Here is a 1,153,433-nt window from a genome sequence, read left to right on the forward strand (position 1 = left end):
GTATAATGGTGACGGGCGTGAGAGTGGTGGTATAATGGTGACGGGTGTGAGAGTGGTGGTATAATGGTGACGGGAGTGAGAGTGGTGGTATAATGGTGACGGGTGTGAGAGTGGTGGTATAATGGTGACGGGCGTGAGAGTGGTGGTATAATGGTGACGGGTGTGAGAGTGGTGGTATGATGGTGACGGGAGTGAGAGTGGTGGTATAATGGTGACGGGCGTGAGTGATGGTATAATGGTGACGGGTGTGAGAGTGGTGGTATGATGGTGACGGGAGTGAGAGTGGTGGTATGATGGTGACGGGAGTGAGAGTGGTGGTATAATGGTGACGGGTGTGAGAGTGGTGGTATGACAGTATCCTGATTGCCTCCCATACGCTTCTGATGTTTGTATTCCTGTCATGTAGATGATGTCCTGGTGAAGATGGCGTTGATGTCAACTCTGAGGTCTGTCATTCGTTGTCATTCGTTACCTTCGTGAAGTAAGTGTTTACATCTGTTCGTTCTCTTTACGCACGTATCTTGCTTAATTTCACGTTACGTCTTCGTCTATTCCTACGTTTCTCAAAGGACTGTTCACCGTTTACGTCATCGGTCTATGTAGAAACTTATAAAGGTTGGGATCAGATCACCTCAAACTCTTCTCTCTTCCACGGTAGGCAAATTTACTGCCTCTAAAGACTTTTCCCCCCAGCTCAGTTTCCTTGATTTTTAGTGCCACCTTTGTTGTCCTCCTCCGGACCTTCTCAGTTAACTCTTTGTGATTCTCTAGAATCGCAAAGACACGCTTTGAGTCCTCTGTAGGACGTGAACAGCTTGATGGATATTTCCTTATCCACATTTGATGATGTTCTGATACTTTTGGCAGCAGCTACAGTAGGTCTCCTCAAATTTTTTCGTCAGGCGGAACTCTGGCGAGAGGTTAGGGACAATGTCCATTCCCAAGTTACACACACACACACACACACACACACACACACACACACACACACACACACACAGGTTCCTGCTTCTTATTTCCTGTGGATGTTATTCATATCGAGGATTTCTCCTACTGTGACCCACTCTCATTATTTTGCTAGGGCCGAGTTTCATCAACCGTGTTTCAGATGTGAGTCTGTAAGGGTCCCCCGTGGAAGGCGATTCAATCCTCGTCGCGTATCACTTCCCTCATAATCTCTTGTTTAGTGTCATCTGCAGACACATTCCGATAGGGATCTGCACCTCTCGGCAAGAACAGTCACGATCCCAGAACACAAACCCGTGGCACTCCGCTGGACGCATCTGGAGAACGACTCGCCTGGCATGCGCTCTTTGTTCCCCTTTCGAAAAAAAAAAGTAACCCCGTCCATCGAGGGAGTTTTCCCCCCCTCATTCCTGCTTGGTGATCCAGCTTCTTGCTCGGCCGCCCCAAGTGGCACAGCGTGAAGGTGGCGGTGATAGTGCATGAGGGCGGGGGATGGTGATGGTGAGGGAGTGGAGAGCGGAAAGTAGGGAGGGAGGTGTGGCCCGGGTCACAGCAGTCTGGTGCGCGCCACCTCAAGTGAAACTAGTCACTGATGGCGGGCAGCTCTCGGTAGTGTGTGTATGTGTGTTGAGCTTTATATATAGTACAGGTGGCGAGGTCGTCCGTCACTGCAGCAGGAGATGATGAGGTTTGCCAGTCTGGTGTTTGGTGGTCGGTTGGTTGGTGGTGGTAGACGTAAGATAGTGTGGGCCTCCTTGCATCATACTGACCTATATATATATCATGTCATGCCTTCAGTAACTACCTGCTCATGGTATTCATTAGTACCGCCGCTCTCCAGAGACTTTATGATGAAATATTTCTATGCCTGTGAACCATGCAGGGAAGAGAGTTCCTACTTCCTTCATGCCTCAAACATATGTTCTTCTCTGCACTATAGGTTCCGAAAGACGGTTTACCGGCAGATCTTGCGTCTGGCCCAGCGGGTACCCCGACCGCTCTTACTGGCGGCCATGTGCTGCACGCAAGTGCTTTCCGTCCTCCTCGCCTCACACAGGTACCACTGCCACTCCTGGCCTCACACAGGTACCACGCCTCCTCTTGGCCTCACACAGGCACCACTCCCACTCCTTGCCTCACACAGTTTCCACGCCTCCTCTTGGCCTCATACAGTTACCACGCCTCCTCTTGGCCTCACACAGGTATCACACGCACTCCTGGCCTCACACAGGTACCACACGCACTCCTGGCCTCACATAGGTACCACACCCACTCATGGCCTCACACAGGTACCACATTCTCTCCTGGCCTCACGCAGGCAGTATTCGCCAGGATCGCTTGATCTGGCGCTTGTATTGTCATGTCCCCCTTGGTGTTTTTTGATAAGTGAGGGCGTAGATGTATGTCATGAGGAGAATACCATGTGTAAAAGACCAAGCGTCTTTTCCTGAATATGAACGGTCTTCAAGGCTTATTTTCCGGACACATGACGGACTTTCCTCCCGAAAAGAGTGGACATCTGCCTGAGATGATCATGGTGGGGTCTAGCTAACTAACGCGAGTGCCACAGACGGAGAACGACCATTAAACCAGCAGCGAAATCAAGGAGTGAAACTCTGGGTGAGTCAGAGGTGTTACGTTTCATAAGTGGCGAGTGCAACGCTTTCCCCCAGCGTGAGGCGGGAAGCACTGGGACGGAGGAACGAAACGCGTGAGGCGGGAAGCACTGGGACGGAGGAACGAAACACGCGTGAGGCGGGAAGCATTGGGACGGAGGAACGAAACACGCGTGAGGCGGGAAGTACTGGGACGGAGGAACGAAACGCGTGAGGCGGGAAGCACTGGGACGGAGGAACGAAACACGCGTGAGGCGGGAAGCACTGGGACGGAGGAACGAAATATACATGAGAAATACGACAATTATTTCCAAAGGAGGAGACACCCCAGATGAAAAATTACATCTCTTCAAAGAAGTTAAAAAAGATGACTCTGAAATAAAGATATTAAAGTGTGAAAGTTGGATGACACTAGACTTCTCAGCAGCCGTCGTGATAATCATAAGATGTTGAGGGTACCAGGAGCAGAGAGCAGGACCCTACTGCAGGGTCGTCAGCGAACTGACCACTCACACGAATCGCAGCCTCACACACGCTCTCGCAGACACTTCGTCACTTGAATCTAATTTGCGAAAGTTCAAATTCTGGTCGCAACACCTGGTCCACAGTCGATCCAGTTGTTCTTCGTCCCTCAGGGTCTTGTCGAGAGAGTGGATACCTAACATATACTAGGATGTGTGTGTGTGTAAAGACATGTAACATACAGTGTCGTGTTACTGGGCAACACGAATGTAAAACTCTCTTTCCCCGTAACACAAGTAGTAATCACACGCACGCACACACACACACACACACACACACGCGCGCGCGCGCAGCCAAGCGTAGTCTCATGACCGTAAAGATAGGTCAGGTCTTTGTGTTGTATATCGTATTCCTCTTACATGTACTTGTGTATATGATGGACCCACGTAATCATCATCCATGGTTGCATGACTTGTGTTCCTCACCCGTTCCATGTATGTAGCACAGCCTGCTGCTGCTGCTGCTCCACACTCGCTCAGTAATTACGGCTGAGTTTGTAGCATTAGTTCCTCCCAACATTAGATTGCGAAACTCTCGCCCACCCGTGATTAGACCACTACTTAACTCACCCCAATTAATCGTGACACCTGCACGCAGGAGTGTACACCTGACGTGTAGCAGAAGGTGAGGGATCCTAGTGTGTCGTGATGCAGGGTTGTGGTCAGTGTAGCAGATGGTGAGGGATCCCCGTGTGTTGTGGCGCAGGTTGTGGTCAGGTGGGGCGTGGTGTGTGCCAGTGGCTGGGTTGTGCTGCAGAAGAGGCTCACCACCGCATCGTTAAGTGCGGGGCGGCGGCGGTGGCGATGACCGGGTCACCTGGTGTGGTGGGAGTCTGAGTGACGTGTGTTGTGCACCGCCTTCCCACAACATGACACCGCGGGCGGCAGGTCCTGCAACCTTCCTCCTCTCGCGAGTGCGTAATGAAGATATCTGTTTCATGTGTACTTAATGCACGAACGCTCTCTTAAGCTCAGCTTCACGGTGTGTTGCTGTGGCAGCGTGTGTGTGTGTGTGTGATTACCTATTTGTTAATACGTTATGTGTACTGTATGAGGAGGGGAGTTCTGCATTCCTGGGGACAAAATCTTTCGACATTATGAAAATTTTTCTTTATTTATACATGCTGTCCATGTTTGTTACGTCCTAATTTGGCGTCTACCATTCATCCACCACGCCAGCGCCATAAAAGTACTTCTCTTGAGTCATTTCCTAAGAATTTACTAGCTGAATTTCATGTTATGGTGTCTGGTTGTCTTTCCTTCCATCACTCGAAGGACTGTTCACTGTTGGCATCATTTAAACGGTTAGAAAACTTAAAGGTCAGTCATTCCTGACTTCGTGTGTATGTGTTTGCTGTGTGTGTCTTACGGAAAGAGTTTTACAGGTATTGCCTCGTACGTTATATTCTGGTACGATTATAGATCTTTATGCGACTCACTCACTCAGGAATACCAGCGACTCAGTTTCGAACCGTGTAAAACGTTTTACCAAGTTGAAAGGCAGCTTTGGTCCATGTCTTCTGTTCCGTTTCATTAAGTTATTTTGTTATTTTGTTATTTAAAGTTATTTTGTTGTTTTGTTATTCTTATTTATACCTGGTGAAACTGTAGCGTAGTGAATAGTGGCTGGTGTGTTATGGCCTACAGTGACCTGAGTGACATTTGACGTGGATATCACAGACTGGTTAGGGTAAGGACCGACAGAGGCAGACGTGTTGAGTAGTGTTGAGGTTAAGATGTAACAATAATGTGAATGTCCTCTCATGTCGGCAGGTACCGGGCGGCGCTGCTCTCATCGCTGTTGCTGCTGTGCATCTTGCTGCTCTCCAGCCCCTACGTACCGGAGAGGTAGGGGTCTCTCCTGCTGGTGGTGGTGGTGGTGGTGGCAGTAGTGCGGGGTATCGTAGCCATGCAGGTAGGCCAGCCCACACACCACTACACTCTCACTGCAGGAATGTCTCCTGCAGAAGGCGTTCACACATGACACTGATTTGAGCTTCGTATTAAGAATAATGCCAGTAGTAGTAGTATTTTCTTTGTTGTTATTTTATATATTTCGCATGTTTATTGCAGCTGTTATGGCTCATAGTATTATTAGTAATATTTTTATAGATCTCATAACTAACTTCTTAGTTTCATCCTGTGTATATAGTCAGAAGTAAGTTTAGTATAATTATATACCATATCATCCGGTGTGTTCAGTGGCTGTACTTCCCCATCTAGTGCTTCACAGGTTAAGGTACGACGACACTCAACACAGACAGTTTGAAGCTTTTTGCGCATTCTTTGTAGCTTCGTCAGGAGACGGAGGGTGGGTGGGAAGGGTCAGCAGGGACGGTGACTTGTGGTAAAGTTTGAATCAAGTGAAGATTATGACGACCATCAGTCGAGTACGGAGGAGCAGCCTAGCTCTTACATTTTATATTCTAAGGGGGGGGGGGGCTGTGTTATATTACATGAAATTCAAATTACTATTTTTACTTCCTGAATGAAACTGGAAACAAATGCTTCACGTCGTTATGAAGGAACACAAGGAATTCAAACAGAAACAGACCACTGGATTCTTCCAAGGCTGTTTAGGAGAGCGCGAGACCTCTAGCTTTGTAGGTGCGACTGCCTTCATTGTGTCTCCCTCGTCCCTCCTCCCTGAACGAAACTCGCCGCTGTAGTAGTAGTTTTTCCTAGCCTCCCTTACAGTATCGATCGTGAAATCGAAAGATAGTATTGCTGGTGTTATGCATTTGTCAGCAATGAGCATACTCCCGCCAACCGTACTTTACGGTTGTCTAAAATGCGGTACAGATGTTTGAAGCCTTGTTGAAGTCCAGATTCGCCCAATGGACACTTGACTTGTGCCAATGAGTTTATGAGAAATTGGGTGCAGTCAGCTTATCTTGGTAGCTGAATTCTTTCGAGTTTATGATGAGTAATTGAGTTGCTGGTCAGCCTTTAGTAGTAATGAGTCTAAGATACTGCGTTTTGAAGTCTTTTAACCGCAACCTTACATCCTCAGAAGGCCAGCTGATGCGAGAAACTCATTCGTCGTAAAGTATTATTGCTGGAAACAATAAACGATGAAATATAAAACCGCTGTACTATTTTTTAGCGACCCATGCAAAATTGAATGCAAAATATATAGAGCCGGGTCCTAAGATCTCATTCATTTATAGCCGTGACATCAGTATCTAGCAACAAAATTCCAAAACAAAATAGAGTACAAATCACATTTATAAGATCAGATCCTGTGCTCATATGAAAAACCAGTTGTTGGAAATTTCGGAAGCGTTTTCCTGTAAATTTTCTAACGTATGAATGTGGCTGACAATAACACAATTATGGAAAGAAAATAGCTTAAGTCTTGGCACACTTTTCGTCTTCATAGGTCTGTGTGTCATAGGCTTTGTGAGGGTGGGGGGCTAAGGTTCTGGGTGCATTGAAAAATATCTAGAATGAAAAGTTATCTGAGAGGGGGAAATGGGTATGTTTGAAGATGTAGTAGTGTCAGCAATGTTATGTGGATGCGAGGTATGGCTTATAGTAGAGGATGTACGGAGGAAGGGGGATGTGTTGGAAATGAAATGTTTGAGGACAATATGTGGTGTGAGGTGGTTTGATCGAGTAAGTGTCTATGTTGGCCAGGTTAGTCGGTTCATCTACATCCAACGGACCTGGCAAGATATCACTAGCATCACTCATTGGTTTCCCTGCCTTCAGAGTGTATGGACACTAATCAGCGGACTAAACGATACCCAAAATGTACCTTGGCACATGATACCCAGTGGAACAAAATCCTGAATGGGTTTAACAACAATTACCATTAGTATGCCATGAGAATCAAACGTAACGGGGTTTTTATCAGTCTGATTGTAGTTTGGAATATTTTGGACTTGGTTGGTGATTTCTATTCACCCACTGAATGTGGAGGAATGAAGAACTCTCCCCTATTGGTGTCCAACATTCTTTGGATATCTGCACTCCACATAGTCTTTCACAGTAGCAAGGCAGAACGCTGGACTACTTTATCAGAGGTAGCCTCGTTAACCAGTATTGTAAGTCCGCTGAGGCCCTGCATTGTGTCAGTCACATGACCATCATAATCATAGCCAGGTACTCCTTAGCACATCAGTTACCAACACACGAGCGCCTTTACTACAGTATACCGACGAAATACATCAACATACGTACCCAGCGTCAACAGATGTATCACTGTAAACCTTGGCGCAGATGTGGAGACACTGTACACCAGCCTGTTCAAAGCTACCAAAACGTACAGGCGTTACATTGAAGGTGTGGAGACTGTCAAATCTACCAAAACCTACAGGCGCTACATGGACTATGTTCTTAAAAATAGAATAGGACAGTCTCAGTAGTGGGCGCTTCAAGACGATTATTAATCACCAACGTCTGGCCGCTTTATGTACTCAAAACTTGACAAGATCCTGCAAATGAAGATTTGACGATTTATCGTGTCCCTGCTGGCAGCCTGTGTCCCCGGGAGTCGTGGGGTAACTTCACCAACCCCATCACTTCGACCTGCCTTAATGTGTAAATACATGAACGGGACCGCTTAGAAAACTCAGAGCCTGATGAATCATTCTCCACAGGAAACATTTCACCAACTGTTGTTAGATTGATCCTCATAGCTCCAGTTTCTACAGCCGTCTACGACTTACGCAAGCAGAAAATGAATGAAGGTAACGTTAGCGCCGTATCGGAGCCAAAAAACATCATGGGATGATGACCCAGTACTGATCAACGACGAGGAACTCGAGCTCTCCTCAGGGGTAACGTCACCTGCACCTTCTGCGCCTCATTGCGATGGTTCCGGGGAACCCCCTACTCTTAGGCTTTTCAACCCGTACTTACCGGAGGATGTAATATATTTAGGAGTTTTTGTTTATAAACTGCATAGATAAGGTTGATACGCCCGACGCCTCTCTGTAAAGTGATAATTTGAAAAGAAAACGTTTCCACCCCTGTAACCAAATATTTGCACACATCCTTTGCCTTTCCACCAACAAAGCTTCGAAAAGTTGCATTGACGTCTAGGATGTAATTGTTGTCGGTATGTCTGAGACCGTCAGGAGAACAGACGCTGTGTGGAAGTTATAGCAAGAGTTGTAAACTTCGACAAGTTATGAAAAATAAGAGGAAACAATGCAGGGCCTATGGACTTCCTATTGACGAGTGAGAAATAGAAGCAAATGTGTGACTGATGAGAGAAGGACGACCTCCTTGCTAAAGCTGGACCAATCCAGTACTACACCTTGGAGAACCTGCTGGACCCCTCCAAACCTGTCACTTTTGCCCCACTGGAAATAAGTGAGACCAAATTTGCCACAAGATCGAGGTAAGAATGAATTAGTGATTTTATATTGGCATTAGACTATTTTTTGTAGTTGTGGCTCTTCTGGACATTGTTTTAAAGTAAAAAGTTGTTACAGTCCTTAATAATGGATGAATCCAAGACAACTGATTACCATTGACTTTCCAGAAAGCCTGTAGGTTAGCACTTGCATTGAATTTAGTAGAAAAAAAATACTAGAAGAATTTTTGGGTGATAATAGCAATAAAAATATTGAGGAAGGGTCTATCCTTGAGGGAAATGCAGTTGAAGGCTGGAAATAATGAGCAGTGGAAACAAAAGGTTGAGAGCACTCAAGAAAATGAAGTGGAAAGTGTTTGGGTGCTCACTACTCTGTATGTTAATTTAAGAAGAGTGTTTTCAGTGAGACGAAATTAGGCATGAGTATTAAGCATGTAAAAGTATAGTTAGAGGAAAAGTGAATATTGTAGATGAGGAGCAGTGTTGAATCTGAAAATTGTAATGCAGCAAATGTGTTTTTTGTGTATGCTACCAAGGCCAGTGAAGACAGCATCTCATTCAGTTGACCTCTTAAGTGATGATTAGGATAAAATGGATATTGATACAAATGCATATTCTTTGATAATGAATATGCCATGGGAAGTCAGTAATCATACTTGGAACTCTTACTGGTAAGTAGGTAATGATAAATAAGAGTTACAGTGAGTTTGGACATGGTAGATGTGTTGTTCAATTAATTCACCTGGGGAAAAGGTTGGTTGCATATTCTTAAAATGAACTGGAATGAGGTATTTAATTTGTCTACTAATTGTTTTGGGAAGAAGATGCTTGCATGATCTTGAATTGAACTGGAATGAGATACTCAATTTGTCTGCTGATTGTGTTGGTGTTGCTGTTTTCCAGTCTCGTGTAAATATGAACATTTTTTGGAGGTATTGTGGTCTGATGACAGGAAGTTCAGTTGAATGTTCATAATGATATCAGGCCTGTTTATTGTAAGACTCAGCATATCCCTATCATAGTGAAAGAAGGTAGAAAAGAAACTTGACTGGCTTGAAGGAAATGGGATCATTGTAGAGACTGCACAGAGTTACAGGGCTGTACCTATTGTGAAAGTGCCTAAACCTGACGTCAGTCAGAATGTGTGGAGATTATAAGGTAATAGTTAATCAAGCAGTTGTGGATAAACAGTATACTTTGCTGACTGCTCAAGACTAACTTGCAGACCTTACAGGGGGAACCATATTTTATTACATTAAGTTCATGAGTCCAGCAACCATTTTTGAATGGCATCTGATAGAAGATATTTGATAGTAAAAATCAATGGAGTTTTATTTGGTGATACATATTAGCACACTTTTAATGAGAAAATTTCCCTCATATCAACTTGTCAATTAGGAAGGTGGCAAAATGGGTACATCTGCTTTTGTCACCAGTGTAAATCACAGAAGCAGTATATTCTTACCCAGGTGATTTACTTTTGACATTTTGAGACATCTTCCTAGTGCTTTACCAGTAAGTGTCTTTTTATTCTCAGGACAGAGTAGGCATACTCCAACCTTATTGTCTTCTCTCTTGCAGAAGGGTTTTCTTTCTTGAGATTCACCTACAACAGAATCATAGAATTCAGAAAAGAAATATGCAGTGCACTTATTTTTCATTTTGTTTGCCCTTGGTTTTGGATGGTGGGATCTGGTTTCAGCACGATACATAATAAACTTGAGATTGAATTTTTGCAAGGCCATTTTTTGTTTGTCCCTAGAGCTACCTTGTTAAGGAGGGAGAAGCTGCTTGGTATAGAATAGTCAAATGATTCAGTTTCATTATAGCATTAAGTAACTGTAAAAAATTCATAAAACTGAAACAAATATTTAGCAGCATGTCAGAATGTGAAATTTGTCATTTAGAAAAAAAACATTGCAAAGCCACTAGACAATCATATCCAGAACCATAACTTTGAGCACAGTGGATTTGATAATTATATTAAGTTGTCACAGACATTCCTCTGTGCAGTGTATACAGGATGAAGTATTGTACATACAAGATGATATTGATAAGTTACCAGTGATTTCTTGTCAATATAACTGATGGGCATAGGTCATTCTTTTTTGGGTATGGCACAGGTGTAGACCATGAGTGGTATTGTTGGTGGATAGCTGTGACATCATTCATGCACACTCAGTGTCTGTTCCACAAGATCAAACAAACCCTTGAGTACTGATGATCACTACTTCACAGGTTTCTTGGCATCCGTTCTCCAGATCAAGTTCTTAAATCATTCAACACCCCTCAGAGTAACAATAACAAGGAGACTGAAGGGATTATGCAGCCTAATAAGAGCAAGCAACACTCGGTCCAGAAAAGATATGTGCCTCACAAATTTTGGGCACGGGCCCAACCAAACAATAAATTCTTAAAGAAAAGAAGACACTACAAACATCAGCCCAATCATCCTCATCAGGTTAAGGATATCTACCCCCTTGAAGATTGGCCAAGAGTTGCAGTTGAAGCAGTGAATACACTTCATTGAATCTTGATAGTGCATGTAATTTTGAAAGTATCTTGTCAGCTTCTAGTACAGGTATACCTCTACTCCAGTCCTTCTGGTGGAGTTTTCAATTTTTATGGTATTTATATGTAATGTATGTAAATATATAGTACAGTATATGGAACACATAAAAGCATTATTTTTTATCAACAAAAGTTATTTCTAGCCTGCTCCAAACACATGAAATATAGCATCATGTATAGTGTGGCGATTGGATTCCATTATAAGGGCAAAATATGATCACTCATGATAAATAAAAACTTGAAAAGTGTAGAACACTACCACCTAAAATTCAAACTAAGAAACTTGTGGCATTTTAGAGAAAATCTTTAGTAATCAAGCACCATTAGCTCTTCATATTTCGGGTGTTCAGACTGGAGATCTTTTACCTGTATTATCTGTTGTTGTATTGGTCATCTTTTCTCCAATATTACTCATAATAGAGTATATTAATTCTTCTGTAATGTAGTGGATATTCTTTCCACTTCAAAATCATATGATACTCTTGCAAATCATTTTCCATATCTAAAGTTATTTGTCTTTCCCTATTCCAGTACACTTTCTACCTGTAAGGGTCAGATGTACAAATGCCCGTAGAAACCTGAAGAGTTTCTGCTTTCTCTTTATTTTACTTTTTTCTTTGAGATGATCTTTGATTAGGACAGGTCATTCCTGCGCATGCATATAGGGAGCTGTGGTTTTGATACATTACACATGACAGCTAGAGACTGAGTGTGGCCTTTTTGTCTGTTTTCCTGGCACTGCCTTGTTAAAGCAGGGGGTAGCATTGCTGTTTCCTGTGGGGTTGGGCAGTGCCAGGATTGGATGAAGGCAAGTAAGTATGAATGTGTACATGTGTGTATATGTATATGTCTGTATATGTGCGTATATAGGCATATATGTGTGTGTATATGCGAGGATGGGCCATTTGTTGTCTTACCTGGCATTACTTTGCTGACATGCGAAATAACGGTGAAGTATAATGACAGATATAATATATATCTTGTGGAGGCAACGGTGAAGATTTGTAGAGGTTTTCAAAAAAGAAGAGAGAGTGTCGGGAAGGAGAGAGTGGTGGGAGTAAGTGAGCTGGGAAAGGAGACTTGTGTAAGGAAGTACCAGGAGAGATTGAGTGTGGAATGGCAAAAGGTGAGAGCAAATGACATGAGGGGAGTGGTTGAGGAATGAGATGTGTTTAGGGAAGCAGTGATGGCATGTGCAAGAGATGTGTGTGTGGCATTTGAACAATACTTACAAGGAAGGAGTGCAAATGACTGGTAAATGTATAAGAGAAAGCATCAGGAGGTTAAGAGGGCAAATGAGAGTTAGGGTGAAAGTATCATTAAACTCTAGAGAATAAACAGATGTTTTGGAAGGAGGAAATAATGTGTGGAAGTAAAGAGAACAAATGGTAACATCAGTGAAGGGGGCAAGAGGGAAAGTGATAACAGGTAGCAATGAAGTGAGGAGATAGAGTGAGTATTTTGAAGGTTTTTTTGAATGTGTTTGATGATAGAGTGACAGATGTAGTGTTTTGGTCAGGATGATGTGCGAAGTGGGAGGGTCAGAGAGAATGGTTTTGTTGAGAAGAGGTGGTGAAAGCCTTGTGGAAGATGAAATCCGGCAAGGTGACAGTTTTGGATGATATTGCCGTTGAATTTATTATGAAAGGGGGTGACTGTGTTGTTGATTGGTTGGTAAGGATTTTCAATGTATGTATGGATCATGATGAATTCCCTGAGGATTGGCAGAATGCCTGCATAGTGCCAATATACAAAGGCAAAGGGAATAAAGTTTCAGACTACTAAGGCATAAGTTTGTTGAGTATTCCTCGAATATTGTATGGGAGTGTATTGATTGAGATGGAGTAGGCATGGAGGAGGAGCAGCGTGGTTTTAGAAGTGGTAGAGGATGTGTGGATCAGATGTTTGCCTTGAAGAATATGTGTGAGAAATACTTAGAAAAACATTAATTATGTAGCATTATGGATCTGGAGAAGGGATATGATAGGGTTAATAGAGAAGCTTTATGGAAGGTCTTAAGAGTATATGGTGTGGGAGGAAAGTAGCTAGAAGCAGTGAGAAATTTTTATTAAGGATGTAAGGCATGTGTACGGTGGGTCTGCAGCAGGGGTGTGTGATGATATTGATTTGTTTATGGATGGGGAGGTAAATGCGAGAGTTTTGGAGAGAGGGGTGAGCATGCTGTCCGTTGGGGATGAAAGGGCCTGAGAAGAGTCAGTTGTTGTTTGCTAATGATACAGCACTGGTGGCTGATTCAGATGAGAAACTGCAGAAGTTGATGACTGAGTTTGGAAAAGTGTGTGAAAGGAAAAAGTTGAGGGTAGTTGTTAATAAGAGCAAGGTTATTAGGTTCAGCAGGGTTGAGGGACAAGTTGATTGGGATGTAAGTTTGAAGAGAAAAATTGGAGGAAGTGAAGTGTTTTAGATATCTGAGAGTGGATTTAGCAGCGAATGGAACCATGAAAGCAGAAGTGAGTCACAGGGTGGGGGAGGTGACGAAGGTTATGGGAGTGATGAAGAATGTGTGAAGAAGAGAATGTTATCTTGGAAAGCAAAAATGATTATATTTGAAGAAATAGTAGTTCCAACAATGTTATATGGTTGTGAGGCATGAGCTGTGTGTGGAACTATAAAGTGCGGTTGAGAGAGCAGAAGAGGGAGTGTTGAAATGGTCTGGACATATGGAGAGAATGACTGAGGAAAGATTGACAAAGAGGATATATGTGTCGGAGTTGGAGGTAACAAGGAGAAGCAGGAGACTAAATTGGAGTTGGAAGGATGGCATGAAGATTTTGAGTGATCACGCCTGAACATACAAGAGGGTGAAAGGCTTGCAAGAAATAGAGTGAATTGGAACGATGTGGTAAACCGTGGTAAACCAGTATCAACATGATGTCAGTGGACCGAACCAAGGCATGTGATACATCTGGGGCCTGGATGTGGTTTTGGTGCATTACACATGACAGCTAGGGGCTGAGTTTGAACGAATGTGACCATTTTTGTCTTTTCCTGGCACTACCTCGCTGAAAAGGGGGGTATGCTATTTCCTGTGTGGCGGGGTAGCGACAGGATTTGATGAAGGCAAGCAAGTATGAATATGTACATGTGTTTATATGTGTATGCCTGTATGTATATGTGTGTGTATGGGTATTTATATCTATATGTGTGGTTGGGCCATTCTTAGTCTGTTTCCTGGTGCTACCTCGCTGATGTGGGAAACATTGATTACGTATAATGAATAAATACCTATCATGCTAACATACATGGTGTGGGAGATTGGCTGGCAAATGTTGAGGAAACCGTGATTTGTTTCTCTTCCTGAAATCTCTAACTTAATTTCATACAAAGTGTTTGTGATGAACAATATGGATATAAGTTGAAATATAACTTTTTTCACATTACAAATAAGTGTATGTTCATGGAGTGGCTGTTATGTGTGAGTGAATATTGATTTTTTTTTAATATTCTAGCTCTACTTGTCATGTTACCAAAGAATTATATATAGAGAAAATTAGGTGCAGTTGTCACATAATTTCTTCCGACTGTGAGGATACCCCCTTGCAAACCTCCCATCAGTGCATGTTAAGCCTACAAAATCACTTGTGAGTGACTTAAGAACTCCTAACGTTTATCAGATTATATATCTTCTTCCTCAGTATTTGATACATATCATATTACTCATAACTTATAACCTATGTATTTGCCAAGGGGTCACTGTGTATGCACAGCCTTCGGATGGATGACTATGTACATATAATGGTAATAGCTGGGGTACTGAGATCAGGACTTTTTTCCATGCCTTCTTAGGAATGGAAGAAACTTCTATGATAAGTATGATAAGTCAGCTGAAAATTAAACATTGTTGGGAAAGCCAGCAAATTAATTTGTCAGCTGTTGTTTCCTAAAAGAACATCAGTTCATCATCAGGGGGTGTTAAAAGATTAATTCAAATTCTGTGAACATTTATTGGATGTCCATAAATGGCAACTTGAACAAAGGATGAGTGATTGGAACAGCTCGCAGGTCTGAGTACCCTCTTGAAGTGTAGTGCTTAGTTGTGTGCCTTTTTTCTGGGATTACCCCACGTAATGCACTACTACAGCACTCATTGCATTAGCCTGTCTTGTCTGCCTATGCTAAGGAGCATGGCATGCCAAGCTCCCACCAACCCATAAAAGCATTTGTATGTCCTCAGAAAAAAGGAGACTACTTATTAAGATATCAGATTAGGAAGAAAATGTCATTCCGGTTTCACAGAAGTGAATGAAATGTAAATGTACAATGTTGATGGAAGTGCAGAGGATGCACTTGTGAGAATAGGAGGAGGGCCTCTAAAAGGATCAGCAGGATGAAAGGTGATTTCTTAAGTATTCTCTATACAAACATACAAGCTCTCCTCACAAATAACTCTTGACAACACTTACCTCACATAACTCATTCTTCGCATTTGTAGGTTTTCCCATGGTGAGTGCCTTGCACAAGCCCTGCCCTTTAGCAGAATGGTAGGAGCAATAGTTAGAAGTAATAGGTAGGAATTTTAGACAGGAACTTTTGTTAGAAACACTAGGTAGTTGTAGGTAGGAACATTAGGTAGGAGCATTAAATAGAAGTAGTAGGTTGTAATATTAAGTAAACACTTTAGGTAGAAGTAATTGGTAGGAACATTGGTTAGGAGCTTCTGAAAACATTGCACCACAGTTGGTCTGTCTGTCAGTGACCTGGTAAGAGTGAGGCATTAAAGGCTAAGAAGCAGGTAGCTAACAGATAAACATAATTCACATCCCTCTGTGGAAGCTATTGTTCTTACCCACTGTTCATCGCCTTAAGATATTTACCAATTTCCTGAGACAGATTTGTTACTCTGTTCCATTATTTTTCTCATCATCCTTTATCACATGGGGGCACCTACTCACTCTCTAAACTTCATTCTAGAAAACTTTAGAGTAATGAAAGATATAATTTTGGTACTTTGATTAAAAACATTACAAAGGATGAGTTTTTCATTGTTACATCTATACCACAGAAATATATATTTAATATGTGGCTGCTTAGAACATTTTGTCATTAAAAACAAATAGCAAATCTGTAAACTTGAGTACACAGACAAAGCACACACAGTCACATGGCACATGACATTTATTCACTATTCATTTATGCAACAGTAAACTCCTTTCCTTTTGGTAAGCTAATCCATATCCAGGCTCCAGAAACCTTTCCATGATTTACCCCAGATGTTTCATATGCCCTAGTTCAGTCCATTGACAGCACGTTGACCTTGGTATACCACATCTATTCCTTGCACGCCTCTCATCCTCCTGTATGTTCAGACCCTGATCACACAAATTCTTCTTCACTCCATCTTTCCATCTTCAACACATATATCCTCTTTATCAATCTTTCCTCTCTCATTCTCTCCATATGTCCAAACCATATCTGCTCTCATAACCACACTCTCTTTATTTCCAAACATTTCTCTGACCCTTTCATTACTTACTTAATCAAACCACCTCACACCACATATTGTCCTCAAATATTTCATTTCCAACACATCCACCCTCCTCTGTACAACCCTATCTATAGCCCAATGCCTCGCAACCATACAACATTGTTGGAACTGCTCTTCCTTGAAACATACACATATTTGCTATATGAGATGACTTTCTCTCCTTCCACACATTCTACATCCCCCCCAGAACCTCTGCCCCCTCCCCCACCCTGAAACTCACTTCTGCTTCCATAGTTCCATTCACTGCTAAGTCCACTCCCAGATATACTTCCTCCAATTTTTCTCCTTTCAAACTTGCATCCCAATTAACTTGTCCCTCAACCCTACTGAACCTAATAACCTTACTCTTATTCTCATTTACTCTCTACTTTTTCCTTTCAAACACTTTTCCAAACTCGGTCACCAACTTCTGCAATTTCTCATTCGAATCAGCCACAAGAGCTGTATCATCAGCAAACAACAAATGACTCACTTTCGCGGGCCCTCTCATACTCTTCTCTCTTTCCAAAACTCTTGCATTTACCACCCTAACCACCTCATCCATAAACAAATTAAACAACCATGGCGACATCACAAACCCCTGCCACAGACTAACATTCACTGGGAACCAATCACTCTCCTCTCTTTTTACTCGTACATATTCCTTACATCCTTGGTAAAAACTTTTCACTGTTTCTAGCAACTTACCTCCCAGACCTATAAAGCATCTGTCAACCTTATCATATAAACACCCATATGCGCACATATACATAACATGTACATGTACATGCATACTATATATTTTGCTTTGTCGCTGTCTCCCGTGTTAGCAAGGTAGCGCAAGGAAACAGACAAAAGAATGGCCCAACCCACCCACATACACATGTATATACATACACGTCCACACACGCAAATATACATACCTATACATCTCGACATTTACATATATACACATGCACATAATTCATACTGTCTGCCTTTATTCATTCCCATCGCCACCCTGCCACACATGAAATAACAACCCCCTCTCCCCTCATGTGTGCGAGGTAGTGCTAGGAAAGGACAACAAAGGCCACATTCGTTCACACTCATTCTCTAGCTGTCATGTAATAATGCATCAAAACCACAGCTCCCTTTTCACAACCAGGCCCCACAGAACTTTCCATGGTTTACCCCAGACACTTCACATGCCCTGGTTCAATCCATTGACAGCATGTTGACCCCGGTATACCACATCGTTCCAATTCCCTCTATTCCTTGCACGCCTTTCACCCTCCTGCATGTTCAGGCCCTGATCACTCAAAATCTTTTTCACTCCATATTTCCACCTCCAATTTGGTCTCCCACTTCTCCTCGTTCCCTCCACCTCTGACACATATATCCTCTTTGTCAATCCTCACTCATTCTCTCCATGTGATCAAACCATTTCAAAACACCCTCTTCTGCTCTCTCAACCACACTCTTTTTATTACCACACATCTCTCTTATCCTCTCATCCACAACAGACTGCATACTTGCCCCTCTGTCCAAAACACTTGCATTCACCTCCCTAACAACCTCATCCATACACAAATTAAACAACCATGGAGACATCACACACCCCTGCCGCAAACCTACATTCACTGAGAACCAATCACTTTCCTCTCTTCCTACACGTACACATGCCTTACATCCTCGATAAAAACTTTTCACTGCTTCTAACAACTTGCCTCCCACACCATATATTCTTAATACCTTCCACAGAGCATCTCTATCAACTCTATCATATGCCTTCTCCAGATCCATAAATGCTACATACAAATCCAATTGCTTTTCTAAGTATTTCTCACATACATTCTTCAAAGCAAACACCTGATCCACACATCCTCTACCACTTCTGAAACCACACTGCTCTTCCCCAGTTTGATGCTCTGTACATGCCTTCACCCTCTCAGTCAATACCCTCCCATATAATTTCCCAGGAATACTCAACAAACTTATACCTCTGTAATTTGAGCACTCACCTTTGTCCCCTTTACCTTTTTGTACAATGGCACTATGCAAGCATTCCGCCAATCATCAGGCACCTCACCATGAATCATACATACATTAAATAACCTTACCAACCAGTCAACAATACAGTCACCCCCTTTTTTAATAAATTCCACTGCAATACCATCCAAACCCGCTGCCTTGCCGGCTTTCATCTTCCGCAAAGCTTTTACTACCTCTTCTCTGTTTACCAAATTATTTTCCCTAACCCTCTCACTTTGCACACCACCTCAACCAAAACACCCTATATCTGCCACTCTTATCATCAAACACATTCAACAAACCTTCAAAATACTCACTCCATCTCCTTCTCACATCATCACTACTTGTTATCACCTCCCCATTAGCCCCCTTCACTGAAGTTCCCGTTTGTTCCCTTGTCTTACACACTTTACCTCCTTCCAAAACATCTTTTTATTCTCCCTAAAATTTAATGATACTCTCTCACCCCAACTCTCATTTGCCCTCTTTTTCACCTCTAGCACCTTTCTCTTGACCTCCTGCCTCTTTCTTTTATACATCTCCCACTCATTTGCATTATTCCCTGCAAAAATCATCCAAATGCCTCTCTCTTCTCTTTCACTAATAATCTTACTTCTTCATCCCACCACTCACAACCCTTTCTCATCTGCCCACCCCCCACGCTTCTCATGCCTCAAGCATCTTTTGCGCAAGCCATCACTGCTTCCCTAAATACATACCATTCCTCCCCCACTCCCCTTACCTCCTTTGTTCTCACCTTTTTCCATTTTGAACTCAGTCTCTCCTGGTACTTTCTCACACAAGTCTCCTTCCCAAGCTCACTTACTCTCACCACTCTCTTCACCCCAACATTCTCACTTCTTTTCTGAAACCCTTTACAAATCTTCACTCTCACCTCCACAAGATAATGATCAGACATCCCTCCAGTTGCACCTCTCAGCACATTAACATCCAAAAGTCTCTGTTTCGTGTGCCTATCAATTAATACGTAATCCAATAATGCTCTCTAGCCATCTCTCCTACCTACATACGTATACTTATGTATATCTCTCTTTTTAAACCAGGTATTCCCAATCAACAGTCCTTAATCTTTCAAACTATTCGCCATTTCCCGCATTAGCAAGGTAGCGTTAAGAACAGAGGACAGGGCCTCTGAGGGAATATCCTCACCTGGCCCCCTTCTCTGTTCCTTCTCTTGGAAAGTTAAAAAAAAAAACAAGAGGGGAGGATTTCCAGCCCCCCGCTCCCTCCCCTTTAGTCGCCTTCTACGACACGCAGGGAATACGTGGGAAGTATTCTTTCTCCCCTGAGTGGATGGGCTGTTCTTCATCTGTTTCCTGACACTACCTCGCTGATGGGGGTAAACGGCAATCAAGTATAATAAATAAATTAATGAATATATTTTATCCTTGGGGATAGAGGGGAAAGAATACTTCCACCTATTCCCTGCGTGTTGTAGTAGGCAACTAAAAGGGAGGGAGCAGGGGGCTGGAAATCCTCCCCTTCAGTTTTTACTTTTCGATGATTCACAAGATTAAACAAGCTATTTTTCATAAAACATCAAAATGACTTAAGCAGTAGACTAATTTTGTTACATTTTTTAATAGAAAAGATAATTACACCAGTGCTTTTTAGGCTTTGTGAAAAAATTAATTCCTTTGAAATTAATACAGAAAAAAGTGTCCAAGGGAACTCTTCAACATCAATGACTGAGGTCAAAGAAATAAAGAGTTTTAGTTCCAAGCATTAATTTCATCAGTGTTGAGTTGCGATGGATAAGAGACTGTTAAATTTAACTGTTATCTCTTTATGCATTTCTGCTTGAAAAAATACCATCTTAATCTTCTCCTTGAGCTGGGACAGGCTGGGGACTGCAGAACATGAAGGCACATTTAGAAGTGCAGAAAACAGCTGGTGCCATAAATTTCTTTGCCAGTGCCTTTATTGGAAAAAGAAAATGAAAAAATTAATCTATTCCTGTTAAACAATTTTCCATTATTTTAGATTTAACAAGTATAACCTTTCTCAATCACCAATCATCTACATATATATATCATGTATGCTTTCTGAAAGGGTGTCGGGACCTTCTCATTATTCAAATTCTGTAGGGAAAATCTATAAGGAATTATTAGTAAAGATACACTTCATCTAATTCCTTACAAAGAAGACGATAAAGTTTACCTGTGCAAGAGTTCACATGGAGAAAATCAGGAATTATGAAAGCAGTAAAAGACAAAGGTAATGGTCTGTTTAAGACCACCCATTGTGCTACAGTATTGGTGTGGTTAAAGGAGTGAATCATCATCAGAAATAATATGCCATTGTTTTTCCTAAATAAGCTTCTATCTCTGTTATATCCTTAAATAAATCTACAAAGAGCTCCAGTCCTTAATATGTTCTAAATTAATGTATGGTACAGGATGATGATATGCGAGGCAGGGGTAAACCATTTATTTCTGTTTGGAGGTTGATGCTTAATTATAGAGTGGTTTGGATAGAAAGGGTCCAGTGATACTGCTGAGAATTATTGATTGCTGAGCATTCTGAGGGATTGCACTGTCTTTCCTTCACTGTATGTGTCAAGTGTTTGTGGTTTGACAGGTAGCCAGGAACTGTTGTAATTGCTCTTTTGTGGTATTTGCTACTTTTGTATCCTCAGGGATTCTAATTTTTTTGAAGTCTGGTACCATTTGATGTTGTTAGGGCAATTAAATTTTGTTGCTTGTGTCAGTGTTTGAGGAGTGCAGCGTATGTGATGCCCATTTTAGTTGGTATTTTGATAAGGGAGGGTGCAAGATCTGTCTGGAGTTAAAAGACTCCTGTGGAGATGCAATTCTATACTGAAGGAGTTATTGTTCTAAATGTGTGATATAGTGTTGCTATTATTGCTACATTGGTGTTAGGGTGCTGTTATATGAATTTGAGGTTATCTGCATATGAAAGGGCTGTCATATTGTGGTCTACAAAATGGAAGATCATGTAGGAAGAGACTGAAGAGGGCTGGACAAAGAACTGTTCCTTAGGGAACTCCACTGCTGTGCTTGATGTTTAACTATAAAGATGGCCAACAATGTTTTGTTGCATCCTTTGTGTGAGAATGTGTTGAGGATTAGTGTCAAATGTTTTGTTGATATTTTTGCCAATACTTTTGTGCAAGACAGCAGGTGTGGTTGGGTGGAGCTATCTAGGATATGTGTGTGGTAGTGGAATGCCGTGTACATTCGAGTGGAATAGTTTGCTTGATTTTGTCATGGATCAGTTTCATAAAGGTTATGAAGACAAGACAACTGATACAAGGCAGTAGGAGGAAGGGAAGTTGGGTGGGTTGAAGGGTTGTAGAATTAGTTTTATTAGTGTCCCCTGGGGATAGAGGAGAAAGAATACTGTTCATGTATTCCCTTCATGTTGTAGGTGACAAAGAGGGGTGGAAGCAGGTGGCTGGAAATCCTCCCTTCCTATATTAATTTCCAAAAGAAGGAACAGATCAAAGGGCCACGTGAAGAAGTTTCTCTCTAAGGCTTTGTCATCTGTTCTTGACACCACTTCAATCATGTAAGAAATGGTGAGCTTGTCTGAAAAAAAAAATTACATTGGCAAGTTTCTGTTTAGAATTTTTTTGTGTTGCCAGAAGTGGTAAAAATATTTGCATGTGTTTAGACTGTAATTGGACCAAGTGTTTTATATAAAAGTTTGTTGTGGTGTCAAGGCTGTTGCAGCAGAATTCTTAAAAAGAGTAGTTGTTTCTGGACGGATTTTGTTTAAGTCATTCATGACTTTCCTGTTTAGAGGTGATGATTTGAAAGTCCTATTTCATAAATGTGTTTCTGTGTCCTCTGGAGGGGGTAAGTCATTGGAGTGAATAAGTATTTATGTGCGGGGCTGGGATGATGCATCTTTTAGGTTTTCCTGAGTTGGTTGCAGTTGTCCTTGTGACTCAGTGTGTTGAGGAAAGACTAGTAGTTTATAGTGTGCCTGTTAAAGAATGATTTAATGATAGTTTTGTTTGGATTTGTTTTGTCAATTTTTCAGTGTTGTAAGGTTTCATCTGAGCTGCTTTCTTTGGATGGCAGGGAATGAATTTTAGAGTGGTAGATTGTTCAAAGCATAATACTTTGAGGGGGTTTGGGCATGTGGAATGACGGGAAGTTTACAAGGAGTGTACAGTTGAACAATTAAAAGGGTTGGTGTGAGAGGAAGATCACGTGTAACTTTAGGAAATAGTTTAAGAGAAATGGGGTAAGAATGCATGGAATGGTGTATGTAAGGGAGGTATGTAAGGACAGGGATAAGTGGAGACCCTTTTGTCGAGGCCACCCTCATGATGAGAGTTCCCAGAGGAAATGGGCATCAAAGACATAGGATCTTGTGAGGTGAAGTTTCAGTTACATTTCTTCTTACGTCTTTGTGTTACCTACCTGCCTTTTTCTGGCTTGGTTGGTGATAATATGCAAGATGGCATAACATTGGTTTAGGAAATCCCCTATAGTGAAGTTTTAGAACTTAGATTCCATATGATGAGAAGCTGCTGGCTAATTTGCTTTCTTAAGATAGTGCAAATCTTTTTTTAACTGTATGATTTGGGAAGGCCATGTGAAGTGTTATTAGGATAGGCAAATGGGCAGAGGACAGTTCGTGCAGCTTACTCCAAGTGTCTTGTGTGCAGTGCTGGTGTGGATAAGGTAATGTCAGGCAAGGATGGATGCTGTAGCTGTGTCAATCTGGCTTGCTGTGTAGGTTCAAGATGTTGAAAGGATGCAGTTGGTGAGGTAGCTATTTGTAGTAATTCACCTTGTGGATCTTGGGGTAAGTGTTGAGCTAAGTGGGATGGAGGGCATTGATATCTCCACAGGGGTATGTTTCAGGTATGGTCAAATTCTGCAGTTGGGGAATTTGTCTGGATGGGCATGTGATAGGGCAGGTATGCAGGTACCGATTATACTGTAGTTTGTGCTGTGAAAATTTATTCATATGGATTTTATTTCTAGGGTGTTATCATTATCCACAAGTTGTTTTGTGGTCTGAGTGGTGTGAGAAATTATGGTTTTGTGGATGAGTAGTGTGAGTCCTCTTCCTTAAGCTCGTTGTCTCTCTTGTCTTAGGGTTGTGTGGGTGTAGAAAGGTGGATCTAGAGGTGAGTCTGGTATCTTGGACGAAGGCTGTGTGGATGTTGTGTTCTTAAAGTTAGTCGAGTATTTCTTTGTGTTTGCTTTTGATGCCATTACCTTACCGTACCTTACTGCCCCATGGTCTCCTTCCATAGGGGCCACCACAAAGCTTAGGAAGTTGGCTACATCCACCAGGTGGGACCAGAGGTCAGGAAGTGCAGTAATGTTGAGTGCTTGTCATTGTTGGGTGAGAGTACGACAACTGATAAGTAGGTATTTAGCATCTTTCATGTGGAGTTTCATCTTGGATGTGAGGAGTCTTATGCTGAATCAATGTTTGTTTTAAAAATCACAGAAAATGATGAAATATTAGAAAATTACTCTAAACAATTTACCTCTGAAATGTGGCACCCTTTATTTCCCACTTGCCATCAATAGTCTTCTTGACGTCCATGTACGATCCAAATAAGCAACAGTATGCTATGGCTGCAGCTCCATACAGATCTGTCTGATATGTCCATGGCTGTCCATCTCTCATCTCACAACATGTAAATCCTTGTGTTGTCACCTGTTAAGTGTATACTATTAATTTTGTTATTATTTACTGCTTTCTTGATAATCCTCCATATTTTTCTGTTCCTCTGAATCGTCTACAAAATCACCAGAGTAATCTGAATGAAAGACAATATTCAGCATAAAATGTTTGCTGTGCTGATCACTGTAGTATTTTGTTTGTTGCATTTCTTGTATTTTTTATACTTTTAAAGAGGAACATGCACAACTGCTTTCAAATAAATAGGACAAGTTGATTTTCTGTGACTAAAAAGCCATACAGAAGATTTACCAATTATACCCTCAACTGCCACATTACTAACTTTCGCATTCATATCATCCATTGCTGATACCCAGTCTAGTGCACCAAAACTGCTGACACTCTCACTCGGCTGCACTCAAAACACTTGCCTCTCATGATCTTTCTTTTCATGACCAGGTGCATAAGCACCAATAATCACATCTCTTGCCATCCACTTTGCTTTGCCCACATCAATCTAGAATTTACTCTCATTACACTCTATCAAACACTCCCACAACACCTGGAGAGAGCTGTATCATCGGCGAACAACAACTGGCACTTCCCAAGCCCTCTCATCCCCAACAGACTGCATACTTGCCCCTCTCTCCAAGACTCTTGCATTTACCTCCCTAACCACCCCATCCATAAACAAATTAATCAACCATGAAGACATCACACACCCCTGCCATAGACTGACCTTCACGTGGAACCAATCACTCTCCTCTCTTCCTACTCGTACACATGCCTTACATCCTTGGTAAAAACTTTTCACTGCTTCTAGCAACTTACCTCCCAAACCATACACTCTTAACACCTTCCACAAAGCATCTCCATCAACCCCATCATATGCCTTCTCCAGATCCATAAATGCTACAAACAAACCCATCAGTTTTTCTGAGTATTTCTCACATACATTCTTCAAAGCAAACACCTGATCCACACTGCTCTTCCCCAATCTGGTGCTCTGTACATGCCTTCACCCTCTCAATTAATACCCTCCCATATAATTTCCCAGAAATACTCAACAAACTTGTGCCTGTGTAGTTTGAACACTCACCTTTATCCCTTTGCCTCCTTTGCCTTTGTACAGTGGCACTATGCATGCATTCCTCTATCCTCAGGCACTTCATCATGATCCATACATGCTCTCAATATCCATACCAACCAATCAACTGCAATACCATCCAGACCCACCACCTTGCCAGATTTAATCTTCTGAAAAGTTTTCACTACCTCTTCTCTCTTAACCAATCCATTTTTCCTGACCCTCTCACTTCGCTCACCACCCCAACCAAAACACCCTACATCTGCCACTCTGTCATCAAACACATTCAACAAACCTTCAAAATACTCACTCCATCTCCTTTTCACTTCATCACCACCTGTTACTACTTCCCCACTTGCCTCCTTCACGAATGTGTCCATTTGTTTTCTTGTCTTGTGCACATTCTTTACCTCCTGCCAAAACATCTTTTTATTTTCCTTAAAGTTTAATGATACTCTCACACACCAACTCATTTGCCCTCTTTTTACCTCTTGCCACACTCTTTTATACATCTCCCAGTCATTTGCACTCCTTCCTTGCAAGTATCATCCAAATACTTCTCTTTTCTCTTTCACTGACAACTTTAGTTCATCTCATCTCACTACCCTTTCTAATCTGCCTTCCTCCCACCTTTCTCATAACGTATGCATCTTTTGCACAAGCCATCACTGCTTCCCTAAATACATCCCATTCCTCACCCACTCCCCTCACATCATTTGCTATTACCATTTGCTATTCTACACTCATTCTCTCCTGGTACTTCCTCCCACATGTCTCCTTTCCAAGCTCACTTTCTCTAACCACTCTCTTCTTCTCCCCAACATTCTCGATTCTTTTTTTGAAAGCCTCTACAAATCTTCACCTTCGCCTCCACAAGATAGTGGTCAGATGTCCCTCTCAGCACACTGACATCCAAAAATCTCTCTTTTACACCCCTATCAATTAACACATAATTCAATAATGCCCTTTGACCATCTCTCCTACTCACATATGTATACCTAGCTATATCTTACTTTTTAAACCAGGTATTCCCAGTCACCAGTCTTTTTTCAGCACACAAATCTACAAGCTCTTCACCTTTCCATTCACACCACTGAATACCTCATGTACACATATTATATCCTCAACTGCCATATTACCCACCTTCGCATTTAAATCGTCCATCACTATAACATGGTGTCATGCTTCAAAGCTGCTAACACACTCACTCAGCTGCTCCCAAAACATTTTCTTCTCATGACCAGGTGCATAAGCACCAATAATCACCCATCTCTCTCCATCCACTTCCAGTTTCACTGGCATCAATCAATCTAGAATTTACTTTCTTACAATTCCTGCTTCAGTGGTAATGCTACTCCTTCCTTAGCTCTTCTCCTCTCGCCTCTCACCTGACTTTACTTACTCCCAAGACATTCCCAAACCACTCTTCCCCTTTACCCTTCAGCTTCATTTGACTCATAGTCAGCACATCCAGGTTTTTTCCTCAGACATACTACCTATTTCACCTTTCTTATCTTGGTTACATCCACACACATAGAGCTTAAGGCTGCAGGAGTCTTTATAAAGGTTTTGTGTAACATGAAACCTCTCACAGAAATATAAGCATGCATGTTGTGGTACGAACAAGAGGAAATTTTTGTAGAATTCTGAGATGTCTGGGGACATGCTTTTTCAGGTCTTTTTCATTCTCTCTCTTGTCTTTGGGTAAAAAAAAGCATCAATCTATGCAGATATCTTAAAAAATAAAGACTTCTGAATGTTAATAATATTAGCTTTGATACAGTGTTCTACTTTCAGTATTACTCCTGAATGTATGACCTTTTAAGATCTAACCATTTACTTACCTTTTCAGTAAAAGTTGTTCCTTCAGGAAACATCTTCATGTCAATACTTCTTCCAAAGTCAATAATTTTTAGGGAGACTGGACAATTTGAAAAAATTTCTGCAGGGTTGCTGCTAGTTTTGTTGAAGTTGGGAATATCTCGTATGAGGAAATTGTCAGGCTTTACATCAGCATGTATGATACTACAGGAGTGCAATGCTTCTAAGATTGATAATACTTCCACCATGAAGTACAGCACAATTTCTTCAGGCATGGTTTGGCCCACAGCTTTGTACCTAAACAAAAAGTATCTAATGAATCACATGTTTATAGTGAGGGAAATGATGAATACTTAAAAAACTAGGATTAGAATATGCCGTTCTTCAATCTACCTCTTGTTAGTAAATGTTTCAAGCACTGTTGGGAATCTTTTATGTTGATATATGCAAAACAGGTGACAGAATGATCTAGGGAAGACAGTGCCTCTAAAGAACAGTTCTGCGAGTAAAAACAGAAGAAAATTCCTGTAACTTCAGTAAAGTAGCCTAAGCACAATCCATCCTAAGTACCCTGATCTACCTATAAGATATTAGCAAGGAAAACCATATGATATATACTGTGTATGAAACTGCCAACCAAAAGTAAAGAAAACAAAGGAAATAATGAATAGGAAGCATGTATCAGGGAGATGATGTGCTGAAATGGTTTGGAAATATGGCTAGGACGAGTAAGGAAAGGATAACTTAGAAAGTATACATGTCAGAGGTGGAAGGATCAAGGAAAAGGGGAACCAAGGAGAAGATGGAAAGATAGAGTGAAAGATTTTTAGAAGGCTTGGGGTATGAACATGCAAGAGAGTGTAAGGCATGCAAGAGACAGTGATGTGGGGGCAATGGACTGAACCAATGAATATGAAGCAACGTAGGGTAGCCATAGGAAGGTCTGTGGAGCTTGGTTGTGGATAGGGAGCTATGGTTTTGGTGCAGTATATATGACAACTGTTCATGAAGCTACACCACTAACATGGGAAATGGCAAACAATTATGAAAAAATATACTTAGGAAAGCAGTGCTGACAGGTACAAGAGAAGTGTTTTCACTGCTGTTTCAGTTCCATCTGCTTGGACTTTTCTTATTTGGTGTCCTAATTAAGAAAGAGACCTTTTGGTTGGATGGTTTCTTTAGAAATCATAATATGGCTGGTAATTGTTCCAATTCTCATTACATCATGTTTGCTTGTTTTGATTTGTCCTATGGTTTTCATATTCTTATCAGTATTTGTTCATACCCTCATTCCACTCTTCTTTGTTCAGTGCTGTTATATAATTTCTGTTAATAAAATATTAGCCTTTCTTTGTTTCATTTTTGTGCTGCATCTCTGTGGTTCTCTTAGGGACATAATGTCTTTGTTTCTTCCTTGTAGAGAGGCTTTCAGTTTCAGTACATTTTTCTTCAAACCTTCAGTTTGTTGCCATACGTAGATTATTTTACAGATTTCTCTTTTTTCTTAGCTATATATAATCCCTGTTCTTTCAGCCTTTAAGGTAGTTTATATGTTCTATCCTCTAAAATTTATTCATCAGTTGCTGCTGGTCTCTCTTGTGTATTTGTCTGTTTTGTTGGTGATCATGCAACTCAGTAGTTCTGCTGCTTGTTCTCTAAAGCTGTGCAGCTTTTGATATACCATAGATCCTAATCTATGTAAAATAGTCATATCTTTTCTCCCTTAAAATCAACATGTAAAGCCCTGTAATTAGAATATCTTTGTATCTAACATATTTATATAGTTTTCCAGTGTTTTTGCAGTTCTTAAACCCCTTTCTTCCTGCATTCTAGTCATCAGTTTTTAGATCATTTCACCCAGTAAATAATGATAATAAAAAAATTCACTTACCTGTTAACAACATCCAGCAGAGTACCATATTTATGATACTGGTTTACAAGTATTGAGCCATTGGAGAAAAAGTATCCCCTGTTAATCCTCATGACAGAGTCCAGAATGCTAGATGACTTGTCAGATTTCTTGAGACGCTGTCTTAGCTCATGGCAGATGTAAAATTCCCAAGGGCATGCTGGCTTTTGCATCTTCAGGATCATCTAAAAACAATGAATTTTTTATTCATTACCAATCATTGTCTTTGGAAACAGAAGAGAAAGACAACCATCCTCATACCTTGTTTGTGTCATAATAGCTAACTCCCACATACTATGTCCACCTGAAAGCAGGAACAGAGCAAAGAGCTGAACAAAAATTGTAGCTTTGAAACATAAGGCTGGGGAGTCTAAATACATGTGTTTGTAACCATGAAGTGTTATGTTTAAAGAAAGAAATTGCAAAATTTTGATTTTAAGCAAAACAGTGTTGAAAGGATAATAGGGTTATGGTTTGAGTGACAGACTATGCAAAATGGGTGCTTATGAAACAGGAATATGATTGAAAGTATTGTAGCCCCAACAGTGTTCTATGGATGCAAGGAATGGGCTGTAGATGAGAATGTATGCAAGAGCAAATTAAGTTTCTGGTAAGTATATGACGTCATTGAATACGATATGGTAAGAATTGGTAGGTTAAAAGAGAGTTGTAGTAACAAGAAATGAAGAGGGTGTGGTAAAATGGTTTAGACTTATGAAGAGAATCTATCTTTCTGTCTATCTATCTATATCTCTGATGCTTGGTCCTTTCTGGAACTCCCTCAAGGGGTTCGCCATGGCCATAGAGTCTCCATAACTTAGTGAACTCCAGGGCCACTTCTTCAGTGGCTCAACCTTAACAGGGCCACTGGCAGAGGGCAAGTCTAGTGCAGTGTTTGTAGAGGCTCCTACCTAACGTTCGTGGTGACTACTTGTACTTAATGCATCCACTTAATGTTCCTACCTACTGCTTCTACCTAAATGTTCTTACCTACTACTGTATCTATTACTCCAACCATTTTGCTAAAATGCAGGGCTAGCATATAGAGCCCACCACAGGAAAATCTAGTCATGAAGAATGAGCTGTGAGACTTAAGTGTAGTGAAGAGCTCTGTGTGACAGAGAGAGATTTTATGTTTGTGATAGAATGCCAACAGTGGAGAGAATGAGTGAGGAAAGGGTGACATAAAGGATATAAATCTCAGAAGTGGGGGGAACAAGGAGAAGGCGGAGACTGAACTGAAGATGTGAAAGCTTTGAGCACTTAAGCCTGAACATGCAGGAGGGTGAAAGGCATGCACAGGATAGAGTGAATTGTAACAATGTGGCTTACAGGGGGCAACATACTGGCAATGGTTTGAACCAGGATATTTTAAGCAGCCAGTGAAAATCACAGAAAAGTCTGTGGAGCGTGGTTGTGGGTAGGGGCTGAGGTTTTGGTGCATTTCAAATGACAGCTAGAGAATGGATGTGAGCATCTGACGTCTTTTATTCCTCTGTTCCTGGTGCTACCTCAATAACATAACATGGGAAACAGTGAACAAGTATGACAGAAGAAAGAAAGAATTTAGAAAGAGGTCTCATTTCTTAGGATGTGGATTTAGTTAGTGATGACTCTTTTTCCCCATACTCATTACCTGTTTCTCATCATCATCTTCATCATTCTCCTCTTCACTGGGCATTATGGTGACATTCATTGGATCCATTGTTGATGCCTGAAATGCTTTTGCATACGCTCCCTCTCCACGGATACGACGAACATGGAACAACTCACTTCCTAGAGCAACCTAGGAGAATAAAAGATTACACAGCACAAATTAAACATGATTCACAAATATGCTGCATTGCTCGTCTGTTCCATTTCTCCTTAAAAACTAAACTTTACCCCCTTGCTTTATGCTGCAATGTTGGTTCACTTTCCCTCTTCTGTAGGTATTACTTTGGTTTATGCTCCTGAGAGCTGGCTGCTTGTGTACTCCCACCACTAGCCAGACCAAGCAATACTCAACAAGCTCCTGCGCCACATGATTATTGTGTGGCCATCGGCGGCTCTATGGTGGGCTGTTTTGATACCTGTTTCTTTCCCTACAAGTTGAAGCTTTGGAACTCTACCTTTTCATATTTTTTCCAATACCTATGACCTGGCACATTTCAAAAGACAGGTTTTTCGCATCCTCAAAAAGTCATGAATACTTTCCCTTGTCTTTTCTTTTTCTGCTTCATGTTTCTCTCTGTATTTCATTTAAGGTCTAGCTTTGAGGTGGACTTTTGTCCATGAATGGAGCCTCAGAGAGAGAGAGAGAGAGAGAGAGAGAGAGAGAGAGAAGAGAGAGAGAGAGAGAGAGAGAGAGAGCACTAAATGTAGAAGTGGTAAATGTCACTCCTGAAAATGTTTATGACAAAAACAAGAGTTTTAAAGACTGGGTTCCAAAGGTTTGAATTTTTCTCCTAATATACAAAACATGTAATTAAAAACACAGGCATATATAAACTATATAAAGACAGTCAGTGAGAAACAATTTACCTGACAGTTGGGTTTCACTTTGGGTAGCTTGCTTTGGACTGCCACAAATCCACCTCGTACCTCAAGGGGTTCCTCTAACCTTGACAAGACACTTTCTATTACATCTTCAGCAAATGGATTAATTCTCTGTCCAGGGTCTGGTTTACCAAGCTGAAAGGCATTGAAATTTAGCTGTATGTTACATCCAATGTGACAGCAATCTCATATTCAAAGTCATCAATATGTATTTGAAAAGGAAATTTTTTAAGTTTTTTCTTTCATACATGTTTGCCATTTCCCATTTTAAGAAAGTAGCTGTAAGAAAAAGCTTCATTTGCTCACATCCACTCTCTACCTGTCATGTATAATGCAACAAAACCACAGCCCCCATCACGCCTTAGAGACCTTTGCATGGTTTTTCCTAACTCCTTCATGTGCACTGGTTTAGTCCATCGACAGCAAATCATCTCCTCGATACAAAATTGCTTCAGCTAACTCTATCCCATCCTTGCATCTCTAATTTGGTCTCCCCTTTTCCTTGTCCCCTCCACTTTTGACACTTATCCTCTCTATCAACCTCTTCTCACTCAATTTCTCCATATGTCAAAACCATTTCTGCATGCACTTCTTTCTCGCACATACTCCACTTACTAACACACCTTTCTCTTACCGTATCATTTCTTAGTCAAACCTCACATCACATTCCTTTTGATTTTTCCTCACACTGTTAACCTCCTTCAAAAACATTTTCTTATTTTCTCTGACATTTGATGATACTCGCTGACCCAAACTCTCATTTGCCATCTTTTTCACCCCTGCTCCTTCTTACTGACCTCCTGCCACTTTCTCTTCTGGAACTCCCACTCACTTGCACTCCTTCCTTATAAGTGATGCACAACACACACACAAATATATAAGCAGAGGTATAGTGAGATGCTCGCCGAACTCGGTGAAGCTTATTTATTTTTTTGGATGGTCATCTTTTCAGCAGGCCTATTATGTAAGACTATGGAAGAAGAGGGCAGCAAAGTGTGAAGGGGACCCTGAATGATATAAATACTGGATATCAAGTCTTACTGTGCAATTTGTAAGGATTTCAGTAATGGCAGGAAGACATCAGTTTTCAAATCGAGTGCCCAAAGTGTTGCCACCCTCAGAAAAGCAATTGTTTAGAATACTGTGCATATAATGGATATCCAGACAACAAATAGTGTGAGTGGCTGACACAGGAGGAGTGAGCAAATATATTAAGAGCTGATGCAAAGAAGTGTCACTGCAAGTAAAATTTTACATGGTAAAAGATATATGATCAGATTTCACATTAACAACAGTCTATTCAAAAATATTGCCTGGATGAATCCTATTCGAGTGTCAAGTAACTATATCACCATTATTCTTACTATTACAAGGTGGTAGTTTTGAGACCTTTATTTTGTCTGTACAAAAAGAATATGAGGACAACTAAAGAAAGTGAGATAATTGGTCCAGTTCAGTCCAGACAGCAGACCCCCTAAAGACAGTCAAGTTATATTTGACTATCATATGCTAAAATTGTTCAGTTTGATATGAACTAGAAATGGATTTTGACAAGAGAATTGTTACACGATTCACAAGAGGAAAGGATGAAATATGTGTCACTAAAGAACAAAAGTTTGGAGATGGTTGAAATAAAAAAATTAAGTTGTGAAGAAATTGAAAAAAATCAATTTAAAGATCATGGAAGGTGCTATGATGTGAGAGATATAAAATTAGAATGAGCACAGATTGGCATCCGTTGAGAGGGATTATGATAAAGCATGTAATCATAAAAAATGAAAGGAGAATGACTAAAGAGCAGATCTTAGAAGGGGCCATTCCAATCGTCCTTGAGGCTGTTGAACAAAGGGAAATGCCCATAACACTGAGAACAGAAATTACTGAAAAGAGTGGGCAAGAAGGTGCAGTTTTGGGTGTAACAGACTCAAAGCATGTTGACTGATGCAGTGAGACAAGTGCATGAGGACACTGAAAGAGATGTCCAGCACATTGAGCAAAGCTGTAGATAGGATAATTGGTATTGTAAGGAACAATAATTAGCAAAATTTATTATCCAGTAGATTAGAATCTAAAAAAAAATAGTGCAGGGCATAAAGGATCAATGCTTGGTATCAAAAAGGGAGACATGGAGGAAGCCAGAGGCAAAGAAGTTGATGAACCAAAACTGATAGACTTAGCTGGAAGAGGGGTGCACCTAAACTAGAAAGGTTATTTTATCAGCCATGAGATTAGCATCAAGTAAATCTTTGATTATTTTTTTGACCAGATGAAGATTATTCTCCAAGTAAAGAGGAAAGGAAGAAATAATCAGCAAAGGGTTACCTAGTCAACAGAATTAAAAGATAAGGGAAATACAAATGGTTGGTTATAATCAACACATAAAGGAATAACCAAGTATGGTTACATTTAATTTGGAGTCATCTATCCTGGGGGCTTACTAAGACTGGCTTAGAAACTTAAAAACATTCTGGAATTCGGTAGAGTATTCATTAAGCATGATAGGCCAAGGGAAAAGATGGGGAAAAAAGCAAAAAATACTGTCAGAAGGAAAAAACAGAAGACAATAAATGAGGAAAGAGGGCAGACCACCACCATCAGTGCTGCAGAGAGGCCAGGAATATAAGGCAATGGTAATGTTAATGAAATAACTGTATGCAAATCCTGAAGTATTATTAGTTTATGGTAAAGTGCTAAAATGTAAGTATTATGTATGAGAAGATGCCCCTGATATTGTTGGAGTTATGTAAACAAAGCTTACGAAAGAGATCTCACCTTTTCTGTCCAGAAGGGTATGTAATAGTAAGGAGAAAAAGGGAAGACAAGGGAGAAGGAAGTTTGTCTCTCCTAATAAAAGATAACTTTAAGTTTCAGTAAATGGCATTAGATGGCTCATTTAGACAATACATAATGGGAAGAGTAATTGTGTGAAAGAAAAGCAGAGTGATGTTGGTGAATTTGAATGATCCAGAACAAATATACAATGACAACAATGGAGGGACAATAAGGATGATACATTTAGTAGTTAAACATGCACTTTTGAGAGAAGATTAAGTATTGATAATGAACCAGGGAATTTCAATTACAAGGAGACACACTGGCATGATTTGGATTCTCATGGTGACAGGAAATCATGGAGAGACAATTTTTTTAAGTGTGTATGGGAAAGTTTCCTGAACCATCACATCAGGGAAAACATTAGGATAAGAGGGACTGATTTACCTTCATATCTGGATCTTATCTTCACATACACCAGCATGGATACTGAAAATATCCCCTATGATACACCACTTGGAAAAAAGTGAATATGCATTGCTAAAGTTTCATTGTATGGAGAAGAGGAAGTTAAAGAGCAGAGATGAGATAAGAATTTAGGTTATGTAATCATGGAAACTACACAGAACAAAACAATTTCTCTGGTAACATAGATTGGGAAAATGGAGTTCAAGAGCCAGGAACCAAGGTTATTGTGGTGAAAGGTTCAGTGAAATTTACAATGATGGAGTGAGAACATAGGTACCTCTAGCCTCAAATACAGAGGAAAGAGGAAAGGATGGTTTCATCAGAGATGTCAAAAACCAAGGGTACTACAAGATGTGCAGTGGTATAGGTACAGAAAACACTCCAACCAGTCAGCTTAAGCAAGTTATGAGTATAGGCAGATAAGAAAGGACAAACATGGAAAATTTCAAAAGAATATTGTGAAATGGGTGAAGATCCAAAACTTTTCCATAAAATCATAAGTTAATCAGGATAAGATATTTAGAGAAAAATTGTTGAGGATGGTGTAGGATCAGTGAGGGTCTGAATAACAATTTTAAAAGTATTTTCATAAGGCGAGTACCAAGTAGGAACATTAGACAGGAGCCTCTGCAAACACTACGCCAGAGTTGCCCTATGCCAGTGGCCTGTTACGAGTGAAGCACTAAAGGCTACGAAGTGGCACGAGTTTAGTAGTTATGGAGACTCTTGCTGTAGCTATCCCCTTGAGGGAGTTACAGTTGGAAACAGGTGTCAGAGATATAGATAGATAGAAAATGTTTTCACAATGCAAGATACTATAACCCCATCAATAGTGAGAGAGAATGGGGAAGAGGCTTTAGTAAACACCAAGATACTTTATATTGGAAAGCCATTAACAGAATACTAAAAGGTCTTGACCCATACAAGGATCATGGTCTTGATAAGATTTCACCATATGTGCCGAGGATATGTACAGACACACAAGCAAGACCTCTTTGAATATTATTGAAGATGTTGCTGGAGAAAGGCAAAGTGGCAATGAAGTGGAATTACGCTCACCTTTGAAATGAGCTTATTTGTTTCTCTTCCATCCAGCCTAAGAGATGCAGCTAATGAAGGATTCAGATCATCAGTTTCCATCAAAAGGGCTGCAGCTTGTTGGGGATCAAATGTAAGGTCATCCTTGTTTCCTTCTTTGAGAACATTCTGCAAATATTCACACATAAAAAAGAACCTTAAGGTGATGGTAAAATATCCCCAAATCATCATGAATGCTTGTAACACACCTTACAAAATCATTGTAATCTCAGCAAGCATGACTGATAACCAGCATAATTGGACCAGATTAGTGATCAGAAACCACAGGTTGATGCTTAAACTTGTACACAACCACACATGTACGTTTTAGCTTCAGCTTCAAATTTCTGATAAAGACAGAATAACAGATAAACTCAACAAATGTAAAAAAGTCCACATACACACACACACACACACACAAAAGAAAGAGAAGCTATATTGGTAAAGTTTGAGGCATCTACATGCATGAATGCTCCAACATATAATTCAGCATCTTCAAGCATTAGTTGAGCATTAGTGAAATATCCAGAAAAATTTCAGAAAGCTAGAGATTTAAAACTAAAGTCTAGGACAAGTATTGGAAGAAATACAGATAAAATAGAATTCCAACCATGCTTTGAGCAGAGATTTAATGAAATGAGATATCTTAACCTGCAGGATCAAAATCCAATACAATTAACAAGAGTGAGTGTTTTTTATATACTTGTTTACCACTTTCCGCATTAATGATGTAGTGCCATGAACAGACAAAGAAAGGCCACAAATTTCTCATAGCCATTCTCTAACTGTCATGTGCAATGCACCAAAACCACATCCCCCTATCCACAACCAGGTCCCACAGACCTTTCCATGGTTTCCCCTGGCTGCTTCACATGCCCTGATTCAGTCCACTGGCAGCCAGTTGACCCCTGTATACCATGTCATTTCAGTTCACTCTATCCTGTGCATGCCTTTCACTCTCCTGCATGTTCAGGCCTTGACCACTCAAAATGTTTTGCACTAAGACCTTCCAGTTCCAGTTTGCTCTTCCCCTTCTCCTTGTCCCCTCCACTTCAGACACATATATATTCTCCTTGTCCATAGTATGATTACCAGAGTTATTTTGTCCTCTCTTCAAACTTTAATGGAAAACTTGTAAAATCAGCAACATGTTGAAAAGTTTTATGAAGCCAAGGGGCAGAAATTAGAAGTTACAACTATAAATAGATACTGGTAAGAAGCACTGAACTACACTGTGACCAGTCTTCCTCATAAATTTAAACTATAAGGTACTGGAAAAGATAATCAGAATGTAGATGAATAACTTCCTGCAAAGGAAAAATTACCTTAGTAAGAAACAAGGTTTGAGGCTAAAATCATGCATATTGAACCTCTTGAATTTCTATGAGAATGAGCTCTGTATTTGATAAAAGAGAAGGCTTTGTGGAATTTAATTAATTGTACTGCCAGAAGGCATTTGACACTGTACTGCATGGGAAGCTGATTAAGAAGCTGGATCACAAGACAGGAAAAATAGCACAAAGTGAGCATACAAAGGATGCATGTCAAAGGAGCCTTCTCAGAATAGGATGAGATCACCTTCAGCAGCAGGGCTATGAGGTTATGTTTTGGGAACATTACTCGTCATGGTTTATGTAAATGACATGCCAGAATGTATGAACTCGTGTGAATATAAGTCGGGGGTAGCGATGCTGTTTCCTGTGGGACGGGGTAGCACCAGGAATGGATGAAGGCAAGCAAGCATAAATATGTAGTTGTGTATATATATGTATATAGATATATATATGAGTGGATTAGCCATTCTTCATCTGATTCCTGGTGCTACCTCCCTGACGCAGGAAATGGCAATAAAGTATATCAGGAAACAGCATCGCTACCCTCAGCTTTAGCAAGGTTGTGCCAGGAAAACAGACAAAGACCACATTCATTCACACTCAGTCTCTAGCTGTCATGTGTAATGCACTGAAACGACAGCTCCCTGTCCATGTTGAGGCCCCACAGACCTTTCCATGGTTTACCCCAGATGCTTCACATGCCCTGGTTCAGTCCATTGACAGCATGTTGATTGCAGTATACCACATTGTTCCTATTCACTTTATTCCTCTAACCCTCCTGTATGTTCAAGCCCTGATCAATCAAAATCTTTTTCACTCCATCCTTCCACTTCCAATCTGGTCCCCTGCTTCTTCTTGTTCCCTTCACCTCTGACACATATATCATCTTTGTCAATCTTTCCTCACTCACTCTCTGCATATGTCCAAACCATTTCAACACACCCTCTTCTGCTCTTTCAACTACACACTTTATTTCCACACATCTCTCTTACCCTTTCATTACTTACTCAATCAAACCACCTCACACCACATACTGTCCTCAAACATTTCATTTCCAACACATCCACCCTTCTCTTTACAACCCTATCTGTATATATACATATATATAGATGATGCAAAAGGTCATTTGGGAAGTGAAAAGTGGGGACGATTGCATCAAGTTATAAGAAGACCTTGACAGACTCTAAAGATGGTTTGATACATGGTTGATGAACACCCTGAGATTTCAGATCTACCATTACCACAAGAATTCCAGTTGGTACTATCACCAGTTACCCTATAAATGATCAGGTTTATGAATGGAAATCTAAAGCTTGCATTGTTGAATATTACTTCTTACATAAGTTTTTACTGTATATCATGAATAGCTTCAATGTCACATGCTTTTTAAATTTCGTGTTTTGAAGAACTGGAGTCTGGGTTTAGGGTGTATGAAATACATCATTTTCCTGCTGAAATCATCATTCATTTTAAAAATTTCAGTATGGATGCCACTTTCCAGGGCCACATCCCATTTAAAAAGAGGGGAGGCTATATTAGCACTGATGCAACAAACCTACATTACCAGTGGTAAATATCTTTCAATTATGAATGACAACTAAACATACCTGTGATATAGCATAGCAAGGTCTTGAATCTGTCAAACTTTCACCTCTGGACTTGTCACCTAAATATCCTGATTTCATGAAATCTTCTGTCTGTACAGAGGCTCCTATTTCGAGGGAAGACTGCAAAAAAGAGAAAGACAAACATTTTTTTTTCTCTAAATCAAACCTATCCAGTCACATTACAATTAGAATATTACATTATGCATGAGAGCTAGAAAGTGGATTTGTGCTATTGAGGGCAATGTTTACATACTGGTGATGCTACATAAGGCATAAAAATAGTAAGGTCTAAAAAAAAGAAAAAAATGTATCATTATTATTACTATTATTTATATATATTATTTGGAAAGTTCTGTGGGGCCTGGATGTGGAAAGGGAGCTGTGGTTTCGGGCATTATTGCATGACAGCTAGAGACTGAGTGCGAACGAATGGGGCCTTTGTTGTCTTTTCCTAGCGCTACCTCACACACATGAGGGGGGAGGGGGATGCTATTCCATGTGTGGCGAGGAGGCAATGGGAATGAATAAAGGCAGACAGTGTGAATTGTGTGCATGGGTATATATGTATGTGTCTGTGTGTGTATATATATGTGTACATTGAGATGTATAGGTATGTATATTTGTGTGTGTGGACGTGTATGTATATACATGTGTATGGGGGTGGGTTGGGCCATTTCTTTTGTCTGTTTCCTTGCCTACCTCGCAAACGCGGGAGACAACGACAAAGCAAAATAAATAAATAAAATAAATAAAATAATATATTATTTATTACACTTTGTCGCTGTCTCCTGCATCAGCGAGTTAGCAAGAGGAAACAGACGAAAGAATGGCCCAACCCACCCTCATATACATGTATATACATACACGTCCACACATGCACATATACATACCTATACATTTCAATGTACAAATATATATACATACCCAGACATATACATATATACACATGTACATAATTCATACCTGCTGCCTTTATTCATTCCCATCGCCACCTCTCCACACATGAAATGACAACCCCCTCCCCCTGCATTCACGCAGGGTAGTGCTAGGAAAAGACAACAAGGCCACATTCGTTCACACTCAGTCTCTAGCTGTCATGTATAATGCACTGAAACCACAGCTTCCTTTCCACATCTAGGCCCCACAAAACTATCCATGGTTTACCCCAGACACTTCACATGCCCTGGTTCAATCCATTGACAGCACGTCGACCCCGGTATACCACCTCGTTCCAATTCACTCTATTCCTTGCACGCCTTTCAACCTCCTGCATGTTGAGGCCCCTGATCGCTCAAAATCTTTTTCACTCCATCTCTCCTCCTCCAATTTGGTCTCCCACTTCTCGTTCCCTCCACCTCTGCCACATATATCCTCTTTGTCAATCTTGCCTCACTCATTCTCTCCATGTGACCATACCATTTCAAAACACCCTCTTCTGCTCTCTCAACCACACTCTTTTTTATTACGACACATCTCTCTTACCCTTTCATTACTTACTCGGATCAAACCACCTCACACCACATATTGTCCTCAAACATCTCATTTCCAACACATCCACCCTCCTCCGCACAACTCTATACGTAGCCCACGCCTCGCAACCATACAACATTGTTGGAACTACTATTCCTTCAAGCATACCCATTTTTGCTTTCCAAGATAATGTTTTCGCCTTCCACACATTTTTATTATTATTTATCATACTTTGTCGCTGTCTCCCGCATTAGCGAGGTAGCTCAAGGAAACAGACGAAAGAATGGCCCAACCCACCCATATACACATGTATATACATCTCAACATATACATATATGTACACACACAGACATATACATACATACACATGTACATAATTCATACTGTCTGCCCTTATTCATTCCCGTCGCCTGCCCGCCATACATGAAATGACAACCCCCTCCCCGCACATGTGCACGAGGTAGCGCTAGGAAAAGACAACAAAGGCCACATTCATTCACACATGGTCTCTGGCTGTCATGTATAATGCGCCGAAACCACAGCTCCCTTTCCACATCCAGGCCGCACAAAACTTTCCATTGTTTACCCCAGACGCTTCACATGCCCTGGTTCAATCCATTGACAGCACATCGACCCCGGTATACCACATCGTCCCAATTCACTCTATTCCTTGCACGCCTTTCACCCTCCTGCATGTTCAGGCCCCGATCACTCAAAATCTTTTTCACTCCATCTTTCCACCTCCAATTTTTATTATTATGTAGGTATTACTTGGTAGACAGCCAACAACCAGGAAGGTATATTACCAGTACCACCCGCGTGGGTATCAGGAGGGTTAGTGACAGCTGTATAGGGAGCCAGCTCTTCATTGGTTGTCAAGTTGCACTTCTTTGACCGAGGTAGCTGTCTTTTCTTTCTGCCTCACCTACACGTAGACTGTTGGCATTCTGTCCATAAACATACAAAATGTCTCTCTCTCTCACAGACAGCACTCAACAATGCTTTACTCACACAGCTCATTCTTTGTAACTCTGCATTTCCTGTGGTGAGTGCTATGTGCTAACCCTGCCTTTTAGCAAAATGGTAGGAAAAACTGATAGTAGTGGTGAGTAGGAACATTTAGGTTGGACAATTAGGTAGAAGTAGTAGGTAAAAACATTTAGTAAAAGTAGTCTGTGGGAACATGAGGTAGGAGCCTTTGCAAACACCGCTAGACTGGCATTGGGGTTCACTAGTTCTGGAGACTCTATTGCCATGGCCACCCCACTGAGGAAGTTCCTAAAGGGAACAGGTATCAGAGATTTCGATAGATACATACATAGTTTGAATGGCTAAAATGGACATGCTGAAATAAACTAGATTATGAACCAAACAAGGCTATACCAAACACGTACCTCTGGTTGTGTATTAGAATAATGACGTGAGCGACATGTGTGGCTACTTGTGGGTATTCCTCCTTGTTGAGGAAAACCATGAACTGAATGTCCACCAAATGTTGTAGAGGATGTTGAGTAGCCAGAACTACTTGAGGATGATGACCTAAAATTGGATTTTTTTTTACTTTCAATGATAGATTCAGGGAGATAATCACTTAATTCTGAGTTGAAAACTCTTTAATGGCATGAAACTACAATACTCTGTGAGCACTTGACAAAAGATCATCTCTTGTACAAGGCATAAGAAGCAGGCAAGGGAAATCACAGAATGATCTATGGGGCCTGATTGTGGACAGGGGTCTGATTTTCAGCACATTATGCATGAAAGCAAGTTAATGGATGTATTTACCCATTCATAATGACCTTGTACTGTACAGGGTTAGAGTTTTACTCTAGTGAGGCCTCAACTCTTAAATCTTCTCTACTATTTTACAACTTTGCAAACTTTTGTATGCTGTCTGCATTAACCATGTCCTCAGTCATCTTATTACATTCATCCAACACTCTCATAACATTATGTACTTCTTTATGTCTAATCAATAATCACATTCCTTCTTAGTTTCGTGTCATGCCCTATGGTTTCTGTATGCCTACATCCCTTAAAGAACTGTTTAGAATTCAATTCTTTTTAAAAGTCCAGTGTTCACTAGTAATGGAGACTTTTGCCATGGCCATTTCCTTGAGGAAATTCCTGTAGGAAATGGGCATCAGAGATAAAGATAAATTCAGTTTAAAATAAAAAAAACTTTAATGCAGTTGTAGGTTTTGTTGACAAGCTTGTCTCAGCTTTCATGTCTAATTTTGTGCCTTCTTAAGACCTCTATTTTTTCTTTTTTGGCTCAGGCAGTTTTAAAGATCTTACTCAGTTCCCCAACTAAATCTAGTAACGTTAGTAGAGCTTACTAGCACAAAATAGCCTCAGTCATAAGGACACTTTAAATCTCTATCTGACATTGTCAGTGTTATCTTTGTTACACAAATATTTTACTCCCTTGTCGAGTCAGAACTGCACTTTTATAAAGAAAAACTAGGCTACACTTATTCCCTGTCCTACTCTCCAAAAAACTGGATCTCCTTTTAAAAAGCACAATGGTTTGAAGAAATATTCATGAGAGTTGACAAAGCTCTTAGGCATTCAATTTGAATCTCATAAACTTCCATTCCCAAGCCCTATTAAACTCACAGACTGTGGCATACTCAAATTTAATATCTAGTGCATATATCACTTGGGGCCTTTCACATTCTTCTCTCCACTACCTTCCTTATATGTCATTGGTTCCATGATTTGTACACCCTCCAAAATATTGAGAATACAAGAAGTACCACTTGGGCTCCTCTCTGGTCAGGTGTGACTGAATGAGGTCATTCTTAGTTCCTTTATCCTAAAACACTGTACACCATATCCTAATAAACTAAATACAGGATGAGCATCCCTAATCCAAAAATCCGAAATGCTCCAAAATCCCAAACTTTTTGAGTGGCAACATGACACTCCAAGTGGAAAATTACACCCCTGACCTCACTTGCCCATGCTGGGCTCTAACGCTCTATTGGCACCAGTTTGTTACAAACCATTGTCACCGCCAGACCTATGTGCATTACTCACTGTTTTTTGCTTATTCTCTGCTCTGTGTGAATAAATCTAAGAAAATAATTGCTAATCAGTTGCATATAAATTCAGAGTCAGGAATAATGATGATGCCAAACAACCACAGATTGTCCACATGGGCTGCTGTGACACTTTAGCTTTCTGATGGTTCAGTGTTACACAAACTTTGTTTCTTGCGCAAAATTATTAAAAATATTGTACATATTACCTTCAGGCTATGTGTATAAGATGTATATGAAACATAAATGGATTTTGTGTTTAGACTTGGGTCCTATCCCCGATATATCTAATTATCTATTATCCATCATGTGGAAAACAGGATGGTATGGAAACAAACGGGTTAGAGCTGAGACGTAGCTCAACATTTCGACCGTTGAACAGTCTTCCACAGGAGATACTGATTCCAGTATACAGTGGGACTGTGTTTCCCAGCAAGTGATGGTCACCCAGTCAAACGTCTTGGCATGTCGCTCTCTCATTGGATCGCTTGTCCTGCTGCCTCCACTCGTTCACAGCAATCTCCGCTGCCTTTTGTGATCAACGCATGAATCTAGACCTTGTGTTAACATTGTCCTTAATCCATTCCACTAGGAGCTCTCACACTATCACTAAATGGCTTGTCACTTGCCTGTAGTAGCCTTAGCATCGACTGTTTAGTGATAGTGTGAGAGCTTCCCTAGAGGAAGGGATTAAGAACAACATTAACACAAGGTCTAGGTTCATCTGCTGGTCACATCAGGCAGCAGAGATCACTGTGAACGTATGGACGTGCAAGGACAAGTGATCCAATCAGAAAGTGACATGCTGAGGCGTCCGACCAGATGACCATCACTTGCTGGGAGCAGTCATGCTGAATGCAGGAATCAGTATCTCCTGAGGAAGACCGTTGAACAGTCGAAACGTTGTTTTGTCTCAGCTCTAACACATTTGTTTCCATACCATCCTGTTTTCCGCATCTCTCATTATGAATATGCAAATATTCTAAAATCCAAAATACTTCTGGTCCCAACAATTCAGATAAGTGGTATTTAACCTTTAATATGAAAAAAAAAAAAAAAAGATAAATGAAAAAGGGCACTAGTGTATGAGTTGGAAATAGGACAACTTGATAGATGACCATGTACTGGAAGCATTAGAAATGACTGCATGATTTTATAAGTTATCAAAATTAACTCCAAAAGCTAGTGATGGAATTTGGGAAATGTGAAAATTGAGAATGAATAGGAACAAAAGTAAGGTAGGTAGATAAGACAGGATAGTTTGAGAGTAAGTCTAAATGGAGATGACCTGGAGGAAGTGGATTGCTTTAGATATACCTGGGATAGGACTTAACAGCAGATAGAACCATGGAAGCTGAAGTAAGTTATAGGGGAAAAGAGGAGTTTAAGTTACTGAGGATTGCTTAGAAGGTGAGGTAATTACCTTTTTGTACTGTGTAGGGAGGGAGGTCTGCATTAGTGGGACCCCAACTCTTGAACATTATTGTACTTCTTAAATTTATGTATGCTGTATGAAAAACAAATCGTAGGTTTGACAATTCATCATTCGATACTAAAGAAAAATGCTGAAGAAACCTGATTTCTGATATAGAAAAACTGACTGTACCTGTATTCCCTTGATGCTTCCATGATAGGGGAAAGTCCTATCTTGGTTGCAGGGCCTGGAGTAATGGGAAGAGGTTCAACAGCCGGAGGAGGCATCAGATCCCCACTAACCTCTTCCTTCTCTTCATCTTTTTTCCCAGTTTCCTGCACCTCCTTCCCTATAAGCGGGAAGTGACTGAAGAACAAATATTTAGTGAGCTGATGGAAATGGATCCTTGATTTGCATTTTTGCACAAAGATAAATCTTTTTTATGTGTATAACATTAGGTTATTTCCAATCTTGTCCACATTATGCTGGCTGGCTGTTATGCTGTCTACATCTCTACACCATATCTTAGGCTCCTTTGCTTTTTGACACCTTAAATTGAAAAACATTATTTTTCTTTTCCTTAACCTTCCTTCCCACTGCATACCTGAAGGTACCAACCTTCAACTGAACCATGTTCCTCTCTTTTTCCCCTCCCTATTTGTAATTGAATGTACCCTTGATCCTAATCATTCCTCGTACATTTTAAACAAGCTTCCATAACAGTTATCTACATTATAGCTGTAGAACTCCATATCCTAATTTACGTTTCTAAAGTCTGTTTTAGTACTTTTTGTATTGCTCTGATTCTGATCTTGTATCATTACTTAATGACTTTTTTCCAATTGGAGTCACATGATATTTTCAATTTCCATATTACCATATGTAATGATGAAATGGAGTATTGTTGGTATATCAGCTCCTTTGATTTTACTGCTCACTGACAAGCTAATACAGGAAATTTCCCTTATACACTCAGCAATACTAACCACTACACCACAGAACAATAATAGTACAAGATGTATTATGTAAATACTGAACATAAGATTAGAGGAAAGAGATAATCAAAATAACAACCAATCACAAAACCCATCTTTTATAGGGGTGGTGGACCAAGGAAGGAAGGAAGGAAGGAGGGTGTGGCTGTAATATGCAAACCCCCCTATACACATATGCACACACACACACACACACACTTCATCCAACCACTGCCACCTTTCATCACCAAATGTAATTCATGCTATGGTTTGTTTATTTCCTTTGAAAAACACCATTATTTTCATTATCAAACCTTTTTTGGTGGATTTGATTTTGATAAAAAAAAATTATGCTATATAAGTCCATGCAAGATGCAGAAGAAAAAGGTCAAATACTTCTTTTCTGGTGTAATTCTACTGAAATAAGATATTAATTTGCACAATTTATTAAATATACATTACCCAAATTGTGAGAGAATCGATACCATACAAGAGGAGGCCATGACATGTACATATGTGAGAGAAAGAAATATGAGTGGATGGGTCTTAATGTTTCCTGGCGCTACCTCACTGATGTGGGAAACGGCGATCAAGTATAATAAGAAATATGATAATAGCACTAATGAGATGGTCTTAACTAGGGCTGTCTCAGCTAACATAGAAAAATAAGAATAATGGTTAAAAAATCTACACAAAGTAATGAGAATATTGAGTGACTGGTTTATGCCAGTTTTCACAAAGAAGGACCTCAGACACACAGTATGTAGAAATTATGGCACATGAAAATGTCCTAGATAAGCTATGCCAACCCTCAGAAAGAGAGAGTATGCCACAGTTCCCTGTATACAGATATACTAAAGAGATATTAAATCTTTCATCTCTTTTCTTCCCATCCACATGATATCCATATATGAAAAGAAACTGAAACTTACTTATTTCCTATCATGACAGCCATTGTGAAGTCATCTCCAGTGACTTTGGCTTGAGGGACTTGCCCAAGTGACCAAGGGCCTGGAGTAGATACCATATTTGCCATCTTTGCAAAAGCCTCTGGATTGTTTGGTACCCTCATAGTAAAGTTTGCTGAATTTACATAATCCAGGGGGACAATAGCACTAAAGTCCTCATTCTGTAAATGTTATAATATTATATCATTTACTGACATATTATATGTACTATGATTGATATATGATCATGGAATAAAAACCTGGCCAATACATAATATGAAAGCAGTTCATCTGCTTCATTGCTTATTACCTCTGGATCATTGTTATAACAAATCATTTTCAGCATACACAGGTATTGATCGAGAGGGTGAAGGCATGTACAGAACATCAGATTGTGAAGGAACAGTGTGGTTTCAGGAATAGTGGAGGGAGTGTGGATCAGGTGTTTGCTTTGAAATATGTACGTGAGAAATACGTAGAATAACAGATGGATTTGTATTTGACATTTATGGCTCTGGTAAAAGCATAAGATATGGTTGATAGAGATGCTTTGTGGAAGGTCTTAAGAATATATGGTGTGGGAGGTAAGCAATTAGAAGCAGAGAAGTTTTCATCTAGAGTGTAAAGCGTAAGTATGAATAGAAAGAGAGAAGAGTGAAAGGGTAAGAGAGGTGTGGAAATGAAAAGTGAGGTTGAGAGTGCAGAAGAGGGTGTGTGTAGAAATGGTTTGGACATAATGAGTGAGGAAAGGTTGAAAAAGAGGATATATGAGTCAGAAGTGGAAGGAACAAGGAGAACAGGAAGACCAAGCTGGAGATGGAAGCATAGAGTGAAAAAGACGTTGAGCAGTCAGGGCCTAAACCTCCAGGTGGGTGAAAGGCGTGTATGGAATAGAGTAGATTGGAACAATGTGGTATATTTGGGTCTATATGCCATCAATGGACTGAAATAGGGCATGTGAAATGTCTGAGATAAACTATGGAAAGTATTATATAGACTGCATTAGCTGTGTAACCAACATCACAAGATTGAGTTTATATTATTGCAAGATTTCCTGTCAGTCTACCTATTCTAAGATTTCCGCTTTATGCAAAATGGAAGTTGACATTATTATTCTTCACAATACCACACCTAGCATTATCGCCCAGACTTTATCCAGATCCCATTGTAAGGGCATAATTAAAGCAAATATCACACAAATAGCTCAAAAAAAAAGGAGCCTTACCAACATGCACTCAATAAACAAGTAAAGTGGTGAAGGCTATGACAAAACATAGTAAAGCAAAGTGGCTAACTCTCAAAAATCATGATTCAAGATGGTGGGAATCATGTAGGCGTTGGACTAAAGATTTTGGGAGTTCCGAGATTTCAGACTCATATTTTTAACACATTCTACATATTGGAGTAAGCATTTGTAGAACAAGCACAAAATTATTCCTATCACCACACTGGGGTATCTACTTACAAAGTCATCATCTACTTTGGTTTCAATATCACCATATACTGATGCTTCATTTTTATCTTCTGTATCTTTCTGTGGTTGTCGATCTTCAACAAGCATTACTTGGATATCTTTAGAAGGTTGTAGGATACCAGGGTTTTGCTGATGCCTTTGTTCTTGAATCAGATCCTTAGGAAGTTGATTTTTGTCTTGGTCGTCAACATATAATTCATTACGCTCCAGTACTTCTGAATCCTGTAACAATGGCAGCAGAGAATAAAAGAGTCAACAGTTAAACTTTCGTGTCCTTGTAGTTTTTTCAGTTGCACTCACAATACCTTTCATCTTTACTGCCTGTAAGAGTTCGCTATCTTCCAGTCTGAATATCATTACTGATTTAAATCTTTCTACTTCCTGTTTCAATGATTCAGTAATATTGGGTCTATCAAGGTTTCTGGCTAAAATCTAGTTCTGTGTTTCTGACCCCCTCTAATATAGCCTTTTTGTCCCAATGCATTTATGATCAATATATATATATATAGCATTCCTATTTTATTCTATTATACTTAGTCACTCTCTGCTGCATTTGTGAGGTAGCACACAGAAACAGACGAAAGAATGGTCCACCCCACCCACATACACATGTATACATAAATGCCCACACACGCACATGTACATACACAGACATATACATATATACACATGTACATATTCATACTTGCTGCCTTCATCCATTTCCATCGCCACTCTGCCACACATGAAATAGCACCCCCCCACACCACACACACATACATACATACACACACACACACACACACACACACACGTGCCAGGTAGTGCTAGGAAAAGACAACAAAAGCCACATTTGTTCACACTCAGTCTCTAGCTATCATGTGTAATGTGCCAAAATCACAGCTCCCTTTCCACATCCAGGCCCCACAAAACTTTCCATGGTTTACCCCAGATGCTTCACATGCCCTGGTTCAATCCACTGACAACATATCGACCTCCGTATACCACATCGTTCCAATTCACTCTATTCCTTGCACGCCTTTCACCCTTCTGTATGTTCAGGCCCTCATCACTCAAAATCTTTTTCACTCCATCCTTCCACCTCCAATTTGCTCTCCCTTTTCTTGCTCCCTCTACTTCTGATACATATATCCTCTTTGTCAACTTTTCCTTATTCATTCTCTCTATATTTCCAAAACCATTTCAACACACCCTCTTCTGCTCTCTCAAGCACACTCTTTTCATTTCTGCACATCTCTCTTACCCTTTCATTACTTACCTGATCAAACCACTTTACATTACATATTGTCCTCAAACATTTCATTTCCAACACATCTACCTTCCTCTGTAAACCCCTATCTATAGCCCATAACTCGCAACCATGTACTATTTCTTCAAACATACCCATTTTTGCTCTCTGAGAAAACATTCTTTCCTTCCACGCATTCTTCACTGCTCTCAGAACCTTTGCCCCCTCCCTCACCCTGCGACTCACTTCCGCTTCCATGGTTCCATTCGCTGTTAAGTCCACTCCCATATATCTAAAACACTTCACTTCCTCCAATTTTTCTCCAATGAAACTTAATCCCAACTGACTTGTCCCTCAACCCTACTGAACCTAATAACCTTGCTCTTATTCACATTTACTGTCAACTTTCTCCTTTCACACACTTTTCCAAACTCAGTCACCACCTTCTGCAGCTTCTCACTTGAGCCATCCACCAGTGCTTTATCACCAGCAAACAACAATAGACTCCCTTCCCAAGCCCTCTCATCCCCAACAGACTGCATACTTCCCCCCCCTCTCCAAAACTCTTGCATCTACCTTTCTAACCTCCCCATCCATAAACAAATTAAACAACCATGGGGACATCACACACTCCTTTTCTTTCATGCTTGTTCACCATTTTGAGTTAGAGAGGTAGTGCCAGAAACAGATTTAGAAAGGCATCATTTGCTCATATCATTATCTGGCGGTCATGTGTAATGCACAAAAATTACAACCCCCTATCCACAATCAGGCCCCACAGACCCTTCTGAGGTTTTTCGAACTGTTTCATACATATATATGAAATTTACATCATGGATAAATTTATTTATAAACATATATCAAGAATAAACCATGGTATTACTTAAATGACAAATTACCTGGAATATAGTGAAAGGTGTATTCTCCTCTGCTAGAGGCTGAGAAACTGTCTCAGACCCTAATATTGATCCACCAGTGTCCTGCTGTGAATCCTCTTTAAATAAGCTGGCAGACATCATATCATTTATCATGTTTATAGCCAATTTGGTATTGACAGTGGGATCAGTGAGGTTGAGACCACGTGAACTGTTGCTAGTGCTAAGGTTAGAGTTGTCTGTGCTTGTTCGATTGGCAGCTGTAAAATAATAGTATTCACTTAATAATTGTGACCATTCCATTCTTATACAGGCATGTTATATACCTATGTATTAACTGTCTGCAAGGGTCAATTATCCACATAATACCATAAGCTTAGCAGAATTTAAGAGTTAAAGAGGATTTGCACAATACAAAGCATATTTCACACATGTTTTCCCATTCTTCACTTCAATCTAAATCAACTATACTCTGGCGGGCAAACAAGCCAGCGTTGGAGCACTTTACACTCACATTATGTGTTAACAGACAAGCATTCTATCCAGTCAAAACTCACCTTATATTTTTTAGGTTTACTATAACTGTTGTATGTTGTGTACATCAACATTTCTTACTTGGTTCTAACATCCTGCATGTTGATAGCCATGCATTTGTGATGGAGCCTTTAGGGGTACTGAAAGCAAAATTTTTCCTTTGCTTTCTTTGTAATGAAAGAAAGATCTATTGGCTAGAAGTGATGTGATATAGTGGCTGTCATGAAAAGGTTAATGTTATTCTGGCTGCTGAGCAAGAATGTCATCCCCTGTAGGTGCAACTCAACTCTGCATAAAAGATAACAGAAACCTGGCCAATACGATGTCTAAAATGAAGTCTGAGAAGTACATAAGGCTTATTATTGATAGTTTATTCATTACACTTAATCGCTCTTTCCCGCATCAACGAGGTAGCGCAAGGAAACAGATGAAGAATGGCCCAACCACTCATATACACACATATATACATAAATACCCATACATGCACATGTACACTTTCATACTTGCTACCTTCATCCATTCCCGTCGCCACCCCACAACACAGGAAACAGCATCCCCCCCTTCCAACGAGGCAGCACCAGGAAAAGACAAAAAGGCCACATTCATTCACGCTCGGTCTCTAGCTGTCATGTGCAATGCACCGAAACCACAGCTTCCTTTACACATACAGGCCCCACAAAACATTCCATGGTTTACCTAAGACGCTTCACATGCCTTGGTTCAATCCATTGACAGCTCATCGACCTGGGTATATCACATCAAACCAATTCACTCTATTCCATGCACACCTTCCACCCTCCTGTATGTTCAGGTCCCGATCACTCAAAATCTTTTTCATTTCATCCCTTCCACCTCCAATTTGGTCTCCCACTTCTCTTGTTCCCTCCAACTCTGACACATATATCCTCTTTGTCAATCTTTAACTCTGACACATATATCCTCTTTGTCAATCTTTCCTCACTCATGCTCCCAATGTGTCCAAACCATTTCAAAACGCCTTCTTTTGCTCTCTGAAGCACAATCTTTTTATTACCACACATCCCTCTTACCCTTTCATTATTTACTCGATCAAACCACCTCACACCACATATTGTCCTCAAATACTTCATTTCCAACACCTCCACCCTCCTCAGCACAACCTTATCTATAGCCCATGCCTCACAACCATATAACATTGTTTTTACCACTATTCCTTGAAACACCCATTTTTGCTCTCGAAGATAACGTTCTCGCCTTCCACACATTCTTCAACACTCCTAGAACCTTTGCCCCCCTCCCCCACCCTGTGACTCACTTCCACTTCCATGATTCCATCTGCTGCTAAGCCCGCTCCCAGATAGATATCTAAACACTTGATAATTTCATGGGGGAGGAAGCAGGAGCCACAGCTAGAATAGAAGCCACTTGGTTAACATAATGGGCTTCCAAAATACTAACCAGACTGAGCAAAGTGTATAAGCTATTTCTTTCAACTTGGTATGTCCATTACTGATAAATAATCAAAGACTTAGATGAAAGAACAAAAGATTTATTTAAAATTTAGCAAAAAATAAATTCTATGGGCAGCTTGACTAGACACAAAGGCTGATATTCCAAGAAGAAATATCAGTAATGAACTGAAATCATTTAATTCCTGAACTTAACCAACTGATTGATAACCAGGGGACTTCTTTTCCAGATATATCTTTGCCCAGAGAATGTGAATTTCAAATTCAAATAGGTTCATAAGATTGATGTGATCCCTGGAGATAGGGGAAAAGAATACTGCCCACGTATTCCCCGTGTGTGTTAGAAGGAAATGAAGAGGGGCAGGAGTAGATGGCTAGAAATCCTCCATTCCTATATTGTTTCAAGGGAGGAACAGGGCAAGGAACCACATGAGGAATTTCCTCTGTAAGGCTTAAGTCATTTGTTCTTGTTGCTACCTCACTCACATGGGAAATGGTGAGCATGTATATGAAGAAAAAATGGCTGTTACCTTGCTAATGCAGGAAATGTCAAGAAAGAAATATATAAAATGAAATAAAAGTATGGAGGCAGCAAGAAAAATGTTTAATAATTTTCTTGAACCCAGAATCATCAGGAAAGAATTTAAGGAGGATATTAGAAAATCAGTAAGTTTCCAGAAGATAAAATAATAGTCGCAAAACCAAAATGTCTAAAAATCTTTCAAAAAGTAAAATGTATAGGTATCTACATATCCCACTTGGGTTAAGATGAGAAGTCATAAGTAATGTGGAAAGAAGGGATTTCAATAGTTTACTCTTAACAGGGCCAGGTATGTAAACATCAAAAGCCACCAATGAATAAAGGCTCCTGCAAAACAGTAACATGAAGCAACAATGTTACTGGCTCTACTTTATCATGAAGGACCAAAGAGAAAACAACTAATGTACAGTTCATATGAAAAATTCTTAGAATCTCTGAAAAAGGGCCTAAAAGATTCCAAAATTGACTGAATATCTTCTTAGAAGACTGGGTGAACATCATGGAGATCATCTAATTAAGCATTCTGTATAATTTCTAGAAGGCATTTGCTTAAGAAAAATGTAGGTTTTGAAAACAAAAAAAATTTCGCTCTCTTAAGATGGGGTCAAGCAGGTATGCGATATATACAAGATCTTGTGTCTGAACATAATGTCATTCACAAAGTCCTCCCATTGCCCAACACCAAGAGTTTTATGTAAGAAGACAATGAGGAGCTAAACCACTAGGAAGCTAATGGAATGTATAAGAAATCTGTAAGCTCCAGTTCCCACTTTGGCTATGCATCAGTCCCTCTCATCCTAGTATTTTCAGTGACAAGTTGGTATTGATGTTTTCTTAATCTAAAAACTTGTTTCCTTAATTCCCTGTAACCAAGAGATTTTAAATTTCTCCAACCAATCTCTTTATAACTGAAATCCTTTGTTATCACTACTGAACCAACTCTCAAGACTGCATGTTTCACTGCTTCCTGTATGCTGTCTGAATTAACTATGTCCCCAGTCATTTTATTCCATTCATCCACCATTCTTATACTATAAATGTATTTTATTACATCTTTTTAACAAGTTCCATTCATCCACCATTCTAATACTATAAATATATGTGTATATATATATATATATATATATATATATATATATATATATATATATATATATATATATATATATATATATATGTGAAGTCTGTTGGGGATGAGAGAGCTTGGGAAGTGAGTCAGTTGTTGTTCGCTGATGATACAGCGCTGGTGGCTGATTCATGTGAGAAACTGCAGAAGCTGGTGACTGAGTTTGGTAAAGTGTGTGGAAGAAGAAAGTTAAGAGTAAATGTGAATAAGAGCAAGGTTATTAGGTACAGTAGGGTTGAGGGTCAAGTCAATTGGGAGGTGAGTTTGAATGGAGAAAAACTGGAGGAAGTGAAGTGTTTTAGATATCTGGGAGTGGATCTGGCAGCGGATGGAACCATGGAAGCGGAAGTGGATCATAGGGTGGGGGAGGGGCGAAAATTCTGGGGGCCTTGAGGAATGTGTGGAAGTCGAGAACATTATCTCGGAAAGCAAAAATGGGTATGTTTGAAGGAATAGTGGTTCCAACAATGTTGTATGGTTGCGAGGCGTGGGCTATGGATAGAGTTGTGCGCAGGAGGATGGATGTGCTGGAAATGAGATGTTTGAGGACAATGTGTGGTGTGAGGTGGTTTGATCGAGTGAGTAACGTAAGGGTAAGAGAGATGTGTGGAAATAAAAAGAGCGTGGTTGAGAGAGCAGAAGAGGGTGTTTTGAAGTGGTTTGGGCACATGGAGAGGATGAGTGAGGAAAGATTGACCAAGAGGATATATGTGTCGGAGGTGGAGGGAGCAAGGAGAAGAGGGAGACCAAATTGGAGGTGGAAAGATGGAGTGAAAAAGATTTTGTGTGATCGGGGCCTGAACATGCAGGAGGGTGAAAGGAGGGCAAGGAATAGAGTGAATTGGAGCGATGTGGTATACCGGGGTTGACGTGCTGTCAGTGGATTGAATCAAGGCATGTGAAGCGTCTGGGGTAAACCATGGAAAGCTGTGTAGGTATGTATATTTGTGTGTGTGGACGTATGTATATACATGTGTATGGGGGGGTGGGTTGGGCCATTTCTTTCGTCTGTTTCCTTGCGCTACCTCGCAAACGCGGGAGACAGCGACAAAGTATAAAAAAAAAAAAAAAAAAAAAAAAAAAAAAAAAAAAATCTTTTTAACAAGTTTCTTGCTTAATTTCATTTTGTCTTCTGATTGTTCTGTCTTGAAATCACTCGAAGAACTGTTCACTGTCCATATCATCAATCTGTTTTAAAGTGCTTCTGATATTTGTCAGAGGACAGTTTGTCTCCTGGTCTATTCTCCTAATATTGGACTCCAGCGACAGGTTAGGAACGATTTTGTCTCGCACATAGACTTCTGAAGCTCATTTTCTGCTATATTACAATTATATTGAGACCTTTCTTTTAGTCTCATTCTCATTACTTTACATTTGCTTTCACTGAATTTCATCAACCATATATCAGCCAAACCCTAACATCTGTTTAGGTCCCCTTGTGAGGTGATGCAATCCTCCTTACTCTTCACTTCCCTCATAACTTATGCATTAGCTGCACATATACTCAAGTATGTGAGTGTGTGTGACTATTTCTATAATGGACAAAAACAGTTTCATCATGTTACTTATGAAAACTTCAGTAATACTAACCATGTGCTGATGATGTTAGATCTTGCATATCAGGCATCTCTTTAAAACTCTTGGTGGTTGTTGGTGGTTGGCACTGAAGCAATGCACTTGTGGTACTTTCATCCAGAAGCTATGAAAAGAAAAAACTCATACTGAAGCAAACATTAGTATAGAGTGATTGAAGATATGAACATGCCCCTAATATGTTTTGAAAGTCGTCCTTTCACAAATGTTTGAGATATATATTACCTTTGTTGCGATATGCAAGACTTTCTCCTTGCAAAATGATTCCTTCATTTTAGGTATTCTTACCAGACTATGCACCTGTCTCTGGTGGAGTCAAAATGAATGAAAATTACATAACTTCAAAGATCCATGATCTGTATGTTTCCCAAAACAGCATTAGTAGCATAAAAACTTTTCAAACAATACATTCTTGTATTAAAAGCATCAGTCTCGTAAAATCTTAATGTGTTGCATTTCCATACATTTAATTAATTTGTAACTAAGCTTTCATATACGCTGGATAGCTTTAGTGTTATGAATGGAATTGGTCAACAGCTTGTGGAGTTGTGTGCTAAAAAAAGGACTGGTGATCGGGAATACCTACAAATATTTGTATGCGAGTGGGCAAGATGGTCTGCAGAAATTATTGGATTATAAATTAAGTGACAGGCATGTAAAAAGATACTTTTGGATGTAAGTGTGCTCAAAGGGGCAGCTGGTGGGATGGTTAGGTTAGGTTAGGCAAGGGTAAAGGTTTGCAGAGGTTTTTGAAAAAGAGGGAACAGTGTCAGGGAGAAGATAGCGGTAAGAGTTAGTGAGCTTGGAAAAGAGACTTATGTGAAGAAATATGAGGAGAGATTGACTGTAGAATGGCAAAAGATAAAAGTAAATGTAGCTAGGGGAATGGAAGAGGAATGGGAGGCAGTGATAGCATTTGTAAGAGATGAAAGTGGAATGCGAAAGGTGGCAAGTGGGCATTAAATTTGCTAGTTTTGGAAGAGAGATAAAAGATAAGTGCAGGGTGAAATGATAATAGCCTTAAAGTTTTTAAAACAAATCAGTGACATGGACAGTGAGGAGTTCTTTGAGAGATGTATCGATAAGCAACCATAGAACATAACATGAAATTAAGCAAGAAATTTGTTAGGAAAAGATGTAAAGAAGCACTTTTGTAGTCTAAGAATGGTAGATGAATGAAGTAGAATTACTGAGGACATGGTTAATGCAGATATCATATGTAGATTCAGAAAGTTGTATTACAGTAGAGAAATTTTGAAATGGGATTCCCTTCTCATAAAGAACAAATAGGTAATTACACTCACATATTGATGAAGAGAAGCAAGAAAAATAGAATACTCATACATTTGGCAGTAACTGCTAACACCAGTTGATGACACAGTTTGCCACCACAGAGCAGCAGTATGATCAACTGTATCTAGATAAGTTCTTTATTATTTATTTTACTGAGGAATACACACTCAGTACACCATGTTAATTTTTTTCCTTCCTTGGTTATCCAAAAACCCACAACAGGAGAGGTGAGGGCTTAGTCATAAGCCTGCCAAAGTAAAAGGTTAATCAGTGAAACGTCCTTTACATAACAATATGATGTAGATATGCATAAAATGAAGCTGACAAAGGTTACTTACATGTGAAACATTAACAGATGCATTCACAGACTTGTTGATAGCAATCCAACTGTCTTGATATATGCTGCGACTCAGGTTCTGAGGAAATCAAGATTTTTTTGTCAGTAGAAAGTAATTTTATTTGTTTGGGTAAATTATCTTGTCCCATCTTACCTGATGGACAGAAATTCAGAGGTCATGATTTAAGTATGAAAAAATAGGCAGCAATAACCAGAAGAACAGGAAGAATAGGAGAAAAAGCAACAAAGAACAAGAAGAGGAAGAAGAAAAGGAAAACTATAAAGAAATATCTGAGAACGTAAGAAAAAGGCAATAAAAGGAGGATGAGGAAGACATGGGAGTGCATGAGAAGTGACAGGATGCCTGATTAACCTGTCATAATCTTAATGTGATAGAATTATGACTGTAAATAAGAAAACAACTCATCTACTCCATCTAGCTTAATTGCTAACAGGAATATTAATGGTGAGAAGAAAAAGTTAGTGTAAAGAAAATTTACAGCCATGAAAATTTTAAAGGAAAGTATGAAAAGCTGCTGTGATTTACTCTATATGGAATAAGCTTAATCAGGGCTTTACTCTAAAAGAGAAAAAGTAGAAGCTTCATTATTTTGGGGGCAATAACAGAAAAAAATCCTGAAGCCATATTTGTATTGATTATTGGGATAATTGAAATAGGTGCCTAACCTCAATTTGAAGGCATTAATTGCCTTTAAATTTACTATGTCTAAAGTGTTCATTCAGATCTTTCACAACTTTGTACCTGAAAAGACTTTTGCCCATGTTGCAGTTGCATCCTTGTAACTTGATACCAATATTACCATTGCTTAAAGTCACTGGATTTCTACTGAAAGTTAAGAAATTTTGCATGGTATGTTTATTAAATAATTCAAAAACTTCTGTTAGATCTTTTCATGAGAGCATTTTCAGAAAAAATTATCTGGAATCTTTCTTCATAAGGCTTATGAGAAACAGAATAAGTGTTGTTCCTCTTCTTTGAGGTTTAGTTTTTCTCATCTTGGATCAGGTCTGATAAATAGAACTGAACAGTACATTCCCTTGAACTCTGACTAAGGTGTCATATAGAGTGAGCACTGTATCCATTTTAAAGTTCACGAAGATTATTGTATATTTTATATTTTATTTTGCTTTGTCGCTGTCTCCCGCGTTAGCGAGGTGGGGCAAGGAAACAGACGAAAGAATGACCCAACCCACCCACATACATATGTATATACATACATGTCCACACATGCAAGTATACATACCTATACATCTCAATGTATACATATAGATACACACAGACATATACATATATACACATGTACATACTGTCTGCCTTTATTCATTCCCATCGCCACCTCGCTACACATGGAATAACAACTCCCTCCCCCCTCATGTGTGTGAGGTAGTGCTAGGAAAAGACAACAAAGGCCCCATTTGTTCACACTGTCGCTAGCTGTCATGTAATAATGCACCGAAACCAGAGCTCCCTTTCCACATCCAGGCCCCACAGAACTTTCCATGGTTTACAAAGGTAAATGTTGAAATTACAGAGGTACAAGTTTGTTGAATGTACTTAGTAAGTTGGATGGAAGAGTGGTGACAAAGGGTGGTGGCATGTGCAGAGCATCAGAATGGGAAGGAACAAAGTGGAATCTGGAGTGACAGAGGATATGTGGATCAGGTGTTTGCTTTGCAGAATGTTTGTAAGAAATACTTAACTTACAGAAACAGAAGGATATATATGTGGCATTTATGGATCTGGAAAAAGCAAATGATTTGCTTGATAGAGATGCTTTATGTAAGGTGTTTTGAATATATGGTTGTGGGAGAAAAGCTGTTAGCAGCATAGAAGTTTTTGTCAAGAGTGTAAAGTATGTGAAACAGGAAAAATAAAGGTGAAGAGTACTGGAGGGAGAGAAATGGGAGAAGAATACATGGAACGGTGTATGAAAGGGAGGTATATAAGGACGGATAAATGGAGACTCTTTTGCTTCTGCTGTGGCTTCCCTTTGATGGGAGTCAGTATTTTTTATGTTGAAGGCTCCAGTCACTGAAAAAAGTCCACATCAAGGACGATCCTTTATTGAAATGTGGAGAGAAAGAATCATAGAACGGAAAAAGAAAAGAGAAGGGAAAGTATTTACACATTTTTGAGAGTGAAAAACCTGTCTTTTGAAAAGTGCTAGGTCATAGTCATTGAAATACATGAGGGGCTAGAGTGTTCCAGAGCTTTGACATGTGGGGAAGGAAGCAGATATAAAAATGGTCCACCCTTGAGTTGCTGATGACTACACAATAATCACATGACACAGCAGCTTGCCGAGTTTTGTGTGGTCTAGCTAGTGGTGTGCGCACACACACAGCCGGCTCTTGGGAACAATACCTATAGAAGTGGGAAAGCGAGCCAATATTGTGTTGTTGGGCAAGGGGGTCAAGTTTGCAAGTTATCCTAGGACAGTTTATAAGGAGGATCACTTTCGACTCAACTGTGTCAAGTAAGGATGCAGAGGTAGAACCACCCCAGATGTGAGAGCAGTACTCCATACAAGGACAAATCAGTCCCTTGTATAAACGGAGCAACTGTGAAGAGTAGTAGTATCGACATCTAAATAGGACATTCGGTTACTTTGAGGCAGAATTAGTTATTCCTGTAATGTGGGGGTTTCCAAGAAAGAGTGGATATTACAGTTATGCCAAGTAAGTTCATTGCGTGAAGAGGTGGAATTATAGATATATCAAAGGAGAGACAAGAGTTATGAGTTTTTGATAAAGAGATGGATAGAAACTGGGTCTTGGAGGCATTAAACTTAACATGATTTTGTGTCACCCACTGAGATATCCTGTCCAGGATCAATAGATGGATAGTGAGGCATGTGTGCGAGTAGGGAGAAAGAAGGGCAAGTGGTTCCAGGTGAAGGTAGATCAGCAGCAGGGGTGTATAATGTCAACATGGCTGTTTCATTTGTTTTTAGATGGGGTGGAGAGGGGGTAAATGCAAGGATTTTTGAAGAGAGGGGCAAGTATGCAGTCAGTTGGGGCCAAAGGGGACCTGGAAAGTGAGTCAGTTGTTTGCTGATGACAGCACTGTTGGCAGATTCAGTTGAGAAACTCCAAGGGTTAGTGTCTGAGTTTGGAAGAGTGTGACAGGAAAAAGTTGAGAGTAAATGTGGATAAAAGTTAAGGTTATTAGGTTTGGTAGTGCAGAGAAACAAGTTACTTGTGTTATGAGTTTGAAGGGAAAAATCTTGGAGAAAATGAAGTGCAGTAAGGGAGTAAACATGAAAGCAAATGAAATCATGGAAGCAGATATGTGTCACAGGATGGTTGATGGGGCAAAGGTTCATGGAGCACTGAGGAGTATGGAAAAAGAGGTCACCATTTGGGAGGACAAAAATGGGTTTGTTTGAAGGTAAGACTGGAAGGTATGAGCAGTAGATGACAGTGCATGGAGGGTGAATTTGTAGGAAATGAAATGTCTGAGGACAAGTAGTGTGAGTATGGTTGATTGAGTAAGTAATGATAGGTTAAGGAAGAGGTACAGTAATAAAAAGAGCATGGTTGAGAGAGCTGAAGAGGTGTACTAAAATGGTTTGAACATGTAAAAAATGAACGAGAGGATGGCAAAGAGAACATATTTTTCAGAAGTGAAAGAGTAAGGAGAAAAGATGAATTTGGAGATGGAATGATGAAGTTAAAAAGATTTTGAGTGTTCAAGGCCTGAATATTCAGGAGAGATGAAAGGCATTCATAGGATAGAGTGAACTGGAATGTCGTATACAAGGGGTGACATGTTGTCAATGAACTGAACCTGAGGACATGAAGCAATGAGAGGAAATCATAGAAAGGTCGGTGGGGCCCAATTGTGGGCATGGGCCTGTGCTCTTGATGTATCACACATGACAGCTAGAGAGTGGATGTGAGCAAATGAGGCCTTTTTTTTTACATTTGTTCCTGGCACATGTTACAGCTTATCATGTACCGACATTTGATGTTTGTCACAGTTCAAGAGTTAAATGATGCATTAAGTATATACAAGATGTTGAACACATTGTTTGAGGCTATTAGAAAAAAATTTAGAGGAGAAAGCTTGGAAGGGCCTGGATAAGTGCCAACAAGTGAACCAGCTCAGCTATCATGTGAAAGGTCAAACTAGCCTGCAATCTGTGGCATCCAAAACACTTTGGTCCCAGACCAAGGACAATCATCTTTCTAATCCATTGTAGGTACATTTAAGATATACATGCATAACATTTGTCATGTGACCAACCTGTTGTGGCACTTGCTCCTGTTTATTTTGACTGTCTCTCTCTTGCAATAATTGTTGAATCATTTGTTCTTGTTTCTTCATAATGTCTCTCATCTTTTTCAACTCATCTGAAATATTGCAGATCTTTTATAAGTATTCATAATATATAAATTCACATGGATGGCACTTCTGAACGAAAAAGTTTGAGAATTTGTAACAGTGTAAGGAAGCAAATTCCCTACTGACATGGGTAAGAATGAAAGTGGATTAGGAAACATGGGTGACTGTCCATGCTCGTGCACCTGGTTTTCAGAGAAAGGGAGCGAGGCAAGAGTTTTGGCTAGAGCTGAGTGAATGTATAACCGATTTTGATGTAGGAATTGCTTTTATTAGAGATGAGAAACTGGAGTGCAAGAGTGGTAGGTGTGACAGCTAAGGGTAATAATTAGGGGTTATGAGGTATACATACCATAAATGAAAGATGTGTGCTGAAAAAGGATTGGTGATTAAGAATATCAGGTTTACAGTATTTAGGTAGGGTTTGCAGTGAGCAGGCATTACTAGATTATGTATTAATTGATAGGTGTGCAAAGGAGAAACTGGTGGATGAAAATGTGCTAAAAGGGGCAGCTGGTGGTACAGCTGATCACTTCTTGGTGACGTTAAGTGTGAGTTTGTTGTGGCTTTAAGAAAAGAGGATATGATGTTGGTGGAAAGAGGGTAGTGAAAGTGAGTGCTTTGGGAAAATAGGTTAGTGTGTGGCATTAAAATATATTGGGTAAAAATTGGCATTAGCCAAGGGTGAATGAAACTAGGGCAGTTACAAAGAATGAAACATATTCTGGGAAGCACTGCTTACATGTATAGATGAAGTGTGTGGCATGCATTTACCTCTCTCACCACCCTATCCATAGACAAATTAAACACCCATGGTGACATCACACCCCTGCCATAGACCAACCTTCAGTTGAAACCAGCCACTCTCTTCCTACTCATACATAAGCCTTACAACTTTGATAAAAACTTTTCACTGCTAGCAGTTTTCCTTCCACATTGTACACAAAGCATCCCTATCAACCCTATCATATGATTTCTCCAATGCCACACACAAATTCATTGTTTCTGTAAGTATTTCTCGTACACATTCTTCAAAGCAAACACCTGATCCATATATCCTCTACCATTTTTGAAACCACACTGCTCTTTCCCAGTCTAATGTTCTGTACATGCCTTCATCCTCTCAGTCAATACCCACACAAGTCTCTTTTCCTCAACATTGTTTTATCTTTTGTGAAGACCCACAAATCTTCAGTCTCACCTCAAGATGGTGATCAGACATCCCACCAGCAACCCCTCTCAGCACATATGCATCCAAATTTCCCTTTAACACACCTGTCAATTAATACTTATAATCCAATAATGCCCATTGACCATCTCTTCTACTCACATATGTATACTCTTTGTAAATCAGGTATTCCCAAACACCAGTCCTTTTTCAGCACACATCTCCACATGCTGTTCACCATTTCCATTCATAACACTAATACCCCATGTGGCCCAGTCATTTCCTCAACTGCCACATTTTTACCTTTAAATCAGACAGGTTTTTCACTAAAGAAAAAAAAAATCTTACATCAGAACTGCTGACACATTCACTCATCTGCTCCCAAAACACTTGCCCTTCATGATGTTTCTTCTCATGGCCTGGTACATAAGCACTAATAATCCCCTATATCTCACCATCCACTTTCAGTTATACTTACATCAGTCTAAATTTTCTTCCGTACACTCTTACCACACACTCCCAGTCTAAGGACATACTTATAACCGTTACTATACTTCTGTAACTCTGCAGATGTGGTTACCAACCCAAAGGGAATTATGATGGCCGCATACAATTTTTTCCTTGACTTGCACTGCCTTAAATGTCTTGATAGGATTTCTTATGGTTAAGCAAGCATCAATAACCTATCTTTATTTCATACTTGCAAGCCTTTTCCAATTCTGTAAGCTAGTGTCAGTACCAGACAAAAGACTGTCTAAAGAAATATTCTTTAATTTTTCATTAAATCACAATAAAATCTTAATGCAGTTCATGTTAGTAGTGAAATCAAAACATATATAAAAAAATCAGGAAAAACTTCACACCATTCCTTTGTTGTTCTTCCTTTTCTTTTCTAAAATACTGGGCAGCTCTCAGCTCCTCAAAACTGAATTCCTCTGTTCCACAATAAACCTGTTAAAAGATACAAATATGTGAGTAATTAGTAAAACTTTACCATGTTGATCTTTGTAACTCTATTTAACTGTCTTTTTATCACTGACTCTGTTCTCAGTTATACTTGTTATCACATATATACGCTCTCAAATCAATCAAACATTCCCATTCAAACCAAGTGTGTTAAGCAAACCACCTTTAAACTTGCAACAGTGCTTCGTTTCATGTTGAACACCTGTTCATTCATTAATATAAGTTATCTTAACCAACTTATCTTCTACTATACATTCTACAGAACCATACCAACCAAGTGCCTTTCTAATGCTATTTTTTACATCAGATATCCTTATCACACTCATTCTTGAATCTAACTGCCCTCATAATATGCACACATACTACACAATTATCCACTTTCACTTATCATATTTCTTTTTGTCTATCCTAACATAATGAAACTTGGGTTTCTCATCCAAACATGAGAGTATGGAGAACTATTCCTTTCTTCAAGCTTCTTGTACATGTTACATTTTTTTTTTTCATTTAACAAAGGTTGTTGCTTACCTCTAACTTCTCTTCCAAGCATGACTACCCTTAACCAACTTTTTCCATGACCATCCACACTGAAATATATTCCCAAATACCCAAACTCATTAAAACTTCCAGCTCTTCACCAGCAAACATAAAATGCTTTGTGATTTCTCCTTCCTTTCAAAAACTAGTCTTATGTTTAGTTGCATTCATCTTCAGTATCCATCTCCTAAACAAACTTAAGTTGCTCACCAATCTTTCTAATTTCTCCTCTGTTCAACCACCAACATATAAAAACAGTGGCAACTTCCATTCATTTTCCAAAAGATTAGTATATTGGTGCAATCTCAAAGAAAACTAGGAAATAATCATACATTTTTGGCACAGTCCAACATTTTTTTCAAACCATTCATTGACAATCACTTACTTAGTCCAACATTTTTTCAAACCATTCATTGACACAATCACTTGTTGTCACAAATGAACTATTTTCTTTAAGAAAACTCAGACATTCTGAAGTCTTCCAGCCCAACAATATGGAATATGAACTTCCCTAAGATCTGGTTAAGATATCAAATCACAACATTTTCTTGAACTGAACACAAAAGTTCTGAGGTTTATTTCTTCATTGTTTACTGAAAAATATCAAGACTAACATCTGTCCTGAGTGATTTGAATATAGACCAAGACCTAGCAATATCACAGGGCATACAAGGGTCAGTGAAGTGGTTGAGTTGAATAAAACAGCTTATGTATGTAAAATAATGGACTTACTGAATAATGAGACAATGCAGGAGAAAAGCATGTTGGGTAAGTAAAAAGCAAAACATTGAAGTCAGAAAGAAATTAGAGAAAAATGCATGACAGGTCAAAAAAGGAGATTAAAAATTGATAAGATTACTCAAGGAAGCCCCCACCAACAACAAATGAGAGGTCTCCCAAAATAAACCTGGAGGAAGTGGGATGTTTTCAATACCAAGGAGTGGATATGGCAGCAAATGGAACCTTGGATGCAAAGGTTGGTCATAGGGTGAGTGAGGGAGCAATGGTTCTGGAAGCATGTAGGAATATATGGAAAGACTGGTCACAATCTATGAGGGCAAAAATTGGTATATTTGAAGGTATAATTGTCCCATTATGTTATATGGATGCAAGGAATTGAAATATTTGAGGACAGTGGGACTATGGCAAAAAGTTAGGGACAATGTCAACTCCCAATGCCTTCTCACACACACAATCCCAGGGCTTATTTCCTGCTAGGTATTATTCATATTGAGGCGTTCATTACTCTGTCCTATCCCTCTCATGTTTTGCAACATGATATTGCCGAGTTATTTGTCAACTGCCTCATAACTAGGGTGACTATTATGCTTTAAATTCCTTTTTTTGTTTGTTTTATCCCTGGGGATGGGAGAAAAGTGCCCACGTATTCCCTGTAAGACGTAGAAGGCATTTAAAAGAGGTGAAAGCAAAAGGCTGGAAATCCTCCCCTCTTGTTTTTCTTTTCCAAAAGAAGGCACAGATAAGGGAGACACACGAGGATTTTTCCCTCTAAGGCTCAGTCATCTGTTCTTGATGCTACTTCACTAACATGGAAAATGGCAAAAATACACGGAAAAAAATCCATTTCATTTTCATACAGACCAGAGGTTATAGAACAAGCTGCTTAGCAGTGTTTTGAAGATTTTGAACATTTTAATTTTTCTCAATGACATCACAAGTGACAAGAAGAAGAGGGCTGCAACTGATGCAGATGCTGAAACTATTTTGGCAGCATCTGTGAGTGGGATTGATTTTGAGGACACTGATGATTAGAATGCTTCAGTACAATTAAGTGATGAAACAGTGTATAGTGTAAACACCTCACATACTTCCACCAACCAACTCTTCTACATCAGTTCCTATACACATGTGACATAAGACAGAGGATGTTCAAGGCCAATGTATTGGCAGTAGTTGGTAAGGATCCACCAACCAGGGGAGTATATTACCAGTACTACCTGATTGGGTATCAGGGGGGTTAGTAACAGGTGCGTAGGGAGTGCAATGTAACCACTTCAGTGGTTGTCACACTACACTCCTCTGACCCAGGTAGCTGCCTTTCCTTTCTAACTCACCCATATGTGGATTGCTGGCATTCATTTCACAAACATACAGTCTCTCCTCACACATAATGCTTTGACAACACTTAACTCATTCTTTGTAACTCTAGTTATTCTTGCAAATGAGTCCTATATGCTAGTCCTGCCTTTTGGCAAAATGGTAGGAGCAATAGACACAAGTAACGGGTAGGAACAATGGACAGGAACATTATACAGAAGTAGTAATTATGAATATTTAGATGTGAGCATTAGGTAATGGTAGTAGTTTGGAACATCAGGTATAACTAGTCAGAAGGAACATTGGAGAGGGCCCTCTGGAAATGCAGTCCTAGAATTACCCTCTGCCAAGTGGCCTGTTAAAGGTGAGGCACCAAAGGTCTATGAAGCAGCACTGGAGTTCACCATTTTTGGAGACATTTGCTGTGGCCACCCTCTTGAGGGAGTTTCCAAAGGGAACAGGCATCAGAGATATAGATAGATGTTCAAGGCCAGAAGCTCCTAGATTCAAATTGCTTTCACTTTTGTGAAAAACTTGATATGTAGCTATAGTTATCAGATTGTAGATTTTGGATCATAGCCAAATTTTCCATTAGATTTGGTTGTATACAATTCATAATATACGTAATGCTGTATCATAATTTACGCCAAAATTGTAATAGAAAAATAAAAACCAGGACAATTCCATATAATAAAAATCCTGTTGAAGGAAAAGTATCTTGCCTCTTTCAAGTTAAAATATTTTTCCACAAGTTGGTACCCATTACAGCAAGTGAAATCAGACAGATCTGTTTAAGTGGCTTGCTGGATCAAGATTATCAAAGCCTTTGATGATTTTGAATGTTTGTATGGAATAATTTCTTAAGCTCTTCAGATTTGATCATCAGTCAGGAAATCATAATAGTAGCCTGTCTCTGTACTTGCTCCATTTTTTTCAAATAGGGTGTCCAAAACTGAAACAATATTCAAGCAGAGGGCACATCAGAGACTTGTAAAGAGTGAGGATAATTTTCCTGGACTTTAAATTAGTGCTCCTACCAGGAAATCCAAGAATTCTGTTTGCCCTTTAATAGCTTCTGTGCACTGCTTACTTGCCTTTAAGTACCCAGAAATTATCATACTCAAATCTCTATCATCATTTTACCTTTTTGTACTTAAAAAGACTTCATACTGTAGCTTTCATTTTCATTTTTTTTTTTTTTAACTAATCATGACTATCTTAAAAATACACATTTCCTGTTATTATCTCACCAAAATTTCCGACTTGCCTTCATATACCTATCTATCCCAACATTGTGAATTCTTATAAAATTTATATCTCACCTTATGTTTACAATACTGGGCCTGCACTTTTGGGTCAAATGGCTCAACAAGAAACATTGGAACATGCCAATCTTCATTTTCTTTGTGCTTGGAGAGAACATTGCTTATTTGTGGGAGGGTTGCTGGGACTGCTAAGGGCTGTGATACATTCTCGTCTTCATAAACTGAAAAAAAAGTTCACTGTTACTTTATATTAATTCCAAATAAATAAGACAAGAAACAAATTGTACACATGATCATACTTCATACAACCGAATGAATAAGATGACCTCAATTCATATAAACTAAAAGAATTACAGACATTACAGTACTCACAGTTACACACATCATTTAGGCAACAAAAGGGAAGACTTCCTTCTGACATGTTCATCTCTTACAATAATGGCAAACAGCAACATTCATACTATTAGATCCTTTATATCAGTATTCTGCAATAGTATCCTTCACTAACCTCAAAACTCCATTACCTAATGATTCCCAACTGAGATAAACACTTACAGTACCTATTTCCAATCCTTCATGGCTAATGAAATTCTACAAAATGACAAACCATAATTTGATGTCAACCATCATTCTTGTTCTAAGTGCCAAAAAATATAAACCTTCTCCCTTAAAATATGTAGACTTTGCGGCAACTTAATCCAAGTGTTCAAAGTTTTGAACAAGTTTGATATCGTGAATCACAAACATCTTTATGAAAGACAAGGAAAAACGGTTACTAGGACAAATGGAGTGAAATTCAGCCTCACAGGGAAAAATCCTCCTTTGGCCCATGTCCCTGTTCCTTCTTTTGGAAAAGGAAAGTAGGAGGGGAGGATTTCCGGTACATGTATAAGGATATATTCTGCAAGCTGTTCACATCATATATAAGACCAAAACTAGACATTCTTATCAAGTTTGCAAACCACATCTAAAGAAGCACAAAGAGAAAATGGAGAAATTTCAGGGAAGAGCAATTAAGATGGTACCAGAATTATTTTGTGGAGGTGAAGATGTGTAGAAGTTTTCAAAAAAGGAGAGAGAATGCCGGGGAAAAGAGAGTAGTGAGAGTAAGTGAGCTTGGTCAGGACACTTGCATGAGGAAGTACCAGGAGAGATTGAGTGTAGAACGGCAAAAGGTAAGAGCAAATGATGAGGGGAATGGGTGAGGTATGGGATGTAGTTAGGGAAGCAGTGATGGCATGTGCAAAAGATAGATGTGATAAGAGTGGCGTTTGGACAGTGATTGCAAGGAAGGAGTGAAAATGACCGGGAGATGTACAAGAGAAAGTGGGAGGAAGTCAAGAGGACGGTGCAAGAGTTGAAAAAGAGGGCAAATGAGAGTTGGGGTGAGAGAGTATCATCAAATTTTTGAGAGAATAAAAAGATGTTTTGTAAGGAGGTAAATAACACCCATAAGACAAATGGGAACATCAGTAAAGGGGACAAGGGGTAGTGATCAAGCGAGTAGATGGAATGAGTATTTTGAAGGTCTGTTGAATGTGTTTGATGATAGAGTGGCAGATGTAGGGTGTTTTGGTCGGGGTGGTGTGCAAAGTGAGAGTCAGGGAGAGTGGTTTGGATGGTGTTGCAATTGAATTTATCAAGAAAGGGGATGACTTTGTTATTGATTGATTGGTAAGGATATTTAGTGTATTGATTGGAGGAATAGTGTAAGGATTGGTGGAATGCATGTATAGCACAATTGTACAATGGGAAAAAGGATAGAGGTAAGTGTTCAAATTACAGAGGCATAAGTTTGTTGAGTATTCCTGGAAAATTCTATGTGAGGGTATTGATTGAGAGGGTGCAGGAATGTACAGAGCATCAGACTGGGGAGGAGCAACATGGTTTCAGAAGTGGTAGAGGATGTGTGGATCAGGTGATTGCTTTAAAGAATGTGTGAGAAAAATTAGAAAAACAGATGGATTTTATGTGGCATTTATGGATCTGGAGAAGGCATATGACAGGGTGGATAGAGATGCTTTGTAGAAGGTCTTAAGAGTATACAGTGTGGGAGGTAAGCTGCTAGAAGAAGTGAGAAGTTGTTATCAATGGTGTAATGCATGTGTATGAGTAGGAAGAGAGGAAAGATTGGTTCCCAGTGAAGGTTGGTGTGTGGCAGAGGCGTGTGATGTCATGGTTGTTTGATATGTTTATGGATGGGATGGTGAGGAAGGTAAATGCAAGAGTTTTGGAGAGAGGCGTAAGTATGCGTTTTTTTTGGGATGAGAGGGCCTGGGAAACGAGTCAGTTGTTGTTTGCTGATGATACAGCACTGGTGGCTGATTCGAGTGAGAAACTACAAAAGTCGGTGACTGAGTTTGCAAAATTGTGTTAAAGATAAAAGTTGATAGTAAATGTGAAAAGGTAAAAGTTGATAGTAAATGTGAATAAGAGCAAGGTTATTAGGTTCAGCAGGGGTGAGGGACAAGTTAGTTGGGATGTGAATTTGAATAGAGGAAAATTGGAGGAAGTGAAGTGTTTTTGATGTCTGGGAGTGGACTTAGCAGCGACTGGAACCATGAAAGTGGAAGTGAATCATAGCTTTGGGGAGGGGGGAGATTCTGGGAGCGATGAAGAATGTGTGGAAAGAGAGAACGTTATCTTGGAGTATGAAAATGGGTATGTTTGAAGGAATAGTAGTTTAAATGGAGGAGGGTGGATGTGTTGGAAATGAAATGTTTGAGAACAATATGTGGTGTAAGGTGGTTTGATTGAGTAAATAATGAAAGGGTATGAGAGATGTGTGATAATAAAGAGTGTGGTTGAGAGAGCAGATGAGGGCATTTTGAAATGGTTTGGACATATGGAAAGAATGAGTGAGGATAGGTTCACAAAGAGGATATATGTCAGAGGTGGGAGATTAAGGTGAATTGGGAGACCAAATTGGAGGTGGAGGGATAGAGTGAAAAAGATTTTGAGCAATCAGGACCTGAACATGTAGGAGGATGAGAGGCGTGCAAGGAATAAGAGTGAATTGGAACAATCTGGTATACTGGGGTCGACATGCTGTCGGTGAACTGAACCAAGGAATGTGAAGTTGGGGTAAACCATGGAAAGGTCTATGGAGCCTGGATGTGGATAGGGAGTTGTGGCTTTGGTGCATTACACATGACAGCTAGAGACTGAGTGTGGCCCTTTTTATATATTTTCCTGGCACTACCTTGCTGATGCAGGAGGTGGGGATGCTGTTTCCTGTAGGGCGGGGTGGCACTGGGAATGGATGAAGGCAAGCAAGTATGAATATGTACTTGTGTATACATGTATATGGCTGTGTATGTGTGTTTATGTATGTATATGTGTTGGTATTTATTTTTTTCATTCTTTTTTCAATTCTCCTTCCGTCTCCTCATATCCCTCCCTGAATCTCTTTATTGTTCTCTTATTTATTTATTGATTTATCTTGCTTTGTCACTGTCTCCCGCGTTAGCGAGGTAGCGCAAGGAAACAGACGAAAGAATGGCCCAACCCACCCACATACACATGTAGATACATACACGTCCACACACGCAAATATACATACCTATGCATCTCAATGTATACATATATATACACACATAGACATATACATATATGCACATGTACATAATTCATACTGTCTGCCTTTATTCATTCCCATCGCCACCTCGCCACACATGGAATAACAACCCCCTCCCCCCTCATGTGTACGAGGTAGTGCTAGAAAAAGACAACAAAGGCCCCGTTCACACTCAGTCTCTAGCTGTCATGTAATAATGCACTGAAACCACAGCTCCCTTTCCACATCCCAATTGTTCTCTTAGACATATCTTGTATGAATTTATTCAGGTAAATCTACCTCAAGTAAAGGAAATTGAGGATCAAAACTCTTACCTGAAAATGTAGGTTTCTGACATCTGTGTAGATCCTCAACACCCACAGTACCAGCTGAGCTATTTTTGATTTTCACTTTTGACCAACGACTTGGATTCTTTGTATTCTCCTGATTGACAGATGCTCCAACTGGAAGTAAACCTCCACTACTGTCTTCCTGATGAATTTTTGAGTTACTAGCAGGTGCATCACTATCCTGTAAATATGTTCAGTTTGTCAAGGATATATTTCTAGACTGAATTTGGTGTAACTAGATAAACTGCAATCAAAGCTGAATTTTACATTGAACACACATAAAAATCGGGGAGGTACCTTTCTATTTATCCATCATCACTGGTGGATCAAGTATGACAACTTCCACATCACTCACACCCTACAACCTCCCCATGTTCCTCCCCTTATTTTTTTTTTACCTCATGTCCATTGTGTTCAGTATGAACATAAAAGCTTCTTACTTTTTCACTGTATACACCTAGCAGATCCATTAATTGAGACTTAAGTCAACATTCTCTATTTCATACACAAGATGCTTCCACTGCATTTAGTCCTAGTACTCCCTCTAATATCTACATCTACATATATCTCTGATGCCCATTCCCTCTGGGAACTCCTCAAGGGGATGGCCATGGCATAAGAATTTCCACAATTGGTGAAATCCAGTGCTGCTTAGTGCCTCACTCTTAAAAGGCCACTTGGAGAGGGTAACTTTTAGCACAGTGTTTCCAAAGGCTTCTACGTTCCTGCTAACTACCTAAAGTGTCTAACTTATGCTATTTAACATTTTTGTCTGAAATATCCCTAGCCCTAATCAAAGTATAACTACATCCATCCATCTCTCCCCTGGTCTACCTCTCCGTAATCCAAAAAACATTCATCCATTCACCTTTCAGTTACTTTTTCAAACCACATAACCTTCTCATATTTTCATTTTATCCATCCTCTGAATTCCAATGTACTACACAAGCTATCCTATACTGCTCTTATGTCTGTCCAATCCTGACATACATGCGCCAAGGTTTCATCTCTGTACATCAGCATTGGGATGATGGGCTCCTTTGTGCAAGCTTCCTTTATACCCTATACTCAACTTTTTTTCCAGTCACTGGAGCTTTTAAAGCATTACATTATTTTTCTCTTACATGACTACTTTTAACTTCAGCTTTCCCACTACTATCCTTCTTTACTAAGTTTCACTCCCATATATCAAAACTCATCCACAACTTCCATTTCTTAACCATGATATCTTGCAATCAGCCTTCCCTTTCTTTTCAAAAACTAGGTCTCCCTTTAATGAACACTCAAGGTCAGAATCCTCCTCCTACTTACGCCATTAGCAAGCCCATCATTTAGAATTTCAAAAAAACATTCAAATAATGTTCCACATCAAAGGTTACCAGCAAAAGTTATGTTGCATGTTATAATTGTGGTTGTACTTCAGTGGTTAAGATTCGTTGTCTGGTCATAAACAAATAGTGGTGATTAATGGTCAACCCTAAGAATGGTAAGATATATGCGTCATACCACTTCTCTCTCTCATATATACATTATTGATATTGATAATGGACTGCATTGTAAGATTTAAAGATTCATTGATGATAATAAGCTGGGTAACAGATATATGACAAAGATTTAATGCCTGCAACTTCAAAGTGACAAAGGCAAACTGATGGACAAGGCTCATTGGTGGCAAATGAATTTTAATATTGATCTGTCTATCTGACACCCATTCCCTTTGGGAACTCCCTCAAGGGTGTGGCCTTGGCAAAAGTCTCCATAAATGTTAAACTCTAGTGCCACTTCTTGCCCTTAAGAGGTCACTGGCAGAGGGCCACTCTGGCAGTGTTTCCAGAGGCTCCCACTTAATGCATATGTTTAATGTTCTTATGTTCTACTTCTATCTGTTGATGGCTTGTATCACTGATTTGTGAATCATGGTAGAAATCTTTAACTACACAATATATTTCAAATATGGAACAGTTACTACTAACCTGATTAGATCTCTTTGGACATAATTTAAAACAATAAATGTACATGCTCTCAAAGTGTATTTTCTAAGGATTCTAGTTATACATTTTCTTATATGAAGCAGATGCTTCATATACAAGTAACTTTCACAATATCTATCATATCATTGAAGTGAGAAGCTGAATCATGATGATTTAAACCATGAGGGCAATAATGTTTACTTGTGCTTAAATCCATCTTTCTTTTTCTGTGAGGTAGATCTAACAGTTTATGACTGTCCATCTGTTGTACTTCATCTATACTTGTTTTTTTTTCATATCTTGATTAATCTGTTACACTTTCACTGTGAAAGTTTATAGTCTAAATCTCTAATTTCTTTTTCACATGTAAATTAATTTCTATTACTTTTCCTTCAATACATTTTTTTCATAATATTGACAAGTGTAAAATTTACATATTGATATTAAAAATAAAAAAGCATACTACAGTAGGAATGCCATTGAGCTAGAAAAGGTAACTGAAGAAAAAGACCTTAATATATTAAATACTGATGACCTCAATCCAAGTAAGCTGTACACAAAAGCAATAGAGAGCAGGGGGTGGGGGTGGGGGGGTGGGGGGGGGGGGGGGGGGGGGGGGCAAAATTCTCAGATACATAAGCAGAGCTTTCAAATATCAAAGTAAATAGTCCTTTCTCTTTACAGTTTAACAATACTCTCCTACAATGGATATTGTGCTCAGCTTTGATCACCCTACCCAAAAAGAGACAGAAAATTAACAGAGTACAGAGCCAAACCACCAAGATGATTCATAGACTAAGATACAAATCCTATGAGAGCCAGCGATATGACATGAATTTTTTTTTCATACATATTCACCATTTGATGGAGAGAGATGGGTGATTATTGGTGCATATGCACCTGGGCATGAGAAGAAAGATCATGAGAGGCAAGTGTTTTGGGAGCAGCTGAATGAGTGTGTTAGTGGTTTTGATGCACGAGACCGGGTTATAGTGATGGGTGATTTGAATGCAAAGGTGAGTAATGTGGCAGTTGAGGGAATAATTGGTATACATGGGGTGTTCAGTGTGGTAAATGGAAATGGTGAAGAGCTTGTAGATTTATGTGCTGAAAAAGGACTGGTGATTGGGAATACCTGGTTTAAAAAGAGATATACATAAGTATACGTATGTAAATAGGAGAGATGGCCAAAGAGCATTGTTGGATTACATGTTAATTGATAGGCGTGCGCGAGAGACTTTTGGATGTTAATGTGCTGAGAGGTGCAACTGGAGGGATGTCTGATCATTATCTTGTGGAGGCGAAGGTGAAGATTTGTAGGGGTTTTCAGAAAAGAGGAGAGAATGTTGGGGTGAAGAGAGTGGTGAGAGGAAGTGAGCTTGGGAAGGAGACTTGTATGAGGAAGTACCAGGAGAGACTGAGTACAGAATGGAAAAAGGTGAGAACAAAGGAGGTAAGGGGAGTGGGGGAGGAATGGGATGTATTTAGGGAAGCAGTGATGGCTTACGCAATAGATGCTTGTGGCATGAGAAGCGTGGGAGGTGGGTTGATTAGAAAGGGTAGTGAGTGGTGGGATGAAGTAAGATTATTAGTGAAAGAGAAGAGAGAGGCATTTGGACGATTTTTGCAGGGAAAAAATGCAAATGAGTGGGAGATGTATAAAAGAAAGAGGTAGGAGGTTAAGAGAAAGGTGCAAGAGGTGAAAAAGAGGGCAAATGAGAGTTGGGGTGAACGTATCATTAAATTTTAGGGAGAATAAAAAGATGTTTTGGAAGGAGGTAAATAAAGTGCGTAAGACAAGGGAGCAAATGGAAACTTCAGTGAAGGGGGCTAATGGTGAGGTGATAACAAGTAGTGGTGATGTGAGGAGATGGAGTGAGTATTTTGAAGGTTTGTTGAATGTGTTTGATGATAGAGTGGCAGATATAGGGTGTTTTGGTCGAGGTGGTGTGCAGAGTGAGAGGGTTAGGGAAAATGATTTGGTAAACAGAGAAGAGGTAGTAAAAGCTTTGCGGAAGATGAAAACTGGCAAGGCAGCAGGTTTGGATGGTATTGCAGTGGAATTTATTAAAAAAGGGGGTGACTGTATTGTTGACTGGTTGGTAAGGTTATTTAATGTATGTATGATTCATGGTGAGGTGCCTGAGGATTGACGGAATGCTTGCATAGTGCCATTGTACAAAGGCAAAGGGGATAAGAGTGAGTGCTCAAATTACAGAGGTATAAGTTTGTTGAGTATTCCTGGTAAATTACATGGGAGGGTATTGATTGAGAGGGTGAAGGCATGTACAGAGCATCAGATTGGGGAAGAGCAGTGTGGTTTCAGAGGTGGTAGAGGATGTGTGGATCAGGTGTTTGCTTTGAAGAATGTATGTGAGAAATACTTAGAAAAGCAAATGGATTTGTATGTAGCATTTATGGATCTGGAGAAGGCATATGATAGAGTTGATAGAGATGCTCTGTGGAAGGTATTAAGAATATATGGTGTGGGAGGCAAGTTGTTAGAAGCAGTGAAAAGTTTTTATCGAGGATGTAAGGCATGTGTATGTGTAGGAAGAGAGGAAAGTGATTGGTTCTCAGTGAATGTAGGTTTGTGGCAGGAGTGTGTGATGTCTCCATGGTTGTGTAATTTGTTTATGGATGGGGTTGTTAGGGAGGTGAATGCAAGAGTTTTGGAAAGAGGGGCAAGTATGCAGTCTGTTGTGGATGAGAGATGGGAAGTGAGTCAGTTGTTGTTCACTGATGATACAGCGCTGGAGGCTGATTCATGTGAGAAACTGCAGAAGCTGGTGACTGAGTTTGGTAAAGTGTGTGAAAGAAGAAAGTTAAGAGTAAATGTGAATAAGAGCAAGGTTATTAGGTACAGTAGGGTTGAGGGTCAAGTCAATTGGGAGGTAAGTTTAAATGGAGAAAAACTGGAAGTAAAGTGTTTTACATATCTGGGAGTGGATCTGGCAGCGGATGGAACCATGGAAGCGGACGTGAATCATAGGGTGGGGGAGGGGGCAAAAATTCTGGGAGCCTTGAAGAATGTTTGGAAGTCAAGAACATTATCTCGGAAAGCAAAAATGGGTATGTTTGAAGGAATAGTGGTTCCAACAATGTTGTAGGGTTGCGAGGCGTGGGCTGTGGATAGAGTTGTGCGTAGGAGGGTGGATGTGCTGGAAATGAGATGTTTGAGGACAATATGTGGTGTGAGGTGGTTTGATCGAGTAAGTAATGTAAGGGTAAGAGAGATGTGTGGAAATAAAAAGAGTGTGGTTGAAAGAGCAGAAGAGGGTGTTTTGAAATGGTTTGGTCACATGGAGAGAATGAGTGAGGAAAGATTGACAAAGAGGATATATGTGTCAGAGGTGGAGGGAACGAGGAGAAGTGGGAGACCAAATTGGAGGTGGAAAGATGGAGTGAAAAAGATTTTGAGTGATCGGGGCCTGAACATGCAGGAGGGTGAAAGGCGTGCAAAGAATAGAGTGAATTGGAACGATGTGGTATACCGGGGTTGACGTGCTGTCAGTGGATTGAACCAGGGCATGTGAAGTGTCCGGGGTAAACCATGGAAAGTTCTGTGGGGCCTGGATGTGGAAAGGGAGCTGTGGTTTTGGTGCATTATTACATGACAGCTAGAGACTGAGTGTGAACGAATGGGGCCTTTGTTGTCTTTTCCTAGCGCTACCTCGCACACATGAGGGGGGAAGGGGCTGTTATTCCATGTGTGGCGATGGGAATAAATAAAGGCAGAAAGAATGAATTATGTACATGTGTATATATGTATATGTCTGTGTGTGTATATATATATATATATATATATATGTGTGTGTGTGTGTGCATTGAGATGTATAGGTATGTATATTTGTGTGTGTGGACGTGTATGTATATACATGTGTATGTGGGTGGGTTGGGCCATTCTTTCGTCTGTTTCCTTGCGCTACCTTGCTAACATGGGAGACAGCAACAAAGCAAAATTAATAAATAAATAAATAATTCACCATTTCTTAAATCAGTGAAGTTGTGCCAGGAACAGATGAAGAAATGGCCTCATTCATGTACATCTACTCACTAGCTGTCATGCATAATGCATTGAAACCATTGCTGCCTATCCACAATGAGGCCCCACAGTCCTTGCCATTGTTTCTCCAACTGCTTCATATCTTTTGGTTCACCCCATTGATAGCAAAGTGTTCCCTGTATACCATATCACTCCAATCATTAATGATGTTTGAGAAAACATGTATTCAAAATTAACATGAAATTATCTCCCTTTGAAATCTGCTATACAGGTATACAGCAAGGCAATGAAACATTTGATGTTGCTGGTAGGAAGACACTGAAGGACCTTGTAACAGATATATTCAAACGGAAAGATATAACTCTTTTACCTGGAATATTGAAAATGAAGGACCATTAGAATTCTTTGTTGGCTGATTTTGTTGAATTTGTCCTGCAGGCCCAAGTACACAAGATCCTACACGTTCATTAATAACACGACTTTTAGGACCCTGAGGCTTAAGGGACGTTAAGGCTGTTCGTTGTGGTTCTGAAATACTTGATTCTTGGTCAGCAAATCCTCCCTCTAAAGTTAACCTTGCTATTCGAATCTGGAACTTTCTAGAAATAAAATATATAGAAATAACAAGAAAAAGCAAATTTATCTCAATTTGAAAAGTAAAATCTCTAACATTTTAGAAAGTCTAGAAAATACAGGATCTAAAGGACAGGAAACCATTACTGTAAGCTAAGCCTAGTGAGCATCTGATAGCTATCACTAGATGGTAGTTAAAATAACTACTCTACTTCCTAAAATAAGGTGTATCACTTCAGGTTTCACTCAATTCAACCATTATAAAACGCATGAAGTCTGCATATGCTCATTCACAGAACTCAGCAAACATACTGCAACCTGTCCAAGCCTATGTGGCACCATAGTACAAAGATGTAATGCCACATGAATCTCTAAATAATTTTAGTGATGAAGAACATATATATATAAATATAAAAAAAATGCACTTTTCATTGTTAAAGTACTGATAACAGTGGAACTTCTATTATGAAAAGAAAACTGGGGAATTTTAAATTCTCATAGTGACAGGGAGCCATGGAGACACAAGTTTTCAGAATGCATAAGGGAAAATTTCCTGTATAAACATAGAAAGGTATGGGGCCCTAGATGTGGATTACACATTCCTGACGCCACCTCGCCACACAGGAAACAGCATTGCCACCCCCTGCGTCAGTGAGGTAGTGCCAGGAAAAGACAAAAAACCACATTCATTTACTCTCAGTCTCTAGCTGTCATGTGTAATGCACTGAAACCACAGCTCCCTATCCACATCCAGGGCCCACATATACACGCACATATACATACATATACCTATCAACATATACATACATAAACACAGACATATACATATATATACACATGCACATATTCATACTTGCTTGCTTTCATCCATTCCTGGTGCTACCCTGCCCCACAGGAAACAGCATTGCTACCCCCTCTTCAGCAAGTTAGTGCCAGGAAAACAAACAAAAAAGGCCACATTTGTTTACACTCAGTCTCTAGCTATCATGTGTAATGCATCAAAACGACATCTCCCTATCCTCAGTCTCTAGATATCATGTGTAATGTACCAAAACCACTGCTCCCTATCCACATCAAGGCCCCACAGACCTTTTCATGGCTTACCCCAGACGTTCCACATGCCCTGGTTCAGTCCACTGACAGCACGTCAACCCCCGTATACCACGTCGTTCCAGTTCACTCTATTCTTTGCACACCTTTCACTTTCCTGCATGTTCAGGTCCCAATAGCTCAAAATCTTTTTCACTCCATCCTTCCACCCCAATTCGGTCTCCCTGGGGATAAGGGAGAAAGAATAAAGAGAAAGAGGCCAAGTGAGGATTTTTTTCCTGTAAGGCCCAGTCATTTGTTCTTGATGATACCTTGCTGATGCGGGAAATGGCGAATATGTATGGGGATAAAAATATACGTACATATTTTTTCCATTCATATTCACCATTTCCTACGTTTAGTGAGGTAGCATCAAGAACAGACAAACGAGCCTTAGCAGGAAAATCCTCTCTTGGCTCTTTTTTTCCGTTCCTTCTTTTGGTAAAGTAAAACAGGAGGGAAGGATTTCCAGCCCCCCCCCCCACCTTTTAGTTCCCTTGTACAACACAGAGGGAAATTGTGGGAAGTATTCTCTCTCCTATATCACTATAGACACATATAAATTGTATTAATGAAAAACGATTTCATATGTTCTTACTTGTGAGCTTCTTCAAGAGTATTCAATGGTTTTGCTCCAAGCTGCAGACCTGTCTGATAAATAGCATCAGCTCTTTTGAAGTTTCCTATCTTTTCCATCTCCCAAGACCAGTTGATGTAGAATTCTGCAACAGCTGTGAACAGTCCTTTGGCCTCTAATGTTTGGTAAATCTCCAGAGGATTTGGAAACAAATTTGCCTGAAAAATTTATGTAGTCAAAACACTGCTAGAGAAGCCAAAACTCCAACATAATTTAACTATCCATAAAATAAAAGAAACATACAGAATGACACATATTTTATGAATGGCAGTCATTCATGTGACTTTTAATACCTTGGACAACTTCATCTAGTTTTACTATTGTATGCATTTGATGATGCCTGATCACCGTTCACTGTGTTAGTACCACAAACAGTTGAGGAAATGGCATTCACTTCCTAAAATCCACTCTCATGCTGTGATGTATAATGCACCAAAACCATAGCCAGGGCCCACAGACCTTTCCATGGTTTCCCCAAACCACTTCATATGTCCTAGATCAGCCCACTAACAGAATATTGTCCCCAGTATAACAAATCTCACCTGTTCATTCTGTCTTGTGCTCATATTACACATTCAGACATGTTCAGGCCTCTGAAAATTCAGAACATCATGCTTGAACTATTTTTGCCCTTCCATGAAATATATCTTTTCCATTAGTGAATCAGTATGAAGGACATATTGACAGGTTGATGGTGCATTTTTTCCAATATATAATGTAACACATTCAATGAAATACCACAACATAACTAGTATATCAAGTTTATATGCCAATATAGGAATGCCTTAGTAGTGACAGTAACATGCAGTAAAACTGAATTATATTGAAAGCACAACTTAGTTGGAATATATTGCAGTAAGTCACAGGAAATGTCAATGTTTGAATCAGTGGTTGTAGTACTGTATGGATGCATGGTACCCAGAGTGCAGACAGAGATGTGCAATTTGTGAGTGTTTTGGGACTGTGGTTTCTGATGGTTATATGTCTGGAGGGGTGGTTGTTATGAGTGAATTACGAGTGTGTTTGTTTAGTGCTTATCAGGTCATTTCGTTATGTATATGTTTAGCACAAAGAGCTAATTAGGAAGGTTCAGAGGACAGCAACAGTGACAACACCAGAATTAAGGGAGCTGTGTTGAGGGGAAAAAATGAGGCATCTATGAATGTAAAACCTCCTCCCTTTGAAGTTGAAACAGGTAATTAGTTCTTGTAGAACACTGGGGGTTTCCTAAATACCATACACAGTGCTCTCATATTTACATTGTTGATGCAAAAAGAAGTATATACCATGCACTGAATATAAAACCTGATAAAGTATATACCATGCAATAAATATAAAACCTGATACTGATACTTTAGACATGTCCATAAACCCCAACTGCAAGTATAAACTCACATATTTTATCCACAGATCCAAGATACGGGAATCATTTCTGTATTTTTCATTTGTTTCAATATTATTGTGAATGGCTGTTACACATTTTTCAATTAATTTCATTAGGTTTCCTTCCTTGCCTCCTTTAGGATAGTTCTGCTCAACCCAGAGAGCATAACGATACCATACGTCCAAAGGATCATTTCCTGAGTATGTGCGAAGTTCCTCTTCAAATTTGCTGAAACCAAAATAAAATGAAATGAATAACAGTATCAACAGACATCTTAGTCAATGGAAACTCAAGATATTTTACATTACAGATACTACTGTTATACTTACATTTAAATGGTCTCATAATCAATCAGAAGGACACTTAATTTCTCCTCTTGGATCAGATGTAAGAGTAAAGGGCAAATGAAAATAGGATATGGAGAAAAGTGTTTAATGGGTCAATGTGTATAGATATATGGAATGATGATTATTCTATGAAAATATTAAAGAACGAATATTCCAAATTTTATTTCACTTACACAAAAATGCTGTAAGGGAATCAGTACCAATCTATGGAAGCACTACTGCAAAAAAGCAGTGTCTTTTTGTGTGCCATTTCTCTTGTTAATTATATTGATGTTTGTAGCCTACCACAGTATCGAAGGTACTACACTTTATTGTTCTTCTCAACAGGGTCTTTTATGTTTTTCATTTCCTACTTCCAACACACCGTAACAGTCATCCTCGAATCTCTAGACAATTTTTTCTTATAAAAAAGTGGTCACAATTTCCTTTATCTAACATGGACCCTAATAGGCTAAACAAATTGGAATTTCTCGGTTTCAATTAGTCTTTGACACATTGCTTATGGAAGACTACTTATGATGAGATTTTACCATAAGGCAGGGGCAAGGGATAATATGTAGAGCTCACTGCAGGAAAATCCAGAGTTATGAAGAACTAGTTAAGTGAGTTAGGTGTTGTCATGTAAAACACCAGATAATGTGGGTATGATGAAGAGCCCCATGTTTCTGGGCAACATAGTGTCAAACGTTCGTGTATATAGGGACATATGTGACAAGAGATTATCTGAAATAATCTGTAACTGAAAAGATATTAAGGTAACTGTATGGGTTGCTTTCCCGTTTAAGTTTTGAAAGAAACTGAATCTGGACATCTCTCCTGACCTCTTTCATGGGGGAATTCCTATTTCACCATTGTGCAATGAAGAAAGGTGTCTACTCCACAGTCTAGTTGTCTTAGCTTTTTCTTCACACTTGTTTGCCGTCTCCTGCATTTGCAAGGTACCACCAGGCACTGACAATGAAAAGCCTCAGTCATTCATATCCATTCTCTGTCATGTGTAATGCAGTAAAACCACCACCCCTTACCCACAACCAAGCCCCATAGACCTTTCCATGGTTTCCCCCGCTGTTTTACATGCCTTGCATCAGTCCATCTACAGCATATCTCTTCTTGTAAACCACATCACTTCATTTCACTCAGTCCTGTGTATGCCTTTCACCCTCCCCTGCATGTTCAGGCCCCAAGCACTCAAAGTCTTTTTCATTTCATCCTTCCATCTCCAATTTGATCTCCCCTTTCTCCTTGTCCCCTCCATTTCTGACATATATCCTCTTTGTCAATATCTCCATATTTCCAAACCATTTCAGCACACCCTCTTCAGCTCTTTCAACCACACTTTTCTTATTACTACACCTTTCTCTTACCCTTTTATTGTTTACCTTTATCAAATCACCTCACACCATATTTTGTTCTCACATATTTTATTTCCAACACATCCACCATCCAATGCACATCCTCGTATATAGTCCATGCCTTGCATCCATACATCACTCATACTACCAAATTTTCAAGTACGGAATAAACTTACCTTTAAAAGAGAGGTAGAGTGCAGTTATTAGTGAAAGCATTTGAAGTTAAGGTGTTTCACACCTTGGTGGTATAAAGAAACAGATACCACAATGGGCAACTCCCAATGTCAATAGCCTCAGAGTAAACATGCGAGATAATAATAGCACTGCACTGTCTAGCTAATTATGGAGGCACACAAGCTGCCAGCTCTCAGGAGTAATATCAATACATGAGAAAGACAGACCAGCAGCATATTCAGAAAGCGGGACAAAATTTTAAGTTAGAAAGGAAGAGTTTATACATTGGATTGCTTTCCATTCAACTCTGTCATATAAGCACTGAAAGCAACAGGTGGCCCAAATGTGTGAGCAATACAACATAGAAGTGAGTGAATCCTGTGAACTCGACATAACTGCTCAGAGAAGAGGAATCTTTCACATGTAAACAAGATTTCCAATGAAAAGTAAGTAAAAGTAATTGTCTTTATGGGAAAATGTGACAGGACAATACTTAATGATTTAGTATACTCACTGTCTAATAGCATTCAGTTTGTGGAAGGCACTGTCCTCAAGGGCCACAGACAGAGTGGAAGCCTTCCTTCCCTGCTTCAGAGGCTGAATATTTTCCTTACTCAGCTCCCAGCGATTTTCTGCTTCTTCACATTTATCCATTTTTTTAATTAATCACATCCTGCAAAAGAAATACAATGTAACGAATCTAAAGAAGAGAGTGGTGAGAATAAGTGAGCTTGGAAAAGACTTATTTGAAGAAATATCAAGAGACAGTGCAGAAGGGCAAAAGATGAGAATAAATGAAGCAAGGGGAGTGAGTGAGGAATGGGAGTTATTTAGGGAAGCAGCAGTGGCATGTGTGAGAGATGCATGTGCCAAGTGAAAGGTGGGAGATTGGCAGATTAAAAAGGTTACTGAGTAGTGGAATGAAGAAGTAAAGTTGCAATTAAGAGAGAAAAGTGAGGTATTTTGGTGGTATCTACAGGGAAGGAGTGCAAATGATTAGGGGGATGCATGAAAAAGTGGGAGGAGGTCAAGAGGAAGGTGCAGGGGCTAAAAAAGAGGCAAATGTGAGTTGGTGTGAACAAGTATCAGTAAACTTTATGGAGAATAACACGTTTTGGAAAGAGGGTAATAATGTGCAAAAAACAAGAGAAAAACAGAAACATTTGTGAAGAGGGCTTAAGGGGAAGTGGTAACAGGTAGTGATGAAGTGAGATGCAGTGAGTATATTGAAGGACTGTTGAACATTTGATGAAAGTTAGCACATGTAGGGTGTTTGGGGTGGTATAGTATGTGAAGTGACTGTGTCATGGAGAGTGGTTTGAAGAGAGAAGAAGTAGTGAAAGCCTTACCTAAGATAAAATGTGACAAGGAGGTGGATGGTATTACAGTTGAGTTTATTAAGAAAGGGGTGACTGTGTTATTGATTGGTTTATTAGGATTTTCTCCGTATGTATGAATCATGGTGAGATGCCTGAGGATTGGCAGAATGTTTGTATAGTGCCATTGTGTAAAGGCAAGGTGGGATAAAGGTGAGTGTTCAAACCACAGAGGCATAGGTTTGTTGAGTGTATCTGGTAAGTTGTATGGAAGGGTACTGATTGAGAGGGGTGAAGACATGCACGAGCATCAGACTGGGGAGAGACAGTTTGGTTTCAGAAGTGGCAGAGCATGTGTGAATCAGGTGTTTGCTTTAAGGAATGTGGGCGAGAATTACTTAACGAAACATAATTTGTATGTGGCATTTCTGAGTCCGGAGAAAGTATATGGTAGTGTTGATAGAGATGCATTGTGGAAGGTCTTAAGAATATACAGTGTGGGAAGATAGCTGCTAGAAGCAGTGAAAAGTTTTTTTAAAGGGTGAGAAGCATGTGTCCAAGTAGGAAGAAAGGAGAACAAATGGTTTCAGGTGAGGGGTGCTCTGTGGCAGGGGTGTGTGATGTTTATAGATCGGGTGGTGAGGAAGGTAAGTGCAACAGTCTTGAAGAGAGGGGCAAGTATGCAGTGTGTACGGTGAAAGGCCTGGGAAGTGAGTCAGTTGTTGATTGCTGATGATGCAATACAGCACTGGTGGCACATTCGAGTGAAAAACTTCAGAAATTGCTGACAGTTTGGAAGAGTGTATAAAAGGAGGAAGTTGAAAGTAAATGTGAATAAAAGCAAGGTTGAGGGACAGATAAGTTGGAGTATGAGGTTTAATTGAAAAAAATTGGCAGACATGAGTTGTGTAGACACATGGGAGTGGACATAGCAGTGATTGGAACCATGGATGTGTAAGTGAGTCATAGAGTGGATAAGGGGTCGAAGGTTTTGAGAGCCCTGGAGAATGTGTGGAACGAGAGATCGTTATCTGTGAGTATGTTTTAAGGTATTTTGGCCCCAACAATATTATATGGATGTAAGGCATAGGCCATAGGTATTGTTATGTAGAAGGTGGATGTGTTGGAAATGAAATGTTTGAGGACAATATGTGGTGTGAGGTAGTTTTATTGAGAAAGTAATGAAAGGGTAACAGAGATATGTGGTAACAAAAAGAGTGGTGCAGAAAGCTGAAGAGAGTGTACTAAAATGGTTTGGACATTTGAGGAAAGGTTGACAAAGAGAATGTGTGTCAGAAGTGGAGGGAACAAGGAGACCGAATTGGAGATGGAAAGTTGGAGTGAAAAAATTTTGAACGATCAGGACCTGAACATGCAGGAGAAAAAGGTGGGTAAGTACAGAGTGAATTGGAACAGTGTTGTACACAGGGGTCGATGTGCTATCAGTGCACTGATTCAGGGCATGTGAAGTGTCTGGGGGTAAACCATGGAAAGGTCTATGGGTCCTGTTTGTGGATTGGGAGCTGTGGTTTTGTTGCATTACGCTTGACAAAAATGGATGTGTGCCTATATGGCCTTTCTCCTATTCCTGGTATACCTCTGGCAATGGGTTATGGCGATCAAGTACAAAAAAAGACGAAATAAACTATCTGCATAATGTCATTTGATCAAAGTGCCAGAACATTGGCAAATTAACCAACCACTGTTAAAAAAAAAAAGTTACCCTAAACACAACCACATTAATTCCATCCTTCAAAATGGTATGAAAACCTCAAGATGCACCCAGGTATAATACCAAAACGATGTATGCCATCTATATTGCCTAAATTTTGTTCGAATGAAATGGTTGAAAAAAGTTTAGTATAATAAAAAAAATCGAAACCAAAGAGTAAAATCGTTTCACTTGGTGAAGTCTTCAAGGGTCTTCTTAACCCCACAACTCACACATCTCATATCTTAAAGTAAGATGACCTCGAAAACTTATCTTTTTCTGGACCTAATAAGTTAGACTTAAATACTTGTTCATTAATAATATACTTATGTTTGCTTGTAACCGGTGTGTATTTCTCAATGTGAGACTAGAGGACTGATTATGTTCCTAAATATATCATACAAAATACCCTACCGCGAGTATTTTTTTACAGTAAAAGAATAAGGTTGCAAAACCGAGTACTGTATCTATTTATAATTCGATCATATGTAACCAATTTCTATGCTATTTGTTATTAGATTTTTAATCATGATTCCATTTCGCATCTACTTCAACTGTAATTTTGGTTACTCTTCTTGATCTGCTGTTCATTGTGCCATCGATTATTTCGACTGTATAATGAGACCAAATTGGAGATATGCATTTGTATGAACTATAACTTCTATCCTCAGAGAAATAGTAAAGATGAATACTATAATATACATATTTGGTCAAAAAAACGAACTCTAAAACTCTGTGCTACCCGTAACCTTCACTCTCAAGCTTGTGTGCTTCAATTTTCTTTACTCGAGACATATACGGCGATCGTGACAGAGAAAAAAACACTCACAAATCTCTAATTGAAATAAAAGTGAAATTTACTTACAATGCTAAGACGATCTGAGGCTAAGAATCCATAAAAATAGCACAGCGTAATGTCCATCGACCACAGGTTAAGCTTTAAACAAAGTTTAAAACTTGTTGCGGAACCGCGGGTGGTTAGCGGCGCATGCGCAGTCCAGGGATAGAATTATTGTTAGCTTACAATATATTGTTATGGGTTTTTATTGCTCCATAATGTAAATGATTGAAATTTATTGTATGGATAATTCATAAAACTATATGATGGAAATATCTTCATAGTGTTATCTACTCTTCTTCCTCTTTGAAATATTTTATAAAATTTACTGCTTAATTTATTTCATGCACATCTTAATATAATTTTTCTGTATCACTTTCACCCCGATTCCGTAATAAAATGAGTATGTGATGGAATTAATTCATTGTTGAACGTTGGTATCGGAGCGTCAGTGGCTGGAGCGTAAACAAAAGATGAACTCACTTTGACTGTTGTCACTATTACCTTATCACTTAAAACTAGTCACTTGGAGAAGAAAGTAATGATGGCAGTTGCAACAGTTGAAAACACAACCCTAGAAAAAATATTAAAGTAAGTTTAGCATTTCGATTGTTAGGTGGTAAAAATGACAAGATCTTCCAAGGTATGAAAGTTCCATTATAGGTAGGGGCTGGTTAATGGTTTGAAGATGTTTGATTGTTCTCACTTCATACGTCCTTAAGTGGCTTAAAAAGGAAGTAAGTGCTTAGTGCCTGCCATTCCATCTCTTAAAAAAGAGTTTTCACTTGCTACCAATTACTTATTTGATCGTCAAGGCATTGGTTTTATGATTGTGATCCATTAATATAGGCATAAGCTTGTTCAGATCATTTAATTATCTGGTCCTTTTCACACATTGGCTTCAGTGAGTACCGGACACCAGCCCCTACTGACATTTCCACTTATAATAACCCTGAGCAGGATTTACCTTGTCGGTCGCCTCTTGGTAAAATTTTCAAAGCCACCTCACCTGTATCCAATCGCCACCCAAGTATACATAAAGAAGATACAATGTTTGGTTTTTACCCTAAACGTTTATCAGATTTGCAGACTAATTTTTGATACTATTTACGAAAATGGATGCACGCGTTCTATTGGTAGATTCTAATGTTAGTGATACTATTGCAATCCACATACTCCGTAGACTTGATATAGAGGGTGGGATTTTAGGTGCAGCACCACCCGTGAGTAAAGTAAATTTAGTAAATCTTGGCCCCTGCATGAATTTGGGTTAGGTTTTCTTAGGTACAGTTGATCGTTTTGTGTCATCCAGAGGACCCTTGCCAAACACTCGGGTTAAATTCCTGGAGACTATGGTTGCCAAAGTACAGGGCTTATGGGGCAGTGACCCGTGAGATATGTACCTTAAGTCCTATAAGAAAACTAGAATTAAAATTAAGCAAGATGTAGTTAGAAAACAACATGCTTATGCTCTAAAAGTGCTAAGAAATGAAGTATGAAATTGTGATGTAATAATACAATGGTAGTATGTCATTACTGAGGCTGAACTACCATATTCCTACAAAGCATCCAGCCAGCCTCACTGCACAAAAAGCTGTCTGGGCTATATGTATCCCAGGACCATTTCACATGTACCCAATGCATAAATGAACTTTTGATGGTACCTTTTATACTCAGAACTTTGTGCAGTGGTTGGTTGAATGGTATACATTAGTCTAAATGTGCATACTCTCAATGGTTGTAGACAAGGGACCTCTGAAGTTTTAAAGATGTAGGAACTAGATTATTGTATAATGAATATGTTTCTAACAGTGTTAGATTTTGATGAATCTAGAAACATTTCGGCTCTGTATATCTTTAACCAAAGTGTTCAGCAAATGGCTTTCAAAATACTCCATGTAAATATTTGCCAACATGGGAGAGGGGATTACCTGTGGCCATACTGAATTGTGTATGCTGTATGCCCATAAACACAAAAGATCAATTATCTGCACACAATCTGTGTTAGCGAATAGTTACATGGAGTATTTTGAAAGCCATTTGCTAAACGTTATAAAGGAACAAAACATAGTTTGGCTCCAACATGTAGATGACATACTTTGCTTTTGGCCTAATAATCTACCCATTGAGGACTTTCTGTATAAGTTGAACTCATCAGCTCCCTCCATAAAATTTACTCATGAAGTTGAATGATGAGTTACCCATTTTGGATGTAGAGGTCATCAGGGATAAAGGTATCTTGAAAACTAAGGTTTACAGAAAACCTACAAATATACTGTCTTGTGTTCACTATTATTCAAATCATCATAATGTTAGAAAGATTGGTTTTCATATGTACTTGAGAGCATATAGGATTTCAGATCCTGAATTTTTAGATGAACTGAACATTATTTGGTAAATTGGACAGAAACTAAGATACCCAAAAAATATACTTAACCACTGTCAGAATACAGCAAGGAAGCATTTCTATAGTGGCGAAAAAAAAAGATAAGTCTAAACGTGAAATTTACTAAAGAGACCCTTGTTTCTTCTCTTCCATGAGAATTTTCTTGAATGTGTTAACATTCTTGAAAAACTTAATGTACATGTAGTTTTCAAATATGACAACACCATCAAGAAAGCCCATATCAAAAATAGCCCATCAAATAATAATTTTATATATATAATTTTATATATTGGACAATCGGGGAAAGATTTGGAGACTAGGATCTCACAACATCAGTATAGTGTTAGGATAGCCCAACAGAGTAATGGCTTATTTCAACATAGAGCTGCCTTTGATCACAGTATTGACTGGGAACAAGCTAAGACCACAGCTAAATCAAATTGTTTCAGTGAAAGAAATATGATTGAATCATGTTTGATCTCTTGCACATTTGATCATAATGTAAATATGTCATTTGGTCATTTTGAATGTGACAAACTGTTAATAAAGTAATTGATAAGAAATATCCACCAGGATAACCCTGTCCACACACAATGTAAAGAGAGGAAGGTCAGATGTCAAGTCACGTAATTAATGATGCCCCCTCATTACTACCTCTGTGCTTTTAAAAATCTCAGTACCCCCTTCTTGTATTTCTATTTCTAAAAGGTGGAACAGAAGAAGGAGCCAAGCAGGGATTGCTCATCCTTCCCATAGGCTCAGACTTGGGTGTGTAAATATGCGTGGATGTAACAGGGTAAGAAGATAGGAGAGATAAGTTGTACATTTCTGAGAAGAAACTTTGATGTTCTGTCTTTGAGTGAAACAAAACTCCAGGGTAAAGCAGGTGGAATGGTTTAGAAATGTCTTAGGAGTAAAGTTAAGGGTTGGTGAGTGGGCAGGAGTAGCACTGCAGCTGAAGTAGGAGTTGCATGTGTGTGAGAGAGTGTAAGCAAATATGTAAAAGGGAGACTTTTGGGTCTAAATGTGCTGAGAGGGGCAATTTGTTTGTCATCTGATCATTATCTTGTGAAAGCGAGGATAAAGAGTTGTAGAGGTTTTTAGAAAAGAGGAAAGAGAGTGGCAAGTGTAAGTAAGCTTGGAAAAGAAACTTGTTTGAAGAAACACCTGGAGAGATTGAGTGTTCAATGGTAAAAGATGAAAGTAAATGAAGCATGAGGAATGGGAGGTATATAGTGAAGCAGTGCAAGAGACACTTGAGGCATGTGAAAGGTGTGAGGTGGGCAGATTAGGAAGGGTAATGAAAGTGGAATGAAGTAAAGTTCCGAGAGAAAGAGGGAAGAGAGGCCTTTGGGCAGTACTTACAAGGAAAGTGTAAATGATTGGAGGAGAAATAAGAGAAAGCGGGAGGAGGTCAAGAGGAAGGTGCAGGGGTTGAAAAAGAGGACAAATGAGAGTTGGGGTGAGCAAGTATCAGTGAACCCAAAGAAGAATAAGATATTTTGGAAGGAGGTTGATAATGTGCAAAACAACAAGTGAACAAATAGGGACATCAGTGAAGGAAACAAAAGAAGTGGTAACAGGTAGTGATGTAGTGAGGGGGAGATGGAGTAAATATTTTAAAGGAATGTTGAATGTGTTTGATGATTGGGTAACAGATGTATGGTGTTTGTTTGGGGGTTGAATGCAAAGTGAGTGTGTCATGGAGAGTGGTTTGTTGAAGAGAGAAAAGGTGTTGAAAGCCTTGCATGAGATGAAATTTGGCAAGGTGGCTGGAGTGGATGGTATTGAAGGTGAATTTATCTGGAAAGGGGGTGACTGAAACAGAGTTCTTGATTTGTTGGTTAAGATTTTAAGTGTATGTAAGGATAATGGTGAGGTGCCAGAGATTGGCAAAATGCACATAAAGTGTCATTGTATAAAGGCCAAAGGGATAGAGGTGAGTATTCAAACTATAGATGTATGAGTTTGTTGAGTGTACTTGGCAAGTTGTATGGTAGGGTGGTGATTAAGAGGGTAGAGGCATGTACAGAGCATCAGATTTGGGAAGAGCAATTAGAAAACCTTCCCCTGTATATCTTTGTAATTACCTTTATATAATTAGAAATTGAATAATTATTGGTCAACTTTCAGTGTTGGAGGAGTGTCCATAAAATCACTCACTGCATGACCCAGTGTCAGATAATTCAAAATCATCTCCCTGGTCCTCTAAATGTAGCTAGAAGCTACTCAGTTTCCTTTTTAGAAAACCAGCAAAAGTGTGCTGTATTGACATGACTGGAGGATGACTTAATTTGGGCTGAATTTTTTGCACATTGCTACCATGGCCACTGCTCAGACTCTGCATGTAACGTTGAAATTGAAGCACGAAACTCTTCGTAAAAATCCATCTAGAGCTTCATTGAGCTTGTATAGATATTAAACTGGAGACATTAAGCAGTTGGTTAGTCTTGGGAACCGTCTTTTTTCATTGGTTGATTCATTTTTCTTTCCTTTGATGTTGTATCTACTGCCATAATCTATTCCTTTTTCCTGTCTTTCAGTGAAAATGGACATAAAAGTCTCCATCCTATATTATTATCATCAGGTCCAGTTTCTTATCCCTTTGATAATTCTTCAACTTTGATAGTGTTGATATTGAGTAGGAACATTAGATTACACATTTTATGCTCCATTATGAATAAGAAGAGCAAGTAAAACCACCAGGAATCAGTTCTTGAATTACTATCACTAGATAGTACTTCAGACTACTTTGACTTTTATCTGTCAATCTTTGATGGCTTTTCCTCTTTTGTGCATGAATACTTGCAAAGAAAAAATGCATACTGCCCCCCACTGAATGGTAGAGAATCTTTGAGCTTCTTCGCATCTTCAATTACTTTTTTACTGTTACAAAATATGAACAGTTGAGGAGGTTACTGAATCATGTATGTTTGCCTTTCAGCTTTGTAAATGATACTGGGTACAAGGAACTTATGCAGAATTCTGCCAAATTTAATGTGAGAATCCGCAAAGACAGAATATATCGTCAACCATACATTGATGGCCAGACAGGTATGTTGATTTGTTATTGGTAAATTAGCATTTTCTTGGGGTCAGTTTGTCCTATGAGTAGTGAGAGATTTTCCATAATTTCCAAGGGTTAGAAGCCTCGGATCCCCTGCCTTCTGGTGAAATTATACTTTTCACCCTTTGCTAAGCATCTTGCACCAAATATATTCCCATCTAATCGCATCACCAGCATCACCACCTGGTGTTGAAGTCTTTGTCCTGCAAGCTTTCAGGGCACACAAGCTATGCACATCTAATTACAGACTTCTCTGGATCCCCAAGTCCATCAAGCATATCGAGACTTCCTTTTCTTTGTCAGATGCCCTTTTGGCCAGGCCATATACTTGTGTATGGTTTTGAATTTGTTTTAAGCAACTTGGAAGGTCTCTTGAGAAATTCTGTTGGTGGTCATCTCTTGAGGTTTTGTCACAGTCCCAGTCATCTGATAGCTGGGGACTAAATCATTTAACATCTTTCATTTTTACTCACTGGAATATGGGTACTTACATGGTTAGGACCACTGATCAAGAAGTGTGGTGATTATGTTTCTCTTTGTGAAGTTTGTGCAGGTTTTTGAAGCTAGTGCTGGACAGGAAAGGAGTAAGTGTGTAGAGAATGGATTATCAGATTATAAGATTAAACAGTTCAGAGGGAAAAATTGTTGAGGATGATATAAGGATATGTGAGGAACTGAATAATGAGCTCAAAATTGTTTTCACTGTGAAAGACACAGTAGTCCCATCACTAGTGTCATGGGATGGGGAGGAGGCTTAGAAAAACTGAGATGTCTGGTAAAGATGTAAACAGTACAAAAAGGCCTTGAATCATACAGGGCTCATGTTCCTAATGAAATTTTACCATTGTGCTGAAGATATTTGCTGATACACTAGACAGACCTCTTGAAATACTTTTGAAGATGGAGCTGGAAAGAGGCAAAGTGCCAAGGGAGTGGAAAAGTTGAAAGGTCATTACCCATCCATTAGGAGACTGGGAAGAGGTGCTTATCTACAGACCAGTCTCCTTTATGACTTTTGAGTAAGTTACTAGAAGAGTTGAGTATCAGAAATCAAATGGATGACTTTCCACAGAGGAGGAATTATCTAAGTGAGGGGCATGTTCTAGGGAAAGGAGGTCATGTATAATGAACATCTTTGATTTTTATGAGAGAGTGAGCTCCATCTTAGATAAAAGGGAAAGCTAGGTAGATTGTTTATATCTAGACTGCCCGAAAGCATTTGGCACATTGCCTCATGAGAGCTTGATCAAGAAGCAGGACTAAGGGAACAACTCCTTCGTTGAATAGATTATCTTATTGGTAGTGGATGGGAACAAAGGACAGATGTAAGAGGAGCCTTTTTCAAATGGAGATCATCAGTGTTATGCCTAAGTGTTCTGTTTTAGGACTGTTGCTGTTCTTGGCCTGAGAGAATGACTTGCCTGAAGGTATGGATTCCCATCTGAATATGTTTGCAGATTATGCAGAAGTCATTAGGGAAGTGAAAAATGAAGAGAATTACCTGAGCTTACAAGGGGACCTGAAGACATAATGAAATTCAACCAAAGCATTTGTAAAGTAATAAGGAAAAGATAAAGTGAAAGAAATAAGTTTCTGGATTCTGTGTGTGAGAAGGACCTAGGATTTAGTGTCGTCCCTAATTACTTACCAGAGTCCCTTATTAGGAGAATAGTAAAGGAGACAAAGTGTCTTCTGGCAAATATCAGACTTTCTATATTCTTTCTCCCCTATCTCTGGGGATAGGGGAGAAATGATACTTCCCACACATTCCCCATGTGTCGTAGAAGGCAACTAAAGGGAATGGGAGCGGGGGGCTAGAAACTCTCCCCTCCTTGTATTTTAACTTTGTCAGAGGGGAGACAGAAGTCATGCAGGGAGTGTTCATCCTCCTCGAAGGCTCAGATTGGGGTGTCTAAATGTGTGTGGATGTAACCAAGATGAGAAAAAAGGAGAGATAGGTAGTATGTTTGAGGAAAGGAACCTGGATGTTTTGGCTCTGAGTTAAATGAAGCTCAAGGGTAAAGGGGAAGAGTGGTTTGGGAATGTCTTGGGAGTAAAGTCAGGGGTTGGTGAGAGGACAAGAGCAAAGGAAGGAGTAGCACTACTCCTGAAGCAGGAGTTGTTGGAGTATGTGATAGAGTGTAAGAAAGTAAACTCAAGATTGATATGGGTAAAACTGAAAGTGGATGGAGAGAGATGGGTGATTATTGGTACATATGCACCTGGTCATGAGAAGAAAGATCATGAGAGGCAAGTGTTTTGGGAGCAGCTGAGTGAGTGTGTTAGCAGCTTTGATGCATGAGACCGGGTTATAGTGATGGATGATTTGAATGCAAAAGTGAGTAATGTGGCAGTTGAGGGTATAATTGGTGTACATGGGGTGTTCAATGTTGTAAATGGAAATGGTAAAGAGCTTGTGGATATGTGTGCTGAAAAAGGACTGGTGATTGGGAATACCTGGTTTAAGAGAGATATGGATAAGCATACATATGTAAGTATGAGAGAGGGCCAGCCAGAGAGCATTATTAGATTACGTGTTGATTGATAGGCGCGCGAAAGAGAGACTTTAGGATGTTAATGTGCTGAGAGGGGCAACTGGAGGGATGTCTGATCATTATCTTGTGGAGGCAAATGTGAAGATACGTTAGAGGTTTTCAGAAAAGAAGAGATAATGTTGGGGTGAAGAGAGTGGATAGAGTAAGTGAGCTTGGAAAGGAGACTTTTATGAGGAAGTACCAGGAGAGATTGAGTACAGATTGGAAAAAGGTGAGAGCACATGACGTAAGGGGTGTGGGGGAGGAATGGGATGTATTTAGGGAAGCAGTGATGGCTTGCACAAAAGATGCCTGTGGCATTAGAAAGGGTAGTGAGTGGTGGGATGAAGAAGTAAGATTGTTAGTGAAAGAGAAGAGAGAGGCATTTGGATGATTTTTGTAGGGAAATAGTGCAAATGACTGGTAGATGTATAATAGAAAAAGGCAGGTCAAGAGAAAGGTGCAAGTGGCAAGAAAGAGGGCAAATGAGAGTTGGGGTGAGAGAGTATCATTAAATTTTAGGGAGAATAAAAAGATGTTTTGGAAGGAGGTAAATAAAGTGTGTAAGACAAGAGAACATATGGGAACATCAGTGAAGGGGGCTAATGGGGAGGTAATGACAAGTAGTGGTGAAGTGAGAAGGAGATAGAGTGAGTATTTTTAAGGTTTGTTGAATGTTTTTGATGATAGAGTGGCAGATATAGGGTGTTTTGGTCGAGGTGGTATGCAAAGTGAGAGGGTCAGGGAGAATGATTTGGTAAACAGAGAAGAGGTAGTGAAAGCTTTGCATGGAAGATGAAAGCCAGCAAGACTTTGGATGGTATTGTTGTGGAATTTATTAAAAAAGGGGGTGACTGTGTTGTTGACTGGTTGGTGAGGATATTCAGTGTATGTACGGTTCATGGTGAAGTGCCTGAGGATTGGCAGAATGCATTCATGGTACCATTGTACAAAGGCAAAGGGGATAAAGGTGAGTGTTCAAATTACAGAGTTATAAGCTTGTTGAGTATTCCTAGGAAATTATATGAGAGGGTAATAATTGAGAGGGTAAAGGCATGTACAGAGCATCAGATTAGGGTAGTGTATTTCCTGGCACTACCTTGCTGATGCAGGAAACAGCGATTAAGTAAAAGATAAATATATTTTTATTGTTATACGTGATCACTTTCCTGCATCAGTGAGGTAGCACCGGTAAACAGATGAAGAATGGCCCATCCACTCATATACACATATTTTTTTTTTTTTATTTTGCTTTGTCGCTGTCTCCCGTGTTTGCGAGGTAGCGCAAGGAAACAGACGAAAGAAATGGCCCAACCCACCCCCATACACATGTATATACATACATGTCCACACACGCAAATATACATACCTATGCATCTCAATGTACATATATATATACACACACAGACACATACATATATACCCATGCACGCAATTCACACTGTCTGCCTTTATTGATTCCCATCGCCACCTCGCCACACATGGAATACCATCCCCCTCCCCCCTCATGTGTGCAAGGTAGTGCTAGGAAAAGACAACAAAGGCCCCATTCGTTCACACTCAGTCTCTAGCTGTCATGCAATAATGCCCGAAACCACAGCTCCCTTTCCACATCCAGGCCCCACAGAACTTTCCATGGTTTACCCCAGACGTTTCACATGCCCTGATTCAATCCACTGACAGCACATCAACCCCGGTATACCACATCGATCCAATTCACTCTATTCCTTGCCCGCCTTTCACCCTCCTGCATGTTCAGGCCCCGATCACTCAAAATCTTTTTCACTCCATCTTTCCACCTCCAATTTGGTCTCCCACTTCTCCTCGTTCCCTCCACCTCCGACACATATATTCTCTTGGTCAATCTTTCCTCACTCATTCTCTCCATGTGCCCAAACCATTTCAAAACACCCTCTTCTGCTCTCTCAACCACGCTCTTTTTATTTCCACACATCTCTCTTACCCTTACATTTCTTACTCGATCAAACCACCTCACACCACACATTGTCCTCAAACATCTCATTTCCAGCACATCCACCCTCCTGCGCACAACTCTATCCATAGCCCACGCCTCGCAACCATACAACATTGTTGGAACATATATATATACAAAAATGCCCATACATGCACGTATACATGCACATACATATCAACATATACACATATACATATATATACACTTGTACATATTCATGCTTGCTTTCATCCATTCCTGGCACTACCCTGCCCTACAGGAAACAGCATCGCTACCCCCTGTTCCAGTGAGGTAGTGCCAGAAAAAAAACAAAAAAGGTCACATTCATTCACACTCAGTCTCTATCAGTCATGTGTAATGCACCAAAACCACAGCTCCCTATCCACATCCAGCCCTACACACCTTACCATGGTTTACCCTGGACGTTTCTCATGCCCTGGTTCAGTTCATTGACAGCATGTTGACCCTGGTATACCACATCATTCCAATTTACTCTATGCCTTGCCCGCCTCTCACCCTCCTGTATGTAAGGTTTAAACAGTGTATATATGTGGTATGTCATTGAACTATTAGCAAAACTTGAATTTTACTCATAAGAATTTTATGTATCAATTTGATTACCATAGATAGTGTAGCTGTTAGTACTTTCATTCTCTGTTATTAAAAGTTATAATTGATTGTCTCCATGGCAGGTGTAGCACAGCGACACTGTCATTTATTTGTAAGTGACAAACATCGTATGCCAGGAATTCTTCAGGGTCAGGTCTACACATATCCAGCACGAAGATGGAAAGCACAACGACGATCCTATCTTGGTTCTCTTATGCAGGTAAAACTTACTTTCAACACCAATTTCATTGTGATACTGACTATATATCCTCATATATTCGTTACTTTTATTTTCCAAGGAAGAATACCCTCTTTTGTAGTTAAGACGCCTAAAACCACCTACATGATTCTTTGTACTTATCCAGTAAGATACCTAAGAAATTGAATAGCCTTACCATATGTTTTTTTGAGATCTGAAAATGTTAACAGTGCCTTTATATGTGAGGATAAAATGCCAAAAATTGAAGTTAAGTTAAAGATGAGGTGTGCTTGCAACAGAATTATGATTACATTTGAAGTCCAGCCCTACATCTTTTCTCCAGTCTTTGATTTGTTGCACTCACTTGCTTATGCATACTGTTCATTGGGACCTGTCAACTTATGAATGCCATTGAACATTCTAATGATGAATATTAACATGTTATTGGTTAAACATTTTGAAGAATCTAATATGTTTTGAGACATACTGCATTATTTATGATATTAGTTGAGTACAGGTTGTACCTCTTTAATCAGACAACCTTGAGAACTGGCCATTGCAGGACTACAGAAAATGCCAGAAAATAGAAATTGACCCCTAAATCACATGCAGCTGATGATCCTACCCATAATACTCATACGCAGTCTTTACAGAAGGTCCTTTATCTGATTTTTTCAGTAACTCCACCTTTTGAAGCATAGATGATTAATTATGCTTATTCCCATTAGCACTAGCACCATATATAAGAATCTTTTTTGATTTCTGATAGGTAGTAGTTGGTAGGCATCCACCAACCAGGGAGGTATATTACTGGTATTGCCTACCTGGGTATCAGGAGGGTAAGTGATGATTGTGTTGAGCCAGCAGTTCAGTGGTTAAGTTGTACTTTTCTGACCTGGTTAGCTATCTTTTCTTTCTGCCTCATCCACACATGGACTGGTGGCATTATGTCCACAAACATACAGTCTCTCCTAGTCACACACAACATTTGAGTTGCACAGATACTGTACAGACCCAAGGTCCAGGTGTGGTGATCTGGCCTTTTGGAAAAAAAAAAAAAAAAACGAAGTAAAAGATAACAGAGCGAAGGCTCTCTCCCTACCCTCCTTTTCAGCATCATACCAGACAGAAAATAGGTATTAAAAAAATACCTTGTAGGATTAATATGCCCAAAGAAAATTTGTACCTGAAAGTCATAAGTTTGAATGAACATAAGTACGTCATGCATCCCATCACCAATGACCTGCATCTATTCATTTTTTGGTATAAGGACAATAGTAAGAATAACTTGAGCTTCAGCCTCTCAACTTAACATGCCTCTATTATTACTGGTTTTGAGGAATGATACAATAATTTTTACTACCTCTCTTAATGCATGTAACAGGAGTTAATCAATGTTGGTATGTTACCACAGCATGGCCAGGGAAAGATCAGTGGTTGAGAAGGTAGCATGATATACCACATTCATTTACATTCAGTCTCTATCTGTCATGTGTAATTCACCTAAAACATAGTTCCTTATCCACATCCAGGCCCCACAGACCTTCCCATCGTTTACCCCAGACATTTCACATGCCCCGCTTCAGTCCATTGACAGCAAGTCAACCTCGGTATACCACATTCTTCTAATTCACTCTTCCTTGAACACCTGTCACCCTCCTGTAGGTTCAGGCTGCCATCGCTCAAAATCTTGGACATTTGTAATGTAGAACAATGAAGCTCATCATTGGAAGAAAGAAGGGTATAACCTTATTCAATTCTCCTTAGGTGAACCCAGCCAAGGAAGAAAAAAATTCATCCAGTTTCATAACTACAAAGGTTAAGAAAACATTTATCTCTCATTCGCTTAAATTGAGAGCTTGTCCTTTATGGATCCCCACCTCCCCAAATTTATTGCTCAGTTCATTGCTTTATTTCACTTTTGTATATCAATATATTGAGTAAAAGATTTTTAGTTGAATGCTTTTCTTAGTATTTACATGTATTTGATTAGTTCTCTACTGTGCTGGTATTAGAAATATAACTTTTAGATTACTATATATAGTCGGAGCTGAATGGTCAAGATTATACTAAGAAAACTGTCATATTGCCATCTGCCTCTCAGTTAGCCTATTATGTGAGAGACTATGCATAACGTTTTCTTGATTGTGGTCGAAGCTTGATTTTATTACTGAAGTGTACAAGTTATCACCCTGTAAAAAACCCCAAAGGTATGATGTGTTTGTGATTATTGTGTAGTAGCATGCCATTTCCTGTCATTTCATTTTTATTCAATAAATGTTATTTTCATTTCAGGCAGCAAAGGCAGACCCCGATGAGCATACAATTACCACAGTGGAAAACCCTGCTGCAATTGTTACTGCTGTAGAAGAACCTGTTCAGCCGCCGGAAAAAGTCGTTGTAGGGGTAAGAGTTTGTTTGCTTTATTGTCTGCTGTTGTCAAGTGTCAAAATTCAGGGCACTCAAGAGTGGAAAAAGGTTAGGCATATGTTGATTAAACAGAATGAATTGAGAGATTATTTTTTTTGGACTTTTAAGCTTTCCCTTTGAAAAATATGTTATTTTACATATCTGTAAAATGTTTTATGTAATAAAGATTGTTTTGATGTTGCAGCCGGAACATTGGGCTGCTTTATATGATGAAGGTCCTTATGAAGATGAATTAGAAGATGAATTTGAGTCTGAAGAAGATTTTGATGATGAAACATACAATCGAAAAGGCAGTAAACGAAAGAAAGCACCTGTTGGAAGAAAGCCTAAGGTATGTAACTACTTTACTTGTCTTTCCCATAGTATTGATGTTTCTTTGTTTTTTCATTTTTAAAATCATAATTGTAAGTGACTGAATGTTAATGTACTTTTAGTTATTTTACAGTGTAAGGTTTTTCGACAAGTTGTGTAATATATACAATTACTTAGATTGTATATTAAATGCTGTGCACTGTGGTGAAATTATGAATTAGATAATGCTCTTCATGCAAAAGAGAGGCTCTTGGATGTGAATATGCTGAGTGGTTAAAGGTAAGGATGTAGATTTTTAGAGGCTTTCAGAAAAGGGGAAATGATATGGATGGGAAGAGGGAGGTGAAATAGTGAATTTGGTTGGCTTGTATGAAAAGATACAAAGAGATATTGAGTGTTGAATGGCATAAAATCAATTTAAATGAAGCTAGGAGAGTGGATGAGGAAAGTAAGGTATTTATTGAAGTAGTGCTGCCATGTGTGAGAAGTTTGTGGCATGCAGAAGGAGGGAGGTGGGCATTTAAGAAAGTATAGTGAGCTTTCGGTTAATGAAGGTTAGTTGCTAGTGAAATAGATAGGAGAGGTATATGGGTGTTACTTTCAGGCAAGGAATATGAGTGATTGGTTGATGTACAAGAGAAAGTGGTTAGACTTCAGAAAAAGGTGTAGTGGTTGAAAAAGAGCAAATGAAAGTTAGGGTGTGATTATCAGCAAACTTCAGGGAAAATAAGAAAAAGTTATGGATGGAGGTTCATAGAGTGAGAAAAATAAGAACAAATGAATATGTTAGTGAAGGGATCACTTGGGAGAGAGATGAAGTTGAGATAGAATGAATACTTTGAAGGACTGTTTTATGTGTATGGGATGCTTGGGTTGGGGAGGTATTTGAAGTGAGAGACTCATGTCAAGCTGTATGGTGAAAAGAAGAGAGGTGGTGAAAACCTAGCATAAAATGAAATATGGCAAGACAGTTGGAGTGAATGGTATTGAAGTTGAATTTAAGAGAGATTTGTGTTGTTGATTGGTAAATTAGGATTTTTAAGTGTATGGTAAAGGTGTGAAAGAAGAAAGCTAAGAGTGACTGTGAATAAGAGCAAGGTAATTAGATTTGGTAGGGTTAAGCGGAAGGTAAGTTTGAATGGAGAAAAACTGGAGGAAGTGAAGTGTTTTAGATATCTGGGAGCAGATTTAGCAGCAGATGAAACCGTGGAAACGTGAGTCACATGGTGCGGGAGGGGGCAAAGGTTCTGGGAGCATTGAAAAATGTGTGGAAGGTGAGAACGTTATCTCGGAGAGCAAAAATGGGTATGTCTGAAGGAATAGTGGTTCCAATAGTGTTATATGGTTGCGAGGCATGGGCTATAGAGAGGGTTGTGCGAAGGAGGGTGGATGTGTTGGAAATAAATGTTTGAGGACAGTGCTTGGTGTGAGGTGGTTTGATCGAGTTAGTAATGAAAGGATAAGAGATATGTGTGGTAATAAAAAGAGTATGGTTGAGAGAGCAGAAGAGGGTGTATTGAAATGGTTTGGTCACATGGAGAGAATGAGTGAGGAGAGATTGACAAACAGGATATATGTGTCAGAGGTGTAGGGAACGAGAAGTGGGAGACCAAATTGGAGGTGGAGGGATGGAATGAAAAAGATTTTGATTGATCAGGGCCTGAACATACAGGAGGGTGAAAGGCATGCAAGGAATAGAGTGAATTGGAACAATGTGGTATACTGGGGTCAATGTGCTGTCAATGGATTGAGCCAGGGCATGTGAAGCATCTGGGGTAAACCATGCAAAGTTTTGTGGGGCCTGGATGTGAAAAGGGAGCTGTGGTTTGGGTGCATTACACATAACAGCTAGAGACTGAGTGTGAACGAACGTGGCTTTTGTTGTCTTTTCCTAGCGCTGTCTTGCGTGTGTGCGGGGAGGGGGTGCTGTTTTTCATGTGTGGTGGGGTGGCAACAGGAGTGGATGAACGCAGCAAGTATGAATTTGTACATGTGTATATATGTATATGTCTGTGTATATATATGTTGAAATGTATAGGTATGTATATGTGGGTGTGTGGGCGTTTCTGTATATACATGTGTATTTGGGTGGGTTGGGCCATTCTTTCATCTGTTTTCTTGCGCTACCTTGCTAACGTGGGAGACACCGACTAAGTATAATAAAAAAAATTGATGTATGTATGGATTATGGTGAGTTAGCTAAGGATTGGAAGATTCATTGTATTAAAGCAAGGGAGACAAGTTGAGTGTATGAATTACATAGGTATAAGATTGTTAAGTATACATGTTTGAAGAGTAGAAAACATAGAAAAGGGGGAAACGCAAGGAAGAGGTGGAAGTTTGGGGTGAAAGATGCTTTGAGTGTTTTTGGTTTGAACATGCAAGGGGGCATGTGGTGTGCAAGCGATGGAGTGATATGGTATACAGGAAATGATGTGCTCTCATTGGGCTGGCCCAGAACATAGGAAGCAGTTAAGGGAAGCCATGAAAAGATCAGTCAGGCCTGATTGTAGATAGGGGCCTCTGCTTTAGTTGCATTCTACTAAGATCCTAGTGAGTAGATGTGAGTAAATGAGTGGTTCTCAGAGAATTTAGGTCTGCAACAGGGGTGTATGATGTAACCATGGCAGTTTGATTTGTATATGGATGGGGTGGCAAGGGATGTGAATTTGAGGGTTTTAGGGAGAGGGGCAGATCTGCAGTCTTTCATGGTTTGGGGTGCTGGGAAGATGAGTCAGTTGGTGTTTGTTAATTACATAAACTCCTGTGCCTCTCCCTGTAATTCATTTTAGAATATCTGAAAAGTGCTTTTCTCTGTGGACACAAACGGGACTTATGGTCCTGATGGCATCCATCCCCATGTGCTGAAAGAGTGTGCCTCTGAACTTGCTCTTGTGCTTGTTTAAACATCTGAACTTTTCCTTCTTGGAAGCATCTGCTGGTACATCCCTTCCTAAGAAGTGTGACTAATCTAACCTCTAACTATCATGCTGTTGCTTTTACATCTACCATTTCCAAAATTCTTTGAATCCCTCCTCTTCCATATCTTCAGACATCTTGAATCTCAAGCTTCTTTATGATTGCCTAAAGATAAATCCACTGGTGATATAGTTTCTTATCTTACTAATGTCTGGTCATCATCCTTAGAAGATTTTGGGAATTCCTATGGATTTGTCTTTGATATATCCAAAGCTTATGAGAGGGGGCATTGGGGGTCTCATCTCTGCGCTCCCTTCCCTCACTTTGTGCCCTTGTATCTAGCTTTCTCTTCAGCTGATCTGTCTAGTGCTTGGAAAAGCTTTCCTTTCTCCAATGCCTGTTCAGCATTTATCACTGTCCATAACCATTGCAAGTATGTTATCCAGGAGGCAAAACATTCCATTATTCAAAGGAAGTGTGATAAAGTCTCCTCATCATCCACCGATAGGTCTTTCTGGTCTTTAGCTAAGGTTATCACTCTCCCATTGGCAGAACAACTCATTTTGGGTCCTGTTTCTCCTCCAAGCCTAACATGGATTACTCTAAGATTCCTTCCCCCCTAATGTTCCTTTTGTTAGTCTAATGCCCCTTTCCATAATTTCTTTGTGAACTGCCCGAAAACCTCTTCTGTCTCCGAACACAAGCAAGGCTTATGGTCCTGATGGCATTTGTCCCCTTGTTCTGAAAGTATGCCTATGGCCATGCTCCTGTACCTGCTTATCTGTTCCATTTCTGTTTATAAACCAGAACTTTTCCTTAATGGAAGTATATGTTGGTACATCCCATCCCTAGGAAGGGTGACTGTTCTAACCCCTCTAACTATTGTGTTCTTCTTTTGACATCTACCATTTTCAAAGGTTTCGAATTCCTCCTCAACCCCCCATATCCTCATACATCTTGAATCTCGGTCTTCTTTCTCATCACCAGTATATCTTCCACAAGGCAATATTTTGTGATGTTCTTTCTTATCTTATTAATGTCTGGTTATCATCCCTAAAAGATTTAGGGAAATTCTGTGTAGTTGCCCTTGATATGTTCTAAGCTTTTGATGGTGTGGCATCAGGGTCTCATATCTAAGTTCCTCTCTTTTAGCTTCCCTCCCTTACTGTCTGGCTTTTCTATCTCTGTGGTTGTTGATGGATCAGCTGTCCCCCTTTTTTCATCAACAGCTGTGTCCCTTAAGGCTCTGTCCTGACTCCTACATTTTTTTTCTCCTTTTTATCATTGAATTCCTTTCTAATACAAATAATCAGATGCACTCATATGCTGACAACTTAAAACTACATTCCTCCACATTCTTCAATTCTGCTCCTTCTTTCATTTGATCTCCATCTGATCTTGACACAAATTCTTCAGTAAACAAAATCTGTGTAAGTTTAATGCCTCCAAGACCCAGTTTCTGTCCATCTCTAACAAAAACTCCTCACAACTTTCCTCTATCTCTTTGTATGGTTATGCAATTCTGCCTCTTAACTCATTGAACATACTTGGCATTACTGTAACATTCACTCTGTTTTGGAAACCCCACATTACAGAAATAGCTAAATCTGCCTCGTAAGAAACTGAGAATACTGTTTAGATGTCAGAATTTCTCTTCTTCCAAACAGCTGCTCCATTTATACAAAGGATTGACCCGTCCTTGTATGGAGTACTGATCTCATGTCTAGGATGGTTTTCGCACTGCAACCTTACTTGACAGAGTTGAGTCAAAAGCACTTTGACTAATCAATTCTCCCTGGTTAACTTCAAAACTTCACTCACTTGCCCTAGCATTGTTCACTCACTTTCCCTCTTCTATAAGTATTATTTTGGTTCTTGCTCATGAGCTTGCTGCCTGTGTACCCCCACCCCAAGCAAGACCACACAATACTCAGGAGGTTGTTGCATCTAATGATTACTTCATGGCCATTGGCAAGTCAAGGGTGGGCAGTTTGATAATGGTTTCTTTCCCAACACCATGAAGCTTTCCCAATAACTGTGACCTGGCACTTTTTAGACAGGTTTTTCACTCCCTCTAGAATTTGAAAATATTTTTCCTCGTCTCTTCTTTTTTTCATTTCATAAACCTCTCTGTATTTCAAGTAAGGCCTAACTTCAATGTGAACTTTTGTCTGTGATTGGAGCCCCCGAGGTAGAAAAAAAAAGTGGCCATGGTCTCAGATTGAAGTGAGAAACTGAAGTAGTTGGTGTCTGAGTTTGGGAAGTGTGTGAAAGGAGAATGTTGAGTGTAAATGTGAATAAATCAAAGTTGATAAGTTAATTTCTGGAAAAAGACATAATGGTTGGGATGTTAATTTGATGGAGAAAACTTTGAGGAATTGAAGTGTTTTAGATGCCTGGGAGTGAACATATCAGCAATTGGAACCATGGGAGCTGAAGTGAATCATAGCTCAGGTGAGGGGATGAACGTTGTGGGTGCATTGAGGAATGTGTGGAGAGTTCACTAGTCCCTACAATGTTGTCTGGAGGCAGAGCATGGGCTGTTGTTAAGAATGTACAAAAGAGTGAATGTGCTGAACATGTCTGCAATTGGAACCATGGGAGCTGAAGTGAGTCATAGCTCAGGTGAGGGGATGAAGGTTGTGGGTGCATTGAGGAATGTGTGGAAAGAGAGATCACTAGTCCCTACAATGTTGTCTGGAGGCAGAGCATGGGCTGTTGTTCAGAATGTACAAAAGAGAGTGAATGTGTTGAAAATGAAATATGAGGAAATGAGTAGGAAATGATAGAGTAATAAGAAGAGTAAGGTTGAGAGAGATGGAGAGGGTGTGGAGAATAAGCATGGAAAGGTAGACAATGAGGGTATAAGAAGAGTTGGGTTGAGAGAGATGGAGAGGGTGTGGAGAATAAGCAAGGAAAGGTTGAACAATGAGGGTATATGTGTCAGAAGTGAAGGGGACAAACAGAAGGGAGAGACTGAGTTGGTAATGGAATAGGTTTTGAATGCTATGTGCTTGAGCATAATGGAGGGAGTAAGGTATGGATTTGATACAAGTGAATTGGAGCACTGTGGTATGCAGGGGGCAACATGCTGACATTGGACTGAACCAGGATATATGAAATGGTCAGGGAAAGCCAAGGAAAGTAGTATAGGACATGGTTGTGGAGAAGGCTGTGACTTCAATGGGGGTATACATGCCAGCTGGAGAGTGACTATGAGTGATTAAGACTGTTTCTTCTTGTCTACCTTATGCTTCTTCACCAATGCAGGAAACAATGAACAGGTATGAAAATATATATATAAACTGGTGTGGTTGTGAATGAATATATAGATGTGGAATTATTTTGCTTTATATCACAAATTGAATATGGCATAGATATGTATATTGAAAGGTTACCACTTATCTTCATGTGGAAGTTACCAGATCTTTGGTGAGTAGCTTCATTTACTTTACATGGTAAGGAGAGTTGATAAGTTGAATTGATTATGAATAGAATGTGACTTAAAATGAAACCAAGGGTTATAGCACTGACCATTGGACCCTCTGCAGCTGAGAAATCCTTGTATCAGTTTAATTGAGTATAGAAACCCCACAGTGTAACTGTATACTGCAAAATGTTGTAGTTATTTTTAAGGGTATAGTATTGAATTCCAGATTCCAGAGTACAGTGGGTCATTTCACTTAATTGAAGGAGGCAGTTTGTGCACATACAGCAGTTTGTTTCAGTCATTTGGTATAGGTTTCTTGAACCATAATGATTGGTATGGACAAAGGTTGGTTCTTGCTTTGGAACAGGTTTTGATGGTACTTTAACTTCTCCATAGGAAATATGATAAAGTTTATACCACCTTCAAGTATATTGTAAAATGCTTGCCAACCTTTCCTTCTCACTATAGTGAAATCCTTTGTTTATGCCCACAATGAGGCTGCTGGTGGAATACCTAAGAAAGCCACTAAAAAGAAGACACCTGAGAATAATGCACAGGTATGTTTTCCATTTTTCTTCTTCAATAGATGACATTTGTGTGTCCATTTCTGTGTCATACAAACTACGATTTTTGTTGTTAAATATAGTTTGTTACTTGATATTTACTTGGGTCTGTCCTTTTTTAAAGTTCCTTTAGGAATTTATTTGTAAACTTGAGTTTTTGTTAATTGGAAAATTCAAATTTAAAGTTGGAATTCAGTAATCTACATCTAAAGTAAGTGATCATGAAATTGAAAAATAATATGAATTAATGATTCTGTAATTATTAGGAGTTATTAATCATCATGGTAGAATTTCATTGTCTTTTTATAATCTAGCTTGATGATGTGAAATTTGGCAGTCTTAGAAGGCAAACTTTAGTGATGGTAGGCTGAGTCAGCTCAGAGAACTGGATGGTGGTGAGAGCCTTGGGGAAGGTGAAATCTGTCAGTGCTATTGCTGTTGAATTTATTAAGAAAAGGGGTAACTGTGTTTTTAATTGGTTGGTAAGGATATTTAATGTATGTATGGATCATGGTAAAGTGCCTGAGGATTGGCAGAATGCATGCATAGGGCCATTTTACAAAGGCAAAGGGGATAAAGGTGAGGGATTGAACTTCAGAGGCATAAGTTTGTTGAGTATTCCTGGAAAATTGTATGGGAGGGTAGTGATTGAAAGGGTGAAGGCATGTACAGAGCATCTGATTGGGAAGGAGCAGTATGGTTTCAAAAGTGGCTGAGGTTGTGTGGATCAGGTGTTTGCTTTGAAGAATGTGTGTGAGAAGTACTTAGAAAAACAGATGAATTTGAATGTGGCATTTATGGATCTGGAGAAGGCATATGATAGGGTTGATAGAGTTGCTTTGTGGAAGGTCTTAAAAGATATGGTGTGGGAGATTAGCTGCTAGAAGTAGTGAGAAGTTTTTATCATGGGTGTAAGACCTATGTGTACGAGTAGGAAGAGAGGAGAGTGATTGGTTCCTGGTGAAGGTCGGTCTGTGGCAGGGGTGTATGTTTATGGTTGGGTGGTTAGGGAAGTAAATGCAAGAGTTTTGGAGAGAGGGGCAAGTATGCAGTCTGTTGGGCTTGGGAAGTGAGTCACTTGTTGTTTGCTGATGATACAGCTCTTGATTCTGATTGGAGTGAAACTGCAAAAGTTGGTGACTGAGTTTTGAAAAGTGTATGAAAGGAGAAAGTTGAGAGTAAAAGTGAATAAGAGCAATGTTATTAGGTTCAGTAGGGTTGAGGGACAAGTTAATTGGAATGTAAGTTTGAATGGAGAAAAATTGGAGGAAGTGAAGTGTTTTAGATATCTAGGGGTGGACTTAGCAGCGAATGGAACCATGGAAGTGGAAGCGAGTCACAGGGTGGGGAGGGGAATATGAGCAAGGTTATTAGTTTCATTAGGGTTGAGGGACAAATTGATTGGAATGTAAGTTTGAATGGAGAAAAATTAGAGGAAGTGAAGTGTTTGAGATATCTGGGAGTGGACTTAGCAGCGAATGGAACCATGGAAGCGGAAGTGAGTCACAGGGTGGGAGTGAACGAAGGTTTTGGGAACAGTGAAGAATGTGTGGAAGGGGAGAACATTATCTTGGAAAGCAAAAATAGGGATATTTGAAGGAATAGCAGTTCCAACAATATTATATGGTTGCAAAACATAGGGTTGTGCAGAGGAGGGTGCATGTGTTGGAAATGAAATGTTTAAGGATGATATGTGGTGTGAGGTGGTTTGATTGAATAATTAATGAAATGGTAAGAGAGATATGTGGAAATAAAAAGAGTGAGGTTGGGAGAGCAGAAAAGGGTGTGTTGAAATTATTTGGACATATGGAGAGAATGAGTGAGGAGAGATTGACAAAGAGGATATATGTGTCTGAGGTGGAGGTAACAAGAAGTGGGAGACCAAACTGGAGGTGGAAGATGAAGTGAAAAAGATTTTGAGTGATCGGGGCCTGAACATACAGGGGGGTGAGAGGCATGCAAGGAATACAGTGAATTGGAACAATGTAACATATCGAAGTCGATGTGCTGTCAGTAGACTAAAACAGGGAATGTGAAACGTCTGGGGTAAACCATGGAAAGGTCTCCTTAAGTCCCATCACGTGGAACAGTTGAGCTTCCCCTCCTCAGTACTAGTTTGTTTTTTATGGTACCATGTTGTGCGGACACCTGTTTTCTGTTGCTATTGGACACTGCACGTTACTATACTTGCACATCAAGCTTACAACACTTGCTGCATCTCAAAGTATAGACTTCAACACCAGCACACTTGAAATCCCACCACAGAAAGAAGTTACTAACTATAAAAAAGAAACATAAGAAAGAAATTTTTAAACTATAAAAGAAATCCATTTACCTTAATCCTAGTGTTGCTTGGACTCTGTGAAGGCAGCATTTTTGTGGTATATGAAGAATGGCTTAATTGCTAGATAAAAAAGATGGAGAGGAGATAGGGAGCTTATCATTAGGGTCAACATCAGAGGTTGTGAGTAGGGATCTTATCATTAGGGTCAACATCAGAGGGTGTGAGTTGCAATGGTGGGTCTGTAGCATATGAGGTGGGAGGTTTTGGAGATTTGGGCGGAGCAAGCCATTCAGTCTCTCACAACCATTCCGAGATGATTGGATGGTTGCTCTTTTTTTTCTCCTTGTAATTTTTCTCAATAGCAAGCCAATGTCTCATCAATTCCTCTGTGTACTTTTTAAAAATTGTGAGATATTTAGATCAGTCTTCTTAAACTGTGCCATTGCTGATGCTATTTCCCAAATGTAATAGCCATCTTCTGAGTGTTAAATCAGTGTGTTTCTTCAATTGGTTCATCTTCATCCTGTGCCGCATTAACTGTTCCTGTCTGTATGAGGTCTTCAAAATTGTGTTAACTGTTGAGATAGCAAGCCCAGGCTCATATGAGGTAGACAAGAGTGTTTACCCACCTTCATGCATTTTTATGATTTTCATTTTCATCTCTAATTCAATCACTTTATATTTGGAAGGAGGTCCTTCACTCTTATCACCACTTCATCATTTTCCAGTCATTTTGCTCAAAAGTCACTGAAAATTCCAAAACAATGCAGCAGAGATGCACACACAACCACTGTAACTGCATCACTGTTTATGTAAGACACATAACATCTCTCAACTATATTCACCCACACGTAGTACTTTGCATTTTCATTAGTAATGCATAAGGATGACATATGGATTTTGATTTATAAGACCTAATAAATGAACTACAGAGTCCATTTCTTTTGTTTGGTGACTTTATTTTGTACTGCCTTCTGTGGGACAGAGCATGCAATAGGCAAGATGCAAGAGGGAGAGTATTTGTTGGCTTATTATCAAACTTTGACATATATCCTTGATTGTATTAGTCCTTTCAGATATAATGTACACAGTGGAAAACTTTCTGCTACTGACCTTTCAGTTTGTTCTGTGATGTTTTTCTACCTTATGATTGATCATTTCAAGTACTTCACATCGTGATCACTTTCCAGTCATGCTGAGTAGGGCAGAAATTCAACCCAGAACGTTGATTTGGAATTGTATTATGAATTCTTCATTATGAAGATCCGTTATGGATATTGATTACATGGCAGTGATCTTCATTGTTGAGTGTTAAAGGGTTAAGGGATGATAAGTCTTCTTTGGTTAAAAGGTTGATTAGTCAGAGGATATGAGGGGAAAAAGTCAAGGATGCTAAGAGGTCATCTTAGATAAAGTATGTGGAGGATGTCAGGATTTGGAAGGGAATAAAGAACTGAGTATGAAGTTCATTTTGAAATTATGAAGTAAATGAATGAGAAGTATAAAGAGATCATTATTGTAGAGAGAGTTCTTGATAAGCTAAAAAATGGAGTTTTTTGTACTAGTGGAAAGAATAAGTTGAAAGTTTATATGAATTTAATGATTAGAAGTAGATACAGAGAAATAGTAAGACTAATATGAAAGAATGGATTAAGTATATTCTTGCGTTTGAGGATTCTTTCTGTAAATGTATTTGCTGACAGTGCCAGAATACTGGTGTATGGAAGTTTTGCATCAGCCACCATTCTGTAAAGGAGAAGATATACAAGTTAAAAAGGTACTGGTAAAAATAGCTGGGTAGATAGAATGGTACACTATCAAATGTTGCTTCTCAAGTTTGAAAATAATGAGATGAAAATTTTCTTTCCAGATGCTCTAGTAATTTTGTGATCTGTAATATTGGTATAAAGTATAACCATTGTTTTGTTTTATCCTACTGCTAATGAAAATGGGCTGTCTTACATCAGTTCTTTGTCTCTAATTAGGCTGCTAGGGATATGGCCATTAAAGTGTTAAAGCTAAATTTCTTATGACATTACAAATTCTGAATGTGGAAAACAGTTGCTCTACACAATTTGATAGGGATACATAACAAAACTAAGTGGTATTGGATTCAACATGTATGTGCTTATATTGAGAATGAAAAGTCATTTCCAGTGAGGCTGTATCATTATCAGTGAATGAAAAAGAGTACAATCTGATTAAGGAGCTTATTACTTCTAATAACCCTGTCATTTCTGGCTTTTTTGCTTCAAGAATGCCATAAAAGTGGTAGTGGAGTCATACAATTGATAAACTAAATTGCATTAATGGTTGCACTACTTCATACGTAAAATTGCACATCACTTTATGACATGTTGTTTAGTTTGGTAATGAGATGATTTTGAGTATCAGTTTGTTGAAAATAGAAATGATACCCTTTTTTTAATATTCAGTTTCTCCCAAATATTTGCAGCGTGGCACCAAGAAGAAAGCAGCCCCTAAGACCCCTTCGAAAAACCCCAAGAATGCCAGAAAGGATGACGATGATCCTAATAACAAACCTTATGTTTGTGAACGTAAGAAAGTGCAGTCTTATATAATTGCCTTAAATATAGATAGTAATAAGATGTTAGTTCTTCAAGTCATTTCATAATTTCATTTTGATAGCACATCTGTAATTTCTGTTTCCGTTGCTTGTTAGTGCACACAATATTTTTAAAATATCCTGGATCAGCACACTTGAATTGGCTACTGAGTGTATAAGATTATGCTTAATTTGCTTGAAATTTGATGTGTAAAGGACACAGTGACTCTCATCCTGCATGTTTCGTGATTAATTGTTTGCTCTTTGACTAATTGGTTTTATATTTCATATTTGAAGATTCACTCAATTTGCTTATATACTTTTTCTTACATATGAAAGCTTTTATCTTAGTGAGCGGGGGGCTAGAAGTCCTCCCCTCCAGGTTTTTCTTTTTCCAAAAGAAGGAACAGAGAAGGGGACCAAGTGAGGATTTTCTTGTTAAATGTGTTATTGAAAATATGCTCAGATAGTAAGAATGCTAGATTATTAGCATATCCTGTCATCCAAATGTTTAAATCAACATAAGTACATTGCTACAGACTTTATATGTATTTTGATTGTTGAATTTATTACATTCCATTTTTAACAGGCTTATATATCCCCATGACTAGTGGATACAACACTTTTTTTTTCTTTTTAACATTGAGAGGTAGCATGAGCTGCTGAATGCCTTAATTATAACTCTCAGGTTTATAACAAAATTGGTATCTTGAGTTTGGGAGAATGTGTGAAAATGTAAGGTTAGGAAGGTGTGAACAAATAGCAAGGTTATGTAGATTTGGTAGTGCAGAGAGAAAGGTTATTTGAGGTGTGATTTGCATGAAGAAAGCTAGAAAGAAGCTAAGTGTCTTGGATACATGGGAGTAGACTTGGCAGCAAATGAAACTGCAGAAGCAGAGGTTAGTGATGGGGTGGTTGAAGGGGGCAAACATTTTGGGAGTATTGAGGAATCAGTGAAGGGAGAGTTTGCTGTCTGGGAGGACTAACTAAAGTGGGTATTTCTGAAGGTTTAATTGTCCCATTGATGTATTGATGTGAACCATGGACTATAGATAAGAATATACAGAAGGGGGTGAATGTTTTGGAAATGAAATGTTTGAGAATATGTGGTGTGAAGAGGATTGATCGAGTAAGTAATAATAGGATAAGAAAAAGGTGTGGTAGTAAGAGTAAGGTTGAGGAAGCTGAATAAGATATGTTTCAATGGTTTGGACATTTGAAAAAAATGAGCAAGGAGAGATTAACAAAGATGGTATATCAGTCAGAAGTGGTGGAAACAAGGAGAAGAGGGAGGATAAAATGGAGATGGAAGGATGATGTGAAAAAGATTTTGACTGCTCAGGGCCTGAATATGTGGGAAGGTGAAAGTCATGCATGAGACAGAGTGAGTGGATGCCATGTCGTGTACAGGGGTGAAGTGCTGTCAATAAATTGAACTAGGGCATTAAAAGCTGTTAGGGGGAAACCATAGTAAGTTTGTGAGGCCTGGTCGTAGATAGTGTTCTATGTTTTCAGTGCATTACACATGACAGCTATAGAATAGATGTAAGTGAATGAGCCACCCCCCCCCCCCCCTCTCTCTCTCTCTCTCTCTCTCTCTCTCTCTCTCTCTCTCTCTCTCTCTCTCTCTCTCTCTCTCTCTCTCATGGAGGAAAAAGTGAACAATTATGAAAAAAATATGTGCCTACAGATTTTTTCATTCTTAATTGTTGTTTCTTGCATTAATGAGGTAGCGCCAGGGAACAGAAGAAGAAAGGCACATCTGCTTGCATGTGCACACACATACCTCTTCTGAAACCACACTGCTCTTCCCCAGTCTGATGCTCTGTACATGCCTTCACCCTCTCAGTCAATACCCTCCCATACAAGTTCCCATATATGTGTCAGAGGTGGAGGGAACGAGGAGAAGTGGGAGACCAAATTGGAGGTGGAAAGATGGAGTGAAAAAGATTTTGAGTGATCGGGGCCTGAACATGCAGGAGGGCGAAAGGCATGCAAGGAATAGAGTGAATTGGAACGATGTGGTATACCGGGGTCGACGTGCTGTCAAAGGATTGAACCAGGGCATGTGAACCATCTGGGTTAAACCATGCAAAGTGTGTGGGGCCTGGATGTGGAAAGGGAGCTGTGGTTTCGGTGCATTATTACATGACAGCTAGAGACTGAGTGTGAACGATTGGGGCCTTTGGTGTTTTTCCTAGCGCTACCTCGCACACATGAGGGGGGAGGGGGTTGTTATTCCATAGGTGGCGATGGGAACAAATAAAGGCAGACAGTATGAATTATGTACATGTGTATATATGTATATGTCTGTGTGTGGATATATATGTGTACATTGAGATGTATAGGTATGTATATTTGCGTGTGTGGACATGTATGTATATACATGTGTATGTGGGTGGGTTGGGCCATTCTTTCGTCTGTTTCCTTGCGCTACCTCGCTAACGCGGGAGACAACGACAAAGCAAAATAATGAAAAAAAGAAAAAAAAAATTCCCAAGAATACTCAACAAACTTATGCCTATGTAGTGTGAACACTCACCTTTATCCCCTTTGCCTTTGTACAGGTGGCATTATGCACGCATTCTGCCAATCCTCTGGCACTTCACCGTGATCCATACATGCATTTAACACCCTTATCAACCAATCAACAACACTGTCACCCTTTCTTGATGAATTCAAATGCAGTACCATCCAAACCCACCCCTCTGCCAGATTTCATCTTCTGCAAAGCTTTCACTACCTCTTCTTACTTAATCAAACCATTCTCCCTGACCCTCTCACTTTGCACACCACCCTGACCAGAATACCCTACATCTGCCACTCTATTATCAAACACATTCAACAAACCTTCAAAATACTCACTCCATATCATTTCATCACTACCTGTTATTACTTTCACCCCTTGTCTTCTTCATTGATGTTCCCAGTTGTTCTCATCTTACACAGTTTATTTACCTCCTTCCAAAACATCTTTTTATACTTCCTAAAGTTTAATGATACTCTCTCACCACAGCTCTCATTTGCCCACTTTTTCAGCCCTTGCACCTTCCCCCTTTGACCTCCTGCCACTCTCTTTTATACATCTCCCAGTCATTTGCACTCCCTCCTTTTAAATATCATCCAAACGCCTCTCTTTTCTCTTTCACTAACAACTTTACTTCATCCCACCTCTCACTCCCTTTCTAATCTGCCCACCTTCCACCTTTCTCATGCATCTTTTATACAAGCCACCAATGCTTCCTTAAATACATCCCATTCCTCACCCACTCTCCTCATGTCATTTGCTCTCATCTTTTGCCATTCTGCACTCAATCCCTCCTGGTACTTCCTCATACAGGTCTCCTTTCCAAGCCCACTTACTCTAACACACTCTTCAGTTTATACATAATCCAATAATGTCCTTTGACCATCACTCCTCACATACATATACTTTGTATATCTCTCTTTTTAAACCAGGTTATCCCAGTCACCGCAGTGATTGAGAGAACAGAAGAATGTGTGTAGAAATGGTTTGGACATATGGAGAGAATGAGTGAGGAAAAATTGACAAAGAGGATATATGTGTCTGAGGTGTGTATATGAGTGGATGGGCCATTTTTTGTCTGTTTCCTGGTGCTACCTTACTGACGTGGGAAATGGCGATCTATATTAATAATGATTAAAAGAAAAGCACAACTATGGTAAATACCAAAACATCATTCACTTGTGATTGGAGAAATAACATTATTGTGTAAAGAAATTCCTTATTCATATGAGTGCAAGGAGACTAGAACATTAGCGTGGTAAAGTAAGTGCATATTTACATACTATCCCTTCTCTATAATCAGCACTCACAGAGGGACATCACATTCAACACACACAGTTAACTTTCTGCACTTATCTCTACCTATGAGTAGTGTTGGCAAAAATATGGTACTTGTGCAGGGGATGCTTGGAGATGTTAGCCATGTTTCCCTCGCAAAACCAAAATAGTAGTTTGTTTCAGTCACTATCATGTTCATCAAAGACCTGTCAAAGTATACTAAGAAATAGTCCAGCTCCACAGAATTCTCAGTGACAGAACAAGTACTTGCACTTGAATTATTTCCATCAAAAACAGATTTTGTTAGGGTGGAGTTGACTACATTTGTCCATGCTTACAAGGCAGATGGCTCATACAGTGTTGCATCATGCTGCCATTTCTTTCTGTGCCACCTCCTATTCACCTCATAATGGGACCAGGATCATCTTTGCCCTCTTTGCTGGCAATGTCATGTTTTACCTCTTCTTGCCTTAGTTCTTCCACATGTTTGTAAAAACTTTGTTCACTTGATTCTTTATCATTCTCCTCTTCACTGTCTGAGTCAAGCATACCTGTAATGATTTAGGCTTTCATGTTCAGCTCCTGTGAGATGAAGTTATTGTATTGAATGCTTTGTGCATGTAGATACGGGGATAGTAAGTGGTTCCATGTGAAAGTGGGTCTGGGGCAAGGGAGTGTGATGTCACCATGGCTGCTTGATTTGTTTATTGATAGGGTGGTAAGAGAAAGTAAATGCAAGGGTTTTTGGGAGAGCAGCAGATATGCAGGAGGTAGGGGTTGAGGGGGCTAGGTAAGTGAGTTAGTTATTATTTGCTTATGACATGGCACTGATGGCAGATATGAGTGAGGAACTGCAGAAGCTGATGTCTGAGTTTGAGAGAGCATGTGCAAGGAGGAAGTTGAGAGTGAATGTGAATATAAGTAATGTTATTAGGTTTAGCATTAGAGATAGACAAGCTAGCTGGGGTGTGAGTTTGAATGGAGAAAACTTGGATTAAGCAGGCTTTTTTAGGTACATGGAAGTGAACATGGCAGTAAATAGAAACATGGAAGCAGAGGTGAGTTGTAGGATTGGTGAGGTGGCAAAGAGTTTTGAGAGCATTGAGGAATATGTGGAAAGAGCATCCCAATGATGTTAGTGTTGATTAAGTAAGTAATGATAGTGTTATAAGAAGAACAAAGTTGTTAGAGCTGAAGATGATATGCTGAAATGGTTTGGACATAGGGTGAGAATGAGTGAGGGAACAAGAACAAGGAGACCATATGGGAGGTAGAAGGATGAAGTGAAAAAGATCTGTGTTCTTTGGGCCTGAAAATGCAGTAGTGTGCAAGGAGTGCATGAGATAGAATGAATAGGATGTATGAAGCAGCTTGAGGAAACCATGGAAAGGTCTGTGGGACATGGTTGTGGATAGGGGGTTGTGCTTTTGGTGCATTGCATGTGAGAGATAAAGAATGGATGTGATCAAATGTAGATTTTTCTTTGTCTATTTCTCTTGCTACGTTGCTAGTGAGGGAGATGGTGAACAAGTATGAAAGAAAGAAAAATAGAATGTAAATACCCTCTGAGATGCCAGTAATTGAATTTTGAACATACTTACTAGCCTGAGCAGACATTTTAGAAGTGAAATCTCACGTTTTGGATACATACTAGCAGTAAAAATCCTGGAGGCAGAGTATCCCATATATGGGATATCAGCTTTTATTGGGTTAAAAGATCAGAGAGAAGGTAGGCTGGCTTATCAACATACAAAGATAATGTCTCCAATAGTTTTAATGAAGTATTTCCAGGATAATTTTCTTCCAGGAATTCACTTGGGAGTCTCAGGTTCTGTAAAAAGAAAAATCCTTAAGTGGAGAAGGTATAGTTTTGAAGCAGTTTATTTCCTGGCAAGCAGCAGTTCTAAGAGAACCTCTGAAGTTCAGTAGGTTCGCAAGATCTGGTCACCTGCAAGACTTTTTGAGAGTTTTGAAAGGTTAAGGAATGGTTTTTTTCCACATTGTAATTTAATTAGACATAGTTATGGAAAAATCTCTCGATTATCTCTTGGAAATGTAGGTGAAACTCCTGCTCACAATATAGAAATTTATAGTATATTTGAATAGTTTTTGCTCTTATGTTGTGGTGATTTTGTGTATAATGATAGACAAGGAAAGGGAGGATACTTAACTGCTTTATAAGAGGTAGGCTACTGGTTCAGTTTATGTCCATGATTGTTTGTTTATGATAATTAATGTGACGACTTGACACTCTTTTATGTCAGGTTACTTTGTATCATTGGTATTGGAGGCAAAGACACAACCTGAGGCCTAAGGTTCCATGCCTCAAATAGTGTATTGATAGATTATTTTAACCAGATTGAAAAAATGTTTACTTTGAAGTAGTCTTTGCAATACCCTTTAGGATAGTTTCTTAATGGAACCCTATTAGGGCATAGATTGTCATTAATTCACGAATCCCAATAGTTGTTGGTGTATTACTCAACTTTTGATTAATATAAAGGCACCCATTAATGATGTGTCATTCATAGGGAAAGCAAAGACACATCTTGAGGCCTAAAGATTCACTCTCTTGACTCGTTTACCTATGGTACTTTTGTGTTTCTAATAACCAGTTTGTATAACATATGGAGGGAGTTCTACACCTGTTAGTCCCCAAATGTGTAACGTTCTTTACTATCATACAATTTTGAAACCTCTTTGTACTGTCTTCATTCACATTTTCATTATTAAACTTCCTCCAGATTCTTTATAACTTAAAAGAAGTAATCAGGTATATCTTTTTTCATCTCTATATCATGATAGGCACTTTTATAGCCTTTCATCTATCCTAGAAACTCAGTACAGGTTAAGCATCCCAAATCCGGTATTCAAAATGCTCCAAAATCTGAAACTTTTTGAGCAGCTACATGACATTACAAGTGACCTCACTTGCCCATGCTGGGCTCTGACACTGTTGGCACCAGTTTGTTACAAACCATCGTCACCACCAGATGTATGTGCATTACTCTGTGTTTCTTGCTTATTCTCTGCTCTGTGGTATTAAGATATTGTTGAAAATGTCAAAAGGCCTCCAGAGTCTGTCAGTAAGCTGGAAAAAGTGGATATCAAAGAAGTTTTTAACCAATAATGAGGCTCCAGTTGTTGATTCACTGACCGATAGTGAAATAGCTGAAGTAGTTCTGAATCAAGGTGATGGTGATAGTAGAGATGATGAAGATGATTTGTTAACACTGCAGAAAATGTGCCTATAGACAAGAAGGTGAAATTGTGTGATAGACTTATTGAAGGACTACAGCATTGTACATTCATAACAGAACAAGAAATCATGTCAGTTTATAAAGTCAAAGAGAATCTTCTAAGACAGAAACCATTGTTAGTGAGGCAGATGACTCTGGAGGAAACATTTAAACAAGCCATCCAGCAGAATGCCTCCATATCCCTAGAAGACCCACTTCCTGATCTCTCAACTTCTGATGCTCTTTCTCACAATGTTGTCAATAGTGATGTACCCTCCCCCTCAAGTTTGTCAGGCCTTATGTAGTTTTAGTATTTGTTGCTGCAATTTATCTTCATTTGTAAGCAGAGATCTTTTTTTTTTTTTTTTTTTTTTTTTTTTTTTTTTTTTTTTGTAAGTGCAAAACATTATTTTCATGTGAAATCTCCACCTAAAATGCCATGTTTGAGTGCAACACAACGAGCAGCATTATTGCGTTTAAATTTTTCTCAGTTTTCATTGCATTTTCATCAATCTGTACAATATTATCATGAAATAAATGCTTATTTGTTTTTATATATCAAATAAATCCTAAAAAATGAAATACAGTTTACTGTAACCTTTAAATCAAAACACAGCATTGTAGGTGGAAACTGAGAACTTGAAGTTGTTTGTTGTTGTTTAACGGCTGATAAAGGTATTCTGCTAATGCTATTGTGCTGCTTTGTTACCATAAACACTATTTTTTCATTGTTTTACTGGTATTTCATATTTTTTTTACTGTTAAGTACTTATGTATGGATAGTGTCTTATAAGAAAATGATAGCTTATCAGTAGCATATAAATTCAGAGTCAGGAATGGTGATGCTGAACAACCACAGGTTGTCCACATGGGCAGCTGAGGCTGTGACGCCTTAGCTTTCTGGTGGTTCAGTGTTACACAGACTTTGTTTCATGTGCAAAATTATTAAAGATATTGTGTAGATTACCTTCAGGCTATGTGTTTAAGGTATATATGAAACATGAATGGATTTTGTGTTTACAGTTGGGTCCCATTCCCTGGATATCTCATTATGTATATGCATATATTCCAAAATCCGAATAAATGAAAAAATGCGAAACACTTCTGGTCCTAGGCATTTCGGATAAGGGATACTTAATCTGTATTGTTACTGCATGAATCATATTTGTTTCCCTCATCAGGACCTTTTCTATCTTACTAAGGTCTTTACATATCTGTAAGTGTGGTGACTATATATGAGATGCATACTGTGATTTATTTTTAAATTGTATGTAATCTGTTGGACATCTTATTCATGTCCTTAAACCTTTAATGCCTCCAGGCGAATATTTATGCAAGCTGAACAAATATTTATATATCAAATTTTGCTTCTCAGTTCCATGCCCATGCACCAATAATGGATGATGGCAGTGCACAATAATTTCTTTGCACAGTCAGTCATTCTCCAGCCATACCAATGAGAGCACATTTTCTTGAGTTTTCTTGGAAGGAAATTGTGCATCAATCAGCTAGATTTTGAGGACCAGGCAGATGACCCTGAATTATTTGACAATGATGATCTGTTTTTGGATCTGTAGAGATTGATTTTATGGACACTAACTCTTTCAGCATCAAAAGGTAACCAAGATAAGCAGGAGAAGGTTTACTGACGAAAGTAGATACAGAAACATTTAGGGAGGAGCATTAGGTAGAAGTAGTTGGTAAGAGCATTAGCTAGAAGTACATAGTCTGTTGGAACATTAGTTAGGAGCTTATGCAAACATTGTGTTAGAGTTGCCCATTGCCAGTGGCCTGTTAAGAGTGAGGCATTAAAGGCTAAGAAGCTCAATAGTTATGAAGACTCTATGGTTGTGGCCACCCCCTTGAGGGAGTTCCAATTGGAACAAGCGTCAGATATAGATAGATAGATAGATAGTGGGGGCAGGGTTGCCAATGCTTGCTTGACCTTGACAACTCTGCATATGACTGTGCAGTTGATTTTACATACTTTTATGATAGAAGTCTTCCAGTTGTGAAAAGATTATAAATTAATTACATAGATCACACAGCAAGAAAGGATTTATTTTCTTCGATGAAATATGATAATGATGAGTAATCAGTATCTCATTGTAGGCAAAATAGAAGACAGAAGATTGCGTTGGCAACCTGCTTAACACTCACGCCTTACTTTTACATGTTTTAGTGGATTATGGTGAAACATCTGCAGAGTTTTTTTTGCATATTATTAGTCAAAATAGTGAATGTAAAATAATTCTTATGTGATTTTTTCCATTGTTTTATGAATATTTTCAAAATTGTAAAATTGCAAAGCTTGTAAAATTGTAAGCTAGAAAACATAATATTTGATGGTTGGAAAGGCAAACTTGCTAGGGCTTTAAGAGGATAAAACTACATTTGATATTAGCTGTTATACAATTTTTCTCGTTAACATTTCGCTTGATGTGGTGCTCTTTCGGTATGTTAGGTACTATGTTGACCCTCAAGTTCCTTTCACATATATTCATGTAGCCTGTTTCTTACCAGAGTGTCATTGTAGTGAGACTTTTCATTGTGTTTCATCTTCATTACTAAGTATTGCTTGGATTGAACTTCATCCATGTGTTTTGCAAACTTTGTTGTTTGTTTAACCCTTTCATTATTTAGTATTAAATGAAAGGTCACTGTTGTGAGTTTAAAACCTTTGCTCCAAACTTTGAATTCCCAGCTGATGTTTAATTGCAGATCTTTTTCGTAGATGGTGCCAGGAACTTAACAACACTGCCGGAAAAAAATATCCTACATCATAGACACCCCTAAATCATCAAAGATGATTTAACTGTGTCATTTCAAAAAGCATGATGGACTGACTTACTAATGTAAACAGTTCACTAGTAAAAGAAAGTTTCTTTTCTGTTTTGTAATTTAGATGAAAATATGGTTATTTTTTTGTATGTTCGCATCAATAATGTCCTTTTTTGTGCAAATTATAAGTGAATGTGTAAATGAGTGATATGAGATCTAAAGAATACATAAAGTATGTAAAGAAATAAAATTATGTTTATGAATTATGTAAAGTATGTAAAAAATGAAAATGATATGCATGGGATGTGTGAAATCACACTTAGTAAAGTACCATATAGTGTGTAATGTGTTTTGGTCTATGTAGAAAGAAATTATACTTAGAAAAGATCCAGAACCATTGTGTAATTATTAGAAAATGAGGATTGTTGCTGCCACTAGGGCCTGCCTGTCTCTTCAACATCCTATCACACTGACATGAAGGAAAGTATACTACTTTCTTTTTTGTATTTTCGTAAGTGATATTTAATAGAGGTATTTTTTAAGGGGAAAATGTCGAGATTTTTTAGTTTTTGTGCATGGGGTAACTATTTTTTTCAGGGAAAATGTATAGTGAGTGGGTTAAACCCCTCCATACAATATTGCAATCCTGGTCATTCCTTACTCTTCTTGGTACCTGCAAACATAGTCAAGTAAAGAGAGTCCAGTTCTTCTGGAAAATCATTAACATAGATCAAGAATAAAAGTGGCCAGTGGCTACTCCAGCCCACTTAGAATAGACGCCTCTGACAGGTGTCCTGTTAACTTCCATTAAGACAACTTTGTCATGTTTGAGGTGGCAGTCATTACATCCTTCCATAATTGCGCTCTGATTAGCTACCTAAAGACTTGCCTTGCATACTAAGCATAACATCACATGTAAAGATGGTGGCTGGGCCAGTTACTAGTGCTCAGCCTAACTTTGCAGAGGCAGTTTCCTCCTTATATTTGAATTTTAATGTAAATGTGAGAGGTTTTCCTCTGATTTGCATTGCCAGATTCACGTTATATTTATGCACCGTAAAATTTTGGTTCACAGTATGAATTAGAATAAGATATTTTGGTAACTAGTCAGCTAATATAGTTTATGGACACTGGGTTTAAAAGAAGATTTTCAAGGATAGCTTAATCAACCAATGAGGAATCAGCATGCCAAGGATTCATAATTTAGTCAAACATTTGGTGAAGGCATAACTGTCATTTATGTGTCAAATATCATGAGTACTACAGGTGCTCTGTGGCATCTCTCCTTTCTGTCATATTTCCAGTGGTCACCTGCACCACTTTGCTCTCCAGTGTGACTTCATCTTGTATATCGTTCTTCAGCCCAGTATAATAGTCTGCTGTACAAGATATCATTCAGCTTTGTAGCCAGTCATCAGTTTCTGCTTTACATGATATTGTTCATCATGTTTATCCAGCCTAACAGTGATATACATGCGTCTCAGCTCTGTATCCAGCCTGACATTGCTCATCACAAATCTCATCTCTGTACTCAGCCGCTGATGCTACTTTGCACATCTCTGATATCCAACTACATGTCACTAAGCCTCTTGCTCCACACCAGCAGTGACTGGGCTCACTACCTTGCATCAGCTACTGATGCTGTCCACAACATCATTGCTTATCTGGTCTCTTTATCTGGAGTTTACCTAGAGTACTCTTCAAGGGTCTTCTACCCCACATCCAAGGATGGATTCATGGATTCTAGCTTTGGGCTGGTCATTGGTTACCCAAGTTGTTGGAGGCTGCAGCCTGCAGGCACCAAATTGCCCCACAGCCTGGCTGATTTGATACACTGTGTAAATAGTTGTCAGGACCTTCTAAAACTTCTTTACTATGCAACCCATGGTGTTTCTGATTCTTGCAGGCAAGGTGTTGAAGAGTTTCAGGTACTGCATGTTTAAGGTGTTTTCTCTTTTTTGCATATGTTTTAATTTTAGAGGTATGGTAGTAATTTGCAGCTTTCCATGCTTAGCTTAGCCGTCCACCCATGTGACCCGTTTACATCTGGCTGACGTCAGCTTCTATAGTGTTGCCACCCTGTCACCATCACCATTGTTACCCTGCATGATACATCAATGCAAGAGTTATGCTGCTATCAGTATTTCATAACTATTATATCATTTTGTTCTGTGGTTTAGTCTTCATTCACATCCCTATCTGCACATCCCTACTGCAGGTTTTCATGAGTACCAGGGAAATCTTGGGTTAAAACCTTGAGGGCCCACACATGGTGAATTCCATATAACCTTGGCTAACCTTACATTTACTGTCATGATTTATGTTGGAGCCAGTCATTATCCTGACTGAGGAGCTTTAAAGAGGTGTCCAGAAGCATCTTACACCCTCTGTTTTAGGATTGCTGTTCTTACTTTCTGTAGTATCAAAATGGGACTACTTCTTACAAGCACTGCACCTACTCAAACTTCACTTATTTTCTCAGTGTAAGTTCTCTTGCCATCTCCTGTCTGCACACTTGTTTTTGAATTTGATCATGACAGAATCCAACAAACCCATGGCCCCTAGTCCACAGCATCATGGGTTGCTAATAGTGTCTGGATTTCCGCTTGACTCTTATGAGTTAAGCGGAAACCAATGACAAGGAGGCCTCAGACAGTAATTGTACTGGCCCCTTCTACGACCTTTCCCTCCTTGATAGACCTGCCTCTTTTTCTGTTCGTTATAACAATAAAAAGATATTTTTTTTTTTTTTTTTTTTTTTATACTATTTGCCATTTCCCGCATTAGCGAGGTAGCGTTAAGAACAGAGAACTGGGCCTTAGATGGAATATCCTCGCCTGACCCCCTTCTCTGTTCCTTCTTTTGGAAAAAAAAAAGAAAAACATATATATATATATATATATATATATATATATATATATTTTTTTTTTTTTTTTTTTTTTTTTTTTATACTTTGTCGCTGTCTCCCGCGTTTGCGAGGTAGCGCAAGGAAACAGACGAAAGAAATGGCCCAACCCCCCCCCATACACATGTACATACACACGTCCACACACGCAAATATACATACCTACACAGCTTTCCATGGTTTACCCCAGACGCTTCACATGCCTTGATTCACTCCACTGACAGCACGTCAACCCCTGTATACCACATCGCTCCAATTCACTCTATTCCTTGCCCTCCTTACACCCTCCTGCATGTTCAGGCCCCGATCACACAAAATCTTTTTCACTCCATCTTTCCACCTCCAATTTGGTCTCCCTCTTCTCCTCGTTCCCTCCACCTCCGACACATATATCCTCTTGGTCAATCTTTCCTCACTCATTCTCTCCATGTGACCAAACCATTTCAAAACACCCTCTTCTGCTCTCTCAACCACGCTCTTTTTATTTCCACACATCTCTCTTACCCTTACGTTACTTACTCGATCAAACCACCTCACACCACACATTGTCCTCAAACATCTCATTTCCAGCACATCCATCCTCCTGCGCACAACTCTATCCATAGCCCACGCCTCGCAACCATACAACATTGTTGGAACCACTATTCCTTCAAACATACCCATTTTTGCTTTCCGAGATACTGTTCTCGACTTCCACACATTTTTCAAGGCTCCCAAAATTTTCGCCCCCTCCCCCACCCTATGATCCACTTCCGCTTCCATGGTTCCATCCGCTGACAGATCCACTCCCAGATATCTAAAACACTTCACTTCCTCCAGTTTTTCTCCATTCAAACTCACCTCCCAATTGACTTGACCCTCAACCCTACTGTACCTAATAACCTTGCTCTTATTCACATTTACTCTTAACTTTCTTCTTCCACACACTTTACCAAACTCAGTCACCAGCTTCTGCAGTTTCTCACATGAATCAGCCACCAGCGCTGTATCATCAGCGAACAACAACTGACTCACTTCCCAAGCTCTCTCATCCCCAACAGACTTCATACTTGCCCCTCTTTCCAGGACTCTTGCATTTACCTCCCTAACAACTCCATCCATAAACAAATTAAACAACCATGGAGACATCACACACCCCTGCCGCAAACCTACATTCACTGAGAACCAATCACTTTCCTCTCTTCCTACACGTACACATGCCTTACATCCTCGATAAAAACTTTTCACTGCTTCTAACAACTTGCCTCCCACACCATATATTCTTAATACCTTCCACAGAGCATCTCTATCAACTCTATCATATGCCTTCTCCAGATCCATAAATGCTACATACAAATCCATTTGCTTTTCTAAGTATTTCTCACATACATTCTTCAAAGCAAACACCTGATCCACACATCCTCTACCACTTCTGAAACCGCACTGCTCTTCCCCAATCTGATGCTCTGTACATGCCTTCACCCTCTCAATCAATACCCTCCCATATAATTTACCAGGAATACTCAACAAACTTATACCTCTGTAATTTGAGCACTCACTCTTATCCCCTTTGCCTTTGCCTTTATATATATATATATATATATATTCTTCTTTTTCTTTCAAACTGTTCGCCATTTCCCGCATTAGCGAGGTAGCGTTAAGAACAGAGGACTGGGCCTTTGAGGGAATACCCTCACCTGGCCCAATTCTCTGTTCCTTCTTTTGGAAAATTAAAAAAAAAACGAGAGGGGAGGATTTCCAGCCCCCCGCTCCCTCCCCTTTTAGTCGCCTTTTACGACACGCAGGGAATACGTGGGAAGTATTCTTTGTCCCCTATCCCCAGGGATATATTGTATATTAATGCTTGGATCATACAAAATAAAGTCTTAGAGTTCGTGACAGTAGCATTAGATGGAAATTACCGTATGATTAACATTTCCGAATCTTGGTTAGATATCATCAGTAGAGAGATTCCCTCACTGAATACTCAATTCAAGGGTACACTCTTTTTAACAGGGATAGGGGAAACAAAGTAGGAGATGGTGTCCTGCTCTTGTTAAAGCTCATTTAAATCCCATAGTAAAAATTTTTGTAACCATTGAGAATGTTGACTTCATTTTAATGGAAATTAAAGATAAATTATGTAAGAAAACAGTTGGACTAGATGAAAGATTTTATGATGACTTAGCAGAAATATGTAATGAACATACTATTATCTAAATTAGGAGAATTCATTTCCAGTACTTCTGAGCATGTACTCTACCTGAATTTGCTGGATAATCCCTAATCCAGTTAGTTGAGAAGCTTAATTGTGATGAGGGTAGATTAAGTTCTAACTGCAAATGAAGGTTCATTGATATCAAAGTTGGAGAAAAGTTTGGTACAAGTTAATTGTGATGAGGATAGATTAAGTTCTAACTGCAAATGAAGGTTCATTAATATCAAAGTTGGAGAAAAGTTTGGTACAAGTGATCACCAACAAATTACTCCAGAGGTTACCTTCAGCACTGTTTGTAACGTTTGTCAACTTGACAATTATGAAAAAACACTTGATTTTAAATATGCAAGTATGGTCAATGAAAATGACGTAGATATAGCTTGGACACACTTCAGAAAAAATTCAAAGCAGCTGTGGGATCATATGTGCCAGTGCATAGTAGACAATCTATTTCTAAAGTGAAAGCAAGGTTGTGGGATTGTAAAATAGAAAAAAAATGCCTGTTGTATAATAAGATAGTATGTAAGAAACTCAGAGAATCCAATAACCAACATGAGAAGAGTAAGTAATGTAACTGTGCACAGAAAAGTAAGAGAGTTATACAGCACTGTAAACACCAATATATAGCATAATTTGCTGAAAATAGTAAAAGAAAACCCAAATAGAGTGATTACCCTGCCAATAGCTCCATTAATTATGGAAAACAGTGACTTGGTTCAAGATAATGAAGCCATGGCAAAAAAAATAAGAATACACAGCCCATGTCCTGAATTCAGTTTCATCGATAAAAGAGGGGAACATTTTTCAAGATATTAACATAAAAGACAAAGACATACTTTCAACAATGAATGGAGTGAAAATAATGAAATGGCAGGTCCTGATAGATTTTACCTGAGAACAATGAACTAGGGGAAAAATGAGATAGTAAGCCCTTACTGCTCTTTTCACTGTCCCTGGCCATGGGAAAATTTCCAAATGAAGGAAAGTTTGCCGATGTAATGTCAATATTCAAAAGATGTAATAATGTTTGTAGTTAGAAGACTTGTGAAACCATCATTTGAGATAGAATAGTAAACCATTTTGAGCACAACCAGTATGGTTTTCGATGAAATCACTCATGTCTGACAAATCTGCTTGATATCTTGTATGATATAATGAACATGTATGACAAAAGTAAAGAAGTTAATGTTATTTATCATGATTTTCAAAAAGCTTTTGATAAGCTTCTGCATAAAGGGTTACTAGCAAAAATGAGGTCATATGACATTGATAAGGTTGTACTTTAGTGGATAGGAAATTATAATAAATAGGTGTCTGGTTGTACAGAAAACTTGTGATTAGTGGTCAAGCCTCAAATGGTTAGATGTAACAAGTGGAGTGCCACACAGATCAATCTTGGGACTGGTTCTCTTTCTCATATGTATTAATGATATTGATAATGGGCTGCATTGCAAGATATCAAAATTCACTGATAATGTAAAGATGGGAAATAAATCTTAAATGAAGTTGAATGTTTACAGCTTCAAACTAGTGCAAAGGTTAACATATCGGTTGTAAAAAGGAAAAGACAGATTACAGGGAAATTATCATTACTATTTACGATTAATTGGATCGTCTACATCTTGAATATTGTGTTCAGTTGTGGTTAAACATACCTAAAAGAAGATGTATGCAGGATGGAGAGAATAGAGAATTGCACCCGTCCTGAGAAACAAATCCTATGAAATGATATTAAACAATTAGAAATCTATTCACATTAGAAAAGAGAAGGTTAAGAGGTGATGTAATACAAATATTCCAAATTATCAGAGGCTTTGATAATCTTGAACTATCAAGTTACTTAAGATGTGACTCTTCTCATTTTACTCTTAGTAATGGATACAAACTTGTGAGCGAATGTTTTACCTTAAATAAGGTGAAGTCCTTTTTCCTCAACAGGATTGTTGACATTTAAGGAACATGTTGCCAATTAGAGTGGTTGAAAGCAGTACTACAGTACTAGGGATATATTTAATGATAGACTTCATAAGTATTTTGCTTGAAATCTGACGATAAGTATTTTGTTTAAAATCTGTGATGTACATTAGTAGCGCCTCCATAGTCACAGTGACAGTTTTGAGTTTTTTCTTTTTGAATTATCTTTATGCCTCTAACTTTTACCACATTATCTAGGAGTTTCTAATGTCTTCCAGTATCACTATTATTTGTATTTTGTGTTTTCTTGTATTCATGGACTCTCTAGTAACCTTTCTTCTTTTGAACACCTTCTGTCTAGTACCTCACCTAATGTCTTACTTCTGTCTGAGACCCTCTCATTTTAATGATGTTTTCACTAGCCCCTTTTTCATATCAAACTATAGTCTCCACTCACATTCTTAGTTCATATGTGGTGTTTGTGCTTATTTCATCATCAATACATCTGTTGCATGCCACAAGGATCTTGAGTCCCCAAACTCTGATGTTATGTAGCTCAAGTCTGTCCAGTCTCCCAGCTACCACACATTTTCTGTTTCATTGAATGCTCTCCTAATTCTACAAATTTTATATATATCTTTGCCTGAGACTACTGCATCCACTCACCTTTGTACCAAGGTCATCTACCTAGGGAATTTCAACTTCATCATAGGAAATGGTTGAATTCCTATCATATGGATGTTTGGGGGATTGAACCTCTCACATCCTCTGTTCTCCATTATCTAGAGCAAGTTTTCTCCCACACCACCCATATTCCAGACTGCTGTAATCACTCTCTTAATGTTCTGCAGGATCTGGGTCAGGTGTTGAGTTAGTTCAAGAATAGGGCCCAGTCATTAGCTGTCTCTTATTGTCTCTATGCCCTTAGGATACAGTAAAGTGCACTTTTTGTAATATTTTTAAGGCAGTTATCTTTAGTGGTTTTTGAATAAATCATGCACTGAAAATGAATTGTAGCACACAATATTATGAAAAATACAGTAACAAGAATATGGGCAGTATAGCAGCATACAGCTTAGAATACTCCTAATTCAGGGAGGCAAGTGGTTGTCTAAAGGTTCTAATCATATATCTTTTTAGCAGAGAATGATGTGGGAGATTGTATTTTTTATGTATTTTTATATGGTATGGTAGGGATGTTAGTCAATATATATATTTTTCATACATGTCTGCCATGTCCTGCATTATCAAATTAATGCTGGGAACAGCTAAAGAAATGGCCTCATTTGCTCACATCCACTTTTAATTGTCATAAGCCCTTTCTACAACCAGGCTCCACAGACCATTCCATGGTTCTCTCCTACCACTTCATATGCCCTAGATCATCCCATTGATAGCACATTGTCCTTTGAGAACCAAGTCACTCCAAATCACTCCATTTCTTGCTTGTATTGCACCCTCCTGTGTGTTCAGGCCCTAAGCCTTCAAAACATTTACCACTTCATCCTTCCACCTCCTCCTTGGTTTCTTCCTTATCCTTTTTATTTGCATTTCAGAAATGTACACAGTTTTAGTCATCCCTTTCTTACATATCCTTTCCATATGTCCAAACCATTTCAGCACATCCTGCAAGTAATGCTCATACACCTCTCTTAACTCTTTCACTAACAACTTAATTTTTTCATCCTAACAATCACTACCACTTTCTCACCCGTCCACCTCCCCCAAGCTACACTTTTCTTCTGCACATTTAAGCAGTGCTTTTCTAAATACATTCCATTTCTCATCCTCTCCCATAGCTTCATTTACAAAGGATTTTAAAGAGCATTGGGTACTTTTGAGGCTGTTTTTTGATAGGAATTTATCAGATATTCACAGAATAGTGTGGTGAAAATTAGAAGGCATACAGATAATTCAAAGAAATAACCTACAAATTATCATTTTGAGTACAGAGGAGTAATAATGAAAGTTGTGAACTTGAAACTAGGTATTTATCAAGCCTTTTGCCATTCTACACTCATTATCTCCTGGTATCTTTTCTCAAGCCAAGCTTCTTTTCCATGTTCACTCATTTTCACAACTATTTTTTCAACCCATATCATTTGGTTTCATTGCATTATTACATGACAGCTAGAGACTGAATGTGAACGAATGTGGCCTTTGTTGTCTTTTCCTAGCGCTACCTCGCACACATGAGGGGGAGGGGGTTGTTATTTCATGTGTGGCGAGATGGCGATGGGAATGAATAAAGGCAGACAGTATGAATTATGTACGTGTATATATGTATATGTCTGTGTGTATATATATGTATACGTTGAGATGTATAGGTATGTATATTTGTGTGTGTGGACATGTATGTATATACATGTGTATGTGGGTGGGTTGGGCCATTCTTTCATCTGTTTCCTTGTGCTACCTCGCTAACACGGGAGACAGCGACAAAGCAAAATAAATATAGATAAAAATAATAATTTCCTCTATGCGTAGAGCCTCTTTAAACCTTCACCCTCTGATTTCTGCATTAGCAAAGCAGCACTAGGAATAGATGAAGAATGGCCTCATTCACTCTCATCCACTCTCTTACTGTTTTTATAATACACTGAAACCAGATCCCCACAGTCCTTTTGTGGTTTCCCCTGACTGCTACATATTCCTTGATTCAGCCTATTGACAGTACTTTGCCCCTTGGATATCATTTTGGTCCAGTTTATTTTATTCCACATATGCCTCACACTCTCTAGCATGTTCAGGCTCAGTCCCCAGTCACTCATAACATCTTTCATTTCATCCTTCCACCTCCTCTTTGGTTTCTGCCTCATTTTGTCCCTCTGCCTCTGATATATATTCCTTCTTTGTCACCCTTTTCTTCTTCATCTTATCCATGTGTCTAAACCATTTCAGAATGCCCACTTTTGCCCTTTTGTACATGCTTCTCTTCATTTCCAACACCATACATATCATTAAACATACCCATCTTTGCCCTCACAGTTAGAGTTGTCTATCCTCTCTTTCCACTGTTTGCCCAGAACCTGAGCCCCATGACCCTCTGTATGGCCCACTTTATCTCCCATGGTTGTATTTGGTGCTGTGTTCACTCCCAGGTATTGATAACACTCCACTTGCTCTAAGTTCTCTCAAATCAAACTCACACTCCAATTAACATCTCTCTTTTCACTGCTAGACCTGATAACTGAACTTTTATTCACATTTACTGAAAACTTTCTCCATTTTCACATTTTCCTAAGCTCCCAAACCAGCTTCTACATTTTATCTTTCAATACTACCACCATCATTGCTGTGTCATCAGCAAACAGTAACAGAGACCCTCCTTCCCAGCAAACTGCAGACCTACCAGTATCTCCAAGACCTTCACATTCACCATCCTCATCACCCTCTCCAACTCAGATTCAACAGCCATGATATTATCACACACCCAACATAGAATTGCCTTTACATGGAACCATTCACCATCCTCTCTTCCTTCTTTCCCACATGTCATACTGTCTTGGTAAAAACTTGCTGGTTGTACTTTCTTTCCTCCCACACCATATATTCGTAATGCCTTCCGTAAGGCATTGCCATTAACCCAATTTTATGTTCTCTCCAATCCACAAATGATGAGGAAATCCTTCTGTTTCTGCATTTCTTACACATATTCTTCAAAGTAACTACCTGATCCACACATCTGCTATTTCTGGAATCATGTTGTGCCTCCCAATCTGCTACTCCATATATACTAGCACCCTCTACTCCATACATGCTTTTATACTCACTGTCTCCCATACAGTGTACTTGGTAGTCAACACATACATGTGTAAATCAAGCATTCACTTTTATATCCCATACCTTTACATAGTGGTACTTTACAGGATGACTGTCACTTGCCATGACTCTCACTTCACATGCCTTGCCGCCCCAAATACCCTATATCTGGAGATGGGCCCAAAATAAGCAAGCTGCCACTACCATGGCTGAGTGGATAGTAAAGGGCAGGAAAGACCAGAACAACCTCATGGAAAACACTAAGGGCTGGATAGTCTTAACCCTGATTTTCCCAGAGAATATCCTTGAGAGTCTCTCTTGGTCATGGGACACCACCTTGGAGACAAAAAGTTTTTCAGTCTTCAAAGCCTATATTTTTTCCCATCAGAATAACATTTTCTGCTTCTTACAGTACATTAGTCAAGGATCATTACATTCTTTCATTTATTTTCATGAAAATTGGGCTGCAGTTGTGTATTTGTTTCATTTCCTTCGAATGCTGTTGTAGCTGCAACATTTACTGCTAGTTCTGTGGCTTTTGGAGTTTTTGTATTTGTTGCACTGTTTATTATATATATATATATATGCTTTAGTTATTTATGCTCTGGCTACTGCAGTTGATGCTGTACCAATAGTGGTTGATCAGTTGATCTCATTGTAGCTACTCCTGTTGTTACAGATAATGATACAGATGCAGCAAAACTTGCTTAGGCATTAAGTCCTGAAATTTTGCTTCTTCTGTTTTAGCTATAATTGTTGTTGTTGCTCATAATGTTATCACTGCAGTTGATCCTGATGTAATTCCTGTTGCTTCTGTTGTATTTGCTGCAGTTTTTAGTGCTATAGTGACTTCAAAAAGTTGCTGCTCCTGCTACAGTTATTAAAACTGTTGTTATTGCTTTATCTGTTGCTATTGTTGATTCTGCTGCAGCTGGTGCAATATTTGCAGCTTTCTAGTTGCTACTTTTATTGATATAGTTACTGAGACTTTTGCATCTGCTATTGATAATTTTTTTTTTTTTTGGGGGGGGGATTAGTTGGAGTTGCTGTTTCTATTGATGCTGTTGTATTTGTTTCTCCTGCTGTAAGTGCTGCAGTTGCTGCCACTGTTGTAGCTGCTGGATTTGCTGCTTCTGCTCAAGTTAGTGCAATATCTACCACATCTGTAGTTGCTCCAGTTCCCACTTGAGCTGTTTCTACTGCAGTTGCTACACTCATCATTTTTATTCCAGATGTAGCTACTGCAATAATTTTACTTTTAGGATTAATGTTTTCTTAACGTTGCATTACTTATATAGGTTTTTTCTTTGTTTCTGATGTCTTCGCGAACAGCAGCAATTTTTATCGTATGACAACTCTCTGTTGTGTACTGTTTACCACCATTATCATTTGCCTTAGCTGAATAATTGTGATACTGGTAACATTTTTTTGTACTATAGAATTTTTTTGTTGGTAATACATTTCACAAACATTATTGTGAACACAAATGATAAAGTTTGATAGATATATGTTTTTAAGATTTTTTGATTGATCTATGTAATTGTAGTTTTTTTTATGTGAGTTTCACTTGATTCACAGTTTGTATATACAATGTAAGGTTTAGCATGTTATGGAACTCATCTTAATTTGTTTTGTATTCTGGTGTAAATCATCATTTCTGTCTTTTGTTACCTCATCCTTTATCCGTCTTTAGACTTATCATAATCTCCTCAGAGAGTAGTTTCTGTATTTTTGGATGGTTGATTTACTGTAAGTTTTATTTCAACTATCATTATGTTACTGAAGTTTACACGAAAGTGTGGAGTGTGTGCGGCATGTTTGTTGGTGTGTTGCAGTGTGTGGGATGCGGTACAAGACGCGGCCTGGCCTAACTTACCACTATGCACACTCGCATAAGGAGGAGAAGGAGGAGGAGGAGGCTAAAGCTAAAGCCCCCGCTAGAGCTAACGAACAAACCCAGGCTAACGACCCCACCCCAGACTACTTACCAGGCCAGCATCAGGCCTCTGCTACCCCAAAATGGGGTCTGAACTCTTTTTACCCAGGTTGGAGTAGGATAGAAAATTTTACAGGACTCCCCAGTTTATTTCCAGATCCTTAATCCTTGTACTCTTCTGCAGTTAACTACCTCAATTGTTAACATTTCTTACCTCCCACTAATAAAATAACAAAAACTGTATAATAATGGCATCCGCTTTATTCACTGTTTGTGCAAAAACGTATATATCTTGGCAGCAATGAGAAATGCTTTGGAATATCTTTTGTTGTACATACGATTGGAAACTTTAGGTACAGTAGTATTTTCTCACAATAGTTATTAGGCAGTTGTCATAATAGATTTAGATTAACAAATTTATAAGGTTTCCTGTAGTTTCCTGCTATTTCCCTTTTAAATGTTACTGCTTTTTTTTGTAGAATAGTTATGCCATTCAGATAATACCTACTATGGCTTCTTGCTGTTTGTTTGCTACATTTTATACTACAGTAATTCTTTTTTGCATGCTATATATGTTATTTTTGTCATTTATTGAAAATCTATATGAATTTTGACGAGTAATAATGAAACCTTTTTCTTATACAATTTGAAGTTATACATTTTCTGATTCAGGAAAGTTTTTTAAATGGCATTTTAATTTTTTGATTTGTATATGTTTTGGAAAATGTAGTACTAAACTTGATTATATATATATATATATATATATATATATATATATATATATATATATATATATATATATATATATATATATATATATATAAATGCGGGAGACAAAAAAAAAAAAATATATATATATATAAGAAAGTTAAGAGTAAATGTGAATAAGAGCAAGGTTATTAGGTACAGTAGCTTTGAGGGTCAAGTCAATTAGGAGGTAAGTTTGAATGGAGAAAAACTGGAGGAAGTAAAGTGTTTTAGATATCTGGGAGTGGATCTGGCAGCGGATGGAACCATGGAAGCGGAAGTGAATCATAGGGTGGGGGAGGGGGCGAAAATCCTGGGAGCCTTGAAGAATGTGAGGAAGTCGAGAACATTATCTCGTAAAGCAAAAATGGGTATGTTTGAAGGAATAGTGGTTCCAACAATGTTGTATGGTTGCGAGGCGTGGGCTATGGATAGAGTGGTGCGCAGGAGGATGGATGTGCTGGAAATGAGATGTTTGAGGACAATGTGTGGTGTGAGGTGGTTTGATCGAGTAAGTAACGTAAGGGTAAGAGAGATGTGTGGAAATAAAAAGAGCGTGGTTGAGAGAGCAGAAGAGGGTGTTTTGAAATGGTTTGGTCACATGGAGAGAATGAGTGAGGAAAGATTGACCAAGAGGATATATGTGTCGGAGGTGGAGGGAACGAGGAGAAGTGGGAGACCAAATTGGAGGTGGAAAGATGGAGTGAAAAAGATTTTGTGTGATCAGGGCCTGAACATGCAGGAGGGTGAAAGGAGGGCAAGGAATAGAGTGAATTGGAGCGATGTGGTATACCGGGGTTGACGTGCTGTCAGTGGATTGAATCAGGGCATGTGAAGCGTCTGGGGTAAACCATGGAAAGCTGTGTAGGTATGTATATTTGCGTGTGTGGACGTATGTATATACATGTGTATGGGGGTGGGTTGGGCCATTTCTTTTGTCTGTTTCCTTGCGCTACCTCGCAAACGCGGGAGACAGCGACAAAGCAAAAAAAATATATATATATATATATATATATATATATATATATATATATATATATATATATATATATATATATATATATAGTTCCCCTACATTATGCAAGGGATGTTTTCTCAAAAAATATCTGTATCATGAATTTATGCAACACAAACCATTTTTTCCTACATGCTCTCTTGTTATAAGTGAAGATGTGTTCAAAGGAAACTTTTTTGGTCAATAGAAGTAGTAGAATCACACTTTTTTTATGGAGATAGATATTTTTAAACACATTATATTTAGTTTAGATAGTTTTATAATTTTACTCACCTCACCTCAAATATTATAAGTAAATTCTAGTCATCAGAGATGTTGCTGCGTGCTAGGTGGTTGTAGCAGTGGTGTGGTTTATCTTTGAAAACTTGCCAATGATTTTCTCTATTGTTATCAAAACTTTGTGTATGTGGGTTCTTATGGAGAATTTTACTTACGAAAAACAGTAGGCTTATAGCTGGGTAGGAATCAGCATTCTTTTGAGGGAAGCATTGTTCCTTTGGGGAATCATTGTTCCTTGGCAGATGGAGAAGATGGCATAAACCATTCTGCAGACTTCAAGTTTGTGATGATTGATACATAAATTAACGTGTAACATAGTGTATGAATACCATGGTAAGTGAAGTGGTTACATTAGTGTTGACAAACATATCCTACATTTGTCTGAAAGCTGTAATGTTATTAGAATACTGCTTGCTTAGATTATGAAGAGAGCTGTACTCATAGCGAGGGAGGAAGGAGTGTTCCTTTGGGGGAAGCTCTCTTCTTTAGGGTAAGTGTTTTGTAGTGGGTAGTGAAGGTGTGTGATGACTGATGCATGAGTTAACATGTCATAGTGTATGAGTGATGTGGTGAGTGAAATAATAATGATAACATTGACTAAACATAACCTATATTCATATTCAAACACTAAACATAACCTATATTCATATTCAAACACTTACCAATAGTTTTATTGTAATGTTATTCAAACATTATGTGAGTTATTAACAGAAAAATATGCTTCAGAAAAGCGTCAGGCCCCATAGCAGGGAAGGAAACACTGTTCCTTTGGGGGAAACAGTGTTACTTGGGTGAAGCGGTATTCCTTGGTGGGAAGCAAAGGTGGCATGCACTGCTATGCAGACAGTTAGTTCTGCCAAAGTACAACTTTATTTTAGCTTTGGTACAATACTTGAATTATCTTCTAGTTCTCGCTTGGGTCACACTGTGATGAAATTGGCTGTAATAATGATTTTGGAGTTTTAGTTGATGACCTGGCACCAGATGGACCACCAGCAGATGATGTAACATTTTGTTAGCCAATCATGCTTACCCATACAATTAAGGATATTGTTGCATTTTTCACCATAATACAGGTAAGATGTGGTAACTGTTTCATTCATAAGAATGATACAAATGTGTATTTCATCAACAATTGCATTAGGGAGAGTTCTGCTGAACGGCACTCCCCATCCCCCCATGAAAAATCCTGGATACGGGCCCATAACATACTGTATATGAACTTTTAATTTGATGTCATCTGCTTACCATTGCAAATTGTTTATTCTTGTTGTCTGACTTTTATCGTGTGATTAGCAAGCATCTCTCTCTCTCAGTCTCTTCAGTGTTCTTGGGCTTCTGAAAAACTGAGATCTGCTGTTAGGAGTAATATGATTAATTAAGATTATTTTGGCAAGAAATCTTGGGTCAAATGTTACTTGAGACTGCCCATTGCTCAAGTATATACAGCACGACTTGTGCTTGAATTTGATAGACTCTTTGGAAACATCTTGAGAGTATGGAAAGATCTTGATAGAGCACCTGCTAGATGCAGAAGTAGACCGTAATTGACACACTGACTAATTCAGACTCAAACTTGCCACTCCCATCATCAGCTCACATGTATGTGCCAGTAAATGAGATGTAAATTAGGTATAAAAAGAAGTACAGTTTTTGCCAATTTTTTACACTATGTGTTATAGGAATTTGATATTCTATATAGATTTATGTAAATTCACTTAATGTATCATGAATTAGTGGTGAAGATTTACAGTTTCTGCAAGGGTGAATTTCTGTAGCCCATATGTCCATATGGTCCTAAGTAAACGCATAAGTCTAATAAGTGAAACTCTAGAATCATAGTGAAATGTCTCAGTTAGTGCACAAAGGATTACAACACACTGGTAATTTTTGTGTCAGAACTTGGTTTAATGAATAAGTGAAAGATGAAGCAAACTTGGAACAACTTAGAAAATTCTGAGCAGATAGAACCAAATTCAGACAAGCTGTTGTTGTATTATATGTCCTATATAGGCTAAAAGGGAAGCATAACAAAATTGGGTCACAAGGCATGTGAACAAATTATTGTGAGCATTGCAGCTATAAACACAATAAACCTAGTTTCATACAGACCACCAAAAGCAAAGCTAAATTACTTTAGAATGATTTTAACTAAAGTTAAAGAGATGTTAAAGGGCTTAGGGAAAACTGATTAAGTAATGATATATGTTCATGACTTTAACTTCCTTTTTTTGTGAATGGTAGGAAAGAGGAGGATATTATAGATGTAAATACAGTTACAAAGGAAAGGGTAATAGGGCTGCAGATTAAAGAAACAACTCCAAAGACAAATTGATTTTTGTGAATCATACAGATTCATTGGGTCCCTTAATAGAATTTCATCAATGAAGGGTGGAGTTGTAAGTATGGTGCTAAAAAAATGATTAAGGGATAGCAAAGTCCTCCTGGCCCTGACCTTTACAGCCGAATCATGGACATGGAATGAGTCACAGAGGTCAAAAATATAGGCTGTGGAAATGAGCTATTTGAGAAGCATGTGGTATGAATAGATGGAATATGAGAGCTTTGATATGACAGGGAATTCAAAGAGAATGAATTAAGAATTGGTAGAATCGGTGAAACATAATGCTTTAAGGTTTGTGCTTGTGGGAAGAATGCAAGGTGAGAAGTTTACAAGGAGTGTGCATGGTAGTATAATTAAGGTGTTGATGTGAGAGGAGGACCACCTGTGACATAGGGAAATGGAGTGGAAGAGTACTGGAGTCAGAGAAATGGTTGAAAAATGTGGTTTCCAAGGGAGGTATGTAAGGACAGAGATAAGTCAAGACTTTTGGCCTGGCCATCCCCTTGAAAGGAGTTCTTGGAAAAAACAGGCATCAGAGATCCAGAAAGATAGATAAATAGACATTCAATCTTCTGCGGTAACTACTAACCAACAAGATGGAGTACTACAGTAGATCTTAGTGACTTATTTCTTTCATAATTGTCTGCCATTTTCACTGTTAATGAGGTAGCACCAGGAACAAATGAAGATAGACCGCATTCACTCACATTTGCACTCTAGGTGTTATGTGCAATGGCTGTATTTTCATACATAGAAGAAAATAATACATCTATCAGATTGTATCATAGAAATCACCACTGTATAAAATGGGAATGAATGAATGTAGACATGATATAGTAACATAGGACAACAGTACGTTGAGTCATATATGATCATTGAAGGGATTCTGAACACAAAAGTGAATGAAATCTTCAGAGACAACAACCTTTTAACAAAAATTATAGGTAAATACAAGAAGGTCATGGAAATGAAGAGCAACATAGCAACAAAAGAAGCAAAGATAAGAAAATTTGATGAATTAGATAGTGCAGATGTGGAAATAATGAAATCTTATAGAACAGAGAATGAATGAAGAAAAAGTTGCACAGAATGTGGAAAGAAATCCAAAAGTTTTCCTCTCAGGGAAGCTGTTTTCCTTGGTGGGTAGCAGAAGTGGCTTGCACCACTTTACAGACGGTGAGTGTGTGTGATGACTGATGTATGAGTTATTATATACTGTAATAATGTTAATCCACGGTGCGGATAGGCAAAATCTTTACAAATCACACAAAAAAAATAAAGAACATCTTCCCAAGCTTTCATTTACTTTCCAAGATCTCTTATGGGGAATAACTCAAGAATATTGAATGAAGGTACATGAAGAAATATATAAGGAACTGGGTCCCTGTCCTGACCTACCTCTGTTTGAGGACCAAGGTTGTACCAGATGAATATGGGTCCTAACTTCAGCTCACATGAATTCATTCTAGGCTTTGGTTTGTTTTGAAGATGTACCATAATCTATAACTAATTTGATAAGAGGGTATGGTATTGTTGCCAAAACATAGACTACGTTTATCTTCAAAAGCCTAATGATAATTTCATTGTATTGTAATTGAAACATTGCATAATTGGGTTTTGAATGAGAACTATACTTTAGGTAAACAATAGGCCCATAGCCAGGTAGGGAGCAGAGTTCCTTTGGGTGAAGCCATGTTCCTCGGCATTTAACAGAGGTTTCAAGCACCACTCCACAGACAGTGAGTATGTGTGATTACTGATGCATGAGTTAAAATGTACCATTAATGTATGAGTAATGTGGTGAATGAAGTAGTTATGATATGTTTGAAGGAATTGTATACCCAACAATAATGTATGGATGCAGGGGAGGGTGGATGTGTTGGAAATTGAATGTTTTAGGACAGTATGTAGTATGAGGTGGATTGATCAAGTAAGTTATAAAAAGGTGAGAGAGAAGTGTGGTAATAAAAAGGAGTGTGGTGGAGAGAGCAGAAGAGTGTGCTGAAATGGTTTGGACATATGGACAGAATGAATGAGGAAAGATTAACAAAGAGGACATGTGTCAGAAGTGGAGGAGAACAGGTAGTCCATATTGGAGATGAAAGGATGTAGTAAAAAAGATTTAGAGCAGTTGGGGCCTGAACATGCAGGAGGGTGAAAGGTGTGCTTGAGATAGAGTGATTTAGAACAGTGTGATATACTTGGGTTGACTTGCTGTCAATGACTGAACCAGGGCATATGAAGCATCCAAGGTATACCATGGAAAGGTCTGTGGAGCCTGGTTGTGGATAGGGAGCTGTGGTTTTGATGTATTGCACATGAAGGCTGAAGAGTGGATGTGAGCAGATATGGACTTTCTTTGTCTGTTCCTGGTGCTACCCCGCTAATTTGGGAAATGGTGATCATGAATGAAAAATCTTCATACGTGCTTACCTTTTCTCACATAAGTGAGATAGTGCAAGCACAGATAAAGAAAGGCTGTATTTGCTCACATCCATGCTTTAGCTGTCATGTATAATGCACCAGAACCACAGGCCTTGCAGACCTTTTCTTGGTTTCCCCTGGCCATTTCATATCCCTGGTTCAGTCTGTTGACAGCATATTACCCCCTGGAATACCACATCACTCCAACTCACTCTTTCCTATGCTTGCCTTTCACCCTTCTGCATGTTTAGACCCTGAGCACTCAAAATCTTTTTCCCTCCATCCTTCCATCTCCAATTTGGTCTCCCCCTTCTCCTTGTCCCCTCCACTTCAGATACATGTATCCCCTTTATCATATTCTCCTCACTCTCTCTATATGTCCAAACCATTTCAGAACACCCTATTCAGTTCCCTCAACAATATTCTTTGTATTATCACATCACACCCATACTTACTTGATTAAACCACCTCACAACTCATAATGGCCTCAAACATTTCAGTTCCAACACATCCATCCTCTTCAGCCATTCTCATCAATAGCCCATGCCGCTCATCCTTAGGGCAACATTGTTCGACCACTATACCTTCAAACATACTCATTTTAGCTCTGCCAGATAATGACTTCTCTTTCCACACTTTCCTCAATGCCCCCCCCCCCCCCCACTCTCTCTCTCTCTCTCTCTCTCTCTCTCTCTCTCTCTCTCTCTCTCTCTCTCTCTCCCTCTCTCTCTCTCTCTCTCTCTCTCTCTCTCTCTCTCTCTCTCTCTCTCTCTCTCTCTCTCTCTCTCTCTCTCCAGACCAAAGATCTGATGCAAACATTCTCTACCACTTCTAAATTTACATTACTTTTCCCCAATCTGACGCTGCCTGCATGCCATCACCCTCTCAATCATCAATCTTCCATACAATTTAGCGAGGTACGCACAACACCCTCATACCTCCGTAATTCTTACTAAAAAGAGAATTAATAGAATGAATTAAAAACTGCACCAAGAAAATTGGATTCCCCATAACGCTTTTTTTTTCCTTTTATAAATATATACAGTAGTACAATGAATGGTTTCAGTGTATTACACGTGGCAGCTAGAGACTTTGTGTGAATGAATGTGGCCTTTGTTGTCTTTCCCTAGTGCTATCTCATGCATGCTGAGGGAGGGGGGGAGGGGTGCTGTTTCATGTGTGGTGGGGTGGCGAGGGGAATGGATGAAGGCAGCAGGTATGTATATGTCTTTGTATGTATACATTGAAATGTGTAGGTATGTATATGTTGAAATGTGTAGGTATGTATATGTGCGTGTGTGGGCTTTTATGTATATGCATGTGTATGTGGGTGGGTTGGGCCTTTCTTTCGTCTGTGTCCTTGCGCTACCTCACTAACATGGGAAACAGTGAGTAAGTATAGTGAATGGTAAATAACAATGAATCTAGATATTTACCAGAAAACCAGAATAATTTCTGGTCTTTCAGGATATATATCTATCACTTGACCTTTTACAAAATGCAGTATAGGTTTGCAGTGCCTTTATTCCAGAAAGATATGTCATCCTTTCTTTTGTTGCTTAATAGAGTTCATTGTGAATGTATTATTCTCTATTTATTGTTTATTTGAACATTCTTGGGAACAGAAGGTTTGGATCGTGGGCATGGAGGGTTAGGACCCTTCCCACACATGCCTCTTTCTCTGGAGGGGCATTAGTTCTTTTACCATCATTATCTCATATTTTTTTGTTAGAATACCAATGATTTAGGGTTCATGAGTTAGGTGACACATTTTAGAAGAGAACTCTATGTAAGTTATTGTGAAATTAAAGTATTATAGTAAGCTTATTTATGAAGAGAATACATTGATTGGTAAGTTTGTGTGGATCAAACAGTGTATGAAAAACATGTTATTATGAGCCATAATTATATATGGAAGTTGTGAGTATTGCCCATAGTATTAGTTTATGAGTTACATAATGTGTTTTTGAAGGGAACTGATTAAGAATCAGTGTAAAATGAAAAACACAAGGATTAAAACATAAATGAAGAGTGTATGAGTCAAACCACATAAACAAGTGTGCAAATATAAGCAATAATTATACATGTAGACTGTTATTATTACTCTCAATATTTGCTTGCAAGTTAGGTAAGGCATTTCTAAATGGAGTTTTTAAAAATCAGTGTAAAGTATTTTTTGTTTTGTTGAAAACACATTCTACTAATTATACAGGTATCACCCTCTCCAAATTTCCCCAGCTGTATTTGATCTCCCATCAACTTTCTTTTCTGTCCCATGTCCTCCTCCATCCCTAAAACTGTCCCCCCTATTTAACATCCAAAACTTTTGTCCCTACCCCATACCCTGCTTCCTCTACAAGTCACCTTCCTCCCAAACACCCCTATATCACCTATAGGTACCCCCTCTGCAACACCTTTTGTCCCTCCTCATCCCTTTCCTTTGTGAGTGCTGTGTGTAGCCCTCTTATTCAGGCAAAAACCTATTCATAGGTACTTACATGTACTACTACTTCCAAACACCCATATCCTTTCCCACCATTAATCCCCCTCCTAGCACCCTTCTCCCTCTCCAACACCCATCCCTCTCTCCAACACCCTCATATTTTCCAGACACACTAATTGCTCTCCAGTACTCTTTCTCCTCCCTCTCTGATAACTTCATCCCTCTCTGACACACACTTTACTTCCAAAAACCCTCTAGTCCACCACATTTTTACACAAACAGTCTCCTATCCCGCCAACATCCTGTGGACATGTGTGCACAGTTCCCATAGCCTCTAAACAAGACTTTTGCAGGTCCTTCTCTTAAAGAAAAAGTACCTGGAAGTGTACAAGCCTTTTTATTCAGTTTTTAGCTTCAAGGAGCATGCAGTGCATGGGTTGATGCTCTTTCAGTTTGGTTTCTTTTCATTTGAGTTCATTTCACAGATTTAGCTCTTCTACACCAAAGCCATTGCACTGTTACTGACTGTAATATCTTCTGTTTTTGACAAAGGGCAGAGCAACATATACCCTTATCTTGGATTGGAACCATTAGAACCAAATCTTTCCTCTCTTCTTCATTTAATCTGATTGAGGGAGTTCTCAGTTTTTTTTTGAGTTAGCAACTTTTGTGTCAGAAACTTTTCAGCTGTGTTATTTTTCTTGGCTGATGTCTCACGTTTTTTCTTTAAGGCCACCTCAGTCTGAGGTCAGGATATTAGCATCAGGTGCTCTCTTTTGGAACTTACTCATATGGATTTTCTGAACATGACTACAGTCTGAATGGGGGAATATATGACATACTACCTGCTCCATTGTGTAACTTTTCTACCCCGAGACAGTTGTCCTGGAACATTCAAATTCTTTTGAATTTCAGGCGCTTTCTGTTTGGAATTCTTTTCCAGTCTTTTTCATGATAGAAAAATTTCATGATACTATTGTGCAATACATGTGCCATTTGAAGTCACAGTCTTTCAGCATTAGAACAAAGGATTCTGGACCCACTTGGAATAAGCTTGTCAGGAAACCTACTGGCCAGTCATTGCAGCCTAATTGGTAGTTGGCAAAGCAAAGGTCCTGGATTAGCTACAATCAGAGGAATTGCCAGACTATCTGATACCTCTATGGTCACTCTTAAGAACTTTTTCTGATGGCCCTTAAGGATGAGAGAAGAGTTTTAGAAATACTTACAATGTCGAGAACATAAGAACCTCTTTATTTTTGCTGATGAGTATTTTGGTATAAGATCAGTCCAAATACTGAGTTTAAAGAATAAAAGTTAAGAGTAAGTTCTAGATTACTGTAACCTTATACTGACTACTTCTTGGAAGAAACTCATACCTTTTGCAGAGTTAAGTCTAATATTTTATTGAGATCATGAGTGATTATTAATTTTTTTAAAGAAAGATTAAAAGCCATCACATCAAGGCACAATTGTTTTGAATTGAGATTGGCTCTGTTGGCACAATCTGGCTTGTATGTTAGAGCCCATGATATCAGAAAAGTGCTTTGACAGTGGCTGTTTGAAGAGCCTTTCCCTGGAGGAGATTAACAAGAGGTCCTTAGCATTCCTCAACATCCTTGTTATGAGATAGACTACCTCATCAGTTGATGATGCTGGATTTGCCTCTTTTGAGGCAAAAATTTGCTAATGTGGTACAGGAAACATTTAAGTAAACTTTTATTCCTTACTTTTTCTTTGCTGGTTACCATTTTTCTGTAACCCAGTTCCTCCATGTGGTATGCTCTCATAGTTTGTGGGACAGACTGACCCTGGAGAAAAGGGTGAGGTTTAAAAATTGATAAACTGTTTCTCTCTGGGGAAATTCCCTCAATCAATTTTTTGGTTACTTTTCCCAACATATTACCACTTATCTTTCAAAAGACTTTTTCCATAAACAAAGGTGACTTACATCAAGGTAACAAGATGGACAGTATGACTGGCATGTCATCTAAAGGGAAGGCGCCAGGTTTAGCTGAAGGCCTCATCTTTTAAAAGAGGGTTACCAGTTACCAATATGAGAGAGAAAAGCTGAATCAGAAGGTGGGGTTAAAGGATTCAAAATACCAGGGATTGTAGGGAGTTTCTCACAGCTCGCAGGACACCTGGAGAGAAACAGTTTTTTGTTTTTCAAAACTCACCTCATTTAGCATAAGGTCATGAGGACAGTCACCCGAGTGTATGCTTATTTAAGAGAAAAATAAGTTTATGTAACCCTAGGATAGAATATAAAGAATACTACTCATGTATCTCGTGACTGTGTTATAAAGGGTGACTAAAAGGGGTGAACAGGGACCTGGAAATCCTTCCCTCATATTATTACTTTCTTAAAGAGGGAACAGACAAGAAGCCAAATAAGGCTTTTCCTCCTTAGGCCCAGCTGTATGAAGTTACCTTGCTTAGGTTGGGAACAGCAAAAGTTTTGGAAGAAAGAAAGAATGAAAAAATAACCTAACAACTTTACCATTTACACCATGATTGGCCAACCCATTGATAACAGTCATTTGGAGTGGTGAAATTTAAGTAAAGGTAGTAGTTAGTGGCAGGGTTCGATTGATACAACTAGACTGCATTGCTTATTACATGATTCTTGAATCCTCATCTGTCAGAATGCAAATGTTAGTCTTTTCTTAAAAACTAAGGTGAATATTTATGTTCTTGAATTAAGGAAAACAGGAATAGTCACTGGTACTGTATTTCAAAATTATCTTTAGCTTTATAACTAACAATGATGACTTTTTCCTTGTGAGAGGAGATGAAATCTTTGATTCTTTGTACCATTACACAAATCTTATTTTTCTGCCATTCAATGACTACACTTCAACTAATTGTCATAGGACGCACCTCAGGCCGTCGTTCGTGTGCCATGGGTCAAGCAAATTTAGGCCCCTCAGTGCCTCCAGCAGTTGCGTCCCCCACTGACTCTACAGTTGACAAGAATGTGGGAAAGAAGAAAGTTTCAGCCTCTCCATATTGCGACTTTTGTTTGGGTGACTCTGCAGAAAACAAGAAAACTGGAACCCCAGAGAATCTTGTGTCGTGTGCTGATTGTGGTCGCTCAGGTAAGAATCTAGGAAAGCCATGCTGTTTGTTGTGTAAAATCAGTGCCAAATCTTGTACTTCATTCATAATGTCCTTGGCCCTTTTTGATGCAAAGTTTGTGAACTGATTGCGAGATATTTCCTTTACAGTAAAAATAAGGGGTTTGTTTATCCAACACAAAAAGAAAAGAATTCAGGGAATTCAGTGTTTTTGATAAGGGTACTAAGGTGAGAATTTATGAGAAACACATTGTGTAGTAGGGTAGCAAATTTATGTTGGGGAGTAGGGCATCACTGCTGTCATTGTTAACCTGCAGGGAGGGGACTTGGAGCCAAAGTTCTTATATATATATATTGTACTTTGTCTCTTTCTCCCATGTTAGCGAGGTAGTGCAAGGGAACACACAAAAGAATGGCCCAACTCACCCACATACACATGTATATACATAAATACCCACACACACACATATACGTACCTATACATTTCAACGTATACATACATATACATACACAGACATGTGAATATATACACATGTACATATTCATACTTGCTGCCTTCATCCATTCCTGTCGCCACCCTGCCACACATGAAATAGCACCCCCCCTCCCCCCATGTGCATGCGAGGTAGCACTAGGAAAAGACAAAAAGGCCACATTCATTCACACTCAGTCTCTAGCTATCATGTGTAATGCACCAACACCACTGCTCCCTTTCCACATCCAGGCCCCACGAAACTTTCCATGGTTTACCCCAGACACTTCACATGCCCTGGTTCAATCCATTGACAACACTTCTACCCCAGTATACCACATCGTTCCAAGCCACTCTATTCCTTGTACGCCTTTCACCCTCCTGTATGTTCAGGCCCCGATTGCTCAAAATCTTTTTCTCTCCATCCTTCCACCTCCAATTGGTCTCCCACTTCTCGTTCCCTCCACCTCTGACGCATATGTCCTCTTTGTCAATCTTTCCTCACTCATTCTCTCTATGTGACCAAACCATTTCAATACACCCTCTTCTGCTCTCTCAACCACACACTTTTTATTACCACACATCTCTCTTACCCTTTCATTACTTAATCAAACCACCTCACACCACATATTGTCCTCAAACATCTCATTTCCAACACATCCACCCTCCTTCACACAATCCTATCTATAGCTCATTCCTCACAACCATATAACATTGTTGGAACCACTATTCCTTCAAACATACCCATTTTTGCTCTCTGAGATAATGTTCTCACTTTCCACATATTCTTCAACACTCCCAGAACCTTCGCCCCTCCTCCACCCTTTGACTCACTTCCACTTCCATGGTTCCATCCGCTACTAAATCCACTCCCAGATATCTAAAACACTTCACTTCCTCCATTTTTCTCCATTCAAACTTACCTCCCAGTTGACTTGTCCCTCAACCTTGTCCCTCAACCTTACTGAACCTGATAACCTTGCTCTTATTCACATTTACTCTCAGCTTTCTTCTTTCACACCCTTTACCAAACTCAGTCACCAGCTTCTGCAGTTTCTCACCCAAATCAGCCACCAGCGCTGTATCATCAGCGAACAACAACTGACTCACTTCCCAAGCTCTCTCATCCACAACAGGCTGCATACTCTCCCCTCTCTCCAAAACTCTTGCATTGAGCTCCTCAACAACCCCATCCATAAACATGTTAAACAACCATGGAGACATCACGCACCCTGCCGCAAACCGACATTCACTGAGAACCAATCACTTTCCTCTCTTCCTACTCATACACATGCCTTACATCCTCTGTAAAAACTTTTACTGCTTCTAGCAACTTGCCTCCCACACCATATATTCTTAATACCTTCCACAAAGCATCTCTATCAACTGTTATCATATGCCTTCTCCAGATCCGTAAATGCAACATTATTAATATTATTATTTTTTTTTTTTTTTTTTTTGCTTTGTCGCTGTCTCCCGCGTTTGCGAGGTAGCGCAAGGAAACAGACGAAAGAAATGGCCCAACCCACCCCCATACACATGCCTTGATTCAATCCACTGACAGCTCGTCAACCCTGGTATACCACATCGCTCCAATTCACTCTATTCTTTGCCCTCCTTTCACCCTCCTGCATGTTCAGGCCCCGATCACACAAAATCTTTTTCACTCCATCTTTCCACCTCCAATTTGGTCTCCCTCTTCTCCTCGTTCCCTCCACCTCCGACACATATATCCTCTTGGTCAATCTTTCCTCACTCATTCTCTCCATGTGACCAAACCATTTCAAAACACCCTCTTCTGCTCTCTCAACCACGCTCTTTTTATTTCCACACATCTCTCTTACCCTTACGTTACTCACTCGATCAAACCACCTCACACCACACATTGTCCTCAAACATCTCATTTCCAGCACATCCATCCTCCTGCGCACAACTCTATCCATAGTCCACGCCTCGCAACCATACAACATTGTTGGAACCACTATTCCTTCAAACATACCCATTTTTGCTTTCCGAGATAATGTTCTCGACTTCCACACATTCTTCAAGGCTCCCAGAATTTTCGCCCCCTCCCCCACCCTATGATCCACTTCCGCTTCCATGGTTCCATCCGCTGCCAGATCCACTCCCAGATATCTAAAACACTTCACTTCCTCCAGTTTTTCTCCATTCAAACTCACCTCCCAATTGAATTGACCCTCAACCCTACTGTACCTAATAACCTTGCTCTTATTCACATTTACTCTTAACTTTCTTCTTTCACACCCTTTACCAAACTCAGTCACCAGCTTCTGCAGTTTCTCACATAAATCAGCCACCAGCGCTGTATCATTAGCGAACAACAACTGACTCACTTCCCAAGCTCTCTCATCCCCAACAGACTTCATACTTGCCCCTCTTTCCAAAACTCTTGCATTCACCTCCCTAACAACCCCATCCATAAACAAATTAAACAACCATGGAGACATCACACACCCCTGCCGCAAACCTACATTCACTGAGAACCAATCACTTTCCTCTCTTCCTATTCTTATTATACTTAATCGTTGTTCCCTACATTAGTGAGTTAGCGCCAGGAAACAGTGAAGAATGGCCCATCCATTCCTATACACATATGTATAAACATATACATACACAGACATACATATACACATGTGCATATTCATGCTTGCCTTCATTCATCCTGTCACTACCCCACCCCACAGGAAACAGCATCGCTGCCCCCAGATTCAGCGAGGTAGCACCAGGAAAACAGACAAAAGGGCCACATTCGTTCATGCTCAGTCTTTAACTATCATGTTTAATGCACCAAAACCACAGCTCCCTATCGACATCTTGGCTCCACAGACCTTACCATGGTTTACCCCAGATGCTTCACATGGCCTGTTTCAGACCATTGACAGCACATCAACCCCTGTATACTATATTGTTCCAATTCACTCTATTCTTTGCACGCCTCTCACCCTCCTGTATGTTCAGGCTCTGATCCCTCAAAATCTTTTTCACTCCATCCTTCCACCTCCAGTTTGGTCTCCCACTTCTCTTTGTTCCCTCCACCTCAGACACGTATATTCTCTGTCAGTCTTTCCTCATGCATTCTCTCCATATGTCCAAACCATTTCAAAACACCCCCTTCTTTCTCAACCACACTCTGTTTATTCCCACACATCTCTCTTACCCTTTCATTACTTACTTGATCAAACCACCTCAGACCACATATTGTCCTCAGACATTTCATTTTCAATATATCCACCCTCCTCTGTACAACCCTATCAATAGTCTATATAGGCCTTGCAACCATAAAACATGGTTGGAACTACTTTTCCTTCAAACAAACCCATTTTGCTCTCTCAGATAACATTCTCTCCTTCCACACAACCTGTGACTCACTTCTGCTTCCTTGGCTCCATTTGCTGGTGCATCCACTCCCAGATATCTAAAACATTTCACTTCCTCCATTTTTCTTCATTCATACTTACATACCAGTTAACTTGTCCCTCAACCTTACTGAACCTAATAAACTTGCTCTTATTCACATTTACTCTTAACTTTCTCCTTTTACACACTTTTCCAAACTCAGTCACCAAGTCCTGCAGTTTCTCACTTGAATCAGCCTGTAGAGTTGTGTCATCGGCAAACAACAACTGACTCACTTCCCAGGCCCTCTCATCCCCAACAGACTGCATACTCGCCCCTCACTCCAAAACTCTTGCATGTATATATATTTATATATACATACATATGATGTTAATGAGATGGCCTTGATTATAGCATTTAGTTGCACATGCCTTCTCATCTATAGAAAAAAAGAATGTGTGAGAGAGCTGAAGATGGTGTAATGAAATGGTTTGGACTTATAGAAAAGATGATTGAGAAGAGGATAACTAAGATAGTGTACATGTCAAAAGTGGAGGAAGCAAGAAAAGGTGGGAAACCTCGTAGGAGGTGAAAGGATGTATTGAAAGATATTTTGAAGGTTCAGGGCCTGAACTTGCAAGAGGATGTGAGGCGTGGAAAGGATAGAATGAATTGGAACATTGTGGCATACAACAGGCAATGTGCTGTCAGTGGGCTGAACCACAGCATGTGGATTGGTTAGGGAAAACTACAGAAAAGTCTGTGGGGTTTTGTTGTGGATGGGAGGGCTGTGGTTTGGATGCATTATATGTAGCATTTAGAGTGTATGTGAGTGAATGAGACCATTTCTTCCTCTGTTCCTGGCACTATCTTGTTGACATGAAAAATGGTGAACATATACTAAAAACAGCATTTCTAGCTTTTTTCATTTTGTTGAATTGCTTTCATAATCTAGGACTTTTTTTTCACTGCAAGTTATGGTACTGTAATATTCATTTGACTGTGATGGATTTTCCTCAGGCCACCCAACATGTCTTCAGTTTACAGCCAATATGATGAAAAGCGTTGTAAAGTACCGTTGGCAATGCATTGAGTGTAAGACTTGCACCCTATGTGGTACATCAGAGAATGATGTAAGTACAGTATTTGCTTTTTTGTATATCAAATGATTATTCTGTTTTCTATTAAGGTAATGAAATTATCATCTTTTTGCACATGTCCAGCCAAGGTTACAGGAGAATCAAGCTACTTCTATGAAGTGTCCATATTTCATTCTTTAAACGAATATCCACTTTGTGTCAGCCTCATACAGCTCTTAGAAGGTTTTTCGTTGAAACAGTTGCTCATCCCTGGGGATTTGGGAAAAAGAATACTACCCATGTATCTACTGTGTGTCAGAAAAGGCTGCTAGGAGGGATTGGAGTGGGAGGCTAGAAATTCTCCTCTCCTGTATAATTACTTTCCAAAAGAAGGAACAAAGGAAGGAGCCAGGTAAAGATTTTTTCCTAAGGCCCAATTGTCTGTTCCAAACTTTACCTTACTGAACATGCATTAAAGAATAGAAACTGTAGTTTGGTTATTACCTTTATAAAGATTTCACCAGTCTTTTAATGTAAATGTTCTCATCCACAGGAAATCCAGGTTAAATGATGGAGAACTAAGTGATTCATGAAACTGAGATAGTAATGGAGGACTAAGTGAATAATGAAATTGATTAAGGTGCTGTTTTAGCTCTGAAATGTAAAAGTATTGTGGCAAAAGGTTGGATTTGTTAGGAACATCAGTCTGTGACTAGAGCCTTTGACATAAAAGGAAGATTTTATTCACTTGACTAACCAAGCAGGTGTTTCATGTTATAACATTATGCAGGTTACTGCCGCTAATGTTGTGGAAATGGATGAAGTTAAACATACCTTAGTAGTGGGAGATGTTAGTGTATTGAGTAATGACCTCCATTTGAACAGAATGAAGTGGAGTGAAGGTAACCCTTTAATACCCTTAGATATAATTATATTGACACATCAAGTTTCATGCAACAATCTTACAGCTGCCCACTTGATCCTGGGTGGCTGCTGAAGTGATGTATGATAGTTTCCTCCTATAGTTGGTAATTCTTCAGATATACCAATGACAGCACATTATCACAAGTTTTTTTAAGAAGGAACTTGAAAAGCTATTAGATAGATTTAGAGGCCTGGGCAGAAGATGATTCTGGACTATTTTACGATGATGATCTGTGTTTAGAACATGTGGTGAATATTTTTTGTTGTAAACTGACTGCTGTAGATACTGATGTTATTAAAGCAGATTTTCATGTTGAAACATTATGCGTATAACCATAACTTATGATGTGCAAATGGTTGATGGTAAACACAGCAGTGGAGGATGTTAGTTTATTGAGCAACTTGAACCTCTGTTTGAACAGAATTTATGGGAATGAAATTAACCTTTTAACTCCTCTATAAGAAATTCACCTATCAGGTTTTATGCATCAAATTTACAGCTTTCTGCTATCCTAGGTGGCTGCTGACAGTGTACTATAGCTTCTTTGTATAGTCTGTGATCCCACTACCATGCCAGTGACAGCACATTATCATGAGTTATTTAGGAAAAATTTGATGTAGAGGATTAGGCAAGAAGGTAGTTCTGAATCACCAGATAATGATGATGATCTGTCTTTGGCTCATGTGGAGAGTAATAGTTTGGACACTGACTTCTCCAGCAGTGAAAAATGACCAAAATTAGGCAGAAGATGTTTTTAGCATATGTGGAAACAAGTGTTGCCAGCACCTGCTTGACCTTCACGACGACATTGCATCTGACTGGTGCAAATAGAAATTTTACATATGTAGAGTTTTGTTTTTATGAGAAGACTATCTGCGAATCACTTTAAGAAGATCCTCCCCCCCAAAAAAGAAAAAAAAAAGAAAAAATAGATAGAATAAATAGAATGAAATAAAAAATTAATAAATAAATGAAAATGCCATTTCTCTAGCACTGTCCTGAATAATAAGGATGTGAGTGAACATAATTGGAGATAGATTAAATATCAGAGCTACAGAGTGGATATCAGGCTGTGAAGTGGCATAAAGTGGAGAAAAAAATCTTGTCTTTTGCTTTAAATTTTGAACATGGAAGTATATTTATGAAGAAATGAGCCATCTTGAACAAAAAAATGTGAAGTAAAAGTACAATTTTTATTCTCAGAAGCTACCCAAGTAACACTATTAAAACTTTGGTACTTTGAAGTTCTTAAAATCCACAAAAGATTACTTAAGTCATGTAATGAAGCATTGCTCCCTCATTACTGATCACCACTGGTCATCTTTACCTTTGGTTATGCTTTTATGCTGTCAGAGTTCATGTAATGAACCAACCTTGTAGAGAAAAGTTAGTTTTGCAAATGAAAAACAGCTTCCTACAGCAAATTTTCTGGTTGTTTCTCATTCTGTCTTTCTCCTTTTTTTTTTAATAACCTCTTTCTTAATTGATAGTAGTGATTGTTGGGGTGACACCCTTGTTCTAAAGAATTATGAAGTGGTCAGCCTGCCACAGCCTAACAGCCAGTGGGATGATGACATCATCAGATGGTGACTGCTGATTGGAGGAGAGTACATCCAAAGGGGGCTGTAGTGCTACTACTGGTAGGGTATTTAGTAAAAGGTGAGACATTTACCCACTCTCAGGTTGGGGGTTAGAAGCTTTTAACTTTTAGAGATCATAGAGATTGTCTCATAGCTTGTAGAACTATGTCCTGGAGAGAAAGTTTTTCATATTTCAAAAGTCGTTTTTTGGGGATTATCATGTTTGTATGGGATTCAGAATAAGCCTCCCTGCTGAATAGCAGAAGATTTCTAAGTTATGGAAAATATGGAAATTTTAACTTTCATTTAGTTTTTCAAAACCATTAATAATATGATACTAGTACTGTCTTTACTTTTCATCAACAGGATCAGCTTTTGTTCTGTGATGATTGTGACCGTGGGTATCATTTGTACTGCCTTGACCCACCACTTTCTGAACCACCTGAAGGAGAATGGTCCTGCTACTTGTGTTTACAAGAGTTTCATGCAAAGTAAGTTTGTGGAAGAGAAAACTATCACAAATGCTGATTATTTGGTCTTCAGAAATTTTAAAGAAATTTATGGAATTAGATGAAATTTAAATAGTAGAGTATATTTTTGGAGTACAAGAAACATGGAAAAGTGTACTGGAGAGTAATGATACTAGTAAAGGAAAGTTAGATGACAAAATATATTGGGAAAATTGTGTTCAGTTATATTCATCGTTTCAAATATTTCACCTTATGAGAGTGTGGAAAGGAAAAAATGAGTCATATCTTTACTGAAAATAATGATACAAATTACAGTATGATATGATGCACATATAAGCATGATTGAAATGAATAATGGTTGTGTTTCATGCTTAGTTGTCGTATCCTCAGGGAGTGTGGGAATGTTGGGAGGAGAATATGTAATAAATTGATTATGCCCCAAGAGAATGTAGATATTGTAGGTTTTTATTTCAGACTACTATTGAGCATAAATTATTGTTTAATTAGGCAGTTTGTATTATACATAGAGCTTTTTTTCTTCAGTTAGTATTCATAGTTACATTGTGACACACTTAGCAAATTGAGATTTAAACACTGAATTAAGATTAAAAGGCAGATGAAAACTTTGCCTTCTGTGGAAAATTTAGGAGGTATACAACTTTGTAAGGCCATTTTGCAGGAGATTAGTGTGATAAAACAGAAATGTGTTCATACAGCAGGGTTTCTCCTTTTCACCTGCAGATCACTTGGTTAACAAAACAGTCCACATCAGTTAATTCATGTGTCTCACCATATCTATATATCTAATCAAACATCTGCATTTAAAGCAGGAAAGTTAGGTTGCATAGACCTCTTTTTTTTTATATGGTATCATGATAAATGTACATGTCCACAAACCCCTGTTTTTGAGGATGTAGTGGCAGTTCTTGAAATATTTCCTTTTGCTTTCCACATATGAGTTTGAGTAACTCACCCTGAAACAGTAGATCTATGGTTACACAGATCTTTTACAACAAGAAATGAAAGCAGTAAATATGAAGTTCAGTCTTAAACAATCCCAGTTGTTAACAGCAGGTGTACAAAAATATTCCAGAAACCCTGATACACAAAATTAAAAGTTGTTTAAAAATGAATTGTAAATACTCACTAAAGGAGCTTATAATGACAGCCATAGAGAAAGATTATGTTTTATGTCCAATGACATATCCTTCAACAAGGACACACCAGTCAAAATTTTTGACAGTATTGTTTCAGTGTACTGTCATGCTCATCTGCAGTATTTGTTTTCATCTTTGTATGTATAGAAAAATATTGATATACAGGAAAAGCTTTATTATCCAGCATTTAACTCTTTCATTGCAGTGGGAATCAGTTGATTCCTACATAGCACTATGTTAATCTAACTACATAATTTCCCACCTCATGGTAGGCATGTAAGGACAGGCATAAGTAGAAACTCTTTTGCCCGGGCTACCCTTGATAGAAGTTCCAGGAGGGAACTGGCATCAGATATATTGATAGACAGATATAATTTGAATTCTTTGGGAATTGTAGGGTCTGTTGGCTGCCCATAGATGGCATCACAAAGATAAGTCATTGGAGCAACATGGAGGCCTCTTGTTACCTGCAAGTGTTCATGGTGGACTTTTGCATGCTTTCTTTTGGGATTTACCACATTTGTGGTGCCTGTCACTATGCCTATGCCTATACTACTCTTGTAATTAGTCTGTTTTCCCATACTCTGAATGCTTAATTCTTAATTTGTAAGATAAAAAAATGGTTTCACTGTATTTTGTGCTCCTGATCATAGATGACAAAATTTAAAAAATTGTATTATGTACTTAGGATTGACCATTTTGATGGATAGTGTATTTCCTAAACTAGGGATAATTAAGTCAATATTTTGAGAAAAAATAATTTTTATATTTTTATGCACCTATACATAAATGAAAAGAGTTTTCTTTTTCCCGTACTAGGGGATACAATAAAAATCAGTTGCTCATCTATAGGGCTTAAAACCTGGAAAGTTCTCATATTCAGAATTTCCAATATTTCCCAGTGCAGTTGCTTATTGTGGTAACTGGTATCCCTGTGATTTTGTCCAGAATGCTTTGGTCTTATTATCTATGATAGGGACCTTTTGAATCTTGAGCCAGGAAATGTAGAAGTCCCAGGGCTGAAAAACTTAAAAAGAATCAGTCATCAGGTTATAGGAAATATGAAAAGAAAAAGGCAAACCAACCTTTTCTTTTCTGATAAAGACATTTGAATTTGGCATGCCAACCAGGTTGAGATAGGGGCAAGTTCCTGGTCACCTAATGGCTAACTTTTTTCACTCTTTTCCCTTCTCCCCTCTCCACTACCAGCTAAGCATGGTGAGGCCACTTGCTCACATGTTCATTCCCTTATTCTTCCTACAGTACCCCACAAATGCAATATTGGTGGAGACTCTTTGTCACATGATACTCGGTGAATAATCTGAATGGTTCACCATGTTTAAAGGTAAACCACTGATATTACGGTGAATGATTGCACTGTTACAGTGAAGAATTATTTTATCATTGTTCTTGTTTGCCATGTCCTTCATTAGCAAGGTGGTGCCAAAATCAGATGAAGAAAAGACCTCATTTGCATACGTCCATTCTCTAGCTGTCATGTGCAATACATGAAAACTATAACCTCCTATCCACAACCAGGCCCTACAGGTTAGTCTGTAGCTCTCCCTGGCTTTCTCGTTTTCCTTGGTTTAGGCCAATGACAGCACGATACCCCTTTATACCACATCACTCCAATTTACTCTGTCCTGTACATTCCTTTCACCCTTTTGCACGTTCAAGCCTCGAGCATCCTAAATCTTTTTCATTTCATCTTTCCATCTTCAGTTTGATCTCTTTCTTTTGCATTCCACGTATGACATACATATTGTCTCTTATTTTCTGTATATATCCAAAATCCAAACCATTTCAACACACCCTCTGCAGCTCTCAACTGTACACTTCTTCTTATATTTATGAATCTCCATGTATCCAAACCATTTCAGCACACCCTCTGCAGCTCTCAACTGTACACTTTTATTAAATTCATGAATATGTACAAGTTATTTTCATCACTTGAAAAACCAAGGTTTAGCAGGGTGTACCAGGTGGATTCCCTTACCATCAGAGTGTATTGTGAACTAATGACCCGGAAGAATATTTTCCCATTGGTAATGACAGTTGCTTGTGATATCATGCATCTTTAGATACCTGGGTGGCACACTTTCTGATTCAGTGGATGAGGGGAGAAGGCAAATCTTACAAGTTTGTCTGCAGTCCTGTGACCTGTACTTGGAGAGGAGCAATTCCAAATGGGTTGATTGTTAAAAAAAAACAGTAAAAAGAGTGTCTCTTCAAGTTTTCTACTGCATCATAAACAGGAAAAATAGTCTAGGGAAAGAGTGCTTAGAGAAAGACTGTAATACAATCAAAATTGGATCAATTGTACACCACACAACATTTGATCTGAGGGTGCATCAGTTTCAGATATAGTTTTTTCCACCATTTCTGTTGTTTAAAACTTATTATTATTGATAGTTATAGAAATACTGTACTAAAGAACATTAATAAGATGTCAGAAAACTACAATAAGATAGAAGAAATGGTTATATAAACTATCATTTTTGGCACAGCATTGTCTGGGTCTGGCAGATGCCAGGTAATGAAGCTTTTCCTGTACTGTGCATTCTCTTACAGAATATGCATGAGTTTACAAGTATTATGCAGCCCCACATCTAAGTTAAGCAGTTTTATGATATGAACATTGATAACAAAGTTTTTGTATTTTGTATCTTCAAAGCTAGATGTCACCTATTATAAAGTATTTTCAAGGTGCAGTCAACACATACCAACATTTATACATGAAAATAGATTTTGTTGATACTAGTCACTAGGTTTTGACTTAGTAAGATGTCATTACTTAGGGTGTGATTTTTTTTGTAATATTGTGCCAGTAATTTTGAAATCCTGTACATGGACAGTTATAGTATGAAGATACCGAAAATTGCAGAATAAGGTATGTGTTGTGATTATCTCTCAGAATTTTGTCACATTTAGGTGTAAGAGATAATATTAACTAACTAATCACATATTGTTCCACATTATTAAATTTTTCAGGGTCAAACTGTTCCTAAGATAATTTAATGTAAATTAAAGTTGACAAGCAACATGAAATGTATGGTAACGTAAATGGCAAACACTTTATGGATTAAGAATATCTGTTCATGTTATGGCAGGAATGACTTGCGTTGATACTTGATATTTTAGTTTTATTGAAATCTGAAGTATCTAAGGGAGGTAAAGTGTTTGCAGTTTTAGTACATCTAATGTTACTTGGAGTTGCAATATGCATACTGCCTGTATTTAATAGATCTTTATCGATCAAGAATACAAAATGTGTTGATGTGATATCAGAGGCACAAATACACTCTGAAGTAAAAGCTGTATAGGATAACATACCTTACAGAGCTGTATATATTTCTTTCTGGAACTTCCAGGAAATCATATTTATACTAATGCCTCAATTCTCCGTAACCAAGGTAACCAAAAGAAGAGTATCCAAGATTTGACTTTTATATTAATGCTCTTGTAATGGTCTGTATGAGCACAGCTGTGCTCTGGCATTAATATCAAGGCACATCCTTGGTAACTCCATTTCTTCTTTACCCAGTATTTGGTAATGGAAGCCTTGGTGCAAGTTATTGCAGAGGCCTTCAGTGGTTGTCCATGTATCTTTGAGCTGTCTGTTTCTTCTTTGGAAACGTTGGCTTTAGGTCACATATTGTTGTTAAAATATTTGTATACCGTACCAGCAGCAATGGCTCTTCCAGAATTTATTTCCATATATGCATTACTTGTTTGTATTAATGACATATTTCTTTGACAGGACATATTTTTTTACCATCAAAAGTCACTGATGTGCCAATCACAAGGAACTACCTTTTGATAAGGTATGATCAAAGAATATGTATGTCAGCAATTTCATACCTGTCATAGATATATATATTCTTCTGTCATGCTCTAAAACTTATTTACAGATTTATCTTAATCAAAGGTAAACAGATACTCAATTTCACCTCATTTATACTGAATGCTGAATAAAAGAAGGGAATATCAGTTCTCTTGGTAAACTAGAGTTAGTTAGTCTGTGAAACTGAGGAATGCACAGTTGTCCAGGTCCTGCACTTTATTAAGGCATATAATGGATGCTAAACTACCTATGTACCTGGTACTGTGCATTGCCATAGTTTGCTGTAGTCCATAATCTTAATTAATGTGTTAATCACACTGATATATTATATTCACTTTTTTTAGGTCATTATTAGCCACAGGGAAGAATTGTTGTTCCTTTATTCCAAATTTTCCACACATGTGCATTTCAACAAATCAAAACAAGCTCATGAAGAAGAAATAGGGTAACTTTACCCATATGATTGAGCAACAGTCCACTGTATACATTGTGTCCGGTTGTGTTCCTAGAGCAGCAGCATCTTGTAGCTATTTTTTACAAGATAGTCCCTTGTATGAAATTATCCCAAGTGTTTTTGAGCTGTAGATCCTTTAGTTTGGTCGACATTATGAAGCAAGACTTGAATCCTGTTCAAAACTTCAACATTAATTCTTGTAACTAGTCGCTAATTAGTAGATGAATTTTGTTGTACCAGTACCTCATGATTGTACGATTATTTTCATAATCTCACTGTATATCTTAATCCATTCGCATTCTTGAGGACTTAACCAGATCTCAGCTTGTTTTCTATGTCCTTTTCTCGCTCCTCTTACATTCTCAAGGACTGTTTCAGGATCTCGACCTATTTCTTAGGCTGTGTTCATAAATATCAGAAACATTGAAACTTTGTAAAAAACTGATGTTGATATATTATTAAGCACAAGAAAGAAATCTTGATGAAAGAGGACTTACACATTATTTTAAGGGATCTTTGCCAAGTCCTTTCAAATCAATAAGGTGATAGTTTTTTGATAGATATTGAAATGTGAAGTAAAGTATGGAATTTGGCCAAGTTCAATCGTAAGCCTGTCCTTAGAGGAGATACACTCAGGTCAAATAATGGAATTAGAAGGCATGTATACTACTGATTTATAGAATGGATCCCGGTATTATCTGTGAGCTTTATGTACTCTGGAATAATGTTTTTCTTCTTTTTCTTCAGTGTGTATCTACCTCTTATCCAATGTATAAAGAAAACCTGAGGAATGCTGTGTTTATCATAAAATGAACTGTCGAGAACATTGCACTTTTGAGTGTATTATAGCATTGTATGGCTTAATTCTGTCTGCAGAATTCACAAGTGAATTCTGTGGTCAATTATTTACGAACACTAATGGAGTGTCCATATGATTCTCTGTCCTCAAAATATAAATGCATTTTAGTGTCCAGAGTATAGGCATTATGTATTGTCTCCTACACAACTAGCACGGAAGTCAGGGTCTTTTAGAATAACAGTGTCTTGTGATGTTCCATTTGAACATGGCAAAACGTATTTACCAATTAATGATTGCATTTTTAGGTATTGTAATGCATCCTCCTATAGTATTTGCAGGTTGAAGACTGCATCTCCTTCAGTGTCAAATATGCAGCCTTATTTCAGGGCATGTTTATTAATGAACTCAAGTCTTGAATTAGAAATTTTGTCCTGCTGTTAGTACCTGTGTGGGTTGTGAAATTGAAGTTGATGTTGAGGCAACAAATCTGAGTATTTGAATTCATTTACCATGATCTGTGATAAAGTTACCTTTGTTTCCCTGAAGGAATCATTTAATCTTGAAAATAATTGATTTACTCAAAGTATTTGTATCTTAGAATATGTTAAATTCCAATGATGGTATTTATGTAATATATTGAAAAAAGTAGAAAGTCTTTACAACTAAAGTTTTATGAAAAACATCCACTTCTTTTTCCCACAGTGCTTGCCATTATTCTACCTCAGCCATGATGCGGCAGCCCTGAATATTGCAGTTAGTCTTATTATTACCTTTATATGACATAATTTTATAATGATTTGAGTAAGAGTTCTTATTGACTTTCTAAGCTTGAGGATTGTTGTGAGATATATTACGAGGTCTTTTCATTTGTGTAAACTTAATATCACAAACACAAACATGTTTGCTTTTCTTCCTTGGTTTGTGGAGTTTTGCAGATAGATCCTAATTTTCCTTGATTATGTTTTGAGTTGAAAATGATATGAATTTGAAGAAAATTCTTGATCAGATGGACTGTTTGTTACTTTATAGGAAAAGAGTTTGCTGAAGTCTTTGATTACCATGGAAAAGGAAATAAAAACTGTGACTGTGGTGTGTAACCTTCAGAGCTCATATTCCTCTTAACTGGATTTTACTAAAACAAAGTTAGATTAAATTTCTTGGCAGGGTTACATAAAGATCTTTCAGTTATAGCAATCAGACCCCATCCCGTCAAAAGTTCTTATGAGTCAGAACATTTTTGTATAAGTCAGTGAAAAACTGGATGCAGTGGTATTCAATCAAGGTATTTTATATGATGAGGTTATTCAAACAGAATCAGTAGGATAGGCTTAGGAACTTATTTGAGTTGTATTCAGTCTAATGGTGCTCTATCATATAGTTTGATATTACTGCTTATGAATGGTGATGTATTATGAAGGGATCACAATTTGTATGTAATAAACTTTCCATCTGTTATCAGGTTCAAACATATGGTTGACTTGTGCTCAGGTAGAATGAAAAGTGAGGTGATTTCTGGTTATCAGTGCTGAATCTCACCATTCCTATCAAATAGACACTAAGAACTCTAACTTGGGAATTGTAAGCTTTGTGTAGTGCTTAAGATTTTGTATATATATGTTTATTTTGTATTACAGTGGGACAGCTATTTTTGTAGAAGTAATTAAGTTGAATTTTCTATGTCATTATATAGTTTGACTTAAGAATGTATATCCAAGGTGTAATTTTGTATTTTAGATCTGTTTATGCAAATCCTGTGACCTCAGCAATTAAGTATTTTGGATGTATATCAAAGATCTCTTTTTCTGAACATTTCATATAGCTACTAACATTTGCTATAACTAGTATGTCTTCATCAAATGCAAACCAAAACTCTTTGGAAATGAGATTATTTAATCTTAGTGGTAAAGCTTCTAGTGGACTAGCTCCCAAACTGAGATAGAGAGAATTCAAGTTGGCTAGTCTAAATCATTCGCAAACAGTTTACCCCATACTCCATTATCCCAGGTTTTATCTCACCAAGTCTTCTCCACTTAGCAGCCTTACTTAGGCTACATGGATCCCTCACAAGATTTAATACATGAATTGTATGTCACAAGTTTTTTTCGGAGAGTGTTTAGTTTCATCATGCACATACATTGCATAGACAGGTGACTAATCAGTTCTGCTCTAATCATATGTAGATCTTTTCATCCAGACTGTTGCTGTTTTCAAGGAAGGATATCAAGAAAACTATTGTGTTAAGAAGGGCAATGGGGGCCCCTGCCCTTTTGCTGGCCTGTAGGGGTAGGAACCCTAGTTCTGCAAAATAAAATCATAAAAAAGGTCAATGCTTATATATAGTTGATCCATCCCATTTAGATGGGAATTGAGTCAGTGGTATTAGAATAGAGAGTAATGTAAAAACATTCCAAGGTCCAGAAAAGGTAAATGTTTTTATTCTCAGGTGACTAGACTGGCTTTTAAATTAAAGTTTATTTGGTGAGCTGTTGTCATCACTTTGTTTCCATTGTCATCACTTGTTGTTTTCTGTTGTGAGTCTGTAAATTATTCACATTTTAATCTCAGAAACCACCAGATCAGTTGAACTGAAACTTTGCAGAAATAACTTGTGTTTGGTCTCAAGTTCCTCATTTCATGCCAGATTTACTTTTTGTATGGCTCCTACAATGCAAATTGGCCTATGATTGGTTTATCTTAAGTTGATTTCACTGATGCCTGCTTCCACCTGGAAACCCGTCATGGGAATGGCCACAGCAATAGAGTCTCCATACTTAGTGAACTCCAGTGCCACTTCTTAGCCTTTAGTGCCTGACCCTTTACAGGCCACTACAGAGGGCAATTCTAATGCAGTGTCTGAGTAGGCCCCCACCAAATGTTCCTACTGAATAATTCTACCTGATGACCCTCCTTAATGTTCCTACCTACTACCTTCACCGAGTGTTTCTTCCTACTGCTCCTGCCTAAAGTTCCTACCTGCTTCTTCTATCCATTCCTCTTATTATTGTGCCAAAAGGCAGGACTAGCGCATAGTACTTACCACAGGAAAATCAAAAGTAACGAAGAATGAGCTGTGTGAGTCAAGTGTCATGTATGACAAGGAGATATTGTATGTTTGTGGACAGAATACCAGAAGTCCATATGTGTGTGAGGCAGAAAGAAAAGAGCATCCTGGGTCAGAGGAGTGCAACTTGACAACCACTAAAATGCTGGCTCAGTATGCAGCCTTCACTAACCCTCCCAGTACCCAGGCAGGTAGTACTGGTAATATACCTTCCAAGTAGTTGGCTGCCCACCAATTGCTACTTACCTGTGATTGGTTAAATTTCAAAAATCTTGTTTTCAGAAACCACAGAGCAGATTAAACAAAAACCATGTAGTAACTATTAATGGATGGTCCTTTATCAGATTTTCTCATTTCATGCCAACTTGACTTCCAATGTAGCTTCCACAGCCCAGTCTTAGTGGCTGAAAATTCAGAAAGTCGTATATCTCTGACATCTGGGATAAGTGATCTAAAAGTTAATAGGAATGCTCAGAAAGTGGTTTTGTATCAGCTTGCATATTCATGATTGCCAATCACTGGTTTATATTGAAATGTTAGAATGTTAAAAATCTTCTTAATAGTCTATTTATTACCCATATGAGGGACACAGGTTCATCTGAGCTACTGTTCCCACTCATCATCATAAGCAGGGAAGTAAGGTTTTGGGATTAGAAATTGGAAATTGATGGATTAGTTGATATGGTTGCGACATACGGGAACTTTGTTTGGACCCCCTTGCTTCACTGTTGTTGCTTTTTCATATGATATTGCAAGAAATTATGAATTGAGCTGATACTTATCTGAGTGCTGTGGAATTGATACTTTTTGATTGAAGGTTATGAAAGGGGTATTCCCGCTGCAGACAGAATTTAGCCAGCTGCCTTGAGTAACACTTTGTTAGTAACCTTTACAAGTGAAAGACAAGAATATCCTGTTTCCCATGGTCAGCCAGTCGAAAGGAACCTATGGTTTTGCATGGAAATTATCTTTTCATAATTTGCCGATAAAGTCCATGCAAAGGCATGAATTCAGAGACCAAGTTTACTAAGGATTCTGTTACTTTAGACAAAATTACCGCTGCAGATAGAATTTAGCCAGCTGCCTTGAGTGACACTTTGTTAGTAACCTTTACAAGTGAAAGACAAGAATATCCTGTTTCCCATGGTCAGCCAGTCAAAAGACACTTATGGTTTTGCATGGAAATTATCTGTTCATAATTTGCCGATAAAGTCCATGCAAAGGCATGAATTCAGAGACCAAGTTTACTAAGGATTCTGTTACCTTAGACAAAATGAGCCTTGCAGAATGAGCAGTGCTTGTAATTATCCTTTAAACTGTTACCAGCATCAGTTGTTATGCTGTCAGAGAGCATCTGTCATGCTAACTTTTCCTATATATTCTTAGATATCCAGCTGACTTATGATATCATTGTAGCTTGTGGAACTGTCTTCCATGGCTAGGAAGGTTAAAATGATATTGTTCTATCCTCATTACCCTTACAAAAACCATTATAAGTGCATGGTCATCCACTAAGGTAGTGGGTACATGGTGACCCCTTGGAAAACATGGATTTTGTTTGGTGACTTGCATTATTAAGAACACATGGGTATCAGTTGGTGAGGAAAGTGAAGATGATTAATATCAGAAATGTGAAGAAATAAATACCTTACAGCTTGATATCGGTGGGATTATATAAGGAGGAGGGAAGCCTCTAAGAGGTGTCTCCACTCAGCTCACACTTATGGAAGAACTGCTCAACAACTGCTCCTAGATTCTTTTTTTTATAATCCTAAGGTAATAGAGGACTTAAGTAGCAGATTATAGGCAATGAACTAAAATATTTCCAAAGAAAAGATCTCCAATATTCTCCCCACATGTCAGCCACTCAACATACTCGCATGTTTGTAGTGTGAAAATGTAATATATCTACTTTTATCCATTTTATTCTCCATCAGCATTGTGCCTATGTATGAATTAAGGTATTGTTTGAAATCATAGTGGTGTGTTTAGCATACAGAGACAAATCTCAGAATCCTCCCTATTCTTGCCAGCTGATCTACATCATCCTGAGTGTTTGGATAAGAGTTTTTGTACCTTTAATGCTAAGCTTGTATATAAGATAAGAGTTCAGTTGAAAAGCTTAACAGAGACAAAGAAACTTCATTTTCATGTCTTATTTTGGTTTATAGAGCTGTCAGTTCCCCCCCACAACACACACACACACACACATTTACATGACTGGAGTAGACCAATACAAAGGTAGAATTATAACTGTATTTTCTCTTACTTTTGAATACTAATCTTTCAGTACCTTGAGTTTTTACCTCTGCATATTGAGATATGTGGACCATTCCTGCCGTTTAAGGGTTAGGATCCCATTTCTGTAATTAGCTTTCATTTTCATGTATATAGTGCCATGCAGTTTAGTAAGAACAGGTATCACCACATTCTGCATTTTAGTTGCATTACACTGGTGATTGGTAAAGTGTGTATGGTATTATGATACTAAGAGTATAACATGATGTTTAAGCATATGATCTGACCATTATGTCTCTTCTCTGAATAGAAGGCAGATAAAAAGTTTGAAGTCTTACTGCCAGTTAGTTTCTTCACATTGATCTTCAGCATGGCCCAGTGTGCTTAAGTGAACAAAGTCTTCTGAACTAGTACAGAGCTTCATGATTTTCATTGTGGACAAAGAGTTGAGTTGCTAGATGCCTCTTTGCTCTTCTACTCTATGATATAATCTGCCTAACTGCATTCAGTCATCCTTTTTTCTTTTAAATACCCTTAACCTTCATCAGTTGACTAACTGCATTTTTCATCTCTATTACAGTGTACCTCCTTTACATATTTTCTTGATTAATCATGCTAAAAACTTTCTTTTCTTTTATTTTACTTTATTTTTTTTCACAAGCATATCACCTTAGAAGGTTTTCATCCATGCACTTGAATTTTACCAGTTTGTGAAGCTTTTACTGTAAACTAATCCCAGATGTTTCGCATTGTATTTATTCACCTAAGTTACCATCAGATTTCTTCTGTGTACAAAAGATTTACATAGCTAACAGGCCTTAATATCTTAGATTGAATACTTGAGAGAAGAGACTGGTCTCATTGGCAGTAATAGCAAATATTTGCTACGTATTTTTATTGATAGATAACCAGTCGAAGTACCTGGCTTTGCATGGGCTGAAATGAGTGTATCAGTATATTAACTTTTCCTATATATTTCTTCCATGTTTCTCTGTTGATGAAATGTACTTATTTTTCACCAAATCTTTAAAAAAAAAAATCATAGCCAGTTATTCCTTGGGATTCCCTTATTATCATACAAAGCCAAGATTCTATCTCTCGTTGTCATGGAGCCATGGTGTTGAAAAACACACATGTACATAGAGAAGAACGAGGGGTTCCCTGATCACAGCCATTAAGATTTCAAAAATAGATGAGGTGGACAGTGCAGATGATGTAAAGGTCATGAGGAAGTGAAAAGCTTACAAGGGGACCTAAACAAACTTCGTAATTGGTCTTAAATGTTTGATGAAATTCAATCCAAGCAAATCCAAAGTAATGAGGATTTAACTGCGAAAGAAGGCCTGATTAGTTTCAGCTTTCTTCATCTTTTTTCCTTTCACTCAAGATGGCCTTTATGTGGGTATATTATTTGTCCATGCCATGTCTGTCATAAAAAAATGTGTGTGAGCAAAGTAACAAGGAGTTGACATTATCCAAACCTGGCACTAGAGTCCCACATTAGGAGAATAGTGGAGAAATATTAGAGGAATAGTTAAGGAGACAAACTATCTGCTGGCAGTTATCAGAATAGCTTCAGATATATGAATGAAATATTTAACAAGTTATTCATTTTCTACAAAAGGCCAAAACTAGAATGTGCTTTTCAGTTTTGGTCACCATACCTAAGGAAGCTCAAGGAGCTAATAGAGGAGGGCAGTAAAGATAGTACCAGAATTGAGAAAGCTAAGTTACAGGGAAAGACTGGAAGCTTTGAATTTGCCCACCTTGGAAGAAGAGTGAGGGGTGACCAGATCACAATCTTTTAAGTTTTTAAAACCACTCTTGCATGGACAGGGAACAGTTCTTTGAGATATGTAAGAGTAGACCAACCAGAGGACATAGCATGAAATTGAATACAGTAAGAGACTTGTTAAGATGATGAAGAAATTCTTTATTATATAAGATTAGTGGATATTTGGAACAGAATGACTGAGGACATGATTAATGCAGACAACATACATAAATTTGATTGGCTACATGATGATGAACATTCAAATGATAGAGCCATATTGAGTGCAAAACTCCCTCCCCGTATAGTACAAATAGGTAACTTCACAAACACACCAGACAGCATACATGAATACAAAAAGTAGTGATAGTAGAGATGGGGGCCCATAAGCAGAAAACTCCATCCCATATAGTACAAATAGGTTTCTTAATTTCACACTTACACACACACACACACACACAGAGTAAAAGTACTGGATACACAAGCCAATGTATTAATAGTAAGTGGTAAAGAGCTTGAATTTCAGGATCGTATTAGGGGAAGTTCAATGATATTGTTCTGGAAACTAAGCCTGAAGTGGCGCATGATAATGAGGGGAAGAGAAGGCAAAGGAGGGAGAGGTTTGGCCTTCTTCAAAAAGATAGCTGTAAGTGTCAGGGAATAGTGGAAGATGGCTCATTCAGACAATACATAATGGAAGGAATAATTGCAGAAAAGAAATGCATGTAGATATTAATATTGTATGATCATTCAAAGAATTGCCACTATTCAGAACAAATGTTTGATTATTACATAGAAAGACTAGTCAGGATGGTGCAGAAGGCAGTTAAACATTCTCTTCTCAGAGATGGTAAAGTACTGATAATGGCGATTTCAGTAACAGAGATAGACTGGAAGAACTTAGATTATCACGGAGACACAAGTCTTTGGTGTATTCTGGAAAATACCCTCCACCATCATGTCAGTAAACATGCTAGGATGAGAGGGTCTGATCCACTGTCCTCACTAGACTATAGCTTTGCACACATTAGGAGGGATATTGAAAATGCACTGCTCAGAAAAAGTGATCATGCAATGCTCAAGTTTGACTATGTGTAAATTAAAAAAGCGCTGGTGAGACAAGGCCGAAAGAGAAGAAATAATCATGGAAACTAATAAACTTCAACAATTCCTGTAGTACCGTAGTGAAGTTCAATAGTCAAGAACCAGGGCATAGTGGTGAAAAGTTCTGTGAAATTTACGATGAAAGAGTAAAGATATGGGAACCTCTAACCTCAAATGAGGATGGAATGTTAAGGAGGGGAAAATGGTTTAATGGATGTCAAGAGGTGAAGAAAGTTTCGAGATGTGCAGTTTTGCTAGATATAAGAGAACAAGTTATAGGTATAGCAGTGTAAGAAAGGAGGAACAAGACACTTTGAAAAGAGTATTATGGACAAATCAAGAGAATATCCAAAACTTTGATAAAATTATCAGGAATAGATTGTCAGTTAAAGAGCAGCTAACAAGGCTAATTGATTTTGTGGGAATGAAGATGAAAGGTTATGTAAGGAACTGAATACCAAATTCAAACACCTTTTCGTAGTGGAAGACACAATAGCTCCATCACCACTGGACTGGAGTGGAGAGTAGGTTGTAGAAAACATTGAGATGTCTAAGAAAGATAAAATACTCAAAGGTCTTGACTCATGAAAGACATGGTTCTGATGAAATTTCACCATATGTGTGAAGATACTTCAGACAAACCTCTTGAAATAGTGATAGTGTTTATGATGTTGCTGGAGAGAGGCAAAGTGCGAAGTGAGTGGAAAAGGGCAAACTTCCTACCTGTCTATAAGAATGGAGACTGGGAACAGGTACTGAACTACAGACCAGTCTTTCTGACGAGTGTGGTTTGTAAGATTTTAGAAAATATTGTTAGAAAGCAGATGGATGACATTATATTGAGAAGAAATTATCTAATAGGGAGACAACATGTTTTAAAGGAAAGGAGTTCGTGCATAACAAACCTCAGATTTCTAGGGTAAACTTTCTCTCATGAAAGGTAAGGATGGATTGATTGATTGTGTCTGGACTATCAGAAAACCATTGACACTACCTAGTGGCAACCTGATTTAAGCTTGATGATCACCAGGCAGGAATTTTGGGGAAACTTCTTTGATGGGTGGAAGACTGTCTTACTGACTTCCTGAATCCAACTTGAATATGCTTGCAGATGATGCAAAGGTCATAAGGGATGTATGAAGGATTGCATTGCTTTACAAGGGGACCTTTGCAAACTCCAAAATTGTTCTAATTTATGGTTGCTGACGTTCAGCCAAAGTAAACCTGAAGTAATGAGGATGGGTTACATTGAAAGATCTTGATATTATTGTCATCTAGTAGGAAACAAGCAGCAGGAATCTTTGTATGAGAAAGACTTGGAAGTTGACATAATCTCTAACTTGTCACCAAAGTCCCACCTTCGGAGAATGATTAAGGTGACCAACTGTTTGTTGACAAGTATTAGAATACAGAGAGAGAAATAGAGGAAGAAATCAAATGAGGTATTAAACAAGGCAGAGAAATTGACAGAAAAGCAATGACAAATGTATTATGAAACACTGACATAGTTAAGTATTAAAGTGTTTTGTTTCAGATTTGAATGCCATGTGGTGTGGACTCATATAAGAGAATGTACCAAGGCTAGTCATTTGTGACAAGAGCTACAAGGAAAAAAAGGGAGAGATGAAGGAGGAACCCCCAGAGAACAAGTCTTTGGAGATGTTAAGGGAAGCAAAGCAAGGGTAATGAAAGTGTAATGAGATAGGAAGTTAAGAGATAAAAGGTTAAAGATCTTGAATGCAGATTCACATCAGGTAAGGGAGATCAGAGTTTATGAAACTAAAGAAAAGAAGGTAGAATGAATGATTATAGAAAAACATTGGTCAGAGATGCTCTTTACATTGTACTAGAGAATGTTGAACAGGAAGAATTGCTCAAAACACAAGCTACAGAAACTTGAAAATAGTGGACTGGGAGGGAGAGAAGCTGTTTCTGAATGTATTTGATATACTCTGAACATGATGACCATTACAGTTGAACAGGAACCTGGGAATATTGTAACAGAAGAGTCTGGGCATTTGAGTGAAGCATTAGAAAGAATTACATGTACTGTTTGAGACAGAATGATCTGGAAAATTTATGGTACATTGTATGAAAATTTTAGAAAAGTGCAGTGCATATAGCATTAGTGCTTGATAGCAGAAAGGGAGTTTTTAGAAGATCCAGAAACACAGGTTGATGAAACAAAACTTGGATTTGACCATAAAGTGGGTGTTACCAAAATTACGTTAGTAAACCAATTGGCTAACACATGAAAATCTTTTATTATATTTGGACAGGATGAAGATCATACACCAAATTGAGAGGAGAGAAAGAAGCAATGCTCTTCAAAAGATTAGTGGAAATTGCTAGACGTTATTTCAGTTAAAAAAGAAATAAAGAATAGGTGGGTGTAATTGTGACATATGAGTATGTCCAATTGTCAAGGAGTCATCTAGCCAGGAGGTACCTAGGCAAAGAAACAAAAATAAGGCAGAATTCAGAGGGATATTCATCAAGCATGACAGGCCAATACCAAGAGAAGAGAGGGAAAAGTAGATAATGTATATTGACGGCAGAAAACAGGAGTCCAAATGAGGCAAACCCCACAGACAGGAATGATTGAAGGTAAACTACAAAGAGCTGGAATTTTGGGAGAGTACTCCTAATATTATTGTTTTTGAAAGAGCTTTTTAAAGGGATAAGATTTCACCTGTTCTACTCAGGGGAATGCATGATAGGTAAAATAAGCCAAAGGAGAGGGAAATTTGGCCTTGTTAACTGATAGCCATAAGTTTTAAAAAGTCGTGGAAGATGGCCCAGTCAGACAATCCATAATGGGAAGAGTACCTGTAAGAAGGAAATGCATAGGGGTGTCAACATTTAATCCTCCAAAGAATTTCAGTGATCCAGAACAAATATACAGTGATGATGGAAGAATAATCAGGATGATACCAAAAGTAAAACATGCACTTCCAGGGGATGTTGAAGTACTAATAATGGGGCATAACAGTTATAAAGAGAAACTTGAGGAGTTGAGATTCATATAATGACAAAGACAGGGGAAACAGTTTTTAGAGTGTACACAGAAAATTTTAGTATACCAATGCATCAGTGAGCACACTAGGATGAGGGGGACTGACACATCATCATTATTAGATGCTATCTACACATACTAGCATGGATATTTAGAATGATACAGATGATATGCTACTTTGAAAAAGTTCTCATGTAATGCTCAAGTTTTACTGTGTTAAATGAGGAAGTTAGAAGAGCAGAGGAGAGACAAGACCCAATGATGAGATATATAAAATCATGAAAACTACACAGACATGAACAATTTCTGTGGTTATGTAGATTTAGAAATGGAGTGCATTATCCAGGAACTAGAGCATTGTGGTGAGAGTTTCTGTGAAATTTTCATTAACGTAGTAGGAACATGGATACCTTTAGCCTGAGAGAGTGAATATTAAGAAAAAGGGAAGAATGGTTGAATAAAATATGTCAAAAAAGTGAAGAAACTTCATGAGCTGCAGTAATGAAGATATAGGGAACACTTCAGCCAGCTAGATTTTGCTAGGTATAATAGAGCAAGGAATAAGTACAGCAGGATAAGAAAGAGGAACACAGAAGCTTTTAAAAAAGATATTGTAGATAAGGCAAGAGAAAGTCTAAAACTTTTACATAAATTCATCTGGATTAGATTGTCAGTTAAAGAGCAACCAATAATGCAAATGGATTCAAGAAGCATTATACAGAATAATGTGAGGAACTGAATAATAATTTCAAAAGTGTTTTCAGAGTGGAAGACACCACATTCCTATCACCCATGAGCATGAGTGGAGAGAGAGTTTTGGGAAAACATTAAGATGTTTAGAAACATTAGTAAAATACAAAAAGGTCTTGATCCATACAGGTCTCATGGTCCTGATTAAATTTCACTATATGTACTTAAGATGTGAGCAAATAGACCAGCCAAATCCCTTGAAATCCTGTTCATGATGTTTCTGGAGGGAGGCAAAGTGCCAAGGAAGAGGAAAAGGGCAACCATCTTACATATCTTTAAGAAAGTAGATTGGGAATAGGCACTGATCATAGACTGGTCTCTCTGATGGGAAAGATAATTGGATAAGTTTCTACAAAGATATTACCCAAGTGAGAGAGAGCATGGTTTGAGGGAAAGGAAGTCATTTGTTGTAATGTGATTAGATTCCTGCTTGTGAGTGAATTATGTCTTAGACAAAAACGAAGCTGGGATGGATTGATTATATCTAGACTGCAAAAAAGCATTTTGACACTGAATTGCAAGGGAGGCTTATTAAGAAGCTGGATCACCAGGCAGTAATAAAGGGGAAGGTCCTTTGATGAATAAATTATCAAAGTGTGAGCGAACTAATGATGCATTTCAGAGTTACTCTTCTTGATATATGTTAATGACTTTCCTGAAGGTATGGACTCCCCCATGAATATGTTTGCAGGTGATGCAAAGGTCAAAAGGGAAGTAAAAAGTGTGGAGGATTACATCATAATACAAGGGAGTCCTTGACAAACTCCACAGCTGGTCTGAAATACGTTTGAAGTGCAGCCCAAATAGATGTTAAGTAATGAAGATGGATCACAGTGAGAGAAGGCCTTGATATGATTATCATTTAGCAGGAAATAAACCACAGTGATCTTTGTGTGAGAAAGATTTTGGAGTTGGCATTGTCTCTTAAACTTTCGCCACAGTCTTATCTTTGAGAGTATGGAAGGAGACTCAACTGTCTGCTACCAAATTTTATGAATAGTATTCATGATCATGGTTTAGAAATTATTCAGCAAGCTGTTCACAGCACACAGAAGGCCAAAAACAACACACACAATGCCAAAATTAGAATATGCATCTCATGTTGTGACCACATCTACAGAGAAGGTCCAGAGGAGACCATCAAAGGTGATACCAAAATTATGAGACCTGAGTTAGAGGGAAAGGCTTGAGGCTTAAACTTTGCCCAATTTCAAGTAAGGATGCCAAGCTAGAACCATCCCAAACATGAGAGAAGTACTACATACAAGGATAGAGCAATCCTTTGTATTAACAGAGCAACTTCAGAAGGAAAGAAATTTCCTCACCTAAATAGGACTCCTAGTTCCTTAAAGGCAGACTTAGCTATTTCCATAATGTGGGGTTTCTGAGATAGTGTGGATGTAACAGTAATATTGAGTATGTTCATTGAGGCAAGAGGTGGAATTACATAATCATCAAAAGAGAAAAGAAAAGTGTGATTTTTTTTTTATGTGCAGAAACTGGATTTTGAAGGCATCAAACTTAACCAAATTTTGTCTACCCCACTGAGATATCCTATCCAAGTCTGAGTTTATTGAGGAAGTTGTGTTGAGATGCAGAGCAAGTGCAAGAAGAAGTGTCGGATGTGGAGGAATGCAGTGTTGAGTCATCAGTATATGTGTGTTGTGCATTAGGTTATTTGTAGAAGAAAGGAAATTGTTGATGGATATGAGAAAAAGTGTAGGAGACAAGACAGAACCTTAAATGACAGGGCTGTTGATGGAGAAAGGAGGACAGACTGATTAGCCAGAGAGGAAGCTAGATATGAGAGGGCAAACTGGGCGAAGGGAAACCAAAAGAGGAGAGCTTAGATATGAGATCTCAATGCTAGGCCCTGTCAGAAGCTTTGGATATATCAAGGGCAACTACTTAGAACTCCCCTAGATATTTCAGAGATGATGACCAGACATTAGTAAGATAGAGAAGAGTATCATCAGTGGATCTTGCCTTAAGGAAGCCATACTGGTGATCAGAGAGAATTCTGTGACATTCAAGATGCCTAAGGATATGGGAGTTGAGGAGAGATTCAAAGACTTTGGAAATGGTAGATGTCAAAGCAACATGACCATAAGAAGCAGGAAAAGTTTGGGTTTTTAAATAGACATGACAGACAAGCAAGCACGTAAAGAGGCACCATGCGAAAAGTTTGAGAAGAGATTACGGGATACAGGAAGTGGCATAGAACTAGTAAGAGAAGCATTTGGGGAGGTAAAGGGATGATAGAGTCATCCAAGGCAGAGTTAGAGGAGAAAGAGGACCTAGATAGGGTTGTTTTGTCTATGGGAGAGACAGCTATAGTACCATCAGAAGGGAAAAGTCAAGGAAAGGTAGAGCAACAGAAGTTTTTAGTGATGACCTTAGCTAAAGACCTATCAGTGAATGAAGAAAAGAGGTGATTGCTCTTCCATGAAATAAAGGAATGCTTTGCTTTTGGGATAACTTACTTGCAGTGATGAATACTGAAAGGGACTCGGAGGAAGGAGAATTTTTCCAAGCGCGTTATGCCCATTTCCTTGCCTAAATGGCCTCAGAGCAGGAATGGTTGAACCATGGATTCGAAGAAGAGGGCATAAATGCTTCCATTCCTACAACAATAACCTCTGCTAAGTGTTTGGTGGAAAGAGAATTTTTCCAAGCGCATTATGCCCATTCCCTTGCCTGAATGGCCTCAGAGCAGGAATGGTTCAACCATGGATTGGAAGAAGAGGGCATAAATGCTTCCATTCCTACAACAATAATCTCTGCTAAGTGTTTGGTGGAAACAGAAGCATAAGAGACGATTTATTCGAGGAAAGTCAGAAAAGAGTTTAAGTAAGTTATTCCAGTCAGCTTTTGTTAAGGTACTGCTTTGTTGAGGTATCAGTATCTACATTTAGATAAGACTGCCAGCGAAGTAGGTGTCTTTAAAACAGATACAGTTATGAGAGTGTCCTCAGGTGAACCAGAATTAGGATTAGAAGTGGAAAACAGATTCATAGTATTTGGCAAATGATCACAGCTGTCAGGAATATGAGTGGGGTGGGTGATGATTTGCTCTAGATCATTGAGAATGGGAGTGTGAGGGCTTTAATCCATCCATCATCCAGTTGGGAGGATTTGAACTAATTCCAATAGAGGATCTCGGCTTGTGGGTGAGAGGATGTCATGGTCTCATGGCAGAAGTTTGATAGTCGAAGATATAAAATTTGTAGAATTAGGACAGCAGCAGGCAAAATAAAGGAAAACTGGTAGTTAGGAGACAGATTTTGAGTTAGGTAACATCAAAATTTTAGGGACTCAAGGTCCTCGAGGCTTGTCACGGGTGTGTTGAAGTTGGAATAAGCACAGACACCACCTCTGAATAGGAATTGTGGAGATTATAGTTGGATATGAGAGAGATAAGATGTTGGCAGAGGTAATAGACTTATGGTGTTCAACAGAAGAGAGATTACTAGAGAGACCACAAATAAAGAGAATGTTTAAGAGATGGGGCGAGACCACAAAGAAAGAGAATGTTTAAGAGATGGGGCCCCATGATTATAAGACTCCCTCCTGTGCAGTGATAAAAGGCAATTGGTAACTATGCACCCTCATGCACACGTGCACATTGTATTTCATTATTATAGATTAACTCTTGTTCTCATTTACTTAAGATGGATCAACTTTATTTCACCATAAACCTTTTTTTGTTAAAACTGATTTTACGGAATTGGGATTTCCAACGTCAACCCATTAGGCTTACAAAATGACAGGGATTCCCCCTTGTAGATATCCAGACATCCTGCCCTGATGAATCATTATCATATTTCCAAGGCATTAATTTCTTAACTACTTTGATGGTTTTTTCTAAAGGGGGAACACAAGTCACTTAACTCATGCCTTTATGAGAGTTTTAAGGCCAAGATGCTACCTCTCAAGAAGATCCTTAGTCCATATCCTGTTTGCTAAAGTGAAAAATTGGCTGTTTTGCTCACAAGAGTTTCCTTTTTATTTCACATTTTACAGCAAGCTGATTTGTCACTAAGACTAAAGTCATCATTCACACACCAACTTCACACACAAAGTGGTTTCATTGCACCCAGTCAGCGATAATTCATTTCGCATCTTTCTACCTTTTCCATGCTCCACCTTTTCAATTTGCATTTTTCTGTCTTTTCCATGGTATGGCTTTTTTTGTCTTACCTTCAGCCATATAACTGTCATCTTATTTACTGACCTGTTGTCTGTTCCATGTGATCATCCACCTTTTTAATTATTATTTTGTACTATGTATCCTTCTTAGAATTTTTACTCTGTACTCTACATATTTTCCTAACTTTATCAGTGATACAGAAATTACCCATCTCTTTTTGCACCTTCTAACTTATCATGGGCCATAGAAATTAGGGTTCCAACATATATCACTCCCAACATAAAAATTTCTTGTGAACCCTGCTTATAGATACTTCAATCACCAGAGCTTTCAATGTACTTCCAGTTTTCCCTTTTGCAGGACACTCCATAACTCGCCTTCAGATTTCTTTCTTCATTCCTCCTTTATCATAATCACTCCCAAACACTTGAAGACATTCAGAACCTCTTGTTCTTCACTGTTTAAACTGATATCATACTGACATACCATATCTCCTTAGAAGTAGAATTTCATATTGCTTACGTGTACTTTCAACTCCTCTCTTACAAATCAAAGTGATCATCAAGCTGACTTGCCGTTCATTAATAACCTATTTGTGTGATACAGTGTAAGGTCTACACTTATGGGGTTCCATCTTTGAAACTTTCTTCACTATCAAAACTTTTTAAATTCCTGTGTACACTCTACATTGTTTCATTATTTCCCTTTTTTCCATTTGTTCACAACTTGAACACTGTGAAAGTAATTCTTTACCTTTTTCTAACAAATATTCTACATCATTTCTTACTGTGACTTGCTGTTTCTCTTTCTTTGCATCTTTTAGAGAATTGTTCTCTGTTTTGAATCTCTCATTAATAACACCTTTGACACACACAATTAATAATTCTTTATAAAAAGCCTAATGGCACTCAGAAGTTTTCAATGCAAATCATATTGACTCAAAACTTCTCATAATGCCTTTTTATTAACCTTATCATGTATCTTCTACTTTTATAATTCTTCAAGGATTTCTTTCTTTCCCCATGATTTTTCATCACATCCTGCTTAATTACACAAATTTGGTGTGCACACCCTTCCATTCTAAATCCACTCTGATTTTCATTTACATGCAGTTGAATACTCCCTTTAACATTTTGGGTATATTTTGAATTCTTGTGTGCTGTCTACATTCAGTTTCATTATTTACCTTTTTCCCATTTGTTCACTTACAGTCCTAATATAAACTTTGCCAATACTGCTTAGAAGACATTTAACAGCAAATTTTACTTCTTTTACTTTTTAAACAAAGGAACAATTACTGCCTTTACACTAATGTCAAGACCATGACCATCATACTCACTTTCCCAATTTGTTCGTCGTTTCATTTTGATTTTTTACCATATCGCTTCCCATTTCATCTATATTCCAGCATATCCATTCTTTACTTCTAGTATTGGTCTTCTCATCTCTTCCTTTGTATTGATTCTACAAAGTATAAAATTGAGATTATGAAGGCTCATTTTAGGACTACACTGTTGAAAGACTCATTTCAAGAATATACTGTTTTTTGCTTAATGGTTATAGTTACATGTCTATTCTCCTTTTTTTGACACTTGTTTGCTGTTTCCCCAGGTACCAAAGTAGTACCAGGAACAAGGAAAGGCCTTATCCACTCACATCTATTCTCTAGCTGTCACATATAATGTATTGACACCATGGCCCATAGTTATTGTGTTTTACTTTATTTCATGCTGGGTAGCTGTGATTAGCATGTTATTGTGTAATAGTCCAAACAAATTTTATTTCATCTTGTATCATATAAAGAGACCTATAGATTGAGATACATAGGCATATAGTGGTGGCCTTACCTTGATACTGGCAAGTGATTTTCGAGCTGTTTACCAGGTGTAGAATCTGAGAAGCTTGCTTCTCTACTTGGCTTCATTGTGTCAGCAGAAACATTACCATTATGTCATGCTGTATTGTTGGATGACAGTATAGCAGAGATTTAGAAGAGAAGAGAAACAGTTTGGTCTTGGTGTGAGTTTTAATCGAGAGGACATGGAGGAATTAGGGTGTTTTAGATTCCTGGGAGTGGACACCACAGCGAATGAAACTATTAGGCTTTGATGAAGTGAACCATAGGGTGGGTAAGGGCGCAAAGGTCCTGGGTGCTTTGAGAGTTTGTGGAAAGAAAGGTGATTGTCTTCCAGGGCAGCATTGAGTATGCTTGACAGTATAGTAGTTCCTGTCAGTACTTGAATGCTTTAAATGCAAAAGTACAGAAGAGGGAAGTGAGGTTGAAAATGATATGCTTGAGGACAATATGTTACGTGAGGAAGGTTGATCAAGTAAGGAATGATGTTGTGAGAGAGAGTTGTGTTAGTAAGTGGAGTATGTTTGAGAAATTGAGCAGGGTTTATTGAAATGCTTTTGACATATGAAAAGGACGAGTAAGAATAATAGGATATAAAGTGATAGATATATCAGAAGTGGAGGGACAAGGAGTCCTAGCCTCCTTGTGAATACTTACAATGAGATTTTGCCAAAATGGCAGGGTTATAATGTGGTGTTGAATGCATGTCTTGCTTGATGAACAACAGGTGTTCCTCTTTGCTGCTATTTGCATTATGTGATTATATGTTCTAGGTTTACCTTGGAGTGATTTCACCCATGTCAAATTTTCTTTGAAATGTTTCGGTAGTTGTTCCACTCATGTTTCTACTAGCAGTATACTGAACAGTCATTTAACTTCCTGGCTAGGGTTTCATATATTTTTGTCTGAACTACTTTTGGTTTGTTCCATGGTATTCTTGCAGATATGGGAACTCTATCTTCTTAATTGATATGCTTTCAGGTGTATTGCCATGCATAGATTATCATGGCTTTTTCTTCCCCTTTCCAGGTTATGAAGTTCAAGTTATTCATCCTTGCAATTTTGCTCATGAAATGCTTCTGAATTGTTCCTTAATTTGTTTATTTCCCCATTTTGATGGTGACCAATCATCAGTAGTCAGCTTTGTTTCATGTGTAAACTAAATATTTTCATTTGTAGTTTTCTGTCTCTTGCAGTGAAAGGTCTCAAAATTGAACCACTCATTACTTGGCTATATAGTGCTATCTTTTCAGTGTGTTCTCTAAATTTTAGTTTTTCATTTATGACTCCCAAATCTTTTACATTAGTCTCACTTCTAGTTGCTTTTTCTATTGGGCGTTTATCCAGTGTCACCAAAGTATCCTTACTCATTCTCTCACTTCTTTGCTCAAATTTATCTTCATTAAATTTCATCCGGTTTGTTTCTGCCCATATGTATATAATGTCTCAGGGAGAGATTGAAGACAAAATGGAAGGATGGAGTGAGAGGGCCTGAAGATGCAGTAGGATGTGAGGTATGCATAGGATAGCGAGAATTGGAGCAATATAGTACACAGGGATCAATGTGCCATTAGTGAAATGAACCAGGGCAAGTTAAGTGGCTTGGGAAAATCATAGAAAGGACTGTAGGGGTTTGTTTTGGATTATTATAAATGACAGATAGAGAGTAGCTGTGAGAAAATGAGTGGTTTTTCAATGTCTTTTACTGGTACTACCTTTCCAGTGCAAGAGACCGCAGAAAAAAGCAGACATGTTGGGTATTGTTGTCATTAGTTCTGTTTTTTTTGTAAAGTTTGTCAATAGGACTGGTTTTGTGATGTAAAGCCTAGGAAAATAATATGAGAAGCTAGCTGCTCATTTTGTGCATGATTCTGATTCCTTATTATTTAACCTTCTCTACACCAATGTCAATAGTATGGAAATAGTTAAGGTTTTCCAACTTCAATTCTCATCCACCAAAGTAAGGAGCTAGTCACCTGAGGAAGGCCCGACCTCCCTGGAAGTAGCTTGGTGTCCAGAGTATGATTGTTGGCTGTTTAGTAAAGACAGATCATTCATAGCATATGTATCTGAAGCTGCCTTGTGTCTAAATACAGAAAGAAATACCTTTTATTTTAAAGTTTTTATTATAGTAAACATGTAGCCAGTGTAACAATACCAAAAATCAGGAGAATTCAGGGTATTCAAAAGCCAAGGTTTATTAATTATTTGGGTTTTAGAGTCTTTCTTAAAAAGATGTACAAAAGTTGATAAAAACCTCACTTCATTATACAGTATACGAAATGTAGATCCATTATGGTCCATTAGCTGTTATTTGTAGAAAAAACAGAGTAGATGTACCAAGCAGATATTTTAATCATAATTCTTATGTTTTCTTCTTTTAATGACATGTATTTAAATGTGACTTTCCTTTTTCAGAAACAATAGTTTATATATATATATATATATATATATATATATATATATATATATATATATATATATATATATATATATATATATAAAATGATGTATATATATTTTTTTTTTTTTCAAACTATTCGCCATTTCCCGCATTAGCGAGGTAGCGTTAAGAACAGAGGACTGGGCCTTTGAGGGAATACCCTCACCTGGCCCAGTTCTCTGTTCCTTCTTTCGGAAAATTAAAAAAAAAACCGAGAGGGGAGGATTTCCAGCCCCCCGCTCCCTCCCCTTTTAGTCGCCTTCTACGACACGCAGGGAATACGTGGGAAGTATTCTTAATCCCCTATCCCCAGGGATATATGTATATATATATACATATATATTTATATGTTATTCCAAACATTGATTGGAGATTGCAGCTCTTATTCCCATTCTTGCATGTTGATCTTATGTCAGTTATGTATTACAGCAGTGCAATCACTCATTTACTTCATGACTTCCATCAGTAAAAAACAGTAAACTTCTTTAGTGCACTTTCTCACTATGAGCAATGTATGAGCATATACCAGCCAATTGATATCTAACCATATCTAACAAACATTCCATTCTTTTGACATTATCTTTGATAGTTTTAAATTAGCTTTGAAATACCCAAGGCTTGTTTGTAGTATTCTAACTATACCCTCATTATTTTCAGTGTACTTGTTCCAGTCCACCATATCATTTTAAAGGATTGTAAGCTGTCCGAATAACTGTACAGTTTTTCATTGTGTTACTTATTTGCTTATGTACTGTTTGTAAGGACCATTATTCAGTGGTAACTCCTGAAATTGTGTTGTCTCGTACAAAAAGTGGCCAAGTCCTTTCCTCTGTCTTTTCTTCCTTTGCTTGCTATTATGTATCCCCTAGGAAGGATTAGATTTGATTCCCTCTCTTGGTAAGTTTCATCTCATCAGCTTCAGTAATTTCTGTCATGATTTTCTTTACATGGTCCATAAACTTCAGGTCTTTGCACTTTATCCTCAGTCCTTGGTCATTTATATTAACAGGCAAATGCTAGTATTTACATATTAATATCTACTATGGTCAATTATCTCTTTATTTCCATTAGCCAGACAGCATCTTCTGAAGCCAGATAATGCTCAATGCAAGGATGATTATCATAATTTGTGATCCACATGTTCAGTAAAATCTCCACTCTAACCAGCTTCCAGGCATGTGTAAGAACCTGCAAGACTTATTTTTGGTGCTGCCAGTCAGTCAGAGTTTCTTGTATTATTTCAAAGTTATAGCAATTGTTACTTGATGTGTGCATGTGCAGCACATTTTTCATTTTTTGTTCAGTTCCATGACACAACTCTTTTCAGAGTTAGGTTATTGGGAAGGATGATGTGGGATCACTAGGTACTTGGTATAGTACTGTAATTTTCAACCTCAGTGATGTCATTGAAATGATATCTGCTATATTTGAAATATGGCTTTTCAAAATCAAATACCAAGAGGCTTCAACTTATGATGCAGATATGTTCCTGGACACCTGTTCCGAATAGAATCCATAAAAATTCAGACCATTATAAAGGGGCTATATTCCAACTAAATTTTCCCCATGGTATGGATGGATTATACTGAACCAGAGACAACTTAGCTTACCTTTTGTTTAAATTACAATAGTCTTATTGACATGATTTAGATATGTAATGAAAACTTATGGAAAGAATGCACTGTCCTAAAGTTTGGTGGCTTCAGATGTTGCTGGAGTGAGATGGAACTGAGTGAAGGCTACTGGGAAGGAGAATTAGGATCACAAGCTTATGTTTAATCGCTTCAACAAATGATGCCATATCACAGGAAATGCAGACATTTTATAGATTTGCTAAAAAATGTGATGGGAGAGCTTGAGGTGGTGCCAAAGTGGAATGATAGCTACCAGGAGGGAGCTGAGCTCATCAGTATCACCCAGTGAATCACTTGATTTAGTATCTCCTTCAACTGGGAAAGTTGTTTTGAAAAAAGTTGTGTACTGTTAATTGTGTAGCAGTTTTGAAAAGAGTTGTGTACTGTTAATTGTGTAGCAGGCCTCTTTCTTTCATGATAAATCTCCATGGAGCGACAGGAAAGATCAAGCTCTCAAGAGCTGATGTTTTTAAACTTTTTGTTGAAAAAATAGATTATGGGGCTCTTGATCAAAAGGTTTTAGTATAGGCATAATGTAGCATTGAAAACATTAAGGAAAACTAACACACCACTTCCATTGTGTAGCAGTTAGTGTTCCTTACTTTGACACATTCATGGGTCACCTTGCGTGTCATAAAAGGTGACTAAGAGGGGAGGGAGAGGGGGGGCTGGAAATCCTCCCCGCCAGTTTTTACTTTTCTGAGAGAAAAAACAGAGAAGGGGGCCAAGTGAGGATTGTCTCTCTTAGGCTCAGTCCTCTGTTCTTAACAGTACTTTGCTAATGCGGAAAATGGTGGGGGAGAGGGCAAAAGTTCTGGGAGCGTTGAAAAATGTGTGGAAGGTGGGAACATTATCTCGGAAAGCAAAAATTGGTATGTTTAAAGGAATAGTGGTTCCAACAATGTTATATGGTTGCAAGGCATGGGCTATAGATAGGGCTGTGCAGAGGAGGGTGGATGTGTTGAAAATGAGATGTTTGAGGACAATGTGTGGTGTGAGGTGGTTTGATCGAGTAAGTAATAATAGGGTAAGAGAGATGTGTGGTAACAGGGAGAGTGTGGTTGAGAGAGCAGAAGAGGGTGTATTGAAATGATTTGGTCACATGAAGAGAATGAGTGAGGAAAGATTGACAAAGAGGATATATGTGTCAGAGGTGGAGGGAACGAGGAGAAGTAGGAGACCAAATTGGAGGTAGAAAGATGGAGTGAAAAAGATTTTGAGAGATCGGGGCCTGAACATGCAGGAGGGTGAAAGGCATGCAAGGAATAGAGTGAATTGGAACAATATGGTATACCGGGGTCGATGTGCTGTCAATGGATTGAACCAGGGCATGTGAAGCGTCTGGGGTAAACCATGGAAAGTTTTGTGGGGCCTGGATGTGGAAAGGGAGCTGTGGTTTCAGTGCATTATACATGACAGCTAGAGACTGAGTGTGAACAAATGTGGCCTTTGTTGTCTTTTCCTAGCGCTACCTCACGCACATGGAGTGGGAGGGGGTTGTCATTTCATGTGTGGCAGGGTGGCAACGGGAATGAATAAGGGCAGACAGTATGAATTATGCACATGTATATATATGTATATGTCTGTGTGTGTATATATATGTATACGTTGAAATGTATAGGTATGTATATTTGCATGTGTGGACATGTATGTATATACATGTGTATGTGGGTGGGTTGGGCCATTCTTTGGTCTGTTTCCTTGCGCTACCTCGCTAACGCAGGAGACAGCAACAAGTATATATGAATAAATAAATAAACATATTATTTTTCTATTATACTTGATAGCCATTTTCCGCATCAGTGAGGTAGGGCCAGGAAACAGATGAAGAATGGCCCATCCACTAATATACACATATGTACATAAAAGCCCATAGATGTACATATACATACATATACATATCAACATATACACATATACATACACATGCACATACATTTATACACATGTACATGTTCATACTTGCTTGCCTTCATCCATTCCTTGTGCCATCCCTCCCCAAAGGAAACAGCATTACTACCCCCTGCTTCAGTGAGATAGTGCCAGGAAAACAGACAAAAAAGCTACATTCTTTCACATTCAGTCTCTAGCTATCATATGTAATGCACCAAAACCACAGCTCCCTATCCACATCCAGGCCCCAAGACCTTTCCATGGTTTACCCTAGACGCTTCACATGCCCTGGTTTAGTCCATCAAGAGCATGTCAACCCAGGTATACCACATTGTTCTAATTCAGTCTATTCCTTGCACGCCTCTCACCCTCCTGTATGTTCAGGCCCCAGTTGCTCAAAATCTTTTTCACTCCATCCTTCCACCTCCAATTTGGTCTCCTGCTTTTCCTTGTTCCCTCCACTTGACACTTATATCCTAGCATGAACCAGGTACGAATTTTAGCAACCAACCCCTAGGATATGATGAACAGCTGGGTTGACTGTGGTCTGACTGCTGCAACCAGGATTCGAACCTATGCGCTCGACCCTGGGTGGCTTGTGAATGCGTCACAGTCAGGAATGCTAATCGCTACACATGCATGGAATGCAGGTCAAATACAATGGTATCTGCATTGACATCATTGAAATATGCATGATGAGTACACAGACAATTCAAAATGTTTTAACATATTTCATCATTAAACCAATGATTGTGGCAGCCCCTTATATTATGTATGCCCCCAGTATAGGACATTCCAAAATAAAAAAAATTCTCATTTCTATCATGAAATATATATTTTTTCTTTTATGTAAAACATATATATGTACAACAATAAGGTAGATCTGCTCTCACATGTGTCACAAGGCCAGCAGATAAAAAAAATTTTTAGGTGAGCTTAGACTGTCACTACAACCAACTTTGTCAGCCATACAATCTCTTGCTGTGTGACACAATATGTATACACTTACTTTGATACACTAATGTTAAAGTTTCCTTACACTCTTACATATGTGCAGTTTCTCTACACATTAATGATATTTCTATTGGAAGTGATTGATGTTTTAGTATTTACCATATGAGTATGCACAGTAAAAAAAAGTATCTTATCATTTATTGTGTGAAACAGTATGACATTAAGGTCAAAGGATTTCAAGAAATGCTCATTAGTCTGGCTTGTCACTGGTATCCCTGTCTTTATGATGCTGAATTTTATCAGTTGGTAACAACATTTCCTATCATTTGCTATAATAAATGTTTTTATATATGTATGTTTGATTTCATATTTCAATGGAAATAATTATAAAGTGGAGCTGCTATGATTATGAAATTTGTTTCACATTCATGCCTACAAAGCCACCAAGCCTAGCAAGATATCATAAGTCATATTGATCATTTTGAAATTCATGAACCATCCAGGAAGATACTTTTTTTTACCATGTATACATATATATACATAGTTACACACAATACCCTTTTAGTAATTGCATTTTGTATGGTACACTTCAAAACATGGATCCTGATACACCAAATTCCTTCATGATCAGTTTCAGTTTCTTTTTCTAGGGTATATTGTATAATCACATATGTAGTCACTCTGTACATCACAGAACAGAAAGTTCATGTCATGTGGTGTCAGTGAACTTGGACAATGTTTTCACGTCCATCAGATCACTTATCATGATACTCCAAGAACTGGTCCCACTCCTCATGATTCTTAGGGACAGAACAAACACCTGTTATACCTGAATTACCTCTGCCAGAGACATACTTTGTGAGAGTGAACTTGGCAGCATTCATCCATGCCCACAAAGCAAATTATGGGTGTGACAAAGCACCTCCCCTACTTACAATGGGACTGGCATCATCACCCTTACTACTGGCAATATCATGCTTTTCCTTTTGCTATATTCTTCCACATCTTCATGAAAACTACATCTGCTTGATTCACTGTCACTCTCCTAAAAATGTTTGAGTCAAGAGTGTTTAATGAGTCCATGTAATAATATATCTTCTCATGGCTTGCACAAGTTGAAATTGTTATGTCATGCACTTCTGCATTGTGGTGGTTAGTGGGCACTTGAGCCTAAAAAATATGGACTAATATATGGAAATACCTTGTGAGTTACTCTGCATGGACTTTTAAAAATGAGATCCCACATATGGGATACCCACAGTCAACTTCCAGAGGTGGAGCATCACATTTGTGGGATAACAGAAGCCAATGGAATAAAAGCAGATAATGTAATTTCTTAAAAAATATAATGGTAACAAAGTGGGGGAGACCTCATACTTGGCTAAAACAATGAGATTCTGACATGTATCAAACCTCCTAAGCACCTCTAATTTAAACTCATTAGTTATAGCCTTATGTCCTGTATTCCCATGAATATCTTTTACATTCCTTCCAAGTACACTGAAATGCCTATACTTACTATGGACATGGTAAATAATGTGGTAGTGGTAAACACAAGCAAGCATATTTTTACAGCTGGTGGGACACAATTTGAATGGTATACTGTGATATCATTAGAATATGCATGAAAAGTATGCAGATTCCTCAATTTGAGATAAAACACTTTATCATTAAGAGAAAATACTCATCTAGATATCATAAGTAAAAGGTTTTTGCTTTTTCCAATCTATCATAAGTCAAAGCAGTTACGTGTCAATACAGCATACCTTAATTCCAAAGTATCAAAAGTATGAAACCAGTTCAAGGTGTGATAGCTTGAGGCCTTGTGGTGTAACTACTTTAGGTAATTTTGATGAAATGGGAACCATCCCCATCCCTGGAATCCTCATCAGCCATAGGTACATAAACTATTGATCTTTTTCCTCTGAATGTGGTATTTTATTTGTAAATAAACAAAATGTGCTGTAGGATGAATACATTGTATATATAAATTGAAATATGGGACCATGGTAACCAGTAACCAAACTTTTTTTTTTCTTGATTATTAATGGCTTAGCTGTAGATTTTAATCTTTACATTTTAAGGTTACATTAGTTATTACTTGATATTTATACTTTTCCAGTGCATTTTATTTTTCATAGGTCCAAGACATGACTGCATGCAGGGGACAGGGGAGGGGAAAAAAGGTGGCCTTGGTTTACTGGGTACATGTTGCTGAGAATAAGAGTTTGAATGCTTTGGGAAGTACCAGAAGAGAAAATAAAGCTTGGAGAGGTAAGCTGAAATGTGGGCAGCACTATCATATTGTTGTATCAGAACTTATACTTAAACTGATATAAGAGGAGTCATCATTTTTTGAATGTGTCATAAATGAAGCAAATTGTGCAGTTCACACTATGCAGATAATAGATATTTGCCTGTATTACTTTTAGTATTATTGTCCCACAGCTAGTTATACCTAGCCTTTCAATGCTAGTGATGTTAATGATCATCTCTAAGGTATGTCTTCACCCTTGCCGCAGACCAACCTTCGCTGGGAACAGTCATTCTCCTCTCTTTCTACTCATACACATGCCTAACTTTCTTGGTAAAAACTTTTATTTGATCTCAAGACATTCCACAAAGGATCTCTATCAGCTCTATCATATGCCTTCTCCAGATCCATTAATGCTACATACAAATCCATCTTTTTTTCTAAATATTCTCACACATTCCTCAAAGCAAACCCCTGATCCACGCATCCTCTACTACTTCTGAAACCACACTGCTCTTCCCCAATGTGATGCTCTGTTCATGCCATCACCCTCTTAATCAATACCCTCCCATACAATTTCCCAGGAATACTCAACAAACTTATGCCTCTGTAGTTTGAACACTCACCTTTATCCCCTTTGCCTTTGTACGATGGCATTATGCATGCATTCAGCCAATCCTCAGGCACTTCACCATGATCTATACACATTGAATATCCTTGCCAACCAATCAACAACACAGTCACCCCCTTTCTTAATAAATTCTACTGCAATGCCATCCAAACCCTCGCCTTGCCGGATTTCATCTTCCACAAAGCAAGGTTACGAGGTACAGTATGGTTGAGGGACAAGTCAATTGGGAGGTAAGTTTGAATGGAGAAAAACTGGAGGAAGTGAAGTGTTTTAGAGATCTGGGAGTGGATTTGGCAGCGGATGGAACTATGGAAGCGGAAGTGAATCATAGGGTGGGGGAGGGGGCGAAAGTTCTGGAAGTGTTGAATAATGTGTGGAAGTCGAGAACATTATCTCGGAAAGCAAAAATTGGTATGTTTGAAGGAATAGTGATTCCAACAATGTTATATGACTGCGAGGCATGGGCTATAGATAGAGCTGTGCGGAGGAGAGTGGATGTGCTGGAAATGAGATGTTTGAGGACAATATGAGGTGTGAGGTGGTTTGATCGCGTAAGTAATAATAGGGTAAGAGAGATGTGTGGTAATAAAAAGAGTGTGGTTGAGAGAGCAGGAGAAGGTGTTTTGAAGTGGTTTGGTCACATGGAGAGAATGAGTGAGGAAAGATTGACCAAGAGGATATATGTGTCTGAGGTGGAGGGAACGAGGAGAAGTGGGAGACCCAATTGGAGGTGGAAAGATGGAGTGAAAAAGATTTTGAGTGATCGGGGCCTGAACATGCAGGAGGGTGAAAGGCATGCAAGGAATAGAGTGAATTGGAACAATGTGGTATACCGGGGTCGATGTGCTGTCAGTGGATTGAACCAGGGCAATGTGAAGCGTCTTGGGTAGACCATGGAAAGTTCTGTTGGGCTTGGATGCAGAAAGGGAGCTGTGGTTTCGGTGCATTATTACATGACAGCTAGAGACTGAGTGTGAACGAATGTGGCCTTTGTTGTCTTTTCCTAGTGCTACCTCACGCACATTTGGGGGGAGGGGGTTGTTATTTCATGTGTGGCGGGGTGGCGATAGGAATGAATAAAGGCAGACAGAATGAATTATGTACATGTGTATATATGTATATGTCTGTGTGTGTATATATATGTATACGTTGAGATGTATAGGTATGTATGTATGTATAGGTATGTATATGTATATGTATGTATATATATATATATATATATATATATATATATATATATATATATATATATATATATATATATATATATATATATGTGTGTATGTGTGTGAGATTATAAAATATGTATTATGGGGGGAGAATTTTACACTAATGTTGCCCTGTCTCTTAACCTTGTATATATGTGTCATATCTTTATTCCTCTCTCTCTTTTTTTTTTTTTTTTTTTTTTTTTTTTTTCCAAAGGAGGGAACGGAGAAGGGGGCCAGGTGGGGATGTTCCCTCAAGGGCCCAGTCCTCTGCTCTTAACGCTACCTCGCTATCGCGGGAAATGGCGAATAGTATGAAAAAAAAAAAAAAAAAAATCTTTATTCCTATGTTCACACACACAGAAATCCCAGCCTATGCCAAGTATGATGTTATGCTATGAATGAAAAGTGAATTTTAGCAAGGTTCTATTGCTGTCAGTTAACAAAAAGGAGTACATCCTTTATGAGGAACATATCACTTCCAAGAAATCCATTATTTTCCCACTAATGGATGTAGCTCTGTATTGAGTTGCAGGAGGCCCATAAAAAGGGTCCTGGGGTTATAGTATCTAATTAATGGAAATTTGTATAATAATTCATGTGTTTCACCCAAAACAACATCCTACCTGCCTGGTCTTCATTTCAAAAAGCAATTATAACAAAGCTGAAAACCACACAAAATGCCCTCAAACTAATAACAAGCTGCTTACAACCACAAATATTAATTACCCCATAACAAAATACTAACTCTTCTAATATAATTTCACCATAAAATGCACAGCACAGTTCTTTGCTACACCACTTGACAAGTTTCACCCAAACTTTTTCATAATCACCGAGCATCCCCAAGTAGAAATAAACTTCGTCCCTGCTTCACACCTCAGCAGCCTATACCTACTTATCACGTCTCAAACAAAAACAACATTGACAAAATTTATACACCATAAAGACTCAACAAGCACTCCAGGAAGGATTAGTTTGATAAATTATTTCAAAAAGCAAAGGAGTTTAGAGCTGTACAGTGGTGAAAATATAAATAGCACTCCAGTCAGCAAGCATTTACAAGGTATAAAAGAGCATGGAAAAAGTATAACAAGATAAGAAAGGAGGAACAAAGAAACTTTAAAAAAGTATTGTGGAAAAGGCAGGTGAAAAGCCAAACCTATTCCATAAATTCCTAAAGAGGCAGTTGTCATTTAAGGGGTTCAGAGGAAAAAATGATAGGGGATGATGAAAAAATATATGAGGAACTGAATAACAAATTCAAAAGATTTTTCACAGTAGAAAATACAGTAGCCCCAGCATAAGTGAGAAGGAATGGGGAGAAGGTCTTACAAATAATTGGATATCTAGAAAAGGTATTAACAAAATACTACAAGGAACTTATTCATATAAAGCTCATGGCCTTGAAATTTCACCATATATGTTGAAGATGTTAGATAAACCATTTGAATTATTGTTCAGTGTTTAAGTGGAAAGAGGCAACGTGCTAAGGGAATGGAACATGTCAAAGATTTTATGCACAAGTACACAAAAGACAGGAAACAAGGAACAGGAGTTAAACTAGAAATCAGCTTCACTATCGTGTGTTATGTGCAAGGCTTTCGAAAAGATTATTGAAAAGGAAATGAATGGCTTTCTGTGGAATAGAAATTACTCAAATGAGAGATAGCACTGTTTAAGGGAAAGGTCATGTGTAATTACCCTCTTTGAGTTCTATAAGAAAGTGAACTCTGTTCTGCTTGTATCTGGACTCCCAGAAAACATTGACAATGCACTGCATGGGAGGCTGATCAAGAATCAAAGGGCAAGAGTTAAAAGAGCCTTTACAAAATGGATTGAGGTGATCAGTAGAGTGCCACAGGGTTCAGTTCTGTGACCATTACTGTTCTTGATCTACGTTAATGACTTTCCTGAAGGAATGGAATCCTACCTGAATATGTCCAGAGGTGACACAAAGGTTATAAGGGCACTGAAATGTGAAGATTGCATCAGCTTACAAGGAGCCTTGAATGAACTCCAAAGTTGATCTGAAAGTAGTTAATGAAATTCAACCCAAGGATATGTAAATTGATAAGGATAGGAGTAAGAGCAAGATAGCCTCAATATGAACATTATTTAACAGGAAATAGACTTATGGATTCTGTTTGTGGGAGGGACTTGTGAGTCAACACTGTCCCCAACTTGTTGCCAGAGTCCCATATTAGAACAGTTATGGATATGGAGACAAACTGTTTGCTGGCAAATGTTAGAATAGCTTTAAGGTTATAGATAAGGAAATATTTAGTAAGCTATTCATATTGTACAGAAGGCCAAAACTAGATTATGCTTCTCAGGTTTGGTCACTGCACCTAAAGAAAACAGAGTTAACAGGTAAGGTCCAGAGGAAGACAACAAAGATGATAACTCAATGAAGACGCTAAGTTACAGGGAGAAGCTTGAGACTTTAAAGTTACCGACATTAGAAGAGAAAAGATAGAGGGATGACCTAATCATACTTTTAAATTTTTAATTTTAGACCTGACTTGATGACATGGACAATCACTAGTTCTTCAGGAGATATAGGGACAGAGGATATTACATGAAATCATTAGAAATTTGTTAAAATGGTTGTAAAGAAATGCTTATATAGTATAAATATGGTGGATGATTGGAATGGAAAGATCAGGGATGTAGTTAATGCAGACAGCATATATAAATTTAAGAGGGTGCTCGATAGTACAGAATGTTCAAGAGATAAGGCCCAAAAAGAGTAAAACTCCCTCACCATACAATTATAAGTAGGTAATTAATTACCAGACATAAGCCACTGAAAGTGCACTTCCTAGGCATGTCCCAGTTACACTTTATCACTTGGGCTCTGGACACCCATCTCTCTAGCATTACAAATACCTGTTCAACATACCCAAAGACCCCTCATTTCTAAATGCTATGTCCATAATAAAAACACAGACCTTACCCCTTTGTCCTTTGCTCATATATGACACACAACTTCATATTTCTTGATGTGAGGTCCTACCCTGTGAACAGGACCAGCTTACTGTGTACGTGGAAGTTTATAGAATAGAAATTGTGGGGCAGGAATTAAGGTGTTATTAGACTCTGCCTGTAAGCCAATGCACCACATGCAAGAGGTCCTCATCGACAACACTGTATCATTATTACTGGAGAGAAAGGAGTGCACCCTCATCTAGGCCACCTCTTTCCAAAGGAGACAATCATTTTCCTGCTTCTGAATGGAGAAGGGCCTCAAAGCTGCAGGCATCCCATGAAAGAAATTCCTAGGTCTGTAATAATAATGATACACTGTAGACAAAGCAAGACTAAGTATCCTGACACTTTGGCATAACTTGGTTCTGGCAACACTTCATCTCTCTTATGTCAGGTTGGTAATACTTCCTAGGGATGCTTTCTGGAATCATTATTTTCTTTTGTCTTCCTACCTTTTTCAACCATACACCATTGATTGTACTCAATATTAAAATATTGCATACTCATAAATAACCATATTTTATTCCCTCTCCTATTGTTTTAGTGTGCCCCCTTTAGTGTCCTATTGTTTTAGTGTGCTCCCTTTGGTGTCCTATTGTTTTAGTGTGCCCCCTTTAGTGTCCTATTGTTTTAGTGTGCCCCCTTTAGTGTCCTATTGTTTTATGTGCCCCCTTTAGTGCTAACATATTTTCACCAGTGCTAATCTAAATGCAGTGAAATTCTCCATTAACTTGTAAGGTACTCATTATTATGTCATATTTTCCCACAACTGGGATGGAATGGCATTGTAAAAAGCTTTAGTCAAATGTTATGTTTCTTAGATTTCCACAGGTTGGTTTAGGTATCAGTTAGATGAACAGTTATCCACTAACTTGTATTTATAAACAAGGACTTGAAGTGAAAATAAGGGATTACCTAGCAAGAGTACACCATAAGAGAGAGATAGGGAATTTAGAAAATTAAGAAAAAATATCTAGAAAAAAAAACAGGAAAAATGTAATTTCTAAGGGGCAGTAAGATCACCAGATTATGTATCAGACAACTAGTTGGATGTAGTGTGAATTTGCAGAAAGGAAAAAAACAATAGGCAAAAGAACACTTAAAACAGCAAAACTTCCATTTTCCATTATAGACAACTTTTATCCTTTGAATTATATTATTAAATCGGATAATTTTTAATATAATTACACTTTAATTTTCACAAAAGACTTTGGTGCCTGTGTGGATCAACTGCCATAATTTTATCAAAATGAACCTTAAGGTCAGCCAATTTTTGTCAAACTCATGCCGTTAGTTCTTACAGTTAGGTAATGACTGTATGAGCCACAATCCAAAAGTTTACATGTTTATGCTCGTAATATTTTCTTATTTCCCTAATTTGGCCATCTACAGGTACACTAATGCCTAGAAGGCACTTGTTACTAGGTCATGGTTTACTGTTGAACTTTTCCACCTTAATGTATGGATGACCACAAGTAAAGCAGTCGAGAGGAACCCATGTAATATGATGTATGATAAGTTTGCTACAAAAAATATTTCAAGTTTTTTGTTCCATTCCTCATTTGTGTATAGCAACTGATGCCCAGAAACTGTACTAGTTCCATATCCATAAATTATGTTTCATAAAATTTGTTCCCCCAAGTCATGTGTGTTTCTTGTAATCTCAGGTTAGTGTCTTTTGTGAATCAGTCAGCATATGAACATCTTGAATATATCTTGTGAAGATGTGTATATTCCAAAAATTTCATATTGTAGATTATTATCTTTCAGTGTATGTCTTTTTACCATTTTTTAGGGAAAATTACTATCATTTAGTTTTTATCAAGGATTTCACAAAAAGATTCCTTTTTGTGCTGAGAAATGTTTGCAGGGATTCTGCTTAGTTATTGCCAAATAATTTCCTTCAGACAAAAACTCTCACATACATGTACAGGTCAGAGACACAAGAAATGCAATTGCACTTGCAAGTACACACAAGCATTGTCTCATACACTTATGAGTTTTTCAGTGATCATGTTAAAAGAATCACATATCTCTCAAGTGTACAAGTGTCTGCCCTTTTTAGAATGATGCTGCTAGCTATATTGTCAGGGCTATGCATTGATACCATGCAATGTGTTGTAGCTTGATACTATTCTTAGTTTAAGAGTAATTCAATAAAATTTTCATACCTGTCCATTTTCTTCATTAACAACTTCGGTTTGTGTTTTGGATTCTTATGAATATGTTCATAGAAATATAGGCTTTGGGAATTTAAAAGAAAAAAATTGACTAGAGCTATCATGTGATTTATATCAAATTTGTTTTCATTATAGTTATCCTATGATTTTCTATATCAAATTTGTTTTCATTAAGGAAAGGGTTGCCGGTCTCAAAATACACTACTATATCTGTAATAATTTCTTTGAGAATTTATCAAAATATTAGCGATTAGATTTTATGAAAAAAGTACCAAGTTCTCTAATAATGTTTTCTTAAATATAACTTTAATTTTGAGCGTTCGGTAATTCCATTACCCACCTTTGAACAAATCCTGGATACATGTCCGTATGTATAGTTCAAAGTTCATTAGATAAAAGATATAAACCTAACGAGCTGTGGTAATTATAAGAAAATTTGTGTACCATTCCCTGAGAAGTTTACCAAAGCTACTCTTTTAATTACAAAAGAAATCGAGACTTCTGGCTTTAGGTTTTTAGATCGTCAACAATGATATCGCTGACATATCCTCGTGTGACCTAACGAGTCAGGATCACATGGTTCATAATGGGTCATATCGGCCGCCATGCCAGCAACCAGCCACATGATCGTTGCACCGTTCACTCGTTTGCTACGTCTGTGGGCCTCTATTGATATCAACCAAACCTATCTTTTGTGCTTAAAAGAAAAAAAAAAAGTTCCATTTATTTGTAAGACTAAAACGCTCTAGATCTGAATACAACAATAATCGAGACAGGATCGCATTGGCAAGTGGCCAAATGACCCAACCAAACAGTGGTTCATTGGTCAAACCATCATTCTTAACCCCTGTTACTAGATTCCACCCACCTGCCGCAAATTGACCTATTCTCCCTCTTACTAAGACGCAGAATATATATATATATATATATATATATATATATATATATATATATATATATATATATATATATATATATCGTACATTACACCTACTGTTACTACGTTACTTACACATGGTGACAGTGACCAAGAAGATAAAGTTATCGTTACAGTGTTCATGTTAATAAGGGATTTAAACATATCAGGTAATATGATAATGCGGTTTCTTAAAAAAAAATCTGATTAAATGGCATTCGTTTGATTGGGTAAAGAAATAAAAACTAATTGTGGTTGCGGTTGCAATGATTCGTACGCTTTTAATGACCCAATGTTTTTCATTACTTCCTTAGGCAGTATATAACCATAACAGCAGTTTCCATGTCTTAGTCCGTTCTTGATAGTACTGCATTTTAACTTTTGATAATTTATTTCGAAGTTTTGATTACATGATGTTCATATGACTAAAGATACGCTCTTCATCAGCGTTGGAGTGAGACACTTTCAGCAGTCAAAGCCAGTTCAGAGAGGTCACTGGAGGGATTTTATCCTGTTGCATCCCTGAACGAGGCTGTTTCAGCCCAGAGTGCTGGCAAAGTGCTATGGTGTTAGTGTTCTGTTTCCACAATACATGATGAAGCTTCCTCTACTGGAACTCAATGTGTGTGAGAATTTCTTCGTTATCGGTAAACATCTTTGCTAATTCCAGTATTCCAGGCTTTATGGGTTGCAGACATTCACTTGCACTAGAACTCAATGTGTGAGAATTTCTTGGTTATCAGTAAACATCTTTGCTAATTCCAGGCTTTATGGGTTGCAGACATTCACTTGCACTCGGTGATGACATTGGTTTTGTTGAATTTCCTTCCTTTAATTTTCTGCCTGTGATGAGAACCGTAGGACTTATAGAATCAATAGTTGAATAAGGTCACTTAGTAGTTTGGTTGAGTCATGCACCACCTCTTCGAATTTCTCATTTATACACTGAACATCTCCAAGAATATACTTCAGAAGTATTAGGAAGGCATAGTTTTTCTTGTCACAAAACATGTCATAGAGGATCTGAGCTGTGTATCACCTTTCACCATGTCTTGCCATTACAAAGTGAGTCTTAAGGTCAACACACTGCTGCAGTATTCTATCAATTGTTGATTCAATTGACAGCCATCGAGTCTGGCTTAGCTATCAATTTCAACGGAGCTTGACCATCATTGGTTAAAGAAAAGATTCCCTTGTACCTTGGCGAATGGCATGTGATTGTAAAGACAGTTTAAGTTACCCCATCTACTTTTTTTAACTTTTCGTATTTGCAGTCTTTCAACCACTCTACTCTGAAATGTTAAGTATATTTCTTACTCATTGTTGTGTTCGTTTAATGTAATGGCCTGTGGGCACAAACAACCAGCAATGTTACTGTCATGCATTACAGAAGGATAGTTCTGTCATCAACGAGAGTCCAACTGAACGAGGGATTTAGGGAGGGGGAGCTCATTACAGAGGATAGTTCTGTCGTTAACTAGGGTCCAACTGAACGAGGGATTTGGGGAGGGGGAGCCCGTGGAATACTCACGAACTGAACCTGTTCAAAAAACATTTCGAACATGGTTCATTTCGTTGAAAATCAATTATGTGTGCATTATTTGTAGTTTTCCTTGTCATTTCAATAGGTTTCGACTAAGCTTTCTAAATCACATGAACGTTTTAATTAGTGTTTGAATTTCCTCAAATATTGAAATAACTAATTTTGGTGTTAAATATAAAAAGGGGGCGCCAATTACGCGCTAAATATGAAATTTAGGTGCTAGATCTCTATGAATTCTAAAGAGCTGAGCTGGCAGCTCTGGACATGGTTACCCTCCTTTGTATTTTTGAGTAGCTTCTAAGCAACTCGTACTTTCTTGATATCATTCCTATCATCTGGTACAGTGTTATTAGGGGCTATTTAGAGTATTAAGTAATTCGTACTTTATTGTTATCATTCCTATCATCTGGTACAGTGTTATTAGGGGCTATTTACAGTATTAACTCGTACTCTATTGTTATCATTCCTATCATCTGGTACAGTGTTATTAGGGGCTATTTACAGTATTAACTCGTACTTTATTGTTATCATTCCTATCATCTGGTACAGTGTTATTAGGGGCTATTTAGAGTATTAAGTAATTCGTACTTTATTGTTATCATTCCTATCATCTGGTACAGTGTTATTAGGGGCTATTTACAGTATTAACTCGTACTTTATTGTTATCATTCCTATCATCTGGTACAGTGTTATTAGGGGCTATTTAGAGTATTATGTAGAACTTTTGGGGGGACAATCTTAACTCCACCCTCCTACATCTTGCAACATTTTGTCGCAAGATAAAGCAACCCTCAAAATAATATGCAACGCCAACACCTGGCCATTCCTCCTCCTTCCACTCATCCCCGACTCGACATCAAGACAGAGAAGGGTAAGAGCCCCTTTGCTTTTCAAAATATTGACCTAAATATTGCTGAAGATTGATGTGTGCTGGTGCCAGTTCTAATATATATTTAACTCATATAAACTCATTTGCTATCAGATTGGAAAATGGCATGCAAGCTACAACACACAACAATGTATTGTCCTCCCTAAAGCGATTGTAGAGGTAGGTATACAATTTTGTAAAGAATAAAGATCTGAACCTATGTGGCAGTCTTAGCTATACCACAGTCCCTTTGATAACAAAGTGTTACATATCTCATGACTTCCCCTCCCCCTTGAGCGACAGATAGTAATGAAACGGGTCCCTTATCTTTGTTTTTCTTCTGCCTTATATTATTTACATAATATTATACAACTGCGCTACACTAAGTAGCAGGATGGGCTTCTTTGATGCGATTGATTTTTTTATTATGCTCTATTTTTCGTTAAAGGCAACTTTTCACACAAGATGTAACTTCAAGCAGGCGGAGTCCGATAACATCTCAACTTTTACCATTACTATTATTATTTTTAGCTGTCTGTATCATAAGAAATGGATGGATGTCATTGAAGTGCATGGTCAACTCACCATAGATTCTTACAATCATTAGCACACCGAGTTTTTTTATTCTTAAAACTGTTTTGTTGCCAACTATTTTCATTAACATTATTATCATTATTATCATATTATTTTATTATTATTAGTATCATTATTATTAATAATAATATTATTATTGTTATTATTTTCAGCTCTTATCCTGGGGAACGTGATGGACCTTAGTAACAAGCCAGCTGGATGTTATTATTATTTACAGTTGTCATCGGAAAGACGCGCTGGAGGGTCGTGAAGCTCCGAAGCACTCAGCTGGTTCGGGTCGAAGCTTTGATCTGGAGTTCACGACTCATCACAACCATTGCTCCTACTTAAGCCTAAGCCTCCCACAGCACATCATGAATAGGCCAGAAGGTGTTCTTGATTTTTGTAACATGACATCAGTTCTCTACGCTAGTTTCATCATGATACTGATTTGTCTGTAGTAAGGAAGGTAAGGAAGTTCGAGATGATTTTAGGTGGAAGTTAAAAGTCTTAATTATTGAGGAAACGGTGGATGATGTAAATCGAATTGGCAGGTTACGCTCTGTTTTCAGCTTTGGTGTCTATGCCATTTAGATCATATTTTATGAGAATAACGTGAACTATGATGTTGATTATGTTTCCAGTGCCAACACTGGTCAATGATATTTCTTCAAGTAGAATGCAAACATAAATCGCTGTCCTAATGTACTTAAAGGTCTGACAGAAGTTTGGATGGGCTTTGATGCATGGAAAATGTGGGGTTGATTTAAGATACAACCAGAAGCAGCCTAGAAGAATGTGGAATTCAGTCACTCAATGTAACATTTTGTCAAGGTCACATTCAACATCAAAGTTATGTTCTACACCAAAGGAGCTGACACGACACATATTGTGGGAAGTTCATCAGTTGAACTCTGGCCACCAAAAACTTTAGAATGATTTTGTTGCTTAGTGCTAGTGCTTTGTTTAGAGAATACAGTAACGATTGCTTAACTTTATTTTAAGTGTTGTACCAAACAGTATTGAAAAAGGTAATAGTGATATACCAGGGAAAAATTTGGGGTTTCAGTAAAGATGGGTAATACACTTATAAATCAACAGAACCAAAAAACCTAATGTAATCACCTTGGTGGTCAAGATTTCGTAATGCTCATTATTTCAGGTGAAATATATCATTATGAAAAAACTTATTGTTGGCCCTTGGGGTAAGGAGAAGAGTTAGACACGAGCAGTACCCAGAGAAGAACATTCTCCTTTTTGATGATGACAAGTCTTGGTTTAAGATAAGTCCAGTCCCTAGGTTTCTGTAAGATTGAAATAAGGAAGTTTTTGAATATTTTTATTTTTATTGCTTTATGTTAGACTACTGTTGACCATTGTGCCTCAAGCCAAGTTAATCTCGGAGAGAATTCATTGAAATCATTAGACACTAGGGTGGGTATCTGCAACCCTCACTTTCAGTTGCATGCAGTTTGTAATTATATGAATTTGGTCAGAAGGTATGTACAGAACATGTGATGTGCAGCCTGCATCTTTGAGATGATGGCCAAGTTTAATGTGATTAATCGCATTTTGGGAAAAGAACCAGAGATAAGCAAAAAAGGGTGAAACTCAGAAGGGGATATGCTTAAAGAATTGTACTGTATTATGTTGTTTGTCTTACATTTCACAGTCCCTTACTAATTATACCTTATTTACTTTAAAGAAAATAGTTTTGTGTTGCCTTTTTAAAATAGCCATATACTTTGCGAATTCCCATGTATCCCTGCGAGTCATAGAAGACAACTAAAAGTGGAGGGAGAGAGTGGGTGGAAATCCTCCCCTCCTGTTTTTAATTTTCCAGAAGAAGGAACAGAGAAGGGGGCCAAGTGAGGATATTCCCTCTAAGGCTCAGTCATTTGTTCTTAAAGCTACCTTGCCAATGTGGGAAATGGTGAATAAGTATGAAAAAAGATGTATGAATGAAATGATTAAGGACAATGTGTGGTGTGAGGTGGTTTGATCAAGTAAGTAATGAAAGGGTAAGAGAGACATGAAATGTCTGGAGTAACCATGGAAAGGTCTGTCGGGCCTGGATGTGGATGGGAGCTGTGGTTTGAATGCAATACACATGACTCTAGAGACTGAGTGTGAATGAATGTGGCCTTTTTTTGTCTGTTTTCCTGATGCTACCTCACTGATGCAGGGTGTGGCGATGCCGTTTCCAGTGGGGTAAGATGATGCTGTAAATGGATGAAGGCAAGCAAGTATGAATATGTACATGTGTATATGTGTATATGATTATATGTATATGTATGTATATGTACATGTATGTATGTTTTATGTATATACAAGTGTATATGAGTGGATGGGTCGATCTTCGTCTGTTCCCTGCTGCTACCTTGCTGATGCGGGAAACGGCAATCAGGTATAATGATTGATATAAATATACATTTCTTTGTACCGACAGTGACTGCTTTTGCATTTTCAGTTGCATTATGATCTACATAATCTTAGCTATTAGGTGGCTGGGAGGAGTAGGCTGAGCATCTTTGTGGTGGTCTCTGACTGAATGAAGTTAGACCCTAAATGAGTACACTTCTGACATCGTAGTTGACTGGACACTTTGAGGATTAGAGGGTTCTGCTTTTGAATTTCTTAGAGAATATATGCTCATGGAATACTGCTTCAGAGATACATACTTTTTTTTAAATTTTCAAAGCCTACATTTCTTTCCACAGGCCTTCTCAACAATTATGGCTGCTTAAGAGCAGGGGAGCAGAAGAAGGGCCCCCTTTGGGGGTCCGCAGCTGAGTAATGGCTCCCCAGTGCTCATAACATTACTTCAGTTGCTGATTCAGTGAAGTTGTTGGATGTTTCTGCAGCACTGAATATAGCAGCTTTTGGTTGATTTCCAGCAAAACATCAGAGATTGCCACTACTTATTTGAAATGCCATATCCTACCATGGCATATCAACTGAAATAATCATTTAGAAGGAAAGACAGAAATTATTAATCTTTTCAAAGAAATTTATGCAGGAGAAAAGTGGAAAGTTATTAATTTTGGAAAGTTAGTTATGTGCAATATGAGTATGATATTTACAGAATGTATGTTGGATTTTTCCATCCAGTTTTTCCTTCAATTTGAAGTTTTGCTCAAATATGAAAATGTCAAAAAGTGAACAGCTGTTTTGCTATTTGTGATGTGAAAAACTGATGCGGATTAGCAGTGTTTGTGACAGTTTCATGGATAAAGACTGTAGCGGAAAAAGTTGAAAATGCAGTTTGAGTCATATGAACTGCATTCTAGTATTTACTAGTTTTCACCTGAGGGTACAAACTCCAATATAGTGTCTTTCATCTCTAAGGCTGTGAGCTACCCTGGAGCTGGACTTCAGGTTTTTTATTATTGATTTTCTTATTTAAAAGTGATTACACAGTAAGAAGTTTATAGATATCGTTAGATATCTGAATTCTTATTATTGTGGGGGAAATATCTGTTGATGAGCTTCTATAGTAATAAAACTAGTAGTGAAAAATAATGCTTAGTTGTAGTTCAAATTCACCAAAGTGAAAAGGGAAATTTTGTGCTGCTTCGTAAATTTTTGGTATATGCTTGGTTGAGGATTTGAAAAATGTCAAATGGTATTTCTGGAATGTAGTTAGGCACTGGAGAGTTGGAGGTAGCTCAAAACCAGTTTGGCTGCTGGTTTATGGTGGATAATAGGTCTTCATTGTATCAAGAGTAGCAGAACCATGGGTCGTCTACCAGAACCTGATTGCACCTCAGGGTGTCGTTCTCGTTTGCATGGGTCCCTGATCACTGCAGCAATCATTAGGGGCACTGAGGCACAAGCTATTGCATATATGAAGGTGAGCAATAATGTTGATGTTAATGAAAATACTGTTACATGGAGTGACCTTTTATAATCTTGTATATAGTTACATTTCTTATCAACTCATGACAAAGAATTTTCAAGTGAATCATGTGCAAGTTATTTTATAGATGAACTTGAACACTTACACAGCTATGGACCTCGTATGAGGATGTGCAAGAGAGTTACTCTAGACCTCATATGAGGATTTAATGGTTTCTGCTCATATATGAAATCCCAGCTTGTTTAGTCCAGCACTTATTCATAGATATCACTAGCATCTGCTAGAATAGAAGAAAAAAATTTCAAGGGTAAATGTTCATATTTGTTGAATTTTTTTTTGTATTCATGTAATTGAAGTTTTCACTTTAGATATGTATGTGAATATGTATAATACACAAAGAATGCATGTGTGTAGCTAAAACATATGTAAATGATCAATATTGGAAAACTATACAGTGCATAATGTGATTAGGTGTATATGAATAATGATATTTTTGATAGTTTTACAACTCTCTCATGATTAGTGTGATAAGGAGGTTTTACCATGTTCTTATTGCACCACAATTATTCGATTTAGTTCATAGATGGCTGTGAATAGCTTTTGACATTTGGATGTTTAGTTTTAAGAATCAGATGTATTGATAAGCTAAGCAGTGATTGAGTCAGATGTGTGGTGAACTTTATTATTTTTGCACACTTAGAATATCCTGTAACACTTATTTTAGAAGTGTATTTTTTGTTTATCGAATTGTAAAAGACAATAGAACTGACAAAAGTAGGATGCTATTTCATGTAATAGGATTTGATACTATGTAACTGAAGGTTTATTTCAGAATTTGTGTCATCGTTGCTGTTTCGTGATGGATGAAACAGGAAAGACAGCCCTCCATACAGCAGCATCATGTGGCAGACGAAAGGTCTTTACATTTTTTTATTTTAAGCTTTTGTTGGTTATGTATATGTAGCAGACATTTTGTCAGCACGGCTTATACTTCTCAGTGGGTTCTTTTCTCCAACACTCCCCATCACATACCTATCAGAGTCCTTGTTGTTGCACACTGCTGTCTGTAGCACACTTATCTTCCCAGCCTTTGCATTTTTCACAGCACTCATTACTCAGATCCTTCCAAGGAATGGTATGTATTTAAGGGTAAATGGGAAGAATCTGAAGGAGGTGGATTGCTTTAAGTACCTAGATTTGGCAATAGATTAAACAGTGGGGAATGAAGTGAGTCAAGGGGGAAGAAGGGGCTCAGGTCATGGGAAGAAGTTAGTGTCAGAAAAGGCAAAAATGGGATATGGTGAATGAAGTGAGTCAAGGGGAAAGAAGGGGCTTAGGTGTTAGGAAGAAGTTAGTGTCAGAGAAGGTGAAGATGGGATATATGTGAAGGTGTAGTATTTTTGACAGTGTTAAATGAAAATGAAACATGGGCCTTGAATTGAAAGGAGAGGAAGGGAGTTGATATGTTGGAAATTAATTGCTTTAGGATGATACACAGTGTTTATTGGGGTGATTGTGTAGAATGGTGTAGTAAGAGAGTGCTTTGGTGGTAAGCACAGTCTGAATGAGAGAGCCAACCAAGATGTGCTGAAATTATTCATATGCATGTTAAGTATGAGCAAAAAAGACTGATTAATGGGATTGTGTCAGAAGTGGAGGGAGCATTTGCAAGGAGGTTACCAAGGAGATGAAAAGATGGAATGAAGGAGGCCTTGCAGTGTTAGGGCCTTAACATTCATGAGGGTAAGTGGCATACAATTGAATTTGAAAGATGTGGTATATTAGGGTGGCATGTAGTCACAGAGCAAAATCAGGGCATGTGGACTGGTCATGGTAAACTGCAGAGTCAGTTTGTGGGTGGTAGGCTTTGGTTTCGATGCATCATATGCGATAGCTAAGGAACATATGGGTGTGAGTGTGTATGGGAGATCATTGTTCATCTCTTCCAGGTGGTATTTTACTAAAGCTAGAAAGACAATTAAGTTTAAAAGATCATTATTGATGATTTTTTAAAGGAACCTGTAGTTGTGCACAAGCAATGACTAGAGTTTGATTACAGGTTGTGAAGTGGCTGCTATCTCAAGGTGTGCCGTTGAATCAACGTGATTGGGAAAGTGGTTATACTCCATTACATCGTGCACTTTTTTATGGACAGCTTCATGTTGCTTGTGCTTTGATTCAGGTAACTTTGAGTATTATTTTTTCATCCAGATGCATAAATGCATTTTCACTCGGTATTTTTTTGTTAGATTTAGATTAGCTATGCCATAATCCTGGGATCAACAGTAAGCATGTTTCTCAAGTGCAGATGACTATACTGGAGAAATATTTTGATAATAGCCTAAAGTTACTGAATCAGATGCAATTGTTAATCAGATTGATCAACTTTCTGATAGAATTAAGGCTAAAATTTTAAAGTGATTTTTTAAATGTGTAAGGTTTAGAGAAAACATGTTTGGCAAGGAGTAAGATATCAAATGTGACCTTGCTTATTAAAATACAGGCTTGTAAGAAATGGGTCTGGAGCAGAATACTAAAAATCAGTGATTGATAAGCTTAGGTGGATATCAGTGTTAGAATGCAGGAAAGTTTGAACAGGTTATTAAGGGTTATGTTATTATGAAGGGGGTACTTGAAAAAGTAGTTAAGTTTGGCTATTGTAGACTTGAAAAAACTGTAATGAATTAACAGTCATCATGAGAAAAAGGGAGATGAAAGAACAACAACATTGGTTCATTTGATTGTGGTAAGAAATTGTTATAGTTAAAAACAAAATCAAGGTGGGACAGCAGAATTATATTGTGTAAGAAGTAATGGGGATTGGTAACAAAAAGTTGTTATACAGTAATGTTTTGATTAAGATTGAATATGATAGTTATCATCAGCTGTAAGGTAGTGTGAATATACCATGATTTTTTCCTTGTCAGTTTTTTTTTTTTTTTTTTTTTGAAGGACATTGGCAACTTGAATGCTCAAAGCAAGGCTAATCCATTGATATTATATGTACTTTGAACTAAGATAGTTCTCATCAAAACCAGGATTTGAATGAGGAAAGAGAGGAAAAGAAGCTCAGAAAAAGTAGAGTAGTCTGAGAGTTTATGAGGAATTAGAGGGACTAGACCTGAAAAAACATGACATAGTTTATCATTTGTATATATCCATAAGTTATCATGTGCATTACACATGACTGCTACAAAATGAATGTGATTGGACGTGGCCTTTCTTCATATTTTTTACGGTGCTTCCTATCAGTCACAGGGGGTGGCGATGCTGTTTCCTGTGGTGCCAGGAATGGATGAAGGCAAGCGAGTATGAATATGTACATTTGTTATGTGTATATGTCTGTTTATATGTCTGTATATCTTTATGTATGTGTATGAGCATGTATGTATATTTGTGTGTATACGACTGGATGGGTCTTTCTCTGTCTCTTACCTGGCGCTATCTTGCTGATGCAGGAAACGGCGATCATATATAATAAGAAACGATATATCCTTGTTGATAGGGGAGAAAGAACATTACCCATGTATTCCCTGCATGTCGTAGGTGACTAAAAAGGGATGGAAGTGGGGGGCTAGAAATCCTCCCCTCCAGTTTTTACTTTTCCAGAAGGCTTGGTCCTTTGTTCTTGATTCTACCTCGCTAACTCCAGACATAGTGAATATATACAAAAAGACTGTATGTATATGTATGTGTATATGCTTATGAGAGTTGATGGGTCTTTCTTCATCTGTTTCCTAGCTCAGCCTCGCTAATGCCGGAAATGGCAATCTGATATAGAAATGATGATAATAATGTGTGTGTGTTTTAGATAATAGTTGGTATGCAGCCAACAACTACTGAGGTATATTACCAGTACAACCCACATGGGTATCGGGAGAATTGGTGATGGCTGTATAATGAGCCAGCACTTCAGTGGTTTTCAAGTTGGACTCGTCTGACCTAGATAGCTGTTTTTTCTTTCTAAAGAAAAAAAAATGTGGACCATTGGCATTCTATCCATAAACAAAATCTCTCTGTCGCACATAACAATTGATATTACTTAACTCACAGAGCTTACTCTTTGTAGATCTAGATTTCCCCTTGATGAGCACTATGTGCTATCCCTGCCTTTTGGCAAAATGGTTGGAACAGAAGATAGAAGTTGTAGGTAGGAGTATGAGGTAAAAGTAGAAGGTAGGAACATTACGCAGGAGCTTTAGGTAGAAGTAGTCAGCAGAACATTAGATAGGAACCTTTGCGAACACTGTGCTAAAGATACTCACTGTAAGTGGTCTGTTAAGAGGGCATTGAAGGCTAATAAGCGGCAGTGGAGTTCACAATAGTCATGGTGCATGAGTCTGAAGGTTTCATTATCATGCCCTGGCAACCTACCTGTCCACAGTGCATACGATTTCATGTATAATATGATATGTATAGGAAAGAGATGTCAGTATTATTTGAATGGCCAAATATGGAGGCAGTAATGATGAAAACCATAAGATCTGCTGGTTTTAAGTTTCAGAGAATAAATACTGTAGCAGACAACTATTTTTGTTAATTTAAGATGTAGCTCTTAACACTCGAGAGAGAGAGAGAGAGAGAGAGAGAGAGAGAGAGAGAGAGAGAGAGAGAGAGAGAGAGGTAGCACAACATACTTAGAGTTTTAGGTTTGTGGAGCATAGTGCAGTGGGTAGAGAATGAGGAGGCAAGTCCAGACATTGGCTACAAACATTCAACTTTCCAACCTCCTCCTGCCATTCATTTGCTGTCAATTAATCCATCACTGGCAATGACCACCAATATTGCAGGGTCACATGTTTTGTGGATAATAATCTAGGATATAAGGATACATTCACTCACATCCATTCTCTTGCTGTCATGTGTAATACACAGCCAAGCCCCACAGACCTTTCCTTAGATTACCCATTACCGAACTTCTTCATTGATCCTGGTTTGTTCCAGTGACCGCATGTCACCCTCCATTTATGGCATAACCCTTGATTCACTGTATCTCTGCACACCTTTTACCTTCTTGCTTGTTCAGGCCCAGAACACTTAGAATGTTTTTCAGTTATCCTGTTATCCCCAATTTTGATCTCTCCTTTCTTGTCCCTTTCACCTCTGACACATGTATCCTGTTTGTCAACCCTTCATGCTGTCCATATATCCATATTATCTCGGTACATCTTCTTCAGCTCTCTCAACAACTCTCCGTACTGCCAAACCTTCATTTGTATATTATTTGTATAGGTATATAGAGTATCTATACAATAATCCAGACTGATTAGTGATTTTTGTTATGCAGCAAACCACAAAACACTCTACCATGATGAAGTGTGAATCACAATTTCACTATTGATGGGAAAATATTCAAGATGGTGGATTACAAAATTAATTGCTTTTCACTTGTATGGATCTAGAGAAATTATTGATTGGGATGATAGAAATGCTTGTGGAAGTTGTTCAAAATTTATTGTGTGGAAGAAGAGCTTTCAAAAGCAATGAGGAGTTTTTTTAAGTGAGTAAGGCAAGTAGAAAGGAGGGTGAGTGGTTCAAGGTGAAGGTAGGTCTGTGGCAGGGGTGTGTAATGTCATCTTGGATGTGTAGTTGTTTATTTATTGGATGGGATGATGAGGGAGGCACTTGCAAGGGCCCTGGAGAGTGGGACGAGCATCCATTCTGTTGGGGGTAAGGGGCTCTTGGGAGATGAATCATTTATTGTTTGAAGTGTGTGAGAGTTGACAATTAATGTATAACTCAAGTTTGCTGGAAGTAAAGTGTTTTAGATACTTTTAACTATATATGGCAGCCAGTTGAACCACAGAAGCTGAGGTGAGTTGTAGGATGTGGTAGTGGTAAAGGTCCTGGGAGCACTGAGGAATGTGTGGAAAGATAGGTCATTGTCTGTATGGGCAAAAATGGGTACGTTTGAAGATATAGTAGTCCCATCAGTTTGTATGGGTGTAAGACATAAGCTGTAGATGAGAATGTGTGGAAGAGGATGACTATGTTGGAAATGAAAAGTTTAGGGACAGTATCTGGTGTGAAAAGAATTGACTAACTAAGTTATGATAGGTAAAAGAGAGGTGTAGAAATAAGGGTATATTTGTGATTGCTGAAGAGGATGTGCCAAAATGGTTTGAAAATGTGGGGAGAATAAGTGAGGAGAGGTTGACAAAGAGAATGTATGTGTCAGAAGTGGAGGGAACAGGGAGAAGGGGGAAACTGAATTGGAGATGGAAGGATGGTATGAATAAGATTTTGAGTGCTTAGGGCCTGAACATGCAGAAGGGTGAAAGGCTTGCAAGGAATTGAGTGAACTGGAATGATGTGTACAGAGGACAGAGTGCTATCAGTGGGCTGGACCAGGGTAATTGAAGCAGTTTGGGGAACCACAGAAAGGTCTGTGGGGTCTGACTGCAAGTAGGGGGCTTTGGTTTCAGTGCATTATACTTGACAAGTTGAGAGTGGATGAGCAAATTTTTTTCTTTGTTCTTTGTGCTTAAGGATAAGAGGAGAAAGAGAAGGAGAAAAAAAAAATTATTAAGGCACCAGTGACTATGTGGTGAGAAGTGGAAAAAGCTGGAGAGGACTGGGTTACATGATTAAAACTAATTAGAGCTCATATAGGTTCCAGTAATGGAGGGAAAAGAAACATTGTAATGTTTAGTGTTTAAAAGTACACCTTTATCGTGTATTATGATTGTATTTTTAGAATTCTTTCTTTTTTTAAACAGGCTGGTGGTAGTATTTCCACCTTAGATCATGATGCTCTTTCACCTCTAGACCACATAAACTTTGATCGACCATCCATTGTCTCTTTCACCAGCTCTCTGCCTACAAATGTTTATGTTTGGGGAAGCAACACAAACTATAATTTAGGACAGGTAAGGAAATATATAAATTTTCTTCAATAAGATTTGAATTTTGTTAAATATTATATGATTTTAGTTTTATGATATTAGATTGGTGTGTTCTCTGTTCTTTTAAATGGCTTGCAGTGTCAGTTTCATTCCTCATTTTCAACCCTTAAATGAGAGTACTTTTTCCTGTGTACTTCCCAATATGAAAATAGAATATTCTTCTTTTTGTAAAATAATGGATCATCATTCAACAGTAAGAAAAATGGCTCGTAGATTGAATAATTATCTTTCTGATGGCTTAGTCCTCTGCTGAGTGAGGTGTAGAGGAAGATAAGGAAGACATGTATGACATCTCTCGGCTAAAGAAGAAGTGGAAATGATGTTTTTTCTCCTGAACTTGTTTTCACACTGTACTCTAATTCATACCCAGTTACATTGATGATGATTAACATTCATTGATATGTATTTTTGCTGAGGGAGTTGTGAAAATGTGTGAAAGAGTGCAAGGAATTGAGCCCCAGGCTGACATTATTGAAAATGTTAGGGGTTTACAAGAGATGCGTGACTGTGTTTATGCATCTGAAAGCACACGATACGGTTGATAGAAATACTTTGTGGAAGGTGTTATGTATATATGGTGTGGAAGGAAAGCTGTTATAAACAGTGAGGAGTCTTTGTCAAGAGAGTAAGTTTTGTGTGCAAGTAGGTAAAAAGGATAATGAGTGGTTCCAGGTGATGGTAGGTCTGCAGAAGGGTTTTGTGATGTAACCATGGCCATTTGATTTGTGTACATATGGGGTGAGGAGGGAGATGAATGCAAGGATCTTGGAGAGAGAAGCAAGTATGTAGTCAGATGTGGGTGAGGGAGCCTAGGAGGTGAGTCCATTGTTTACTTATGACATGACACTGGTGGCAGATTTGAGTGAGAAACTGCAGAATTTGGTTTCATAGTTTGGGGAAAAGTTGAGTCATAGTGAATAAAAGCAAGGTTACTAGATTTAGCAGTAAGGAGAGTTTGATTGGAGAGTACATGGAGGAATTGGAATGTGTGAGGTATCTTTGAGTGAATATGGCTGCAAATGGAACCTGGGAGCTGAAGTAAGTAATGCCATTGATGAATGAAAAAAGGTCATGGGAGCATTAAGGACTGTGTGAAAGGAGAGGTCTTTCTCTGGGAGGGCAAAGATGGGCATGTTTGAAGGTATAGTGTTCTTGATAGGTGTTGTCTGATTGCAAAGCATGGACTTTATCTTCGGATGTACAGGAGAGAATGAATTTGATGGAAATGAAATGTTTGAGGAAGGTTGATCAGCTAAGTAAAGATGGTAAGAGAGAGTTGTGGTAATAAGAAGGATATGTTTTGAGAAAGTTAAAGATGGTTTGCTGTAATAGTTTGGTCATATGGAGAGAATGAGTAAGAGGAGGTTGACATATAGGATACATGTGTTAGAAGTGGAGGGGACAAGGAGAAGGGGCTTACCAAAAATGGGGATGAAGAGATGGAGTGTAAAAATGCTGTAAGTGCTTGGGGTCTGAACATGCAAAAAGATGTAAGGCATGCATGGGATAGAGTGAATTGTAGTGTTGTGGCATACAGTGGACAACATTCTGACAGTATACTGTAATGGGGCAAAATGAATGGGGAAACCACAGAAAGGTCTGTGGGGATTGGTTGTGGATAAGGGACTGAGGTTTTGGTGCTTTACACCTAACAGCTAGAGAATGGATGTTAATGAATGAGGCCAGGTCTCCATCTGTTTCTGGTGCTACCTTGCTAATGCAGGAAATGATGAACAAGCATGAAAGGAAAAATATATTTAGGTATATATTTAGATATTGCACACCTTGTGCTAAAAATCATAATGTAATAATATGTGAGGAATTGAGTAACAAGTTCAAATGTGTTTCTGCAGTGAAAGTCATTTTAGCCCAACAACATTGAGATGGAATAGGGAGAAGTTTCTGGATATAACTAGCAGACATTAATGGTATACTAAAATATCTTGACCCATGCAAGGCATATGGTTCTGATGAAGTGTCATCATAGGTACTAGAGATGTGTGCAGATACAGTTGATGAACCTACTGAAATAATGTTCAAAATTTCAAGTGAAGAAAAGCAAAGTTCCAAGGGAGTGGAAGAGTTCAAATGCCATACTAGTCTTTAGCAAAGGTCAAGAGTTGTGGTGATGCTGTGTGTGAGGTGAGTGCATGACAGTTTGGGAGTAATTGTTCAGCGTCTTCTCAGTAGAAGTTACATAATGGCCATGACTCCTCCCATTTTATACCAAATATGTATTTTTTGCTGTAGAGATAATTGGTTTCCAGAACACAGATGAGACAGTATCACATATACATGCCCAGGGAGTGTAGTTTTAGATGAGTGCATATCTGTCGTGCTAAATCAGTCATTACTATGTAATCTTTGTCAGATGTCAAATATAATGAATTTAAGGAATATAAGGACGTTACAGTTGTGGTTTGAGCTGCATATAAACTCGATTAAATTTTAAGGTGATGGATGTACCTTTTTGTTCAAACTGTGTAAACTATCAATAAGATGTAAGCCTTTTATATGAATGATATCCTGTTTTATTCAGACTTTATATAAACTGTTAATGAAATGTGAAGCTTGAAGCAACTTTTATGTCAAAGTTGATAATCTATGGCGTCAGTAGAATGTCATAGAATGTCATCACTGAAATGGTAGGCTCAAATTGGCAACTTCCCTCACTGAAGGAATGTTCATTGTCATTAGCTTCTGTGTTATTTGCCTAGAAATTGACCTGGAATTAAAGATTCACATTTCATATTTGGGTGTGTGTTTTGGGCGACATTTTTAAACTTGAAAGCTTGAATTATTTGCTGTAGGGTAAATATAATGCCATTAACACTTTGTTGGCATTTGGAATTCTTTAAACCATGACTCACCCAGTATGCTTGCCAAAGATTTGTGACTCAATGCTGTAGTGTTTCTATGCACCTAAGCATACAAGTCAGTAGCATATGTGCATATTTTTTTAATACTGTACTCTACATTATTTTATTTTTACAAGATTTTAAAATGTGAAATTATTTTCACATAGTTTTGAAATGTGAAATTTATTATGTATATTTATTTATTTATTTTGCTTTGTCGCTTTCTCCCGCATTAGCGAGGTAGCGCAAGGAAACAGACGAAAGAATGGCCCAACCCACCCACATACACATGTATATACATACATGTCCACACACGCAAATATAGATACCTATACATCTCAATGTATACATATATATACACACACAGGCATATACATATATACACATGTACATAATTCATATTATCTGCCTTTATTCATTCCCATCGCCACCTCGCCACACATGGAATAACAACCCCCTCCCCCCTCATGTGTACGAGGTAGCGCTAGGAAAAGACAACAAAGGTCACATTCGTTCACGCTCAGTTTCTAGCTGTCATGTAATAATGCACTGAAACTGCAGCTCCCTTTCCACATCCAGTCCCCACAGAACTTTCCATGGTTTACCCCAGACACTTCACATGCCCTGGTTCAATCCATTGACAGCACGTCGACCCCGGTATACCACATCGTTCCAATTCACTCTATTCCTTGCACGCCTTTCACCCTCCTGCATGTTCAGGCCCCAATCACTCAAAATCTTTTTCACTTCATCTTTCCACCTCCAATTTGGTCTCCCACTTCTCCTCGTTCCCTCCACCTCTGACACATATATCCTCTTGGTTAATCTTTCCTCACTCATTCTCTCCATGTGACCAAACCATTTCAAAACACCCTCTTCTGCTCTCTCAACCACACTCTTTTTATTACCACACATCTTTCTTACCCTTACATTACTTACTCGATCAAACCACCTCACACCAAATATTGTCCTCAAACATCTCATTTCCAGCACATCCACCCTCCTGCGCACAACTCCATCCATAGCCCACGCCTCGCAACCATACAACATTGTTGGAACCACTATTCCTTCAAACATACCCATTTTTGCTTTTGGAGATAATGTTTTCGACTTCCACACATTCTTCAACACTCCCAGAACTTTTGCCCCCTCCCCCACCCTATGATTCACTTCCACTTCCATGGTTCCATCCGCTGCCAAATTCACTGCCAGATATCTAAAACACTTCTTCCTCCAGTTTTTCTCCATTCAAACTTACCTCCCATTTGACTTGATCCTTAACCCTACTGTACCTAATATCCTTGCTCTTATTCACATTTACTCTCGACTTTCTTCTTTCACACACCTTACTAAATACAGTCACCAGCTTCTGCAGTTTCTCGCATGAATCAGCCACCAGCGCTGTATCATCAGTGAACAACAACTGACTCGCTTCCCAAGCTCTCTCATCCACAACAGACTGCATACTTGCCCCTCTTGCCAAAATTCTTGCATTCACCTCCCTAACAACCCCACCCATAAACAAATTAAAAAACCATGGAGACATCTCACACCCCTGCCGCAAACCTACATTCACCGAGAACCAATCACTTTCCTCTCTTCCTACACGTACACATGCCTTACATCCTCGATAAAAACTTTTCACTGCTTCTAACAACTTGCCTCCCATGCCATATATTCTTAACACCTTCCACAGAGCATCTCTATCAACTCTATCATATGCCTTCTCCAGATCCATAAATGCTACATACAAATCCATTTGCTTTTCTAAGTATTTCTCACATACATTCTTTAAAGCAAACACCTGATCCACACATCCTCTACCACTTCTGAAACCACACTGCTCTTCCCTAATCTGATGCTCTGTACATGCCTTCACCCTCTCAATCAATACCCTCCCATATAATTTACCAGGAATACTCAACAAACTTATATCTCTGTAATTTGAGCACTCACTCTTATCCCCTTTGCCTTTGTACAATGGCACTATGCAAGCATTCTGCCAATCCTCAGGCACCTCACCATGAATCATACATACATTAAATAACCTTACCAACCAGTCATCAATACAATCACCCCCTTTTTTTTAATAAATTCCACTGCATTACCATCCAAACCTGCTGCCTTGCCAGCTTTCATCTTCCACAAAGCTTTTACTAGCTCTTCCCTGTTTACCAAATCATTTTCCCTAACCCTCTCACTTTGCATACCACCTCGACCAAAACACCCTATATCTGCCACTCTATCATCAAACTCATTCAACAAACCTTCAAAATACTCACTCCATCTCCTTCTCACATCACCACTACTTGTTATCATCTCCTTATTAGCCCCCTTCACTGAAGTTCCCATTTGCTCCCTTGTCTTACGCACTTTATTTACCTCCTTCCAAAACATCTTTTTATCCTCCCTAAAATTTAATGATACTCTCTCACCCCAACTCTCATTTGCCCTCTTTTTCACCTCTTGCACCTTTCTCTTGACCTCCTGCCTCTTTCTTTTATGCATCTCCCACTCATTTGCATTTTTTCCCTGCAAAAATCATCCAAATGCCTCTCTCTTCTCTTTCACTAATAATCTTACTTCTTCATCCCACCACTCACTACCCTTTCTAATCTGCCCACCTCCCACGCTTCTCATTATTATGTATGTAGTAAATTAACTCTTTATCATTTTGCAAATGAATTTTTCAAGCAAGACTTATGGAAAAGTGTAGGACTCATGAATTTTTCTGAGAAAGTGTCCCTGCAGACAGTTTGTTTATCTGCAGTCTCGACGTGTCATAATTCATTTCTTATTACTCATCAATTCTAGAACTTTACCAATTTTTCATAGATATTGATGTAAATGATTTATTTTGCACAGTATTTTTAAGTATTGCATTATCTTTTATCAGACAAATCAGCAGGTTGTTTTACTATCTTTTATCAGACAAATCCGCATGCAAGGGGAACTCCTGAGTGTTTAGAGTCCTTACACCGAGAAGGTCAAGTGATAACGGATGTAGTGTTGAGCAAATTCCATACATTGTTTCTTGCAAACACTGGTCGTGTTTATACATGTGGTTATGGCCAAGGAGGCAGGCTGGGACTGGACACCAGAGCCCCAGTCATCACCCCACATGCTATAAAGGCCTTCATGCACATCAATATAACTAAGGTGGCTGTAGGTCCTGACCATTCTCTCTTCCTATCTGATTCAGGACAGGTAAGTATCTTTTGTTGTGGACCTGATTTAAATTTCATGAAAATTCTTTGTATGAAATTGTGATATGTTGACTTTCTTGAACTTTAATTCTACAGTTTTTTTTATATTGACTTTGTTTGACAGTTTTCCCTCTCTTTTTATATTATTTAGGTTTGGAGCACTGGTACTAATGTGTATCATCAGTTGGGTATTAACCCCCCTCCAGAGCATCTTTATACCCCAAGATTGCTTACTTGGCACAAGTCTCATAAGGAAGTAATTGCAGGTGTTGCTGCAGCCAAGTACCACTCTGTCATATGGACATCTCGCACAGTTTATACTTTTGGTCTCAACGCAGGGCAGCTTGGTCACTTCAAAAATTCTAATGAACGCACTATTATCTCTCCAAGGAATGTAACATCTGTAGTTTTAAGAGAAGATGGTAATCTGGCCTCAATAGGAGTGAGTGATGGGGCTACTGTACTGTCAACATCTCATGGTGATGTATATGTTCTTCATCAGTATCAGATACGAAAGGTAACCTCTAAAATGTTTGGTGTGGTAAAGGTGGCATGTGTTGGAGGTCATTTAGATTCTAGAGTTAGAGCTTGTGGCCTTAAAGAGCGTGGAGGTGTTGACCTTAAGATTGCTGTTCTCACTGGAAGTGGAACTGGTCATTTATACCTTTGGACTGAAGAGTCATCTCATCTGTCTCGCTGTCTGTTCAGTATCAATCGAGAAATCAGTATCATGGACTTTTGCCTCAGTCGGCATAACCTTGGAATTGTAACTGATAATGGAGAAGCGTTTTCTGCTGTCATTTTGCCTGCCCAAGAACGCAAGACACCAGAAAAGGCTCTAATACGTAAGTCATGGTCATCATCAAGACAACTTAATGACTTCCTTGATCGCAGTACCTGCATCACATTGCGTCTCACTCGCATTGCTGCCTTACATCGTACTGTTTCTATTATGTGTGATCCAGAGGGTCTTAACTTTGCTGCACTTCAGAATAACCCAAATAGTTTTCTGCTGGATATACCCCAAGTTAGCCACAGCTCTTGGAAGGAAGATTTTAAACATCTACTTGAAGAGGCTAATGAAATGGATACATTGCATGATGTGGTTATTGTGTGTGGTACTCGAAGATTTCCTGCCCACTCGTATATTCTGGCCTGCCACAGTGGTTACTTCCACCGCAACCTCCTTGATGAGAAAGATAGCTTGGAAGATGATGGTTTGGATACTCACAAGAGCTTTCAAAAAAGAAAACTTGTTCTCTCTGATATACAACCAGATATCTTTCAAGAGGTTTTGACATATATTTACACTGGTTCCTGCCAGCTTACAAGGATAGGACAGAGTGAGTATGGCTTAACACAAAACAAGATCATGGATAATGTCTTTGCCAACACTCCAGACCCAGAGCTGTTTGAATGGGCTTACAGTGGAAATTTACACCAAACATCTAACAACTCTGTGTCTCATAAAGAGGCACAGCATGTAAAAGCTTCCAACAAACAGAAGAAGAATAAAGGACGAAAGTTCTCAGGGGTCAGGACAACCAGTTCTGATCTATTACACCTCGCTAAGTCAGTGGCAAAGAAACTGCAAATTACATCGCTTGAAAAGGAATTGGATGGTTTGAGAATTATAGATGGATATATAAGAGTAAAGGCTGATGGACAAGAGAAGTAAGTATTTTTGTTTGTACATGTAATTGTTATGTAGGGCTTGGCTAAAGATGGTATGCTCTGGTTTTAGCACATCATACATGATAGCATATAAGGCCATTATTAATTTGTTCTTGGTGCTATCTTACTGAGATGGGAGAAGTAATGGTTTGTAAAAATGAAATTATTTACAGTATGGCTTCAGTACTATATGAGATGCCAGCATTTAATGAGATAATGCTAAACTCTTAACTTGTCCACTTATCATCTGAATCCACACGATAAGTCAACAAACCCAAATCCATTTGAACATATTAGAAACCTTCATTGATAACCAATCCCACAATGACAGTTAAAACAAGAAACAAATTATCTATTTTTAAGTGATTAAGACAAAGATTAAGATAGTATTGAACTGCTTATCGTGAAATTGTTACGGAGAGGAATGAATACTATAGTACAGCTAAAGTACATCATTATTTCTCATAAGATTTTTCAAACTGTAATTTCTTTTGAATCGCAGAATTAGGAATTTTCTCATACATGTGGTGATGAATATTTTGAATCGCATTTTTAGGAATTTTCTTATACATATGATGAAAGTTTTACTGATTATTACCAGGATGGATCATTCTGGTATTCTGTAAAACCTCTTGATCAGATCAAATATCATTTTACATATAGGTGGTCATTATTATGTAAACAGTTGTCAGCACCTAGAATGAAGAGGTCTTTTAGTAATACCTACCCACAACAAGATTTTGCTGTAAGGTTGGCATATACTACAGGGCATCACACTCACCACATATAGTGCTTAAATAACAATACTGCTGTTCTATTCTGTTGTGCACATTGCATGATTTTATTTAGAACCTGCATTAGTTTAGTCATCTTTTAAAGGTTTCAGTACTCATTCCTTGAAGATGTTTTGTTAGGTACAGTAGGTTCTCACCACCTTTCATGCTGGGCCCTATTTTTATATATCCCAAGGGATCTATCTATCTATCTGTTTATATCTCTGATGCCTGTTCCAGTTGGAACTCCCTCAAAAGGATGGCCATGGCAACAAAGTCTCCATAACTAAAGAACTCCAGTGTTGCTTTCTAGCCTTTAGTACCTTACCCTTAACAGGCCACTGGCAGAGGGCAACTCTAGTGCAGTGTTTGCAGAGGCTCTTACCTAATGTTCCTAATGACGACTATCTAATGCTCCTACATACTACTATGTATATATATGTATATATATACCTAATTTTTCTACCTAATGTTCCAGCCTAAATGTCCCTATCTTATACTTCTGTTGACTGCTCCTACCATTTTGCCAAAAGGCAGGGGAAACACAGGGGAAGAATAAGCTGTGTGAGGTAAGTGTTGTCAGGTGTTACAGATGACAAGGAGATTGTATATTTGTAGACAGAATGACAGTAGTCCACATATTAGTGGGGCAGGAAGGAAATACAGATACCTAGGTCATAGTGCAACTTGACAACCACTAAAGCACAGGCTTACTTTGCTGATGTCACTAACCCTCCTGGTACCCAGGTGGGTAGAGATTGATTACACTGTACTTGTTTTCATTTTGTATTGCATTTTTAGTCCTTTTGATTTTTTTCAATTTGTTTTAATGCATAAACATCATTTACCTTGTTGTTTATTTTGTAGGCTATATAGTTTGTTTTATAGATTTCCATGGGGGTCCGTGTGTTCTATTGCTTAAAGTTGGCTTGAGAAGTGTCTCTAAATTCCCTTCAGAATACATATGATTTCAGCTCTACCTGTTGATCATACAACACAGTAGTATTCAGTTTTCTTTTTTTTTATCGTTTCTCCTGCTTTAATGAGGTAGCGTAAAGAAGAAATGAACCAGAGCCAAATTTGCATATAATGTATTGAAACCAGTACCTACTCTCCATGGTCAAGCTACATGAACTATTCCATGGTTTACTTTTATTGCTTCATTTCCCCTAGTTCAGCCCACTGACAGCATGTTGTCTCCATATACTTCATTGATTCATTTCTTTCTATCCCATGCATACATCTCGCTCTTGAATAAACCTAAGTTTCCACTCCATCCTTATTTTTGTGTATGGACGTCCTCCTTCATCTTCTTATTTTATACACATTAATTCTTAAACTGCGGCATACATTGTTTGATGGGTTATGGTCAACTGCGATATAGATTATTTAATGGTCTATGATCAGCTGCAACTTTACTTGACACAAGATTTTCATGCCTCTGTTTTAAAATGTGCACCAAGTTTAGCATTCATAAATCTTGTCACATATCCCAGAAGTCTTCCTCACGCTACCCATGCATCACTCAGGCTCTCATTAGCATCTCTGTCAGCATGGTGGATTCACTTCTCCTGTTAATGTTTCATCTACTTCCCACAGTACAGATGGTGCATGAGGTAAGTTTAGTGTTAAAGAGAATGTTGATGAAGTGAAAGTTTTATGTATTCAATTGTTTTGTTTTTGGAGATCCTGACTGCAACATACTTTACTTAAGACAAAATTTTCTCCTGCTGTTTTAAAAACAGCACACAAAGTTCAATGCTTCGCTCACTCTTTCCTCCTCCTATCCCCCCACCCTCACCTGCTTCACCCTGAGGTGCCAGATGGCCCTCAGATAATCATGTCACCACTTCACCACGGCAAACCAAAGGTAGATAAAGGATTCATTTCTTATCATTTTCCTAATTTTGCATACATATCTTTAATTTTATATGAATATGATAAAGGTTTTGTTTTCCCTCTTAAGGCTTGGTCCTCTGTTCTTGATGCAACCTCACTAGTGTGGGAGATAGCAAATATGTATGAAAAAGTATTGTCTCTTGTTTTTTAAGCTTACAGTGGTAGTCAGCTTTTCTTGTAGGGTTAAGCATTTCCAAAATCAGATTTTTATCTTGTAATGATAGTTTTCATTATCACACCACTCATCGTGTCTCACTCTTGTACACTTTTTCAATATGATATGCAAATTAAAGCTTTTCATTTATCACTACCAAAGGGTCCATAACATTTTCCTTATCAGTATCTTTTTCTTTTGATCTTGAAATGCTGAAAAGGCTGCACTGGCAGTGATTTGCATTCGTTATGGTATCTTGTTTGTAGCTATGCTACTTGTGTGTGAAAATACCGTGGAGATAAATATTCCCTTGTAAACGGTGTTTTTAATACTTTAAAGTTATTAACATGATACAGTATTTTATGCTTCAGTTGAATCATTTTTCAGGTGGATTGTTACATAAACTCTTTGAGTGTGTCAGAATTTTAAAGGTATTCTCTAAAAGTGCAATTTCCCTATCAAAAAATGAAATTACATTTTTAAAATTTATAATACTTCATCTTAAGAAAACCATGAGGTTCCATATTTGGCATTTCAATTCCTTTGAAACTGAATTGAGTATTGAAGAACAAAGTTTGAAAGAATGTAGAAAAAAATATTCAATTGTCTTTAATATTCACCCATTTATTCTGCTGAGGGGCCAGAAGAAATCCAGAAGGTTGAATTATATATGAAAATCATAGATTGTATTAGAATTCAAAATAATAGCAAATTTCCTGAACTCAAATTTAGGTGAAAAATTCTAGATTATGAAGAAAGTGGTTTCCAATAAAATGCATCATAAGTATTTAACTGAAACTAGTCCAGTAGCATGTATCATATCATATAAATCATAAATTAGTTTGTAATTCAACACTTTGTTGATTGTATTCAAATTTAGGTAAAAAATTCACCATGCCTCTCGGTAAAGAAATGAGAGCAATACCATAAGAATGATTTAGTGGAAGTTAGTGTAAAAGATAAATACGGCATTATACAATTATAAATATTCATTTTTAGATAGGCTAAAAGCATTGTAAACCTATCTCTACATGACTAAATGCTTTAAAATATGATGTTGAAACATCCTTTTACTTATTGAACCTAGACCTAGGTTGTAAATACCTTAAGTTATCTGATCTATATTTAGTATATCTGTTAGTTTCCTATGGATTTTTATCATGAATTGTGGCAGGAAAAAGTTTCTAGAAAAACTTGTGTGATGTTATGTTTCCAAAACTAGCATGGCATGTTGTTCTTGGAAATCCATAACTTTTTTTTGATGTTTTGAATTAGATGATGTTACATTCTTCACTCTGGACCATTAAGGCTCTGAAGATGTATCATCACTGCTAGTGGATGGAAACTATGGAAATGGTGCTATCTCTTGATGCTGGCTCACTGGATTGCCTTTGTCTCAGTTTTCTGCAAAAGACATCAGAGATTCCTTATTGCCAGAGTTGGAGGTTCTTGTCTCAGCATAAATTTCTTCATCTGTAGCAAGTGTCTTTTTCTTCATTCTCATAATGCAATGGGAAAAAAATTGAAAGACAAAGCAAAAGTTTAAAGGGACTCGCATCCTTATGCTTGCTAGCTGAGCTGACTCCACTTTATCTTTTGTCTTTGTCCTCTCACCCATCCATGGCTCCATTTGCTTGCATGTACACTCACAGGTACATAAAACACTTTAATTCTTCTAGATTCTCGTCATCCACACTTAGTCAAACCAATCAGTCCTTACCCCTGCAAACTCTTATAACCATACTTTTATTCGCATTATCTCTCATCTTCCTTTCTTCACATCTCTTGAAACTCGCACCATTTTCTGGAGTCTCTCACTTGAGACTGCCTCCAAAGCTCAGATAAAACAGCCATTGTGGCATCACACATTCTAAATGCAGACCCACCTACACATAGAACCACTTGCTCTACCATTTTACTTGTACTCATATCTTACTCTTCTATTAAAACTCTCCCTGCTTCTAGTAGCTTTCCCTCCACACCATATATATATATATATATATATTTTTTTTTTTTTTTTTTTTTTTTTCATACTATTCGCCATTTCCCGCATTAGCGAGGTAGCGCTAAGAACAGAGGACTGGGCCTTTGAGGGAATATCCTCACCTGGCCCCCTTCTCTGTTCCTTCTTTTGGAAAATAAAAAATGAGAGGGGAGGATTTCCAGCCCCCCGCTCTTTTCTCTTTTAGTCGCCTTCTAAGACATGCAGGAAATACGTGGGAAGTATTCTTTCTCCCCTCTCCCCAGGGATGATACATATATACACATGTACATATTCATACTTGCTGCCTACATTCATTCCTGTTGCCACCCCACCACACATGAAATAACATCACCCACCCCACCTCCAACAAGGCAGTGCTAGGAGTAGACAAAAATAAGGCCACACCCGCCCACACTCAGTCTCCAGCTGTCATGTGCAACGCGCCAAAACCACAGCACCCCATCCACTTCCAGGCCCCTTAGAACTACACAGCAAGAAATTTTGTTAATCACCTGGTACAATACTTTATTTGTAGAATATGTATGAATATATTTTCCCTTCTTAACATAAGAAATCATGTCAATGATCTGGTATGTGGGAACATCATTGGTTTCACTATTGCTGTTTTTATCTTTTGAGAAATATGGCTGGGATTCCATATGGTAATGGAACTGAATTTTCTCTAAGCTGATCAATTGCTTTAATTGTGTCATCTGATACATCAGTAATACATGAGCTCATTTTGATTGTATTGGTTATACAGTTCATCTTCAAATTTCTCCTTGCAGTTTGAGATGAATATAATTTATATAGTTCAGTCAACATCAAGAGAGAGAGACAGCTTCCTTCTCAAAAGCTCAAAGGAAATGAACCTTTGACCTTCGAAAAAACATTCTGGACCAAAATCATATTCTTGGGATTAACTTTGCTGAAAATATTATTCTTTTTCAAACTTCTGTTTCTCCCCTCATACACTTCCAATAAGACCCTAGTCAGCCATTTATACCACTCTGAAAGCCAATGATACTTTTTCTTATAGTTGAAAATGGGGTTAAAATAATGAACAGATCAATTGAGAAACAATGATGTCAGTAGCATGCTTTGCAATCTTAAGCTGTATTTATGCTATATATTATTTCTATCTATATCTCTGACTCCTGTTCCCACCTGGAACTCCCTCAAGGGGTGGCCATGGCAATAGAGTCTTATATCTTCTGTCAGCGAAGGTGTCCATATTTTCACAAGTTATATACCTAGAGCAAGGCTACTGATTTGGTGGACCATGGTCTGACCCTGGACCACAGCAGGCTTTAGTGTGGACCCAGCCTCTCCCCTTCCTTTACAGTAACTCACTAACAAGAAAGAAAAACTTTAGGATGGTTTTCTTTAACTGTGCACCTGTAATTGGCAGCTTACAATAAAATCACCTCTTGTATTAACTTTAACGCACGTTTCCTGTTATTCTGAGAGCTCACATCAGCCAGAAATATGGCATAAAACAGTCTTATTTAGTCTTTATCATATTCTATTTAAAGTCATTCGTGCTGACCTTTGCCACCTAGGAATCTTATATATATATATAGCTCCTTCCACAAGGGTCAACCCTGACACTTGCTTTATCCAGATCATAAAATGGCGCATACAAACACTTTTCTCTCGAGTATCTTATGAATTCTGCAAAGGAGACACCCAGTCCACACACCCTCTACTCCTCCTCAAGCTACTTTGCTCCTATCCAGTGTAATTTTCAGTGCATGCCACCACCCTCTGTCACCACTCTCATGGAGCTTACTAGTTATACTCGATAGACATGTACCTATGTAATCTGAGCATTCACTTCTGGTCCCCTACCCTTTATGAATGGCATTCTTCAGTATCTCAGGTACCTCACCATGAGCCATACTTACACTGAAAATTCCTAGTAACCAATCAGCAACAGTGTTACCCTTCTTTTTTAAGAAATTCAACTGTAATCGTATCCACTCTGGCTGCTTTGCCACACTTCTTAAAAATTTCACCACCTCTTATGTTTACACCAATCCATTCACCATGACACTCTTGCTTCATCTGCTGCTCTATTATCAAACACATTCAGCTGATCTTCAGAATGCTCTTTTCATCTCATCCTTATCTCTGCTACCACTTACTCACATGCTACCATCACTGATACCACATTTATTATTTAGTTCTCACACTAACTAGCTCTTTCCAGAAAATCTTGTTCTCCCAGAAGTTTACTGATATTCCCTCTCCATCTTTTATTTGCCATCTTTTTCACTCCTATTACATTTCTCATGACTGCTGCTTTCTTTTGAATGTTTACCAGTTACTTGCTCTCTTTTCCTGCAGATAACATATATACATCTCTCCTCTCTCACACTAGCAACTTGACTTCTTATCTCTCCACTCACTACTCTTTCTCATTGCCCACATCCCCCCTTCTATATATCACACACTTTAGCCACTCATACAATCAATGTATCCCTAAATACCTTCCCTTCCTCAACCACCTCCAAAGTTTCATTTACTCTTACCTTTAGCTATTCTTCTCCCTTTAACACTGCTAAGTTTGGATGCTAGTACCGCTCCGGGTTGCAGCTGTTTAGAACCTAATGCAGTACCTATTTGTAAATGGAACATTAAAACATCAGCTGTGCTATCATTGTGGGAATTGGATTGAGAAGTGAATTTGATTACACTTCAGACCATAATCATGAGAGCCTTTATTTATTATTACCTCTTTGGCTTATTTAAAAGTAGCATATTGTTGTTAATCTCTAGTTACCATAATGATGAATGCTTCCCCTCTTCACATTCATTTTTAACGGTTGGTCATAAGTAGGAAAACTTAAATCACTTTTTTTCCCCCCATCAGGAATCTTGTGTTTTAGCAACAGGTGTTACAGTATGAGTGGGAAGTTTTGAGGAAAGCTGTCAGATTTTGTGAAATTCACCTTTTCCTTTCCTTTTTCATGCAACAGTCTTCATGTTAACTTTTAGAGTCTTAAGTGGTAAAATTTGATATGATATCAGCATCAATTTTATGACTATAACATTTTTTGCAGGGATGTAGAGTCATATGAGGAAGAACAAAAGTACAGTCGAGAGAGGAATCCAGAGCTGTGGGATGTTATGTTCCACAGCAGAAATGGGGATATTCTAGGGGCCCACAAGTGCATCCTTAGTGCAAGGCTGGAATATTTTCATTGCATGTTTGGGGCCAGTTGGATGGAGGTACAGTTTATTTTCAAGTAGCATGTTTCTTGCTTAATTTTCTTTATCTTATGTGTTGTTTTGATTCAGGTACAATATTTCCAACTTACTCATTCATTTGGCTTTATGTACAGTCTTTTCCAGCTATCATCTTTCATGGCACAGCTCGCTCTTCTCTATAAATGCTCCCATCTCGCATACATGCTCCATTATGCTGTCTATACTTCTTCTCTTGCTACCCTTTGGTATACATATTCTGTCACTAGGATTCTGCCTAATCTTGAATTGGTAGTTCACCAATATAAGGTAGAGGAAGAAATATTTTTCTATCCTTGCTATAATTACCTGTTTATAATTGCCTGTTTTTTTATGTATGGAAAGGGAGTGTTACATACATGAGACCCTATCCGTTGGACATTTTTAATATCATGCAACCTTTTAAACTTTCTTTGTTGTCTGCATTGACCATGCCCTTTTAGTTCATTCCATTCATCCACCACTTGCACTAGGTGTTACCAGACTCCACCTGCTCAAGGTTACCTCTGAAGTGAAAAGTCGCCTTTGGCGAGACTTTATCATTAGGAGTACTGTCTTAGTCAAAGAACTTCTTACTCCAAAGGAGTCTGCATTTCTCTGCTGCCAGAAGCCTTTTGAAAGAGGTTTTGGGCAACACCAGGATTCTAATAGAAATTGGTCCAGGGGTAATAATGAAGAGATAAGGTAACCAGTCATACTATAGAAGTACTTCTGTGCAGTTTTTTAGATTAGTTTTTTTGCTTAATTTTTCACATTATGTCCTATAATTGTTTTATCCCTGCATTTGAAGAACTGTTCATTGTCTTTGTCATCAATCTGGTTCCAAAACTTAAAAGTTTTGATTAGCTCAGTACTCAAGATTGTGATTAGGTCAATCCTCACTTTTCTCTCCCGTGTGGGCAGATTTAGGCTTCCAGCTTTTCTTAGTTATTCAGCATTCTTAATTCTGGTGTCATCTTTGTAACCCTTTTGTGGACCTTCTCTATTAGCTCTTTTTTCTTATTTAGGTGCAGTGACCAAACCAAAGAAGCATATTCTAATTTTGGCTTTATGTAGGACATAACAGCTAGCTAAATATGTTTTCCTTATATGTGAATGCTATACTGATATTTGCTGGCAGACACTTTATCTCCTTTTACTAGTCTTCTAATATGGGACTAAACCAACTCGTTAGGGATGATGGCAACTCTCCAATCCCTCTCGCATACTTATTACCTGCAGCTCATTTGCTGCTCTGTCATTCTTTCATTGTGGCCTATCCTCACTACTTTACACTTACTCTGGTTGAATCTCATCAGTCATGTATCGGACAGACTTTGCAGTCTGTGTTGGTACCCTTGTAAGTTGATTCAATCCTCACTTCTTGCTCTGTTCATATCCATACATATAGACACATGGGTTAAGTTTACATCCATTGTTAAGATATTTGTTGGTAAATACTTTAACATCCTAACAAAATAGGCTGCTCATACCCACATTTTATTTTCCTGGAGTTGAACTCCATAACTGAGGCTTATGTATGTTTTTATTTACAGCTGCTAAGCTGTCATTCCTATAATCATTCCTTCAAAATTTTCAGTAACTTTTCTTTTGTATTTTGTACTCTATGCATCCTTTCCTTTACCTTATGTACTTCCTGCATTGTTACAATTATCCATGTAGATCTAGAGACATATAGATCTAGGGAAAGCATATGATTAAGTTGATAGAGATGCTCTGTGGAAGGTGTTGCACATACATGGTGTTAGAGGAAAGCTGCTAAAAGTCAGTGAAGAGTTTTGTACGGAGAGTAAAGCATGAATGTGAGTAGGTAGAAAGGAGGGTAAGTGGTTAAAGGTAAAGATGGGTCTGTGTAAGAGATGTGTGATGCTGCCATGGCTATTTGATTTGTTTATTGATGGGGTAGTGAGGAAGGTGCTGTCAGTGGATTGAATCAAGGCATGTGAAGCGTCCGGGGTAAACCATGGAAAGCTGTGTAGGTATGTATATTTGCGTGTGTGGACGTGTGTATGTACATGTGTATGGGGGGGGTTGGGCCATTTCTTTCGTCTGTTTCCTTGCGCTACCTCGCAAACGCGGGAGACAGCGACAAAGTATAAGTATAAAAAGTGAGGAAGGTGAATGCACAGGTCATAGAGAAAGGAACAGGTATGCAATCTGTTGGGGTGGAGGGGCCTGGCAAGTGAGTCATTTCTTGTTTGCTGATGACGTGGTGCTAGTGCCTGATCAAGTGAGAAACTGCAGTAGCTAGTGTCTTGAGTTTGAGAAAGTATGTGAAAGGAGAAAGTTGAGAATGAGTGAATAAAAGCAATGTTGTTAGGTTTAGCTGTGAAGAGAGAACTTGGAGGGATATGGCAGGGAATGAAGCTTAGGGATCTGAAATGAGATAGGATGGATGAGGGAGCAAACGTCCTGGGCTTATTGAGAAATGTGTGAAGAAATAGCTCAGCATCTTTAAGGGCAAAGTTAGGTATATTTGATGTTATAGTTCCTTTGGTTTTGTATGGATATGAAGCATGGGCATTAGGCAAAAATTATAGAGATGAGGATGTATATGTAGGAACTGAGATATTTGTTGGTGCACATCATTTTTTGTTATATGCAGTTTGACTGCCTTAGTTTTGGATGCATTTTGTAAAACAGTCACATGCTTCTGTAGGAAAATTCATATGCTAGGAAGGAAGGATTGCAGTGCTGTAGATATGCACAGAGCATTCCTTTTATAATTCAGTATACTATTTCATGTAGATAGTTCCCAACCACCAGAATAATAATAATCTCGGTTATTGGACTCTTCCTGCTTGTGGTTACACTGCAAGTAAAAATTCACCTTTGATGAAGCTGTATTATCATTTGTTAATGAAAGGAAGTGGAGTCTTTCCAAGGACCTTCTCACTTCAGATAAATCTGTCATTTATCTGCTACAGGAAGTATGAAAGCCTTGCTGCTTCAGAGAAAGGGGTCCTGGGGTTATATGATGATATAATGATGATAATACAGTCAACATCTTTTTGTAAGTCATCTCAGGCTCTTCAGTCTCCTCATTTAGGCTGGAATTTGTCTTAAGATGAGTCTTTTGTTTTGGATTCATTGGCGAAGGTCTTTGTTTGCTTGCTTTATTCTCTCTGCCATCCAATTCTAGTTATGGTCTTCTTTCCATATAATGAGGTTCTTTGAAATCATATTAACAATTTTGAAAGAAGTACTGTGAAGTACAAGACCGACTGCTTTCTTTCAGTGATCTTTTTATGCCATACAAAGGAAATCTTACCTTTGTCTGTTCTTCCTTTATGTAGGCTGTCACCTTGAATGATATAAATCTGATTATTAGAGACATTGACACCCATCAACTGGCTGATGCTTACTGTTAGATAACTCTTGTGTTTGTGTGTCTAGATACCTCAGTCTCTCTAGGTACTGCTTTCATTACTTGCCTCTCCCTTTTGCACCAGTTTACTTGTGTGAAGTGAGTTTGCAAATGAATGAGCATTATTCACACTTCATTTTTATGATGACAGAGACACACTTGGGTGTACATTAAGATGTGGTAATATCAGAGAGTTAAGTAACAGTCTTTTATGGTGTTTAGTTCAGGGTTTTAAGCTTAGATTTCTTAAGCATATAGACATGATTTGGGATGCATGTAAAGATAAAACTGATTTATTTTTCAGGCTTCTGCATCAGAATCACTTAGTATGCCCTTGCCAACTAGCATCCTTGTCATTATCCTTGACTACTTGTATGAAGATGATTCACCAGAATTACATCATTGTCGAGATGCAGAATTTGTGTGCAATGTTATGAGAGCTGCAGATCAGTTTTTGATCACACGATTACGGGAAGTTTGTGAGAATGTCTTAAGTGGCTTGGTGACACTAAAGAATGCTGCAGAATTACTGGAGTTTGCAGCAAGCTACAATGCATTTAATTTAAAGACAACTGTAATGCAATACATCTGCCTGAATTTGGCTGTTATGTTGGAGAATGGGTAAGTGATCATGTTTTACTTCAGTTTTACTTTTTGTGTGTCCGTGCATAACTAAGATTTTATCAAAGTTGTAGATTCAGTTGAACTTAAAGAGTAGGTGAACATACATGTATACTATATAAGTAAAAAAGTGTCTGTCTTTTTGTGATGCATGTATTTTCTGCACGTTGATTAACTGTCTTGTACAAAACCTTTTTGACATTCTTTGATCCCAAATTTTTCCACATGCTCATTCATGCTGATATCCTAATGTTATCTAATGTCTGGCCTCAATATCTCTTTCACATTATTAGTTCGTTTCTAAGAAGTAAAGAATGCATGCACATTTTCATACCTTAGCAGATGTAAAGTAATAAGGAAGGGACAAAATGAAAGAAGACTTTAGTATTTTTATTATCTAGCAGGAAATAAGCTTCAGAATTCTGTGTGTGAGAAGGATTAGGGAACTGACATAATTTTTAACGTTGCCAGAGTCCCATGTAAGTAGAATATTTAAGTAGTAAACATAAACTGTCTGCTGGTAAATATCAGATTAGCTTTCAATGATATGGATAAGGCAATATTTAGCAAGCTCTTCATATCCTATAAAATGCCAAGAAAAATATGCTTTTCATGTTTGGTCACTTCTAAATAAGCACAAATAGAATTGAGGTCGAGCAAAGGGTAACAAAGATGGTACCTAAACTGAGAGAGCTTAGACACAGGGAAAAGGCTAGAAGCCTTGGATTTGTTCTCATTGGAAGAATAAAGAGTAAGGTGTGACTTGATCGCAATTGTCCATTTTTAAAACATTGAAATGGATAGTGAATACTTTTTGAGAGATAAAAGGATAGAACATCCAAAGAACACACGTAAACAACACATACATGCAGTTTATTGCAGCCATTATGACCTCACATATCTCTACCACCCTTTCAGATACCACCCAGTTCCATCCAGAATCAATGCCATTATATATCACTAGGTTATCCTTTCTGCCCTTCAAAATTTTCAGTTTTCAAGTTTGAAAAATATTTTTTGAATTTCATTTCAAAGATATTCTTTTTCTTGTTACTTTTGCTGTAATAATATGGAGATGTTTAGCACAACATGCTAAAGAGTGCAAGCTAAGACCTGAGTGTCAATTGAGTTGCTGCTGTGCATATTTTATCATGTATTTTACTCTGAAATATTGATAATGGAATATTAATTTATATTATATAAGATCCTTCTGGCTATAATCTGTGTGATTTTTTATTTTTTCATAACAGTTAAAGTATAAAAGTTTATAGAATTACCCACTGCACCAGTCAGAGGCAGTTATCACAGTCATTGAGGTACTGACAACTTTGCCTCCACTTCTGCTAGAAAACTTTGTGTCTCATCTTGGTCAGTTTTTGATATTGAAAGAGTCAGTGTCCATGAAATGTGTTCATAAAATCACTTTCCACATGATCCAGAAATAGATCATCATCGTCAAAAATATCTGGGTCATCTTTTGCCAGGTCCTTTAAATCTAGCTAACAGCTGATGTCATTGACATGGCAGGTGGATAACTGACTATGGGGAGAAATTATTGTGCACAGCCTCCTCAGCTATCACCCAGGCTCACTGCATGTCCCTGAAAGTGAGGTGCGAAATTCATTGTGTAAATATCTATCTGGAGGAAGTTCTTTGCTCATGTAAATGTCCATCTGAACGCATTAAGGGGTTACACAACACATTAGTCTTTATAATACCTATTCCCTCCTCCACCATCCACAACTAGTGCAACAGAGACATTCATAAGCATGATTTACCGTACTTTAAAGTCTCACCAACACCTATCTTAAAACACCCCCTCCCAAGATAAACTCTTCTGAATGCAAACTGACCAAAAAGACATTCCCTGCTTTTTTTTTTCTTTCTTTTTTTTTTTTGCTAGATCTGTCCACAACCCAATACCAAAGGCTTCAAAACATAGAACATTAAAAAAAAATCCATGGTAATGCTTATTCCAAATCTTCAGTCTCTTCTTGAATTCCTTTGGACCATCTACTTAGCATGGCAGATTAAGTGATTTGTGATTTTCTAAGTGGAATCCTGTTGTTACAATAATAAAACGACTTACCAGTTAGTCCAAATATAACCGGGTATTTCCTGCAGCCTCAGAAAAGTATGGAAGCTCCATAACTGAAAGTATCCATTAATGTGAAGGGTTTTTCCTCAGCACTAAAACTGGAAGCATTATGGAAGCAAGTTGTAAATTGGTAGGCTTCCAAATTTTATCTTTGAGTATCCTTTGGAAAAATCCTGACAGTTTTGCTGTCCCTGATGAATATATTAGAGGATATTTTGTTTCAGTTGTAAGTCTTCAATGCAAAAATTTTGAAAATTTTTTGGTTTTAAATGAAGAAGACATATACCTTTCATGTTCAAGCGTTTAGAGATTTTGAGAAGGTAAAACATACTTTAACTTATGTGACTAGTGCCTTTAAAAGGGAGTACTGAAACATTTTTTTATACATGTAGATAACATGGTGGGGTTCATTTTAGAGCATATGGCAGATGAGGTTGGTAAAACAGTTTCATGAAAGCAAGGCTGAGGGTAAAAGACATTCTATGCAAAATTGTGTACTTGTAAAGTTTGTGAACTTTTGAAGACATGTGCATGGAAGCCTATTACATGATTAGCATGTTAGACTTGTCTGATGTACATGAGAGTATAAAGAGGTCATGTGCACTGTATCTTTCCCATGTAAGTCGGGTGGTAGTTAAAAATATGATAGTATGGCTTGGTGCTTTGTTATGAAATTAGATATTTTTTCATTTTTAGGTGAAATCTCATTTTCTTGAATGGGATTTTTTTATTGTAAAAGTGTGTGAATTTTAGTTGGAATGAAAAAATAACAGTATACCTGCTGGAATGATTTTTTGTAGACGAAATTGCAGAAATTCACGGTAATTGTTTGAAAACTTTGGCTGTTGCAGCTCTATAGTTTGGTTATAGCTCATTGGTTGTAATTGGGATAGTAAGGTTTGCATTATTACACTCTTAAGAATACATACTCCAGATTTTATGTGAAGGCAGTATAGTATGGTAAATTGTTGAAAATGTTAAATATTCAAACTTATGGATATGGGTCTATGTCCTTTGATTAAATCATTTTACAAAACGTTTTTGCTCAGGTTATTTGTTTATGAATTATTTATTCAGTGATGTGTAGAATAGATTCTTTCCCCAGGTCTCTGCTCTGTGTTAGCAACAGTGAATTATTAGAGGAACTAAGTGATTACTACAGGGGGTTCATACCCCGCATGTCATGCCGGATGATGACCCCACACGACCAGCCTCCATATTCAGATGAATTAGAACAGTTGCTGAAGGCAAAGCCATTTTTCTTACCAGAATCTGAGGAAGATTGGGAAGATATTTCTGCTGTTAAAGGTGATCCAGATGGATGGCTTTGTTACAACTTTTTTCATTGATGTTTCTTTTTTTGAGAACTAATGTTAGCTTATTCTTAACCTGTCTCAGGTAAGATATTGTTGGCCACCATGAAGCAGGGAGTTAGACAGTCTAACTACATATATACCATCTTCAAATATTCATTTGCTTAAGTTCAATTCATTCCCTTATCATAGATTGATTAAAACAAGTAATACACTGGGTTCTTATAGAGATTCCACTGAGCTCATGGTCTGCATGCCATCTTGCAGCCTATTTAAAACATGTTTTGGAAAATGAAATAGCCTACTTGTCTGTAAATTTTTGAGAGGTAATGGAGAATGGTGGATCAAATTACTTTAAAGATGATTATATTCATCCATTTGATTCTCATGCTTGTTCACCATTTCCCATGTAGTGAGGTAATGCCAGGAATAGATGAAGAACAGCCCAGCCCCAAAGACCTTCCTGTGGTTTGCTCTGACCACTTAAAATGCCCTTATTCAGCCCATTAACAGCATGATGTCCCCTGTAGTTTTACATTAAAGACAGTTTTTCATGTCATGGGCAAAACTAATTGATGCTGGGCTCTTATTCACTTTGGGAAGGTCAGAATACTGTCAGAATAGAGGAAACCTTCAATGCTTAATTAAAAGCTCAGGTGTAGGAAAAGCATGTGAAGAGATGCCATGTTTGTTTATATTTGGTCCAGATGAATTTATGACAAATTATGAAACCATACAGTATTTGCTTTCTTATGTTACTAAAAAAGTTAAGTATTTTGATGTATGATTACCATAGGAAGTACCTATTTATTAATCTCTGAGTATTTCTAGACATATTTTCTTACATTTAGTATATTATGCTGCTCATTTTGTTACCTGAATATACTAAAGATTTCTTTCACTTGGCAAAATAAGGAGCTTCATTGAGAAGGTCACATTAGTTTATCCAGTTTCATGTTAAGACTGATGGGTTTTCCATGTAACTGGCAAAACTACTAGATGCTGAGCACTTGCTCAAGTGTGAACGAGTGTCTTCAGTATGTAGCTAAAAACTTCTGGTGAGGAAAAGTTTGTGAGAAGATGCCATGTTATTCATTTTCATTAAATCTGAACACAATGTAGTATGAGTAAAAGGGTTGGTGTACAAGGAAGACCACCCATGACATGGAGAAATAGAGTGGAAGAATACTGGGAGGAGAGAAAAGGGGGAAGAATGTGTGGAATGGCCATGTGAGGGAGATGTGTAAGGGCAGGGATAAGTGGAGACTATTTTGCATTAGCCTTCCTCTGGAGGGAACAGGCACGAGAAATATAGATAGATTAGATGGAATGAACAATAAATGCAAAATCTATAGCATTTGCATTCATATGTACTTCAAAAACTTGAGCATTATGGTGAATACTTAAAGTAGAAAGTACCTTTTATTAATCTCTAGATATTTTTAGACATGTTTTTTAACATACAGTACAGTAAACTGTTCTGTGTGCTCCTTGGATACATTAGAAATTATTACCATGTGGCAAAATAAAGCACACTATTATTATGACCTCAGCAACTATCAGATCACTTAAGTACATTCAGTTTTTACAGTAAGACATGGCTTTTCCATATTAGTTGGGTCATAGTTGCTAGTCTCCTACTCATTTTGGGAGTGTCACAATATGGTTCTGTAAGACTGATAGTTTTTCGTATCAGTAGGTAATGTAATAGTTGCTAGTATCTTACTCAATTTGGGAGTATCCTAATATGGTATTAAATAAGAAATCTACCATTAGTTAAAAACTCAATAGGTGTAAGGAGATGCCATCTTCTTTGTATTTATTCTGGATGTGTGGACAGACAAATGTTATGCATATGCTAAAGCATTTGCACTTGTAACTTAAAAAGTTTAGCATTTTAGTATATTTTTTTACAATAGAAGGTACCTGTCCATCAGTACTGCACGATATATCTGTATATCTATATCTATGACGCCTCTTCCCATCAGAAACTCCCTCAACAAGGTGGCCACAGCAAAAGAATCTTCATAACTAGTGAACTCCAGTGCAGATTTTTAGCCTTTAGTGCTTCATCTTTAACAGGCTACTGGCAGAGGACAACTCTAGCACAGTGTTTTTAGAGGCTCCTACCTTACATGGCTACCTAATATTCCAGCTTATTTTTTCACTGAATGTTCCCATCTAATATTCCCACATACTACTTATGTCTATTCTTCCTACCCCTTTGCCAAAGTGCAAGGCTAGCATACCACACTCAGTGCAGGAAAAATCTAGAAATGAAGAATGAGTTGTGTGAGTTAAGTGTTGTGAAGACTTGTGTGTGACAAGGAGAGGTTGTATGTTTGTGGACAGAATGCTAGCAATCCACATGCAGGTGAGGCAGAAAGAAAAGACAGCTACCTTGGTTAGAGAAGTTCATCTGAACAACTACTGAAGTGCTGGCTTACTAAGCATCCATCACTCACCCTCCTTATACCCAGGTGGATAATATCAGTAATATACCTCCCTGATTGGTGGCTGCCTACCATGTACTACCTACCAGTACTGCATAGTGTTATAGAAATTTTTGGCATTGGTTGTATAACAGTGTGAGTTTCAGTGCAATCATTTATGACAGAAAATATGGCAACATTTTGCTCTGCGAATTGTGAGTTCAGTGAATCAAACAAACTGAGCTTGCATTACAGGAATTCCAGTGGTATCTAATTGCCTTATGCATAGGGAAGGAAATGGCTTGGGAAGGAGTATAGAATGTATCCCAGTTGATATTGTGCTGAAATGCATGTGGAGGTAATAGGTGCAATAAAATTTATCATTTTATAGGGGATAAACTGTTTTCTTCTGGAGGCATAGGCTCCGCTCGTAAGAAGAAACGTCAGCATCGCAACAGCCAAAGAGATATACGTTCTCGTAAAACATCAACCTCTTCAGCAGCATCTGCTAGTTCTTCTGACTGTGAGCCCTCAGATGATTTAAAAGAAGATTTCAGTTTGGATTTTGATGATCTAGAAGAACGAACCCCTCAAGAATATTCAGACAGCAAATCAAATGCAGAAACTTTTAATTCCACACTGGGATTAATAGTACACCCATCAGAGGTTAAGAAGTTTGTTCCCCAGATTCAGTTGATGCCTGGTTAGTGATAAAAAGTGTGAACCAGTTACAGCTTGATCTCTCATAATTACCTAGTTACAATATAAATGTTGAAACTGCTGCTCAATAATTGATTCAAAATTATTTTATGGTGTTATGGACAGTTTCCTTATTTATTCTGTATGTGGTCAGATTGTGGCTCATGGCAGAAAGTTTGTAAGAAGAAAGGAACATCTGGCCAGTTTACCATGACATCTGAAAAATTCTCAAGAAAGTCATCAGTTCAAGAAAATGTCATATCAGATATTGCTCTCAATCACGTTTCCTCCTACAAGGTCAATTCTCATGACTTGGAGACACAGGAAAGGTATTTGAATAGTCTGCATAGTATGATATCAGAGGTGTTTTCTTCCAGGAGTATGAGCTGCAAATGTATGCCACATGACTATCAAAAATGTCACATAACTTAGAGTAGCTTGCTTTAGACCTGTTTGATGTATGAAATCCCATAAGGGGTTATGTAGTCTTAAAGAATGTTTTTGTACTATGTTAGTTTGTCCCATTCCTTTAAGTTATACTCACTGCTGTTATATGTGGGGTCCCAGCAGTTATTGATAAAATGTGTTAGAAAGGGATTGTTACAAATCGCATTCCATATTTAGAGTCCAAGCAATCATTGGTAAAACGCATCACATTGTTATTTATGGGAACATATTAAACTTACAAATTAGATTACACACACTGGAGAGTGAGAAGATAATTTTGGGTATTAAGAAAAGTATGTTTGAGAGAGCTGAAGTGTGCTGAAATAGTTTGGACATATTGAGAGGATGAGTGAGGAAAAGATGAACAAGAGATTATACATATCAAAAGCTGCAGGGGCTGTAGTAATGTTATCCATAAAAGTGGAAAATTGAAACCCCATGTATATAAATCAGTACAAGTGGTATTTTTGTGGTAGTGCATAGTTTTGATCTTAAAACTTAATTAGGTAAGTTGTACACATCTGTTTTCTTATATATTTTCATGTTTCCTTTGTTCTTGGCAGGATTTCATTACCCAACTTCCCAAGTCTACAGGATTCCTTGTGTGTAGCACAGAAGGCAAATCAGTTGCCAAAAAAGAGGTAAGATTTGAATTGGGAGGTAGCTAATTTTAGCTTATTTAACTGCAGAGATTAGATTGATGAAGGAGAATAGAAAATTGTGTGACATTAGATAAATGAAAGGTTGTGTTTCAGAGATAGACTGAGGTTGAAGAACTTTATTTTCAAATGTTTGCTGTGTGATAGAATTATAAGGATGGTGGAGTAATAGATGAAAGGTGGATGACATTGTTGTTGTAGTGAAGACTGGAATTCCTCAGGCATCCATTAAACAAGGGCGGAAGATTGCTTATCCATGGTTAATGTAGTAGCAGAGCTTGAAGAGAAGCAAACAAATATTTATCCTTCAAATACCCATGATAATCAAAATAAGCACAGTTATTTGTAGATATTGTTTACTGTTTTTCTTGCATCTTTTCCCACTCTTTGTTTGCTAAACCAGCTTTTTTTTTCATACTCAATTTTTGACACACCCACACTTATGTGATAAATCAAAATAAGATTTTTGGTGCTTTGGCAAATGTTTCATGTTACCAGGAAACAAAAATTTACTAAATTTAAAGAGTGTCCTTTTGCAGTTATAGAGTGAACTATTTATTTATCATTATTTATCGTTATTATTATTTTTATTATTATTATTATTATTATTATTATTATTATTATTATTATTATTATAATAATAATATAATATATTATTAATTGCTGTTTCCCTCATCAGTGAGGTAATGCCAGGAAACAAAGAATTGCACATCCACTCATATACACATTTATGCATAAACAATCACATATGCACATATACATACATATACATATCAACATGTACGTACACCTTCACAGACATTATACATATATACACATGTACATATTCATACTTGCTTGCTTTCATCCATTCCTTTCACTATCCTGCCCCACAGGAAACAGCATAGCTAACCCCCACTTCAACAAGGTAGTGCCAGGAAATCAGACAAAAAAGCCACATTCGTTCACACTCAGTCTCTAGCTGTCATGTGTAATGCACCGAAACCACAGCTCCCTATCTACATCCAGGCCCCACAAACCTTTCCATGGTTTATCCCAGATGTTTCACATGCCTTGGCTCAGTCCATTGACGGCATGTCGACCCTGATGTACCACATTGTTCCAGTTCACTGTATTCCTTGCACACCTCTTACCCTCCTGTATATTCAGGCCCTGATCACTCAAAATCTTTTTCACTCCATCCTTCCACCTCCAATTTAGTCTCCTGCTTCTCCTTGTTCCCTTCCCTTCCTCTTGGTCAATCTTTCCTCTTTCTTTCTCTCCATATGTCTAAACTATTTCAACACACCCTCCTCTGCTCTCTCAACCACACTTTTTTATTTCCGTACATCTCTCTTACCCTTTCATTACTTATTCGATCAAACCACCTTACACTGCATATTGTCCTCAGACATTTAATTTTTCAACACACCCATCCTCCTCCACACACCGCTATCTATAGCCCATGCCTTGCAACTATATAGCATTGTTGGAACTACTATTCCTTCAAACATACCCATTTTTTGCTCCGAGATAACGTTCTCTCCTTCCACACATTCTTCATCGCTCCCAGAACCTTCCTCCCCTTCCCCACCCTGTGACTCACTTCCACTTCCATGATTCCATCTGCTGCTAAGTCCACTGCCAGATATTTAAAGCACTTCACTTCCTCCAGTTTTTCTTCATTCAAACTCGCATCCCAATTTACTTGTCTCTCAACCCCACTGAACTTAATAACCTTGCTCTTATTCAAATTTACTCTCAACTTTCTCCTTTCACACACTTTTACAAACTCAGTCACCAACTTATGCAGTTTCTCACTCAAACCAGCCACCAGTGCTGTATCATTGGTGAACAGTAATGGCCTCACTTCCCAGGCCCTCTTATCCCCAGCAGACTGCATACTCGCCCCTCTCTCCAAAACACTTACATTTACCTCCCTAACCACCCCATCTATAAACAAATTAAACAGCGATGGGGATATCACACTTCCTTTCAGCAAACCGACCTGCACTGGGAACTAATCACTCTCCTCTCTTCCTACTTGTATACATGCTTTATAACCTTGATAAAAACTTTTCACTGCTTCTAGCAGCTTACCTCCCATACCATATGCTCTTAAGAACTTCCACAAAGCATCTTGATCAACCCTATCATATGCCTTCTCCAGATCCATATATGCCACATACAAATCCATCTGTTTTTCTAAGTATTTCTCACACACATTCTTCAAAGCAAACACCTGATCCACACATTCTCTACCACTTATGAAACCACATCAGCAGATTTTAACACAAATTAAATAGGAAAACAGAAATAAAGAAGTAAAGAGAGATATTACAAGTAAGTTAATTGCAAATATTGTAAGTGGATGCTTGTAGCAGTATTTACCTGTTTAAGAAAGTAGTTACAGCAAATTTACTTTTTCATCAATGCAGCAAGATGGGTAAGTTGTCACAGAAACAGCATAAAAAATTGGCAGCTGAGGCTGCAGCAGTAGCAGAATCAGCCCCACTTGAGGTAACGGAGAAGCTAAGGCAGAGCTCTTCGAGGAATACCTCTGCTCCTGTTTGGGGTAAATGTTCCTTTTATTTACGTCCCTTTTATTTTATTTCCTTTTCTAAGTTTCTAGCATTTTATATTCACTAACGTCAGCATTGCACTGCATGATGGTTTATAATTCAGGATGGTTTCTGCTCTGTTACTGATTCTCTTAAATTATGATTTTGTTACTTGATGATATATTGTCTTCCTTGTTCATATTTGTTTATTGTGTGCATGTGTTTATTACCCTAACTTCAGTCCTATTGAATTGGGGTGCATCAGTTGTATACAGCCTCATAGCTCTTGTATACACATCATTGACAGGTCATGTTTGATGATAGCACCATGAACTCACTCACCACTGGACTGTTTTTTGAAAAATCACTTTACACACCCTTTTGAATCACCAGATGACACCAGTAAACTTCATAAGCCCTTTCAGCAACACATGCAGCAGATTTTGACTGCTTGCAGCCAACAATGATTTACCTGTCATTGAACATTTCACTCGGTGAATCTGTTTTCCTGTCTTGTTCTACCATCACCCCTGTGTACCCAGAACTATACTATTATAAAACTCCTTTGGGACTACTCTTCTACCAAGCATTTTGTATAGTCACACCATCTTAATAGGGTTTCATGTACAGGTACGCCACCGAATTTCCGGCATTTGATGGTTCGGCACCTCCTTTAGTCCGGACAAAATTACTTGAGGAAACTTGAAATTACCATGACCACCAGACTAGTTTACTGGGTGGCTACAGATGGCATTGTGTATAGGGCATGCTTATTTACATTCTTTACACCACTTGTTAGTGTTAATACTGCAATTCTGTGGGATTCTTAGCTTATTTTGCTTAAATTTAACCCTAGCTATGGCTTCTGAGACATACGAGTGTTAGTCGTGGTGTCAAATATAAACACCAGTCCATATCGATCCAAGATATAGTAGAACTATTGAAAAAATGGACCGTTGTGTTTTGGTGCGTATGCTGTGTGACATGTATAGTATTGGTTCATCAACTGTTTATGATATAAAGAAGCAAAGGGAGAAAATATTGAAATTCTATGGAGACAATGATTCCAAGAAGCAAATGACGATTAGAAAAACTATGAAGGTTGGTAAGAGTACTGAGCACGATTGATGGTTTAGACAGCGTCGAAGTGATGGAGTGGACTTGTCAGGTTGCATTATAGTGGACCAGGCTAAGTTGTTCCTTAAAGAACTTAAATTACAACATGAGCATGACTATAGTGAAGGATGGCTTCAAAGATTCAAGAAGCATCATGGAATTTCCATGAATAGAGCATGCAGAGAAAAGCAGTTCACAAACCATAAAGGAGCTGCCACATATGTGGATGAATTTGCAAAACTCGTAGCTGACGAGTACCTCAGTCCTGAGCAGGTGTATAATGTGTACGAAACTGCATTACTTTGGCAATGCACACCTAGGAAAAACACTAACAACAGAAGACAAAGAAGACCCCACAGTATTCAAACAGGGGCGTATCTATGGGAAATAGCACCTATGGCAAGCTCTGAAATTGCACCCGTCCAAACATATGACACCAATATTTTTTATTTTTATTATCTCTGCCAAGGAGATTATGTTTTTACCAGCGTTTGTTTGTTTTTCTGTGAGCAACTTTCAACAAAAGTTATGAACAAATTTTGATGAAATTTTCAGGGAAAGTCAGAAATTGCATAAGGACCAATAGCTTAGATTTGGGAGTGATCCGAATTGTCTGGATCCAGGACACCATTATGGAAATATAAATTTTTGTGAATAACTATTGAACTAATAATGATATCAATGTGATTCCAAGTGCCAAAAATATGTTTTCATGGTCAAGAAATCTTAATCTTTAAGATCCGAATCATTGTCTGGATCCAGGATGCCGTTACTCCACTGGCACCCCCCTTCAATTGGCACCCAGGGCACCTGCCCCTCTTGCCATACCCTAGATATGCCACTGGATTCAAACAATCTAAGGACAGACTTACCATCTTAGTATGCTCAAACATTTAGTATTTGTTTAATTTAAATTTCTGGCTGTCCAAAGCAAACTTTAGAAACATGGGAGATATATAATTAGTGGGTTATAGGTATGTTGATGAATTAATATTACGTGACCACGGTTAGTCCAACAAAATGGTTAATCCGACAAGGCTTTGGAACTAAGAGTGCCAGAAAATCGGTGGTGTAACTGTGTTTACTTTCATAATTGTTTCTTTACAACACATTTTTTTTTCATATTTTTTTTTACTCCAATTGTAATTCCTACAGTGTTGGGGTTATCCATTTTTTGTTTTACTCATATTGCAATTGTTACTGTAGTTTGAAGGTTACCCCTTGTCTAATATCTTTACCAGGAAAAGTTATTTCAAATAGGTACAGAAGAAGGTGGAGAGATTCTTTTTAGATTAATATCATTCCAAAATACTGTTAACTGTGTCACACATCCAGTTCTTCCTTCCTCAGACTGTCATACTGAGAATGCCCATCATCCTCTGACAATAACATTGCTTAATTACATTGCCTTTCAGCCTTTTTTTTACATGTAAACCATACCAGAGTAAGTTGCCATTCTAGTCAAACTCTGTTTCTCAAGAACAGCAAGAACAACATGCAGTAAGTGTGGTGGCGTGCATTTTGTTTCACTCTGAGCACTCGCAATCACCCAACTTACTCTCATATCTTGGATTGACTAATTCATTCTTAGAAATACAATCCTGTACACATACACAAGGTTTGGAGAACACCCATTTTTCTTGCATGAACCCTTTATAGTTAAAATCACCACATCATATACCTCTTCTCAATTTATAGTAACTATGGACAATCAGTTTTCTTTATTGGCTTTCTTTGCTTGAATACCAAAGTTGAATACACTTGCTAGTGACTCTAGTTATTATCTATATGTAATTTCTTGTTTGTAATGTTTGGGGAGGGAATTTTACATGCATAGGGCTTCATCTTTTAAACATTCTTTACTGTCATACAGCTTCATAAATTTACATATGCTGTTGCATTAGCCATGTTTTCACTCATTCTGTTTCATTAATTCACCATTCCCATGCAATAATACTTCATCTTTACATCTTTTTTTAGCCCATTTCCTGGTTAATTTCATGTTATGTCCTCTGGTTACTCTATCCCTACATCTTTTGGGGAATTATTTACTGTCCATATCATCATCTGTTATAAGAACTTAAAGGTTGTGATCAGGTCACCTCTCGCTCTTATTTCTTCCAAGGTGGGTAGATATTTAAAGCTTAAAGTTTTCTCTGTAATTTGGCTCTCATAATTCTGGAGCCATCTTTGTTTCCTTCCTCTGAACCTTCTCTGTTAGCTCATTGTGCTTCTTCAGATGCGGTCACCAAACTTGAGAACATGATATCCATTGGATGGGTCTTTCACATCCATAGTCATTTCTTAGAATTTGATTTTTTAGAACTAGGGTCCCCATCCCCAAGCTTGTAGGCTAGTACAAGGGCATACTTGCTCAGCTCTGTAGGGAAAGACATCTTACCACATAGCCTGATTTTACAATGTTTATGATATTTACAGATCTTGCTGGAGTGACAAAAGGAATCTAATAGTTTTTTGTTTTAAAGGAACCAACAAGGAGTGCAGTGATACAGGTGGTATTACAAGTAACTCTCTGACATTGGCAGACATTATTAAGGTTGAAGAAGCAAAGATGAAAGATAAAAGCAGCAAGAAGTCTCCAGGAGTTGGAACCCCAACAAGTAGAGGGTGAGTTGTCAGGAATTCGATCATTTGTTACAATTAATCCATTTTCTTGTAAAGGGTAAAGTTTTGGCAAGAAAATCCCTTAAGTGCATAGACTATAAATTTGAATCACATTACTGCACTTTCATAATTCTCTTTCATATTTTTAACATATGCTAGCTGCTGCCTCCAGTAGTTTCATCGTGGAGAAATAGGGGCCTTTGGTTTTTGTACATGACAGCTAGAGAGGGGATGCAAGGAAATGAGGCCATTATTCATCAGTTCCTGGTGCTTCCTTGCTATTTGGGAAATGGTAATAAAGTATATGAAGAAATACATGCATGTAAATATATGTTTTTCGGGTGATATGGGACTCCGCCTGCAAGGTTGCACCACGAGTGAAAAGTCATCTTTGGCGAGGCTGTCATTCAGAGTACAGTTTCGTCAAAGAACTTTCACTCCAAAGGAGTCAGCATTTCCTTGCTATTGGAAGTAGGGCAGCCTTGAGCTGTCGGAATCTTAAGAAAGGCTGTAGATAATGTCAGGACTCTCTTACAGAAATTCATCCTTTTCTTTCTCTCATTCTTGTTTGCCACTTCCATGGTAGCAAGGAAATGCCAGGAATAGATGTAGAAGTGCCACGTTTGCTCGTATGTATTTTCTGGCTGTTATGTGTGATGCACAAAAACCACAACTTTCTATCTGCATATTCCCTGGTTCAGTCCATTGACAGCACATTGCCCCCTATATACCAGATTGCTCCAGTTCTTTCAATCCTGTACATACCTTTTATGTTTCTGGCTGTTTGGGCCCTGAGCACTCAAAACCAGTCCCAGACTTTGCCAGGAAGACATATCCAAACCATTCTTCCCCTTTACCTTTCAGTTTTTTTGTTTTTTTTTCACTCTGAGCCAGAAATCTAGGTTCCTCTCCTCAAACATACTAACTTTCTCTCGTTTTTCCTCATTATGGTTACATCCATACACATTCAGACACCCCAGCCTTAACTTTTAAAGAGAATGAGCACTCCTTGCTTGTCTCCTTCTGTTCCTTCTTTTAGAACTTGAAATAGAAGAGAGGGCTCCAGCCCCCCCCTCTTCGTTGAGGTAGAATTCTTTCTCCTCTACCTCAGGAAAATTGGTCCTGAGGTAATTATGAATAAAATCATTTTAGTTTTGTTCTCCATATTGCCATTTCCCATATTAACGAAGTAGCACCAGGAACATACAAAGAAATTGCCACTTTTGCTTGTATTTATTCTCTATCTGGTTTGTGTATTGTGCTAAAAACACAGCCCCATATCTGCAACTGACACAACAGACCTTTTCTTTGATTTCCCTATGCCACTTCACATGCCTTGGTTCAGTCCATTGACATCATCACCCCATTTACAACACAATGCTCCATATTCACTCTATCTCATGCATGCCATACACCCTCCTGCATGTTCAGGGCCAGAGCACTCGAAACCTTTTCCACTCCATCCCTCCATCTCCAGTTCAGTCTTTCTCTTTTCATTGTCCCCTTCACTTCTGAGACATATGTCCTTTTAATCAACCTCTCCTCTCTCATTCTCTCTGTATGTCTGAACCATTTCATTACATCCTCTTCAGCTTTCTCAGTCATAATCTTATTGCCTCACTTATTGCCTCATTTTTTTCTTGCCCTGTCATTTTTTACTCAGTCAACCCTCCTCACATGGCATATTGACCTCAAACATTTCATTTCCAATGTATTGACAGACTTTCGTACATTCTGATCAATAGCCCATGATTCACAACCTTATAACACCACTGGGACTAGTATACCTTCAAACATACCCCTCTTTACCCTCCCAGATATTGACCTCTCGTACCAGATAACCCTTGGTGCTCTCAATATGTTTTCCCCCCATGCACTGTAGCTGTGATTCACTTTAGCTTCTATGGTTCCATTCATTGCCATGTCCACTTCCAGATATCTAAAAGACTTCACTTCCTTAAAGTTTTCTCCACTCAGAGTCTCTTTGCTCTGTTGAACCTACTAACCTTTCTTTAATCACATTTACTCACAACTTTCTCCTTTCACACACTTTTTCAGTTTCAGAAGCCAATTTTGGCAGTTTCTCCCTTGAATCTGCCATCGGCACCATGTCATCAGCAACAGTAACGGACTCTCCTCCCAAGCACCCTCACCCTAGGTAGACTGCAGACCTGTTTTTGTCCCCAAAACCCTCTCATTAACTTTTTCTCCACCCCATCCTCAAATAGTTTGAAAGCCAAGGTGATATCACCACCCCTTCTGCATACCCATCTTTACCTAGAATCACCCACTTTCCTCTCTCCCGACTACACACACACCTTACTGTCTCTATAAAGACTCCTCGCTGATTATAACAGTTTTCCTCCTACACCATATATTCGTAACACTACTCCAGAGCATCAGTTTTAACTCTTATCAGATTCCTTCTCCAGATCCATAGTTTTCAAATACAAAACCTTTTGCTTAGGTATTTCTTCAAGGGAAACACCTGATCTTGTTAACCTCCTTTTAAAACATTTTCTTATTCTCCCTGAAGTACTTTTAGTAGCAGGGAAATGTGGACTCCTTTGGAGTAATACATTCTTTAACAGACTGTACACCCAATGACACAGCCTTTCCAAAGGTGACTTTTCACTTGTGGTGTAACCTTGAGCAGTGGAGTTTGGCAACACCAGTTTGTGTTTCTGTACTTGGAAATGAAGAGAAAGAGGAAGGGAGGCAAGTGTTTATCGGTGGGGCTAAGTGCATGCCTCAGCAGTTTTATTGCAAGGAATTGAGAAATAGTGATTGGTGATACGAATGCTAAAGTGGGTGATGTGGTAGTTGAGAATATAATTTGGGGCATAGGATACTCTTTGTGACTGAAAATGGTGAACAGCTTGTGGAGTAGTGTCCTGAAAAAGCACTGGTGATTGGGAATGCTTGTACTTGGTATGAAAAGAGGGACATATATTAATACAGGTACACCACCAATTTTCTGGCACTCTTAGTTCCAGAGCCTTACCGGATTTACCATTTTGCTGGATCTACTGTGGTCACATAATAATTCATCAACACACCTCTAACCCACTAATTTTACATCTACCATGTGTATAAAGTATACCATGGACTGCTAGAAATGTAAATTAAATAAATATTAAGTCTTTGAGCACCCTAAGATGGTAAGTCTAGCCATAGATTGTTTGAATCCTGTGGGGACTCCTTCGTCTTCTGTTGTTAGTGTTTTCATAGGTGTGCATCGCCAGAGTAATGCAGGTTCATCTGCATTATACACCTGCTCAGGACTGAGGAGCTTGTCAGCTATGAGTTTTGCAAATTCGTCAACATACTCGGCAGCTTCTTCATGGTTTGTGGACTGCTTTTCTGTGCACACTTTATTCATGGAAATTCCATGACGCTTCTTGAATCTTTGAAGCCATTTTTCACTATAGTCACGCTCATGTTGTAACTTAAGTTCTTTATGGAACAACTTAGCCTGGTCCATTATCATGCTACCTGACAAGGCCATTCCATCACCCCAACGCTGTCGAAACCATTGATCGTTCTCAGTACTCTTACCATCTTTTACAGTTTTTCGAATCGTCATTTGTTTCTTGGATTCACTGTCTGCATAGAATTTCAATATTTTCTCCCTTTGCTTCTTTATATCATAAACAGTTGATGAACCAATATTGTAGATGTCACACAGCTTATGCACCAAAACCCCATGGTCCATATGGACTGGTGTTTACATTTGACACCACGACTGACACTTAGAAGCCATAGCTAGGGTTAAATTTAAGCAAAATAAGCTAAGAATCTCACAGAATTGCAGTATCACCACCAACAAGTGCAGTGTAAAGAATGTAAATAAGTGCGCCCTACACGTAATGCCATCTGTGGCCGCCCAGTAAACTAATCTGGTGGCTGCAGTAATTTCAAGTTCCTCACGTAATTTTGTCCAGACTAAAGGAGGCACCGAACCATCAGTTGCCGGAAAATCGGTGGTGTACCTGTATATATAATTGAGTGTAGTTAGTGGTCAATGGGTATTAATGGATGAATGTAACACGTGACTGGTGTGCTAAAGAGTGACTTCTGGATGTAAATATGTTGAGAGGGGCAGCTGGTGCAATGTCTGATCACTTTTTGGTGGAGACATGTGTGAAAGCTTGTAGGGATCTTAGAAAAAGAGGAAATGTTGGATTGGAAGAGTATAGGGAAGGTGGGTTACCTTGGAAATAAGGCTTGTGTATGGAGATACCAGAAAGATTTAGTGCAGAATGGCATAAGGTGAGAATAGATTAAATTTGAGGAGTGGCTAAGGAATGGAAGAGATTTAAGAAGGCATTGCTTAAGTGAGCAGATGATATATTTGTTATGCAGAATGTGAGACGAAGGCATCTAAGGAAGATAATGAAGGGTGGGATGAAGTTTAGTTGCTCGTGAAAGAGAGGAGGTATATCAGTGATACCTGCAGTGATGCAGTGAAGGATTGCATGTGATTGAGAGATGTGCAAGAGAAATTAGCTGGATGAAAGTGCATTTGCAGAAAGGGAGGGTAGATGAGAAATTATGTGAGAAGGTATTGGAAAACTTTAGAGAAAACAAGAAAATGGTTTACAGGTAGGTGAATAGAGTGAGGAGAAGAAATAGGATCATGATTAAGGGGAACAGATGGGGAAGTGGTAACAGGCAAAGAAGAGGTAAATAGGAAATGGAGTGAATATTTTGAAAGACAGTTGAATGTGTTAGGTGATAGGGCAAGCTTGTATGTAGAGTGAGTCATGGTGAATGGTTTGGTGAAAAGAGAGGAGATGGTGAAAATCTTGTGTAAGATGAAGTATAGGAAAATGGCTCATGAGGATTGAATTGCCATTGAACTCCTCAAGAAATGGGATTGACAGTGTTGTTGATTGGTTGGGATTCTCATTGTATCTGTAGCTTAAGGTGAGGTGCTGGAGACCTGATGGAATTCCTTTATCATGCCATTATATTATAAAGGAAAGGGGGACAAAAGTGAATGGTTGAATTACAAAGATGTACGTTTTTTGAGTATACCTGGTACGTTGTATGAGAGGATGGTTTCCTGCACAGAAAATCAGATTGAGAAGGAGCAGTGAGGTGTCAGGAGTGGTAGAGGGTGTATGGATCAAGCATTTGCCTTAAAGGTTTTCTGTGAGAAATCGTGGAAAGGTCTTTGGATGTTGGCTTTGGATAAGGAACTCTGATTTCACTACCAGAGATTAGATGGAAGCAAATGAGGTCATTCTTCATCTGTCTTTGGGGCTTCTTTACTAATAGAGGAAATGAAGAACAAGTGAGAAGGAAAATTAGATCTTCACTTTCTGGTGTTACTTGACTCCACATGAAAGCAGTTGCACCACAAATGAAGTCTTTTTTGGATAAGCTGTACCATTATTAGTGGACAGATAGGAGATTAGTCTTCTCAAGAACCTTCTTAAAACATAGGAGGCTATTGTTTTCCTATTCCTGCAGGGAGTGCTGCCTCAGAGTTGCAAGGGGTTCTGGATTAATAACTACTTCCTATTTACCATAGTGCCACTACCCTTCCATGCTGTGCTTTCCTATCCTCCTACCAAAGCTCTGACTCTTGCCCGTCAGTTGGATTGCAGCTGTGTGGTGCCATTACCTTACTCATATCCTATCTCTCCAGTAAAATTGTGTTTTATTTTGATTTTTAAATACGTATTACTGAAGAGAAAATCAAATGCTGTATTTGATAAGAATTGACTACAGTATAGTGCTCATACCTGGCACTGAGTATTTCTTGTTTTCAGTTTTAATGTTGGGGTCATACACATTTCAGGAAAAGGATAATGCTATGCACCTTCACTAAACAATGAACTGATACAATGCATGCCTAAATTTTGTCATAAATTACATTAAGATGTCAAAATTTAGAATAATTTTGTTGAAAGGATTCTAATATCCACTTTCAATGAAACTTGATTTGACTTAAGAAGAGAGGTATCAGATGGGCTGATGTGGGGAAGTGTGAATGTGTTGGAAATTTAATGTTTGAGGATGGTATGTGATTTGAGTTGGTTTTTTGAGTAAGCACTAACAGTGTAAGAGGGAGGTTTGATAATAAGAAGAGTGTGGTGAAGAGAGCTGAAGAGGGTGTGTTAAAAAGGTTTGGACATATGGAAAGAATAAATGGAGAAAGATGACAGAGAGGACATATGTGTTAAAAGTGGAGGAGAAAAGAAAGGAAGACCAAACTGGAGAGGGAAGGATGGAGTGAAGAGTATTTTGAGTGGTTGGAGCCTGAACATGCAGGATGGTGAAAGGAATGCAAGGGATAAAGTGAATTGGAGTGACAGCGTATGCAGAGGTGAATATATTGTTGTTGTACTGAATCAAGGCATAAGAAGCAGTCAGAGTAAACCACAGAAAGATCTGTGGGGGCTTGTTTTTGGATAGGGGTCTCTGGTTTTGGTGCATTACATATGATAGCCAGAGAATGGATGTGAGTGAATGGGGTATGAAAAGGAAGAAACTTTTAATTGCTAAGTTGTCTTTTGTATCACTTTTAATTCAAAACTACTTTAGATAATATCATAGTTTTATGCATTTTGGCTTTAGTTGGGGCAGAGGAGGAACCCCACCTGGTGGCCCAGGGAGCATGGAAAAAGATGGTAATGGAATGTGGTCATTGGTGGCATCTTCCCCACCAGTTTCTCCTATGGACAGCAACCTTCCCTCTCCAGGCCTTAGCTACTTTAAAAAATGTGCATTACAGTCCACTGCTCTGCCTCCAGAAATGCCAAGTTTTTCTCGTATCCTGCTTGAAGAAGAAATCCACTCGGAGAATTTAATGAGGGAACGTTCCAAACCTTTGGCAATGATACAGGTATGCAATTTATTAGATGCTGAAGGATGAAGATTGCCTTTGCATGACCAAGTTATGCTTTCAAAGCTGGTTTTCTCTTGATCTTCAATGTTTTAGGAGTATTGCCATGATTTGATTTGATTAATTTGTAAAGTCCTTGAACGTAATGCTTTTTTGATGCTTTTTAACATGATTTTTTTCAGTGTTTTTTTTAACATGAAAAAGGTATCTGAAAACCTAAGATTATTTTTATCTTCTATAATTTTTTATCTTTTAGAAACTGTTCAGTAAACCTTAATAGTGTGCCTTGAAGGCCCATTTCATAGAATTGTCCTATTATATCAAATCTCCATGTAGAAGTATAGGATTTCTCTAAATCAAGGAATACTTACTAGCAAATCCTTTCAAAATGTCATTTGATATTCATTTCAAGGGAATAGATTAATATACAGTTATTTCTTTTAAGGTACCAAACAATCAAATGTTAATTGCAAAGACAACTAACCTCTTCAGCAGTAGCAGTAGCGGTAGCAAGATCTTTACCTGCCATACGAATGGTAACTACAGGGGTGTACACAAAGTACTCCAATGACAACTGCTGTCAAATTTTGATGAATGAGGAAATGTCCTTGTGATTTATTAATGTCATTGCCATGATTTTTGTTTATGGACAGTCAAACAGGACTCCACTCCACAGACCAAGAAATCCTCCACACCATGTGAAGAGATCAAGGGTGTTGGAGAGATTGCCATGACGGGAATCCTTGTGTTCATTTTTTCCCCCACACTTTGAAGACCAGGGAATCCTTATACGTTCATGTTTGTTTTATTCCTACAGCTTGAAGACCAGGCCATTGAGGAACTACTAAATTTTTATGGAGCAGCAGAATGTTTTGAAGAGAAGATAACAGTGACACGGGTGAGGACCAATGTTGCCAACCCAACTTGGAGCAAGTGACTGAAACTAAGATACAGTTGAAATGTTCTTAAGGATAAAAACTGGTAAAATTGGAATGGTAAAATGAAGACGTGCTTGCAGCAACAAGTTGCATGATCTTTCTGATGAATATGTAAGTGAAAATATTTCTTTCATCAGTATTTTATGTATTCATAAATAATTCTAGTCAGTAATATGATGGGAAGGTGTTCTTATGAAGGATTTTTTATTAATTGTTACAGTGAATGAATTTAGTCTTCCTTTCAAAATATGGTGGATGTAAAGATAGGTGTATTTCTGGCTTTGAATAGGGTTTTTATGAACGAAAATACAAAATCATTCTTACTGTCAAGTGCCTATAAATGCACCATGATCTTGTTTTAGTACTCCCGTACCAAGCCAGGAATCTGTTAACTATTTCTTTGATTATTTTGAATGCATATGCTCTCTGATTTCAGATTTCTTTAGTAATTCAGATAATTTCTATAAAATAACTTTGCGTATCAACCACATTCATTCTAATTCGGTGTATGTTCTCAGTGTACAGCTTGAATATTGTAAGAGTCCAGTGAAACTTCTATTGCCAAGACTATGAATATTTTCCAGTTTCATGGCTGATATGTATTGTATTCCCTGCAAAGGCTTGTGCTTGGCATTGTAATGTTAGCAAGCATTTGAAAACATGTCATGTTAATCTGTGGTTTCTCTTGTATTTTTACATGTTTTGGTAATTTGATCTATTCTTTCATGGGGGTGTAGATGATCTGTAAAAATGAGAATAGGATGTTTGAACTACAAAGATGTTCACACAGAGAACAGTGAAATAACTTAAGTTGATAGTGTTCTGTGAAGCTACATTAATGGACCCTTATCCTATCCAGTAGAAATGGATTAACGAGTTCATGGCTTTTTGATATCGCCATGCATTTATCTACTATTTATGAAAAAGGTAAGAGGTCATCTTCTGTGGTTACATTTAAATTGCAAGCCTCACTAGAGGATTTCCTCATGTAATCAAATTCCACAATATCATATGAATATTGCTACTTTAAATTTAGTACTTCATGATTGCCAGTTTATTTTTGTTACACTCTGCCATAGTAAAATGTTTAGTTTGGCTATACTTTGATAGACACTTAAGTTAGATTAACAGTGTGCCCAGACAGACTTATTGTTGTTGTGTTTCTTTTAAGATAAATGGTAAGAATGAAAGTTAATGAAGCAGATAAGTGTAAACATAGTATTTATGAATAAAAAAGATACAAAAGTTACAACAGGTTTCTGTGTTAATGTCTTGATTGGGTTATTTGTGAAAGTATAGGAATGTGTAAATAAGGGCAAATAACAGAATTCTGGAAAGCTTTCAGAAGGACATCAAGCAGGTGGCTACTTAATTGCTCCAACTTGGTAATATCAACATTTAAATCAAATTAAGAGTGTCATAACTGTTATCCCAAATAGCTAAGCTGTGGAATTTTCTTCCTTCTGCCATCTTTCCCTTATCTTATAACCTTTCTACATTTAGTAGTTGGTTCTATGAACAACTGTGGAGCCCTGATTAGTATTATTTTTGCTTTGTTGCTGTCTCCTGCATTAGCGAGGTAGCGCAAGGAAACAGACAAAAGAAATGGCCCAACCCACCCACATACACATGTATATACATACACATCCACAAATGCAAATATACGTACCTATACATCTCAGCGTATACATATATATACACACACACAGACATATACATATATACACATGTACATAATTCATACTGTCTGCCTTCATTCATTCCCATCACCACCTCGCCACACATGAAATAACAAACCCCTCCCCCCTCATGTGCGTGAGGTAGTGCTAGGAAAAGACAACAAAGGCCACATTCGTTCACATTCAGTCTCAAGCAGTCATGTAATAATGCACTGAAACCACAGCTCCCTTTCCACATCCAGGCTCCACAGAACTTTCCATGGTTTACCCCAGACGCTTCACATGCCCTGGTTCAATCCATTGACAGCACGTCGACCCCAGTATACCACATCGTTCCAATTCACTCTATTCCTTGCACACCTTTCACCCTCCTGCATGTTCAGGCCCCGATCACTCAAAATCTTTTTCACTCCATCTTTCCACCTCCAATTTGGTCTCCCACTTCTCGTTCCCTCCACCTCTGACACATACATCCTCTTTGTCAATCTTTCCTCACTCATTCCTTCCATGTGACCAAACCATTTCAAAACACCCTCTTCTGCTCTCTCAACCACACTCTTTTTATTACCACACATTGCTCTTACCCTATTATTACTTACTCGATCAAACCATCTCGCACCACATATTGTCCTCAAACATCTCATTTCCAGCACATCCACCCTCCTCCGCATAGCCCACGCCTTGCAACCATATAACATTGTTGGAACCACTATTCCTTCAAACATACCCATTTTTGCTTTCCGAGATAATGTTCTCGACTTCCACACATTCTTCAACGCTCCCAGAATTTTCGCCCCCTCCCCCACCCTATGATTCTCTTCCGCTTCCATGGTTCCATCCGCTGCCAGATCCACTCCCAGATATCTAAAACACTTTTACTTCCTCCAGTTTTTCTCCATTCAAACTTACCTCCCAGTTGACTTGACCCTCAACCCTACTGTACCTAATAACCTTGCTCTTATTCACATTTACTCTTAACTTTCTTCTTTCACACACTTTACCAAACTCAGTCACCAGCTTCTGCAGTTTCTCACATGAATCAGCCACCAGCACTGTATCATCAGCGAACAACAACTGACTCACTTCCCAAGCTCTCTCATCCTCAACAGACTTCATACTTGCCCCTCTTTCCAAAACTCTTGCATTCACCTCCCTAACCCCATCCATAAACAAATTAAACAACCATGGAGACATCACACACCCCTGCCGCAAACCTACATTCACTGAGAACCAATCACTTTCCTCTCTTCCTACACATACACATGCCTTACATCCTCGATAAAAACTTTTCACTGCTTCTAACAACTTGCCTCCCACACCATATATTCTTAATACCTTCCACAGAGCATCTCTATCAACTCTATCATATGCCTTCTCTAGATCCATAAATGCTACATACAAATCCATTTGCTTTTCAAAGTATTTCTCACATACATTCTTCAAAGCAAACACCTGATCCACACATCCTCTACCACTTCTGAAACCACACTGCTCTTCCCCAATCTTATGCTCTGTACATGCCTTCACCCTCTCAATCAGTACCCTCCCATATAATTTACCAGGAATACTCAACAAACTTATACCTCTGTAATTTGAGCACTCACTCTTATCCCCTTTGCCTTTGTACAATGGCACTATGCACGCATTCTGCCAATCCTCAGGCACCTCACCATGAGTCATACATACATTAAATAACCTTACCAACCAGTCAATAATACAGTCACCATCCAAACCTGCTGCCTTGCCGGCTTTCATATATATATATATATATATATATATATATATATATATATATATATATATATATATATATATATATATAGATATCTGGGAGTGGATCTGGCAGCGGATGGAACCATGGAAGCGGAAGTGGATCATAGGGTGGGGGAGGGGGCGAAAATTCTGGGGGCCTTGAAGAATGTGTGGAAGTCGAGAACATTACCTCGGAAAGCAAAAATGGGTATGTTTGAAGGAATAGTGGTTCCAACAATGTTGTATGGTTGCGAGGCGTGGGCTATGGATAGAGTTGTGCGCAGGAGGATGGATGTGCTGGAAATGAGATGTTTGAGGACAATGTGTGGTGTGAGGTGGTTTGATCGAGTGAGTAACGTAAGGGTAAGAGAGATGTGTGGAAATAAAAAGAGCGTGGTTGAGAGAGCAGAAGAGGGTGTTTTGAAGTGGTTTGGGCACATGGAGAGGATGAGTGAGGAAAGATTGACCAAGAGGATATATGTGTCGGAGGTGGAGGGAACAAGGAGAAGAGGGAGACCAAATTGGAGGTGGAAAGATGGAGTGAAAAAGATTTTGTGTGATCGGGGCCTGAACATGCAGGAGGGTGAAAGGAGGGCAAGGAATAGAGTGAATTGGAGCGATGTGGTATACCGGGGTTGACGTGCTGTCAGTGGATTGAATCAGGGCATGTGAAGCGTCTGGGGTAAGCCATGGAAAGCTGTGTAGGTATGTATATTTGCGTGTGTGGACGTATGTATATACATGTGTATGGGGGGGGTTGGGCCATTTCTTTCGTCTGTTTCCTTGCGCTACCTCGCAAACGCGGGAGACAGCGACAAAGTATAATAAAAATATAAAAATAATTTTTTTTTTTTTTTTTTTTTTTCATACTATTCGCCACACACATACATATATGCACGTGTACATGATCGTACTTGCTTGCCTTCATCCATTCCCAGCACTTCCCAGCTCCTCACGAAAACAGCATCACTACCCCCTACTTCAGCGAGGTAGTGCCAGGAAACAGACAAAAAAGGCCACACTTGTTCACTCTGTCTCTAGCTCTCATGTGTAATGTACCAAAACCACAGCTCTCTATCCACATCCAGGCCCCACAGACCTTTCTTTGGTTTACCCCAGACGTTTTACATGTCCTGGGTCAGTCCATTGACAGCTCGACGACCCCAGTATACCACATCATTCCAATTCACTTTATTCCTTGGACGCCTCTTGCCTTCCTGTGTGTTCAGGCCCCAATCTCTCAAAATCTTTTTCACTCCATCCTTCCACCTCCAGTTTGGTCTCCTGCTTCTCCTTGTTCCCTCCACCTCTAACACATATACCCTCTTTGTTAACCTTTCCTCACTCATTCTCTCCATATGTCCAAACCATTTCAACACACCCTTTTCTGCTCTCTCATCCACACTTTTTATTTCCATACATCTCTCTTACCCTTTCATTACTTATTTGATCAAACCACCTCACACCACATATTGTCCTCAAACATTTTATTTCCAACACATCCACCCTCCTCCATACAACCCTATCTATAGCTCATGCCTTGCAACCATTTAATATTGTTGGAACTACTATACCTTCAAACATATCCATTTTTGCTCTCTGAGATAATGTTCTCTTTCCACACATCATGTGTCTCAATATCAAGCTCTCATTCAGTTTTCCCATGAAAGAGTGAATATTCTACCAGCTTTTCAATGTTTCCAAGCCCTTCATGTATAAGAGTGATGATGCGGTAAACTGAGCTTTTGTGCTTTGCCAGGAAATAATAAACTAACAAATGGCTGTTGGTTGGTTAGTTTGTCTGGCTTTAGGCCTGTTAACTGCCAAGGCTGTTATTGTTAACATATAATTGCCAATCATGTAAATATGGAACACTGTTATCATACTTTAAAGGTTATTTTAAGACTGCATACTCTCTCACTTTGTACATGGCCATTGCTTATTGTTGGATGTCATTTGAAGGCAATGCAGGAAAATGCTGTACCCACAAAACTATAGCAGATGAGACACATGTCAAAGGGTTAATATCAACCAATTGACTTGCACTGATTTTTTTAATTTTTGCATAAGAAAATACTGATGATCATCAGCTAAGGGTTATATAACTGAAAGAAATACTTCAGTAAGTACTGATACTGTGAATATTTATTCATAATATATAACATCACAAAATATAAATTCTAAAGCAAACAAGATATCAAGAAGGCTCTAGAGCAGACATCTGCAACAATCTTTTTTCTCGTTCCATGTTTTCATGTTGTCGTGCTGCTGCTAAACGGGCAAGGACTGATGATGGGGTCACATTTACCTGAAAAGAATTAAAGTGAACAGTGATGCAAATGAAAATACTGACACTCCATTGATGGTCAGAAGAGAAGAAAAGTTATGAGGGAAACTTGTTTGAAAACTCCAATGGAAGACTAATACTGTTACAATGACTGTAAACTGTTTAAATAATGAAAAGACATTAAAATTACACAAGTGTAACATTGATATGACTGGACGTAAACTGCTTAAATGATGAAAAGACATTAAAATTACACAAGTGTAACAATGATATGACTGGACTTGAACAGGTTGGACAGGATAAAAGTATTCAGAAATGATAAATAGATAGTCTTTCTGAGAAATAATGAACTGCAAGTAAGCGTGTGGCAAAGGAAGGTATATTTATAGATATGCTATTAATTTTGAAGAAGCTGGTGAAGAATTTTAAGGTGATAAAGTTAATGCATAGAGCCCTTGATCATGAGTGGCAAAGGTAATTAGGAGGAAACAGAGGAAGAGGCCTCAAATATAAATTTGATAATGACTTTTATCTATTTTTGAAAGAAATATATGTAGATGTAGAGGATATGCAGAAAATAAGTGAGGTGACATAACTTAAATGGTCTTGAGATAACCTAAGGATAATGTATAATTCTCCCTCAGTGATGGTGGTGGTGGTGGTGGTGTTTGAGCTTCACAAACCACATTAAATGGTTACTATTTACATTTCTTTCTTTCATACTATTCGCCATCTCCCGCATTAGCGAGGTTACTATTTACATTTATTTGTACATATTTGCTTACAAATATTTAATTTTATTTTTCATACATGTTTGCTATTTCTCACCTCAGCAAGGAAGCACCAGGAAGAGATTAAAGAAATGACCTCATTTGCTCACATCCACTTTCTAGCTGTTATGTATAATGCACCAAAACCAGAGTCCCTTATCCACAACCAGGCCCCAAAACCTTTTCATCGTTTCTTCTGAACACTAATAATGCCCTGATTCAGCCCAATGACAGTATGTCATCCTCTGTAAACCACATCAATCCTATTCACTCCATCCTTTGCATGCCTTGCACCCTCTTGTATATTCAGACCCTAAGCTTTCAGAGCATCTTTCACTCTATTCATCCCCCTGCATCATTGTTTCACCCTTTTCTTTGTTCCTTCCAATTACATGTATACCCTTTTAGTTTGTCTTTTCTCACTCATCCTCTCTGTATGTCCAAACCATATCAGCACACACACCTCAGCTCTCTCTTATATACTCCTCTTATTACCCCATGTCTTTTTTACCCTTTCATTACTTATTTGAGCAACCCTCCTCACACCACATAGTCCTCAGATGCTTCATTTTCAATATTGATTCTATTCTTCACATTTTTGTTTAATGGCAAAGTATTTACTTGGTTCTCCATTCACATCCAAATTCTTTCAAGGAATTTATTACTGCTTCTAAAAGCTTTCCTTTTCACAGAACACATCACTCAGATAAGCCAAAACCCTTTCCCACCCACTTTAGAATAAGCTTTCCTATATCTGTGGTTGAAGACACATATTTTTCAAAGTTTTGTAAACACATTTGATGAAAATATCTAGTCTTCAGAACTAAACTTTATATAATCTCAGAGTTCATAACTAATACCCCTCTCATTTCTGTCATTTTTAAACATATTTTTACACAATTGTGTAATCATTGCATCCTCTTAATTCAGTCTTTTCCATTAATTCTGAATTTTGATGTCAATTGCTTGAACACAGTTGTGTGCCAAATTATCCTTCTTCCTTACCATTTGCTTGTTACTAAGTAAAACAAATCCTTTTAACACCTCACACTGGTGTTGCATATCCCTATCACCAAGCTGTCCTTCCTCTTGACCCTGAGTGGAAACCTTTGTTTCTTTGGCACCCTTAATATTAAAAGATAAAACTAATGCCTCCATGTTACAGAGAGTTAACATGGTTATGTAAAGTTAAAAGTAATACCTCCATGTTACAGAGGGTTAAAACTAATGCCTCCATGTTACAGATCTGAATATCATATCATATCTCCTTTTTGGTACTAGTTTTCGGCCATTCTATTCTATTCCACATTATTGTTTTCATTAATCCGTTCTAAACATGGCTCGGACATCATTTACTTTCACAAGAATTCATGTAGGCATACTGTATACTAAAGTCTAACATTATACATTAATGGTACCTGATTCTTTAACAATTTATGTTTTAAACCGTCAATAACCAAAGAGCAAGCTAATACTAAAATGAAATACTCTTACTAAAAATGAAATACTCTTACTCTATTAGGGGAATCCATTTTTAAAGAGGTATTATGCCCTTCTTGACCATCTCCTGGGAAACGTCCATTATATGGTTTTGTTACATAATCTAGTATAAATTCTGCTCCTTTTGTTCGGCACAAGGGACATATAGCTGACTGTACCAAGTGTACTACTTCTCCCCGTAACTGCTGCAATTTCAGATGCTCCTGAAACAAAACATTTACTGAATGAGATGACGTATAAATATAATCATATAAATCCAGGCCAAAATTTTAATTCTTTTTAATCATTTGGTTGAGAGAAGGTCATTTCAACATATTCACATTAAAACATTTTTTAACATTACACTTAAGATTGCAAAAGCTCCCTGCTGAACCTATTTATACTGCATTTTGAATCTTGCTCTTTTCTCTCTTATGATTAATATACCTTTCACAAGGTAATATCCATACGGGAGATCCTGTTTTGTTTTACTAACATGTAGCCAACCTCAGGTAAACTGAGAAATCCGATGTAGTAACCCTAGATTTATCAAAGCCTTTTCTTGAGGGTTTTATCTCCATACTCCCCTCTTCCGGCTTACTTCACATTAATAAGGGGAAAAGACAATAATAATATTATTATTATTATTATTATTATTATTATTATTATTATTATTATTATTATTATTATTATCATTATTATTATACTTAGTCGCTGTCTCCCACATTAGTGAGGTAGTGCAAGGAACAGACGAAAGAATGGCCCAACCCACCCACATACACATGTATATACATAAACGCCCACACACGCACATATACATACCTATACAAATAAATGTAAATTTTGTAATGTAGTTCGTGCTAAAGTGAAAAATAAACCCTTTGATGTGTAGGATGTAGTTTGGCTTTGTACAATTGCTTCAAAGTTGAAATAAAGGAAGTGGCTCTGTATGGCTATATGAAGTGTAGCCAAAAAATGGTGATATCTACAACAGACAGGTTACACATGACAGCTAGAGAATGAGTGTGAATGAATGTGGCCTTTTTTTGGCTGTTTTCCTGGCACTGCCTCACTGAAGCTGGGGGTAGCGATGCTGTTTCCTGTGGGTTGGGTAGCGCCAGGAATGGATGAAGGCAAGCAAGTATGAATATGTACATGTGTATATATGTAAATGCATGTATATATGTATATATTGATGTGTGTATGTGCGTGTATGGGCACTTCCCACGTATTCCCTGCGTGTTGTAGAAGGCGACTAAAAGGGGAGGGAGCGGGGGGCTGGAAATCCTCCCCTCTCATTTCTTTTTTTAATTTTCCAAAAGAAGGAACAGAGAAGGGGGCCAGGTGAGGATATTCCCTCAGAGGCCCAGTCCTCTGTTCTTAATGCTACCTTGCTAATGCGGGAAATGGCGAATAGTTTGAAAGATATATATATATATTTTTTTATTATTATTATTATACTTTGTCGCTGTCTCCCACATTAGCGAGGTAGCGCAAGGTAACAAACGAAAGAATGGCCCAACCCACCCACATAAACATGTATATACATACATGTCCACACTCACACATATACATACCTATACATCTCAACATATACATATATATACACACACACAGACATATACATACATCCACATGTACATAATTCATACTGTCTGCCCTTATTCATTTCCGTCGCCACCCCACCACACATGAAATGAAAACGCCCTCCCCCCGCATGTGTGTGAGGTAGCGTTAGGAAAAGAAAACAAAGGCCACATTTGTTCACACTCAGTCTCTGGCTGTTATGTATAATGCACTGAAACCACAGCTCCCTTTCCACATCCAGGCCTCACAAAACTTTCCATGGTTTACCCCAGACACTTCACATGCCCTGGTTCAATCCATTGACAGCACCTTGACCCCGGTATACCACATCGTTCCAATTCACTCTATTTCTTGCACGCCTTTCACCCTCCTGCATGTTCAGGCTCCGATCACTTAAAATCTTTTTCACTCCATCTTTCCACCTCCAATTTGGTCTCCCACTTCTCATTCCCTCCACTTCTGACATATATCCTCTTTGTCAGTCTTTCCTCACTCACTCTCCATGTGACAAAACCATTTCAAAACACTCTCTTTTGCTCTTGCAACCAAACTCTTTTTATTACCACACATCTATCTTACCCTTTCATTACTTACTTGATCAAACCACCTCACACTACATATTGTCCTCAAAAATCTCATTTCCAGCACATCCACCCTCCTCCGCACAACTCTATCTTTAGCCCACGCCTCGCAACCATATAACATTGTTGGAACCACTGTTCCTTCCAACATACCCATTTTTGCTTTCCAAGATAACATTCTCGACTTTCACTTCCGCTTCCATAGTGCCATCCACTCCCAGATATGTAAAACACTTCACTTCCTCCAGTTTTTCTCCATTCAAACTTACCTCCCAATTGACTTGTCCCTCAACCCTACTGTACCTAATAACCTTGCTCTTGAGTGGATGGGCCATTCTTCATCTGTTTCCTGGCACTACCTTGCTGATGTGGGAAACAGCGATTAAGCATAATAATGATAATGATAGCATATTATAATGAGGTTGATTTTATTGATAATGATGAATGAAAGCAATAATTTCAGCAGTCTATCTTAATGTTTTCTACCAGTAAACCTTTGATTTCCTTAGACTGTTAACCATAAGAATATCAGAATTTGTGATGAATTACACTAAAGGTAGAAAGGAATATGAAAGTTCAGATATGGGTGATTTACAAGAATAATTCTAAGGATAATCTAGTAAAAAGAAACACAAATGATAAACACTGCTTCTGCTAAAACAAAATCATTCTATGAAAAGATTGCTCCAAAATGACTTTATATATTTGTCTGTAAAAAGCATTCAGAGAATCGTAATGAAAATGCTAGCACATCATAAAAGATCAGCTATAAGAAATTTTGTGAAAATACCATACTACAATGCCGTTTATCATACAATATTACTAGAACAAACTCATCCCACTGGGATGCATAGTTACATTCTCTAGCTTTTCTTGTTGTGTGTGATAAGTTCGAGTCTCTGAAGTGATCTGCTTAAGCCTTGCCTGCTGCTCATCCCTTTGATCATTAACTTCTTGTTTTGCAGCTTCAATTTCTTCTCGAGTCTTTGCCAAGGAAATCTTGTCTTTAGCAATTATATCTCGTTCCAGTTGTACCTGTTGGAATAAGTAATTTGTTCTGAAGTGCAAAGAACAGAGTATTTACACTGCAACAAAACGTACATTCCATCTTGTTTTCAAAATGCCCATGTGTGTCTCCTGCCTCTGAGGAGAAAAGGAAGGTAATTACTCTTGAGATGAAATTAAAGATATTTGCCAGCACAAAGTTATATCCGAGGCACCAAGAGAGTTCACAGCAAAGGAACTGGTGGAGGCATTTGCTACTGTTAACACTTTATTATGAAATAGGCTTTGTGTTAAATGATTTTGTCCAACTGTAGGCTAATGTAAGTGTTTTGAGAACATTTAAAGTAGTAGGCTAGGCTAAGTTATGATGTTCAGTAGGTTGGATAAACAGTATCAAAATGTATTTTTGACTTTCAATATTTTCAACTTACGGTGGGTTTATTGGAATGTAACCTCATTGTAAGTCAAGGAGCATCTGTATTCAAACTTACTGCTAGAAGCAGTGAGAAGTTTTTATCAAGGGTATAAGGCATGTGTATTAGTAGGAAGAGAGGAGTGATTAGTTTCCAGGGAAGGTTGGTCTGCAGCAGGGGTGTGTGATGTCACCATGGCTGTTTAATTTGTTTATGGATGGGATGGTGAGGGAGGTAAATGCAAGAATTTTGGGGAGGGGGCCAGTATGCAGTCTGTTGGGACTGAAAGGGCCTGGCAAGTGAGTCAGTTGTTGTTTACCAATGATACAGCAGTGGTGGCTGATTCAAGTGAGAAACTGCAGAAGTTGGTGACTGAGTTTGGAAAAGTGTATGAAAGGAGAAAGTGAAGAGTAAATGTGAATATGAGCAAGGGTTCAGCAGGGTTGAAAGAGAAAGTGAAGAGTAAATGTGAATATGAGCAAGGGTTCAGCAGGGTTGAAAGACAAGTTAGTTGGGATGTAAGTTTGAATGGAGAAAAATTGGAGGAAGTGAAGTGCTTTAGATATCTGTGAGTGGACTTGGCAGTGAATAGAACCAAAGAAGTGGAAGTGAGTCATAGGGTGGGGAGGGGGCGAAGGTTCTAGGAGCGATGAGGAAGATGTGGAAAGAGAGAACGTTATCTCAGAGAGCAAAAATGGGCATGTGAAGGAATAGTAGTTCCAACATTATTTTATGACTATGAGGCATGGGCTATAGGTAGGGTTGTACAGAGGAGGGTGGATGTGTTGGAAATGAAATGTTTGAGGACAATATGTGGTGTGAGGTGGTTTGATCAAGTAAATAATGAAAGAGTAAGAGAGATGTGTGGTAATAAAAAGAGTGTGGATGAGTGAGCAGAAGGTGTGTTAAAATGGTTTGGACATATGAAGGGAATGAGTAAGGAAAGGTCGACAAAGACGATATATGTGTCAGAGGTGGAGGGAACGAGGAGAAGTGGGAGACCAAACTGAAGGTGGAAGGATGGAGTGGAAAGGATTTTGAGTGATTGGGGCCTGAATATGCAGGAGGGTGAAAGATGTGTACAGAATATAGTGAATATGAATGATGTGGCATACTGGACTGAACCAGGGCATGTGAAATGTCTGCAGTAAACTGTGGAAATGTCTGTGGGGCCTGGATGTGGATAGGGAGCTGTGCTTATGATGATTACACATGACAGCTAGAGACTGAGTGTGAGCGGATGTGGCCTTATTTCATCTGTTTCCTGGCGCTACCTTGCTGATTCAGGGGGTGGCAATGCTGTTTCCTGTGAGGCAGGTTGGCACCAGGAATGGATGAAGACGAGTAAATATGAAAACGTACATGTGTATATACTTATATGTATGTACTTATTTTTATACTGATATGTATATGTATGTATATGTACATGTATGTGCATGTATGTATATGAGAGGATGGATCTTCCTTTGTCTGCTTCCTGGCGCTAACTTGCTGACATGGGAAATGAAGAGCAAGTATAATAGTAATAGTAAATATATATTTGTAGTTATTATACTTGATCGCTGTCATGTATTTCAATTTCTAAAAGACAGAGCAGAAAAACCACCTTACATCACATTCTGTCCTCAGACATTTCATTTGCAACACATCCACTCTCCTTCACACATTTGCATTGACAGCCCATGCCTCAAATTCATACAGCATTATTGGGACTACTATCCCATCAAACATACCCATTTTCACTCTCCCAGCTAATGATCCCTCTTTTTAAACATTCTCAATGCTCCTGGAACCTTCTCCCTGTCACCCACCCTATGACTCTACACTTCTATGGTTCCATTCACTATTATGTCCACTTTCTGGTATCTAAAACTCCATTATCTCCAGATTTTCTCCATTCAAACTCACCTCAACTAACCTGTCCCTCTGCGCTTCTAAACCAAATAACTGCTTTTATTCTTATTTACTCTTAACTTCCTCATTTCACACACCTTCCCAAACTTAGACACAAGCCTCTGTAGTTTCTTACTCGAGTCTGCCACCAGTGCTACATCATTGACAAACAACAATTGACTTACTTCTCAGGCCTGCTGACCCCCTGCAAACTACATTGTCCTTTTCTTTGACTCGTGCATTTACCTCACTTACTGCCCCATCCATAAACAGCCAAGGTGATATCTCACACCCCAGCCACAGGCCCACCTTCACTTGGAACCGAACAACTAATTCCCCTCTCTACCCTCTTGAGAAAAGCTTCTCTAATTCTAGTAGCTTTCCCCTTATACCAAATAATTGTAAGACCTTCCACAAGGCATCTTTATCAGATCTATATCTGCCACATAGTATCCACCTGTTTCTTCGAGTATTTCACACACATTCTTTCAAGCATCCACCTGATCCACACATCCTCTACCATTCCTAAAATCACATTGTACATGCCTTCACCCTCTTAATCAACACTTTCATATGCAGCTTACTAAGTACAATCAACAAACTTAGACCTCTGTACTTTGAACACTCGCCTTTGTACCTCCTACTTTTATACAATGCATTCCGCTAATCCTTGGGCACCTCATCATGATCCACACATACACTGAAAACCCTAACTTACCAATCAACAACACACTCACCTCCTTTCTTCAAAATTTCAGTTGCAATACCATAAACTCAAGCAGCTTGTCACATTTCATCTTATGCAAGGCTTTCACCACCTCTTCTCTCCTCACCAGACCACTTTCCATGACTCCCCTCACTTTGCTACCTCCTCAACATAAACACCCCACATCTGCCACCTTATCATCAAACACATTCAACAGTGCCTGAAAATATTCACAGTTTCTTCCTCACCTCATCACTACCTGTTACCACTTGCCCATCTACCCCCTTCACTGATATTCCCATTGGCTCTCTTGTTTTTCTTACTCATGTTCCAAAACCTTTTATTCTCCCTGGAGTTTCCAGATACTCTCTCAATCTAACTCATTTCTTCTCTTTTTCAACTACTGCACCCTTCACTTGACTTACTACCTCTTTCTCTTTGATACCCCTCAATAATTTGCACTCTTTAAAATTCCATCAGGTTAAGTGCTTCCCATTTGGAAATTGTGTCTATAAGACCTCATTAAACATGAAATTATTTGGAAAGTTAAGAAACACAAACCAGAAGTGAAGACCTATCATTTATCATAATGTTGAGCCAATGAATTTCACTAGAGATTCTAGCACAATGCCACATGTTAGGTGTACAAAACAATGGGCTATCTTACTCACATAAGAAAGACAAATGTTTTAGACCCTAATGTTAGATGAAGTCCATGGGAATATTTATGTTCAAGAAAAGTAGACACAGATAGCAGATTACAATCTGACCACAGCTAACTGTTGCCATATTTGTTTCAAGTGAATGAAACTCATTTTTCCATCAAAATATAGTCTAGTTTGTCTTGTCATGGAAGGACAGTAGATACAACTGTAACTATTGTATATAATAGGTAAATTAGCTCATCATACCTTTGCTTTCTCTTGTTCTAGTTGCAGGCTTAACTGCTCTAGTCTAATTTCCTCCTCTTTCAAGTTTTGCTCTTGGCAACTAATAGCAGCCATCTTCTCACGCAGCTGTCTGTGCTCCTCTCTTAACAAAGCTATTTCAGCGTCCACATCCTTCACATTCTGTAAATGAAAAGATTCTTATTATCACAATTAGTCTTGACTACCATGTTACTAAAGGTCTTTTTAACCAGAAAAATATAATCAATGTTTATATATTCATGAACTGCTAGGTTTAAATGGCCTATAATACATCAGATTTTGGTAAATTTTGCCTATTTGCTACTTTTTGCCCTTTAGTGAGAGACATTTTTATGCTGACCCTGTCCTAAAGGGTTAAATTCCCACAAAGCTAAAACTCTCTCCAGAACATAGAAACAGATAAACATGTAAACAAACATACAAACAAAATAAACTCCTAATAAATATTGTAACTGAAATCTCATATCTTGCAACACTAGAGCCAAACACTTACTGGATTGAAGAATTGTGAAGATTCTGAAAATCAATCATGCCACTGGTATCTAATAGCAGATCAAGGAAGTTTATCTTAATCTGTGGAGTTCATTTTTCCAGTGTTTTAAACATTACAATTTTAATGATTTACTGTACTTATGAAGAGTCCTTCACTGTTTCTGATCCCAAATACATAGGCTGAGAGAGGTATAACTGATTTTATATTTAAAGTGCTTGGGGTGGTATCAGATCCAGTTGAGGCTGAAAGTGAGTAAATATGAAAGTTTGTTGTGGTGAGGATACTACTTCAGAGAGGCAGGAGATGTGTCTTGCATTTTATGTCATTGAAGTGTGCTTTGAAACCACTCAAACTTGGAAGGAGGCAAAGGACTTGGTGTGGGGGTTGCAGTTTCTGTACCTGGGCATGTACTTGGTTCTGAACATTTCTTGAACAGCTCTTGTGGTGTCACTTGCCTCATGTGATCAGGCTCTTGTGTGATTAACTTTTGTAGATTGCAGAATGTCACAGAGATGATTAAATAACAGTTGAAGTACTGGGCATTTAAAACCATTAGTGCCCTCCCTTATGTCATATTCTAGGGGTTGACAGACTTTGGAAAGCCAGATTTGAGACATTAGGGTGAAATGCACCTAGAGTAAATTGGTCAAATATTTACATGTCGAATATAGAGGGATCAAATTAGAGAAGCATTCACTAACCACACTGCTGCTGGGCCCTACAGTAGTAGCATGTGCCAGTTTCTGCTGAACACTGAAGTGGGCCTGCTGATTGGCTAATTCCTGCTTCTGCTGAGCTACAGACTGAAGTAGAGACCGATGTTCTGACATAAAGCTTTCTCGAGCAGTGGTTAAATTTTGGCGTTCCATTTCAGCATTCATCTGAAGATTGAAAGAATTTGATGCTTTCAAGGTTTGAATTTATAGCTGCAAATAAAATGTATATTACAAGTGGGTAAATGAGAAAATTGCCTTGTAATGACAATAATAATATTATTTTTTCATAACTACCTGCCTTTCTTGCCTTTATCTGTATTGTCAGGGAATGATGAACAATACTCTCATCTGGAATACAGTCAATCTATCTAACATGTTCACTGTTTCCTACCTCAGTAAAATGATGCCAGGAAAAGATGGGCAAGTCCCATGTGCTTACATCCTTTCTCAAGGTGTCAGGTACAATACATCAAAACTTGAAAACACCATCCTCAGCCAAGTGACACAGACTGTTCCATTGTTTTCCCTGATTGTTTCAAATGCCCTTGTTCAGGCTAATGACAGCATGTTGCCCCCCATTTATCCTACAAGTAAAAATTTTCTTTTAAGCTAGACTACTATTCTTTGTCTTAGGTAGCATTTACAATATGCTGCATACACAGTGTTAAATATAAGAATATATTAGTACACTAATTCTGATGTTACCTTGGATTACCATGGATAATAGTTAGATCAGGTTATGGGTGTCCAGTACAAAAAGTTCATACTTTATTGAAACTGCAGGTGGCACATATTGAGGACAGGTCTCCTATTCATTAAAATTACCATGAGTCAATTTAGCATGACCAAATGTCAGTTGCAAAGAAATTTCTCAAAATGATGATTCCTGTTGAAAGTAGAATGCCAAACTGCACCACTTTTTTTCTACCCTCTGTGGTTTGTTATTCTTTTGGGTTTCCAAGTCCCATCTAGCATGCCATTTACACATGTACAAACATAATTTTCTCCTCTACAGTACTTACAAAATCGTTGTGAGGCTTAACTTTTATGTACAGATTGCTAGATACTGGTACTTTAGCTATAGCTTCTGCTATTTCATTATCACTAAATCCAGCACAACCAAGACACCAGTAAAATGTTACACTCATGCCGAAGTGGATTCTTACAATCCAATCTTGGTCTCTTTGAACCAAGAGATGCACTGGATCTGTGTGATATGGCTCAGATTGCACTCTTTGAATTGGAGTAGATTGTAAATTGCTTTTTAGGAAATTGCTCAAGTAATTTAAATGCAGCCTAAATACATACAATTATGTAGTATATATGGAAGCTTCTTGTAACAGTTTTGTTTTATTTGATTCTTCTTCATCAGCTATAGGGAAGCCTACACCATCATATTTTGTGCCATAAATAATATCTTTGTTCTTTTTGCATGAATAGCATTACAATGAAATTTATTTTTCATTGCAAAAGCAATGTTGTCTTTAGTAGTTTTCATCCATTACCTGCAAATTTTCCAGGAAGGGAACCAAGTCTCCAAGCAACTCTCATTAATATCATTTTTTTATGCTAATATAATTAAAAGGTTTAGAGAGCTTGATGCATTGGTCAGATATTTCATACTATTAAAAACACTTTTATGTAAGGTTAGATGGTGTATGTTTTAGCCCAAAGATACTCTAGGCCAAGTTTTCTGCATTCTGAATTCATAAAGAGCTTGCCAGAGTCTCCATACAAACTCAACTTTTGAGGATATGAATGCTTTGGTGCATATTCTAATACCAAGATCAAGGACAATATCAACCATTTTCAGGATGTTACTGGAAGCCCCCGAGTTTATCTGGCAACCACAGTCCAATTCCAATCACCCCATCACAGTTTTCCTATCCTACCCAAGAGAAAATGGACACCACTTTCAAAATGTTTAGTGTCTGTCACTTTCCTTTTAAGGTCTTTCACATGAAGGGCCCTTGTGAATCACATATCTTACCCAAAAATTTTGGAATGAGAATGCCTTTCAGGAATACAGTTCATTTTTTTTATATATTGTGTTAGCTGAGATGGCATGGGCAACTGAAGCCCTAATCAAGGCCATCTCATTACCGCTATATATTTATTCATTTATTAAACTTCATTGCTGTTTCCCACGTCAGTGAGGTAGTGCCAGGAAACTGATGAAGAATGGCCCATCCACTTGCATACACACATATATAAATGCATATATATAAACTTAACATATACACATATACATATGTATAAATACATGCACTTAGACATATACATATATACACATGTATATATTCATACTTGCTTGTCTTTATCCATTCCTGGCACTGACCCGCCCCAAAGGAAACAGCATCGCTACCCCCTACTTCAGTCAGGTAGCACCAGGAAAACAGACAAAAAAGGCCACATTCATTCATGTGTAATGCACTGAAACCACAGCTCCCTATCTAAATCCAGGCCCCACAGACATTTCCATGGTTTACCCTGGACACTTCACATGCCTTGGTTCAGTTCATTGACAGCACGTCAACCCCGGTATACCACATTATTCCAATTCACTCTATTCCTTGCACACCTCTCACCCTTCCTGTATGGTCAGGCCCCGATCACTCAAAATCTTTTTCACTCCATCCTTCCTTCCTCTTTGTCACCCTTTACTCACTTATTCTCTCCGTATGTCCAAACCATTGCAACACACTCTCTTTGCTCTCTCAACCACACTCTTCATTTCCTCACATCTCTCTTATCCTTTCATTACTTATTTGATCAAACCACTTCACACCCCATGTTGCCCTCAAACATTTAATTTCCTGCACATCCACCCTCTGTACAACCCTGTCTATATCCCATGTGAAAGGAGAAAGTTGAGAGTAAATGTGAATAAGAGCAAGGTTATTAAGTTCAGCAGGGTTGAGGGCCAAGTTAGTTGGGATGTAAGTTTGAATGGAGAAATATTTGGAGGAAGTGAAGTGTTTTAGACATCTGGGTGTGGTTTTAGCAGTAAATGGAACCACTGAAGCGGAAGTGAGTCACAGGGTGGAGGAGGGGGCGAAGGTTCTGGGAGCAATAAAGAATGAGAGAATGTTATCTTTGAGAGCAAAAAATGGGTATGTTCCAACATTATTATATGGTTGCGAGGCATGGGCCATTTACTATAATACCTTGATTATCGTAAAAAGCCTACTGGATAGTGTTTTATCGTGTAAATACGACTGATAGGGTAATAATCATTTGGATCAGAATAATCATTTTTTATAATTTCATTCTTTCGATACTGAGCTGTGCTAGAATTAAGGCTACCAACGCCAAGCTTCATCAACTTACTAAAAAAAGTCTTTAACATTTTAATGAAGTGCTCAAGATAATTCCAAGACGAGATACGAGCGTGATATAATGAGGATGATGATGGAGTGAGGTTAGTGATGGAGCGAGGGTGGTGAATGAATTGTGGGAGTTAGGATGGTAATGTGAGGTGCGTACAGAGAGGGTGGTTGAAAGAGGCAAAGGGGTGGTTGGTGGGCAAAGGGGTGGTTGGTGAAGCGAGGATGGTGAGACAGTGAGGATGGGGACAGAGTAAGGGCAGAAATGGAGTGAGGGTGGTGAGAGTACGTTCTAATATTTCAAATTAACCAGTCATTAGAAACTAATATCAGAAAACCGGAACAATGTTTGCAAACGACAGACGACAACGGGGATATTGCCATAAAAAAAAAAATTGCCACCATAGTATAGGCACCATTTAGTAAGTTTTTATACAATTACTCCTACAATTACACCAGATATCAGGACATAACACAAAAGTTTTCATTTGTCCCTAACTTCCCACTGTAACTGCTGACGCGATGGTCAAACTGTTGTTAACTGGCCCCGCCTACTCTGCAAGCCCTCATACCACCTCACTTCTCCTCCGGCTTCGACAGGAGAAGGACGGACCAGTGCGGTGTAGCTCGTGTTTAACATCCAGTATTATTTATACGTATTCGTTAACTCTAGTGAAAGTCACCGCTGATAGAAGTATGGTGGTGCTTTTAACTTGGATTTTTGTAAAGTGTTATGAAAAGATTGCCTTTGTATTATGTCAGAATTACAGTGCAAGTGATCTGGAACCTTGGACGTGAAAGATAACTCCAGAACTGGGTACTTTCACTCGTGGCGTTACTCACATATCACTCATTTACTAAAGAATGAGTATTGATTCATGATTGGAAACGTGTGTTAAAGGCAAAAAAGGATCCAAAAACTGCACCATTATCTAGAATTAGTGGATATTATGATGAAAATCATTTCCCGTACAGTGTGGCGAACATGTTGAAAACAGTTTGTCACTTGATTGGTAGACAAATTGTGGCGAAAATAATGTAATTATAAACGACCTGAACGTAATGATGCTATAATAAATGATATACGGTACTTGGATTTAAAGCAATTACATGGAGACATGGTAAAAATGATTAATATTCCTACACGCCTCGTCACTCGTGTGACCTGCTGGTCGTTAACTGCCTGGCGACGGAAGGTAAGTACTGTAATAAATTAGTTCATTAATTTATTTCAACTAATTTTGTATGAGTCGAGCAGAGTTTTTTAGTAATTATGTGTCACGGCGAGTTTTATAATCTTATTCCCCTGTATCTTAACCTTGTACATATGTGCCATGTCTTGTATGTATTATATGCACACACACCCTACTAGCTCATGGCAGGGTGATCATTTTCACTGATATTTTATTTCTCGAGCGTTGTTTGATAAGTGTTTATAATTGTGTTGTTGGTAAGTGTTTAGAATTGTGTTGTTTGGTAAGTGTTTAGAATTGTGTTGTTTGGTTAGTGTTTAGAATTGTGTTGTATATCCAGTGAGGTTTATTGATCATGTTTCACCTGACCACAGGTTATGTAAGGACATGAGAGAAATTGCATTAATCGTCTTGGTCCACGCAAGGCAGTTATTTATACACCCAAACTTAATTTGAATCATGTTAACTGATGATTCGGTAGGAATGACCTAGTTTGTAGATGTTTGCCCCGCTACTTGGCTTTTATGTTTTGACCTTGTGTGTGTATATATATATATATATATATATATATATATATATATATATATATATATATATATATATATAGTGACCATTGTGAGAGTAGAGCAGTTCGTAATGGAAAACTGTGGGCAAGTTCTCCACCAATGAACTACGGGACCTTTGCGTAGTTACCACCGTATAGTCTTTTTCAAGCATGTTCACGAGTTATGGTTGCCAAAACAAAAGACAGACAGTCGGTCAATATTTTGAATATATATCATTTTAAAAGATCAGTGACGATGGTGTCTATTTTTTACTATAAATGTTCGGTGCTTCATTAACCGGTGGACTGCTGGTCATCTTCACAGTTTCTAATATATATTTTCATCAGTAAGAAACTGGAAACAAAACTCGTGTTTGTATAAAAAAAAAAAAAGCAATTCTATTCAATAACATATAATTGGAAAGCCGTAATAATTTGAACTTTAGGATTCAGTCGGTAATCTATTTTGTGTATATTAAAATATAGTTCCTCGTATTTCAAATGTTATTCAAACTCGTATTTAAAAAAAAAAAAAAGCCAGCGGCTGCCCTGAGAAACATGAAACATTTTTGCAACTCGGCACAGATAATGTTTGACCTCCATTTGTCATCCACATCTGCTTCGTGGAAGGAACTATAATGGCGGTTTTCATGTTTTCCCATACTCCTTGCCTTCGTCTTAAGCTTCGTAAGAGTTTAGCACTCGTTTCAGCGAGTACATTGCCCGACAAGAACACGAGCATTAAATAATTTTTAAACATTTACGTTACTGTCCGAGGCGTGCACATTATCAATCAACATGCATGATTACCGTCCACTCAGCAGCAGCAGTCGTGCTAAACAGATCTTTATCTGAACGGAGTAAGGTTCAGGGGAAATGAAATTTTGACATTTAAACTTTGTTAATCTGTAATTTGGGGTTTCCAAGGTCATTACGTTTCTTATAGTTAGTTGCATAAGCAATAATTATCACCCATCTCTTACCAACCACTTTCATTTGTAGTAAAATTCACATTCTTACACTCGTTCACACATTCCCATAACTCCTACTTTAAGAGTAATGCTACTCCTTCCATAACTCTAGTTCTCTAGAGAGAAAAAATGGTTATGTCTGAAGGTATAGTAGTTCCAGCAATATAATATGGTTGTGAGGCATGAGCTATAGATAGGGTTGTACGGAGGTGGGTGGATGTGTTGGAATCTAAATGTCTGAGGACAATGTGTGGTGTGAAGTGGTTTGATCGAGTAAGTAATGAAAGGTTAAGAGAGATGTGTGGTAATACAAAGAATGTGGTCGGGAGAGCAGAAGAGGGTGTGCTGGAATGGTTTGGACATATGGGGAGAATGAGTGGCAAAAGGTTGACAAAGAGGATGTATGTGTCAAAGGTGGAGGGAAGAAGTGGGAAAACAAATTGGAGGTGGAAGGATGGAGTGAAAAAGATTTTGAGCGATTGGGGCCTGAACATCCAGGAAGAAGAAAGGTGTGCAAGGAATAGAATACTTTGGAACGATGTGCTGTCAATGGACTGAACCAGGGCATTTGAAACATCTGAGGTAAACCATGGAAAGGTCTGTGGGGCCTGGATATGGATAGGGGATTGTGGTTCTGGTGCATTACACACGACATTTAGAGACTAAGTGTCAATGAATGTGGCCTTTTTTTGTCTGTTTTCCTAGCGCATCCTTGCTGATGCAGGAGTTGGCGATGCTTTTTCCTGTGGGGTGGGGTGGCGCCAGGAAAGGATGAAGGCAAGCAAGGATGAATATGTACATATGTATATACGTATATGGTTGTGTATGTATATATGTTGAGATGTATATGTATGTGTATGAGCATGTATGTATATATATGGGTGGATGGGTTTTTATTCATATGTTTCTTGGGCTACCTCACTGGCGTGGGAAGTAGCAGTCAAGTATGATAAATAAATAAGACATGTATATAAGAAAACTTTATCAAGCAGTAAAAACAAAAAATGTCAGAATCTAACTGATCGGACACATTGCATTCTTTTTTCTTCTAAGGCCAGGCAAAGCATTCAGTAACACTACAAAAACTTTCTTCATTATTACTGTAGAGCTTTAATGAGTTTACTGTTACTTTTAAAGAGGATGATCTTTCAACATAAATGGGCACAGTATGGATACTGTTTTATGCATGGATTGACATAAACAGTTCAAGAGATAGTTACTTAAATAAGAATTCTACAAATATTTTTAAGAAGACATACCTGCAAATGGCGTCGTTCTTCCACAAGTCCTTGACGTTCTACTTCAATTTTCAGTTGTTCTTGAGCTAATCTCCATCGTTCTTTCTCAACCTAGATCAGTGTAGTAGTTATTAACAAATAGAGATTAAAGGCTTCTATGCATAAGATACATGCAGACATTAACATATTATCAATTATTCCTATATATCCTTCTCATTTGGAGACCAGCCTGTACCTCTGCACATCCTCCTTTCTTATAAATAGGTATGATGTTTGCCCTTTATGATCTACTTGTCACACTGCCTTTCACCAGCAACATCCTTAACAGATTTCAAGTTGTACCAAATGTATCTTCACACATCTTCACCACATATGGTGAAATTTCAACAGGATCATGAGCCATGTATGCATTAAGACTTAGGTATTCTTATTGCTTTCTTAAATCTTCTACTTAGTGTATCTCATCAGTGTAGGGGTTATAGTTTCTTCTCCCATGAAAACACTAAATTTGTCATTTAGTTTCTTACATATGCATTCATCATCCTCTGCAACTCAATCCTTTGAGTCCCTTAGCTTGACTGGCAGCTCCTTAACTAACAATTTATTCCTAATGAAGTTATGGAAAATTTTCCTTAACATTTTTTTCAAAATATCTTTGTTTCTCCTTTCTTATTCTATATTTTTGTATCTCTGATGCCTCTTCCTACATGGAAGTCCCCAAAGGGGGTGGCCACAAAATAGTCTTGTGAACTCTAGTGCAGCTTCTTAGCCTTTATGCCTCACCCTTAACAGGCCTCTGAAGAGGGTAACTCTCGTGCAGTGTTTGCTGAGGCTTCTACTTAATGTTCCTACAGACTACTACTTCGTAATGCTCCTGCCTAATGTTCCTAACTACTGTTTCTACCTAATGCTCCTGTTTAAGTGTTCCCGACTACCACTAGTTAGGGCTTGTGCATAGTGCCCACTGCAGGAAAATCTAGAGTTAAGAAGAATGAGCTACGAGTTAAGTGTTGTCAAATGTTACATACGACAAGAAGATATTGTATGTTTGAGTATAGAATGCCAGTAGTCCACCTTTGGGTGAGACAGAAAGAAAAGACCCAGACTGATAGTACTATTAATGAAACATCTTGGTTATTGGCTGCTGCCAACTACTACCTACCTACCTTATTCTATTATACATGTTATTTGCTTCTTTATTTCTTGAAATGCTGGATGGCTGAAATGCTGCCAATATCATCCTAAATTTCCTTTGATTTTTGAATTTGTTTTACCAAACTATCCCTCTCTTTTTTGACTTTCACTTGTATTTCAACACAGAGCCTTGGTCTCTAGTTATGAATTCCATTTCCCATCTTTCAATGAGCATTCCTTCCTTTTTTCCTCTCTCAACTTTACACAGTGTATGATCTTGTCCGTGTCAAAATATAAGCAGTGATTTATGTTTACCAACCTCCTGTTTTACTAATTTTTCTGATTTTGGTGCCACCCACTTTTCAGCTAGATCCTTCAGGGCTTAGATGTCGACCTCCATATCTCTAACTTTTTCTAAAATCATTCATTTACCTAACAAGCATTTATTCTGTATGCCCTGTACTTTTCTGAACCTTTCAGCTGCTAGTACACTTATCCTGTATGTCCTACATTTTTCTGAACCTTTCTTTTAGTACCAAAACATAAATATACCTGATTGTTCTGTTCCACATTTAACAGTGCATATTAATCTTTCTACAGGATCACTGAAATCCTTGTGTATCTGTGTCTGAATGTCCCAGAGTATCTAAAATAGCATCAATCTTCATGCTGTTGATCAGTCCCCAAAAGTACTTCTTATACCCCACTCCCTGCCCTCTATTTCAAAGAGTCTGTAAATGAGATAGGTATTTAATTTTTGAATAGCCTCTAAGACATCTAAAAAGGATCCTTTTGACCCTCTTTGCTTTTCAGTGAAGGCACATGAGGCCTGATGAGGCTTAATATCCCTGCCCTTATTTTAAGGTTTTGTGGTACTTTGCTCAGACAAAGACAGTCATGAATTTTTCCCCAAGTTTCGAAGATAACACTGAGTGTGTAATTATGTATTTATACTGTATGGAGAGAATTTTGCACTTGCGGGGCCCCATCTCTTGAACGTTCTCTACTATCATATAACTTTTTAAACATTTGTATGCTATCTCGTTCAGTTAATTTCATTTTTCGACAATTCTTATACTGAATTTGAAGTGAGTGTCTCTGAATCAGTTATATGAAGAAGAATATGCATAATCAGTTAAAATGCTTGGGAAGAAAGGTTCATGCTTCTTAAGTTACAACCTTAATGTAAATAACATTGATAAATATTCTTCAGCTTACCTCTGATCCTTGCTGAACAAGGGTATTCTCAAGCCTCTGAATAAGAGTATTCAATCTCGCCCTCTCACTTTCTGCCTCAGCACGTGATGCTGCTAGCTGTGCTTCAAAATCAACTAATTGCTTTTCCTTCATCTGTTTAAAATTCATAAATAAAGTACAAATAAGATGTAAAATAATGTACTTTATGAATTAAGTACAAGGAAGCAGTAACACAACTCTACGGTAGTTAGTGTAACGTATGGATTTATAGCTTTTATGAAAAAGGATGAATATAATGGGCTGGTAGACCTTTTTGCCAGAGTATTAATGTTATGTAGCTTGTCTAGATGCTGGAGGGTCCATTGAGAGGTGCTGAAAGTGGCAAACAAAAGTAAGACCTTACTGTGGTGTCATCTTCATGTTTGAGTTACAATTGGCTCCATATTCAATTCCACTTTTGGAATCTGCTTATAAAAAAAGTTTTCTAACCCTTACAAGCTAGGTAATCTGAAATTAATGTAGAACAGAAATAGGTTACATTCAATTTTATGGACTTTCGGATTTAATGGACACCCCTTCCCCTATTAGTCCATTAAATTGAATGTTTACTGTATATTTATATATCATTAACCAAAGACTTCTTCCAAAGGAAGAGTCTGGTGTTTCCCAGGACCTGTTTCCAGAGGCTCTTGCAGCCAAAGACTGTATGCATTCCAATGACAGGGAAATTGGACACCTTTGGAGTTAGAAGTTCTTTGAAGAGACAGTGCTCCAAGTGATACAACCTCACCAAAGGTGACTTTTCACTTGCAGTGTAACTTCATGCAGAGGGAGTCTGGTAACTTCAATATGCTCATAGCTAGAATGTTCAGGGTTCTCTCATCAAATACAGCACTTTTATATTAATTTTTTTCATTCCATGACCATTCAAATTCCCTTCCTCAACGTTCAAGTGAAAATCTTCTCCCAACTCCTTACTCTGTTCCTTCCTGCTCGTAGAAATGATGATACTGGAGAAGTGGGTTTTCAGCCCTTACTCTTGCCCCTTCTCAGTCACCCCTCTAAAACATGCAATAGATAAAAGTATAGTATTCTTTCTCCCCTTTCCTTATGGATATGTAATTACACAAAAACACTTTATCAACTCACCTTCAGGGCCCTCTGTGTTAATTCCAATGCAGAGTCATGGCGGATATTGATAGATGATGTTAATTCAGAGAGGTTAGATGTATTGCTCTCCAACTGTGTCATCACTGCCTCAACTTCCCTACAGTCAAAAGTTTATTCGTACATAATCAGAATTTAAAAGAAAACAAAGACTTTGAAAAAAAAAATCATTTTCCAAACTTACAACTTGCATAAACAAGGTCTCATGAGAAGCTCTGTCAGTTTTGAAAGCTGAAAAACCTTAACAAGTAGGTGTCCCACAAGCATGAGATTTAATCTCTGAGAATGTATGGGTCAGGACCTTCCAACCTTGACGATTTCCAGTAAGGGGGCACCAACCTTCACAATTTACAACACCATGATGGTAGTGATATGCCCATTCTGGGCCCACCATCAACCAGTCAGTGACTGTCACTAGGCTCACATCAACTACTCACTTCCAGACTATTACAGTTCACAATTCACAGGTAGATGAATGATTGGATGGAGAAGACTAGCTATAGAATCATCCAGAGCAGAGTTAGAGAAAAATAAGGTCTTGAAAAAGAGTAGCTTTATAGGAAAGTTAACTATAGACTGATCAACTCTGAAATAGAGTAGAAAAGTCTAAAATACAGTAGTTAGGAGAGCTTTTGGTTCAATATATGAAAGTACATATTCTTTTTAAGAATGAATGCGAGGGCTTTTGGGACAGAAGTAGGTCTGCAGTCTTTCAAGGGCTTGGGTGCTTAGGAGGTGTCAGTTTTTCTTTGCTGATGACATGATGCTGGTGGTAGATTCAAGTGAAAACTGCAGAAATTGATATCTGAGTTTGGGAGTGTGTAAGAGGAGAAAGTTCAGAGTAAATGTGAATAAAAGAAAGGTTATCAGGTTAACTGGAGAGAGACAGGTTTAATGGGGTTTGAGTGGAGAAAACTTGAAGGCAGTAAAGTGTTTTAGATACCAGGGAGTGGACATGGCAAGTAATGAAACCATGAGAGCTGAGGTGAGTCATAGGGTGGGTGAGGAGGCAAAGGTAATGGAAGTATTGAGGAATGTGTGGATAGAGAAGAGGCAAAGATGGTTATATATGATGATATAGAAGTCCCAAGGGTGTTGTATGGATGCAAAGCACAGGCTCAGAGGACAGATGTGTTGAAAAGGAAATGTTTGAAGACATTATGTGATTTGACAAGGGTTGATTAAGAAATGACAGGTTGAGAGGGGTGGTAATAAGAAGAGTATGGTTGAAAGAATTGAAGAGGGTGTTTTGAAATGGTTTGGACATATAGATGGAATGTGTGAGGAAAGGTTGACAAAGAGGATATATGTTGGAAGTGGAGTGTTTAAGAAGTGGGAGACCAAACTGGAGATGGATGGATGGAGTTCAAAAGTTTAAAGTACTCGGGACCTGAACATACAGTAGAGTATAGGACATCCAGAGGACAGAGTGAATTGTAGCGATGAGGTATACAGGAGGTAATGTGCTGTCAATAAACTGAATAAGGACTTAAGAAGCAGCTGAGGAAAACCATGAAAAGGTCTGTAGGGCCAGATTATGGATTGGGTTTTATGGTTTTAGTGTATTACACATGACAGCTAGAGAATGTATGTACGCAAACAAGGCTATAATTTCATCTGTTCCTGGAACTACCTCAGTAATGTGGGAAATGGTGAACAGGTATGATACTAGAAAAGCAAAATGCGTGTGAAATACCCACTGGATATCTAAATTTAGTACACTAACAAGTACAGTCAAGCACTGCTTGAAATGGTTTCGGGATCATAACATTACTTAACACATTGAGCATGGTATACTTAACCATTAAACTTCCCTTGATCCTAGAATGTTGATGCTGAGGGGAAAGGGTTGCTAGTTTGTTGGAGATAAGGAAGGGGTAGGTAAGTGTCTTACTTATTCATTGCAATATGTACCTTAAAACCTAACAAAATTTGTTCAGCCAGCTGCTACCAGCAGTAAATACTTCTACAGTTTCCTCATTCTCTATGTTACTTGTTTATTTCGAAAGTTTTCTGATCTAGTAATGCATTGTTGTGACACATTCTTCTCTCTTTGCTCATGGACATAGAACATCAATATATTAAAACTGTTAAACCTTGCACTTTTAATTAAGTGATCATCCTTAGGTATTACTCGGGAATCAACAAAGTGTAGACTTGCTTAACCTCAAATGTATCATTTAACTAAAATTTTTTCATGACTGATGAATCATGGCAGTAAAAGCTGTTCAACAAGCTGATCAATCATACTTGGGAACGATCCTAGAGTAAATAAGGCATCTCGCTTAACAGGTAAACAGAGGTGAAGCCTTACCTGACATGCCCTGAGGCAGACAAAGCAGCTTTCACTTCTAGTTCCTTGAGATTAATCATTCTCTCTAGGGTTGCTTGGTGTTCTTCCTTCATACGCTCGACCATTCCTGAATATAATTCTTTTGTGCGCTCCACTGCATGTGACCATTCAGACTTGACACCTGCTAGCTGGACTTCGTAAGATGAAGCCAGACTCTCTTTTTCTTCCTGACAGAACAAGAGTTTTATCAGCAATATATGTATGCTTAAAAAATGCCAAAATATTTAAGTTCTGAAACAATAAAAACTCTTTCCATTGGCATCTCATACGTCATTAGAGAGCCTCTGGGATCCCTAGGGATTAGCAACCTCTAAACTCGCTGCCTTCTGCTGAGGTATATGTCTCTCGCCTGTCTCTAAGCTCTGTTTGGTAATAGCAGCCTTTGGCTCTGCTTGGGTTTTCCTTCCACCATTTACCACCATCCATCACCAATGTTATCATCCCCTAACCATCTGTATCAACCAGCCCTATGGTTCTTGGAACATAAATATCAACCCGAAGTTGGTCACCATCAGTTCAGAGAGAGGTTTTCAAATGAGAGAGGAAGAAAACAACAACCCCTTCCACAATTCCAAAGCTCTGTTCTTGGTTGGGATGTTAGTCAAAGTCATGGCAGTCACAGCGCGGGTCATGGTATTTTTCATTTCCACTCCATAACTTTAGAACCAGTAGAAGGACTGAAATGATGAATTAAGATATTACCAACTACCAGACTGTGCAATGATCCACCCCTGGGTCTTGAATTCAAGGTTGAGGTCACAGATTGAGGTTATGGATGAATCATGAAATACTGGTTGGTAATGTGTGCACAATGTAGCATCCTAATTCCTGTACTGGTTCTAAAGTTTTGAAGACGAAATCAAATATATCATAACCACTGCTTTGAATACTATAACCTCGTCTGTGACATAAACTTTAGAAATATGGCCAAGAGATAGGGTGTAACACATCGTCCATTGGTGGGTAATATTTGTCAGAAGTATTGTAATTTTCCTCTTGTTCAAGTTATGCAGCAGAAACCAAAAATGCTATGATCCTAATAGTAACCTTGATCTTCAATATAAAACACAGGGTTTTAAGTTACGGCACATCATGTGGTAGGGAGTAACATCTCTGTAAACTTTTATCCTAATCCCTCTCCTGGATTGCAAAATATATGATGGATAAGAGTACAATGGACACACAGACACGGATGAATATTGTAAGGTGCCTGCTCTTCAAGAGAGACCCTAGTAAAATTTATTTTTAGATTTTAGCTACACCAAAAAAGCTTTAGGACTGTTTGTGTGATTCATAAAATGTTTGGAGAAAGCATACACACTAGTGATTTGTTTCCCAGAGGCAGGTAACAAAAGGCAAGGTATTTCCTGGAAAAGGGCAATCCTCTCTATGAGTTAAGAATTTAAAAAGAAGCCTCTTTAGGGATCAAGTAGGATATGCTATAGCATCAACCAGTACGTTATGACTATACTATTCTCTCATAATAAGAAAGAAGATACATGTATACATGTCCTCAGCAGAAAGTGTTAGGGATCTCCTGGACACCCTCCCTACCTGATATTTGTTACCATGAAACAGTGAAAGATTAGTGATTCGTTAACATGATGTGTGTAAATGTTCCTATGAGCCAGACTTCTTGTCTATGAGTGAGAAAGACTAAAAGATATTCTTCTGCATTTATGAAATAAGCACTGGGTTAAGGGTTCTTTTCTTAAGTTATACACAAGGATATAAGTTATCAAAAACATTGGTGAGCATTGTATTAACATGGGTATAGAAGTTGAAAAATTTTCAAGTCTGCAAGAACAACTTACTTTGGATGAAAATACATACATTATAGAGGAAAATGTGGTTTCTAACTAAAAGTGACAAAATTTCTTTAAAGTGGAACAACCAGCTTACATAATGGTAATACAGAAGAAAAAAAATACCTGAACTAATGACATTTTGGCGTGAAAGTCAGACAATATGCTGTCCCGCTCCTCCCTAAGCCGCTTTTCTACCTGATCCCGGATTTCCTTCTCCATGTCCATTTTCCTCCTAAAAGAATTTAAAAGAGGTATAAATTTCTTCAGATATCAGTGATAGAGAAACAACTGTTTTTCTATTTACACAGCATATGAAAAAAGCTGAAAAAATATAAAGAAGCTGAAAGAATAGATGAAGAAAAATGCTTTCTAAATAAATCAGATAGGTGTGCTTTAAGGAGCTGAAGCATCAAAGGATGGAATTGAGGTAGTAATATAATGCATGGGGATGGAAATGAGGAAAAGGAAAATTCTAATATAAGATGAAAGCAGCTGAAAGCAGGCTAAAAATGGGAAAGGCCCCAAAGTGGATATTACAGCTGAAGAATTACTGAGAAATGTGGATGATGTGTTAGGAAAATGGATGCACTAAATATTTGTATATGGAAAAGTGGTACAGCCCCAGATGACTTGACAGAAGCAGTGACAATAACCTCATACAAAGGAAGAGGTAATAAAGATAAATGAAGAAACAGAAAAAAATCAGCTCATTTGAGCATACTAAGGAGGGTGTTTCTGAATACATGCTGTAAAGGTGAAGAAGATAATCAAGTGCAGGAGAGAAGTAGAAAGGAAGAGGATTCTGGGAAAAGTTGAAGATAATGGCAAAATAGTATACAGTAAAAACAAGAAAGTTTTACACAGCATTCAAAGCCACAGAAAAGGCACATGGTACAGTGAACTAAAATGCATCTATTGTCTACAAGATAAGTCACTAGATGTAACAAAATCATTCGGCAAAAAGCAGGAAGATGTGTGGAAAAGGATGATGTGATGAATTAAAGTTGTGAATTAGGCATAGGAGTGAGACAGGGCTGTGTGATATTACCATGACCCTTAATCTATGTATATGAAAGAATAATCAAAGCAAGAATTTGAGTAGGAAGAGTAAAGTGTGTGTTGGATATGAAGACCTTGTTGCTGGTGATTAGTTTATTTGTGGAAGATTCACTGATGTTAGCAGAGAGTTAAATAAAATCAGATGGTGTTACTTGAGTTTTAGACTGCATAAAAGAAGAAAATTGAAGGTAAATCCTGGTCGGAGAAAGTCAATGTTTTTTGATAGGAAGGAGAGTGGAAAGGTAGACATGACTAGGAACACAAAGGAAAGGACTAAAGGATAGCAAAGTTCTTCTAATTCTAAATTATGTGACTTTTAAGGAACAGAGGCTTGTTGGAACTGGGGTGCTTGAGCTATGTGAGGGATGCTTACAGTCCCAGCAGATGAGGTGGAGCATATAATGCTAAAGTGTAAGGGAGATGAAAAGATGTAGAGTGTGGTGTCATAGAGCAGGTAAAAAAAAGAAATTAAAGTGGGCTGTTCATCTGAGGAGGACAAATGATGATAGGCTGATAAAGATAATAAACAGGAGTGAAACTGAAGGAATCAAACTGATAGGGAGACAACTAGCATTCTGTAATAGGAAATAAAATGTGAGGGTGATGAAGCATGCTAAGGAGGTGTGTATGGATAAGGCAATTTGGAGATTTTTCTGCCATGATCCTTCCTAGGTGGAAGGATGCATAGGGGTTATAGTTATTATAGACAGATATGAATGATATGTATTAAATGGAAAATGTGTTCTCCCACATATATTTATCTCCTATAAAACAGAATAGATAATCTTTCTATCTATATCTCTGAAGCCCTTTCCATCTAGGAACTCCCTCAGGGGGTGGCCAAGGTAAAACTCTCCATGAATGGTGAACTCCAGTGCCAGTTTTTAGCCTTTAGTGACCCACCCTTAACAGGCCACTGGCAGAGGGCAACTCTAAAATAGATAAATTTCTAAATTGTTGGCAAATGTGAGGAATATCAATACATAAAACTCATTTTCCCATTGGTTTCCAACACACCACTGGAGATTCATTCCTTGAGAAAATAATTATAATCCCAAGCATAACAGAAACAACTTTAATCCTTTGGACATGGAGTTCATTGCAAGCTGCATATATGAATGTCAGATCTGTGGTAAAATATGAAATGTGATTTGTCGTTACTTTTATCAAAGCGTTACCATAAAGTTTCCTTGTCTAGTATTAATATTTCTTAAAAAATCCGATAGCTGGGGGAAAAAAGACTAATAGAAACAAGTATTTATTGCTGATGGTTGCAAAATGAGAAACTTCCTCTAGTGTAACAGATTTCTAACTTTTTACACTAATAATGATGAGCATATGTAAATGGCACAAAAACTATTAAATAGCTGGATTTCAAGGGACACTAAGCAGATCTGAATGCCACCTCATCAGCACTCGTCAAAACATCATCTATTACCACTATACATCTTTATTTATGCATTATAAAACATAACACATAATGAATGAACTATAAAGGGGATAAAAAATTAGTGCCAAATTGAAAGGGATGCCTAGCAGCCGTGTCGCAATTTGTAAACGTGTCAGAAACCTTGTATATTTTCATAGTTTGTTTACATGCATCTAAATACCTCAGACATATGTACACAACATATCTTGTCATTATGACATGCATAAATTACCTAAATAATGATGAAAATAAGAAATAGAAATAGAAAAGTGAGATAAATGAATTACTATGTGGCTGGCCATGGTCATCTGCCTGAATTACTGTTTGTGCATAAGGTTTCAGCCTGCCAGCGCATGGGGGCGGCATCTCACAGGGCCCTGATGATATTTTATAGCTGGGAGAGGGTTGGCAAAGTGTGCACGATGTACAAACTTTTTTTTGAAAAATTGGACTATAGCTGTATTTCCTCTGACCCAGGTAGCTGTTTTTTCTTTCTGCCTCACCCACATGTGGACTACTAGCAATCTGCCTAGAAACATACAATCTCTCCTTGTCATACATAATGCTCAACAACACTTAACTCCCACAACACTTTTTCATAACTCTAGATTTTCCTGTGGAGAGCACTATGTACTAACCCTGCCTTTTGGCAAAATGGCAGAAGCAGTGGATAGAGGGAGTTGATAGGAACAATTTAGCAGGAGAATTAGGTAGTAGCAGTAGTAGGTAAGAACAGCAGGCTGGAGCATTAGGTTGAAGTAGTCAGAAGGAACATTAGGCAAAAGCCTCTGCAAACACTGCACTTTGTCAGTGGCCTTTGAAGGGTGAGGAACTAGAGGTTAAGAAGCAGCACTGGAGTTCACTAGTTATGAAGATGCTGCTGCCGTAGCCACGCCCATGAGGGAGTTCCAGCTGGGAACAGGCATCAGAGATACAGATAGGTAGATAGATTGTATCTCATGGTGAGAAGGAATACTGTGTACTATGACTTCACCGAGTAAGCACCCATCCCTTTCAAAAATTCTTAATTACACAATTAACTTGCTAAAAGTAAGTTCACTATAGTAAAGGCAAATGGCAAACATTAAAATTACGACCTGAATATATTGCTATCCTTGAAACAAAAGACATTACCTGTAACCCTCTTCAAGCATAGCCACTTCTTCAGCATGCTGTTTACGAAGCAAGTCCAATTCTGCCTTTAACCTGGCAACTTCTACTTCTGCAGTTCTTAAATCAACCTTGAGGAAACAAAATAAGTTAATATCATACACATCATAATAATGTCTTCAAATCTCTCTAAGCACAGCCACTTCCTTAATGTAAAGTTACTGAAATATTCTGAGAGCATTCCTCCATTAACCAGACTCATGACTTACTGGACATACATAATATTCCACACAGACTTCATGAACATATATAGCATCACATACAGATCAGTTGTGAATATTGATACACACTTGAATGAACTTGAGTGAAAAAACATATTAAGTTTGGGATACAGGAGGAAAATAATTTATGTAAAGTCAGGAGAAAGTTCACAAAATCTTTTAGTAAGTCTACAATATTTTGGAAAAGATCACCACTGCATTACTGAATAAGGAAATTTACAGATGATAGACAGGAATAGCAAAAGAAAATGTTTTAGAATAACCCTTCCGAGGCATCACTGGAGGAAAAAAAAAAAATTTAAGAAAATGTGGTGTGATGTTACACAGTCCCCATACCACACTGTCCACATTAGATGCCCTAGGACAAGTGGCTATTGTTTCATCATTTGCTTCACTTAGCATGAAATACTACAGTAATAGCTACTAATGAAACAAAAACTAGGGAATTGGGGTGCTGATATGGAGTGTGGCGGCGAGATATGGTGGCGAGCCCGTTCACAGATGACACCGTGTTGTTTGTGGAGAGTGAAGATGAGTTGCAAAAGGTTGTGTGATTTATGATGTGTGTAAGTGGAGATTGAAGGTAAATGCAAGTATAAGTAAAGTAATGTTTTTAAAAGGAAACAGAGTGAAGTCCTAGAACCTTTGCCTTCTCCTCCACCCTGTGACTAATACAATATATATCTCTGATTAAAAGACACTGCTGTTGCACTGCTTGACAAATGAGTATGCTACTGTGTCCCTTTTGCTATTATTACACCCATAAAATAGAGAGTATCACTGTTTCCATCTGCACAATCAGTTTATATGGATATCTATTTTGATTGAGCAGTAATACAGTCATACTGTATTATTCTTTCTAGTGTCTTAAGAAACAAACTTACACACAGGAAAAAGGACTAATCTACTACAATATATATCAAATTGTGGAAAGTTGTAGAACATCATTAACATTAACGAATCCTTATATGTACCATCTGAAGTGTATGGGGAAAAAAATGATATACCATATAAATACCATCTAGTGTTAGGATTAAATCCATAAAATTTATCGAATTAAAACAATAAGTGAACAATTACATTCTATTACAAATTCATATGTTAGTAGTATTGTTTCCACACTTCCATCATTATAAATTTCCAGTACTCAATAAATTTATGTTTATCAATCACTTCATTCAATAACATACATATCCATTATGAGGATGTAAAGTTCTGTGTACTTGAATTCTATTGCTCAAACACTTTGCAGTCTTCACTTAAATTTATCTTCGAAATCCATCAAAAGATGAGGCATGATACCCATTTAATGATTACCATGAGTAAAGGATTTCTTTGGTTTTCTTCTCAAACAAAATCTTAATCACTGTAAAAAGGTATATCATTAAAGAATATGTTCCCTACTGACCTCTATATATTTTATCAATTGCTACATCAGTAGTAAGTTTTTATATACAAGTAGTCTCTTAAGTATAAAAGCCATATCTTTACAATGAAATATGGAATAGTTTTAATTCATATATTCACTGTTAGTACCATACACTATTCCAGTTTATTCTATGACAGCAGCAGATTGGGTGTGTGAAAGAAAGCCTTTGTCCTGACATTATCTTAAAGTGGGAAAGACAGTAAAGTATAAAAAATGTCAATTATTGATAAATGACTTCATCTTAAAGTGGAAAAGACAGTAAAGTATAAAAAATATCAATTACTGATAAACTTTCAAAATGCTGAAGCCTTATTGCTCAGGATTATGGTTCTCTGTAACCATTGGTTTTCTTTCAAAGAAATGTATACTTTAATGCATAGTTCTTACCTCAAGACCTTTTTGGTTGTAATTTTCTGTAACTGAAGGATTCAAATTATGCTGGCTTACAGTGAATGATGCCTCTTCATTCCTGGAATGAAGACAGATTCAGGGTGAAAATCTCAAAAATCAGAGGCAAAGAATGAATCTTTCTGTATCCTATATACCTAAGCACATAATAATGCAACTTGCCTAAATACACTGACCCTTGCATAGTATATCATGGAGACCCTCACCTTGTAAACATAATTCCTTACACTTTTCTTATGTTGTACCTTTGGTCTTCTCTTAATCATAACTATCCTCATTCAGCTAAATAATACCTATACCTCAGCAAGAAGTACAGGTAATGTAACTTACAGATAATGACTGGGTGACTAATAGAGAGTTTCTCCAAGATCAAAAAAGTGTCCTATATAGTATGCCAAAAAATATGGTACATATATTTATGTTGTGGATGAGAGAGCTTGGAAAGTGAGTCAGTTGTTGTTTGTTGATGATACAGCACTGATGGCTGATTTGGGTGAGAAACTGCTGAAGCTGATGACTGAGTTTGGTAAAGTGTGTGAAAGAAGAAAGCTGAGAGTAAATGTGAATAAGAGCGAGGTTATTAGGTACAGTAGGGTTGAGGAACAAACCAACTGGGAGGTACATTTGAATGGAGAAAAACTGGGGAAGTGAAGTGTTTTAGATATCTGGGAGTGGATTTGGCTGTGGATGGAACCAGGGAGGTGGAAGTGAATCATAGGGTGGGGGAGGGGGCAAAAGTTCTGGGAGCATTGAAAAATGTGTGGAAGGCGAAAACGTTATCTCGGAAAGCAAAAATGGGTATGTTTGAAGAAATAGTGGTTCCAGCAATATTATATGGTTGTGATGCGTGGGCTATATATAGAGCTGTGCGGAGGAGGGTATATATATATAAATATATATATATATATATATATATGTGAGAAACTGCAGAAGCTGGTGACTGAGTTTGGTAAAGTGTGTGGAAGAAGAAAGTTAAGAGTAAATGTGAATAAGAGCAAGGTTATTAGGTACAGTAGGGTTGAGGGTCGAGTCAATTGGGAGGTGAGTTTGAATGGAGAAAAACTGGAGGAAGTGAAGTGTTTTAGATATCTGGGAGTGGATCTGGCAGCGGATGGAACCATGGAAGCGGAAGTGGATCATAGGGTGGGGGAGGGGGCGAAAATTCTGGGGGCCTTGAAGAATGTGTGGAAGTCGAGAACATTATCTCGGAAAGCAAAAATGGGTATGTTTGAAGGAATAGTGGTTCCAACAATGTTGTATGGTTGCGAGGCGTGGGCTATGGATAGAGTTGTGCGCAGGAGGATGGATGTGCTGGAAATGAGATGTTTGAGGACAATGTGTGGTGTGGGGTGGTTTGATCGAGTGAGTAACGTAAGGGTAAGAGAGATGTGTGGAAATAAAAAGAGCGTGGTTGAGAGAGCAGAAGAGGGTGTTTTGAAGTGGTTTGGGCACATGGAGAGGATGAGTGAGGAAAGATTGACCAAGAGGATATATGTGTCGGAGGTGGAGGGAACAAGGAGAAGAGGGAGACCAAATTGGAGGTGGAGAGATGGAGTGAAAAAGATTTTGTGTGATCGGGGCCTGAACATGCAGGAGGGTGAAAGGAGGGCAAGGAATAGAGTGAATTGGAGCGATGTGGTATACCGGGGTTGACGTGCTGTCAGTGGATTGAATCAAGGCATGTGAAGTGTCTGGGGTAAGCCATGGAAAGCTGTGTAGGTATGTATATTTGCGTGTGTGGACGTATGTATATACATGTGTATAGGGGGGTTGGGCCATTTCTTTCGTCTGTTTCCTTGCGCTACCTCGCAAACGCGGGAGACAGCGACAAAGTATAATAAAAAAAAATAATAAAATATATATATATATATATATATATATATATATATATATATATATATATATATATATATATATTCATTTATATTTATTATACTTAATCACCATCTCCTGCATCAGCGAGGTAGCATAAGGAAACAAACGAGGAATGGCCCAACCCACCCACATGCACATGTATATGCATAAACATCCATACATGCACATATACATGCATATACATTTCAAAGTATACATACATATACATACACAGACATGTACATATATACACATGTACATATTCATACTTGCTTCCTTCATCCATTGCCACCAGCCACACATGAAATAACATTCCACCTCATTCACATTTACTCTCAGCTTTCTTCTTTCACACACTTTACCAAACTCAGTCACCAGCTTCTGTAGTTTCTCATCTGAATCGGCCACCAGTGCAGTATCATCAGCAAACAACAACAGTCTCACTTACCAAGCCCTCTCATTGACAACAGACCACATATTTGCCCCTCTCTCCAAAACTCTTGCATTCACCTTCCTAACAACCCCATCCATAAAAAAATCAAACAGCCATGGAGACATATATATGATTTATGTGTGTGTAACTGGACCCCACTTGAAAGGTTTACACTGTGAGTAAGAATACACCTTTTAATTTTAACATAATCAGCTACAACGCTTTCTTTATAATAGGTGACATTTACCTCTTCAAAACAGCTTCTTGTTGTCTTTTCATTAAGTCTACCATCTGATGCTGTTGCTCTTGAAGCTTCTGAGCTACAAGCATCTCAATCTGATCTTGCTGGGATTTCAACTGAGCAGCAACAGAAGTGGCTTGAGCTTGAGCCTGCTGTTGTATCAGAAACTGATTCTGCAGTTCCTCTGAAACTGTATTAAATATGTACTCCACTACATTACTGAAGAAAGCAATACATTACCAAATACAATTGTTTGCATGGCTGAATGAGCATTAAATGGGAGTAAAAGCATGCAATGGATAGTTTATAGAAGAACTGAATGTAAAATAAGTAAGCATGCATATCAAGTGCATACTGATGAGAAATAAAATAATCAGTTAGTCAAAAGGCAGTAGAGTACAAATGCCATGTATACACATAATGCCAGTGAATAGTCAAAGATAAAGTGGAGTGAAGAAGATATAGAAAAAGAACAACAAATTGAGGAGTAAAGTGCCAAGAACATGAGTCTGATGATACCCCACTGCTTTTAAGTTCAACAAATTTATACAAAAATGCATCACAGACCTGTCAACCTCTCTACATGATGCTTAAACTATACAAAATGGGCAGTGAAACTGATCAACATACTATTTGTCTCCTAATCAAAGATAACACTTACTTAGTACTCCTTTTGAGGTCATTGGGGATGTCATAGTAGGCACTATGGGTGTTGAGCTTGACACAGGCTTTACAGTAGGGGCATTGGATGTTACATTCGGTGCTGGAACTGGAAGTGACTGAACATTGTGATTGTTTTGAGGGGAAGAAGCATAAACTCCAACACTGTCTCCTAAATTTGGATCACTTGAGGCGGGTACTGAAACAGTCCGTGAAGCTGAATTCGGCTGCTTTAAGACTGAAGAACTATCTTCGGACATAAACTGGAATGAAGTATAATGCATATGTATAAGCTTTTTTTGTGAAATATTATGACTAATGTATTCGATTATACACAAGGTAAAATATGGAATGCACAAATTTGATATGAACTGTTAGAAGCATATAAAAAAATACAGGTATAATGAATGAAGTAGTGTTACTGGACTCCACCTGCTCAAGCTTAAACCAGGAATGAAAAGTCACCTTAGGCATGGGAGCATCATTAAGAGTACAGTCTTGTCAAAGAACTTCTCATTCCAAATGAGTCATCATTTTCCTGCCCTTAGAAGTAGCACAACACTGTGATTCTTGAGAGTAATTTAAAAAAATGATGAATGAAGAGAAATATTTAAAAAAGTAGTTTTGATATGAGGAAAACTTCTCTGTTGTTATAAAACATGATCAGTCCCTTGCTTCTCCAGAAATTAGTTCCAGAGGATAAATTCCAACCAAAAGCAAAGAAACCCCTAAAACCTATATTGAAATTTCTACCATATAACATTAGTCAGGCCTCAGAGTTTTAAAAAAGCAGGCATAAAAACATTAGTATCACAACCACAATCTCTCACCAGTGCAAATGAAGTGGTCATTGTTTGAATCAAGATAGCACTTACAGTTACACATGGGATGGTAGGAAGGCAAAAAGAATTTCTGAACCTATTGTCTAAAATCAGAGAAGAAAAAACTTAATATTTAAATCTTGAGGGATAAAAAGCATTCCTTTACCAAAGGTAGAACCCATGAAAATATGAATGAGCGCTTCTTTATCAAGGAGTTTAAAACAGATTTATCCCCAAAGACTGGCTGTATCCATGAGCATTCATCCCTTTTGACAGTCAAAAAATAATGAGACCAGAAGATGCTCATTCAAATAGAATGGACAACCACACAACAACCCATCCAGGTCTGTATCACAGAGGGGTGAGCCAGCACCAGTTACTTGGCCTTCTTCATTGTCCTCTAACCACTGGGTCTCTTCCTTAAGCTTGTTACGGTCAGGGCCCAAGAAATAGTTTCCCTACAGGAAAGATGGGAAGGAAGAGAAAGGAACATTAAAAGTTGTTTATAGTCCTCTGATTATAGTAAAGAAATGAATTTTCATAATTTAAAACCAACATTTCTCTTCTACAGGCAAAGCCCTATAAGCATTTGAAAGTATACCCATATGAGGGTGGAAGGACCTTCAGAAAATATAAGGAGATATTACATACCCTTAATGACAATTTGACCCCCCTCTGAAACATTTTCCTCCGAAGGCAAAGTACCTAGGGCCACGCAAGGAAAGTCTGTCAGGTTTTAGCAAAGGTAATATCAATTATGTTTATTGAATGCCAAAGAATGATTTTGCTAGTTACACCTAATGAGAGGTACCTTAACAAAACCATGGCAGAAACCATAATCCTTACTTGGTCTACAGAATCCCTGAATCATTTGACTGAGCATCTGTCAACTGTATGTGAGGCATTTCTCAACCAACATTAGCTGTATGGCACACCTTTTGGTATCATTTCACCTATAGCCACGTGAATGATCTGTAGACCCTCTTGAGAAAACCAGGGCACATTCATGGATGAGATCCATACCATTAGCAAGACCACAAACTTGTCTAGGCAGTTAAAGATTTCTGCTAAGCACTTGGCTGTTAATTGGCATGTGACAGGGGATGTTTCTGTTCTTTCCAAAATCACTTTTTTTTTTCTTTTCTTCCAAATGCCTTAATTCCTTTCAGATCTGCAACAACTGTGATAAGTTATGTGTTGTTTTTACTAGTTTGTACCCTAATTCTCAACTGCTGTAACTGTGAAATGTCACTATTAAGGACATCTTTATGTGGGGGTTCCATGTATTCAGATAATTTTTTAAGGGCTCCTGATGAGAGCAGATATGAAGGTTGGCTTTTTTGTAAGCTGAATCACATTAAATACATTTTTTACACAGAATAGTAAGGCAAGATTTTGGGTGGGGTCAGCAAACAGTGTCCTTCCACAATGATTTTTTTTTTTAATGGGCAACTGCCTTGTGATTTCAAGTGTGCTAGTTAGAGCTAACTGACATAAGGCATCTTTCCATGTCTTTAGTCAATAGGAGAAATGCTGGTTCATTCAAATGCACTGGAGAAAATTAGGACAACATGAGCTGCAGGAATAGTCCATACTGAGTACCCACACCTTTTGTGGAGATTGTATTGAAAATATCAAACTTGCTATCCTAACCCAAAAACCTATTATATCTCAACAGTAATGTGAACTGGGGCTCTGTACAACACATACAGTCAAAGCCCTGTCAAGTTTCAGCAAGAAACTGCAAAGATTCCAAAGCTTTGACATATAGGGAAAGAAGCAATTATCAAAACAGCCCACTCTTGAGTTGCTGATGGACACACAATAATTATGTGATGCAGCAGCTTGCCGAGTATTGTGCGGTCTAGCTAGTGGTGAGGGCACACAAGCAAAAACCAAAGTAATACCAACAGAAGAAGGAAAGTAAACCAACATTACAGGGTAGTGCAAGGGGGTCAAGTTTGGAAGTTAGCCCGGGACAATTTATAGGTTGGACCGCTTTCGACTCGCTTTGTCAAGTAAGGATACAGAGCTAGATTAACCCTCCAAAAAATGTCCCTTAAGGGGGCTTCTTACAGAAACACAGCCTCTAGCCTTAACTGAATAACAGAGGGCCTTGAGCAAAACTATCCTACAAAACTTTCTTAAGTTATTCAAAGATGTTATGATGGCCTGTTCATAAACCACCTTAGCTTCTTTGATATCTTTACAACCTGTCATAGAATGAAAGTTATTAATCTGTATGGGCAAATTTTCTCAAACCTAAAGCTTTCTGGCATGCATGAAGAGAAGATGAGGACATATAGATATGAGAAAATTGCAAAAGTTCAAAGCATTCTGCCTTCGTAATAGAAACTACAATATTCTTCATGTATTTCCTTCTAAAAAGCTGTCTAGAAATAAAGGCTCCTTTACATGAGTTTGACAACTGTTACACAGCATGCTCTAAAGCTTTGTCAAAACCATCTTAACCCTTTCACTACCTAGATTTATTGGGTACCTCAAAATAATCAATCATCCACTGAAAACTTGAAATCCTTATTGGGTATTTTTTTCTACCTCACCAACTTAATTTTATCAATTTCTTTAACTTCATTTTATCTTGAAGTTTACTAATCTGAATCCTTGAAATCATGTATGAGCTTGAAAACTGCAGTTTAAGAAAAAAGAATAACAAAATATACATTTTTTCAAATATTTTTCTGTATGTAACTGGCATGGAATGGGCAAAATCTCCCTAACTGAGGACATCTCAAGTGAAAGGAAAAACATGGAGTAAGATGAAACAATGAAAAGGTAAATATGCACTCTTTGGATGTGTGTTGACTCGTTACACCAAAAAAAACTGCAGGAATAGGGAAAAACGGTAAAGAAAAAGAGAATTCCATAATATTAATGTACAAGGAAAGGAGGAGGCATAATGACTGTTAATCCACATATAAACTATAGGTACCTGAAGCCAGTCACAATACTATGAATCCAAGCCTTAGTGACTAAGACACATGTAGACAGCTCATACAGTCAGTGGTTGAAAAAATAAGTGCAGCACAAAGAGAGGGCAGCAGCATAATAATAGACAGACAAAGGTAATACCAGGAGGTTAAGAAGAGACAACAGCAGGAAAATTGATAATGAGGAATCCTTTTCATTCCACTCGGGCTCAGAGAAAGATGTAGGAAGAGTTTCACCAGGGCATCCTTTCAAGAGGGGAAAGTTTGGGTTTGTATGTAGACATGAAGGAGGCAAGTAAATGTTGAAACTAGCTCTAAGACACCCTCCCTAAGAACTTTTCTGAGAGAATTAAATGGCACTCTTGCTGTCCCATATCCAACATTAAAAATCCTATTGCAAGTTAAATAAAAGTTACAAAGAATCAGTTTTTCACCTGTTTGGAGACAGTAGGTGATTTTTTACTTGACAAAATATTTCCCAGCCAATCTTGACTTTTGCTGGGAGATGATTTCTTATTACCACTGTATCCTTGCTCAATGGAAGCCATGACTGAAGCTTCATCCATATTTTTCTTGATAGACCCTGATACATTTCCTGGACTGCCAAAAAGCCATTCATCTTTATTCTGAACTTTTGTTGGAGAACTTGCAGCATTAGTCACTGAGTCTGACTTCATTTTATACAGGCTGGTATCAGTCTCTTTAATATCTTTAACTTCTTTACTTCCACTTCTACGAGAACGTATATTTCCTAAAATATCATCGTCATCTACTCTAAATGCTTTTTTCTGGGTTGCTGACCTTGGATTCCTTTTTCTTGGCTCAGAGTCAAAGATGTCAAAGTTATCGTTAGAGGCTACCTTTTGGGGGGTTCTTCTGTGAGGACTATTAGGCTTGCTTGCAGATGGTGTGTACTCCCCAAAAGCTCCATTGTTCTCCTCCTTATCACCCTTACTCATATTCTTGTACTTATCATCTAAAACAAACACTGCACGTTTTTCTTTCTCTATCTTGGGATAATCTGATGATTTGCTTTTAGATAATAGGGAATCTAAAAAGCTTCCACTCTTAGAAGATTCAAAAACTGCACTAGATTTCTTCTTTGATTCTCCTAAACCACCAAGCAATTCACCATCATCATCATCGAAGGTAATGTCATCTTTTCCCTTTCGTACTGCTCCTCGTCTTGCAGTTTTTCCACCTGAATCTTTTTGTTCCCTTTCAGTGGATTTTGTCAATTTATCCGGATTACTCGATTCATCTCCAAATAAATCTGCCATTAGTTTGCTTTTGTCCTTTCTGACATTAGTAGAAATAGGAGACTTAGACGTATCAAGTCCTTTTTTCATGGAGTCTTGAGAAGTATCACTGAATAAGTCAGCCATTAATTTACTTTTAGCCATAACCTTCTTACTTGACTCTTCATTGAAATCTTTACCTTTGGTTTCAGAATCAGCAACTTTTTCAGAAGAGTGAGGAGGTCCATCTGCAACATAGAAAAACTAAAATATAATGATACACACCATTGCATTTGTATTCTATCCAATTAAAGCTACTGGCATATTTCTATAACATAATACTTTTTTCCTTAGTCAAAAGAAATTGTTTAAAGCAGTACATATATTTGCTTTTAAATAGGAAACACATCAGTAAAAATCTTACCTGAGTGCACCAGCTTTTTCACTGGCTTCCCTTTTGGTTTTGCATCATCATCTGAATTTAAGATGTCGTCCGCATCCCAATCTATCAAAAACATAAAACTTTTCAGAGACAATAAAGTTTTAATAATGAAGTATTTATCTGTAGAGAAATTGATGGATAACTTGGAAATCACCAAGTAAAAGAGAATGATACAAATTCATAGAATGTGTGCATGAAAATTTCCTGCATCAGGATGTCACTGAGCACATGAATGAGATACACCATTAATACTAGATCACATCCTTATGCAGAATAACATGGAAATAGAGGCCAGATATGATAATCCCTTTGGGAAAAGTGATCTTACAGTGCTTGAATTTGACTAAATTGATAGTGAATACATAAGATGATCAGAAAAGACTCCAGAATCAGCAAGCAGATACAGTTACTACTATATAGAGCTATACAATGTTTTCAGAAACATGAAATGGAAAATGAATTTCCACAACCAGAATATATAACATTGTTTTAGAAGGTTCTTTGACACTGTATCTATAATGATGGGGTTAATACATGGGTACTACTGGCAGCAAGCAAAGAAAGAAGGTCTGAAAAGAGAGTGATTGTTTAACAATGAATTCAGAAAGCTAATGAACATGGGAATGGACTGGGGAAAAGATAAAGGTGATAATAAATGAGAAATACAAGAACAAGGAATGATTACAGTAAGATTTTTTTTGTTTGCTTAGCTGGCTTGAGCAACTGAATGCCCTAAGGCCATCTCATTTACAGTATACTCATTATTACCCGAGGACTAGTTTCTGTGAGCATCCTGGTGTTACCCAGTATCCATTTCTAAAGGCACCTGCAACCCAAAGCTGCACTGCTTCCAGCAGTAGGGAAGTTGTGTGCGAATGAGAAGTTCCAAAGGATATTCAAAGCAAAGGACAATAAAAGTGTTAAGGTGGGATGGGAAGGTGCCCATTGAAAGCAAAGGCTGTCAAACACAATAACATCTAATACAGCTGAACTATATAAAGTGAAAAAGCTCAAATCTATCTTCACTTGAAACATGTCTGCTAAGGCTTAATTTCACTCAGTCTTAAATCCCAATCGGAATGGGAAAAAAAAAGGATAGTTGTTCCCTCGAAATCAATACAACAAAAAGTCATACCAAGAAACCATACATCAACTTACTGAAGTCTGTTGTTAGATAATATATTTCCTGTCAGAGGAATGTACAAGAATGGAAAAGAACAGGTTAAGGAGTTGGTGTAAGAATTAGAGTTGGACCAGTAATACAACACATAATTTCAAGTAAATATATGCTGATAATCTTTTCTTACATGTCCTGGATAATATTACAGCAAAGCCTAACTATATCAAACACTGTATATAATGAAAATCAGCTAATATCAGATTGATCAGAATTAGTCAAATAAATCCAACCATAGTCTCAGATGACCCATGCTTGTGATTATCAAGTAAGTATGGTACAGCTTTGGGACATAAAATTATTGTACTGTACTACTGTATTCTTATGTTGTTACACTCTGTATATCAATATATTGTATGAATTGATATATTCTTTCAGTATGAGAAATACAATGTCTATAAAAAAAATTCCTGGAAACACCCCCAGGACTCCATGACTGAACTTGTGTAACATCATTTTCTGTCAGATATGGAGTCCACCACATTTACAATTAACAAAAATGATTATTCACTGCTCAAAAAGTAAATATCAATACATGTATATAGTGCAGTATTACTACCATATGGACTGCAATTCATTTGTTCTGGCTACCCTGAGCTTCAGGTTTCTTATCTTGAAGGACAGTGAATCCTATGCATACCTTGTAAATCAAGTGTACTGCTGTAGTTATGTAAAGGTAATACCTAAAAGTTGAATTGAGTGTAATATATACTACTATACTAGGAAGTAGTTGGTCAGCAGCTAATGACCAAGGAGGTATATTGCCAGTATCGGCAGGGTTGATAATGGTTGCGTAGTGAGTCAGTACTTCAGTGTTGTCAAGTTGTGCTCCTATCACCCAGATAGCTGTCATTTCTTTCTGCCTCACCCACATGTAGGCTACTGTCATTCACCTAACAAACATATAATCTCTCTTTTCACAAATAACACTTAAAAACACTTAACTCACAAGCTCATTCTTCCTAACTAGTTTCCTGTGATGAGCACAATGTGCTAGCCTTGCCTTTTGGCAAAATGGTGGAAGAAGTAGATATAAGTAGTAGGTAAGAACATTTAGACTGGGGTATTAAGTACAAGTAGTGAGTAGGAACGTGAGGCAGGAGCATTATGTAGTAGTAGTCAGTAGGAACATGGTAGGAGCCACTACAAACACTGCGATAGAGTTAAAATCTGCCAGTGGCCTGCTAAGGGTGAGGCTTGAAAGGCTAAGAAGCAGCACTGGAGTTCACTAGAAATACAGACTTTATTGCTGTGCCTACCCCTTTGAAGGAGTTCCAAGAGGGAACAGGTGTCAGAGATACAGATAGATAGATGGATAGAAAATATACTATAGTGTGAGTGAAATCAGTTACCTCCCCTATAGCCTCCAACCCCACCATCATCACCTCACACAACTTCAACACGACTTCTAGCCCCACAATTACCACAGGTACTAGTGTACCACCAACAACTATGGTAAGTAAAGTAGAGTTTCTGTACTATTGTAATGTGTTCTATTACTGTAAATACATTTTAACACAATCACAGGTACAGTATTTCTTGTGTCAGACTCATGTGGCCACTTTAGACTATTCTCAGATTTATTGGACTATTATAAGTCTGATTTACCCAATGAAAGTATAATATAATGAGCTAATTGGCTATATTGGAGATATTGATTTATCTGACAGGGTCTCTCCCAGTTAGTCTGATATAGTAAATGCTCACTGTACTTCTTTCTCTTCAAAATTTATATGAATATACACACAAATAACTTCCATCTTATCATACAATGTAAACAAACCAGTAACACCATTATTTCAGTAATAATCATCTCAATACAGGTATCATATAAGCATGAAGTATGTTGCAAGATTTTTAAATAATGTATGTTTACAAAATCACAGCTGAGCAAGTGTTTACCTAGCATTTCAGAGCACCAACTTCTAGAAGAATACTAATGTAAATAACAAGAAAAACATTGGTAATAAATATTACTTACGATTGCAATATCTAAAACAACATAAGAACATGACTAATATAAGGTACACATTTCCCTGAATACCACTAAAACCATATTAAATTATCATTTAATATTTAACAGCATTGATTAATTCATAAAATCACTGGACCAGTTCTAGAGAAAACACCTGGAATTGAAAGACTACAAAAGGGTACACAGGGAATTCTTGTTCCCAGCACCTGCAGGTGTTAATGGTTTATGAAATGAGAAAATGGGGTTTCAGAATGATATGACCATCTACACATATATGGACTGCTGGAAACAGTCAACTTTCATAGTCTGCTCCTAGATCTTTCTTGTCTTAACTTTTTTCTAAATCTAACATCTAGATCTGAGGATTGCTCTGAACCTATGACCATATTAGATATAGTTTATGCTCATGTAATATGTCTACCATCATCATCATCTTCTGAAGCCCTGGATTCTGCTTTAACAGGAGATATTGGTTTCCCAGTGGAAGTCACCCGTCCTTTGAGATCTTTTGCATCTTGCTTTTTAGCGTCACCACCATGATCACCACCTCCTTTAGATTTACGGGTGTTGTTGAAGAGGTCATTGTCCATGTCACCCAGATCCTATAAAAAGAAATTTATTTTGAAAGTTGGAAAACCTTTTCCTTTCCAAGGCAGTGTCTTGCCAGCAAGAGAGACATTCTAATAGTATCTCAAGGATAATAGGGTTAGGACCTTCCAACTCTTAATTTCAGTCATTTTGCATCTGCCCTCAGCCAATTAGAGACTGCCACAAAAATTATGTTATCAACCCACTTGATCCCAGATTTTAGCCGCTTAACCTAAAAAAGGTTACATTTTGTTTAAAGAAATGTTTTTTGAACCGAGATGGGGGAAGGTAAGGAAGGGTACAAAAACTTGGAACAAAAGAGACACTACCCTGGATTTTTTTTTTTTTCAGCTTTCAAAACCTACATTTCTTTCTTCTATGACTTATCCCTTGAGTTATGAGAGCATAGCCATATTAAAGAAGAGGGTATACAGAGAAACTCTCAGATTAAAAGATTAAGCTCAAAAGTAAAAAAAAAAATAATAAATCCTCTCTTAATTCAGTCTTGAGAAACCTTTTGGTATATGGAAGTAGTACCCTGGTGCAATTTATCCCTATACATCAATCATCTCTTTATAAGAGTCACTTTTTTCCCAAAGCTTAATTTCAAAACACCACAATTCAGTCGTGTAGTGTCATAAACATGCTGGGCAGAACTATATCCTCCACTCTATCTTGAAAACGCCACCCCACATCATGAATATCACAAAGACTGCTTCCTAAAAGTTTTGAGTGCTGTATAGGAGTTGTAATTACTTTTCTTGTGATTTGCTATTTCATATCTACTGAAGTTTTATTTACCTTGTTAACAAGTAATGCTCACATATCTAGGGTGATTCTTTGCCCAGCTCTTTAGTACTGAAACTGGTATTGTTGCAGATTTGATAAAAATGTATCTTCCTCATTATGAGGCTTTCAGGTTTAACACATTTTCTTTTATACCTTCAGTCTGTTGCTATGCATTGATTATCATGTATCTTTCTCTTCTCTCTAGGTTACAGAGTTTTTCTTTCAGCTTTTCATAGCAGTTTAATGTTCTATTCCCTCAGTTTTGCTTGTAAAGTGCTTCTGAACTCGTAATTTATTTCAATTTGTTTCGTTAGTGACTATACAACACAGCAGTATTCAGTTTTGCTTTCTATGAAAACATTAAACATTCGCATTAACAGTTTAGATTTCTACTGATTGTAGTGTAAGTTTTCACAGTCATTACACTCGTCACTTGACTTGATTCATGTTATGTTCTTAACATGCTCTCAGAAATTTAGTTTCTCAGTTATGATTGTACCACCAAAGTGTTTTTGTCAGTTCCAAAACTTATTTGCTTAAGTTCATCTTTGTTGAATTCCATTACGCTTCCCTCTTCCCATTGAAAATTGAGTCTTAAGTCTTTTTGAAACTCCTTTTGATCAGATTCTGATCCAATCATTTTGCTTACTCTAGTATGATGAACTAAGCTCTTTATCATTTCCTTACTTCACTGTCAATGTCTGGTATTATGAAGAGTATTAAGGCTAGTGTCTTTTCCTGAAGTACCCCAGATAGGTAATCTCCCAGACATGTTTCCATTTGTTATCACTTCTGAACTCTGTCAGTTAGAAAGTCTTTGATCCATCTTCCTATATTACCCAAGGCTGCACTACTTCCAGTAGCACTTAAGTGTCGAATCCCTTTATAGTGAGTATTTCTTTGACAAGACTGTTCTCCCAACAATATAGCCTTCCCACAGGTGAATTTTCACTCGTGTAACCTCAAGCAGGCGGAGTCCAGTAACTTCAGATTTATTTAATTTATTTAATTTCTATGAGAGACCTGGTGTTACCAAGGACTCTTTTGAAGGCTCCTGCAGTCTAAGGCTGCACTGCTTCCAGTAGCTGGGTATTGTAGACTCCTTTGGAGTATACAGTTATTTGATAAGAGCGTACTCCCATTGATAAAGCGTCACCAATGTGACTTTTCACTCACAGCATAAGCTCTAGCAAGCAGGTTACACTAATAACAGCACACACAATGCACTGTACTCTTAAAAACTAAATAATGAATATGAGGAAGAAAAAATCTAACCCATGGGATGGAAAAACACTAGCTTAGAAGCTAACGGCAAGTCTTTAGACTTCATGGAATCCAGCAGAATTCTAAGCTGATAGCTAATTGGACCAAGTGGGTCAATCACATCATCTCTGTGGCAGAGTCTGATTGGCTGTCGATGGGTCTGAAACAAGTGAGCTGCTGCATCTATGGATGAGTGGTTACAATGGATAAAGAAAGTTGGTGCTTCCTTATCAGAAATATTCAATGTTGGAAAATACTAACTCTGATTATCCTCAAGAAATCCAGGACAGACTGCTAATGTGAAAAAATATCTAATGCTTGTACTGTATGTGAATATAACTTATAAAAATGTTAATGTATAAGAAAACATTAGATTGGAAGCAATACTTTGTAAAAGAACAACTTTTTTGTGTCCAAGTGTCTTAAGAAACATCCACCATTAAATACCATATGAGGAAGCCTCACAATTATTTCAGTTATAATAAGGGACATCTTCAAAAGTCTTTTCAGTTGTTATTTTGATTTCTATTTAGATGATAAAAAAGGAAGAACTGCAAAATAATGTAACTTATCACCACACTCAAAAACAAGTAAAAGAAGTGTGAATAAGTCATACAGAAACCATCAGTCATTACAGTAGTTCATCTTTGCTGAATGCAAAATACAAAATCAATATAAATGATCTGGTTTGTAGTTTGATAATCTGTAAGGAGGGATAATCTGAAGATCTGGATGGATGAGTGTTGAACTGCAATATTACAATATGCTGTGAATATTGAAACATGAGGAAGCATACCATAGAGAGAAAGAATCAAAAGAAAAGATACAGTAAATCAAGTAAATAAGAAATAAAATACTTACTGCCACTAATCTGGCCATCTCCTCTGGACTGACTTCAGATACAGGCTCTGAGTCTGACCCACTGATCTCCAAGTCACTCATGATGATAAATACTTTGTTAACAGTCTAACACTATCTGGAAGGTTAAGTTACAATGCAATTATTATATCAACACAGTTACAATATAAAAGACATGTGAATGTTAGAAATAAACATAGATATGAAAACTATATTATGGCAGATGAAAATATAATTAAGCACTTGCCTTTCTCAACTTTTGCCAACTACTCAACTATGATTGTGATAACTTGCTCATTTATGGGATGCCCTCAGCCAAACAGCTAAAGATATCATAAATGTATTTTATCTCAGCGACTAGCATCTTTAAGAACTCACAGATTGCAGGCATCAACCTAAAATGGTCGTAGTTGGCAGAAATATTATTTTGATATAAAAATAGAAAGGAGGGAAAGCAGAGCAGGATAAGAAAATTCAAGAAAAACTACTCTCAGAACATCACCTCTGATAGAAGAGATTAAATTTTCAAAACCTATATTTTTCTCCTCTCTGTCCTGTGAGCATAGTGCATACCCTCATGAAAAAGGAGGGTTTGTGGTGAAAAACATTCAGATAAGATGACTAAGTTCAGAAACACATATAGATACCTTGAATGATGAATTGGAGGCATAAGGGTAACCATTTCTTCTAAAGGAAGAATCCCCAGAGCCACAGAGGTTAGATTCATGACATTTAAACTGAGGTACTGTCAGATGAGGTGGTAGATGAGTACCAAAGACTCCTTTTCTTGGTATCCTTCAATGAAAGGTTTCTGAGGAAGACTGAGAATGTCACTTTCCTTATAATCATGCACTCTAATGTAAAGCCTAGTAATTTCCAACAGAATAAGTTTTGAATCAGCATTGTGATAATCCTCCCTAAAATGGTTTTCTAGGCTGCAGGGTGCACAAATGGTTGTTTGTCATCCTTGAGCAAGTCTAAGTCTAATAAGTCCTTTAAGTCTAATAAGTCCTTTAAGGATTATCTGTGCGTAGAGCATGATGTTCTCATGATGAAGTCTTGTAAGAGTGGCTCGCAACAGGGTAATTTCTCGATCAATTACCTTCATTCTTATCCAAAAATCTAAAAGACTGTGTATGGACGTACAGTGAAACCACTTTCTAATGGACTACCTGAAGGAAAAGGTAGCTTATTAAAGTACGTATTCAGTTATATCCTAAGTCCCCCTAGGGACGTTTGTCAAGAATCTAATTTATGCTTGGTCACTACTTTATGTTTAACAGTCTGATTTACATATAAAAATCAGTATCAAGATAAGATTGTACTATAATGTATACCAGATTGCCTGCAGTGGGTTAATGAAGTATATATATATATATATATATATATATATATATATATATATATATATATATATATATATATATATATACACACACACCTATCTATCATATTCCCATGATCTTCAAGCCCTTTCCTTTGAGTTCACAAAAACTGCCAGACTGGGAGGAAGAGCTGTCATCTGACTTATGTTTAACAATTCCTTTCACAATTTCTGATTTCGAGCATCACTTGAGCTGTTTAGACATATTAGATATGAAATTATGATAGGGAAATTTTGATGAAATCTAAATTACTCTAAGCATGTAATTTGTAAGTGTCCGTTATCGCAGCTAAAAGTCTCAGTATCCGATAGTTCATAACGTGTCCCTCCATTCCACCCATGATTTTTATCTTGCATGAGCAGCAACAGCACAAATGGCCAGAAAAAGTAATAAAATGCGTCTACAGTCTTAATTACCGTCATGTTACATTACAAAGATCTTTTCCTTGTGTAGTTTGCACGTTTATTTAATGCCGGTTGCCGCACATGGCCTGCTTCCCATTTTTCTTTACACCTATTTCACATTAGGTCATCCGTTTCCCAGATTTCTGATGCATGAGCAGCAACAGCACAAATGGCCAGAAAAAGTAATAAAATGCGTCTACAGTCTTAATTACCGTCAGTTACATTACAAGGATCTTTTCCTTGTGTAGTTTGCACGTTTATTTAATGCCGGTTGCCGCACATGGCCTGCTTCCCATTTTTCTTTACACCTATTTCACATTAGGTCATCCGTTTCCCAGTTTCTGATTCACGAATTTCTTCTTTGAATTACAGTTTCCTTGGTAACACTGTCTGCTCCTCCGACCAAAACTGGACGTTTAAAATCCAGGCGATGGCTTTGTTTACATCGAGAGTTCAAATTCTTACCACCAGATGGCAGTAGTGGGTCAGGAGGCCCGCCCGCTGTTCAATGTATCAAAGGCGAGCGGTTGCAAATAAAAGATGCCCACTCATTAAGTGTTCTGAAAACGAACATTTACGACATAAAGCCGGTTAATATCATGTTCGAAAGAGGCAGCACACACAGTGTGACAGAAACTAATAGCGCAGAGTCATTTATCCAAATGAGTATTTTTGAGGTGAATATTTGGGAAAATACAAATTACAGTCATTGAGGAAAGCCCATACACTCTGATTGCATATTTTTTATTTCCGATGTTACGTACAAGCTAAAGATTAACAATAAGAGTACAAGAATGGTTATGTACTAAATCACAAAAGAATTTCATAATGATAATAGCTAGTGTCAGTGAGCTGAGTATACTTTCTGAACCATTGGAGAAGAACTGAATGTTAGATACAGAAGCATTAAGATAAATTAGCTCCTAACTTATTCCATGAAAACAATTTGTCTTATTTCTTGAAAATTCATCTTAGTTTGATTGAATGATGCCGGTAGATCATTCCATAAAACTCCACAGGAATACACAACAAGACTCGTATCAAACTTGTTACTCCAGGTACAACACATGATAAATCATTAACCAGCTCTTGTTCCATACCTGTGCTGATTATGGACCGTTTCAGCGTTAATTCTCATATACTAGGGGACGCTACAATTCATGGTATTCATGAATCAGTAATTTAACTTCTGCTCTATTTTACTAAGAGACTGTCAACTGTATTAAATTGATCAAAAGTTCTTTGACATCTTTGAGGACCGTTAGCATAACCTGCATTTTCCCTTCAAGTTCGTAGTGTCCACTATTTCATGATGAAAGTGCATAGTCAAATAAATACTGAATTAAAGCCGATACAAAAATGCTTTTTAGTTTCAGATCGATATTGAGTATGTTCCTTTAAAGAAATTTGAGTTTGAACTTTAGTAGGTAATTGTTTCGGTTTTGCTTCTGTTGCATGGTACCTTGCAGAAAACACTTATTCATTCGTTGTCTGAAAGCATAGAGAATGGACTCTGTTTTACCTAAATGCAACGACAACTTATTCTCTCTTAACCATTCACTAATTGATTCCCTCTCTACACTGAAGGTCTCTTCTAAAACTGGTATGTTCTTTCATGCCACTTAGCGTTGCCTAGGCGTCTGCATTTGCATTTCACTGCCGCCTTCATATTAACTTTCATCAGGAAAAGAGAAGACCCAGTAAGGAACCATGTGGAACTCCACACTTATACTTTTATTAGACAGTATTCCAGCAGCATAATACGACCTGTGCCCTAATAGTTACATAGGAACCAAAGTACATTATTTTCATTCAACCCAGTACATCTTATTGATAAGATGATTTACTGTATCGCTAGGTTTTCGGAGATCTAACATACCATACCGTATTATAACTGCCTTTATCTCATTCAAGTTTGATTTGATATAAGAGACATAGTAACATATATCGGTGACTATGAAAATCTGAATTCGGACTGGAACTAACACAACAGACAATGTTTTATAAGTTATACACTTGCCTGGTTATACACAGTATGTTCGAACACTTTAGAAACGATACTAAGTACGGTCAGAAGCCTGTAGTCACGAACATGTTCTATTCCTTTTGTACAAAGGCACAACCGTAACTGTATTCAGGTCATAAGGAAAGTTACCGTTACTGAGGCATAGATCTATAAAATGGTGGAGAGACAATTACGGAAGAATTGTGCTTTATAAATCTGGCTGGAAGACTGTCTAAGCCAGCAACCTTACATGAACTGTTGCGTTGAGTTACACAGTTGATCACGAGACAGTAGCTAAACCAAACATGCTATCTCAAACATATCTCTTTTTCATCAAACTGATTAATGTGAATGGGACCAAGGCGGTCAGAACATACAGGTAGTCTATCAACCAGTGATGAAGCAGTGGTGATAAAGAAATTGATAAGGTGTTCGGCTACCTTTGTTACAACGCAATACATTATCAATAGTCGTCTACATAAAGGCCTACGGGCCCCTCTTAGCAAGACCTGCCGGCTTTAGTGCTAACATAGCCTACTTCACTCGCTTTTTGCTTTGCTTTGTTATATGACGGAAACTAAAAGAAATGTTAAAGAATGTGTCAGCTGTGTGGAACAGCTGAGTACAGGAGGTCTTAGTATCCGTTTTCTCCTCAAAAGATCCAAAGTCCGTTCCATATAAACGTATTATTTCTCGATGCTTAAATATTTAGATTTATTTTCCACAGAACCTAAGGCTAACATGATGTAGATGACGCTTTTTCTTTTCTCTCCACCACTGATTACCGTCCATCATCATGTACATTAAGCCAGTATTCTACACTTGAGTTTTAGATGAAGCGCTTAGGTCCTAAGTAACAAGATTTTCCACAATGTTTTCGGTTGGATCGTATTATCTTTAACTGCATTGACATTGTGTTGGGATTCTCCTTACAAATGCAACGCACAAACTCCTAAATCACCAGTAAACCCTTCCCTCGGTCACTAGGAATCACTGACATCCTCTAAAAATAACCTTATCAAACACTAGAAATATCAGCAAAATGTACACGCTCGAGTGACATCAAGAATTTGATATGGCGTTGGTGGTGACACGGTAGTAAGCGTCTGTTCCTCCCATCCAATATCATGTAATGAAGTGATCATATTAGTTCCCGTAGAGTTTAGTATAAACACGAAAAACGATGATATTTGCTCTCGAAATTCGAGGAAAAAGGTTAAAAAGAAAAACCAATATGTAGCACTTTAATGGAACATACAAAGAAGGCAATTGTAAGAACATTCGTTGCATGGACAGTAGGGTATATATAAAACAGTAGATTAACACTGTGGCTTTGCTAAATAAGGTATTCCTTGCCACTGATACTCGTCTGAAGTACATCCTCCAAAAAACTACAGGTAGTTGCCTTTTCATGCGTGAAGCTGTACGCTACTTCACCCATCCTGAACCACCTTTCCCCTTTGTGACGTAAATCATCATATTATATATTACAGGTGACAGATCTCATCTTGGCAATTCTGCTGAGAAAAAAATTTACGAGATGAAAATCATCCGCTTAAAACGTTACAAAAGTCATACAAAATCTGAAATTTCCTGGAAGACGAAATGGCATAATTCCGAACTTACCTGTGTAATATGATATCCAGAGCTTGACCTCATTTCAGTATGCCCCATTTTGATCACTAGTATAAAGTTCATCATTCACGCACCTAGACAATGTTGGAGCGTTATGCCTTTTTATCAGTTGTTACACCCCATAACAGCGACTCATAATGAACAAGATTAGCGGTAACCCCAAACCTGAGCCCTCCTTAATGTTTTTTACCTGTGAGAATTTACTTATGGCATGTCCTCTGTTTCTTTTCGTCCAAGATCCAGTGAAAATTCCCTTCTTATTATACATGCTTGTGAATCTATTGCTTTCAACCCAAGCCTCCTGTTGTAATGTTAAATACCATGTACCAATCCGGAAACATAATTCACCCATCTATATATTTTATCAAGGGTCTTACGTACTGTCTCTTTATCAAAGCCCGCAAGATGCGTATTCTAAGACATCTGTTATAGGCTTCAGTAAGCAGGGAGTGAATAATGGAAGGAATCGTATCCTGCAGGACAGTTTCTCTCTGGCCAAGATTCCGTCGACGAGGATTACACAGGATGAGCTTGGAATGTGGCAAGATATTTCAGTGCCATGAGAATATTTTAAGCATTTGCACTAGGTAGAGCTGCCTCAAGGGGTAAGTTTTTGTTACTAAGAGTGAATGAGTTGTAGACAACACAAGCTGCGCCGGCCATACCGTTTTTCTGCAAAGACCTATCTGTAAACATAAGCAGCGTTCACATATCATTCCTCGTAAGATGCATGTAAGCATCCAACCTCTCACGCCAGGTTCAAAGAGTTAAGGTTGACGTCCCAGTTGGCGATCTCAAAGGGAGATTAGAGGTCTATGTAGTTTTTTTTTTTTTCCAAAATGGTAAAGCAAAGGTGTGTACCCTTACCCAGCAGGAAACGAGAAAATGAGGAGATAGAGATAACAGATTAGATGCTGTTTTGTGTGTATGTGCGTGTGTTACAGAAGCAAGACTCATGTGTAGGAATAATTGTGCTACATATTCTGTGTAGATGAAGGACTCCTTGCTGAAGGCTCAAGTTGAAGGTATCGAGAAGGGGATAAATGTAGAGTTGACTTTTGACAAGGAAAAACTGGGGCACATCATGGGTGACACAAACATCCCAAGGAGCAGTAATCATGCCTTGGGGGAGAGCACAATATAGCTCTTCACATTTGATTGGGATGCTGTCCATTTTCATCCGATTCCGACAAGCAAATTCTATGCTCGATCTTTTGTTTATGACGGTCTCGTGCAGGTAGTCCAGGGCATACTGGGACAGTGCAATGGTTAGTGAGTGTGCAGTCCTCTGCAGGCTCTAGTACCATTCCCGACCTTACCAACAAAACATGTGCCTGGTTTCATGTCGAACAAGATTACATACTTTTCGATCTCCGTCAGGAGTGTCCCCTTTGCATGAAGGTGAGGCGCAGGAAACCACCACGATGAGTGTTCAGGACCAGATACGTGGTGGCCAGGCACTCGGTTTGTATTACCATCACCATGACACACTCGTGTCACTTCTCTGACACACACGAGAGTAAAGGTATAAGCTAACAATGATATCATCGTCCTTAAGGTGTCAAGAATGTACAGAATCAAGTATAGGATGTTTAGCCCCTTAAAATGGACGAGACTTGGTTGGAGCTAGGTTGTTAGTGTGATGGGGAAGAACGGTGATGTCTGCTGTAACACTAGACAAGTAGACTGTTGTTACTCATTGGGGCCTCCTCCCTTCCCTAGATGTAGGCTTTGCTTTCGTAGTGAAACTGATGTAAAGTTGGTCGTCAGTTAGACAGGAGTGTGACTTGCTGTCGAAGCGTGGTTCGGCAGCCACTCCACTATGTAGACACCCAGCCGCTACATACACAGCATAGGTTGCTAACACACACATCTGTTGACAGCTTCGTGTCAAGCTCAGTCTGATCATAAGCGGGTAAGTGATAATGTAATGTACTGGTGATGTTAATGTTCGGAGCAAAATTGGTTTATAGGTTGGGGGAACGAGGAGGCGCGGAAGTGAGGCCTAACTTGACTTAGGTTTAACGTGATGGAAGCGGTAGCCCCCGGGCTGACCCAACCACAAGCCTCTTAGATTCACGATAGCCTCGCATTTCACTCACGAGTCACAACAACCACACTTGGAAGTTTGTTTTTTTTTTTTATAGCATTTTGTCCTTTGAAACAACGTATGTTCATGATGATTATTTTCCATGAAATACGATCGACATAAATCCTTTCACGGAAAATGAAACAGGGTACACACCAGCTGAGACGCACCTTAATTCGACAGTATCGTCATGAAACCGGCTATCACTACGTAATAACATGAAACATCTGTTGATTAACATATCCTTTGATGAATATTAAGCAAACCTGAACTTTATTACCTCTGAACCCTCCCCTCATTGAGTCCTCTGACCACGTTCTTATTTTTGTCACTTTTCAATGTGCACGCCTATCATCTACCCCCCATTTGAAACGTCAGCTTTAGCAATTTGGGAGTGCTAAGTAGTCATCCCTACCTAGTTTATTGATTTCTTTATCGATTTTCTCTGGGTTAGCAATGCTTTTCTGGTCAGGTTACCTCTTGCCCTACACACACAGCATAGTTTACCTTGGCTGGGATGAAGTCATAACTCTTGTATTCTGCTGACTTTTATTACCCCTGATCATGGTTTGATCAGTCCTGCTCTGATGCCAGTCGAGTCAGGGACAAGAAGTATCACACCTTATTGTTGATAAGATACTTAAAATTTTAAGATTGTATCCAATTTTTGCAAATAATTGATGAAACTTACCATGTAAAAAAATAGGTAATGTATGTAATGAACCTTACGTAATGAACTAATTTTGTAATAATGTTATAGTAACCCACTGGGGTCTGGAAATGACCCTTGCTTGACCTCTGTAATCCTTCTGCGCTGCCGCTCACAGGATAAGCAATGGGATGCACAATAAACTTACCGGAGATACCAGCACAAATCTGTGTACCAAGTAGACAAGAGCTGACACTAAATTGTCCATTTTCCATGACAGTGGGATGTTTCATGCAAAACGTGTGTTGTTACTCTAGCAGTGTACGTACACATTGACACCAAAGCTTCATCTGTAGAGGAAAAGAATATTGCATCGTTACTCAACGACGAATTGACTTGCAATTGCGATGATCACGTAGGTACATGTGGCAGCTCGGGAGCATAGTAACAAAAGGCGAGACTTGGAAAAAGAAACAACATCCATCAGCTAATCTTAAAAGGCAAGGTAGGGGACAGAAGAACCCTTCTTATCACAAGGTTGAGTAGAATGCCGCATTAGTGAGTGCGTGAGGAGTTGCATGTATATAAACACACGTTTCTTTGTAATGAATATGATGATATGGGGTAGTCATTGTACCTTAAAACGTAATTGAAACACATTTCGTGGAAGTTACTAACGAATACTTGTATGTTCCTTTGAATTCTCCGAATACGTCTCAAGCACTGAGCGTTCTTTATTCGTCCCATCTGCGGATACATCCTAAATTCAAAACGTATATATTATGTTCCTTATAATATTTGTCTCGTATATTTGACGTGCTGCGGGGACACTCTGACAAGAGTATGGATGACCTGTAAACAGATTCTGAGTTGAACTTGGGTTGCACTGGTACGGGTGAAGTGGGAGTGGGTTTTGATGTCACATGACCAACAACAGTCTTGCTGAACACAATGCTTCGATATTTCTTTCTCGTTGTTCTTGAGACTGTTGTATACCGTGTACCATTCGTCACATTTGATCGTTGTGTGAATTCATAAACCGTTACTGATTACCTGCAGAACTCTTGAGTTAGTTTCGTAAAGATATCGTCTAAAGATAACGCCAGTCTCGTAAAGAAACTCTCCTCATGAGATACTAACTCCACTGCCTCTTGGGTACGTATGCTGAGCTTTGTCTGGGCTGGTCCTCGCACAACAGCGCCGGGAGCCGTGGCTGGCCTGATCCGATTACAGCAGCAGCTGTGGTACCAGCACAACACCAGCTGTGGTGCACCAAACGCGTCACGCTTACGTTAGGGTCAGCCGTGGGTCCCGCAGGTGTTATGAATCATGTTCAGTGAGGGTCAGCCGGGACGACACCCGCCACACCGCCCAACACAAAAACCGCTAGCAACTCACCACCCGCACTTCTTGTTTAACCAGTGTCAATAAATTATCACGATCACTTTTAAGGTCCCACATATCTGAAAATCCTCTCATGGTGCTGAAGAAAAAGTTCCTGTAAGGCTAATTAACTGCATAACTTTCTCCAGTCCTTATAGGTAACTCATTATACTGCCCCAAAGCAATAAGCGACGCGTGTTGCCTCTTAAATATTTTGGCTGCTATGAAAGAATTAGCGATGCATCTCTTCCCCCCGGTCGAACCTGCCTCACCCGTTGTACCCTCCACCCCACATCTCCCCACCCCCGTTTCATGCCTCCCAAATTTAAGCAATAAACGCATTTCATATTTTCGTTACGCCAGCAAGAGGACAAAAGAACACAACACTTGCATACTTTACGTTGTCAGTAGTAGGGATAGATATCCAAGCTACAGTAACTGTATGCGACCGATGTATTATAGAATTAATTGTATCGAAGCTTATGGAACAGACCGAGAAGTATAGAAAACGGCGAGCGGATGACAACGGAAAGGTAGTGTGGAGGTCGAGACCAGCACAAGCATCCTGGGACCTGTGTGGTAGCTACTGCTATAGTCGTGAGCAACGCCGGTGGTGCTCTTAATTCACAGCCGACAGCAAGTGATACAAACGCGCAAGTGTTCAGCCTGTGAGAGATTTATAAAGGTCTTGGTATGTCATGAGTGAGAGATGGTACAGCGGAGGGCGCGGGTGGACCCAGCGGGCTGTTGGTGGTGGAGGCTTGAAGGGCGAGCGGCGAGCGGCCGCGCTGCCTCAGTCGCCTCGTGAATGTGTTCGGAGTTTAGCAGGTGAGCGGCGGCCGGGCGCTTGTGACACACTCCGCCCCGCGCACGACCTCACTCACTCACACTCCCTCCTCCTCTGTCGCCCGCCCACTCCCCTCCCGACCCGCCTCTCCAGACTAAACCAACGTTATTTACTGCATATGGGTTACGCTGCCAGTGACAAGTGAAGGAACAGGGTACCATAAGCTGAGGTAATGTACGTAACAAATTCTTTGGTGAATTGATTTTTGCCGCAGTAATATATATATATATATATATATATATATATATATATATATATATATATATATATATATATATATATATATATATATATATATATATCAAAATATGTATTTATTGATAATATTCTGATGTATAATTTTCGTATGGTTATTCCTAGAGACCTGACGGCAAAAGTCATCACAAATTTCGTCACTGATCATCTTAATTATAAAAGCGTAACACGACGATGATATTGTAACATGATACCCTTTGTTTGGAAATATGTGTAGCGTGTGTTATGTTCATATGATACGTGATGTGTAGTGTGTGTTATGTTCATATGGTACGTGATGTGCAGTGTGTTATATTCATATGATACGTGATGTGTAGTGTGTGTGTTATATTCATATGATACGTGATGTGTAGTGTGTTATGTTCATATGATACGTGATGTGTAGTGTGTTATGTTCATATGAGACGGGTGTGTAGTGTTATCTTCATATGATACCTGTGCAGAGTGTTTTCATGTGATACGAGGTTTGTAAAGTGTGGTGTGTTCATATGATACGTGATAGGAGACTGTTGATGCTGGGGGAGGGTGGATGGTGTGGCATGACCTGATGGCCCTCACACCAGTCCCCCGAGCTGGTGCCACGCTAGACCAGTGGCCTGGACAACGCACTTCTTACCTCACCACAGACCCACGCCAGACTCTCCAAGCTGATACCAACAGAGACGTGTGACGGTGATGTTTATAAAGTCATGGAGTTGGTGGGTGTGTCATTGGGTCAAAGTACATGACAGGCGGTCACAGCCGAACACACGCATGCACTCACAAACATAATGCCCAGGTGTCAGTGCCTTCAGAGCTAAAGTTGTAACGCTCCGTAAACTTGTTACGTTACCAGTAGTAACGCTATAAAGGGAAACGAAATGTTATGATCACCACGCCTGTTAAGAGACTTTAGATGTTGACACTGTGTTTACTTCATTGTAATATTCTATATTTACGCTGCGATGAGTGAACCTTACACTCATGGAGTACCATCTCCTCCACTATCACACGACGATTTTTATGCTTTCTTAAGTCGTCAGCGTTAACAGCTTTATCACTCGACAAATGTAAATTTTCACCAACGGTGTGACCTCAAGTAGGCGCAGTCCGGTAACTCTCTCTCTCTCTCTCTCTCTCTCTCTCTCTCTCTCTCTCTCTCTCTCTCTCTCTCTCTCTCTCTCTCTCCGTCTATCTATCTATCTATCTATATCTATCTATCTATCTATCCATCTATATAGTTCGAAATGGTTGATACATAAGACTTTCCATTTTCTGGGTACATTTTCTTCACAGTATTTTACAGACATACTTATCAGAAAAACTGGTCTGGAGTTCAGCGTACCCTCATCTCTTTTCTCAAAGCCAGACACGATATTTGGCCTTTTTCAATTCCTCCAGCGATATGAACATTTGAGGAGGTCTCTCAAGCGTTCCTGCACATTTCTTCAGCACATATGGATAAATCTCATCAAGACGTGAGCCATATAAGGGTCAAGGACCTTAAGTATTCTATCTATGTGGTTGAGTGTTCGTGTGTGTGTGTGTGTGTGTGTGTGTGTGTGTGTGTGTGTGTCAGCGAGTGTACATTGGTGTCTTTGTGTGTACGAAAATCCAAACTAACAGTTACTGAAATTTCAAGAGACCGTCTTCGATCTTTGGTGATTCTGATCTGAACTCTGAGGTAAGGTGTTGAATGTCCTGTTCTGTAATCACTGATTGCAGTGAACCGTCCTAGATCTTTCGTAATGTCACCCACCTGTCTCTGTCCTGTGGCGAGACTGTCCTATTTTCCTAGAGTGATGACACTGTTCTGTACCTGAGCTACGGTGAATGTATTCTTTTTTTTTTTCTTTTTTGACTAGTGCCAGGGCGTTGACCCATGGTGACGTTGTCCTGCGTACCCTGCCCATGGTGACGCTGTCCTGTACCCTGCCCAGGGTGACGCTGTCCTGTACCCTGCCCATGGTGACGCTGTCCTGTACCCTGCTCATGGTGACGTTGTCCTGTACCCTGCCCATAAGGGGTGACGTTGTCCTGTACCCTACCCATGGTGACGCTGTCCTGTACCCTGCCTAGGGTCGCCCACTCATGCTATCTGTCTTTGCACAAGACGTTCCGAACGAGCGATCACAACTCTCGGTATTAACCTTTACAATGCCAAGAGCTAAAGAAAGGAGGAGGAATTAGCAAGAGCCTCTGGGAGAGTGTCTTGCATACATAAACCTGTAGAGAGTAGGCAATCTCCTCCATATGCCCTCACTGCTCTCTCTACCCACAGATGAATTATTGCATAAGGCCAACTGTAGGGTGGCGCCCCCAAGACCTTATTACGTCCTGTCGTTATGGCCACAAAACGAGTACCTGTACCGGTCCATTTTCTCACTCACACCCAACGTAAACAACTGAATGGTGAATCACTAGTATAAATAGCTCAACCCTGCATTTTGTCTCGGAAAGAACGAACAATATCTCAGCTTACGTAAACGTTATGAGTGTGAAAGCAGATCCCAGATCTGCTGCAGATGTCACAAGACCAGTACGTGTTACATAAATGAAATCCTCCCAGTCAGAGATGCACGACCCTCTGTCACATCAAGGACACCAGGCTGATGAGATCTGTCACGTCGAGGACACCAGGCTAATGAGATCTGTCACATCGAGGACACCAGGCTAATGAGATCTGTCACGTCGAGGACACCAGGCTAATGAGACCTGTCACAGTGTTACCCTGTATGTACTGTACAGTGTTACCCGGTTTGTACAGTATCCTGACAAGTGACTCCTGGATCACAATGGTCTTTGATCTGGACGCCTTCAGGCCACGTCACAAGCTATCATCACCATAACCACATCTTCACCGGCCATTATCTTCGCTATACCCTCATCATTACCTCATCCAAAACATTACTAGCCGCGCATCTGACCCGCACAGGTCGTTAAGGCCTCTTGACGCACAGAACCTAGGGTCGTATAAGACCCGGGGTCGTCCAAGACCAGGGTCGCACAGGACTAGGGTCGTCTAGGACCTGTCTCGCACACGACCAGGACTGTTTAGAACTCTGGATTATCCGGGCATCGAACCTGTACCGAGAGTTACTTGCAGAAGGGAATGCAGACGGAACCTTTTACTCTCACTGTCAACAGGTTTTCAGTGACAAGATGACACAGAGGGTTATCGTCATCACGACCCAGGAGACACGTTCATGGTATGGATAGCTAGAGTGTCAGGCACGGCGTCCGTGTCGAGGGAGAGACCACGCGAGTGACACGAACGTAGAGGAACACCTGGTTAGCTCAGGTCAAGTGTCGCGGGGGAGAACATTAGTTACAGTCAAGTGGTGGTGGTGGGTCTGGGCCACCCCGTGCTCCAAGTGTTGGCTGGTACAGCGGGACGACAGACGGTTACTGGAATGTTCACTCGGGGAGATGAACGACAGAGACACAGAAGGGAGGAGACAGGCACGGGAAACTGTAGGGACTCTCTCATGTCTTTCCAGGCAACCAACTTTAGGGACTGTCTGCCCTCTCATGTCTTTCCAGGCACCAACTTTAGGGACTTATCTACCCTCTCATGTCTTTCCAGGCAACCAACTTTAGGGACTATCTACCCTTTCATGTCTTTCCACGCAACCAACTTTAGGGACTGTCTACCCTCTCATGTCTTTCCAGGCACCAACTTTAGGGACTAGGGACTGTCTACCCTCTCATGTCTTTCCAGGCTCCAACTTTAGGGACTTATCTACCCTCTCATGTCTTTCCAGGCACCAACTTTAGGGACTGTCTACCCTCTCATGTCTTTCCAGGAACCAACTTTAGGGACTATCTACCCCCCTCATGTTTTTCCAGGCACCAACTTTAGGGACTGTCTACCCTCTCATGTCTTTCCAGGCACCTCTTCTAAAAAAAGAACTCTATTTTCCTCCAAAATTTGGAAATGCCTTTCTTTGTGTCTTCTTATTCCTTTTCATTAACTTCCCTAATATTTCAGTTAAGGCCAGGCCTTGATGTGGACTTTTGTGCGTGACTGGCGCCTCCAACGTAACGCAAAAGAAAAGAAAATACTATACCAGGTACTTCCCCAGCATCGAGCTGCGTCGGAGAGACTGGGAACTGAACGGAGGAGCGAGGATAAGGGATGAGAGAATCAAATCGTAATGCGTCGAGTGTGAAGAATTACAGGCCATGTAAGGAGAAGAGTTAGAGGACCTACGTAGTTGAGGAGTGGGGTGGGGTCACAGGAAGACGAAATAAGGGAAACAGAGTAAGGAAGGTAAACGTACGGTAGATGACGGAAGACGACTTGTGAGACACACAGATTAAGGAGACAAAATCCAAGGTAACGGTGGGAGAGTCAACGTGTTTTACAGTAATGTGTGCAAGAGCAGGGACAACGTTAAGGGGACGTTGATGATTAGGACGAAGAAGCACGAAAGTAAACACGAGAGAAGCTTTTGATAAGTCAAGGATCAGTGTATGTATGTATGTGTGTGTGTGTGTGTGTGTGTGTGTGTGTGAGAGAGAGAGAGAGAGAGAGAGAGAGAGAGAGAGACCAGAACTGTAGGGAGGTACTGGAGTAGTGTGAGGGAAGGAGGATGTCCAGTGCTGGAGGTGGGTGTGGGAGTAGTGTGAGGGAGGGAAGGAGGCCCGTGCTGGAGGGAGGTATGGGAAGCCCCGAGCCTGGAGCGGGTCATTCTCAGCCGAGGGGCGTCAGGGCGGGCGGGTTACGGGGTCCACAAGGCCGTCTACCTCCCAGCACCAAAGGCTGACACCAACCTGGATGTCCAGGACTTGGTGACACCCACCTGGATGTCCAGGACCTGGTGACACCTACCTGGATGTCCAGGACCTGGAGAGACCCACCTGGATGTCCAGGACCTGGAGACACCAAACTGGATGTCCAGGACCTGGTAAAACCCACCTGGATGTCCGGGACCTGGTGACGCGGGCTGGGTGTCCGGGACCTGATGACACAGCTGTCATTGTCTGGGGATATGTACATTAACACACACACACACACACACACACACACACACACACACACTGTACCTACGGAGTACTTACCAGTATTTACGAGGAAATTTGACCAAATTACAGGGCTGATGCGTATCGCTCACCGCTGGGAGATCTAAAGTTAGAAAGAGCGAGTCGTGTGAATCACATATTGTGCAGTGTTATGTGTGGCCAGCAGCCACATTTGGGTGAGACGGGAAGAAGAGAAGGAGCCCAGGGCAAAGACATGAAGCTTGACAGCCGCTGAAGTGTTGGCCAGCAGCTGTCACAATCCCTCTTGGTGCCCCACCACACACCACAAACATAGATGGATAGATAGACAGATAGATAGATAGATAGAGAGAGAGAGAGAGAGAGAGAGAGAGAGAGAGAGAGAGAGAGAGAGAGAGAGAGAGAGCTGTATATGCGTCCTTGTGCCAGTATCTATCTCTCCTTCTGGCATATTTTCGTCATTGAATATTTTATGCCTGTGTGGTACAGGTATATGAGGATCACTCGACCCAGCACTGTAGTCTAGCTGGGCGGTGGTAGTGCTGGCCGCCACTCCCTCCCATCTGGTTCTCGGATAAACAACACTGAGCCCCAAACGTCTCCTGACCTTCTGGTCTTAGGAGTCATTCGTGCCAGTGAGCTATTGCGAGGATCACCAAGGTACTCCCTACGTGTAATGTTACCGGGCAGCTGCTGTGCTCGTCTCTGTCTCTGGATCCTGAAGGCGGCGAAGCTGGCAGTAACGAGCCGTACGTCAGACGGGTTAGGGCAACAAGACTACCCCAGGGGGTCTGATTAGCCCTGCCCTTCACCAGCCTCTCAGGTTAAGAGCATCAGTCCTGCAAAATAGATTCCCATAAGAAGCGTAGTGCTTGTCTCTGTGCTTGAAACAACACCCCAATGTTGATAGCGAGGGAGGTGCCAGTAAGAGACAGACAGTTATATATTATACGTTCGTCTTAGAGAGCATCACACTCTCGCCTCTCGTTCCTGCTGACGCCCCTCATGTACAGCATGTCTCACAACACAATACACTAGGAGTAATTCCCTTCGTGCCAAGCGGGTAACGCGTAAGCTCCTCCTTTGGTGAACGTTGTGGGTGAAATGTAACGGTGAGAGCAACTGCCTCGCGTAGGGCCGGTCATCTCCCCACCAAGCTGCTGCCTTCAAGCAGTGTCTGCAGCGGGGGGGGAGTGGTTGGCTGTGTGGTGAGGACGAGTGACGGGCACGAGCCAGGATGATCCACCTTGGAACCCACTGTTGCTGCCAGCCTCTCTCATTATTGATGGCGTCACGAGGCTGGGTACAAGAGTACGAGCACGAGGAACCACTCGATTGGTGGGATGGACGCGGTGATCACAGGTCCTCCACCCCCATCATCATCCTCCGGCCAAGAACGTCTCTCAAGTCTGAAGTGTTACTCTTGTTTCCACGCACGTCCAGCGTCCCGGTGGCTGCTCCTCCCGCCTTCACCTACACCCAGGTACACGTGAACCTTACTGTTGTTCTCTGGTGAACCCAACTGGTCCCGGATGGAGAGAATTAGAGAAGCAGTGGACCATTTCCTCAGGGTAAGGAGACTGACAAGTCAGAATTGGGGTGTGGAGGACTGGCCGGGGCGGTGTGGGGTGAATGGGGAGATCTGGCCCGTCCAGTATGAGGTGAGGTGAGGGGGAGGTGTCTAGCTGTAGTAAGGGCGTGGTGCCACACTTCCTCGCGCGCGCACACTTCCTCCTTCACCTTCGTCCACAGTCTGTCGCACCATGTGTTAAGGTAGGTCTGGTAAGACCACCCGGAGTCTCCGCAGAATTGTACATCAGCCATGTCCTCACCGTCCACGGGGGAAAAAAAGGAAGAAGAGAGGAACTTGTATGAATTCTGACGAAGCGGATTGCCAGAGGCGTCGGCGACGGTTGAGGAGCTATGGATCGTTGCGGAGGAAGAGGTGAGTGTGTCGCACACCGTCCTCCTCCGTGCCATACACAACACACAGCTCCCCCACTCCAGGCTGGCCTCTCGTGATTTATTAACCTCTTCCTTATAATCCAACGCGGAGAGAAAGAGAAGAGAATGATAAAAGTATCATCTGGCAAGGGACAAATTACGGGGATGGACGCTGGAGGGAGATTATCAAGGGTTGATGGAGTACCCAAGTCTTGTCACCACAACACAGAATCGTGAGGGGTCGCACGGGCGATGAACTATGTACTATTCCATTTCAAAACTACCCTTAAGTACACGAGGAAGATGGTCACAGGAATATTTGCAGCATAGAGCCATGCCAGGGTATGCATCACCTGTTTGGTGACTACGCTTGACCGACTGAAATCTCGCGATTTATGTCCAACGTCAGGCATGGAAAAAGAAAAATGAGCTAAATGACAAATTTGGGCTGCAGGGACAAGGTCCAGTGTTAAACTGTGCCAGGAGAGAAAAGGAAGAGGGAGAAGTTATAACAGATTTCAAGTTTCACAATAATTTCTTTTAAAGAAAGTGGAACCAGCAAGCTGATGGCCAGGGAACAAGAAATAAAGGAAAGAGTTAAAAAATGTATCAAGAAATACCTCTGTAGAAATACTTCATCAGTGGAGTGGACGACCTGGGACTACCATGGCAAAGAAGCAATGAGACGAAAGCGGGAAATTTTTGGATAAAGATGGAAAGAACTGATTGAGAAGAGAGGATTTGAGATGGGGCTCCACAAGTGTGTAATGTTTATGGGAGAACGCGAACAGGCTCTCTCTCTCTCTCTCTCTCTCTCTCTCTCTCTCTCTCTCTCTCTCTCTCTCTCTCACACACACACACACACACACACACACACACACGGGAGGAGGTAGATGCTAAGTTACAGGGAAAGACTTTGTACCCTCATTACTGCCAGACTCTGAAAAAGAAATAGAGAAAAACACACACACAAAGCCACCAAGATGTACGTCGGTGATGGGTGGCTCGTCCTCCGGCTTCAAGGTAAGAGATCAGGGAAATACTCTGACCTATAGACTGGTATCAGTGGTGGTCCTGGTCTGCGGGTTCACAGAAAAGATAGTCACCAGTCACGGGTGACGGGAGATATACACGAGTGACGGGAGATATACACGGGTGACGGGAGATATACACGGGTGACGGGAGATATACACGTATGACGGGAGATATACACGGGTGACGGGAGATATACACGAGTGACGGGAGATATACGCGAGTGACGGGAGATATACACGGGTGACGGGAGATATACACGGGTGACGGGAGATATACACGGGTGACGGGAGATATACACGGGTGACGGGAGAAAAATTATGTAAGTGGTCATCATGCATGCCATGTCTTCTGAATTCCTTTGACCAACACCAGCCAAAGGAAGACAGTTGACATACCATGTGATCTGGGACTGCAGGAAGGTATCTAACATTACGCGCGCCAGGCACAGGTGATGGTTAGAAATACCAGGGCTTCAGGCAGGCATAAGAAGGTGGCTCCTTCCAAGGATCAACGAACAAGGGCCACCACGTCTGCGATCTCTTTTTCCAAACAGTAAGAACTGAGCAGTGGCGTCCCGCAGGGCTGGGTTCTGGGACCACTATGTATACGACTTGTCAGAGAGTCAGGAAATATACGAGTGTATATATATATATATATATATATATATATATATATATATATATATATATATATATATCTGGATGATATATATCTTTTATGGTAATTCAGAAGTAACCTAATTTCAAATCACGGTACAGAGAGACCCTGGCTTTCTCTGCCACTAAGCAAGTACGTGGCTAACGAGATTCAGGACAAGCCATTAGAAGATCATGAAGATGTGACGTGATGGTACAAGGCCAGAATTAGTCTCAGTCTTCGAGCATTATAGGTACCCACATACCAGTGAGATGAACCCTGACCGTTGACACAGTGCTCAGCCAACCACCGTACAACCACATTACAGGAGCTGTGAAGATAGAAGGTATCATATTGGTTACTATCACGATGATTTCCACACTGAAACTTTGTCGCCCTCTCGTGTAAGGATCCAAGAGATGAATATATCCGCTAGGATGAAGAGAGAACACACTACTGGCTTACTGTTCTAGTCACATACATGCTCACTGAGGTGAGCTCTGTGAAGAGTTTTCGAATCGAATAGCCGATGCTCGTGCATAGTATTATGGCACACTACTGTCTGCTGAGCGGCATTGAATTGTCTGTGGTCAGGAGTTGGTGTGTGCAGGTGTGACGTGATGTAATACTCGTCATCTTAAGAACACCGAACCATACGAGAGGGTGTCAGGTTCCGTGCTCACAACCCACTACTGTGGCCACCACTGGACGTAGCCCCAGTTGGAACAGGGGCTTACTTATCATACAGAATTATAAAGATGAATGATAACATTGAATGATAATCCAAGAGTGTGGTGATCATACTGAACTCAGAGGATGGGTGGCTATACTTAGCCAGGGTCTTCCTCCGACCTTACCTGCTGATCCAGCACAAGCTTCCACGTCTGTAAGAAGTCGTTGTTTTCATCCTACTGATGTCTATGAGAGACGATCACCACATTAATCCCACCAGCCCGAGGGTATGACCCATTGATATGTTGGTCTAGCTTATATGTTATACTCATCTTGGAGGACAAGGCCGCCCAAGGGTCACACCGAGGGAACCAGTGGTCGTGACGTCGTGCTCGAAGGTCGTGGCGTCGTGTTCAGAGGGTCGCGCACCGTAGCTCAAGGGTCGTCGTCATGGCGTGTTCAACGCGTTCAGCCGTCCTCGAGGTGATGGAAGTGAGGCAGGGACACTTGAGGGAACCTGCACAAGGCGAGAGTCTTACTATACGATCATATAAGGACAAAATATGATTAAAAAAAAAGAAGTGATGGAGAGATGCAGTCCCTTTTGGGCAATTGTGGTGGACCCAGTTTTTGTGGGCTCGCCTGGGGCCTGCAGCCAGCACTACGTGTCCCTAACCATACACTGTGTGATCATTATCTGTGTTGCAAGGAGGCGGCTCCACACTCGCGTGATTTTGTGTGTGTGTGTGTGTGTGTGTGTATCTAGATGTTCATCTGGGTGTGCCTGTACCTTTCGAGTGTAAATATTCAAAGCAATGTGATTCTCCAATTCTGATATCTCTCAAAAGTACGCCATCGGTGTATACATCTCTCGATGAGAGGAGAATGGATATCACAGAATGTACAAATGTACTCGTGGTACATCCATCGATGCATGACAAATGCCACCTGATGGTTCCGTATCCTCTGTCGACGACGGATGATGTACACATAGCATCGTAGCCAGCAGTGTTCAACACCCAGTGGGTGTAGTAAGGTTACAACACAGCACCCGCGGCGGGCTGTCGTCTCACACCCGTTGTAGCCGAGCTTGCCGCTACACACCACGGTGCACTCCAGGCATTAGGACGTGTGTGTGTGTGTGTGTGTGTTCAGGGGAAAGGAAGTATTTCATTCATGAATCCCCTCTTCATACAATTGTTATTCTATCACACAGTCTTGGATTCATTATGTTCACTACATCCACTATTTCCCCTGTGTCTCTGTTCCGTTCGTCCACTCTCACTCTACATGTACCTCCTCACATTCAGTTCGTCTCCATCTTTAGCGTCTTGTGTCTCTGAGGTAATACAGTTGGCTTCGTCAGGTCCTCAAGCTAATTCGAAAGTTGCGATCACGTCTCGGTTTGCCCTCTCACCCACTGCTGACCTCTTGCCGTGTACTCTCATGCAGGGGGAGTCCGGTAACACCGACTAGAGTGATGCCACTCCTACTCGTCTGGATCTACGCTACGAATCCATGAGTATCTCGAAGCGTGAGTGTGTGGGTCCTGCTGTAGGCAGTGATGTAGCGGGCGCGGGACGCCCTGCCCACCACAGCGCCGACCGCACACGGCTCACATGTCCCAGAATGAGTAACTTGATGGATCGATTTGAAGAGTTGAACTTAAAACATTCCTTTTTTTTTTTTAAACTGAAACTAAAAAAGATTGTAAAACATAGGAAAAAATTTTGTCTTTAATCCCTAAGATTGATATTTATATTAAACTATCTCCATTTTCTTGTGTGTGTGTGTGTGTGTGTGTGTGTGTGTGTGTGTATAAAAAGAGTGTGGTTGAGAGAGCAGAAGAGGGTGTATTGAAATGGTTTCGTCACATGAAGAGAATGAGTGAGGAAAGATTGACAAAGAGGATATATGCGTCGGAGGTGGATGGAACGAGGAGAAATGGGAGACCAAATTGGAGGTGGAAGGATGGAGTGAAAGAGATTTTGAGCGATCGGGGCCTGAACATACAGGAGGGTGAAAGGCGTACAAGGAATAGAGTGAATTGGAACGATGTGATATACCGGGGTCGACGTGCTGTCAGTGGATTGAACCAGGGCATGTGAAGCGTCTGGGGTAAACCGTGGAAAGTTTTGTGGGGCCTGGATGTGGAAAGGGAGCTGTGGTTTCGGTGCATTACGCATGACAGCTAGAGACTGAGTGTGAACGAATGTGGCCTTTGTTGTCTTTTCCTAGCGCTACCGCGCGCGCGCGGGGGGAGGGGAGTGCTGTTTCGTGTGTGGCTGGGTGGCGACGGGAATGGATGAAGACAGTAAGAATGACTATGTATATATGTATATGTTTGTGTATGTATATGTATGTATACGTTGAGATGTATAGGTATGTATAAGTGAGCGTGTGGGCGTTTATGTATATACATGTGTATGTGGGTGGGTTGGGCCATTTTTTCGTCTGTTTCCTTGCGCTACCTCGCTAACGCGGGAGACAGCGACTAAGTATGAATAGCCAGGGAGAGCAGGAGGCCCAGGTAGAGCAGCCAGGATGATCACGAGGCTGAGGGACGGTGAGAGGGAGTGTGATCATCCCCTGCTCAGGAAACCCCCACCTCGACCCCCGAGCCATCCCCGTAAACAGTCGGCTCTCGTGGCTGGACTTGTCACGACCGGACATTCCCAGAAACCCAGCACGGGAATTACCCCCACGCGGGCGACCGGTTCATAGTACATCAGGAAAATTCAGGAACCCTGCCATCATGGTGGGGCTCGGGCGGCGCCCTCGGGGAGGTGCTGCAAGCTGCAGAGAGAACGACACAATCACAGACACTTGCATGGTTGTGACAGTCAACCTTGGACACTTACCTGGCTGTGACACTCAACCATAGACACTTGCCTGGCTGTGACACTCAACCTTGAACACTTGCCTGGCTGTGACACTCAACTTTGGACATTTACCTGTCTGTGACACTCAACCTTAGACATTTACCTGGCTGTAGCACTCAACCTTAGACATTTACCTGGCTGTGACACTCAACCTTAGACATTTAACTGGCTGTGACACTCAACCTTGGACACTTACCTGGCTGTGACACTCAACTTTGGACATTTACCTGTCTGTGACACTCAACCTTAGACATTTACCTGGCTGTGACACTCAACCTTAGACACTTACCTGGCTGTGAAACTCAACCTTAGACACTGGCTGTGATGGGCGCTGGGAACTGAGACTTAAAACGTTGCAACGAAGGAGAATCCTGAACGGAATTTATACAGCGAAAGTTTACATAACTGAATAGTGACGTGAGACTTTACATAAGTCGAAGAACCTGCCTGAGAACTGGCATTTGCCTCCTGACACCCGTGTTGTTCAACAGGGGAAACGCTGAAGGTTTGCACTCTGGGTTAATTGGGGGAATTTCGATCGAGCTGCAAAGACTTTATGAGAGTATATTCATGTATTATGAAACGTGAACTGATAACGTGTCCTCTCTATATATCCCCATATTTGTCATCCGATTACCTAAGATCTCTACACTTTATATGCTGTATTTCGACAACCAGAGAACTGATCTCCTATACTTGCGATTATAACTTATATAATCTTGTCTAATAGCTGATAATTTTTCCCCCCACTTCTTGGGCCCAGCAGAGACAACTGTGTGTCGTATAGGGCCCACAGACCGCGTAGTAAAAACAACAGCTTTAAACTGTCACTAGTATCAGTACGGGTCATCAGTGTATCCTGGTATACAATGACCTTGTGTGGCAAACACTCCTCTTTTTTCGGTATACAGTGGTCTGGTTGTAGTATTCGGTCGGCTGTTTGCAGTATACAGTGGTCTGGTTGTAGTGTTCGGTCGGCTATTTGCGGTATACAGTGGTCTGGTTGTAGTGTTCGGTCGGCTATTTGCGGTATACAATGGTCTGGTTGTAGTGTTCGGTCGGCTATTTGCGGTATACAATGGTCTGGTTGTAGTGTATGGTCGGCTAGTTGCGGTATACAGTGGTCTGGCTGTAGTGTTCGGTCGGCTATTTGCGGTATACAATGGTCTGGTTGTAGTGTGCGGTCGGCTATTTGCGGTATACAGTGATCTGGTTGTAGTGTACGGTCGGCTAGTTACAGTATACAGTGGTCTGGTTGTAATGTACGGTCGATTAGTTGCGGTATACAGTGATTTGGTTGTAGTGTACGGTTGGCTAGTTGCAGTATACAGTAATCTGGTTGTAGTGTACGGTCGGCTAGTTGCAGTATACAGTGATCTGGTTGTAGTGTACGGTCGACTAGTTGCAGTATACAGTGATCTGGTTGTAGTGTACGGTCGACTAGTTGCAGTATACATGGTCTGGTTGTAGTATACAGTCGTCTAGTTACAGTATACTTGGTCTAGTTGTAGTATACAGTAGTCAAGTTGCGGTACAAAATCCTGGTTGTATTATAAATTCCTCTAGCAGCAGTATACTTGGTCTGGTTGTAGTATACAGTGATCTAGTTGCAGTATACAATGGTCTAGTTGCGGTATTTAGTGGTTTTGTTGCAGTATACAGTGGTCTAGTTGCTGTATACACTGATCTAATTGTAGTATACAGTGGTTTAGTTGCAGTATACAGTGGTTTAGTTGCTGTATACAGTGGTCTAGTTGCTGTATACACTGATCTAGTTGTAGTATAGTGGTTTAGTTGCAGTATACATTGATCTAGTTGCAGTAGACAGTGGTCTAGTTGCAGTATACAGTGGTTTAGTTGCAGTATACAGTGGTGGTCTAGCATGGCAGGGGTGTGTCATGTGACATTAACCCCGGTGAGGCTGCGGGTGCGGTGCAGGAGCTGCCCCGATGTATGGCCACCGTTGGAATCCTGGGACCGACCGCCCTGTCTCCCTCTACCATGGTAATCGCCTTAAACATCTGATAACACAAGCGCGTATCGGGACGGGACGAGCTGCACGTCAGGGGGACCAGTTACGGAGCTGCTGGAACAATGGGGTTCCGGGATGTTCAGAATGTCGTCCCTGGTGACGCTGGAGGCATAGCAGCTGACACAGAGGAGATCTTTCTGCTGATCTAAGTTGCGTTCGGATCATTGTGGACGTGGGTATCTCATCTCTAGCCTCAACGCCTGAGGGCCTGATGCTGAGGCCAGTGGATGTCTTCTCTCACGACTCCCGGTGTCACGTGGATGGTGGGTCGACCTGTCATCTGAGTGACGACGTGGCGAATGGCTCGCCCCCAGCAGGATACACAGTGTGTGTACGTGGTGATTGGCAGCGGCTGGCAGCCTCACCTACACGGAGATGCTGACACAACTGTCAGTAAACGAGAGGTGCATGATTGTCGAGAGGCGGCAGGGACACAGGAGCTGGGTGAGGTAGACACAATAGCAGGGTAGGTGATCATGGGAGACAGCGAGAGTACGTGGCAGTATAAGCAACGAGAGCTATACAGGTGACTATGTTAGGTAACCAAGTTTGTCGAAGTCAGAGAGAGTCACTGTAGGTATATACGTGACACTGAGGTAACGTGAGTACAACAGATGACAATACAGATACTTAGAGTACAGCAGATGACAAAGGAGGCAGAGAAAAATGTACAGGTTAAAGGAAGAAACAGCAAAAGGTGAGAAGATTGTAAGTGAGGGAGGATAGTATAGGTGACAAACTGCAGGCTGGTGAGACGGACTAGGAACCAAGTGCAGGAGATAGACGGGGAGTCGGTCAGTCACCAGGTGGGAATGTACTCCCTCCAGCTGGCTGATTGTCGCAGGAGGAGGCGACTGTTGTGTGTGACAGGTCACTGGGCTCGGTCTCTGGCCCCAGTCCCCTAAGATCTAAATCCATCCAAAGGCTCACACCGCTGACACCTTAGTCCCTTCAGAAGGACGGTGGGAGTATTGGCTATCATGGCCTGGTTTTTGAATTGTCCCTTATGGGATCAAGGATCAAGTTATCATACCGAGGGATCGCATCGTCAAGCTCAAGAAACCGAATGAAATCCTGGAGTCAAGTACAAGCCATAGTTTGTACACAGAGGAGCACGTCAGGGTTACTTACGTTCTTGCTGGTCAGTCTTGGGGTTGGTGGCAGTCCATGCCGCCACACACCCTCAGCATACCAGCTTTAGGCCCCTACATTCCTCATCCCCTCCACTTTTTTTTTTTTGTCACGTACAAAAAAATCTTCATCGAAGCCTGGCCTTAATGGTTAATGGAGGAAAAAAAGAAAATACGAAGGAAAGTATTTGCGAATTCTAGAGGTGAAAAAAAAAATATCTTCTAAAACGTGCCAGGTCATAGTTACTGAAAAAGACATGAGATTGTAGAGTTCCAAAGCTGAAGTGTTGGGAAAGAGATAGTTATCAGAACGACTGGCCCATCCTTGAGTTGCCAACGACCACACAATAATCATATGACGCAGCAGCTTGCCGAGTATTCCGTAGCCTAGCCATTATTGGGGGAACAAGCAGCCAGCTCTCTGGACATACATAAACAATAACATAAATCATGTTCACACATTTATTCTCAAACTGATCATATTAGCATAAGCCGTATGCAAATGTTGCAGTCTCAATTTAGCGAAAAAGGATAACAAAACGCTAAGTATTCAAAATTTACGATATGATGAACTGGGAATATCAACTCGTCGACTACGGCTCCTTATATGTTATAATTTCTGGGAACTGACAACACGCTCGATCTGTACTGGTGTGAGGTGGTGTTGCTGCTGTCCTCATGCACAGAAACACAATATAAACGTCCTAGACAACACACATACAATATACCCTAGACAACACACATCATACAACATACTTTAGACAACACATATCACACAGCATACCCTAGACAACACACATCATGCAATATACTCTACATATGTCACATCAGACAACATATTCTAAACAACACACTGTACAGCATACCTTAGACAACACATTCATAAATCAAGAAAAGATGTAAAACTGAAGCCTCACATTAGTTACCACTCTTAAGAAATGCGTTTCGACTGTATTTCCCAAATCTGTAACGGTACCCTCAATAAGTCGTCAGTTAATGGTAAATGGTAAAAATGTGTGTGTAGACTACCAGGCACTGTGTGTGTGTGTGTGTGTGTGTACAGTACGGTACGGCGGAGGAAAGGACCTTCCTCCTGGACACATCTGCCATCAACACCATCTGATACCATACCAGTACACATAATGTGAGTAAAGTATGTGCTACATTACCAGGCTAGGCTATCTTTATCTCCTGAACCAGGTGGTGGTACAAGGGCCAACAAATATTGGGGCTATGTTGAACGCTAGTCAGGTGTTGATATAAAGGTTAACAGAACGGCTAGGCTAAGTTTATCTCCAGAGTAAGTTGCTGTAGGCTTTGTTTATCTCCAGAGTAAGGTGCTGTAGGCTTTGTTTATCTCCAGAGTAAGGTGCTGTAGGCTTTGTTTATCTCCAGACTAAGGTGCTGTAGGCTTTGTTTAAAGCTAGAGTCAGGTGTTGATATAAGGTTTAACAAATTCGACCAAGCTATGTATTTGTGCAAGTCAGACTAGGCTCTTTATCTCCAGAGTCAGGTGTTGCCACAAGGGGCAGTCGGAGTTATGTAAACAAGGCATATGGTAGAAAGGCAGACACCCAATTTTATTTGATATTTACGTATAATTTCCCGTGAACTCAAATGCATTTGCTCTATTTGTTGTTCACACTCGGGGTATCATTCTTATAAAAGTTTAATATTCCAAAAAAAAAAATCAAGGCCATGGACTCCCGTGGTGTAGCGGTTTAGTGTTCGTGGCCGAGACGCATTCACGGGCCGCCCAGGGTCAAGGGCTAAGCTTCAAATCCTGGTTGCGGCATTCGGTGTACAGTCAGTCCAGCTGTTCATGCACCCCTAGGGGTTGGTCGATGAAATGGGTACCTGGCTCAGGCTAGGGTATATTTATGTAGCGTTAATGGGATGGTCTTGATTAGGGCCTCATCTGCCCGTGTCATCTCAGCAAAAAAAAAAAAAAAAAAAAAAAAAAATCGCCGGCCGAGGGTTCAGTTTGAAATGCCTTAGAGGTCGGAGAAGTCCGATATTTACATTGCCTGGATTCCAGATTGGACTTTGGGATACTAGTGATGAATTAAAGACTCATCCCCTGTAACCGGATGGTAAATAAAGTTGGCTGGGGTGACTACATACAGCTGATGCAGCTCATGACTTGAGGCAATTATCTGTTGTCGATCCAGAGCGCGGAATTTTCTGAGAACCAATCAGGTCAAACTTTTAGACATGCTCAAAACAGTCAAGAGTTGATGATCGTTGACCAAGTTTTCCATTTGGTCCGCAGTTGGTTCCTCGGTGAAGTTTGAAGGCTGTCCTGTTCGCAGTATTCTCACGGCCGCTGCTGATCTCTTCAGTCCATATTGTTACTGTGGCATACAAAGTGGCACCACCAAAGTACAAGACCAGTATATAGGGCGATAGACATTTAGTTTCCTACCGTGTCTAAGATAGTGGGACCGCTCCTTATATGCTAGACTGGCGCAGGACAGTAGACTACAGTCCAACATATTTAAAACTTATCAATACTTTTGAAACAGTGTACCACTTACACCAACCAGCTGCTTCACGCAACCCACCCGAGGGAGCACATCTGCTCCAGCTGGTGACACTAAAGCCACCCACACAACCCATACTGTGATACTGGACTTTCGGTCGCCATCCTCGCCAGCCTGTGTAGGGCAAATTACAATAACATGAATTTGCCACATTGTAGCAACAGATGAATGTAAAACAAACATTACTGTTATGAAAGTTGTTGTTAACAGTTCCCTTCTTGAGGGCAACAGTGCGATCCTTGAGCACGACGGGTTGATCCTGAAGTATGATGGAGCGACCTCTGATCTGGTCAGAGGTCACACCGTCGTACCTGAGGGTCGTGCTGAGAGGAAGGTAGAAGCTTTGCTCATAATACCAACACATTTGAAAAAACCACACGGTCCATTCATACCTTCGTGAAGTTTCGCTCCACCTTAGTGCTGTCGTGTTTGTAAAGCAATATGAGAGGTAGTAACCCATGTGAAGGACCAAATTGACCACTCTACCATTCCGCTAGTGAGGCAACTCCCGACCCCTCGGCTCGCGCCTCAGCCCATGCTGGCCGACCCACCAGTACACATTCCCAGGATGGCCAGACATTCATTATACTAATGTTTCATCAGTATGAATTCCGTATCGTTAAATGATTTACCTGTGACCAAGGAGCATACAATAATACCCGTCTGTAACTGAACCAACGAATTTGACAGTAGTCTTCAGTAGGTGACCACCGTCAACATGTCTATCTATATTTTTGCATAAACGTAAACAAAATAACGACATCTGTTGGCAGAGAAAATAAAATTAGGATCATATTTTGTCAGCTTTTTTTATTGCTCTTGTTTAGCTGGAATTAAGAGAAGCACTGCTACGTCTGGAGAAGTAGGAGGGTGTTCATGAAATAAAGAATTCCTGTAGAATCTGATAAACTGAAAGAAAAAAGAAAATCAAACAAAGGAACGGTAAACTTAGGAAGATGACAACGTTCGATGGTTCGGTCGTGTTGGGTTCCTGATGACCCGAGAAGCATCAGACACGTCTTATAAATCTTGCAAGAAATACATTATGCAAATTTTATACAGAAAATGAAGCATATAATAATTTCTCGTGAAAATATACGATATATTGTAAATGTCAGCAACAAGCCTGACTGGCTACGCGGCACGTAACCTGTTTTTAATCGATAAGACATTATTATCCACCATATCTATGATACATTTTGGCAAACTGCCCCTCCCTAATGGACGGCCAACTGATAAAAAACTGTGTGTGTGTGTGTGTGTGTGTGTGTGTGTGTGTGTGTGTGTGTGGGATATAGTAAAATTTCGGACGCGGCCTCCAGATGGGTTAGCTACGAAATAATAACATATTTCTATTTTTTCTTTTGAAATTATTTATTACTGTTCCAGTAGCATAAGCTGTACAACAGGTAAATGAAGACAATTGATTGGGGTAAACCATGTAAAGGTCTGTGGGGCCTGGATGTAGAGAGGTAGCTGTGGTTTCAGTGTATTACACATGACAGCTAGACAGTGTGAACGACTGTGGCGTCTTTTGGCTTGTTTTCCTGGCGCTACCTCGCTAACGCGGGAAATGGCGATCAAATGAGGATATTCCCACAAATGCTCAGTCCTCTGCTCGTAACGCTACCTCGCTAACGCGGGAAATGTAGAATAGTAAGAAAAAAAATGAAAAATCTTCATTATTCGCTTTCTGTTTCTCTCAGTATTCGGCTTGGACTACTATTTTATATTTTGTTCTTCGTGATTTCAAGTTTTTCGTTCAAAGTAACTGTACCTTCCTCCCCTGTAGCGCCCTTGTATGAGGGGCAGGAGGAAGGAGCGGCGCCTTGGGAGAACTTATTCACTTGAGGAAGCTGCAAGTCTCGGAGGTGTTGTTATTGTGTGTGACGTGTTCATGGCGGCCGCTGGGAAGGTTAAACACCGTTTGTTGCTTTTCAACGTTGACATGTATCGTCGGGGTCGGGGTAGACGGATCCATCAGAGACGTGTAGTGTCTTGAAGACCTCGATGTACCCACGACTTGCACGTAGTCCCTCGGCGAAGATGTGGGAACGCTTGCGCGTGTCAGTGTACTGCCACTATAGTTTTAGAGACACCGGACGGACGGGATCCTGCTTGACCCAGCTGCTACACGCCGAGACTATGGAGAACATTTTCTGCATGATATTTCAAGTGGGATCTGTTAACAGTCTCGGACTAGCAAGATCGTGTACCAGCCGCTGGATACCGTCTACAGGTGAGGGAGAGGCGCGGGTGCATCCCTCGGTCACAGCGGGTGGACCCCGTACCTACTAGAGGTGTAGGCTTTACATACTACCACTGGGGAGGCCTTCCCTACATGGCATTCCCGAAATCTAGCGGGAGAGTTCTAAAAGGAGAATGTAAAAGATGGAAAAAGTATGTTGTTGTGGAGACGCACCCCTACATATGAGGTGGTATGTGATGTCTCATTATCAGTTACGGTCCTGAAGCGGTAAGACTTCGTCTGACATGGCCATCGTGCACCTGTGGTGTGTGGAGAGAGGGCGCAGGTGTACGGGTATGAGGACCCACACCGTGAGGAAAGGTGCCACAAGATCGTGAGACCAAATTTGAAGGAGTTCTTCTTCAGGGTTTTCCAGAGCTCGTGGACTCGAGGTTCACTTCCCTCCTCTCATGGGTCAGGGACCTGTTACCTTCTCTCTGTTGTCAGCTTGTGTTGCCAGTTCCTCTTACCCGCTGTGGACCACCTCCCCTTCCGTCCTCACTACCGACTCCGCTCTCCTCTAAGTTGATGGGCTGCTCCTCTTCCTCTAGTTTTCGTCACCGGTCGACCCTCATCTCTCCTCCTCCTCCTCCTCCTCCTCCTCCTCAGCTGGGCATCTTCACTCTCCCCCGCAGCTGGGGGTCTCCGCCTCCCTCTCTGCCTCAGGTCGGCTGGGAAACTGCATTCTCGCTGAGCTCGCCAACTGTCTTGGTTTTCACAGCAGGTCCGCAGAGGGCGGCTGGGGAGGGTCAGGCACTCCATGACACCTCTGGTATCATGGCGTCATTCACCAAGGGCATCAGGTATTCTCAGGGTTGCTGTGAGTTCTGCAGGTGTGAGCGGGAGGCGTGTGCGACTGGATGGGGTAGGTGCTTCATCATTACCCTCTGGTCTCATTAATCTCTTTGTGCGCCTCCGGGGTGCAGCCCCACGCCTTGCCTCACCACCATACCTGCCCACACTGCATCAACGCTAACGTGGAGTTAAGCATTAAATGTTTATCGCACTCTTCTTCTTTATATCTATATATCAATTATCTATCTATCTATCTATCTATCCACAGACCTTTCCATGGTTTCCCCTGCTGCTCCATATACCCTAGATCAGTTTACTGACAGCACGTCGCTCCCTATATACCACATCGCTCCAATTCATTCTATCCCGTGCCCGATTTTCACCCTCCTGCATGTTCACGCCCCGAATCTCAAGTCTTTTTCATTTCATCCTGTCATCCCCAGTTTGGTTTGTCTTCTGTTATTATCATTATCATTATTATTATCATTATTATTATTATTATTATTATTATTATTATTATTATTATTATATCATCATCATCATCGTAGTGACCCCTGATCAGTGAGGTCTGCATCTCCAAGGGTGCACTGAACTCATTAGCAGGGGCAGGATGGACTCGTTTGAAGCGAGAAGTTCCTTCACGAGACTTTATCGTCAACTGACCATTCACTCGCGGTGTAATCTCAAGCAGAAGGAGCCCGGTAGCACTCTTTATCTATTTACACACACACACACACACACACACACACACACACACACAGAAGAAGACATGTTGAGTCTCCCATCAAACGATGAAGGGAAAAAGTTGGTCAGACTTTTACTGCTCTGGTTCTCTGAATTCTTCCCTGAACTGCGAGGTCCTCAGGAATGCTGCTCCTCGCTACAGATGGAAGGTTTTGTTATCTCTTGCCGCCCTTTAGCCGAGGTCGTAGACCCTATGTTGCTATAAGCACGACCCCGCCCATGCTGCGCCAACCCTTATGGTTATAGAATTCCTAGTTTGGGAGACTGATGGATGAGGAATATGAATGATGCCAGGGTTGCGACAGAGGACCTCGCTGGCTAAGGGTATACACACTCGTAATGCAAACATACAAGATTAGCAGAGGAGTCAGCTTACACACTGGTGCTGTGTGGCTCATGTTGTGACGTCGAGTGGTTATTGGTTTTGGTAAACCTTCACCAGAGTGCAGCACTGTGTTCTGGTTACGACTGGAGGTCATAACTCTCAGAGGATGACGGTACGACCCTTCACCACAAGGGTACTTCAGCACGACCATGTAATGGCCCGGCCTTTTCACCTTGCCTTTCGGGCTGCGGATCCATCAGAAAACCAAGAGTTAAAAGAAACTAGAAATAATCTCAAGCGAAACTAGTCTCAAGAAGGTGTAGCTGGCAAGGGACGCTCACACTGACGGATGCACAATGACGCTCACACCACACGTTCCATGCTGGGCTCACGGTCGGCCAGAATATTGTGTTTATGTGACGAGAATGTAAAGTTAGGACCAAAGGCAGTAATGTCCTTCCCGAGTGATCATCCATGTAAACTGTCTTACCTTTACGACCAGCATACTCCATCGTCCTGCGTTCGTAATCCACAGCGGGAAACGTCTGACACGAATTGACTGTGACCTCATGGTGGCTACGTGCTAGTCGAATCGAGTAACATATATTTGAATATAAGAAATATGAGTGCTGTGTCGGGTGATGGCCGGGAGAGTGGCCTAATGGTACCCGTCAAGACAATATCCATAAGATTAATCAGGTGAATAACATGGTGGACAAAAACTTGTTCATTCGGGTGAGCTGTGGTTCACCTGGTTGTGTGTCGGCTGTAGAGCCCCTCTCGCATCGCCCCTGGACCTTCCCATCCAGACGTCAACGATCACGAACAATTGGAGAGATTCCATTAGACAGATAAGTGGAGTTCCATCCTTCCCTCTGCCTCTACAAACACCGTGATGGATCATTACCGCTACATGGTACTGGCGTGGCCAGTCATCAGGTGAGCGGCGGGAGGCGCCACGTCAATGGCATTTGGAAGGACGAAGGAGACCCCTGGGATAGCACTTACGTGTACACGCTGGAGGTGAGGCAAAACTGACGCTGGATGTCCCACTGTCACTGTCCACTGTACCATTCCTGACCAAGGAACAGACAATCCTACTCATAGTTTATATTATGAGACGAAATGATTTTGACTTTGTAAGTTTACAATATCTGTAGGAATATTTGAAGTCGAGTGGTCGAGACTGACCACATATTCAGAATGTTAGTGTATCATGTGAAACTCAGATGTTTGGACTAACTCGATACGTTGGTGGAGCAGGTGCCACCACACCTGTGGCGAGCCTGGTCGGCTCGTCGTGTGTGTGTATTCTAAAGATGACGTGATGAATGACCAACTGGTGTACTGCCTAACCCATGGCTGGTGTACCAATGTGGGCCACACGGTGTGTGTGTGTGGTAGAGGTGACTCAACCGACCCCTCTCAACACCAGCCAGGCAACACCATAGGTGTGGGGCCTCTCGTCCGTCAGCTGCTTCACAACCCAACGCAGCGACACCACGTCCACCAGCACTGGTGACAGACGGGGACAAGTGACCCACACGACCAGAGCCGACTAGGATGGACGACCTACGTGTCCACTACGACGCTGAGAGACTCGTGTAAGATTATTATCATTACGACTGTACTTTAGAGTGTGTCCCCGACCCTTGGTGACGCCTCACACTTGCCAAGACGTAATGATTCTTAATTACGACGTGAAGAGAAAGGATGAAGAATTCTCTCGGAAGACATGAATGAGGCAGGATACTGTATAGACGCCAGTGAGGGAGGTCGAGCGTACTTAGTAAGAATAGTGAGGTCATCTGTCAACCCTCCAGCAGCCTCCACCACCACAACACATCACCACCATTGTTAACTTCGGGAAGTTGTGAAAGTTAATCAAAAAGTCAAGAATGTTTATGTTATACATATGTCATCCAGTACAGCCACACTTGTAAGTGTGAAATTGATCCTAAACTTAATGAACCCCACAAATCGTTAGATAACCTTCGATCTTTTATCTCTGCCGTTATCAGCAGGGAGTTCAGTGTTGCAACCCAGGTTCGTGCTGTGAGAGGTAGTGCTAAAGGATTACAGGGAGTGTTTCTCAGTCCCCAGAGGGTAAATGTTTGTGGCATAAATTCTTACAAAGTTGATTCATGAGCTTACACTGTGTGTCCTGCAGGTGAAGATTGATATGATAGGAGAAGGCTGAGTGTAAGGATGTGCCGAAGTGGTCATATGAAGGCAGACGTGCCTGGACTGGACCAGGTGGGTCTTCTAGCCACTCCATCAGCCGCTCTCGATGTAAGGAAGGCAGCACCACTTGGCGCCCGCAGCCATCACCTTGCCCTGCCCACAGAAGCCTCCTGAAGGAAGGCCCAAGCCGCCCTCTGTGTATCTGTACGGACACTGGCTTCCTGGCAGACCACAGAGATCTGTCTTTATCACTCCGTCCGGTGGTGAGGAGACACATGCTGTAGCACAGCCGGCAGAGTCCGGTGGTGAGGAGACACATGCTTGTAGCACAGCCGGCAGAGTCCAGTGGTGAGGAGACACATGCTGTAACACAGCCGGCAGAGTCCGATGGTGAGGAGACACATGCTGTAACACAACCGGCAGAGTCCGGTGGTGAGGAGACACATGCTGTAGCACAGCCGGCAGAGTCCGGTGGTGAGGAGACACATACTTGTAGCCCAGCCGGCAGAGTCCGGTGGTGAGGAGACACATGCTATAGCACAGCCGGCAGAGTCCAGTGGTGAGGAGACACATGCTATAGCACAGCTGGCAGAGTCCGATGGTGAGAAGACACCTGCTGTAGCCCAGCCGGCACAAGAATAGAACTCTGATGCCTTAAAATCTTTTTAATCTTTTCAAGTCGTCCTCACGATGTTGGAATGATGACATGCGAGACCTTCCCTAGGGCTCCAGCTGCGCAGAAGCTGCGTCACGGAACACCCTATAGAGTCCAGCAGCCTGGCCCACCCCGGCCCTGTGTGTATCGCTGACGTTTATAAATGACTGCGGTACAGCAAAGGCTTCTCTGCCAGTGGCTGGGAACGATGTCAGCTAACACTGTGGTGGTGTTGGTGAGGATCAGCACCCAGCTGACACTGTGGTGTTGTTGGTGAGGATCATCACCCAGCTGACACTGTGGTGTTGGTGAGGATCAGCACCAGCTAACACTGTGGTGGTGTTGGTGAGGATCAGCACCCAGCTAACACTGTGGTGTTGTTGGTGAGGATCAGCACCCAGCTGACACTGTGGTGTTGTTGGTGAGGATCAGCACCCAGCTAACACTGTGGTGTTGGTGAGGATCATCACCCAGCTAACACTGTGGTGGTGTTGGTGAGGATCAGCACCCAGCTAACACTGTGGTGGTGTTGGTGAGGATCAGCACCAGCTGACACTGTGGTGTTGTTGGTGAGGATCAGCACCCAGCTGACACTGTGGTGTTGTTGGTGAGGATCAGCACCCAGCTGACACTGTGGTGTTGGTGAGGATCAGCACCAGCTGACACTGTGGTGGTGTTGGTGAGGATCAGCACCCAGCTGACACTGTGGTGTTGGTGAGGATCAGCACCCAGCTGACACTGTGGTGTTGGTGAGGATCATCACCAGCTGACACTGTGGTGGTGTTGGTGAGGATCAGCACCCAGCTAACACTGTGGTGGTGTTGGTGAGGATCAGCACCAGCTGACACTGTGGTGTTGTTGGTGAGGATCATCACCAGCTGACACTGTGGTGTTGTTGGTGAGGATCAGCACCCAGCTAACACTGTGGTGTTGGTGAGGATCATCACCAGCTGACACTGTGGTGTTGTTGGTGAGGATCAGCACCCAGCTAACACTGTGGTGTTGGTGAGGATCATCACCAGCTGACACTGTGGTGTTGTTGGTGAGGATCAGCACCAGCTAACACTGTGGTGTTGGTGAGGATCAGCACCAGCTAACACTGTGGTGTTGTTGGTGAGGATCAGCACCAGCTGACACTGTGGTGGTGTTGGTGAGGATCATCACCCAGCTGACACTGTGGTGTTGTTGGTGAGGATCAGCACCAGCTGACACTGTGGTGTTGGTGAGGAATGATATCCTGGCTAGCTGTGGTGTGTGTGGTGGTGGCTCTGGCTCTGGGATGTTGCTGACCAACACCTCCTCACCTGCCCTGCTGACCACTGCTGCAGGCACAACATGGTCCAGTAATGCCACTTACCGTTAGTGATCACAAGGCCACTAGCTGTGGGTTGAGGACGTGTGTGTGTGTGTGTGTGTGCATGCGCTTGCGTGCATGCGTGCTTGCGTACGTGCGTGCATGCGTGTGTGTGTGTGTGTGTGTGTGTGCGTGTGTGTGCGTGTGGCTTGAGAATCTCAGGTACTGGTTCCTGTAGTCTACTATATAATGACTTGATGTTAAAGATAAAAGACTCTGTTTTCAGGGTTTGTTTTTCATACATTTTATTATGATATTGATTAGAAAGCTTCAGATACACATTGTTTGGGATTCTCTTTAAGGCAAAACGATTCCCGTTAATATTGCTGTGTGTCATGCATGATATAGGTATATAGACGGTGAAACCAACGTTTTTCATAAAAATGTTTTACGTAAATTAGTCCAGAGGGGAAGTCTTCCTTGGACGCTCAGGTAAACAGTGTATACCACAGTTGCCACTTATGGCGTACCATCACAGGGGTGATCATTGCCTGGAGCCAGTGAGTCAGGAGGTGGTGTGATACGAGCGAGTGATTATGAGTCTCCTCTTCTTCACACATGATGTAGTATAGCTTCACAGGATAGCATCAGCCACCCAGGCAGGCATGTGTGTACTGCTACCACGAGTAAGGATTCGTTGATCGTCTCCAGTTACGTTAAACCTACGGCTGAAGCGGAGACTCGTTAATCTTCCATGTGTCATGTACAACGTAGTCATGTTGATTGTATTACATCTCATGACTGCCATACTCGTTTACCCACCTCACTCCCGGGTAAACATACCATCATGACATGAGAACTGCAGTTTTCTCATATGTGTGAATAGGCGGGTGTAGCCAGCGAGTGTGTTGCCTGTACACACCTTACACCAGGCAGGTTACAGTCTGCCCAGGACGCACCACCCCGCCTCCCGCGTGTCACAGTGGTCGGCTAAGGCTGTTGCTGTTCTCACTTGACCCCCGGCACCTCCCTACCACTCAGCAGGTCCCCCGCTGTGCCTCCTTCCCCGACACCTGCAGTCCTGCTTCTCATAGTAGGTACTCGTAGGTAGGTATTTACCCACCACCCACAGCAGCTACATACACACACACGCACACACTCTCTCTCTCTCTCTCTCTCTCTCTCTCTCTCTCTCTCTCTCTCTCTCTCTCTCTCTCTCTCCTCTCTCTCTCTCTCTCTCTCTCTCTCTCTCTCTCTCTCTCTCTCTCTCTCTCTCTCTCAATATCGCCATCTGCCCCGGCCCAGCACTGTGCCCCAAGCCTCACCACAGAGTAAATCCGTGGTGCCGTACCCTCGGGATGCAGCCTGGTGTCCACCCACCTGTTATCAAGTGGCCCTTCTATCACGCTGACGTCCGCCAAGCACGTACACACCATGGCCGTGTCTCAGGTCACACTGATGTGTATCCCCAGCGATAACCCATTGCGTCCGTCCTCACAGTGGCGCGTGTGTGTGTGTGGCCCGTCTCCACGTCGTGCAACCCGAGGTCCTCCAGTCTTGGGTCTCTGGTAGTACCTTCCCTCCTCCCTCAAGACTCGTGTTGTCATCACCACAAGATACTGTCAGGTCTCAGCTATGAGCATCATGTGCCTCAGTTTTTTTTTTTTTTTTTTTCATACACATTCGCCTTATCCCGCGTTAGCGAGGTAGCGTTGAGAACAGATGAGTGAGCCTTAGAAGGTATATCCTTACTTGACCCACCTCTCCGTTGCTTCTTTTGGAAAATCATAAACGAGAGAGGAGGATTTCCAGCCCTCCGCTCCCTCCCCTTTTAGTCGCCTTCTACGACACGCAGGGAATACGTGGGAAGTATTCTTTTTCCCTTGTGCCCATATATATATATATATATATATATATATATATATATATATATATATATATATATATATATATATATATATATTCATTTATTTATTCATACTATTCGCCATTTCCCGCGTTAGCGAGGTAGCGTTAAGAACAGAGGACTGGGCCTTTGAGGGAATATCTTCACCTGGCCCCCTTCTCTGTTCCCTTCTTTTGGAAAATAAAATTAAAAAAAAAACGAGGGGGGATTTCCAGCCACCCGCTCCCTCCCCTTTTATTCGCCTTCTACGACACGCAGAGAATACGTGGGAAGTACTCTTTCTCCCCTATCCCCAGGGATGATATATATATATATATATATATATATATATATATATATATATATATATATATATATATATATATATTTGTTTGGTGTCATGGTAACTGAGGAGTCTTGTCGCACAAATTTCACATAGGGAATATACTCCAGGTGTGGTGCCTTAACGAAGCATATCACTTTGTGTGAATCTGATTCTCCCCCTCGTATACTGACGTCATGATCCCTGAGAGCCTTAATCAAAGTGAGGACACACCTGTGTTGCCCCCCCCTGTAGCACACCTGCCCACCGAGACCGGCGCTGCTGATCGCTGAGTAGTGTGACGCTAAGCCTGAGTGATGATGGCTGGGAATAGGCATTACCATCTCCCCCCCAACAAGATAATCAGGCCGGCATCGCCCGTGGTGCCACCACCATATACAGCAGACAATGACTTCACCTCCGGTCGCAACAACAGGTGCAATTTTGTTTTGATTGTGCGTGGACCAGAGCACAAAGGCTGTATACCGCGCAGCGCCGGCTTCAAAGGCCGAGCAAGCAGGAGCCACAGTAGCTGGGGGCTATAGATGGGACAGTGAGACCAGCCACCGATTACCAAGGGACAATAGAGCAAGGAATGGTAGGCCTAAGAATCAGGCTTAGGGCATAGGAATGTCTCAGAGGGGAAGAAATGTTGTGAACCAAAGGATGGGATGGGATCAAACTCCAGAACCACATCAGAAACACTAGAGGAAAACCTTACGAGCACCTCAGGAGCACAACAGATATACAGGAAGATCTCAGGAGCACATCAGGAACATCCCCTCAGGAGCACCTTAGGAACACTTCAGGAGCACATCAGAAACATCCCCTCAGGAACACTTCAGGAGCACATCAGGAACATCCCCTCAGGAGCACTCAGGAACATCCCCTCAGGAGCACCTCAGGAGTACATCAGGAACACCCTCTCAGGAGCACCTCAGGAACACTTCAGGAGCACATTAGGAACATCCTCAGGAACACTTCAGGAGCACATCAAGAACACCTTCTCAGGAGCACCTCAGGGACACCTCAGGAGCACATCAGGAACACCCTCTCAGGAACACTTCAGGAACACCTCAGGAGCACAACAAGAAGACCCTCGTAACACCTCCGTAACATCTCAGGAACACGTTCAGTAAAGGAACGGAGAGGTCAACAGTCTTCAGAAGGAAGGGTTGATGAGAGAAGGACTTTGTGTGGAGGAGTGAGCACTGAGCCCCACCCACAGTGTATCATCTTCAGGGGACATCATACGTCACTGTCACCAGGGTGTGAAGGAGAGAGGACCACGGCAGACGCTGAGAGCACGACATGGCCCTCACGGTATCTTGAAGGATCCAGATGTGTGAACAATACATGGCTCAGAAGGCATGTAGTCCCTCATACTCTGATGTTGTGCATCGTTACCAGATAATTAGGACACTTGACATATCGCACTGTTCGTTGAGAAGAGAGATCGATGCTGAGGTAACAGGGGGAAAAGAGGATTAGTGCTTTTCGGAAGCAGCTGAAGATAAACACAGTCTTTAAGTTACTGAAAAAGAGTCATTAAGGAAAATGGGAGGACACTTGAAAGAGTAAAACCGATTGGAATGAGAAACAGGAACCAACTTTAATGTAAATAGATGAACTGTGTTTTTGCGGTCTGACTCCAGAAGGACTGAGACACACTCATCCACAGGAGGCTGGGGAAAATGGATCTATGAAGATATGTGAAGTGGCTGAGGAGGCTCCCTTAGTGCTCCTCAGGGAGTGAAGCTTTCCTGTGAGAGGGCATTAGTGAGTGAAGCTTTCCTGTGAGAGGGCATTAGGGAGTGAAGCATCCCTGTGAGAGGGCATTAGTGAGTGAAGCTTTCCTGTGAGAGAGCCTTAGTGAGTGAAACATTTCTGTGAGAGAGCCTTAGTGAGTGATTGTGTGTGTGTGTGTGTGTGTGTGTGTGTGTGATTCATTATGCCAGTTGTAGTATAGCATTATTAACCTACGCCATATTCAGGTAACATCCATGGTCTTCCCAACAACGAAAATAACTGACGACTAAAAACACGAAATATGAAGCATGATAAGGACGCCTCACACACACACACACACACACACACACACACACACACACACACACACACACACACACACACACACACACGACCATGGAACAAGAGAGACAATGATCCAAGAACCCACAGCAGATGAACAGTAGTATAACGAGTCTATGGACTTAAATCACGGGTCACATGAGAGCCATTACCGTCTGTCGCCCCGCATCGACCCGCCCTTTCAGAAACCCAGTGGGTGGAGCCTGCCATGGATGGGGGCGGGACACCCGGCCTTCCTGTGTTCTGATTGGCCTCCACAGACGATATCTATCATGACATAAATAATGACCCATCACGAAGATGTATGGTTCGGTTAAAGCTCATCTTGTAAGGTGATTACAATGTGAAGCTTTATGGAAGTACTTGAAGCTTGTGGTGGTGAAGTGATGGTGGGGGAAGTGGAGTGGACAACACCTCCCTGTCCACATCTAGGTCTCACAGACCCGGCCATTGGACAGACCACAACCACTCAAAATATGTTGAGGCTTCGACCATTAAGGATATTTTTTTCACTCCATTCTTCCGTCTCCGCTTTGGTCATGCTCTCTTCAGCTATCTCAACCACACTCTTCTTATTACCACACATCTCTCCTACCATTTTGTTACATACTCGAGCAAACCACCTCTCACCACGCAGTCCTCAGACATTTCATTTCCAACATATCGACTCTTGCTCCTCACATCCTCCTTTCATGGCCCAGGCATCGAATCCATTCAACATCGTTGGTACATTTGTACCTTCAACCATACCGAATTTCGCATTTACACACACACACACACACACACACACACACACACACACACACACACACAAGTTCAAGATTTATGTTTCCTCAGATGTGAAAGTTGACGACTTATCAGGATAAAGTGGTGGACATGACAGGTGGTGAGAGCGTCCCACATCCAGAGGTGGTCAGGGCTGGTGAGGTTATTGTTGTTACCTTATGAGATGATAGAGTCATCCATGACGCAGGGCCCCGCGTCACCCACCACCACCACTCCCTTTTGTTTTCGGGTGACGACACCGGAAAGACGGGACGCCACGAAGGAAGAGCTCCCTCCTCTTCCATACCACGCCAGTAGGACGTGACACACAGGATCAACCTGAACTTAGCCATGGCCACAGGAGAGTTTGATAGGTTCGTAAGGCCAGCACACCCGTCTCATAGATGGCTGGCGGAGGAATGATTACATCCAGAGCAGGTAGTCTTCATAAAGCGAGACGGGACGAGACATTGGCCCGTGTGTCTGCCGGACTTTCATTCACCGGGCCTGTCCTACACCGTGTGATCCTCGCCAGAGGCCTGTAAGACATCGCTGAGGTCCCCGGCTGAGAACCGGAACCTGTGGCCACAGGGAGCAGCAGGGATCACAACACGTTCTCCTGTTATTTGTGAAATCCGTCGGAAGGCTGAGGCCTGGAGATGACGACTTCGAGGAAGACACAGTGATCCTCCAGTTCTGAGATTTAAGGCCGACCCACGTGAAGTCTTCGAGGCTGCTGGGAGTGGCGGTGAGGGACTTGACGCCTACCGCCGGCTACCATTAACCTATGGAAACATTTGGTGCCATTAGCCAGATGACTTACCACAGTGGCCAGCTCACTTGTGATTCTGGCCGCAGGACTCGCCCGGTATGTGGCCTCCAGGATAGCAGAGCAGGAAACGACTGGTGCCAAGGGTCCCGGTCACGACTGTGTCGCGACCGGGTAGAGAGGTCAAATGTATCATGTGTCAGATGAAACACTAGATCCTCTAAATAAATGAAGTCTTTAGTCACCGGTAGAAAGGTGTACCAACCTATTAGTACCGGACGGTGTGAGTGAATGGACTTAGCATCGAGGTAAAGTAGACCACGCCATACATTCCTACGGTGTAGGTCACTTGAGGTAGACGGTGTTGCTGTTCCTAACACTGCCTGACTGTGACAGAGGCGGTCTTCCCTGGCTGCACTCCACACTGAGCCCAGCACAGTTCTTACCTCATTGTAAAACACTTGGCTCTTCGTGATGCCTCAGTGTAACGTAAGTGTGTTAGAATAATGCAGGGAAAGACGTGACCGAGTGTCACACAGTTGGACACACAGATCAGCCATGGTACTAATATTACGATTTCTTTCCAAACTGTTGAAGTAAGATATGTTAAAAGGGTCAGCAAGGCAAACTTGAACTCCACGATGGTTTTGCTCCTTGAGCACGACGGTGCGGCCCTTGAGCACGACGTTACGACCCTTGAGCACGACGATACGGCCCTTGAGCACGACGGTACGACCCTTGAGCATGATGGCGTGGCCTTGGACTTCACTCTTAAGGGACGAGTCAAAGTTCACGCCATCATGACCAAGGGTCGTACTGTCGTGGTCACGGGGTTAAGGCAATGCTCAGTTGACATTCACCATATCTATATCAAGTGGAGATATTCTCCAGGGACATGGGGGATGACGTGGCATGGTGGCAAGCAAAAAAAAAAGAAGCTAAGGTGTCTTTCAACTTTTGTATATACATAACAGACCAACAACGCGGGCTAAAATTTTCAGTGAGTTCCATTTCGATGCACTGAGAAACATAGGCAGTTTATTAATTCTGTGACTTAAAATCCCCAACTTAGGTTCAACACTGTAAACATGTATTTACACCTTCATACAAATTGTAAACACACACACACACACACACACACACACACACACACACCTAGGAAAGACATAAACAGACAGCCAAAGGAACTTCCCGTATATGAGGCTCTTGGTCCTGATAAAGTGTCACCATACGTGGTGTTAAGGTGTGTAGACAGGACTGTCACTCCACTTGTAATATTGTTGATATTGTCGGAAGACATGGGAGTGGAGGAAGGCCAATATAATACTTTTCTTTACGGTAGGAAAACCGGGAAATTGTGTGAACTAGAGACCAGACTCTCTGACGAGTGTGACCGATAAAATGCTGGAAATGATTATCAAAAAGTGAGCGGGTGACTGACTGAAGAGGGAACACTTCCTTAGCAAGAGGCAGCACGGGTTCAGGGGAAGAGGTTACGTGTAACAAATCTTTAATAAGACATCTATGAGTCAGTCAGCTTCGTTCTCCGTTCTAGACTAAAGAGAAGGATGGTTGGTTTGGGTACCTCTGAACCGCCACAAAACAGTTGACACTCCAATACCCAGCACAAAACTGGATGGACAGGCGGGAATATGGGGGAATGTTCCTTCGTTGGATAGGGAATTACCTTAGAGGAAGGAGATTAAAGAGTCACTTCAGAGGAGCCTTCTTGAAATGGGCTGGGGTCACCAGTGGCGTGCCCAAGGGTTCAATCCTGGGCCCAGTGTTTTCCCTGAGCTACAGTACGTAAATGTATCGCCTGAAATATTTGACTCCTACCTGGGTATGTCTGCAGACGACGCCAGGCTTATGAGGGGAAGTAAAGAGGAAAGAGGTTTGCATCACCTTACAAGGGGACCTAAACAAATTCCAAAGTTGGTCTGATTCATAGTTGATGAAATTCAACCCAAGTAAAGGCAAAGTAATGGGGATGAGGCAGAGGTAAGAATGACCTCGATACATGTACGATCTAGCAGTGAATAAGCTGTAGGAATATGTGAGTGAGAGGGACTTCGGTGTAGGCATTAAACCTCTCGTTAGGGCCCTCGCCACAGTTGGAGAACAGTAAAGGAGACAAACACCAGCTGGCAGATATTAGAACAGCATTCGAGTATAAGCACAAGGGAAAATTCAGCAAATTGTTCACATCGTATATAAGGCCACAACCAGAGCACAAAGTACTTTTCAAGTTTGGTGAACGTACTTAAAGAAGCACAAAGAACTGGTATACAAGGTCCAAAGGAGAACGATAAGGATTGTAAGAGAATTAGGACAACTTGATTGTCAATGTGATGTTACAGGCCTTAAATGTGTCCGTCGTGGAAGAAAGAAGAGAAAGGGTGACTTGATCACAAATTTTAAGTTTTTAGAGTCGTTTGATGATTTTAAGAGTGAATAATTCTTCGAATGATGACAAAAAAAAAAATCCAGAGGCAGACGGAATAAGTGAACAGTGATGAAACTGTGCATGTAGGGAGCAGGCAACAGTTTGAAACGTTGTAGGATAATAATGGTCAAAAGATGGAACCCCATGTGTACAGCGCCTCCCTCCATACCTCACAAATTGCTAACTACACACTTACAGAGACACACACGCACCACCAAAAACACACATACGCATACATATAAATATAACACATGACATCGTATATAGAAGTTAATACTAACAAGTTTTTTTCCTCCATGTGGCGCAGTCAACATGAAGCAGTCGCTGGCTCTGTACTCAGCTGTCAGTTATTGTCAACCCCATCACATGTGGCTGTATGATCAGGCAGGACAGAGAGATGAACGAGTCTCTCTTTACGTCGTCCGTTCACATTGCGATGATCCCCCCTGGCTGTAAAGGTACGACCTTAGCCGTATGTGGTCACAACAAGATGACTACAGTCTGAGGCCATGACTCTTGTCCCTCGGGGAAGATGGTGTGGGTTGTGGTGGACTCTGCGACCCTTGGTGGCCCGACAGAGAGGAAGGTGCCCGTAGGTCTGGCCACACGACAAAGGTATAGGGGCGTGGCCGTAAGTAGGTGGGGAAAAAAATTATAAAGTTATGAGATCGAACACAAGTAAACAAAGGACATTTTCCCCGGCTGAGATCCTGTCATCCCGAGATGCCAGACTGAACGAGTGATACTTGTGAAGGAATTTTACTCTGACAATCGGCGTTTCAGTGTATATACGACACTGGCAGCCCCTTCCCTGTGTGCAGGCGGCCGAGAAGAGTCCGCTGCTGTCTCCTGGTGAGGCGGGAGGCAGCAGTGGTCAGCATACGTTGGTGGGAGGCCAGACGCCGACAGATGAGTGAGGTGCGTGTAAGAAGACCTACAGAATCTGCCACTGTTGTGGGAAAGACTCAAGCGGTAGTTGGCAGCAGATGTTGACCCTCTGGATGGGTGTGTGAGCAGTCAGCAGCAGCAGCAGCAGGAGGAGGCCAGGTACGCGTGGACGTTGAGGTGTCGTTCATTCATTTGCGTTCAGGTCTTTGAACGGACCACCGGGTGCTCGCCTGAGTCGACAAGGAAGTCGACACCACCTAGATCGGCGGGGAACAAAATCAATGTCCTGCTTACAGTTTTGCGATCCCCTCTAACGCCCTGAGGTGGACGAGTTCTTGGTACCCACTCAGAACCTCCAGTCACCAGATCCTTCCCTCGCCACTCGTAAACTCCAGCTCCTCAGAACCCTTCCTCTGCCGGCTATCCCAGCCACCATCGTCCCATTAAGATATCACTACTCTTAACACTATCCGCACGAATCCCCACTGTGTATGCTACAGGGACCTTCCCAGTCCTTCCCCGCAGCCATCAGATGTAACAGAATCTCTAGGAAAACTAGCCATGGCGTCTCACCATAACCTTCACCCAACCGAACCCTGCCTCAGCCATCACTGCTTGATCACATTCGTAGGGAACCACTGGTCCTCACTACTTTGTTACCTTGTGGACGTCCACCCTCATGACTCCAACACCGCCCCAGTGAGCACCACTTGCCCTCACCACTCTAGCGCCACCCTACACATCCCTCCAGCTCACCGACTCTGTGACCCATTCCCCTTACGCTCTTGTCTTGACTGACGTCCCGTTCTTCCCTCCAGAGTCTTGCTGTCCTCAGATGCCGTTCCTCACGACTTCTCATTCAAGACTTCACTCCCCCTCTCTCCCTCTCTCTCTCTCTCTCTCTCTCTCTCTCTCTCTCTCTCTCTCTTCAGTCCTGCACAAAAGGTTTCCTCCACAGTAGAATCTTTCCCGTGATCTAAACCTTCCCCGCTGACTCCTACCACAACTGACTCTTTGCACCGATCTCGCCTCCTCCAGGCTCATCCTCACTCACCATGAACCTCGTCTGGTGGCTCTTCTCCAACAAATTGACTTCGTCCACTGTGGCTCCTTCCCCTGCTGACTCTTCCCAGTGCTCTACCCACTTTGCAATTCGCCTTGCCCTTAGCTGTTCGCTCACAGGACTGTAACCTGAACCTGGCCCCTTCCCGTGTGTGGCTCCACGCCAGCTTCGATCCCGTCACACTCTGAAGTCCCCCACTTGTGTGCTGACACCTCACACCTTGATTCTTTACCAGACTACCTTCCCAAGTCTGATTCTGGTCCGATCATGACATTATCTCCCTCGACCCTAACCCCATCCTTCTGGCCTCCTCTACATGAATGGCTTCCCCTTTTAGTATTTCCTCCACTCACATTTATTCATTGACTCCTGACACACGGACTTTCCCGACTGGCTCCGCCCCCTTCGTAACTCCGCCCTCTTCTCGCTCTTCGTCCACTCTGACCCTACCGACCCGACTGTGGCCCCTCCCACTAGTGGTTCCTCATCAACTCTGGCCGCTCTTCACGGCCAGCGTCTCCCTCTCTCTCTTTCTCTCTCTCCCTCATCTCCCAAGCTCCTCCCTCCTGTCCACCGTTCAGTCACCCACACCACACCAGCACACAGTCCACCCACAACCCTCAACCCGACCGGTTTCAATGAAACCTCCCTGTGTTGGGCAACTGTCTCAACGTGGGCCAGACGCGACTGATCTTATCGTGAGCGGCTCCACCCTTTAAAGAGCTGACCGGTTGTCAGGGTGGCGTGTGTGGTGTGTGTGTCTCTCGGTCGGGCGGACAGTGTGGAGAGAATACTGACCAGGAGGTAAAGTGTGAAGAACACAGCTCGTGTGTCCTAGACGGTCAGAAGACACCAGCGTCAACGTTAGTCCTGTCACACTCAAACCAATCACGTAAGACTCGGAACTTTTTTTTTTTTTTCCACTGTCATTGTAGTTACCTTAAGACAAGTACGTAGTAATTAGGTCTCCGAGGGAACTATAATTAACATTTCCGTTTTCGCTTTATCCTTGATATCAAACAATACAAATAGTAGGTTACCATTTGGTATGGAATATTTCCTTCGGCAAGAGTGTTTACCACACAGTCCGCCGGAGTTCGTTGTGTACCCCTCCAGCCTCACGAGGCGCCGGGCGGTAGGTAGTTGGCCAGCCGTACCCCGTCAACTGTACCTTCCTCCTCCTCACTTCTATCTCTACAGCTCCTCAGGAGAGTGCCATGGCTATGGGATCTTCTTCGTACATCTTCTTTTGTATCATTTACGCTCTGAAAACTGTATTTACCGCAAACGAATATGATTAACACTTTTTCAAAGTGCTCATCCTGGGCGAAACTTTATTCAGCGAATATACAAACAAACAAGGATAACTGTGAAATAAACATGTGTACGAGTTAAACTCCCCCGACATTCTATATCAACAACAGGGGCTGCGAGATATCTCATGCTACAACCATTTGAATATGTAAACATTAAGCCACTTGAGACCCGTTTTCTGTACAGGGGTCGCCAGAAGCAACACCAGCAGGTACTGTTCCTCGACGTAAATGGCACAGAAGAGCGACGGTGAGGTGAGCCTTGTGACGTGGGTAAGCAGCAAGCAGAGTGGCACTGGTGCCACGGGTGGCGTGTGGCGGACCAACGATTAACCTCACCAGCAATCTCAATTGCCAGAGTCTAACCCCCGCGACAGCCTGTAAAGTAACACTTCCACGAAGGAGATATGAGAGAAGTCATTTCACTTCTTATTTGTAAAAGGAATCCATCCCCTTGGGTCACAGCTTTTCTGTTTGGATGAGCCATCAATGTTGCATACTAAGGCCGGGTCCACGGGTGACCTTTGGGCGTGGCTGACCCTGGACCCAGACACCCAGGTGGTGGTGTGTGGTGCAGGAACCTATATCCGAATAAAGTCTTTGGTGTGGTGGGTGAGTGACCGGTGTGCTCAGTTAGTGTGCGCCAGCAGGCAGGCAGGCAATGTAACCCGGGACAATTGGTCGTCCATCAATGTGACGAAGTAGCAGCGTCCTCACAGACCCGGCCTTGTCTCACTACCCTGGCTCAAAAGACAGCCAATGGTTGAAGGAGCCCAGGCAAGGGGTCGCACATACCGCATACAAAAGCTTGGTCAATTACCAGCAGCGGTACCCGACACAGCCGCCGGTATGAGACACTCTTGTGCGTTTTCTCGTGTTGCACACACTGAGTGGGAGGGATAGCGGTAGCGGGTCGCAGTGAGCAAGACATCACCTTGTGTGTCGCCCTGGGGCACTTAGGTTGCCAGCAGTGTAGCTGCCTGAACCCATGTGTGTTCCAGAAAGGTGTTCCTTCCATGAGAATTGCTCCCATGGCTCGTATATTCTTAGGTACGTGTCTCCTCTGTAAGATGTGGCCCAGACGACGTCATTATTTTTGGAATAATCTCCATAACTTAGTATTCTCTGATAATAATTCATGGGGACTCCCGTGGTCCACAGAATCTATTTATGCCATAGCCCTTGTATAATTCACGGAAAATGATTCCACCGCGAAAATTGCTGCTTCCAAAAGAGGAATGTACCAGTTTGTCTCTGGATCGATTTGTCTTCTGGCCACTTACGGAGCCTGCATTTTCTGTCAGACTTGCATTCCACACGACCCGCCCCGTCAATCATACATATTCTACGGGACCAGTTCTGTGTGGTTACTTCATCTTCTATGGGTCTTGAGGGTTCTATGTAATTTGTCAAGTCCGTGCAACGAAGGGTCTGTTTCTCCTATGGGACCTGTGCTCTTGAAGAATCTCTGTATACAATCGCTGCTACGTATTTCAAGGGACCTTTGTGTTTCATGTGCCAAGTTTGTTCTGTGGAAATGTTTCTCTAATGTTATACATGTTTCCTGCGATGCGTGGTGGTTCTCTTTTGCGACGTGCGTTTTGAGCGCATGGCTTCAAATTTGCGAGACGTTCGAGTCCGCTGGGAAGTGTACCATAAAACCTGCATATTCTACAAGGAGTTTGTGTTCCAAGAAGTTTGTGTCTTATGCAGGTCGTGTCCTACGTCAGGAGTTTGTGTTCCAAGAAGTTTGTGTCTTATGCAGGTCGTGTCCTACGTCAGATGTATGTAAGACTGAATGTCTGTGTGTATGGGAGCGATGTGTTCCTTGGACCTGTGCGCTGCTGGACCCGCGACACACAGCTCTGGCAGAGTTCAGTGATGCTGTGTGCAGTGTATCCAGTGTACTATGCCATGTTCCATGGGACCTGTGTGTTCCACGGGACCAGTGTGTGCTTTTCATGGGATGCTGTCTTGGGTTCTACAAGACCTGTGTTCCATTGTATCTGTGTGGGTTCTACAAGACCTGTGTTTCATGGGGTCTGTATGCTTTCCTGCAGTAGGGTTTTATATGAAAGGTCGGGTCTTCGGAGCCTATGGTGACCATATCTGTTCGGTGGTGCTGAGGTGTGGCACACAACCGTGTCTGCTCCACACTTCAGGTGCCTGATGCAGTCTCTTCATCTACAGTCATATGCATCATACTGGTTTGCTTTCTCGAAGACCCGTTTGTTCTATGGAGAACGAGTGCTCTTAGAGGCTTCTATAGTCAATTGGACTCCTCATTGCTCGACCGAATTCTTCACCTTTAAGGCTTGGAAAGTACATAAGGCCTTGAATCTGTGTAGTCTATGGTAATTGGGTAACAAGCGTGTCTTTTATGATCTAAGGTGAACCTGAGTTCTGGGAGCTGTCTTGCGTTGTACAAAAGGTGCATGAGCGTCTATCCTTATTCTTCAAGCACTTGGAGTTGTACGACAAACAACTCCCACCCATGTCATAGAAGACACATCTCTGTCGTCCTCAGAACACTGGTAAATAAGAAGAGAAAATTATAGGTATGCACTGCATGCACCGTGTGTGTGTGTGTGTGTGTGTTTGTGTGTGTGTGTGTGTGTGTGTGTGTGTGTGTGTGTGTGTGACTTAACCTAGGTGAGGAACCTGGAAGCATCATTACATAACACTAACTCTTCAGGAACATCTGTCGAAGTCCGGGCACGTAGCAGTGAGGGAGTCCGGGCACGTAGCAGTGTAGGGTTATATAGCGAGGTGATAACATGAGGTGTGGACACCACTGGTGTCGGCCTGGATGGCGTCCCTCCATTTGATAGCTGATCTTCATTTGTTTCTTTCTCCGCCACTTTTCATTGGTTCATTACCTTTTCATAGAGAAATCTCTGGGACGATCTTTTCTCTCAGCTCCGCCGTGGTGTTTATAAACAAACGTCAAGATGTTTATGATAATTATGGATATTCATTTCCTTCACTTCTTGACCACGACAGATTTATCAAAGCCGTCTCATCTATCGCCGATGGAGGACATGAGAGTCTGGTCCGTCATCACGCTTACCTTAGGAAATACTGGAGGATTTGACTGACTCTCGACTTTGATTACCTTTGCGATAGAGAGATAGGGTAACTCAACCGTGGTCTGTGTACTCGCTTAGAGGTCTACCATTATCTTAACTTGTGGAGAACTGGGCCCTTTGGCCTTCACCTGTTTCGGCCTATAATGTCAGGAGAACGGCCTGTTACTTAGTTATGTTAGGGGGAAATTACCGGGACCTCCGTGGAGTAATGGATAGCGTTGCTGACCGTGACGCATATGTTCGAATTCTGGTCTCGGCTGTCGGTCCATAGCCAATCCAGATGTTCATCCTCCCATAGGGGCAGGTCGACAGAATTGAAACATGGCTTATGCTAGGATATATATATATATATATATATATATATATATATATATATATATATATATATATATAATATATATATATATATATATATAGAGATATATAGAGAGAGAGAGAGAGAGAGAGAGAGAGAGTGTTGACAAGATGGCCTTATTAAGGGCTTTTAGTTTCCAGTGCAGTCCCAGCCAACATCAGAAAAAAGAAACACTAAATTCTGATCCTTATCTATCAGCGTGATGGGATAATAAGATGCACGACCGCTTGCCAACCATGACAACGGAGGGATAAGATGACGGGCTGTTATCTAACTCTGGCCAGGCAACAATACAGACACTGGCCCTCATCCATCACCGTCACCCGGGCCAACCATGAGCCACTGACCCACGTCTCTGTGTCTGTACCAAAGTGAACTTATAGGTTTGCTTCTGGTCCAGATATGAACCATATTTTTTTAACACCTGATGACTGTTCTACTGTTACAAGAACACTTGTGATCTAAGATGTGTTATGGGATTCCAGATATGTCATCAGAGGACATCCTCTATGAGGGTCAGTGACATGCGATAGAAACGGGAAACACAAATGCTTTGAGAAGTTTCAGCTGGAGACGCGACGCGAAAACATTTTGGAAAGAAACGGAACGTCGTGTGTGCATAACGTGAGCCACCCAGTGAGAGATTACACTTCATCATACCCAGGCAGCACCGTCGACCAGCGGCAAGTGGATGATGGGTGCTGGCCGGCCGGCCTCCTCACTACAACGGCAGGACATTTAATCCTTCCTGACACCACCATTACCATCTCTACACCCAGGTAAGGTCAGCAGCCCGACCCCTCACCCTCGACCTCCATGCTGCCTCACCCCCCACTCACCACTACACAGGTCACCCCTCCCAGGCTCTCGTCCCCTCCTGAGCGGTCAGTATCCACATGAAGACAGCACCTAACCAGGAGGAACCTCCAGCTAGCCAGTGACACTCCATGTCACTCACTCGGGCCACTTGCGTCCCTTGCAACATCAGGTCACCGGCAGGACCCTGCTACGGTTCCTACAATCGTCTTGGTAATGTTGCTGTATAGCAGCAGTGGATGTAGAACGTAGGTTTGCTGTCAGAACAGAAAATAAGAGAAGAATCCAGGATCAACGTTAGAGTTACCAGACTGCAGGAGGGACGTGCCCCTCGGTGCTGGAAGAACGATAGTAGCAGTAGCTGCCTGCAGCAGGGGATACGGGATGGTCCCCTGCCGGAGGTACGCCAGGGACCGTAGGCAGAGACCCCCAGCCGAACGTCCCTTGCCTAGGCGGGTACACAGCTGAGGCAGAGGTGAGGCTGTAAGGTTGACACTTTGGAAGTGAGAGTCGACCTCGTGGGTGCTGGGAGTGGTGACGGCGCGTGTCCAGTTTACCTTGTGACGGTATGTGTGGTGGGCGTGTATAAGCCTCCCTCCACCTCCTCGACACCACCTCCACACCACACCACCAGTCTCATCCTGACAACATCAAGCAAGAATTTCTATGGTGAAAGATAAAATTCAGTTTAACTTACTGTATAGATAAGTGAAATGTTGCTGTATTTGTAACTGTATACTGGGTATGTATGCACTGCGAGACTAGATATGTAGGTGCGTGAGTTTGTTTAAGTATGTGTTTGTACGTGAACCTGGAGTGGATAATCATATAAGAGTAACTGCAGTATATAACTGTGCGTGTGTGTATGTGTGATTTTATATGTATGACGAGGAGTGTTAGACTTGTGTTGTTCCGTCTCTTAACCTTATATATATGTAACCTATCTTCACTCATATGTATTTATATACGCATACACTGAAACACATCCCTACCTAAGTCATGTGTCCTATTGTCGAACATGGCAAGGGGAGGATGAACACCTGGGTTATGTGTAGGCCGACTGATACGACAAGGATTCGAACGAATGTGGGTCTGTGGTTACTCATGGTCATTCACGCCAACCACTTCACCGCGGAGCCCCGTGTGTGTGTGTGTGTGTGTGTATGCTCAACCTACCAGTAAACCTGTCCGTTACTAATTAAACTGCACCGTAGCAAGTGTTACATCTGTCCTCTGCTCTGTCCGCTGTCGTTGACTTCCCAATATGTCTGGGGGCAAAGTTTTTTTTTTTTTTTACCCCACAAATTCAATAATTAAAGCGAACACCTTCACAGTCATGATCAAGGATCTGCCCAGTCGTCCTCTCGCGCCCTTGACAATATCTTTTGCAAAGTTCGATGTGAATAATAGTGTTGTGGGATGCAAAATAAACCAGTTTGCTGCTGTGCATAAGATGTTGAGGGTCAGTGACCTCCATCACAAGTTACATATGATACTTCTGACCGCCACCACCAGACGTGGTCGTCGGGATCGAAAACCTACACATCAGAAGAATATCGCGAGACCATCCTCACAACACACCTCTTGTCTTGGTTCCAGTAATGTTCTGTGTAATGTGTGAACACACAACTGACATCCCTCATGGACGTCAAACATATCTGTAAACCTATCTATCTCGGCTGTCTGTTGTCTGTCGTTTGTATTTCTTTGTAAATAAATGCCGTAATCAAGGCCATCTCAGGAACGATATATATATATATATATATATATATATATATATATATATATATATATATATATATATATATATATATATATATATATATATATATATATATATATATATATATCGATTATTTTCCTTAGAGTACAACAATCCTCGTACAATGATTGCTACTCCTGCTTCCTCAGTGCTACTAGTGTATGTACCATCTTCCTTCTCTTTCGGTGTTCCGCTTTTCCCTTCTTGTTCTTCACTTCGTCTGTTTTTTTTCTACAGTCTTTTCCTATGCAGTTAGTCAATTATACAGGTTTCCTTCTCTACTGCGATACGTAAAGCGAACCGAAGCTCTTGACGATGACGTTAAAGCCATAGATTAACTCTCCCAGGTAGATCACGTCTACTAGATTTCATGCTGGTGGACGCTCACAAAGGAGAGAGGGGGAGGCTGGCTGCCGTACGTGGGCCAGCCATCCTGGGCGCAGTCTTTTTTGAAGTACAAGGGAGAAAATTCTATCGCCTATTTATATATATATATATATATATATATATATATATATATATATATATATATATATATATATATATATGGCATGATCTGTGACAAAATAACGTATAACTTAGTGTATGATTACAACATGCTACGTATATTCAACATGGCTTCCGACACATGATGAAGAATTTATGGTCTTATCCCTCACTAATGGACTGGCAACACTGCACGGTGAAGAAGACCGTGAGGACACGGCTACCGGCGGGTAAATCCGACCGGCGGCCGTAAACCAGATAGACGAGACAGCCTAGTTAGTCCTCGGCAGAGTGCCTGCCTGGCCTGACCGCCACAGTGGCAGGTAGGCGGTCATTGATGGTATGGGTGATGCAAGTGGGTCTGGCAGCTATGGTTAGGATACCTATATCTAGCTACTGAACCTGCCGCTCCTGTCCTGCCTGGGCGGCACACCCTGGACCCACTTGCTGTCAGAGGACAGCAACAGGACAAGGGGATGACAAGTTGCCGATAGTGATGGTGTCAGCGTTCATTGACAATCAGCCACTTATCCTGAGCGCTCGCGCTGGGCCGCTGTGCTAGCCGCTCCCAAAGCCTGAGGCAAATTTACTCACCGGAGGTAAATCATGGATGATGGAGTAGGTTAGATAACTTTCAGCCGACCACAAACTCTTCTCAAAGTTTTCTTTCGTCAGTGCAGTATCTTAATGAGTCATACGCTCTTCAGGTACGTCATGATATTCTTCCACAGAACGAATTCCCAACAAAACATCGAGCACCGAAAGCCTAGTCGACTGAAGTGGCAAGGACTACTATATTGATGAATAATTCCGGTGGCAGGTCTTTGTCCTCCCAGCTCACTGTATGGTGTATATATATATGATCACTTAATGAGTGCGGTATATCACATGACAAAATGAATAAGCAGAGTTTTGACCAGATTTTGCAGTCAAAAAATATGTAAAACAGACGGATGACACCGTTACTACACCAAACATCGTCGCATGTCCTCAGAGACGTATTGAAAAACGGTGAAAACAAAATGTCTTTGCCACAGATCCTTATGGTGGAATTAACTGAATTCACAGAGCAACAACAACACAAGCAGTTTGTATGCTCATTTCAGTAGAAGTACTGGAGTGTGTTCGAAGGTAAGAGATAACCACAATGTGTTAACATCCAGGTGGAAGCTGATACCAGTATTGTTGCTCCACATGTGTGCTCAGCTGAGGAGCGCGTGTGTCTACGACTATTAACAGACGCAGACGACGTTGACGTGGTTTTCCTCACTTCACATAAATCAGTGACAATAACCTTAGGGTATCGTATTCTATTTTTCATACTTGATCACCGTTTTCTGTGCCAATGTTTCGATGAGACAGTTGTCCTGGTGCAGCTGACAACGGTAGCATTTTTCAGTCAAGAAGACTTTATGATATGATAAATCAGTGAAATGGAATGCTAATGATTTTTAAAAGAAATTGATAGATTTTGGACGACAAATAATCTTAATATCCAGTGTTCCATATTGGCGGCCATTTAGGATTATGATGACTGTCTTTTTAACTATATAAAAGTGTCTGAGCTGGTATAGTTACGCGTCATACATGAATGTAAGGTGAATAAGAACGTTCCCTGATTCTTGGGACAATATTCAAAAGTCGTAAAATAGGATTTCTTCAATTCGGTGGTCGTATTGCGAAGTTACGCCCTTGCGGAGGATAGTGCAACTTTTGAGAAGGATACCCCAGCTACATTTCTCATACACGTCTCCAAGATATGAAATCCACAGAGAAACATTTGTTTCCAGAAATCAGTCCCGGACTCATCAACACCTCAGACCCAAAAGCTGCTATTGTTACTTATATGATGTATAATCTAGTTAGAAAACAAGTGGTAACGGATCCTTTAACGGAATCTAAAAACTTCACAACTTATTTTCGAGTACAGAATAGCGTATCAAGACCAGTGGACTCCCGTGGTGTATTGGTTAACGTTCCTGACTGTGACGCATTTGCGGGCCGCCCATGGTCGAGTGCATAGGTTCAAATCCTGGTTGCGGCGGTCGGTCCACAATCAACCCAGCTGTTCATCCACCCCGTGATTTGGTCCTCAGTTGCCCGTGCTGTCATAGCTAAAAAAAAAAAAAAAAAAAAGAAAAAGAAGTAGTTGGTCCGGCTACATTTTCGGGCGCGGTTGATGGCAACACTCCTGGCCAGCTGGTCTCCACCATAACTATATCCTACAGGCAGCACACAGGCACCACGTTCCATTGAACAATGTACTTCCAACCAAATTATTTAGCTGTGTTATATTTATGCTCTGTATTTCAGTAGATTCCAACCAAATTTTTTAGCTGTGTTATATTTACGCTCTGTATTTCAATAGATTCCAACCAAATTATTTAGCTGTGTTATATTTACGCTCTGTATTTCAATAGATTCAACTAATTTTCTCAGACTTATCCTATGGAACTCTGAAGCTAAGGCAACCAAACCTAACGTAACCTAACTTTGCTACTAACCTCCTCTTTCACTTTACCATTCATCCCCTAACAACCATCAGGAATATAATCCATTAGAACAAAGGAAATTGGTCTTTCTTTTCTGATTAAAACATCTCAGAACAAACCAAGTGTGTTGTACGTAAACATAGACCTACGTGTGACGTAACTGAGATGAGACTTGTCCTGCAGGAGGATGTGCGGCGCCGTGGGCGTAATCATCTTGCTGGCGTGTGTCGGGTGTGTCCTGCCTCGCGCCCTCGATAGCACAGCTCCCGACCGCATTTCCAGGGACGTCGACAACCTGAGAATAGAGCCTAACCTACGGCTTAATGAAGTGAACAGGAGTCATTATCCTAATGTTCCTGACTACTTGTTCAAAAATGGCAAGTTTTTTTCCCCCCCTCCTTTCCTGCATCCACCAGTCTTACAGTGTACATGTCAATTTATATCCTCCCCTCATTGTAGGAAACCCCGTCACTCAACCCCACACACAAGCCCCTTCCCTCTCATCATTACTTCTTTCGTAAGTCTTAGCCCACACCTCCCTCACTAGCGTCAAGTGTCAACACAATATCTCAGTTATAAATCCCATATTTACCAGACATACTGGAAGCACTTTCATTAGTTCGGGGTCTTAAGACATGCTACCCTTCCTCCCTTCTACCAGGGTGTGGGTTAAAGACATGCTACGGTTCCTCCCTTCCACTAGTGTTTAAGTTTGAGACATAAACCTAACCTCACTCCCAGCATTGTCCCTCCCTCGTGCCCGTGGCTGGGAGTAAGACGCACTGCTCTCCTGCCACTGTCGAAATTAAAAAATTCTTATCCTCCCTGACAGTGTTCGACTACCCGTTAGAAGCCCAGAGGCAGTTGCTGGCGGATCACCAAGACTCGGAAGTCACAGCAGGTTTCTACCAGGGTGACATGGCCGGCCTCTCTACCGAGGTAAGACCATGGTCGCCAGTAGTAGTAATAGTAGTTGTCGCAAATCTAGCTGATAATACTGTTCACAACTGAGCAGTATTACAGGCCTAGAGATTACACGGTATGTGTGTAGCCACCTTCAGACACAGGAGCTATAGTTGTTGCTTGACACTTCTTGTATGAGGTTACAACTCTAATGAAAATTTACCGCCTAGAAGCTGCAGGAGCCCAGTAAAAGGGGTCCTGTGGTTTTATATATATGTATACTCCTCCTCCGCTTACTGCCTGACACCATGCTTGGTCTGCAGTTCCTGGCAAACACACGCGTCGGCCTGAAGTGGAAGGTGTTCCCAGAGCGGCGATGGACCAACGCCACCGTGCCTTATTCCATCAGCCACCTCTACCGTGAGTGGGTGCTCTTCCCCTCATTGCCGTCCTCAGCAAACAACTATATTGTAACTTTCACGATAAAGTCTATGGTCAAAAAGGTTCCTTTGACTTCATTTATACACATTAAGTAATTTTCATATGTTCAATATGATTCATAATATTTAGCCCCCCTTGAATGAGTGCTTAATTACTCAAAGAAATTATTGATTGACGAATGCATTGTGTTACAGTGCCGAACGAGAGGGAGTTCCTAGAGAGGGCGATAGCGACACTCAACTTCATGACGTGCATACGATTCATCCCGTGGGACGGCCAGTCTGCAGACTACCTGTTGATCTGGCCTATGGAGAAGCCTAGGGGGTACGCTCGCCAAGGTTCACTAACTCATCACCCTGCCTCAGCTTACAGCAGTCATTGCTGCCTTTGATGTTATCACTCCTCTCACTTCATTATGAAAATTACACTCAGTAAACTAATAATGAATAACTGATATTTATAATTAGGTCAATAAATGGGTCCATAATTATTTAATTTGCAATGTTTATCAGATGATGTTTATTATACAGATACTGTTCACTAATATTTGGGCTTGAAACTTTCATTTATGATAGCTAACACATCAAGGGCTACATGCGTAGTAAGTAAGAGTGGTTGTAAAATTATCATGAACACGAAACGTTAAAGATTTATTGGTTGGTTACATAGCTCGCCGTGGACGGCCTAACAGTTGACAGGCCGAAAACCCAGTCAACCAACTTGCTAACCTCATAGAACACGTCTAAGAATACATATCTCGCACACAATTTTGGGATGATTTATATATCATAACTCGGTTTGACTGTTTGTCTCCGTTCCAAACATAATTCCCTCTAGTGTGTGATTCAGGGAATATCTTAATTATTCCACCTTATTGCTTAAATAGGTCTTCAAACATTTCGTCTCTTACAAGTAGGAGATTACGAAGAGATACAATAAAGGATTATGTAAAGGGAATTTTGCTATTCAATCGTCGTCTGAGGGCGAGCCTGGCAACATTACACATGTAGTGCACTCAGTTGCACTATCCCTCGCTATCCGCACTCTTCCTTATGATCCATGAGATAAAGTCTCGACGGACCATTCTCATTCACTGTAGTGGAAGGATAGAGGCAATATGATGTAAACGAATGCAAACGGTTTTGTAAAACTAATTTTGCGTTTCCGTACTTATTTGTAGCTCACACACCAGCCACCTCGACCATTGTTGCCGGCAACTCCTTAACAAATGGTAATCTAGCGTATCAGTTGTTTCTAATCCTTTATTTACATTTTCGTCTTTTCATAGATTCGCGATGTACCGGCCAAATAACATCTTATGGTTCGCTTTATCAATACAAGCTACATATGAAGACTAATTTGTAATGAATGACAATTTTACAGATTTACAGTATAAGATTTTGTATCTTTGTTTCCTTAACAAAGAAACTACGATACACTTTCGAAGACATCTTAATCAAGAGCAGAACATACTTTAAGTTCAGTATCTGAAGCAATGTTTTGGTTAAGTATTGGCGTGTTCGTTGTCGTAACCCCCTGCCCCTTCTTGAATCTCTATCTATCAATTTTCTGTCAATAAAATGTTGGTCATACTTGCTCCTCACCTCCTATACTGCTAACACTACCATGTCCCGCAGGTGTTGGTCCTACATCGGGAAGAATGGAGGTCAGCAGATCGTGTCCCTGCAGGCTCCTGACTCACGCTCAAGACGGTGCTTCATCTCGCTAGGGAAGCCCATCCACGAACTCCTGCATGCTCTTGGCCTCTTCCACGAGCAGGCACGCCCCGACAGAGATGAACACGTCACTGTCCTGACCGATAACATTATTCCCGGTGGGTGTTGTAGAAAACTAGAGTACAGACAGCTTGAATCTGATAGATTACAGTAGACTCAGTGCCCTGAATTTGATGCATTATGGGATAGACTCAGCCTAATTGATAGGCTACAGAATGCTAGAATCAACTTTGATCAGATGGGCTACAGAATGTTAGAATCAACTTTGATCAGATGGGCTACTGAATGTTAGAATCAACTTTGATCAGATAGGCTACAGAATAGTAGAATCAACTTTGATCAAATAGGCTACAATAGGCTAGACTCAGCTTGAATCTGATAAAGTAGAAATAACGTAAAAGTAATCAAGTTTTACTACAGACAGGTTTTAGAGGGATTTACGTTATGTTGCAGAAAGCTGCATTAATCAAGGTCTCACAGTTGCAAGAATGGAATGACCAAGTTACTAGATTTTGATGTAGATGCATTGGAAGTGACCAGGCTCAACATGATTATAATCAACGAATCCATGAACTTTCCTAATAAGCTTAGTCATGAAATTCTGCAACTGTTGGAAACATTAAACATTTCAAAAACGCGACAGCTATATCCGGACAGTGACTGAAATTTCGATAGATTTTTTAAGATTGTTCTTTCTGTTATTATTATTATTATTATTATTATTATTATTATTATTATTATTATTTTCTTTCTTTTCTTTCATACTATTCGCCATTTCCCGCATTAGCGAGGTAGCGTTAAGAACAGAGGACTGGGCCTTAGAGGGAATATCCTCACCTGGCCGCCTTCTCCGCTCCTTCTTTTGGAAAATTAAAAAAAAAAAAAAAAAAAAAATGAGAGGGGAGGATTTCCAGCCACCCGCTCCCTCCCCTTTTAGTCGCCTTCTACGACACGCAGGGAATACGTGGGAAGCATTCTTTCTCCCCTATCCCCCAGGGATTATTATTATTGTTATTATTATTATTATTATTATTATTATTATTATTATTATTATTATCTTATTAGCTAAGAAAAAAAAGTTACAGCCCTTGCGAAAAAAAAGTTCTGAAATGAGGTGCATATGCTTTTTAAAAAAAAATTAGAAAAAGGCTACTAAGTCAGTAGATCAGTCATTACAAATACAAACATGTTGGGTTTATCTGATTTGGCTGGAAAGGCTCGAGCCCATTACCTGCACATACCAATATTTTTAACATTTCTCTTTAGATACTGGGACGTACAAAACAGGAACTTCCCTAATTTGGAACCGGAGTTAGAAATGATGATAAAGGAGCTATGTACGTAAAAGACAAGAAACCAGCAGGCAATACAACTAAGATATTTGAGCGTGTGTTCATGATTCTGAAGATCTGAGGGAAAAAAAACAAACTTGTGTTTAATGGCAAATGGAAGAGTAATAAAAGACCGTCAGCAAGGGAGGACGTGGCTAGTTAGGAAAAGAAAAAGTTGAATCGGCAAAGAAAAAATTAGACACCTTTGTGTAAGCCATTCCACACGTTCGGTCTATCATTTGACTTCATACTATTCAGCAGATGTCATGTGCCACGTCAGGTTTTCACCTGCCTCATTGTCTGATCTAATACTTATATGTATTTGGAAGTATAAGTAATTTGATTAATCTAATGAAAAAGTGATCGTCATTACGAAGATGATATCAAACTGAAAAGACATACTTTTGCAACTGCTGCCAGCTACAAGCAGATCTAACAGTATCCAAAACTGGCTTCAGGCACACATTCAGCTGAACTTGTAATTGTTTGGAAACAATAAGCTATGCCACCTCCAGGTACTCCTGTTCCTTAGTGCTACCACAACACAAAACACATGCACTGTATTAGCAAAGTTAGATGTCCATTTTTTTTTTTTTTTTTAGAATTTTCTTACATTTATTTTCAAAGTCTGTGTCAATTTAAAGATTTTATTTCGCCGATAAACGAATAGGAGTTCTAATTTCAAATCCACATAAGCATGTCTAGTATAAATCACGATCTTACCCAAATTTAGTACAAGAAATTAAAAACTGGAACAGACCTACATCATTTTTTCTAGTGCACACTCCGCACGGTACATGAACTGATGAATGTTGCCTAACTGAAAGCCGCCATTATAAATGCACCCAAGTGTTAGAATTTATAAAATCTGTCTTATAGATTACAAACGATACAAGATCAAAGATAATGTGAGTAAAAATTTAGTTGAAGTTTATTTAAGATTTCAATTTATTCATTGTCTGTAATCATTATGACAGATTATTATTATTATTATTATTATTATTATTATATAGAATCAGAACCCCTTTTATGAGGCTCCTCTGTGCTTCAAGGCTGCGGCTCCACTAAGGATCATGGAAATACAATCCTTCGGAGTAGGAAGTTCCTTGACGAGACTGTACTCCTTTTCGTCCATTGACGGCTTTAACGTCGTCGAAGGTGACTTTTCACCCGCAGTATGACCACATAGGAACGGAGTCGGTCCGGTAATACGTAACAAGTATCTTTGAACGCTGAGACCGACGTAGGTATGAATTTGTTTCTTGGTTGCGCATTCATGTACTCTTGAAACAGAAGTTTGAGCTGACCACTTCTACATAAATATTGAGTATGAGGAAAGTATGAAAAATTTACTCAGACTCATTCATTTCCTGAAACTTCTAAATGTAACTATGGCTGTGACTCCACGAAAAAATCTTACCCTAGACCAGCGCTAAGGAAAACAGCTGCATATTTTAGTGCATATACAATTGCATTCGGCATATAGTCATAATCAGACTATTGTGGCTTGTCATGAAATAATACCATAAAGCGAATTATTGATCACAAGATGTGGCCTTAGTACCTTTTACCAATTAAGCGCGATTATACTGCATATTCGATTGGAACATACTTGTGTACTGCATTAAATTTTGCAAGAATATATAATTGCAACACATATTTTCTATCTTACAAGTAAACCCAGTATAGTTTTTAGGCAAGGTACAAATCATTTTCGTGTGTTAAACAACAAAACTTTCTGCGAAAATTAAGGCCGTACTGTACTATTTACAGTGAACTCGCATCCATGCCTCAGAAGTTCACCAGCCATGTTACACGTTTGTTGAGTGTACCTGGTGAGTTGTATAAAAGGATAGTGACTGAGAGGGCGAAGGCATGTACAGGGCATCAGATTAGGGAGGAACAGAAATGGTAGAGGGTGTGTGGGTAAGGTGTTTGAAGAATGTGTGTGAGAAGTACTTAGAGCAGCGGATGGATTTGTTTATGTCATTTACGGATCCATAGAGAGCATGTGATAAAGTTGATAGAGATAGATTGTTAAAGGTCTTACGAATATACGGCGGTGTGGAAGGAAAGCTGCTAGAAGCAGAGACGTTTTTATCAGAGGTGTATGGCAAGTGTACGAGTAAGAAGAACAGTGAATGGTTACAAGTAAAAGGTTGGTCTGTGGCAAAGGTGCGTATGTCACCATGGTCGTTTAATTTGTTTATGGACGGGGTGGTGAGGAAGGTAAAGGCAAGAGTCTTGGAAAGAGGGGCGAGTATGCAGTCAGTAGGGGATGAGAGGGCTTGGGAAGTGTCATTTGTTGTTTGCTCATAATACAGCACTGGTGGCAGAAGTCATTGTGAAACTAAAAAGTTGGTGACTGGGTTTGGAAGGGTGTGTGAAAGGAAGAAGTTGAGAGTAAATGTGAATTAAAGTAAGGTTAGGTTTAGAAGGTTGAGAGACGGGTTAGTTGGGTTGTGAGTATGAATGGAAACAAGTTAAAGGAAGTGAAGCGTTTTAGATATCTGGGAGTGGACATTACAGTCGAATGACACCATGGAAACGGAAGTGAGTCATTGGGTGGGTTTGAGGCCGAAGGGTCTGAGCGATGAAGAATATTTGGAAAGAGCTTTATCTGGGAGGGCAAAAATGGATGTTTGTAGGTATAGTAGTATCAGCAATATAAGGAAGCGAGGCATGAACTATATATAAGGCTATGCTGAGGAGGGTGGGTGAATGAAATGTTTGAGGATGATATGTGGTGAGGGGATATAATCTAGTTATGAAAGTGTAAGAGATGTGTGTTAATAGGATACATGACTGTCTATCTTGTAAGTACTTGGATTTACAGAGGCTTACTCTTGATCAGTAATTCGGCTTTGGGTAAAATTGCAATCTTTTTTACACTTTGCAAAGAAGTGTAAATGATTAGATTTCGCCTGTATGGTCTTTGCGTGGGGAAATGATCCTGGAAGTGATTCCAGCCATGCTTCTCAGGTTGTAGCCTATCCATATACCTAGGTGAACGTTCGTCCACAGGGTCTAGTGAAAATCGGAAGCTACACAGCACCATATTGTCCTTACTTGCATATTCAAACCACTTTACTCTCTTAACTATAGGTAGTACTGTGACAATGAAATTTCGTAAAAAAAAAAAGATACGACTGGTAATTGACTGTAGTTGTAGAGAAACGCTAATGAACACTTAACCCAACACTCACCGGTGGCAACTGAAGAGATTATCCATCTTTCGAACATCTTCGCACTTCAAGTATATTCAAGTTACACATTTGTTTGCACAAAAAAGCAATCTTGCTGTGGTGTTGGCCTACATAGTATGTTAGGCTTTGTTTCCTGCTTAATAAGAACGATAACAAATTCAGTTCGTTGAACGCTTGAAGATTGTACGTGGCTGGCCTCGGTGGTGGTGTAAGAAATGGTCTGCTTTACATCCTGTCTTTTTATACCTAGCTCGTGTCTTTTCAAATGGATCTGGCAGTAGAAGGACAGTGTTTGTAACTTTCTAATTCCCTTTCCTCGTAGTCATCACAAGTCATGGGTTTATAACTCGTTGACTGTAAGACAACTAAAACGTTCGTATGTTGTTTACATCTATCACGTCCGCATGTTGGCAGTAACCTATCTGCTGACGGCTGGTGTGCGCCCATTCACCAAGTTTTTCATTCTTATGCTTTTGAATTCATTTACTGCAGAGCTTCAGTTACTTTTATGCACGTCAGTATAGCCCAGGAAGAGACTCGTTACCCGTATAGACTTGCTGTGCTGGATCAGGAATAACAATGCGTAAACTGTACCTACAAAGAGGTAAAGTCTCAGGAATGGTACGTATGTAGCATGCGTTGATCATGGGGGGTGGAAATAGTGGCTGGACAGAGGTCCAGACAACATGCCTTCCACATTGTATTAGAGTCATTGTATTAGAATGATATTTCGAAGAGCCTCCTGTAGCATTCTATTATATCCTGACTTTGGAAATAGATATCCAAGTTTGCCTTCATGTGGAAAAAGTGTGTATAGTCACGTGTGTTTTTAGGAAGTCTAAAAACCTGGCGTTTTCCTCAGAATACATCGTTAACTTCGGGAAGCAGAGTCTGGACAACACCAGCATCCCCTTCGATTATGATTATGACTCCGTCATGCATTACGGCAGCCACTTCTTTAGGTAAGGTGTCCCTACTTCAGGTATGGTCACATCACTTAAGGTATGGTCACATAAGTTTAGGTATGGTCTTATAACTTGGGTTATGGTCACATATCTTCAGGTATGATCACATTACTTCAGGTATGGTCACAGTACTTCAGGTGTGGTCACATTATTTCAGCCGTTGTGTACAAACCTCTTCACTGTCCAGTGAGGCATTCCTGAACCTTCCACGGCAGTAATAACATACATTTATTCTCCTCTTCATCCTTGTTTTGACAGAACGTTGCTGTTTTTGACTCGCGACGTCTTCATTCCGGGAGTCCCTCTCATTGGCCCCCTCACATACACTGACAAATCCTTCCTCTCATCACCAAATGAACTTATAGTCGGACCAGCTGCATCCCTGAGGGTCAGGTAACCTCAGCAGTATTGTCCCTGTGGCTATTAATTCCCACTTGTGGTTCTATTTTGTTAGTCATCCTTTGTTTATGTTTATCATCACGATTCCTAACATAGTTTTTTTTTTTCATTATTCTGTTTAATACATGTGTCATGAGAGCGCCCATAGCCCTACACAGCTAGTTATGGTAAGCCAGTCTGGTCACCTTCCTCCGTTTGTTTTCTGTACCCGAATGACCTCCCTCTCACCAGCTCCATTGTTCCTGCCGCCTTGGACTGGCTTAACGGCTAATTTCATACCTACCTACATTCACGTAGTATTTATGTCCTTCCTATCTCTGCAAATATGTATGTATATATATATATATATATATATATATATATATATATATATATATATATATATATATATATATATATATATATATATATATATATATATATATATATATATTATCCCTGGGGATAGGGGAGAAAGAATACTTCCCACGTATTCCCTGCGTGTCGTAGAAGGCGACTAAAAGGGGAGGGAGCGGGGGGCTGGAAATCCTCCCCTCTCGTTTTTTTTTTAATTTTCCAAAAGAAGGAACAGAGAATTGGGCCAGGTGAGGGTATTCCCTCAAGGCCCAGTCCTCTGTTCTTAACGCTACCTCGCTAATGCGGGAAATGGCGAATAGTTTGAAAGAAAAGAAAATATATATATATATATATATATATATATATATATATATATATATATATATATATATATACAATGTTACACACACACACACACACACAGTACCTTTGACGAGTATTGCCAAATGGCAAGGCTACAGCGAAGTTATGAAGAACAAGTGCAAGTTGAATGTTGTCAAATGTTTCGTTTCAGTTAAGAGATTGTCTGTTTGGGGAATAAATGCCGGATGCCCATGTGTGGGTAAGGGAGAAAGGAAAGACAATAACCAAGGCCAAAGGCATGAAACTTGACAGCAAATGAATTGCTGGGTCACTGCGCAGAGAGAGACTGACAATACACCTTTCTTTCGAAACTCGCTTTCATATTTATAACTTGGTTGCGTGTCTTCCCAGCGATATCTTCATCATGGAAACTAGACATGTGCTCAGTTGGTTACCTAATCACGTAAGCTGAACTCTCTCTCTCTCCGAACATTAATCTCGACTGACTTTAGACATTATGGAGAGTTGCTTTACTTATTAGGAACGACGTGTTTCTTCATAGTTGAATGATGTAAAAGGAATTGACTAGTCTTCTGTTCGCCTGATCCAGATTAACATTCTCCTCGCGTAGCCACTTGTGTATACCTGACGACCTTACCCGACGCACACCCACCCTCACAGTTACTCTTTCGTGGCCCTAAACCGTCTCGTCTTCTATCCCCAGCTACGACCCCAGGAAGCCCACGATCGTGCCCAAGGTGAAGGGCGCCACCATCGGCCAGAGGATAATGCTCAGTAAACTGGACTGCCTCAAAGTCAACGATCTCTACGGATGCCTCGATGACGAATTCGACAGAAAAAAATACACCAGTATTTGTAGATATTTAGGATTCTAATTCAATTTTTCATGTACTGTACGGCGTGAATTATTCATGAGAACCGAGGCTTGGATATACGTGATATGCGTGTGTGTGTGTGTGTGTGTTTATTTTTGCATTGCTTAAACATTTGTCTCGTTATTCTGGCTACAAGATTATCTCACGGATGTTCACCAAATGTGTACACGATACTATAGACGTATGATTTATAAAGTATTATCACTGAATATATTATTGTATTACTTTCTCTCTGGATGATGGTAATGTCTGGTGATCCAGACCTGCTGGTGAGTCATCGGTCTGGGCGTGTCCTGCACCGCCCGCCCCGCTACTAACCTACTTCACTCCCTCTAATCTATACCCACCCAAACAATACTTTACCCTCACAATTTATGGGTAGTGAAGACCACTGCAAAGTCTGAGTGAGAGTGTGGCATTACGGTAAGGTATGGGCTCCTGGTTAGTAAAGGTTACCTAACTAACGAGTCCTGACCCTCTGACCCTTGCCCAGCGGTGCATGAGCAAGAACCTTTCACTGAGTCACGCGTATTGTGGTTACCTCATGAGAGAAGGATTACAAGTAACAAATTATTCTTAAACAATAGAAAACAAAAAATGAAGTAAAATACGAAGAATGGTCCGCGGGCTGACAGATACACTAACAAAAAACAGGCTCCTTTGTCACACTGGTGCAGTAATGTGCAGTAAACTACTTAAAGGAGGTAATATATAGTGTTTTCATCATACACAGTTAACTGTTGTAGGACTTTAGAGAACTTTTACATTTGTTGTGACGTGTGATACAGGATATTCTTCACTACTGTGTTGACGTGAGGAGGGCATGTCGGATGCGGCCGAAGACACTGGTACAGCCTCGTCAGCTTTTGTTGCCATAGACGCCACTGCGGCTACGTTAGATAGAATAGAAACAAAATATATTTGTGACAACCATGGGAGAGGACAGCTAGCCAATAGGAAGAAGATAACAAGAACACTTGTATGGCCTGCAGTGTAGCATAGTTTTTGTAAGTGAAACATCATGTAAAGACCATCATCAGGTAAGAAGAGACACGTCACGTAGCTGTCCATCTTCAGTACAATGGACGGCCGCCCTGAAGACCATGGGCTAGCCAGGAATATTGCTGCACCAACATAACCTGTACAAGTTTCCATGTTTCACTTTATTTCCTAACACTAACGCACATTTTGAACAATCATTTACGTATATATCAATCTGGTTTAGAGATTTAAAGGTCGCAGATCACCCTTTCTATGTAATTCAACTTTCTAAATATTGGTACTTCCTTTGAACATCTTGTAATAGTTCATATTTTGTTTCTTTAAGTGTTGGGACCAAATTTGAGAAACATATTCTCGTTTTGATCTGATGTAAGAATGTGGAGTGAATAGCCTGCTTGATATTTCATCCATAAACCTGAATATTGTGTCAATATATGCCATCACACAGTTTGTTTCCTTGTCTGTTCCTCTGAGGTCAGACTCAAGCGACAAGTCAGGGACGATGTATACTTCCCAAGTCTTCTCATACACAGTCTTACAGCTTACTTTCTGCTGGATAATGCTCATATCGAGGTGACATGGGCGGCTGGTGGCAGCTGAAATACCTGAGACTGTTCTTCCTGTAAGTAAAAGTAGACATGAGCGTTGCTCCTCACGATCCGGCCTAACATGGGCCTTGATTCACCCATTACTCTTAACTCTCTTCATGTTGCCTTTTTCTCCCTTTCCCCTTCTTTTACTCCCTCGTCTACTCACACTGTCTACACAGGTTCTTTAACTGATATTTGAAAGATATTAAATCTCCATACAAATTTCCTGATTTCAGTTTCATATCTATGCCCAACAATGTTCTCTATAAACTACACACTCATGTACCTGAAATACACCTAAAGTTATATGTTATCTATTTCTTTTCTGATTATTATATTGGCGTTATTTTCCTTCCTTGATGAATCTGGTTTAATTCTTCATGGTGAAGAAATTGTCCTTGATATTTCCCAGCCTCCTGGCTGAGGAATTTGACCTTGTTATTCTACAGCTTTAATTGCTGTGTCTCCTCTGCCGGCTAAGCTTATCCTGTAATTTAACTCATCTCTATTATGCAAATATTTCCCGTCTGTTGTTCAGAGAGTCGTTCCGCTTCTCAAATGTCTCCTCATCCAGCAGCAGAGTTACGTGTTTTCTGCTTTTCTCAGCCTCCACTCTCCTCCTTGACACTGTCTCACTGTACTGTCCTCCTCCCACCTGCATCACCCAGAGAACAATATCAAACAATACTTACGTACTAAAAAGACTTATTGTTCGGGAAACAAAGCGCTAGTTAACTCTCCGCTACGGTTACCTGATGATGGTGGAGGTGTCTGGTAACAATCTTGTTGCCAACGTGATGGGTATAAGATATTTCCCGAGTACGTCACGTCTCACTTGTGAAGAACTTTGTCAGATGATTTGGATATTCCTTTGAATTAGGATCAGACTAGAAGGATTTACCTGGCCACAGTCTGTATAGGTAATTCTTGCTGGTATACAAACTTTTAGTATTTACTAGAATTTCACTGTATAAATAGGGTCACAATTATCATATATTAACAATATTTATTCAACCGAGTGGAACATTATGAAGGAAAATTGCATTTGATTTTTACTCTTACTGAATATCATAACATCATGGTAGACTGAGGCCGAGGTGCATGTTATATGAGTAAGCCTACGGGTTTCATACACCATAGAACCGTCATGGACACCACAAAATTCCTTTCTCCTCCACGTTGAAAAGCGGGAGTTCCCCCTCACTCCACATCAACTGGCAGCGGGTGAGTTCTCACCAAGTGTTGTGTTTTAAGACCCAAATCCTGCCTGAGGCACTCGCCGCCGGCCCCAAGGGCTTTTGGCCAAGGCACTCATCACCAGCCCTGAGGACAAGTGGGTACACAGTCATGTTGACTTACCTGCCTCACTTCTTACCTAACCCCCCCACTCTCTCTCTCTCTCTCTCTATCTATCTATCTATCTATCTATCTATCTATCTCTATCTCTCTCCTGGTGGTCGTCTAGAGCCAGACATAGTTAAGGATCTGTAATCATTATGGGCACCGTGAGACCCAGATGACCCCACAGGATCTAGAAGAAAAGTACATAAAACAAGAAAAAAATTTAGTTTGAATAGAAAATTTTGATAAGACACAGCCAGCAAAACATAGATAACGTCACTTGTTTCTGAACGATCCTCCGTCAGTCAGTGTTAAAGGGGGAAATCATACAAGCGTGAAGCACAAGCTGCAGATACGTGTGAGTGAGGGATGAGGGCGCGGCTGACCAGGTGGTGGGGACGCTGCAGTAAGCAGTGATCCTGGCCAGCTCGCGTCATCGCCTCCCGCTCGTCTCTCTCTCAGTCTGCTGACAACACCCTTCTGTCGGTCTCTTGAGTATCGGTGTCACTACTGGGAGGTCTGAGTGCATGACGTCATTATCTATCAATCTCTGAGTGATGATGTTAGTATTAGGACCATTGGAGTATGGTGACGTCATTACCTGTACGTGCCATGATGGTGACATCACCGATAGACGTCCAAGGATGAGGACGGCACTACATACATTCCCCGGTCGTGACGTCACTTCCAGAATATCCAAGGGTGATGTCGGCAACACCAGTACCACCTCCCTGGTTGATGTCACTTTCAGAATGTCTAAAGAGTATGTCGGCAACACTTAGTATCTACCTGAGAGAGCGGGAAAGTGCATAACCGACTGCTTTTGTTACCTGAGGGTGCGTCAGGCGCCTGTTTTATTTATTCCATGACTTGGTATGAAGCCAGACTTCACCCCAGAACCACTTGCATCACCAGTCTTAATACTGTTGGCGCCTGCAACTGACTGGCCGCAAGAAGTCCTCACGACACACTTGGCCTCTACGAGTATAGTTTCCGTCACCTTGGAGATTATCACCCCAGACGGGGTTACTATTGTGCTTGTTGACCATGGGTGTTCGTGCAGCACTAGGGGTAATACGTCTTGAAAAAACTGCTATTGACATTACGCTTTACTTACTACGCCTGGTCCATAAATCCTTCGCCTCTGTTGATGGTTAAACTATTCCTCTGGATGGGAAGAGATGCCATCTGTGCCGTAGACCTTTACGTATCACCGCCTCGTGGGGAGCGACTATCCTTGGGAAGCCTGTGGCTGGTTATGTTAGGTACTGAGACAACGCACATGATGTTAATTAACCACACGAGACCAAGGCCTTTAGGCGTGAGCTTGATGGGCTTAGGAGTGGACCAGTGCTCGAGAACAGCCACCACACGTACATTCCAGGTGGGATATATGAAGACCATGATGGTGTTAAGATATATGAAGCAGGACAATCCTTTGTCGTCTTAATTTTAACGGGCCATGATGAAACAAGGCATGGGAAAAGCAGACCATGATGTGGAGGCCATAAGGGAAGGGTAGACCATGATGAGGCCATAAGGGAAAGGTAGACCATGATATGGAGGCCATAAGGGAAAGGTAGACCATGATGTGGGGGCCATAAGGGAAGGATAGACCATGATGTGGGGGCCATAAGGGAAGGGTAGACCATGATGTGGAGGTCATAAGGAAAGGATAGACCATGATGAGGCGGGATATAGAGGAAGATTAACTACGACGTGGCAGGTCTTGGGGAGGGTAGACCATGATGGTGTTAGAGAAGGGAAATGAGTCTAGCGGGGGAAGACAGAGCGGACGGTGTACATGGTGAAGCAGAGCGGGTGGGGGTGGGGGAGAATAGAGGAAGACATGTTGCAGCAAGGCAGAGGTTGACCTGTTGGGCCACTAGGGTGGATGAGAGACCTAACAGGTCAACAGTGTAGATGGGAGACCTAGTGGATCACTAAAATGGATGAGTGTTCTGGTGGGTCTTTAGGGTGGATGGATGATGTTGTGGGTCACAAGAGTGGATGAGAGACCTGGTGGGTCACGAGAGTGGATGAGAGACCTGGTGGGTCACGAGAGTGGATGAGAGACCTGGTGGGTCACGAGAGTGGATGAGACCTGGTGGGTCACAAGAGTGGATGAGAGACCTGATGGGTCAAGAGAGTGGATGAGAGACCTGGTGGGTCACAAGAGTGGATAAGAGACCTGCTGGGTCACGAGAGTTGGGTGCGTGAACAGAGGGAGATCTCGTGGATAAGGACACAGGAAGTAGATCCAGTCTGGTATTATAGTAGAACTAGGGCCTGGTGAGGAAGGATGGTGTGGTGGGCCCTGGAGGAGCAGGACAATGACGTGTGACCAGCGGAGTAGAGCATCGGGTACTGTAACCTAGTGGGGCAGGGCAAGGGGGCGGAGGTAACAGGATCTGTTGGGGGGTAATGTAGGGAGAAGCGGACAGGGAGACCTAGTGGGGTAGAGCAGTGGCTTATGACACCCTGGCGGACATGGCATGTGTGGTAGCGGGATCTGATAGGGCAAGGCTGGGGGTAGTGGGACTTATGAGGGGGGGTAGAGGGACATGGTTGGGCAGGGCAGGGGATAAAGGGGGTTCGTTGGGGGGGTAGGGTAGGGGATAGCGGGATCTGGTGGAGCAGGGCAGATGGTAACGGGACCTGGTGAGGCAGAGGAGGGGTTAGGAGGGCCTCCTGCGGCAGGGGAGAGGAACTTTAATGGGGTAGAGCAAGTGGATAGGGATCCCTGGTAGAGAACGGTAGGGATAGTGGGGTTTTGGAGTAGAGCAGGAAGGGATGGGTGCGGGGGTGGGTCACTGGTCGATCCAGATAACCAATAGTTAAGATATATGAAGCAGGACAATCCTTTGTCGTCTTAATTTTAACGGGCCGTCTGTAGGACGCTCTGTGTACACTATAAGAGCTCAGTTGTATTTTGGTAGTTTGTCGCTGGTCACATCACACCTGAACACGGTATGAGGTGGATATTAATGCATCGCTAGAATATGGCTGTAGTGTCATACAAACCCCAAGATGCTGGTTTGGTGCTGCCATCTAGAATGACTCAAACGCGAAATTCCTGATGGAAATATTCAAATTTCTCATTCAAACAGAAAGAAATTCACTGTCATATCACTTGGTCATTATCATACTAAATTCACCACCTATTTGGTGTGACATGGCATTGTCTGAAGATAATACAGGCATTAGCAATTACAGAAATTAAAAATATATAGTTGGCAACTGAACAGCGTGCTGTTGTGGAGGAAGGAGTGAGGGTCGGGTCGGTAAGCCAGTTTGAGGTGGGTGATCCCGTGGTAGAGGTGGTGTTGGTGTGCTCTCCTTACACCTCCATAAACCCACCATATATTACAACGGTGGGTTAACTTTCTTATATATTCCAGCCCAGATGAGCAGTTACATCTTTGTAGATTATTAGATCAATAAGTGTTTAATATGAAATATATTTTGTTACCGACTATGAATTAAAGTGAATGAATTACAGGACAAATGGAGGGTTCCTGGGGGTGTGGCTGCTGTAAGTGCTTAACGGAAGAAACGACAAGTAGAACATGAATTACGATAAATGTTTTGTGCACGAAGGAATGACACTTTGTCCGCAAAACCGGGACGCTTTGTTCTGCAGCGTGTAAATACACCCAGACCCTCGCAAGTGGTTAAGTCGCCGGGCGTGTGACCAGACTTCGGTAGTAAACAGTCAACAGATCGTTAGGCAAGATGTCGGACGACGAGGAACAGTTCAGGATGAGCCACGCGGGACTGCTGGCGAGGAGTGCCGAGGGTCACGCCGCTAAGGGTATGAGAATCAAAGACCAAGAGGATATGTGGGTCGAGATCCAGCACCACACCTTCAGGAACTGGGTAAACGTACAGCTGAGGGACACAGGCATACGGGTGGAGGACCTGTCAGAGGACCTACGTGACGGCCTAGCCCTTGTTACCCTGGTGGAAGTGCTACAGAAGCGACGCCTTCGCAAAGTGAAGAGAGTTTTGAACCAGCACCAGGCGCTCGAGAACGTTACCACCGCTCTCAACGCCATAGCTGACGACGGCATCAAACTTGTCAACATAGGTAAGTTGCCGAGCATTGTCCAGTATGGGAATCCTATGGGTTAGCACATTCTTCCAATAACCGTCCATTAGTTATAGTCAGCGGATATGTATTATCAAGGTGTAACGATCAAGCATTGGTTAACCAAGTCATACCATTATTTATGTTCGTCTTAACCATATTGTTTTACTTGATTAATGAGGCCTTTGTTTTTGCTTACATTGTTCGAGGACATTCCTTTTCCCCCTTGCCAATTGTTCGGTCGTTCCTCGGAAAATTAACCTTAGTATTGAAATGTATCTAACCTGACGAAAATTAACCTTACCAAACCAACCAAAAATAACCTTACCAATCCAGTTAAAAGTAACTTCACCAAACCACTCCTAACATCCTAACCTAAAATTATTCTCAAATTCATATACTGGTGGTAATTGATTGGTAATTGACTACTTCGCAGTCACATACCGTCACCCGTGAGAAATAATTCTGTATCGCATCTTACCCCTTAATCACACACAGTCCTTTGATTATCCAGGTCTCAAGTGCTGCTCAATTACGTAATCTCTTAACTAATTATCCAGACCGGTTTCATCCATGTTGATTATTTAGACTTTAGTTGTATATAGTGACCCAAGCCTCAGTTATACTTGGCAGGTCCAGGCTTCTGCTATCCTTTTTGATAATCACTGTTAATTATCATAAATTCTTGATTATCTCGTCTGCCAATAATCTGCACTTGCCAGTACCCTGTAATCACGTAATATTATACACTCCCGTTATCACTCGATTATTATTGTATAATTTATATAACCTGTATCCAGATTATACTACATTAACCTAGATTTTGATTGGTGATTATTACGTCCATCTGTTGTCATTATTTTCTTTATTTCCCTGGATATATATATATATATATATATATATATATATATATTATATATATATATATATATATATATATATATATATAATATTATATAATGGTTTGCTTTCTAAAACCCCAGTTAGAAAGTACATCTGTACATTGATATTTCCGTTTTACCATGAGTACCACACCGGTAATACCAAGAGTACCACATCAGTGCCTCCATGAGTACCATATATCGGTGCTACCCTAAGCATCATACCATTTTGTTACCGGTGCACATCACAAATAAAACAAGCGCAGGGGAAACATCTGAAAGCCAAACACCACCTTGTAATTAACGGGGTACATTTTGTCATCGTGCTTAACGAAGAAATCCTTTGTTTTTAAGAAAACCTTGAAACTTTTTTTTTTCTTTTACTCTAGATTGGTTTAAGCGAGTGACTGTTGAATGTAGGTGAAGTCGGGAATAGTCAGTCATTTTGTCATAGTCATTAAGCCTCTCCCAGCACGCCTCCAAGGAGACGCCCACACAGCTCCCAGCAGCTGCACCTCTCTGTAGAAGGAATGGGAGGTCTTTAGCATGGAAACAGACGTACCATACATGCAAATGTATCACTATTGTTACAACTCTACGTCACATCCTTCGTTGGCCATCAGTTCTCCCTGATCCTACAATTCCTTTTCATCCTAAATTCTCTTACACATCCTTAATTACGTCAGAGACTGACTAGGTCAGTGTTGTACCACCGACCCATCACACATCCGCACACATAACGATGTGTCACCACAGTCTCACCGTGGTGGTGGGTGGTTGGTGTGGTGGTGATTTCAACGCAACCAGTTGTAGTAATCTGATGAGGCGGTGGAGGTGGCAGCTCCCAGGGGTTGGATGTCGGTCTTCACCCCTACAACTGTGAGCCCCGCTGGCTGTGTGGGTGTTGGTTGGCACTGGTGTATCTGTGAGTACTGGCGACTGTGATGGTTGGTGTGTGTGTGGTTCGATGTATCTTACTGTTGCTGTTATGGTAAGGCTGTATGGACGAGTGTGTATGTTGGTGGGAGGGGGCGGGGCGAGGCGGGCACCACCACTTGCGTGACGGGTGTATGACTGCACGTGTGTGTGTGTGTGTGTGTGTGTGTCAAGCTGCCAAGGTACACCAGCCTTGCCGCCCACCTGCTGCTGCTGCTGGTAGACTAGACCAGGACCATCCCACCCTCCCTCACCTGAAGCCTACCCTCAGTTTTTTGCTGCCTCGCCCACAATTATATCTTGGTATAGCGCGCAGTAAAAAGGAACTTATTCTAATTAAGGGTTAGTTTGTTTATTGTATGTGTTACCTTGTGATGCAACCTAGACGCCGAGCCTCAGGACTGGTGCAGCAGTGATGTGGTTCGTCACGGCCTTATTTAACGTGACAGTTGCTGTGTTGGCTTGAGAGCGACCAGTTGTGGGGTTGGTGACGTGCCAGCTCGCTGCTGTGGACTTGTTGAGAAGTTCCCCTGTCCCAGTCATGCCACGCTCCTTGCCTCAAATCACGCTGAAGTTTGTGGTGGTGTGAAGTCTGAAGTATTCAGCTTCATATTACTACTGAAATCTGTAGAGTCGGAACAAGGCTTTTGACTAAAATCGCTCCTATGATAGACCCTGTCACGGGCTAGTCTGTCTGTGATGCAGACTGAGGTAGTGGCTGAAGTTTGTAGTCCTGTAATGCCGCCTAGTTGCTCTGGCTTGCTGCTTTATTAGCAGAGTGCAACAGGCATCACGGTCAAGCTGTGTTTGAACGAGTGAACGGCTGGCCGCCAAGATCATCCCATGACGCTATCCTCACCTCAACTAAATAAGCTCATTATAGTGCAATTATATCCTTTCATTTGCAGAAGTCATCTGTACTTGGATCTTTAACATGAACCTCCATTTGATCCTGATGTCACTGATATGGTGGGCCACATGCACATTGAGAGTGTATGTGGTCTTAGAATGATCTTGAACACCTGAAGGTATGAAAGATTTTTCGGTTGGTGGATATAGCTTACGTTGACGGCCTTAATGACCCTGGCACTTGATAGGCCTAAAGCCCAAACAACCAACGACTATTGATAATATCACCAGCCTTCGTGGACAACGCCCAGACAGCCAATTTGTACGATCAGTGAGTGCTTATGGAGGACTCCTGCGCCCTTAAGTAAAAGGTCTCACTAATTCCAACACATGTCTTTCATCTCCTACAAAACCTCTCCTTCAGTTGAATCATGATGAGGCCTTCGTGTGTCAGTACTCCATTAGTCGTAGGTGAGAGACTAACCCAGGAAGTAAATGGCTTAGAAATGATTCACGAGATGCACCGCCCAGACCCTGGCAAGTGGTGCACCTGCCTCCCAGACCCTGGCAAGTGGTGCACCGGTCACCCAGACCCTCCCACACGACTCCCACTAGAGGTTCCTCAAGGACTCCCACGACCCGCTGGGACTCGCCAAGAATGTATCGGGTTACTCCAGGTGACAACACCACTCATTCATAAGCCATAACAAATATTTTTACTGTTGCAAAGTCAACGTTGTATCATGTTCCTTGTGTGTGACCTCACACCCCCTTCTACTAACGTAAGACTAAGAAGGGTTGCCTCTCATCACTGTAGCTTGAAGGACTGACTATCCCACACGGCAGCTCGGGTAACAAGGACCGACTCGAATAACAAGGAAGCTTTGATCCAAGTCAGCGTCGTTAGCTAAAGTGTCAACCTAACAACTCAGGCTTCTGCAGTGTACCACTTTTAAGAACAGTCCAAGACCTCACTTTTAGCTAATAGGGATAACCCCACACGCCAGCTTAGCCTTGTGCCTTAGTTAACAAGGATGTCGCACTCGTCAGCCTTAGCTTGTAAGCTCAGCTCCACAATTCAGTAAGTAAGGGCAGCAGTAATAAATGTCATGGTTGCTGGCAAGGACAGCCCAGCAAGTTAGCGTGTCTCCCAGTGTTTTTCTTGACCGATGATACATAAGTCGTACCCAATACGTCATCCAGACATGTGAGGGTTATTGCCGTGTGTTACTGCCTGGCATGGGTCGTGGTGTACCTCATACTTCCTAGTGGTGACTGCGGCGGGCGGGGCAGCCTGGCCCGCAGGTCTGGTAAAGGTGGCGGGGCCCACACGGGCTCCCACGCGGCCTCTGCACGAGCCCAAATTAGGCCGTGATAGGAGACCTCCTTGGTAGGGGTAAGGGGGGAGGGGGTACTATTATTGAAGACTCCAGCCTAAGGTCCGCATGACTCGTAGCTCCCGACACTCAGGGTATTGAGCCGAGGCTGCCACGAGTGTATGTATGGCTCGTTGCGGAGTGGCGCAGCTGGCATCCACCGTACGTTGTGACGCCGTCCGGTAATATTGTCAACATGAACGACTTGGACCAGAGCTGAGTCATCTGCAAAAATTTAGTCGCAAGTGGTTAAGGCCGTCTTGCGGTGCGTCTCTGCTCTCTACGTCTTGGGTTGTATTAGACGACGCATCTCTGGTGTCGTGCATAGTGCTACTGGCATCCATGGCGTCAGTACATTGTACTAAAGGGATTCATAACAAATAGGCTGCCATAGGAAAATGTTGCACTGGGGATTTCATATTTCAGACTGCTTGCTTTCAAACCGGAATATTTTGCACTACTATCTTCTCTACATAATTCGTGAGACTTGAGGCTTCCTTGGCTTAAAATGTTGACCCATAATCGTGTAGGATGCTCCCGGCATGAGTCTTTGGTAGAATACGATGTGTGGGGTGGTCAGGATATGGGATGGTGGTGAGGGTGTATAGGGTGGTGAGGGTGTGTGGGGTGGTGAGAATGTGTGGGGTGGTCAGAATGTGTGGGATGGTCAGGGTATGTGGGGTGGTGAGGGTGTGTGGGGTGGTCAAGGGATGGCGCAGAAGAGGTCTCTTAGCGAGTCTGGGGAATGTAAACAATGTTAATTTGAGGCGGTGGCAGGGCCGGCTGGTACTGCAAGGTCGCGAGGCAAGTGGTTCTCCCTTAACACAAGTGTTGCATTGGCATCTGGTTGTCAGGGGCATTACCAGCGTCCAGAAGAACCTATGTTTTTTCCCTTCTTGCACACAGGAGTTGACAGCTGTTTGATAGGGATGATCGACATGTATAGTTGTGTTTTAAGAACAGACTTGTCCATTCAGCGCCTTATTCTCTGCCCGTCGTGTGTGCCACTGCATCAGGGTACCTGGCCGGAAGACGAGCAATATAAGCTGTACACAAAGCGGGTCTTAGATCACCCCACAAAGGCAAGACCATCGAGCCTGAAGGGTGAAGACCCTGGCTGCTTCGCCAGTACAGACACAAACTGGTTGACAGATCACCGAGTGATGACCGGAGGCACCTGCAGCCTCGTGGGCATTCTTTTGTTTTCCAGTCAGTCATGGTTTATGTCTGCATGGGTGTGTGTGTGTGTAAATACGAACATGATGGAGGAGTTAGAAACCGTTCTCCCATTGTGTGCTGCACCACGTTATATCCATCAACTTAATTCAACTTTTAGATTTCATTTCACATAAGGAAATAACTTATGCACCTGCACCAGAGGTGTCCACACTACTTGTGCACCTGCACCAGAGATATCTACACTGTACTTGTGCACCTGCACCAGAGATATCTACACTGTACTTGTGCACCTGCACCCGAGGTATATACATACCATCCCTCTTCTCACATACGGGAGTATTGTCAGAGCCGACAGTCGTATGTGTGCCATATTGAAGAGATGGTCTTACAAACGGCAGTAACGGAAAGAGAAAGGATGGAGGAGACAGACAGACAAGGAGAGAATAATGCACACCGCAAACCACAAAACCTTGTTAGGTCCAAGGACGGAGGCAGACCTGCCTTACCGAGTGTTGTGTCCGGGTCTTACCCCGGTGGGTTGTGATACCCGCCACCAGGTGGACTGTGTTATTGGCCAGTTGTGTGGCCACCACCAGATGCACCGTGTTACTGGCCATGGGTGTGTAGCCACCACCAGGTGCACCGTGTTCTTGGCCAGGTGTGTGGCCACCACCAGGTGCACTGTGTTCATGGCCAGGTGTGTGGCCACCACCAAGTGCACCTTGTTATTGGCCGGTGTGTGGCCACCATATGTGAGTAGCAGCAGGGCTAGGTCACTGCGGCAGGTGTGGGTGTGGCGCGGGTGGTGGCGCGCCCCGCTACCGATGTAAACTCTGACGCCCACCGTACCTCGTTGGGGGAGAGAGAGAGAGACCGCCAGAGGTGTGGGCGGGAGGCCGCGGCTATGGACCAGTAGAACAGGAAGACGGCGGTGTCTTACCCCTTGGAGGCACTGGACTCATTCACCCAAAACATAGTAAACTGACAACGGTCAAGTAGAATACATTCAATTCAGCATTTGTGTGAGCGTTGGTAGTATGTTTGTGCTGAGTTACGAGGGTTTCCAGAAGCGAGCCAAGATCCAGCAGCTCCCTGTTAGTAGCTGCTTCAGTAGGTGTAGAAAGACCTTCAAGCTGCGTAGCCCACCTGAGACAGGGTGTCGGACAAGGTCATGACGGGTTTGATGTATCGACTCATTATGCAAGTTGATGTGCAGGTAGTGACTGACGATTCACCTCCGTGGCGAAGATAAACATCCATTGTGGCAATAACAACAGTGTACGCTTTGGTAGTGAGGTGAGCCTAAGCAGGCCATCGGTCATGTAGGGCATGGTGGCAGTGGTTCACGCCGTGCTGGAGGCAGGGAAGCAAGCCTTACCCATCACGGTCATGTCTTGCCTAAGGCGAGGCGCTTGCTGGGCTTCCTGCCCACCCATAAATGTGTGAGCCTCACGCGGCCGTGTGCTGAGAGCGGGCGTCTCAGAGGTTAAGTTTATGAACGAACTTTATTTGTTTTACGTTGTAGAACATGGAAGTTCTCTAGGTCATATATGCCATAGTTCGAGCTTCGATGTGCCTCGCGTCACGTTATCATTTGGGCCAAATTCTTCATCATCATCACCTAAACTTGAAAAAAGCGAGTCTTGTTAATCTGGCGGGGTGACCAACCATATAATGTCAAGTTGGTGGTGAGCCGTTGTTACCAACACAGTTTTAACGCCTGATTCCACCTGGTCACAGCAGTATCACAACCTAAACTCGTAACGTCCACAACACCAGTACTTTCTATTTTCAAATTATTGCGAGGATGATTTTTACCATGAGTTTCCCAAACCACTAACACGATCGCCATCCTGAAAAAGTCGATGTAACTAATCGTAGGCATGAAAACTTCCTGGTTCTTGAGCGGTTGACTGGCCTCGTACCGCTCAGAGATAGTTCACCTGGGCTCGTGCGATCAGATCGGGTGAGAAGTGAAGCTTTCTTGTCCATCATTCCAGTAGTCTATCACATACATACACACGCTCACAGATATTACCCAAGAGGAAGGGAACAAAGATGACACCTCAAAATGTGGTGTCCTGCACGGCGATGCTTTAGGTCTGATGTATTTACTGAATGATCTTATGTGACTCGGCAAAAAGGAGTAGAAAAGCGCCAACTCTGGTCAGATTACATTGTGAATCATATGCTGGGCAAAAGCAAATTGTGCATGATACAGTGGAATGAAGACAATTAACGGATATATACATATATATATATATATATATATATATATATATATATATATATATATATATATTATTACATTATTTTTTTTTTTTTTTATACTTTGTCGCTGTCTCCCGCGTTTGCGAGGTAGCGCAAGGAAACAGACGAAAGAAATGGCCCAACCCCCCCCATACCCATGTATATACATACGTCCACACACGCAAATATACATACCTACACAGCTTTCCATGGTTTACCCCAGACGCTTCACATGCCTTGATTCAATCCACTGACAGCACGTCAACCCCGGTATACCACATCGCTCCAATTCACTCTATTCCTTGCCCTCCTTTTACCCTCCTGCATGTTCAGGCCCCGATCACACAAAATCTTTTTCACTCCATCTTTCCACCTCCAATTTGGTCTCCCTCTTCTCCTCGTTCCCTCCACCTCCGACACATATATCCTCTTGGTCAATCTTTCCTCACTCATTCTCTCCATGTGCCCAAACCACTTCAAAACACCCTCTTCTGCTCTTATTATTATTATTATTATTATTATTATTATTATTATTTTGCTTTGTCGCTGTCTCCCGCGTTAGCGAGGTAGCGCAAGGAAACACGAAAGAATGGCCCAACCCACCCACATACACATGTATACACATACACGTCCACACACGCAAATATACATACCTATACATCTCAATGTATATATATATATATATATATATATATATATATATATATATATATATGTATATATATATATATATATATATATACTTATATACACATGTACATAATTCATACTGTCTGCCTTTATTCATTCCCATCGCCACCTCGCCACACATGGAATAACAACCCCCTCCCCCCTCATGTGTGCGAGGTAGCGCTAGGAAAAGACAACAAAGGCCCCATTCGTTCACACTCAGTCTCTAGCTGTCATGTAATAATGCACAAAGGGAGAGCTTACCAATGTAAACTGTAACATGTGCGGTGTGTGTTGTGGTGCTGGCGGGCAACGCGACAAGCCTCGCTCACGTTTGGTGGGCCCCAAGTTGTGTGGTAAGGTGCATTGAGGACAGCCTGGGCCGTGCGAGCCGCCTGCAGTCTGACAACGCCCGCGTGACACGTGGGTGCAGTCCGAGCAGGCGCTGCTTGCGAGGGGGGGGCAGCACTTCAGTTCTGTGTAGCTATGAGATGATTTTATAACGAATGTTTCTTAATGAAAAGACAAGCGAATGGTATTTTAGAAAATATTATTTTTTGTATTGCGGCGAATCGCTGGTCCATTACATGATCCAAGAGACAATAGATGACCATGTGAAGAGTGAAGGTTGTGTATACATGAGGATCAAGACTTAGCACGCTGCATGTGTCCGTGGCGATCACCCTCACTCCCGTCTGTCGCATGAAACCTTAGGGGGACCCTTAGGAGACTCCCTGGCTCACCCTCCCAAAATATTTTTGTCTATGGGGCCCGCCCTCACGCCCACCACCACCCGACCCATGTATCTGTGGGGACCGGCCGGCCTTACCCCCACCCACTCCGCGTGAGCACAGTTCCTGGAGTGTGGCGGGCGGAGTTGGCTGCACGGGGAAGCATGACCAACAGGACGTTGGCGCCTCCCGCCACACCCACCTATCCCAATCTGCTTCGCCGGTCGTCGTGACCCCCTGATCACATATGTAACTCCAGATTACTTCTATTTTTTTTTTTTTAATGGAATGATGATATTTTTAGAATACGTGAGCTCATCAAGTAAATATTTCAACGTGTTGGGAAGTCTTGATATGTTAAGATTACGTTATTGAGAAACTGAGAATTGTATCATAAATGTCTCGGGTAAATTTGTGGATGTCGGGAGGAGAGTAGGCATCATTGTTGGTCGTGGTCCTCCTCCCAAGAATAGTGGTCACAAGTGGGCTTGTCAGTCATGTCATATGAAACGTCTCATGGCTGTGATAAGTTCACTGGCACGTCGCGTCTGGCACCTCCGCCATGGCTGTTCCCTGCATACGTCACCGTGGGAACACTGCGTCGCTTGTCTGGCGCCACACCTTGGGGGGTGGGGGGGTCAGCTTGTGACCCGTCAGGCAGACTTACACCGGCACCTGACGTGTGCATGGACGTGCATGCTGCAAGCTCTGGTGACGTGATCGTGTAGCAGATCATGACCGCGGTAAGTTCACACGTGCACGAGTCTCCGTGGTGCAGTGGTGCGTGGAGTGGTCTACTAATCTGACGGGCTCAGGATCGAGTCCTGGAGAGGGCAGCAGGCTCACAACCAACCCAGCTGTCCATCATCTCCCTTGTGGAGGTGATCGATGAACATGCGTAAGCTGGGGTGTCATACATTGCAACACACATTAATGACACACAACGACCAGAATATGACCATAACATGTCTCAGGCGTCGGACACTGTCACCTGCCCACCCACACTGGAGGTTCTGCTAGACAAAAAGCCATCTTGATCCCACCCAACAAGTTCTCAAGAAGACGGAGTACAGGAATGGCTAAGAGAAAAAAAATGGAGTGTCTGTGACGCGCCATTGATGCTATTGCCGACCTGCAAGAGCCGGTAACACCTGAACTCTCACTGAAGAGGCCAACAGAGTCGTGGACCAAGTTGGTCATGAAGGGAGAGGGTCGTTTCGCTACCATAACAATAATATCCCGGTACAAAAACAGAACGAAGTGAACATCCAATTTAGCTCTTCATTACCACTAAGCTTTTTGCTGGAGTATTTCTCAGAAATGAGGCACATATATTAGATCTAATACTTGATATTGAGAGATATCCAAATTTAGTCATGATTGTGATCTCGAGAGGTAATAGGCCTTGTTGTGTGTTGAAAGTCCGTTCTCCTCAATGCCCACTACATGCCACTTGTACCGCTTGATTTTCTCCACAAAAAGTTGACCACAGAGGAAGGGATTGTTGATTTTATATCATTATCTACTGGTATTAGTTACCGCCGCCATATTTCACAAAGAACAGTAATGATGTCTATATATATTACGATAGATAAGTCTTCACCATATACTCAGAACAGCACACGGCTTAACATCCGTGTGTCATGTTCCTCTGACCAGCGCACACGGCGGAGTGCAAGTGACCTTCTCCCACAGACTGGGAGCCTTGCAGAGGTGCACCACGTCATCAGGTTAAACAGAACCTTACTGATGAAGAAAATCATTAACACAGTAGATCTAGTTATACAACTGGTCTCACAATTATCAAGATTTTAAATTCATAATCAGCATAAAGTATCTTAAGTGAATATTATCACCTAGATGTATTAATTATCCTTTTGTGTGATGGATAACAAAGATATGAAAAAACAAATCCTTGGATGCCGTTATATCGCGAGAAGTCATCAGGCGAGCGTGGTCACACCGGCTGACTCCACCGAGCACAGTTGTCGAAACTTCACCGTGACATAATTTATGCACAAACTGTGTAATTATTACCACAAAAATGGTCGTTAGAAGGTAATGACTATCAAGAAGGCTTCTTGTATTATTACCTATTCGTCTCTTGGGCGTAATTTTGTTACAGCTGTATTCTACAGGTGCTATTTTGGCCAGTGTTCTCCGTGAGCTATCTGCTCGTTTCTCCAGCACTAAGGATTGTACCCGTCGTTTTTGCTGCTGCTTCCCTCAGTTGATGTGTGGAGACCAGCCACTCGAGGACTGGCTGTTATCCTTCTTCCGTCGAACACCTAAACTGTGTCTTTCCCTGTTTTTGTATGAGTCAGGTCTATATAAACACCCACGGAGCCCTGATAATTTATTTTTTCCCCCACGCGAGATGGCCCGGACTGGGGCATGTTGTGCCCATAAAATGTTGGTTATCATAGAAGCAAAATGCCGTGGGAGTGCTTCCCGCCTTGTACAGTACTGCCTGCAGTGACAAATCCCTGCCACCCTCCGCCTCACAAGACTCATGGGATTAAATGGTAATATTGCTGTCAGTGTTGACTACCCCTAAGAAATTCATGAAGATATGATATCATGAAGCTGCAGTTTCAAAATCATGGCCGTTGAGGAAGATCACGTCCCAACTCAAGCGGAACATTGTGACGTCATCCAAAGAAAACGAGACTTAGGATCTGTTCACTTTCACTTTTTTTTTTTTTTTTTTTTTTTTGCCCCTTTAGAGTGGTGGTGGTGGTGGTTATAAGTTGCCCGGAACATGATACTGCAGTTTCTTTGCTGTCGGCGGGAAGGCCAACGACCATTGTAGTGAACAAGCGTTGACACCAAGGACAACACAGTAAATATCAATACATTTGGTTTGGCGGGAACTGCGGCGCCCGCTGTATTTGTGTGCGTCTGAGGAAGAATAAATGGCCTTTGCAGGTAGTGTTGCGGGAGGGAGGGGGTTGGACGCCACCCTCCGGGTAAGATGGTTTCAAGTGAACCGTTGATGACGGGGATGCCAGATGTTTCCTGGGAATGTTACCACCGTCATGTTGAGAAAGGATAGATAAAGCACAGGTGACGACAAGGGTATCTCGCAATGCATTTCTATCAATGAAATGTCCCAGGTTTTAGGGAGATAACTTTACTTTTGTTACCCTGTTGTCACCCTATTCATATGGACAGTACTGTGGTCTTCGAGGCGCAGGACTTGAGTCAGACACTGACCGTCACAAATGGAGCTGAGGGATTTAACTATTGATCTTTTTTCCACATTCATATTGTCTTATTGACAATAGATTTAATAACGGAGAAGAATGTTGTGTTCCTATAATGTGGCAAATGTCTCGAACGATCAAGGAAGGGTTAGAGACATTGTTTTTAGTAGTCCTGAGAACACAGAGGCAGTGGCATGAGTAGAGAGAGTATTGGATGGAAACACCCGAGCCAGCGGCAGAAGTGATAGATCAAGGAGATGCTCTCAAGATGTAAATAATGTGAGTGACGCAGCAATGTGGTCAGCCCGCTGGCGGGTATGAGGAGCGGGACGGAGACAAGGATGCGGTGCTGAGGCGCTCCTGCTGACGTGAGGCCAGGCTGGGGGAGCTTTGTGGCTGACAGCTGCCTGCAGCGTGTGATGTACTACTGAGCCAAGGGAAGGGTGTCAAGAAATGTATTGCAATATATCGCCTGACTCCCTTTTCCCCGGCACAAGTGTTCATCAGTTGCTGGAGGCAGTGCTAAGCCACAGAATCCTCCTTAGGCAGCCTTCAAGTCAGCAAGAGCGCTTCACCTGAGGCGTTTACGATGGAGAGAAGCACCTTCTGTAGTTCTGGTGATGGACGAGTATGTGCCGGGAAGGAAGGCACATTACCCCGGGTGATTACGGGCCTTTGTGGAGGATCAGGTATTGTTGACCGTGTGATGACGCCAGTTCGAGGACACCACCGTACGTCACCGTCAACACTACGGTTAGGTGGTGAAGAGTAGCAAGTCTGCCGAGGGAAGTGTGTGCCATGATGTGGGTCGTAAGCTGGAAACAACGAAGAAAGTGTTTGGGGACAAAAGGGACCCTGTTGAAGCAGTGAGGGGACAGGCCAACACCAGCATGTGGCCCCACAGGCAAGACTAGGGACATGCCATCACTTGCAGGTGACTACGAGAGAAGAGAGAGGAGGGTGACCACACCAATCTTGTGGTGGCTACGGTCAGTTTCACGTCTTATTACAATGGTTGTTGTCAGTAACCGTAAAATGTTTGGTCAATTGTATGGTTACTTGTTATGAAAGTAAGGAACTTGTGTTGGTGGTTCTCGTTGTGGTGGCTTTGTCACGGATCCTACAGATGGTTGGCTACGGGAGAAGGTGTACACTAAGCAGTGTAACACTGCAATCGTTTGTGTTCAGCACACCAGCAGCCTGTGTCTGGTCTGTTAACTCTGCTGCCTCCTTCCCCATCATCCACACACCTTCCCTTCCCACTCTTGTGTTTCTCTGTTGTCTATACGTGCCACTTGCCTTCCACGTGCCAGGGTTCTTCCTGATCAACATGAGACTCGTCCTGAAGAAACCTTCATGTAATCTGGGAATATTACGAGTCATATTCTAACCTTCATCAGGCTGCCACGGATATCCCCGGTCCATAGTAATGTCCTTATGTACTGTGTCTGGCCCAAGGAGATTTTTATGTGTTTGCTGAAGTGACGGGCAATTATTATGGCCATTCTCTCTCTCTCTCTCTCTCTCTCTCTCTCTCTCTCTCTCTCTCTCTCTCTCTCTCTCTCTCTCTCTCTCTCACACACACACACACACACACACACACACACACATATATATATATATATATATATATATATATATATATATATATATATATATATATATATATATATCGTACACACTCATACACGGGATTTGAACGGCGAGCGGACCCATGCGTGAGTCATGGTCAGCAAAGCTTATGGTTGTGTGGGACAGGAAGCGACGTTCCGCTGTCAGTGGCTCTCCCCAGCGTCGGACCGCCAGTACCTTACCTGGCCTGGCTCCTGGTCCAGTGTAGTCTGGCTCTGGCCGTATCATGATACATCCAGGATTAGATTCATCAGTTTAACTTAAATATTGTTAACATTTAAAGATGATTTACCAAATATGGTGTAACTTTCCTGGGGTGATCCATAAGGTGATCAGAACGTCTTCCTGGGGAGCATTGGCATAATCATCTAGTGACAAGACAAACCCGTGATATTCCGTACACAATTAACGTATCTCTAATGTACCTTATTGTCTCATAACTTCAGATGATTTAAATATCTGGAAATGCCATTTAAAAGTTTCGTCTTTATCCCCAAAAGTCAAGTTTTTGACTGCTGTTTATCGACTTGGAAAACGGGTCATGAATTACTCCCTGGTCTTGGACCTGAGGTGTGGTTGGGCGCTGTGCTGGTCGGGACAACGGGATCATTTCTCTGCAAGTGGGAACTTAGGAGTCTCCCCCTGCAACCACTTGCTGCACACTGGCAAAATCGTAAGAGAACCCTGGCTGCAGGACGCAGGGGACCGTCCTTGATTACCCGCTGCGTGGCGTCGTTAATCACCTCCAAGATGATGTTCCTGGAAGCTTGGATGACTGTAGGTGTGTGTGTGTTTGTGTGTGTGTGGCAGCAGGTACAGGAGGTCAGGTGTGTGGCGGGGCTGTGCAGGCAGATGTACATACACCTGATGTCACAACCGGGGAAACATGGAGCTTGGCGCACCAGTCACGCCATACCATCCACCTTTCTCCTAGGCTCTTTGTCTCATTTCACCGGCTGTCAGGTTTCAGTCCTTTGGCCCTGATAACTTCTGCCTCACCCACACGTGGGCTGCTGGCTGGCTCTCAGTGTCCATGTTGCACATAACGTTCGACATCACAGGTCTCACACGAGTCGTTCATGACTAGATTTCCTGTGGTGAGCAGAACGCGGCAGCTATATCTGATTTTGGAGAGATTCTCGTGATAAGCGTTGGTACGTAAGTATTCTTTCACCTCTGTCTTTCGGGGTTCAACCCAACAATGGCAGGCAGAACACACTCACCAGCAGGACGTAGGATCAGAGTTCATCCTATTAGCAGGAGGTAGGATCAGGCCTCACCCCACCAGCAGGAGGTAGGATCAGGCCTCACCCCGCCAGCAGGAGGTAGGATCAGGCCTCTTCCCGCCAGCAGGAGGTAGGATCAAGCCTCTTCCCGCCAGCAGGAGGTTGGACCAGGCCTCTTCCCGTCAGCAGGAGGTAGGATCAGGCCTCACCTCGCCAGCAGGAGGTAGGATCAGGTCTCTCCCCGCCAGCAGGAGGTAGGATCAGGCCTCACCTCGTCAGCAGGAGGTAGGATCAGGCCTCACCCCGGAATGCGAGCCACTTCCCCGCGGGCAACAGCTCCGTCTTGGAAGTGTCCATTTGTTTCGTAAGTGACCGAAGAGTTTTGGAGTTTTGCCGATGATTTCGTTAACCTGTGAGATGCCGCTGAGCCACTGACTGTAAGTCATGTACAAGATGGCCCTGTAGATTGATCAGGCATGAGTGAGGCTGTAACTGCTACCACCTCCCTGCGAGTTTTAGTCTTTTTCGTCGCCGTTAAAGACGTCTTGAAGGACCTAGTCAGGTGTTTATGGATTGTCGGATCGATTCGTTTTCAGTGATCCGCTGGAGCGACTGACAGGAGGGTCGAGAGTCTCGGAGTCAGACAGCTGAATCGCTTTTCCTGTGATGGTGAGCCACAGGTTTTGACGATAACGTCAGCCATGTACCTGACACGTCCTGGTGATCGTGGCCTACCCTGGTGCCTGGCTGGCCTTGTCTGGACCCCCGGGAGGCCGCCTCCGCTGGCCGCTCTCACAACCGCTCGAAGACAAGTTTCTTGTGGGAAAGTATTTTGTTCTTGACGCCACGTGTGCGGCGGAGTATGGTGGTCTGGGGTAACTTCTGCCGTGGTGAGCGTCCCCCTGGGACTGGCTCGCCGTGGTCACTGGCGGCCTCAACGGCGGCGGCCTCCGACTTACACACGCTAGGTGAACGCCGTCGCCTCCGCCTCCGCCGCCGCTGCCTCCGCCACGCCAACACAAACACCACCTCAGTCTCCCGGGACGTCATGATTCTGGAGTCCAGGTGCACCGTGGTAGCACGTATAGGGGGATACTCTGCAGTGAGTGGTTGGGGCTGTTAGTGTGGTGGTAGTTATGGCCGAATGGTGGTAGTGTGGTAGGGACTGGATGGTGGTAGTGTTGTAGGGACTGGATGGTGGTGGTGCGGACTGGATTGTGGTAATGTGGTGGTGGGGACTGGATGGTGGTAGTGTTGTGGGGACTGGATGGTGGTAGTTCGGTGGTGGGGACTGGATGGTGGTAGTGTGGTGGTGGGGACTGGATGGTGGTAGTGTTGTGGGGACTGGATGGTGGTGGTGCGGACTGGATGGTGGTAGTGTGGTGGTGGGGACTGGATGGTGGTAGTGTGGTTGTGGGGAAGGCTACCAGCATCCGTGGTCACAGTGGTTGCACCAGCTGGCTCCCCAGATGATTGTTGAAGGCTACCCTAGCGCCAGCTTTTTAATGACGACCCTTCCAGCACTCCAGCTGGTTACTGACGCCCACATCAGCTGGTTCCTGTGCTGGTTACTGACCGCCCAACACCAGCTGGCTCCCCGACTAGTTGTTGACGCCCGGCCCAGCACCAGGCGACGCCCTTGCTGACTGTTGACGTCCTAGCACCAGCTGGCACCCTTACTTGACCTAACACCAGCTGGATGTTAACTCCCCGAGCTCCAGCTGGTATCCTAACTTGTTGACCCCGTCACCAGCTGGTTGTTACCTCCCGAGCATCAGCTGGCGTCCCTACTGGTTGAGGTCAAGCCCCGGCATCGCAGCCTGCGCCAGGCTCGGCCCCAGACGCCTCCCCCACACCCCACGATGAGTGACTTTCTCCTCGCCAAAACCCGGGACAGATGGGCGGGAGGCGGTAATGGGGGAGAGGGGTGTATGCCAGGGGATGATATGGTGCTGGAATTTTTTATACAACTGAAGCAAGTTTCACGTCGGTTCTCATCCTAGGAAAAGTATCCAGAGAGCATTATGCAAGATGGCAATGAGTGTGTGTGTGTGTTGGATGAGAGCACCTGGAAGTCGTGTTTACGAAGAACCGTCTGGTGCAGTTGGTAGTAAAACCTTCAGAAATGATTTGAAAAGAAAGGAGATAGAACCGAGGATTCGCAAAATCTGAGACATGCAGGGAAAAGACTGATTTTTGTTTACGAAAATAATAGGGCAAATGCTGGGACGCCCTCACAAAATACGGACTTTTCCAGGGAAATCTGGGAAGGATTGGTCCGTGGCCACACCTCCCCCGTTCCTGACACACCCTGCCCCTCCTATCACGGCCACATCCCTTCCTCCTCCTGGGTAGAGCCCATACCATCCCTGGCCACCACGGACGCATGTCACCCATACACCCACACACACACACTTCTTCCTCACCAGGGACTCACCAAGGATGCTGTCAAGCTTTTCCTACCCCCGGCCCATGACACATACAGCCCCACTAGCCACAGTTACGTTCTTACGATCCCAGCCCGCCACGGACACCAACCCACTTGCCTCTGTAGCACCGTCGACAACGGACACGCCCTCTCTCCCTCCTCGCTAGCGCCTCCGCCAGGCTAAACTTCCCGACCTGTCAAGACGAGGGGGCGTTCCGTCCCGTCGTAACGTTGTTTTGCATATCATAACCGTAGTCGTGGCACAGTTCCGGTCGTGGCCTCGGTCGTGCATGGTGACCCAGTCCTCAGCGTCAGGGACACGGCTCCCTGCTCACGGCCCACGACCCCCCGCCACACGGTACCGCGGCAGGAAACACCTGGTTTAAATACGGCGGCGACGAGATACAGTTATGAATTGATGAGGTCGGTGACTGCAGGACGGAAGGTGGCGACGCCGTTGGCAGCCGGAGGGGCCACACCTCATGCTAGTACGCCAGGGACGCCTCCCAGCACTTACTGAGGTGGGGGCGACGTACAGAGATGCCCCACTTACTGACGCACGCACAGACGGGACGACCATGACGGTGCAAGTAGAAGGTGGTGTCTTAGTGAGCCGTAAGGCCGACACATGACAGAGGAAGAGGAAGTTAAGGATGGGTCATAACTGTGCTGGGGTTAAGGTGGGGCAGGAGGTGGGTCATGGCTTGGGTGAGGGGTGGGGCAGGAGGTGGGTCATGGCTGGGCTGGGGTTTAGGTGAGTCATGGCTGGGGTGAGGGTGGGGCAGAAGGTGGGTCATGGCTGGGCTGGGATTAAGGTGGGGCAGGAGGTGGGTCATGGTTGGGATTAAGGTGAGGCAGGAGGTGGGTCATGGTTGGGGTGAGGATGGGGCAGAAGGTTGGTCATGGCTGGGCTGGGATTAAGGTGGGGCAGGAGGTGGGTCATGATTGGGATTAAGGTGAGGCACGAGGTGGGTCATGGTTAGGGTGAGGGTGGGGCAGAAGGTGTGTCATGGCTGGGCTGGGATTAAGGTGGGGCAGGAGGTGGGTCATGGTTGGGATTAAGGTGAGGCACGAGGTGGGTCATGGTGAGGGTGGGGCAGAAGGTGTGTCATGGTTGGGCTGGGATTAAGATGGTAGGGCAGGAGGTGGGTCATGGCTGGGGTTAAGGTGAGGCACGAGGTGTGTCATGGTTGGGATGATGGTGGGGCAGAAGGTGTACCATGGCTGTGCTGGGATTAAGATGGTAGGGCAGGAGGTGGGTCATGGCTGGGGTGAGGGTGGGGCAGGAGGTGGGTCGCGGGTGGGGTGGGGTGAGGGAACGGTATGTCTTTCCGTCACCTGTTCCTGTAACATCTCAGAGAAAAACACAAGTAACGGTGCGGTTCCTGTAACAACGTATGTCGTGAATACAACCATGAGAATTAGGACCTTGACAGTTAATGATATCATTAATGTGTGTTGATCATTATAAATGTGGTAACACGAAAGGTCTTCCTGCTAGTTACCTGTCGCAGTTACTGTAGCAGTGGTAACAACGCGCATCCTTAATTACCTATTACGTGCAGTTTATCATGAGTCTGGATGAATGGATCGTTACGAACGTGTGTGTGTGTGTGTGTGTGTGTGTGTGTGTGTGTGTGTGCAGCATAACGTGGGAATATTGAATACATACAAGGATGTGGGTGTAGGTAAACAGAGCGAGTGTTCAAGGTCAGAGGTTTCCCACGGGTGTCCCAGCTGAGCGACCTGGCTGGTGCAGACCTGCCTCCTCCCACTCACACACACACTGCACCACCTCACACTCACCTGATACCTCAGGCCTCAACACTTTCTCTTACGCTGTAATTCCCAAGGTAACGAGGGAATGGTGGCTGTAATTACGAAGTAGTATGTATGATACGCTCTGTATCCACTGGTTTTTTGGTACTGAACGAAAAGCCAAGGAACATGTCAGGCGGGTAAGGCTTGGGTAAAAACTGGCCCGTCCCCAGGCCATACCAGAACTGGCCGCCGCCCGCCGGAACCTTACTATACTGGTGGCCCCCAGCCTGCCCGCCCGCCTGCCCCACCCTCCCATACCCTGTTCTCTCCTCTCGCTCACCCGTACATCTGCAGCGCGAGTGTTGTCGTCTTACCCCCGTGAGACGGGAGGACACGATCACCGATAATACAAACCGTTGATACACTGTACCATGACACATTAAGGCAAATGCTATATGCTATTGTATTGTCAGAATGACTTGGGATATACACGTTGGCTTCAAGCTGTTGGTGTAGATACGTGGCTAGCCACTTGGAAGCCGTCTTGGCCAACAGGGGCTACCTCGTGGTGGGCAGCTGTCCGTCCTGCAACACATGTACAGGTGACCAGCAGGTGACCCGGTACTCCCACCTGGCCACACCGTCAGCACTGTGGGTGTGGCACCAGCGGTGGCTGCGTCCGGCTGCACCCCAACCATCACTTCCTGGACTGCGTGTGGTGAAGTCATGGTGACGCGCCTCATGATATAATATATATATATATATATATATATATATATATATATATATATATATATATATTTATATATATACTCGCCATTTACCGCATGAGCGAGGTAGCGTCAAGAACAGATGACGGCCTTACAGGCAAAATTCCTCACTTGGCTCCTTGCTCTGTTCCACCTTTTGGAAAGTGATACAGGAAGGGAGGATATCCCTCACCCCTTAGTCGCCTTTCTACGACACGCAGGGGATACGTGGGCAGGGGATATGTGTGTGTGTGTGTTTCCGTTCCTTTTCATGTGGAATATATCAAGCACATATAAGCTCTAGGTTCACTTACATATCCTCAGCCCTGTCCACTGGACTAGGGGAAAAAAAACTTCAGTATTGACCTAACACCAACTTTTTCTTCCAAGTTTTCATCAGTTATACACCAGGCGAGTCCTTCTCCATTCATAATCACTGACACAGAAAACATCTACACTGCAGACGGTCAAGAGTCATTTCTCAGTAATCCTCCACTGATGAGCCATTAAACCTGGTGTATGTGATCGTAGAATTATCTATGACACATGAAGACCATGTTAAAGAGTTTTGAGTTGGTGATTGCATGTTGTGATTGACGACCGTTAATGACCCTGGTGGTTGAGAGGCCCAAAACCTGAAGAACCGACCAACCAACTTTCGTCGTGTTACGTCCGCTGCTGAACACTTCCCCGTCCGTCTGTGGCTTACTGTTTACCTCATCATTTCGAAGCTTTTGTTCCGAACACCGAGCGGTTCGACCTCACGGGTTCACTAGTGACCCGGGTCCCGCGGGAGCTGTGCATCACCTGTCCGGTCCCAACAGTCTGCAGGCAGGCTGCAGGATCATGGATTCACTTTACCTACTCATACGGAATGCCCCGAGTGTGAACCGCGTGTGTCTATTGCAACTGAGGTCTTCCATTGCAGGTGGAGTGGTTTGAATCTTAAGTTTTTGGAGACTTGACACAAATGGGTTCGACGATTCATAGCACAGTGATCTGAGGCTTCGACAGTGGCGTGAGGGGTTCGGGACAAGTGGTCGCGACGGTTCACGAACTTTCATTTGTATTCAGAAAGCCCACTTGAATCAGTAGATGAGGAGGCGTACGTGTCAGACTTACTTTCACCGCCGTGTTTAGAACGTAGACGTGTGAGTGAGCGGTGGTGCCTAGACAGGGCACCACACCCTACCTACTAAAACACTGAATATGTTTTGTACTTCTTTTTTTCCAACGTAGCTCCCAGGGCTAGCTTAGCGTGGTGAGTGGCATCGTGGGGTGCAGTGGAAACATTCTGACAAGAGAGAGGAAGAGCAGGAGGTAATGCGAGAGGTCAACACACTGTTAAGGGCTGGTGAGGGAAGACTTGCCCGCCTGCACGATGCTTGTGGGATGACGTGACCCACTGAAGTCCCATGGCCTCTCTCTCTCTCTCTCTCTCTCTCTCTCTCTCTCTCTCTCTCTCTCTCTCTCTCTCTCTCTCGTCTGCAGCGTCCTCTGTATGTACCCCTGAGCCTTGTGTCTATAGAATCCTGGTGGCTGTTGGGAGTGTTGGGCAGTGTGTGTGTGTGTGTGTGTGTGTGTGTGTGTTTGGCGGGGCCAGAACACACGTGAGAGGGAGCGTGGCTTCCCTTCACCTGCCGCGGCGAGGCTCCTCACTCACCATCGGTGGTCGTCAGTCAGGTTTACATTCCCGGATATTCAAAACGGTACTTCCTGTTTACCCCGTTGATCACCTCCTCAGTCCTCGTGCACCTGTCTTCTGAATGATTTTGGTTGATAAGATTTTGTTCTTAAGCAAGTGGAACCTGTGTTTATAAGGGCGGGCGGATGTGGAGGGTATGTGGGATGGGTGGAGGGAGGATGTAGAGGGTATGTGGAATGGGCGGAGGGAGGATGTAGAGGGTGTGTAGAATGGGCGGAGGGCGGATGTGAATGTAAGTGGGAAGTGGATGGCTTGGGCGTCGACTCCTGTGGGCACACTCGTCTCCGTTGCCTCAGCGTCCACACAGTACGACCTGCCCACCGGTTCCTCTCACCTCCTTCAGGTTATGGTAGAAGAGCTCAGTGTAGAACCTGTTCTTTTACCAGGACACGTACGGTACTTCCATGTCCTGCTGCTATGTAGGGCAGTGGTCTCTCGGGGTTGTTACGCCCCGCCTGCCTCTCTCCACCCGTCTACAGGAGAGCAACACCCGACGCATATTTCACCAGGAGGGGAAAGGATTCTTTTTCTTTCTTCCATCACTGGACGAACGAACGGTAATGGCGAGAGACCTTCCAGGGTGAACATAATCGTGGGGACGGGGCATCCTGCCTGCCTCCCGTCACTTGACACGTGCACCTGCCGCCAGGTGTCAGCGCTCGCCTCTCGTGCTCAGCTGTAAATGTCAGAGCGTGACACTACTTTCATCATAGATTTTACCACCCACTTACCTACGTACGTGTGTTGATGATGTGGGTAAATGTGAGTGCTTGTGTTTACAGCGTGAGAATTCTAACACGAGTGGTGGGGCCTCATCAATGAATATCTGTTGTATCGGAAAAACTTCTTTTTATTTTCTTATGGTTGTCATCATTCGCTCAGCTTCTTCCATTCGTCTACAACTCTGTTATCGTAGAAATATTTCCTCTCTTTCTTCCACTCATCTCGTGGTGAGTTTCGGGCTGGATTCGTGTCATGGATGAGTTGCTCTGATAACGAAAGACCCAGTGAGTGTTGACGTGGTGGTGACCACCGAGGAACTTACAAGTTCAGGTCATGTTTACCTTCTCCTTCCCCCCTCCATAATGGATGGGTTCACTGACTCGCCGCCGACTGGCTCCCAGTCGCTCAGTTCCCTGGCTTATGATGATGGCACAGTGTTTGATGGCCGCCCTTGGGGAGCCGATTGGAGACCTGTGCGCGTCCTTGGGTAGGTTGGCCAGGCTGGTGCTGAGGGAGATGATCTGGGTGTCGTGTCTACTACAAATTTCTCACTGAACATCCTTTTTTTCCCTTCGTGTATTTAAAAGTAATTTTGACGTTCACCTGGATGTGGTGCGAGTCCCTCACACTTCCTGTAGTATGGAGGTCTGTGGTTGTGTCTCATGCCACAGATGGTGGGCCTGTCTAGTGTCTCAGGTGGTGGGTTCAGATGGTGGGTGTCTAGTGTCTCTCAGGTGGTGGGTTCAGATGGTGGGTGTCTAGTGTCTCTCAGGTGGTGGGTTCAGATGGTGGGTGTCTAGTGTCTCTCAGGTGGTGGGTTCAGATGGTGGGTGTCTAGTGTCTCTCAGGTGGTGGGTTCAGATGGTGGGTGTCTAGTGTCTCTCAGGTGGTGGGTTCAGATGGTGGGTGTCTACTGTCTCTCAGGTGGTGGGTTCAGATGGTGGGTGTGTTTAGTGTCTCAGATGGTGGCGGGCATCTGGCGTTCCCGCAAAATACTGTTAGATTTTACCTCGCATGGCCGATTAGTTCATTGATAGTGTGGGTTGAAGGGCTCATATCTCGGGGTAGTTGGAAGCCAGTACAGAGCGGAGGACAGTGGGAACAGTACGTCGACATAGGAGGGTGACGGGTGGGCCAAGAGACCCAGAAGGTGCCGCTCCCGTCACTGTGTGTGTGTGTGTGTGTGTGTGTGTGTGTGATACATCTCATACATGATGCATGATTACAGGAGAGTAAGTGATATTGACAGCAACATAGACAACATCATTTGTGTAATACAGAACAAGTTTAGATTAAGTCATACAGATTGTCTTGTTGATATTACAGTGCACGTTACATGCACATTACATACACGTTACATGGGCGTTACATACACGTTACAGGGCCATAAAGCGCGGCGCGGGGTCGTGAGCCTCACACCGACCCAGATGAAGTTGGTTAATGTTGTGTCCGAGGAGGTCAGTCAACACTCAGTCATGGTACCTCCCTCACTCCCATGGCGATGGGTCTGGAGGTAGAGTGCCCTTGTCTGGGAATACACTCTGGACCTTTACGTTCACCTCCTCCGTTGTGTGTGTGTGTGTGTGTGTGTGTGTGTGTGTGTGTATCTCCCGGTCAGGTTGCAAGGGGTGAAGGTCATGTGTTGAGGTGCCTTTAAGCTGTGCCCCACATCTGTCGTCACAGAGCTAACTTCAAAGCAACACCTGCCTCACTGTTTGCCAGCAAAAACACAGGTTACCTCCCGCTAGATGGCGTCCATTACCTTAAGGTGGAACCATCTGTCTGACAGCAGATGTTAAGCACACCTAAAATCACCATCTGTTAAGGACAACCTCAGGACGTGGTCACCATCTGTTAGACAACAGATATTACCGTCTGGGTTCTGTTGTTTATCAGGTGATAAATCTTCTCCAACAGTTAGACAAAAGATATCACCACCTGTAGTCAACATAACTGGACGATACAGGTCACCATCTGGGGCCACCTGCTGATAGAAAACACAACCAGCGACAGCTGGATGCACCACCTGCTGGATGTCACCCGTGCTACCACCTGGCATACAGTAAAGGTAACTTATGAGGGTCACCTTCTGACACCACCTGGTGGCTGATACAACACAATACATCAGGTTATATGGCTGGTGTTCACAGGTACAACACTCCTTAACTTGCTGGGGCACCAGACCCACTATATTGTGCCATTAACCCTGGCCACCAGACCCACCATACTGTGCCATTAACCCTGGCCACCAGACCCACCATACTGTGCCATTAATCCCGGACACCAGACCCACCATACAGTGCCACTAACCCCGGCCACCAGACCCACCATACTGTACCATTGACCCTGGCCACCAGACCCACTATACTGTGCCATTGACCCTGGCCACCAGACCCACCATACTGTGCCATTAACCCTGGCCACCAGACCCACCATACTGTGCCATTAACCCTGGCCACCAGACCCACCATACTGTGACATTAACCCCAGGCACCAGACCCACCATACTGTGCCATTAACCCCAGGCACCAGACTCACCATACTGTGCCATTAACCCCAGGCACCAGACCCACCATACTATGCCATTAACCCCAGGCACCAGACCCACCATACTATGCCATTAACCCCAGGCACCAGATCCACCATACTGTGTCATTAACCCCAGGCACTAAAACCACCGTATATAAGCAAACTGATAGAGAAATATGTGACCTGTGGGACGACACAGAGGCAGCTGGAACGTGTGTCATGACCTGTGGGACGACACAGAGGCAGCTGGGACGTGTGTCATGGCCTGTGGGACCGACACAGAGGCAGCTGGGACGTGTGTCATGACCTGTGGGACCGACACAGAGGCAGCTGGGACGTGTGTCATAACCTGTGGGACGACACAGAGGCAGCTGGGACGTGTGTCATGACCTGTGGGACGACACAGAGGCAGCTGGGACGTGTGTCATGGCCTGTGGGACCGACACAGAGGCAGCTGGGACGTGTGTCATGGCCTGTGGGACCGACACAGAGGCAGCTGGGACGTGTGTCATGACCTGTGGGACCGACACAGACGCAGCTGGGACGTGTGTCATGACCTGTGGGACGACACAGAGGCAGCTGGGACGTGTGTCATGGCCTGTGGGACCGACACAGAGGCAGCTGGGACGTGTGTCATGGCCTGTGGGACCGACACAGAGGCAGCTGGGACGTGTGTCATGACCTGTGGGACCGACACAGACGCAGCTGGGACGTGTGTCATGACCTGTGGGACGACACAGAGGCAGCTGGGACGTGTGTCATGGCCTGTGGGACCGACACAGAGGCAGCTGGGACGTGTGTCATGGCCTGTGGGACCGACACAGAGGCAGCTGGGACGTGTGTCATGACCTGTGGGAGGATGCAGAGGGAGCGGTGAGTGGGGCAGTCCGTCCCCCACATGCTGTACCCTGTACTTTCACCCGCCACACTAGGGCTGCTAACGGGGATGCCCACCCCCGCCGTCTCCCGGGGCGCGGTGACCCCCGGCTGGCAAGTGGGTTCCTTGCGGGGGTTTGGTCAGGGTCCTCCTGGGTGTTGGTGAGGGGTTACTCTGGGGTGTGAGGGTAGTTTCGGGGTATAAGAGGGCTAACGTCTTTTTGGGGTTCGAATTCTGGCTGCGGCGGTCTGTCCACAGTCAACCCAGCTATTCATCCACCCCTAGGGGTTGGTCGATACAATGGGTACCTGGCTCAGGCTTCAAAAAAGACCACGGGGGCCTAACGAGGCTGTTTGTGATAACGGAAGAGGACAGAAACTTTAGATCAGTGTGGTAAGTGTAGAAACACGTACAGATTTGTAACGTCAATCGTGGATCTGAAGCAAGATATTCATCACGTATCTATGTAGGGTTCCTGAATGTGTCCACTCTCATTGGTGGCTCATTCCGTGTGTTAACAGTCCTGCTGAAGAGCATAGACTCTTCGCTTCATTCGAGGTAGAATGTTTGACCTCGAGTTTTTAACCCATGACTACGTGTGAAATCAGACGAGTCTTAATTCTTAATCAGCTTGTTAGATCGAGAGTATCAGAGCCATTGATGATGAGTTTGAATGCCTGTATTAGATCACCTTTTAACCTGCTCTTTTCTCCACGGTGAATGAAGTCGTTGAGTCTATTCTCATTGGATTTGTTTCTCTGTCTAGGAGCCATCTTTGGTAGCTCGCATCTGTACCGTGTTTTGATCTGTCTGTTGCTTTCTACATGTCTGGTGACCAGAATCAAACACAGTATTGAAGACAAGGACGCACCGGTGACTTGTAGAGTGAGAATTTATTTTCGTGCTCTTCAATTCCAAAGCCCCCACCTATGAATCCATTAATCTTATTCGCCTTTTTTCCCCCCGTTTCTGTGCATCGCTTATTTGGCGTTTAGGTCACCAAGTGTTTTACGTATTTACCATTTGTAGCTCTGTAGAATACACACTCTAGCGTGCTTCTACGTTTTTAGCGACCGATGTGTACGACTTTGTTTTTGTGAATATTGAAATGTATTTGCCACCCGTCAGTTTAAAGCTGCAGATATTGATTCCGTAGCTTGTATGGGGTTAGTGAGGGGTCTTGTCGTGGGGTGGTGAGGTTCGCCAGAGGCTTAGTGTAGGTCCTTTTTCTAGGGGTTAGGGAGGGATATTTTGAGGCAGGTTAGAGTGCGTTCTTAGAATTTAGTGATGGTCCTGTAGGGGGGGTTTGTTGTGAGGGTGCTCAGGGCCATCTCGTCAAGCTGGAGGACCTGTTCTGTTGGGGTTCGGACCAGCGACGCACCTCACCCGGCGTGTCCACTTACCCAGAGCCGCCTCAGACCACCACAGAGCCATGGACGGCATCAGGTACTTTATTTATTCTCGTCGTCTTTCCGTGTCAGAGACACCCCCAGGCCTGCAGCACGTGTGACCTGGTTCCCGCCCCAGGCGCTACCAGTAGTGTCACAGGGCATGAGGGATCCTCAGACACCCACGTTGGGTTGTGGGAGTCTTCACTAATGCCTGACACAGGGTTGGGAGGCATCCCTCGGCCGCCCCGCACCTTACATCACCGGGGAAGAATGTTGGAGTAACTGTTGGGGTGAGGGGCAGCTGGGCTCCTGACGTCAGCAGCGAGTGGTGGGGTCATGATGTCAGCAGAGGGTGTTGGGGTCATGATGTTGATGTCAGCAGAGGGTGTTGGGGTCATGATGTCAGCAGAGGGTTTTGGGGTCATGATGTCAGCAGAGGGTGTTAGGGTTATGTCAGCAGGGTGTGTTGGGGTCATGATGTCAGCAGAGGGTGTTAGGGTTATGGCAGCAGGGGGTGTTGGGGTCATGATGTCAGCAGAGGGTGTGTTGGGGTCATGATGTCTGCAGAGGGTTTTGGGGTCATAATGTCAGCAGAGGGTTTTGGGGTCATAATGTCAGCAGAGGGTGTTGGGGTCATAATGTCAGCAGAGGGTTTTGGGGTCATAATGTCAGCAGAGGGTTTTGGGGTCATAATGTCAGCAGAGGGTGTGTTGGGGTCATGATGTCAGCAGGGGGTGCTGGGGGTCATGACACCAGCTGGGGGTGATAGGCTTGTGTGTCTCCTCACTAGTTGTTGTTTCACAAAGTTTTCATGTTCTGGTCTCTCTCTCTCTCTCTCTCTCTCTCTCTCTCTCTCTCTCTCTCTCTCTCTCTCTCTCTCTCTCGACTTTCTTCATGGCATGAAATCATTGTCTCTCTCTCTCTCTCATGACTGCTGTAATGGCATGAAGTTACATTTTTTAGAGTCCTGGATGATCCAACTTCCTTGTCACATACCAACAGATTTCCAGTCTTCATCTACTTCTCTTCCCTCCTCCAACATCCTATTTTCCCTCTCCTCCAGCTTTACCTGTTCCTCTTCTTTATTGTTGTTCCTCTTCGTATTGTACTTCATTATCTCAGCTGTTGACTCTGCCGGCTTGGTGATGCCATTAACACTGGCTTGATATCACTTCATCCTATCATTGCTTTCCTCCTCATCACCACCAGCGTCAAACACAGACGTGTGAGCCTTCGAGGAACAGTCCTCGCTTGGCCCATACTGTCGTTCCTGCCTGTGGATAATGATGATACACGAGAGGAGGAATCCCACAGCCCTCGGCTTCAGTCCTCCTTAGTCGCCTTTTACGACAACTAGATTACATGGGTCGTACGGAAGTCTTTGTCTTCTATCCTGATAATGATAATAGTAATGATAATGACAGACATAATGACACACATCCGCGCTCAGGTTTTCTTACGTAATGTACGGAAACCAGTTCCCACCAAGTACAGCCAAGTCCCACAGACTACTCCAGGGTTTGGGTTATCTTCTCTGCCTCATCTTCCACTGACAACACGCTGCTTTCTATCTATTACATCGCCCCAGTTCATTCTAACCCGTGCACGCCTCGACCTCCTGAATGTTTTGGCCCCGATGCCCCATGGCCTTCACTCCGTCCTTCCATCTTTTTCACAGTCATCCCCACCCCCTCATCCTCCATTGTTGCCACCAACTCTCGTACATATAATCTCATAGTCAGCTTTTTCTCTCCTCATTTTTTCCATACATCGGTGGAACCCTTTCAGAACACCCTAGTCTGCCTCTTACACTTTCATTCCCTATGTCACCAGCCCTTCTCATACCGCATACTGTGTATAGGTATTCCTTATCTAAGGCCAAGTTCTTAATAAAAAGCCGAGCAATATATTCATATACACATCGGAAAAATATACCTGCAGACATACCTTATTATTATTATTATTATTATTATTATTATTATTATTATTATTAGTACTAGTAGTAGTAGTAGTAGTAGTAGTAGTAGTAGTAGTAGTAGTAGTAGTAGTAGTAGTAGTAGTAGTCTTAGTAAGTAGCAGTAGTAGTGTTTTCCTTTGTTTCTCTTCCTGTCGCAATAGTTGGTGTAGGGGAGGTTGGCAGGCGGGTGTGTCTGGCGACACACACGAGCCATCTCACTGTCCTCCCTCACTCACCTGTACCACACCAGACCACAGTGGTCACAACGCCCCGCCCTCCCCCAACACTCCCTGCCTTCCCCTCCTCACTGCTCAGTCAAAACAAATTGGTATGAGAGTTGCAGATCATTTTTTGTCGTCATTAGCTTCTCCTGCGCATGGTTACGTCTCTTGTCTTGGACGCTCATATGACAGAATTCTGTTTTCCCCCTTGGAACGGAATCATGTGATGTGTTTTAGGAGTTACTTTTATTTTTCATGATGTGTGTATCTTGTGAATATACTGCAGTTACTGATATTTAGATCCAGTACGACCATGTTTTTGATATGCAAGAGAACGCCAGGTTAGCTCCCAAGTGCCAGAGGCAGTCTGGTTATGGAGTTGTTTGTATATATATTCTCGGGGTCTCTTATGTTGTTCTGCATCAGTTGACTTTCTCCTCCCAGCCACATAAAACCACTGGCGTCCTCAGCTCCATCTATCGTTACTGACTTCATCATGTATCCTCTGGTCGGTGAGCCACACTTCCACTGTACACCTCAAGAAAATATAGGGACCTGCAAGGAATTTTACATTGATGGGGCGCCATCTCATGAACTTTATACCTCCATACAAACTTTTAAACTTTTGTTATGTTTTCAGCGATTACCATGTCTTTATTCACTTTATTCTAGTCGTTCGCCAATTTTATTTTATGAAAGATTTTTATTTTTTTACATTAACTTGACTAATTTCATATGTCTTCCGGTTGTTCTATCTATCCATATATTCCTTTCAAAGTTGTGTTTTCTGTGTTTGTCATAAAATCATACAAGTTGTGTTCAGGTCGCCCCTCACTCTTCTCTCTTCGTTTATGGGAAAAATCAAAACCTCGAGCCTCTTCTAGTTATATTTCGTAATTCTGGTACCATCTTTTAGGCCATCCTCTCTACCTTCCCTATTACCTGTTAGCTATGTAAGTCTTTTAAGTGTGGTGACCAACTGAAAGCATATTTTGTTTTGGCCTTATGTAATGTGTGTGTGTGTGTGTGTGTGTGTGTGTGTGTGTGTGTGTGTGTGTTTACATGATTACGTTTAATAATATTCATTAATGAATTTGATATAAATGTATTTCTTTGACTTAAAGGAAAGACAAAGATGAAGAAAGTTATAAGTTTTAGGAAACTCGAGACCCCCTACGACTAGGCTATGGTGCCCATAATATGGATCGTTTCAATGCTAGGAATCGACTCCCCTCCGTCGTACATAGTAAACAACGGGATCGTCGCCACCGTTAGGTTCGCGGTAACCAGCCCTAGGCTTCGTAGCCTCAATTGTTAGCGTCTCCAGCTTTCCACACACGCCGTAGAAGTTCGAATTCTGCTGTTAGGAGGATGTATGTATGTTCTGTAGACCTGTACATTCATTGCACTATATTCGTTGTTCGTATACCGCTGCATTTGACAGTAAGTTCGACCAAAACATTGGCTACGGGTTAGTTAAGCCTGACGGTTGGGACCCCGTTGCTTACGTATGGTAAGACGCAGGGCATTCGATTATAAATAATTGAATAGTAATTTCTCTGCTGTTGGCTCCATAGCCTAGTTTCGTAGCGTGTGCAGCTATGTTGTCTGAAGCCAGATATTTGTTAAGACACCTCAGCGAGCCAAGGCTGTGTTGAGTCTCAGGAGATCAAGCTTTGTTAAGAATGTCGCAATAGGCAGGGTTGTGGTAGGGGTGTTTCAAGAACCTTGGCTGTGTTAAGGGTGTTTCAGTAGCCAGTGCTGTGGTAAGATCGTCTCAGGAGCCAGTGCTGTGGTAAGAGCGTCTGAGGGGCCAGGGCTGTGGTAAGAGCGTCTCAGGAGCCAGGGCTGTGGTAAGACAGCAGCAGGTACTGAGGTGGCTGACTGAGCCTCCTGCCTCACTTGGTTAGGTCGTCTGACTCATGTGCCTCTCACTCCTCCACGTGTTGCCCGCAGCTCCCCACGCTAGTGCGCGGGAGCACCACCATCTGCACCACATGTTGCCCACAACCCCAACATTAGCGCTGGAGCAGCGTGTGCCCCACATGTTGCTCGCAACACAACATGACAGGGGACACTTCCTCTTTGGATTGCACCGTGTGACAGTAGCGTTAGGCTTCATGTCTCTCCCTTATATAGTGGTTTTGTGAGGGAACATTCTGTTCAAGCTCATTCGTCTTTCAGTGTCGGGTGGGTTTGTTTGGAATGTGTAGAGTGCGTGTGAGCGTCGAGGTGCGCGAGGCAGGAACCTGTTTTACTCATGAATATGGTAGTGTGTTGAGACCTGAGGCCGTCGCCCACACGGGGGATGATTGTGCCAACACGACCTCAGCCAAGACTGTCCTCTTCATGAAGGAAGGTGATGCCAGCAATCCTGACTTGTAAGATGGTTCCCAGCAGCAACCTCAATACTCCTTAGGACGATAGTACTTTCCTGGGCTGCTGCTGTCCGCAGCGGACTGACGCGGAGGGTGTGGGATGATGATGGTTCCGGGCATCACTTTAGCATTCCTCGGGACGGTAGTGCCTGCCTGCCTGCCTGAGCCGGCCGCTGTCTACCACCTACGACCTTGGATTGTATGAGCTGATGTTTCATGAACAAATCTGTGTATAACTGTAGTAAGTTGAATCAGTAACGGTAATGAACCCATAGGTTGGTTCAGTTATGATGGTAGTGATGCTTTAGTCGTGAAGGGTGTGGTAGCGCTGGCCTTCATGTTTTGTGTACCTGTGTCCGTCATCAGCTTCCCGCACTAGGGTGCACCGTGAGTAGCGGTACCGTCATAGATTGTACCGTGTGGCATTACTGTCATAGACTGTAGCGTGAGTGGCACTGCCGTCATGGGCTGTAGCGTGAGTGGTACTGCCGTCATAGACTGTACCGTGAGTGGCACTGCCGTCATAGACTGTACTGCGAGTGGCACTGCCGTCATAGACTGTACCGTGAGTGGCACTGCCGCCATGGACTGTACCGTGATTGGCACTGCCGTTATAGACTGTACCTTGTAGCATTACTGTCATAGACTGTAGCGTGAGTGGCACTGCCTTCGTGGACTGCACTGTGAGTGAGACTTCTGTCACATACCGGAACGTCAGTGGCAGTACCGTCACAAACTGTACCGTGAGCGCCACTGTCAGTTTGTGGGCATGCAACTGGGCTCCTACCCGCTGCTGGCCTATGTCTCAGTCCTGACCATGTCCAGCACTGCCGTAAGTCCACAGAAGAGATGGTAGTCCTCAGAATGTCTGGTCCTGGTGTGGGGCGCCTTTTGTTGTGGCTGGTGTCACCCTGGCCAGATTACCGTCACCCTTTCCTAGCCATCCCAGAAAACACCCAGCTGAAAGAAAAAATCACCAAATCTAACGTGTTTTCATAATTAAGTTGAAGCCTCACTCTGTCCCATGCCGAAGCTTCCATCTCCGGGGAAGACAGAAGTCGTGTTCACCTTCCTTTGGGAGGACAAAGGTACTGCTCACTATCTGTGGTGAGGACAGAAGGATGCTCGCTATCCCTAGAGAGGACAGAGGCAGTGCTCACTCTCCTTGGGAGGGTAGACGTAGTGCTTTCTAAAACTCGAACCCTGGCGGCCAAAGCTAAGCCTTGTGCACGCGTCGTATAGCACATCCCTCCTGTGTCGTTTATACCGCTATGGAAAACGTAAGAGAACGTGTTGGGCATTGTCGTCACCCTCAACAGGAGGTCAACAAACAGGAACGAGTCATAAAAGAAACATAAAACTAGAGGTAAGGAACTGAGATATTACTCGAGAGAAATAACGAAACCTCAGTGAAAGAATGAATAAGGGTAACATGAAGACCGTTACTAGATCAAGAAAGATATACTAAAGGATTGATTACATAAACCTTACAAACATTTAGCTAATGTCGACTACATAAGACGGACAGCAGAATACGACACCGACCCACACTATCACGTGACTTACACACATACAAACGTGCAGCCTCCCGTCCATCATGTGGAGGCTTCCGACCGCACACCAACTCCTGTGCTGTGGAGGCCATGTGCAGGTGGCGTCGGCAGCTGTGTGGGGCGGAGCGTTGGCTCTCGCGTCGTAGGCAGGAGCGTTGGCTCACGTGTCGTGGGCAGGAGAGTTTGTTCAAGCGTCGCAGTGTGCCCAGCGGCAGGAATGATGATAATAACAGTGATGATAATTGATGCATTGGATAGTCTTCAAGAAAACGTGTACACAATAAAGACAGCGGAGCACTAACAAGAGAAGCGGGTATTAAACAGTCTGCACAAGTATGGAAAATTGTATAGAAGCTTCACAACTTTGGGATGGGGTTGTTCATGTAGGGCTACTGGTCTGCACGAGCGTGGATTGGTTCATTGTGGTTGTGGCGCCGAATTGCAACTAAGGGACGGGGGATCCCTTGTGGCGAGACTGGCGCAATAGTTTCTTCACGAACTGCTGGGTGAAGTCTCAGCAATAGAGAGAGCCTGGAGGACCAGTGTGTTTAGCGTCTCTTGATATGTAGTGTAAGGAGAACTGAGCCTGATCTTGTACGTTCCTTTCTGTACCTTTTCTAGTAGTCTCTGTTGTGTGGTATACAGGAAGACAGTACTAGGAGTGGAAGTGCATAATATGGGTGTGAGGTGTCCTCATGAGGCCGTTTGGGGAATGTGGGCGTGGGTATGTCTCTTGTAACCTTTTGGGTAACGTGGACGTGTGGTGTCCTTGTGAAACCTCGTGGAGAGTGTGGGCATGGGTCTGTGGTGCCTACATTACTATCTTATGTGGAGTGTGGGTGTGGGCGTGATGTATCTTCATGAAGCATTGTGGGCCTGTGGTGGCCTCATGAGACATTTAGGCGTGGGCTTTCGATGGCTTCGTAAGTCCTTCTAAGCTGTATGAGCGTGGGCGTTTGGTGGCCGTATGAGACCCTGTGAGCCATGTGGGCGTGGGTATGTAGTGCCCTGGTTGAGACAGCACTTCATACCCACCTCAAGGACTTGTCCAAATTGGTGCAGAACCCAGGCTTGCCACCACATCTTCTGTTCCCACGTCACACCTGCTGCTACCACCGTCCCCCTTGGCTTTCCTGTATGCATCCTCTGCAGCGGAATACCTGACTTTAAAACAAACACGTGAAAGTATAAGAACTGTTGGGTGTAGTAAGGATGAGGAGCACTGGCGTCAACTTCTACTGTTTACCGCAGTTAGGCTTCGTTTTTCCTTATCTAGGGGCTTGCTGGGACCCAGTATACTGCCTACTAGGTTGCCTTAGAGGCTCCCTGAGGTACTGGCTTACCCGCAGACAGGCAAAAAACCGCCATCCGGTGGGAAAACAACCAAGCAGCCTCAGCTTTCCCACAAGCAGCGAGCAGGCAGACTTCTCTGTCCATCTTGCAGTACTTGAACAGACTTTCCGGTCATTAATACAAGTTCCTGTAAAGCGCGATGATCTCTATTTATGTACAGGCGAAATATCTACATTTTAGAAGGAATTATTAAGCTTTGTTATATGGCGAATATTGGATGCTTAGGCCTTTTATATGTACAGGTAGAAGCCTATCCTTTACGATGTACAGAAAGTGTTTCAGATACGATCATTGTGACAACACACATGTCGATAGCCACTTCATGGAAAGTTGCCAAATTCACAATACTTGTCAATGGCTATGTAGTGGATGCTCTTATTGTCTTATATACTTTATCTCTTGACTGATCAGTAACTTAAAAGTAACGTTATGGAGGTAATGTTATGAAAAAGATTTATATGAGGTTTTGATATAGGAGTTATGGGCTCATGAAAATGTTGACGAGGATGCTACCATCTTACAGGAAGTTGACGTTTGCTGGTTCTATTTACGGCGACCAGTCATTACTGAACTTAAACATACGTGGGTAAAAAAAAAAAAAAAGCATTAAGAAGGTCCGCAGGTGAAAAGAGGCACCATTTTAGGTGTGTGGGCGTATCTCTGGACCGGCCCTGATGGTGAGGGCCGTTGTGTACGACCAGGAGTCCAGTCACACAAGAATCTACGGTGCTTGTAGAATTCAGGTATGCTCCACAGCCTTGAACCCAGCCGAGTCAGTAGATGATACTGGGCAGGCAGCTGTCAGGTGGCCAGGGTAGTGTGGCTGCAGCTGTCGTGCCTCACACTTTCCAGCTGTCTTTTACCTCAGCTCACCTCTGATTTCGGCAGCATATTGGTGCGCTAGCCTGCCAGCCTAACTGCTGGAATGTGTGGTTTTGTCTCCAGTGATCAGACACTTTGCTCTCTCTCTCTCTCTCTCTCTCTCTCTCTCTCTCTCTCTCTCTCTCTCTCTCTCTCTCTCTCTCTCTCTCCTTTTGGGCGTGAGAACATCAGCAAATGTGTTCAAGACTGTAGATACAAAACACTGAAGAGAACGTGATTTTGACAGTGACCTACACTGTTTGGGATGTAATATGAAGATTTCCATCATTACACGACAGTACGTTCATGTGTCCAGACACGTGACACTAAACTCGGGAAAGTCATATTGAATTTACTTGCGAGACGGGAAGAAGACTTGCTTGCAAACAACGCATTCACGTGGTGAGGAAGACACACCGGAAATGACAGGATGAATGTCACTACCTGGCGGGTACACACACACACACACACACACACACACACACACACACACACACACACACGGTCTGATCTCAAATGATCCATATCAAAAGCCTGACAAATGTGGACTCTTGAGTGTTTATATTTGCAGTTTTCTCTGTTATTCAGTAAGAGTAACGAATCCAAATTTTCACATTGGTGAGGGTGACATGAGTATCCCTCCTTGCGGGCTGCTGACTGAACTGTGGGTTATGGTATATAGTGACAAGAAAACATTGCATCAGTTGCCTAGCCAGACATACTGTCGCTTCACCCGTTGACCACCAATCGTCTGTGTAACTGGTGGTTTTGTGGCCATCAACACCACATTAATCTATTTTGGGTAGACTTTGGTCACTGGTAAATGAAATGCGAAAGTATATCAGTAATGATCTAATAATGACAGCACGCTGTTGAATGAATGGTGGGGGTGTTTTATGCGCTCAGATGGAAGTGCGTGGTTTGCTGTGTGACTATCACTTCCGTTTGTTATCGCGTGGATTGTTTCTGTAAATGTAAGGGCATCTGTACCTGTCAGTTCTCGTTCACAGTACGTGGGTAATGAGTATTTTATGAGCGTGTGCACACACTGCTCTTGGAGGCGAGGGTGGCATGTAGCCGACATAGGTGCGTGGAGGGTGATGGCGCCACTAGAGAGAGAGAGCGCTACAGCTAGGCGTCGCCTCTTCACCGGATACTCAAACCTGGGGTTCAGGTCGGGTCACAGAGGCCACATATGAGGCAAGTGAAGAGATCACTTGGGGAAGAAATAAACACAGTTTTTTTCACGGAGATTCCGTACGTCTGCTTTTCTTAATGACGATTGAACAGTGACATTTTTTTTTTTTTTAGGATCGTTCGGTTGGCTTTATTTTAGGAATCATTGATGTTCGATGATGAGTAATGTCGCGAACACTAGTGTTAGAATGATACACGATGTTGTCTGACATCCTCAACGAGCTGGTTTCTTTGTGATCAAAGGAAATACTAAATTACTACAATAACGAAATAACGTTTCCTCCATTAATCGGTCGAGTGCGTGGGAGGTTATCACATGTAGTGTCTCTCGTGTTTCATGTTGGCTATAATACACAGACCTTTCCCTCCTCATCGATAGGATATCTTTTCCCTGTAGAATATAAAGTACCACAGTGCAACATGCCTAAGATGGCAGGCGTCGTGGAGACTGCTGGCTGGTGTGACGCAACTGGCGGCTGTGAAAGTAGCAGCGGTTATAACGGTCCCTTCTCATGCATGTATTAGCCCAGTGAATATGCTTATCCTCGTCAGTATAATGATTACAACAGACTTAAGTGTGTTAACGAGATTATGTTAGTTTGTAACTTTCTTATTCCCTGTTACGAAATGTCTTGAACTCTGAAAATGTATTCACAACAAACAGGATGTAATCTTGTCAGGGCAAGAAAAGCTTCTTTTTACACGTAAAAAGAATACCCTGTGCATGAAAGTTTGCTCTTCCGAGCAGCTAAAGAACCGCGACCTGTGTGACCTGCGCGACCTGTGTGACCTGCGAGCCCTCTCACTTGTCACGTAGCCGGTGGCCTTGACCCGCCCGCCCGCCATCACAGTCACTCCCGCCTCACGAAGCTGCCGATGCCGGTGATACAGACGTCGACAGCTTTCATTAATACCTTCTGGAACGGATATTTACAATTGTTTGCTCCTGTTTCTCATACGTCAGTTTGCTGTGTATGTATGTCTGTAATACGTCAGGTATTATTACTTTTCCCAATTCGTCTGTAAACAACGTAAACTAGAAAAAGTACTAGCAAATTTGCATAGAAAATTTGGTGAATCATCATTGGTAACCCTGACCGACCGGCTTCAGTAACCGGCCGGTCCGATGCGCCAGAAGGCGCGCCAATATCTTAAATAAGAGCGCTATTATAACGACCCAGTTGCCACAGTTACAACACTTCCCCCCCTTTTTTTTGGTCGGCTTTTTAGGGCACGGTTGTGTAGAATGGCGAGTCGATAAGGAAGGTGAGCTTATTATACCACAGTGAACAGCAGATGTAAAAGTTAGCCAAGATATTTGGTGTCATTGAATTCTTTACACGTAGGGTTTTTCTCCCAGTAGCCTGTGTGGGAGAAAGCGTGACGGTCGGGTATTATGAGAACGTTGGCGCCAAGGTTGTAACACCAAGTGACCGCCAACGGCTCTACATTTTACAAGAGTTTAACATTAACTTATTTCGCTTTTGGTGCTGATTACTAACGTATAGTTTGATCTGTGTTGTCGTCATCGCTGTAGCTAATACAGTAGTTACAAGTGTCTATACTCCGCGTTATCTGAGATCTACGCATGTCATTTTCCCTTCCTCGTTTCTCCTACATTTTGTCATTGACTTGACTTTCATTGTTGTTTTTTTATTATATTACAACAGTGCTTTCGCTGGGGTTACTGGCAGCCATCATGATCCAGTAGTAATGTTCACACCGGGAGCAGGTGGCTAGCTGGCTGCTGTCCTCTCATTACATGCCACAGTTTCGTACAGCTGACGCAGGCGAGGAGCCCATTCCGTTGTGGGCTCCACCCTCACTCATTAGAGCTGTGTTTGTTAAACAGATGGGGAGGTAGTTATGTGGCAATGAGGCTGAGGGAGATTGCTGGCTAAGAAAAGAAAGTAGTTTTGTGTTTTTTGTGGTATTTGGGTGACTGTATAGTGGTTAGCGGTGTAGTGTGATGGCTTGGTAGTGGAGTGGAGTGCTGGTGTAATGGTTTTGTGGTCTGGTATATGAGAGTAGTCTTATGATGTAATGGTTCAGCGATTAGGTTATGTGGTATGGTAGTGGTCTGGTGGTTAACCCACTCATACAGTAATAATGGGATATTACAGAGTAACATGCATCGTTAGTTGAGTAATTGGAAAGTGATTTAGTCTAGAGATATGATGTATCCGGTGTAGTGATTCTGGTGATGAAGAAAGGTGAGTGTGAGGAAGACTGGTGTAGCAGTGCTTGGGGTATGGTGATGAAGATATTAAGGTACTGGTATGGTAGTAAAGTGATAGTCATGAGCTTCTGAAGTATAACGACGTGGCAGTGTGTAGGTACTGTGGTGGAGACTGATACTGGCTTATGATGACGTGGTCGTGTGTGGGTTCAGTGGAGTTATTCTTGGTTACGAATATTTGGTAGTGTATAGGTACAGTAATGTGGAGTGGTTCTGCGGTACAGTGATGTGGTACTGTGAAGTGAATGATGCAGTAGAGTAAATTGAAGGTGCAATGATATGATTTGGAATTATGATGTGAAGCACCTTTAAGATATAGTGGTATGGCATTGTAAAGTTACGCTGACGCAACAGTTAATCTATTGTACGGGGCTACAGGGGTATAGAATCATGGAAATACGAGGTACATTGATTATGCTTCATTACTGAAGCGATTCTAAGTTTCAGTGGTTCAGTTTTGTCAGGTTATGGTGTCGTTGTATAAGAAATGTTATAGAGGCATGGACCCGCGAGGCAGGATTTGAACTAGTATTACGAACCACAAATGTAATGTTAGTGATGATGTCTGTCATTACAGTTGGGCTGGGAATGTCAACTTTCACCTTGAAGTTCGAACAGTCACAGGTCACGAAGTACTACATTCCCGCGACCTCACAGCGATTTCGGGGTCAGAGAAAAAGGTCACTTTCAGTCAGGTCGCATCCGTACCGAAAGGGCGGCGGTAGCGTGCGGACGCTGGAACATAAACATTATTTTGAACCATTTTTCAAGAACTAGTTGAAAAGATGCAAGTTTTCAAACCCATATATGAAATATTAGAGTCGAAGATCAGTGTGTGTGTGTGTGTGTGTGTATCTGCCAGGGTCGTAATGATTCTCAAGTGACACAGGTGAAGACATGTGATACATATCAGTTGTTACGAGATGGTCGGTTCGAAGCCACGGGTGTCTAGGGTATCGGAGATGTAATTCGAGATGATCGCCATCTTAACAGCTCGTATCATTCCCATCCCACATTTTGCAGAACCAGCTGTGATCGTGTGGCACAAGGCACTGTGGAAGGGAGCAACTAAGCCAGATGGTTTGATATCGTATATTTGAGTGCACATCTCACGTCAGTCTCCGGAGCTGTATGGCTTTATGGAGGCCGTCCGTATCTGTCCTCTCCCGCCAACCGTTAGACGTCTCTCACGATACCTTCCTGCACTTGTTTATTTGTTATCCCTTGAGGATATGAACTACGGCCAGGCATTTGTATGAGCAGAAATGATAGAGTGCTGTAGATCGCGGTCATTTATGGCGAGCGGTAAATTTACAGGACCCGATATAAAGCGTAAATTTTCCAGGGTTGCGGCTAGAAAGGTATAACTATAGGCTAAAAAAAAATATATCTCTTGCAGAGGGCACATGTTCATCTTTCTCATGAGATATGAAATATACGAAAGTGATGGCCTGTAACCCGCTTTTGACCACATATATTACTTCTGTGGTGATTCCCCTAGACAAAAAAAAAAAAAAAAAGTCCATGTTCAAGTGATACGGGCCGCCCTCAGAACGGCCAGTTGGCCTCCTTACCTGTCCTTACACTTGTCTAGGTAAGATGATCATAACGATAACAACATTTGTTTCTTTCGTCGCTTGTTGCGGGTAAGCTAGTGAAATCTCTCAACATCTGGTTTAAGGTGTAATTTTTTGAAATACCATCGAACTCTCGTTCCTTGTAACGAAAAAGGAAACATTTAGATACATGCCGAGATTATATATAGATATATATATATATATATATATATATATATATATATATATATATATATATATATATATGAAGGTTAAATTTATGTAGCCTGATATATTCTTGTTAAAGTTGTTACGTGTGGTTGATTAGTATCAGTTGTGTAAAACTTAACCGAACCAAAATCACTGAACCTTTACGAAACCTTCACAAGGAAAGGTTTGGCTCGGTAAGTTAACAAATAGATTAATGGAATTTCACTTTATTCGTGTATTTACTTGGGGAAAAAATGCAAGCCTTCATTGTCTTTTGTTTTTCAACCTCCAGGAAGCGTCTTCCAGAGAACCTCCCAACTCTTAACGTCTTAAGGAATATATATATATATATATATATATATATATATATATATATATATATATATATATATATATATATTTTTTTTTTTTTTTTTTTTTTTTTGTCGCTGTCTCCCGCGTTTGCGAGGTAGCGCAAGGAAACAGACGAAAGAAATGGCCCAACCCACCCCCATACACATGTATATACATACGTCCACACACGCAAATATACATACCTACACAGCTTTCCATGGTTTACCCCAGACGCTTCACATGCCCTGATTCAATCCACTGACAGCACGTCAACCCCGGTATACCACATCGATCCAATTCACTCTATTCCTTGCCCTCCTTTCACCCTCCTGCATGTTCAGGCCCCGATCATACAAAATCTTTTTCACTCCATCTTTCCACCTCCAATTTGGTCTCCCTCTTCTCCTCGTTCCCTCCACCTCCGACACATATATCCTCTTGGTCAATCTTTCCTCACTCTTTCTTTCCATGTGCCCAAACCATTTCAAAACACCCTCTTCTGCTCTCTCAACCACGCTCTTTTTATTTCCACACATCTGTCTTACCCTTACGTTACTTACTCGATCAAACCACCTCACACCACACATTGTCCTCAAACATCTCATTTCCAGCACATCCATCCTCCTGCGCACCACTCTATCCATAGCCCACGCTTCGCAACCATACAACATTGTTGGAACCACTAATATATATATATATATATATATATATATATATATATATATATATATATATATATATATATATTTTTTTTTTTTTTTTCGTAAATGCAATAGTAGTGAGATATAATCTAAAGTTCTGAACAGAAACGATATTGTGTGATGACCGTACCATAATGGTTTGCACTTTCCGTTGATCTAATTTCACAGAATTTTCATCGGGGGGGGGGGAGTTCCTGGGAAGGTGGCAGATATTCATACATGGCGAAACGTCAGTTCCTGTTTTATCTAAAAAAATTGTATTGTTTTTCTTTATGATGTAGCACTTACATGTTGATTTGGATAAGACGGTATAAATCAGCATACAATGAAAAGTGACTCAAACTAGTATTGGTGCTTCTTACGTCACCATTGTTTTTGCTTTGTTGACGCAGGAAACGGTTGGGTGTGGCGGAGTGTAGCGTAGTGTTGGATTTGGTGGTGACCGGTGTTAATACCACTGTGGTGAGGAATTCCTCTGGTTTAGATATAGTATTAGAGGCTAAATATTTAAATGAAAAGCGGTTATCTACAAGAAGAAATTAGCAGCTCATTGAAATACGAGGAAAAAATATAAATCATTTTTTTTCCACTGCAGAGTTGTTAGTTTAGAGGTTTATACTATACTATTGCTGTCCAAGTCGCATCGAGTTGAGAAGAGTATATTTTCAATATTTTTGAAGGTGTAGTTGATAACCTGTGGAGTGTAGATTCAGTTCATCCCTTAGTTTCTCTTAATGCGCAAGGAGCTTCCTAGTGACAAGTAACTCAACGTGTAACAGTAACAGGAGAGGCCGACTGTATATAACACAAGGAAGTGATAATTATAGGGAGGTGGCTAGACAATACGTGGTAACTTGAGGTCAGCCTCGTCTTTTGTTTCACGCACAGTTTGGAAATCTCAAGCGGCTTTGTTCCGAGCTGTTCTTCGGTGTGCAGTGAACAGAATATTTCAACATCACAAGTGCATGCTCGTGAAATTAGCCGTTGTAATTTGATGATGAGATGCATTTGCAATGTGATAAATGTAGAACTTTTTTTTTTGTTTTGTGATTTGTTAATTGCGGTTGATAGGGGCAGCCTGTCAGTTTATGGGAAAGTGTTGTTTACGCTAATATTTTTTAATTTCTTTTTTCCAGTTGGAAAGTTTTAAGACTTTGAATATAAAGCCGATGGAACTCGGCTTATTTGAGCGTGTCATGACAATTGGTGCACAGTGATATAACGCTTGTAATATGGTAGTAGTCAGTGCATGAGACATTTGTTGCAACTTAGCGGCCATTGTCAGACTAACGTTATCTTTGACGTTCTTCAGTTTGCCAGCATCTTAACTCTCAGTTCATATACATTTGATAAGGTGACATAATACATAATGAAAATGTTACTTCACCATTATCGTTATTAGTGTTACCATTATCGGCTGTGGGCATGGACCTTGGTGTTGGTGCATTATACATAACAGGAAGTGTATATGCGCAAATTAAGCCCTCCCCCCCATTTTTTTTTTTTTTACACTACCTCTTTAAGGAGAGAGAAACATTTGTGTATAGAAAATTATTATCATTAGTTTATGAATCATACGAATGAGCCATAGCTCTTACTTCATGTTTACATGACCTCTCCCCAGGACACAAACACATTGTGTGTGTGTGTGTGTGTCCTTACCAAGGTAGAGCAACCTCTCAGTAATGGTTGTGATCCTCTTACTAAGCGTTCATTCTCTGACCTGTGGTTCACATAGCTATCCGTCCGTCGAACACGGTAACGCTAAGTCCTTAGGTAGTTTTACTTTACAAAGTAATTCAGTGATTTAACATTTTCTTTCTTCTGAAACTTTTTGGTATACTTAACATGCATGTTTACCATCCGCAGGGAACGTGGACATCGTGAATGGGAACCTGAAGCTGATACTTGGGCTCATCTGGTCGCTCATCATGCACTACCAGATCGGCCAGTCCAAGTTCCCGCCCAAGAAGATCATGCTTGCCTGGCTCAAGGTGAGGACCCAACCCAACGTTGTTTTGGTGTAGGCTTATTAATCATGTTCCTCGCTGGCCTGGAACTTTTGAATATTTTGGAGCATAAATATTGGGCACACCGTAGATGTGTAGAAGTGACATAAGTTAAGATCTGTCGCTGTGATTAATAAATATATATATATATATATATATATATATATATATATATATATATATATATATATATATATATATATATATATATTTCCCTGTATCATCTAGTTATATGGGTGAGTGACACCATTTACACCTACATCATTAAAAGCTACCTCAGTGGTTAGATTATGGTAAATAATCATGCTAATTTGTAAGTCACATGGTAAGTCGACTTGCATTATTCAAAGTTTAACTGCATACTCATTGGACCGTGTCGTGGCAGCATGAACTACCACTGTCACAGGTACACCTCCCACTGTATTTATTGTAGGAGGTATCATCAGGTGGGAACGGCTTGGCCCGGCCAGCCCCCGGCGGCCGTGTCACCTGGTCACAGCAGCTCGGGTACACACGTTGCTCTCGCTGTCCGGACCCAGACTCTCTACACTCGGCTTCCCATGATACCTAACGTGAACCCTCCACATCATACTACCAAGCACATTGACCCCTACAGACCTATTTTCTAAGGTTTCCACAGCTGGAAGAGTCACTGGGACGTTGCCAAATCACAGCACACAATTAGGTGATGTTAGTCGGTGCTTTGTCACCGTTACGCTGTAGGTGGCTGCAACACTCTGGTGAGCCTGGGCTGCGTGTCTGTCTCGTCTCTCGCTATAAAACTATCGTTAATTTAAGTCAGTATTGTGTATGTGATGGGCCTACATTGATATTCGCAGGACTCGGTAGATTTAGACACAGTACCGGACAAATGATATCAGTAAACTAGGATTCAGGGAGTGTGTGGTGGAATTGTGCTTAAGTTTGATAGAGCTTCAGTAAAGATATAAAACTTACATTGGTAATATCCCGTTCATGTTTACTATATGAAGGACGTTTGCTGATACATTCATTTTTTTTTTCTAAGGACATGAATGTTGATAAGCTGTCCGGAACCAAGACATCGGAACCGTTGGTCGTGGTACTGTGATGTGAATTAACTTTATAATACTCATGAGCAGGAAAGTGCTCCCTGAGTCTCTAGGTTACTATCTTGCACCACAGGCTACACAGTTGTACTGTCCATTATATCTCCTAGGGACACTACACCTCCTTACCCTCTTATGAACTCCGTAGTAACCAGTTATTACTGGTGTTCGTGCCTGGGGCGGAAACTCGACAAGTATGGCGGCTCCTCACACCCTGGGAGGCGGCCAGTATGGCCCAACCGTTGCTCTCCTCCACACGTCAACCCATGGTGGTCACAAGATCGCTGGGTAGCATTACGATCTCTAAAATGAGCCTCTAATTCATATGGTGTTACCATTGCTTTATCACCTCTTGAGTTTTTTTTTATATTTCAGATTTACGTATATAGTCTGAGAAATGAAAATAATGTTTCCTTTTTGTTACGAACAAGATGTTTGGAAGTGTTTCAGTGGGTGTAAGCTTTCTTATTGCGTGGGTTGGTTGGTCATTTAGGTTTCAGGTCCCTCGACTGCTGGAGTCATGACGGCAGTAAACGTTAAATCATATCCAACAGTCAGAAAACCTTGAAAGCTGTCTTCAGGTATCATTACGTAAATTACCTTTGTTTTTTACGCGTAGGTGGTTGAAGGTTATCTTCACGACTGCTTCACCACAAATATTGTCCGTATAATGCATGTTGTTTTGAGTTGGCAGTGCAGTAAACCCGTTTAAGGCATCTTGAGTATTTTAAGTCTTAATTTTGCTTTTGCTCGCTTAGTGAGTTATCCAAGAGGCATTTTTACGCACGCATATTCTCGCTTTTTTGACGTTTGATTATCGATAGTTAGAGGAGCAGCACCAAGGTCAGTAGTAGCGGCCGCTGGCCCCGATGTTCAGTCCTTGATGAACGCTCACCCGCAGCGGCCATGTTGAGGTACGCACGATGAGGCCGGACCCCTTCCCCTTAGGCTCCACACCTTCTCACGCATCCTTTAGCGATACCGCTCGCAGGATGAATATGGGGTACTCAGTAAATTTACCGGGGTTACCGGCACAATCACGCACGCATCTGCTGCTACGAGAGACGTATGGGTCGACACCCTCCCTACGCTTCTGCCAGAGTCCCATTTTTGAAGATTAGTAAAGGAGACCATCTGGTTGCTGGCAAATTCTTGGATAAGGAAATATTCAGCTGGCTATTCATATCCTACAAAGGACAAAAATCAGTATATGCTTCCCACGTTTAATCAACACACCCAAGAGCTATTAGATAAGGTCCAGAGGATGGCAGCAAAGACCGCACCCGATTTAAGGGAGCTGAGTTCCACGGAAAGGCTAGTGGCCATATGGGAGAGAGAACAGTGATCTGTTCAGCTTTCAAGTTTTCAAACCAGATTGACGTAGACAGTGAACAGGTCTTCTAAAGATATTGGGACAGAATAGCCAATGTCATCTCACGAAATTAAGCAAGAGACCTTTTAAAGAAAACATGAATCACCTCTACTGTAAATGACTGGTGGATGAATGGAATAGACTGAATGAGAATACAATAAATACGCACAGCATACAATTTATAAAGTTTATGGTAGTAGAGAATATTAAAGAGTGGTGGCCCCCCACGAATTTAAAACCCCCTCCATGTTCCATAATGGATAGATCATTACACTCGCACACCTACATGCATATCATTCTTGTCAGAATCATGGAGAAGGAGCTTCTACAGTCAGGGCAATTTTCTTATGTGCGGTGGCTGAGTTATTCCAGCCTGTTCCAGTAGTCATTGACCAGCTGTACACTTTATGTTGTAGAACACTCTTAAAGTACTGTCAAGTGTTTCCTCTTACGAGTGGACAAATGACAACTCAAGGTATAATTTGGAAGCAATTTGGTATTTTAGAGTGTACCATTAACTTACATTTTCTATGTTGGCGATTCTAAAGTTTGGTGGCTAACTAAAGCATTTGTTGAAGGACCGCTTCAACTTGTCCTCACCATAATTGTTGTGTGATTTGGAGTCCATTTGTATCATTTACTTATAGTATAAACTAAGACGTGTCCTTGAGAACCTGTCTAAGATTACATCAGAAACTGTGAGGTCGGTGGGCTACATGGCGAGAGTAGGGCAGCGTGCAACATACCATGAAAGAAAGTGGTCAGGGCCGAGTCTTGGGGAGACGAGTCTGCCTGTGGCAGACATTGTTTGCTGACACCTGCCCACAATACATTCATACAGTGAACACGGTGCACTGTACAGAAATTTATGCTGGGATGTGTAAGGAGAAAGCGGTACGGACCGTATTAAAGGTAATAGTTAGGAAGAGGTCGAGAGGACCGTATTAATAAGGAAAGAGAAAACGGGAGTTCTGTATGAACTCTCATGACTAGAGGGATATGATAACCTAAATATCCAGTGGGAAAAACGGGAATGCACAGCTGTGTCAGAAATTGAGTCCAGATGGAAGGAGACAAGTGTGTCATAATGCAAATGAAAGAGGACAGGTGTGTGAGAGTGAAAATGCAAGGGACAGGTGTGGTGTCAGAGTGCAGAGTGAAGGGGACACGTGTTTCGGGGTGTTAGTGGAAGGTGGCGGGTGTGTTAAGAGTTAGGTAGGAGGGGACAGACGAGTGAGTACATTGAGAGAGTGACCTGGGTGTCAAGAGTATATGAGGAGGGAGACCTGGTTTGTCTCTCAGGATGCATGCAAAATGAGGTGTGACTGTGAGTGCTTGTGTTAGGAGACACATATGTATGAATACACACGGAATATAAGAGGTATGTTCAAGTCCTTATGGAAAAGAACGTATGTGAGTACACGTGAAAGAAACTATGTGACTATGTTTGGAAAGGCACAGGTCTGTGTTAATGAATGTCAGGGATAATGTATGTGCGAGTATGTGGGTGACAGGTCAGGTCTGTGTAACAAGACAGATCTGCCATAGTTCAGGCAGAGGGGAGGTGTGTGTGAGTGGATAAACACCACCAGGGGCGTGGCGCACACCCGGCCAGGTCGACAGAGGCCATGTGTTGCCTGGCTCTACGATAGTCATATACTGGATGAACCTTACCGTTCTTACTCGTGCGTGTGACCCTCGGGTCAGGTCCTGCACCACCGAACCTGGTGAGGCAGCTCCTGCAGTGCTGCACCACCCACTAGGTGAGGCAGCTCCTGCAGTGCTGCACCACCCACTAGGTGAGGCAGCTCCTGCAGTAATACACCACCCACTAAATATGTTGACTCAGATCACCTACTGATACCCACAGTTTTCGTTTGGTGTTACGTATGCCTCCCTAGTGAATGTATGTTGCTGGATATTATTGTTCAACGAGTAACTAACTGGTCGTTGAACTCGTGCCATATATGCCAGGTATGTATCTACATAATTTCTTTCTTTCATGCCCACATCTATGTTACTGTACCCACGTCTCGGGGTGACGTATCCCTATGTACTAACGCTCAGGCATTCGTTCCAGGCGGTGCTTCCCGAGTGTCCTGTACACAACTTCACGTCGGACTGGAACAGCGGGATCTACCTGAGCGCCCTCCTCGACTACTGCAAGCCCGGTCTCTTCACCTCCTGGAGGAACCTCAACCCACGACACTCGTGAGTCTACACCCAGCATACTAGTGGTACACCGTACACCTCATCCTCCCCACCCCACGACGCTCATGCGTCTACACCCAGTACGCTAGTGCTGCACCGTGCTCCTGTCCCACGACACCCGTTATTCAGGACCCAGTACACTAGAGTTATGTCTCACGACACCCGTTACTCTAGACCCAGTACGCTAGAGTTACCTCATACACTCTCACAGTGTGTGGGTGTTAGGCTAGTTTCTCTGACGCTGTGGATGTAAGAACACCCATCACTGCTGTCGGATAGTTAACATGGTAACAGGTAAGGGAGGGAAGAGAAGCCACTAAGCGAGAGGTGATTGACCTGACATGTCGGAAGGAGGCTGTTGGGTCGTCCAACACGGGTCATTGTTGTACACACTATCCAGAAACTGTGTCAATTCATTCTTTGAATAGTCAGGAGATCAATTTTCTTGCCCTTAGATACTGACTGTCCTTCAGTTATGTATCTTCACGTAGATTTGTTTTACCCGTAGTGCTTTGGTCACCGTGTAAAGCTTGTTAATTTGTGTGTTTCTCTTTCAGTGTTGACAACTGTAAGAACGCCATGGAGATAGCAAAGGCGGAGTTCAACATTCCAATGGTCCTGGACCCGGAGATCCTGGCCTCGCCCTACCTGGACGACCTCTCCGGCATGACCTACCTCTCGTACTTCATGAAGGAGGGCGGCCCGGGTTATAAGGCCACCTTAAACTGGGTCCAGAAACAAATGCCGGACAGAAAAATTACAAACTTTACGGTTGGTGTTCCTATGTACTTGTATGTGTTTATGTATTTGCATGTGTGTGTGTGTGTGTGTGTGTGTGTGTGTGTGATTACTTGTTTGTGAGTACCTGTCTATACATACGGTGAGGGAGATGAGTTTGGTGCACTGACTGCGGGCTTGATGCGTTTGATGGTGGCATGGTTTGGACTGGTCCAGTTCTCGACGCAGTTCTAGAAAGCGATGTAGTCTGGAGACCTCAACACTGAGACCTATACATGTCTGGTATAAACGTGAGGGAGTGTTTGTGTGTACATAAACAAAGCTGGGGTGAGTACAGATGACAGGACGAAGTAGAGAGATCTTGTCTTGGGTAGACTGGATACTACCAGCACGAGCGGTACACACAGCAGATGATAATAGAGTTAGTTATCTGTTTATAGTTTAGGATTATATGATTATACCACCTTATCCATTACTAGCTCTTCCGGAAGACCCGATTTCTCAGATATCATTGTACATGACATGTAACTATACTATTAGTCTAATTATATTTTGTTAGGTATACTGGGTATACTTGTATGTGCCTGTGTGTGCTTATTTTGATGGGCATATGTATAGAATGTGTGGGATGGATGCGGTAGACATTCAGGTGCATGTGTTGATGTATGGTTGCCTGTTATTGTACATACGTGGGATTGACCCAGAGCAATTCCCTGACCAGCGTCCTCCCCGCAGACTGACTGGAACGATGGTCTGAACTTGACCACCTTAGTGAAGCGGCTGGGAGGGCCTGTGCCCGGCTACAAGAAGCTCAACACAGACCCGAGGAACTGGGAGTCCAACATCCAGCTGGGTATGTACAGGTCACCGACCTCCTCAGTGCCAGTGGCTGCCACGTCACTGAAAACTAGGTGCATGAAGGTACCAGGTTGGTCAGTGAAAGTTATGTCGGTACAAGTGCAAGATGAGTTAACTACTAGTGTCACTCCCGTTCAGTTAGTACCATGTGAGGTAGATTAGTGCTACCCAAGTTGACGTCAGAATCAGATCCATTGAACCATGTTCCACCTCATCTCTTATCATTACCAATAGCAGCTTAGCTATGTCACACAACACCTGTGTTCAGTCATGTCAGTCCAGATCATGGCAGGGTCTGCAGTAAGGTAGCGGTGAGACACGAGCTGCTCGTCAGAATTTAATTCCCAACGTTTCGACAATTGTCGTCCTTGTGAGAATATTCGCCTGAGAAAGACAACGTCGAAACGTTGAGAATTAAATCCTGATTAGAAGTACGTGTCTCATCGCTATCTGTCAGAATGAACAACATTCATAGCCAGGCTTGTCCTACCCCATAGCTAGTGTTGTCTCCTTACATTCTTGCCACTCATTAACTGGAGGCGCTGCCTTCCAACTAGATTAGTGCCAGACGCACTTAGATGACAGCTACGCTCCAGAAATGTGTGTGTTATCTTCCAGTTAGGTCACCACAGTACCAAATGTATCACCGGTATTCTCCAGGTAGGCTGATGCGTTAGTTATACCACCATCCAGTAGGATCATTTTGGTGTTTAAATTCGTCAGTTCTTGTTTCATTTTCCCTCATCCTCCTCGTTGCCAGCAGTGTCACCTTTCTCACTATCCTCACCCTGGAGTGTGAACTCTCCTGTTTCTCTTCGATAAAATGACTTCTCGTACTGAACACTGTGGAGTCCTAACCCTCTCAATTTTCCTCTAGAGTGTGAACAGCTTGACAGTTGTCGTCATTTGGAACGGTTCTTGATTTAAAGTAGACCATTTGTCTCTACTGTCCCCTTGCGATAGAGTTATTCTCTCTCACTACAGGATGAATCCCCCACAATTTTCAGTTCAGTACAGTAGTCTTCACTTCTGCAGGTCTCCTCACATTCGTCCGATCATTCCCCTGCGGTTGCCTGAACTTTCCCACACTCTTGTAATAGTGGGAATCATTCCGTTGGTATCCAGGAGTAACAGTCCAAGCTTTCTTGACGTTCTCTGATGATCTTCAGATTCCTCTCACCCTCGTGTGAACCCGCTTTCAGTCCCCTTGCATTTGCCTCAGTTCATCTGGCGTTTCCCAACATTAACTTAGTCTCTCCCGTTCTCTTTCGGCAGCTTTATCCTTCTCGTCGTTTTCTCTTCATTTGTTTACTCTTCCATGAACCGCTTTACTCCCTCCGTTTCACTGCAGGTGGACGAACCTTCGCTGCTGTCTTTTACAACGATGTGAATCTTTCTCACAAGTCTCGTAACAAGAACACAACCATTGCCACCCCAGCAGATGTCTTGAACCTTCAAGCTGTCTCGCGCATTAGAACTAGGCTTTTGATGTCTCTTACGATATGTCGAACCAATCTTGAGTCCTTTTTCGGTTTCTGACTCAGAACCAACTATAACAGGAATATGAACTTTCCGGAAATCTCTCTCTCTCTCTCTCTCTCTCTCTCTCTCTCTCTCTCTCTCTCTATATATATATATATATATATATATATATATATATATATATATATATATATATATATATATGCTTTTTGTCAATGAGAAGTGTGATTCCTCTCCGCCACACCCTGAAGTGGCTTGAAACTATATTATCTAAATACTTTAGGATCCTCTTACTTATCAATATACAGCAACATTTTTGTGTTAAAGTTATCCTAGATTCATGTTCAACTATCTCACTATCTCTTCATTGTATCATGGCCTTTTTTTACTCTGTCGTTGTGTGAATCGTTCCAGGCAGGTGATCTGTACTCTTCCACCGTCTCACACAGGCATTGACGGCGGGAAGAAGCTTGGGGTGGAGCCGGTGCTGGCGGCGGCTGACATGGCGCGGCCGGACGTGGAATACCTGGCCAACATGGGCTACATCGCCTACTACCAGTGGATCCGGCCCCGAGACTGCCCCTCGGACACCGTGGCTGTCAACTGTGACCTTGATAACGTCAGAGTCAACAATCCGGTGAGTGTGGGTGTTTCAGCCGTGGAGACGTTGATGCACTGTCGCTCCGCCATGACTTTCGTGTCATGTCGGGCATGCCCATCCCAGTATAAAGTTCACATTTCATACTGTTGTATAACCTTCCTTCTCAATATAGCTGCGTCAATAGCTTTTCCATTGGAAGCCTTTGGTCGGTGGACATAGCGGAAGTGACAGCAGAAAATGTAAAGAAAAGGAATATGATAAAACATAACATTTCTTTTGACTGTCATCACCGTCTACGTCGCCCCATTGCATGTCACCACGGCGCGCAGGTGATTGCCATTTGAGCGGACGCTGGAATTACTTTTTCCGTCGGTCTTCCACTGCGCCTGTGTGTGTGTGTAGCGCGTGGTGAGGTGCGGGAAGGAGGACCGTTCCCTGCAGGTCAGCCCTGAACCTCACTACGTGCTATATTTATAGTCTCAGAACTGTTGTGGTCGTTGGTGCCTCCGCCCTGTTTCTTTTGTCGCACACAGTGTGTGTAGTTTGTATGGTTCGGTGGGTGGCAAGTGGTGGGAACCATCTCAGCTTCTTCATTTGGTAAGTGGCTGTCTTACGGGTAAACATAGAAATTGTAAGAGGAATACAAAGTCAGTTTCTTTTTATCTTGATATTATGACCAGGTAACGATTACTGATATATATATGGCAGAGGCGTTACCGGACTCCACCTCCTTATGGTTGCGATGGGAATGAAAAGTTCGCCTTAACCTAGGCTGTATCATCGTACCGTAGCGAAAGTGTCGTGATATGAGACCGGAGAAAATTGTCTAGTCAATGAGGGACACGAAAATAAAGACGGATATGATACTGGTCAGTTGACGTTAAGTGTTGGTGTTGCACAGTGTACCAGAAGTGTGGAGACGGACGATACAGGTTACTTACTGTAATAGTCTGCTGGTGCAACCTGATGACGCAACACCGGTCCCAGTCCTCCGCCTTACGAGCCAGTAATCAAGTATATGCAACTCCTAGATTGAACGCAACGCACACATCGACGCCGGGTTGATTGAGTGGTTTTGTGAGAGGTGGGGAGAGGGGAGCTGACGGTGTGAGTGGTGGTCACAACTGTGGCGTGAGGCTCGCGTCTCCCGAGGGACTCGTGAAGTGAGGTCACCTCGCCACAAGCTTTGAAACCCATACGAAGAGTGAAGTTGGTAAGGGGGGTTTCCAGGTGCTGTCGCGTCACCTTGGTGGTGCTGTGGTGTGAGGATAGCCTGGAGGTGAGTTAGGTGATCGTGATTCACTGTGTGATTCGGACTGATCCATTTGAGGTTCATTCGTGACGACTCGCTGACAACTTGAGATGATGAATGTGTAAGAGTGTGAACGATATACCACACTTTCCTCGTCCGGCCGACTGATGGTGACTCACTGTCTCACTCACGTCAGGATATGGAACGCCTCAGGTATCACGCTGTTTATATAAACAAGGACTTGTTTAGGAAACATTATTCCTACTGGATATGAAAAATCCGGGACTGTGTCGTGAATTTATTTATTCATGATGTTCCTTTCATGCGCGCCATTCATACCGTCTCTGCCGGGCAGCAGGTGGCCCGCCTGAGTCTCTCCCCAGGAAGCAGGTGTCCTGCCTGAGTCTCTCCCCAGGAAGCAGGTGTCCTGTCTGTCTCCTAGGAAGCAGGTGGCCCGCCTGAGTCTTCTCCCATGCAGTGCAGCTAGCCTGCGTGAGACTCTCTCACCAATGACATGAATGTATGTAACGTTAGAAACGTAAATCCGCGGTAATGATCGTGTCAAAGTTAACAAAACAATTTACCTGAAATCCCATGAAGTTTCAGCAGTCATACGCACGTCCGTTTTAGCTGTTGCTGTATAACTGGTTAAGGGCATGTCCAGTACATTGACGGGCATGAATGTTGACCACGGGTACATGACATTGGGACATAACGGGAAGGATGAAGTACATATGTCCTGTGGCGTGACCCTCGCTGGTGCGCTGGGCCACCCTCCCTCAACTGCCACCTGCAGTAGGTGGATGTATTTTCGAGAACCGACGCAAAACTTGGGAGAGTAAGTAAATTATGCGTGACAGGGAAGCAGCGGACGACCTCTGTCGGTGGCGGGGGGTAAGCTAGGGAGGGTGAGTAGTGAGGAGGTGCTGGCGCGATAGAGGCTTGATTGCCACACCTTGGGGTACGACGGCGGTCCGCCCAGTACGGTATGGTGCAGGTGTGGAGAGACGAGGGCACCCCCCTGCTTCCCGTGACCTCAAGCAAGCACGCCGGCGACGGCGCCATTCCCACAGTCTTACACGGGGGTTTCAGTTCGTATTAAAATGAGTTACAGAAGTGGTAGCTGTGCCGCACGTGATACCACGTCACCAGGAATGCGCACGTCCTCATCACCTCTCGCACCGCAGTCCTGAACCTTGGATTTTCATCACCATTACGTTATGTTGCTATCATGGATGATAGATAACATTACTACTACATTGTCCTGCTATCATTGATGATAGATAACATTACCACAACATTATGTGGCTATCATGGATGATAGATAACATTACCACTAATTATCCTGCTATCATGGATGATAGATAACATTACCACTACATTATCCTGCTATCATGGATGATAGATAACATTTATCGGGTTTGTATAGTTCAGCGATATATAGTTCTTCAGTAGTTATGACAGTGAAAACTAATACCAGAGAGACCAGACGTCAGTTACAACCCTTTCCTGTAAGATAACTTCAAGAATGTATGTACCCGCTGATGTATCGTTGCTCCAACTGAACGTAACGTTGGAACGCGTCTGGCTTACGCGTCAAAGCGGAGGGCGGGCGGGCGGTATGTCTCGGACCAGAAGACACTGTTACGAGAACTGTAAATACTGGCAGAATGCTAGAGGCAACACACGTGGGAGTTATGATCACCCATTTTGCAGTTCACTGTATTGCAACCGTCCCAAATCCACCGTGGTCATCGGCCAGGAGCGTAGCCAGCGGGCCTGACCGCAACTCCCCTGCTTGTGACTCGCCTCCACAATAATATTGTCCGACAATTTATTCCATACCGTACAGTTAGTAACATACCGGGGTAGGTAAGTGACAGGCGCTCCGGGATTCGAACAGCGCACTGAGCTCACCGCGAACGTGCAGGATGACCATTCTGTCTAATCGCACTGTGCCCTTCCACTTTAATGATAGTAACACCCACACACTTCCTGCCCCAGGATTCCCTTGTATCCTTATAAGGTTCCTGGAGCGCTCAGGAAGCCGGCCACGTCCACCGGTCGGGACTAGGTGTGTGTGCGTTTGTGTCCGGAGAGGGTAGGCCACCTCGAATCCAGTTTATTTACAAGGTGGCTCGAAAGGGTCTGCTGGTGCTTGCCTCACGGTTACACCAGTTGTCATCATTCACAAATAGGTACATGACTTGACCAGAACAAAATTCCATTACGTCAGAGCTTTATTTCTTTTTTTTTCATAATTTTTATATATCAAACTTCGAGTTTTGCATTACAACATGTCGGTGTAGTAGAATAATGATAATACTGATGATGGTAATGATAGAAATGCAAATCTTTTCTGCAAAGAACCTCTATCTAATTTGGAGAGTAAAGTTTGCGTGCGTGACCTCATTATAAGCTTAAATTAAATTCGTTTCCTACTGGAGCATATGTTTTTATTATTATTATTATTATTATTATTATTATTATTATTATTATTAATATTTACGTTTCAGTAGGGAACTTTAAATATTTTATAGATTTATGGCGATATATAATAACGAATCGTAAAAAGAAATATGATAATGATTAACAAGTACACGTAGTTACATTTTAGCAGCTGTATTCATGGGTGTCCACAGAATGTTATTGGGGGTAATAATCAGGCAAGTGAGTCTGATGAGAAATGGGAATAGACTTAAATTATTGTATACTCCATGAATGTCGAAGGAACAATACACTTTAATCGATTTTTCTTTTGTCTGGTTCCTGTATCGTAGTATGAATGTTTCGTTTTATTATTTTACGGTAGATTATTGGGAGGGGAGGAGGAGTCAACTGCCCCTCCTCTTGAAGACAGTCATGACTGCGACGTCACCATCAGGTGGAGGACAGCAGCTTGGTTATAATATTATTGACTGTCGCCTCTTCAAGGTTTTTAGGGTGTATCTGCACATTGTATGAAATGCGGACTTGTGGTTCATTTCCACGAGAACCAGATTCCAAGGAAATGTGTTCTCACGTCAACAAGATGTATGTGGTGGGTATCTGATTCCCGTTGACGATGGCGGAAATTATATACAGTGAATATTTCCAAAGCTACGGGAACCAGAGCTGTGATGCTGAACATATGTAGGGTTGCCGCTTATGTGAAATTTACCTTCTTAAATGTCACTGTTCACAGAGAGTGCGTTCGTGAAAGAGATCTTCAAGGCAACTGTATAATATACAACGTAAGACATTGGTTGTAAGTAATATCCTCATGAGAGCAGTATGATAGAGAAATAATGTTAGTGTTGAGTGGCAAGCAGCGTGCATGGCGGTGTGGGTGGAGGGAGCGAGTGAGGACCGCGGTCAGTGGTGGTGCTGGCGGGTGTGCTATACGAAACCCCGGGATGTGACTCCCACCGGCTCGCTCCAGCATTGTGCGTCGTCATAATCTCTCTTTACACAACTGGATTTATATATTTATTTGTTCATTGTTGTTATTATCAAACATAATCTTCAGTGTTGTGAATGAAATGTTGGAGTTCCGGTTTATATTATTGTGACAGAGAAACGGTTGTGCTTTTAAATGACATCTTTTACGGAAATAATATCAGTTATTACTATGGAAGTAGGCAGTTGGAATCCATGTTGGGGTCTGTTGGATAATAACTTCTAACAGAATTATACTTGGAAAGTTGCAGTGTCACCCGTCTGCTTCAGGTCTTAACATTTTATTGCATCATATTGTGTATGATAAGGTGTGTTGTGACTGGTGAAGGACATTGCTGGTTGATGGTGAAGTACGATGTTGTAATTGATGAAATACAGTGTTGTGATTAGCGAAGTACAATATTGTGACAAGTACAGTATTATGACGGGTGAGGCAGTGTTGGATAGTGAAGTAATGTTGTGTGGGTGGTAAGTACAATGTTGTGAACGGAGAACGGTGCTAGGTGAAGGTGAAGCTCAGTATTTATGACTAAAGTACAGTGTTGAGTGGTGGTGAAGTACAGCATTGTAAGGGGTGGGGTACGGCATTGTGACGAAGTAGTGTTGGGTGGTTAAGTACAGAATTAAGTACAGTGCGAGTGGTTAAGTACAGTGTGGGTGGTTGTTAAGTATTGTGTCGGGTTAAGTATAGTGTGTGTAGTGATGTACAGTATTGTGACTGGTGAAGTGGTGTTGGTTAGTAAAGTATAGTATTGTGACAAATGCAGTGTTGGATGGTAGTGAAGTACAGTATTGTGACAGGGTTAGTACAGTGTTGGGTGATGAAGTACAGTATTGTGACAGGTGAAGTACAGTGTTTGGTGGTGAACTACAGTATTGTGACTGGTGAGGTATTGTTTTGTATAGTGGTGAAGTACAGTATTGTGACGTGAGAAGTACAGTGTTGGATGGTGAATTACAGTATTGTGAGGGCGAATTAGTGCTGGGTGGTGTGAAGTACTGTATTGTGACTGAAGTATATTGTTGGATGGTAAGTAAAGTTTCGCGACAGGTGAAGTGTTGCATGGTGAAGTACAGTATTATTACGGGAAGTACATTGTTGCATGGTGGTGAAGTACTAAACAGTGTTTCGTCCACGTTTGGTAGTTTTACCTTGGTAAGTAGTTGTCCTTATGTTTTCCGATAATGTGTACCATCATTTAATGTAACCACGCTTGGGTTGATGAGGTTTACTTCACCAGTACACAGAGTCGCCTCACTGTTCACAACTTCTTACTTCAATACATAACAATTAGTGCTCTGAGCGCTCGCTTGGAAATAAGTTCTATTATTTCCTGCGACAAGACGTGATCATTAGTGCTATTTATATAGTATTCTTGCGAACGAATGTTCTCCGTATTACTTTCTTCTCCGTGTTACGCTCATAACGAAACTCCACAGTTATTATGACGAATGTCATGTACAGATTATCTTTTGTTTATGGGAACATTCTCACGAGTTTTGGCAGTTGAAATCACGGGAGAATATCTCTGGAAAATTATTTTGTCTAAGCTTTGGAAATAATTGCCTTTAATTAAAGGTCGTCTTACCTGGTATGAGATGAAGAAAAATGTCGGTGATCAAATTTGGTGAAAGGTAATGAATCTGGCTGGGATAATTAGGCAGAGTGTTGGCAGCTACAGCCGGGCCGATATCAGCACTTGGGCCACACAATCGTTTTCATCCTTTTTTATTGACTAACATGCCAATAATGGCTGCAAGTGCTTCCATGACTCTGTAGTTGTTCTAGGTGATGATATGTATCTAACTACTGTGCGAGTTATGGAGACTGAGATGAACGAAGATTTAGGGCCAACCTAGGTGTGACAGGGGCCTTTGTGTGGGTCCAGCCATGGTGTGGCAGGGACCCGTGTGTGGGTCCAGCCGTGGTGTAGTAGGGGCCCGTGTGGGTCCAGCCGTGATGTGGTAGGGGCCTGTGTGTAGGACAGCCGTGGTACAGCAGGGGCCCTTGTGGGGGCCAACCGTGGTGTGGCAGGGGCTCTCACACTCGCCACAACCATTGGTGACCTCGACCTGCACCGCCATCACAAGATAAACATACGAGTGGCAAAGTGCGGCAACAGACGAAGGTAAACGGTCACTGGTATAAACAGGTTCGCTCTTATACAACTGTCGTGACTCACGAAAATTCATGTCACTAGAGAATCAACCGTTGATTTATTTATTATGCTTAATTGATATGTTGTAGTATATTCATTCACCAGAATCACTACTGATGAGTAAAAATAGAGGCTATCGCCGGATGTTAAAGAGCAAAGTTCGACTTTTATCAAGTTAGCTCCCTGCTCTTCTTCATGGTGAACATGGATTACCTGCAGCTATAGTCACAGTTGCTTGTGAAGCACCTGGAAGGTGTATGAGGTGAGGCTCACTGCCGAAGGTTGCTCTGTTATGGTTGAGTTGTACGGTAGACACCACTACACGCCACTGCCCGTGGTCGGCAGCAGCCATTGAAATTCGAGTTAAAGTTGTTGAAAACATGTCATTTTTTATTAAGGGAACAGGACATAGGCGCGCTTAATAATAGCTTGAAAATATGACTAATTAACAATCACCCCGCGATAAACAAAAAGTAAAATGTATATAGTATTGTTTCCCGGGGCGGTAAAGAGCGATGTTACCACCTTACTGGCGGCAGCTGTAAAGGCATCAGGCGTGACTGTATACACTATAATATTCCCACACTGCTCTCCTTAGGCCAGTTCTCAACCTTCTTGGTCTGAGGAAACATGTATATCAAATATGAGAAATGCCTTGGGAGATGAAATACCATCATAAATATGGATAATCTCCATATAGGAAGAAATAAGCATCAGATAAAATAGTTCACAACAGTGATTCCATATCTAAGGTCACAATAGTGTACGTTGTGGAGGTCAGGGCGTTAAGCAACACACTGTATCTCAAAGCAGTTACGAAGAGATTAAAACAGTAAAATGTTTTGTCAACATGTACCAGCGGAAGACATGGGATCATCGTACACAACGAGGTTCTGATAAGGGTGAGCAAGAAGATGAGACAGCGGAGTAAACAGAGTATTCCTCAGATGGTCGGCAGTGTACAACACCCGACGCTCCGCTCTGTTGACACGCGGCCATCAAGCCTATCACCTCCAACCATTTCATCCGTTACTACATCTGTGTATTTAACATCTTTTTGTTAATGATTTTTGCTTATATATCATGAACATAATTCTGAGTATGAGGGCTGCGCTGAGGAAATGTGTTGCAAAGAAGGTTCACACGAGTGTGGTAATGGCCGCAGCAGCATAGTGTTAATTTAAAGTAGCGAAATTCCCAAGAGCCAACTGAGGTAAACACACCCTCCATCTTCCTCCACACTCACCCTTGGAAAGTTGGTATCTTGTGTTTCACAGCATCACCATCGGCAACCAAGAGATTAATGTATATCATACTGAGTATTCTTGTGGTGTCTTCGTGAACACCTCTGGTTCCCCGAATTTTCATTTGTTTGTTATTTCATTCAGAAGCTCCCGAACATGGGACTGTCAGGTGTGTGCGAAAATCACATGAAACGGCTGAGCCTACGATCATCCTGAAGGAATGGATTGAGCCTCAGTTATGATTTCTTGTACGAGAACATAACTAGCATTTGTCTGCCATTTAGATATGACAGGAAACATCCCCTGCCCTTGACAGACGACAGTATGATTCGGTTCCCCTTTGCCATCGTCCTCAAGATTAAGAATTCAAAAGTTTATTCTTCTTGTTCCATTTGAAGCATGAGTATGACAACATTCGTTTAGTTATAATGCTGATACATCAACAGTAATAGTAATAATGATACCTAATTGGCTTGGAGACAAAATACACGAACATGTAGGTGGTACACAATAGCGTGGCCTTTAGTCTGTGAACATTAATAAGAACTTTTCATCATCGATGTATTCAATATGAATTACTATTGTGTTCTAGTCTCTAAGAGAGAGACAGTCTCGCATCCTATTGTATTTTAGAACGTCCTTCAATACCAGGTTCACGACAGAGTACTCCCTATTATTGACACCTGTTATAAGTACAGATGAGTATTTGAATAATCATGGAAAGTGGTAGATATTTGATGGAAAATACCAGCGCCAAGTTAAAATGGCAGTCAGTGTAATGGTAGTGATGGGTATACAAGAGGATGGTATCTGCTTTTCAGTAATAACAGGATGAGATAGGTTCGTCGGTCAGGCCAGCGGTGAAGTGGGTAATTTTACAGCTTGACTGGAGGTTAGATATCAACCTCGCATCCTTGAGGTTGTGGATAGAATGTTGCAAGAGAAGGGGAAGGGCATGATATGTGATGGATCTGTCTTTAAGTGACTGGAAAGTATTTTGTGTTTGGTACACAAAAGTTTTTCAGCAAGCCTTGTAGTGTAACCTTCTTTAGGTGTTTCCATTGTTACGTTAGCTATATCTTTTGTTGAACAATAAGAGAAGAGTAAAACATTTATTTTTACTCGTTGCATGTAAATTGTCCTCTTATGTATGAGGTGAGTGTGAGCAAGGAAAAGGTATACCCGTAGTCAGTTCAGCTATTGGCTGCTGGACCTTGACAACGAATGTGATTAGGCCCATTGGTTGTCTGAGTGATGATGCAGTGAATTAGTTGTGGCTATACCAGCGAACAATATATGGAGAAGAGGAGACGGTATCCTACACGTCATATTTACTCTCTGTTGGACTTTAGAGGATTAGATTTCCACCTTAGTGACAAGTTTGTGTCATTTTAAGCATCTGGTGTTAGTAACACATTCTTTACTGTGTCCAGCAAAGAATACTATTTCTCTGTTTAAGAAGTATCTGCCTTTTTGTTAAATATAATGTAAACGGAGTCTGTGGAATTTAGACATTTTGTGTATAACAAACTGTATTATGACTTTGAGGCACAGGAGTAAGAATTCTTATCCCTTCAGGTACCGTTCAAAATTGATTTTTTGACTAAGGAAGTGGTGCTGAGCGAGATCGAGGTGCAGGTGAACGGTCCCTCGGGCCCCGTCAGGGTCGACTTGGACCTTTCTCCAAGGGGAGGCAAGGGTGTCTTCGTCCCGGACGAGGTTGGCATCTATGAGGTGAGTTGACAGGGATGAGGTGAGATTTGCGCTAAATGCTGTGGAGGGGACTGATTACCTCTCATTTGACACCATAAGGGTTTTTTTTCAGATTTTAGAACTGGGTCATGTGGTGGCTTGTCTGCAGACAGCAGACAAGGGAAGGACGAGGTGGTTAGTGGCGTTTGTCATTGTCACTTATTTCAGTAACTACCTCCGTGCTTTGGTGCTGTTACCGGTTGTCACGCTCATAGCACATAATTCCAGTGATACACAGCATTCACACAATACATAATAACATATTTTCAGATGATGAATAATGCCTGGCTCTGAATGTGTAAAGCAACTTTTATATAATGGCGTCAATGTCATTCAAATCTAAAACCAAGCAGGCTTGTGCATAGCTTTGATATGCAAAACCTGTCTTTCATTATGATTGCCTCGGTCCGCACTCTGTTATATGGAGGGTTATGGTAAACCCCACACGAACTGACCCTGCTTTTGCCACGTGTTTTTAAGGAAAATCAATCAAGACTTGTGTGCAATTGAATACTTTTTAATGAGGTGCAGTGTTAAAGCCTGTGTACTTATGAGCTTAGTGTTATATGTGTATATATGAGTGGAAAAATGCTAAATACTCGTATGTCTCTTAGGTTCATATCTTAGGAATCATGAAAATTACTGGATACGTGGTGTGCCTGAGTTAGGCTGTGTTAAGAGTGAGGTAGTGCCTGCGTGGTGTACTGTAAACATACCTGTCTTTAGGTGGAGTGTGCAGCCTAATATGTTTATTCTATTCAGTGTGCACATCTGAGAAAGAAGTCGAGCTGTAAATCCTATCATGTGTATTCGGGTTATTTCATAAGTAAGGTTTTAAGTTGCTAACAATTTTGAATAATGCAGTGATTTTAGAAAGGTACTGTGTCGTGGTATACCTGGAATGAGCTGAATCTGTATTCCATTTTTGTAAGAACATGCAAGTGTTTGAATAAAATACATTGAATAAAATACATTTGGTGAGTACTCTGTGCACTCTCTATTATCTTTCATTACTTGCATCCTTTAATGTTTGGTACCATTTGCCATGTTGCTTGTAGCTGACGGTTATAAACGAAGGTGAGGTTGTTGACGGGTGTCCTGTGAAGGTACGAGCGCTGCCAGACGTATCCAAGATCATGTTCTCCGGCATCGACCCGTGTGCCCTCGGCTCCATCGTTGAGGTTGTGGTAGGTGGATGTATTATTTGCTGATGACACTACACCCGCATGTACCCACATTATCATTACATTCCCGTTATACTTTCACGTCGAGGCTCTTCACCGATCAGGAGCAGGGAAATGATGGTTTCCTATATAGAGAGGGCAAGAGTTCCTCAACAACTAATTTTCATCCGTTGATTTTGCCTCAAAGTTGCTTGTAGCTCTCGATGTAGCCACGTGCAGATGGAATCCGGTAAATATATATATATAATATATATATATATATATATATATATATATATATATATATATATATATATATTATTCCTATGAGTCCACGGGGAAAATGAAACACGATAAGTTCCCCGTGGACCCACAGGAATATACTTGATCACGCGCAAAATTGTGATCTTTTCCAATGTATACATATGTAATATGAGATCTCAGTAGATGGCCAAATATTGTGGGCCACCTCATGCATACCTTGTCATATTGTAGCTCCTCACACCACTCTTGGGCACATCCGTGGATACACACGACATACCTAACCACAAATAATGCCTGAACACCATATACCAGGTTACATACAGTGGCTTCCCATAAAAACCTGGCCTCACGTGTCCATACGACGGCTCTGTGTTTTGGTGTCTTGCAGATTAACAGCAACGGTGCCGGGGGTGGTGATATAGACGTGACGGCATATTCCCCAACCGAGAGGCCGCTGGTATGCCCAGTCAAGGTGGAGGATGGAGTATACGCTGCCACTTTCCAGCCGGACGAGGCGGGCCAGTGGTCCATTGCTGTGCGATACGACGACGAACACATACAGGGCTCGCCCTTCACCTGTCATGTGTATGACCCTCACGCACTCAAGGTAAGGTGCACCCCCTACTACCTACTTCATTTTCCCATAATTTTGATGAGAAAATGATCATTATCACGTTAGCTAAGAACTCCATGAACGTTTCATAGATTAACTGGTCTTAGGCAGTGTGCAGTGTAACTGCAACGCCGATAACAGGTTGCAAATTTCAGTAATAGGAAGAGGAAGAGAAATACTCTTCCGTAGGGTGTTCGGTGTTCGCGTAGTTTTTCAGTTGCAGCAGAGCTGTACATTGAACAGCTATTAAAGATATGAGGTGGTTTGAGGGAGATTTTACCGAACACTGAAGATATGACTTTCCTCGGCCATCCCTACCCCTCAGCATTGACAGTGTTGTCGATCATCGACAAACTTAAACCCTTAAGACGACAGCAGTTTTCTTCATGGATTTAGTGAGAACGTTGAAGCAGTCTTGATTGTCGATGACATTGTGGACGTAATTACTGTAAATACCTTATCCCTTCAGTGGGTCTCAGATGAAGCATTTATTGACGGTAGAGACAAAGTTTTCATAAGACAATTACCTGGGAACATATATGAATTTTCATTGTCCCAGGGAGGATGTGCTGCTATGAATAAACTTTGATAACAGAAGCTAAGCATCGATACTGAGGCTTTCTGCTTGTATGGTAATGATTCTAATGTATACTGGTGACCAGGCCAACAGTCTGGACCTGGAATATTATATATATATATATATATATATATATATATATATATATATATATATATATATATATATATATATATTTTTTTTTTTTTTTTTTTTTTTATTGTCGCTGTCTCCCGCGTTTGCGAGGTAGCGCGAGGAAACAGACGAAAGAAATGGCCCAACCCCCATACACACGTACATACACACGTCCACACACGCAAATATACATACCTACACAGCTTTCCATGGTTTACCCCAGACGCTTCACATGCCTTGATTCAATCTACTGACAGCACGTCAACCCCTGTATACCACATCGCTCCAATTCACTCTATTCCTTGCCCTCCTTTCACCCTCCTGCATGTTCAGGCCCCGATCACACAAAATCTTTTTCACTCCATCTTTCCACCTCCAATTTGGTCTCCCTCTTCTCCTCGTTCCCTCCACCTCCGACACATATATCCTCTTGGTCAATCTTTCCTCACTCATTCTCTCCATGTGCCCAAACCATTTCAAAACACCCTCTTCTGCTCTCTCAACCACGCTCTTTTTATTTCCACACATCTCTCTTACCCTTACGTTACTTACTCGATCAAACCACCTCACACCACACATTGTCCTCAAACATCTCATTTCCAGCACATCCATCCTCCTGCGCACAACTCTATCCATAGCCCACGCCTCGCAACCATACAACATTGTTGGAACCACTATTCCTTCAAACATACCCATTTTTGCTTTCCGAGATAATGTTCTCGACTTCCACACATTTTTCAAGGCTCCCAAAATTTTCGCCCCCTCCCCCACCCTATGATCCACTTCCGCTTCCATGGTTCCATCCGCTGACAGATCCACTCCCAGATATCTAAAACACTTCACTTCCTCCAGTTTTTCTCCATTCAAACTCACCTCCCAATTGACTTGACCCTCAACCCTACTGTACCTAATAACCTTGCTCTTATTCACATTTACTCTTAACTTTCTTCTTCCACACACTTTACCAAACTCAGTCACCAGCTTCTGCAGTTTCTCACATGAATCAGCCACCAGCGCTGTATCATCAGCGAACAACAACTGACTCACTTCCCAAGCTCTCTCATCCCCAACAGACTTCATACTTGCCCCTCTTTCCAGGACTCTTGCATTTACCTCCCTAACAACCCCATCCATAAACAAATTAAACAACCATGGAGACATCACACACCCCTGCCGCAAACCTACATTCACTGAGAACCAATCACTTTCCTCTCTTCCTACACGTACACATGCCTTACATCCTCGATAAAAACTTTTCACTGCTTCTAACAACTTGCCTCCCACACCATATATTCTTAATACCTTCCACAGAGCATCTCTATCAACTCTATCATATATATATATAATCTGAGAAACCTTATTTCAGGTTAAGGGAGACCTGAGCTTGTGTGAAAAACCTTGGACGCCCCTTACTTTAGGATATTACTACCAGTGATATTTCAATTAGGTAAAGGAAAAGAAGAGGTTGTAAGTAGGAAGTAGGTCATTCTTGTAATTATCTTTGATGCACCAGAATACGGAGGCAGATGACCATTATGCAAGCCAGTTAGACTTAATACCAACGAAGATAATATCAGTCGATTCGTTACGGTTTTTAGAAGGCTGTGACATCTCCCAAGTTGATTTTTTATTAAGGTCTCGTATGGACCAAAGGAAGATGATACTCGTTGTAGGGAGGCCTCGGAGGGATTAGAATTAAGGAGGCCGATCATAATTTGGCGTCATTTTATGTGATGGCGAACAAGTCTCAAAGAGGCGCAACTAAAGGGATATTCATATTTATATTTTTCAGGCAATCACTGTGTTTGTATTATATATGCTTGCTTTCCAGAGAGAGTCAGTTCTGATAGGATAATCACATGAAAGTAAGTTGAATAATATCATCAGTTGAAGATATATCTTGATTAAACATTGTTTAATTTGCTTTCCATTGTGTTAGGTGTATGACCTGGAGAACGGTCCGGAGTCTAGCCCAAGGAAACCCTTTACCTTCATTGTGGATGCGACCAAGTGCGGCTGGGGAGACGCAAAGGTGGATGTGACCCAGGGCGGCCGCTCTTTGCAGTCCAAAGTGTTGGAAGTAGACCATGGTCTGTATGAGGTCACCTTTACGCCTTCCGAGGCCGCCAAGCATAAGATCTACGCATACTTCAACGGCCACGAAGTGAAAGGTTGGTACTGACCTGGCAATATTTTGTGTTGTGTATGCGTTTGGTGTCATATACGAATTGATGTAACATGATTGTAAGGACCACATACGGTGCTCTAATTCTGTAACTGGACATCGATGTTTCTGCTTTTGTGTTTGTGAGATGTAAGTGTGTTTCCATCTTTGTATGGATGTGCATGTGTGTAACTTCCTATTTGTACTTTCCGGGATATAGTTTAACACTCTTGAAGCCCCATCTCTTGAACATTCTTTCTCACAGATTCATAACTTTCTGTTTGCTGTCAGAATTAATCATGTCTTCAGTCATTTTGTTTCATTTTATCCCACAAAGGTACTTCCTCACATCTATTGTGACAAGTTGCTTGCATGGTTTTATGTTAATGTCCTCTGATTGCAGTATCTCTACATCCCTTGCAGTATCCCAATATACCTTCAATGTCTGCTTCATCGATATGGTTTAAAAACAAATGCGATCTTGTCAACCCCCATTCTTACATCTTCCAAGATTGGCATATATAAAGACTAAGTTTTCCTGCAACTCAGCTCTCTTTATTGTTACCATCTTTGTCGCTTTCCTGTGGACCTTCTCTCTTACTCTTTGTGCTTTTTAAGGAGCGGTGACCAAGCTTGGCCTTACATATGATATGAACAGCTTGCTGCTGAATATTTTTTTTATCCGTGAATTTGAATGCAGTTCTAAAATTTGCTAGTTTTTTAGTCATGAGAAAATCATTGTTTGGTATTTAGCTCAAATACATTTTTTTTTATTCTCATTGTTCTTTTGCACTATTTGCTATCAGTCATTTTGAGCTTACTATGAGGACAACACTGGGAATAAGTATGTATTTGTATTTGCATTATGTGCTGTCCTTGGTGAAATATTTAGATATATTAATTTTTTATGAATATTGCCAAAATAAATCAAGTTAGTTCTTTACTGTTCTCTAGGTGAGCTCTGACATCAGGTTAGGGATAGTGTCTACACCCTGTTAGATTATTATCATATCAAGGCCTTTTGCTGTTACCCATTTTCATTACTTTACATTTACTCAGGATAAACTTCATCAGCTATAAATCAGACTGTCTATGGAGTCTGCCAAGGTCTCTTTATAACATGGCGCAATCTTTCACGCTTTCACTCACCTCATGACATATTTGCAAACATATTCCGATAAGAATCCATATATTCTGGCAAGTCCTTTACATAAATCAAGAAGAATGATGGTCCTGGAACATATAACTACAGGATTCTTCTGGTAACCTCAGCCCAATTTAAGAAGGAGACTCTGCTTAGATGCTTTCTTTTTTCTCTTCTGCTAAGATAACCTTCTGTCCATTAAAGGAGTCAGCTCATTATTCCTGCCTCAATCCAACATTATAATCAGCTTACCATGCAGTGCACTGTCAATTTCTTTATGGCAGTCCACATACAAACAGTTCACCTAGCCTTCTCTTTTGTCTAAAGTTAAGCTCCTTTCTCTCAACCTTATATGTGAGTATGTCTGTGTCTGTGTGTCTCATTTCTTTTCATATTTGGTTGGAAGGCCAAAATTGTACTCAGGTTCACTGTTCTCTTTCCTTTTCATAAGTTTAGGATTCTGCCACATCCTTCAGATTAAGTGTTATTCCTCTGTTTCCTTGATTCACTGTTTTTACTTTATGGCAGTCCACATACAAACAATCCATCTAGCCTTCTCTTTTGTCTAAAGTTAAGCTCCTCTCTCTCTCAACCTTGTATGTGTGTGTGTGTGTGTGTGTCTGTCTGTCTGTCTGTCTGTCATTTCTTTTCATATTTGGTTGGAAGGCCAAAATTGTACTCAGGTTCACTGTTCTCTTTCCGTTTCATAAGTTTAGGATTCTGCCACATCCTTCAGATTAAGTGTTATTCCTCTGTTTCCTTGATTCACTGTTTTTACTTGGACTGCTAGTCCCCATTCTCATTCTCCCCAAATACACAATTTTCCGTTACCTTGTGTCACAATTTCTCTTTTGTACCCTCTCAGGTTCACCATTCTCCCTTTACCTGGGTATTGAGAGACCACCAGATAGAAAGGACTCTAAGTCAAGAAAGAAGAAGTCCTCTAACAGAGAAAATAAAGACCCAAAGGTGAGTCTGTCTTTTTGTATATTTGGTGTACATTACAAGGTGCTCACATCATCATTGTTCTGGTTTATTGTATTGTTTTAGTTTCTAGGTATAGTTTGTCCTATAATTTTTGCTTATTTTTTTTTTACATTTTGTCAAGAGGTTTCATGATGTTTGTTTCACTTTACTTTGATTGTATCATGCCCTCTCATAGTGTGAGCAGGCCCCATGTGATGTTTCAGTATCCATTTGGGTACATAAAATTCAAGACTATTTGATATATCGTGGTTTATCTGCATTTTTCAGTCATTTGACTCTGTCCAAGTATGTCACCATGTCTAGGGTTTCTGGATGTATCCATTCCCACTGAGTTGATCAGTTGTAAACTTGCCTCGGTCCTGTGGTTGTGCTCAGGTCCTTATAGGATGTATTGATCCTTCTTGGTGTGTCTAGCATCTTTAATGTGTTCGTTCCTTCTGGATACATGCAGATTCCATCCCTTTAAAGCCCCTTTAGTTGTAGTCATGTCTCATTAGATGTTTCATGGGTCCCTTAGTTATATACAGTTCCCTATCATTGTGTCTGTTTCTGTAATTCTTTTCATATCCATTTGACACTTTCCACATTCTTCTTGTTGCATCCAGGTCCTTCGTAGTGTATGTGAATTTCTCTCAGTGCATCTAGGTCTTATATGTTTTGTTTAGGCTTCTGTGGCTGTATTCACCTCCTTCATGTGTCCTTATTACATTAGGAGTGTTTAAGTCCTTAGATGGTCTCACAGGATACACCAAGGTTTGTTTCATCTTATTCTCCACAATTATGGTGATTACTCCTGCTCTGATGCCTGCCCACCAGGGAGAGAGTATTGGGCCATAAAACTTCCTTTCCTCAGAATCCCTTTCCACTTTTATTACTTGTCTGATTCACTGCAAAGCTGTTTTTATAAAGTCAAGCTCACCTTCATGAAAACAGTGTATTGATTTGACTTTTAGTGGCAAATCTTTCTGGTCCTTTACCCAAAAGCATATCATTTTTTCTATACATGTTCACCATTTCCTGTATAGTGAGGTAGTTCCAGGAACAGGTGAAGGACCTTATTTGCTCACGTCCACTCTCCTTCTGTCATTTATAATGCAATGAATCCAGAACCCTCAATCCACCGGGAAGCCTCACAGACATCTTGATGGTTTCTTCTGACCACTTGCCCTAGTTCAGCCCTCTGATATTACATCATCCCTTGTATACCACATGTAGAATGTCCAATTTGGTCTATCCTATTTAGGGCTCTTAGTTGTTCAGGTTCCAAGACATTGTGCCAAGGTTCTTTTGTTTTCTATAGCACCAAGGGTTCTTAGGTGTATCTGTTTGTTTTCATGTCTCCTTGGGTTGTCAAGGCTTCTCCATGTTATCAGGATCTTACTGGTTGTTTCCAGGTCCTTATAAATCTCTTCAAGTCGGTTTAATTATGCACATCACCATTGAATCCTATAAGCAAATCATACTTTTGGTGTTTTTTTACTTAACAATGTTACTACTCACTTTCTTGTGTACCATAACCTTTATATTTTTTGTCAAGAAATATACGTATATATTGCATCCATAATTTTGTGTTACTGGTACCAAAGAGCAGTACGACTGGTAGAGAGTTATGTTATCTCAAGCACTGGTTTTATATGTAGTTTCTTAGGCTGTTATAGTATAGTATTGGTTATAAACCTGAGGGAAATTTGTCTTCAAAGTGCATGAGAATGAAATACAACTCAGCAGAGAAATGGTTCTTGTGTATTTTTTCTCTATATGTAAATGGTTGAATAAACTGGTTTATTGATGATTATTTTTAAACAAGAATTCATTTATCTAACAATGATAAATTTGTAATAAATTCTTTTTCTGATTATAGGATACAAAGGAAATAGTAAAAGAATACTCGGGATCGACTGTTGTTAACTCTCCAAGGCTGAACTCTTCAAATGCTACAGAGTCACCCTATAAGTCTACACTCAGCAAGACTTATGACTCTACACTCAATAGGAGCTATGATTCATCTCTCAACAAAAGTTATGGATCCACTCATAAAACCTATGAGTCTACAGTAAACAAGTCCTTTGATTCAAGCCACAACCAAGATTATGAAACTGTGTTGCATAAGTCTTATGAGACTCCTTCAGTCAGATATGATTCTGCTCCAGTTAGATATGATTCCTCTCCACATAGGACGTATGATTCATCAGTAACCAAGAGCAATAGCAACACATATGACGTCATCAACAACAAATATGTCAACTTCGAATCTTCCTCTGTTGTCAACAGAAGCACTGTTTATGATTCGAGTGCAAAAAAAATGGGTAGTGCCTATGAATCAAGTCCACCAAAGATTTCCTACGAATCCAGCCCAAAGAAGATGATTTATGACTCGAGTCCCCCAAGTCCTTCAAAACTAGACTCAAGCCGCAGCAGAAGTCCTCCTGGCATTAACTCCAGTCACAACAGAAGCAGTGCCCTTGACTCTAGCTTTAACTCAAGCTTTAACTCCACCTTTAATACATCCACCTCAACAGTCATAAACACTGGAATCACCACCAACAAATCCTCTTCGGTATTCAACAAGTCTTCCAGTCCAGGAAGGTTGTCCTCGTAAGTCTGATAAAGTACATCTCTTGTATCATATAAGGGTGACAACTATCTTAGGTCTGGTGGTCTCATCCTGGTTTTTCAGCATGTTCTGTGTATTTCTCTCAAAGGCCAAATTATTTTCCAATTAGTTTTTTGGTTTGAAAGATATTATTTATAAACTTAGTTGCTCCATACTCTATTGTATTGCATGTGAAGTATCAGTTGCCACCCTACTTTCCCTTTGCTGGTTCACCTTAGGTGATGACCACAGAGGCATCCACTCATAACCAAACTTTGTAGAGTTGATAGAAATAAGCTCTCTTGAGAAATATGTTGGCTTACTAGAAAAATGTGGAATCAAAATTGATTTTTTTCAACATGTCAAGTCAGCCTATCTTTTCTGCATGTATTAAAACAAATGTTCTAACTAATAAAATGTTAGATTTCACAGTAGAAAAGCACATCCAGCAAAATATGTTTTCTTTGTTGGTATATGTAAATGGATGTACAGGATTTTACAATAAATTCTAAGATATATCAACTGCTGTGGAACCGATTGGAACCCATTACTATGAGATCAGTCTGAAGTTGTCTGAGGCATTTAGGTTTCTGCTTCAGTGTCCTGATGGAATTACCACATAACCACTAAAGGAATTTCCTGCAAGAGCACTCAGCTGATTGTTTGCTTTATTGTTGCAGGCATATTTCGTGTTAGCACTAGTGAAAGTAAGTCACACTACACTGGTTCCTATAATCCCAGACACATCAAAACCATTGGATGATCCTACCAATCCTGCTCCCTACCCCTTTCATTCTTGAAAATAAATTGACATGGGCTTTTAACATGCATCAATACGTTTAAAGATATGGATATAAAAATTTGGCTCGTTGGGATTTAATCTGACTCTATCTGGATGCTACCTTGCTAACACGTGAACCTACAAACAAGTATGAAAGAAATCCAGGAAGTCTTAGGTCCATTAGTATCTATATTTAAGTTAGTTTGTGAACTACCATAATAATGGGTAGGCATATGGTAACTCTGAGCTCAGAATAGCACATTTCTTTTGGTTAATTGTAAACCAGTGACTTTGTGCATATTGCGTCATTACCATTACTTTGTATTTTCTTGATACATTCCTTCTCTGTGTGAGGGAAGCAGGCTGGGAACAGAATCTGTCTTGTGACACTGCCCAGTCTCTTCTGATGTATGCTTATCTTCCCGATTTCGTAATTCCAGCTTTTACCACTTTCTTGCTCTGGTCTTACATTCTAACTCATGTAACACACATTATGATATAATATTTTATGGGTTGATATTTTTAGCCATTTTCAGACACTAGATATTTATATAATTGCTTTCAAACTGTGATCCTGATATTGAAGTTACTTGCACTGTTGATTTAGTATTTCTGAAGCTCTATGTGTTGCTCTGCATCACCACAGACCAGGGCCACGGAATTCAGCCACTCCCTCGCCAACACCACCTCGAACCGAACGTGCCACAAGCCCACCAGATATGCCTCGATTGTCACCAGTTCGCGCTACCAGCCCACCAGTGATAACACGATCCTCACCTGTCCGTGCCACTAGCCCACCAGGGGTACCCTCAGACAATTTGACAGGCTTATCCTCACCTGCTAAGGTCCTCCAGATTGCCCAGAGTTCCAGCAAGAGTTCTGAAGGTGAATTTTATGATGAGTCTTAAGTAGTTGTAACTGTCTAACATGGAGGCATCAGGAGAGTCATTACCATCTAACAAAATGAGTATACATGATTATGTTATGCATCCTCATATTCATTATATAAAAGTGTCATAGATATGCTTATTAAGAAAAAGTTTGTTTTAGGGGTTTGTAAAGAATTAACTTCCAACATTAAACCTCATTTAGATGATGAAGACTGCTTATGGTAGCCTCCAGGTGGTTGGTTTCATGTGTTGCTTTAGTTGGTGTGATGCTGCCAGTGGGACGTGGGTAGTGATGGTGGTCATGCAGGGAGGATGTGGGCTTTCCAGGTCTGCAGGTCTGACTGATGCTTGTATTTTGTCTCAGTCACCTAGGTGTTATTGGTTAAGAAATTAACAGAATCATCCCATCAACAGCTGCACTCTTTTCAGAAGAAAATTGTACATAATGTAGAGAGTGAGTTGTAACAATATTAACCAAATGGCAGCATCATTATTGTAAGGTGTTTGGGGATATATATATATATATAGATATATATATATGTCACAGATATGAAGTAAGAAGCACCAGCAATCTGCTCAAGTAGGAGATAACCTCAGTTGTAGCTGACCTGAAGTGTGATGGATCCATAACAATCCAGTAACTTAAGTGTTTACAAAATTATTTTTTTCTGCTAATCCAGGTAAATAGACTTTGAGTTTTGGTGGTGTAAATGATCGAGATTCTTGTAATTATTCCAGGTAGTATAATCATAAGTAGCTCGTGTACAGCTGTCATGAGAAGGTAATCATGATGGGCAACTAATGACTGACAAGAGATCATAGTCCATGTCTGAGTTACTTCAGTGATATATTTTTCCTCTTGCAGGCTCCTCCTTCTACTATAGCAGCGTAGCCAACATGAAAATTTTACCCTCCACATATTAACGCTGGGCGTCAAAATGCACTCATCCCTACTAGAATTAATGTAGTTTTAAGGAAAGATTTATAAATAAACCTGTTTCACTAGAAAACAACTTAGCAACCCCAAATTAACGTAATACAACTGTAGAACTACTGGTCCTAACTCTTCATTAGTTGAGAATTACGTAATGTAACTAACCCTCAGAACTGCAATGTGCAGTGTTGATATGTAACTGACGGTGATGTTTCTCAGGTCTCTGGATCCAACACAGTACAGGTACAGTCAAAATATTAATACAAAATGAAAATTACAGTACCTAGAAATAACCTGATGTTTTTTGCATGGGTTGTGCGAGTCCTTGTTTTTACTGCCACCTGATAAACTTTGCGAAGGTGGCAAATGGGACATGAGCAGCCATTAGTGGTGCTACACCTAACACGCCATGGGACGCACTCATCAACTTAACCTATACATCATGCTCATCATCTATAACAGAACCACAAGTGAACTTCATTGCATTTTATTCAGGAATGTTATATTTTTGATAGTAATTACTATGTTAATTACATTTTTCTCATAAGATTTGCAGTGAATTATAGCTTGCTGATATCACTATGCTATTAATATCATGTCTGCCATCACCCCACTCTCCTGCGCAGCTTCTGCTGATGTTTGATATCAACCTTATTAATATGTGTGTGTTAATATACTCACTGTCATTCACGGAAACTCACCCTACTGACATATGACCCAGTGGGTTGTTGAGGGGTACCTCATAGCTCAACTAATCATCTGCTTCTAACCCCACCACCATCATCTCCACCACCTCCTTCAACACTTCAATATCACACCACCAGCAAGACGGTTAAGGAACCTTCAAGGCTCCTCCAAGCTCAGAACCAGCTTAATCATCAACAAAGGTCAGTTTTCTGGACTTGAGACTTTACTTTTGGCCATATTCCAGAAGCTTAGCACATGGTCATTTTTATAGACCTTGATCTTTTGCAGAGGTCAGGTTTATAGTAATATAGTCAATGTTAGTCATATATTTATATATACTTTTTTTCATACACTCGCCACTTCGTGCGTTAGTGAGGTATATCTTTTTTCATACATGCTTGCCATTTTGTGCATGAGTGAGGTAGCAACAAGAAGAGGTGCCTGAGCTTTAAAGGGAAAATTCCTCCCGGGGCTTTTTGCTCTGTTCCTTCTTTTGGAAAGTAATACAGGAAGTGAGGATTTCCACCCACCTGCATCCAACCCTATAAGTCACCTTCTACATTATGCATGTAGATAGATAGGGAGCTGGGTTTTGTTGCATTACACATGACAGCTAGAGAATGGATGTGAACAGATGTGGCCTTTCTTTCTCTGTTCCTTTTGCTACCTCATTAATGCGGTAAGTGGCATGCATAGTGCCATTGTACAAAGGCAAAGGGGATAAAGGTGAGTGTTCAAACTGCAGAGGCATAAGTTTGTTGAGTATTCCTGGGAAATTGCATAGGAGGGTATTGATTGAGAGGGTGAAAGCATTTACAGAGCATCAGATTGAGAAAGAGCAGTGTGGTTTAAGAAGTGGTAGATGGTAGAGGATATGTGGTCAGGTGTTCCCTTTGAGGAATGTGTGAGAAATACTTTGAAAAACTGATGGATTTGTATGTAGCATTTATGGATCTGGAAAAGGCATATGATAGGGTTGATAGAGATGCTTTGTGGAAGGTCTTAAGAGTATACGGTGTGGGAGGTAAGTTGCTAGAAGCAGTGAAAATTTTTTACCAATGATGTAAGGCATTTGTACGATTAGGAAGAGAGGAGAGTGTACCAACGTGAATATCGATCTGCTGCAGGGGTGTGTGATGTCCCTATGGTTATTTTACTTATGGATGGGGTTGTTAGGGAGGTAAATGCAAAAGTTTTGGAGAGAGGGGCGAGTATGCAGTCTGTTAAAGGTTTACCAGGGTCAATGTGCTGTCAATGGACAGAACCAGGGCATGTGAAGTATCTTGAATAAACCATGGAAATGTCTGTGGGGCCTGGATGTGGTTAGGGAGCTGTGGTTTCAGTGCATCACACATGACAGCTAGAGACTGACTGTGAACAAATGGAAGTGGATGTGAGACATGGGTTTGGGAAGGGGGCGAAGGTTCTGGGAGTGATGAAGAATGTGTGGAAAGAGAAAACATTATTTCAAAGTGCAAAAATGGGCATGTTCGAAGGAATAGTAGTTCAAAACTATATTATATAGTTGCGAGGTATAGACTATAAATAGGGTTGTACTGAGGAGGATGGATGTGTTTGAAATGAAATGTTTGAAAACGATATGTGGTGTGTTGTTGTTTGATTGAGTAAGTAATGAAAGGGTAAGGGAGATGTGTGGTAATAAAGAGTGTGGTTGAGAGAGCAGAAGAGGATGTGTTGAAATGGTTTGGATATATGGAGAGAATGAGTGAGGAAAAATTGACAAAGAAGATATGTGTCAAAGGTTGAGGGAACAAGGAGAAGCGGGATACCAAATTGGAGGTGGAAGAACGGATTGAAAAAGATTTTGAATGATCGGGGCCTGAACACGCAAGAGGGTGAGAGGCATGCAAGAAACAAATTAAATAGGAATGATTTGGTATAACAAGGTTGACGTGCTGTCAGTGGACTGAACCAGGGCATGTGAAATGCCTGGGGTAAACTATGGAAAGGTCTGTGGGGCCTGGATGTGGATAGGGAGTTGTCATTTCAGGGCATTGCACATGACAGTGTGAACTAATGCGGCCTTGTTTTCCCTTTTTTCTTGGCGCTACCTCACTGACCCAGGGGGTGGCAATGCTGTTTCCTGTTGAGATAGCAGAGAAAAATACTTCCCACATATTCCCTGCATGTTGTAGGTGACTAAAAGGGATGGCAGCAGGTGGCTAGAAATCCTACTCTCCAGATTTACTTTTTCAAAAAAAGGAACAGAGATGTGGGCCAAGTGAGGATTTTTACGTCTGAGGCTTAGTCATTTTTTCTTGACGCAATCTCACTAATGCGGGAAATGGCTAATGTGTATGAAAAAAATATGTGTGTGTGTGTGTGTTTGAGAATCCTAGTCCAGGATGCTTGTTTTGATACATACATTTAAGAGTAGTTTTCTTCCAGAACTCTACTTGTTGATGAAATTTGGATTCCCTGAGTGTATTCCAGAGCAATGGTGAGTGACTGACACAAATTGTTGGTGTCAGGATTCTAACTACCAGGATAAGTAGAGCTGAGGCTGACAGAGATCTTCTTGGGGTTTGTGTTTGATATAAAGTATATCTGGTTTTTTAAGATATATAGAAATTTTTGAATGCAGTTAGATATTTGAACTGTTTCATGGAGGCTACAAGGGAGCATCCAAAGTTGGCTGTTTCCCAATGAACAACAGTACATTCTTTAGTAGTAATGTTAGAACTTATTCATGTTAATCAAAACTTTAGAGTACATGAAAAATTATTAGATATGAATAAAAACTGATAATTTTTGTTGGTGAAAGCTTCTCCCTGGAACATGGGTAGTACCTGTGTAGCTGCCGGGTTCTTTTGACTAGGATCTTGGGAAAACTTGATACCTTGATTCATGTTTGAGTGTTTGTATTTGTCTGAGATGCCTTTCTAAGAAAGGAAAAATGTTCTTTAGTTTCAGATATGCACTTATTAACTGTTACTTTTTTGGTCAGTGTTGGTTGTATATAATTATTTTATGAGAGGACATATGTTTTTGTGTGAAGATATTTGACAAGCTCACTTCATGGCAGTTGTATCCATCCATATGAAGCAGGGTTATTTTCTGATGATTGTCAGTGCTGACCAACTGGTTTATCCCACCCTCAGATGAGAGCTCTGATGCGGGTGAATCGATTGAGGATCGTCCCATACAACCCCGCCTCTCCCCCGAGCAAAGATCAGCTTTACTCTTGAGTGATGAGCGTTTCACCTCCACCAACATCAACACTGCCTCCAACATTGCCTCTACGTCCTCCTCCTCCTCAGTCACAAGCACAAACATTAGGAGGACGGAAGAGAAACTAAACACATCAGGAGGTAAGAAGCCATTTATTATAGATACTTAAAAAATGTGCTTGTTGTTTTAGCAACCTAGATTTGATGTTATGATCTCTCTCTTTCTCCATGTTGTCCCATCCAGGAGTCAGCTGGTTGAGACATTCTGCACACTGCTGGTGATAATCTCACTGATTTCATACATTCCTCAACTTTTGCAGCTGTCCTACAACTCTTGACCTTTTCCTGTTTCCTGCCACCACTTTCCCATAACTTTCCTCAGTATATTCTTGATTTTTCACTTCATAACTCTTCATTATAGTTCTCAGATTTGGTACCATTCCTTAACTCTCAGCTCCACTTCTTTATCCATGACTAAGTCTGTTGACTTTCCCTTACATCTTGGTTAACTTTCATACCCTTGTTTCTTTACCAAACCATACTCATCATGTCATCCAACTTCCTTATCTCTCCACAGCATGTTGAAGTTCAACTATACTCTGTGATATCTTGGTCGAACTCTTTTAACTCTGTACATCGTCTCTTAACTCTCCACTTTATATCTTATGTAGTGAAGAGTTATATCTTAAGTCTACTGCAGCCTTTAACTTTTTTTATCATTATTATTATGAAGGCTCCAGTCACAGACAAAAGTCTACATCAATCCAGGCCTTAATTGAAATATAGAGAGAATTATGTAGAAGAAAAAGAAAAGACTAAGGGAAAGTATTTATGAATTTTTGAGGAAGTGAAAGACCTGTCTTTTGAAATGTGCCAGGTCATAGTAATTGGGAAAGACATGAGAAGGTAGAGAGTTCCAAAGCCTCAATGTGTAGGGAAAGAAGCAGTTTTCAAAACAGCCCACCCTTGAGTTGCTGATGGCCACACAATAATCACGTGACACGGCAGCTTGCTGAGTTTTGCGTGGTCTAGCGAGTGGTGTAGGCACACAAGCAGCCAGCTCTAGGAAAGAAAAACCAAAGTAATACCCATAGAAGAGGGAAAGTGAACCAACATTGCAGCAACAGTGTGTAAGATGGATCATTTTCGACTCAGCATCCCTCACTTATCAAGTAAGGATAACGAGCTAGAAGCACCCCAGATGTGAGAGCAGTACTCCATACATGGACGAATCAGTTCCCTGTATGAATGGAGCAACTCTTCAGAAGAAAAGAAGTTTCAATATATAAACAGGACACCCAGTTTCTTAGAGGCAGACTTAGCTATTCCTGTAATGTGAGGTTTCCAAGAAAGAGTGGATGTTACGGTAATACCAAATGTGTTCATTGAGTTTAGAGATGTAATTACAGAACTGTCAAAGGAGAGATTAGGGTTGTGAGGAGTTTTTGATAGAGAGATGGGTATAAACTGTCTGAGTTTACTGAGGAAGCTGTGTTAAGACGAGATGCAGATCAAGTGAGAGAAGGAGCAGAATTGAATGATTTGGATGAATGCAGTGTTGAGTCATTAGCATACACGTGCAGGGAATAATTTTTGGAGGAGAGGAAATCATTGAAAAAAAAAAAGAAAAAGTGTTGGGGACAGAACAGAACCTTGAGGGACACTGCTGTTGATGGAGAAAAGGGTGTAGGCTGATCCATCAACACCCACAGAGATAGATCTTCCAGAGAGGAAGCTAGATATGAAGGAGCAAAGGGAAGGAGGGAAACCAAAAGAGGGGAGCTTAGAGTTGAGACTCTAGTGCCACACCCAGTCAAAAGCCATAGATATGTCAAGGGCAACTACACATGACTCCCCAAAATCTTTCGGGGATGATGACCAGCTTGTATAGTTTGCTTTGTTGTGACTCTTTGTATAAGCAAGGGGTGAATATGCAGTCTGTGGAGGATGAGAGTGCCTGGGAATTGAGTCGGTTGTTGTTTGCTGATGATACAGCACTGATGGCAAATTTAAGTGAGAAACTGCAGTGTAAAAGAAGAAAGTTGAGAGTGATTGTAAATAAAAGCAAGGGTATTAGGTTCAGCAAGGTTGAGGGACAGGTTGGTAAGGGAAAGTTTGAATGGAGAAAAATTGGAGGAAGGGAAGTGTTATAGATATCTGGGAGTAGACATGGCAGTGAATGGAACCATGGAAGCAGGAGTGTCATAGGGTGGAGAAGGGGATGAAGGTACTGGGAGTGCTGAAGAATGTGTGGAAAGTGAGAATCTTATCTTGGACGGCAAAAATGTATAAGTTTGAAGGAATTGTTGTCCCAACAAAAAGTTATTTGTTTCAGGTTTTATACGAGATGGCAGTAATCCCATAGATCACGGTTGGACCCAACCTGCCTGAGCTAGAGCAATTCTCGAGACTTACTGGAGATAGAGCAATTCTTTTTGAACCTGGTTACCTTGATAATCCTGTCTTACAACAAACAGTAGTCATTGATATATTGTTTGAAGTTTTAGTCATTAAATTACTTAGAAATAAAAAGAATATTACTGTAAGAAATGAAGAGTGATTAGTTATTGTGCACCTTTAGATCATGCAATTAATGTTTCATAGCATGACCAATGTAACCATTCTTGTGGCTTTGGTTTTATCCGTACTGGACAGGGTTACCATACATGTAGATCAGTTGTGATTCGAGGTAACTTGTTTTCCCAGAACGGCGAATGACCTCAGCCGTTGCCCACTCTGGAGGCAACATTCCCCTCGGGTTACCACCAGACGGGAGGAGAAGCGCCAGGGGAGAGCATGGGCACACCTCTGCCATGGACCACACCATCACTGTCAGGAGGGAGGACCCCCGCACTAATAGAGATCATGCCCACAGCATGGAGTCCACCACCTGTAAGTTTGGAACCTGTGTAACTGATATATACCCAATGTCTCACAGTGTTGCTGATGTACCCTGCAGTCTGTGATGCTGTTTGAGCATGGATGCAAGACTTTGAGATTCATGTCATACCATCTTCCATGGTTCTTTCCAACATTAGACTTGCCTAAATCTCCCTCTGTATACTTGGGTGCTGTTGTAAGTCCCCATTGTTTGGAATTTGTCTTCAGCTGTATAGTGTCTATCTGTCTTCAGAGCATTACCTGAGGAGGATGGTTTTGAGTAACACAGCATAACAAGTGCACACATTAATAGGGGGCAAACACTAGATTAGTAAATGAAATGCATTTCTTTAAACAACTCAAGTTTCAAAAGCACTGTATTAGATTTTTGCCTTAAAGGTCTCAGAAAGTTATTTTTAGCATATTTATGAATGTATTATCTTGTACTCATATTATGAATATATTTTATCAGTTTTTGATAGGGTTATACTTATTTCATTGCTTTTGTACATTGTCAGAGGTTGAATACATAGGTTGCTCTTGTAGTCATGCACAAGGAATGGGCAGTATTGGGTAATTAAATGGTGAACGTTTTCCTTTATGTTGTAAAAAGTACAATTGCGAGGGTATGAGAAGGTATAAAAGCTGTCGAAAGTAAGGGCGAGGAAGTGTGAGGTGCTGGAATTTGAAGATGAGTATAAGTAGCATTACATCCAGGAACATTATCAGAATCTAGTTAACACTGATGACGGATGAGATGGCAAGATGATTTGTTGTATATGTTTGCTTTCACTGTTTTTGTGAGACTGACATTTCAGAAATAAAGAAAGTGAGGAATGAAGTTTTGAATTTGAGAAAAAGGTGTGGTGAGTAAGGGTGACACAAGAATCATCAGACTTAACCTGTAGCCTTCTCTCCACCAGACTTGAGCTCTAGTACCACCTCTGTGGATGTGCTGGATGCCGTAAGTCACCGCCTGCAGAGGATGGCCACACATAACACCGTTGACCCTTCCAGAGTGTCTGTGAGTGGACCTGGTGTCAGACTCGTGTCTGTCAGCTCTCAGGCTGAGTTCACCGTCAGCACACCTCAGCCACTCCGCCAGGAAGAAGTGAATGTCAGAATCACAGGTAAGACCAAGATGGTTATGCACACTGGGTCATCTGTAGTTTTTGGTTTCAATGATTTCTTCTCGCATTATCATTATCTTGAGGGATTCTTCTTAATACAGTAACTTTTGTATCATTCAGAGTCTCTTGGAAATATGGAACATTTGTCTGCATCATGTTAGTCATTGCATGAAGCAAGACACATTTCAGTATGCAGCATGTCATCCTGGTATTAATGATGAGGAGTATCATTGTCAGATGAATTTTTGATGTTCATTTTTCTATGTGATGTTGTTCCATTAGCCTTTTTTTCTGTTTGCACTGTCGCACATTTTGATTTTCATTAATTTGCACTTTTCTTCTTCTGTTGTACTTTTTAATTGGGTGCTGTCCCTTGATCCTGGGCCACTGCCCTCCAGATGTGGAGTACCTCTGGCATCTGCTATGACCTGACCTGGACTGACTTGACCTCATCCATGCGACACCTGATGACCCATGGATCTCTCCTTAACGACACTGACTTCGACCAAGCTGATATTATATGTATATGTGAATTAGTGTAAATATAGAGTAAATGATCAATAGAGTATCTGCCTGCAATTTTAGAAGTTTGAGTTGTGCTTTTGCCTATTCAAGAAATTTAGGTAGTGTAGTTGGGTGCCAAAGTCGTATGAAGGAGACCCGCAGGGTCCCGTGACACTTATGTCAAGCCATATTCTTCAGAGGCCTTAAGAGGCCAGAGTCACAGGTATCCCTTCCTTTTCTCTCTCTTACACCTCATGGACCCACACTGGTGATGTAGATGTCTTGCTTGACACGAGTGAGATTACCTTTCTTTTAAATATTGTGCATCCTCTAGATTACACCTGCATCCCCCAGGTCATCTTGGTGAGTGATGACCCCTCTACCTCTAAGAGTAGACTGTGCATGTACCAAATTCATTTCACTGCAGCACAAGTAGACAATCTGAGAACACCATAAATCTGCTGATTAGTATATGATTTAATTATGGTTAGCTATCTTTTTGCTATATATATTCAGCCCAAGCAAGAAGTCTTTCTTTGTAAGTACAGCTTTCTAATTCAGGTTCTTTTATTGATTGAGTTCTTTTGAAATTAATACTTAATACCGAGAACAATTGTTTTATTGATTTTTTATCTTGTTTAAGAAATAAAGATAACCCAGATTTTTATTTCATCTTTAACCTAATAAAATGGCAAGACTATTGAAATACTGTACACAAATGTGTCCATCATATATCCTAAACATCAACCATCACAACTTTATAGGCAAGGGTAACTTAGTACTAGCCACTAGTGACTATATGTAAACACAGTGACAGCATTACTTTGGCATGTATGCAATATCAACATTATCCACGCCAGTTTACAAAGGTGGCTCCATCACACTATTGAAACTGTACTGACACACACCCCGACCACCATATTCAGTCATGCCAACTTCTTCCATAGCAACACATCTGGCATTCTCCCATGGTGCTATCCTTCACGCCATCCCATTATGACACCACCATATACTGTATTTGTTATGTGCCAACATCCTCCACACTGACTCATCATAGTGCCATCACCATATCACCATACATTGTACCATGCCAACATTCTTCACATCACCATATCAGTGCCTCATGATATTAACATATGTACCCAGTTACAAGGTAGTGTCATTGACCAATATGGGCATTAAACTTTCCAGGTAACATGACCAGTTGAAGATTATTTGAAAAGGAAGAGAGTGTGTTTAAAGGGACTTCTTATCATAGGAGAGAGAGTTTGTAGCCTGTGTGTTATGGATTGCTGTGGTAGTATTTGATGTATATGATGGATGCTTATCCATGCCAGGGGGATGATATGTTATTTACACCACAAAGGCCTTATAGATAGCATGCCAGCACTCATAGCACGACAACATACTCATTTTATTATATTCACCCTGCCAACCTACACAGTCTTGTTTGTAATATTATTGTTAGCATTCACACTGTCATTCACCCCTTGCCAGATACATTTAAAGGCAACATGAACATCATGCCATCACTGACACCCTGCCAACTTGCATCATGCCACATTACACACCATACTGGCATATGCATTATGTCAACATACAAACTGACAAATGCTAACCTGATATTAACTTATGCATCTGACTTATAGAACCATGCCAACATTTACACAGCTAATGCCCACATCCTGCCAACGTTCTCACAGCAAGCATGCACATCATGCCAAAATTCACACAGCTAGTGCTTGCATCATGCCTAAATTCACTCAGCCAATCCCCACATCAAGTCAACATTCACACTGCCTCTGCCCACATCAGGCCAATATTCATACTACAAGTGCCCACATCATGCCAATATTCACACTACTAGTGCCCACATCATGCCAATATTCACACTACTAGTGCCTACATCATGCCACCTTTCACACAGCTAGTGCCCACATAACACCAACATTCCCACAGCTAGTGCCCACATCATGACAACATTCACACTACTAGTTTCCATATCATGCCAACATTCATATAGCTAGTGCTCTTATCACACCAACATTCACACAGCTAGTGTGCACATCTTAACCAACATTCACACATCTAGTGCCCACATCACATCAACATTCACACAGCTAGTTTCCACATCATGACAACATTCACACTAGTTTCCACATCATGCCAACATTCTAACAGCTATATATCATACCAACATTCACATTGCTAGTTTCCACATCTTACCAACATTCACACAGCTAGTACTCACATTATGCTAACATTCGCACAGTTAGTGCACATATCACACCAACATTCGCTCTGCTAGTGCCCACATCGTACCAACATTCACTCTGATAGTGCCCACATCATGCCAACATTCACTGCTAGTGCCCACATCATGCCATCATTCACAGCTAATGCCTACATCATACCAACATTCACTCTGCTAGTGCCCACATCATGCCAACATTCACATAGTGCCCGCATCATGCCAATATTCATTGCTAGTGCGCACATCATGCCAACACACACAGCTAGTGCCCTCATCAACATTCACACAGCTAGTGCCCACATCATGCCAACCTTCACAGCTAGCACCCACATCATGCCAACATTCACACAGCTAATGTCCACATGATACCAACATTCATAGTTATTGCCTACATACCAACATTCATACCGCTGGTGCCCATATCGTGCCAGCATTCACAAAGCTGGTCCTCACATCTTGCCAACATTTGAATTACACTAACGATCACAAAATAATTTCCATATTCATACTATACCAAGATGCTGTCAACATTCACAGCATACCAGTGTCAGTTACCACATTTACACCATACGTACATAGTTTGTATGTAAGTATTCTGACGTGAATATTCAGACTTTCTCGAGATTTACGTTATGTAACCTTTCCCACAAATATGATAATCACCGATAATTATGCAAAGCCTACACTATTCAATGTCAGTCAAACATATTCACGATGTTTAAAATTTGACCGTATCAAGTAGCAAGCCATGTTAACATTGACAGTGGCATAACGTGCAAGCATAGCTAACGGACAGAATATTGTATTTAGTAATCGCACTTTTAGCATTCGCTTGGCGTCAGCACGGGCAACTGGGACGTAATCAAGGCCATCTCAAACGATATATATATATATATATATATATATATATATATATATATATATATATGTGTGTGTGTGTGTGTGTGTGTGTCAGAGCCAAAGGTATCCATTTTATTCGCTAATTCCTAAAGGTGGATGAACCGCTGGGTTGACTGTGGACCGACTGCCACAACCAGGATTCAGACCATTGCACTCGACCCTGGTCGGCCTGCGAATGCTTTTACGGCCAAGAACGCTAACCACTTTACCACGGGGGACCTTAAATGCCAACATATGACAATTCCGATGGGACAAAAGGTTTTTGATTTGCACTTAATCCCAGCTCGGCAAAACCCCTTACATTTGTAGGTTGAGGTGGTTAATCCTCAAATAGTGAGGGATGAAAGAGGTCTTTAGATTATCGGGAAAATATTAGGCGCTGCGTCTCCGGATCGTATCCTATCTGATCGGGCTATATATCCGGCTACCTTAGAGTTACAGTCTGCGATGTGATCCTGAAAAGGAAGTGTACGTTTAGTTTTTCGAGGACATTTGTCATTGTCGTGGCACTAGCAGTTTGGACACTAATGAAAGGCCATTTTCCTTGGAAAACTGGTTTCGTTGCATCTCATTGCATCTCATTCGTTTGTTTTCGGCGCTGCCTCGTTAACGCGGGAAACTGCAATATATATATATATATATATATATATATATATATATATATATATATATATATATATATATATATATAATTTATAAGACGATTAGATAAGAAAAATGGTATACAATCATACAATAGATTTCAGAAAAAAAAGATTGACTTATTCCGGAACAGTAGTGTAACTTGGACTCCGTTGCGACGTGTCCCATGACTTCCGTGGGACTCTATTAAAGACTTCTGGTAAATTTTAATATTCCATATTGTGCACATCAGATCAGATTTCGGTAACTGCGACAAGTATTTTTCTTCAGTTAGGAAAGTCGAAATATACACAGATAAAGTGGTACAAAGAAAGCATTTGATTGGGACAGGTTTTGCCAGGATGGTCATTGTAAAATACATATATATATATATATATATATATATATATATATACCACACCAACTGCTTTCAGCGCCTGACTCACGGTGCCAAATGTCAGGCGCCGAAAAGGTGATTGCCCCGGGTCAGTTTTCACAACATGGTAGGCAGCCTCCATAAAGTGTCACACATTCATACTACGTTAGCATCAACCTCTTGCCAACATCTACACCATGATGACATACTTTGCCAACATAAACACTGTAGCAGGAGGGATGTTAACAACATCCAAACCGTGTTGACATGTTTACCGTTCCACATTCACAACACAGCAGGACCTAGTCAGTGTTAAGCACCTAGATGCATACACCTTGCCAGCCTGTGCACTGTTACCCAAACCTTGCCAACATGCACACTGATGTTAACCATACCGTGCCAACACTGACTGCGTGCCACCATCGGCCCGAGCAGGTCCGGGGAAGCGGATGATTCCAGTGGCGACGCAGAGCACGGCTGACGGGCAGGTGATGGCGGGCTTCACGCCGCACGAAGTGGGCGAGTACGTGGTGGACGTGCGCGTGGGCGACGCCCGGGTGCCCGGCAGCCCCTTCAGGTGAGGACACACACACACACACACACACACACATCTCCCAAGGTTTGTCCAGATGTCTCCTCAAATCTTATAAAATCAGGTCAGCAAGTCTCGTTTCAGATATTGACTTCGTCAGTCCTTTGTGTCATTGTCGTCTGGAGCTTCTCAGTGCTTGTTTCAAGGCTTTGTCATAACACAAATTTATTCATAACTCGATCTCCAGCCCGTACATCTTGTGATATCCAGCCCTCACATCTTGTGATCTCCAGCCCTTACATCTTGTGATCTCCAACCCTTACATCTTGTGATCTCCAGCCCTTACATCTTGTGATCTCCAGCCCTCACATCTTGTGATCTCCAACCCTCACATCTTGTGATCTCCAGCCGTTACATCTTGTGATCTCCAGCCGTTACATCTTGTGATCTCCAGCCGTTACATTTTGTGATCTCCAGCCCTTACATCTTGTGATCTCCAACCCTTACATCTTTTTCTGGTCTTAACGTTTTCCTTGCCGTATTATTCTTGTATGAGTCATCCCTCCTCCCTATGTATGGTATGTCATCCCCTTCCCCCTGTATGGTATCTGTCATCCCCCTTCCCCTCCATGGTATCTGTCATCCCCCTTCCCCTCCATGGTGTCTGTCATCCCCTACCCCTTGTATGGTATCTGTCACCCTCCCTCATATTCCCCCTGTATCCCCCTCCCCCACAGACCATACTATACCCCGTAATTTATAACACAGGTGTGGCTGCTGTGCTCTGCCCCTGAGGCGTTCCGTCTTCCTCAGGTATAATGTGTGTATGTGTGTGTGTGTAGCTTTGCGTGAGGTTCTTCTCGAGTGTCTTCGGTGTGTGTCCCTTGAGCGTTGACCATTGTGTGTAGTGTGTGGTGATCCACCACCCGTCTTTTCCTCTGCATTGTTCTCCTTGAGCCGTGTCTGACGTGCCCTTCCAACCGCATCACAGACGTCATGTACGCCTGACTGAGAATCTGCTGACAAAAGATGCATTGCACAGAAGGGAAATTATCGAGGCTTCGTGACGACCGTTGAGGTCACTTCATGTATCGTGGGAGTGGTAGACGAGACTTGCTGACCACAGATCATATTTCCTTACACGAGCTTACAAAACATTCGACCGAATATTATTATGAAAGATCTTGTTAATGATATTCTGCTGTCGTTCCTGAATATTGTGAAGCATTTCGTCGTGTTCATGTCCTCGCTTTTCATCTTGTGATGCCGCTGAAGCAGGTTTTAATGTGGTATTGCCTTTGCCTCAGGTGCTACGTGTACAACTCGCAGGAGATCCGGGTCGGCACCATCCCCAACGGCATAGTCGGCAGACACGTCGAGTTCGAGAGTAAGTTGGGCACTGATGTGTTATAGCATGTCTTATTGTGTACTGAATATTGTATATCTGACACGGCCTCCTGAAGGCAGAAGTCCTGTGGTGTCTGTAATATTCTCCGTCTAAGACGAGCTAACTTCATTAAGAGACTGATACTGTATTTTTGAGATATGTTTTATCACTAAGAGGAACTCCCTTTTACTTGACTCAGTCGACGGGTCATCGGCTGGCTCGGGCAACCTGGAGATCCTGGTCAACGGAGGCCATGTGACGTCCCACGTCAGGAACCTGGGTCAGCAGAGGTTCCTGGCCTCCTTCGTGCCCTACTCTCCCATCCGACACACGGTCGAGATGCGCTTCAACGGAGAGAAGGTCCCGGGTAAGTGTCACTCCTTTACTTTTGCTAAGTGAACAACTTATGTTGGATGGGAGTTGTGTAAAGTTCTATATAGTGTCTTGGATGGCTTCCTTCTCACGGTGTTCACCAAACATGGTCAACAAGAAGGTTTTCAGTATTTTGGAATCACTGGTATTTTACACAGTTGAAGTAACGGATTTCACCAGTCCTCCCATCACCTGTTTGACCTCACATCATTCATGATAACATCGTAAATGCTTTAGATTACTTCAGTGTGGCGGAACAGGTTGGTGTAAAATCGTTTTGGTTAAGCTTCATATTACGAAGGTCTGGGCCTCGGCCTGGTGGCATGTGTAGAGACTGTTCATAGTTAAAGGTTTACCATGGACTCCTCACAAGTTCCCAGACGCGACATCCATACCAGGAGGTGGAGTTAGTGTGGGGTCATGTCTGGCGTGATGGACGTCCTTCCTTGAGTATACGTACAGATATACTCCGTCATACTAGGCCTCTTCGACAGTGAAACTTCGACGGATCTTTGGTGAAACGAGTCCGAAAGGCAGGTGAACTTTTTGGTAGGAGTTGAGAGACGCATGGACGAGAGAGGAATTTGAATCAGATAAGTTGAACGTAAGTTATAACTTGGTGCAGCGGACAGTGGCCTTGAGTAGGGAGGTGACGATCATATATCCAGCATGGTAATGTTGCCTGGACCAGGCTGGAACTGGAACTTGCATCAAACGGGAAGACAAAACTGTACATAAATTGGCTGAAACTGGCTTCAGGAAGATAGCAAAACGTGTGTGCATCGAGGGAGGGAAATCTTGCCCATTGCGGGAATGTAAATGTGGTTCTGGAGAGAGAGAGAGAGAGAGAGAGAGAGAGAGAGAGAGAGAGAGAGAGAGAGAGAGAGAGACTTTGGTATAGGCTGAGGTTCAACCATGTAATGGGTGGCTGGGTGACGACTTGTGTACGGACCATCCAAAGCAGTGGTTCCCAGTCTTCTTCATGCCATGTGAACACCAACCGTTAAGGTTACACCATCAGTACACAGTCCGACTGAATATGTCCTTACCGGGAGAGAGAGAGAGAGAGAATGTTGACACAGGTTCCGAGACAAGAAAATCCTCCTTCGAGATGCCTTTCATCACGTATCGAATGAACACAATTGGCTGGCAAAATAAGATGACTTATCAGTAGACTCCTCAAGTTGTCCTGCAAAAGACTCGTTTTCTTTTGATTGTTATCACTTGGTGCAGAATGTCCTCACTTTATCAACTCAAGTGTTTCCCTGTGTTCGAAAGCGAGACCAGTTCTTATTTCTTGGCTTGAAATTCACGAGAAACGAACTTTATTCCATGTGCATTGTGTGATGAGGTCTTCCCCAGTCGTGTGCTTTGTTTTGCTTTACACTGATCATTGTGAAGGGCAGCTCGGTAAGGCGCTTCCAATACACCGGAGTTCGTCTCAGTAAAATGGCTTGTTGAATTCATTCTTCCAGTCTTTAGAAGCCTAACTTGACGCTTAAAATTCTGTCTTTGTCTGTGAACTCTCCGTAAAGTTGCTCTCGCCTGGAAAAAAATAAGTCAAATGCGTTTAATGTATGTAATATATTCCTGATAACCTTCACAGCTTTACAAAAGGCGGTCATACCTTAAACGAATTTGATTTGAAGGATTTTGTTTTTTCTGTTTATTCTGCGTTAGTTAACGAATGACACGGAAGTAAGGCTGGGCGGAGGGCGGGACGTGCTGGCCGGGGTGAGCCACCTGTGGTGGTTGCGAGTGGCGGCGCTGCCCGAGCCTCACCTTCACCCCGCCAAGCGACGCCCCTCCTACCCTCACCGCTTGAAATGACGTCGTGATACACGCTCTCCGGCAGCGTGCACGGGTGCCTGAGAGGGGTGCAAGGTATTGTGGAGGTTCTGGCGGTAATCGAAGAGGGCAGACTTCCCACGGGTCCAAGTGAAAGCCAAGACCGGAATGACCACATTTCTCCTTCCATTGTGATTAAATTAAGATCACTCGGTTAATCACGATTTCATTCAGATATGTCGCGATATGATGTATTCTTAGATGACTAACACACACACACACACACACGGCGAGTGAGAAATCACTTTAAATAAGGTTGTGTCATCGTCATTACACAATCGTCAGGGAGTTACGTTCGTAGTGATGTATGAATATTCCATTCAACCGCTGCTCTTATACCATTTATTAATGATGAAATTGTGCATGTATGCAGCAAATAGTAGTAGAAAATGTATGAGAGGAAAGCTCTAGAGATTGGGCCCTGTGTATGTAAAACTCCCTCCCCTAACAGTACAAATAAGTAATTACAAAATGGTAATTGCACACCGTGATAGCTGCGTTCGAGCCTAACCATTTTGCATTACATGTCATCGCTCTGGGACAGCAGCAGATTAAAAGCATATGAAAAACTATGACCCTCTGTGGTAAATTAAACCACGGTCATTTAACTATAAATCACGATCGTTTGTAATACTTATTAACCACAATACTGTAACTAAATCATGACCATTAGAATTTAAACCCACTCTGATAATATAAACCACGACCATCTGTGATTGTCCTTTATATATATATATATATATATATATATATATATATATATATATATATATATATATATATATATATATATATATATAATGTTGCTTCCTTAAAGGATGGCTATCAGGCGTTGTTTTCTGTAATAACTACAAGCTACCCGCTGCCAGCCAGACCACAGGACCGCGCCCACTGACCAGCAAACACGTCGGGCTCCAGGTCAGCAGAACTCCATCGAGTTGCACCAAAATGCACGTAAGGGAAGTGAGAGGGACACAACCATACTCTCTCACCTGTATACATTGTTTTGTTACGGAGACGTCGACAGTGGATATTACATCGTTCGGCGACACACAGTAACAAATGTCGACATCGTAGCTGATTGGGAAATCTTAACGTCATACAGAATATTCATGAAACCACCACAGCTGACGGCCCTAGCTAGGGTGACGAAACAAATGATAAAGATATAAGGCCTCATTCTGTTTTACTTCGTTCAATCACGACTTGAACTTTCTTTATGTCACTCGGCGTTTTCTCGCCTTTTTTGTGTGTGCGTTTGCCACCAGCATTGATTTCACTTCATATTTAGATTTTGTCTCCTCGCGAGCGTTGATTTTTGCTTGGCGGAGGAGAATACACACAATCGTTGCCCTTGCTTTGTAAATGGATTTTCTTGTTAGACTCGTTGGCACGAAATTCGACATTTCTCGCGTATCTTATTGTCTCTCATGGGTCGCGGAGAGCCAGCCAGACACGGGACAAACATCATTACGTACAATGTTTACGTCCAGGTTCTCGCCATCTTTACCCGGGAGAGCTGCCAGGTTTCGCCGCTTACCCTTGACAAGTTATGACGTGTCGGTTTTCGGTCATTAGCGAAAATTACTTATTTACGAAATATAGGTATAAATATTTGTCTTGTATGTTTTGATGCATTAATGTGCTCCCGGATAATGAATTTGGTTTGGGTGTCATTCCCAGAACATAAATTTCTAGGTAAAGGAGCATTTCTTTCAGTCAAAAGTATGCAGCGAGAAACGCCTTAAACATGAAATATGAGTTATTAATTCCGCAGTATTGCAGCTTGTGGCAACAGCTTGCTGACACAGGTACCAAGGAAGGCGACTTGCGGTTTTTGCCAGAAGTTTATTATTGCACATTCACAGCACATATGGCAGACACTTTATTTTTTTCTAGTAGATATCAGGTGAACCATAATAGCATCATAGGTTATGTCATCTTGCTTCTTCGAGAGGTCATTAAAGTGAAGATGATGTTGGTTGAAGATCCAAGATGGTGGTGGGGGGGGTGGGTGGCGGCTGGCCTACTTGCGGCTGGAGGGAGGCAGGGGTCTGGCGGGCGGCCGCGCTCCGCGCTAGTAGCCTCAACACCTCCGTTGTGGACGGATCACTACTTGGTGCTTCATCGTAGTCTCTTAAAAAAAAAAGAAAGAATAGTTTGACATGAAACTCTCGTCTCTCGTCTTATTTCTGTGATTCTGCATTTTACCAGTGTTGTACAAGATGGTGCTTTAAAGTGGTGAGACGTAGTAGTGTAAAGTTGCCCTGTTGAGTTGGGGACTATCGTCGATCTAGGACTATCAACTTGCCTCTGCATTCCTGAAGTGAAGGTAGGACCCACTTCTCCATGAGTTCTCCTTCTGTACCTTTAAGGATTCACGCTTGATTTACCCCTTGCGATAGAGTTATTATTTTCTTATGACGTTCAGAGGAGTGTAAAGGCTGGTCATGCAATGTTTTAAGTGTAGGCATCTGTGGCAGCAGCACTTCCCGGTATGTGGCGGGTGGCCAGGGCAGAGCGGCTGTGGTCAAGCCAGTACTGAGGCTTCCCTTATAGACCGTGACCACCTCGCAGTCCTCACAACACTTGTAACTCCACTTGGACTGAGGAGGACCTTTCTATGTACCATGCTGAACATGCAGATGTGTTATAATGTTGCTATGCTAAAACATGAAAGTATTGTCATCAAAAGTACCTTACTTTTTCTACGCTGGACACATGACATTCAGGCATAAATCGTTCCTACACCTGTCCTACACTAAACTTGTTCTCCAGGAATTTGTATTGGTAAAAGATAACTACAGTTTTGCCCCGGAATCTACAATTGTACTGCACTATAGTTCCCTGGGTCTATATAACCACTTTTACCACTATATATAAATCTTTAGTGGCACCATATATGCACTGGTGTTACAGTAATCTTGTACCTGTGCTTGACCAACACTTGTACAGCATCTAGCCAAGACTTATTCGATAATGAATCTTCACTTGACCCACATTAATTACATTTATTTCTCTTGAACAACTAAATTTGATTATACAAAGTAACCTTTTCATGTCATGTAACATTTCAAGGCTACACACATCATCCTGGGCCGACCACTCAACCTACACACACACCACACGATACCTACAATAATCTGTACCGTACAGAACCAGCCTCTGAGACTTAGCTGTCTTACAGTGAACCGATGCCTGGCCTGTTTTTGACCAAACTTTCTCCGTTGCCCTCATTAAAAAGAACACAAAGCATTTGTTCGTCCAGCACTGGCAGCAGTTCTTCTTCAACCGAGTAAAGAATATGTGAAGTCGTCTGAGGTCGTAGGTAAGGAACCCAGAACCTTGTGACTCCACTTCGTCTGGTGGTAGTGTGTCGGTGCGGGTGCCGGGCCACCACCACCGGCAGAGTGAGTGACGGTGCCAGTCGTGATGGTCAGACTCTCTTGACACAGTGTCAGGTACTACTCTTCATGTACACAACTGCTTCGTATTCTGCTTCGCACTCTTACTCTTTCTCAAGTGTTAGTCTTCTTGTGTGTTTCCATCGTGACAGACGTGTGCTGTTGTTAATTATTGATAGTCCAGTGAGATCCGTCACATCATCTTTGTGGCTTTTTTATTTAATTTCCTTATTTTCACTCGTTACGTTGATTTACTTTTGTGGTCTGTAAATATCTTCTCTCTTTGACCCGTTACATACCTCCTATCTTTGGTCCGTTACATTACTTCTCTTTTACGGCCCGTGACGTTACTTCCTCTCTTCGGCTCATGACGAGACTCCCTCTATGTGGTCCGCTGGCTGCGTCAGTTACATCTTTATTCCGGTACGTTACTGCTTATTGTAGCCTGTAATTTCTCTGTTTGGCCCGTCGTCTACACTCGCACATCCCTTCCCCGTACTCTTGTACAGCCTGGCACATCAGTCTCACTCGCTAAGGTCACTCAGCACGTCCCCTTCCTCCTCCATCCCACCAGATCCGAGTGGCAGTTTCTGTGGCTTGCGTGGTCCATCACATCGCCCCCCTCCCCCCGCAGACCGTCACGGTACGCACGTGTCGTCATACCAGACTGTTTTGTGACATTCTGCACGTGACCCATGGTACATGTTGCTGTGTTCCTCCACAGCAGCCCTGGCGTATGTTGGGATAGAGAACAGTTGTGTGGTGGGAAGTTAGGGTGTGTTGCGGAGGGTGACGGGGTACGTGTGTCGGAGCGTTAGTGAGCCAGGCAGGGGCTCCCGCACCTTCTCCTCCTCCTGCCTCACAATGATGATGGCCAGGGCCTGAGGCCTTCCCCTGGTGAGGAAACGGTTTGTTGGCTCGCTCATCCATCTCGACGTCTTACCGTAATGGATGAATTTCAGAAAGTTTTGCTGTATATTGTAATTTGCAGAATTGCTGAAACTTGAGAGTTTAAAAAAGTTGGATTCCAGACAACGAAACAGATATAGAGCGAATTGTGTATTACTGCGTGAATATAGACATGGTACTCCACGACAGGAATGTAAACATACATGAACAGTTACCCATGTATGTGTGGCCAGGAGTTGGGGAGAGGCAAGTTGCGTTGTGCGGGAATACCAAGATTTGGCAACGTAGCTCATCCTGTGTTGTCGTCGCGTCGAGTTTGTACACTTTACGGTCACTTTGTAAGAAATGAAAATATTGAAGGCCTCTGGATGACCAAGCTGTATCATCGTCTCCAAGAAACACATTGCCAAATGAGAGAGCGAGAGAGAAGCCATTAGAAACTCAATATCAGTATGTAGAAATGTTATTTCTTACCTTCCTTACACTGTCCTGGAAAAGCTCATAATGTTACATTTTCAGTGTTGATCAAAGAGAATGGTCAAGACTCGCATGAAGCCAGTGTATGCTTAGAGAAGGGCGGGTGGGCTGGAAGCAGAGGTGACCATCCTCGATGTTGCAGGAAGCGCAGCGCCGCTGGGTCTGGGTGGGAGCCTGCACCCTTGCCTGACCCATCCTATCTTTAACCCTCCCCCTCACTTCTCAGCTACCCTACCCGCGCCCCCAGATATATATATATATATATATATATATATATATATATATATATATATATATATATATATATATATATAGAGAGAGAGAGAGAGAGAGAGAGAGAAGGTGTATAAAGAAGTTAAGATACAGTAATAGAGCGATTGTCATGACGGGGTGGGAAGATGAGAGCCATGGAAATGATAGCATTTGACAAGTGTCATTACTTGTGTGGTATAGACCACGGACCTGCAGGTGTGTATAGCAGGCGGGATTTTTTTTTTAGCTGAGGGCATGAGCATCTGAAGCCCTCATGAAAACCATCTCTCTTTTTTTTTTCCAAAAGAAGGAACAGAGAACGAGGCCAGGTGAGGATATTCCCTCAGAGGCCTAGTCCTTTGTTCTTAATGCTACCTTGCTAACGCGGGAAATGGCGAATAGTTTGAAAGAAAGATATATGTATATATATGTATATATATATATATATATATATATATATATTATATATATATATATTATAGCCAGCAACCCATTTTATCGACTAGCCCCTAAGGGGTAGATGAACAGGTGGGTTGACTGTGGACCAATTGCCGCAACTAGGATTCGAACCCTTGCGCTCGACCCTGGACTGCCCGTGAGTGCGTCACGGTCAGGAACGCGAACCGCTACGCCACGGAGGACCAGTGCGGTGTGTGTGTGTGTGTGCGTCTCCTTTCACTTAGAGCATCACACGTCACCCGCCTCGTTCCCTCTCGTTACCTTGATAGTGTTACAAGCGAAAATTGCGAATGTGTGAGCAGAGGCAAGGCTGCTGTAGTTGTGGTGGTGTGTGTGTAGTACGAGACACAATACAGCTACTAGAGGCAGTGTGCTTCGTTTCTTGCTGCCATCTTCAACTAATAAAAGTAAAGACGTAAATTGTTCGTTCACGTCTTTGCTTCTAGAAATCAAGGGATGGAAAATGATCACTAAAGTCGAACACGATTGTTTTGAATTTTGGGTTCTGAGATGGTCAGAGCCAATCTCTGGTGGTGGTGGTGTCTGGCAGCATGAGTACGATAGATTTTTTTTTCTAACCCAGGATCCGGGCCACTGTTGGCTGACCTTGTTCAAATGGCAGCAGGTCTTAAAACCTCATAGGTTACATAACGACCTGCGGAGTAAACTTCGTACGTTGGTGTTGCTGCGGGAGTGTGTGGGTGAAGGTGCGGCCGAGCGGGGAGGCAGATTAGTATATACCTGTATATATCAGGGTGTGGCAAGCGGGCCATGCGTCATGTCCTTGCACGGAGGAGGCACATATATCACACGTCTCTCACCGACATTATGAACCTCTTGAGATTTTTGATTTACTTATTTCAATCGCGAGTGGCTGCGTTGGCAAGGGGGAATGTTGATGAGTACATACTTTAGTCATGATGTAACAAGATGTTTCAGCCAGTGACCGGTTTTCGCATCCACCCTGGACGGTGAGACGCTGGACTGAAGCAGAACACTTGTGATACACAATACATGCAGTGCAGGTCTCAGCCCAGTATATTATCCCTGTAGATTAGATTGAAATCGTGCAAGACCTGGCGTCACATAACCTTGAGCATTCCTACTCATTCAAAGCCAACCGGGTCCAGTATTGTTTACCGTTGTAGGTGGAGGACATACTCCCTTTTGTACAGAAAAGAGAATTCTTTTCTGTCTCTGTGACTCCCACACCTCTCCACCGTTAAGGCTCGGGGTCGTGTGGTACTCGTGGCGATTCGCAGGTATATGAGGGTTTGTTTTTTTGATGGCTCGTGAGCGTCGTGTGTGTGTATGGCCGGTCGGACTGTAGGTGTACACCAGTACAGGGAGTCGGGTAACAACATGACCTGCTTGGCGTAGTCCCTGCCGCTGACACGGGCTTGGCCTCACGGCTGCCTGGCGCTGGTGGCTTGCTTGGGAAGGTTGTCGGACATTTAGTGCTGCTTTACGCTGGTGTAAGCATCGACTTGGTGACCCTAGGGCTGGTGTTGTCCCAGGGGGAGGAGCCCCCTGTGGTGCTCGTGAGGTTACCACGTGCCACAGGTAGTGTGACCACCTGCCATGCGTCATGTATCCCCCAAGCCCTGTTAACACTCTCTTGATAACCCAGCCATCTGTGACCCTCTACACAAGTGCCGCTCACTCACCCGTGTGACCTGAACCAAATTGTCGAACCGGTATGCTGGTGAGAGTCTCGGGAGTGAGTGGACACCTATTGTCCTCTTTTTGTGCCCTCCAGGAATAGAAAATGGGTAACCTTGATGTCATCATAGAATGACATTCGTTACGAACGGTAGAGGCTTTAGCTTCAGAACGCAGCTGTATTCTTTGTGATAACAGTTACCTTTTTTTTTTTTTGCTAACTGTTGTATTATTTACGCTAACAGTGTGCTAGGACGGCTGTATTCTTTATGCAAACTCTTAAGTATTCTCTCTGCTAATTTCTTAGGACGAGGATGACCAGGTATAACTGGTGAGACTGTGAACACAGAAAGATAATCGAAAGGTGTGTTAAACCATCTTGAACGCATTAGAGGACGAGGATTTTGCCCGGTTGTTTGCGTATATGGATGTGATGGGCCACGACTGGTGGAGACGGTGTGGCGATGAATGACGGGACTTTGTCACCCTGCTGGCCATAGCCACAGCAGAAGGTCAGGTACTTTCTCGAGACTATAATGCGATTGTGTGGACTGACCTCCGCCCAAGATAATGATTGTGACCCTGGCTGGCTAACTGCTTGTTATCGTGCACTCTGGGTCGAGTGGATTACTCACTCTTAATGAAGGCTTTGCCTGTAGAGCTTGTGTGTGTGTGTGTGTGTGTGTGTGTGTGTGTGTGGCCTAATGGCTTCCTGTGCGAGTCGTCGCCAGGCACGGCCGGTATGTGGGTTGTGTCTCACACACCGTCCCGTGCTGTGCTGCTCACATGAGGCACCCGCCTCACGCGGAGTGCGTCAGGTACGTGTGTTGGCCACAGCGACACCGGGAAGGTGACCAGGTTACAGAAGGATGTTGGCCACAGCGCCACGGAGGTGACCAAGAGCGCAGAAATTAGTGGGGGCCCACTGTGTGTAATGCGAGGGTGTTGGTCATCGCGTAACAAGTAGGTAGGTAGCCACAGTCCAGTAGTGAAGTGACCATATTGTGACCAGCAGCAGTAGTAGTAGTACTAGTAGTGGTGGTGTGACGGGTAGCAAGAGGCAGGTAGCCACCGACCAGGCGACGGTACAACAGGAAACTCCCGCGACCATTGGCTCTTAATTCCTCCATGATTCTGTCGTTTCCTTATTCTACGGGTACACTGTCGGTCATCGCTCTCAATGGAGTGTCTGCGTGTGCCCCTCTCCCTCTAAGGCTTGGCCACCGCGTGGCTCGCGCGCTTGGGTGTTGCTTCCCATACATTGTGTGTTGGAGAGCAACCACACGAGAATAGGCCGTTATAATACCTCATTTGCTCGAACAGCTAAGCTTGGAAATGATCTTCCTTCATTGTCTCTTTTCTCCCGTCCGTCTTTAGTAGTCAGGTCTGCAGACACGCTGATGAGATATGAGATATCTTATTCTTTTTCCATTGTTTTTCTTTCATCCGGGATGGCCATGATGAAGGCATATTTCTGCCCTTACCATGTGTGCCATACTCTAATTAAGGGGATGGAGGGTAAATGGTCATGGTACGGTAGTATGCGACTACGAGAGTGGTGGTGTTGATACAGGGAGAGTGGCTAGGGTGTTGAGAAAGGATGATAGTGATGTCACCAGGAGGATGTCGAAGGTAGGTCATGATGCGCTGAGGCCGGGCAGGTCCATGATACCGTCCGTTGGCCACGAAGTATGTCTGAAATCTCATCTCGATATATATTACTCTGTATTGAGGAGGAAGGGCGTGAGGCGACTGGCAGTAGCAGGAGAAGCACAGGAGTCTTGAGGAAGGTGCGGTAGCCCTCCCTACCACAGGATTGTCGTAACCATGTTATAATTTCCCGCCAGGCTGGCCTCACTCTCCCACTGATGTGCACGCGAGCGATGCCATCAACAGTGAGAGTCTCTCGTTGATACAACGAATCTCTATGGACGGAATCACTCGTTTCCATACCAGATACGAAAGGAAACTGTCAAGCCATTATCTGAAACTGTGCAGTGTCAGACCTTCCAGAAGTAGTTGGGAGGGAGGAGCGAACAAACCAGACAGCGAAGGACACTTTGGAGGAATAGCTTCACGTTGCTGCCAGTAAGGGAAAAAGTATGAGGAATTATGTCAGCTGTCAGACCGCGGGGCATCTCCCAGACTGTTGAATATAACGTCACTCGCTGATATTTGTTTGTTAAAGGACAGACACATTCTGGATTTGGGCCTTCCTGTAAGCTGCAGGTTATGAAACCAATCACAATCGACGTCTTGTGGGATGTGGGGAAACAGGTGCGGTTATTGGTGAAGATCAGCGGTTCCTGCGGCTACCTAACGAAATGTGAGGACGTCCTAACCTTCGGCAGGAGGAGTTGTGTGTGTGTGTGGCGCAACAGGTGATGTCATCATTCCAAGCGGGTCGAGCTGACCTGAGGGTTACAACACAGGTTGGTTATGTGAATGGGGCTGATGACCTGACCTGATCCTGACCCGGCTGGCTCTACCTGCTGTCTGAGACCGCCCCTACCCCACACCCGATCTTTCTCCCCTCCCCCACCGACCACACCCTCCCTCCTGCCCCACTTCCTCATGACTCACGACCTCCCCCCCCTACACACACACACACACACACACACACACACGCATGCACGCACTGTTATCATGCACTCAGCTGTCTCAAAACATTGCTGCCCCACACTCCACTGCAGCATGAACCCTCCCTGTACAACACGTAGGACGGGATTACATTCGTTTGCGTGCACTCAAGGATTACGCTCTGCGTGTCTCGCAATATTATCTATAACCTCCTGTGATCATGGCTCTTACAGTACCACAGAATTTAGTACCTGTTATGATACGTTATACTAAAGCTTAAGTATATGTAGTTCTTCCAGAGCATCACGTATTAGTATGACTTGATATGCTATGGTGGAGATTACGTCTGGCTTAATACAGGCCTGTGTTATTTACATAATCATGATGGTTGAACCCGGTGGGAGAGGGAATAAAAAAGCATTTTATGAAGTCTTCTCCACTTAGTTACGCTAAACAGACTAAATTCAGATGATGGCAACATATAATTCAGAGGGCAGGGCATTGTCCTGGACTCGCATGTGATAAATTCATGACACACACCAGGTTCGGAAGGCCAGGAAAGAATCACTTTACGTGGCTGCTGCTCAGGAGGTATCAACCTCTTGACACACAGCATACAAGCCATGACCCTCACGTTTGGAGTAGCGTTTGCTTGACGACTCCGGACGTGAGAATGTAAGGGTCGAGTGTACCTGTGTCGTACATAACGGAGGAGGAGGACGGACGGATTTGTCGATGCCATCAGCGTACGCCTCAACCACAGGGTTAACATGCTAAGAGTCAGGGATCACAAAGGACTGCAAGGGCCTCAGCCAGCAGCTCAGGTGATTTAAAATGTCACCAAATGGATCATGTCCTACGGTGAAAAGAAGCAGCAAGGTTGGACCACGGACGGGTATGAATGATTAAGACAGACAAAAAAAAAAAAAGGTATACTGTGTCATGAAATATATAAAACCAGTTAGAAAGAGACTGAAAAGTTCGAGTCTGGGAAGAGCATCTACAACTGTGATTTTGGGACGCTATAGAACTCTTGTGAGATGCGCCAAAGCGTCTCGCTGAGCATCACACATACAAATGATTATACTAGAATTAAGAATCAGAATTGACGAGATATTGGGATGCACAGCTGAGGTGGCCTGGAGCAGGCAAGACAGGTATGTATGGCGATCAGGCGGAGAAAGTCCACACAGGCCGCGACCCACATGGCTGGGCTGACACTACTGGAGCACCACCAAGACTGCCACACTGTATGCACACGGTGCTGGTCCTCCTCCTTGGCCCATACCTGACCCCCGCGAATGTGAACGGGGCGGCCACGGGGTAACCAGAGGCGAGGCACGCTGGCAAGAGGGAGGGGAAGAATGCCAAGGACAAGTTTATCCGGGTCAGCCCAGTGAGAAGCGTTGCTTATCAGATACCACGGGACGTACAAGGGAAGGCCACACAGTACCTGCCTCATGCAGGTCAGCCGTGAGGAACCTGGGGACTCTGCTGCTGGAGGAAGGATTGAAGGGCATCAGATTGTCCCTACTAAGTCAGGGAGTGAAGGAAACTTCCACTGTCACCACGAACTTGGGACCTCATTCCCATGGGCCGGTGGTGTGAGCCAGGAGCTGTGCGTGTGGCTGGGCTTGAGCAGACAACCTGTTATCCCCTAGTGTCGTGATGCGCCTGATAAAGTTTCTCCCAGACTGTAGCCCCAGACCTGTGACCCTATACAACATCATCCTACAGCAGACTGTGTCAAGATGACGACTGTGGGTCAGACCCACGAGTAAGCGTAGCGCCACGGCCAGCATGTGGGAGGACCGCCACCCCACCGAGGCTGTGCAGATACGTCAGTAACCCACACTGCCACTCCCTAGTGTGGTGGGCGTGGAGCAGTCCACAAGGCCTGGTGGTCTGTATGTTCCACACCACGACCCACCTGGAGCAAGATACCTCAAATGCCAATCGTCTCGGTGTCTGAGCCAGAGCGGAAGTCACCAGCACCGGCGCAGAATATCATTAAATAACGATCAGTCTCTGCAGCTCGCCGGAGAGAATGCAGTTACAGTGGACAGGCTGGCTGGAGGGAATCAGCAAGCCGAGGGTGGCCGTGTTGATAGAACCACCATCATCTTCAATCAGGATCAGGTCGACGGGGTGGTTGTGGCGGTCAGGTTAGTTGATTGGGGAAGGTTGAACCTTTCACTGCCCAGGTGATCGAGGTGAAGGCCATGTTTGACGTGGTCAGACTGTACGGGGTCGACTCCTGCCCTTCTGCAGTGACGTAGAGATGTATACACCTGGCCACTATTAGCATAGAGGTCTATAGAACCAGCTTCTAGTGGCACAGAGGTCTGTAAAGCCGGCCTCTTGTAACATAGAGGTCCATACAGCCGGCCTGCAGTTACACAGCAGAGAAGAGCAACATAGATACCCAAGAAATTGGAACAGAACCGACAAGAAAGACTTGGTCAAGGAACCAGCAATGACCCGATTGTGATGTACGAGGAGAGAGTTCTACACTCATGACCTCCTATCTCTGTATTATTATGTTCCAAATGATCTCCCCGCCTCTGACATGACGAGTGAGGATCATGTAGGGCAGGTGATGCCCGGGTGTTGTACACGTTGGCGGAGCCTCGGGGGCGTAATGGTGCCACTGACACGGTTCCCACACCAGTGGACGACAGTGTCGGTACATATGGCACAGGCAGAAAACTGTTAATTTGGACGACGGTGATGGCGGGAGGTGGCAGATGTGGTCCGTCACCCTCGAATATCTTGTGCATAGCGTAGGCTTCGGACGCGGACCCAAGTCCTCCTCGAGACTAGATCGTAATTGAGATAGGAACATGGAATGAAAAATAGAGAGATGGGGAATAATACAAAAATGGAGGTTGTTGAAAATGCTCGTTTTCATAAAACGTTTTTTTATAAAGAGCAGGTGGTGTCTGGTAAGGGAGCCACGTGAGGGTTAAGTTCCAAAGCCTAGCAATGTAGGGAAAGGGTCAGGAGGTGGTAAGGAAGACATGAAAAAGGTGAAGAGTTCCGTTCCAAAGTATAACGGTACAGGGAATTAAAACAGTCGTTACCGTGGACCTCCTCTGAATTACCATCGACCGCACAACAATCATGTAAGAAGTAGTAGGTTACAGAGTATGACTAGGTAATGGCTGGGGCGGCACAAACACACACACACACACACACACAGTCAGTTCTCGGAAGCACAAACCAAAATGATAGAGAGAAGGGAAAGAGAGCCAACTGTGCTGCGTAGGTATGTAGATTGTGGTAGGTCATGCTGGTAGAGTGGGTAAGTAAGGCTACTGTGGACTTAACTGTTAAATACGTGATGTTAGAACCTCCCCAGATGTCCAGGCAAGGGTGAGTCACTCGCATTATTTAATCAGCGCGACTGCTCAGAAGGGAGAAAAGAGTCTGCGGCGTCTGAATGGGAGGGAGTCCCAGTAACTTAGCGCCAGTGTTGGATGTTTGTGTATTGATAGGTTTCCAAGGCAGCTTTAAGATGTTAGGGGTATTAAGGATGGTTGTTTGTTGAGTTGATGGAACTACAGAGCCACCAGAGGAGATAAGAAAAGTTGTAACGGGTTTTAGAAAGCGAATTGCGATGAGATGAGGATGTCGAAGCAGTCAACTGACTAGGCTGCGACGACAACACCGAAAAATCCGATCGAAATCCGAGTGTATAAGAGGCTATTGAGAGGAGACCAAGACTTAGATCGACAAAGAAAACGTGGATCAGATGGCAGTGTCAGTTCGTGTGTGACCTTTATGTCACACGTGCCACCCTGGCTATTGTCAGTTAGGGAGCGGATGATTGCTTCATGGAAATACTGACATATGAAGCACTTAGGTGATTGCTTCGTTAGCTTTAACGTTACTGTTGTTGAGATATCTTTAGTGGAGACATCGGTAAATGCTATATACTATGCAGCCAGGGAGTCGGTGGTAATGACTTTGCTATGTCGGAGTAAATCAAGTAGAGATTAGGGCAAGAAAACTACTGGTTTGGTCGCACTGCTGGAGGCAGGGAAACAAGCGCCAGGCACGTGTTGTGGAGGAAAGAGTAAGATTGCAACAGGAATGAAAGTAAAATCCATAGGTCACCCTCATCGTGGGTCGGGAGCTGAAGACCTGTGTAAAAAAAAGTGTATATTGTTCCCCTAGTGAGACTGTCCAGTAGGGTGAGGGGGCGCCAGGAGGGACCAGTTACCTTATGAGGGAAGAAAACTGGTCATGGAGGTGATCAACACACGCGGAGACTGTGCCGAGCCGGCCGAACTGTGCGAGTTGCGTAATGCTGGGTGTAATGTGTGAGGGGATCCGCGCCCCGGGTGGCGATGGCATCTCCAGTGATAAATTCACGTCACAGAGATGATGGAGGGACCACGATGCTTCCAAGGTGGCCACCTTACACCCTACTTTTCCCAGCATAACACTTGGATGAATACCATCGTCATGGTGTACGTTTTACAGGAGGTAGTTCATGTTCATTATACAGAGGATGACTGGCCGTTATGGTAACTCCTTTCCTCGAACACCGGAGCCATGAAATTATCATCTTCCTACTTTCATCTTTCCACTTTCTTTTTGCATTTCTACCGTTGGGTGTCAGGGCTCGGAACAAACACCCGAGAACCCTGATATTTTTTCCTATTATCTTTTTCACTTTTGATGACCATGGTTTGGGTTTGATTTGCCCACTCCATATCGTTCACTATTTATGGTAGAGACAGTCGTGCATCTCGGAGCAACAGAAGAATGACAACTGCCCTCGAGAAACCTGACGAAGATCTGTGGTGTTGGATTTGTCTTACGTCCCCAACACAAACACACTGACGCGGGAAGATAAGCAGGCGTCAGTCTACTGTTAACTAAGAGAAAGTGCAACGGACGACGAACATCTGGGTGTGTGTGTGTCGGCTGCTACAGGCAAGGTGAGACCACTACGAGAGATAATTAGCAGTTACAGGAGCAGGCTCCAACACCCCCACGGGTCATAGCACAGAATGGTGGTAGTGCGTCCATCTCTCGGCTATCGACAGTATTCACAACATTGTCGACCACGCTACCCCTGGGCTGAGCAGCGTTAAGCGAGAGTGGACGAAAGAAATGTGAATATTTCTGTTGTTGTGGGACGACGTCATGCGGGAGGTAAGTTGTTTGGCTTACAAGACATGTATCCCTGGCCAGGGACTTGTTACAACAAGCGTAAAGCTGGGACACGTGTGTCCCTTACCAGGGACTGTTGTAACAAGTCTAAACCTGGGACACTTGTTATCCCTTGCCAAGGACTGTTGTAGCAACAAGCCTAAGACTGGGACACTTGTAATCCTTGTCAGGGACTGTTGTAACACCAGGAGGTGCAGGAAGTGTCAGGTCCAGCAGGGGTCAGGTGATGGCCACGGTGCTGGTCATTACATTTGTAATATTGCCTGACGAGTTAAGGGGCAGGAAATGTGCCGACTTGCACAGCCAAGATGGCGACTTCAAAAAAAAACAAAAGAAAAAAAACAGAATAGAGAGGATTTTGTTCCTGTTAAGGAGACTTCTGGTGATTACGAAGTAATAGTTTTTATTCCGTGTTGTGAATGAACTGTGTCTTTTGAACGTGGACTGATCGACATGAACCTACCGTTATGATACCAAGCTCGTGTTGCCGCTGGTCCATCAACTTTATCGATGATATTTTCTCGTCTCGGCAGTGTGTCCCATACACCATGTGCACTGCTGACCAAGATGAAGGGGTGGAGAAATGGTAGGATAGTGATGGATGGACGTGGTGTTGGCGAACTTGACAGGTGGTGTGGGCCTCGGGCAGGAGGTGGTGGTGGTGTGGCTGGCGACATGCGGCACCTCCCTTGAGTTCATTCACTCGCCCTCGCCGTGAAGCTCTGCCGCCGCCGCCTCCTCCTCCCTGTAATTCCCGGCGTCTTGGGCTGCTGCTGTAGCAGAGGTTCTCCTCACTGGTGTGTGGAGGTGATCATGATGTAGCGGCTAGCTGGTGTAGTGCTGCTGCCTCGCGTCACGCTATCACACGGCAGCGGCTGCCGCTCAGGAAGGTCCTTAGCTATCGTGTGACACTTCGTTTATTTATGTATTTTCTGCTGTATATTTATGTTGGGCACTAATATTACCCTGACGATATTCTCGAGTAATGCACCTTTCTTTGGTGTATTTTGATGGAACTTCAAAGTAAGATGGAGAGTTGATGACGCCTTCTATGGCGTCTTCGTGACTACGGACGCTTTGGTGGTGTGCGTGTTCCGGGCTGTGAGGCAGGGGTCTGGCTGCCGACCCTGCTGTCGTACGCTGGCCCGGCTCCCTCCTCCCGAACACACACACACACACAGAGGATTACGTAAAGTTAGAGAAAGAACAGTCAAGAAAATTTATGGCCTTTATGATGGGTTTGATAGTGCTTGCGAGTTAAGAGGAAGATTATAGAAGAAGAGAGCTAAAGTTATGGTATAATTCAGTAATGAAGGGTGTACAAGAGAGCCAAAGTTATGGTGTAATTCAGTAATGAAGGATGTGGATGAAGAGCGAGTGGCATCAAAATTTACAATGATTAGTAAAGCAGGAAGCTGTTAGGTTTAATTCGCTTGTTTTTTTTGTTTGTTTTTTTTTGACTGAAAATCAAACACCTGACGCGGAGGAAAGGGTAAGAAAGGAGGAACGCTCAGTGGACGATTACTGTTGGCTAAACGCCAGACGCAATTTATTTGATAAAAGGAAGAGGAGAATTGGTGGTTATAATCAAGACGTAATGGGACGACCACTTATGGTTGGTTGCCTTGGATGTGGAATCCGTCCAGTCACGAGGTACTTAGGTAGGTTAGCAAACTTAAAAACAAGTTGGATTTCAGTGGGGTTCAAGAACAAGTTGTATTTAAGTGGGGTTCAAGAACAAGTTGGATTTAAGTGGGGTATGTATCAGTGATAGACCGAGGGAAGAGAAGTGGGGGAAAGGCAAAGAATGGTGTCAAGGAAATAAAAAGAAAACGGAAGACGCCAAATGAGGCAAGAGGATGGTGCACCCAGCCAATACCGCAGAGGGAGTAGGAACGTCAGGTTATGATGAAGTCAAGAGGATGGTGCACCCAGCCAGCCAATACCGCAGAGGGAGTAGGAACGTCAGGTTATGATGAAGTCAGATGGATGGAAAGTAACGAGTACAAATGCTGCCGGTGGATTCGTTGTACATGGAAAAGACTAGAAATCTGAGGAGTAAATTAGGCAAAAACTCACCTGCACATAAAGGCAAGATCTCCCCATTTCTGTGTCAGATGGGAAGAGAAATATGAAGAGAAGGATTGACGCAAGATGACCCATTCAGACAGGACATAATGAGAAGGGTATCTTGGATACAAGTAAAAAGTGACGTTCATGTTACACAGTCTACCTAAGAACTTCAATGATCCAGAACAACTCTACAACGATGGTAATGAACGAACAATCAGTGTGGTACATGAAGCAGTTAGGCACGCACTCCTCACACGGGGTAAAATACTGGTAATGAGGCGTTTCAGTTTTTGGTGCGTATCAGAATTAAGGGAGTTGAGTGACAGGGAAAGGTTAGAGGCCTTAGGCTTGTACACCATGGTAGAGAGAAGAGTGAGCGGTGACCTGATGACAACCTCCCAGTTTTTAAACCATATTAACGACTTAGATGTGGGTAGACGCCGGGACAGAACAACCTCAGGACATAACATGAGATTAGCAAGAAACTTGTCAGAAAAGATGCAAAGAATGACTATTATGGTATGAGGTTGGTGGATGAATGGGAGAGAATGACTGACGACATGGATGATGCAGACATCATAACAAATATAAAAAGTTGAATGGGTGGAGAGAATGGTCAAGAGATGGTGCCTCACTTGGGTTAAACAACCCTCCCGGAAATCACACACACACACACACACACACACACACACACACCTTTACGAACTCATTTGCTGTTGTTAAATCCACACACATTCAGTCACCGCAGCCTGAGGCTTCGTGGAGCACTCCTCGCTCTGCTTCCCTCCTCTAGATCGTGACAGTACAAGCAAAGGGAAGGCTTCCAGACCTCCTCCTCCTCCTCCTCCTCCTCCTCCCCCGCTCCCACCCCTGTTTATCGCCCCTGAAGACTCGCTGGAGATTCGTGGGTAGTCTTCAAGAGTCCCATGTCCCCGTGGGTGAAGGAGACGTGTGATTAAGAAGAGATACTCGTTTGTTGCTTGGCGTCAGTTGTTATGCTCGAGGGAAAGGTTTGTTATTAAGTTCCTGCGACACACTTGAGTATGTGACGCAGAGGAGGAATGTCACCCAAGTATGACAGGTGCTGAGGTGTGCCACCGCTCCTGACACCCAGGTGATAGTACCTCTTAGGCCGATATCTGCCCCTTGTAAGTATATATATATATATATATATATATATATATATATATATATATATATATATATATATATATATTGTCGGTGTGCTTAAGGCCTTACTCCAGGTATTCCCTACGGAAACGCAAGAAAATGACAGGTCTAGATCGCACGAACAACCAGGCGGCTGTGGTACGGGGTTTTGCGTCTTTGTTACTCTCGAAGTGCTCAGGGTTTCTGTTCGTCAAGGATCTTTTTTTTTTTCTTTCTTTCTCCGTAGCAGATGTTACGATGTTGACGAGGAGTCGTGGACTGGGTTGTTGGAGACGTGTGTGGGGTGTGGCCTGGGTTGGTCTCATCGTTGTATTACTTTCTACTTCGTGGTTGGCGCTACGGTGGTCGGCGACCTGCATGTGGCGTAGGCGATCCGTGTCTCACCGACGACGCTACAGTTTCCTCCCCCGCCTGGACGCCGCCGCCGCCATGGCCTGCCTTTCTACCAGACACTTTCACTTATTTTCACTCTGGAGGATCGATGTGGGAGCTTGGGGGGAGGGTCATGATGCACTGGTGACGACAGCCAAGACGAGGAAACGCCACCTTCCTGCCTTTAGAGATGTGTCACTATCGCTGGGTCAGTCGTATCGTCTGGCTGGTACTGAGGAGACTGGGAGGTAATGAGGTAGAGGAAGGGGGCTGGAGGACTCGCGTCGCACCGACGTGCATCCCGGCCTGGTAGGCCTGCCACTCCTCCCACCTCAGTCTCCTGCACCAGCTTTCTTTGCCTCGCCGAGAGAAAATCCCTGGTGTACGGTCTGCAGACGTGTGACCGCTGACTAGTGTGTGGGAGTAACTCTCAGGCAAGGGGGTCACACCAGCCTCAGTATGGAACAGAAATTCTTAATTCACCAGGGTCAGGAGACGTCTGCCTTGGGCCCTTGCCCTCCTTACTTTTCTTTCCCGGAGCACAACTGTTTTAGCATCAGCAACATGTGTGGTGGTTGGCGACGCCGCCGCTCACATGCTAACTGTAGGCTGTACAACGTAGGATTCGCTGTTGGCGGCAAAAACAGGCTTGAGGATGTTTTTGGCGGGAAGGATTGTTCGGTCTCTCTCTCTCTCTCTCTCTCTCTCTCTCTCTCTCTCTCTCTCTCTCACACACACACACACACACACACACACACACACACACACTTCCAGGTGGCACGACAGTTCTGGTACAGCGCCACAACCCATGGCCTCCTTTCTAGCGTGCCGCACACCTTACCTTCCTGACGAGGGCACCACAACCCTATGGCTTCACTCCCACCTTACCTTACAAGGGCACTACTTCCCGCCCTCCCTCCTACCCGTCTAGTCTCCAACAATGCCTCTACCAGCTAGTCTTCACCACATTGTTGATCTCTCCACACTTGCCGTTGCCCCTCCAAAGCCCAGCAAGGTCCTGACCTTCCCTCCCTCTTCATCAATGTAAGGGCCCTAATCCCCACCCCTCTCCCCTTTCCTAGTCCCACTGTAATGCCGACTCCCACCTCTCTCCGCCATACGTCTGATTCATCCTCTACTGTGTACGTCTCCAACACCTTGTCGGCCCTCCCTGTACTCCTCCTGGAGTGTATCACAGCGTTGCCTCGGCCTGTCCTTCCTGCCGCTAGGCAGTGCCCAGCAGAGCGTCATCACCGGGACACATTCCAGGCGGTGGTGTTTCCTGCAGTAAGTGGGCGTCCTTCTGCAGGAGTAACGGTACGTGTGGGTCCTGGTGCGTCCGGTTCCCCTGGAGTCACGACCTTGGGCTAGGGCCTGCCGCCTTCAGCCGTCCTGATCATCATCATCATGCTATGCTAATGACACGTCGATGTACATACACTAATGATACGTCGATGTACATACACTAATGATACGTCGATGTACATACCCTTGATATTGATATGTTGATGTAGATTCCCTTGATAATGATACGTTGATGTAGATACCCTCGATAATGGTACTTCGATGTAGATACCCTTAATAATGATACGTCGATGTAGATACCCTTAATAATGATAGGTGGATGAACATACACAAATGATCCTTTGATGTAGAAGCACTTTGCTAATGATACGTGAATGTAGATGCACTATACTAATGGTACGTCGATTACCATACACTAATGATCCGTCGATGTAGAAGCGCTTTGCTAATGATACGTCGATGTAGAAGCGCTTTGCTAATGATACGTCGATGTAGAAGCGCTTTGCTAATGATACGTCGATGTAGATACTCACACTTAAGAGTAAGTGATATTTACGTTAGATATGCTCGCGACGGTACGAGTAGATCTCGTGGTGGAGGAGAGTAACAATGGAAGTTGACGACGTAAGGTGCAGACCCACACAGCCCAGCTCCTCCCCACGGGTCAGGTATGGCCCTCCGGTAGATGGTTCTTCAGGCACAAGGACAACCTTACTAGCTGGAAACTAAGTGTCAAACCCTGTCACAAAGTTGCACTACATCACAAGAAGACTTCCACATGGCAAGATTATCAGGTGACAGACGGACACGTTCAGTTGAGAAAGATGAGCCATAGGTGGGGAATACAGACTGGAATTCACTGTTGTATTGTTTGCTCTTCGAAAAGAACGTTTCATATTCATTAGGATTTGTGGAATAGAGGGTGTATCCTTGACGAACCCTCATTGTCTGTCTGACGTAAAATCTCCTTCAGTATCGTCTATATAGAGGGGAGGTCTTGACCGTCCGTGTGATGGACACTCCATCATAACGTCCATCTGCCTCGGGCCTGTAAGATATGGTCAGGTTCACACACGGGGGTGAGATGCGCAGGAGGGCGTGGCACCCGCCCTGGCTACTGAAGGTCAAGTTGTTGCTACCGGCTATAAGCCAGTGTGTCATGTGTGTTGTTGTTGGTGTGGGTTGATGCCCACCGGTGTGGTGCGCGGTCAAGCTTGCGTCACGATGCTCCTCTGTTTGGTGTTGTTGTGTGTGTATGTGTGTGTGTGTGTGTAGGGATGGGACTGTTGTGTAGGAGGCACGGCACCCGCCAGCCTCTGCCTGCTGCTGCCCTCCCACGCCTCAGCCTCAAGGTTATGCCCACGCTACATAGATCATTGCTGCCGCCCACGCCGCTCTGTACTGAGGAGGGAGGAGAATGTTATGCTTGGCCACGCTGCCCTTCCCCCATCCTGTCAGTAGGTCGTGGGATCTTGTCTTTCCTCTACCCGCGACTTTTGTGTGGGTCCTCCCTCAGCCGTAACTCTCACAACTCCCACTCACAAGTTCTCCCTCAGCTGTGCCTTTGATACACCTAGGGCCTTCCCTCAGCTGTGCCTCTAACGGTACCTGGGTTCTTCCCTCAGCTGTGCCTCTAACACTACCTGGGGTCTTCCCTCAGCTGTGCCTCTAACACTACCGAGGGTCTTCCCTCAGCTGTGCCTCTAACACTACCTGGGGTCTTCCCTCAGCTGTGCCTCTAACACTACCTGGGGTCTTCCCTCAGCTGTGCCTCCAACACTAGCTGGGGTCTTCCCTCAGCTGTGCCTCTAACACTACCTGGGGTCTTCCTTCCCTCAGCTGTGCCTCTAACGCTACCAGGGGTCTTCCTTCCCTCAGCTGTGCCTCTAACACTACCAGGGGTCTTCCTTCCCTCAGCTGTGCCTCTAACACTACCAGGGGTCTTCCTTCCCTCAGTTGTGCCTCTAACACTACCAGGGGTCTTCCTTCAGCTGTGCCTGTGGAAGGTGCTGAAGTCGTGTCCCAGATGATCCTCAGACAGGCTCTGAAGTCCAGCTTCATCTTTGTGATAAGTCGCGAGGTCGTGCCTCAGCTGTGGCTGCGATGGGTCCCTGTATAAGCAGACCCTGGGACAGCACGTAAGGTCTTGCCTCACCTGTGCTTCCCGACGTCCTTCCTCTCCTGGATTTGACGGGCCCTGGCCCTCACACGTCGTGACTCAGCCACCCTTCCCACCGGTTCTGGCCTCCTGCCTCAGCCATGTAACTTGACAAGTCTTGAGGTCTTTATTTTTCATTAAAAAATCTTTATTTTTCATTAAAAAGAAACAAAAAAAAAACAAACAAAGGAGTCACGGAGAAAAGTCTTTCGAGGTCAAACCTCAAGTAATATATCTATTGAGATTAAAAGAGAAAGAGGTCAAACCTCAAGTAATATGTCCAAAGAGATTAAAAGAGAAGAAAATCGAGAGGTGGGGAAACGAGAGAGAGAGAGAGAGAGAATAATCTGATAGTTTTGTAGAGTGTGGGACATCTGCTGGTTGTAGACGCTAGGGTAAACATCAAGTTAGTACCAAAGCTTAGCGGTGTAGGGAAAGAAACAGACGTTGCATCCGCCGACCAGAGGACACATGTGACGTGTGGCTGACGTCTTCCATACTCGTACAGTGTTATGGGTCCCCGTTTGACGCGTTCCAATTACAGTTCCTCGAGTCCTGCCCTCCCTGGCTTAGTCCTACCTGTGGCAGAGCCTCCTCCACACATACCCAGTGTGGTTCCTGCTTCACCTAACCCTCGGCTCTTGGCATATCCTTCGGCATGTCCTGCCCTAACACTATTTTCCTTCATCGATGTGGAAATAAACCATGATTCTCTCGTGTGTCAGGAGGACACATGCATAAAAACGGTGGCCATTCTATCGTGCCCATGCCATAGAACGTCTCTACACGACGTAGAGAGACATTTGAGCTGTTCATGGAATGTGGAAAACAAGAGACAGCATTTTGTGAGGCGGTGTATGTAGCCCTCCTAGTGTCAAGTGACCCCACGTTCCACTGAGTGACCTTTTGAGGTGAGCGCGCGCTGGCTGGCAGGTCACAAGGGAAGGAGAGAGGGAGGGAGGGAGCCATCCGTCCCGTTACCGTGCCAGGTCACCAGTAATGGAGGGGTGGCATGTGTGGAACGACTGTGGTAATCAAGTAAGACCCTTTTTTTTTCTTTGTCGGGTCGACTCAGTTGCCGAGACAATGGTCGGAAATCATGATGGTTCGGCGGATGGAAATGATTCACTTGTTACACACCGTCGTTGTCGTTCGTGTGTGTACCTCGTAGTTGCGTTATTTAGACAAGTAAACTGTAGTTGTAGGGTGTGTGGTTGTGGGTGTGTTTACCGGGTCTTGCACTGGTCACACACACACACACACGAGTACAGGACGTCCGCCGCCGCCAGGATCCGTGCCCTGGCTGCTGCCGAAGCCAGGCACTACCAGCCAGGCTGTGTGTCTCAGTCCCCCCGAGACTGAGGCATGCGGCGGATGAGGCCTTGACGAGCACTAGCCACTTACAATGTACCGTGGTGTAAAAAGGAAATTCTTTTCCATGATCTTCGCTGACTGTTTTACCTAATACATGTCCTGTATTCTGATGATTGCTAGTGCCAGGCAGCAGTAAGAGTTTATATATATATATATATATATATATATATATATATATATATATATATATATATATATATATATGTGTGTGTGTGTGTGTGTGTGTGTGTGTATTGTACTTGAGATTTTTTATCCGTAGATGATGACTGCTGCTGAGATGAGAGGTGTCACAAGACAGGCTTTATGTGGTTTTATTGTTGATATGATAACCTCTGGAGCAACACGGGACGACCCTTGCATGTGAAGGTCGCACCTCGAGCTCTGAGGTCGTACCGTCGAACTGAGTTCAAACCATCGTGCTTATATATATGTGTGTGTGTGTGTGTGTAGTGAGAGACGTGGCAGGGGTGGTACTTGCCTCCATCACGGCCACCTCATGTGAGAGGAAAAAACTTGGTAGGAAAAAGAATGAGGAAATTTAATCCGATTCCCCGTGGGTGTTCGTTCCTGGACCTGACTTTTAAAGATCCAAAGGTTATAGGAAGTGAGGAAGAAGGAGGAGAGGCTCACAGCATCGCCGCTGGAGGGATGGAGGAGGTGAAAGAGGAGGAGGAGTTATCACAAAGGCCAATCCTTTGTGTCTCGTCTCCACACAGAGACTGTGAGAGGCGTCAGCCAGACGCGAGATACGGGTCCAGACCCTGATGGCAGGTACACCTGCAGACACTTCATGAGTATAATAACCTGTAGAATAGGGAGGGAGCAGCAACGCCATGGCGGAAGGAGAGGGATGGTTGGAAGATGATGATATGGTAAGCTTATAATTCTCCCCTGGCGAGCGAAGAACCGTCCCTCATATGTAAACAGTACTGCATCTTGGGACGAATGAGACGCCTACAGGTATGGAATGACAGCTCACGAAGGGAAATACTTGAGGCATTATTCTCATGTGGTGACCACGCCAACCAGCATGAACCTGACGGTAAGTCAAGTATTTAAGGCCAAGTGTGGGAAATAGAATGATCCCGTGGAAAGTGTTGATATCACGAAGACATGCGAGGAGGGCGTGGTGTTGCGGGCCAGCCAGCCAGCCAGCCACCCCAGGAACTATCGTGGGCCCCAGACTACAGGTGAAGCGGGTATTTCAACCGGGCACCCAGATGAAAAGGCTTCGCACAGTCAGCGGGCTGTGTGGTACTCACACATAAAGACATGACTTTAAAGTATACGAATAATTAACCTAAAACACAACACAGACATGTACGATTTCATATATATATATATATATATATATATATATATATATATATATATTAGTGGCTGGATGCCTTCTGTAAACATACTGGTGTTATTATTACCCTAGACCACATTCCTCGCCCTGTCTCCTTTCTCTGCTTCTCATGGTCTCTCTCTCTGTCGGCTTACTTTATCATGACCTCCGACCGAACGTTTTTTGTTCAAAATTCCTCACCTTAAGAGCCAGACCACAACGTTTAAAGGTCTTGAACTGTTCCTCGGGCATATTTTTTTTCTTACCCTCCCGAACGGTAACGAGTTAGCAGTTGGGTTGAATGAGATGATTACGCAATTCGTCCACCAGTGTGTGGACCAGTGGATGATGTGGAGTGGCAGCGGTGTCCGAGACGTGTACCCTACGTTCCTTGTTGTTGCCCAAGTAACCTCATGTGGAGAGGGTAGTTCCGGGAACATTAGTTCGTACATTACTGGGTAGTACACTGACTCTTGTGTAATTCTGCTGCAACCACTTTCTTTGGGTGGATCCATGTACCAGTCACGACTGGCAGTGACCTCTGACCTCAGGCTAGTTGTTGGCGACCTTTGTACGACTTGCGACACGACGGAGGAGGAGGGGCGGGGGGGGGGCAAGGCAAAGGCTTGCGACACGACCCGTCACCGAGGGTTGTGCGAGGTCGGCCGGAGAGAGAGAGAGAGAGAGAGAGAGAGAGAGAGAGAGAGAGAGAGAGAGAGAGAGAGAGAGAGAGAGACCACACCAGCCAGAGAACCTCCGAAGCAGCCAGCCTCCTCATCGCCCAGCCATCCACGCTGCTCTCCTCGTAGGCAGCCCCGCCAGCCAGCAGACCGACCAGCCTCCTTATCATCCTCCAGCCTTTCCGCCTTCCTCTGAACCAGCCAGCCATTTAGTCAGCTAGCCCGCCAGCCAGCGTACCATTCCGCCAGCCTCCCAGGCCGCCAGAAGAGAGGAAGCACAGTTGTGGGTCAGGTGCCATGATGCAACGTGAACCTTGACGACTTTAATGATAGTTTCCTGTCTGTACCTGAGTGAGACAACTCCAGCCACCAGTGTCGCTGTCACTCTAGGTTTCCCACACTCTTCTGTCGTCATCTGTATGTGTACCTTATTGGTTCATATGGGTAGGGGCAAGACAGAGGTAAGCACCGTGTATATCTTCGACCAGATATAGAGGAAGAACATTCTCATGGTCACTGTAAAGTCTGGGGAACATGGAACGCAAAAATCTGCAAATGTATTCCAGCGTTGATTTCGTTGTGTGTTACATCAACATATGGAAGTTGTCAGTTATTATTAGGTTTAGTAGCAAGACCAAGACAGAGGAGTTCTCATGATGAACAGTAGGGTAATGTGTAGGTCACGACACGAATGCTGTGCGTGTCAGGTGGGGCGCGGCCTGCCCTCCCTGAGTCACTCACACCACGTCACTACCAGACCCGACCCCCCACACACACCCCAGCTGACGTAACACATTTCCCTGCCAGATTACCATAACAGGTGCACAATGATGCATTGTTCTCCTGGAAGGGAAAATAGGGCCACGGTAAGACCATTAGGGAGTTAACTGAAGAAGTATAATGAACGTCACAGTGTTTAAGTATTGCCTGTATAACGTAATGAATTACGAGGCAGTTGTCGCTGTGTAGGTGTGAAGAGGACCAGGGTATGTGGCATTGTCCGCAGCAAACACAGCCACATCCCTGCCCACCGTGGCCAGGGCGCAGGTGCACCTTCATGCTCGGTGACACGGTGTCCTCAGCCCACCTCTGCCCGTGTTCGTTAACACCATTATGGTCCTCAGCCCACCTCTGGCCGTGTTCGTTAACACAATTATGGTCCTCAGCCCACCTCTGGCCGTGTTCGTTAACACCATTATGGTCCTCAGCCCACCTCTGCCCGTGTTCGTTAACACCATTATGGTCCTCAGCCCACCTCTGCCCGTGTTCGTTAACACCATTATGGTCCTCAGCCCACCTCTGCCCGTGTTCGTTAACATCATTATTAAAAGAATTACACCACACGCGTTCTCGTTCGTCTTGCTCAGGCTGCAGCTTTTGTGATGGTCATAGATTCATGAAATTGACTGTCTGGTACGTCCAGTAAGAGACGCCTCCTCAGCTACCCTGGGTGTAGAGGCGCCCTCGCCTCAGGCCACCAGCACCTCACGCAGGTACCTCATTGCCCCACAGTATACCCAGCCTAGTCTTCCCCGACCGTGCCAGGCTACACTCCACCCACCATACCTGGCCACTGATGAGACACAGCCATACTCGGCTGTGGAGGTTCCTCCTGCCATACTTCCCGCTCACCTGCCCTACCTACACTTGGCTATAGAGGCGCAGCCCCATCCCCTTAGGGGCCAGTGCGCCCGCCAGGGACCCACCTAGCTATACCCTATTGTACAAGCACCTCTGCTCGACCTCCTGGGCCAACCATACGTATCTACCAGAGGCTCCCAACCTAATAAAGGACCCCAGGTATAACCAACCACGTAAGTTCCCCCATTGTATGTGGCCAGAGAAGCGTCCCAGCAGCACCTGGTGTTTACTTATACTTACATCCTGCTCCTCCTTACAAGCAACCCAGCTGTGGAAGCGTCCTCAGCTGTCCTCAGTTATGGAAGCGCTCCTGTTGCACATACTGAGAGAAAAACCTCAACTATACTTGACTGTTAAGTATGCCCCATGATCTGGCTATATAAGTGTTCCCTCCCCCTCCTGAACAGTGCCCGGCTGCAGGAGGAGGATGCCCTCCACACACCCACCATGGTGGTTGGAGCGGTCGCACCTAACATGGCGAGAGCAGCGGTTGGTCCCCCTTGCCTCCCTCCCCGAGCCTGGTGTGGTCATGACCAGCAGGTGCGGTGCGGGCTGGCCGGCCGGCCACACCGCCCCCCCATGAAGCCACCCGTCATGAGCCATCTCCCGGGGTTCCCCCCTCTCACACCACTCCCTCCCTACACGCTCAGGTATACACACACTCAGGGACTCGGGTAACGTGCCGGCTGGAAGACTGTGGGCGGTGGCGGCCGTATCTTCCAGCCCAGCGATGTAATTGTAGTGGCCTGTGTGGTTCATGGTGTGGGGTGGAGCCCACTGTGGAACTTGCCTGCCTCACACGCCTCGCTCTTGGCCATCACCGGCCGGCGCTCACCCCTCTGCTCCAGCTAATGACAGCAGTGCACGGAAGACCTCCTGTGTGGAGAACACTGTTTTTATCATCCAGAGCACGACGGTACGACGCTTGGGTACGATCAATCTGGCTGTTCTCCGAATTCATAAGAGTCAGGTCTAAAGTCAGGTTATGATTCCTAGGAAATGTGTCGTCGTATTGAAGTGTCGTGTCGTCGTGCTCGAGGGATGGAAACAGTCGCCACAAGTTGTGTGTGTGGCGGACACATACAAGGGTGGTGAGGGTGGGACGCTTGTAGGCACGAGTTTTTGAGTTTCGCCTCGTCAAAGGCGAGTTTATTGTGACGGTCAAAAGGGGCCTTTGTCAGTCTCCAGTGGTTCGATAATCATTTAATAAGCTGTTACAAATGTTATGTAATTCCAAAGTTAAGTCTTTAATATGGCAAGGTTACCGACTCGATGCAAAAAGTGGATACAGTCTTAGAAACTCTGGTATATGAAAGCAGTCTGATCCCTGGGTACTACGGGCGAGACGCAGGAGGTGCGCCATTATTACCAGGGCCAGTGTGAGGCCGGTTCCTCCTGCCTGTGTTGCCAGCCTCCTGCGCTGGACCCTCGCCTTCGTATGGCAACCTTCAAGTATCGTAATGTCTCACGTGGTACGTCGTGCCAAACATTATATATAGAGGACTTAAAGAACGAGAAGATTATTCATCATAATCTCACACACAACTTACTGATGAGTAAACTTATTCCAGCAGCAGCTCGCTTGGTGTACGCACAGCCCACACACACCTTTATCCTCAAACTTTGACGTCATCTGGCCAGATGATAGTGCGCCAGCTACAATTCTTTTCCTGTTTCACCTCATGTTCCTGCTGACCCTACAGAGCTGTCTAGCTTTCTTAGACCATCTAGGATCCTACCACAATGGCTGTGACATCCTGTCGTCGTCAAGCTGGGGTCCTGTCTTAAGGATGTATCACCATCCGATGATACAAAGATTGAGGTGTGTGGAGAGTTGCAGTCCCCTCACGTTTCTCCTTGTCTTCTCAACGATGTGGAGAAAATTATCCACCACCACCTCCATATTCCACCAGACCCCTCACCAACACTCACCAGACATCCTGGATCTGATCCGAACCTCCAGATCTTCATGCTATAGTTACACTGCCCGGTCATAGTGTTCTTACTGGCAACCTCAGCAGCGCCGGCTGGACTAACCTACGAAATCATCATTTGAACTTCCATGGGACGATTATTGCCTGCTTCAGATGAAGCTTTTGTATAAGAATATATCATGTTTTTTTTACAAGACAATTTCTTTTTTCAGTCAGTGGTTCAACCATTGTAGTTCTGAGGCCATTTGGCCAAGGAACCTGGCATTTCCGACCTGGAAAAACTCTCACACGTTCGACCCTTGTACTCAGGTATTATCTCCGACCATCATCATCATAGCAGACGTGTTATTTGTGAGGCAAACTTTACTTGATCCAAAGAGACAATCCTTCTTATTCGTTCACCAAAAGGGCTTTTGTGGTCTGTAGCCAATAATATCTCCCTGGCGCACCTCATTTGAATCCTGTGCCCCTCCCAGGTATCCACATTCGTACAATTCACAAAGCATTTCTCGTATGGAAAACAAGCTTGGCATGTGGACCTGTTGTGTGACCCATCCTTGTGTTACTGAAGAGCTGTTCCTCAACGCGAGCTCGTGGTTGGTCGTCTTTCCCACTTATGCATAGTCACAGTTTTCCCTTCGTAGAAGCATGTATTGGTCCAGCCTGCGCCATAGGAGTGTGTCCGTTCTAACCCACCCAGTCATCGACTTTGCCCTCGACTATTTCCAAAGTCTGTCTCTTCTCTTCTTCCATTTCTTTAAGGATCTTGATTTTCTCCCTTCGTAAGGCGGGATCCACCGGTGATGTCCTAACCTATCCTTATCTCTTGTTTTGAGACGCTAGGTTATCCTGTGTTACACTCCATATATCGGAAGTTTTCGACAAGCTGTGATTTCCGGGTCTGATCTTCAGGCTTACCTATTTTGGTTTTCCTCTCTTATTTTGTGCCCACATCGTTATCCTCCACTGCTCCCGTCTTTTCCTTTCCTCCCTTACTTTGTTCCCATATATTTATCGTCCACTTTGGCCGGTCTCTTTCCTTCTTTGTTGTTGGATCAACCTCCCAATCTTTCTGTGTCAAACGGAAATGTCTTTCATTACCCCGTTTTGCTCTGTCTCCTTCGCCGTTCCTCATTTTTTATCCACGATTTCTTCCACTGGTAAAGAAATGCGTTCATACACTGACGAATCGTCTCCGCGTTTGTCCACTTCTTTCAAATCTGCTTCATATTTTCCCGCTCGATCTGCGTCTCGTCTTGTTGCAACTGCCTCTCTAAACTCTTAGTTGGACGGGATCTCACAGTGGGCCAGTCTGAGTTTAATGCCTTTGAAATCCCATTTTCTTCCCACTTCTCCCTAAAATTCCTCATAACTTTCCCATTTTCTTCCCACTTCCCCCTAAAATTCCTCGTAACTTTCCCATTTTCTTTGATGGATATATAATTCCAGCACTCAACACAATAAACGTACTTCATTTCATCCAAAGATCTACTCTACCTTGATGACACCCTTTAAAGAAAATGGGAATCTTCTTCGTTTGTGGAAAAGTCTTCCCTTTTGAGCTTCTACTCCGAATGTAGAAAGAACTGATTCGTCCTTATGTAGAGTACTGCTCTAGCATCTAAGGCGAGTCAAACTGTAAATAACAAGAGTTATGTAGAGCGATACGAATTACCAACTTTCCAAATCTGACCTCCAGACTTGACCCAGTTGCCCTGTGCCGCAGCGTTGATTCTGTTTCTCTCTTCTGTGAATATCATTCCGGTTTCTGCACCCAGAAATTGGCTGCTTGTGTGTGTGTGTGTCCCCGCCATTTACCTCGACGGCATAATGTTCTCATCATTGTTGTGGTGGCCCCTGGTAACTTAGGGATGGGCAGTTGCCATGTCATGTGTCCATCCGTGCATCTCTCGACTTTCGAACCGTTTACCTTCTCATGTCTCACTTAACATGCAGGACGCGACCGTTGTTCATCAGCGGGTATTCTGTCTCCTCATAAGCCTCTTAATTTTTTTTTTCTCTCTCTCTCCTTCTCTGTATTCCTCTGTGTTTGGTCATCACGATTTGTTCTCCCAATAAGGCCTGGCCTGGATGAGGGCTTGTGTATGCCAAAAACTTTCGCATAATATTAAGTAACGGAAGAGATATTAAGGTAGAGGATGTGATATGCGCACGGTGTTGGGCAAAGATACTGGGGGGTCGAGATATGCCATATCACAGGCAGTGGCCGACGTGAATTGTTATCAGTAATGGTGCGATGTTCTTCTGTATCCCAGGATGGTGGGAGTCTTGGTGTAGGTTAAACAACAATGCTAAGATGTTGCTTCCTGGAAATGATATAATTATATAATAGGAAAGGAAATTATTAATGCTATTAGTAGTAGTAGTAATGATATCATTTATTATTATTATTATTATTTTTTTTATTATTATTAATTATTGTTATTACCATATGTAGGCTGTTGAAGGCTGGCAGGGTAGGGAGTGTGGCAGGCTGCACCCCCCCGGCCCCACAGCATGACTCACACGTTGCAGAACTGGTGTCTGCTTCCAGAAATGTGTGTTGTGGGTGCCGCCGGCTCACTCCTGCTGTGGTGGGTATGTGTGTGTGATGGTGTTGTGTGGTGGCAGGATCATGTTGTGGTGGGTGCGTGTGTGATGGTGTGAAGTTGCAGGATCATGCATAGTGGGTGGGTAAAGTGTAACTTATATACCTCATTTCTCTACTTACTGCAGGTAACATTGTTCCCATTACGTTACATAGACACACACTGTTCACCATTTAGCCCTGTCGTTAAGCGCCCCTCATCGTTTTCTTTCGTTATTTTACGTTCAGTTTATCTCTTACCTTTCGATATCACAAGATTACATGAAACAAGTCATTACTTTTCAGTTTCTCGACTCGCTTCTCATAGAATCCATCCTAAGGCTCTCAAACTGTATAATGACACGATCAAATGCAGAAAACTCAACCATGAATGTGTACTTAGGTGTAGTTCCGCATTTAATTGTTTCGAATGTGTTGAAGGCTGCTACATACACCCCCCTGTGCTGATGTACACACTGTAGGACAGGTTACGCTTTGGTTACACCCCGGGTGTTGACACCACACCGCCCACCTTTGGTTACACCTCAGGTGTTGACATCACACCGCCCACCTTTGGTTACACCCCAGTTGTTAACACCACTCCGTCCACCTATGGTTACACCCCAGGTGTTGACACCACACCGCCCACCTTTGGTTACACCCCAGGTGTTAACACCACTCCGTCCACCTTACAACACACACCACATCAGGACCTCCCGTCACCGTACAACACTCACACTAGCATTCACAGAAGGTGTCACATTGGTCCTTTATGTTGTCCCTAATGAGGAGCCATACTTATAATCACTATATCTCCCATAATTACTAGTATAGCTTGCCTCCTCATTTCCGACCATAATATGTGGTTCAGTACAGCATGTGTGAGTTGCATGTCTCACACCGTATTTCTACCTGTATCTTGCCATGTCCAGATGTCATTTTTCTGTTTCGTGTGAATGTTTCGTTTTCCCCCATTTTTCTTTGTTCATTGTCGTTCATCTTCTGTTTTCCACTGAGTCGTGTCCCCCCCACGCTCGTCTCCCTCACAACTGGGGTCAGGGATGTAGGTCGGCCCTACAGTTTGCGGTAAACTCTCTCCCAAGTTTACGTGTGACTTCCTCTCCTGGAGAAGACTACGTAAACGCTTGGCTATACTCTACCGGCAGACTGAGGAGGTTTGGTCTGAGTTAGGCATCTACATTGCCGTAATCCCTCGCACAGCAAGCCTCTACAATCCCCACGTGTGTGTGTGTGGTGGTGTAGGATGGCAGGGGCGTGTTGTAGCGGCTGAATGTAATGTATGTTGTCTGGGTCGCGTCCTAGTTGTATATAATAGTGTTTGTAATTGCAGGGTCGCCGTGGAGCGTGGAGGTGATGGAGGGGAGTGGGGCGCGCGTGGCGGTGCTCGGGGACACCATCAAACACTTCCCCGCGGGACAGCTGTCGGCCTTCGACATCTCCGCTGCCAACGTCTCCAAGGAGGACATCCAGGTCCACATCGTCAGTGAGTGCCTCATTTTACCTTCCTCATAACTCATTAACTCACCAGTCTGCATTCTTCCCATGTTGAATGTTCTTAGATAAGATAGGCAAGTTTGATACACATTTTCTAATACACATAAGTTCAGTAACTGGTAATATAAACAGTTTTTATCAATAAACGCAGTGGACTCTAGCCTCCGCTGTGCCTAAGACCAACCAAATGGCGTCCTAGCTTCGTATCTTCGATGTATATCAACTGACTTATATTTCTCTCATGTGTCTCCCCTAATGATGTGATTATTACACGAAAGTGCACTTGGGAACCAGGAGCTCCCTGTGTGACACGACATTACTGTTATGCACTGAGGCACAATACCCTCTTTCAGGCCCGGCCAAGCGTCCGGTCTCGTACCAGCTGACGGAGAGCGGCGAGCATGTGTACCGCGTGGCGTTCGTGACCACGGAGGTCGGGTCGTACGTGGTGGACGTGGCTGTGGCGGGCCAGAAGGTGCAGGGGTCACCCTTCATCGCCAAGGCGTACGACGCGGGGCTCATCCGAGTGTCGGACGTGCCCAACGGCGTGGTGGGTCAGCCCTGCCAGTTCCGAGGTAAGTTCCCTAGCCAGCAGTTCCGCCTCCCTCCCTCCCTCCTCCCTCACCTTGATCCTGCACATAACCCGTCGTGGTGATATAGACGTGCTGTTGTCTAATGACATGAAATTTCTGTTGATATGACTCGTCGAGGTCAGGAGGCATCGTACCGTCGAGTTCAAGGCACTGAATCAAGTATTGACCTCTCCCCCAGCGACACACACCGTGCCCTCAGACTTTACGAACTGGTATAAAAGTTGTTGACACTGAACGTCGGAAGATTTTTCCCTTTCCCCTCTGATCTTGAAATGTTGTTTACCCTCAGTTGACGCGTCGCAGGCGGGCGAGGGCCAGCTGGAGATCAGCATCAACGACGGTGAAGTACCCAACCACGTGCAGGTGCTGGGGGGAGGGCGCTGCCTGGTGTCCTTCACCCCAGACACCGCCAAGCTCCACACCATCGACATTAAGGTGCCACTCCCCTACATGTTACTGACCCTCCCTAGAATGTCCTGTACACACCTCCCCAGAATGTCCTATACACACCTCCCTAGATGTCCTATACACACCTCGCCAGAATGTCCTGTACACACCTCCCTAGATGTCCTGTTGTACACACCTCCCCAGAATGTCCTGTACACACCTCCCCAGAATGTCCTGTACACACCTCCCTAGATGTCCTGTACACACCTCCCCAGAATGTCCTGTACACACCTCCCTAGATGTCCTGTACACACCTCCCCAGAATGTCCTATACACACCTCCCCAGAATGTCCTGTACACACCTCCATAGAATGTCTTGTGTGTGTCATTAAACCTCCCAAGAACTTCCTGTATATGTCATTAAACCTCCCAAGAACTTCCTGTATATGTCATTAAACCTCCCAAGAACTTCCTGTATATGTCATTGAACCTCCCCAGAACGTCCTCTAAATGTCACCAAACGTCCCTTGATCCCTGAATAATGTATTGTGTAAATATGTTTTCTTTCCTGATGACCATTAAGAGTGTTTGGTTGTAGAGTAAGATTTGCCAGTTTGGCACAGTCGTATGGCTGATGGTGCTGCGTCAGGAGTAATAATGGACCACCTTTCCGCCTGCAGTTCAATGGGGAGACGGTGCGAGGGTGTCCGTTCGTGTGTCGGGTGGCCGACACCTCCCGGGTCAGCCTCACGCTTCGGCACCTCGAGCTCATACCCGTCGGCCAGCCCGCCGCCTTCAACATCACAGTGGATGGTGGCGGCTCCGCGGAGCTGACAGTCACCGTCAGGAGTAAGCTCTCTCTCTCTCTCTCTCTCTCTCTCTCTCTCTCTCTCTCTCTCTCTCTCTCTCTCTCTCTCTCTCTCTCTCAAGCATTTCCTCACGGTTATCTTGTCACGCAGTCTTGCTTCTGAAATTCCTGATTATATAGTGTAATCGTCATGTTCTTAGGTTATGACTCCAATATCCGAGATTCAGAAATTCACTGTAGATCGTATAGTTTTTTTTTTTTTGAATATCCCAAGCCAGGGGAGTATCATGTCTTGTTCACCAAGACCAGGATGTATGACCAGTGTTTTTATGTTCCTCAGCGCCGAGCCACACGACCCTGCCGGTGCGGGTGTCGGGCAGTGTGCGGGCTGGCTTCATAGCAGAGTTCAAGCCTGTGGAGGTTGGCGCCCACACCATCATCGTCAACTATAACGAGTCGGCCGTCTCGGGCACGCCCTTCACCTGCAAGGTTTACGACGCTGCCAAGGTGGGCGTGTCGCACCTGCCGAGGGGCGCCATCGGCAAGAGCCTTCAGTTCGTAGGTGAGGATGTGTTGCCATTAGCATTTCGGGTTCATGATTTCAGAAGGCAACCGACTTCAGTTGATCGTAAATGTTTTGTAGAAGTCAGTACATTTATGACTGTTGTATATTTACGTGAACATCATCAGTAGGTCAGACATCCTATAATCAAGTCGCATCACCATTGTGGTTATGGCTACTATGAGATATTGGCCTCACGTCAAACATGACATTATTCCAGTGGACGCGTCGGAGGCTGGCGAGGGTAACCTGGAGATCAGCATCAGTGCGGCGGGCCGGAACATCCCCACCCAGGTGCACCCGCAGGGCTCCGCCAGGTACGTAGGTCCTCTGCCGGTCTAACTGTCCTCCCACACTTACCCTGGGGACGCCCCTTACACCGGTGCATATACATAAGGTCAACACCACCATGCACCCAGTGCCTCTTGAGTCCGTATCTATTTACATATTGATGTGGATCAGGTGCATTCACCCCCTCAGTTCCCACACACACACACACACACACCATCATCATGGTCCCACTCTGCTAAATGGAACAGAGACTACTACTGTAACAAACGCTTCTTATATGTATACTTTTAAGGTTTGCATACTAAATGTAAGGAGTCACACATGTCCAATTACACTTTCGCCATCACACACATTATTCCTTCGTTCTTCTGCCGTGCTGCTTCTGAAACATTTGTAGCCTCAAATAGTTCTTGTTGCTCCTGTGTATCCATTGTGTGGTCTACTTTTTCTACTCTGATGAACTGCTATACACTGATCCTCACCAGCATGTCACCTGCCAGTACTGTATACCGTTCTCATGTTTAGTTACAGTTATACGAAACACGTTTACTTCTTCCAACCTAAACTTAGGCAATTAAGGTTTCATATCCCTACATTAGAATTACGACCATCCTCTCATGTTTCCTCCTTCCCATACAGTTTGCATCCATAAACAAGATGCAGGAAGCCACTCCGTCACCCACAGTTCCCCGTGTCTCCCCCCCGCAGGTTCGCTGTGTCCTTCGTTCCCCTGGAAGCCATCGACCACTCCATAAACATATCGTTCAACAAGGAACCCGTCCCGGGCTCTCCGTTTGTGGCTAAGGTGAGTCAGACTGAGCCACTGCCCTCCGGGCACAACCGTCGCCACCTACCTACCTAGTGTTGCACCTCCTGTTATCCGACACTGTAGTACCTCACCGTCGGCAGGGTGGGCAACGTGGAGCATGGAAGTGGCCAGTGTCTTGACTGATGATATGTTGTCCTAATGTCAGATTTCTTCACGAGTGTGAGGATGAGGTGTGTGTTCTTGTTGAAGGATGAGCGGGTGTGTTGCGGTTACTAACCCATCGGGAACGCCAGATACATCTTCGTGCAAACAGCCAACACTTACTTCATCATTACATTTTCTATAATGTGAAAGTAAGGAGGTGTATGTTGAACTTATTTCCTAACACAATAGGAAAAAGAAACGTAGCGTATTGATATATATCTAAAAGTTATTTGATAATGCTGTAATTTTTTTCAAGAAAGATGGAATTAAGAGCTTTGTTTTTAGAATTGCAAGTTTATTATTTACATGATTTTTTTTACGAAGTAAACACACAAGACGCCTCACATACTATATTTTACAGCTTCGGACACGTATCTGTTGCAGAAATGTCCCTTTTCCAACATTTCTTTTTTTTCAGTTACTCCCATTAATAGGCGCTGTGAATCGTTAGTTTATATATCAAAAGACCTACTTACTGCCGTCCAAGGCGGGGGATGGCGCGGGTTTTTCGTGCAGGTGATGAGTGTTGTGTGAGAGGCGGCAAGATATGGTGGTGTACTTGTCAGTGTTGTATGGGAGGCGGCAAGGTATGGTGATCTGTTTGTGGTCTACAGACGTCCTCTGTGACTGTTCTCTCCCTCCGCTTCCTCCAGGCTTCGTCACCTGTCGTTCATTTTGATTCTGTTCGTTCTACTTCATAATGTGTTGTACCGTAACGTAACATGTGTGGCTGTGTTTCTCCCCTCGAAGTTCACAGAGGATTCGCTCTGGTAGTAACGCAAACACATCGTTCAGGTGAACACAGCTGAGGTAAGAACAGATGGCTTGACCACCGAGGCAATGGGGAGGTTTGTAAGAGTGGGTTGGATGGAGTACCTGTCTCTGTTGTGGCCGGTGGTGGGTGAGTGAGCTCGGGGGAGTAACACCGGTATTTATCTTACGACCCGCAGGTTCAGGCCGACCCCAACCGCATCGTTGTGAGTGGACAGTCGTTGGCGGCCACGGCTGTAGGGAAGACGTCCTTCTTCACCATCTCCAATGTCACCGGCTCTGTGGAAGACGTTGAGGTGTCCGTCGAGGGTGAGTATTCTTCCCCTACCTGGGGTGCTAGGACTGGTCACTCAAAGCTTCCCTCATCCCAGGTGTAGCGCGGCCGCTCACGAGCAGTGTATGTGTGTGTGTGTCTGTGTGTGTGGGGTCGTCGTGCCGGCGAGGACAACCAGAGGAGAGGACTTTGGGTTAGCCTGAGGCGTGACCCCGAGTGGATCCTTAGGAAGTCACTTGCCTGACCTGTGACGCCGGCCTCACAGCAACAACCCACCCAGTTGGTTCTGTTGCTAGTCATGCTCACGTGCACCATTGACCCAGCTTACTCATCATTGGTCAGAGGGGGGGAAACCTCAGTCATCTAGCCGCCCTTGATCTACCACGATGGGAAGGAATGAGAATGTTGTGTCACCCTTACGTTTGTAGTATGTACGTAGTAGCCAAGTATTGATTAAAGTTGTCTGTCTGTCTCATTGTTGTTCTCTCATCAGACGGCGCAAGGATACCTCATGGACTGATGACGTCACCTTTTTCTTAAAACCATCGTCACTTGTTTGCGTATTGTGAACACCTCTCCATCTGCACCTTACCACCCTCCACTCCGTGATCCTGCACTCCATCCTCACACTCTGTGACCCGACACCTACGTGCCCATACACTCCTTGTCACTGCATTCCTTGCCTTTGCTTTCCCTGCTCCTACACTGCCTCCTCTGCAACCCTTGCTCCTGCATTCATTTCCCCGTCATTCCTTTGCCGCTCTTGCACTCCTTGTTCTTGCTCCTCTTGTCTTTACATTCCTTGTTCTTGCGCCTCTTGCTCAGCGTTCCTCACTCTTGCTTTCCTTGCCCCTGCATTCGTTGCTCCTGCATTCCTTGCCACATGTACATCCCACCACTTGTTCTCCTTGACCTTACTCTCCTCGCTGTATGCATGCCATTACCTCATACGCCCTTTGGCCAAGTGTCTCTCATCACGAGCACCCTTGGCTTTGCATTCCACGCCATTTGCTTCTCTTACAACTTGCATCCTTGTCCTTGTATTCTTTAGTACTTGCTTCACCCCCACAGGCACCCTTGGTGTTTCATTTTTCACACTCCACTTTTATCCTCGCATCCGTTATTATGATCATGCGCCCTTGTCCCAGCATTCCTCGCCACTTGCATCCGTTACCACGAGCATCCTTGTTCTTGCATTCCTCGCCACTTGTCTCCTTTGCCAGATGCATCCTTGTTCCTGCATTCCTCGCCACTTGTCTCCTTTGCCAGATGCATCCTTGTTCCTGCATTCCTCGCCACTTGCATCCTTTGCCACATGCACCTTTGGCCTTGCATTCCTCGCCACAAGCGCCCTTTGCCCTTGTATTCCTTGCCTCTTGATCCTCCATGTTTTGAACTGCCTTCCTCCTTACCATTTACTAACAAGATACAGTTTGACTGGCTCGACTGTTGTCATCGCTTCAAGACCAATATTGGGCCGCTTACGACCAGCGGGTGGGTGCACGTCCGGGCTGGTGTCCGCCGCCCTCCCTGCATGTCCAGTAATGTGTCCACAGCTTCCCTGACCCAGCCATGAACAGTGATGAATATGGAACAGAAATTTGGATATAAATTCAAGCCGTTGTGATAACTTGCATACATTGCAAATGGTTTGTGTAGTCTCAAAATTTAGCACACTTACGAGCACGAAGAAGAATCCTAGTCTGTGTTTATTAGTTTGACGGCAAACAATAGAAAATCATAAATGAAACGTAAGGATTTGTGGATGGAGAGGTGAGGGGAGGAGGCTGCTGCTGGAACGGTCGCCTCGCTGCTGGAGTGGTACCTGTCGTCGCGAAGTCGTACTCGTGCTCCAGCAGCAGTGGCGGGGAAGGGAAGCGTGCATAACACAAGACGTTCGTCAAGGAATTTCCAATGGTAACGCAGAGGGGGTGAAAAAAAAATGTGGGGGCTTCTGTGTATTTCTAGGTTTGATCCACTGGGGCAAATGTACAGATATCCCTGTCAGTGGTGGGACAGGCAAGTAGAGCCCACTGGGACAAAAATTCCCCACCACTTAGTCCGTTATGATTCACCGCGGTAGGACATGGCAATACGAGAATAGAGTTTGAACAAGTATACATACAGATCGGTCCTCGGAACACAGAGACTGGTGTAGGTAGTTCCCCCCTTATACAGGCTGAACCTGTCGTGTGTGGGGGAGTGTGTGTCACGCCCGGCCGACTTGTGATCCACACGTCTCTAACGATAGATCTACTGGTGGCCCGTAACGGCTCAGTGATCACATACGTTATGGCTTAACCGTTCCACCTTTGAGAGGAAAGTATGGGTAATGCGTTACTCCAGTTTCTCTGTGTGATTACGAGCGACAACACAATAGATTGGATGAGAAATGAGCTCGTCAGGCGTCGGTCAGTGCCTCGGCTCTGTTAGTACTTAAAAGAAACCCGTTTTCTCTCTCTCCTTTATGTTTACTTTTACAGTGATGTAGATTTAGGTAGGGTGACTCATGACGTGTTCTGCCCGGGCGCTGAAGGCGGATCCTCTTACCAACTTACTTCAGCCGACAAGTGTACCAGAAAGTAATGTTCATCTCTTGAGTTATGAATCTTTTATCAGTGTTCAGTTTTGTCTTCTGAAACCTGTTCTTCCAGGTGACATTTGTGGGGAAATTTACGTTCTTTTTTTCATTTATTTCTTTTTGTTTTATTTGCATGTGATATGAAATGTTCAAGAACTTACTTCAACTAATTCTGTCGTATTATGTCAGTCAATGTTCATTGTCCTATACATACATACATCTCCACTGCAACTTTCCTATCATCAGCCACACGTTCCCTCCTTCATACCTCCGTTTGTTACACTTTAGAGTCACATGATTTCTGTTATTTGTTTTCTCTTATTTCCGTTCCGTTTTCTTATTTGTTTCCTCACACATGTATTTCCTTTTCAGGACGATCCAGAAAACACCAGCGCGCTTACTAATAGTACTAACCCGTATTTTTACCACTTAGCTTAGCCTGGGCAATGGGGGTTGTGGCGAGACACCAGCACGGGCGGGCCTTCCTCCCCACACCATCTGGGAGGAAGCCCTCACACTTGCGGCACAAATGCATGCTTTCTTGCACATGCTAGACTAAATATTCCCAGTGAGCATGGTTTTAATAAAGCTGTCTCTAATACTACACCTTAGTGATGTTGGTGGTGGTGGTGCGTGCGTAAAGGGTGAGGTTTGCCAAGCATATGAATGTGTGTGAAGTGTGTCCTTACGTGATGCCCACTCTGGTGTTGGTGCGTGACCTGTGACGAACCCATGATGACTCCTACATGATGCTCGATTGACTCTCTTTCAGACGCGGGACGTGATCACGACGCAGAGAGACTCCTTGATTAATCTCAGACTTGCCTTGTGTTTCCACTCCCACAGTGACATTAGTCAAAATTCCCTCCCCTTCATATACCGTAGTGTGTGTGAACTCCCAGAAGACCACTGACCTTATCTGTCCCCCCAAAGGTGACCAACCGTGTTGACATGACCGGTGGCATCCAATGTCTTCCTCCTCCCTCCTCCTCCTCCTCTTCCTCCTCCTCCTCCTCACCTAACCTGAACTGAACCCCTGGGCGACTCCCCCCAGCAGCTGCGGCCATCGCTCCCTCTTGCACCACATCTTCCAGCGACCCTCCAGCTTCCCATCCACGGCTGGAACAGTAACCAAGATCGCTAGCTATTGTAATGATATCCCAACCCTTTCCTCTTCCTGCTTCATCCATGGTCCTCAGAATAATTGTAACGTGAGCTAACTTCAGGCTTTCATTCAGCCCACCACATATGCCTGTTTTTTTTTTTTTCCTTTGTCCTCGATTTGCAAAGACCCACACCCGTCCTCACGTGCTCCTGTGGTCACATGAGTCCCCGGCCCTCCCAACTCTCCCACCCCGGCGTAGCATAGGGCCACACTAACTAGGCCGCGTCTGTATAGGCCCCAATGGACTTCCGGTGGCGGCGCAGGTCCGCGACAACGGCGACCACACCTTCAGAGTGGAGTTCGCGCCCCGGAGCGCTGGCGAACACAGGATCCACGTCGCCTACAGCGGCGAGGCCATTCCAGGCTCTCCCTTCAGCTGTAAAGTCTACGACGTGTCAGCCATCAAGGTGCGGCCGGTGGACCGTGGTATGGTGGCCAAGCCCGTCACCTTCCTGGGTGAGTTGCATCGCACACACTCCTCATGTACTCAGTCCTTCCTTGATGAACTCGTATCTTTGCAGGTGTTACCAGATTGATCATATTATTTTTAAAGTCGGTGCCAGTAAGTATAATCTCGTAGTTTATGGTACGACAAAGCCAAGTTACTGATTGTAAGATATTTTCCACTGATCATATACATGGATTGTAAGACTTGTAGGCAAAGATGATGAACTGGTTAAAGTCAACGTTAGTCTTGAGTTATATCACCTGGTGTCCACAGTGGAAACTAACAACGCGGGTCCCGGGAACTTGGAGGTCACCGTCAACAACGGCCAGGTGCCCACCAGCGCCCAGGCTCAAGGTAACCACGTGTACGCCATTTCCTTCACGCCCAAGGAGGCCAAGCCGCACGTGGTGGAGCTCAAGTTCAACGGCGAGAACGTTCCAGGGTCGCCCTTCTCCTGCGAGGTGGTGGACGTGTCGAGGGTGACGGTGGCGGGCGCCGGCCTGGAGAAGGTCCCAGTCGATCTACCTGCTACCTTCACCGTTGACTCACAGGTCACCAGACGTCTCCTTATCTTGTCTGTAAACAAACATGGATACGTAAATTGAGTTCTAGATTGTGCGGGGGTGAAAACAAATAAAAAAAAATTAGCTGCCCTGTATAACTAATTTTTTTAATATCTGTATTGGTTAGATATGTAAAGTTCTCTTTTTCATCATGGAACTTATATGTGGTTGATTAAGTTGTAGAAAATGGGATATCGGAATTCGAGTAACTTTTTTTTTATTCCTTTTAGTCCACCATTGTTAAGGCTGTTATCCCTCAAGGGCACGTCATACCTCCCACACTAACTTAAGGCCAAGATTCCACCAGATAAGTTTATTAATAAATACCACATTTTTCGATGGACAACAGGCGACTGTGGATCAGCTGGAGGTGAAGGTGTTGTCTCCGTCCCGTCGCGCCCTCGAGCCACGCATCTCCACCAACGACGAGGGCAAACTGCTGGTGGAGTACACTCCTACTGAAGTAGGTCAGTGCCTCTCCCCCTCACCCGTCACCCCCGTCCACCACTCAGACATTCATGTACCTGAGTGCGGTTTGAACCGTGAACTATGACATATGTAGGAAAAAAACGGGGAGACAAACAAAAAATTCTTATATTGCTTGTAGGACGCGGTTATATTTTTATAACTAGTATTCCATGCGCCTCCGGACAAGAAAATGATGTGTGAAGCTTAAATTTTCCACTTTGAAATGTAATGGATTATGTTTGTAACGAGTGCACTTCCGTTCATGTTTTATTATTTCCGTGTTGTGTATTGGTGCAGGCGACCACAGCGTGGAGGTGCGGGTGGCGGGCATGCTCGTGCCCGGGTCGCCCTTCCTGGTGAAAGCCTACGACGCCACCAAGGTCAGGGTCACCGAGGTGGCCACTGGCATCGTCGCCAAGCCTGTCTACTTCTCCAGTGAGTTCTCGACGGTTATAGTGCTTTGTTTACTATAAAATATTCCTGTCATCGTAACACGAAGCCAAGTTTCCTGTGAACCATAAGGCTAATTGATTATGAGATTCATTTCAGAGTATTACTCGCAGATCTCTATTGTTGTTTGTAGTATATTTCCTGGTGTTATTTCCGCTTGTGTTACCCCGTGCCTGTCCTCACCGCTGCCCCACAGTCGACGCATCGCAGGCTGGTGCAGGTAACCTGGAGATCATCGTCTCTGTGAACGGCCGCAACGTTCCCAACTACGTGCAGTCGGAGGGCCATGCCAGGTTCCGCGTCAACTTCAAGCCAAAAGAGGCCGCCGTCCACACCCTCTCCGTTAAATTCAATGGCCTGCCTGTCCCTGGTAAGTGACCCTACCTGGTGAATGTTTGGATCTCTTGTGCCTGATGAACTGCCCAAAGTGCTTAAGTGTCAGGACTTGTTGAGTGGCTAGGCTATGCCTAGTGAGTGACCATACTTGTTAAAGAGGTGATAACGTGCTGAGTGGCCAGGCAGTAACCTGATGAGTGACAAACAATCTAGATAAGGAACGATACACGGTGAGTGGCCAAGCCATACATTGTGAGTGACCAAATCTACTAGAGATAGTGCCTGGTGAGTGACCATACGTGGTTAATGTTGATACCTTGTAAGTGAACACATGTGTCTTCTGGTATACATTGTCTTGCTCTTATTGTATACTTGCAGGAGTCTTGGATCGCCACTCCCGTTTAATGCAAATTCACTCGTTTGCGAGAAGACAAATATTAGAAATGTGATTGAAAGGCGCATTCTCCTTTAAAAGCCATCTCCACCGATATTGCTTCTGAGGCAGAATAGCAAAGGAGTCTGAAAGGAAAAGAGTAAGCAAGTCAGATGAGTTTGTAAATGAGATTTAAAGTGAATGAAAAGACTACGAGTTTTACAGTCAGACGCCAGGCATGCTGCAGATCTCCATATACTTACTTGTCCATCTGGTGTTGATATTCGATATATATTTCAGAATTTTCTGAGGCTGTTTGCCTCAGCAACAGATCGTTTTGTCTGTTGTTACAGTGACGTTCTTTCTGTAGAGGATTCTCCAGATTTAATGAGATAGCTTACGTGTGAGCACCGTATATTGACGTATAAGTATGTATTCCTTATCGCAGATGTCATATAGATTGTTCTGATTCACTGGGGTTCGAATATTCCATTTAATCGTTAACGCACTTGCCGGGAGGCGTTGGCGGAATATTTCTGTATTCGGCCAAGTGATACATAGGCGTTCAAAATATGTTTGATTAGATTTTATATGTTCTCATATGACTGGGCACCCGGGATGTGATTCTGCTCTTGGTTTGAATATTTGGTATCCGTGTCAACTTTGATATTCACAACTTCACAATTACATGTTCATTGTTTTGGATAATTTTCGTAGGTATAAAAGTTTTCAGTAATAAGGAAATATTTAGTAATCTGGTCACTCAGCACTGAAGAATTTTATTACTGATATCTATTGACGTTAAGATATTTAGAATTCTCAATAATTAGGAACAATATTGAATGTTGTGTTTATGTAAAATTATATAAGACTTCATTTGATGTAGATGTAGATATATTTATTCTTTATTGTGGGTATTGAGATGGATTAGAGGACAAACATTAGAGTCATCGTTAATGAAGAGAGAGGTAATGCGTTGCTTGAGTTTAAACGTGAACTGTAGGTATGTATAGAGATGAATGTATCCAGAACAAAAGAGTCAGCCGAAAAAAAAAAGGAAAAAAAACGAGAACCCAGATGATGTATTGACCCAGTGGAAGTGAAGTTCATTGAAGAGTGACTGTTATCTTTGTTGGCTAGAAAGATAACAATATTACTCTGCTAACGGCATGGGAGTACGGGTGCTTGTGGCGGCCTGAGCTTAGCTTTAACATTCCACTTGATGATCCAGTAAGAAAAGGCCTAACTTGAACTACTGTACAGAGGCTCTCGAGATTTTTTTTTTAAGAGTAGGGCACATTACATGATTGTAGCCTTGTTTTGCAAACCAAGGCGAACTGTCAACTCGGCTCGTGTTTAAAGGAAAAATGTAGACCAAAGTGCATGGTTATAGCCTGAATAGGTTTAAGTTACCTAACCTGTCCCCTAGTGGATAAGCTGTCTGGTCATATATATATATATATATATATATATATATATATATATATATACAGGCGTTACCGGAATCCACGTACTTCTGGTTACGCCGGGATTAAATTCACCTTGGGCGAGGTCGTATCTGGTTCGATCTCGTCGCAGACCCACCTTAATGCGGCCCAAAGCACGCCCCTTAAGATACAAGGGATACGCACACACACACACACACACACACACACACACACATACATACATATATATATATATATATATATATATATATATATATATATATATATATATATGCGTGTGTGTGTGTGTAGTTTGATCCATGTACCCATTTACCCACGAATCTCAATGGGACGTGAACATTCAGTTGTCCTGGCCCGTGGCTCTATCGTACAAGCCAGCTCGCTTGCAAACATAAACAGATATGCAAGAGTATTTATCGATAAGTTGTGGGTTTAGTTGTGGTCAGGTTAGTGGTGTTACCTCGTGCCAGGCTATTGTACAGTATCATCACCAGATACCCTCCCGCTGTACATTATCTCGCAATTATTTAACCCACATGTCCTCACGGATTATTTTATCGCAGAGTCTGGTGTCGTGCAGTCGCATCATTGAGCGCTCGCAAGTTTACGTTGTCGTTTGGATGCGGTTACGTGGATGTGCGTGTTGACTGGTTAGGGCAGAGGAAATCGTGTACCCTCAGGTGGTTCCTGCTGCTTCTTGATGACCCACAACACACTTCCTGCCAGTGGAACTTGATACCATGAACACAACGGGACGACTCGTGTGCTTGATGACATGACCTTTAGCCAGACTTTTAAAGGTCATATTAAAGACAAGGTTACCATACCTAAAGGTCGAGCCCTGTTCATCATTGCGTGTTCGCTGCCGCAAGTCTCCTTTTCATGCCTTCATAGTTATTGTTACTGAAGTTATCACTTTCGCTATCAGTCATAAGACATAGTGTGTAGGTTCTCTGTTTCGCATACACGCTTACGTATTGGTAGCAGATGGACACGTCGTGATGTAACCCGTAGGTGACGTTGTAGTAACGTAACACATGATTATGTATACCACTGATAACACTTGGAGAGAGGAATGAGGAGGACGAATGTAGAAATAGTCATCACGCGGGAGCATAAGGTGCTTAAAGGACCGGACCGTTGCTGCCTCACAGCAAACTGACGTGCAAGGCTGTGTCGTTAAGCCACGAACGCCTGAAGTGGTCGCCCCCTACATCGAGAAGATCCCTCTCAGATGAAAACAACCCGTGCTTCCCAGAGAGTTAGTGTGCCATAGAAGATCAGCAAGAGTGAACTTCAACCTCCTTTACCTTCAGATGACCCTGAGGTTTATTATGAGAAAAAAGATTGATCGCCAAATGCATTGATTGGTGTGACGCAGTTGTCCTCAGTAACGCTAAGTGAAACTAGCCTTCCGGTGCGACAGAGGTCAGAGTCAGTAGTTTAAGGGTCGTGTACGGATGGGATCGCCTCACCACAAGAATGAGAATTACTTGAAAATTAATAAACGTTGATAGAGGTTATTGTATTTGCTCGTGAAACCAGAAGACTTTGTGTGTATTGAAGATTTTATAACCGTCACAAGACATGAGCTTTGCTGCCGACGCTACAGTAAACCAGCCGCAGCCATCATTATGCAGGAAAACCTCCACCCTCCACAAGTTGATTTTCCGCAGGAAGTCCATAGGCGACCTGCCGGAGGCCCACAGCTGGCGTAAGTCGCCCCAGTCCCCTCCCCCCCCCCCCCACACACACACACACACATGCAACACACACTACTCCGTACGACCTTCCGGAGGCCCACACCTGGCGTAAGTCACCCAAGTTCCCGCCCCACGCTTCCCTGTACGACCTACCGAAAGCCAACGCCTGGCGTAAGTCGCCACAAATGCCTTGCACAACCCACAACACCTTCCCTACACTATCCACAACACCTTGAGCTAAGCTGCCCACACCTGCCCATCGCCATCCACAACACCTGCCCAGCACCACCCACAACTGCACTGCGCCACCTACAATTCCTACCTTGCAATACTCACAGCTCCTGCCCTGTACTGTCCACAACACCTGCCTTTCCACTCAACGTCTGCCCCACACAACCCATGCTCTGCACCACCCACGACACCTGCCCTGCATTACCCTCAACACCTGCCCTGCACTACCCTCAACACCTGCCCTGCACTACCCACAACACCTGCCCTGCACTACCCACAACACCTGCCCTGCACTACCCACAACACCTGCCCTGCACTTCCAGCAACACCTGACCTCCCTTACCCACAACATCTGCCCTGCACTTCCAACAACACCTGCCTTGCCTTACCCACAGTATCTGCTGTATGCTGTTTACACCACCTTCCCTGCACCAACCACAACACCTTCATTGCACTACCCACAGCACCTCCTCTGCACCACCCACTGCACAATACCTGCCCTTCATTACCCTTAGCTCCTGCCCAGACCTACCCACATAACTGCTTTACACCACCCATAACACCTGCTCTGCACTACCCATAACACCTGCTCTGCACTACCCATAACACCTGTTCTGCACCACCCATAACACCTGCTCTGCACCACCCATAACACCTGCTCTGCACTACCTATAACACTTCACTTGCACTGCCCACAATACCTGCACTGCTTCACCCATAACACCTGCTCTACATTATCCAGAACACCTGCCTCAGTACCCACAACACCTGACCTACAATACCCATAACACCTTGCTTACACTGCCTACAAATCCTGCCCTGCACTACTTACATCCTGCTCCCCAGCACTGCCCTCAGCACCTGCTCTGCTCTTCTCAAAAACATTACCCTTTACTACACACAATACCTGCCCCGCATTACTTACAACGCCTTGCCCTGAATTACTTAGTGCCTGTGCTGCATCACCCACAACACCTGCCTTGCACTACCTACAACCTCTTCCTATGAATACCCACAGCACCTGCTCAGTACTACCCAACAGTACCTGCCTTGCACTACCCACAGCGCCTACCTTGCACTACCCAGAACACCTGCCTGCACTACCCACAACATCTACCCTGCACTACACACACAACACCTGCCTGCACTACCTGCAACACCTACCCAGGACTACACAAAAAAATCTGCCCTGTACTACCTTCAGCCCTTGTCCCGTGCTACTCATAACACCTGATATGCACAACCCACATCACCTATCATTGTCCTTATAGTATCTAACCCACACAACCCACAGCATCTTATTCACACTGCCCACATCATTTTGCCCTAAACTACACACAATACCTGCCCCTCATTACTTACAACGCTTGCCCTGAATTACTTAGTGGAACGTCAGTTCCACACTTGTCAAATTCATTCCACATTGTTTAACCTTCCCACACTACCCACATCATGCCCTACACTGTCCATGACACCCACAACATCTTCCCACTCTGATTTTTCTTCAACTTTTCAGTTAGTGGTGATCAGATAACCTTGCCATAAACCATCGGGTCTCCTGTTATCTCTCCCTCCCATGAATAATATCTGCCCATTTCCCCAGACTCCCCTCAACATACCTGATGCTGTCCACATGTGTCCCATACTGTCATCACCATCTGTCCTACACTTGCAAGAACATCTATTGCTTGCAGCCTGCATGTGCTCCACATTGGCCACCACATCTGCGTTACACTGCCCACCACATATACCCCATACTGTATACAATATCTCTCTCATACTACCCACAACATGTACTACACCCTGTCCACAGCATATGCCCTACAATGACAACCACATCAGCCTTACATTGCCCATAACACCTGCCCCAGTGCTCACCACATTTGCTCCACAGTCCCCACAACATCATCCCCACACTAGACTTATGATAGCCTCATTGTCCTCTGTGGTAAAGATCCTCCATGTACCTGTGTTACTGTTAATACTGTAGCCTGGCTAACCTTTGCCATCCATATATGTTTCCAGGGTCACCTTTCAAGTGCCGTGTAAGTGACAGCAGCCAGGTGGTGGTATCAGGCGCCAGCCTCAAAATGTCCTCCCTGGCACGGCCTGCCCTTATCACTGTTGATCCCCGTAGTGCTGATGTCACCGACTGTGTCGTCCAGGTCAGTCCACGCCTCTCTGTGAGTCAGGGCTCCTATGGCTTAGCAATTGTTTCAAGTTTACCTCCAGTGGTTGAAAATATTAGATACCTTAATGTCTTTTTATGACCATATTACCTAGGTATATAAAGAAGCATTTTCCTTTTTTGTTATGATGCCTAGTTAAAATTACAGTAAATGTGTATATTTATATCGCTGCATTGTGTATCTCTGACTGCTGTGACTCCTAGGGTCTGCTAAAAAGCACTTAATGACCATTAGATTCTAGTGCTATACAAATTCCACCAAATCAACAGTTATTTCCTCATTCATGCACTTTTTTCTAAGCTGTGAGTTTCCACTTGAACTTCTCACTCCAATGATGGTTATCACAGCCTTTCCTTTCTGCAGGTGACATCACCATCGGGAGCGCATGTGCCCGTCAGGCTGGAAGGTGAACTGCCCAATAAGCTGGCAGCGGAGTTCCAGCCTTTGGAGGTAGGACCTCACACGATCAATGTCATCATGGATGGTGAAGGTGTGGGTGGCTCACCCTTCACCTGCAACATTTATGATGTCACCAAAGTGCAGGTCACTGGCCTCGACCATACCAAGGTGAGTCGCACCAACCATATCACCAACCTTAACCACATGACCCTTTCCTACAGTTATCAATTCTTCACTCATGTTACACTTGTGTCATCTTCTGCTTAACATATACACCTTTGTTTTCATTCTGCAAGTCACCTATTTTACTTGAATCCCCTCTCCATTTACTTGTTAGAAGTATTTCCTTATCCACTGAACTTGCACATGTGTCCCTTCCCCACTCATTCACCTGTTTCACCTCCTTAACTCGCTTATTGCACTTGTCCCCCAGCTTTACTCACCATTGACAATTGTGTCATGCTACTCTACTTATTGCTATCCTTTACTCATTTCTTGCACCTGTGTTCCCAACATCCACTCTGTTCATATTTATATTCCTATCATCCTTTAGATATTTTTTACACCTCTGTCCCCTTACCATTCCCTTGTTTGTTACAACTGTGCCCCCTTCCTCTTCACTCATATTACAGCTGTTTCTGCCTTCCCTTCACTCATGTGTTACACATTTGTTCCTGTTCCCTGTTGCTCAGGGGATCTACCTGTGTTTTTGAAAGATTAGATTGGATCATTAGGCAGGAACCTTAGGCAGGAACCACTGAAAGCACTGTGCTAGAGATGGCCCTTTGCCTGTGGGCTGTTAAAGGTGAGGCACTAAAGGTCAAGAAGCATCACTGGATTTAAGCAGTTATGGGGACTGTTGCTGTGGCCACCCCCTTGATGGGATTCCCTAAGGGAATGGGCATCAGAGATATTGATAGATAGTTCTTTTTCACTTGTGTCTCTAACCATTTCACTTGTTCCCCACATTTGTTACATTTCTGCTCCACTCCTGCACTCTTCTCTCGTACACTCATCTCTCACACCAGTCTTCCTCCTTCCCTTCACCTTGTGTCTTTTTTCCTACACTTACCCTGCTCAATCTGTCTCTCTTCTCCATTCAGTTGGTCAGCCTGTTCCCCTCTTCACTGACATATTCCAGTTATCATATCTGCTCACCTGTTACATCTGTGTTGTCCTAGTCTTCACAGAGTACATGTATGCTCCCCCTCCCTTCATTTAACAGTTCCATCTTTTGTTCTCATCCCACCTTTCAGTCACTCTTCTGCTGACAAGTTATATCTGTCTTCCATCAACCTTTGCATCTTTGTCACCATTCACTTAACATAATATCTACAAACTCTTTCAGAAAACTTTCATTTTGTGATCCTTTACCCTTTTATCTCCTCCCCTGACCTACCATATTCCCAACTGTGTTCCACCTCATGTTTTTGCTAACGCTCTTCAGTCTTGCAAAAGTAACTTATAGAACTAACCTTTGTGTTCTTGCAGGTGAACCGGCCAGTAACATTTACAGTGGATGCATCTCAGGCAGGCGAAGGGACGTTGGAGCTGGTTGTAACCACAGCCAAGGCATCCGTCAGGGCAGAGGTTGCCGCTAGGTCACGTGGTCTTTACGATGTCACATTCACTCCACACGAACCTATCCCACACTTCGTCAATATAACTTTCAATGAGGAAGATGTTGTTGGTGAGTTGTCCCTGTCGTGTGTATTGCAAAAATCAACCCATGTAAGCTCTGAAAAAAAAGATTTAACTTTTTGTATACCAGACATCTTTCTTGGCTTTTATGTCAAGATACATACTATTGCTCCCTCAGGATCACCCTTCAAATGTGATGTCCGGGAGCTGGAACCTCGAGAGGTTCGTCACCTGCAACGTAAAGAGAGCCAGATGGTAACAGCCAAAGGAGAAGGTCTGAAACAGGTAAGGAGGAGAGTTTTGGAGGTTAGAGAGATGATGACAGATATCAGCCAGTGCCATTCATGATCCCTAACCAGAGCATTGTGCACATGGTCTCTTGAGTAATTGGATGATGTACCTTGATCTTTGATGCCACAGGTGGTGACGGGCAACACAGCTTCCTTCACTGTGGACACCAAAGGCCTTGATGGGGAATTAGACATCCGTGTTACTGGTCCTGATGGTGGGCAGATCCCAGCTCGGCTGGTCAAACTCCGTAGTGGTCTACATCGTGCTGAGTACCGTGCTGACCAGGTGAGGCCAGGGCCATAGGGAATGCCTTTTTCATGCCCAGGAAACTATCATAGTCATAGTAAGTAAACGTGATCTATGCCTTAGGGTGGGAGTGTAATCACTGTTAGAGAGGGAACACAATCATTATATTTCAGAGGGAACAGTATTGCAGTCGAGAGGAAGCACAGGCATTTTGTTACAGAATGCTGCCTTTTTCACGCAGTCATTGTCGCATAGAAATCATAGTCATCATTATCGTAAAGAAGGGAGATGGGTGCAGGCCCTGGAGGGTAACAGGTTTCTGGTAGACATGGGAGTTCTTGGCATGCCTACTGGAAACTGAAGAAATGTCTTAACAGTTTGTTGAAAAAGAAAATTGTCTAAAGTAAACATAGCTGCTCTTCTTTGAAACAGATAACATCAGCATCTTCACCAAGATTATCCTTGCAAAGTAAATGAAATTGGAAACCTTTTTCAATGTTGCTGGGTGATAATGACAGTGATATTTGTGTGGACAGGTAGGGTCATACAGCGTGGCAGTACTACATCAGGGTGCACCCATCAGTGGCACACCCTACACTGTGGAGGCTGCCGACCCTCGCCGGGTATCCCTTCAGCCAACAGGCGACTGTTTCTCTGGCCAGGAGTGCGCCCTCAAGGTTGATGCATCAGGTGAGTTATGTGTGGCTCTTGATATATCACTGAATACTAATGCATTGCTCATCAGCAAATATTTGAACTGGCCACTTGGAAGTTTATTTGTTTGAAATAACTTTAAGAGTGTGTTTGTCAAGGCAGGAATGGTAGAAATTCATGTAACTGCATGTTAAAATGCATATTATATGTCAGCAGATTTCATGGGCAAGATTCATTAGCTTTCAGTGAAAAATTGTTGAAACTGTGGAAAGACAATCAAAGTATTAGCTCAGTGATACCAAGTAAGATTGCTGTAATAATAAAATGTGAAAGGAAAGACACCACAGTTATTGGAAGTTTAATTTGGTTTATTAACTTACATGAACTGTTTAAAGCTATTTATTCAGTAAATATTGGCTTATGGATCAGTTACAGTTCATGTGTTTCTTAAGCAGGTTTCTAAGAATACCTCTGTGAAAGGGATGTAAGCATGTTTTCATAGGTATATATATATATATATATATACTGGTATTGTCAGATATTACATTTTTAGTCAGAATCTTTTGGTACAGGTTGAATGATATTCATGTTTGTATGTCATGATTTAATGAGGAACACTTGCCAAAAAACTCATAACCAACAGAAGTCATTTACAAAACTTTTATTGAATTTCTGTTCAGCATTGGACAAAAATGATTCATTTTACAAATTCATGGTGTTATATATTTATTATTTGGATGCTTTTCATCTAAAAATAACTTAGAAATGTATCTTAAGTTGTTTTTACTTAACAGTTTAACAGAAATGGCTCAAGGCTAAAGATTCACTTTTTGGGTACAGGTACTAAACTTCCTCTTGAGATTTTTCAATAGTTTCCTGAAATTGGCTTGTGGAACTTAAAGGGGAAATAACTGTGTGGTTCTTCATAGATATACAATGGAAAAGAATTAACCTGATATTTGAAACAAAGATTGCTTTCTAGCCCCCCTTATAGCTCAGGAGAAATGGCCTTTATGTAATGGAAGTGTATATGTTTGTGTATAGGTGCTGGGCGTGGGTCACTGTCTGTAGGTGTGCGGGCAGTGGGTCAGGATGTAAAGCACTCCATCAGGGACCTGGGTGGTGGACTGTACAAGGTGCTCTTCTACCCTAGAGCTCCCATACCACATAAGGTGGACATCCGTTATAATGGGGTCCCTGTCCAGGGTATGTTGCAAAACCTCTTTTGCTTTCATATTTTTATTTGATAATAGTCCTCTCTTGCTTCTCACAAAAATTGAAATTCTGATATTTAAGAGTATTACTTATTGGTATATATTTTATATGAATACTTTCTGCCTTAGGTGGACCATTTGAGGTGAATGTGCGTAACCCTGCCACTGGGAATTCAGTAACTGCCACGGGCCTTGGCCTGCACCAGGCACGTGTCAACAAACCCACATCCTTTGTCATCGAGACTTTAGGCCAGCCTTCAAAGGAATTCGATGTGCTCATCACTGGACCTCAAGACTGGGCTGTTCCAGGTTAAATGTTACCAGCAGAAAGATGGGAACTTACTTGCAGAATACACCCCACATATTCCCGGAACCTACAAGATCGAAGTGTTATGCTCCACAAAACATGTAAAGGGCTCACCATTCCAGTGCACTGCATATGATGCTTCAAAGGTGATTCTGGATCACAGCAAAACAATAACAGCTGTTGGTGAACCATGTCTCTTCAAATGTAAGTGATGCATTACTGATTAGTTACATTCTTTTTGTTTCGAAATTAGGGCTAATGATAATTTGTGATGTTCCCTATAATTATAATTTATGTTTTAAACCTTGTACCTTATAATTAAAAATTATGTTTTAAACCTGTCTCTTTCTAGTGGACAAGTCTGAGGCAGGTGTAGCAGATTTAGAGGTACAGGTTATAACGCCCTCTGAAGTGGTGATGCCTTTGGAGGTGAAGAGCGGGCCAGCAGGTGAGGCTGTAGAGTGGGTTCCTGATGCCCCAGGACAGTACAGAGTGACCATCTTTTATGGGGGTGAAGAGGTGAGCAAAAACAAAACCTAGTGAGATTCATCAAAGTCTAACCCTGCAAGAACAGTAGAAGAGAGAGATGAATTTTATATAATAAATATTATTCAAGATTATGCTTGTGAGATGTGACTTGTAGTGAACTCATATATATTTTTTAAGAATAGTAAGATCACTTGTCCTTTCATGTGTAGGTGCCAGGATCACCCATCACTGTGGATGTAGGGGAATCCGGACTAGCAAGCGTTAAGGGGTCTGGGCTGCAGGGTGGTGCTGTGGACACACCATTAATTTTCACCATAGATGGCCGTGGACTTCTCGGGGAACCTCATGTCACTGTGGATGGACCAGATAGCGTTGCTCGTGTCAATGTTAGAAAACAGGATGAAGGTCTCTACCAGGTGAGCTGAGTTCATGTCAGAGGTGGAAGGAACAAGGAAAAGTGGGAAACCAAATTGGAAATGGAAGAATGGAGTGAAAAATATTTTAAGCAATCAGGCCTGAACATACAGGAGGGTGAGAGGCATGGGAGGAATAGAGTAAATTTGAATGATGTTGTATACCTGGGTCAACGTGCTGTCATTGGATTAAACCAGGGCATGTGAAGCATCTGGGGTGAACCATGGAAAAGTCTGTGGGGCCTGGATGAGGATAGGGAGCTGTGGTTTCGGTGCATTACACACGACAGCTAGAGACGGAGTGTGAACGAATGTGACCTTTTTTGTCTGTTTTTCCTGAATCAGAGGCCAGCGATGCTATTTCCTGTGTGGCGGAGGTAGCGACAGGAATGGATGAAGGCAAGCAAGTATGAATATGTACATGTGTATGCATATAATGTCTGCATGTGTGTGTATGTATATGTCTGTAGATACTGATATGTATATGTATGTATATGTGCGTATGTGGGTGTTTTTGTATATATGTGGATGGGCCATTCTTCATCTGTTTCTTGGTGCTACCTTATATGTATAATTATCTCAGGGTCACAGCCATTAGAAACCAGTACTGATGCTCAAACTTTCCCATGTTCCCCTCATTATGAAGAGAATTCATGAGCTATGTCCATGCTGTCTTACTAACCAAAGGTATATGAAATGCAGGTATAGAGAAAACAAGTGAAGTACTGAAATTTAGGATAATGAGTGAGAGTTTAACCCCTGAGACTTCTGGGTCTTAAGATCATGATGACACCCCCATGTTTATGTTGTGTGAATTGTTTTGAAACTAGGCTAATATCTAGTATGTGTTTGTGTTTTTTCAGTAGTTTAGTTATCATTGCACTGCACTGCGATAGTGTATGTGCTTCTTGATCACAAACTGATCTGAAATATATCTTGCATTCAAAATCTATTAATTTTATTTTGTTTACCAATTATCTTGTTATACTTAGGTGACATATGTTCCTCATGAAGTGGGCATCTTCGATGCACGTGTTCAGTGGAACAAGCGAGATGTTGCTGGTAGCCCGTTCCACCCAAAGATTGTTGATCCTGCACGTGTGAGGCTCATTGGTGGTTGGTCAAGTTTGCAGGATGCTGATGGCCGCTTAGAACTGACTCCTCGTGAGGAGAAGCGGCTAGCCTTTGATGTTAGTGAGGCTGGCCCAGGACGACTTAGAGGTGAAGTAACCCATGAAGGCAGGCCTTTAGAAGTGGGGTTAGATCAGAATGGTTCACGAGCACGTCTAATTTTCACACCAATAGCAGAAGGTGCATATGAAATACGTCTGTGGTATGCAGACTTGCCATTGCCAGGCATGCCTGTCCATGGTTGGGCTGAGCCAATATCTACAGGTGATCACACACGGGTTACTCTCCGTGGTCACGGCCTCACCACAGCACGCTGTGGTGAGCAGTCAGAATTTATAATTGATGGATCAGCAGCTGGCCCTGGAGCCCCCGATGTAACCATGAGTGGCACTAAAACTGATGTGTCTATTTCATTGACACACCAAGGGGGTGGAATCTGGCGATCAGTCTACACACCCATCGTACCTGGTGCTTACCTGCTTAATGTGATGTGGTCAGACCGCCAGGTGCGTGGCTGTCCCTCTCAAGGTCAATGTAGGAGAGTGTAGCAGATGCCTCAAGAGTTGTTTGCTCAGGCGAGGGCCTCAGGCATGGAATGGTGGGGCAGGAAATAAAGTCTTTCATCGACACACGGAGAGCAGGGCCTGGCGAGCTGACTGTCACCTGCACAGGACCCCAGAAAGTGGCTCTGTGTGACCTTGAGGATCATGGTGATGGCACCTTCACTCTCAACATCAGACCACAGGTACTTTTGCTGAGTTTTCATTTCTTCTTAATTTGATATGTTACAAAGAAATATTATGACATCAAATCATACAAATTGAGTTTATTTAGTGTCTAGGGAAGAATAAGTTGCTTGTAATGTGTGGGGTCACTGATAGTAACTAATGAATCTAAACCAACTAATCAACTTACCCTCTGACACCACTAGTCATGTGAACATCCAGCCATGATAAATATATAGGCTTTTCGTCATAATGTAAATGTTTTACATCATCATTTCCCTACTTTTTTTTGTTAGTAAAGGATTCATATTTTTAAAGAATGGAAAATTAAAGGAATTTACTTATAAAAGATGTGATTTTTTTTTACATATTTGTTTGCATGAAGAACAGACAGAAATTGGCCTAATATGCTCACATGTTCTCTCTACTTGTCATATATAATGCACCAAAACCAGAGTCCCCAACACACTTTTCAAGCCACAAACCATTTCATGGTTTCTGCTGACCACTTCATATGCCCAGTAACAGCATCTTGGGTACCCATTCCCTCAGTTATACCCACACTGTTACATCACTTACTCTTGCACTAAAAAAAATCAGTACTTAATACTCAGTCCCTAGCATCGAAATTGCTGATGTGCGTACTCTTTCCAACACACTACCTTTCTACTTCTTACCAGGTGCATATGCATTACCAGTCACTCACCTCTCATAATCCACTTTTGTATTCACCCACATCATTCTACATCTCACTGTCCTGCACTCTTTCATAAATTCTCACAACTACCTTCAGCAGAAGTACCACCCCATCTTTTGCACTTGCCATCCTATTAACTACCTTTACCAAACCTTTCTTTCCCTCTTGTTTAGCCTAGTAAAGTTGATTGCTGCCGAAACATACTACCTATCTTCCTGCTTCTCATCCTGGTTGCATTCATGCTCATTCAGACACCCCAACTCGAGCCCTCGAGGAGGATGAGCACTCCTCGCTTGGCTCCTTATCATTCCACTTTTATTTCAGACATTGAAATAAGGAAAGGAAGTGTTTCCAACCCTCTCAAGCTGCTGCCCATTTAGTCACCACCACACGTAGGGAGTGGGAGGGCAGTATTCTTTCTCCTTTATCCCTTTAGATCTTGAAATTCAGAAAAACTGAAAATTATGTCCAATAAAGAGGAAAAATGTCATGCCTTACTACCGTATGTGATTAGATTTTGCGTTACCTAATGGTGTCATAGGATTCTTTATCACTTGCCGAGGCTGTTCCAGATGTTGATTAAGAGAACAGTGCGCAGCTATATAAGGAATGTAGTGTGCTGCAGACTACCCAACTCTAAATGTCTTTTGCAGATCATTTTGTTACATGTGCAACTACTAGACTTTTTATTTGATTTAATATAAACCGTTGGGAAACAGCTACAATGTGTGGCATTTGAAAACAAATGAATTAACAAAGATTATTTGCTTTGATAGTGATCCCATGATATAACGGCGGATGAGCCATAATTGAAATTACTGTCCACAGGAGTCCGGCCGTCATTCTCTGAACGTCAAATACGAGGGCGACCATGTGCCGGGGTCGCCATACACGCTCAAGGTCGCTGGTGCTCCAGACGCCTCCAAGGTAACCCATACCCTGCCAGATTCAGTATACCAATACGTAACATTTCTTGAGATCATATCCACTGCTTTATGTTATACTTAGTAGAATACCTTCATGTGACACGCACCTACTGCCGTCTGTACATTAAAACTCTCTCTCTCTCTCTCTCTCTCTCTCTCTCTCTCTCTCTCTCTCTCTCTCTCTCTCTCTCTCTCTCTCTCTCTCTCTCTCTCTCTCTCTCTCTCTCCAAGCTTTTCGATCTTTTTCAGTCCACTTACGTTCATGGTAATTAATCACTCAGCATAATTGCAGTCATCTTCACAAGTCACCCTTTTCATTCGCAAACTTTCGTTTGCAGGTTCGTGTGTACGGACCGGGTATTGAGCATGGAGTGCTTGCAAGCTATCAAAGCCGCTTCATCTGTGACACCCGCGGTGCTGGTGCTGGACAACTCACCGTCAGGATCAGAGGACCTAAAGGTGTGCACTTTTAAGTACTTTCGTAACTTGTCACACACCAGGTTGTACTATTGGGAGGTGTTCTGGACCTCACTTTATCATCCCTAAAATACGACCATCTTCTGACTCGGACACAACACAGGTTGCACTGTGCTTCCTTAACATAACCTTGTTGCCTGTCTAACAGGTGCCTTCCGTGTGGAGATGCAGCGCGAGTCGCAGAAGGACCGGACGATCCTCTGCAAGTACGACCCGACGGAACCAGGTGACTACCGCATGGAGGTGAAGTGGTCTGGGGAACACGTACCTGGCAGTCCCTTCATCGTCATGATCTTCGACACTCAGGACGAGCTTAATAGATACATGGCGGTCAGTTGGATATGTTTATTATTGTTTTGTAGGTATGAGAAATGTTATTTGTTTATACAGGTGGCTGTAATTGTTTCTCATGTGGATATATTATTTTATTATTATTATTGGCTGTATATATATCTTTCATACTATTCACCATTTCCCGCATTAGCGAGGTCGCGTTAAGAACAGAGGACTGGGCCTTTGAGGGAATATCCTCACCTGGCCCCCTTCTCTGTTCCTTCTTTTGGTAAATCAAATATATATATAATATATATATATATATATATATATATATATATATATATATATATATATAAAAGGCTGATTATTTAAATTGTAACCTGTCTGCAGGGAGGGTACTCTCCGAATGGGCCTGGTGGAGCACCCAGTGACTACTACGGAAGTATTGGTTATGGGACCACCTACGGTGCAGTCAGCTTCGGACAGATGTCATGGCGTGGCTCCCAGGCACAGCTGTGAGGGGGGCCAGGGTCCCCACCGAGCGTCGCTCCTTCCCCTAATGCCCCGTCTAGCAATGGCCTCAGTCCTGGCTCTTCGCCATCTTCCCCTTCACCCGCCCGTGCTCCGCCCACCAGTAATGGCCGAGTGTTGACAACGCCTCGGCAAGTCAAGGCCATGTCCAACGCCCGTCGTAGGAACAAACCCCTTGACACGGTGGATCGCAACTCCGTACTGCGACCAACAGTTTCAACAGCTCCAAGACCAATGCCCGTGTACATGTCCACTTGGGCGTGGTCTCCTCGCCAGAACCACTTCACATCCCTGCCGCCTCAGCCTATGAAAGGTCGTACGACCCCCCGACGTTCGACGCCCATGAATGACCCTGTGTACGCCGGCATCAATCCGCGCCAGTTCCGCCGGTACCACGTCATCACCAACAACTTGTAGGGTGGTGGACCCTGGTCCCTTGCAGCAGGGCTCCTGTACATATATATAGTAGTGGCGCGAGCTTACTCAGGTTCCTACTCTGGAGCTTCCCATGGCTCAGTGCCTTTCATCCACCCTCTCAACCCACATCCACAACATATCACGATGATGATAATACCTCTGGCCACTGTATTCATTGCACCTTCCCATCAGTTTAACCACATTTCATCCCGTATCTCTTGCTCAACTTTGTCAGAATATACATTCCTGAAAACATCCCAATCAAGCGTGCTCATGCGTTCACATGAGAATGACTTATCATCTTGAAAGCAGTTAAAGACTCGACCAAATGAGGCAGTCACTGGAACCGCCAGTCAGTGTAGTTCCTTCCTCCCGTCATGCCCAGTGACGTCAGGCTAGGTGCTTGCCACGTCCCACGGATCTCACTTTGGGCTGCCACTACAGGTGCTTTGAGTTTGTATTTTGTTGGAAGCTTGATCGTAAAGTCGTCAGCAGGTCGGTTTGAGGTACTGAACCGAAAGATAATGAATTCATTACTGATTTTGTTTTTATACAAAGTACAACGTGCACCTTACTAAACCTTGTAAGATCAAAATTATTCTTCATGCATTTTTTCACCGTCATCCGTGCATTTTACTCATACAAAATTCACTATGAATTTTAGTTATTATTGTTGCTGTTTTCCAACTGTTGGATAATACAGGTAAGAACAGAAACATTGTAGACGTCATAACATCATGTTGATCCATTCATAGGTTAGGAACGTACCGTAGGTCATCAGAGAATGCCATGTTATATTAATATATTTAATAATGCTGAGTTAATTTTAACTATTTGTAAATGTCCAAGTAATAAATTGTACTAATAATGGATTGTCTTCCTTTCCCGAGGTATTACTCTCGACTCGTATAACTTGACTGAACTTTAAGAATGAGAACACGGACCACGTATATTAGCCTAACTGAAGCCGACCAGGTAAGTGAAAATATCAAAAATGGAGAAACTACAGTAGGAGTGAGTATTCAGCTGTCTCACACATGGCGAGTACGGCGATGTGAGAGTAAAATATTTTGAGAAGTATGTAATTGCATAATATTGTATTTTCAATACATGGTGATTCCGTGCATATCTTTGATCCAAGCACTTGCTATTACCTTTATGATATTGTAAGTATACATTACATTGTATATATCACGATACATTAAATGATGTATGCTTATATATACACCAATGCATTTTTCAGAAAACATTAATTACTACCCTACATGTAACACCCTTAACGTGCGCTAAACTGCCGTACGGCCACGCCTCAACTTTTGAAACAGTTGTCATCCACATAAGATGGCAGTGTGATGTTTATATAAAACCACAGCTCGAAATCAGCAGGATGAACATCTGGGCTTGCACGAATGAGAGCGCTTTTAATATCAACTCAAACTAGGTAAAATTCAGTTAGAATAAAACAACTGAAAGTTTTACAAATGTATGTTGGTAACCAACTGCCTGTGATATTTTTACATCGTGTGTAGTGGTCATTAAACGCCATACTCATCAACGTTCTAATAAAAGTTGTAATGCAAATTAATAACTGGGACTCGCGAACGCTTTAGATTATTCCCGTCATTGGTACCAAGTTTCTGTACACATAACTGGCCAGATAACTTGAAACGCGTTATTGTATAAACGTCCATTTTTTTTTTCGATTGGTGTTGGAAAATTAATGACCCTGGCATCGACACACGCAAAGCCCAGATAATCATTATAATCAGTTACCATTTATGACAGGAATGTTATTAATCTTTATCAACTACAGTATTTAAATAAAGGACGTGATGTATTCACTAAACTTTAAACTGCAAAAAAATAAAAAAAATCTTTGAAACCCATATATCGGCTATTTTTAACAGTGCATGTAGTATCTAACAATATACTATTATTTATCTTATGGTTATAAGAAAATGACTCTGTTTATGTTCTAACAAAGCAAAAAAATAATTTCAAACTTTTGTCGGTTGTGATTGAGCTGAGTGGGTTGGCGCTGCTAGTTTGAGGGTTGGTTCTAAGGTATGTCTAGATACGTTCTCAGTGTTCCACAACTCCCCATAGACTATTAGCCGCTTGGAACTTTAACTTGGTAAGGTGGTATATGAAGTGAGAGCGTCGACTATGGCCTCCAACACATTTTTCAGGTGTTCAAGTATTTTTTTAGTTCACAACAACGTTAACGGTCTTAATATATTAACTTGGCAGTCGATTGCCCAAACCACTGCGATCGGGAAATGTTGACATTAGTGCTGAAACTAAATGCACAGATAGAAATGAGGAAATTACAGGTAATATATAAACTTAATGCATTTAGTACAGCAACTCTACAGCCCCATCTTACAAGCAAAATTAATTATATATGTATTTCCGGATTGTATCTGTATGTCTTTTCATAGTCACCCTAAGCCTGAATTCAGTTTCGGGTGATCTACGTTATCGTGGTAGGTCATCAGCGGAGATGGCCGAAAGTTAAGGTGTCTTTCCGTAATATCGTATTCTTTTGTGTAGCTGTATTAGGGTAGATGTTTATGTTAGTATGGTGTAAGTACATAAAAGTGGAAACCAAATGTACATATATTAGGCCACCTCATGACGTTTGGAAAAAAAAAAAAAGGGGGAGGGGTGCTTCTATGCGTTAAATCACGCATAACTTTTTTGTTTCTCATAATCACTGGATTAGAATAATCGTATTCTATAATATAGTCAAGTGGTATCCGTAATCTCCCTACATTCTTAGTCTGCATCGTGTGTTCCTTGCTCGGCAGCGTCAAGCAGTTGTCACGGAAACACTGACGTGATTGTATCATCTGTTCAACTCTTGTACCTCTTGTCAGAGTGGTTGTAGATAGGCTCAAATGGATAGGGAGTAGAAGCGCTGAACATTATTAGTTGCTAATGAGTTTTTCAAAATCCCGACATCTTGCTTGATTTATATCCGGCTGTAACCTGTCACTTGCCGTATTAAAGCGACTGAAGGGTTATGATAAATATAGGACTGAAATTGAAGCAACGAAAGGCATTTTGCCGACAATTCGTTATCAGTTGCGTTACCAAACGTTCTAACCGGCGGGACAGACCCGCTGTTGAACAATGTCCCTTTTACTTTCAGAACGAAAAGAAACATAATTGAAATGTCCCGATTTTGGAGAAAATGAGCGCGTATGTATGGCCGTCCCTTTTAAAACCAAAAGAGTTTTCACTGATGTTATGCATCCGAATGTAAATAACAAGGGTCAAGCTAGTGTGATTTAAAAGAAAAGAAAAAATCTTTATCATGGACCATAAGAAGAGCGGCTACCTACTACCCGGCCCAGGCTCTACATTCTCGATGCCCTTCATTTTCACATATCGACGTCCAACTACGTAAGTTTATAACTGTATTCTTGGTGATGTAACACATCAGTATTTTGTTTTCTATTGACCCAATGAAAAAAAGCCATTAGTGTTTGATATAAAGTACTGTCATGACTAACGAAACGGTGCTAAATTGGAGGGACGAATTTCGGAAGATGCTCTGAATTGCTTTTATATTTTGATAGTCATCTACTTGCTACGTAGTTCATTTGTTTACACTTTTGCATTATCTTGATCATACACCTGTAATTACTGCAAGTAATTTTACATAAAGCACTTTGAAGAATTAATATGAAAATTTCAGTTGTTTTACGTCATACCCAACTCCTGGTAATGGTAGGAGGTAACTCGGTGTTTGAGCCGAGTTGAGTTGGGAGATTTTCTCAAATTCTTGACTTTCTTTTACCCAGATCACATAATGTTCCAAAAGAAGTGTACTACCATTACAGACCAGCCATGTACAATAACTATCAAGGTGATATAGAATACGTTGTTTGCAGTGTAAATAACAGCACCTTTTTTCTCTGCTGTTTCAAGGCCTGGTATTTTTTTTCTTATTTCACTTTTACCAGCGGGCAAAAATGTCCAGTTTTGCGTACAGAAGATTTATCTTAATGTTGCGCCATATGTGCACCATTCATGTAGTCACGTTGCCCTGACATCTCGTTTGCTGGTACCCACCTCCTTGAGGTTTGGGGATCACAGTTACATTCGTTAGAGAAATAGAGTATCATTCATTGTACGCGATAAAATCAATTTCCCTCATTACAACAGAAAATCGGGACACTCAGTATGTTTCATATTCACCTATAATGACATAGCCAAACTACCGGTTCTATGGTCAAACTGCTGGTTAAGGTCATTCGCTACCCGGCCGCGCCCACATCTGGGCCAGGACCAGGTCCACAGTTAGTCCCTCACTACTGCCCTCCTCCTCCTCCTGGGCGATGAGAAGTGAGACAGACTCGTGTTATATAACTAGTGTGAATGTTTTTTTTTTATTACATTTCATGTACAAAATTATATGAAAAGAACAGGGACAAGTTTGTGTTTGTGAGCTAATGTGACTTGAGTCATGTGGCGGTGATACAGAAACATTGCAACGTCCAGTCTCGTGGGGGTCAGGTCAAGGTGATCTGCTTGGCTGAGTAACGTGACATATCTTTATTTATATGCGGCTTATTTACCAAACTGAGTAATGAATCATGATTTGAAATGACTGGGGGGAAATGCGCAAAGTAAGAATGACCAGAAAAATTTTGATTAACAACTTGTAGAGAAAAATTTTAAAGTACAAAGTGTATTGTGTGAAACAATATGGTGAACTGAATGTTGCAAAGTGATACCACCTGGTATATTTGCAATATAGCCTCAGGAAATCTATTTATCTCGTGTGTAGTGTTATCAGAAAATTTTTATAGTGATCAGTTACCTGAAAATCTGGTTACTTATTGCTGATGGCGGTATCTCTGGAGGCTAAAGGTAAGTAATATACTTTTCAATATTTAGTTGGCTGGGTTCCATTTAGAATTCGATAGTTTTAAGACATCCTGACTTTGGCAGAATATTCCTGGTTGTAAACTCAGTGTCCTGCTTTCCCCTAGGAATTTTGAATATGAAAATGTCCCTTAAATGTTTGGGAGGGCAAAAAGTGTATCTTTAAAGGTAAGTTTTACTCCCAACAATGTTTTATGAATGCAAGGCACATGTTTTATATGAATATGATGGTGATGTATGGAGGGTGGAGGTATTGGAAATAAGATATGAGGACAATATGTTGCCCTCATATATCTTAAATAAAATGAGGGTGAGGTTTGGTAATAAAAAGTGTGGTTGAGAGAGCTGAAGAGGGTGTGCTGAAATGGTTTGGACATATAGAGAGGATGAGCGAGGAAAGGTTGACTTAGAAGATACATGTGTGTTAAAAGTAGAGAAGGAGAATGGAGAGACTAAATTGGAGATAGAAGAATTGAGTGAAAAAGGTTTTGAGTGATTAGGGCCCGAACTTGCAAGAGGGTGGAAGGCGAGCATGGGATAGAGTGAATTAGAATAATGTTGTGTACAGGGGTCAACGTACTGTTGATGGACTGAATCAAGGCGTGTGAAGCAGTCAGGGTAGATCATCGAAAGATTGTTGAGGGGTTGGTTGTGGGTAGGGGGTTGTGGTTTCAGTGTGTTGCACATTACAGCTAAAGAATGGATGTGAACAACTGCGGCCTTCTTATTTCTGGTGCTACCTCTCTAATGCGGGAAATGGTGATCGAATATTAAAAAAGTCTGGCTTTGGGAGATAATGAACTTAAATGACCCATTTTAAGAGTACTACATGTACTGCCTGAGTACAGGTATTTGCAAATATCAGAGGTGTTATATGACTTTGAATTATACATATTGTTGAATATGGAGAGAAGAGTTAGATTTTAGCCAAATTCTTCCGTCAATTAATAATCTTCATTTTCATATGTTAACTTTAAAATATGTATAGATTATTGCACAGGGATTACTAAAGTAATCCTTTAATCCTTTGAAATAGTAGCTTGTTGCTTTGTATGGTCTGGCTTATGGCAGAAGCATGCAAGCAGCCATTTCACTGGAGAAATTAATGTAATATTCACAGAAAAGGAACAAAAAAATATGGCACACAAAAAGGGGGGGTCAAATTTTAAGGTCAAATTGTGAGTGATAAGTTGGATTTCTTTTCAAGTTCATAAAGCTAGATCTGCCGTGTATGTGAAAACAACACTTCATACATGGATGAATTGGGCCTATTTTTACATATGAAATGAATGTGCAGGAGGAGATCCTTTGGCATTTATATAAAACTTTTATATAAAACCGATTATATGGTGTTACCAAGGTATGTCCAAGACCAAATATATTTGACCTTTTTTCATTTCTTATGAAAAACGTATTGCTAAGAGTAATTAATTTACCTCGGATGAGGTGGAAAAGTCTTAAGGAGTTTTAGGAAGAGGTAGAAATTAGGTCTTTTGAGATGTTACACATGAATAGGTTATGTTTAACCCACTAAGAAATCCTATCCTTTTGTGGAACTAGTTTTGACAAGTTGAGACATTGAGCAAGAGGTGTACTACTTTCGAAGTGATTTGCTGTAGGAAGTCTTGTGAAAGTGATCATAAATGTCACGAACTTTTATTAGATATATATATTCTGTACACTACATAGTTATAGTTTTACAGAAAGAACATAGAAAATACGTAGATTAAAGCTAACATTAGGCGTAAAATATACATATAATTCTATAATGTTTCAAAATAGTATACAAAAATAAAAATTCTATGAGAAAATTTGTTAGACATTACTAGTGAAAATCATATCATTAAAGAAATATAATGTCTCAGATATCTCATTATTAAACCTTCTACAGTCATTCTGTTGGCTGACAGCAGACTTTGCTGTGACGAGTGCCTGTTCTAAGCTGATTTTTCTTAATGAGTTTGCCATAGGTTTTATTATTCAGCATCTTTGACCTTTTTTCATTTCTTATGAAAAACGTATTGCTAAGAGTAATTAATTGATAATGTTTGACCACCTATTGGAAGACTTGTTTCATTTCTTTTGCCACTTCATTTTTTTGAAGCAAACTGTGATGATTTAAATGCTTTGATTCTTGTACAGTGAGACTGTTTATGTACATTAATTAGTACTCAGGATTGTTTAGATATTGTAGAATTTTAGGATAAGAGCAAAATACTTGGGAAATCAATGCATTGTTCCTTAAAAGCATGGAAATGTGAAATAGATATTAAAAAATATTCAGTAGATACTTGTGTGACATCTAGGATATTGTACAGTTGTAGGTTGCTCATGGTTGAAGGCATGATTTGCATAATGTCTTACAAGTTTACTGTAAAAGAGCACATATGTTGATGTTTTTTAATGATGCAAGTTGCATTGTTTGAATCAATGAACATATTGCTCTCCCAAGCTGATTTTATAAAAAGAAAAAAGATTGAATGTGTGATTGAACTCTTTTATATGCAACCTACTACCTTCTGTAATATATTTGGGATCTATTTCCATGGCTTTTCAGATTTTCATATACTTTTGTTTCTACTTTTCATGTTGCTTTTGGCATTTCTCCTGTATTTCATCTTGCTAAAATAATAGAAAGTGCTGCTTGAATATAGGAGGGAATTCATTTGAAAACCCACTTTGCAGTTCAGTAGCTATCACATGACCACTCCAAAACAATTGGAGCCAAGCTAGGGTCTCGTGGATGATTTAAACAGAGATTACAAACATTTTCTCAGGACAAAGATAGTTCTTTGCTTATATCCAGATACTGTCTGATCATTTTAAAAAAGTCTGGATCAAATCTTGGAGTTTTGCCAGTAACTGCAATAAGTCTTGATTTTGAAGACTGCACAAAGCATCATCATATTTTTACTCGTCTGATTATTAGCTGATTTTTGGTTATCTGAGCTCCACCTAAATGAGATTTCAGTATATTACAGAGAGTGAGTGTGGATTTGACAAGTGGAAGACCAAATTGGAGGTGGAAGGATGGAGTAAAAAAGATTTTGAGCAATCGAAACCTGAACATACAGAAGGGTGAAAGGCATGCAAGGAATAGAGTGAATTGGAATGATGTGGTATACTGGGATTGATTTGCTGTCAATGGATTAAACTAGGGCATGTGAACGTTTGGGGGTAAACCATGGAAAGTTTTGTGGAACCTGGATGTGGAAAGGGAGCTGTGGTTTTGGTGCATTGCACATGACAGCTAGAAACTGAGTGTGAACGAATGTGGCCTTTGATGTCTTTTCCTAGTGCTACCTCACACGCACATGGGGGGAGGGATGGTGCCATTTCATGTTTAGCAGGGTGGCGGCAGGAATGGATGAAGGCAGCATGTATGAATGTGTACATATGTATATGTCTGTGTATGTATGTGTATGTGTATGTTGAAATTTATAGGTATGTACATGTGCATGTGTGGGCATTTATGTACATACATGTGTATGTGGGTGGGTTGCGACATTCTTTAGTGTGTTTCCTTGCGCTATCTCACTAACGCAGGAGACAGTGACAAAGTATGTAATAAAATATAGTTACTGTGAAATGAAATGTAATATGACATAACATCCAATCTATTAACTAGGTTTCTTTTGTGATATTCAAAGTTGTTCACAATGCCTCCTTAGCTTTCTTTGCCCTGTTACTACTTTAAAGTGTATTCTTAAGTTTAATGTATCTCTCCTATTGCTCTTTCTTCACATTTACTTGTATTTGTCAAATGATTAAGAAGTAAACAACTCATGTTATCTGTACTTTTAAACAGATGAAAACAATTGTTTTTATTAATCGGGATTTTATCAAATGATGGAAAGCATTGAATAATGTGATATTATACTTAATCAGAAAGAACTTATCAATTATAGACACCCAGAAAGAATCACTTCTACTGAACTGTGAAAAATTTATTGGTTTTAAAAGACGTACCGAAGGTAGAAATGGCTTATTGCATCCACTGGATACATGAGTTTTATATATGATTCTACCTTGCTTAGATTCTTATAGCCAATCTGTCTCACTGCTGAACTGTTTGAAGAGGTCATATGATAGTTGTTTGCCTGAACATTTTGCAATCGCGTTGATCTTGAACTGAATGTATAGCGGTATTTTTTCTTCTTTAAGTTTGGTCCTTTACATATAAACAAAAACGAAAAATGCTTTACACAACCATTTTTCTGTTATCTACACAATTCATAAAAAGTCATATAACTTTATACATGTTAAGGGTGCAGTTATTATTTTTAGTATTCTCAAACTATATGAAAATGTCTGCAGGACATCCTCCTTTTGATTTTATGAACTCTATTGCATATTCTTATTTACAGAAGACATATAACTAGGATATTCAGTACAGAATTTGTATGTTGATTCAGCAAGAAGTAGACTGGTGGAAGGCTTAAAATATAATTTCTATTTGAAACTGTTATGATGTTTACAAGGGATTTACAATTATAAAAAAATGCAAAATGTATAAAACATTAAATAACTTAAAAATTATTTGGAATTATAATTAAACTATACACTAAATATACACAATAATTTACAATATGCTGTTTTCCTAAAAAGTTTTGCTGAGTATTGCATTTGAGTCTCTGATAAACATATACACAGAGTACTGATTCACTGGACATTTACATGAAAGAGGGAGACATGATTCATTTTAAAACCTTTCAGATGCACATCAGATAGTAGAAATATAGAATATAAAGTCTAGAATAGCTGATATGAATATTACATATGCCCAGTGATAATATAACTTGTGAAAACTTACTGTAGTCATTATCAATTTTAGAAAAAACATACAGAAATGAGGTACTGGAAGTCCCCGACTTATGAACAGTGGTATTTATGAATGAGTCCCAGAAAATAGAGTTTAATTGCTAGTCTGGCATATGATCAATTGCTCATATGAGATGTGGAACTACTTAAATGTGCATTATTTTCAGTAAATGTTGCTTTATAAGATGTTTTATTCCCTACAGTATGTATTTCAGAATACAGTATTTGATTCTTACTGTTAGGTATAGTTATTTATTCTAATTTTATGCATATTACTATCACTTCCTTATATTGTCTGACTTCCAAGTAATTTAAGTTATGAACAGGGGGACAAGCAATTTGTAAGTTGGGGATGCCCATCAGTTTGATAATAATCGGAAAGTAAGAAATTGAATTATAAACATCCTATAGAGAGTTGAATTAGCTGCAATACTCTGGTTGACTTCTAAATAACCAAATGCTTTATTACAAGATGCATGTAATTTTGTTGCTATTATGTTCACATTTCTCTCTTGCATTTAAAATTCCTGGTTGAGAACATGATGAAACTTTTACATGGATAATTGCACACATCTCTGTAATTTTTGCATTAATACTCTCAAATGTCATTTAAAACCAATTACATACCAATATACTTAGGAGCATGAAATAATAGTATGAACTGGACAGAGATATAGTATTACCCTTCATTTTTTTTTATAACAGCCCCTGTTAACATGCTGAATGACGTCTTTATAAATTAATCATCCATTTTATATGGAACTTTGATGCTAAAATTCATGTTTCGTGATTTAAATATATAATGTTTTAGATTGTGAAGCATTTTTCCTTTATACAAACTTATAGAAAGGAGTTCAAATTATTACACAAATTTAACTACAGAAAGTCTTGTCGATACTAAGTAATATAGGATGTCAATAACTATGATTATGCTCGCTCGCCACATTATCAGTCTCATAAGGAAACAAATAGGGCTAGTTCACAAGATTGATTATAACTACCTGGCATAAATACATACTAGCAGTTTAAATTATAGTTATTTCTACAGATGAAGATTTTACATGAAACTGGTTCTTTTATTAAAATTTCATTAGATAACTTGTGGTTAAACACAATCTGTATTTAGTAACTGTGGATGAAATATGTAAGTTTAAGTGAATACAAGGAAATGCTTACTGAAACCTTTTAAAATTCAACAATTCTGTTTTTTACAGAAAAACTTCATATTATGAGTATAAGGTAGATAACTAAATATTTTCAAATTATGAACCAAATGGTCTACTAATATGTATAAATAACACTGGAATAATTTCAAGCCCTAGAAGCATTCCAGAAAATGAAATATATATTTGAGGAAGTGGATTTAACAGTACAAATGATCACTGTATATCAACATGCCTAACACTTCAACTGTTGCAGAAGTCAAGATATGTTTTGAGTTATACTCAGCACCAGAAAGAACAGTTAGATATCCCTGGGCCACTCTATAGTTTATAATGTAAGATGCACAACTGAATACTAACAGTTATGTTATACCTGCAGAACCCACATCAGTATGCAAATATAAGATAGCATGTCCATATGCAGTCTTAGCAAATGAATGTTCCAGCCCTTCAACTTCGATAATACAATGACAATATTCTGTTATACTCTCACCCAGCAATTGAATGCCAAAGATAAGATGGTACAGATCCCTGAGTCCATTACTATTGTTGGTGAATGCTTCCGCACAATCCTTGATATTTGTAGGAAAAGCTGTTTCTCCTATAGTTTGTGGGCCATGCTACTTGATAAATTGGTAAACCTCTGAGTGTACTAGATATTACGGCTGCAGGTCTTGTGGTTACTGATTTTATTAACTTGCATCTTTGTAGCATAATTAACCCACAGTGCTATTAGTAATATGAGATTAAACATACAAACATCTTGGTTTACTGCTGTTCATTTATCAAGAGATAACGTCCACGACCGTTAAATGCTAGCTTCTACATTTGTGAAGTATTAGACAAGGTGAAAGTGTCAGATACTTAATTTAGAGATCCTAGACTCAGTTTTTCTACTGATACACCTTGAAGCTATAGGAATGTTGATACCATCTGTTACCTTCTTGTAGACCCTGGGACATAGACAGTGGCAGCCACTAATCCATAACGTCGAAGCTGCATAGACTGGACACAGTGCCACATGTTGGTGCGGGGGTTGTATTTCTCAACTGTGTTAAGGTTGGACTCGCCACTGAAGCCACCTAAACAGTAGATACGTCCATGACTGACAGTCACACCAAAACTGCTGCGAGCACTGATCATTGATGACACTGCATACCATGAAAGTAATTAGAAGAGTATTAATCACTTTAACAAAATAACTTGTACAACTCAAAAGTATTTCATTTATGTAATTTCCAGTTTGAGTAAATGGAGAAAGTTTTGCACCCGCAGAATCCTATCTGTTGAACTTTCACCATTTTTGTATAGTTTCATCTCTCAACTTATTCCATTCATACATTACTCTGATACTGTACTATTAAAGTTCTTCTTTATGTCTTTTCCTACAAGTTACATACTATATTTCCAGTTTTGACCTCCAGTTGCTCCGTCTTTGCATTCTTTGAAGAACTGTTCATTGTTACTCTCAAACTAATTTAGGAACTTGAAGATAGTCATTAAGTCTCCCCTCTTTCTTTTTTTATTCTTATTCAGAGCAGGCAAATTATTGTGGCCTCTAATCTCTCACTATAACTCGGCATGCTTATTTCAAGACCCATCTTTGTTGTCTTTCTCTGGGCCTTCTCTACTAGTTCTTGTGATTTTTTATGTGCCATGAACAAAATTAAGAATATTCTAATATTAGCTTGATTTACATTGTGATCACCTTCCTGAACTTGTCCTTAGCTGTATACTTAGTGCAATTCAGTTTTATAAGCAGACAGTTTGTACATGAATGTAAATGATGATATGGATGAACAGCCTGAAACATTTGTAGGAGTACACGAATATTGTCAGCTGGGTCATTTCATGTTTTTTAAGGCTACAGCATTTCACACATTGAGAATGAGATGAGGGCATTGCTGAACCATGATGGAACAAAATGGAAATTGCAACACTTGTATGAATTAAATGAGCATATGTATTATGTGTCAAATTCAGTGTTAGAATATTTAAACAGAATGACCTGATATGCACTTACGCATTTTGTTCTGAATATGAGTCACTCACCTGTAGTCCATTGGTCACGCAGAGGATCATATCTCTCGACAGAATTCAACCATCTTGAACCATCATAACCCCCAATGGCATACAACTGGTCATGAATCACGGCCACACCCAAGTAAGCCCGAGCTTGAGCTAGGGGTGCTAGATAAGGTGGAAAAATTGGTCAGTGTAATACACATAAATGAAGTTGAATTTTTCTCATTCATAAATATATGCACTCTGTCTTCATATGCTAAAACACTCAATGAAATTGGGCGTGATGTATTGCTAATCCTCACAAAAGTTGTGCTTTATATATCAAGTAAGTTCATGATGTATTGGACTTTGGCCTACTTTTTCATGCTGTCAGATTATCCTCAAGATGTGTTCATATAAGTGCTTATTGTATAAAGACTGAACAACAGACAGAGCATTAGCATGTTTTTCATGCAGTGATGCACAGTATTTCCTTACTTTGCCCCTCTGCTGAATCTGTGGTACCCAAAAATATCATCTCCAACCTGTCTCACTTTACTACTGAATGTCTGTCTTCATCCATTCTTTCCATGTCTCCAGACCATTTCAGTAAGCTGAACCTATTCTGTTATTCACAACATGTAGTAATTTTTGGTTGGTTCTCTGGAGTATATTTCTCATTCTTTCATAGATAAATGCTTCTAGTATTAATAAAACTAACACAGCATAAGCTCCCATATATCACCAAAAACGATTGTGGAAGAACACAAACCCAGTATGTATATTCATATACATGAGCTAAATATATATTTTTGATATTTTCTTAAAATTTGGATCACTTACCAATGGGCACCCACATATCAGATCCAGGATCAAATTTCTCACAAGATGCAAGAACTTGACTCGCCCCTCCAACACAGCCCACACCCCCTACAGCATAGAGTGAACCATGGAGAGCAGCCATTCCTAAGTGGCCTCGCCCTCTACTCAGAGATGTACGTGCCACCCAACAGTCACGATTGTTATCATAAACCTTAAAAAGAGGATAATCTTTACTATCACAGTAAAAATAGTAATATATTATTACTTCCGATATTTTCATTTTTTTTTTTAAATGTTAATGATCTTTACCATCACAACAAAGACAGTAATGTGTAAAAACTATTTCTGAAACTTATTAACGTATTTCTCTTCCTTTTCTTAGGTGTATTAATTTTGATACTGTAGTTATTAGCTCATATCTTTTTGTTTTAGTTCTTTGACTATTGTCTTTGGTTTCATGTCTTATCTTTGATTTTATAGTTTATTATATTTCAGTATAATTTGATTGAAATGCCCAATGAAGAACTATAAGTATTTTAGATTGTCCCACACTTCAAGTGTTTTATTGTAGATAGGAGAAACAGGTTTCATCCCTTGACCTCCCATTCATATAGCAGGAAAAAAAATTAGAGATTTCTTTAATAAGCCATTTGGTAAGTTATAAAGTTAAGATCTAGCATATATTTTTATGATTTTATACCTGCCCATGTCATGTATATATTCCATCTCTACAATTTGGAATTCATAGACAAGATCGAAGTAATTTGAAAATTTGCATGTTGCTTTGGTTTTCATATTAATTATTAGATGTTAAAAGACTGTGCCTGCATGAGTTTATAAAGGTTGAAAATTCATCTTTGATGAGGCTGTGATGCTGGGAATACTGTCTCATTAAATAACTTGCTCTAAAAATCCATCAATTCCCAGGTACTGATAGCAGCACTGTCTTGAAACTGCAGGAAAAGGGGTCCTAGGGCAATTATACATAAATATATGAATAAATATAAATTATTTTGAAGTTATTGCACAGCTGTAAAATAAAAGGATGAAAACATTAGGGGTATTCTTACAGAAATAACTGGTATCAAATTATTATTTCCAGATTATTGCACAGCTGTTAAAAATAATGCTAAAACAATTAAGGGTATTCTAGCTGAAATAAATAGTATACATAAAAGAAAATGAAGATGCACAGGTTTCTAATTGTCTTCATGGGATCTCTACAGAGCAGTCAGGGGAATCAACTAAACTTTGCATTATAATAGAATTGAATACAATGCTTTGATGTTCAAATGTATACATTATGTTGACACTAAAATAAAAGTATAAACACTTGGGGGCTCATTGGCTTGTCAGTCAGGGCTGTGTCCCCAAATATCGACACCCCCTGGTTCCCTTGAATTGAGTTACAAGCTGTCAGCTTACTATACTTGTCACAGCTGTGGTGCTTTACCCTAACCAAAGTAGGTTCAGTAAACTCCCATTTTAACCATCTAATTGAGGGAGATGGTCCACTAGAAGCCAAATTTCATGGAAACCTATCTTATTTCTCTAGCCTGGAAGTGTTCAGGGAGTAGCAAATCCTTGTCTGAATTGGAAGGAAGTATCTCCAAAGCCACCCGAATGATTTTTTGTTCAGAAATGGGGCTACTCTCCAGATATTCATGATACTCTAAATAATTTTCAGTCATATGACATTGAGTTTCCCAGAACTGTTAGCACACGCATTGCTGATGGCACTCTTATTTGCCATTATTTGATATAAAATGACAGGCCTTTGCACCATAAAGAACACTGTGTGTGAGAACACAGGCACTACAGTTTTTTATGCATGGATTAAGTAGGCACTTGTCAAAAGACTGGTAGCCAGTGACTAAGCTGTTTTGTTTTGGGTAAAAAAATTTATTAAAATTATCTTTGCAAGTGTAAAGGCAAGAAAGATAATACTTTACTACTTGATTCATTGTAAAACTGTGTGTATGTGTGTAAAGGGAATATATCTTAAGGTTGTCTAGGTTCTTATTCAGATATAGATGTTCACCACAGTCTGTAACTGGGAGTGCCCCAGCAGAGTTGCTAATCGATAGAAATCTACATGGACCCCTTGACCTACTGAGACCAAACTTAAAGTAAGGGTATAAAGAAAACATGAACAAAAATTACTGATAAGGGCAGACTTTGAGGGAATTTAGGGTAAAAGATGAAGTGTATGTGGAGAATTGGTGGGGAACTTACTGGGTATCAGTTGTTTTAGAGTAAGAAAGTGGACCCCTGTAATATAAAATAGAACTAAGAGATAAGAGTTGTCTGGAGATATGTTGATCAAATGATATTTAAAAGTGTACAGTTAAAAGATTAGGGAGCTCTAAGAGAAGTAACCATACAGGAGTGGGGTTAGGAAGGTATGAGTGATACACAGCAGGCTTCTGGACAAATGAGTTCTGGGCAAGTTGTGATTAAGGAACCTGATAGAACATTTGAAGATCAAAGGGAGTCTGACATATGCATGGAGAGACCTGTTGTAAGTTCATACTGTATGGTTCCTTTAGGAAGCCCAGTGGCAAGTAAAACAAGGTCTGGAAGAGGCATAAGTAAATCTGAGATTAGATTTGTAGAATATGAAGTAATATTAAGAAGTACAATATTGTATTTAATACATCGAAAATGAAACATAAGCAAGTTATTTTACTGTACTTATATATAATTTTAAGGATGTGTATTTCCTGTTTGTCGTATTTAGATTACTCTGTATTTCTGTAACACAGCAGTAGTAGTAATTTTCTTGATAATGAACAAGGTACAAGGTAGACACATTATTTTATATATACTATTACTTTCAGTTTTAACAGGGGTCAAAGATGTCATAACTTTATAGGTATAGGGAATGGATGCTTTTCTTTAAGGCCCAACTGGGTTTACAAAATGTAACTGTATAACCAACTGCTGTGCCTACCAGAAGATTTCCCAGAGTAAAGCGACTATTTTTGGACTATTGAATAATTGATTGAAACTACACTAAATATTGCAGTGGGTTTACAGTTTACCGACAACGTTACACCCAGGTCAAGTCCCCTTATTATTGCAACTAAACATGGCAATTTTCATTTTCAATTTACACTGTTCAACCTTAGTTATTTTTTCAAACTATTATTTATGTTTTAGAATTTACACCATTGTTCATGGCCATGACACCAACAGAGCAACTAATCATCCATACATCCACTGTCAAGCAACTGCTTGACTCTGCTGTTGATGTGGCAGATAATTCTCAATAATCAATCACTCAACATCGTGACAATCTGGGAAAGGTTACCGGAGAGTATGACCTTGAAATGTGTATTTTCTTTATTAGACCAAGATTAAGAAAAATCCAAGTGAGAAAACAAGAGCATAATTTTGTTTCCCTATATGCTGCATGTAACCTAATCAATCACGAAACAATAAAAACCACACAGTTATTCATCATTCAGAGTCTACAGCATTTGCATCAAAAACCTAAATCTTAATTCAATACTTTGTATGCCTTTATTATTACTGTACATGGTATCAGATTAGAGTATTTACCCATAGTTCATGTTGATATCTTCCAAGGGACTTTCCACCAGTAAAGTATAGGGCACCATCAAGGAAAGCAGCAGCACCTCCATGAACAGACAATGGTAGGTCACAGAGCTGGTGCCAGCTGTTTGTCAACACACTATAGCACTCGCAGGAGGCAAGGAATGTATTATTTGTCTGGCCACCTGTAATGAAATGGTTAGTCATCAAAAAATACTTTATAAATCTTAATGCTAAAGATATGAGAAAACTAATTCATTAAACAGAGTGACTTCTCCAGACACATTATAAAGTATTTTTCATATACCATAGTAAAAAACTCTTGATACACATTCAGTACCTACCTAGAACGTACACTAAGTTGTCATGTGTAGCGGTAGCACAGTACGCTCTAGCATGCTCCATGACAGGAAGGACTTGGAGTTGATGCTCATTTCGACTGTCAGGTCGAATCACCAGATCAGGTATGCTACATCGCCATGACGAATATCCAACAGCAAAGCACTCAATATTGCGCAGTAAACGACCATTAGACTCTCCACCAATCACAAGTAGTACCTTGATACAAAGATATGGCTTCTCTTAGATAATTTTTATTACAAAAATGTTAATAATATATATCTTTGGTAATCATATTTCCTTCATACATATCCATTACAATATTTTACAGTCCATCTAACTTGTAGTACCGAACTGTTCAGAGTAATCAAGAAAATCTCACTCATTTTTAACTAAAAAAATTTATCGTTGGCATTCTCTATTAACTCTGCATTTCTTCAGGTGCAGTGTCTAAGTTGGGATGCCTATTTTAGTTATGGTCTTTTGCAGGATATGAATTGCATGCTGAATATTTCCATATCTCGACACTTGAAAGATATATATTTACCAGCATACTATATGTGGGACTTTGGTGTCAGGTTAAGGACAGTGTCAACTCCCAATCCCCTATCATACACAGAATCCTGAAGTTTATTTCAAGTAAGATAACGATACTGAGGCCTTCTTTCACTTTGTCCCATCCTTATCATTTTTCATTTACTCAGGATGAATTACATAAACCTTGTATCAGACCAACTTTAGTGTCTAGGTCCAAAATGATAATGTGTTATGTTTGTGCTTACACTGCATGTGAAAAGTCATCTATAGTGATAATGAATCATCTGTTGACAAAAGGAGTAGTACAGTGAATACTGTACATGTCAAATCTACTCGGGTAATGAGAAATCACAGATGTATTGATGTGCCTATTTTCTTTAGAGGATAAACACATTTACATAGTTTTCTACCAATTTTTCAATAATTAGTTACTAGGTACAGCCATGCAAGGTAGCATGACAGAAATCTTAGTGTGGACAAAACTGTAGCAATGAGAAGTAATCATTTAAGATGGAACCTGTGGAAAAAGAGTAAAGCCGACATTGCACACTTGCTATCCAGATATTATTTATTTCATTTTATATCAAGATGGCATTGTGAAATGGAGTGATTTCCCCCTCTTATGCTATTAACAGTGGTTTCCCTAAGGGTTCTATCCTATTTCACCCACCCTCTTCTCTCAATAAATGATCATGTCTCTCTAACGTCTAGCCAAATTCATCTTACACAGATAATTCCACTCTACATACCTCATTTCTTCCTTCCTCACTCATGCTCATTCACTTTCTCATACTGATCACATCTCCTCTCATAATTTGGCCCTGTGCAGTATCTCAGGATGGGGAAGCAGAAACCTGTTGCAATTCAATAGTATTAAAATGCAATTTCGACCAACATCTCTTTTAAAACATCACTCATTTCCATCTTGAACATGTTTGGTATAACTGTATCCTCCACCCTAATCTTTGAAATCTCGCATAATCAACAATACAATATCATCTTCCTACATGGTGTGGGTCTTGCATGTCTGCTGTAATTATTTTTCTTGTAAGCTACTATTTCATGTATACAAGGGTTTAATCATTCCAGTATGGAATACTGCTAACACTTAAGGGGTGAATCTTCTTCCACCTTTTCACTAGCCAAAGTGGAATCAAAAGCCTTCATTCTAATTAAAACTCATGTAATGGGATTAGCCTTGCTTATGTACCCCAAGGTGAAAGATGCATATATAATACTAACACCTGCACATGCATATTTGTTAATTATTGATTTATGATGCTGTATTTGGTAATAAATCTTCTCTTTAACATGTATTTGCTTTTAAAGGATTTTTCAGTACTATGTACACAAATGGTAAATCTCATACCATCATCATCATCATCATTACAACAAGTTTTGTAAGATGCATCCTACTGCTAGTGTGTAAATGTTTATGATAATTATGGATTTGTGATGCTCTTTTTGATCTTGTATTTTTTTTTTACATAATTTGTTAATAAATTATTGCTCTTTAAAGTCATGTACACCAAATAATGAACTTAACCAACATTGCCACTACACAAGGCACTTTGAGATGCATACTACAATTACTAGCACATAAATGTTTATACCCTATTATGTTGATTTTGGTTTACATGGTTTCTTACATGCATTTGTAGGCTAAATGATGCACAGGAAAGGTTGGCACACAATTCAAACCATTGAACTTGTTTATTGGCCCAGAACTGGATTACCATTGAATGTTTAAAGCTTTGTACACATACTGCTTCCAAAGTAAACTTATGTATGTTTTGAAGATGAATACTGAAACATCAGTACATAAAGGGGTAATTTTCCAGCCATCACTTTTCTCAAACCATCCCTCTCTGTCTACCATGATGTTGTTGCTCTCTACAGATGTTATTTGGCCTCTGCTCTCATGAAACATCTGAATGTATCCCTGCCACCAAGTTTCTCTCTACAGATGTTATTTGGCCTCTGTTCTCATGAAATGTCTAAATGTATCCCTGCCACCAAAACTTGGACCTGTGACTTGTATCTGGCTGCTGCTTGCCATAGTTTCTTTGTGGGAATCTACTTTTCCTAAGATAGCAAAGCTGTGGAAGATTCTTTATTCATTCATCATCCCCTCTACCTTAAACATTTCTGCCTTTCAAGATTCATCCCTTCTAACATATAAGGAGCTTTGGTTCATTTAATCCCTCTTAAATTTTTTTTTTTTTTTAAACCTATTTAGATTTCATCCAACACGGCTGTGCTAGAGGCATATTCTGCCCATGACTTGTTTGTTACCATAAAGATATATTAACACCCACTCATTTTCCCATATGATATTTGTGGGCATGAAGCATGCATATTACCCACCTCCTCTTGTGAATTATGTCGTTTTTTCTTGATGTATTCCTCTTGGTCATCAGAGCCGTACTCGGTACCATCAGAATTTATCTCCATAGGTGTCATGATATGTTTTATGTCTTCTGACAAAAGCTGCTTTTCCTCTAGAGATGCTAACCACTTAATTCTTGCTTGGCTGTTCAGATATCCTAAATCAATCTTCTGGATGAAAGCTGGTAACCACTTCTTCCTCCCAGCAGGGTCTTTGGATGCCCACCATACCACACCCTGTCAAAGTTGTACAGTGTTAACAAATGGTATTCCTAGATATTTACTGTACCAGATAAAACTGGATTTAAAATTGTATTTGGTCCTTTTATAATATAAAGCAGCATTACATATTTTAAAAGAATAAGTTTTGATTTGTAAGCCAGTGCATGAATGACATTTTTTAATGTATAGGAATATTTTCTCTCGATTTAATATTACTGTATCATGTAGTTATTCATCAATCAGAAATGAGTAAGTTAAAGTGGATTAAAATACATTTCACAAGTAACCATGAAGGGATGAATTGTATGAATCATCATCAGAGGCTGAAAACCTTGAACTCTGTAGCCTAGAAATATGAGGAGAAAGATAAATTTCATGATAATCTAGCATTGCATTAAATTAAGGGTTTCAAGAATAATATCCTAAGCTTAAAAGTGTGCAATATCACCTTGAAATATACCAAAAAGGATTCAAACAAAATAAATATGAAAACCCATTCAAAAAAGATGGAAAGACTATTCAATGTACTACCATGAAAAATAAGAAACATGCATGGAACAATTGCAGAAACAATTAAAAGAAAACCTAGATCTAGATGTACCCAGGATTGATAATACTGTAATGTGCATGGAAGCAAAGAGTGGTACATGCTAGCTTTTGCCAACTGGCAAATTCTCATGTAGGTACACTTTAAATAGGTACTTTTGCTCTCCTTTCAGGATACTCAAAGATACGTCCATTGTTTTGCTTTCTCTGGCTAAAATGTCAGATACATTGAGGTGTAGATAATGAAGTTAAATAACTGTCCTCTGTTAGCACTAAGTACAAACCAATGCATCAGCTACAAAATGATTAAAAGTCGAACAAACAAGGTGTACAAACCTGTAAAAGCTCTTCCTCGGACTCAACATTGAGGTATGGCTGTTTTAAAAGCACTAGGACAGTTTCTGGCTGAAGTGTAAGGAAGCTTGGCTGAATTAGGACCTCTGAGCATTGGGAACATGCCAGTGCCAAAGCTTCAGCAGCTAGATCATGACAGCGATGAAGAGTTGCAACCTCATAGACACTGAGGCATGTTCTCATCACCAAGTGGTTCTGTCAAGGGACAGTAGAAAAAAGAAATTGGTAACTATGAAGCTGATCAAAACATAAGCTCAGTATATACCTTGTTAAGTTTGTATATCGTATTTCCCAGTCATGTTAAAGCTCAATTATGGAGACTTTCATACAACAATTACAGACACAAAATATTGACGTTATATAATAAAATTCTTTTTAGTACTTCCTTCTCCATTCTCCATATGCTTACTAACTTTAATATCTAATCTTATCATTTTTGTGTACAGGTCAAATATTTTTTTTTTTTTTATCATCTAGGATACCTTAGGAAGTATTAGTGTATTCTGCCTGCATGGGGTTGCACTGTGAGTTAAAGTTATGTTTGGCAAGGCTGTATCATTAGGAGTACAGTCTTGTCAAAGATTATCACACTCCAAAGGAGTTCACACATCCCAGCTACTAAAAACAGTGCAACCTTGGGCAGCAGGAGCCTCTGGGAAGAATCCTGGGTAACACCAGGTCACTTTCTTAGAAACTAGTAATGGAATAATTATAAATATACATTAAGTATTACCTTAAGGTGGTAACAACACAACTTCTTTAGTGCATGTATTTGAAAGTAATCAGCAAGCGTTAGAACATCCTGCACATTCTGCTCTGTGAGAGTAGCCTGACCAGTGTACACATAAGTCAGCACTGTATTCAGAACTGCTCCTGACACATCTTCAAGGACCAGTGTTTGTGTCTGACCCTCCACCAACCCAATGGATAGCATTGCCCTGAAAAGAAACAGGAAAGAAAAAACTTCATTGCTCAGTAATAACTTAAACTTGCAATAAAATACTGTATGAAATATGCCTATGAATAACCCACTTACTGTTCTACTGCTGAGAAACCAAAGTGGAAGGATGTATGACTTGGGAAAGTTGTTTTATTTCAATAACCAAGTTTGTCTCTACAGATGTTATCTGGCCTCTGCTCTCATGAAATGTCTGAATGTATCCCTGCCACCAAAACTTGGACCTGTGACTTGTATCTGGCTGCTGCTTGCCATAGTTTCTTTGTGGAGACCTTTTCCTAAGACAGCAAAGCTGTGGAAGATTCTTTATTCATTCATCATCCCCTCTACCTTAAACATTTCTGCCTCTTAAGATTCATCCCTTCTAATATATAAGGAGCTCTGGTTTATTTAATAGCTCTTTTTTTTTTTAAACCTATTTAGATTTCATCCAACACAGCTGTGCTAGAGGCATATTCTGCCCATGACTTGTTGGTTACCATGAAAATATATTAACACCCACCCATTCTCCCATATGATATCATCTGTGGGCATAGAGCAGGCGTGTGTACGAAAAGGAAGGGAAGAGAGTAAATGGTTCCAAGTGAAGGTTCATCTGCTGCAGGGGTGTGTGATGATACCATGGTTGTTTGCTTTGTTTATGTATGGGGTGGTGAGGGAGGTAAATGTTAGTCTTTGAGAGATGGATGAGTATGTAGTCTGTAGGGAATAAGAGGACCTGGGAAGTAAGTCAATTGTTGTTTGCTGATGATACAGTACTGGTGGCTGACTAGAGTGAAATCGCAGAAGTCAGTGACTTCCTATGCTAATGTGTTTATTTAAACACATCTTTTAAAAAACAATCCTGACAACTTGTACATCAAACTTCTGTAGTGCTAGATTCAATTAAGAATGAGTTTTATTACCCATATGTAAGCTATACTCAACATATGTATGTGTTACTGTATGACTGACCTGAAGTAAGGTGAGGCCGCTGCCAAGATGACCTTGTGAGCATGAAGAACCTCATCTTGAGCTGTGATAACTAGGTCCGTAAAAAGCCTTCTCTGCCACGCTTCATGCAGCCCACGTGTCAGTGCTGCATGCCACCCACTATCTGCCACACCTTCCACCATCCCTGTTGGTTGCATGTATTCATGAATAACTATCACCATTTGTGAATTACCATTACTTATATTGTTCCTGTTTCTTTAATCCCTTAATACTTATAAAACTACCACTGTTACATTAAAAAATTTTCCATTGCCTCAAGAGACAGTAATTAGAAATGTTTTCACAGTCTCAAAAGATAATGATAAGCAAGCTCTCCACCACCTCTAATGGTAATGTATCTTTTATGCCTCTTTAGTCCATTACCATACCCTTCACATCATATACCACAGGCACTTGTGACATTATAAATAGCACAGTGAAACAGACGATACGTAGAATTTGGAGGAAGGGCATGTAAATTATTCATGTGGTTTATAATGTATGTTTTAAGGTGAGGTGGTTTGATCAAGTACGTAATGAAAGGGTAAGAGAGATGTATGGCAATGAAAAAGAGTAGAGCTGAGAGAGCTGAAGAGGGTGAGCTAAAATGGTTTGGATGAGGAGAGAATCAGTGAGGAAAAAGTGACAAAGATGATGCAAGTGTCAGAATTGGAGAACAGGGTGGCCAAATTGAAGATGCAAGCCATGATGGGGTGAAAATTATTTTGAGCTATTGCAGCCTGACATGCAAAAAAGTTGTGCAAGGGATAGAATGGATTGGTACATTGTGTTACACTGGGAGTCATCTTATTGTCAGTGGACTGAACCAGGGCATGTGAAACATCTGGAAAGGTCTGTGGGGTCTGGTTTTGGATACGGAGCTGTGGTTTCAGTGCACTGCGCATGATAGCTAGAGAATGGATGTGAGCAGATGTGGACTTCTTTGTCTGTTCCTGGTACTACCTTGCTAATATAGGAAACAGCAATCAAGTATGAAAGAAATACAAAGAATATATTTTATGCATGTGTGATTATATATTTTTCATTGAACGTGTATATCTTGTCTTTTGCTTAACAAGCTTTAAGTATCCTTAGGTTTACTACAGTTCATTCAACAAGGATATATTCAATGATCAGTGCAGTTCTTCACAATGGACAAATTCCTGTGACCCAAAATATTTGAAGCTGATCCTGATTCAAGCAAGGTACCCAAGTTGTGGCAGAATTAGTATACCTTCAGCAGCTTCTTCAGTCTGAGCCAGGCAAGTCATACATGCTCACTAACTATGTTGCACCAAGTGTCTGTGATGCCAAAGAAACACTTGACATCATAGTTTGTAAAGCACAGAAATCAAGTGTCCACATGGCATATCTGCCAGTAGATGACATCAGATGAGTGAAACATTAGATGAAAATCTTCAAACTCTGAAGCAGCTGGGTGCCAACTGCAACTTTACAGTGGAGAATACAGAGAAATACAAGGAAAATATACAGGATGCTTTTATCGGTGATTACAGTAACGGTATTTACCAGTGGCTTCTTGAAAACAAGATAGTTGATCTTCAGGTGGCATTTGATCATATTTAGGCTATGGATCAGGCACAAAAGAGTACCCACTCATATTTCTAGTGAAGTCCATTATTACTGGATCAAAATTTGTGGCTGTCAGCAATAACACCTCCCCTTCTAATGGATCATCCTTGGCATCTCTTGAAGTCATTGCTGCTGATGGAGTTCAAAAGTGCTTCTGTGGAAATAACTGACACCCTTGTAAGAGCTGCCCAGCCCATGAAGTATGCATCTAATTTAAGAAGAAAAGGTACTCTACATAGTGTCATTTGATGTGGGCAGCTTCATGTGCACTGTTTATTCTTAAACTTATTCACTGTTTCATGCACAGTGAGGTAGCGCAGGTCCATACAAAGGAATGACCTCATTTGTTCATATCTACCCTCTAGCTGTTGAGTATGATGCACTGAAATCAGAGCCACCACATTTATAGACAAACCCCACATAACTTAATGTGGTTTCCCCTGATTGCTTTACGGTATATGGTCTGGATCAGCCTAGTGACAGCACATCATTCCCTCTGCACTACATCACTCTAATTTGCTTTATGCCATACATGCCTCACACCCTCCTGTATCTTCAGGTCTTAATTATGTAAAGCATCTTTCACTCCATCCTTCCACCTCCTCACTGGTTTCCCCTTCTTGTTCCATCCATTTCTGACACTTAAATCCTATTACGTAGCCTCTCATTACTCATTCTCTCCTTACAAAAGCAACCTCTTTCTGCTTACTCTTTAATGAGCCCAGGACCTTGGACCCCTCATCTGCCATATGGCTCACTTCATCTTCCATGGTTCTGTGTACTACCTACTCCACTCCCAGATATCTGAATTTAACACTCCATTCAGATTCGCATTCAAACCTCTCTCTCTCTCTCTCTCTCTCTCTCTCTCTCTCTCTCTCTCTCTCTCTCTCTCTCCTGAATAACCTTACTTTTATTTATATTAACTCTCATCTTTCTCATTTTAACCTCTTTCCCAAACTCATGAACCAACTTCTGCAGTTTCTTACTCAAATTTACCACTTCTGCAATGTCATCAGCAAACAGTAGGCGACTTTCCTCCCATGCTCCCACTGTCCTAAACTACAGATCATCCCCATTTACGTTCATCTTCACCAACCCAGCCATGGTGACATCATACACCTCTGCTTTAGACCCAGCTTCAACTAGAACCACTCGCCTTCCTCTTTTCCTACTTGCAAAGATTTCTTGCTTGTTATAAACTACTCTCCCCTTCTAGTACAATTTTCATCCCACGCCATTTATTTGAAACCTTTCAGAAAGCATTTCTGTCAATCCTATCATACACTTTCTCCGGGTCCAAAAATACCACATTCATTGTTTATTGTAAGGATTTAGTTTTCAAAGTAAACACCTAATACACATAAACATCCTCTACCACTCCAGATGCCACATTGTTCCTTCCAAGTCTGGTGCTCTGCATGCCACTACCCTCTCATTCCCACTTTCCCATACAACTTATCTGATAATCTTAAAGAAATTTATAATCTCAGAACTCCTGTGACTTGGAGGCTGCGCTACAGAATGAACCAGGGGAAATGATGGACAACTGTGGAGCAATAAATTCTCTGAGAGACTAGACCACATTTCATGAAATGTGATAATACAGTCTCACTGAAGGTGATATTAGCCACAAGCTGGCAGAGTCCGGTGTGTCACACACATATTGAGCGTCCGTGATGTTGCACTTTTGTTACTAATCACGAGCCAATACGGGCCATCATGGGTTCGAATTCTTGGCGTGGCAGTCAAACTCCACCCAACCCAGGGACTTCTCTCTCTCTCTCATATATATATATCTCTCTCTCTATATCTATCTCTATATATATATATATATATATATATATATATATGTGTGTGTGTGTGTGTCAAAAAGAAAATTTTTTTGGGACACCCTGTATAATGATTAAGGCAGCCATTTGGCTGAAACAATTATATATATATATATATATATATATATATATATATATATATATATATATATATATATATATATATATATATATTGCGTGTGCAATATCAGAAAGTGACAAACACCCATCGTACTTTTTACAAATGTGTAAAAAAAGTACATATATATATATTTGCTTTAACCTAATTCATCGAATTGGCAATAAAGTATAACAAGTTCCGGAACAGTGGAGAAACGCAGTGAACATGTTCGCGATCACTAATGGAGTTAATTGTATATAGAAAAGAATTATAACCCTCGAAAAACTGTGAACAGAAAATCGTTAAGTATCAACCTGACAGAAAACGAAAGAACTTGTATCTACAAACCCAATTTCACCCTTAGAATTTTTTGGCAAAACACAACAGTTAAACAAGCAACTGTTGCCAATACTGGTTTAAACCAGGAAGGACAAAATTACTTCGCTATAGTATGCCACAAATACGCACTAAGTCATAAGACTTAGCAGACAGGAAGGAATTATCCATAAAATCTTAAATAATTAACTCGCATCGTTTAAGCAAAATACTCTTAATTCCCCGGGAATAAGGAGGTCATTGTGAGCGTGCGTGCATGTAACAAACACAACGAGAGGGATAAGAACCAAGATAAACATCTGAACTGACTTGTGACCACAACGTAAACAATTCTGGTGCCAATGTACCCAGAGTTCGGTACCAGGGGAGGATGGGTATGACCCCTCAAGTCTACGTCATACCCATGGAAGTGTACCGTTCGAGAGATCCCTTGGTTGCTCTTCTAAAGACCCAAGTAAATATTAACAGGTAGTGTGGGAATTATCTACATCTAAAGGTTTCAAGTTATAATGTATATGATACATGTAAAGCAATTCAAAGTTTGCTTAGCCTTTAGGTAATTCATTTCGATACCGAAACTTGTTCGTTTCGTAAATTTTGATAGTTTTCCTCCAGTGTAATCCCTCATTATCTTGCCAACTGCCAGGATGTATGAAATTTCAAGGATTTGGCCCATAATGTTGCGAGAAAATCTAGCTGGCAACCGTGGAAGGTAACTATAGGCCACAAGCTCATTTCTGTAGACAAATCTTTTTCAGTGTATATTAATGTACACGATTCTTATGCATTTGCACAGTACTTTATTTAGCATCACGTGTTCCTTTCTTCGTAATTGGTAAATCTTCGATTATGATAGACCTATACAGATTGGCTGCGAGAGTAATATATATATATATATATATATATATATATATATATATATATATATATATATATATATATATATATATATATATATATTACATTATTTATTTTACCGCGAGGTAAATGAAACATGGTAAGTTCCCAGGTGCACTTTCATAAAATGACATCGTCAGGGAAGATACAAGAATGAGATAGAAGACGTAGAATAGTCAGTTGATGAACAAGGAAGAGACGTAGCTAAGACGCCATTGGCAAACAATCGTATATATGAGACATGGTACACATATATAAAGAAATGGTGCAGCACGACTTTACATCGCCTTTACACAAATAGTAATTACAGACACTCACGTGCGCGTTCATGACCTTGAGTCACCGTTTCAACTTACCCTCTTCAAGCCATCTCAACCAATCTTTTTATCATCCACTTTTTTTTTTTTTTAACCATAACAGGACTTAGTCACTCAGTCCTCTTCACACCACTTACTGTGTTTATATTTTTCATTACCATCACATTCACTGTCATCCGTACAGGACTCGTGTATAGTCCATGCCTTGCACCATGCAATACTGTTGCGACTGACATATCTTCAAACATGCCCATCTTCGTCGTCACAGATGGTAACCTTGATCTCTTTGCACAAATTCCTCAGTGTTCTTAGGTCTCGCCCCCTTACCCACTCTGCCATTTCCACTCCCAGTTTTCTAAGACACTTCGCTTTTTGGTTTACGGTATTCAAACACACCCCAACTCTCTCTCTCTCTCTCTCTCTCTCTCTCTCTCTCTCTCTCTCTCTCTCTCTCTCTCTCTCTCTCCGGTGTTAAACATCATAACCTTGCTTTAAATCACATTCACACCTGACTTTCTGCTTTAACACACTCTTCCAAACTCAGACACCATATTTGCAGTTCCTCCCATGAATCCGTCACCAGAGCCGTGTCGTAGGCAAGCAATAACTTCACTCCCAAGCACATCCACCATTACTGGACATCAGACCTTACCCTCCCTCACAAACCCATTCACACACACACACACACACACACACATTTTTTTTTTTTTTTCAAAAGAAGGAACAGAGAAGAGGGCCAGGTGAGGATATTCCCTCAAAGACCCAGTCCTCTGTTCTTAACGCTACCTCGCTATCGCGGGAAATGGCGAATAGTATGAAAGAAAGAAAAGATATATATATATATATATATATATATATATATATATATATATATATATCCAGGACCAATTTCTGAGACAGCCTAGGTGTTACCCAGAATCGCTTTCTAAAAGCTCCTCCTTCCAGTAGCAGGGAAAGGTGAACTTTGGAGTAATAGGTTCTTTGACGACACTCTGTACTCCCAATGATACAGCATCTCCATGGGTGATTTTACTGTCCCCACCCCCCCAAGTTAGCGAGGTAGCGTCCCAAACAGATGACTGAGCCTTGCATAAAGTGTTACCATGCTCGCCTGCGAATGAAGTCACTTGGCGTAGCCGCGTCACAGGGAGTAGTCTCGTGAAAAGAAAATATACAAGAGTCCAGTTTTCCTGTTCCTTTAAGTAGCGCAGCCTTGGGCTGCAGGGAGCCTTAAGAAATGAAATCTTAGTAACACCAGAACTTATATTGAACTTGAGTAGATATGGGGGAGTTCACATTGGTGGAGCTCAATCTCGGGCGTAGCGCACAGTATAACGACATTCTAATATATATATATATATACATATGTAATATGTCAGTGCACAGAAATTATCGTAACCATTATTTTCGAGAAAGCTTACCAGTTACCTTCCGCTAAATTGTGTGAGTAACGTTATCCTAATGCTTGTATAGTGAAACGACAGATATAGGTTATTCCCCCCCCATAAACACTGAAAATTAATCAAAACAACACTTACCTTTTCAATTTATCTCGAAGAATATAAAAACCGATTCACTGCAACACTGTAAACACTATTAAGTATCGTGCGAGTTTAACGTTATAGGTGATCTCAGTAACGGCATCAGTTACGCGTTGTTAGGGGCAGCGAGCGCAACAGATGAACATCCAACGTACATCCCTACTTGTAGCTGGTCGCCACAACACTGGCTACTGCCCAATCCACGATTCCACGCACGTGCTCCACACGCTACACCTCCACCATGGCTGACCTTGACTTTTGGTATGGACTTGGAGAATCGTTTATGGTACGCTGTCTACTAGCTTTTATACTCGAAGTATTAGTAGAAATGATTTCGTTAGAAAGATATCTTTACTATAGAATTGAACTCCAGGGAAGGCGCGAAACAGCTAAAAATAAGCGCTGTGAAAAGTTATACAACTTCGTGTATGGGGACAGTTGTTAGATACCTCCAAACGTCAGATGCAAGCTTATGCATTCCTCTGTCGAGAATGCTTAAAGCTGTATGTGATGACTTTAAAGATGTTTTGCTTTTGTCTCTGAAGCATCGTACGCAATACTACAAGTGAGACCGAGAGAATTGAGTGGTGTTATGGTCACGTGACACACCACATGATACAGCAACCAGTTTTTGTCCAACTAATTTGAATTTCCTGGTACATTTTGATATGCAGTATAAAGACAAACAATTTTATGTTACCAAAGGCCATGAATATAAGTAGTAGAGTATTTAGTCTCAGTTTTCTTGAGCATCTATTTGGTGTTCATGTTTCAGTTGGTATTATATAGCAGCGTTTGTGACCTCAGTTACCCCTGGCTGTCGATACAGGCCCTTAAGTCCAGCATACTAGTCCACCATATTACCTCAGTCTCAGGGACTGATAATCTTGTACCCACCGCTGTACTACATGTTGATAAAACATGGAGATATACAGTCTACGGGTGGAATTAGACTAGTAGTGGTATATAGATGAAATCTGCATTCGTCAGACATGTATGTGATGGTGTTGAATATTGTTTAGATGCTCGTTATGGTATCACAGGTATTTTTGAGCACGACATTGCAGGTAACCAGGTAAATAAATGGGCTATCAGATATAAAGTTAAAGCTTGAGTATTAAATCTATCAGTGTGAAGTAAATTAAAGATGGTTTAAGGATGGATTTAATAAAAAAATCGTTAACTCGCTCCACAAAAACTAAGAAAAGCCATGTCAATAAACGTTAATCAAACTGTGATATGTTGAAGATGGAGCTGGAAATATCAATTTTACCTCTGATGATTATAACCACTGCTTCCACTGAGCTTACACACGCCTTACTTCACTAAACTGTCTAAAGTATCTCAGTTTTTTCAAACTATTAATGTAGTTTAGTAAATATTGTTACTTTTGAACTTCGCTAAAAAAAAAGCTATGCTACGTCTGTTTAAATGTTCCAGCTATTACTATCAGTTATTTATCTCGTGATTACTCATAGTGGTTAAAGTAACAGAAACGTTATCTATCATAATTACTATGATGACTTATATGTTGGTATGCAGTAGTTGCCTAGAGATACTCGCGAGCAAGCTGCTGCGTCACGTGATTACTGACTGTGTGCGCGTTGGCAACTCACGGATGGGCCGTTTTGATAACCGTTTCTTTTCCTACACCTCGAAACTTTGGAACTCTCAATCTTCTCATATCTATTGCAATATCTGTGACAGAGCACATTGTAAAAGACAGGTTTTTCACTTCCTTCAAAATTCATAAATACTTTCTCTTTTCGTTTTTACTTATCGTAATTATCTCTATATTTCAGGTAAGGCCCAGCCTTGATGTGGACTTTTGCCCGTGACTGAAGCCTTCACAGAGCAAAACCTGACCATTACTTCCACCTTGCTCAAAGCGAACTAAAGGAATCAATCTGCGAGAGGATTTTAATGGTAAATAGTACAGTTAATTTGTTACCATAACATTACTGTAGAGGAGTTGCCAGAGAGGTATACCACATCTTGGTCATGTATGGTGGAACTTCCTGGGCCCGAAAGATTTATTCACTACAAGATTTCACGATATGTACTACACCCACCTTAGAATGTCCACCACGAGTCTCATCACACTTGAACCTTGTACAGCGCTGAGACAGAGGGAGGATGTTGCTTATCTAGGCTTTAGGCCTATCATCTGCCAGGAGCAGGAGGCCGTTAACCTCAACGTGCCAGCCAGAAAATATTTGATACCTTCGGGTATTATATATATATATATATATATATATATATATATATATATATATATATATATATATATATAATATTGTGTGTGTGTGTGTGATCGCCGTTTCCCGCGTTAGCAAGGTAGCGCCAGGAATGAAATTGAAATATCCCTTTAGTCGTCTTCTGAGACCCAGGAGATACGATGGAAATCTTTCTCCCCTGCCAGAAGGATAGAATATATATATATATATATTGAAGTGTTTTAGATATCTGGGAGTGGATCTGTCAGCGGATGGAACCATGGAAGCGGAAGTGGATCATAGGGTGGGGGAGGGGGCGAAAATTTTGGGAGCCTTGAAAAATGTGTGGAAGTCGAGAACATTATCTCGGAAAGCGAAAATGGGTATGTTTGAGGGAATAGTGGTTCCAACAATGTTGTATGGTTGCGAGGCGTGGGCTATGGATAGAGATGTGCGCAGGAGGATGGATGTGCTGGAAATGAGATGTTTGAGGACAATGTGTGGTGTGAGGTGGTTTGATCGAGTAAGTAACGTAAGGGTAAGAGAGATGTGTGGAAATAAAAAGAGCGTGGTTGAGAGAGCAGAAGAGGGTGTTCTGAAATGGTTTGGGCACATGGAGAGAATGAGTGAGGAGAGATTGACCAAGAGGATATATGTGTCGGAGGTGGAGGGAACGAGGAGAAGAGGGAGACCAAATTGGAGGTGGAAAGATGGAGTGAAAAAGATTTTGTGTGATCGGGGCCTGAACATGCAGATATATATATATATATATATATATATATATATATATATATATATATATATATATATATATGACCCTACAGGAAGGAAAATACTGGTACCACTTACCGGCAACATAACATGCAAGGTTAAGAGGAGATATGATTACGACCCTCAAGTTCCATGGTGGATCCAATCAGGTTTATATCATGCACGGTAGATAGAAAGGCAGAAACACTTCTCTCATAGGACACAAAACACGGCATAATGCAAGATCATATTTTTCCCAGTCACATAGTAGTGGAAAGAAAGAAAAATGCCAAGATGTGACTGTTGACAATCATAAGTATTTCTGGAAGCAGTACGAACATGTGGAATCCCACGACCATAACCTTCGTGAGCTATATGCTAGCGGGGCCAGGTACTACACAAATATGGCGGGAGTGAGTGTTATATAAATGCGTCGCAATTATTTTTTTTTTTATTAATACTTGGTTGGCATTGTCTCTAATCTTATTCACATAGTATAAAATACATTATGTACCATATCCTCCATGTGATCTGTGGACGCTGGGTGGGTAAACAGTACCGTCAGTAAGCAAGGCGGTCAGCGTCGATGGGAGGAGGAGCAACGGTTGGTTGGGGGCGCCTGTCAGAGCTTCCCTCGGGTCACGTGGCTCCCACCTGATATTTATATGTCACGTCCTCCATCCTGGCCACCATCTTTGTTTCTTCATAGCTTCACTTTAATGGTGTTAGTTATTCATTGAACTTTATAGGTGCTTGCCAGACAGTGTGTGTCACGGCATTGTTTATTTTACATCTCATATGCGCTACTCTTTACACACTCTCCGTTTTACACATGTACTTCGCAAGATAGTTTAAATTTTCCTGTGGTGAATGCTCCGCGCTACCCCTTCCCAATGGCAGAATTTCGGTGTAGGGATAAACATTTCAAGACATGGGGCCTCACAAACGTAGAGCTCTCCCGTGCTGTGCAAGTGGCTAGTTACACAGGTGCACTGGTGTTGCTCACATTCGGTCGGTATGACATAATCTAACCACGTTTGGTGTTTGGTTGTACCAAAATGGACTAAAACGACTGCGAACTTTGCAAGTGCAGACAATTTACATAGATGTAAGAAGTTGTATAGTAGTTGAAAGTGTTCAAGAGGTGTGGCTCCGTTAGTGTAAAACACCCACCCAGGTCAGTGTACAAAAGGAGTTACACATCCTACATTGCTCCAAAGCTCTTCATCGTCAGTTTCGTTTTCATATTACGGCATATTTCCTTCCTATCTTTGTCCCCACATTCCTCATGAGACACCACCCGTAACTTGAGCGCTATACAGCCACTTACTGTTAGGCATACACTACTGTTGATAGAATGTCAGCCACTCACTCCGCCGTAGAAAACGGACGTTATCATTATTAATGTTAGGCTTGAGCAGCGCAGGTTGACGGCAAATTAACTGAGATTGAAATATGATTCATATTTTGAGAGAACAATAAATGAGACAGATTTTGGCCACTGCAGTATTTTAGACCTATACAACCGACGATGATAAGATACACTCTATATCGTCGAGACACGAAGATAAACTGACACGTTACCAAGTGATGGCGGTCGCTCAGGGTACTCCCCCCCCCCTCCCCTCAGACTGTGACGCTACATCCCACTCCCTCCTTGATGTAAACACATGCACATAAGCTAGGATGTGTGTGTGTGTGTGTGTGCAGGCACACTGGAGCAAAGGCGTGGTTCATTAACACAAGGTTAAGGGACGGGGCAACACATGACACTTTTAATCCGTAACACACACACACACACACACACACACAGGTATTACACACTACGGTCAGTCTACTATTTCTCTGGGCAAGTTTGCCTTCAAACCTGAATGCTGAATAAACTTCGTTTACTTCTAAGGGTTTTAAGCTGATTCCACGTACATCAGGAGGCCGGAGGGCTAAACTTGATCTGATCGACACGGTATATATATGCAGATTTCGTACCCATAGGGCGGTCCAGTGTATTGTTTGACCTATCCTCCTCATGTGGTAACACTGTAGGAAAATGGTGGAATGTTATGTCATTATGAAGTTTCCATGCCAGTCTGGACTCCTCTTTGGGTCTGATTTATTTCGTTTCAGTGGCTGACGTCACATGATAAGTACACTAGTTATGATAATCTTATCCAAGTTTGTATGTTTTTTTTTTTTTTTTTTGAATGGATGGTTCCTCTCTCTTGTGAATAACTTGGACGTCTGGTATAAAGTCTCATTTTTAATGCAGCTGTTCAGTGTTAGTCCTTCTGTAGAGATTCTTGGCTACACCTGTATTTCCTGACAGTTGGGACTGAGTTTGTATGTCTCAGAGAAGACTACATTTCTTAGCTCTTCCTTATGTTTGTGCATTTAGTGGCTTCCAGAGCAGTGCAGAAACGAAGTTAATATTTCACCTCATCAACTTTGGATTCAACAGTTGAGTAGAGATGTAGATTCTTACTGTCCAACTACACTCGTCCCTCGTCCTCTGTAACATTCTTAAAGATTATAATTTTGGATGCAGACCTCATCATTACCCAAGTAATGCGAAATTCTGCAAAAATTTAGAAATTATATTTCAAGCAGTTTACAATTCATTTATCGCTTTGAATCCAAGTTGCCAAACATCAACAATGTTACAAACTTATTCACGAGACAAGGATTTTCTCACAAAACGTTTTGTTTATGTTGTTTGTTGTGTGTTGATCTGGTGCAATGTTTGAGTTGTTTCACCTCTTGGGCTGCTCGCTCCTGTCCTCATTTCTTCTAATGTTTGTGCTTTGTAATTTTTGTATTCATTGGCCTCGTTTCCTGTGCTTAAACTGAGGTGTGTTTAGTATTATTTTACTGTAAGTGTAGTGCATTCCCTACCACGTCACTGTAAATCTAGGCTTTTACGGAATATATCTCCTCGTGATTATTTGTATATTGCTGGGGTGTAGAACCTAATCTTCTCCAGACGCTTCATGCCATACATAAACATTTTACCCTTTCCATAATTTTGCCGTGGCTTGCAAGCTATAACAGGCAGTGTTTGATTTACGCTTTAACACGTACAGTATTTAATATATAAAATGTTCTCTGACGGGTTTAGGTGCGTTCTCTGTAGTGTTTTTTGTATGACTGCAGAAGCCGGTTAGCTACTGGGAATAAACAAGTCAGACTTGTTCATTTGGTCTAAAATCTCCGAATCATGCGCTCTGGTATTTCATCAGCGTAGATTAATCCAATCGCGTCCACCAAAAGTTCACATATAGATGAGACGTCGTTCAATCATTTTCCTATAAGTTTAATCTTATCTAAACCCAGTCAGATCGGCCGTGGGATTCTTTATCTGTTACAGAACCAGAGAGTGGCAGAAGCTGAGCAGGTACTACAAGTGATTGATAGCAGAGCAGGTGTGGTGTGCGGCACAAAATATGTTCCAGGGGGAAGGTATTCTCATGTTCCACCTGCTGTACCACACCGTACTAATATTAACGTTCGTGTGTTCATGGAACACATATCTGAGGGACATGAGTAACATAGCGTAAAGTTAAGGTCACTCAGGTCAAACTGGGGAGAGGACGCGGTCACATGGGATACACACGTGAGGAGATACGGTCATATGGGACACACGTGACAGATATGAGAGCAGATGAACAAAAATGGTTGAGAGATAGACCAAGACAGGTGGTCCCGCTGTGATGTTTTGAGAGCAAACACATACACATACATGGGCCTCCGTAGTGTAGTGGTTCGCTTCACTGACCATGAGCCACCCCGGGGTCGGACCCGTATGGGTTTCAATCCTCGGCGTAGCATTCCTCCTACAAGCGACCCAGGTGTTTATCCTCTCCTTTGGGAGTTGTTAGATATATGGATAACTGGCTTAAGCCGGTGTGTGTGTGTGTGCATACATATGAGTACAGACTTGTTACAGGTGTACAGTATTAAGATACGAGACAACACCAGAGTAAAGCTCTATCCCTGTAATACACAGAAGATACTGACACACGTGTATCTGGGCTGCGGCCAACCCAGCCGGCCACTGACCCCGAGTGTCAGAACTAGCGCAGCCTCGACCTCCTCTGTTAGACGTATCCAGTTGTACCATCATGAGCCGCCCTGTTGACGAGGCATCACCACTGCACGTCGACTGTGGGACGCTGTACCACCACTGCAGTTGTACACATTACAAAGTCCAGTGCAGTACACTGTATAAACTGTACACTGTATAGACAGTGTACCCAAGAACTCCCCCAACACTTGCCTGTCTTATGTAATGTCACCGTTCTTAAGTATTGTAGTATAAGTACTCTTGTTAGCAACATCCTGGGTTAACTGCTACTTTAAACACTGTATCGCCACACAGCGGGACGAGCGTCTCTTCTGAGTATAGCATCTTAATGATAATCTCCCCCGTGGTGTAGCAGTTAGCATTGTTAACCGTAATGTATTGACGAGTTTGTTGGGCATTAAGCGCACAGGTCGGAAGCCTAGCAGCGGAAGACAACCCAGCTGTTCGTATTTCCTTAGGATTTTGGTCGATGAATTAGGTTCCTGGCTAATTTGATATATATATATATCATTATATCATTAATAACGTGGCCTGATTATAGCATTCAGTTGCCAATCTGCCCGTGCCATCTTAGTTAACGTACAGTGAAATATTATTGTAACGTCTTAGGCTGTCCTCTCGGCGTATCTACAGATTTGTTCGACTGTTGGTTGTGGAATCTATGACATGAACCTTGTTTGCACGCTCACAGGGTGAGCATGGGGGCCACTATAAGCTTGGCGGAGATACCTGCGCAATTCAGTATCCCTTGACCTGCTCAAGCCACATTGTCGTGAGGAAATCGTGCTCCCATGGCCTCACCGGCGTCTGACCGTTGCATATTTTGCTTGACTTATCTCCAGGTAGCGAGAAAGTGAGTCTACATGACCTTCACAACTAGAGGTTTGCTGTATCTACATTTCCACTACTTATGGTCCTTCCATCATTCCCTAGAGGCGTTCTTTGTTTTCCTAGGCTGCTTTCCCTCCATCATTATCGTCACCCGGGCGCCTCCCTGTTCGTAAGAGCGGCGAGTTTTTTTGTGCACTCTTCCCCATCCTGTAGCACAAAGGCTCCAAAGTGCACGAAAGGTCCAGGGACTGGGCCTCAGTGATTCATATACATTATCGGTTACAGAGTGAGCAAAATGTATGTAAGGATCACTCGGTAGTGCATAGATTATTCAAGCATGGCGTGAGAAGTTTATGGTAGACGAACAAGAATGATCGGACACAAACACCCGTGTGCCAGTTATGCAGGAGTAGGTCAAACAGGCGACCTGGCTCAGTTCGTAAAAGCGCCGCTCTAGCACCTGAACAAGCCCTGGCCGTGTGACTTTAGGCCATTTTCTCCATGGACCTATGGGGCTCCTCCATCGTCAGGAGCAGCCCAGCAGGTGACACTGACTATTTTACCATGCTGACAAGGGCCTAGCAGTACCTACAGTAACCCAACCACGCCATGTCCTCCAGCACAACTCCCTACTGCCATATCTGTAGCACAGCTACGATCACCTTGGCAACTCTTCCTCACCTCTGTTGCGCCTTCGTCACCTCTCCTACAACAGCTCCACCAGCCTTTGCAAAGACTCGCTTACCCTTACGGGACCCTGCGTTTGCTCATTTCACTCGACCTAATCCTGACCCATTTTCAACAACTTACCGTAAGCTACGTCGCCTCTGTACGTAAGCGTTGTGTCGTAACTCGCGTTTGCTAACGTCTCTCGTTGTCTAGGCATCATTCCAATGGAAGTTAAGACACAAAAACAACTGCTAGATTATTATTAGTATTAATATTAGTATAATTACTATTATTATATACATAGCAAGGAGAGACAAGTATAAACCTCTTGTCTTTTTTTTCCTGGCGCCGCACCTTGGGTCGTTCAACATGAAGCTCTGGGCGTCACGATCCGGCTTGCAGGTCTTTTTTTTATACTGCTATACTGGTTCACTCCGGTTTTTCGGGTCCGAAGGTTGGGTATTCTTCATTTTTTTCGTAATGTTTGCAATAAAAGGTATGGGAATGACCACTTTTTTTTTATAAGGTGAGGTTATGGGACTTATATATATATATATATATATATATATATATATATATATATATATATATATATATATATATATATATATATATATATTCCTATGAGTTCACGGGGAAAATGAAACACGATGAGTTCCCAAGTGCACTTTCGTGTAATAATCACATCATCAGGGGAGAGACAAGAGAGAAATATAAGTCAGTTGATATACAGCGAAGAGACGTAGCTAAGATATATATATATATATATATATATATATATATATATATATATATATATATATATATATATATATATAATGTGTAGCATTGCAAGAGGTCACAGTGATGCCTATGATCTAGTATATGCATATAACCACGAGGAAAAGGGAACGCGAGAAGTTTCCAAGTGCACTTTCGTGTAATGATCACATTGTCAGGGGAGATACAAGAATGAGATAGAAGACGTAGAACAGTCACTTAATGTAAAAGCGTTACTCAGTGACGCTTGTTTACCAATGGCATCTGTGTCTCTTGTATATCAGTTGACTGTTCTACGTCTTTTCTCATTCTTGTATCTTCCCTGACGATGTAACCATTACAAGAAGGTGTATTTGACCTTATCTTGTTTCGTTTTTCTCGTGGTGTAGTACATCAAGTAAGACGTAAAACAGTTGGTTATATTTGGTATATATTATACAGTATTCTTTATACAGTAATAGCATACTTGTACTCTTTATCTTCACCCAGGCAGCGTAAAGGGCAAGTCTAGCTTCAAATATTATTCATATTTAAGTTCGCTCTACGCATAGTCCTTTCCCTGGGCGGGCCATTAGTCGTTCGGCTGACATCATCACCTCACAGACACCAAGCTCTAACGCTGTCACATACCGATGTGCTCTTAAGATGTGGTTATACGTATAGGCCGCTAGTATGTTAGGTTGTGACCTGACGCTCTCACAACTGGAGAAAGATTTTTGGAATTAGTTACCTAAAGCTTCTCAAGGTAAACTAGACCTGGATGCTGGTTACACATTGTTTCCTTTTTATGTTGCCACGTGAATCGTGGCAATATCTGCGAATGAAATAATGGCATGTCAGCAATACAAGTCCCAAGCTGAAATTTACAATAAAACCCTTGAGATACAATCACCCACGTGAAGGAAATATGCGACATCATTGCCCCGTTTGGCCAGCTAGAGCCAACCTTAGTGGTCCACTAACCGGGTAGTGGATACTGGCTAGTGGAAGCGTTTGGCAACATCAGAACACGTATGCTTATTACCCAGCACCAGCCTGAGGGAGGCACCAGCTCTGTGTTACAAGCAGACGTACACTAAATCGGTGGATTTGAAACTTTAAACGACAATGATCAGAGATCACATTAGATTTTTATAATAGAAAGGCAACTGTTACGAATAGACTCCCTTAGGAGTTGACAGGCGTAACTAAATTTGGTAATTTCTGCCAAAATTTTGGAATGTGTAAAACTCATTTTCTTTAGACAAAATTAGTGGCTTCAAAAAAAAAAAAAGTCAATTTTCAACACTTTCTTGCCATTTTATGCCAAACAGACGACATCTGATGCATAACTATTTGTAAGCTACTTTTATATGCGTTTAGTAAATATAGATAATGCATTTATTCTTATCTTAGTCACTTTTGTGAATCTGGTGGCATTTATATATTAGAGTTGGTAACCCTGTCAATAAATAACAATAACAAGTGCCAGCTGCACCACGTTCTCCTTGTCCTCCTTACTGTAAGCCTAAATTTACTCTCATCCTCCCCTCAGTCTGTATGTCATTGACTTACCTATTTTTCTAATAAAAAATGCCGAAAACTGTACCAGTAATGGATGACTAAATAGTAAGATAAGAATGTGTAATTTCATTAAATGACTAAACATGCAGTCTTATATATATAAGGCCTATTTAGGATAAGAACTAGGTAGCTAAACTTTCAAGAATTTCAGTTTTCACAGAATCATGCCTTCCATATACAAATTCGCTGCCTGGGATTTCTTTTAACAACAGTATCTCAGGTTTCCAAAAAGACTGCCAGACAAACTTAACATTCAATACATTAAAATAATTTCCTACAATTATACTTCTCTCCCAGAGTAAGTACATCAGATTTCGCGACGAAGAATTCAACATTCTGAATGTGGGGCTTAAAGGGACTGAAAACAGTACAGAAATGTTAGACGTGTTGGTTGGGGAACCGATGTAGATCTTAAAAATGTGGGAGTGTATTGTGTTACAGCTCTGTCAACATTAGCTTTGACCAATTTATGTTTAGTCACATCTATGCCTGCCGAAAGAGTGTTTAGTTAGGCTACATTGGTAAAAACAATTTTGAGAAAAAATGGGGATGGAGGCTTCCCAACAGTATCGAGGCAAGATCACACCTGATATTAAACAATTTGTTGCTATAATTTTGATGTAACTGATAAGTAAATTACATGTTCGCATTTACCCGTAGCATAAATTTGTTCGTGTGCGTGTGTAGGTTTGAATCTTGAATGTAGTTATTTCAACTACTGTGATATTACAATTAATGGTATGATTGTAAAAGTTAGCCTATTGATAAATTGATATACATTTACTGAAGTTTATTTTTTTACATTGCTCTTTGCTTAAAGGCTTGCCAAAAGTGTGCTATTTTGAAAATTTATGTCAAAAGCCGCTAGTAATGGAAAAGGAAATGCCAGAAGCGAATTGAAACACCTGGCACGCTGCCTGAAGACATGCCGAGAATATTGCCAGATGTACGATAACGAACAAACCCCCTTCCCCCTAATAATACACAGTGCCGATAATTCATTCATTATCTTAGGTGGATAAATTGCTAGGATGATTCATTTTTGGTAAGCCGGAAATGTGGGAGGTATGAAGAGGAAACCAGCGGAGATGAATGGTTTTATATGTAGACACTCCAAGAAACTGCTTGTCAATAATTCACCCATTTCTTTTGCAGGATAAAAAGTGTTGGCTGCTGGGGCGTTATATTTTTCGGGAAAGTACATTACTGGTGAGCGTTAAGGTTGTCCTGGTAATATGAGAAGTGTGATAGATAAAATGATAGGGGTTTGTGGTTATACCTTTCAACAATGTCATTTCGCCGTTCCCCGACGTTGTGGGAGAGCCTACTCAGTGTGAAGTCCAAAAGTCGGTGGCCACCTGTTTAAGGTGTACAGTATAGGGGAATGCAGTTTAGAGCATTAATTTTTATCTTGCAATAATGGACAATGATAGCGGTATGGAAATTATATTGTAAGAAAAAGTGAAACACCTGGAAATCGAGACCTTTGGAAAAAAAAAAATCGTAAATTTGGTAGTGGGGAGGGATATGATGATTTGGGGAGGAAAAATACTATTCACTAAGCAATAATACTCTTCTTTTCGTCGAATACAGAACCAGGAACCTGTAACCATTTCATTTTCGGATATTAAAACCAGTAGCTGGTTCTGTGGTAACAGAACGAGAAACGAACTTCCACTACGTGATGCAAATTAAGGGAAACATCATGACAGCCATTCTCTTGCCCATATGTTTGAAGAGACGAACAAGAGACAAGATTACAATTTTCAAATCCGTAATCGGAAATGACGTAAACAGGAAGTCCTTTGAAGTGGAGAGGAACACACCAACAAGAAACTGAGTAAAAGACGGTATTGAAACATTACGAAAAATATATGACAATGAAGCGGAAATTATTTGTATAGCTGAAATTCTGTTTACGTACTATAAAATGTACCTTGAACATATGTAGAGATTGTTCACATTTAAGTATGTATTTATATGATAACTCTATGCCCGTTTTTTCCAGTCATCTCGCCCAGAAACATTTTTCTACGTGGCTTGTAACGTGACGAAAATCACAGTTATGGCTTTGCATATTAATACTGAACAGATGTTTTTACCTATGACCTCACCTCCACCAGTGTGAACATACCGAATACATACATAGTCATAGCTACATACTGTAGCATACATAATCATTTGTATATAACGGCTTTCCAGGAAATGAGGCCCCACGAACGTAAAACTCCATCCCTGCACAAAATAGAATAGGCAATTACACACATAAAACATTTACACACGTCTCAGATGAACCTAGTAACGAGGAGTGAGGCAGATAATAATTATTGCATCTGGTGAGCATTGCGACTCCTCCCGACCACCACCCTCCCATGTCCCAGTACCCATCTGATCCTCCCGACCAATCCCCCCGACACACAGCTTATAAACAAGAACCAGTTACGTCTAGAATTATCAGGCTCGATCTGGATATATCTGACCGCGGCACACGTGACACCAGCAGCCCGGGCAGGCGTGTGTTGCCCTAACGTACTCCGAGCACGACTGACGTCAACAGTTGAAGACATGGAAGATAAAATCCACAAGCCACCTTCACCCGTGTTACCTAATATTTTCTAACCTCTGGTCACACACGGTGGCATCCTTAACACAAACACATCAACTCATCCTACGTTTGTATAAAGAGGTTGCGTGTCAAGACGCCCAAACATAGCGAAAATTCCTGCTGTGGACACTACCGCCGGGAGGAAGTCTAACCTGACCTGTTGAGCGTGGTACGAACCGACTGTTTCCATCACTGACCGGCCTAGCTGCACTATCTGCGTTTGATTCCCGACTTAATAATCCTTGTGATGGCCAATATGTTGTCTTTATTATTTTCCTTCGTCCATTTATTTTGTGGACCAGGTACATACAGTCTCTCATGTATCGACTTTAGCGTAAATATGCTCAGATGAACAAAGAAAAAAAACTAATTAGGGTTTGCCAAAGTTCGTTCGACAAGAGGTGTAAGATACAGAAATAAACTTAACAGATACTGTCAGGGTAAAGACCTCTCTCTCTCTCTCTCTCTCTCTCTCTCTCTATATATATATATATATATATATATATATATATATATATATATATATATATATATATATATATCGCCATTTCCCGCGGTAGCGAGATAGCGTTGAGAACATACGACTGAGCCTTAGAGGGGAAAATCTTCAAATCTTCGGCCCCTTTCTCTGTTCCTTCTTTTGGAAAAGTCAAATACGAGTGGAGGATTTCCAGCCCCCGCTCCCTCTCCTTTAAGTCTCCTTCTTCGACACCCAGGGAATACGTGGGTAGTATTCTTTCTCCCCTATCCTTATAGTTTCCAAGTGCAACAATTACATCGTCAGGTGAGATACGAGAATGAGATAGAAGGCTTAGAACAAGTCACTTTATGTACAAAGAAGAGGCGGAGTAAAGACGCCGTTGGTAAAAGGTGTAAAAGTCTTCTGTCTCATTCTTGTATCTCCCCTGACGATGTAATCATTCCATGAAAGTGCACCCGGGAACTTATCGTGTTTCATTTTCCATGTGGGGGGCAGCGATCTGTTTGTTACCTGTGGGACGAGGTGTCGCCGGGCGTGGATTCAAGGCGAGCAAGTATATGTACATGTGCATATATATCCCTGGGGATAGGGGAGAAAGAATACTTCCCACGTATTCCCTGCGTGTCGTAGAAGGCGACTAAAAGGGGAGGGAGCGGGGGTCTGGAAATCCTCCCCTCTCATTATTTTTTTTTTATTTTTCCAAAAGAAGGAACAGAGAAGGGGGCCAGGTGAGGATATTCCCTCAAAGGCCCAGTTCTCTGTTCTTAACGCTACTTCGCTAACGCGGGAAATGGCGAATAGTTTGAAAGAAATGAAAATGCGTATGTATGTGTATGTGTGTGTGTGTGTATATGTATATATATATGTATATTGTCCCTGGGGATGGGGGTGAAAGAACGCTTCCCGCGTATTCCTCGCGTGTCGTAGAAAGCGACTAGAGGGGACGGGAGCGGGGGGCCGGAAATCCTCCCCTCCTTGTATTAACTTTCTAAAATGGGAAACAGAAGAAGGAGTCACGCGGGGAGTGATCATCCTCCTCGAAGGCTCAGAGTGGGATGCCTAAATGTGTGTGGATGTAACCAAGATGTGAAAAAAGGAGAGATAGGTAGTATGTTTGAGGAAAGGAACCTGGATGTTTTGGCTCTGAGTGAAACGAAGCTCAAGGGTAAAGGGGAAGAGTGGTTTGGAAATGTCTGGGGAGTGAAGTCAGGGGTTAGTGAGAGGACAAGAGCAAGGGAAGGAGTAGCAATACTCCTGAAACAGGAGTTGTGGGAGTATGTGATAGAATGCAAGAAAGTAAATTCTCGATTAATATGGGTAAAACTGAAAGTTGATGGAGAGAGGTGGGTGATTATTGGTGCATATGCACCTGGGCATGAGAAGAAAGATCATGAGAGGCAAGTGTTTTGGGAGCAGCTAAATGAGTGTGTTAGCGGTTTTGATGCACGAGACCGGGTTATAGTGATGGGTGATTTGAATGCAAAGGTGAGTAATGTGGCAGTTGAGGGAATAATTGGTATGCATGGGGTGTTCAGTGTTGTAAATGGAAATGGTGAAGAGCTTGTAGATTTATGTGCTGAAAAAGGACTGATGATTGGGAATACCTGGTTTAAAAAGCGAGATATACATAAGTATACTTATGTAAGTAGGAGAGATGGCCAGAGAGCGTTATTGGATTACGTGTTAATTGACAGGCGCGCGAAAGAGAGACTTTTGGATGTTAATGTGCTGAGAGGTGCAACTGGAGGGATGTCTGATCATTATCTTGTGGAGGCTAAGGTGAAGATTAGTATGGGTTTTCAGAAAAGAGGAGTGAATGTTGGGGTGAAGAAGGTGGTGAGAGTAAGTGAGCTTGGGAAGGAGACCTGTGTGGGGAAGTACCAGGAGAGACTGTGTACAGAATGGAAAAAGGTGAGAACAATGGAAGTAAGGGGAGTGGGGGAGGAATGGGATGTATTTAGGGAATCAGTGATGGATTGCGCAAAAGATGCTTGTGGCATGAGAAGAGTGGGAGGTGGGCTGTTTAGAAAGGGTAGTGAGTGGTGGGATGAAGAAGTAAGAGTATTAGTGAAAGAGAAGAGAGAGGCATTTGGACGATTTTTGCAGGGAAAAAATGCAATTGAGTGGGAGAAGTATAAAAGAAAGAGACAGGAGGTCAAGAGAAAGGTGCAAGAGGTGAAAAAAAGGGCAAATGAGAGTTGGGGTGAGAGACTATCAGTAAATTTTAGGGAGAATAAAAAGATGTTCTGGAAGGAGGTAAATAGGGTGCGTAAGACAAGGGAGCAAATGGGAACTTCAGTGAAGGGCGCAAATGGGGAGGTGATAACAAGTAGCGGTGATGTGAGAAGGAGATGGAATGAGTATTTTGAAGGTTTGTTGAATGTGTCTGATGACAGAGTGGCAGATATAGGGTGTTTTGGTCGAGGTGGTGTGCAAAGTGAGAGGGTTAGGGAAAATGATTTGGTAAACAGAGAAGAGGTAGTAAAAGCTTTGCGGAAGATGAAAGCCGGCAAGGCAGCAGGTTTGGATGGTATTGCAGTGGAATTTATTAAAAAAGGGGGTGACTGTATTGTTGACTGGTTGGTAAGGTTATTTAATGTATGTATGACTCATGGTGAGGTGCCTGAGGATTGGCGGAATGCGTGCATAGTGCCATTGTACAAAGGCAAAGGGGATAAGAGTGAGTGCTCAAATTACAGAGGTATAAGTTTGTTGAGTATTCCTGGTAAATTATATGGGAGGGTATTGATCGAGAGGGTGAAGGCATGTACAGAGCATCAGATTGGGGAAGAGCAGTGCGGTTTCAGAAGTGGTAGAGGATGTGTGGATCAGGTGTTTGCTTTGAAGAATGTATGTGAGAAATACTTAGAAAAGCAAATGGATTTGTATGTAGCATTTATGGATCTGGAGAAGGCATATGATAGAGTTGATAGAGATGCTCTGTGGAAGGTATTAAGAATATATGGTGTGGGAGGCAAGTTGTTAGAAGCAGTGAAAAGTTTTTATCGAGGATGTAAGGCATGTGTACGTGTAGGAAGAGAGGAAAGTGATTGGTTCTCAGTGAATGTAGGTTTGCGGCAGGGGTGTGTGATGTCTCCATGGTTGTTTAATTTGTTTATGGATGGGGTTGTAAGGGAGGTAAATGCAAGAGTCCTGGAAAGAGGGGCAAGTATGAAGTCTGTTGGGGATGAGAGAGCTTGGGAAGTGAGTCAGTTGTTGTTCGCTGATGATACAGCGCTGGTGGCTGATTCATGTGAGAAACTGCAGAAGCTGGTGACTGAGTTTGGTAAAGTGTGTGGAAGAAGAAAGTTGAGAGTAAATGTGAATAAGAGCAAGGTTATTAGGTACAGTAGGGGTGAGGGTCAAGTCAATTGGGAGGTGAGTTTGAATGGAGAAAAACTGGAGGAAGTGAAGTGTTTTAGATATCTGGGAGTGGATCTGTCAGCGGATGGAACCATGGAAGCGGAAGTGGATCATAGGGTGGGGGAGGGGGCGAAAATTTTGGGAGCCTTGAAAAATGTGTGGAAGTCGAGAACATTATCTCGGAAAGCGAAAATGGGTATGTTTGAGGGAATAGTGGTTCCAACAATGTTGTATGGTTGCGAGGCGTGGGCTATGGATAGAGATGTGCGCAGGAGGATGGATGTGCTGGATATGAGATGTTTGAGGACAATGTGTGGTGTGAGGTGGTTTGATCGAGTAAGTAACGTAAGGGTAAGAGAGATGTGTGGAAATAAAAAGAGCGTGGTTGAGAGAGCAGAAGAGGGTGTTTTGAAATGGTTTGGGCACATGGAGAGAATGAGTGAGGAGAGATTGACCAAGAGGATATATGTGTCGGAGGTGGAGGGAACGAGGAGAAGAGGGAGACCAAATTGGAGGTGGAAAGATGGAGTGAAAAAGATTTTGTGTGATCGGGGCCTGAACATGCAGGAGGGTGAAAGGAGGGCAAGGAATAGAGTGAATTGGAGTCATGTGGTATACAGGGGTTGACATGCTGTCAGTGGATTGAATCAAGGCATGTGAAGCGTCTGGGGTAAACCATGGAAAGCTGTGTAGGTATGTATATTTGCGTGTGTGGACGTGTGTATGTACATGTGTATGGGGGGGGGGGGGGTTGGGCCATTTCTTTCGTCTGTTTCCTTGCGCTACCTCGCAAACGCGGGAGACAGCGACAAAGTATAAAAAAAAAAAAAAAAAAAAATGTATATATATATATATATATATATATATATATATATATGTATATAATATTTGTCTATTATGTATGTGTATGTATATGTAACTATGGGTTCTTATGTATATGTGTATATTAATGTTATGGTTCGTTTTTCGTTTGTTTCTTTCCGCCACCTTGATGATGCGAGAAATTGTGATTATATATATGTGTGTGTGTGTGTGTGTGTGTGTGTGTGTGTGTGTGTGTGTGTCTGTACTGCAAGACATGTTTTAATAATATCAGTTATCATTGATTAGAAAATTCTGACATGATAAGAGTTTAAGATATACAGTACAAGGGGCACGAATATTTTTGTATATTTCTTGTTTCAGGATGGAGGGAAAACTCAGTTCTTGAGGCCATCGGTTAGCTAGAATTAGACTGCTTGCGTTTTCTGTACATCCTTCACTACCAGATGTTCATTTCAGCTAATCATCTGCACAACGCGGTGTTTACAGCTAGTTTCCCATCGGCTGTTATGCCAGGGGTAGTGCAGGGTGAGGAGCTGCTGCTGCCTTTACTACCCTGCCTTTGTAGATTACGACTTTAGAATACTATTGCTGTCTGGTGACTGATAACCTCGTCGGTAGATCTCCTATCAAGTCTTCCCACGTATTCCACCAGAACCCCTGGTGTCTAGCAACTTGTCAAGTGAGACAGGTCACCTTCGCACGCACACTTTGACCCCACACACCGCCAGCCCTCACCAGGCCAGTCACCGTACAGATCCCTCCGTTCTTATTACCATCTTTTTTCCGTACCATCAGCGACACGGTCATAAATTTTCACCGCCCTGTTATTAACAGTACGATTTACACAACCATACTAATTCCACGAAGGTGTGTGTGTGTGTGTCTGTGTGTGTGCCGGGGAGAAGAGGATCCAGAAGAACAAGCGAACACTCATAACGAAATTGAGGTCAGTGTAAATGACTGTGGAACGCAAAACGGTACAGAACAGTAATCAGATATATAAACTCAGACGCTTACATATGTATACAGAGACACCGTGAGATAATATCCTCACTGAAGCAGAGGTAAGAGATAGTCGATAACATATTGCATCAGTCTTCTAATAACCTACAAGTACCATTACTCTGGACCTCTGCCCACTTTATCTCCGAGACACGAGGACTCGCTGACACTGGCCCAGCCGACAGTAACACCGAGATCATCTGTTGGTTATTATCCCCAAGACTAATGACCAAGATGGCTACTTGTTCGTCATCAGCTAGGGTAGCCTCACCATCAACGGCGAGTGTAAACAATATGGAAGCTGGTGGCGTGGATGACGGTCACCACCACCCTGGCCTGTGTATCTGCTCTTCGCCCTCCCTCCCGACCAGGGCTCCCGGCCCTGTACATATTACCCATAAGGGAGCGGTGTAGGGCTAGTGGCTTCAACTTCTGGGTCAGGGCGAGTGTCTGGCTCTCGTGCCGCCCTTGCTTCAACTGGTGTTGATACATGCAGTAGGTGGCTGCCCCTCGGGGTGCTCTGTTGTGTAGAAGAACGAGTCTGTCGGTCAAGATGCAGAGGAACGTGTCCAAGCGGCTACTGAACGTACCATCAGACACGCCCGTGTTGTTCCTCGCGTGCTCTGGAAGACGGGTGTAGGGGCGTGGCCCCTCGCTGGACTGGGACACACACACACACACGTCCTTCCTGTTCTAGGTCTGGTATGGGACGGCGATTCCCCCCCCCCCCCCCCCTTTCCTCTGTCAGGCCAGACTCTGGTTCAGCTTACTTTCCACGTGTAGCTGACCCAGGGCATCTGGGCATCTCCCCGCTCGTTCGAGAGAGAACAGGACGAGGGACCTGAGCCAGTGCCATTATTACGTCTCTTCGACAGTCCCCGGGTGACCTTGTGTTGGGTCTCGTACCCTTGTATGTCCATTAATGTGTGCGTTCTTCACGTCTTGGAGCATGGATAGAAAGCATTGGACTAAACGCATACCCTAATGTCTGAAAAATGGAAAAAAAATGTCCCCAGACATTAATTAAACCCCCTTGCATCATCTGGATACACTAAACGGCCACTTCCACCCTCGAGCTAGCCAACGTGGAGCCAATTCACAATGGAGGCAGTAGAGGCCCTGAGGGGCACCTAACAATAAATCGTATGTGGTCCTGACGTCACTTTCATTCAGAATATTCGAGGAGGTGGTGAGAAAACCCCACATGATCCATCCTCAGACATACCACTGCTTCCACTGGGGTCAGCAGGGGTTCTGGAAAGGAAGGTTCAACCTTGAGCCAGTCACCGGACCACGAGAATGTACAACGTTGATGTCGAATTTGCCGAGGCTCTGGACGAGATGGATCACAGTGCACTCCTGACGAAGTTGAGGAAGGCGGGAGTGGTGGTCAGGCTGGGCCGTTGGAGTCATGGTTCCTCACAGGAGGGTCTCGGGTCGTCCGTTTGAACAATGCTGTTTCTTAGGCCGTCCGGGTCCGCAGCGGTGTCCCCCAGGGACCTGTGCTGGGACCCCTGTTCTATCTTCTCGTGAGCGACAGAGACGAGGGGGTTGCCCCTTCTTTCCTGTCGACGTTGATGTTGACAGAAACTCGGAAAGGAAGGCGACACAGTACAGGATGTTGAACGGCAACGAGACAACTTAGGACCCTGTACCTCAGTGACCACTAAACATGGCTTTCAACTTTTGCCATGTCTGAGGTGAGTCGGTATGGAAGCGACATCTAAGTGGGGGAAAAAAATGTAATAACAGAACTACGAGAGAAGATAGACCAGGGGAAGGACCTAGGAGTCATTATAGGCAACGATGGATCGTATTATCATCACACGTTAGGTCCTCCCTACCCCCCCATCACAGCTGACCCAGCCAGGACCAACAGTCATGCTCACCAGGTGCACCTGTGGCCCCACACAGCAGCGTCGAACTGGTGTACTGCAGGTCTACTAGACATACCATGTGTGTACATGAAGCATTGTGAACGACGTGTCACATGTCTCAAAGATGACCAGTGATACACCGAACCTTGATAACCACGTTTATCAGTAACGTGATAAAGTGATAACTCACACACACACACGCTTACAATGATAACTATGACACAGAATGAGGGATAATGTTATTGTCTTCCCGACACGACATGGCGTGTATGGCCCTTATCATGGTGCCAGCAGCGGTGTATATACAGATCTGTCGTTTCTGTCATAATGACATGATCATACTGAACGTCAGTCATCAAATGCTTATGCATATTCACCGTGCTTCCCTCCAGACTACCTTGACCAGGTTTGCATACTGAACGTGAATCTAAGTTCTTAGAATATCAAAAATAATCTTAGTATTTTCTAAGCTATGATCAATATGACAAGCTCACCCATGTATCATTCAGGTACGACTGATTCTCTCGCTTTAGGAAATGGACGGAACACCAGCCATACAACACCAGGGTTAACACAATGTCTGCTGTTCGTCTGCGGTGCGTGTGGGAGGTGCCGCTGTTACATGGAGGTGGGTGGGTGGGTGGCCAGTGTTGTAATCACATGATGCCAAGGCAACCATGATGCCTGGCCTGTCAGGGGGTGTGGGGGCGGCTCCCTTACCGCCTCCCTCCCATGTTGGTGACTGTTATCTGTAGTGCAGCTGTACCTGGTGGCAGTGACGGGGTAACCTGCTACTCACCAGGAGTCTAGGGGTACATTTATTGAGGTACATTGCCACTAACTAGGAGTCTAAGGTACAGTATTGGGGTACACTACCACTAATTAGGAGTCTAAGGTACAGTGTTGGGGTACAGTATCACGAGTCTAAGGTACAGCGTTGGGGTACACTACCACGGAGGGAGTTCAAGGAAGATAAAACCCAGGGAGGGACGTACCGTCGTGTGGAAGGGAGTCGTCCTGAGGCATTATTCCTGTAGCGGCGTCGTCTTCGTCGTTGGCAGGGTGGTCTGGGCGGCCAATCTGGCCACTGAGGTAGCAGGACCAGCAGGGTACACTCATGTTCCTCTCCCCGGCCATCATGTTCGTCTCCTCTCACTTAACACTGTACCTGTCTGTCTCCACCAGTGATACTAAACAACAAGCACTTTGGTGTCCATCCCCTTGTTATTCCAAGTTACACATCATCCGCGTACTTCACTTGTTCTGCTGATGATAGATATCAGTATTTGTTGCTACGATAGAAATTATTCACACCGTAGTCAAACTGAGTGTCCTTACCACTTTTCAAACAAACGGAAATTTCCTTCAAGTTTTGACGAGCAGAAAATTATTCGTTATTCATTTAATACAAAAAGTACAGATTTTCGTTCCCTTTTAGTAATTCGCATGCTTTTTTTTTTTCCATATGCCTTCGTCCCGACCTGGAAATACTTTCTAATTATAAACGATCAGTACTTGTTCTGGTGGACGGACACGTTTTCTGTGTCAGGGAGAACTTCCTATCTCGTGGAATAAGTTTCCACACTGCTGAGTTCCCCCGCACCACATGAGTACAGTATTATCCTTGGGTATTATGCCCTGGCCTGATATTTAGCCTGACATGGTCCTTATGAGTCCGGTTATCCCGCCATCACACCCAGGAGCCGTATCGTAGCGAGTGCAGGTGGAGGCGGGTGAGGACGAATTCTGTGATCGTGAAGGATGAGGCCAGAGAGTTAGGACACGACCCAATTGTTGTCACGAAAGCAAGAGTGTGAGTACTTGTGGTTGTGTGGAGGGCACGTAGGCGGGGATGGTGAGGCTAACAAGCAAATTGGGAGGGGTGTACCTCTTGTAGATTTCTTTGTGGCTGTGGAGATATACGTAGGGCATCACAGGGTTTGACTTGCCTCGCTCCCACCAGGCAAGCCTTCTCCTTTCCTATCCCATATAATAGTGTGTGTATTTCTACATGAAAGCAAAAGAGTGTAAATATATATGTTTTAAGAATGTCTCATTTGTACTTGGTTATTTGAAATCCTCTATAGTTTTCCCCTTTTGCCAACATTGTAATGTGAAGTATACAACACCAAGCAAGCTGTAGCTTTAGTTTAGTTAAGACTGTGGTATTGACTCATTTATGTGTATAGATTATGGACTACACTTTCATTACTTTCATAAGTTCTGACTTTGCAAATAAAAACGACAGCCTACACTGATCTGTGTGCGTGTGTTTGTGATATCTGTGCTCATGGAAAAATAATAAATATGGTCGAAAGTATGCGTCACTCTTATTTATCGGTTTTCCCTTGTAATGCTGGCAATTTCTACCTAAATGCACTCTTCAAAAATAATGGATGTGACTGTCACTTATAAATTCTAATGTATACAGCTTGCTCCTTGAGTAAAGGCCATAATACAATTGTGGACGCTTTCATTATCACTGGTAACGTTATTTAATCTTAATAAACTCTATCAGTAATCTGTGACAAGTACGAATATGCACATTTGCTAACAATATTAACTGATTTCACATGCATTTAAAACCATGAATTTTACGAACGACTTAATTTTGCCCTATGACAATCAATTTTCAATGAATTAGTTTTGCACCCACGAAATGAACCATAGTGACTACCATTTGCTGCCATCATATCCAATATGCATGAATTTAGTTTCTCAAAGACCTGCAGGCAATGCCTGATGCTCTGGAGCTCTTGTCAGGGACAGGATGGCCTACTGTCTTAAGTAGACGTGGCTGGGATGTGTGTAGCAGTTTTCATTTATTCTCTGAATGATAATCATGAAACAACTTCTACGTGATGCAAGTGGCTGATTAGTTAAGAAAAGTGGTTTCTTCTTTTTAATTTTCATGTCGAAATTTGATTAAGTAATTTCCAGGAGTTATATTTTGCAAACTATTCTGAAAGTTACCGCAAACACATACACGATTGTTGTCAACTGAGGATGTCGTCTGCTAGCTAGGGATACGAGCGTACAGACAAGATACGAGCCTAGTCAAATACATTTCTATCTAAGAATTGTAGAAACCTAAAGTTCTTTACGTAAAGACCTCATGATTACTTATAGAATATTCAGAAATTATACGCACATTATTGAGATAAGATATAAAGAAAATGTATTGACTCATCTGTTTGAATTTGATTCAAAGATGAAATTAAATTCATGGAGACTAAAGTATTAATGTGATTATAGAGTGAATATAAGTAGGAACAAAAAAATGGTAACGCCCTTATATATATATATATATATATATATATATATATATATATATATATATATATATATATATATATATATATAATGTGGGTAAAACCACGAGAAAACGAAAAATACTTATGCGTGAATTGCTTTTATGTAGTTACAGATTGAAAGAACCAGGGTACAGTATACCAGGTGCTTTTTTTCTGTATTTACCCAGGACCCAAAACCAGATCCCAAGACGGATATTCCTCAGGAGTTGATGGGGTTTGCTTAATTATTTACACTCACCACCTTCCTTAGTCTGATGCCACCCATTTCTCGATCCATAATCTTGAAATTGACTCTCATTCTCCATCGCTCATTCTTCCTGTTCTGTCTCTTATCTCTGGTCTTGATTTCTACTTTCTGTAGCCGTCTTGTTGAGACATATCCTTTTTGACTCTGTTCCTGCAGTCTGGACATGACTGTGGACTCTTGTCAGGTGCTGCTTCTGGCATTTCATCATTGTTAACATTCCTGTGTTGCCTAAGGATTCTTCCTCTATATTTTAGAGAGAAAGTGAAGCTACCATATTTCCCAGCTCATTCAACTTAATCAGTTTTTTACATGTTTAGCAGATCTATAGCTTTTAGTCTACTCCTGGTAACAAATAGTTCCTTCTCTGACTTACTTCGTTGTGGTCAAGCGTGAGGGTTTCCTTGCTGCTGTAGCCGTGGATTCGTTTATCTTGCGTTTTGAACAGGCTCTGTTTCCCTCATCACCCCAGCACTGGCCCGGCTGTTCTAGATTTTGATTCAGGAGCGAATGATTCGGACAGTTTACTGTTGCTAAGTTGTTTCCGGTGTAACGGACGCTTTAAAATTCAATGTTGGTTGTTGTCAGAGGATGTAAAGTCCTGGGTGCCGTGTGTGCGAGTCTTACATCAGATAATGTTGACGTGGGGCAAGGTGTCACAAGGTACACGAGTCGAATGAACCACCAGTAAGGACTTGACACTTGTGGTCATTGCTCCCGGACACTTGTAGCTTACCTCAAACACCACTACATGTGAACTGTATGAACCATCATTCATGAGTTTCGTTGTTGCTGCGTTAAAGTTGGGTACCATCAGTGAATGAAACCTTCTACAACGCCATTATCCTTCTCTGTTTGATTTTTCTGTGGTCGTCGTTCAGGATCTTGCGACATTAGCTTCAATGTGATGATTCCGAAATGTATTTGATTCAGCAGCGGCACAAGACGTCCCTTTACCTGACTCAGTCGCTATAGTTCGTTGACCGATATCGTTGTACATGATTCCTGGATCATGTTTCACTCTGGCACAATCAGAGGCGCAGGAGGTATGGCATTATCAGAAAATGTCCAAGTTCTTCTTTCTAAGGCTTTGGTTTTACTTACAACTGGCGCTTGTTCTTCCATCCACGTGGAAGCTGCTTAGCTTGGGGCCTATGACCTAGGAGGAAGCTAGACATCCCGAGGTCAAAGTGGAAGCTTAGGCACCCTGGGGTCCAGCCAAGGATCCAGTGGATAACCTGGCAGCCTGGGGCCCAGGTGGAAGTCAGGCAAGAAGGGTACAGGTCAACGAGCCACTGTAACAACAAACGCACTGTCTTCTGCATCGTTTCTTGTCTTTGCTCCTCATGTAACATTCCGAAGTTGAGTACTGTTCTCAGTATCATCGTTCTCAGTATCATCGTTTACTAAATGTTTGATAATTTTGAGTTGTAGTCAGTAGGCCAGGCTTCAGACTAGATGCCCTTGCGTGTGTCGGAAATGTATTGGTGAAAGTCCTGTATATCTCTGTTCCTATACATTTTATTTCTATGTCATCAGCCCGAGCACAATGGAGTATGGAGATGAGGCTGACATCTGATCTATACGCCTATATCATTGATCTGTCTTGACTTTGGATAGGATGCGTGGCCTGCGATCCCAAAGTGAGATAAGACATTATTTATCTCTATTGTCAATGTACGTAAATTACGTTTACTCTAAGGAGAGCAGTCTTTCCGTCACTCATTTAAACATTTATTTTTCCCTCCAAATCAGTGATTCATCATTCATGTAATGTGATTTTTCTTTATTAGATCAGTTAATCATCAAGTCTTGGTGTCTTTCACTTTATTTTCATTCCAAGTTATCTCAATAAATGCAGCAATCTCGTTAGCTGGCCCGCTTGTTTCACTACGCTACGTTTGACAGAAATTGGAGACATTGATTTTTATGATCAACGGCTTTTAGTCTATATGTTATAATAAAATAGATGATAACAATGTAATTACGAGTAATACTGGAGTTGATATGCAGTGATTTGTCGGAGAAACCATTATACGTGTTTACCACTTACCGATATTGGCATCTGCCAATATCGGTGCAAGCATGTCATACAAATACTGGCTGTGATTCAGTTGTTCGTTTCTAAGATGTTGGATACATAGAAGAAGGAAAAAAATAACTGATGGAAGATTGCATAAGAGACAGATGCTACACTGGATGGATAGTCATTTTGTACTCTTAGGGATTGCATGTTATTCTTGATTACTTATATAAGTAATTTTCATACGAATTATACATCTATTCTCTGGATTTAATTTTTGACAATACATCCTTTATCACACACTCAAATTATTTCATGTGGATTTCTTGCTATTTGCTACAACGGAACGTTTGGTTGTCAACCATCTTGGTAAACATAACATTGCCTGGGAAGTAAACTACAAGAAATAAATACAAGAAACTGGGTTGCCGGGAGGAAGATATGCAGTAGTTTTCTGAGAGGAAGCTCATTGGGGGTAGGTGAACAAGCATGGTTTTCGTTCTGTTTACAGTAAGGTAAAGAATACTGGTGTTATGAAAGAAATAAGTTAGGATATGAGCATAGCCACGGGTGTTTATATGCCGACTATGGCGTACAGACATTTTTATGGTGTATTTTATAGTGTGTTTTGATACGCTTTCAGGTTGCCTTCATTTTCTTCAGCTGTGAGATTTGTCGGTTTTGTATGACTCCAGTTGGTTGTTGCACTTGAAGGGTCTTTTGAGTTGTTATAACAAAAGTTCATACATCCTAATGAAGCTTCATGTTCTCATACTATTTGGTGGGTAAAAGTGTAGGTTAATGGGATAACATTTCCTTGTGGTGATGGAAGTCACCCAGATTGCAGATGAAACAAAACTTCTTCAGCCAAAGAATTGCATTGCGTGGATGTTCATATTTTTACTGCCTCTGACATCCGGCGAATTTTGTTAGGTTTCACTTGGGTGAAATTGTTTTTCCGATGGTTTTTGATGTCTTCTGAACGATTCAGATTTATGTTTAGATTATGTGTGGTTTACTGGTGTTAAAATTGTAACGTATGTTTGCTATTTGATATTAATGAAAATGGTACTATTAGAATTTTTATTTTCTGTTGACTTCATATGGAAGACGGAAGTGTAGGTCTAGCGTCTCCTACAAATGTAAGACTTAGAAAAGTGGGTAGGGAATTCAATTCGTGTGAAATTGCATGGTAAAAACACTGTAACAGTAGTTCAGAGTGTAAGGAATGAAGTGGCACTGCTTTTGTCGGAATCTTTCAAGTAGAACATTGGTGCAGGAGGGACACTTATGTAGATAGCATCGTAACATTAATTTTGAACATACCTGCACTGTGAACATTGAAATTTGAAAAGGGACCATTTTGCAAACAGCTGACTAGAAACCATTGGGCAATTTGTTCATATTCTGTAGAACTTTAATGCAGATTGTAAATGAATTTACAATCCAATGAAATTGTAACTCAAAAAAGCTTGCCAGTTTATTATTGATCTAAATTTCAGAATGATGCCATGCATTATTGTTATTTCATAGCAAGCTTTGCAGATGTATTGGGTGAGTATAGATGATTTTAATGGTATAGGAATCAGATTGTTACTAAGGGAATCTTTTGCACAGGGTCAGATAGTATCATAAGACTTTAAACTCTCTACCATTTGAAGCAAATGATGAATGGCACTGTCACATGGAGTACGTATTTATAATGGTGTTGGAATGTAACTGTTAACAGAACCAACTTTTCATCTGTTGCATTAAGATCTCACTCAACATTTTTCCTTGTAAAGGATCTCGCTTAACATTTTCCCTTATAACTCTGCTACAGATTAGAGATTTGATATGCAAAGATAAGTTATAAAAGTGTAAATGGAAAATCCCATTCTTTTAAATTATTATTTACTATGGCAACAACGCTTTTATAAGAGTAGAACAGAGACTATAAATGTATAGTTTGTGCCTCAGCTACCAGAAGACTTAGCAAGTAGGTATGCAGTCCTAGCAGTGAATAAGTTTGATGATAAGTTTTTGCCACCATTTTGGCTAATAAGTGAAGCTTTTATAGGTTCTCTTGATGGAATGCAAATAATACTTATACATATACGTTAATCAACCCCATGTTTTCCCGGATATGGTGTGATTGTGTTATCTCTACCAATGCCATATTGATTTTGATGAAATATAATGCTCATATTCATGCTATGGAACTTTATTGTATTCTGTAAGTACATTCTAGTAATTATTAAAGTTTCAGACTTTCAGCAAATTTTATTAGCTCAGGTTTTGTATGGCTTCACTTGTTGTCCTTATGGTTTTTTATATCTTTTGAATGATTCTGACCTTCATTTCTATTGCAAACAAGCGGATGTTCGAAACGGTATTATTGTTTGGATTGTATGATTACCATTTCATACATCCAGTGAATTTTTTAGGTTATGTTTGCTTTGGTTGAAATTGTTTTTTGATGTTTTTCTATGTCATTTGAATGATTATGACCTTCATTTCTATCATAAACAGGTGAATGTCAGAAATGGTAATTTTCCCATATTTCATATTACACTAGAACTTTAGAAAAATATCACTCCATTATCTAAAACTAGTAGCAGTTTGAAGCTAAGCTGGACTTGTCATATTTGTTTTAGTAAAATTTAAGTGTATGGGCACTTCATAACTAACTCAAAAGTATAATTGATTTTATTTTGCATTGACTTCCTGAATGGAGATTATAATATGTAAGGTAGCATGATATTGATTTTGATTTCATATATCAGATTAATGAAAAATGGAGGGCTTATTAATGCAAAGTTGGTAGTAAACTTAAAAAAAAAGAAACAGAGCCGATGAAAACCTCTAACTTCCTATTTATCTTCATGTTCAGTAAAGTTTTCCTTTATTCCAAGGAAGTGCGATAACCTCTCTGTCTTTCACTGATGGGTCTTTCCAGTCTTTAGCAAAGGGCATCACTAACAACTGTCACTCCACCTTTCTTTCACTTTTCCATTCTGATGGTATATAGCTGTCTCTCTTGTAGACAAAACAACTCTCTTTGGTTCCCGTTTCTCCTCAAAATCCACCTTGGATGAGTCAACAATCTTTAACCCCTTGATGCTCCTCTTACTAATCCTATGCCTCTTTCTGGAATATCTTTATCTTTTCAACTGAAAGTGCTTCTCTTTTTGGGCACAAGCAAGGCATATGGTCCCGATGGCATCCAACCCTATGTCCTGAAATAGTGTGTCTCTGAATTTACTCCCATGCTTGTTTGTCTCTTTCATTTTTGTTTGAAAACCAGAACTTTTCCTTAATTTTGGAAGCATTTGTTTGTACATCCCATCTCTAAGAAAGATATCTTTTCCTACCCGTCTGACTATTGTCCTGTTTCTTTGACATCAATCGTTTCCAAAGTTTTTGAATCCCTCTTCACCCCCTATGTCCTTAGACATCTTGAATCTCAGTCTTCTTCCTGATCCCTAGTATGGCTTCTGAAAGGCGAGATCCACTGAGGATATTCTTTCCAGTCTTACTTAAGTCTGATCATCGTCCCTGAAGGATTTTGGGGAATCCTTTGTATTTTCCCCAAGACACACCTAAAGCTTTTGACAGGATTTGGCATCAGTGGCCCATCTTCTGGCTTCCCTTCCTCACTTTGCTCCCTGATATCTAGCTTCATCTCTGGCTGATTTGTCTCCCATGGTTGTGGATGGAACTCCCCCCCTTCTTCATCAACAGTGGTGGTTCTCTTTTTATTAGTGATTTCCTTTCTTTTACAAATAACGAAATGCTTTCATACACTGATAACTCAGTACTGCTTTCCTCAACATCATAAAATTCTGCTCCTTCTGTCACTAGATCAACATCTCTTGCCGACAGAAGTTCCCAATAAACTCAGACCCTGACAGGGTATCTCTGTCGGGTAGACGAAATCTAAGGCCCAGTTTCTACTCATCTCTCGCAGAAGTATCTCAACTTTCCTCCCTTTTTTTGATAGTTCTGCAGTTCCACCTTTTAACTCGGTGAAAAAAATTCATGATATTACCATAAACATTAATGTAACATCCACTTTCTTGAAAACCCCAAATTCCAGAAATAGTTCAGCCTAACTTTAAGAAATTGGGAGTCCTGTGTAGATGTTGAAATTCTTTTCTTCTGAACAGTTGTACTGTTTGTATAAAGGATTGATCTATCCTTGTATTGAATGCTGCTGTCACATCTGGGGTGGTTCTAGCTGTGCATCCGTACTTGACAGAATCAAGTTGAAAGTGGTCCAGCTCATAAACTCTCCCAGGTTAACTTCAAAACTTGACTGCGTGCCCAGTGCTATAGGTATTACTCATAGCCACTGGCTATACCACCCAATACTCAGCAAGCTGCTGCATCACACGATTGCTGTTTTTCTGTTTTGCAACTCAAGGGTGGGCTTTTTTGATGGCAGTTTCTTTCCTTACACTTTGAAACTTTGGATCTCTTTACCTTCTCATGTCTTTCTCAACAACTGTGAATTGGCACATTTTAAGTGACAGGTTTTTCGTTTCCTCTAAGATTCGCAAATACTTTCCTGTCTCATCATCTTTCCTTTCATGATATACCATTCACAATCATGATAGAGCATTGTGCATCTTTTGACAAATATCAGCAAAGAGACTGCAGATCATCGCCATTTCTTGTGATCTACAGCAGCATACATTTTTAATGGTATTATAATTCCATAACAGATTTTAGCTACTAGAACAAGTTATCTTTGGTTTGGTTGATTTTTTTGTGTTTTACCAGTATCTAAATTCTATGGAAAATCACCATAAACCAAGAAGATTGACGTAGGATCAGTAAGGTACAACTTTGATACCGCTGGAGACTCACTTTACTTATGACTTTGTTTTACAAACAGCACAAAACGATAGTTCCCAGAAATCTATAATGGAACTTTTGAATTGCTGAAAGGGGTAATGCTCAAATTAGTAATATTATTGTCACTTATTTAAATGTACATTGATACATACAGATGTCTAGAATGCTGTACCCTACCATACAGCAGCATGAAGTTTCACTGTTCTCTTTGGACATTAAATTTTTATTTGTTACAGGAAAACAAGATGGCGCTTCCCCCATACCTAATTCCGGGCAGCCCTTGGGCATACATGGCCCAGCAGCAGGCCCAGCTTGCTGCTGCTCAGGCCCAGGCTGCCCATGCTCAGATGCATGCCCATTTCCAAGCTCAAGCTCAGGCTCACTCACAGGCTCAAGCAATACCCCGCCCACAGGCTGGGCCCCCTCCAGTAGAAACTATATCCTTGGAGAAAATGCAGGAGAAAGCACGCAGGTACTGTCTCAGTTAAATATGTTATCTTGAAATGAAATTTTAAGTTTATCACCCTGGTTGGGTTTAGTGTATTTACTTGTAGGTTGACTTTAGAGAATAGCAAGATCTTTTGTTTTCAGGATCTATTCCTGTATTGGTGTTGGCATTGGTATCCCACTTTATTTAAGCCTTTAGGTGCACAGTTTATTTCCCCCCCCTTTTTTTTTTTCTAGTGTGCAGAAGACAGCCAAATTATTATTTAGTGAAAAGATGCAGAAAAATAAAATGATTTTTAAAAGATGGTTTAAGTAAAACATGCTATATACCAGATTGGCCATTTATCAGTATAAGAAAAACATTATGGCTATGGTGTATGATCATGTGTTTCAGCAGAATATTTATCAAACATTTTGTCCACAAGAACGTCATTTTCAAACCATAAAGGATCAGGTGAGGAGCATTGTTCCTCAGATGCTGGTGGGGATATTAGGAGCCTTTTTTATCAGATACTGGTTGGGGAGGTATGTAGCCTTGTTCCTTAGATACTGTTGGGGAGACAAGGAGCCTTGTTGCTCAAGTACTGGTAGGGGAGGTGAAGAACAGTTTTCCTAAATATTGCTGGAGGAGGCAAAGAGTCTTGTTCCTCAGATACTGGTAGGGGAAGCATGGAACATTGTTCCACAGATACTGGTGGTTGTTCCACAGATACTGGTGGAGAAGGCCAGGAGCCATTTGTTCCACAGACACTGTTGGGGAGGGCAAAAGTCCTGTTCCTTGGATATTGATGAGGGAGGCAAGGAGCCTTGTTTCTCGTGCACTAATGGAGGAGGGGAAGAGCACTTTTCCTCAGATAATGATAGAGATGTAGAACCTTACTCCTCTGATATTGGTGGGGGAAGCAAGGAGTATTGTTTCTCAGGTACTGATAGGGGAGGTGAGGAACCCTATTTCTTGGATATCATTGGGAGGGTAAGGAGCCCTGTTCCTTGGATACTGGTGTGGGAAGCAAAGAGCACTGTTCCCCAGTTGCTGGTGGGTGAGGAGAAGACTTGTGTTTCTGAGATACTGATCGGGGAAGCAAAGAGCAGTGTTCCTCAGATACTGGCAGGAGAAGTGAGGATCATTGTTCCTCTGATATTGATGAGGGAGGTGAGGAGCCATGTTCCTTTTGGCTAGGGAGGTGATTTACTGTAGCTTATAGCATCCATAACATCAAGAGCATTGCATGGTCAGTATTCTTTCAAGAATCCAGTCATAAATCCTTTGTATGAAATAGATTATTCAAAATCATTCACATGCACCAAGATCGCTCACTGACTTTGAGATTAATATGCTGCAGATGCCACAGCTCGGCTGCAAGTTATGAAAATTTGATGGCAAATTTTCAAAATTAGTTATGATAAAGTTGCCCTCAAATTTTGAATGCTTATTTGAATTTCATGAATTATTACAACTCTATTGTGGTCTAAATTCTATCATGTTAGTGTTGAGTATGTTAATGATAGGTTGAATTGCTTTTGGTATGGTCATTACATAAGAGAAAGATGTGGGAAAGTTTTGGTTAGGGACATAACCCTCGTGATTGCCTTGTATAGTGACATTGTGCTGTAGTGACAGGTCTTAGTGACAGGTCTTGAGGAACATAATTTCATCAGAGGGTATTAGTAGCTCATTTAGTAAGCTTTGCTACTTGCTTTGCATTGAATGAAGGACATTTTGTTATTGCTGTAAAGTAGAATACTGGTATGTGCTGCATCCCTTTGGGACATTCCTTAAAGTTGCAGCATGAATTTTTGTGACATTCTCTGCTGCAACACCCAAGTAAATCTCTTCTTTTTTAAATCTTTTTTTCTTCAGAGGATTAGGTTGTATTGATAAGAGCTGTATTGTATATTTTCCCTAGCTTGTCTGTTTAATTTTAATTGAAATTTCTATTAAGTTTTCATAGGTTGATTTTCCCTCACTAGATGGCAACAGCTTCATAACAAGAAGTATGCAGAGAAGAGAAAATTTGGTTTTGTTGACGTTCAGAAAGAGGAAATGCCCCCGGAACACATTCGTAAGATTATCCGTGATCATGGGGACATGTCAAGCCGAAAGTACCGTCATGACAAGCGTGTGTACCTTGGAGCCCTCAAGTTTATGCCTCATGCAGTCCTTAAGCTGCTTGAAAATATGCCAATGCCATGGGAGCAGATAAGAGATGTCCAGGTTAGTTGTACTTTTTTACCTCAACCTTGCAGGTAATTAGACTAAATGAAAGATTAATCTGAAGAGTCAGTATTGAAATATGTTTACTTATTTTAGGTTATGCAGTTGCCATGCACCTTATTGATGTAAATTCTTTTTATCTTGCTTGGATTTATATGGTAGAGATTTGCATTATAACATAAGTATTCTTCACACTAGCTTTTCCTTCCTTTTATGTAAATATTTCATGACAGTACCCCTTCATCTGGATTCTCCAGTGTCGAATTAAGGAGGGTTGGATGGTTCCCAGAGATCTCTAGGGTGATATCAGGCAACTGGAACCAACCTCATTCCATCATACACAGTTCCCAGATCCGGCCTTTTTTCTTTTCATGTATACAACAATTGTGGTCTTAGACCGAACTTTCTTCTGTAGAACACCATGTGTCCACTTCCTCCCTTGATCTTTTATTTGAAACCCAAGTGTCTAAGGATGCTTTCCATCTGCACCATCAGATCTCAAACTTTGATATACCGTTGTTTCTTCTATCAGGTTGATATTTGTGTGTACTGTAATACAAAATCTCCCATTGCTCACCACATGTATCTTGGATCTCCTGACTTGATGCCATCTGGCTTAAAATTTCTCTTTCCCCTGTAACTGTGCTCAGTTGTTATATATATCACCCCCCATTACCACAACTGTATATAACAATTCAACTATCTGGCACCTTGCCATGAAGCATTGCTCTCTTCTTATTCTTGTGCTGAAATTCTCTTCATAGAGGATTTCACTGTGCACCATATGGATTAGTTAAGCTCTGTTTGCGATGATTTCATCAGATCTGAGTTCCTCTCTTTTTCCGTCTTTAATTATCTGGAACATAATTCAAGTCCTACCACAAGTTACTAGCTGTCATGAGCACTTTTCTAACTTAATTTTTTTTGTAAATATTCTTTATATATGCTCTTTTTCTGTCACTCCCAATTCAGCATGCCATCCTTCTATCCCCCATTCAAAACGCAAATGGTGGTGCTGCTTGAGAGGTTATCAATCATCTTTGCGTGGTATCTTTGCTGCTAGCCTTGGAATGGGTACTGCTTCAGTGGCTGGGATGCCTCATGTTGTGCTGAATGTATAGCGGAAGTTATCTTTGCTTGGATGGAGTCTTATATCTGCCTGTCTACTAGATTCTCTCTCTCTGTCTCTTCACCCAGTCATGGGTTGATCACTTCTGCTCTGATGACTGTTGCATCAGGGACAGTGTATACTAGAACATGAAACTTTTCCCTTCACCAGAATCTCACCAAGCTTTCATTTCTGTATGTAGTAACTGCTGTGTTCTGTGCAAACACAATTTCAGGTAGAGAAAATGTACTGATAACATCTACTGACAAATCTATCTGATCCTTAGATAAAGCATCCCCAATAACTTCTGTAATTTACCCTTTCCTCTTCCATCTTGATAAATTTCAGCAAACTCTTTAGCTGATGATAAAAAGCTCCTTTTGGTACCTTGTTTTTCCTCCAATGCAACTGTATAGGATTTTGCATCCAATATTCTGATGCCAGTTTTACCCTCAGAATCTATACTTTCATATATATTTTCCTTTTGCATGGCCTTCTGAGCACTCTCCCAGCTCCAGGTAGACAAAACATATGTCCCAGATAGCATACCTCCTTTATTGCTAAGGGAGTGTGTCTCCAGTCCTTGCTTGCTTACTTATCCTATGTCAAAAATCTCAGACATTTCCTTGCTCTTGGAAGCATGCCATTATGTAGCTTGTCTCAAAGAAGGAGACCAGTCTAATCTTTCTAATTATTGGTTCATTACAGTCACTTCTGCAGTCTCTAAAAGTTTTTAAAACTCTCCCAAAATCTCAGTTTGTCAGATGCTTAGAATCTCATTCTTTTTTTATCTGATCAATAAATTTTGCAGTGCCAGGTCTGCTGGTGTTCTTGTTTCCTATGTGACTCACTTGTGTTACTCTTCTCTCAAGGACTTTGGTAACTTTTGTTTTGGCTCCCTACATCTCCAAAGCATTTGACAAGGTGTGTTGTTAATCTTTGCATTTTAAACTTTCTTTCTTTAGTTTTTTCCAAATGCACTAAAGTATTGCTTCCCCTCTGGTTGTTCCCTTGTTGTAGTCATAGAAATAGAGACTTCCTCATATTTTATCAGTTCTGGTCTTCCTTAGGGTTCTACCATGTTACCTACTCTTTCTTCTTTTTACAGATAACTTTAACCAAGTTATAGCCTTTTACACCCAGTGCTTATGATTCTACTGTATACACATCAACTCACTTTTCCTCCCCTCCACCTTCTAATACTTTTCTTTCTTGTACTGAACAAATATTCCTCTCTCGGTTTGGATCTGAGGATTATCTTAGAATGGGAAAGCAGTATCCTGGTTAGCCATAACGGCTCTAGAGTGCAGTTTATATATATTTCTCAGAAAGTCGCATTTCCCTTGGTTCAGTGTAGAACTACCACATTTTGAACCTATATTAATATAAACAAGGGCATAACCATATCTCCCATTTCATGGACACCCCACTGAATCTACATCACAAAGTATGCTTTCTAGAAGATTAGGGTGATATCTAAGTGCCATAATTATTTTCCATTATCGACAGCCTCTTCATATCTACGGGGGTTTTATTCACACCAGTATTGAGTATTCGCACATTTGGGATGGCTCTTCCTGCGCATCTATGTTAATGAGATTAGAATCAAGAACCTACCATCGTATTAATTTTTCAGTTGTCTTCACTTCAGCTATCCTGTTTTGTGTCCTGCAGTGCTGCTGCTGCTCTCTCTCTGTTCACTAGATATTGTTTTGGTCATTGTTCTTTTAAGTTTCTATTCTATAGATATTGTTTTGGTTGTAGTATTTGTAAGCTGTATGCTTATGTCCCTGCCAACAAGACTTTAACCTCACTTATGCTTTTGACTGCTGTTTCCTATTTTCTTTGTGTGGGGACTGGCCATTCAAGGTTTGACCATTATGGTGCCACCTCCATTCCATGAACAGCTGAAGTGTGGAATTCTCTTTTTCTCTTCATTTTCCCCTCTTCTGATAACCTTTCTGCCTTGTAAGAATAATTTTTAGAATCATCTGTAAATCATTGATTAATTTACATTTTTTCTTCTTCCTCTCACCAAAGATGACCTCTTCTTGGGGCATGATTTTGCTCTTGACATGTTGGTTACTCTATATGATAAAAAGAGGAATCTTGATTTTCATATAAATTTGATGTGATGCAAATTGCAAGTTTGAGCAAGTTTTCAGGAAGGAGAGCAAAGTTAGGGAAAACAAAAATCAAGAAACTGCTTTCTTACCTAGTGGTTGAGTTTAACTTGTCCAAAAGGAAGACTGTTTTAATTTGATGATACCCAGAGCAAATTATTTTAAACTAATGGGGATATTGGCCATGAGACATGCTAACTAATTATGCAGGAGGTTTGTTGATAACTGAATGACAAACAATGGACAGAAATCCCTGTCCATGAAAACTTATTTATCCTGAAAAATTAATTTCACGTTTCTTTTCACAGGTTTTGTACCATATCACCGGAGCTATTACATTCGTTAATGAGATACCATGGGTGATTGAGCCAGTCTACATTTCCCAATGGTCAACCATGTGGATGATGATGCGACGAGAAAAGAGAGATCGCCGGCATTTCAAGAGAATGAGGTTCCCTCCATTTGATGATGAGGAGCCTCCTTTAGATTTTGCAGACAATGTTCTGGATGTAGAACCACTTGAAGCCATCCAGATGGAACTGGACCCCGAGGAAGACATTGAGGTGATTTTTTCTTTCAAACCCATTGGCCATTTCCTTGCTCTGGGGTATCATCAGGAATAAATTACTGAGCTTAAGGATGAATCCTTGTTTGGCCCCCTTGAACTGTTCCATATTAGGTAGTATATGCAATTTTTTCAATAAAGTCAGGATATTCCAGTGGGGTAGACAAAATTTGGTGTAAGTTTAATGCTTCCAAGACCCAGTTTCTACTCCAGTGCTCTTGCGAAAATTCCTCTCGACTTTCCTCCTTGGTTTGACAGCTCTGTAATTCCACCTCTTGACTTGATGAACATTCTTTTGTATTACTGTAAGATCCAGTCTTTCTTAAAAACCCTGTCTTATGGAAATATTTAAGTCTGCATTAAAAAAACATAGGAGTCCTGTCTAAAATTCAGAATTTCTTTCCCTCTGAACAGTTGCTCCATTTATGCAAAGGATTGATCCATCTTTGTGAAGATGGGTAATTCCAGCTCTGCATCCTTGCCTGAAAGAGTTTAGTCGAAAGTGATGACATGAAATATCCTGGACTAACTTTTAAACATGACCTGCATGACTTACACTACAGTGTTAGTTAACTTTCCCTCTTGTGTTTATTACTTTGGTTTTTACTTGTGTGCCCCCACCACTAGCTGGACCACGCAATACATGGCAAGCTGCTCTATGTCACATGGTTACTATGTGGCCATTAGCAACTCAAGGGTGAGCCATTTTGATAACTCTCATTCCCTACACCTCGAAGCTTTGGAACTCTTCCCTATCATGTCTTTCCCAATAAAATGACCTGATGCTTCATAAGACAGGTTTTCACTTTTTCTAAAATTTGTAAATATCCCCCTTGTCTTTTCTTTTTTTAATTTTCATAATCATCTCTATGATTCAATTATGGCCTGGCCTTGTTGTGGACTTCTGTCCACAATTGGAGCCTCGAGCATAGAAGATTTTTTGTGTATTTGATTGCCTTTACCTGCTTTAGTGAGAAAGCTTCAGATACAGATGAAGAAAGGCCATATCCTCGTACATCCATTCTCTAGCTGTCATGTGTAATTCACCAAAACCACAGCACCTTATCCACAACCAGGCTCCACAGACCATTCCATAGTTTACCCTCATTCAGTCCATTGACAGCAATCTGTCCCATGCATGCCCTTCATCCTCCTGTATGTTCAGTCCCTGATCACTCAAAATCTTTTTGCACTCCAACCTTCCATCTCAGGTTTGTTCCACCCATTCTCCTTGTTCCTTCCACATCTGACACAAATATCCTCTTTATCCATCCACCCACCTTTTTTCACTTGTTCTTTCTATATGTCCAGATGATTTCAGCACACTTTTGTCAACTCTCTCAACCACATTCTTTTTATTTCCACAGGTCTCTCTTACCCATTCATTGCTTACCAGTCAAACCCCTTCACGCCATCTTGTGTCCTTGGACATTTTATTGTCAATACAACTGCCCTCCTCTGCATAGCTTTATCTATCAAAGCCCATGCTTTGCCTCCATGTAATAATGTTGGTACTAGTTTACCCTAAAACATACCCATTTTTGCCCTCCCACGTGATCTCTTTCCTCACATTCTAAAGAGCTCCTGAAAACTTGCCCCGTCATCCACTTCTGGTGTCATATCCACTCGCAGGTATCTAAAACTCTTCACTTCCTCATATTTTTCAAACTCACACTCCTCAACTAACCTGTCCATGAACTCTGCTAAATTAATGATTTTGCTTTTGTTCTCATTTATCCTCAGGTTCTCCTTTAGCACACCCTTTCAGTTTAGGTCGCCAGCTTTTGCAGTTTCAAATTCAAATTACCACCGTTGTCCTGTCATCAACAGACAACAACTGACTCACTTCCCAGGCCTTCTCATTCACTGCAGCCTGCAAACGCACCCCTCTTTCCAAGACTTTCACGTCTAACTCCAGCACCACCCCTTCCTTAAACAAATTGAACGACCATGATGAGATCACACACCTGCCACAGACCAACCTTCACTTTGAACCATTCACTCTCCTCTCTTCATATTTGTACACATGCCTTACACCCTTGATGAAAACTTTTCATTGCTTCCAGCAGCTTTATTCCATCTCTGTATATTCTTTAGACCATCCACAAAGCATATCTATCAGCTCTATCATATTCTTGCTCCTGATCCATATATGCCACATAAAAATCCATCCATTTCTCTTAAGTATTTCTCATGCACATTTGTAACCACACCATCCCTCCTCAATTTAATGCTCTGTAAATGCCTTCTCTTTTCCCCTCACAATTCTCCCTTACAACTTACCTAGAACACTAAACAAACTTTTACCTCTGTTGTTTAAGTGGTGTAGTTTGAACACTCCCCATTATCCCCCTTGCCTTTATTCAGTGGTGCTATGAATTCATTCTGCCACCCTTCAGGCACCTCACCATGATCCATACTTACTTTGAAAATCCTAAGTAACCAATCCTCTACAGAGAGTCAACCCATTTCGTGATGAATTCAGCAACAATATCATCTACTCCAGCCACCTCACTGCCTCGTCTCTCCCACTTTGCATACCACTCGGACCCAGACACCCTACTTGTGCCACACTGTCATCAAACACATTCACCAGTCTTTCAGATACTCACTCCATCTCCTTTTCACTTTATCACTACCTGTTACCACTTCCCCTTTTACCCCCTTCACCAGTGTTCCTATTTGTTCTCTCATTTTTTACACATTATTGACATCTCTCCAAAACATGTAATTCTCCCTAAAGTTTACTGATACTCACTCACTCCAACTCTCTTTTGCCCTCTTTTTCGTCCCCTGTATCTTCATCATGCCCTCCTGCTGCTTTCCCATTTTTTTTTTTTTTTTTTTTTTTTTTTTTTCATACTTTGTCGCTGTCTCCCGCGTTTGCGAGGTAGCGCAAGGAAACAGACGAAAGAAATGCCCCCCCCCCCCATACACATGTACATACGTCCACACACGCAAATATACATACCTACACAGCCTTCCATGGTTTACCCCAGACGCTTCACATGCCTTGATTCAATCCACTGACAGCACGTCAACCCCTGTATACCACATCGCTCCAATTCACTCTATTCCTTGCCCTCCTTTCACCCTCCTGCATGTTCAGGCCCCGATCACACAAAATCTTTTTCACTCCATCTTTCCACCTCCAATTTGGTCTCCCTCTTCTCCTCGTTCCCTCCACCTCCGACACATATATCCTCTTGGTCAATCTTTCCTCACTCATTCTCTCCATGTGCCCAAACCATTTCAAAACACCTTCTTCTGCTCTCTCAACCACGCTCTTTTTATTTCCACACATCTCTCTTACCCTTACGTTACTTACTCGATCAAACCACCTCACACCACACATTGTCCTCAAACATCTCATTTCCAGGACATCCATCCTCCTGCGCACATCTCTATCCATAGCCCACGCCTCGCAACCATACAACATTGTTGGAACCACTATTCCTTCAAACATACCCTGCTTTCCGAGATAATGTTCTCGACTTCCACACATTTTTCAAGGCTCCCAAAATTTTCGCCCCCTCCCCCACCCTATGATCCACTTCTGCTTCCATGGTTCCATCCGCTGACAGATCCACTCCCAGATATCTAAAACACTTCACTTCCTCCAGTTTTTCTCCATTCAAACTCACCTCCCAATTGACTTGACCCTCACCCCTACTGTACCTAATAACCTTGCTCTTATTCACATTTACTCTTAACTTTCTTCTTCCACACACTTTACCAAACTCAGTCACCAGCTTCTGCAGTTTCTCACATGAATCAGCCACCAGCGCTGTATCATCAGCGAACAACAACTGACTCACTTCCCAAGCTCTCTCATCCCCAACAGACTTCATACTTGCCCCTCTTTCCAGGACTCTTGCATTTACCTCCCTAACAACCCCATCCATAAACAAATTAAACAACCATGGAGACATCACACACCCCTGCCGCAAACCTACATTCACTGAGAACCAATCACTTTCCTCTCTTCCTACACGTACACATGCTTTCCCATTTATATAGCAAAATTTTGAGGAGTAAAAGTCACAAGTAGAAAGGACATAAAGATGAATAATTAAGTCACAGCAGACATTTGGGGAGGTTTAGCTCAAGTTTGAAAATGTAGGTAAATTATACTTGATTTTTTTTTATCAACACCTCTACAAAATCATTTTATTTTTACATGGTTACTGTTTTTCATTATAGCTCAAGCTTGTTGGTCTTGTTGAAATGTACAACCTTAGATATAGCCAAGCTGATGCCTGAAGCTGTGCAAAATAACATGGAATTATGATGAAACTTGGCAGAATTATTCATGTCTTTTATCACTGACATTCTTTCAGAGAGATAGAAAACGCTTCCACTTGTCTTTGTTTTTGGAACTTGGTTTTGATCATGATTGGTGAGATGGGAGATTATTTATTAGAAGATCGTCCTTAAAGATGGAGCTAATTGCTCATATTTACACACTTCATTAGGAACAATTTTTTTTTTTTTCTCCCAAATATTGTTGTATTAAGTTTTTTAAAATTTTATTGGATGTAATGAGACCACTTTGTTCATGATTTCCAAGTCCAGGTTGGGCTTAATTGTAAGAGTTAATGATTCCTTACATGTAATTACATATATTTACATTTTTTCTGGTTTGTAGTTTTAAGTTGGTTGAAATTTATTAGATTATAGTTAAACCTTGAGATCACTTTTCTTTTGTAAGATGGCGTGGCATGGATTTTCACATAGCTTCATCTGGAGTTGGTGCTGAAGACATATTTTTTTTCAAATGATTTTGTTTTGATATGTGCATTATGCCAGTTCTCAGCTTCAGATATTCACTGCATGAAGTTGATTTATACTTTGCAGTCTGCAATTTTTTGATTTTTTATTCCCAGGTTGCAGACTGGTTTTATGAACACAAGCCACTCATAGAAACTCGGCATGTGAATGGTCCTACTTATCGGAAATGGCGATTGACACTTCCACAAATGGCAACATTGTACCGACTAGCAAACCAGTTGTTAACAGATGTCTCAGACAACAACTACTTTTATCTCTTTGATCTAAAATCCTTCTTCACAGCAAAGGTGAGTGATAGTGTTCACTAGTTGTTTTCTCTTTTTTAGCAATGTTTTGTGTGCTTAATTTTCGAAACTCAGCTGAAGTTACTTCATTGTACTCTTTAATGACACAGTTTACCTTACCTTTATTCCTATCTGTCTTATATAGGGCTTATATGGAGCTCACACAACACTCAAGAAGCCAGCCACAGGTCATAAAGTGTAGCGATGCATGTGAGTCTTATGTAGGGAAAGTGTGAGGCAAATGAGAAATTAAGTGTTCAGTGTTTTCATAGTGTAGGTGTATCATGAGCATGAGGGTTCTTTGAGATATGTTTAATCGGTGTTTGTAATGTTTTTGGGATGGGTCATATCCAGAGCATCATGTACTTATTATACAACTGGGGAGTATGGTTTCATTTAGGTGTATGTCTCGTGGGATGATGTTTAGAATTGAGTTGGAGGGTGGTGGTTTAGAGCTTGTTTGCATTACGGAGTTATGAACTTGTTGAGTGTATGTGGAAAGTTTTACTGGAGAGTGTTGATTGAGAGGGTGGTGGCACATGCAGACCTTCAGACTGGGAATGAACAATGTGGCCTCAGGAGTGATATATTGAAAAGTAAGAAAATAAAATTTTTTGTGAGTGTTGAAACTGACACTGAAAGGGGAAAGGAATGAGTACACCATCATGGGTGAGATGACTTTGAGATGATAGGTATAGTGAAGAGGAAGAATGATATGCTAATAAATAGGAAATGGAAGAAATTGCCAAACTTCATTTTAGTCTTATAATCATTAATAGACTTCTGTTTAGGACAGCTGTTTAAATATGATTCATACAGTTGAATTGCTAAAGATATTGCTTCTTAATGTAACTGAGGCAGCTTACTACTTTTATGTTTGTTGAAAGGTGTTAGAAAATAACATAAAAGTTATTTTACATTTTGTTGTGAGACATTATGATGTATTACAGGCACTGAACATGGCACTACCTGGAGGACCAAAGTTTGAACCTCTGATTAAGGATATGAATCCAGCAGATGAAGACTGGAATGAGTTCAATGATATTAACAAAATCATTGTTCGTCACCAAGTTCGAACAGAATATCGCATTGCATTCCCATACCTTTACAATAATATGCCTCAGTATGTCCATCTCAGCTGGTATCACACACCAGTTGTCCTCTACATCAAAACAGAAGATCCAGACTTGCCTGCCTTCTACTTTGATCCTCTGATTAATCCTATCTCTCACCGTAATACAGTGAAAGGAGAGATTCTTCTTCCTGATGATGATGAGGTAAGTTGTGATAATGGTATATATATGATTTTTTGACATTCTCTGCTCTTTCACATGCTTATGAAAGGGCAGCATATGCACAGTCTTCTCAGAATAATTCATGTCTTAGTATATTTTTGGGGAAAGGCACGTTGATGACATAGTGATATCTATCTGCTATCTGTCTGTCTATATCTCAGACACCCATTCCCTCCAAAAACTTTCAAGTGGGTGGCCACAGTAAAGTAATCTCCACTTATTTTGTCTCGCATATTGTTCTTCCTCATACACCATTCCATGTATTCTTCCCCCATTTCTCTATCTCCAATGCCCTTCCACTTATTTTCTCATGTCACAGGCATTCTTCCCCTCGCACCAACCCCTTTAATCATACTACCATCCTTGAACTTCTTGTCTTGCATTCTTTCCACATGCCCAAAGCCCCTCAAAGTATTGTGTTTCACTTACTCTTCCACTCCACAATTCATCCCTTTCGCATTTCTTGCCACTCTGATGCTCTGTGCATGCCACCACCATTCCCTACAACTTACCAGATACACTTGGCAAACTTATACCTCTGTAGTTCAAACTCTCTCCTTTGCACCAGATACACTCGGCAAACTTATACCTCTGTAGTTCAAACTCTCTCCTTTGTCCCCTTTCCATTTATACATTGGCACTATACAGGCATTCCACCAATTCTCAGGCATCTCACTGCTATCTGCATTCTCACATTGAATATCCCAACCATTCAACAATGCAGTCATCTGCTTTCATAAGAAATTCAACTGCAGTACCATCCACTCCAGCCACCTTCCCACATTTTATCTTTCAGAGGGCTTTCACCACCTCTTTTCACCACACCACTTGCCATGACTTCTCACTTTGCATATATCCCAGGGTCAAACACCCTACATCTGCTACCCTGGCAGTAGACATTCAGCAATCTCCACTTCATCTCTGCTTATTAAACCCCCCCTTTCACCAATGTCCCATTTGTTCTCTTATTTTCCTCATATTAACCTCCTTCCAAAACATTTTCTATTCTCCCTGAAGTTTGGTACTTTTCACCCCAACTCTTATTTGCCCTCTTTTTCACCTCCTGCACCTACCTCATGACTTCCTGTTGTATTTATATGTACATCTTATGCTCTTTCACGCTCCTTCCCGGTGGGAAACACCCATACATCTCTCTTCTCACTTTTATAGGCAACTTTGTCATTTCATCACTCAGTACCCTTTCCCACCTGCCATCCTTCCACCTTACACTCACTTCTCTCACACACAAGCATTGCTTCCTTAAAACTACCCATTTCTTGCTAACTCATTTAGTGTCTCTCATTGTCTCAATCTTTCATATCTTTTCATACAATTCTCTCCTAAACTCACTTGAGTGAGAAGAGCCTGAACATGTAGTAGTGTGTAAGGTGTGCATGGATAGAATGATTGAAGCTGTGAGGTACATAAGGGTTACTTGCTGTCAGTGGGCTAAACAAGAGCACATGAAGCTGTCAGGGGAAACCACAGAAAAGATTATTAATTATTAGACCTCGTTGTGGATAGGGGGGCTATGGTTTTGGTGCATTGCACATGACCACTTGAGAATGGATTTTTTTTTTTTTTTTTTTTCTTTAGTTCCTGGACCTGTCTTGCTGTGTTAGAAACAGTGAACATACATATTTGTTACAGGACTTTGAACTGCCAGAAGATGTAGAATCTCTCTTGAAGGAATGGCAGCTTTATGATGATGCAACTGCAAATGGCATAGCTTTGTTGTGGGCACCTAGACCTTTCAACATGCGATCTGGCACTATGAGAAGAGCAATTGATGTCCCTTTGGTTAAGATGTGGTATCGGGAACACTGCCCACCAGGTCAGCCAGTTAAGGTAAGTTATGTCTTGGTTGTTAATGGTGGAACATTTATCTGTATATCTCTGATGCCTGATCCCTTTTGGAACTCCTTCAAGGGGATGGCCATGGCAATAGTTTTCATAACTTGTGAACTGCAGTACTGCTTCTTAACCTTTAGTGTCTTACCATGAACTAGCTACTGGAAGAGGGCAAGTTAAGCATAGTGTTTGCAGAGTTTCTTGCCTAATTTTCGTACTGACTTCTTATACCTGATGCTTTCGCCTAATGTTCCTGTCTACTACTACTACTGCTACTACCTAAAGTTTCTACCTAATTCTTCTACCTAAATGTTAGTATCTACCATTTTGCCAAAAGGCAGGGCTAGCACATAGTGCTTACTGCAGGAATATCCAGTTATGAAATGAAATATGGCAGTACAGCTGGAGTAGATGGTTTTACAGTTGAATTTCTAAAGAAAAGAGGTAACTGTTAGGATTTCAGTGTATACATGGATCATGGTGAAGTACTTGAGGACAGGCAAAATGCGTGTTTAATAACGGTGCATAAAATACAGCAGGGGGGACAAAGATGAGTGTTTGATTTAAAGTGTTATAAGTTTATTTAGTGTAACTGGTAAGTTATATAGTAGTGGTGATGGAGGGGATGGTTGTATGCCTAGAGTATCAGATTAAGGAGTTAAGATTTTGGTATCAGGAGTGGTAGAGGATTTGTGGATTAGGTGTTTGCTTTGAAGGATATGTGTAAGAATTACTTAGAGAAATATGGATTTGGTATTTATGGATCTGGAGAAAGTATAGGATAAGGTTGACAGAGATGCTTTGTGGAAGGTGTTACGAATATGTGACGTGGGAGGAAAGCTGTTAGAATCAGGGAGGATTTTTTGTTAAGAGAGTAGGTATATGTGCAAGATGGGAAAAAAAAAAAAAAGTTGGGTGGTTCTGTGTGATGGTGGGTTTGTGTCTGGGATGTGTGATGACACCATGGCTGATTAATTTGTTTTTGGATCGGGTGGTAAGGAGATCAATCAGGGGTCTTGGAGAGAGGTGCACGTAAGCAGTTTCTGTGAAGAGGCTTGTCAGTTGTTTGCTGATGACATGGTGCTGGTGGCAGATTTGAATGAGCGAGATAGTTACCTAGGTCTCGGTTGTATGAGCCACATCAAGATGTGGACATCGTAGTTATCACTTTTTCCATTTAACTCATTCACTGCCACACGGTCACATAGATCCTTTTATTTACTGTTCGCTGCAGCTGGGGCATGTATGATAGAAAATCTTGAATGACCTGCATCTGCCTCAAGTTGAAATGTACAGCCTTGAATGCTTTTAGTGGCATCCCAAACTTTTTTTAGCAGATGCTTCTCCCTCATTTTTTCGTATACTTTTTAAAAACATAAAGGAGGCCTGCATGAGCTCTCTAACTTTGTGTAATGATTAGTTTAGAACTGGCATGCCTCACACACTTGTCAGAGAAACAGCATAAGTTAAAGGGCACATAGCAAGCATAAATAGTGTTTTACTTGGTTGTGTTGTATGTTATTTTATTAAGAAAATTATGTTCTAGTTAATCATAACAGCAATATTGTGAACACTATTTCTTCATATTTGAAAATATTCCAACCACATTGAACTGTGGATATTAAGACTGCTACAGAGAAAGGGTTTGTAAGGCATCATCAGAGTTGCTACATCATTAACATAAAAACTGATGTCTCATTGACTTTGCTATTTCATCTCTGTTATTGATATCAGAACAGTTTTTTAATACTATTATTTCATAAGTTTTTTCTGCATTGTTAATATTTAATTTTCAGTTGGCTTGCATTAAAGCTCTTACTGTTCTGTGATTTTTTTCCCCTTCTCAGACTAGGTAGGTAGTAAGTAGTTGGTAGGTAGCTAACAACCAGGGAGGTATATTACCAGAACTGCCCGCCTGGGTATCTCACTGGTTGTCATGTTGCGCTCCTCTGACCCAGGTATCTGTCTTTTCTTTCTGCATTACCTACACATGGACTACTGGTATTCTGTCCACAAACATACAATCATTTTTTCGTGCATAACACTTGACAACACTTAACTCACACAGCTCATTCTTCATAACTGTAAATTCTCCAGTGGTGAGCACTATGTGCTAGCCCTGCGTTTTGGCAAAATGGTAGGAGCAATAGATAAAAGTAGTATATAGGAATATTTAGGCAGGACCATTAGGTATAAATATTCGTTAGAAGTGGTAGGCAGGAGCATTAGGTAGAAGTAGTCAGTGGGAATATTAGGTAGGAGCCTCTGCTAACATTGTGTTAGAGATGCCCAATGCCAGTGGCCTGTCAAAGGTGAGGCACTAAAGGCCAAGAAGAAGCACTGGAGTTCACAAGTTATGGAGATTCTATTACCATGGCCACCCCCTTGAGAGACTTCCAGATAGAACAGTGGTCAGATATATAGACAGATGGATAGGTTGATAGACAGACTAGGAAGCTGCTGAACTGTTGTCTTTGTTAATTATTTCATCACTTTGTTTTGTAGGTACGTGTGTCATACCAAAAGCTACTGAAGTATTATGTTCTCAATGCTCTCAAGCACCGTCCACCGAAAGCTCAGAAGAAGCGCTACTTGTTCCGTTCCTTCAAGGCCACCAAGTTTTTCCAGACCACAACCTTAGACTGGGTAGAAGTTGGTCTTCAGGTTTGTCGTCAAGGATATAACATGCTTAACCTTCTCATTCATCGTAAAAACCTAAATTATCTGCATTTGGATTACAACTTCAACTTAAAGCCTGTCAAGACCCTTACCACAAAAGAAAGAAAAAAGTCGAGGTTTGGGAATGCATTTCACTTGTGTCGTGAAATTTTGAGGCTAACAAAGTTGGTGGTGGATGCTCATGTACAGTACAGACTAAACAATGTTGATGCATTTCAGTTAGCAGATGGCCTTCAATATATTTTTGCTCATGTTGGTCAGCTGACTGGCATGTACAGGTATAAGTACAAACTCATGAGACAGATTAGGATGTGCAAAGATCTTAAGCATGTCATCTACTACAGGTTCAACACAGGTCAGGTGGGCAAAGGCCCTGGTTGTGGATTCTGGGCCCCAGGTTGGAGAGTTTGGCTCTTCTTCATGAGAGGAATTACCCCATTATTGGAGCGTTGGCTGGGTAACCTCCTTTCCCGTCAGTTTGAGGGTCGACATAGTAAAGGTGTAGCAAAAACTGTGACCAAGCAGCGTGTGGAGTCTCACTTTGATCTTGAATTGCGAGCCTCTGTTATGCATGACATTTTGGACATGATGCCAGAAGGTATTAAACAAAATAAAGCTAGAACAATTCTTCAGCACTTGTCAGAGGCATGGAGATGCTGGAAGGCCAACATCCCATGGAAAGTACCTGGTCTCCCAACGCCCATTGAAAATATGATTCTTCGATATGTAAAGATGAAGGCTGATTGGTGGACAAACACTGCTCACTATAACCGTGAACGTATTCGCCGTGGGGCAACAGTAGATAAAACTGTTTGTAAGAAGAACATGGGGAGACTTACACGGTTGTACCTTAAATCTGAACAGGAGCGACAACACAACTACCAGAAGGATGGTCCTTATATCAGTCCAGAGGAAGCAGTGGCTATCTACACCACCACTGTTCATTGGTTAGAATCTCGTCGCTTTGCTCCTATCCCTTTCCCACCTCTGTCTTACAAGCATGACACAAAGCTTCTCATCCTGGCATTAGAAAGACTAAAGGAAGCATACAGTGTGAAATCTCGCTTAAATCAGTCCCAGCGGGAGGAATTGGGTCTCATAGAACAAGCTTATGATAATCCTCATGAAGCACTTTCTCGCATCAAACGTCATTTGTTGACTCAAAGAGCCTTCAAAGAGGTAGGCATTGAATTCATGGACCTTTACAGCCATTTAATTCCTGTATATGATGTAGAGCCTCTCGAGAAAATCACAGATGCTTACCTGGATCAGTACCTCTGGTATGAAGCAGACAAGCGCCGTCTGTTCCCACCTTGGGTGAAACCTGGAGACTCAGAACCTCCTCCACTTCTGGTGTACAAGTGGTGCCAAGGTATAAATAACCTCACTGATGTTTGGGATACAGCTGATGGAGAATGCAATGTAATGCTTGAGTCAAAATATGAGAAACTGTATGAAAAGATTGATCTTACATTGCTTAACAGGCTGTTGCGATTGATTGTGGACCATAATATTGCTGATTACATGACAGCTAAGAATAACGTAGACATAAATTACAAGGATATGAACCACACTAATCGTTATGGTATTATTAGAGGTCTTCAGTTTGCCTCCTTTATTGTCCAGTATTATGGTTTGGTAATGGACTTGTTGGTACTGGGTCTTAAGCGTGCAGCTGACATGGCTGGCCCCCCACAAATGCCAAATGACTTTCTGAACTTCCAGGATGTTGCTACTGAAACACAGCATCCTATAAGGCTCTACTCTCGATACATTGACAGAATACACATCTTCTTCCGTTTCACAGCAGAAGAGGCTAAAGATCTTATTCAACGGTACCTGACAGAACACCCTGATCCAAATAATGAAAACATTGTTGGCTATAACAACAAGAAGTGCTGGCCAAGAGATGCTAGGATGAGGCTCATGAAGCATGATGTCAACTTAGGACGTGCTGTCTTCTGGGACATAAAGAACAGATTGCCTCGTTCTGTCACCACTATCAACTGGGAGAATTCTTTTGTATCTGTTTATTCTAAAGACAACCCTAACTTGTTATTCAACATGTCTGGATTTGAATGTCGTATTTTGCCTAAGTGTCGTATGACACATGAGGAGTTTAAACATAGGGATGGTGTGTGGAACTTGCAAAATGAAGTAACCAAAGAGCGAACATCTCAGTGCTTCTTGCGAGTGGATGATGAATCCATGCAGAGGTTTCACAATCGTGTGAGGCAAATCCTCATGGCTTCAGGTTCCACCACATTTACAAAGATTGTAAACAAATGGAACACAGCCTTAATTGGTCTTATGACATATTACAGGGAGTCTGTGGTTAACACTCAAGAGCTCTTAGATCTTTTGGTGAAATGTGAAAATAAAATTCAAACTCGAATTAAAATTGGTCTTAATTCCAAGATGCCCTCAAGATTCCCTCCTGTTGTATTTTACACACCAAAGGAGCTTGGAGGTCTTGGTATGTTGTCCATGGGTCACGTTCTCATCCCACAGTCTGATTTGCGATGGAGTAAGCAGACAGATGTTGGCATAACCCATTTCAGATCGGGCATGAGTCATGATGAAGACCAACTTATCCCTAACTTGTATAGATATATTCAGCCATGGGAGACAGAGTTCCTTGACTCCCAGAGAGTTTGGGCAGAATATGCCCTTAAGAGGCAAGAAGCCACTGCCCAGAATCGTCGTCTCACTCTGGAAGATTTAGAAGATTCTTGGGATCGGGGCATTCCCAGGATTAACACACTTTTCCAGAAAGATCGTCATACTCTAGCCTACGATAAGGGTTGGAGAATTCGTACAGAATTTAAACAGTATCAGGTGCTGAAACAGAATCCCTTCTGGTGGACACATCAGCGTCATGATGGAAAGCTATGGAATTTAAATAACTATCGTACTGACATGATTCAGGCCTTGGGTGGTGTAGAGGGTATATTAGAACACACTCTCTTCAAAGGTACATACTTTCCAACTTGGGAGGGTCTTTTCTGGGAGAAGGCCTCAGGTTTTGAAGAGAGTATGAAGTACAAGAAACTTACAAATGCCCAAAGATCTGGTCTAAACCAGATTCCAAACCGTCGGTTTACTCTCTGGTGGTCACCAACCATAAACAGAGCCAATGTGTATGTAGGTTTCCAGGTACAACTTGATCTGACTGGTATATTCATGCATGGTAAAATTCCTACCCTAAAGATTTCGCTCATCCAGATCTTTCGTGCCCATCTTTGGCAGAAGATCCATGAATCTGTGGTTATGGACCTTTGTCAGGTCTTTGATCAGGAACTTGATGCTCTAGAGATTGAGACTGTGCAGAAAGAAACTATTCATCCTAGGAAGTCATATAAAATGAATTCCTCATGTGCAGATATCCTGTTGTTTGCAGCTTACAAGTGGAACTATTCTAAACCTTCACTCTTGGCAGATTCAAAGGACACAATGGATGGGTCGACCACACAGAAATATTGGATTGATGTGCAACTTAGATGGGGTGACTATGATTCTCATGATGTTGAACGCTATGCAAGAGCAAAATTTTTGGACTACACAACTGATAATATGTCTCTGTATCCATCTCCTACGGGTGTATTGATTGCAATTGATCTGGCTTATAACTTGCATAGTGCATATGGTAATTGGTTCCCAGGAGCTAAACCCTTGATTCAGCAAGCCATGGCAAAGATTATGAAAGCTAATCCAGCTCTTTATGTATTGCGTGAGCGCATCCGTAAGGGTCTTCAGCTTTATTCTTCAGAGCCTACAGAGCCATATCTCTCCTCACAGAATTATGGTGAACTTTTTTCTAATCAGATTATTTGGTTTGTAGATGATACTAATGTGTACAGGGTAACTATTCACAAGACTTTTGAAGGTAATCTCACAACAAAACCAATCAATGGGGCAATTTTCATTTTTAACCCTCGCACTGGTCAGCTCTTTTTGAAAATAATTCACACTTCTGTATGGGCAGGCCAGAAACGTCTTGGTCAGTTAGCCAAATGGAAAACAGCTGAGGAAGTTGCAGCTTTGATTAGATCGTTACCTGTTGAAGAACAGCCTAAACAGATCATTGTGACTCGCAAAGGTATGTTAGATCCTCTTGAGGTTCATTTGCTGGACTTCCCTAACATTGTGATTAAAGGCTCTGAGCTGCAGTTGCCCTTCCAGGCATGTTTAAAGGTGGAGAAATTTGGAGACTTGATCTTGAAAGCTACTGAGCCACAGATGGTTTTGTTTAATTTGTATGATGATTGGCTGAAAAACATCTCTTCCTATACTGCCTTTTCTCGTCTTATACTGATATTGCGTGCCCTCCATGTTAATAATGATCGTACAAAGGTCCTTCTCAAACCAGACAAAACCACCATCACAGAACCTCACCATATCTGGCCATCCCTTTCAGATGAAGACTGGGTTAAGGTTGAGGTGCAGCTGAAAGATCTCATACTTGCTGACTATGGTAAAAAGAATAACGTAAATGTAGCATCTCTCACACAGTCAGAGATTAGAGATATTATTTTAGGAATGGAGATCAGTGCACCATCAGCCCAAAGACAGCAGATTGCAGAAATTGAGAAACAAACTAAGGAGCAGTCCCAGCTTACTGCCACAACTACCAGAACTGTTAACAAACATGGGGATGAGATCATTACATCTACCACCAGCAATTATGAAACTCAAACATTCAGCAGCAAAACAGAATGGAGAGTAAGAGCAATATCTGCTACAAACCTCCATCTGCGTACTAATTACATTTATGTATCATCTGATGATATAAAGGAAACTGGTTTCACATATATCTTACCCAAAAATGTATTGAAAAAGTTTATCATCATATCGGATCTTCGTACTCAAATTGCTGGTTACCTTTATGGTGTAAGTCCTCCAGACAACCCTCAAGTGAAGGAGATTCGGTGTATTGTAATGCCACCACAATGGGGGACACATCAAATGGTACATCTACCACATAAGCTTCCTACACATGAGTTCCTAAATGAGTTGGAGCCTTTAGGGTGGATTCACACTCAGCCCAATGAGTTACCACAGCTCTCCCCTCACGATATCACCACACATGCCACAGTCATGGCTGATAATAGTTCATGGACCACAGACCGCACAATTGTTATTACATGTTCATTTACACCTGGTTCCTGCTCTTTACAGGCATACAAGCTCACTCCATCTGGCTTTGAATGGGGTCGCAACAACAAAGATATGGGCAATAATCCCAAGGGTTATTTGCCATCCCATTATGAGAAAGTTCAAATGCTTCTTTCAGATCGTTTCCTTGGTCTTTTTATGACTCCATTACAAGGTTCTTGGAACTATAATTTCATGGGGGTACGCCATGATCCTAACATGAAGTATGATTTACAATTAGCCAGTCCAAAAGAGTTCTATCATGAAATTCATCGTCCAGCTCACTTCCTGAACTTCTCATCTCTGGATGAGGCAGATACAGCTGGGGCAGATAGAGACAATGCTTTAGAGTAAGTGAAATTTGAAATGATGAAAATCATGCAGGTGTTCAATTTTTCTATTTAGAAATAGAAGTTTTAAGGAAGAAAGGTGGAATATGTTTCAAATTGTAGCAATATTTCTGTAAATTAAATATTTTATGACTACCAGTTTCATTTATAAAAGTCTGAAAGATTGTAAAGCTACATGATTGGATTTTAATCTTGATTCATCTCAGTGTAATGATTTTTCAAGATGTGACATTGGAAGTGTGGGGATAATTTAGGGAAGATGAAAAATTTTTGAAAAATCCAAAACATTTTTTGTATCCAGTAAGTATTTTATATATAAATATATGTATAATAGTGATATAAGAAATATGTTTATCCTTTATTTGGAACAAGAATGGACAAGAAATGGATTTAATGAATCATTATTTTGTAATCCTTTTTGTACCAATGACATTTTTGTCCCCTTTGCCTTTTGTGACATTCCAGCAATTGTAAATCACTGACTGTCTTTATTCTTGGAATAATAATAGGTTTGGTAATTATCTACTTGTAATACAAAGAGAGGGAGTTTTACACATGTGAAACCTCCTTTCCTGAACTATCTTTCCACCTATATCTCTGATGCCCATTGCTTCCAGGAACTCCCATCAAGGGGTGACCATAGCAGAAGTCCACATATCCCTGTTCCTACATGCCTCCTTTGCATACACCATTCCATGTATTTCCACTCTTATCTCCCCATTTCTTAAATGGTCTTCTTCCCACACTGACCTCTTTAATTGTACTGTCATGTACTCTCCATGTGTACTTCTCGTCTTGCATTCTTTCCACAAGCCCAAACCCACTCTACTTCACAATTCCTATTGCATTCCTTATCATACCAAATACAGCCCCTCTACTTTTTTCATTACATTTAATCATACCGCTCCTCACATATAACTCATTTCCACTGTCTGGGTTCTCGACCACTGTGATTCCCTCTTGAATATTCTATACTGTGGTGAGTATGTATAAAAAAACATACACCTTTCTTTAATTTTTTGTGTTTGCAGTAATCATGTCTTCACTCCTTATAAACCATTCATCCACCATTCCTGCTATAAAAGTACTTTGTCCTGTCCTTCTTTAAGTTTCTTGTTTAATTTCATGTTAAGTCCTCTAGTTTTTCTATCCCTGAGTCTTGCAAAGAAGTTTACTTTCCTTATCATCAGTTTGAAATCTTAAATTTTGTGTTCAGGTTATCCCTCAGTGTTCTGTCACTAGGTGGGCAAATTTAAGGATTCTAGCCTTTACCAGTAACTTGCTCTCTTAATTCTGTTACCATCTTTGTTGCCCTTCTCAATTCACTCTTATGCTTCCTTAGGTGTGGTGACCAAACTTGGAAAGCATATTCTGTATTTGACCTAAAGTAGGATATGAATAGCTTGCTAAATATATCCTTATCCATATAACCAGAAGCAGGGAAATGATGGACTCCTTTGGAGTGAGAAGTTTCAGTGAGACTGTAGTACCTTACTTACACTGACTGACAGTGACGCAGCCTCACCGAAAAAGACTTCATACTGACCAAAGAGCAAATCTGGACAACCAGAATTAAAGGAAAAGGGTTGGCTATCCCCAAACTTGAACCAAATGGCAAATGTTTTTCTTGTAAAGTTTTGATTGGTATTAAATGTCTTAACTAATTTGTAAGTAGATTTAATTGATAGTTAACTTAATCACTGTACTATAGTTAAGAGAACACTTAACACAAAGCATTGATTAAATTTGTACAGTCTTTTCAGCTTACTATCATCGCTCTCTTTATAGCTTGCACTTCCTCTGAAGATGCTACCCAAAGAACATTGTCACTTCCATTACCCATCTTGGCTCCACCAATCTCTTCAGTGCCAAACACCCTGGAAAGAAAATTTTGTTTATTACTAATATAGATTTATTACAGTTTTACATGAAGAATGAGTTTATGCAAGAGGAGACATTTATGAGGATAGCAACAAACAATATGCCATCAATTAGTGAAGTAAGTAAAAAGTTGTAATTTGGAAAAATTTTACCCTCTATAGAAACATAACATGATAAATATCAAGCAATATGAAGCAGTTGAAAGTACTTAAACATTGTCTACTGGAGCAGTAAAGCGTTTCTATCTATCTGTATCTGATGCCTGTTCCCTTCGGGAACTTTCTGAGAGGGGGTGGCCACAGCAAGTGAGTCTCCAAAACTGGTGAACTCCAAGTTCTGCTTCTTAGCCTTTTAGGGTTTCATCCTTAACAGGCCACTGGCAGAGGGCAACTCTGGTGCAGTTTTTCCAGATGTTCCTACCTAATGTTCCTTCCGACCATTACTGCCTAATGATTCAACCTACTACTACAGTCTATGGTTCCCATCATTTTGCCAAAAGGCAGGGCTAGTATAAAGCACTCTGCAGGAGAATCTGGTGTTATGAAGAAAGAATTGTGTGAGTTAAGTGTTGAGAGTTATTTGTTACAAGAAAAGATTTTATGTTTGAGGACAGAATGCCAGCAGTCTACATTTGGGTGCAGCAGAAAGAAAGAGAAAAGAATTTTAAATGTAAATTATAACATAGTAAAGGGAAAAGGTGTGGTGATGGTAAGACAAGTGGAGGTACAGTGGAATGGTTGCAATGAGAAAGGTTATTATTGTGAGTTAGGAAAGGGCACAGTAATTAATGAAGGAAACAGTAGTAGGTTACGATTACTGTGGTGAGAAGAAAAAAGTTAGGAAAGGGTATAATAATTATAGTAGTGAAAATATACCTGCCCTGAAGAGTGATGTTAATGGTGACTGAGAGATGTCTGTAATGAAAATTATGAAAAGATGCAATTATGGTGAGGGAAAGCTGGTTTTGGTGAGGGGAAGTTTAAAAGATAAAGGTAGTTGGCTTTAGCAAGGGTGGGTTATAAATGATGAAGAGTGATGTGGTAATGGTGAGAAAGATTTTATTCAGAGAATGGAGGTATTGATTTGTGTGGGAGTTCCTACCTACCTATGAATGCCTATGACAGGATCTGGTGAGCACTTGGACAAAATAATTGCTATTATTTCTTTGGCTATGAATCTTTTTGTTTTCTATATCCAACATTGCTCTACCAGCTCATATGAACACAACTTTACGAGTTTGGATGGTATAAACTGTGTTATTTTGGCTAATTTCAGATGTAACATTCACCCTTCTTTCACCATGTTTGTAATATTCAATGGCATTTACCTAATGCTTAAGCATTTAGCTTTCTCTGCTTTTAAGCCACTGGCATTACTTTATATTATCACTTTATTCTCGTGTACATAAAACTATTGGGTTACCTGATTGAGTGTGAGAGTCTGATCATGATTATGTCAGTGACTGAACTAAATAGAAATTGGAGGTAAAGCACCATGCATCCTAACTGCACAGAAATGGTTAGATGGCAGATTTTTTGAAAAGTGTACCTCAATATATTTTACAGCTTGATAGTAATATGTTAAATGAATGCTTTTAAGTGCAGCATTACAGTATTTTATTTACTTAGATGTGGCCTCTGAAGATAAAGCTAGTGGATGTGAATTGTGCCACCCCAAGGACTTTTTTCTTCACCCAGTCATGGATAGAAGTCCACATCAAGGCCAGGCCTTAATTGAAATAAAGAGAGAATTATGAAGCAGACAAAGGAAAGCATTTACAAATTTTTGAGGATGTGAATAACATTTCTTTTGAAATGTGCTAGGTCATAGGTATTGGGAAAGACATGAGAAGGTAGAGAGTTCCAAAGTTTCGACGTGTAGGGAAAGAAGCAGGTATCAAAATGGCCAATGGCTACACAATAATTATGTGACACAACAGCTTTCTGAGTACTGCATGATCTAGCTGGTGGTAGGGGCATACAAGCAGCCAGCTCTTGCGATCGAAAACCAAAGTTCCTATAGAAGAGGGAAAGTGAACCAAACTTGCAGCGTTGGGCAAGGGGGTTACGTTTGGATGCTAGCCTGAGACAGTTTATAAGTAAGACAGCTTTCGACAACTCAAGTAAGGATACAAGCTCAAACCACCCCAAATGTGAGAGCAGTGCTCCATACAACGACAAATCAATCCCTTGTATAAATGGAGCATTTGTCAAGAAGTTTCGACATCAAAACAGGACACCCAGTTTCTTAGAGGCAGACTTTGCTATTCCTGTAATGTGAGGTTTCCAAGAAAGAGGATGTTGCAGTAATACCAAGTATGTTCACTGAGTCAGGTGGAATGACAGAACCTTCAGAGGAGAGGCAAGAGTTGTGAGAAATGAGAGATGGTTGGAAACTGGGTCTTGGAGGCATTAAACTTAAGATTTTGTCTAGCCAATAGATATCCTGTTTCAATCTGAGATTACTAAGAAATAGAGTTTTTATTCTCTATTTCAAGTTATATATTATTAATTCTTAAATCTGATGCACCTATTATGAAAAATAATTATTTTTGGTAATACAGTATGCATCACTGGAACACGATGATAAATTCTTTGGATGGTGCTTTATATCATAGAAATGCAATCATACATGTTCTGAATCATTTTTTGGATGCATCATTGGAATGTGAGCATATGTTTTTTGGTTAAGTCTATATGTATGCATTGTCAGAATATCAAGAGTATTAATGGTGAGTGAAGTTACATAATTATTAAGAGAAGTTGGTTATGAGTGCTATAGTGAGGGAGAAAGAGTACATGATCAAGATGCTTGGGTGAGACTGTGCCCTTGCCAATTCACATTACACCAAAAGGTTTATATTATATCATTATGTGAGTACACACCAAAATTTCATGTATATATAATTAAATGCCATACCTGCATACTCTAGCAGAGGCATGGCACTGTGTAACTCCTGTGAGAGATATAATGTTTGTGACATTATCTGATTTTATTCCAGCCCCTGCCATGATTACAATGCGCCCTTTTGCTGCTGTCACTAATTGAGCCAGGTTGTTGCATCCCTCAAGAGCTGTTGCTTTTCCTCCACTGAAAGAATTAATATACATTTCTGAATTTTACTGTAAAACACAGTAATTTCACTGGTCAACTTACAAACTATCAATGAAAGCATGCTTAAATCATTTATCTCCATCTGTTGTTTCAAACTATCAATGAAAGCATACTTAAATAATTATTCTCCCTGTCTGTTATGTTTAACTATTTTCCAGTTTAATTAGGGTGGATCAAGTGCACACATACACCTTCTTTGGGGCATTTTAGCAGTGGATGGAACCATGGAAGCAGAAGTGAGTCACAGGATGGGGGAGGGGGCAAAAGTTCTGGGAGTGTTGAAGAATGTGTGGAAGGCGAGAACATTATCTCGGAGCAAAAATTGGTATGTTTGAAGGAATAGTGGTTCCAACAATGTTATATGGTTGTGAGGCATGGGCGATAGATAGGATTATGCGGAGGAGGGTGGCTGTGTTAGAAATGAGATGTTTGAGGACAATATGTGGTGTGAGGTGGTTTGATTAAGTAATGAAAGGGTAAGAGAGATGTGTGGTAATAAAAAATGTGTGGTTGAGAGAGCAGAAGAGGGTGTATTGAAATGGTTTGGTCACATGGAGAGAATGAGTGAGAAAAGATTGACAAAGAGGATACATGTGTCAGGTTGAGGGAACGAGAAGTGGGAGACCAGATTGGAGGTGGAAGGATGGAGTGAAAAAGATTTTGAGTGATCGGGGCTTGAACATACAGGAGGGTGAAAGGCATGCAAGGAATAGAGTGAATTGGAACAATGTGGTATACTGGGGTCAACGTGTTGTCAATGGATTGAACCAGGGCATGTGAAGCTTCTGGGGTAAACCATGGAAAGTTTTGTGGGGCCTGGATGTGGAAGGGGAGCTGTGGTTTTGGTGCATTACACATGACCGCTAGAGACTGAGTGTGAATGAATGTGGTCTTTGTTGTTGTTTCCTAGCGCTACCTCGTGCACATGCGGGGGGAGGGGGGAGTCATTTCATGTGTGGCGGCAGGAATGGATGAAGGCAGCATATATGAATATGTACATGTGTATATATATATGTATATGTCTGTGTATGTATATGTATACGTTGAAATGTATAGGTATGTATATAAGCATGTGTGGGCTTTTAAGTATGTACATGTGTATGTGGGTGGGTTGGGCCATTCTTTCGTCTGTTTTCTTGCACTACCTTGCTAACGCGGGAGACAGCGTCAAAGTATAATAGAATAAATATATATATTATACATATGTGGATACTCTTTTTGTTACCACACCTCTCTCTCTTACCCTTTCATCACTAACTCTATCAAACCACTTCACAACACATATGGTCCTCAAACATTTCATTTTCAACACATCCACCCTCATCCACACATACTTATCTACAGCCTATGCCTTGTCTCTGTATAACATCTTTGGGACTATTATGCCTTCAATCATACCCATTTTTCCACACATTGCTCGGTGCTGCCTTTGCCTCCTAACCCACTTCCACTGCCTTGTACAGTCCTAGGTAATGAAAACAATTCACTGCTTCCAAATTTTCGCCATTCAAACTCACATCCCAACTAACCTGTCCCTTTACTAAAACAAATAACCTTGACTTTATTTACATATACTCTCAACTTCCTCCTTTCACACACTTTTGCTGATTTTATAGTATCATGAGTATGTTATTGTGTTTTTTAGGAGAAGAGATTTCATTGGAATATGTTGAGAGTCCATAATGAGGCAGGGCTGGACTGATGCAGTAAGAGTGGATTTTCTTTCATATCTATCATTGTTAGTTCCTCTGGGTCTTTTGATTCACTGGGTTGAAGAAAGAGTCAGTTTTCAGTTTTTCTTTCTGTGATTAGCTTAGTGATGGTGGTATGTAAAGTTTGGATTTGTTCTCTAATTTCAGGTGATAGTGAGGGGTTGTGTCTTGAGCTGGTTTCTTTGCTTTATGAAATTAGAAATTTGTGTTACATTTCTCGTGTGTCCTTTGTCATGTGCTTTTTGCTTGACTTCTGTGGCAGGAAGTAAGTATACACACACCCTTCGTGCCCACAGTGCTATTACCTTAACAAAGACACTGCGTGCTTACTACTTGATTGCCCTGCTCTCTCTGAACACTGATCTACACACATTGCTATACCCTATAATGTATAGCCAAGATTGGTGGACATGGCCAGGTTCTTGAGTGCTGCAGGAGCCTCATAAAGACAAAAGGGACTCCTGGGGCAGGAAGGAAGTAGTAAGTATGTATATACTTGCATACATACATACCTCGTTAATATCCTTTGAAATCCCAGTTCTATGATGGTCTCTAATCCATTAATAGGATTCTGAAGAAGGTCAAACGCTCTGTGAAATGTACATGGCAGACCACCTGCTGTCTGTAAGTAAAGCAGTGTGAGATGAAGTTTTAAACACAAGCATATATTGTATTTCAGAGGACTATGTACACAAGTATAAAGTCATATGTACTTTGAAAGGGAATAGATTATTAATAATAAAATTTCTGCACACACTGCCCTTAAGTGTATTAGAGAACAATTATACTATTGTAAAATGAGCATCCACTTACCTCTCGAAAACGTTTACAGAGCTTTTTGTCGATTGTGCCATTAGTGTCCAATGCACCAAAAACTAGGCCATCTGCTCCAGCTGTTTTTAATGTCTCTGCATCATTCAGAATTACCTCAGCTTCACCATCTGAATACACCATAGGACCCCCTCGTGGACGTATCATACAAAACCTATAACATGATAATATGTGTACTGAAAAAATACTGATTGGGTTTTTCAGACTTTCAAACATTTCTTCACCAAATGTCCCAGACTGTGGAAGCCCTATCAGAATCATTTTACCACAACTAAAGATAAGGAACTGTGTGTAGACTTTTGTATGCTGTGGATAATAATGGAAATCTGAAATCTTCAAGAACTATGTATTACGGTTATTTTTAGAAGACCTGCAGGTAATACAATGCAGCTTTTGAAGAGACAGGCATTTCTTTGGCCTTCTTAGCCACTGTTTTCCCTTGCAGGATCTACTGGCTAATCATGATAAGTTTTACAGCATCAAGGACAGAGTTTCTCCTTAAATGAAAAACATATCAAACCGGCATTTGTAAAGCAGTAAGTGACAGAATGCTCAGTCTATCTTGAACTTGGACTTTCCTCTATCCCTTGGACAAAGGCAGATGAAATCACTTTTCCTTAGGCCTTGCATCCAATTCAATGGGATTTGGTGAGATTTATCCATGTTGAATTCATCCTCCCTCCATCATGTAATTGTGGAAAGTTTGCTTAGTCTCCACAGATTTTTATCCATACCTGTCATCATAGGTTGCAGTGAGTGGTTATCACTGGAAAATACTGAACACTGAACTTGTCATAATCAACCAATGCTTTTGGACTGATCAACCTTTTCTTCTTGTATACACAAGAAAAGTAAAAGTTGCCAAACATTTGATGACTAACCTCCATACACAGTCGCCAACAATGCATCCATTTCCTTGACAGTAGAAATTGCTGGCTACCGAGGTGATTTATTTTAGAGAAAATATAATAGTCTGCTATTTGGTTTAGAAACCAGTTTTGTTCATCTTTTGTTTGCAGACCTGCTGAGGAAGTTGCCAGATGCATGACAACAAAGCTCCGTACACAGTTGCAAGTAATTCATCAGTTTTATTGGCAAAATGAAAAAAAAGACTATATAATGATAAAGCATTTTAGAGTTGAGATAACTTTGTGTATCGGTTTCCATTTTGAGATAGTGTAATCATGAAAAAGGTTTCCATTTTGAGATAGTGTAATCATGAAAAAAAGTATAATCTGTTAACATACACTTCCACATGCTTGCTGATACGGTTTTTGACACCAGCAAGAAGGCCAGGTGTTGGAGTTAGGCCACCCTCTGAGAGTGCTAAGCATAACTCTAAGCGATCTGCTCCTCCTTCAGCAGCTGCTATGGCTGACTCTAGAGAATCGACACACACCTCCAGCTGTCGTCCAGTCATCCTGATAGATATTAAGAAGGTTAGTTTTTGGGAAGACAATATACTGTATGTGCTTCTCTCTTTCTCATGATCAACAACAGTGTATGCATAAATGAAGAGAATACAAGATGAAAATGCTTGAAATAAGCAAAGAAAAAATGCGAAGAGCTGAGAATAAAAATGCTGGCAAAGAAATAATGGAATCTCATAGAAGGGAAAGTGATATAAAGCACAGAACACATCGCAAAAGTCATATTCTCATACGAGTAAAGAACAAACAATTTGGATCAACCTTTTAACATGGAAGAAAAAGCGACTTAAGAAAATATGCATGATGCTGATTGACTAGTATGAATTATAATTCACTTTAAGATATAAAAAACTTTGAATGATGAAAGATTTATCAGTAAGATAAGAATACCAGTACATATAGCCACTGTAAGCAGAATCAAATGAATTAAACAACAGACCAATTTCGAAAACTTAGCAACAGAAGCTGATAGAATTAAATCTATTTTAAAAGTCTAGGGAAACCAGTGATGCTTCTGATGAGATGAAGCACTGATCAAATTTAGCAAGTTTCCACAAAATGGCATTTCTAATACATATACATTAAAGAGGAGCTAAGCTAACATCAAAGCAGTATACACCATTCAGCCCTACATCACTTATGTAATTAAAATTATTGAAAGAATGGTAAAATACAAATACTTGGAAATTTGATCAACAACAGTTATAGATATAGATATGAAGGCCGACATGAATTTGTGTCATGTAAAAGTACACACACAAATCACTAAAGTAGCCTTTATGAAACTTTTGCCACTCTTAGTTTACTAGAACAAGATTTATGGAAATAGCAAGAAAACATAATGCACACTTTCTCAAAGCATATAACAAATAAACCACAGTTTTACTAAAGATTAGTGAGACAAAATATTAAAGGTAAGATATGAAGATGGGTCAAAGAGTCTTTAACCAAGTGGAAATTTAATTATTAACAAATGCAATCATGTCTAATGAATAGGACATTCTCTTGAAGGTGCTACAAGAAACGGCTTCCCATCACTGCTGACAGTGCTAAAGTATCTGTAATAATTTTAAGACTTTCCCTTCCTTTTGGAAGCATGCCTTAATGTAGCCCATCCCTAAGAAAGGAGACTGCTCTAACCCTTCCAACTTTTGCCCCATTCCTCTCAATTCTGGTTTCTCCATAGTTTATAAAACTCTTCTTGACTTTCTTAAAAAAAAACCTGGAATTCCAATCCTGTCTTTCTGATCTCCAGTAAGGATTTCACAATGTAGGGTTGAGCGGTACTCTTCAATGTGACTCATTTCCTTGGTCCTCTCTCAAAGATTTTAGTGAAAAAATTTTCTGAGCCCTCAACATCTCCAAAGCATTTGTCAGGATTGAATAAGTTCGCTTTTTAAAAATACCTTCCTTTGGTTTTTCTGTTTCTCTCTGGCTGTTCCATTGCAATAGTCATTAATAAGGCAACTTCCCCTTTCTATCCTATCAGTGGTGTTCCTCAAGGTTCTGTCCTATTACACTCTCTCTCTTCTCCCAATAAGTGATATTCTCTCTTCTACTTTTAATTCTACTCACATGTATGCTAATAATTCCACTTTACATACATCACTTCAGTTTTCCTTCACTCTTCCTAATACTCATTCACTTTCTTATACTGAACATATTTCCTCTCTCAATTTGGTCATAAGCAACATCTCAGAAAGGAGGAACAGTGACTTAGTTAAATTTTACAGTGTTAAAACAATTTCTCCCTATGTCTATATCTGTTCAAATTCAAAATACTACCATTCAACCCTTTAATAACATAAACATGGGTATAAGCATATTTTTCTTGTGACCAGCTACTTCAGCTGTTTTATTCATCCCAGTATAAATTACCACTTGCACAACTGGGGTGGCTCTTCCTTCACGTCTCTCTTAACCAGAGTAGAATCAAAAGCCTTCCACTTAATTCTTTAAGCATCACTTTTCATCAATCATACATTTTGTATGCAGCAATTTTACTGCTTTTTTCTCAGTTCTATGTGTATTATTTAGCCCACTCCTCTCATGAGCTGTCTACGTTTCCCAGCCTTCAAGGCTTGAACTCATGGCACATGTCTGGTTGCTCCTTTCCACAATTTCTACAAATATAGAAATGGTCAATAGTGATTGACCATTTAGATTTGATACCTCTTTCTATCCTTAAACAGCTATAGAATTCTTTTCCCCCTTTTTTTCCCATCTTTCCCTCTTTTTGTAACCTTTCTATCGTAAGGGTCAGGTCTACAAATACCTGCAAAGCCCAGACTAATTTCTGCTCGTTTTCTCACGGTATTTATTTCAACCAAGATATCCTTTTGATTTGGGAATATTTTGTCTGTGCCATGTTGGTCTTTTTGGAAAAAAAGGAAGATATAATCAGTTGTTTATAGACAGATGTAATCAGTTGTTCATAGATAATGCTAGTAATATGACTGGATCTGAAAGCAAAGAAAAAATGAGAAAATACCAGACATCATTTTTAAGTGGGTAGATTTTCTTTTTTCTGAACTCAGAAGAATCTTATCAGAATTCAATAAAAAATTGTCACGGAATGATTAACATTGTACACCTTGCACAAAGAGTACTGTATGGTACCTTAGTCAACAAGGTTATAACTTCCCCATAAGGTATCAGTATATCCAGAATATGCAAGAAAGAACATAATGCGAATTGGTTATTCAAATATGAAGAGGACCTCTTAAAATCTGATGGTCTTCTTATACCACCAACATTAGAGTTAGTTCCAGTCGAGTGCTATGACATCAACCTAAGTTAGTATTCTACTTGCAGGCCATCATGGCAGATTTGTAGTAGGCGAAATAAAACTCAGAAGACCCTAGCATGGAAAAGGGTACATTGAGTGGCAGGCAGGGAGGATATTCATTACCGAGTGACTGTAGAAGGAAAATATATTTCTATCTCGTGTCTTAAGAACATTGATCTTAAGATAAGAGTAAAAGCCACTCGTACTTTGTGGTACTCTATCAGTTCATATCATCACCGAAATAGCTTTAGAAAAAAAAAAAGTTCCACCTTTTCGCTTGAAGCACTATGCTAAGACGAACTAATGAATATAAATTAAAGTTGGATTGGTGGCAGCCAATAATATCTGTTCTGGCAATACTGGGAGGAATGTTTTAGAATTATCTTGAAAGGTTATTAGACAAGCTTAGGTGAGAGGGGTGACGGCAATCTTTACTGTACCAAGTCTCAAATCATCTTCCAGCTGAGTCTACGGTCCTAAAACATTTTGTATATCATTACTAGTTCAGAGTGTTGGTCATCATTATGCCTGATGTCAGTCATAATTCAGTACATTCAGTTAGTCTTTCAACGCTTACAAGAGTTGAATTTTTTCAAAATGACAATAACAAGCTGACATGTGTGACTCGCCTGACCAGTTGTTCGTCTACGGGCGTCAAGTGCTACCTATAATTTCATTTTACATTTATCTCTATAGATATTGTACAAAATACTATTTTTTATTATGTAACTGAAGCAGTTTTGGCATAGAATCTATCTCTATCATATACCAGTCTTTTTATAATGCTGAAAATATTTGAATGAGAATTTTTTATCATAATTCGTTCTTGGAACTACATTTGTTGGTGTAACAATACAAAGTAAACATGGACCGCAAGGTGCAACCGCAAACGAATTACAAGAAAAAGAATAAGGGAAATTTCCTTCGACAGACGAAGCGAAATGGAAAAAAGGGCATATTTGGCAAAGGAAATAGATTATCTGAAGAAGAATATCATTACTATTTGCGTGTATATGAGCAACTGAAACATACAGATGGACTAGAGAAGGGTATGTACAAAACATTAAGTCGGAAAGACTTCACTGAAATGAGAATATTTTGCAAATTTACTTAGTTTACAGATGCGATTATTCTTTGATTTTATAGTGCAGACGAAAGACATGGCAGTGGAGTCACAAAGCTCATTCACTTGTTATCGCCTTTAGAAAGTGCCTTTTAAGTAAGTTAGGTTCCGTTGTGCTAAGTTTATAATGGGACTGGGGACTGTCAAAGATTGGTAGTGTTGCAATCATAACCACGCCACTCTATTAACCCTATTTACTGGAATCTAATAGAATTTCGTTAAATATAGTTTAAGGACACCGCTGAAGTAACTTACGGAAGTGGAAAGAAAGCGTAATAGAATTTCATGTTAGTGGAAGGATTATAAGGGAGAAGGAAATTGTTGGGGTTAGATGATAAATAAGAATTGTAAAATACCATTAGATATGAAAATAGGGAAATAATTTTATTTTAAGACAATAGATGTTGGTTCTACAATAGGTGAAATTTCTTAGTAAAATTGTGCTATGCTTAACTATGTCATGGACCATTCCATTCAGAAGGCAAACACAGTTCAGATGTCTATAGAGACATTAGAATGTTACCCTGAGTGGGGTAAGTTTTATTAGCAGTAAGTGGATCCCCATATCTTTATAGACTTTTGAACTTGTCCAAGTTATTTGCAAAACCTGGATTCAGTCAGATTCAGAAATTCTGGTGTGTGGCAGCATTCATTGGAATGCATCATTGATAAAGGAATTTAGGCACTTCTAGACCCTCCAGGCAAGTTTACTTGTATTACAGATTTGTTAATTTTGTATATCAACCTGAAAACTGAATGAAGCTCGGGAAAATATGAACTAGCACCTGATGATTCATTTTTGTTGGTTGTCCACGGGATTGTCACATTTATTGTTTTCATATGTAGTGGAGGGGCATTTGAAAATGATGTCAGGAAGCCATAGGTACCCCTCCTATTCATTTGCTATCCTTTAGATTTGGATGAAAGTGTTACCAATGCCTTACTAACATGCTAAGCTGCTTATATTGAGTTTTTTGTACTCTAAAATTTCCCTCAGATTCAAAGCCCTGCCCACTTTATAAGAACTTATGTTTGATGAAGTTGGAGTTGCTACACATAAAATCCTACACTCACAGTCATATCTTCACAGTGTAAGAACTCCATTGGTACCAGTTTCATGAAATTGTCAAGAAAAGCACATCCATGTTCTGAAATGTTATATGTAATTAAGCTTTAAACACCTCAGTGGAAGAGATTTAGACTTTAAATAAAATCCTGAAATATATCAGAATAACAGTGAATTTCCTCCTCACTGTCTGTGTTAAAATGAGGTAGTAGAACAAAATTTGGGATAGAAAGGGGAAAGCTTTGTAGCCAATCAAAGAAAAAATGATTATATTGTCTAAGAACTCTTACTAGATTGGTTTCTATCCGCACCAAAATACAACTCAGATTTTTTCACTTGTAAGATGAAAGAACATCATATATGAGTAATTGAACAACCAGGAAGCAAATGATGCAGGACTCACATTATCCAGGGAGGAGTAAACTTGTGGCAAGAGAATATTCTTCAAAGAGCAGCAAGCATTTTACTTCCAGGTGTTAAATTTCAATAAGTGCTGTTTTACCACTTTTATGTTGTGTGTAGATGCAATAGGTTCCTTGTTTATGAGCACAACCTTTACGTTTCAAATGCTATTGAAGATGTTTGTAGATTCATTGTAACATTTGTTGTTATTAAATGTATTTCTTGGCTCAGGCTGTTGGTTCAGTGACCATGCTTTTAAAACTTAAGAAGCTGTTGGTTAGAGAGCCATGCAAGTCAGTATTCAAAATGACTTTTAGCACTGGCAAAATGCAGTTTGTGAAATATGACATCATTATTCTGTGTATACTTACATTTACTTATGCCCATTGAAGATTATTTGCTTCCATGATGTAGCCGTCAATCATCAGTGAAGATAATTCTGTTCTGTGTTATCTGAGAGGATGCTTACACTTTATGAAGTATGGTGGGGGAGGCAGAGGTGGATAGTCTGTCTCCGTACAGATAGAAAATGAAAAAGGAAAATTAAAGTCGGTTTTTTGTCAAAATCAGTGTTTTAGAAAAATTTTCTAATCTGATATAGACCCTAAAATTAATCTCCATATAGTACTAGTGCTATCAGCAGAAAAACAGTGCAACACATTGGTCATGTAAAGTTTAAATTTCAAAATATAGTAATTGTTAATTAATTCTTAAATGGGCCAGTAAAGCCTCAAAAATTGAAATTCAATACCAAACACTGCATTAAGGGTGAGGCACTAAAGACTAAGAAGTGGCACTTGAGTTCACTAGTTATAGAGACTATTGCTGTGACCACCCTCTTGAGGGAGTACCAGTAGGAACAGGCATCAGAAATATAGCTAGATTGATAACATGGATGACTTCCATTTATTATAATAAGGATAGGGCAGCATCAGACAGCAGTCATATTCTTATAGAATACCACAGATGGTGCATCTATCTATCTATCTATCCCACCAATGATTGCTGCAGCAGCATTAAAGTCTGCAATGTATTCATAAATAACTGTAAATAACTATAGCCAAAAATCAGTCGGTGGATGGTGGGAAACAGCCAAATTGTTCAAAAAGGCAGAGAAGAAGTTGGCTGTAGAAAAGTTCCTTTATCTAAGAGACTATAAAATATCACAATATGCTGTATCATGAAAAGTATGCAGAAAATTTAAAAAGGACTGAGTTTGCTACCCAAATCAAAGGTAGATGAAGTGTTCAAGAAAATTGGATAAGGCAGACAGTCAAATCATGTGTAAAGGAATTAAAAGTAGTAAAAATATTTGTTTTGCAACATCAGAAGATAGTGGCTTTTGTAGGCGCTTCACATGCCCTGGTTCAGTACATTGACAGCACATCGACCCCAGCATACCACATCATTCCAATTCACTCTATTCCTTGCATGCCTCTCACCCTCCTGTATGTTCAGGCCCTAGTCGCTCAAAATCTTTTTCACTCCATCCTTTCACCTCCAGTTTGGTCTCCCACTTCTCCTTGTTCCCTCCACCTCTGACACATATATCCTCTTTGTCAATCTTTCCTCACTCATTCTCTCCATATGTCCAAACCATTTCAGCACACCCTCCTCTCTCTCAACCACAGTCTTTTTATTTCCACACATCTCTCTAACCCTTTTATTACTTCATCAAATAACCTCACACCACATATTGTCCCCAAACATTTCATTTCCAGCACATCCACCCTCCTCTGTACACCCTATTTGTAGCCCATGCCTTGCAACCATACAACATTGTAGGAACTACTGTTCCTTCAAATATACCCATTTTTGCTCCCTGAGATAACATTTTCTCTTTCCACACATTCTTCATCGTTCCCAGAACCTTCGCCCCCTCCCCCACCCTGTGACTCACTTCCACTTCCATGGTTCCATCCACTGCTAAGTCCACTCCCAGATATCAAAAGCACTTCACTTCCTCCAATTTTTCTCCAATCAAACTTACATCCCAATTAACTTGAGTGAGTGCCTCCACTTTACTGAACCTAATAACCTTGCTCTTATTCACACTTACTCTCAACTTTCTCCTTTCACACACTTTTCCAAACACAGTCACCAAGTTCTGCAGTTTCTTACTTGAATCAGCTGCTAGAGCTATATCATCGGCAAACAAAAAAGATGTTTTGGAAGGAGATAAATAACGTGCATAAGACAAGAGAACAAAAGGGAACATTGATGAAGGGGGCAAGTGGGGAAGTAATAACATGTAGTGATAAAGTGAGAAGTAGATGGAGTATTTTGAAGGTTTGTTAAATGTGTTTGATGATAGAGTGGCAGATATAGGGTGTTATGGTCAGAGTGATGTGCGAAGTGAGAGGGTCAGGGGGAATGGTTCGGTGGAGAGAAGAGATAGTGAAATCTACAAGGAAGATGAAATTCAACAAGTTGGTGGGTTTGAATGGTATTGCAGTGGAATTTATTAAAAAAGGGGGTGACTGTGTTGTTGATTGGTTGGTAAGGATATTCATTGTATGTATCAAGTATGGTGAAGTGCCTGAGCATTGGCAGAATGCATGCATAGTGCCATTGTACAGAGGCAAAGGGGATAAAGGTGTGTGTTTAAACTACAGGGGCATAAGTTTGTTGAGTATTCCTGGGAACTCATATGGGAAGGTATTGATTGAGAGAGTGAAGGCATATACAGAGCATCAGATTGGGGAAGAGCAGTGTGGTTTCAGAAGTATTAGAGGATGTGTGAATCAGGTGTTTGCTTAGACGAATGTATGTGAGAAATACTTCGGAAAACAGATGAATTTGTATGTAGCATTTATGGCCATAAATCTGGAGAAGGCATATGGCAGGGTTGATAGAGATGCTTTGTGGAAGGTCTTAAGAATATATGGTGTGGGAGGTAAGTTGCTAGAAGTAGTGGGAAGTTTTTACCAAAGATGTAAGATATGTGTATGAAGAGGAAGAGAGGAGAGTGATTGGTTCCCAGCAATTGTCAGTCTGCGGCAGGGTTGTATGATGTCCCTCTGGTTGTTTAATTGTTCATGGATGAGGTGGTTAGGAAGGTGAATGCAAGAGTTTTGGAGAGAGGGGCAAGTATGCAGTCTGTTGTGGATGAGAGGGCTTGGGAAGTGAGTCTATATATATATATATTTTTTTTTTTAATACACTTTCGCCGTTTCCTGCATTTTCGACGTAATGTTAATAACAGAGGACTGAGCCTCTGAGAGAATATCCTCACTTGGCCCTCTTGTCTGTTCCTTTTTTTGGAAAAGTAAAAAACAAGAGGGGAGGATTTACAGCCCCCCGCTCCCTCCCCTTTTAGTCACCTTCTGTGACACGCAGGGAATATGTGGGAAGTATTCTTTCTCCCCTGTCCCTAAGGATAATAATACTTCCCATGTATTCCCTGTGTGTCGTAGAAGGCGACTAAAAGGCGAGGGAGCGGGGGGCTGGAAATCCTCCCCTCTTGTTTTTTTTTAATTTTCCAAAAGAAGGATCAGAGAAGGGGGCCAGGTGAGGATATTCCCTCAGAGGCCCAGTCCTCTGTTCTTAACGCTACCTTGCTAACGCGGGAAATAGTGAATAGTTTGAAAGAAAAGAAAGAAAGAAAACCTTCCAGTGTATGCTCATATATCCATTATTACTCATTTCAACATGACAGAGTTAAATTATCAGCATTTCAGTCTGTGTTCCTTAGGGCATTACGTATTTGCAGTCCAGAGTTTATTGATGAGTTTGAGAAGATATATTGTATTGGATCTAAGTTAAAGTACCCTAGATCTTTCATTGATAAATCCCTTAACTTAGCAAAGAAATCATTTTATAGAGTTGAGCCCAAACCTCCCATTGACACCATGAATCTTTTAGTTCTCCCTTTTAATGATAATTTTACTTTACTCCCCATGCTGCTTAAATCCTTTAATGTAAATGTTGCCTTCAGCAACAATGATATTGTAAAGGATATCTTAATCAGGAATTCACCAGAAAATTCTCCTGGATGCATCTATAAAGTGCCATGTGGAAATTGTGATAAATGGTATGTTGGGCAGACTGGTAAGGATCTTGCTGTTAGACTTAAGCATCATAAATATAGTATAAGAACGGGACAAGAATTAAATGCCTTGTTTAATCACCTTAAAAACTATGATCATTGTATTGACTGGAGTAATGCCATCTCAGATATTAACTCTAACTCTATTACCATGAGAAATATCATTCAGTCTTCTATTATTAAATACACAAAGAATTATAATCTTAATATTAGTGATGGTCGATACAAATTAGATAATTTTATTGTGGATGAAATTTGTGAAATGACTAGTTCATGAATGCTCGTTGTCTGTCTTGGACAATCGCATGTTTACCAAATGGCATCCTAGCTTCGTCTCTTCGATGTATATCAATTGATTGTTTTATTTCTCTCTTGTGTCTCCCCGATGATGTGATTATTACATGGAAGTGCACTTGGGAACTTATCATGTTTCATTTTACCTGTGGACTCATAGGAATATTTTTATATATTTTTTTTTTTTTTTTTTTTTTTTTATACTTTGTCGCTGTCTCCCGCGTTTGCGAGGTAGCGCAAGGAAACAGACGAAAGAAATGGCCCAACCCCCCCCCCATACACATGTATATACACACGTCCACACACGCAAATATACATACCTACACAGCTTTCCATGGTTTACCCCAGACGCTTCACATGCCCTGATTCAATCTACTGACAGCATGTCAATCCCGGTATACCACATCGATCCAATTCACTCTATTCCTTGCCCTCCTTTCACCCTCCTGCATGTTCAGGCCCCGACCACACAAAATCTTTTTCACTCCATCTTTCCACCTCCAGTTTGCCAAGTCTCCCACTTCTCCTCGTTCCCTCCACCTCCGACACATATACCCTCTTGGTCAATCTTTCCTCACTCATTTTCTCCATGTGCCCAAACCATTTCAAAACACCCTCTTCTGCTCTCTCAACCATGCTCTTTTTATTTCCACACATCTCTCTTACCCTTACGTTACTTACTCGATCAAACCACCTCACACCACACATTGTCCTCAAACATCTCATTTCCAGCACATCCATCCTCCTGCGCACAACTCTATCCATAGCCCACGCCTCGCAACCATACAACATTGTTGGAACCACTATTCTTTCAAACATACCCATTTTTGCTTTCCGAGATAATGTTCTCGACTTCCACACATTCTTCAAGGCTCCCAGAATTTTCGCCCCCTCCCCCACCCTATGATCCACTTCCGCTTCCATGGTTCCATCCGCTGCCAGATCCACTCCCAGATATCTAAAACACTTTACTTCCTCCAGTTTTTCTCCATTCAAACTTACCTCCCAGTTGACTTGACCCTCAACCCTACTGTACCTAATAACCTTGCTCTTATTCACATTTACTCTTAACTTTCTTCTTTCACACACTTTACCAAACTCAGTCACCAGCTTCTGCAGTTTCTCACATATATATATATATATATATATATATATATATATATATATATATATATATATATATATATATATATATATATTTATTAATTAATTATACTTAATTGCTGTCTCATGCATCAGCGAGGTAGTGCAAGGAAACAGATGTGGAATGGCCCAACGCACCCACATGCACATATATATACATACACAGACATAAACATATATACACATGTACATATACTTGCTGACTTCGTCCATATCTGTTGCCAGATATGTGTGTATGTACAGTAAAACCAAAAGGAAATGGAAAATACAAAAAGTCAAGTGCTTTTGTATAGATACTTTATCAAGACTGAGCAAATGTCATTAATCAAATGTACTTGACTGTATTTTCTGTTCCCTTCTGGTTTTAACTGCATTTATTGTACACTTGCCACTCATGTACTTTTTATATGTATGTATGTATGTATTTATAGGTTTTGATATTTGTTTAGACTTTTATGCTTGATTTGTATGTAAAGAGTAATGTTTAATTTCATATTATCCAATTTCCTGGAGTATCCACCAAGAGACTATATTATTATGCTGTAATGGAGAACAAAGGATTAAATGCACCCATAATGTCTTACCTATAATGTCTCCTGTAAGTCTACTCTTTGAGATTGTTATTCAGTGTTTAATCAGGCTTTTAAATTTTACAGAGATTCTTGTGCAAAACTTTATTCAAGAACTTAAGCGAGAAGGACAAGAAAAGAGGCTGGCATGTAATCAGATTGTATCACGAATACTGGATGATGCACTGCCTTTTGCTGATACTGCACAAGTTCTGGGTCTGTCACGGATCTTCCTTAAGGATCTCAGGCAAACATGTGTAGATGCATTTGCTTCACATGTCTTGCAGACTTTGCTCACACTTTCATTGAAGTATGCGCAGGTACTACATACTTTATTTTTTTATTTTATTTTTTTTTTTCGCTGTCTCCCTCGTTTGCGAGGTAGCGCAAGGAAACAGACGAAAGAAATGGCCCAACCCACCCCCGTACACATGTATATACATACACGTCCTCACACGCAAATATACATACCCATACATCTCAATGTACACATATATATACACACACAGACACATACATATATACACATGCACACAATTCACACTGTCTGCCTTTATTCATTCCCATCGCCACCTCGCCACACATGGAATAACATCCCCCTCCCCCCTCATGTGTGCGAGGTAGCGCTAGGAAAAGACAACAAAGGCCCCATTATATATATATAATATTTTACTTTTGATGGATAATGAAATTATGCCTGAAGAGTGATACTCATGTTTTTATTTATATTTTTTGATAATTTCTCAAAGGTTAAGGAAGTTGATAACTTGAATTAGTGTTCTGTTTATGATTAGAAAAATGCGGTTCAGAAGCGAAGTAAGGAACCTGATGGAGAGAGTGAAAGCAATGAAGAAATCATTAGCGTTACGGATGAAGAAAAAGAAGAATTTTGCACATTCATGATTAAGGTAGGATTAGAACTCTGTTTAATGTAAGACTACAATAACTTGCTATCTAGCTATCTATCTATCTTTACCTCTGATGCCTGTTCCCTTGGGAACTCCCTCAAGGGGATGGCCACAGCAAGAGTCTCCATAACTGGTGAATTCCAGTGCTGCATCTTAAGCTTTAGTGCCTCACCCTTAACAGGCCACTGGCAGAGGGCAACTCTTGCTCAGTGTTTTCAGAGGCTTCTGTCTAATGTTCCAACCTACCACTTTGATGCAGTGCTCCCACCCATTGTTCCTACTGACTATTTCTACCTAATGTTTCTATTTGCAGCAATATTTAAATGCTCCTACCTGCGATTCCTATCTACTGCTCCTATCATTTTGCCAGAAGGCTGGGCTAGCACATTATGCTCTGCAGTTGAATCTAGAATTACGAAGAATGAGTTGTGTGAGTTAATTTGCTAGTGGATCTGTGTAGGGGGGCAAGTTAAAAAAAAGTTGAATCTTTATAATCTTCATTTATTGGCTTTAGCATGTCATTGCATGTTATGGTAAAGGATCAAATGGCCTTCAGATACATTTTACAGGCTATATATATAAAAAGAAATAATGACAATGAATTGGCAAGGGTAAAACATCATATTATATATATACATATAAAAACGTGTATTAAACTAGAGAAGCAATTTGAATAGTCAGTATTCTCATCATGAAAGAAGTGTGGTAAAGGAGGTAAAAGCTAAAGATCACAAATGATGCTTTTCTGATAAACTGTGTGGATTTTGTTGAGATGTGGTTTTGCATAAGTAACTTTTCTCATGATAATATTAGGTGATAAATTGCTTAGAAGATATTTGCAACTTGGGATACACTGGGAAAGATATAGTTGTTAGGTTAGGTGTTATGAATAGTTGATTATTTTTGTTGTTATGGAGCCATAATATTGGTGGAAAATTATGAAGAATGTTGTGATTGATTTCAGTTTTCGAGGGGCTTTAATCACCTCAAATATTCAGAAATTCATCCACTATGAGATATGGTAATACTTTATAAATATTCAATCCTTTCTTAAGAATTCCAATAGTCCTGTGATGCTCTGAATGTTTAAGTACTGCAGTATCAGTTTAAATGTCTTTTCACGTCTTGTTTACACATGTACCATACTCACTGCTGTCAAACTCTTAAAGTTTTGTGAAATCATTTCATTGATATTTTTGTTGTTTTGCTTGCAAAAATTTTTCATTTTTGGCTACTGTACTGGATCAGTTTTTCATAGAATTTTGCTCTTGATGATGATGATGATATAGGGTAGTAGGAGGAGGAGTTAAGTGGTTTGGAGGATTATAGGAGTGGTTGGCAAGCTTCCAGATGTCAGGAATATCACATAAAAAGATGACATATACAAAGGATTGAGGATTTTACAGGAAAAATTGTACTAGTTGCTGGCAGACTCATTACACACATCCCTCACTTTATGGAGGATCACTGTATGTGATTTCACTGTTATGTGAGGAACCTTCTCCTGCCAGTTCCTCTTTTTATGTGGTCAAAATTCACGACTATGGGGTTCTGTATGGTACAAAATGAGGTTTGCAGGTGGGCAGTGTTGGTCCTATGTGGAGCATGCCAAGTTCCCACTGGCAGGTCAATCTCGCAGTTACCACTGTTGTGTGCAGATCTGTGCTACTTGTGTGATTAGGAAGTACCTGCTGTTGTGATTTTCCTGCAACCCACTAACATGTGATATTCCTACAACCCACTATGTTAGTTTGTTGATATGGCATCCAAATGTTCAGCAGCATCTTCTATTCCAGAACCAGGAGAAATAATATCATAGATTTAATTAACAACATTTATGTTAATCTATGTATGGATTCCTAATATACTAATATGATGAAAATCAGGGTAGAATATGTTTGGGACATTATAACTCACTTTTGCACACATCCCATTTTTCTCTGTGTGCTTATTGGTTTGCTGTATGCAGTTTCTCTGGGCAATGTTTTCTCAGAACATAACCTTGACATAAAGCAAGGTATGATTGTACTTTTATTTTTTTGTATCTGAGGTTCCAGTCATGAACAAAATTCCTGCTTGTGGCCAGTCCCTGAAATGATATATAAAGAAGGGCTGATGAAATTAAGAAAAGAATAAAACAAAAAATAATGTGGGAGTTTTTAAGAAGGCTGATAACCTGCCTTTTATAAGGGGCAGGTTATGACTTCTGGGGAAAAACATGAGAAGATAGAGTTTCAACGTTAAGTGGTGTTTGGAAAAAAAGAGACCGCAGTGACTCGCCCCAAGTTGCTAATGGCCATTCTGAGTATTGCATGGTCTGAATAGTGATAGGGGCAAGCATGCAGCTGGTTATCATGAATATAAATTCAAATATCAGTAGAATAGGAAAGAAAATGAGCTGTGTGGTATGGGAAGAAAGGATTGGCTAAGAGGTTGAGAGTCAGATTGCTTTTCTTCTGATAATATCATCCACAAATGTAGAGCCATAACCTCTCTGGATGTGAGAGCAGTACTTCATGCAAGAACAAATCAGTCCTGTGTAAAATCAGAGTAATCAATTTGAAGGGAAGACTCACTGACATCTAATCCTAGGTTCTTAGAAGCAGACGTAGTTATTTGTGTAATCAAAGATTTTCAAGACAGATGTTGTAGGGATATATATTTTGTTCATTGTTTTGGGATGGAATTATGAAGTGACTGAAGGAGATGGAAAAGTTTTAAGGAGTTTCAAAAAGGAAAAATCAGAGGGATTTGACTTTAGATTCATTAAACTTGACGAGATAATGTCAGCCCCTTTGGGAAATAATATCCAAATCAGAGTTTATAAGGGCTGCTATGAAGATATGAGACAGATTAAGCAAGAGAACTTGTGGTGGATATGAAGGAATTAGAGGGATGCACTACTTAGTTTTCAGCATATGGATGTGTTGTGCTATTTACTGAAGAAAAGCTGATTAATAAAAAGGAGGAAGACGACATGAGATGGGACACAACTTTGAGAGACAGCCTTACTGATGTAGAAAAAGGGGAGAGGTTATTTGTAGCTTGCTTCTAGATTCCCAGAAGGTATGCACATAAGAGACTTATTTCTTAAATTAGTTACATATCAGCTTTAGATACAGTATGTTGTTATGCCACTCATCCCATGTATGGGTATGTGTTGTTTGTCTTGTGAGGGCATCTTGATGGTAAGATGCTGTCCGGGCTAGGTTGAGAGAGAGCCTGAAGTGAGTATTGAGCTGGGGAAACTGCCTGTTTGAAGAATTGCCCAAGATCCTGATAGGCAAAATTTTTTTAGTTTGTAATTATCAACAGGCAACTGTTTTAGCTCTTCTGAGGATAAAATTAGATGATTGTTGCCCAAGGAAAGTATGCCAATGTATTCTTTGTTGTTTTGCTTCTAGATTATGTTTTATTCAGGTAGAAAGATAGCTCATGAATGTCTTTACACCTGATATTTTAAGTAGAAACTGTAAGTCTTATGTCATAAGCTCATTTTGACAAAAATGATTTGAGTGGGTTAATGCATTCATGTTTACTTACATTATGAATGTCTTATTCTCACAGGTTGGAAGATTTGTGTATAATAACTTGGAAGAATTTGTGTGTCACACATATGCTAGTCATGTTATTCGCTCCGTATTAGAAGTATGTTCAGGTGTGGAGGTCCGAGATACAGTGAAGAGCAGCCAGCGATCACATACCTAATCATGCCCTTTTTAAGGATCCAGGGATTTTTCTTACAGTCCCTCCAGAATTGAAACAGTTGCTGCAAGATATGGTTATCAGATTCACCAGGCTACCAAAACTTCCTGGTAAGTCCTTACATTACAGGAGCTTTCACGTAAGTCATTATCTGTCTGTCTGGGTCTTAGATTCTGGTATAAAAATTTTGGAATTTATGGTCATGCTTTACAATCACTGTACATGTCTGTGCATTGAACCTTATGTTTTATTTTTATTATAATTTATTTATTCATATTTATTTATTTATTTTGCTTTGTCTCTGTCTCCCGCGTTAGCGAGGTAGCGCAAGGAAACAGATGAAAGAAATGGCCCAACCCACCCACATACACAATTATATACATACACATCCACACACGCAAATATACATACCTATACATCTCAATGTATACATATATATACACACAGACATATACATATATACACATGTACATAATTCATACTCTCTGCCTTTATTCATTCCCATTGCCACCACCACACATGAAATAACAACCCCTTCATCCCCCAAATGTGTGTGGGGTAGCGCTAGGAAAAGACAACAAAGGCCACATTCGTTCACACTCAGTCTCTAGCTGCCATGTAATAATGCACCAAAACCACAGCTCCCTTTCCACATCCAGGCCCCACAGAACTTTCCATGGTTTACCCCAGACGCTTCACATGCCCTGGTTCAATCCATTGACAGCACGTCGACCCCAGTGTACCACATCATTCTAATTCACTCTGTTCCTTGCACGTCTTTCACCCTCCTGCATGTTCAGGCCCCGATCACTCAAAATCTTTTTCACTCCATCTGTCCACATCCAATTTGGTCTCCCACTTCTCCTTGTTCCCTCCACCTCTGACACATATATCCTCTTTGTCAATCTTTCCTCACTCATTCTCTCCATGTGACCAAACCATTTCAAAACACCCTCTTCTGATCTCTCAACCACACTTTTTATTACCACACATCTCTCTTACCCTATTATTACTTACTCGGTCAAACCATCTCACACCACATATTGTCCTCAAACATCTCATTTCCAGCACATCCACCCTCCTCTGCACAAATCTATCCATAGCCCACACCTTGCAACCATATAACATTGTTGGAACCACTATTCCTTCAAACATATCCATTTTTGCTTTCCAAGATAATGTTCTCGACTTCCACACATTCTTCAATGCTCCCAGAACTTTTGCCCCTCCCCCACCCTATGATTCACTTCCGCTTCCATGGTTCCATCCACTGCCAAATCCACTCCCAGATACCAAACTCAGTCACCAGCTTCTGCGGTTTCTCATACGAATCAGCCACCAGTGCTGTATCATCAGCGAACAACAAGTGACTCACCTCCCAAGCTCTCTCATCCACAACAGACTGCATACTTGCCCCTCTTTCCAAAACTCTTGCATTCACCTCCCTAACAACCCCATCCATAAACAAATTAAACAACCATGGAGACATCACACACCCCTGCCGCAAACCTACATTCACTGAGAACCAATCACTTTCCTCTCCTCCTACATGTACACATGCCTTACATCCTCGATAAAAACTTTTCACTGCTTCTAACAACTTGCCTCCCACACCATATATTCTTAATACCTTCCACAGAGCATCTCTATCAACTCTATCATATGCCTTCTCCAGATCCATAAATGCCACATACAAATCCATTTGCTTTTCTAAGTATTTCTCACATACATTCTTCAAAGCAAACACCTGATCCACACATCCTCTAGCACTTCTGAAACCACACTGCTCTTCCCCAATCTGATGCTCTGTACATGCCTTCACCCTCTCAATCAATATCCTCCCATATAATATCCCAGGAATACTCAACAAACTTATACCTCTGTAATTTGAGCACTCACTTTTATCCCCTTTGCCTTTGTACAGTGGCACTATGCAAGCATTCCGCCAGTCCTCAGGCACCTCACCATGAGACATTTTTTTTTTTTTTTTTTTTTTTTTTTTTTTTTTTATACTTTGTCGCTGTCTCCCGCGTTTGCGAGGTAGCGCAAGGAAACAGACGAAAGAAATGGCCCAACCCCCCCCCCATACACATGTACATACACACGTCCACACACGCAAATATACATACCTACACAGCTTTCCATGGTTTACCCCAGACGCTTCACATGCCTTGCTTCAATCCACTGACAGCACGTCAACCCCTGTATACCACATGACTCCAATTCACTCTATTTCTTGCCCTCCTTTCACCCTCCTGCATGTTCAGGCCCCGATCACACAAAATCTTTTTCACTCCATCTTTCCACCTCCAATTTGGTCTCCCTCTTCTCCTCGTTCCCTCCACCTCCGACACATATATCCTCTTGGTCAATCTCTCCTCACTCATTCTCTCCATGTGCCCAAACCATTTCAAAACACCCTCTTCTGCTCTCTCAACCACGCTCTTTTTATTTCCACACATCTCTCTCACCCTTACGTTACTTACTCGATCAAACCACCTCACACCACACATTGTCCTCAAACATCTCATTTCCAGCCAGCACCGATCCTCCTGCAGCCATCCTTTCATCCATACGCCCACGTCCTCGCAACCTGCACATTGATTAGGCCCGATCTCTCAAAATCTTTTTCACTCCATCTTTCCACATCCAATTTGGCTCCCATTCTCGTTCCCTCCACCTCTGACACTATATCCTCTTTGTTGCCAATCTTTCCTCACTCATTCTCCCCATGTGACCAAACCATTTCAAAACAACCTCTTCTGCTCTCTCAACCACACTCTTTTTATTACTACACATCTCTCTTACCCTTTCATTACTTACTCAAATCAGACCACCCCAGACCACATGTTGTCATCAGACATTTAATTTCCAGCATATCCACCTTCCTCCATACAACCCTATCTATAGCCCATGCCTTGCAGCCAATGCATCACAGTCGGGAATGCTGACCGCTACACCAGTCATAGAACAGGTTCTTAGGTAATTTATGTGTTTTCACAAGCATTTTATTTGCAAAATTGATTGCTAATAGACTCATTTAATTTTTCTTTTAATGTTTTTGTATGTGCAACTAAGCCAGAAATGTTGGAAAGCTTTTGTAAATGCTGGCTTATTTCTGTTTTATAGTTATTTGTTGAAACTTAGTATGGGATGAATGATAAAAAGTGTAGTAGTATGAGATATGTGGGAAATGTGTGTAGGTAAAGCAAAACGAGGGAGTTGATTGCTTTGGAAGATGTGTACAGGAAAGTAAAATACTGTTCATAGGAATGAGGGGTGCACTGGAACTGTGATATTTGAAGACAAAAAACTATGGATTTTATTTTCTTAATACTTAATTGCTGGCTTCCAAGTTAGTGAGGTAGTGCCATGAACAGATTAAGAGAGGCCACATCTGTTCACATTAATGTTTAGCTATCATGTGTAATGCACCGAAACTACAGCTCACTATCCACATCCAGGCCCCACAGACCTTTACATGGTTTACCTGGGATGCTTCATGTTCCCTGGTTCAGTCCATTGGCAGCATTTCAACCCTAGAATACCACACTGTTCCAATTCATCCATGCATGCCTTTCACTCTCCTACATGTTCAGGCCCTGATCACTCAAAATCCTTTTCAATCCCTCCTTCGATCTCCAGTCTGGTCTTCCCATTCAGAGGAAATTGTGAATGAGGTACCCTTATAATTGCTTCATGTAGCTTTTTTCAAGTTCATACAAATGGATGAGGCTTATAGATATGATTCTATATAAAAACTGCTGTTAGACTTTACAAGGATTTATTTCAGTCGCTCTAATTAGTGATAATTGGCTATATAGATTTTTCTTTTTTCCAGAAATAATACGCAATGATTGTGGTTCAGCAGTCTTGCAGTCTTTGATTATGGTAGTGGGTGGTGTTGAGAAGGAACTTTATAGAAATTTAGTAACTCACATACTTCGCCATGGATTTTCTGAGATGGCTACTTGGTTTGGCAGCAACAGTGAGGAATATGTGTCTTCTGATGTACCTCTACTCTTCCAAGATAACTGTACCGTACACCTACTTGAGGTACAAGATCCTTCTTACATTGGTTAAAACTTCTGTTAACTGTGAATAGCAAGAGAGTTATTGTAGACACAAACTTTAGTGAGTCTTTTAAAGGAAGAAGTTGAGAGCTTATGTGAATAAAAGTAAGAAATGATGTCTAAGATGTATTTTATGTCCATTCAGGTTATTGTAACATGTTGCACAAGTGAGCAGCAGAGTGAGGTGTTCCAGCAGTACTTCAAGGGCAATATGAAGGCTTTTGCTCGGCATCGTTTAGCAAATTTTGCAGTACAGAGACTTTTGTCTTCATGGAAAGAAAAAGATACGGTATGGTGCTTTTACTTCTCACATTTCAGATTTTTCTCTGATGATTTTTGAAAAACATGACTGAAGATCCTATGATGTGTAACTCAGAATCATACCTTTCCAAGATAATTGAAGTTAGATAATCAAATGGGAGGTAGCATATTTGGAGCACTGACATGAGAAAGGACCACACCATAACAGTTAACGTCATACCAAGTAGGGTTAGTAGCAAGATTATTCGTGGCTCCTTGCTTGGGGAAAAAGCATGGAAATTTACCTGTACCATGGTACCAACAACCTTGGGACCTGGCTATTACTGGACTTCAGAAAATTCCACAAAACGGAAATTAACCCCTTTTAAGGCCCTCAGGTGAACATTCTAACCAATTTCCATTAACTTGGTTTTGTGTGTTCCTGCAGCATTGCTGCAACCAAGAATTATTACCCTAATTTTGGAATCCTTACCCCCCAGATGGAGTCTCCTCAATGTCTTGGGCAAGGGTTTTTCGTGGCATACAACACCATTACAGGGCAGATTCATCAGCATTATACACTTGTTTTGGGGCTATAAGAAATTAACAAGACGGTTACTTAGCTCGGCTGCAATGTAAACAGATTTTGTGCCTTATCACTGCTAACAGTGCTGCCCAAGTGGCAGAGTCTCAGAGTAATAGCAGCAGATTCAAAATGTGCTGGACCATGGGAGTTGCTGGACCACAGAATGCTAGAGTAGAGTTACAACCTGTAATCACAATTGTAGTCATGAACTGCTTAGCACAAACAACATTGTAATTATGATTGATGTTAAGTACTTTTGGATGTGAAATTTTGGATAGTTGATTTAACATGCATTGAATGCAAAAATAAGATGGGACATTTAGAATTATTGCCAAATTAATTAGAATTGTCTTTAACGCTATCCTTGATGTGTTGAGACAGATGCATGTATACTTATGTATGCCAGAGAAGTGTGTAGCAACCAGAAGATGGGAAGTGGACTGGGAGAAAGGGTAGTGAGTAATGGGATAAGGAAGTTTGTTTGCTAGTGAAAGAAAAAAGAGATAAATGGGCATTGTTTGCAGAGAAGTGCATGTGATTGGAGGATGTATAAAAGAAAGTAGCAGGAGGTCAGTTGGAAGGTGCAGAGACTGAAAAGGAATGCAAATGAGAGTTGGGGTGAGTGAGTATCAGGGAGATTAAGAGAATGTTTTGAAAGGTTAATAGTGTAAGTAAAACAAGAGAACAAATGGGAAAATTGTTAATAGGGTCAAATAGGGCAGTGGTAACTTACATAAATGTGGTGATCAGGAAATGGAGTGAGTATTTTGAGGTGCTGTTAAATGTGTTTACTGTTAGGGTGGCAGATGTGGGATGTTTTGGACGTGGAGGTATGTGAAGTGAGAGTCAAGGGAAGTTGTTTGGTGAAAAGAGAAGAGGTGGTGAAAGCCTTGTGCAAGATGAAGGGCGTTAAAGCAAGGTAGACACATGAGGTAGAAGTAGTTGATTTTAACATTAGTTAGGAGCCTCCAAAAACGCTGCACTAGAGTTGCCCACCGCTAGTGACCATTTAAGGGTAAGGCACTAAAGGCTAAGATGTGACACTGAAGTTCAACAGTTGTAGAGAATTTTATCATGACCACCCCTTGAGGGAGTTCCCAAAGGGATAGGGCATCAGCAGTATAGATAGATGGTGTGGAGGAGCTTGCATTTGAATATATTTAGAAAGGGAGTGATTGTGTTGTTGATTGGATAATAGGATTTTCAGTGTTTTTGTGCATTATTACATGACAGCTAGAGACTGAGTGTGAACGAATGGGGCCTTTGTTGTCTTTTCCTAGCGCTACCCCACACACATGAGGGGGGAGGGTGTTGTTATTCCATGTGTGGTGAGGTGGCGATGGGAATGAATAAAGGCAGACAGTATGAATTATGTACATGGGTATATATGTATATGTCTGTGTGGGTATATATATGTATACATTGAGGTGTATAGGTATGTATATTTGCGGATGTGGACGTGTATGTATATACATGTGTATGTGGGTGGGTTGGGCCATTCTTTTGTCTGTTTCCTTGCGCTACCTCGCTAACGCGGGAGACAGCAACAAAGCAAAATAAAAAAAAATAAAAAACAGTGTTTCTGTGGCCCTTGGTGATGTGCCAGATGATTGGCAGAATGTGTAGTGCCAGTGTATAAAGGCAGGGGGACAAAAATGAGCGTTCAGTTATTTTCCTATATGCTCACCATTTCTCGCATTTAGAGATATAGATTTATTAAATGTAACTAGTGAGTTGTAAGGGAGAGTGGTGATTGAGAGGATGGCAGCATGAACAGAGTTCTAGATTAGGGATAACAATGTGGTTCAAGGATTGTTAAAGGATGTGAGAGGATGTGTGGATCTGGTGTTTGCTTTTAAGAATGTGTGTAAGAAGTACTTAGAGAAACTGAAGGACTTATATGTGACATTTATAGATCTGGAAAAAGCGTGTGATACAGGTTGATAGAGGTATTCAGTGGGAAGCATTAAAAAGCACCAGAGTGTTGATGAAGAGAGTGAGGTGTATGTTTGAGTAGGAAGATTTGAAGGTGAGTGGTTCCAGGTGAAAGTGATCTGCTTTTGGCATTTATGATGACACCATGGCTGTTTAATTTGCTTATGGATGGGGTGGTATGGGTTGTGAATGCAAGAAACTTTTAGAGCAGGTATGTCTTTTGTTTAAAGGGGGTTTGGGATATGAGTCAGGTTTTGCTTATGGAAGATTCTACTGAGAAACTGCAGAAGCTGATATCTGAGTTGAGGAGTATGTTAAAAGAGAAAATATAAAGTAAATCTACAGTAGTGAGTGATGGACATCTGGCATCCCAGATGGTATATACTCATATATGCTCCCTTATATGTTGTATGGGTAACTGAGACCCTTGATACTTCTTCACCTCAGGCAGTATGCTGCTTATGTTGTCTTTTTATTATTGGTAAAGACAAACATCAGCTGGGATTGTAAATAGAAGTGGAAAGCTTTATTTCATCATGTGATGGGAGCAGGGCTTTTACTGTTTGTCACAAGGCAAATTGGAACAGTTTGATTATTAAAAGGGAAATACAGATCATAGGATCTGGGTGTCTAAATGTGTGTAGATGTAACCAAGATGAGAAAAAAAGGAGAGATAGGTAGTATATTTGAGAAAAGGAACCTGAATGTTTTGGCTTTGAGTGAAACGAAGCTCAAGGGTAAAGGTGAAGAGTGGTTTGGGAATGTCCTGGGAGTAAAGTCAGGGGTAGGTGAGAGGACAAGAGCATAGGAAGGAGTAGCACTACTCCTGAAGCAGGAGTTGTGGAAGTATGTGATAGAGTTTAAGAAAGTAAACTCTAGATTGATAGGGTAAAACTGAAAGTGGATGGAGAGAGGTGGGTGATTATTGTTGCCTATGCACCCAGTCATGAGAAGAAAGATCATGAGAGGCGAGTGTTTTGGGAGCAGCCGAGTGAGTGTGTTAGCAGCTTTGGTGCATGAGACCGGGTAATAGTGATGGGTGATTTGAATGCAAAGGTGAGAAAAGTGGCAGTTCAGGGTGTAATTGGTGTACATGGGGTGTTCAGTGTTGTAAATGGAAATGGTGAAGAGCTTGTAGATTTGTGTGCTGAAAAAGGACTGGTGATTGGGAATACCCAGTTTAAAAAGAGAAATATACATAGGTATATGTATGTAAGTAGGAAAGATGGCCAGAGAGCATTATTGGATTACGTGTTAATTGATAGGCGCGTGAAAGAGAAACTTTTGGATGTTAATGTGCTGAGAAGGGCTACTGAAGGGATGTCTGATCATTATGTAGTGGAGGCGAAGGTGAAGATTTGTAGAGGTTTTCAGAAAAGAAGAGAGAATATTGGGGTGAAGAGAGTGGTGAGAGTGAGTGAGCTTGGAAAGGAGACTTGTGTGATGAAGTACCAGGAGATATGGAGTGCAGAAAGGAAAAAGGTGAGAGCAAATGACGTAAGGGGAGTGGGGGAGGAATGGGATGTATTTAGGGAAGCAGTGATGGCTTGCACAAAAGATGCTTGTGGCATGAGAAAGGTGAAAGTTGGGCAGATTAGAAAGGGCAGTAAGTTATGAAGAAGTAAGATTGTTAGTGAAAGAGAGAGACTCTTGGATGATTTTTGCAGGGAAGTAGTGCGAATGATTGGGAGATGTATAAAAGAAAGAGTCAGAAGGTCAAGAGAAAGGTGCAAGAGGTGAAAAAGAGGGCAAATGAGTGTTGGGTTGAGAGAGTATCATTACATTTTGAGGAGAATAAAAAGATGTTTTGGAAGGAGGCAAATAAAGTGCATAAGACAAGGGAACAAATGGGAACATTGGTGAAGGGGGATAATGGGGAGGTAATAACAAGTAATGATGAAGTGAGAAGGAGATTGAGTGAGTATTTTAAAGGTTTGTTGAATGTGTTTGATGATAGAGTGGCAGATATAGGGTGTTTTGGTCAAGGTGGTGTGGCAAAGTGAGAGGGTCATGGAGATTGGTTTGGTAAGCAGAGAAGAGGTAGTGAAAGCTTTGTGGAAGATGAGAGCCAGCAAGGTGGCGGGTTTGGATGGTATTGCAGTGGAATTTGTTAAAAAGGGGGATGATTGTATTGTTGACTGGTTGGTAAGGATATTCATTGTATGTATGGTTCATGGTGAGGTGCCTGAGGATTGGCAGAATGCATGCATAGTGCCATTGTATAAAGGCAGAGGGGATAAGGGTTGGTGTTCAAATTACAGAGGTAAAAGTTTGTTGAGTATTCCTGGGAAATTATATGGGAGGGTATTGATTGAGAGGGTAAATGCATATACAGAGCATCAGACTGGGGAAGAGCAGTGTGGTTTCAGAAGTGATAGAGGATGTGTGGATCAGGTGTTTGCTTTGAAGAATGTATGAGAAATACTTAGAAAAGCATATGGATTTGTATTTGGCATTTATGGATCTGGAGAAAGCATATGATAGAGTTGATAGAGATGCCTTGTGGAAGGTACTAAGAGTATATGGTGTGGGAGGTAAGTTGCTAGAAGCAGTGAAAAGTTTTTATAAAGGATGTAAGGCATGTGTACGAGTAGGAAGAGAAGAAAGTGATTGATTCTCAGTGAATGTCGGTTTGAGGCAGGGGTGCATGATGTCTCCGTGGCTGTTTAATTTTTTTTATGGATGGGGTTGTTAGGGAGGTGAATGCAAGAGTTTTGGAGAGAGGGGCAAGTATGCAGTCTGTTGTGGGTGAAAGGGCTTGGGAAGTGAGTCAGTTGTTGTTCGCTGATGATACAGTGCTGATTGCTGATTCGGGTGAGAAACTGCAGAAGTTGGTGACTGAGTTTGGTAAAGTGTGTGAAAGAAGAAAGTTGAGAGTAAGTATGAATAAGAGCAAGGTTGTTAGGTTCAATAGGGTTGAGGGACAAGTTAATTGGAAGATATGTTTGAATGGAGAAAAACTGGAGGAAGTGAAGTGTTTTAGATATCCAGGAGTGGATTTAGCAGCGGATGGAACCATGGAAGCAGAAGTGAGTCGCATGGTGGGGGAGAGGATGAAGGTTCTGGGAGTGTTGAAGAATGTGTGGAAGGTGAGAACGCTATCTTGGAGAGCAAAAATGGGTATGTTTGAAGAAATATTGGTTCCAACAATGTTATATGGTTGCAAGGTGTGGGCTATTGATAGGGTTGTTTGGAGGAAGGTGGACATGTTGGAAATGAAATGTTTGAGGACAATATGTGTTGAGAGGTACTTTGATCAAGTAAGTAATGAAAAGTAAGAGAGATTTATGGTAATAAAAAGAGTGTGGTTGAGAGAGCAGAAGAGGGTGTATTGAAATGGAGAGAATGAGTGAGGAAAGATTGACAAAGAGGATATATGTGTCAGAGGTGAAGGGAAGGAGGAAAAGTGGGAGACCAAATTGGAGGTGGAAAGATGGAGTGAAAAAGATTTTGAGTGATCAGGGCCTGAACATGCAGGAGGATGAAAGCTGTTCAAGGAATAGCGAACTGGAATGATGTGGTGTACCGGGGATGACGTGCTGTCAGTGGATTGAACCAGGGTATGTGAAGCGTCTGGGGTAAATCATGGAAAGTTTCGTGGGGCCTTGATGTGGAAAGGGAGCTGTGGTTTCGGTGCATTACACATGACAGCTAGAGACTAGTGTGAACAAATGTGGCCATTGTTATCTTTTCCTAGCACTACCTTGTGTGCTCGCTCACAGGGGGAGGGGGGTGACATTTTCATGTGGCAGTTTGGCAACGGGAATGGATGAAGGCAGCAAGGATGGATATGTACATATGTATATATGTATATGTATGTATACATTGAAATGTATAGGTATAGGTATGTTTTGGAAAGAGGGGCAAGTACGAAGTCTGTTGTGGATGAGAGAGCTTGGGAAGTGAGTCAGTTGTTGTTCGCTGATGATACAGCACTGGTGGCTGATTCATGTGAGAAACTGCAGAAGCTGGTGACTGAGTTTGGTAAAGTGTGTGAAAGAAGAAAGTTAAGAGTAAATGTGAATAAGAGCAAGGTTATTAGGTACAGTAGGGTTGAGGATCAAGTCAATTGGGAGGTAAGTTTGAATGGAGAAAAACTGGAGGAAGTAAAGTGTTTTAGATATCTGGGAGTGGATCTGGCAGCGGATGGAACCATGGAAGCAGAAGTGGATCATAGGGTGGGAGAGGGGGCGAAAATCCTGGGAGCCTTGAAGAATGTGTGGAAGTCGAGAACATTATCTCGGAAAGCAAAAATGGGTATGTTTGAAGGAGTAGTGGTTCCAACAATGTTGTATGGTTGCAAGGCGTGGGCTATGGATAGAGTTGTGCACAGGATGATGGATGTGCTGGAAATGAGATGTTTGAGGACAATGTGTGGTGTGAGGTGGTTTGATCGAGTAAGTAACGTAAGGGTAAGAGAGATGTGTGGAAATAAAAAGAACGTGGTTGAGAGAGCAGAAGAGGGTGTTTTGAAATGGTTTGGGCACATGGAGAGAATGAGTGAGGAAAGATTGACCAAGAGGATATATGTGTCGGAGGTGGAGGGAATGAGGAGAAGTGGAGACCAAATTGGAGGTGGAAAGATGGAGTGAAAAAGATTTTGTGTGATCGGGGCCTGAACATGCAGGAGGGTGAAAGGAGGGCAAGGAATAGAGTGAATTGGATCGATGTGGTATACCGGGGTTGACGTGCTGTCAGTGGATTAAAACAGGGCACGTGAAGCGTCTGGGGTAAACCATGGAAAGCTGTGTAGGTATGTATATTTGCGTGTGTGGACGTATGTATATACATGTTTATGGGGGTGGGTTGGGCCATTTCTTTCGTCTGTTTCCTTGCGCTACCTCGCAAACACAGGAGACAGCGACAAAGCAAAAAAAAAAAAAAATGTATATGTGCGAGTGTGGGTGCTTATATATACATGTATATGTTGGTGGGTTGGGCCATTCTTTTGTCTGTTTCCTTGTGCTACCTCACTAATGCAGGAGACAGCGAGTAAGTATAATAAAGATAATAGATAAAGGATCTATTTCAAGGATACTGTGATAGAAATTTCTGTGTGTGGTATCATGTTATGTCAAAGGTAAGCAAGCGACTATGAATCTGTACATGTCTATATATTTTTATGTCTTTGTATGTATATGTATGTACATGTATGTGAATGTATGTATATATGTGTTATATGAGTGGATGGGGTCTTTCTTTGCCTGTTTCCTGATGCAGGAAACGGCACCACCCCGTCCCACAGGAAACAGCATCGCTACCCCCTGCTTCAGCGCATTAGTGCCAGGAAAACAGACAAAAAAGTCCACATTCATTCATGCTCACTCCCTTGATGTCATGTGTAATGCACCGAAACCACAGCTCTCTAACCACATCCAGGCCCCACAGACCTTTCCATGGATTACCCGAGACATTTCACATGCTGTAGTTAAGTCCATTGACAGTACGTTGACCCCAGTATACCACATCGTTCCAATTCTCTTTATTCCTTGCACGCCTCTCAGCCTCCTGTATGTTCAAGCCCCGATCACTCAAAACTTTTTCACTCCATCCTTCCACCTCCAATTGGTCTCCTGCTTCTCGTTCCCTCCACCTCTGACACATATATCCTTTTTGTCAATTTTTTCTCTCTCATTCTCTTCATATGTCCAGACTATTTTAACACACCCTCTTCTGCTCTCTCAACCACACTTTTTTTTGCCACACATCTTTCTTACCCTTTCATTACTTACTCCATCAAAGCACCTCAAACCACATATTGTCCTCATACATTTTATTTCCAACACATCCATCCTCCTCCTTACAACCCTATGTATAGCCCATGCCCCACAACTATATAGTATTTTTGGAACTACCATTCCTGTAAGCATACCCATTTTTGCTCTTTAAGATAATATTCTCTCCTTCCACACATTCTTCATTGCTCCAAGAACCTTTGCCCTCTTCCCTACCCTGTGACTCACCTCCACTTCCATGGTTCCATTTGCTGCTAAGTCCACTCCCAGATATCTCAAATACTTCACTTCCTCCAGTTTTTCTCTTCAAACTTACATCCCAACTAACTTGTCCCTCAGCCCTTCTGAACCCAATAACCTTGCTCTTATTCACATTTACACTCAACTTTTTCCTTTCTTACACTGGTCCAAGCTCAGTCACCAGCGTCTGCAGTTTCTCACTCGAATCAGCCACCAGTGCTGTATCATCGGTGAACAACAATTGACTCACTTCCTAGGCCCTTTCATCCCCAACATATTCACCCCCTCTCTCCATGGGGACATCACACACCCCTGCTGCAGAGCAACCTTCACTGGGAACCAATTACTCTCTTCCTACTCATACACATGACTTACATCCTTGATAAAAAGTTTTCACCACCTCTAGCAACTTACCTCCCACACTATATAGTCTTAGGACCTTCCACAAAGCACCTCTATCAACCCTATCATATGCCTTCTCCAGATCCATAAATGCCAAATACAGATCCATCTATTTTTCTAAATATTTCTCACACACATTCTTCAAAGCAGACACCTGATCCACACATTCTCTACCACTTCTGAAACTACTCTGCTCCTCCCCATTTTAATGCTCTGTACATGCCTTCACCCTCTCAATCAATACCCTTCCATACAATTTTCCAGGAATACTAAAAAACTTATGTCTATAGTTTGAACACTCACCTTTATCCCATTTGCCTTTGTACAGTGGCACTATACATGCATTCCGCCAATCCTCAAGCATTTCACCATGATCCATATAAACATTGAATATCCTTACCAACCAATCAACAACACAGTCACCCCCTTTCTTAATAAATTCAATTGCAATACCATCCGAACCCCCCGACTTTCTTGATTTCATCATTCGCAAACTTTCACCACCTCTTCTCTTTTAACCATACCATTCTCCCTGACCCCTCTCACTTCGCACACCGCCCTGACCAAAACACCCTACAAGTATCATGTCATCACTTTCTATTTTCATGCACTGATCCAAATTTCTCATGATACTGAGAGCCACCTTTATATGCAATTGATTTTTATCTTTTACATGCATTTTTTTATTGGAGTATTTTGACAGTATTTTAAGTTTGAATTTTTGTACAGTACAGGATGTCTTTAATACCTTTTTATGATTTTTTATTCCAGTTTGGTGATTTATGTGATGAAATGTGTGAAGCCCTAGAAGAAGCATTTTTGTCTGGACACATGGGTGTGGTCCATGCACTTGCACAGGCTTGTCGCAGACTAAAGAGTAAGCAGTCAAGATGCATGCAGGTAATGTGGAGTGCTTGTGTAGTCTCCTAAAACTGAAACCTGGCAATGTTAACACTATTGAGGATATAGTTTATGACTGGAGGAGAGAGTGGTGGGAATTGATACATCATCTAGGTGTAGTAATGGGTGAAGGGCAAAGGTTTTAGGGGCTTTGAAGAATGTGTGGAAGATGAGGTCACTATCTGGGAGGGCAAAAATGAGCATATTTTAAAGTATAGTTGTCATATTGATGTTGTATGGATGCAAGCCTTGTACAGAAAGTAGTGAATGTGTTAAAAATTAAATTTTTGAGAATAATATGTAGTTGAGGAGGGTTGATTGAATAAGTAACAATGGGGTAAGAGATAGTTATGGTAATAAGAAGAAAATGGTTGAAAGATCTTAAGATGGTGTATGGAAAAGTTGACAAAGAGGATGTGTTTCAGGAGAAGGGACAAGGAGAAAGGGGAGACCAAATAGAAGATTTAGTTATGGAGTGAATTTGATTGTGAGTGGTCAGGACCAGAATATGCAGGAGGGTGAAAGGCATGCAAGGGATAGAGTGAATTGGAGTGATATGATATACAGGAGGAGATGTTCTGTCAGTGGACTGAACCAGGGCATATAAAGCAGGTGAGGGAAACCATGGAAAGTTCTGTGGAGCCTGGCTGTGGATAGGGGTCTGTGGTTTTGGTGGATTCACACTTGACTGCTAGAAAATAGATGTGAGTGAATATGACCTTTTCTTTATTCCAGGCACTACTTAGCTAACAAAGGAAATGGCAAACAAATATGAAAGAAAAGAAATGATTGGTTTGGATATATTAGAGGTCAGGGGTGTCTTGATTAAGTATGGAGGCACTGATATCAAAAAGGTAAGAATAAGAGTAAAGAGATAAAGAACATTAAAAGGTAAAACTTCTCTCTGTAATTGGTAAGATTACAATTGATGTGGTAAAAGGACTAAGGCATGTGAGAAGGTTTAGATATGTAATCCTTAAAACATGGTATAGAAAAAGCTCTGGAGGCTAAGAAAAGAGAAAAAGATTGCTTTGTATTTTTGGGTTTTCAGAATGTATATGATAAAGTGAATAGAAATGGACTTAACATGTTTTGATTCAGTAATGTACATGTGATATCATTGAATGCTGTTGCAAACTTTATTAGTGGAAGTAAAACATACATGAGGGTAGCTATTATTGAAATGAGGGGCTTGGAAATGTAGGAAGTTATCTTTTCTTTTCATCATCAATATGAAGTATGAGAATGGAAATGTACATCATCTTTTAAGTCATGTTAGTGTGTATAGCAAATGGCAAATATTTTATTTAAAATACAACAGAATACAGTAGCATTACTTTAAGAAAGATTGTGATAGAAACCATCCTGAATTTTAAGAATATCATGCTTTATACATGTTTTGTTGTTAAGATGGAGTTATTTGGTTTTACCCAGGCAATAATGCAGTTACTTCAATGTTGGGAGCCAGAAAGGCTGCAGATTCATCTTGTTCCATTGCTGCTGTGGATGTTACCATTTGATGCGTATGAAACCCAACGCTCGGAGGGGAAATTGCCTCCTGTCTCTTTGCAGGGAACCCTGACTATCCAAGAACTACTTTGTTTTGAGAAGCCCATCAAGGTACTACTGTCTGTGCTATAATGTATTTTTTAATAATGAATAATACATCTAGGAAAAAAGAAAAGAATATGTAAGAAATTGCCCCAAAAAACACATCAATAAATGGCTGCTTTTAGGTAGTTACCAGCATTTATGATTACATAATTAGATTTTCCATACGTCCAAAGCTTACCACTGAAGGGCAACATCTTTTAGTATGCATATTCTTTTGAAGTGGTTAACTTCACTGAAGCTCCAGGTTTGAGTCATTCACTAAATAAGATGGTTTTGATTCCAGATTAGTGAGAAGATGAGGAAATTAGGCTGTAAGAACAGTTTAATCAATGTTTAAATCACTCCTTCCATATGGGTATCCAGCCTCTTTGAGAAGCTGAAAAGAGTTTTCTTCATACTTCAAACTCACTACAAAAATGCAGAAACTAATCTCTTCAGTAAATTTGATTAGTATTTTATGTGGCTATTTTTGCTTTTGGGATTTTTATGCTATGTTTGGCATGTTTCTAGATTTTATTGTGATGTTTTCTCTCCGAACTTTTTAAATTTCTCACTTTCTGTTGATGCAAGCAAGTAATTCTGTTTAATCCTTTAAGTGCTGGCCAGGAGTAAGAGATATTTCCCCATGATGAACAAAATTTAGGAAAGATGTTAAAAAAAAAGATTACGTGCTAATTAAACAGAGACAGCCATTCGCATTCAGTATATCATAGACATCTAAACTGGAGAAAAATACAAGGCTTATAGATCTTAGCATGCTGCTTCCAATTTTAAACTTAGCACATACTTAGTATCCTGTACACCATCCTTCACCTGAAAGCATGCAGCATCATCCCACCTTAGTAATCAGTTAGTAACTGAAAATTTAATGGATATTTACATGGACTAATGAGAGTTGTGAGTAACGTTTTATCTTTATGAGTTCTGGTAAAGAGAACCAGCCTATTCAAACAGTTTAACTTTTCCATCCATGGTAATCCATGGGTACTTGGGAAGATTTAGGATTTTTCCGTCGAATTATTAGAGCTATGGGTGACAGTATATTTGTATACAAAGTGCCAGCTTTTTCAGATGTAGGTAGGAAAGTTGAGAGTAAATGTGAATAAGAGCAAAGTTATCAGATTCACTAGGGTTGAGGGACAAGTTGATTGGAATGTAAGTTTGAATGGAGAAAAATTGGAGGGAGTGAAGTGTTTTAGACATCTGGGAGTGGACTTAGCAGCAGACGGAACCATGGATGTGGAAGTGATTCACAGGGTGGGGGAGGGAGCGAAGGTTCTTGGAGCTATGAAGAATGTGTGGAAGGAGAAGGCATTATCTCGAAGAGCAAAAATGGGTATGTTTGAAGGAATAGTAGTTCTAAAAATGTTATGTGGTTGCAAGGCATGGGCTATAGATAGGGTTTTACGGAGGAGGGTGGATGTGTTGGAAATGAAATGTTTGAGGACAATGTGGTTTGATCGAGTAAGTAATGAAAGGGTAAGAGAGATGTGTGGAAATGAAAAGAGTGTGATTGAGAGAGCAGAAGAGGGTGTGCTGGAATTTTTTTGACATATGGAGAGAATGAGGAAAGATTGACAAAGAGGCTGTCATGTGTAATGCACCAAAACCACAGCTCTCTATTCACATTCAGGCCCCACTCACCTTTCCGTGGTTTACCTTAGAAATTTCACATGCCCTGGTTCAGTTCTTTCCTCATAAGATGCATGATTTTGAACAACACAAAAAGGGGGTTAATAGCCACATTATAGCTTGCACAGTTGAATAATCATTCGTTGTATATCTTTATTTATTTATTTACTTGTTCATTTTATTTTTTCACCTGTTCTGTATACTTTTGAGATATTTGGATCTACTTGATTATGATAATTTTCAGGTAGTGAAGAGTTTACTCATGATGGATTCAGCAAACCTCCGTCTCATGGCATGTGACCCACGGGGTTCTCATGTAATTGATGCCTTCACCTCAGGCCCTTTTGTTGGGTCCAAATCCCAAGATAAACTGATATGGAGATATCAGGTAAGTGAATACCATCAAATATTTCATATTTGATAAGTTGTATTTTGAGATAGCTTTCTTTCCACACCATATATATTCATATTTTTTCATTACACTTTAACTTTCTGACCCAGAAGTCCCTTCTATTCTTATGAGGCTCCAACAGCTCTCAGGAAGCTTGCCACATCAACTGGTTAGGACCTCAGGTCATAGGTGTTGGAGATATTGTGTGTGTATCTATGTGCAGAGAGTGCAGGGTTATTTGGTAGTAAGTGTTCTATGTCTTCCTTTTGGTAGTTGCATTATGGGTATGAAGGGTGTTGTGATATGTTGAAATAGTGTTTGTAGTTTTGCAGTGATGGAGGATGCCCAGAATTTAAGTGAGTATGTGACTTGTGTTTGTTTGGGGAATGTAGTTTCTGATGGTTTTATATCTGGTGGGTTAGAGTTTACGACTTTGTTGGGAGGTCAGTTGTTTAGTGCTTGTCGGGTTTTCAGTGTGTATGTGTTTTGTCCATGATATATTTGAGTGAGTGAGGAAAGATTGACCAAGAGGATATATGTGTCGGAGGTGGAGGGAACGAGGAGAAGTGGGAGACCAAATTGGAGGTGGAAAGATGGAGTGAAAAAGATTTTGAGTGATCAGGGGCCTGAACATTCAGGAGGGTGAAAGGCGAGCAAGGAATAGAGTGAATTGGATCGATGTGGTATGCTGGGGTCGACGTGCTGTCAATGGATTGAATCAGGGCATGTGAAGCATCTGGGGTAAACCATGGAAAGTTATGTGGGGCCTGGATGTGGAAAGGAAGCTGTGGTTTCGGGCAATATTGCATGACAGATAGAGACTGAGTGTGAACGAATGGGGCCTTTGTTGTCTTTTCCTAGCGCTACCTCGCACACTCAAATGAAGGGAAAGGGGGATGTTATTCCATGTGTGGCGAGGTGGTGATGGGAATGAATAAAGGCAGACAGTGTGAATTGTGTGCATGTGTATATATGTATGTGTCTGTGTATGTATATATATGTGTACATTGAGATGTATGGGTATGTATATTTGCGTGTGTGGACGTGTATGTATATACATGTGTATGTGGGTGGGTTGGGCCATTTCTTTCGTCTGTTTCCTTGCGCTACCTTGCAAACGCGGGAGACAGCGACAAAAAAAAAAAAAAAAAAATATTTGTTAGGGGTAGGAAATGTTTCTGACTGAATTGAGGAGTTGGTACTCTTTCACATCCTTGGCTTTGTGCTATAGCCTCTAATTATAGGAAATTGGCATGTTCCATAGGTTTTTTAGGAATCCATTGTGTTGTGAAATCAGTAGGAAGGGATCTTTGGCATTCAAGGAAAACTTTTGTATGACAGCATTTCTGTTTGTTTGGCAGTGTTTCTCTTTGGATCTGGTTTATTTCCCTTGTATGGCTTTGGGTATGCCATTTTCGAAAGAGAATGATCCAGAAATGGGCCAGACCTTTGCTAGGGATAAGCTTACATAAGTTTTTCATGTGTCTTTCTTTAAGTATATGGTCATACACCAAGATGCTTATGGGGCTTTGACCATTGGAAAGAAATTTAGGGTTTTAAGAATAAAAATTATGTCTATAAACAGGTAAACCCTCTTTATTCTCCTTTCCCTTCCAAAAGACTATTTTGTTGTTCCTAACAGTAACTGGCCAAGGGTGCAGATGCTAGCAGTCGTTGAATGATGGGAATGGCTACTTAGTGCTTCCTTACTTATGCATCATGACATAATTTGGGGTGGGTTACTATATGGTTGCTAAGTCCCTGTGAATGAGCATCTTGCATGAGATGGGAAAATATCTTACAGATATGACAGTTATCATTTTTATTGTAGTAGATTTCATATTTTACTGATACATTCTATTAATTCTTTTTATAGGGAATGTATTCTTCACTTGCATGCTCCAAACATGGCTCACGGAGTTTGGAAGCATTATGGAAAGTGGCAGGTATCAAGCTGAGAACACGGATGTGTAGTGAACTACTTGGGGATGAGCTTAAATTGAAGGGGAGTCCATTTGGTATCATCATTTTTACCAATTTCAAAGTAAGTGTCTGGAACTGTAGCCCCTTTTGCATTAGTTGGAGCAGTTTTACTGTCAGCTTCATGAAATACGTTAATCAAAATGAATTTCTTTGAAATGGATTTTTTGATACATTACTGTCTTCCACATTAGCAAGGTAACACTGGGACCAGATGAAGAATGGCCTCATTTGCTCACATCCACTCTATTGTCATGTACAAGAAACTGAAACCAGAGCCTGCATCTGTGACCAAGCCACCCAGACCATTCCATGGTTTTCATTGACCACATCATTTGAAGCTGATTCAGGCCTTAACAACACTTCACCCCCTTTATACCACATTGCACCATTTTGCTCCATCCCCTTCTTGCCTTTTACCCTTGTGAATGTTCAGGCCCTGATAATTGAAGCTTCTTTCACAACATCCTATCCTCTCATTCTTAGTTTCTCCCTCCCCATTGCTCCTTCCACTTTTATCCTGTATACTTTTAGTCACTCATTTTTCTTGCCCTCTCTTCATGTCCAAACCACTTCATCACACCCTGGTCAGCTCTCTCAGACATTCTTTTTATAGAAGGTGAAAGAAACAAGAGAACATCATACAATGCTGCTGAGGCAAGGCATTGACCAAACAAGCATAGCAGTTATGTGCAAAATGGCATACATAAAACCAATTCACAAAAGAGGATCCAAAGCACTAGTGAAACAATAGAGACCAGTTTGCCAAGTTTTGCACACAATAAGTATTTGATAGAGTAATGAAAGACACGTAATGGAACATCTTATTTCAAACAGATTCATTAATGAAGGACAGCATAGTTTTATCCTGAGTAAAAGTTTGTAAAGAATATGAAAAGAATATAAACTTTTTCTTGAATTATCAAAAGCATTTGATAAAGTATAGAGTGTTGCTAAAGAAAGTAGCAAGTCAAAATATAAAAGGAAAAATCATTAATGGGCCAAAGAATTTTTTTACTAAAAGTCAAAGTAGTCATAAATGGAAACATATCTGAGAAAGATGATTTGCAAGTGAGGGGAGACTGAGTGAGAGATGGAAGAATGGAATAAAGAAGGTTCTTGGGTTTTAGGACCAGAACATTTAAAAGGCTGAGATGTATGTGTTAAGATAGAAAGAATTGCCATGATGCAGTATATAGGGATGATGGTGTTAAAGGGGCTGAATCACAGCATATGGAGTAGTCATTGTAAACTTTTTAGTAATCTGTGGAGCTTGACTGTGGATAGTAGAATCTGGTTTCGTTACATCATACGTGACAATTAGAGACCAGGTGTTTGCAAATTAGAGTGTTTATTTATCTTTCCTGGTATTACCTTGTTCCGGTGGAAAAGGCTAATTGATTTAAAGACATTAGTTTTCAGCATATAATCTTTTTGAACTGCAGTATAGCTCATTTTTTCTAGGTGGACCTATTCAAAAGAGGAAACAGATCTGATTGGGAGCAACTGATAGACAAAACAGATAAGAAGAGGAAAATGTTTGATGACTTATTAAAGGAAGATGGTGAAGGTAAGAATATCTTTTAAGCAGTTATGGTAAGTACTCACATAGACAATGAATAATGAATTAATTGATCAAGTAAAGGGATGATGGTAATGTTTATGTTTCTGTAGGTGTTGGTAAATCATGCTAACATTGTAGTAGATAATGGATACTTTTCTTATGTGTAATAAGTTGCAGCTCTTCTTTTTACTTAAAAGTTATTGTAATTTGCCCAGAACTCTATGAATATGGGAATGTATAGTGCGTGGAGTATGTGTAGCATAGATATTCACCTGACTAATTCTAGTTACTCTTAGAACAGATTCAAAATGTTGAGAATTGAAATTTTTTTCCCCTCAGATATAACTGGTAGCTAGAAGGGTTATTTGGCTATATTTTTACAATGAGAGAGTAATTGGATGTTCATGATGTTATGTATTGAAGGGGTTTCAGATTTGTTGGTAAAGGTTGCATCTAGATTATTATAATTTTTTCATACCATCAAAGTAGTGCCAGGAATTGAGCTTTTGAAGAGAAATCCTTACTCGGCTCCTTTTATGTCTGTTTAGAAAATTATGGTACATATAGGGAGGAATAACTCAAGAGAGGAAGGATTTTCAGTCCCTTGGCTTCTGCCCCACTTAGTATTCAACTCAGACATGGAGATATTTGGGTAATATTCTTTCTTTCCTATCACAAGGGATAGGTGTATTATTGGGTAACATTATTATCTTTTTAACCCTTGTGCCACAATAACAGATAATCCTGAGATATCAAATGGCAGTTAGCTGTGACAACTGGGTTTTCCCACTGGTTTTCAACAAATGTTTTGAAGATCCCTCCCTAACCAGGGAGTAGCACCATGGCCCCATAAGGTGCTGCCCCCACCCAGTGGCTGGCTGAAACTTTACACATTAACATCAGCTGATGGCTGCTACCTATTTAATGATTCATTAAGTTGATGTAATCATTTTCACTCCTTGGTACAAATTAAGTCCATCTGGCAAGTCATTTACATATATCAAGAATAGCAGTGTATCCAGGACTAAGATCAGTAACATTCCACTTGTAACCTTAGCCCACTGCAAGAATTGCCCCTTATATCCTTTGTTCCTTACCACATAGGTAATCCTCATCCCAGTGAAGTAGTTTACCCTGTAGCTTTGGCTTCTTAATCAGGCTTTCCGTGTAATTACCTATTTGTATTATTTGTGGAACCCTAGCTCTTGTACATTCTATACTTTCATACAGCTTCTTGAATTTATGTATACTGTCTGCATTAACCATGTCCTCACTCATTCTCTTCCATTCATCCACTACTCATCTATTATAAAAGTACTTTTTACATCTTTTTGAACAAGTTTATTATTTGACTTCAAGCTATTTCCTCTGTTTGCTGTATCCCTACATCTCTTGAAATATTGTTCAGTATGTGTGATTACTATTTGTCTGTTATGGGGAGACTTTTACGCTCTGGTTGCCTTGTCTCTAAACTTTTTATATATAAAAATTGTCTTTACGTGTCTTAGGCTGAGTTGCATGTGTGTGTGTGTACATACATACAGAGGAGTAAAGACATGGTAGATATATACAAGGTTAAGAAATGGGGAAAGAGAGTAAATTTCTCTCCAAGTAAAACACAAATTGATATCATGCATACCTGCATACCCCAGCCTAATCCAAGTACCCATTTATCAAGCAGTGTTAAGGAGAGAATGAATGCCTTAGCTGGTTGTAGTCCAACTTCCAAACCTAGTGTTTGATCCTAGGTGGATCCATCCCCAAGCAGGCCCATGTTGACTTGTGGTCAGTGATGCTAACTACTACACCACAGAGGCCCATAAGTGTGTGTATATTTTTGTGCGTGTTGAAGCAGAAGTGAATTGACCAACTGTATGCACTTGGGAAGGGAGTTGAAGACAAAAAATCTTTTTAATGCAGGCAAATTTCAAACAGCAGATGGATATATGGATTTAATGACCTTTAGTCAACATCATGGTTTATTCATGAGTTTTTGTCATTTCCATAATTGTATGTATTTAAGGAGCACCCTTTTATCGAATTTCAGATAAAACTAAGAAGAAAATGAAAGGTAAAACTGAGGAGGAGAAAATGAAAAAACTCAAGGAGAAAGAAGAAAGATATGACAGCTTTGGTGATATTTTCATTGACCAAACTGGGACATGTTAGAATAGGATACATCTGTACTTTTTATCATTAGTGTAACATCAATAAAGTGTTCATTAATAGATTCTCATATTTTGATTTTGTTAAAAACACTGCTTCTGTGGTAGGATCTAAGCATAATACAAAGAAGCAAGACTAGACTAATTGGAAAGTAATTACATATATTTTGAAAGATTAGAATTTAAAGGTAAATTAGAAAATAAGATGTTTATTAGTTTAAAAAGAATTTTCCTCTCAATGTAAACAGCGTGCATCTGCTTACACTTGCTGTGGCATTTATTCCTTACACGTTTAGGGAAACAGTTTAGAATTACAAGTATGCTGTGCCCAGCTGATAAGTTCTGTTATGAATGATGTTAACTAATGAGGACACGGTTGCTGGTAGGTAGTAGTTGGTAGGCAGCTAATGATCATGGAGGCATATTACCAGTACTAACCACTTGAGTAATAGGAGGGTTAGTGATGGCTGCATAGTGAGCCAGCTCTTTAGTGGTTGTCAAGTTGCATGCTTCTGGCCCAGGTAGCTGTCTTTTCTTTCTGTCTCACCCACACATGGACATCTGGCATTTTGTCCACAAACATGCAGTCTCCTTGTCTTATGACACTTGACAACACTCAACTCACACAGCTCATTCTTCATAAATCTAGATTATCCTGCGGTGAGCACTATTCACTATCCCTGCCATTCGGTAGGATGGTAGGAACAAAAGATAGAAGTAGTAGGTAGGAACATTTAGGCAGGAGCTTTATTTAGAGACTGTAGGTAGAAGCAATAGGTAAGAAAATTGGGCAGGAGCATTAGATAGAAGTAGTCAGTAGTAACATTAGGTAGGAGCCACTGCATACACTGAGCTAGAGTTTTCCTTCTGGCAGTGGCCTGTTAAGGGTGAAGCACTAAAGGCTAAGAAGTGGCACTGGACTTCATTAATTATGGAGACTATTGCTGTGGCCATATATATTAGAGATATATATAGATGGACAGATAGAAATGGTTGCAACTTAACCAAGCATTTACCCCATTCCTCCTAAGTCCCTGGCTTTACCTTACCAAAGTAGCCCCAGGGGAACTCCATATTCTACCTGTGCTGAATACTTTATGTACTCCATATTGCAGGTAAAACTACAAGGAAATGGAAAATTTGCAGTGTCAGTCACTTTTGTATGATTACCTTGTCAGGACTGAATACAGGTAAAGAGAATCAGAATATAACATATCAGCTGCCACTGGATGGGGCAGGCCAATAGATTAAGATGCTCAGTCAGCTCTAATGACCAAAGCTTTTGAGGTGGATATATAGTGCTTTGGACTGACAACCATACCTAACACTATTTTTTGTTGTTTAACCCTACAGTGGAAATTCCGAGGGAGCACTTCTTTCTTCAATTCATAATCTCTTCCCACATGACCTCCCATTAAACCACAACATGAAGGTCCATTCATATACAGACAACCTCACAACACCCTGCTACCACAATAACATCTATAAACACTCGTTGCTATTTAACACACTTGAAACAATGGCTCACCCAGAACAGGATGTCTGCATCTCCACATAATTCTTGTTACTCTTTTAACCCCAGACAGATGCAGATCCAACTCATTCTCTCCAATCCCCTTGAATGGACTAACACTCCCACTGAACAAAAGATCAGCCATTCTAGGCGTCACATATGACACACATATCATTCACCTCAAACACCAGTATCACAAGTAGTATACATATTAAATGCCTGCAGAACAACAATGGGCACCAATTTTGGATAAAGAAAAGAATCCCTTAACATCCTCTATAAATAATTCAACTGCTTCACTTTAAACTGCATGTCATGTCTGGTTTTTTCACCGTATTGAAAGCAGTTATAATAAAATTGCAAACCACACAAAGTAGTCTTCATAGAACAGAACGATCTCTGGCTGCCTAGCAACCACATATACTCAGCACCTACTAAATGAAACAAAGTTCCTCCTAATACAATCCCACCCCAAAATATTTGGCACTCAGTTCTCTGTAGCAGAACTTGACCCCTCCCACCCAAACTGCTCAAAAACTAACCACCAACCCCAAGATAGGAATAAAAGGATTATAGCCTAGCTTGCACTGCAAGTAAAATACTGACAAAACTTATACATATTGAAATAACCAGTTAAGCTCTAAACATCTGTCCTCCCAATTCAGTCGTGAACTTCACCCCTCCAGACATACACCCATCCTAACTCAAGTCATACTTCCTCACCTATGTTCTGGTCATCACCCATCCCACCAACACTACAACCACTGTTTCAACATATCCTAAGATCCTTCATGCCCATGATGCACCTACCACAAAGAAGACACCAAACATTAATCATTTACCCTGCACTCTATGCAAGTAGACACACATCCCTGCATTTTGTGACCCATGGTTTGACAAGTGGGTGTGGCTGGTTTTCTCAGTGCCATAAGAGCCTCATAAAGGTAGAAGGGACTTTTGGGACAGGAAGTAAGTAATTGAGTTACTCATATGTGCTCAGGGACCCAAACATGCAGGAGGGTGAAAGACATGCATGGGATGAAGTAAAATGGGGCAATATGGTCTACAGGGGGCGATATGGTATACACGGGCGACATGCTCTCAGTGAATTGAACCAAGGCATATGAAGTAGACAGGTAGAAAGGTCTATGGGGCTTGGTTTTGGATAAGGTGCTATGATGTCAGGTTATTATACATAACAGCTAGAAAATGGATGTAAGCAAATGAGACCTTTTTTGTCATCACTTCCTTGGTGTTACCTTACTAATGTGGGAGATAGTGAATAGGTATAATAAAAAGAAATATGTGCAGAAAGAAGTGTTTTGCTTTCTAGAAAGTCACACATAACAAACTCAAAGAGACCAGTGACCAACATTATGTAGCAAATTACATAAATTTGCGAAGAGAAACTAGGAGACTCATGCATCAAAGCAAATGTCTGTCAGTACAGGTTGTACCTCCCTAGTCCAGCACTCTGTGGTCATGCAGCTCCCATGGTCTGGTACGATTTGAATCTGATGCCATTAGTCCGTGGATCTTCCACTGGGGCAGGGCTGTTAGCAGCACTAAGGTGCCAAAATTTGTCTTCACTGCAGCTAAGCTAATTAACTGTCCAGTTAATTTCTTATATTTAGATTTTTGCTGAAAGTGAAAGCCAGAAAAGTTAGTTTCAGAAAAATTTGAAAGGTGCCAGGAGCACAAAATTAGACAGTGCAGTTATAAAGTGGTTTAAGCTCCCACATAATGGTGTGGGCATTTCTGGGGAGATGCTTATCAAGGAGGCCAAAATTTTTCATAGAGAACTAAAGCTAGACTATGACTGAATATTCGTAAGGATGGTTACACAGGTCTAAAGTGGAGACATGGAATTTAAGTACATAGTATGTGCAGATGAAAGCATAGTACTGACATGGAAGCTTGTAGTGTAAGGTCATATTAAAAGAATCGATAAAGCTCCTCTATTGAACAACCAATGACAATATGTACAGGGCGAGAAAGTGTACAAGCTGGCTTCCTGGCAAGGACTGATGCAATAGTAACAAGTCAACCAAAGCCAACTACCAACCTCTGGTCTTTCATTACATTAACTACTCATCACAAATCTATGACAAGGTTTGTGGTTGATTTTGCACAGGTAGTGGCAGTGGAAAACATAGTCCTAGAACAAGTTTATAATGCTGATGAATCTGCCCAGTATTGGCATCATATGCCTTGAAAAACCCTTGCTCAAGATATTGTGGAGTTTCCATCTGGAGGTACTTTTGATGTTATGTAACAATAGAAACCTTGTTTGGAAGCATTGATGGTTGTATTTTTTCCTGTTTTAAGCTTTGTTCTACCTTTGAAAATGCAGTTATATTTATGTGGATTGAGCTTGCAAGATTAGGAGTTGGGCAAACATTTACAAGGGGTCAGTTTCTGTTTCTGGCATTTTCTATTGTCTGGTAATGGCCAGGTCCCAAAGTTGCCAAATTAAAGAGGTTCAACATGTATGAAGCGTACATTGCTGAAAATAGCAAAAGAAACCCTGATTTTTTTTATTCTAAAAGCAAGAGTTGTGCCATTAATTGCTGAAAATGGTAATTTGATTTAAGACGGTTAAGCCATGGCAAGATTTTATATGATTTTTTGCATCATTCACAACGAAAAACATAGCTCATGCCTTGAATCCAATTCCATTGCTAAGAGGGAAAAACGTTTTGGAATATATTGAAATGAATGATGAAGATATACTATTAGCACTAAATGGAATAAAAGTAAAGAAAATGGCTGGCCCAAATAAGTTTTATATAAGGACACAAAAAGGCAAAAAATGAGATAATACTATTACTTCAACTACCACTACTGCTCCCACCCATTAACAAGCACCACAGGACCTTTATGGTGCTAGTTACATGAATTTTCTATGTAAAAGAGAGAATAAGCACTGCCTTGAACAAGAGAAAAATGAGATATATACTTTATTCATAGGAGATCAGGAAAACTTTAATGAATGACACTTAAATGCACAGGGGCTCCTCAATTGACATAGTAGGTACATTCCTGAAAAGTGTTGCTATATGTAAAACTACTGTTAATGAAGCAAACTGTACATTAGACATTGTTTTAGAATAAGTGGAATACATTACTAGGAAATATTAATGTTACAGAATGTTGGGAATACATTACTGAGAAATATTTTTTGAAGTATTTTCTCCTGTGCCATTCTGTGTTGCTTATATACATTAAAAATTAGTATTATACATAAATCAATAGGACTCACACTATAATATCGCGTAAATTAATCCAGTTTTCGTTTTGACATAGAGTGCAGGTGGCCCGGTGCCATATATTGTTCCTTCACATCAAACAAGATACATAGTTGGCGATCACATTGCAAATGCCACATTTGTACTTGGAGGTAATTTATAGAGTTAAATGTTTTAATGCATGTTTATGACATCATTTTTCCCTCTACTTGATTGCCATTTCCTGTGTTAGCAAGGTAGCACCAAGAACAAATGAAGAAAGGCCACATCTGTTCGTCCATTCTCTAGCTGTCATGTGTAATGCACCAAAACCACAGCTCCCTATCTGCAACCAGGCTCTACAGACCTATCCATTGTTTACCCTAAACACTTCACATACCCTTTTTCAGTGCATTGATGGCACATCAACCACAACGTTGTTCCAATTCAATATATCCTATGCACGCTTTTCATCCTCCTGCATGTTCAGGTCCTGATTGCTCAAAGTCTTTTTATTCCATCATTCCAACTCCAGTTTGGTCTCCCCATTCTCCTTGTTTCCTTCACTTCTGACACATATATCCTCTTTGTCAACCTTTCCTCGTTCATTCTCATTTCCACACACCCTCTTTTGATCTCTCAACCACATTCTTTTTATTACCACATATCTCTCTTTCCCTTCATTACTTGATCAAGCACCTCACATCACATATTGTCCTCAAACATTTAATTTCCAATATATCCTTCCTCCTCCACACATCCTTATCTGTAACCCATGTCTTGCATACATATAATATGGTTTGGACTACTATTTCTCCACATCCCCCCGGTTAACATTCTCTCTCCACACATTCTTCAGTGCTCCCAAAACCTTTGCCCCCTCCCCCACCCTGTTTTTCATCTCCAAATTTTATGACTCATGGAAAAGTGTGTTATATGATGATATTGATTTAAATAAGTTCACAATTTTTTTAAAATTTTGTGCAGTGGTTGGAGTGATTTTGGTTTCAGTATATTGACTTGCAACAGTGGTGCTACTGTTTTGGTTTTTCTGGCTGTCTGAGATCACAGATAAATGGGAGTTTATCACATCACCTTGGCTCAGACTGGCCTGTAAGGTTAGACACCCCCTGAATTCACCGCTTCCATTATTACTGTTATTACTACAATGATAAAATCAGACACCAGGCATATATATAAATCAAACCATTTACAGATTCTAAAGAGAAAAATGGTTTGTATATCCTAATGAAATAATCAGTATATATTAGGTTATTGATAAAGATTTAATCTACATAATATATATATTTAAAATACTCTTATAACAGATCTGATTCCTCACACTCAAAACATAAAATTTAACAAATAAAATGGAATTTAATAAAAACAGGTACTCCTCCTTCCTAACATTGATTCTGCAGCCTCCCTGTTACCTATAACCTTTATTACTCAACCCTGAAGGTCTGATATATATCACTGTTTACATGCAGTGACATAGAAGTTCATCTTCAGCACCAGACACTCATATATTGACAATAAAGATTTTAGATAACTAACTCATACATAAATGTTGATTTAAACAATTCATGCACATCTTAGGTAATCCTGATGGATGGATGAGTCACATGATCAGCAAAATAACTGTGTTCCCTTAAGTAGCACAGAAAATAATGTCCAAAATACATTTTTTGAAAATATGTTAAGAATGGTACATGTATTCAGGGGTCATTTTAGTTTTGCTAAGGGAAATGGGAGACTTTTAATTCAAAATTTTGTTTAAATGAAAGCAGTATACCTACTATTTTGAAGGTTTCTATCCATCCATCCACCAGGACAAGTTTAAGAGATAGGGCCTCACAAGTGTAGAACACTCTCTCTCAGTACTGTACAAATAGTAATTACATACATCACTGTGGATAAATCACTGAAACACAGACCTTAGTATAGTATCATTAGTACACTTTACTGAACATAAAGTTTGCTAAGGCTTATAGAATTATTATGATTGTCTTTCTCTTAAAAATGTTGTGCTTTAATTTACATATTAAGTTTTGATATCATCTGATTTTAGTTTGGTTCTTAGCAGATCATTCTCCTCTTCTGTAATCATTGTAATAACCTCTGTAGTTTTGAACAAGCATAACAAAGTAACGGAGGAAAAACAGCCCTGAACTCTTACAAGGTCAACGGAAGATCACTGTAACACCATTCAATACCATTTCACAACTCACCATTTGTTTGATTCTCTTAAGAGTGTATCAGTTATGGGATGTGACTTGCTTCCAAGAAAAAATATACCCTAGGGTTTGGAAGCTACCTCAGGCTTCACTGGGTATTGGTAAGAAAGATGTTTACTTATCCATTGTTCAGATTGAAATAGTGTTGACATATACCTGACAACGTATGGCAGTTCGTGTCTCAACAGATGTTGGAAATAAGTTATGAGTTTCAGTATCATTGTCTGAACATAACCTTCCACTCTATACAGTATCAAAAGTATTTTTTTTTTCATATTTGTAATATTATGTGGGGTAACATCTAGCTGAAAAATTGGATTTGAAAATAGTAAACTGACTCTGTACTGCCATATGGCTTAGTTGTCATATGGAAAATACCTCAGCTATACTAGGAAGATCTTTAATTACAGTTATCATAACTTTTTAAATGGTCCTCTTTGATTGAAAGCATGCTAACATGGACATCAAACCTTTAATATTGGAAACTTGGAAGTGGTTTTAGGGAAAATTCATGTACAATAAACAAATTCACCATCTTAGGGATAATGATGCAAGAAAGGTTTGCAGCCTGTGACATTACTTTTACGTACTCCTGACTAATGGGATAGATGCAAACCTCAGCTTACTAATAAATGAGCTAAAAGTATTTATATGCAGTGAGGAGTTTTTACAAAACAGCATAGTATGTGTGCTAGTTACTGGATATGAGCAAATAAGGCTGTTTCATCTATTCATGGGGTTACTTGCTTCTGTGGAAAATGGCGAGGTGTGAAAATAATAATATTAACAAAAATAATGGTATATCTGGAACTGGGAAGGCAAGATCTCTAGCATACACATTAAATGTAGACCATATACTTCAAACAAATCAAGTTTTTCAGGTTTGAATGTGAAAGGAGGTGTGCTGTGATTGACTTCTTTTGGACCTCTTATGGGAATTAATTTGATTATCGCAAAAGATATTCTGTGTACAGTAAATTGTCCAACTGAATAGGAAAATTGTATAACACATAACATCAAATACAGAAGTATCCTTCTGTTTACATAAGAAAATTATGAGCAAGTGGTAGATGCTGGGTCTAAGATATAGACCCCCTTGCAATTGCTGAAAATATTTATGCATTCAAACAACAGAAAGCCCTTGATTAAAGTAATTTTGAAAATTGTTGTTTTGCATTGATGCCAATGAACTATAATCACTAGTTCTTTAATAACATTGCCATTGTTTGAAAGTTATGTTGATTTCCATCAAAGATGTGACAGTGTTTTGCTGTTTATTTTAGCTGACAAAGTAAAGACTTCTGGAAGCCTTAGATCAAAGAATTGGAGGAAAACAGTAACCTCCAAAATTCATTAGACCTTATCAAACACTCTGGAGCTTGTGAACATGCTGTCTGCATACTAGGTTACATTGATTTTCAGCAGCAGTGATAAGGACTGTCATAAAAGACTGTGTTAAGATCAAAGAATTCTGAAAAATTTAAGTTGCTTCACCAGCTATTAATGTTGAATAGTTGTCAAGTACAATATTTAGCAGGAAGATGAACTCTGATATCAGATGCTTGTGAATATGCTGTTAATTATGGAGGAAGTAGGCAGAGTTTATCAGAGGATTTGAAAAAATTATATAGGAAGTTCAATGAAGGAACCTTTTATTTGCATTTCTTTAACTACTGTAATTTGTTGTTACTATATATTCTTCCTGATCATTTGGATTATTTTTTGGCATGTTTGTCCACGAAGTAGTTCACATTTTGTTTTCCAAGAATGTAACCCCAATTTATAGCATTGTATCTATAGGAAAACCTATTTTTGATAACATCATTTTGATTAAATTGTGTTTTTCAGAAAACACTGACAAAGTAATCAAGGAAATCCTGTAGTTTGTGTGAAAGTTTCATCCTGAGGGTAATCAACTTTTATGATACAAACTTTGTTCTGCTACACTAGGAGTATCATAAAATTCCTTAGTGTATAAAGTACTGTAAACATGAATTCTTGTAAAACTACCACTACAGCATATAAATTCTTAACCAGCAAGAACAGCTTTGCTTATATTCTATTAATCACAGAAAAAATACGAGCCACTGTACATAAAAACTACACAATATGAAGTGAAATCAGTACTTGTATTTTGTATCATCAAAATATTGATAGTCTGTTTATATTACAAACATTGGTTTTAATGTTATTCAGTAGTTTTTTGTATCCACCATGAATTTCACATATTTTGTTGAATTCATTTAAAACTCAAATACTCTACATAATTAAGCATGTACAGTGAAAAAGAAATTCTGTTCTAAACAGCAAACCAATATCTTGACATTAATAAGATGTAAGCAAAGTTTGCTGGGAGGAAAACACTGGAAGATTACCACACTGCCATGTGTTAGCTAGAAGTTCTAGAGAATATGTACAACTTTTTAACACTCAGAACAAGCATTAGAGATACAGTCTTCTAATTCTTGCTGATGCTGGATACAAAAATGTATTCTGTTTGTTCTGTAGGCAAAACTTATGTGCTGCGCCCATTAGCAATGCCATTTGAATGAATGCCATTTTCTGTTCCATTGATCTGTCCATTTGCAATATCAATAGCTGCTCCATTTGAGCAAATATGTCCATTTTCATGATTATTAGCGTTGATACTCTTTGATACAGTTTTAAAGGGAAGACTGGAGACATTCAGAGGTACTGGATGAATATATTTGAAGAAGGGATTAACGTTCTTACTGTAGTCCCGTGGTATGTCGTAGCATGCTTTTTGTGCTCCTAGGTAAGTAGCACCCAAAGCACTTGTTACCTGTGTTGAAAACAAAATCTGTGATAGACTTTAGAAAAGTTACATTTTTAATATAGATGTAGTTAACATGAATTTAGAAATATAACTAACCCTTAATTTTAAACACATATAATAAAATGAAATCTGTGCGAGTAAATGTCTTACTTAAATACTTGCCACCATCATCTTATGATATAAATTTCAAGGTCTATTAAGATTTTATTTTAGTTACACCTTCTACCGTTATATAGCGAAAAAGGCTTTCAGGAAACACCATGATCATTTTACACTGCAATCATCTTCACTGTTATCCTACTTGTTCATACTTCTGTGTTCCCTTGCATCTGTTCATCTTACCTTCATTCTCTTTGTTAGAGTATTACTAGTTACTTCATTCAGATACACTCTCCTTATCCATTCGCTCTGCTTCTCTTTACCACCTCTGTACTCCATCTTTATTTCTTCAGCTAATCCACTTCCTAGAAATCTTTTTCAACTACTTGCAATCACCGACTCATTCTCTTGTTACATCTTTTTTTTTTTCATACTATGGTATTAACTGGACAGACATACCTGATGACTAATCTCTATTCCATTCCATATTGTTACAGCTTTGGCAATCTTCCTGTTGTAATCTTTCGACTTTCTTACCTCCTTCTTTCTAAAACAGCTATAATTAGGCTTTAGTAAACTCCATTCCCCTCTCCAGCCAGTTTTCACATTATGCTCTGTTTTTCAACTACTGCCTTCCTTTCATTATTTATATTCAAAATGTTTCTGATTTTTATCTCCCCTTTTAGTAGTAATTCTATACCAACACCCTTATTCCTAACCTACGCAACTTAATGCATTAAGTGCATCCTGTATGTATTCTAACTTTAAAACTAAGTATTTATTAGTAGAATTATTAAGATATCAGCTCTCATTCACACTGTAAATTCAACTTGGCAGGCTAAGGGTACATCTTGGCAACATTTGGGACAAAAGTAAGATTAATATAGAAATATGTTTGGTTAGTTATGGATTAAACAAAGTATATTAGTCTTGTAAATCATCTGAAAAGTTGGTTAGTATAATTTTACACTTTGAGGTATACATGCTTAGTTTCTGAAATCATGCTAGAGTTGAATTCTTAAGAAAATTATATGTTATGCAATTAATCATGCCTTAATTACTGCTTTGTAGGATTAACTGGGTGCTCATTTAGTTTCATGATGCAGCTGTGGCAGAGCACTTTCATCCATTTAAATACAAACAAATGAATTTTACAGTTTCTGGGGTATTAGTTTTTTGCTTCATTAATGTAGCTCATAAGTATGTATCCCATGAAGCAAAATGTCTTCTTCATTTGAATATAAAACTCGAAAAGAAAGATATTTATTTTGAAGCTCATATCCCAAAAGCAAAGCACTGACATAGGTAAAGTACTTGTATTATTTCTCCTACTGCTAATCCTGATCATCTGGGTATATCCAACTTTTAGCAGTCTTTTATACAATTCCAAATTTCTCTGTATGCTTCAGACAGTTGCAGTTCTTATTGCTTTATCATCTCTGTCTGAAATCCCAATATATGTGTCCTTTGTAATCCTTTTCATATCCTGTAACATTTATTTTCTCAGACCTCATCTCCCATCAGACCTGCAGTTTTCACACAGACCCCCTCCTAACACTCATTTCACTTTAGAAATATTCATCTCCTATAAATTTCTGACAAGTTTTTTATTCTGGATTTTTTGTATTTTCATTTCATTTGCCATCAACTCTTCACTTTCCATGAAAGCATTTTTCTTAAATTTTCTTGTACCATCTTTCCTACATCTTAATTCCAGCATAATTTTCCTCTTTACATCATACCTTTACACTTCCATATACCTCAATGGCTTCCCCCACCAATGCATTCATGTGTCTCCATAACACTTCCATTTCATGTACGCTACCTCTGTTAGTTCATCTAGTATATCCCCTTGAAATGCTACATTGCCTTTCTTTTGTTCACATATATGAATTGTTAACCTCTTTATGCAAAAGATTTCAAGAATTCAGTTAAATTCCAAATCTGTTAATATTCTGTAATTCACCACTTTTTTTATTAACACTTCATCATATAGATAGACTCTAAATCTAGCCATTACCCTTCCATAAACAACTTATATTTTGTAAACAGAACACTCATCATCACCTCTATCCATAACATAGCTTTATTATAAGTACATTTTCTCAAATCCATGACCATTTAAATGATTAATTTAATTCTAGAGATTAAGCCTTTATTCATCTTAATACTGTCTTTAGTAATTTTGTAATATATTGTATAAAGATTTAATTTCAATACAAAGATTTATGTATCTCTGAAAACATTACTACTGTGTAAGAAATGAATTTTTGTTTTCTCACAGTTATATAATTCACTGCATTTTTATTCAGTGACGAATAATATATGATTAATGTAGCTTGTCAGCCAGTCCCATAAGTGAGGTTGAAAGCAAATGCACAGTGATGGTTATTACTCCTACACCACATACCTTCCCTCCATATTCTTTCTTTTGTGGTAAACAAATGATTATTATATAGGATCTGTACGAATACTTAATAGGGAATTTAAGAAGGGAAGATATTTACAGGGAAATTATCAAATAAGCCCCTTGTGTAGAGAGTGAGCGAGCCCTCTGTATCAGTAATATCGATTTTTTATAACGTTTGCCGGAAACAATACCAATTAAGGACGTATAGTACGAATAGTGAATGTAAAAATTAAAAGAGGGAATATATCGACAGTAATAACCATTCAAAGCCAACTGTACAAGTGAGGGCCCTCACGGTAGAGCGAGCTGGAGGAGGTGATGATGCTGGGGACCAACATGGCCTGTATACCCTTAAAATCACTACTAAAGTTAACTTTTTCACGTTTGTGGTAAACAATATTGGTGAAGGATACTTTGCACGAGTTGAAAATAGAAATTGTCAAGATATTAAGCAATCAAAGATGCTTCTAATCAGTTTCCCCTTTGCCCTCACCCATGAGGTTGGTGGGTCACGCTGACCAGGTTATTTCTTATTTCACTACAAACGTAGTGGATTCCATATTAGAAATGATGAGGCACTAAGGATGATTCCAGATATCTTATTTTTCCTCTCGCGTGTATTTGTACCGCATATAAAGGTAATAATGTATAATATAAAACAGTTAGTCCCATGCATAGAGAAAGAATGCAGAATGCATAGGATATGGTTGTGTTGAAGTCTCGAGCAGTGGTAGAAACACCAGCACTCATTCATCATTCATTCCTCTTATGCTAGTGATGCAAATCGTATTTGGTAATATTATGGATAGTCAAATATTGTAAATAATCTGTATTCTGTTTCCTACAAACTCATAAGAATATTAATGAAATTTTAACTTTTTTTTTAATGGAAACATCTCAAAACGCGTAATGACAACGAATTTTCATAACTTTTATCACTTGATAAGGAAAGCATAACAATAATAGTCACAAAGTAGATATTTGGTTTCAGTACAAACACATACGAGAAGAAATGATATAGGTCAACTAGTTACTAGTTTGTCATGAGTGCAGCAGACATCTAACTGCCAGTCCAGTCCGTGGTGGTCCGCGGGTCACATGTAGGTTCAGTTCATCACTGTCGGCCGTGCCAGTACGTTGCTGACCTTCGTTCTAGTAACATTTTTCCGTCTTTTTTTTTTAGTGAGTATAACCTTGCTATGGTGCCTTTATTAATGTGTGAAGGAAGTGGCCGAAAGGGATTAAAGTTACGAAAGATCACTGAAACCGAAGTGGAAGATTTTGGACGCACTGGGAAACAACGTTTGAATGATCTTGTGATGCACTGGGAAAAGCTGGAAAATATTACATTGCAGGACTGTCCTGGTGGTGAGGCTATGCTCCAAAGACAAGAGCCTCACTTTGGATAGCGAGTCTTCATTACGGAGAAGTGAACATTGTCACGTGATGGTCGTTTAGATAAGCAGCAGCTTGTTTGCTCGTCCAACTTGAATGGTCAACCACCGCTGGTGAGTGTTGATTTACGTACAATATTGTAGTACTTCTAGAATGCAGTAACCATTTATCTTTCATCTTTTTTTGAAGTTGATTCCGGTGTGGAAGGGCATGGGGAGGACTGGCAGATGTTAGGTGCGGAAAAGAGTAATTAACATGGGACACGTGTTAATTAAAGTTGTATGGCGTGTTGTTGGAGGGTTTCGTCAGATAAGACTCGGAAATTGATTTTTTTTGTGTGTGTATTTCTGGTGCAACTAAAACCCTGAAGAAATGTCCCAGATTCAAACTGCGTATGCCATCTCTGCTGCCTAGGTTTTTGAAATCTGATTTGGTAAAATATGTAAAAAAAAAAAAAATAACTGGTCAAAAGATGATTTTGCTTTCGTGCTCTCACCAAATCGGCCATTGAAGACCGAATGACATTACGAGATGAAATACAGCGTAAAAACTATTATTCTCAGGAAGTTGAAGAACCATATAAAAGACCTTAAACAAATTAGCCTTCACAATGGAAGAATAAAAAAAAAATGTAGTTTAAGAGGTAAGACTGCGTTAACAACATGTCTTCCCTGACGGTAGGTGTCATCTCTTAGGTACATTTGCCTATGTTGGTGTCAGCTCTCTTGGGTACACTTGCCTTTATATATATATATATATATATATATATATATATATATATATATATATATATATATATATATTAGGATAATGTCCATCTTGTTTCACTATCTTCAATGCCTCTGAGGATATTTACGTAGTTTGATCATCTTGGCCCATATCGTAATTATTTCCGTATCTTAGTTGAATTATTATGTAGTTATTAATGTCTTAAAGTTTTGTTATTCATTCTACTTTAGGACATTCAGAGAAATCCACACGCATAAAAAATTAAACTACAAATAAATGAAAATATGACATCAGTAAACCTTGTGATCTCGGACCATATGACTAGTGTTGATGATGATTAATAACGCGATCGTTGATAATTTTTTTCTATCATTTATTCATTTAACGGAACCAATAAAATTTATAGGATACGAATTAAGTAAGTTCTGTGTTCTTTCATGTACCCAGGGATGAAAGGAATGGTCACTAAAACATTCTAATTATAGCTTGCACTGATTTATTGGTTTAGTTCAGTATTAGAAACGTTTTGTTGAGCTATGAGCATTATTGAATTTATTCTACATAGAATATTTTGCATGAAATCATCTTTAAAATTGTACCTATGTTCTGACCTTATTAGTCTACGATACTTGAAAAAGGTAAAACCGAATTTACGATCTGAAATCGTACTTGCGCTTTCGTTTGATATATTTCGTACCATTTTAGTTGTATTTCTCTTTACTGACATTATCTCTCATTACAATGAGGGAAGAGTTGAATTAGTCTAGTAACAAAGAAAATAGTCAAGCGTAAGAAAGTCGAGCTAAACACAAACTTAATAAAGTCAGTTGATTATAAGTGACACTGATTCTACTGTGTATTAGATGGTTAAGTGTTACATCTCTTCTCGGTCAGCAGATATATTGTTGAGTAAAACACTTTATTTCATGTTTTTTTGTTTATCAACTTAAGTCACTTCCAAGACAGTAAATGAAAATGATGTCCTTGTCATCACTTAAATGCATTTCTGTTGTCATATATGGTGTATTCCACTATGTTATATTTCGATAACCAACTTGCATGTATAACTTAAGTCTTTATCTCCATTAGATTGCGTTCTCTTTTCCACTCCTTTCATGCAAGTTAAGTTTATTAGACTACATTATTGCTTATTCTCTGTCGCTTGCCGAGATCACGGGGTCGATCATTTCACGAATTTATAGATTTTTGTTATGTATGTGTGTTTCTAAGTATGAACTGGAGTATGTTGAAAAACAAAAGTAATATATAAATCATCGTATTTTAGGAATAAGGAAGTACAGAGATCAGCCATGACTTAACAAACACGTTTAATATCACAGTAAACGTCATACTGAAACCGAGAAAACATCTCCAAAAGCAGTGGAGAAATGTGGAATAAGTGGACCTTATCTTCAGATAAAATTCAAGTGTACCCACACTTGAAAAAATAGGAGGTACTGTACCGGGATTTAAATGCGTTTCACCAGGCATTATTATATACTAAGGCGCGCTTATGGTTATATTACCAGCACGGAACCACCACAAGCTTTTAGTTTCTCCCAGGTTAAGGGTTACATCACATTTCTTAGGTGTCTTATTTTTCTTTTATAATGGTCTTAAAAAAAGAAAAAACTTTCATTTTACTCGGATGTTCATCGGTATTTGGGGAACTGATCTGATAGTTACGACGTGTGTGTGTGTGTGTGTATATATATATATATATATATATATATATATATATATATATATATATATATATATATCTTTCATAGTATTCGCCATTTCCCGCATTAGCGAGGTAGCGCCAAGAACAGAGGACTGGGCCTTAGAGGGAATATCCTCACCTGGCCCCCTTCACCTAGTTCAAATGTACTAATTTCGGTGTTTTGCTACATCCGTTTTAATTCTCTGTTTGATAGAACATTTATGTATAGCCAGAAATCTTTCTTAGACAGAGGTGCTGTGCACCAATTATTTATTCCTCAAGGAAAATCCCTCATGGTCACCCTCCTCAAACCACCTGTTTAGTTGCCTTTCAAAACATGCAAGGTTACAGAGAATACATTTTACATTCACAGACAGAATATCTAGATCATTCCCATCAATGAGAACAAAACTGTTCACCTTGAAAAGTGTTAGTCATTAATGTTATAACACCGACAAATGAGTTATCTTAACTACAGATGCACAAACTTAACATTGTACTCACTCTCGATACTAATGGTGACCACATCCTCAATGATCATAATTTTTCCTTGATTCTAACATCATAAAGTGTAGTAAAGGAACTTAAAACTATTGTTAGAGCCAGATAAACATTCCTACTTTAATTCTGTCATGTTGAATTACAAGCTTTTATGGTATTTTCAAAGAATCACATAACTGTGTAGTATACTTTCCATCTAACTAGGGAGATTTTGAAGTTTTTCTTTGTTTCTAAGATGAATATACCAAATTTTGCATACCTAGCTATACCTTGCACTCACATTTGCTTATTAATAATTACAAGCTTTCATAATTGAAGAGAAAACAGTAGGCCACCACCTACATGATAATCAAAATTACTATAATTTGTCCTGTATCCCAACTTGTGACTGGGTTACATACGTGGAAAAATGGTCTCAAGTTGAATCATTGTAAGTCGAGCAATTGAAATACAGTATTTATGCAGAGTTAGGTTCCTGACCAATTTTTTCATAGCTAACTAAATTTTGAAGTGTACAAGAAATGGGTGAAAAATAGCTTTCCATTTTCTCATGTCATTCAATTTAGACAATATTTAATGAAAACATGACAAAAATATGGTGATGAGAGAATTGTATAGTGCAATTAGGTAGAGTGGAAATCACTTCAAGGAAGCCGAAACTCCATAGTTGTCTGCATCACCCCTAGAATTATGACTGAACACTTGTTGCCAAATCACGGGTACAGTGTCTTATGGACACTGCAATCCCCCCAATTTTTTTTTCATATGCAATATATAAGGTTTATTATGATTACAAGCATATGATGCTCTCAGCACGAAGTCATCTTACGTATGGTTGCTAAAACTTGTGTTTCTAACAGTATCAGCACCAGCAATCCACTTCTGGGGGCTGTATTTCTTCAAGATGGTTGGTTGGTTCTTATCTTTCGAAGGAAGAGGAAGTCCAAATTCTTGTGTAAATGCAAGAAAATGTGGGTACACTTGAGATTTCTAGGCACAGTGGGGCTCAGAGCACACAAGTAGACTGCAGCTTCCTGCAGCTCCTCAGTGCCTCACCTCATTCAGATCAAGACCCAATAGACCAAAAACATGGACTTAGAATATTTTCAGGAACCATGCCAATACCATGCCCAAACATCTGCAGATGGCAATCAAGACCAAAGGAGAGATGACAAAGTATGTAAGCATAACATTGTATGGGGAAGGCAGACAGTGTTTTTTGCCTTTTACCAAAATACTGACTTTATATAGCCTTTCATAATCTTAAGGTTTTCTATATGAAACACCAGCAAGGGCTTAAGTTTAGAATCTCTCTCAGCCTTCCCTCCCAAGAAAGTGTCAGAAGTCTTTGGCTGCATTGAACATGGAGCGGTCTTTTCTTCCTTGCTAGTCAATGTCACGACTTGATTGCTTTAAAGAAATATGCCAATCTTGTAAACATCAAACGCTGATGTCGTGTGTAACCTTCCTCAATAACATTATTTGAATATGCACATTAGGGCCACTAGTTTCTTGCCATGATCAGGGCCTCAAATCATCTCATCTTTTTCAGATCTGTCGTAAGTACCAAGCATGTGTCACTAGTAGTTATTTTACCTTAAATCATAAGTGCCTCAAGATGAAACATCACTGGTGTATTACTTATTATTATTATTATTATTATTATTATTATTATTATTATTATTATTATCATTATTATTATTATTATCAATATTATTGTTATTATTATTATTATTATTATTATTATTATTATTATTATCATTATTTCTTTCATAACTCTTTAATGTTTACCTCTTCAGCATGTTACTGTCATAATGATATTACTTGTTTGTTCATACATGTTCGATATTTTCTGCATGAGTAAGGTAGTGTCCAGAACAGATGATTGAGTCAGTGAAAAAATTCCTCAGTGACTGTTTCCTCTGTCCCCTTTTTTTGGAGAGTATTACAGGAGGGGAGGATTTCCTGCTCCTGGCTCTTTTTGTTAACATTTATGAAATGCAGGAGATATGTGGGCATTATTCTTTCTCCCCTATATATTGATAATTATGGGATAAAGAATACTGTACTCCCTGGTATTCCTTGCTTGTGATAGAAAGTGATTACAGTAAAAGGGGCAAGAACTGGGGGGCAGGAAACCCTCTTCTATTTCCACTTAAACTTTTCAAGGTGGGAACGAAAGAAGGAGCAAGGAATGTTTATCCTTCTTGAAGGTGTAGGCTGGGGTGTCTGAACAGGTGTGCATATAGCCAGGATGCGAAGAAGGGGAAGGTAGGTCATATATTTAGGGAAAGAAAACAAGATGTTCTGGCTCAAAGTGAACTAAACTCAAAGGGGAAGGGAAGAATGATTTGGGAATGTTCACTACTTATTTGTTGAAGAACAATGTTCTTTCAACTACCTCTCCTTGTCCCATCACTTGTCTTGCTTGTTGTGTGTATATATATATATATATATATATATATATATATATATATATATATATATATATATATATATATATATATATATATATAAATACAGAGAGAGAGCGAGAAAGATAAATTACATTTTAAAGGAAATTATATGAACTACTGAAATGTGATTTCGTCACATGTACACATGACAGTTAGGGACTGAGTGTGAACGAATGTGGCCTTTCTTGTCTTTTCCTAGCGCTACTTGCGTGGGGTGTGTGTGTGTGCCATTTCATGTGTGGCGGGGTGGTGACGGGAATGGATGAGCCAAAGAGGGAAAATCCTCACTTGGCCCCCTTCTCTGTTCCTTCTTTTGGAAAAGTAAAAACTGGAGGAGAGGATTTCCAGCCTTCCAGCTCCCTACCCTTTTAGTTGCCTTTAACGACATGCAGGGAATATGTGGGAAGTATTCTTGCTACCCCCAGCAGGTACTCCTTTGGCATAGTCATCTATTCTGGGTTCATCTGGTATTTTCTCCAACCATACTTTTAATCTTTTGGATGTTGCATAAGCCCTGGTTCAGCCCATTAACTGCATGTTGCCTCCTATATACCCCATATGTTGTTGCATAAGCCCTGGTTTAGTCCATTAATTGCATGTTGTCCCCCTATATACCTCATATATTATTGCATAAGCCCTGGTTCAGCCTATTAACATCATATTGCCTCCTATATGCCACATATATTATTGCATAAGCCCTGGTTCAGCCCATTAACAGCATGTTGCCCTCTGTAGAAAACATCATTCTTAATTAGTGTCTCCCAAACATGCTTCCCACCTTCCTTCACATTCAAGCCCCAACTCCTCAAAACATTTTTCATTCCATCCTTCCATCTCCACTTTTGTATTACCCCTTCTCCTTGTCCCTCCATTTCTGACGCATATATCCTCATAACCAGCCTCTCCCCACTCATCCTTTCCTGAAGTCCAAACCATTTCAGAACATCCTTTTTGGCTTTCTGACCTGTACTCCTACTATCTTGCCCCCTCTCTTACAGTGTCTTTTTTACTCAGTCAACCCTCCTCACACCTGGTTGTCCTTAGACATATTATTACCTGCACATCCAAATTTTTTGTTACTTATGGCCTTCACCTCACATTCATACAACACCACTGGAACTATTATAATATCAAACAATCCCTCATTCAGTTCTTTTTCCATACACTTCTCATTGTGCCCAGGAGCTTAGCCCCCATACTAATTTGCTCCCATGGCTCCATTTGCTACCATATCCACTCCCAAGTATCTAAAACACTCCATTTTCTTCCAAGTTTTCTACATTCAAACTCCTCCTTCCATCCTCGATACCAATGCATGTAAAAATTGCTGCCTCTCCTTCTCTCACATTCATCAGTTCTTCAAAATACTTTTTCCATCTTTCTTTATTTCCTACTTTTGATTCAGCAACTCTCCTTCCTTTCTTCTCATATTAACATTTCCACTCTTACATCCATCTCTCCATTTTCACCTCCTCCAGTATAGGTTCTTATTATCCCATATCCTTTCACTTAACCTCCCTCCAAAATCTTCTAATCTTTCTTTGCTTTCCTCTATCAGCTTCTTATTATTCTGCTTACATATTTTGTATTCTTCCCTCCTCCTTTGCTGAACTTCCACTTGTACATAATGATAATAGTAATGTTGATAATATGCGCAAGTGTATGGACATCATTCGTTTCTCCAACACTGAACACTGGTTCAGCACATAAACCCTTTATGTCCAAGATGTAACTATCACAAGAAAGACTGAACACCTTTTCCTTCACTGTCTTGCATTTCCCTGCACAGACAAACACACTGACACATTATTGCACTTAATAACCTATAGTCCCACCCAGTGATGTGGCACTTTGTGAGTGCTGCAGGAGCCCACAAAAGGCAGTCTTGGGTTAGGATGGCAGTGTAAACTTTATATGTGCTTAATTTAAATTCATATGGATTATTTTTAACTTCTTTGAGAGGATTCCTTAAATCAGTTACTATGAAGTGCAGTTTCTTTATTAGGGTAGTTTGACTTCCAGCATCAAGCTTTAATCTTGATGGCACTAGTAGGTATAAGGGGCTTTAAATATATGGCACTACAAAGAATAAGTCCTTTCTGCTCTAATAAATGTGGAAATACTTCAAGCAAATGAGTATAGACAGTGTTCAATATGTACAAGTGTAAGATCATTGAGAATGAGTACGCTATTCTTTTAGAAGAAGAACAGCTTCAACATAACACTCACTGCACCGACCGCAAGTCTCAGAAGTGTGAACTTGGGGATGATCCTGTCTTTTTTACAATTTGGCTGAACTCCGGCTACAAAACCTTTGCGCATGTAGTCCCAAGATTTCCACACGGACCCAGAACAGACTATCTGTAGTCCAGTTTCTGAGGCATACAGGTCCTGGAAAACAATAGAAAGTTAAATGAGAAAGATGTTGATTGATGAATTTTTCAGTGCAGGTAGTTTGTGTAATATTTGTAATGACTAATTCTATTAAAACCACACCTAATCTCAAATGCATGCCCTATTTTCATGCTATACCTCCTTTTCTTTTGCTGTTCACTTTTGTATCATTATCTGTGGCAGCTCCCTCACTTTTTACAGATACATAGTTCTTGATATAAATGACTTAAATTCATTTCTTACTTAAAAGCCAAAATATAAAATGGAATTCTTTAGCAGATATTCTAAGTCAGGGGTCTGCAATCTCAGTGAACTACTTCACAAATTTACTAGCCAGTGATCAGCCTCAGCTGCCACATGCAAGATATGTCAGAAATTTAAAGAATTTAGACACTAAATGAGCAGAAATACAGAACTGTATTGTACATTCAGAAATATAGAACAGAAATGAACTAGCACCATAAGAGGCAATTTGAAACAGCAGCATAAAATTGTCTGTCTTCAGTATTAAGTAAGGTATAATGAAATAGGTTAATAAAAAATAGGACACAATTATCGTAATCCTGTAATGCAGTTCTTTTAGAATCATTTGCCCTTATTTCAAGTATTTTCTTCTTTTGCTTATCTCTGTTTCTTGTTTATTCGAATGCAATTAATCAAGTCGAAACGTGGTCACCTTCTCATGCTTGCTGGCCAGTGATCACATATTTTGTTTGTCATTTTCCTGGCCTTGTATATAAAATTTCTTACCCCATGCAGCCAAAAAAAATCGAGAGTTGCAGACCCCTTTTTCTGAGTACTGTTGCTGGATTCTTGATATCTGATGATGTAATAAGAAAATTTGGGGCTGAAATTTCTAAGGTTTCCTTGGAATAAGTTACTTGTTCTTAATACTTGATACAAGAATAGGAAGCATTTCACACAGGAACTGTCTGAACAAAAAGTCATCATTCATTGATAACTTTTACAAACTACTTTACAAAATGAAGTACATTTTATCCAGTTTACATAATATAAGAAATCAAAGTTTCCAATCACACCATGATTTGAATTGAATGATAATAATTTCTTTTCATACTTGATTGCCATTACCCAGATGAGTGAGGTAGCATCAGGAACAGATGAAGAAAGGCCACATCTACTCATATCCATTCTCTAGCAGAAATGTGTATTACACTGAAACCATAGCTCCCTATCCACAAACAGGCCATATAGACCTGTCCATGGTTTACCCCCAACATTTCACATGCTCTGGTTCAGTCCATCACCAGCAAGGTAACCTCAGTATAACACATCATTCCAATTCACCCTATCCCTTTTGTGCCATTCACCCTCCTGCATTTTCAGGTCGTGATTATTAAAAATCTTTTTCACTCCATCCTTCCTTCTCTTATTTAGTCTCCCTGTTCCTCCACTTCTGACATCCCCGTTGTCAACCTCTCCTCACTCATTCTCATCATATGGCCAGACCATTTCAGCACACCCTCTGCTGCTCTCCCAGCCACCCTCTTTTTGTTACCACACATCTCTCTTACTCTTTCATAACTTAGTTCATCAAACCACCTTACACCACATTGTCCTCAGACATTTCATTTTCAATACATCATCCCTCTTCCACTCGGCCTTTTCTGTAGCCCATGCCTCGCATCCATATAATGTTGTTGGACTACTATACCTTCAAACATATCTATTTTTGCCTTCTCAGATATCATTCTATCTTTCCACACCTTCCCCAGAGCTCCCAGAAGCTTCATGCCCTTACCCATTCAGTGATTCATTTCTGTTTCCATGCTTATATTCACTGCTGTATCCACTCCTAGTTATCTAAAACACTTCACTTCCTCCAAATTTTCTCCAGTCAAACTCACCTGTCTCAATCCTGCTAAACCTTATTACATTTACTCTCAACTTCCTTCTTTCACACACTCTTCCAAACTCAGTCACCAGCCTCTGCAGTTTCTCACTTGAATCTGCCACCAGTGCTGTATCATAAGCAAACAATTGACTTGCTTCTCAGGCACTTTCCTCCCTTACAGACTGCATACTTGCCCCTCTCTCCAAGACTAATAAGATTCTCAGATATTGTTTTACTGCAGAAATGTAAACTGATTATATAGCAACATTTTTGGTAATTTGCTATATGGCAGAAACCTGACATTTTTTCACTGTTAAATAGATTCTGTTTTGTAAGTAAAAAAGTAAGACAGCTTTCAAGTTAAAACAGGCTGAAAATTGAGCAATACCTGCATTGCGTTGATTTCTGTACCTCACATTTGTCTCCCTTTCCTCGTAATAATGATAATTATTTTATTTATCTTATATATTTTGCTTTGTCACTGTTTCCTGCGTTAGCGAGGTAGCACAAGGAAACAGACGAAAGAATGGCCCAACCCACCCACATACACATGTATATACATACACGTCGACACACGCAAATATACATACCTATACATCTCAACGTATACATACATATACACACACAGACATATACATATATACACATGTACATAATTCATACTGTCTGCCTTTATTCATTCCCATTGCCACCCCGCCACACATGAAATAACAACCCCCTCCCCCCTCATGTGCGCAAGGTAGTGCTAAGAAAAGACAACAAAGGCCACATTCGTTCACACTCAGTCTCTAGCTGTCATGTGATAATGCACCGAAACCACAGCTCCCTTTCCACATCCAGGCCCCACAAAACTTTCCATGGTTTACCCCAGATGCTTCACATTCCTTGGTTCAATCCACTGACAGCACGTTGACCCCGGTATACCACATCTTTCCAGATCACTCTATTCCTTGCTCTCCTTTCACCCTCCTGCATATTCAGGCCCCGATCATTCAAAATCTTTTTCACTCCATCTTTCCACCTCCAATTTGGTCTCCCATTTCTCGTTCCCTCCATCTCTGACACATGTATCCTCTTTGTCAATCTTTCCTCACTCATTCTCTCCATGTGACTGAACCATTTCAAAACACCCACTTCTGCTCTCTCAACCACACTCTTTTTATTACCACACATCTCTCTTACCCCTTCATTACTTACTCGATCAAACCACCTCACACCACATATTGTCCTCAAACATCACATTTCCAGCACATCCACCCTCCTCCACACAACTCTATGTATAGCCCACGCCTCGCAACCATATAACACTGTCAGAGCCACTATTCCTTCAAACATACACATTTTTGCTTTCCAGATGACCAAAAGTTTGGTCATCTGTTCCTCTTGGTACCTTGCAATCCCGGGAAATGGCAAATGCGTATGAAAAAAATTCATATATATTTTTTTTCAGAAAAAAGGTAACATAGATTATAAAACTTTTAAAGATTTGTTGAAAATGCCACAGTAAGGAGCCCTTAAAGAGGGGAACTTTTTTTTTTTTCTTTTTTTTTTTTCTTTTTTTTTTTTACCTAACCTAACCTGAAACTAGTAACTGTACTTGTTCAGTTTAATAGTTGAATTAGTGTTTTATTCTTGGTGCTTTTGATTATCTTGTACAGGAATCTTGAGTGCAAGAAAATACTAGCATTTAGTGAGATTTAGTCTTTATTCACAATAGATTTCAGAAATCTTTTGATTTAGTTCAAGTATAAAGTTATTTATGGTTAGATTACATCAAAAGTGATTGGTGTTACTGGATCCTGCTTGCTTGAACATACAGTTATTTATGGTTAGATTACATCAAAAGTGATTGGTGTTACTGGATCCTGCTTTCTTGAACATACACTATGTATGAATGGTCATCTTTGGTGAAGCTGTATCATTGTCAGTTGACAAATCAGAGTACATTCTCATCAGAGAACTTCTCATTTTAAAGTAGTTCATCCTGTCCCAGATTTAGAAGCACATGGAAAAAGCTTCCTGGGTTAGAACCTAAACTCTTTTGGAAAGGAGTTCTGGGGTAATGTAAAGATAAAAGTAATTATCCTTGAGATTTTCATAAAAGTATTTTGCCTTGAGATTTTATAGAGTTCATTATCAACAAATGATAACTGTATCCAGGGATTTTAAAACTTCATAAAATTTCTTACCTTATGAACATTCCTAGAAAGAGCAGCAATGTGACGACCCAAAGCATATCCAGCATCATACAAGATACGAGCACACATGGCATCACCTTGAGATGCTCCTTCACTTATCTTGGCAGTAAGACTTGCAAACTTAGATTTTTGAAATGAAATGTAAACATGGTGAAGCATTCCAAACCTGCAAGAAATGGATTACTTTGACATTTTTGCTTTTTCATGCAGATACATAAATTACATAAGACATGAAATATACATCATATTAGTCAATCTCTGATGCTGATAGAGTTGGTGTTCAAAATCACCGCACGATCTGAAGACAAACAATTTAGGATAATTTTCTACCTAGTCCTCTAAATCTAGCTAAAAGCCCCTCTATTTCCTTCGTGGAAAACTCACACAAATGTCCTCTCACTTCAGGATGAATGTCTGTTGGAAGAAATTAACAAGTGCTGCAATTTCAGTCACCATCCAGGCTTGAAACTGAGATGCAAAACTTGGTGCATAAATATCCATCTACAAACGATGCCTAGCTCAAATCAATTTAAGGATAAACTCAGATTCAAATAACATGTGGCTCAAAAGATGCGAACTTCCATTACAATAAACTAATGGATAGAGGAACAAGCTAAATTACGAAACTATGAATGCAACATTGCCCATAAACTTAAAAAAAACTGTATGATAAAGATTTTAAGAAGTGGGACCCTTCCTGTGATATACAACACACACAAAAACAAAAGGATGGGTAGACCATATGTTTTTGGACCTCAAGAAAGTGTCTGACACTATAAAATTTAAGGCAAGCAAAGAAGCTGACATTTCAGGCAGGAAAAAGAGGGAAGACTCCTTTAATAGAAAGAAAATTACCCTCTCATAAGGGAACAAAGGATGCTTGTCAGAGGAGCCTTATCAAAATGGATTTGGGTCACCATTAATGTGCTGCAGCAGACATTACTATGGTATGATTCAGCAAGCTTTCACATCATACCTAAGGCCAGAACTAGAATATACTTTTCATGTCTGGTTACTGCACAGAAAGAAGCATAAAGAGCTAACAGAGAAAGTCCAGAGGAGGGCAGCAACGATTAAGAGAGAATTAACTGAGCTGAGTTACAAAGAAAGGCTAGAGACTTTGATTTTGCCCACCTTGGAAGAGAGGAGAATGAGTGGTGACAGGATCAGAACTTCTGAATATTTTAACAGATTGAGGAAACAGCCAGAGCAGTTCGTCTAGAGATTTTGGGTTAGAGCAACCAAAGGACATAACATGAGATTAAGAAAGAAACTTGTTAAAAAAAGCTTAAAGAAGTACTTTAATAGCAGATAAGTGGTGAATGAATAGAATAAAATGACTGAAGCCATTGTTAATGTAGACAGCATTTAGAAAATGAAGTTGTAAGACAGAATGTTCAAGTGATGGGTCACCACAACTGCAAAATAACCTTCCCGCACAGAACAAATAGGTGGAAACAAATGGTGGAAAGGAGTAGAAATTCACTGACAGTTTACAAGATTGCAGCACCCCAAATATTGAGGGAGTGGTGGAGATGAAACTTAATAATCATAGTTCAACCTTTAACCCAGTATGACAAGAAGGGACGGAGAGAATACAGTAGGGGGATTACATAATATTTAATTCCATGAAATATCAGTAGATTGTACCTTCAGACAATACATAATGGGTAAGATTGCTTTGGGTTGGAAGTGTATAATAATACTGTTGATTTACAGTTCTCCAAAGAACTGCAATTATCCAGAACAGGTGTATAATACATACAAATCCTTCTCCTTCTCTGTCTTTTTCACACAAATTCTTCAAATCAGACACTTGATTCACACATCTTCTCCCCCTCCTAAAGCCACATTGTTCTACCCCAGTCTCATGCTCTGTGCATCAATCATCACTTCTTCATACAACTTCCCAGTATACTCAACAGACTTATGTAATATTCACTATTGTTCTCCTTGCCTTCATGTAATGGCATTCCTCCAATCCTCAGGGGCCTAACTAACCTGTCAACACCAATGTCACCCTGTTTCTTGAGAAATTCAACTGCAATCTCATCCACTCCTAAACATCGAATATCTACTACCTTGTAACCTAATACATTCATCAGTCCTTCAAAATACTCCATCTCTTCAGTTCTTTCCCTTTTACCACTTCTCCACTTGCACCCTTCACTGATGCTCCCATTTGGTTTCTTGTTCTCCTCCTTCCAAAATATTTTGTTTTTCATTCTCCCTGAAGTTTGCTGGTGCTCTTTCACCCCAACTCTCATTTGCCCTCCTTTTCAACTCCTGCACCTTCCTCTTGATCTGCTGCTTCCTCTTGTATTCTCTCAATCACCTGCATTACTTCCATACTGAAAATACCCATACACCTGTCTCTACTCTTTCACTAACATCTTAATTTCCTCATCCCACCTCTCGCTGGCTTTTTTCACATGTGCACCTCCCACCGTCCACATGCCACACATTCTGCACATGTAGGCACTGCTTCCCTAATGTCTCCCATTTTGCACGCACTCTCCAAGTTTCATTTCCTCTTACCTAATGCCATTTTTCCACAAATCTCTTGTGTTATCTCCTCACACAAGCCTTTTTTCCAGGCTCACATTCTTTTACTACCCTTTTCCCACTCATATCCATTCCTCTTTTCATAAAGCTTCATAAAACTTTAACCCTAGACTCCACCAGTGATCAGGCATCCCATCAGCTGCAACCTCTCAGCACTTTCACATCCAGAAGTTTCTCTATATTGTGCTTATCAGTCGAATCCAATAATTCCCACATACCAAAATCCTGCTCCGCCCAAGTATACTTATTTATGTCCTTTTAAAACCAGTCATTCCCAATCACCAATCATTTTCCAGCATGCATCTCTATAAGTTATTCACTATTTTCATTCATAATGGGTGATCCATGCCCTCCTAATTATACCCTTAACTGCCACATCATCACCCATCTCTGTTACTCCATCCAATTGCTGATGCACTTACTCACCTACTTTCAAGACACTTTCATCTCTTTCTTACTCCTTTCACTACCAGGTGCTTAAGCATTAACAGTCTCTCACTTCTTGTAATCCACTTTCATTTTTGCCTACATCAGTCTGGGGCTTATTTCCATTCACTTTACACATTCCTACAACCCCTCCTTCAACAGAAATCCCCCCTCCCTTATGCTCTTGCCTTAATATTTCCCCCAAACTTTACCCCTAATACATCCTAAACTGTTCTTCCTCCTTCCCCTTGATCACTGTTTTGCTCATAGCGAGAATATCCAGGATCATCTCTCCAAACATACCATCTGTCTCCTTTTTCATGCCAAGCTGGTTACATTCATGCACTTTTAGACACCCATGCCTGAGCTCTTTTTGAGGAGGATGAGCAATTCTCACATGGATCACTCTTTTCTTTCATCTTTTATAAATTATGATAAAAAAAAGGGGAGGGTTCCCCTCTACTGCACCTATCTCTTTTAGTCTTTACAGTACAAGGATGATATTCTTTCATTTCTATTCTCAGGATAGGGGAGTATATTGGCAGAAATTAGTAAATACAGCAACATGAGCAGAAAGTTTGTAATAGCTCCCTCTCCCATATCTGCTATGTTAAAGGGTGACTGTCTTGTGTAAGGATTCAGCACCTATAACAATCCCCATCCCTGCCCTTATTCAGAACTTAACTGTGAAAGTAAGGCAGGAAATTTCAATAAACAAATGAACTTGTGCAGTGTTTGTCCTGACAGATGTACAAGTACATTTTGAGCGTTTAGAGAATTATGCAGCTGTTAAGATATTGGGACATTTTTACTATCGTTGTTTATTAATGGAAAGTGACTGTAGGAAGGTATTTTCTAAGAGTAATTTTTTGGATCATAAAATCGATAAATTATGCTGTAAATAAAAAGTATTGTATCTATAAAAAAACACAAGTAGAATAAAAATGTAGCTTAGATTACTTCTGCCAAAAACAAGACCCTCCCTAATCATGAATTTCAAGCATCCCTATCTAAGATCAGTTTCAGTTCACACTGAAATTAAGTTAACATGTAAGAGCAATTATTGCCATTGTCAGTTACTGTCATTGTACATTTATTTTCTTTTATATATAATGCATTGTAACAGTTTTCTCTACTTTTCGATGGAGAGAGAAAATAACTGCAGAATATTATTATTTAAAACCAGATTGTTCCAAATACCTGCCATGTACTGTAATGTTCTTTATACCAAATACCCATAATGAATCATAATGCATACTAGCCTAATCTACAAACCTGCCATGCATTATAATGCTCCAGGATATTCCAAATACCCATCATGTGTAATAATTTTAACTGAGAAAAGTATTGCTGTCACAGGTTTTAACAAATCTGGAGCACATTAGATTTTAAACACAACCTTATTCAATATGCTTTAACATTATTGGTATATGGTGACACGATTTTTGTATTACTCAACTGATGGCGTTCTACTCACCTGTCCTTCAAATCGAAGTGGTTATAAACTATTTTTCGTAGTTTGGCTGTACAGAAAGGTGGATCCGTCAAGTTATCTTCTTCATCAAATAGCAGTTTTACAGCACGAGCAGCAATCCAATAAGCTGTTGGTTTAGTTATACATTAGAACACAGAAAATATGACAGTGTTTAGCCTAAGTAATTCAATTATGTTAAAAAGAAACTAAAGTAAGAAAAAATTCACATGATCATTAGATTTGCTGTTAATGTTTTTATTCCTTAAACAGCTATTATGTGTTTTGCACTGAATCTACAGCCATCTAGCCTCAACCAGGCCCCACAACTTTTTCCCAAGCATGTCTTTTGCATATTCATGCATCAAACACTCAAACTCAAAACCTTATTCCCTCCATCCTTTCATCTCTTCTCCTTGTCCCCTCCACTTCTTTGTTAACATCCCATCACTCATTTCCTCCAAGTAAGTAAACCATAGAGAGAAAGAGAGAGAGAGTCATTTTTAAGCTTATTAATGGCCAAGCTTTCTTCAATATTTATTAATTTCATTATCTTTTATGTTGTACATATCTTTCGTGGTTGTAAATTAGACCTACAGTATTCAGTTTTCATATTTTTTGAGTGTTATACTGAATATTACAAAAGTTTCTAAAGTTTACCTCTTTCTTATGGCATATCTAAGGATTGCTTATTGGAGGTTATAGGACAGAAGTGAATATCCCTTAAATGTTGACATAATGTATTGCACTGAGCCAAGTTACTCCATCCCTGCCACGACTGATTCACAAAATGAAGGTGACAGTTATAGGGTCTTTGTCCTTTTCTGACGTACCCTTGGTGGGGAAGGGTATGGTTGGGAACAAAAGTTGAGCTGCTTGAGTCGATAGTAGTTGTTGAATGTTTTTAGTGTTCTCTGTATTCTAGTGATTTGTAGGTTCAGATGTGGTTAGATTCTTTCATATAAATGGCTCCCGTTATTTGTAGTCAGCTGCTGTCTCTGCAGTATTTAAGAATCTTTGTATTTTCTACTAATTGTTGTATTGGTAAGATTGTGTTATGTTCATCCTCCATTTGAGTTTGCACTGCCCCATATTGTAGGTTTATTGTTAGGTGTAAAGTTATAGTAATCATACCAGTGTAATTAACTGCATTTTGAAGTGTACATCTTTCATTACTGCAAGTGAGCTGATAAGCATTAGCTGCCTTTGAAAACACACACACACACACACACGCACACACGCACACACACACACTTCATAAATTCAGAGACACCACTAGCTAAAGGAAACACGAGATTCCTGGGCACTTTCGTGTATTACCACATCTTCACAGGACTAATTACAGAGGGGAAAAATAGGTACTACAGAGGTTATATTTACAGAACTGGAGGAAACATGGAATGGGGTCATGTGTGAGTGGGAAGTGTGAGGGTGAGGGGAAGTTGGCGCGAGGGTCTGCGCGACCCACGTCCACCGTCGACATAAAGTGAGGTCAACCGAGAGATAACAAGTCAGTGTCAGGTAGAAGGTGGGTTACTCTTGTATCAATCTCGCCTCTCATGAACCATAAGGTTTCATGAATCAAGTCTGTTTCTTCCGCTTCTGCATACATAACGTCCACTGAATCTTTTCTCTCTCTGTAACTAGTCCTGTGAAGATGTGGTAGTGCACGAAAGTGCACGAGATTCTCGAGTTTCCTTTTCCCATTAGTATTTTTGCACACACACACACACACACACACACACACACACACACACACACACACACACACACACACACACACACCATTTAAAGAGCAAATATAACAAAGCTGCAAAGCAAACAAAAGAGTACACCCTTGAAAATGACTCGCTGACACTTAGCAACCACAAACACTCAACACCAATGCAATGAAACAAAGATCCTCCCAGTACAGTCGCACCTCAACAAGCTCGGCACTAAGCAGCAGCACACCACCACTCCTATCCAAACCATTCCTTTACTAACCACTAACCCTCAAGAGAAAATAAAAAGTTCACCCTTGCCCCACACTTAAGTAATATCTCACAGATCCCCACCCTTACCCCCACCCCCCAAACAAATACACTCTGAAATAACATAAGCACAACTTTTTGCCCTCCTTACTATTTCTCAAACTCAGCCCAACCTGACATGCACCCATCAGAAGTCGCACTTTCCCATACATGCAATGGACGTACCCATCACTACAATACTGCAAACTCCGCCGGACGTGTCAATATTGGAAGCAATCTCGTTAAAGAACTTGCTTCCTGCTAATGGAAGTAGCGGGGAGTTAATTCTCTAACGGGAGTTAGGAGAGGAATGTACTATATGTTACGATAAGGAGGGAAATGCGCTTAGTGTTTAGACAGAGAGGGATGGAATCCGTGGTGTGACAGGGAGGGAAATTGACTGTTTATACGTCATTAGAAGCCAAGTATATATATATATATATATATATATATATATATATATATATATATATATATATATATATATATATATAGGCTTAAATTAGGACTACAATCTCGTCTAAGAACTACTATTAAAAAGTCAACGTAGGACTTTCATACAGAATGGTCTTGGGTTGATGATTATATATACACATATGGAAACCAAAGATAAAAGGTCCTTCTGACCTCCTCCTTCATCGCCGAGCATATGTCCCCAGCCTCCACATCGGAAGGTCTTGCCGTCCGGGTTCAGCAGGAGAGCGTTGCTTCCCGTGCCACTGATTAAGACAATTCCACCTGTGTGGCAAAAGAAACAAGTGATCAGAGACGCATTGTACTGCTTTACATATTGGTGGACGAGAACTGAATAAATACATAGGATAACATATTTGAATTGGGTTAATGTTTGTTCACGTGAAGTGTTATCGAAATGTAATAAAAAATGTATATTTTTTTAAAAATTGTTCACTTCATTCGTGAAACATGTGTAAAGCTTGAAGATATGAGAACAGTTCTTGGACGTTAAATGAACATAAACATTTGAAATTCAGTAGATTATGAGGTTGGTGAAGGTTTGATGCTAACAGTTCAGTGCATACCATTTCAGTATGATTTCATTTTACAATTTTACATGAAATTTACGGGAAAAAGACATTTTCTTAAGTTGGAAATTAGTCAAACAGAAACAAAACAAAAAATAGATATAGTGGCGTGACAGTAAAAGAATGAGTAATGATAAAAAAGATGTAATGGGCGTTTGACGAACCATTCTGACAAGCTGTGGCGATAGATCCTTGTGTGTCTGACGCAACCACGACGTGTTTGGTTAACTTGGGGTACTGTTCCATCAATGTGGCTTCCATCTTTCGATTAGAGTCATTATCCTCACACCCACTCAGACACAGACCCTGGGGAGGAAAGAAGGATATATTTAGTACAAACTAGAGGGCACGTCTTACTTCTAAATATATCTTGCTTCACACGGAAGTATATATATAAAAAAAAAAAAGAATGCTATAAGAATGCATTCTGTATCTCATCAGTACATGTGTGTGTGTGTGTGTGTGTGTAGGAGTATCAGTTTGCAAGCACATGACGAGATGTTACCCTATGGCAAGGCTAGCGTGTTGTACTCAACAGAGGGATAAAAAGATTATGAATTTTGTAGGTACATGCTAAAAAAAACGTGGTTCATCAGAGTAAGAATATACCCAAGTTGGGGAGGAGGTGTGTTAATCAGGTGACGTACGACAAACTTACATCACACGTTTATGTCCAATATCTGGCAGTAATTAACTCGTGTGGTCGGCTCTTGCCAAGTCTGGCCAGCTGATCCTGGTTAAACCAACACAAAGATTATGATGACGGACAGTATAGCGTTGCTCACTCCCCCTGAGCCAACCGGGGACAACAACACGGAAATGACAGCGTTGATAACGTGAACTGTACGTCATTCCAAAGCAAGTTACAGACTTTATTTTCATGTGTGATCCAAACTAACACGTACTTTGAACACGAGGCTGCCATGGCAGCCAGGGGCGTATTCTTCCGGTACTCTCCCAACCCTGAATTCTACTCCAGGTTATGTAATACATTCTCTCTCTCTCTCTCACCTCAGTGGACCACTGAGTTGGGGGAGAGGGTCCCCAGGACAAGCTTAACTGGGTTCCCCGGTCACTCCCTCCCACTCTACACAGATGACATGAGACTAGGTGAAATGGTGGTGGTGAGCAGACGGTGTGGCTGGCCTACCCGGTCTGCTGCCACAACAACACTAACATTTCCCGCCACTCACACAACAGGAAGCAATAATCACATTCCATAATGGAGAAAAAAAAAAAAATACCAAGGCTTCCGTGGAACAATTGGTTTGACATTTGACTCAATATTGCGCCTCAGGCGGCGGTGGGCGTGTTGGACGAGGGATAATTACAGACCCACGCTCGAGGAAGCTGTAGGGTATTGTACCAACTGACTCACTGACACTGTTGTTGTGAGGGTCTCACTGCTGCTATGGGTACTGTGCTGTGGTCATCGTTGTAGGGGTTACAGCCACTGCTGTGGTCAGTGTGGTAGGGGTTACAGCCGTTGCTGTGTTCATGTTTCTAGGGGTTACAGCCGTTGCTGTGGTCCGTGTTGTAGGGGTTACAGCCGCTGCTGTAGTCAGTTTTGTTGGGGTCACAGCCGTTGCTTGGGTTGCAGCGTTCCCTCAGCTGTAGGTTAGTTACGTAGGATGACTGTTGACGTATATGGTGATATCATCCAGTCGAGTTCACCAGGAACTATATAGGTAGGGAGTGGGAAGTTCGGCAGTAGATGCGAGTGTTAGGTATGGCTGGGGGTACGGCCTGCTGGAGTGTACCCAGTGAAAGTGGAAGGTCAGATGTAGCTGGGGTTAGTGCGTACTGTACGTAAGTGAAGGCTTCTCCTAGGGTTGTGAGGGACTGTATGAGGAATAAGGAGAGCGAGGCCAGAGGGAAAAGACTTAGGCTTCACATGAGACGGGTGTGAGGCTGTTAGGGCCCAGGGTGAACAAGACCTGAGGTGAGGTAAGGCTCGGGGAGAGCGACGGAAGTTGTAGATAGAGTTGAGACTGAATGAAGGATCGAGAGATTGAAGGTTGGGGTTTGATAGACAGTTGGGTTCACGCTAAGGTTAGCGCATTACCATTACTATCTGGAGAGGGCTGAAGGCAGTGACCAGAGCTCAGGCAGGCTTGGTAAGAGTCATCTGGACACGGCTGGGCTGGATGAGAGTTTAAGGCGGGTAAGGTTGACAGTCAGTGACGCTGTGAGACTGAGAGATACCATTGTCCAAAAATCGAGTGAGGGATGAGAGAGGGGAGTGAGGCCGGGGGGGAAAACGGAAGGTAACACTGGTGGATGATGGATGAAGGGATGGGTGTGTGTTGGGTGATGGATGAAGGGATGGATTTGTGTTGGGTGATGGATGAAGGGATGGGTGTGAGTGTGTTGGGTGATAGGTGAAGGGATAGGTGTGTGTGTGTGTGTGTGTGTGTGTGTGTGTGTGTGTGTGTGTGTGTGTGTGTGTGTGTGTGTGTGTGTTGGATGAAGGGATGGGTGTGTGTGTTGGGTGATGGATGAAGGGATGGGTGTGTGTGTGTGTTGGGTGATGGATGAAGAGATTGGTGTATGTGTTTTGGGTGATGCTGAGTTGGGAATGAGGTTGAGTTAAGGTTGGTTGATGAGGGATGGGGAACGAGGAGGGCTTGGGACTATGGGGTGAAGATGAGTAAGAGCTGAAGGTGAATGTTTGGAAAGGGTAACGGGTGTAGAGTGTTGGTGGATAGATGGGTGAAGGTGCAGGCTGGATGGGGGCTGAAGGTGAGTGAGAGTGAGGACTGAAGATCGGAGAGGGTGAGGGCTGAAGGTGAGTCAGAGTGAGGGCTGGAGATGAGTGTGTCTGGATGAGTGATGATGAGACACGGTTGAGGCTCGGGAAAGGAAGACCTGGGTTGAGTGAGGAATGTAGGGAACAATTCCGTCACCTGTGCCTTCGGCGTCACGAGAGACAAAGACCCACGAGTGTAGCAGTGTGGGAGGCGTGTGTCTGGGGCTTGAGTAACCCGTGGCTGGCTGGCCTGACCTTCACCCACCACCACCACAAGACTCCACCCAACCAAACCATATTCCGATTACCAAGTCAAAGTAGTATTCCATGGCAGCCGCCACAGCAGTCTGTCCCTTACGATGATCAGGAAGAGTCTACCTGGTGAGACGGTCTCGTACGGTAAGGTTAGCCACGTGAACGGTCTAGGGAGGAGGATGTTTGAGCAGGATCGTGGCAGCCGTATGACGCCTGCCCGCGGCCTCCACCTCTGGCCGTCGTGGTGTCGTGGAATGATGTTCAAGACTCGGCTGAAAGGGCAGTTGTCTAGTAATCGTCGGGTCGTAACTATATATATATATATATATATATATATATATATATATATATATATATATATATATATAGTGTTTTTGTATTAGGTGAAGTACAGGTTGCTGAAGTGTGGAGCGAAGGTGAGGGTTTTACTCTGGTGTTTGTGGATGATTATTATGTGGTCGTCTGGGTGCAGGGGGGTCTAAGGTTATTGCAGGGGGCTTGCTGACGTGAGATTGCGTTGGAGATATTTTTGTCCTGTTGTCGAGCTGTTATTTCCAGGGCCACTAGGCAGCAAGTGACTCTGTTCCAAGTGTTCTTTTTCGTGTGTGGTTTGTAGCTTCGTTAGAGTCGCTTTTGACGGGGTGGATAGTTGACCAGGTGGGTGAGGTGATGTCTGGGTTGGAGCGGAGGAGAGAACTTAAAGGGATTTTCTTTTGTCCAAATTTGATCCCAGTACATGTTCTGAGGGCGTTTTAATTAAGTACTTCCTTCGTCTCGAGTCTTGAGTCTTTTGGTGTGGGAAGTGCATACTGCGTTTGTCTTGTGTGATATATCCAGTATGGTTGGAGACCTGGCCAGTGGGAGTGGCTGACAATGCATGATGATGGGAGGTCGTAGATCAGGGTTGTGTGATGAAGTTCGAGAAATGGGGGTCCCATGGGTGGAGAAAGCACTTCCCTTTACCATATAAGTAGGTACAGAAATGAGTAATTACAGAATAGAATCAGTCATACGATGAATTTTCTATATTTTGAATAACGAATCCAGCCGGATATGGATCTCGACAAACACACGACACGTCACACCGCCTTGTTTTAATAACCATAACTTCGAGAGAGAGAGAGAGAGAGAGAGAGAGAGAGAGAGAGAGAGAGAGAGAGAGAGAGATAATAGATAGATAGATAGACAGAGAGAGAGAGAGAGAGATAAATAGATAGATAGATAGATAGACAGAGAGAGAGAGAGAGAGAGAGAGAGAGAGAGAGAGAGAGAGAGAGAGAGAGAGAGAGAGAGAGAGAGAGAGAGCAAGTAAAGCAATCACGGAGATGAGGACAAGTGCGTTTAATCCTGAATGTAATTTTGCTACAGACGGTGCAATGACCCGATGGATAACGATGAAGAATGTCTTCGACAACAGTAATCATAGGATTCAGGAGACATACTGACGTCCCATGATGGTAGGCTACTCGATCCTCCTCCTCAGTTGAGGCGTATCGACTCCGATAACACTACAAGATTGCCTATCTTCACTAATCAATTAATTAATGGCAAATGAAATATGAAAAAAAAGGAGAGTTAATCTTTCAAGTTCACGGTCAAGGTTAAGATAAAAGCTGTCAGCTTCTCTCGCATCACTGTTGCCTCTACTTCCCTGGTTTGTTTTTCGTGCACCTTCCTGCATCTCTCCACTGACTCGCACTTGAATTCAAAATCTAATAAGGAAGTTGTGTGAAGGCCGATAAGAGTAATATCGAGTCATTCTTCTTGACATGGGCGTCTCTCCTGGCTCGCATCCAACCCTCTCGTTTTCTTCTCGCGGTTCATATATGCAGAGCGGGAAGCGTTTATGGTCTTAGAAATGATATCTCGAATACCCAAAGATGGTGTTAAGCTTTGCGTCTTGAGGTTGTATTATGACGTTGCCGGCCCTAACGGCCTCCCCGAGCAGTTGATATAACTGAAGCCCATCTAACCATCCGTCTTCACGACGAGATGCCAGTCTTCGCGGTGGCATATTTTCACCTAAAGTCATCACTAGAAAATGGGGTTGAACGCAGTAGATGCCCGAGGTAACAAGTGACGACACATGCCAGTCATCAGCTGTCTGATTGAGCGACCACCAACCACCACCATCATCATCATCTTGAGAGATATCCTCGAGTGCCTTTATCTCCAGCACAACATTCCTCGAGTAGTACCTCGCGTACTATCAAGATAATGAAGAGCAGAGACGCGACACGTGTACTCCCCCTTGAGCAAGACGGCACAGTAACCTTGGGCTTGGCCTCTGACCTCACGCTTACGAGTGGGGGTCAGTGACCGAGCTATCTCAGCCAAGGGTCGCATCGTAGTTCAGAGCCAAGCGTCTGCAGCCAGTACAACGTCCGTTGGTCAACAGTTGTGTAACCAGTGACCCAACTGGGCGCCTGTGTTGTCAAAGAAGTGACGGATCGAGCGTTACAACGCCCATGTTCCCTACCACATTATCATCGGCTGTATCTTCTGTTGTAACAACAAGACTAAGGTTGGGACACGCGTATCCCTGGCCAGGTTTCCTGATGTGATCTGTGTCAAGCAAGTGTGACCGTAAGACCTCCGCGGGCGGCTCTTGACCTTCGTTGACCTTACCAAACATTACGACCGATTCAGCCATCACAAAAGTCTCATTCCCTGGGAGGCAAACTTCTCCAGCGAACGTCGCCAGCACGTCGACACCCACGTCATCATCAGGTCCTCCAGCTGTCGTCATTACACTTTCCTTACACTCAAGAGACGTAAACTCTGTGCACTTGAACTCGAGATCATCTACACACAGCCTTGACGTTTGCTAGACTCGCCTAATGCTTCCCCTGCCGTCTGGTGTTCCTCCCTATCCACCACGCAGGAGAACCTGCTCGTAAAGGTACAGAAAAGAACACGCTAAATCATCCCCCATCTCCCTCTTACATCACCAATCCAGACACGTTAAAGTGCATTGATCGAAGCTCTGTGACCGTCAACTGGACCTCATTCAACAGCCCAGGAAGAAGATCCTGCAACACTGTAGCTACCATCAACTCCCAACACCATAGATCCTCCGTCCCCAAGTTGCAGTTCGACACCACAACCATATACAAGACTTTCCAAGCTCGCACAGACCGCTGGAAGAGCAACGCCATCCCAGCCAGTATAATCACCAGTGATCAACTGACTGATAACCCAAAGTATGAAAACTGTCCAGTTAAACCCCCCATCTACCTTACGGCCACATCGATTACTGTATATATATATATATATATATATATATATATATATATATATATATATATATATATGTATATATATATATATATATATATATATATATATATATATATATATATATATATATATATATATATATATATATATATTTAGATTTTCACCTATTATTATTATTATTATTATTATTATTATTATTATTATATTAGCATTACAACCTCTCGGGTGTTGTGGTGCGGAGCCTCATTCTATAAGACAGGAGGTACTCACATGGCACTTGATGCTGGCCCCCCCAACACTCGTACCAGCCTTACAAACCAATGGTGTTAACATTGTGGTGACGCTATAACTCGTGGCGACTTCTGACAGCCAGTTGTTACTGCGTTACACAACAGATGGATAATGCCTTACATAACACAGCAGGTCAACACTGTCCTACGCAACACGGCAGGTCATCACTGCCCCACATAGCACAGCAGGACATCACTACCCTATACAACATAACAGGTCAACATTGCCCTACACAACACAACATGTCATCATTCTCCTACACAACAGGTCAACACCGCCTTACACAACACAGCAGGTCATCACTGCCCCACATAGCACAGCAGGTCAACACTACCCTATACAACATAACAGGTCAACATTGCCCTACACAACACAACATGTCATCATTCCCCTACACAACATGTCATCATTCCCCTACACAACAGGTTAACACTGTCCTACGCAACACATGTCATCATTCCCCTACACAACAGGTCAACACTGTCCTACGCAACACAGCAGGTCATCACTGCCCTACATAGCACAGCAGGTCATCACTACTCTATACAACATAACAGGTCAACATTGCCCTACACAACACAACATGTCATCATTCCCCTACAGAACAGGTCAACACCGCCTTACACAACACAGCTGGTCAACACTGCACTACAAAACACAGTCGCTCAACACTGGCCTACACAACACAGATCAGCAGTACCCAACACAACACAGCAGACCAGCTCAGTTCAACGCAACACACTGGGTCAACACTGTCCTACGCAGCACCACATTATCTCTGACGTACGGTTCAGAGCAGGTCAATATCCTGCGCAGTCACTCAGGTTATCATATGATTACCAATTTTCATCTGGATTATTGATGTTATCAGATGATAAGAACCATAATAAGACGTTTGATGGTATGTCTTGGGGCACCAAGGTATGGCCAACCACAGGTGTTCACACCCGGACTGATAACACTATGGCCCTGGTGACGCCTCGACTCTACGCCTCGCAGCCCCTTGCGTTATCACCTGGGATTAACACCACCTTACTCCTTTTGGTGCTGTTTTGTGTCAGACATCCAGCACAGTGTCAGCTGACGTCATGTGTTTACAGAGCAAGACAGTTAGTGTTGAGAGACACATCCATCTGTGTTTGCCTAGTGTGTTAACACTACCCATACCCCTCTCACTCATGTTAACAACACCTATACCCTCTTATGTTAACACCGCTCCTACCCCCCACGTGTTAACACTACGCACACCCCTTGTCATTAACACTAACATAATTCCATCTGTATGAACAATGCCTACCCCCCACACCTGGGTTAATGCTGGCCACATCCCACTGATGTTAGTACTGGCCTCACCTCCACCTGTATAAACCTCCACAGTTACTGGCCACACTTCCCCTTGTTTAAACCTCCACAGTTACTGGCCACACATCCACCTGTATAAACCTTCACAGTTACTGGCCACACATCCACCTGTATAAACCTCCACAGTCAGAGAAACACCGGTGTTATACGGACACACACACTGCACGTACAGTACACCAGACTACACTAGTATGCAATACCTTCAACCAACTACCAGAACCTGAAGTTTCCACATGACAGCCGTCACCTGACCAAGTTGCTTCACCTGGCCTCTCACCCGACCCTTATGCCTCTGGTCAAAAGTCAGGCCAAGGGTCGTTACTTATGGTGCTCAAGAGTCTAGAGCGTAGAGCAAGAGTAAGAATGTGTCCTGATCCACTCGTGATGACACTGGCTGGTACTTGCAGGATGGTGTCGGGAAGGTCACACAGAGGGGAGTCATAGCTCTTGTCGAGAGAATACGTTGCCTAAACTTTCCCAGATAATTTTACCTTCACATCTATATGCGCGGGGCACAAAGTAACGCGAGAAGACCTTTCATGCGGTAGCGACCGAGATCGTGCGCGTCAGTCAGGGGCAGATGGCCATCAAAACCACCACGGTGGCCCTCGGTGGACGGTAAGAGCCGTCCATCAAGAGCCAGACATTGACGCAGGTGTTGCTAGTATGACACAGCCAGTCCTGCCTGCCATACCTGACCCCTCCAGCAAACCCGGAGCAAAAGGCCGATGGTAAACAGCATGAGGCTCAGCACTGTACCTTGTATGATACCATTACACCGTGAGAAACCATATCATTCCATTTCGAGGAAGTTTTTCACGCCGATCCATCGATAATGACATGACGATGACAACACTACGTCATATGCTTTTGAGTTACAAAAATACGTTGTTTCCATTTTCACGTCATAAAGTACTACAGAAATATGAAGGATACAGAAATGTTACAACGGTCGAAAACTTTTTTCCTATTTTCCCGGAGCCAGGGTACTCTGCTCAGTGTCGCGGGGACGCCTCCACAGTGAGGCGTGTTTATTTCGTCCATAGAAAAAAAAAAATTCAGGAGTCTGTGATCCACCCGCTTGTTATCTGTACTTGCGTGTTAATGTTACGGTTGTCAGAAAATAACAAGGATGTTATGTAGTCTTTATACAGGGTCAGATCAGGGGCTTCGTTAGTGCATCCAGTTAGATCTTTGCCGGTAACCCTGGCAAATCTATTGTGCACCCCATGCTCATCCTGTGAGCGATAGCGCAACAGATGACGGGTCACAAGGGTCTGAGTCAGACCCTAGTAGGCTAATATTACATACGATGTAACAAAGTTGATTTGTTGTAAATATCTCATTACATGGTTTCGTTGATAAGTTTTACCGACTAGATTCACCCAAGAGTCCTTCCGTCCTACCCATGGGGTTAAGATGGTAGAAAACATATTTTTCCGTGTGGAACGTGTGATGTGGCATCTCAGTAAACGTTGCTCCTTGAATATCCACTTGTCCTTGAGTTCTCCAACACAAACATTCCAACCCGCTCCTCCCTTCGTGATACTGATGAAATTCAACGTAATATGAGGACATGGCAAAATAATCATGTACCTGATTCTTATCCTCCTCACGTACGTCAGTTATTACAGTGTTAAGGATTTTTTTTTTTTTCATTTTTCTACAGACTTGGATCAGATAGGTTCGCTGCTGGCCAGGTAAACCAGCATTGTGAGGACAGAATACTTCAAATCAGTCGTATGACAGGACGTGATGATCCAGGAATTGTTAAACTACATACGCCATGGCACTAGTGAATCTAAATGCACCCAAATAACAGCCAACCAAATGAAAATGTTCGTTGTACACATAATTTGCATAAGATTAGGTAGGATGCAGCAGCATTTCCTGCCCTCCGGACAAATGACTCCCTCTGACGTCACTACACCCACTTATCCACCTAAGAATCTAATTACTTATAATCACCTTCAACACAGCCATAACCAGCGCTCTTGAACAAATACATAAACTCCAGACGAAAATAGCATAGCCTAGCGTAGACAAAACTAATGCTTGTGAACAAATACATAAACTCCAGACGAAAACAGCATAGCCTAGCGTAGACAAAACTAATGCTCATGAACAGATACATAAACTCCAGACGGAAACAGCATAGCCTAGTGCAGACAAAACTAATGCTCATGAACAGATACATAAACTCCAGACGGAAACAGCATAGCCTAGTGCAGACAAAACTAATGCTCATGAACAGATACATAAACTCCAGACGGAAACAGCATAGCCTAGTGCAGACAAAATTAATGCTCGTGAAGATAACATAGCCAGTGCATCTGTACCGACGGTTCTCTCAATTCTACCTCTGGGAGGGCAGGAAGTGCTGCCCTTGTGATCCAGACCAGTGGCAATAGATTAAAGGAAGATGTTAGTATAAACAATTTGCGCACCCTGACCTTCAGATGTGTCCGACTTAATCGCTCTTGACTGGTAGAAATCACTGCCATAGGACGGTTAAATTATCTGATTCTTTATCTTCACTAATTGCCCTTAACACCCTGAGATCAGAATGTAACATCTGGTCTCTGAAGCCAGACATTATTGCTCAAGGGATTCGAATCAAAATGTCATGGATTCCCTCTCACGTAGGCCTCCGTGAGCATAGCAAAGCTGATGCTATAGCCAAACTTGCTCTTAGTAAACATGTTGAAAACAACATTGGGTTGTCAATCATTTCGCCTTAAAACTGTAATTAGGAAGGTACTAACAGATCTCTTGAAAGCAAGTGACTAGTTTATGTAAGCACAAGGGAAAAAAATCCATCACAGTAAAGTCAAACATGTAAATGGGGAAAGTAATAAGATCAGCAGATTACAAGATATGATTGGTAGCTAAGGCTAGGCTATAGGTACTATTAACACTTTGTCGTAACTGGAGATGTTAATCATGTGAATTTTCAAGTTTGTGGCCAGATATTTGGACACAAACTGTAACACTGTGTCTGAGATGTGAAAAATGCAGAGCCTTTTAAGGATAGATCTACACAAACTCTGTAAGAAATGTCACAAGACCATATTGCTAATAACGAGATACCTGAAAGTTTGTATCCACTTTCTGCATCTAGTCGGTAAAACTTAACATATGAAACTATGTAATGTATATAATGAAGTTGATATAATGAATCAGCTTTGTAAAAACTATGAAGTATTAACCTACCGAAGTCTGACTAAGACTTTTTGTGACCCTATAATCCTTTTGCGCTACTGCTCACACGATGAGCATGCGATGCACAATAAATTTGCCGGGGTTACCGGCACAAATTAAAATCCCGCAAGATACGATCCATTCGTATGATGGTGCGGCACCCTGAGCATGGCTGTACAACCCCATGAACAAAACGCTGCAACCCTTGAGCACGGTGTGGTACGAAGCATGAGCACCACGCTCAGGACTTTTGACTCAACCCTCGCACGAAGGTTGCCATTACTGGCGACCACGTAGCACTCTCCTCACCAGTGACTTGACCCTCTCCCTCTACCCATTGTTGTCGACCACACGCTGTAATGACCCACGTTTGCCATCGTCTTGTGAATTATGTAAACATGCAAGGGAATGGCCGAATCTGCTGCCCACCCAGGCTCCTCCCTCCCTCTCTCTCCATTACGGCACTTATATAAGTGAACGGTATGTGGCCAGTGTTTGACGAGGACAATGGTACTGCACCGTTAACACGACCCTTGACCTACTCGCTTAAGTCTGGCTTAAAGCCTTGACAGTTAAGCCCAATCAATCTTGAGCTCCTCTAACAGCTCCATCAGGAGTACATCTATTGTTGGTCAGTGTTTTTCCACGTTCTCGTACTTCAGCTTTCATGGTTACCACGTCGCCCTTTTACCCACCTTTCCCTCAGGGCCAGCGGATTGAGGGATTCCCTCCTTTCCATAACTCACTGCACTGATGTCTAGTTGCGGTCATTTCGACCCTTTTTACATGAAGGTGAGGTGACCAGTTGTATGCAATGAGCATGTGCACTCAGTCACACTCATGAGAACATGACACCAGAGGAAGTCTGTTGTTCCTGTTACCCCTCATCATTACTGTACAGCATCACGGCAGTCATGCTCCTGGAGCCAGGTGGCTCTCCTGCATAGGTGGTCTTTCCTGATATTCTTTTTAGGTGATCACACAGGCGGCAGGTGAATTTGCTGGTGATACCACTGCTTGTCTTCCTGGCCCTGCTTGTCACCCCGCCTGCCACAGTGAGTCCCCGGACCTTCACCATCCTCACTCCACCTCGACCACATTCCTCCTGATAACCGGTACAGCTTTTTTTTTTTTTTTTTATTATGAGAGGACCAGTCACCAAGGCCGACCAGGCGGACACCTTTCAACCCTCCGTGTTGGAGGGACACGAAGGGGGTCTACCCCCTCCCAGGCCGGGGATATGCAGGTGACCATCACTTTAGGACACTCCTGTAGCATGACAGGAGGGTTCATGGAGTGTGGTGTTGTACCCCAGTAGGGTCACCTCCCTCAGTTGGGTCATGGTAAGAGGCAGAGGACCCTGGCGACCTGCCCCGGGCACTCACTGATGGTTCCGCAGCCTGCAGTGTGTGGGGGAGAGGTGGAGGGGACCGGTGCCATCCCTCAACCACTCTACTGAGTGAGAGGCAAGTAGCCAGCCTGGTTGGGGTCACCACCGAACTTTTACGTCGTGTACTTTAAATGTTCGGCAGCCCCGCACACCATCGGTCCCAGTGCCTACCCTCCACTGGCTCCCAGTTAAGGAAGGACCCCTTCAGGACCCCCATGAGTCTTGTGTTGTACAAGTTTACAAGTTACCGCTGAGACTTCATTAATGACTGAGGTCATGTTCGGATCACTTTTGTCATCCAAACTGCTCGAGTCCAACATGTAAGTTGCTGAAATACTGTGAAATACTAAGGTACTGAATTATTAATACAGAGGACAACACAGTGATGTGAGTCCTCTGTCGCCAGCGATGTAACCAAAATCTCCGACGTGACTTACCAGCTTCATCACACAATACCATGGTTACGTTATCCGTTAGATCTACACATGTGGTTCAGCTCCTCCCTGTTGACGTGGATAGACAGGATGATAGCCTTGAGAATGCAAGGCTTAAAGTCGTAGTACAGTTAGATCAGGTACACAAGATTTAACGGATATATGAGCCTTCCTTTATGTTTCAAGAGATTTCATATAACTTACGGAACGTAAGGACTCCGAACTGGAAGAAATTTCTGCAAAGCATTGATAAGCCCACCACTGTTCATCTAGTACACCATTGTTTGTCACAGTCTACAGTAGAATCACTGTCAAGAAATAGCCAGAATTTTCTATAAAGTTCTCGTGTTCTTAGACAATGTAGCGGTGAAACAGTGAGTAGCGAGACAAGTATATATGGAAGAATCTCGATCAACTGTGAGGAGCTGCAAACTGCTCTCACAGGGTGCAAAGCAACAGCACTTAGGCGATGATCGGGGGCAGGTGTCAGGGTCATGGTGATCCTGAAGACACCAGTATATACACTCGTGGTGATCCTGGACAAGATGAGACCAGGAAAAGGTCCTGGACCTGTAGGCAGGGCGGGCCGTCCGTACATTTTACGATGCCGTTCGTTTTGTGTCCTCGCGTCACATCCCAGGACTGGTGTTTGGCGGGGGAAGACTCACAGGTTGTCGATACATGTCGACAACAGAATCTTTGACAGTCATAACATTGTCGGTTAGTAGAGAGCAGTGGCGACCCTCAGCCTCTCATAACAGTCCAGCTGATGCTTCTGATCCGCCTCACACAACTTTGTCATATTCCAGTCCACCAAAATGGACTGGAATTTGTGAGCAACGAGTCGAGTCTAAGCTACTAACAACCTCAACCATGTTTGATCTATGAATGTTTACAGCAATTTTCAGTGGTGGAATCTTTGGCTCAGCGTTTCAGTGAGGCACCATTACCATCCAGCTCATACACAGCATCCATGATGTCTTGTGTGTGTGTGTGTACTCTCGCCCAACCTTCAGAAGATGGTACACGTCTTCGTAAACTTAACGTCTGCAGCAGACTGCCACACGTATCATCCTCTTATAAACAATTAAAACCAAGGTTCTCTTCACCGTAGCTGATGAATAAGCAAAATTCTGCCATGTAGTGTGAACCTAATAATCCACTGTGTTTGTCAGTGAGCAGCCTTAAAACTATCATTCAGAATATTGTTGTTCCCAGATTCAAGCTAGGCTGTGTATGCTCATGGGAGTTTAACCCTCCTGTTGATACTGAACAGGTCATATGTAACCTTTGTAAGCAAAACTACTCTCACACCTGCAACGTTATGTACATTGATGTAGAGTGAAGGAGTTCCCAAATGATTCCTACCAAACACTACAAGATATGTGCAAGCATATCCGCGACGATGTTTTATCAGATACTTTAAAATTATCTTAAATTTGCCCTCCGTAAATAGGTCACGTGTTATATATTTTGAATAGATACACATTCTTGTCATTATTATTTAGTGTTTGTATACAGTTGACTTTACATGGAAATTGCGATACAGTTGCTTCCAATTCCTAGTCATTTTTTCTGTGACGTACGTAATCATTGAGGTTCGTTCCCTGAGCTTTAATACACTGTAATTTGTTCTGCGCAACTGTCCATAGGCATGGGATGGGTAGAACCGCACAATAAATTCGCTGCTCTTACTGCCAATATCAGTCAGTGGAGCGAGGCTGCAAAACACTGAATATGGTGGACGACATTACAGAGTTTCCCTGTAATGCTGTACACAGGTTCAGTAGCATCTTCACCCGCGCACGTCACCCGTAATATACGAAACCAATACCCACCATCTGGGTCGACAGTGAGACTTAAAGTAACCACCAGCTGTGACCACCAAGGAAACCCACCCGAACGCCAGTAGCTTCTTCACTCTGGCAGCAAAGTGGCGTCCCCAGCCGCACATTCATGATAGCGTTGACTACAAGTATACCAACAGTGACACAATACCGTCCTGTTACTACTGTTGCTATGGTGGATCAAGCTTCTTTGTACAAATGTTGGTGATATGAATATATTATTGCACGGGTTATCACTACGTGTTTAGTCTCATTTTTTTTTTTTTTTTTTACAGTATACTGCGTGCAAACTTTGTCATAAAACCATGTATTATTAATGTATAAACTATCATACAAATTTTCAAAGCCAGTCATGCTGTAACTTTTTTTTTATTCATATTTTTCTCTAAATGCGGTTAGTTTATTGCGACGGCCATGCTCATTCTGTGAGCGGAAGCGCAGACAAGATTACCGGGTTAACAAAGGGTCTTTTGTCAGACCTCCAGTGGTTGACTTTTACAAACGTGGATAACTTCATATACTTACAGCTTTCACATGGGAACTGTGTATTTTCAATGCAAAAAGGAGACAATTTTAGAATCTGAATTTTTGTGCCATTTCTTGCTGGATTGGTTTAAATTCCCCCCCCCCCCCAATATATATATATATATATATATATATATATATATATATATATATATATATATATATATTGTCTAAGACAATATCCACAAACTTTACAATTTACATGATTAACAATCTCCAGTTCGGGCAAAATGCCAGTAGCACCCATGTAAAGCTTAGGTTTAATGACATCTTATTAGTATACTGATCTTGATACTTTCACCATGCACATATCATACTTGGCACATTTCATTGTGATGGAAAATATTTCTACAAACGCCTATTTTTTTGTGCCCATCTATTTGCTTCAAACATATTTGTCAGTCCCTTCCTATTTACTGTTTTGAAATATTTCAGTGACAACCTAATGTCGTTTAAACAGCTTCTTTACCAAGTGGAAGGTTAGTTAAAACAACCTTATCTTGCCCCTGGAGGCTTCTATGGGAGGTAATTATAACAGTTTTATTTTAACCCCTTGACAAGTGATGCTTATACATGTCTGGCTTCAGGGACAGGTATGTTACATTCTGGTCTCAGGGTGTTAAAGTCGAGGGGGAATGGGGGGAGAGTTTAATTACCATGGATAATAGAACTGTCTATGTTCATGGTTTCTGCAAACTCAAGAGAGACGAGATTGGCGGACAGTACAATTTGTATGGCAGATGTCCAATTTTTTTTTCTAACATTCTTTTCTTATTCATTAGCATTGGAATACATCACAGTGGTATCATTTCCAGCCCTTACAGTGGCAGAGTTGAGAGAGCCGTCTATAAATACTCGATGCTGTTATTTTCAGTCTGGACTTTGTGTATATGTTCAAGAGCTCCACATTGGCCAAGTGCTGAAGGTGAAGATTTTGAGTGATTTGTGGATATGGTGATGTTTCGGGAGCTACCTGTCGGGGAGACGGGAAATGCTCTTATTTCTCAAGTTGTGTTAATCGTTCTATTCCAGTCATTTATATAGATTCACTTGTTCTATGGCATCATTGTATGTTTTAACAATTCTATAGAGACAACAATAGGTATCACCAGGCACAATTTTCACACGAGAGTGATGTTAAGTAGATCAGTATGAGCTGCTTCACTTATAATGTTAAGCGGGAGGAGTTAACACTTGTGCCACATCTGTTGTTAGCCGCCTCACCATCGTTCGTGTTAGCTACCTGAGTACCGCTGGTGTTATCACGGGTAGGTAATAATTCCCAAGAAATCGAGGGTGTCACTGGGGTTAGTTGAGTGTTAACTAACACAAGAACGTTCCGTCTTCGTACAAATTGATAAAGTCTTTTCAAACTATTTTTTTTTTTTTTAAGCCAATACCAAAGTTGACCTCCGAAGGTAAGGGATGCTTGGCATCAGCCATGTGGTTCAGCAGAAATGGCTGTCACGTGACCCCTCGGGCTCGAGGAGCATAACCCTGGGTGTGGTCGAGGGAGGAAACAGCCTGCCGCAGGGTGACCCGTGACGAGTGGAGGTTGAGGTAGTGTTCTGGTGGCCAGGATATCATTATCATGACTGATATGTATGGGTCGGCAGCACCGTGTGCTGCGTGTGGCTTACCTCACTCCATCTGTCATCGTTTTGTCTTTATTAGTATCACTATTCATCAGGTATTACAAATTAATAACCACTTATGTACGGTTATAATTATATCATTTGCATGTAAAAGGGGCAGGTGGATGAGGAGAGTTGTAAAGTGGCCAGACTCCGGCTATCATTATCATGGTATGACCCCGCTGCCCCTGACGGCTGGAGCACTGGGTACACTGCCTGTGCATCGTGGGTGGAGGGAGGGGAGCACCACACAGGCCGGGAGGTGTGGCCGAGCTGGACCACAGATACTGCAGACAGGCTGGGCGGGACGGGGGTGTGGCGGTAGGCTCGAATTACGCTCGTCAGGTGGCTTCAGCTCATGAGGCAGGCCGCGAGGAGCCGAGCTTGTGGTGTTGATGCTATAGTGTATTGGGGCCGTGCGCAGTCACCACCCACATCCATCTACCTTCCTCGTAAAGAAAATGCCCATTATTGACATCATACCAACTCATCAGGATTAAACATCTAACTTTCTACGTTCATGAATAATGATATTTACAAGCCAACTTACTCTTATAATTAATTATCCCGCACACCAACAATCGCGCAGCTTCATCATACAAAAAGGACGCAGCGTCGTGGATTGTCGTCCTGACTGATAACTCAGGATTTCCACAATGGAAACCTGGGCGGTGCTAGTGAACCCAATGCAGGGTGGGCTTCTCACCAGTATCACTCGTAGAACCAACAGAGATCCCTGAGGCTGGACCCCTGACAAAGGAGGCAATTGTGACGGCGTCCAGACTCAAAGACCATCGTGGATGGGTGAAGAGCCGCCTCTGGGCTACGCACAGTGTGCCTTTCATCTGAGATAATGATTGATCATCATACGACCCGTGAGTTACTCAGGCAGAACAACTGGTGTGACACAGGCTGACACTCCTGTTATCTGGTGGACCACGTTAAGGTTATAGCATGACCGTGCACCGTGGATAACATTTTCCGCGTGTGATGACGGATGCTCACCATAACATTCCCGGCTTGGGGCACAGATTCCCCAGTTGGGGTGTTGACGGAGAAACACTGTGGTATGTACGGCATCAGACCGGGGTCACCAGCTTTACACTGCCCCCATATGCAGTGATTCGCCTAAAAAAACATGGCGACAACACTTGTATCCGGCCTCACTATCATCAGAACAGCTGGAAATACAATTAACTGGTTGTGGGGTGAGCTGTAGAAAACATTATACATCTGTGCATCTGTGGTTGGGGGACATGACTGGCCTTGCAGGTCAGCGTGAGCAGCCTTGTTGTGACGCAACTGACCTGGTCTTGAGATAGAGTCTGACCAGTGAGAGTGTCTTGACCGAGTTTCATGAGCATCTCTCGTGTATGGCTGGTGCCAGCCCGAGTGAGAAGCCCCTGTAGCAGGAGCGGTGGCGCCCCGTCGTGAGGCGAAGGCACCCATTTAATATATCACAATAAGGCCGCGTCCACCAGGGTGTATGATGGATGTGCAAATAGATCAAGTGACGCGGGCCAGCGCTGCATATGAGGTTTTCCAGCCAGTGTGCGTCACGCTATATGGAGTGTCTCCGCACGACCCACCTTGACCCACAGCGTAACAAACGTGTTCTGGGAAATGTCAGAGCCTAAGAAGCATTACACTTGAACGCAATAAAAGTAGCAGCATGTAAGATTGTGATGCTGCTGCAGTTGTCCTTGTCACAAATTGATGATAATCGCTCACGTTTTTGAAGCTAGGGACAGACATCAGACACGTAAAAGACAAGCGTCTGTGGTAACAAGACAATGGTCAATGTGAATATGAAATACAACTATGTGGTGGTGGGGTGGAGAACAGTTATATGTGGCGCAACCGATGTCGCAAGCTGGGTCTCTAATGTCCAATGCACCCCACGAGCGCGTTCACAATGCCTCCCACTCTTCACAGAGCAGCTCCACCTCCATCCTCCGCCTCCCTCACTCAACACCATAACGATTCCTCATACCATTGTAACTGTTGTAATTAATACATCACACGCATCTGTGATGTGTCACAACCTGCCTTCTTAATCATAAATACACTAAAAGTTCAACGGCATTCCTGTTGTAAACGTAAATATCATCGTTTATGGTGTATAATGCAATAAAACTTTAGTTTTGATAATACGGTGCGGATATCAGCGTGTGTGTGTGTGTGTGTGTGTGTGTGGTGAAGGGGGGGGGGGGGGGCGGTGCAGCAGACACCAAGGACAGTCCACCTGCATCACACACCCATGATCTATTACTCCGGTCCTCATCAGGAGAATGACGCTCGGCAGATCAGAAACCACAGCGCGGGAAAGAATTATATTATTCTTGAATTAGCAGCAGCTGAAGACGTAGGGAAATGTTTACGAGAAAAACATCAGTAAACTAGTGTCCTTAAGGTCAGTTTGATGGAGGCAGTGGGGTCTGTACGGTGACACACGAGTCGAGAGAAAAAGGAGGAAACTAGAAGTAGACAGACTGAATATACATATCTACGATCACAGCAGTATCACATACTTGGAACACTCTTCGTTCCCTCTGAGATTTACAGCCTGAAAAACACCACTAATCCATTACTATACACTCTGATCATATCTCGAGCTACCCTCGCCACTCCTCCTTAGACCAACACCATCATTAAAAACACCCAGTACGCCGGGGTTATACTCAACGGGTCACTCACACGATACAGTTAACCCCTAAAATACATCTCCACAACTCTCGCATGTTTCTCTATCAGCTCTTTCCAACTTCTTTGGAAACACCTCATAAAAAGGACGGGTGAAAGGGGGGAGTCGTGAGTAGGGGAGAGAGAGAGAGAGAGTCAGGCTTCAGAGGGACAACCCATTATGTGCCCAACTTTCATCAGGGTTGACGCAACACCCACATCTCTGGCCACACTCCGCAGCCTCGCACATGCGCAACCTTCCCTTATAAGTTTGTCTCCTTGGTCAGATGTTTTGTTTTATCCACTCCCCGGGTTGGTTATGCCCAAGTGCTGGCTATACATCTTCCCTATTATTCAATACATGGATTTCTTCCTTTACGGGATAAAATTCGCGTCAACTCTCGTTCACCCGATCTGATAAATATTTAATACTGTAATCAGTTAAGAGAGAATTGTCGACGTTTAACGATAATGCGTTGATGATATTTCAGTGAAAGCAATAACGAGGAGGTTAACGGTGCGGCAGACATGACCATGGCAAGTGAGTGAGTGAGTGTGTGGGCGGCCTCCTCTCCTCACAGTGTGGTGTGCTGGCTGGCTGGCGACTGGGAACGACCTAACCTAGTGAACTATCCTGCCACACTTGTGGCCGCTGCTTCCCAAAGGAAAAATTGCAGCACGGTCAGTGGATGCGTCTACCACACATTGACTAGGAATCTGGGTGATCCATTATTCTTCATCAGATAAAGTCACATTTCTAGGCAAGGAATGTGGCAGACTGCATAACAAAGACCTGTGGCCGACTTTAGGAGGCTAGACTCACTGTGGCCTCTCACTCCTGCACGCTGCGCGGCCTTCACTCCTGCCGAGCCCGCGCTCTCGTCTTAACCCCGGAATTACTAACCCTACCTGGTACACTGCATAGTCTGGTTGTATGATGAGCAACTACATTAAAAGACATACAGACTTCCGAATGTTATTGATGTTATTATGATCTATTTTGATTTGTTACATTGTTACAAGGAACAGAGTGTAGTGTTGACATCTTTATTAGCCTAGTCTAACAACGTGACCGACTGCTACCTGCAGTATTTCTCCCGTCACTTTCCTCACACATGACGCAACGACCAACCACAACCACAAGATATCATCAACGTAATTCCTCAATTTAATCCAGATGTTTAAGGGGGAAAGTATTAAAGAACTTCACAACATTGCTTGAATTTAAGAATTTGTATTTTCTGAGTTACTGGAGTGTCTCATTACAAAGTTGCAGAGCGACAAAAACATTCAAAGATTTCTTCCATCCGTCAGATGCTCGTGAATCATTTATGGGTCGCATTTCCTCAGTGATAAGTCGAGCAAATCATCGGACAGTTGTGTCAACATATTGCACTGACCCTAATGTTGTAGCTGCATTTGCTGTACCAACAGCCGGCTAGGCCACGACGCCTTGCACATTACACACCACTCCATGCTGGCTGCAGCGCCAGCCTCCTCTCACCCCCTCCGCCTTTATTTTTGTCTCTTACCCACTTCTTAATCATATTCTGTTACACACACACACACACACACACACACACACACACACACACACAGTGAAAATATAACTTTAACAGTCGAACTTTCTGACGGCACAAGAAAATTAGCATCAGCTGTTGTCTAGAGCAGAGCCAGACTCTAGTTTTGTTACACCATCTCAACACATTAGCCTCAGCCATGTTCAAATAAAGAATACAGAATGGTTGTGGTCACTCGGGCTATAAAAAAACTTGCTGTAACCGCGCATATCTTTGATAATCAAAAGATGGTAATATAGCAGTGGTACTGAACGTGAACTGGTGCTATCCCTCGAGAATCTAAGATATAAAATTCATATAAAGCAGTCCTCCAAAGATCGATGCATTTACCTACTTCTGCTGTACCTCATGGCTCTTCCCATGTCCTTTCACAACATCAACAATAACTTTTAAACTGTTTATCACGACTGTGGAGAAGTCACTGCTTTCGCTATGTCCCTCTTAACCTATGCTAGCCTAAGCTGGTTTAGTTGAATTACAGAGCTTAGGCTGATTGGCTAAATATGACGCAGCGTACACTTGCAACAAATGGCGAAGGTCATTGGTAAGTCTTGTGCCATCACTTACGCTCCAAAAGGGTATGTATTGCGTACCCAGCGCGGTCATGACCCTCTCCTCTCCCCCCCAACAAGTGACCCAGATACGCCTCCCGGGGGTTCAAGTCCTAAATGACAGGCAGATGTACTCACCAGAGCCTCCATTACAGTGTCAGGGGAAAGGCCGGCGATCTCCTTGGCGTCTTGCACCAGCTTGTTGATCCTCTCCAGGCACTCGTCCATACCCATCAGCTGTAACAGAAGACGAGCACTGACTTAATGAACTCTATGCCGCCTCACCCACAACAGTCCTCACTGCAAGATCATGACTCTCATAAAATCAAAAGCCATAAGTTAGTAAGTTGAGACAGTCAACTCCTGGATGTCAGCTAATGTAAAACTGCTAATGAGACGAATAATGAGTGCGAACATGTAGACAAAAGGAATGACTGAGAAAAGGACAAAACAGACTGGGGTAAAATCAGCTGAAATAAATGAAAGAAATATATATAGAGTGCAAAGGTAAATGGATGTAAGCAAACACTACATAGATGGGTCGTCATTTCTACGTAGATAGGAAAGAAATTATTTCCTTTTCAGTAACGCTTTGTATTTTTCAATTTCAGAAGCGTATCATATGGCCGTTAAAAGAAAATAAGTTTGGCGCGATTACTAATGCGCATTTATTTCTTGAATTTCAGTCATTCTTTCAAACTATTCGCCATTTCCCGCATTAGCGAGGTAGCGTTAAGAACAGAGGACTGGGCCTTTGAGGGAATACCCTCACCTGGCCCAATTCTCTGTTCCCTCTTTTGGAAAAAAAGCAAGACAGCTGGTAGGGGCAACAAAGATATAAAAGTGAGAAAAATATGTAGTGCAGCGGTCACCAAATAGACTGAGTATGATATAAAGGTTTACAGAATAACTGTAGCGTTGTTTATGAGTCCTCCCTACCTCGTACACGGATCAGACAAAGTTTGGGGAGATTTCATGTCTTTAGTCGTTTGTGGTACGCAGGAAGCGGTTCCGGAACACACCTGGGCAAAGACGCGGGAACACGTTTGTACTGCATAATCACACAGCTCGGTTTCTTTCGACTGTTGCTGCTTAATGTGATTACTGGCAGTGGTGTTACTATGGTCATCTGAAGTCGTGCACTGATGCGTCGTTCCTCCTTGCATGGGATTTGTACTGAGACATAGTTCTGTCAAAGCTTCGGTAATGGATGGATACCTTATCTAAATATCTGTTCAGTTTCGAAGTGACATTTGTCTATTAGCTGTCCAGAATACGCCTGTATAATGCCTAAGCATTAGATTAGGACATGACAACTTTTCACGATCAATATCAGTGTCCTCCTTCCTCTAAAGCAGACGCATAACTTGGCGTCCTTGAGGTATACTAAACCCATAACTGTAGTCCTCTACTGCGTACGGCTTCCTGGTAACTCCCTAGTGTGTCCTTGGAATACCAAAAGAGCCTCCTCGGGATGATGCATATCGTAGGGTGGGCACCTGAACACCATCTTTGTAACCTTACATAATGCAGCGGACCTTTCCTTTGTTGGTACGCCTCATCTCGAGGCTTGGCATGAATTCCCTCCACCGGATGCCCCTTACGACTGGGACGCACATTGCCAGGTGCCTTGGCCTAAGGTACGACGTGTCAGGAACACATACTAGAATTAAGAAGTTGACTGTCTCCTGGTGCAAGACGTCGCCATTTTTCGTAGGGCGTATTTCAAGGTCTTGAGTGACATCTTCCTGGTTCACACAGGTGCAGTCGCTGTGTACACTTCAGAGGTTACAGTGTAGCGTGTCGCCTCATCACACACACGCACCAAACGTCGTTATTTAACATGTGAAGTGCGTTTGTATGGCACGGGCGGTCGTAAGGGGCGAGTCCCACCTCTTAAGCTGGATCATGCACTCCATGACAGGCATGCGGGTAGCTAAAGTGACGTTCATGGTTGAGTATACCACAAAAAATGACCAGTCATGAGCTGCATGTTGACCAACCCTCGTTGAAGGACCATGGCTGGTCAGGCATCTTGGGAGTTGTTGGCACAGAGTAAACAGTTTAGTAGCATCTCATACTGATCAGGTTGTGGAGATACGTAACAGCCAAAAAGTTACCAAGCAAAAATCGATACCAAGTTTTTAAAGCAGTTGGAGAATAAAATGACTCGATCTGCTTTAGATGATTTAAGTTTCAGTACTGAGGAGACCACATGAGCTCACACTGTGTGTGGGTAAGTCTTCTTGCGGTTCAGGTTAATCCTGGTGCTCAAGCTTTACTTCTGTCGCATCATGCGGCATGACACCCACCTGACCCTGGGTCACGGTAGGATAGTGTCTGACACTTTTACTTACTGCGGGGCTTTCATAACACTTGTGTTGCCATACCTGATTCAGGCGAGGCCTCGCGTTATGAGCTTAACCTGAACTTTACTTTTGTTTTCTCTCACCTTGGGATGCAATCAAGAAAATTTAAGGGTGTGCCAAGGTGGCTTGAGTTGAGAGTTTTGAATGGGCGTTCGTGTCAGCCTTGGCCAGGTAGTCTAAGTATCGATGAGACTGACCTCAGTAACCAGTGTGACGTGACGATGTCATCTTCCACAGGGGCTTCTCCATCCCCATGTACATGTGCCGCAGTTACCCTGTCCTCCTACCTGCATGGAGTTACTGCACCTTCGTTGATAATCATTATCTGCCCTTGTGTTTCACGTACTCAACACCCAAACCTCTTTCATCTTCCTCTTCTGACATGGCTTTGCTCTAGTATGGCAACGAGTGATCGGTGAAAATCACCGTTTGCTTCAGAGTGTGTGTGTGTGTGTGTATGGCCTCTAGTGACGAGGCTGGCAGTGCTGGTGGTGTAAAGACTAACGCCTACAGGAAGCAGGAAGTGCAGGGTGAGGCAGGTGGCTCAGGAATGTCCTAGTGACGGATGCGGGCTCGACTTTGGCTAACAGACCCAACTGACAGTCTGACACTGGCGGTGGCGTAACCTGGTAGTCGCATGGTAAACAAGAGGGTGGTGTGGTGATCCAAAGTTCAGCATCTGTGGTGGGTGAGGATCTATACTGAACAAGTCAGTAGCACCTCCCCAACACCGGTATGAGCTGCCACTGAGCTCAAGTCACGCCACCGTGGCCTGCCGTGACTATTAAGTGTAAGTAGACAGAGGCAAACAGCACCGGCGAGAGAGTAGATGCTCGCTATGTTGTCATCGCTAGGAGAGATTATTGACGTTCACTGGTGCGCCACGGCTCCAGCTGGGACGCGAGAGGACCGAAAAACATTAAGCAGAAAGATTGAAGTTCCGGCGAGTGGAGAAAGTAACCAGAACACACATATATAGGACATGGGTGTGGGGAGGATTACTGGGGAAGAGTGGCGGTAAGGCGGAGGGAGGCAGTGTGAAGGTACGACAGATGCTGAATGAAAGTGAGGCATCTGAGGAAAGAGTGAAGGGAGGACTCTCGTGCAGTGAAAAAAGTAAGCCAAAATGATTCGAGAGTACAGAAGCGTGACATCTGTAGAGAGAGAGAAAGGGATGAAAGCAGGACAGTTAGATCCACAGTGAAAACAGGACAGTTCTGGAGGGTGAAGGCAGCAGACATGGCGATGGGACAACTGGAGACAGTGAAATGCGGGAGAGATGTGACAGAGTGAAGCCTGGACACCGATTGGACACTTGAGAAAGTCAGGTCACAATAGTTGGATTGAACCAGAGAGAGAGAGAGAGAGACGTGAGCAATCGAATGATATGGTTAGGTGAGTGGTTCACCTTGGACGTCTCGCAAACTAGTTAAATTAAATCCCCAGTTATCATGTGTGTGTTGTGGTGAGTCCGCCAGTGATGATGAGTCCACCACTGGTGATGAGTCCGCCAGTGGTGGTAAATCTACCAGTGGTGGCACGTTAGTGATGACGCCAGTAAGCAGTAGAGAGAGAGTGGCATCGCTGGGATGAACCTGACTCCGTCAGTGTTGATAGTGTGTTTGTCGTCTTCCTACGCGGCAGCCAGTGTTGTTCTAGTCTGCCTGCTGGTGTGCGTGTACGGCCACTGGTGTCAGTTTACCGGTGTTCGTGTGAGTTGAACTCGGACAGTCCTGCAAACAGGCATGCCACGGCTGAGGTGGGTCCTCGGGCGTTGGTAGGGGCCTGCCGGGTATTCTCTGTCACTGCGACTTCCCCATTACTGATGGGGAGGAGCCATTGTTGGTGGAGGTGTGAGGGTGCTCGTGTTGGTAGGGGTGCGCCACTGTTTGTGGAAGGGGACCAGTGTTGGTGGGGGTGTCATGTGTTGATGGAAGTGCGCCACTGTTGGTGGGATTTTCCCCACTGCTCGTCTGGCAGAGTAACATATAGCGTCGTGGTGTCGTGTGTCCCATGACCATTAGTTTCCTAGTACCGTCTGAAGTCTCCCAGGGCCCATCTGTGGCGTCCCAGCATTGTTCGTGGTGTCACAGAGTTGTCTGTGGTATCTCGAGGATATCTGTGGTGTCCCAGGGCTGTTTGTGGCACATCAGGGATGTCTGTGGAGTCCCAGCGCTGTCTGTAGTCTCCCAGGGACGTCCAGGTTACCTCAGGGATGTCTATGGCGTCCTAGCGCTGTCTGTGGTGTTCCAGAGCCGTTTGTGGAATCTCAGGCATATCTGTGGCGTCCCAGCTCTGTCTCAGGGCCTGTCTGTGGTATCCCAAGGCTGTCTTTTGGCATCCCAGCGCAATCTGTGGTGTCGTCGGGTCGATCTGTAGTGGGAAGGGTGGGTGTGGCTGTGGGATCAGCACGTGATTGCAGGGCTGCTGGGTCTGGATCAGCCGGGAGGGACATCCGCTGCCGCAGCACTTGATAAGAACGTGAGACAAGGCACGAGTCAGTTCAGTACGCTTCATCTGTTACTCTCCACAGATTCCAACCGAGTTTTGCTAGGTATGGTACTGTCGGCCTGAGGATGGGTGTGTGACGAAGAGGACGCAACTCGGGCAATTCACGTTCCTTGTTTCTCAGTCCTACGTGCCCCGTACCACTCACGGTCGGTTTAGTTTTATTCCTTGCGATAGTCCAAGTATTACGTGATGTGATATGGTCTCCTTTACCACTGAAATGAAACGATTATTGTAGGGCTTCCCTGTACCGTGTCACTGGTGACGACAGGCAGGAGTGGTACGCTTCCTCTGTAGCGTACGTTCAAGTCGGCACGCTTGTCGGTCACTTAAGGTAACCCGGTGGTCGCATCGCTGGCTGCAGGTGCAGGGTGGTGAGGGGACTTTCCCTGGCTATACTTTGGTCTTACAACACCGCAAGAGCCCTGGCTGTGGCCTCCACAGATCAGCCTCCCACACTCACCAGCTCTAGCCGCACCAGCCACGCGTCAAAGCCTCGTACTGTCACTCCAAACATTATGTAGACCAAGTAGCGTCTGACACCAGGGTCTGTGTGGCCTGTGTGTCGTCAGCCTGGGACAGACAGACGTGTTCACCTGGGTAGGTCAGGGTGGGGATCCCGCGGTCCCTTAGGGCCACTGTGTTGTGGTACGGTATGAACCTCTCGGCCTCAAGACTAACGCTGTTTAAATGATATGAGTGTTGTATATATCTGTATTGACCAGATGATGTCCAGATCAACTGTATATTCAGCACGTCAACATTGCATATGTACAAATGAAAATGAAAAGTAAAAGCAATACGTATGTACTTGGGTACACGAATTATTTATTACCTATATGTGTCTCCCGTGATGGGATGCAGGTGTCACAAACCATGATTAGAGAAAATAAGATTCATATGAATGAAATTAATTCAATATTTTCCAACGAATTGAGCTTTTCCCGTTTTCTGTGAACGTGACAAACCCCACGATGTTAGCTTGAAGGACAGCAACACTCACACCTTTGCTGTCTGTCACTCTGGTGTGTGTAGGACTTTTCCGTTGCACTCTAGTGAAGGATGATTGTTCCTCCCTCCTACTGAACATGAAAGGCAAGAATATTCAAGACTGTTCCTGCTGGTGCAGCCTTCTGGGAAGAAGACAGTGGTGGGCGAATGGACGGGACTTTCGAACCTTGAGATGGTTGCATCCAGTGACTCCATAATGAGCGGTGTGGTTAGTTGGCCACGCCTCAGGAGATGAAACAGTATATGTGCTACACACATTCTCAACACACTTCACTACCGTTAAGTGACTGATGGTTGGAAACCCGCGTGCGTTTCTTTGGATGCTCTCACCATCGACCCTCATGCGTCTCCACATCAGCAGTTCCCCTGGGGACACACCATCAGACTGGGGCGTATAGGGTTGTATCATGAGCGACCTAACGGGTGAGGCGCCGTGTGGTTTTGTCACCTGCACCGCTACGACTGGTCACATGACCTTGAGACCTGACCTCCCGTCCCGTCCACCACCCCCAACACCATGCCCCCCCCCCCCCACACACACACACACTCGTCCTTATTCATCAAAGATGAGTGTAAAATATATACACTATCGAAACCAAATCTGAGAATTCATTCTCTAAATCCCTGAGAAAAAAAAAAAAAAAAGAAATGCATGAGTCCAGGCGTAGTACTGACGTTGGTAAGGCCAGTCTCAGGTATAGAGATCTGGAGTACAGCAAGTGCAGGCTGACGGTAAGGTATGGTATTGAGAACCAACACAACATTGGTGTTCCATACACGGACTATTGTCTCCCGCTTCCTGAAGTGGATCCACGCTGGCCCCCGGGGCTGGCACACCCAGCTGGCCGGTCTCGGATCAGGATGTATCAACTGCCACTTCATCAACCTTGATGATGCAACACAGGTCTGCACGTGCCCGAAGCGTTGCACCACGGGTACCGAGCACCACTGCTGGACGAAATGTGTCCCCATCATATTAACCCTTGTTGTTAGTACCTGCTCGTGATGGTGGTTATGACAAGAGTCGAACATGTCTCCTTACGTCTAACCGTCCCTTCACGAACTACACTGGTATACTGTGGATGGTGTAGTGGGGTTTACGTGTATCTGGTCTTTCCTCACGAAATGAGATTATTTTCTGGTCAAGGTAACCACTCGGACCTTCCAGAGCCTCCACTTGCGGTAGTGGGGTTCCCTGATTCACGGGTGCGTCACAAGCATAGGGAGGGTTAGATGCGTAACGGCAACGGTTACCGTTACGTCACGAACAGAGAAAGGGTTTGCTGCGTAACGGTTGTCAAGCAGAGGAAGGGTTAGCTTTGTAACGATTACAGGTACGTTACAAGCAGGAAGAGTCACTTACGCCAACGGTTATATAACAAGCAGGAGGTGGAGGAGTCTGTAGTGGCCAAAGATTTATAAATTCATCGTGACCTTCCTCCCAAGCTCACCGCACACAAGGTGGTGGTGCCCACAGACAGGAAGTCTGACCATGTCCAGTAACGGAGGCCCAACACACCACCACCACCAGTACCGTCCTCCGCTGACATTTTCATCCCGCGCCAGCGCCTCCAACTACCTCCTACATTTGGCCGTCACTGGCTGTGGTTTACACGGTGTTTACCTTCCGGACACCGCAGTGCAGTGAGGACGGACGACTGCTGTGCGCGAGGCGGGGGCGACACTGTAATACCCTGCGCCACCTCTCATGCTCCCTGTGCTGCACTTTCCTTTCTCTACGGAGAAGGTAAATCCACCAAAAAAAAAAAAAAAAAAAAAGCGTCCAAGGAATAGAAGTGAATTAGTTATCAGAATACAGCAGTTGTAGTGCTCCTCGACCCCGGAAGAGTCCATGGTTCCCTATAATGCCATGACTGGATAAAGAAATTGTCGAGCTTCAAAAGGGACGCAACATACCGTACACACACACACACACACACACACACACACACACACACACATATATATGTGTGTGTGTGTGTGTGTGTGTGTGTGTATGTATGCGTTGCTGGACTCTGTTTGTAGTGAGTTCACCTTTGGCGAGATTGTATCATGGAGCAGTTTTGTGGACAATCATTAACAAAAACAATGATTTATAATAACTGAAAGAGTACATTACAGTCTTCCGTTACAGTACATTACATTAGGTGTGAGGACGTGTATAGAGGCAGTGTGTGACTGGTGTCCATGTTTCAAGTGCGGCTACGCAACCTCAGTATCAAGATGCAGCTTAGCAATACGGTGAGGTAGAGGCGGTCAAGCAACCTCATTATCAAGATGCAGCCTAGCCATTGGGTGAGGTAGAGGCGGTCAGGCAACTTTAGTATCAAACAGCAGCCTAGCATCGTAGGGCGAGATAGAAGCAGCCACGCAGCATCAGTATCAAGCAGCAGCCTAGCAAGGCTAGACGGAGGCAGCCATGAAACCTCAGCACATCGAGCAGCAGCCTAGCATCGTAAAGCTAGACAGAGACAGCCACGCAACCCCAGTATCAAACAGCAGCCGAGCATCGTAAGGCGAAACAGAGGCAGGAATGCAACCTCAGCATCAAGCAGCAGCCTAGCATCGTAAAGCTAGACAGAGGCAGCCACGCAACCCCAGTATCAAACAGCAGCCTAGTATCGTAAAGCTAGACAGAGGAAGCCACGCAACCCCAGTATCAAACAGCAGCCCAGCATCGTAAGGCGAGACAGAGGAAGCCACGCAACCCCAGTATCAAACAGCAGCCTAGCATCGTAAGGCGAGACAAGAGGCAGGAATGCAACCTCAGCATCAAGCAGCAGCAGCCTAGCTTTAATATCCCGTTGAGCCACAACAGTCCACAGTCACTACTACCCTCAGCCTCCACATGTGCAGACACACTGGCTATGTTGCTGCTCATATTGTCATCTACGATCCCTAGTTTAATGATGAGATGATACCGATGTTTCATTCCACCTCCACCCTGCTCTCTCACGTACCACAAGAAGGCAAATGACCACAACTCGGCACTAGCTATGTCACCCCCTTTGACGTGACCTTAAAAGATCAGCGTCAAAGGCCACGCTATCATACCCATTAATCGTATCTTCGTGTTCAAAGGGTCGTACTTTCCTCCTGAAGGATTGTTCCATTATCGTCAGGGAACAGGATATCAATATTGTTTTGGATACACTGCCAGGTACTTGTCTGTGTAGCGTACACACACACACACACACAGATACCAGTATAAACACACACATAAAAGTACAAGAAAGAAAGCATTTGCACTCATGCGATCCCGCGGAAGCGAACACGCATATAGATGTACACACAGTGCAAGGTGAAGGCCTGTATCTAACATGCACTAACCTTTACCGTCCCTTCTTGCCACCGGCAACAGTGGCGGCTTGTTGCCCACACGTTCCCAAAGTGATTACAATTTACATTTATTATTATTATTATTATTATTATTATTATTATTATTATTATTATTATTATTATTTCGTTTCGATATTATTGTTGGGTCATATATATATATATATATATATATATATATATATATATATATATATATATATATATATATATCGTATAGAGAGTTTATATTGTCAAGAATTCAAAAAGGATTGCAAGCCACGAGACGCATCTAACCACCCAAATACAGTGAAACAAACGCAACGCGCGCGCGCGCACACACACACACACACACACACACACACACACACACATACACACGGTCACAGTAATCTGTACACGAATACATAGATATAGATACATATAAAAGTATAGACAAACACGTAGACCCAGACATACACCTAAATATACGTAACAAAAGCAAACACCGCGGCTGAACGTGTTGCATCGCCTGAGGCAGACTACTGCAGCAGCATCGCTCACGCCTACCATCAACACACACACACACACACACACACACACACACACACACACACACACACACACACGTGTTTCATCAGCGGTCCTCGTGCTGTTGATTTGGGAATCTGTTTGAAAAAAGGGCGTAAAACTCCGAAGAGTGCAATCTGCATATACTGAGAGTTCCAGTTATGTTGTTGACCTCGGCCTATATCCACCTATAAGAGGCTATCACAGCTATTACAGTTAGGGCTCAGGTCAAAGGTTAGAGCATCATATTCAGGGGTCGTGCTGTCGTGCCAAGGGGTTGACTAGTGTACTGGTTGTAGCCATTCACAATATCAATACACCGAGGTGAACCTTTTCACCAGGTCGCCCTTGCCACAGGACTGGTAAGGTAACAAAGGCCAACTAGTTCGCCGTCGTAAATGAAGAAATGACGAAGACCCGAGGAGCATCAGGCGGCCGGGCGCTGCTGAAACATTTTTCCTCCACGTCAGGTTCCACCAGCTACTGCTGGAACAGATAGCGGCCACCGTCTCAAGCCGGACCATGTGACCTTGTTTCCCCCTGGCCGTTCTCCTGTCGTTTGCCATCAGGCGACCAACCTGGGCCACGTACCACTTGGCACCCAGCCAGGGCCACTTCCCCTATGAGACACGGAGCCAGGGCCACGTCCCCTCTGGCACCCACCACTGACCAGGTTTCCCCTGGCACACAGCCCTGGCCACGTCCCCCTGGCACACAGCCCTTGCCACGTCCCCCTGGCACCCACCACGGACCAAGTTCCCCCTCTGGCACACAGCCCGGGCCACGTCTCCTTGGCACACAGCCTGGGCCACGTCCCCCTGGCACCCACCACATACCAGGTTTCCCCTGGTACTTAGCCCTGTCCACGTCCCCCTGGCACACAGCCCGGGCCTTCCCCCCTCCCAGTTCCCATTGGCTAATTTTCCCTGGCATCCTACCGTGGCCACATCGTCCCTGGCATCTTCCTCTGGCCACATCACCCCTGGCATCTTACCTTGGCCACATCACTTGTGTATTCCGGCTAAATGAAAAATATTCAGTATGACTCAATATTAGTCAAGTGATGACCATTCAAGAGGAAATATTGATCGACTGGTGACCATACAAGAGGAAATATTGATCGACTGGTGACCATACAAGAGGCACCATGAGAATTACCTTCATTTTTAAAAAAGGAAAAAAAAAAATGGCACTTCTCCGATGAGCGTCCGTGGGAGGAGCGGCCATCACCACCCGCTCTCTGTTGCTGAACAGCGAGGTGAAGCCAGGTAGGAACGCCGACCTTCTTTGACATTTTGCCTGGAGGAACCAGCGTGGACACGGTGGCGGCCGCCAGAATTACTTTCTGACCCAAGCTGCGGGTGGGAGGTCACCACTGGCTGCGGCGGGTGGGAGGTCACCACTGGCTGCGGAACAAGGTTAACCTGCTGTTAACTCGCGTCTACCCCCCTTTTCCCCACCCACTCTCTACCCCTTGACCTCTACTAACATCAGCCAACCATAGCCATCCCGGACCACCATATGGTACGACCTTTGACCTTACACTTAAGGCCATGATACCCACCGTCGTCTTTTTATCTCTTCCAGTGGCCACTGTGGGGGTTTCCGTTGCAGTGAGCGCCTGTCGACGCCACTATCGGGGGGTTATCAGTCCCAATCGTCGGGACACCAAAAAATACAAGCGCGCGTCCTTATCCAGAACACCAGAGGTCAAGTATGTACTACACTGCTCACCTGTCAAGTGATGAGAGGCCACACCATTGCACGCCTCTCACCTGCCCTCCCCCTCCCCCACCACTGTACAGAGAGGTAATTACGGTGCGGTACCGGTACCTGCTGACCTGTCAGGCAGCCGCTGTAACACTCCTCCTCCCTACACACACACACACACCTCCTCCATGCCTGTTCTTCCCTAGTGTTTGTTTACTCATCACCCATTCTCCCTCTCTTTGTTTTTCTAGCACTTCGTATCCTGTCGCTGCATCTCACCGTTCCTATACCTGGACGAGACCTTCACCTTCATTATTCCATCCATAGAAATTTATATCCCTGTTTTTAGAATGTGATACCAAAAGAGGGAGGGGGGGTCTGTAGCTCCCTCGCTCGTACCCTGTCAGTGGTCTTCTACGACAGCGGGAGGCCCGTGCTAGATGTCTGTCATGGATAGAGTGAATTGGGTATGTATGTGGTGGGGGGCGACGTGCCGTCCAGTGGGCTGAAGCAGGGCACATGAAGCGGTCAAGGTAAACCATGGAGCAGAGCCTGTGGGGCTTGTCTGTGTGCTGTTGGGCTTGTCTGTGGTTGGTAGGCTTTGGTTTGTGTATATTATTTACATGACTGGCGGAGAGCGCGTGTGTACAAATGGTGCCGTCGTTCATTTGTTATTGATGCAGCCTCGTTAAGACGAGGAAGGCCAATTGGTCATTATGATAACAAAAAACTTGTTCCACTCCTCGTCCAGCCACTCTACCACAACCGTTAATCGCTAATGACCTTTACTGTTGGCCCGGGAGATCATTCTTCTTCCAGAGCAGTTTTAACATATTGCGCTACATTTCACAATAGGTTTACACCGAAATACCTCACTGTAATCCATATTGCCGAAGCTGTCCCTGCCAGTTCGTCCGATACTTTCATCTCGGTCGCATGATCTTATTCTACAAGTTTTTCGTCCGCGGCCAGGCTGGTGGAGTGCCCTCGCCGAGGATACAACTTTAGCAACAGATCGATCCATTGTCCCCGATTCTACCTTCATCACTCCCCGCCACCCTCCCTCCACCGTCGGAATGTACAGTAATTTCGTCATTCAGCCAGTACCCTTCCCTTCTTCCCCCCGGACCAGTAAATCCCTCGAATGCTGAGCCAATAGAGCACCTGGTCCCCTCAGGTGTGACAGGTTCACCAGGTCCCCGAGCAACACTTGCCTTGCATCACCTTCTCAAGACAAGTTTCAGTAACTTCTCGTCCGACGGTCGTCCTATTGGTCTCTTTAACTGTCCACTCCTGGCTGTACCTTGATTCCGGGCTGCTGTACACGTCACCTCTACCTCGTAAATATTCAGTGTGGAGACTGATGCAGATGATATTTCCGTGCTATTAAATGGGACATTTCGGTGAGATTTGTTTTGAATTGTGGCCACCAGGAACTGATGGCGTGTGATGCGTGTCTCTCGACCACTGTGTTCACGCCACACAATTGCTTGCGATTTGAGGAGGCTCGTCTTAAGCACCCTTGCTCGGTCGAAGACCAAAACAAACTGCTGTTCCTCTGATCACCCAGGCTGCATAAGGCCGCAGCCCACTGACCTACCTAAGCCATGCAGGCTGGCTTATAAGGTAAACGTTATAGAAATTCATTATCCAATAAGACCTTGAATTTGTGCTGTGGTTCTTGCATGCTGTTTCTCACGTATCTGTAAAGTACAGCGTCGGCCAATTCTAGGTCTCAAGTGTTGACTAGGCTGTTTCATCACTGTGACCACGTTACCATCACATGGTACTGTGTTACTGAACAACTAGGCTGTTTCATCACTATGACCACGTTACCATCACATGGTACTGTGTTACTGAACAACTAGGCAGTGTTTCATCACTATGACCACGTTACCATCTCATCGTACTGTGTTACTGAACAACTAGGCTGTGTTTCATCACTATTGATCACGTTACCATCACATCGTGCTGTTACTGAACAACTAGGCTGTGTTTCATCACTATTGATCACGTTACCATCACATCGTGCTGTGTTACTGAACAACTAGGCTGTGTTTCATCACTATTGATCACGTTACCATCACATCGTGCTGTTACTGAACAACTAGGCTGTGTTTCATCACTATTGATCACGTTACCATCACATCGTGCTGTTACTGAACAACTAGGCAGTGTTTCATCACTATTGATCACGTTACCATCACATCGTGCTGTGTTACTGAACAACTAGGCTGTGTTTCATCACTATTGATCACGTTACCATCACATCGTACTGTGTTACTGAACAACTAGGCAGTGTTTCATCACTATGACCACGTTACCATCTCATCGTACTGTGTTACTGAACAACTAGGCAGTGTTTCATCACTATTGATCACGTTACCATCACATCGTACTGTGTTACTGAACAACTAGGCTGTGTTTCATCACTATTGATCACGTTACCATCACATCGTACTGTGTTACTGAACAACTAGGCTGTGTTTCATCACTATTGATCACGTTACCATCACATCGTACTGTGTTACTGAACAACTAGGCTGTGTTTCATCACTATTGATCACGTTACCATCACATCGTACTGTGTTACTGAACAACTAGGCTGTGTTTCATCACTATTGATCACGTTACCATCACATCGTACTGTGTTACTGAACAACTAGGCAGTGTTACATTGACAGTTACCATCCACGTACGGTTATGACAACACTTGCTTCATCACCTATTAAGACAAGTTATCACATGTACTTCTACGTACCGACGGTCATCACTATTGTCCTTTAACTCCACATCGACTGTTTACTTGATCCGGCTGTGTTACACTTGTCACCTCTACCTCGTAAATTACAGTGTGAGACTGATGCAGTGATATTTCCATGCTCATTACAATGGACATTTCGTGAGATATGTTTTATATATTGATCCCACCGAACTGATGACGTGTGAATAGCGTGTTCTCGACCACTTTGTTCACGTACCACACAATGTGCTTGCGATGAGAGGCTGTCTTAACACTTGTGTCACGTACCAAACATGTACTGCTGTTCTCTGACAACCAGGCGTGCATCATAGGCCCGTTACCATCTCATCGTACTGTGTTACTGAACAACTAGGCAGTGTTTCATCACTATGACCACGTTACCATCACATCGTACTGTGTTACTGAACAACTAGGCTGTGTTTCATCACTATTGATCACGTTACCATCACATCGTACTGTGTTACTGAACAACTAGGCTGTGTTTCATCACTATTGATCACGTTACCATCACATCGTACTGTGTTACTGAACAACTAGGCTGTGTTTCATCACTATTGATCACGTTACCCTCACATCGTGCTGTGTTACTGAACAACTAGGCTGTGTTTCATCACTATTGATCACGTTACCATCACATCGTACTGTGTTACTGAACAACTAGGCTGTGTTTCATCACTATTGATCACGTTACCCTCACATCGTACTGTGTTACTGAACAACTAGGCAGTGTTTCATCACTATTGATCACGTTACCCTCACATCGTACTGTGTTACTGAACAACTAGGCAGTGTTTCATCACTATTGATCACGTTACCCTCACATCGTACTGTGTTACTGAACAACTAGGCTGTGTTTCATCACTATTGATCACGTTACCATCACATCGTGCTGTGTTACTGAACAACTAGGCAGTGTTTCATCACTGTGATCACGTTACCATCACATCGTACTGTGTTACTGAACAACTAGGCAGTGTTTCATCACTATGACCACGTTACCATCTCATCGTACTGTGTTACTGAACAACTAGGCAGTGTTTCATCACTGTGATCACGTTACCGTCACATCGTACTGTGTTACTGAACCGAGACACAACTATCGTTCCAGAAGGAAATACTGTTCTGGTAGATATTTTGGCTCTGATCTTCCTTGCAGTATTGTCCACACACACACACACAGACACACATATATATATATATGATAACTACACTCCAAACAAGACCGTATTTACGATAAGGGAATGGGAGTGAGGTGCCTCAGGGCCACTACAGTTAAGGGAATCGTACAGAATATAGTAATTGTTATATAATGTTTTGTTAATAGTATTAAGCAATTTTTTTTTTTGTGGGTGGGCACAAGTGCATTGGAGACCCATGTCTCAATGGTCATAGTTTAGAATATTTACAAATGAGCAAGTGTTCAGGCTTGTGATAACTTTGCTCTACTCATATTTTGCGAGACATGATTTGCAGCGTTGGTAAAGGAGAGTGTGGTGGTGTCACAGCCTTATTTCGCAACTCCTTTTTTTTTTTTTTGTTGGGGGGAGGGAGGAACGAGTGGATTATGTCGACGGTAGCTCGCACGTACTGCCAACCCGCGGGACGTGTAGGCTGCCCCGGACTGGGGTCTGTGTGGCCTTCATCCCTCCTGGGAAAAAATACTGCACAGGGGCCCCCCCAATACATACTACATAGGGAGGCCCCACACTGCATACTACACAGGGGACACCACACTACATACTACACAGGGGGCACCACACTACATACTACACAGGGGGACCCACACTACATACTACACAGGGGGACCCACACTACATACTACACAGGGGCGCCCCATACTGCATACAACACAGGGAGCCACACTACATACTACACAGGGGCGCCCCACACTACATACTACACAGGGGCGCCCCATACTGCATACAACACAGGGAGCCCCACTACATACTACACAGGGGCGCCCCACACTCATACTACACAGGGGCGCCCCATACTGCATACAACACAGGGAGCCCCACTACATACTACACAGGGGCGCCCCACACTGCATACTACACAGGGGGCCCCACACTGCATATTGCACAGGAGGCCCCACATTGCATACTACACAGGGGGCCCCACACTGCATATTGCACAGGAGGCCCCACACTGCATACTACACAGGGGGCCCCACACTACATACTACACAGGGGCGCCCCACACTACATACTACACAGGGGGCCCCACACTGCATACTACACAGGGGGCACCACACTACATACTACACAGGGGGCCCCACACTGCATACTACACAGGGGGCCCCACACTGCATACTACACAGGGGGCCCCACACTGCATACTACACAGGGGGCCCCACACTGCATACTACACAGGGGGCCCCACACTGCATACTACACAGGGGGCCCCACACTGCATACTACACAGGGGGCCCCACACTGCATACTACACAGGGGGCCCCACACTGCATACTACACAGGGGGCCCCACACTGCATACTACACAGGGGGCCCCACACTGCATACTACACAGGGGGCACCACACTACATACTACACAGGGGGCACCACACTACATACTACACAGGGGGCACCACACTACATACTACACAGGGGGCCCCACACTGCATACTACACAGGGGGCCCCACACTGCATACTACACAGGGGGCCCCACACTGCATACTACACAGGGGGCCCCACACTGCATACTACACAGGGGGCCCCACACTGCATACTACACAGGGGGCCCCACACTGCATACTACACAGGGGGCACCACACTACATACTACACAGGGGGCCCCACACTGCATACTACACAGGGGCGCCCCACACTGCATACTACACAGGGGGCCCCACACTGCATACTACACAGGGGGCCCCACACTGCATACTACACAGGGGGCACCACACTACATACTACACAGGGGGCCCCACACTGCATACTACACAGGGGGCCCCACACTGCATACTACACAGGGGGCCCCACACTGCATACTACACAGGGGGCCCCACACTGCATACTACACAGGGGGCCCCACACTGCATACTACACAGGGGCGCCCCATACTGCATACAACACAGGGAGCCACACTACATACTACACAGGGGGCCCCACACTGCATACTACACAGGGGGCACCACACTACATACTACACAGGGGGCCCCACACTGCATACTACACAGGGGGCCCCACACTGCATACTACACAGGGGGCCCCACACTGCATACTACACAGGGGGCACCACACTACATACTACACAGGGGGCCCCACACTGCATACTACACAGGGGGCCCCACACTGCATACTACACAGGGGGCCCCACACTGCATACTACACAGGGGGCCCCACACTGCATACTACACAGGGGGCACCACACTACATACTACACAGGGGGCACCACACTACATACTACACAGGGGGCACCACACTACATACTACACAGGGGGCCCCACACTGCATACTACACAGGGGGCCCCACACTGCATACTACACAGGGAGGCCCCACACTGCATACTACACAGGGGGCCCCATACTGCATACAACACAGGGAGCCACACTACATACTACACAGGGGGCACCACACTACATACTACATAGGGGGCCCCACACTGCATACTACACAGGGGGCACCACACTACATACTACACAGGGGGCCCCACACTGCATACTACACAGGGGGCACCACACTACATACTACACAGGGGCGCCCCACACTACATACTACACAGGGAGCCCCACACTACATACTACACAGGGGGCCCCACACTGCATACTACACAGGGGCGCCCCACACTACATACTACACAGGGGGCACCACACTACATACTACACAGGGGGCCCCACACTGCATACTACACAGGGGGCCCCACACTGCATACTACACAGGGGGCACCACACTACATACTACACAGGGGGCACCACACTACATACTACACAGGGGGCACCACACTACATACTACACAGGGGCGCCCCACACTGCATACTACACAGGGGGCACCACACTACATACTACACAGGGGGCCCCACACTGCATACTACACAGGGGGCCCCACACTGCATACTACACAGGGGGCCCCACACTGCATACTACACAGGGGGCACCACACTACATACTACACAGGGGGCCCCACACTGCATACTACACAGGGGGCCCCACACTGCATACTACACAGGGGGCCCCACACTGCATACTACACAGGGGCGCCCCACACTGCATACTACACAGGGGGCCCCACACTGCATACTACACAGGGGCGCCCCACACTACATACTACACAGGGGGCCCCACACTGCATACTACACAGGGGGCACCACACTACATACTACACAGGGGGCACCACACTACATACTACACAGGGGGCACCACACTACATACTACACAGGGGCGCCCCACACTACATACTACACAGGGGGCACCACACTACATACTACACAGGGGCGCCCCACACTACATACTACACAGGGGGCACCACACTACATACTACACAGGGGGCACCACACTACATACTACACAGGGGGCCCCACACTGCATACTACACAGGGGCGCCCCACACTACATACTACACAGGGGGCCCCACACTGCATACTACACAGGGGGCCCCACACTACATACTACACAGGGGGCCCCACACTGCATACTACACAGGGGGCCCCACACTGCATACTACACAGGGGGCCCCACACTGCATACTACACAGGGGCGCCCCACACTACATACTACACAGGGGCGCCCCACACTACATACTACACAGGGGCGCCCCACACTACATACTACACAGGGGGCACCACACTACATACTACACAGGGGACCCCACACTGCATACTACACAGGGGGCCCCACACTGCATACTACACAGGGGGCACCACACTACATACTACACAGGGGGCCCCACACTGCATACTACACAGGGGGCCCCACACTGCATACTACACAGGGGGCCCCACACTGCATACTACACAGGGGCGCCCCACACTGCATACTACACAGGGGCGCCCCACACTACATACTACACAGGGGGCCCCACACTGCATACTACACAGGGGGCCCCACACTGCATACTACACAGGGGGCCCCACACTGCATACTACACAGGGGCGCCCCACACTACATACTACACAGGGGGCACCACACTACATACTACACAGGGGGCACCACACTACATACTACACAGGGGGCACCACACTACATACTACACAGGGGGCACCACACTACATACTACACAGGGGGCACCACACTACATACTACACAGGGGGCACCACACTACATACTACACAGGGGCGCCCCACACTACATACTACACAGGGGGCACCACACTACATACTACACAGGGGGCACCACACTACATACTACACAGGGGGCACCACACTACATACTACACAGGGGGCACCACACTACATACTACACAGGGGGCCCCACACTGCATACTACACAGGGGGCCCCACACTGCATACTACACAGGGGGCACCACACTACATACTACACAGGGGGCCCCACACTGCATACTACACAGGGGGCACCACACTACATACTACACAGGGGGCCCCACACTGCATACTACACAGGGGGCACCACACTACATACTACACAGGGGGCACCACACTACATACTACACAGGGGCGCCCCACACTACATACTACACAGGGGGCCCCACACTGCATACTACACAGGGGGCACCACACTACATACTACACAGGGGGCCCCACACTGCATACTATGTCGGATGTAAGGTAAAATAATGTATTGAAAAATACATGGATTAAACTCCATAAATATTGGTAGCCCTGACTCTCAGAGGTGTAGAGTTGGGGGAAAGTAATTACATGTACTTATGAAATAGTTTTGCCAAAATACCAGGCCAGTGCTTAGCACACACCACAGGGAAACCTAGATTTACGAACGAGAGTCAAGTGAATTTCGTAATTTCAAGTCTGATGTGCGAGATGGAGAGTTTGTATATTTTGTGAACTAAATGCCAGCAGCCCGCGTGTGGGTAAGGCAGAAAGAAAAGTAAAAGAAACAACCTGGGTCAAAAGAGAGAAAGAAAAGAAAATTTGGCAGCCTCGCAGTTCAAGGCCAGGGTATATAGAGGTCAGTCCTTGTGAAGCTTATGTCCACAGACACTGTGAGATGCAGTAACCAGGCAGGTGACGCATGTATGAGAGGCCCGGGATACATGCTGACATCTCACAGGAGCAGTGGCCGAATGATAACTGAAGAACACAGCGCTGAGAGCGTTATTTTTCATTGAATTCCAGGTTATACCAGAGAGCAGACACAGTCTAGTGGGGAGAACGTATGACATTCAAGACTAAATAACGGGCCGACGACAATTAGGTGAATTAGCAAGATGAGAGGCGGCGTGAAGCCTATCCCAACACCGACCTTGAGAAACTGCGGGTAGGACCAAATGCCGTACACGCTCAGGCGGCGAGCCTCTCAACTGGTAGAATTTAGTTCATGTTGTGGGTCAATGTCGCAGCGACAGGTCAGGCGGCCTTCGTTAAGGCAACAAGATGCAATATTGCCCGGCTGTTCTTTTCCTGCCATATGTTCAGTTACCTTCACCGCCCAGCACCCAGAACCGCCCTAACTGCTACGTGGCCGGGCGTACGTGTATAATTACGAGTTAGTACTGCTGCTGCTCTGGCAGCGGGGCCCGCTACTCACGGCACCAACTGGACAAATCACTTTCCCTGTGAGTGAAATCAGCAACAGCGTCCCAGGTGGGGCAGTGCAGGGACGCCCGGCTACTACCCGCCAGTACCTCCACCCTCGCCGTGAATTACTACCGAAACGGACCCACACTTCTGTTTAGATTGTATACACACACACACACACACACACACACACACACACACACACACACACATATATATATATATATATATATATATATATATATATATATATATATATATATATATATATATATATATATATTCTTGGGTGATTAAAACGAAAGCAATTAGCAGTGAATAATCTTTTAAGTTCCACTAATTTCCTATTATTTTCAAACCGTTTCGATTCTCAAAACTTATGCCAGCATGTCTGAGGTCCATTTGCTAGATGTGGCATTCGGTGCCAAACTGCTTAGACCAGTATAAAAATAACAGGTGGTACTCACAAGTAGCTTCCATCTTAGATATTCTGGTGGAAAGTAAGTGGCTGGCTGAAATGTTCGCTCACTCATCGTTAGAGTTTCAGCACTGAGGACGAGTCTTTTGACAGACTGTCTGCTTGTGTTCCCAAGTCTACTATTAGTCCTCTTTGAACTCTGACACTCATAACAAACCAAAAGTACGAGGACAACTCTTGCTTGCTCTGGTTCCCCACTGACCTTTATTTCTGAATGTTTTATGTATATATATATATATATATATATTGGTGTTACCGGGCTCCGCCTTCTTGAGGTCACACCTGATTTAAGTCATCTTTAGTGACGCTTTATCATTGGGAGTAGCTTTTTTTGGTAGTTTTTTTTTTTTTCCCTCGCCCAACGCAGCTTTACCGACTGTGTCAGGGAAGTGCCTTGAAAAGAGTTCTGTTTACTCTTAAGATCTCCCACATAAACAGATCACCTAATTAATTATTTAATTATGCCCATTAGACATCGCACCCAACATTGAAAACTCCAATTGCTATTTGATGTTATGTGTGTTAGCCCCTACATACCTATTGATCGTCCAGGATAATAGTTATCGGATGCACCTTAAATTAATAGTTCCGGTGTTGGATGTTTAAGCTGATTTATACTCGTGTTCCCCCATTGGTGCCAGTATACACGTAATCTGCCCTGGCCTCTTCGTAGTCATTTTGACTGTGATCTAGAATATCTCGAAACCCAAAATTGCGTCATTTTATATATTTCAATATAGATCTTATGATATATGTTAATAATAATAAGTAGAAAGTTATATTATCAGTTAATTTATTCTTAGGTTGATTGAATATTATATCATAAAATCCTGATATGATGTTCTAAGATATTTCTCTTAAGTGCTTTCATGTTGGAATTTCGTGTTCATGGGAAAGGTTCTGTGATGGCATGATAGTTCATTGATAAAAAAGATTTTACTCCGATGATAAAACCTTCTACGTGATTTTACTCCGGTTGGAACCCCATGCGGTGGGAGTCTCGACTGCCAATGATTATGTCTGTGTATGATTAGTTTTATTGGTATTTTGGTGTTTTGGGAAGAGTTTATCACTCATGCAGACCTGTCTCCAACTTGTATATGTGTACCATGTCTTTACTCCTTTGTGTGAATACATACACACACCTGGGACCCATATATCGACCTGCCCCGAGGGGAGGATGAGCGATTAGAATTGGCTGTGATTACAGTATGTGTGTGTGTGTGTGTGTTTTTGCTTACACGTGTTGCCCCTTCTCTTAACCTGCACACACACACACACACACACACACACACACCCTATGCGCCAACCGTATGCCAGATGTTTGATTACCTGTTACTGTACGAGGAGGGAGCCTTATGCTTTTGGTTCCCCTATCTCGAACTATCCCGATTACCACACCACTTTCTGAACTTCTATATGTTCTCTGAATTTATGGATTTCTCGTTAACTTCAATCCATTCACCACTGTTCATAGACTACAAAGTGCTTCATTATTACATTCTTTCTAACTAGTTTCTTTAATTTCCTGTTTTGGCTTTTGGTTGTTTTTTTTTGCAGCTTGTCTCAAAGAATGTTTACTGTTTACATCATCAAACTGGATTTAAAAAAGAAAGGTTGTGATGAGGTTACCCCTCACTCTTTTCTCTATCCTTTCTCAGTTAACTCGGCTTTCTTAATGCTGGCATCATCCTTCTAGCCCTCTTCAGGACCTTCTCTATTAGTTCTTTGTGCCTCTTCAAGTGCAGTGACCAAACTCATGAAGCAAATCCTACTTTTGGCCTAACACAGGATGTGACTAGCTTGCCGAACATTTCTTAATCCAAATGTTTTTTTCTAGATATTTGTTAGCTGATATAGTTCGTCTCTTGTATTACTACTCTCCTGATGTGGGTCTGGCAGCTGGGTGAGAAGGATGTCAACTTCCAAGTCTCTATAACGCACACATTTCTGCTGATTATTTCCTGTTCGATGACTATCATACTGAAGTCTTCTCACACTGCTCCCCGTCTTCGTTCTGTTACATTTACTAGGGTTGACTTTCGTCAGCCAGGTATCGGACTAACACTGGAGTTGGTCTTAGTAATGTTGTAAGTTGAATCACTCCCCGTGGCTTCTTAATTTCCCCTCGTGACCTTGGCGTCCGCAAACACGTTAGGGGTCGGTACGAATACAGTGCTTCTGGTGCGTCATTTACGTAGATCAAGAAGAACAACAGTCCAGCTGCCCGATCTTGGTCACCTAAACCCTGTTGAAGATGTTTGTGTGTGTGTGTGTGTGTGTAGGTTTAGAGACATACACTGTCGATAATAGTAAATACACTCTGCATATCTTGGTCTTTTACGAGAAAAGGTCATTCGTTGACTGGCCTCCTGTAATAACGTACGCCAGCTTCATCGTAATGGCGCTCTAAAACACGAATCCTCCCTCACGTCAACAGTTGCGAGAGCGGCTGGTTACTGCTGTAAATGTAAGAAGATCCAGCCTTACGGAGTTGAAACCTTCACCTGATACCATGCAATACCTGTACTGGACCCGGCAATAATACCATTCATTCCTTTGTATGAAGGATGCAACACAAGCTGAGGTGTAAACTCGTGCAACACAAGTGTAAGTGATTACCCGCGCAATACACTGAAGGAGAAACCCTTGGAATTTCAGGACATCTGACGAAGATGGTACAGTTTTCTAATTATTGTCGACTTCTTTGTTATATGTGGTGTTCTTAGGTCAAGGTCAGAATTCCGGTGCATGTTCAATAGTCTTTGAACATGTTCAGTAGTCCTGGAACATGTTCAGTAGTCCTAGAATATGTCTTAGAAGTTCTTGAACAAGTCTTACGAGTCCTGAAATAAGCTTCAAGAGCCATGGACTGTGCCTCAGGAGTCACGGATCATGCCTTTGGAGTTCTGGAACAAGGTTCATGGTCCAGGAAGATGACTCAGGAGCCATGGAACATGCCTCGGGAGTTTTAGAACGTGTCCCAAGAGTTCTGAAACATGCCTTAGGTGACCTGGAGTTCTTGTCTATGCCTCAGGAGACCTGGACCATGCTTTAGAAGTCGTGGGCTATGCTTCAGGAGTCTTGAAACATGCCTCTGGACTCTGGAAGAAGCTTCAAAGGTCTTTGAACTTGAGTCATGAGTCACAAACCATATTTCATGAATCCTGGAGCAAGCTTGACACCTAATACGGGCTTCAGGAGTCTTGGCTCAGGGCCCGGAAGCCCTAAAATACGCTTCAGGTTTAATGGAAGAGGCCGCGGGAGTACTGGAGTAAGCTTCAAGGGTCCTAGAATTAGCGTAAAGGACTTCAGTAAGCCTCAGGAATTCTGGAATATACCCTTAAAATCTTGGACCAAGCCTCAGGATTCCTGAAGTCGTGGGTCCTGGAATAAGCTTCAAGATTTGGAGCAAGCCTCAGAAGTCTTGGAATATGCCTTAGGAGCCTTGGACCATGGCTAAGGATTCATGGAAAAAGACTTTGGAGTCATGGACTAAGTCTCCAGAGTTCTGGCAGAAGCCTCGGAAGGCCCTGGAACAGGAGTCAACAGTAAATGGAAGAACTCCTCGGGAGTGGTAGAATAAGCTTCAGGAGTGTTCTGGAAGAAGCCGCAGGAGTCACGGGCCACCAGTCACGACGCCACATACAGCACGAGGATCTTGTCATGTAACTATGACAAAGGAACGGAAGTGTTACAACGTCACCTTGATCATACGCGTAACAAGCACAGAAATCAAAACGGACCTTGCAGGAACTGTGACACATGCAGGGGAACCACCTCACACGGTAGGGAACACGTCACCGTTTACGTTACTCGTACAAACCTACCAAGAATCACAACAAAGAACGTGTCAGTCATGACGCGAAACATAACAGAAGTCATACGGATCATGACGCAGGAACAGTCTGACGGAAGTGCAGGAGTCATAATACATGACGCAGGAACAGCACCAGAAGTAGCGGCAAGTGGATATCATCAACAGGAATCATTCCAAAGAGACGCGTTTGTTTACCTACACCAAGACTATTGCGATGACGACTCACGAGACTAGACGGAGTGCTGTATAATTCAGCTACGAGAGGGAGAGAGCTCATGTGAAGTAGTATTGACACGAGTTTCTCTCAGTGTTGTCTGGAGGCCATGGATACTACAGGCAGGAAAATAACAGTAATGTTGTAGGACGTGGGGAAAGGAGAGGCATTAAGGAGAAGTAGGTCAGGAAGGCGCGTCTTCTGAACCCGTAGTCGCTGAACGTCACTCAGAGATACGAATCCAGAGAACATGTAGTCTCCTGGAGTAGTGCATAGGGTATGGGGAGGACTGAGTGGCAAGGCACAGTACAAGAGACCACCATCACCAATACAGTCCACAAGAAAGAAGGTAAACACAGATCCAAGAGACTGTGGAGACTCTTCATCTCTCGAAACACAGTTGTTTGCTGCCGGTCCACCAAGCCTTGCAGCAGCTGACGCAGATCACCACCATTGGCCGGGCAGCTCCCACACACATATGAGGACAACACGACGAATAAAACAACTTGGAATCCCAACGAACGAATCAAGGTGAAGGAATATTCAATGTTCATGACACTGAGAATCAAAATCAAGCCAGAAGACGCTAGGATTATAGAATAGCAAAGTGATGTCGCACACGACGTTGGGATCTTGACTGGATACAAGAATCACACGCACGACACCGACACTCGGGGAATCTTGACGAGGTGTACACCATCACTACCTCCCGCACGCCGGCCACCAGCATAGCCTGGGTCGTCAACCACTTCCTTGGTCACACCACTACAACCTGACCCTTTGTTTCCTTTCTCCCTATACGAGCTACGTACTTTCAACTACAATATGGGTGAAGGTCACATTTACCTATTGTGTTGAGGGTTTCGTTCGGTACGCTTTGCTGAAACAACTGATCGCCCGATCATTGACTTGGCTTTTGATTGGCCAACGAGATATCAATTATACATTGTGTCTTTGGTTGGCCAACGAGACATCCATTATACATTGTGCTTTTGATTGACCGAGATATTATCAATTATACAATGTGACGGGATGACATTCTGAACCTTGTACAAATAGGAATGTCGAAACCATTTCTTGGTTTCGACCCTAAAACTCGCAAGATCCTACTTCGAATAGACTATATTGCGAAAACCAAACGTAAACACAGTAGTTTTCGTAATACATCCGAAGATTCTATCTACAGTTTGTATCATTATGAGAGGAAGAATGACATATACACAGAATTATTTATCATGTGGATAACACGGCGCCCATCTGGCCTCCATTTATCACCAGAGTGGACATAACCCTCTTACAGGCTCTCCACCTCGGCCAACATTACCACCACCCTGTTGTTTCATGGTTGCCTTGGTCAAGTACAAAAAACAAAAACAAAACAAAAAATCATGCTATCCTTGCAACAACAACAACATGCGAAGGTACAGACAGCGACGTCAGGTTAGGGAGAAAGTTGGACTTACCCAAAAATTAGTGGCGGGGCCCTCCAGCTCGGCGATCTTTTCGCCATTGCCGTCCATCAGCACGATCCAGGAGTGGGTGCCACCCCTGCGGGGAAGAACAAGGTTAGATAGACCCTGACACATCCCTCCCCCCATGAGAACAGTTGGTGCATAAGGCCTTTACTCTCTCAGTCACATCCTTAACAACACAAATGACCAGTGTTCTTTTGGCCTTTTATTATTAACTTACATTCCTTATTACGTTTTACACATGCTCACTTAGGAGTGTTAAGTCACACATGCCCAACATACGTCCAGTCTACCAATATCTAATTTAAACGGTAAAATCTAATACACCCTAACCAAAATGTTTTATGTAGGCTTCAACAGTACATACCTTATATTACTTACAGAAAAGAAAGTGTTCTCTACCTTCTGTTTCCTCCACTTGGCATCTTATGAACTAACTGTGACAGTGGGAGTCAGCCTTTCATGAACTGTTACTTACGAGCAATATATATATATATATATATATATATATATATATATATATATATATATATATATATATATATATATATATATATATATATGCGTGAGAGTGACACATTAGGAAATTTAGGCGAACACAACAAACTGTAGCGCCTGAGGCAGCCACCAACCACGATCCTTGACACACAAACGCCGCTGATCTAGGGGGCCTGGCAGGAACATCTCGGACCTCGATGCTAATTTTGATTTCGGACCCCTTAATTATCCCCCCTTCCTTTATTCCCCCCTCTCCCTCACCCCTTCACTCTTGTCTTCCCGTCATTACATCACACCGAACGTTCTGGATTTTACAATTTGCGAGGGTGAATGTTACCAAATACCAGCTTTGCTGCCTTTTATCGCCCGAGCTCAAGATGCCTCGTCTTCGAATTGACCTGATCGCAAGCCGAGCCAGCAGTATATGGTCAGTATGGCAAAGGTGTTTAAGTAAGTTGAGGAAAAAAGAATCGGTCTACAAGTCGTTGATAAATTCATGGGTACTTACGGATGATTTACGCAGATCATTTTATTTTGCAACATGCTATTATAATAAAGTGGTAGATGATTGAGGGGTATTGTTAAGGTGCCACAATGATCTTTCATCCGGACCTTTGCCATCTACCAATATTGTGGGACTGGCACCTTAATCATGTAGGTAAATGAAGAGAAAGACTTAAGTGTAATCATTTTTAGCGATCGAAAGCCATGTTATAAGTCCAATCAAGGACTCCAAAATTCTAGGATTAATTAATAGGACTAGTGCATTCGAATTTAGGTCTGTGCACCTAATCATAACTATACGTCACTGGTGACTCCTCCCCACGTTTTCTGTTTTTGTCTCCGTGTTTAAAAAAAGGACTTAAGATGATGTAGAGTACAGCAACGAGCTACCAAGATGATTGCAACTATGAAACAAAATCTTTGAAAGCCAGCTACACGTCTTTGGACTATTTAGCTTTGACAAAAGGAGGGCTAAGAAGTTATTTAATACAGTTATTCTTAATTATCAAAGTAGTAAGTTAAAGCTAGATCTGTTTGATTTCTGGACAAATGTACTAAGAATGAGGCAGAGTGCTGCTCTTCTGCACCACGACACATGGCATTATTAACTGATTAAAATAGATACGTCTGTGAGTAGACTTGCCATGTACTTGGCTTCTAGTCTACGACTGACATTATTTACGCCTTCTTAGCAACAGATAATTAGTTCACGGGTATATTTCCCTGTCATGTATGTTTTTTCTTGTTTTTACCTCTTCCAGTATGACGAACAGCCTCAAAAGGACTCTGTTGTCTGTTGCCGTTTGCATTCCTTTGTACTGAAACAAACATATATACAAGCTGATTTGTGTAGCTAATCTGTCTAACTTCGCTTTTCTGAGAAAACCATAACTCAAATGAGTAAATTAGGGATAGTTAAGACGCGGCTGCGAAGATGAACTGTAAACATGGTGAGGGACAAGTTAGAGGGTATCGCCGAAGTAACATGAATTTGGATAGAAAAAAAATTATTTCCCCATTATCATTTATACTAAGGTTCTTAATATGACTTAGAGGGTAAACCTGTGACTTTAAGGGAATATGTGAGGATAATCAAGTAAGATGTAGGAATTAATTAAACTTACAAATAACCATTTTTCTTTTTATTCTTCATAAGTTACTACCGTTCATTTGGCGTTTTGTATCACACCGTTTGTTAATGTAATTCATTGAGTGCAGACATGATCAGTAAGGCATTGGAACAATTACAGACAGATTCATTAACTTAAGAAATATAATAATGTACATTTTAGTTCCTTCTGTTTTGTTCATGAAATTCATATGGTATCCCCAAAATGTACATTCGTATGTTTTATCATGTTTTCACGCGACGTCTTAAGCATACAGGCGTCACTATTTAATAGTTTTTTGTTCCTGGTGATCGAATTATTGGGCTGATTTATTAAACTATTTATTGTCCAATTACAGCTATATAATTGTTTATATATTGGCGCGATTTTCTGTCTTTTCAGTTATGAAGCACGAGCGTCATGGGTGACTGAACAAAGTGTTCGAGTGTTATATTTTACAAGACCACGATAAATACTGCATTTGTTTGCACATAATTTAATTGCTCCACCGGCCTCATGTGATCAGTGTCATTCTACGATTCCATCTTAATGTCCGGAAATTTTGTAATAAGAGACTGATCACGCAGACACCCAGAAGCTCAGCCTATCACGTAAAAGCCTACAGAAAATGGGTATTGAAACAGTCCTGAGAGATTCCACCACTTCTTTCTGCTGTTCTAGAATCCTGAACGGAAGGTAAGACTTCTTGGGTGATACAATGCTTTACACAGCGAATAGTCAGTAGAATCCGAACAAGCGATAGGTGGAGCTTTGTCTTCGGCTGTGAGCAGGACGGTAATTTTGGGATGTCATACTCTGGGACTCCGAGTGGATCCCTTCAGTTTTAGGTTATTGCTACTAGTCGATTCTCTACTCCGTCACTAGTTGCTTAGAGGTCTTATACCCCATAATTTCCCTCTAATTCGAAGTCCTTCCTGTTTTGTGAGGACTTGTAAACCAATGAAATATGTTGGCAGTAAAGAATAAAAAGTCCACTTGCGTTTATCTGAGTGGTGCCTCTAAACTGGCACTTTAACGCAAATAATCACATTTCCAGCCAAGAACCAACATTCCACATTAATAGCAAAACCATATATAGCTTTAGCCTCTGTACGAGTAAGACAGTACCCAAAGCTTCAACTTGCTAATGTCAGTACTTAGTGATAGGGTAGAAATGCCTAGCGGTGATAGGGTAGAAATACCTAGCGGTGATAGGGTAGAAATGCAGATAGGGTAGAAATACCTAGCGGTGATAGGGTAGAAATGCCTAGAGGTGATAGGGTAGAAATGCAGATAGAGTAGAAATACCTTGCATAGGGTAGAAATACCTATCACACCAGTGATATCAGAGAAACTAACGTTGGGGTCGGACCGTCGGAATACCAAGGTCATGAATGAACACCAGACAACGGACTTTCCCAGTCCATTTGGCGTTTTGGTAAAAAAAAATTAATTCACTTTACACAGGTCATCGACTAAGTCGTATGAAGGAAAATGGCTGGAAAGAATGTTTGTTGTTTATACAGTCATGCTGTCAAGGTGTCTGATTTTCATCCGATTAAATACTGAGAGTATATCGTAAGACCATGTTACGTATTAAATGTGTTTCTTGTTCTTAATGTTTAGGAAGATCAACTGACTACTTAGTGAAAAACTGAAAGCCATTTAACTAACAACAGTCAACTCATAGTACGTTAAATGTTTCATATTTTTTAGATTTCAAAAGTTCTTCCTCGAGAGAAAAAATGAATTCTTGCAGTGCTAGATTTGAGACGTTCTAGCTGACGCTGCATTGATTTATTAGAATGCATCGCAGTGATTCGGCAGGACCTCACATTAAATACAGCAAGCGCATTTCATGTGCAGTTTTACACAGGAAATACAACTGGTTTGCAGTCTGTGCATTGATCCGTATAATCAGTAACCATGTTGTCCAAAATCATGACGTGCAACCCGATCGAAAGTTGTAAGCTACCGTGTGGGAGGGGCCCTGGTACGGGCCCCTCGCTCACCAGTGACTTGTCTTGACCATTCACACTCAACCGCATCTAAGCCACAGTGAAAATTTGATACTCTTCGCCATTTTTCCACAAGACTTAATTCGAAGGAGAGCAGACATTAGGTCATATGTAAACGATCATGAAAATAACTACATGGACTTTTCCATGGAGTAGATTTTAATCAAAAGCAGAAATACTCGCAAGCATAACGCGAATATTTCTTGGGTATGAATGTGATTTCCCCTTAACAAATCTGAATACATAAAATACTTGTAACTATGTCAGTGCTGAAGAGCAGAGCAACAGCGAACAGCTCGACTTTTTGGGTGATGCGTTATGTTGACAACGGTTTAAGTATGTAAATCTCTAGAAATATAATACAGAATAATAAAGATCAGTTTCACACACCGCTAATTCATGCCAACACTCCTCCTCCAAGCCTTTCTCTTTGAAAATGAGCACATGCAAGTGTACCCAGTGCAGTTGGAGTGACCATGTGTAACAAGGACGATTATAGCTGTTGATTTAGTAGTACACCTGACCATAAACATATATTACGTTACTGCCGTTCGTTTGCCTTAATGCGTTTGACGCAGCATGGTGGAGTGAGTGCAACGTAGTACACCTGACCATAAACATATAATACGTTACTGCCGTTCGTTTGCCTTAATGCATTTAACGCAGCATGGTGGAGTGAGTGCAACGTTTCCATGATTGTCGCATATTGCACCTCACAAGACCTTCAAGGTCAAACACTACTGACGGCAGTAGTCAACAGCTTTCTATTTACACTATCATGGTAGAAAAAAAGAATACTCGTTTAGTTTTGGCTAAAATAACACGCTACTTTTTATTTTCCACAAGTCTTAAAAAGCTGTTCAGTGAGGCATCCTCTTGATATCTTGCAGGTGGATATGTCTCCTCGTGCGCCCTGGTGTGTTTCCTACACCAACTTTGGTCTAACATATATGCCACATCCTTCTGAATATCTTGGTCAGTGAAACTGAAGACAGTTGATGATAACAACCAGAAATTAATTTACCTATAGTTATATCAAGGTCGCAGTTCCGGTGAAGTGCAGGGCACTGAGTCAAGCCCAGAGTCCGTCCTGTTCACATTAATTTAGTTCCCCCGCAGGACGTTGGTCATAACCCCCCATGATTTCACCGTGTCCCATCCTCATTAGTTTTCGTGGCCAAAATGAATCTCGTGTGGCATGAATTTGGAGTCTCTCTCTCTCTCTCTCTCTCTCTCTCTCTCTCTCTCTCTCTCTCTCTCTCTCTCTCTTGATTGTCAGTCTTGTATACTCGTACTCCTCGTCTTCACGTGTCGGGCAGAACAGGACTGAAGCTAATAACGTTCCTTGTGACACCACCACCTCCTTCCCCCGTAATGTACGGTCACTGCTTTATCCCTGTGTGTCCCGACAGTGTACACCTAGTGTGACCTGGTGTCCCGACAGTGTACACCTAGTGTGACCTGGTGTCCCGACATTGTACACCTAGTGTGACCTGGTGTCCTGACAGTGTACACCTAGTGTGACCTGGTGTCTCGAAAGTTAACTTGTCAGTGGCCAAAACGTTATCCATCGACATCTCTGACTTTATTATTATTATTATTATTATTATTATTATTATTATTATTATTATTATTCGTAGTAGTGACTTTATTATTATTATTATTATTATTATTATTATTATTATTATTATTATTTATTATTATTATTCGTAGTAGTGTAATAGTGGTGTAGTAGTAGTAGTAGTAGTGCGAACGATATGCTCTCGAAGTTGGCGTGTACACGTCGCCAACATTCGGATCACGTCTTGCAAACATTCTCTCTTTGTGTCATACTGGACGAAGGCCGCCGCCACCCCCAGCAAGCAGCTTTTGTCATGTGCTTGTGGACGCGACTGCGCGCCCCTCACCACCCACCTCACACCCAGGGCCACGCGCGCCGGGAGAACAGCATATGTTCAGCAAGGTCACGGCGGACTCTTGGTGGCGTATATGACCGACGGTAGACCACTAACGCTCACACCTTGCTGAGGACACCTGGACCACGACCTGGTAGTCCTGGTGCAGTCAACTGGACCACGACTTGGTAGTCCTGGTGGAGACGAATGGACCACGACCTGGTAGTCCTGGTGGAGACGACTGGACCACGACCTGGTAATCCTGGTGGAGACGACTGGACCACGACCTGGTAGTCCTGGTGGAGACGAATGGACCGCGACTTGGTAGTCCTGGTGGAGACGACTGGACCACGACCTGGTACTACTGGTGGAGACGACTGGACCACGACCTGGTAGTCCTGGTGGAGACGACTGGACCACGACCTGGTGGGTACATATGATGGCAGGAGAGCGTCGCATAAAGCAGGTCAACTCGATGGGCCGGATTTATCAGCCAGTACCAGTCATAACAAGCACTTGTGAGCGCGCGCGGCCTGACGGTGCAACTCCGCTGATGCCATTACGCAAGGTGTCTCTGTAATGACTCGTCATATTCTCAAGGAGAATGACCGACTCCGCAGCGTGGAGCTAAGGTAACCAGTGCTGTCCACAGACGCCTTCCAAAGCCTCAACCCGTGGTCATCACATCTGTGGTCGGCAAGGCTTGGCACAGGCAGCTTGCTGAAAATCAGATGTGTTTAACATCCATCATGATTAATAACTCGAATTTTGCTATGATAAATGAGAAAAATCAGATGTATTTAACATCCATCGGGATTGATAACTCGAATTTTGCTGTGATAAATGAGAAAAATAAGATGTATTTAACATTCATCGGGATTAATAGCTCGAATTTTGCTGTGATAAATGAGAAAAATCAGATGTATTTAACATCCATCGGGATTGATAACTCGAATTTTGCTGTGATAAATGAGAAAAATCAGATGTATTTAACATTCATCGGGATTAATAGCTCGAATTTTGCTGAGAAAAATCAGATGTATTTAACATCCATTGGGATTAATAGCTCGAATTTTGCTGTGATGAGAAAAATCAGATGTATTTAACATCCATCGGGATTAATAACTCGAATTTTGCTGTGATAAATGAGAACTTGACAGCCTTACACAAAAGAAAAAGTTTGGAAATTATTTTACCACGAGCGTCCGCTTGACTTGTTTACTGCCTGACCATCGACAGCTGAAGAAGGGTGGGCCGTCATGTTATTTTCTTCCCCTACACCGCTAACTTTTGGAACTGTACCAAATAATGTCTCATCGTGTCTCTTTAAAAGGCTTTTTTTTTTCATCGAAAAATCTTAGATTATTTTCTTTTCGTATATGTTTCTCTGTAGCTCTTCTAATACTTATCATGTCCGTGCCCTGAACCTGCAACATGATATATACAGCACTAGCAGATTAAGGACCTCTCTTTCTTGCTCCCGGGATGCCGCTAACCAGCTGACCAGTGACCTTTTGACTCATTTGAAATTAGCAGATGTTCCGTGAACAACAAACCCTTCTTGTATATCGTCGGAGAATGGTGGAATAGCAATGTTTAGTGGTATAACTACTCGCCCACCCATTTTTTTCATTCTTATAACCCATATTGCCGGTACAGTCTTTCATAACAATAAAAATTTTGCCAAAAATATATCGGAAAGATTAGAAGGAATTTACTTGATCACGCGCTCAATATATATAACTCTCTTTCCCTACACTTTGAAGCTTTGGATATCTCTTTGCTCTCATGTCTTTCCCAACAACTATGATGTGGCACATTTCAGAAGAAGGTTTTTTCCTTTCCTCAAGAATTCTTTGATAATTTCCCTTGCCTCGTTTTTTTCGCTTTCATTATCCTTTCTACATTTCAATATAGATCTACGAGAATCTTTATAAAAGGCTCCTGCAACCCAAGGCTGCACTACCCCCAGCAGTAGGGTTGTAGACTGCTTTAGAATGAGGGATTTGACGGGACTGTTCCCAGTGATACAGCCTCGCCAAAGATGAATTTTTGTTTACTCTGTGTAAGTAACACCTAGCAGGCGGATTCAATATATATATATATATATATATATATATATATATATATATATATATATATATATATATATATATATATATATGTGGGGTGTTAGTGGACTCCGCCTGCAAGGAGTTACGCCACGACTATAATCTAAGGTTTTATCATTATCACTGAACGGAAGGGAGTGGAACATATCGTGGAAGAAGAGCTGCTCACTCCAAACAAGTCCATCATTTCCGTGGTGCTGATAGCGACGTAGCCTCTGAGGTGCAGGAGCCCCGTAGTACGACGGGTCCTGGGGTTATATGATGGGAGAAAACTGTCTCATGTGATGGGTGGAGGGAGGCCGGATGTGGACAACAAGTAATGGAGGAAGACGCCCCTGAGAAGGCTTGACCACGCCACCTGAACCTCTGTAGGTTCTGGGAAATATAGAAGACAAACGAGAAATCTGCAAGTTTGGAATAACGTGTTGGTGAGATTTATTACAGTTTGCACCTGGCTTTAGAGAGTTACCAGGTACGGTCTGAGGTACCTCATATTCTTCTGCTGTTGCAGACGAGTTCGTGCCTCCACGGTCCGCTCCAGTTCAGCCCCACACGTCTCTCCTCCTGCCGCAGGATGTCTGTCATCAAGGGTAAGACGTCAGCTCGCTGTGTGAAGTACGACACCCCCTTCCCGTGAAGCCATTTAGAGGTAATCATCATCCGGATTATCATTATTTCCATGTTTGGTTTGAGCGTAATCTACGTCGTACGAGGCGTGATGCTGCGGGCGATAAGGCACTCGAGGGTGAAGTGCCAGAGATAGAGGAGCGCTGGCCTGATTACTGACTCACCCCGCCTGTGTACCTTCCTGCCCCGCTCCCCACCCAGGCTCACGGTGTCAGCTGACACTACGTGGCCCTGGCAGGTCACACCCAGGCTCACGGTGTCAGCTGACATCACGTGGCCCTGGCAGGTCACACCAAGGTTCACGGTGTCAGCTGACACTACGTGGCCCTGGCAGGTCACACCCAGGCTCACGGTGTCAGCTGACATCACGTGGCCCTAGCAGGTCACACCAAGGTTCACGGTGTCAGCTGACACTACGTGGGCCTGCAGGTCACACCAAGGTTCACGGTGTCAGCTGACACTACGTGGGCCTGCAGGTCACACCCAGGCTCACGGTGTCAGCTGACACTACGTGGGCCTGCAGGTCACACCCAGGCTCACTGTGTCAACTGACACCACGTGGCCTGCAGGTCACACCCAGGCTCACGGTGTCAGCTGACACTACGTGGCCCTGGCAGGTCACACCCAGGCTCACGGTGTCAGCTGATACTACGTGGCCCTGGCAGGTCACACCCAGGCTCACGGTGTCAGCTGACACCACGTGGCCCTGGCAGGTCACACCCAGGCTCACGGTGTCACCAGGCACCACGTAGCCAGCAGATCACAGCCAGGCAGAGTCTGCTGACACATGGCCCTACCCATTACATCAGCAAGCCTCCAAAATGGCGGAAATATTGTCTCATACGCTGCAAACACGATGGCAGAGAAGGTTAAAGGTCGGTCAAGACCAGTGATGGGGTCGTCAGAGGTCAGGTCAGGTGAAGGTCACAGTCAATGATAGTAAGAACTTATCTAGCACAACACTCCTACCAGCGCAGTGTCGTAATTTTACCATTAAATCCTACGACACACAGCATCATTGTATATAGGGTGGAATTTCTCCAACGCGCGCACCCACACTTCGGCACCAATTTGTGAGTGAAGGGTGTGCGTCGCGACCGCTTCACTAAATGGATAAAAGGGGTAAGTTCCCTCAGGGGCGTCCCCACACAGCTCCCTCCCTCCCTCGTGAGTCGGCAACAGTTGCAGAGCCTGAGATGTGGAACTGAAAGTAGAGCTAACGCTAGAGTACACATTAGACTAGCCCACTCCCCCCGATCGCAAGTGGTACACACACACACACACACACACACACACACACACACACACACACACACACGTCTTCCCGAGCATCGAGACCAGACACCCAAACCAGGTCCTCACAACAACATGTACCCTACAGATTAGCTTACTGCAGTACAACCAACGTGTTGTAGATACTAAGTAAATATATAACAACCAACCAACGTGTTGTAGATACTAAGTAAATATATAACAACCAACCAACGTGTTGTAGATACACTGTTTTTTTTTTTCTCCCTCTCAAGCAACACCAAGAACCCATGTATTTCACGTGTATTTACTGGATGTTTTTTTTTAGAATAGCTTACTTCTCGTGTGGTTGGTCGATATATGTGTGAAGAATTACGCCATTATAGTAATCCATTGTTCCGAGACATTCCATAAATACGCGCGTCTCTGGTCTCTCGCACATCATATGTTTCGTAACATTCCAACCGTAGAGTTGGCACGAAATGATCGAGGGAAGACGCAAATCTTTTCGTCCCGTCCGTCGTAATGGTCGCTGGTCGGTACAACGTCCCCCTCCCCCTTTCCCCTACTCTAACTGGCATTGTCTGAAACTATGCAGTTAACGACCGAGAAAGTGTAACGACCCGTCCCATCTACTTGTAACCCCATCACGATCATGAATCCCTTATACGCCACTTACTGTGGTCACTCTGATACTGACCATAATGCTAAGTTGGTTCCCTTACACTATATGGTGTTGTGGTGGTTTCCCCTTACACTATCTGGTGGTGTGGTTGTTCCCTACACTATATGGTGGTGTGGTTGTTCCCCTACACTATATGGTGGTGTGGTTGTTCCCCTACACTATATGGTGGTGTGGTTGTTCCCTTACACTATATGGTGGTGTGGTTGTTCCCCTACACTATATGGTGGTGTGGTTGTTCCCCTGCACTATATGGTGGTGTGGTTGTTCCCCTGCACTATATGGTGGTGTGGTTGTTCCCCTACACTATATGGTGGTGTGGTTGTTCCCCTACACTATATGGTGGTGTGGTTCCCCTACACTATATGGTGGTGTGGTTGTTCCCATACACTATATGGTGGTGTGGTTGTTCCCCTACTAGTGGTGGTCTGGTTGTTCCCATACACTATATGGTGGTGTGGTTGTTCCCCTACACTATATGGTGGTGTGGTTGTTCCCCTACACTATATGGTGGTGTGGTTGTTCCCATACACTATATGGTGGTGTGGTTGTTCCCCTACACTATATGGTGGTGTGGTTGTTCCCCTACATTATATGGTGGTCTGGTTGTTCCCATACACTATATGGTGGTGTGGTTGTTCCCATACACTATATGGTGGTGTGGTTGTTCCCCTGCACTATATGGTGGTGTGGTTGTTCCCCTGCACTATATGGTGGTGTGGTTGTTCCCCTGCACTATATGGTGGTGTGGTTGTTCCCCTACACTATATGGTGGTGTGGTTGTTCCCCTACACTATATGGTGGTGTGGTTCCCCTACACTATATGGTGGTGTGGTTGTTCCCATACACTATATGGTGGTTTGGTTGTTCCCCTACTAGTGGTGGTGTGGTTGTTCCCATACACTATATGGTGGTGTGGTTGTTCCCCTACACTATATGGTGGTGTGGTTGTTCCCCTACACTATATGGTGGTGTGGTTGTTCCCATACACTATATGGTGGTGTGATTGTTCCCCTACACTATATGGTGGTGTGGTTCCCCTACACTATATGGTGGTGTGGTTGTTCCCATACACTATATGGTGGTTTGGTTGTTCCCCTACTAGTGGTGGTGTGGTTGTTCCCATACACTATATGGTGGTGTGGTTGTTCCCCTACACTATATGGTGGTGTGGTTGTTCCCCTACACTATATGGTGGTGTGGTTGTTCCCATACACTATATGGTGGTGTGGTTGTACCCATACACTATATGGTGGTGTGGTTGTTCCCATACACTATATGGTGGTGTGGTTGTTCCCCTACTAGTGGTGGTCTGGTTGTTCCCATACACTATATGGTGGTGTGGTTGTTCCCCTACACTATATGGTGGTGTGGTTGTTCCCCTACACTATATGGTGGTGTGGTTGTTCCCATACACTATATGGTGGTGTGGTTGTTCCCCTACTAGTGGTGGTCTGGTTGTTCCCATACGCTATATGGTGGTGTGGTTGTTCCCCTACACTATATGGTGGTGTGGTGGTTCCCCTACACTATATGGTGGTGTGGTTGTTCCCATACACTATATGGTGGTGTGATGGTTCCCTGAAATTATCGTGTTATTGTCATTGCTTGACCACCACTGCGGTAACGTTAGGTTTCCCTACATGGGTTGGGCTACTTGTCTCCCACCACTACAAGTTGTCATGGTTGCCTGCCTGACACATATGACTGTGGTTGCCTGCCACTTTATAGCCTTCATCACAAGTTCACCTTCCATCACAGTCAGCATCATTGCTTCCCATCAAGTGACTCACTTAAAGTGTCATCGTGTGGTTAGTCTCTTTACAATGTGTTATTGTGGTTGTTGCCACTGCGATGACGTGATCTTGTACACGTGAGAGAATGTAGCTGATCCCATCTGGCTGGTGACGTGGTTGTCACTGATATAAAGTGTACTGGGTTACTCATAACAGTGACGCGGTCTATCCCGTGCACTAAGACGTGTGGCCTCTGCTCCTTTGTTGACGAGTCTTGTTACTCTCTGCTTGTAGCATTTTCAAACCCCACCCAGTACCACAAGGACATGGTCAGTCCAAACACAAGGTATTGGTCATGTTCTTCCAAATAGTGAAGTGAACACTCCATTACCATATGATGACGCCACGTACGTCTTGACCCCTATTGTCCCGTTGTTATTTCGAATACCATACTGTGGAGTGGGTGTTCCCCATCATTGGTGTAATGCCGTTACATTCACCGTGTTGCCGTATCAGTGAGTTGTGATACTGGGTAACTATGATTAGATCATCTTGACTACCCAACTCCTCAAGTCAGTCTGTACGAGGAAGGAAGACCATCACAGTCAGTCACCTACCTGCCACTGCCTTCACCACTATGGCCTTGGAAACTGTGTGATGTCACGCTTTCTGGGAGGACTTAAACTTACTTCAAGCTGACTGTGGTCAGAAGCCTTCACTGTGTGATGTCAAGCTTTCTGGGAGGACTTAAACTTACTTCAAGCTGACTGTGGTCAGAAGCCTTCACTTACCTTGTCTTATTTTACAATGGAGAACACCTGACTGAATTACGTATGTTTACGATTTTGTACAAGTCACGCTCCTGATATGCATAAGATTTCAACACGAACAGCTTATGCTTGCTTATCTCTGTTTACAATCGGAAATATTTGTACACAACTGCTTGTTTGTTAAATATTCTGTTGTATATTCAATATTTTGAGATATATTCACTTGCAATGTTCTACAGCAACAATCGTTCATGCATACATATTCGGGGAAAAAAAAATTTTTCCAATACGCAGCAGCGTTTGCATTTGAGAAACCTACATAATTAAAGCTTTGTTTGTTTGTACCCAGTAGCCTTTCCACGCTTACTTGCGTGGAACAGTAGATGGCTTTGATCAGGTTTGTTATATACCAGTTCGATTTTTTTTTTTTCATTACCAGATGAAAATGTTTTATTACCGGGGAAAAAAAAAATACCGAATGCGAGGAAACACCGGACGTAACACATACTGTGATACGTTTACATTCATTGTAAGGCGTTACATATGACCATTCCACTAATCCACGTGATACAAGTCATATTTACTTATAAATAATAATGTTTCCAAATACAGCATGTAAAGCCATATAAAGGCATAAAGAGTACACACGCGCAGCGTCAACCACAACGTATACCATCTTTCCCCCCATGATGCCACGTCAGTTGTGTTCAGTGGTAAAGTACAAGTTAGCCTTGCACATGCAAGAGAAAATAGTAAAAAAAAAAATTCACAAATTTATGATACACTTTTAGTCAGTATTATTTGTGATTGCTCATTTCACATAAAATATGGAAAAAATTCCAACGTAGGATGGTACAAGTAGGTTGCAACAGACAAGTCGAACACCGTTAAAGGTTAGAAGTCGCTTTCGGACAACGCAACCCAAGCAGTCATGAAGCAACCAGTCAGGTTAAGTTAAGGATATTTGAATGTTTCCCAAATCCAATACACCCGTTATTTACATGCTGAACCTTGAATAACATCTCCTCTTAAAGTTACCTACAAGCAAAAATACAATCACATACACACCATTTATTCGTTATGTAATTGAGCATCCGCGTTTTCTGATACTGTCTTCATTAACACCAAAGCTAATCTAAAGTATATTAAACTGTCGCAGGATCACCATCCCTGCGGTAATTTCTTAAGATAGTAATGGAAGTCGTCTGCTAAAGAGTTTACTTAGGCTTCAGTAACTGATGGAATATAAAATACTTCACCCATTAGTCATACGATCACAAGTCTCGAAATAGTTTTAGTGACAAGGGGGTAAGAAAAAATCATTACCGAAAGTGAGACTGCTTTTATTTAGCGGGAATGCTCAAATCAATACTGCGAAGGACTCGGTGTGAAATGTCAGAACAAGTGCGATAATGGTCGGTACTCACCCTTCAACTCCACCGAAGATTAGATCTGCGTTCAGCATGGTTTATTGAGTAGAGAAATAATACACGACAAACTTAACTCCTCGACCGTCACTGTCAGACTGCGTCCCTAACTGGAGGTGGTTAGAATGGGAAGTGTGCGTCTGTGCGGGCTGGCTGACGGCCACCAAGTGTAAACTGTCGCAGCTGATCACTCCATATCTGTAGTATAACAATAACCATTGATATTGTCGTACTCCTTTTCTTGTAATCTACGTTTCACTGTTACCTTCTTATAAGTGATAAGATGAAGATAAAAAGTAAGAACTTAAATTACTTGCTGACTAGAGTGGCAACACACACCGCACCCCTCTCAGCGAGCGATCCCATTGGTCAACTGGAAATCCCCACCTCCGTCTACCAATGAGAACCTTAAAACCAGACACACTTTCATGTCGTACGTCAGGTACTTCAAAACATCATCTGGACTTCAACTTATCTGAGGTTTTTACGTGTTGCTTATGTTATTTTAGTCTGAAAAGGACAATAACCTTCAATCTTGGCATATGATTACAATTTTGATACGAATTGCAAGCGAGAGTCTTTTGTTTCACGCTAATCACGAATGTGTTCAGCTGCATGTATACCTGACCTCAAAAACGTGAAAGAAATGATCTCGATTTCAGTCGTTAAACATGGCTTAAATGTGGATTTGTGATGTGAACATTTGAGCCTGAAAATAACAGGTCAGCTTAGTGAACATTTGAGCTTGAAAATGACAGGTCAGCTTATCTGTGTTGAGGTTATCAACCGACAGTGGTGGATTTGCAAGCTGACAAACTGCTTGAGCAGCACCTTAGCATATTATCTCGAAGTGTCATTTTTCTCACACATATTCTTAAAGTAATGACTCGAAGTATTATCAATAAGAGATACTAAAAGTATCTTCGAATTCCTGAGTGAGAATTTAGGATTTCGCCTGAACACTCGTCTCGCGTCACTTCCCTTGGTTCCGAGAGCATCTTTTAGGCTGACAGGACCTTGTTAAAGAGAGTTGGGTCCACGTTAAAAGAAGTTGAGGTATTTCTCTATTCTCTTTAGTTCTGGTGAATCTCGAGATTGGTACGTATATACAGACCTTGCGTCACCCTGTCTTTTTTTTCTGTGTCGGCTTCATAGGACAGTTGATACTGTAGAACTGAGCGATTCTGTGAAAGAAAAACATTCAAGGCAAGTTAGTGTACTGTCCCTCTCCCCGCCCCTCCTGGGGTCTCCAGTGAACCTCATGGTAGTAAGAAGGGTTTTGAAGTTCAGGGAGAATGTTTGGTTAAATATAACGAATGTGGAAATGCAACAACAGCAGCAAACCAAACCTAATCAACCCCAGTGCAACTTAGATTAGCCTTAGCTTGGTTTGGTCTGAATCAAGCGAAGGCTTCTAACGTTATTCAGATCAACAAAAAATTGCAAAGGCATACAAGAAGTTATGAAACTGAGTCGTCGTAAAAGGTGAATAATGTTATTGGGTAGCGCTCACTCCTACAAACTTCCGTTCAGAAGATATAAAGTGAATTAACATAATTCTTTGTGGTTCATAGTCCCCGCCGTTAATCGCAGCGAAACTGGTGAATTTGTCACAGACTCTACGGAAAATGTACAATTGATTTTGAAAATCTCTCTCTCTCTCTCTCTCTCTCTCTCTCTCTCTCTCTCTCTCTCTCTCTCTCTCTCTCTCTCTCTCTCTCTCTCTCTCTCTCTCTGTATAATTGAGCTATCAGATTAATCGAATTAATTTGACGAACAACCAACACGTTTCGTGGCTGCTTTGAACAAGGTGGAAGTGAATAACCGCAAGTGAAATGCGAAAGAGAACTCAAATTGCGGTGCAAGACTTGCGCTTGATTTGCGTAGCGCTTGAGTTGCGTCAACAGAATGTTAGAAGCAAGGGAAATATATACGCAGCTCCATAAAAACAGACACATAAACACGGAAACCGTGGCATTGGGACATTTACGTCTGGAACATCCATGAAACAAATTTAAAAACCTGTGTCGCTGGGTGACCTACATGCACCGTTTTCATTTTTCTGTGAACATTCAGCACTATTATTTGGTTCTTCAGAATTCTGTCCTTTTCTTGATAATTTCAAAAGAATTTCGTCAACTGGACTAGAGTCGGTTAGTCGAATATTAAGTTGGCTCTAGGAAAAGGAATGATTACCCTATTATACTGCATGAGGTGAGGTATTTCTCCATAGTTGAATCATTTTAGATACGTTTCTAGTTTGATAAGCGGAGGTGCTTCTCCGGTGTAATTGATACGTGGCCTAGACTGGTATAGTAAATTTAGGTGCATTTCTAGCTTGTTAAGTTCAGGCACTTCCGTAGTTTAATTTCAAGTGCTTCTGTGTATTACGTTTATTCTGTATAAATTCATTCTCCTGCGTAATAAGTTTAGAACCCTTCCTGAGTTTATGTTGAGATGCTTCCCTAGTTTGATATATTGGAATGGTTCTTCAGTTTGATAAGTTTTTATACTGCTCTAGTTTGATAAGTTGAGGCACTTTAATCATTTCAGACTTTTCTCTAGTGTGATAAGTTGAAGTGCCTCTCAAATTTACAATGTTCTAGCACTTCCTTACTTTAATAAGTTGAAGAGCTTTTCTAGTTTAGTAAGTTCAGGCAGTTCCTGAGTTGTTTCACCAGTTTAATAAGTTCAGGCAGTTCCTGAGTTGCTTCGCCAGTTCAATAAGTTCAGACACTTCCTGAGTTGCTTCGCCAGTTCAATAAGTTCAGGCACTTCCCGAGTTGCTTCTCCAGTTCAGTAAGTTCAGGCACTTCCCGAGTTGCTTCATCAGGTCAGTAAGTTCAGGCTTTTTCCGAGTTGCTTCACCAGTTCAGTAAGTTCAGGCACTTCCCGAGTTGCTTCACTAGGTCAGTAAGTTCAAGCACTTCCCGAGTTGCTTCACCAGGTCAGTAAGTTCAGGCACTTCCCGAGTTGCTTCACCAGTCCAATAAGTTCAGGCACTTTCCGAGTTGCTTCACCAGTTCAATAAGTTCAGGCACTTCCCGAGTTGCTTCACCAGTTCAATAAGTTCAGGCACTTCCCTAGGTTAATGAGTTGTTTCAACAGTTTGATAAGTTCAAGTACTTTAGTAGGTCAGTTGCTTCACAATTTTGATAAGTTTACTTGCTCATTACGTATATGCATGCAGTCCAAAATCTATTGATGAAGAGTTTGAAACGATATGTTTTATTGAATCTAAACAAAGAGTATCGTAGATCTTTCATTGATAAATCTATTAAGTCGGCAAAGGAATCATTTTATAGAGTTAACACTAAATCTCTCCTTGATACCAAGAATCATTTAATTCTCCCATGTAATGATAATTTTACCTTAGTTCCCAACTTTTTCAAACCCTTAAATGAATGTAACCTTCAGCAATAACGATACTATAAATAATATCTTAATCAAGATATCGCCAGAAAGATTCTTCAGGTTGTGTTTACAAAACACCATGTATAAGCAGTAATATGCTCTATTTTGGGCAGACTGGTAAGGATCTTTATGTTAGACTAAAGCAACATAAATATAGTATAAGAACAGGACAAGGTTCTGATGCTTTGTTTAATTATGCGGAAATTGTTATGACCATTGTATTGACTGGAGTAATGTTAGTTCAGTTATGACCTGTAACTCCATGAAGAAGAGAAACATCATTGAATTTTAGTGAAGGTCTATATAAACTGGATTGCTTTGTCGTAGGTAAACTTTGTAAACGGTTCCCTGCCTTGTCAACATGATGAGATTTTATAACAGGCATTATGATGCCATACACGAACTCTTGTGTACCAACGGGGTCTTATCTCCGCCTCTCATATATATATACATATATATATATATATATTATATATATATATTATATATATATATATATCGTCCCTTTCGTGATGCTCTCGCCTTTTGTCTCTCCAGTCAGATCAAAGGTCAAGCCATGGTAGTGAGATGGTGAGGGTTTGCTCGAGGGGTTCAAAAGTCACCCACACGTTACTTGCTGTGGACCTACACCGTATGCCACAAGCTTACAGGGTCGTCATACTGGATGCTTTTATGCCAGTGTCGCTTCGTGGCTTCCTTCCTATCACCAGGTGTTAGAAAACTACCCCGTGGCTTCCTTCCTATCACCAGGTTACAGGTGTTAGAAAACTGCCTCATGGCTTCTTTCCTAACACCAGGTGTTAGAAAACTGTCTCGTGGCTTCCTTCCTATCACCAGGTTACAGGTGTTAGAAAACTGCCCCGTGGCTTCCTTCCTATCACCAGGTGTTAGAAAACTGTCTCGTGGCTTCCTTCCTAACACAGGTGTTAGAAAACTGTCTCGTGGCTTCCTTCCTAACACAGGTGTTAGAAAACTGCCTCATGGCTTCTTTCCTAACACCAGGTGTTAGAAAACTACCCCGTGGCTTCCTTCCTATCACCAGGTGTTAGAAAACTGCCTCATGGCTTCTTTCCTAACACCAGGTGTTAGAAAACTACCCCGTGGCTTCCTTCCTAACACAGGTGTTAGAAAACTACCCCGTGGCTTCCTTCCTATCACCAGGTTACAGGTGTTAGAAAACTACCCCGTGGCTTCCTTCCTATCACCAGGTTACAGGTGTTAGAAAACTGCCTCATGGCTTCTTTCCTAACACCAGGTGTTAGAAAACTGTCTCGTGGCTTCCTTCCTATCACCAGGTTACAGGTGTTAGAAAACTGCCCCGTGGCTTCCTTCCTAACACAGGTGTTAGAAAACTGTCTCGTGGCTTCCTTCCTATCACCAGGTTACAGGTGTTAGAAAACTGTCTCGTGGCTTCCTTCCTGACACCAGGTGTTAGAAAACTGCCCCGTGGCTTCCTTCCTATCACCAGGTTACAGGTGTTAGAAAACTGCCTCGTGGCTTCCTTCCTAACACAGGTGTTAGAAAACTGCCCCGTGGCTTCCTTCCTAACACCAGTGTTAGAAAACTGCCTCATGGCTTCTTTCCTAACACCAGGTGTTAGAAAACTACCCCGTGGCTTCCTTCCTGACACCAGGTGTTAGAAAACTGCCTCATGGCTTCTTTCCTAACACCAGGTGTTAGAAAACTGCCTCATGGCTTCTTTCCTAACACCAGGTGTTAGAAAACTGTCTCGTGGCTTCCTTCCTATCACCAGGTTACAGGTGTTAGAAAACTGCCTCGTGGCTTCCTTCCTAACACAGGTGTTAGAAAACTGTCTCGTGGCTTCCTTCCTAACACAGGTGTTAGAAAACTGCCTCATGGCTTCTTTCCTAACACCAGGTGTTAGAAAACTGTCTCGTGGCTTCCTTCCTAACACCAGGTGTTAGAAAACTGTCTCGTGGCTTCCTTCCTATCACCAGGTTACAGGTGTTAGAAAACTACCCCGTGGCTTCCTTCCTATCACCAGGTTACAGGTGTTAGAAAACTGTCTCGTGGCTTCCTAACACCAGGTGTTAGAAAACTACCCCGTGGCTTCCTTCCTGACACCAGGTGTTAGAAAACTACCCCGTGGCTTCCTTCCTATCACCAGGTGTTAGAAAACTGCCCCGTGGCTTCCTTCCTAACACCAGGTGTTAGAAAACTGTCTCGTGGCTTCCTTCCTATCACCAGGTGTTAGAAAACTACCCCGTGGCTTCCTTCCTAACACCAAGGTGTTAGAAAACTGCCTCGTGGCTTCCTTCCTATCACCAGGTGTTAGAAAACTGCCCCGTGGCTTCCTTCCTATCACCAGGTGTTAGAAAACTGCCCCGTGGCTTCCTTCCTATCACCAGGTTACAGGTGTTAGAAAACTGCCTCATGGCTTCTTTCCTAACACCAGGTGTTAGAAAACTGTCTCGTGGCTTCCTTCCTAACACCAGTGTTAGAAAACTGCCCCGTGGCTTCCTTCCTAACACCAGTGTTAGAAAACTGCCCCGTGGCTTCCTTCCTATCACCAGGTTACAGGTGTTAGAAAACTGCCTCATGGCTTCTTTCCTAACACCAGGTGTTAGAAAACTGCCCCGTGGCTTCCTTCCTAACACAGGTGTTAGAAAACTGCCCCGTGGCTTCCTTCCTAACACCAAGGTGTTAGAAAACTGTCTCGTGGCTTCCTTCCTGACACCAGGTGTTAGAAAACTGCCCCGTGGCTTCCTTCCTATCACCAGGTTACAGGTGTTAGAAAACTGCCCCGTGGCTTCCTTCCTATCACCAGGTTACAGGTGTTAGAAAACTGCCCCGTGGCTTCCTTCCTGACACCAGGTGTTAGAAAACTGCCTCGTGGCTTCCTTCCTAACACCAGGTTATAGGTGTTAGAAAACTGTCTCGTGGCTTCCTAACACCAGGTTACAGGTGTTAGAAAACTGTCTCGTGGCTTCCTTCCTAACACCAGGTGTTAGAAAACTGCCTCATGGCTTCTTTCCTAACACCAGGTGTTAGAAAACTGCCCCGTGGCTTCCTTCCTAACACCAGGTGTTAGAAAACTGCCCCGTGGCTTCCTTCCTAACACCAGGTGTTAGAAAACTGCCCCGTGGCTTCCTTCCTAACACCAGGTGTTAGAAAACTGCCCCGTGGCTTCCTTCCTGACACCAGGTGTTAGAAAACTGCCCCGTGGCTTCCTTCCTAACACCAGGTGTTAGAAAACTGCCTCATGGCTTCTTTCCTAACACCAGGTGTTAGAAAACTACCCCGTGGCTTCCTTCCTGACACCAGGTGTTAGAAAACTGCCCCGTGGCTTCCTTCCTATCACCAGGTGTTAGAAAACTCTCATGGCTTCTTTCCTAACACCAGGTGTTAGAAAACTACCCCGTGGCTTCCTTCCTGACACCAGGTGTTAGAAAACTGCCCCGTGGCTTCCTTCCTATCACCAGGTGTTAGAAAACTGCCTTGTGGCTTCCTATCACCAGGTTACAGGTGTTAGAAAACCGTCTGTGCCAGGGTGAGGATATCCAGACGTGGCTGTGCAGGACCACCAGCAGCAGCAGCAGCCTCCTCTTGCCATGGTAGGTTGGCAGGTCTCTAGTGTACCGTTCTGTGGGTCTTTGTTCCTCTCGGTCTCGGGCCAGAAAAACAGGTACTTGCTGGGAGCCGCCGTCCTTGATTGAGGTGCGCCAGGACCTGCTGAGGCCTGGCTGCTCCTTGCTGGGGTGCAGTGGGTTGCTGCTGAGGCCTGGCTGCTCCTTGCTGGTGGTGCAGTGGGTGCTGCTGATGCCTGGCTGCTCCTTGCTGGGGTGCAGTGGGGTGTTGCTGAGGCCTGGCTGCTCCTTGCTGGTGGTGCAGTGGGTGCTGCTGAGGCCTGGCTGCTCCTTGCTGGGGTGCAGTGGGTGCTGCTGAGGCCTGGCTGCTCCTTGCTGGGGTGCAGTGGGGTGTTGCTGAGGCCTGGCTGCTCCTTGCTGGTGGTGCAGTGGGTGCTGCTGATGCCTGGCTGCTCCTTGCTGGGGTGCAGTGGGTGCTGCTGAGGCCTGGCTGCTCCTTTGCTGCTGGTGCAGTGGGTGCTGCTGAGGCCTGGCTGCTCCTTGCTGGGGTGCAGTGGGTGCTGCTGAGGCCTGGCTGCTCCTTGCTGGGGTGTAGTGGGTGCTGCTGAGGCCTGGCTGCTTCTTGCTGGGGTGCAGTGGGTGCTGCTGAGGCCTGGCTGCTTCTTGCTGGGGTGCAGTAGGTGCTGCTGAGGCCTGGCTGCTCCTTGCTGGGGTGTAGTGGGTGCTGCTGAGGCCTGGCTGCTGCTTGCTGGGGTGCAGTGGGTGCTGCTGAGGCCTGGCTGCTTCTTGCTGGGGTGCAGTAGGGTGCTGCTGAGGCCTGGCTGCTACTTGCTGGGGTGCAGTGGGTGCTGCTGAGGCCTGGCTGCTCCTTGCTGGGGTGTAGTGGGACCTGCTGAGGCCTGGCTGCTTCTTGCTAGGGTGCAGTGGGACCTGCTGAGGCCTGGCTGCTCCTTGCTAGGATGCGGTGGGTGCTGTTGAGGCCTTTCTGCTCCTTGATAGGGAGCGGTGGGTGATGTTGAGGCCTGGGTGCTCCTTACTGGGGTGTAGTGGGTGCTGCTAAGGCCTGGCTGCTCCTTGCTGGGGTGCTGCTGAGGCCTGGCTGCTCCTTGTTGGGCTGCATTGGGTGCTGTTGAGGCCTGGCTGCTCCTTACTTGGGTGCGGTGGGTGCTGTTGAGGCCTTTCTGCTCCTTGATAGGGAGCGGTGGGTGCTGTTGAGGCCTGGCTGCTCCTTACTTGGGTGCGGTGGGTATCTGCTAAGGCCTGGCTGCTCCTTGCCGGGTGTGATGGGTGCTTCTGAAGCCTAGCTGCTCCTTACTGGGGTATGGTGGGTCCTGTAGAGTCCTGGCTGTTACTCACTGGGGTACAGTGGGACCTATTGAGGCCTGTCTGCTCCTTACTGGGATATGGTGGGACCTGTAGAGGCCTGGCTGCTCCCACTGTGACTCATCCCACCCTGACCTTACTCCCACTGTGACTGTCATCCCCACCTTGACCTTGCTCCCACTGTGACTCATCCCACCCTGACCTTACTCCCACTGTGACTGTCATCCCCACCTTGACCTTCCTCCCACTGTGACTGTCATCCCCACCTTGACCTTCCTCCCACTGTGACTGTCATCCCCACCTTGACCTTCCTCCCACTGTACACAGGGCAGTAGTAACCTCGATCCATCTGACTACAACAACAACAACAACAACAACAACAACAACAACAACAACAGCAGCCCAGTAAGTATGTACTGTCGTTCGTAAACACGAAGGTCATTTAGATCCAGTTGTCTACATTAGTAGCTACCTGTGTGGTGGCCATCTACAGCCCTGCTCTCCTCCGTACACGAAACCTGCTTCTCTTAGCTTTATTGTGGCACACTTTATGTGTGTGTATGTGTTGTGTGTGTGTGTGTGGTGTGTGTGTGTGTGTGGGTGTGTGTGTGTCACCATTCGCGACCCCTTGAGTATCCCAGACCTACAGTACTGGTGCCATTCATAAGGGATGAGTTGGTTTTCACCTTCCTCGTGAGGTACAACTCTGGCCACCAGACCTCTCCTCCCTGCTGACCACCAGACATTCCCTCCCTGCAGGCCACCAGACCTTCCCTCCCTGCTGACCACCAGACCTCTCCTCCCTGATGGCCACCAGACCTTCCCTCCCTGCTGGCCACCAGACCTCTCCTCCCTGCTGGACACCAGACCTGCCATGCCTAATGACCTTATCTTACTGCAGGTCATGTGGCCTCTCTTGCCAGGTGGGGTTGCCTGGCCTCGGTGTGGTCAGAGCCTCACCTTGATCACGGGCCACAGTATCTCCGTCGTGCTGGTCTGTGAAGTTAGCCCCTCATTACCGAGTGCTGTCAGCTGCCATCACCACAACACTTACTTCGTAAAAGCGGTTCTTCTGAGAAATGAAAATGGTTACACTGGAGTACATGGGGAGGACAGATAACAGTATACCTGATGGTCTGTTGTGAGATTATCTGTAAAATAAACAGTTAACAGTTAAAAAAATGGGGTAGGTCTTAATACGATGGTATAAACAGGGTAATAGAGCGGGAGGGACTTCCTTATCCACCTTTCCCTCCAGCTCAACTGCCGGCTGGGAAAAATGATTAGACGGTAATACCTTGCAGGATAGTGGGAGGATACTACCGGAGAAATTTTATAGGAAAGTGCGGATTGGAAAAAAAAAATTCTTATCAGGTCGACGACATCTGCTCTGCGGTTGGATTCTGATGAAAGAATAATGCTGGTCATCTGTCTCTGTTACGGATGAGCAGACTGAATGAATGAATGAATGAATAGTGAAAATATGAAAGAAGCAGGAGGCGTCATTGGTCGGCTGATGGTGTGTCAGGGTGAGATTTAACTCTTGGTCCATACCCTGAAGTTGGACGAGGAGGAAGGACAGGTTACGAGCAAGACGGAAGTTTAGGAAACCTGGTTCGTTAAGATTGAGACGATATTTAAAAAGAAAATAGGAATAATATCCAGGGTAGTTATGAGCGGCGGAAGGGCGGAGGCACAGAGCACGGTAGACAATGACCAACAGAGAAATGGAAAGCGAAGGGAATGAGCCTCGGCTCACCCGTGTGTAGCACCTCGCCCAGATATCTTAGGAAAAGGTGTTGTGAGGAGGTTAGCACCAGCAGGAGGATCGTGTTGCCCAGAAACTAAACCACAGTAATTATTGGATAAGGTCGAGGATGTAGTTAGGGACGTTGCTGGTTAGATGTTCAAGCAGGTACAGACAACCCTATTGTACAAGATACACCAGAGATTATAATAGCGTTGTTGAAAGGCTTGTCATTTAGCTGGTTGCTGAAACAGGTCTACCCTAAGTACCATATACCGTTAGTAATTGTTAGTAGAATATAAGGTATATGAGGCAGAACTGGGCATATGTGTAGGACGTAGAGTGTAGATTACAGAGACTGATAGGAGCGTGTTTGGCAGGAGATGTTTGCACCTGAGAAGGGGGCTGGAGCACCAGGGTTAGGTACGGTCCTACACGAAAAAATTGAACAGGTATTTAGCAAGACAAAGGCAGATGTAGGTCAGCCCACATCCAGGAAGTGAAGCGTCATTCAGGCCGGGGAATGTGGTTACCTGATGAAGGCGGGGTCAGGTCAAAGGAGGTTGGTCAGGTCAAGGGAGGTCAGTCAGGTTAGGGTTGGTCGGGCAGACCTCGGGGGTCAGGTCAGGGGAGGTTGGTTGCATCGTGTGTATCATGAGAGGTGGCTCAACTGCGAGGTCAGGTCAGGAGGGATAATTCACACTCAGTTGTGTCAGGTCAGGTGGATATGGGTCAAGGTCACTGGGAGCAGGTTATAGGGACCAATAAACTAATCTGTAGGATCCAGAAAGTTGTAGGTCAAGTGCCATGACGTTGACTGGTTGACTGCATAATGCTAAAGTTTTGTCTCAACCAACAGCAGAGCAATAAAGTTTTCCTTAATAAAGTAACAGTTTATAGCCCTATATCAAAGCCAGTGGCTGAGAATGATGTATGTGATGCTGATTCAGCAACAACAGGTTAAAGAATTTATTGTCATGATTTATTGCACCAGACAACTGTGTGTGAATGAAAACATGACAAGTGATCTTGATGCATATGATTAGATAGGAGACAGAACTAAGTCTTCCAGTAGTATAAAAGCCACTCAAAGATATTGTAAAGGAAATTATATATATTCCGCAGGAATATGTATATAGTAAATAGCAATCTATGGTGTTGGAAGACTTTAATATCCCTCGCATCGTTTGAGATATTGTAATAGGTAATCGTAAGGGGAACAGACTAATGTATTTAGTTGAAGGTCACTTTATATGAAAATGAATTCATGACCCAACGCAGGGCAGTCGCATTTTAATCGTGAGTCGCTCTGGTCACGTCGAAGAAAATTTGGAAATTGGTGACCAAAATAATCATGAGATTCGCACCTTACTTCGTAAATAAGATTACTGTAGTCATAATTGTACGTGAGTTTAGATCAACAAAGTATGATGAAAACGTAGTCAACACATTGCTTATGTAAACCGGATCACGCTTTAGATGGAAATACAACTGAAAACTGTTATGTAACCTGTAAAATAAAAATCGAGGACATCTTTAACAAAAGATAACGTTTACTGAGTTTAGAGTAAGTGATAATTTGGCAGCTTTTACGTAACTGAATCGTGGATGTATTTTCCATTCATCCTTTACGCAAAGGTTTCACGCCATTATGTTTTGTGGATGATAAACGATGTTTCTGGCTGTGAAGTTGCCGTCACTATCCTTCCCGAGACCCCAGGCGGCCCGGTATCGCCGGTAATATACCTCCCTGGTCGGCGGCTGCCTATTTATTGCCTACAGGAAGAAAGGAACAGAGAGAAGGTAGTACATAATTACGACGACATTTTACCGCGATGGCAGGGTTAACGCCTACCATTCACCGTTGTGTTGAGTCACTGTTTCGTGCGTCTCTCTCCGTACCTCACCACTTGTCTTGTATAATATGTATTCTTAGGCTTGTCCTGTGCCCGAGGTGTCGTTTCGAGGTTCATCCAGGATTTTCTCGTATCTTTTTCGTGTATTTTCATGAATTATATTTGACGCTGAATCTGTGTCATTGTTGCTGGGTTGCTTCTAAGTTGAAAGCATTACTCTTGATACCTTGTGTTTGTTACCTTGGCTCATATCATTATTGTGTCTCACTGTGTCGTTCTAAACTGTATGTGGTCCAAGTTCTTCACTTCTCTGTTGTTAGTTCATATGATCCTGAACACTGATTTGACTTGTCAAGTGTTTGTAGGCCTTTCTCCCTTGCTTATTTCTTTCTGTTCTACTGGCAGCCACGCAACACATTATTCAGTTATGCTTCTTGTATATATATATATATATATATATATATATATATATATATATATATATATGCACTAAACATTTTCATCAATAATTTTCTGTTTTGTTGCAAATGTTCTGAACATCATGCCATTCTTTGTTTGATTTGAAAGCGTTGTCTGTCATTGTGTTCCTTAATTTCAAGTTTTTACTCGATAGCAATTCCCAAACCTTCATTTATTACACTGTTTTCCTTTTGGACTTGTGTGTGCTGGCGCTGAGAAATGGTTAATTGCCCAGCGATTACTGTTCAATTTTTTTTTCCTTCGTTTTTCGTTAGATTCCATTAGGATGTCTTCCGCCCAGCTGTATGTGATATCCAAATCTCTTTGCCCTTTTTGTCCTTTGCTGGATTAGAAGCTTTGGCCCCACTCGCCTTCCTTGCTTAATGACCATTAAATAACCCTGCTGGTCACCTGCTCCACTGACCTAGCCTTTCTCCGTGACCAGCTGAACCTTTGAACATCCTGACTTTCAGTTTCGGTTGTGCCAACCTGGCCTTACCTTCCCACCCTAGCTAGACTGAGTACAGCCCTGCTCCTGACGCCAGACGTTGTTCCCCTCAAACTGTGACGTTAATATGTTGGTTGATTAAGTTCCCTTTCACCATAGTGCGGAGGTGCAGGGTGTGGTGGGCCCAGCAAAAACTGGGTTGAGGGTTGACCATAGTAACGGGTGTGTGTGTGGAGCCCCCCCCCCCCCCTCAACCCTGACCTTCACCCCGGCCACATCAAACCAAACCTACCCTTGACATCAATCCAGGCCAGATTATATAATTCCCTTCTGCTGCTAATTACCTGCTCTCATATAAACACGTCCTCCATTTATCTTTTTTTTTTATAGGAAGTCCGCCATAGGTACATGCTAGGCACCACCCCCCTCCCTCCCGCTTTGTCTACACCCGATCACCTACAGTTAAATCCCGAAATGACACCAACCCCCAGGCTGACCCAGGCCTAGCCGGCCAGTGACGACACCCCAGGCTGAATCAGGCCCTGCTAGCCAGTGACACCCCAGGACCAACCGGCCCACTCCTCCTTGACCTGACACACGATGTTGACCAACTGAACGTGAACTATGTTGAAGTCCTGTAGTTTGACGCCGTCCCGAGGACGAGAAACCTCTTGTGCCATAGTGAGGCAGGATAACTGTACCATGTTGTGAGGCAGGTTAACTGTACCATGTTGAGGCAGGATAAGTGTACCATGTTGTGAGGCAGGTTAACTGTACCATGTTGTGAGGCAGAATAACTGTACCATGTGAGGCAGAATAACTGTACCATGTGAGGCAGGTTAACTAACATGTTGTGAGGCAGGATAACTGTACTATGTTATGAGGCAGGATAAGTGTACCATGTTATGAGGCAGGATAAGTGTACTATGTTATGAGGCAGGATAAGTGTACCATGTTATGAGGCAGGATAACTGTACCATGTTGTGAGGCAGGATAACTGTACCATGTTGTGAGGCAGGTTAACTGTACCATGTGTGAGGCAGGTTAACTGTACCATGTTGTGAGGCAGGATAACTGTACCATGGTGTGAGGCAGGGTAACTGTACCATGTTGTGAGGCAGAAAAATTGTACCATGTGAGGCAGGTTAACTATACCGTATTATGATGCAGAATAACTACCATGTTGTGAGGAAGGATAACTGTACCATGTTGTGAGGCAGGATAACGGTACCATGTTTTGAAATAGGATAACTGAACCATATAGTGAGGTAGATAACAGAACCATGTTGTGAGGTAGGATGATTACCGTTTGTGAAGGAAGATAGAAATACTGCGGCATTTTGTGAGGAAGGTTAGAAATACTGACTGGCGTATGGAAATTACTGGTACGGAGAATTGGTTTGCGTATGGTACAATTATGCCATGATTGGTCACTTTTGCACGGTTTCATCTAGATATTATGTTAGATCAAACATCAGAGTAAATTTGGCCTGAACTCATCAGGCTTAGAGACTTGTTACCAAGTTTTACAAAGAACTCTTTAAAATCTTTAACGTTTTGGACAAGTGCGAAAGACTTATATTACCCCTACCATTTCTCCTAAATGATATCCGTTTTCTGTGAATACCCCATGGCGCTATAATTATGCGTCCAGCTTCACAGTATTTTATACGGCACTTGTCTATATAGAAATTTACTTTGTCTATTTGAATTACTGGTTGATATTTAAGTGAAAGGTCCCTTAAGTCTTAGGAATGCATCAAAGCTAGAGTAAACTACTGAAGAGTTCTTAGAGTGAAATGAGAAGGTAAATTTTGCATTATTAGACTCGCCTGAAATTTCCCCCTGCAGCAGTATGTAATTGAATATGAAAGCCTCAAACAAGGACAGACTGCTCAAGAATGGAGGGGTTGTTACAAGTTATACAAAATGATACGTGTCTAGAACTAACGGTGCAGGAAACTAATTTAATGTTCCCATGTTTTTAAAGGATTGACATTATTTATCAAATATAAGTTTTAGAATTGAAAAAAAAAGAGGCATTTGATCTGATGTGTATAGAAATTATACGTATGGTAAGAGAGAGGTATGATGTGAAATTGTTATAACTTTGGCTTGTTGACTTATTCTTCATAGGTAGATTTAGAGAAGTTAATGGGGAAAAGTCAGAGACTGGATCATGCACTACTTTATAACAAAACTAGCCTTTATCATCATTATGACGGGTAGATCGGTACAACGACTGTTTTAGAGGAAATAACTGAAGTGCTCTTCCTGGCCTGCACACTATATACACGGTAACCTTGCCACCTGTTTGGTAGGTTACGCTGACTGCTCCTGTAATGTAACACTAGGAAGCCGGGGGAAGGCACACCCTCTGGTGGATCTTAGGGCAGAACTGGTGTGCACTGCTCGACTTACAGTGAATTCAACAGTAGATTTATCAGTCGTACTGAACTGTTAATCACAAGGTGAAAAACAAGTGGTCTGTCCACCTGGCCGAATACTAGTCTTTGCCACCTTGGCTCACACGATGGATTGTGACACCTTTTTTGTTTGTTTTGAAGGATTTTATGGCAATATAGGTCGTGTCTTTCTTTAATGTTCGTTTTCATGGGTTGATAGTGATTTATTTCTTTTTTTTTTTTTTGAATGATCAGGTCTTGTTCCTATAATAATTGGTTGAGGCTCTGGTGATCTTACGAGGCTTTGTGGCCAAGTCTTGTCATCCCTTCTTCCTTTACTTGTGTCGTGATGGAGTTCTGTAAGAACTTTACGAACAGAGATTATAAGAAGGTCAGGGTAGTAAGAGGTGCATCAGCCGATGAGAAAATATAGGAATCATGCGAATGTCAGTGAGGATCAGCTATATGTCAAATGCACAAGGAAAGGGTACAACGACAGCAGCTGGGAAGAGGTATGAAAAAAACTGACTAGGGTGATAAGAGACGATCACAGACCTTATAGGGTAAGGAGCGATTTGCCTCATGGGCGTCTTAACTGTGAGGCAGGATATTATTTATTATTTTATTTATTTTGCTTTGTCGCTGTCTCCCGCGTCAGCGAGGTAGCGCAAGGAAACAGACGAAAGAATGGCCCAACCCACCCTCATACCGATGTATATACATACACGTCCACACACGCAAATATACATACCTGCAGTGGTTCCGGGCGATGAGAGTATGTGCTTCTCCAAGTGAGTACAGGTGAAGAAGTAATGATTAATTATACAATTTCATCATTGTATTTTCAACAACAATAGGTACTTTGTATCATGATGAGTCTTTTTTTTTCTAGGATAAGCACCGTGTCTTGCTTGAATTCAGGATAGAAATGGTTGAATCGTGGGCATCACAGCCATTTCAACACGGGAAAAACTTCAGAACAATGAAGTGAGGTTGAAAATGGTGCCACAACCAGGATTGTCAGGTACCGATAAAAAACCACCGACCTAAGTACCAGGGAAATTATTTGAAAGATGAAATAGACTCTGAATGAAAGTAGCACCTCTACACTAGTCCAAATGGCTATAGGATTGGTAGAACCTCCTCTGCAACTAATATCCTGCGTAAAAAAAAAGAAATGCTCAGTAAGTAGAAGAAATAAGCAATGACTTCAAAAGAATGGATGAACGACTTCCCATGCAGTTTCTTACATCTAAGTAGAGCAAAAAATTTCCCAGAAATTTCTTTGCAACTTAACCAACGCATTGCCGAAACAACCATGAATATGGCAACATCCCCAGAAATCCCATTACGTAACTGGGTCCCATAAAGCAGCGTTGTAGCACCGGCGCTGTTTTATAACTTGTACTGAAGATAATTCCCTTCCAATATGGACATCTCTTTTGCAGACATCACTCAAATAGCAATAGCAGTGTCCAAAAATACACTCCCTGAACACATCTTTTGTGTCCGTACTCAGCGGCCAAGAAAGACTGGAAAATAAAGACAAGCACGTTTACTTACGTGGCACTTGGGATAGTATAAGCTAGCAAGATAGCAATGGAGGAAAGTTTTTACAACACTAGAAGAGTTGAAACTACTGGGCTAAATTCTAAGTTTAACAGCTGACTCTATCGAGAAGAGGGTTGCCGTGACAAGTTTGTACAGAACCTGGTGCCTCATGGAGAAGCAAAAACGATAGCGGGTGAAAGCTATGGTTTTTCCCTGCATTAAACCATTCCCAGCTGAGCCAGTGAGAGATGATAGGAGAGGAGTTAGGGAGTAAAGATGCCTACCATGGAGGAAAGATAGACCGAGGTAGCGAATGTATTCCACACAGATGGAGTCCACAAAGCCTTTTCTTGTAAATGAATATAGTATCCAATTACTAGGCACACAAGGATACAGAATAGAACTAACTATTGCAGGAAAAAAATACTAAAATTGATAGGTAAAGATAATTCATAGTGCAAATGTGAGTAATACGTCAGCATCTCAATGCAGCCAGAACTAAGTCATAGAACTGAAGTTGGAGGGTTTCTTACCTAACATGCATTGCTCTACGTTTTTTTTTTTTTTTTTGACACTAGCAGTGACATTAGATGGTTCAGATGAGAGGTCTTGCAGTAAGGTGAAGCTGATGAGGAACCACGTGAGCAAAACATCTTACTGCTATGAGAAATGAGATCTAAATCACGTTCGACCACGTCTCCTTCAGGAGTCAACTCGAGTAGAGGACTTGATCCCAACTCTTAGAGCAAGAAGAGGAAGTTGATAAGACTGTAATTTTGATGATGTTACTGTTTGCTGATGAAAAAGTATGCTTACCAATATGTAAATTTCATTCATCCTAATACGCTCATTTTTATGATGGTATCTTTGTACTCAGTTATGACAGGTAAATGATTCAAATAAAACAAGTCCACTATCTGTATTTCTTTATTATACTAAGTGTAGTTTAGAATTCCCAGTAGCTTCTTTGCTAGTTTATCAAGATAAATATATTCGTGAAATATTCACTTGAATCGGAGACAGACGTACAGTAGTGTTATACCGATCGGTTTAAGGCTAGGCTTTCTTTGGGTATCTAGGATTACTGTACATGTAATGTATTTCATTTTAAAACGTTAATTTACCCACGTTTCTGTAACTAAATATGCTGTGAAATAATTTCTTGTAATACCAGAACATTTTTTTTGATATGCTGAATGCAGTAAATATGTGAGAATCCAATTAAAGATGTACGTTAATGATGTATAGCTTGTACCACCTGTGTAAGGGAAATTACAGGAGTAATATTTAGTGTGAGTAGAACAAGAGAAATTGAAACATCAATGGAAGTAGTAGATGAGGAGTGGTAACAGGCAGAGGTGAAGTGAGGAGTTGGGGTGAGAAATTAGGGCAGATGTTCGATAGATAGGGTGGCTGACATGGGGTTTTGGACATGAAAGAATACAGTGAAAGAATCATGGGAAGTTGTTTTGGTGAACTGCAGTTGTTGCTGAGTGTTTAGTTAGGGTTTACAGGGTATAAATGATTCATGATGAGGTGTCTAACGATTGGTAGAATGCCTGTAAGGTGCTGCTATGTAAGTACAAGGGGACGAGGGAACGAATGTTTTGATTTCATTGGTATAAGTTTATTGAGTATAGATTAAGTTGTCTAAGAGAGTGGTGATTTAGAGGGTATTGGCATGCACAGAGGCTGTGATGCTGAACCTTATTGATTTGTATTAAATCTAGCTAGATGACGTTTGTTGCTTTACTTCCATGATACATGATTGTATCATAAAAGAAATCAAGCAGATTTGCCAGACCTGGCCGATTTCGTCGTAAACCTTGCTTAGAATGGTTTAATTATTAAGTGATGGTCCTCAATATGGTTTACAATTCTGGCTCGAACGATGACTTTCATAGTTTTTCAACTATAGACTGAGTTGATTGGACGATCATTTTCGCTACTTTCCTAATGACAACGGACTAAACGCGGTGTAGTGGTTGGCATTATTAATTGTGGGTCATCGCTGGTCTCCATGGATTCAGATCCGGGGCGCTGCGGTCGGCCCTCAGCCAACCCAGGTATTCATAATGGGTGAATGGGTATCGGGCTTAGGCTGCTGTATGTTTGTGTAAACATACATAGGACTAAAAACATGGTACATATAGACTAAAGTGATGCGGGTAACACGAGTGTAAAACCCCCTCCCCATAGACAAATAGTAATTACAGCAGGAGTATGGTGGCGTGTTGAGTTCCATTCTACCCTTGACCAGGTACGGTGATGCTTTTTGTATTTGTTGTTAACCAGAATCATCAACATCCTATGATGTAAGTAGATTAAGTTTATACCTGTGATATGACAAGAAATATATGTTTTTCTAATGGTGACATGATATAGCGTAGAATGAGTGGTAATTATAACACCCGGCGACAGGATAGTGTGTGGAATGGATAGTACCTATACTACCCAGCCGACAGGATAGTGTGTGGAATGGGTAGTAACTATACTACCCAGCCGATAGGAGAGGGTGGAATGGGTAGTAACTTTACTACCTGGCTGACATAGAGTGTGGGTGGAATGGGTAGTATCCCATACCCGTCCGACAGGATAGTGTGGAATGGGTAGTAACTACACTACCCGACCTACAGGATAGAGTGGAGAATGGGCAGTAACTATACTACCTTGCCGACAGGATAGTGTGGAATGGGTAGTGTCTATACTACCCGGCCGGCACCATTTCACGTGTGCCGAACATCCCATTATCACTTGCCCAGGTGCGCCGCTCGTGTCGCCCACGCGCATCCCACTCGCTCCAAATTGCAAACTTATTTGAAACGGGATCATTTCTGATCGTTACATAATTCTTGAAAATAAGTTGATATAGGAGACTGTATGAATGATTTATTACAATTATATGCATTTACAGTTTACGCGAAACATTCCCATCATTGTACGTTTGACTGACCGACACATACACATATATATACATATACAACAATTTCTTCGTTTTGTAAATATCGCAGCTCATCTTGTCTAATGGTTAAGAGAAGGAAAGCACATTTAGTGAATCGACTAAAAATGCATATATTTGTCGGATTTTTAGGGCAGACCAGGATTGGTATGTCCTTCTGGTAAAATCCAAGTTGTTTGAAACCCGCATTGAAAAATATATCCTGCGCATCACTTTAATCAACTAAGTCTTGCTCTTCTATCGGGATAGTTGAAGTCAATCGTCCCATCAAGTGATCATGCAAATCACCATTCTTTTGTATGGCCGATTTTGTTGGTGACATAAGATCATAGAAACGGGGTCTATTCGTTGCTGGCGATGAGTCATCCAACCTAGGGCGACCCGCCGGGTGCAGCGAGCCCTCCGGCCAACCCTGTCCCCTGGTGTCTGATCCTGTAAACTCTATGATTCTTCTTGCTGTATTCGTGGAAGTCCTCCTCCTTGGCGGGATCTGGAAATTCTTGTCTGTAAGTGAAAATGGTATTTCAAGCTGGAAATTATCCATCACAGTCGCACGTTGTTTACTATTTACTCCCTTAGAATTGATAGAGTAACGAAAGTTATCTTAACTGATCGTGGTTGATGAATGAATGTACGACGAAAATTAATTTTCAACTATGACGTCATAGTAGACGAAACGGTATCCGATTCGGTTGTAACGATGCTCAGTTGGTTCATGGTTTCCCTGTCCGCTAGATAAGGTTTCGAACGTTGAAGATGATTCTGCAGAGTCTATAATCAGAGTGTTCATCCATGGCAGTACTATTTATGTTGGTGTAATGTAAGTGGCTAGAATTCGTCAATAGGTTGGACGCGTGGTATGTTGTCTCATGTTATTTAGTTAAGTGATTATGTCTCCTCAGAAATAGACATAAGGGCAAACCGAAACTGTGGAGGGTGGCAGGAGTCAGTGTTGGTGGCGGTCGGTGTAGCGATAATGCAGTCGGAATTCTTACAGTAGACTGCGTGGCTCCGTCTTTGACACCCCAATACCACTGGTTTTCATATAAAGATGGCATAATGTGTGGAGTAAATGAAATGATTCTTTGTCTATGAAGTACGTGGACGACTGGTAACGTGTCAGAAGCTTCCCTCTGTGCCCTGTGATAGCACTTGTGATAAGATCATTTATTAAATCATGGTATATGGTAATAAGGATACATATATGTGTTTGATGTGCATAACAGGTGAAGTGTGTCAAGTGGCGGCCTATTTGTTCTTTCGTTGTTTCAGGACTAGTGTGGAGTCACTCTGTTTGTATTGTTGGCGAAATTGTATCAAGGGGTATCATGCGATCAGTATATATGCAGGAAGAGGTAATGTGTACACTGTATTCTGAGAGAAAAAACACCTTATGATTTTGTTTTTTCGTCTGTCAAACCCTTTGCAGTGTTGAACATTTGTATTTAGCCTCTTAGTTGGAAAAAAAAAATAATGCATCTTAGAAATGCAATGTAATGAGTGGGAATTTCCCTACATGCATACAGCACCAACAATATCGGTATGGGAGCATTATGAACCTAATTGTTTGTCAGTGTTTCACATTGCAAAATTCCTGGTACCAACCGTGGAATTTTACTCAACTGATTAAGGTAAGAAAATATTTTTATTTACATTTTTGAAGGTAATATTTCAGTTCATTGGTGCAGCAGTTTTGTAAATATTTAGGCAGAGGTTATTTTGCCAACATATTGACACCAGTGGGGCAAACGGTACTATGCCGACATCATTTCTTTTCCTATATCATAATTTGGTAGATTAGCTATGCATTGCTGTTGTCTCAGAATATTGAGTGAATTAGTTCTGCCAGTATAGTCTACTGGTAATGAGTTGAGAATATAAGAACAGTGATGGAGTGAAGTAAAAGTAGGTAATACACCTGGGAAAAATCATCAGAACTTATGAAAAGTAGTTTATATTTATCATAATGTTTAGTATTCCAATCAAAGTTATTGCTTTCTAGTCGAAGCTGTCATATTCATAATTTAGCACCACCAGGTTGGCACCAGATGTCAACAATGGGTGAGACCGAGTGACCAAGAGATCCCCAGCAGCTGGCAAATTTAATTTCTCCTAGTTTACCAACACTTACACCCCAACTCTCAACTCGTCTGATACCTTAGGTTGGTTTAGTTTCTTAAGGTATGAGTAGGTTGAGGTGAGTTTATGTTTACTGAAGTGTTGGTTAAAGTTCGGGTATGAACTGTCATTAGAGCCAAAGTATGTGACATCCATTTCATTTATCATTTTGCCATTAGACAAGATTTCATAGGCTTTGTTGATATTTTGCAAATGTATTACATACTTTTACTTTAATAAATCCCTTATTTTCCCTAATATACATAACCTGCAACATTTCATTTGTAATTTTCTAGTGTAGGTCTGCATCACTATTGGCTGTGAACACTTACTGATTGTTTCTGCAGTGGTAGCGTAGCATGTCCTCAATTAGTGTAGTGTTGCAAAATACAGTAACAGTTGTGGAACAGTATTTTGAGTATTATATTGAGTGATATTAGATAAGGTGATAAGGGTTATGCAGTTGATTTTACGGTATGTGGAGGGAAGCCTTTGCTCGTAAGGGTCCATTCTCTGAACTAATGTCATCACGTAGCCTTAAAAACATTTGTAAACTGCCAGTATTCACTGTTTGAATTGGTTCGTTTCTCCTGTTACTTCCCGAGCACTGAACATTATTTCTTACTTGCATTTATGACCTTAGTTTATGCTGTTGTTGTATCTCAAAGAACTGTTCCCTCTCACTATCATCAAAATGTATATTGGGGAAGATATGAGGTTAAGACATTGAGTGAATTACTTTGTTTAGTAAAATGAAATGTAGCTTTAATTTGAAGTGTTTTATATACATGTCATGCCAGAATTTTGAATTTTATTTGTTTGAGAAGAATAAATGAATGTCTGATTCATCATGTCTGTCCATTGGTGTCAAAGATTTTCCAAAGTTAAAAATAGTTTTGTACCAAAGAATATTATTCTTTATTAGAAAATGAAGTACTTGTTTAACTGTTGGTCCCAGATTTTGTTGACGATGCTAGAAAATTGCCAGATACATGACTACTAACCCTTATACATAGTTGTCAATAATTCCAACATTCCCTTGGCAGAATAGAAACTACTGATTGCTGGTGTGAAATGTTTTTGGTTGGATATTTTATTGTTGAGTGAAAAGGCTGTGCCGGCAATATGACAGGCATGAATAGGAAAAGTAGCAGGGAAAATCATTGATCCTCAGAACAGTCATTGTTTTGTTGTGGGTATGATGGCCAGGGAAGACAGAAGTGATGTGCTAACCAGGGAGGAGGCTTGTGGTGGTCAGGGAAGGGAGGGCATGTTGATAGATGGAAGGCGTGGTGGCCAGGGAGAGTGGTGATGATGAGGTGAGTTTGGGGTCCTAAGGTACGATATGCTCAAAAAGGGATAAGACTTTAAACATCTGGGGCCCATGGCTCTTCAACTCCTTGCCTGCAATCATCAGGAACACCATGGGATTCAAAGTAGATAAGAGTAAGCATGCCAGGCTGTGTAGGCCATGGCATCCAACAGCTTGGTTGACCAATTACCCAACCCATCAGCCTAGATCTATCCCATGCTGCAAGGGTAGAAGACCCCTGAAGACTTCACCAGTTAGAGGGGGAGGGTGTGTTGATCAGGGAGTGATGGTGATGAGAAAGGGTGTGGTTGTCAAGGAGGGTGGGAGTGGAGGTGATGAGAAGAGGTGTGGTTGCCAAGGAGGGTGGGAGTGGAGGTGATGAGGAAAGGTGTGGTAACCCTTTATGGGCATAACAGGCTCCTAAGGTCTTTACCTAAGTCATCATTCCTGAAAATTTCATGTAAATTAGATGAACACTTATTGATCTATTTGAGGGAGAAGAAGAATGAGAAAAGAAGACAAATGGCAAAAAGACTCAATCAGAATGCCAGAACATATAAAGATATAACTATTTTGGAGTTATGATGATAATGATATCAATGTAATGACAATAACAAGCAGAAAATTGCAATTACATGACAGAATGAAACAAAATTGTCAAAACTTTTTAAAAAAAACAAACCTCATATTGTACCATGCAAGCCATGAGAATTCAGCCATCCTCTGATAGACATACCTGCATAGTCATGAGTGTTCAGGTGCTCATATTCTCTATATTTACCAACATTACTCCTTGGAAAACTCTCTACAGAGCCTTCCAAGCACTTTACTATTGCATATCATTTTTGGGAAAGGGTGATGAGGAACTGAATTCATTCTGCTGTGCTCAGCAGAACAGAGCATATTAACTTCCCAAAACACACAGAAACAAGATAGGTAACATCCTTCATAAATCCCAACTTACAGAAACTTTAATCATGTAGAGTAGAACAAATAAAGTCCCATTTATAAGTGGCTTGCTAAATGTGTCAAGTGAAGTATGTGCAAGTGAATAGTGAGATGTGGATCCAAGTTTGCAATGTGAATAGATGCAATAGCTCTAGATCATATGAAGTACAGGTACGCTACCGATTTTCTGGCACTCTTGGTTCCAAAGCTTAGCAAGATTAAGCATTTTGCTGGACCCACTGTAGTCATGTAATAATCATCAACACACTGCTTCCCTAAATACATCCCATTCCTCCTCCACTCCCCTTATGTCCTTTGTTCTCACCTTTTTCCATTCTGCACTCAGTCTCTCCTGGTACTTCCTCACACAAGTCTCCTTCCCAAGCTCACTTACTCTCACCACTCTCTTCACCCCAACATTCTCTCTTCTTTTCTGAAAACCTCTACAAATCTTCACCTTCTCCTCCACAAGATGATTATCAGACATCCCTCCAGTTGCACCTCTCAGCACATAACATCCAAAAAGTCTCTCTTTCTCGTACCTATCAATTAACACATAATCCAGTAATGCTCTCTGGCCATCTCTCCTACTTACATATGTATACTTATGTATCTCTCTTTTTAAACCAGGTAATCCCAATCACCAGTCCTTTTTCCGCACACAAATCTACAAGCTCTTCACCATTTCCATTTACAACACTGAACACCCCATGTGCGCCAATTATTCCCTCAACTGCCACATTACTCAGCTTTGCATTCAAATCACCCTTCACTATAACCCGGTTTCATGCATCAAAACTACTAACACTCACTCAGCTGCTCCCAAAGCACTTGCCTCTCATGATCTTTCTTCTCATGCCCTGGTGCATAGGCACCAACAATCACCCATCTCTCTCCATCCACTTTCAGTTTTACCCATATCAGTCTAGAGTTTACTTTCTTACACTCTATCACATACTCCCACAATTCCTGTTTCAGGAGTAGTGCTACTCCTTCCTTTGCTCTTGTCCTTTCACCAACCCCTGACTTTACTTCTGAAACATTCCCAAACCACTCTTCCCCTTTACCCTTGAGCTTCATTCACTCAGAGCCAAAACATCCGGGTTCCTCTCCTCAAACATACTATCTATCTCACCTTTTTTCTCATCTTGATTCACCCACACACATTTAGACACCCCAATCTAAGCCTTCGAGAAGGATGAGCACTCCCTGCATGACTCCTTCTGTTTCCCCTTTTAGAAAGTTAAAATACAAGGAGGGGAGGTTTCTAGCCCCCCACTCCCGTCCCCTTTAGTTGCCGTCTACGACATGCGAGGAATGCTTGGGAAGTATTCTTTCTCCCTTATCCCCAGGGATATGTGTGTGTTTGTAGATGGAGTGATAAGATAGATGAAAGCAAAACTAGGGAGAGGGGGTGCAGAGATGAAGTCCAGTGGTGAGGTATGGTTGCTAGTCACAAAGCCTGTTTGTAAATGACATGATGTTTGCTGAGTTTGAGGAGGAGTTGCAGAAGGTTGTAAGTGTGTTTTATGCTGCTTTTATGCATTGGCAATGGAAGGTAAATGTGTTTCAAAGTAAAGTAATGGTGTTTAAAAGGAATCAGAGTGAAAGTACTGAGTTTGCAAATCCCTTCAAAGTGAGAGAAGAAAGTAGACTAAACTGGGTTATTGATATGAGATGAGAAAGCCCGGAAGAAATGAGAGAAGTTAAGTATTTAGGAGCAGTCTTTGGTAAGTTTGATGATATGGAAGGAAAGACAAGGGAGGTAACAGCACAGGATAAAAAAGTCAATGGTTCCCTTAATAGCAGTACAGGGTAAGAGTCATTGGGTTCCTTTGTAGAATAATGAAGGTTAGAGTTGAAAGTATGGAAGAAATGATTAAAGGACAGCATAGTTCTCTTGACCTTGACCTGTGCAGTTGTAACATGGACATGGAATGAGTCACTGAGATGAAGAATCCAGGTTGTGGAAATTTGCTATTTGATAGGAGCATGTAGTATAACTAAATGGAATGAAAGAAATGAGGGAGTGTAAGACAGTTTGGTATGGCAGAGCATGCAAAGGGAATGAATTGTGGAGTGGTAGAGTGGAAGAAATATTACTTTGAAGTAGTTAGGGTTTGTCAAGATGGGGAGTTTACAAAGAGTATATGATAGTATGATTAAAGGAGTTGGTGTGAGATGAAGACCACTTTTGACGTGAGGAATTAGAAGATAAAATAGTGGAAGAATGCATGTAATAGTGTATGCAAGGGAGGCATTTAAGGATATGGATGAGTGGGGACTCTTTTGCTGTGGCTACCCCCATGATGGGAGTTTCCAGAGGGAACATACATTAGAGATATAGACAGATAGGTATTTAGACTACGTGAAGTTTTCCTCCAGCCAGCAAACAACAAAACCATCTACAGGAAATGCCATTCTGGACATAATCTTTATAAATAATGTGGACTTCATATGTCATATTACAATCTCAAACACCCATTACTCTGATCACAATCTAAGTGAAGTAAAAACAAGCTTGAATGCCAAACTGCTTAGTCAGAGCACATGAAATGATGGAATTGTTTTCAGTATTTTAAGCTTTAATGGTAAACATTTGATTGCGAGGCTGTGATTAATGAGACCTCTGCGACAGTGGAAAACCATGCTGAGTACCAAAAAAAGAAGGAATGTGTAAATAACATGACCACTTTGGTACTTCAAACAGACATATACTGGAGAGGGAAAGCTCAAAATGGCTAGGTTGGAATGAGAAGTATGAGCACTAAATAGGAGGCAAAAAAGAATTGCAAACCTAAAGAAGATAAGCTCACCCTTCAGAGAAAAGGAAATTATCAAGCAGTTCATCAGACTTAGATCATAAACTAAAAATGTCATATGGAACTCTGGAAAAAGAAGAAAAAGCCTTGATTGAAATAAAAGGAAATAACCCAAACTACTTTTCCGTATATGCAAGATGCAATCAAAGACCACAAACTTAATTCGTCCACTTAAAACTTAAGGTAATTTTAAAGACAACTGCCAAGAGGTGAGTGAGATTCCATAAAGGCATTACGAATCAATATTCAATGAGACAAAAGCATGAAAGATGAATAACCTGACAGACTTCTTTGTAAATGGTAATTCCCCAAGTGTACATAGAAGGTATCACCATCTAAGCACATGATATTGAGAGTGCCATTAACATCATGCCCATGTCCTCAGCCTCAAAACTGGGCTTCCAGAACTTAGTCTTCATAAAGAAATGCAGGAAAGCTTAAGCACATACATGAAATATTCCTGGAAGAAAAAGATTAGGTTATGGCCTTGTTCTGAAGAGCCTGACACTAACTCACATCACCCGACTCTACAAAGGTGGAAGCAAAGCATCATCCAAAAACTATCGACTAGTAGCATTGATATCACCTATCATTAAATGCTTCATAAGAGTCCAAAGAGGCAAGCTGACTGAATTTATGGAAGTGAACAAGCTGCATAACCAGGACAACTAGGTTTCATGGTGGGAAGATCTTGCCTCTCAATTGCTTGACATTTATGGTAGGATTGTTGAAGCTCTGAAAAACAAAGAAATTTGCTGACATGATTTACACAGTCTTTGCAGAAGCATTTTACAAATGTGACCATGGTGTCATAACACTTGCAATGTTAAAGTTAGGATACTGAAAGAATTGGGAGATTGGATGTACACTCTTTTTAATAATAGATCTTTCACAGCCCATATTCATGTGGCAAAGGAACTATATCACTGGTAACAGCTGATATCTCTGAGGGTATACTCCCTGGAGTACAAATGGGTGAGTTATGTCTTCATATATACCTGGATAATCCTAGAAGTTATGGGTCTCAACTTACATTAAGAAGTAACATCCTACTGACATGACAGGCGTGGAAGACTTTGTGAAATACTATTTCAGAAATCCAGAGGTACATTATGTACAGAAAGAGAGAGCATCTGAAAATACATAGGGCCTAAGACTCTTCAGCACCTTGCCTGCCTTCATCAGGTACCTACAAAGTGTACCAGACCAGCTATGCTGTCGGGGCTATGTGGGCTGTGGCTACCAACAGCTTGGGCGACCAGTGACCCAGCCCAATAGTCTAGGATCAGCCCAGGCTTTGGGGTAAAAGTTCCCTAAGACTTCATCAGATGTTCACTAAGTATTTGCCAGGTCCCCAAAGCCCTTAGGCTGCTGCTATCAGTATTCCTGCAAATAAATTTTGTTGTGAAATAGGATTTTGAATGTGTGGGCATAATCTCGCTCTCTCTCTCTTTCCCCATGTCGACATACATTATTGAAATTATGTACAAAAAAATGTTGTACTTAACTCTTTGTTGGTGTTGGAAGGTGCTGAATGGATGAGGGAGGGCCTTTATTTGCAGCATGGATGATTCATATGTAAGTAGATAAATTTTTTTTTTTCCATGCCTGATTTTATTACCTCGTCACATTACACATCATGTTTTTCCATGCTTGATTTCAGGCTTCACATGTCACTTGTGTATTTTGTTACACATATATGTATTTTTTATATATTCTTTACATATTATTGATATATTTACGTGTCATTGACATATGAATAATATGAACACTAGAAATTGTTTCTTTTCCTCTTGAAATGGCCACAATAGTGGGTATGTAAATCTGGCATCGCATAAGATGTGTGCATGCTCTGTAATGATCTGTGGGTGACTGAGATGCATAATATTTTTTCAGCTGTGGCCAGCAGCATCACCTGCCTCCCTATAGGCGCTCCCTGGAGGAGGGCAATTCAAATAATGGTGGGGAAAATTAATACATCCATTAACATGCACTGCACTCATCTACACTTGCATCGGTTGATGTGCACTGCATTTTAAGGGTTACAATTCGTTTGAAAATTTTACTATTTACATCAGGAGTCACCAAAGCTGAGCTCTTACCCAGTGGCTATGTGTTGTTTCAGTTGTATTTCAGGATGAGAACTCACACAACAGGTCAGTCTCTTTTTAAACCTATTACCAGTGTCACATTGTTTACCATGTATTCATTATTCCTTTTAGTACTGTATGATATTTTCTCACTTGATGTTAATGCAAAAACCTAATTTTGCAAAGGTTTATAATGTAAGAAGCCCAGCCTCTGGCACTGCATGAAAGATTTTAGGAATTCAAATAATTCTTGGGAAAATGCAACACTAGTGTCCAGGCTTCTTCCACCAAAGTGATGAATGACCACAGTCCAATATATCCGATATAAGGTGATATTGAGGGAACATATATATCAACAATTTCTCAACATCCCATTTGCTATTACATTGTCCCTGATGTACATTCACTGCATGATTATATTACTCTCCAATCCTTTACGTACAATTTGTTGATCTATGATGTCTAATAATTAAAAAGATTTTGAAAATGAGGTGTTGATAGACTAAGGAGCATGGAAGTTTTCGTTTTGAGAAGCAAATTATTATTTGAGATAGCTTTCTATTAATGGAGCATAGATGTGTCACTTTGGCTATTGGCTTATGAGAGGTCGTTTTCTTTTATGTGGATAGATGTTTCATGGTCCTTAGCACCTTATTGTTACCATGGGAACCCCACTCGTGCAATTTCAAAAGTTCCACGTTTTGTACTATGAAAGCGGGATCCCTTATGGATTTGACAAACCCATAAAAGCCCTCTTCAGAAACTGAAAGTTTGGATCATTGTGGACATAAGACACATGATATTTCCATGATTTTTTTTCTCTTGTGGGTGCTTGTTTGTTGCTAGCTGAGTCATAGTCATGTTAAGGTAGGCTTGGGTTGGTGGGAGGAGAGGGCTCGTGGGCAGAGTCTTTTGATATTTATAAAGGACTAGATAAGATTGATAGGTCTGACTGGCTTAACTCCATGTTTTCCCCGTAATTCAAAACCATATTTTTTCTCCTATGTATGTTGGGAGAAATATTATGCAAAAAGAATGTTTCATGAACTAACAGCTTGGGCCCACCCCTGGCTGTGAGAATGAAGGCCCAAGAGGATTTCATGAGGTATCAACAGGGTGATTTTGGCTTTGAAATAAAGGCACAGGATACTCAGAGAGTGAGCATAGCTTCAATTTCTTGTCAGTAGATTGCAGTACATGAATTATAGACACATCATTTATTGGGAGAACTGTGAGACTTTTGTGACAAACTGACATTTTCACTTTCTACTGGCATTTCCATCCATTGATTGCTGTTGCAATAGGTGGTCAAAATGACATTATGATAATGATTATGCTGACACAGAAGAGTCTGGCTTCAAGAGTGAAGATTACGCATGTTCTGATTGGTCTCACGAGAATAGCTTGGACTCGGACACATCAATAGATTTGTTTGATGCTTAAGTTTGAATCTTCCTCTTTTTTAGCATGACCCATGATTTCCATGCTTAGGTGCTTCTACTGTGTATATGTTTTCAGGAAGGACAAAATATTACAATTTCAGAAGTACTTATTTTGTTTTGTAATCTCAGAGATGTCTTGGAATGGTTTATACATTGTAATTAATTTCTTGCATGATAGCATTCATATCAGTATTTTGTTTGGCTGCTTGCCCATCCATAACTCTTCAGAAATGAAATGATTATTTTTTATCATATTTTAGAAATAGTACGACAAAAGGCTAACCAGTTTGTTTTAAGAGAAGCTTTTGAAATCAAGATTTTAGCATTTCATGGAATAGTGGTTCACAGAATAAAAGCATTATTAGATGAATGCAACATATTCAGTTTTTAGATCAAATTGATTAATCCATAAACAAAGTAGTCCAAGGAAATAAATACTGTAAATACCAAATTGTCAAACTCTGCATTATTTTGACCCCACCTGAGGAACAGAGTTCTACTTCACTGCCTTCCTGAATCTTGCCTTCCTCATTAAAATCCATGTTGGATAAAGCTTCTGACCCCCATAGGGAAAATATCTCATGAAAATATTTACCTCATATCCACAGTAAATTTTATAGTTGTGCCCACCTTGAAAGCAACATATGTGTTAAATAGTTTCACTAAAAAAAGGTGATGATAATAATGTACTGCAATAATTTGAGATGTGATATTAAGGAACAAGTATTAACTATTGGATGCAGGTCTAATGGCAGTGGACATTTATCACTTTAGTGGAAAAAGACATCCTTATACATCTTTTACAACTAAATCTGTGCAACTTCTTGTCATAATTATTCAAAGACCATTGAGGGTATTACACTATTATCCTGGGCCTAGCATGGGCTGTTGGGGTAGAAGACCCTAGAAGTCTTAATCAGGTACTCGCCAGATCAGAAAAATTCCCAACAGTGATCATGCCGAGTAATTACTGCTGTACATTAATAATAGCTTGGACATGGGCTACCATTATTGCAGCAACTGATTCAAATTCCTGAAAGTGTGCATGCTAAACCTTAGCCTAGGCATGTGCAAAAGATTGCTTCTTTGAGTATGAATCTTGACAAAATTAAGTTCATTGATATGACAAAACCAAAGTGATGAATTATTGAACTTTGCAGTTAACCCACTGACTGCTAGTGTGTGGCATACAGCATAGGATGCCTACAGTAGTTGTTTGTGGGTGTGCTGTATATGGTCTGGTCCATTTATATATCTCAGGTGCAGTAAACAGTGGGCTTGTGAGTCGGGAAGAAACCAATGGCAACTCAGACAATATTCACGTATATTTTTTCAGCGTATGTATGGATCATGGTGAAGTGCCTGAGGATTGGCAGGATGCATGCATGGTGCCTTTGTACATAGGCAAGGAGGATAAAGGTGTGTTCAAACTACAGGGGCTTGAGTTTGTTGAGCATTCCCAGGAAATTGTATGGGAGTGTGTTGATCGAGAGGGTAAAGGCATAAGTGGAGTGTCAGATTGGGGAGGAGCAGTGTGGTTTCAGAAGTGGTAGAAGATGCATGGATCAGGTGTTTGCTTTGAAAAATGCGTGCAAGAAATACTTAGAAAACAGATGGATTTGTATGTAGCATTTATGGATATAGAAGGAAGATGGTAGGGTTGATAGTGATGCTTTGTGGAAGGTCTTAAGAGTATATGGTGTGGGAGTAAATTGCAAGAAGCAGTGAAAAGTTTTTACCAAGGATATAAGGCATGTGTATGAGTCGGAAGAGAGGAGAGTGATTGGTTCCCAGTGAATGTTGGTCTGCAGCAGGGGTGTGATGTCCCCATGGTTGTTTAGTTTGTTTAGGGATGGTGTGATTAGGGAGGTAAATTCAAGAGTTTTGGAGAGAAGGGTGAGTATGCAGTCTGTTGGGGATGAGAGGGCCTGGGAAGTGAGTCATTCTTGTTCACCAATGATGCATCTCTGGTGGTTGATTCAGGTGAGAAACTGCAGAAGTTGGTGACTGAGTTTGGAAAAGTGTGTAAAAGGAGAAAGTTGAGAGTGAATGTGAATAAGAACATGGTTATTAGGTTCAGTAGGATTGAGGGACAAGTTAATTAGGATGTAAGTTTGAATGGAGAAAATTGGAGGAAGTGAAGTGTTTTAGATAACTGGGAGTGGATTTAGCAGTGGATGGAACCATGGAAGCAGAAGAGAGTCATAGGGTGAGAGAGGGGGTGAAGGTACTGGAAGGGTTGAAGAATGTGTGGAATGCAAGAATGTTATCTTGGAGAGCAAAAATGGGTTTGTTTGAAGGAATAGTGGCTCCAACCATGTTATATGGTTGCAAGGTGTGGGCTGTAGATTGGGTTGTGCATAGGAGAGTGGATGTGTTGGAAATGAGATGTTTGCGGACGTGTGGTGTGAAGTGGTTTGATCGAGGAAGCAATGAAAGGGTGAGAGAGATGTGTGGAAATGAAAAGGGTGTGGTTGAGAGAGCAGAAAAGGGTGTATTGAAATGGTTTGGTCACATGGAGAGAATGAGTGAGGAAAGATTGAGAAAGAGGATATGTGTGTCAGAGGTGGAGGGAATGAGGAGAAGTGGGAGACCAAATTGTAGGTGGAAGGATAGAGTGAAAAAGAATCTGAGCGATCGGGGCCTGAACATACAGGAGAGTGAAAGGCGTGCAAGGAATAGAGTGGATTGGAACAATGTGGTATACTGGGGTCGATGTGCTGTCAATGGATTGACATTATTGCATGACAGCAAGAGACTGAGTGTGAACGAATGGAGCCTTTGTTGTCTTTTTCTAGCGCTACCTCGCACACATGAGGGGGGAGGGGGATGGTATTCCATGTGTGGCGAGGTGGCGATGGGAATAAATAAAGGGAGACAGTGTGAATTGTGTGCATGGGTATATATGTATGTATGTGGCTGTGTGTGTATATATATGTGTACATTGAGATGTATAGGTATGTATATTTGCGTGTGTGGACGTGTATGTATATACATGTGTATGGGGGTGGGTTGGGCCATTTCTTTCGTCTGTTTCCTTGCGCTACCTCGCAAACGCGGAGACCGACAAAGCAAAATAAATAAATAAAATAAATATCTATATATATATATATATATATATATATATATATATATATATATATATATATTTTCTGGGAAAACATTTTCAAATGTTACAAGATTGATAGATTTTTTTCTTTTCAATATATGAAAATTGCCACACTGAGGCACATTAGATATCTAAAGTAGCCATAGTCAGTGGGTTAATGAGTAATGAGTAAATGGTAAACATTGAGACATTGGAAATAGATATCAAAAAAGAAAATTCACTTTATTTGAATTGTCATTTTGAAGCAGTATTGAAGCAAAATGTGGACACTGGTAAGATTTCAATAATGATGACCCCTACAGAAGTAGGATATTTGGAGGAATCTCAGTAATTTCAAAAACATTTCATAGTTTTGGCACCACTCTTTCTCAATGGGGAGGATAGCCTACAAAGTGCTCTGCTCATTAAGAATGTAAAGTGTTGTCATTCTGTTTCTGTCTTGTATCTTAAAGAGTTGACAGTGATCTGTTAGTGTACTTATATATCATTTATGTGTTTTAAGCTGGTATAGTCATTACATATTGGCTGGTTGTGATAGGAAAACTGCCTGTGATATGAGGATATAAAGTGGAAGAGTGTTCAAGGGAAATAAATGGTGGATAAGTGAAAGGAATGGTGTATGCAAGGGAGGTATGTAAAGATGGGTAAGTGAAGACCCTTTTTCCATGGTCATCCCCTTGATTGGAGATCCTGGAGGGAGCAGGGATCAAAGATTCAGACTGGTAGATCCATAGATGGGTATGTTCAATCTGACTGCCTTGGGTAATACACATCTTGCATACATCTAGGCACCTTCATGAGAAAGTGGGCCTATGAACCTGGCCCCTTCAAGAGAGGTAAGCTATCCCCTGTGATGGATGAGCCTGATAAAGATTTGAAAGTTCCCATCTAGATGGGTAATTAAAGTGTCATGAGATGACAAAAGTGTCCAAGGAGATAATGCAGCTTACCCCATCTCTGGTTAGGTGAGGTGGGTCTGACAATATCATTGGTGCTTGCATTGCTTCATCATAATCTGAACAGTACAGGTTACAGTTCATAATGTCATAGAGTAAGAAGAAAGAGAGCTTGGATTGTTGACATATCCAAGAAATAGGAAACTGTTGCTTTAACTTGGTTTCAGTGGGAAGACAATTATCGCAGTCACACGGGACCCAGATGCAGGAGGACACCTGCAGAAGGGGGGTTTTGGTAAACTCTGGTTCATATTGTTGGCTCCACCCCCAGTCTTGATAGGGGAATTGAGAAAAGCACTCTGCTTTCATTACTGAGTTCTAGAACATTTAGACTAAAGTTTGCATTGTAGACCTAACCTGTGACATCGCAGTTTGCATTCAGATCGCAACCTAAATGAAATTAAAAGAAATTTGGATTATAAATCTCCAGGGCACAACACTTGCCATCATGGAGATGAATATAGTAATTTCAATTTTGATAGAAAATGGATGAAATAGAAAGACCCAAGGTTGTAAACAAATAGGGCAAAGTGAATAAAGGAGATAATAGGAAGAATGGCTGAACAGTGATAAACTAGAGAAAATGTGGGTGGAAATTGACAGAGGGGAAGAGCCCTGGCATACTACAAGAATGAATGAGATGACACTATGGGAGGTGACAAGGTAGAGATGGTGAGAATATTATGGAAAGTTACCTGGGAAGTGAAAGTCTGGAAACCACGGTAGACGTTAGCTCACTTAAAGAAAGAGAGAAAGAATACTTTCGAATGTGACTTGTAAAGTGGAGGCTAGGATGTTGCCGCAGACTTTGATGTATATGTGGAGGGAGTCACTGGCTTAGATGTGGAGAAAGAGGGAGATATCATAGTGGGAGGAGTGTGGGAAGCCACAGTGAACACTGACTTAGATATGGAGGGGAAGGGAGAGTTCCCTGTGGAAAATGATGGGAAATGTGGAGGCCAAGAAACCTCACATAGAGACATTCTTCTATTGGTATTACTTTGGTTTCTGCTTCCGAGAGCTGGCTGCTTGTGTTCCCCTATCACTAGCAAGACCACACAATACTTGGCAAGCTGCTGCATCACATGATTATTGTTAGGCCTTCGGCAGCTCAAGGTTGGGCCATTTTGATAACTGCTTCTTTCCTTACATGTCAAAGCTTTGGAACTCTCTACCTTCTCATGTCTTTCCCAATGCTTATGGCCTGGCACATTTCAATGGACTGGTCTTTCATGTCCCCTTACTTCAGTTCACTCAAAAGTCCCAGTGCTTCTCAACCCCATCTTCCACAAACTTTGTGTTTAGTTTTTCTTTTCCAGAGGTGTCTGTAACTTCACCCTCTTACATTCATCATTCATTGCTCATACATTCCAGTCTCCCATATGAACCTCCATGTTGTCATGTTAGCCACATTGCTAACATCTGAGGCTATATGGACTTTTTGTGGAGAGTATATTTAGTATATACTTGCCTGTGAGTACCTTCAATGAGATTTAACAATGATGGTAGGGTATGTGTGTTATGCTTACTGCACTGCTTGCTTGTTGAACTGTTCTGTTTCTCTCGTCTGCCACTATGGTACTCATTTTATATCTTGTTTGTTGGATGATGTTTTATTGACAGCTGCTTCTCTTGTGTAATTGTCAGTTCTAGGCTTATCTGGTATTGCTTTAACCAAGAGTGTAGCTTTTTTTTTGAATGTTTATGTAATCACTCCATGTACACTTAAGAAAAATTTTTCCTTGATGGTCCTATGAATTTTGAAATGATCGATACAACTTGCATTTTCTCGGTAGGGTTGATAAGTGTGAATGTTAGACAGATTTCCAAATACGTATGGTAGCCCCACTTTATAGTTATTGCCATCAAAAGATGAAATCAATAAAGCATTTATTATGGCAAGTGACAGGATTGTTGCTAGCAATCGATGTATTACATTATCACAAAAGCAAGGCTGTCTGTGTAATTATCTTCTACTGCACAGGGAGGGAGTTTTACATTGTGGTCTGTCTTTAGTTGCAAAAGTTCTTAGTATCATACCAGGGATTATTTGGCTTTATAGTGCTATTTCATGGATTTATTATTTAACAATCACGTTCTCTAGTATATTGATTCTCAAATGCTTGGTGTTTGCTTCACTGTGTATTTCTTTTCCTATTGGGACTTTTGGGACTTTGTGTGCAGGTACGGAAATTGTAATTGTCCCATGAATTCTTCATTCAAATTCCTCTTCATTGAATTGAATATGGGGTTTCCCAACACTGGGTTGCAGAAAAGGGGGAGGAACACCACGTTTTCTGATGTAGAAGTGATAACTTATATTGTCATATGTAGAAAATTACAAATAGTTAACTTATGTTAAAGAAAGCAGGCAATTATCTCCACAGAATTCAGCTTACAATACATCAGTTGTATTTATGTATCTGACAGACAGTATGTGGTATTATTTCTTTTATCATTGCTATAGATTTTATTTATTTATTTTTTATTATACTTGACCACCGTTTCCTGAATCTGCGAGGTAGCGCCAGGAAACAGACGAAGAATGGCCTGTCCAATCATATACATATATACATAAATGCGCATATACGTAAACATAACAACATAGATACATACACATACACAGACATATACATCTATACACATGTACATATTCATACTTGCTTCCCTTCATCCATTCTTGGCTCCACCCCACCCCACAGGAAACAGTATCGCCACCCCCTGTGTTGGTGAGGTAGCACCAGGAAAACAGACAAAACTACATTCGTTCACACTGTCTATTGCTTTCATGTGTAATGCACTGAAACTACAGCTCCATCCAGGCCCTACAGACCTTTTATATGGTTTACCCCAGATGTTTTACATGCCCTGGCTCAGTCTATTGGCAGCACATTGACCTCAGTGTACCACATTATTCCAGTTCACTCTGCTATTCCTTGCACGCTTCTCACCCTCCTGGATGTTCAGGTCCCAGTCGCTCAAAAGCTTTTTCACTCCATCCTTTCACCTCCAGTTTGGTCTTCCACGTCTTGTTCCCTCCACCTCAGACACATATATCCCCTTTGTCAACCTTTCCTCTTATTCTCTCATATGTCCAAACCATTTCAGCATACCCACTTCTACTCTCTCATCCACTCTCTTTTTATCACCGCACGTATCTCTTACCTATTCATTACTTACCACTTCACACCATATATTGTCCTCAAACATTTCATCTCATCACATCTACCCTCCTCCGCACAACCCTATTTATAACCCATGCCTCTCAACCATTTGATATTGTTGGAACTACTGTACCTTCAAACATACCCATTTTTGCTCTCTGAGATAACATTCGCTTTCCACACATTCTCCATTGCTCCCAGAATCTTTTCCCCCTCCCCCACCTTATGAGTCACTCACTTCCATTTCCATGATTCCGCTCCCTGCTAAGTCCTCTCCCTGGTGTCAGAAACACTTCACTTTCAATTTATAAGTACATTTCACTGTGTAACACAGTTTTTGTTCCTATGTTGTAAGTGTTATTTCCTAATTGCTTTGCATGAAAATGAGAGAAAAAAAGGCTATTATTCCCTTCAAACTTTTCTTTTGTGACCAGGACTATGATATTGTGAAATTTACCTATTTCCAAGTGAACAGTGGATGAATTTGCACATTTTTATTCACATGAAGTTAGAAAGCAACAACATATGAGTCAAAATTTACATGACTTTACTCTAATGTTAAACAGAAGTGATCACAAAGGATATAGGAGAGAGTTTTTCAAGATTTATGATTGTACTGTAAATCATTTTCATGAATCAGACCTCAGATATAATTTCCCATGTTTTCATTTTATGTTCCTTGGTAGCGGCATTAATGTATATCCAGGTGGAAGCACTTGCTTTGCTCCTCCAAATACACTCCCATGTTCTCTTTGAATTTGTCAAGATGAGTGCCAAGGATATGGACTTTGAGGGACATTCTGCAGCCCATTTTGCTGTAGTTCTTTAGAAGAGTCTCAACCAGCTCCCCATATTTTTCAGCCTTGTGATTGCCCAGGAAGCCCCAAACCACTGTGACAAAGCTGTACCAAGCTGCTTTCTCCTTCCTAGTGAGCTTCTTGGGGAATCCTTGCACCCAAGGATCTTTTTTATCTGTATTCTGATGAAGGCACCACCTTTGACCTTTGCTCCAGACAGCTTAGGGAAGAAGTCTTGAAGGTACTTGAAGGCTGCAGACTCCTTATTTAGAGTTGTGTCAACTTGTTTCATAAGGCCTAATTTTATGTGCAGTGGTGACATCAACACCTTAAGGGAGTTCACCAGTGGCTCCCACTTGACGTTGTGCATCCCCACAGAAAATTCGGTCCGCTGTGGCCAGGCCCGCATGTGATAGTGCGCCACAGTGTCCTTGCTGCCCCAAAGGTGAAGATAGCAGGGAAACTTGGTAAAACCGCCTTGGAGACCGACCCTTCAGGAATGCAAACATTTTGAAGTCTCCAATGACTACCCAGCTGTACTCATCATACTTCAAAGTGTTTAGCAAGGTCTTAACACTGTTGTTTTCTTTGAGGCTCACCGAGGGAGCCAGAGGAAGAGACGGGAACTTGTCCCTGTTATTGAGCAGCATGGCTTTGAGGCCTCTGGATGCGCGGTTAATAAAGAGGCACCACTCGTTCAGGTTACAGGTGATTCCCATTGCCTCGAACAGACTGGTTACAACATTATGGCAGAAGTAGAGCCCATCTTGATGGATGAAGAAGCTGGAGAAACCTAGATGTCGATTCATCTGGTCAGTGATTTGCACACTTTCATCCCACAAGTTCCACTGGGTGAGTGTAGATGTCAAAAGCTTGGCATTGGACTTTGTGATGTGAGACCAAGGTCTCTGATCAAGTCGTTGAGGTCTTTTTGATTGGGGTAGTATGGGTTTCTCTTCATCAGCTGCAACTCAGAAATTATAATCTGGGTCTACAATGTCTTCCTCCCCCTCTGACTTGTTGGTCTGTTTTGATGGAGGCTGCTCTCTCTCAGGAGGAGTGGGTACAGGTAGCTCAGGGCTGTGTGGCATCAAGGTAGTGTACGCAGGTGAGATGAGGTGCCTAGAATTTATCTTGATCCTTGGCAGGCTGGCATGCCAAAATATCCTTGTAGGCCTCACACATCTTAACTAATGCTGCCACGAAGGACTCTCGCATATTTTGATAAATTGGCTGCAGACATAGCAAAATGCGTCTGCCGGATGCTTGCAGCATCTAGATACCATCTCAGAAAAATGTATGTGTATGTATCCTCTTAGGCAGCTAGATCTAAACTGAACTAGTTGGCTAAAGGCCCTTATATTTATACTACTATTTATATTACTGGAAACTTCTAGAAAGTTCTATATCAGCTACTCAGTATAGAATGTATCTGGAATGTTCTGAAAAGTAGGTAAATTTTAAATATCACTGACCTGATCACAAAAGCAAAGTTTCAAGGTAATGATAGCCATTTTCTATACTTTTTAGACATAATCAATTAGAAAATAATGCTACCCATGAACAAAAAAACTAAAATTTTGGTAGTTATAGGTGCTGTTGGATCATATGATTTAGGTTCATAGAGGCCTCATTCTTGTAAATATTCCTCTGACCTAGAAGAGCAGGTCTCTAAAGATAAGAGAAAGGAAGGATGAACAAGATATTTGTTTGCAGTTACTAGATTTGTCTGTGGAATTTTCTTCCTAGACATAGGTTTACCTGTATACAAGTTGCTATGTTGTCCTCAGTTCACCCTTGATGTGATGTGTGGTAATTACTTTTGTCTATGAAAGCATGACAGGTTCATATTTAACACTTATCACCCACTTCTGAAATATCCTTTAAGTTAAACATTGTTTTCAGAGCTTAGAGGGCATCACAAGTGTCATAAAGGTTTTCATTGTTTAAACTACTTGAAATTCATGATGAAATATTCCAAAACAAAAACACCTTATACAATACAGAGCATGGCTCTAATTGGAGATGGAAGGATGAAGTAGAGATAATAAGAATGATCAGTGCCTTAACATGCAGGAAGATGAGAGGCTTTCGACCGAGCCAGTGTATGTGAAGTGGTGGGGAGAAAGCATCTGTGGGCCTGGGTGTGAAAAGGGGGCTGTGGTTTTGATGCATTGGAAGTGATAGCTTGAGAGTGGATGTGAGTAAACTTGGACTATCATCATCTCTTCTTTACACAACCTTGTAAATGTAGGAGACAATGAACAAGTATGGAAAAAAGAATATGGCTCGAGCATTTTGGAAAGAGAATGAAATTACCATCTTGGAACCAAGACCAGTCGTAAAAGTATACTGTTAGAACCTGCTTCAATCCATTGAAATACAAAGCTAACCCTCATATGATCACATCACCAAAACAGAACAGTCCCATGACTGATGTATTGAGAAAATAGAGTATATGATAACCATGGAGTTTACCGAGGAGTTAGTTAGTCTGTGTGACTTAGCTCTGGTTTTTGTACATTATATGCATTAGGTAGAGAATTAATGTGGGCAAATTTGGCCATTATTTTCTGTGACTATTATTTGTATGTTACAGGGAGAGTTTTACATGTGTTGCCTAGTCTTGTGAGCTTTTATTTGTGAATCAGGTCTTTACTCCTGTGTATTATTTCTGCACACACCTAACCCCCACCTTAAGCCAGGTACCCGTTGTTTGGCTTTTTCTGATGCTACCTCACTGAAGTGGGAAAGTCAGTTACGTATAAAGAAAACTATGAAAAATAACCAATTTTCGTCGCTACTTTCCCCAGTAGAAACAACAACCTTTATGATGATATTGTACTTGGCAAAGTTAAAAAAAATGTTGAAGGTATGAATTGTAACTTGGTATTTATTACTGACATTGTATCATTGTGAATGATGATAATGTACAGAAGTTCAAAAAGGTGTATGCTAAAAGAAAGATTTCAAGAGATGGAGACCCATCTGTATCGAACTCCTTCCCAGACTTTGCTGATAGGTAATTACACAGTTTAGTTTTCCGTATTCTTGAACCCTTGTACTTCCTTGTCGAGATATTTTGATTAGGAGTAAACAAGAAAAAACTATTTACATCACCTTTTATTATACCCTAGAGAGGAACTGCAGTACCAAAAATTTCTGGATTTTTCAGAAATGTGTATATAACTTAAAGCATAAAATGTACAACTTTGGAAAATGTTAAAAGCATAAGAATTTTAGCCCTTTTGGTGTGTTAATCCATATATCCACTGTAATCTTTTTGAGAATATACAAGTATTCTAGAAATATATTTCTATACTTTAGTGAAGAAGATTAACTGGATTAATTACAACTGATTTTTTAAAGATGATTGACTAAAATGTTAACTAAAACATTATATGAAAATAAGAAGAATACATTACCTAATCAGGTGAAAGAATCTGTGTTGCATGCTCTTGAAGTTATGCTGCTTTACTGCAAGGCATATGAGGTGTGCCAGGTACACCAACAGGTATACATAATGGATGTATGGGATTTTTTTTTATAACAAAAAGATATGATAAAGGTTTTGATCACAAATATCTGTTATTTTGTAAGAATTTCACACCTTTATTAGATATTACATAATGTGATGGTGCAGATATTAGATGGGCCTCCTTGACATTTTCATATTGACTAACCATTTTATGGAAAATGTATAGGCTTTAGCACGTCACAGCAAAGCATGCGATGCACTCACAAGCATTGATGGTAAATTTTGCCATGTGGCAGTTGGCATGTTGTTCAAGAATTGTGGTAAATTTTGCCCTTTTTCAAGAGGCATGTTATTCAAGAATTATGATGGGATATGCCATAGCTACAGTGAGCGGAAAATGAAATATTTTACTGGAATGTATATTCAATATTGGATTAATAATTTATGTATGAAGATATTGTTTCACATAGTGACAGGCATGGGAGATGATGCAAGCTAAGTTCTCTCAGAAGAGGTATTATATTTAACAGTTAGAAAATGCATTATAAACACCTGGAGCAAATACTTTTCAGTATTATCAGAGAATGTTTTAAATGTCATTGAACAGCTATCAGAAGTCTTGAAGTCTTCATTATTGATCACCAATTTTCTGTGAAAGTGAAGGAAAGTTTTGTGGCTATTATAATGAAGTTATATAATTTTACAGTACATTTGTTTACGTTTTTATTCTTTTCATTCCAGAACTGGGGATTGATGGGTATTACAGGGAAAATTAGTAAGGATCAAATTCCTATGTAACTGAAGGAAACTGGGAAAGCTTCCTTTAGTATTACTGAATCTAGCATATTAAGCACACACATACACACACACACACATACATATATATATATACACACCACCCCCACCCCACTCCACTCCACCCTATCTGTTTGCAGAGAGGTAGGAGTTACTGATCAGCTGGCCTTTGATCTTTGGACTCAGACTTATACAGAGCAGTTTCTCCAACAACAACTTACACTTTTGGTTGCATTAGAGAATGGCAGAAAGGCATTTTTCAGTGGTGTAAGCACTCATCCCTTTTATTTTTTCACTTCATACCTCCTGTATTTTGACTCATCTTTCCTTGCTAAATGACGGAATGATAATGATAATAAAAAAATAGTATCCTTAGCATTGGGAAAACTTTTTCCAGCCAAGGAAATGGAAGGAAGAATATATGGCAACTGTGTTTTGGGGATTGTTGTCATGCGTCTAACAACTCCCTCAGCATTTCTAGAGACAGAAGATAGACAGGACCAGCTTCTTATTGTATAGATTTCTCTAGAGTGTACCGGAACATTTGTGTTTTAATGGTTTTCTGGCCTGAGGTTTAAGAAGGAATGATATCAACCCTCTAGTCCAAAACTGAGTTATAGGGATGAAGAAGAATCCCAGTACCAAGGAATTGCTGGAGATCTTTGACTTGAAAGTAATTAGCGTTAAATGGAATCCTTTTATTTGTATTGGAAAAGATTTTTTTATTTTTTTATTGGATGCATATTTTGATTTATAAAAGATCTGAGGCTAAATGTATATCTATGTTCATTATTGGAAAGGGTTATAGCCATAATTTTTTTTCTTGTATGAGAAAAGTGAACAATCTATTAGAAAGCACATGAAGTTGGGAAATGTAGCATGAAGAAACTTTTGCATAAGTTTCCAATAAATGTTTTTGCAGTTATCATAAATATCAGTTAATATGTTAAGAGTATTTTCACCTTTTCTGGGTAATGTGTAGTTTTAGGGGAGGAAAAATAAAAGTCAAGTGGGCAGGGCTTTGAAGAAGAGGGACATTATCTGGTTATATATATATGTGTGTGTGTGTCTTGTTGGAAAAGATCACAATTGAGTGCATGATCAAGTAAATTCCTTTTAATCCATGGGGAAATGAAACACATAAAGTTCCTAAGTGCACTTTCGTTAAATGATCAGGGGTGATACAAGAAAGAAGTATAACAGTCAGTTGATGTACAATGAAGAGATGTTACTAGGATGCTATTTGGTAAACAAGTGACTACCCAAATGGAGGTCGGGTGCATTCACATATGGCGATATGCGTATCATAAGATTTATTTTGTGGACCAGAAAGGGCACTATCAACAGTAAAGCTATCCAATTTGTATAGATCTTCATTAATATTAATGTTACATTTCTTTGTGTGTTTGATAATAGAAGCTTCAGTTATATTTCTCTTGGTACATTAAAGGATTTAAGCAACATGGGAAGTGAGATTATTACTAAAAGGTTCTTGGTGTTAAGGGGAAGTTTGGGTTTAACTCTATGAAGTGATTTCTTTGCCAACTTAGGGGTTTATCACTGAAAGATCTGGGATACTTGGATCCAATAGAATAAATCTTCTCAAACTCATCATCAATGAACTCTTGATTGCATATACGTAATGCCCTAAGGAACATAGACTGGAGTGATGATAATGTAACTTTGTCATTTGTCATGTTGAGCTGAGTAATAATTGATATATGAGTTCAACATGACAGAGTGAAATTATCATCATTCCAGTCTATGTTCCTTAGGGTATTACGTATATGCAGTCCAGAGTTTATTGATGATGAGTTTGAGAAGATATATTGTATTGGATCCAAGTTAAAGTATCTTAGATCTTTCATCAATAAATCTCTGAAGTTGGCAAAGAAATCATTTTATAGAGTTAAACCCAAACCTTCCCTTGACACCAAGAACCTTTTAGTTCTCACTTTTAGTAATGATTTTACTTCCCATGTTGCTTAAATCCTTTAATGTAAATGTTGCGTTCACCAACAACAATACTATAAAGAATATCTTAATCAGGAACTCACCAGGAAATCCTCTTGGGTACATTTATTAAGTGCCATGTAGAAATTGTGATAAGTTTTATGTTGGGCAGACTGGTAAGGGTCTTTCTGTTAGACTAAAGCAACATAGACATACTGTAAGAACAGGACAAAAATCAAATGCCTTGTTTAATCGTGTAGAAAATTGTGATCATTGTATTGACTGGAGCAATGCCATCTCAGTTATTAACTCTTAACTCTTGTACCAAGAGAAATATAACTGAAACTTCTATTATTAGATGCACAAAGAATTGTAACATTAATGTTAATAAAGGTCTGTACAAATTGGATAGCTTTATTGTTGATAAAATTTGTAAACAATTCCCTTTCTTGTCCACATAATAAATTTAATGATATGCATGTTGCCAGACTTGAATGCACTTGATCTCCATTTGGGTAGTCATTTGTTTGCCAAATGGTGTCCTAGCTACATCTCTTCATTGTTTATCAACTGACTGTTATATTTCTTTCTTGTATGTCCCCTGATGATGTGGTCATTGTGATAATTACATGAAAATGCACTTGGGAACTTATAAGTGTTTCATTTCCCTGTGGATTAAAAGGAATATATATATATATATATATATATATATATTGATAAATTGTTGATATATATATATATATATATATATATATATATATATATATATATATATATATATATATATATATATCATTGTGGTGGGATAAAATTTGTATTTTAGGCTATGATAAGGTAAAGGACTTGGGTTGTGTTTTATGAATCAGTCTTATCATTCAAGTATATGAAAAAGCCATATTTGTTCGACCTATGTGGATAATTGAAACTGTATTGAAGAATAAGTGTTTAAAAACAACATACTGGACTTAACACTTAGATTATTTATTGCATTGTGTGATATCTAGTTGATTTTGAAGAGGTAGTGAATGTCAGGCAGCTTCACTATCTTATGTATGAAAGTGTATATCTAATGGACAGTGTGATTTTGATCCAAAAAGAATGCAGTAAGACATGTGATATGGAAAATGAATGTGAAAAGTTATATTTCATGATGCATAGAAAAAAGGTGTTCTGAATATTCATTGGCAGTGAATTAGAATCGACACTGAAAAAAAGTGTGACATTACAGCTTCTCTCCTAGAATTGCTTTAACTGTTCTTAAGATTTTTTCCTCGATGTCCAGTGTATTGAATTATTTTTTTTACTGCTCTCTGGCATTGAAGTGCCAATATTCTCATAGGAAATACTAATTAGAATATGATTGCCAGCATCCAGTGACCTTCAACCCAAATGAAATGTGATGAAATGCTGAAACTTACCCAAATTGCCTCTAACCTGACCCAGTTCATGCCTATCTCTTGGTGCCTTTATACACCACAACTTCCCTTACCTTCAGAGCAGTACTCATTTTTGTAATGTCATTTAGTACTAAGAAAATATCTTGGAAAAATACTCAGAAATTGTTACTGGATTATTAGAGGGTAAGTTTTGAGAGCTGCACTAGACTGAATCAGTATTCGTCAAAATGATTTCAGTCATGATGTTCCATTTTTCTTTTATAGGCACCATACTAGATAGAAATTATACAGAATTGGGCAAAGCTTAGAAGCCAAGGGAAAATGTGGACATAAAGATCTAATGAAAATGAGCAGATACCATTGAAAAAGTTGAAGCTAGGAACAGAAACTAAATTTGAGTGTTTCATATGAAAATTAGAGAATGTATTATTGAGATGGCAATGTAAAATCTCTGTTGATAAGAGAGTAGATAATAAGCCCCAGATATGTTATGATAAATCCTGTACAGGTCAGATATCTTAATCTCATGTAGTACAGGAGCTGAAAACATCAGTAAGTCACACAACATACTGAGGATGCTTGCATCATCTTGTATTTTCTTTATTACCTGGCAATGAACTGGAAGTGTGTTGACTTTACAATTTATTGAGAAGTACATGGATTTCCCTTTGTTTATGTTTTGATCTAGTGCTATTATGTCAGCAGCCAGTTTCAAATGAAGATGGAGGGAAAAGTGTTTCTTGGCTGTTTTTAAAAATGCCAAGACTTATGCAACTATTGAACTCTTCCAAGACGCATTGGAACTTTGATTTGTATGTAATCTACTGAAGAAAATATATTGTAAATTTGGGGAGCAGAAGTGAGGATTAACTGGACACAGTAAGATTTTCACTGTGAATGCCAGCAGAGTTGGGCAAGGACCACAAGTGTCAGCAGTCTGTGTTCAGAGTGCCTATTCAGATCAAAAGGAAGCAGTTTTATGAATTTTTAATTGCAGTATCATCACTATAAGGTAAGAATATTATGATTTCTGCTGTAGCTATATTGGTTAGATTAGGTAAGGTTTTCTTTTATTTGAACTCATTAAAACTTTACCTGACTTATCTAGATGCTGTTTTAAGTGGATTATCATTGTATGACATATACTTATGTGTTCACCCAACTCTTTCCTCATTGCTTCAAAGCCCTGCCCATTATCATTGGGTAACATAACACTTTAAGCGTATCAGTTGCTTTTTATGGTAAGTAAGAACTCTCATTAAGATATGAAAGAAATTATCACTGGATAGATTGTAGAAGTTTTGTGATGAATTATTGATCCAGTTTCATGCACACTTCTTATAGATGTTTTCCACTGATCTCTTCATTTGAAATTTGAATGTGCAAGTAGATTTAGATTTGCCAAATTTACTGATAACTCATTCCTTCATACACACTATATTTTTATTTTTTCCAGAGAGAACAATTATTATAAAACTTTATCTTTCAATTGCTTAGATGATTTAAGAGATATGAATAATTAAGATGCATCTTAGAATGTTTAACCCTCTGGCCATGTAATGAATTTCATTTGTATTGGAGTCAGTTTTCCAGCAAAATATAGACATGGTAATTGGACCTTTTTACTGATTTTTTATTAATGCAGATCCTTCAGTTTTCCATGTTTAGAATTGATATTTCTTTAAAAAGATTTGGTAGGGGAAGAAAAGGGAAATCAAAATGAAATATTTATGGATTATGCCTAGGGTAAGATGAGGAAAATCAAAGTATTTATGGATGGTGCATGCAGGATGCCATAGATTTCTTTAAATGTAAAGATTTCTTGCTCCTTACATTCATAATGATGATTGAATTGTAAAGTGCATAAAAAAAGAATGACATAGCTGGATTTAAGGGGATGGTAAGTAGTATCACATTGCCAACTCATAAAAAACATGGTAGATTATCAACTGATCAACAAAATTTTTACTTTTTTTTTCCCACAAACTGAAATAGGTGGGCTTTATAGTACTTTTCATGCTGAATTTGAATCTTTTTAGAATTTTTCTATCAGGCACAGGAAACAATAGAACTTCAAGTAACCAAGTTGCATTCTAAGTAAAAGTGCCAGAACCTTTAAGTCACCACATACATTCCACTTAAAGTCTCCATGCTTAATTTCTTCCCCCCCAAAAAGCTTCATGTTATCATACAGTTTCTTCATGTTTCCTGCTTGACCCAGAGGAATAGAGAGGAACTTATTTCCATTATGCCACAACCTTTAAGTCATCACATATATTCCACTTATAGTCCCCATACTTAATTAAAAAAAAAAAAAAAGCTTCATTAATCATATAGTTTCTTCATGTTTACTGTGTCACCCAGAGGAATGGAGGGAGCTTATTTCCAATATGAAGTAGAACTGCTTTCAGGCTTACTTTTGATGAGTCAGTAAACAATCACATCTGTGTTGTATTTGTGGCCAAGTGCCATCACAACAGAACGAATATTGTTGCAAAATACTAGACCATGTTCAAGAGAGAAAAATTCTTTGAAAATGACTTGGCAATCACAATAAAAACTAACTATAGTGTCATTCTGGAGATTTCAGCTCTTTAACTTGGAACCCAAAAATTGGCTTGCTTAGACAAATTCAAATCATGGATGAGATCATTAAGAGCTCTCCGACTTGGCAAATGTGGTTCCCTTGAAGAACAGCTTGCTTCAAATGCTGGATCCATATTGTCCTCGACTTGGTCTGCTTTCTCATCACCAGACTTATCGTCACTCAGTGTCATGTTTCATGGAGGCTATGGCACAGGTATGTCCTGAGTGTGAGGTACTGACCTCAAAGCAGATGGTAAATTAGGATATTTAATAGTATGCTTGGATGTTGATGCTATACCATTTATATTTGTCAGGCAGTAGTAGCAGTCCGAAGTGTGATCTTTGGGTTCTTTCCGAACCACAGGAATGGCAAAAGGCTTACAGCGTGAACCTTTTGTCCATGCTGTGAGAAGCCTGACACGTGACTCAACAAATATGGGGGGTCCAACATTTATCCTAGTCACTTACTTTACAAAGTAATGCTCATAGCATTTTTTTTTAATGTGGGGTGTGAAAGAACATTTTTGCAATATGAATGTCTGCAGATAGAGCAGAAAGAATTCAGACTATTTACACCGTTTCTCAGCATTATAACGGTGGATGGGGTATCAGCACAACACTTGAATACACAAAATCACAATCCATTAACAGAGTAGAAAAGACATTGTTTAGACATTGAGTTTTAGCCTGCAGCTGACAAAGAACTGCTACTCAGGAGTGGGCATTGTTTGAATGTCCCACCATTTCCAGTCATGTTTCTGCAGGCCCCTGGTGACTCATTTATCTTGGCTTGTGCTTTCAAAAAGAAGCTGTTGCACTTCATAAACAATGAAAACAGTTGTGTTAGTTAAACTTTTTGTTTCAAATGGTCTGTAGTGCACTGGTTCATATATACTCTATGTAATGATACGCGAGTGTATTAGAACAAAAAACTATAGGTGATAGAGAAATTCTGAAAACATATTTGGATTCAGCAAGCAAAAATTCATAAAAATTTTTTCATGGGACAAAATCTTTTTTGACCAGCGGGAGACAGCGACAAAGCAAAATAAATAAAAAAAGATAATATATATATATATATATATATATATATATATATATATATATATATATATATGTATATATATATATATATATATATATATATATATATAATATATATATATATATATATATATATATATATATATATATATATATATATCCCTAGGGGTAGGGGAGAAGGAATACTTCCCATGTATTCCCTGTGTGTCATAGAAGGCGACCAAAAGGGGAGGAGCGGGGGGGGCTGGAAATCCTCTCCTCGGTTTTTTTTTTTTTTTTTTTTTTTTTTTTCATTTTCCTAAAGAAGGAACAGAGAAGGAGACCAGGTGAGGATATTCCCTCAAAGGCCCAGTCCTCTCTTCTTAACGCTAGCTCGCTAATGCAGGAAATAGCGAATAGTATGAAAAAAAAAGTAATGAAAGGGTAAGAGAGATGTGTGGTAATAAAGAGTGTGGTTGAGAGAGCAGAAGAGGGTGTTTTGAAATGGTTTGGTCATATGGAGAGAATGAGTGAGGAAAGATTGACAAAGAGGATATATGTGTCAGAGGTGGAGGGAACGAGGAGAAGTGGGAGACCAAATTGAAGGTGGAGAGATGGAGTGAAAAAGATTTTGAGTGATCGGGGCCTGAACATGCAGGAGGGTGAAAGGCATGCAAGGAATAGAGGGAATTGGAACGATGTGGTATACTGGGGTCGACGTGCTGTCAATGGATTGAACCAGGGCATGTGAAGCGTCTGGGGTAAACCATGGAAAGTTTTGTAGGGCCTGGATGTGGAGAGGGAGCTGTGGTTTTGGTGCATTATACATGACAGCTAGAGACAGTGTGAATGAACGTGGCCTTTGTTGTCTTTTCTTAGCACTACCTCGCACGCATGCGGGGGAGGGGGTTGTCTTTTCATGTGTGGCGGGGTGACGACAGGAATGAATAAAGGCAGCAAGTATAAATTGTGCACATGTGTATATATGTACATGTTTGTGTATGTATATATATGTATACGTTGAAATGTATGGGTATGTATATGTGCGTATGTGGACATGTATGTATATACATGTGTATGTGGGCAGGTTGAGCCATTCATTTGTCTGTTTCCTTGCGCTGCCTCGCTAACTCGGGAGACAGCGACAAAGTATAATAAATTAATAGAATATATATTTTTATTATATTTTACTTTGTCGCTGTCTCCCGCGTTAGTGAGGTAGCGCAAGGAAACAGACGAAAGAATGGCCCAACCCACCCACATACACATGTATATACATGTACATCCACACACGCAAATATACATATATACACATGTACATAATTCATACTGTCTGTCCTTATGCATTCCCATATATGTATTATATAACATAATGCTTATAACTAGGAACAAATTATAAAGGTTTGCCAGAATTGATTAAAGCACTGGATTGAAAGGGATGATAAGTAGACTTGTGGTACCTGGAAGCATTTGTTAGAAACAATGTGATATCGTTAACTGCCTGTTATAATACATATCACACTTACACAGCACATGCTGACATTATAATGTCCATAAATTACCTGAGGAAAATATAGTTGAAAGAAAAGAGAGAGATTAATGAATCAGGAAGGTCAAGGGATTGATATTCCTCTTTAGAATGGTGATGGAACCTCAGCAGAACAGAGCATTTTAACCCTCTAAAACAACATAGAGACAAGCCATGTGACAAGTAAAGTTCCATTTATTTGTAGGTTGCTAAATGAGTCAAATGCAGTTTTTGCATCCTTCACTGAAACACACACTAAAGACTGCATGAATAGTGAGGTGTGGATCCCAAACTACAAACTGTACAGATGTGACAAGACTAGAAGAGGAGTTAGACTGTATTTAATAGACACTCCTTCAACAACTGAACTCATGAACTCCTCAAATGACGTAGTAGAAGCATTCATTGTCAAGGTTAAAGACCCATATCTCATCATTCCATTAACCTATAGGCCATCATATGCAGAGCCTCACAATTTTATGGAACAAGTAAGAAACTGAAGTATGTCTTTACCTCATCAAACACCCAGTCCCAAATGTACATTAAATAGAGGCAGGCAGGAAATGTCATTGTAGCTGAAACTGCTGACAATGGAAGCAGCTTGGACAAACAGCAGCGAAAGGGAGTTATTCTGAATATGTGAAAAGTTCTCCCTTATTCAACAAATAACAAAACCAAGAAGAAATAACACTCAAGACTCAGACAGAACATATGTATAAATGGAAGTTTTAAATGATTTCAGTTTTGATATTAAAAGTTTAAGTCACTGAGTATGGAATAGTGTTTGAAAGGAGGCATTTGATATGAATAAATGCAATGTTATTAGGTCTAGCAGGGTTAAGGGACATGTTTGAATAGAGAAAAATTGGGGAAGTGAAGAGGTATAGATACTTGGGAGTGGACATGGCAGTAAATTGGACAATGGAAGCAGAAGTGAGTCATGGGGATGTGTGTGTGAACATTCTGGGAGTGCTGAAGAATGTGTAGAAAGATGGGACTTTATCTAGGACAAAATGGGTCTATTTGAAGGACCCAACAATATTATATGGATGCCAGGCATGGGCTATAGATAAGGCTGGGTGGAGGAGGATGGATGTGTTGGAAATGAAATGTTTGAGAACAATATGTGTGAGGTGGTTTGATAGAGAAATAATGAAAGGGTAGGAAAGAGGTATGGTAATGAGAGTGTGATATAGAGAGCTAAAGAGGGTGTGCTGAAATGGTTTGGACATATGGAGAGAATGAGTGAGGAATGGTTAACAGAAACGGTATATGTCAGAAGTGGAAGGAACAAGAGAATGGGGAGATCAAATTGGAGATGGAGGGATGGAGTGAAAAAAAATTTGAGCAATTGATGCCTGAACATGCAAAAGGGTGGAAGACATTCATGTGGTAGAGTGACTTTGAATAATGTGGTGTACAGGGGTTAACATACTGTTAGTGGACTGAACTAGGGCATGTAAAGCATCTGGAGTAAACCATGGAAAGGTCTGTGAGGCCTGGTTGTGTAATGGGATCTGTGGTTTCTGTGCATTACACATTACAACTTGAGAATGGATTTGAGTGGATGTGGCTTTTAATCATCTGCTCGTGGTGCTATCTTGCTTTTGTAGGAAACAGCCATCAGATATGAAAAAATAGCAAGCGGGTAAGTTGGGATGATGTGATTATTAAAATATCTGTGACGCACTGGTAAACCTTGCTGATTTCCAAACACCTTGGTACTCCAAATATGCAACAGACATATGCCAGCAAGAAGAAAGCACAAAAGTTCTATGGTAGAATGAGAAAGATGAGCACTATACAGGAAGCATAAAAAAAGAATTGGGTGTCATCAGAAGAATCCACCTAGCAAAAAAGAGAGAACCAGTCAAATGAATCGTGGGACATTAGATCCATAAACTAAAACATTTCATATGAAACTACAAGAAGAAAAAGCCATTATTGAAATAATAAACCAAAATACTATTACTTGTTTGAAAAATGCAAATCTGGGGCCACAAAGGTCATTATCCTACTAAAAACAGAGGGTACTTTTATAGATGACTGTCAGGAGATGAGCAATATTCTAAAAAAGGGAATATGAATCAGTATTCACTGAGCTAAAAACCACATCAAAGACAAATGACCCAACAGACTTCTTCCTAAACATTAGTCCTCTAAGTCTGCACATAGAAGATATTATCTCAACACAGGATTTTGAAAGGCCATTTAGAGTATACCTATGCACTTGAACCCACATGTCTAGACTCATGGAACTGTCTTCATAAGTTTTTGAAATGCCAAACACCTCCAGTAAGAGCACCAAATATCCTTTTGAGAAAAGTCTAGATTCTGACATCATTCCTGAGACCCTGAAACTGACTCGGATCACCCCTCTCCACAAAGGTGGAAAAAACAGTCCTGAAAAAGTATCGACTGATAGCATTAACATTACATTCTTCAAAAAAGAAAATCTTTAAAGGCAAATTGGCTGAATTTATGGAAGTGAATGATATAACTCAGGATAACATAGTTGTAGGACAGAAAGATCTTGCATCTTTCAGTTGCTTGACCACTATGATAGGATTGATGAAGCTGTGTAAAAGAAACAGAATGATGGCATGATCTACAGACTTTGCATAGCATTTGAAAAACGTGACTATGGTGTCATTGCACAAAAGATGTGAAAGATTGGAATAATGGGAAAAATTTGGAGATGGATACACAACTTTTTAACTAAACTGACCATATTACATAGTTGTAAACCTTGCCATCTGGTACTTCAGCGATAAGCTGTTCCACAAGGAACTGCACTTTCACCCTTCTTGTTCCTCATTCCTATATCTGACAGTGATACAAGCACAAGCCACAGTTTCACACTATTCTTTGCTGATGATACAAGAATAGATATGAAATTCACATCAATAGAAGATGCTTGTAGGCTGCAAAGAGACAACCTAAGTCTTTAAGTGGTCAGTTGAGAACAACATGTTATTCACTGGAGATGAACTTCAACTACTGCAGCATGAGAAAAATGAAGAATCGAAAACAATACAGAGTGCCAGACAGACATACAGACTCTTTCATAAACTAATTGGGTATGTGAAAGTCTGCAGTAATAATGTCTCGTGACATAACCTTAAGCAAAGGGATGGTAGGCTCAATCATACAGCCCTTTAATACAAAAGAAGAAAAACCAGTGATGATGATATTCAAGGTGCTAATTCTTTCACAAAATGAATATTGCTGCATTCTAACATCACCATACAAGGCATGCAAAATTGCAAAATAGCAGAATTAGAAAGTGTACAGAGATCATTTACAGCCCATATTGATGTAAAGGAACTAAATAATTGGGAAAATAGGAAATCTCTAAGGCTATGCTTCTTGGATTACATACAGGAGAGGTATATCGTCATCTGTTCCTGGAAAATCTTGGAAGATATAGTTCCCAACGTACATTCAGAAATGACATCATACTGGCATGACAGGCATGGAAGGCCTTGTAAAATGATACCTGTGAAATCCAAAGATGTGACATGCACTAAGAGAGAGGACACCCTAGACATTTAGAGCCCAAGATTCTTTCAACACCTTACTTCCTTTTATCAGAAATACATTGGGATATACAGTATAGAAGTTTAAGAGTGCACTGGACAAGTATGTACAAAACCAGGCTGTAGGGTAGGTAGGCCTGTGGGCTGTGGCATCCACCAGTTTGGTTGACCAGCGACCCAACCGAGTCACCTGGGCTCAGCCCAGGCTATGGAGATAGAAGTCTCCTGAAAACTTCCCTAGGTATTCACCATCTGAATGAGTCATTGTGTTAAATTTCTGCTAGCCACCACATAGGAGAAGCACTTTAGAGGACCTTGGCACCATTTCCTGGTTCGGGAATGGTTGGTTTTTTTTTTGACAGCTGTGGCCAAATAGTTGAATTTGGTAGTGAGAAGGCACAAAGTGCCTCATGACTTTAATTGTAATTGATGGCCAAAGGGTTAAATGAAATTTCTTTAGCTAACTTTTAATGCATCTTTGAAATTTGGAATAAAAATTGTTCTGCCAACTTGTATTCTTAAATTGATTGTTTTTCCAGCAATGTCTTTGTTAGACTTAGTCAGAAAGTCTAAGAAGGGAAAGATTTTCTTTAAAAACTTAATTTGGTAAAGGTTAGTTATTTTTTTGAAATTAAGTTAGTTCTACTGTTGACCCTCATTCAAAAGTTAAACATTTTGGTTGTAGATTTCTTACCAGCATAGAGAATATTGAAATTTCCACAAAGATAGGTGTTGGTTATGCTGGTCAGGTTCTGCAGTTAGGGAGTGTGTCTTGGGGACATGTGGAGGGGGACATGTGCATGAGTTGATAATGTTGTAGTTGGCACTGCAAAATTTTTATATATGTATTTTATTTCTAGGATGTTGTTATTGTCTGTGAGCTGTTTTGTGGTGTCACTGGTGTTGGAGAAAGATATGGTTTGGTAGATGAGTGTTATGGGTCCTCTGTGTCTCTGTTTTGCCATTTCTTACGGTTTTGTAGTTGTAGAAGGGTGGCAGGGTAGATCCAGTTACGAATCTGGTTTCCTGGATTAGGGCTTTGTGAATGTTGTGTTTTCTGAGTTGGTTGAGCATTTCTTTGTGTTTACTTCTGTTGCTTTTGGTTGTATGTTTAGTTTGTTGCTGGGGTTCTGTGGAATAAAATAGTTTGTTTGTAAAGAAAGAGTATGTGCGTCAAATGACGATGTGTGTTGGGTGCTCGAGTTGAAGGTGAAAGGCTTTGTGATGGAACAGAACTAATATACCATCAAATATACCTATTTTTTGCCCTTAAAGAATGTGACCTCTCTTTCTGCACATTCATCAGTGTACTCTAAACATCTGTCCCCACACTCACCCTATGGACCACTTCAGCTTCTATGGTTCCATTCGCTGCCATATCCACTCCCAGGTATTTAAAACATTTAAGTAGCTCCTAGTTCTTTCCATTCAGACTCATACTCCAAACAGCTTGTCTCTCTTCATTGCTAAGCCCAAAACCTTGTTTTTCTTCACATTTACCCACCATTCATATTCATAAACAAATTAAACAGCCATAAAAATGTCACATATCCCTGCTGCAGATCCTACTTTACCCTCTTCTTGCCTGGAGACACAGCTCACTTTCTTGATAACTAGTCTTCACTACTACTAGCACCTTTCCTGCTACACCATATATTCACAGCACCTTCCACTGATCATCTTCATCAACCTTATCATACACTTTCTCCAGATCCATGAATGCCACTTACAAGTTATTCTGTTTCAATCAGTATCTCTTGCCCACAATCTACAAAACAAGTGCTGGATCCATACATCCTTTACCACTCTTAAAATTACATTGTTCCTCTTCAGTCTGGAACTATGCATGTCACCATCCTGTCAGTCACCACTCTATCAGATACACTCAGCACACTTAAACTGTTGTATTCTGAACATCAGTTTTTTCCCCTTGCCTTTATATATTGGTACTATACTGCCATTCAGCTTCTCCTCATCATCTCACCATGATACATACATACACTGAAAGTTCTAACAAACCAGTTAGCAGCAAAATTATCCTCTTTAGAAATTCAACTGCAATCCTGTGCTCTTGAGCCACTGTGCTGTACTACTTCTTACTTAAGCCTTTTACCATCTCTTCCTTTTTCGCCAAACCACTTACTATGACTATCTCGCTCTGTATACCTCCATGTCCAAAACATTCTACGTCTTCCACCCTCTCATTGAACCCATTTAATAGCCCTTCAAGTTACCTACTCCAGCTCCTCTTCACCTAATTTCTGCATGTTACCACTTCCCCATTTGCCCCCTTCATTATTATAGTTGCTAAGCAGCTAGTGAGTGTTATGAGTGTATATTGTGTGGTTTCTAATTTTGTTGAATTTGCTTTCTAAGAGGTTGGAAGGCCAGGAAGGTGAGGCACAATTTAGAGCAGTGTGATTGAATTTTTTTGTAGAGAATATTAGGGGAATCTATTTCTTCTCCAAATCTGGTGCCAGTTAGTATTCTCGTGTAAGTTAGTGTGTGTGTGTGTTGCTTTTGTGTCAAGTGATATTATTGTGGGGAGTGAATGTCTTTTGTGTCTTATGTGATGCCTTTAAAGATTTGTGTTATGTTCAGTGAGAGTGACTGTTCAAAGGGACTAGAGGATATGCACTTGATTTGTGTGTCTGGGGTTAGAGTGATCAAAGGCTACTGTGGAGATGTTTGTAGCAATTATTGAAGAATAGATCTTTAAGATATACCAGGAAAAGTGTATGCAAGAGCATTGATTGATAGAATGATGGAAGTAACTGAATGCAGAAAAATTGAAGAGCAAGGGGACTTTAGTTTGTGTGGATCAGATTTTTGTGGTAAAGATGACTGGAAAAGTACTTAGTGAAAGGCAAGAAGATGTATTCAGCTTTTATGGATCTGGAGAAGGCATATGATAGTTGAACAGTATACTTTATGGGATTCATGAAGGATATAAGGAGTAGGGAAAGAACTGTTGGATGGTATGAATGCCTTCTATAGAGAAGCAAATGCATACGTTAGAGTGGATGAAGAGTTGGTGAAAATTTTGATATACATGTGGATGTGAGGCAAGGCTGTTTGATGTCGCCGTGGCTTTTAAAGATATATATGGATGGTATGATAAGCTAGATGAAAACAAAACTAGGGAAGATGGGTGAAGAGATGGGGTTTTGCGGTGAGATGTGGTGGCCAGTGATGAGCCTGTTTGTGGATGATACTGTGTTGCGTGCTGAGAGTGAAGAGTTGTAATTGTTTAGATGATGTAAATACAATAGAAACACACTGATGGTGTTTGAAAGGAAACAAAGTGAAAGTATAGATTTTGCAAAGCCCCATAAAGTGAGAGAAAAAAAGTGTACTAAATTGTGTTTCAAATATTGGGGAGAAAGACTCAAAGAGGCAATAGAAGGTAAGTATTTGGGAGCTATCTTGGGTAAGTTTGGTGATATGAAAGGAGAGATAAGGGAGAGAGAGCAGTACAGTGTAGAAAAGTTATTGGGTCCCTTAATAGAATAATGAGGGTAGAGGTGCAAGTTTGGAAGTGAAAAAATTATTAAGGTACAGCATAGTCCTCTTGACCCTTACCCATGCAGCCAAGACATGGACACAGGATGAGTCACAGAGATCAAGAATCCAGGCTGTGGAGATGAGTCATTTGAGAGGAGCATGTGATATGACTAGGTGGATTGGAGAAAGTAATGAGGGGATGTATGAGAGATATGGTATTGCAGGGAATGCATATTGTAGGGTAGATGAAGCGGATTACTTTGAGGTGGTTTAGGCATGTGGAAAAAATACAGTACGGATTTTAGAAGGAGAACTGTAGAATTGCATGATTGAAGGGGTTAGTATGAGAGGAAGACCTCTTGTGATAAGAGGAAATAGAGTGGAAGAGCACTGGAGGGAGAGAAATGGGTGAAGAATGTGTTGAATGGTGTATGAGAGAGAGAGAGAGAGAGAGAGAGAGAGACTTTTGGCCACCCCTTTTAAGTTCCCAGAGGGATTGTGTGTCCAGGATGTATAAAGATAGGTAGCAGACATTCTGTTTTGAATGAATCATTGTTCCAGCTGTGTGAAGTTGTCTTGCATGTATGTTGTTGAATTGGTGTCAAGGTTTTGTGACATGATAGTGATTTTGTCTTCATGTGAAAGGACCTTCATTTTGTAGTGGTCTAGAGGTGATGGGAGGAAGACATTGAAGAGGATTGGAGAAAGAACTGGTCCTTGGGGAACTCCATTCTATAATTTAAGGGTTTTGGTGATGAAGCCTTTGTAAGTGACCCTGCCATGGCAGCCAACTATGAAATTGGTCAACTACTCTATGCCCTTGTTATTTAGGATGATGACAAGTATTTTTGTGTGAGAATGTGTTAGGGGACAGAATTGAATGCTTTTTGCTGTCGGTTGCCACTACTACTGTGCATGGTGGGAGTATTTGGTTGGTTGCAGCCATATAGGATGTGTTTTGTGAGGTCATTGTATATGGCAGTGGTGATGATGGAATGTTTTGGTTCAAAGTATTGTTGTGTTGGTGAGAGTAGTTTGTTTTGTTTGATTCTGTTTTAGAACAGTTTTCACAGTTCGGATACTGAGAATAGAAATGTTATAAGGTAGTAGGAGGGGGAGTTGAGTGCTTTGGAGGGTTTTAAATTTGTTGTTGACAAGTTTCTAGATGTTAGGGATGTTGTGTAGCAAGGAGTGGTTGTAAATATCTGTAATTGCTTAGATTGGTAATGTTCCAGAGTTTTATGTGAAAGTTTTGAGATGTTGCCAGGGCCTGTAGCAGGAGAGTTCTTTTATGTTTTACCTGCCTTGCTTGTATCAGTAGGAGAGGTGTGAAGGGCAGTTGTTTCTGGTTGGATTTTGTGTAGGGTTTTTATGGTGTTATTGTTTGGGTGTGAGGTTTGTTTGTGGCTGATTTTTGAAGAGTGTCATGAGAATGTTTGGATGTTCACTGGGAGAGGGGTTTCACTGGAATGCTTCAGGAATGTGGACATAGGATTAAGCTGAATCACCTGGCAGGAATAAAGAGGAGATTTCTTGATTGGATAGATTATTTTTGTATTAGTGGAAGGGAGCAAGGATGCATGTCAAAGAAGCTTCAAAGTGATGTAGAGGTCCATTCTGGGACCATTGACCCTCCTTATATGTGAAAATGACTTGCCTGAAGGTACGGACTCCTATCTGAATAAGTTTCTGAGTGATGCAAAGGTCATGAGGGAAGTGATTTGCATGGAGTATTGCATCACCTCACAAGGAGACTATTGTCAGACTCCAAAGTTGATTTATTTCATGGTTGATGAAATTCAACCCAAGCAAACGTTGAATAATGAGAATAGGTCTCATTGAAAGAAAGCTTCAGTGTGATTATCATATAGCTGGCAATAAGTTGCTGGAATGTGTGTGTGAGGACTTAAGAATCGATCGACTTTGCCCCTAACCTGTTGCCAGCATTCCACTTTAGGAGAATACTTACTGTCCATTTGCAGATATTAGATTGCATTCATGTTCATGGATAAGGAATTATATAGAAAGCTAGGCAAATACTGAAGGCCTTTATTAGAATATTCTTTTCAAGTTTGGTCTCTGTAACTGAAGAAACATAAGAGCTAATGAAGGTTAAGAGATGAGTAACTAAAGATGGTACCAGAATTAAGGGAGCTGAGTGACAGGGAAAGGTTAGAAGCCTTATATTTTCCTACTTTTGAAGAGAGAAGAGTTATATATGGCCTATCACAGCCTGTAACGTTGAAACAGACTGATGATGTAGACAGTGAACAGCTCATTGAGGGATGTAGATTTAAAACAACCAAAGGATGAGATGTGAAATTAAGCCAGAAACTTGAGAGATATGTGAAAATGTACTCTTGCAGTATAAGGGTAGTGGATGAATGGAATGACATTGCTGAACACATATTTCATGCAGACAACATACATATATATAAGAAGTTGTATAGTAGTAGAAAACATTTAAGAAACATGGGCCTCTTGAATTTAAAACTCTCTTACCGTACAGTACAAATATGCATAGTAAATACACACAGACAGACACCAAGGGGATGGCCATTGGGTTACATTTGATTTGGAGATGTCTAGCCAAGAGTAACAGACTGAGGAAAGAGAGAGATATAACCATAAGGAACTGGCAAAAGGAAAAATGTGAGAGGTGTCAAATCAGGTTAGAGGGAGGCACAACTTCTAGCCCAAGGAGGCTAGAACTTATTAGTAGCAAGTGCCTTTAATTGTATGTTCAGTATACAAATGTAGACAGCCAGATGGCATATGGAAAGGAACTGGATTTCAAGGGCTACATACAAGATTGCAACGCTAACATCGTGGGCCCACAGTGGTGGAGACAAAACTCATAAATGATCTTGAGTCTTAAGTTAATCTGACTAGATGGATGTACATTAGCAAGGATGGACGGAGAAAACAAAGGAGGGGGTATTGACCCTCTTGATAAGAGATTCTATGAAATTTCAGGAAATATCAGTAAATGGTGTCTCTCATTGTAACCTCATCCTATTTTGAGAAGACTTCTTTGACATGCTTCCTTTGTTCCTTTCCATTGATATAATCATTTATCTGTTGAAGGAATCTCCCCTTTATTCCTGTCTTGTGATCCAGCTTCTTAATCAGCCTTCCATGCAGCACAGTGTCAGATGCTCTCTGGCAGCCCAGTCCACTTAGTCTTCTCTTTTTTTTTTTTAAAACAGAGCTCACTCTTTTGTAGAAATGTATGGTTTTTTTTTTCTTTCTTTTTTTATTAGACCTCCTTTCCCTTAAGCTTTGCTGTCTCTCATTTAGGTAATTTCTCCTCTGTTGAAAGTTACCTATTTGCTTTCTGATTTTCTTTTCCAGAACCTTACAGACCACACTCGTAAGGGAGACTGGTCTGTAATTCAGTGCCTCTTCCCAGTCTCCTAGACAGGTATGACATTTGCCCATTTCCACTCCCTTGGCACTTTGTTTTTCTTCAGTGACATCTTGAACAATATTTCAAGAGGTTTGTTTTATGTATCTGCACACACCTTCAGCACATAGTGTGGAATTTCACCAGGACCATGAGCCTTATATGGGCCAAAATTTGTGCTTTCCAAAATCTCCTGGTGCTGGGGTTATGGTACTCTCCATTGTAAAATCACTTATGAACTTTTCATTTAGTTTTTTATTTACCATTACATTATCAACAAATATCTGTGAATCCTTAAGTTACTCATCAATTGACAAATTACTTCTGATGAATTTATGGAATAGTTTTGGATTTTCTCCTTGCTTCTGTGTAATGTTCTTTTCAAGTTTCTTTGTGCCTTTTCTTTTATCCTATTATGCTTGTTTTTTGTTTTCTTGCACCTTACAAATGCTGGCTGAGGGGAGTCCTACCTATATCTTCATCACAGCACATCTTGAAGCTGCTTTGCCTTTTGACATCTTTTATTAAACCATTTCTTTCTCTGTTAATCTTCATCACAGCACATCTTGAAGCTGCTTAGCTTTTTGACAACTTATATTAGAACATTTCTTTCAGTGTTCATCTTTCCCCAGTGTTTAAGGCTAGAGGGGCCCATGTTCCTGCTCTATAATGTACTTGTAAACTTCATAAAACCTTACACCATAATACCTGGGTTCATGAACTCCGTTTCCTAATTAGGCTGCCATTGAAATTTTTAAGTTTCCATGATTTTTTTTCTTTATTCGTGTTTCATCTCTGTATAATTAGTTATTTGTAATTATGTAACTAATGGTAATGTACGGGGAGGGAGTTTTATGCTTGTGGGGCCCTGTCTTTTGAGCTTTCTTTACTATCAAATTTTTTTAAAAGCCATGTATAATGTACACACTTACTGGTAACTTATTCAGCCTGTTCCATTTTTCCATCATTCTTGTACTGTACATGTACTTCAAAATGAATCTTGAGAAAAAAATTAGGCAATTACTGTTTATTTTTTTTGAGCAAATCATGCCCAAATCAAGGTCACGTTAGGTGAAAGAAAAAGATAAAAGGAAATAGAAATCAAAGGGCTTGCAGGTGTTTGTGGACTTGACATTTAAAGGGAGAAAGGTTGTTTGAAGAAGGAAATACAAAAGAAGGAAGAGAATTCCAGATTAGCTATTTGAGAGAAGAAGGAGGTATCTTAACAGACTATCCATAAGTGGCCAGTCTTCTCTCAGAAACTGTGGGAAGCCTCAGCCAAACTATGAGTCCAGTCCTCAGGGTTAGGACACATGCAGACTCCTTATGAGAAGAGAAGAAAAAGCAGCAAAATGGTGTCATATGGAGAAGGAAAGTTGAAGAGATGTAATCCCAGAAGAGATAATGGGATAGAAAGCTCTTGATTCCACTCATGTTAACAGAAAGGTGGAGGATAAACCACCCCAGATGTTGATTTGTAGTGTTTTGAAATTGAACAGGGGGAAGCAAATGATTTCTAGAGAGAGATTTAGGAAGAAATTGCATTTTACTTTTCTTAGATATTACAAGGTAATGGCTTTTTCACCACAAAATGCTTCACAGGTCCAAATTGAGACAGGAAATATGATCAGTGTTAAAAAGAGAATTAGTATGAAAGGGAGGAGGGGATGAAAAGTGAGTTGAAGTATTTAAAGTGGAATCATCAGCATGATAGTGAATAGAATTAGAAGTAGAGGATCATTATTGAGAGAAAAAAAGATTAGGCAATGGGACAAAACATTAAAGGACACCAGTGATAGATGGGGGAAGTCACTCCATGAACAACTACAGCAGTAGAATGGCCATAGAGGAAACTGTGCATTAGAGAAGAACAAGAAGTAGTGAAACCAAAGGAATGGGGTATAGAAAGCTAAAACTTATTCCAACTTATTTGGAGTTGTTGAGGGCTAAGAAAAAAGTTTAACCAACATGGCTGTGAGAGGAGGACCAAAGGTGAGTTACATGGGAGAGAAGGTCATCAGTACTTAGCACAGAAAAATTCATAATGGTGATCTGTAAGACGGTGATGGGATTCTCAGTGTTTTACAAAGTGAGAGAAAAGGAGTTTCAAAGATTTTGGAGATAGCAAAAGTGAGAGCAGTAGGATGATAGGAGGGTTAGAGGTCTCCCTCCATAGAGATGGGTTGCACCAAGGCATGGTGCAGAGCAGAAGGAAAGGTCTTGGTATTTTAGAGGGAGACAAAATAGGCAAGCATGGATTTGCAGAACAAAACCTATTATTTGCTTATGATGGAAATATTTTGTGTCTGGCAATATGGTAATGTCTTAGAAGTCAGCTAGCATGATTTATTTCAGTTTTTGCTTGCTGTACTTAAGTGAAACTTGCATTATTTCTGTTCCTGGAGTTATTTTTCCTCTACATGTAACTAACCATAGGTCCTAATGAGTTATCCCAAGAAGAAAATGCCATAGAAGCAAGAAATTGTGCTACAAAGGAGAGGTTAATCATCCAGACACTATTTTTTCCCTTTAATGTCATTCATCGCCGTAAGAAGACCAGTTAGGCAACTGATAACCTGATGAAGTGTAAGGTGATGGAAAACCCATTCATATCAGCTTCTTAGTTACCCTCCTGGTTAACCAGACCCAGCTCTTTGGGGAAGGATGATGATAAAAGGAAGCTCAAACAAGTATCTGGAAGGTAGACTTGGCCCTGCCAGTATTTCCTGAAATCTCATTTGTAGATATTTTCTTGCTTCCAAACAATAATGTGAGCCTTTCTTCCTGGGGCAACTTCCTAGAGCCTATGGTTAGGTGCTGGTAAAGAACTTCAGCTGGAACAGAGATAATGAAAGTAATAGTAAACAAAGGCAGTAACCAAAAGTTGCATCTCTCCACTTTCAGTACCACAGGGTAACTGAGGCAGCAGTTCTTGTCAGTCAACTTGTTGATATAACTAGACTGCTAGATTTATGATACTCCCACCATAAGCAACTAATAAGCCTATGGTTAGGTGCTGGTAAAGAACTTCAGCTGGAACAGAGATAATGAAAGTAATAGTAAACAAAGGCAGTAACCAAAAGTTGCATCTCTCCACTTTCAGTACCACAGGGTAACTGAGGCAGCAGTTCTTGTCAGTCAACTTGTTGATATAACTAGACTGCTAGATTTATGATACTCCCACCATAAGCAACTAATAAGCCTATGGTTAGGTGCTGGTAAAGAACTTCAGCTGGAACAGAGATAATGAAAGTAATAGTAAACAAAGGCAGTAACCAAAAGTTGCATCTCTCCACTTTCAGTACCACAGGGTAACTGAGGCAGCAGTTCTTGTCAGTCAACTTGTTGATATAACTAGACTGCTAGATTTATGATACTCCCACCATAAGCAACTAATAAGCCTATGGTTAGGTGCTGGTAAAGAACTTCAGCTGGAACAGAGATAATGAAAGTAATAGTAAACAAAGGCAGTAACCAAAAGTTGCATCTCTCCACTTTCAGTACCACAGGGTAACTGAGGCAGCAGTTCTTGTCAGTCAACTTGTTGATATAACTAGACTGCTAGATTTATGATACTCCCACCATAAGCAACTAATAAGCGGCCCCCCCCCCTCCCCAGGTTAGTGAGGGAGTGCCAGAAACAAATGAAGGAAGCCCACATCCGCTCACATCCATTCTTTAGCTGTCATGTAATGCACTGAAACCATGGCTCCCAATCCACAACCAGGCCCCTACTGACCTTTCCATGGTTTACCTTGGACACTTCACATGCCCAGGCTCAGTCCTTTGAAAGCAAGTTGACCTCAGTATACCACATTGTTCCAGTTCACTCTATCCCATACACTCTGTTCACCCTCTTGCATGTTCAGGCCCTCACTGCTCAAAATATTTTTCACTCCATCCTGCCATCTCTAATTTGGTCTCTATTCTCCTTGTTGCCTTTACATCTGACATGCATCTTTTTTGTCAACTTCTTTTTTTTTTTTTTTTTTTTTTTTTTTTTTTTTCATTCTATCCATATGTCCAAATTATTTCAGCACACACACTGCTCTCTCAACCACACTTTTTATCATCACACATCTCCCTTACCCTTTCATTACTTAAACTATCTCACACCACAGATTGTCCTTAAACATATCATTTCCAATATATCCACCAACCTCCGTGCAGCCTTATCTGTACCCCATACCTCGCATCCATATGCTATTGCTGGGACTACTATTCCTTCAAATATACCCATTTTTGCCCTCCTAGATAACATTCTCTCTCTTCACACATTCTTCAGCACTCTCAGAACCCTCAGCCTCTCCCCCACCGTATGACTCACTTCTGCTTCCATAGTTCCACTCGCTGCCATGTCCACTCCCAGGTATCTAAAACTCTTCACTGCCTCCAATTTTTCTTCATTCAAACTCACACCCCTTCCAGCCTCTCCCTCAGTCCTGCTAAATGTAATAACCATGCATTTATACATATTCATTCTTAACTTTCTCCTTTCACATACACTTTCAGACTTAGTCATCAACTAATGCAGTTTCTCACTCAAATGTACCACCTGTGCTATATCATCAGCAAACAACATTTGACTCACTGCTCAGGCCTTCTCATCCCCACAGACTGCATATTCACCCCTCTCTCCAAGGCTTTCGTATTTACATCCCTCATATACCCATCTATTAAACTGAATAACCATGGTGACTTCACACACTTCTGCTGCAAACCAGCCTTCACTTGGAACCATTCCCTCTCCTTTCTTCCAACTTGTACACAAGCTTTACAACCCTGATAAAAACTGTATGTTCTTAAGACTTTCCACAAAGCATCTCTGTTTACCCTATCATCTGCTTTCTCCAGATCAATAAATGCCACATACAAGTCCATCTGTTTTTCTAAGTATTTCTCACGTTCTTTGAAGCAAACATCTGATCAACAAATTCTCTGCCTATTCTGAAACCACATTTCTCCAGAATCTGATGCTCTGTGCATGCTTTCACCCCCTTTCAGTCAACCCTCCCATACAGGTACCATATAAACTTACATCTCTGTAGTTTGAACTCTCACCTTTATCCCTCCCTTTTTTTTTTTTTTTTTAATACAGTGGCACTATACATGCATTCTGCCAATTCTCAGGCAGCTCATCATGATCCATACATACATTGAAAATACTTACCAACCAGTCAACAACACAAGTCACTTCCATTCTTAATAAACTCAACTGCATTACCATCCACCACAGCCTTCTTGCCATATTTCATCCTTTGCAAGGCTTTTACCACCTGTTCTCTCAAATAAATCACCATATGACTCACTCTGCATGCCACCTGGACCCAAACTCCCTACACCTGCCACTGTATCATCAAACATATTTCACAGTCCTTCAAAATACTCGCTTCATCTCCTCACTTCATCACTACCTGTTATCACTTCCCCTTTTCCCCCCTTCACCAAGGTTCCCACTTGTTCTCTTGTCTTTCAGATATTTATCTCCTTGTAGAACACCTTGTTCTCCCTTAAGTTTATTGATACTCGCTCACCCCAAATCTCATTTGCCCTCTTTTTCAGCCCATGCACCTTCCTCTTGACTTCCTACCACTTTCTCGTATACATCCCCCAGTCATTTGCACTCCTTCCCCATAAGTACTGCCCAAACACCTCTCTTTTCTCTTTCATTAGTAACTTTACTTTTTCTTTGTGCCACTCACTACCCTTTTGAATTTGCCCCTCTCCCACATTTTGCATTTCATGTGTATCTCTTACACATACCATCACTGATTCCCTAAATACCTCCCATTCCTTAACCACTCCCTTTGCTTCATTTGCTGTCACCTTTTGCCATTCTTCACTTAATCTTAATCTTTCCTTGTATTTTTTCACACGTCTCCTTTCTAAGCTTATTTACTGCCACCATTCTCTTCTCACTGTTTACTTTTTTTCGAAAACCTCTACAAATCTCCACCCTTTGCTTCCACAAGTTTGTGATCTGATGTCCCACTGGCTGCCCATCTCAACAAATTTACATACAAAGTCTTTTTTTTTTTTTTTACCCTCCTGTCAATTGAAATGTAATCCAGCAATGCATGCTGACTGTCTTACTGACATACATGTACTTGCGTATGTCCACTTTAAACATGGTATTCCCAATTACTGGTCCTTTTTCAGCACACAACTCAACAAGCTGTTTACAGTTTCCTTTCATGATACTGATAATACCCATTCATCCCAATTATACCCTCAACTGCATTTAAATCACTCATCACAAATTCCAGGTCTCTCTACATCAAAACTGCTGACACACTCACTCAGCTGCTCCAAAAACACTTGCTTTTCATAATCTTTCTTCTTATGGCTTGATGCAGAACCCTTAATGATAATTCCTCTCTTGCCATCCATTTTCAGTTTTACCTACATGAATCTTAGGTATTTTTACTCTGACACTTCCACAACTCCTGCTTCAAGGAGTAGTGCTACTCCTTCCTTACCTCCCATCCTTTCACCATCCTGATTTTACTCCTAATTTCCCAAAACATTCTTTTCCTTTACCTTTGAGCTTTATTTCACTTGGAGTCAGAACAGCCACATATCCTCAAACCTTCTACCTTTCTCTCCTCTCTCCTCATATTGGTTACATCTACACATATTTAGACACCCCAGCCTGAGCTTTTGAGAAGGATAAGTACTCCCTGTGTGGCTCCTCCTTCTGTTCTTTCTTTTAGAAATTGAAATACAAGAAGGGGAGGGGGGTTCCCAGCCCCCACTCCCACCCACTTTATTAGCCATCTTTGACACACAGGGATTACGGAGGTACACTTCTTTCTCCCCCTACTCTAAGGATTTTTTTTTGCAAATTGAACCTGATGCATTGGTAAATGTTGATTTTTTTAGAGATTACTTTTTTTAAGTTTCTTGCTTGATTTCATGTTATGTCCTCTGATTTTTGGATGAATGATTTTTGTGCTGCTCCAACTTTTGAATAATTTTTGACCATCTGTGTCAGGTCAGGTTTAGAAATTTAAAGGTTATGATTACATCACTGCTTTCTCTTCTCTCTTCCATGATGGGCAAATTTGGTGTTTCTAGCCTTTCCCTATCACTCTTCACAGTTACTTCTGTTGCTGGGTATATGAGGGATGTGCTGTATAGGGAGGGATTTTTACATTACTAGGGCATCATATCTTAAACATTCTCTTCGATCATACATCTTGAATTTATGTTGATGTTGATGTTGGTTGTTCTGTCTTTGCTTGTATCAAAGAACTGTTCACACTCCATGTCATTGATCTGGTTTAGAAACTTTAAGAATTGTGATCAGGTTACCACTTACTCTTGTGCAAATTTAAAGCCTTTACCCTTTCACCATAACTCGCTTCACTTACAGCTCCCACATTCTCTGTTGCTCTCCTCTGGGTGTTTTGTATTAGTGCTTTGTGCTTTAAGTGGGTGAACAGATTTGTTACACATGTTCTAGTATTGGCCATATGTAGGATATGAACTACTTGCTAAGTATTTCCTCATCCATATTCTTTAAAGGTATTGTAATATTTATCAAAAAACAGTTTTCTCCTTAAGTATTCTTCTGATGTGGGACTTGGATGAAAGGTTAGGGATATTGACTCCCAAGTCCTTAAACACAGAATCCTGAATCATATTTGTTGCTTGATAATAATCACATAGAGGTATTCTTTCACTCTCCCATTCTCATTACCATACATTTGCTTGAGTTGAATTTCATCACCCATGCACCACACAAATTTGGAGTCAGTCTTTCTTGGTTCCCTTATGAATATATGCAATCCTGTTTGCTTGTCTCTTCCTTCAGACATTTCCATCATATGCAAACGTATATATAGTCAGGTAGGAGTCATTTCTTTCAGGCAGGAAATCATTAACATAGCTTACAAAAAGTAAGGTCCTAAAAGAGAATCCTTGGACACTCCACTGATGACCTCTTCCCCTTTGAAGTATTCTTTGTTCCCATCCACAAAGATTGTCTTTTATCCATTGGAAGTGTCTCCCCTTTATCCCTGCTTGGTACTATATTCTTGTTTCATCAGCCTCCCTTTGGTATAATGTCAGATTATTTCTGGCAATCAAGAAAAAAAGTTGTGCCCTGGCCTAACCTTTTTTCTAAGACATATCTTATTGTTAAGGCAGATCTTACTGTCATAGAAATCCAAGAGGTTAGTTACATAAGACCTTCTCTTCATAAAATCTTGTTGCCCCTCACTTGGGTAATTTCTTTTCTGTGGAAAGTCATCCATTTGCTTTCTGATGAACTTGTACAATACCTTTCAGACCACTCTAATCAAGGAGAATTGTCTTTTGTTCAGTGCCCCTACCCAGTCCCCTTTCTGAGAGATGGGTATGGTGTTTGCACTTTACTTCTCCCTTTGCACTTAGCCTTTTTCCAGTGACATTTTGAACAGTATTTCAAGAGGGACATATCCGCACATGTGGTGCAATTTCATCAGGACCATGAACATTGATAAGCTCACTAACCCTTAGAAATTTTAGATGTTTGTTACATATAACCTCCTTTCCCTAAAACCATGCTGTCTCCTCCTTAGGTAATTTCTCCTCTGTTGAAAGTTATGTGTTTGCTAACAGTCTTTTCCAGAACCTCACAGACTACCATTGTCAGAAAGGCAGGTCTTAAGATCAGTGTCTGTTCCTGATGTGTATGTTTGTAGTTACCTCTTCGTACTGTACAGGGAAGGAGTTTTACACTCTTGGGACCCCATTTCTTAAAACATTCTCCACTATCATACAACTGCTGAAATTTATGTAGGTTGTCTGCTGAACCTTGTCCTCATTCATTCTGTTCCATTCATTCACCACTTTTATTCTATAAAAGTATTTCTTTACTTCCTTTTTACAAGTTGTTTACTTGATTTTGTATTATATCTTCTCAAAGATGGATCACTCTACATTGTTGATTTGTTTTAAAAATGAAGGTCAGCCCTTCACTCCTCTGTCTTCCTAGGTCGACAAATTTAAAGCCTTAAGCCTTTCCGTGTAACACAGTTCTCATAATTCTGGTAGTCTTTGTTGCCCTTATCTGGACCTTCTTCATTAGCTCTTTGAGCTTCTTTAAGGGCAGTGACCTTATATAGGGTATGAATAGCTTGGTAAATATTTCCCTAATTCGTATACTTGAAGGCTATTCTAGTATTTGCCAGTAGACATCTCGTCTCTTTAACTGTTCACCTGTTATTGGAATCTGTCGACATATTAGGAACAGTGTTGACTCCCAAGTTTTTCTCAAACACAATCTTGAAGCTTACTACTAATTGGATAATAGCCCTATTGAAGCCTTCTCTAACTTTGTCCCATCATTATTTGCATATGTTCAGGTGGAATATCGTCAACCATGTACAGTATCAGACCAGCTTTGGAGTTTGTTTAGGTTCCCATGTTAGCTGGTGTAATTTTTCTCATTTTTCACTTCCCTAATGACTTTTGCATCATTTGTAAACATATTTGGGTATGAGTCCATACCTTCAGATGGGTAATTTACATAAATCAAGAGGAGTAGAGGTACCAGAACAGAACACTGTGGTGCTCTGGTGTTCATCTAACGTGCATTCTCTGTTCCCTTTCATTGAGATAATCTGTCCATTGAAGGAATCCTCCTCCTCCCATATTCCTGCTTGGTGATGCTGCTTCTCAGTCAGCCTCTCATGCAGTACAACATCAAATGTTTTTGGCAGTTCATATTACAAACAGTCCACTGAACCTTCTCATTTATCTAAGACAGAGCTTACTGTCTGGTAGAAATCTAAGAGGTTTGTAACACATGTCCTCTATTCTTTTCCAGAACCTTACAGCCACACTTGTCAATAAGACCAGTATGTAGTTCATTGCCTTTTTGTAGTTTTCTTTCTTTTGAATAGGTATGATGTTTGCCCTTTTCCATTCCCCTGGCACACAGCCTCTCTTCAGCAGTGTCTTGAACATTATTTCATATCTTTAGCACATTTGGTGAAATTTCATCAGAGTCACAAACCTTGTATGGGTCAAGACCTTTAAGTGTTCAGTTAATGTCTTTAGTAGATGTCCGATTGTTTTCTAAAAAATTCTCCCCATTCTATATCAGTGTTGTTTGGGCAGTATTACCTCTCTTGAAAATGCTTTGAACTTGTTCAGTTCCTCACATATCATTAAGTTATCCTCAATGATCCTACCCTATGAGTCCCTTTGTCTCATTAGCTGCTCTGTTACTGACAACTGACTCCTGATAGATTTATGGAAGAGTTTCAGACTTTATTCTGCTTTGTCCACAATATTCATTGCAAAGTTTACTTTTCCCTCTTTTTTTTTATCCCCATATTTTTGTTGTTTGTGTTCTTGTACCTTCAAATGTTGGCTGTTTGGAATACTGTCTGTATCCACCACTGTACGTCTTTTATTAAACTATTTTTTCCTCATTATTACCATTCCATCTTTATTTGAGACCAAAGGTTAGGGACAACACTAACTCACAAGTTTTTCTCCCACACACAGAATTTCGAAGTTTATTTCCTGCTAGATGATAATCATACCGAGGCCTTTTTTCACTTTGTCACTTCTTTATAAGTGCACATTTACTTCGGTTGAATTTCGTCATCCATGTATCATACTAACTTTGGATTGTATGTAGTTCCCCTTGTAGGCTGATGAAGAACTCCTCACTTTTCACTTCCCTTGTGACTTTTACATCATCTGCAAATATGTTCAAATAGATTCCATACCTTCATGCAAATCATTCACATATATCAAGAAGAGTAATGTCCTAAAATAGAACTCAGGGCACTCCAGTGACCTCCACCCATTCGGAGAAGGCTGCTCTAATATGCATCTTTTGTTCCTTTCCATTAAGATAATCTTCTGTTCATCTGAGGGGTACCCTGCTATTCCAGCTTGTTTATTAGCCTCCCAAGCAGTGCTTTGTCTAATGCTTTCGATTTTCAAGATATAAACAATTTACCCAGCCTTCCCTTTTTTCTAAGAGAGAGAGAGAGTGTGTGTGTGTGTGGTGTGTGTGTATGTGTATATTGGTTTCTGGTGGCACATTGCACTATCATTTCAGTTTGTCAGTTTTGTGACAGTTTTGTTTGTGCAGTTATTATGATAATGTTGTGAATAAATTGTACAAAGTGGAGGGTTACAATTTTGTCCACTTTTGCTGAGTCACTTGAGATATATTTGTTAAATAACATTTAAGGAGAGGTAATCTGGAAATTTTCAACCTACCATGGAAAGTAATCGGCATATTAGTTTGAAGAATGAATAATCCTCTACGTTTACAAGCTTTATGTAGTGAGAGCTGAGGTTTTGATTTCTTAATTTTAGCAAGATTTAGACATGCATGATTGGCTTTAATTTCACTAGCAGTGGCTAGTGTTGGGTATGTTATCAAGGTTTTGAGATACTTATTGGTTATACTTTTTTTTTTTTTTTCTACAGATGAAGTGATCTTACCATGGGAGCATTTCTGGATAAGCCGAAAACAGACAAACACAACGAACATGGTGTTGGGAATGGCCTACGATATGGACTTGCAAGCATGCAGGGATGGCGTATTGAAATGGAGGATGCGCATTCTGCTGTAGCAAACTTACCTGGAATGCTCAAGGTGAGACAAACCTGTGCAGTCCTCTTTAAAGGATTGCAAGAACTCTTAAATCTATTCGTCTCAGTATGGCAAAATATTTTGTGCTAAGCTGGGTTTTTGGTGTTCATGCAGAAATTATGGTTACTACACATTTGTTTAAATGAAATTTCTTTGATGGTAATAGATCAAGTGATTTCATTTCATCACTCTACATATGTTCCATCATCTGATAACCTATTTTTTCTGCCATGTTTCTTAAACAATGGTGCATGATAGCCAGGTGGTATTTATATTATTGGTTTGAACCTTGAACCTGTAAGTTTTATTATGTTGGGCAAATGGAGCAAGCTTTTTTCCCTGGCAAAAACCATTCTAATTTGTCAGCTTTGTTTGAGGTTACACATTGTTAAGTGTATGAAGGTATTTACTAGAATCATTGTTTTTTACCCAGAATGATATTAAGTAACTTTAGGGGAATTGGAGCAGGCTTTTATCATGGCTGAGGCTACTGCTCAGGTATTCCTAGATCATACAGCTTCCCTCTCCCTTCCCTTCTCCCTTCTTCTTTTGAGAGAAGTTTCCTAGATGTTTTGGGTGATTTTTCTTGTTCTGCAGTTGAAATGGGCATTGCTTCAATACTTATCTTCTTATTAGGAGGTTATCTGTAGATGTAGAAGTCTTCCTTAGGCAACCAGAGTTAGGTTATGGTGATGGGATGTGGGATGAAGTTGTTTAGAGAGGCAACTAGCTGCCTGATCATCTGTTCTGAATGCCCAGTGTGCCTAGAAATCTCACATGAATCCTCCTTATCTTGCTCCCAGGCAAAAATCTGGGCTTTCTCCATCTAGGTGGAAGAAATACAGCACCTAGAAACGAAATACCAAAAATGAGGTGGCACCCAGGAAGAGTAAAGAACGAACATCCCCCCAAGGGTATCCTGAGGTACACTGAAGCAGGTTGCTGGTGTTCATACCATTAGAAACACTAGCCTTAGCAACCAGATGTATGATGATTTCACCCTGATTTATACCCATAGTAAACCTCAGCCATGTATATCCTTTTAAAACAGGGGGCAGATAAGGTTTTGTGTGTACACTGTAAATGAAAACTACTTGCATATCCAGATTGGTCAGAAAATACATTTCTGGGTTGCATAATGTTATGCTACAACTCTGATGTACTTTTTTTGAACTTTTTTTTCTAAATAATGTACTGTATTCTTTAGAAAATAGAGGTAAATAGATTTTCACCAGTTCATTAAGCTATGTATGAAAATGTACATTTCTTGTTTTTCATTTCAGGATTGGGCATTCTTTGCAGTGTTTGATGGCCATGCTGGTGCCAAAATATCCGCCCATTGTTCCGAACATCTCTTGAGTTCCATAACGTCTGGAGAGGAATTTCAAGTAAGACATTTTTACTCTCATACTTAAATCCTTTTTAAATCACATGCATTCATTCTCCCACTCAACCATTCACTCACTCACTCAATCACTTGGTTAAAAGACCCAACACTTGCCCCCACTCACTCACTGTGACTTTGAAGGTTATATAAGTAAAGATAAGAAAGTTTGAAGAGGTATGAGAGACTTGGAAGCTAGAACCTTCATGTTTTCCTTGATGAAAAGCTGTAGGAAAATAGAAAACAAGTGGAGGATGAAATTGGAAAGTAGAAAACAGCTTAGGGCATGAAGAGAGAGAAACTTTTTGCAGTCTTTCAGAAACAGAATGGTTCTGTGGAGGAATCTGACTGTAAAATCAAAGATATAGAAAAAACTTTTTGCATGGGTGTCTTTCAGGGAAAGCACATCATAGATCAGGTAATTATAATGCCCATTACATTTGGAACAAAGAATATTGAATGAAATAAGGGACAGCAACTAAGAGAGAAGTCTGGGGTTGAGGAGGAAAGGCAGAGTAGAAACTGAAACTGAAAAGGGATATGGGAGTACTGAAATAGGACAGATTGATATTTTGAGTGTAGCTATACTGGGCAGTGTACTGTCAGATGGAACAATTAGAAATTTATGGAACTTTAGACAATAATTAAGACTGCATATTATTCAGGGTAGATACTTGAAGAAAATGTAATTATTTAAGAGCAAAAGAGGTGGATGTATCACAACTGGTGGAGTTAGATAACAATTAGGCTATGCCATTGCAGAGAGAGTATAGAGTTGATAGATGTAAGTCAATAAGTGATTTTTAGGCTGGGAGAGTGCTACTTTTAGTGAAAGAGGAAATAGAGAACATCAAAAAACCGGTTAAGTGTATGTAATTGCTAAATGTAACTCTCACAATAAAAGAAGCTCTTGATAGATTTATGCAAGATATAAGGGAACAAGCAATGAGAATTACTCTTTATCTGTAGATGTGTAGCCATGAGGTACTTAACTCAAGACTCGTTTGCTTTGGCCCCCTCTTGATGGAAGTTCTTGGAGGGAAAGGGCATCCAAGATAGATTGGTGCAGAAATGCCACTAGGAAAAGGAAACATGAGAATCATGAGTGTTTTCACATAATACATGTTCAGAGTGTGCGAGTGAGTAGGAAAATCGATACAGCTAAGGTTATATATACAGAACCAGAGGAAATATGGAATAGGGTCATGTAATCTTGTAATTAGTGAGAGGCAAGGTTGGCACAAGGATTTGCATGACTCACTCTCTACCTGACCTTGACCTGACATCTCAGGAATGACCTCACATGGTAAAACCAGACACAAGGTTTACGTACTTAATGCAATGTAAACTCATAAACAGTAGATAAAACTTTTTACAGTAATACAATATAGATTTATGGACAGTTGATAAAACTTTTTACAATTTTCTTTATAATGAATGGATCTTATTTGTACATGCCTTGACTGATATTCAGTACATTATCATCATGGTCTTTATTTATGCTCGATTCTACTATATTTCTGTGAAATATGATATGGAAATATGATAATAGAGGGAACAAATCACATTGACATTTGGGAGCTCCTGAGTGCCATAAGCACATATCTGTTCCCCCTTGAGGGTTATGGTGTATGTAGGACTGCTATATTTGTTTCCTAGATGTAACTAGAGGCATTTAGTGGTGTACACTTTTTCTCCAACTCACTGCCCCATCTGGTCACATGTGGCACCACATTAAGTGTTTAAAGTGTGGAATGGCTTGGCTGTGCTAGATAGTTGCCTCCCTCATCTGGCCCAGTTTGATTTGGTGTATTATTTTCACATTGTTATCCCTGAGGTTGGAGAACAAAGAATATTGCCCATGGAACTCCTTCATGCCATAGAAGGCAACTAAGAGGGCTGGAAGCAAGGTGCAGAAAATCCTACCCTCCCATACATATTACTTAACAGAAGAAAAATAGCAAACACATATGAAAAAAGATATAATTCCCCATTGTAGGATTTTTCTAATACTTTCATATATTCACTGAAGTCCCTTTTTTCTCGGACTTTGTAACAAAGAAAAAGTTTGTGTTATCCATGGCATTTGTACTCTGGCAAGTTGTTTACAACTTCCACATTTTATTAAATGCTAATGAAAACAAAGTAGTATCTGGTAACTCATATTTTATAGTAGTAAACCGAGCTCTATGGTACTTGGCAAGATGATAACCTTATTTGTACTTTCTTACAAAGATGCATCTCTTGCAATGCAGATTGAAAGATCTCTATGTTGTCAAGTGGATTCTAAATTTTTTAAATCTTTCAAATTTTTGTACTGTCTTCTGTCATATTTCATTTGTAGATTCACTAATTTGGACTTGCACTGAATGAGACAATGCCATTCTATCACTGCTTATGTGTACAAGTAAGACTACCTTTCTAGATGAACGGTTATTCACTCAGTGTTTGCTTCTTGGACCATTACAGTAAGCAATTTGGAGAGCTGTCTTATTGATTAAAGAATCAACAGGACTTCAAATATCTTGTGACTAGACTCCTGATGCTGGTCAGATTCCTACTCTTTTGTTGCTAAACTCACAGCCTCTATTTTCAGTCCTGCAGACCCACTTCATATCCCACCAACCTGACTGTCGACCTCTTTAATCGTATGTGACAAATTATATGACTCCCAATGAACTAATTTTATCCAGTGAAACCCGATGATTAAACCCATTACCTGTGGTGGTTAAATTCAAGTCCAATGAGTAACCCAGTCAAGGGTCATTATTGTTGTCCCAGCCACCCTGACTACTATACTAATTCTCGTGGGATCTAACCCCCAAGTTACTAACCAATTTTAATTGAATTTAACCTTTGTTTGTATTATTTTTCTTTTACAGCCATCATCTATAGCTGAGTTTGAGACAGAAAGTGAGGAAAAAACTATTAACAAAATAAAGAAGGGTATTCATGCTGGATTCCTGAGGCTGGATGAGTCCATGCGACAAATGCCAGAGGTTAGTAAATTAATTGTTTAGGAAAAATCAATTCAAATTTGTCTATGAAAGAGCACCTGTTGAGCGCTGAATCAGTGGATGCTTATGCTGTCCATAACAGACTCATAAAAATCATGAGTAGTTCCTTTGCAAGACATTAGTCAGTACTACCCTACAGGAGCCCAATCATTTTGTTTTTTAAACCAGTTACCAATCTCATTTTGCTTAATATTTTCATAGACATAAAACATACTTTATTTTATAACTAGGTGGCACATGTTAAGAACTTGTTTTGAACTGTATTCCACATATTAAGACTGTGGTTCAGATTTTATATAATCTAGTCATAATAGAAAGAGTTTCACCCCAAAAAAGTAGGTGTATCCTTGAGAATTCATCTTCATCCATCATAAATATATGATGTTGGCGGATGCCAGTTCAAAGGGACATATTAATTGTGCAGTAACATTTCTGCTCCAGTGACATCCCAGTGCAGAGGTGGGTTTTCTTGAACTAGTTAACCACTGCTAGCCTGTCATTTGCTCACTCTGTTGCATTATGTTCTGTTTCTCTGAGATTTGATTTTGCTTGTGATGCCTTCATGTTTGCTTCTGGCTTCTGATTATCAGAGTGATGGGTATATTTTATTATTGGTTTAGTGGTTAGCATTGTTGATCATGAGTCAGGCATGGGTTCACTTGAGTTAAGATCTTGGTCATGGTAGTTGGCCCAAATCCAACCTAGCTGTTCATCTTCTCTTGGCCTCCCATTGGGTTGATTAATAATCAAATGCTTGATTCTCCAGCTTTTGTTTGTAATACAAGAAAACCACAGCACTCTATCTTCAACCAAGCCTGACAGACCTTTCCATGGCATCCCCTGGCTGCTTAATGTGCCATGATTCAGTCCATTGACAGTACATTTATATATCTATTTCTCTGATGCCCATTTTCCCTGGGAACTCCCAACAAGGAGGTGACCACAGCAGGAGTTTCCACTTATCCCTGTTCATACATACATGCCACTCTTGTATGCATCATTCCGTGCATTCTTCCATTATTTCTCTCCCTCCAGTAACCATTCTACTCTATTTTGCCATATCACAGGGTCCTCCTTTCATGCCAACCCCATTAATCAGTCTGTCACACACTCTGCTTGTAAATGCTCCATCTTGCATTCTTTCCACATGCCTAAACCACCTCAAAGTATATGTTTCACCAATTCGTTGCATCCCATACACACCTTTCTCATTCCTGCATGTTTAGGTCCAAAGCACTCAAAGTCTTTTTCACTCCATCCTTTTATCTCCAATCTGGTCTCCCACTTCTTGACATCTCCACTTCTGGTACATGCACCCTGTTTTTCAGCCACTCCTTACTCATTCTTTCCATGTGGCCAACCATATTAACACTTCCTCTTCAGCTCTCTCAGCCATACTTTTCTTATTACCAAACCTCTCTCTTACCTTATTGATACTTGATCAACCCTTCTCACTTGCAGTAGTGTCCTCAAACATTTCTTTTCCAATACATCCACCTTCTTCTGTACATTCTCATCTATGATCTGTGCTTTGCATCTGTACAACATCGTTGGGACTACTATATCTTCAAACATACCCATTTTTGCCGTCCAAGTTAGTGATCTCTTTTTCCTCACATTCCACAAACCTACCAGAACCTTTCCCCATTGCCCACCCCATAACTCACTTCTGCTTCTATGGTTTTATTTACTGTCATGACCACTCCCAGATATCTAAAATACTTCACTCCCTCCAAGTTTTCTCTCATTAAACTCACACCCCAAATATCAAGTCTCTCTGCATTGCTAAACCTAATAATCTTGCTTATATTCAAATTTACTCCTAACTTTGTCCTTACACACTGTTTTCCAAACTGAAACACAATCTTCTGCAGTTTCTTCCTTGAATCTGCCACCAGTGCCATATCATCAGCAAACAGCAGTTGATTCATCTTCCATGTCCCCTCTGTCCATGCAGACTGCATACCTGCCCCTCTCTCTAAGACCTTGATATTTACCTCACTAACTATCCCATCTTTAAACAAATTAAATAGCCATGGTGACATCACACACCTCTACTGCAGACCCACCCTCACCTGGAATCATTCAATCTCCTCTCTACCCACTCATACACAACCTTACCATCTTGATAAAACCTTCATTGATTCCAGTTGCTTACCTTCAACGCCATATATTCTGAACACCTTCTACAAAGTATCTGTCATCTTTTCATGTGCATTTTCAGATCTGTAGATACCACATTCAGATCCATCTGTTTCTCGAATTATTTCTTGCAAACATTCTTCAAAGTGTGTGAAAGAAGAAAGCTGAGAGTAAATGTGAATAAGAGCAAGGTTATTAGGTACAGTAGGTTTGAGGGACAAGTCAATTGGGAGGTAAGTTTGAATGGAGAAAAACTGGAGGAAGTGAAGTGTTTTAGATATCTGGGAGTGGATTTGGTAGCGGATGGAACCATGGAAGTGGAAGTGAATCATAGGGTGGGGGAGGGGGTGAAGGTTCAGGGAGCGTTGAAGAATGTGTGGAAGTTGAGAACATTATCTCGGAAAGCAAGAGTGGGTATGTTTGAAGGAATAGTGGTTCCAACAATGTTATATGGTTGCGAGGCGTGGGCTATAGATAGAGTTGTGTGGAGGAGGGTGGATGTGCTGGAAATGAGATGATTGAGGACAATATGTGGTATGAGGTGGTTTGATTGAGTAAGTAATAATAGGGTAAGAGAGATGTGTGGTAATAAAAAGAGTGTGGTTGAGAGAGCAGAAGAGGGTGTTTTGAAATGGTTTGGTCACATGGAGAGAATGAGTGAGGATAGTTTGACCAAGAGGATATATATGTGCCAGAGGTGGAAGGAACGAGGAGAAGTGGGAGACCAAATTGGAGGTGGAAAGATGAAGTGAAAAAGATTTTGAGTGATCGGGGCCGGAACATGCAAGAGGATGAAAGGCGTGCAAGGAATAGAGTGAATTGGAACGATGTGGTATACCGGGGTCGACGTGCTGTCAATGGATTGAACCAAGGCATGTGAAGCATCTGGGGTAAACCATGGAAAGTTCTGTGGGGCCTGGATGTGGAAAGGGAGCTGTGGTTTCAGTGCATTATACATGACAGCTAGAGACTGAGTGTGAACGAATGTGGCCTTTGTTGTCTTTTCCTAGTGCTACCTCGCACACATGCGGGGGAAGGGGCTTGTTATTTCATATGTGGCAAGGTGGCGATGGGAATGAATAAAGGCAGACAGTATGAATTATGTACATGTGTATATATGTATATGTCTGTGTGTGTATATATATGTATACATTGAGATGTATTTATTTATTTATTTTGCTTTGTCGCTGTCTCCCGCGTTTGCGAGGTAGCGCAAGGAAACAGACGAAAGAAATGGCCCAACCCACCCCCATACACATGTATATATGTACACGTCCACACACGCAAATATACATACCTATACATCTCAATGTACACATATATATACACACACAGACACATACATATATATCCATGCACACAATTCACACTGTCTGCCTTTATTCATTCCCATCGCCACCTCACCACACATGGAATACCATCCCCCTCCCCCCTCATGTGTGCGAGGTAGGGCTAGGAAAAGACAACAAAGGCCCCATTCGTTCACACTCAGTCTCTAGCTGTCATGCAATAATGCCTGAAACCACAGCTCCCTTTCCACATCCAGGCCCCACACAACTTTCCATGGTTTACCCCAGACGCTTCACATGCCCTGATTCAATCCACTGACAGCACGTCAACCCCGGTATACCACATCGATCCAATTCACTCTATTCCTTGCCCGCCTTTCACCCTCCTGCATGTTCAGACCCTGATCACTCAAAATCTTTTTCACTCCATCTTTCCACCTCCAATTTGATCTCCCATTTCTCGTTCCCTCCACATTGAGATGTATAGGTATGTATATTTGCGTGTGTGGACATGTATGTATATACATGTGTATGTTGGTGGGTTGGGCCATTCTTTTGTCTGTTTCCTTGCGCTACCTCGCTAACGCGGGAGACAGCGAGAAAGCAAAATGAATAAATAGATAAATATTCTTCAAAGCAAACACCTGATCCATGCATCCTATACTACTCCTGAGACCACATTGTTCTTCCCCACTCTGATGCTCTGTGTATACCTTTCATCACTCTGTCAGTTATTATTCTTGCATACGTACTCTGTCAATTAATATTCTTGCATACACATTTCTTGGTATACTTGACTAACTTGTTCCTCTATAATTGCTACATACTTCCTTTGCACCTTTTCCTTTGAATAAAGGAAGAATAACAGCTTTCACCCAGTCCTTAAGCACGACTTTCTGTTTCCATGCCTGCAAAATCAGACTATTACTAAGTATGGCTTTTAACTGATAGAAGGCTGTCCCACACACCTTATCCCAAACATACTTTACATTTTTCTTTGAATATTTTAGATGACCTATAATAGTGGCAAAGTTAACGATGAACATCCTGTAGTATCCTACCATACCCATAAAAGTCTCTGTTCTTTTCTAGATTTAGGGGCACTTCTCTAGGCTAAAGCCTGGCTGGACCTTTATAGTTGATGGAACGGGGTAACTGTCAATCCTTGTTACTTCGTTGACTTGGCAGTAGTCGATACAGAACTGATAGGGCCCGTCAGGCTTGGGTACAAGAGTCACGTGTGAGCCCCTTTATGACTGACATAGCTCAATCAGATCGTGCTCCAGCTTGTAGATTATCTCCTTCTGAAGGATGGTTGCTCATTGTGGACTTGCAGTGTAGGGGGCTTGTTTGATAGGCTGGGCATCTCCCACATCTACCCCATGGCTTGTCAGTGAGGTCTGTCCAGGTGTGCTTCGGAAAACCTCCGGGTGTTTTGACAGCAGGGCAGAGATCTCCATACACTGCTTCCCCGTCAGCTGCCAGAGTTTCACCTCCCAATTCCTGTCCAAGCCTCTGTCAGGCCCCCAGGTCTCCAGGGCACCCATAGCTGGATTGTCCTCCTTGTCACACACAGCTCCTGCTGTAAGATGATCCACACAAACTGGCACACTCTACTTGACAGGGGGAGAATCTCTATTGATATATGGGTAAAGCATGTTGATGTGGTGCAATCTCTGCCCTCTCCACCTATCAGGAGTTGAGACAAGGTAATCTACGTCTCCTCTCTCAGCAGACTCTTCAGCTGACTCAAACAGTTTTTAAATTCTGGTTTGGCCCTCTGTGTTTTCCTCAGATTCTGCCAAAACAATCAAGACAAATCATGAACCTAACCCACTAATCCTTGTTTGGATTTCAAACCAACAAAGAAGGTATCTTACAGCTCCACCTTACCAGTTTCAACCTCGGAGGGTGTTCTCAGTCTCTTCATCTCTTACTAGCTGTCATGGACCTGGTAACTGCACACACTCTGGTACCTGTTCCTCAGGTTGCTTTGTCTCTGTGGACTCCACCGGTCTCGCAGACAACACTGACACTGGACTCATTTTTCCTCCCACTAGGTCATTGCCTCACATGAAGTCCACTCCCAAGACAGGCAACTTACACCATCCCCACAAGAGCAGGTCTCTTGAAGAGATCCGTTTCCACGCACACATTAGCTAGTGGAGTTGTCTTGAGCCTCTACAGTCCATCAAACAAGACTTTTTTTTTCAGATTCTCCCACAGGAACCAAACCCTCTTAACATCAGAGACTGCAGTGCATCAGAATTGTGCAATACAATCACCTCCTTTCTTACATCACACCAAATAACCCTTAGACACAAAGGCGTTGTAGTTCCCTGTAAACAGATTCTCACCTACAAGATTACTATTGCCACTCTTACAGCTCCAACTAACACTCTTAGAAGGGTTAACCACAATTACATTGCTAGGATGGTCCAAGGTTGAGACAAGATTTACTGGCTTACCTTTCGTAAAATCTTTTGATTCTTTCAGCTTTGTCGTGCATTCCCCCACCTGATGTCCAAATTTGTTACAACAGTAACATCTTCTAACCTTCTTGGGGTTGTTACTATTACTTTTAACTCCTACAGCAAGTGGGCAGATTCAGGTGGGTTACATAATTATTAGATTTTCCCTTGACATCAAATTTTTATGGTGGTCTTCCTACCGAGTTTGTGAGCGCATACTGGTCTGCTAGTAGGCCAGCCTTGTCAAGAGAATTTGCTTCTCTTTCTACCAGATAATTCTTAACATCAAGGGGCTTACTGTGCTTACATTCCTTGAGTAACATTAATTCTTTAGTTTCAAACTAACAAACTTGTTCAGAGCATAGCCACTGTGTTAATAAGTCTCCTTTTTCATGAAAATATTCTACATAGGTCTGGTCAGGGTTCTTACACTTACTCTTAAACTTGCGACTGTAAGCTTTTGGAGTTTACATGAGAAAGACAGACAACAGGGTGCCTGAGTGGCCCATGACTGGGTTTTCTGAAAAGACGAAAGATTTAACTTGACAAAAAAAAAAATGTAATTCTGCTCAGCAGTTCTTTAAGCTATCACTGACTCCTTGCTGCTGCACATTAGGCTTCTATTGTCCCTGTTAATGCTGTCAATTGTATGTTTATTTCAGGCGTTTTTCTCTGAGTATACCTAAAGTTTTAAGATATTTGTCTAAATGACACTAGAAGTTATTTATAGTTCCAGCATTCACTACGTCTTACGGTAACATGTTCCAGAGCTCAACACATCTTTTAGGGAAAGAAGCTTTTTCCCACATCCATACTACATCTTTTAGCTTTGAGTTTTATTCCATTTGTCTTGGTAACCGCATTATCTTGTATTTTGAAAAGATGCTCTTGGTTTACTCTTATCATACTTGTTCAGAAGTTTGAACACTTAGATTAAGTCGCTGTAAAGTTTACGCTTTTTAAGGTATAAGAGATCCAATCCTTTTAGCCTCAATTCATATGCCAGATTTCTGAGGGATGGGATCAATTTTGTCATACGTCTTCGTACTTGCTGTAATTCTTCCTCGTGTTTTTAATAGTTTAGGAATCAAAACTCCTTCCACCTCCAATTTGGTTTCCCACTTACTTTTTATTTCCACACATCCCTCTTACCCATTCATTACTCACTCCATCAAACTTTTATAGGCTGTAAGGTAAAGTAAGGTTTAGTTATTTCATTACTTTTTATGGCTCTAGCATTGTTAGCACTGGATATCTTTTCAGTAGAGTTATTTGTCTGATCAGGTTGCCAGTGGAGAAGATAAAAGTGGAACCACAGCAGTATGTGCACTTATATCACCATCTCACATCTTTGTGGCCAATTGCGGTGATTCACGTGGGGTCCTGTATCGTGCGGGTGGCATTGGCTTCAGCACACAAGACCACAAACCTGTCAACCCTACAGAAAAGGAGAGAATCCAAAATGCAGGAGGATCTGTCATGATTCAGAGAGTGAATGGATCCCTTGCTGTTTCTCGAGCACTTGGAGATTATGAGTACAAAGTAAGGGATATATATTTTCTGTTTTTGATATTGTTTAACCTTTTATATGTTATCTCAGGCTGAAAGATTTACTTTTGTAAGCAAAAGAAAATTTGAGTTAAACTTTGGGGTTTGATGAGCATTTAGAGGATGTTAGGGTGAGGTATGACAGGAATATATGGTGATTATGAGATAACTAATTATATAGTGGTTGACAAAGTTGTGCAGTGTATTCACCATATAGTACATGATCATAGAGTGAAAAAGAAAGCAAATTTCTGGTGAAGAAAGGGAAGTTATTTGTTTTCATGGATACTGAGGAAGCTGTAATTTAACCTCCATGCTGTTGATGGAGGTTCTTATGTATAAATGCATGCAGTATGAAGTTATATTGAACTTTATGACTAAAGCTTCTTATTTTTGGAAGCTGTTGTATTTGAGAGAGGAAACTAATACTATATAGTGAGGTTCAGCAAAATGGCATTAGTTGCCATAACACAAAGAAGAATCTAAGCTACCTTCAAATCAGTAAAGACTTGACCATATGACTTTCACCAAATAGATTCCTGATTTAGATATCCTAGTTTGATGTAAGACAATCCTTCCATATCCACCTGTGCAACCAGGTAACAAAAGTCAGATCGAATGAGCCTAGTACTTTAAGTAGTGTGTACTATCCTTAGTTTTCCTGGGTGACTTTTCCTACAGTACTATTTCAATGAAGTATACCATGTACATATTTTAGAAAAGGTAAGGAATGTATGGATCTGACTTTTGTGGTGAAAATAACTGGAAAACTATCTGGTGAAAGCTAAGAAACTGTATGTAGCTTTTATTGATCTGGAGAAAGCATACAACAAAGTCGAGCAAAATGTTTTATTGGATATGTTAAGGAGACATGGAGCAGGGGAACAACTGTTAGATGATGTGAAAGCCGTCCATAGGGTAGCAAATGCATGTATAAGAGTGGATGGAGAGTTGAGCGAAAGTTTCAGTATTCATGTGGATGTGAGGCAGGCCTGTGATGTCACTGTGACTTTGTGACATGTATATGTATGAAGTGATAAGAGAGTTGAAGCAAAACTAGGAAAAGCGGGTGTAGAGATGAAATGTATGTGGTGGTAAGGTATGATGGCTGGTGATAATCCTGTTTGTGGATGATACTCTGTTGTTTGCTAAAAGTGATGAGTTGTAATTGTTTTTTTATGTGTGTAAGCATAGGCTATTGAAGGTAAATGTGAGTAAAAGCAAAATAATAGTGTTTGAAAGGAAACTGAGTGAAAGCTTAGATTTTGCCAAACCCTATAGAGTGAGAGAAGAAAATATACTAAAACTGTGTTACAGATATGGCTGGAGGAACATGGGAGAAATGAGAGAATTTAAGTAATTAGGAGCTCTTTTAGGCAAGTTTGATGATATAGAAGGAGAGTTAAGGGAAAGAGCAGAACAGGGTAGAAGACTCAGTGGGTCCTTTAATAGAATAATGAAGGTTAGAGGGGTAAGTATGGAAGTGAAGAAAGAATTATTAAAGGACAGCATAGTCCTCTAGACCCTGACCTATGCAGCCGAAACATAGGCATGGAATGAGTCACAGAGGCCAAGAATCTATGCTTTGGAAATGAGCTATTTGAAAGGAGCATATGATATGACTAGAGGTTAATTAAGAAAAAATTGAAGGGTTTTATGAGAGATTTGCTATGGCAGGGATTGTAAAGGGAGTGAATTCTGGAGTGGTAGGAGCAGGTGAAACTTAATACTTTGAGGTGGTTTGGGCACGTGGAAAGAATGCCAGATGGGGAGTTTAAGGGGGATGATGTAGGAGGAAGACCACTTGTGACATTGGGAAATAGAGTGGAAGAGTGCTGAAGGGAGCAAAATGGTGGAAGAGTGCATGGAATGGTGTATGGGAAGGAGGCATGTAAGGACAGGGATAATTAGAGACACTTGCTGTGGGTCCCCTCATTGATCGGAGTTCCTGGAGGGGAATGGGCATCAGAGTTATAGATAGATAGATACAAACTCGTATATCTTAGTACATTATAAAAGCTAATTCTACCAGTGGAAAAAAGACTCATCTTTTTCTCTCTTGTTTGTAGATTTGATCTTTTATGCTGTACTGGGATGTAATCAAGACTAAAGAAGTATACAAAATATGTATGATTTATATTATTTGATAAGGAATGGAAATAATACAAAGAACTGTATGATTCATATTGCTAAATAAGTAAATTGTAAACACTAAAGATTGCTAAACAAATTTTGAAGATAGTTGAGAAGGCAGCTTCCATTGCCAGATTTCTGGATCTTGTTTTTTTTGACATTGTTATGTTGTTATGTTTAATTTGTTTATGGATGGGGTTGTTAGGGAGGTAAATGCAAGAGTCTTGGAAAGAGGGGCAAGTATGAAGACTGTTGGGGATGAGAGAGCTTGGGAAGTGAGTCAGTTGTTGTTCGCTGATGATACAGCGCTGGTGGCGGATTCATGTGAGAAACTGCAGAAGCTGGTGACGGAGTTTGGTAAAGTGTGTGGAAGAAGAAAGTTAAGAGTAAATGTGAATAAGAGCAAGGTTATTAGGTACAGTAGGGTTGAGGGTCAAGTCAATTGGGAGGTGAGTTTGAATGGTGAAAAACTGGAGGAAGTGAAGTGTTTTAGATATCTGGGAGTGGATCTGTCAGCGGATGGAACCATGGAAGCGGAAGTGGATCATAGGGTGGGGGAGGGGGCGAAAATTTTGGGAGCCTTGAAAAATGTGTGGAAGTCGAGAACATTATCCCGGAAAGCAAAAATGGGTATGTTTGAAGGAATAGTAGTTCCAACAATGTTGTATGGTTGCGAGGCGTGGGCTATGGATAGAGTTGTGCGCAGGAGGATGGATGTGCTGGAAATGAGATGTTTGAGGACAATGTGTGGTGTGAGGTGGTTTGATCGAGTAAGTAACGTAAGGGTAAGAGAGATGTGTGGAAATAAAAAGAGCGTGGTTGAGAGAGCAGAAGAGGGTGTTTTAAAATGGTTTGGGCACATGGAGAGAATGAGTGAGGAAAGATTGACCAAGAGGATATATGTGTCGGAGGTGGAGGGAACGAGGAGAAGAGGGAGACCAAATTGGAGGTGGAAAGATGGAGTGAAAAAGATTTTGTGTGATCGGGGCCTGAACATGCAGGAGGGTGAAAGGAGGGCAAGGATGTAACTTTTCTGTGGTGAGTATTTTAACATTATTTTCTGTGTTATCTATTAAGTACATACTTTTGTATTGACTCGCATTATGATTTTTTTATTATAACCCAGTTCACTATAAATGATAAAGCCTGCCAGCAGAACAGAGATATTGTTGCTTTGTTTTCTGTTATGGCAGAAGACTTGATCATTTATACCATACAGGTGTGTAAATGAAAATTATGAAATTGATTAAGGTATGTACATGTATTATGCAGACAAACTCACTAAAGATTTTAATATTCAGTTTTAAGGCAAGCTAGAAAGAAAATTACTATATCTTATGTCCTGGGCTTAGTACTTTTTGCCATTTTTGGTGAGGGTGTATCCTGTACAATATCCAGTAGCATTAGGAACAGATGAATGAGCCCTAGAAGAAAGATGTTGCTTGGCTCCTTTCTCTGTTCATGAAGGGTTATGGAATATATTGAAACTGTTTGAAGTGTTATAGGCATAAGTGATGTCCAGCGTAGAGGGGAAAGTGTGATTTATGTTTGTCTTGGGAGTGTGGTTCCTGATAGGTGATGTCCAGTCTGTTGGAGTTAAGACTGAGCTGGGAAGGCGGGTGTTTAAGTGCTTTTGGGTTACTTCAGTGTGCATGTGTTTTGTGAGTGTTATATTTGTTGTGAGGAGGTTCTGTGAGAAGAGATTATTGAAGTGTGTCGTAGGGGTAACTTTTTTATTTGTACTTGTGGTTTAGTGGTTAGTGATGCGAGTGAATTGGGTGTGAGGGATATAGTTCTCTTGCACAGAATTGAATGCCTAGGATGATGGAGTGGGAATGTATCGGGAGGATCCTTGTTTCCCTTTGTAGGTGTTTAGTGTTTGTGGTTTGCTATGCAGCCATGATTGTTTTGGGTGCACTACTTTGAATGGTGTGCGGGTTTGGCACATTTGCTTTTAAGAGGGTAGATCAGTTAGGTGAGGCATAGTTTAAAGGGGAGCTGATGAATTGTTTGTAGAGGATGTTAAGGGATTCTTTTTCTTGTCCAAATCTGTTGTTGGTTAGTCTTAGGGCATTTAGTGTGTGTGTGTGTGTGTTTTTGTGTTAATGTTATTGATATGGGAAGTAAATGTAATGTGTGTGTCCAGTATGTGATGCCTAGAGTGGTTGGTGTTTTGTTCAGTGGGATTGATTGTCCATTCAGGGTGACTGGGGAATGTGAGCTGGATTTGTGACAATTAATTAAAAAAGAGTGATTGAAGACTTTTGTGGAGATGTAGACACTTCCAATTGATTAATGTGCATTTGTTGCTGCTACTGTGGTGTCATGGTGTTGTAATGTGATTGTGAAATGTTCAGCATACGAAAGGGTCTTCATGTGTGGTTTATTAGAGATAATAGGAGGTTCTTTAGAAAGAGATTGAGAAGGTTTAGAGAAAGAACTGCTAAGAGGGGAACTCCTTTGTAGAGTTTAAGTGTTTTAGAGGTGAAGTCATTGTTAGTGTCTGCCATGGCAGCTGGCTCAGAAATTAGCAAACTGCTTTTTGTCATTGTTTTGGAGGGTGGTGTCAAATATCTGTGGTAAGGGTATGTGTTGGAGACAGTGTCAGGTCCTCTGTTGATGTTTGTTGCCACTAGTGCTGTGAGGGAAAGAGGCTGTGGTTGGTTGAATGCTGTTTCCCGCATTAGTAAGGTAGCACCCTGAACAGATGAAGAAAAGGCTTCATTACCTCGCATCTTTTCTCTAGCTGTCATGTATAATGCACTGAAACCAAAGCCCTCTATCCACATACATGCCCTGCAGACCTTTCCATGGTTTCCCACGACCACTTCATATGCTCAGCTTCAGTCCATTGACAGCATGTCATCCCCTGTAAACCACATTGCTCCAGTTTACTCAATCTTTGCACACGTCACAACCTTCAAATCATCTTTCACTCTATTCTTCCACCTTCCCCTTGGTTTCCTCTTTTACCTTCCTTCTTTATCCTTTGACCTGTATACCCTCCTCGTCATCCTTCCTTCACTCATCCTCTCTATATGGCCTCACCATTTCAACTCACCTTTTTCAGCTCTTTCATACATACTTCTTTTACTATCACACTTCTAATCTTCTCCTGTTATTGCTTTTTGAATCAACTCTCCTCAGACTGCATATTGTTCTCAAACTTTTCACGTTCAACACACTTTTCTTTGCATTTTGTGTAAGATCCACACCTCACATCTGTACAGCACAAACGAGACTGCTATGCCATCAGACATACCCATCTTTGCCTTAAAGTTAGTGAACTCTCTTTCCACACATTCCTCAATATACCCAGAACCTTTGCCCCTCACCCATGCTCTGGCTCACTTCAGCTCCCTTGTTTCCACTTGCTGCATTATCCACTTCCAAGTATCTTAAGTTCTCCACCACCTCCATGTTCATGTCAGACACACGCATACTCCAATGACGTGTCTCTTTTCACTGCTAAACCTAATACCCTTGCTTTTATTAACTTTTTTTATCATCTTTCTCCTTTCACACACTTTCCCATACTCAGTCAGCTTCAGTATTTTCTCATTCGCATCTGCAAACAGCAGCTGGCTCACCTCCAAGCCCTACCTTACTCTCCACCCATGGAATGCATAGCTGCTCTTCTCTTCAAAACCCTTACACCCACCTTTACCATTCCACCCGTAAACAAAGTACACAGCCATGGTGACATCACACACTTTACCACAGACTCACCTCCTCCTTCTCTCTACTTACTCACACGTCTTACTCTCTTGATATGAATTTATCACTGCTTCTTAATAGCTTCCCTTGCACACCTTATGTTCGTATCACTTTTTACAGAGCATCTGTATCAACCCTGTCGCATGTTTTCTTCATATCCATAAATATCATACACAAATGCATCTCTTTCTTTTAGTATTTTTCTCATATTCTTCAAAGCAAGGCAAATACCTGATTCACATATCCTCTACTACTCCTGAATCCACATTGTTCCTCCACAGTCTAGTACTTTGTGCTTGTCATCACCCTCTCAATGACTGCTCTTCCATGTAATGTACCAGATACGCTCAACAGACTTATACCATTGTAATCTGAACACTCATCTTTGCCCTCCTTGTCTTTGTACAGTGACACTATACATGTATTCTGCCAACCCTTAGGCACCTCAAGGATCCTTGCACGTGATGAAATGCCTAACTAAGCAATCACAAACACAGTCACCTCTTAAGAAATTGAATAGCTGAACCATTTACTCCTGCTACTTTGCCACATTTCATTTTATGGAAGGCTTTCACCTCCTCTTGTCTTTTCACCACACCACTTTCCAACTCATCAAACACCTTACAACCTTACATCTGCCACCTTAACATCATACACAATCGACAGTCCTTCAGAGTACTCCATTTCCTCTCTTACTCTTACCGTTTTCCCATATGCTCCCTTCATCAATGTGCTCCCATTTGTTCTCTTGTTGTTTGAAGACTTAATTTCCATTCAAAGCATTTCCTTATTATACTTGAAGTTTGTTGATACTTGCTCAAACCAATTCTTGTTTTCTTTCTTATTCAGCTCCTGCACCTTTAGCTTTTATCTCTCACTGCTTTCTCATGTAAATTTTCCATGTACCTTTCTTTTCTCTTTCACCAGCAACTTGACTTTGTTATCCTACCACTCTACCCCTTTTTACCCACACACCTCTCACCTTCAGCATACCACACACTTCTCTCACAAGTGCCATCATTGCTTCCTTAAAGACCTCCCATTTCACACCCACTCCCCTAACTTTATTGACTCTGCTTTTGTCATTGTGCACTCAGTCTCTACTGGTATCTCTGTAAACAAGTTTCTTTTTCAGGCTCACTTACTTTCATCACTCTCTTTCTACCCACATCATTTCCTCTTTTCAAATGTCTCTGCAAATTGTCACTCTCACCTCTACCAGGTAATGGTGGGACATCCCACTAGGTGTCCCTCTCAGCTCATTCATTTCCAAGAGTCCCCCCTTTTGCATGCCTGTCAATTAGTACGTAATTCAGTAAAGCCTTACCATCTTTCCAACCCCGACCAGGTGTTACCTGGCAAATTCAGCATGGGTAATTGACCATGCTAATTTGAGAATTTAATACTTTTTTGCACATCATAAAGTTGATCCGTGAAATAAGAAAGTTTACACTCCTGCAACCTGTACTCATAAAGGTTTTTCTTACATTAATCTTGCCATCCTAAAATGTAATCTCAATTTGCTACATGTGGATGAAACTGAATTTTGTTGAAAGTTATTGAGGTTACTTTTTAATGAAATATTGTGACGGATAATCTTGTTGCTTCAGCATAGATTGGGACACTGATATGATGAGATTTATCTTTTTTTCTCCCAAAAAATGTATTCTTGTTCCTTGGAGATATTCAAAATTAGAAAGCGTTAAATTTTTCTTGCATTACAGAATGTGGAGGGCAAAGGTCCATGTGAGCAGCTGGTATCTCCAGAACCTGAGATATATGTAGAACGCCGCCAGGTTGATGATGAATTTCTTGTGCTGGCTTGTGATGGAATCTGGGATGTCATGACCAACGAAGATTTATGCACTTTTGTCCGGTCACGTCTCCTACTCTCTGATGATCTTGAATCCATTTCTAACCATGTTGTTGACACCTGTCTCCACAAGGTATGACTCCTATTTTCGGAAGTGAATATATTAATGAATGTAAAGGTCTCCCTTGGAACTTAATTATTAATAAAAGAAGAGAGAACGATGTTCAGAAGCTGAGGGGACTATACCAGGTAAAAAGCATATCAAGATAAATACATTTTTAGTCTTTGGACTTCTCTGTAATAAATGCTGCATTTCTTTTAATAAACCTTTTGATTTTCATATAATGTGGAATTGAGTAGAGGGCTAGTGAGTTACTTTACTGTTTGCCCAAAATCCTCTCCCTCTCTCTCCCCTCTATCCCTAGGGATAGGGGGGAAAGAATACTTCCCATGTATTCCCCATGTATCGTAGAAGGCGACTAAAACGGGAGGGAGTAGGGTGGCTGGAAATCCTCCCCTCCCCTTTTTTAATTTCACAAAAGAAGGAACAAAAAAAACGGGGCCAAGTGAGGATATTCCCTCTGAGGCTCAATCCTCTGTTCTTAACACTACCTCACTAAAGCGGGATGGCGAATATGTATGAAAAAATATATATATATAGGTACAGTAGGGTTTGAGGGACAAATCAATTGGGAGGTAAGTTTGAATGGAGAAAAACTGGAGGAACTGAAGTGTTTTAGATATCTGGGAGTGGATCTGGCAGCAGATGGAACCATGGAAGCGGAAGTGAATCATAGGAAGGGGAGGGGGCAAAAGTTCCGGGAGCGCTGAAAAATGTGTGTAAGTCGAGAACATTATCTCGGAAAGCAAAAATGGTTATGTTTGAAGGAATAGGGGTTCCAACAATGTTATATGGTTGCAAGGTGTGGGCTATAGATAGAGTTGTACTGAGGAGGGTGGATGTGCTGGAAATGAGATGTTTGAGGACAATATGTGGTATGAGGTGGTTTGATCGAGTAAGTAATGAAAGGGTAAGAGATATGTGTGGTAATAAAAAGTGTGGTTGAGAGAGGAGAAGAAGGTGTTTTGAAATGGTTTGATCACATGGAGAGAATGAGTAAGGAAAGATTGACAAAGAGGATATATGTGTCAGAGGTGGAGGGAATGAGAAGTGGGAGACCAAATTGGAGGTGGAAAGATGGAGTGAAAAAGATTCTTAGTGATCGGGACCTGAACATGCTGGAGGGTGAAAGGTGTGCAAGGAATGGAATGAATTGGAATGATGTGGTATACAGGGGTCAGCATGCTGTCATTGGATTGAACCAGGGCATGTGAAGTGTCTGGGGTAAACCATGGAAAGTTTTGTGGGGCCTGGATGTGGAAAGGGAGTTGTGGTTTCGGTGCATTATACATGACAGCTAGAGACTGAGTGTTGAACAAATGTGGTCTTTGTTGTCTTTTCCTAGTGCTACGTCGCATACATGCGGGGGGAGGGGGTTGTCATTTCATGTGTGGCGGGGTGGCGACGGGAATGAATAAGGGCAGACAGTCTGAATTATGTACATGTGTATATATGTATATGTCTGTGTGTGTGTATGTATATGTATACGTTGAGATGTATAGGTATGTATATGTGCATGTGTGGATGGACGTGTATGTACATACATGTGTATGTGGGTGGGTTGGGCCATTCTTTCGTCTGTTTCCTTGCGCTTCCTTGCTGACGCGGGAGACAGTGACAAAGTATAATAAACAAATAAACGTTGAGATGTATAGGTATGTATATGTGCTGTGTGTGGACGTGTATGTATATACATATATATGTGGGTGGGTTGGGCCATTCTTTCATCTTTCCTTGTGCTACCTCGCTAACTTGGGAGACAACGACAAAGTATGATAGATAAATAAAATAAATGAATATATTGTTTATTAAGAGGTGCACTAATATTATCCAGCCATAATGTTTTCTTATGAATTAAGATGCTGTAATTAGGGATTTTGAAGGAATGTGCTGTGGTCTTCTGATCAGTGAATTCAAATAATGCAAAATTTTTAGGACTGATGTATGATCTTGCTGGTCCTCTATGGGGCCCATTTTCAATTCTCACGCATTACACTTTCTCACATTTGCACATTTTGTAAATTTTCACTCCCTTCTCTTCAGCTTTCCTTTTAATTTTGAAATATTATATGGTTGATGGGGCATGGCCATGCACACTTTTTGTAGAAAAAGATGCACAACCATTCTCTGCACTTAATATGAATTGATTGTGTTCTTCAAGCTGTTCTAACGACTTACCTTTTGTTTAAGTTATCTTCTGTGACTAGCCAGTACATCTGACAGTGCAAGGAGATTTCACCTTGTGGTGTTATATTGTGTAGATTGATTCCCATAGCACCTCGTTAAGTAATTGCTGATTAATGCCCACAGCAATGAAAGGGTTTTGATAATTGTGGCATTTAGTTTGCTTGAGAGAGTTAAGCAGAGTGTACTGAAATGGTTCAGACATATAGATAGGTTGGGTAAATAAATACTAAAAGAAACTAAGAGTTGAAAGTGGGAGAGGGAGACCAAAAAGAAAATGGAACAGTGGAGTGAAGGAGTCTTTAGTTTATAGAGTCCTGAACATTATGGAAGGATAAAGGTATGCATAAAATAGAATGAACTGGATCAATATGTTAAATGGGCTGGTGATGTGTTTACAGTGGGCTGGACCAGGGAGTGTGAATCAGACAAGGTATACCATAGAATGATCAGTGGGTCTTAACCTTGGATGAATGATGTGTATAAATGAGGCCATTATTCATTTGTTTTTATAATATCTTGTTAAGTTGGGAGAAGCAATTAGATCTAATAATTTATATTTGTATTTTCCTTAGGGATAGGAGAGAAAGAACACAGCTCATGTATCTCCTGCTTATTGTAAAAGGCCCATTATAGGGATGGGAGTGAGGTGCTGGAAATCCTTTTTTTTTTTTTTTTTGTTATTACTTTCTTAAAGGAGGAACAAGGAAAGGAACCAAGTAAGGATTTTTCTCAAAAGGCATAATACTGTATTCTGTATTTGGCACTATGTCACCAATATGGGAGATGGGTGTAAAAGAAATATATATATTTTTATGTATAAGATCATTTGTATCAGTGAAATGAAGAATCTCCTTGTGGGAAAACTTTGTCATTTCATCAATCCTAGGTTTTGATTTCAATAAATTCTACTTATTTTAAACTCGTAGTAACTCTTCTTTTGGCCATTTTTTCTAGGGAAGTCGTGACAACATGAGTTTAGTGTTGATAACTCTTCCTGGGGCACCTAAGGTATCTCAAGAGGCTATAAAGAGAGAAAAGGAATTGGAGGATCTTATAGAGAAAAAAGTTACGGGTAAGTTGCTGATGTTTATTGCATATATTTATTTATTTATTTATTTTATTTTCTTTTTTTTTATTTTTGTCGCTGTTTCCCGCGTTTGCGAGGTAGCACAAGGAAACAGACGAAAGAAATGGCCCAACCCACCCCCATACACATGTATATACATACCTCCACACACGCAAATATACATACCTACACAGCTTTCCATGGTTTACCCCAGTCACTTCACATGCCCTGATTCAATCCACTGACAGCACGTCAACCCCGGTATACCATATCGATCCAATGCACTCTATTCCTTGCCCGCCTTTCACCCTCCTGCATGTTTAGGCCCCGATCACTCAAAATCTTTTTCACTCCATCTTTCCACCTCCAATTTGGTCTCCCACTTCTCCTCGTTCCCTCCACCTCTGACACATATATCCTCTTGGTCAATCTTTCCTCACTTGTTCTCTCCATGTGACCAAACCATTTCAAGACACCCTCGTCTGCTCTCTCAACCACACTCTTTTTATCATCACACATCTCTCTTACCGTATTATTACTTGCTCGGTCAAACCACCTCACACCACATATTGTCCTCAAACATCGCATTTCCAGCACATCCACCCTCCTCCACACAACTCTATCCATAGCCCATGCCTCGCAACCATATAACATTGTTGGAACCACTATTCCTTCAAACATACCCATTTTTGCTTTCCAAGATAATGTTCTCGACTTCCACACATTCTTCAATGCTCCCAGAACTTTCGCCTCCTCCCCCACCCTATGATTCACTTCCGCTTCCATGGTTCCATCTGCTGCTAAATCCACTCCCAGATATCTAAAACACTTCACTTCCTCCAGATATCTAAAACACTTCACTTCCTCCAGTTTTTCTCCATTCAAACTTACCTCCCAATTGACTTGTCCCTCAACCCTACTGTACCTAATAACCTAGGAATGGATAAAGGCAAGCAAGTATGAATATGTACATGTGTATATATGTATATGTCTTTGAATGTGTATATATGCATATGTTTATGTTATGTATATATGCATGTATGAGCGTTTATGTATATATATGTGTATATGAGTGGATGGGCCATTCTTCATCTGTTTCCTGGCGTTACCTCGTTTACATCAGAAACAGCGATCAAGTATGATAGATAGATATAAATAGATTATGTTTGTTGGAATATTCCTTTGGTTAGATGTGATGAAATTTTCTGTTATGTAAATGAAAAAGGGGTGACAAAACAGTATTAACATTTACCTATTTTATTAGAAAAAAATGGAGTTTTTCACGAGCTGTTATGTTTCAGAGGTGTGTGAGCAGGATGGACCAGTCAACATGGGGCAGATAATGCAAACACTAGATGATGAACCTCTCTCAAATCTTCCACCAGGAGGAGGCCTAATTTCAAAGTTAGTTATTCAAAGTGGCATACTTTGTATACTTTACATACATAATTCACTTTAATACTGGTTAGTTTATATCTTTTTGAAGACAAATGCCAGTAGTTACCCTCTCTTTCTTTCTTTTAGTCATACAAAAGGAAAAGATGGATTCAAAAGAAATTTTGATTTCTGGTGTCCTGATGTAGAGTATCTTAATGTTATGATTACAATCTCTATTACTAATATTATTACCATTTTCTCTTGTTATTTTGAAGAAGATTAAATGAAAATAGTTTGAAATCAGTATAAGAAGGAATGATACTTCTAGAAGAGATAAACCCAGAAAAAAACAACATATTAATTCATTCTTGGGATACAGATAAATGGAAATGAAATTTTATTGATAAAGGCTTGATCATGAAAAAAAAGAGCTTGGAGTTGGTTTGAAATTTGATTGATAACTTTCATTTTTATGAGGAAAGTAATAAAGCAGATATGTCTGTTAATAGTCAAGAAAGAATTTCAGTCAGTATTAAGACGGTGAATTAATTAGAAAGGTTTGACTTCTTAGAAAGAGATGACTCAAGATATGATCTTGCTAGTGTAAGTGATAAGATTATTCATGCACTTACAGTTTCCAGTGGAGAAGTTGAAGTCATTGAACAGATAAAATGTTATGAATATGGCAGAAAGCTGAAAATTGAGGAGAATGGTCAATGCATACAGATGTAAGAAAAGATTTGGATGTATAAATCATTTAGACATATAGAACACAAGGTTTACATACCAACCAAGTTAACAAAAGGCAGAAACAAAACTTGGTGTTGTGCTTATACAAACAATTGAAAACTGTTCACGTAGCATATGTAGGAAATGTAAGTTGTGGTATATAGTGGACATAGATGTTTTACTAGAAACTAAATCTGTAGACTCTGGACAAGTAAAACATGACTGCCAATATGAAAAAATTCATGTTGATGACTGGATATTTTTGTTTCATACTTGATCTGCCAATATGAAGAAATTTATGATGATGACAGTGGATATTTTTGTTTTGAACAGACGAATAAAGGCCACATCCAGTCTTTAGCTGTCATGTCTAATGTGCCAATACTACAGTTCCCTATCCACAACCAGGCCCCTTAGACATTTCTATGTATTACCACAGATGCTTATGTCCTGGTTAAGTCTATTGACAACATGTTGACTCCAGTATACCACATCATTCCAATTTACTTTATCTTGTGCACGCTTTTAACCCTCCTGCATGTTCATCCCCTGAGAGCTTACAATCTTTTTCACTCCATCTTTCCATCCAATGTGGTTTCTGTACTCTTATTTCCTCTACTTGTGACACTTATATCCTCTTTGTCAACCACTCCTTACTCATTCTTTCCATGTATCCAGATCATTTCAGCACACCCTCTTCATCTGTCAACCTCACTTATTATTACCACATCTCTCTTACCCTTTCATAAGTCACTTGATCAAACCCCCTCACACCACATATTGTCGTCCATTTGATTTCCAACGTATCCATCCTCCTCTGTACAGCCTTATCTACAACCCATGCCTCACACCCATATGATATCTTTGGGACTATTATATACCTTCAAACATAACCATTTTTACCTTCCCAGGTAACAACATTCTCTTTTTTCACACTTTCTTCCGCCCTCTCAGAATCTTCACCCCTTCACCTTCCTCTAACTTTTCTTTATTCAGATTCACATCCAAGTTTACCTGTCCCTCTCCATGCTAAATGAAATAACCTTGCATAAATTCACATTTGCTCTCAACTTTCTCCTTTCACATGCACTCCAGACTCAGTCACCAATTGCTGTGTATCTCTTTCGAATATGCAACCAGTGGTGTTTCATCAGCAAAAAACAGCTGGCTGACTTCTCAGGCCCACTCATCCCCTACAGACTTGCCCTGCTCTCCAAGACTCTCACATTTACCTCCCTCACCATCCTATCCATGAACAAATGAAACAACCATAGTGAAATTACATACCCCTGCTGCAGACCAACCCTTGTTAGAAACCATTCACTTGCCTCTCTCCCTACTCATACACATGCTTTACACCCTTGATAAAAACTTCTCTTTGCTTCTAGCAGGTTTCCTCCTGCACTGTATCTTCTTAAGACCTTCCAGAAGGCATCTGCATGAACCATATCAAAGGCTTTCTCCAGATCTATAAATGCCACATACAGACCCATCAGTTCTTCTGTATTTCCCACACTTTTTTTTTAAAGCACACGTCTGAATCACAAAACCTCTAGTACTTTTGAAACCATACTGCTCGTCCCTAGTTTGATGCTCTCTACTTGCCTTTACCTTCTCATTCACACCACTCCCATACATCTTATTTACTAAGTACACTCAACAAACTTACCCCCTTGCTTTTATGGAGTGGCACTAAGCATGCATTCCACCAGTCCTCAGGCACCTCACTATCATCCATACATACATTGAAAATCCTTTCTAACCAATCAGCAACACAGTCACCCCCTTCTTGATTAAGTAAACTGTAGTAACATCCACTCGAGCCACCTTGCCACATTTCATCTTAGATAAGGCTTTCACCACCTAATATCTCTTCACCAAACCACTCTCCATGACTTTTTCATTTTGCATACCACACTGACTCGTACATCCTACATCTACCACCCTATCATTGGACACATTCAATAGTCCTTCAAAATACTCACTCCATCTCCTCCTCACTTCATCACTACCTGTTACCTCTTCCCCTTTTGCTCCTTTCACTGATGTTTCTATTTGTTCTCTCTCTCCCATTTTTTCACATTAACATCCTTCCAAAACATCTCATTCTCCCTAAAGTTTACTGATTCTTGCTCTCCAACACTTTGCCCTCTTTTTCAATCCCAGCATCTTCCTGTTGACATCTTGCTGCTTTTTCTTATACATGCTCCAATCATCTGCACTCCTTCCCTGTAAGTACTGCCCAAATGCCTCTTTTTTTTCTCTTTCACAAGCAACAAAATTTCTTCGTCCTACCATTCACTGCTCTTTCTGATATACCAAGCTCCCACCTTTCACATGCATTATGCATCTCTTGCACATTCCCTCACTGATTCCATAAATACCTTCCATTCCCTACCCCACTTCCCATGCCTTATTTGCTCTTAACTTTTTCATTCTACACTCGATCTCTCCTGGTATTTCTTGCCACAATTCTCATTTCCAAGCTCACTAACTCTCGCCTCTTTCCTCCCACCAACATTATTTCCTCTTTTCAGAAAACCTCTACAAATCTTACTTGCTTCCACAAGATAGTGATCAGACATTCCACCAGGTGCACCTCAGTAGATTTACATACAAAAGTCTCTTACACGCCTATCAATTAATATGTAATCCAGTAATGCCCAATGACCATCTCTCCAACACACATTCATGTAATTGTGTATGTCCTCCTTTTTAAACCAGGTATTCTGTCATCAGTCTTTTCAGCACACAGCTTCACAAGCTGTTCACCATTTTCTTTCATAATACAGAATACCCTTTTCCCCCAATTATACCCTCAACTGCCACATTTCTTGCCATAGTATTCAAATCACCCATCACAGACCCCTAGTCTCTTACATCAAAACTGCTGACACACTCATTCCATTGCTCCAAAAACACTAGCTTCTCATGATCTTTCTTCTCATGGCCTAGTGCATAAGAACTAAAACTCACCCATCTCTTGCCATCAACTTTCATTTTTACCCACATCATTCAAGAACTTACCTCCTTATACTCTTTCACACATTCCCACAACTTCTGCTAGGGTAGTAGTGCTACTCTTCCTTAGCTCTTATCCTCTCCCCTACCCCAGACTTTACTCCTAAAGCATTTCCAAATCATTCTTCCTGTTACCCTTGAGCTTTGTGACACACAGAGCCAGAATTTCCAGGTTTCTTTCCTCAAACATATTACCTATCTCTCCTCTCTTCTTATCTTGGTTACATCGACACACATTTAGACATTCCATCCTAAGCTTTCGAGGAGGATGAGTACCCCCTGCTTGGCTCCTTCTTCTGTTCCCTCTTTTAGATATTGCAGTAGAAGAAAGGGAAGGTTCCAGCCCCATGCTTCCAACTCCTTTAGTTGCCTTGTAAAACATGCTGGGAATATGTAGGTAAAATTCTTTCTCTTGTACTCTAAAATATTAAACAATATTATGAAAAGGGTTATGAAAATGATGAACAGACAGATGCAGACAGTAAGATAACTGAAACAAAGAAAGATAATCCAAGGAAAGTATTCTTTAATGACTGATAATTCCAGAATTAAAGACCAAATATCTTAATGAGCACACAGGTGATAACAATATTAATCACTAACTGAAATGCAAATGAATGAGAAAGCAGAATTAAAAGGCTTTGAACATTTAGAACTGATATAGACAAAACAAAGCAAGAAGATGTGGCATTATATGCCAATATTATGTTTTAAGGAAATCAGATAATTAAATTATCCCAGAAGAACTATGAATCAATAGCATTTAGTTTGTCAGCCTTAAAAACAGTTAACATGTGACATATCAGTCCCCTGAGACAGAAATGGGAAATTTCACTGAAGTACAAACAAAGATTAAGAGTATAAACAATTCAGAAACAACAAAAGTTGGTCTGATGACTTCAATTTTAATTTCATAGAATGAGAAAAGGGTGGCCCAGATTATGAATGCATTTATAAAGTCAGACAGACAAAGAATGCTTAAGTAATTGAAAGAGAGCTGTTCAGTAGATTGATACATGAGACATTTGACCTAATGCAGGTTAAATACCAGCTAACAAGAAATATAAACCATTGACATGTTTACAAATTATCTGACACTCATTATAGACATCGAGGTTACTGAAATGAGTATCTCATATTATTACATAAAAATGAGTCTCTGAGGTCAAGCATCCAGGCTGTGAAAAAGTTATTTGAGAAGAGCTTGTGGTATGATTAGATGGAATGAAGAAAGTATTGGGAGAGTGTATAAGAGATTAGGTGTATCATGGAATGCAAAAGGAACGAATTGTGGAGTGGTAGAGTGGGTGAAATGTAATAATTCATGGTAGTTTTAGCACATGTAAAGGAAAAAGAAGAGAGAGTTTACAAGGAGAGTGTATGATAGTATGATAAGAGGAGTTGGTGTTAGAGGAAGACCACCTGTGACATGGGAAAATAGTGGAAGAGTGTTCTAGGGGGAAGAATGCATGGAATGGTATATGCAAGGGAGGCATGTAAGGACTGGGGTAACTAGAGACTTTTGCTGTGGCCAACCCCTTGATGGGGGTTTGTAAAGTGAACAGGGACCAGAGATATAGTTGGAAAGGTAGAAAAATGTCTACAAACTTTAAATCAGAAATGGGCAAAGACAGGCGGATGTAAGTATTACAAACAACTTCAGTTTCTATTCATCTTGTAAATAATACTAGTGGAATTAGGTTTTCAGTAGCAGAAATGCAAAACTAATAAAGCAGTTCTCTGCTGATTTATGACTTGATTACAAAATTAGTGCCACATAGAAGGAAAAATTTTAATATAAAGTGACAGATGCCAAGAGCTAGAAAACAGTTGATGAATTGAAGAGAATTAAAGAGAAAACAGATGTGAAACAAGCAGAGCATAGTGGGACAATTAGTAGAAAGAAATACTAACAGAAATATTGGACTTGCATAGAAAGAACAGAGAAAATTATTCAAAGCAATGATCTAAATCCAAAAGTTAAATTTTTGTGCACAAAAAAGTAAAGATAAAGATTCAGGGATTGGACCTCTTAAAGTAGGTAACTGTAAGAGACCTTGCCAAATGCTACTTAACTAATATTTCATTGTTTATTACAAGAGAGAATGAAGAGCTTGATAATGATACGTTAGATGACTATGGCAAACATGCACATGGATATATCAGAAAAAAACCCTCCTGGTTGTTGGTATTTATAGTGGCAAATACGTTATTTGCATGATAGCTGTCCCAACAAACTCACATTATCTGCATTTCTAATTTTCATGTGGAAGCATGTGTTAATCATACTCTGGTGGAACAGTCAAATTACTAGGTAGAAATCTTCAGCAACAGCTTTGAGGTGTACTTGATGAGTTACTTTTGATAAGTCTTCTATGTCGTCCACAATCAAAGTGAGGAATACATTATTCCCAATACCTAGTTTAGAAGAGTGTGTAAAAGGAAGTTGCAAACAAATGTGAACAAAAGCAAGGGTGTTAGGTTTAGCAGGATAAAGGGACAGTTAGTTGGGGTGTGTGTCTGAATGGAGGAAATTTTAATGAAGTTAAGTGTTTTAAATACCTGTAAGTGGACATGATATTTGTGAGTGGACATGATAACAAATGGAAGAGAAGAGTCATAAGATGGGTGAGGGGTCAAATGTTCTGGATTACACAGTCAATATTAGACCTTTCCATCAATCTATTTTCAGTATATCATTTCACACTATGTAAAAGTGTGAATGGTACTAGGTATTAAACCAATAATTATAATCGGTGAATGTAATTATTAATTAAGCAAAATGAAAAATCAGCTACTGCATTACTGTGCCAGTATACAAATAACCCTGTCCTCTGTGAGAGAGTATCTGCACTGGTGACAAGTCAAATGCTAAAATTTAATTTTCAAACAAGCTCTGTCTCACTGACAAGTGGTTATTGAGTTTTTGATTCTCCTGCAACCTTAAGCAAAATACTGTATGTTGGTATATTTATATGATCAGAACTCTCAGTAAGATCTGTGCCTAAGGTAGCCCACTGGAAATCATCTCAAAACATTACCAAAAATAGAATGCTTTGTTATTTTATTTACGCATAAAGTGTTAGTATATTATCCCTGGGGATAGGGGAGAAAGAATACTTCCCACGTATTCCCTGCATGTCGTAGAAGGCGACTAAAAGGGGAGGGAGCGGGGGGCTGGAATTTTAATTTTCCAAAAGAAGGAACAGAGAAGGGGGCCAGGTTAGGATATTCCCTCAAAGGCCCAGTCCTCTGTTCTTGACGCTGCCTCGCTAATGCGGAAAATGGCGAATAGCTTGAAAGAAAGAAAGATCATACAAACCGATGATCATACTGAAAATCAGTAACTTAATGATAACATATAATAGTTGCAACAACATAGACTCCCTAGCGGTCAAAAATACTTCACAGCTTAAAGGGAATTTTTAAGGAGAATAAATAAAATGGTTAACATAATTCATATTGTAATAAGAATATATATATTAAACTAGAAATAACATGTGGACAGCCTTCTCATTTGATAGGAAGATCCAGGCTGGAATTTCATGACAATCCTAGATTCTATTGCCACCCTAGTCATGGTGTAGGTCAAACTTGTCCATATAAAGTTGCATATTTGTTGCATAAGTAGTGTTAGTGGCTTTTTCATTCAACTTCTGGTCCTGTAAAGCATCTCTTCTTCTACAGGCGTGGTTTCGTGGATCAGATATTCAGAAGATTAAGACCTGATTGTGCAAAATCGGTGAGTTATTGATTTTTATGAATTAAAAATTAGCTAGACTTAGTTTTATATACAGTAGAACCCTGTAATTGATCTTTTTAATTTTTTTTCAAAGTCCCTTTGTACTGTCTGCATTTAGTTGTGTCTGGATGTTAATGATCCAGCAAAAACATTAGACAGATAGTTTGTTTTTATAGATTTTGTTAGTTTAACTGCACTACCATGTTATTATTTTGTGAAATGCTTTAGCATAATACCTTTTTCTTATTTGCTAGTTCAATATGAAGTATTCATATATGATTTTTGCTGTTCATTTAGTGTAATACTGTAGATGTTGAACAGTAAAGATATGATTAGTAGAATTACAAAAATTACATTGTGTTATTTCTGTATGAACAATCGAGTGTTGTTTTTATTCAAAGTTATATGTTATATGTTTCTGATGGTATCTCACTAATGCGGGAAATGGTGATGAACATGCTCAAATATGATAATATATATATATATATATATATATATATATATATATATATATATATATATATATATATATATATATATATATATATATGTACATTCGCCTGCTCAAAGTTACACCATGATTGAAAAGTCACCTTTTGCAAAGTTGTATCACTGGAAGTACAGTCTTAATAAAGAACTTCTCACTCTAAAGGAGGCTGCATTTCCCTGCTCCAGGACATTACACAGCCTTGAGTCAGAATCCTTCAGATAAGTCTTGGGGTAATTATAGATAGATAAACAGATGAAATATATTTATGATATTTTTCATACTTGATCTCCGTTTCCCCACATTAGCGAGGTAGCACCAGGAACAGACCAAGAAAGGCTGCATCCACTCACATCCATTCTCTAGCTGTCATGTGTATTGCACTGAAACCACAGCTCCTATCCACAACCAGGCCCAACAGGCCTTTCCGTGGTTTATCCTGGATGCTTTACATGGCCTGGTTCAGTCCAGTGACTGCAAGTTGAACCCTGTATACTACATCTTTCCAGTTCACTCTATTCCATGCAAACTCTCACGTTCAGGCCCTCATCATTCAAAATCTTTTTCATTCCATCCTTTCATCTCCAGTTTTGTCTTCCTGTTCTTCTTCTTCCCGCCACTAATGACATAATATCCTCTTTCTCAACCTCTCATCACTCACCCTATCCTATGTCCACACCATTTCAGCACACCCTCTTCATCTCTCTGAATCAAACTCTTTTGTTACCACACCTCTCTCTTACCCTTTTATGACTTAGTCAAACCCCCTTACACCACATGTCCTTAAACATCTCATTTCCAAAACACCCACTCTTTGCATCCATACAATATTGTTGGGACTGCTGTACTTTCAAACATAACATTTTTGCTCTCCAGGTAATGATCTCTCCACTTATTTTACAGTGCTCCCTGAACCTTATCCCCTAACCCATCATGTGACTCAGTTCTACTTCCATGGTTCAGTTTACTGTCATGTCCACTACCCAGTATCAAAGAATAAAAGCACTTCACATCCTCCAGTTTTTCTCAGTTCAAAGTGACACCCCAGCTAACCTATCCCTCAACTCTCCTGAACCTAATAACCTTGCTTTTATTCAAATTTACTCACAACATTCCTTTCATGCCGTGTAGTTTCACCTTCAAATCTACCACCAGTGCTGTATCATCAGCACACAACAATTGACCCTTCCCAGACTCCCTCATCCCTTACAGAATGCATTCTCACCCCTCTCTTGACTTGCTTATACCTCCCTCGCTACCCCATCCATAAACATATTAAACAACCGTTGTGACATCATACACCACTGCTGCAGACCAACCTTTACTTGAAACTATTCACTCTCCTCTCTTATTTGTACTTGTGCCTTACACCCTTGATAAAAACACACTGCTTCCAGCAGCTTTCCTTCCACATTGTATATTCTTGAGACTCTCCACTTGGCATCTCTTTCAACCCTATTGTATGCTTTCTCCAGATCCATAAATGCCACCTACAAATCCATCTGTTTCACTAAGTATTTTGCATGCACATTATTCTATGCAAATTCCTGCTCCACACATCCTCTACCACTTCCAAAACCACACCATTCCTCCCCAGTCTGATGCACAGTACATACCTTCATTCTCTCAATTACTGCCCTCCCGTACAACTTAACAGATGCACTCAACAAACTCACCTCTGTAGTTTGAACAGTCACTTATATCCCCTTTGCCTTCATACAGTGGCACTTTACATGCATTCTGCCAATCCTCAGGCACCTTACCCGGATTCATACATACACTGAAAATCCTAACCAGCTAATCAGCATCACAGACATCCCCGTTCTTAATAAATTCAACAGCTACACCATCCATTCCAGTTGCCTTTCCACATTTCATCCTTCATGAGGCTTTCACCACATCTATCTTCATGAGACTGCTCTCCATAACTCTTACTGCATACCATCCCGACCCAAACACCACTATATCTGCTACCTTGTCATCAAACTTATTTAACAGTCCTTCAGAATATTCATTCCATCTCCTCACTTCATCACTACCTGTTACTACTTTTCCTTTTTTCTTCGTCACTAACGTTCCTATTTGTTCTCTTGTTTTATGTACATTATTAACCTCCTCCAAAACATCTCTTTCCTAAAATTTACGGATGTTCACTCACCCCAACTCTCATTTGCCATCTTTTTCAATGCCTGCACCTTCCTCTTGACCACCTGCCACTTTCTTATACATCTTCTGATCTTGTTGTCCTTCCCTGTCCACATCCGGGCCCCACAGACCCTTCCATGGTTTGCCCCAGACACTTCACATTCCCAGGTTCAGTCCATTGACAGCACGTTGACCCCGGTATACCACATCATTCCAATTCACTCTATAACTTGCGCATCTCTCCTCTTCCTTTATATAAATTGTACATCTCACCTCCTCCTGTATGTTTCAGGCCCTGATCGCTCAAAATTTTTTTCACTCCATCCTTCCACCTCCAATTTGGTCTCCCACTTCTCTTTGTTCCCTTCACCTCTGGCACATATATCCTCTTTGTCAATCTTTCCTCACTCATTCTCTCCATATGTCCAAACCATTTCAGCACACCCTCTTCTGCTCTCTCAACCACACTTTTTATTTCCTTATGTCTCTCTCACCCATTCATTTCTTACTCCATCAAACCACCTCACACCACATATTATCCTCAGACATTTCATTTCCAACACATCCACCCTCCTCTGTACAACCCTATCTATAGCCCATGCTTTGCAACCACATAATATTGTTGGAACTACTATTCCTTCCAACATACTTCTTTTTTCTCCCCAAGATAATGTTCTTTCCTTCCACACATTCTTCATCACTCCCAGAACCTTCGCCCCCTCCCCCACCCTGTGACTCACTTCCACCTCCATGGCTCCATTCGCTGCTAAGTTGCAATTCTGTAGGAGTTCAGTTGATTTTATTTACATTCATGTTGAAATTATTAGTGACAGTTGCATAGTGAGTCAGCACTTCAATAGTTGTAAATTTGCACTCCTCTGACCCAGGTAGATGTCTTTCCTTTCTGCCTCACCCATACGTGGACTACTGGCTTTGTCTTCAGACAGACAGTCTCTCCTTGTTACACGTAACACTTGAAAACACTTAACTCACACATCTCATTCTTCATTACTCAAGATTTTCATGCAGTGAGCACTATGCGCTAGCCTTTCCTGTGGTGAGCACTAAGTGCTATCCCTGCTTTTTGGCAAAATGGTGGGAGCGGTAGATAGCAGTATTATATAGGAACATTTAGGCAGAAACATTTGGTAGAAGTAGTAGGTAGAAGCATTAGGTAGATACATTGGGTAATAGTAGTCAGTAGAAATATATGGTAGGAGCCTCTGCATACACTGTGCTAGAGTTGCCCACTGCTGGTGGACTGTTAAGGATAAGGCACTAAAGGCTGAGAAGCAGCACTGGAGTCCTATAGTTATGGAGACTTTTGCTGTGGCCACCCCCTGAGGGAGTTCCAATTGGAGCAGGTGTCAGAGACATAGATAGATAGATGAATAGATAGAATTATCTGAACTCCTGCTGATTTGCGATTTTACCTTCATATATATATATATATATATATATATATATATATATATATATATATATATATATATATATATATATATATATATATATAATGTTAAAGATGCGCATGATTTCAGTTGTGTATCATCACTGCATTTAAGACATGAATACTACAATGCCACATCATACAAATAGATCCAGGAGTGTGTTCAGGGATAGCATGACACTGTCCTGTTGTTTTCACTGTGTCACAGTCATCTGGGTTTAGGAACATTAAGGTACATTACACAGGTAAGTTTTCTGAAAAGGCCTGTAGCCTTTTAAAAGCAGGGTTGTTTGTGTAAGGTTAAGCACAACATAGATACCTGCCATGTTTAGCCCTGGATTTGACATACCTGGATCATCCTTGACACATCTGTACATCTGGAGATGGAGTGTGTGTTTTGGGTATTTCTTACCTCAGTAGGAAAATTGCCTCATTCAGGAGAGCATGGATGATGTGGGGGATGATGGACTGGGTGGTAATTTGGTGTTCCTCTCGAGTGGATCCATGGAAGACAAGTTAACCTCCATTTTGGAAAACTCCTTCATGGGCGATGATGACGCATAAGATGATGGTCAAAGGTTACTCTGGGTTAGGTTGTGGGCTAAAGGTAAGAGATAAATATTCCTCAAGTAATTTTTGTGAATGGCATGAGTAATCTTGAGACATGCAGAATGATTCTGTAAATCTTTTCATTTAAAGGAAAAGGAATGATCAGTATCATAATATTGTAAGACATTGTTTAAGGAAAGAAGTGCATCATTGTATGATGTCAAGATTAGAAAACCAAAATAATTTTTTCTCTTTATATTCATTTTGTGTTTTGCATTAGCATGTAACCAAGTACAGTTACTGCATTGGATCAAGTGCCAAGCCCTCCACAAATTTTTCTGGGGCCAGAGGCAGCTTCTTTGCTCAATTGTCTCATTATTTTGTTGATTTAGAGATTTTTTTTGTTTTACTTCTTTACCTCACAGGATTCAGGTCTCTGTCTGCTAAAAAGAACCCACAGGAGGTTCCTGCTATTCAAATAAATTAGACCTGCTAATCTGGGATTTTGTGAGTAGCAAGTTTTTAGAATAGAATGAAAATAAGCAAGGTTTTGAGTAAATTCACATAATCTTAAAACTATGATATATTCCTCAAATGTATTAATTTATAATGGTTTACACCTTCAGTAATGTTTTAAGATAAATGAAACATGGTGGTTTCAGATATTCACTTGCCATGAAATCCTCTGATACTTTTTCAAAAGCATGTTTGAAGTTGTAGATTGGCTGCTGTTTATTAAAGTAAAATTTCTATGTAAGTGAAGTAATAACCTTTTTGGAGAATATTTTTGATTACTCTTGTTAAAGGGAATTTATAACATATGATATAGTCTAACACAGGTTGGACTCTCTTAACAGTCTTACCAAACTATAGCATTAGCATTGTGAATGCAGTTTTATGTATTTTGCAGTACTTTACTGCAGAAATGATACTATATAGGTATTTCTTAACATCTCATATGTCTCAGTCTTTGTTTCTTGAATGCCTCCTTTAGTTGATGTATTGATATCTGTATTAGCATTGTCAAATTCATGCAGAACTTGGTAGTTGTAAGTGTGCCCCCCAATTTTCCTTCCTTTTTTCCTGTGCAAGTAAATTCGTGATAACTGCCTTGTTTCCTTGCTGCCTATTCTACCTATGTACAGAAACCCAAACTTTCCCTCCACCTCGGAAATATGGCATGGTCCAGCACATTCCTAAAAATGGGTACCATTGTAAGCCTTATCAGTCTACTCCTGATTTCAAAGTCTTCAAAATTCTTCTTAATTCATACCCTCTTAGAAATGCAGACTCTCATTTCCTTCTTTCAGATCACCAGTATGGTTTTCGTGATGGAAGTTCTACTAGTGATCTGTTCTGTGTGACTCATCTTTGGTGCTCCTCTTTAGAGAATATTTTTAGTGTTCACTCTTGGTCCTTGACATGCAAAGTATTGGATGGGGCAGCACAGTTGTTTGTGAACTAGGCTTTCAAGATCTATTCTTTGTTTTTTAATACCATGTTTCTATGTCAGTCAATCCGTAACAGTAGTCACTAATGGAGTGACTTCATTCTCTTTTTGTATCTGCTGTGATGTCCTTTAGGGTTCTGTCATATTGCACATGCCCTTTCTTCTCCCCAGAAACAAGATTTATTCTTCATTGTTTAATGCTGTTCGCTCTTACACTGATGATGATTCCAGTATCCATTCTTAAGCTCATAAATTTTTTCCTTTCTTGACCATTACTTTTTCACTTACTGAACATATTTCCTCTCACCTTTGGACATATGCAGCATCTCAGAATAGGGAAGTAGTTACCTGGTTAGATTTAGCATTGCTACAGTACATTTCTCCTCTGCCAATCTGACACATTGCATGGGAGTTGGGATAGCACTAAATTTTCTCACCCTTCGTTATTCAGTAACCCTTGGTAGCAGCAGCTCCCTCATTTCAATGTCGTTTTTGACTATTTAGAGTGTGACACATTGATCAGCCCACTCAGCCACTCACTAAGAGGACTGATCTGCCCGGCAGCTGTATCACGTTAGACTAAACTTCACCTGACACCCCTTCCCCCTTTTCCCCTACCCAATGCATTGTTGTTTTTTGGGTGTGTTTCTTAATGGAGTGATGTACTTTTAGCATACTTAGATCACATTTATAGGATATATGCATGAATACATTCACCAGTACCTCGACATGATATTTTAGAATTAGATGTATCAACCTGCAAAATGTATACCTTCCCTTCTGAGATATGAAAAAAAGATTAGTATCTTTAATCTTTAGAAGATTCATTTCTTTTGATAATAAGATTTTTTTCCCATTTCCCATGTTAGTAACAAAAGGTGAGAGTAAACACAGCTTTATTTACTCTCACCTTTTGCCATTCTAGAGTTAATCTTTTCGGGTACTTATTCACACAGTACTCTTTTCCAAGGTCACTTTCACCATTGTCATCTCATATCATATCCTCTTTTCTGAAAACCTTAAAACATTTTTCACCCTTGCCTCCACCAGCATATGATCAGGTTAGACATCCCACCTCACATTGAAGGGTCTCTCTTTTGCATGCCTATCTTCTTCTTCTTTTTCTTTCATACTATTCGCCATTTCCCGCATAAGCGAGGTAGCGTTAAGAACAGAGGACTGGGCCTTAGAGGGAATATCCTCACCTGGCCCCCTTCTCTGTTCCTTCTTTTGGAAAAAAAAAAAAAAAAAACGAGAGGGGAGGATTTCCAGCCACCCGCTCCCTCCCCTTTTAGTCGCCTTCTACGACACACAGGGAATACGTGGGAAGTATTCTTTCTCCCCTATCCCCTATCTATTAGTATTTAATCCAGTAATGTCCATACTATCTTTTCTATGTACCCACTTACATGTATGTATGTCCCTCTTTTTAAACCAGGTTTTCCTGGTCATCAGTACTTTTTCATCACTGTCACACTCTCACCCAAACTCAGACACCAGCTTTTGCAGGTTCTCACTTGAATCTGCCACCAGTGCCATATCATCAGCAGTTACATTTACCCAACCTAAAATAGTGTTGGTGTCTGTCAGTGAAGTTGGTGCCTTCCAGTGAGCATTGGTAACTGTGACATGCCAATATACCACAGGAGTCTTGCCTCAGTAGCAGTGTAGCTGTTGTAGGAGGCAGAAATACTTTGTTGTGTTCCCCATTTATTCCCTAGATTTTTGTTTTCCCTTTTGTACCTCTGCCACCTACTGTGGTTGGAAAAGCTCACGTCACAAGTGACAGAATGGCTTCTTTAGTTACATTTTGCAAGGGAAAGTCACTTTGGAAAATTTCTATTTTTATGAGTGTAAGCATGAGATCAGTTCAACAAAGGGTGAAGAAATTTAATGATTGAAGAGCACAACTACACTGGCCCATGTGAAACGCCCTTCAGCCTAAACTGCTTGTTACCCATAGGCATCAGGAGAAAAGAGTCAATTTTTGCTAGAATTATGTTGTTTGGGTATGGCTTAGTTCTGAAGTGTCTTGTGGAGAGTTGATTCCACCTTTTCTGTAACAGGTGGCCATGGCTAGCATGTATACAGTCAACAAGGCAGTGATTTATTTGACCCCAAGAACATTGCAAGCACTGTAAAGCTCTCTCCTTCACTTATAGTATGGGATTGATTCAGTTATTATGATGTTAAGGACCTTTTAGTATTGCCAAAAATGAAACTATGACCAGTCATAGTTACCCAGCAAATACTGCTTGATCTGTAAACTTAGGGTTCCACAGTAATATGCTTTTGATGCTATGAGTGAAGGTCAGCTGAAGAAGTCAAGTAATTGTTGTTGAAGGAGGCCTCAGTAAGGCATATCACACATGCAGGATGGTGAAATTCAAATGTTTACACAAAAGCAAGTACCATAAAGGTATGTTAGGTCCCTGTGATTTGACATGATAGATCTGTGATAGGTTTGCGTAAATAGTTAGAGAAAGATCACTCGTGCTGAAAATGTATACCTGTAAGGTAGATAAAACTACTGAGATTTTCTTATGTGTAGCACACAAATAATAGGTAATAGCTGGTAGGCAGCCAACGACTAGGAAGGTATATTACCAGTATAACCTGCCTGGGTATTTGGAGGGTTAGTGATGGTATCACTTCTCTGACCCCAATATCTGTCTTTGTGCCTCACCCATACATGGATTACTGGCATTATGTCCAAAAAATACAATCTCTCCTTTTCATACATAACACTTGACAACACTTATCTCACACAGCTCATTCTTCGTAACTGTAGATTTTCCTCCAATGGGCACTATGTGCTGCCCTGCCTATTAGCAAAATGGTAGGAGCAGCAAGCAGAAGTAGTTGGTAGGAACATTAGGTAGAAGTAATAGGTAGGAACATTAGGTAGTAATAGTCAGTAGGAACATTAGAAAGGAACCTTTGCAAATACTGTGTTAGTGATATCCTCTGCCAGTGGCCTGTTAAGGGTAAGTCACCAAAGGCTAAAAAAAGCAGCATTGGAGTTCGCTAGTTATGGAGAGACTATTTCCATGGCCACCCCCTTAAGGGACTTCCAGTTGGAACAGGCATCAGTTATATAGATAGATATTCACTAATACAGCACCAGGATTTTATGATGTGTGTGCTGCTTGACATTTTTGTACCAACCATACATTTTAACAAATATTTCCTTCCAAAATGGTAATTACCATTCCGGAAGGAAATATTTGATAAAAATGTATGGTTTATACTTTTGTCTTTGTATAACATATATTTGTGGTAAAAAGAATTTTTTTTTATTTTTTTGCTACACATTTAGCATTTCTGTGGGAGGTTTTTTTTTATTGTGTTTTAGTTCTTACGTATCTTTTTTCTGATGAAATATATATTCATTTTGAATTTATTTTGATAGCACTTCTTGTTACTGCAGCTTTTATCACCACTTTAGGAAAAACATTTCCAAAGAAATTAAAATGAGCAGTGTTGTTGAAATGTATTATTTATAATCTTATTTTTAACACTCATGTTCAGATGTCTCAATATGCATTTCTTAAGAGACTTATGTTAGTGATGCAATTTGCATCCAAAGGTTTAAAATCTCGGTAAATGTTCATTTCAGGTTCTGTTGTATCCATATTTAGTTCTATAGACTTAAGTTATTGTTTGAAGTGTTTGCCAACGTTTCCCGCACATTATTTGGCCAAATCATGCATCTGGAGTTCAACAATGCTCTCTTTCCACATCTAACATGAGGGGCTTGTACAGCACCAAGGCTGCATTACAATTGATAACAATTGTCAACAAACTGAGTGTGCGATGATGATGTTAGTACTTTATAAGAATTGCCACTTAGTGTGAATTACATGACAGAACTATCATAAAAGAACAAAAGCATTTAAAAAGAAAACAGAGTGCAATAAAAAACGACACTATATATCCATCATTATCACAAACATCTATTCACTTACAACAGTCCCTATTTTGAAATACTCACTGCTATGGTTAGGTTGATATAAGATATTCTCTTTGGTGCATATACAGAGGTCTCTTCACTTTCACAGTTTTGAGGATGCAGGCTTAGAATAATACATAATTCTCTTTGGTGCATATACAGAGGTCTCTTGACTTTCACAGTTTTGAGGATGCAGGCTTAGAATGATACATAACATTTTACCAACCAAAACATAAAGTTTTAGTATCCAGTCTAACACAGATATTTTTTCTGCTCATTTGGTGAGTGTCACATGGCCACAGGCTGCTTGTAATGTATCCCAGCAGACACAGTTGCTAAGGAGAGACATATGGAGTGCCATAACCAGGCTGTGTTGCTAGGGGTGAGTGTCGAGGTAGCCATTTGTGCTGCATAACTGGCTAGGTTGCTTAATGGCATCAGGCAGGCACTGCACCAAGGGTGACATTCTACCATCACATTATTACTAGAATTGTACATTGTTTCGTAGTACTTTTGTAGAATAAGCATATTGTTTTTATAGTATAACATGCTTATTTTTAACCTTGGGGTGTTTGTTATAGGATTCAAGTGACACTTCTCTCACTTTCCTATTTTCCATGTGCATTTTACTTTGCCAGCTGTGGTTGTGCTTGGCATGTGATGATCCTCCAGGGACTTAACCATAACGGTTGGCAAGGGACTTATGTATTATAACAGAGCACTCATCTACCAACAAATGTACAGTAAAAAGAAAAATGTATGAACGAAAAGTGTGGCAGATCTGTAACTATCATAAACATTTATGCACAGCTGATTGATATGCCTTGTTCATCCCATGGGTACTGGGATGACTGATGTGCAAGTGTCAAGATATACCATTTTTTTCATCACTTTGTGAGTTTACTTTGCCATTGCTTCATTTTGCAGCAGTTGTGGTTGCCATTTTAGAACTGAATTCACTGTTTTGTAAAGGTAGTAATTTCTAATTTTGATTTTGTGATATTATTGATCCTTTGGATTTTTTTCTCTTTAGCATTCTTGTGGATTTTTGTGATATTACTGATCTTTTGCATAAATTCATTTTACCATTCATGTGGAGATTTTATCAGTCTGATAGCACTTTTGTCAGAATTTTAATGACCTGATAGTACTTGTGTGGAGATTTCATTAATCTGTAATTGTAGTCCCCACATAAGTTTTTGCTAATCACTTCATTGTGAGTTTTGCAGTGTTTGGTGTCACTACATTTATACACATTATACATAAGTAATGACTTCAGAAAGTCATTACTTATGTATAATGTGTAGATTGTAGTCTTGTACTTCAAACATGTTTGAAATGGTAATATTTGTTTTTTTTATTTTCTGTTTCACTTCACTACCTTTATGGAGGTTTTGTCTTTCTGATATTGTACTGTAGTTCTTAGCTCTTTTCTGATTATCTAATGATAAGTTTATTCTGGAAATGTTTGATGTTACTACAATGGTGGTTACCCTCTCAGAAGTGAAAATTACTTCATTAATATTCATAAATCTTTGAAAGAAGGAAATTAAAATACATTTTTAAAAACATCAGGGAATGACATTGTCTGTTAAACAAAATTTTACTGTACAAACAACAGGAAATGAGAACTAAGTTCCTTGCCTAACCCTTCAGTATTTAAAGTATTAGGTTCTACATTTGATACACCTATACCTGAAGAACAGGGTCCAGACTTAGCCATGTTCCTTAGTTACTGGCAGAATGTATTAAGGCAGGGGGGACAAGAATGAATGTTCAAAAGAGTTATAAGTTTGTCAAGGGTACCTGGTAAGATGTATGGGAAGTGGTGACTAAGAAGGTTGTGGTGTGCACAATGCATGTAATTTAGGAAGAGCAATGTGGACTCAGGAGAGAGAGAGGGTGTATGGACTAGGTGTTTGTGTGGAAGAGTCTGTTTGAAAAATCCTTGGAGAAAGAGAGTGAATTGTTTTTGGCATTAATGCGCACGAGGTAGCACTTGGAAAAGACAACAAAAGCCACATTCGTTCACACTCAGTCTCTAGCTATCACATGTAATTCACTGAAACCATTGCTCCCTTTCCACATCCAGGTCCCACAAAACTTTCCATGGTTTCCTCCAGACGCTTCACATGCCCTGGTTCAATCCATTGACAGCACATCGACCCTGGTATACCACATTGTTCCAATTCACTCTATTTCTTTGCATGCCTTTCACCCTCCTGTATGTTCTGGCCCCAATCTCTCAGAATCTTTTTCACTCCATCCTTCCATCTCCAATTTGGTCTCCCACTTTTCCTCATTTCCCTCCACCTCTGACACACATATCCTCTTTGCCAAACTATTTCAATACACCCTCTTCTGCTCTTTCAATCATGCCCTTTTTATTACCACATATCTCTCTTACCCTTTCATTACTTACTCAGGCAAACAACTTCACACCGCATATTGTCCTAAAACATTTCATTTCCAACACATTCACCCTCCTCTGCACAACCCTATCCATAGCCCGTGCGTCACAACCATATAACGTTGTTGGAACCACTATTCTTTCAAACATTTCCATTTTTGCTTCGAGATAACATTCTCGCCTGCCACACATTCTTCAACGCTCCCAGAACCTTTTCCCCCTCTCCCACCCTGTGACTTGGTTCTGCTTCCATGGTTCCATCCGCTGCCAAATCCACTCCCAGATATCTAAAACACTTCACTTCTTCCAGTTTTTCTTCTCTCAAACTTATCTCCCAATTTACTTGTCTCTCAACCCTACTGAACCTAATAACCTTGCTCTCATTCACATTTACTCTAAGCTTTCTTCTTTCACACTTTACCAAATTCAGTCACCATTATATATATATTTTTTTATTTTATTATACTTTGTCGCTGTCTCCTGCATTAGTGAGGTAGCACAAGGAATCAGACGAAAAAATGGCCCAACCCACCCACATACACATGTATATACATACACGTCCACACATGCACATGTACATACCTATACATCTCAACGTATACATATATATACACACACAGACATATACATATATACACATGTACATAATTCTTACTGTTTGCCCTTATTCATTCCCATTGCCACCCCGCCACACATGAAATAACAACCCCCTCCCCCCGTATGTGCACAAGGTAGTGCTAGGAAAAGACAACAAAGGCCACATTTGTTCACACTCTCTCTCTCTCTCTCTCTCTCTCTCTCTCTCTCTCTCTCTCTCTCTCTCTCTCTCTCTCTCTCTCTCTCTCTCTCTCTCTCTCTCTCTCTATATATATATATATATATATATATAGTATAATACTTATTATTAATATTATTATTATTATTATTATGATTATTATTATTATTATTTGTTTCCCGTGTCTGTGAGGTAGCACCAGGAAACAGACAAAGAATGGCCTATCTACTCATATACACATATATAAACATAATTGCCCATACATGCACATATACATACATATTCATACACAGATATACATATATACAAATGTACATATTCATACTTGCTTGCCTTCATCCATTCCTGTTGCTACCCCGCCACACAGGAAATAGCATACAAACACACACACGCATACACACCTTCAGCGAGGCATCACCAGGAAAAGACAGAAAAGGCCACAATTGTTCACACTCATTCTCTAGCTGTCATGTGTAATGCACTGAAACCACAGCTCCCTATCCACATCCAGGCCCCACAAACCTTTCCATGGTTTACTCCAGATGCTTCACATTCCCAGGTTCAGTCCATTGACAGCACGTCATCCTCGGTATACCACATTGTTCCAATTCACTGTGCTCCTTGCATGCCTTTCACCCTCCAGGATGTTCAGGCTGTGACAGAAATACCCATTGGAAAGTGTTAGGAGTATATTGAGTAAATGGAAACTTAGTGCAGTGAGAAGTTTTTCCTAGAAGAGTGAGGTATGTATGTGAGAAGGAAGGGAGGAAGGTTAGTTGTGCCTAATAAAGGTGGATCTGCAGTGGGGGTGTGTGATATCACCTTTGCTGTTTTAATACTTTCATGAATGAGATGGTGAGGGAAGCAAGTGAATGGAGATTGTTAGAGTGCGGTATGAGTCTGCATCATTCTAGGCCTAGTGGGGAATTTGAGTTGGAATTGCATTTTGCAGATGACACAACTCTGGTAGACTTCTGAAAGAAGCTCCAGAAACTGGTGTCAAAGTTAAGGACCATTGTGAATGGAGAGGGTTTAGAGTTAATATGAACAAAAGTAAGGTAATGGGGTGCAGTTAAGAGATGAGTCAGAATTGATTGAGGGTAAGTTGGGCAGGACATAGAGGAAGTGGAATATTTTAGGTACCTGGGAGAGGATGGGACATTGGATGTAGCTAATGGGGCTAAATTTAGTCTTAGGTTGGAAGAGTTTCTGAGTGCATTTAGGAGCATGTGGAGGGAGAAGTTGATGTCTGATAGGGTAAGGATGGATATGTTTGAAGGGATTGTAGTCCCATCTTTGTGTAATGGATTGGTCTTAAGCTTTAAACCTAAAATGAAGGAAGAAGTTGGATGAGTTAGAAGTGAAATATCTGAGAATATGTGTTGTGAAGCAGGTACATCATCTAGGAAATAACATTTTTAGAAAGAGGTGTGGTAGTAGTTATAGTCTGTGTTGTGTTGAAAATGAAGATCATTAAGAAGATGTTCTGAGATAAACTAACTGAGAGGATCCATGTGTCAGATGGGGTGAAAGCAAATTAGAGGGAGAGACTGAGGAGGAGGATAGAAGGATAGAGTGAAGGAGGTTTTTGAGTATTAGGGTCTGTACGTTCAGGATAAAGATATGCATGGAATGGAATGATCAAAATGGTCAAAGCCTGCACTTTGTTCTGTGAGAACCATCCCTGTGCAAAATTAATTTTGAGCATCAAAAAGTGGACTGCAAAGCAGAGGAGAATGTATAAAGGGTAAATTATTATATTATGCTTATCTTTTCTTAATGCTAATGCTTAGATTTTGTAAGCCTGAAAGAACACATTTCATCTAGGTAATTTTGGAAGGGGAACTGCTGTTTCTATATGGAGCAAAACCATTATGAAAGATCTGTGTTCCTTTGCTCCTGTGTGTTTTAACTTATGTTAATTTTGGATATTAGCAATTGTATCACAGCTGCATTAACTTTTTTCTTATACTTTAAATTTAAAGACTTTTTGATGTGATTTTTTATACTAATTCTGTAATGCTGTTCCATACTGTTTTGATCAAGTGTGTGATTCTTTTAAGAGAGACCCTGTTAACTTGTGGATTTACTGATATTGTTATCCATCCATTATGAGATTCATTGGATATGCATTTCATATATTATTGATAGTTATATTAATAGTCTTGTAGAAGTATGACATACAGCTTGATATGTAGTAGAAAATTCAGTGGATAATGCGGTGAATGTCACTTTAGAAGTTCTATATTGATTTATTTATGGGACCATAATATCTTATAGATTTTTTTATTACAATTAGTCATACACAATTTGTTGGTTCATCAGCAGCTTCATCATATTAACCCTTTACTGCTGCCAATTTATATATGAACCTGCAGTATTTTTTTTAGTATGCATATGGTTAGAATTCTTGAATTTGCCATTTCTACCTAGTTAAAATATGCATCCATTATGCTAGAATTTGGTATCCCATGCATTGTTACAAGATGCTCTTGCCTTAACTTTTTCTGTACGATGGTCATTCTATGTGGTGATGTCTTAAGAGGCTTGTATGAGTTCTGTGGCCTTATGGTGTGTGACGATTATTGAAGCTGTAACACTTACAGGTTGATAGATATTGGTTCTAAAACCCTTAGTAATTATATTTACATGTGAAAAATTTTTTACCAAAAATACCACATATTTTGGTATGTATGCTAGAGACTGAGTGTGAGAGAATGCAGCCTTTTTTGTCAGTTTTCCTAGGGCTACCTCGCTGAAGCAGGGGTTAATGATGCTGTTTTCCTGTGGGGCAAGCTAGTGACATGAATGAATGAAGGCAAACTAGTACGAATATGTACATGTGTAGGCATGTAATGTGTGCATGTATATATATGTATATTTGTGTATGTGGGTGTTTATGTATATGAATGTGTATATGAGTGGATGGGCCATTCTTCGTCTGTTTCCTGGTGCTACCTCGCTGACACAGGAAGCAGCAATTATGTATAATAAAATGAAATGAATATTTTTTTTTTTTTCTCGCTGTCTCCCGCGTTTACGAGTTAGGACAAGGAAACAGACGAAAGAAATGGCCCAACCCACCCCCATACACGTGTATATACATACATGTCCCCACATGCCATATACATACCCATACATCTCAATGTACACATATATATACTCCTATGAGTCCACGGGGAAAATGAAACACGAAAAGTTCCCAAATGCACTTTCGTGTAATAATCACATCATCAGGGGAGACACAAGAGGGAAATGTAACAGTCAGTTGATATACATCGAAGAGACGAGGCTAGGACGCCATTTACCAGATGGCATCCTAGCTTCGTCTCTTCAATGTATATCAACTGACTGTTATATTTCTCTCTTGTGTCTCCCCTGATGATGTGATAATTACACGAAAGTGCACTTTGGAACTTTTCGTGTTTCATTTTCCCCGTGGACTCATAGGAATATCTTGATCACGCGCAAAATTGTGATCCTTTCCAACATATATATACACACACAGACATATACATATACGCACACAATTCACACTGTCTGCCTTTATTCATTCCCATCGCCACCTCGCCACACATGGAATAACATCCCCCTCCCCCCTCATGTGTGCGAGGTAGCGCTAGGAAAAGACAACAAAGGCCCCATTCATTCACACTCAGTCTCTAGCTGTCATGCAATAATGCCCGAAACCACAGTTCCCTTTCCACATCCAGGCCCCACAGAACTTTCCAGTGGTTTACCCCAGATGTTTCACATGCCCTGGTTCAATCCATTGACAGCACGTCACCCCCCGTATACCACATCGATCTAATTCACTCTATTCCTTGCACACCTTTCACCCTCCTGCATGTTCAGGCCCCGATCACTCAAAATCTTTTTCACTCCATCTTTCCACCTCCAATTTGGTCTCCCACTTCTCCTCGTTCCCTCCACCTCCGACATATATATCCTCTTGGTCAGTCTTTCCTCACTCATTCTCTCCAAGCGCCCAGACCATTTCAAAACACCTTCTTCTGCTCTCTCAACCACGCTCTTCTTATTTCCACACATCTCTCTTACCCTTACATTACTTAATTAATCATACCACCTCACACCACATATTGTCCTCAAACATATAATTTCCAGCACATCCAACCTCCTGCGCACAACTCTATCCATAGCCTATGCCTCGCAACCATACAACGTTGTTGGAACCACTATTCCTTCAAACATAGCCATTTTTGCTTTCTGAGATAATGTTCTCGACTTCCACACATTCTTCAAGGCTCCCAGGATTTTCGCCCCCTCCCCCACCCTATGATTCACTTCCGCTTCCATGGTTCCATCCGCTGCCAGATCCACTCCAGATATCTAAAACACTTCACTTCCTCCAGTTTTTCTCCATTCAAACTCACCTCCCAATTGACTTGACCCTCAACCCTACTGTACCTAATAACCTTATTATATTATTATTATATTATTATATTTTTTTTTTTTGCTTTGTCGCTGTCTCCCGCGTTTGCGAGGTAGCGCAAGGAAACAGACGAAAGAAATGGCCCAACCTACCCCCATACACATGTATATACATATGTCCACACACGCAAATATACATACCTACACAGCTTTCCATGGTTTACCCCAGACACTTCACATGCCCTGTTTTAATCCACTGACAGCACGTCAACCCCGGTATACCACATCGATCCAATTCACTCTATTCCTTGCCCTCCTTTCACCCTCCTGCATGTTCAGGCCCTGATCACACAAAATCTTTTTCACTCCATCTTTCCACCTCCAATTTGGTCTCCCACTTCTCCTCGTTCCCTCCACCTCCGACACATATATCCTCTTGGTCAATCTTTCCTCACTCATTCTCTCCATGTGCCCAAACCATTTCAAAACACCCTCTTCTGCTCTCTCAACCACGCTCTTTTTATTTCCACACATCTCTCTTACCCTTACGTTACCTACTCAATCAAACCACCTCACACCACACATTGTCCTCAAACCTCTCATTTCCAGCACATCTATCCTCCTGCGCACAACTCTATCCATAGCCCACGCCTCGCAACCATACAACATTGTTGGAACCACTATTCCTTCAAACATACCCATTTTTGCTTTCCGAGATAATGTTCTCGACTTCCACACATTCTTCAAGGCTCCCAGGATTTTCGCCCCCTCCCCCACCCTATGATCCACTTCCGCTTCCATGGTTCCATCCGCTGCCAGATCCACTCCCAGATATCTAAAACACTTTACTTCCTCCAGTTTTTCTCCATTCAAACTTACCTCCCAATTGACTTGATCCTCAACCCTACTGTACCTAATAACCTTGCTCTTATTCACATTTACTCTTAACTTTCTTCTTTCACACACTTTACCAAACTCAGTCACCAGCTTCTGCAGTTTCTCAGATGAATCAGCCACCAGCGCTGTATCATCATATATATATATATTTTTATTTTTATTTTTATTATACTTTGTCGCTGTCTCCCGCGTTTGCGAGGTAGCGCAAGGAAACAGACGAAAGAAATGGCCCAACCCCCCCCCCATACACATGTATATACATACGTCCACACACGCAAATATACACACCTACACAGCTTTCCATGGTTTACCCCAGACGCTTCACATGCCTTGATTCAATCCACTGACAGCACGTCAACCCCGGTATACCACATCGATCCAATTCACTCTATTCCCTGCCCTCCCCTCACCCTCCCGCATGTTCAGGCCCCGATCACACAAAATCTTTTTCACTCCATCTTTCCACCTCCAATTTGGTCTCCCTCTTCTCCTCGTTCCCTCCACCTCCGACACATATATCCTCTTGGTCAATCTTTCCTCACTCATTCTCTCCATGTGCCCAAACCATTTCAAAACACCCTCTTCTGCTCTCTCAACCACGCTCTTTTTATTTCCACACATCTCTCTTACCCTTACGTTACTTACTCGATCAAACCACCTCACACCACACATTGTCCTCAAACATCTCATTTCCAGCACATCCATCCTCCTGCGCACAACTCTATCCATAACCCACGCCTCGCAACCATATATATATATTCCTAGGAGTCCATGGGGAAAATGAAACACGACAAGTTCCCAAGTGCTTTTTTGTGTAATAATCATATCATCAGGGGAGACACAAGAGAGAAATATATGGATGGATGAAGGCAGCATGTATGAATATGTACATGTGTATATGGATGGGTTGGGCTATTCTTTTGTCTGTTTGATTTCGCTACCTTGCTAACGTGGGAGACAGCAACAAAGTATAATGAATAATAAAATAATAAAATTTTCCAAAAGAAGGAACAGAGAAGGGGGCCAGGTGAGGATATTCCCTCAAAGGCCCAGTCCTCTGTTCTTAACGCTACCTCGCTATCGCGGGAAATGGCGAATAGTATGAAAAAAAAAAAAAGGAGTCATGCGGTGAATGCTCATTCTCCTCGAAGGCTCAGGTTGGGGTGTCTAAATGTGTGTGGATGTAACCAAGATGAGAAAAAAGAGAGATAGGTAGTATGTATGGGGAAAAGAACCTGGATGTTTTGGCTCTGAATGAAATGAAGCTCAAGGGTAAAGGAGAAGAGTGGTTTGGGAATGTCTTGGGAGTAAAGTCAGGGGTTGATGAGAGAACAAGAGCAAAGGAAGATGTAGCAGTACTCCTGAAGCAGGAGTTGTGGGAGTATGTGATATAGTGTAAGAAAGTAAACTCTAGATTGATACGAGTAAAACTGAAAGTGGATGGAGAGAGATGGGTGATTATGGGTGCCTATGCACCTGGTCATGAGAAGAAAGATCATGAGAGGCAAGTGTGTTGGGAGCTGCTGAGTGAGTGTGTTAGCAGCTTTAATGCACGAGACCAGATTATAGTGATGGGTGATTTGAATGTAAGGGTTAGCAGTGTGGCTGTTGAGGGTATAATTGGTGTACATGGGGTGTTCAGTGTTGTAAATGGAAATGGTGAAGAGCTTGTAGATTTGTGTGCTTAAAAAGGATTGGTGATTGGGAATACCTGGTTTAAAAAGAGAGATATACATAAGTATATGTTTATAAGTAGCAGAGATGGCCAGAGAGTGTTATTAGATTATGTGTTAATTGATATGTGCATGAAAGAGAGACTTTTGGATGTTAATGTGCTGAGAGGGGTAACTGGAGGGATGTTTGATGAGAGTAAGTGAGCTTGGAAAGGAAACTTGTGTGAGGAAGTACCAGGAGAGATTGAGTGCAGAATGGAAAAAGGTGAGAGCAAATGATGTAAGGAGAGTGGGGGAGGAATGGGATGTATTTATGGAAGAAGTGATGGCTTTTGCAAAATATGCCTGTGGCATGAGAAAAATGGAAGGTGGGCTGATTAGAAAGGGTAGTGAGCGGTGGGATGAAGAAGTAAGATTGTTAGTGAAAGAGAAGAGAGAGGCATTTGGACGATTTTTGCAGGGAATTAGTGCGAATGATAGGGAGATGTATAAAAGAAAGAGGCAGGAGGTCGAGAGAAAGGTGCAAGAGGTGAAAAAGAGGGCAAATGAGAGTTGGGGTGAGAGAGTATCATTAAATTCTTGGGAGAGTAAAAAGATGTTTTGGAAGGAGGTTAATAATGTGCGCAAGATAAGAGAATAAATGGGAACATCAGTGAAGGGGGCTAATGGGAAGGTAATAAGTAGTGGTGAAGTGAGAAGATGGAGTGAGTATTTTGAAGGTTTGTTGAATGTGTTTGATGATAGAGTGGCAGGTATAGGATGTTTTGGTTGAGGGTCAGGGAGAATGGTTTAGTGAACAGAGAAGAGGTAGTGAAAGCTTTGCAGAAGATGAAAGCCAGCAAGGCAGCGGGTTTGGAAGATATTGGAGTGGAATTTATTAAAAAAGGGGATGACTGTGTTGTTGACTGGTTGGTAAGGATATTCAATGTATGTATGGTTCATGGTGAAGTGCCTGAGGTTTAGCAGAATGCCTGCATAGTTTCATTGTACAAAGACAAAGGGGATGAAGGTGAGTGTTCAAATTACAGAGATAAGTTTATTGAGTATTCCTGGGAAATTATATGGTAGGGTATTGATTGAGAGGGTAAAGGCATGTACAGAGCATCAGATTGGGGAAGAGCAATGTGGTTTCAGAAGTGGTAGAGGATGTGGGGATCAGTTGTTTGCTTTGAAGAATGTATGTGAGAAATACTTAGAAAAGCAGATGGATTTGTATGTAGCATTTATGGATGTGGAGAAGGCATATGATAGAGTTGATAGAGATACTCTGTGGAAGGTAGTAAGAGTATATGGTGTAGGGGGTAAGTTGCTTGAAGCAGTGAAAAGTTTTTTTCAAGGATGTAAGGCATGCTTACGAGGAGGAAGAGAGGAAAGTGATTGATTCACAATGAATGTTGGTTTGCGGCAGGGGTGCGTGATGTCTCCATGGTTGTTTACTTTGTTTATGGATGGGTTCGTTATGGAGGTGAATGCAAGAGTTTTGGAGAGAGGGGCAAGTATGCAATCTGTTGTGGATGAGAGGGCTTGGGAAGCGAGGCAGTTGTTCTTCGCTGATAATACAGCGCTGGTGGCTGATTCAGATGAGAAACTGCAGAAGCTGGTGACTGAGTTTGGTAAAGTGTGTGAAAGAAAGCTGAGAGTAAATGTGAATAAGAGCAAAGTTATTTGGTTCAGTAGGGTTGAAGGACAAGTTAATTGGGAGGCCAGTTTGAATGGAGAAAAACTGGAGGAAGTGAAGTGTTTTAGATATTTGGGAGTGAATTTAGCAGCGGATGGAACCATGGAAGCGGAAATGAGTCACAGGGTTGGGAAGGGGGTGAAGGTTCAGGGAGCGTTGAAGAATGTGTAGAAGGCAAGACATTATCTTGGAGAGCAAAAATGGGTATATTTGAAGGAATAGTGGTTCCAACAATGTTATATGGTTGCGAGGTGTGGGCTATAGATAGGGTTGTGCAGTGGAAGGTGGATGTGTTGGAGATGAAATGTTCGCGGACTATATATGGTGTGAGGTGGTTTGATCGAGTAAGTAATGAAAGGGTAAGGGAGATGCGTGATAATAAAAAGAGTGTGGTTGAGAGAGCAGAAGAGGATGTACTGAAATGGTTTGGTCACATGAAGAGTATGAGTGAGGAAAGATTGACAAAGAAGATATATGTGTCAGAGGTAGAGGGAACAAGAAGTGGGAGACCAAATTGGAGATGGAAGGATGGAGTGAAAAAGATTTTGGGTGATCGGGACCCAAACATATATGAGGGTGAAAGGTGTGCAAGGAATAGAGTGAATTGGAACGATATGGTATCCTTAGGTCGACATGATGTCAGTGGGCTGAACCAGGTCATGTGAAACATCTTGGGTAAACCATGACAAGGTCTCTGGTGGATGGGCCATTCTTTGTCTGTTTCCTGGAACTACCCCACTGATGCTGGAAATAGCAATTAAGTATAACAATAAAATGTATATAATTTTTTTTTTTTTCATACTATTTGCCATTTCCCGCATTAGCGAGGTAGCGTTAAGAACAGAGGACTGAGCTTTTGAGGGAATATCATCGCTTGGCCCCCTTCTCTTTTCCTTCGTTTGGAAAATTTAAAGCGAGAGGAGAGGATTTCCAGCCCCCTGCTCCCTTCCCTTTTAGTCACCTTCTTTGACATGCAGGGAATACGTGGGAAGTATTCCTTCTCCCCTATGCCCTATTATTATATTATTTTTATTGTTATACTTGATCGCCATTTCCTGCATTAGAGGTAGCACTAGGAAGCAGATGAAGAAAGACCCATCCATTCATATACACACATACATACTTATATGCATTCACATACACAGCCATATACATATATACCCCTGTGCATATTCATACTCGCATTCCTTCGTCCATTCCTGGCTCCAACCCACTCCACAGGAAACAGCATCCACTCCACCTTGCAACATTCCATCTAATGCAAGGCTTTCAGTATTTCTTCTCTCTTCACCAATACACTCTCTGAGTCTCACTTTGCATACTACTCAAACCCAAACACCCTACATCTGCCACCCAGTCATCAAACAGATTTAACAGCCCTTCAGAATACTTTATCTCTTTGCTTCATCATTACCTGTCACCACTTCCATCTTTGGCCTCTTCACCAATGTTCCCTTTTGTTCACTTGTTTTTTACACACTGTTAACCTCCTTCCAAAATAATATACATCTTATTTTTTCTGAAGGTCTCTGATAATTCCCCCCTCCCCCAGTCTCATTTGCTTTTTTTTTTCTTACTCCTATCTTGTAAGTACTGCCTATATACCTCTCTTTTCTCATTCATTTTATAATGATATACATTGCTTGAAATGTGATGAAATTGATGTTACTGAGCAACCATGATGTTATGTAAATGTAAATGATGCGATAAAGATATGCATCCATGATAAACTAAAATATCTTATTCTTTTCAAGTGTATTTGTACTGAAATATGATATTGATTTGTACAATATATTGTTGTACATTAATAGAAACTGGTAGAGTTGATATCAGTATTAGATCATAAGCATTACTTTTTTGACATACAGGTATCTCACACTCTCAGCTGATATTGAAGTATGGCTTGTTCTTTTTCCCTATAGTTGTAGATTTTGATTAGGTTATAAGGCAATGTTACAAAATGAGAGTATGGTTTGTGTCAGCATCACATGCTCAATTGAGTCATTCTTCTTGCCATTGCCTCACACTAGCAAATGATTATTTACAACAGCAATTGCCACTTGCAGTTTTTGAAACAGTTTGTTTTTCTATTCTTAGTGAAACTACATATAGTTGTTGTATGTACACTAAATATTCTGAAATCCCAGAAAGGTTCAGTTCTCTACTATCCTTTTTCACTGTTCTTTCCTTGTTTTCAACTTTTTTTTTTTTTTCCTGTTATGTGAAGTGTACTCTTTAAGTATTTTTGTTGGTTCGATAGTTATTGAATTTTGATCTTTTGTTTTTAACCTTGTATTATCTATTGAAACTGATTATTCTCCACTGTAACTGTCAAAACAGAATGTTCCAGGACCATGGAATGCCAGATTTTAGAGTTTAATCTGTTTATTGGATAAGTTCATCATCATTTTTTTCCCCCCCATGCTGAAAATTCTCATTTTTACTGTAGTCGCTGCTTGACAAGAAATTGTTATCACCATTTGTAAGAGAGAGAGCTGTTGGTAACTGTAATCAATATAACTATGTGTATAGTAGAGTATAGCTATAGTTAACAGAAATCAATAGTGTTAAATCTAACTTACTGTTATGGAAATAATAAAGTGGAACTAATATGCTGTAGTCTTTTTGAGGAAACAAATGTGACTTAATAGAAATCCAAATATTAGAAGTAATGCGTTCTATTTAATAGGGGAAACAAAGTACTTTCCCATAATATATTGAAGGCTTCAGTAGATTTACCAATTGCATTTCCTTGAATTGTGCATGTAAACTTGCTTGCAAATGAATACTCCTCTGCCATTCCTTTTGCATGGGTCTGTTTATCCTTGTATATTGAAATACACAGTGATAGTTAAACGTCATAGTTGTGGTACAGCTGTGTAATGGTACGGGGTATTTATGTAGCACTAAATAAAAAAAAAGTTTCACTTGACTGGAAGGTCACATCACCTGAGTTTCCATTGTAAGTAGTCCAGCTTTAAAAGGGGTTTCATTTTATGTACATCTGTGACGATTGTTGAAGTTGCACCATCATTTTGATGTATTCACATTCAAAATCATATTCTCTCTGTGATTCCCATTATATGGATGGAACCATGGAAGTGGAAGTGAATCATAGGGTGGGGGAGGGGGCGAAAATTCTGGGAGCCTTGAAGAATGTTTGGAAGTCGAGAACATTATCTCAGAAAGCAAAAATGGGTATGTTTGAAGGAATAGTGGTTCCAACAATGATGAATGGTTGCGAGGCGTGGGCTACGGATAGAGTTGTGCGCAGGAGGGTGGATGTGCTGGAAATGAGATGTTTGAGGACAATATGTGGTGTGAGGTGGTTTGATCGAGTAAGTAATGTAAGGGTAAGAGAGATGTGTGGAAATAAAAAGAGTGTGGTTGAGAGAGCAGAAGAGGGTGTTTTGAAATGGTTTGGTCACATGGAGAGAATGAGTGAGGAAAGATTGACCAAGAGGATATATGTGTCAGAGGTGGAAGGAACGAGAAGTGGGAGACCAAATTGGAGGTGGAAGGATGTAGTGAAAAAGATTTTGAGCGATTGGAGCCTTAACATACAGGAGGGTGAGAGGCATGCATGGAATAGAGTGAATTGGAACGATGTGGTATAGTGGGGTCGACGTGCTGTCAATGGATTGAGCCAGGGCATGTGAATCGCCTGGGGTAAACCATGGAAAGTTTTGTGGGGCCTGGGTATGGAAAGGAAACTGTGGTTTTGGTGCATTACACATGACAGCTAGGGACTGGGTGTGAACTAATGTGGCCTTTGTTGTCTTTTCCTAGTGCCACCTTGCGTGCACATGGGGGGAGGGGGGTACCATTTCATGTCTGGTGGGGTGGCAATGGGAATTGATGAAGGCAGGCAAGTATGAATATGTACATGTGTATATATGTATGTATACATTGAAATGTATGTGTGCGTGTGTGGGCGTTTATGTATATACATGTGTATGTGGGTGGGTTGGGCTATTTTACAATTTATAGTTATATAAACGCAAAGTGAATAATTTTTCTGAGTATCTTTGTGAATTTGTTACATATCATTACAAATAAATCACAATTTTTATTTCATATTTTCTTTCTTGTTATTATATAGGTTGTCATTGATCATACAGGTACTCTTGTGAATTGTCATTTTTATCATTAGTATTATCATTGTTTTTAGTGCATTGTCTCATCTTGAGTAGTCTTAGGAGGAGTTTGCTTAAAACAGATATGTATGGGTGAATATGTAAAGTATACTTGTTTGTATTCTTCTGTTTTTATCTCAGTAGCTTTGTGTCTTTTGTGTCCTCCTTGCATGAATGTTTGTATTAGTGTTCATAAACTGTAAAAGTGCTTCATATGTGTTATGGGAGACCAATTTGAGCATTAATTTACAAGTTTGGTGATAACTAATACTTAATGAAATTTTTAAGTGAATTTTGAACTTGGAATTTTGGATTTCTTCACTTTTTGGATTGTAATATGGTTACTTTCTGATATTTCCAGTACGCCAAAAGGCATTTTATTCTTACAAAAATCATTTCTATTTACTCTGTGACTTATTTAGAAGGTAAGGTTTTTCTGTTTTAATTAAAGTGCACTATAGATTACCCTTAATTTTTTTTTTTTTTTCAGGATAGTGATGCCTACACTAATGACTGTTGCACCTAGGGTTCCATTTTGATGCAGCCCACAACCCAGCGATAAAAACACAAACCTTTAAAGTGTTGATGTGCTGATGATACAGTTTATGCAAGTGTGCAGAAGCATTCAACAAATAGGTCAGGTTTGGTGATTCTCAACCATAGGTGTAACTTCAGTGAGGGTCCGTGTGTTACACTAATATCTGCATTTTCTTTGATAATCGTAAGGAAAACTCCATTACCTTTGTTTTGTCCTGGTCCTGGATTTTTTTTCATTGGCAAGGTAATTTATATTGTGATGTTTAAGTGATAGATCCTTGAATATTTGGATTAAATTGATCCTTAACAAAAACTTTGCTAAACCAAATTCCAGATAAGCAGCTCTGGTCACAAAAATGTATAATCAAGGTATTTTAATTGGTACTGTAGAAAGGATTTTTATTTGTCATGTTCATTTCGGTATGTTTTCAAGCTGGGTCTACCTAAGGAAGATATTGGTGCAATGTGATCATTTCTGATGCTTCATCTGTGGTTCTTGAGTCACTGACTTTGCCACAAATATTTTTGCAGTCAGATGTGCTAGTTTCGTATGTGATAGTCCTAATGCTTTCCCCTTCCAGACAAGACTTTCATTCTAGGATCGCAAAGTGTGGAGCCTCAATCATTGGTCAGAGGTATCACTTATAATTGAATTCATGTATATATATGCATGGATTTGCTTAAGGTTATTAATAACCTAGGATTTTATGAAGGAGTTGATATAGTGTAATCAGAAATTTTTATCCATAATGGGACTCAGCACATTGTGATTCCAAGGTGACCAAGGACTGTATTCAGGAGATGCACTTAAGTCAGTTATCACATTAACGGTGCATTCACTCATAAGTGATGCCGTGCCCCATATTTTTTCTTTCTTATGAAATGTTTTGTTAAACATTACCTGTGAATTCTTTTTTGAAGTGAATACACCTGAAGTTCAGGAATAAGATCTGGGATGAGTATTATTGTGCAGTAGGTATGTATGGAGGGATTTCATTGACTTGGGTGTTTATCATGAATACTGCCCAAACTGTGTCATGGAGTGTGTGAAAGAATGTAATATGTTAATACAGTTAATGATGATAATATTAATAATAATAATAAATAATAATAATAATAATAATAATAATAATGTTTTATGCTTTTCTCTGCATACACCTATGTTTCACCATTCTTTGAAGTGATGTTTGTAGATAAAAATGTACATTAGGTTAATTTTATGTATTCATAGTCCATGTCAAACTGACTATATTTCAAATAGCATATTAATTTCATGTGCCTGTTTTCACTGCCTTTAGTCATTTATTGTTTGGAAATGTATTCATTATCCAACCTGGTACTTGTTTTGTTTAATAGTATTATGAAATAGATTAAAGAATTCTCAGCATCAAGAGTTACTTTGTGGAGTGTCACAGAATTTACTAGGAGGAAGCAGAAACTAGTGAGTACAGAATGACTGAGTGAGCAAGAATATCCACTTTCTAATTCCACTGCCAGTAATGCTTACTCAGGTCCTTCCACACATTAAACATTTGTCCTTACTACAATGATGAGTGTAATTTATATTTTGTCTGCCAGTACTTTAGATGTCCACATATTCTGGGCATTAGAGATACCCATTCTACATGACAGCATTAACAGTTAAAACCTGTAATTACAATTACGTTATTAAAACTCATAAGAGTACGATGTGGCTTTCTAGAAAACTGGATATCATGTAAAAGAAACACCAGTCTCATTTTTTGCTGTTGATTTACTCATGTATGCTTCTTCCGTAGTATGAACTTACTTTTTGACCCCAGAAATGTGAGATTGATTTATTGTGTTACTGATATAACAGAAACTAATTTTATGGGTTAATTACATGATAAGAAATCTGAAGGTCTGGAAAGTTTTAGCACATTGCCCCCAATATATTTGCTTTTGACTTTGTAGGAAATGTCCATTATTTTGAAATGTTTTACTGTCACGTGCCAAGAAAAATTTTCAAAATTGTTTTCAGACGTGCATTAAACAAAAAACTTGTAGCCATGAATATAGCTGTGCTATATGATTTAAACATGTATTTCCATGTAGATCAGTTCGGAAATTATATAAGCCGAGCACCCTACTGTTGTTCAGATTTACCTTTTATGGACATGAATATCTTTATTGTCATTGAATTGACTTTTATGTTAGGTTTATTAATGTATGATGTGTAAATGTTGTAATTGATACTTATGGTTTCTGTATATGTTAGTGGGATATCCATTTTAGCATTCTGTTTTGGAAAAGCTTTTAAGTGTTAGTTGTACAAAAAGTGCGAGAGAAAATGGTTTCTCATGTAATCATTGCCCTTATGCCAAAATTTTTATGAAGTACATTTCAGTAATTAATGTTGATGAAGGTGATTTTAAGGAACTGAGATTTGACTGATGCTGCTTACATTATTTAAGATTGTATTTTCTTTGAGGTGAAAACTTTAATTATTCTTTGAACTTTTTGACCTTCAACTTACATTTGGTTTCGGGAATTGTATGAGAAGTGGGTTCACATGCCATTATTATTACCTTACCTGAACATAGATATTGTGTTTCTAGAGAGTTAAGGTGTTGCTAAAGTGTACAAATGCATAATATACAAACACATACATGATACTTAAAAACTATTGAACAAGTATGTTATTATGTGATAATTACAGGATAAATGTTCTTTCCTTGTTAGGTATTGAAATATGATAGCACATCTGTATCTTTTTGTGTCAGCCTTTACCAGGAAGGGTACAAAAAAAAACTCCACAAAGGAACATTGAGGGAATAGATATTTTTATAAATGTGTTAGATGTACAGGCAAAATTTTGTTTTATAAAGAATGCACAAAGAATTAATGTGGCATTGTAAATTAACCACTTTTGCTTATTATGTATATCAGCAGGCAATTGTTTAGGTTTTCCTTTATATTGTACTAGCTCAGGAAAATATAAGAGTTTATAACAGCAGAAAATGGGCATATGAAAAATGGCTACAGATATATTTTGATTTATTTTCCTTTCTTCCTTTGTTTTCAAATGTTGTTTTAAAAATGGATATTCAGACTTTAAGCTACCAGTCATACAGGATCACTTTTTAAAGTTCTTTTGAATTTGCATACCACTTGGCATTACCAAATGTAGAAATAAAAATGCATATAGATCTCCATTGGAGGCCTGTCTTTAGTATCACTGTCAAGAAAGATCATTGTGTTAAAATGCTTTTCAAAAGTAATTCTTGTTTCTGATAGCTTATTTCAAAAAGAAAGGGCATTCCACTGTGATAGACAGAATTTTGAATAGTTTAGAGTGCAAAAGATACATATACTGGCTGCATTTAAAATTTCTAAGACAGCTAAGAAATGTTGTTTCCCTTGCCATTATGGATGTGTCCATGTCTAAATAGCCCAAATGTAGCAAGGTAAGCTCTTTGTAAAAGTGTTGATAATACCTATAATACCTTGTTAAATTGATTTATCTAGAATAAGTTCTAGATCTTTCTGTTAGACCAAATGTTATAATGTATGTTAGAGTGTAATGTATGTATGTAGAGAACTTTCCAATCATGTACCATATAAAGGCCCAATAGGGAAAGTGATTGGGGTACAAATGTAAAAGATTTGGGCATTGTTATTAATTGAGTTACTAGAGTTCAGAGAACATATCGAAAAGACAACAACATTGAGCTAAGTGATGAGTGGCATGCTTCTGAGAACTTTATCAACAAGAAATAGAAACCTATAGATGAAAATTTTTAACATAACATTTAAGTAGCAAAATTAGATACTCCTGTGTTGTGTCGCCACAAACAAATGAATTAAAATAAACATATTAGAATTCAGAAGCACTTTGCAAGTTGAATGAGGGGGGACAGGACATTTGAAATACAATGAAAGGCTGAAAGAATTCCAAGAAGGAAGAAGGTATATGATAATCTATTCATGGCAACAAATTGAAGATGATTAAACCTGAAACCCTGTCAGCAAGGAATGTAGAGAAATAAATTTTCAAGAATCTCATGAAGCATATCACTGTTAATTAAATGAGAATGAATATGTATCAGTACAACCAGGAGACTATAACTGTTCTGTATACTACCTGGAGAAATTAGAAACAAGCATGGTACAACTACAGAAACATTTAAAAGAATAGTTGACATTGGTGGAAATCAGTCCAAGATGAATCAAGAATAGATGATTATATAACGCAGGTGGCATCTGAAAAAAATATTCTTTATTCATCAAGGAAGACATGCAGTGAATGCTTCATATTACCAGCCATTATGGCAGATATTTGTTGTATGTATTCAGGTAGTAGTAACTCTGTCCCTCACAATGTTATGAAACAATATTGGCAAGAACACAAAACACACAGGAAAGTCCAAAATAAGAGAACAAGATTAAATGAGAATTTGAGCAATTACTCTCCAGGTGATTACTTCAGAAACCCACCTAACCAGTGATTTTTTTTTTTTTTTTAATACAAGACCCAAATTAGGAAAATCCCCGCAGATATGAGAGGAAAGCATTAGTAGAATCACATAACATGAATGAAGTGAGAACAGAATTTTTCTTCTAACACACCAGAAATTAAATAGTGTGAGGGATGACACAACAATGAAACCCCAGCTGAGGACTGATAAAGAATTAGAATCCTTAGATAATGATATATATAAAAAGTAAAATCTAATAAGTGAGAACTCTGGAATCAAAGTGAGATACATCAATAAATGCACAAAGGTTAACACAGTTCTAATTTATTTTTTCAGAAACATTGCTTGATGAAAAAAGAAATGAAGCAAACCTGTGATAATTTGAAACCGAGCTGATAGAATAGAACCAAATTCAAACAAGGAGGTGTAGGAACATATTTCTGAAAGAGGTAGTGGACCAGAATGAAAACAAATGACAAAAGTGAATCACAAGAGATGTGAACTAATTATAGGGAGCATCCCAGCCATTGGAGTTTACCAGCTATGGGGACTTCTGCTGTGGCCATCCCCTTAAGGGAGTTCTCAGAGGTGAACAGGCATCATACTTAGACATGTAGATTCCATACATAAGCACAATGAAGTTATTGTCATATAAACCACGAGATACAAAGCTTAGAGAAACCTCATCTAATGTTAATATGGACTGGCAACTTTTAACTTTCCTTTTATTGAATGGCAGGAAAGAATTATTTATTGTTACCCAACACTGACAATACTACTACAAAGTTAAAAGATGAAATTAAACACAGGGATAAAAACTAATTGCATTAAAAGAAGCAAGTAATACAAAAAGGAATAATCATGTACTAGGCGCAAAAAGTTACTTTAAACACAATCCAAGTAAGTTTTCAAACCAAGAAATTTCTTTCTCTACTCAAACAAAATTATAAGAATGACAATACTAGTACACCTAACACATAGACAAAATATAGCCAACGTAAGTTAACAATTAGATAGATGCAATAGATTGTGGACATGAGAAAACTACGCTACTCACTGGGACCATCAGCTTGAAAGAATCAACAATAGAGCACCTCTCAGGGTACTTATAGGAGGAGGTAACTAAACAAGGTCAGTACTGATTGGCTGATAAAAAGAAATATGCAAACGAGAGGTGATTGACATCACCCATGCAGGCCCACATCTCTAATGTGATTGGCTAGAAATTGAGAACAAATTGAGACCATCACCTGGGCAGGTATATATCTCGACTGTGATTGGCTAAAGGTCCTCTACTGACCATCACTCCACTCAGCTCTGATACAAATGAGATGCTGATGTCACAGTTGAGATATGATCAACGTATGGTTGCATACCGGCTGTCACACCATTGACGTCAAACTACACACCCTTCCCGCAAGGTCTCACGGCTAAGCCACAGATATGTACATGTTTCACTATACTAAATCTCTACAGTATAATACAACCCAACACACACAATAAAACACAATTTCATAACATATACAGCAGTTGAAAGAGAACAGCTCCAAAGAATAATTGATTTATGTGAATAATTCAGCATTGCGCAAGTTAACCACAGACTGATAAGAGGAAGTAATACCATAGATTTTATTACAAGTAATATGGAACTGTTTTCAGATATAGAGGTGAATGATACAAGTTGGGTAGACCATAATACTTTACAAATCACTAGGAATGAATGTGAATCTGATACAGCAAGAGAGAACAAAAGCAGATTGATTGATATGAATAAACATTACAAGAAATCTGACTGAAAAGAGATCATTGAAATTATTTTGAACACGTACTGGAACAAGTTCTGAAACGATACACTTGCAACAAACACAAAATAAATGTTGAGCAGGTATTACTGAAAAAAGAAAATGTACAAAATGTTAAATTCTTGGGATAGAAAACTGTAGTTAAATAGAGAGGCATTGTAAGAGAATTAAACGCTAGCAATGAAAGCAGCAAAAGTAATTAGACAGAAAATAAAGAATGCTGCTTGTGAAATAATGAAGTACCCTGGGAGGAAAAATTAGTGAAGGAAGAGTAATACAAAACATGGAAAGAAATCAGGGGTTGTTAGTGACATATGAGAACAAAGCAAAAAAACAAGGAAACTGAGATTGACCCTTCAAGATAGGAGATAAATACTAAAATTACCCCAAGGAAGTATGCAGGATGTTGAGTGAACAATAAGAATCAATATTCAGCCCAAAATATATGGAAAAATTTGACTGAGCTGTTTTACTAATATGATGGAAATGCATTCATAGATAATGATATATCAAATGATGATATAACCATTTTATAACCAGAGTGATTGATTAGTTCAAATAGATTTAGCTCCAAATCCATATAGAATCTCAGCAATATTCATCAAAAAGACAAAAGCAGCAGTAGCAGAACCAATTATATTATTGAGGCAAAGTGTGGGTGAAAGTAAATTGTAGACATTCACAAATTTGCAAATATAAAAACTATGCAAATGAGGATCCAAACATACCTAAATAATACAGACCAGTTAGCTTAACTTTGTTTGTAATGAAAGGACATATTAAACCATCTGATCAAGAACAGCTACATAAGTTTAGGCCTACATGGTTTTGTATTGGAAAAATGTGCAAACCCAAATATCAGCTCATTACAATGACAACATATAAAGATTTACTCCAAGGGAAAAGAACGGATACTGTCTTTCTTGACTTTGCAAAAGCTTACAACAAAAGGACAGAATTTAACTGGAAAAAGCAGCTGAACAAAACATTATAAGTAAGATGGGAAGATGGATTAAAGAGTTTCAGACTTACAGAAAGTTCCAAATGGTAGCAAACAAAACCATCTGCAGAGGATGTCTATTCTGGGGTACTACAAGAAATTGTCACCTGGTTACTCTTTAAAATGATATGAGACATCGACAGTGAAGTAAAGGAAAGCATATCTCTGCTCATGATGCCAAAATAGGCAGTGTTTGGATCAGAAATTGATTAAAAGGAGATGGAAATGATATTCACCTGGTTGCTCTTTAAAATGATATGAGACATCGACGGTGAAGTAAAGGAAAGCATAGCTCTGCTCATGATGCCAAAATAAGCAGTGCTTGGATCAGAAACTGATTAAAAGGAGATGCAAAAAGACTGTGACACTTTATTAATGGGTAAAAATGAACTTTTATGAAATTGAATGAAGACTAATTGAGCAAGTGAGTCATGGAACTAGGAAGAATATATTGGTGGCATCATATAAAGTCCAGCAGAGAAAGTGGAACAAATGTTAAAGAATTGCATTTACTAATAACTAGAACTCAGAGGACCTACTTAGTAGCTATCACTATTGAGTTAAAAGATAAGAGGTATGGTTCTGAGAAGTTTCTCTACTAGAAACAGAAACCAATTGATGAAAATGTAAATGTGAATAAGAGCAAGGTTATTAGGTACTGTAGGGTTGAGGGACAAGTCAGTTGGGAGGTAAGTTTGAATGGAGAAAAACTGGAGGAAGGGAAGTGTTTCAGATATCTGGGAGTGGATTTGGCATTGGATGGAACCATGGAAGCGAAAGTGAGTCATAGGGTTGGGGAGGGGGTGAAAGTTCTAGGAGCGTTGAAAAATGTGTGGAAGGCGAGAATGTTATCTTGGAAAGCAAAAATGGGTATGTTTGAAGGAATAGTGGTTCCAACAATGTTATATGGTTGCGAGGCGTGGGCTATAGATAGAGTTGTGCGGAGGAGGGTGGATATGCTGGAAATGAGATGTTTGAGGACAATATGTGGTGTGAGGTGGTTTGACCGAGTAAGTAATGAAAGGGTAAGAGAGATGTGTGGTAATAAAAAGAGTGTGGTTGAGAGAGCATGAGAGGGTGTTTTGAAATGGTTTGGTCACATGGAGAGAATGAGTGAGGAAAGATTGACAAAGAGGATATATGTGTCAGAGGTGGAGGGAATGAGAAGTGGGAGACCAAATTGGAGGTGGAAAGATGGAGTTAAAAAGATTTTGAGTGATCAGGGCCTGAACATGCAGGAGGGTGAAAGGCTTGCAAGGAATAGAGTGAATAGGAACAATGTGGTATACCGGGGTCGACTTACTGTCAATGGATGTCAACCCAAGTACCTGTTATATGTTTCTGCATCACCCACATGTGGACTGCTGGTATTCTGTCCACAAACATACAATCTCTCTTTGTCACACATAACAGTTGACAACACTTTATCTGTATCTCTGATGCCTGTTCCAATTGGAACTCCCTGAAAGGGGTGACATGGCATTAGAGTCACCATAACAAGTGAACTCCAGTGCCGCTTCTTAGCATTAAGTGCCTCAGGCTCCTACCTAGTGTTCCTACTGACTACTACTGCCTGATGCTCCTACCAATTACTACATAATGCTCCAGCCTAAATGTTCCTACCTACTTCTGTCTACTGTTCCTACCATTTTGCCAAAAGGCAGTGCTAGTGCATAGTGCTCACCACAGAAAAAAAAGTAGAGTTATGAAGAATAGAGCTGTGTGAGTTAAGTGTTGTCAAGTGTTACGTCTTACAATGAGAGATTGTACGTTTGTGGACAGAATGTTAGTAGTCCACATGTTAGTGAGGCAGAAAGAAAAGACAGTTACCTGGGTCAGAGGAGTGCAAGTTGACATCCACTGAAGTGCTGGCTCATTAAGCAGATGTCACTAACCCTCCCAATACCCAGGTGGGTAGTACTGGTGATATACCTTACTGGTCGTTGGTTATCTACCAACTACACCCCTACGGCTGCATACATAGGATATTAGCAGTCATTGGGTTAAGAATTCTCTCATCACTGACTATAAGCTCACAGAAAAGCAATGGGCTTGCTAAAAGTGGTGATCTGTAAAGCAGGAATATCTTAAGTATTAGTGCCACCATCCAGTTCCAAATTTTAAAATCTCTGTTGCTCACACAACCCATTCTCTGTAACAATTTTTCCTGCAGTGAGCTCTGTGCTAGTCCTGCCTTTTGGCAAAATGGTAGGAGTAATAGATAGAATTAATAGGTAGGAACATGAGACTGGAACATTAGCTAGAAACATTAGGGAAAAGTGTGTAGGAACATTAGGTGGGAGTATTAGGTAGAAGTGATATTTTGGAACATTAGGTAGACATATTAGTTAGAAGTAGTCAGTAGTAACATAAGTTGAGAGTTTCTGAAATCACTGTGCTGAGGTTCCCCCTCTGTCACTGGCCTTGTAAGGGTGAGGCACTGAAGGCTAAAAAGCAGTATTGGATTTCACCAGTTATGGAAACTTCTGCCATGACCACTCCCTTGAGGGAGTTTTGAAGGGAAGAGGTGTCAGAGATATATGTAATTAGTTAGAATTCAGAACTTCAAAAGCAGAATTGAAGGAATGGAACTTATGAACTACCATGTAAGGCTGAAAGAACTGCAGTTGTGTAGTCTAGAAAGAAGAGAAAGATATATGATTATATATGGATGGCAACAGATTGAAGGTATGAGGGAAAATGTATTAAACCTGAAAGCCTCTCTGCATGGAAAATGCAGCTATTAAATCTTGAAGAATACCATGAAATATGCTGAAAATGAATTTGACAAAAATTATGTGACTGTACTACTAGAAAGCTAGAACAACTATTTAGTATACTATTAGGAGAAATAAACATGCATGGAGCAACTATAGAAACAATGAAAATAGCATTTTACATATGGTTGAAATCAGTTCCAGATTAACCAAGATTAGATAATTATGTACTGTATTGCAGATGGCAGCTAAGAATGATAATATTCATCCTGCAAGACATGTAGTAAGTGCTTTTTGCTAGCCCTGCCATCATAACAGAATCTTGTAGGTAGGCTCTGCACTCCCCATTTTTTTTATGTAATTTATTACCTATTTATCTTTACAGGAAGGTAGTTATACACACTTGGGGCCCTTCTCATGAACATTCCTTACTATCATACAACTCCATAGGTTTATGTATGCTGTCTGCATTATGCCATTAGCCATCGTATTCCATTAATCCACCACTCTTATGCTATAAAAGTATTTCTTTACATATTTTTATACAAGCTTCATGCTTAATTTCATGTTATATCCTTTGGTTGCCTATCCCTACATCACTCAAAGAGCTGTTCACTATCTCTGTAGTCAGTCTGTTTTGAAAACTTGAAGGTTGTGATCAGATCGCCTCTCACTCTTTTCTTGTCTGAGGTTGGCAAATTTATAGCCACAATCTGTTCTCTATAACTCAGGTCTCTTGATTTTAATTTGGTATCATCTTTGTTGCCCTCCTCTGGACCTTCTGTGTAAGCTCTTTATACTTATTTAGAAGCAGTGACCAAACTTGAGATACATGTTCTAGTTTTGCCCTTATGTAAGATATGAACAGCTTGCTAAATATTTCCTTATCCTTGTACTTGAAAACTTTTCAAAAATTTAACTCTTTAACTAGTCATCTAATGTTCGACTGTGGTGGCAGGTTAGGGACACTGTCAACTCCCGAGTCCTTTTCTTCACACACACAATCCAAAAGCATTTTTCTCGCTAATAGTATTGAAACATTTCACTATATCCCATCTTCATTGCTTTACTTTTGCTCTGAATGAATTTCATGTCATGTATAAGACCAACTATGGAGTCTGTATATGTTCCCTTGCAAGTGAGTGCAATCCTCTTTGCTTTTGAACTTTACTCTTGACTTTTACATAACAAACATGTTCAGGTAGGAGACCATACCTACAGACAAGTCATTTATATTGATCAAGAAGAGTAATGGTCCTGGAACTGTACTTCATGTTACTCTGCTGGTCATCTCTGCTTATTTGGAGAACCCTCTGACCTGCATCCTTTGTTCCTCCACTGAGATAATCCAATATACATTGAAGGTGTTTCCCCAGGTATGACATTCACCCTTTTTTCATTTCCAGGCACTCTGCCTCTCTCCAGTGACATCTTGAACAATACAGTGTTTCAAGAGGTTTATCTAGCATATCTGCACACATCTTCAGCACATATGGTGAAATTTCATCAGGATTTTCAGTTATTGTTTGTGTTTTCCAGATGGTTTAGTTTTTTGAAAACCTCTTCCTCATTCCCTCTCACTGTGCATGTGTGTGTGCATGAGCATGCACACACACGTGTGTAATTACATATTTGTACTTTTCGGTGAAAGAATTTTTATCATGGGGCCCCATCTCTTGAACATTCTCTTCTATCATACAACTTTGTAAATATAAGGAAGCCTTTTGTATTAACTGTCATCAATCACTCTTTTTCATTCATATACCACTCTTACGCTGTAAAAGTACATCTTTTCATCTTTTATAAAAAGTTGCTTGCTTTTATGGACTTGGAACATTAGCTAGAAACATTAGGGAAAAGTGTGTAGGAACATTAGGTGGGAGTATTAGGTAGAAGTGATATTTTGGAACATTAGGTGGGAGTATTAGGTAGAAGTGATATTTTGGAACATTAGGTGGGAGTATTAGGTAGAAGTGATATTTTGGAACATTAGGTGGGAGTATTAGGTAGAAGTGATATTTTGGAACATTAGGTGGGAGTATTAGGTAGAAGTGATATTTTGGAACATTAGGTGGGAGTATTAGGTAGAAGTGATATTTTGGAACATTAGGTGGGAGTATTAGGTAGAAGTGATATTTTGGAACATTAGGTGGGAGTATTAGGTAGAAGTGATATTTTGGAACATTAGGTGGGAGTATTAGGTAGAAGTGATATTTTGGAACATTAGGTGGGAGTATTAGGTAGAAGTGATATTTTGGAACATTAGGTGGGAGTATTAGGTAGAAGTGATATTTTGGAACATTAGGTGGGAGTATTAGGTAGAAGTGATATTTTGGAACATTAGGTGGGAGTATTAGGTAGAAGTGATATTTTGGAACATTAGGTGGGAGTATTAGGTAGAAGTGATATTTTGGAACATTAGGTGGGAGTATTAGGTAGAAGTGATATTTTGGAACATTAGGTGGGAGTATTAGGTAGAAGTGATATTTTGGAACATTAGGTGGGAGTATTAGGTAGAAGTGATATTTTGGAACATTAGGTGGGAGTATTAGGTAGAAGTGATATTTTGGAACATTAGGTGGGAGTATTAGGTAGAAGTGATATTTTGGAACATTAGGTGGGAGTATTAGGTAGAAGTGATATTTTGGAACATTAGGTGGGAGTATTAGGTAGAAGTGATATTTTGGAACATTAGGTGGGAGTATTAGGTAGAAGTGATATTTTGGAACATTAGGTGGGAGTATTAGGTAGAAGTGATATTTTGGAACATTAGGTGGGAGTATTAGGTAGAAGTGATATTTTGGAACATTAGGTGGGAGTATTAGGTAGAAGTGATATTTTGGAACATTAGGTGGGAGTATTAGGTAGAAGTGATATTTTGGAACATTAGGTGGGAGTATTAGGTAGAAGTGATATTTTGGAACATTAGGTGGGAGTATTAGGTAGAAGTGATATTTTGGAACATTAGGTGGGAGTATTAGGTAGAAGTGATATTTTGGAACATTAGGTGGGAGTATTAGGTAGAAGTGATATTTTGGAACATTAGGTGGGAGTATTAGGTAGAAGTGATATTTTGGAACATTAGGTGGGAGTATTAGGTAGAAGTGATATTTTGGAACATTAGGTGGGAGTATTAGGTAGAAGTGATATTTTGGAACATTAGGTGGGAGTATTAGGTAGAAGTGATATTTTGGAACATTAGGTGGGAGTATTAGGTAGAAGTGATATTTTGGAACATTAGGTGGGAGTATTAGGTAGAAGTGATATTTTGGAACATTAGGTGGGAGTATTAGGTAGAAGTGATATTTTGGAACATTAGGTGGGAGTATTAGGTAGAAGTGATATTTTGGAACATTAGGTGGGAGTATTAGGTAGAAGTGATATTTTGGAACATTAGGTGGGAGTATTAGGTAGAAGTGATATTTTGGAACATTAGGTGGGAGTATTAGGTAGAAGTGATATTTTGGAACATTAGGTGGGAGTATTAGGTAGAAGTGATATTTTGGAACATTAGGTGGGAGTATTAGGTAGAAGTGATATTTTGGAACATTAGGTGGGAGTATTAGGTAGAAGTGATATTTTGGAACATTAGGTGGGAGTATTAGGTAGAAGTGATATTTTGGAACATTAGGTGGGAGTATTAGGTAGAAGTGATATTTTGGAACATTAGGTGGGAGTATTAGGTAGAAGTGATATTTTGGAACATTAGGTGGGAGTATTAGGTAGAAGTGATATTTTGGAACATTAGGTGGGAGTATTAGGTAGAAGTGATATTTTGGAACATTAGGTGGGAGTATTAGGTAGAAGTGATATTTTGGAACATTAGGTGGGAGTATTAGGTAGAAGTGATATTTTGGAACATTAGGTGGGAGTATTAGGTAGAAGTGATATTTTGGAACATTAGGTGGGAGTATTAGGTAGAAGTGATATTTTGGAACATTAGGTGGGAGTATTAGGTAGAAGTGATATTTTGGAACATTAGGTGGGAGTATTAGGTAGAAGTGATATTTTGGAACATTAGGTGGGAGTATTAGGTAGAAGTGATATTTTGGAACATTAGGTGGGAGTATTAGGTAGAAGTGATATTTTGGAACATTAGGTGGGAGTATTAGGTAGAAGTGATATTTTGGAACATTAGGTGGGAGTATTAGGTAGAAGTGATATTTTGGAACATTAGGTGGGAGTATTAGGTAGAAGTGATATTTTGGAACATTAGGTGGGAGTATTAGGTAGAAGTGATATTTTGGAACATTAGGTGGGAGTATTAGGTAGAAGTGATATTTTGGAACATTAGGTGGGAGTATTAGGTAGAAGTGATATTTTGGAACATTAGGTGGGAGTATTAGGTAGAAGTGATATTTTGGAACATTAGGTGGGAGTATTAGGTAGAAGTGATATTTTGGAACATTAGGTGGGAGTATTAGGTAGAAGTGATATTTTGGAACATTAGGTGGGAGTATTAGGTAGAAGTGATATTTTGGAACATTAGGTGGGAGTATTAGGTAGAAGTGATATTTTGGAACATTAGGTGGGAGTATTAGGTAGAAGTGATATTTTGGAACATTAGGTGGGAGTATTAGGTAGAAGTGATATTTTGGAACATTAGGTGGGAGTATTAGGTAGAAGTGATATTTTGGAACATTAGGTGGGAGTATTAGGTAGAAGTGATATTTTGGAACATTAGGTGGGAGTATTAGGTAGAAGTGATATTTTGGAACATTAGGTGGGAGTATTAGGTAGAAGTGATATTTTGGAACATTAGGTGGGAGTATTAGGTAGAAGTGATATTTTGGAACATTAGGTGGGAGTATTAGGTAGAAGTGATATTTTGGAACATTAGGTGGGAGTATTAGGTAGAAGTGATATTTTGGAACATTAGGTGGGAGTATTAGGTAGAAGTGATATTTTGGAACATTAGGTGGGAGTATTAGGTAGAAGTGATATTTTGGAACATTAGGTGGGAGTATTAGGTAGAAGTGATATTTTGGAACATTAGGTGGGAGTATTAGGTAGAAGTGATATTTTGGAACATTAGGTGGGAGTATTAGGTAGAAGTGATATTTTGGAACATTAGGTGGGAGTATTAGGTAGAAGTGATATTTTGGAACATTAGGTGGGAGTATTAGGTAGAAGTGATATTTTGGAACATTAGGTGGGAGTATTAGGTAGAAGTGATATTTTGGAACATTAGGTGGGAGTATTAGGTAGAAGTGATATTTTGGAACATTAGGTGGGAGTATTAGGTAGAAGTGATATTTTGGAACATTAGGTGGGAGTATTAGGTAGAAGTGATATTTTGGAACATTAGGTGGGAGTATTAGGTAGAAGTGATATTTTGGAACATTAGGTGGGAGTATTAGGTAGAAGTGATATTTTGGAACATTAGGTGGGAGTATTAGGTAGAAGTGATATTTTGGAACATTAGGTGGGAGTATTAGGTAGAAGTGATATTTTGGAACATTAGGTGGGAGTATTAGGTAGAAGTGATATTTTGGAACATTAGGTGGGAGTATTAGGTAGAAGTGATATTTTGGAACATTAGGTGGGAGTATTAGGTAGAAGTGATATTTTGGAACATTAGGTGGGAGTATTAGGTAGAAGTGATATTTTGGAACATTAGGTGGGAGTATTAGGTAGAAGTGATATTTTGGAACATTAGGTGGGAGTATTAGGTAGAAGTGATATTTTGGAACATTAGGTGGGAGTATTAGGTAGAAGTGATATTTTGGAACATTAGGTGGGAGTATTAGGTAGAAGTGATATTTTGGAACATTAGGTGGGAGTATTAGGTAGAAGTGATATTTTGGAACATTAGGTGGGAGTATTAGGTAGAAGTGATATTTTGGAACATTAGGTGGGAGTATTAGGTAGAAGTGATATTTTGGAACATTAGGTGGGAGTATTAGGTAGAAGTGATATTTTGGAACATTAGGTGGGAGTATTAGGTAGAAGTGATATTTTGGAACATTAGGTGGGAGTATTAGGTAGAAGTGATATTTTGGAACATTAGGTGGGAGTATTAGGTAGAAGTGATATTTTGGAACATTAGGTGGGAGTATTAGGTAGAAGTGATATTTTGGAACATTAGGTGGGAGTATTAGGTAGAAGTGATATTTTGGAACATTAGGTGGGAGTATTAGGTAGAAGTGATATTTTGGAACATTAGGTGGGAGTATTAGGTAGAAGTGATATTTTGGAACATTAGGTGGGAGTATTAGGTAGAAGTGATATTTTGGAACATTAGGTGGGAGTATTAGGTAGAAGTGATATTTTGGAACATTAGGTGGGAGTATTAGGTAGAAGTGATATTTTGGAACATTAGGTGGGAGTATTAGGTAGAAGTGATATTTTGGAACATTAGGTGGGAGTATTAGGTAGAAGTGATATTTTGGAACATTAGGTGGGAGTATTAGGTAGAAGTGATATTTTGGAACATTAGGTGGGAGTATTAGGTAGAAGTGATATTTTGGAACATTAGGTGGGAGTATTAGGTAGAAGTGATATTTTGGAACATTAGGTGGGAGTATTAGGTAGAAGTGATATTTTGGAACATTAGGTGGGAGTATTAGGTAGAAGTGATATTTTGGAACATTAGGTGGGAGTATTAGGTAGAAGTGATATTTTGGAACATTAGGTGGGAGTATTAGGTAGAAGTGATATTTTGGAACATTAGGTGGGAGTATTAGGTAGAAGTGATATTTTGGAACATTAGGTGGGAGTATTAGGTAGAAGTGATATTTTGGAACATTAGGTGGGAGTATTAGGTAGAAGTGATATTTTGGAACATTAGGTGGGAGTATTAGGTAGAAGTGATATTTTGGAACATTAGGTGGGAGTATTAGGTAGAAGTGATATTTTGGAACATTAGGTGGGAGTATTAGGTAGAAGTGATATTTTGGAACATTAGGTGGGAGTATTAGGTAGAAGTGATATTTTGGAACATTAGGTGGGAGTATTAGGTAGAAGTGATATTTTGGAACATTAGGTGGGAGTATTAGGTAGAAGTGATATTTTGGAACATTAGGTGGGAGTATTAGGTAGAAGTGATATTTTGGAACATTAGGTGGGAGTATTAGGTAGAAGTGATATTTTGGAACATTAGGTGGGAGTATTAGGTAGAAGTGATATTTTGGAACATTAGGTGGGAGTATTAGGTAGAAGTGATATTTTGGAACATTAGGTGGGAGTATTAGGTAGAAGTGATATTTTGGAACATTAGGTGGGAGTATTAGGTAGAAGTGATATTTTGGAACATTAGGTGGGAGTATTAGGTAGAAGTGATATTTTGGAACATTAGGTGGGAGTATTAGGTAGAAGTGATATTTTGGAACATTAGGTGGGAGTATTAGGTAGAAGTGATATTTTGGAACATTAGGTGGGAGTATTAGGTAGAAGTGATATTTTGGAACATTAGGTGGGAGTATTAGGTAGAAGTGATATTTTGGAACATTAGGTGGGAGTATTAGGTAGAAGTGATATTTTGGAACATTAGGTGGGAGTATTAGGTAGAAGTGATATTTTGGAACATTAGGTGGGAGTATTAGGTAGAAGTGATATTTTGGAACATTAGGTGGGAGTATTAGGTAGAAGTGATATTTTGGAACATTAGGTGGGAGTATTAGGTAGAAGTGATATTTTGGAACATTAGGTGGGAGTATTAGGTAGAAGTGATATTTTGGAACATTAGGTGGGAGTATTAGGTAGAAGTGATATTTTGGAACATTAGGTGGGAGTATTAGGTAGAAGTGATATTTTGGAACATTAGGTGGGAGTATTAGGTAGAAGTGATATTTTGGAACATTAGGTGGGAGTATTAGGTAGAAGTGATATTTTGGAACATTAGGTGGGAGTATTAGGTAGAAGTGATATTTTGGAACATTAGGTGGGAGTATTAGGTAGAAGTGATATTTTGGAACATTAGGTGGGAGTATTAGGTAGAAGTGATATTTTGGAACATTAGGTGGGAGTATTAGGTAGAAGTGATATTTTGGAACATTAGGTGGGAGTATTAGGTAGAAGTGATATTTTGGAACATTAGGTGGGAGTATTAGGTAGAAGTGATATTTTGGAACATTAGGTGGGAGTATTAGGTAGAAGTGATATTTTGGAACATTAGGTGGGAGTATTAGGTAGAAGTGATATTTTGGAACATTAGGTGGGAGTATTAGGTAGAAGTGATATTTTGGAACATTAGGTGGGAGTATTAGGTAGAAGTGATATTTTGGAACATTAGGTGGGAGTATTAGGTAGAAGTGATATTTTGGAACATTAGGTGGGAGTATTAGGTAGAAGTGATATTTTGGAACATTAGGTGGGAGTATTAGGTAGAAGTGATATTTTGGAACATTAGGTGGGAGTATTAGGTAGAAGTGATATTTTGGAACATTAGGTGGGAGTATTAGGTAGAAGTGATATTTTGGAACATTAGGTGGGAGTATTAGGTAGAAGTGATATTTTGGAACATTAGGTGGGAGTATTAGGTAGAAGTGATATTTTGGAACATTAGGTGGGAGTATTAGGTAGAAGTGATATTTTGGAACATTAGGTGGGAGTATTAGGTAGAAGTGATATTTGTCACACTCCACATCATCCAAGTATAAGGTCAAAGGGCATTACTAACAAATATCACTCCAACTTCCTCATTTTCTATTCTAAGGGTACATTGGGTCTCACTTCTCCACTAACTCTGCTTTAGATAACTCAAAAGTTTCTTCAACCTGTAATCCTACTCTTACAATCCTGTGCCCCTTACCATAATCTCATTTTGAATTGTCTGAATGATACTCACTCTGCATCTTCTGTCAACACAGCTTTCTCAATAAAGTCAAGACTTTTACAGGATATCTGTGGGGTAGACAAAATCTGGTTAAATGTAATGCTTTCAAGACCCAGTTTCTGTCCATCTCTTTACTGAAATGCCCCACAACTTTACTTTTCCCTTTTAAAGTTGTGGTGATTCCACTTCATTACTCTTTAAACATACCTGATATTACTGTAACATCCACTCTGTCATGGAAACTCCACATTACAGAAACAGGTGAGTCTCCCTTTTAAGAAACTTGAGTCCTGTTTAAATGTCAAAATTTCTGTTCTAAATAGTTGCTCCGTTTATATCAGGGATTGATCCATCCTTGTATGGAGTACACCTTTCACTTTGGGATGGCTTTAGCTTTTTATTCTTACTTTACAGAGTTGAGTCAATAGTGGTTAGATTTTTTAACTCTCCCTGGCTAACTCCAAAACTTGACCTGCATACCCTGTCACAATGCTGGTTCACTTTATCTCTTTGGGTATTGCTTTGGTTTTTTGCTCCTAAAAGCTGGCTGCTTGTGTGACCCCACCACTAGCTAGACCTCACATTATTAGGCAAGCTGCTACGTCACATGATTACTGTGTGGCCATTGGCAACTCGAGGGTAGGCCACACTGATAATTTTTCATTCCCTACACTTTGAGGCTGTGTAACTCTATCCTCTCATGTGTCTCCCAATAACTACACAGTTTTAGCTTGATTTTTTTTTTTTTTTAACACTAGCCAAGTCAGCTCAGAATATGAAGTGGATGAATGCCAGATAGCACCAGACACTTGTCAGGTAAGCTTTTGCATTTGTGTGTTCCTATTTTAAGTAAGAAAAAGAGGACATTCATGTTGCTCAAAGTTCATATTACTCAATCATTCATGAACTGATGATATTTTTCATTAATATATTGTAATTTATTGCTAATATATTTTATCTTTACTGATATATATTTTCAGCAATGAGTTAGATACACTTTGCATATGCAAATAATTGTACTGACCTGTTTAACAACAATGTGATGATTTCCCATTGCATATGCTTATAATTACACAGATTACAGTTAAACTTCTAGTAATTTGTTCAATAAGTTAGACACCAAGCTTCTAAATGGAGAAAATGAACTTTTAATTTCCTTGTCAGATCATTAAGAAATCATTAAGAACAGGTCTTATGTTACACACTACCCTCCCCACTTCTTAAATCATTGCCTACTAAATGCAGTGTTATAAGAAGAAATGGGAGTACTTTCCTGCCCGTTTACTTACATGACATAGTTCCTCATTTATTTCGGTATGCTCCAGTAATCATTTGATCACTTGTGCAGTACGCACTTAAGTATGGATACTTACCATGGCCACCCCTTGAGGGAGTTACAGAAGGGAACAGGCATCAGAGATAGGTAGATAGCAATATGCATACATAATGCAGGAGGCATATGCAGTTCACTAACACCTGTAGTTTTACAATTTATCCCTTTATCCAAATTTCTCAATATCATATGCATGTCTAATTGTTGGAATAACTGAAAAAATTGAAAAAGCCATTGGCTTCACAGGTTTCCACAGTGGACATATAGCACTGATTCCTAATGAGGTATCAAAACTAAAAATAAACTAGGAACATCATCTTTAATGAAAAACTCGCTTCCAGTGTAATGAAGCATGTATGGTGAGGTGCTTCCTCCTCAACCTTGGCATCTTATTTATTTTTAACTAACCCAGGAGGTCGTGATCGATAGGTAGCCACCGATCATGGAGGTTATATTACCAGGACTACCCACCTGGTATGGGAGGATCAGTGACAGCTGCTTAGAAAGTCGGCACTTCAGTGGTTGTCAAGTGCTCTTCGTAAACCCAGGTAGCTGTCTTTTCTTTCTGCCTCAGCCACATTTTGACCATTGTTTGGTCCACAAACATAACCTCTCCTTGTCGCACATAACTTTGACAAACAACTCATTCTCCATAACTAGATTTTTCTACGGTGAGTGCTGTGCAATAGTCCTGCCTTTTGGCAAAATCATAGTAGTAAAAAGTAACATTAGACAGGAGGAATAGATAAGAAGTAGTGGTTGAATAAGAACATTAGGTAGTAATAGTTTGTTGGATCATGAGGTAGACACATTGGGCAATAGTAGTTGGTGGGAAGATTAGAAAGGAACCTCTGACATTGACGCTAAAGTTGCCCCCTGTCAGTGGCCTGCTAAGGGTGAAGCACTAGAGGATAAGAAATGGCGCTGGAGTTCTGCAGTTATAGACTTTTTCAATGGCCATCCCCTCAAGGAAATTTCGAAAGGGGAGAGCCGTCAGTCATATACACGGACTCCAGATCCGATTTCTATGAAAAATTCATGATGTTACCCATAATTCAAAAGGGTCCGGTAGCCCAAGGCCGCACTACTACCAGTAACAGACAAATGTAGACTCCTTTGGAGTGAAAAGTTCTTAAGTGACAATGTACTACCAGCCTTGCTGAAGACATTTTCCTCGCGTTGTAGCCTCGAACTGGAGTATATTAACACCTCTATTGTCATTATTCTCACTTGTTTCCTCGGATTCAGAGCCTTCTTATTTCCATTTGATATGTAATTTGGCTCCGCCTGCTCTCGGTTACACCGCAAGTGAAAAGTCACTCTGGCGGGGCTTTACTGTAAAATCCGGTCAAAGAAGAATGTTATGGCCATGTCGATATCTATCGTATATACCTTGTACTTGGAATACATCAAAATGTGATACCTATGTGGATTATGTGTATATTCCCACCGTAACCCATTGTTTTCACTTATAAATATATATGTACAAAACACAGCACACACACACACAAACACACACACACACATATATATATATATATATATATATATATATATATATATATATATATATGGTGGGAAGGGACTGTACACCACTTCCTTTTTGCCCTACCGGGTCCCAAAAATGCCTTACGAGCAAGAGCACGAGATCTTCATGTCTTGAAAACGTTATCAAGTATATCCTGGTTTGAATGTTGATATGGATCAAGACGATATTCAGCAGATAATACTCTTGATGGTTTCTCTGTTCTGTCTAACCTTTTAAAGAAAAATGTTTCAAATTGGAGGAAAGTTAAGGCTTTATTAAGCATGTATGTGAGTAAATCATGGTTCGTATTAGGTACAGAATTACCTATGTGGTTATGTGTTAGAATAGTACGTCAGTCCACAGGACTAGATTTTCTTTGTTCATTTAAAACCATGGTGACCACTTTCTAAAACTGCTGGGTAAAACAGAATATTTATACATCAAATAGTCCTTAATGGAGGCTTGATATGATTAACTGATTTGAATATAAAACCAGATCTTTAATAGCTCGAAGACTTGATTTCTTTAAGTCAGCAGAGAATAATATTCCTTCAAGCAAAAAGAACAACAAAAAACAACCAGTCTCTTAATACACCTTGAAAGATTGTCAAAACTGCTTAAAGAAGTTTAAGGATAAAGTTTTTATAATGGAAGAGAATAATGAAGATTACATGGTATTCTCCCATTCCATTGCCTTGTTATAATAATCGAGGCTAATATTCATCCTGCGAAAGTTTCTCGTTAAAGCTCAATGCCAGCTGGATCACTAGGCAGGAAAAGACCCTTCCTGGTAAATGGGTAGTCACTAGCCGAGTGTCCCATGGTCTGATCTGACACCACTAATCTTCTTGATCTGTATAAATGATATGCCTGGAGGTTTGGACTCCGACCTGAATACATTTGCACATTATGCAAAGGTCATAAGGAGAGTGCCACTTTGCAAGATCATGAGAAAAGAGAGGTATATGGACGGTACTGACAAGGAATACAAATGTATGGGAAAGGTGGCAGGAGGTCAAGAGGAAGATGCAGGGGTTGAAAAAGAGGGCAAATGAGAGTTGCGGTGAGCGACTGTCAGCAAACTTCAAGGAGAATATGATGTTTTGTAATAACAAATGGAAACATCGTTGAAGGGGGAAAATGGTGAAGTGGTAATAGGCAGTGATGAGTTGAAGAGTAGATACAGTGAGTGCTTTGAAAGACTGATGAATCTGTGATGATAGAGTGGCACATGTAGTGTTTGGGTCAGGGAGGTATACGAAATGTGAGAGAAATGGAAAGGGATTCGTTGAAAAGAAAAAAAAAAGTGGTGAAACCTGTCGTAAGAAGAAATGTGGCAAGGCGGCTGAAGTGGATTGTTTTGCTCTTGAATCTCTTAAGAAAGGGGATGACTGTGTTGTTGATTAGTTAGGGTTTTTAACGTATCTTTGGATCATGATGAAGTGCCTCATGATTGGTAGGATGCATGTATAGTGCCATTGTATAATGGTAAGTGGAACAAAGGTGAGTGCTCGAATTAAAGAAGTATTAGTTAGATGAGTGAGTGTACCTCGTAAGTTGTAAGGGAGAATAGTGTTTGACAGGATGAAGGCGTGTACATAGCATCAGACTCGGAGGGAACAATGTAGTTTCAGAAGCGATAGAGGTTTTGCAGATCAGGTGTTTGCTTTTAAGAATGTGTGAGAAATAATGAGAAAAATAGAAGGGATTTTTATGTGACCGTTATGCATCTGGAGAAAGCATGTGATAAGGTTGATAGGGATGCTTATTTTTCCTTCTTTTTTTAAGTGTTACGAATATTGAGGAATGTTTGGAAAGAGAGGTCGCGGTTGAGATGACAAAAATGGGTGTGTTATGGCGTAACAGCAGTCGTAATGTTGTTGTATGGATGCGCCAGTCATGAGGATATGCGTACGCACGGAGGAGGTTGCATGTGTTGGAAATGGAATGTGTGAGGACAATGTGTGATGTGAGGAGTTTTGATCGAGGAAGTAATGACAGGGTAAGAGGGAGGTGTTGTTATGAGAAGAGTACGGATGAAAGAGCTGAAATTTGTGGGGACATGGAAAGAATGAGTGTGGAGGCGTTGACAGAGAGATTATGTATGTCAAAAGAGGAAGGCACAAAGAAAAGAGGCAAGTCAAATTAGAGATGAAAGGATGGAGTGAAGAAGATTTCAAGCGGTCGGGGCCGAACAAGTTGGAGGGTGAAAGGCGTGCGCAGGAAAGAGTGAATTGAGCGATGTGGTGTACATTGGGAGGCCTTCCATCATTGGAGTGAATCATGGTATATGAAGCAGCAGAGGTAAACCTTGGAAAGGTCTGTGGTTTCGGTGCATTGCACATTGCAGTAAGAGAATATATATATATATATATATATATATATATATATATATATATATATATATATATATATATATATATCCAGCGGGGCGCTGGAAATCCTCCCCTCTCGTTTTTAATTTTCCAAAAGAAGGAACAGAGAAGAGGGCCAAGTGAGGATATTCCCTCTAAGGCTCAGTCCTCTTTTATTAACGCTACCTCGCCAACGCGGGAAATGGCGAATAGTATGAACAAAAAAAATATATATATTCCCCGGGGATGGGGGAGAAAGAATACTTCCCTCGTATTCCCTGCGTGTCGTAGAAGGCGACTAAAAGGGGAGGGAGTGGGGGGCTGGAAATCCTCCCCTCTCGTTTTTTTTTTTTTTTAATTTTCCAAAAGAAGGAACAGAGGGGGCCAGGTGAGGATATTCCAAAAAAGGCCCAGTCCTCTGTTCTTAACGCTACCTCGCTAATGCGGGAAATGGCGAATAGTATAAAGGAAAGAATATATATATATATATATATATATATATATATATATATATATATATATATATATATATATATATATACACCGTAATGAGATATAAAAACTTACAATTGGCGTTTTTTTTTTTAGCCGTCTATATATCTCAAAATTGCAAAATCCCATAACATAATTTACAACGTAACTAGCTTACTACTTAGTATAATGACAGATGTCAAGGTAGATACTGGCATAAGTAAAATATTGTATTACACAGCCTGCAAAAGTGATTTTTAAAGCTCCTCTGTGATTTTTTTCTTGTTTAACGTCCCGTTGTTTTACAGACCAACCTTGTTAGAGATATATGGTTTACAGTTCTACACTTGTCAGATATTGGCTTGTAATTCTACCCCTTTCAGAGATTGGTTCATAGATGTTTGCAATTTCTCGAGTTCCTCTCTTAAAGATAGGCATAACAATTGCTCTCTTCTACCTTCTTGGTAGAGCACTCTCTTCCGGGAACTTAGAAAGAAACATTTCAAGCATATAGATGTGAGGCTCATAATAAAGTATATTGATGATAGAGATATGGGACAACATTCAGAAACCCGCAATACATGGAACGTGTCCTGCTGAAAAGGCGGAAAACCATTATACAACCACCTCTTGGGCTCATGAGCAACGGTAGCCTCATGGCAAGAACTTACCTCAAGACTACACCGGCGGCAAGCAGTCTATTGAATTTATTTAATAAGTCAAGTGTTTTCACTTTTCATAAAGTTTCTAAAATTTACAAATGTATTATCGTATGCACAACGAAAAGTATTATATTTTTGGGGTTGATCATTTTCATGTTTGATGAAGCCAGCTCTGAGCAAAGATGTTTAAAGTAGATTCCGTCCTAAACTATTCATAAATGTAGTGAGAGGAGGAATCTGAGGTGAACAGGGACATGAAGCTGTCTGGACATGACTGCCATCACTTGGCGCCAGATTCAACTGGTGTGTGCCACATCTCGCCTTGGCTGAAAAGAAAGCTTCAAGTATTCCCTCTGGCCTTTTCAATATCGATTCATTGACCTGTGACTTACAGATGTTCATCTTCTGTTGTATCTGAGGTGCCTGACACCATGCACGGTCTCGCCTGAATGGTATTCCCGTCTGGAGAACAGAGGTTTCTCATGCTTGAGGCAAGTAGGAGCCGTGTGTGTGGTGTTGGTGGTGGTGGTAGTGTTTGGTTAACCAGTAGGCTGGCTAGACTCATGTGGCAGCCCATTCCCAAGCAGATAGCTTGAATGCTCAACATATATATGTGGTGAGTTTAGCCTGTGTAAGTCATACTTGACACATACATATGTAAGCCGTTCAATATGTAGTATTAACCACAGGGCCGGTGTGAGGGAGACGAGACGTCTGAGCCATGGAGGACTACTCCCAGCCCTCCTTGTCAAACAACAACGTGTCCCAGTAAATAGTTCCAATATATTCTGACCTGACCACCATGGCTATACCTTGTTATGTTCTTGTGACTCACTAGTGCTGTATGTTACTCATTATTAGCCCAGGTTGCCATATGATATCCATATAATCCCCCATTACCATATTTTATTCACTTAGTCAAAGGAATGTGTGGGGCTCCAGGATTAATACATCACCATTAGTCTCGGCAAGGTTGGGTTTATATTATTTATAGCCTAAATCATGTGATTAACATATCTAAAATTGGCAGGCCTCTCCTTACTGACATACTGGTTAAAATGATAAGAAATTGTTCGTGTGGCCGATTGAAAAGTTAGATATCATACCACTTTAGGGGCACATGGAATTTGACTCTGGAATATCATTAAGCTTTTTGCTATGATGGTTTGGTTAGTGAAGATTATAGTATGACTGGTGGAGCATGAGTTAGGTCATCTTTTGTCGCACAATAAATTGATAGTGGGGAGGGCTATCAAAATCAGGGGAAATGATGCAAGTGTTATGTCCAGAAATTAATAAGACTGTGAAAAACCTCACTGCAGTTCCTCAGCCAGTCAAAAGTTACCTCATTTTCAAAGTTATTTAAAAAAAAAAGTGATTATCAGCTGTATATGTATAGATGAGAGGTATGTGCACTGTTTACATGCCCTTAAGTTGCAGTACACATACATTTTCAGGGCACATAATTCACGATATAGTGTAATACAGCAGTTGATGGTTAGGATTTTACTATAACATTGAAATTTAAGGCAAATCTCACCCATACATGAAGGTAAGTTAGGTTATGGTAATTACATTTTTCTTATTGTTTCACCTATTTCGAGTTATTTGGCAGTGGTAGGTGAGTGGCATTACTCAGTTCCGTTAATATCATTGATACTTTTTGTAGTGATAGTTTCGTCTTTATAGAGTAGAATGAGTGGCATAGCATGGTTATGTTCATATTTATGATGTGATTAAGAAAGCAGTATGGTTAAAGTTTAGTTAAGTGATGTATCTTCATTAGCTTTTGATATAGTGTGATTTTGTATTGCAGTGTTTGTGTAGTGTCCAGACAATATAGTAACAGTTGTATAGTTTGAATTTAAGCACTATATTCTATTGGCATAGCATGATTACGTTCATATTTGTTATGTGATTAAGAAAGCAGTACGGTTAAAGTTTAGTTAAGCAGTGCATCATTATTAGCTTTTGATAGTGTGATTTTGCATTGCAGTGTTTGTGTAGTGTCCAGACAATACAGTGACAGTTGTATAGTTCAAATTTAAGCATTATATTTTATTGAACATTAGCAAATAAGGTGATAGTAGCGAGGGTCACATATTTCACAAAAAAAAATTGGGATTGAGTATAGTAATGAAGTTAATAAAACACTTGTATCAACAACAGCTTTAGAAACCACATGTAGTAGCTGAAACAGTAGTAGAAATATACTAACATTAAATTTGTATGCAGCTGGGGATCATGTTTGCTAAATGTGTTGCATTTGTGTTGAAATCTGGGACCATTTGTAAAATACTCTAAGAAGTGGGTTACACTCACATATTGTGATTGAAGTATCAAGAATTATGTTAGATCTGGACTGCTAGGTAGGTTAGATGAGGTTTTCATGAGTTCTGATGATTTCTTTATTCGTTACCCACTTTAACAATAAGTAACGTACATAATTCCTGATAGAGTACTATTCCCCCTTTGATAATGCTTGTTGTGAAAAATGAGGTTAGATTGGTTGCAGGTATTTTTGTGTAATCACTGCATCTAAAACCATGCTGTGTTATTACTGATAGGCTGAGATTTTGTCTTAGATAATCAACTCCAGAAATTTGCATATAATTGATGTGATAGGATGGTAATTACCAAGCAATTTGTGGCTTCCCTTTTTGTATATAGGAATAACATCTGCCTGTCTCCACTCCTGTGGCATTACTCCATCCTGGAGCTATTTATTGGAAATACGAATTACCAGTCCAGCAATTTTGTGTAGACGTTTTTAATCTCTCATGGATAGGAATGATTAGGGCCTGGGATTTTATCAGTCTTTAACTCATCTATTCGTGTTAGTACTTCTCTAACTGTGACGGTAAATTCTTGTATCGTGTGAGTGCTGTTTATCACTGTTAAAATTCATGCTGTTAATTTTTAGCTTAAAAACAGAACTGAAAAACTTTTCCGGCTTGTTATGCTTTTATCATCCACAGTGGGTTCCCCATCCTCATTTACTAAAGGTCAATTTCCACTCTCTAATCTGTTTCTTATTTTCTTATTTATTATACTTAGTCGCTGTCTCCTGCGTTAGCGAGGTAGCGCAAGGAAACAGACAAAAGAAATGGCCCAGCCCACCCACATACACATGTATATACATAAACGCCCACAGACGCACATATATCTATAAAATCTTTTAGGATCTTTATTACCATCTCTTGCAGTACTCACTTTATATTCTTTCTTGGCATTTTTAATAAGGACTTTCACTTGTCTTCTGATTGTTATATTGCATTGCAGTATTTGGATCATTGTCGAATTTCTTTAGCTTATAGAGTTTATTTGTGCCCTGTATAGCTTTTGGAATATTTGGGAGTACTATTCAGGTTTGCTTTTAATTTTATTGTTTCTGTCATGCATGGGAATGATTGTGACTTGATGGTGCATAAATTGATGCTTAAAAGTGGCCCATAATTCCTCTGGGTGTGAACCAACAAGGGAAAGAAGAAATTGTTCTAAATTGTGTTATAGATATGGAGGGAGATAAATTGGTAGAGGTGACAGGATTTAAGTATTTGGGAACCATCTTAGATAAGTTAGTTGATATGGAAGGAGAGATATGAGAGAGAGAGCAATGCAGGGTAGAAGAGTCATTGGGTCCTGTAATAGAATAATGAGTAGAGAAATAAGGATGAAAGTGAAGAAAGAAAATTGTAAGGGTCAACATAGTCCCGACCCTGACCCATATGACCAAAATATGGACATGAAATGAGTCACTGAGTTTAAGAATCCAGGCAGTGGAAAGGAGTAGTTTGAGAGGAGCATGTGGTATGATTGGATGGAGTGAAGAGAGATGTGGTATGACTGCTAATGCAAAGGAAATGAATTGTGGAGTGGTAGAGTGGGTGAAATGTAAAAGTTTGAGGTGTTTTGGGCTTGTGAAAAGAATGCAAGTCTGGGAGTTTACAATGAGATTGTTTGACTATGATTAAAGGGGTTGATGTGAGAGGAAGACCTCCTGTGACATGGAAATAGTATGGAAGAGTAGTGGAGGGAAAAAAAATGGTGGAAGAATGTGTGGAATGATGAATGCAATGGAGAAACAAAAGAACAGTGATGAGTAGAGATACTTTTGCTGTGGCTACCCCCGTGATGGGAGTTCCTAGAGGGAATGGGCATCTTAGATTCAAACAGATCGATAGTCCAAATCTAGTGCCAGGTAGTTGTCAGTTTTTGAAGGCATTTAGTTTGTGTGTTGCTTTTATGTTGATGTTATTGGTTGGGATTGAACATTGTGTATTATAGAGCAATAATTTATGAACAAATGAAGGTAAAGATACAAAAGCAGTGTTAATGATTGATGAATACATTATTGCAAAAATTTTCATTCTGACAGTTGTTCTTACCTCAGCTTAATTGGTTTGTAAGATTGAAGTTTTTATATTTACTTTTTTGGTGTATGCAGTATTATAGAGCAGTCATGAACAAGTGCATGTAAAAAAAAGAAAAATGTTAGGTGAAAAACATCACAATTTCATAAATATGGAAACATTCATGCTATAGTGAAAGCTGTTCCCTCACCATATTTCTTGGTAATAGTGAAGTTGTTGAATTTTACAATTTGGTTTAGCTATATGATAGATCAATCATTTATGAACAGTATGTGTAAATTAACAGCTTCAGATCAAAAACGTGTCACTAATTGATTATTATTGTAAACATTTACACCCTAGCGGTGTGTAGGTGTTGATGGATGATGTGTAGTATAATTAGTCTCATGGCTCATGCATGATACTCACCTTTGACTCTTTTTATTTCATTCTATCTCATTTATCATACATTACATATTTTTTCAATTATTCTTTTCCTACTTCATGCATTTGCAGTATACTGTAATTGTATTTTTTTAATAAAAACCTTTCTCAACAACAGAAAAAAATCCAGCAGCCATGGCAACATTGAATGTACTAGAGATATGTATGAATGATTAAAGTTTGTGTGCTTGATCCTCTCTATGGAGATGGGAACAGTTGATGATGGTAGATAGACAGACCTGCAGCATTAAAGAGCCTAAAAGACCAGGCCCTTTAGAAGGAAACTTAGAGACAGACTACACTGTAAAGCTAGAAGACTGAAAAAGGCAGTGGAGAAATACGGGTTATCTGTGTTTCCTCGTTTGGGCATCTTTTGTTTTTCATCTTGTAAAGTTAGATTTTTTATTGAAATGAGAAGGTTCATTCAGAAATTACATGGACATTCATATTATAAATGTGAATTATTACAAGTGTTTGTGAATTACAGGTTTATTTGTAAATGGCAGAAAGATGAGTGAAGAATTTGTTCAACTAAGGTGGAATACCCACCAGTCTACTTTTGTGGAGAATCTTAGCAGTTTGAGAGATAAGGTAAGGATTGCTTATGATTTGCTTGTTTGATTGTGTACTCATACCCATACTCCATCTTTTAATGATTATTTTTTTCCAGCTTACCTTTGGATTTTCCTTTCACGTATCCTCTTTACATCATTTTGAAGTACAGCACTATAGCCAGCCTGCCACTTTCAATTATTTACATCTGCACATCACCTTAGCACTATCATTTCCATGTAACTCAAGGGTAAAGGGGAAGAGTGGTTTGGGAATGTCTTGGGAGTAAAGTCAGGGGTTAGTGAAAGGACAAGAGCAAGGGAAGGAGTTGCACTACTCCTGAAACAGGAGTTGTAGGAGTATGTGATAGAGTGTAAGAAAGTAATTTCTTGACTGATACTGGTAAAACTGAAAGTGGATGGAGAGAGATGGGTGATTATTGGTGCATATGCACCTGGGCATGAGAAGAAAGATCATGAGAGGCAAGTGTTTTGGGATCAGCTGAGTGAGTGTGTTAGTAGTTTTGATGCATGAGACCGGGTTATAGTGAAGGGTGATTTGAATGCAAAGGTGAGCAATGTGGCAGTTGAGGGAATAATTGGTGTACATGGGGCGTTTAGTGTTGTATATGGAAATGGTGAAGAACTTGTAGATTTATGTGCTGAAAAAGGACTGGTGATTGGGAATACCTGGTTTAAAAAGAGAGATATACATAAGTATACGTATGTAAGTAGGAGAGATGGCCAGAGAGCGTTATTGGATTACATGTTAATTGACAGGCACATGAAAGAGAAACTTTTGGATGTTAATGTGCTGAGAGGTGCACCTGGAGTGATGTCTGATCATTATCTTGTGGAGGTGAAGGTGAAGATTTGTAGAGGTTTTCAGAAAAGAGAGAATGTTGGGGTGAAGAGAGTGGTGAGAGTAAGTGAGCTTTGGAAGAACACTTGTGTGAGGAAGTACCAGGAGAGACTGAGTACAGAATGGAAAAAGGTGAGAACAAAGGAGGTAAGGGGAGTGTGAGAGGAATTGGATGTATTTAGGGAAGCAGTGATGGCTTGCGCAAAAGATGCTTGTGATATGAGAAGCGTGGGAGGTGGGCAGATTAGAAAGGGTAGTGAGTGGTGGGATGAAGAAGTAAGATTATTGGTGAAAGAAGAGAGAGGCATTTGGACAATTTTTGCAGGGAAAAAATGCAAATGAGTGGGAGATGTATAAAAGAAAGAGGGAGGAGATCAAGAGAAAGGTGCAAGAGGTGAAAAAGAGGTCAAATGAGAGTTGGGGTGAGAGAGAATCATTAAATTTTAGGGAGAATAAAAAAATGTTTTGGAAGGAGGTAAATTAAGTGCATAACACAGGGGAACAAATGGGAACATCAGTGAAGGGGGCTAATGGGGAGGTGATAACAAGTAGTGGTGATGTGAGAAGATGGAGTGAGTATTTCGAAGGTTTGTTGAATGTGTGTGATGATAGAGTGGCAAATGTCGGGTGTTTTGGTCGAGGTGATGTGCAAAGTGAGGGTTAGGGAAAATGATTTGGTAAACAGAGAAGAGGTAGTAAAAGCTTTGCGGAAGATGAAAGCCGGCAAGGCAGCGGGTTTGGATGGTATTGCGGTGGACTTTATTAAAAAAGGGGGTGACTGTATTGTTGACTGGTTGGTAAGGTTATTTAATGTATTTAGGATGTGTGGATCAGGTGTTTGCTTTGAAGAATGTATATGAGAAATACTTAGGAAAGCAAATGGATTTGTATGTAGTGTTTATGGATCTGGAGAAGGCATATGATAGAGTTGATAGCGATGCTCTGTGGAAGGTATTACGAATATATGATGTGGGAGGCAAGTTGTTAGAAGCAGTGAAAAGTTTTTATCGAGGATGTAAGGCATGTATAAGTGTAGGAAGAGAGGAAAGTGATTGGTTCTCAGTGAATGTTGGTTTGCAGCAGGGGTGCATGATGTCTCCATGGTTGTTTGATTTGTTTATGGATGGGGATGTTCGTAAGGTGAATGCAAGAGTTTTGGAAAGAGGGGCAAGTATGCAGTCTGTTGTGGATGAGAGAGCTTGGGAAGTGAGTCAGTTGTTTGCTGATGATACATCTCTGGTGGCTGATTCGTGTGAGAAACTGCAGAAGCTGGTGACTGAGTTTGGTAATGTGTGTGAAAGAAGAAAGCTGAGAGTAAATGTGAATAAGAGCAAGGTTATTAGGTACGGTAGGGTTGAGGGACAAGTCAATTGGGAGGTAAGTTTGAATGAAGAAAAACTGGAGGAAGTGAAGTGTTTTAGATATCTGGGAATGGATTTGGCAGCGAATGGAACCATGGAAGCGGAAGTGAATCATAGGGTGGGGGAGGGGCCGAAAATCCTGGGAGCCTTGAAGAATGTGTGGAAGTTGAGAACATTATCTCGGAAAGCAAAAATGGGTATGTTTGAAGGAATAGTGGTTCCAGCAATGTTGTATGGTTGCGAGGCGTAGGCTATGGATAGAGTTGTGCGCAGGAGGGTGGATGTGCTGGAAATGAGATGTTTGAGGACAGTGTGTGGTGTGAGGTGGTTTGATCGAGTAAGTAATGTAAGGGTAAGAGAGATGTGTGGAAATAAAAAGAGCGTGGTTGAGAGAGCAGAAGAGGGTGTTTTGAAATGGTTTGGGCACATGGAGAGAATGAGTGAGGAAAGATTGACCAAGAGGATATATGTGTCGGAGGTGGAGGGAACGAGGAGAAGTGGGAGACCAAATTGGAGGTGGAAAGATGGGGTGAAAAAGATTTTGAGTGATCGGGGCCTGAACATGCAGGAGGGTGAAAGGCGGGCAAGGAATAGAGTGAATTGGATCGATGTGGTATATCGGGGTTGACGTGCTGTCAGTGGATTGAATCAGGGCATGTGAAGCGTCTGGGGTAAACCATGGAAAGTTGTGTGGGGCCTGGATGTGGAAAGGGAGCTGTGGTTTCGGGCATTATTGCATGACAGCTAGAGACTGAGTGTGAATGAATGGGGCCTTTGTTGTCTTTTCCTAGCGCTGCCTTGCACACATGAGGGGGGAGGGGGATAGTATTCCATGTGTGGCAAGGTGGCGATGGGAATGAATAAAGGTAGACAGTGTGAATTGTGTGCATGGGTATATATGTATGTGTCTGTGTGTGTATATATATGTGTACATTGAGATGCATAGGTATGTATATTTGCGTGTGTGGACGTGTATGTATATACATTGTGTATAGGGGTGGGTTGGGCCATTTCTTTCGTCTGTTTCCTTGCTCTACCTTGCAAACGCGGGAGACAGCGACAAAGCAAAATAAATAAATATATAAATAAATAAATAAATATATATATATATATTTTTTTTTTTTTTTTTTTTTCATACGATTCGCCATTTCCCGCATTTGCGAGGTAGCGCCAAGAACAGAGGACCGGGCCTCAGAGGGAAAATCCTCACCTGGCCCCCCTCTCTGTTCCTTCTTTTGGGGAAAAAAAAAAAAAAAAAAAAAAAAAACGAAAGAAATGGCCCAACCCCCCCCCCCCCCCCCCATACACATGTATATACATACGTCCACACATGCAAATGTACATACCTACACAGTTTTCCATGGTTTACCCCAGACGCTTCACATGCCCTGCTTCAATCCACTGACAGCACGTCAACCCCGGTATACCACATCGCTCCAATTCACTCTATTCCTTGCCCTCCTTTCACCCTCCTGCATGTTCAGGCCCCGATCACACAAAATCTTTTTCACTCCATCTTTCCACCTCCAATTTGGTCTCCCTCTTCTCCTTGTTCCCTCCACCTCCGACACATATATCCTCTTGGTCAATCTTTCCTCACTCATCCTCTCCATGTGCCCAAACCACTTCAAAACACCCTCTTCTGCTCTCTCAACCACGCTCTTTTTTTTTCCACACATCTCTCTTACCCTTACGTTACTCACTCGATCAAACCACCGCACACCACACATTGTCCTCAAACATCTCATTTCCAGCACATCCATCCTCCTGCGCACAACTCTATCCATAGCCCACGCCTCGCAACCATACAACATTGTTGGAACCACTATTCCTTCAAACATACCCATTTTTGCTTTCCGAGATAATGTTCTCGACTTCCACACATTCTTTAAGGCCCCCAGGATTTTGGCCCCCTCCCCCACCCTATGATCCACTTCCGCTTCCATGGTTCCATCCGCTGCCAGATCCACTCCTAGATATCTAAAACACTTCACTTCCTCCAGTTTTTCTCCATTCAAACTCACCTCCCAATTGACTTGACCCTCAACCCTACTGTACCTAATAACCTTGCTCTTATTCACATTTACTCTTAACTTTCTTCTTCCACACACTTTTCCAAACTCAGTCACCAGCTTCTGCAGTTTCTCACATGAATCAGCCACCAGCGCTGTATCATCAGCGAACAACAACTGACTCACTTCCCAAGCTCTCTCATCCCCAACAGACTTCATACTTGCCCCTCTTTCCAGGACTCTTGCATTTACCTCCCTAACAACCCCATCCATAAACAAATTAAACAACCATGGAGACATCACACACCCCTGCCGCAAACCTACATTCACTGAGAACCAATCACTTTCCTCTCTTCCTACACGTACACATGCCTTACATCCTCGATAAAAACTTTTCACTGCTTCTAACAACTTTCCTCCCACACCATATATTCTTAATACCTTCCACAGAGCATCTCTATCAACTCTGTCATATGCCTTCTCCAGATCCATAAATGCTACATACAAATCCATTTGCTTTTCTAAGTATTTCTCACATACATTCTTCAAAGCAAACACCTGATCCACACATCCTCTACCACTTCTGAAACCACACTGCTCTTCCCCAATCTGATGCTCTGTACATGCCTTCACCCTCTCAATCAATACCCTCCCATATAATTTACCAGGAATACTCAACAAACTTATACCTCTGTAATTTGAGCACTCACTCTTATCCCCTTTGCCTTTGTACAATGGCACTATGCACGCATTCCGCCAATCCTCAGGCACCTCACCATGAGTCATACATACATTAAATAACCTTACCAACCAGTCAACAATACAGTCACCCCCTTTTTTAATAAATTCCACTGCAATACCATCCAAACCTGCTGCCTTGCCGGCTTTCATCTTCCGCAAAGCTTTCACTACCTCTTCTCTGTTTACCAAATCATTTTCCCTAACCCTCTCACTTTGCACACCACCTCGACCAAAACACCCTATATCTGCCACTCTATCATCAAACACATTCAACAAACCTTCAAAATACTCACTCCATCTCCTTCTCACATCACCACTACTTGTTATCACCTCCCCACTTGCGCCCTTCACCGAAGTTCCCATTTGCTCCCTTGTCTTGCGCACTTTATTTACCTCCTTCCAGAACATCTTTTTATTCTCCCTAAAATTTAATGATACTCTCTCACCCCAACTCTCATTTGCCCTTTTTTTCACCTCTTGCACCTTTCTCTTGACCTGCTGTCTCTTTCTTTTATACATCTCCCACTCAATTGCATTTTTTCCCTGCAAAAATCGTCCAAATGCCTCTCTCTTCTCTTTCACTAATACTCTTACTTCTTCATCCCACCACTCACTACCCTTTCTAATCAACCCACCTCCCACTCTTCTCATGCCACAAGCATCTTTTGCGCAATCCATCACTGATTCCCTAAATACATCCCATTCCTCCCCCACTCCCCTTACTTCCATTGTTCTCACCTTTTTCCATTCTGTACTCAGTCTCTCCTGGTACTTCCTCACACAGGTCTCCTTCTCAAGCTCACTTACTCTCACCACCCTCTTCACCCCAACATTCACTCTTCTTTTCTGAAAACCCATACAAATCTTCACCTTAGCCTCCACAAGATAATGATCAGACATCCCTCCAGTTGCACCTCTCAGCATATTAACATCCAAAAGTCTCTCGCACGCCTGTCAATTAACACGTAATCCAATAACGCTCTCTGGCCATCTCTCCTACTTACATAAGTATACTTATGTATATCTCGCTTTTTAAACCAGGTATTCCCAATCATCAGTCCTTTTTCAGCACATAAATCTACAAGCTCTTCACCATTTCCATTTACAACACCGAACACCCCATGTATACCAATTATTCCCTCAACTGCCACATTACTCACCTTTGCATTCAAATCACCCATCACTATGACCCGGTCTCGTGCATCAAAACCACTAACACACTCATTCAGCTGCTCCCAAAACACTTGCCTCTCTTGATCTTTCTTCTCATGCCCAGGTGCATATGCACCAATAATCACCCACCTCTCCCCATCAACTTTCAGTTTTACCCATATTAATCGAGAATTTACTTTCTTACACTCTATCACATACTCCCACAACTCCTGTTTCAGGAGTATTGCTACTCCTTCCCTTGCTCTTGTCCTCTCACTGACCCCTGACTTTACTCCCCAGACATTCCCAAACCACTCTTCCCCTTTACCCTTGAGCTTCGTTTCACTCAGAGCCAAAACATCCAGGTTCCTTTCCTCAAACATACTACCTATCTCTCCTTTTTTCACATCTTGGTTACATCCACACACATTTAGGCACCCCACTCTGAGCCTTCGAGGAGGATGAGCACTCCCCGCGTGACTCCTTCTTCTGTTTCCCATTTTAGAAAGTTAATACAAGGAGGGGAGGATTTCTGGCCCCCCGCTCCCGTCCCCTCTAGTCGCTTTCTACGACACGCGAGGAATACATGGGAAGTATTCTTTCACCCCTATCCCCAGGGATAATATACATATATATACATATACACACACATACACATACATACACACATATACACACACACACACACATACATATATATACATATGAGAAATGTAAGAAACAATTTAGAAAACTGAAACTTCTAGCTTGAAATGAATGAAAAAAAAGAATGTCACATAATGGTTCAACCTCTGGCTATGGAAAAAAGGAAATGTATAATTTATTTACACAAACGTCAATAGCAGTTCTCATCAATTTAACCACTGTATCAATAAGCTTCAATGTCTAAGCTACATTTTTCTCCAATTTCACTATTTTCCTTCACATTTTCAGTTGTGTCTGAAGGTTCTACTTCAAGAGTGATTGTTTTTCCAGTAAGGGTCTTCACATCTTGGTTACATCCACACACATTTAGGCACCCCACTCTGAGCCTTCGAGGAGGATGCTTTACTTGTGGTGCTGACTTCCCTCTTTAAATTTGATCGCCGTTTCCCGCGTAGTTCACTTTCTTTTTTAAATAAGATATTTTCTTATGTGAAGATTCCACACTCATTTCTAGTTCTTGTTTATCATTCTCCAAGCTGTTAATTTGCTGATGTAGCTACTTTGCTTCCCATGTCTTGGCATTGGGTAGCTTTTGCAAGCAGAAAGAGGGACTCTTTACTAGCATTGACTGATCCATAAAAGGAGAGATAACAGGTCTGCTTCTAAGCTTTGTATCTGTTAATATTGTGATGTACAATAGAAGCACAGTCAACTTTGTCAGTTCCACTTGGCTGCCTGACACAACTCACTAGATTTGGTCCAGCAAAGTGCTAAAACAGTTAATAAGCATCCATATACTTTACCGTCCACCAGGTGCTTTATACTTGGGGTACTTTCTGGCAGTAATTCAAGTGCATTTACACATTTCAGTGCAATATGTTCAGCTGTTTCCCCTTCCATCTTTCAAGTTATGAACAGACAGTAACTGTCTCCATCTACCAATCACCAAAACATGTATTTAGCATGTTCTGCTTCTAAAGATAGTTTAAAACATCCCTCTTTACTGGATGTATTCAAAGATGACACTATAAATATTCGTATTAGTGTTTCTCCAAGTTAACCACCTGGCACTATATCCACGACAATTCAAACATATATATATATATATATATATATATATATATATATATATATATATATATATATATATATATATAAATTTTTTTTTTTTTTTTTTTTATACTTTGTCGCTGTCTCCCGCGTTTGCGAGGTAGCGCAAGGAAACAGACGAAAGAAATGGCCCAACCCCCCCCCCCATACACATGTACATACACACGTCCACACACGCAAATATACATACCTACACAGCTTTCCATGGTTTACCCCAGACGCTTCACATGCCTTGCTTCAATCCACTGACAGCACGTCAACCCCTGTATACCACATGACTCCAATTCACTCTATTTCTTGCCCTCCTTTCACCCTCCTGCATGTTCAGGCCCCGATCACACAAAATCTTTTTCACTCCATCTTTCCACCTCCAATTTGGTCTCCCTCTTCTCCTCGTTCCCTCCACCTCCGACACATATATCCTCTTGGTCAATCTCTCCTCACTCATTCTCTCCATGTGCCCAAACCATTTCAAAACACCCTCTTCTGCTCTCTCAACCACGCTCTTTTTATTTCCACACATCTCTCTCACCCTTACGTTACTTACTCGATCAAACCACCTCACACCACACATTGTCCTCAAACATCTCATTTCCAGCACATCCATCCTCCTGCGCACATCTCTATCCATAGCCCACGCCTCGCAACCATACAACATTGTTGGAACCACTATTCCCTCAAACATACCCATTTTTGCTTTCCGAGATAATGTTCTCGACTTCCACACATTTTTCAAGGCTCCCAAAATTTTCGCCCCCTCCCCCACCCTATGATCCACTTCCGCTTCCATGGTTCCATCCGCTGACAGATCCACTCCCAGATATCTAAAACACTTCACTTCCTCCAGTTTTTCTCCATTCAAACTCACCTCCCAATTGACTTGACCCTCACCCCTACTGTACCTAATAACCTTGCTCTTATTCACATTTACTCTCAACTTTCTTCTTCCACACACTTTACCAAACTCAGTCACCAGCTTCTGCAGTTTCTTCGTACATTTTCCACGTCCGTAGGGTAGCGTTAAGAATAGAGGACTGAGCCTTTGAGGGAATATCCTCACTTGGCCCCCTCTCTCCGTTCCTTTTTTTGGAAAATTAGAATTGGGAGGGAAGGATTTCCACTCTTCACTGATTCTATTTTTATTCATCACTTCCGTTTTACTTTTACTGATTTTCATACCATTTCTCCACTATCTGATGACCTTATTGTGTATTGCAATGAAAGCTTCATAGATTTCATTTTGATTTAGTCATGCCAAATGCTGAGACCAAAATGTCTTCATATTAGCGACTCTTGGTCTTTGATGATTTTCATGTTTTGTTATTGATCTATATGTCATTTCAGGGAGACAGAAAATTAAAGAAATGCAAATTTTAGAGTTTGAGGATAATTTTTCCCTTTTTACAGCAAGTGTTCACTGATGTTACTCTGTCGTGCGGTGACCAGTTCTACCCGGCCCACCGTTTGATATTGTCATCATGTAGTACCTTTTTTGCCCGAGCTTTAGGAGTTGTCAGCTGTCGTTCTCCAGTCCTCCTATTGCATGGCATTGAACAGTCTACCCTCGAGCAACTACTGATGTTTATGTATGATGGTCAAGTAAGAACCCAGTGTTTATTTTTCATTTGCATGAATACTTGCTTGTCTGATGGAAGTTTTATTCAAGAAGTTCCATGGCAGTTATTTTTTTGGAGGATGAAGATTTGGAAAAATGATTGGTCAAACTAAGTATCCAAGGAAACTGACTTATAGGGCTTTTGAAGTTGAAGAAATGTGAAAGCTCTTGGGATTTCAGTTTTCATGGAGTAAAAATTGTTTTTGTAGTGTCATTAGTCAATTATTTACCACCAATTTTGTATTCAAAGACCAGTGTGTAACTTTTATAATTTATTAATTGTTTCATTTATATGTATTACTTAATATTGACTGATAAATTTTTTCAGCAGTCACATTTTTTCATATCACGACAAGGTTATGATTTTTATCTCCACATTGTAGTGAAAGCAGGTATTGGGTTAGTTTAATCTTTTCCATCAAAGCATTAAAGCAAAAGTGCTTAAACATCACTTGACCATGATGAGTGAAATTTTATAGACTTTTTTGTTCATATCTGTTGATGATCTGATAAGATTTTCCAATATCAGAAGTTTTTTCATGTTTTGTCACTTTTTTGCATTAGTGAGGTAGTGCCTGAAGCAGATGAAGAAATAGCACTCATTTGCTCACATCCACTTTCTACTCGTCGTGCATAATTCAATGAAACTAGAGCTTTCCATCCACAGCCAATCCCCACAGGCATGTCAGTGGTTCCCCCTAATCACTTCAAATGCTTTGTTTCAGCCCTTAATCAGCATGTCACTCCTTGAGTACCACAGCACTCCTTTATGCTGTTCTGACACACCTCACACCCTCCAGCATGTTTAGGCTCTGATGATTCACAATATCGTTCATTCCATCCTTCTATCATCTTCTCAGCCTTCCCTACCACTTTGTTTCCCTCATTTTTGACACATTTTCAGTATCTTTTTCACTAATTCTCTCCATTTGTCACACAACTCTTATGAAGTTATTTCTTAATCGGTTAAGCCTCCTCAGGCTTTCTAAGTGCTGTAGGAGTCTTATATAGAGAGAAGGGATGCTTGGGGCTGGAAGTAAGTTGGTAAGTGTTAACCCTGCTCATACCACATATTATCTTCTGGCATTTTATTCCTGTGCACCCACCTTCTTCCTTACTTTTATATTTAGGGTCCACAATGGAAGTAAGTATTAATCCTCCTCACACCGCTCATTGTCCTCAAGCATTTAATATCCACCAAATCCAACCTCTTACTTTTATATGTAGGGTCCACAACTCACTTCCTTATAGCATCATTGAGACTGCTGTACCACCAAACATACCCATCTATGACCTCTTTTTCAACACACTTCATAGCGCCTAGTACCTTTGTGTCCTAACCCACCCAGTAGTTCATGTCACCTTTCATGGTTACATCTGCTACCATGTCCCCTACCTGTTATGTAAACAATCAACTTACTCCACATTCTTTCCATTTAGACCCACACCCACTGAACTCTTTCTCTCCCTCTTGCTAAACTTCATTACCTTATTTTTATTCTTGAACTCTTAACTTTCTCTTTTCACACACACTCCCAAACTGAGACACCATAATTTGCAGTTTCTCAATTGAGTGTGCCTCCAGAACCATTTGATTTATAAATGTCATCTAACTCAACTTCCCAGCCCCCAAACCCCCAACAGATTGCAGACTTGCCCCCAAACACCCATCAGATTGCAGACTTTCTCCTCTCCAAAATCTTGCATGTATATGACAGGATTACTTCAGTCACCCCATCCATGAAGAATGAATAGTCATGGTGACATCATACAACCTTGATGCAGACCCACTTTCACCTGGCATTGCTTACCCTTTTCTCTTCCTGTATCCACACACACCTTATTTCTTTATAAATGGTCATCACTGTTAATAGTAACTTTCCATTCTCACCATGTATTTTTAGTATCTTTCATGAAGCATATCCATAACTACTTATGACCTATTTCTATAGTATGGGGAGTCACTCATTGGACCCCATTTCATGAACATTCCCTTCTGTCATACAACTTTTTGAATGTATGTGTTGTCTCTGCATTAACCATATTCTTAGTATTTCCCTTTCTGTTCCATTCGTTCTCCACTCTTATTCTGTAAAAGTACTTCTTTACATCTTTTTTAATAAGTTTTTTGCTTAATTTCATGTCATGTCCTCTGATTACTCTGTCTCTTAACAACAGCGATCATGCAATGAAAACTTAAGATATGATCAGGTCACCCCTCACTTATCTCTTCTGATGTGTGTCTTTGTCCATTCAATGTAACTTAGCTCTCTTAATTCTGGTACCTTCTTTGTTGCCATCTGTACCTTCTCCAATAACCCAGTGTGTTTCTTGAGGTGCTGTGACCAAACTTTCCAGTTTTGGCCTTATGTAGGATATGAAAAGCTTGTTGAGAGTGAGTCAGTTGTTGTTCACCAGTTATACAGCAGTGGTGGCTGTTTAGAAAAAGAAACTGCAGAAGTTGGTGACTTTGTGTGAAAGAATGTATGAAAGGAGAAAGCTGAGTGTAAATGTGAATAAAAGCAAGGTTATTAGGTGTAGCAGGATTGAGAGACAAGTTAGATGGGATGTAAGTTTGAATGGAGAAAAATTGGCAGAAGTGAAGTATTTTAGATATCTGGGAGTGGACTTGGCAGTGAATGGAACCAGGGAAGCAGAAGTGTCATAGAGTGGGGGAGGGGGATAAGGCTCTGGGAGCAATGAAGAATGTGTGAAAAGAGTGTTATATCGCAGAGCAAAAATGGGTATGTTTGAAGGAATAGTAGTTTCAAAAATGTTTTATAGTTGTGAGGCATTGGCTTTAGATAGGATTGTGCGAAGGAGGATGGATGTGTTAGAAATTAAATGTATGAGGACATGATTTGATCTAGTAAGTAATGAAAAGGTAAGAGAAATGTGTGGTAATAAAAAGAGTGTGGTTGAGAAAGCAGAATAGGGTGTGTTGAAATGGTGTGGACATATGGAGAGAATGAGTGAGGAAAGGTTGAAAAGTAGATGTATGTGTTAGAGGTGGAGGAAACAAGGAGAAGCAGGAGGATGAAAGGCTTGCATGGGATAGAGTGAATTGGAACACAATGTGGTATACTGAGGTTGAGGTGCCATTGTGGACTGAACTAGGGCATGTGAAACATCCGGGTTAAACCATGGAAAGGTCTGTTGGGTCTGGATGTGGATAAGGAGCTGTGGTTTTGTTGCATTACACATAACAGCTAGAGAATAGGTATGAGCAGATGTGGACTTTCTTTCATTGTTTTGCTGGTGTTACCTCCCTGATGCAGAGGTTGATGATGCTGTTTCTCATAGGGTGGAGTGGCACCAGGAATGGATGAAGGCGAGCTACAATTTTTTTTCCACCATCCTTAGGAATGATTTCATATTTTTTTTTTCCAGGTCACCATAGCCAGAAGGAATCTGCCAGATCTTTTAAAAGCTGCTCAGTGGTTAGGTGTTAAGGGATTAGAGTCAACTTATGACACTCATTGCAACCAAACCCGTGAGAGCCCAAGTAAACCAGATAACTCAAGTGAACAGAGCAGTTTATTGCAGTGTCTTCAAAATTGGAAACAGCTGATGTCTCCACTTTCCAACAACAGAGAATGTTCAGGGAATATAGATATGATCAGTGCATTGCAGACAATGGCAAATAGAACAGAAGGAAAATCTAATAATGACATGGTTGTCTCTCAAGTTGCATCTATAAGTTCCAACTCTGAAAGTGATGATATTTCTACTGAATTGAAACTTGATGCAGTTGAGGAAGATCCAGATTATGAAGATACTTATCTTAATGTTGACAACAACGCTTACCCTATGCCCCAGTCTGTTTCCTTTCGTGACATCCCAGAACATTTTCTTGAAGTTCATTGTAGCTCTCAAGAGACTGATAGTAGTGTCTACTCATTTGAAGGTTGGGAAGATGTAACAAGTTTAGATTCAAATAAAAGTTTAAGATGCCTGGAGAAAGAGAGGAACATAACAGAACTTGATGAGGTTTCAGATGACCCACCATGTGAAGAGGAAGAAAATGAATTAACACAGGTAGGTGTTTACCTTGTAACCATTATAATATGAGAAATGAGGATTTAATCTTATTATTATACTTTGTCGCTGTCTGCGTCAGTGAGGTAGCACAAGGGTACAAACGAAAGAAATGGCCCAACCCGCCCACATACACATGTATACACATACACGTCCACACACGCACATATACATACCTATATATACGCAGACATATACATATATACACATGTCCATAATTCATACTTGCTGCATCCATTCATTTCCGTCACCACCCCGCCACACATGAACTGACAATCCCTTCCCCCTGCATGCATGCAAGGTAGCGCCAGGAAAAGACAACAAAGGCCACATTCGTTCACACTCAGTCTCTAGCTGTCAAATATAGTGCGCCAAAACCACAGCTTCCCCTCCACATCCAGGCCCAACAAAAGTTTCCCTTGGTTTACCCCAGACACTTCACATGCCCTGGTGCATTCCATTGACAGCACATTGACCCTGGTATACCACATCGTTCCAATCACTTAGTTCCTTGCATGCCTTTTACCCTCTTGCATGTTCAGGCCCCAATCACCCAAAATCTTTTTCACGCCATCTTTCCACCTCCAATTTGGTCTCCCACTTCTCCTCGTTCCCTCCACCTCTGACACATATATCCTCTTTGTCAATCTCTCCTCACTCATTCTCTCCATGTGACCAAACCATTTCAATACACCCTCCTCTGCTCTCTTAACCACACTCTTTTTATTACCATATATCTCTCTCACCCTTTCATTACTTACTCTATCAAACCACCTCACACCACATATTGTCCTCAAACATCTCATTTCCAACACATCCGCCCTCCTCCGCAACCATGAAACATTGTTAGCACCACTATTCCTTCAAACATACCCATTTTTGCTTTCTGAGATATTGTCCTCGCCTTCCACACATTTTTCAATGCTTCCAGAACTTTCGCCTCCTCCCCCACCCTGTGACTCACTTCTGCTTCCATGGTTCCATCCACTGGCAAATCCACTCCCAGGTATCTAAAACACTTCACTATCTCCAGTTTTTCTCCTTTCAAACTTACCTCCCAATTGACTTGACCCTCAACCCTACTGTACCTAATAACCTTGCTCTTATTCACATTTACTCCCAGCTTTCTTCTTTCACCCACTTTACCAAACTCAGTCACCAGCTTCTGCAGTTTCTCACCCGAATCAGCCGCCAGTGCCGTATTATATCAGCGAACAACAACTGACTCACTTCCCAAGCTCTCTCCTCCACAACAGACTGCATACTTGCCTCTCTCTCCAAAACTCTTGCATTCACCTCCCTAACAACCCCATCCATAAACAAATTAAACAACCATGGAGACATCATGCATCCCTGCCGCAAACTGACATTCACCTAAAACCAATCATACACATGCCTTACATCCTTGATAAAAACTTTTCACTGCTAGCAACTTGCCTCCCACACCATATACTCTTAATATCTTCCACAGAGCATCTCTATCAACTCCTCATATGCCTTCTCCAGATCCATAAATTCTACATATAAATCCATTTGTTTTTTAAGTATTTCTCATGTATATTCTTCAAAGCAAACACCTGATCCACACGTGAGGATATTAGGTTGATTATTTGAAATATAGGAATGAGGTGAAGGAAATTTGTTTATGTGTATGTAATTATTAGTTTTGTAACTTAAGACCCTTTTAAGGGGCATCTTCAGTTTTAAGGCTGCAGATGATATGGTTGTAGGGTAAGGTGGACTCCCTTGGCAATTAAAAGTCTTCATCATCGCTTTACTTTTTTCCGTCAGCTTATAATGATACAGCCTCATTCAGGGTAATATCTTGCTCATGCTGTTACCACTTGCTGGTCGAGTCTGCTGATGGCTTTGTGTATTCTGTTGTCATATGTACCCAGGACTCTTCTTATGGAATACCTACAGCTTCAGTGCTGCACACCATGCAGGAACAGTGAAATGTTTGATTCCTTTGGAGTGACAGGATTCTTCACGAGACTGTACACTTTCTGTTCGCTTAGGATGATACAGCCTTGGCGACTTCTTCCTCATGATGTGACCATTTAGAGGCAAAAACCAGTAACAGCTATGTGTGTGTGTTTGTGTGTCTACAACCACCCTGTGTATGTCTTCCAGCCACCAAGGGACTGCACCCAAGATTGATCTTTCTGCCTGAAAGGAGACATGTATCCTTGCCCAAGTGCAAAGCACAACTAGCTTCCCTTGGTCACTGTGCTGGACTGTGGGTCAAACCAAAACATTTTACATATTCACATTTTTTACTACTGGGAGATGATTGGCTGGTAATCATCTCCTAATTACTAATGCAAGCTGCTGACATTAACCATAACACTGTACCACCAGTGTACCTCTGCCCACAGTGCCAAACACCCATCACTAAAAGGGAGAACTCCATTAGATGCTCCAGTTGCATTTATTGATAATACCACCACTGCACTTCAGTGTCATCCATAAAAGAGTACTTACAGCATTGGACACATATAACCACAAAGACAAAAACTCCCAATACCCTCTCATAAATACCCCCTCACCCAGAGAATAAACACCCAACAAACAAATCACAAAATATTCAGTCACTTCACAAACAAATTCTACTACTCCACAGAACCCGAGTGACTAATTAAATGCCAGTAGCATAGGAAACAAAGACTGAGAAATATGTTAGGAGCTGAATAACAGGTTCAAAAGTGTTTTGATGGTGGAAGACACTGTAACCCCATCACTAATGAGATGGGATGCGAAAGGGGCTTTAGAAAATATTGAGATATCTAGAAAAGACATCAACAGAATGCTAAAGGTCTTGACCCATACAAGGCTTGGTTCATGATGAAATTTTACCAAATGCGTTGAAGATGTGTGAAGATGTCTGCAGATATATTAGATGACTTGAAATACTATTCTAAGATGTTGCTGGAGAAAGGCTAAGTGCCTAAGGAGTGGAAAAGAGTAACTGTCATGCCCCTCTATAAGAAAGACCAGGAAAAGGCTCTGAATTTCAGATCAGTCTTCTTGATGAGTGTGGTCTCTAAAGTAGTGGAAAAAGTAACTAGAGAGCAAATGGATGACTTTTTTCAAAGGAGAAATTAGCCAAGTGAGGCAATGTAACTTTAGGGAAAGGAGATCACGTGTAATATACCTTTTAATTTTTATGTGACAATGAGCCCTGTCTTAGGAAAGGAAAGGCTGGGTAGATTGTTTATTCTTGGCTGCCAGAAAGCATTTGACTCAGTATTGGATTCATGGCTAATTAATAAACTGGAATACCAGGCAGGAATAAGGGGGAGGCTCCTCTGATGGACAGATTACCTAGTGCCGGAGAAGCCTTCTCCAGATGGATGGATGTTGCCAGCAAAGTGCCACAGGGTTCTGTTTTGGGACCTTTACTCCTCTTGATCCATGTCAATGAGTTGCCTGAAGATCTGACTTTTACCTGAATATGTTTGCAAATGATGCAAAAGTCATGAAGGAAGTGAAAAGCAAGGGAGATTGCATCAGCTTACATGGGGACTGAAGCAGACTTCAAAGTTGATGTGGTACATGGTGGATGAAATTCAACTCAAGTAAATGAAGATGGTACACAGTGAAAGAAAACCTCTGTGTGATCTTTATAGAGCTGGAAATAAGCATCAGGATTCTGAGTGTGAGGAATTGACAATGACCCTAACTTGTCACCAGAGTCCCATACTAGAAGAATTATAATGAGACAAACTGTTTGCTGGCAAATGACAGAATAGCTTTCAAGTTTATGGATAAGGAAATATTAAGCAAGCACTTCATATTCTACAGGTATAGTCAAGACCAGAATGTGCTTTTCAAGTTTGATCACTGCACCTAAAGAAACAAATGCAAATACAGGTCCAGAGGGCAACAATGATGGTACCAGAATTAGGAAAGCTAATTTACAGGGAAGGCATAAAGGCTTTTAACTTGCCTACCTTTGAAACGAAACTTCTTTATTGGTGATTTTCCATCCCAGGATAATGCACTCTCTCACTTTAACACCTCCAACCAAGCCAGCAAAAAGCATACATCACAAGGGCAAACAAAACTTTATTGGTGATTTCCCATCCCTGGATAATGTGCTCTCTCACTTTAACACCTCCAACCAAGCCAGCAAAAAGCATACATCACAAGGGCATATTAAGAAACACAAACTAAAGTTTTTCCCATGAGATGTTACAGAGCAAAGAAACCATCTCAGACAAAACCACTCTATCAAAAGACATCAAAGTGCAAATCCAAACTAAATAACACCAAAACTAACTTATTCACTGACACAATGTACTACAAGACCCATAGCAACCAACTCTGGAGCATATTAAAGATCCACAATTATCTTATCATTCCAGCCCTTACTCCTGAAGATGAAGCACTCCAGATCCATTCCAGTGAAGTCCCTCCTGCATGTTCAGGCCCCAATCACTCAAAATATTTTTACCATGCATCGTTCCACCTCCAATTTGGTCTCCCCCTTCTTGTTTCCTCCAATTCTGATGCATATAACTTCTTTGTGAACCTTTCCTCATTTATTTTCTGTGTTTATATGTCCATACTGCACTACACCTTCAGCTGGCTCAACCACAATTTTTATTATCACACCTCTCTCTTACTCTGTTATTATTTTATCAAACCACCATATATGATATATTGTTTTCAAACATTACATATGTAACACATCCATGCTCATCTGTGCATTCTGATCTATAGCCCTCGCATTCTTAGAACATTGTTGGGACTGTTATACCTTCAAACATACCCATTTTCGCCCTCTCAGATAACGATTTCTCTTTTCACACATTTTTCAGTACTCTTAGAACTTTGACCCCCCTCACCCTCCTTTTAACTTGCTTCTGCTTTCATGGTTCCATTTGCTGCTGTGTCTCCTCCCATGTATCTAAAGTACTTCACTTCCTCCAAATTTTCTCTTTCCAACTTGCACCCCAAGTAGCCTTTCCCTCTACCCTGCTAACTAATAACCTTACTTTTAATCACATTTACTTTCAACTGCCTCCTTTCACACACTCTTCTACTCAGTCACCAATGTCTGCAGTTTCTCACTAAATCTGCTACTAGTGCTGTGTTATCAGTAATCAGCAACTGTCTCACTTCCCAGGCCCCCACATTTCCTAAATACTGCATACTCTCCTCTTTCTCCAAAACTCCTACAGGTACCTTTGTCACTTCCTCATCCATAAACAAATTTAACAACCGTAGTAACATTACACACCCCTGTCATAGACCAACCTTTTTTAGGGACTACTCACACTCTCCTCTCTTCTTACATATACACATGCCTTACATTGTTCACTGCATTTAGCATATTTCCTCCCACACCATTTATTCATTATTAAGATCTTCCATAAGGCATCTCTATCACCTCTGTCATGTTTCATATATTCCTACATCTCTCAGGAAATATGAAGCAAGCTACTCCAAGCTTTCATGTTTAGTTTGTCACCTCGTTAGGGATAATGAGACAAATTTACTCTGTGTGTAAACCAGAGAAAGGACATGATCCAATAGTCAGATGATTGGAGAATGACAGGTTAAGGAAGAGTCAGGTGATGTGATATTATGAAATATCTTTCATTTGTGTTCAGTTGAAGGCAGGCCAGTTGAAACACTTGAATAGCTTTCTTCTACCCAGGGTTACAAGATGCTGATGCTGTTTTTAACTAAGGGGTATTCATTGCATGGGACATTAGAATATTATCTACTTTTTACAATCCATCATTCAGATTTAATATATTTATATATGTTGTGTCAGACTTAGTTCTGCAATGGTGTTCTAATTGTATGTCTGACATAAATAGTTTTAGTTATACTTAGAGAAGATGGAGATTGAACCAACTTTGTGTGGTAGGGTAAGAGGTTCAGGTTTTTATGTTAGCCAGGGAGAGTTTTTTTAGTTGGACTGCTTTCGACTCATCTCTGTCAAGTAAGGATACAGAGATAGAACCAACCTAGATGCTACTACAAAAGAAGGTCAAGTTTTTATGTTAGCCAGGGAGAGTTTTTTTTTAGTTGGACTGCCTTCAACTCATCTCTGTCAAGTAAGGATACAGGGATAGAACCAACCCAGACAGAGCAACTATTCAGAAGAAATGAAGTTTCAACATGTAAACAGGACATCCAGTTTCTTAGCAGCTGACATAGCTATTCATGTAATGTGGGGTTTCCAAGAAAAATGTGGTTGGTACCGTAATACCAAGTATGTTCATTGAGGAATTACAGGACTGTGAAAGGAGAGACAAGAATTGTGAGTTGTTTTCGATAGAGAGATGGGTAGAAACTGGGGCTTGGAGGCATTAAGCTGAAATAGATTTCTTCAATGTAACTGAAATATCCTATCCAAGTCTGACTTTATTGAGAAAGCTGTGTCGAGATGAGATGCAGATTGGGTAAGAGGATTAAAATTGAAGTTTGTGGGTGAATGTAGTATTGATTCATCAGCTTATGAGTGCATTTTGTTATTTGTGGAAGAGAGAAAATCGGTGTAAAAAAGGAGAAAAAGTGTAGGGGACAGGATGGAACCGTGAGGGACACTGCTCTTAATGGAGAAAGGGGGAAGCCTGATCCATCAACAACCCCAGTGATGGATCGGCCAGACAGGAAGCTAGATATGAAGCATATCTACATATACTCATATGTAAACAAAGCACTTTAATTATTTCCAACTCGAACATTATATTTGTGCTTGCTTTTTTTTCACAGTATTTTTCCAGATTATCTTACAGAACACTTATAACTATCTTTGCATTGAATTTGATATACATCACCATTCATAGATGGACTGCTCTTGAGTAACATTTTTTGTCAGTGATGAATTATATTGAAAAAGAACATTGATATTCAAAGGTTTTAGCACTTTTACTAGAGTTATCTCTAAGTGGTGCAGTAGAGTCAGAGTGTCTTACCCTTATAATTTCAGATGGATGTGCAATAGAATGACTTTTGTTTTTCCATGCAGTTATCAAGAATTTCTTATTTCCAGTTGTCTAGATTTAATATCCTTTGGGTGCTGTCAGTGGATTATCAACACATGATATATTAGTGTCTATGTGTTTGATGAGTTTGTATAATGTTAGAGACTCAAGTGTCTGAATATTTGTTTCAATACTTAAATGATTTTGTTCAAGAAAATTGGTTAATTATGTATGAAGGCACGGTCCTCCATGGCTCATCGTCAAGTACAGAATAAGAGCTCTTTGTACTTGAACTACTCACCAACCATGATACATAGGTGATACCCCTTTTGCTGAGTATGTGCCCCTAGAAGCTTTGTCGTACTAAGGGGTGTGCAATTTGTTTATATGAAGCCAAATAAGATAATAATTTGTGGAGTGTTTAAGTAGGAATGAATGAACCCACTGTTTGGCCTGACTGATGCACCCACTGGCTTTGCTTAAGATTGGCAAACTACCTTTTGGCTGTCAGTTGTGGAAAGGGTATTTTTTTCAGTATGGTATTAATATTGCTTGGTTTTTGACAGATATCAAGGTAAGATCATCTTTGTCTACATTTTGTGTAGAGAAAAGTTTAGGTAAATCAAATTAGTTCTTTTTCTCTTTCCATAATCCATAGATAGATACAGGACTGCTTTTTATTTTCCTCTTTTCCAGGGAAATGTTTGTGACCAAGCTGAAGCCAAAGGGAAGAGAAATCTTCGATGTAAACATTGCAGGAGACCTTTCAGTGTTAGAGTAGAATTGGCGAAACATCTTCGCACACACCATAACTCCACAAAGAATTTTTGTGTTTCTTGCAATGAAACATTCATTAATGCTAAGAATTTTAGGTTGCACATGAAATTGCATGATTCAGATTATCTGCACAGCTGCAGTAAGTGCGACTTCATCACTCATAACAAGAGGAGCCTCAATAAACATCTTCTGTCCCATAAAGATGATAACTCTATCCTTATGCAAGATGATGAACAGGAAAATTCTTTGCAAGTATTACAACAGGAAACAATAATGAAAAAAGCATCATTTAAAACTATGAGATCAAAAACAGCGACATTGAAGTGCCCTTCATGTCGGAGGATTTTCAAGAATTACCACGTTTTTCACAAGCACAAAGTTTCAGGCTGCCGTGGGATACAGCGAAGGAAAGGAAAATTTAGTTGCCCAACATGCTCCTATGTTGGGACCAGGAAGAGAAGTTTGGAAGATCACATGGCTGTGCACACTGGGGTTTACCGATTTCACTGCACATTCTGCCCTTATCAGTGTTCTAGAAATAATATTCTTCAGGTACATATTAAGAAAACACATCTTAATGTATAGATTGAGAAACTTGATTTGAAAGGACATTTTACTTTTGTATTGAAAGTGAGATAAACAGGTGATTAAAGGCAAAATGCAGGTTACTTTCTTCACAATACATTGGACACTGATTTATTTCACTCCTTAAAACTGACAACATGGTTGGATTTCAGGACATGTATCATGCTGTAGTGAGACAAACTAAGTATATAAGTTAACCAGTTATCTTTTGATACTAAAATCTCACTGAATTTTTTCCACCACTGTACACATTTTTAAATGCTAATACAGGGATTGTAGTATAGATCATAAGCACGAATGTATATAAATCAGTTTTCCGTAAATCAGTTATTGCATTATCTACAAAATTGCACTGGTCTAGTTAAGTGTTAGGTTACTATAATCTGCACTGAAAATATTTTACATTGCATGATATGCACTATGTTCTAGCTTTTACTGTTAAAACCATTGAAAGTCTGCAAACATTTTATTGATGTTCCGTCAAGGGACCGAACCAGAAAATATGAAGCAGGAAGGGGCTTGGTTGTCGATTGTAGGATTTTATTGTAGTACATAATATGTGACAGTTAGGATAGAGGTAGTTAAGCATAGAAAGTAAGTATTTTTAATTGTCATTCCATTTTTTTGTGTTTGCTGTATGCTACTTTTGCCCCCAACCTGTGCCTCTAGGTTTGACAAACCATCAAAATTATTCCTCACTTATTTTTCATGTAAACAGTAGCAGTATAAGCTGGTGCATTGCAACTGACTTGCACATGCATATCAGTGTAGATTATACTAAGTAGTTTTTAGGGCTGGCCAGGACTCATAGATTATGTCTTTAGCACAACAGAATAGAGTGATTTTCATCCTGGAAATGAAAATGCACATTATGGGACCTGACTATTTTCTTGTCACAGGTCTACAGGTCATATTGTCATAGATAGAGTGGTCATCATATGCCAGCAACCTTAGCAGTAAGAATGAACAAAAAAATTTGAAATTTAAGGACTAGTTCTGTGTCATAATCTCTGAATCAGTCACCTGCCTTGTCTGGTGATGTATGACTAATTCAGAGAGAGTAACAGCTATTTACTTCTTAGACTTGTAATGTATTTCCACCCAATTTATATATATGTAAAACACTTTTTGTTTGAATCAGTTTTGTGACAAGACATTGAATTTCAGTAAGTTAGTTGATATCTTGAGTTAAATTTTCTTTGCAGTTTCTGTAAAACCCCTTATAGTCATGAAATTGTATTTGATTTTTGTAATCATGAAAATTCACATGATTTGTGATATGGTTTACATAGCATTTATAGGATTCCCCTTTTGGGATCTTGCATGCATAAGATAATTGTACTCCACATTTTTTTGTTGTCTTTCTATACATTCAGTAATAACTTAGGGACAGCACCAGCAACTAACTTTACAGTCCAGACATTTACAGAAAATGTTTATAATAAAGATTGATTGCCCAGTTTACGTTGTATGTATATTTTTACTGATATTCATTTTTTCCATAAATTCTTTATGAAGGCAAAGAAATTAGTAACTGAATACAAAAGAATGTCATGTACAGTGCACATTACGGGTGTAAATATTGCTATATGTAAAAACAGCACATGAAAACTAAAAGTAAATCATTGTTCATCCAAATAGATCTTGTGGTTTAGTGTTTTTAAGTTTTCCACAGGTTAAAGTGCAAATTTTACAAATGCTGAAAAGCACCAATATTATCCAGCAGTTAGAATTATCGTAATCTTGTTAATTTTTCATATGGTATATTAACATTAAGACTCTGCGTGCATACTGTATGGGGAAGAAATTTTACGCTCATTAGGCCCCATCTCTTGAACTTTCTGCACTCTCATACACTTGAATTTGTTTGCTGTCTTCATTAACCATGGCCTAAGGCAAATTAGGGTGTGGTATCAGGCAGAGATGAGATGAAGAAAAGATGGATTGAGAATTTTGAAGGGTTGTTAAATGTATTTGATTATAGAGTGGCAGATGTGGAATGTTTTGGTTATGGAGCTGTGCAAAGTGAGAGAGTCATTTAAAGTTATTTGGTGAAAAAAGAAGAGGAGGTAGAAGCTTTGTGAAAGGTGAAATGCAGCATAGTGGATGGGATTGCGCTTAAATTTCTTAAGAAAGAGGATAATTGTGTTGTTGGTTGGTTGGTATTTTCAGTATATGTATGACTCATAGTGAAATTGGTGGAATGCCTGTATAATGCTTTTGTTTAAAGGCAAGTGAGTGTTCAGATTACATAGTTACAAGTTTGTTTGTTGTACCTCATAAGTTGAATGGGAGAGTTTCAGACTCAGGAGGAAGCATGGCTTCAGGAGTGGTAGAAGGTGTGTGGATCAGGTGTATGCTTTGAAGAATGTGTGCAATAAATCTTTAGTGAAACAGAAGGATGTATATATGGCATTTATGGATCTAGAGAAAGCATATGACTGAGCTGATAGATGTTCTCTAAGTGTTGTGAATATATGGTGTGGGATGAAAGCTGTTTCAAGCAGTAATGTTTTTCTTGAGAGTAAGATGTGTGCAAGGTTGAATTGTTCCAGGTGGAGGTGGATCTGCTGCAGGGGTTTGTGATGTCACCATGGCAGTTTAGTTTGTATATGGATAAAGTGGCGAGGGGGGTGAATCCTAGGGGTCTTGGAAAGAGGAGCAGTCTGTTGGAGGTAGGGGTGCATGGGAAGTGAGTCAGTTGTTCTTTTGCTTACCACAGTGAGAAACCACAGAAGCTGGTGCCTGAGTTTGGGGAGTCTGTGTAAAAGGAGAAAGTTGAAAATGTGGATTAAAGTAATGTTATCAGGATTAACAGTGAAGAGAGACAGGGTTTTTGCAATGTAAGTTTGAATGGCGAGAATTTAGATGAAGTGAACTTTTTTAGATACTTGAAGTGGATATGACTGTCAATGGGAGCTGTTGATTGGTAGGGATTTCAGATGAGTCATAGGATGGGTGAGGGGGCAAATGTTTTGGATTTATTAGAAATTTTCTTTAAGGGCAAACTCGTGTATATTTGATGATACATAAGTCCGCTTGGTGCTGTATAGATGCAACGCATGGGCCTTAGACAGAAATATAAAGAATACAGTAAGTGTGTTAGATATTAATTGTTTGAAGACAGCATGTGGTGTGAGGAGGTTTGATTGATTAAGAAATGATAGGGTAAGGGTGAGGTGTGGTAGTAAGAGGAATATGTATGATAGAGCTGAAACACTTTGACAAATGGAGATGACTAAGAGGACATATATATCAGAAGCGGAGGGAACAAGAAGGGGGAAACCAAGAAGGAGGTGAAAGGATGGAATGAAAGGTGGTTTAAAGTTATGGGGCTTGAACATGCAGGAGGATTTGATGCATGCAAAGAATAGAGTGTAATGGAGTAATGTGGTATGCAGGAGGTAATATGCTGATTATGGTCTAAGCCAGGGCATATGAAACTGTCATAGGTAACCACAAATATATGTTTGAGACCTGATTGTGGATGGGGTTTTCTAGTTTCAATGCATTATATATGACAGCTATGCTAAAGAATGGATATGTGCAAATGAGGGCTCTTTCTTTTTTCTTTTTCTTTTTTTAGCACTAATGCAGGAAATGAGCATATGTATGATGTATCAAATTTTTTCCTTATACTTGATTCCTGTTTCCCACGTTAGGGAGATAGTGCCTGTAACAGACGAAAAAAGGTCGCATCCACTCACATTAAATCTATAGCTGTCATATGTAATGCACCAAAACCATAGCATCCTATCCACACCCAGGCCCCATAGACCTTTCCATGGTTTACCCTGGAAGCATCACATGCCCTAGTTCAGTCCAATGACTACATGTCACCTACTGTATACCACATAGCTCCAATTCATTTTGTCTTCCTGCATGTGCATGCCCTGAGCACTAAAAATATTTTTCACTTCCATCCTTCCAATCTGGTCTCATCCTTCACCTCATTCATTTTCTCTATATGTCCCTGGGGATGGGGAGAAAGAATTCTTCCCACGTATTCAAAGTGAGGCAACTAAAAGGGTAGGTAGTGGGGGGCTGGAAATCCTCCCCTCCAATTTTTACTTTTCCAAAAGAAGGAACAGAGAAGGGGTTAAGTGAAGATTTTCCCCTCTAAGGCTCAGTCCTCTGTTCTTAACGCTACCTCGCCAATGCGGGAAATGGCAAATATGTATGAAAAAATATGTGTATTATATATTTATTTTATTATACTTAATCGTTGTCTCCCGCGTCAGCGAGGTAGCACAAGGAAACAGACAAGGAATTGCCCAACCCACCCACATACACATGTATATCCATAAACGCCCATACACGCACGTATACATACATATACATTTCACCATATACATACACAGACATATACATATATTTATGTTTATTTATTTTGCTTTGTCACTGTCTCCCGCGTTTGCGAGGTAGCGCAAGGAAACAGACGAAAGAAATGGCCCAACCCACCCCCATACACATGTATATACATACACGTCCACTCACGCAAATATACATACCTATACATCTCAATGTACACATATATATACACTACATATATACCCATGCACAGAATTCACACTGTCTGCCTTTATTCATTCCCATCGCCACCTCGCCACACATGGAATACCATCCCCCTCCCCCTTAATGTGTGCGAGGTAGCGCTAGGAGAAGAAAACAAAGGCCCCATTCGTTCACACTCAGTCTCTAGCTGTCATGCAATAATGCCCGAAACCACAGCTCCCTTTCCACATCCAGGCCCCACACAACTTTCCATGGTTTACCCCAGACGCTTCACATGCCCTGATTCAATCCACTGACAGCACGTCAACCCCAGTATACCACATCGATCCAATTCACTCTATTCCTTGCCCGCCTTTCACCCTCCTGCATGTTCAGGCCCCGATCACTCAAAATCTTTTTCACTCCATCTTTCCACCTCCAATTTGGTCTCCCACTTCTCCTCGTTCCCTCCACCTCCGACACATATATCCTCTTGGTCAATCTTTCCTCACTCATTCTCTCCATGTGCCCAAACCATTTCAAAACACCCTCTTCTGCTCTCTCAACCACGCTCTTTTTATTTCCACACATCTCTCTTACCCTTACATATACATATATACATGTACATATTCATACTTGCAGCTTCCATCCATTCCCGTCGCCACCCCTGCCACACATGAAATAGCATATCCCCACCACCATCACCAACACCTCCAGCGAGGTAGTGCCAGGAAAGGACAAAAAAGGCCATATTCATTCTCACTCAGTCTCTAGCTGTCATGCATAATGCACCAAAATCACAGCTCCCTCTCCACATCCAGGCCCCACAGACCTTTCCATGGTTTACCCCAGATGCTTCACATGCCCTGGTTCAATCCATTGACAGCACATTGAACCCGATATACCACATCATTCCAATTCACTCTATTCCTTGCACACCTTTCACCCTCCTGTATGTTCAGGCCCTGATCACTCAAAATGTTTTTCACTCCATCCTTCCACCTCCAGTTTGGTCTCCTACTTCTCCTTGTTCCCTCTGTCTCTGAAACATATATCCTCTTTGTCAATCTTTCCTCACTCAATCTCTGTCCAAACTATTTCAACATGCCCTCTTCTGCTCTCTCAACCCCACACTTTTTATTTCCACACATCTATCTTACCCTTTCATTACTTACTTGATCAAACTACCTCACACCACATATTGTCCTCAGACACTTCACTTCCAACACATCCACCCTCCTCCATCCATCCCTATCCAGAGCCCATCCATATATATGTATAAGTAGTTTTTTTTCATATGTGAGTGCCATTTCCTGTATTAGTGAGGTAGCACCTGGAGAAGAAAAAGAAGGGCCTCATCCAGTCTGTTATTGTCATGTGCAATGCACTAAAATCACAGGTCCCACAGAACTTTCCATGGTCTCCCCGATGCCTCACAAGCCCTGGCTCAGTCCATTATCTGCACTTCGACCCCAGTATACCACACTGTCCCGGTTCACTCTTTCCCGTGCATGTCTTTCACCCTCATGCATGTTCAGGCCCGAATTGCTCAAAATCTTTTTCACTCCATCCTTCTATCTCGGATTTGGTCTCCCTGTTTTCTTTGTTCCCTGCATCCTGTTTGTTAACCTTTCATCGCCCATTCTGTCTATGTGTCCAAAACATTTCAGCACATCCTTTTCTGCTCTTTTGTCCTCTCTTTTTATTATCACACATCTCTCTTACCACTTCATTACTTGATCAAACCACCTCACACCATGTATTGTCCTCAGACATTTCATTTCCAGCATGTATGCAGTATCCCTATGGATCATGCAATCTAAAAATGGTAACATGTTAAAGATTATGATTGTATTGGCTGTAGTGATCCATCTCAGTTATTAACTGTAACTCCTGTATGAGAAATATCATTGAATCTTCTACTATTAAATACACAAAGAATTGTAACATTAAAATTAGCAAAGGTCTATACAAATTGGATAGCTTTGTTGATAAGATTTGTAAACAGTTCCTGTTCTTGTCCACAATAAATTTTATGACAGATGTTGCCAGACTTGAACGCACCCTACCTTCATTTAGGTAGCCACTTGTTTACCAAATGGCTTCCTAGCTACATCTCTTCATTTTATTTCTTTCTTGTATCTCCACTGATGTGATCATTACACAAAAATGTGCTTGGGAACTTATCATGTTTCATTTCCTTGCAGATTAGAAGGAATTTACTTCCAGATTAGAAAGGGTAGTGAGCAGTGGGATGAAGAAGTAAGATTATTAGTGAAAGAGAAGAGAGAAGCATTTGGACGATTTTTGCAGGGAAATAGTGCAAATGACTTGGAAATGTATAAGAAAGAGGCAGGAGGTTGAGAGAAAGGTACAAGAGGTGAAAAAGAGGGCAAATGAGAGTTGGGGTGAGAGAGTATCATTAAATTTTAGGGAGAAGAAAAAGATATTTTGGAAGGAGGTAAATAAAGTACATAAGACAAGAGAACAAATGAGAACATCGGTGAAGGGGGCTAATGGGGAGGTAATAACAAGTTGTGGTGATGTGAGGAGATGGAGTGAGTATTTTGAAAGTTTTTAAATGTGTTAGATGGTAGAGTGGCAGATATAGGGTGTTTTGGTCGAGGTGGTGTGCAAAGTGAGAGGGTTAGGGAAAATGATTTGGTAAACAGAGAAGAGACAGTGAAAGCTTTGCGGAAAATGAAAGCCAACAAGGCAGCGGGTTTGGATGGTGTTGCAGTGGAATGTGTTATAAAAGGGGGTGACTGTGTTGTTGACTAGTTGGTAAGGATATTTAATGTGTGTATGGCTCCTGGTAAAGTGCCTGAGGATTGGCGGAATGCATGCATAGTGCTATTGTACAAAGGCAAAGGGATAAGGGTGAATGTTTAAATTACAGATGTATAAGTTTGTTGAGTATTCCTGGGAAATTATGTGGGAGGGTATTGATTGAGAGGTCGAAGGCATGTATAGAGCATTGGATTGGGGAAGAGCAGTGTGGTTTCAGAAGTGGTAGAGGATGTGTGGAAAAGGTGTTTGCTTTGAAGAATGTATGTAAGAAATACTCAGAAAAAAATATTGTATTTGTATGTAGCATTTATGGATCTGGAGAAGGCATATGATAGAGATGCTCTATGGAAGATATTAAGAATATATGGTGTGAGAGGCAAGTTGCTGGAAGCAGTGAAAAGTTTTTATTGAGAAGGCATGTGCACAAGTAGGAAGAGAGGAAAGTGATTGGTTCTCAATGAGTGTCAGTTTGCGGCAGGGGTGTGTGGTCTCAATGGTTTTTTAATTTATTTATGGATGGGGTTGTTAGGGAGATGAATGCAAGAGTTTTGGAGAGAGGGGCAAGTATGCAGTCTGTTGTGGATGAGAGGGTTTGGGAAGTGAGTCAGTTGTTGTTCGCTGATGATCGCTTTTGGCTGATTCGGGTGAAAAAACTGCAGAAACTGGTGACCGAGTTCGGTAAAGTGTGTGAAAGAAGAAAGCTGCAAGTAAATGTGAATAAGAGCAAGGTTATTATGTACAGTAGGATTGAAGGACAAGTCAACTGGGAGGTAAGTTTGAATGGAGAAAAACTGGAGGAAGTTAAGTGTTTGGATTTGGCGGCGGATGGAACCATGGAAGTGGAAGTGAGTCACAGGGTGGGGGAGGAGGTGAAAGTACTGGGAGCATTGAAAAATGTGTGGAAGGCGAGAACATTATCTTGAAAAGCAAAAATGGGTATGTTTGAAGGAATAGTGGTTCCAACAATGTTATATGCTTGCAAGGCATGGGCTATAGATAGGGTTGTGCGGAGGAGGGTGGATGTGTTGGAAATGAGATGTTTGAGAACAATGTGGTGTGAGGTGGTTTGATCGAGTAAGTAATGAAAGGGTAAGAGAGATGTGTGGTAATAAAAAGAGTGTGGTCGAGAGGGTAGAAGAGGGTGTTTTGAAATGGTTTGGTCTCATGAAGAGAATGAATGAGGAAAGATTGAGAAAGAGGATATATGTGTCAGATGTGGAGGAAACGAGAAGTGGGAGACCAAATTGGAGGTGGAAAGATGGTATGAAAAAGATTTTGAGTGATCGGGGCCTGAACATGCAGGAGGGTGAAAGGCGTGCAAGGAATAGAGTGAATTGGAACGATGTGGTATACTGGGTTCGACGTGTTGTCAAGATTGACCCAGTGCATGTGAAGCGTCTGGGGTAAACCAAGAAATGTTTTGTGGGACCTGGATGTGGAAATGGAGCTGTGGTTTTGGTGCATTTTATATATATATGTATATGAATGTAGGTTTGCGGCAGGGGTGTGTGATGTCTCCATGGTTGTTTAATTTGTTTATGGATGGGGTTGTTAGGGAGGTAAATGCAAGAGTTTTGGAAAGAGGGGCAAGTATGAAGTCTGTTGGGGATGAGAGAGCTTGGGAAGTGAGTCAGTTGTTGTTCGCTGATGATACAGCGCTGGTGGCTGATTCATGTGAAAAACTGCAGAAGCTGGTGACTGAGTTTGGTAAAGTGTGTGGAAGAAGAAAGTTAAGAGTAAATGTGAATAAGAGCAAGGTTATTAGGTACAGTAGGGTTGAGGGTCAAATCAATTGGGAGGTGAGTTTGAATGGAGAAAAACTGGAGGAAGTGAAGTGTTTTAGATATCTGGGAGTGGATCTGGCAGCGGATGGAACCATGGAAGCGGAAGTGGATCATAGGGTGGGGGAGGGGGCGAAAATTCTGGGGGCCTTGAAGAATGTGTGGAAGTCGAGAACATTATCTCGGAAAGCAAAAATGGATATGTTTGAAGGAATAGTGGTTCCAACAATGTTGTATGGTTGCGAGGCGTGGGCTATGGATAGAGTTGTGCGCAGGAGGATGGATGTGCTGGAAATGAGATGTTTGAGGACAATGTGTGGTGTGAGGTGGTTTGATCGAGTGAGTAACGTAAGGGTAAGAGAGATGTGTGGAAATAAAAAGAGCGTGGTTGAGAGAGCAGAAGAGGGTGTTTTGAAGTGGTTTGGGCACATGGAGAGAATGAGTGAGGAAAGATTGACCAAGAGAATATATGTGTCGGAGGTGGAGGGAACGAGGAGAAGAGGGAGACCAAATTGGAGGTGGAAAGATAGAGTGAAAAAGACTTTGTGATCGGGGCAAGGAATAGAGTGAATTGGAGCGATGTGGTATACCGGGGTTGACGTGCTGTCAGTGGATTGAATCAAGGCATGTGAAGCGTCTGGGGTAAACCATGGAAAGCTGTGTAGGTATGTATATTTGCGTGTGTGGACGTATGTATATACATGTGTATGGGGGGGGGGGTTGGGCCATTTCTTTCGTCTGTTTCCTTGCGCTACTTCGCAAACACGGGAGACAGCGACAAAGTATAATAAAAAAATAAATATATATATATTATTTATTTTATATATTTTTTTTTTTTTTTTTTTCATACTATTCGCCATTTCCCGCATTAGCGAGGTAGCGTTAAGAACAGAGGACTGGGCCTTTGAGGGAATATCCTCATATGGCCCCCTTCTCTGTTCCTTCTTTTGGAAAATTTAAAAAAAAAATGAGAGGGGAGGATTTCCAGCCCCCCGCTCCCTTCCCTTTTAGTCGCCTTCTACGACATGCAGGGAATACGTGGGAAGTATTCTTTCTCCCCTATATATATTTATCTATTTATTCACTTTGCCCCGTCGCCGTCCCCCGCACCAGCGAGGCAGCGCAAGGAAACAGACGAAAGAATGGCCCAACCCACCCACACACACATGCACACACATACACATATATATATATATATGGGTGGGTTGGGCCATTCTTTCGTCTGTTTCCTTGCGCTACCTCGCTAACGCGGGAGACAGCGACAAAGTATAGAAGAAAAAAAAATTTGAAATATTCAAAATAAAAAGGCAACATCAAAGCTGTGTTGTGGTAAACAGCATTATGACGGAGAGACATTTAAGGATGATAAGCAAGCCCAATTCTATAGTCGAGGTGCTGTCAGTGGACTGAACTAAGGCATGTGAAGTGTTTAGGGTATTCCATGGCAAGGTCTAAGGGTTATGAGTAGGGAGCTATGGTTTCGGTGCATTATATATGACAGGGAGATAATGGATGTGGCCTATAGACCCCGTCCCTGGCGTTATCTAGCTCTCGGGGAAACGGCGACGAAGTATTAAGAAAAAAAAAAAGATGTAGGTCTTTTAACATTTTATTAGTTATATGGCCAATCTTAAAGCTTATACAATTTTCCATTGAACATTGAAAAAATAGACATGTCAGAATATGAAAAAAACAAACGTTCCATATCTCAAATGAATCTCCTATCACAGTATCCGAAATAATATGACAAAAAAATTTGAATGAGGGACATGATTCGTCTGAACCATCAATATGAAGACGTGATGAAACTAAAAGCCAAGAGTAAAAAGCTTTACAGGAAACCCAGAGTTGGAATCAAGAATAATTCATTTAAATATGTAATAGATAAATGGAACTGATTACTAATAATCTTAACAGACACAAAATTTGAGAATATACGAAGGAAAGTTTGATAAATTCTGATATAGTTCATAAATTGTAATAAATTAGAGGTAATCTCTAGTGACCATAACAGAACTAATGAGTTGGTGCCAAAGACAAAGGAAGCCTTCAACCAAGGGAGTTAGTTGGTGCCAAAGGCAAACGGTGCTTTCAATCAGCACAGTCAGTAGACAAGCAGTTGGTGTCTTCTGCTAAAAAGAGTCATTGGCAGATGCAGGCAATGCCTTCAACCCGAAGAGTTTGTGCTTTCAAATGGTACTTTCTACCAGAGCTGTGGGAAATTGACTAAGGGTAATGAGTCTTGACAATCAGACACATAAATGTTCCAGTTCAGGCTACAATGGTCGTTATCTAGAAAAAAAAACTATGATGATAGTGAACTTTATAAAGAGATATCATAACTGAGATGTGCAATATCAATGTACATTTATAAAAACTGTTGGATCTAGGAATTTAATCGTCATTCTGAAATGGACGTGGAGTAATATAGAGATTTGTGATGTCAGTAAAGGTGATGTAAATTGAAGCGAATACAGATATCTTGTCAGGAGATAACCTGCCAGTCGTACTCATATTGGAAGTGCATAATAGGCGAAGATGTTTCAGGGAAATGGTTATTACTAAGACCATCAAGGACCCCGGCTTATAATGATTGAAAATGGGAAACTTTCCCGCCATGCGCGCTCTCTCCAGGGAGGATTATTTCATGGAATGTTTTAATATCATACGAGTCCCCTAGCTTTAAAAAAGCATCAAATAGTCACCATCCTCTTCCGCCATGGAGAGGGGTCTCTGATAAATCATAAACGTCGCGAGAATACGGACACAAAGGGAAATTGTGGCCATAAATGAAGAAGGAGAGAAGGGGTAGCGAGGGTTGGCTTTGCTGCTCCCTGCCTGCCTGGGTCGTGTGTCTCCCCCGCGCCATGTCGCTGACACAGTGTAAACAATCTTAGTCCGCACCCTAAGGTACCTCTGGGCCTGCCATTCTCTCGCGCCAGGGTTTGATATATGCCTCAAAGTGAGTCAATTGGTATTTTGAAGGTTGGTGATAAGATTCTCCATTAGGGGGGTTAGGGGTGTGTGTGTGAGTGTGACATTTAAGAGCAAAATGTTTCTATTGAGATCGATCGTTGTTCCGGGCTGTAAGGGCATGTGTGCCCCGTTCAATTGAGGGGGGTGGGGGGAAATCATTAATTACGAAGGTTAATCATGATCCATTGTTATCATTCAACTTTTTAACGTGTGGAACTACACAGCAAACTAGGCATTGACTTGTTGTGCTCTGTATAACTTGTGTCATGAAAGCATGACGGGTTTAAAACTTTGGTTGTTAGTATTTTTATTGGAAACCAGTGATATCAACACGGATAAAATGTTGGAAAATTTCCTCCAATTGGCATAGGAGGTGTTATGTTATTACTAATACGCCATATTTTCCATTGTTCCGTGGCTCTCCTAACTGTCAGGGTTTGTTAACAAGGTAATATTGGCAGTTCTCAAGTACAGCTCCGCATGGTTGTTGATACGACCCCATACTTAAATGTTACATTACTGTCGTGTTTCCAGAATAAGATGACAGTGACACAGCCAGATTTGGAGCATAGTATTTCACTGAACGATGTGAAATAAGGTGATAACGGTGAAATCAGGATAAATGGAATAGTAGTAGGTCATGTATTTGTAAAATGGGATCTCAATGTCTCTAAACTTAAGGATTGACTGTTATATACTGGACCATTGTGGTATACAAGGGGACACTGTGGTGTCAGTGGCCTGAACCAGTGTTCGAAGTGATGATGGGAAACCACAGAAAAGTCTGTGGGGCCTGGTTGTTGATTGTCGTGGTGCATTATTCATGACATGAAGAGTGGATTGGTATGAATGAGCCCATTTCTTTGTTCCTGGCATTCTTTGAGTAACATGGGAAATGGTAAATATGTTTGAATAGAAAGAATATTGCCGTTGGATCTGTGAGATACATCTATCATTCTGTTGGGAACTTTGTTGGCATTTGATTTGTTTGTATGAGCAATTTTTTTTATTGTTTTATATTTTTGTGAATTTCTCTTGAGATCTCCATACCAGTGATGTAGCACCATACTTTCTGGTCCTTTTGATTTTTTTTTTATTGGGCTAAGTGTAAAAAGATTTCCAGTGAGATGAAAGAAGCAATTGATAATGGACTTAGCTTAACCAGGGTGAAATGACATGACAGAGATTGATAAACCATTTATCGCTTACCCTTGTCTGAGCAGTAGGCTCTTACCACAAGTTTGTTATTTCTCCCTGGGTATGTTGAAGTTCTTTTCACTTGATTTTTGGTTCTGTTATTACTTATGTAGTTCCTTATAGTTGATTTCCATCTTTTGGATCCTTAGGGTTCCTCCATCCTGGACTCTTCATTCGTCTTTGTAATGTTGGTGTAAGCTTTGTATTCATTGTATATCTAATTCTGCCTAATGTGTGTCCATTCTATTTTTGAAGATATTTATGTTTTCAGTTGTTTCGACCAACTCTGTGATAAGATGATTGCATATTTTTGTGGCTATCACGGCAAAAGATTCTTTTCTCTTTGTAGAGTTTGTTACCTTGGGTAAAGTTTAAGGCTTTCTCCACTTGTTCCTGCAATGCTTACTGACTGTCTCCTTAGCTGAACTGTATCACATACATCCTTGTCATATGGCCACAAATCATCTTATATAGCTATCATGTCTGCTGTCAGTATTCTCTGTCGTAGGGTAGGCTTTTCCAAATTCCATAGTCTTATTGGATAAGTTAAGTCCATTCTTGGGAGTTCTATAGTAGCTCCATGTTGGACTACACCAATTTTTCCATATATTGATATAATTGGGATGTAAGAGTGAATGGAGAATACTTAAAGGAAGTAAAGTTTTTTAGATATCTGGGAGTGGACATAGCAGCAGATGGAACCATGGAAGTTGAAGTGTAACAGGGTGGGGGAGTGGGGAAGATTCTGGGAGTGATGAAGAATGTGTGAAAGGAGAGAACATTATCTCAGAGAGCAAAAATAGGTATGTTTGAAGGAATAGTAGTTCCAACAATGTTTTATGATTGGGAGGCATGGGCTGTAGATATGTTTGTATGGAGGAGGGTGGATGTGTTGGAAATGAAATGTTTGAGGACAATATGTGGTGTGAGGTGGTTTGTTTGGGTAAGTAATGAAATACCATCCAAACCCACCGCCTTGCTGGCTTTCATCTTCTGCAAGGCTTTCACTACCTCTTCTCTGTTCACCGTACCATTCTCCTTGACCCTCTCACTTCACACACCACCTCGACCAAAGCACCCTAGATCTGTCACACATTCAACAAACCTTCAAAATACTCACTTCATCTCCTCACTTCATCACTACTTGTTATTTTACCTGCCCACTTGCCCACCTCCTCTGATGTTCCCATCTGTTCTCTTGTCTTACACAAGTTATAACTGGGTATAGGGGAGAAAGAGTACTTCCCACATATTCCCTGTGTCATAAGAGGCGACTAAAAGGAGAGGGAGTGAGGGGTTGGATATCCCCTCCAGTTTTTACTTTAACAAAAGAAGGAACAGGAAGGGGGCCAAGTGAGAATTTTTCCTCTTAAGGTTCAGTCTTCTGTTCTTAATGCTACTTTGCTAATGTGGGAAAGTGCGAATATGTTTGAAGTATATAAGTGTATCCATATTATATGATGCACCACATACACAGGCTGTTCTGTGTAGGTGGTTTGCGAGGGATTATGCAACCTGTGGATATGTTCCTGATTTTGATTGTTTCAGGAGAATGTGCAGTAGATAATTATTCATCAGCTTCCATTTTTTTTTTTTTTTTTCACTTGTGTCAATAGTGTCATGAGATTTTCTGTAGAGTTATTGAATGAATATTATGCTCTCTTCTAGATACGATGAGTTGTAATCTTCATTAGTCTGCTACTTTGGTCAGCTGGACATCAAGAGACAGAATTACAATGGATCCCAAAATTTTAAAGATGGAGGAAGATCCGGATGGCTGCACCCAGCAGGTGGCTGTGATCATGACTGGGCAGGTGAGCTTCATTTTTAAAGTTTCTCTGAATAGATGTTTTTAAGGGCTTGACAGTTTTGATTGTCTTTTTTAGTTCTCTACTTACTGTTGTACAATATTATGGCTTATGAAGAGCCTCGTGTATGCATTGCATTTGAACATTTCCAGGGTTTCCTCCGTTCAAGGACGTAGTATCACAGACATTCTTCTCTTTTTCATTGTATCTGCTGTCTTTATATTTATACATCTTTTTATTGATCCTTCTCGTCATCAAGCCCACTCCAAATTCCATGGGATAAATCAGGTACATATAGCTTTCCAAGTAACTGGTACTACTGAACATATGCCCAGTGTCAAATATAAATTTTCTTACGTATGTAAGTGCTTACTTTTCCAATTTGATTTGTCAGGCAAGATCACGATCTCCTTTCTTAACAGCTCTGTACAAAAAAATGAGGTGCTTCTATTTCCTTGGATCTGAAATCATTCCTACGGCATCCTCATTTGAAATTTCCTTAGGCCTAATTGATTCTCTCAGCATCTGTCTTTCTCTTCCACAGTCTCTCTCCTTGCGGTTTCATCTGTATTACTGTATATCTTCCAGAATCAAGCCACTCATTCTACATGGCCATACTCTCCCAAAAGACTTCCATTTGTCTTTCAAATATCATCTTACCACATACCTTTTTTTGTTTTTAATACATTGGAGGCTTCAGTCATGGACAAGTTCGCATCAAGGCTAGGCCATAATTGAAAAATAGAAAGGATTTTGAAAGGGAGAAATAAGAGACAAGGGAAAATATCTATGAATTTTGGAGGAAGTGAAAAACATGTTTTTGAAATGAGCCAGATAATATTTAATGGGAAAGACAAGGAAGAGAGTGACAGCAATTCTCTGATTTTCTTTACTATTCTCTCCTGCTGAATACAGATGATTTAGTGTCTTCTACATAGTGTTACATTTACCACATTTTCTTCTCCCTTTTAATGAAGGAACTGAAGTTCATCTCTGGTAAAAACAGGTATTCAGCAGGTATGCTGTTATTTTTTTTTACATTGGAGGCTCTAGTCATGGACAAAAGCCATTGGACAGGGAAATATAGAAACGTGAAGAGACAGAAGCATTAGTTTAGAACATTTGGGTTGGAGCATTAGTTAGAAGCAGTAGGTAGGAACATTAGGCAGGAGCATAAGATGGAAGTAGTTAGCTGGAACGTTAGGTAGAAACCTATACGAACACTGTGCTAGAGTTGCCCTCTGCCAGTATACTGTTAAGGATAAGGCACTTAAGGCTAAGAGATGGCACTAGAGTTCACTAGTTATGGAAATTATTGTCGTAGCCACCCTCTTGGGGTATTTCCAGTTGGGAACAGACATCAGAGATGTAGATAGATAGAAAAGAAGAGACATTGGGAAGTATTTACAGATTTTGGAGGAAGTGAAAAACCTGTCTTTTAGAATGAGCAAGGTCATAGTTTTTGGGAATGACATGTGAAGGTGGAGAGTTCCAAAGATTCAAGGTGTAGGGAAAGAAACAGTTATCAAAACGGCCCACCCTTGAGTTGCCAATGGCCACACAGTAATCGTGTGACACAGCAGCTTGACGAGTGTTGTGTGGTCCAGCTAGTGATGGGGGCTTACAAGCATCCAGCTCTCAGGAGCAAAAACTAAAGGAATACCCATAGAAGATGGAAAGTGAACTAACTTTGCAGTGTAGGGCAAGAGGGTCATGTTTTGAAAATAGCCTTGGAGAGTTTGTAAGTTGTACTGTTTTCGATTTAACTCTGTCAAGTAAGAATGCATGGCTAGAACCACCCCAGGTGTGAGAGCAGTACTCCATACAAGGACGAATCAATCCTTTTTGTAAACTGAGCAACTGCTTAGAGGAAAAGAAATTTTGACATCTAAACATGACTCCCAATTTCTTAGAGGCAGACTTTAGCTATTTCCATAATGTGGGGTTTCCAAGAAAGAGTGGATGGCATAGTAACACCAAATATGTTCTGAGTCAAGAGGTGGCATTGCTGAACCATCAAAGGAGAGACGTGTGTTGAGGAGTTCTATAAAGAGGGTTGGGTAGAAATGGGGTCTTGGATTCATTAACTAGATTTCATTTACCCCACTGAGATATCCTTTCCAAGTCTGAGTTTATTGAGGAAGCTGAGACAAGATGCATATCAAGTGAGAGAAGGAGCAGAATTGAAGGATGTGGAAGAATGCAGTGTTGTGTTGTCAGTCTTTGAGTGCATTCCTGTAGATTCGCTTATCTTCTGTATGGTGTGGATGCTACTCTTCAATGCCATAGCAACAAGCAGCTGTTGATTTGCTAGACATATGTCCAAATTCATTCAGCATTGTGATCTGGCTAACTCATGGTAAACTATGAGTGCTTACTGGATACTCAGATATGGTGACTAGTTCAAGTGGGCAGAAGTGTAGAGATATGAGTGGAAAATTATTTGCCCTTACTCTTTGATTGCCAGGATAGAATTGACAAGGTAGTTAGCATGGCATGTGCAGCATTGGCTTCCCCATGGTGCTAGGTTAGGAGAACTTACATTTTATTATGACAGTTCATGGTATGTTGAAAAATGAGATTGATTTATGTTGTATGTTGAAAAATGAGATTGATTTACGTGCCCATGATATATGCGTGATGCCCCTATGATTGTTTAATATGTTTATGGATCAGGTGGTTAGGGAGGGGAATTAAAGAGTTTTTGGAGAGGGGCAAGTATGCAGTCTGTTGTGGATGAGAGGGCTTGGGAAGTGAATCAGTTGTTCACTGATGATACAGTGCTGGTGGCTGATTTGGGTGAGAACCTGCAGAGGTTGGTGACTGAGTTTGGTAAAGTGTGTGAAAGGAGAAAGTTGAGAGTAAATGTGAATGATTGCAAGGTTATTAGATTCAGTAGGATTGAGGGGAACTTGATTTTAATTAGGAGGTAAGTTTGCATGGAGAAAATTGGAGGAAGTGAAGTGTTTTAGGTATCTGAGAGTGGACTTAGCAGTGGATGGAACCATGGAAGTGGAAGTGAGTCACAGGGTTGGGGAGGGGGCAAAGGTTCTGAGAGCGTTGAAGAATGTGTGGAAGGCGAGAATGTTGTCTTGGGGAGCAAAAATGGGTATGTGGTATGGGAATAGTGGTTCCAACAATGTTATATGTTTGTAAGGCTTGGGCTATGGATAGGGTTGTATGGAGGGTGGATGTGTTGGAAATGAAATGTTTGAGGACAATATGTAGTGTGGCGAGGTAACGATGGGAATGGATGAAGGTAGCAAGTATGAATATATACATGTGTATATATGTATGTGTCTATGTATAAGTTGATATTCATTTATTTATTTATTTTGCTTTGTTGCTGTCTCCCGCATTTGCGAGGTAGCACAAGGAAACAGACGAAAGAAATGGCCCAACCCACCCCCATACACATGTATATACACACACGTCCACACACGCAAATATACATGCCTATACATCTCAATGTACACATATATATATTACACACACAGACACATACATATATACCCATGCACACAATTCACACTGTCTGCCTTTATTCATTCCCATCGCCACCTCGCCATACATGCACATGGAATACCATCCCCCTCCCCCCCTCATGTGTGTGGGGTAGCGCTAGGAAAAGACAACAAAGGCCTCATTCGTTCACACTCAGTCCCTAGCTGTCATGCAATAATGCCCGAAACCACAGCTCCCTTTCCACATCCAGGCCCCACACAGCTTTCCATGGTTTACCCCAGACGCTTCACATTCCCTGATTCAATCCACTGACAGCCCGTCAACCCCGGTATACCACATCGATCCAATTCACTCTATTTCTTGCACGCCTTTCACCCTCCTGCATGTTCAGGCCCCGATCACTCAAAATCTTTTTCACTCCATCTTTCCACCTCCAATTTGGTCTCCCACTTCTCCTCGTTCCCTCCACCTCCGACACATATATCCTCTTGGTCAATCTTTCCTCACTCATTCTCTTCATGTGCCCAAACCATTTCAAAACACCCTCTTCTGCTCTCTCAACCACGCTCTTTTTATTTCCACACATCTCTCTTACCCTTACATTACTTACTCGATCAAACCACCTCACACCACACATTGTCCTCAAACATCTCATTTCCAGCACATCCACCCTCCTGCGCACAACTCTATCCATAGCCCACGCCTCGCGACCATACAACACTGTTGGAGCCACTATTCCTTCAAACATACCCATTTTTGCTTTCTGAGATAATGTTCTCGACTTCCACACATTCTTCAAGGCTCCCAGGATTTTCGCCCCTTCCCCTACCCTATGATTCACTTCCACTTCCATGGTTCTATCCGCTGCCAGATCCACTCCCAGATATCTAAAACACTTTACTTCCTCCAGTTTTTCTCCATTCAAACTTACCTCCCAATTGACTTGACCCTCAACCCTACTGTACCTAATAACCTTGCTCTTATTCACATTTACTCTTAACTTTCTTCTTTCACACACTTTACCAAACTCAGTCACCAGCTTCTGCAGTTTCCCACATGAATCAACCACCAGCGCTGTATCATCAGCGAACAACAACTGACTCACTTCCCAAACTCTCTCATCCCCAACAGACTTCATACTTGCCCCTCTTTCCAAAACTCTTGCATTCACCTCCCTAACATCCCCATCCATTAACAAATTAAATAACCATGGAGACATCACACACCCCTGCCACAAACCTACATTCACTGAGAACCAATCACTTTCCTCTCTTCCTACACGTACACATGCCTTACATCCTCGATAAAAACTTTTCACTTCTAACAACTTGCCTCCCACACCATATATTCTTAGTACCCTCCACAGAGCATCTCTATCAACTCTATCATATGCCTTCTCCAGATCCATAAATGCTACATACAAATCCATTTGGTTTTCTAAGTATTTCTCACATACATTCTTCAAAGCAAACACCTGATCCACACATCCTCTACCATGTCTGAAACCACACTGCTCTTCCCCAATCTGATGCTCTGTACATGCCTTCACCCTCTCAATCAATACCCTCCCATATGATTTCCCAGGAATACTCAACAATATTATACCTCTGTAATTTGAGCACTCACTCTTATCCCCTTTGCCTTTGTACAATGGCACTATGCAAGCATTCCGCCAATCCTCAGGCACCTCACCATGAATTATACATACATTAAATAACCTTACCAACCAGTCAACAATACAGTCACCTCCTTTTTTAATAAATTCCACTGCAATACCATCCAAACCTACTGCCTTGCTGGCTTTCATCTTCCGCAAAGCTTTTACTACCTCTTCTCTGTTTACCAAATTATTTTCCCTAACCCTCTCACTTTGCACACCACCTCGACCAAAACACCCTATCATCAAACACATTCAACAAACCTTCAAAATACTCACTCCATCTCCTTCTCACATCACCACTACTTGTTATCACCTACCCATTAGCCCCCTTCACTGAAGTTCCCATTTGCTCCCTTGTCTTACGCACTTTATTTACCTCCTTCCAGAGCTGCTGCTAAGAGAGGAAAATATTTTGTGACGTTGATATAAGTTGTAAGATATGCTGTCAGCACTAATTGAAATAAAGACATATAAGACAGCTTGTCCTCATAAATTGTATCCATGGATAATGAAAGGGGAAAAATGAGATAGGTTAACCCTTGGCTGTTCTTTGATATGAGGAAAGTTCTAGAGGAGTGGATGCTTGAGAATGTAACACCAGTTTTTAAAAAAGATTGTAATTCACTGCACAGAAATTATCATCCAATTACATTGTCTGTAGTTGGTAAACCTATGGAAATTGTCATTTGAGGTAAGTTGGTAAACTGTTTAGAGGACCACCACTTAATAAAAGATTCTTGGCTTTTTTTTTATGAAATTGCTCATGTCAGAAAATTCTGGTTGATTTCGTTATTGATATCATCAACTTTTTTAAGGAAGGTAAAGCAGTTGATGTCCCCTATCTAGATTTTGAAAAAGCATTTGATAAAGTTCCACATTAAAGGAAACTAACAAAAGTTAAGTCACGTGGTTTAGTTGAGGTTGGACTTCAGTGGTTAGGATATTGGTTGTGTGGCCTTAAACAAAGAGTTGTGATAGATGGTCTGGCCTCTAAATTGAAATACACAGCAAGTGGTGTGCCACAAGGATCAGTCTTGTGGCAGGTTCTCTTATATGATAATGATTGATAATTGGCTGCATTTTAAGATATGGAAAGTCATAGATGATACTCAGGAAATATATCTATTAAGAGAAATTAAACAGCTACTGTTTCAAACAGACATAAACAAACTTATGAATGAGGGTCACAGCTGGCAAATGAATTTTGATATCTATAAGTGCAAAGTTTTACTTATTGGTGGTAAAAATGAAATGGCAACTGTGGTATGAATTCTCTTGAACCATGGTTAGTGCAAAGTTTTACAACTTGGTTGTTAAAAAGGCAGCTATTGTATGAATTCTCTTTAACCACTGAAGGTAGATGAGGAAAAGACTTGGTTATAGTAATCCCTTATATTTTACAGAAGAGTAAGCAGTGTGCAGAAGCAGTTAGAAAGATAAGAAAAAAAGAAAGATATAGGTAGGACTATTGAATTCAAGTTTAAGGAAATTTTCCTTATTAGTATATTCCCAGCTTTAATATTGTGTTCAGTTTTGGTCATCCTACTTGAAAAAAGACACAACAAAGATCTAACAAGCTACTTATAGATTGATTAGTCTTATTTTACTTTTTGTGATGGTTACATACACACACACACAGGCAAACCTTTGCCTGGAAAGACGAAGTACTTTTTGTTCACTTGATTGTTAACAAATGGAATGACTGATCAACTAGAGTGATTGAGAGTAGTACTGTACATACATTTAAGAATTGATTGATAAATGTTTCAAATTGACAAATGTACCCCCATAGTTACATGAAAAGATTACCATATTTATCTGTTAAAGATATCTGTTTCTTGCCACTCTTACCATGCTGACCTTTATTGTATTTTACTTTGAGGAAGCTAGAAAACAGTTGCTCATGAAAATAATTAAGAAGAGGTTGTACAGTTATTTATAAGAAGGCTTTTTTTTTCAACTTGCCATAGTTGATTTTTATGTCTTTGATGCATCTTATTGAATTTAGAGTGGTGGTAATAGGTACATGGATGGACAGAAATTTTTCCTATTATTTCTGAATATTAGCGAGATGCTTTTTATAAATTATATTGGTAACTAATGAATCATTCATTTTTTACAGGTGTACCGAGATGCTGGTTTACAGCACAGCAAGCATCCTGTTGTTGAGGGACTGCTTTATGACAAACTTTGCAAGATTGGTAAACACAAGCTTAGAGATGAAGTGCGAAGGATGGCATTAAGTATTGCAATTTCAGTAGGTGTCTCCTTTGGTTTCTGGCTTACAGATATGATATATTGTATAACAGTGATTTTAAAAATTTTTTAGCTCTTGACAAAACTGAAATGACAGCCTTATGATGGTTGTTTAATTTGTTTATGGATGGGGTTGTTAGGGAGATGAATGCAAGAGTTTTGGAAAGGGGGGCAAGTATGCAGTCTGTTGTGGATGAGAGAGCTTGGGAAGTGAGTCAGTTGTTGTTCGCTGATGATATAGCACTGGTGGCTGATTCATGTGAGAAACTGCAGAAGCTGGTGACTGAGTTTGGTAAAGTTTGTGAAAGAAGAAAGTTGAGAGTAAATGTGAATAAGAGCAAGGTTATTAGGTACAATACAGTTGAGGGTCAAGTCAATAGGGAGGTAAGTTTGAATGGAGAAAAACTGGAGGAAGTGAAGTGTTTTAGATATCTGGGAGTGGATTTGGCAGCGGATGGAACCATGGAAGCGGAAGTAAGTCATAGGGTGGGGGAGGGGGTGAAAGCTCTGGAAGCTGAGTGGAGAGTGGAGAGATGATTAAGGGACAGCGTAGCCCTACCAATAATAAACTATGCAGTCGAAACATGGATACGGAATGAGGCACAGAGGTAGAGAATCAAGGGTATGGAAATGAGCTGTTTGAGAAGAGCATGTGGTGTGACTAGATGGAAGAAAGAAATGAAAGGGTGTATGAGAGATGTGGTATGGCAAGGAATGCAAAGGGAATTAATTTTGGAGTGATAGAATGTGTTAAACATAATACTTTTTGGTGTTTTGGTCATGTGGAAAGAATGCAAGACAAGGAGTTTACAAGGAGAGTGTATGATAGTACAGTTAAAGGGGTTGGTGTGAGTGGAAGACCACTTGTGACATGGACGAATATGGTGGAGGGAGAGAAACAGAGGAAGAATTTATGGAATGGTGTATGTGAGGGATGCATGTAAGGACAGGGGTAAGTGGAGACTCTTTTTGCTGTGGCCATCCCTTGATAGGAGTTCCAGAGGGAACGGGTGTCAGAGATATGGATAGAAAGCATGTGAAGAACCCAAACTTGCTGGAATATGTTTCACCAAGGAGTGTTCAAGAAGTTGCATCATAAAGACTTAGGATCTTGTAGTTTTCACGACTGATGTAAACCTCTTCTGACTGCCCACAAAGATGAATGAATGAAATTTGACAAGAAATACAGTGTTTAGGACCAGGAAACATGGAGAACCAGAAATACAGTGTTTAGGACCAGGAAACAGGAGAACCAGTAATACAGTGTTTAGGACCAGGAAACATGGAGAACCAGAAATACAGTGTTTAGGACCAGGAAACATGGAGAACCATGTTGTGGAGTGACAAGTCAACATTTGCTGTGACTGAAAACACCGGAGGGAGGGTGTTCAGGCCACCCCACTTTGACTGCATCTACTACAGTCTACAGAAAAGACACCCACCTTCTCCTCTGGTTTGGGACTGTTTCAACTACTGTAGGGTAGGTAATATGGTAATCTTAGCAAGAATGTGAAATTGAATCAGGGAGTACTTAAATTTATTTATTGACCATTTTCTGATTCATTGCAAAGGCAAAAATATTTATACAATATAGGGCCCCCTTCCACACTGCTGGGTCTTTTAGGCAGTGGCTGAATAATGAAGTGAATATTTCAAAGACTGGCCAGGAAACAGCTACAACCTAAACCCAGTTGAAAACCTGTGGGCTATTGTTAAGTAATGACTACATTGATATGGTCATGTCTTCTGTATCAAAGCTTGAGTGGCAGTTAAGCAGCTGTGAGGTAGTTTTTCCCAGAACTACTCAAAAACCTTGCTGATAGTGTTTTCAACAGGCTACAGGACTGCATCAATAGGAAACAGAATGTTACAAATTATTGTTTGTAGGTGTTGATTTGGTTTTCAAAGCCACTTAACCATAAAAAAATCTTTTTTTAGCTTGCAGCTTAACTTTTGACTCAAACTGTAGGTAATGTGGAAACAGTTTTTGAAGGATTGTGGGAGATGAATTTTAATGTGATGAATGATTGTATTGATAAAACTTGATCTGGTGTATGGAATTGTCATAGGGTCACATAGAATGTATGGTATATCAGAGTTAGATACATGCTTAATGACCAAGATTTTTGGATTTTGCATCAGCCACTCTCTTTTGAATCCAAGATACAAACTAGATTAGGTGTAGATAGAAAGTGGTATTACAGAAGAGCATGACATTAAAAATGTGAAGTTTTCATTAATTAGAATATTTTTATTTACAGGTATCTGATCATGAATTCAAACCAACTGTAACTTGGCTTGACAACTTTATGCGGCGTTTTTGTCTTTCAAAGAAAAAGATGGGTTTTCACAGCTCAGCCATGTTGAAGCAAAAGGTATTTATATTTCAGTAAAATACGAACATTGCAAGTGATTACCCTGAGCTTTTGCAGTCAAATTTTGCCCATCATGGTCTTTCTTGTTTTTTGTCACCATTGTGGCTTGGGAGGCATGGATCATTTTGTCCAATTTCATCTATCATCCTTTATTTTTTCTCTATCATCCAGTTGTCATCTTTAATCATATTTCTTCAATTTGCCCATTTTCTCCATCCATTTTTTATATTTCTATCACACTTGCAGCTTTACCTTGGTCATAACTTAAAAAGTATAGATTGGATGCTTATGAAACCTTTTACAGTTATCTTCCATTATCAAATTGTTTCGGTAGCATAAAACTCATAACTGTCAATTGGATTTTATTTAGGTTATGCCAGTTATATAAAGGTATAACCTGGAACTTAATCTGGCTCATAACTTGAAGAAAATAACACCTTTGGCTTTCCAAATTTATAGTGCATAAATGTAGGTTTGCGGCAGGGGTGTGTGATGTCTCCATGGTTGTTTAATTTGTTTATGGATGGGGTTGTAAGGGAGGTAAATGCAAGAGTCCTGGAAAGAGGGGCAAGTATGAAGTCTGTTGGGGATGAGAGAGCTTGGGAAGTGAGTCAGTTGTTGTTCGCTGATGATACAGCGCTGGTGGCTGATTCATGTGAGAAACTGCAGAAGCTGGTGACTGAGTTTGGTAAAGTGTGTGGAAGAAGAAAGTTGAGAGTAAATGTGAATAAGAGCAAGGTTATTAGGTACAGTAGGGGTGAGGGTCAAGTCAATTGGGAGGTGAGTTTGAATGGAGAAAAACTGGAGGAAGTGAAGTGTTTTAGATATCTGGGAGTGGATCTGTCAGCGGATGGAACCATGGAAGCGGAAGTGGATCATAGGGTGGGGGAGGGGGCGAAAATTTTGGGAGCCTTGAAAAATGTGTGGAAGTCGAGAACACTATCTCGGAAAGCAAAAATGGGTATGTTTGAGGGAATAGTGGTTCCAACAATGTTGTATGGTTGCGAGGCGTGGGCTATGGATAGAGATGTGCGCAGGAGGATGGATGTGCTGGAAATGAGATGTTTGAGGACAATGTGTGGTGTGAGGTGGTTTGATCGAGTAAGTAACGTAAGGGTAAGAGAGATGTGTGGAAATAAAAAGAGCGTGGTTGAGAGAGCAGAAGAGGGTGTTTTGAAATGGTTTGGGCACATGGAGAGAATGAGTGAGGAGAGATTGACCAAGAGGATATATGTGTCGGAGGTGGAGGGAACGAGGAGAAGAGGGAGACCAAATTGGAGGTGGAAAGATGGAGTGAAAAAGATTTTGTGTGATCGGGGCCTGAACATGCAGGAGGGTGAAAGGAGGGCAAGAAATAGAGTGAATTGGAGTCATGTGGTATACAGGGGTTGACGTGCTGTCAGTGGATTGAAGCAAGGCATGTGAAGCGTCTGGGGTAAACCATGGAAAGCTGTGTAGGTATGTATATTTGCGTGTGTGGACGTGTGTATGTACATGTGTATGGGGGGGGGGGGTTGGGCCATTTCTTTCGTCTGTTTCCTTGCGCTACCTCGCAAACGCGGGAGACAGCGACAAAGTATAAAAAAAAAAAAAAAAATGTTTATGATGTTTTTAGAACAGGGTTTCAATTTTTTTTTCATTCCCAGTAACTATGCTTCACTGCAAGTGATGCCAATGTTCCATATTAACCTTTCAGGTGTTCTTGATTTTATAGAAATAATGGTTCATAAGCAGTCTGAATGTATCCCGTTAGCTTAGGAACTTATACAGTGCTCCCCTATCCCTGGGGATAGGGGAGAAAGAATACTTCCCATGTATTCCCTGTGTGTCGTAGAAGGCGACTAAAAGGGAAGGGAGCTGGGGGCTGGAAATCCTCCCCTCTCATTTTCTTTTTTTTTCTTCTTTCTTTTTAATTTTCCAAAAGAAGGAACAGAGAAGGGGACCAGGTAAGGATATTTCCTCAAAGGCCCAGTCCTCTGTTTTTAACGCTACCTCGCTATCGCAGGGAATGGTGAATAGTATGAAAGAAAAAGAAAAGAAATTTATTATCTTAGTCGCTGTCTAACGCATTAGTGAGGTAGTGCAAGGAAACAGATGAAAGAATGGCCCAACACATACACATGCATATACATAAATGCCCATACACACAGATATGCATACCTCTACATTTCAACATATATGTACATGTATATACACAGACTTCTTTTTTTTTTTTTTCTTTCAAACTATTCGCCATTTCCCGCATTAGTGAGGTAGCGTTAAGAACAGAGGACTGGGCCTTTGAGGGAATATCCTCACCTTGCCCCCTTCTCTGTCCCTTCTTTTGGAAAATTAAAAAGATAAGAGAGGGGAGGATTTGCGGCCCCCCACTCCCTCCCCTTTTAATCGCCTTCTCCGACACGCAGGGAATACATGGGAAGTATTCTTTCTCCCCTATCCCCAGGGATAATATACACAGACTTATATACTCATGTACATATTCATACTTGCTGCCTTCATCCATTCTCGTTGCCACCCCACCATACATGAAACAGCACCGCCTTCCCCCTGCACGCATGCGAGCTGGCTCAAGGAAAAGACAACAAAGGCCACATTCATTCACGCTCAGTCTCTAGCTGTCATTTGTAATGCACAGAAACCACAGCTCCCTTTCCACATGCAGGCCCCACAAAACTTTCCATGGTTTATCCCAGATGCTTCACATGTTGTGGTTCAGTCCATTGACAGCACATCCACCGCGGTATACCACATCATTCTAATTCACTCTTCCTTGCATGCCTTTCACCCTCCTGTATGTTCAGGCCCCGATTGCTCGAAATCTTTTTCACAGCATCTTTCCCCCTCCAATTTGGTCTTCCGCTTCTCCACATTCCCTCTGCCTCTGACACATATGCCTTCTTTGTCAATATTTCCTCACTCTTTTTCTCCATGTAACCAAACTATTTCAACACACCATCTTCTGCTCTCTCACTCACAATCTTTTTATTGCCACACATCTCTCTTACCCTTTCATTACATACTCGATCAAACCACCTCACACCACATATTGTCCTCAAACATTTCATTTCCAACACATGCAACTTCCTCCGCACTACCCAATCTATAGCCCGTGCCTCACAACCACATAACATTATTGGAACCTCTATTCCTTCAAACATACCCATTTTTGCTCCTAGTTAATTTTCTCGCCTTCTACACATTCTTCAATGCTCCTAGAACCTTCGCCCTCTCCCCCACCCTGTGACTTACTTCTGCTTCCATGGTTCCTTCCACTGCTAAATCCACTACCACATATCCAAAACACTTCATTTCCTCCAGTTTTTCTCCATTCAAACTTACCTCCCAGTTAACTTGTCCCTCAACCCTACTGAACCTAATTACCATGCTCTTATTCACATTTACTCTCAACTTTTTTCACACACTTTACCAAACTCAGTCACCAACTTCTGCAGTTTCTCACCCGAATCAGACACCAATGCTTAATCATCAGCAAACAACAACTGACTCACTTTCCAAGCCCTCTCATCCACAGCAGACTGCATTCTTGCCCCTCTCTCCAAAACTCTTGCATTCACCTCCCAAACCATCATCCTTAAACAAATTAATCAACCTTGTAGATATCATGCACCCCTGCTGCAAACCAACATTCACTGGGAACCAATCACTTTCCTCCCTTCCTTCTCGTACACATGCCTTACATCCTTGGTAAAAACTTTTCTACTTCTGGCAACTTACCTCCCACACCATATACTCTTGATACCTTCCACAGAACATCTACAGCAAACCTATCACATGCGTTCTCCAGATCCATAAATGCCACATACAAATCCATTTGTTTTTATAAGTATTTCTCATACATTCTTCAAAGCAAAAACCTGATCCACACATCCTCTACCACTTCTGAAACCACACAGCTCTTCCCCAGTCTGATGCTCTGTACATGCCTTTACCCTCTCAGTAAATACCCTCCCATATAATTTCCAAGGAATACTCAACAAACTTATACCTCTGTAATTTGAAGACTCGCCTTTATCCCCTTTGCCTTTGTACAGTGGCACTATGCATGCATTCCGCCAATCCTCAGGCACTTCACCATGAACCATACATACACTGAATATCCTTACCAACCAATCAACAACACAGTCACCCCCTTTTATAATAAATTTCACTGCTATACCGTCCAAACCCGCTGCCTTGCCAGCTTTCATCTTCCGTAAAGCTTTCACTACCACCTCTCTGTTTACCAAACCATTCCCCTTGACCTTCTCACTTCACACACCACCCTGACCAAAGCCCCCTATATCTGCCAAATATGTCATCAAACACATTCAACAAACCTCCAAAATACTCACTCCGTCTCCTTCTTACTTCATCACTACTTGTTATTACCTCCCCTTTAGCCCCCTTCACTGATGTTCCCATTTGTTCTCTTGTCTTACGCTCTTTATTTACCTCCTTTCAAAACATCTTTTTGTTCTCCCTAAAATTTAATGATACTGTTTTTTCATACACATTCGTCATTTCCCGCATCAGCAAGGTAGCATTAAAAACAGAGGACTGAGCCTTAGAGAGAAAATCCTCACTTGGCCCCTACTCTTTTCCTTCTTTTGGAAAATTAAGAACTGAAGGGGAGGATTTCCAGCCCCCTGCTCCATCCCGTTTTAGTTGCCTTTTACGACACGTAGGGAATACATGGGAAGTATTCTTTCTCCCCTATCCCTTGATATATATATATACTATTTATTTTATTTATTTTGCTTTGTTGCTGTCTCCTGCGTTAACGAGGTAGTGCGAGGAAACAGATGAAAGAATGGCCCAACCCACCCACCCACATACACATGTATATACATACACGTCCACACACGCAAATATACATACCTATACATCTCAACGTGTACATGTATATACACACACAGACATATACATATATACACATTACATAATTCATACTGTCTGCCTTTATTAATTCCCATCTCCACCCCGCTACGCATGAAATAACAACCTGTGGAAGGTATTAAGAATATATGGTGTGGGAGGCAAGTTAGAAGCAGTGAAAAGTATTTATCAAGGATGTAAGGCATGTGTACATGTAGGAAGAGAGGAAAGTGATTGGTTCTCAGTGAATGTAGGTTTGCGGCAGGGGTGTGTGATGTCTCCATGGTTGTTTAATTTGTTTATGGATGGGGTTGTTAGGGAGGTGAATGCAAGAGTTTTGGAAAGAGGGGCAAGTATGCAGTCTGTTGTGGATGAGAGAGCTTGAGAAGTGAGTCAGTGTTGTTTGCTGATGATACAGCATTGGTGGCTGATTCATGTGAGAAACTGCATAAACTGGTGACTGAGTTTGGTAAAGCGTGTGAAAGAAGAAAGCTAAGAGTAAATGTGAATAAGAGCAAGGTTATTAGGTACAGTAGGGTTGAAGGTCAAGTCAATTGGGAGGTAAGTTTGAATGGAGAAAAACTGGAGGAAGTGAAGTGTTTTAGATATCTGGGAGTGGATTTGGCAGTGGATGGAACCATGGAAGCAGAAGTGAATCATAGGGTGGGGGAGGGGGCAAAAATTCTGGGAGCATTGAAGAATGTGTGGAAGTTGAGATCTCGGAAAGCAAAAATGGGTATGTTTGAAGGAGTAGTGGTTCCAACAATGTTATATGGTTGCGAGGCATGGGCTATGGATAGAATTGTGTGGAGGAGGGTGGATGTGCTAGAAATGAGATGTTTGAGGCCAATATGTTGTGTGAAGTGGTTTGATCGAGTAAGTGATAATAGGGTACGAGAGATGTGTGGTAATAAAAAGAGTGTGGTTGAGAGAGCAGAAGAGGGTGTTTTGAAATGGTTTGGTCACATTGAGAGAATGAGTGAGGAAAGATTGACCAAGAGGATATATGTGTCAGAGGTTGAGGGAACGAGAAGTGGGAGACCAAATTGGAGGTGGAAAGATGGAGTGAAAAAGATTTTGAGTGATCGGGGCCTGAACATGCAAGAAGGTGAAAGGCACGCAAGAAATGGAGTGAATTGGAACGATGTGGTATACTGGGGTCGACATGCTGTTAATGGATTGAACCAGGGCATGTGAAGCGTCTGGGGTAAACCATGGAAAGTTCTGTGGGGCCTGGATGTGGAAAGGGAGCTGTGGTTTTGGTCCATTATTACATGACAGCTAGAGACTGAGTGTGAACGAATGTGGCTTTTGTTTTTTTCCAAGCGCTACCTCGCACACATGAGTGGGAGGGGGTTGTTATTCCATGTGTGGCGGGGTGGTGATGGGAATGAATAAAGGCAGACTATGAATTATGTACATGTGTATATATGTATGTGTCTGTGTGTGTATATGTATATATGTATACGTTGAGATGTATAGGTATGTATATTTGCGTTTGTGGACGTGTGTATGTATGTGCATGTGTATGTGGGTGGGTTGGGCCATTCTTTCGTCTGTTTCCTTGCGTTACCTCTCTAATGCGGGAGACAGCGACAAAGCAAAGGGAATGGTCGAAGGTTCTAGGAGCATTGAAGAATGTGTGGAAGGTGAAAAAATTATCTAGGAGCAAAATGGTTATGTTTGAAGGAATAGTGGTTCCAATAATGTTGTGGTTTTGAGGCACAGGCTATAGATTGGGTAATGCAGAGGAAGGTGGATGTGTTGGAAATGAAATGTTTGAGGTCAGTGTGTGGTGTGAGGTGGTTTGATCGAGTAAGTATTGAAAGGGTAAAAGGGACATGTGGTAATAAAAAGAGTGTGGTTGAGAGAGCAGATGAGGGTGTTGAAATTGTTTGGACACATGTAGAGAATGAGTGAGGAGATATGTGTCAGAAGTAGAGGGAACAAGGAGAAGCGGTTGACCAAATTGGAGAAGGAAGGATGGAGTGAAAAAGATTTTGAGTGATTGGGGCCTGAACATACAGGATGGTGAAAGGTGTGCAAGGAATAGAGTGAATTGGAATGATGTGGTATACCAGGGTGGATGTGCAGTCAGTGGATTGAACTAGGGCGTGTGAAGTATCTGGGGTAAACCTTGGAAAGTTCTGTGGGCCTGGATGTGGAAAGGGAGCTGTGGTTTTGGTGCATTACACATGACAGCTAGGGACTGAGTGTGAATAAATGTGCACTTTTTTTTGTCTTTTCCTGGCGCTACCTTGCTGGAAGGGGGATGCTATTTCATGTGTGGCGGGGTGGTGGCGGGAATGGATGAAGGCAGCAAATATGAATATGTGCATGTGTGTATATGTATATGTCTGTGTATGTACACGTTGAAATGTATATGTATGTATATGTGCGTGTATGGGCATTTATGTACATATATGTGTATGTGGGTGGTTGGGCCATTTAGATGGAGTTGTTAGATGAATGATGGAGCATAAGATACAATAGAAGTATTTTGTACTTGTAGGTGGCATGACTGGGATGTCGGTCTTATTTGATGAATGAACTTAATATGTAAAGTAAAAAGTAAGAAGCACTTTCATTTTTACTTACGAGAGGAAATTGAATAAAACTTAAGAGGTCACTAAGTTAATCTGGACTGTATAAAGTATTTCTTTATTAATGGCATTATTGATGCGTGGCATAAGCTCCCAGAAAATGTTACTCAGAGTAACACCCTTAATATATTTTCAAAATTAGGCTTTATCATCACTTGCCTCTCTCCAATATTGAATGATTCATTTAATCAATCTTCATAATGTAGCAGTATATGATGCTAGCTTCTCAACCACTGATATCTCCCTGGCCATGCATCAGTAACATGCCAACATTGATTATCCATTTCATCTTCTTTGAGAAAATGATCAATAGGGATAGGGGAGAAAGAATACTTCCCATGTATTCCCTGCTTGTCGTAGAAGGTGACTGAAAGGGAAGGGAGCAAGGGGCTGGAAATCCTCCCCTCTCGGTTTTAATTTTCCAGAAGAAGGAACAGAGAAGGGGGCCAAGTGAAGATATTCCCTCAAAGGCTCAGTTCTCTGTTCTTAACGCTACTTTGCTAATGTGGGAAATGGCAAATAGTATGAATTATGAAATCACCATTCATCAACATCAGGAACAATAAAGGCCTGATATGTTGAGAGGCAGGAGCTCAAGTTTATCCTTACTTTTGTCTTTATAACAAAGAGTGAAGGGACGCATGTTGTTGGTGATGGTATGCATGATATGTTCATTCTACCTTACAACTTCCTTATAAACATTTCTCTCTGGCATATTAATCCTGCAAGATATTTTTACTGCCTGTTTTCCATGTGGTGTGTTGCAGAGGGAGTGAAAGGTGGGGAGAGACTGTGCTTTACTATTCTTTTCTTTACACACACACACACACACACACACACACACACACACACACACACACACACACACTCCCACTTGGACCTTGGGTCTTTGTAGCCTGTGTATCTATGTAACACACACAAACAATTGTGTATCTATGTAACACACACAAACAATCTCTCTCTCTCTCTCTCTCTCTCTCTCTCTCTCTCTCTCTCAATGAATTAACCTGTTTTTAAAGTGTTGAGTAAGGACTATGGTGCAAAATTGAAATTGTGTAGTGTGCATAGTAAAGATTAGGCATTCGTGGACTCCTCCTGCTTATGGTTATGCAGCATGTGAAAAGTCACCTTCGACAAGATTGTCACAGGAGTTCAATCTTGTCAAAAACTTCTCACTCCCAAGGAGTCCATTCTTTCACTGCAGCTCATTATATTGCAGCCGTGAAGCTGCATGACTCCTAGAGAAAGGGTAATGGGGTTATAGTGATAGGAGTAATGTTAATGATATAAGAAGAATGGTTGCAACAATTGTATCATAGTATCTCAGAAGTGTAGGCTCCTCCTGTGAATCTGATCATAGGAAAAGCTGGACTATTTTACAATACCTAATGAAGCCTCTCTTTTTCACACAGGGCGTGCCTAGACAAGAAAGTGCAACAACACCAGCAAGCATGAGTGGGCTGACACAAAAAGAGGTTTTCAATGCTTTAGGAATAAACTTGGGAAATGAGAATGTCAATAAAGAAGGGAACAAGACAGAAGCCACATTGTTAATAGAGAATGGAAACTCTGAAGAGGAAACAGCTAATGGACAGGACAGTCCAGAAATTGAAATGGATGTTGAAAAGTCATTACGTCAAGGTCAAGAGCTCCACAAGGAAAATGATAAAGAAATGGTCGAAGAGAGTAAACAAAAAATCATGGACAACTCAGATAACCAGGAAGAAACTTGTATTAATAATGGAACTAGAAAAGAGTGTAGACTTGAAAATGAACCTGATATAAGCTCTAAAAATGAGGAAGTTGTAATAATTCCATCAGATAATGAAAATGAAAGTGGCTTAGATGACAAAGTTGGGAAAGAAACAGATTTGCAACATCAAGATGAAATAAAGCAAAGTGACCCAGATTTCAAATTTGAAAATGGAATGGAAGTAATTGATTGTACAGAAGATGAGAAAACATGTAATACAGGCTCTGTTAATGAGGGGGAAGAAGTACTTTCACAAGCTAAAATGAAGGGAATAGAGGGGGAGTCGGTTGAAAAAGAAGTGGAGTTGCATGAAAATAAAGATGAAAATGACTTAGACAGTGACAAAATGCATGTCACTGATTCTGAAAATGGAAGAGTCAGTTCTGTAAGCATGGAAAATGAGGTAAAAGCAGTGGAAACAAAAATTGAACCGGATTCTTCAAACGATACAGAAATTGATGATGAGAAGGACACCTCAAACTTGAATGAAAGTGGTAAGTCATTATGCTTGCTTTTTTAGTTTCATTGACACTTTATAGATTTGTTAGAAATTTTTAAACAAAATGATTATTTCATATATTTGATTACCTCACCCCCATTTATGTGGTAAGATCAGGAACAGATGAACAGACAGTATCATTAACACTTCCGTGTTTTAGCTGTTTTGTATACTGTACAAAAACCAGAGTCAGATATCCACAGCCAATCCATACAGACTAGTATGTGAATTATTTTGGCCACTTTATATACCTTGATTCAGCCCATTAACTGTATTTTGCCCTCCATATATATTTTTTCTTTCTTTCATACTATTCGCCTTTTCCCATGTTTGTGAGGTAGCGTTAAGAACAGAGGACTGGGCCTTTGAGGGAATATATATATATTTATTCATTTATTACACTTTGTCGCTGTCTCCTGTGTAGCAGAAGGAAAGACAAAAGAGTGGCCCAACCCACCCACATACACATGTATTCATACATGTCCGCACACGCACGTATACATACTTATACATCTCAACATATACATAAGTACATACACACACACAGACATAAACATATATACACATGTACTACATATATACACATGTACATAATTATCCCTGGGGATAGGGGAGAAAGAATACTTCCCACGCATTCCTCACGTGTCATAGAAGGCGACTAAAGGGGACGGGAGCGTGGGGCTAGAAACCCTCGCCTCCTTGTATTTTAACTTTCTAAAAGAGGAAACAGAAGGAGTCACGCGGGGAGTGCTCATCCTCCTCGGAGGCTCAGATTAGGGTGTCTAGATATGTGTGGTTGTAACCAAGATGAGAAAAAAGGAGAGATAGGTTATGTTTGAAGAAAGGAACTTGGATGTTTTGGCTCTGAGTGAAACGAAGCTCAAGGGTAAAGGGGAAGAGTGGTTTGGGAATGTCTTGGGAGTAAAGTCAGGGGTTAGTGAGAGGACAAGAGCAAGGAAAGGAGTAGCACTACTGAAACAGGAGTGGTGGGAGTATGTGATAGAGTGTAAGAAAGTAAACTCTAGATTGATATGGGTAAAACTGAAAGATGATGGAGAGAGATGGGTGATTATTGATGCATATGCACCTGGGCATGAGAAGAATGTAGGGTTACGGCAGGGGTGTGTGATGTCTCCATGGTTGCTTGATATGTTTATGGATGGGGTTGTTAGGGAGGTGAATGCAAGAGTTTTGGAAAAAGGGGCAAGTATGCAGTCTGTTGTGGATGAGAGAGCTTGGGAAGTGAGTCAGTTGTTGTTCGCTGATGATACAGTGCTGGTGGCTGATTCATGTGAGAAACTGCAGAAGCTGGTGACTGAGTTTGGTAAAGTGTGTGAAAGAAGAAAGCTAAGAGTAAATGTGAATAAGAGCAAGGTTATTAGGTACAATAGGGTTGAGGGTCAAGTCAATTGGGAGGCAAGTTTGAATGGAGAAAAACTGGAGGAAGTGAAGTGTTTTAGATATCTGGGAGTGGATCTGGCAGCGGATGGAACCATGGAAGCGGAAGTGAATCATAGGGTGGGGGAGGGGGCGAAAATTCTGGGAGCCTTGAAGAATGTTTGGAAGTCGAGAACATTATCTCGGAAAGCAAAAATGGGTATGTTTGAAGGAATAGTGGTTCCAACAATGTTGTATGGTTGCAAGGCGTGGGCTATGGATAGAGTTGTGCGCAGGAGGGTGGATGTGCTGGAAATGAGATGTTTGAGAATAATATGTGGTGTGAGGTGGTTTGATCGAGTAAGTAATGCAAGGGTAATAGAGATTTTTTTTTTTTTTTTTTTTGCTGCTGTCTCCCGCGTTTCCGAGGTAGCGCAAGGAAACAGACGAAAGAAATGGCCCAACCCACCCCCATACACATGTATATACATACGTCCACACACGCAAATATACATACCTACACAGCTTTCCATGGTTTACCCCAGACGCTTCACATGCCTTGATTCAATCCACTGACAGCACGTCAACCCCGGTATACCACATCGCTCCAATTCACTCTATTCCTTGCCCTCCTTTCACCCTCCTGCATGTTCAGGCCCCGATCACACAAAATCTTTTTCACTCCATCTTTCCACCTCCAATTTGGTCTCCCTCTTCTCCTTGCTCCCTCCACCTCCGACACATATATCCTCTTGGTCAATCTTTCCTCACTCATCCTCTCCATGTGCCCAAACCACTTCAAAACACCCTCTTCTGCTCTCTCAACCACGCTCTTTTTATTTCCACACATCTCTCTTACCCTTACGTTACTCACTCGATCAAACCACCTCACACCACACATTGTCCTCAAACATCTCATTTCCAGCACATCCATCCTCCTGCGCACAACTCTATCCATAGCCCACGCCTCGCAACCATACAACATTGTTGGAACCACTATTCCTTCAAACATACCCATTTTTGCTTTCCGAGATAATGTTCTCGACTTCCACACATTCTTCAAGGCCCCCAGAATTTTCGCCCCCTCCCCCACCCTATGATCCACTTCCGCTTCCATGGTTCCATCCGCTGCCAGATCCACTCCCAGATATCTAAAACACTTCACTTCCTCCAGTTTTTCTCCATTCAAACTCACCTCCCAATTGACTTGACCCTCAACCCTACTGTACCTAATAACCTTGCTCTTATTCACATTTACTCTTAACTTTCTTCTTCCACACACTTTACCAAACTCAGTCACCAGCTTCTGCAGTTTCTCACATGAATCAGCCACCAGCGCTGTATCATCAGCGAACAACAACTGACTCACTTCCCAAGCTCCCTCATCCCCAACAGACTTCATACTTGCCCCTCTTTCCAAAACTCTTGCATTTACCTCCCTAACAACCCCATCCATAAACAAATTAAACAACCATGGAGACATCACACACCCCTGCCGCAAACCTACATTCACTGAGAACCAATCACTTTCCTCTCTTCCTACACGTACACATGCCTTACATCCTCGATAAAAACTTTTCACTGCTTCTAACAACTTTCCTCCCACACCATATATTCTTAATACCTTCCACAGAGCATCTCTATCAACTCTATCATATGCCTTCTCCAGATCCATAAATGCTACATACAAATCCATTTGCTTTTCTAAGTATTTCTCACATACATTCTTCAAAGCAAACACCTGATCCACACATCCTCTACCACTTCTGAAACCACACTGCTCTTCCCCAATCTGATGCTCTGTACATGCCTTCACCCTCTCAATCAATACCCTCCCATATAATTTACCAGGAATACTCAACAAACTTATACCTCTGTAATTTGAGCACTCACTCTTATCCCCTTTGCCTTTGTACAATGGCACTATGCACACATTCCGCCAATCCTCAGGCACCTCACCATGAGTCATACATACATTAAATAACCTTACCAACCAGTCAACAATACAGTCACCCCCTTTTTTAATAAATTCCACTGCAATACCATCCAAACCTGCTGCCTTGCCGGCTTTCATCTTCCGCAAAGCTTTCACTACCTCTTCTCTGTTTACCAAATCATTTTCCCTAACCCTCTCACTTTGCACACCACCTCGACCAAAACACCCTGTATCTGCCACTCTATCATCAAACACATTCAACAAACCTTCAAAATACTCACTCCATCTCCTTCTCACATCACCACTACTTGTTATCACCTCCCCATTTGCGCCCTTCACTGAAGTTCCCATTTGCTCCCTTGTCTTACGCACTTTATTTACCTCCTTCCAGAACGTCTTTATATATATATATATATATATATATATATATATATATATATATATATTTTTTTTTTTTTTTTTTTATACTTTGTCGCTGTCTCCCGCGTTTGCGAGGTAGCGCAAGGAAACAGACGAAAGAAATGGCCCCCCCCCCCATACACATGTACATACACACGTCCACACACGCAAATATACATACCTACACAGCTTTCCATGGTTTACCCCAGTCGCTTCACATGCCTTGATTCAATCCACTGACAGCACGTCAACCCCTGTATACCACATTGCTCCAATTCACTCTATTCCTTGCCCTCCTTTCACCCTCCTGCATGTTCAGGCCCCGATCACACAAAATCTTTTTCACTCCATCTTTCCACCTCCAATTTGGTCTCCCTCTTCTCCTCGTTCCCTCCACCTCCGACACATATATCCTCTTGGTCAATCTTTCCTCACTCATTCTCTCCATGTGCCCAAACCATTTCAAAACACCCTCTTCTGCTCTCTCAACCACGCTCTTTTTATTTCCACACATCTCTCTTACCCTTACGTTACTTACTCGATCAAACCACCTCACACCACACATTTTCCTCAAACATCTCATTTCCAGCACATCCATCCTCCTGCGCACATCTCTATCCATAGCCCACGCCTCGCAACCATACAACATTGTTGGAACCACTATTCCTTCAAACATACCCATTTTTGCTTTCCGAGATAATGTTCTCGACTTCCACACATTTTTCAAGGTTCCCAAAATTTTCGCCCCCTCCCCCACCCTATGATCCACTTCCGCTTCCATGGTTCCATCCGCTGACAGATCCACTCCCAGATATCTAAAACACTTCACTTCCTCCAGTTTTTCTCCATTCAAACTCGCCTCCCAATTGACTTATATATGAGTGGATGGGCCATTTTTCGTCTGTTTCCTGTGCTCCCTCACTGACGTTCGAAATGGTAATCAAATATAAGAAATAGTTGTCAAGAAAAGTAACAGAAAGTATGAGTAGTACATCATTTACCCCATGAGTTATTTGATGAATTGTTTATTTGTAATATACTTTTTCTGCAAAGTTGTCTTCAGTAGGTTCTTATCTGATGCATGAACTAATAATGATCTATATTTCTTGAAAAAATAGAAGGGAGAATCTTACCTAGCCTTTCTGAGAGTCCCAGTCACTCTTATGTTCAAAAGATTCATCTTTCTTGAATGATATTGTGGATTGTATTTGTTTATAAATTTTTTAATGTAGGTCCCTTAAGTACTTTCGTGACTAGTTCATGCACTAGTTAGAGGGTGAGAGATTTGCTGAGAGGCGAGTGATCAATCATTTGGTTCAAAATATTCGTCCTTTACACGTTGAATGGTTGCATTTTTTGCATTTTTATATCATTTCTACGTTGTCTTCAGAAGGATCATATCTAGTGCCTGAACAAATAATAATCTACATGAATAAGATAAAGAATAGAGGAAAAACATTACCTTTCTCCCAGAGCCCAGATTACCACTCTGCTCAACAGCTTATGCTCACTGAATATGGCAAAATACATTACTTTTACACAGTTGTCTTTGATAGATTCACCTGATGCCTAAACAAAGGATTGTCAATGTTTTGAGTATGATTTGATATGTAATTTCCATGTTTACATCACAGTTTGAGTTTTAGGTATTTTTTGGCTATGGCCCTAACATCCTATTCACTTAAAAGCTAATGTCATAATATAGCACTCCAACTGACTTGCCTCCTTGGCCCTCCCACCCCCAGCAGACTGTATGTCTGCTTCTCTCTCTCTCTCTCTCCAAGTTCCTAGCATTCATCTTCCTTAACATCCTATCCATAAACAGATGAAACAGACATGGTGACATCACACACCCCTGCTGCAGACTCACCTTCACTTAGACACTGACTATCTTCTCACCCACGAGTACACATGCCTTATTCTCTTGAGAAAAACTTGCTGCTTCTGATAGCTTTCTTCCCACACCATATATTTGTAGCACCTTCATCAAAGCATCTCCATCAACCCTCCCATTAGCTTTCTCCAGATCCATGAATTACACACACACACACACACACACACACACACACACACACACACACACATGCACACGCACATGGAAGAGGACTGGCCTTTTAGTAAGAGACAGCCTAAAATTTAAGTAAATACTGGAAGCATGTCCATTCAAGCTACATAATAAGAAGGGTAACTGTAGGAAAGAAGTGCTGTTGGTGTTGATGGTATCTAATCTTCCAAAGAATTTTAACAAACAAGAACATATATAGCATGATGACAATGGGGGAATACTCAGGATGGTACATGAGGCAGGTAGGTAGTAGTTGGTAGGCAGCTAATGACCAGAGAGGCATATTACCAGTACTACCCTGGGCATTGGGAAGGTTAGTGACATCTGCTTACTGAGCCAGCACTTTAGAGGTGGTCAAGTTGCACTCCTTTGACCCAGGTAGCAGTCTTTTCTTTCTGCCTCACTATCATGGGACTACTGGCATTCTGTCCACAAACAAAAAACAGTCTCCCTTTGTCATATGTAATGCTTGATAACATTTAACTTGCACAACTCATTCTTCGTAACTAAATTTTCCTTTGGTAAGCACTTGCGCTGACCTTGCCTTTTGGCAAAATGGTAGGAGCATTAGATTGTAGTAGTAGGGAGGAACATTTAGATAGGAGCAATAAGATGAAACATTCGGTAGGAGCATTAGATAGAAGTATGTAGTTATTAGGAACCTCCATAAACACTGCACAGGACTTGCCCCATGCTAGTGGCCTGTTAAGGGTGAGGCACTAAACGCTGAGAAGCGGTAATGGAGTTTTCAGTTATGGAGACTCATTTGCCTTGGACACCCCTTTTAGGGAGTTCCATTTGGAATAGGCATCAGATAGATAGATAGATAGATGATGTATTTCTTGTAAAGCTGAACAGTTTAACCTACAAGGATAAACATTACTTCTTTAAGCTACTGTACCAGTTATGGGGTCAGTATGTTGGGTCCATTTCCACAGTATGTTTGTTGTCACCTCTTTTAGTGTGACATGATCAGAATCAGGCAAAAGATTGATATATAGAGACTCTATGAGATATCTGTGAGGAGATTTCATCTTAAAATATTTAGGGTTTCCATTTTTGTAAAGCAGTATTTGGCACTCTTATTGATTTACATATTCAGCATTGTTTTCTTCAAGAAATATTTGTGAACATGCAGGTAACCATATGTCTTGTCATTAAAGAAATTTCACAAAAGTTGATGGATATTCTGTAGTTATGCTGAGTATCCAGATGTGACTATACCCTTTCAGGGAAGTATAATGTTTATGAACCTAAGGCAGCTATCATCACTTATGGGTTGAACGTTTGCCTCCTTTGTCAAGAAGGAGGCTAATTGTTAAAAGATTATTCTTATTTATATAATGTACACATGTTGTTAGACATTAAAGTATGTCATTAGCTTTACATTGCATTTAATATGATATTAGGAGTTTTCACAGGGATCATTGGCTTACTGATATATACTAACAAGTCTTTTGGACATGTGGTTATTTATCTAGCATTTTAGCAGTTATAAAAGTATTGTGAATTCTTTTCATGCTTTTTTTTCATTGACTTGTTTACACTTGCTTTGTACCATTTGAATGGATATGCAGAGTTTAGAATTATCCTATCATACTAAATTTTACATATTTAGATGATTACTTTTTCTCAGAATTTGTACATATTGTGCGGAGTGAGAAAAATAAACAGTACCCTGAGAAAATTAATTATACATTATATCAAGTCCAATTTTTAGTCGTGGGAGGTTACTTGTATTGATTTGAACCAGTGTCACATCTCTTTTTAGACGATGGATCCAGCTCAGACAATAGTGATTGTAAAGAAGCTGAAGAATCTCAAGATGCTAAAGAAGATGAGGTTGAAGAAGAGAAGAAGAAATCCAGAAAGGAGGATGAAGTTATTATATATTCAAAAGAAGAGACCAAATATTATCGTCGAAATTTAGCAGGTGAGCAGTACACATTATGGTTTTTGCATTCATTGAGTTCAGTCGGTAAAAGCTGTTTTTCTTTGTCAGAATGGCTGTGAGTAGTGGAGGTAGCTGGGTATCGGCTCACTTTTCTGGTATTGCAGATAGACTAATGGAGGTACAACAACCAGTTCTAATAAAGTTTTTGCTGTCCCCACTCATACTCTGATGCTGGATAATTCCTGAACATAATTCTCCTCCTCCATACACACATTACTGTACATGCACTCTTTGGTTGATAGACTCCTAAGACTGTTTATTTGTACCATACACTCTTTATGATCTTTCTCCTGTCTTCTCTGTCTACATGATCCAGAAATTATGATGCTCTGTTCCTTGTATCATGGATGCTAGGAATCATTAGATTGCTTACTGCCATGGCTTAAAGTGAGTTGGGGAACTCTGAGCAGGTTTTTTGGTTGTTCATTAAGGCTTACCTTTTAACTCAATCCACTTCGCCAGAGCTTTCACTCTTGAAAGTAAGTTTGCAGAGGAATATTATATAGCTACCATTCTACTAATCTTTTACATCTTAAGAGACCCAGTCATACTTTACATATTTTTTTATTTCCATTCTAGATTTGTTTCCTCTCTATAGGAGTAAGTCTCATTTGTGAAATACATCTTCTAGTGGCTTTCTTAATGAACCTTAGATTTCCAAACTTTGTTGCCATGTGTTGCCTCACCTTCTGCTCTTCTAACTTTGTCATAATCTTCGAGTATTCCTCCTACCACAAAGCTTCACTGTTCCCTCACTTATGTGCTGTTGCCCTATATATAGAGAACTTCAGTACATTCTACAGTTTTTTTTTTTTTTTTACATTGAATAGGGAAAACATTCTTCATTCATGGCCATCTTGGGTGAAAAGAAAGTAGAATGAGAATCCCCCAGGTGATTGTTGATCTGACACTTAGCCTCATAACTCTTAAATATGTATGTTTGCATGAGCTGGGCATCTTTTCCATACTTTTTTTTTTTTTTTTTTTTTTTTTTTTTATACTTTGTCGCTGTCTCCCGCGTTTGCGAGGTAGCGCAAGGAAACAGACGAAAGAAATGGCCCAACCCCCCCCCCCCCCCATACACATGTACATACACACGTCCACACACGCAAATATACATACCTACACAGCTTTCCATGGTTTACCCCAGACGCTTCACATGCCTTGATTCACTCCACTGACAGCACGTCAACCCCTGTATACCACATCGCTCCAATTCACTCTATTCCTTGCCCTCCTTACACCCTCCTGCATGTTCAGGCCCCGATCACACAAAATCTTTTTCACTCCATCTTTCCACCTCCAATTTGGTCTCCCTCTTCTCCCTTTTCCATACTATATGTATAATTAAATTTCATGCTCCTCAAGTTTGCCCATCAAGCCTGTACTGCTGCAGAGATGGCACAGCATGAGCATTTCTTTGCACAGCCATGCCAATAACATTGCATTCTTGTGAATTTTATAGGAAGGAAATTTAGCAGTTTTTAGCTTGATTATGTTGGATTACTTAAGAATTATTGATAAGTTCATGGATCATGGGGAGAGAAATTTTATAAACAATGACTCCTCCATCATTCAAAATTGACCAATATGAAGCAAAAAAAGGTGTTTCTAGCACATTTATAGTGCCTGATTAACCTGAACAAGACTGCATGTGATACCCTCCCCTCCCCTTTAGTTCTGATGAGGAAATATGTGATTAATTTAAGAATAAGCCATAGGAAATATTTTACATGAATGTACAAAGTCTAATAACTGAAAATGCTACAATCAAAAGTAGATTTATTAATGAATATCTATGAGTTTCTAACATCTTTCTTTCATTTCTTTTGTACTTTTTCACCTTTTCCCACATCAGCAATGTAACAGCAGGAACAGACACAGAAAGCTTCGTTCGCTCACATCTATTTCTCCAGCTTTCTTGCATAATGCACCAAAACCACAGCCTCCTGTTCACTGCCAGGCCCCACAGACTTAACATGGTCTTTTTCATCCACTTCATATTCCCTGGTCCAGTCCATTGACAGCATGTTACCCTTTGTATATCACATTGCTCCATATCCCCACCTGAATTTTCAGGTTTTGAGCACTCATAACCTTCTTCACTCCATCCTCCATTTCCAGTTTGGTCTCAGTTTCGTCTCCTTTTAGTAAATTTTGCTGAAACATGGATGAATAAAAGAACATGCACTGAAGCAGATTTGTGATATGTGGCCTTTAGAGCTAAACAGATAATGAAACTAAGAAATGTGAAGTGTTTAAAAGAAAAATGTAAAATGGTAACAATTAGAAAATGGGATGCTGAGAGTAGCCTTCATCTGCAGGGATGCTTTAAGTGCACTGACTGGCCAGTTCTGTGAGATGAAGCAAATCTTAATACAAACTTTTATTTTCATTTTTGTTTTGATATGATAGTGCCTAGTAAAGAAAAAACTGTCTATCCCAACAACAAGCCTTGGGTAAACAAAGAACTGAAAAATACACTCAATGAAATATGTAGACTCATACAAAATGGAGATCATGCTCACTTAAAATAATGCAAAAACAATTAAATGAGAAAATATTGAATTCAAAAAGAGCTTATAAGGAAAAGGTTGAGGAGTTATTTAGAACTCATCATGTAAAAGATGTGTGGAAAGTATTGAAAACAATATGGGGTTATGATAAAGAACTGAACTTGCCTGAGTAGAAAACACTGATACATATGTGAATGATATAGATTGATTTTTTGCAAGATTTGTAAGAAATTATTTTAGTTGAGTGTTACTTATTCAATAAAGAAATGATGAATCAGGATATTGTACAGACATGTATTGCAGTCCTGAAGTGTATTATACCTGGAAAGGCCATGGAGGGACCAGACAGTGTGCCAGCCAAGGCACTAAAGTTTTGTGCTGAACAACTGGCACTCATACTTCAGCGACTATTTCAGGACCCACTAGTTCAAGGGGTAGTGCCTGACATATGGATACTGTCAGAAATAAAGCCAGTTGCCAAGATCTGATTTCCCAAAGTGTTCAGCAATTTTAGGCCTGTTGTTTTAATGTCAGATATTATGAAATGTCTTGACATAATGATAAACCATATGTGTAATGGCGTAAAAAATTTCAGAGATCCAATGCAGTTTGCATTTTGTAAAAGTAGGAGTGTGCTGGATGTAAGTTTGACTTTTATGAATGAGATTAGCAAACATTTAGACAGACATGACTCACAAGCAAGAATGTCATACATCGATTTTAGCTCTGCCTTTAATACAATTTAGCCATATCTTTTGTGGCTGGATTGAATAAATTATTACGGATGGATATAAACTGTAACTTACTGAAATGGCTCCTCAGCTTTTTAACACAGTGGTCACAGTATACTAGTATAGATAACGCTAAGTCCAACATAATTTTACCATTACAGGTGCACTCTAGGGATGCTTTATGTCCCCCACTTTGTTCAGTTTGTTAGCTGATAACTGTAGAAGTGTCTTTAGCAACTGCACTATTTCAAAATATGCTGATGTTACGGTAATCATAGGAAAACTTTAAATAATAATTGTGATGATTATTTCGCACAGGTTAGTTGCTTTGTTGAGTGGTGTTAAATTATCTGCACTTGAATGTAAAGAAAACTAAAGAGATGATAGATTTTAGGACAAAAAACATGTACCAAACTTAATTACAATTGAAGATGAAAATGTAGAAAGAGTGAGTCAGTACAAATATCTAAGCTTTATGATAGAGGACCAGTTAAAAGGTGGTGCAAATACTGATATAGTGTATAAGAAATGTAATCAAAGATCCCAATTTGTACATATTTTATATAGTCTACATATAGACTATGCAATGATTAATCTTTTTTTCAGGTCAGCTACAGAAACAATTTTATGTTTTTCAATTAATGCCTGGTATGGCTAGCTAAACAGTAAAGATCAAAACAAACTCGAGGAAATTGTTAGGAAAGTGAGGAAATTGGGTGCAAACACTAAAACATTAGATATGCTGTATCAAGAATGTGAAATAAGCAGGTGAAGATCATTCAAGGTGCAACCCACCCTCTACACCAGTATTATATATTTTAAGGTCAGGAAGAAGACTGTCTCTGCCTATACAGCATACTGATAGATTCAGGAAATGGTACCAAAATGCGTTCTATTGTTGAACCATCTAAAGATGCTATAACTCCTCTGTAATATAACTTCTGAGTGCAATTGATGATTCTTGGTGTGATATTTTATGTAGTACTTTTATGTGATATTTAATTATTTTTATTTTATCATTCTGAGATTTTTAACCTTGAATTGAGCTTCTTGCCTTAAAATTTCATTTTGTATCATGTATGCAATTTGACAATAAAGACATCTTTTCTTATATTTTAGAAACTTAATTGGCAGTGATCAGGTCATGCCAGGTGGGCAGATTTGAAGCTTTTTACCTTACCTTGTGACTTAGCTTTGTCAAATCTGGTAACCCTTTGAAGACCCCCTCTTTCAGCTCTGTTCATCATCATTAGGTCCAGTGACCAGACTTGTGTAGAATATGAGCAGCTTACTAGATATTTCCTTTTCCATATACTTGGAAGCTATTCTAAGATTTAGTTGCACACAGATTGTCTCCTTAACCTTTCTGATGTAGGGCCTTGGAGAGAGGTTAGAACCATTGTTGACTTCCATGTTATCACAGTGAATTGTGACCCTTATTTCCTGCTAGATGAAAATCATGCTGATGCTATCTTTGTCCCACCCTCATTACTTGACATTTTCTGGAGTTGAATATCTTGAACCATGTATCAGACCAACTTTGAGGTCTATTTAGGTTTCTTTTTTAGTTGGTGCAGTTATCGCTTTTCACTCCCCTCATGACCTTTGCATCATCTGCGAACATATTCAGATAGGAGTACTGTATACAAATGTGTGCAAATTAATGAGTTCAATCTTCTAGTGGGACATAGAGCAGTACAAGTACCTCTTAGTTTCTTTATGGATGTGATGTTCATGTTGTAGGCTTAAACATCTTTCTTTGCAGGGAAAATGTTTAGTGCTTGGTTTTTAACTGTATGCTCTTTTTTTTCTACAGCACTTCAGAAACGTCTTAGTGAGTCAGTGATGCGTTGCACATCATGCACTGAACAAGTTAATCATCAGATAAGGGGCTTGGTATTTACTCATCCTGTACTTGGAGTCTTTCTTTGCAAGGTAAGCAATCTAATATGAAGGAATATTTTTTTCATACTTAATCGCTGTTTCCAGCAGATCAGCAATGTAGCACCAAGAACAGTCGAAGAAAGGTTTCATTCCCTCGTATCCATTCTCTAGCAGTCATGTGTAATGCACCAAACCCATAGCTCCCTGTCCACAAACAGGTCCCACAGACTTTTCCAAGGTTTACTGAATGGTTGGTAGGCAGTCAATGACCAGGAAGGTATATTACCATTACTACCCGCCTGGGTATTGAAGGGTTAGTGACATCTGCTTTGTGAGCCAGCACTTTAGTGGTTGTTTAGTTGTAGCTATCTTTTCTTTCTGCCTCACTAACATGTGGATTACTGGCATGCTGTCCACAAACATACAATCTCCTTTTCATATGTAGCACTTGACAACACTCAACTTGTGCAGCTCATTCTTTGTAACTCTTTTGGCAGAGTGTTAGGAGCAATAGATAAAAGTATTAGATTGGAATATTTTGGTAGGAGCATTAGGTGGAAACATTAGGAAGTAGTATGTCGGAGCATTAAAAAGAAGTAAACATTAGGTAGGAGCATCTACAAACACTGTGCTAGAATTGCCCTCTGCTAGTGGCCTGTTAAGGATGAGGCATTAAAGGCTAAGAAGCAGCACTGGAGTTCTTTAGTTAAGGAAAATCTGTTGCTATGGCCACCCTTTCGATGGAGTTCCAGTTGGAACAGGTGTCGGAGATGTAGATACTCAAACCGCTTCAAATACTCTGGTTCAGTTCATTGACAGCACGTTAACCCATGTATACCACATTTTTTCGATTTACTCTATCCCATGCATGCCTTTCACCCTTCTGCATGTTCAGGCCTAAATCACTCAAAAACTTTTTCACTCCATCTTTCCATCTTCAATGTGGGCTCCCCCTTTTGCTTATTCCCTCTTTTTTTAACCTTTCAGCACTCATTCTTTCCATATGTCCAAACCATTTCAGCACATCCTGTTCAGCTCTCTCAACCACATTCTTTTTTATTACAACACATCTTTCTCACCCTTTTTATTACTTAATCAAACCACCTCACACCACATTTTGTTCTCAAACATTTTCATTTCCAGCACATCCACCCTTGTCTGCACATCCTCATCAACAGTCCATGCCTTGCATCCATATAATATCATTGGGAGCACTGGACCTTCAGAAATACCCATTTTTGCCTTTCTAGACATTGAACTCTTTTTTTCACATATTCTTCAGTGCTTCCATAACTTTTGCCTCTTTGCCCACCTTGTGACTCTATTTTGCTTCCATAGTTCCATTCAATGCCATATTCTCTCCCAGTTATCTGTAATACTTCACTTACTCCAGTTTGTCCTGCATTCAAACTCGCCCAGACTAAGTTGCTCCTCAACCCTGTTAAAGCTAATAACCTTGCTTTTATTCACATTTACTCTCAGTGCATTCATAGGCTGCCCAGGGTTGAGCGCATAGGTTCGAATCATGATTGGGGCAGCAGGTCCACAGTCAACCCAGTTGTTCATTCACCCCTAGGAGTTGGTTGACCCCATTATACCACATCGTTCCATTTCAATCTATTCCTTGCACGCCTCACCCTCCTGTATGCTCAGGCCCTGATCACTCAGAATCTTTATCTTTCCATCCTTTCTCCTCCAATATGGTCTCCCGGTTTTCCTTGTTCCCTCCACTTCTGACATATATATCCTCTTTGTCATTCTTTCTTCACTCATTCTCTCCATATGTTCAAACCACTTCAACACACCCCCTTCTGCTCTCTCAACCACACACTTTTTATTTCCACACATCTCTCTTACCCTTTCATTACTTACACAAATCACCTCACACCACATATTGTCCTCACAGCATTTCATTTCCAACACATCCACCCTCCTCTGGCCCCGATCACTCAAAATCTTTTTCACACCTTCCTTCCTTCTCCAGTTTGGTCTCCCACTTTTCCTTGTTCCCTCCACCTCTGACACATATATCCTCTTTTTCATTCTTTCCTCACTCATTCTCTCCATATATATATCCAAACCACTTCAACACACCCTCTTTTGCTCTCTCAACCACACACTTGTTATTTCCACGCATCTCTCTTACCCTTTCATTACTTACACAATTAAATCACCTCACACCACATATTGTCCTCAGACATTTAATTTCCAACACATCCACCCTCCTCTGTACGACCTCACAGCCACATGAAATTGTTGGAACTACTATTCCTTCATACATACCCATTTTTGCTCCCAGAGAAAACGTTCTCTCCTTCCGCACATTCTTCATTGCCCCTAGAACCTTCACCCCCTCCCCCCATCCTGTGACTCACTTCTTCTTCCATGGTTCCATTAGCTGCTAGGTCCTCTCCCAGATGTTTAAAACACTTCACTTCCTTCAGTTTTTCTCTAATCAAACTTACATCCTGATTAACTTGTCCCTCAACCCTACTGAACTTGATAACCTTGCCCTTATTCACATTTACTCTCAACTTTCTCCCTTCACACACTTTTCCAAACTCTGTCGCCAACCTCTGCAGTTTTTCTCTCGAATCAGCCACCAGAGCTGTATCCTTGGCGAACAACAACTGACTCACTTTCCAGGCCCTCTCATCCCCAACAGACTGCATACTTGCCCCTCTCTCCAGAACTCTAGCGCTTACCTCCCTAACTACCCATCCATAAACAAATTAAACAACTGTGGGGGCATTACACACTTCTGCCGCAGATCGATCTTCCCTGGGAACAAATCACTCTCCTCTCTTCCTACTTGTACACATGCCTTACATCCTTGATAAAAACTTTTCACTGCTTCTAGCAGCTTACCTCCCCCACCAGATACTCTTCAAGATCTTCCGCTAAGCATCTCTGTCAACCCTATCATGTGCCTTCTCCAGATCCATAAATGCTACATTTAAATCCATCTGTTTTTTTCGTATTTCTCACACTCATTCTTCAAAGCAAACACCTGATCCTTAACATCTACCACTTCTAAAACTATACTGCTCCTCCCCAGTCTGAGACTTTGTACATACCTTCACCCTCTCAATCAATACCCTCCTTTACAATACCCGAGGAATACTCAACAAACTTATGCCTCTGTAGTTTAAACTCGCCTTTATCCCCTTTGCTTCTTAACCACTGATCTCTCCCTGGCCATGCTGTGGTAACATACCAACACTGATTAACCCATGTCACCTACTTTGAGAGAGTGAATAAGAATTATTATATCATTTTCCGACATCAGGAATAAGATAGGCATGGTAAGTTGAGAGGCTAGAGCTCAAGTTTATCCTTAGTTTTGTCTTTATAACAAAAAGTGAAGAGATGCTTGTTGTTGATGATGGGATGCATGAGATATTTATGTTCATTCTACATAATGACTTTCCTACAAAAATTTCCTTCAAGCTTATTAATCCTGCAAGATATTTTTTTCCACCTGTTTTCCATCTGTCATGCACTGGAGGGAGTGAAGAGTGGGGAGAGAGCCTTTGCTTTGTAATCCTTTTCTTTTACTGCCTTCAAAGTCACCCCCCAGACCACCATCTTAAGTCTTTGTGGTCATTGTATCTATGTAACTCCAATAATGCAGCCTTACCAAAAGTGACTTCTCACTCATGGTTCCTCGTGTCAGCTGAGTCTGATAACACCAAAGAATTTACCCATTTCATGTAACACTTGAATATTTTAAAACCTTAGTGAAATATGATGAAATGATTATTTTTGAAATGGTATAGTGTACTGTGAACTTGGCATGAAATATATCAACAGAGATGCCGGAAGTACTATGGCAAAGGCACATTTTGCAAGGATGAAGAAGGTTATGATGAATATTGCCGTCTGTGTGCAGAAGGTGGGGATCTCTTATGTTGTGAACAAGAAAATTGCTTCAATGGCTTTTGTAAGGTAAGTATATGTTGTTTGAATTGTATTTTTTTTTTTTCATATGCAGTACAGAATTGATATACATGTTTTTTCATATGCCTGGTTGCCTTCCTAAACATAGCAAGGAAGTGCGAGGAATATCTTAACACTGGACTCATAAGTACTCATCTAGTTTGTGGATCTTACCTTTGATGTACCAAAACCTGAGTCTGTCATCCACAACCAAGTCTCAAGTTGTTTAATGGGTTACTCTAACTGTTTCATGTTCTCTGGATCAGCCCTTGCTTCAAATCATTCTCTTCAGTACATTTTTCTTACCTTTCATAATGTTCAGGTCCTGATAAAACCTCCTTTACAATGACTTTCCATCCCATCTTCACTCCCTTCAGCTTCCAACACATTAATCCTCTTTGTCACAGTCTCTTGCTTCATGCTCTTTTTGATGCCATATCATTTCTACCCACCCTAGCTGATTCTCTCAGTCAGACAACGTTCACTCCCACATATCTCTTACAGTGTTATTTCTCACATGATTGACCTGCTGTGTAACACATGTTGTCCTGAGGCTTTTTTTTTTCTTGTACACCCATCCTCTTTCTGTCTTTTACATTCAGGATCCAAGACAGGTCCATACTCTGTGTGAGTAGGTGTTATGTATTATATTACATTAATGAGGAAAATATACGGTGTGTTTGTTGAGTGTTTACAGGTTTGCAACACTAGGCTCCTTAGGGTTCCTTTACATCTAACACATTATTTTATATGTCACACCCCAGACAGTTTGTGCATTTTAACTGTGTTATGTAGTACCATTGATAAATAGAGATTTTCTCATTTTTTTGTACTTGATCACATTTTAGGCATTAGTGAGGTAGTGCTAGGAACAGACAAAGAAAGGCTGCATTCACTCACATTCATTTGCTAGCTATTATGTGCAATGCACCAAAATGACAACCCCATATACACAACCAGGTCCACAGACCTTTCCATGGTTCCCATGGCCATTTCATATACCCTGATTCATCCCATTGATAGCACATTGGCCTCTGTATACAACATCATTCCACTTCACTCTAAGCCTTCTGTAGAGGAGCAGATACATGTGTAAGATTGGATGGAGAATTGAGTAAGAGTTTCAGTATACATGTGGTTGTGAGGCAGGAGGTGGTGAGGTATGGTGGCTAGTGACAAGCCAGTTTGCAGATGATACTATGTTACTTGCTGGAGTTTGTAAGTGTTTTATGTGTGAGCATAGGTGATTGAAGGTAAGTGTGAGTAAAAGAAATGTTTGAAATGAAGCATAATGAAAGTATAGATTTTGCAAAACCATGTAGATTGAGTGAGGAAAGTGTACTACACTGTGTTATAGATGTAGGGGGAGAAAGGCTGGAAGAGGTGAGAGAATTTATAAGTATTTAGGAACTGTCTTGGGTAAGTTTGGTGATATGGAAGGAGAGATAAGGGTGAGAGCAGTATAGGGTAGAGGAGTGAATCTTTAGGTCCCTTAATAGAATAATGAAAGGCAAAGAGGTAAATGTGGAAGTAAAGAAATGATTAAAGGACAGCATAGACCTCTCAACTCTGACCTATGTAGCTAAAACATGGACATAGGATGATTCTCATAGGCCAAGATTCCAGGATCTGAAACAGAGTTATTTGAGAGGAGAATGTAGGATGACTAGATGGAATGAAGAAAGAAAAGAGGAGGTGTATGAGAGATTTTGTATGGTGGGGAATGCATAGGGAATGAATTGTGGAGTGGTTAGAGTGGGTGAAATGTAATACTTTGATGTGGTTTAGGCACATAGAAAGAATGCAGGACAGGAAGTTTACAAGGAAAGTGTTTGATAGTATGACTAAAGGGGTGGGTGTGATAGGAAGACCTCCTGTGATATGGAGAACTTAAGTGGAAGGATGCTGAAGGGAGAGGAATATTGGAGGAATGTGTGGAATATTGTATGTGAGGGAGGCGCCACCTCTTTGATTGGAGTACCCGGAAGGAATGGGCTCTGGAGATATAGGTAGATAGTTTGATTATTGAAAAGCTATAATAGGATGGGAATTGGAAATTTTTGTAATTTATATATATCAATACTTGGTAATTTTTTAATAGGTTTATTAAAGATTAATATTTTAGAGGTGTGTGAAGCGGACGTTGGGTCGCTCTGAACTTAAGAAAGTGGAATCAACAGAAAATTGGGCTTGTTATGTGTGCGATCCCTCTCCCATGACAGAGTTACGAGCCCTTCATCGTGCTATCCTTGACAACCTAGACTCCTCTGAGAAACTGGATGATAGTATGACCAGGTAATTTACAATTTGTTTCTTATACTTGAGGCTGTGTAATTAAGTTACCCGTATTTACAGGTATTTATTGCATTCAAAATGCATTAATTGTGAGTTTTAGTATGATTAAAATGCATATTTGTTTTTATTGGCAATCACAGAGTGTGTACTTATGGTTTGATAGTTTGATAATCTGCCCTCCTCCCTCCTTTCTCATGCCACAAGCATCTTTTGTGCAAGCCATCACTGCTTCCCTAAATACATCCCTTTCCTCCCCTGCTCCCCTTACGTCATTTGCTCTCACCTTTTTCCATTCTGCACTCGAAGTACCAGGAGAGATTGAGTGCAGAATGGAAAAAGGTGAGAGCAAATGATGTAAGGGGAGTAGAGGAGGTATGGGATGTATTTAGGAAAGCAGTGATGGCTTGTGCCAAAGATGCTTGTGGCATGAGAAAGATGGGAGGAGGGCAGATTAGAAAGGATAGTGAGTGGTGGGATGAAGAAGTAAGATTGTTAGTGAAAGAGAAGAGAGAGGCATTTGGATGATTTTTCGCTGGGAAATAATGCAAATGACTGGGAGATGTATAAAAGAAAGAGGCAAGAGGTCAAGAGAAAGGTGCAAGAGGTGAAATAGAGGGCAAATGAGAGTTGGGATGAGATAGTATCTTTGGATTTTAGGGAAATGAAAAGATGTTTTGGAAGGAGGTGAATAAAGTGCATAAGACAAGAGAACAAATGGGAACATCGGTGAAGGGACAAATGGGGAGGTAATAACAAGTAGTAGTGAAGTGAGAGGGAGATAGTGAGTATTTTGAAGGTTTGTTGAATTTGAATGATGATAGAGTGGCAGATATAGGGTGTTTTGGTCAAGGGGGTGTGCGAAGTGAGAGGATCAGGGAGAATGATTTGGTAAACAGAGAAGAGGTAGTGAAAGCTTTGTGAAAGATGAAAGCTGGTAAGGCAGCGGGTTTGGATGGTATTGCAGTGGAATTTGTTATAAAAGGGGGTGACTGTGTTGTTGATTGGTTAGTAAGGGTATTCACTGTATGTACGGTTCATGGTGAAGTGCCTGAGGATTGGCAGAATGCAAGCATAGTACCATCGTACAAAGGCAAAGGGGATAAAGGTGAGTGTTCAAATTACAGAGGTATAAGTTTGTTGAGTATTCCTGGGGAATTATATGGGAGGGTATTGATTGAGAGGGTAAAGGCATATACAGAACATCAGACTGGGGAAGAGCTGTGTGGTTTCAGAAGTGGTAAAGGATGTGTGGATCAGGTGTTTGCTTTGAAGAATGTATGTGAGAAATACTTAGAAAAACAGATGGATTTGTATATAGCATTTATGGATCTGGAGAAGGCATATGATAAGAGTTGATAGAGATGCTTTGTGGAAGGTATTAAGAGTGTATGGTTTGGGAGGTAAGTTGCTAAATCAGTGAAAAGTTTTTACCAAGGATGTAAGGCATGTGTACGAGTAGGAAGAGAGGAAAGTGATTGGTTCCCAGTGAATGTAGGTTTGCGGCATGGGTGTGTGATGTCTCCATGGTTGTTTAATTTGTTTATGGATGGGGTTGTTAGGGAGATGAATGCAAAAGTTTTGGAGAGAGGGGCAAATATACAGCTGTTGTGGATGAGAGGGCTTGGGAAATGAGTCAGCTGTTTGCTGATGATACAGCACTGGTGGCTTATTCGGTTAGTTGTTGTTCGCTGGTGGCTGATTCGGGTGAGAAACTGCAGAAGCTGGTAACTGAGTTTGGTAAAGTGTGTGAAAGAAGAAAGCTGAGAGAGAGTAAATGTAAATAAGAGCAAGTTTATTAGGTTCAGTAGGGTGGAAGGACACATTAATTGGGAGGTAAGTTTGAGTTAAGGAAAACTGGAGGAAGTGAAGTGTTTTAGATATCTGGGAGTGGACTTAGCAGCGGATGGAACCATGGAAGCAGAAGTGACTCACAGGGTGGGGGAGGGGGCGAAGGTTCTTGGAGTGTTGAAAAATGTGTGGAAGGCGAGAACGTTATTTAGGAGAGCAAAAATGGGTATGTTTGAATGAATAGTCGTTCCAGCAATGTTGTATGGTTGCGAGGCGTGGGCTATAGATAGTGTTGTGCGGAGGAGGGTGGATGTGTTGGAAATGAAATGTTTGAGGATAATATGTGGTGTGATGTGGTTTGATTGAGTAAGCAATGAAAGGGTAAGAGAGATGTTTGGTAATAAAAAGAGTGTGGTTGAAAGAGCAGAAGAGGGTGTATTGAAATGGTTTGGTCACATGGAGAGAATGAGTGAGGAAAGATTGACCAAGAGAATATATGTGTCGGAGGTGGAGGGAACGAGGAGAAGTGGGAGACCAAATTGGAGGTGGAAAGATGGAGTGAAAAAGATTTTGAGTGATCGGGGCCTGAACATGCAGGAGGGTGAAAGGCGGGCAAGGAATAGAGTGAATTGGATCGATGTTGTATACCAGGGTTGACGTGCTGTCAGTGGATTGAATCAGGGCAAGTGATGCGTCTGGGGTAAACCATGGAAAGTTGTGTGGGGCCTGGATGTGGAAAGGGAGCTGTCGTTTCGGGCATTATTGCATGACAGCTAGAGACTGAGTGTGAACGAATGGGGCCTTTGTTTGTCTTTTCCTAGCGCTACCTCGCACACATGAGGGGGGAGGGGGATGGTATTCCATGTGTGGCGAGGTGGCGATGGGAATGAATAAAGGCAGACAGTGTGAATTGTGTGCATGGGTATATATGTATGTGTCTGTGTGTGTATATATATGTGTACATTGAGATGTATAGGTATGTATATTTGCATGTGTGGAAGTGTATGTATATACATGTGTATGGGGGTGGGTTGGGCCATTTCTTTTGTCTGTTTCCTTGCACTTCCTAGCAAACGTGGAAGACAGCGACAAAGCAAAATAGATAAATAATAAATATATATGTATATGTGTGGGTCAGGCTATTCTTTCATCTGTTTCCTTACGCTACCTCACTTATGCAGGAAACGGCGATTAAGTATGATAATAGAAATAATGATATATATATATATTCATATTTATTGATTATACATAATCTCTGTTTCCCAAGTCAGCGAGGTAGTGCCAGGAAACAGACGAAGAATGGCCCATCCACTCATATATGCATATGTATATACATATGCATTATTACATGACAGTGAGAGACTGAGTGTGAACAAATGTGGCCATTGTTGTCTTTTCCTAGCATTACCTCGCGCACATGCGGGGGAAGGGGATTGTTATTTCATGTGTGGCGGGGTGGCGATGGGAATGAATAAAGGCAGACTATGAATTATGTACATGTGTATATATGTATATGTCTGTGTGTGTATATATATGTATGCGTTGAGATGTATAGGTATGTATATTTGCGTGTGTGGATGAGTATGTATATGCATGTGTATGTGGGTGGGTTGGGCCATTCTTTCATCTGTTTCCTCGCGCTACCTCGCTAATGCGGGAGACAGCGACAAAGTAAAATAAATAAATAAATAAATGAATATACATGAATGCCCATATACACACATACATACATATACATATGAACATATTCATACACACATACAGACATATACATGTTCCTATGAGTCCACGGGGAAAATGAAGCACGAAAAGTTCCCAAGTGCACTTTCATGTAATAATCACATCATCAGGGGGGACACAAGAGAGAAATATAACAGTCAGTTGATATACATCGAAGAGACGAAGCTAGGACGCCATTTGGTAAACATGTTTACCAGATGGCGTCCTAGCTTCGTCTCTTCGATGTATATCAACTGACTGTTATATTTCTCTCTTGTGTCTCCCCTGATGATGTGATTATTACACGAAAGTGCACTTGGGAACTTTTCGTGTTTCATTTTCCCCTCGGACTCATAGGAATATCTTGATCACGCACAAAATTGTGATCCTTTCCAACATATACATGTATACACATGTGCATATTCATACTTGCTTGCCTTTATCTATTCCTGGCACTACCCCGCCCCACAGGAAACAGCATCGCTACACCCACTTCAATGAGCTAGTACCAGAAAAACAAAAAAAAAAAGGCCACTCGTTGACTCTCAGTCTCTAGCTGTCTTGTGTAATGCACCTAAGCCACAGCTCCCTATCCACGTGCAGGGCCCACAGACCTTTCCATGGTTTACCCCAGATGTTTCAAATGCCCTGGATCAGTCCATTGACAGCATATTGACCCCAGTATACCACATGGATATGGGACTGTGGTTTTGGTGCATTACACATGACAGCTAGAGAGTAAGCGTGAGTGGATGTAGCCTTTTTTATCTGTTCGATGCTGCTTCCTTGCTAATGCAGGGAGGGGTGACAGTGCTGTTTCATACTTATTCACCATTTCGTGCATAAACGAGGTACCATTAAGAACACATGACGGAGCCTTAGAGGGAATTATCCTCACTTGTCCCCCTTCTCAGATTCTTCTTTTGGAAAGTAAGAATAGGTGGTGTGATAGATAGATAGATGGATATAATTAGGACATAGCGTATTGCAGTTACAGACTAATGTTTGTAATTTTTGAAATTACTTGTTAAGATGCTATATCTTACTTTTATTCTTTGATTAATTTTTAAAGTTTTTTTTTTTTTTTTTTCATACTATTCGCTATTTCCCGCGATAGCGAGGTAGCGTTAAGAACAGAGGACTGGGCCTTTGAGGGAATATCCTCACCTGGACCTCTTCTCTGTTCCTTCTTTTGGAAAATTAAAAAAAAAAAAAAAAAAACGAGAGGGGAGGATTTCCAGCCCCCCACTCCCTTCCCTTTTAGTCGCCTTCTACGACACGCAGGGAATACGTGGGAGGTATTCTTTCTCCCCTGTCCCCAGGGAATTTTTAAAGTATTTACTGTTTTACTTAAATGCATTTCAGGAGCAGTCCTTTACTTTAACTTTTTTCTAAAGGAATATTGTAACTTAACTAAATCTGGTAATTTGTAACCTTTGCATATCAGCAATTTTATCTTCATGTATGTACATTGACACACATACATTATTTTATATTTATTATACTTAATTGCCATTTCCCGCATTAGCGAGGTAGCGCAAGGAAGCAAAGGAGGAATGGCCCAACCCACCCACATACACATGTATATACATAAATGCCCACACATGCACATATATATACATATACATTTTAGTGTTATCCCTGGGGATAGGGGAGAAAGAATACTTCCCACATATTCCCTGTGTCGTAGAAGGCGACTAAAAGGGGAGGGAGTGGGGGGGCTGGAAATCCTCCCCTCTCGTTTTTTTTTTTTAATTTTCCAAAAGAAGGAACAGAGAACGAGGCCAGGTGAGGATATTCCCTCAGAGGCCCAGTCCTCTGTTCTTAACGCTACCTTGCTAACGCGGGAAATGGCGAATAGTATGAAAGAAAGACATTTTAGTGTATAGATACATATACATTCACAGACATATATACACATGTACATCTTCATACATGCTGCCTTTATCCATTCCCGTCGCCAGCTACATATATTGATATTTGTTTTTATATACCTCTTATGATAAAATGAAATGGAACAAGAGATTTTAGGAATAGAAGTAAGAGTATCATAACAAGAAAGGATTAGAATTTCTATTAGAATTAGATGCATAATTAATTTTGATTTCTGTGCATATGTTTGAAAGGAGCCAAATCCACATTTCGAAAAAAAATATTGACATGGTACGTGTGAAGTGATCATAGATGAAAGAAGGGACAGAAGAAATTATATGTAAGAGGGAGTGAATGGATGTGGCAATTAAGGGTTTATGAGAATGGATGTAAAATGTGTTTGTCAGATTTAAGAGTATCATTTTTAATGTCCCATTCTAACTCAGGAATGACTTTTGGGATTTATGTAGAAATGTTGTGAAATCTTATTATTGATTATTTAGAATATGAGGCATATCAGCATGGATTTATTGTCTTTTTTCTCTTTTTACAGAAAAGAGCTGAGTACCAAGAAATTGAAGAATAAATTTGATCTGTTAAAGCGAAGACGAATAGAAAAGTCCCAGAAGGATTCTCATGAGAAAAAAGTAGGAAAGGGTAATGAAAAGGAAATAAAATGTGATATTGCTAAAGATAAACAAGTAACAGATGATGGGGCATACACCTTACTAAGGGAGGCCATAGATAATATGGCGGAGATGCTGTCCCTATGCCTCAGTAATGTTAAGACGATTGATTCCAAGTGGTCTAAATGTCAACTTTCTGAAGAAGCAACAGAAAAAGCAGGAAAACGTATTCTGAAACAGTTGCGTGCCATGCGCTTCAATTTTGAATTGATTGAAACTAAATTAGCTAGTAATCTTGAAAAATTTTCTGAAGGAATGACTAAAAAGATAGGAGAATCTGCTGAAAAGAGTGATGAACAAGAACATAACAGCACAAGAGGTGTGTCAACTAAAGATTTAGATGATGATGGTGGATCTCTCAGGAAAGTAAGGAAGAGGGAAGAAAATGTTAATTGTGGGAGTGGTAATGAAAACTGTCAGGCATCTGTGGACAAGAAGGAAGAAAATGAAACTTGTAAGCTTAAGAAAAGCCGAAGTGAGACTACAGATTGTGTAAATGATGATAATGCAGCCCATCAGAAGATTGAAGTTGAAGAATGCAATATTGTATCAAGAGAACAGAGGATTTTGATGAAAGAGCACAAAGAGAAAGCTAAATCTGATAAAAGTAAAAGTGAAAATATTGATGTAGATCTCATCAGTCAAGACTCTAGTAAGGCACTTTTCAGATCTGATGATGAGAATTCCCTTCCCAACCTTGAAGATGCAATGGAAGGAATTTTAAGTGATGGGAGCAATGATTTTCATGGTGCTTTAGTTACAGGGGCTGATGATGAAGTTCATGATGATGAAGCATTTTCAGAAAACTCTAATAAACAGACAGGATCCAATAAAGAGACAGGGATAGAAAAAGATTGTCAGCAATCAGAGCTGTTAGAGGAAAAAAAAGGGAAAAGTCAGGAAATTAAGGAACCTGATGACAGTGCACATGTGGATGAAGAAGAAGTTGATCAAACCTCTCTCATGGAAACAAGTATTATATCAGTTGCCACAACCGAAGATATTGAAGCTGAACCCTTGTTGAGATCTAGAAGCTCAAGAAAATTAGGTAATAGCAGTGAAGAGCACAGTGCTCATGATGATGTTGATTCTGAAGCAGAGCATGGTCTATCTCACACTGGAACTACAAAAAGACACAAGAAGGGAAAGGCCAGTAGAAGTGATGGAACAGAAACTAATTATGAAGGAGACAAAAAGATTGACATCAAAAAGGCTAATGAAAGTATTCAAAAAGAAAGTTTGGATAGTGAAGAAAGTGGGGTAGAGGGGAAAATTGGGAAGGAAAATAAGACTGCTAAAAAAGATAAATTTGAAGATGGTTTAAAGAAAAAAAACAGCTTGTACATTGAGGGTGACGACTGTGAAAAGAAAATAAAGAAGGGTGATTTTAAGGATGATGGTGAAGATGAAATTAAAAAAGAAAGCACTGAGGATGATATTCATGTTGAAGAAGATCGAGTAGATAAAAAAAAGGTAAAACAAGAAATTGATGAGAATGTAGAGGAAGATGCAAAGGTAAAGAAAACACAAAAACAAGAAGAGAAGGGAGCTAAGAGTAAGAAAGGAAAGATTCAAATGGAAGATGACCAAAAAAAGGAGGAAAAAGAAGTAGAAGAAGAAGATGAAGGAGATCTAGAAGAAGAAGAAGAAGGAGGAGGAGCAGGGATAAATAAAGAAAAAAGTAGAGATGCAAAATGTAAGGATGATAGAGTTTCTGAGAAAAAAGGAAAATCTCTCAAAAAACGAAGGAGAAAGAGAAAAGACAATGATGATGAGGATGAAGACATTAATTTAGGACTTGCAGATGAGAGTTCAGGAAGTGCAGATAATGGTACTGATCAAGAAATGAGCAAAGAAGAATGTAAAAATACAAAGCCTGTAAAGAAGAAAAAGAAAAGAGAAGTAAAGGTTCATTTAGCATCTGAAGAGGATGGGGAGGATGTAGCTGAAATGAACAAGAAACAGAAAACAAGTAAGGGTAGAAATAAAAGGGAAGGTAAAAATGAAAAGGTGAATATAGATGAGAAAAGCAGGGAAAGCCCTTCAGAAGAGCATGAAGATGTAAAGGAAGAGAAGCTTAGGAAGTTGAAAGGTACCAAAAAGAAGGAGCAAACAGTGAAGGGGAACAAGGAAAATGAGGAAGCATTATCGATGTTGTTAGCAAGTGACTCAGATGAAGGTGATGCAACAAAGAGAAAAGCACAGGATAAAACAGTGACAAATGAATCAAGAAAAATGATTGTAAGTGAAAGCAGTGAAGCATCTGAGGAGAGTTCTGTTGATAGAAAGAAGAGGAGAAGGAGCGAGTCATCTGCATCTGAAGTTGAAAAGGTGAAAGTGAAGAGATCAAAAGATTGTAAATCACCTGTGAAAACTGACAACCAGAGAGCAAAAGCTGCACTTCTAGAAAGTGAAAGTGAAGATGATCTGGAAGACAAGCCAAAACCCAGATGCAAAAAGAAAAATTATAGAAAGTCATCAAGGGGTAGTAAAGAAGAACAGAGTCTGCAGCATTGTAAACAACGCAGGAAGATTTTAACTGAAGAAGAAAGAGAGGAACTGAAAGAAAAACAACTAAAGAGCAAATGCCAAGTTGAAATGCAGGAACTTAGTTCAGTAGTGAAAGAAAAACTTGATGATGATGAATATGTTGATGTCACAGATTTCCCTGAATTTGATAACAAAAACAATGGAAAAATAGACAGTGATGATTGTGATGCAGATGAAGAGGACTCAGACAAGGAATTCTCAAAATTAATGAAGTAAGCATTGTCCCTGTTTTCAAAGACTTTCTTGTTGTAAGAGATTTAATAGAGACTGTTAAGGTGTTTTCCAGTTTTTATTTTGTGACTACCTCCATGTTGGTCCAACGACAAGTAAAGGGCTGTTTTCTACTGTAGTCTAATGTTGGACTGTATTTATTGCATATTATCTTTGTTGTTATCTTTGTTGTCATTGTGAATATGATATACTATCAGAATTTGATTTACCTCTGTTCAGTATTTCAGTCTTTCTGTTTATTTTTCCATAGCAATATACAGTTTGAACCTCTTTAGTCCGGCAGCTTTGGAACCTGTCCATTACCGAACCACAGAAAATGCCAGAAAACAGAAATGGCCCTTAAGGGAACCCCTAAAGTAAACATATTCCCAACCCTAAGTCTTGCCAGCTCTTTCCACATATATATTGCTGTGTTATCAAAGGTAGACCAGAGCTTAAAATGACAAATAACATAATTATCGAATCTTTCAGGCAAGGTTTATGTTGTTACATCTGTTTACATCAGAAGTATCCCCAGATGGAGACTTCTCAGTATCCTGGGCAAGGTTTTTTCGTGGCATACAACACTTATGCAGGGCAGATTTGTTAGCATTATACACCTGTTCTAGGGCTAAGTTTTCCACTGCCACAAAGTGTGCAAATTCATCCACAAACTTAGTTGCAGCGTTGTGACATGTAGTTAACTGGCTTTGGTTGAATCTTGTGGCTGATTCTTGTTACTGTTGTTGTTTTATTGTTATCATCAAGGTAGCCAGCCTGCGCTGTGTTAGTTTCAGCCAGGCAGCTGACTCGTACACTTTCTCTTGCCCTGAACATATATATTGCTGTTGGTTGTTTATCAGAGAATTGGAATTTTTATCAGTTATTTTAATATGACCATACACTACAAGCTTCTGTGTCAGCACTATGCTTTTCTCTGCACATGCTAGGTGCTGAGATTCCATGTCTTCACTCAGACTTATGTAATCATCCTTGTGAATATTCAGTCATGGTCTAGCTTTAGTTCTCAATGAAAAACTTTGGCCAGCTCGATAAGCATCACCCAGAAAGGCTTACGCTTACAGTAGGTTGGTTAAACCACTTTACAAGTGCACTGTATAAAATTCTGTACTCCTAGTACCTTTCAAAGTTTTCTGAAACTTTAAACTTTTCTGGCTTTCATTTTCAGCAAAAAAAATGAATATAAGAAAGTAAAAGGACAGTTACTTAGCTGCAGTGCAAACAGATTTTGGAGCATTAGCGCTGTTAATAGCACCATCCTGGTGGCAGATCCACAAACTGATGGCAGCAGATTCAAAAAGTGCTGGACCATGGGAGTTACTGGACCACAGTGCCAGATTAGAGAAGTTCAACTTGTTATAGTTTAGTAGGTTGGGTATGCAGAGTATCCTTCAGATGCCTCTGATTTGTTTTATCTTTCCACATTTTGCTCTGCAGATTTATCTTTTGTGTTTGATTTTTGTACTAGATACACCTAAGTTTGAGTTCATCCACTTCCATGGCTGTAGTCCTTTTTGAAGAGTAAAATTTTTTCCATTATGCATCAAGTTTCTGTGCATTGCTGTTTTGCAAATCACCTTCATCTTTGTGTGTCAGCATTTTAGATTTTGATGATCACTTTGTTTCATCATTGTCCAGTGTGTGTCTCCTTCACTCCACTATTTACCCTTTGTTGACTTTTATCTCAGCCCCACTAATTTCTCTGGATGTCATTCCTTTGGCACTCAAATTGTTGAGTCACGCTCCTACAGCTCAAGCTAGTTTTCTTTTCTGACCTTCCTACAGATCACCCAAACTGTCCCTTCTTGATCATTCCCTGTGCATAATTTCTGGTAATGCTTACGCTGTCTTCCTGCATCCACTCACGCACACATATAATATTCTCACTTTCCTCGCATTCCTCTTTGCTCCTAGAACCTTCCCTACCTCCCCTACCCTGTGACTCACTTCTGCTTCTATGGTTCCCATTCACTGCTAAGTCTGCTCCCAGATATCTAAAACACTTCACTTCCTGCATTTTTTCTCCAAACTTGCATCCCAACTAACTTGTCCCTCAACCCTACTGAAGCTGATAACCATGCTCTTATTCACATTTACTTTCAACTTTCTCCTTTCACACACTTTTCCAAACTTAGTTATCAACTAATGCAGTTTCTCACTCAAATCAGCCACCAGTGCTGTATCATTGGCTAACAACAACTGACTTCCTTCCCAGGCCCTCTTCCCCCAACAGACTGCATGCTTGCCCCTCTCTCCAAAACTCTTGCATTTACCTCCCTAGACACCCCATCCATAAACGAATTAAACAACCATGGGGACATCACTCACCCTTGCCGCAGAATGACCGTTACTGGGAACCAATCACTCTCCTCTCTTCCTACTGGAACATGTCATACATCCTATCTTTTCACTGCTTCTAGCAGCTTACCTTCCCCAACATATACTCTTAAGACCTTCCACAAAGCATCTCTGTCAACTCTGTCATATGTCTTCTCCAGATCCAGAAATGCTACGTACAAATCCATCTGTTTTTCTAAATATTTCTTACGCACATTCTTCAAAGCAAACTCCTGATCCACACATCCTCTACCACTTCAGAAACCACACTGCTCCTCCCAAATCTACACCTCTATCCCCTTTGCCTTTGTACAGTGACACTATACATGCATTCCTCCAATCCTCAGGCATTTTGCCATGATCCATACATACATTTAATATCCTTACCGACCAATCAACACAGTGACAACACAGTCACTCCCTTTCTTAATAAATTCAACTGCAACACCATCCAAATCTGTCACCTTGCCAGATTTCATGTGCAAGGTTTTCACCATCTCTTTTTTAACCAAGCCATTCTCCTGACCCTCTCACTTTGCACACCACCCCGACCAAAACACCCTACATCTGCCACTCTATCATCAAACACATTCAACAAACCTTCAAAATATATATTCATCTTCTCACTTCATCACTACCTGTTATCATTTCACCCCCTTGCCCCTTCACAGATGTTCCTATTTGTTCTCTTGTCTTTCGCACATTATTTAACTCCTTCCAAATCATCTTTTTGTGTTCCTTAAAGTTTAGTGGTACTCTCTCACCCCAATGCTCTTTTGCCTGTTTTTTCACCCCTTGCACCTACCTCTTGACCTCCTGCTGCTTTCTTGTATACATTTGGTTATTTGCACTCCTTTCTTGTCAGTATAATCCAAACACTTCTCTTCTCTCTTTCACTAACAACTACTTTATTCAACCACTCAGTACCCTTTCTAATCTGCCCACCTCTCATCTTTCTCATGCCACATGCATCTTTTGCACATGCTATCACTGCTTCCCTAAATACATCCCATTCCTCACCCACTCCCCTCATGCCCATTGCTCTCACTTTTTGCCATTGTACACTCAATCTCTCCTGGTACTTCCTCACACAAATCTCCTTTCCAAGCTCACTTACTCTCACCAGTCTCTTCTCCCCAATATTCTCTCTTCTTTTTTGAGAACTTCTACAAATCTTCACCTTTGCCTCCACAAGATAGTGATCAAACATCCCTCCAGCTGAATTTCATCTCAAAAGTAATTGTTTTCCTCCTCCTCTTCTCACCGGAGGCAGGAGACAGAGATGGACATTTTGTAAACATTATGGGATGCAAAAACACAAAACATAAAACCCAAAAAACGTTGGCCACACAATACACTGTAGACTAACTTGTTTACATGTGATTGGTGATTGCATGGCTGACTAGAAGCTGCAGCTCATTGCCACTGCACAACATCACAAGAGAGTATCGCACCACATATCACTAGCCCAGGAAGGATCAAAATTCAAAATCTGAAGTACCGTTTCTACCGTATGTGTATTGCTATCTCACCATTGTAAAGTGGAAAAAAATCCTAAGTCGAACCATCCTAAGTCGAGAAGCATCTGTAAACATACACATGTACAATTCATACTTGTTCACCATCATCCATTACTGGTAACACCACACCCACAGGAAACAGCACATATGCATGAAAGAAAAGAAAAAAATTATAACCTATGCATTATTCTCTTCTCCCTACATCCGATAGCCGCCCCGAGTCAGTGAGGTAATGCCAGGAAACAGACGAAGAAAGGCCACATCTCACATCCATACTCAAGCTGTCATATGTAATGCACAGAAGCCACAGCTTATCCACATCCAGGCCTCAAAGATCTTAACATGGTTTACCCTAGACATTTCACTTACCCTGGTTCAGTCCACTGACAGCATGTTGACCCCAGTATACCACATTATTCCATTTCACTCTATTCCATGCATGCCTTTCACCTTCCTGCATGTTCAAGCCCAGATTGCTAAATCTTTTTCACTCCATCCTTCCACCTCCAATTCGGTCTCCCCATTCTCCTTGCTCCTTCCACTTATGACACATAAATTCTCTTTATCAACCATTCTCCACCCATTCTCTCCATATGTCCATATAATTTCAGCACATCCTCTTCTGCTCTTTCAACCACACTCTTGTCATTTTCACACCTGTCTCTTACCCTTTCACACCACATACTGTCCTCAAACATTTCATTTCCAACACATTCACCCTTCTCTGGACTATCCTATTTATAGCCCATGCCTCACAACCATATAATATTGTTGGGCTGTTACTCCATACATGCTCATTTTTACGCTCCAAGATGATGTTCTTTCTTTCCATACATTCTTCAGAACTCTTAGAACCTTCGACCCCTCCCCGCCCAAAGACTCGCTCTGCTTCCATGGTTTCATTTCCTGCCAAGTCTACTCCTAGATATCTAAAACACTTGACTTTCAATTTTTCTCCATTCAAACTTTCATCTCAACTAACTTGTCCCTCAACCCTGCTGAACCTAATATCTTGCTTTTATTCAGATTTACTCTCAATTTTCTCCTTTCACACACTCTTCCAAACTCAGTCATCAACTTCTGCAGTATCCCACTTGAATCAGCTACCAATGCAGTAACATCTATGAACTTCACTTGACTAACTTACCAGGCTCTCTTATCCCCAACAGCATATGCATCCTTTTCCCTTTCTCCATGACTTCCATTTCTCTTCCTCCACTCCACCTATAAACAAATCAAACAACCATTGTGACATCACACACCCCTGCTGCAGACCAACCATCACTTGAAACCATTCACTGTCCTCTCTTCCCTACACTTACACATGCTTTGTACCCTCATTAAAATCTTCTCTGCTTCTAGCAGCTTGTCTCCTGCACCATATATTCTTTTGCCACCCCGCCACACATGAAAATGGCACCCCCCTCCTCCCGTGCACATGAGGTAGCGCTAGAAAAAGGCCACATTCGTTCACACTCAGTCTCTAGCTTTCATGTGTAATGCACCCAAACTACAGCTCCCTTTCCACACCCAGGCCCCACAGAACTTTCCATGGTTTACCACATACACTTCACATGCCCTGGTTCAATCATTTGCCAGCACGTCGACCCCGGTATACCACATTGTTCCAATTCACTCTATTCCTTGCACACCTTTCACCCTCCTGCATGTTCAGGCCCCACTCGCTCAAAATCTTTTTCATTCCATCCTTTCACCTTCTCGTTCCCTCCACCTCTGACACATATATCCTCTTTGTCAATCTTTCCTCACTCATTCTCTCCATGTGACCAAACCATTTCAAAACACCCTCTTCTGCTCTCTCAACCCACACTCTTTTTATTACCACACATCTCTGTTACCGTATTATTACTTACTCGATCAACCCACCTCACACCACATATTGTCCTCAAACATCTCATTTCCAACACCTGCACCCTCCTCCGCACAACTCTATCTATAGCCCATGCCTCGCAACCATATAACATTGTTGGGACCACTATTCCTTCAAACATACCCATTTTTGCTTTCTGAGATGATAATCTCACCTTCCACACATTTTTCAACGCTCCCAGAACATTTGCCCCCTCCACCACCTTGTGACTCACTTCCGCTTCCATTCAAACTTAACTCCCAGTTGACTTATCCCTCAACCCTACTGTACCTAATAACCTTTCTCTTATTCACATTTACTCTCAGCTTTCTTCTTTCACACACTTTACCAAACTCAGTCACCAGTTTCTGCAGTTTCTCACCCGAATCAGCCACCTGTGCTGTATCATCAGCGAACAACAGCAGACTCCCTTCCTAAGACCTCTCATCCACAACAGACTGCATACTTGCCCCTCTCCAAAACTCTTGCTTTCACTTCCCTAACAACCCCATCCATAAACAAATTAAACAACCATGGAGACCACGCACCCCTGCTGCAAACTGACATTCGCTGAGAACCAATCGCTTTCCTCTCTTCCTACTCATACACATGCCTTACATCCTCGATAAAAACTTTTCACTGCTTCGAACAACTTACCCCCCACACCATATATTTTTAATACCTTCCACAGAGCATCTCTATCAACTCTATCATATGCCTTCTCCAGATCCATAAATGCTACATACAAATCCATTTGCTTTTCTAAGTATTTCTCACATACATTCTTCAAAGCAAACACCTGATCCACACATCCTCTACCACTTCTAAAACCACACTGCTCTTCCCCAGTCTGATGCTCTGTACATGCCTTCACCCTCTCTATCAATACCCTCCCATATAATTTCCCAGGAATACTCAAACTTGTACCTCTGTAATTCGAGCACTCACTCTTATCCCCTTTGCCTTTGTACAATGGCACTATGCAAGCATTCCGCCAATCCTCAGGCACCTCACCATGAGTCATACCTACATTAGATAACCTTACCAACCCATCAACAATACAGTAACACCCTTTTTTTAATAAATTCCACTGTAATACCATCCAAACCCGCTGCCTTGCCAGCTTTCATCTTCCGCAAAGCTTTTACTACCTCTTTTCTGTTTACCAAATTATTCTCCCTAACCCTCTCACTTTGCACACCACCTCGACCAAAACACCCTATATCTGCCAATCTTATCAAACACATTCAACAAACCTTCAAAATACTCACTCCATCTCCATCTCAAATCACCACTACTTGTTATCTCCTCCCCATTAGCCCCCTTCACTGAAGTTCCCTTTTGTTCCCTAGTCTTACATACTTTATTTACCTCCTTCCAAAACATCTTTATATTCTCCCTAAAATTTAATGATACTCTCTCACCCCAACTCTCATTTGCCCTCTTTTTCACCTCTTGCACCTTTCTCTTGACCTTCTGCCTCTTTCTTTCATACATCTCCCAGTCCTTTGCATTATTTTCCTGCAAAAATCGTCCAAATGCCTCTCTCTTCTCTTTCACTAATAATCTTACTTCTTCATCCCACCACTCACTACCCTTTTTAATCTGCCCACCTCCCACACTTCTCATGCCACAAGCATCTTTTGCGCAAGCCATCACTGCTTCCTTAAATACACCCCATTCCTCCCCCACTCCCCTTACATCCTTTGTTCTCACCTTTTTCCATTTACTTTCACATATTCCCCGCTTGTTGTAGAAGGAGGCTAAAGTGGGCAGGAGTGGTTGGACTGGAAAACCCCCCTCCTTGTATTTAGATTTCTAAAAGGAAAGAAGAAGGAGTCAAGTGGGGAGTGCTCATCCTCCTCGAAGGCTCAGATTAGGGTGTCTGAATGTGTGTGGATGTAACCAAGATTAGAAGGAGAGATAGGTAGTATGTTTGAGGAAAGAAATCTGGATGTTCTGTCTCTGAGTGAAACGAAGCTCATGGGTAAAGGGGAAGAGTGGTTTGGGAAAGTCTTGAGAGTAAAGTCAGGGGTTGGTGAAAGGGCAAGAGCTAATGAAGGAGTAGCACTACTCCTGAAGCATGAGTTGTGGGAGTATGAGATAGAGTGGAGGAAAGTGTACTCTAGATTGATGTGGGTAAAACTGAAAGTAGATGGAGAGAGGTGGGTGATTATTGGTGCTTATGTACCTCGTCATAAGAAGAAAGATCATGAGAGGCAAGTGCTTTGGGAGCAGCTGAGGGAGTGTGTTAGCAGCTTTGATGCACAAGACTGGATCGTAGTGATGGGTGATATAAATGTGAAGGTGAGTAATGTGGTAGTTAAGGGTGTCATTGGTGTACATTGGGTGTTCAATGATGTAAATGGAAATGGTGAAGACCTTATGGATTTGTTTGCTGTAAAAGGACTGGTGATTGGGAATACCTGGTTTAAAAAGTATACATATGTGAGTAGGAGAGATGGTGAAAGGGCATTATTGGATTACGTGTTGATTGATTGGCGTGTAAAAGAGAGACTTTTGGATGCTAATGTGCTGAGAGGGGCAGCTTGAGGGATGTCTGATCACTTTCTTGTGGAGGCGAAGGTGAAGATGAGTGTAAAATGGCAAAAGGTGTGAGCAAATGACGTGAGGGGAGTGGCTGAGGAATGGGATGTATTTAGGGAAGCAGTGATGGCTTGTTTGGAAGAAAGGTGATAGGTGGGCAGATTAGAAAGGTTAGTGAGTGGTGGGATGAGGAAGTAAGGTTGTTAGTGAAAGAGAAAAGAGAGGCACTTGAATGATACTTGCCGGGAAGTAGTGCAAATGACTGGGAGATGTATAAAAGAGGTGAAAAAGAGGGCACATGAGAGTTGGGGTGAGAGAGTATCATTAAATTTTAGGGAGAATTACAGGATGTTTTGGAAGGAGGTAAGGAACCTGTTTAAGACAAGCGAACAAATGGTGAAGGAGACAAGTGGGAAGGTAATAACAGGTAGTGAGGAAATGAGAAGGAGATGGATTGAGTATTTTGAAGGATTGTTAAATGTGTTTGATGATAGAGTGGCTGATATAGGGTGTTTTATTCTGGGTGGTGTGTGAAGTGAGAGGGTCAGGGAGAATGGTTTGGGAAAAGAGAAGAGGTAGTGAAAGATTTGCAGAAGAAATATGGAAAGGTGGCTGGTTTGGATGGTATTGCTGTTGAATCTATTAAAAATGGGGGTGACTATGTTATTAATTTGCTGATGAGGATATTCAATGTATGTGGATCATGGTGAAGTGCCTGAGGATTGGTAGAATGCATGCATAGTGCCTTTGTATAAAGGTAAAGGGGATACAGTTGAGTGTTCAAACTACAGAGGGATAAGTTTGTTGAGTACTCCTGGGAAATGGTGTGGGAGGGTTTTGATCGAGAGGGTGAAGGAATGTACAGAGCATCAGATTGGGGAAGAGTAGTGTGGTTTCAGAAGTGGTAAAAGATGTGTGGAACAGGTGTTTGCTTTGAAGAATGTATGTGAAAAATACTTAGATTAACAGATGGATTTGTATGTAGCATTTATGTATCTGGAGAAGGTATATGATAGGGTTAATAGAGATGCTTTGTGGAAAGTTTTAAGAGTATATGGCATGAGAGGTATATTGTTAGAAATAGTGAAAAGTTTTTACAAAGGATGTGAGGCATGTGTTCGAGTTGGAAGAGAGGAGAGTGATTGGTTCCCAGTGAATGTCGGTTTGCGACAGGGATGTGTGATGCCCTCATGGTTGTTGAATTTGTTTATGGATGGGGTGGTTAGGAAGTTGAATGCAAGAGTTTTGGATAAGAATAAGAGCAAGGTTATTAGGTTCAGTAGGGTTGAGGGACAAGTTAATTGGGATGTAAGTTTGAATGGAGAAGAATTAGAGGAAGTGAAGTGTTTTAGATATCTGGGAGTGGACTTGGCAGCGGATGGAACCGTGGAAGTGGAAGTGTGTCTCAGGGTAGGGGAGGGGGCAAAGGTTCAGGGAACAGTGAAGAATTTGTGGTAGGAGAGAACGTTATCTCGGAGATCGAAGATGGGTATGTTTGAAGGAATAGTAGTTCCAACAATTTTATATGGTTGAGAGGCATGGGCTATAGCTAGGGTTTTACAGAGGAGGGTGGATATGTTGGAAATGAAATGTTTGAGGTCAGTGTGTGGTATGAGGTGGTTTCATCAAGGAAATAATGAAAGGGTAAGAGATATGTGAAAATGAAAAGAGTGTGGTTGACAGAGCAGAGGAGGGTGTGTTGAAATGGTTTAAACTTATGGAGAGAATGAGTGAGGAAAGAATGACAAAGAGGATATATGTGTCAGAGGTGAAGGGAACAAGGAAAAGCTGGAGACAAAATTAGAGGCAGAAGGATGGAGTGAAAAAGATTTTTAGCTGCCGAGGCCTGAACATTCAGGAGGGTGAAAGGCTTGCAAGGAATAGAGTGAATTGGAGCAATGTGGTATACCAGGGTCGATGTGCTGTCAGTGGAGTGAACCAGGGCATGTAAACCGTCTGTGGGAAACCATGGAAAGGTGTGTGGGGTCGGGATGTGGTTAGGTTGGTGTGGTTTTGGTGCATTACACATGACAGCTAGAGCCTAAGTGTGAATGAATGTGGCCTTTTTTGTCAGTTTTCTTGGTGCTACCTCACTGAAGCAGGGGGTGGCAGTTGGGTATGTATATTCATAATGTACTACACTTAAATGTATATTATATTACCCTCAACACTGCTGCACAGTTAATTGATAATAAGGCATAGCAAGGATCTTATTCATAGGGACCTCTTGTAGTGGATAAAGCGTGTTCTTGATTCTTGAGTGATGTTTGTTAAGCGAAAAATCTGATAAAATGGGTTATTATAACATGGTGACTGGAGATGTGTTCCTTTGGTAACAGTCATGGCTTTGTTTATGTTATTTTCATATGTAGAAAGACCAAAATATTGTAGATGTAGATACTTTATGAAACTATATTTGATGAATATTCCCAAGTTTGTCACTGTTTGCACTGTTGTTGATCACTGTTGCTGTGCTCCAACAGCACACATACACTTTCCTTTGCTGCTCTTCATTTTCTCCAGTGGCTTATTCTTTATGTGGGGAAAACTTTTTGCCAGTTAGGAGGTAGTGGACTTCTTTTCTTCTTTTTAATGGTCACTCTAATGGTAGAAAAAGCTAATCCAAGTGACTGACCTACGTGTGCATGATGCTTACCTGCCTCGACCCTTGCATCACTTGCATCTTGAAGTCTCTATTACTCACTTTCCAGGATATCTTGGATGCTTTCCTTAAACTCACACTTGTGGCCATTTTCCAGACATGATGGGTTTAAAATGTTCTCTAAATACAAATTGGAGATAACTAAAAGAGAGTGACTGAACTGATGTGAATTATGTTTGGCTGTACACAACTGGCGTGAAGAATGTAAACAAAATGTGATAGGTATGTTTGTTAGATCTTTTTCCTTTTATGTTTGAAGGATACTTTTTGATTTTTGTTTTTCAGTTTTATTTGAACTGTAAATGCAAGAAACTTGGAGAGAGGGGTATGTATGCAGTCTGTAGGGGATGAGGGGGGCCTGTGAAATGATTCAGTTGTTGTTTGCTGATGACGCAGCACTGATGGAAGATTCAAGTGAAAAACTGCAGAAGTTGGTGACTGAACTTGGAAGAGTGTGTGAAAGGAGGAAGTTGGGAGTTTAGACAGGTTAGACAGCGATTTTTGTTTGAATGGAGAAATTTGTGGAAGTGAAGTGTTTCAGATACCTGGGAGTGGAGATGGTGGCAAATGGAATCATTGAAGCAGAAGTAAGTCATAGGATGGTGAGGGTGTTGAAGGGTCTGGGAGCATTGAACAAATTGTGAAATGAGAGGTCATTATATGGGAGGGCAGAATGAATGACCAACACCCAGCAAAACTAGTGGCCATTTTGCAGTAAAATATCTTCACCTTCAGTAACAGTTCACTGACCATTATAGCACCTGAGTACTCATGAAGACTCCCTCATAACTTGTAAACATGAATATATATTATCTGTTTTGTTTATATCCTTCATGCCCATTCCCCTCCAGGAACTCACTCAAGTGGATAGCCACAGCAAAGGTCTCCATAACTTGTGAATTCCTAAGTTGGTTCTTAGTCTTTAGTGCCTCACCCTTAACAATCCATTGGCAGATGGCAACTCGCATGCAGTGTTTTCAGAGGCTTCTTCCTTATGTTGCTTCTAACTTCTTCCTAATGTGTATACGTAATGTTCCTGCTTAATGTTCCAACCAACTAGTTTTACCTAATGCTCCCACCTAATGCTCCTACCCACTACTTAATGCTCCTGTCTACTGTTTCTACTTACTGCTACTATGTATTGTTCCTACTATTTTGCCAAAAGGCAGGGCTGGTGCTTAGTGCTCAACACAGCAAAATTTAGGGTTATTAAGAATTAGTTGTGTGAGTTAAGTGTCATTAAGTGTTATGTGTTAGAGGGATAGATTTTATGTTTGTGGACAGAATGCTATCAGTCCACATGTGGGTGAAGCAGAGAGAAAAGACAGCTTCTTGGGTCAGAGGATTGCATCTTGACTTAACATTGAAGTGCTGTCTTACTACACAGCCATCACTAACCTTCCCAGTACCCAGGTGGGTGATACTGGTGATGTAGTTTCTTGGTGAGTGACTGCCTACCAACTACTACCTACTGACAACAATACACATGCATGAATTATAGCCACAACATGGTAAAAGTTCAACTTATAATAACTGCTTAACTATCTACAAAAATTAATGCACCATACTAGAGGTTCCATGTCAATTCCAGAACCAATAGCACACAAACTGAAAGTAAAGCTCTCATATTTCTGCCACCACAACAAAGGTGGTACCAGAATTAAGAGAGCTAACCTAAAGAAAGGCTAAAAGCTTTCACTTTGACCTTATTGAAAGAGAGGAGTGATGGATGATCAGATCTCATCCTTTAAGTTTTTATGATAGAGCAGTGATATGGAATGTGAACCATTCTTTGAGAGATTGTGACAGAAACCAGAGGACATGACATGAAAATAAGCATTAGACATGTTAAAAATGATGTAGAGAGTACCTTTTCTAGTAAAAGAGTGGTGGATAAATGGAATGGAATAACTGAGTGCATGGTTAATGCAGACAGCATACATAATTTTAAGAAGTTGTATGATGGTACAGAATGATAGTAGAGAATTTAAAGAGATGGGAGGCCCCATAAGTGTGAAAACTCCCTCCTCTTACAGTTGAAATAGGTTATTACACACTAAAACTATTCATGGAAATCACATTGCTCAAATTGATTTGTTTTCAGAATACCAGAGACAATAGTGTTATCCTTAGATCTGTTTTACCCCTCGTGGAGACTAACACCACTCTGAAGCCACAGACGTCACATACATAATTTCTTCCACTCTTAGCACTTTCCTACATAAACCCAACACCCATAGCCATACCTTTACATTAGTACCACCTACCTCTTCTCAATTTCCCCACATTGTTTCTGTTATATCACCCACACTAACATTACTACCACTCAATAGATTCTTCAAGACACCACTCAAGAGCATCCCTTTACCACTGCTATCATCTCTTTGTCAGCTTTTACTGACATTACCATCACCACTATGGCTATGGTCACCATCATTGCAACTGCTTCTGCATCCACCACAACTGTTTTTGTCACACACCTTCCATGGTATTTAATGTCAGGCTTTGCATAATGATTTTTATAGACAATTTGATCATAAGTCATATTGATTATCTTAGGTATTTTATGCTTTTATTCTTACATGTGGTATTAACTTGATTTATATCTGTTAGTTTTCATTTGGATATGATGGACTTTTTGTAACTCACATTTTCCCATAGTTTCAATGTGAACAGATTTTCAAAACCTGCCCCCAAAAGTAAGAAAAAATACGTAGAACCTGAAGAAGAGGATGAAGTTGAGGAGGCTGATAAGGATAGAAGAGGGGAAGGAAATGAATCCAGTAAAAAGGAGAAGAAAGAAGGGCTTAGAGTCGTAAAGAAGAAAAAAGAGGGTTTATTAGATATAAGTATTGACAAAGAGGATGAGGATGATGATGAAGAGGAGGAGGAAGAAGATAAGAAGAAAAAGAAGAAAAAGGATGGGGGTATAACCCTAAATGAGAAGATGAAAAAGCAGATTTTGTTAAGCAGTGACGAAGAAGAGGACACTGATGAGGAAGGTTTGTATTGTTTTTGTTATGATTTTAGAAATCTACTCATATTTGAGATACTCTTGAGATGAAGTATGCTGACATGGGAAACAATGATTAAGTATAATGAATAAATGAATATATGTATATACACATTTTTTTTTTCATACTATTTGCCATTTCCCATGTTAGTGAGGTAGCATTAAGAACAGAGGACTGAGCCTTAGAGGTAATATCCTCACTTGGTCCCCTTTTCTGTTCCTGCTTTTGGAAAATTAAAAACAGAAAGAAAGGATTTCCAGCCCCCAGCTCCCTCCTTTTTTAGTCGCCTTCTGTGAATGCAGGGCATACGTGGGAAGTATTCTTTCTCCTCTATCCCCTGTGATAATATATATATATTTTTTTATTTATTTTATTATACTTTGTCGCTGTCTCCCGCGTTTGCGAGGTAGCGCAAGGAAACAGACGAAAGAAATGGCCCAACCCCCCCCCCATACACATGTATATACATACGTCCACACACGCAAATATACATACCTACACAGCTTTCCATGGTTTACCCCAGACGCTTCACATATATATATATATATATATATATATATATATATATTATCCTTCCTTTGAGAAAAAAAAAAAAAAAAAAAAGGAAGGAACAGAGAAGGGGGCTGGATGAGGATGTTTCCTCAGAGGCCCAGTCCTCTGTTCTTAACGCTACCTCGCTGACGCGGAAAATGGCGAATAGTATGAAAGAAAGAAAGATATATATTATCCCTGGGGATAGGGGATTAAGAATAATTCCCACGTATTCCCTGCGTGTCGTAGAAGGTGACTAAAAGGGGAGGGAGCGGGAGGCTGGAAATCCTCCTCTCTCTCTCTCTCTCTCTCTCTCTCTCTCTCTCTTTTTTAAGAAGGAACAGAGGGGGGCCAGGTGAGGATATTCCACAAAGGCCCAGTCCTTTGTTCTTAACACTACCTCGCTAACGCGGGAAATGGCGAATAGTTTAAAAGAAAAAAGAAAGATATTTATATATATATGTACTACACATGCTAGTACAGCCTCCCTATTTCAAACTGACTTCCCATGCTTCATTTGCTCTCAACTTTTTGCCACTCTACAATCAGTCTCTCTGGTATTTCTTCTCACAAGTCTCTTTTCCATGCTCCCTTATTCTAACCACTCTGTTCTCATTGACATTATTTCCTCTTTTCTGGAAACCTCTACAAATATTCATCCTCACTTCCACAAGATAGCAATCAGATCCCACCAGCTGCTCCTCAGCAAATTTTCATACAAAAGTCTATCTTTTACATGCCTGTCAGTTGATATGCAATCCAGTAATGTTCACAGACCATCTCCTCTACTCACACTTGCAATCCAGTAATGTTCACAGACCATCTCCTCTACTCACACATATGTACTTGTTTATGTGAGAGTTTTGGCTAGCGGGGCAAGTTGGTTGTTGTCTGTTGATGATACAGCATTGGTTGCTGATTCAAGTGAGAAACTACATAAGTTGGTGGCTAAGTTTGGCAGTGTATGTGAAAGGAGAAAGTTGAGAGTGAATGTTAATAAAAGAAAGATTATTAGGTTCATCAGGGTTGAGGGACAGGTTAGTTAGGGTGTGAGTTTGAATGGAGAAAACTTGGAGGAAGTGGACTGTTTTAGGTATCTTAGAGTGGACTTAGCAGTGAATGGAACCATGGAAGTGGAAGCAAGTCATAATGGGGGGAAGGGTCTGGTAGCGCTGGAGAATGTGTGAAAAGAGAGAACGTTATCTAGGAGGGCAAATTTGGGTATGTTTGAAGGAATAGTAGTCCCAAAAATATTTTATGAATGTGAGGCATGGGCTGTAGATAAGGTCATGCTGAGGATATTGGAAGTGTTGGAAATTAAATGCTTGAGGACAGTATATAGTGTAAGGTGTTTTTTTTTTTTTGCTTTGTCGCTGTCTCCCGCGTTTGCGAGGTAGCGCAAGGAAACAGACGAAAGAAATGGCCCAACCCACCCCCATACACATGTATATACATACGTCCACACACGCAAATATACATACCTACACAGCTTTCCATGGTTTACCCCAGACGCTTCACATGCCCTGATTCAATCCACTGACAGCACGTCAACCCCGGTATACCACATCGCTCCAATTCACTCTATTCCTTGCCCTCCTTTCACCCTCCTGCATGTTCAGGCCCCGATCACACAAAATCTTTTTCTCTCCATCTTTCCACCTCCAATTTGGTCTCCCTCTTCTCCTCGTTCCCTCCACCTCCGACACATATATCCTCTTGGTCAATCTTTCCTCACTCATTCTCTCCATGTGCCCAAACCATTTCAAAACACCCTCTTCTGCTCTCTCAACCACGCTCTTTTTATTTCCACACATCTCTCTTACCCTTACGTTACTTACTCGATCAAACCACCTCACACCACACATTGTCCTCAAACATCTCATTTCCAGCACATCCATCCTCCTGCGCACAACTCTATCCATAGCCCACGCCTCGCAACCATACAACATTGTTGGAACCACTATTCCTTCAAACATACCCATTTTTGCTTTCCGAGATAATGTTCTCGACTTCCACACATTCTTCAAGGCTCCCAGAATTTTCGCCCCCTCCCCCACCCTATGATCCACTTCCGCTTCCATGGTTCCATCCGCTGCCAGATCCACTCCCAGATATCTAAAACACTTCACTTCCTCCAGTTTTTCTCCATTCAAACTCACCTCCCAATTGACTTGACCCTCAACCCTACTGTACCTAATAACCTTGCTCTTATTCACATTTACTCTTAACTTTCTTCTTTCACACACTTTACCAAACTCAGTCACCAGCTTCTGCAGTTTCTCACATGAATCAGCCACCAGCGCTGTATCATCAGCGAACAACAACTGACTCACTTCCCAAGGTGGTATGATCGAATAAATAATGAAAGGGTAAGAGAGTTGCCTGGTGATAAAAAGAATGTGGTTGAGAGAGGAGAAGAGGGTGTGCTGAAATGCTATGGAGAGAATGAGTGAAGGAAGGTTGACAAAGAGGATATATGTGTCAGCAGTGGAGGAACAAGGAGAATGGGGAGTTCATATTGGATATGGAAGAATGGAGTGAAAATTGTATTGAGTAATTGGGGCCTGAACATGCAAGAGGGTGAAAGATGTGAATGGGATTGAGTGACTTGGGATAATGTAGTGTATTAGAGTTGACCTGCTGTCATTGGACTGAAGCAGGGTATTTGAAGCATCTGGGGTAAACCATGGAAAGTTCTCTGGGGCCTGGTTGTGGACGGGGATCGGTGGTTTCTGTGCATTACACATGACAGCTAGAAAATGGATGTGGCCTTTCTTCGTCTGTTCCTGGCATTACATCACTAACACAGGAAATGGCAATCAAGTATGACAAGAAAATATTTATTTTGAAAACCACAAATGAACAGTCAGCACCTAGACAATGAAACAAAGATCCTACCTATACATTTCCATATCAGCATGCTCATCACTCATTTCTGTGCAACATCAACAAACTTCTCCCATCCAAACCCCAAACAGAAATATAGAGCTCACCCATGCATGCACTTCAGTAACATCTACCCACAGAACGCCCCACCTAGGCTTAAGAAATATGACACTGACAGTGTACATACACATTGAAATAACCCATCAGGCATTAAACAACAGCCTTCCCAGCTTAGTCTTAACTACATGAGACATACACCTATCAGGAGCAACACTTTCCAGACAAACATTAGTCATGCTTCCATCTCTGCTCTGGACATTGCCCATCCATACAAACACCATTATAACAAAGGCCAAGACCCTTCATGCCCACAGTGCATCTACCACAATGAAGACACTGTGCTTTCTGCACACAGATGCATACATGACTACACATTATGACCTGTGGTCCCAGATAATGGCTTTGCCTAGTTTCTTGAGCACTGTAGGAGCCTCATAAAGATAGAAGTGACCCTTGGGGCAGGAAGTAAGTATATTCCTTTATGAGATGATAGATTAGCATTGAAAAATGATAAAAGTTACACAGAGCTTTGTGAATACCTTTATGATGATATAGTCTGCTGGTCAGTGTGGGCAGAGGAGGATGTGGATGACCAATCTGACATTCTGATAAAAAGTGAGAATACGTGATGGTGGGACCTGAACTTCTGACATGGTACACTTATACCATTTACAGGCACAGCTTTGGTTATGAATAACATACACATGTTTGGACTTACTCCTGCACAAATCAGTTTGAGAAAAAGTGGCTCGCATCGGTTGAGAGTCATGTGTAACTGAAGTCCTCCCTCACACCAGGTTTACATTTAAACAGTCAGGTGTAATTATTTTGTAAGTTTTCAACAAGATTGAGTTAGCGAACAAGTTTTCTCTTGCTGGCTCCTTTCTTTTATATGCAATCCTACTAAGCTTGCTATCCAAGTCACCTGTTTTTTCACATTTTTCATATTCTTTTTCACTTTCTATACTGGCTGTTACTTGTGATAAGAATTTTCCTTTCACCATTTAAGTCATCAAACAACCAGTTTCTTCTGTAGGGTCTCTGTGTTTGCATGAACTGTCGGTTGAAGGCTGTGCACTTATGGTGTTTTAGGGACACTTTGAAGAGTGGAATTTTTCTCATTCTTGGAAATGAAAGACTTCAACAGGCCTCTCTAATGATATGATTAGTCAGATAGATATTAAAACAGATGGGCAAAAGGTAACACATCATTTGCCTTGAGTTGCCGTTCCCTATAAGCATGTCACTTGATATGCTACTATTTAAGAGTTGTAGCACCTTGCTCTATCTATATCGTCGTCTTTTCATCAGTTACTTGGCCCACCAGATGAGCCTTATCATATTTTACTTTTATTTCTTACTATCATAATTAGATACACTTTTTGGTTATAGAATAATTTTATTAATTCTGCTATGGAAATCATTTCTTAAACCATTTACCTTAAGATTTAGTTTGATGATTATTCCAGATTATCTTCGAAGAGTATTGATTGTTGTTGGTGATGTTTTGCTTATGTAGATGGTTATTTATTGATTGTATGATACATATTTGATATTTTGTGTATATTTGTTTTTTCTTGTCCCAGAGGTACCAAAGGATGATAAACTGGAAGAAGAAAAGGAGAGGAAGAAATATGAGGAGAAAAAAAGGAAGAAAGAAGAAGAAAAGAAGAAGCAAGAAAATGGAGAGGATTCTAATGACGAGGTAACGCTTAACACAGTACACGTGCTGAATTTTGTATTATTTGTAAATACTTTTATACCTTACTGTACTTTCCTGCCCCAGGATTTCCTTCAGTGAGGCTCCCACAGTGCTCAGAAAGTCAGCCATGTTCACCAGGCAGGATTGCAAGACATAACTTGCATGTATGTGTGTGTGTGTGTGTGTGTTTGTAAGGTAAGTACAGGATGATTAGGGAATAAGTGTTCAGTGTCTTTATTGTGAGAATTGCATCTTGGGCATGACAGGTTTTGTGATAAATTGAAATAGTGTTTTTAATGATAGAGAGGGGGATAGTATCTAGACAACAGATGAAAAAAGCTAACCCACACATGTCTGGGGAATGTAATTTCATGTGGGGGCATCCCTGGTGGATTGGTGTTTAAGACTGGGTTGGGAGGCCATTTGTTTAGTTTTTGTCGAGTGATTTCAGTTTGTGTATGTTTTGTCGTGTTTGTTAGGGGAGAGATCTTTGAGTGTAGGTTATTGAAGTTTGAGGAGGGTGTCATCTCATTACTGCTAAGGGATTGGTAAGTGGATTTGATGAGAAGGGTCTAGTGCTTTTACAAAGAATTGAGTGCCAGTTACTTTGAGGTGAGATTGTATTAGATTTTTTTTTTTTCTTTTTTAGATGCGAGTTCAGCATATGCAATTTTGTATATGTATAGTGACCCTGTTCCTACAAGCCATTCATTATCTGTGGGGAAATCTTGGTTTTATGCAGTCAGTGAAGGTGGAATATGTGAATGAAACATGTGAAACCCAGCTCCCACTAGTTGCTGCTCTGCCATTATGCACAGTCCATTGTGAATTCTGATAGGAAGCATACTACAGCAGATAACACAAGTTAATATCACAGTGTCTGTTGTTCCATGTGGATCTGTGCTACTTGTGCAAATTTCATGTTATATGTAATTTCTGTGACCATCCATGTGTATGATGTGGCTTTCAAGCCTCCTGATAGTTCATATACCATTGTTCCAGTCTTGCCACAAATAGAAAAAGGACTGCACTAAACATGGAGCTGAAATTGGAAATTCTAAAATGTGCAGAAGCTGATAAAAGACCTGTACTGGTTGTAAGTCAGCCATCAAGAAAATTAAGGGGACTGCATAGAAGATTAGAAGTTTTGCTCTTAATTCAACAGCTCTTTCAGCACAAGATGATAGCCAGAGTAAGGAATCCAGCATTGGAAAAGATGGAGAAGATGCTTGGACAGTGGGAGTTAAGATGAGAACCAAAAGAAGTTGAATGTTAGAAACACTGTCATCATAGGTGATGAGTTTTAGATTTATGAGTGCATTATTCAAGAGGACAAAGGCCCTGAAGAGCCTGTTTTAGCTAGTGAGGACTAATTTGAAACTTCTTTTGACATCAGAATCTTCATAACCATATGGTCACTGGAGTGTTAGTAAGTACACATCTTCCTCAATAATCTCAGAATTGGACAGGATATTCCAGTGAGGTAGATGAAATCATGTTCAGTTTGATTCCTCTGTGACCCTATTTCTGCCCATCACTGTATTGAAAATTTCTCAACTTTCCTCTCTCCTTTGATGGTTCTGTATTTCCACCTGTTGACTCAATAAACATACTTGGTATTACTGTAACATCCACTCTGTCTTAGAAACTACACATTAGGGAAGTAGCTAAGTCTACCTCTAAAAAACTGAGAGTCCTGTTTAGATGTCAAAATTTCTTTTCTTCTTAGCAGTTGCTCTGCTTATACAGAGGATTGATCCATCTTTGTATGGAGTACTGCTCTCACATTTTGGATGGTTTTAGCTCCACATACTTGACTGAGTTGAAAGTGTTTCATTGTGTAAACTCTCCCCAGGCAGACTTCAAAACTTGACCTGTTTGCCGTATGCCACAATTTTGATTCACTTTCCCTCCTCTAAAGGTAATACTTAGGTTTTTATCCCGAGATCTGGTTGCTTGTGTGCCCCACCTTTAGCTAGACTGTGCAATACTCGGCAAGCTGGTGCATCACATGTTTACTGTGTGGCCTTTAGCAACTCAAGGGTGGGCAGTTTTGATAACTGTTTCTTTCCCAGAACCTCTAAGTTTTGGAACTCTCAGTCCTCTCATGTCTTTCCCATTATGTATGACCTGACACACTGTAAAAGACAGGTTTTTCACTTCCTCCAAAATTCATAGATACTTTTCTTGTGTCTTCTTTTTCCCTTTCATTAACCTGTCTGTATTTCAAGTAAGACCTGGCCTTGATGTGAGTGGACGTTAGTCCTTGACTAGAACCTCCAACATTAAAAAAGAAAATAGAACCAATAATGAAACTGCGACTAAGTTTCCCATCAAACTTGGAGCCTTTATCAAAGCAAATGGTTGTAGTCCCAAGATGATGATTGATGTTGACTTAGCAGGCCTTTTATGAAAGAGATTGGCAAAAAGGACTTCCATCTGCAAGGAAGAGAAGTTTAGGCCTGGATTAAAGGGAACCAAAGATAGGCTTACACTCATCATCTGTGGCAATGCAGAAGAGATTGAAAGTTAAAGCTACATCTGGATTACCATGTGCATTTGAAGGTCAAAGCAAGAACATTTTACTTATGCACTGGACAGCTAAGAAGAATGTTTGGGTAACTGGGTAACTTTCCAAGGATTGGTTTGCCAAATGTTTCATTTTGGAGGATGAGCATGATTGTAGGGTGGCAAAACTTGCATTCATGGTGCTTCTCAGTCTTGACAGTGCTTCCAGATGCTTGAAGCACCAGGAAAATATTCACCCCAATGTCTGCATGCTGTTCCTACCTTCAAATACCAAGTGACTCATTACCATGGGAAACCAGACATTTATCATTGATGGAAAGTGTACAATGTGAAGGATGTAGTGGACAGCTTCAAGGCTTTTTGGGATGAAATCAAGACATCCACTTAAATTGTTCATAGAAAGCCATATGGAGGAAGTGTGTGACTGACTTGAAGGGGTTCCCCAAATTTTCTTTGACAATCATGCAAAGTTGAAGGCTCTAGTCACAGACAGAAGTCCACATCTAAGGCCAGACCTGAATTGAAATATAAAGGTTAAATAAAAGGGAAAAAAGAGACAAGGAAAAGTATTTATGAAATTTGGAGGGAGGTCATAGTTCTGGGGAAAGACATGAGAGGGTAGAGAGTTCCAAAGCTTCATGGTCTAGGAAAAGAAACAGTTTTCAAAATGACCCACCCTTGAGTTGCCAACAGCTTCACAGTAATCATGTGACTCAGCAGCTTGCTGAGTATTGAGTGGTCTAGTTAATGATGGGGCCATGCAAGCAGCCAGCTCTCAGGAGCAAAAATCAAAGTGATCCCTATGGAAGTGGGAAAGTGAACCAACATTGCAGCATTAGGAGAGTCGGTTAGCCTTGGAGAGTTGACAAGTCAAGCCACTTTCAGCTCATCATTGTCAGGTAAAAGGGAAAGTAAAAGGGAAAGTGAACCAACATTGTCAGGTAAGGATGCAGAGAGAAGAGGGAAAATGAACCAACATTTCAGCATAGGGAGAGTCATTTCTCCTGAGAGAGTTGATAGATCAGATCACTTTGGTCTTAGCGTTGTCAGGTAAGAATGCAGAGCAAGAACACCACCAGATGTGAGAGCTGTACTCCATACAAGGGATGGATCAATCTTTTCTATAAACAGTGCAACTCTTAGAAGATAAGAAACTCCAACATCTAAGCAGGACTCATAGTTTCTTAGAGATAGACTTCGCTATTTTTGTAATGTGGGGTTTTAGAGATAGTGTGGATATTACAGTAATACCTTGTATGTTCACCAAGTCAAGAGATGGAATTACAAAACTGCCCATGTCTGGGTTTATTGAAGAAGTTGTGTTGAGATGAGATGCAGATCGAACGAGTGAAGGAGGAGCAGAATTGAAGAATGTGAAGATATGCTGTGTTGAGTCAACAGCTTATGAGTGCATTTGATTATTTATTGCAAAAAGGAAATCACTGATAAGAAAAGAAAAGGTGTTGGAGACAGGACAGAAATTTGAATGCCACTGTTGATGGAGAAAGGGGGAAAGGCTGATTCATAAGCAACCACAGTGATAGATCAGCCAGAGAAGAAACTAGACATGAGGGAAGGAAGTCAGAAGATGGGAGCTAAGAGATGAGACCCTGATTCCACACCCTGTCTAAGACTTTGGATATATCAAGGGCAGTTTCACAGATTTCCCAAAATCTTTCAGGAATGATGATAGGACATTAATAAGATAGGAAAGGATATTACTAGTTTATCTTACTGTACAGAAACCATACTGGTGATCAGACTGAAGACCTTGAGATTCAAGATGTTTAAGGAGGGATTCAAAGACTTTGGAAACTAGATGTCAAAGCAACAGGATGATAGTTAGAGGGGTTGGAATGGTCACACTTCTTAGGGATGGGTTGTACCAGTACTTGTTTCAAAGAAAAAAGGAAAAGTTCTCGTTTTTTAATAGAAATGGGACACGTGCAAGTTCAGAGGCACACTCTTTCAGTACTCTGGGATGGATGTCATCAGGTCCATAATCCTTGCTTGTGTCAAGAGAGAGAAGCAGTTTTTGACAGTTTGAATAGAGACTATGGTAAGGGGCATAGCATTAGTAAGAGGAGTATCAGGAGATGAAGGAATGTTAGTTTTCTGAGGTATAGTTGAGAGAGAAACAGCAACCAAAGAGAGTTGCTTTGTCTGTGTGAGAGATGGCAATAGTATTGTCAGAACAGAAAAATGAAGGAAAAGTAGAGACTTAAGTTGTTAGCATTGCCCTTAGCTAAAGACTAGAAAGACTTATCAGTGGATGAAGAGGAGAGTTTATAGTACTTCCTTTGAGTAAAGGAACACTTTGCCTAGTGATGGTGGGAAGGACTTCTCAGGCTTTGAGGAAGTTAATGTCATGGAAATGATTGATTCTCATGATGAGTTGAATGTGGAAACTTTGTATATTGACAAAGCTGAAGGATAGGAACAAATTTTGATCCTTCATATTAAGGACTTGACAATGAAGTTGGCATATTTTTTTTTTTACAAGTAATATCTCTTGCTCAGTCTGCACTGGATATGGACCCTATTCTGGAAAGGAGCTTACAGTTTAATTGGGGTCTGACTGCTCTCTTTGCTTGATACAATTTTTTTTTTTTTTTTTTTTTTTTTTTTTTTTTTTTTTTTGTCTCCCGCGTTTGCGAGGTAGCGCAAGGAAACAGACGAAAGAAATGGCCCAACCCACCCCCATACACATGGATATACATACGTCCACACACGCAAATATACATACCTACACAACTTTCCATGGTTTACCCCAGACGCTTCACATGCCTTGATTCAATCCACTGACAGCACGTCAACCCCGGTATACCACATCGCTCCAATTCACTCTATTCCTTGCCCTCCTTTCACCCTCCTGCATGTTCAGGCCCCGATCACACAAAATCTTTTTCACTCCATCTTTCCACCTCCAATTTGGTCTCCCTCTTCTCCTCGTTCCCTCCACCTCCGACACGTATATTCTCTTGGTCAATCTTTCCTCACTCATTCTCTCCATGTGCCCGAACCATTTCAAAACACCCTCTTCTGCTCTCTCAACCACGCTCTTTTTATTTCCACACATCTCTCTTACCCTTACGTTACTTACTCGATCAAACCACCTCACACCACACATTGTCCTCAAACATCTCATTTCCAGCACATCCATCCTCCTGCGCACAACTCTATCCATAGCCCACGCCTCGCAACCATACAACATTGTTGAAACCACTATTCCTTCAAACATACCCATTTTTGCTTTCCGAGATAATGTTCTTGACTTCCACACATTCTTCAAGGCTCCCAGAATTTTCGCCCCCTCCCCCACCCTATGATCCACTTCCGCTTCCATGGTTCCATCCGCTGCCAGATCCACTCCCAGATATCTAAAACACTTCACTTCCTCCAGTTTTTCTCCATTCAAACTCACCTCCCAGTTGACTTGACCCTCAACCCTACTGTACCTAATAACCTTGCTCTTTTTCACATTTACTCTTAACTTTCTTCTTTCACACACTTTACCAAACTCAGTCACCAGCTTCTGCAGTTTCTCACATGAATCAGCCAACAGCGCTGTATCATCAGCGAACAACAACTGACTCACTTCCCAAGCTCTCTCATCCCCAACAGACTTCATACTTGCCCCTCTTTCCAAAACTCTTGCATTCACCTCCCTAACAACCCCATCCATAAACAAATTAAACAACCATGGAGACATCACACACCCCTGCCGCAAACCTACATTCACTGAGAACCAATCACTTTCCTCTCTTCCTACACGTACACATGCCTTACATCCTCGATAAAAACTTTTCACTGCTTCTAACAACTTTCCTCCCACACCATATATTCTTAATACCTTCCACAGAGCATCTCTATCAAATTATATGCCCAAAAACAGTTATCGGTGTAGTCCACCATCATGCAGTTTTGTGCACCTCACCAATGCTGTCCTTGCCTGTCAACCTTTACCTGCAACATCTGCCTCTCATGCACCAGCATAGAGCCCCTTTAGCATACCCTCACCGTTGGTCCTACCTGGTTTGAATTGCTCCTTGCCATGTTCACTTTATGCTACTTCGCCTGTTATTAAACAGTGAAAACCAAGGTGATACAGCACATTACACACCACACAATTTTTACACCACTACCACTTGCCACCAGTTCATATCTTATCCACTCAAGCTGTGTAACTCAAGTTACACAGTTGAATGTTTTATTTTATTTTTTTTTTTTTATTAATTTATGCTACTATTATTGTTTTATCTTATTATTTATCATTTGTAATTCAATATTCCAGCTATGCCCAACTACTCTCTCTTGCCACATATTCTTATGAATGGCCTTAATTTTAAATTCCCAGTCACCAGTTCTTTTTCAGCACACAAGCTGTTCACCATTTCCATTCACATCATTGGATACCACATTCTTTCCAAAAATACCCATAACTACCACATTACTCACACTCAGTCAAATTACCTATTACTTTTTATCCAGTCATATGCATTAAGATTGCTCATTCACCAACTTAGTTTCTCCCTGAAAACTTGCCTCTCTTCTTCACTCATATTTCATCTAGCTGCAGAAGCACAAATGAATTTTACTCTCATCAGTCTTGGGATCACTTCTTTACATTCTTTCTCACATTGTACTAGTTGATAAGCATGCAGATGACTCATGGATGTAAATGTAATGAAAGGGACCAGCTAATGGGATTTGTGATCATTACTTGAGAAAGGCATGTGTGAAGGTTTAATGAAGTTTTCAGAAAAGAGGAAAGTATATGGGTAGGAAGAGTGTAGTAAAAATGAGTGAGCATAGAAAAGAGAGAATGAGTGTAGAATGGCAAACATAGAGAGTAAATGAAGCTAGGGAAATGGATAATGGATGGGAGGTATTGAGGGAAGAAGTGCTGATGTGTGCAAGAGAAGTAAGTGGCATGTGAAAGGTGAAACATGAGCATGTGATAAAGGGTAGTAAGTGGTAGGATGAGGAAATTTAAGTTGCTGGGAAAGACAAAACTGATGTTTATATGTATTGCTTGCAAGAAAAGAGTGATTAGGAGATGTTCAAGAAAATCAGCACATCAAGAGGAAGGTACAGAGGCTGAGAAAGAGGGTGAATGAGAGTTGGGCTGAGGAAGCGTCAAATTCGAGGAGAATGGAAAAAATTTGGAAGGAGGTTATTAGTGTGAAAAACAAGAGAACAAATGGGAGCATCAATGAAGGAGGCACATGAGGAAGTGGTTACAGATAGAGTTAAGGTGAAGAGGAGATGGAGGTGGTACTATGAAGGTTGTTGAATGTGCTTGGTGAGAGGGTGGCAGATATTGAGTGATTGGGTCAGGGAGATGTGTGAAGTGAGGGAGTCTTGGCAAGTTAAATAGTTAAAGGAGAGAGATGTTGAAAGCCTTACATAAGATGAAGTTTGTCAGGGTATCCAGAGTGGATGGGATATCAATTTGAATTTTTCAAGAAAAGAGAGGACTGTGTTATTGCATTATGATTTGTAATGTATTTATGGCTAATGGGTAGGTACCAGAGGATTGGTAAAACACCTGTAAGGACTATATGCTGTTTCGTACTTGGTTTCTGCTATCTGTAGATTTGTAGGGTCATGGCAATAGTTCCATTATATAAAGCCAAGGGGGACAAAAGTGATATTTCAAATTACAAAAGTATAAGTTAGTTGAGTATACCTGGTTAGTTGAATGGGAAATTGGTGATTGAAAGGGTGGTGATATGCAAATAGCTTCCGATTAGGGAGGAAAACTGTAGCTTCAGCTGTGATAGATTATGTTTGGATCAGGTTTGCTTTGAAGAATGTGTGTAAGAAATACATAGAGAAATAAAAGGATTTGTATGTGCCATTTATAGATCTGGATAGATGAGGTTAATAGAGATGGTTGAGTTTTTATCAAGATAGTAATGCATGTGTGTGAGCAGGAAGAGAGAAGAGTGATTACAGGAGGGGGCCTGTGGTAAGGGTGTGTAATGTTATCATAACTATTTAAATTTGTTTATTGGTGGTAGTGAGGAAGGTGAATTCAAGGGTGTAGGAGAGAGGAGCAGCTCAAATGTGGAGGGTGATTGGGAGGTGACTCAGTTATTGTTTGCTAATGACATGATTCTGGTAGAAGTTTCTTATCTTTTAGAGCAAGATAAGATCAATAATTTTGACTGCATTGTAATTATCTTATGGATACATGGTGAAGGGAACAATGTATCTATATCTTCATCAAAACCACTAAATATCTTTGATTTCAGTCACTTGTATACTGTAAATGGGAGTCTGTGTTCCCCATATTCACTTAATATTTATGAGAATCAGAATGGATAGATGGTGATTGGTTTTGTCTTTCAGATTTGTAAATTCTAAATGTTTTGTCTCTCAGTTAAGGTACACCTACTTTCTTAAAATTTCAGTTATTTACATTTACATTTTTATTTTTCAGTATGTCCCTAAGGTGTATAAAAAGGGGTATATGAACCTAAATATATCCTCCGATGAAAATGATGCCCAGGAAGAGGAGGATGAGATTGAAAATGGTGATGATGATGATGATGATGACGATGATGAGGATTACGATAGTGACTTTGAGGAATCGTAAGCTTGTATTCTGTTTACCTCTTCAATTATATGTAATTACTTCTCAGTACAAAAAGTATTTGTGTATATACATATTTATATATTTTATACTTAATCGCTGTTTCCTGCGTCAGCGAGGTAGTGCCAGGAAACAGACGAAGAATGGTCCAACCTCTCATATACACATAGATATACATAAATGCTCATACATGCACATATACATATATACACATGTGCATATTCATACTTGCTTGCCTTCATCCATTCCTGTCACTTTCCTGCCACAAAGCAGGGGGGGGAAAAAATGCACACCTCTAACCTTCCTGTATGTTCAGGCCCCAATCACCCAATATCTTTTTCACACCATCCTTCCACTACCAATTTGGTCTTCTGCTTCTCCTTGTTCCCTCCACCTCTAACATATATATCCTTTTTGTCAATCTTTCCTCGCTTATTCTCTCCATATGTCCAAACCATTACAACACACCCTCTGCTGCTCTCTCAACCACTCTCTTCTATTTTCACACTTCTCTCTTCACTTACCCTTTCATTACTTAATTGATCAAACCACCTCATACCACACATTGTCCTAATGCATTTCATTTCCAACACATCCACCCTCCTCTATACAACCCTATCTATAGGCCATGCCTCACAACCATATACAGTTGTTGGAATTACTATTCCTTCAAACTACCCATTTTTGCTCTCCAAGATAACATTCTCTCCTTCCACACATTCTTCATCACTCCCAGAACCTTTGCCCCTTACCCCTACCCTGTGACTCACTACTGCTTACATGGTTCCATTTGCTGTTAAGTCCAATCCCAAATATGTAAAACACTTCACTTCCTCCAATTTTTCTCCATTTAAACTTACATCCCCGTTAACTTGTCCCTCAACCTTACTGAACCTAATAACCTTGCTCTTATTCACATTTACTCTCAACTTTCTCATTTCACAAACTTTTCCAAACTCAGTCACCAACATCTGTAGTTTGTCATTCGAATCGGCCACCAGAGTTGTATCATCAGTGAACAACAATTGACGCTTTGCATGCCCTCTTTTCCCCAACAGACTGCATACTCGCCCCTCTCTCCAAAACTCTAGCACTTACCTCCCTAACCACCCCATCCATAAACAGATTAAATAACCATGGGGACATCACACACCCCTGCTGCAGATTGACCTTCACTGGGAACCAAACACTCTCCTGTCTTCCTACTCGTACACTTGCCTTACATCCTTGATAAAAACTCTTCACTGCTTCGAGCAACTTACCTCCCACACGATATACTCTTAAGACCTTCCACAAAGCATCTCTATCGTATACCTTCTCCAGATCCATAAATGCTACATTCAGATCCATTTGTTTTTCTAAGTATTTCTCGCACATTCTTGAAAGTAAGCACCTGATCCACACATACTCTACCACTTCTGAAACCACAATGCTCCTCCCCAATCTGACACTCTATACATACCTTCACCCTCTTCTCTGCTCTTATTTGTGTGTCTTTGACATGTTTCAGGTATGTGTCTTTTGTTTCAAAACCCTGTTAATTGATATATTTTATTTTTTTTTCTTGTAGACCCAGAAAGAAGAGAGCATTTCAGATATCATCCTCAGATAGTGATGATGACAAGAAGAAGAAAAAGAAGGCTACCTCAACAGACTCTGACAGGTACTTGTGAGAACTGATTTTTTTTATAACTTTGGAATTTATATTTTAAGTGATATATTTTTTCAAAGGAATTATTGGTTTAGTAAGTATTTTATTCATTTACGTATAATTGTCCTTGGACCAATTTCTGTGAAAGAGTACAGCTGATACTCATGACCTTTCCAAATGCTCTTGAAGCCCAAGATTGCAGTACTACTGGTACCAAGGAAATTTAGTTCTTTTCAGTGTACTACTGGTACCAAGGAAATTTAGTTCTTTTCAGTGATGAGTTTTTTGACGAGACTGTACTTCCAGTGATATAGCTTCTCCAAAGGTGACTTCTCTCTCAAAAGAATAAGCTTGTGCAGGTAGAGTTCTGTAACATTGTTAGAGTAAGTCAGTTGTTGTTCGCTGATGATACAGCGCTGGTGGCTGATTCATGTGAGAAACTGCAGAAGCTGGTGAATGAGTTTGGTAAAGTGTGTGAAAGAAGAAAGTTAAGAGTAAATGTGAATAAGAGCAAGGTTATTAGGTACAGTAGGGTTGAGGGTCAATTCAATTGGGAGGTGAGTTTGAATGGAGAAAAACTGGAGGAAGTGAAGTGTTTTAGATATCTGGGAGTGGATCTGGCAGCGGATGGAACCATGGAAGCGGAAGTGGATCATAGGGTAGGGGAGGGGGCGAAAATTCTGGGAGCCTTGAAGAATGTGTGGAAGTCGAGAACATTATCTCGGAAAGCAAAAATGGGTATGTTTGAAGGAATAGTGGTTCCAACAATGTTGTATGGTTGCGAGGCGTGGGCTATGGATAGAGTTGTGCGCAGGAGGATGGATGTGCTGGAAATGAGATGTTTGAGGACAATGTGTGGTGTGAGGTGGTTTGATCGAGTGAGTAACGTAAGGGTAAGAGAGATGTGTGGAAAGAAAAAGAGCGTGGTTGAGAGAGCAGAAGAGGGTGTTTTGAAGTGGTTTGGGCACATGGAGAGGATGAGTGAGGAAAGATTGACCAAGAGGATATATGTGTCGGAGGTGGAGGGAGCAAGGAGAAGAGGGAGACCAAATTGGAGGTGGAAAGATGGAGTGAAAAAGATTTTGTGTGATCGGGGCCTGAACATGCAGGAGGGTGAAAGGAGGGCAAGGAATAGAGTGAATTGGAGCGATGTGGTATACCGGGGTTGACGTGCTGTCAGTGGATTGAATCAAGGCATGTGAAGCGTCTGGGGTAAACCATGGAAAGCTGTGTAGGTATGTATATTTGCGTGTGTGGACGTATGTATATACATGTGTATGGGGGGGGTTGGGCCATTTCTTTCGTCTGTTTCCTTGCGCTACCTCACAAATGCGGGAGACAGCGACAAAGTATAAAAAAAAATATATATATATATATATATATATATATATATATATATATATATATATATTTTTTTTTTTTTTTTTTTTTTTTTTTTTTTTTTTTTTTTTTTTTTATACTTTGTCGCTGTCTCCCGCGTTTGCGAGGTAGCGCAAGGAAACAGACGAAAGAAATGGCCCAACCCCCCCCCATACACATGTACATACACACGTCCACACACGCAAATATACATACCTACACAGCTTTCCATGGTTTACCCCAGACGCTTCACATGCCTTGATTCAATCCACTGACAGCACGTCAACCCCTGTATACCACATCGCTCCAATTCACTCTATTCCTTGCCCTCCTTTCACCCTCCTGCATATATAGTTTTGTTTGGTCTTTGGCTGTCTGCATCCTTGAGATGCCTCAGACTGACCTGACAGTCAAGCACTCTCTGCAGTATGAGAAGTTTGTTATGTTGTCTGTGTAAATATTCTTGATAATGCTTAATTCAATATGATATAAGTCTCCTTTCTAGAAAGCCTGGCTGAGATGGGTTGTTATATGGATGGAGTTAGGTGCATTACCCTTGACTTTCATCTTTGATTTGTTGGTGATGTTTAATTAGGCATTTTTTATTGTTTTACTCTGGACAGGAAAACAGTAAAGAGATATCAGTAAAGGAATAGAAAAAAATATATTTTTTTTGGTTTCAGAAATATGAGGGCCAAAGATAGGCAGATTTAAGAGGGGAAATGTAAATATGAGAAGTAAGGAAGGGGAGTTGCTGAATCAAAAGGAGGAAGTGAAAGGAAGAATGATGAATGTGAGAGAAGGTGAGTTGGTTATTACATGCATGGATATGGAAGACAGAAGCTGAAGGATATAAGAGCTGGGACCTGTAGCAAAAAGGGAGGTGAAAAGGGCAATAATGAAGTTGAAGGTAGAAAAGGCACCTGGGGTGGATAGGGTTACAGCTGAAATGTGAAGTATGGAGGAGAAAGCGTGATAAGACTGGATGCATTTGATATGTACTTAAGCATGGAATCAGGTTTTGTGTGAGACTAGGATGAAAGCTATTATTGTTAATTTATTCTAAGGAAAAGGTGCAAAGGATATATAAAGCATTTATAGGAGAATAAGTCTGTTTAGAATGCTGGGAAAAGTGTAAGTAAGAGTGTTGATTCATAGAGTGAGGGAAGTGACTGAATGCAGAGTAAGTGAGGGGCAAGAGGATTTTAGGAAAGGTAGGGGATGTGTGTATCAGATTTTGTGGTGAGAATGATTGTAAGAAAGTATATAGTGAAAGGTAAGAAGATGTATGCAGCTTTTTTAGGTCTGAAGAAAGTGAATGACATTCAGTTGGAATGTTTTATGGGATGTTTTACAGATATATAGATGGGGACAGTTGTTGGATGACGTGAAATCCTCCTATAAAGGAGTAAATTCATAGATAAGAGTGGATGGAGAGTTGAGCAAAAGTTTTAGTATACTTGTGGGTGTGAGGTAAGACCGTGTGATGTCACCATGGCAGGAGTGGATGGTATTGCAGTTGAATACATTAAGGAATGGGGTGGCTGTGTTGTTGATTGGTTTGTAAGGATATTGTATGTAAGGGTCATGGTGAAGTGCCTGAGGATTGACAGAATGCATGTATAGGGTCATTGTACAAAAGCAAAGGGGATAAAGGTGAGTGTTCAAACTACAATGGCTTAAGCTTGTTGAGTATTCCTTGGAAATTATATGGGAGGGTATTGATTGAGAGGGTGAATGCATGTACAGAGCACCAAATTGGGGAAGAGCAGTGTGGTTTCAGAAGTGGTAGAGGATGTATGGATCAGGTGTTTGCTTTGAAGAATGTGTGTGAGAAATGCTTAGAAAAACAGATGGATTTATATGTAGCATTTATGGATCTGGAGAAGGCATATAACAGGGTAGATAGAGATGCTTTGTGGAAGATCTTAAGAGTATATGGTATGGGAAAAAAGCTGCTAGAAGCAGTGAGAAGTTTTTAGCAAGGGTGTAAAGTGTTTTTTACGAGTAGGAAGAGAGGAGAGTGATTGGTTTCCAGTGAAGGTTGGTCTGTGGCAGAGGTAAATGCATGAGTTTTGGAGAGAGTGGCAAGTATGCTGTCTGTTGTGGATGAGAGGGCTTGTGAAGTGAGTCAGTTGTTGTTTGCCGATGATACAGCTCTGGTGGCTGATTCAAGTGAGAAACTGCAGAAGTTGGTGACTGGGTTTGGAAAAGTGTTTGAAAGGAGAAATTTGAGAGAAAATGCGAGTTAGAGCAAGGTTATTAGGTTCATTATGGTTGAGGGACTTGTTAATTGGGATGTAAGTTTAAATGGAGAAAAATTTGAGGAAGTGAAGTGTTTTAGATGTCTGGGAGTAGTCTTAGCAGCAAGTAGAACAATGGAAGCAGAAATGAGTCACAGGATGGGGGAGGGGGCGAAGGTTTTGGGAGCGATAAAGAATGTGTGGAAGTATGTAGGTAAGGAAATATTCAGCAGACTATCAACAAGGTGTGCTAAATTAGAACTAGAATATGATTTTCAGGTGTAGTAATAGCACTCGAAGGAGCACAAAGATATAATGAGAATATCCAAGGGAGGGCAACAAAAATGGTGTGTGAATTAAAAGAGCTGAGGTACAATGATAGGTTCATTACAGAGAGAAATTAGAGGCTGTAAATTTGCCCACTGTGGTTAGAAAAATGTAAAGTAGTATATTCTTAGTTATGGATTAGTGGATGAATGGAATAAACCAAGATATGAAAATGTGAATGATGACAGTTTAAGAATATTTATAAAAAATATCAGAAGGAGAAACTTCAAGAAAAGGGGCTCATTGAATTTAAAACTTCCTCCCCATTCAATGAAAGTATCTAATTACAGAATACACATGAGTTAGGAGTTTTTTTTAGTGATTGGCATATATTGTCTTTAATCTTATTATTTCTTTACATTAGGGTAGCATGCAATTTTTTATATTGATTTTTTCCCTTTATCCAGTGAGGAAGAATTAGAAGAAAAACCAAAGGCCAAAAGAAAGCGAATAAAGAAAATGTCATCATCTGATGATGATGATGATGGTGATGGTGATGATGATGATGATAATGAGGAAGGAAAAAGCATCAAGGTATGTTCATTAAGCTGCTAATTTTTTTTTAGTTGTTTTTGGAAAAGGCCCCTGGATGCTGGGTGTTGTTGGTTGTTGCAAGTAAATGAATTTAAGTATTATTATGAGTAATGGTTTATCTCTCTTTGTTATCACAAGACATATTTTATTATGTTTCATGGTTTTTCTATTATTAAATATCCTCCCAATTACAAATGTTGGATCAAGTTATTTATGATAAATATATATATATATATATATATATATGTGTATATATATATTCTTATCCCTGGGGATAGGGGAGAAAGAGTACTTCCCACGTATTCCCTGCATGTCGTAGAAGGCGACTAAAAGGGAAGGGAGCGGGAGGCTGGAAATCCTCCCCTCATTTTTTTTTCCAAAAGAAGAAACAGAGAAAGGGGCCAGGTGAGGATATTCCCTCAAAGGCCCAGTCCTCATCCTCTGTTCTTAACGCTACCTCGCTAATGCGGGAAATGGCGATTAGTATAAAAAAAAAAAAAAAGAAAAAATTATACTTTGTCGCTGTCTCCCACGTTAGTGAGGTAGCGCAAAGAAACAGACGAAAGAATGGCCCAACCCACCCACATACACATGTATATACATTCACATCCACACACACACATATACATACCTATACATCTCAACGTATACATATATACACACACACAGACATATATATGTACATAATTCATACTGTCTGCCTTTATTTATTCCCATCGCCACCCCACCACACATGAAATGACAACCCCCTCCCTCCGCATGTGCGTAAGGTAGCACTAGGAAAAGACAACAAAGGCCACATTCGTTCACACTCAGTCTCTAGCTGTCATGTATAATGCACCGAAACCACAGCTCCCTTTCCACATTCAGGCCCCACAAAACTATCCATGGTTTACCCCAGATGCTTCACATGTCCTGGTTCAATCCATTGACAGCACGTTGACCCTGGTATACCACATTGTTCCAATTCACTCTGTTCCTTGCACGCCTTTCACCCTCTTGCATGTTCAGGCCCTGATCACTCAAAATCTTTTTCACTCCATCTTTCCACCTCCAATTTGGTCTCCCACTTCTCCTCGTTCCCCCCACCTCTGACACATACATCCTCTTTGTCAATGATTCCTTGCTCATTCTCTCCATGTGACTAAACTATTTCAGAGCACCCTTTTCTGTTCTCTGAACCACACTCTTTTTATTACCACACATCTCTCTTACCCTTTCCTTACTTACTCGATCAAACCACCTCATACCACATATTGTCCCCCTGCATCTCATTTCCAACACATCCACCCTCTTCTGCACAACTCTATCTATAGCCCACGCCTCTCAACCTTATAACATTGTCGGAACCACTATTCCTTCAAATATACATAAACACATTCTTAGCTCTTTTCCAGCTTGCTAAGTTGAGACATGAATCTCCACACTTATGTAAGAGCATTATTGTTCATATACTAAAATATTGTTTACAAACTCTCTTCCAATCCTAGAATCACCTTGTTCTTCACCCACAAGGGTTCACAAATCCTTTTCACATGATTAAACTCTGTCCTACCATAAACCTTACCAAGTATTATGTGAAGACATATTTCTTTGTAATCCTTGCATTTCCCTTTACTCCTTTATTATGTTGTGGAACAATTAACAACTTTTGTTCATATGTTAGGCACACAAGCACTTTTATATAATTACCTGTTAGTACTGTACTAGGAGGGAGTTTTACATTCCTGGGGCCCTACCACTTGAACATCCTCTGCTATCATACAACTGCTTACATGTATGCATGCCCACTCCATTAACCATGTCCTAAGTCTTTCTGTTCCAGTTATCCACCACTCTTATACCATAAAATTTTGTTTTGCATCCTTTTTAACAAGTTTCTTACTTTATTTCATATTATGTCTTCTGTTTGCTATATCCCCACATCTCTCAAAGAACTGTTCTTTGATCACATTGTCAAACTCTTAAAAACTTGTGATAAGGTTGCATCTTATTCGTGTCTCTTCCTAGATGGATAAATTTGAATCCTCCAGCCTTTCCCTATAACTTTGCTTTCTTAATTCGGACCGTCATTGTTGTCCTCCTCGGGACTTTCTCTGTTAGTTCTTTATTCTTCTTAGTTTTTGACCAAACCTGAGAAGCATATCATAATTTTGGCCTCATGTAGGGTATGAATAGCTAGCTGAATATTTCCTCATCCATATACTTGAAGGCTATTCTGATACTTGTTGACAGTTTTGTCTCCCTTGCTGTTCTCCTGATATGGAACACTGGTGACAGGTGAGGGACATTATCAGTCCCCAACTAGCTTATATCCTGCTATTTGATAATCACTTTAAAGCTATTGTACTTTGAACTCTTACTTATATCCCCTCTGCCTTTGTGTGATGGCACTATACATGCATTCTGCCAATCCTCAGGCACTTCATCATAATCCATACATACACTGAATATCCTTACCAACAAATCAATGATACAGTCACCTCCTTTTTTGATCCATTCAACTGCAATACCATCCAAACCTGCCACCTTGCCGGATTTCATCTTCTGCTTGGCTTTCACCACCTCTTCTCTCTTAACCAAACCATTCTCCCTGACCCCTCTCAGTTCGCACACCATCCCGACCAAAACACCCTACATCTGCCACTCTGTATCATCAAGTACATTTAACAAACCTTCAAAATACTCGCTCCGTCTCCTACTAATTTCATCACTACCTGTTATCACTTCCCCTTTCCCTCCTTCACTGGTTCCCATTTTTTCTCTTGTCTTTTGCAAGTTATTTACCTCCTTCCAAAATATCTGTTTATTCTCCTAAAAGTTTGATGATACCCTCTCAATCCAGCTCTCGTGTGCCCTCTTTTTCAACCCTTGCACCTTGCTCTTGACCTTGTGCCGCTTTCTTATGTATATATCCTAGTCTTTGGCACTCCTTCCTTGTAAGTATCATCCAAACATCTCTCTTTTCTCTTTCGCTAACAACTTCATTTCTTCACCCCACCACTCACTACCCTTTCTTATATGCCCTACCCTACTCCCACCTTTCTTATGTCACATGCTTCTTTTGCACATGCCATCACTGTTTCCTTAATACATCCCATTCCTCACCCACTCCCCACTTGTCATTTGCTCTAACCTTTTGTCATTCTACACTCAGTCTCTCCTGGTACTTCCTCACACAAGTCTCCTTTCCAAGCTCACTTACTCTCACCACTCTCTTCTCTCTAACATTTATATAACGTTGAAGAAAAATCTCTTTAGAAATAGATGTTGTCCTCCACTGAGTTTCAGTTTAATGCACTGAAAAATGCAGGCGTAAGGCCTAAGTGTCAACTGAGTTTCCAGTGCATGTTTTATTGTTTACTTACATGAAAGACTGATTACTGATGAATAGTATGTTTTGATATATATGATTAATCTTGTTGCAATTAGTTCGATATATTGATAATATTTTTCATGATATAAGAACTAAAGAAATTACCAGCCACACCAGTCAGACACAGGATTAAAGTAGGGAGTCACTAGCAGCAATGCCTCCTGTTAATATCTCTGATGCCTGTTCCCTTTGGGAACTCCCTTAAGGGGGTGGCCATGGCAAAAGAATCTCCATAACTGGTAAACACCAGTACCTCCAACCTTTTCCTGCCTCATCTTGGTCATCAATTAATGCTGGAAGAGTCATTGTCCATAAAATGACTCTCAACATGACCCAAAATCAGATCAACATTGTCAAATAATTGGAGATCATCTTTTACCTGGTGGTTTGATTTTAGTTAAAAGCCAATCAGTTTCCTTCTGAGAAAACTTGGGAAGATTTTTTCTGGTTAGCATGGTGTAAGGATGACTGACTGTGAGGAGAAATTATTGTACACATCACTTCAGCCACCACCTAGGCTTGGCACAGAGCCTTGAAATTAAGATTCAAAACCCAGTACATAGGTACCCATCTAGAGGCATTGCTCAGCTCATGTTAACATCTGCCTGGTGACATTGAGTTTAAAAAATGCATGATGAGTACACAAGTACCTTAAAAGAGATTACGGTAATTATTTAAAGATACTCGTTTAGATATTGAGAATAATTTTTTTCACACTTGATTGCCATTTCCTGCTTTACTGAGGTAGCTCCAGGAACATTCTAAGAAAGGCCATGTACACTTACATTCATTCCTTAACTGTTGTGTGTAATGCACCAAGACCACAGCACCCTGTCCACAACCAGCCCTGCAGACCTTTCCATGGTTTCTCCTGGCTGCCTCACACACCCTGGTTCAGTTGATTGACACCACATCAACTCTTGTACACCACATCATTCCAGTTCACTCTATAGTGTGCACACCTTTCACCACCCTGCATGTTCAGGCCCTGATTACCTAAAATCTTTCACTCCATATGTGGATAGAAAATTTTAATTTTCTCCAGTCTGTCACAAGCTGAAGCATCGTGTTTTGAGGCCCACATGCTGTAGAATGTTGAGCCTTTGGCTTACTGTGAATAAAGGAAAAATTGATATGGAAAATTTGTACACGATTTGCAAGTGGCACAAAAGAAAGATAAATTAAATTTTGCTTTCATTTCACTAAATAGGATGAATCTCCAAGCAAGCACAAAAAGATTCGCCGTGTGATACGTGATGAAGACCTAATGGAGACTACTAAGAATGCCACACAGGAAGAAGAGGAGCGTCGCAAGCGTGTTGCAGAACGTCAGAAACAGGTATATTTCATCCATTTTCATTATACCTCTTAATTATAGTATATCAGTAGAGGTATACTACATTACATAATTGTATTCATATATGAATAACTCCCATGTCTTTTTGTAGAGCAACTAATTCTGTAATCCCATTTCTTTTTAAATTTATCTCTTATCTCCCTTCTGGAACATGCAGGTATTTCAACCATCCTCATATTTTTTGTTTGTTGTATTTTTGTGGATCCAAGGTAACTAATTTTCAAGAGATTTTATTGATATGAGCCTCCATGGTATAACAATTAGTGATGCTGACCATGGTGCATTCAAAGGCCACCCAGAGTCGAGTGCACTTAGGTTCTAATCGTGGCTGTGTCATCTGGTCCACATTTAACTCAGCTGTTCATTCTCCCAGCGGGACTGGTCAACAAAATGGATGCATGGTGTAAGTGGGAAGATTAGCAAGGGTTATGAGTGGTGAGATGAAGAAGTAAAATGTGAAAGAGAAAAGAGAGGCATTTGGATGGTACTTACAAGGAAGGAATGCAGTGGATTGGGAGATGTATAAGTGGCAGAAGGTCAAGAGGAAGGTTCAGGGGTTGAAAAATATGGCAAATGAGAGTTGGGGTGAGAGTATCATTAAACTCTAGGGAGAATAAAAAGGTGTTTTGAAAGGAGGTACATAATGTGCAAAAGGGAAGAGAACAAATTAGAACATGGGTGAAGTGGGCTAATGGAAAAGTGGAAACAGGTAGTGATGAAGTGAGGAGGATATGGATTGAATATTTGGAAGGATTGTTAGACGTGTTTGATGATAGAGTGGCAGATGTGAGAGTTGTGGAGAGTGGTTTAGTGAAGAGAAAAAAGGTGGTATAAACCTTGTGAAAGATGAAACGTGGCAAGGCATCGGGAGTGGATGGGATTGCTGATCAATTTATTAAGAATGGGTTTGACTGTTGTGATTGGTGTGTGAGGATATTCGATTGATGTATGGATCACAGTGAAGTGCTTAAGGATTGGAGGAATGTGTGAATAGTGCCTTTGTATAAAGGCAAAGGGGATAAGTTGAGTGTTCAGTCTACAGTGGTATGAGTTTATTGAGTGGTCCTGGTAAGTTGTATGGGAGGTTTTTGATTGATAGGGTGAAGGTATGTACAGAGTATCAGATTGGTTAGGAGGAGTATGGTGTCAGAAGTGGTAGAGGATGTGTGGATCAGGTGTTTGCTCTGAAGAATGTGTGTGAGAAATACTTAGAAAACCTGATGGATTTGTACTTGGCATTTATGGATCTGGAGAAGGCATATGATAGGGTTGCTAGAGATGCTTTGTGGAAGGTCTTAAGAGTATATGGTGTGGGATGTAAGCTGCTAGAAGCAGTGAAAAGCTTTTATTAAGGGTGTAAGGCTGTGTGCGAGTTGTGAGAGAGGAGATTGAATGGTTCCTAGTGAATGTGACAAGGGTGTGTGATGTCACCATGGTTGTTTGATTTCTTTATGGATGGGATGGTGAGGAAGGTAAACGCAAAAGTCTTGGAAAGTGGGACAAGTATGCAGCCTATTTGGGACGAGGGGGCTGGGAAGTGAGTCTATTGTTGTTTGCTAATGATGCAGCACCGGTAGTTGATTTGAGTAAGAAACTGCAGAAGTTAGTGACTGAGTTTGGAAGAATGTGGGAAAGGAGAAAGTTGAGAGTGAATGTGAATAAAAGCAAGGTTATTAGGCTCAGCAGGGTTGAGGGACAAGTTGTGTGAGATGTAAGTTTTGATGGAGAAAAATGGAGGAAGTGAAGTGTTTTTGATATCTGGTTGTGAACTTGACCATGATGGAACCATGAAAGCAGATGTGAGTCATGGGGGAGGGGGAACACTAAGATTCTGAGAGCGATGAAGAATATTCGGAGAGAGAAAGTTATCTTGGAAGGGTGAAAATATATTTTATTATGCAGATGTTACTTGACTTATGATGGGGTTACATTCTGAGAAATATTGCAAGTTGAAAATATTGTAATTTGAAAATACATTTCATACTGTACATCTAACCCACCAAACATCATAGCTTAGCCTATCCTGCCTTAGATGTTCTCAGAACACTACAGTTGGACAAAATGTAACTTCAAGCTTACTTTATGGTAAAGTGTTGAATATCTCACCGTCGTAGAGTCGAAATGTTGTAAGTCGAACCATCATGAATCAGGAGTCGTGTGCTTGATTACCTGTTTCCCACGTCAGTGAAGTAGCAGCAGAGAGAGACAAAGAAGACCCATCCACTCGTATACATACTTAGATACATCCCTTTACATACACGTACATATACATATATACATACATATACATGCGCCTGTGCTTGCTCATATGTTCCATTTCTGTTTAAAAACCAAAACTTTTCCTTCCCCTTGGAAGCATCCATTGATACATTCCATCTCTAAGAAGGGTGACCGTTCTGACCCCTCTAACTATTGGGCTAGTGCTTTGACATCCACCATTTCCAAAGTCTTTGAGTCCTTCCTCAACTCCCATATCCTTAAACACCTCAAAAATCATAGTCTTCTCTCTGATCACCAGTATGGCTTCCTTAAGGCGAGATCAAGTAGTGATATTCTTTCTTATCTTACTAATATCTGGTCATCATCCCTAACTAGTCCCTCAACCCTGCTCAGCCTAATAATCATGCTCTTATATACATTTGCTCTTAACTTTCTCCTTTCACACACTTTTCCAAACTCAGTCACCATCTTCTGCAATTTCTTGCTCAAATCAGCCACCAGTGCTCTATCACCAATGAACAACTGACTCATTTCCCAGGCCCTCTCATCCCCAACAGACCAGATACTTGCCCTTCTCTCCAAAACTCTTGCATTTACCTTCCTAACCACCCCATCTATAAATAAATTGAACAACCGTAGAGACATCACACACCCCTGCTACAGACTGACCTTCACTGGGAACCAATCACTCCTCTCTTCCTACTTGTACAAATGCCTTACACACTTGATAAGAACTTCTCTCTGCTTCTGGTAGCTTAACTCCCACACCATATACTCATAAGACCTTGCACAAAGCATCTCTATCAACCTCATCATTTGCCTTCCAGACCCATAAATGCCACTTACAGATCCATGTTTTTTTCTAAGTATTTCTCAGACATTCTTCAAAGCAAATGCCTGATCCACACATCCTCTTTCACTTCTGAAACCACACTGCTTCTCCCCAATCTGATGCTCTGTGCATGCCTTTACTCTCTCAATTAATACTCTCCTATACAATTTTCCAGGAATACTCCATAAACTTATGCCTCTATAGTTTGAACACTCACATTTGTTCCCTTTGCCTTTATATAGTAGGCACTGTACATACATCCTGCCAATCCTCAGGCACTGCAGTTCTCATTTGCCCTCTTTTTCCATCCTTGCACCTTCCTCTTGACCTCCTGCCACTTTCTTTTATACATATCCTGGTCATTTGCACTTCTTCATTGTAAGTATCGACCAAACGCCTCTCTTTTCCCCTTTACTAACAACTTTACTTCTTTATCCCACCACTCCCTACCCTTTTTAATCTGCTCACTTTCCACCTTTCTCGTGCCACGTGCATCTTTTGCACATCATCACTGCTTCCCTAAATACATCCCACTCCCCTCATGTTATTTGCCCTCACATTTTGCCATTCTACATTCAGTCTCTCCTGGTACTTCCTCGCACAAGTGTCCTTTCTAGGCTCACTCACTCTCACCACACTCTTCTCCCCAACATTCTCTCTACTTTTTTGAAAACCTTTATGATAAACCCTCAATTTATTGGATCCTAATATGACAGATTTTGGATATATCAGAAAAATAATGATAGTGCATTTATTAATATTAATTTGAGAAATGAAAAAATAAAAAAATATCAAACAGCAACATTCACATTTCATATTGCACTTGATTTTTGTAGCATGGGGTAGACTTTCTTTGTTTTGGTTACAACAAAAACAAAATTAAATCCAAGAAAACAATATAAAAAGAGAATGAACTTAAAATTCAACATGGCATGAGGCAAATATACACATAAATCACTGCTCAGCAACAATACTCTTCCTTCATGTGCGAGCAGAACAGAAATGACAAATTAGTGTTTTCATTATTCACAGGAGCCAACACAAGCATAATCTTGCAAGTGTGCAGGGTGGGGTCTCACACAGTAAGGGCACTGCTGCCTGAGGCTGGGTGTCGCCACAACTGGGGATGAAACCGCTGCTGGTGGGTACTCCTGTGTACCCATGGGTATCGTGGGAATTGGCGAACCCCAGGGGTGTAGGTGATGATGGTTTTACAAAGACAGGCAGCCACTGCCATCCAGCTTCACTGAGTATTCTTAATGTGGCTTCACCTCTACTACCATGCCTGACATGTCCCACACCTTCAGAGCGATGTCTTGCCTGCAGATAGGTGTGCGCATGGACAGCTTGGGCAGCATAGTGACATTACTTGCTGGGTTGCCCTATATAAGAGCCTGCCTGTCTTCTGTGGCCCATTCCCTGTTTTGCAGAGCAGTTTATCACTGGTTTATTAGATGATGTTGCTGGGGTGCCAGGACACGCATTTCGCAACTGTCTTCCTGCTGCCAACTGTGTGGATGATTTAGCCCCCTCTCTTAGGGGGGGTGTTGAGATATTGGAGCATAACCTGAGTCACTTTGCTGTTATGCAGGCTACCTCCAACTCCTGTGTTGCCCCTCAACATCCATTTGGCTGCCTTTGCTGCTGCTTTGGCACATCCATTGGACTGGGGGAAGTGGGCTGAGGAGAAGTGGGCCATGGTTACCCATTTTTTGTAAAAAGCTTTCATCTCCTCACTGTCTAGATTGGTTTCCCCTTCCAAGGCAATTTTCTTAGGTGTGCCCCATCTCCTGAAGGTGAGTAGCCTTGCAGTGACTTGGGATTTTCCACGTAGGTTCAAATCCTACTCACTGCACCATGTAAGAGGTGCAATGAAAGCAGGTTGTTTGTTCTCACTTTATGATCAAGAAGTATCCTTTCACAGGAGATGGGTGGCTTAATCTCTTAGTCCCATGCTGCTGGGTGCCCACCACAAAGCTATCATACCACACACTAAACCTTATAGTGATAGAGGAGTTGAAAGAAAGCGTGTGACCTTAAATGTGCACAGAAATAGGTTACATTCGATTTAGCGGACTTTCAGCATTAACAGATACTCCTTCCCCTCTATTAGTCTGTTAAATTGAGGGTTTACTGTTTGTGTGTATGCAAGTGAATGGGTCTTTCTTCATGTGTTTCCTTGTGCTACCTCGCTGATGCAGGAAACGGCGATCAAGCACATTAGATAAATAGATGTGTATAACTCTTTTTATGGCTGGTTATCCCAATTGCCAGTCTTTTTTCAGTACACAACTCTACAAGCTTATCACCATTTCCATTCGCAACACTGAATACTCCATGCGCATTAATTATTTCCTCAACTGCCACATTACTTGCCTTTTCATTCAAATCACCCATCATTAATACCTGGTCTCGTGTACCAAAATTGCTGACACTCACTCAGCTGCTCCCAAAACACTTGCATCTCATGATCTTTCTTCTCATATGTATGTATGGATAGATAGATAGATAGATATTTGTGTGTGTGTGTGTTTTTTTCATTGATATTTGTTTTTGCTGTTGCCTTTTGAAAATAATTGCAGCTTCATCATAAGTGCAGTCTGCACATAATTATTTCATTATCTCCCCTCATTAATGTTTCTCAGTTTTTAAAGAAAACTTTTTTCTTTTCCAGTACAACCAAATATTTGAAATTGATGTAGAGTCAGACCAAAAGAACTTGGGGAAGTTAGTCCTAGATTTCAACCCGGAAACAAAGGCAGAGCTCATTTCAATCAATGAAAAGCTAGTCAAGTTTTTGAAACCTCATCAGGTAAGTGTACTTGGTAAGCTTAAAACAGTAATAAGGTTAAATAAACTTACATGTTAGTGATTAATAATGTTACATTAGGGAGGCTTTCATTAATATGCAATATCTCGAAATGTACCCTTAATGTTGCCCTTTCTTGTTGAATAGATATTCCATATATTATGTGACTGTATTCCTAGCTTGTTATAGAAGGTGACGAAGAGAGGATGGGGTGGGAAACTTCTCTCTTTCTTTTGTTTCAGTTTCTAAGTTGGAATAGAAGGAGGAGTAAGATAAGGAGTTCTCATCCTCCTTGAAGTCTTAGGCTTGGGTGTCTGAATATATTTGGATGTAACCAAGATGAGAAGGGAGAGATAGGTAGTATGTTTGAGGAAAGAACCTAGATGTTTTGAATCTGCTTGAAAAACAGCTCAGGGATAATTGGGAAGAATGGTTTGGGATTGTCAGAGGGGTAAAGTTGTGGGATAATGTAAGAATGAGAGCTAAGGAAGGTGTAGCACTTTTGCTAAAGGAATTATGGGAATGTGTGAAACAATGTAGGGAAGTGAGCTCCAGACTGATAGAGGTAATAATGAAAGTGGATTATGAGAGGTGCTAGAGTGTTAGTGCATGGCCATGGAAAGGATGATGAAGAAAAGCAAGTGTTTGGAAGCAGTAAGTGAGTGTGTCATCAGTGTTGATGCAAGGAATCAGGTATTAGTGTTGGATGATTTGAATGTGAAAGTGGGAAATGTGGCAATTTACAATATAATTTTGGGGCATGGGCTACTCAGTAAGGTGTATAGAAACGGGGAACAGCTAGTAGAGTTGCTGAAAAATGGATTGGCAGTTGGGAGTGCCTGGTTTAAAAGAGGGGTCATACTTGATTATGCATGGGTGATTAGGAAGATGGTAAGTGGACATTATGGGATTGTGCTCTAATTTGTAGTCATGCAAATGGGAGACTCTTGGATGTGATTGTGATGAGAGGGCCAACTGATAGGATGTCCTGTCTTTCTTGGTGAATGGGGGTGAAAATTTGGAGAGGCTTTTAGAATAGAGGAAGTGATATGGGTACGAAGAGGGGTGAAAGTAAGAGAGCTTGAAGAGACTTGTAAAGAGATTTCAGGAAAGATTGAGTGTTGAAAGGTGAATGTGAATGAAACTTTGAAGTGAGTGGGCACTGGAGAGTGTTTGAGGAAGCATTACTGGCATGTGCAGAAGTGTGAGGCATGGGAAGGTAGGAGGTGGGTGTGTGAGAAGGAGTGATAAGTGTAGGGTGTGATGTAGTAAAGTTGCCAGTGAAAGAGAAAAGTTCATGGGTGGTACTTACAGGGAAGGAGGATAGTTAATTGGGAGATGTATCAGAAATAGTGGCAGGTGGTCAAGAGAAATGTGCAGTGGCTGAAAAGGAAGGAAAATGAAAGACTGGGTGAACAAATATCAGTAGACTTAGAGAGATTAGGAAAATTTCTTGGAAGGAGATTGATAGAGAAAAGCAAGAAAGCAAATGGGAACATCAATGAAAGGGGCAATGTCTGGCAGAGTCTGCCATGATAACAGCCTTGACTTGCCTGCTTTAAATTTTCTCTTTCCATAAAAGATTCCTCATTCTTGTTCTTGAAATCGTTTATACTACTTTATATAAACAAAATTCTCATGAATGTGATTACTTTAAAGTCACTTAAATTTCATCTATACAAAGAAAAAAAATTGCCCTAACACAACCATGTTTAAGATGCGACTAACAAGCACTTAACATATATTCTTTGCTTGACTGAAAGTGATACAAAAATATTAAGTGCCTGTTATACTACAAATGGTGAGAGAAAAATAAATAAAACATAGCAAACAATGTCACTATGGTGCGTTAGAAAAGATCTATTCGTGCAAGTTACAATTAACCATGGGAAGCATAGCCTATCAACACGTTTATCACACGATGCTAACGTGGTAAATGGCGATCTGATTATTATTTATAGATAGTGGTTCCAACAATTAGGCGTGGGCTATAGATAGGGTTGTGTGGAGGAGGGTGGATGTATTGGAAATGAAATGTTTGAGGACAATATGTGGTGTGAGGTGTTTGATTGAGTAAGTAATGAAAAGGTAAGAGAGATGTGTTGTAATAAAAAGAGTGTGGTTGAGAGAGCAGGAGAGGGTGTATTGAAATGGTTTGGTCACATGGAGAGAATGAATGAGGAAAGATTTACAAAGAAGATATATGTGTCAGAGGTGGATCGAACGAGGAGAAGTGGGAGACCAAATTGGAGGTGGAAGGATTGAGTAAAAAAGATTTTGAGCGATTGGGGCCTGAACATACTGGAGGGTGAAAGGTATGCAAGGAATAGAGTGAATTGGAACGATGTGGTATACCAGGGTCGACGTGCTGTCACTGGATTGACCCAGGGCATGTGAAGCATCTGGGGTAAACCATGGAAAGTTTTGTGCGGCCTGGATGTGGAAAGGGAGCTGTGGTTTGGGTGCATTACACATGACAGCTAGAGACTGAGTATGAACAAATGTGGCCTTTGTTGTCTTTTCCTAGCGCTGCCTTACGTGCACGTGGGTGTAGGGGAGTGCCATTTATGTGTGGCGGGGTGGTGGTGGGAATGGTTGAAGGCATCATGTATGAATATGTATGTATATAATGGAAAGGCTCACAATTTTCCGTGCGATCAAGTATATTCCTATGAGTCCACGGCGTGAAAATAGAAGTTATGAATGGAAGTTGTGGGAGGAAATATTAGGAGGAACTGTATGGATGAGAATGACTGAAAATTATCAGGGAAGACGGAGAGAATGTGCAGTTGTGCTGTCACCCTGAGTATGGGAAGGTGGCACAGAACATGGATGGAATGGACCAAGAATAGTGTGGGTGACCGGAAAGATTGGAATTGTGAAGTATACGTGATGTGTGTATATGCACCTGTGAATATTGAAGCTGTGCAAGGTAAGGATGAAATGAGGCATTTCTGGAGAAATGATGAGTTTGAGAGGGAAAGGAAGGCCTTTGTAATGGGTGATGAGAGTGCCAAGGTGGCATGTGATTAGCAAGATAGTTGGTAAATGGGAAGTGCTTGGAGTGTATGAGAATGGAAGTTATCTTGTGGATGTTTGTGCTGAGAGGGGATTATTCCTTGCTAACCACCTTTTTTAGCACAAGATGACTCACATATATGCATGGATGAGAAATGAGGGAAGAGAAGAACAAAAAGGTTTGATTGCTTGTTTGATAGTGAATGAAAGGTTGAGAAACATTTTGGATGCTAGAGTTGTGAGAGATTCTTTGGAGATGCTGATCGTTTTACCTTTCTTATGAAGGTAAGAATCTGGAAGAAGTGGAGATATGGAGTAAAGAAGAATGGAGAGGTAAAAGTGTTAGCAGAGGAGAATATGAACAGGAAAGAATGCAAGGAGGAATATGAAAAAAAGAATGAAAGAAAGTTTAGATGGAAGTGCACTAAATTTAGGATGCAATCTTGTAAATGAGGTATTTGAAATGTCTAGGAAAAAACTGTTAAAGGTTGTAGAATTAGTGGTTTGATATGAGGTTGTGAGATAAGAATAAAACTGGATATGTATTATGTACGGATGAGATTAGAAATGCTGTGGAAGAAAAAGGCATATGGTAGATTGTTTTTAAGTAATGTTCCTGTGAAAGTTCATCAAAGGAGGAGGGAAGAATATGTGTAAGTGGAATGTTAAGATGCTTGCAGAGAAAAAGATGAAGATTCTGGAAGAAAGTTGAATGAAATGTTTAAGGAAAATAAGGAGGTGAAAAAGGGAAGAGGTGGGTGTAAGAGTGGCAAAGTAGGGAAGGGGAGTTGCTGAATCAAAAGGAAGTAAAAAGATGGAAAGAATATTTGATAGATTGATGAATGTGGGAGAAGGTGAGACTGCAGTTGTTACATGCATGGGTATGGAGGATGGTAGGGAAAGGATACAAGTGCAGAGGCCTGTAGCAAAAAGGAAGGTTAAAAAGGCAATAATGAGGTTGAAGGTAGGAAGGGTACCTGGAGTGGATGGTATTATAGGTGAAATGTTGGATTATGGAGGTTAAAGTGCAATAGAGTGGATTTGTATGAGATGTAATTTAGCATGGAACAGATGGTTGTGCCTGAGGACTGGATGAAAAGTATTACTGTTCTCATATTCAAAGGGAAAGGTGCTAAGAAAATATATAGCCATTATAGGGGAATAAGCCTTGTTAAATATGTAAGGAAAATTGTATGCAAGAGTGTTAATTGATAATGATGAAAGTGACTGAATGCAGAATAAGTGAGTAGCAAGGGGGTGTTAGGCAGATCTGTGGACTAGATTTTTGTGGTGAGAATGACTATGGAAAAGTGGCTTGAGAATAGTAAGAAGCTGTGTGCAGCTTTTATGGATGTAGAGGAAGCTTATGACAGTTTAGTGGAATAATTTATGTGTTGAGGATATTTGGGGTAGGGAGACAGCTATTGAATGGTGTGAAAACCTTCAAAAGAGGAGTAAATGCATGTGTAAGAGTGGATGGAGAGTTGAGCAAAAGTTTCAGTAAATGTGTGAATGTGAGACAATGCTGTTTGATGTCTCCTTGGCTTTTTTTTAACATTGTTAGTTGGAACATTAGGTAGGAGCCTCTGCAAACACCGCACTAAACTTATCCGCTGCCAATGGCCTGTTAAGGGTGAGGCACTAAGAAGTGGCAGTGAAGTTCACGGGTTATGGAGACAGCATTACCTTAGGCACCCCCTTGAAGGAGTTCCAGTTGGGAACAGGCAACAGAGATATATAGCGATAAGAGAGATGAAAGCAAGACTAGGGAAAAGGAATGTAGAAATGGAGTTTAGTGATGAGTTGTGGTGGCTAGTGACAAGCTTATTTGTGGATGATGCTGTGTTGTGTGTTAAGAGTGAAGAGGAGTTGCAGAAGGTTGTAAATATGTGTTTTATAATGTGTATAAGCATAGCTGATTGAAGATAAATGTGAGTGAAAGTAAAGTAATGGTGTTTGAATGAAAACTGAAAAATTTTAGATTCAGCAAAACCCTATAGAGTGAAAGAAGAAAGTGTACTAAACTGTTATAGGGAAAGAAAGGCTGGAATAGGTGACAATTTAAGTATTTGGGAGCCATTTGAGTAAGTTTGGTGGTAGGAGAGATAAAGGAGAGAGCAGAACATGGTAGAAGAGTCATTGGGTACCATAATAGAATATTTAAGGGTAGAGATGTAAATATGGAAGTGAAGAAGGTATTAAGCACAGTATAGTCCTCTCTACCCTGATCTCTGCAGCTGAAACATGGACATGGGATGAGGCACAGGGGCCGAGAATCCAGGCAGTGGAAGTAAGTTATTTGAGAGGAGCATTTTGGATGATTAGGTGAAATGAAGAAACTAATGAGGGAAGGGTGTATGACAGCTTTGGTATGGCAGGGAATGCAAAGGGAATGAATTATGGAGTGGTAGAATGGATGAAATGTAACATTTAAGGTGGTTTGGGCATGTGGAAAGCATTCAAGATGGGGAATGTACAAGAAGAGTGTATGATCAGATGATTAATGGGATTGGTGAGAGAGGTAGACCACCTGTGATATGGGGAAATAGAGTGATAGGGTGCTAGAGGGAGAGAAATGGGGGAAGAATGTGTGGAATGGTGTGTGCAAGGGAGACATGTAAGGACAAGGTTCAGTGGAGACACTTTTGCTGTGCCACCACCTTGATGGCAGTTCCCAGAGGTAATGGGCATCAGATACATGATAGATAGATAGGTATGTACTGGAGTTTGCAGTATATATGATTATGTGCATATGTGTCTTCAAGACTTTTTATTGATTATTACCAATTACATATGCAATTTATCTTATACTCTGTACTTTTCTTTAGTTTAAGGGCATAAAGTTTATGTGGGATGCCACCATCGAAAGTTTGGAAATGTTGAAGAGTAAACCTGGAAGTGGATGCATCCTTGCTCATTGCATGGGCCTTGGCAAAACCCTTCAGGTAAGTTATCTGTATGTGGTAAAGCAAATGATTTATCTTAGATTTGGTTACTTACTTAAACTACTAAGGATTGTAACTCACAGATAATTTATTAGTGGAAAATTAGTCTGCATTTACAGCAGAGGACATCTTTGAAGTACAGGTTTGAGGATCACATTTTATGTAAGGAAGTGTCGTTTTAGGAGCAGTAGAGGATTTGCGTGAGAAAAACCTGGAGAAAGCATATGATAGGGAAGATAGAGGTGCTGCAAGAAGTTGTTAGATATATGGTTTCGGAGAAAAGCTGTTAGAAGCAATTAGGAGTTTTATATCAAGAGATTCAGGCATGTGTGTGTGTGTGTGTGGATAAAGAGGGTTAGTGGAAAGGAGATTTTGTGTGAAGAAATAACAGGAGAGATTGAGTATAGAATTGCAACAGATGAGAGTAAGTGAAGCAAGGGGAATGAGTGAGGGATTGGAGGCATTTATAGAAACAGTGCTGGCATTTGCAAGAGATGCATGTGGCATGTGGGAAGTGGGCAGATTAGAAAGGGTAGTGAGTGGTGGGATGAAGAAGTAAAGTTGCTAGTGAAAGAGTTATTATCGTATAATTCTCCAAAGCATTGCAACAAATTGGAACAAACATATATTGATAACAATGGAGGAGCAATCAGGATGGTACGTGAAGTACTGAAAACACTCATCTTCTTAAAAGATGATAAAGTACTGATAATGGGGGATTTCACATATATAGAGAAAGTCTTATAGACTAGGGGAATTTAGATTCTTGCTGTGATAAGTTGTGGAGAGAGAAGAGTTTAAAAGTGTATACAGAAAAACTCCTAACACTAACATGTCACCAAGCATACTGAGAGGGACTGATACATCATTGTTCCTAATAGTTATCTTCACTCATCCTAGCATGGATGTTGAGAACATTTTAGATGATACACCAGTTGGAAGAAATGATCATGTTATACTCAAGTTTGAATATTTAGACATTAAAAGAACGGAGGTGACATGGGATATGAAGAGGAAATATAATTGGGGAAACTATAAAAACTTCAATAATTTCTATGGTAACATAGGTTGGGAAATTGAATTCAGTATCCAAGAATAAGAGTTTTGTGATGAGTGGTTCTGTGAGATTTACAATGAAGAAGTAGAAGGAGGATACCTCAAGCCTCAAATTCAGAGGGAATAGTAAGAAAGAGAAAGGAATGGTTTAGTAAAAGATTTCATAAATTACAATTGAAGAAGTAGAAGGAGGATACCTCAAGCCTCAAATTCAGAGGGAATAGTAAGAAAGAGAAAGGAATGGTTTAGTAAAAGATTTCATAAAGTAAAGGAACTTCAAGATGTGCCCTGGTGAAAATACAATGGCACTTTAGCCAGCCAGCATTTGTAAGGTATAAGAGAGCACAGAATGAGTATAGCAGGATAAGGAAAGAGATACAAAGAAACTTGTAAAAGGCATGCAAAAATCCAAGATTTTTCCATGAATTCATCAGTCATTTGTCAGTTAAGGTTCTGTTAATCAGGCTAAGGGATTCAGCTAGCATTTGCAAGGTATAAGAGAGCACAGAATGAGTATAGCAGGATAAGGAAAGAGAAACAAAGAGACTTGTAAAAGGCATGCAAAAATTCAAGATTTTTTCATAAATCCATCAGTCATTTGTCAGTTAAGGTTCAGTTAATCAGGCTAAGGGATTCAGAGGGAAACACTGTAGAGAATGATGTAAAGTTACATGAAGAACTGTATAACAGGTTCAAAAGTGTTTTCATGCTGAAAGACACTATATCCCCACTAGAGTGATGGAATGGGAAAAAGGTTTTAAAAATCATCGAGATATCTAGAAAAGATGTCAACAGAACACTTAGAGAAATTGACCCGTACAAGTCCCATGGTCATGATGAAATTTCATCTTATGTGCTTAAGATGTGTGAAGAAATGTTCGATAAACCACTTGAAGTACTGTTCAAAATTTCACTGGAGAAAGGCAGTGCCATGGGAATGGAAAAGGGCAAACATCATATCTGTGTAAGAAAGGAGGCTGAAAACTGGTCTTACTAACAAGTGTGGTATGTAAGGTTCTGAAAAAGATTGTCAGAGAGGAAGTGAATGGCTTTCTGGAGAGGAAAATTTCTTATGTGAGAGACAGCATGATTTTAGGGAAAGGAGGTCATGTGTAACCAACCTCTTGGAGTTTTACGAGAGAGTGAGCTCAGTAATGGACAAAAGGGAAGGCAGTCCTGTAGCCTCCAGCAATCTTTTAATATGCATACCATCCATTTTTTCCCATTCTCACTTATCTCGTATATGATTTTCCAAGTCCAAAATATGCTGTGATTTACATATAGTGCAACTAACTTTTCAGCTAGATCTCTCATTATGGAAATGTCAACCACTGTGTCTAATTTTCTCATCAGTGAACCCTTTATGCAGTGCATAAAAAGATCCACCAGAGGTTGTAACAAGAAACTAAGCATGCAACTTGTTAGGAAAAGTTGGGAAGATGCACATGTTGTATATGAGTATTGGATAACTGGAATAAACTGAACTGTGAAATGTGGATGCAAAAAGGATACAAAAGTGTAAAAAGTTTTATGACTGCAAGAAACTAAGCAAGCATCATGGTTGGACAAGATGTGAAGAATTACTTGTCCTGTCAAATTGGTGGATAATTGGAATATACTAAAAGATGAAATGTGAATGGAAACAGGAAACAAAAGTTTATATTGTTTCATGATAAATTTAAGAAATGGGTTACTGTGAGTGTAAGGCTCCCTTGTAAAAAGTTAGTTACAAAGAAAAAAAGTCATACTGTTTGATCATTCATTATAAAACTGAGTTACTGGACTCTTCCTGCGAGTGAATACTCTGTGAATCTGAAGTCACCCTTGATAGGGCTGATGTGGGTTTGTCTAATGATGATAGACATAAAACTTTGACTAGGTACTAACTATTACAGGCAGACAGTAATGCATGCCAAGATGTATTAGCTTAGGGTTAATATGTGGTATTGTTTGCTATATTTTAGAATGCTGTCTTTTGATTGTTGTATGTTGGATATTAGTTTTTTGTGGAAAAATTATTTATGCTGATATGTGTTCCACACAGTGTATTTTTTTCATAAAGAAGTAAAGCAAGTTTGGTATTATTGCATAGAGTTAATAAATTGTGTTTTTCTTTTTGGATAGGTAATTGCCTTCACCCATTCATTGCTGACAAATAAGAATGCTAGCCGTTATATACAAAGAGTAATGGTGTGCTGCCCTGTCAACACTGTTTACAACTGGGTCAGTGAATTCAACAACTGGTTGAAAGGGAAAATGCTACCTTTTGACATTATTGAGCTTGTTTCGTAAGTGTTCATTTCTTGTCCATTTTCTTATTTTATATTTTTCTGTTGCCTTACAAGAAAGATTAAGTTTTTTGATGTTAATGAGCTTGCTTTACAAGTCATTTGCTTTTCCACTTTTAAGAAGTCCTTTATAGTGATGTAATTCAGTTGCATGTTAGACACATACATTATGTATATCAACTACTTACTCCTGCAGCAAATTACCAGGTAGGTAGTACTTACCTTTCTTCCAGCCTTACCTACAAGTGAAATGCTGGTAAAATATCCTTAATACATATAATCTCTCATTGTCTTGCATAACATTTGAAAGTCCGTAACTCACACAGCTCATTCTTTGTAACTAGACTTTCCTGCAGTGGACACTATATTAGCCCTGATATTTGGCAAAATGGTATGAGTTATTGATAGAAGTAGTAGGTAGGGACATTAGGAAGGAGCATTAGATAGAAACAGTTGAGATAAGTAGTTGGTAGAAACTTTAGGTAGAAGTGGTAGGTTAGAATTTTAGGCTGACCTGTTAGTTAGAAGTAGTCTAGGAATATTAGGTATGAGCCTGTGGGAACACTGCACCAGAGTTACCCTCTGCCAATGGCCTGTTAAGGGTGAGGCACCAAAGGCCAAGGTGCTGCACTGGAGCTCACCATATATGGAGAATTTTGCCATGGCCACCCTCTTGAGGGTGTTTCTGGAGGGAGTGGGCATTAGAGATATAGATAGACAGGGAGGGATAGTGATGGGAGTGTTTATCAAGTTTGCCCCTCCGTTGGGGGGGGTGAATGGATGTGACAAAATTTATATAGATCAAGAAATTGTTACTGAATACAGAAAAATTATACAAAATATGTATAAGAGAAATATGTAGGAATCAAATGAAAGACACAATATCACTACTGATTGAAGTGAAGAAAGTGTGAAAAGTACGAAGTCAGTAATGACAGTAGACAAAGAGAAAGTGAAGAGCTCCACCTTGGATGACTCTTAACATTCCTTCACCCTCTGTTGCTCCTCTTACTAATCCGATGCCTCTTTCTGTAATCTCTTTTCGAACTGTCCTAAAAGCACTTCCTTCTCTGGACACAAGCAAGGCTTATGGTCCTGATGGCATCCATCCTTGTACACTGAAAGATTGTGCCTCTGAACTTGCACCTGTGCTTGCTTATCTGCTCTGTTTCTGCTAAAAACTAAAACTCTGTCTTCTCCTTGGTAGCATGCACTGATACATTCCCTCCCTAAGAAAGGTGACTGTTCTAACCCCTCTAACTATCGTCCTGTTGCTTTGATATATACCATTTCCAAAGTTTTTGAATCCCTTCTAAACTCCTATATCCTTAAGCACCTTGAAAATCACAGTCTTCTCTCAGATCACCAGTATGGCTTCTGTAAGGTGAGATCCACTGGTAATGTTCTTTTCTATCTTACTAATGTCTGTTCATCATCCCAGAAAGATTTTGGGAGTCATGTGTAGTTGCCCTTGACATACCTAAGGCTTTTGACAGGGTGTGGCAAGGGGGTCTCATCTCTAAACTCCCCTCTTTTGGCTTCCTTTCTTTTTTGGCTTCCTTTCTTTTTTGGCTTCCTTTCTTCACTTTGCCCCCTCATATCTAGCTACCTCTTCAGCTGATCTATCTCTGTGGTTGTTGATAGATCAGCCTCCCCTGTTTTCTCCATCAACAGTGGTGTTCCTCAAGGTTCTGTCCTGTCCCCTGCACTTTTTCTCCATTTTTTCAATGATTTCCTCTCTTCCACAAATAATCCGATGCACTCATATGCTGACAACTTAATACTGCATTCATCCACATCCCTCAAATCTGCTCCCTCACCGCTCGATCTGCATCTCGTCTTGACACAGCTTCGTTAATAAACCCAGACTTGGACATGATATCTCAGTGGGGTAGACAAAATCCTTTTAAGTTTAATGCTTCTAAGAAACAGTTTCTACCCATCTCTCTATCGAAAACTCCTCACAACTCTCATCTCTCCTTTGAAGGTTCTGTAATTCCATCTCTTGACTGAATGAACATACTTGATATTACTGTAACATCCACTTTCTCTTGGAAATACCACTTTACAGGAATAGCTAAGTCTGCCTCAAAGAAACTGGGTGTCCTGTTTAGATGTCAAAATTTCTTCTCTTCTGAACAGTTACTCTGTTTATACAAGGGATTGATTTGTTCTTGTATGAAGTACTGCTCTCTTATTTGGGGTGGTTCTGTCTCTGTATGCTTATTTAACAGAGTTGATTCAAAAGCAGTCCGACTCATAGACTGTGCCATGCTAACTTCCAGACTTGACCCCTTGCCGTACGTTGCAGTGTTGGTTCACTTTCCCTCTCCTATAGGTATTACTTTGGTTTTTGCTCCCAAGAGCTGGCTGCTTGTGTACCCCTACCTCTTGCTAGATCATGCAATACTTGGCAAGCTTCTGTTTTGAAAACTACTTCTTTCCCTACATGCCGAAGCTTTGATATTCTATACCTTTTCAGGTGTTTTCCAATAACTGTGTGACCTAGCACATTTCAAAAGACAGGTCTTTCACTTCCTCCAAAATTCATAAATACTTTCCCCTGTCTTTCCTTTTTCTGTTTCATAACTCTTTCTATATTTCAATTAAGGTCAAGCCTTGATATGGACTTTTCCTCCATGACTGAAACCTTTAAAAAAAGGAGGCATTCATGAATAAAGTGAAAGGCAATAGGACATGCAGATGATTAAGAGACAGGTGCACTTACTTTGACAAATGTAAGTATAATCATCCCATTAAATGTATAAAAGGACTCCTTTTAGGAACTTTAGATGTCAGGATATTGAAATTGAGAGATATGTGATTATGCACATTCAGAAATCTATTATGAATATAAATGTGGGGATCAGGTCTTTACTTTAAAGAATGTATATGGGAAACACTTGAAAACAAAAGATGGATTTGTATGTGGCAGTTAGAGACCTAGAGAAGGCATATAATAGGGTTGATAGAGATGCTATGTTGAACATCTAAGAATATATGATGTGGGAGGAAAGCTGCTTGAACCAGTGAGAAGTTTCTGTCAAGGATGTAAGGCTTTTGTATGAGTACGAAGAAAGGAGAGTGAATGGTTCCAAGCATAGGTTGTTGTGCAGCAGGGGTGTGGGATGTCACCATGGTTGCTCAGTTTATTTATGGATGGGGTGGTGAGGGAGGCAAATGCGAGAGTCATGGAGAGAGGGGCAAATTTGCAGTCTCTGGAGGATGAGAGGGCCTGGAGGCAAGTCAGTTGTTATTTGCTGATGATAACCACTGGTGGCATATGTGAGAGGGAAACTGCAGAAGTTGGTGACTGAGCTTGGAAGAGTGTGTGAAAGGAGAAAGTGGAGAGTAAATGATATTAAGTTCAGCAGGATTGAGGGACAAGTTAGTTGGGATGTAAGTTTGAATAGAGAAAAATTGGAAGAAGTGAATTGTTTTAGGTATTTGGGAAAGGACTTGGCATTAAATGGAACCTTGGAAGCAGAAGAGATTCATAGGGTGGGGGAGGGGATGAAGGTTCTGGGAGTGATAATGTGTGGAAAGGGAGAACTTTATCTTGGAGAGCAAAAATGGGTAAGTGTTAAGGAATAGTAGTTCCATCAATATAATATAGTTGCGAGGCATAGTTTATAGATAAGGTTGTGCGGAGGAGGGTGGATGAGTTGGAAATGAAATGTATGAGGACAATATGTGGTGTTGAGATGGTTTGATTGAATAATGAAAGGGTAAGAGAGATGTAATGAAAAGAGTGTGGTTGAGAGAACGGAAGAGGGTGTGTCGAAGTGGTTTGGACATATGGAGAGAACGAGTGAGAAAAAGTTGACAAAGAGGATATATGTGTCAGAGGTGGAGGGAACAAGGAGAACTTCACTTGGAACCTTTCACTCTCCTCTTTTTGTGCTTGTTCACACTCCATACGCCCTTGATAATAACTTATCATTGCTTGTAGCGGATTACCTCCCACACCTTATCTTCGTAAGACCTTCCACAAAGCATCTCTATCAACCACATGCCTTCTCCAGATCCATAAATGCCGCATACGAATCCATCTGTTATTCTAAATACAGGTACACCACCGAATTTCCAGCAACTGATGGTTCGGTACCTCCTTTAGTCCTGACGAAATTACGTGAGGGTACTTAAAATTACTGCGGCCACCAGACTAGTTTACTGGGCGGCCGCAGATGGAATTGTGTGTAGGGCACACTTATTTACATTCTTTACACTGCACTTGTTGGCGGTGATACCACACTTCTGTGAGATTCTTAGCTTATTTTGCTTTAATTTAACCCTAGCTATGGCTTCTAAGACATATGAGAGTGTCAGTAGTGGTGTCAAACGTAAACACCAGTCCATATCGATCCAAGATAAAGTAGAACTGTTGAAAAAAATGGACTGTGGTGTTTCGGTACATAAGCTTTGTGACGTCTACAGTATTGGTTTGTCAACTGTGTATGATGTAAAGAAGAAAAGGGAGAATCTGCCACTTTATCATCAAACACACTGAACAGTCCCTCAAAATACTCTCATCTCCTCCTCCACTCTATCATTACCGGTTATCACCTCCCCTTTTGCCCCTTTCACCGATGTGTCCATTTGTTCTTTTGTCTCCTTTCAAAACTTCTTTTTATTCTTCCTTAGGTTTAATGATACTCTCTCACCCCAACTCTTATTTGCTTTCTTTTTTAACCCTTGCAACTTCCTCTTGACCTCCTGCCACTTTCTCTTATATACATCTCCCAATCATTTGCGCTCCTTCTAAGTACTGCCCAAACGCCTGCCTTTTCTCTTTCACTAGCAGCTTTACTCTTTCATCCCACCACTCGCTACCCTTTCTAACATGCCCATCTCCCACCTTTGTCATGCCGCATGCATCTCTTGTAGATGCTATCACTGTTTTCCTAAATACCTCCCATTCTTTGTCCTCTCCCCTCACTTCATTTGCTCTCACCTTTTACCATTCTACCCTCAAAATCTCCTGGTATTTCTTAACACAAGTCTCCTTTAATAGCTCACTTACTCTCACCACTTTCCTCTCCCTGACATTGTCTCCTCTTTTTTGAAAACCTCTACAAATCTTCACCATCTCCTTCACAAGATAGTGATCAGACATCCCACCAGCTGCCCCTTTCAGCACATTTTCATCCAAAAGTCTCTCTTTTACATGGCTACAAATTAATACATAATCTAATAATGCCCTTTGATCATCTCCCTTCCTCATGTACGTATTCTTGTGTATGTATCACTTTAAACCAGGTATTTGTAGTCACCAGTCTTTTTTCAGCACACAAATCCCCAAGCTCTTCACCTTTTCCATTCATAACAGTGAATACCAGTGCACCGGTTATACCCTCAACTGCCACATTATTTACCTATGCGTTTAAATCACCCACCACTAATACTCAGTTTCATGCACCAAGACTGCTGACACATTTGCTCAATTGTTCTCGAAACACTTGCCTCTATGAATGATCTTTCTTCTCGTACATGTATTAGACCAACTTAGGTGGTTTTCTACGTTCCCTTGTAAGCTGTTGCAATCCTCCTCATTTCATTTTCCTCATAACCTTTGCATCACCTGCAAATATATTCCGGGAGGAATCCATTTCTTTGAGCAAGTCATTTTCATGATCAAGAAGAGTAATGTTTCATGAATAGAATGTGGTGTTCCCAAAATAGAATCCTGTGATGCTCCACCAGTGGCATTCCCATTTCAAGAAGGCTCCTCTGAAATGCATTTTTGGTTTGTGTGTAAATTCTAGTAAAGCAAAGTATCATTTGTCAGTGTTTGTTCAGTATTTCCTACTCCCTTTCAGTTCAGACAAATTTTCCTTTACATTTTGTATGCAGTGAGAAATATGCAGTTGTCCTGCATTGTGGTCTGTTCATCTTATTAACCATTACAGTACCCAGCTTAGTGCATCATATCCAATATACTTTTTCTTCTTTTCTCTTCATGTGTACTACATGTGTAGTTGAAACAAGCCTCCTATCTTTCACATTATCTTTTATGGAGTTATGTGACCAGTTAACCCAGGCTTCTACAGGTATTTTTGATTAAGGAAGGTTTTTCTGATGAATTTGTGAGCTTAGGCACTTGGGTGACAACAAGGAGAGGGCTGGATTTTCTAAGATGATGCTACAAAATGCAGAATTATATAGATTGCTTTATTTTTTATTTTTGTGATTAATGGTAATGGAAGTATAAATTATTGGATGTCCCTTTAAAGTAGATTTTTTCCTTGGATCATATATTTTATAAGAATTTGTACTGTTTCAAGATGAAGTGACAATGGTATGTATGCACTCACTAAACTGATGTCTGTAGTCCAGTGGGATATGTAACTAGTTTATTCCTTCATGGCAGCCATTTTCTTTTAACTTCATTTTTTGTTTTTCCAGAGCCAAAGATTTATGGGGTCGTGCATACCGGCTTGATGACTGGTGGCGAGAAGGAGGTGTATGTATTATGGGCTATGACATGTTCCGTAATCTCTCAAATAGCAAAAGCAAGCGGTTTAAGGGAAAAATGAAGGAGATCTTCCAAAAGACACTTATCAATCCTGGTTAGTACATGTGTTTGATACAAGTACATGTGCAGGAAATATTTCAGCTAATCAAAAAAAATAATGTGCCAAATTTCTCGAACAAGGCTTTTTCTTTTGTGTAGAAGTTCTTGTTTTAAACTTAACACATGTGGCATGGTCCAGAGATCAGGATGACCAGCTGACCAGGATGTACTGAAATGATGTGAAAATATGGAGAGGATAAGCTGAGAAAGACAGACTGAGAGGACTGACATGGCAGAAGTTGGGGGGCTGAAAAAATAGGTGGATGGAATGAAGCCAACTTTGGGATTTCAGGGCCTAAACATTCAAGTGAGTGAGAGCCATGCGTGTGCCAGAATGAAGTAGATTGATGTATATTGGGGCAACTTGCTGTCAGTGGACAGAACCAGGAGCCGTGAAGCAGTGAAGATAAAGCTTGTAGTAGTCAATGAGGCTTAGTTGTGGATTTAATGCTTTGGTTTCTTTGCATTATACTACGTAGTTAGAGGGTGGATGTAGGTAAATGAGACTATTGTTCATTTTTTCCCAATGCTACTTCACTGATGTGGGAGAGGTACTTGGATAGATACATTTTGATATTTATTTGTTTTAAGGTGTAGTACAACTGGCAGTGTAGTATGGATACGAGCCTTGAGCCCTGAATACAAAAGAAAGGAAGAGGATGATAGTGTTGGAAATTAGATATCTGAGGAGAATGTCATGTGAAGCAGGATAGACATATAAAGAATGGCAATGTAAGAGAAGGGTTTGGTAACATATGCAGTCTGATTGAGAGTGCTGACCAGTTTATTAAGAAGATTTACTTATAGGATGGAAGGAGCAGGTGGACGAATAAAGTTGAGGAGGCTTTGGGGTTGTTGGGGCCTGAGCATTCAGGAGGGTGACTGGTTTTTGCATGGGGTAGAGTAAAATGGATTAATGTCATATTGTTGATGATGTGCCTTTAATTGGCTGAGCTAGGGCATGTGAAGTGGTTTTGGTAAACTATGGAAAAGTCTGTGGGGCTTGGCTGTAGCTGGTAGGCTTTAGTTTCAGTACATTATACATGACAGCAGGGTGGATGTGTGTGGATGAAATTGTTTCATATGTTCCTGATGCTACTTTGCTAAGTCAAAAGTACTTAGGTATAAAGAAATAAGTATGTAAATGCCACTTAATCTTCGATGTTTAGATAAAAGGAGGACTCTAGAAATGTGCGAAAAGTTTTGCAAAACATTTGCACTGATAGATCATAGTTTTGGCTTGTAACAGATGTAACAGATTGGATATAGAAAAACAGTATATTAGCTGTGTATATCAACATTACTTTGAATGATAACAGTATATTTTTAGAGAATTAGAAAGTTTGTTTCTGATTTTAATTATTACAAATGAGGAATGATATTTTTTTTCATCCCCAGGTCCAGATCTCATGGTGTGTGATGAGGGTCATATATTGAAGAATGAAAAAACAGCTCTTTCAATAGCAATCAACCAGATCAAGTGTAAAAGACGAATTGTACTTACTGGTACCCCACTCCAGAATAACCTTAAAGAATGTAAGTAATTCTAACTGAAATAGTACCTTGGTGGTCATTTGTTTTTTAAGGTACACACACACACACACACACACACACACACACACACACACACACACACACACACACACACACACACACACACATGTAAATGCTTCCAGGTCAAGGTGGGTGTGCAACATAGATGTGTAATGTCATCCAAGTTGTTTTCTGTCTATGGATGAAGTGGTGAGGGAGGTGAATACAAGGTTTTTTTGGAGAGAGGGGTAGGTTTGCATCTTGCCAGGGGTAGGGGGACTGGGGAGGTGAGTCAGTTATGGTTTGTTGATAACTTGGCACTGGTGGCAGATTTGAGTGAGAAACTTAAGAAGCTGGTTTCTGAGTTTGGGAGATTGTTTGAAAGGAGAAATTTGAGTAATTTTGATTGGAGCAAAGTTATTAGGTTTAGCTTGGTATTGAATTTAAAAGAGAAAAATTTAACAGCTTGACTGTGTGATAAGCAAGTACAGGTTGAGCCTCTTCAATCCAGTAACTTTGGAACCCGGCCATTGCCAGACCATGGAAAATGCTAGAAAACAAAAATTGACCCCAAGTCTTGCTAGTTCATTCCACAAACATATTGCTGTGTTATCAAAGGTAGAACAAAGCTTAAAACGGGAAACAATACAGCCTTTATTGCTTCCAAACAAGTTTTTTTTTTTTTTTTTTTTTTTTTTTTTTTTTTTTTTTTTTTTACACCAGATTACATCAGAAGTACCCCCAGATGGAGACTCCACAATATCTTGGGCATGGGTCTTTCGTGGCATACTACTACAGTATAGAGCAGATTTGTCAGCCTCATACACTTGTTCTGGGGCTAAGTTTTTTGCTGCCAAATTCATCCGCAAACTTTGTCGGTTTTTTGATGAGTAGTTAATGTAATGAATGACTATAGGTTGGTAGTTGGCTTCGGTTAAATCTTGTTACTCTTGTTGTTTTATTGTTATTGTCAAGGCATCCAGCCCATGCTGCGGTGTCAGTCCCAACCAGGCAGCTGGCTCGTACACTCTTTCACCATGTACATAATGCTTTTTGGTTGTCTGATAGAGATTTGGAGTTTTAATCTATTCTTTTAATATGACCTTACACTACAAGCTTCTGTGTCAGCACTACGCTTTTCACTGCACACACTATATGTACTGAAATTTCATGTCTTCGCTTAAACTTGTGTAACCATCCATGTGAATATTCACAGTCATAGTCTTGATTTACTTCTTTATGAAAAACTTTGGCCTGCTCAGTAAGCATCTCCCCAGAAATGCTTACGCCTTCATTATGTAGGAGCTTAAACTATTATATAAGTGTGTTATCTAATTCTATACTCATGGCACCTTTCATAGTTTTCTTAAACTTGAAACTTTTCTGGCTTTCATTTTCAGCAAAAAACTGATATAAGAAATTAACAGGACTGTTAATTAGTTTGGCTGTTGTGTAAACGGATTTTGGCACCTTAGCACTGCAAACAGCACTGCCCTGGTGGCAGATCTATGAACTAATGGCTTCAGATTCAAAATGTACCCGACCACAGAGCTCTGGATTAGAGAGATTCAGCCTGTATTTATGTGACTGCTCTTAGTTTTCTGCTGTCTGGACTAAATTGGACCAATTACCCAACTTTCTTTTTATTATTTTCCTGGTTCTGGCATTCTAAAGGTCTCATGCTGCTCTTTCATAATGGAGACAATACCGGTGATATACAGCAGATGGCAGATGGCACACAAGTAGACTTTCTTGTTTTATTTCATACTTGTTTCCCATTTCTTGAATTGGCAAGGTAGTGTCAGGAACATGTGGAGAAAAGGCATTATTTGCTCACATTTGTTTTTTAGGTATCATATGTAATGCACAAAAACCAAAGCTCTTTGTCCACATCCAGGCCCTACTAACCTTTCTGTGGTTTCCTCTGGCTGCTTCATGTACCCTGGGTCAGTCCATTGACATTACGTCATCCCCAGTGTACAATGACAGCACTCTTATCTCATGCATGCCTTTCACCCTCCTGCATGTTCAGGCCCATCTATCTGTCTATCTCTGATGCCTGTTTCTAACTGGAACTCCCTCAAGGTGGTGGCCATGACAAGAGTCACCATAACTAGTGAACCCCACCCCAGAGCTGCTTCTAAGCCTTTTGTGCCTCACCCTGGCAGAGGGTAACTGAAGCATAGTATTAATGTTCCTACTGACTACTACTCCTTAATGCTCCTACCTGATGTTCCTACTTACTACTTCTACTTATGTTTCTACCTAATGTTCCTACCTGCTGCTTCTATCGAGTATTACACCTACCATTTTGCCAAAAGGCAGGGCAAATGCACAGTGCTCACCACAGGAAAATCTAGAGTTACAAAGAATGAATTTTGTGGGTTAAGTGTTATCATATTATGTATGGCAAAGAGAGATTGTATGTTTGTAGACAGAATGCCAGTTGTCCATTTGTGGCTGAGACAGAAAGAAAAGACAGCTCACTGGGTCAGAGGAGTGCAACTTGACAACCACTAAAGTGCTGGCCTACTACACAGCTGTCACTAAGCCCCAATAACTAAAACAATCTTTTTTACTTCTTCCTTTCCTTTCTGTTTTGGTCTCCATTGTTTCCTTGTCCACTCTGTTTTTGACAGATATATTCTTTGTCTATATCTTCTTAATCATACCTTCCATATGCCCAAGCCATTTCAGTACACCTTCATCTCTCTCAACCATACTCTTATTACCTCACATCCCTCTTACTGTCTCATTACTTATTTGATCAACCTTCCGTCCTGTAACATTACATTTCCAACACATGTACCTACTTTTGTACAGTTTCATCTGTAGCTCATACCTTGCATCCATACAACATCTTTGGGAGTACCATATTCTCAGACATGCCGATCTTTGCCCTCTCTTACAGCAACCTCTCTTTCCACCCATTCCTCAGTGCTTTCAGTACCTTTACCCCGTCTCCCACCTTATGGCTTCTATGTTTCCATTCACTGCTACGTCAACTCCCAGGTATCTAAAACACCCCACTTCCTCCAAGTTTTCTCCTCTGAAGCTAACACCTCATCTAACCTGTTTTTCACACTGCTAAACGTAATAACCTTGCTTTTATTCACATTTACTTTGAACTCTCTCCTTTCACACACTCACAACAAGAGAGCTACAGGGAAAGGCTTGAGGCTTTGAATTTACCCACCTTGGAAGACAGAAGACCAAGAAGCAATCTGATCAGAACCTTTTAAGTTTTTAAAAGAGATCGATGAAGTGGACAGTTATATGAGAGATGTAGGGTTAGAGCACCATATCATGAAATTCAGAACATGTAAATATGGATTTAAAGAAATTTTTTTATGGTATAAGAGTGGTGGATGAATGGAACAGATTGACTGAAGACATGGTTAATGCACAGCATACATAAATTGATAATGTATGATAGTAGAGAGTGTTCAAGAGATGGGCCCAGTGAGTGAAAAACTCCCTCCCCACACTGTACAAAGTTTGGAATTACCAGCTTTTGCTGTTTCTCACTCAAATCTGCTACCATTTCTATGTCATCACCAAACAACAGTTGACATGATAACTTGTCAAGCCCCCTCACCCTGAGCAGACTACGTACCTTCTCCATTTTCCAAGACTCTTTCATTTATCTCCCTTATCACCCCATCCATGTCACCATGGCTGTTTAATTTAACAGTCATAGTGACATCTCACACCTCTGCTGCAGACCCACTTCCACCTGGAACACCTCACTCTCCTCTCTCCTTACTTGCACACACACCTCATTCCCTTAAACTCCTCACTGCTTCTAATTGTTTTCCTCCCACACTATATATTAATAACCGTCCACAAAGCATCTCTCAACCCTATTATATGCTTTCTTCAGATCCATAAATGCCACATACAAATTCTTTTGTTTCTTTAAGCTTTTCTCTCACACATTCTTGAAAGCAGACATCTGATCCACACATCATGTACCACTCCTAAACCACATTGTTCTTCAGCATTTGGATGATCTGTGCATGCCACCACCATTCTTTTATATGTACACATTTATTTTATTAAAGTGTATAATAACTGTACAGTAATTATGTTTGTATAGAAAGATTTTCATTTAACCTTTTTTTCAATGGGTAATGAGTATTAGAAGAATAGTGACAATATTTGATTCATCGTGGTGCAGGGATTAAATTGACTATGAGCTGTGAAAAAATGAAGGTGGAGAAGCATTGTCTAATATAATCACACTATCTTTGTTTTAGGAAGGGCCGTAAGTGGGCCAAAAATTTGTCTTGCACAAGGATCAACAACTGAGTATGGCAGTCACTTTACAAAAGTGTGCATTACATTCCTTTGAACATGCATTTGATCAAATTGCAAAATCCCCTGAGCTCTTGCAACTTAAAATTAGGTACAGCAGTGATTTTCTGTCATTTTACTGTTTTCTAGTCATCAGTTTTTTGTAGAAAATGAAGGAACCTGATATGACACCGTGTGTGTCAGATTTTCCTGATGTATGTTAACCTGTGATTTTTTTTTTTTTTAACAAAGTGTGAATTTGCAGTGTAAGCATTTGAAATTTAACATTTTTAGTAAATTCTTTCGTCTGTTTCCTTGTGCTACCTTGCTAATGCGGGAGATGGTGACAAAGTGCAATGAAATGAATAAATAGTTAATCGATAGTCGTCATGTGAATGTAGAAAATTCTCCACAATGTTTACTAAATCTAGGACTGGATTATGAACCTTTACATACTTGGTCTACCTTTGAAAACTTGAAATAAAGGATAGCATAGCAGTGGAGAGGTCGAAAGACATCAGTTTTGTAAGCATTTTCACCAATTTAATAAATTTCTTCCTGGTTTCAGATCACTGCATGATCCAGTTTGTTAAGCCTAATCTTCTTGGTACTAAAAAGGAGTTTATGAACCGTTTTGTTAACCCCATTGAGCAAGGCCAATGTGCTGATGCCATGCCTAGAGATGTTCGAAGGATGAAGAGAAGAGCACACATTCTACATAATTTATTAGAGGGTTGTGTTCAGGTAAGTTTGGAGTGATAAGGTCATGTAATTAAGGGAGCATCTATGTAACACTAAAATGAGTCACAGATTGATGGTTGTATGAGAGACTCACAGAATTGACTGCATTCATCCATATGTCCATAGGTCCACAAGAAAGTACCTGCAAATGCTAGCAATATGATTTTGCCAAAATGGCAAGGCTAGTGTGAAGTGCTTGATGCAGATTTTGCAATTGAATTATACTATTTCTTACTACTGTAGTACCTCTTTAATAATTGTCAGTAAGAGATTCATAGGGCATTGACTTTAGTTGTGAGTATACTTTTCTTTTATGTTTCTCTTTTAGCTTCTTGTATGTTTTTTATTTCTTTTTTTTTCATATTCTTTCACCGTTTCCCACATTAACGAGGTAATGCCAGCAACAAATAAGAAAGGCCTCATTTACTCACATACATTGTTCAGCTGTCATGTGTACTGTGGTAAAACCTCTGCGCCTTTCTTCGCAATTAAGCCCCACAGACTTTTCTGTGGTTTCCCCTAGCTTCTTCATATGCCATGATTTGGCCCTTTGATAGCATCCTCCCCTGTATACTACAATTCACTTTATCCCAGGCACAGTCTTTCACCCTCCCGCATGCTCAGGCCCAGAGCACTCAAAATCTTTTTCACTCCATCCTTCCATCTCCAAGTTGGTCTCCCTCCTTATCTTTGTCCACTCCACTTCTGACACATATATATTTTTTGTCAACCTCTCCTCTCATTCTCTCCATATGTCCAAATTATTTCAGAAAACTCGCTTCAGCTTTCTCAGCCACTCGCTTATTACCACACCTCTCTCTTGCCCTTTTATTACTTACTTGATCAAACCATCTCATACTGCATATTGTTCTCAAACTTCTCATTTCCAACACATCCACCTTCATCTGCACATTCTTATCTATTGCCCATATCTTGTATCATACAACATTGTTGGGATTACTGTTTCTTAAAACATATCCATTTTTGCACCGATGTTTCCCTCCCAGATAACAACCTCTGTTTCCACCTGATCCCCATTCCTTCTGGAACCTTCACCCCCACACTATCCCAATGACTTGCTTCCACTTCCTTTGCTCCATTCACTGTCATGTCCACTCGCAGGAATCTAAAATGTTTCATTTCCTCTAGATTTTCTCCGTTCAAACTTGCACCCCAATTAATCTGTCCCTCTGCACTTCTAAACCTAACAGGCCTACTTTTATTCACATTTACTCTGAACTTCTCCCTTTCACACTTTCTCAAATTCATCCACCAAAGTATGCAATTTCTGACTTGAATCTGCCTCCAGTGATGTGATCAACATACAACTGACTCACTTTCCAGGCCTCTTCATCCCTACAGACTATATATTTGCCCCTTTTTCCTAGACCCTTACATTTTCCTCCTTCATCACCCCATCCACAGACCCACCTTCACTCAAAACCACTCAGTTTCCTCTGTACCTTCTTGTACACATGCCTTACACTCTTTATGGAAATATCTGACTGCTTTTATTAGCTTTCCTTCCACACCATCTATTTTTAAGACTTTCCACAAGGCATACCTTTTTTCCTTCTTTCTCCCTCTCCGGGGTACACATGTTTTCATCCATTTCTTTGGTATGCTTCCAGGAATTATTCCTGACTTGATGATTCTTGTCTTATCAGGTTGCTTTTAGATTTAAATTGTTACTTTGTATGCATTTTATTTGCTGCCTCCATATATTGTCGTGGATTTCTCCCTTCTTCATAGACTGAGAAATTCAGTCTTTCAACCTCTCATAGTAATTCACATGATCTAGATGATCAGTGTTGCTTTTTAATTTTTTTTTGTGATGTATGTATTTTTATTTTATTCCTGTCTGTTTAATTTGTAACCATACACTGCAGCAGTATTTTTCTTTGCTTCTTACAGCAAAATTCTTATTTGGAGACTTTCAACCTTAACGCCAATTCTAAAACCCTCGAAACTGCCCAACTCTCCCTGTACCTACTAGTTTTTGTTGTCAGTATCCAAACTCTGAGAAGAAATAATCCTTAACATCCCAAACACTCTGCCACCTTATTACACACTGACCTCACTCACAGAACACATCCTAGATGGATGGATTCAACCATCTCCCACTACCGCTCAATATTAGTGGTAATAGACATCAACAAAGCATTTGACACTGTCCATTTTGCACACAAACAATAGTTGACACCACCCTCCTCAAGTGACAAAAAGTGGTTGACCAATATTATAGTTGGCTGCCATGTCAGAATGACAATGGCTTTACCTCAAAAACACTCTTACTTTGCTATGGAGTTCCCCCATGGAGTAGTTCTTTCTTTAACTCTTTTCAGTCTTCTTCTAACATGACCTCCCATTGCCTCACAAACCTCAACAAGAAGGTCCTTTTGGATGCGGACAACCCCACAATCACATCACAACACCCTAACAGCACAGTAGCAATGTTAGACATACAGTACCACATTACAAAATAGGAACACTGGCTCATCCAAAACAGAATGTCAGCTTCTCCACAGAAATCTTCAGTCTGTGTAAATTCCAGACAAATATGAATCCAGCTCCCATGCTTCACTTACTTTAGATGGACAGTCACTCCTTCTGAACAAAAACCAGCCATTCTAGATGTCACATGTGACACTCACATTATGTTCACTCCTTGCACCAATAATATCATTGCAAAAGCAACACACAAACTAAATGTTCTCAAAACACTAACTGGCACCAATTTGGACAAGGAGAAGAATCTCTCAGCATTCTATACAAACAATTCATCCACTCTGCTGTAAACTATACATCACCTGCCTGGTCTTCCACTCTTTCAAAAGGAAAATATCACAATCACATCATACCACTCACACACCGCAGAAGCAACATTAGTATTTCAGTATCTCTTCAGAAGTCTTCAGTCAATATTCTAACCCCAGACAAACATGAATCCAGCTCACACCTTCCAGTCACCTCGAATGGACTGTCTTTCCCTCTGAACAGAACACCATTCATTTTAGACATCACATTTGACATACATGTGACATTCACTCTCCACATCAATAACATCCACTCAGGTACAACTCACAAACTAAATTCCTTCAGAACACTAATTGGCACCAGATTTTAACAAGAAAAAGAATCTCTCAGCATCCTTTAAAAAAAATTCATCTGCTCCACTTTAAACTATACTTCACCTGCCTGGTCTTCCACCCTCTCAAAAGCAAATGTAACAAAGCCATCCTCCATTTTATCATGAAACTTAAGGCTGTATTTCATTAAGACAGCCAGTCTTTCCCCCTCAGCCTTTTCTTTCTCCTTATTGTCATGTACCTTTCTAGGCAAAACAGTTTAGATCTTATATCTTTAGTAAGCTTTGTTTCCACAGCTCCAATTTTATCAATTGTGCTTTTATATATTTTTTTGTCATATAGGTGTTGTTTTACCACCTTTATATGTAAACAAACTTGGTTCTGTTATATCAATCTGCTCATAGACTCTTGTCGTTGTCAACACTAACATCACTGGCAGACACCAAAGCATAGTATGTCTTGATGAATATAAAAACACTGGACTTTGGTCATATCTTTTATGTACTTATTATTGTTAATGGGTAGGAGAGATAGAATTTTATCTCTATTCCATGCACGTTATATAGTGCAAGTAAAGGGGATGGGAGCAGGGGGCTGAAAATCCATCTGCACTTGTATCTATTTCTAAAAAGACAGAACAGAAGAAGCCTATCAGGGAGTGCTCATCCTCCTCAAAGGCTAAGGCTTGGTGTCTAAATGTTTGTGGATGTAACCAAGATGAGAAGAGAGATAGGTAGTTTGTTTGAGGAAAGAAACCTGGATGTACTGGATCCAAGAGAAATAAAGTTCAAAGGTAAATGGGGAGAATGGTCTGAGAAATGTCTAAGGAGTAAAGTCAGGGAATGGTGAGAGGACAAGAGCTTAGGAAGTAGTAGAACTACTCTTGAGGCAGGTGTTGTGGAACTGTGTAAAAGAGTGTAAGGAAGTAAATTCTTGACTGATGTGTGTAGAAATGAAAGTGGATGTCAAGAGATGGGTTATTATTAGTGTATATGCACCAGGTGATAAGAAGAAAGATAATGAGAGATGAGTGTTTTGGGAGTATCAGCATCACTACCTTCTGCTTCATTGAGGTAGCACCAGGAAAACAGACAAAAAAAGCCACATTCATTCACACTCAAGTCTCTAACTGTCATTTGTAATGCACCAAAACCACAGCTCCCTATCCACATCCAGGCCCCACACACCTTTCCATGGTTTACCCCAGACATTTCACATACCCTGATTCAGTCCATTGACAGCACATTGATGCCGGTATACCACATCGTTCCAATTCACTCTATTCCTTGCATGCCTCTCACCTTCATGTATGTTTAGGCCCTGATTGCTCAGTATCTTTTTCACCCCATCCTTCCACCTGCTTCTCCTTGTTCCCTCACCTCTGACACATATCCTCTTTGTCAACCTTTCCTCTCTCATTCTCTCCATATGTCCTAACCATTTCAACACACCCCCGTCAGCTCTCTCAATCTCTGAATCCGTGTGCTTTGAGTTTATTTAAAGGTCCCTTGTGAGGTACTTTATTGAAACCCCCAAGGAAATCTAAATATACTAGATCAAACAGAAGTGAAATGTTGGAGGACAGTATATGGTGTTAGGTGATTTGATTGAGTAAGTAATGAAGGATAAGAGAGAGATGTGGTCGTAAAGAGAGCGTGGTTAAGAAGAGCTGAAGAGGGTGTGCTGAAATGGTTTAGACATATGATAAACGTTGGGGAGGAAAGGTTGACAAAGTAGATATGTGCGTCAGAAGTGGAGGGAACGATTAGAACTGGGAGACGATATTGGAAAAGGAAGAATGGAGTGAAACAAATTTTAAGTGATCAGTCTGAACATGCATGAGCATAAAAAGCATGTACAGGATAGAGTTAATGTAAACAATGTAGTATACTGGAGTTACTGTGCTGTCATTGGACTAAACCAGGGCATGTGAAGTGTCAGGGATTCACCATAGAAAGGTTTGTGGGGCCTGTTGTGGAAAGGGAGCTGTGGTTTCACTACATTACAGATGACAACTAGAGAATGGATGAGTGGATGTGGCCTTTCTTCATGTGCTCCAGTTATATCTTGTCAGCTATTCATAGAATATGGACTTTTTTAAGTAGTAAAACCTTGTGTGATGCACACACACGCACACTGATCAAGTAATCCACTATTGAGAAAACTTGGATGCCCCTGGTTAAACCCATCGCATTTTAGTCAAGTTTTTGAAGTGTTTGAGTTCTAGAAATATATGGACATTATTTCAGAAGAAAAAAATTCTGTTTTATATGACTTAATGGGTTAAAGGAAGGTCCTTAGTGGCCCTGAAAGACTTGGAACATGACCCTCTTTTTCCCGAGAGCCCCTGAAATTAGTATTTTTGAAATACCCAAGAATGAAACCCTTGTCAGTGTAACGGAATAGATGTATCTGCTAGAGCATCCCAATTTCTGTAACTACATTTGTTTTGTAAATATATTTTATATCTTAACTTAAAAGTACTCTCCTCTGACAACCATTGTTTTAACTGAAATATTGTATAAATAGATTGTAGAAAGCACAAGAATTTGACTTCTTTTGTGTGTTTGCAGTTCTTAGACTCATAAGTTATTTCTACAGGTTTAAGGAGGAAATCAACCAAAAAGCTTTGGAAAATATATTATTAGATTCTCTTAATCTTACTCCACCTCTTGCAAGTATATTGTTATTTATAAGAAAACCCTTTCCTTTACAGCGTTTTGATTACACAGTCCTGAAACCCTTCCTGCCTCCAAAATTTGAATATGTTGTGTCAGTGCAGTTGTCTGAGATCCAGTGTAAGCTATACCAGTATTACCTGGATAATCTGGCCCAAGGTGGGCCCAAACGTCAAAGTTCAGGCTTGTTTGTGGACTTCAGTGCTCTCTCTAGAGTTTGGACTCACCCTAAGGTCTTAGAATTGGCTGTAAGAAGAGCATTGGTAAGTCATCCACTCAGTTTAGTAGAAAATTTTAACCTTAGTGCCTTTAGTAATATGTATGTATATACACATGTAGATGCTATTGGGCTCCACCTGCAAAAGTTTGCATCAGGAGTGAAAAGTCGCCTTTGCCAAGAACTTTCCACTCCGAAGGAGTCTACGCTTACCTACTATTAGATGTAGTAAAGCCTTGCGTTACACAAGCTTAAAGAGAGGTCATGGGTAATACCAGAACTTTTGTAGAAATTGGTCCCAGGGTAATTTTGAGTAAATAAATGCTATATATGTGTAAGAGGGAGGGAACAAGGAGATGCAGGAGACCAAATTGGAGGTGGAATGATGGAGTAAAACATATTTTGAGTGATAGGGGCCTGAACATACAAGAGGGTGAAAGGCTTGCAAGGAACAGAGTGAATTGAAACAATGTAGTGTACTGGGGTGTACGTGCAGTCAATGGATTGAACCAGGGCATGTGGAGCATCTGGGGTAAACCATGGAAAGTTTTGTGCGGCCTGGATGTGGAAAGGGAGCTGTGGTTTGGGTGCATTACACATGACAGCTAGAGACTTAGCATGAATGAATGTGGCTTTTTTGTCTTTTCCTAGCGCTACCTTTGGTGTGTGTGTGTGTATGTGCACACTATTTCATGTGTGGCAATGGGAATGGATGAAGGCAGCAAGTATGAATATGTACATGTGTATATATGTTTGTGTCATTGTATGTATATTTATGTATAAGTTGAAATGTATAGGTCTGTATAAATGTGTGTGTGGGATTTATGTATACACGTGTCACGTGTATGTGGGTGGGTTGGGCCATTCTTTTGTCTGTTTCCTTGTGCTACCTCGCTAATGCGGGAGATGGCACTTAAGTATGATAATAAGTACAAGTGATCAGGGCCTGAACATACAGGAGGGTGAGGCGTGCAAGGAATAAAGTGAATTGGAACAATGTGGTATACCGGGGTCCACGTGCTGTCAGTGGACTGAACCAGGGCATGTGAAGCATCTGGGGTAAACCATGGAAAGGTGTGTGGGGCCTGGATGTGGATAGGTAATTGTGGTTTCGGTGCATTACACACGACAGCTAGAGACTGAATATGAACAAATGGGACCTTTTTTGTCTGTATTCCTGTTGCTACCTCACTGAAGCAGGGGATAGTGATGCTGTTTTCCTTTTGGGCGGGGGCAGCGACAGGAATGGATGAAGGCAAGTAAGTATGAATACGTTCATATGTATGTATGTAATATCTGTGTATGTACATGTGTGTATATGTGCATATGTGGGCATTTATGTACATATATGTGTATATGAGTGGATGGTCCATTCTTCATCTTTTTGCTGGCGCTACCTCGCTGATGCGGGAAACAGCGTTGTCTCCATGGTTGTTTAATTTGTTTATGGATGGGGTGGTTAGGGAGGTGAATGTAAGAGTTTTGAAGAGAGGGACAAGAATGCAATCTGTTGTGGATGAGAGGGCTTGGGAAGTGAGTCAATTGTTGTTTGCTGATGATATAGTGCTGGTGGCTGATTTGGGTGAGAAGCTGCTGAAGTTAGTGTATGAGTTTGGTAAAGTGTGAGAAAGAAGAAAGCTGAGAGTAAATGTGAAGAAGAGCAAGGTTATTAGGTTCAGTAGGGTTGAGGGCAAGTCAATTGGGATGTAATTTGAATGGAGAAAAACTGGAGGAAGTGAAGTGTTTTAGATATCTGGGAGTGGATTTTTGCTGTGGTTGGAACTATGGAAGTGGAAGTGAGTCACAGTGTTGGGGAGGGGGCAAAGGTTCTGAGAGTGTTGAAGAATGTGTGGAGGGTGAGAACATTATCTTGGAGAGCATAAATGGGTATGTTTGGAGGAATAGTGTTTCCAACAATGTTATATGGTTGCGAGGCATGGGCTATAGATAGGGTTGTGTGGAGGAGGGTGGATGTGTTGGAAATGAAATGTTTGAGGACAGTATGTGGTGTGAGGTGGTTTGATCGAGTAAGTAATGAAAGGGTAAGAGAGATATGTGGTAATAAAAAGAGTGTGGTTGAGAGAACAGAAGAGGGTATGTTAAAATGGTTAGGTCACATGGAGAGAATGAGTGAGGAAAGATTGACAAAGAGGATGTATGTGTCAGAGGTAGAGGGAACGAGGAGAATTGGGAGACAAATTGGAGGTGGAAAGATGGAGTGAAAAAGATTTTGAGTGATGGGGGCTGAACATACAGGAGAGTGATGGCATGCAAGGAATAGAGTGAATTGGAACGATGTGGTATACTGGGGTCGACGTGCTGTCAATGGATTGAAATGGCATGTGAAGCATCTGGGGTAAACCATGGAAAGTTTTGTGGGGCCTGGATGTGGATAGGCAGCTGTAGTTTAGGTGCATTACACATGACAGCTAGAGACTGAGTGTGAAAGAATGTGGTCTTTCTATTTTCCTGGTGCTACCTTGCTGAAGTAGGGGGTAACGATGCTGTTTCCTGTGGGATGGGGTGGTTCTGGGAATGGATGAAGGCAAGCAAGTATGAATAAGTACATGTGTATATATGTATATGTCTGTGTTTGTGTATGTATAGTGCACAGATTGAACTTTTTATTCATATTTTTATTAACTGACTTTGCTTTGAATTTACAATTTATGTAGCATAATGTAATTCTTCCTTAAATTCATGATTTAAATTCACTTTTCCAGTTTGAGGATGATGATGATGAAGAAATGGCAGACTTCATCTGTGATGACACAACAACATCTGAATCATCAGATGATGAAAGGTCAAGAAAGAAAAAGAAACCAGAGAAAAAGAAAAAGAACAATGAATCTGGGGAAGAGGATGAAGTAAACATAGCAGAGACTGAAAAACCTGGTACTGTAATATGCTGTATTGTGCATGAATTGGAAAGAGAATGATTGAATGTCATTGGGAAGAGAACAGTGGAGTGGTTATGGATTTCAGGAGGAGGAATTTGCATATGAAAAATATTTTTCAATGGAAAAGGCATCATCAAAGTAATGCTGAAAATGTTCTGAAAATATGAAGATCACTGTAGACTAGGGATGATTGCATGATGAAAGTTTGTACTAAGGATTGTCACTTTGTATAAGACTGGTGTTTGTGTGTTCTTAGTACATAGTCTGCTACTGTCCACATTTTCTTCATCAGATCTCCCTCAGATGATATAATCATTACATATCTTGACATTTCCTACCACCCAGAACACACATACACTCCAGAAAGCATTAATGAATTCAGGTGGTTGAATGGTTCAGGTTGTACGTCTCAAACAGAGCAGCACTGTTAGCTGTGCTAAGGTGCCAAAATCTGTTTACGCTGCAGCTGAGCTAATTGAGTCCTGTTAATTTCTTATATTCAGATGTATTTTAGCCCTTCAGGATATCATCCAAGAGACAAAGATGCAGATGGTGCATTGTGCTAATAAGCATAAGCATAGATCATTATCTATGCTTGAAAAGGTGTAGATACTGAGAAAATTAGACAAAGGAACCTCTGTAAAGTCTTTGTGTAAGTACCATGAGATCAGATCATCACTTGTGTTGAGAAGGTGGAGTTACTGAAAAAATTAGGTAAAGGAATTTCTTTAAAGACTTTGTGTGAGTACTATGAGATTGGATCATCAGTTGTTGTTTGGTAGTGGCTAGGTTCCAAGGTTGCTGAATTAGAGAGGTACAACCTGTAGTAGAGATTTTTGAAGAGATGGAGCTCCCTGAGCGTAAAGCTCCCTCTGCATACATTACAGAGGCTAAAAAATAAGTAACACAAACACACACACACACACAGAGGAAGGAGAAAATGCATATTAAAACTTTGTTAGAGGCAATGAGATTGCTAGATGTAATTTCTGTGATAAAGAAAGTGGTATGACTAGATGAAATTAGAAAGTATTGAGGGTACATTTGAGAGAATTTGGTATGGCAGGGAATGCAAAGGGAATGAATTGTTAAGCGGTAGAGCGAGTGAAACGTTATACTTTGAGGTGGTTTGTCCATGTGGAAAGAATGCAAGATGGTGAGTTTACAAGGAGAGTAAATGATAGTGCATATAAAGGAGTCGGTTTGAGAGGAAGACCATCGGTGACATGAGCTGTATGAGAAATGGGTAAAGATAGGATGGAATAGTGTATGTAAGGGAAATATGTAAGGATGGAATAGTGTATGTAAGGGAAATATGTAAGAATAGGGATAATAGGAGACTCTTTTTGCCGAGGCCACCCCCATGATAGGAGTTCTTAGAGGGAATGGGCATTGGAGATGTAAGCTGGGGATAGGGGAGAAAGAATATTTCCTAAGCATTCCTCATGTGTCGTGGAAGGCGACTAAAGGGGACGGGAGTGGGGTGGTTGGAAACCCTCCCCTCCTTGTATTCTAACTTTCTAATAGGGAAACAGAAGAAGGAGTCACGTGGGGTGTGCTCATCCTCCTCGAAGGCTCAGATTGGGGTGTCCAAATGTGTATAGATGTAACCAAGATGAGAAAAAAGGAGAGATAGGTAGTATGTTTTAGGAAAGGAACCTGGACAAATAAAATCTATTCATCTTATCTATTTTACCTTGTCACTGTCACCCACGTTAGGAAACAGACAAAAGAATGGCCCAACCCACCCACATACACATGCATATACATACACGTCTGCACATACAAATATACATACCTGTACATCTCAACATATACATATATATACACACACAGACATATACATATATACACATATACATAATTCATAGTCTGCCTTTATTCATTCCCATCGCCACCCCACCACATATGAAATAACAACCCCCTCCCCTCACATGTGTGCGAGGTAGCGCTAGGAAAAGACAACAAAGGTCACATTCGTTCACACTTAGTCTCTAGCTGTCGTGTATAATGCACTGAAACCACAGCTCCCTTTCCACGTCCAGGCCCCACAGAACTTTCCATGGTTTACCCCAGATGCTTCACACGCCCTGCTTCAATGATTTGGTATATAGTGGTAGATGTGCTGTCAGTGAACTGCACCAGGGCATGTGAAATGATTGAGGAAATGATGGAATGGTTTGTGGGACCTAGTTGTGTATAGAGAGGTGTGGTTTCAAGGCATTGCATGTGACAGCAAAAGGGTGGATGTGAGCGAATGTGGCCTTTCTTCATCTGTTCCTGGTACTACATCGCAAATGTGAGAAACTGCTATTAGGTGCGAAAAAAGAACAGCTATGTACAAGATAGACTATAACATTCTCTAATAAACCAATAAAAATGCCTAGAGTTAAAATGTAAGAAATGTAAGAAATAATTTAGAAAACTGAAACTTCTAGCTTGAAATGAAATGAAAAATGAATGTCACATAATGGTTCAACCTCTGGCTATGGAAAAGGGAAATGTATGATTTATTTACACAAACGTCAATAGTAGTTTTCATCAATTTAACCACTGTATCATACTGCCTGGTCCTTACTGCTGCAAGCTGTATTTTTGCAGTTGTACTTTGTACTTCCAGGTGGCAGGAGTTTTGAATCTTTGTTGCTCATTTTGAAGAATCTCAAATGTTATAGTACAACTCAGTAAAGGGAAAGTTTTTTATGGCCATAGAGTTTATGCACAAGGGGGGAAATAAAAGGCTTATTCCTTAAATGTGATTTATGAAGCAAGGGTTAAGGGATATCTTTTATTTTCTGTAGCCATCAAATCTCCCAGTGGTTTTAAGAGGCATGTGTTAGGTACCAAGATAGACTTAGTAAAGGATGGTCCTTCAAATAAGTGTTCTTTTAGCTTTTCCAGTGTATAGGAAATACACTGCTTTACTGCTGTATGTTATGGAGAAATATGAAGGTATTCCTTTTTGTTTGCCTGTTACAAGTAAAACCTATTTTGCTCATTTTCATTCCCCCATACTTTGGACAGGCCCCATACCTGGGTTGACTGAGAGTGGAAAAGTGCGAATTGATTGGTGGAAGAAAGTGCTATTGGATAATGTTGGAGAAGATTTTGAAGAAGATGACTATTTGGATAAATTAGAGCACAGTGGTAAACTAATACTTCTCCTGGAAATCTTGCGAGAGTGTACATCCATCGGTGATAAAGTGTAAGTTACCCTAGTTTATTGTGCTGCATATTTCAATGTTGGCTTACATTGTTCTCTTTCCCAGTCCTATTTATATCGATCATTTTCTCTCCTGGGTCAGTTTGTCTCATGAGCTATGAGAGAATCTCCATGATCTTTGGGAGTTAAGAGCTTCTAATCCCTAAATTCGAGTCAGGTTTATGCCTCTTGCCATTTTTAAATCATCCAGACATAGGTTGCTGCAATAGCTTGCTTTAGAATTCTTCCCTATAATTAGCAGTCTCTATATATTGATTACATATTGGTGTTGTATTATGTAATCCTCCAAAAAAAAATTACAATGATCTAAGACGCAATGATAATGAAGGGACAGTGAGATGGTATATTAAGCTGTAAAACACCCATTTCTCTGAGATGTTAAATTACCAATTATGGAGGATTTCAGGTATAAAGAGATAGACTGGGGGAAGTTAGATTTTCATGGTGGTAAAGAGTCATGGAGACAAGTTTTAAAGGGTACATAGGCAACATTCCTATACAAACATGTCAGTGTACATAATGGGATGAGAGGGACTGATACACTATCATTGCTAGATGTTATCTTCATTGGTACTTGCTTTAATATTGGAAACAGAATATATGATACATCAGTGTGAAAAAGTGATCATGTAGTGCTTAAAGTTTGTCTATATTGTAAATAAGGACATAAAAAGAGCTAAGATGACATGAGGAGATATAGAAACTGCAGAAACCTCAACAATAGCTATGGTAACATGAATTGAGAAATATAGTTCATTAGCCAGGAACCAGAGTTTTATGGTGAGAGGTTTTCTGAAATTTACAATGGAGTAGGAACATGGTTACCTCTATCCCCTGTCAGAGAGGGAATGGTAAGAAGGATGAAAGAATGGTTTTTAAAAATGTCTAAAAACAAGGAAGCTTCAATATTTGAATGGCAAAGATGTATGAAGCACTCCAGCTTGTCAGATTTTGCAAGGTATATGAGCAGGGAATGATGATAGCAAGATAACATAGGAGAAACAAAGAAACTTTGTAAAGAATATTGTGTACGAGATAGGAGAAAACTCTGTACCTTTCCATAAATTCATTTGGAATAGATTGTCAGTTAAAGAGCAGCTGTCTGCCACTGTTTGTGTGTCTATCTATCTGTCTGTCTCTGTCTACTTAAATATCTATCCATCTCTCTCTCTCTCTCTCTATTTGTCTGTCTGTCTATATCTCTGATGCTCATTCCCTCAGGGAACTTCCTCATGGGGTTGGCTATTGTAAAAGAGTCTCCACAACTGGTGAGCTCCAGTGCTGCTCCGTAGCCCTTGGCACCTCATCCTTGACAGGCCACTGACAGACGCAGCTCTAGGACTCTGTTTCCAGAGGCTCCTTCCAACTACTACATAATGTATGCACCTAATGTCCAACCTACTACTTTTACCCAATACTCCTGCCTAATGTTCCTTCTTACTTCTCCCTGATTTTTTTCACACATATTCACCATTTCTCACATTAGCAAGGTAGCATTAAAGACAGAGGACTGAGCCTAAGAGGGAAAATCCTCTTTTGGCCCCCTTCTCTGTTTCTTCTTTTGGAATATTAAACACTGGAGGGGAGGATTTCCAGCTCTAATGTTTATACTTAATGCTCCTGCCAAACTCCTACTTCCTTTTATTACTCCTTACTGTTTTGCCAAAAGGCAGGGCTAGCACATAGCACTTACCACAGGAGAATCTAGAGTTCCATAGAATGTGTTGTGTTAGTTAAGTGTTTTCAAGTGTTATATGTGATAAAGAGAGATTGTTTGTTTGTGGACAGAATGTCAGCAATTCACATGTGGGTGAAGCTGAGGAAAAAGCATACCTGGGGTCAGAGGAGTGTTACTTGACAACCACTGAAGTGCTGGCTTCCTACACATCCATCACTAACCCTCTTGATACCTAGGCAGGCACAAAAATGCTAAGAAGCAGCACTGGAATCTACCTATTATGCTGAGTTGTTAAAGAGATGAGCGATTGAGGGTGATGGCTTGGAATATAAATGGGGTGATTGGTAAGAGTAAAAGTAGGAGCCTGTGGAGAAGTTTAGAAGTTATATCTTGGATGTGCTATGGTCCAGAGAAACACATATCCTTGAGCAGGGTATATGGAATAAGAATGGAGATGATTAACACAAGTTATGGGAGGGCTTGTAAGGAGTGGCATGGACAGGAATGAATAAAAAATTATCAGGGATGAGGGAAAGAAGGATATGCAGTTCTGCTTTCGCTGACAGTATGGGAGGGTGTTACAGATTATGGATGGAATGGATCATGAATAATGTGGGTAAAAGGAAAGATTGGAATTGTGAAGTATGCATAGGTATATGTATATATGCCTGTGAAAATAAAGACTGTATGAGGTAAGGGTGAAATGAAGCATTCCTGGAGAAATTTGAATGATTGTATAAATGGTTTTGAGAATGAGAGAAATGTGGTTGTAATGGTTATATGAAGGCAAAATGTGATGAAATTGGTAAGTGGGGAGTGGATGTAGTAAATGAGAACAGAAATTTTCTGTGGATGTCTGTGCTGAGGGGTTTATTCCTTGCAGCACATTTTTTCAGCACAAGATCATCCACAGGTGTCCATAGATGAAAGATGATGGAAGAGAAAAGCAAAAGGCCTTGATTGACAATGTAGCAGTGGATGAAAGATTGAGAAAAGCCCTGCAAGATGCTAGAGTTGTGAGAGAATTCTTTGGAGAATGACCTTTTTGCAGTTCTTGTGTGGATGAGGATTTGGGAGAAGGGGAAGTATGGTGTAAAGAATGGAGTGGTAAAGGTGTCAGCAAGCAAGAAGATGAATCAGGAAAAGTGCAGGTAGGAGTATGAAAGAAGCATGGCCGAAAGTTTAGATGGAAGTGCAGTGAATGTAGGGATGGAGTCATATGTGAATGAGGTGTTTAGTATGTTTAGAGAAATACTATCAAATGTTGTAGAATTAGTAGTTGGATACAAAGTAGTGAGATACAGGAATAAAAAGGGCATTGCAAAGTGGATAGAAGAGATTAGAAATGCTGTATAAGAGAAGAAAAAGGTTTGTGGTAGAGTGCTCAAAAGGAATGTACTAATGGAAGTTCAGCAGAGGAGGAGAGAAGAATATGAAATACGAAAGCAGAATGTTAGGAAGCTGATTAAGAAAAGCAAAGAAAAGATTTTGGAAGAAAGTTGAGTGAAAAGTTTAGGGAAAATAAGATATGGTTCTGAAAGGAGGTGACAAAGGAAAGAGGTGGATGTAAGAGTGGAAATGTCAGTGTAAGAAGTAAGGAATGGGAGTTGTTAATCGTAAGGAATAAGTGAAAGGAAGATGGAAAGTATTTTAAAGAACTGATGAATGTGGGAGAGCAGTTGTTACATGAATGAGTATGGATGATGAGGAAGAGGATACAAGTGCAAGGGCTTATAGCAAGAAGGGGGTAAAAAGGGCAATAATGAGGCTGAAGGTACAAAAGGCATCTGGACAATATGGGATTACAGCTGAAGTATAGAGGAGAAAGTGTAATAGTAGATGCATCTGGTATTTACTTATGCATGGAACGAGAAGGTTGTGCCTGAGGAATGGATGAAAGGTATTATTGTTCCTTTATTCAAAGAGAAAGGTGCTAAGGATGTATGTAGCAGTTACAGGTGAATGAATCTTTTAAGTATACCTGGAAAAATGTATGCAAGAATGTTGATTGATAGAGTGATGAAAGTGACTGAATGCAGACTAAAAGAGGAGCATGGGGTTATTAGGAAAGGTAGGGGATGTGTGGATCAGATTTTTTAGGTAAATATTGCTTTGGAAAAGTATTTCGCGAACAGTAAGAACTTGTATGCAGCTTTTGTGGATCTGGAGAAAGTATATGACAAAGCCAAGTGGAATGCTTTTTGTGATGTGTAAATGAAATATAGGGTAGGGGGGATAACTGTTGGATGGTGTGAAAGACTTTTATAGACACACAAATGCATGTGTAAGAGTGGATGGAGAGTTGAGTGAGTGTCAGTATACATGAGGATGTAAGGAGGAATGTGTGACATCACTGTGGCTTATACATACTGCAGAAGCTGGTGACTGAGTTTGGTAAAGTGTGTGAAAGAAGAAAGTTAAGAGTAAATGTGAATAAGAGCAAGGTTATTAGGTACAGTAGGGTTGAGGGTCAAGTCAATTGGGAGGTAAGTTTGAATGGAGAAAAACTGGAGGAAGTAAAGTGTTTTAGATATCTGGGAGTGGATCTGGCAGCGGATGGAACCATGGAAGCGGAAGTGAATCATAGGGTGGGGGAGGGGGCGAAAATCCTGGGAGCCTTGAAGAATGTGTGGAAGTCGAGAACATTATCTCGGAAAGCAAAAATGGGTATGTTTGAAGGAATAGTGGTTCCAACAATGTTGTGTGGTTGCGAGGCGTGGGCTATGGATAGAGTTGTGCGCAGGAGGGTGGATGTGCTGGAAATGAGATGTTTGAGGACAATGTGTGGTGTGAGGTGGTTTGATCGAGTAAGTAATGTAAGGGTAAGAGAGATGTGTGGAAATAAAAAGAGCATGGTTGAGAGAGCAGAAGAGGGTGTTTTGAAATGGTTTGGGCACATGGAGAGAATGAGTGAGGAAAGATTGACCAAGAGGATATATGTGTCGGAGGTGGAGGGAATGAGGAGAAGTGGGAGACCAAATTGGAGGGGAAAAGATGGAGTGAAAAAGATTTTGAGTAATCGGGGCCTGAACATGCAGGAGGGTGATAGGCGGGCAAGGAATAGAGTGAATTGGATCGATGTGGTATACCGGGGTTGCCGTGCTGTCAGTGGATTGAATCAGGGCATATGAAGTGTCTGGGGTAAACCATGGAAAGTTGTGTGGGGCCTGGATGTGGAAAGGGAGCTGTGGTTTCGGGCATTATTGCATGACAGCTAGAGACTGAGTGTGAACGAATGTGGCCTTTGTTGTCTTTTCCTAGCGTTACCTCGCACACATGAGGGGGAGGGGGATGGTATTCCATGTGTGGCGAGGTGGCGATGGGAATGAATAAAGGCATACAGTGTGAATTGTGTGCATGGGTATATATGTATGTGTCTGTGTGTGTATATATATGTGTACATTGAGATGTATAGGTATGTATATTTGCGTGTGTGGACGTGTATGTACATACATGTGTATGGGGGTGGGTTGGGCCATTTCTTTCGTCTGTTTCCTTGCGCTACCTCGCAAACGCGGGAGACAGCGACAAAGCAAAATAAATATATATGATATGTATATCACGGCAGGGGTGTGTGATGTCTCCATGGTTGTTTAATTTGTTTATGGATGGGGTTGTTAGGGAGGTGAATGCAAGAGTGTTGGAGATAGGGTAAGTATGCAGTCTGTTGTGGATGAGAGAACTTGGAAAGTGAGTCAGTTGTTTTTTGCTGATGATACAGCGCTGGTGGCTGATTCAGGTGAGAAACTGCAAAAGTTGGTGACTGAGTTTGGTAAAGTGTGTGAAAGAAGAATGCTGAGAGTAAATGTGAATAAGAGCAAGGTTATTGGGTACAGTAGGGTTAAGGGACAAGTCAGTTGGGAGGTAAGTTTGAATGGAGAAAAACTGGAGGAAGTGAAGTGTTTTAGGTATCTCGGAGTGGATTTGGCAGCGAATGGAACCATGGAAGCAGAAGTGAGTCACAGGGTGACGGAGGGGGCGAAGGTTCTGGGAGCGTTGAAGAATGTGTGGAAGGCGAGAACATTATCTCGGAAAGCAAAAATGGGTGTTTGAAGGAATAGCGTTTCGATCATTGTTATATGGTTGCGAGGCGTGTGCTATAGATAGAGTTGTGCGGAGGAGGGTGGATGTGTTGGAAATGAGATGTTTGAGGACAATATGTGGTGTGGGGTGGTTTGATTGAGTAAGTAATGAAAGGGTAAGAGAGATGTGTGGTAATAAAAAGAGTGTGGTTAAGAGAGCAGAAGAGGGTGTTTTGAAATGGTTTGGTCTCATGGAGAGAATGAGTGAGGAAAGATTGACAAAGAGGATAAATGTGTCTGAGGTGGAGGGAATGAGGAGAAGTGGGATACCAAATTGGAGGTGGAAAGATGGAGTGAAAAAGATTTTGAGTGATTCGGGGCCTGAACATGCAGGAGGGTGAAAGGCGGGCAAGGAATAGAGTGAATTGGATCGATGTGGTATACCGGGTTCGACGTGCTGTCAATGGATTGAATCAGGGCATGTGAAGCGTCTGGGATAAACCATGGAAAGTTGTGTGGGGCCTGGATGTGGAAAGGGAGCTGTGGTTTCGGGCATTATTACATGACAGCTGGAGAATGAGTGTGAGCGAATGGGGCCTTTGTTGTCTTTTCCTGGTGCTACCTCGCACACATGAGGGGGAGGGGGATGTTATTCCTTGTGTGGCGGGGTGGCGATGGGGGTAAGTAGGGGCAGACAGTGTGAATTGTGTGCATGTGTGTATATGTGTGTGTCTGTGTGTGTATATATGTGTGTACGTTGGGATGTGTGGGTGTGTATGTTTGTGTGTGTGGACGTGTGTGTGTGTGTGCATGTGTGTGGGGGTAGGTTGGGCCATTTCTTTCGTCTGTTTCCTTGCGCTACCTCGCAGGCGCAGGAGACAGCGACAGAGCAAAATAAATAAATAAATATATTTGTTATACTTAACCGCTGTCTCCCGTGTTAGCGAGGTAGCACAAGGAAACAGACGAAGAATGGCCCAACCCGCACACACATATTTATACATAAATGCCCACACGCGCACATATACATGCATACATTTCAACATATCATATACATATACATAGACATATACATATATACACATGTACATATCCATACTTGCTGCCTTCATCCATTTCTGTCGCCACCCCGCCACACATGAAATAGCGAGATAGCACTAGGAAATAGATGAGGAATGGTCCAACCCACCCTCATACACATGTGTTGAGAGAAAGAATTTTTCAAAAAATAAAAAGATTAAGCAAAGGTATTGACCATTGTTGTTTGGATCCACACAGTAAGATGAGTATGGTCTTCCTCTATGATTAATGGCAAATTTATGTTCATAACACCATTTTAAAGGAGAAAAAATAAAAGTTTATTGTTCATCATCATTATTCTCCTCCCTTCTTTATATTCTCCAGGTTGCTTTTCAGCCAGTCTCTGTTGGCTTTGGATATGATAGAGGACTTCCTGCAACTTATAGATGAAGGTTCATTAGATTTGCCACAACCAGATGATCCTCTGCCTCTACCCTTTAAGCAGTGGAAAAAAGAACGGGATTACTTACGCCTTGATGGTTCTACAAGTGCTGACACTCGTAAGAATTTGTGCAAGACCTTCAATAACCCATCCAATGAGCGGTAAGAGAATTGCAGTAGTATTCAGCTAGACCAAAAAGTTTTACAGTGTATGTTCCAACCCCCTTCCTTTAATATTTATATATTAGGAGGAAGTGGAAGAATGGAATGAAAGATGCTTTGAAAGTTTGGAGCTTGAACATGCAGAGAGGATGTGAGGTGCAAGGGATAGAATGGATTGGAGAAATGTGTTATGCAGGGGACAATGTAATGTTATTGGACTGAACCAGGGCATGTGATGTGGTTATGGGAAGCAGTGAAAAGGTCTGTGGATCCTAGTTGCTGGTAAGGAGCTCTGGTTTCAGTGCATTATGCATAACTACAATATTGTGGATGTGAATGAATAAGACCATTTTTCATCTGTTCCAGGCTCTACCTTGCTGATACAGAAAGCAGTGAATGTGTATGAAAAAAAAAAGTTGTATAGAAAGTGGTGACTGATAGAAGGTAGTGGCTTGCACAGATCATGAAACTGGGGAGGAACAATGTGCTTTCAGAATTGGTAGAGGAGTTTTATGCAGCATTTATGGATCTAGAGAAAGCATGTGATAGGGTTGATAGGGATGCTTTGTTGGAGAGGCTATGAATGAGTATATGATGTAGATGGAAACTATCAGAAGCATAGGAATTTCTAACTAGAATTTGTCATGCGTATGAGCAGGTAGAAAGGAGGGTGAGGGGTTCCAGATGAAGGTGGTTTTCTGGCTGGTATGTATGTTGTTACCATTTCTTTTTTATTTTATTTTGTGAATGGTGGAGTGAGGAGAGGTGCCACCTCGCTGATGTGGGGAACAACGATCAAGTGGTTGCTTTGAAGAATGTAAGCAAGAAATACTTAGAAAAACAAATGGAATTGTAAGTAGCATTTATGGATCTGGAGAAAGCATATGACAGATACTTTGTGGAAGGTCCCAAGAGTGTATGGTGTGGAAGGTAAGTTGTTAGAAGCAGTGAAAAGTTTATACCAAGGATGTAAGGCATGTGTACAAGTAGGAAGAGAGGAGGATGACTGGTTCCCAGCGATTGTCAGTCTTTGGCAGGGGTTTGTAATGTCACCATGGTTAATTTGTTTATGGATGGGGTGGTTAGGTTAGGGAGGTAAATGCAAGAGTTTAGGAGGGAGGGGCAAGTATGCCGTCCGTTGGGGATGAGAGCCTGGGAAGTGAGTCAGTTGTTGTTTGCCGATGATATAGCTCTGGTAGCTGATTCGAGTGTGAAACTGCAGAAGTTGGTGACTGAGTTTGGAAAAGTAATGAAAGGAGAAAGTTGAGAGTAAATGTGAATAAGAGCAAGGTTGTTAGATTCAGTAGGGTTGAGGGACAAGTTGATTGGGATGCGAGTTTGAATGGAGAAAAATTGGAGGAAGTGAAGTGTTTTAGATATCTGGGAGTGGACTTTCCAGCAAATGAAACCATGGAAGCAAAGAGTCACAGGGTAAGGGAGGGGGCTAAGGTTCTGTGAGCAATGAAGAATGTATGGAAGGAGAGAACGTTATCTGGGAGAGCTAAAATGGGTATGTTTGAAGGAATAGTAGTTCCAACAGTGTTATATGGTTGTGAGGCATGGGCTATAGATAGGATGTATGGAGGTGGGTGGATGTGTTGGAAATGAAATGTTCATGGACAATATGTAGTGTTAGGTGGTTTGACTGAGTAAGTAATGAAAGGGTAAGAGAGATGTGTGGAAATAAAAAGAATGTGGTTGAGAGAGCAGAAGAGGATGTGTTGAAATTGTTTAGACATATGGAGAGAATGAGTGAGGAAAGATTGACATATAAGATATCTGTGTCTGAGGTGGAAGAGCAAGGAGGCATGAGACCAAATTGGAGATGGAAGGATGGAGAGAAAAAGATTTTGTGCGATCAGGGCCTGAACATACAGGAGGGTGAGAGGCATGCAAAGAATAAAGTGAATTGGAACGATGTGGTATACCAGGGTTGACATGTTGTCAGTGGACTGAACCAGGGCATGTGAAACATGTTGGGTAAACCATGGAAAGGTCTGTGGGGCCTGGATGTGGATAGGGAGCTGTGGTTTCAGTGCATTACACATGACAGCTAGAGACATGAGTGGGAACGAATGTGGCCTTTTTTGTCTGTTTTTCTGGCGCTACTTCTCTGAAGCAGGAGGTACTTGTGCTGTATCTTGTGGGATGTGGTGGCACCAGGAATGGGTGAAGGCAAGCAAGTATGAATATATACATACTTTTTTTTTTTTTCTCCAAAAGAAGGAACAGAGAAGAGGGCCAGGTGAGGATATTCCCTCAAAGGTCCAGTCCTCTGTTCTTAACGCTACCTTGCTAACGCAGGACATGGTTAAAAGTATGAAAGAAAAAAGAAAATATATATATATATATTTTTTTTTTCATACTATTCGCCATTTTCTGCGATAGCGAGGTAGCGTTAAGAACAGAGGACTGGGCCTTTGAGGGAATATCCTTACCTGGCCCCCTTCTCTGTTCCTTCTTTTGGAAAATCAAAAAAAAAAAAAAAACAAAAGGGGAGGATTTCCAGCCCCCCGCTCCCTTCCCTTTCAGGCGCCTTCTACGACACGCAGGGAATACGTGAGAAGTATTCTTTCTCCCCTATCCCCAGGGATATATATATTATTTATTTATTTATTTTGCTTTGTCACTGTCTCCCACGTTAGCGAGGTAGCGCAATGAAACAGACGAAAGTATGGCCCAACCCACCCACATACACATGTATATACATACACATCCACACACGCAAATATACATACCTATACATCTCAACGTATACATATATATACACAGACAGACGTATACATATATACACATGTACACAATTCATACTGTCTGCCTTTATTCATTCCTATCGCCACCCCACCACACATGAAATAACAACCCCCTCCCCCCTCATGTGTGCGAGGAAGCGCTAGGAAAAGACAACAAAGGCCACATTCGTTCACACTCAGTCTCTAGCTGTCATGTAATAATGCACCGAAACCACAGCTCCCTTTCCACATCCAGGCCCCACAGAACTTTCCATGGTTTATCCCAGACGCTTCACATGCCCTGGTTCAATCCATTGACAGCACGTCGACCCCAGTATACCACATCATTCCAATTCACTCTATTCCTTGCACGCCTTTCACCCTCCTGCATGTTCAGGCCCCGATCACTCAAAATCTTTTTCACTCCATCTTTCCACCTCCAATTTGGTCTCCCACTTCTCCTCATTCCCTCCACCTCTGACACATATAACCTTTTTGTCAATCTTTCCTCACTCATCCTCTCCATGTGACCAAACCATTTCAAAACACCCTCTTCTGCTCTCTCAACCACACACTTTTTATTACCGCACATCTCTCTTACCCTATTATTACTTACTCGATCAAACCACCTCACACCACATATTGTCCTCATACATCTCATTTCCAACACATCCACCCTCCTGCACACAACCCTATCATAGTATAGCCCATGCTTCACAACCATATAACATTGTTGGAACCACTATTCCTTCAAACATACCCATTTTTGCTCTCTCAGATAACATTCTCTCCTTCCACACATTCTTAAACACTCCCAGAACCTTCGCCCCCTCCCCCACTCGTGACTCACTTCTGCTTCCATGGTTCCATCCACTGCTAAATCCACTCCCAGATATCTAAAACACTTCTCTTCCTCCAGTTTTTCTCCATTCAAACTTACCTCCCAATTAGCTTGTCCCTCAACCCTACTGAACCTAATAATCTTACTCTTTTTCACATTTACTCTCAACTTTCATCTTTCACACGGTTTAACAAACCTAGTCACCAATTTCTGCAGTTTCTCACACAAATCAGCCACCAGCACTGTATCATCAGCGAACAGCAATTGACTCACTTCCCAAGCCCTCTTATCCACAACAGACTGCATACTTACCCCTCTCTGCAAAACTCTTGCATTCACCTCCCTAACAACCCCATCCTTAAACAAATTAAACAGCCATGGAGACATCACGCACCCATGCCGCAAACCGACATTCACTGAGAACCAATCACTTTCCTCTCTTCTTATTCGTACACATCCCTTACATCCTTGATAAAAACTTTTCACTGCTTCCAGCAACTAACCTTGCATATATTCTTCAAAGCAAACACCTGATCCACACATCCTTTACCACTTCTGAAACCACACTGCTCTTCCCCAGTCTGATGCTCTGTACATGCCTTCACCTTCTCACTCAATACCCTCCCATATAATTTCCCAGGAATACTCAACAAACATATGCCTCTGTAATTTGAACACTCACCTTTATCCCCTTTGCCTTTATACAGTGGCACTATGCATGCATTCCACCAATCCTCAGGCACTTCACCGTGAATCATACATACATTGAATAACCTTACCAACCTGTCAACAGCACAGTCACCCCCTTTTTTAATAAATTCCAATGCAATACCATCCACCCCCGCCAGCTTGCTGGCTTTCATCTTCTACAAAGCTTTCACTACCTCTTTTCTGTTAACCAAACCATTCTCCCTGACCATCTTACTTCGCACACCACCTCATCCAAAATACCCTATATCTGCCTCTTTAATATCAAACTCATTCAACAAACCTTCAAAATACTCACTCCATATCCATTTCACTTCACCATTACTTGTTTTTACTTCCCCATTAGCCTCCTTCACCGATGTTCCCATTTGTTCTCTTGTCTTACGCATTTTATTTACCTCCTTCCAAATTATCTTTTTATTGTCCCAAAAATTTATTGATAGGCGCATGAAAGAGAGACTTTTGGATGTTAATATGCTGAGAGGGGCAATTAGAGGGATGTCTGATCATCATCTTGTGAAGGTGAAGATTTGTAGAGGTTCTTAGAAAAGGAGAGAATGTTGGGGTGAAGAGAGTGTCGAAAGTAAGTGAGCTTGGAAAGGAGGCGTGTGAGGAAGTACCAAGAGAGATTGAGTGCAGAATGGAAAAAGGTGAGAGCAAATGATGTAAAGGGAGTGGGGAAGGAATGGGATGTATTTAGAGAAGCAGTGATGGTTTGCGCAAAAGATGCCTGTGGCATGAGAAAGGTGGGAGGTGGGCAGATTAGAAAGGTTAGTGAGTGGTGGGATGAAGAAGTAAGATTATTAGTGAAAGAAAAGAGAGAGGCATTTGTACAGTTTTTGCAGGGAAATAGTGCGAATGAGTGGGAGATGTATAAAAGAAAGAGGTAGGTCAAGAGAAAGGTGTAAGAGGTGAAAAAGAGGGCAAATGAGAGTTGGGGTGAGAGAGTATCCTTAAATTTTGGGGAGAATCAAAAGATGTTTTGGAAGTAGGTAAAGTGCGTAAGACAAGAGAACAAATGGAAACGTTAGTGAAGGGGGCTAATGGGAAGGTAATAACAAGTAATGATGAAGTGAGAAGGAGATGGAGTGAGTATTTTGAAGGATTGTTGAATGTGTTTGATGATAGAGTGGTAGATACAAGATGTTTTTGTCAAGGTGGTGTGCAAAGTCAGAGTCAGGGAGAATGGTTTGGTAAACAGAGAAGAGGTTGTGAAAGCTTTGTGGAAGATGAAAGCTGGTAAGGCAGCAGGTTTGGATGTTATTGCAGTGGAATTTATTAAAAATAGTGGTTGGTGAGGATATTCATTGTATGTATGGTTCATGTTAAAGTGCCTGAGGATAGGCAGAATGCATGCATAGTACCATTGTACAAAGGCAAAGGGGATAAAGGTGAATGTTCAAATTACAGAGGTATAAGTTTGTTGAGTATTCCTGGGAAGTTATATGGGAGGGTATTGATTGAGAGGGTGAGGGCATGTACAGAGCATCAGATTGTGGAAGAGCAGTGTGGTTTCAGAAGTGGTAGAGGATGTGTGGATTAGGTGTTTGCTTTAAAGAATATATGTGAGAAGTACTTAGAAAAACAAATGGATCTGTATGCAGCATTTATGGATCTGAAGAAGGCATATGATAGAGTTGATAGAGATTCTCTGTGGAAGGTATTAAGAGTATATGGTGTGGGAGGTACGTTGCTTGAAGCAAAGGCATGTAAGGCATGTGTACGAGTAGGAAGAGAGGAAAGTGATTGGTTCTCAGTGAATGTCAGTTTGCAGCAGGTGTGCGTGATGTCTCCATGGTTGTTTAATTTGTTTGTGGATGGGGTTGTTAGGGAGGTGAATGCAAGAGTTTTGGAAAGAGGGGCAAGTATGCAGTCTGTTATGGATGAGAGGGCTTGGGGAAAGAGTCAGTTGCTGTTTGCTGATGATACAGCGCTAGTGGCTGATACGGGTGAGAAACTGCAGAGGCTGGTGACTGACTTTGGTAAAGTGTGTGAAAGAAGAAAGCTGAGAGTAAATATGAATAAGAGTAAGGTTGTTAGGTTCAGTAGGATTGAGGGACGAGTTAGTTGGGAGGTAAGTTTGAATGGAGAAAAACTGGAGGAAGTGAAGTGTTTTAGATATCTGGGAGTGGATTTAGCAGTGGATGGAACCATGGAAGCAGAAGTGAGTCATAGAATGGGGGAGGGGGTGAAGGTTCTGAGAGTGTTGAAGAATGTGTGGAAGGTGAGAATATTATCTCAGAGAGCAAAAATGGGTATGTTTTAAGGAATGGTGGTTCCAACAGTGTTATATGGTTGTGAGGTGTGGGCTATATAGGTAAGGTTGTGTGGAGGAGGGTGGATGTGTTGGAAATGAGATGTGTGAGGACAGTATGTGGTGCCAGCTGGTTTGATCGATTAAGTAATGAAAGGGTAAGAGAGATGTGTGATAATGATAAGAACGTGGTTGAGAGAGCAGAAGAGGGTGTATTGAAATGGTTTGGTCACATGGAGAGAATGAGTGAGGAAAGATCGACAAAGAGGATATATGTGTCAGAGGTGGAGGGAATGATGAGAAGTGGGAGACCAAATTGGAGGTGGAAGGATTGAGTGAAAAAGATTTTGAGCGATTGGGGCCTGAACATACAGGAGGGTGAAAGGTGTGCAGGGAATAGAGTGAATTGGAACGATGTGGTATACCGGGGTCAACATGCTGTCAATGGATTGAACCAGGGCATGTGAAGCGTCTGGGGTGAACCATGGAAAGTTTTGTAGGGCCAAGATGTGGAAAGGGAGCTGTGGTTTTAATACATTACCCTTGACAGCTAGAAACTGAGTGTGAACGAATGTGGCCTTTGTTGTCTTTTCTTAGCACTATCTCGCATGCGCACCTTGCTGACACAGGAAACAGCGGTCAAGTATATTAAGAAGAATTATGATAATGATATACCCTTGCCTGAGCCAGGTACCCATTTTATCAACCAACCCCTGGGGGTGGATGAACAAGTCTGTTGACTGTGGACCCATTGCCACTACCAGGATTTGAACCTATTTGCTCTACCTTGGGTGGCCCATGAATGCATCATGGTCAGGAGTGCTAACCACTTCACCACAGGAGTCTTATTGCCTGTTATTATCTTTCTTATCAAGGCCAGGTCCATAATCACTAATAATTATCACCCATATCTTGTAGTCCACTATCATTTTTACTCAAGTGAGAGTCCAGAACTCGCTGCCTTTTGCTCTTTTATACACTCTTACAGCTCCTTCAGCAGTAGTGCCACCCCTTAGCTTTTGCCTTCACACCAACTTTACTCTCAAGATGAAATTGTACATGACTTTGGAGGCATAGTTGCTTGAATGCTTGCACGAGCTAGCAGCGAGCATTCCCAAGTAAACTTGTAATAATCAGAATGATAAAGATTATTAAGTTAATGACTTTACTGGGGCCTACGGCTGAATATGCACTCAGAAATATTCACATTATTTTTTTTTTTTTTTTTTATATACTTTGTCGCTGTCTCCCGCGTTTGCGAGGTAGCGCAAGGAAACAGACGAAAGAAATGGCCCAACCCCACCCCCCCATACACATGTACATACACACGTCCACACACGCAAATATACATACCTACACAGCTTTCCATGGTTTACCCCAGACGCTTCACATGCCTTGATTCACTCCACTGACAGCACGTCAACCCCTGTATACCACATCGCTCCAATTCACTCTATTCCTTGCCCTCCTTTCACCCTCCTGCATGTTCAGGCCCCGATCACACAAAATCTTTTTCACTCCATCTTTCCACCTCCAATATGGTCTCCCTCTTCTCCTCGTTCCCTCCACCTCCGACACATATATCCTCTTGGTCAATCTTTCCTCACTCATTCTCTCCATGTGCCCAAACCATTTCAAAACACCCTCTTCTGCTCTCTCAACCACGCTCTTTTTATTTCCACACATCTCTCTTACCCTTACGTTACTTACTCGATCAAACCACCTCACACCACACATTGTCCTCAAACATCTCATTTCCAGCACATCCATCCTCCTGCGCACAACTCTATCCATAGCCCACGCCTCGCAACCATACAACATTGTTGGAACCACTATTCCTTCAAACATACCCATTTTTGCTTTCCGAGATAATGTTCTCGACTTCCACACATTTTTCAAGGCTCCCAAAATTTTCGCCCCCTCCCCCACCCTATGATCCACTTCCGCTTCCATGGTTCCATCTGCTGACAGATCCACTCCCAGATATCTAAAACACTTCACTTCCTCCAGTTTTTCTCCATTCAAACTCACCTCCCAATTGACTTGACCCTCAACCCTACTGTACCTAATAACCTTGCTCTTATTCACATTTACTCTTAACTTTCTTCTTCCACACACTTTACCAAACTCAGTCACCAGCTTCTGCAGTTTCTCACATGAATCAGCCACCAGCGCTGTATCATCAGCGAACAACAACTGACTCACTTCCCAAGCTCTCTCATCCCCAACAGACTTCATACTTGCCCCTCTTTCCAGGACTCTTGCATTTACCTCCCTAACAACCCCATCCATAAACAAATTAAACAACCATGGAGACATCACACACCCCTGCCGCAAACCTACATTCACTGAGAACCAATCACTTTCCTCTCTTCCTACACGTACACATGCCTTACATCCTCGATAAAAACTTTTCACTGCTTCTAACAACTTTCCTCCCACACCATATATTCTTAATACCTTCCACAGAGCATCTCTATCAACTCTATCATATGCCTTCTCCAGATCCATAAATGCTACATACAAATCCATTTGCTTTTTTAAGTATTTCTCACATACATTCTTCAAAGCAAACACCTGATCCACACATCCTCTACCACTTCTGAAACCGCACTGCTCTTCCCCAATCTGATGCTCTGTACATGCCTTCACCCTCTCAATCAATACCCTCCCATATAATTTACCAGGAATACTCAACAAACTTATACCTCTGTAATTTGAGCACTCACTCTTATCCCCTTTGCCTTTGTACAATGGCACTATGCACACATTATGTGTGTTTATAATATAAGCTGATGTTGTTTAAATGATAATCATGTATAGAAAGATCAGATCTTAGAAATGAGACTTCTTTCTATATTTGAAGAGCACTGTACCTGAGATATAGATTCCAACCTAGTCACATTTTTAGCAGTGATGTGAACATGTTTATTTGGAGAGCCATCTAGTTTCTAACTTGTTGGGGAGAATTTTACCACTTGAGATATTTAGGGTTGATTGTATGTTAGCCAGGCATCATCTCAATGAATTTCATATCGAGTTCCTAAAACTGTTGAAAGTTATTTAGGAACCCAAACGATAATAAGCATCTTTATTGCCTCTAATTCATTTATACTTTAATGCAACCATTTTGTCAATGACATCTTGTTTGAAGCCTTTATAAACATGGTCCACCATATTTTAGAGAAATTTAATGATTTGATAAATGTTTGTATCAACCATCAATTTTGAGAAGACTTTGTGTTCTCTTGTGTTGTATATCATACACTTTAATTTTGTAAAACTGTAATAGCTTAAAGAGTTACAAAAGTCTCAAGTCTGTATCTGGATGAAGTAATACATGCCTTCTTAGTGATATGAATTATTTAGTGTGTAGATTCAAAATAACTCAACTTGTGGGATTGTGGGTTAAAGCCCAAAATAAGTGCTGTCTTCATGATATTTCATTTTTCGAGCAGATGTCGACTCTTCATCATTTCAACACGTGCGGGAGGACTTGGCATCAACCTTGTTGCTGCTAACAGAGTGATCATTTTTGATTCTTCGTGGAACCCATCCCATGACACCCAGTCCATCTTCCGGGTGTACCGGTTTGGACAGAAAAAGCCATGTTATATTTACCGCTTTGTTGCACAGGTAAGGACTTGTGACAACGCTGGATACTTTGGAGCTTAAACATGATTTTTCCTGAGCTTTACTCCAGTTAGATAATGGATTCCCTTTCAGAATGTCTGAATGATGCCAAGCTTCATTCAAGGATATCCTAGAATGAGCACCAGCAAACATGAAATATTTATATTTACTCTTTTCCATTAAAAGTAATTTGCAACAACTGTTTGTTGCTGAATTTGGTTACAAAAATGAATTATGAATAAATTGATGATACTGGTTTAGTGGACATAGGTAGCCATTTGACTGAAAATGCAAAGTTCAGGTATGACGGATATTACAGAACTGGAAGGCTATGTTAGTTACTAGTTAACTAATCATACAAGAGCTAAATATTAGGATGAGCTGGATATTGTCACACTTTGAATAAGCATATGGGTGAGGTACATTTAGAAAGCTAGGGTGGTAGGTATACGTGTGAGAGGTGGAGGGAACGAGGAGAAGTGGGAGACCAAATTGGAGATGGAAAGGTGGAGTGAAAAAGATTTGGAGTGATCGGGGGCTGAACATGCAGGAGGATCAGGGCATGTGAAGCGTCTGGGGTAAATCATGGAAAGTTTTGTGGGGCCTGGATGTGGAAAGGGAGCTGTGGTTTCAGTGCATTATACATGACAGCTAGAGACTGAGTGTGAATGAATGTGGCCTTTGTTGTCTTTTCCTAGTGCTACCTCACACACATTCATGGGGAGGGGGTTGTCATTTCATGTGTGGCGGGGTGGCGACAGGAATAAATAAGGGCAGACTATGAATTATGTACATATGTATATATGTACATGTCTCAGTGTGTATATATATGTATATGTTGAGATGTATAGGTATGTATACGTGTGTGTGTGGACATGTATGTATATACATGTGTATGTGGGTGGGTTGGGCCATTCTTTCGTCTGTTTCCTTGCGCTACCTCGATAACGCGGGAGACAGCAACAAAGTATGATAAAATAGATATAGAATAGTTACAGTTATACAGTAGTTGACATACCACATAATCTGATTAATAGGAAACTGTGTTATTCATTTGTAAAATTTTGCAACTTTTATATGGATTGTTTATGAAGTTCACAATTTTGCATAACTGTATGTGTGTTTTAGGATAAGCAGTACCCTTGCAGATATTTGATTGAAAATTGATAGCTGTTTTGATTTGGATTTAAAAAAGTGTTAATTCATTAGTCACTTACGAGTTGATGAAAATGACTTCATTGTTCAGTGAGCCAAGAGTTATTGAAATGATAATTTTTAATAAGAAATGGAGGAAGTGGAGAATACCTTGCTCAAGATGAAGTGTAGCATAGCAGCTGGTTTGGATAGGATTGCTGTTAACTTTCTCACAAAATTGGTGAGTGTTGTTGTTTGATTAGTTTGGATTTTGAATGTATGGGCCTCAAGATCCAGTGCTTGAGGATTTGCAGAATGCTTGTGTATTGCCCCTATGTAAGGATAAGGGGGGACAAAAGTTAATGTTCATATTACAAGGTTTTAAGTTTGTTGAATATATCTGATAAGTTTTGTTGAAGATTTGTGATTGAGAGGATGATGGCATACATAGAGCTTCAGAGTGGGAGTAGTATTTCATGTTTGGATCAGGTGTATATTTTCAGAATTTTTGTGGAAATACTTGGAGAAAGAGAACAGTTTGTATTTGCTGTTTATGTATCTTACGTAAATGTAAGACATTGCTGATAGGGATACCTCTTGGAAGGTGTTAGGAACATACTATAGTCAGTAAGGAGTTTATAATAGTAGAGTAAGGCTTGTTTGAGAGGAGGGTGAGTGGTACCATGTAAAGGTAGGTCAGTAGTAGGGGTTGCTTTTTTGCTATTGCTGTTTAACCAGTTTATGGATGGGGTGCTGAGGGAGGTTAATGAAAAAGTCTGTTCTCAAAGAGAGGAGCAGGTGTGCATCATCTCGGGGGTGTGGTAATGAGTCAGTTGTTGCTTGCTGTTGACATAGCTATGGTGGCAGGTACAACTGAGAATGTGCAGAAGCTGGTTTCTGAGTTTGAGAGTGTGTAAAAGGAGTTAAGAGTTGATATTAGTAAGGTTATTAAGTTTAGGAGTGGAGAGAGAGAGGTTAGTTGTGTGAGTTTGAATGGAGAGACCCAGGAGGAAAAAGATTTCTAGATACCTGGCCTTGGGTACGGCAGCAGATGGAAACATGGGATCTGAAGGGAGCCATAGGTACATAGAGGAATATGTGGAAAGGGAGGTCACTGTCTTGAAGGGCAAAGATGGGCGTGTTTAATGGTACACTAGTCCCAGTGGTACTGTATGGGTGTTAAGCATGCTTCATAGATAGAGAAGTACAGAAGAGGGTGGATATGTAGGAAATCAAATGTTTGTAGACAATTATGTGTGAGGTGGGTTTAGATAAGAAATAATGGGTTAAGAGAGATGTGTAGTAGTAAGAAGAGTATGTAAGAGAGAGATGATGTGGATGTACTGAAATAGTTTGGACAAATGAAGGGGATGAATGAGGAGAGGTTGACTGTGAGGGTATACCCCTCAAAAGAAGAGGGAACAAGGAGGAGGTGCATGATGGAGAAAAGGTTCTGTGATTGACCAAGGCCTGAACATGCTGGGAGGTGTAAGGTATGCGCTAGGTAAAACAACTTGGAGTGACATGGTATGCTAGGGACAACATATTGTCAGTGAGCTAGACCAGAGTGAATTGGAAAGATATGGTATACCAGGGTTGACATGCTGTCAGTGGACTGAACCAGGGCAGGTGAAACGTCCAGAGTAAACCTTAGAAGGGTCTGTGGATGTGGATGGGAGCTGTGGTGTTGGTGCATTACACATGACACATCAAGGCTGGGCTTTGATTGAAATATAAAGCAGTTAATGAAAGGGGAAAGAAATACAGGAAAAGGAGAGTTTCCAGCTACCTGCTCCCACCCTCTTTGGTATCCTTCTTTGACACGAGAGGAATATAGAGTTAGAATTCTCTCTCTCCTCTCCTCAGGAATATAATTGCTTTAGGACACATTTCTATGAAAGAATCCTGGTGTTACGCAGGACTTCTCTGAATGATCCTGCAACCAGTTGTAGGGATACGTAGAATCCTTTCGAGTGAGAAGATCCTTGACGAGACTATACTTCCAGTGATGCAGCCTCACAATGGATGGCTTTTCACTTACAACTTAAGCTCGAGCAGGCAGAGTCTGGTAACCTCTACAAAGAAGTAATTTACCATTTTACATTGTTTTCGCTTGAGAAACAGTTGTAACACTACATAGGTACTTTGAACAAGTAAGTTTAGAGCAATTTGACGTTTCATTTTTCAGGCCGACATCAAAACTTGATCCAGTGTTCCCATGCTGCACTTATATGTAGTTCTCATACACTCTTTTTTATTAGATAATGCTTAGGATTCTGCCTCCGAGGGGTGGCTACTTCTCTTACTCCACTATTGGCTAGACAGTGCAGTTCTCAGCAAATGCTTGTATCATTATTTCTGTTTGGATATTAGCAGCTCAAGTGTGGGTTGTTTTGATTTTTTTTCCTTTCACTGGTAAGGTTTTGAATTTTTACCTGTGAGCAAATTCAAATGGCCCATTTTTAAAAAGATGCTATTTACCTACTCCAAAACCTTCAGATTCTTTTTCATACTTTCCTCTGTGATCATATTTAGGCCCTTCTTTTATGTTACATTCACTCAGTAAAGACATCTGTTATGACTGGAACCTTAGACATTGAAAACTGGAAGGATCACCGAGTGTGTGAGACTATTTATTTAGTCATATTCTTGTCTTGCAGTAGTCCTACATCTTGAAGTGAAAGATAATGTGATAAGTAATGCTCTTGTTGTGTTTGTGAGAAATAAAATATATTTTGAGAAAATACCATGACTTTGAATGTAATTAGTGGCTCTGTGAAACTATCTCGAATGTCATAAGAGTAAGATGAAGGTAAAATGTTTGAGTAATTTGAAACAAAATATTTTAAGGGCACCATGGAGGAGAAAATTTACTCTCGACAAGTAACTAAGATGTCAACATCTCTGCGGGTTGTGGATGAACATCAGATCAAGCGCTACTTCAAAATGGAAGAATTAGCTCAGTTATATGAGTTCAATCCAGCCGATGTCAATACGCGGGAGACACCAATTGTACCAGAGGTAGGCAAATTATTATTCTCTCTTAATCCTTGTCGTATTTTTATGAAGCAAGTGGAAGCAGGTTTACTTGTCCTTCTGTATATCTATACACTGTATTTTCTCCATTAATGTTCCCATTATCTCTGGGTGCATGAAAAGCATACAGCCACTCAGTTCAGTCATTCATACATCTTGAGTTTTGCACAGTTTTTTAAGTGGATAGAGGTTTCCACTCTAGTGTAAGGGCTTCTTAATTTTTCACTTTATGCAACAAATTGATCTCAAATCAGACAGTGTTATTCATACCCTCGCCCTTGCATTTAAATCAACCCACTTGCTTACAAATGATAATAATTCCTCTGGCATCTTCATTTGAAATATCAGTGCTTGTTGTCTGAAGAATTAACATTCCACTTTTCCATCTCTTCTACACTTCTACATTCACTGTACCACCATATACCTTCTTTACCAGCCTATTACCAGCCATACATTTTTCATGATCAAACCATCTTAAAAGGTTTTCAGATTTGTCTTATGAATATTCTGTGCCAAATCTTTTTGTCATATGCATTTATTTATCTTAATTGCAGATGTGCTATTTAAGTAATAATCTCTGCTACTTCTTTGTCTGCTTTGGAAGTAGGAAGTTGAAGGTTTCACATGCATATATTAGAGTTTGAAGGAATAGTAGTTCCAAGAATGTTATATGGCTGCAAGGCATGGGCTATAGATAGGGTTGTATGGAGGAGGGTGGATGTGTTGGAAATGAAGTGTTTGAGGACAACATGTGGTGTGAGGTGGTTTGATCGAGTAGGTAATGAAAGGGTAAGAGAGATGTAGAGATGTGTGGAAATTAAAAGAGTGTGGTTGAGAGAGCAGAAGAGGATGTGTTGAAATGGTTTGGACATATGGAGAGAATGAGTGAGGAACGATTGACAAAGAGGATATATATGTGTCAGAGGTGGAGGGAACAAGGAGAAGCAGGAGAACAAAGTAGAGGTGGAAGGATGGAGTGAAAAAGACTGAATGATCGGGGCCTGAACATGAAGGAGGGTGAGAGGCATGCAAGAAATTGAGTGAATTGGAACGATGTTGTGTACTGGGGTCAACGGGCTGTCAGTGGACTAAACCAGTGCGTGTGAAATATCTGAGGTAGACCATGGAAAGATCCATGGGGTCTGGATGTGGATGGAGAGCTGTGGTTTCAGTGCATTACTCATGACAGCTAGAGACTTGAGTGTGAACGAATGGTACTCCCAAGATACTGGAAGAGTTGTATGGCACAGAAATAAACTATAAGCTTAAGAATTTGAACAGTGACCCATATATTGCAAGGTAATATAACTTAATCAGAAGACAAGTCAAAGCTCTTATCAGAAATGCCAAGAGAGAATACAAAGTGAGTATTGCAAGAGATAGTAATAGAGATCCTAAAAGATTTTATAGATATATCAATAATAGTCTTTCTTCGTCTATTTCCTGGTGCTACCTTGCTGACGCGGGAAACAGCTATCATTTATGATAAAAAATGAATAAATGATAATCAGAAATGTATAAGAGAGTGGAATAGGACCCTTAGTGAACAAGAATTGGGAAGCAATTGTGGACAGTAAAATCATAGCAACAACCCTGAATAAGTTTTTCAGATCTATTTTTACAATAGCAACAACACGAATTTTGAAACAATTAAAAATAGTACTCACACAATACAAGAGTTTACTGTCACACCTGGGGAAGTACTAACACAGATAGAGTTGAAGACTGATAAAAGTCCAGGCCCTGATCGCTCCTATCCATGAGTGATTAAAAAATCAACATGAAATTGCCAGACTGTTAACCCAGATTTTCAGTAAACCACTCCAGGAAGGAATAGTCCCACAGGACTAGAGACTGGCAGACGTCACTTCTATATACAAAAAGTTCACAAAACAACGAACATTACCTCACTTCCTACATACATGGGCTCGACAGGAAAAGAAATAGAGAATGAAGGGAATGTTAAGGATTTGGAAATTATTTTAGATGTAGAACTCTAATATACCTAATATATATATTCTTAATATATGGAACTGGTAAGTGAGTGCTTTCAAGCCAAGTAATGAATGGAATGATATGGAAAGCATGTAGCTACAAATGACAGAAAAATAATGATAAAAATGTTAAATTTATATATAGGAAGAAAATTTTAATACAGATGTGTTATGTGGTCTCCAGTAAAACTGATAGAAATTGACAATATAGAGAGAATACAGAAACATTTCACAAGGAAAATCAGTGGCCTAGAGCATATGAACTCCCATGGTAGATTAAAAGAAGTGGAACTGTAAGGTCTAGAACAACAGAGTGAAAGAGATATGGTAATATATTCCGGGCAACAAATGCAAGGAATAAAAAACAATGTCTTTATTCCAAAAGTTGTCTAGTAAAGTAGATGTAGAACCATTGTCAAAAATATTTACGCAATTGCTCAGCAGGAAGGCCAGAAGTTACTTGATGTAATATTTAGAGAACTAAAAAACATATGTGCAGTGGCGAGAGGAACATTTGAAAAGAATTTTGGGCTTATGGTTGAAGACAGCATTACAAATCTTGAGTTGTTATATAACTCTGTCAAAGGAGCAGTTGGAAAAAAATTGTGATGTACATTAAGTTGAGAGAGGTCACAAAAAGCAGCATTTAAATATTTAGGACATAAGACAACTGGTGAGTGTTATGTGTTGACCCTGCCATCATTGGAATTTTCATCACAGAAACTTGTAGATAGATACTGTAATTATTCATCAACAGCTTTGAATTCAAATCCATTTGAATATCTATTACACTGAATTCCTGTCTCCTAGAAACAAGGAAGTTACTTTTGCATATATTGTCAACATTCTCCTCCTTCAGACATCAGAGTGACCTTCCATTGCCCTACATGTATCTTGAATTGGGTTCTGAGGCTCTTCTACCTCAATAGATTGGTTTCTTAAGTGAGCAGGATGGTGTATCCTGTCGGATCTACATACCCACTATTCTTTGTTTTGCTGTCAACCTAATTCAGCCCCATCTCACATCATATTGTATCCATAAAAGCATTTAACATCCATGGAGACAGTTCATAATCTTGATGCATTACCATGTTTATTTTAAACCATTAACTTGTACCCCACTTACTCTCACATATGCATAACTTTTATCATAAAATCATATCATAACTTTTCAGACTCCATTAATAGTGCATACACTTTCTTCTTTTTCACAAGTACTCTCTCCATCGTATGCCTAGATCAAAAGAGTGTGGTATTTACACCCTCTTCATTTCATAGATCTGCCTTGTTCTTCACCTTCAAGAGGTTGGCTGACCTTCCTGACTAACGCAGTCAACCATATATCTAATAGAAACATTGCCATCTTTGCAAAGAAGGCTTATTCCTTTGTAATTCAAAGCCATTGATACTTCCTTTACCTTTAAACAGTGGAACAAGTCCAACTTTCATCTTATCATGAAGCACTTGACCATTTTCCAGTGCTTGTGTTTATTCTCCCAATCTTGTTAATGCATTTTCACCTTTTATTGATCACTATCTGACATATCATATTATCTATGACATTATTTTTCCAATTTTTAGATGCATTATTGCTCTCCATGCCTTTTGATGTCATCCACTCTCAAATACGTGTTCTCTCTCCCTATATCTCGAACCTAGTTTTTTAGTTGCCAAGTCTCTTTCACCACCACTTGCTGTCAGTTCTTGAAAGCACTATCTCCATCACATACATACTTTGTCCATCATAATTAGTGTCCTGGGCTTGTTTGCTATACTGTCTGTCACAAAGCTTCCTCTCCAAAAAAAAAGTTTATTGTATATTTTTTTTCAAGATCCTGTTTGGTATATGCCTAATGCATCGTTTCTTAACTTCAATTCATTACTATTTTTTGAAAGATTTTGCTTCTCCTTAAAAACTTTTTCTTCAAGTAACTAACATAACTTTCTTAAATCATCCTTTTTTTCCACAGCCTATACATTCAGTGCTGCATACCTCTGGTTGAATTTGTTGATGCACTCTTTAGCTGCCTTTACCTTACTTTTACAGTACTATACACTATTTTGCTGGTATCTCGCATGTTTTCATCTCATTTTAGACAGTAGATATTATGCCTTTATTCCTCACCTTTACTTTTGGTCCTTTTCACATTTTCAGTCACATTTTTGGTCCTATGCCATGTAGAATGAAAAGCTAATCATATTGCTGTCATGTTATTTGACACATCTTCACAAAATACTCTCTTAGTGCTGTTATATAGTAGTTATCATATTCTTTCTTGTCAGAAACATAGATATTATGATTTACTATTTCTATTCTGTGTTTATGGACAAGTTCATGTTGAAGAAATATGTATTTGCAATACTTATACCTGTAAATGCATACATACCACATATTTCACCTGTCTTTCACACCTGATACCCCAAATTCATCTTGTCTTTCCTTCTGTGGATTCATATTTTCAACAAAGATTTCTGATTCTCATTACAGTCTTTTCAAACTTGTCATATTTGAATATTGAGGAGACACATTAGGTAGTAGTAGTTGGTAGGAATATTAGGTAGGAGCCTCTGAAGACATTGTGCTAGTGTTACTTCTGCCCATGATCTGTTAAGGGTGAGGCACTAAAGGCAAAGAAGTGGCTCTAGAGTTCAACAGTAATGGACTCTTTTGCTGTGGCCACCCCCTTCCGGAAGTTCCCAAATGGAATGGGCTTCAGAGATATAGCTAGATAGGTAGACTTACTTGACTTTAGAAGTTAATTGCCTAGAGCTGACACCCATAGAATCAAGCACCTCATTTATCCTTTAATGATATTTTCACACCTTCCATGTGTAACTTGTTCTTTCATTTTGCAAGCCTGATCTCACACCTTTTATATATTTCCATGTAAGGGTCCCACTACCTCTAAACCTCATTTTGCTGAAGTCTGAGTTACATTTTTTGAAAGTGCCTACAATCATAATTTTACATTAACTCATTTATTGCTCATATATTCCACTTACCTTTATGAACTTGCATCTCACGGAAAGCACAGAGCATACAACCACTTTTCTCTGAGGCCCCATGTGTCTTGTGTGGTGATCAACTTACACTAGAGATCTGCAACTTTCATCCTTGCTATAGTTTGTCTTTTCAATTTCCTCTGTTCTCTTAACAGTGATATGTACTTGCAGTAAGTCTAAACGCCATGTAATTCTAATAATTTTCCTTTCAGGATCGGCTCTTGGCTGAATTGCTAAAGCGTCAGAAGAAGTGGATTGTAGATTATCATGAACATGACTCACTATTAGAAAACCAGACAAGTGAAGAACTTACAGAAGAGGAGCGTAAGGCAGCTTGGGAAGACTATGAAAATGAAAAAAAAGGTTTCAGTAAGTAAATGGTTTTTAAAGCAAATGCTTGATCCACACATCCTCTACCACTTATGAAACCACACTGCTCCTCCCCTATCTGATGCTCTGTACATGCCCTCACCCTCTCTATCGGTACCCTTCCATACAACTTACCAAGTATATTCATTAGATATACCTCTGTAGTTTGAATACTTTTTGTTCACCCCCTTGCCTTTATACATGGCACTATACATGCATGATGCATAGATATATTGAAAATCCTTTCCAAGCAATCAGCAACATAGTCACCCCATTTCTTAATGAATTCAGTTGCAATACCATCCATTCCACTCACCTTGCCACAAGTAGTAGGTTGGAGCATTAGGTAGAAGCAGTCAGTAGGAGCATTAGGTAGGAGTTTCTGCAAACAATGCACTAGAGTTGCCCTCTGCAAGTTGCTTATTAAGGGTAAGGCTCTAAAGACTAAGAAGTGGCACTTAAGTTCACTAGTTGTGGAGACTATTGCCATGGCCAACCCCTTGAGGAAGTTTCAATTGGAACAGGAGTCAGAGAGATAAATAGATAGATAGATAGATTGATAAGGCTTTTGCCCTCTGCAAGTTGCTTATTAAGGGTAAGGCACTAAAGACTAAGAAGTGGCACTTAAGTTCACTAGTTGTGGAGACTATTGCCATGGCCAACCCCTTGAGGAAGTTTCAATTGGAACAGGAGCCAGAGAGATAAATAGATAGATAGATAGATTGATAAGGCTTTCACCACCTCTCCTCTCTTTGTTAAACCACTTTTCATGATTCCCTTGCTTTGCATACCAACAATCAAAACACCCTACATCTCCCACTCTATCATCAAACATTTAGCAGTCTTTCTAAATACTCACTCCATTTCCATCTCATTGCATCACTACCTATTGTCACTTCCCCTTTTCACCCCCTTCACTGATGTTCTTATTTGTTATCTTGTCTTTTGCACATTATTTACTTCCTTCCCTATACATCTTATTCTTCCTGAAGTTTACTGATACTTGCTCAACCCAGCTTTCATTTGCCCTTTTTTTTTTTCAACCCCTGTACCATCCTCTTGACCTCCTGCCACTTCCTCATACACATCTCAGAATCCTTTGCATTCCCTCCATGTAAGTACTGCCCAGACGCCTCTCTTTTCCCTTTCACTAGCAACTTTACTTCTTCATACCACCACTCACTACCTTTTCTAATCAACTTGCCTCCCACTTTTTGCGTACCACATGCATCTCTTTCACATGCTATCACTGCTTCCCTAAATACCTCCCATTCCTCAGTCACTCCCATTGCTTCATTTGCTCCCACCTTTTGCCATTCTGCACTAAATCTCTCTTGATGTTTCTTCTCATAAGTCTCTTTTCCAAGCTCTCTTGTTCACCACTCTCTTTTTCCTAATATTGCATCCTCTTTTTTTGAAAACCTCTGCAAACCTTCACCCTCACCTAATAAGACATGCACCGGAAATTGCACAAGCTGCCCCACTGACCACATTTGTATCCAGCATTTCCTCTTTTACATGCCTGTCAATTGATACATAATCCAAATATTTATATGGCTGTGACTACTTAGCATGCATGAGCTAGCCATTACTATGGCATTCAGTTGTCTGTTCCCGCAGAGAAAAAAAAGAAAATTAGAAAATGACGTTTCTTACCCTTGATGAATACCCACTTGAGAACCACTTACCCTCCTTCTGTCTCTTTGCACACATTCCTTTTTCTCCCAGTGAAAACTATCTGCATTCAGTAACTTTCCATTTACTCCATATATTCCTAGCACCTTTCGCAAGGCATTTTTATCATCCCCAGTGTATGCTTATTTCAGGTCTGCAAATGCCACATACAATTATTTCTCTTCAATCTTTTACTTTCTTGCTGAGTCTTCAAGGTAAACACCTTTTTTTACACATGCTCTCCCTCTTTTGAAATGATATACATACTGTTCATCACTTTTCCTTACATCTTATTAGGTATATTAATGTCTTCATTTTCCATCATAGTGTGTTGTAATAGAATATGTTTTTGGAGTATAACTAGCATTAACTAGAAATACCTATGAATTAATATGTTCCTATGGAGCAGTCCCTTTCTGTTTGACTAGAAAGAGATGTATCATTTCATTTTTTTTTTTTTTTTTTTTTTTTTTTTTTTTTTTTTATACTTTGTCGCTGTCTCCCGCGTTTGCGAGGTAGCGCAAGGAAACAGACGAAAGAAATGGCCCAACCCCCCCCCCATACACATGTACATACACACGTCCACACACGCAAATATACATACCTACACAGCTTTCCATGGTTTACCCCAGACGCTTCACATGCCTTGATTCAATCCACTGACAGCACGTCAACCCCTGTATACCACATCGCTCCAATTCACTCTATTCCTTGCCCTCCTTTCACCCTCCTGCATGTTCAGGCCCCGATCACACAAAATCTTTTTCACTCCATCTTTCCACCTCCAATTTGGTCTCCCTCTTCTCCTCGTTCCCTCCACCTCCGACACATATATCCTCTTGGTCAATCTTTCCTCACTCATTCTCTCCATGTGCCCAAACCATTTCAAAACACCCTCTTCTGCTCTCTCAACCACGCTCTTTTTATTTCCACACATCTCTCTTACCCTTACGTTACTTACTCGATCAAACCACCTCACACCACACATTGTCCTCAAACATCTCATTTCCAGCACATCCATCCTCCTGCGCACAACTCTATCCATAGCCCACGCCTCGCAACCATACAACATTGTTGGAACCACTATTCCTTCAAACATACCCATTTTTGCTTTCCGAGATAATGTTCTCGACTTCCACACATTTTTCAAGGCTCCCAAAATTTTCGCCCCCTCCCCCACCCTATGATCCACTTCCGCTTCCATGGTTCCATCCGCTGACAGATCCACTCCCAGATATCTAAAACACTTCACTTCCTCCAGTTTTTCTCCATTCAAACTCACCTCCCAATTGACTTGACCCTCAACCCTACTGTACCTAATAACCTTGCTCTTATTCACATTTACTCTTAACTTTCTTCTTCCACACACTTTACCAAACTCAGTCACCAGCTTCTGCAGTTTCTCACATGAATCAGACACCAGCGCTGTATCATCAGCGAACAACAACTGACTCACTTCCCAAGCTCTCTCATCCCCAACAGACTTCATACTTGCCCCTCTTTCCAGGACTCTTGCATTTACCTCCCTAACAACCCCATCCATAAACAAATTAAACAACCATGGAGACATCACACACCCCTGCCGCAAACCTACATTCACTGAGAACCAATCACTTTCCTCTCTTCCTACACGTACACATGCCTTACATCCTCGATAAAAACTTTTCACTGCTTCTAACAACTTGCCTCCCACACCATATATTCTTAATACCTTCCACAGAGCATCTCTATCAACTCTATCATATGCCTTCTCCAGATCCATAAATGCTACATACAAATCCATTTGCTTTTCTAAGTATTTCTCACATACATTCTTCAAGGCAAACACCTGATCCACACATCCTCTACCACTTCTGAAACCGCACTGCTCTTCCCCAATCTGATGCTCTGTACATGCCTTCACCCTCTCAATCAATACCCTCCCATATAATTTACCAGGAATACTCAACAAACTTATACCCCTGTAATTTGAGCACTCACTCTTATCCCCTTTGCCTTTGTACAATGGCACTATGCACGCATTCCGCCAATCCTCAGGCACCTCACCATGAGTCATACATACATTAAATAACCTTACCAACCAGTCAACAATACAGTCACCCCCTTTTTTAATAAATTCCACTGCAATACCATCCAAACCTGCTGCCTTGCCGGCTTTCATCTTCCGCAAAGCTTTTACTACCTCTTCTCTGTTTACCAAATCATTTTCCCTAACCCTCTCACTTTGCACACCACCTCGTCCAAAACACCCTATATCTGCCACTCTGTCATCAGACACATTCAACAAACCTTCAAAATACTCATTCCATCTCCTTCTCACATCACCACTACTTGTTATCACCTCCCCATCATTTCATAATCACAAATACTTATACTACATCTTTTTTGGGATAGGGACATTACTTTTTTTTTTTTTTTTTTTTTTTATACTTTGTCGCTGTCTCCCACGTTTGCGAGGTAGCGCAAGGAAACAGACGAAAGAAATGGCCCAACCCCCCCCATACACATGTACATACACACGTCCACACACGCAAATATACATACCCACACAGCCCTCCACGGCCCACCCCGGACGCTCCACATGCCCTGATTCAATCCACTGACAGCACGTCAACCCCTGTATACCACATCGCTCCAATTCACTCTATTCCTTGCCCTCCTTTCACCCTCCTGCATGTTCAGGCCCCGATCACACAAAATCCTTTTCACTCCATCTTTCCACCTCCAATTTGGTCTCCCTCTTCTCCTCGTTCCCTTCACCTCCGACACATATATCCTCTTGGTCAATCTTTCCTCACTCATTCTCTCCATGTGCCCAAACCATTTCAAAACACCCTCTTCTGCTCTCTCAACCACGCTCTTTTTATTTCCACACATCTCTCTTACCCTTACGTTACTTACTCGATCAAACCACCTCACACCACACATTGTCCTCAAACATCTCATTTCCAGCACATCCATCCTCCTGCGCACAACTCTATCCATAGCCCACGCCTCGCAACCATACAACATTGTTGGAACTACTATTCCTTCAAACATACCCATTTTTGCTTTCCGGGATAATGTTCTCGACTTCCACACATTTTTCAAGGCTCCCAAAATTTTCGCTCCCTCCCCCACCCTATGATCCACTTCCGCTTCCATGGTTCCATCCGCTGACAGATCCACTCCCAGATATCTAAAACACTTCACTTCCTCCAGTTTTTCTCCATTCAAACTCACCTCCCAATTGACTTGACCCTCAACCCTACTATACCTAATAACCTTGCTCTTATTCACATTTACTCTTAACTTTCTTCTTCCACACACTTTACCAAACTCAGTCACCAGCTTCTGCAGTTTCTCACATGAATCAGCCACCAGCGCTGTATCATCAGCGAACAACAACTGACTCACTTCCCAAGCTCTCTCATCCCCAACAGACTTCATACTTGCCCCTCTTTCCAGGACTCTTGCATTTACCTCCCTAACAACCCCATCCATAAACAAATTAAACAACCATGGAGACATCACACACCCCTGCCGCAAACCTACATTCACTGAGAACCAATCACTTTCCTCTCTTCCTACACGTACACACGCCTTACATCCTCGATAAAAACTTTTCACTGCTTCTAACAACTTGCCTCCCACACCATATATTCTTAATACCTTCCACAGAGCATCTCTATCAACTCTATCATATGCCTTCTCCAGATCCATAAATGCTACATACAAATCCATTTGCTTTTCTAAGTATTTCTCACATACATTCTTCAAAGCAAACACCTGATCCACACATCCTCTACCACTTCTGAAACCACACTGCTCTTCCCCAATCTGATGCTCTGTACATGCCTTCACCCTCTCAATCAATACCCTCCCATATAATTTACCAGGAATACTCAACAAACTTATACCTCTGTAATTTGAGCACTCACTCTTATCCCCTTTGCCTTTGTACAATGGCACTATGCACGCATTCCGCCAATCCTCAGGCACCTCACCATGAGTCATACATACATTAAACAACCTTACCAACCAGTCAACAATACAGTCACCCCCTTTTTTAATAAATTCCACTGCAATACCATCCAAACCTGCTGCCTTGCCGGCTTTCATCTTCCGCAAAGCTTTTACTACCTCTTCTCTGTTTACCAAATCATTTTCCCTAACCCTCTCACTTTGCACACCACCTCGACCCAAACACCCTATATCTGCCACTCTGTCATCAGACACATTCAACAAACCTTCAAAATACTCATTCCATCTCCTTCTCACATCACCACTACTTGTTATCACCTCCCCATTTACGCCCTTCACTGAAGTTCCCATTTGCTCCCTTGTCTTACGCACCCTATTTACCTCCTTCCAGAACATCTTTTTATTCTCCCTAAAATTTACTGATAGTCTCTCACCCCAACTCTCATTTGCCCTTTTTTTCACCTCTTGCACCTTTCTCTTGACCTCCTGTCTCTTTCTTTTATACTTCTCCCACTCAATTGCATTCTTTCCCTGCAAAAATCGTCCAAATGCCTCTCTCTTCTCTTTCACTAATACTCTTACTTCTTCATCCCACCACTCACTACCCTTTCTAAACAGCCCACCTCCCACTCTTCTCATGCCACAAGCATCTTTTGCGCAATCCATCACTGATTCCCTAAATACATCCCATTCCTCCCCCACTCCCCTTACTTCCATTGTTCTCACCTTTTTCCATTCTGTACACAGTCTCTCCTGATACTTCTTCACACAGGTCTCCTTCCCAAGCTCACTTACTCTCACCACCTTCTTCACCCCAACATTCACTCTTCTTTTCTGAAAACCCATACTAATCTTCACCTTAGCCTCCACAAGATAATGATCAGACATCCCTCCCGTTGTACCTCTCAGCACATTGACATCCAAAAGTCTCTCTTTCGCACGCCTGTCAATCAACACGTAATCCAATAACGCTCTCTGGCCATCTCTCCTACTTACATAAGTATACTTATGTATATCTCGCTTTTTAAACCAGGTATTCCCAATCATCAGTCCTTTTTCAGCACATAAATCTACAAGCTCTTCACCATTTCCATTTACAACACTGAACACCCCATGCATACCAATTATTCCCTCAACTGTCACATTACTCACCTTTGCATTCAAATCACCCATCACTATAACCCGGTCTCGTGCATCAAAACCGCTAACACACTCATTTAGCTGCTCCCAAAACACTTGCCTCTCATGATCTTTCTTCTCATGCCCAGGTGCATATGCACCAATAATCACCCACCTCTCTCCATCAACTTTCAATTTTACCCATATTAATCGAGAATTTACTTTCTTACATTCTATCACATACTCCCACAACTCCTGTTTCAGGAGTATTGCTACTCCTTCCCTTGCTCTTGTCCTCTCACTAACCCCTGACTTCACTCCCCAGACATTTCCAAACCACTCTTCCCCTTTACCCTTGAGCTTCGTTTCACTCAGAGCCAAAATATCCAGGTTCCTTTCCTCAAACATACTACCTATCTCTCCTTTTTTCACATCTTGGTTACATCCACACACATTTAGGCACCCCACTCTGAGCCTTCGAGGAGGATGAGCACTCCCCGCGTGACTCCTTCTTCTGTTTCCCATTTTAGAAAGTTAATACAAGGAGGGGAGGATTTCCGGCCCCCCGCTCCCGTCCCCTCTAGTCGCTTTCTACGACACGCGAGGAATACGTGGGAAGTATTCTTTCACCCCTATCCCCAGGGACAACATACATATACATATATACACACACACACACACACACGCACACACACACACACACACACACGCACACACATATATATACATATGAAAATGATAAGCTATAACGAAAAAAAACAGTTTTCTGTTGAGATCATCATATGAAGATAATAATATCACTTGATAAATGAGAAAAATGAAAATCATATAAAAAAGTCACCTCATTCTCGTATGGCAGAGGATATTTACGTACAAGTATGCACCTTAAGAACCTTTCTGCTTCATGATTTTGGCAATTTACAAAACTCATGTGTAAATCCTAGGTGTATTTGAAATTTTACCTCTATGTATGGAAAAAATAAAATTATGCTGTTAAAGTTTTGAACTAGTAAATTCAACAACCAATATTGGACACAAAGTTAATGTCTAGGTTTAATAAAAAGATACGTATGCTTACGCAAAATTAAGTTCATCACCTTCAAAACAGAAATACAATTTACCCCAACCCACAAATTATTCTTTATGTGGTATCATAGGTAGGGCTGATGGGAAGATCGAACCAATATTTTTCTTTTTTCATTGCTTATCTGTTTACATAAATCTAGTCAGTTACCAAAGCACATGAAAAATTAACACTACAATATTGAAGCTAGATGATTGATTAGCTACGCTCAAAAGTTCTAACCTAAATGACAATTAATCAAAATTACAACCAAAATATGTAGATCAGAGACCTGGAACTGCTGAGCGTATACTAATAGCATATGCAATAAACTGACAAAATTACTAAAATACCTTTGCTTTAAGATGAATTATCTTATATCAATATCTACATTACATGTCAAATAATGCGACTGTTATTCAGATGGTTTAGATAAAGCAAACAAACTAATTACAGCAATGCCTTACCTCTTAACTGCATTCAAATGCTGAATGAAAAACCCCAAACAAAAACTTATAATCTTTTTTCTAATTTCAGTCCTACTGCCTATGTTTCAACCATAAATTTTATCAGTGATGTACATGGCATGACAAGTAAAAACACTAAGTATTCCCAATGCCAGACATTAGCAAAAAAACTTGATGTCGCACCTTTATTCTAATTGTGCTTCCACTTCAATTTACCCTGCACAGATGCAGTTTTCATTTAGTTATAATTATATCAAAACCTCCTTTATATGCCATATTTTACTTTATTTCCATCTGATATCCACTTATATTTCTTTTTACCCCAGTGGTGCAGAACCAGAGGAACAGTGTGATGACTGTGGTGAGCAATCCGACTGTCCTTTCCAATGCTGGTGTACCATCACTCTCTTTGTCATCATTCAGCTTTGAAGGGGTTGTTAATACAATTAAGGCTCAGGTGAGTTTACTTCCATGTTCTTCAGCAATTGAATGTGTTACTGTTATTCAAATACTTTTTCCTCTTGATTTTTTGTGTTGATTTATAATACCCCAAGGCATATGGATTACACCAAGACTTCAGAAGCAGTGGGGGAAACCACAGGAAAGTTTGTGGGCCCTGGTTGTAGATAGGGTGTTATGTTTTCAGTGCAATGCACATGACAGCTGGAGAATAGATGTGGGCAAATGAGACCTTTTCTGTGCTTGTTCTTGGCACTACTTTGCTAATGTGGAAAATGGTTGACAAATATGAAAGAAGGAAAGAGAGACTTTTTGAGTAATGATATGACATTCACACTTGGGATTGGTACTGCTTCCTTTTGGCCTTTTATCTTTCATCGTAAACAAAGTATGCTGAACGCTTGTTATAAGAAATGAGAGACATTGAGACAAATCTTGTTTACAAGGGAGCTTCCACATGATAGCCACTAAAGCCAACCAGTTACAATCAGGGAAGGCATGAAACATATATTGTGCATTGTATGAAATGCATGATAATAACAAAATTGAACTAAATGCATTTCAGTGTAACGTATAATGTATAATGTTCCTAACTAATGCAGGAAGTGATAAATGTGTGGACATATATGTATGATTACCATAAATGTATTTAATGTACATTTAGAGTGCTATAGTGCTATATCTCACATACTGGACTCTGGAAAAAAAAAGTGTTATGCAGTAAGTTTTGCAGTGGTTAGAATATTTTTGCAGGATTTCCCCATTACAGCTGATTAACTACAGAATTGTATTGATATAATCATTCTTCTTAACTAGAATCATTGATATTATTATTTGTAAAGTTGTTGATAATCTTCAGTCTTGACATTTGTGCTACAATTACTGTGAGATTTTTAAGGTACTGAAATCTATAAATAGTGATTTTGTCATAATGGCATGATATATTGATGTGCACACTGGATACAACAGTGCTGTTCTGTACAACAGCACAATACAATACTTGGCAAAATTGATTTCAGTAACAAAGTTGTCACTGAAGCTGTTTGTTGCACCGCTGCCATTAAGCATATTGACTGAAACTAGTGGCACATACTGTACTATTCTTTTTTTTATAGCCTGACTGAGCATGACAAGAGCTAGTAGAAGTTTGGATGTTTTGCCATATATTTGTGGATTTATTGCTGACTGAAGTTTAGATATTGTTGCAGAGTTACCCAGAAATAGAATTTTATTTTTCTCATGTTCAATTGATTTTCCTTAACTTTAGAAATTTATATATATTGGATTATATGCCCTATTTGCAGATTTTTTTAATTTGAAATTTCTGCTCTCTGGGTTTTGATAAATCATGGACTGGTATTACTTAAATGCCAAGCTAATATTTGCCAGCAGAAAATTAGTCACCTTAACAATTTTCCTGATGTGGAGCTCTCATGAAATGCTAGGCACAATGTTGACCCTTAGATAGGATATACAAAGTGAGAATTATGGTGCAGAAGAGGTAATGTAAGGTCAGCCAAGCAATACTAGATGGGCTTGGCAGGGGTCAAGTGATGCTGGTGATCGTAGGCATCAGATGAAGTAGGAGCACGTGGGAGAAGTGTGTGGCTGCTAAGTCAGCATGGAGCTCCTGTTGGAGGTGGGTATAGCATGTATTGTGGCACCTGGAGTGTGTGGTGGCTACCAATTTGTAATAGGAAAGCAGGAGCCTCCTCGGGTATGTACCAACTGCCAAATAGTGCTTGGGTTGCAGGAGGCTCCTGAAGAGGTGGTAGGGATGCTTGAGTGCTGCAGGCACAGCCATAGGTCACTTGTTGTCACAGCTGCTGCTTGTGATGGGCAGAGGCATTGTCCTACGTAATTCCTGCCAAAGGTGGACATCAGAGATGAGGCACAACTATGAAATGTGCTAGGAAGATGAAATGTCAGGATTCACATTGGGACTCCTACTAATGGAGATGCCCTAAGAGTGGCTTGAGTCTGGGGTCAGATCACCAAAACTTCAGGTACTGGAGTGATACACTTGTTGTCTAGTGGTGAGTCAATTGCCTTACTGGTTTGCTACAGTGATAGCAGGTAGTTAAGAGGAGTTGAGGTCAGGTATGTTAGGCATAGCTATTCCCAAAAGTAATGGACTTGAGGTTAAGTCCATAAGAGCAGCACTCCTTATGGAAAGAGCCAGTTCATTTTGATCTTTTACTGCAGACATCAAGTGTAGGTGTCAGGGATCAATACTGTTGGTGCAAATGTGTAGGATGGACCACCAAACACATTCTTTCAAGGATTATTAAGTCAGGAGAGGACTCAGGCTGTCACCCAGTCAATGGTGATGTCATGGAGGTGACCTTGGGTAACTACAGATTCTAGTACCTTATTTCTTGCAAGGTAATTATTGCACTGAGACCTTCTTTCAGTGTATCCCATCTCATGGCTTTGCACTTGGGTTTGAAGTTCATCTACCATACATCACACCAACTTTGGGGTTTATTAGGGCCCCTTGTAACCTGATTTGATGATAATTCATTATTTTTCTCTTGATATGGGTATTATATGTATCTACAAGCATGTTCTGGTTAGAGTCCATTCATTTAAGCATTGTATCTACATATACCAAGAACAGTATACTCAAAACCATACCCTTTAGCATGCCACTGGTAACCCCAGCCAATTTCACACTTGCAGTTCAAAAGTGTTCTTTGCTCCTTATAAAAACCATAAATATATTTAAAGCCTTGAATTTACTGCTTGTTCTTCTCTTTCTTGGCAGAACCCTAACTTGTCCCAACAAGAAATGGTTGAAAGTGTAGTTTTAGCAACCAAGCAAATTCAGAAGATACATCTCAACCACTATCAGCGAGTCCAGGGGATGGTCTACAATGTGAGTAAGGATTGTAAACTTTTTACTCAGATATCTCTTGCAGCAGGTGGGAATTCTGGTTAATGGATGTAGAAGTGTAGGAAATCTCAAACCAAGACTTTGCAGGAGATGAGGCTTTAAGATAAGAGATTTTTGTATGATCATGCATTGTTGATCCTAGAAAAATGATAATAATAGGATGTTAATCTCAGAAACAATGTGAAATTTTTTTGATGATAAAGTACTGTTCACGAATGCCGTGCCTATGGTCATCATTTAAGTACTAAAATTGGGAGAAGAGTAGAAGTTGAATAATGCACAGTATTTGGCTTTAGAATCGAGGTATCAGAATGATCAATTTTTGGATTAATAAGCTTCTTGGGAAAATCCAATTTTTCAGCCTCTTCATTTTCCCACAGCATTAGTATGAGCTGTTTGTGATGAGTTTTTCTGCATTCACACACAGTCTTGTAATAAGCTAACAATGCAGAAGATCAGTGTTGTGACCTCTTTTGTGCACCTATCTTTAGATTTTTGTTTGTGACTTGGGCTAGACTTGCTTACATTTCTTATTTTTCTTTGAAGTTGAAGTTTGTTGGTTTATCAACAGCTGAAGAATCCAATGATTGCACCTGAGCAAAGAAAACTCTTACCTTTTGGAAATCATCCAGAAATGCTTCCTATGTTAGAACAGCAATTGAGAATGCTGGAAGAAAACATTCAGCGAGAAAATCAAGTTATTAATCACATGACACAGATTAGTCCGCATAGAGATCAAGTATCCATGGCCAATTTGGTGAGTATTTCTCTTGTGTGAGCTCTTAGTCATAGAAAGTTATAGACAGCAGGTTAAGAGCGTAGGGTTAGAAATAGATTGTAAAATTACTAGCACAAGTATTATACCAGCCTGTTGAATATGTTTTCATCATTACTGATTGAATGGAATTCTTTATTTGTACTTCCACTCTCCTCATGATGTGAAGACTTTGTTCTTAGATCCATCTGTGTATGTACATACCTATCCCACTTTTTGTATGCAAATAGTTTCTTATGAATTATGAATGCCATAGCAGCCTATGGCTTTAATGTCATCAAGTGAGAGAGTTATAGCGAGTGGTTTGTTTGAAATAGAAGAGGTGTTGAAAGCCTTGCTCAAGATGAAATGTGGCAAAGTGGCTGGAGTGGATGGTTTTGCACTTGAATTTCATTAGAAAAGTGGTGACTGTGTTGTTGATTAGTTAACATTGACTGTGTTCTTGATTACTTAACATGGCTAATGGTAAATCCTTAGGATAAGTGAGAAAGAATTCTACCACTGTATTCCCAGCATGCTGTTGAAGGCAATCAAGAGGGGTGGGAGGTAGGTGCTTCCCCTATTGTATTTTAGTTTCTAAAAAATGGAACAAGAAGGTACCAAACAACAAGTGCTCCTCCTCCTGGAAGATTGAGGTGTCAGAGTTTGTCTGTTCTTTACATTACCTCAGTAATGCTGGATATGGCAGATAAGCGTGAAAAAAATGGATCAGGCTGAGGTGCATTCATATTTCCATCGTATTAAAGCAAGGGGGGACAAAGATGGATGTGTGAATTATGGAGGTATAAGTTTGTAGAGTGTACCTGGAAAATTATGGAAGAATAGTGGTTGAGAAGGTGGTGGCAGAATGGTGATTGAGAGGGTGGCGGCATTTAAACTGGGGAAGAACATTGTGTTTCAAGAGTGGTAAAGAATATGTGGATCAGATGTTTCCTGTGAAGAATATGTGAAAAATATTTAGAGGGAAAAAAAAGATTTGTATGTGGCATTTATGGATCTGGAGAAAGAATATTATAGAGTTGATAGAAGGTGTAGTTGGTGTGGTGTGGTTGAAGCTGTGAGGACTTGATATATAAAAGCAAGGCATGTATGTGTGAGCTGATAGAGCAGAGGATGAGTGGTTGCAGGTAAAGGTGGGTCTGTGGTAGAGGTGTGTGACATCATCATAACTGTTTAATTTGTTTATGGATGAGATAGTGAAGGAGGTAAATGCGGTTGTCTGTGAGAGGGACAGATATGCAGTTGGTTGAGGGTAGGGTATCCTAGGAGGTGAGTCATTTGTTGTTTGCTGATGAAACAGCAGAACAGCCGGAGTTGGTGTCTGAGTTTGGAACGATGTGTGGAAGGAGAGTTTTGATAACTGAATAAAAGCAAAGTTATTAGATTTAGCAGAGCAAAAAATGAGGATAGCTGGTATATGAATTTGAAAAGGGAAAACTTAGGGGAACTGAAGAGCTTCAGATACTTGGTAGTGGACATGTCAGTGAATGGAACCATGGTAGGTGGGGCGAGTCTTAGGATGGATGATGGTTGAAGGTTTTGTGAACATTTAGGAATGTGGAAAAAACTATCTGGGAAGCCAAAGATAGGTGTATTTGAAGGTATAGTAGTTCTGGTGGTGTTGTATGGATGTGAGGCATGGGCTATAGATGAGATTGAAGGAAGGGGTTGAATATCTCATAAATTGAATGTTTAAGGACAGTGAGAAGTTTTGTAACTATAAGAGTATGGTTGAAAGAGGTGAAGAGAGTTTGTTGAAATAGCTTGGATCTGGCAGAAGTGAATGGTAGAAGTGTGAGATCAAATTAGAGATGGAAGGATGGAGTGACTAAGATTTTGAGTGCTTGGGGCCTGAATGTGCAGGAAGGTGAAAGGATTGCATGGTATAGAGAGAATTGGAGCAGTGTGGTGTACTGGGAGCAGTGTGCTGTCAGTGGCCTGAACCATCTTAGGAAAACCATGGAAGTGTCTGTAGATCCTGGGTGTTGATAGGGGGTTGTGGTTTTCGGTGCTTTAGTATTATTTGACAACTAGATTATGGATGTGAGTGAAGTAGGGCTTTTCTCCCTGTTCTTGGAAGTTCCTCACTAACATGGTAAATGGTGAACAAGTATGAAAGAAAGATTTTAACAGTTTTAACAATGAACCATTTTCATCCTCATAACTTTTACCCCATACTAAATAAGACCTTCATTAAACTTTATCTGTAATGCTCACAAGATTTTAAATTTTCATCTATGATATGTTTACCAGTCTTTATTTTGCTTCCTTTCCATACCTTTACTTTTCACCAATGCCTTTTTTCAAAACTTAGGTACCCATCTTATCTTTCAGGCTATATATGTCATAATTTCATGAATGTTTCCACCACATAAGATGTGCTAAAAAAGAGAATTAAAAGATCACCCCAGATCTTATATGTTAATGGTTTGGCATTACTTTTTATAGGTATTCCTTGCTTATTAATTTTTTTTTCTAGGTAACATAGTCGTCTATGGAGTTGTGATCCTCATACATCATCTCTCCCTTCATTCTATTTCAGTTATATAAAACACATTGGAAATACAGTTGACTAACATCACCCAGAAGCAGCACTTTCTATCCACATATAATGCACTCTCTATCTACATTCAGTGAGATTAATAAGTCCTTAGGTTTAGACCTGAGTCTTGGGTTTATGTACCATTTGCTTGATAAGGGTAAGCAAGCAAATTTTAATTGTACATAGCAGAACCTGTCTTTGGTAAATTAAATTTTTGTCACCAGATGTCAGCAGGATTGATTCGTGGCCAACCAGCTAGTACAGGGATTAGTTCAGCAACAGCTAATTATGTGACAAGGCCTGTCAGTACTGCAACCTCCAGTTTAGGACAGACATTGCATCAGCCTCAGCAAAAAGCCCCAGACAAGGTAGAGTGCCTATTAAGATTTATACTGTGGAATGTTTTCTTTCCCCTAGTGTAACTAACATGTTCATTGCCATAATTACTTTTTATCTGATGTGTTCTTAAATATTTCATTGTGGAGGGCATAAGATGCAGAATCCACCTCCCCTGCAGCTGATGTTTGGAAATTCAAGAAAAGAGAAAGTACATCTAGAATAGGATTATATAACTTTACTGGACTCCTGCAGCTAAGATCATTAGCAGGGAAATTATGGACTCCTATGGAGTGAGAAGTTCTTTGACAAGAATTTAATCCTTTCTTCCAGTGGCAGTGATACAGCCTTACCAAAGGTGACTTTTCAGTCACATTGTAACCTCATGTAGGCAGAGTCCAGTGGGGTGGCAAGGGGAATGGATGAAGGCAGCAAGTATGAATATATACATGTGTATATATATGTATGTATACATTGAAATGTATAGATATGTATATGTGCGTGTGTGGGCATTTATGTATATTCATGTGTATATGGGTGGGTTGGGCCATTCTTTCTTCTGTTTCCTTGCGCTACCTCGCTAATGCGGGAGACAGCGACCAAGTATGATAAGATATGAAATAAGTAATTTACAAATACCATACTCCACTTGATTTTTAGCCCCAGGAGTACCCTCAATTCTTTATGGTGCTCCCACAGTGCTTAGCAAGCCAGCCACATCCATTGGACAGAACCACAGGTCACAGAGTATGATGATTTTAAGTGAGTGTCTATGTCAGGAGGGTGAAGGGCAATTGAGCCGTAAGAGCTTAGTTTCTTTATTGTGGTATTTGCAACCTGAGCATGAGGGGTCTTGTGATGTGTTGAAATAATGTTTAATTAAATTGGATTGATGTTTAATGTCTAGAGTGGAGATGGGTAAGAGAATCTTGTAAATGTCTAGGGACTGTAGTTTGTGATGGTTTTAATGCTAGCAGGATGGTGTTTAAAACTGGGTTCGAAGACCAGTTGTTTATTGCATGTTGGATCATTTTGCTTTAAATATCTTATCATATTTGTGTTTGTCGAAGGAAAGGGGAACCTTTCATTGCAGGTTTGTAAAGTACACAGTAGAGGTCAGTTTCTTATTTCTACTCAGAATTTGGTAAAGTGAGTGGTTTGAATGAGATTGGCCTAGTGTTGCTGCAAAGAGTTGAGTGCCAGGCATGTTGAGGTGGATTGTATAAGGAGAATTTTTGTTCTCATTATTTGGGTTTTGGGTGTCTGTACTTGCTAGTCATCCAGTGATTGTTCTGAATGTTTTGTTTTGTGTAGTTTACAACTTTGGTGTACTTGTTTTTAACAGGATGGATGATCAGGTAAATGAAGCTTAGCTTAGTGTTTAGCAGATGAATTGTTTGAAGAAGATATAAAGGTAATCTTTTACTTGTCCATATATGGTATCATTAAGTGTTCTGAGGGCACATTTGCATTGATGTTTATGTTGTGGGAATGAATGCTATGTATGTCATACATTGTGCTTAAAATAGTTGTGATGTGATTTTATGATTTTCTTTGTATGAGAGGACCTTCACACTGTAGTTGGCAAAAGGTAATGAAAAATCTTGTAAAGAGAGATTGAAGAGAATTGGAGAAATAACTCAATATTCACTCCCTGTTTGCTCAATTTCTTTTTCATTCCATCCTTTCACCTCCAATTCAGTCTCCCGCTTCTCCATGTTCCCTCCACCTCTGACACATATATCCTCTTTGTCAGTCTTTCCTCGCTCATTCTCTCCATATCTCTGCACCATTTTGTACCATTTGCACATACCGTCTTTTGCTCTCTCAACCACACGCTTCTTATTACCACACATATCTCCTACCCTTTTATTACTTACTCGATCAAACCACCTCACACCACATATTGTCCTCGTACATTTCATTTCCTACATGTCTACCTTCCTCCGCACAACCATATCTATAGCCCATGCCTCACAACCATATGATATTTTTAGAACTACTATTCCTTTAAATATACCTATATTGGCTCTCCAAGATAAGATTCTCTTTCCACACATTCTTCATCGCTCACAGAATCTTTGCCTCCTCCCCCATCCTATGACTCACTTCCACTTCCATGATTCCATTTGCTGCCAAGTCCTTTCCCAGATAACTAAAACACTTCTTGTCCTCCAATTTTTCTCCATTCAGACTTACATCCCAATTTTCTTGTCCCTCAACCCTACTGACCCTAATAACCTTGCTTTTATTCTCATTTACTCTCAGCTTTCTCCTTTCACACACACTTCCAAACTTAGTCACCAACTTCTGCACTTTCTCACTTGAATCAGCCACCAATGCTGCATCATCAGCGAACGACAACTGACTCACTTCCCAGGCCCTCTCATTCCCAACATACTGCATATTTGCCCCTCTCTCCAAAACTCCTGCATTTATCTCCCCCACCACCCCATTCATAAACAAATTAAACAACCATGGTGACATCACACACCCTTACTGCAGACTGACCTTCACTGGGAACCAATCACTTTCCCATTGTACTTGTACACACACCTTACACCCTTGATAAAAACTTCCCATTGCTTTTAGCAGCTTAGCTCCCATGCCATATATTCGTGAAGACCTTCCACAAAGCATCCCTATCCACCCAGTCCTATGCCTTCTCCAGATCCATACATGCCACATATAAATCCATATATTTTTCTAAGTATTTTTCACACCTGATCCACACATCCTCTACCACTTCTGAAACCACACGGCTCCTCCCCAGTCTGATGCTCTGTATGTGCCTTCACCCTTTCAGTCAATACCCTCCCTTATGATTCTCCAGGTATACTCAACAAATTTACACCTCTTTAGTTTGAACGCTTACCTTTATCCCATTTGCCTTTATTCAATAGCACTATGCATGCATTCCTCCAATCCTCAGGCACTTCCATGATCCATACATACATTAAATATCCTTACGAAACAATGAAGAACACAGTCACCCCATGCAATCACACCAACTTGCCATATTTCATCTTCTGCAAGGTTTTCACTACCACCTCTTTTCACCAGACCACTCTCCCTGACTCTCACTTTGCATACCACCTCATCTCAAACACCCTACATCAGCCAGTCTATCATCAAACACATTTAACAATCCTTCAGAATACTCACTCCATCACTACCTGTTATCACATCTCCTTTTGCTCCCTTCATCAATGTCACCATTTTTTCTCGTCTTTCATACACTATTTACCTCCTTCCAAAACATCTTTTTATTCTTCCTAAAGTTTAATGATACTCTCTAACCCCAACACTTATTTGCCCTCACTTACTCTCACCAATTTCCTCTCCCCAACATTGTCTTCCCTTTTTTGAAAACCTTTACAAATCTTCACTCTCGCCTCTATAAGATAGTGATCAGATATCCCACCACTTGCCCCTCTCAGCACATTTACATCCAAAATTCACTTTTACATGCCCATCAATTAATACGTAATCTATTAATGCCCTTTGACCATCTCTCCTTCTCATATATGTATACTTGTGAACATCTCTCTTTTTAAACCATGTATTCCCAATCACCAGTCTTTTTTCAGTACACAGATCCATCAGCTTATCACCATTTCCATTCATAACACTGAATACCCCTTGCACATCCAGTTATACCCTCAACTGCCACATTACTTACCTTTGCATTTATATCACCCATCATTAATACCCAGTTTCATGCACCAAAACTGCTAACACTTTTGCTGAGCTGCTCCCAAAGCACTTTCCTCCCATGATCTTTCTTCTCATGGCTAGATGAATAAGCACCAGTAATCACCCACCTCTCGCCATCCATTTTCAGTTTTACCCACATTAATCTAGAATTTACATTCTTACACTATCACATACTCCCACAACCCCTGCTTCAGGAGTAGTACTACTCCTTCCTTAGCTCTTGTCCTGTCACCAACCTCTGACTTTTCTCACAAGACATTTCCAAACAATTCTTCCACTTTACCCTTGAGTTTCATTTCACTCAGAATTGGAACACTCAGGTTTCTTTCCTCAAACGTACCACGTATCTCTCCTCTCTTTTCCTTTTAGTTACATCCACACATATTCAGACACCCCAATCTGAGCCTTCAAGGAGGATGAGCACTCCCTGCTTGACTCCTGTTTCCTCTCTTAGAAATTTAGATAAAAAAAAAGGGAGGATTTCCAGCTCCCGCTCCCTTTAGTTGCCTTCGACGACATGCAGGGAATATATAGGTAGAATTCTTTCTCCCCTGCCTCAGGGAAAGAATGTTATCTGAGAGAGCAAAAATGAGTATGTTTGAAGGAATAGTATTTCCAATATGTAGTATTTCCAATATGGTTGCAAGGATGGGCTGTAGACAGAGTTGTACAAAGGAAGGTGGATGTGTTGGAAATGAAAACTTTGAGGACAATATGTGGTGTGAGGTGGTTTGATCGAGTAAGTAGTGAAAGGGTAAGAGAGATGGTGTGGTAATAAAAAAAAGTGTGGTTGAGAGAGCAGAAGAGGGTGTTTTAAAATGGTTTGGTCATATGGAGAGAATGAGCGAGAAAAGATTGACAAAGAGGATATATGTGTCAGAGGTGGAGGGAATGAGAAGTGGGAGACCAGATTGGAGGTGGAAGGATGGAGTGAAAAAGGTTTTAAGCAATTGGGGCCTGAACGTACAGGAGGGTGAAAGGCATGCAAGGAATAGAGTGAATTGGAACGCTGTGGTATACTAAGGTCGACGTGTGCTGTCAGTCGATTGAACCAGGGCATGTGAAGCGTCTGGAGTAAACCATGTAAAGTTTTGTGGGGCCTGGATGTGGAAAGGGAGCTGTAGTTTCAGTGCATTACACATGACAGCTAGAGACTGAGTGAACGAATGTGGCCTGTGTTGTCCCTTCCTAGCGCTACGTCATGCGCGCGGGGATAGGGGATGCCATTTCATGTGTGGCAGGGTGGCGACGGAAATGGATAAAAGCAGCAAGTATGAATATGTACATGTGTATATATGTATATGTCTTTATATGTATGTATACGTTGAAATGTAAAGGTATGTATATGTGTGTGTTTGGGCGTGTATCTATATACATATGTATGTGGGTGGGTTGGGCAATTCTTTCTTCTGTTTCCTTGCTCTACCTCACTAATGTGGGAGACAGCGACCAAGTATGATAAATATAATGAACATATATATTTTTTTTTTTTTAAACTATTCGCCATTTCCCGCGTTAGCGAGGTAGCGTTTAGAACAGATGACTGGGCCTTTTTTGGAATATCCTCACCTGGCCCCCTCTGTTCCTTCTTTTGGAAAATTAAAAGAAAAAAAAACGAGAGGGGAGGATTTCCAGCCCCCCCGCTCCCTCCCCTTTTAGTCGCCTTCTACGACATGCAGGGAATACATGGGAAGTATTCTTGATCCCCTAGAATATATATATATATATATATATATATATATATATATATATATATATATATATATATATATATATATATATATATATATATGTCGCTGTCTCCCGCGTGTGCAAGGTAGCGCAAGGAAACAGACGAAAGAAATGGCCCAACCCCCCCCATACACATGCATATACACACGTCCACACCACAAATATACATACCTACACAGCTTTCCATGGTTTACCCCAGACGCTTCACATGCCTTGATTCAATCCACTGACAGCACGTCAACCCCGGTATACCACATCGCTCCAATTCACTCTATTCCTTGCCCTCCTTTCACCCTCCTGCAAGTTCAGGCCCCGATCACACAAAATATTTTTCACTCCATCTTTCCACCTCCAATTTGGTCTCCCTCTTCTTCTTGCTCCCTCCACCTCCGACACATATATCCTCTTGGTCAATCTTTCCTCACTCATCCTCTCCTCTCTGTTCCTTCTGGGGGGGGGGACACACACACACACACACACACACACACACACACACACACACACACACACACACGACGACGACGACACTCTCCCGCGTTTGCGAGGTAGCGCAAGGAAACAGACGAAAGAAATGGCCCAACCCACCCCCATACACATGTATATACATACACGTCCACACGCAAATATACATACCTATACATCTCAATGTACACATATATATACACACACAGACACATACATATATACCCATGCACACAATTCACACTGTCTGCCTTTATTCATTCATTTCAGGGAGAATAAAAAGATGTTTTGGAAGGAGGTAAATAAAGTGCGTAAGACAAGGGAGCAAATGGGAACTTCAGTGAAGGGGGCTAATGGGGAGGTGATAACAAGTAGTGGTGATGTGAGGAGATGGAGTGAGTATTTTGAAGGTTTGTTGAATGTGTTTGATGAATGAGTGGCAGATATAGGGTGTTTTGGTCGAGGTGGTGTGCAAAGTGAGAAGGTTATGGAAAATGATTTGGTAAATAGAGAAGAGGTAGTAAAAGCTTTACGGAAGATGAAAGCCGGCAAGGCAGCAGGTTTGGATGGTATTGCAGTGGAATTTATTAAAAAAGGGGGTGACTGTATTGTTGACTGGTTGGTAAGGTTACTTAATGTATGTATGATTCATGGTGAGGTGCCTGAGGATTGGCGGAATGCTTGCATAGTGCCATTGTGCAAAGGCAAAGGGGATAAGAGTGAGTGCTCAAATTACAGAGGTATAAGTTTGTTGAGTATTCCTGGTAAATCATATGGGAGGGTATTGATTGAGAGGGTGAAGACATGTACAGAGCATCAGATTGGGGAAGAGAAGTGTGGTTTCAGAAGTGGTAGAGGATGTGTGGATCAGGTGTTTGCTTTGAAGAATGTATGTGAGAAATACTTAGAAAAACAAATGGATTTGTATGTAGCATTTATGGATCTGGAGAAGGCATATGATAGAGTTGATAGAGATGCTCTGTGGAAGGTATTAAGAATATATGGTGTGGGAGGCAAGTTGTTAGAAGCAGTGAAAAGTTTTTATCGAGGAGGTAAGGCATGTGTACGTGTAGGAAGAGAGGAAAGTGATTGGTTCTCAGTGAATGTAGGTTTGCGGCAGGGGTGTGTGATGTCTCCATGGTTGTTTAATTTGTTTATGGATGGGGTTGTTAGGGAGGTGAATGCAAGGGTTTTGGAAAGAGGGGCAAGTATGCAGTCTGTTGTGGATGAGAGAGCTTGGGAAGCGAGTCAGTTGTTGTTCGCTGATGATACAGCGCTGGTGGCTGATTCATGTAAGAAACTGCAGAAGCTGGTGACTGAGTTTGGTAAAGTGTGTGAAAGAAGAAAGTTAAGAGTAAATGTGAATAAGAGCAAGGTTATTAGGTACAATAGGGTTAAGGGTCAAGTCAATTGGGAGGTGAGTTTGAATGGAGAAAAACTGGAGGAAGTAAAGAGTTTTAGATATCTGGGAGTGGATCTGGCAGCGGATGGAACCATGGAAGCGGAAGTGAATCATAGGGTGGGGGAGGGGGTGAAAATTCTGGGAGCCTTGAAGAATGTTTGGAAGTTGAGAACATTATCTCGGAAAGCAAAAATGGGTATGTTTGAAGGAATAGTGGTTCCAACAATGTTGTATGGTTGCGAGGCGTGGGCTATGGATAGAGTTGTGCGCAGGAGGATGGATGTGCTGGAAATGAGATGTTTAAGGACAATGTGTGGTGTGAGGTGGTTTGATCGAGTAAGTAACGTAAGGGTAAGAGAGATGTGTGGAAATAAAAAGAGCGTGGTTGAGAGAGCAGAAGAGGGTGTTTTGAAATGGTTCGGGCACATGGAGAGAATGAGTGAGGAAAGATTGACCAAGAGAATATATGTGTCGGAGGTGGAGGGAACGAGGAGAAGAGGGAGACCAAATTGGAGGTGGAAAGATGGAGTGAAAAAGATTTTGTGTGATCGGGGCCTGAACATGCAGGAGGGTGAGAGGAGGGCAAGGAATAGAGTGAATTGGAGCGATGTGGTATACCGGGGTTGACGTGCTGTCAGTGGATTGAATCAAGGCATGTGAAGCGTCTGGGGTAAACCATGGAAAGCTGTGTAGGTATGTATATTTGCGTGTGTGGACGTATGTATATACATGTGTATGGGGGTGGGTTGGGCCATTTCTTTCGTCTGTTTCCTTGCGCTACCTCGCAAACGCGGGAGACAGCGACAAAGCAAAAAAAAAAAATATATATATATATATATATATATTTCTTTAAACAACTATCATCACAGTAATTGTCAACTTTACACCCATATCCCAGTGGGAAACTTTTACCCTGATAGTGGTAATGCTAGGGATGGTTTCAGTTGATGTTACTTTCGTTATATGAGTGTTGTCTTTGTTACACATCTCTCTCAGCTAGAATGCTTCATGTAATGGTCATTGTATTGTTTTTATCTTTTCAGAAAACAGGATCAAATGACGTGATCATGCTTGACTGAAGTGTATACCCCTCAGGATCATGGCATCATTCTGTTCTTGAGTGTGTACAAAAAGGACAGTGTGGTATTCCTAAGGAATCTCAAGTCTAAAGTAGTGATTTCGTGCACTGTGCCTCTAGAATTTTTATTTACTGTACATTGGCATGATGGCGAAAGGTCAAAATAAGCAGGTAGTAGAGTTCAGTTATGTACAGTATTTCAGTGCATTACATCTTAAAGATTGTCTTGACATATTCTACTTCATATCTGAAATGTAATTTTGCTTGATAGTAAAATTTTATTTTTTTTTTTTATTCAGTTTTGATTCATTTTATTATATTCACTTATTAGATATATATTTTGTAATGAAAAAGAGTTGGTCTAGTTTTATAGTAAGAAACATGTTGCTGAAAAAAGGAATTCTGTTATGAATTACTGTATATCATGTATTAAACCATCCAGACATAAAAACAAGGCAGTCTTGTAAAAGCACAGCAAGTAAAAATCTTTCAGGTGATATTACTGAACTGTAATATGGTTAATTCCTTAAGTTGTTTTGTGGAGTCATGTGCATTAAGGAAATTAAACTATATTTTTATAGTTCTTTTATAATTTATTAGTGGCATTAAAGTTTATTAATATTATGCACAAACAGGCATGCTCATAAGACAAGGTGAATCACAGAACCGATTTCAATTACCCATGTTTTTTGTCTGTAGTGACATGTAAATTCCAGAAATAAAATTCCTCAATCTATATATAAGCTTATATATAGACAGATAGACAGTTGTAACCAGACTCCACCTGCAGATGGGTACACCGCGAGTAAAAGGTCATCCTTGGTGAAGTTGTTTCGTTGAGATTTTAGTATTTTCCCAGAACTTCACACTCCATGGGCGTCTGCATTTTCCCTCTACTGGAAGTAGGGCAGCCTTCTGCTGGAGCCAGAACTCGTTCATAGAAATCAGTCTTGGGTTATAGGGTGGTATGCAGAGTGAGTCAAGAAGAGTGGTTTGGTAAATAGAGAAATGTTGAAAACCTTGTGTAAGGTGAAATGTGGCAAGGTAGCTGGAGTGGATTGTGTTGAAGTTGATTTAAGAAAGGGATGATTTCCTTGTTGATTGATGAGTTAGGATTTTCAATCTGTTCATAGATCATGAGGTGTCTGAGGATTGGTGGAATTAAAGGGGGTGATTTCCTTGTTGATTGGTGAGTTAGGATTTTCAGTCTATGCACGGATCATGAGGTGTCTGAGGATTGGTGGAATGCATGTATAGTGCCATTGTATAAAGGCAAGGGGGACAAAGGTGAATATTCAGACTACAGAGGTATATGTTTATTGAGTGTACCTGATAAATTGTATTGGAGAGTAGTGAGTGAGAGGGTGATGGCATACACAGAGCATCAGATTGGGGAGGAACAATGTAGATTAAGAAGTGGTCAATGTGGATTAGGTGTTTGCCTTAAAGAATGTGTGTGAGATATACTTAAGAGAACAGAAGGATTTGCATGGGACATATTGTTCTAGAGAAAGCATATGATGGGGTTGATAGAGATGCCGAGATGCCTTGTGGAAGGTTTTAAAGAGTATATGGTGTGTTAAAAAAGGTGCACTTTCACTTGCTATAGGAAAAGTTCCAGATGAATGGAAGTTTACCATTGTAACACCAATATTCTTAAAAGGTAGTAAGTCACTGCATGGAAATTCTCATCTTATTAGCTTAACATGTGCATCCCCCTCTCCCTCTCTGTTGGTAGAGGGGACAAGGAGAGAGGGGAGACTGTTTTGAAGATGGAAGGATGGAGTGAAAAATTACTTTTCTAAGAACCTGAACATGCAGGAAGTTGTAAGGTCTGCATGTAATACTGTGCAACATACTGTTCATGGACTTAATCAGGGCATATGAAGCACTAAGGGGAACCACAGAAAGGTCTGTCAGTCCAAATTGTATATGGGAGGCTGTGGTTTTGGTGCTTTTCACATGACAACTACTGATTGGATGTGAACATTTTCACATGACAGCAGTAGAATGGATGTGAGCAAATGAGGAATTTTTCTCATCTGTTCATGGTGCAACCTCACAGTGCACAAAAATGAAAGAAAGTACCCCAAAACCACTTGTTAGAAATGGAATCGTGGTGGTACTTGAAATCTTTCCAAAAGCTACTGTAAGGACATGTGAACTCCTTTCGGGTGAGAAGTTCATTGAAGAGACTATAGTCCCAGTGATACAGCCTCACCAAAGGTGACTTTTGACTTGTGGTGTAGCCTCAAGCAGGCCAAGTCCAGTAACACCTATGTATGTATGAATACATGCATACATACAAACTATCAATCAGTATGTAAACCAATAAAGGCTGCTAACCATCTTTTCTCCTCACCCTCATACTTATATATGTCCCTCTTTTTAAACCTGGTATTCACAATCACCAGGCCTTTTATGGCACACAACTTCATAAGCTGTTCAGCATTTCTATTCAGTTCACCAAGTACCCCATGTCCCAGATCATACATTCATCTGCCATGTTACTCACTTTTGAACTTAAATTACCCATCACAAATACCCAAGTTCTTTCAAAATTGCAGACACACTCACTCATCTGCTCTCAAAACAATCACCCCTTCTTCATTCTCTTGGCCAGGTGCTTAAACACTGATAATCACCCACCTCTTGTGATCCACTTTCACACATTCCCACAACTGTTTCAGCAATAGTCCTACTCCTTACTTAGCTCTTGCCTTAACACCAACTCAGTCTTTATCCCTAAGACATTCCCAACCATTATATCCCATACCCTTGAGCTTTTTTCACTCAGAACCTGAACATCCAGGTTTCTTTTCTCAATTGTACAATCTAGCTTTCCTTTTTTCTCATCATTGTTGCATCCACACTCATTCAGATTTATTTTTTTATTTATAATTACCCCGCAACCAGTTTATGTGAAAGAATCCTAATGTTAACCAAAACCTCCTCCTAAAGGCTCTTGCAGCAGCTGTACTTACAATAGCAGGTCCCAAATGTAGACTCCTTTGGAATGAGAATTCTTGCACAAAACTGTACTCTTAATGATATAGCCTCACCAAAGGTGACTTTTCACTCACAGTGTAACCTTGAGCTGGCAAATTCTGGTAATACCTCTATATATATATATATATATATATATATATATATATATATATATATATATATATATATATATATATATATATATATATATATATTGAGAGAGCAGAAGAGGGTGTTTTGAAATGGTTTGGTCACATGGAGAGAATGAGTAAGGAAAGATTGACCAAGAGGATATATGTGTCAGAGGAGGAGGGAACGAGAAGTGGGAGACCCAATTGGAGTGAAAAAGATTTTGAGTGATTGGGACCTGAACATGCAGGAGGGTGAAAAGCATGCAAGGAATAGAGTGAATTAGAATGATGTGGTATACCGGGGTCGACGTGCTGTCAATGGATTGAACCAGGGCATGTGAAGCTCTGGGGTAAACCACGGAAAGTTCTCTGGGGCCTGGATGTGGAAAGGGAGCTGTGGTTTTGGTGCATTATTACATGACAGCTAGAGACTGAGTGTGAACAAATGTGGCCTTTGTTGTCTTTTCCTAGCGCTACCTCACGCACATGAGGGGGGAGGGAGTTGTTATTTCATGTGTGGTGGGATGGCGATGGGAATGAATAAAGGCAGACAGTATGAACTATGTACATGTGTATATATGTATATGTCTGTGTGTATATATATGTATACGTTGAGATGTATAGGTATGTATATTTGCGTGTGTGGACGTGTATGTATGTATATGTGGGTGGGTTGGGCCATTCTTTCGTCTCTTTCCTTGCGCTACCTCGCTAACACGGGAGACAGTGACAAAGCAGAATAGAATAAATAAATAAATATATATTATACTTTGTCGCTGTCTCCCGTTATCTTGGAAAGCAAAAATGGGTATGTTTGAAGGAATAGTGGTTCCAACAATGATATATGGTTGCGAGGTGTGGTCTATAGATAGAGTTGTGCGGAGGAGGGTGGATGTGCTGGAAATGAGATGTTTGAGGACAATATGTGGTGTGAGGTGGTTTGATCAAGTAAGTAATGAAAGGGTAAGAGATATGTGTGGTAATAAAAAGAGTGTGGTTGAGAGAGCAGAAGAGGGTGTTTTGAATGGTTTGGTCACAATGAGAGAATGAGTGAGGAAAGATTGACAAAGAGGATATATGTGTCAGAGGTGGAGGGAACGAGGAGAAGTGGGAGACCAAATTGGAGGTGGAAAGATGGAGTGAAAAAGATTTTGAGTGATCGGGGCATGAACATGCAGGAGGGTGAAAGGTGTGCAAGGAATAGAGTGAATTGGAATGATGTGGTATACCGGAGTCGCCGTGCTGTCAATGGATTGAACCAGGGCATGTGAAGCGTCTGGGGTAAACCATGGAAAGTTCTGTGGGGCCTGGATGTGGAAAGGGAGCTGTGGTTTCAATGCATTATACATGACAGGTAGAGACTGAGTGTGAGCCTTTGTTGTCTTTTCCTAGTGCTACCTCGCGCCACATGTGGGGGGAGGGGGTTGTTATTTCATGTGTGGCGGGGTGGTTACGGAAATGAATAAGGGCAGACAGTTTGAATTATGTACATGTGTATATATGTATATCCCTGGGGATAGGGGAGAAAGAATACTTCCCACGTATTCCCTGCGTGTCGTAGAAGGCGACTAAAAGGGGAGGGAGCGGGGGCTAGGTATGTATATTTGCGTGTGTGGACGTATGTATATACATGTGTATGGGGGTGGGTTGGGCCATTTCTTTCGTCTTTTCCTTGCGCTACCTCGCAAACGCGGGAGACAGCGACAAAGCAAAAAAAAAAAAAATATAATATATATTATATATATATATATTTCTTTAAACAACTATCATCACAGTAATTGTCAACTTTACACCCATATCCCAGTGGGAAACTTTTACCCTGATAGTGGTAATGCTAGGGATGGTTTCAGTTGATGTTACTTTCGTTATATGAGTGTTGTCTTTGTTACACATCTCTCTCAGCTAGAATGCTTCATGTAATGGTCATTGTATTGTTTTTATCTTTTCAGAAAACAGGATCAAATGACGTGATCATGCTTGACTGAAGTGTATACCCCTCAGGATCATGGCATCATTCTGTTCTTGAGTGTGTACAAAAAGGACAGTGTGGTATTCCTAAGGAATCTCAAGTCTAAAGTAGTGATTTCGTGCACTGTGCCTCTAGAATTTTTATTTACTGTACATTGGCATGATGGCGAAAGGTCAAAATAAGCAGGTAGTAGAGTTCAGTTATGTACAGTATTTCAGTGCATTACATCTTAAAGAATGTCTTGACATATTCTACTTCATATCTGAAATGTAATTTTGCTTGATAGTAAAATTTTATTTTTTTTTTTTATTCAGTTTTGATTCATTTTATTATATTCACTTATTAGATATATATTTTGTAATGAAAAAGAGTTGGTCTAGTTTTATAGTAAGAAACATGTTGCTGAAAAAAGGAATTCTGTTATGAATTACTGTACATCATGTATTAAACCATCCAGACATAAAAACAAGGCAGTCTTGTAAAAGCACAGCAAGTAAAAATCTTTCAGGTGATATTACTGAACTGTAATATGGTTAATTCCTTAAGTTGTTTTGTGGAGTCATGTGCATTAAGGAAATTAAACTATATTTTTATAGTTCTTTTATAATTTATTAGTGGCATTAAAGTTTATTAATATTATGCACAAACAGGCATGCTCATAAGACAAGGTGAATCACAGAACCGATTTCAATTACCCATGTTTTTTGTCTGTAGTGACATGTAAATTCCAGAAATAAAATTCCTCAATCTATATATAAGCTTATATATAGACAGATAGACAGTTGTAACCAGACTCCACCTGCAGATGGGTACACCGCGAGTAAAAGGTCATCCTTGGTGAAGTTGTTTCGTTGAGATTTTAGTATTTTCCCAGAACTTCACACTCCATGGGCGTCTGCATTTTCCCTCTACTGGAAGTAGGGCAGCCTTCTGCTGGAGCCAGAACTCGTTCATAGAAATCAGTCTTGGGTTATAGGGTGGTATGCAGAGTGAGTCAAGAAGAGTGGTTTGGTAAATAGAGAAATGTTGAAAACCTTGTGTAAGGTGAAATGTGGCAAGGTAGCTGGAGTGGATTGTGTTGAAGTTGATTTAAGAAAGGGATGATTTCCTTGTTGATTGATGAGTTAGGATTTTCAATCTGTTCATAGATCATGAGGTGTCTGAGGATTGGTGGAATTAAAGGGGGTGATTTCCTTGTTGATTGGTGAGTTAGGATTTTCAGTCTATGCACGGATCATGAGGTGTCTGAGGATTGGTGGAATGCATGTATAGTGCCATTGTATAAAGGCAAGGGGGACAAAGGTGAATATTCAGACTACAGAGGTATATGTTTATTGAGTGTACCTGATAAATTGTATTGGAGAGTAGTGAGTGAGAGGGTGATGGCATACACAGAGCATCAGATTGGGGAGGAACAATGTAGATTAAGAAGTGGTCAATGTGGATTAGGTGTTTGCCTTAAAGAATGTGTGTGAGATATACTTAAGAGAACAGAAGGATTTGCATGGGACATATTGTTCTAGAGAAAGCATATGATGGGGTTGATAGAGATGCCGAGATGCCTTGTGGAAGGTTTTAAAGAGTATATGGTGTGTTAAAAAAGGTGCACTTTCACTTGCTATAGGAAAAGTTCCAGATGAATGGAAGTTTACCATTGTAACACCAATATTCTTAAAAGGTAGTAAGTCACTGCATGGAAATTCTCATCTTATTAGCTTAACATGTGCATCCCCCTCTCCCTCTCTGTCAGTAGAGGGGACAAGGAGAGAGGGGAGACTGTTTTGAAGATGGAAGGATGGAGTGAAAAATTACTTTTCTAAGAACCTGAACATGCAGGAAGTTGTAAGGTCTGCATGTAATACTGTGCAACATACTGTCCATGGACTTAATCAGGGCATATGAAGCACTAAGGGGAACCACAGAAAGGTCTGTCAGTCCAAATTGTAGATGGGAGGCTGTGGTTTTGGTGCTTTTCACATGACAACTACTGATTGGATGTGAACATTTTCACATGACAGCAGTAGAATGGATGTGAGCAAATGAGGAATTTTTCTCATCTGTTCATGGTGCAACCTCTCAGTGCACAAAAATGAAAGAAAGTACCCCAAAACCACTTGTTAGAAATGGAATCGTGGTGGTACTTGAAATCTTTCCAAAAGCTACTGTAAGGACATGTGAACTCCTTTCGGGTGAGAAGTTCATTGAAGAGACTATAGTCCCAGTGATACAGCCTCACCAAAGGTGACTTTTGACTTGTGGTGTAGCCTCAAGCAGGCCAAGTCCAGTAACACCTATGTATGTATGAATACATGCATACATACAAACTATCAATCAGTATGTAAACCAATAAAGGCTGCTAACCATCTTTTCTCCTCACCCTCATACTTATATATGTCCCTCTTTTTAAACCTGGTATTCACAATCACCAGGCCTTTTATGGCACACAACTTCATAAGCTGTTCAGCATTTCTATTCAGTTCACCAAGTACCCCATGTCCCAGATCATACATTCATCTGCCATGTTACTCACTTTTGAACTTAAATTACCCATCACAAATACCCAAGTTCTTTCAAAATTGCAGACACACTCACTCATCTGCTCTCAAAACAATCACCCCTTCTTCATTCTCTTGGCCAGGTGCTTAAACACTGATAATCACCCACCTCTTGTGATCCACTTTCACACATTCCCACAACTGTTTCAGCAATAGTCCTACTCCTTACTTAGCTCTTGCCTTAACACCAACTCAGTCTTTATCCCTAAGACATTCCCAACCATTATATCCCATACCCTTGAGCTTTTTTCACTCAGAACCTGAACATCCAGGTTTCTTTTCTCAATTGTACAATCTAGCTTTCCTTTTTTCTCATCATTGTTGCATCCACACTCATTCAGATTTATTTTTTTATTTATAATTACCCCGCAACCAGTTTATGTGAAAGAATCCTAATGTTAACCAAAACCTCCTCCTAAAGGCTCTTGCAGCAGCTGTACTTACAATAGCAGGTCCCAAATGTAGACTCCTTTGGAATGAGAATTCTTGCACAAAACTGTACTCTTAATGATATAGCCTCACCAAAGGTGACTTTTCACTCACAGTGTAACCTTGAGCTGGCAAATTCTGGTAATACCTCTATATATATAATATATATATATATATATATATATATATATATATATATATATATATATATATATATATATATATATATATATATATATTGAGAGAGCAGAAGAGGGTGTTTTGAAATGGTTTGGTCACATGGAGAGAATGAGTAAGGAAAGATTGACCAAGAGGATATATGTGTCAGAGGAGGAGGGAACAAGAAGTGGGAGACCCAATTGGAGTGAAAAAGATTTTGAGTGATTGGGACCTGAACATGCAGGAGGGTGAAAAGCATGCAAGGAATAGAGTGAATTAGAATGATGTGGTATACCGGGGTCGACGTGCTGTCAGTGGATTGAACCAGGGCATGTGAAGCTCTGGGGTAAACCACGGAAAGTTCTCTGGGGCCTGGATGTGGAAAGGGAGCTGTGGTTTTGGTGCATTATTACATGACAGCTAGAGACTGAGTGTGAACAAATGTGGCCTTTGTTGTCTTTTCCTAGCGCTACCTCACGCACATGAGGGGGGAGGGAGTTGTTATTTCATGTGTGGTGGGATGGCGATGGGAATGAATAAAGGCAGACAGTATGAACTATGTACATGTGTATATATGTATATGTCTGTGTGTATATATATGTATACGTTGAGATGTATAGGTATGTATATTTGCGTGTGTGGACGTGTATGTATGTATATGTGGGTGGGTTGGGCCATTCTTTCGTCTCTTTCCTTGCGCTACCTCGCTAACACGGGAGACAGTGACAAAGCAGAATAGAATAAATAAATAAATATATATTATACTTTGTCGCTGTCTCCCGTTATCTTGGAAAGCAAAAATGGGTATGTTTGAAGGAATAGTGGTTCCAACAATGATATATGGTTGCGAGGTGTGGTCTATAGATAGAGTTGTGCGGAGGAGGGTGGATATGCTGGAAATGAGATGTTTGAGGACAATATGTGGTGTGAGGTGGTTTGATCAAGTAAGTAATGAAAGGGTAAGAGATATGTGTGGTAATAAAAAGAGTGTGGTTGAGAGAGCAGAAGAGGGTGTTTTGAATGGTTTGGTCACAATGAGAGAATGAGTGAGGAAAGATTGACAAAGAGGATATATGTGTCAGAGGTGGAGGGAACGAGGAGAAGTGGGAGACCAAATTGGAGGTGGAAAGATGGAGTGAAAAAGATTTTGAGTGATCGGGGCATGAACATGCAGGAGGGTGAAAGGTGTGCAAGGAATAGAGTGAATTGGAATGATGTGGTATACCGGAGTCGCCGTGCTGTCAATGGATTGAACCAGGGCATGTGAAGCGTCTGGGGTAAACCGTAGAAAGTTCTGTGGGGCCTGGATGTGGAAAGGGAGCTGTGGTTTCAATGCATTATACATGACAGGTAGAGACTGAGTGTGAGCCTTTGTTGTCTTTTCCTAGTGCTACCTCGCGCCACATGTGGGGGGAGGGGGTTGTTATTTCATGTGTGGCGGGGTGGTTACGGAAATGAATAAGGGCAGACAGTTTGAATTATGTACATGTGTATATATGTATATCCCTGGGGATAGGGGAGAAAGAATACTTCCCACGTATTCCCTGCGTGTCGTAGAAGGCGACTAAAAGGGGAGGGAGCAGGGGGCTAGAAATCCTCCCCTCTCGTTTTTTTTTTAATTTTCCAAAAGAGGGAACAGAGAATTGGGCCAGGTGAGGGTATTCCCTCAAAGGCCCAGTCCTCTGTTCTTAACGCTACCTCGCAAATGCGGGAAATGGCGAGTAGTTTGAAAGAAAGAAAGAAAAGTATATATGTATATGTCTGTGTGTGTATATATATATGTATGCGTTGATTTGTATAGGTATGTATATGTGCGTGTGGACGTGTATGTATATACATGTGTATGTGGGTGGGTAGGGCCATTCTTTCGTCTGTTTCCTTGCGCTACCTCGCTGACGCAGGAGACAGCGACAAAGTATAATAAATATAAATGAATATATATTTTTTTCTCATACTATTCGCCATTTCCCGCATTAGCGAGGTAGCGTTAAGAACTGAGGACTGAGCCTTTGAGAGAATATCCTCACTTGGCCCCCTTTTCTGTTCCTTCTTTTGGAAAATTAAAAACAAGAATGGAGGATTTCCAGTTCCCCACTCCCTCCCCTTTTAGTCGCCTTCTACGACACGCAGGGAATACATGGGAAGTATTCTTTCTCCCCTATCCCTAGGGATAATATATGTATATATTTTATATACTTGATTGCCAATTCCCATGTATGTGAGATGCCAGGAAACAGACGAAGTATGCAGTCTGTTGAGGATGAGAGGGCTTCAGAAGTGAGTCAATTGCTGTTCGCTGATGATACAGTGCTGGTGGTTGATTCAGATGAGAAACTGCAGAAGCTGGTGACTGTGTTTGGTAAAGCATATGAAAGAAGAAAGCTGAGAGTAGATGTGAATAAGAGCAAGGTTATTAGGTACAGTAGGGTTGAGGGACAAGTCAATTGGGAGGTAAGTTTGAATGGAGAAAAACTGGAGGAAGTGAAGTATTTTAGATATCTGGGAGTGGATTTGGCAGCAGATGGAACCATGGAAGTGGAAGCGAGTCACAGGGTGGGGGAGGGGGCGAAGGTTCTGGGAGCATTGAAGAACTTATGGAAGACGAGAACATTATCTCGGAAAGCAAAAATGGGTATGTTTGAAGGAATGGTGGTTCCAACAATGTTATGTGGTTGCAAGGTGTGGGCTATAGATAGAGTTGTGTAGAGGAGGGTGGATGTGTTGGAAATGAGATGTTTGACAACAGTATGTGGTATGAGGTGGTTTGATCGAGTAAGTAACGATAGGGTAAGAGAGATGTGTGGTAATAGAAAGAGTGTGGTTGAGAGAGCAAGAGGGTGTTTTGAAATGGTTTGGTCACATGGAGAGAATGAGTGAGTAAAGATTGACAGAGAGGATATATGGTGGAGGGAACAAATTGGAACGATGTGGTATACCAGGGTGGACATGCTGTCAATGATTTGAACCAGGGTATGTGAAGCATCTGGGGTAAACCATGGAAAGGTCTGTGGGGCCTGGATGTGGAAAGGGAGCTGTGGTTTTGGTGCATTAAACAACAGCTAGAGACTGAGTGTGAATGAATGTGGCCTTTTTTTGTCTGTTCATGTCGCTGCCTTGTTGAAGGGGGGGATGCTACACACTTTTTATTTTCGCACATCTCTCTTTCCCTTTCATTACTTACTCAATCAAACCAACCTACACCACATAATGTCCTCAAACATTTCATTTTACAACACAATAGGAGAGTGTGACTCATGTTTGGGGAGTATGGTTTCTGAGGGATGTATGTCCGGAGTGTAAGAGGTTCAGGTTGGGTTGGGAGATTGAATATTTAATGATTGCCAGATTATTTCATTGTGCATGTGTTTTGTCAGTGTTTTGTTTAGATGGGGTGAGATGTGTAAGTAGAGGTTACCAAGTGTGAGGCAGGGGTAAACTTTTTCTTTCTACCTTGGCGATTAGCTATAGAGTGGTTAAGTTGGGAGGGATCTAGTACTGGTGCTTAGAATTGAGTGCTTAACATTCAGGTGGGAATGTACTAGGAGGATCACTGTTAAATTGTGGTGTTATGTGTTTGTAGTTGTAGGCAGCCAGTGATTGTGTAGTCTGCATAGTTAAAAGTGGAGCAGATGAATTGTTTGTATAGGATGTTGAGGGATTCTTTTTGTCCATATCTGGTGCCAGGTAGTGTTCTGAAGGCATTTTGTTTGTGTTGCTTTTGTTTTGATGTTTTTGTGGTGGGGAGCGAATGTTGTGTGTGTTGATCATAATACCATTATTTGTTGGCTAGTGACTGTCCATTCAAGGTAAGTGGAGTTATGTGAGCTGGAATCATGTCTGTCTGGGGTTAAAAGCATGACAAGGTTTCTGTGGGTATGCTGACACATTTTGGGTGAGCCATTATTACAGTTGTGTAATGTAGTGCTGCATGTTAGGTGTTGCTTCTGTGGCTTCAGGATGTTGTAATTGTGAGGTCATCTGTCTACAACAGGACTTTCACATTGTGGCTTTCCCAAGGTAATGGAGGGTTGTGTAGGAAGAAATTGAAGAGAGGTGAAGAAAGAACTGCTTCTTTGGGAAACTCCATTGTAGACTTGGTAAGTATTTATCACTGTTGTGGAAGATTGTGTCTTGTACATTTTGTGCAGGATATGTCCATATACAGTGTCAAATGCTTTGTTGATGTCTTTTGCCTCTACTTCTGTGTGAGAGGTGGGGTTGTGGTTGGTTAAATCCATCTAGGATAAGTTTTGTAAGCTCATTTGTTTAGTGTTTGGGTCTGAAGCCATGCTGAGTGGGTAAGACTAGGATGTTTTCTTTGATTCTGTTGATTATTTTTTTTTACAGAGATTGGATACAGAGGATAGATGTGATACAGGGTAGTAGGATGAGAGGTAGTTGGGTGGTTAAGAGGCTTGTAGGATTGACATTTATGTTGGCAGGCTTACAGATGTTTAGGATTTTGCTGTGTTGCCAGGAGTAGTTGAAGATATCTGTAAGTGCCTGGGTTGCAAATGAGCCTTAGTGTTTTATGTGAAAGTTTGATATGTTGTTAGGACATATAGGAGGAGAATTTTCTAAGATTTTAATTGCATCTCTGATATCATTGGGAATTAAGGGTGATGGGTGGGCAATTGTTTCAGGCTGGATTTTGTGTAGGTTTTTCACAACTTTTCTGTTAACGGGTGTTGTTGGTTTGTGTCTGATTTTTTAGTAGTGTCTCGTGAGGATGTTTGTGTGTATGTGTCTTTGGAATGGCTCAGGAGTGCTTCATGAGTTGGGGCTGGGCTGGTGCAATAAGAGTGGATTTTGGTTGGTTGGTTGGTTGGTTATGGATATTGAAAGGTAGTTTGTTTATCAGTAGTTCTTATCAAGGATCATGGTTATGTATATTGAGCCTAGTGGGCACTGGAATCTCTACAGAGGTAGGTGTTAGGCATGATGTTAAAGGTTCTGAAGTTGGGGAGTTTTTCTTTGGGGGCATGTGGAAAGTTGAGATATGTAGATGTTGATTATGGTACTGCAAAGTTTTATTTTTATGGATTGTAATCTTTGGGAGTAGTCATTTGTGAGCTGTATTTGTGATGTCACTGGTGTTGGAGAAAGATATAGTTTGATGAACGAGTGTTATGAGTCTTCCTCCATGTCCTTTTTCTTGTCACGTTTTACAATTGTATAGTTACAGAAAAGTGGGAGGTTGGTTCTGGGTGTGTCTGGTTTCTTGGGTTAGGGCTGTGTTGATGCTGTGTTCTCTGAGATGGTTATTTTTTTGTGTTCACTCCCTTTGCCATTGGTATTGAGTAGCAAGATGTTTGGTTTGTCATTAGTTCTTCGGAGTAGAATGATTTGTGTGTGAAAATTGAGAACGTCCATTCTCTGTGCTGTCAATTATTGGGAGTTTAGGGTGAGCTGATGGGGTATTGGGGGTTGTTGTCTGAGTGGTTGCTAGCTACATTTCCAGTGTTTTGAATAGTCTTTAATGGATGGGAGTGATGTGCAGTGATGATACCACGGAGTGTGGATAGAGCATCTGATGGAGTAGTGCTTTTTAGTAATAGGCATTTAGCACTGCGAGCAGAAGTATGATGATTGTCCATGGAGGGTTAATGTCACTAGCTTGCATTAGTGGTTGGGAAATGATGACCCACCTATCATCTTGTAGTGAAAAAAATGTGTGTGAGTGTGTAAGATGTATGGGTGTGACCTATTGTCCAGCATAACAGACAGGGGCAGCTCAAAGCTGTGTTCCACACAGGAGTAGGGATATGAGAGACCTCTTGAGGCAGAAAGACCTTGTAGGGCTTGACTCCTTTCAATGGCATTTCAGTATTCTTGAGAATAGTCTGGAGGCTACTGCAGATGGAACCTCTCTGGTTGTCTTTTAACCTTTTTTATGTTTGTTTACCATTTCCTTGTCATATATATAACAGGGTAAGAGAGAGGCATGGTAGTAAGAAAAGTCTTTATATTAACTTGTTGATAATTACCCTAGGACCAGTTTGTGTGAAAGAGTCCTGTTGTTAACCAGGACCTTTTTCTGTGGGCTCCTGCAGCAGGCTGCACTACATCCAGTAACAGAGAAGTGTAAATTCTTTGGGAGTGAGAAGTTCTTTGACAAGATATGAGAAACTGCAGAAGTTGGTGACTGAGTTTGGGAGATTGTGAGCAAGGAGAAAGTTGTGTAAGTCTGAACAAAAGGAAGGTTATTAGGTTTAGCCGGACAGAGGGACAGGTTAGTGAGGGTGTAAGTTTGAATGGAGAAAATCTGGGAAGGTGAAATGTTTCAGATACTTGAGAATGAATGGAACTATACAAGCAGAAGAGATTCATTGGGTGGATGATGGGCTAAAGGTTGTGGGAGCTTTGAGGTATGTATGGAAAGAAATGGGTATTTTTGAAGGTATAACAGTTCCAATAATGTTGTGTGGATGTGAGGCTTGGGCTATTGATGAGGATGTATGGAGAAAGTTGGATGTGTTGGAAATGAATATATAACGGCATGTGGTATGAGGTGATTTGATTAAGTAATAAAAGGGTAAGAGAGAGGTTTTTTAATAAGAAGAGTGTGGTTGAGAGAGCTTAGGGGGATGTACTGAAATGGTTTGGACATAGAGAGAGAATAAGTAAGTAGAGGTTGACAAAAGGATATATTTGTTAGAAGTGGAGGGGACAAGGAAAAGGGGGAAACAAAATTAGAGGTGGAAGGATGGAGGAAAAAGATTTTGAGGAATTGGGGCCTGAACATAAAGGAGGCTGGAAGGCATGCACAGGATAGAATGAATTGGAACAATATGGTATACAAGGGGTGACATGCTGTCCATGGACTGAACCAGGGCATCTAAAGCAGCTGTGGAAAACTTTAAAGAGGCCTTTGGGGCCTTGTTGTGATAGGGGTCATAGTTTTAGTGCATTGCATACAACATCTAGAGAATGGATGTAAGTGATTGTGGTGTTTCTTTGTTCCTGGCACTACCTTGCTAGCATGGTGAAGTATGAAAGGAATAAATGCAAAGGTATTAGGTTCAGTAGAGTTGAGGGACAAGTTAATTGGGATGTAAGTTTGAATGGAGATAAAATTGGAGGAAAAGAATTGTTTTAGATACCTGGGAGTGGACTTAGCAGTGAATGAAACCATGGAAGCAGAAGTGAGTGAGTCACAGGGTGGGGGAGGGGGCGAATGTTCTGGGAGTGATGAAGAATGTGTGGAAGGAGAGAATGTTATTTTGGAGAGCGAAAATGGGCATGTTTGAAGGAATAGTAATTCCAGTAATGTTATATGGTTGTGAGGCATGGGCTGTAGATAGGATTGTATGGAGGACGGTGGATGCGTTGGAAATGAAATGTTTTAGGACAATATGTGATGCGAGTTGGATTGATCGAGTAAGTAATGAAAGGGTAAGGGAGATGTGTGGAAATAAAAGGAGTTTGTGTGAGAGCAGAAGAGGGTGTGTTGAAATGGTTTGGACATATGGAGAGAATGAGTGAGGAAAGATTGACAAATAAGATATATGTGTCAGAGGTGAAGGGAACAAGAAGCAGGTGACCAAATTGGAGGTGGAAGGATGGAGTTAAAAAGACTTTGAGCGATCGGGGCTTGAACATACATGAGGGTGAGAGGCATGCAAGGAATAGAGTGAATTGAAATGATGTGGTATACTAGGGTCGATGTGCTGTCAATAGACTGAACCAGGGCATGTGAAGCATCTGGGGTAAACCATGGAAAGGTCTGTGGGGCCTGGATGTGGATGGGGAACTGTGGTTTCAGTGCATTACACATGACAGCTTGAGACTGACTGAATGTGGCTTTTTTTTTTGTGTTTTCCTGGCACTACCTCACTGAAGCAAGGGGTAGTGATGCTATTTCCTGTGGTGCAGGGTAGCAACAGGAATGGATGAAGGCAAGCAAGTATGAATATGTACATCTGTATATATGTACATGTCTGTGATGTATATGTTGATATGTATATGTGCATAATAGGGTAAGAGAGATGTGTTGTAATAAAAAGAGTGTGGTTGAGAGAGCAAAAGAGGGTGTTTTGAAATGGTTTGGTCACATGGAGAGAATGAGTGAGGAAAGATTGACCAAGAGGATATATGTCAGAGATGGAGGGAACGAAGAGAAGTGGGAGACCAAATTGGAGGTGGAAAGATGGAGTGAAAAAGATTTTGAGTGATTGGGGCCTGAACATGCAGGAGGGTGAAAGGCGTGCAAAGAATAGAGTGAATTGGAACGATGTGGTATACCGGGGTCGACGTGCTGTCAATGGATTGAACCAGGGCATGTGAAGCGTCTGGGGTAAACCATGGAAAGTTGTGTGGGGCCTGGATGTGGAAAGGGAGCTGTGGTTTCGGTGCATAATTACATGACAGCTAGAGACTGAGTGTGAACGAATGTGGCCTTTGTTGTCTTTTCCTAGCGCTACCTCGCACACATGAGGGGGGAGGGGGTTGTTATTTCATGTGTGGCGGGGTGGCGATGGGAATGAATAAAGACAGACAGTATGAATTATGTACATGTGTATATATGTATATGTCTGTGTGTGTATATATATGTATACATTGAGATGTATAGGCCCCGATCACTCAAAATCTTTTTCACTCCATCTTTCCACCTCCAATTTGGTCTCCCACTTCTCCTCATTCCGTCCACCTCTGACACATTTATCCTCTTGGTCAATCTTTCCTCACTCATTCTCTCCATGTGACCAAACCATTTCAAAACACCCCCTTCTGCTCTCTCAACCACACTCCTTTTATTACCATACATCTCTCTTACCCTATTATTACTTACTCGATCAAACCACCTCACACCACATATTGTCCTCAAACATCTCATTTCCAACACATCCACCCTCCTCCGCACAACTGTATCCATAGCCCACGCCTCGCAACCATACAACATTGTTGGAACCACTAGGTTCTCGACTTCCACACATTCTTTAAGGCTCCCAGAATTTTCACCCCCTCCCCCACCCTATGATTCACTTCCGCTTCCATGGTTCCATCCGCTGCCAAATCCACTCCCAGATATCTAAAACACTTCACTTCCTCCAGTTTTTCTTCATTCAAACTTACCTCCCAATTGACTTGACCCTCAACCCTACTGTACCTAATAACCTTGCTCTTATTCTTTCTTTCATGCTATTCGCCATTTCCCGCATTAGCGAGGTAGCATTAAGAACAGAGGACTGGGCCTTTGAGGGAATACCCTCACCTGGCCCCCTTCTCTGTTCCTTCTTTTGGGGGAGAGAGAGAGAGAAAAAAAAAAGGACAAGAGGGGAGGATTTCCAGCCCCCCGTTCCCTCCCGTTTTAGTCGCCTTCTACGACACGCAGGGAATATGTGGGAAGTATTCTTTCTCCCCTATCCCCAGGGGATATATATATATATATATATATATATATATATATATATATATATATATATATATACACACACACACACACACACACACACACGTGTACTTGGGAGGGATGGGCCATTCCTCATCTATTTCCTTGTGCTACCTCGCTAACGTGGGAGACGGTGGTTAAGTATCATAAATGAATATAAATAGATGCATGTGTGTATATGAGTGGATGGGCACTCTTTGTCTGTTTCCTGGTGCTACCTCGCTGACGCGGGAAACAGCGATTAAGTATGATAAAGAAAATAAGAATATACATACATATGCACTAGGACTGGGGTAATTATGAATGAATGAAATATGTATATTTAAGTATTATATGTTTTTGATACTGAAACTACTTCATAAGCACTTTATGAAAGTAC

General features: G+C 40.7%; 15 protein-coding genes and 1 long non-coding RNA gene across 66 annotated transcripts in view; 11 read left to right on the forward strand and 5 right to left on the reverse strand.

Annotated features, from left to right (window-relative positions):
* Positions 1-288: 288 nt before the first annotated feature.
* Positions 289-11,170, forward strand: LOC139766237 (uncharacterized). 3 transcript variants are annotated; one of them, XM_071694579.1, is made up of 4 exons: positions 289-446; positions 1,907-2,023; positions 4,877-4,951; positions 10,668-11,153. In XM_071694579.1, the coding sequence occupies exons 1-4, from the start codon at positions 424-426 to the stop codon at positions 10,957-10,959; spliced, it is 507 nt and encodes a 168-aa protein (XP_071550680.1). In that variant the 5' UTR covers positions 289-423; the 3' UTR covers positions 10,960-11,153. The 3 variants fall into 3 exon arrangements, with proteins under 3 accessions (XP_071550680.1, XP_071550681.1, XP_071550679.1); XM_071694580.1 differs by lacking the exon at positions 289-446 and adding an exon at positions 1,083-1,654 and having other exon boundaries at positions 10,668-11,152; XM_071694578.1 differs by lacking the exon at positions 289-446 and having other exon boundaries at positions 1,666-2,023; positions 10,668-11,170.
* An 8,914-nt stretch (positions 11,171-20,084) lies between these two features.
* Positions 20,085-86,869, reverse strand: LOC139766235 (mitotic checkpoint serine/threonine-protein kinase BUB1-like). The gene is made up of 24 exons (XM_071694575.1): positions 86,740-86,869; positions 83,362-83,520; positions 80,986-81,202; positions 79,552-79,748; positions 77,662-77,890; positions 71,301-71,496; positions 67,467-67,630; positions 63,447-63,534; positions 61,320-61,426; positions 57,051-57,128; positions 55,417-55,525; positions 50,202-50,437; positions 48,066-48,296; positions 46,586-46,782; positions 44,872-45,045; positions 41,616-41,760; positions 38,752-38,871; positions 35,793-35,939; positions 31,479-31,628; positions 30,592-30,741; positions 28,938-29,140; positions 27,067-27,340; positions 23,999-24,171; positions 20,085-20,437 (listed from the first exon to the last, which is right to left on the reverse strand). Exons 2-24 carry the CDS (start codon positions 83,499-83,501, stop codon positions 20,254-20,256), a joined length of 3,909 nt encoding a protein of 1,302 aa, XP_071550676.1. The 5' UTR covers positions 83,502-83,520; positions 86,740-86,869; the 3' UTR covers positions 20,085-20,253.
* A 295-nt stretch (positions 86,870-87,164) lies between these two features.
* Positions 87,165-195,125, forward strand: LOC139766238 (zinc finger protein DPF3-like). Of its 7 annotated transcripts, none has more exons than XM_071694581.1 (12): positions 87,165-87,303; positions 92,043-92,152; positions 97,367-97,503; positions 99,778-99,888; positions 100,097-100,243; positions 107,071-107,130; positions 111,876-111,978; positions 134,425-134,634; positions 146,654-146,878; positions 151,707-151,819; positions 154,637-154,761; positions 188,008-195,125. In XM_071694581.1, exons 1-12 carry the CDS (start codon positions 87,254-87,256, stop codon positions 188,018-188,020), a joined length of 1,404 nt encoding a protein of 467 aa, XP_071550682.1. In that variant the 5' UTR covers positions 87,165-87,253; the 3' UTR covers positions 188,021-195,125. The 7 variants fall into 7 exon arrangements, with proteins under 7 accessions (XP_071550682.1, XP_071550683.1, XP_071550685.1 ...); XM_071694582.1 differs by having other exon boundaries at positions 146,666-146,878; XM_071694584.1 differs by lacking the exon at positions 134,425-134,634.
* A 4,139-nt stretch (positions 195,126-199,264) lies between these two features.
* LOC139766239 (inhibitor of Bruton tyrosine kinase) lies at positions 199,265-252,554 on the forward strand. 3 transcript variants are annotated; one of them, XM_071694589.1, is made up of 17 exons: positions 199,360-199,499; positions 201,751-202,883; positions 203,722-203,805; positions 204,949-205,071; positions 209,609-209,758; positions 215,584-215,859; positions 216,010-217,532; positions 225,408-225,576; positions 229,263-229,579; positions 232,783-232,985; positions 235,814-236,125; positions 236,276-236,450; positions 237,132-237,209; positions 239,645-239,781; positions 243,370-243,511; positions 250,097-250,364; positions 251,182-252,554. In XM_071694589.1, the coding sequence occupies exons 2-17, from the start codon at positions 202,767-202,769 to the stop codon at positions 251,299-251,301; spliced, it is 4,194 nt and encodes a 1,397-aa protein (XP_071550690.1). In that variant the 5' UTR covers positions 199,360-199,499; positions 201,751-202,766; the 3' UTR covers positions 251,302-252,554. The 3 variants fall into 3 exon arrangements, 2 of the variants coding, with proteins under 2 accessions (XP_071550691.1, XP_071550690.1); XM_071694590.1 differs by lacking the exon at positions 204,949-205,071 and having other exon boundaries at positions 199,265-199,499; XR_011716824.1 differs by lacking the exons at positions 199,360-199,499; positions 239,645-239,781; positions 251,182-252,554 and having other exon boundaries at positions 202,624-202,883; positions 250,097-250,235.
* Positions 252,555-256,856: 4,302 nt separating this feature from the next.
* On the reverse strand, positions 256,857-305,751 carry LOC139766240 (uncharacterized). 3 transcript variants are annotated; one of them, XM_071694591.1, is made up of 20 exons: positions 305,331-305,751; positions 304,177-304,340; positions 303,533-303,647; positions 300,453-300,633; positions 296,862-296,942; positions 295,634-296,685; positions 291,429-291,690; positions 290,774-290,957; positions 288,219-288,300; positions 286,146-286,252; positions 282,647-282,755; positions 280,677-280,882; positions 278,345-278,462; positions 277,217-277,348; positions 274,886-274,975; positions 267,578-267,757; positions 266,366-266,524; positions 262,296-262,472; positions 259,305-259,493; positions 256,857-257,041 (listed from the first exon to the last, which is right to left on the reverse strand). In XM_071694591.1, the coding sequence occupies exons 3-20, from the start codon at positions 303,611-303,613 to the stop codon at positions 256,931-256,933; spliced, it is 3,501 nt and encodes a 1,166-aa protein (XP_071550692.1). In that variant the 5' UTR covers positions 303,614-303,647; positions 304,177-304,340; positions 305,331-305,751; the 3' UTR covers positions 256,857-256,930. The 3 variants fall into 3 exon arrangements, with proteins under 3 accessions (XP_071550692.1, XP_071550693.1, XP_071550694.1); XM_071694592.1 differs by having other exon boundaries at positions 304,177-304,701; XM_071694593.1 differs by having other exon boundaries at positions 305,689-305,750.
* On the forward strand, positions 271,496-371,552 carry LOC139766241 (hatching enzyme 1.2-like). Of its 6 annotated transcripts, none has more exons than XM_071694598.1 (8): positions 271,496-272,114; positions 361,009-361,202; positions 361,658-361,764; positions 362,052-362,148; positions 362,364-362,493; positions 363,807-364,003; positions 369,305-369,404; positions 371,170-371,552. In XM_071694598.1, exons 2-8 carry the CDS (start codon positions 361,013-361,015, stop codon positions 371,339-371,341), a joined length of 993 nt encoding a protein of 330 aa, XP_071550699.1. In that variant the 5' UTR covers positions 271,496-272,114; positions 361,009-361,012; the 3' UTR covers positions 371,342-371,552. The 6 variants fall into 6 exon arrangements, with proteins under 6 accessions (XP_071550699.1, XP_071550697.1, XP_071550698.1 ...); XM_071694596.1 differs by lacking the exon at positions 271,496-272,114 and adding an exon at positions 313,715-314,100; XM_071694597.1 differs by lacking the exon at positions 271,496-272,114 and adding an exon at positions 313,716-314,095.
* A 6,018-nt stretch (positions 371,553-377,570) lies between these two features.
* jbug (filamin-type immunoglobulin domains fbug) lies at positions 377,571-530,513 on the forward strand. The gene is given in 50 exon segments (XM_071694600.1): positions 377,571-378,364; positions 421,891-422,015; positions 426,571-426,701; positions 427,259-427,472; positions 428,175-428,292; positions 430,229-430,416; positions 440,052-440,207; positions 441,284-441,412; positions 442,041-442,259; positions 444,896-445,127; positions 447,130-447,233; positions 449,113-449,846; positions 451,272-451,510; positions 453,274-453,336; positions 456,259-456,468; positions 459,034-459,219; positions 460,131-460,337; positions 465,428-465,569; positions 466,832-466,911; positions 467,111-467,278; positions 502,034-502,186; positions 502,551-502,772; positions 503,080-503,225; positions 503,858-504,026; positions 504,326-504,547; positions 504,768-504,864; positions 505,547-505,643; positions 506,762-506,891; positions 510,837-511,058; positions 511,324-511,601; positions 511,963-512,080; positions 512,379-512,516; positions 512,728-512,901; positions 518,648-518,787; positions 519,175-519,378; positions 520,702-520,900; positions 521,030-521,136; positions 521,272-521,427; positions 521,925-522,078; positions 523,087-523,248; positions 523,386-523,564; positions 523,566-523,767; positions 523,916-524,082; positions 524,262-524,468; positions 525,458-526,132; positions 526,135-526,341; positions 527,847-527,945; positions 528,283-528,403; positions 528,570-528,751; positions 529,088-530,513. Coding segments are annotated over 50 exon segments (9,456 nt in total). The 5' UTR covers positions 377,571-378,009; the 3' UTR covers positions 529,217-530,513.
* Positions 530,514-534,014: 3,501 nt separating this feature from the next.
* On the forward strand, positions 534,015-614,488 carry Prp8 (pre-mRNA processing factor 8). Of its 3 annotated transcripts, none has more exons than XM_071694604.1 (8): positions 534,015-534,526; positions 591,517-591,752; positions 593,699-593,942; positions 597,482-597,736; positions 602,625-602,816; positions 603,764-604,090; positions 605,759-605,956; positions 608,465-614,488. In XM_071694604.1, exons 2-8 carry the CDS (start codon positions 591,526-591,528, stop codon positions 614,144-614,146), a joined length of 7,125 nt encoding a protein of 2,374 aa, XP_071550705.1. In that variant the 5' UTR covers positions 534,015-534,526; positions 591,517-591,525; the 3' UTR covers positions 614,147-614,488. The 3 variants fall into 3 exon arrangements, with proteins under 3 accessions (XP_071550705.1, XP_071550703.1, XP_071550704.1); XM_071694602.1 differs by lacking the exon at positions 534,015-534,526 and adding an exon at positions 561,745-561,767; XM_071694603.1 differs by lacking the exon at positions 534,015-534,526 and adding an exon at positions 586,786-586,916.
* LOC139766246 (kelch-like protein 40) lies at positions 536,182-583,301 on the reverse strand. Of its 2 annotated transcripts, none has more exons than XM_071694606.1 (10): positions 581,856-583,301; positions 553,208-553,370; positions 552,029-552,233; positions 551,278-551,490; positions 550,153-550,410; positions 547,254-547,467; positions 546,916-547,094; positions 543,373-543,562; positions 542,578-542,715; positions 536,182-541,676 (listed from the first exon to the last, which is right to left on the reverse strand). In XM_071694606.1, the coding sequence occupies exons 1-10, from the start codon at positions 581,998-582,000 to the stop codon at positions 541,462-541,464; spliced, it is 1,920 nt and encodes a 639-aa protein (XP_071550707.1). In that variant the 5' UTR covers positions 582,001-583,301; the 3' UTR covers positions 536,182-541,461. The 2 variants fall into 2 exon arrangements, with proteins under 2 accessions (XP_071550707.1, XP_071550708.1); XM_071694607.1 differs by lacking the exon at positions 581,856-583,301 and adding an exon at positions 559,839-560,053.
* Positions 614,489-615,803: 1,315 nt separating the features above from the next.
* On the reverse strand, positions 615,804-626,573 carry LOC139766250 (copper homeostasis protein cutC homolog). 4 transcript variants are annotated; one of them, XM_071694640.1, is made up of 6 exons: positions 626,528-626,573; positions 622,928-623,101; positions 621,663-621,834; positions 621,362-621,471; positions 618,943-619,113; positions 615,804-616,019 (listed from the first exon to the last, which is right to left on the reverse strand). In XM_071694640.1, the coding sequence occupies exons 2-6, from the start codon at positions 623,098-623,100 to the stop codon at positions 615,902-615,904; spliced, it is 744 nt and encodes a 247-aa protein (XP_071550741.1). In that variant the 5' UTR covers position 623,101; positions 626,528-626,573; the 3' UTR covers positions 615,804-615,901. The 4 variants fall into 4 exon arrangements, with proteins under 4 accessions (XP_071550741.1, XP_071550742.1, XP_071550739.1 ...); XM_071694641.1 differs by having other exon boundaries at positions 626,339-626,540; XM_071694638.1 differs by having other exon boundaries at positions 626,476-626,531.
* Positions 626,574-626,629: 56 nt separating this feature from the next.
* Positions 626,630-662,678, forward strand: LOC139766245 (nucleolar protein 9). Its single transcript, XM_071694605.1, is given in 13 exon segments — positions 626,630-626,947; positions 634,631-634,863; positions 635,338-635,451; positions 639,019-639,156; positions 639,158-639,266; positions 642,998-643,212; positions 643,375-643,518; positions 653,139-653,267; positions 654,702-654,887; positions 656,758-656,901; positions 658,781-658,948; positions 660,349-660,454; positions 662,496-662,678. Coding segments are annotated over 13 exon segments (1,992 nt in total). The 5' UTR covers positions 626,630-626,763; the 3' UTR covers positions 662,618-662,678.
* A 5,960-nt stretch (positions 662,679-668,638) lies between these two features.
* Nagk (N-acetylglucosamine kinase) lies at positions 668,639-759,044 on the reverse strand. Of its 2 annotated transcripts, none has more exons than XM_071694635.1 (9): positions 758,879-759,044; positions 744,242-744,326; positions 717,526-717,624; positions 695,811-695,952; positions 695,231-695,341; positions 692,598-692,721; positions 688,121-688,295; positions 683,912-684,073; positions 668,639-672,393 (listed from the first exon to the last, which is right to left on the reverse strand). In XM_071694635.1, the coding sequence occupies exons 1-9, from the start codon at positions 758,914-758,916 to the stop codon at positions 672,106-672,108; spliced, it is 1,224 nt and encodes a 407-aa protein (XP_071550736.1). In that variant the 5' UTR covers positions 758,917-759,044; the 3' UTR covers positions 668,639-672,105. The 2 variants fall into 2 exon arrangements, with proteins under 2 accessions (XP_071550736.1, XP_071550737.1); XM_071694636.1 differs by having other exon boundaries at positions 683,921-684,073; positions 758,879-759,036.
* Positions 675,996-893,460, forward strand: alph (protein phosphatase alphabet). 25 transcript variants are annotated; one of them, XM_071694618.1, is made up of 13 exons: positions 779,274-779,408; positions 805,675-805,981; positions 820,504-820,573; positions 831,998-832,166; positions 833,447-833,551; positions 836,430-836,546; positions 843,751-844,008; positions 851,589-851,810; positions 854,940-855,057; positions 856,353-856,455; positions 863,866-863,920; positions 868,441-868,609; positions 890,405-893,460. In XM_071694618.1, exons 4-12 carry the CDS (start codon positions 832,014-832,016, stop codon positions 868,564-868,566), a joined length of 1,257 nt encoding a protein of 418 aa, XP_071550719.1. In that variant the 5' UTR covers positions 779,274-779,408; positions 805,675-805,981; positions 820,504-820,573; positions 831,998-832,013; the 3' UTR covers positions 868,567-868,609; positions 890,405-893,460. The 25 variants fall into 25 exon arrangements, with proteins under 25 accessions (XP_071550721.1, XP_071550719.1, XP_071550710.1 ...); XM_071694617.1 differs by having other exon boundaries at positions 779,324-779,408; positions 805,658-805,981; XM_071694609.1 differs by lacking the exon at positions 820,504-820,573.
* A 22,426-nt stretch (positions 893,461-915,886) lies between these two features.
* LOC139766254 (uncharacterized) lies at positions 915,887-944,184 on the forward strand. 3 transcript variants are annotated; one of them, XM_071694644.1, is made up of 5 exons: positions 915,887-916,024; positions 920,817-920,920; positions 930,171-930,362; positions 933,769-934,416; positions 942,057-942,857. In XM_071694644.1, the coding sequence occupies exons 2-5, from the start codon at positions 920,840-920,842 to the stop codon at positions 942,720-942,722; spliced, it is 1,587 nt and encodes a 528-aa protein (XP_071550745.1). In that variant the 5' UTR covers positions 915,887-916,024; positions 920,817-920,839; the 3' UTR covers positions 942,723-942,857. The 3 variants fall into 3 exon arrangements, with proteins under 3 accessions (XP_071550745.1, XP_071550744.1, XP_071550746.1); XM_071694643.1 differs by having other exon boundaries at positions 916,015-916,149; positions 942,057-944,184; XM_071694645.1 differs by lacking the exon at positions 915,887-916,024 and adding an exon at positions 916,256-916,301.
* Positions 944,185-954,593: 10,409 nt separating this feature from the next.
* On the forward strand, positions 954,594-1,136,167 carry LOC139766253 (uncharacterized). Its single transcript, XM_071694642.1, has 34 exons — positions 954,594-954,749; positions 957,629-957,774; positions 965,016-965,150; positions 967,411-967,524; positions 976,415-977,249; positions 984,803-984,964; positions 990,049-990,167; positions 993,930-994,064; positions 996,181-996,350; positions 1,002,283-1,005,177; positions 1,018,794-1,019,134; positions 1,024,210-1,024,328; positions 1,033,303-1,033,454; positions 1,035,026-1,035,118; positions 1,039,443-1,039,569; positions 1,044,156-1,044,284; positions 1,050,029-1,050,166; positions 1,056,010-1,056,126; positions 1,059,307-1,059,470; positions 1,065,876-1,066,039; positions 1,067,443-1,067,580; positions 1,072,442-1,072,617; positions 1,078,420-1,078,644; positions 1,081,322-1,081,493; positions 1,084,523-1,084,703; positions 1,091,826-1,092,044; positions 1,102,038-1,102,215; positions 1,106,197-1,106,367; positions 1,111,592-1,111,748; positions 1,120,361-1,120,491; positions 1,123,261-1,123,371; positions 1,123,961-1,124,146; positions 1,126,931-1,127,074; positions 1,135,398-1,136,167. Exons 2-34 carry the CDS (start codon positions 957,697-957,699, stop codon positions 1,135,431-1,135,433), a joined length of 8,412 nt encoding a protein of 2,803 aa, XP_071550743.1. The 5' UTR covers positions 954,594-954,749; positions 957,629-957,696; the 3' UTR covers positions 1,135,434-1,136,167.
* A 4,208-nt stretch (positions 1,136,168-1,140,375) lies between these two features.
* LOC139766260 (uncharacterized) overlaps positions 1,140,376-1,153,433 on the forward strand; it is a 13,874-nt gene continuing 816 nt past the window's right edge. The window contains exon 1 of the long non-coding RNA XR_011716826.1: positions 1,140,376-1,140,706. This is a non-coding gene — a long non-coding RNA (uncharacterized lncRNA). The remainder of the gene's footprint in view (positions 1,140,707-1,153,433) is intronic.

The sequence above is a fragment of the Panulirus ornatus genome, chromosome 57 (genome assembly GCF_036320965.1).
Source record: "Panulirus ornatus isolate Po-2019 chromosome 57, ASM3632096v1, whole genome shotgun sequence".
In the NCBI taxonomy this organism is placed as follows: Eukaryota; Metazoa; Arthropoda; class Malacostraca; order Decapoda; family Palinuridae; genus Panulirus; species Panulirus ornatus.

Bases quoted from the DNA above. Each gene is read 5' to 3' on its own strand.
- LOC139766237 (XM_071694578.1), top strand. From the start codon at position 1,755: ATGCCTTCAGTAACTACCTGCTCATGGTATTCATTAGTACCGCCGCTC. The intron at 2,024-4,876 runs GTACCACTGCCA...TCATGTCGGCAG, and splicing joins GTCCTCCTCGCCTCACACAG to GTACCGGGCGGCGCTGCTCT. The intron at 4,952-10,667 runs GTAGGGGTCTCT...ACTACTTCACAG, and splicing joins AGCCCCTACGTACCGGAGAG to GTTTCTTGGCATCCGTTCTC.
- LOC139766235 (XM_071694575.1), bottom strand. From the start codon at position 83,501: ATGGATAAATGTGAAGAAGCAGAAAATCGCTGGGAGCTGAGTAAGGAA. The intron at 63,535-67,466 runs GTGAGATATAAA...ATCTTTTAACAG, and splicing joins CCCAGTATTGTAAACATAAG to GTTTATTGTGGAACAGAGGA. The intron at 30,742-31,478 runs GTAAATTGTTTC...TTATTCTCCTAG, and splicing joins AAGTGAAACCCAACTGTCAG to GTTGCTCTAGGAAGTGAGTT.
- LOC139766238 (XM_071694581.1), top strand. From the start codon at position 87,254: ATGATGGCAGTTGCAACAGTTGAAAACACAACCCTAGAAAAAATATTA. The intron at 87,304-92,042 runs GTAAGTTTAGCA...TTTGCCTTTCAG, and splicing joins ACCCTAGAAAAAATATTAAA to CTTTGTAAATGATACTGGGT. The intron at 100,244-107,070 runs GTATGTAACTAC...GCCCACAATGAG, and splicing joins CTGTTGGAAGAAAGCCTAAG to GCTGCTGGTGGAATACCTAA.
- LOC139766239 (XM_071694589.1), top strand. From the start codon at position 202,767: ATGGGTCGTCTACCAGAACCTGATTGCACCTCAGGGTGTCGTTCTCGT. The intron at 202,884-203,721 runs GTGAGCAATAAT...GGTTTATTTCAG, and splicing joins AAGCTATTGCATATATGAAG to AATTTGTGTCATCGTTGCTG. The intron at 225,577-229,262 runs GTACAGTTTATT...TTTATTTTTCAG, and splicing joins TTGGGGCCAGTTGGATGGAG to GCTTCTGCATCAGAATCACT.
- LOC139766240 (XM_071694591.1), bottom strand. From the start codon at position 303,613: ATGAGTGACTTGGAGATCAGTGGGTCAGACTCAGAGCCTGTATCTGAA. The intron at 286,253-288,218 runs GTAAGAACTATG...TGTTTCCTCAAG, and splicing joins ACAACCAAAAAGGTCTTGAG to GTTGATTTAAGAACTGCAGA. The intron at 282,756-286,145 runs GTAATGTCTTTT...AAATTCTTTTAG, and splicing joins ATGCTTGAAGAGGGTTACAG to GAGGAAAATGGACATGGAGA.
- LOC139766241 (XM_071694594.1), top strand. From the start codon at position 337,714: ATGGACGACCTACGTGTCCACTACGACGCTGAGAGACTCGT. The intron at 361,203-361,657 runs GCAAGTTTTTTT...CCTCCCTGACAG, and splicing joins TGACTACTTGTTCAAAAATG to TGTTCGACTACCCGTTAGAA. The intron at 362,149-362,363 runs GTGAGTGGGTGC...ATTGTGTTACAG, and splicing joins TTCCATCAGCCACCTCTACC to TGCCGAACGAGAGGGAGTTC.
- Prp8 (XM_071694602.1), top strand. The intron at 602,817-603,763 runs GTGAGTGATAGT...GATGTATTACAG, and splicing joins AATCCTTCTTCACAGCAAAG to GCACTGAACATGGCACTACC. The intron at 604,091-605,758 runs GTAAGTTGTGAT...TATTTGTTACAG, and splicing joins TTCTTCCTGATGATGATGAG to GACTTTGAACTGCCAGAAGA.
- LOC139766246 (XM_071694606.1), bottom strand. From the start codon at position 582,000: ATGATGGCCGGGGAGAGGAACATGAGTGTACCCTGCTGGTCCTGCTAC. The intron at 553,371-581,855 runs GTACGTCCCTCC...TGCAACCAACAG, and splicing joins CGACTCCCTTCCACACGACG to GGATGGTGGAAGGTGTGGCA. The intron at 542,716-543,372 runs GTAAGTGATCCA...CACCTTATCTAG, and splicing joins TGATATGTGGGTGCCCATTG to CACCCCTAGCTCAAGCTCGG.
- LOC139766250 (XM_071694638.1), bottom strand. From the start codon at position 626,516: ATGTCAGCTTGTTATTGTCATTTTGAAAAAATTCAACTCTT. The intron at 621,835-622,927 runs GTATGTTAACAG...ATCATGTTATAG, and splicing joins ATCAGCAAGCATGTGGAAGT to GTTTTGTATGATACGTCCAC. The intron at 616,020-618,942 runs GTATGGCATTTA...TTTTCTTTCCAG, and splicing joins GCCTCTGCTAGAGTATGCAG to GGTGTTTGGCACTGAAGAGA.
- Nagk (XM_071694635.1), bottom strand. From the start codon at position 758,916: ATGCTGAACGCAGATCTAATCTTCGGTGGAGTTGAAGG. The intron at 744,327-758,878 runs GTGAGTACCGAC...TCTTCCCCGCAG, and splicing joins ATCTTCGGTGGAGTTGAAGG to GGGTGGCACCCACTCCTGGA. The intron at 684,074-688,120 runs GTAAGAAATTTT...ATTGTTTTCCAG, and splicing joins TTTCTAGGAATGTTCATAAG to GACCTGTATGCCTCAGAAAC.
- alph (XM_071694620.1), top strand. From the start codon at position 832,014: ATGGGAGCATTTCTGGATAAGCCGAAAACAGACAAACACAACGAACAT. The intron at 832,167-833,446 runs GTGAGACAAACC...TTTTCATTTCAG, and splicing joins ACTTACCTGGAATGCTCAAG to GATTGGGCATTCTTTGCAGT. The intron at 856,456-863,865 runs GTTAGTTATTCA...CTTCTTCTACAG, and splicing joins GGAGGAGGCCTAATTTCAAA to GCGTGGTTTCGTGGATCAGA.
- LOC139766254 (XM_071694644.1), top strand. From the start codon at position 920,840: ATGAGTGAAGAATTTGTTCAACTAAGGTGGAATACCCACCAGTCTACT. The intron at 920,921-930,170 runs GTAAGGATTGCT...CCCTTTTTACAG, and splicing joins TTAGCAGTTTGAGAGATAAG to CAAGTGTTCACTGATGTTAC. The intron at 930,363-933,768 runs GTAAGAACCCAG...TTTTTTTTCCAG, and splicing joins TGTTTATGTATGATGGTCAA to GTCACCATAGCCAGAAGGAA.
- LOC139766253 (XM_071694642.1), top strand. From the start codon at position 957,697: ATGGATCCCAAAATTTTAAAGATGGAGGAAGATCCGGATGGCTGCACC. The intron at 1,033,455-1,035,025 runs GTAAGCTTGTAT...TTTTTCTTGTAG, and splicing joins GATAGTGACTTTGAGGAATC to ACCCAGAAAGAAGAGAGCAT. The intron at 1,050,167-1,056,009 runs GTAAGTGTACTT...ACTTTTCTTTAG, and splicing joins AGTTTTTGAAACCTCATCAG to TTTAAGGGCATAAAGTTTAT.